The sequence below is a fragment of the Melospiza georgiana genome, chromosome 28 (genome assembly GCF_028018845.1).
Source record: "Melospiza georgiana isolate bMelGeo1 chromosome 28, bMelGeo1.pri, whole genome shotgun sequence".
Classification (NCBI taxonomy): domain Eukaryota; kingdom Metazoa; phylum Chordata; class Aves; order Passeriformes; family Passerellidae; genus Melospiza; species Melospiza georgiana.
In genome coordinates, this window is record NC_080457.1 from 4,964,985 (window position 1) to 6,049,264 (window position 1,084,280).

Sequence of the window (1,084,280 nt, forward strand, 5' to 3'; positions counted from 1 at the left end):
GTTGTCCGTGACCGTGACCGGGGCGGGATCTCTCCCTCCGTTTCTGTAAATTTACGAGCCTTTCGCTGTCCTTTTTCTCCTCTCCACTTGTGCGGAGCGCTGAGAGCGCCTTTGGTGGGCAGGCGGCAGGCAGGCAGGGCCAAAGGCCGCCTGGCGCTGGGAGGGCGCGGGGAGCTTGCCGAAAGGCGGGCAGTGTGGGCATGGCCGCCGGCAGAGGCTGAGGGAGCCGCAGCGGCAATGGCGGGAAGCGCCGGGAGCCTGAGGGGCGGCAGCTCCGCCTGAGCTCGCGGGCCCCGGCAGCGAGCGCCGTGCAAAGGGAGCCGCGGGCAGCTCGGGCAAGGCCGGCACGGCCCCGCAAGCAGCGGCCAGAGAGGCGGCCCGGCCCGGCCGGGAAGCGCGGCCGCTCCGCCGCACGGGCAGCTCCGGCTCCGGGCAGCGGCACCGGCAGGGGCCGCCCCGGCCTGAGGGGAAACGCGCGGGACAACAGCTCGGGCCGGGGCGGCTGCGGCAGCGCTTGGGCCAGGGCGGCCTCCAGTCCTGGGTACGGAGTCACGAAGATTCCTTCTGTTAGAAGCTGGTGGAAGCTTCCACCAGAACCAATCCCTGATGGCTCCTAAAGGTGGATGTCCACCCTGGAGCCCACTGGCATTGGCTCTGCCGGACATGATGGAAGGTTCTGACACCTTCTGAAGGCTGGCCCAAGTAGAAATGGCCATTACACCTCGGTGGTAACTGATTTCAGAAGAAAGCAAAATCAAGTTGTGACACAGTTATAATTTGGACTAGAGAAAAGCAGGAGTGAGCACATGTGAGGAGAACCACCTGCAGGCTCCATGGGCAGTGCAGACTGAGGCTGAGGAGATGCTCCAGGCTCCAGAGCCGAGATTCCTCTGCAGGCAGTGGGGAGACCATGGTGGGGCTGCAGTGCTGCTGCAGCCCGCAGGGATGCACGGGGAAGCAGAGATTCCCTTGCATGCTGTGGAGGGGCCCTGCACCAGAGCAGCTGGATGCCTGCAGGAGGCTGTGATCCTGTGGGAGGCCTGTGGAGAGAGGGGCCCTGCTCCCAGGCTGGAGCAGCCTGTTCTTGCAGGACTGAACCTGTGGGAGAGTGACCCATGCGGCAGCAGCTCTGGGAGGAAAGTTGCCTGTGGGACGGACTGATGCTGCAGAAGTTTGCAGTGAGCTGCTGTTGGTGGGATGGAGCCACATTGGAGAAGTTCCTGGAGAACTGTCTCCCATGGGAGGAACCCCGTGGTCCAGCAGGGTGATAGATCTGCTCTCTGAGTGCAGGGGAATTACTCCCATTCCCTGTCTCCTTGTGCTGCTGGTGTAGGCAATAGTGCTGGGAAGGAGGGAGGGGTGAGGGAAAGGTGTCTTTAAGGGCTTCTTTTATTTCTCATTATCCTGCTCTGATTGTGTTAGTAATAAATTCATTTAATATTATTAAGTCGAACCTGTTTTGTACTTGATGGTATTTGATGAGTGTTTTCTCCTGGTCCTTAACTCATAAACCTTCCTTAAATTTCCTCCCGTCTGTCCAGCTGCTGAGAGGACTGAGTGAGCAGCTTTGGGAGTGACCGGCATCTGGCTGGGGTCAACCCACAACAATCTCAAACTGAATTTGGCCAAATCCATAAGAGGCATCAGAAACTGCTTTTACAAATACAACAGGAACACCAGGAATAACAAGAACAAACTTTATTTCTACTGAATTCAGGGGGAAACATTGCCACAAGGAATGAGGAGAACCCTGAGATGCCTCCTCTGGGTGTCCAGAGCTTGTGCTTGCCTGCAGCACCCTCCGGCCTTCCCTCAGCAGGGGCAGCAAGAAAATAACAGCCAAGGAAAAAGCATCCAAGGAAAAAAGACCAACCAAGGAAACAGCATCCATGGAAATAACAACAACCAAGGAAACAGCATCCATGGAAATAACAGCAACCAATGAAACGGCATCCAAGGAGAGCCTCAGCTAAAATGGGAAGTGAAGAATTGCTGGCATCCCAGCAACTTTTTGGGACTCTTCCACCTTAGTTCTTCACACTATGCCTCTTCCTGGGATGCTTATCTATGGGATTGATAGGCATCCCTGAGGCACTGAAGCCATGGCAATTCCGACTTCCTGAACAGAGAACAGCACATGGAAGTACTTTGAACAGACTGGGAACAGAGGAAACTCAAAGAGGCGCTATTTGGCCTTTTCTGTTCTACATGTTGTGCCTCCTCGTTATCCTTCCTCCATCTCTGTCGCAGTTTTACACAGAACCTGAAAAAAACAGAAAGGGAAAATAGGGTTAAAGATAGAAGGCAGCTGGTGATGGAGGCTGTGGGCAACAGGGCTGCCTGTGCTCTGCCCTGTGTGGGCAGCAGCCGCTGCAGGAGTTGGGAAGGGGCATTTCCAACGCTGCAAAGCAATGCAGTGAGCGAGGTGAATGGGGACAAAAAGGCTTCTGGCCATCCCATGCCCAGAGCTCCCAGCTCCCGCTCCGTGAGCAGGGAGGTCTGGCCAGGGAGGGCTGCAGCAGGTGCCAGCACCTCTCCCTGCTCGGGGCTGTGCCAGCCGGGCCCAAGGAAGATGGGGAGCCCCAGCAGGGATGGCAATGGCTGGCAATGCAGAGAATGAGCCCTGCATGCAAAAGGCAAGTGGAGAGGATGGGAGTGAGTTCTTCAGCAGCCACTGTGGGGAGGGAGCGGGGAGAAATAGGGCAGAGCCATCAGCAGAGGAGACTGTTCTGGGAACACAGAGGCATTGCTGGTGCTCACAGAAACTCGGGAGCACACCGGGGCCCAGGATATCCATCCCAGCGCTGGCGTGGCAAGGGCTGGTTGGGCTGGGAGCCCCTGGCCGTGCCCAGCGCTGCCGCTCAGGAGCCGCTCGCCCGGGGCTGCCCCAAACGCGACGTGTTGGAAACACAGCCGGGAGAGTCCTGGGCAGCGGCTCCTGCGCGGCTGCGGGGCCCCAGGAGAAGCTGCTCTGCACGGGAAAGACTCTTGGTGGCACAGCAGTGGCAGGGGCAGGGAGCAGTTACCTTCTCAGACACAAATTCCCGGTGTCGCGGGGTTGGGAGTCAAGTTCACAACGTTGAGAGCGCTTCTGGGGAAGGAAAATGGGAGATTTGCAACATCAGTTTTCCTGTAATATTCTGCGAAACAGGAGAGGGCTAAAGCTGTCATGGCTGTGTGGCTGAAGGCAGGAGAGCAAAGCAAAGCTGGGGAGAGCTGGGACAGGAGGCAGGACAAGCTTCCCTCAGGCAGGCTGGACCCTGCTGAGCTGGCTGCTGGGGATGCTGCCACAAGCTCCAGGCTTGGAACAACATCTCCTGTGGTAGCCAGCACATGCAGGGCCATCTGCAGTGGCACATGGGGCTTGTCACCTGAGCACTCCAGCTACAAGGCAGACAGCTCTGTGTCAAACAAGAAATTGGCTTACGTGGAAGATGCACTTTAGTATCAGGAAAGCGAAGATGAAGAAAATCAGCAAAACCACAAACGTGACCACGTACACCAGAACTTCCAGTTTGCGCTGTGAGGAAAGGAACATCACCGGGGTAAGAGGATTGATCCTTCCATTCCCCTTTGCCCTGAAGGACATGTGCAGCAGTGCCCAGCAGCTCTCCTACCTTCCGTGTGAGTCCCTTGCCATTCCCCGAGTCCATATGAATGATCATGTTCTCTTGCAGACGACACCGGGCCATGGGATCATAGGCTCCCTGGTTCTCTTGCCTCTCAATGAGCAGCTTTAGAAGCAGCCTGGTCTTCATGACCATCCTGGCACAGGCGTGCTTGAGCTGGGGCAGGCTGCAGTCCCTGTTCAGGGCTCGCTCCACGTGGGCCATGAATGCTCGCAGGCCTTTGTGTGCCTCCTGCAGCGGCCGGTGATGATCAACATTGGTTTCCCGTCCTTTTGGAACTGGAGCAAGGTGTGGATTTTGGGGGCTCAGAGGTCGGTTGAGGAACATGGAGTCTTCCTCCTGTGGGGTGTCAGGCATCATCAGGAGGTGCCTGCCTATAGAGGAATGCTTCTCTTCAGCTGTGGCTCTTCCTCTCCTGCTCGCAGCGGGGCGGCTCCCAATCAACAGGTCAGAGAGGAAATCAAGATTCTTATTTAGACCCTGGTCAGATCTGGACCTTCGCTCCACTTTCACAGGCTCTGAAACCTGGTAGAAAAGATTATTATATCCAGCCCTATACCGGCTGTCCCTCTTCTTGTGCCATTTGTGTGTCTTGATGTAGTACTTGCTGGCAGCTGGATCTTCCTTCTCCTTATATCTGTGCTGTGCGGACAGGAAGGTATCGTCGCCACTTTCTAATTCACCAGCTACCGCTGAATGCTTTGATCCTTGTTGGTAGAAACGTGGCTCCATTTTCTCCTGCTGCCAGCTTGAGGGTGTCTTTTTCACCACATTGTTTTTGGCAGTCTTCATGCTTTCAGCCTTGTGCAGCTTCTTCTTGACCTTGGCCCTCAGGTCATGAGCGCTTCTTTTGCCTTCATGCCCCAAGAGATGCTGAGGGAGATGTGAATTTGTTCTGGAACTGTCCAGGCTGCTGACATCACCCTCAGTGCTCAGGGTCAGGGCAACCACAAGCGTTACACTTTCACCATCTCCCAGTGAAGGCTCCTTGGACTCGACGCTGAGCACGGGGATGGTGTTCAGCTCTCTGCCTTGTTCCATGTCCATTATTTCTCCTCGCCTCTGTGGAAGAGTTGTGTGAGCTGGAGAACAGAAAGAGAGCATATCAGCAGCTGGGCACAAACACAGGCTGAGAGGTTACCCCAAGCAGCAGGAGCTCATCTCAAGGCCAGGGAGCACAAGAGAAGAGTGGAGGATATGTCGTGGTGAGGAGGAGAGCCCTTCAATCCATGCCATTATCCCCTTGGGGCAGAGCAGAGAGCTGGTTCTTTCCTGGTGTCTCCTGGGGCTCTCTTTGGATGGGACAGAAACATCGCAGGGGAATGGGATTGCTGTCAGAGAGGTTCCCACAGCTCCAGATGAGCAGGCTTGGCTTGCTCTGCAGGAGCCAGTGAAGAGGCAGAGACCCCAGAGGAAAGATCAGCACTGCAAGGGGGGCACACACTGGCAGGGGAGGAATGCCCAGGGACCCCTTTGCTTCAGGGCCATTGCCAAGAGCAGCAGCTGAAGCTGTCAGAGCATGAAAAACTTCCTCAAGGGCACCAGAGGTGTGGGACTGTGCTGTGGGAAACCTGGGGCTGAGGCAGTGAGAGAAGCGAGCTCCCTGGGGCCCTTGCAAACCTGGCTGTCTCTGTTTGCAGAAGGGAAGCCTGGCCCTGCTGTGCACAGCATGTGCTGTGCCCTGTGCCCAGCTAGAGCAGGACGGGGCTTTGCTGCCCCTGCACAGGCCAGCCGGGGCATGACGGTGCTTGGTGTTCACCCTGCAGAGCACATCAGGGGCCCTGCCCTTTGCCCTGCAGTGGGCACTGGGGTGGCACAGAAACCAGGCTGTTAGGGCAATTTGGGGCCTTGATGGGCAGACCTTGCCTTCCAGCACCAGGGAAGGGCACGGGGCATTCCTGCTTTCCTTGCCTGGGGCCATGGTGTGGGCAGGAAATGGGTAGGTTTGGTGGGCCCAGTGAGCTGTTCCTTCTCCAGACAGTATGTGACACACAAGATATGTACAATCACCAGGAACTTTCCATCCCAAGGTGTTGTGTCCAAGGCCTGTACTGCAAGGGCACATCAGCACGCCCCAGCACGGGGCAGTGCTGCAGCATCTGCCCTGGCTCAGGAGAAGGGGCAGATTGGAGCTCCCCCAGCCCCTCCGCACACTCACCGCACTGCGGGGCGCTGGTGCTGCACAGCTTCTGGCACAGGAACTGGATGGTCCTGCAGGGGCTCTCAGGCAGGGGACGCTCCTGGCACAGGCAGCAGGCCGCCTCCTTGGGCACTTGGCTGCAGACAAGAGGGGATTCTTGGAGGAACACCTGGCCACCCAGTGCATGGCTCAGAGCCCAACTCAGGGAACACACCCATACCACGCCTGGGGCTTGTGCCTCATTGTGTGCCACAGCTCTGGGAAAGGGCCCTGACTCCCAAGGCAAAACATTAAAAAGGGGATTTTATCCTGGAAAGCAGAACTGCTCCCAAAACACAACGGGACACAGAAATGCACCCGCCTGGAGTTCAAACTCCCCTTGGAGAAGCCTGCAGCAAGTCACCCCAAAGATGAGATTCTGCCTCTGAGCTGGTGAGCTTTGGCACTTTGCCCAGGAGGAAACAGCAGCTCTTGAGCTTACTGGGCTTGTTCTGGTTTTGTGGCACACGAATTTGTTTCCCAAGCAGAGCCCCTGTCCCACCACTCTGGCCCTGCTGGTGGCTAGGTCTCATTCCCACACACTCACAGGGTTTCCAAGCTCACTGTGGTCTGCAGCAGCTGCAGCAGCGTCTGCGAGTTCACTTGGGTGGCACTCAGGTCTCTGCAAACATTGGAAAGAGTTCATGAAACTCTCTGGTGACATTGCCACAACTCTGCTCTCAGAGCAAGCCCAGGGCCCAGATGATGGTGGTGCTGTTGGCAGAGGCATCCACTTCTGCCTGCTCCAAGAGGAGCCAGGCAAGTTGTGTCTCCAGCAGACCCAGGCTGGCCAAGAGAGAGATTTGCACCTGCACCACTTGTGCTGCTTTCCGGAGAACAGGGCACTCCAGAGAGACAGCTCTCTGTGCATCTGCTCCAAATGAGCCAATACTTACAGAGAGCTCACTGAGGGCAGCTTGAAGAAGGCAGCATCATCAATGACAGCCAGCGGGTTGTGGCTGAGGATCCTGAGAAACAACAGAGCTCTGTCAGGTCTGATGGCAAGGATGTGAGCTGGCTGTGCCGGGCACGTGGGCAAGGCCTGGCCACACTAAAGGAAGCCTTGCTGGGGAGCAGCAGGGCAGGGGAAAGGGCCTTGGCAGCTGCACACTCCTGGTGCTCCCTGGCTGACATCCACAGTTGGAATCAGGACTTTGCCAAGGGCAAATCTGCTCTTGCCCACTGACCCTGCAGAGACCCTGCAGAGAGTCGCCCTGCCGTGCCTTTAGCCCTGGTACCACTTACAGCTCCTGGAAGAACTGCATCCCATGCCAGGCCTGGAAAGTGTCACTGTGGATCTGTGTGAGGCCATTCCAGGAGAGATTTCTGGGGAAAGAGGAGGTCACACAAAGCAATCAGGCCTGCCCTACAGAGAGAGGGGGCAAAGAAGGAGCCCTTTGCAGGAAGGCAGCCAATCCAAGGTGGAAGAGGGAGGAAACTGCTGCTTTCTCAGCGTTTGTAGCCTGCCCAGGGGAGCAAGAGAAGGGCACATGTGCTGACTCTATTTCTGTTCTAGGATGCAGCCAAGGCTGCAAGAAGTGGCTGCTCTGATGGCTGAGTGTGGACAACCCTGCTGGGCTCTGTCCCCTGGCGTGGCCGCCCAGCCATCGGCATTGACCTCTGCAGCTCAGCTGGGCTCTGGGCAGGGCAGATTTAGGGACTGTGGGGAAAACAACAGCAGCATTTCCCTACACAGGCAGGGTGCCCAGGCAAAGACTGAGCTAAAACCACCAGAAAGAAACTTGATCACTCACAGAAACTTCAGGAAAGGCAGTGGCTCAAATGCCCGTTCCTCAATGGACAGGATCTCATTGCAGGACAAATCCCTGTTCCAGGTACAACAACAACAAATGTCACTTCCATTTGCCCTGTTGGTTTTACCTGCCTCTGCAGCCTGGATCCCAGGAGGGACAAAGGCCATGTGCCTGTGCCTGGGCTGAGCAGCAGGGCCCCAGGCAGGGTCAGGCAGGAGCCCCCCGCCGTGGGCAGGGCACGGTGCTTACAGGTGCTTGAGCAGGAACAGCCCCTCCAGGGAATGCCTCTTCACTGCCCGCAGCTCATTGTCCCTGAGCACTCTGCAAGGGGACACAGGGACATTGTGACAGCGCCCACAGCCCAGCAGCAATTGGGATTCTCATGGGAAAATCTCCTGCAGCAGCTTGACTGAAGCATCTCTTTGGGGCACCGCTGCAGGGACCGTCCCCACTCCTGGCCAGAGCAGGCCCTTGCTCCTGGCCGGCTGACGCTGACCACAGCTCGATCCCTGGGCAGACAAACATGGGGATGGTGCCCTGGCTGTGAGAGACTCAAGGCAATTCTTGCCATACTGGGAAGCTGTGGTGATTCACACCCCTCCTGGCAGAGCAGCGAAGCTTGGAATTCCAATGAAAGCGGGTGGTGTGGGGGCTGCTGCTCCAATCCCAGACCAAAGGATGCAAACTCCCCACACTCCTGACATTTGAAATGCGACAGGGCACTTACAAGGTCTCAGTCCATGGGTAGTCCTGCCAGGTTCGTTTTCCAACATCCGCAATGGAGTTGCCAGTGAAATCTCTGCAAAGAAATAAAAGCCCCGGTCCCCCCTCAGGAAAGCCCATTTCCCTGCCTTTCGGCTGCTGAGCTGGAATTGGGCTTTGCCTGGAGAAGGTGCAGCGTGCCCAGCATGGCTTCATCTGGCTCACGCTGAGCTCAGGCCCCCAAACCCCCCCTGTCTCTGGCCAGGGAGTGCCCCGGGTGTCCCAGGTGGGGTTTGCAGAGCCAGGGAGCCGTGCAGGGGCAGCTGCAGGGCTCTGAGGGGCTGCGGCACTCACAGGAAGATCAGGGCTTGGCGGTGGCTGCCCGGAGGCACGGTGGCCAGGCCGGTGTGGCCGCAGTTCAGCCACCCACGGCCTGGGCAGTGGCAGGGCTCTGGGCAGAGCTCCTTGCCCACTGCTGGTGACGGGGCCACTGCCAGCAGCAGGGCCAGCAGGAGCAGAGCGCGCACCGGACGCATCACCATGTCCATGGCGAGGCAGGACTGGCTGCAGTCACCTGCGACGCAGACCTGAGCTGCAGCTGTGGAAGGTCCTGTGTCACAGTGCTGCTGCCAATGTCACAATGGTCCTTCTGATGACACTCTAGCAATGCTCTTGTCACCGTGATGGTGCTTGGCATCAGAGCTTGCAGCAAAGCGCAGTTCAGACCATGCTGTCACCAAATGACTCTGTCTCAGAGCCATCAATCTGCAGAGTCATGGAATGGATGGGCTTGGAAGGGGCCTTAAAGCCCGTCCAGTTTCACCCCTGCCATGGCAGGGACACCTTCCGCTATCCCAGGCTGCTCCAAGCCCCGTCCAACCCGGCCTTGGACACTGCCAGGGATCCAGGGGCTGCCCCAGCTGCTCTGGGCACCCTGTGCCAGGCCCTGCCCACCCTCCCAGGGAGGATTTCGCTTGAACACGAGATCTAAGCCTGCCCTGTGACACTGTGAAGCCATTCACATCTGTATTGGGTTGGTGTGGCCAGGTTTTTGCATGGCTTTGGGGCCACAGGTACCTTGATATTTATTTTGCTTCTCATTATGCTGCTCTGATTTTATGGGTAATAAATGTAATGAATATCCCCAAGTTCCGTCCGTTGCGTCCGTGACCGGGGCGGGATCTCTCCCTTCCTTTCTGTAAATTCATGAGCCTTTCGCTGTCCTTTTTCTCCTCTCCACTTGTGCGGAGCGCTGAGAGCGCCTTTGGTGGGCAGGCGGCAGGCAGGCAGGCAGGGCCAAAGGCCGCCTGGCGCTGGGAGGGCGCGGGGAGCTTGTCGAAAGGCGGGCAGTGTCGGCATGGCCGCCGGCAGAGGCTGAGGGAGCCGCAGCGGCAATGGCGGGAAGCGCCGGGAGCCTGAGGGGCGGCAGCTCCGCCTGAGCTCGCGGGCCCCGGCAGCGAGCGCCGTGCAAAGGGAGCCGCGGGCAGCTCGGGCAAGGCCGGCACGGCCCCGCAAGCAGCGGCCAGAGAGGCGGCCCGGCCCGGCCGGGAAGCGCGGCCGCTCCGCCGCACGGGCAGCTCCGGCTCCGGGCAGCGGCACCGGCAGGGGCCGCCCCGGCCTGAGGGGAAACGCGCGGGACAACAGCTCGGGCCGGGGCGGCTGCGGCAGCGCTTGGGCCAGGGCGGCCTCCAGTCCTGGGCACAGAGTCACGGAGCCTCACAGTCACTGAGGATGGAAAACACCACCGGCATCAGCCAGTCCATCCTGGGCTCCATCCCCACCTGTGCCGCCAGGCCACAGCACTCAGTGCCACCTCCAGCCGTTCTCTGGATCTCTCCACACATGGGGAGTCCATCACCTCCTTGGGCAGCCACTCCCAAGGCCTGAGCACCTTTTCCATGAAGAAATTCCATCCTGATCTCTGTGTTCCCTGTCTTATACACACTGACACTATTTTAACCCTATTCTGACCCATATTAGACAAAGGTGCCTTTCATGACTGTGCATTAAACCTCCTGGAGAAGATGATTCTGCTCAATGACAGTAGCTCTTCAGCAGGAGGTGCAACAATGCAACCATGAGCTTGGGAGCCAGGTGGCTGTGAGGGAGGGCAAAGGGAAGGAGGACAAGGCAAAAACCTCAGGGTGCAGAGGGGATAATGCTGCTTGTGCAGCTCCAAGCCAGCACTATGGGGACACCAGTGCCATGGCCTCTGCAGGAGGACACAGCCATTCCCCTTCCCACCTGAAATAAACAAAAAAAAGGGCCAGGAGACTTCTTCTCCTGTGTAATGCCTTTATTAAAAAGTGATCAGCTCAGGATTGGGCGGCTCGACGGTCTGCAGCGTCCATCGTTTCTCCCAAGGCGACTCAGAGAAGGAGGATATGCACAGCTCTGTCCACTAGGGGCAGAGCTGGGGGAAATCCAGTCTTCGTGGGAGCCTTTAGGGCGTGATGTCCCCGTCAGATGTTACCTCGGTCCGGGTCTCGCTCCTCTCCCAGTCCTGGCCCGGGGGATTTCGAGGACAGGGTGAGGAACGATGAAGGTTTCCCGCATCTCTGCAGGCTCAGCACTCGGTTCCTCACGTCCAGACATCACTCTAGTCTCTGAACTCTTAGGTGGCTCGTTGTTTTTGGGGTTTTTCTATGAGTTTGGAGATGGGGGTCCCACAAAGCATTCTGGTCTTGCGAGTCACTTTGCATAACCCCCCCCACCTTCTCAGGTGTCTTCCCTATTCTGAGAAAGGTAAAACTTAGCTTCGGGCAAGGTCCCCACCCAGGAGAAGGGCCATTACCTCGCCCCAGCCAGGGCTTTTACTAATACAAAAACAACCATTAACGACAACGACCCGTGATTACAATAACAAAGGCCACAGCCCAGCAGTAGTGGTAACTTTTTAAAACAAAAAAATATTAACCAAATTTTTGTTCATAACAGTCCCCCCTCTTTTTCTTTGATCGAGCTTAAATTCTAAGCTCGCATCAACTCTCAATTTTTTGTTTTGAATCTACTATAAATCTTTGTGCACTTTGGTAATCATGGTTACTTAACTTTGTTACTTTCTTTGGTTTCTTCAGGTTGGTCTGCACGGCAAGTACTATTTTACTAAAACAGATAAACAAGCATAGTAAAAAGAGCAATCCTCCAAGTATACACACACTGAGAAAAACTACTTTCTCTCATACATCTTTTTTGAAAATCTTTAGGTTCTCCCACCCACTGGGATCAAGTGTAGGAGTTTGATCTTCATTATTTACACATGCTAACCTTTTTATTTCATTTGAAATGTTCTTAATAATTGAATTCTTAATTTTTAATACTGCCTGGAGCTGGATAACTTTGTTTAACATAGATATTGGGATCTGAATTTGGCTTTTACAATTTTGGATTTTCTCAATTTCTATTTCACTGTGCCTGTTCTGTTTAATTTCTCTCAAATCATTATATATAGGAACTCCCAAACTTGATCCAGTTTCTTTCTGTAATAAGAAAATTGGTTTTATCACTCCAGCGGTGCAGCTGCCAGACAAGATCAAATCTAGGGGTTTAAGGCTCCCCTGAAATGTGTTCTTAGAGGAGTTTATCTCTTTTCTAGTATACTCATATAGATACTTGTAACAAACAATTTTTCTTACTATTTTCACTATTTCTTTGCTTTTTACTAGATCTGCTGAGCTTGTTTCAGCAGCATCCCATTCAAAGCACAACCAGGCTTCCCCTATAGGGCACTCTCCTAGGAGTGGCTGCCTAAAAGTGGCAGTATTGTATATTATTTAATACACTTTCTTATTTTTTTGATAAAAGACCAATTGGGAGAGGTTAACACAATCAGGGTTAGAACTGATGTGGACTCTCGACAAGGAGCTTGCTTCCTCCTCACAGAGGGGTTGGTAGCATTCATTGCACGGCTCAGCTGGGCTCCCCTGAGCACCACCAGCAATCAGAGCCATCAGTACTACCCTTCCCAAGAGTCTGGTATGGGTCATCTCACACAGCCTGCCCACCCGGCCTTGCCTCTTGGGGAACTTTACTAAGGAAAAGCTTCCAAGCTCTTCAGAGTCTTTTCTACTCGTTTCTCTGGTTAAACTTCTCTTGGTCTGTTTTCTGCCAATTTTGGTTTCCCCTCCCAGGGGAGTGTTCTGTAGAGGATTAACTTGGAGTCTTTAGAAATAAATTGGGGAATTAACTAGAATTACTTATTTACAGTCTTAAACTTTTTACTAACATAGTTTACACAGAACAGTCTTAAAACATTTTAAGCAATATTAGAACTCTTAACAAACAATTTTTTTCTCACACAGTTCAGTCTTTTTGACTCTTCTTTCTGAGAGTCAACTTTAAATCTTTTGGTCTTTTTACCACAGTGTACTCAGGTGATTTAGCTTGTGAAGCAGATGAATCTCGTCCAGCGCCGTGGGGTGAGAGTGGTGTAGACTCTGGTCTAATGCCAGAGGGGGAAGCTGATGTTGGATCTAGTCTTGTACTTGGGGGTGAGACTGGCCCTTTTATTCTTGTGATATGAGTCTAACTTTTTTCTTTGGTCTGCACAGCTGAATTTGTGATCAGGAGCACCTGGAAGGGGCTTTCAAATTTAGGCATTAATGTTCCCGTAGTCTATGATTTTATCAAAACTTAATCTCTTGGACTAATGTTGTGAACTTTTGTGTCGAGAGGGGAAGTTTGAGGAAGGTATCCTTTCTTTCTAAGTCTCTCCAGAGTTCTTCTAATTATTTCTAAATACTTTCTGGTAGCTTCTTCCCCTTCTAGATAGTCTCCTGTGCTATAAGGTGTTAACAAGAATGGCAGCCCAAACATCATTTCATAAGGTGAAATTCTTATGTCAGCCCAAGGTCTTGTTCTGATGCGCAATAGCGCTAGGGGCAAACACTTCAGCTAATTCATCTTTGTTTCTTCAATCAATTTAGTTAATACATTTTTGAGAGTTCTGTTCATTCGCTCCACCCTCCCAGAACTCTGGGTGTGCCACGGAGTATGCAACCTCCATTTCATTCCTAAAGCTTCAATTATATTTTGTAATGTTTGGGACACAAAATGTGGACCTCGGTCTGAGTCTATGGTGTTCACAATACCATATCTGGGGATAATATTCTCTAGGATTGCTTTTGCCACGACTTGAGCTGTTTTCCTCCTGGTCGGGAAGGCTTCTACTCAGTGTGTGAGATGATCAACTATAACTAGTAAATATCTGTAACTTTGCACTGGGGGCATTTCAGTGAAATCTATCTGTATGTTTTGGAAGGGTCTCAAGGCTAATTCTCTTCCTCTAGGTGCTACTTTTCTCATAACTTTCTGGTTCACTTTTTGACAAATGATACACCTTCTGGTAACAGCTTTAGCTAGGCTATATACCTCGATGCATAGGTTATTTCTTAGGAAATGATCACATAGTCCTTGGACTCCCCAGTGAGTTAATTTATGTAGTTCTGTTAGCACTGTCTGAGCCAGTGCTTTATTCAAAAACACCCGTCCATCTGAGGTTAACCACTCTCCCTGTTGTCTTTGATGTAACTTTAAATCTTTTGTTGCTTCTAATTCTTCTTCACTAAATATAGGTTCCTCCCCTTTTTCAGGTGTCATTTTTGTCTTCAAAATTTTTACTGGGTCCCCTGGTTCTAGAGCTGCTTCTTTGGCTATCTGATCGGCCAGTCGGTTTCTTTTAACTTCTAAACTGTCTCTTCTTTGGTGCCCCTTTATATAGACCACTGCTATTTCTATAGGTTTTTGTAGGGCCTCTAGTACTGATCGGACTAGGTTTTCATGGGCTAAGCTCTTTCCTTTTGAACTTAGATACTCACGTTCTTCTCATATTTTCTCAAATGTATGAACTGTCCCATATGCATATTGGGAGTCCGTATAAATGGTTCCCCGGTCTCCCTCCAGTAAGTCCAGTCCCCTTTTCAGGGCATATATTTCACAACTTTGGGCTGACCAGCTTGGGGATAGTTTTTCTTTTTCTGCAATTTGTAATGTTTCTCCATCTATAATGGCATAACCTGAAGCTCTTTTTCCATTTACTACCCTTGAAGAGCCATCTATGAATAAGCTTCTTCTAGTTACTAGAGGCTGATCTTCCAAATCTTTTCTTACTTTTGTTTGGAGATAAACTAATTCTAGACAATCATGTTCTAAATTCTCTATAGGCTCTCCCATTAGGAATTGTGCTGGATTGAGGGCATTTGATGTGATAAATTCTAAGTCTTCTGTATTCATTAGTATTATCTCATATTTTAATATTCTAGTATCGGTTAACTACTGCGGAGCTCTCTGTCTCAGTACTGCCTTAAGATCATGAGGAGTATGCACTTTAATTTTTCCCTGTAAGGTCAATTTTTGAGTCTCTTCTATCAGGATTGCAGTTGCTGCTACTGCTTATATACAAACTGGCCAGCCTCTAGCCACTGGATCTAACAATTTGGATATGTAAGCCACGGGTTTCTTGCACCCTCCCCACTCTTGAGTTAATACTCTATAGGCTATACCTCCTTCTGCACTCACAAACAGGTCAAAGCCTTTCTTGAGGTCTGGTAAGCTTAGGACCGGGGCAGAAGACAATTTGTTTTTTAAGTTTTCTAATTGTTGATCATCTTCAGCTGTCTAAATTAGGGGTTCTGGATCTACTAGTTTATTGTACAGGAATTTCACACTCTGTGTGTATTGATCCAACCATAACTTACAATACCCGAACAAGCCCAGGAGTTTTCTCACATCTCTTTTCGTTTTTGGGGCCGGGAGAGCTAAAATACTTGAAATTCTGTCAGGGCTTAGTTTCTTATACCCTCCCCCTATTATGTGCCCCAAGTATGTTACTTCTGATTGCACAAATTGTAGTTTCCCTTGGGAAACTTTTAGTCTTTTCTCCCCCAGAAAATTCAAAAGTTTAATACTAGTCTGTCTGACTTGATCTTTTTCTTTTCCTGATACCATCAGGTCATCAACATACTGCAAGATCTGCACTTCTTGTTCAGGGACAAATTGTTCTAACAAACTCTCTAAAGCTTGTCTAAAGAGATTGGGGGATTCAGTGAACCCCTGTGGTAATTGGGTCCACCTTAACTGTTGTCTCCTTTTCGTACTCGGGTCCTCCCATTCAAAGGCAAACCAATCTCTACATTTTGTTGCTAGAGGACACGCTTAGAAAGCATCCTTCAAATCTATGACAGTGAACTAAGCATGTTCTCTTGGAATTCTGCTTAGGAGACTATATGGGTTGGGCACAACTGGATGTCTGGCAATGGTTTTTTTGTTGACTTCTTTCAAATCTTGTACTAGCTTATATTTCTCTTCAGCTTTTTTAACTGCCAGTATAGGGGTATTATGTGGTGACATGCAGGGTTCTAAAATTCTCTCCTGCAACAGTTGCTCAATGACTATAGCAAGCCCCTTCTTTCCTTCTAGGGAAATGGGATACTGTTTAACCCGTATGGGTGAGGTATCATCTTGCATTTTTATTGTTATCGGTGGAATGTCTAATAAGCTTCTCTTTCCCCCCTCAGCCCATACTTCAGGATTTATTTCTGCAACATCTCCTTGAGACAGCTTCATCACTTGTACTACTATTCTCCCTTCCCTTGGAACAATCTTAACCTCCAAATGGACTTGCAGATCTCTTCTTAACAAACTTTTTTCTAAGTTAGGCAGATAAAGAAAATTAGCTTTACATTGCCTTGAGTTTCTAATTATTTTCACTTCTTCAATCACCGATGCTCTAAATGGTCTCCCCTCTGCACCCAATACTTCACAAAATTGTCTCTCAATTTCTATACTTTGTGGTATTTTGTTGAGACAGGATTTATCTGCCCCTGTATCAACCAAAAATTCAAATTCCTCTTTTAGGTGTCCCTCTTCAAAGTTTACTAAGGGCTCCTCTAGATGTTTCATCGGGTTCCCTTATAGTAAAAAGTCCTTGACACCCCTAGTCCTCTCCCTTAAGAATCTTTCTTAAATTGTCCTGTTCCTTGGCTATTGCCTCATCGAGACTGAGCTTTTTACAAAACTTCTTGGTGTGTCCTGCCTCCCCACAGTAATAACACTGTTGTCCTCTCAAAGGGACTTCTTGAGGTCTCTCAACTCTTCGTGCACCGGTCAGTACTGGCCTACCTCTGCCTCCTCCTGGTGGTGGACCCGCCTACCCTGCACTTTCTCTAGCTACAGCAACCATGACTTTAGCTTTGGCCTTTGCTTTTTTTTCTTCCTTCTTTAAATACACTTTCAATGCCTCTTTTAATAACTCATTAATGTCTTTCTCTTGCCAATCTTCAATCTTTTCTAGTTTTCTCCGTATATCAGGCCAAGATTTGGTAACAAATTGGACTTTTAGTAGCATTTGACCTTCCAGGGTGTCTGGGTCTATTCTAGAGTACAACTGAAAGTTCCGCCTTAGGCGATTAAGCCAGGCAGCAGGAGCTTCTTCTTTCTCTTGTGTACCCTCAAATGCCAATTGGGTATTAGTTCCTTTGGGAACTGACTCTTTGATCCCCCGTATTATCAAAGACCTATATTCCCTCATGGCCTTCCTCCCCTCCTCCTGATTAGGGTTCCAGTTGGGCTCCGTTAGTGGCAATTTCTGTTCACCTGATGGCACCTGGGGTCTTGGACTGTTATCTTTCTCCCAAATTTTTATGCCAGCCGCCCTTATCATCTGGACTTCTTCTGGGGAAAATAATATACTCAGGATGGAATTCATCTCCCCCCAAGTGTAGATATTTGGACCTAGAAATTGATCCACTTGGTTGGCTATGCCCACTGGGTCCTCAACTAAATGCCCTGTGGTAGTTAGGGAAGAGGCGCTGCGGAAGATTTCGCGATGTCACGAGAAGCTAAGACCTTCGGTTCCCCATAGATAAGACCCTCAGGTACTCATAGATAAGAAATTAACATAGGAATGTGGTCCCACTAACAATAAGAATGTTGCCCCACTGAAGCCAGTAACTTTCCATCCCTTACCCAGTACTTTTCCATTCCCTACTAACCATAGGTAAGAAGGACAAACCCCTTTTTGACGTAGAGACCCCTAAGACTATAAGACCCCATGAGAAGAAGTAATAAAGGCCTTTGACCGTCCACCACATTGGTGTCTGCGTATGTCATTAGCCCGAACGGCCCTAGAGAGAGGGCTGTCGAGCTGTACCTCAGAACCAGGTCGCCTGCCTTGATCCAAAAGGCAACATTTGGTGCCGAAACCCGGGACAGCGGCTTGCGCCCGGGGAACGGGGAACACTCCTGGAACGAGGACGGCGGCTGCGACAGCAGGACTGATCGCAGCGGGGGGGGACGCCTCCCGGACCAGCTTGGACCATAGAATCCACAGCGAAGGTCGTAAGTCAGGCTCATGAGCAATGGGGAATTAAAGGTGAGCTCAGGAACTCTACTCTTGCTATTGCAAGGCTCCTAGAGCTGGGGACGATCGAACGTCCGGTAAATATATTATATTGGGAAGCGCGGGAGAAGTGCACTGCCGCCTCAGCAGAGGACTCAAAGTCCGCAGGCAGTGGTAAAAACCTCAAAGCGTGGGGGAAAGTAGAAGAGGCCCCACGCAAGACGTTAGAAGAACAGGAGACGCGGGAAGCCGCGCGTATACGTTTATTAGCTACACCAAAGCCGGGGGTGGGGGTCGCGACGCAAACCGCCTCTAAGAGCGATCAGATTGAAGGCGGGAATACGCGGGGGCCGGGCGCGTTCCACCCCTTCCCGAGCCCGAGCCCAGACCCCCCAGAGCCCCCAGGAGACCCCCCGGAACCCCCAGGGGAGCCCCCAACCTTCCCGCGGAGCCCGCCGGGTCCTAGCCCCCCCGCGGAACCGTCCGAAAAAGCCGCGGTTTCTCTATCCGTCTCTTCCCCGCCGGCCGCCGGTCCGGCGCAAGAAGCAGAGCAGCGCGCGCGATGCTTCTGGCAAGGACTCGCGGAGGAGGCGCAGAACAAGGCCAGATTGTCGGACCCCGCCGGGATCGGTAAAAACTCGTCCCCGCCATGTGCGTTTAAAAATGGCGCCGAACCACATGGCGAGGGCGGAAGAGAAGAGGCGGGGGGCAGAAACGGAGTCAGCCTGCTTAACAACGCATGCGCGGGCGAGCGGGGAGACGGGGCGGCCCCCGCGGAAGAGCGTAAGAACAACCAGAGCGCTCTATTCAAATTAGGTCCTTGTAGGGTAAGGACCTCCCCCGGCAGGAGGCGGGGGGACCCCAAAGAGAAGGAGCAGCACCACCCCCGAAGAGAAGAGCGAAGTCGAAGCCGCACAAAACGGCACGGAGCGCCGGAAGTGTACCAGCAGTCAGCTTCCGGCTCAGAGTCAAGTAACAGCTGCTCAGACAGCTCAGAAGAGCCGACCGAGCCCGGCTGGGACTCGGAAACCGAGAGAGCAAAATTAATGCGGTTTCGAGCGAAACCGAATAAAGCTTTAAACAATATCGAGAAACAATCGCAACACAAACTCAGCGATTAGAGAAAAATGAAAGCAGCCTGTGGGGACCGGGCACCAGCAGCCTCCATGTACGCTTTCCCGGGGGGGGTTGCCGGAGCGCGGGGGAACCAACAAAAGGCATATACCCCAGTTAACCCAAAAGAAGCCAAAGCGATTTCAGAAATAGGGATCAACTCAGCTGTAGTAGCCACTCTCGAAGATGACCTTTCTAGCAATAACGATCTGCTCACTTTTGATATTATGCAAATAAGCCGCATGCTTTTTGATGGGGCGGGGCGGACTGTATTTAAGCAAGAATGGCAGGACGACCGCGTTAGCCCAAGCTTCCGGAGAAGGGCAGCAACTCAGCGAGCTGTCCCCAGCCGGCACAGCTTTCCCTAGCAGCACCCTCACTCCAAGCATCCCGGCCCCGAAGAAACGAGACGTCCTTTCCATGCTCAGATTTCAGATTACAAACCTATCCTGAAGGCCACTGCCATAGACCCCCTGCTGCCAATCAAATTGACTTGGAAATCATCAGACCCTGTATGGGTTGAGCAGTGGCCCCTGACAGAGCCTCAAATGGCAGCCTTGCTGGAACTAGTCGACCGCGAACTGCAAAAGAGTCACATAGAACCCTCCACCAGCCCATAGAACACCCCTGTATTCGTGATCCCCAAGAAGTCCGGACAAGGCTATCGTCTCGTCCACGACCTGAGAGAAGTGAACAAGACAATCCGACCCCTGAGTCTGGTCCAGACGCTGCTACCCACAAACTCAGCCATCCCCGAAGGGCAGCCGTGCGCAGTACTGAACATCAAAGACTGCTTCTTTTCAATACCCCTGCACCCTGAAGACAGAGAACGATTTGCCTTTTCCGTGGCGTTTCGGAACGGCGAGCGGCCCAACCTTCGCTTCCAATGGAGAGTGCTTCCACAAGGCCTAGTCGACAGCCCGACCATATGCCAGATCACCGTAGACAAAGCACTGACGCCAGTCCGACACTCCAATCCCACCGCAACCATCATCCAGTACATAGACGACATCCTAGTTGCAGCACCATCAACAAGGCAAGTAGATGACCTAGTGACCACAATCACAGAGACCCTTCAGGCCAACGGCTTCGAGATCGCGAGCGCAAAGATCAAGAGAAGACCCTGCGTGACCTTCCTAAGAGTAAGAATCACAAGCTCCTACGTGACACCCCCCGAGATGAAGGTCAACCGAGACATCAAGACGCTCCACGACGTGCAACGCCTGGTAGGATCGCTGCAGTGGCTTCGCAACGTTGTCCTGATTCCTCCCGAAGTCATGGACCCTCTGTACGAACTCCTGAAAGAGAAGAACCCCTGAGATCCCAAGGAGCTGACACCACAAGCAACGAGCTCCCTCGACTTCATCGAAAACCAGATGTCCACTGGCACACTTGCCAAGTAGAACCCAGCCATGCCACTAGACCTGTACGTCCACTTTACACCGAAGGGGGGAGTGGGAGCACTGGCCAAAGGGCCTTCTGAAAAGGCCCGACCAATCCAATGGGTGGTCCTCGGAAGACCCGCTCGTGCATTTTCCCCAGGAATCGAATGCATCGCCAGTCTCATCATGAAAGGCAGGAGACTCGCCTTGAAACACCTAGGGACAGAGCCGACAAGCATCCACCTTCCGTTTCGCAAGCAGCCGACCTTGGAGTCAGCCACAATATCAGAGTACCTGGCCCTTGCTCTCTCCGGCTTCGGAGGAGAAATCTCCTACTCCTCCAAGCCACCCTGGACGAAGCTGCTGACCGTAGTCGACATGGACGTGCCACCGAAGGTCAAGGACAGACCGCAGCCAGGACCAACGGTCTTCACAGACGCTTCCTCCACGACTTCAACTGCAGCAGCAGTGTGGCAGGCAGGAGAGCAATGGCACTGCGTCAAAGCGTGTGACCCCACACTGTCGGTGCAACAGCTGGAGGCAGCAGCAGTGGTTTTGGCGTGCGGACTCTTCCAAGACGAACACCTCAACATCGTAATGGACTCTATATTCGTGGCAAGGCTCTGCCTGTCCATGGCAGGACCAGGAGTATCGACATCAGCAGCAGCCCTAATGCTGGAAGAAGCACTTTCCTCGCAACAGGGCACCGTGTCAGTCATCCACATCAACAGCCATGACCCAGTCAAAGGCTACTTCCAGACCGGCAACGATAAAGCGGACGCCGCAGCGAAAGGCGTTTGGACCCTGCAAAGAGCTCGTCAACTGCACGAGTCGCTCCACATCAGAGTCAAAGCACTGGCGAAGAGATGCAGAATCCCGACGGCAGACGCGAAACATGTGGTAGCCACCTGCCCGTACTGCCAGAAGTCACCCCTTTGGACCTACGGGGTCAACCCGAGAGGTCTCAAGCCCTCAGAAATCTGGCAGTCGGACTTCACCTTATGTCAACTGCTGAAGCCCCGAGCATGGCTTGCAGTGACAGTAGACACTTATAGCGGGACGATCATAGCTACACAGCACCCCAAAACCAACTCCAAAAACACAATTCAGCACTGGCTGACAGCCATGGCTTAGCTTAGTATCCCCAAGCAGATCAAAACGGACAATGGCTCCAATTTCATCTCTAAACAAGTACAAGAATTCGTTGCAAAATAGGGCATCACGTTAGTGCAAGGCATCCCACACGACAGTACCGGCAGGCCATAGTTGAGAGAGCAAACCAGACCCTGAAAACCAAGATAGAAGTATTGGCAAAAGCAGAGGGCTTTGCCAATGCCATTCCCCCAAGAGATCAGGCACGTATGCTGGCAACCGCTTTGCTGGCACTGAATCAATTCCCTAGGGGAGACGAAACACACAGTCCCGTCCAAAAACACTGAGCCACTCGAGCGCTAGAAGAGGGCCCACAGGTGGTAATCAGAAACGAGCTAGGCGAGTGAGAACGAAGTTAGAAGCTGATGCTCACGGGGCGAGGGTACGCAGCTGTCAAAAAGGACGGCAAAATCAGGTGGTGTCCACTTAAGTCAATTAAACCGGACCTTCATAGCGAGCAGAATGAGACTGACGAGAATTGCGAGTCTTTGTTTACAAGACCTGCTCGTGGGACGTCCTCGTGACGCGTACATCCCGGTTCCAGACGAAAGTTACCGACCACCAAGCCGTCAGGCAGCACCCGAGAGACCCGCACGGGTGAGACCCAAGCACCAAGAGTGTTTCTGTGTGATTTTGCTGTTGAGGCTTGTCGCCAGAGGGCAAGCCAGCCCAGACCACTACCCCCATCGGCCATTCAGGTAGGTCATGCGACACCTTAGTAGTGGCAAAGCACTCAGAGAAATCACCACACCGAACACTCCATCCTTCGTGCTCCGCATCACCGACCTGTTTCCAGGACAGCCAAGAGCAAACCCCTATTCCCTACACGCCAAACACTCGTACCTATCCTACTGGTACCCAGCTTCAAACCCTGAGAAAAGCTACTGCAATCACCCAGGGTGGGGATATTGTGGGCACTGGGGCTGCGAAACCATAGTTACAGATGCCAGACCGTCGGGGCCTGGGTGGGATCCACAAGAGCCAGACAAATTCTTACAGTTCACCTGGGCACCCATCGGCTGCAAAATACCCTTCTTCTTTCGCGAAAACCCCCATCGAAACCAAATTAAAATCTCTAACTTTCGGGCATGCACTGATTACAACATGACGGTCTTGCAGCCAGACCACCCTAGCTGGGCCACAGGCAGAACATGGACAGTGGTTCTTCAAGGGTCAAAAGAGAGGGTGAACGTGCAAATTATCAAGCTCCAGCCGTCAGCACCCCGAGCAGTCAGACCCAACAAAGTGATTAAAAGCGTGCCGAAAAGGAGAAACATAACCTACCCCAAAACCTTACCCACAGGGGTCAGCAATGTCCCGACCGGTCAAGCGGAAACCTTTCAGATGAGTCGCTTAACCGAGTCAGATGCAGACCCAATCCTTTGTATGTTAGAGGCTACCTTTGTATCCCTGAACGAATCCAACCCTAACCTAACCGAATCCTGCTGACTTTGTTACGACGTCAAACCCCCCTTTTACGAAGGAGTCGCTTTAGACACTCCCTTCAGTTATTCCACAGCCGACGCCCCTCACCAGTGCAGATGAGACACCCCTCGCAAAGGAATCACCCTGAGTCAAGTCACAGGCCAGGGCAGATGCTTTGGCAATTCAACCCTAGCTAAGCGGAGAAGTAACATCTGCACCAAAATTGGCAGGCTGAACAAGAAGAACAATAAGTGGGCAGTCCCATCCGCATCGGAGATGTAGGTTTGCCAGCGATCCAGAGTGAGTCCTTGTGTGTTCCTTCCCAAATTCAATGACTCTAACGACTTCTGTGTCCAAGTTCTGATTGTTCCTAGAGTCTTGTACCACTCAGACGAAGAGATGTACCATCTTCTTGAGAGACCCAGCCGGATCCACAAAAGAGAAATAATGACAGGTATAACTATCGCAATGCTGCTCGGCCTGGGAGCAGCAGAAACGGCCACGGGTGTCTCAGCCCTAGCGACACAGCATCAAGGACTGTCCCAACTGCAGGCAACGATTGACGAAGACCTGCAGAGGATTGAGAAATCCATCTCCTATCTAGAAAAGTCAGTCTCCTCACTCTCAAAAGTGGTCTTGCAGAACAAGCGAGGCCTGGACCTCCTGTTCATGCAGCAAGGGAGCCTGTGTGCCGCCTTGAAAGAGTTTCTATGCAGACCACACGGGAGTCGTGAGAGACTCCATGGCAGAACTCCGGAACAGACTGGCCCAGAGGCAGAAAGACAAAGAGGCCCAACAGAGCTAGTACGAGTCCTGGTTCAATCAATCACCATAGCTAACCACTTTGATTTCTGCCCTGATAAGTCCATTGGCGATGCTGTTTCTAACAGTCACCTTCGGACCATGCCTGCTGAACAAGCTAGTCTCATTCGTTCAGAGTCGCCTAGAACAGACCAACATCCTGTTCATAGGGCGACGACAACTGCTGTGAATGCAACCAGAGAATTCAACCAAAGAACACTGCCAGTCACAAGATTTTCAAAACTTGTCTGGCAAAAGCTTACTCAGGTTTCCCAAAGTCCCTTTCCCTTGTCAAGTCACAACTTTATACCTCAGTATCTATGTACACGACTACCTCATTCATTTGTGAAAAGGGAGGGGGAGATGTGGTAGCTAGGGAAGAGGCGCTGCGGAAGATTTCGCGATGTCACGAGAAGCTAAGACCTTCGGTTCCCCATAGATAAGACCCTCAGGTACTCATAGATAAGAAATTAACATAGGAATGTAGTCCCACTAACAATAAGAATGTTGCCCCACTGAAGCCAGTAACTTTCCATCCCTTACCCAGTACTTTTCCATTCCCTACTAACCATAGGTAAGAAAGACAAACCCCTTTTTGACGTAGAGACCCCTAAGACTATAAGACCCCATGAGAAGAAGTAATAAAAGCCTTTGACCGTCCACCACATTGGTGTCTGCGTATGTCATTAGCCCGAACGGCCCTAGAGAGAAGGCTGTCGAGCTGTACCTCAGAACCAGGTCGCCTGCCTTGATCCAAAAGGCAACATTGCCCCAACTCTTTCTTGAATCCTCTCACCTCAGAAGCAGTTAGGGGAGCATTCACAAAGCCAACACCTCCCGCCACTCCTCCCATAGGAACCTCTCTGAGGGGAAAGAGTCTCTCTGCCTTGGAGGTCTTGGATCTGGTGCTACAGTAGGGCCCATCTTCAGATGCCAAACTACTTTGTGGGTTCTCTGGGTTACCCTGAACGTTCTGCCCATCAGCAGGTGTATTTGCTGATAGCTGTTTACTGGGCGGGGAGGCATTTGTGTCCCAACTAGGAGGAGGTAAAGGGACAGCAATAGGAGGGGGAGAAGAGCCTGAGTAGATATTAAGCGGAGCTGGAGAAGGGGTGGAGAATGCAGCAGGTGGAGTAGGCCCTTGTGGTGATGCAGAAGGGACTGCAGGAGATACTGGGTTTATCATAGCAGAAGCTGAAGGGGTAGAAGGAGGAGTTTGAGCAGGTGGTAATGAGATGGCAGCCGGGGGAGGAACCGGACCTGCCATTTGAGGTGCTTGAAGAAGAGGATTATAAGGTGGAGGGGCAGAAGGAGGCAAATAATCCAGCGGGTCCCATCTTTTACTAGTCCTGTCATCCCCTCCTTCATTCCCCTCTTTCTTCCTCTGTACCTTACAAATTCGCACCCCTTCATCCTCAACAGTGCTCTTTACTCAGCAAGCTACATACAATAATTGCTCAGGATCAGTATCCCCTCGAGCTGTCAGATAATTATTTAATTGTTGGCACATCCACTTATCTTTTGTCCCACACCAAGGCCATCCTCCTTGCACCTCTAATTCTGGCCAGACTTCCATACAATAATGGATCATTTTCACTTTATCTAATCTTTCCGTGGCCTCTATAGAATCTCATTTTACTAATAGTTCTCCTAAGGGACTACTAGGAGGTATATCTCGCAGTCTCTTGCCAGTCTTTTTACTACTACAACATCTCATTTTTCAAGTCTCAATAAAAAAAATCCCGAAGGTGCCTCTACTGACCGGGAATTTCAAAAAAACTTTCTTTGAGGAGCTCCAGCCTCCTCCACTGAACTTCAAATTTCTGCCTGATGCTCAGGACTTTATACTGAAACAACTGCCCAATCTCTTGATTGCCCAACTTCCCAGCGTCAGGTCTTACATCTATCGGGACCTAAACACACGAAGCCACGGCCTAAGAATCCGGGTCGTGCCTGACACCCTCAGTCAGGAAAAACAACTGCCTGATTTTTAGTTTGCCTAACCTGCCAATTTTTTAGGCTTCACCGTATCAGGATTTAAAAGCAAACCGCAGCCTCCTTCGCTGGGGTTTGTGCCTGACTCCTTTGTCAGGACGTACTTCGCCTGCAGGGCTTGTGAAACACCCGAATCCTTCTCGGGACTGACAAATCTTACTCGAATCCTTCTCGAGACTTACAAAAGTGCCTGACCTCCCTTTGTCAGGACTTTGGGGTGCGTGCCACTCATACACAGTAATTCACTCCGCACGCCCGGAGTGGGGGGTCCCTTTATTCCCCCTTGGGAGACGACTTCACTCACGCTAATTCCACTCGCGTCCCCCTGTTCCTGGCCGCTTTTCTCGCGAAAAAGCCGGAACCGCAGTACTGAGGGGTCCACTCTCGCTTCGAAGGTCCGGCTGCCGGCCCTCGTCTCACTCACACACACATGCGCACGTCTCCCACTCCCGCCACCGAGTTTCTCACCAGTCCGGTGCTCCGGTGCTCCTCTGTGTTGCTGTCCTGAGCCAGTCCCTCTGGTCCTGGTAGCCAGCTGTCCTCTGAAGATCCAAGATGGCCAGTCCTGAGTCCTCTTGCGGCGTGGCTATCCCGGACGAGTCCCCAGCTGAAATAAACAAAAAAAAGGGCCAGGAGACTTCTTCTCCTGTGTAATGCCTTTATTAAAAAGTGATCAGCTCAGGATTGGGCGGCTCGACGGTCTGCAGCGTCCGTCGTTCTCTCCCAAGGCGACTCAGAGGAGGAGGATATGCGCAGCTCTGTCCACCAGGGGCAGAGCTGGGGGAAATCCAGTCCTCGTGGGAGCCTTTAGGGCGTGATGTCCCCGTCAGATGTTACCTCGGTCCGGGTCTCGCTCCTCTCCCAGTCCTGGCCCGGGGGATTTCGAGGACAGGGTGAGGAACGATGAAGGTTTCCTGCATCTCTGCAGGCTCAGCACTCGGTTCCTCACGTCCAGACATCACTCTAGTCTCTCAACTCTTAGGTGGCTCGTTGTTTTTGGGGTTTTTCTATGAGTTTGGAGATGGGGGTCCCACAAAGCATTCTGGTCTTGCAAGTCACTTTGCATAACCCCCCCACCTTCTCAGGTGTCTTCCCTATTCTGAGAAAGGTAAAACTTAGCTTCGGGCAAGGTCCCCACCCAGGAGAAGGGCCATTACCTCACCCCAGCCAGGGCTTTTACTAACACAAAAACAACCATTAACGACAATGACCCGTGATTACAATAACAAAGGCCGCAGCCCAGCAGTAGTGGTAACTTTTTAAAACAAAAAAATATTAACCAAATTTTTGTTCATAACACCACCCACCACCCAGAGCTCTTGTGTTCACAAGAGATGTTTGGAACACAAAAGTGCTGACCCTGGAAAGCTTCAGGGGCCTTGGGATGTTTTAGAAGCACCACTGCAAAGCCTCTTAGTTTGATATACATTGAGCTATCCTGGAAGGCCTCATTGGAATGGGAAAATTCTACAGGGAGTGCTGGAGCCAGGCACTGGCACTGGGGCTGGCAGAAATAACACCTGGGTGAGGTAGGACCAGGTGCATGCTCTGCTCAGCCCAGTGGCAGAGCTGAAGGGGGAAGTGGAAAGATAAGGAGTGTCAGGGTTTAGGAGAGGAAGAGGGACTGCTGGAGCCACTCTGAAGCAGCCATCGGACAAATGTCCCAGACAGACACCTGCCAAGAAGCCGAGGATCACCAAGGGTGTGACCAGCAGGCAGAAGGAGGGGACCCAAAAAGCAGGGGGAACGGAAACAGGTCCCTGCTGGGGGTACAGCAGGGGAATCCCCTCCTGGCCCATCTCACCTTCCCAGCTCCCTCTGCACAACAGGTGGAGGCTCTGGGTCTCTGGGGCTGGGACAATCACAGTGTGGACTAGCTGCATCCAGGCTGCAGGGGCTGCCCAGGGGAGTCAGTCCAGCCACGCTCTTTGAGAGGCTCCCTGGGGACGCTGTGCTGAGGGGCAGAGGAGTCCAGGGAGGCTGCACATTGTGCAGGGAGAAATCCTTGAAGGCACAGGCAGGAACAGCCTGTGCCCATGTGCCCAAAGACGAGCTGGTGGGGAAGCAGAGTGGCTGAGCAGGAAGCTCTGCCTGGGACTCCAGGAAAACACAGAATTGACAGCTGTGGAAGAAGGGCAGCACCACAGGAAGATGGCGAGAATATTGTTGGGGCATGCAGGGAGAAAGGTAGGAAAGCAAAGGCTAAGCTGGAACTGTATTTGGCCAATTCCATGTGGGAGAACAGAAACTGCTTTTACAAATACATCAGCAACACCAGGAGGAACAAGAACAAAGTTTATTTATACTGAATGCAGGGGAAACATTGCCACAAGGGATGAGGAAAGCCCAGAGATGCCTCCTCTGGGTGTCCAGAGCTTGTGCTTGCCTGCAGCACCCTCTGGCATTCCCTCAGCAGTGGCAGCAAGAAAATATCAGTCAAAGAAAAAGCATCCAAGGAAATAACAGCAACCAATGAAACAGCATCCATGGAAATAACAACAAGCAGTGAAACAGCCTCCATGGAAATAACAGCAACCAACGAAGCAGCATAAAAGGAGAGCCTCTGTAGTTCCTATTGCGGAAAAGGAGGTGAAGAGTTGTTGGCTTCCCATTAACTTCTTCAGCCTCTTGAAAATCTTCGAGTCCCTAGCGTCCTTCACACTATGTCTCTTCCTGAAATGTTTTTCTGTCACTTTCATATGAATCTGTGATGCGTCGAAGCAATGGCTTTTCACATTTGCTGAACGGAGAAAAGCTCCAGAAAGTGCCAAAAAAGGGAAGGCCTTTTAAAAGGAAGGATGCCCAGGAAATCAGGAAAAATGAGGGGTGCTGGGAGGAGCACCCTGCTCTATTCTGCTCTACATTCTGTGCCTCGTCATCCTTCCTCCTTCTCTGCCGCAGCTTTACACAGAGCCTGAAAAAATCAGAAAGGGAAAATAGGGTTAGAAAGAAAAGGCAGCTGGTGATGGAGGCTGTGGGTAACCGGGCTGCCTGTGCTCTGCCCTGTGTGGGCAGCAGCCGCTGCAGGAGTTGGGAAGGGGCATTTCCAACGCTGCAAAGCAATGCAGTGAGCGAGGTGAATGGGGACAAAAAGGCTTCTGGCCATCCCATGCCCAGAGCTCCCAGCTCCCGCTCCGTGAGCAGGGAGGTCTGGCCAGGGAGGGCTGCAGCAGGTGCCAGCACCTCTCCCTGCTCGGGGCTGTGCCAGCCGGGCCCAAGGAAGATGGGGAGCCCCAGCAGGGATGGCAATGGCTGGCAATGCAGAGAATGAGCCCTGCATGCAAAAGGCAAGTGGAGAGGATGGGAGTGAGTTCTTCAGCAGCCACTGTGGGGAGGGAGTGGGGAGAAATAGGGCAGAGCCATCAGCAGAGGAGACTGTTCTGGGAACACAGAGGCATTGCTGGTGCTCACAGAAACTCGGGAGCACACCGGGGTCCAGGACATCCATCCCAGCGCTGGCGTGGCAAGGGCTGGTTGGGCTGGGAGCCCCCGGCCGTGCCCAGCGCTGCCGCTCAGGAGCCGCTCGCCCGGGGCTGCCCCAAACGTGACGTGTTGGAAACACAGCCGGGAGAGTCCTGGGCAGCGGCTCCTGCGCGGCTGCAGGGCCCCAGGAGGAGCTGCTCTGCACGGGAAAGACTCTTGGTGGCACAGCATTGGCAGGGGCAGGGAGCAGTTACCTTCTCAGACACAAATTTCTGTTGTTGCAGGAGTGGGAATCATCTTCACGGCAAAGGAAACGCACCTAGGGCGGAAAATAGAAGATTTGCAAAATCAGTTTTCCAGTAATATTCTGCGAAACAGGAGAGGGCTAAAGCTCTCATTGCTGTGTGGCTGAAGGCAGGAGAGCAAAGCAAAGCTGGGGAGAGCTGGGACACAAGGCACGACAAGCTTCCCTCAGGCAGGCTGGACCCTGCTGAGCTGGCTGCTGTGGATGCAGCTACAAGCTCCAGGCTTGGAACAGCATCTCCTGTGGTAGCCAGCACATGCAAGGCCATCTGCAGTGGCACATGGGGCTTGTCACCTGAGCACTCCAGCTACAAGGCAGACAGCTCTGTGTCAAACAAGAAATTGGCTTACGTGGAAGACACCCCGCAGTATCACCAAAACAACTGCGATGACAGACAGCAATACAACAAACGAGATTGTTTCATCCATGGTCTCTGCCTTTGGCTGGGAGAATAGGAAAGAAGATCGTGGTGGTAAGAGAATTACTCGTTCCATTCTCCCAGAAGGACATGTGCAGCAGTGCCTGCAGCTCTCCTACCTTCTCTGTGGGCTCCTGATCCTCCTCCAAAGCTGTGCGCCTGGAGATGTTCTGTTGCAGAGGACACCAGCCCATGCGATCATAGGCGCCGTTATTCTCTTGCCTCTCACTGAGCACATTTAGAAGCTGCCCTGTCTGTGAGACCATCTTGGCACACACCACCTTGAGCTGGGGCAGGCTGCAGTCCATCCTCAGGGCTCGCTCCACGTTGGCCATGAACATCTGCAGGCTTTTGTCCGGCACCAGCAAGCGCAGGTGACGATCAACCACGGATTCCAAGAGCTCTCCTGAAACTGGCTCAAGGTCTGGACCTTGGGGTCTCCAAGGTTTATTGAGGAACCTGGAGTATTCTTCCTGCTGCTTCCAGTGTGTGCCTGTGGTGTCGGGCATCATCAGGAGGTGCCCACCTAGAGAGGATTGCTCCTCCCCAGCCGTGGCTCCTCTCCTGCTGCTCCCAGCGAGACCTCTCTGAACCAACGGGTTAGAGAGAAAATCCAGATTCCCGTTTAGATACAGCTCATCTTTGGTGGCTCTGGGCTCTCCCTCTGCTTTCACAGGGCTCAAACCCTGGTAGAAAAGATGATTATGTCCAAGCCAGTAACGACTGTCCTCCTTCTCTGGCTGTTTGTCAGAATTGACATAGTTCTGCCTTTCTGCTGGATCTTCCAAGTCATCTGTGAGGTATCTGCCAACCAACTTGTCATGAATGGGGTTCAGCCCACCAGCAACATCCCAGGGGTTCAGTGCCTGCCAATTCAAAAGGGATTCCATCTGCTTGTGATCCCAGCTTGAGCGTGTCTTTTTCACCACATTCCTGAGCCTGACAGGCTGCGGGTGGTGTGGGAAAATGCTTTTTGCAGTCTTGATCCTTTTAGCCTTGTGCAGCTTCTTCTTGATCTTCGCCCTCAAGTCATCAGCGCTTGTTTTGCCTTCATGCCCCAAGAGATTCTGAGGGAGATGTGAATTTTTTCTGGAACTGTCCAGGCTGCTGACATCACCCTCAGTGCTCAGGGTCAGGCCAACCACAAGCGTTACACTTTCACCATCTCCCACTGAAGCCTCATTGGGCTCGACGCTGAGCACGGGGATGCTGTTCAGCTTTCTGCCATGTTCCATGTCCATTATTTCTCCTCGACTCTGTAGAAGAGTTCTGTGAGCTGGAGAACAGCAAGAGAGCAGATCAGCAGCTGGGCACAAACACAGGCTGAGAGGTTACCCCAAGCAGCAGGAGCTCATCTCAAGGCCAGGAACTGCAACAGCAGAGTGGAGGATGTGTTGTGGTGAGGAGAAGAGCCCTTCAGTCCATGCCATTATCCCCTTGGGGCAGAGCAGAGAGCTGGTTCTTTCCTGGTGTCTCCTGGGGCTCTCTTTGGATGGGACGGAAACATCGCAGGGGAATGGGATTGCTGTCAGAGAGGTTCCCACAGCTCCAGATGAGCAGGCTTGGCTTGCTCTGCAGGAGCCAGTGAAGAGGCAGAGACCCCAGAGGAAAGATCAGCACTGCAAGGGGGGCACACACTGGCAGGGGAGGAATGCCCAGGGACTCCTTTGCTTCAGGGCCATTGCCAAGAGCAGCAGCTGAAGCTGTTAGAGCATGAAAAACTTCCTCAAGGGCACCAGAGCTGTGGGACTGTGCTGTGGGAAACCTGGGGCTGAGGCAATGAGAGAAGTGAGCTCCCTGGGGCCCTTGCAAACCTGGCTGTCTCTGTTTGCAGAAGGGCAGCCTGGCCCTGCTGTGCTCAGCATGTGCTGTGCCCTGTGCCCAGCTAGAGCAGGACGGGGCTTTGCTGCCCCTGCACAGGCCACCCGGGGCATGACGGTGCTTGGTGTTCACCCTGCAGAGCACATCAGGGGCCCTGCCCTTTGCCCTGCAGTGGGCACTGGGGTGGCACAGAAACCAGGCTGTTAGGGCAATTTGGGGCCTTGATGGGCAGACCTTGCCTTCCAGCACCAGGGAAGGGCACGGGGCATTCCTGCTTTCCTTGCCAGGGGCCATGGGGTTGGCAGGAAATGGGTAGGTTTGGGGGGCCCAGTGAGCTGTTCCTTCTCCAGACAGTATGTGACACACAAGATACGTACAATCACCAGGAACTTTCCATCCCAAGGTGTTGTGTCCGAGGCCTGTACTGCAAGGGCAGATCAGCACCCCCCAGCACGGGGCAGTGCTGCAGCATCTGCCCTGGCTCAGGAGAAGGGGCAGATTGGAGCTCCCCCAGCCCCTCCGCACACTCACCGCACTGCGGGGCGCTGGTGCTGCACAGCTTCTGGCACAGGAACTGGATGGTCCTGCAGGGGCTCTCGGGCAGGGGACGCTCCTGGCACAGGCAGCAGGCCGCCTCCTTGGGCACTTGGCTGCAGACAAGAGGGGATTCTTGGAGCAACACCTGGCCACCCAGTGCATGGCTCAGAGCCCAACTCAGGGAACACACCCATACCACGCCTGGGGCTTGTGCCTCACTGTGTGCCACAGCTCTGGGAAAGGGCCCTGATTCCCAAGGCAAAACATTAAAAAGGGGATTCTATCCTGGAAAGTAGAATTGCTCCCAAAACACAACGGGACACAGAAATGCACCCGCCTGGAGTTCAAACTCCCCTTAGAGAAGCCTGCAGCAAGTCACCCCAAAGATGAGATTCTGCCTCTGAGCTGGTGAGCTTTGGCACTTGCCCAGAAGGAAACAGCAGCTCTTGAGCTTACTGGGCTTGTTCTGATTTTGTGGCACACAGATTTGTTTCCCAAGCAGACCCCCTGTCCCTGCACTCTGGGCCTGCTGGTGGCAGGGGCTCAGTCCCACACACTCACAGGGTTTCCAGGCTCACTGTGGTCTGCAGCAGCTGCAGCAGCGTCTGCGAGTTCACTTGGGTGGCACTCAGGTCTCTGCAAATATTGGAAAGAGCTCATGAAACTCTCTGGTGACATTGCCACAACTCTGCTCTCAGGGCAAGCCCAGGGCCCTGATGATGGTGGTGCTGTTGGCAGAGGCATCCACTTCTGCCTGCTCCATGAGAAGCCAGGCAAGTTGTGTCTCCAGCAGACCCAGGCTGGCCAAGAGAGAGATTTGCTCCTGCACCACTTGTGCTGCTTTCCGGAGAACAGAGCATTCCAGAGAGACACAGCTCTCTGTGCATCTGCTCCAAATGAGCCAATACTTACAGAGAGCTCACTGAGGGCAGCTTGAAGAACGCAGCATCACCAATGACAGCCAGTGGGTTGTGGCTGAGGATCCTGAGAAACAACAGAGCTCTGTCAGGGCTGATGGCAGGGATGTGAGTTGGCTGTGCCGGGAACGTGGGCAAGGCCTGGCCGCACTCAAGGAAGCCTTGCTGGGGAGGAGCAGGGCAGGGGAAAGGGCCTTGGCAGCTGCACACTCCTGGTGCTTCCTGGCTGACATCCACAGTTGGAATCAGGACTTTGCCAAGGGAAAATCTGCTCTTGCCCACTGACCCTGCAGAGACCCTGCAGAGACTCGCCCTGCCGTGCCTTTAGCCCCGGTGCCACTTACAGCTCCTGGAGGAACTGCATCCCATGCCAGGCCTGGAAAGTGTCACTGCCGATCTGTGTGAGGCCATTCCAGGAGAGATTTCTGGGGAAAGAGGAGGTCACACAAAGCAATCAGGCCTGCCCTACAGAGAGAGGGGGCAAAGAAGGAGCCCTTTGCAGGAAAGGTGCCAATCCAAGGTGGAAGAGGGAGGAAACTGCTGCTTTCTCAGCGTTTCTAGCCTGCCCAGGAGGGCAAGTGAAGGGCACACGTGCTGACTCTATTTCTGTTCCAGGATGCAGCCAAGGCTGCAAGAAGTGGCTGCTCTGATGGCTCTGTGTGGACAACCCCGCTGGGCTCTGTCCCCTGGCGTGGCCGCCCAGCCATCAGCATTGACCTCTGCAGCTCAGCTGGGCTCTGGGCAGGGCAGATTTAGGGACTGTGGGGAAAACAACAGCAGCATTTGCCAACACAGGCAGGGTGACCAGGCAAAGACTGAGCTAAAACCACCAGAGGGAAACTTGATCACTCACAGAAACTTCAGGAAAGGCAGTGGCTCAAATGCCCGTTCCTCAATGGACAGGATCTCATTGCAGGACAAATCCCTGTTCCAGGTACAACAACAAATGTCACTTCTGTTTGCCCTGTTGGTTTTACCTGCCTCTGCAGCCTGGATCCCAGGAGGGACAAATGCCACGTGCCCGTGCCTGGGCTGAGCAGCAGGGCCCCAGGCAGGGGCAGGCAGGAGCCCCCCGCCGTGGGCAGGGCACGGTGCTTACAGGTGCTTGAGCAGGAACAGCCCCTCCAGGGAATGCCTCTTCACTGCCCGCAGCTCATTGTCCCTGAGCACTCTGCAAGGGGACACAGGGACATTGTGACAGCGCCCACAGCCCAGCAGCAATTGGGATTGTCATGGGAAAATCTCCTGCAGCAGCTTGACTGAAGCATCTCTTTGGGGCACCGCTGCAGGGACCGTCCCCACTCCTGGCCAGAGCAGGCCCTTGCTCCTGGCCGGCTGACGCTGACCACAGCTTGATCCCTGGGCAGACAAACATGGGCATGGTGCCCTGGCTGCGAGAGACTCAAGGCAATTCTTGCCATGCTGGGAAGCTGTGGTGATTCACACCCCTCCTGACAGAGCAGCCAAGCTTGGTAATTCCAATGGAAGCGGGTGGTGTGGGGGCTGCTGCTCCAACCCCAGACCAAAGGATGCAAACTCTCCACAATCCTGACATTTGAAATGTGGCAGGGCACTTACAAAGTCTCCGTCCATGGGTAGTACTTCCAGGTTCGTTTTCCAACATCTGCAATGTAGTTGCCAGTGAAATCTCTGCAAAGAAACAAAAGCCCCGGTCCCCCCTCAGGAAAGCCCATTTCCCTGCCTTTCGACTGCAGAGCTGGAATTGGGCTTTGCCTGGAGAAGGTGCAGCGTGCCCAGCCTGCCTTCACCTGGCTCATGCTGAGCTCAGGCCCCCAAACCCGCCTGTCTCCAGCCAGGGAGTGCCCCGGGTGTCCCAGGTGGGGTTTGCAGAGCCAGGGATCCGGGCAGGGGCAGCTGCAGGGCTCTGAGGGGCTGCGGCACTCACAGGAAGGTCAGGGCTCGGCAGCGGCTGCCCGGGGGCACGGTGGCCAGGCCGGCGTGGCCGCAGTTCAGCCGCCCACGGCCTGGGCAGTGGCAGGGCTCTGGGCAGAGCTCCTTGCCCACTGCTGGTGAGGGGACCACTGCCAGCAGCAGGGCCAGCAGGAGCAGAGCGCGCACCAGACGCATCACCATGTCCATGGCGAGGCAGGACTGGCTGCAGTCACCTGCGATGCAGACCTGATCTGCAGCTGTGGCAGCTCCTGTGTCACAGTGCTGCTGCCAATGTCACAGTGGTCCTTCTGATGACACTCTAGCAATGCTCTTGTCACCGTGATTGTGCTTGGCATCAGAGCTTGCAGCAAAGCGCAGTTCAGGCCCTGTTGTCACCAAATGACTCTGTCTCAGAGCCATCAATCTGCAGAATCATGGAATGGATGGGCTTGGAAGGGGCCTTAAAGCCCGTCCAGTTTCACCCCTGCCATGGCAGCAGGGACACCTTCCACTGTCCCCGGCTGCTCCAAGCCCCGTCCAAACTGGCCTTGGACACTGCCAGGGATCCAGCGGCTGCCCCAGCTGCTCTGGGCACCCTGTGACATGGCCTGTTCACCCTCCCAGGGAAGGATTTCTCCTGAACACAGGATCTAAGCCTGCCCTGTGTCACAATGGAGCCATTCCCATCTGTATTGGGTTGGTGTGGCCAGGTTTTGGCACGGCTTTGGGGTTACAGTTGCTGTTGAAATTTGTTTTGCTTCTCATTATCCTGCTCTGAATTTGTTGGTAATAAATGTAATGAATGTTATAGGTTAGTTGCAGTGGGGAATTAATCACCGACTAAGAAGTCCAAATAAAATGAAATTTTTTAATTGATAGAGCAAGCGATAATAGGCAAAGTCAGCACCCCGGGTGGGCTGGGCGACAGGAGAATCCCCACTCTACCACTGCCACACTCTTCTGATATTTCGTGGAGTTCTTATACAGTCCTGCTTCCGCATTGATGTGTAGTACTCTGCGTATTCTTCTTTTGTGTCTAGGTTGTCATAGTCCACCTCCCGGAGGTCTGAAAATGAAGGCCGGTATTTTCCTTATTTGCTAGGTCTATCTGATTCCTGGAATTTTAGGTTCAATCTGCTGAGTTCCTGGAATCTTAGGTTTACTGAACGGATAAGCTGATACTGTGCTATCAATCAATCATAGCAAACCCCCCACCCATATTAACAGTTTACTAAACAGATAAACAAATGTTTATGAAACCCACTGTCTTTGGTTTCACCATCCTTGTCTTTTTAAGTCTGGAAATTTACTTAAGCAAACAAATAGAGGTGGTGCAACAGTCTTACTGGAATAACTTTGTCAGCTTTGATGAACAAACCTAAAGTTTTACCCCATTACAATTCCTCCCTTTTTCTTTTTAACCATTTTCTTCACCAAATCATTTCAGTTCTTGTTTTGCTAGCTCCTTAACAACATCAAATGTGCAGCTTCTAAGCGTCTTTTTACTATGGCAATTAATCTATAAAATTGTCCTGGTTTAGGGCAAATTTGTTTAAGAATCTGCAAAGGAGGGCCCCTGCAGAAAGCAAAACCCACACGGCCCCTCCCCCCCAACCAGTTCGGGAAAAAATTCCTTGGAGAGAGGTGGAAAGAACCTGTTTATTTCAGGTACAGCACCCCTCAACATACAAAATGAACGATACCCGATGACACCGCTCTGAGAAAGATGACAAAATCAGAAAGTCTCTCTCGGGGGTGGTTGCTCTGTTCTCAATCCCTCCGGCGCTGGGCCAGCTGCTGCAGCCAAACCTTCGGTGTTCCCGGGTCCCAGTCCGGAGCAGGTTTGAGATGGTCACAGAAACAGGAGAGGAGAAACAGTCCAGGAAGGGATGTGGACTGTTTAGTTAGAACTAGCTAATAAGCAGAGGCCAAAGCAGAGCAGAAGCGAGAGCAGAAAAGAGAGCAAGCAAAGCAGCAAGCTGAAAGCAAGAAGTGAAAAACAGCCCTATGTACTGCTCGTCTCTGTGTCCCTGATAAGAGAAACCCAAACAAAACTTCCACTCTTCAGAGACGGTCTTAAAGGCACAGAACAGATGAATGGGGATACAAGCATCATAACGTCACTCCAGGACATTCCACCTCTTATCCCCATATCATCAACATACTACAACACGTCATGCATTATTCATACAAAATTTCCATCTGTTTCCCCAAAATTTACAAGCAATACCCATCATGCCTTCATCACATCCCCACACTGGACCACTGAATCCAGGCCCTATATTACAGAGCTGCAGGATTCCCCCTTTTCACTTTAGTCACTTAAAGCTCCATCTATCACTTGCTCAGACCTTTGACACTTACACATTTCCTTCTATCTCATGTCTGTATGGTTTAATGTACAGACAATGGCAGTAATATCCAATGAACAGTGATATTGCACATCATTCTTACCCCACAATCAGATCTCCCTGAGGTACACATCGTGTTGTTCCATCTCTTTGCATTATCCACCACGTGCAACCTGGTCCCTGAGCAAAGACAACCCCACAAATGGGTTTGTCTGTACTCGAGGCAGAATTGATCCACACAGTCTTCCCTAACAAACCTCTGATATGTACCACTGGGACTTTGTCTCCTTCTATTACATTCAGGGACTCAGACTGGGCAGGAGCTGCTCGGTTGGTGGAACCTCGGGTGTTAACTAACCAGGTGGCCTTTGCCAAATGCTGCTCCCAATTCTTGAAAGATCTCCCACCCAAAGCTTTCAACTGGGTTTTTAGTAGTCCATTGTACCTCTCCACTTTTCCTTCAGCTGGTGCATGGTAGGGGATATGGTACACCCACTCAATGCCATGTTCCCTAGCCCAGGTGTTGATAAGGCTGTTCTTGAAATGAGTCCCGTTGTCTGACTCGATCCTCTCAGGGGTGCCATGTCTCCACAGAACTTGCTTTTCAAGGCCCAGGATGGTGTTCCGGGCTGTAGCATGAGACACAGGGTAGGTTTCCAACCATCCAGTGGTGGCTTTCACCATGGTCAGCAGGTAGCGCTTGCCCTGGTGTGTCTGGGGCAGTGTGATGGAGTCAATCTGCCAGGCCTCCCCATACTTGTACTTGGACCACCGCCCACCGTACCAGAGGGGCTTCACTCCCTTGGCCTGCTTGATGGCAGCACACGTCTCACAGTCATGGATAACCTGAGAAATACTGTCCATGGTTAGATCCACCCCTCGGTCTCGTGCCCATTTATAGGTGGCATCTCTGCCCTGGTGGCCTGAGGCATCATGGACCCATCTAGCTAGGAATAACTCTCCCTTATGTTCCCAATCTAGGTCTATTTTGGACACCCCTATCTTTGCAGCTTGGTCTACCTGCTCATTGTTTTGGTGCTCCTCATTGGCCCTACTCTTGGGTACATGGGCATCTACATGGTGGACTTTCACAGGTAGCCTCCCTGCCCTGGTAGCAATGTCTTTCCACTCATAAGCAGCCCAAATTGGTTTCCCTCTACGTTGCCAGTTAGCCTTTTTCCATGTCTCCAGCCATCCCCACAGAGCATTGGCTACCATCCATGAATCAGTGTAGAGGTAGAGCTTTGGCCACTTCTCTCTCTCAGCAATGTCTAGAGCCAGTTGAACAGCTTTGAGTTCAGCAAGTTGGCTTGATCCACCTTCTCCTTCGGTAGCTTGTGCAACCTGTTGTGTGGGGCTCCATACGGCTGCTTTCTACTTCCGGTTCATCCCTACAATGCGACAGGAGCCGTCAGTGAAAAGAACGTAGCGTGTTTCCTCTGGTGGCAGTTGGTTATAGGGAGGAGCCTCTTCAGCATGTGTCACTGGTTCTTGTTCCTCTTCATCTGTGACACCAAAATTCTCACCTTCGGGCCAATTTGTAATGACCTCCAAAATCCCAGGGCAATTCAGTTTACCTATATGGGCACGCTGAGTGATGACAGCAATCCACTTGCTCCATGTAGCACTGGTGGCATGGTGAGTGGAAGGAACCTTGCCTTTGAACATCCACCCCAGCACTGGTAGTCGGGGTGCCAGGAAGAGTTGTGCTTCAGTGCCTATTACCTCTGAGGCAGCCTGGACTCCTTCATAGGCAGCCAGAATTTCTTTCTCTGATGGAGTACAGTTGGCTTCAGACCCTCTGTAGCTTCAACTCCAAAATCCCAGTGGTCGACTCCGAGTCTCCTCAGGCACCTTCTGCCAAAAGCTCCAGGACAAGCCATGGTTCCCGGCTGCAGAGTAGAGCATGTTCTTTACCTCTGGTCCTGTCCTGACTGGGCCAAGGGCTACTGCATGAGCAATCTCCTGCTTAATCTGGACAAAGCCTTGTGTCTGCTCAGGGCCCCACTGGAAATTGTTCTTCTTGTGGGTGACCAGGTAAAGAGGGCTCACGATCTGACTGTACTCAGGAATATGCATCCTCCAAAAAACTATTCGTCCTGGTTTAGGACAAATTAGGGGAAAATTAGGGGAAGTCTCCAAAAGGGACCCTCCCAAAAAAACAAACCTCCAACCACCCCTCCCCCAATACCGGGTTGGGGAAGGAATTCCTCGGAGGAGCAAAGTGGAAAACAAAACCTATTTATTAACAAGTAACAAAAGAACACTCCCCAACACAAGAAAAGAAAAGAAACCAGGCAGTGTTGTGGAGGGCGCTGAGCTTCTCTCACAGACTCTGGGTCCTGGACATCCCAGGTCAGGTCCGGAGCCGGTCCAGTATCTTCAGGGGAGGGTAAGAAAGAGGGAACGAAAGAAAAGAAAAAAAAAACAGCGCAGAAAGCAAAAGCAGCAAAAAAACTATCAGCTAGGGGCCGAGGCAGGAGCAAGCAAGCAAGCGGCAAGCTAAGCCAAGCAGCCAGAAGCCAAAAGCAAAAGTGCCTGGTCACACTCCCTCCTCTCTTCCCCGCCCCGCCGCGGCAAGACGGCTGGGGGGGGCGGGGAAGAGAGAAAAGGCACAGCTGCCAGACACAACACACGATATTGGGATAAAGGCTGTCACCCCACGACACTCCACCCCTTATCCCGTATCGTGAACATACAATAAAATCTTTCATTTCACTTACTCACACCTTTGACACTTACGCATTCCTCTCATCTTACTTGCTCAGACCTTTGACACTTACAGTTTCCTTCTGTCTCACATTCAACAAACAATGACATTCATATATGAGTCTCATCCCACAATCACGTCTCCCTGAGGTACACACCGTGTTGTTCCATCTTTCTGCATTATCCACCATGTATAACCTGGTCCTTGAGCAAAGACAATCCCACGGATGGGTTTGTCTGTACTCGAGGCAGGGTTGATCCATACTGTCTTTCCCAACAAACCTCTGACATGGGCCACTGGGGCTTTATCCCCATCTACTATGTTAAGGAGCTCAGACTGAGCAGGACCCGCTTGGTTGGTGGAACCTCGAGTGTTAACTAACCAGGTAGCCTTTGCCAAATGCTGCTCCCAGTTTTTTAAAGACCCCCCACCCAATGCTTTTAAGGTGGTTTTTAACAATCCATTGTACCTCTCCACTTTGCCTGCAGCTGGTGCATGGTAGGGGATATGGTACACCCACTCAATGCCATGTTCCCTAGCCCAGGTGTTGATAAGGCTGTTCTTGAAATGAGTCCTGTTGTCTGACTCGATCCTCTCAGGGGTGCCATGTCTCCACAGAACTTGCTTTTCAAGGCCCAGGATGGTGTTCCGGGCTGTAGCATGAGACACAGGGTAGGTTTCCAACCATCCAGTGGTGGCTTTCACCATGGTCAGCAGGTAGCGCTTGCCCTGGCGTGTCTGGGGCAGTGTGATGGAGTCGATCTGCCAGGCCTCCCCATACTTGTACTTGGACCACCGCCCACCGTACCAGAGGGGCTTCACTCGCTTGGCCTGCTTGATGGCAGCACACGTCTCACAGTCATGGATAACCTGAGAAATACTGTCCATGGTTAGATCCACCCCTCGGTCTCGTGCCCATTTATAGGTGGCATCTCTGCCCTGGTGGCCTGAGGCATCATGGGCCCATCGTGCTAAGAATAACTCTCCCTTATGCTCCCAGTCGAGATCTATCTTCAACTCCCCTATCTTTGCAGCCTGATGTACTTGCTGGTTGTTTTGCTACTCCTCATTAGCTCTACTTCTGGGGACATGGGCATCTACATGGCGAACCTTCACAGGTAACTTCTCTAACCAAGTAGCGATGTCTTTCCACTCTTCTGCAGCCCAAATTGGTTTTCCTCTGCGCTGCCAGTTGGCCTCTTTCCATCTCTTCAGCCATCCCCATAGAGCGTTGGCTACCATCCAAGAATCGGTATACAAATAGAGCCTTGGCCACTTCTCTCTCTCTGCAATACCTAGGGACAGTTGAATAGCTTTGATTTCAGCAAATTGACTGGATTCACCCTCTCCTTCAGTAGCCTCTGCAACCCGTCGAGTGGGACTCCATACATCTGCTTTCCACCTCCGTTTCATCCCTATGACGCGACAAGAACCATCAGTGAATAGAGCGTAACGTGTTTCTTCTGCTGGCAACTGATTGTATGGCAGAGCTTCCTCAACCCGGGTCACTGGCTCTTGTTCCTCATCCACGACACTAAAGCTTTCACCTTCGGGCCAATTTGTAATTATTTCCAGAATCCCAGGGCGATTTAACTTCCCAATTCGAGCGCGCTGCGTAATGAGGGCAATCCACTTACTCCAAGTAGCACTGGTGGCATGGTGGGTAGAGGGAACCTTTCCTCTGAACATCCATCCCAGCACCGGTAGTCGGGGTGCCAGAAGGAGTTGTGCCTCTGTACCAATCACCTCCGAGGCGGCTTGGACTCCTTCATAGGCGGCCAAGATTTCCTTTTCTGTTGGAGTATAGTTATCTTCAGACCCCCTGTAGCTCCGACTCCAAAATCCCAATGGTCGGCCTTGGGTCTCGCCAGGCAGCTTTTGCCAAAGGCTCCAGGACAGACCATGGCTCCCGGCTGCAGAGTAGAGCACGTTCTTCATATCTGGTCCCTTTCTGACTGGACCAAGGGCTACAGCATGAACAATCTCCTGCTTGATCTGGACAAAAGCTTGCTGCTGCTCAGGGCCCCAATGGAAGTCGTTCTTCTTGCGGGTAACCAGATAAAGGGGTCTCACAATCTGACTATACTCAGGGATGTGCATCCTCCAGAAACCTATAGCACTTAAGAAAGCTTGTGTTTCCTTCTTATCAGTTGGTGGGGACATAGCAGTGATTTTGTTAATAACATCTGCAGGAATCTGACGCTGTCCGTCTTGCCACTTCACCCCCAAGAACTGAATTTCTCGGGCAGGTCCCTTGACTTTGCTCTTCTTAATGGCAAATCCGGCTTTCAGGAGAATATGAATGATCTTCTCCCCTTTCTTGAACACTTCTATTGCCGTGTTCCCCCAAACAATGATATCATCAATATATTGTAAATGTTCTGGAGCCTCACCCTCTTCTAGTGCAGCCTGGATCAGTCCATGACAGATGGTACGACTGTGTTTCCACCCCCGGGGCAGTCGGTTCCAGGTATACTGCACTCCCCTCCATGTAAAAGCAAACTGAGGCCTGCATTCTGCTGCCAGAGGGATGGAGAAAAACGCGTTAGCAATATCAATGGTCGCGTACCACTTGGCTGTTGCCTTCTGGATCAAGGCAGGCGACCTGGTTCTGAGGATCAGCAGGACGACCCACTCTCTCCAGGGCCGTTCGGGCCAATGACATACGCAGACACCAATGTGGTGGACGGTCAAAAGGCGTTTATTACTTCTTCTCATGGGGTCTTATAGTCTAAGGGGTCTCTACGTCAAAAGGGGGTTTGTCCTTCTTATCTATGGTTAGTAGGGAATGGAAAAGTACTGGGTAAGGGATGGAAAGTTACTGGCATTACTGTAAGTGGGGCAACATTCCTACTGTTAGTGGGGCCACATTCCTAGGATAATCTCTTATCTTAGAGGAACAAAGGGTCCTGGCTTTCCGTGACATCGCGTGATCTTCTGCAGCACTTTCCCTATCTACCACATCTCCCCCCCGCTTTTCACAAATGAATGAGGTAGTCATATACATAGGTACTAAAATGAGCTATAAGGTTGTAACTTGACAAGGGAAAGGGGTTTTGGGAAACCTGAGTAAGCTTTTGCCAGACAAGTTCGGAAAATCTTGTGACTGGCAGTGTTCCTTGGTTGAATTCACAGCAATTGTCGTCAGCCTAAGAACAGGATGTTGGTCCGTTCCAGGTGGTTCTGAACGAACGAGACCAGCTTGTTCAGCAGGCATGGTCCGAAGGTAACTGTTAGAAACAGCATCGCCAATGGACCTATCAGGGCAGAAATCAGAGTGGTTAGCCAAGGTGATTGATTGAACCAGGACTCGTACCAGCCCTGTTGGGCTTCCCTGTCTTTCTGTCTCTGCGCCAGTCGGTTCCGGAGTTCTGCCATGGAGTCTCTCACTACTCCCGTGTGGTCTGCATAGAAACAACACTCCTCTTTCAAGGTGGCACACAGGCCCCCTTGCTGCATGAACAGGAGGTCCAGGCCTCGCCTGTTCTGCAAGACCACTTCTGAGAGTGAGGAGACTGACTTCTCTAGAAAGGAGATGGATTTCTCGATCCTTTGCACGTCCTCATCAATCGTTGCCTGCAGCTGTGACAGTCCTTGGTGCTGTGTCGCTAGGGCTGAGACACCCGTGGCCGAGCAGCATTGCGATAGTTATACCTGTCATTATTTCTCTTTTGTGAATCCGGCTGGGTCCCTCAAGAAGATGGTACATTTCTTCATCTGAGTGGTACAGGACCCTAGGAACAATCAGAACTTGGACACAGAAGTTGTTAGAGTAATTGAATTTGGGAAGGAACACACAAGGACTCACTCCGGATCGCTGGCAAACCCACATCCCAGATGCGGATGGGACTGCCCACTTATTGTTTTTCCTGTTAGGCTTGACAATTTTGGTGCAGACGTTGCCTTTCCGCCTAGCTAGGGTTGCATTGCCAAAGCATCTGCCTCGGCCTGTGACTTGACTCAGGGTGATTCCTTTGCGAGGGGTATCCCATCTGCACTGGTGAGGGGCGTCGGCTGAGGAATAACTGAAGGGAGTGTTTAGAGCGACTCCTTCGTAAAAGGGGGGTTTGACATCGTAACAAAGCCAGCAGGATTCGGTTAGGTTAGGGTTGGATTCGTTCAGGGATACAAAGGTAGCTTCTAACATACGAACGATTGGGTCTGAGTCTGACTCTGTTAAGCGGCTCATCTGAAAGGTTTCCGCTTGACCGGTCGGGACATTGCTGACCCCTGTGGGTAAGGTTTTGGGGTAGGTTACGTTTCTCCCTTTCGGCACGCTTTTAATCGCTTTGTTGGGTCCGACTGCTTGGGATGCCGACGGCTGGAGCCTGATAACTTGCACGTTCACCCTCTCTTTTGACCCTTGAAGGACCACTGTCCACGTTTTGCCTGTGGCCCAGCTAGGGTGATCTGGCTGCAAGACCGTCATGTTGTAATCAGTGCATGCCCGAAATCTAGGGATTTTATGTTGGTTTCGATGGAAGTTTCCGTGAGAGAAGAAGGGTGTTTTGCAGCCCATGGGTGCCCAGGTGAACTGTAAGAATTTGTCTGGCTCTTGTGGATCCCACCCAGGCCCCAACGGTCTGGCATCTGTAACTATGGTTTCACAGCCTCAGTGCCCACAGTATCCCCACCCTGGGTGATTGCAGTAGCTTTTCCCAGAGTTTGAAGCTGGGCACCAGTAGGATAGGTACGAGTGTGTGACATATGTGTGGGGAATAGGGGTTTACCCTTGGCTGTCCTGGAAACAGGTCGGTGATGCGGAGCACGAAGGATGGGGTGTTTAGTGTGGTGATTTCTCTGAGTGCTTTGCCACTACTAAGGTGCCACATGACCCACCTGAAGGGCCGATGGGGGTAGTGATCTGGGCTGGCTTGCCCTCTGGCGACAAGCCCCAACAGCAAAATCACACAGAAGCACCCTTGGTGTTTGGGTCTCACCCGTGCGGGTCTCTCGGGTGCTGCCTGACGGCTTGGTGGTCTGTCACTTTCGTCTGGAACCGGGATGTATGCGTCACGAGCACGTCCCATGAGCAGGTCCTGTAAACAAAGACTCGCAATTCTCGTCAGTCTCATTCTGCTCGCTATGAAGGTCCGGTTTAATCGACTTAAGTGGACACCACCTGATTTTGCCGTCCTTTTTGACAGCTGCGTACCCTCGCCTCATGAGCATCAGCCTCCAACCCCGTTCCCACTCGCCTAGCTTGTTTCTAATTACCACCTGTGGGCCCTCTTCTGGCGTTCAAGTGGCCCAATGTTTTTGGACGGGACTGTTTGTTTCATCTCCCCTAGGGAATTGATTCAGTGCCAGCAACGCAGTCGCCAGCATACGTGCCTGATCTCCTGGGGGAATGGCATTGGCAAAGCCCTCTGCTTTTGCCAACACTTCTATCTTGGTTTTCAGGGTCTGGTTTGCTCTCTCAACTATGGCCTGCCCGGTACTGTTATATGGGATGCCTTGCACTAACGTGATGCCCCATTTTGAGGCGAATTCCTGTACTTGTTTGGAGGTGAAATTGGAGCCATTGTCCGTTTTGATCTTCTTGGGGATACCAAGCCAAGCCACGGCTGTCAGCCAGTGCTGAATTGTGGTTTTGGAGTTAGTTTTGGGGTGCTGTGTGGCTATGATCGTTCCGCTATAAGTGTCCACTGTCACTGCAAGCCATGCTCGGGGCTTCAACAGTTCGCACCAGGTGAAGTCCGACTGCCAGATTTCTGAGGGCTTGAGACCTTTCGGGTTGACTCCGTAGGTCCAAAGGGGTGACTTCTGGCAATAAGGGCAGGTGGCTACCACATGTTTTGCGTCTGCTGTTGAGATTTCGCATCTCTTCGCCAGTGCTTTGACTCCGATGTGGAGCGACTCGTGCAGTTGACGAGCTCTTTGCAGGGTCCAAACGCCTTTTGCTGCGGCGTCCGCTTTGTCGTTGCCAATCTGGAAGTAACCTTTGACTGGGTCATGGCTGTTGATGTGGATGACTGACACGGTGCCCTGTCGCGAGGAGAGTGCTTCTTCCAGCATTAGGGCTGCTGCTGATGTTGACACTCCTGGTCCTGCCATGGCTAGGCAGAGCCTTGCCACGAATATAGAGTTCGTTACAATGTTGAGGTGTTCGTCTTGGAAGAGTCCACACGCCAAAATCACTGCTGCTGCCTCCAGCTGTTGCACTGACAGTGTGGGGTCACACGCTTTGACGCAGTGCCATTGCTCTCCTGCCTGCCACACTGCTGCTGCGGTTGAAGTCGTGGAGGAAGCGTCTGTGAAGACCGTTGGTCCCGGCCGCGGTCTGTCCTTGACCTTCCGTGGCATGTCCATGTCGACTACGGTCAGCAGCTGAGTCCAGGGTGGCTTGGAGGAGTAGGAGATTTCTCCTCCGAAGCCGGAGAGAGCAAGGGCCAGGTACTCCGATATTGTGGCTGACTCCGCGGTCGGCTGCTTGCGAAACGGAAGGTGGATGCTTGTCGGCTCTGTCCCTAGGTGTTTCAAGGCGAGTCTCCTGCCTTTCATGATGAGGCTGGCGATGCATTCGATTCCTGGGGAAAATGCACGGACGGGTCTTCCGAGGACCACCCATTGGATCGGTTGGGCCTTTTCAGCAGGTCCTTGGGCCAGTGCTCCCACTCCCCCCTTCGGTGTAAAGTGGACGTACAAGTCCAGGGGCATGGCTGGGTTCCACTTGGCAAGCGTGCCAGTGGACATCTGGCTTTTGATGGAGTCGAGGGAGCTCGTTGCTTGCGGTGTCAGCTCCTTGGGTTCCCAGGGGTTCTTTCCTTTCAGGAGGTCGTACAGAGGGTCTATGACGTCGGGAGGAATCAGGACGATGTTGCGAAGCCACTTCAGTGATCCCACCAGGCGTTGCACGTCGTGGAGCATCTCAACATCTCGGTTGATCTTCATTTCGGAGGGTGTCACGTAGGAGCTTGTAATTCCTACTCCCAGGAAGGTCACGCAGGGTCCTCTCTTGATCTTTGCGCTCGCGATCTCAAAGCCGTTGGCCTGAAGGGTCTCTGTGATTGTGGACACCAGGTGATCCACTCGGCTTGTCAATGATGCTGCAACCAGGATGTCGTCCATGTACTGGATGATGGTTGCGGTGGGATTGGAGTGTCGGACTGGCATCAGTGCTTTGTCCACGGTGATTTGGCATATGGTCGGGCTGTCGACCAGGCCTTGTGGAAGCACTCTCCATTGGAAGCGAAGGTTGGGCCGCTCGCCGTTCCAAAACGCCACGGAAAAGGTGAATCGTTCTCTGTCCTCAGGGTGCAGGGGTATTGAAAAGAAGCAGTCCTTGATGTCCAGTACTGCGCACGGCTGCCCTGTGGGGATGGCTGAGTTCGCGGGTAGCAGTGTCTGGACTGGACCCCTGGGTCGGATCGTCTTGTTCACTTCTCTCAGGTCGTGGACGAGACGATAGCCTTGTCCGGACCTCTTGGGGATCACGAATACAGGAGTGTTCCATGGGCTGGTGGAGGGTTCTATGTGACCCTTTTGCAGTTCGCGGTCGATCAGTTCCAGTAAGGCTGCCATTCGAGGCTCTGTCAGGGGCCACTGCTCAACCCATACAGGGTCTGATGACTTCCAAGTCAATTTGATTGGCAGCGGAGGGTGTACGGCAGTGGCCCTCAGGATTAATTTTTAATCTGAAAACCGAGCATGGAAAGGACGTCCCTTTCTAACAGGGGTGGAGAATTTTGCAAAATGTAGGGGTAGATTGCTACCGTCTGTTCTGGTCCCTTTTTCGTGTGAAGTGTTATAGCCACCAGCTGGGTGCTTTTCCATGCCCGGGACTGCCCCCCCACTCCGTTCACTGGGGGGACTTCTTTGAATTGCCAATGTCCGAGCCAATGTGTTTGGGGAAAAATCGTGCAGTCTGATCGCGCGTCTGCCCAAAACTGAAACCCTATGACGTGGGGATCCTGGCTGCCGTAAAGGCGGCATGTCCCCCACACCATCAGGGGCTCCTTCCCTATTTTCATGACCAAGGCCACCCAGGGATCCCGCTCTGGGGTGTCCTGTGCTGTTCCTGTGACTCCGGCGCGGCTTGTGGTGGTGGGGGGTGCGAAGGTATTGAGGGTGCTGCACAACTCTGCCATTGTATTGCTGGGGGGGATGCAAAGGTGACTGCTCCCTGTGGGGGCATAGGGTATGAGGGTCCCCTGCCCCACTGGGGGTTGCTGTAGCTGGGCCGCTGCATATTCCAGGTGGGAGGGGGCTGGCTGCGGCCCAGGTGCCCCCTCCCTCTCCCGTTTCCCTGGGGCCTGGATCTGCATTCCTTAGCTAAATGCCCCTTCCTTCCACACACCCAGCACAGCCCCCTACCTCCCCCTTGGCGTAGTGGAGCAGCTGCTGATCGGAGCCTTGGCTGTGGGCAGTTTACTGCCAAGTGGCCTGCCTGGCCACACTTGAAGCATGCCATCACACTGGTTATTGCAGTGTGAACTGCTGCTTGAATGGGAGCTAGATGTTCCTCCTTTGCAACGTGTCTGATCATGGCAGCTATATTAGACCCCTGTGGCAGTGACCTTAAAATGTCTTTGGTGGCTGAGTTGCATTGCTGGCGTAGGCACTCTGCGAGCACGGGACCCTTCGCCTCTGAGGGTAACGCAGAGGAATCTAATGCGGCCTGAAGTTTGTCCACAAACTGAGTGAAGCTCTCACTCTTACCCTGTTTTATGGAAGACCACGGCGATGGCCTGGCTACCACTTTGGAAGCATTATGGATGGCTTCTCGGGCAGCACAGGTTGTTGTCATTACCTCATGGGCACGCAAGCCCTCAGCCTGTAGCTGGGGGGTGATCATAGTGGGGTCTGTGCCCATTAGCCTCTGTATGCTGGAGCCGTGCAGTGGATGGTCTGCCCCTGTTACCAAGGCTAGCTGTTTGATGCAATTGTCCTCCCATTCTTGTTTAAAAACGATCATCCCTGCACCATCAAATATCATTCTACACGTCTGCTTAATATTGAAGGGAAGCATGTCATCCCCACCAAAAAGGCCGTCAATAAGTGTGCAAACCATGGCAGAATTAATTCCCTTATCCGCAATCGCTTCAACAATTGCCTGCACATCTTTCGGATTGACCGGTGAATAAGTCCTTTGGTTTCCGCCTGCCTCCCCCCCCACGGACCAGGAACACCAGAGTGGCAGACGGAGGCCATTCCGCGCAAGCCATTTTTATTTTCCGCCAGTTTGTAAGCGGGGTTTGGTTTTTCTCTGGTAACCCCTTCACCCATGCGGGAGCACTTTGGCTAGTGACCTTTCATGCCGCTGCTCTCTCTCTGTTAAAGCTAGAATCTGAGTAGGAATCCTCCGACCCTGTCTCGGGCTCCGAGCTCGAATCCGAGTCTGAGCCGGAAGTCGAGTAAAGAAACGCTTCCGGGCTGCTCTGCCTTTTCCTCGGGCTCCGACCCCGCCCCTTCCTGTGGGGGTCAGGCCATTCCCTCCCCCTGGGGTCCCCCCGCCTCCTGCTGGGGGAGGTCCTTGCCGTACAAGGACTTAATTTGAATAAAGCGCTCTGATTGGTCTTACGCGCCTCTGCGGGGGCCGCCCTGTCTCCCCGCTCGCATGCGCATGCGTTGTTCAGCGGGCTGACTGCGTTTCCGCCCCCCTCCTCCTCCTTTCCGCCCTGACCACGCGGTCCGGCGCCATTTTCAAACGCATATGGTGGGGGGGGCGTTTCTATCGATCCCTATGGGGTCCGACAATCTGGCCACGTTCCCCGCCTCCTCCGCGAGCCCCTGCCAGAACGCCCGCGTGTGCTCCCCCCCCTCCGTTGGTGAGTCCGCTCGCTGAGGGGGATCCGGCGTTTGCGCCTCCGCGCGCCCACCCGGGTCAAGCACCTCCGCGGTTTGTGTGGCTGCGCCCACCCCCAACTGCGGCACGGCTAATAAACAAGTTCAAGCGGCTATCCAGGTTTCTTGCTCTTGTCAAGCTTTTTGCAGAGCCTGGACAACTCTGCCCCACGATTTTAGGGCTTTCCCTGAGCCCGAGGACATAGTGTCCTCCACTAGAGCTTTTGTACAATTATCCCACACGTCCGAATGTAGGACGTCCACAGGACTTTCAATAGCCCCAAGCTTAATCAATCTCGTCAATGCGAGAGTTAAATCTCTAAGTTTACATTCTATACCCCATTGTGCATGCATCTCTGTTACGACCTTCGCTATGGCTTCCATGGTCCACGCTGGTCCGGAGGCGTCCCTCCCGCTGTGGTCAGACCTGCTGACGCAGCCGCCGTCCTCTTTCCAGGAGAATCCCCGTTCCCCAGGCGCAAGTCACTTCCCGGGTCTCGGTACCAAATGTTGCCTTCTGGATCAAGGCAGGCGACCTGGTTCTGAGGATCAGCATGATGACCCACTCTCTCCAGGGTCGTTCGGGCCAATGACACACGCAGACACCAATATGGTGGACGGTCAAAAGGCGTTTATTACTTCTTCTCATGGGGTCTTATAGTCTAAGGGGTCTCTACGTCAAAAGGGGGTTTGTCCTTCTTATCTATGGTTAGTAGGGAATGGAAAAGTACTGGGTAAGGGATGGAAAGTTACTGGCATTACTGTTAGTGGGGCAACATTCCTACTGTTAGTGGGGCCACATTCCTAGGATAATCTCTTATCTTAGAGGAACAAAGGGTCCTGGCTTTCCGTGACATCGCGTGATCTTCCGCAGCGCCTTTTCCCTATCTACCACACTTGGCTGCCTTGGACTCCAGCTTGTACTGCAGTTCCAGTATGTCCGGTACAGCCGCACTCAGTGGTGGAGTCACTTCATTCAATGCACGGTAGTCCACAGTCAATCTCCATTCTCCGTCAGATTTTCGCACGGGCCAGATAGGGCTGTTGAAAGGTGAGTGGGTTTTACTGACCACCCCTTGGCTCTCCAGCTCTCGGATCATCTTGTGGATGGGGATCACGGCATCTCGATTCGTCCGGTACTGCCTGCGGTGCACTGTTGAGGTGGCAATTGGCACTCGTTGCTCCTTCAAGAGTCCTACTGCAGATGGGTTCTCTGATAGTCCAGACAAGGTATTCAATTGTTTAATACCCTCTATCTCCACTGCAGCTATTCCAAAAGTCCACCTGAATCCCTTAGGATCTTTGTAATAGCCATTCCGGAGGAAGTCTATGCCCAAAATACACGGAGCCTCTGGACCAGTCACAATCGGATGTTCCTTCCACTTCTTCCCAGTCAAGCTCACCTCAGCTTCCAACAAAGTCAACTGTTGTGATCCCCCCGTCACTCCAGCAATGGAAACAGGTTCTGTCGCCACATGTTCCTATGGCATTAAGGTACACTGTGATCCAGTGTCAACCAATGCTTCATAGTCTTGTGGCTCTGATGTGCCAGGCCATCTGATCCACACCTTCCAAAAAACCCGGTTTTCCCGTGCCTCTTCCTGGCTGGAGGCAGGGCCCCTCTAAGCCAGATTGTCCTTCTTTCCTTGGGCATATGCCTTAGAAGTTCCTTCAAGGGGATCAGACATGTCATCGTCATCATGATACTTAACATCTCGGCTACGAGCGACCGGAGCTGCTCTCTTTTTGGTGATACTTCCTCTTTCCTTCAAATCACGCACCCGTTGTGCCAAAGCAGCGGTGGGTTTTCCATCCCATCTCCTCATGTCTTCTCCAGACTCACGCAGAAAGACCCATAACTCAGCCTGTGGGGTGAACCTTCTCCCCCCATCAAAGGAGCGCCAGCGTTGGATACCAGGGCCTCTAATTTGTACAGCCGAGATTTGAATAAGGTCCTCCTTAATCTCTTCCCGGAGTTTCTTATGATTCTCCTCTATTTTGTCCTCCAGTTTCTGCAGTCGGGTTTTCACTGCTGCAATTCTGGCATGAGTTGGGCCATGCACAGCATTTGCATACGCTCGAAGATTCTTTGCCATATTGAGCACAGTCTCATATGTATCATCCCACTTCATTATTGCTAGGGCAGAAGCGTATTCAGGTGGCCCAAGTCGCACAAGTTTCCTCCACATTACAGGTGTGCATGGTACCAGGTCCGGATTCCTAGTTGTTATATCATCTGAGAAAATGAGCTCTGCCACCGCCATCTCTCTCAGGCGTTGGATCCCCCCCCCATGTCTTCCACCGTGTCTGCTGTATATAGAGATCATCTGCACATAAGTATCTTTGTGCTACACTATCCAGGACCTGTTCCCAGAGGCTGTGAGGGTTAGCCCCCCTCATCATACCTTCATCGATGACAGGATCATGTGACAGGGATCCCAAATGCATGGCTTCAGTACCATCCAAAATCGTAACCTCCCCTGCAGCATCCCAAAGGCGGACTAACCAACTAATTATAGATTCGTCAGGTTGTCGTCTGTAATCCTTTCTTAGGCCTCTGAGGTCCTTCAGAGAAAAGGAGTCAATATTAGCTCCAGAATCTGTGCCCCTTGATGTGGCCTCTGATTTTGGTGAGGGTCCTTCTCCTGCATCATCATCCTCCACCTTTCGATCAGTCTTGCCTTTACACTTTCCACCTCTTGTATTAGCTGCAACAGCCATGGGTTGAGGCCTATTGTCTGATTCAGCTGCTAGCCTGGAGCCTGGGATGTTAGCTGCAGCCTGGGTCACTGGGATAGTAACTAACTTATCTCCCTGTTCCCTTTCTGCTATCTGCTGCTCCACAGTATCTAGCAGAGTACGGTAAACAAACGTCAAGGCCCAGCTCACTGCAGTAATCCTTTCTTCCTTAGTATTACCATGGCACTTCTCCCTCAAATACTTTGCCACCTCTACTGGGTTCTGAATTTGATCAGATGGAAAGTCCCAGTCTATAGGATCAGAAAATTCCTTTAATGTCTGGCCCATATCCTCCCATTTCCCACTCCAGTCAAGATTTTTCCTGCTTTGCTTTACTCCTAAATCAGGAGTCTCTCTAACCCCTCTAGAAATCTCAGCTTTCATTTTATATACACTCCAGACAGTATAGAAAAGGCTTAATAAATTAAATGCCAGAAAGATGGTTTCTTTTAAACTCAGGGGAAATTCAGTATTTTCTAATAGAGATGTCAACAATTTGGAGGAGAAGAAGGAAGACAAAGGCTGAAAAGTCCCTTCCCCTTCTTCTCCCCAAACAAACTGAGTACACAGCCATAACAACAATCCATACATTCCTGAAATAAAGTCCAGCATTTTTATCCGACACATCATCACACATAAGACCAGCACAATGACTATTCTGGTTAGTGCCCCCCGCTTACAAAAGCTACTTATTAGGGACAACATCAGAGCTATTTCTGGGTAAGGAAATAACCCCAGGGACCACAAAGGTATTAAAACTTCAACAACCCCTAGGGACCAGAAATACCGGCAAGCTTCCACCCCAAATGACATTATGAGTTACCAATATGCCCACAAAACAACCAAAACCAAAATATTATTGTTATAGGGTTTTTTCCACTGTCTTTGGCCTCCATTTCCCGGCCAACGCATCAAAAAATATACTGTCCTGGTTTAGGACAAATTAGGGGAAAATTAGGGGAAGTCTCCAAAAGGGACCCTCCCAAAAAAACAAACCTCCAACCACCTCTCCCCCAATACTGGGTTCGGGAAGGAATTCCTCGGAGGAGCAAAGTGGAAAACAAAACCTATTTATTAACAAGTAACAAAAGAACACTCCCCAACACAAGAAAAGAAAAGAAACCAGGCAGTGTTGTGGAGGGCGCTGAGCTTCTCTCGCCGACTCTGGGTCCTGGACGTCCCAGGTCAGGTCTGGAGCCGGTCCAGTATCTTCAGGGGAGGGTAAGAAAGAGGGAACGAAAGAAAAGAAGAAAAAACGCCGCAGAAAGCAAAAGCAGCAAAAAAACTATCAGCTAGGGGCCGAGGCAGGAGCAAGCAAGCAGCGGCAAGCCAAGCCAAGCAGCCAGAAGCCAAAAGCAAAAGTGCCCGGTCACACTCCCTCCTCTCTTCCCCGCCCCGCCGCGGCAAGACGGCTGGGAGGGGGGGGGAAGAGAGAAAAGGCACAGCTGCCAGACACAACACACGATATTGGGATAAAGGCTGTCACCCCACGACACTATTGCACCCAGGACAGCTTGTGTCTCTTTCTTATTGGTGGGTGGAGACATTGCTGTGATCTTGTTGATGACATCTGTAGGAATCTGACGCCGTCCATCTTGCCACTTCACTCCCAGGAATTGAATCTCACGAGCTGGTCCCTTTACTTTGCTCTTTTTAATGGCGAAACCAGCTCCCAGGAGGATCTGCATGATTTCCTTCCCTTTCTCAAACATTTCCACAGCTGTGTTCCCCCACACAATGAGGTCATCAATATACTGCAGATGTTCTGGAGCCTCTCCCCTTTCTTGTGCAGTCTGGATCAGTCCATGGCAGATGGTGGGGCTGTGCTTTCACCCCTGGGGCAGTCGGTTCTAGGTGTACTGCACTCCCCTCCTGTCGGGAGTTTAGTTCAAGCATGGCTTAAAGAAAAAGGCCATGAAGGCATACAATTGAGAGAAAAGTAAAAGGTAGTTGCAAAGCAGTTCCAAAGCAGTTCCCAGCCTGACTTCTATAAACAATTAAAACAATTAGACTCTTTCAGGCATCATTGTATAAACAATAAAGTTCTCAGGCAGTCTTCTCATAACAAGTGTAACACTCTCTCTGGGAAAAGATGGCACCCTGAGAACAGATGTGGAAGTTTTGGGAACCGTTTGTATCACAGTGAGAACACTGGTTTTGTTTTGTGTAAACAATCAACGGTGTAGTAAAACAAAAGGTGTGGTTAGAGTTTTCTCTGTTAGCCTATCATAAACCTGTATTTCGGAATATGCATGAAGTTCATTAACACTATTATTTAAGCTGACTGATCGATCAATAAATCGAGTTCGATGCATCAAAGGATTGGTCGTTCTCCCCTCACTTCAACAAATGGTGACCCCGACGTGATAGCGGACACGACGATCGCGACCACCATGGGGATTGCGAACACCACGAGAAGTGAGGACTGGTTCGAGCTCCGAAGCAGCGGGAGCGGCAAATAAGCGCGAAACCAAAGCGGAGGAAAAAAAAAGCCGCCGATACGCGCCGTGCCCTGGCGACCATATAGATGGGACCAGTCGATACGTGTGGCCGAAGCCTGGGAAAACGCTGCTAGGTAAAAGTGCGCCCTTAAAAGAGGTATGGAAAGGCAAGCCACATATGGAACTTTTTATTATGTTTTTGCAAAAAAGGCAAATTAAGGGAATAGACTTACGGAAGGAATTGCAAGGTCTTTTGGCTTATGGTCTGGAATGGGGTGTCTTCGTGAATCCCCACACGGTTTACGAGTTAACGGAATTGCGTGAATTCGGTGATTTATTGTCAGAGGCTGCTTTAGAGAGTGGTAAAACTGCCAAGAAGCTAGGCAAGCCATGGCGAGTGATATATGGTGCACTGTTTTACTATGTCTCTGAGTGCAAGACAGCGGCCGCAGCCCGTGGAGCTTGCGAGTCTGTGCTACTCCGAACTTGGCACGGGCGCTCCGCCATGGCGAGCAGCCGCGGCGAGCGACGCGGGAGCGGAGGCAGCGGCGGGGAGAGCGGAGCCGCCGCCACGGGAGCCGAGCCGCGCCGCCCCGGGAGAGAGCGAAGCCGCCGCGGGAGAGAGCGAAGCCGCCGCGGGGGGAGCCGCCACGGGTGCAGCGGTGCCTGCAGCGGAGTCAGCCTGCCGGCGAGTAAACAGACAGCTGAGCGCAGCGGGGGGGTTTTCGCCCGCTCCGACACACGCGCCACGGGACTGTAGCGCTTTTTGCAGCGGGAGCATTTCTCCCTCCCCCCACAGCCGGCAAAAACTTCAGTTTAAGACTTAACAGCCTAATGGATGCCTCGGTCTAGGACCTAACAGCCTAATGGATGTAACTTTTGTCAACAAAAGGAAAAGATCCCTGTTGAATTAAGAAACAAGTGATGGTAAACAAGGAAAGTTAAAGGCACTTTTGTTCTTCCTGGCAGAGACTATGAAACAGGAATCAGCGTACTGTATGCATGGGTCAAATTTCGGCCGATTTGGCTCGGCATTGGTTATGCTGTCTTGAAATCACCTGCATTAACAAAAACTTTAACATCAGAAGCCGGGATGGTTCAGTCAGTGGAACATCAGACTCTAAAATTATATTTTGAAAAGTTTAAAAATGTTAAGATGTGTTGGACTGATTGTATGAGTGAGATGTTGTGAGTGTGCTTTTTGGTATAAATGCTGCAGCAGAAATGTGAGAAAGGTTGTTTTGATTTAGTGTTTTGGAGTCAGGCCTGTGGGTGAGTGATAGTGAATGCTATATTTTATGTTTATAGTAAGTTATCTGTTATTAAGTAGTTTAAGTTAAATTATTTATTAAGTGCCGTTCTGTTAAGGTTAAGTTTGTTAAGTTTATCTTCTGTTAAGTTCGAGGTCTGTTAAGTTTAAATTGTATATTAAGTTAAGTTAGATTCTGTTAAGTTTAATCTTACATTATTTACAAATAAGTCTGTTATTTAAAGTCAGTTAAGTTTTCTTATAGTTAAGTTTTATTAGAATTAAGAGATTTTACATGTAAGTTCTGTTGATTTAAAAATCTATTAAGTTTAAGTAAAGATAAGTTTAAGTAATGTTAAGATCTATTAAGTTTAAATATTTTAAGTATTTTAAGTATAAGTGCTATTAAGTTTAAGTGATGTTAGATAGATTTATGCTTTTACGATAGACGTTTATTTTATGGCTTGTGTGCAAAGTGTTGTTGTGAACTTCAGAGAAACCTTGCTAGCTGAAAATACTATTTAATTATTAGAATTGCCTATTCTTATGTTGCAAAGAGTGTAACACAGCTAGCCCATAGAATTTTGAAGTCAGTTAAGTTCTGTTAATTTACAAATAAGTCTGCTAAGTTAAATATTTTAAGTGCTTTAAGTGTATACTATTTTCTCACCACTCCAAATCAACAAAGGACTGAGAATCGCCCAGCTGATGCCATTTCAGCCAAATGACTAAAGGATTACAGACTGTAAAACTGATTTTGAACTTTTCTGAGAGGCCCAGGGAAGGGGTGGATGTGAAAATCTCAAGGACAAAAAGGATTGTTTTCAGACTTGCCGTTCACCTCCTCTCCAGGTTCACATGAATGAAAACAGCTAACAGCTGTCTTTTCTTAGTCCAATTACCATCTACCTTGCAATGCCTGATAAGGCCGGACATTGTGGCTCAGCTGGGGGTGCGTTTAACCCTTTGGGATAAAACGCCATTGCCGGACGACCAGAGAACTGATTGACATTATTGAATCATTATCATCTTTCCATATAAAAGGACCGGCAAAAGAGAACTGTCTTGAATGTCACAGCCCAAATTGTGCTGCTTGGGTTGCACTGTGTTGTGGGGGTTGTGACAGGACCTTTTGGGTGGATCAGTTGTCACTTTTTCATTTATGGTGTAATACCTGTAATTATAGACATAACTGGGAACATAATTGGGAGTGGGCACTACGGAATGAAACAGGACTAAACACTGCCTCAGCTTTAGCTCTTTATGAGTCACATGAGCAGAAAATCTTGGCTTATTATTGGTGGGAGGTACAGTGTATTTTGAAAAGGGTTAAAGCTCAAAGTGCATCATATATTACCTCTGTAAGGTGTAGAAAACTGGTGCCTTTAACACAACATTCCGTTGTAGGGCCTATAAAAGGAGATCCCAATCAGGCATTAGACAACTGCATTAGAAGGTTACAAAGGTGTGGTCTTTGGGTCTCGGGAACAGTGAGGTTAAAAACTGATAAGAAGAAAGTCAAAGTAAAAACAGAAAAATGAGGTTTACTTTTATTATATTACTTGGTGTAGTGGTAGCTGAAGAATTAAAGGTAACACATTTTAGTCAATCTAGAGATAATGTATGGCTAACACTTGCTAGGCAGATTAATCAGACATCGCTTTGTCTCAGCATTGGAGGAGTTACTAACCCCTTTTGAACATGTTTGGTAGGACTTCCAGTATGGTCTCCTCAAGAATTCTGCAGTTTTATTAATAACCGCGCCTTATGTATGCGCAGTATGGTAAATATCAAATTGCCTAAAGGGTATACTGCCAGTCAAAGTGACGGCTACCGCCAATGCCTGTTAATTCAATCACTTAATACTCCTTTGCATTCTCCACCTGAGGAGTTAGAGCTTTTCGGAAGTGCAACTGCTAGCATGACCAGCACTTCCAATGGTGGGTGGTTTAGCTTTGATTATTCTAATCCTCAAAAGATGAATCAACATAAACAAACATGGGCTACTCTGGATTCAGCTCTAAAGCCAAACATAGTGTCTAAACAACTCTACAACCATTGTAAAGGCTCTAACATCATGACACCTAAGAAATTACCTACGGGAATATTTCTAATTTGTGGAGATAGAGCTTAGAATAGTATACTTGCTCAGCCTCAGGGTGGACTTTGTTATTTAGGCAAGTTATCACTATTCCACCCTAATATATCTGTGCTAATGCAATTAAGCCATAAGATCAGCAAGCAAAAGCGTAGCTTACATAATTTAGACTGTAGTCAAATAGGAGATCTATGGTTCTAGAGTAAATTTAAGCAAGTGATGGTTTCAGCTTTCCTACCATGGGGTGCTGCCAGCAAAGCATTGACTCTAGCAAAACAAATAGGGTGTTGGGCTAAGGGTGAACTGAATAAAACTTCACAGATATTAGATATGTTAACTTCAGATGTACAAAGTGTTAATCACGCTGTTCTACAAAATAGAGCTGCTATAGATTTCTTATTATTAGCACAAGGCCATGGGTGTGAAGAGTTTGAAGGAATGTGTTGCATGAACTTATCTGATCATTCTGTATCTATTCATGCTAAGTTAAAAGAGCTACGGCTAGGTTTTAACAAACTTAAAGAAGAAGAAAGATTAAGTATTGATGAGTAGCTTAAAAGTTTCAGATTGAGACTATAGCTAAGAATCCTTGTAATATATGCTATAAAAATATTAAGGGTACTCTTATTGCTTTTACTTTTATTACCTTGTTTCTGTAGCTATATTCAAAAGATAGTTAGTAAGATGATAGAGAAAACCTAGCAAACTAAACTCCTTTCTCTCAAAGAAAAAAGCGGGGGAAATGTCGGGAGTTTAGTTCAAGCATGGCTTAAAGAAAAAGGCCATGAAGGCATACAATTGAGAGAAAAGTAAAAGGTAGTTGCAAAGCAGTTCCAAAGCAGTTCCCAGCCTGACTTCTATAAACAATTAAAACAATTAGACTCTTTCAGGCATCATTGTATAAACAATAAAGTTCTCAGGCAGTCTTCTCATAACAAGTGTAACACTCTCTCTGGGAAAAGATGGCACCCTGAGAACAGATGTGGAAGTTTTGGGAACCGTTTGTATCACAGTGAGAACACTGGTTTTGTTTTGTGTAAACAATCAACGGTGTAGTAAAACAAAAGGTGTGGTTAGAGTTTTCTCTGTTAGCCTATCATAAACCTGTATTTCGGAATATGCATGAAGTTCATTAACACTATTATTTAAGCTGACTGATCGATCAATAAATCGAGTTCGATGCATCAAAGGATTGGTCGTTCTCCCCTCACTTCAACACCCTCCATGTGAAGGCAAACTGAGGTCTGCGTTCTGCTGCCAGAGGAATGGAGAAAAATGCATTGGCAATGTCTATAGTGGCATACCACTTTGCTGCTTTGGACTCAAGCTCCTACTGGAGCTCTAATATGTCTGGCACAGCAGCACTCAGTGGTGGAGTCACTTCATTCAATGCACGGTAGTCCACAGTCAATCTCCATTCTCCTTCAGATTTTCGCACAGGCCAAATGGGGCTGTTGAAAGGTGAGTGGGTCTTGCTGACCACCCCTTGCCTCTCCAGCTCTCGGATCATCTTATGGATGGGGATCACAGCATCTCGAGTGGTCCTATACTGTCGTCGATGCACTATGGAAGTGGCAATTGGCACTCGTTGCTCTTCTCCCGTCAGGCATCCTACTGCAGATGGATTCTCAGACAACCCAGGCAAGGTGTTCAATTGCTGGATGCCCTCTGTCTCTACAGCAGCTATTCCAAATGCCCATCTGAGTCCTTTTGGGTCTTTGAAGTACCCACTTCGAAGGTAGTCTATGCCCAAAATACATGGGGCCTCTGTCTACTGCCCAATAGTATCTAGCAGTGTGTGATAAGCATATGCCAGGGCCCAGCTCACTGCAATGACCTTCCTCTCCTTAGGCTCATCCTGGTACTTCTCTTTCAGATATTTCCCCACCTCAGCTGGGTTCTGAATTTGTTCATGGGGAAAATCCCAGACTATAGGGTCAGAGAATTCCTTCAGGATTTGGCCCATATCCTCCCATTTTTCACACCACTTAGGATTTTCCACACCAGGATTTACTCCTGAGTCAGGGGTCTCATCAGCCCGTCTAGAAATCTCAGCACTCATTCTAGAGAAGCAGCAGGCTGTATAGAGGAAGGTTACCAGATTGAATACCAGGAAGATGGTTTCTTTAACATTGAGGGGAAACTGAACATCCTTCACTAGTGATGCAACTGATTCATAGGAGAAGAAGGAAAGCAGAGGCTGTAAAACCTCATTCCCTCCTGCTCCTCCTGCAACAAACTGGATGCATAACCATAGCCATGAACCATTCATACCTGGAGCAGACCCTAGTATGTTTATAAACTTCTTCCACATCATTGCCACCAAGCCCAGCAGGATAGCTACTCTGGTCACTGCCCCTCTGATGTAAAAACTACGTATTAGGAGCAATACTAAAGCTATTTCTGGATAAGAAAATAAACCTAGGGACCAGAGAGGTATTAAAATCTCAAAAAACCCTAGGGACCAGAAATGCACGCAAACCTTCACCCCAATAGACATTATGAATTCAAAAAGCATGCCTACTAGCTGATTTAAACGAACACAGAGTAATAGCAACCAAAATGCAGTCAAGACAGGGTTTTTCCACTCTCTCTCGAGCCCCACGTTTGGGCGCCAATATTTTGTCCTGGTTTAGGGCAAATTTATTAAAGAATCTGCAAAGGAGGGCCCCTGCAGAAAGCAAAACCCACACGGCCCCTCCCCCCCAACCAGTTCGGGAAAAAATTCCTTGGAGAGAGGTGGAAAGAACCTGTTTATTTCAGACACAGCACCCCCCAGCACACAAAATGAACAATACCCGATGACACCGCTCTGAGAAAGATGACAAAATCAGAAAGTCTCTTTCGGGGGTGGTTGCTCTGTTCTCAGTCCCTCCGGCGCTGGGCCAGCTGCTGCAGCCAAACCTTCGGTGTTCCCGGGGCCCAGTCCAGAGCAGGTTTGAGATGGTCACAGAAACAGGAGAGGAGAAACAGTCCAGGAAGGGATGTGGACTGTTTAGTTAGAACTAGCTAGCTAATAAGCAGAGGCCAAAGCAGAGCAGAAGCGAGAGCAGAAAAGAGAGCAAGCAAAGCAGCAAGCTGAAAGCAAGAAGTGAAAAACAGCCCTATGTACTGCTCGTCTCTGTGTCCCTGATAAGAGAAACCCAAACAAAACTTCCACTCTTCAGAGTCGGTCTTAAAGGCACAGAACAGATGAATGGGGATACAAGCATCATAACGTCACCCCAGGACAAAAATGCATGGCCCAAAAGTGAGCCCGAGTAGTGTATCTACTGCTCCCTCTTCCTCTGGGAGTCAAGGTTCTTCTGTCATTTGACTGTCCCTGTTCTAAATACAATTAAACCGCAAGGCAAAATAAACAAAAGCAGTAAAAATCACATCCACTATTCTTATAACATATGTTACAAAAGTACAGGCTAGCCCATCAAGCATGTCTAAAAAGGGCTAATAACTCTTCTGAAACTCAGGCAAAACGATGATTGTTTAGTTTGATTAGCAAACATTACCCATATGTTTTCTTTTTGGCTGGTTAAAGCATGTTATTTCTGTTATACCAGCTGTTACAATAAAAAAAAGTTTTATTTTTCTTTTCCCTTTTTCTTTTCCCTTTTTCTTTTCCTCCCTTTTTTAAAGATCTAATGCCGAAGCTGTATCCATCCCCGTCTGCCTCCTCACATCCCTTTGCTAGCTATCAAATATGTGCCTGTGCTGGCATGTGTTGCATCATAGGTGCCAGATCAAAGACTGCTCCACTTAAAAGGTTTTACTACAACTCTCACAATACAGTTCTACCCAAGCGGCATAATACGGGCTATAGCACTCAAGGCAGTTTTTCCCCACTGGTCCCCTTATGTAAAAAGGCGATAATGATTCGATGGTGTCAATCAATTCCTTAGCAGTCTGGTGGCGTGCCACGGCCCTGTCGACCACTTTCGAGTGTCCCTTCAGTTGTATCAGTAGTGGCCGCAGGATCAGGGGCAGCTTCTCCTCTAGTTGCTTTTTGTCTTCTTCTGTCAGATTGTCCACCAGCCGTTGCATTGAAAGCAGGCTTGGTCCACTTCGCAGGTAGTTATACAGCTCCTGTAGGGGTAGAGACACAGGGATATCCCCTTCCCCAATATAAAACTCTGGGCAGAACCTATCCACTCAAGTTACAACATTTAGAAGAGAAAAACCAGAACCTGCCAGGTCAGACAGTAGATATTGCCTCTGAATTGAAATATTTGCCAATTTATTCCCCAATTTAGTGACTGTTCCCCTTTTCTTTTCGGGAGTTCATGCTCCGCCTGTTCCATAATATTTCTCTTTGTTAGGTTAGACTCTATTCCTCCATGGGTACTTACCACTCTGCTTTGCTCGTCAACTCGGTGGCCTCGAGCTACGAGAGAGGTATAGTCTTCTCGTCAGCAGAGGTATTTCTTCAGGAGGGTCTAACCTATCACTGTTATGCTGTTTCAGAGAGAAAGAGCTCATTACCAAAGGGTACGAGGGATCAGATTACAGGGGCACCGTCTATGATTTTGCCAAGAACTTGACTCCCCCCTTTTTCTCTTGTGGCTGATTCCTCCGTCTATCCTGACAAATTTTACATCTACACCCTCTACTGTGGGGTTAATGAAGTCTTTTTCCATGATTTAATTAATATCCAATCACCTGGTTTACATGCGATAGTCCATTTTTTCAGGTTTCTTCACTAGTCTTTTGATTCTGCTGGCATGAGATTCACCTTCTTTCTGTGGTGGTCTTTGGGCTATCATGCTCTTTTCCACAGTTCTCCCCTATATCGCATTAGGGTGGTCAAGTATGTGTTAATCTGCTGGTCCCTGAGGCTGGGATGGTCTTGGGGTGTATCCCGTACAGCATTTCGAAGGGGGAAACCCCCACATCAGCCCTAGGCTGAGTTCTAATATTTAATAGTACCAATGGCAAACACCTGATTCATAATGACTTTGTTTCGATTATCAATTTAGTGAGTTGTTTCTTTATTTCCCCATTCATCCTCTCAACTCTTCCTGAACTTTGAGGGTGCCACAGAGTGTGATGGTCCCATTGTATCCCATTATTTTCATTACTTCCTGAATAACTTTAGACACAACTTCAAAGGCATACAAAAGGATTATCCACTCTTTGCATACCACTTAACAAAATAAGAATAAGGCACAAAAACATTTTGGCATGCTCAAAAATAATTATGAGTGATTTTTTTACAATAAACCAAAAGAATAATATATGTACAAATTTCATCAGTATTAACTGCCTGCTAAGCCTGTTCTCCATTCTCAAACAATTGGTATATGTTTTGAACAGGGCTAGGCTCCAATGGGAATTTCTCTGATTTTCATGTTAACATTTTACTCACAAATTATGACATAAGCATTTAGCATAAATTTATCTAACGTCACTTAAACCTAATAACACTTAAACTTAAAACACTTAAACTTAAAACATTTGAGCTTAACAGAACTTAACATCACTAAAACTTATCTTTACTTAAACTTAACAGAAATCAAACTCAACAGAATTTGAACTTAGTAGAACTTAGTTTAGCAGACCTTAACTTTAACAAAACTTAAACTTAACAGAACTTAAACTTAAAAGATTTTCAAATCAACAGAACTTACATGTAAAATCACTTAAATTTAACAGAACTTAAATTTAACACAACTGAACTGACTTTAATTTCTGCATGACTTAAACTTAAGAACACTTTAACTTAACAGGAATGAAACTTTAAACACTTAACTTTAACAGTATTTAACCCTTAATGACACTCAATAGACAATTTAACTTTCACCAACGGAGTTATCTGGGCTTCTGATGCACTTTGACAAACAAAACACACACATCAAACACTCACACGCTTAGTTTGGCCAAACTACATAAAGCATACATTCCTTACTATAAAAACTTTTACCCCAAATTATTTGCTTTTATCACTTCAAATTGTAATCCTAAAAAGCAGATTTATGTACTATGGTAGACAAAATGCTAAAAATCTAAAAGCATATTTTTATCCTTAGTATGAGCCCTCTCTGAAAGGCTCTAACACATTTTGGTTTGCAGCATCGTAAGGAGCAATGAAATGTTTGAGTTCTTCAACGCATTGCTCACCTCTTTCATGCAAGTTCTGCCTCGGTGAACTGAATGGGCTTCTCTAATGATAGATCTTTTTCTACTAACATCTTAACTACCATGCTAAAGGCTTCACAGTCTTGCCTGTAGGCCTGTTCAATTTCCTTTGTTTTAGTTGTAATTGTTTTTAACCGATCTAGAGGCATGCCTGTCTGTTAGATTTGCCTCTATCATTTTTGTTTCGCTGTGGAGGCCAAATTCGTTGTCCGTACTCTGCAGTTGAGTCAATAATTTCTGATCAACTGGAGCATTTGTGACATCGACATTTCCCTGATTATTAGTTGTATTTACCACAGGGAAAGCTTGTATCTCACTCATAGTTTTCAGGAAGTCATAATCCTGATGATCTATTGCCTCCCTTGCAATTGCTTGCCAATTTACTCATGAAACCCTATTTTCAGACCCTCCATCTTCATCCTGCATCCATTCCTTTTCCTCATCCTCCTTCCTCTTACGGCATTCTCTCCTAAAATGTCCTTTATTCCCACAATAAAAACAAACAATCTTCTTCCTTCTTCTAGTCCTCGGAACTCCAGCTCCTTCCCTTTTCCCTCCTTGCAACATTCGTCCCTTTTTATCATCCCTTCTTGCATACACCTTCTGAGCTTCCCTTAGGAGCTCATCCAAGTAAATATTTTTCTTCTGTTTCTTATTAATTACTTTGTCGATATTTTGTCCCTTAAGGGGAACTGAAATAAACTCAATCCCGGCTTGAGCACCCACATCGGCATTTCCCTCAGGGGATAGAGGTGTAGCATTTTTGGTTTTACTTTGAGTCAGTGGTACCCAATCATCTAGATAACCATCCAGGAAGGGGAGGGGATCCCCCTCCTGACTCCCAGTTTGAACAGGGGGTGCATTTGGTGGGGGAGGAGTATATGATGGTGATACTAAGGGAACCTCCACCTTCTTCTTAGTTTTATAATTTATGTGTGGAAGTGAAGGGAGATGACCCATCCTCTGATCAGCATTGAACTCCGATTTATTGATCCACCAGGAACATTTTATAACAGTGTTAATTAAGTTCATACATATTGCAAAACCTGAGCTCATCATTGGTTACAGATTAAACATTAATCCCTCCTTTTGTTTTCAATACCTGTGGTTTGGTATTGAAACCAAGATTTGTTTTCTCACCCTGATATGAGTGCTTCTCAAGGCCTCCATGTTTGTCACTTTTGCTTTCCCATAACTTATCCAAGGACAAGATATTTACTTGTTATTAAAAACAACCTGAGAACTTCTGCTGTTTACATAAATGTGCCTGAGAACCTTGTTGTTTACAGAAACAGGCTTTGAGAATTTGCTCCTCACAGCTGCCTTTTACTTCTCCATCAGCTGTATATGATTATGGCATGTCTGAACAAAACTCTATAAGCCATTTCTGAGCAGAATTCTCCAACAAATTCCCCGTTTTTTCTTTTATGTACAAGGAGGTTAGTCTGCTAGGGTTTTTCTATTATTCTACTGACCACATCTTGAATACAATCAAAAAATACAAGGCGAAATAAGTAAAAGCATTATAAGCACACTTAGTATCTCTATAAGGTTCCCCAGCCACGGTCCGAGCAATGGTTTTTACCCCAAAGGGTCAAACCCACCCCCAACTGAGCCATAATGTCCTGCCTTATCAGGCATTGCATGGTAGGTGGTAATTGGACTAAGAAAAGAATGCTGTTAGTTCTTGTCATTCATGCAAACCCGGAGAGGAGGCGAACAGCTAAGGCTAATAATGCTGGAATTGACCCCAGTGTCCAACAAGCTTGAAAATGATCCTTTCTGCCCTTGAAATTCCACTTCCACCCTTTTCTTGGGTTTCTCAGAAAAGTTCAAAGTCAGTAAGGTAAGTCCTCCGGTGGATTCAAAACCATTTCCCCCCTCTCTTGTCCTTTTACAGTCTGTAATCCGTTAGTCATTTGGCTCAAATGTCACCAGCTGAGGAATTCTCTGTCCCTTATTGATTTGAAGTGGGGAAAAAGGGGTATATGCCATCACTATATGGTCCACATCAATGATGCCAGGCAAAACAAATAGTCCCAACAAATGCAGATCATAAAATAAACATTTAGCATAAATCTATCTAACATCACTCAAACTTAACAGCACTTAAACTTAAAGCACTTAAAATATTTAAACTCAACAGAACTTAACTTAGCAGAACTTAACTGACTTTAAATTCTACGTAATTTAAACCTAATATAATTTAATCTTAACGGAATCTAACTTCACTTAAACTTAATAACACAATGCATAATTTACCTTGAACTACTTAATAACAAATAAAACTTACTATAAAAATAGAATATAGCATTTACTATAACTTACTTACAGGTGATGCCGAATTTTGCCCCAAAAGGCGAGAATAACTGCTTAAGAGACTCAGCCTAAGTCAAATAAGCAGGAGGTATTTTATTGCGACGCGTCGGAGAAATCACAAAGTGGATTTCTGAGTTTCCCGTAACAAAGCAAGCCTTTTATACAGTTTTGAATATAGGATTACATCAGATCATATACATAATCATATCTTTGCATGCATATTCATAGGGGGCGTGGTGTAGGTGGAACGTGGGCGGGGACATCTCTTTTGAGGATCATCTTGGTGGTCGTTTCGGTTGCCTTCATCATGGGCTGGGGTCTCCTGATGGGTCTTCCTCCTTAAACTTTTGAACTCCTTTCCTAATTTGGTCAATTCCCGGTGTACTTGGCTTGGTCTCTATGGCTTGGCAAAGTCCTTAGGGTCAGTTTGACATTGTTGGCTCTGAACATGCTTAGCCCATCAGTTCTTCTTATCCCTATCTCTTTCCTGTCATTGTGTTCCATGTTTTAGCTGATTAATTGCTCTATGTGTTTCCTAATACTATGCTTTCTTCAAATGCCTCACATTCTATGTTTTAACTCATTATTTCTTGAAGACTGTCTGTTTTGGGGCTTCATTCCCCCCTTTTTCTTATAACTTACGAATTCTTTCGTCAAGTTCTGATCCTATAGGGCGCTGATACGCTCGTACCATAGCCCAAACCATTTGAGTCCTTTTCATTATGACTCTTAGTTTCCACCACATACAAATATTTGTGAGAGTTAATAGTAACAGAACTACTATTACTATTAGCATTGGGTGCACCAGGTAGTTGAAGACCTGTGTAGCTGTTGGGGAGTATCCTGTAAAGATATCCCACCAATGATGCTGGCCCACTTGTCCTACTTTGGTCAGGACATTCTTTATCTTTTCTGAATTATGTTCTACCTGCCATACCATTCGTTTAGTCGTTTGATTTACCTTTTGCACCAATTCCTTTACTTTGGGATGTGCGAGCATTGCTTTGAGAATCTTGACGTCCATCCCTATTTGTAATTTCGGTATCTCTTGATAGAGGTTGAAATCTGCGTTAATTAGCTGTTGGGTAGTTATTGGGACAGTGTAATGAAAATCACAACCTACGATCTTGGTAAAGTTACATACACAAAAGTTAGTATTGTTAGTCTCTTCTTGGCAATTATCTATAGTGACGTTGTCACAAGCTGTCCTTACGCAAGCACACCCATTTCCTATATAGTAAACTTGTGATTGTGTTCTATCATGCGGAAGCATTTCTAAGGTACATACACTATTTTCAGCATCTAAGCATAAATCTTCGGCTTCTACCACAGCATTTTCGCAAACATAGCCTAATTGTCCTCTAGGGATACATGCTTCTGTGCTAACCGATTGCCACCTATTTTTGGTGTAATCATAACTGGCCCAGACGTTATGGTCTATTGGCCTGACAATGACATCTTGGTGTATTGTCCCTAGAGTGAGGATGGGAAAGATAGCTCTTTCCTCTGCCGCACTAATGGTGAGGACATAAGCTTCAATGTGTTCTTGTTGAGGCTCATAAGTGAAGTTCACTAATTGCCACCAAGCCTGATGGTCCCTCTCAAATTGTGTAGTATGATTGTCCTTTAATATTGTTTCCCTTATTTCTTGAGGTAATATACCTGATGTTCCTTCTCTCATTATTCCTGCCGCTACTGATTGTACCCATTGTTGCGTCTGAGAGCATTGGATAGCGAGTGCAATGTCTCTGCTAAATTCCCCTGTGTAGTCAGTGAGCTTTACAAAATCCTCTGCAGTATGGTTTGCTACCATGGTTAGTAATTTCACCACTAGCGATTGTGTTTCAGCTAATGTAAGCATGGATGAACTGAGGGGCATCTTAAGCTTTCCTAAGCTCGATGTGACGGTACTTAATTTGTTTACTAATACCTCTTGATCTATTGTGTTTACTATGCCAAATCCGGTGCCAATCCACCCACAAAAAGATCTCTTTTTGTTCTTCTGTGATGAGACCTTGTCGCTAGCCATGCATTCCATCCCTTAAGGCTTTGCTGTATAAATGGTTGGCAATCCTTTTGCAAATAAGTAATATCGGTGTGAATGTTCATCTGCACCTTTTTCAGGGAATAAGTGGGGTCTAACAACAATTTTAGTTCGTTAGATTTTCTTATCACCTGAGGCCCTATAAAGGTTAGGTTATGTACTGTTTTACATTCCACTGGTAGGGTGGTTTCTTGGGGCAAGTCTAGATCTGGATACAATGGGATCACGTCTCCTGGTAATTCTATCCTATATTCGACAGCACGCCCGGGGAAGCTAAAACCCCGTCCCAGTGTTTTCAACTCCCTTTCACATGTGAACGTCATCGACTGATCCAATCTAAATGCCATCTCACACTGTGCTTTTCCTTCCTCAGGACCACTAGATGCTACGATCTTTCCCGCAGGGTAGAGAAGGGGGTGAGGGTTATAGGTTATGTTTTGAGGGTGTAGCTCCCCAAGTGAATCTTCTCTATAAATCACCGAGTTTCGGGGTTGTGATCCAGGTGGATCTTCCCTGAAGTCACTCCACTGACATGAAATTGGGCCCTTTTGCTGGGTCCAGGCAGTGGGCTTGCCCATTTTCACTAGACTAAAGGTAATTAGGTTATGTTCAGAGGCTGGCATCGAGGGTTGAATTGTTAATACTAGCCGCCTTGTTTTTCCTTCTCTTCCTTCTACTGGGTCAAGCTCTCAACACCCAATTTGGATTTTGTCTCCCTTGTATGCTATCATGGAGGGCTGATCCCATACTTCACTTGCGTATGGCTGATTATTACGTAAGGCATAAACCTCGAAATAGGGTCCGCTCATTCCCAACTCCGGGTGGATACACTGGTGTGCATGAGACCATGGGTCTATTGGGGAAGAGTCTTGGGGAAGAGCTATACTTATCGAGAGTCCAATGATCAGAGTTGTGAAGGTTTGAGGTGGAGTCAGCATCATGACGTCTGCTCCTCTTGTTTGTTCTCCGGAGCTTTCTTGACCCGTGAATAGTGGATCCACGTAGGTCGCTCCTTGATCCGAACCGCGGTGAAGGTAGTCAGCAGCACTTGGAAAGGTCCCTCCCACTTCTCTTGTAGGGGTTTTCCTAAAAGATTCTTAACATACACCCAATCACCGGGATTAAACGGATGCAATTTGTAATCAGGCTGTTTGGGTTGGTGCTCTATCATCACAGTAGCATTTTTATCAAACTGTTTCCCCACCGTAATTACATAATCGTAAATGTATTGATTACCGATTTGGTCTATGGCGTCCCCATTTACAACTTGCATAGCATAAGATCTACCATACAAAATTTCGAATGGGCTTAACCTTTCCTTTGATCTTGGTTTCACTCTCAGCCTCAGCAGAGCAATAGGCAAAGCTTGATACCACTGCAAATTAGTCTCCTGGCATATTTTAGCAATTTGCTGTTTGATAAGATGATTCATCTTTTCCACTTGCCCACTGGCCTGTGGACGGTAAGGCGTGTGTAATTGCCATTTGATTTGTAGTGCTTTACTTATTGCTCTCACTATTTTTGCACAGAAATGTGTACCCCTATCTGAAGAGATGCCCTTCGGTACCCCAAACCGTGGAACAATTTCATTCAACAGTACTTTAGTTACCTCTTTTTCCTTATTTGTCCTACAAGGGAATGCTTCAGGCCACCCAGAAAATGTATCAGTTAACACCAACAAATACCGAAACCCCCCTTTTCTTGGGAGTTCAGAAAAATCAATCTGCCATACCTCACCTGGGAATTTACCTCGATTTATGGCTCCTTGGTGTACCTTGGTTCCCGTATTCGGGTTGTTTTTCAGACACCGCTCGCACTGGGACGTGACGTGTTTTATAGTGGTAAATAATTTCGGTCCTGCTATCCTGGTCCACAAATATTGGTAAAGCGGGTCTAGACCCCAATGGGCCTTCTCATGTTCTGCTTTTACAAACTGCCACATCACGTTTCCTGGTATTACTAACTGTCCTGTTTCCAATTGACCCCAACCATTTTCTAACATTTTGCCCTTATTTCTTTGAATCCATCTATGATCTGATTCCTGGTAATCTGGTTGGATATTGGTATCCAGCTCTCCTGGTATTAGGGCCATCATTTCCACTTCCTTAGTTCTTGTGGCGGCCAATTTAGCTTCTGTATCTGCCTTCCTGTTCCCTACCTCTGGAATAGTGTTACCTTTCAGATGTCCTTTACAATGCATTATGGCCACTTGTGCTGGGAGTTGGACCGCCTCTAGCAGTCGCAGAACCTCCTCTGCATGTTTGATTGTTTTTCCTTGTGTAGTCAACAGTCCTCTTTCTTTCCAGATGGCCCCATGAGCATGTACAACGGAAAAGGCATATTTAGAGTCTGTCTATATATTAATTTGCATGTTTTCTGCCAATTCCAGGGCTCGAGTCAGAGCTATCAGCTCTGCCTTTTGGGCTGAAGTCCCTGCGGGCAAGGGGTTCGACTCAATTACCCTTTCTGTAGTAGTGACTGCATAGCCGGCCATTCTTACTCCTCACTTCACGAAGCTGCTGCCATCCGAGAACCAGTTGTCCGCATCTTAACGAGCGGCTCTTCTTTGAGATCTGGGCGGCTGGAGTAGACGGCTTCAATTGTTTCCAGGCAGTCATGTTCGATGGGTTCTGCTGGGGCTCTCCCTTCTAGAAATGAAGCTGGGTTCACAATGTTAGTTACCTGAATGGTTACGTCATCTGATTCAGCCAGGATGGCCTGGTATTTTAGGAATCTGGAAGGCGACAACCAATGGTTGCCTTTCTGTTCCAGCACAACCGACACAGTGTGAGATACTAACACAGTCACCTTTTGGCCCAACGTGAGTTTCCTGGCCTCCTCTATGTTGATTATCACTGCGGCCACTGCCCTCAGGCAGCCTGGCCATCCTTTACTTACTTCATCCAATCGCTTGGAGAAGTAGGCCACAGCTCTCTTGTGTGGTCCCAACTGCTGTGCTAGGACTCCTATGGCCATCCCTTGTCGTTCATGGGAGAACAGCCAGAATGGTTTTGATACATCTGGGAGACCTAAGGCCGGTGCTCTCATTAGCTCCAGTTTCAACTTCCTGAAGGCCCCTTCTGCCTCGGGAGTCCAAACTAGAACGTCCTTAGTTTCCTTCAACAAATCATACAGTGGTTTAGCGAGTATCCCGTACTGGTAGATCCATAGCCGACACCAACCTGTCATTCCCAGAAAGGCACGCAGATCTCTCACTGTCTCTGGTTTAGGCATCTGACAGATGGCCTCTTTTCTAGCTGCTCCCAGGGATCGCTGTCCTCTGGAGACCTCGTATCCCAGGTACACCACTTCTTTTTGCACCAGCTGTGCTTTCTGTTGAGAGACTCGATATCCACTTAAACCCAGGAAATTTAACAAGGAAATAGTCCATTCAATGCATTCTTCCTCTGTCACTGTTGCTATTAGGAGGTTGTCTACGTACTGCAGAAGGGTGCCATCTCCCAGCGGCCTTTCCCACTGTTCTAATTCTTTGGCTAATTGATTCCCAAAAATCGTGGGAGAATTGGTCCATCCTTGGGGCAATACCGTCCAGGTAAGTTGGGTCTTTCTTCCTCTATCTACAGATTCCCACTCAAAGGCAAAAATCTTTTGACTCTCGGGAGTTAAGGGAAGGCAGAAAAATGCGTCTTTCAAATCTAATACGGTGAACCAGGCCAAATTATCCTTCAGTCTAGTTAAAAGCGTGTATGGATTAGCAACCACTGGATGCAATGTCTTGGTTATTTCGTTTACTGCTCTCAGATCCTGAACTAGTCTATAAGTTCCATTAGGTTTCTTTACTGGCAGGATTGGTGTATTAAAATCTGATTCACATTCTACCAATAACCCCAATTCCAAAAACCTTCTGATTATGGGCTCAATCCCCTTCCTGTCTTCTATCCTCAGAGGGTACTGTTTCCTTACCACCGGTCTTGCTCCAATTTTAAGTTCAACAACAATCGGTGCTGCTTGCTTTGATTTCCCAGGTAAATCAGTAGCCTACACCAATGGGTATGCCTCACTCAGGATTCGCTCGAAATTGTGATTCTCAGGTTTAGGTTCCACACAACTGATTGTTAGGCTTAGAGCTGTAATCAGTCGTTCCTCATTTACCTGAAATTCCAATTTGTCTTTGTTGAACTTTATTATGGCTCCCAAGTTCTCCAATAGGTCTCTTCCCAATAAGGGCTTTGGTGAATTTGGTAAATATAAGAACTGATGAATTCCCATTTGTTTCCCAATTTTGTATTTAATGGGTTTCAAAAAGTAAGCCTTTTCTGGTTGGCCTGTTGCTCCCACAACTTGTACAAATTCATCACTTTTAGGTACCAATTCTTGATTTAAGACCGAAAAAGTTGCTCCCGTATCAATCAAAAAGTCCAATTCCTTTTTACCTTCCCCTAGCTCCATTTTAACCAGTGGGTCTGCTAGGGTACGGCCCACCGGTCCCCCTCATTCACTATCCTGATGTGTGGTAGTAGTAGTGGCCATTAGCCTTTTCTTTAACTGGGGGCATTCTTGTTTCCAGTGTCCCGTCTGTAGGCAGTGCGCACATTGATTTGGCCCTACTCTAGTTGGGTGGGGTTGGGGTCTCCCTCCCCCTCCTACTGGGTTGCCTCTACCCCTTCCCCTGGTTCCAGGTTCCGAGTAACCTGTCTTCTGAGCTGCTACTGCCACAGCCACTACTCGAGCTATCCTCCTGTCTTCCTTTTTCTTCTCCTCAACTTCTCTATTATTATATACCTTCCATGCCTCATTCAGCAAGGCCTCCAGGTTTTTATTTTCTGGATGTTCAAGCTTTTGCAATTTCTTCCTGATGTCTGGGTTACTCTGTCCCATCATTAATCCTAACAGGTGTTGTTTCCCTTCTTCCGTTGCTGGGTCCAGGGGTGTGTATTGTCTCATGGCTGCCCTAAGTCTATCCAAAAACTCTGATGGGGTCTCATCCTTTCCCTGCCTGATGTCATATAGCATCGACCAATTGATAGCCTTAGGGATCGCATTACGCAAGCCCATCGCTATCAGTTTTCTATACTGCACTAGCCGCCGATAGTGCTCTGCGTTGCCCGGGTCTCATGCTGGTTTACTGCTGGGGAAATTATCTTCTAGTCTCCCTGATAATACTTGAGCATGTCGTTTTCCTGTCTCCAATACGAGTTCCCTTTCTGTATCTGTCAATTCTGACAGCATCACCTCTATATCTTCCCAATCAATGTCTAAATTCCTTGCCATTAGTTCAAACCTTTTTGCTACTCCCTCTGGATTTCTCCTGAAGTTCCTTGCCTCATCCCTCCAATTGTTCAGGTCACTCGTGGAGAACGGCACCTTTATCCTAGTCCTTTCCCCTACCATTGGCATAAGTTGTCGGAGAGGAGCTATCGTATGGTTCCCTTCCTCTTTTTGCTTTGCTTCCCTCCGTGCTACAGATCTGGTATAATAAGAGTGGCTGGTCCCCTCTCCGGGATCTTCTTCCTGTACCTCAATGTCTTCCCTATTCTTTCTCTTCTCTTCTCTTCTCTTCTCTTCTCTTCTCTTCTCTTCTCTTCTCTTCTCTTCTCTTCTCTTCTCTTCTCTTCTCTTCTCTTCTCTTCTCTTCTCTTCTCTTCTCTTCTCTTCTCTTCTCTTCTCTTCTCTTCTCTTCTCTTCTTTCTTTCCCTTTCCCTGTTCTTCATCTTCCCCTTCTATTTCCGTTAACTCTTTTCCTACTACTCCCCTAGCATGGTTTACACAGTCCAACCGCCTCTCGCTCTGCATCTGTCGCCTTTCTTCCCACATCTGCCGGCGCCTATTTTGTTCCGGGCTACTGTCCCCCTCATCTTCTGTTCCTCTTCCATCTCTCTTATCCTCTATCTGAATTACTATATTCAGCTTCTGTGAGCTGTTCTCTGCCTCCCTTTCGCATGTCTCACTGTCATTCTTCTCACTATATTTCAACTTTGCCAGTGAGTTACTTTTGTCTCCCGTCCTTGGTGTGCTGGTTTCTATTCTACAGGAACCTGATTTCCTTAAACTTCCATTCCTAGGTGTGCTACTATCCCCACATGGGCTTAGTTTGGGCAGGCTGCGTGTCTCCCCTTGGCTCTCTGTTCTATGTGGACTGCCTTCTTCCCTCTCGACTTCTAGTCTGGGTGGGCTGTCAGCATCCCTGTAGCTCCCCGACCCCTGTGTACTATCTGGTCCCTGCGGGCTGCTTTCCTTCTTTTCAATCCCCGATCTTAATGGGCTATCCTCTTCCCAATTGTTGTCTAATTTCTGGGGGCTGTGCCCAAACTTAGATTTCCACCATCGTTCTAGTTCCTTTAATGGGCTAGGATCCCCTTGTTCCTCTTTTGGCCTGGGAAAAGGCCCTTCCCGTCCTGGGGTGAATGGATGGTATTCCCACAGGCTTATTTCACTCTCTTTTCCACTATCCCTTCTTGTCAATTTAAGACATTGTTGCCCAATGCTACATGCATCACAGCAACATTCTTTAGGCTTTGAACCTCTCTTATCCCTTTCCAGGGCTAGTACTAGGGGGTCCTGAGGTGCTACGTTTACCCCGCACTCTTTTTGCCACTCCGGCTTATTTCTTAGGGTAAAGAACATGTCAGCGTACATTACTTCGTCCCATTTATTAAGTCGGCGGAGGAAGAGCATCAGTTGTAAAATAGTATTATAATTAGTTGTTCCCTTCGGTGGCCATTTCTCATTGTCATCTAACTTATACAACGGCCACCACTGTGTACAATATTTAAGGAGTGTCTTCTTACTTATGTTTCCCCCTGGAATCCCTCCCAAGTCCTTCCAGTGCTTTAAGATACATCCTAAGGGGGTTTTCATATTTACGTCCTTACTCTGTTGACCTCCCATGGCTATTCCCTGTGTCTGTTTAACCGGATCAGTCCCTTTCTCGCAAGTACTATATGCCAATGCAGAGTGGGACTCCCTCTCGCTTCGCAGCAATGCTGCGTTTCATTCACTCTCACCCACACCCACACACCTTTATGAAACAGTTCCTACCTTATGGTCTATATCAGAACAGACTGTTTTACCAGGTTTGGTCACAAGAGGTTGCCTACAGACCGTGAGATACTGGTTTGCCAGATTCATGCAATCGCAACCGTAGACAGTATAAAGATATTTCCTGTAAGATTTTGCAACAGACACATAGAACAGACACAAGAAGATCACTGGCTGACAGACCTCTCAGAGAGCAATCTTAGTTCTTAACCCTTAATTCACAGTATTACAACATCAAACACAATGTTAAAACAGTTTCCCACACAGGAAAAACGAACCAAAATACCAAGATAAACAAATACTCAAATACTCCTTCCAGCAGGACTTTAACCTGCATTTTCTCTCTTTTCTTTTTTTTTTTTTTTTTTTTTTTTTTTTTTTTTTTTTTTTTTGCGTTTACAAAACCAAATGCTGGGATTTTAACCCCAGCAAACCAATGCCAGCAAACCAATGCTGGGATTTTAACCCAGCTGGGATTCTTTACCGGGGCGTCCCCAGCTTTCCCTTCGGGCAGTCACGTCTGACCCCCGTTTCCCAACAAAGTGCTTTATTCCAAAACCAAAAAACAATTGAAATACCTCTTAATTGGAGCAGGAGATGCAGGGTACTCTTTGTCCACCAGAAGCACTGGTCCGGCGGGGGAGTCTCTTCTGACAAAAATTCGTCAGGGGCGCCAGAGGATCCCGACCCCGGACCCGGATCGGGAGGACCCCTCCAGGCCTGGATCTCCTGTCTGGTCCCATCTGGGTCGCCAGAAAATGATGCCGAATTTTGCCCCAAAAGGCGAGAATAACTGCTTAAGAGACTCAGCCTAAGTCAAATAAGCAGGAGGTATTTTATTGCGACGCGTCGGAGAAATCACAAAGTGGATTTCTGAGTTTCCCGTAACAAAGCAAGCCTTTTATACAGTTTTGAATATAGGATTACATCAGATCATATACATAATCATATCTTTGCATGCATATTCATAGGGGGCGTGGTGTAGGCGGAGCGTGGGCGGGGACACCTCTTTTGAGGATCATCTTGGTGGTCGTTTCGGTTGCCTTCATCATGGACTGGGGTCTCCTGATGAGTCTTCCTCCTTAAACTTTTGAACTCCTTTCCTAATTTGGTCAATTCCCGGTGTACTTGGCTTGGTCTCTATGGCTTGGCAAAGTCCTTAGGGTCAGTTTGACATTGTTGGCTCTGAACATGCTTAGCCCATCAGTTCTTCTTATCCCTATCTCTTTCCTGTCATTGTGTTCCATGTTTTAGCTGATTAATTGCTCTATGTGTTTCCTAATACTATGCTTTCTTCAAATGCCTCACATTCTATGTTTTAACTCATTATTTCTTGAAGACTATCTGTTTTGGGGCTTCACAGGCCTGATTCTAAAATACTAAGCTGAAACAACTTTCTTCATAGGTTTACTATAGCATTTTTATACCAAAAAGCACATTCATAACATCTTACTTATACAATCATTTTAACACATTTTTAACATTTTTAAATTTTTCAAAATACAATTTCGGAGTCTGATGTTCTACCGACTGAGTTTGGGCTTCTGATATCTAAAGTCTCTGTTAATACAGGTGATTTTAAGACAGCATAACGGGCTAAGCCAAATTGGCCGAAATTTGACTCATGCATTCACTTGCTGATTTGTCTTTCACAGTCTCTGCTAGGAAGAACAAAGGGTCTTTTTAACTTAGGTGAGAAACGTCTGGATAGTAATGGTCTTTGGTGTCGCTTGTTTATTATCACTGGTTTCTTAATTGCAGTAAGGATCTTTTCTTTTTGTTGACAAGAGTCACATTTATTACGGCTGTTAGGTCCAAAACCGAAGCTCTTGCCGGCGTTGGGGCGGAGGGAGAAGTGCTCCCGCTGGAAAAGCGCTCCGGTCCCGCGGCGCTTGTGTCGGAACCGATGACCTCCCCGCACTGGGCTCCTTGTTTCACGAGACTCACCGGCAGGTTGAATCACTGCGTGCGCTGCACCCATGGCTCCCCCCAGCGGCGGCTCCGCTCCCCCCGTGGCTGCCGCCGCTACCGCCGCTATAGCGCAGCATTTCAAGCGGCCGCTCGCCGCGGCTGCTGTCCATGGCACAGCGCTCATGCCGAGTTCGGAGCGGCACAGCCCCGCAGGTGCCTGCGGCTGCTGCTTGCACTCAGAGACATGCTGAAACAGTCTATTGTGCACTATCCGCCATAGCTTACTTAACTTCTTGGCAGTTTTATCACTCTCTAAAGTAGCCTCCCATAATAAATCACTGAATTTACGCCATTCCATTAACTCGTAAATTGTATGGGGGTTAAGGAAAACTCCCCTACCGTTGCCGTAAGTCCAAAGTCCTTGTAAATCCTTTTGCAAATCTACCCCCTTAACCTGCCTTTTTTGTAAATATGCTGCTTGCCTTTCCATACCTAAAATCGTCAGTGCTGATTGCAGCCCCTTCAAGGTCCATGCAGCACGTATCAGTCGAGCTCGCCTTTATGACACCCAGCTTCTTTTTCATCCCTTTTGTCGCGTTTACTGCCGCCTGGGCTGCTCGGACCTGACCCGTTTCTTTGCTCCTTCGTGGTGCATTGCCGTATAAAGTCCGGGTGTCACCATTTGTAGAAAGCGAAGGGAGACAACCCATCCTCTGATCAGCATTGAACTCCGATTTATTGATCCACCAGGAACATTTTATAACAGTGTTAATTGAGTTCATACATATTGCAAAACCCGAGCTCATCATTGGTTACAGATTAAACATTAATCCCTCCTTTTGTTTTCAATACCTGTGGTTTGGTATTGAAACCAAGATTTGTTTTCTCACCCTGATATGAGTGCTTCTCAAGGCCTCCATGTTTGTCACTTTTGCTTTCCCATAACTTATCCAAGGACAAGATATTTACTTGTTATTAAAAACAACCTGAGAACTTCTGCTGTTTACATAAATGTGCCTGAGAACCTTGTTGTTTACAGAAACAGGCTTTGAGAATTTGCTCCTCACAGCTGCCTTTTACTTTTCCATCAGCTGTATATGATTATGGCATGTCTGAACAAAACTCTATAAGCCATTTCTGAGCAAAATTCTCCAACATTTATGCAGTCATCCCTCTCCCTTAGAGGGTATATTTGCTCATTGTTAATTCCTGAAGGACATAATTTTACGCTTAATTTGCCTTTAGATAACTCTATTCCTATTCCGAATTCAATCATAAGGTCCCGCCCAAAAAGATTACAATCGGCTTCTGGGACCAGCAATAGAGACCCTATTCCCATTTTGGAGGGTCCTTGAATTATTACATCTTTTATTATAGGTACCCCGAAGGGTTCACCTGTAGCTCCCTTTAGCTGCACCATTTCTGTGGGCTGGGTGCATCCTTTGGGAAGGGTTTGGATTGTAGATAGTTCGGTCCCTGAGTCTACAAGGAACTCGTATATCTGTTGCTGGGGACCTATCATAAGTTTTATCAGGGGCTTCTCTTTTTCTCCCAGCAAACAGAACTCCTGGTCTTGAAATCGTTTCCCATCCTTTTCCCTCTTTTGACATGTTCATTTCAGGTGTCCTCTCTCCCCACAATAATAGCAAACAACCACTAGAGGTGGTTCCATGCTAAATGATTCCCTTAAATTAACATAATATATCTCGTCCGGAGTGTCCTCTCTCGACACTCCGGTACTGATGGAGTGTTCCCGGAGGGCTTGGCTTGCTCTTCCCCCTCCCGGAATGTCTCCATACACACACACACACACTTGCCCCCTCCGTTCGTGGCCCAGTCCCTCTCGGGTACGTGGGAACCACACTATAGGAGGTCCGCAATTGCCTCGTCCATGGGACGTCTAATACACCACACTCCGGGACCACTCACTCCAACATCCCAACCGGACCGCCCCTTGTTGCCCCTTGTTCATACTCACGCATACGCTTGCCTGCATCTTGGTCCGGACTTCGTTCACAAAGATTATGGGTGGTTTTGTTGCCTGCTTTCCTTTGCCTATTACCTGAATTTGGGTTTGTCGGGTCGGGGACCCTGGAGAATAGCAACCCTGGGGCCACTGGGAAGTGGGGCGCCTCCCCAACAAGTTCTCTTCTCCAGGAATTAGCCCGAATCCGAGTCATGCCACCAATTTGTTATAGGTTAGTTGCGGTGGGGAATTAATCACCGACAAATAAGTCCAAATAAAATGAAATTTATTAATTGATAGAGCAAGCGATAATAGGCAAAGTCAGCGCCCCAGGGGCGCTGGGCGACAGGAGAGACCCTGCTCTACCACTGCCACACTCTTCTGATATTTTGTGGAGTTCTTATACAGTCCTGCTTCCGCGTTGATGTGTAGTACTCTGCGTATTCTTTTGTGTCTAGGTGGTCATAGTCCACCTCCCAGAGGTCTGAAAATGAAGGCTGGTGTTCTCCTTATTTGCTAGGTCTATCTGATTCCTGGAATTTTAGGCTCAATCTGCTGAGCTCCTGGAATCTTAGGTTTACTGAGTGGATAAGCTGATACTGTGTTATCAATCATAGCAAACCCCCCACCCATATTAACAGTTTACTAAACAGATAAACAAATGTTTGTGAAACCCATTGTCTTTGGTTTCACCTTCCTTATCTTTTTAAGTTTGGAAATTTACTTAAGCAAACAAATGGAGGTGGTGCAACTTTGTCAGCTTTGATGAACAAACTTAAAGTTTTAACCCATTACACCATAAGCTCTGTTCCCTTGGTAACCACAGCTCCGGCTGCTCAGGGAAACTTTCTAAAAGGATCACTTTATTGAAAGAGTAAAAGTTCAGTTAGAAGAAAGCCCTCTCCTGATTCTTCCTAAAAATACAGGACAAAGACTATAGAAGATAAAAATCCAAAAAGAATGGGATAAAGGGATTGGTCTGTTTCCATTAAGAGAGGTCCCCATAGGAGGGTGCGGACCAGGGTTTGTAAATGTTCCTTTGACTTCATCTGAGGTCTGAAATTTTAAGAAATAAATCAGAGGGATATTTCGAGGATCCCATAGGCATAGCTGAACAATTAGACCAATTTTTAGGTCCAAACATTTATACTTGAGAAGAGATGTGGTCTATAATCAAAATAATATTTTTCTCAGGAAGAAAGGCAATTAATCAGAGCAGCTGAAATAAAAGCTTGGGAAAAAAAGATAATCCGCGGGGATCCCCAGAGAAGACAAAATGCCAACTGTACCTCCTGAGTGGGGTAAAAATAATGAGGGGGAGAGTAAACACACGAATAATTATCGTAATTACATAATCAAGGGAATAAATGAGACAGCATATCAAAGGCAAAAAAAAAAAAAAAAAAAAAAAAAAGAGGTTTTTAAGGGACAGCTTTTAGAGGGGAAAGAAGAAACTCCAGCTAAATAGATAAACAAACTTAAGAGAAATAGGAAAATGGTCCTAAGCAAGTGGAAGATCTGAAAATCTTTAAAGAGATGGGGACAGAGGAGGAATAGGGAGGTCATAAGCTCTAATTTTTTTGGAGGGACAAATACCATCTGGAGCCTGTGATAACTTTAAAAGTGGGTCCCCAAGAAGAAGAAGAATTAGAATTTGCAATAGACACAGGGGCAGAGAGAACCTGCCTGTTAAATATTCCAAAAGGCTATAGTGTGAGCAAACATAAAGTGAAAGTAACAGGGGCAAAAGGAGAAAGTTTTACATTTCTTGTCATTAAACATGTGGAAATTGAGGGAAGAAACTAAAATTTGGATGGGAGATGTCTTATTGGCCCCAGGGGCAGGTAGCAATTTATTGGGGAGAGTCTTACATGTGCAATTAAGAATAGGAGTTATACCAGAAAATGAGAAAATGACAGCTAGAGTTTTAAAATTAGGCCAAGAAGATGAAGGAAAAAAAATCAACAAAGAAGACCGGGTTTGATTAAATATCGACCCCACAAGGGTTACAATTGAGAGAGAAGATTGTCCCATACGTGTACATTAGTATCCTGTATCTTTAGAAGGACGGGAAGGTTTGAAGCCAGTAACAGAAGGACTAATAAAGGATGGGGCATTAGAACCTTGTATGTCTCCTCATAATACCCCTATTCCCCCAGTAAAGAAGTCCAATGAGAGTTATAGACTAGTACAAGATTTAAGGGAGGTTAATAAAAGAACTCAGACTTACTACCCAGTGGTAAAATATCTTAGACACTTATTAATAAAAGTAGCTAGAAGCCCTGCCATGAGAAAATTGCAAGAATTTCATTCCTTCTCCCTCTCTCTTCAAAGAGGGAGATCAGAAAATTACCTAGATTTTTTTAAATATTATTGATTATAGATTGAGGGGTACACACAAGCAGCAAAATTTGTGTATGAAAAATTGACAGAAGGAGATGATATAAAACAGGCCAAGGAAGATATTGTTAAATTAAAAGAGTTAAGTTAAAACTAGCCTACGTACCAGCTTTAAGCTTACCCTTGTTTGAAAAATTCTTTATAATTTATAGATAAATACAGAAAATGGAGTAGCTCATAAAATTTTAATTCAGGAGTGAGGAAGAGTAAAAAAATATCTAGAAACTTATATATCAAAGATGTTAGACCCAGTAAGTCACAGCTAGCCAGTATGTATGTAAGTTATAACAGCTACTGCAACCCTAGTAAAAGGAAGTTGTAAGCTTACTTTTGGAAGTAAATTTGTTAGGTTCACCTCGTACTGTCTGAGGTGTGTTGAATCAAAAAAAAAAAAACAAGTAAGAAGAGAAGAAAGAGACATGTTGAAGTAGGGGGGTGGCTCGCAAACTCTGAGATGGTGGAATGTGGAGTGATGACATCTTGGTGCTAGAAGAGAGCAGAAGTGTGAATGCAGGTTTTTTGAATGAAAGGCAGGGAAGTGTCTTAACACATGGTTGTTGGGAGGTTATTCAATGCCGAACTGAGGTCCAGAGAGGGTTTAGCAGAACGGGCCCTCCTTGAAGGGAAAAGAGGATAAGTTGACTAGAGAAAGAAAAAGAATGTCAGGAGCACCTGGGGACGCCGAGTTTGGGGTTGTCAGGGCTGGGAAGTGTCTGACCGCTCCCTACGATCGGCGGGGTCTTGGGGGCTGCAGCAGGAACCGATCCATGGAGGTGACCCGGGCGGTGCTGGCAGCAGAGGACACAGGTTTGCGGCCAGGAGCGGGCTGGCTCCCAGACTGTCGGGGTCCCGAGTCCAGGATGGCAGCGTCAGCCCCAGAAGTGGGCCGAGAGAGAGAAGGAAAGAGAAAAGGAGAGAAGAGAGAGGGGACAAAAGGAACCCAAGGCAATCCCCAGGGTCCCCATGCCCGGGGCTGCTCTCTCCTGCTCCAGCCCTGCAGCCAAGGGGCAGTGCCGGGGGAAGGGCCAAGAACAGCATTGACAGCAGGGCTGTGAAAAGAGGGGCATGGGGGACTAGCACTAAAAGATAGAATCAATGCAGAGATTGCTGACTCTCCAAACCTCACAAAGTGGTTTGTTTTTCTTAAGTATTTTTTTTTTTTTTCTTTTGTGTGTTTTGTTTGCTGTTAAAAAGAAGTTGTTTGTTTGGGTTTTTTCCTGAAGAATGGGTTTGTAAGGCTAAAACAATTAAATGCTGCCAAAAAGGTAAAAAGCAATAGATGTGATACATCTCGTGTTAAAATTGGTCTAGCTTTTCATATTTAATTAACTGTAACTCACAGAAAGAAGAATTTGCCTCTGCAGCTATTAGCACAGCTGGATAGAAGAAGAGGCTGCTGTGGAGAAAGCTTTTAGCTAAACCCAGAAAGTTTGGAAGAAAAACGAATGGTAGAAGTAAAAGCAGTATTATCTTTCTTTTAGTACTATGCTATTAAGAAGTCCTTTCCAGGTACTACTGAAGCAACGATCAGAATTGTGGAAAGAGGGTGAATTCATGCCAGCAGAATCAAAGGACTTGTCAAAGAACCTGAGGAATGGACTATCACATTTAAACCGGGTGATACCAAATTGACTTTCTAGTGGGGACTGAGTGGTAATAGTTTGGAAAAAAGACAAATGATCCAAGAAATGTACAAAGAATAACACTGAATTAAGAAGTAAGACAACGCTTATATCACTGGTTTCGAGCACTGCCTGAATAAAATATCTCCTTGGGGGAGGAATACTTCAGATAGGAGGATCAGGATGGTTTTTGTATTCTGACCTTAGCCTGAGAGTTGTACAGGGGAGAAGGGGAATTACCATTTCCATCAGTAAACTTTATTTGATTCATTCCAATACTGGACATCCTAGCTGGATTATAAGTAAATGCTTAAATTGTGAGAGTAATTAGTGTTGTGATTTGCAAAATTTGTGCTCTTATTGCAAAAAAGTGTTAAAGTAATAACTTGGTTGTGTAGATGGGAATTATTAGTGCCTGTTGAATGAGAGATACCTGAAGAACAGTAAGAGACCACAGTTAAAGAGTGTCAAAAACAATTTGCCTAGAAATTAGTTAAGAGAAAGTGACAAGGAAATAGAGGGCAAGACCAGATTGGCCTCTGTATTTTGCCACCAAGAAGATCAAATACACCTGCTGTGGGTTGCAGCCTCACAGGCATGGGAGGTGGGAGTATAAGCCATACTGGACCTCTATTATTCCTGTTTCTGGCACTCATTTGTTGTCCTTTCCCTTTTGGGATAACAGCAAGATTGTGCCACAAATGCTACAGAAAGCATCACATGGAAAGAAACCAAAGTTCCTCTTTTATTACACACACACCTATGTCAACAGCCACTGTTATAACCCATCCAAATTAAGAACTTTTTGGCAAAATAGAGTAAATTATTAGATTACAAGAAACTTAAGAAAAAAATGGCAATAGATTTAGAACTGAATGTCCAAAAGGAGAGAGATGGATTTGTTTTAAATTTAATCTTGAAGATACAGTTCAAGATTTGGGAAAAAATAAAAAACAAATAATAAACAAAAAGGTAAAACCAGCACAGCAATCTAACTCTGTATTGACTCCAAATTTTCTGTTGAATTGTATTACAAGACTCCAAGCAGTTATAGAAATTGTTGGAAAAGAAATGAAATTTAGCAAAATGTTTAATTATAGTGAGTTGTGTGTGAATTGGTTTGTTAAAAAGTAGTTTTGTAGCCGTTGAAAGTGTGTTGGGTTTTGTGTGTAACCTAGCAGGTAGTCTTAGGGATTTAATAAATATTTAAACTAGTGCAGGAAAGTAAGAATGCTAACCTGTCTGGAGGCAGCATACAATGCTCTTAGAATAAGATAAGCAGAAGATGAATGATCTTGTTTGTGAACCAAGGAATGTATCACAAGGGGTCTGTGACTAGGCAAGGGGAACGGGGAACTGTTTCTTGGAGACTTTTGTCATGAATCGCATGTATAAGAGGGAAGCACCCATACGTGAAATCGGGGGCTCGGGCTTTGGGACGTTAGTCCCCCAGCTCCCTGGGCCCTTAATAAAGCACCCACAAAACTTATCCGAGTTTTGTGTCATTTATCAATCGGGCAACAAAATGATAGCAAATAAGGCTGCCCAGGCATTAGAGTTAATATTAAGCCAGTGTCATGGCTTAGGCCTGGCACAGAGCCAGTGCCCCCATGAGAATACCCTCTCCCTGGTGTCTGCTGTGAGATGTGACCAGGAATAAGCAAAGCAGGCTCCAGCTTAGAAATAAAGAAAACTTTATTACCTAAACTACGAGAAAAGAAGGAAAAAACTGTAAGGGAAAAATTGAAAACCTTACAAAAAGCACTTTCCTCCTCCCCACCACCAAAATTTCCCAATCCAATACATTCCCCCAAATCACCAACTGCCCAGTCTGGCACCACCCTTTAGAATACTCAAACTTCAGTTCATGAAGAGGAGAGGAGTCCTTCTTGCACCATAGGCTTCCCCTGGAAACACGTTGAAACCTCGTGTGCTTCCATGTCACTCAGCACCGCCCGGAAAGTCCTTTTGCCATGGTGACATCTTCCTTCCATGCCCGGTGCTCTCACCACTGTGCATGGACCAGAGCTGCTTCTAGGGTTGTCTTTTAAGGATGCCTTGTCTCACTCCAAAAAGGCACAGTCTCTGCTTTGGGACATCTGTCCCCCCCATTTTTTTTCCCACCCCCTGGGGCCGAGGGGTCCCCACACTGAACCCTCCCAGTTCTGAGGCACTGCCTCCCCCTAAATGCAGTCTCTGTGTCATAGGAATAAGAATGGTTCAGTCTATGGCCACCCAAGAAAAGTCCAGCCAAAAGGCTACTCCGTCATCTCTCCCCCCCACTCAGCCAGTCTTCTCCACTTCCCTCGGGCCAGGTCCTTGTTATATCATCTCTTATCTCTCTTCTTATTCAGCTCCAGGAGGATCAGCATTTTGCAATGTCTCAGTCATGTAAGAAAAAGGTTAAAAATTTCAGTCTCTGCCTGTCCCAGAGCTCCGGCACTCCCACACTGCCCTGCTGGGCACCTTCTCGCCGCACTCCCCCTCTCTCCTCCTGGGCCGGCTGATATCACATTCCGTCGCTGGCTCTCCCCCTCTCTCTCTCCTGGGGGGGGGGGGGGATGGCTGCTCGATGTCTCCTGGGGCTCCTCCACCCTTCCATCCTCAAGGGCCTCCTCACCCCCCCCATCTCTGTCCAGGCCCAGGCATACCACATGGCTGCCCCTCCCCGCCCAGCAGCAGCAGCTGAACGGGGGAGGGAGATCCGACCTCTTTGCCTCGAAGTCCCAAGAGAGCCTCCCAGCGCCAAAGCTCTGCTTTTAACCCCTGTGTGATCTCAGAGGTGTGTCCAAACCCCACTGGCTACACCGGGTGCCAATATCAAAATCTGAGCACCCATTGGTTTGACCACAGCATCCCAGAATTCCCACTTCTTCCTGGCCAAACCAGCACAGCCAGCTAAGCCAAACAAAAACTGTAGGGTACTAGAATAGCTTGGCTTTAGACTATTTTTTGGCCAAAGAAAGGGGCGTTTGTGGAAAGTTCAATTTATCAGATTGTTGAAAATTGATGACCACAGAAAAGTCATTGTAGCAAAAGCAAAAGAAATAAAAAAGAAAAATATATATGCATATAATAACCCAGGTACAAGTCCAAAAATTAGAAAACAATGTTAAAATCTAGCTGGTGGGGTAATGTATTAGAAGAAATTAGGATGTTTCATTTTGTGTTACAACTGTTTTTATATTTCTTACTTGTGTAATCCCCTGTTTTATTTTACCAGCATAGTCCAGAAGATACAAGTAGAAAAAAATATTGCTCAAGCCAAATGATTTACAAAGAATGAGAGTGGGGATTGTGAAAAATGCATGTATTTTATGATTGTCTTTTCGCAAATATTAAAATGAATATTATATGTGTTGTGTTAGAAAATAATGCTCAATTAATTTCCTTAAGTACTGTGTTAAATTTAGTTTTAGGTTATAAAAAGAGAAACTATGCTATGTAAGATGCTTTGTTTAACTTTAAGAAAGGACTTGCAGTGAGACAGCAGCCACAACACACCTAAATCTTTCAGAGAAAGGGAATTTATGGACTTCTTATCAGAAGAAACTAACTTCTTCCTGCCTTGGAGGAACTGTTAGGATTAGAAGGAAGAAATTGACACTGACCAGACGGAATCCTGTATTTGAATGGAATTTATGCATCAAGTATGAGGTGTATGAATATGCAACAGGCTATTGTTCTTAAGGGTTAATCCTTTGTTAATGGGTGTCCTTTGTCGGGCTCCTGTTGCCCAGAAAAGGTACACGGAAGTCCGTAAATTTTGTTTTTATTGTCTCATATTGTCTTAATTCAATTTGTCCAAATTGTTATTACTCTAATTGTGTTACTATTTTTATAACTATTTTATTACTATTAAACTTTTAAAAATTTTAAAAACAAGTGATTGGCGTTTTTCACAGTGGGGCAGCAGTGCTGCTGCAGCCCGCAGGGATGCACGGGGAAGCAGAGATTCCCCTGCATGCTGTGGAGGGGCCCTGCACCAGAGCAGCTGGATGCCTGCAGGAGGCTCTGATCCTGTGGGAGACCTGTGGAGAGAGGGGCCCTGCTCCCAGGCTGGAGCAGCCTGTCCTTGCAGGACTGCACCTGTGGGAGAGTGACCCATGCGGCAGCAGCTCTGGGAGGAACGTTGCCTGTGGGATGGACTGATGCTGCAGAAGTTTGCAGTGAGCTGCTGTTGGTGGGATGGAGCCACATTGGAGAAGTTCCTGGAGAACTGTCTCCCATGGGAGGAACCTTGTGGTGCAGCAGGGTGATAGATCTGCTCTCTGAGTGCAGGGGAATTACTCCCATTCCCTGTCTCCTTGTGCTGCTGGTGTAGGCAATAGTGCTGGGAAGGAGGGTGGGGTGAGGGGAAGGAGTTTTTAAGGGCTTCTTTTATTTCTCATTATCCTGCTCTGATTGTGTTAGTAATAAATTCATTTAATATCATTAAGTCGAACCGGTTTTGTAGTTGATGGTAATTGATGAGTGTTTTCTCCTGGTCCTTAACTCACGATCCTTCGTTAAATTTCCTCCCGTCTGTCCAGCTGCTGAGAGGAGTGAATGAGCAGCTTTGGGAGTGACCGGCATCTGGCTGGGGTCAACCCACAACAATCTCAAACTGAATTTGGCCAAATCCATAAAGGGGATCAGAAACTGCTTTTACAAATACAACAGCAATACCAGGAGGAAGAAGAAGAAACTTTATTTCTACTGAATTCAGGGGGAAACATTGCCACAAGGGAAGAGGAAAACCCTGAGATGCCTCCTCTGGGTGTCCAGAGCTTGTGCTTGCCTGCAGCACCCTCCGGCCTTCCCTCAGCAGGGGCAGCAAGAAAATAACAGCCAAGGAAAAAGCATCCAAGGAAACAACCACAACCAAGGAAACAGCATCCATGGAAATAGCAACAACCAAGGAAACAGCATCCATGGAAATAACAGCAACCAATGAAATGGCATCCAAGGAGAGCCTCAGCTAAAATGGGAAGTGAAGAATTGCTGGCATCCCAGTAAATTTTTCAGAATCTTCCACCTTAGTTCTTCACACTATGTCTCTTGCTGGGATGCTTATCTATGGGATTGATAGGAATCCCTGAGGCTCTGAAGCCATGGCAATTCCGACTTCCTGAACAGAGAATAGCACGGGGAACAGGTTGGGGAAGCACCTTGACCATACTGGGAACAGGGGCAAGTGACAAGGGAGCTGTCGGCCCTTTTCTCTTCTACATGCTGTGCCTCCTTGTTATGCTTCCTCCCAGACGGTCGCAGTTTTACACAGGACCTGAAAAAGCCAGAGAAGGAAATTAGGGTTAAAGAGAGAAGGCAGTTGGTGATGGAGGCTGTGGGCAACAGGGCTGCCTGTGCTCTGCCCTGTGTGGGCAGCAGCCGCTGCAGGAGTTGGGAAGGGGCATTTCCAACGCTGCAAAGCAATGCAGTGAGCGAGGTGAATGGGGACAAAAAGGCTTCTGGCCATCCCATGCCCAGAGCTCCCGGCTCCCCCTCCGTGAGCAGGGAGGTCTGGCCAGGGAGGGCTGCAGCAGGTGCCAGCACCTCTCCCTGCTCGGGGCTGGGCCAGCCGGGCCCAAGGAAGATGGGGAGCCCCAGCAGGGATGGCAATGGCTGGCAATGCAGAGAATGAGCCCTGCATGCAAAAGGCAAGTGGAGAGGATGGGAGTGAGTTCTTCAGCAGCCACTGTGGGGAGGGAGCGGGGAGAAATAGGGCAGAGTCATCAGCAGAGGAGACTCTTCTGGGAACACAGAGGTATTGCTGGTGCTCACAGAAACTCGGGAGCACACCGGGGTCCAGGACATCCATCCCAGCGCTGGCGTGGCAAGGGCTGGTTGGGCTGGGAGCCCCCGGCCGTGCCCAGCGCTGCCGCTCAGGAGCCGCTCGCCCAGGGCTGCCCCAAACGCGACGTGTTGGAAACACAGCCGGGAGAGTCCTGGGCAGCGGCTCCTGCGCGGCTGCGGGGCCCCAGGAGGAGCTGCTCTGCATGGGAAAGACTCTTGGTGGCACAGCAGTGGCAGGGGCAGGGAGCAGTTACCTTCTCAGACACAAATTCCTGGTGTCACGGGGTTGGGAGTCAAGTTCACAACGTCGAGAGCGCTTCTGGGGAAGGAAAATGGGAGATTTGCAACATCAGTTTTCCTGTAATATTCTGCCAAACAGGAGAGGGCTAAAGCTCTCATTGCTGTGTGGCTGAAGGCAGGAGAGCAAAGCAAAGCTGGGGAGAGCTGGGACAGGAGGCAGGACAAGCTTCCCTCAGGCAGGCTGGACCCTGCTGAGCTGGCTGCTGGGGATGCTGCCACAAGCTCCAGGCTTGGAACAACATCTCCTGTGGTAGCCAGCACATGCAGGGCCATCTGCAGTGGCACATGGGACTTGTCACCTGGGCACTCCAGCCACAAGGCAGACAGCTCTGTGTCAAACAAGAAATTGGCTTACGTGGAAGATGCACTTCAGGATCAGGAAAACGAAGATGAAGAAAATCAGCAAAACCACAAACGTGACCACGTACACCACAACTTCCAGTTTGCGCTGTGAGGAAAGGAAGATCACGGGGGTAAGAGGATTGATCCTTCCATTCTCCTTTGCCCAGAAGGACATGTGCAGCAGTGCCCAGCAGCTCTCCTACCTTCCGTGTGAGTCCCTTGCCATTCCCCGAGTCCATATGAATGATCATGTTCTCTTGCAGACGACACCGGGCCATGGGATCATAGGCTCCCTGGTTCTCTTGCCTCTCAGTGAGCAGCTTTAGAAGCAGCCTGGTCTTCATGACCATCCTGGCACAGGCGTGCTTGAGCTGGGGCAGGCTGCAGTCCCTGTTCAGGGCTCGCTCCACGTGGCCCATGAATGCTCGCAGGCCTTTGTGTGCCTCCTGCAGCGGCCGGTGATGATCAATGTTGGTTTCCCGTCCTTTTGGAACTGGCGCAAGGTGTGGATTTTGGGGGCTCAGAGGTTTGTTGAGGAACATGGAGTCTTCCTCCTGTGGGGTGTCAGGCATCATCAGGAGGTGCCTGCCTATAGAGGAATGCTTCTCTTCAGCTGTGGCTGTTCCTCTCCTGCTTGCAGCGGGGCGGCTCCCAATGAACAGGTCAGAGAGGAAATCAAGATTCTTGTTTAGACCCTGGTCAGATCTGGACCTTCGCTCCACTTTCACAGGCTCTGAAACCTGGTAGAAAAGATTATTATATCCAGCCCTATACCGGCTGTCCCTCTTCTTGTGCCATTTGTGTGTCTTGATGTAGTACTTGCTGGCAGCTGGATCTTCCTCCTCCTCATCTCTGTGCTGTGTGGACATGAAGGTATCGTCAGCACGTTTTAATCCACCAGCTACCGCTGAATGCTTTGATCCTTGTTGGTAGAAACGTGGCTCCATTTTCTCCTCCTGCCAGCTTGAGGGTGTCTTTTTCACCACATTGCTTTTGGCAGTCTTGATGCTTTCAGCCTTGTGCAGCTTCTTCTTGACCTTGGCTCTCAGGTCATGAGCGCTTGTTTTGCCTTCATGCCCCAAGAGATGCTGAGGGGGATGTGAATTTGTTCTGGAACTATCCAGGCTGCTGACATCACCCTCAGATCTCAGGGTCAGGGCAACCACAAGCGTTACACTTTCACCATCACCCACTGAAGGCTCATTGGGCTCGACGCTCAGCACGGGGATGGTGTTCAGCTCTCTGCCTTGTTCCATGTCCATTATTTGTCCTCGACTCTGTAGTAGAGTTGTGCGATCTGGAGAACAGCAAGAGAGCAGATCAGCAGCTGGGCACAAACACAGGCTCAGAGGTTACCCCAAGCAGCAGGAGCTCATCTCAAGGCCAGGGAGTACAAGAGAAGGGATGTGCTGCTGTGAGGAGAAGAGCCCTTCAATCCATGCCATTATCCCCTTGGGGCAGAGCAGAGAGCTGGTTCTTTCCTGGTGTCTCCTGGGGCTCTCTTTGGATGGGACAGAAACATTGCAGGGGAATGGGATTGCTGTCAGAGAGGTTCCCACAGCTCCAGATGAGCAGGCTTGGCTTGCTCTGCAGGAGCCAGTGAAGAGGCAGAGACCCCAGAGGAAAGATCAGCACTGCAAGGGGGGCACACACTGGCAGGGGAGGAATAATGCCCAGGGACTCCTTTGCTTCAGGGCCATAGCCAAGAGCAGCAGCTGAAGCTGTCAGACCATGAAAAACTTCCTCAAGGGCACCAGAGATGTGGGACTGTGCTGTGGGAAACCTGGGGCTGAGGCAGTGAGAGAAGCGAGCTCCCTGGGGCCCTTGCAAACCTGGCTGTCTCTGTTTGCAGAAGGGCAGCCTGGCCCTGCTGTGCACAGCATGTGCTGTGCCCTGTGCCCAGCTAGAGCAGGACGGGGCTTTGCTGCCCCCGCACAGGCCAGCCGGGGCATGACGGTGCTTGGTGTTCACCCTGCAGAGCACATCAGGGGCCCTGCCCTTTGCCCTGCAGTGGGCACTGGGGTGGCACAGAAACCAGGCTGTTAGGGCAATTTGGGGCCTTGATGGGCAGCCCTTGCCTTCCAGCACCAGGGAAGGGCACGGGGCATTCCTGCTTTCCTTGCCTGGGGCCATGGGGTGGGCAGGAAATGGGTAGGTTTGGTGGGCCCAGTGAGCTGTTCCTTCTCCAGACAGTATGTGACACACAAGATATGTACAATCACCTGGAACTTTCCATCCCAAGGTGTTGTGTCCAAGGCTTGACTGCAAGGGCAGGTCAGCACGCCCCAGCACGGGGCAGTGCTGCAGCATCTGCCCTGGCTCAGGAGAAGGGGCAGATTGGAGCTCCCCCAGCCCCTCCGCACACTCACCGCACTGCGGGGCGCTGGTGCTGCACAGCTTCTGGCACAGGAACTGGATGGTCCTGCAGGGGCTCTCGGGCAGGGGACGCTCCTGGCACAGGCAGCAGGCCGCCTCCTTGGGCACTTGGCTGCAGACAAGAGGGGATTCTTGGAGGAACACCTGGCCACCCAGTGCATGGCTCAGAGCCCAACTCAGGGAACACACCCATACCACGCCTGGGGCTTGTGCCTCACTGTGTGCCACAGCTCTGGGAAAGGGCCATGACTCCCAAGGCAAAACATTAAAAAGGTGATTTTATCCTGGAAAGTAGAACTGTTCCTAAAACACCACGTGACACAGAAATGCATCCGCCTGGAGTTCAAACTCCCCTTGGAGAAGCCTGCAGCAACTCACCCCAAAGATGAGATTCTGCCTCTGAGCTGGTGAGCTTTGGCACTTTGCCCAGGAGGAAACAGCAGCTCTTGAGCTTACTGGGCTTATTCTGGTTTTGTTGCACACGGATTTGTTTCCCAAGCAGATCCCCTGTCCCACCACTCTGGCCCTGCGTGTGGCTGGGGCTCAGTCCCACACACTCACAGGGTTTCCAAGCTCACTGTGGTCTGCAGCAGCTGCAGCAGCGTCTGCGAGTTCACTTGGGTGGCACTCAGGTCTCTGCAAACATTGGAAAGAGCTCATGAAACTCTCTGGTGACATTGCCACAACTCTGCTCTCAGAGCAAGCCCAGGGCCCTGATGATGGTGGTGCTGTTGGCAGAGGCATCCACTTCTGCCTGCTCCAAGAGGAGCCAGGCAAGTTGTGTCTCCAGCAGACCCAGGCTGGCCAAGAGGGAGATTTGCTCCTGCACCACTTGTGCTGCTTTCCGGAGAACAGAGCACTCCAGAGAGACACAGCTCTCTGTGCATCTGCTCCAAATGAGCCAATACTTACAGAGAGCTCACTGAGGGCAGCTTGAAGAAGGCAGCATCATCAATGAAAGCCAGTGGGTTGTGGCTGAGGATCCTGAGAAACAACAGAGCTCTGTCAGGGCTGATGGCAAGGATGTGAGCTGGCTGTGCCGGGCACGTGGGCAAGGCCTGGCCGCACTCAAGGAAGCCTTGCTGGGGAGGAGCAGGGCAGGGGAAAGGGCCTTTGCAGCTGCACACTCCTGGTGCTCCCTGGCTGACATCCACAGTTGGAATCAGGACTTTGCCAAGGGCAAATCTGCTCTTGCCCACTGACCCTGCAGAGACCCTGCAGAGACTCGCCCTGCCGTGCCTTTAGCCCTGGTGCCACTTACAGCTCCTGGAGGAACTGCATCCCATGCCAGGCCTGGAAAGTGTCACTGCCGATCTGTGTGAGGCCATTCCAGGAGAGATTTCTGGGGAAAGAGGAGGTCACACAAAGCAATCAGGCCTGCCCTACAGAGAGAGGGGGCAAAGAAGGAGCCCTTTGCAGGAAAGGTGCCAATCCAAGGTGGAAGAGGGAGGAAACTGCTGCTTTCCCAGCATTTGTAGCCTGCCCAGGGGAGAAAGAGAAGGGCACATGTGCTGACTCTATTTCTGTTCCAGGATGCAGCCAAGGCTGCAAGAAGTGGCTGCTCTGATGGCTGAGTGTGGACAACCCCGCTGGGTTCTGTCCCCTGGCGTGGCCACCCAGCCATCGGCATTGACCTCTGCAGCTCAGCTGGGCTCTGGGCAGGGCAGATTTAGGGGAAAGTAACAGCAGCATTTGCCTACACAGGCAGGGTGCCCATGGAAAGAATGAGCTAAAACCACCGGAGAGAGACTTGAGCACTCACAGAGACTTCAGGAAAGGCAGTGGCTCAAATGCCCGTTCCTCAATGGACAGGATCTCATTGCAGGACAAATCCCTGTTCCAGGTACAACAACAAATGTCACTTCTGTTTGCCCTGTTGGTTTTACCTGCCTCTGCAGCCTGGATCCCAGGAGGGACAAGAGCCATGTGCCCGTGCCTGGGCTGAGCAGCAGGGCCCCAGGCAGGGTCAGGCAGGAGCCCCCCGCCGTGGGCAGGGCACGGTGCTTACAGGTGCTTGAGCAGGAACAGCCCCTCCAGGGAATGCCTCTTCACTGCCCGCAGCTCATTGTCCCTGAGCACTCTGCAAGGGGACACAGGGACATTGTAACAGCGCCCACAGCCCAGCAGCAATTGGGATTCTCATGGGAAAATCTCCTGCAGCAGCTTGACTGAAGCATCTCTTTGGGGCACCGCTGCAGGGACCGTCCCCACTCCTGGCCAGAGCAGCCCTTGCTCCTGGCCGACTGACGCTGACCACAGCTTGATCCCTGGGCAGACAGACACAGGGATGGTGCCCTGGCTGCAAGAGACTCAAGGCAATTCTTGCCATGCTGGGAAGCTGTGGTGATTCACACCCCTTCTGGCAGAGCAGCCAAGCTTGGAATTCCAATGGCAGCGGGTGGTGTGGGGGCTCCTGCTCCAACCCCAAACCAAAGGATGCAAACTCCCCACACTCCTGACATTTGAAATGCGGCAGGGCACTTACAAGGTCTCAGTCCATGGGTAGTCCTGCCAGGTTTGTTTTCCAACATCCGCAATGGAGTTGCCAGTGAAATCTCTGCAAAGAAACAAAAGCCCCGGTCTCCCCTCAGTAAAGCTGGAATTGGGCTTTGCCTGGAGAAGGTGCAGCGTGCCCAGCCTGGCTTCACCTGGCTCACGCTGAGCTCAGGCCCCCAAACCCCCCCTGTCTCTGGCCAGGGAGTGCCCCGGGTGTCCCAGGTGGGGTTTGCAGAGCCAGGGAGCCAGGCAGGGGCAGCTGCAGGGCTCTGAGGGGCCGCGGCACTCACAGGAAGGTCAGGGCTCGGCGGCGGCTGCCCGGGGGCACGGTGGCCAGGCCGGCGTGGCCGCAGTTCAGCCACCCGCGGCCTGGGCAGTGGCAGGGCTCTGGGCAGAGCTCCTTGCCCACTGCTGGCGAGGGGGCCACTGCCAGCAGCAGGGCCAGCAGGAGCAGAGCGCGCAGCAGACGCATCACCATGTCCATGGCGAGGCAGGACTGGCTGCAGTCACCTGGGACGCAGACCTGATCTGCAGCTGTGGCAGCTCCTGTGTCACAGTGCTGCTGCCAATGTCACAATGGTCCTTCTGATGACACTCTAGCAATGCTCTTGTCACCGTGCTTGTGCTTGGCATCAGGGCTCGCCGCAAAGCGCAGTTCAGGCCATGCTGTCACCAAATGACTCTGTCTCAGAGCCATCAATCTGCAGAGTCATGGAATGGACGGGCTTGGAAGGGGCCTTAAAGCCCGTCCAGTTTCACCCCTGCCATGGCAGGGGCACTTTCCACTATCCCCAGCTGCTCCACGCGCCGTCCAACCCGGCCTTGGACACTGCCAGGGATCCAGGGACTGCCCCAGCTGCTCTGGGCACCCTGTGCCAGGCCCTGCCCACCCTCCCAGGGAAGGATTTCTCCTGAACAGGGGATCTAAGCCTGCCCTGTGTCACTGTGAAGCCATTCCCATCTGTATTGGGTTGGTGTGGCCTGGCTTTCCATGGCTTTGGGGCCACAGGTGCTGTTGAAATTTCCTTTCCCTATCATTATCCTGCTCTGATTTTATTGGTAATAAAAGTAATGAATATCTGCAAGTTCTCTCCGTTGTGTCCCGGACTGTGACCGGGGTGGGATCTCTCCCTCCCTTTCTGTAAACTCATGAGCCTTTTGCTGTCCTTTTTCTCCTCTCCCCTTGTGCGGAGCGCTGAGAGCGCCTTTGGTGGGCAGGTGGCAGGCAGGCAGGGCCAAAGGCCGCCTGGCGCTGGGAGGGCGCGGGGAGCTTGCCGAAAGGCGGGCAGGGTCGGCATGGCCGCCGGTAGAGGCTGAGGGAGCCGCAGCGGCAATGACGGGAAGCGCCGGGAGCCTGAGGGGCGGCAGCTCCACCTGAGCTCGCGGGCCCTGGCAGCGAGCGCCGTGCAAAGGGAGCCGCGGGCAGCTCGGGCAAGGCCGGCACGGCCCCGCAAGCAGCGGCCAGAGAGGCGGCCCGGCCCGACCCGGCCGGGAAGCGCGGCCGCTCCGCCGCACGGGCAGCTCCGGCTCCGGGCAGCGGCACCGGCAGCGGCCGCCCCGGCCTGAGGGGAAACGCGCGGGACAACAGCTCGGGCCGGGGCGGCTGCGGCAGCGCTTGGGCCAGGGCGGCCTCCAGTCCTGGGCATGGAGTGAAGAAGATTCCTTTTGTTAGAAGCTGCTGGAAGCTTCCAGCTTCCACAATGTCCGCCAGAACCAATCCCTGATGGCTCCTAAAGATGGATGTCGACCGTGGAGCCCACTGGCATTGGCTTTGCCGGACATGACGGAAGGTTCTGGCACCTTCTCAAGGCTGGCCCAAGTAGAAATGGCAATTACACGTCTGTGGTAACTGATTTCAGAAGAAAGCAAAATCAAGTTGTGACACAGTTATAATTTGGACTAGAGAAAAGCAGGAGCGAGAACATGTGAGGAGAACCACCTGCAGGCTCCATGGGCAGTGCAGACTGAGGCTGAGGAGATGCTCCAGGCTCCAGAGCCGAGATTCCTCTGCAGGCAGTGGGGAGACCATGGTGGGGCAGCAGTGCTGCTGCAGCCCGCAGGGATGCACGGGGAAGCAGAGATTCCCCTGCATGCTGTGGAGGGGCCCTGCACCAGAGCAGCTGGATGCCTGCAGGAGGCTCTGATCCTGTGGGAGACCTGTGGAGAGAGGGGCCCTGCTCCCAGGCTGGAGCAGCCTGTCCTTGCAGGACTGCACCTGTGGGAGAGTGACCCATGCGGCAGCAGCTCTGGGAGGAACGTTGCCTGTGGGACGGACTGATGCTGCAGAAGTTTGCAGTGAGCTGCTGTTGGTGGGATGGAGCCACATTGGAGAAGTTCCTGGAGAACTGTCTCCCATGGGAGGAACCTTGTGGTGCAGCAGGGTGATAGATCTGCTCTCTGAGTGCAGGGGAATTACTCCTATTCCCTGTCTCCTTGTGCTGCTGGTGTAGGCAATAGTGCTGGGAAGGAGGGTGGGATGAGGGGAAGGAGTTTTTAAGGGCTTCTTTTATTTCTCATTATCCTGCTCTGATTGTGTTGTAATAAATTCATTTAATATCATTAAGTCGAACCGGTTTTGTAGTTGATGGTAATTGATGAGTGTTTTCTCCTGGTCCTTAACTCACGATCCTTCGTTAAATTTCCTCCCGTCTGTCCAGCTGCTGAGAGGAGTGAATGAGCAGCTTTGGGAGTGACCGGCATCTGGCTGGGGTCAACCCACAACAATCTCAAACTGAATTTGGCCAAATCCATAAAGGGGATCAGAAACTGCTTTTACAAATACAACAGCAATACCAGGAGGAAGAAGAAGAAACTTTATTTCTACTGAATGCAGGGGGAAACATTGCCACAAGGGAAGAGGAAAACCCTGAGATGCCTTCTCTGGGTGTCCAGAGCTTGTGCTTGCCTGCAGCACCCTCCGGCCTTCCCTCAGCAGGGGCAGCAAGAAAATAACAGCCAAGGAAAAAGCATCCAAGGAAACAACCACAACCAAGGAAACAGCATCCATGGAAATAACAACAAGCAGTGAAACAGCATCCATGGAAATAACAGCAACCAATGAAACGCCATCCAAGGAGAGCCTCAGCTAAAATGGGAAGTGAAGAATTGCTGGCATCCCAGTAAATTTTTCAGAATCTTCCACCTTAGTTCTTCACACTATGTCTCTTGCTGGGATGCTTATCTATGGGATTGATAGGAAACCCTGAGGCTCTGAAGCCATGGCAATTCCGACTTCCTGAACAGAGAATAGCACGGGGAACAGGTTGGGGAAGCACCTTGACCGTACTGGGAACAGGGGCAAGTGACAAGGGAGCTGTCGGCCCTTTTCTCTTCTACATGCTGTGCCTCCTTGTTATGCTTCCTCCCAGACGGTCGCAGTTTTACACAGGACCTGAAAAAGCCACAGAAGGAAATTAGGGTTAAAGAGAGAAGGCAGCTGGTGATGGAGGCTGTGGGCAACCGGGCTGCCTGTGCTCTGCCCTGTGTGGGCAGCAGCCGCTGCAGGAGTTGGGAAGGGGCATTTCCAACGCTGCAAAGCAATGCAGTGAGCGAGGTGAATGGGGACAAAAAGGCTTCTGGCCATCCCATGCCCAGAGCTCCCAGCTCCCCCTCCGTGAGCAGGGAGGTCTGGCCAGGGAGGGCTGCAGCAGGTGTCAGCACCTCTCCCTGCTCGGGGCTGTGCCAGCCGGGCCCAAGGAAGATGGGGAGCCCCAGCAGGGATGGCAATGGCTGGCAATGCAGAGAATTAGCCCTGCATGCAAAAGGCAAGTGGAGAGGATGGGAGTGAGTTCTTCAGCAGCCACTGTGGGGAGGGAGCGGGGAGAAATAGGGCAGAGCCATCAGCAGAGGAGACTCTTCTGGGAACACAGAGGTATTGCTGGTGCTCACAGAAACTCGGGAGCACACCGGGGTCCAGGACATCCATTCCAGCGCTGGCGTGGCAAGGGCTGGTTGGGCTGGGAGCCCCTGGCCGTGCCCAGCGCTGCCGCTCAGGAGCCGCTCGCCCAGGGCTGCCCCAAACGCGACGTGTTGGAAACACAGCCGGGAGAGTCCTGGGCAGCGGCTCCTGCGCGGCTGCGGGGCCCCAGGAGGAGCTGCTCTGCACGGGAAAGACTCTTGGTGGCACAGCAGTGGCAGGGGCAGGGAGCAGTTACCTTCTCAGACACAAATTCCCGGTGTCACGGGGTTGGGAGTCAAGTTCACAACGTCGAGAGCGCTTCTGGGGAAGGAAAATGGGAGATTTGCAACATCAGTTTTCCTGTAATATTCTGCCAAACAGGAGAGGGCTAAAGCTCTCATTGCTGTGTGGCTGAAGGCAGGAGAGCAAAGCAAAGCTGGGGAGAGCTGGGACAGGAGGCAGGACAAGCTTCCCTCAGGCAGGCTGGACCCTGCTGAGCTGGCTGCTGGGGATGCTGCCACAAGCTCCAGGCTTGGAACAACATCTCCTGTGGTAGCCAGCACATGCAGGGCCATCTGCAGTGGCACATGGGGCTTGTCACCTGGGCACTCCAGCCACAAGGCAGACAGCTCTGTGTCAAACAAGAAATTGGCTTACGTGGAAGATGCACTTCAGGATCAGGAAAACGAAGATGAAGAAAATCAGCAAAACCACAAACGTGACCACGTACACCACAACTTCCAGTTTGCGCTGTGAGGAAAGGAAGATCACGGGGGTAAGAGGATTGATCCTTCCATTCTCCTTTGCCCAGAAGGACATGTGCAGCAGTGCCCAGCAGCTCTCCTACCTTCCGTGTGAGTCCCTTGCCATTCCCCGAGTCCATATGAATGATCATGTTCTCTTGCAGACGACACCGGGCCATGGGATCATAGGCTCCCTGGTTCTCTTGCCTCTCAGTGAGCAGCTTTAGAAGCAGCCTGGTCTTCATGACCATCCTGGCACAGGCGTGCTTGAGCTGGGGCAGGCTGCAGTCCCTGTTCAGGGCTCGCTCCACGTGGCCCATGAATGCTCGCAGGCCTTTGTGTGCCTCCTGCAGCGGCCGGTGATGATCAACGTTGGTTTCCCGTCCTTTTGGAACTGGCGCAAGGTGTGGATTTTGGGGGCTCAGAGGTTTGTTGAGGAACATGGAGTCTTCCTCCTGTGGGGTGTCAGGCATCATCAGGAGGTGCCTGCCTATAGAGGAATGCTTCTCTTCAGCTGTGGCTGTTCCTCTCCTGCTCGCAGCGGGGCGGCTCCCAATGAACAGGTCAGAGAGGAAATCAAGATTCTTGTTTAGACCCTGGTCAGATCTGGGCCTTTGCTCCAGTTTCACAGGTTGTGAAACCTGGTAGAAAAGATTATTATATCCAACCCCATACTGGCTGTCCTGCTTCTTGTGCCATTTGTGTGTCTTGATGTAGTACTTGCTGGCAGCTGGATCTTCCTCCTCCTCATCTCTGTGCTGTGTGGACATGAAGGTATCGTCAGCACGTTTTAATCCACCAGCTACCGCTGAATGCTTTGATCCTTGTTGGTAGAAACGTGGCTCCATTTTCTCCTCCTGCCAGCTTGAGGGTGTCTTTTTCACCACATTGCTTTTGGCAGTCTTGATGCTTTCAGCCTTGTGCAGCTTCTTCTTGACCTTGGCTCTCAGGTCATGAGCGCTTGTTTTGCCTTCATGCCCCAAGAGATGCTGAGGGGGATGTGAATTTGTTCTGGAACTATCCAGGCTGCTGACATCACCCTCAGATCTCAGGGTCAGGGCAACCACAAGCGTTACACTTTCACCATCACCCACTGAAGGCTCATTGGGCTCGACGCTCAGCACGGGGATATTGTTCAGCTCTCTGCCTTGTTCCATGTCCATTATTTGTCCTCGACTCTGTAGTAGAGTTGTGCGATCTGGAGAACAGCAAGAGAGCAGATCAGCAGCTGGGCACAAACACAGGCTCAGAGGTTACCCCAAGCAGCAGGAGCTCATCTCAAGGCCAGGGAGTACAAGAGAAGGGATGTGCTGCTGTGAGGAGAAGAGCCCTTCAGTCCATGCCATTATCCCCTTGGGGCAGAGCAGAGAGCTGGTTCTTTCCTGGTGTCTCCTGGGGCTCTCTTTGGATGGGACAGAAACATTGCAGGGGAATGGGATTGCTGTCAGAGAGGTTCCCACAGCTCCAGATGAGCAGGCTTGGCTTGCTCTGCAGGAGCCAGTGAAGAGGCAGAGACCCCAGAGGAAAGATCAGCACTGCAAGGGGGGCACACACTGGCAGGGGAGGAATAATGCCCAGGGACTCCTTTGCTTCAGGGCCATAGCCAAGAGCAGCAGCTGAAGCTGTCAGACCATGAAAAACTTCCTCAAGGGCACCAGAGCTGTGGAACTGTGCTGTGGGAAATCTCGGGCTGAGGCAGTGAGAGAAGCGAGCTCCCTGGGGCCCTTGCAAACCTGGCTGTCTCTGTTTGCAGAAGGGCAGCCTGGCCCTGCTGTGCACAGCATGTGCTGTGCCCTGTGCCCAGCTAGAGCAGGACGGGGCTTTGCTGCCCCCGCACAGGCCAGCCGGGGCATGACGGTGCTTGGTGTTCACCCTGCAGAGCACATCAGGGGCCCTGCCCTTTGCCCTGCAGTGGGCACTGGGGTGGCACAGAAACCAGGCTGTTAGGGCAATTTGGGGCCTTGATGGGCAGACCTTGCCTTCCAGCACCAGGGAAGGGCACGGGGCATTCCTGCTTTCCTTGCCTGGGGCCATGGTGTGGGCAGGAAATGGGTAGGTTTGGTGGGCCCAGTGAGCTGTTCCTTCTCCAGACAGTATGTGACACACAAGATATGTACAATCACCAGGAACTTTCCATCCCAAGGTGTTGTGTCCAAGGCCTGTACTGCAAGGGCAGGTCAGCACCCCCCAGCACGGGGCAGTGCTGCAGCATCTGCCCTGGCTCAGGAGAAGGGGCAGATTGGAGCTCCCCCAGCCCCTCCGCACACTCACCGCACTGCGGGGCGCTGGTGCTGCACAGCTTCTGGCACAGGAACTGGATGGTCCTGCAGGGGCTCTCGGGCAGGGGACGCTCCTGGCACAGGCAGCAGGCCGCCTCCTTGGGCACTTGGCTGCAGACAAGAGGGGATTCTTGGAGGAACACCTGGCCACCCAGTGCATGGCTCAGAGCCCAACTCAGGGAACACACCCATACCACGCCTGGGGCTTGTGCCTCACTGTGTGCCACAGCTCTGGGAAAGGGCCATGACTCCCAAGGCAAAACATTAAAAAGGTGATTTTATCCTGGAAAGTAGAACTGTTCCTAAAACACCACGTGACACAGAAATGCATCCGCCTGGAGTTCAAACTCCCCTTGGAGAAGCCTGCAGCAACTCACCCCAAAGATGAGATTCTGCTTCTGAGCTGGTGAGCTTTGGCACTTTGCCCAGGAGGAAACAGCAGCTCTTGAGCTTACTGGGCTTATTCTGGTTTTGTTGCACACGGATTTGTTTCCCAAGCAGATCCCCTGTCCCACCACTCTGGCCCTGCGTGTGGCTGGGGCTCAGTCCCACACACTCACAGGGTTTCCAGGCTCACTGTGGTCTGCAGCAGCTGCAGCAGCGTCTGCGAGTTCACTTGGGTGGCACTCAGGTCTCTGCAAACATTGGAAAGAGCTCATGAAACTCTCTGGTGACATTGCCACAACTCTGCTCTCAGAGCAAGCCCAGGGCCCTGATGATGGTGGTGCTGTTGGCAGAGGCATCCACTTCTGCCTGCTCCAAGAGAAGCCAGGCAAGTTGTGTCTCCAGCAGACCCAGGCTGGCCAAGAGGGAGATTTGCTCCTGCAGCACTTGTGCTGCTTTCCGGAGAACAGGCCACTCCACAGAGACAGCTCTCTGTGCATCTGCTCCAAATGAGCCAATACTTACAGAGAGCTCACTGAGGGCAGCTTGAAGAAGGCAGCATCATCAATGAAAGCCAGTGGGTTGTGGCTGAGGATCCTGAGAAACAACAGAGCTCTGTCAGGGCTGATGGCAAGGATGTGAGCTGGCTGTGCCGGGAACGTGGGCAAGGCCTGGCCGCACTCAAGGAAGCCTTGCTGGGGAGGAGCAGGGCAGGGGAAAGGGCCTTGGCAGCTGCACACTCCTGGTGCTCCCTGGCTGACATCCACAGTTGGAATCAGGACTTTGCCAAGGGCAAATCTGCTCTTGCCCACTGACCCTGCAGAGACCCTGCAGAGAGTCGCCCTGCCGTGCCTTTAGCCCTGGTGCCACTTACAGCTCCTGGAGGAACTGCATCCCATGCCAGGCCTGGAAAGTGTCACTGTGGATCTGTGTGAGGCCATTCCAAGAGAGATTTCTGGGGAAAGAGGAGGTCACACAAAGCAATCAGGCCTGCCCTACAGAGAGAGGGGGCAAAGAAGGAGCCCTTTGCAGGAAGGCTGCCAATCCAAGGTGGAAGAGGGAGGAAACTGCTGCTTTCCCAGCATTTGTAGCCTGCCCAGGGGAGAAAGAGAAGGGCACATGTGCTGACTCTATTTCTGTTCCAGGATGCAGCCAAGGCTGCAAGAAGTGGCTGCTCTGATGGCTGAGTGTGGACAACCCCGCTGGGTTCTGTCCCCTGGCGTGGCCACCCAGCCATCGGCACTGACCTCTGCAGCTCAGCTGGGCTCTGGGCAGGGCAGATTTAGGGGAAAGTAACAGCAGCATTTGCCTACACAGGCAGGGTGCCCATGGAAAGACTGAGCTAAAACCACCGGAGAGAGACTTGAGCACTCACAGAGACTTCAGGAAAAGCAGTGGCTCAAATGCCCGTTCCTCAATGGACAGGATCTCATTGCAGGACAAATCCCTGTTCCAGGTACAACAACAAATGTCACTTCCATTTGCCCTGTTGGTTTTACCTGCCTCTGCAGCCTGGATCCCAGGAGGGACAAAGGCCACGTGCCCGTGCCTGGGCTGAGCAGCAGGGCCCCAGGCAGGGGCAGGCAGGAGCCCCCCGCCGTGGGCAGGGCACGGTGCTTACAGGTGCTTGAGCAGGAACAGCCCCTCCAGGGAATGCCTCTTCACTGCCCGCAGCTCATTGTCCCTGAGCACTCTGCAAGGGGACACAGGGACATTGTGACAGCGCCCACAGCCCAGCAGCATTGGGATTCTCATGGGAAAATCTCCTGCAGCAGCTTGACTGAAGCATCTCTTTGGGGCACCGCTGCAGGGACCGTCCCCACTCCTGGCCAGAGCAGGCCCTTGCTCCTGGCCGGCTGACGCTGACCACAGCTTGATCCCTGGGCAGACAGACACAGGGATGGTGCCCTGGCTGCGAGAGACTCAAGGCAATTCTTGCCATGCTGGGAAGCTGTGGTGATTCACACCCCTCCTGGCAGAGCAGCCAAGCTTGGAATTCCAATGGCAGCGGGTGGTGTGGGGGCTCCTGCTCCAACCCCAAACCAAAGGATGCAAACTCCCCACACTCCTGACATGTGAAATGCGGCAGGGCACTTACAAGGTCTCAGTCCATGGGTAGTCCTGCCAGGTTTGTTTTCCAACATCCGCAATGGAGTTGCCAGTGAAATCTCTGCAAAGAAACAAAAGCCCCGGTCTCCCCTCAGTAAAGCTGGAATTGGGCTTTGCCTGGAGAAGGTGCAGCGTGCCCAGCCTGGCTTCACCTGGCTCATGCTGAGCTCAGGCCCCCAAACCCCCCCTGTCTCTGGCCAGGGAGTGCCCCGGGTGTCCCAGGTGGGGTTTGCAGAGCCAGGGAGCCGGGCAGGGGCAGCTGCAGGGCTCTGAGGGGCCGCGGCACTCACAGGAAGGTCAGGGATCGGCGGCGGCTGCCCGGAGGCACGGTGGCCAGGCCGGCGTGGCCGCAGTTCAGCCGCCCGCGGCCTGGGCAGTGGCAGGGCTCTGGGCAGAGCTCCTTGCCCACTGCTGGCGAGGGGGCCACTGCCAGCAGCAGGGCCAGCAGGAGCAGAGCGCGCAGCAGACGCATCACCATGTCCATGGCGAGGCAGGACTGGCTGCAGTCACCTGGGACGCAGACCTGATCTGCAGCTGTGGCAGCTCCTGTGTCACAGTGCTGCTGCCAATGTCACAATGGTCCTTCTGATGACACTCTAGCAATGCTCTTGTCACCGTGCTTGTGCTTGGCATCAGGGCTCGCCGCAAAGCGCAGTTCAGGCCATGCTGTCACCAAATGACTCTGTCTCAGAGCCATCAATCTGCAGAGTCATGGAATGGACGGGCTTGGAAGGGGCCTTAAAGCCCGTCCAGTTTCACCCCTGCCATGGCAGGGACACTTTCCACTATCCCCAGCTGCTCCACGCGCCGTCCAACCCGGCCTTGGACACTGCCAGGGATCCAGGGGCTGCCCCAGCTGCTCTGGGCACCCTGTGCCAGGCCCTGCCCACCCTCCCAGGGAAGGATTTCTCCTGAACAGGGGATCTAAGCCTGCCCTGTGTCACTGTGAAGCCATTCCCATCTGTATTGGGTTGGTGTGGCCTGGCTTTCCATGGCTTTGGGGCCACAGGTGCTGTTGAAATTTCCTTTCCCTATCATTATCCTGCTCTGATTTTATTGGTAATAAAAGTAATGAATATCTGCAAGTTCTCTCCGTTGTGTCCCGGACTGTGACCGGGGTGGGATCTCTCCCTCCCTTTCTGTAAACTCATGAGCCTTTCGCTGTCCTTTTTCTCCTCTCCCCTTGTGCGGAGCGCTGAGAGCGCCTTTGGTGGGCAGGCGGCAGGCAGGCAGGGCCAAAGGCCGCCTGGCGCTGGGAGGGCGCGGGGAGCTTGCCGAAAGGCGGGCAGTGTGGGCGTGGCCGCCGGCAGAGGCTGAGGGAGCCGCAGCGGCAATGGCGGGAAGCGCCGGGAGCCTGAGGGGCGGCAGCTCCGCCTGAGCTCGCGGGCCCCGGCAGTGAGCGCCGTGCAAAGGGAGCCGCGGGCAGCTCGGGCAAGGCCGGCACGGCCCCGCAAGCAGCGGCCAGAGAGGCGGCCCGGCCCGGCCGGGAAGCGCGGCCGCTCCGCCGCACGGGCAGCTCCGGCTCCGGGCAGCGGCACCGGCAGGGGCCGCCCCGGCCTGAGGGGAAACGCTCGGGACAACAGCTGGGGCCGGGGCGGCTGCGGCAGCGCTTGGGCCAGGGCGGCCTCCAGTCCTGGGCATGGAGTGAAGAAGATTCCTTTTGTTAGAAGCTGCTGGAAGCTTCCAGCTTCCGCAAAATGTCCGCCAGAACCAATCCTTGATGGCTCCTAAAGGTGGATGTCGACCGTGGAGCCCACTGGCATTGGCTTTGCCGGACATGACGGAAGGTTCTGGCACCTTCTCAAGGCTGGCCCAAGTAGAAATGGCAATTACACGTCTGTGGTAACTGATTTCAGAAGAAAGCAAAATCAAGTTGTGACACAGTTATAATTTGGACTAGAGAAAAGCAGGAGCGAGAACATGTGAGGAGAACCACCTGCAGGCTCCATGGGCAGTGCAGACTGAGGCTGAGGAGATGCTCCAGGCTCCAGAGCCGAGATTCCTCTGCAGGCAGTGGGGAGACCATGGTGGGGCAGCAGTGCTGCTGCAGCCCGCAGGGATGCACGGGGAAGCAGAGATTCCCCTGCATGCTGTGGAGGGGCCCTGCACCAGAGCAGCTGGATGCCTGCAGGAGGCTCTGATCCTGTGGGAGACCTGTGGAGAGAGGGGCCCTGCTCCCAGGCTGGAGCAGCCTGTCCTTGCAGGACTGCACCTGTGGGAGATTGACCCATGCGGCAGCAGCTCTGGGAGGAACGTTGCCTGTGGGACGGACTGATGCTGCAGAAGTTTGCAGTGAGCTGCTGTTGGTGGGATGGAGCCACATTGGAGAAGTTCCTGGAGAACTGTCTCCCATGGGAGGAACCTCGTGGTGCAGCAGGGTGATAGATCTGCTCTCTGAGTGCAGGGGAATTACTCCCATTCCCTGTCTCCTTGTGCTGCTGGTGTAGGCAATAGTGCTGGGAAGGAGGGTGGGGTGAGGGGAAGGAGTTTTTAAGGGCTTCTTTTATTTCTCATTATCCTGCTCTGATTGTGTTGTAATAAATTCATTTAATATCATTAAGTCGAACCGGTTTTGTAGTTGATGGTAATTGATGAGTGTTTTCTCCTGGTCCTTAACTCACGATCCTTCGTTAAATTTCCTCCCGTCTGTCCAGCTGCTGAGAGGAGTGAATGAGCAGCTTTGGGAGTGACCGGCATCTGGCTGGGGTCAACCCACAACAATCTCAAACTGAATTTGGCCAAATCCATAAAGGGGATCAGAAACTGCTTTTACAAATACAACAGCAATACCAGGAGGAAGAAGAAGAAACTTTATTTCTACTGAATGCAGGGGGAAACATTGCCACAAGGGAAGAGGAAAACCCTGAGATGCCTTCTCTGGGTGTCCAGAGCTTGTGCTTGCCTGCAGCACCCTCCGGCCTTCCCTCAGCAGGGGCAGCAAGAAAATAACAGCCAAGGAAAAAGCATCCAAGGAAACAACCACAACCAAGGAAACAGCATCCATGGAAATAACAACAAGCAGTGAAACAGCATCCATGGAAATAACAGCAACCAATGAAACGGCATCCAAGGAGAGCCTCAGCTAAAATGGGAAGTGAAAAATTGCTGGCATCCCAGTAAATTTTTCAGAATCTTCCACCTTAGTTCTTCACACTATGTCTCTTGCTGGGATGCTTATCTATGGGATTGATAGGAAACCCTGAGGCTCTGAAGCCATGGCAATTCCGACTTCCTGAACAGAGAATAGCACGGGGAACAGGTTGGGGAAGCACCTTGACCGTACTGGGAACAGGGGCAAGTGACAAGGGAGCTGTCGGCCCTTTTCTCTTCTACATGCTGTGCCTCCTTGTTATGCTTCCTCCCAGACGGTCGCAGTTTTACACAGGACCTGAAAAAGCCACAGAAGGAAATTAGGGTTAAAGAGAGAAGGCAGCTGGTGATGGAGGCTGTGGGCAACAGGGCTGCCTGTGCTCTGCCCTGTGTGGGCAGCAGCCGCTGCAGGAGTTGGGAAGGGGCATTTCCAACGCTGCAAAGCAATGCAGTGAGCGAGGTGAATGGGGACAAAAAGGCTTCTGGCCATCCCATGCCCAGAGCTCCCAGCTCCCCCTCCGTGAGCAGGGAGGTCTGGCCAGGGAGGGCTGCAGCAGGTGCCAGCACCTCTCCCTGCTCGGGGCTGTGCCAGCCGGGCCCAAGGAAGATGGGGAGCCCCAGCAGGGATGGCAATGGCTGGCAATGCAGAGAATGAGCCCTGCATGCAAAAGGCAAGTGGAGAGGATGGGAGTGAGTTCTTCAGCAGCCACTGTGGGGAGGGAGCGGGGAGAAATAGGGCAGAGCCATCAGCAGAGGAGACTCTTCTGGGAACACAGAGGTATTGCTGGTGCTCACAGAAACTCGGGAGCACACCGGGGTCCAGGACATCCATCCCAGCGCTGGCGTGGCAAGGGCTGGTTGGGCTGGGAGCCCCCGGCCGTGCCCAGCGCTGCCGCTCAGGAGCCGCTCGCCCAGGGCTGCCCCAAACGCGACGTGTTGGAAACACAGCCGGGAGAGTCCTGGGCAGCGGCTCCTGCGCGGCTGCGGGGCCCCAGGAGGAGCTGCTCTGCACGGGAAAGACTCTTGGTGGCACAGCAGTGGCAGGGGCAGGGAGCAGTTACCTTCTCAGACAAAAAGTCCCGGTGTCACGGGGTTGGGAGTCAAGTTCACAACGTCGAGAGCGCTTCTGGGGAAGGAAAATGGGAGATTTGCAACATCAGTTTTCCTGTAATATTCTGCCAAACAGGAGAGGGCTAAAGCTCTCATTGCTGTGTGGCTGAAGGCAGGAGAGCAAAGCAAAGCTGGGGAGAGCTGGGACAGGAGGCAGGACAAGCTTCCCTCAGGCAGGCTGGACCCTGCTGAGCTGGCTGCTGGGGATGCTGCCACAAGCTCCAGGCTTGGAACAACATCTCCTGTGGTAGCCAGCACATGCAGGGCCATCTGCAGTGGCACATGGGGCTTGTCACCTGGGCACTCCAGCCACAAGGCAGACAGCTCTGTGTCAAACAAGAAATTGGCTTACGTGGAAGATGCACTTCAGGATCAGGAAAACGAAGATGAAGAAAATCAGCAAAACCACAAACGTGACCACGTACACCACAACTTCCAGTTTGCGCTGTGAGGAAAGGAAGATCACGGGGGTAAGAGGATTGATCCTTCCATTCTCCTTTGCCCAGAAGGACATGTGCAGCAGTGCCCAGCAGCTCTCCTACCTTCCGTGTGAGTCCCTTGCCATTCCCCGAGTCCATATGAATGATCATGTTCTCTTGCAGACGACACCGGGCCATGGGATCATAGGCTCCCTGGTTCTCTTGCCTCTCAGTGAGCAGCTTTAGAAGCAGCCTGGTCTTCATGACCATCCTGGCACAGGCGTGCTTGAGCTGGGGCAGGCTGCAGTCCCTGTTCAGGGCTCGCTCCACGTGGCCCATGAATGCTCGCAGGCCTTTGTGTGCCTCCTGCAGCGGCCGGTGATGATCAACGTTGGTTTCCCGTCCTTTTGGAACTGGCGCAAGGTGTGGATTTTGGGGGCTCAGAGGTTTGTTGAGGAACATGGAGTCTTCCTCCTGTGGGGTGTCAGGCATCATCAGGAGGTGCCTGCCTATAGAGGAATGCTTCTCTTCAGCTGTGGCTGTTCCTCTCCTGCTCGCAGCGGGGCGGCTCCCAATGAACAGGTCAGAGAGGAAATCAAGATTCTTGTTTAGACCCTGGTCAGATCTGGGCCTTTGCTCCAGTTTCACAGGTTGTGAAACCTGGTAGAAAAGATTATTATATCCAACCCCATACTGGCTGTCCTGCTTCTTGTGCCATTTGTGTGTCTTGATGTAGTACTTGCTGGCAGCTGGATCTTCCTCCTCCTCATCTCTGTGCTGTGTGGACATGAAGGTATCGTCAGCACGTTTTAATCCACCAGCTACCGCTGAATGCTTTGATCCTTGTTGGTAGAAACGTGGCTCCATTTTCTCCTCCTGCCAGCTTGAGGGTGTCTTTTTCACCACATTGCTTTTGGCAGTCTTGATGCTTTCAGCCTTGTGCAGCTTCTTCTTGACCTTGGCTCTCAGGTCATGAGCGCTTGTTTTGCCTTCATGCCCCAAGAGATGCTGAGGGGGATGTGAATTTGTTCTGGAACTATCCAGGCTGCTGACATCACCCTCAGATCTCAGGGTCAGGGCAACCACAAGCGTTACACTTTCACCATCACCCACTGAAGGCTCATTGGGCTCGACGCTCAGCACGGGGATATTGTTCAGCTCTCTGCCTTGTTCCATGTCCATTATTTGTCCTCGACTCTGTAGTAGAGTTGTGCGATCTGGAGAACAGCAAGAGAGCAGATCAGCAGCTGGGCACAAACACAGGCTCAGAGGTTACCCCAAGCAGCAGGAGCTCATCTCAAGGCCAGGGAGTACAAGAGAAGGGATGTGCTGCTGTGAGGAGAAGAGCCCTTCAGTCCATGCCATTATCCCCTTGGGGCAGAGCAGAGAGCTGGTTCTTTCCTGGTGTCTCCTGGGGCTCTCTTTGGATGGGACAGAAACATTGCAGGGGAATGGGATTGCTGTCAGAGAGGTTCCCACAGCTCCAGATGAGCAGGCTTGGCTTGCTCTGCAGGAGCCAGTGAAGAGGCAGAGACCCCAGAGGAAAGATCAGCACTGCAAGGGGGGCACACACTGGCAGGGGAGGAATAATGCCCAGGGACTCCTTTGCTTCAGGGCCATAGCCAAGAGCAGCAGCTGAAGCTGTCAGACCATGAAAAACTTCCTCAAGGGCACCAGAGCTGTGGAACTGTGCTGTGGGAAATCTCGGGCTGAGGCAGTGAGAGAAGCGAGCTCCCTGGGGCCCTTGCAAACCTGGCTGTCTCTGTTTGCAGAAGGGCAGCCTGGCCCTGCTGTGCACAGCATGTGCTGTGCCCTGTGCCCAGCTAGAGCAGGACGGGGCTTTGCTGGCCCCGCACAGGCCAGCCGGGGCATGACGGTGCTTGGTGTTCACCCTGCAGAGCACATCAGGGGCCCTGCCCTTTGCCCTGCAGTGGGCACTGGGGTGGCACAGAAACCAGGCTGTTAGGGCAATTTGGGGCCTTGATGGGCAGACCTTGCCTTCCAGCACCAGGGAAGGGCACGGGCCATTCCTGCTTTCCTTGCCTGGGGCCATGGTGTGGGCAGGAAATGGGTAGGTTTGGTGGGCCCAGTGAGCTGTTCCTTCTCCAGACAGTATGTGACACACAAGATATGTACAATCACCAGGAACTTTCCATCCCAAGGTGTTGTGTCCAAGGCCTGTACTGCAAGGGCAGGTCAGCACCCCCCAGCACGGGGCAGTGCTGCAGCATCTGCCCTGGCTCAGGAGAAGGGGCAGATTGGAGCTCCCCCAGCCCCTCCGCACACTCACCGCACTGCGGGGCGCTGGTGCTGCACAGCTTCTGGCACAGGAACTGGATGGTCCTGCAGGGGCTCTCGGGCAGGGGACGCTCCTGGCACAGGCAGCAGGCCGCCTCCTTGGGCACTTGGCTGCAGACAAGAGGGGATTCTTGGAGGAACACCTGGCCACCCAGTGCATGGCTCAGAGCCCAACTCAGGGAACACACCCATACCACGCCTGGGGCTTGTGCCTCACTGTGTGCCACAGCTCTGGGAAAGGGCCATGACTCCCAAGGCAAAACATTAAAAAGGTGATTTTATCCTGGAAAGTAGAACTGTTCCTAAAACACCACGTGACACAGAAATGCATCCGCCTGGAGTTCAAACTCCCCTTGGAGAAGCCTGCAGCAACTCACCCCAAAGATGAGATTCTGCTTCTGAGCTGGTGAGCTTTGGCACTTTGCCCAGGAGGAAACAGCAGCTCTTGAGCTTACTGGGCTTATTCTGGTTTTGTTGCACACGGATTTGTTTCCCAAGCAGATCCCCTGTCCCACCACTCTGGCCCTGCGTGTGGCTGGGGCTCAGTCCCACACACTCACAGGGTTTCCAAGCTCACTGTGGTCTGCAGCAGCTGCAGCAGCGTCTGCGAGTTCACTTGGGTGGCACTCAGGTCTCTGCAAACATTGGAAAGAGCTCATGAAACTCTCTGGTGACATTGCCACAACTCTGCTCTCAGAGCAAGCCCAGGGCCCTGATGATGGTGGTGCTGTTGGCAGAGGCATCCACTTCTGCCTGCTCCAAGAGGAGCCAGGCAAGTTGTGTCTCCAGCAGACCCAGGCTGGCCAAGAGAGAGATTTGCACCTGCACCACTTGTGCTGCTTTCCGGAGAACAGGGCACTCCACAGAGACACGGCTCTCTGTGCATCTGCTCCAAATGAGCCAATACTTACAGAGAGCTCACTGAGGGCAGCTTGAAGAAGGCAGCATCATCAATGACAGCCAGCGGGTTGTGGCTGAGGATCCTGAGAAACAACAGAGCTCTGTCAGGGCTGATGGCAAGGATGTGAGCTGGCTGTGCCGGGAACGTGGGCAAGGCCTGGCCCCATTCAAGGAAGCCTTGCTGGGGAGGAGCAGGGCAGGGGAAAGGGCCTTGGCAGCTGCACACTCCTGGTGCTCCCTGGCTGACATCCACAGTTGGAATCAGGACTTTGCCAAGGGCAAATCTGCTCTTGCCCACTGACCCTGCAGAGACCCTGCAGAGAGTCGCCCTGCCGTGCCTTTAGCCCCGGTGCCACTTACAGCTCCTGGAGGAACTGCATCCCATGCCAGGCCTGGAAAGTGTCGCTGCGGATCTGTGTGAGGCCATTCCAAGAGAGATTTCTGGGGAAAGAGGAGGCCACACAAAGCAATCAGGCCTGCCCTACAGAGAGAGGGGGCAAAGAAGGAGCCCTTTGCAGGAAGGCTGCCAATCCAAGGTGGAAGAGGGAGGAAACTGCTGCTTTCTCAGCATTTGTAGCCTGCCCAGGGGAGAAAGAGAAGGGCACACATGCTGACTCTATTTCTGTTCAAGGATACAGCCAAGGCTGCAAGAAGTGGCCGCTCTGATGGCTGTGTGTGGAGAACCCCGCTGGGCTCTGTCCCCTGGCGTGGCCGCCCAGCCATTGGCATTGACCTCTGCAGCTCAGCTGGGCTCTGGGCAGGGCAGATTTAGGGGAAAACAACAGCAGCATTTCCCTACACAGGCAGGGTGCCCATGGAAAGACTGAGCTAAAACCACCAGAGAGAAACTTGATCACTCACAGAGACTTCAGGAAAGGCAGTGGCTCAAATGCCCGTTCCTCAATGGACAGGATCTCATTGCAGGACAAATCCCTGTTCCAGGTACAACAACAACAAATGTCACATCCATTTGCCCTGTTGGTTTTACCTGCCTCTGCAGCCTGGATCCCAGGAGGGACAAAGGCCACGTGCCCGTGCCTGGGCTGAGCAGCAGGGCCCCAGGCAGGGGCAGGCAGGAGCCCCCCGCCGTGGGCAGGGCACGGTGCTTACAGGTGCTTGAGCAGGAACAGCCCCTCCAGGGAATGCCTCTTCACTGCCCGCAGCTCATTGTCCCTGAGCACTCTGCAAGGGGACACAGGGACATTGTGACAGCGCCCACAGCCCAGCAGCAATTGGGATTCTCATGGGAAAATCTCCTGCAGCAGCTTGACTGAAGCATCTCTTTGGGGCACCGCTGCAGGGACCGTCCCCACTCCTGGCCAGAGCAGGCCCTTGCTCCTGGCCGGCTGACGCTGACCACAGCTCGATCCCTGGGCAGACAAACACAGGGATGGTGCCCTGGCTGCGAGAGACTCAAGGCAATTCTTGCCATGCTGGGAAGCTGTGGTGATTCACACCCCTTCTGGCAGAGCAGCCAAGCTTGGAATTCCAATGGCAGCGGGTGGTGTGGTGGCTGCTGCTCCAACCCCAAACCAAAGGATGCAAACTCCCCACACTCCTGACATGTGAAATGCTGCAGGGCACTTACAAGGTCTCAGTCCATGGGTAGTCCTGCCAGGTTCGTTTTCGAATATCCGCAATGGAGTTGCCCGTGAAATCTCTGTAAAGAAACAGAAGACCCGGTCCTCGCTCAGGAAATCTGGAACTGGGCTTTGCCTGGAGAATGCGCAGCGTGCCCAGCCTGCCTTCACCTGGCTCATGCTGAGCTCAGGCCCCCAAACCCCCCCTGTCTCTGGCCAGAGAGTGCCCCGAGTGTCCCAGGTGGGGTTTGCAGAGCCAGGGAGCCGGGCAGGGGCAGCTGCAGGGCTCTGAGGGGCTGCGGCACTCACAGGAAGGTCAGGGCTTGTCGACGGCTGCCCGGAGGCACGGTGGCCAGGCCGGCATGGCCGCAGTTCAGCCGCCCACGGCCTGGGCAATGGCAGGGCTCTGGGCAGAGCTCCTTGCCCACTGCTGGCGAGGGGACCACTGCCAGCAGCAGGGCCAGCAGGAGCAGAGCGCGCAGCAGACTCATCACCATGTCCATGGCGAGGCAGGACTGGCTGCAGTCACCTGCGACGCAGACCTGAGCTGCAGCTGTGCCAGCTCCTGTGTCACAGTGCTGCTGCCGATGTCACAGTGGTCCTTCTGATGACACTCTAGCAATGCTCTTGTCACCGTGATTGTGCTTGGCATCAGGGCTCGCAGCAAAGCGCTGTTCAGGCCATGCTGTCACCAAATGACTCTGTCTCAAAGCCATCAATCTGCAGAGTCATGGAATGGATGGGCTTGGAAGGGGCCTTAAAGCCCGTCTGGTTTCACCCCTGCCATGGCAGCAGGGACACCTTCCACTATGCCAGGTGTAGTAGATAGGGTCAGGCGCTTGGAAAATCTCGCGATGTCACAGAAAGCAGCAAGATTCCTCTCCCCCTAACGCCTAGTGATAAAAGATCACCCAAGAATGCAGTCCCCCCTAACACTAGTAACTTTCGACTCCTTACTAACCAATAACATTTAAGCAAGACCCCCTGACGCAGAGAAAAACTTTCCCAGTATAAAACCGAATGAGACGAGACAATAGAGGTCTTGAACCGTCCACCATACTAGTGTCCACGTGTATTCTTAGCCCGAGTGACCCTAGAGTGTTTGGGTTGCCTCGCCTTGCATCAGAAGGGAACACCCAGGCTGCTCCAAGCCCCGTCCAGCCCGGCCATGGACACTGCCAGGGATCCAGGGGCTGCCCCAGTTGCTCTGGGCACCCTGTGCCAGGCCCTGCCCACCCTTCCAGGGAAGGATTTCTCCTGAACAGGGGATCTAAGCCTGCCCTGTGTCACTGTGAAGCCATTCCCATCTGTATTGGGTTGGTGTGGCCTGGCTTTGCATGGCTTTGGGGCCACAGGTGCTGTTGAAATTTCCTTTCCCTATCATTATCCTGCTCTGATTTTATGGGTAATGAAAGTAATGAATATCTCCAAGTTCCCTCTGTTGTGTCCGTGACCGTGACCGGGGTGGGATCTCTCCCTCCCTTTCTGTAAACTCATGAGCCTTTCGCTGTCCTTTTTCTCCTCTCCCCTTGTGCGGAGCGCTGAGAGCGCCTTTGGTGGGCAGGCGCCAGGCAGGCAGGGCCAAAGGCCGCCTGGCGCTGGGAGGGCGCGGGGAGCTTGCCGAAAGGCGGGCAGGGTCGGCATGGCCGCCGGCAGAGGCTGAGGGAGCCGCAGCGGCAATGGCGGGAAGCGCCGGGAGCCTGAGGGGCGGCAGCTCCGCCTGAGCTCGCGGGCCCCGGCAGCGAGCGCCGTGCAAAGGGAGCCGCGGGCAGCTCGGGCAAGGCCGGCACGGCCCCGCAAGCAGCGGCCAGAGAGGCGGCCCGGCCCGGCCCGGCCGGGAAGCGCGGCCGCTCCGCCGCACGGGCAGCTCCGGCTCCGGGCAGCGGCACCGGCAGGGGCCGCCCCGGCCTGAGGGGAAACGCGCGGGACAACAGCTCGGGCCGGGGCGGCTGCGGCAGCGCTTGGGCCAGGGCGGCCTCCAGTCCTGGGCACAGAGTCACGGAGCCTCAGAGTCACTGAGGATGGAAAACACCTCCGGCTTCAGCCAGTCCATCGTTGGCCCCATCCCCACCTTTGCAGCCAGGCCACAGCACTCAGTGCCACCTCCAGCCCTTCCTTGGACACCTCCAGGCATGGGAACTCCACCACCTCCTTAACCAGCCCTTCGTAAACCGTGACCACACTTTCCATGAAGAAATTCCTCCCTCATCTCTGTGTTTCCTTTCTTATACACCCTGACACTATTTTAACCCTATTCTGAGCCATATTAGACAAAGGTGCCTTTCATGCATGTGCATTAAACTTCATGGAGAGGATGATTCTGTTCAATGACAGCAGCTCTTCAGCAGGAGGTGCAACAATGCAACCATGAGCTTGGGAGCCAGGAGGGTGTGAGAGAGGGCAAAGGGAAGGAGGACAAGGCAAAAACCTCAGGGTGCAGAGGGGACAATGCTGCTTGTGCAGCAACAATCCAGCACCATGGGGACACCAGTGCCATGGCCTCTGCAGGAGGACACGGCCATTCCCCTTCCCACCAACCACCCAGAGCTCTTGTGTTCACAGGAGACATTTGGAACACAAAAGTGTTGCTCTGGAAAGCTTCAGGGGCCTTGGGATGTTTTAGAAGCACCACTGCAAAGCCTCTTACTTTGATATCCAATGAGCTATCCCAGAAGGCCTCGTTGGAATGGGAAAACTCTACAGGGAGTGCTGGAGCCAGGCACTGGCACTAGGCCTGGCAGAAATAACACCTGGGTGAGGTAGGACCAGGTGCATTCTCTGCTCAGCCCAGTGGCAGAGCTGAAGGGGGAAGTGTAAAGATAAGGAGTGTCAGGGTTTAGGAGAGGAAGAGGGACTGCTGGAGCCACTCTGAAGCAGCCATTGGACAAATGTCCCAGACAGACACCTGCCAAGAAGCCGAGGATCACCAAGGGTGTGACCAGCAGGCAGAAGGAGGGGACCCAAAAAGCAGGGGGAATGGAAACAGGTCCCTGCTGGGGGTACAGCAGGGGAATCCCCTCCTGGCCCATCTCACCTTCCCAGCTCCCTCTGCACAACAGGTGGAGGCTCTGGGCCTCTGGGGCTGGGACAATCATGGTGTGGACTAGCTGCATCCAGGCTGCAGGGGCTGCCCAGGGGAGTCAGTCCAGCCACGCTGTTTGAGAGGCTCCCTGGGGACGCTGTGCTGAGGGCCAGAGGAGTCCAGGGAGGCTGCACATTGTGCAGGGAGAAATCCTTGAAGGCACAGGCAGGAACAGCCTGTGCCCATGTGCCCAAAGACGAGCTGGTGGGGAAGCAGAGCGGCTGAGCAGGAAGCTCTGCCTGGGACTCAGGGAAAACACAGAATTGACAGCTTTGGAAGAAGGGCAGCACACAGGAGGATGGCGAGAATATTGTTGGGGCATGCAGGGAGAAAGGTAGGAAAGCAAAGGCCCAGCTGGAACTGAATTTGGCGAATTCCATATGGGAGAACAGAAACTGCTTTTACAAATACATCAGCAACAGCAGAAGGAACAAGAACAAACTTTATTTATACTGAATGCAGGGGAAACATTGCCACAAGGGATGAGGAAAGCCCAGAGATGCCTCCTCTGGGTGTCCAGAGCTTGTGCTTGCCTGCAGCACCCTCGGGCCTTCCCTCAGCAGTGGCAGCAAGAAAATAACAGCCAAGGAAAAAGCATCCAAGGAAATAACAGCAACCAATGAAACAGCATCCATGGAAATAACAACAAGCAGTGAAACAGCATCCATGGAAATAACAGCAACCAATGAAGCAGCATAAAAGGAGAGCCTCTGTAGTTCCTTTTGCCTCCTCTGGGTGTCTAGAGCCTGAGTTGTCTCTGCAGAGACGGATAAATTTGCTGGCTCTTGGGTGCTCCACAGTCACTAGGCACAGGCACCCATCCTGGAGTGATAGCATTCCCCCAATTTTTTTGCTTCTCTGGGACCTTGTCTCTCAAGTAACAGCAAGGAAATAACAGGAAAAGAAATATCCAGGGAAATGAGAACAACATGACATAAAGTCTCAGCAGTTTCTTCATCAGAACAGGAGGTCAAGGGCAATCTTCTTTAAATTCTTCTCAATCTCCCACAAGTCCTTCACATTGAATCACACTGTGGGAGACACCTGCGTTCCCTCTCTGTTCCTCTTCCTTCTTCCTTTCAAGGCACCAAGGAAGTATTGAACTACCAGCAATTCAGTTTCTCTTAGCTAAGACAAGTCTGTTTGAGCACAGGCTTCCCACAGCCTCCTACATGCATCCCCCTGCTCCAGAATGGGTCCTCCAGGGGCTACAGGTGGATCTCTGCGTCCCTGTGAATTTCCATAGGCTTCAGGGGCACAGGAGCCTCACCATGGCCTTCATCCTGGGCTGCAGGGGAATCTCAGCTCTGGTGCCTTGAGCAGATCCTGTCCCTGCTCCGCTGACCCTGGTGTCTGCAGAGCTGTTCCTCTCACATTTCCCACTCCTGTCTCTGTCTTTTGTTCCACACAAGTTATAACCCTTGCCTTCTTAGATATCTTAACTCTAGTTTGTTACAACCATTTTAAAAAGCCTTAGCCTTAGCCAGAGAGATGTCCAGCATGGAGGACACTGGTAAAGGCACTGCTGGACATGGGGGATGGTTCAGGCATCTTCTCACAGAAACTGCCCCAAGTCCCCCACGACAGCTGCCACTGCTGGATGTCCCCCCCACGCACTTCCAGTACCAAAAGCTGGCCACATATACCCAATACAGATGGGAATGGCTCCACTGTGACACAGGGCAGGCTTAGATCCCCTGTTCAGGAGAAATCCTTCCCTGGGAGGGTGGGCAGGGCCTGGCACAGGGTGCCCAGAGCAGCTAGGGCAGCCCCTGGATCCCTGGCAGTGTCCAAGGCCGGGTTGGACGGGGCTTGGAGCAGCCTGGCATAGTGGAAGGTGTCCCTGCTGCCATGGAAGGGGTGACACTGGACGGGCTTTAAGGCCCCTTCCAAGCTCATCCATTCCATGACTCTGCAGATTTATGGCTCTGAGACAGAGTCATTTGGTGACAGCATGGCCTGAACTGTGGTTTGCTGCAAGCTCTGATGCCAAGCACCATCCTGGTGACAAGAGCATTGCTAGAGTGTCATCAGAAGGACCACTGTGACATTGGCAGCAGCACTGTGACACAGGAGCTGGCACAGCTGCAGCTCAGGTCTGCGTCCCAGGTGACTGCAGCCAGTCCTGCCTCGCCATGGACATGGTGATGCGTCTGGTGCGCGCTCTGCTCCTGCTGGCCCTGCTGCTGGCAGTGGCCCCCTCGCCAGCAGTGGGCAAGGAGCTCTGCCCAGAGCCCTGCCACTGCCCAGGCCGTGGGCGGCTGAACTGCGGCCACGCCGGCCTGGCCACCGTGCCCCCGGGCAGCCGCCGCCGAGCCCTGACCTTCCTGTGAGTGCCGCAGCCCCTCAGAGCCCTGCAGCTGCCCCTGCCCGGCTCCCTGGCTCTGCAAACCCCGCCTGGGACACCCGGGGCACTCCCTGGCCAGAGACAGGGGGGGGTTTGGGGGCCTGAGCTCAGCGTGAGCCAGGTGAAGCCAGGCTGGGCACGCTGCGCCTTCTCCAGGCAAAGCCCAATTCCAGCTCTGCAGCCGAAAGGCAGGGAAATGGGCTTTCCTGAGGGGGGACCGGGGTTTCTTTTTGTTTACAGAGATTTCACGGGCAACTCCATTGCGGATATTCGAAAACGAAGCTGGAAGCACTACCCATGGACTGAGACCTTGTAAGTGCCCTGCAGCATTTCACATGTCAGGAGTGTGGGGAGTTTGCATCCTTTGGTTTGGGGTTGGAGCAGCAGCCCCCACACCACCCGCTTTCATTGGAATTCCAAGCTTGGCTGCTCTGCCAGGAGGGGTATGAATCACCACAGCTTCCCAGCATGGCAAGAATTGGTAGCCAGGGCACCATCCCCATGTTTGTCTGCCCAGGGATCAAGCTGTGGTCAGCGTCAGCCGGCCAGGAGCAAGGGCCTGCTCTGGCCAGGAGTGGGGACAATCCCTGCAGCGGTGCCCCAAAGAGATGCTTCAGTCAAGCTGCTGCAGGAGATTTTCCCATGAGAATCCCAATTGCTGCTGGGCTGTGGGCGCTGTCACAATGTCCCTGTGTCCCCTTGCAGAGTGCTCAGGGACAATGAGCTGCGGGCAGTGAAGAGGCATTCCCTGGAGGGGCTGTTCCTGCTCAAGCACCTGTAAGCACCGTGCCCTGCCCATGGCGGGGGGCTCCTGCCTGCCCCTGCCTGGGGCCCTGCTGCTCAGCCCAGGCACGGGCACGTGGCCTTTGTCCCTCCTGGGATCCAGGCTGCAGAGGCAGGTAAAACCAACAGGGCAAATGGAAGTGACATTTGTTGTTGTTGTACCTGGAACAGGGATTTGTCCTGCAATGAGATCCTGTCCATTGAGGAACGGGCATTTGAGCCACTGCCTTTCCTGAAGTTTCTGTGAGTGATCAAGTTTCTCTCTGGTGGTTTTAGCTTAGTCTTTGCCTGGGCACCCTGCCTGTGTAGGGAAATGCTGCTGTGCTTTTCCCCACAGTCCCTAAATCTGCCCTGCCCAGAGCCCAGCTGAGCTGCACAGGTCAATGCCGATGGCTGGGCGGCCACGCCAGGGGACAGAGCCCAGCGGGGTTGTCCACACACAGCCATCAGAGCAGCCACTTCCTGCAGACTTGGGTGTATCCTGGAACAGAAATAGAGTCAGCACGTGTGCCCTTCTCTTTCTCCCCTGGGCAGGCTACAAACACTGAGAAAGCAGCAGTTTCCTCCCTCTTCCACCTTGGATTAGCATCTTTCCTGCAAAGGGCTCCTTCTTTGCTCCCTCTCTCTGTAGGGCAGGCCTGATTGCTTTGTGTGACCTCCTCTTTCCCCAGAAATCTCTCCTGGAATGGCCTCACACAGATCCGCAGCGACACTTTCCAGGCCTGGCATGGGATGCAGTTCCTCCAGGAGCTGTAAGTGGCACGAGGGCTAAAGGCACGGCAGGGCGAGTCTCTGCAGGGTCTCTGCAGGGTCAGTGGGCAAGAGCAGATTTTCCCTTGGCAAAGTCCTGATTCCAAATGTGGATGTCAGCCAGGGAGCACCAGGAGTGTGCAGCTGCAAAGGCCCTTTCCCCTGCCCTGCTCCTCCCCAGCAAGGCTTCCTTGAGTGCGGCCAGGCCTTGCCCACGTACCCGGCACAGCCAGCTCACATCCTTGCCATCAGCCCTGACAGAGCTCTGTTGTTTCTCAGGATCCTCAGCCACAACCCGCTGGCTGTCATTGATGATGCTGCCTTCTTCAAGCTGCCCTCAGTGAGCTCTCTGTAAGTATTGGCTCATTTGGAGCAGATGCACAGAGAGCCGTGTCTCTGTGGAATGCCCTGTTCTCCGGAAAGCAGCACAAGTGCTGCAGGAGCAAATCTCTCTCTTGGCCAGCCTGGGTCTGCTGGAGACACAACTTGCCTGGCTTCTCTTGGAGCAGGCAGAAGTGGATGCCTCTGCCAACAGCACCACCATCATCAGGGCCCTGGGCTTGCTCTGAGAGCAGAGTTGTGGCAATGTCACCAGAGAGTTTCATGAGCTCTTTCCAATGTTTGCAGAGACCTGAGTGCCACCCAAGTGAACTCGCCGATGCTGCTGCAGCTGCTGCAGACCACAGAGAGCTTGGAAACCCTGTGAGTGCGTGGGACTGAGCCCCCACCACCAGCAGGCCCAGAGTGGTGGGACAGGGGCTCTGCTTGGGAAACAAATCCTTGTGCCACAAAACCAGAACAAGACCAGTAAGCTCAAGAGCTGCTGTTTCCTCCTGGGCAATATACCAAAGCTCACCAGCTCAGAGGCAGAATGTCACCTTTGGGGTGACTTGCTGCAGGCTTCTCCAAGGGAAGTTTGAACTCCAGGCGGGTGCATTTCTGTGTCACGTGGTGTTTTGGGAGCAGTTCTACTCTCCAGGATAAAATCCCATTTTTAATGTTTTGCCTTGGGAGTCAGGGCCCTTTCCCAGAGCTGTGGCACACAATGAGGCACAAGCCCCAGGCGTGGTATGGGTGTGTTCCCTGAGTTGGGCTCTGAGCCATGCACTGGGTGGCCAGGTGTTCCTCCAAGAATCCCCTCTTGTCTGCAGCCAAGTGCCCAAGGAGGCGGCCTGCTGCCTGTGCCAGGAGCGTCCCCTGCCCGAGAGCCCCTGCAGGACCATCCAGTTCCTGTGCCAGAAGCTGTGCAGCACCAGCGCCCCGCAGTGCGGTGAGTGTGCGGAGGGGCTGGGGGAGCTCCAATCTGCCCCTTCTCCTGAGCCAGGGCAGATGCTGCAGCACTGCCCCGTGCTTGGGCATGCTGATCTGCCCTTGCAGTACAGGCCTTGGACACAACACCTTGGGATGGAAAGTTCCTGGTGATTGTACATATCTTGTGTGTCACATACTGTCTGGAGAAGGAACAGCACACTGGGCCCACCAAACCTACCCATTTCCTGCCCACACCATGGCCCCAGGCAAGGAAAGCAGGAATGGCCCGTGCCCTTCCCTGGTGCTGGAAGGCAAGGGCTGCCCTTCAAGGCCCCAAATTGCCCTAACAGCCTGGTTTCTGTGCCACCCCAGTGCCCACTGCAGGGCAAAGGGCAGGGCCCCTGATGTGCTCTGCAGGGTGAACACCAAGCACCGTCATGCCCCGGTTGGCCTGTGCGGGGGTAGCAAAGCCCCGTCCTGCTCTAGCTGGGCACAGGGCACAGCACATGCTGTGCACAGCAGGGCCAGGCTGCCCTTCTGCAAACAGAGACAGCCAGGTTTGCAAGGGCCCCAGGGAGCTCGCTTCTCTCACTGCCTCAGCCCGAGATTTCCCACAGCACAGTCCCACAGCTCTGGTGCCCTTGAGGAAGTTTTTCGTGCTCTAACAGCTTCCGCTGCCGCTCTTGGCAATGGCCCTGAAGCAAAGGGGTCCCTGGGCATTCCTCCCCTGCCAGTGTGTGCCCCCCTTGCAGTGCTGATCTTTCCTCTGGGGTCTCTGCCTCTTCACTGGCTCCTGCAGAGCAAGCCAAGCCTGCTCATCTGGAGCTGTGGGAACCTCTCTGACAGCAATCCCATTCCCCTGGGATGTTTCCGTCCCATCCAAAGAGAGCCCCAGGAGACACCAGGAAAAAGCCAGCTCTCTGCTCTTCCGATAATGGCATGGACTGAAGGGCTCTTCTCATCACTGCAGCACATCCTCCACCCTTCTCTTGTACTCCCTGGCCTTGAGATGAGCTCCTCCTTCTTGGGGTAACCTCTGAGCCTGTGTTTGTGCCCAGCTGTTGATCTGCGCTCTTGCTGTTCTCCAGCTCACAGAACTCTTCTACAGATTCGAGGAGAAATAATGGACATGGAACAAGGCAGAGAGCTGAACACCATCCCCGTGTTGAGCCTCAAGCCCAAGGAGCCTTCACTGGGAGATGGTGAAAGTGTAACGCTTGTTGTTGGCCTGACCCTGAGCACTGAGGGTGATGTCAGCAGCCTGGACAGTTCCAGAACAAACTCACATCCCCCTCAGCATCTCTTGGGGCGTGAAGGCAAAACAAGCGCTCATGACCTGAGAGCGGAGACCAAGAAGAAGCTGCACAAGGCTAAAAGGATCAAGACTGCCAAAAGCATTGTCCCACACCACACGCAGCCTGTCAGGCTCAGGGATGTGGTGAAAAAGACACGCTCAAGCTGGGATCACAAGCAGATGGAACCATTTTTGAATTGGCAAGCACTGAACCCCTGGGATGTAGCTGGTGGGTTAAACCACCCCATTCATGACAGGTTGGTTGGCAGATACCTCATAGATGACTTGGAAGATCCAGCTGAAAGGCAGAACTCTGTCAATTCTGAGAAACAGAGAAAGAAGGAGGACAGCGGTTACTGGGTTGGACATAATCAGCTCTTCTACCAGGGTTTGAGCCCTGTGAAAGCAGAGGGAGAGACCAGAGCCACCGTCACTAAAGATGAGCTGTATCTAAACAGGAACCTGGATTTTCTCTCTGACCCCTTGGTTCAGAGAGGTCTCGCTGGGAGCAGCAGGAGGGGAGCCACTGCTGGGGAGGAGCAATCCTCTCTAGGTGGGCACCTCCGGATCATGCCCGACACCACCGGCACACACTGGAAGCAGCAGGAAGAAGACTCCAGGTTCCTCAATAAACCTTGGAGACCCCAAGGTCCAGACCTTGAGCCAGTTCCAGGAGAGCTCTTGGAATCCATGGTTGATCGTCACCTGCGCTTGCTGGTGCCGGACAAAAGCCTGCAGATGTTCATGGCCCACGTGGAGCGAGCCCTGAGGATGGACTGCAGCCTGCCCCAGCTCAAGGTGGTGTGTGCCAAGATGGTCTCAAAGACGGGGCTGCTTCTAAAGGTGCTCAGTGAGAGGAAGGAGAACAAGGGCACCTACGATCGCATGGGCCGGTGTCCTCTGCAAGAGAACATCTCCAGGCGCACAGCTTTGGAGGAGGATCAGGAGCCCACAGAGGAGGTAGGAGAGCTGCAGGCACTGCTGCGTGTGTCCTTCTGGGCCATGGAGAATGGAATGAGTAATTCTTTTACCCCCACGATCTTCTTTCCTATTCTCCCAGCCAAAGCCAGAGACCATGGACGACACAATCTCGTTTGTGGTTTTGCTGTCTGTCATCGCAGTTGTTTTGGTGATACTGCGGGGTGTCCTCCACGTAAGCCAATTTCTTGTTTGACACAGAGCTGTCTGCCTTGTAGCTGGAGTGCTCAGGTGACAAGCCCCATGTGCCACTGCAGATGGCCTTGCATGTGCTGGCTACCACAGGAGATGTTGTTCCAAGCCTGGAGCTTGTGGCAGCATCCCCAGCAGCCAGCTCAGCAGGGTCCAGCCTGCCTGAGGGAAGCTTGTCCTGCCTCCTGTCCCAGCTCTCCCCAGCTTTGTTTGCTCTCCTGCCTTCAGCCACAGAGCCATGAGATTGGGAGCTGTGGGAATTCAGAACAGCTCTTGGAGTTCCTGCAGACAGGGACAGGAAACTGGGAAGGGAGGATAGGTTCTTTTTAAAGTTGTTGTTGCTGGCACAGACTCGCACATGTGCAGAACGGGCTGGGTTGGATGAAGGATCTTTGGTTTCCCATGTTCTGTAGAGCATGACAAGAAAACTTTGGTATTAAACGTCTGCCTCCTTTCCCAGGTGTGTTCCCAATGTTCTGCAGTTGTTTGCCAGCTACTCAGAAGGAATGTGTGGCTGAGAAGGTAACTGCTCCCTGCCCATGCCACTGCTGTGCCACCAAGGTCTTTCCCGTGCAGAGCAGCTCCTCCTGGGGCCCCGCAGCCGCGCAGGAGCCGCTGCCCAGCACTCTCCCGGCTGTGTTTCCAACACGTCACGTTTGGGGCAGCTCCGGGCGAGCGGCTCCTGAGCGGCAGCGCTGGGCACGGCCGGGGGCTCCCAGCCCAACCAGCCCTTCATGCACCAGTGATGCTCCCCTGGATGGGGTGCATGTGCTGGGCCAGCCAGGGATGTCCTTTCTGGAGCCCCCATCTTCCCTGGGCTCAGCTGAAATGCCCCCAAGCAGGGACAGGTATCTGCACCTCCTGCAGCCCTCCCTGCCCAAACCTCCCTGCTCATTTTCTTTGGTTTTCAGGTTGTTTGTAAAACTGCAACAGACATGGAGGAAGAACAAGTACAGGGAGGCAGAGGATGCAGAACAGGTAAGGGCAGGGATCAGATGCCACTTTGCTCCTCTGCCTGCACCTCCTGCCCTTCCTCACCTCTCCAAATCCTTCTGCTCCATGGCAATTTCCAGGGTTTGCCTGAGCTCAGTGAGGCTGACTTGCTCTTGGTTCAGTACATCATGGATGTTCTTGACAAGGAGGAAGAAGAACGGCAGAAACAAATGGAGAAAGAGAGCACAGATGTCTCCCAGCTTGAGATACAATGTGAAGAACTCAAAGGAGGGAGACAAGATTTTCAAGATGTCAAGAACAAGAAAGTAAGTGGCCAGCACTTCTTCTCAGGCTCCTATTCCGATACAAGGACTGCTAGAACTTTCCTTGGATGCTATTTTCTTCTCTATTTCCCTGGATCCTTGTTGTTGACTTGGTGGATATTTCCTTGGCTATTTCCTTACTGCTGTTTCCTTGAGTTTTTGCTTGCCTTTATTTCCTCAGATGTTGTTTCCTTGTTGTCATTCCAGATGGAAGAAGCCTAAGAAAACGGTGTTACCCAGAGACAAGATGCTCCTGCCTGGGCCCTGCTCTGCATCCAGCACCCCACGATCTCAGCTGCTGACTCCATGACCACTCACTGCAGAGGAGGATGCTGCTGGTGGCTGCCATGCTTAGGACACGCCAAAGTCCCCTGGAGACTGGGACAGGAGGGTTCCAGGAAGCCCCAGGTGTCCCAGGCAGTCACCACAGCTCAGCCTCTGGAGCCACAGCCTTCCCAGGGCCATGACGTCCTGGGGACACCCTGCACATCTGACAGGGCCCCCTTGCACAGCCCCCTGTGTGCAGCTGCTGTGTCTGTTACCGGCTGGGAATGTTTTCCCAATAAATTCTGATTGTGTACATTTAGAGACTCCTGGAAGTGTCTACATTTGTTGGGTTGTGCCCATTTCTGTGGGGCTGCACACATGTGTGCAGGGTTGTGGTTGCGTACATGGTGCCAGAAGCAGGAGTGAAGTGACATTTGAAGTGACAATAACTGAACCCCTGGGATGTAGATTGTGGATTAAACTCCGCTCATGACAAGTCTGTTCACAGACAACACATACATAATGAGAAAGTTCAAGCTCCAAGGCAGAACTATGTCAATTCTGACAAACAGCCAAAGAAGGAGGACAGCCTGTATTGGGTTGGACATAATCAGCTTTTCTACCAGGTATTCAGCCCTGTGAAAGCAGAGGGAGAGCCACAGTGGAGGAGGAGCAATCCTCTCTAGGTGGACACCTCCTGATGATGCCCGACACCACAGGCACACACTGGAAGCAGCAGGAAGAAGACTCCAGGTTCCTCAGTAAACCTTGGAGCCCCCAAGGTCCAGAACTTCCGCCAGTTCCAGGAGAGCTCTTGGAATCTGTGGTTGATCGTCACCTGCGCTTGCTGGTGCCGGACAAAAGCCTGCAGATGTTCATGGCCCACGTGGAGCGAGCCCTGAGGATGGACTGCAGCCTGCCCCAGCTCAAGGTGGTGTGTGCCAAGATGGTCTCACAGACGGGGCTGCTTCTAAAGGTGCTCAGTGAGAGGAAGGAGAACAAGGGCGCCTACGATCGCATGGGCCGGTGCGGTGTCCTCTGCAACAGAACATCTGTTGCAGACATGTTTTCATTGAAAATCTTTCCTTAAGATTATTTCCTTCTGAGAAGCTGAGAGAGTTCAGGAACAAACTGTAAACAATGGCTGTCTGCTGCTGTGGAATGCAACAGGCGCAGCTATGATTGGTCTCATCTGCTTGCTTGTAATTAATGACCAATCACAGCAGAGCTGACTCCCATGGAGAGTCTGAGGCAGCTGCCTTTGTTATCATTCTTTTCTTTTCTATTGTTAGCTTAGCTAGCCTTCTGAGATGAAACCTTTTCTTCTGTTCTTTTTAGTATAGTTTTAATGTAATGTATATCATAAAATCATGAATGAAGCCTTCTGAACATGGAGTCAACATTCTCGTCTCTTCCCTCACCTGAAAACCCCTGTGAACACCATCACAAACATGTCCAGACACATGGTCTTGAGGGAGGGCAAGGAACTCAGAGAAAGTAGGAGAGCTGCTGAGCACAGCTGCACGTATCCTTTTCAGGATGAGTCCTCCTGCCCCTCAATACGTGACGGATGCCCCTAATAAAGAAGAAGAATTCCAGGATGTGACGCAATGCAAAGAATTCAGGAGATGGGGAAAAGTATTTTAGAAGGTGACACAGTGATTGGGGCACCAACCATTGTCCTCCGCCTCCTGTATGAAGAAAGAAACTGCTGAGGCTTGCCCTGGGTGCTTTTTTCCTGTTATTTCCTTGCTGTTACTTTAGAGGGAAGTGCCTCAGAGAAGCAGCAACAGTGAGGGAATGCTGTCACCCCAGGACGAGGTGCCTGTGCCCAGTGACTGCAGAGCACCCCATGAGCCAGTACATTTATCCTTCTCTTCAGAGGAGAGAGCTGTGGGTGGCCACGAGCTTGCCACACCCAGAGGAGCCGTCAGTACTGCAGGATCGTCCTCATGCCTTGTGGCAATGTTTTCCCCTGCTTTCAGTAAAACTAAAGATTGTCCTTGTTCCTCCTGGTGTTGCTGATGTCTTTGTAAAAGCAGTTTCTATTCTCCCTTATGAAGTTGGCCAAATTCAGTTCCACCTGGGCCTTTGCTTTTCTAACTTTCTCCCCGCGTGCCCCAACGACATCCTCGCCATCCTCCTGTGTGCTGCCCTTCTTCCAAAGCTGTCAATTCTGTGTTTTCCCTGAGTCCCAGGCAGAGCTTCCTGCTCAGCCGCTCTGCTTCCCCACCAGCTCATCTTTGGGCACACGAGCATGGCCTGTTCCTGCCTGTGCCTTCAAGGATTTCTCCCTGCACAATGTGCAGCCTCCCTGGACTCCTCTGCCCCTCAGCACAGCGTCCCCAGGGAGCCTCTCAAAGAGCGTGGCTGGACTGACTCCCCTGGGCAGCCCCTGCAGCCTGGATGCAGCTAGTCCACACCATGATTGTCCCGGCCCCAGAGACCCAGAGCCACCACCTGTTGTGCAGAGGGAGCTGGGAAGGTGAGATGGGCCAGGAGGGGATTCCCCTGCTGTACCCCCAGCAGGGACCTGTTTCCGTTCCCCCTGCTTTTTGGGTCCCCTCTGTTATGTTTGCCCAATTATCCCATCATAAAAAGGCCAAACAATATTAAAAATAGTAACAATTTTAATTAAAGAGTTTAAAAAATATATAAACAAGGGATAATTTGGTTCAAATAATAGCGCATAAGCAAAAACATCTGCGGGGTACTGAGGGCAGGGTTCAATGACCCTTGCCACTTCACGTACAAGCTTGCCAAGTGAAAGTCACTCCTTATATGCCATGTGTCAATACCATCTCCTCCTATTTTCGGTTCGTCACTTTTCTGTCTCCGCCTTCATTACCACCTTTACCACGCATGCGCCACCACTTGGTTTGGTGGTCGCACAAGTCTTTGGGGGTTGTCACTGATGAAGGCTCTGTAGTCTTCTTCGTTGTCCTTTAATTCACCTTTAGGTTACACATGCGCACCAAGCCAGTACAATGTAAGCCAAGACTAACGTATCAGTGCATTTACGTATCAAGGCAATAAATCCCTTATAATTAACATTTTCTTGGGACCCAAGCAGGTTCTTGGTCATTTTTAGCAACTGTATCTTCAGCTTCTTTCCTGTGGTCCTTGAAAACATCTGCTGAGAAGGGGTGCATGGGTGGAGCCCCTCCTTTCCCTCTCTTCTTTGGCATTACAACTTTTAGCTATTAACTATTTTATTATTCTCAAATATTAATTACTGTATCAATATTGATTACTGTTTCAATTTTTATCAGCACGAATCATACCTATTTATCACACCTCCTTCTGCCTGCTGGTCACACCCTTGGTGATCCTCGGCTTCTTGGCAGGTGTCTGTGGCTCCAGTCTGTGTGTCCACACCTCCACTTGGCAGGTGTCTGTGTCCAATGGCGGCTTCAGAGTGGCTCCAGCAGTCCCTCTTCCTCTCCTAAACCCTGACACTCCTTATCTTTCCACTTCCCCCTTCAGCTCTGCCACTGGGCTGAGCAGAGAATGCACCTGGTCCTACCTCACCCAGGTGTTATTTCTGCCAGCCCCAGTGCCAGTGCCTGGCTCCAGCACTCCCTGTAGAGTTTTCCCATTCCAACGAGGCCTTCCGGGATAGCTCATTGGATATCAAAGTAAGAGGCTTTGTAGTGGTGCTTCAGGGTGGTGGATGGGAAGGGGAATGGCCGTGTCCTCCTGCAGAGGCCATGGCACTGGTGTCCCCATAGTGCTGGCTTAGTGCTGCACAAGCAGCATTGTCCCCTCTGCACCCTGAGGTTTTTGCCTTGTCCTCCTTCCCTTTGCCCTTCCTCACACCCTCCTGGCTCCCAGGGTCATGGTTGCATTGTTGCAGCTCCTGCTGAAGAGCTGCTGTCATTGAGCAGAATCATCTTCTCCAGGAGGTTTAATGCACATGCATGAAAGGCACCTTTGTCTAATATGCTCAGAATAGGGTTAAAATAGTGTCAGGGTGTATAAGACAGGGAACACAGAGATCAGGGAGGAATTTCTCCATGGAAAGTGAGGTCAGGCCTTGGGAGGGGCTGCCCAAGGAGGTGATTGACTCTCCATGCCTGGAGGAGTCCAAGGAAGGGCTGGAGATGGCACTGAGTGCTGTGGCCTGGCTGCAAAGGTGGGGATGGGGCCCAGGATGGACTGGCTGAAGCCGGTGATGTTTTCCATCGTCAGTGACTCTGAGGCTCCGTGACTCCGTGCCCAGGACTGGAGGCCGCCCTGGCCCAAGCGCTGCCGCAGCCGCCCCGGCCCCAGCTGTTGTCCCGCGCGTTTCCCCTCAGGCCGGGGCGGCCCCTGCCGGTGCCGCTGCCCGGAGCCGGAGCTGCCCGTGCGGCGGAGCGGCCGCGCTTCCCGGCCGGGCCGGGCCGCCTCTCTGGCCGCTGCTTGCGGGGCCGTGCCGGCCTTGCCCGAGCTGCCCGCGGCTCCCTTTGCACGGCGCTCGCTGCCGGGGCCGGCGCGCTCAGGCGGAGCTGCCGCCCCTCAGGCTCCCGGCGCTTCCCGCCATTGCCGCTGCGGCTCCCTCAGCCTCTGCCGGCGGCCATGCCCACACTGCCCGCCTTTCGCCAAGCTCCCCGCGCCCTCCCTACGTCAGGCGGCCTTTGGCCCTGCCTGCCTGCCGCCGGCCCACCAAAGGCGCTCTCAGCGCTCCGCACAAGTGGAGAGGAGAAAAAAGACAGCGAAAGGCTCATGAGTTTACAGAAAGGGAGGGAAAAATCCCGCCCCGGTCATGGTCACGAACACCACGGACGGAACTTGGGGATATTCATTACATTTATTACCCATATAATCAGATTAGAATAATGAGAAGCGAAGTAAATTTCATCAGCACCTGTGGCCCCAAAGCCATGCAAAGCCAGGCCACACCAACCCAATACAGATGGGAATGGCTTCACAGCGACACAGATCAAGCCTAGATCTCGTGTTCAGGAGAAATCTATTCCCTGTGAGAGTGGGCAGGCCCTGGCACAGGGTGCCCAGAGCAGCTGGGGATGCCCCTGGATCCCTGGCAGTGTCCAAGGCCGGCATGGACGGGGCTTGGAGCAGCCGGGGATAGCGGAAGGTGTCCCTGATGCCATGACAGGGATGAAACTGGATGGACTTTAATGCCCCTTCCAAGTCCATCCATTCCATGGTGCCGCAGGTTGAAGGCTCTGAGACAGAGTCATTTGATGACAGCATGGCCTGAACTGCGGTTTGCTACAAGCTCTGATGCCAAGCACAATCACGGTGTCAAGAGCATTGCTGGAGTGTCATCAGAAGGACCATTGTGACATTGGCAGCAGCACTATGACACAGGAGCTGGCACAGCTGCAGCTCAGGTCTGCGTCGCAGGTGACTGCAGCCAGTCCTGCCTCGCCATGGACATGGTGATGCGTCTGCTGCGCCCTCTACTCCTGCTGGCCCTGCTGCTGGCAGTGGTCCCCTCACCAGCAGTGGGCAAGGAGCTCTGCCCAGAGCCCTGCCACTGCCCAGGCCGTGGGCGGCTGAACTGCGGCCACGCCGGCCTGGCCACCGTGCCCCCGGGCAGCCGCCGCCGAGCCCTGACTTTCCTGTGAGTGCCGCGGCCCCTCAGAGCCCTGCAGCTGCCCCTGCCCGGCTCCCTGGCTCTGCAAACCCCACCTGGGACACCCGGGGCACTCCCTGGCCAGAGACAGGCGGGTTTGGGGGTCTGAGCTCAGCGTGAGCCAGGTGAAGGCAGGCAGGGCACGCTGCGCATTCTCCAGGCAAAGCCCAATTCCAGCTTTCCTGAGGGGGGACCGGGGCTTTTGTTTCTTTGCAGAGATTTCACTGGCAACTCCATTGTGGATATTCGAAAACGAAACTGGAAGCACTACCCATGGACTGAGACCTTGTAAGTGCCCTGCCGCATTTCAAATGTCAGGAGTGTGGGGAGTTTGCATCCTTTGGTTTGGGCTTGGAGCACCAGCCCCCACACCACCCGCTTTCATTAGAATTCCAAGCTTGACTGCTCTGCCAGGAGGGGTGTGAATCACCACAGCTTTCCAGCATGGCAAGAATTGCCTTGAGTCTCTCGCAGCCAGGGCACCATCCCCATGTTTGTCTGCCCAGGGATCAAGCTGTGGTCAGCGTCAGCCGGCCAGGAGCAAGGGCCTGCTGCGGCCAGGAGTGGGGACGGTCCCTGCAGCGGTGCCCCAAAGAGATGCTTCAGTCAAGCTGCTGCAGGAGATTTTCCCATGAGAATCCCAATTGCTGCTGGGCTGTGGGCGCTGTCACAATGTCCCTGTGTCCCCTTGCAGAGTGCTCAGGGACAATGAGCTGCGGGCAGTGAAGAGGCATTCCCTGGAGGGGCTGTTCCTGCTCAAGCACCTGTAAGCACCGTGCCCTGCCCATGGCGGGGGGCTCCTGCCTGCCCCTGCCTGGGGCCCTGCTGCTCAGCCCAGGCACGGGCACGTGGCCTTTGTCCCTCCTGGGATCCAGGCTGCAGAGGCAGGTAAAACCAACAGGGCAAATGGAAGTGACATTTGTTGTTGTTGTACCTGGAACAGGGATTTGTCCTGCAATGAGATCCTGTCCATTGAGGAACGGGCATTTGAGTCACTGCCTTTCTTGAAGTTTCTGTGAGTGATCAAGTTTCTCTCTGGTGGTTTTAGCTCAGTCTTTGCCTGGGCACCCTGCCTCTGTAGGGAAATGCTGCTGTTGTTTTCCCCACAGTCCCTAAATCTGCCCTGCCCAGAGCCCAGCTGAGCTGCACAGGTCAATGCTGATGGCTGGGCGGCCACGCCAGGGGACAGAGCCCAGCGGGGTTCTCCACACAGAGCCATCAGAGCAGCCACTTCTTGCAGCCTTGGCTGCATCCTGGAACAGAAATAGAGTCAGCACGTGTGCCCTTCTCTTGCTCCCCTGGGCAGGCTACAAACGCTGAGAAAGCAGCAGTTTCCTCCCTCTTCCACCTTGGATTGGCAGCCTTCCTGCAAAGGGCTCCTTCTTTGCCCCATCTCTGTAGGGCAGGCCTGATTGCTTTGTGTGACCTCCTCTTTCCCCAGAAATCTCTCCTGGAATGGCCTCACAAGGATCGGCAGTGACACTTTCCAGGCCTGGCATGGGATGCAGTTCCTCCAGGAGCTGTAAGTGGCACCAGGGCTAAAGGCACGGCAGGGCGAGTCTCTGCAGGGTCTCTGCAGGGTCAGTGGGCAAGAGCAGATTTGCCCTTGGCAAAGTCCTGATTCCAACTGTGGATGTCAGCCAGGGAGCACCAGGAGTGTGCAGCTGCCAAGGCCCTTTCCCCTGCCCTGCTCCTCCCCAGCAAGGCTTCCTTGAGTGCGGCCAGGCCTTGCCCACGTACCCGGCACAGCCAGCTCACATCCTTGCCATCAGCCCTGACAGAGCTCTGTTGTTTCTCAGGATCCTCAGCCACAACCCGCTGGCTGTCATTGATGATGCTGCCTTCTTCAAGCTGCCCTCAGTGAGCTCTCTGTAAGTATTGGCTCATTTGGAGCAGATGCACAGAGAGCTGTGTCTCTCTGGAGTGCTCTGTTCTCCGGAAAGCAGCACAAGTGGTGCAGGAGCAAATCTCTCTCTTGGCCAGCCTGGGTCTGCTGGAGACACAACTTGCCTGGCTTCTCTTGGAGCAGGCAGAAGTGGATGCCTCTGCCAACAGCACCACCATCATCAGGGCCCTGGGCTTGCTCTGAGAGCAGAGTTGTGGCAATGTCACCAGAGAGTTTCATGAGCTCTTTCCAATGTTTGCAGAGACCTGAGTGCCACCCAAGTGAACTCGCAGACGCTGCTGCAGCTGCTGCAGACCACAGTGAGCTTGGAAACCCTGTGAGTGTGTGGGACTGGGCCCCCGCCACCAGCAGGCCCAGAGTGGTGGGACAGTGGCTCTTCTTGGGAAACAAATCCGTGTGCCACAAAACCTGAACAAGCCCAGTAAGCTCAAGAGCTGCTGTTTCCTCCTGGGCAAAGTGCCAAAGCTCACCAGCTCAGAAGCAGAATGTCATCTTTGGGGTGACTTGCTGCAGGCTTCTCCAAGGGGAGTTTGAACACCAGGCGGGTGCATTCTGTGTCACGTGGTGTTTTGGGAGCAGTTCTACTTTCCAGGATAAAATCCCCTTTTTAATGTTTTGCCTTGGGAGTCAGGGCCCTTTCCCAGAGCTGTGGCACACAATGAGGCACAAGCCCCAGGCGTGGTATGGGTGTGTTCCCTGAGTTGGGCTCTGAGCCATGCACTGGGTGGCCAGGTGTTCCTTCAAGACTCCCCTCTTGTCTGCAGCCAAGTGCCCAAGGAGGCGGCCTGCTGCCTGTGCCAGGAGCGTCCCCTGCCCGAGAGCCCCTGCAGGACCATCCAGTTCCTGTGCCAGAAGCTGTGCAGCACCAGCGCCCCGCAGTGCGGTGAGTGTGCGGAGGGGCTGGGGGAGCTCCAATCTGCCCCTTCTCCTGAGGCAGGGCAGATGCTGCAGCACTGCCCCGTGCTTGGGCGTGCTGATCTGCCCTTGCAGTACAGGCCTTGGACACAACACCTTGGGATGGAAAGTTCCTGGTGATTGTACATATCTTGTGTGTCACATACTGTCTGGAGAAGGAACAGCTCACTGGGCCCACCAAACCTACCCATTTCCTGCCCACACCATGGCCCCAGGCAAGGAAAGCAGGAATGGCCCGTGCCCTCCCCTGGTGCTGGAAGGCAAGGGCTGCCCATCAAGGCCCCAAATTGCCCTAACAGCCTGGTTTCTGTGCCACCCCAGTGCCCACTGCAGGGCAAAGGGCAGGGCCCCTGATGTGCTCTGCAGGGTGAACACCAAGCACCGTCATGCCCCGGCTGGCCTGTGCGGGGGCAGCAAAGCCCCGTCCTGCTCTAGCTGGGCACAGGGCACAGCACATGCTGTGCACAGCAGGGCCAGGCTGCCCTTCTGCAAACAGAGACAGCCAGGTTTGCAAGGGCCCCAGGGAGCTCGCTTCTCTCACTGCCTCAGCCCGAGATTTCCCACAGCACAGTTCCACAGCTCTGGTGCCCTTGAGGAAGTTTTTCGTGCTCTAACAGCTTCCGCTGCCGCTCTTGGCAATGGCCCTGAAGCAAAGGGGTCCCTGGGCATTCCTCCCCTGCCAGTGTGTGCCCCCCTTGCAGTGCTGATCTTTCCTCTGGGGTCTCTGCCTCTTCACTGGCTCCTGCAGAGCAAGCCAAGCCTGCTCATCTGGAGCTGTGGGAACCTCTCTGACAGCAATCCCATTCCCCTCGATGTTTCCGTCCCATCCAAAGAGAGCCCCAGGAGACACCAGGAAAAAGCCAGCTCTCTGCTCTTCCGATAATGGCATGGACTGAAGGGCTCTTCTCCTCACTGCAGCACATCCTCCACCCTTCTCTTGTACTCCCTGGCCTTGAGATGAGCTCCTCCTTCTTGGGGTAACCTCTGAGCCTGTGTTTGTGCCCAGCTGTTGATCTGCGCTCTTGCTGTTCTCCAGCTCACAGAACTCTTCTACAGATTCGAGGAGAAATAATGGACATGGAACAAGGCAGAGAGCTGAACACCATCCCCGTGTTGAGCCTCAAGCCCAAGGAGCCTTCACTGGGAGATGGTGAAAGTGTAACGCTTGTTGTTGGCCTGACCCTGAGCACTGAGGGTGATGTCAGCAGCCTGGACAGTTCCAGAACAAACTCACATCCCCCTCAGCATCTCTTGGGGCGTGAAGGCAAAACAAGCGCTCATGACCTGAGAGCGGAGACCAAGAAGAAGCTGCACAAGGCTAAAAGGATCAAGACTGCCAAAAGCATTGTCCCACACCACACGCAGCCTGTCAGGCTCAGGGATGTGGTGAAAAAGACACGCTCAAGCTGGGATCACAAGCAGATGGAACCATTTTTGAATTGGCAACCACTGAACCCCTGGGATGTAGCTGGTGGGTTAAACCCCATTCATGACAAGTTGGTTGGCAGATACCTCACAGATGACTTGGAAAATCCAGCTGAAAGGCAGAATTATGTCAATTCTGAGAAACAGGGAAAGAAGGAGGACAGCGGTTACTGGGTTGGACATAATCAGCTCTTCTACCAGGGTTTGAGCCCTGTGAAAGCAGAGGGAGAGCCCAGAGCCACCGTCACCAAAGATGAGCCGTATCTAAACAGGAACCTGGATTTTCTCTCTGACCCCTTGGTTCAGAGAGGTCTCGCTGGGAGCAGCAGGAGGGGAGCCACTGCTGGGGAGGAGCAATCCTCTCTAGGTGGGCACCTCCTGATCATGCCTGACACCACCGGCACACACTGGAAGCAGCAGGAAGAAGACTCCAGGTTCCTCAATAAACATTGGAGACCCCAAGGTCCAGACCTTGATCCAGTTCCAGGAGAGCTCTTGGAATCCATGGTTGATCGTCACCTGCGCTTGCTGGTGCCGGACAAAAGCCTGCAGATGTTCATGGCCCACGTGGAGCGAGCCCTGAGGATGGACTGCAGCCTGCCCCAGCTCAAGGTGGTGTGTGCCAAGATGGTCTCAAAGACGGGGCTGCTTCTAAAGGTGCTCAGTGAGAGGAAGGAGAACAAGGGCACCTACGATCGCATGGGCCGGTGTCCTCTGCAAGAGAACATCTCCAGGCGCACAGCTTTGGAGGAGGATCAGGAGCCCACAGAGGAGGTAGGAGAGCTGCAGGCGCTGCTGCGTGTGTCCTTCTGGGCCATGGAGAATGGAATGAGTAATTCTTTTACCCCCACGATCTTCTTTCCTATTCTCCCAGCCAAAGCCAGAGACCATGGATGACACAATCTCGTTTGTTGTATTGCTGTCTGTCATCGCAGTTGTTTTGGTGATACTGCGGGGTGTCCTCCACGTAAGCCAATTTCTTGTTTGACACAGAGCTGTCTGCCTTGTAGCTGGAGTGCCCAGGTGACAAGCCCCATGTGCCACTGCAGATGGCCCTGCATGTGCTGGCTACCACAGGAGATGTTGTTCCAAGCCTGGAGCTTGTGGCAGCATCCCCAGCAGCCAGCTCAGCAGGGTCCAGCCTGCCTGAGGGAAGCTTGTCCTGCCTCCTGTCCCAGCTCTCCCCAGCTTTGTTTGCTCTCCTGCCTTCAGCCACAGAGCCATGAGATTGGGAGCTGTGGGAATTCAGAACAGCTCTTGGAGTTCCTGCAGACAGGGACAGGAAACTGGGAAGGGAGGATAGGTTCTTTTCAAAGTTGTTGTTGCTGGCACAGACTCGCACGTGTGTAGAATGGTCTGGGTTGGATGAAGGATCTTTGGTTTCATGTAGAGCATGACAAGAAAACTTTGGTATTAAACGTCTGCCTCCTTTCCCAGGTGTGTTCCCAATGTTCTGCAGCTGTTTGCCAGCTACTCAGAAGGAATGTGTGGCTGAGAAGGTAACTGCTCCCTGCCCATGCCTCTTCTGTGCCACCAAGGTCTTTCCCGTGCAGAGCAGCTCCTCCTGGGGCCCCGCAGCCGCGCAGGAGCCGCTGCCCAGCACTCTCCCGGCTGTGTTTCCAACACGTCACGTTTGGGGCAGCTCCGGGCGAGCGGCTCCTGAGCGGCAGCGCTGGGCACGGCCGGGGGCTCCCAGCCCAACCAGCCCTTCATGCACCAGTGATGCTCCCCTGGATGGGGTGCATGTGCTGGGCCAGCCAGGGATGTCCTTTCTGGAGCCCCCATCTTCCCTGGGCTCAGCTGAAATGCCCCCAAGCAGGGACAGGTATCTGCACCTCCTGCAGCCCTCCCTGCCCAAACCTCCCTGCTCATTTTCTTTGGTTTTCAGGTTGTTTGTAAAACTGCAACAGACATGGAGGAAGAACAAGTACAGGGAGGCAGAGGTTGCAGAGCAGGTAAGGGCAGGGAGCAGATGCCACTTTGCTCCTCTGCCTGCACCTCCTGCTCTTCCTCACCTCTCCAAATCCTTCTGCTCCATGGCAATTTCCAGGGTTTGCCTGAGCTCAGTGAGGCTGACTTGCTCTTGGTTCAGTACATCATGGATGTTCTTGACAAGGAGGAAGAAGAACGGCAGAAACAAATGGAGAAAGAGAGCACAGATGTCTCCCAGCTTGAGATACAATGTGAAGAACTCAAAGGAGGGAGACAAGATTTTCAAGATGTCAAGAACAAGAAAGTAAGTGGCCAGCACTTCTTCTCAGGCTCCTATTCCGATACAAGGACTGCTAGAACTTTCCTTGGATGCTATTTTCTTCTCTATTTCCCTGGATCCTTGTTGTTGACTTGGTGGATATTTCCTTGGCTATTTCCTTACTGCTGTTTCCTTGAGTTTTTGCTTGCCTTTATTTCCTCAGATGTTGTTTCCTTGTTGTCATTCCAGATGGAAGAAGCCTAAGAAAACGGTGTTACCCAGAGACAAGATGCTCCTGCCTGGGCCCTGCTCTGCATCCAGCACCCCACGATCTCAGCTGCTGACTCCATGACCACTCACTGCAGAGGAGGATGCTGCTGGTGGCTGCCATGCTTAGGACACGCCAAAGTCCCCTGGAGACTGGGACAGGAGGGTTCCAGGAAGCCCCAGGTGTCCCAGGCAGTCACCACAGCTCAGCCTCTGGAGCCACAGCCTTCCCAGGGCCATGACGTCCTGGGGACACCCTGCACATCTGACAGGGCCCCCTTGCACAGCCCCCTGTGTGCAGCTGCTGTGTCTGTTACCGGCTGGGAATGTTTTCCCAATAAATTCTGATTGTGTACATTTAGAGACTCCTGGAAGTGTCTACATTTGTTGGGTTGTGCCCATTTCTGTGGGGCTGCACACATGTGTGCAGGGTTGTGGTTGCGTACATGGTGCCAGAAGCAGGAGTGAAGTGACATTTGAAGTGACAATAACTGAACCCCTGGGATGTAGATTGTGGATTAAACTCCGCTCATGACAAGTCTGTTCACAGACAACACATACATAATGAGAAAGTTCAAGCTCCAAGGCAGAACTATGTCAATTCTGACAAACAGCCAAAGAAGGAGGACAGCCTGTATTGGGTTGGACATAATCAGCTTTTCTACCAGGTATTCAGCCCTGTGAAAGCAGAGGGAGAGCCACAGTGGAGGAGGAGCAATCCTCTCTAGGTGGACACCTCCTGATGATGCCCGACACCACAGGCACACACTGGAAGCAGCAGGAAGAAGACTCCAGGTTCCTCAGTAAACCTTGGAGCCCCCAAGGTCCAGAACTTCCGCCAGTTCCAGGAGAGCTCTTGGAATCTGTGGTTGATCGTCACCTGCGCTTGCTGGTGCCGGACGAAAGCCTGCAGATGTTCATGGCCCACGTGGAGCGAGCCCTGAGGATGGACTGCAGCCTGCCCCAGCTCAAGGTGGTGTGTGCCAAGATGGTCTCACAGACGGGGCTGCTTCTAAAGGTGCTCAGTGAGAGGAAGGAGAACAAGGGCGCCTACAGTCGCATGGGCCGGTGCGGTGTCCTCTGCAACAGAACATCTGTTGCAGACATGTTTTCATTGAAAATCTTTCCTTAAGATTATTTCCTTCTGAGAAGCTGAGAGAGTTCAGGAACAAACTGTAAACAATGGCTGTCTGCTGCTGTGGAATGCAACAGGCGCAGCTATGATTGGTCTCATCTGCTTGCTTGTAATTAATGACCAATCACAGCAGAGCTGACTCCCATGGAGAGTCTGAGGCAGCTGCCTTTGTTATCATTCTTTTCTTTTCTATTGTTAGCTTAGCTAGCCTTCTGAGATGAAACCTTTTCTTCTGTTTTTTTTAGTATAGTTTTAATGTAATGTATATCATAAAATCATGAATGAAGCCTTCTGAACATGGAGTCAACATTCTCGTCTCTTCCCTCACCTGAAAACCCCTGTGAACACCATCACAAACATGTCCAGACACATGGTCTTGAGGGAGGGCAAGGAACTCAGAGAAAGTAGGAGAGCTGCTGAGCACAGCTGCACGTATCCTTTTCAGGATGAGTCCTCCAGCCCCTCAATACATGACAGATGCCCCTAATAAAGAAGAAGAATTCCAGGATGTGACGCAATGCAAAGAATTCAGGAGATGGGGAAAAGTATTTTAGAAGGTGACACAGTGATTGGGGCACCAACCATTGTCCTCCGCCTCCTGTATGAAGAAAGAAACTGCTGAGGCTTGCCCTGGGTGCTTTTTTCCTGTTATTTCCTTGCTGTTACTTTAGAGGGAAGTGCCTCAGAGAAGCAGCAACAGTGAGGGAATGCTGTCACCCCAGGACGAGGTGCCTGTGCCCAGTGACTGCAGAGCACCCCATGAGCCAGTACATTTATCCTTCTCTTCAGAGGAGAGAGCTGTGGGTGGCCACGAGCTTGCCACACCCAGAGGAGCCCTCAGTACTGCAGGATCGTCCTCATGCCTTGTGGCAATGTTTTCCCCTGCTTTCAGTAAAACTAAAGATTGTCCTTGTTCCTCCTGGTGTTGCTGATGTCTTTGTAAAAGCAGTTTCTATTCTCCCTTATGAAGTTGGCCAAATTCAGTTCCACCTGGGCCTTTGCTTTTCTAACTTTCTCCCCGCGTGCCCCAACGACATCCTCGCCATCCTCCTGTGTGCTGCCCTTCTTCCAAAGCTGTCAATTCTGTGTTTTCCCTGAGTCCCAGGCAGAGCTTCCTGCTCAGTCGCTCTGCTTCCCCACCAGCTCGTCTTTGGGCACACGAGCATGGCCTGTTCCTGCCTGTGCCTTCAAGGATTTCTCCCTGCACAATGTGCAGCCTCCCTGGACTCCTCTGCCCCTCAGCACAGCGTCCCCAGGGAGCCTCTCAAAGAGCGTGGCTGGACTGACTCCCCTGGGCAGCCCCTGCAGCCTGGATGCAGCTAGTCCATACCGTGATTGTCCCAGCCCCAGAGACCCAGAGCCACCACCTGTTGTGTAGAGGGAGCTGGGAAGGTGAGATGGGCCAGGAGGGGATTCCCCTGCTGTACCCCCAGCAGGGACCTGTTTCCGTTCCCCCTGCTTTTTGGGTCCCCTCTGTTATGTTTGCCCAATTATCCCATCATAAAAAGGCCAAACAATATTAAAAATAGTAACAATTTTAATTAAAGAGTTTAAAAAATATATAAACAAGGGATAATTTGGTTCAAATAATAGCGCATAAGCAAAAACATCCGCGGGGTACGGAGGGCAGGGTTCAATGACCCTTGCCACTTCACGTACAAGCTTGCCAAGTGAAAGTCACTCCTTATATGCCATGTGTCAATATCATCTCCTCCTATTTTCGGTTCGTCACTTTTCTGTCTCCGCCTTCATTACCACCTTTACCACGCATGCGCCACCACTTGGTTTGGTGGTCGCACAAGTCTTTGGGGGTTGTCACTGATGAAGGCTCTGTAGTCTTCTTCGTTGTCCTTTAATTAACCTTTAGGTTACACATGCGTACCAAGCCAGTACAATGTAAGCCAAGACTAACGTATCAGTGCATCTATGTATCAAGGCAATAAATCCCTTATAATTAACATTTTCTTGGGACCCAAGCAGGTTCTTGGTCATTTTTAGCAACTGTATCTTCAGCTTCTTTCCTGTGGTCCTTGAAAACATCTGCTGAGAAGGGGTGCATGGGTGGAGCCCTTCCTTTCCCTCTCTTCTTTGGCATTACAACTTTTAGCTATTAACTATTTTATTATTCTCAAATATTAATTACTGTATCAATATTGATTACTGTTTCAATTTTTATCAGCACGAATCATACCTATTTATCACACCTCCTTCTGCCTGCTGGTCACACCCTTGGTGATCCTCGGCTTCTTGGCAGGTGTCTGTGGCTCCAGTCTGTGTGTCCACACCTCCACTTGGCAGGTGTCTGTGTCCAATGGCGGCTTCAGAGTGGCTCCAGCAGTCCCTCTTCCTCTCCTAAACCCTGACACTCCTTATCTTTCCACTTCCCCCTTCAGCTCTGCCACTGGGCTGAGCAGAGAATGCACCTGGTCCTACCTCACCCAGGTGTTATTTCTGCCAGCCCCAGTGCCAGTGCCTGGCTCCAGCACTCCCTGTAGAGTTTTCCCATTCCAACGAGGCCTTCCGGGATAGCTCATTGGATATCAAAGTAAGAGGCTTTGCAGTGCTGCTTCAGGGTGGTGGATGGGAAGGGGAATGGCCGTGTCCTCCCGCAGAGGCCATGGCACTGGTGTCCCCATAGTGCTGGCTTGGTGCTGCACAAGCAGCATTGTCCCCTCTGCACTCCTGAGGTTTTTGCCTTGTCCTCCTTCCCTTTGCCCTCTCTCACTCCCACCTGGCTCCCAAGCTCATGGTTGCATTGATGCAGCTCCTGCTGAAGAGCTGCTGTCATTGAGCAGAATCATCTTCTCCAGGAGGTTTAATGCACATGCACGAAAGGCACCTTTGTCTAATATGGCTCAGAATAGGGTTAAAATAGTGTCAGGGTGTATAAGACAGGGAATGCAGAGATCAGGGAGGAATTTCTCCATGGAAAGTGTGGTCAGGCCTTGGGAGGGGCTGCCCAAGGAGGTGGTGGACTCTCCATGCCTGGAGGTGTCCAAGGAAGGGCTGGAGATGGCACTGAGTGCTGTGGCCTGGCTGCAAAGGTGAGGATGGGGCCCAGGATGGACTGGCTGAAGCCGGTGGTGTTTTCCATCCTCAGTGACTCTGAGGCTCCGTGACTCCGTGCCCAGGACTGGAGGCCGCCCTGGCCCAAGCGCTGCCGCAGCCGCCCCGGCCCCAGCTGTTGTCCCGCGCGTTTCCCCTCCGGCCGGGGCGGCCCCTGCCGGTGCCGCTGCCCGGAGCCGGAGCTGCCCATGCGGCGGAGCGGCCGCGCTTCCCGGCCGGGCCGGGCCGGGCCGCCTCTCTGGCCGCTGCTTGCGGGGCCGTGCCGGCCTTGCCCGAGCTGCCCGCGGCTCCCTTTGCACGGCGCTCGCTGCCGGGGCCGGCGAGCTCAGGCGGAGCTGCCGCCCCTCAGGCTCCCGGCGCTTCCCGCCATTGCCGCTGCGGCTCCCTCAGCCTCTGCCGGCGGCCATGCCGACCCTGCCCGCCTTTCGGCAAGCTCCCCGCGCCCTCCCAGCGCCAGGCGGCCTTTGGCCCTGCCTGCCTGCCTGCCGCCTGCCCACCAAAGGCGCTCTCAGTGCTCCGCACAAGTGGAGAGGAGAAAAAGGACAGCAAAAGGCTCATGAGTTTACAGAAAGGGAGGGAGAGATCCCTCCACGGTCACGGACACAACGGACGGAACTTGGGGATATTCATTACTTTTATTACCCATAAAATCAGAGCAGGATAATGAGAAGCAAAAAAAATTTCAACAGCACCTGTGGCCCCAAAGCCATGCCAAAACCTGGCCACACCAACCCAATACAGATGTGAATGGCTTCACAGTGACACCGAGCAGGCTTAGATCCCGTGTTCAGGAGAAATCCTTCCCTGGGAGGGTGGGCAGGCCCTGGCACAGGGTGCCCAGAGCAGCTGGGGCAGCCCCTGGATCCCTGGCAGTGTCCAAGGCCGGGTTGGACGGGGCTTGGAGCAGCCTGGCATAGTGGAAAGTGTCCCTGCCATGGCAGGGGTGAAACTGGACAGGCTTTAAGGCCCCTTGCAAGCCCATCCATTCCATGATTCTGCAGATTGATGGCTCTGAGACAGAGTCATTTGGTGACAGCATGGTCTGAACTGCAGTTTGCTGCAAGCTCTGATGCCAAGCACCATCACGGTGACAAGAGCATTGCTAGAGTGTCATCAGAAGGACCATTGTGACATTGGCAGCAGCACTGTGACACAGGAGCTGGCACAGCTGCAGCTCAGGTCTGCGTCCCAGGTGACTGCAGCCAGTCCTGCCTCGCCATGGACATGGTGATGCGTCTGGTGCGCGCTCTGCTCCTGCTGGCCCTGCTGCTGGCAGTGGTCCCCTCACCAGCAGTGGGCAAGGAGCTCTGCCCAGAGCCCTGCCACTGCCCAGGCCGTGGGCGGCTGAACTGCGGCCACACCGGCCTGGCCACCGTGCCCCCGGGCAGCCGCCGCCGAGCCCTGACCTTCCTGTGAGTGCCGCGGCCCCTCAGAGCCCTGCAGCTGCCCCTGCCCGGCTCCCTGGCTCTGCAAACCCCACCTGGGACACCCGGGGCACTCCCTGGCCAGAGACAGTGGGGTTTTGGGGATCTGAGCTCAGCATGAGCCAGGTGAAGCCAGGCTGGGCACGCTGCACCTTCTCCAGGCAAAGCCCAATTCCAGCTCTGCAGCAGAAATGCAGGGAAATGAGCTTTCCTGAGGGGGGACCGGGGCTTTTGTTTCTTTGCAGAGATTTCACGGGCAACTCCATTGCGGATATTCGAAAACAAAACTGGAAGCACTACCCATGGACTGAGACCTTGTAAGTGCCCTGCAGCATTTCAAATGTCAGGAGTGTGGGGAGTTTGCATCCTTTGGTCTGGGGTGTGAGCAGCAGCCCCCACACCACCGCTTTCATTAGAATTCCAAGCTTGGCTGCTCTGCCAGGAGGGGTGTGAATCACCACAGCTTCCCAGCATGGCAAGAATTGCCTTGAGTCTCTCGCAGCCAGGGCACCATGCCCATGTCTGTCTGCCCAGGTATTGGAAAAAAGGCTCCCAATATTACCAGTTAGATTGTGCCTGGGCCGGTCTGACCCTCGCTGCTGGGCCAAAGGCAGCAACTGCGGTGTGTCACCCCAGAGATACCTTGGCTTGCTGGTGGTTGCAGCTGGGCACTGAACAAGTCCAGGCTTGTAAGGGACCCCGTTTACCTCAGGAGGAATGGCTTCAGGCGATGGTGAAGAGAAAAAGGAGAGGATTCTGCTGGAGGGTTTAATGTCCAGAGGTTTATTCCATGGTTACAGAGGTCTGAACGTGAGGACCTGCTCCAACAGAATCCCGACCGCATGCTCTGATCACCTTTTTAAGCTCAGGGACAGGGGGAGGGGAGGGACAGGTGAGCCACCAACCAGGTGAGAGGGGCAGGGTCTCAGGGGAAGATGACACCCAGACAGGCCAATGACCTCTGGGCCTGAGTGGCATCCTTTGAACTTGACCAACCACACGACGCCTTGCTGGAATGTTAAGTCTGAGTGACAGGACTCACTCAGCATGGGGGCAAGGGGGAAGGTAGAGAGGCATAGGCACACCTGGGAAAGTGACCTGGAAGGCCAAAATGGGACAATACAGCACACCACAACACCCAGGGATAGAGCTGTGGTCAGTGTCAGCCGGCCAGGAGCAAGGGCCTGCTCTGGCCAGGAGTGGGGACGATCCCTGCAGTGGTGCCTCAAAGAGATGCTTCAGTCAAGCTGCTGCAGGAGATTTTCCCATCATAATGCCATTTGCTGCTGGGCTATGGGCTCTGTCACAATGTCCCTGTGTCCCCTTGCAGAGTGCTCAGGGACAATGAGCTGCGGGCAGTGAAGAGGCATTCCCTGGAGGGGCTGTTCCTGCTCAAGCACCTGTAAGCACCGTGCCCTGCCCACGGCGGGGGTCTCCTGCCTGCCCCTGCCTGGGGCCCTGCTGCACGGCACGGGCACGTGGCCCTTGTCCCTCCTGGGATCCAGGCTGCAGAGGCAGGTAAAAGCAACAGGGCAAATGGAAGTGACATTTGTTGTTGTTGTACCTGGAACAGGGATTTGTCCTGCAATGAGATCCTGTCCATTGAGGAACGGGCATTTGAGCCACTGCCTTTCCTGAAGTCTCTGTGAGTGCTCAAGTTTCTCTCTGGTGGTTTTAGCTCAGTCTTTCCATGGGCACCCTTCCTGTGTAGGCAAATGCTGCTGTTGTTTTCCCCACAGTCCCTAAATCTGCCCTGCCCAGAGCCCAGCTGAGCTGCAGAGTTCAATGCCGATGGCTGGGCGGCCACGCCAGGGGACAGAGCCCAGCGGGGTTCTCCACACACAGCCATCAGAGCAGCCACTTCTTGCAGCCTTGGCTGTATCCTGGAACAGAAATAGAGTCAGCATGTGTGCTCTTCTCTTGCTCCCCTGGGCAGGCTACAAACGCTGAGAAAGCAGCAGTTTCTTCCCTCTTCCACCTTGGATTAGCACCTTTCCTGCAATGGGCTCCTTCTTTGCCCCCTCTCTCTGTAGGGCAGGCCTGATTGCTTTGTGTGACCTCCTCTTTCCCCAGAAATCTCTCCTGGAATGGCCTCACAAGGATCGGCAGTGACACTTTCCAGGCCTGGCATGGGATGCAGTTCCTCCAGGAGCTGTAAGTGGCACCGGGGCTAAAGGCACGGCAGGGCGAGTCTCTGCAGGGTCTCTGCAGGGTCAGTGGGCAAGAGCAGATTTGCCCTTGGCAAAGTCCTGATTCCAGCTGTGGATGTCAGCCAGGGAGCACCAGGAGTGTGCAGCTGCCAAGGCCCTTTCCCCTGCCCTGCTCCTCCCCAGCAAGGCTTCCTTGAATGGGGCCAGGCCTTGCCCACGTGCCCGGCACAGCCAGCTCACATCCTTGCCATCAGCCCTGACAGAGCTCTGTTGTTTCTCAGGATCCTCAGCCACAACCCGCTGGCTGTCATTGATGATGCTGCCTTCTTCAAGCTGCCCTCAGTGAGCTCTCTGTAAGTATTGGCTCATTTGGAGCAGATGCACAGAGAGCTGTGTCTCTCTGGAGTGCTCTGTTCTCCGGAAAGCAGCACAAGTGCTGCAGGAGCAAATCTCTCTCTTGGCCAGCCTGGGTCTGCTGGAGACACAACTTGCCTGGCTTCTCTTGTAGCAGGCAGAAGTGGATGCCTCTGCCAACAGGACCACCATCATCAGGGCCCTGGTCTTGCTCTGAGAGCAGAGTTGTGGCAATGTCACCAGAGAGTTTCATGAGCTCTTTCCAATGTTTGCAGAGACCTGAGTGCCACCCAAGTGAACTCGCAGATGCTGCTGCAGCTGCTGCAGACCACAGAGAGCTTGGAAACCCTGTGAGTGTGTGGGACTGAGCCCCTGCCACCAGCAGGCCCAGAGTGGTGGGACAGGGGCTCTGCTTGGGAAACAAATCCGTGTGCCACAAAACCTGAACAAGCCCAGTAAGCTCAAGAGCTGCTGTTTCCTCCTGGGCAAAGTGCCAAAGCTCACCAGCTCAGAGGCAGAATCTCATCTTTGGGGTGACTTGCTGCAGGCTTCTCCAAGGGGAGTTTGAACTCCAGGCGGGTGCATTCTGTGTCACGTGGTGTTTTGGGAGTAGTTCTACTTTCCAGGATAAAATCCCGTTTTTAATGTTTTGCCTTGGGAGTCAGGGCCCTTTCCCAGAGCTGTGGCACACAGTGAGGCACAAGCCCCAGGCGTGGTATGGGTGTGTTCCCTGAGTTGGGCTCTGAGCCATGCGCTGGGTGGCCAGGTGTTGCTCCAAGAATCCCCTCTTGTCTGCAGCCAAGTGCCCAAGGAGGCGGCCTGCTGCCTGTGCCAGGAGCGTCCCCTGCCCGAGAGCCCCTGCAGGACCATCCAGTTCCTGTGCCAGAAGCTGTGCAGCACCAGCGCCCCGCAGTGCGGTGAGTGTGCGGAGGGGCTGGGGGAGCTCCAATCTGCCCCTTCTCCTGAGCCAGGGCAGATGCTGCAGCACTGCCCCGTGCTTGGGCGTGCTGATCTGCCCTTGCAGTACAGGCCTTGGACACAACACCTTGGGATGGAAAGTTCCTGGTGATTGTACATATCTTGTGTGTCACATACTGTCTGGAGAAGGAACAGCTCACTGGGCCCACCAAACCTACCCATTTCCTGCCCACACCATGGCCCCAGGCAAGGAAAGCAGGAATGCCCTGTGCCCTTCCCTGGTGCTGGAAGGCAAGGGCTGCCCTTCAAGGCCCCAAATTGCCCTAACAGCCTGGTTTCTGTGCCACCCCAGTGCCCACTGCAGGGCAAAGGGCAGGGCCCCTGATGTGCTCTGCAGGGTGAACACCAAGCACCGTCATGCCCCGGCTGGCCTGTGCAGGGGCAGCAAAGCCCCGTCCTGCTCTAGCTGGGCACAGGGCACAGCACATGCTGTGCACAGCAGGGCCAGGCTGCCCTTCTGCAAACAGAGACAGCCAGGTTTGCAAGGGCCCCAGGGAGCTCGCTTCTCTCACTGCCTCAGCCCCAGGTTTCCCACAGCACAGTCCCACACCTCTGCTGCCCTTGAGGAAGTTTTTCATGCTCTGACAGCTTCAGCTGCCGCTCTTGGCAATGGCCCTGAAGCAAAGGAGTCCCTGGGCATTCCTCCCCTGCCAGTGTGTGCCCCCCTTGCAGTGCTGATCTTTCCTCTGGGGTCTCTGCCTCTTCACTGGCTCCTGCAGAGCAAGCCAAGCCTGCTCATCTGGAGCTGTGGGAACCTCTCTGACAGCAATCCCATTCCCCTGGGATGTTTCCGTCCCATCCAAAGAGAGCCCCAGGAGACACTAGGAAAGAACCAGCTCTCTGCTCTTCCCGAAGGGGATAATGGCATGGACTGAAAGGCTCTTCTCCTCACCACCACACATCCTCCACTCTTTTCCTGTGCTCTCTGCCTTGAGATGAGCTCCTGCTGCTTGGGGTAACCTCTGAGCCTGTGTTTGTGCCCAGCTGTTGATCTGCGCTCTTGCTGTTCTCCAGCTCACAGAACTCTTCTACAGATTCGAGGAGAAATAATGGACATGGAACAAGGCAGAGAGCTGAACACCATCCCCGTGTTGAGCCTCAAGCCCAAGGAGCCTTCACTGGGAGATGGTGAAAGTGTAACGCTTGTTGTTGGCCTGACCCTGAGCACTGAGGGTGATGTCAGCAGCCTGGACAGTTCCAGAACAAATTCACATCCCCCTCAGCATCTCTTGGGGCGTGAAGGGAAAACAAGCGCTCATGACCTGAGAGCGAAGGTCAAGAAGAAGCTGCACAAGGCTAAAAGGATCAAGACTGCCAAAAGCATTGTCCCACACCACCCGCAGCCTGTCAGGCTCAGGGATGTGGTGAAAAAGACACGCTCAAGCTGGGATCACAAGCAGATGGAACCATTTTTGAATTGGCAACCACTGAACCCCTGGGATGTAGCTGGTGGGTTAAACCCCATTCATGACAAGTTGGTTGGCAGATACCTCATAGATGACTTGGAAGATCCAGCTGAAAGGCAGAACTCTGTCAATTCTGAGAAACAGGGAAAGAAGGAGGACAGCCATTACTGGGTTGGACATAATCAGCTCTTCTACCAGGGTTTGAGCCCTGTGAAAGCAGAGGGAGAGCCCAGAGCCACCGTCACTAAAGATGAGCCGTATCTAAACAGGAACCTGGATTTTCTCTCTGACCCCTTGGTTCAGAGAGGTCTCGCTGGGAGCAGCAGGAGAGGAGCCACTGCTGGGGAGGAGCAATCCTCTCTAGGTGGGCACCTCCGGATCATGCCCGACACCACCGGCACACACTGGAAGCAGCAGGAAGAAGACTCCAGGTTCCTCAATAAACCTTGGAGACCCCAAGGTCCAGACCTTGAGCCAGTTCCAGGAGAGCTCTTGGAATCCATGGTTGATCGTCACCTGCGCTTGCTGGTGCCGGACAAAAGCCTGCAGATGTTCATGGCCCACGTGGAGCGAGCCCTGAGGATGGACTGCAGCCTGCCCCAGCTCAAGGTGGTGTGTGCCAAGATGGTCTCAAAGACGGGGCTGCTTCTAAAGGTGCTCAGTGAGAGGAAGGAGAACAAGGGCACCTACGATCGCATGGGCCGGTGTCCTCTGCAAGAGAACATCTCCAGGCGCACAGCTTTGGAGGAGGATCAGGAGCCCACAGAGGAGGTAGGAGAGCTGCAGGCACTGCTGTGTGTGTCCTTCTGGGCAAGGGAGAATGGAATGAGTAATTCTTTTACCCCCACGATCTTCTTTCCTATTCTCCCAGCCAAAGCCAGAGACCATGGACGACACAATCTCGTTTGTGGTTTTGCTGTCTGTCATCGCAGTTGTTTTGGTGATACTGCGGGGTGTCTTCCACGTAAGCCAATTTCTTGTTTGACACAGAGCTGTCTGCCTTGTAGCTGGAGTGCCCAGGTGACAAGCCCCATGTGCCACTGCAGATGGCCTTGCATGTGCTGGCTACCACAGGAGATGTTGTTCCAAGCCTGGAGCTTGTGGCAGCATCCCCAGCAGCCAGCTCAGCAGGGTCCAGCCTGCCTGAGGGAAGCTTGTCCTGCCTCCTGTCCCAGCTCTCCCCGGCTTTGTTTGCTCTCCTGCCTTCAGCCACAGAGCCTTGAGATTGGGAGCTGTGGGAATTCAGAACAGCTCTTGGAGTTCCTGCAGACAGGGACAGGAAACTGGGAAGGGAGGATAGGTTCTTTTTAAAGTTGTTGTTGCTGGCACAGACTCGCACGTGTGTAGAACGGTCTGGGTTGGATGAAGGATCTTTGGTTTCCCATGTTCTGTAGAGCATGACAAGAAAACTTTGGTATTAAACGTCTGCCTCCTTTCCCAGGTGTGTTCCCAATGTTCTGCAGCTGTTTGCCAGCTACTCAGAAGGAATGTGTGGCTGAGAAGGTAACTGCTCCCTGGCCATGCCACTGCTGTGCCACCAAGGTCTTTCCTGTGCAGAGCAGCTCCTCCTGGGGCCCCGCAGCCGCGCAGGAGCCGCTGCCCAGGACTCTCCCAGCTGTGTTTCCAACACGTCACGTTTGGGGCAGCCCCGGGCGAGCGGCTCCTGAGCGGCAGCGCTGGGCACGGCCGGGGGCTCCCAGCCCAACCAGCCCTTCATGCACCAGTGATGCTCCCCTGGATGGGGTGCATGTGCTGGGCCAGCCAGGGATGTCCTTTCTGGAGCCCCCATCTTCCCTGGGCTCAGCTGAAATGCCCCCAAGCAGGGACAGGTATCTGCACCTCCTGCAGCCCTCCCTGCCACAACCTCCCTGCTGATTTTCTTTGGTTTTCAGGTTGTTTGTAAAACTGCAACAGACATGGAGGAAGAACAAGTACAGGGAGGCAGAGGTTGCAGAGCAGGTGAGGGCAGGGAGCAGATGCCACTTTGCTCCTCTGCCTGCACCTCCTGCTCTTCCTCACCTCTCCAAATCCTTCTGCTCCATGGCAATTTCCAGGGTTTGCCTGAGCTCAGTGAGGCTGACTTGCTCTTGGTTCAGTACATCATGGATGTTCTTGACAAGGAGGAAGAAGAACGGCAGAAACAAATGGAGAAAGAGAGCACAGATGTCTCCCAGCTTGAGATACAATGTGAAGAGCTCAAAGGAGGGAGACAAGATTTTCAAGATGTCAAGAACAAGAAAGTAAGTGGCCAGCACTTCTTCTCAGGCTCCTATTCCGATACAAGGACTGCTAGAACTTTCCTTGGATGCTATTTTCTTCTCTATTTCCCTGGATCCTTGTTGTTGACTTGGTGGATATTTCCTTGGCTATTTCCTTACTGCTGTTTCCTTGAGTTTTTGCTTGCCTTTATTTCCTCAAATGTTGTTTCCTTGTTGTCATTCCAGATGGAAGAAGCCTAAGAAAACGGTGTTACCCAGAGACAAGATGCTCCTGCCTGGGCCCTGCTCTGCATCCAGCACCCCACGATCTCAGCTGCTGACTCCATGACCACTCACTGCAGAGGAGGATGCTGCTGGTGGCTGCCATGCTTAGGACACACCAAAGTCCCCTGGAGACTGGGACAGGAGGGTTCCAGGAAGCCCCAGGTGTCCCAGGCAGTCACCACAGCTCAGCCTCTGGAGCCACAGCCTTCCCAGGGCCATGACGTCCTGGGGACACCCTGCACATCTGACAGGGCCCCCTTGCACAGCCCCCTGTGTGCAGCTGCTGTGTCTGTTACCGGCTGGGAATGTTTTCCCAATAAATTCTGATTGTGTACATTTAGAGACTCCTGGAAGTGTCTACATTTGTTGGTTTGTGCCCATTTCTGTGGGGCTGCACACATGTGTGCAGGGTTGTGGTTGCGTACATGGTGCCAGAAGCAGGAGTGAAGTGACATTTGAAGTGACAATAACTGAACCCCTGGGATGTAGATTGTGGATTAAACTCCGCTCATGACAAGTCTGTTCACAGACAACACATACATAATGAGAAAGTTCAAGCTCCAAGGCAGAACTATGTCAATTCTGACAAACAGCCAAAGAAGGAGGACAGCCTGTATTGGGTTGGACATAATCAGCTTTTCTACCAGGTGTTCAGCCCTGTGAAAGCAGAGGGAGAGCCACAGTGGAGGAGGAGCAATCCTCTCTAGGTGGACACCTCCTGATCATGCCCGACATCACAGGCACACACTGGAAGCAGCAGGAAGAAGACTCCAGGTTCCTCAGTAAACCTTGGAGCCCCCAAGGTCCAGAACTTCCGCCAGTTCCAGGAGAGCTCTTGGAATCTGTGGTTGATCGTCACCTGTGCTTGCTGGTGCCGGACAAAAGCCTGCAGATGTTCATGGCCCACGTGGAGCGAGCCCTGAGGATGGACTGCAGCCTGCCCCAGCTCAAGGTGGTGTGTGCCAAGATGGTCTCACAGACGGGGCTGCTTCTAAAGGTGCTCAGTGAGAGGAAGGAGAACAAGGGCGCCTACAGTCGCATGGGCCGGTGCGGTGTCCTCTGCAACAGAACATCTGTTGCAGACATGTTTTCATTGAAAATCTTTCCTTAAGATTTTTTCCTTCTGAGAAGCTGAGAGAGTTCAGGAACAAACTGTAAACAATGGCTATCTGCTGCTGTGGAATGCAACAGGTGCATCTATGATTGGTCTCATCTGCTTGCTTGCAATTAATGACCAATCACAGCAGAGCTGACTCCCATGGAGTGTCTGAGGCAGCTGCCTTTGTTATCATTCTTTTCTTTTCTATTGTTAGCTTAGCTAGCCTTCTGAGATGAAACCTTTTCTTCTGTTCTTTTTAGTATAGTTTTAATGTAATGTATATCATAAAATCATGAATGGAGCCTTCTGAACATGGAGTCAACATTCTCGTCTCTTCCCTCACCTGAAAACCCCTGTGAACACCATCACAAACATGTCCAGACACATGGTCTTGAGGGAGGGCAAGGAACTCAGAGAAAGTAGGAGAGCTGCTGAGCACAGCTGCACGTATCCTTTTCAGGATGAGTCCTCCTGCCCCTCAATACATGACGGATGCCCCTAATAAAGAAGAAGAATTCCAGGATGTGACGCAATGCAAAGAATTCAGGAGATGGGGAAAAGTATTTTAGAAGGTGACACAGTGATTGGGACACCAACCATTGTCCTCCGCCTCCTGTATGAAGAAAGAAACTGCTGAGGCTTGCCCTGGGTGCTTTTTTCCTGTTATTTCCTTGCTGTTACTTTAGAGGGAAGTGCCTCAGAGAAGCAGCAACAGTGAGGGAATGCTGTCACCCCAGGACGAGGTGCCTGTGCCCAGTGACTGCAGAGCACCCCATGAGCCAGTACATTTATCCTTCTCTTCAGAGGAGAGAGCTGTGGGTGGCCACGAGCTTGCCACACCCAGAGGAGCCCTCAGTACTGCAGGATCGTCCTCATGCCTTGTGGCAATGTTTTCCCCTGCTTTCAGTAAAACTAAAGATTGTCCTTGTTCCTCCTGGTGTTGCTGATGTCTTTGTAAAAGCAGTTTCTATTCTCCCTTATGAAGTTGGCCAAATTCAGTTCCACCTGGGCCTTAGCTTTTCTACCTTTCTCCCTGCATGCCCCAACGACATCCTCGTCATCCTCCTGTGTGCTGCCCTTCTTCCAAAGCTGTCAATTCTGTGTTTTCCCTGAGTCCCAGGCAGAGCTTCCTGCTCAGCCGCTCTGCTTCCCCACCAGCTCATCTTTGGGCACATGGGCACAGGCTGTTCCTGCCTGTGCCTTCAAGGATTTCTCCCTGCACAATGTGCAGCCTCCCTGGACTCCTCTGCCCCTCAGCACAGCGTCCCCAGGGAGCCTCTCAAAGAGCGTGGCTGGACTGACTCCCCTGGGCAGCCCCTGCAGCCTGGATGCAGCTAGTCCATACCGTGATTGTCCCAGCCCCAGAGACCCAGAGCCTCCACCTGTTGTGTAGAGGGAGCTGGGAAGGTGAGATGGGCCAGGAGCGGATTCCCCTGCTGCCCGCAGCAGGGACCTGTTTCCATTCCCCCTGCTTTTTGGGTCCCCTCCTTCTGCCTGCTGGTCACACCCTTGGTAATCCTTGGCTTCTTGGCAGGTGTCTGTCTGGGACATTTGTCCAATGGCTGCTTCAGAGTGGCTCCAGCACTCCCTCTTCCTCTCTTAACCCTGACACTCCTTATCTTTCCACTTCACCCTTCAGCTCTGCCACTGGGCTGAGCAGAGCTTGAGCAGAAATAACACCGCACCCAGGTGTTATTTCTGCCAGCCCCAGTGCCAGTGCCTGGCTCCAGCACTCCCTGTAGAGTTTTCCCATTTCAACGAGGCCTTCCGGGATAGCTCATTGGATATCAAAGTAAGAGGCTTTGTAGTGCTGCTTCAGGGTGGTGGATGGGAAGGGGAATGGCTGTGTCCTCCTGCAGAGGCCATGGCACTGGTGTCCCCGTGTTGCTGGCTTAGTGCTGCACAAGCAGCATTGTCCCCTCTGCACTCCTGAGGTTTTTGCCTTGTCCTCCTTCCCTTTGCCCTCTCTCACTCCCACCTGGCTCCCAAGCTCATGGTTGCATTGCTGCAGCTCCTGCTGAAGAGCTATTGTCATTGAGCAGAATCATCTTCTCCAGGAGGTTTAATGCACATGCATGAAAGGCACCCTTGTCTAATATGGCTCAGAATAGGGTTAAAATAGTGTCAGGGTGTATAAGACAGGAAACACAGAGATCAGGGAGGAATTTCTCCATGGAAAGTGAGGTCAGGCCTTGGGAGGGGCTGCCCAAGGAGGTGGAGGACTCCCCACGCCTGGAGGAGTCCAAGGAAGGGCTGGAGGTGGCACTGAGTGCTGTGGCCTGGCTGCAAAGGTGGGGATGGGGCCCAGGATGGACTGGCTGAAGCCGGTGATGTTTTCCATCGTCAGTGACTCTGAGGCTCCGTGACTCCGTGCCCAGGACTGGAGGCCGCCCTGGCCCAAGCGCTGCCGCAGCCGCCCCGGCCCGAGCTGTTGTCCCGAGCGTTTCCCCTCAGGCCGGGGCGGCCCCTGCCGGTGCCGCTGCCCGGAGCCGGAGCTACCCGTGCGGCGGAGCGGCCGCGCTTCCCGGCCGGGCCGGGCCGGGCCGCCTCTCTGGCCGCTGCTTGCGGGGCCGTGCCGGCCTTGCCCGAGCTGCCCGCGGCTCCCTTTGCACGGTGCTCGCTGCCGGGGCCCGCGAGCTCAGGCGGAGCTGCCGCCCCTCAGGCTCCCGGCGCTTCCCGCCATTGCCGCTGCGGCTCCCTCAGCCTCTGCCGGCAGCCACGCCCACACTGCCCGCCTTTCGACAAGCTCCCCGCGCCCTCCCAGCGCCAGGCGGCCTTTGGCCCTGCCTGCCTGCCGCCTGCCCACCAAAGGCGCTCTCAGTGCTCCGCACAAGTGGAGAGGAGAAAAAGGACAGCGAAACGCTCATGAGTTTACAGAAAGGGAGGGAGAGATCCCTCCACGGTCACGGACGCAACGGACGGAACTTAGGGATATTCATTACATTTATTACCCATAAAATCAGAGCAGAATAATGATAGGGAAAGGAAATTTCAACAGCACCTGTGGCCCCAAAGCCATGCAAAGCCAGGCCACACCAACCCAATACAGATGGGAATGGCTTCACAGTGACAGCGAGCAGGCTTAGATCTTGTGCTCAGGAGAAATTCCTTCCCTGGGAGGGTGGGCAGGCCCTGGCACAGGGTGCCCAGAGCAGCTGGGGCAGCCCCTGGATCCCTGGCAGTGTCCAAGGCCGGGTTGGACGGGGCTTGGAGCAGCCTGGCATAGTGGAAGGTGTCCCTGCTGCCATGGCAGGGGTGAAACTGGACGGGCTTCAAGGCCCCTTGCAAGCCCATCCATTCCATGATTCTGCAGATTGATGGCTCTGAGACAGAGTCATTTGGTGACAGCATGGTCTGAACTGCAGTTTGCTGCAAGCTCTGATGCCAAGCACCATCCCGGTGACAAGAGCATTGCTAGAGTGTCATCAGAAGGACCATTGTGACATTGGCAGCAGCACTGTGACACAGGAGCTGGCACAGCTGCAGCTCAGGTCTGCGTCGCAGGTGACTGCAGCCAGTCCTGCCTCGCCATGGACATGGTGATGCGTCTGGTGCGTGCTCTGCTCCTGCTGGCCCTGCTGCTGGCAGTGGTCCCCTCGCCAGCAGTGGGCAAGGAGCTCTGTCCAGAGCCCTGCCACTGCCCAGGCCGCGGGCGGCTGAACTGCGGCCACGCCGGCCTGGCCACCGTGCCCCCGGGCAGCCGCCGCCGATCCCTGACCTTCCTGTGAGTGCCGCGGCCCCTCAGAGCCCTGCAGCTGCCCCTGCCCGGCTCCCTGGCTCTGCAAACCCCACCTGGGACACCTGGGGCACTCCCTGGCTGGAGACAGGGGGAGTTTGGGGGCCTGAGCTCAGCATGAGCCAGGTGAAGGCAGGCTGGGCACGCTGCGCATTCTCCAGGCAAAGCCCAATTCCAGCTTTCCTGCGGGGGGACCGGGGCTTTTGTTTCTTTGCAGAGATTTCACTGGCAACTACATTGCGGCTATTCGAAAACGAAACTGGAATCACTACCCATGGACTGAGACCTTGTAAGTGCCCTGCCGCATTTCAAATGTCAGGAGTGTGGGGAGTTTGCATCCTTTGGTTTGGGGTTGGAGCAGCAGCCCCCACACCACCGCTTTCATTGGAATTCCAAGCTTGGCTGCTCTGCCAGGAGGGGTGTGAATCACCACAGCTTTCCAGCATGGCAAGAATTGCCTTGAGTCTCTTGCAGCCAGGGCACCATGCCCATGTCTGTCTGCCCAGGGATCAAGCTGTGGTCAGCGTCAGCCGGCCAGGAGCAAGGGCCTGCTCTGGCCAGGAGTGGGGACGGTCCCTGCAGCGGTGCCCCAAAGAGATGCTTCAGTCAAGCTGCTGCAGGAGATTTTCCCATGAGAATCCCAATTGCTGCTGGGCTGTGGGCGCTGTCACAATGTCCCTGTGTCCCCTTGCAGAGTGCTCAGGGACAATGAGCTGCGGGCAGTGAAGAGGCATTCCCTGGAGGGGCTGTTCCTGCTCAAGCACCTGTAAGCACCGTGCCCTGCCCACGGCGGGGGGCTCCTGCCTTCCCCTGCCTGGGGCCCTGCTGCTCAGCCCAGGCACGGGCACGTGGCCTTTGTCCCTCCTGGGATCCAGGCTGCAGAGGCAGGTAAAACCAACAGGGCAAATGGAAGTGACATTTGTTGTTGTTGTACCTGGAACAGGGATTTGTCCTGTAATGAGATCCTGTCCATTGAGGAACGGGCATTTGAGCCACAGCCTTTCCTGAAGTTTCTGTGAGTGATCAAGTTTCTTTCTGGTGGTTTTAGCTTAGTCTTTGCCTGGGCACCCTTCCTGTGTAGGGAAATGCTGCTGTTGTTTTCCCCACAGTCCCTAAATCTGCCCTGCCCAGAGCCCAGCTGAGCTGCAGAGGTCAATGCCAATGGCTGGGCGGCCACGCCAGGGGACAGAGCCCAGCGGGGTTCTCCACACACAGCCATCTGAGCAGCCACTTCCTGCAGACTTGGCTGCATCCTGGAACAGAAATAGAGTCAGCACGTGTGCCCTTCACTTGCCCTCCTGGGCAGGCTACAAACGCTGAGAAAGCAGCAGTTTCCTCCCTCTTCCACCTTGGATTGGCAGCCTTCCTGCAAAGGGCTCCATCTTTGCCCCCCCTCTCTGTAGGGCAGGCCTGATTGCTTTGTGTGACCTCCTCTTTCCCCAGAAATCTCTCCTGGAATGGCCTCACACAGATCCGCAGCGACACTTTCCAGGCCTGGCATGGGATGCAGTTCCTCCTGGAGCTGTAAGTGGTACCAGGGCTAAAGGCACGGCAGGGCGAGTCTCTGCAAGGTCTCTGCAGGGTCAGTGGGCAAGAGCAGATTTTCCCTTGGCAAAGTCCTGATTCCAGCTGTGGATGTCAGCCAGGGAGCACCAGGAGTGTGCAGCTGCCAAGGCCCTTTCCCCTGCCCTGCTCCTCCCCAGCAAGGCTTCCTTGAATGGGGCCAGGCCTTGCCCACGTGCCCGGCACAGCCAGCTCACATCCTTGCCATCAGCCCTGACAGAGCTCTGTTGTTTCTCAGGATCCTCAGCCACAACCCGCTGGCTGTCATTGATGATGCTGCCTTCTTCAAGCTGCCCTCAGTGAGCTCTCTGTAAGTATTGGCTCATTTGGAGCAGATGCACAGAGAGCTGTGTCTCTCTGGAGTGCCCTGTTCTCAGGAAAGCAGCACAAATGGTGCAGGAGCAAATCTCTCTCTTGGCCAGCCTGGGTCTGCTGGAGACACAACTTGCCTGGCTTCTCTTGGAGCAGGCAGAAATGGATGCCTCTGCCAACAGCACCACCATCATCAGGGCCCTGGGCTTGCTCTGAGAGCAGAGTTGTGGCAATGTCACCAGAGAGTTTCATGAACTCTTTCCAATGTTTGCAGAGACGTGAGTGCCACCCAAGTGAACTCGCAGACGCTGCTGCAGCTGCTGCAGACCACAGAGAGCCTGGAAACCCTGTGAGTGTGTGGGACTGGGCCCCCACCACCAGCAGGGCCAGAGTGGTGGGACAGGGGCTCTGCTTGGGAAACAAATCCTTGTGACACAAAACCAGAACAAGCCCAGTAAGCTCAAGAGCTGCTGTTTCCTTCTGGGCAAGTGCCAAAGCTCACCAGCTCAGAGGCAGAATCTCATCTTTGGGGTGACTTGCTGCAGGCTTCTCTAAGGGGAGTTTGAACTCCAGGCGGGTGCATTTCTGTGTCACGTGGTGTTTTGAGAGCAGTTCTACTTTCCAGGAAAAAATCCCCTTTTTAATGTTTTGCCTTGGGAGTCAGGGCCCTTTCCCAGAGCTGTGGCACACAGTGAGGCACAAGCCCCAGGCGTGGTATGGGTGTGTTCCCTGAGTTGGGCTCTGAGCCATGCACTGGGTGGCCAGGTGTTCCTCCAAGAATCCCCTCTTGTCTGCAGCCAAGTGCCCAAGGAGGCGGCCTGCTGCCTGTGCCAGGAGCGTCCCCTGCCTGAGAGCCCCTGCAGGACCATCCAGTTCCTGTGCCAGAAGCTGTGCAGCACCAGCGCCCCGCAGTGCGGTGAGTGTGCGGAGGGGCTGGGGGAGCTCCAATCTGCCCCTTCTCCTGAGGCAGGGCAGATGCTGCAGCACTGCCCCGTGCTGGGGGGTGCTGACCTGCCCTTGCAGTACAGGCCTTGGACACAACACCTTGGGATGGAAAGTTCCTGGTGATTGTACATATCTTGTGTGTCACATACTGTCTGGAGAAGGAACAGCTCACTGGGCCCACCAAACCTACCCATTTCCTGCCCACACCATGGCCCCAGGCAAGGAAAGCAGGAAAGCAGGAATGCCCTGTGCCCTTCCCTGGTGCTGGGAGGCAAGGGCTGCCCATCAAGGCCCCAAATTGCCCTAACAGCCTGGTTTCTGTGCCACCCCAGTGCCCACTGCAGGGTAAAGGGCAGGGCCCCTGATGTGCTCTGCAGGGTGAACACCAAGCACCGTCATGCCCCGGCTGGCCTGTGCAGGGGCAGCAAAGCCCCGTCCTGCTCTAGCTGGGCACAGGGCACAGCACATGCTGTGCACAGCAGGGCCCGGCTGCCCTTCTGCAAACAGAGACAGCCAGGTTTGCAAGGGCCCCAGGGAGCTCGCTTCTCTCACTGCCTCAGCCTCAGGTTTCCCACAGCACAGTCCCACACCTCTGGTGCCCTTGAGGAAGTTTTTCGTGCTCTAACAGCTTCAGCTGCTGCTCTTGGTAATGGCCCTGAAGCAAAGGAGTCCCTGGGCATTCCTCCCCTGCCAGTGTGTGCCCCCCTTGCAGTGCTGATCTTTCCTCTGGGGTCTCTGCCTCTTCACTGGCTCCTGCAGAGCAAGCGAAGTGTGCTCATCTGGAGCTGTGGGAACCTCTCTGACAGCAATCCCATTCCCCTGGGATGTTTCCGTCCCATCCAAAGAGAGCCTCAAGGGACACCAGGAAAGAACCAGCTCTCTGCTCTGCCCCAAGGGGATAATGGCATGGACTGAAGGGCTCTCCTCCTCACCACAACACATCCTCCACTCTCTTTCTGTGCTCCCTGGCCTTGAGATGAGCTCCTGCTGCTTGGGGTAACCTCTGAGCCTGAGTTTGTGCCCAGCTGTTGATCTGCGCTCTTGCTGTTCTCCAGCTTACACAACTCTTCTACAGAGTCAGGGAGAAATAATGGACATGGAACAAGGCAGAGAGCTGAACACCATCCCAGTGCTGAGCGTCGAGCCCAATGAGCCTTCAGTGGGAGATGGTGAAAGTGTAACGCTTGTGGTTGCCCTGACCGTGAGCACTGAGGGTGATGTCAGCAGCCTGGACAGTTCCAGAACAAATTCACATCTCCCTCAGAATCTCTTGGGGCATGAAGGCAAAAGAAGCGCTCATGACCTGAGGGCGAAGGTCAAGAAGAAGCTGCACAAGGGTAAAAGCATCAAGACTGCCAAAAGCAATGTGGTGAAAAAGACACCCTCAAGATGGCATCAGGAGGAAATGGAGTCACGTTTATACTGGCAAGGATCAAAGCATTCAGATGTAGCTGGTGGTTTAAAACGTGGTAATGATACGTTCATGTCTGCCCCACACAGAGATGAGGAGGAAGATCCAGCTGCCAGCAAGTACTACATCAAGAGACACAAATGGCACAAGAAGCAGGACAGCCAGTATGGGGTTGGAAATAATCATCTTTTCTACCAGGTTTCAGAGCCTGTGAAAGTGGAGCAAAGGTCCAGATCTGACCAGGGTCTAAACAAGAATCTGGATTTCCTCTCTGACCTGTTGATTGGGAGCTGCCCCGCTGCGAGCAGGAGAGGAACAGCCACAGCTGAAGAGAAGCATTCCTCTATAGGCAGGCACCTCCTGATGATGCCTGACACCCCACAGGAGGAAGACTCCATGTTCCTCAACAAACCTGTGAGGCCCCAAAGTCCAGACCTTGTGCCAGTTCCAAAAGGACGGGAAACCAACGTTGATCATCACCGGCCGCTGCAGGAGGCACACAAAGGCCTGCGAGCATTCACGGCCCACGTGGAGCGAGCCCTGAACAGGGACTGCAGCCTGCCCCAGCTCAAGCAAGCCTGTGCCAGGATGGTCATGAAGACCAGGCTGCTTCTAAAGCTGCTCACTGAGAGGCAAGAGAACCAGGGAGCCTATGATCCCATGGGCCAGTGTCGTCTGCAAGAGAGGATGATCATTCATATGGCCGTGGGGAATGGCAAGGGACTCACACGGAAGGTAGGAGAGCTGCTGGGCACTGCTGCACATGTAGTTCTGGACATGGGAGAATGGAAGGAGCAATCCTTTTACCTGCGTGATCTTCGTTTCCTCACAGCGCAAATTAGGAGTTGTGGTGTACATGGTCAAGTTTGTGCTTTTGCTGCTTTTCTTCATCTTCGTTTTCCTGATCCTGAAGTGCATCTTCCACGTAAGCCAATTTCTTGTTTGACACAGAGCTGTCTGCCTTGTGGCTGGAGTGCTCAGGTGACAAGCCCCATGTGCCACTGCAGATGGCCCTGCATGTGCTGGCTACCACAGGAGATGTTGTTCCAAGCCTGGAGCTTGTGGCAGCATCCCCAGCAGCCAGCTCAGCAGGGTCCAGCCTGCCTGAGGGAAGCTTGTCCTGCCTCCTGTCCCAGCTCTCCCCAGCTTTGCTTTGCTCTCCTGCCTTCAGCCACACAGCAATGAGAGCTTTAGGCCTCTCCTGTTTGGCAGAATATTACAGGAAAACTGATGTTGCAAATCTCCGATTTTCCTTCCCTAGAAGCGCTCTCGACGTTGTGAACTTGAGTCCAAACTCCGCGACACCGGGAATTTGTGTCTGAGAAGGTAACTGCTCCCTGCCCCTGCCACTGCTGTGCCACCAAGAGTCTTTCCCGTGCAGAGCAGCTCCTCCTGGGGCCCCGCAGCCGCGCAGGAGCCACTGCCCAGGACTCTCCCGGCTGTGTTTCCAACACGTCACGTTTGGGGCAGCCCCGGGCGAGTGGCTCCTGAGCGGCAGCGCTGGGCACGGCCGGGGGCTCCCAGCCCAACCAGCCCTTGCCACGCCAGCGCTGGGATGGATTTCCTGGCTCCCGGTGTGCTCCCGAGTTTCTGTGAGCACCAGCAATGCCTCTGTGTTCCCAGAACAGTCTCCTCTGCTGATGGCTCTGCCCTATTTCTCCCCGCTCCCTCCCCACAGTGGCTGCTGAAGAACTCACTCCCATCCTCTCCACTTGCCTTTTGCATGCAGGGCTCATTCTCTGCATTGCCAGCCATTGCCATCCCTGCTGGGGCTCCCCATCTTCCTTGGGCCCGGCTGGCACAGCCCCGAGCAGGGAGAGGTGCTGGCACCTGCTGCAGCCCTCCCTGGCCAGACCTCCCTGCTCACGGAGGGGGAGCTGGGAGCTCTGGGCATGGGATGGCCAGAAGCCTTTTTGTCCCCATTCACCTCGCTCACTGCATTGCTTTGCAGCGTTGGAAATGCCCCTTCCCAACTCCTGCAGCGGCTGCTGCCCACACAGGGCAGAGCACAGGCAGCCCTGTTGCCCACAGCCTCCATCACCAGCTGCCTTCTCTCTTTTACCCTATTTTCCCTTTCTGAATTTTTCAGGCTCTGTGTTATACTGCGACAGAGATGGAGGAAGGATAGTGAGATACTGAGTGTAGAAGAGAAAAGGGCCGACAGCTCCCTTGTGACTTGCTCCTGTTCCCAGTCCGGTCAAGATGCTTCCCCAACCTGTTCCCCGTGCTATTCTCTGTTCAGGAAGTCGTAATTGCCATGGCTTCAGAGCCTCAGGGATTCCTATCCATCCCATAGATAAGAATCCCAGCAAGAGACATAGTGTGAAGAACTAAGGTGGAAGACTCCGAAAAATTTACTGGGATGCCAGGAATTTTTCACTTCCCATTTTAGCTGAGGCTGTCCTTGGATGCCGTTTCATTGGTTGCTGTTATTTCCATGGATGCTGTTTCCTTGGTTGTTGTTATTTCCATGGATGCTGTTTCCTTGGTTGTGGTTGTTTCCTTGGATGTTTTTTCCTTGGCTGTTATTTTCTTGCTGCCCCTGCTGAGGGAAGGCTGGAGGGTGCTGCAGGCAAGCACAAGCTCTGGACACCCAGAGGAGGCATCTCAGGGTTTTCCTCTTCCCTTGTGGCAATGTTTCCCCCTGCATTCAGTAGAAATAAAGTTTCTTCTTCTTCCTCCTGGTATTGCTGTTGTATTTGTAAAAGCAGTTTCTGTTCCCCCTATGGATTTGGCCAAATTCAGTTTGAGATTGTTGTGGGTTGACCCCAGCCAGATGCCGGTCACTCCCAAAGCTGCTCATTCACTCCTCTCAGCAGCTGGACAGACGGGAGGAAATTTAAGGAAGGTTTATGAGTTACGGACCAGGAGAAAACACTCATCAAATACCATCAAGTACAAAACAGGCTTGACGTAATGATATTAAATGAATTTATTACTAACACAATCAGAGCAGGATAATGAGAAATAAAAGAAGCCCTTAAAAACACCTTTCCCTCACCCCTCCCTCCTTCCCAGCACTATTGCCTACACCAGCAGCACAAGGAGACAGGGAATGGGAGTAATTCCCCTGCACTCAGAGAGCAGATCTATCACCCTGCTGCACCACAAGGTTCCTCCCATGGGAGACAGTTCTCCAGGAACTTCTCCAATGTGGCTCCATCCCACCAACAGCAGCTCACTGCAAATTTCTGCAGCATCAGTCCGTCCCACAGGCAACGTTCCTCCCAGAGCTGCTGCGGCGTGGGTCACTCTCCCACAGGTGCAGTCCTGCAAGGACAGGCTGCTCCAGCCTGGGAGCAGGGCCCCTCTCTCCACAGGTCTCCCACAGGATCACAGCCTCCTGCAGGCATCCAGCTGCTCTGGTGCAGGGCCCCTCCACAGCATGCAGGGGAATCTCTGCTTCCCCGTGCATCCCTGCGGGCTGCAGCAGCACTGCAGCCCCACCATGGTCTCCCCACTGCCTGCAGAGGAATCTCGGCTCTGGAGCCTGGAGCATCTCCTCAGCCTCAGTCTGCACTGCCCATGGAGCCTGCAGGTGGTTCTCCTCACATGTGCTCACTCCTGCTTTTCTCTAGTCCAAATTATAACTGTGTCACAACTTGATTTTGCTTTCTTCTGAAATCAGTTACCACCGAGGTGTAATGGCCATTTCTAATTGGGCCAGCCTTGAGAAGGTGCCAGAACCTTCCATCATGTCCGGCAGAGCCAATACCAGTGGGCTCCACGGTCAACATCCACCTTTAGGAGCCATCAAGGATTGGTTCTGGCGGACATTTTGCGGAAGCTGGAAGCTTCCAGCAGCTTCTAACAAAAGGAATCTTCTTCACTCCATGCCCAGGACTGGAGGCCGCCCTGGCCCAAGCGCTGCCGCAGCCGCCCCGGCCCGAGCTGTTGTCCCGCGCGTTTCCCCTCAGGCCGGGGCGGCCCCTGCCAGTGCCGCTGCCCGGAGCCGGAGCTGCCCGTGCGGCGGAGCGGCCGCGCTTCCCGGCCGGGCCGGGCCGGGCCGCCTCTCTGGCCGCTGCTTGCGGGGCCGTGCCGGCCTTGCCCGAGCTGCCCGCGGCTCCCTTTGCACGGCGCTCACTGCCGGGGCCCGCGAGCTCAGGCGGAGCTGCCGCCCCTCAGGCTCCCGGCGCTTCCCGCCATTGCCGCTGCGGCTCCCTCAGCCTCTGCCGGCGGCCACGCCCACACTGCCCGCCTTTCGGCAAGCTCCCCGCGCCCTCCCAGCGCCAGGCGGCCTTTGGCCCTGCCTGCCTGCCGCCTGCCCACCAAAGGCGCTCTCACCGCTCTGCACAAGTGGAGAGGAGAAAAAGGACAGCGAAAGGCTCATGAAATTACAGAAACGGAGGGAGAGATCCCTCCCTGGTCACGGTCAGGGAGGCAATGGACGGATCTTGGGGATATTCATTACATTTATTACCCATAAAATCAGAGCAGAATCATGATAGGGAAAGGAAATTTGAAAAGCACCTGTGGCCCCAAAGCCATGCAAAGCCAGGCCACACCAACCCAATACAGATGGGAATAGCTTCACAGTGTCACAGGGCAGGCTTAGATCCCGTGTTCAGGAGAAATCCTTCCCTGGGAGGGTGGGCAGGCCCTGGCACAGGGTGCCCAGAGCAGCTGAGGCAGCCCCTGGATCCCTGGCAGTGTCCAAGGCCGGGTTGGCCGGGGCGTGGACCAGTCTGGGACAGTGGAAGGTGTCCCTGCTGCCATGGCAGGGTGAAACTGGACGGGCTTTAAGGCCCCTTGCAAGCCCATCCATTCCCTGATTCTGCAGATTGATGGCTCTGAGACAGAGTCATTTGGTGACAGCATGGTCTGAACTGCGGTTTGCTGCAAGCTCTGATGCCAAGCACCATCCCGGTGACAAGAGCATTGCTAGAGGGTCATCAGAAGGACCACTGTGACATTGGCAGCAGCACTGTGACACAGGAGCTGGCACAACTGCAGCTCAGGTCTGCGTCGCAGGTGACTGCAGCCAGTCCTGCCTCGCCATGGACATGGTGATGCGTCTGGTGCGCGCTCTGCTCCTGCTGGCCCTGCTGCTGGCAGTGGTCCCCTCACCAGCAGTGGGCAAGGAGCTCTGCCCAGAGCCCTGCCACTGCCCAGGCCGTGGGCGGCTGAACTGCGGCCACGCCGGCCTGGCCACCGTGCCCCCGGGCAGCCGCCGCCGAGCCCTGACCTTCCTGTGAGTGCCGCAGCCCCTCAGAGCCCTGCAGCTGCCCCTGCCCGGCTCCCTGGCTCTGCAAACCCCACCTGGGACACCCGGGGCACTCCCTGGCCAGAGACAGGGGGGATTTGTGGGCCTGAGCTCAGCGTGAGCCAGGTGAAGGCAGGCTGGGCACGCTGCGCCTTCTCCAGGCAAAGCCCAATTCCAGCTCAGCAGCCGAAATGCAGGGAAATGGGCTTTCCTGAGGGGGGACCGGGGCTTTTGTTTCTTTGCAGAGATTTCACTGGCAACTCCATTGCGGATATTCGAAAACGAACCTGGAAGCACTACCCATGGACTGAGACCTTGTAAGTGCCCTGACACATTTCAAATGTTGGGAGTGTGGGGAGTGTCCATCCATTGATCTGTGGTGTGAGCAGCAGCCACCACACCACGAGATTCCATTGGAATTCCAAGCTTGGCTGCTCTGCCAGGAGGGGTGTGAATCACCATAGCTTCCCAGCATGGCAAGAATTGCCTTGAGTCTCTCGCAGCCAGGGCACCATGCCCATGTCTGTCTGCCCAGGGATCAAGCTGTGGTCAGCGTCAGCCGGCCAGGAGCAAGGGCCTGCTCTGGCCAGGAGTGGGGACCATCCCTGCAGCGGTGCCCCAAAGAGATGCTTCAGTCAAGCTGCTGCAGGAGATTTTCCCATCATAATGCCATTTGCTGCTGGGCTGTGGGCGCTGTCACAATGTCCCTGTGTCCCCTTGCAGAGTGCTCAGGGACAATGAGCTGCGGGCAGTGAAGAGGCATTCCCTGGAGGGGCTGTTCCTGCTCAAGCACCTGTAAGCACCGTGCCCTGCCCACGGCGGGGGGCTCCTGCCTGCCCCTGCCTGGGGCCCTGCTGCTCAGCCCAGGCACGGGCACGTGGCCTTTGTCCCTCCTGGGATCCAGGCTGCAGAGGCAGGTAAAACCAACAGGGCAAATGGAAGTGACATTTGTTGTTGTTGTACCTGGAACAGGGATTTGTCCTGCAATGAGATCCTGTCCATTGAGGAACGGGCATTTGAGTCACTGCCTTTCCTGAAGTTTCTGTGAGTGATCAAGTTTCTTTCTGGTGGTTTTAGCTTAGTCTTTGCCTGGGCACCCTGCCTGTGCAGGCAAATGCTGCTGTTGTTTTCCCCACAGTCCCTAAATCTGCCCTGCCCAGAGCCCAGCTGAGCTGCAGAGGTCAATGCTGATGGCTGGGCGGCCATGCCAGGGGACAGAGCCCAGCGGGGTTGTTACACACAGGCATCAGAGCAGCCACTTCTTGCAGCCTTGGCTGCATCCTAGAACAGAAATAGAGTCAGCACGTGTGCCCTTCTCTTGCTCCCCTGGGCAGGCTACAAACGCTGAGAAAGCAGCAGTTTCTTCCCTCTTCCACCTTGGATTGGCACCTTTCCTGCAAAGGGCTCCTTCTTTGCCCCCTCTCTCTGTAGGGCAGGCCTGATTGCTTTGTGTGACCTCCTCTTTCCCCAGAAATCTCTCCTGGAATGGCCTCACACAGATCCGCAGCGACACTTTCCAGGCCTGGCATGGGATGCAGTTCCTCCAGGAGCTGTAAGTGGCACCAGGGCTAAAGGCACTGCAGGGCGAGTCTCTGCAGGGTCTCTGCAGGGTCAGTGGGCAAGAGCAGATTTTCCCTTGGCAAAGTCCTGATTCCAACTGTGGATGTCAGCCAGGGAGCACCAGGAGTGTGCAGCTGCCAAGGCCCTTTCCCCTGCCCTGCTCCTCCCCAGCAAGGCTTCCTTGAATGGGGCCAGGCCTTGCCCACGTTCCCGGCACAGCCAGCTCACATCCTTGCCATCAGCCCTGACAGAGCTCTGTTGTTTCTCAGGATCCTCAGCCACAACCCGCTGGCTGTCATTGATGATGCTGCCTTCTTCAAGCTGCCCTCAGTGAGCTCTCTGTAAGTATTGGCTCATTTGGAGCAGATGCACAGAGAGCTGTGTCTCTCTGGAGTGGCCTGTTCTCAGGAAAGCAGCACAAGTGGTGCAGGAGCACATCCTCCTCTTGGCCAGCCTGGGTCTGCTGGAGACACAACTTGCCTGGCTTCTCTTGGAGCAGGCAGAAATGGATGCCTCTGCCAACAGCACCACCATCATCTGGGCCCTGGGCTTGCTCTGAGAGCAGAGTTGTGGCAATGTCACCAGAGAGTTTCATGAGCTCTTTCCAATGTTTGCAGAGACCTGAGTGCCACCCAAGTGAACTCGCAGATGCTGCTACAGCTGCTGCAGACCACAGAGAGCTTGGAAACCCTGTGAGTGTGTGGGACTGAGCCCCCACCACCAGCAGGGCCAGAGTGGTGGGACAGGGGCTCTGCTTGGGAAACAAATCCTTGTGCCACAAAACCAGAACAAGCCCAGTAAGCTCAAGAGCTGCTGTTTCCTTCTGGGCAAGTGCCAAAGCTTACCAGCTCAGAGGCAGAATCTCACCTTTGGGGTGACTTGCTGCAGGCTTCTCCAAGGGAAGTTTGAACTCCAGGCGGGTGCATTTCTGTGTCCCGTGGTGTTTTGGGAGCAGTTCTATTTTCCAGGATAGAATCCCCTTTTTAATGTTTTGCCTTGGGAGTCAGGGCCCTTTCCCAGAGTTGTGGCACACAATGAGGCACAAGCCCCAGGCGTGGTATGGGTGTGTTCCCTGAGTTGGGCTCTGAGCCATGCACTGTGTGGCCAGGTGTTGCTCCAAGAATCCCCTCTTGTCTGCAGCCAAGTGCCCAAGGAGGCGGCCTGCTGCCTGTGCCAGGAGCGTCCCCTGCCCGAGAGCCCCTGCAGGACCATCCAGTTCCTGTGCCAGAAGCTGTGCAGCACCAGCGCCCCGCAGTGCGGTGAGTGTGCGGAGGGGCTGGGGGAGCTCCAATCTGCCCCTTCTCCTGAGCCAGGGCAGATGCTGCAGCACTGCCCCGTGCTGGGGGGTGCTGACCTGCCCTTGCAGTACAGGCCTCGGACACAACACCTTGGGATGGAAAGTTCCTGGTGATTGTACATATCTTGTGTGTCACATACTGTCTGGAGAAGGAGCAGCTCACTGGGCCCACCAAACCTACCCATTTCCTGCCAACCCCATGGCCCCAGGCAAGGAAAGCAGGAATGCCCCGTGCCCTTCCCTGGTGCTGGAAGGCAAGGGCTGCCCATCAAGGCCCCAAATTGCCATAACAGCCTGGTTTCTGTGCCACCCCAGTGCCCACTGCAGGGCAAAGGGCAGGGCCCCTGATGTGCTCTGCAGGGTGAACACCAAGCACCGTCATGCCCCGGTTGGCCTGTGCAGGGGCAGCAAAGCCCCGTCCTGCTCTAGCTGGGCACAGGGCACAGCACATGCTGTGCACAGCAGGGCCAGGCTGCCCTTCTGCAAACAGAGACAGCCAGGTTTGCAAGGGCCCCAGGGAGCTCGCTTCTCTCACTGCCTCAGCCCCAGGTTTCCCACAGCACAGTCCCACACCTCTGGTGCCCTTGAGGAAGTTTTTCATGCTCTGACAGCTTCAGCTGCCGCTCTTGGCAATGGCCCTGAAGCAAAGGAGTCCCTGGGCATTCCTCCCCTGCCAGTGTGTGCCCCCCTTGCAGTGCTGATCTTTCCTCTGGGGTCTCTGCCTCTTCACTGGCTCCTGCAGAGCAAGCCAAGCCTGCTCAACTGGAGCTGTGGGAACCTCTCTGACAGCAATCCCATTCCCCTGGGATGTTTCCGTCCCATCCAAAGAGAGCCCCAAGGGACACCAGGAAAGAACCAGCTCTCTGCTCTGCCCCAAGGGGATAATGGCATGGATTGAAGGGCTCTTCTCCTCACAATAGCACATCCACCACTGAGTTCTTGTACTCCGTGGCCTTGAGATGAGCTCTTGCTGCTTGGGGTAACCTCTGAGCCTGTGTTTCTGCCCAGCTGCTGATATGCTCTCTTGCTGTTCTCCAGATCACACAACTCTTCTACAGAGTCAGGGAGAAATAATGGACATGGAACAAGGCAGAGAGCTGAACAGCATCCCAGTGCTGAGCGTCGAGCGCAATGAGCCTTCAGTGGGAGATGGTGAAAGTGTAACGCTTGTGGTTGCCCTGACCCTGAGATCTGAGGGTGTCAGCAGCCTGGACAGTTCCAGAACAAATTCACATCTCCCTCAGAATCTCTTGGGGCATGAAGGCAAAAGAAGCGCTCATGACCTGAGGGCCAAGGTCAAGAAGAAGCTGCACAAGGCTGAAAGCATCAAGACTGCGAAAAGCAATGTGGTGAAAAAGACACCCTCAAGATGGCATCAGGAGAAAATGGAGTCACGTTTATACTGGCAAGGATCAAAGCCTTCAGCGGTAGCTGGTGGTTTAAAACGTGATGATGATACTTCCATGTCTGCCCCACACAGAGATGAGGAGGAAGATCCAGCTGCCAGCAAGTACTACATCAAGAGACACAAATGGCACAAGAAGCAGTATAGGCAGTATGGGGTTGGAAATAATCATCTTTTCTACCAGGTTTCAGAGCCTGTGAAAGTGGAGCAAAGGTCCAGATCTGACCAGGGTCTAAACAAGAATCTGGATTTTCTCTCTGACCTGTTCATTGGGAGCCGCCCCACTGCGAGCAGGAGAGGAACAGCCACAGCTGAAGAGAAGCATTCCTCTATAGGCAGGCACCTCCTGATGATGCCTGACACCCCACAGGAGGAAGACTCCATGTTCCTCAACAAACCTGTGAGGCCCCAAAGTCCAGACCTTGCACCAGTTCCAAAAGGACGGGAAACCAACGTTGATCATCACCGGCCGCTGCAGGAGGCACACAAAGGCCTGCGAGCATTCACGGCCCACGTGGAGCGAGCCCTGAACAGGGACTGCAGCCTGCCCCAGCTCAAGCACGCCTGTGCCAGGATGGTCATGAAGACCAGGCTGCTTCTAAAGCTGCTCACTGAGAGGCAAGAGAACCAGGGAGCCTATGATCCCATGGCCCGGTGTCGTCGGCAAGAGAACATGATCACTTATATGGCCTTGGACAATGGCAAGGGACAAACATGGAAGGTAGGAGAGCTGCTGGGCACTGCTGCACATGTCCTTCTGGGAAAAGGAGAATGGAAGGATCAATCCTCTTACCTCCGTGATCTTCCTTTCCTCACAGCGCAAACTGGAAGTTCTGGTGTACGTGGTCACGTTTGTGCTTTTGCTGATTTTCTTCATCTTCGTTTTCCTGATCCTGATGTGCATCTTCCATGTAAGCCAATTTCTTGTTTGACACAGAGCTGTCTGCCTTGTGGCTGGAGTGCCCAGGTGACAAGCCCCATGTGCCACTGCAGATGGCCCTACATGTGCTGGCTACCACAGGGGATGTTGTTCCAAGCCTGGAGCTTGTGGCAGCATCCCCAGCAGCCAGCTCAGCAGGGTCCAGCCTGCCTGAGGGAAGCTTGTCCTGCCTCCTGTCCCAGCTCTCCCCAGCTTTGCTTTGCTCTCCTGCCTTCAGCCACACAGCAATGAGAGCTTTAGGCCTCTCCTGTTTGGCAGAATATTACAGGAAAACTGATGTTGCAAATCTCCCATTTTCCTTCCCCAGAAGCGCTCTCAACGTTGTGAACTTGACTCCCAGCCCTGCGACACCGTGAATTTGTGTCTGAGAAGGTAACTGCTCCCTGCCCCTGCCACTGCTGTGCCACCAAGAGTCTTTCCCGTGCAGAGCAGCTCCTCCTCCAGCGCTGAGATGGATGTCCTGGGCCCCGGTGTGTTCCCGAGTTTCTGTGAGCACCAGCAATGCCTCTGTGTTCCCAGAACAGTCTCCTCTGCTGATGGCTCTGCCCTATTTCTCCCCGCTCCCTCCCCACAGTGGCTGCTGAAGAACTCACTCCCATCCTCTCCACTTGCCTTTTGCATGCAGGGCTCATTCTCTGCATTGCCAGCCATTGCCATCCCTCATGGGGCTCCCCATCTTCCTTGGGCCCGGCTGGCACAGCCCCGAGCAGGGAGAGGTGCTGGCACCTGCTGCAGCCCTCCCTGGCCAGACCTCCCTGCTCACGGAGCGGGAGCTGGGAGCTCTGGGCATGGGATGGCCAGAAGCCTTTTTGTCCCCATTCACCTCGCTCACTGCATTGCTTTGCAGCGTTGGAAATGCCCCTTCCCAACTCCTCCAGCGGCTGCTGCCCACACAGGGCAGAGCACAGGCAGCCCGGTTGCCCACAGCCTCCATCATCAGCTGCCTTCTCTCTTTAACCCTAATTTCCTTCTCTGGCTTTTTCAGGTTCTGTATAATACTGCCACCGATTGGGAGGATGTATAACAAGAAGGCACAGCATGTAGAACAGAAAAGTGCAGAAAGCTCCTTCGATTGTTTTCCCTGTTTCCTGCCCATTCAAGGTGCTTTCCCGTGCTTTTCCCTATTCAAGAAGTCTGAATTGCCATGGATTCGACGCATTAGGGTTGTTTATGAATCCGAGAGACAGGCATCCCAGGAAGAGATATAGTTTGAAGAAGTATGGTGGAAGAGTTTTAAAAAGTTAATAGGATGCCCGCGATTCTTCACTTCACATTTTTGTTGAGGCTCTCCTTGGATGCCGTTTGATTGATTGCTCTTATTTCCATGGATGCTGTTTCCTTGGTTGTTGTTATTTCCATGAATGCTGTTTCTTTGGTTGTGGTTGTTTCCTTGGATGCTTTTTCTTTGACTGTTATTTTCTTGCTGCCCCTGCTGAGGGAAGGCCGGAGGGTGCTGCAGGCAAGCACAAGCTTTGGACACCCTGAGGAGGCATCTCAGGGTTTTCCTCTTCCCTTGTGGTAATTTTTCCCCTTGCATTAGTATAAATAAAGTTTGTTCTTGTTCCTCCTGGTGTTGCTGATGTCTTTGTAAAATCAGTTTCTGTTCTCCCATATGGAATTCGCCAAATTCAGTTCCAGCTGGGCCTTTGCTTTCCTACCTTTCTCCCTGCATGCCCCAACAATATTCTCGCCATCTTCCTGTGGTGCTGCCCTTCTTCCACAGCTGTCAATTCTGTGTTTTCCCTGAGTCCCAGGCAGAGCTTCCTGCTCAGCCGCTCTGCTTCCCCACCAGCTCGTCTTTGGGCACATGGGCACAGGCTGTTCCTGCCTGTGCCTTCAAGGATTTCTCCCTGCACAATGTGCAGCCTCCCTGGACTCCTCTGCCCCTCAGCACAGCGTCCCCAGGGAGCCTCTCAAAGAGCGTGGCTGGACTGACTCCCCTGGGCAGCCCCTGCAGCCTGGATGCAGCTAGTCCACACCGTGATTGTCCCAGCCCCAGAGACCCAGAGCCACCACCTGTTGTGCAGAGGGAGCTGGGAAGGTGAGATGGGCCAGGAGGGGATTCCCCTGCTGTGCCCCCAGCAGGGACCTGTTTCCATTCCCCCTGCTTTTTGGGTCCCCTCCCTCTGCCTGCTGGTCACACCCTTGGTGATCCTCAGCTTCTTGGCAGGTGTCTGTCTGGGACATTTGTCCAATGGCTGCTTCAGAGTGGCTCCAGCACTCCCTCTTCCTCTCCTAAACCCTGACACTCATTATCTTTCCACTTCCCCGTTCAGTATTACTTCTTTCACAGTTCTTTCCTTGGAGGTTATTTGCTAGTTAATGTTGGTTTTGTGCAGCCAGAGTGTGCTGTGAGCTGTGAGAAATATCTGTGTATGTTCAGGGCTGTGGGTGTGTTTTTTTGTGAATGTGTGCGTGCTCGTTTGCCTGGTGCCAGAAGCAGGACTCACATTTGACCTGGCAGGGATTAAACCCCTGGGATGGAGTTGGTGGATCAAACTCCACTGATTATGAAAACCCCATTGAACTAAAATTTTCCTTGTTAGTCCCCATTTTGCTGGTATGTTTGTAAAAGCAGTTCCTCTCCTCTCCTCTCCTCTCCTCTCCTCTCCTCTCCTCTCCTCTCCTCTCCTCTCCTCTCCTCTCCTCTCCTCTCCTCTCCTCTCCTCTCCTCTCCTCTCCTCTCCTCTCCTCTCCTCTCCTCTCCTCTCCTCTCCTCTCCTCTCCTCTCCTCTCGTGACACTGCTGGGGATGGTGATAATTTCATATTTTGATGCATTTATAAGCCAATAGAATATAGAAATTGCCCCAGCAGGGACATACCTTCACAGGTACCAGGCTCCCTGGTCACTCCCTTATGAATCACCACATCTTCCCACTTGGAGTTCCCCAAGTTCTGTGTCCACACACTGGATTTTGCTTTACCTTTGCCTTTGCGGTTCAAGCTCAGCCAGGGCCAGGTGATTTCTCCTGTAGTAAATCACCCCTTTGCTCTCTATATTTGTTAAACAGGTTATGTTTCTCTAATTTCAAGAAGGATTTCACATCATTCCTATGGCTCATCCCTGAGCTTTTCTTTATGCAAAGCGAGGTCAAAATACCTGGGCAGGAGTTTGTTATGAATTAAGACACCCCCCTCCCTTCATGATTTGGTGAGCTTGGTGTCCCTTCCCATTGCTTGAGCTGCCTCAGATGGTTATTCATTACCAGGATACACAATCTCATTTCATTTAATGGAAAACATGTTTGAAAGTCGAAGGAACCTTTGTTTTACGTAATGTTAATGCCCCAAATACTTGGGGTTCAACACCTGTGGTTCACAGGATTCTTGTGGCTCAACACATTTATTACAAGGCTTTTTTTTTTTCTCTTCTTAGAGAAATACTTTTTCTGTGCCTGTGCAAATAAGTCCCACAGGTACTCCTGCTGTAAGACATCTTCCCCCTCCAGTTTTCTCAGAGCAGCTCTGGGCTTTACGTGGGCTCCTGCAGGGAGGGTTTGTTCCTTTTGTTGTTCTGGAAGTGCTGCACACGTCTGATACTCTGTCTAAATAATCCTGCAGCTCTGCTGGTTCCAGATATAGCTGACCTCAATAAGTTGACAGGAAAATACCTCCTTTCTAAAACCAGCATTTATTTGGGGGCCTAATTTTAGTAGCATTTAGGTTTATTGCCCATTTCTGTTGCTGTTACATATTTGGAGGAGAAGCAGACATTGGATGTGACGCACATGGTGTCTCAGAACATTAAACTTTCATCCCTAATAAAACACTGCAAAACTCTTGGAAATGATGAAGACAGAGCTGCTTTAATTCTGTGGCATCATTAAAATCAAGATCAAATAAAACTTCTTCTTTGAGGTCAAACTGTTCCAAAGACAATTCATTGGCCTGGGAGAGAATCAAGTGTAAATTCCTCTCTACAACGTGTTTTAGTTTCCTCCCTGTGCACATATTTTTGCCATATATGAGGGGCAGCTTCCCCAGAATTTACCACTTGGGAATGTTTCTGCTTTGGAAGGACTGACTGACATCACGAGGCAATGAGCCAGGAGGACACACAGCCACTCTCATCCTGAGCAAGTCCTTCCAAATCCCCGTCTGTTCCCCTTTCCATCGGGCTGGACAGTGCTTTGTGGAGGGTGGGTTCTGAATTCCCTCCCACCCTGTCACAAGGGAAGGGAGCAGGCAGGGAGCTGAGGGATGGTTCTGCAGGAACAGAGCTTTCTGTTTGACTCTGCTGGTCCCTTCCCTTGGGGGCAGTACTGGTCACAGCTTGCTGTGCCTTTGGAAAGGGCTGGAGAGCAGGGCCTGCAAGGGGGAGTGTGGAGAGACAGCAAGCCAGCAGAAATTCCATCTTCTCAACAAAAAATCTGATGGGTATTGGTTGTGTCAAATCCCAAAAAGCTCCAGTTTTGCTGCTGCTCTTCAGTAAGGATCCATGCCCAGGGACAGCAGGTGACTCAATGTCACCACAGGGAACTAGGTGTCACAAGGGTGAGCAGACACTGCTCCAGGCAAACTGCAGGAAGAGTCAGAATATCCTGAGTGGGAGGGACCCCCAAGGATCATCCAGTCCTTCCCCTGGCCCTGCACAGACACCCCAACAATCCCACCCTGGGCATCCCTGGGAGCTCTGGCAGCCTGGGGACTGGAACCATTCCCTGGCAGTCCCCAGGGCTGGCTCATGGCAGGAGCAGCTCCAGAGAAGACAAAGCCACCATGGAGTTGGCTCCTTCCAAGCAGACAAGGAAATGCAAACCCTTCTTTTAGTGGGACAAGCGAAAGCACATCAGGGTCCCAGGAAATGGCACCACAAGGACAAGCACTGATGGAGCTGAGCACTGGGAATAAGTAAAAACAACTGAGGGGATTTGGGGACACCTCTGTGTGCCCTCATTTCAGCTGCTTCGATAGCAAGCATGACCCTGCAGGGCCAGGGCTTCCCTTGCTGTCAGCTTTTCCCCCTTTACCATGAGGTTTGTGGTGATAAGTGCCTGCACCTGCGGAGGTGAGTGGGCTGTGGCACAAAACTGAGCTTCCCCAGGGAAGCTGTGGTGGTCCCAAATGCAGTGACAGGAAAATCCTCTGCTCAGGGCTTGTGCCAAGGCTGGTGCCAGCACCCACCTCATGAGTACCACCAACCAATCACCTTGGACTCAGCACCTTCCAAATTCACCCCCTGCCCCCACCCTCCTCAGACCCCAAATCCACCTTCCCAGCCCCAAATCTGCCCCCAAATCCCTCCCAAGCCACAAATTCACTCCCCTCAGTCCCAACTCCGCCCCAACCCTAAATCCAAGCCCTAATTTATCCTTGCAGCCCCAAATCCACCTCCAGCCCCAAACTGCTGTTCAGCCCCAAATTCTCTCCCCAATCCCTCATCACAGCCCTAAATCCACCACCCAATCCCAAATCTACCCCTAAATCTCCCCCAAAGCCACAAATTCACCCATCTCAGCCCCAATTGTGCCCCACCCCATATCCACCCCGTAGTCCCAAGTCTATCCCCAAATCTGACCTCCCAGCCCCAAATCCTCATCCCCCGCTCCCAACTCCACCCCAAATTCCCCCAGCTCCAAATTCAAGCAAATTCTCAGACCTAAATCCCCCTTCCTTAGCTCCAAATCCTCATCCTCCAACCCAAAATACACCTCCCAGCCCCAAATCACACCTCCCCCTGTGGCATCTCGCCCCTCCCATCCCCCAAACATTCCATGCCCCCCAAAACCCAGATTCCTGTCCCCCAAAACCCAGACTCATGCCCCCCAAAAGCCAGACTCGCGGCCCACACAAAATTCAGATTTGTGCTCCCCAAAAGCATGACTCGTGTCCCCCAAAACTCATACAGGTGCCCCCCCAAGAGCCAGCCTCGTGCCCCCAAAAATCCAGACTCGTGTTGGCAGTAGCAGGTTTTATTCTCTGGTTTCTTCTCCTTGGAGCGGGGCGGGCTCAGAGGGCGCAATTCCCCTCTCCGTAGCGCCGGCACCTCATCACCTTCAGGTAGGTCTCCACCTTGTGCAGGTCCTTTTTGAAGCATGAGAGCAGCCCGTAGTTCTTGACCAGCGCGTCCTCCCCGCGCAGGTGGAGCTCGAATTTCTCATAGGTGGCTTTGAGCACCTGCAGACCCTGCGGGCTGCGCTCCTCCAGCTCCTGCGGGACAATGGGGACACTCTGGGAGAGGCAGAGCCGGACAGGGGCGTCTCCCAGGGACAAACCTCCTGCTGAGACCTGGGACAGGTCAGGGGCATTGCCCCCTGCTCTTAAATGGGGTTTCAGGTGTGGTTTTGTGTAGCAGGAGTCCTTGTAAAGCATATGTATTGTATAAGTGGCTGTGCCCCAGTCCTAGTTATTCTAAATGAGCTACAGCTGCTGCCCAACTAAGGACTTCACAGCTGTAGCTCATTTAGAATAACTAGGACTGGGGCACAGCCACTTATACAATACACATGCTTTACAAGGACTCCTCCTACATTTCCCCCTTTTTCTTTTACTGACAGATGTTAAAATATGATACAGATATTTAAGTACAAGACATACATTTCCCACAATACATATTTTACCCCGAGACTCGAAGGCCTCGTACAACATACACACAGCTCTTTGCTCAAAGCCTGTATTCTTCACAGCTCTTGGCTGTCACAGCTCCTCGACTCAAAGGCTATGTTCTTCCACAGCTCTTGGCTGTCTTTCCTACAGTCCTGGCTCAAAGGCCATCCACAGCTCTTGGCTGTTCTTATCTCTACCAACTATCTCATCAGGGATCACGTCAGGGTCACCACTGATTGTAATCATATTGTTGTTCTATTATTTCTAGAGTCTGTACCTTCTGGCTGGTTTTCTCACATGCATCTCTTCTCAGAAGTGTAATTCCTTGTGGCTTCATCGGGGCTCCTCCAATGCCCTCAACCCACCCACCCACCCCTTTTATCCTAGTAGCCTTCACGAGCCACAGCTGCTGCCCAACTAAGAACTTCACAGCTGTAGCTCATTTAGAATAACTAGGACTGGGGCACAGCCACTTGTACAACACATATGCTTTACAAGGACTCCTGCTACCGTTTTGGGCGCAGGTGGAGGTGGTGCTGTGGGGTGGTGGCACACTGAGAGTGCCAGTGACCCACACAGGGCTGTGGGGAGGCAGGAGTGTCCTAGGGCGGCTTAAAATAAGGGCAAAATCACAGAAATACTGGTGGATCAAACCCCACTGACAGTGAAAACCCCATTGAACTGAAATTTTCCTTGTTGCTCCCCTTTTTGCTGATGTATTTGTAAAAGCAGCCAAAGGGATGGGAAACTGCACAAATAATTCTCTCTTCCCCCACTCCCAAATCTCTGATCCAGCCCCATATCTCCATATGGAGATCTGTGCTGAGCCACTCCCCCTGCTGTGCTCAGCATCAGAATGGTTTTGGTGAAGTAGAAAGTGTCATCAGTTGGTGAAAAAGGAATATTTGTGTCATTTCAGTGTGTGGCTCCCCAATGCCCAAACACACATAGAATGCAGAGCAAAATCTGCAGTGACCCTGATTCCTTTGCCTTCTTACTCCAGCACAGAAGCTCTGGGTGTGCTCACAGGGCCTGACTTGAAGAGTTATTTAACAGCTAGAAGATGTAAATAATGGCCCAGACTCATTTCTCACAGCTACAGCTTCAGGGTGACTCTGGTCGATAAACTTACAGAATAAGCATAACTGGAGGGTGTCCTGGCAGATAATGGACGATTTAATTTAAAACAACAAACCCAAAATTAAGAAGACGTTAAAGGGGCTTTAAAAGAGAGGGAGAGTGACAAGGGGGAATGGTTTTAAACTAAACTCCCTCTCTGGGAGGGTGGTCAGGCCCTGGCACATGGTGTGCAGAGCAGCTGGGGCTGCCCCTGGATCCCTGACAGTGTCCAAGATCAGGTTGGAAAGGGCCTGGAACAATCTGGGATAGTGGAAGGTGTCCCTGCTTATGGCAGGGGTGGCACTCGATGGGCTTTGAGATCCCTTCCCACCCAAACCTTTCTGGGATTCTCTGACAAGATCTTCCTTGGAGAGAACCCCCTCCAGCTCTCAGCTTGGAGTGTTGTATTAATGGAAGAGGAAAACATCAGAGCAAGTCCTTCCCTGCGTAAAATGTGTTTATAAAATGTTGTGAGGTTTCAAACCTTGCAAAATTTGCCTGTTTCAAAGTACTTTGCCTGGAGATGTAACAGACATTGTGCTGCTGTTTGTCTAATGTTGGGTGCTGGGTTTGGAATGTTGTGATTCCTGGTGGAATCTGCTCCCTGAGGGGTGCTGGTAACACCTGTCCTGTGTTCTTACCCTCCTCAGTGGTGGGATCTGTGCACTGGGAGGGACATGATATTGTTATCTAAAGGGAGAAAAAGTCCAAAGGATGTGGAATTCAGGGAGATTTCTCGTGGTCTGTGGATCCCTGAGAGTGCCCCATGCCTGGAAGATCTCTGTTATCCCACAGCTGGGACTTACCCTCATCAGAGCTTGGATCCCTTCTTCCAGGTCCTTTAGCTTTTCATACACCCTGTCTGAGGTGCCAAAAACCAAGTTGTTTGTGAACACCTTGCTCAGGTACTGCACTGGGGTCAGCCAGGACTGGATGAGAACCAGGGAAAACCGGAGAAGCTCCATGTCCTGAAATTGAGGCAGGAAAGGGTCAAAGCTGAGTAGGTGTGGTGTTTGGTGGAGTGTCCTGCTCCCTGTGGAGCAGCCTGGAGTGACCCAGAGAGGGACACTGCTCCTGCAGCTCAGTTTGCAGGCTGAGGGCAGCACACAGCCCCAGGTCCTGTGCAGACAGCAGTGTTCTCATGCTGGAGCTGGGAATATGATTTATAATGCAACCAGAAGAGTCTGCAGGGTTGAAACAGCAAAGAAGAGAGAGGAGGGTGAAAGCACCAAAGGTTTCAGAGGTGGAAACACTCTGATCCTGCAGTGGGGACTCCACAGACAGGTCTGTGCCTGCCCCAGGTCAGAACTCACCGATTTCTGCTGGGCATCCTCCTTGCCCGTGGGAGCAGGGATGGTTTCTGAGTAGCAGTAGGCTACCTGGGAGTTTTTGTTGGTGTGCCTTTGGTCCTCTGGGATGTAGCTGCGTTCCTGTGGAGACATCCCAGATACACTCAGGTCTGCTGCCCGTGGGCTGGAGAAGAGCACAGAGAATTTCCGAGCTGTCCTGCATGATTCCTCTTTGCAAGGAATAAATGGGAGACAGGAGGTGCCTCTGGACAGGGTGGGAAACAGGAGTTTGTGTGTTGGCACAACAGCTGCCCTGAAATTCCCCCTCTCCCTAGGGCAAGGTGCTGCTCTTCAGTAAGGGTCAGCTATGCCCGGGGGCAGCAGGTGACTCAGTGTCACCAGAGGGTGTCACAAGGGTGGGCAGGCACTGCTCCAGGTGACTGCAGGAGGAGGAGGAACAGAACACACCTGGGACAGGTTCTCCTGAGGAGGAGATGATCCCCAGGGACAGCCCGTTCCAGAGGGACAGCGTGTGCCAAAGGGACAGCCCGTTCCAGAGGGACAGCGTGTGCCAAAGGGACAGCCCATGCCAAAGGGGCAGCTCATGCCAGCTCTTGGGCAGCAGCAAACACTTGCCGGGTTTAAGCACTCAGAGCCTCCCCAGGGAAAAAGGTGACAGGGAAATTCTGCAAAATATCTGTGCCACCTCCCATCTACCCCTGTGCAGGGGGTCTGGACACAGGTGGAAATGGCCCCAAGGAGGCATCAGAGAGGGGACAGAGAGGTGACAGTGTCCAGGCTGGTGGGACACAACCTGCCCTATCCTGTTAAGGTTTCTTCTCCTCGCTGAGAACTGGCAAAGACACCAAGAGCTAGGAATTCTCTGGGAAGCTTTACAGCCCTGGAGCCACCAAGGAAACACAGAGGAGATGCCCTCAGGCCACAGCACTCACAAACTCCTTGTAGGTCTCGGCAGCCAGGAGGTGAAGGTGCTGAGCCCTCAGCACAGCGTTGGCAAACAGGCTGGACAGGGGCATGGCCGGGAAGGTGGCAGCTGCCTGTGGCCACTGCAGTGCCACGGTGATCACAGCAATGGCCAGAGGAGAGAGCCAGGAGCCTGCAAAGTGGAGAGGAAGGTGTTGGGAGTCCTTGGGACTGTGCTGAGGAGGAGGTGGCACCTGGGAGTTCACTCCCAGCCTGTTCTGCCCGTGGTGGATCCATGCTCACCTTCCATAGTGCCCTGTTGGACACTGGGTGGGCTCAGGCCTCCCCAAAATTGAGGGAGACCCTTTCACTGGACCTGCCCTTGGGGCTGGGGCTGCTCCCACTGAGACCAGCAGCGCCTTCCTGGCTGGAATTATGGTTGCTCCATGAAAAATAAGGGGTGTCCCTGTGGTTTTCTCTGATGTTTTCCCCTAGGCCTTGTCCCTGCCCTGGCTGGCATCACCTGTGCTGTGACCACCTGCGTTTGGTCCCTGGGTCACACCTTTAGCATTTGGTGATCATGGTCAAGCCTAAAGGTTTTCAGCCCATGACACCCAACACAAATGTCCACCTGTGCTCACACAGACCACAAAGCTTATCTGAAACAAAGACCCTCAGGAGGAGGAATGCCCTGGAGCCTGTAGGACTTGGACATTATTAGGCATCATCCTCATTCCTGTCTGAGGTTTGGAATATGAGTTATTATCCCTGCCAACTTTTATGCTAATAGTAACTATTACAACTGGCTTGATCTTTTCTTTAAGCTCACAACACTCTCCTTGCCCACTTTAACCTAAATATTAATTAGTGGATTAGAGTCATACTTCAGGGAAAGGTTTTCTTTTTCATGGATTTAGAAATTGACATATTTTAATTTAGGAATGGTAAGAAGTGTGTGTAGCCCACCACAGAACCACCCCATCATCATCATCATCATCTCCTGGTACCCTACACACCCAGCACTGGAAATCCTTTAAAACTGAAATAAAATGTACCTGGAGCCATTTCTGCTGGTGAGTTGCTCAGGTGTGGCTTGGTTGGGAATGTTTCCTTCTCTCACCCGGTGAAGGAAACTGTGGAGCACCCCCTTATATAGCAGGGGGTCTGTTTAAAATGGATCTGTGTGTCCATGATCACAACAACAGCTCTGCACCTTCCCCCTGCATAAATTCATCAGTGTTCACGGTGGTGCTACCTCATCCCAGGCATTTTCACAGATGTGCAGCTTGGGGATCTTTGTTTGCCTCCGGATGAGACCAGTGCTCCATGATTTCGCCATATTCTCCTGTTTATTGCAATTCAAGGTTTCCTCATCACAGCAAGGCCCAGGTGAGATCGTGGTGGGATTGGTTGTGTCCTCCTGATGTTCCTGCCTGGCTCTGCCCCCTTGGCCCACAGGAATGACCACTCTGGGACATTTCTGGCTTAAAGCAAGCGGCACCAGGAGAGGTTTAGGTTGGAAATTAAGGAAAAGTTCTTTCTGAAAGGGCTGTCCAGCTCTGGCACAGCTGCCCAGGCCAGTGGTGGAGTCCCCATCCCTGCAGGGATTTAAAGCTGTGTGGATGTGACACTTGGGGACAAGGGTTAGTGGTGGCCTTGGCAGTGCTGGAGGAATGGTTGGACTGATAATCTTAGAAACCTTTTCCAACCTAAAAGATTTGTAATTCTGCAATATTTTCCTCTCTATTATTTGTGGGAATAGAGCTGGCTGGATATTGTCAGATGAATCCTGTTTCTGCCATGGAATTGCTTCCAATTTCTCCCAAAATCTCTCAAAAGTTCAGCAAACACTTTTTCTGAGCTGGTTTGTCACAGGGGAGACAAGGAGCTGTCCTGCCCTGGTGCTGGTTTGGATTCCAACCTGCCCACTGCAAATCCAGAGCTCTGGGAGCTTCCTCTGATCCTCACCAGGACAAGGATGGGGGAAAACCTGGGCATGAACATCTTCCTGCTTTGCCTGAGATGCAAACATGAAACACTGTGGGATTAAGGAGAAGAATGGTGGGGAAAGCAGATAGGAGGGATGGGGAAGAGGAGATGGGGAAGGGAATCAGAGAATCATGGGGTGGTTTGGGTTGGAAGGGACCTTAAAGCCCACTCAGTGCCACCCCTGCCATGGCAGGAACACCTTCCCCGTGCCAGGCTGCTCCAAGCCCTGTCCAGCCTGGCGTTGGAGAAGAGAGGACACAGCCCACCCATCCCTGCTTTTGAGAAAAACAAGACAGAACTGGGATGGGCAGTTCCAGGGGTATTTAAAGGATTTTTACCCCCCCATTGCCCCAGACCAGACTGGTTTGGCCTTTGTTTGGTGTTCAGGGGGTGTCCTGTGTCCGGGGGTGATTTGGGTCCCCCAGGCCCCCCGCTTGCTGTGTGTGGCTCTGGTTTCCAAGCAGCAGCATCACCCCCGGAGCCGCTGGAGCCGCGGGAGGAGAGCGAGGAGCGCTGCTCGATAAACATGAGGGGAGCAGGGCTGTTCCGAGAATCCCCGGCTGTTGCTGCTGGAGACGCGGAGGTGTCACAGGGAAATGTCACTCCCGGCAGCGGAGGGAACAGCGGGTCCTGCGCTATCAGGTGTCCCGTCACCCCACGCCGGCAACATCTGGGCGTGTTTTTGTGTTTTCTGCTCCAGCTCGTGTTTAAACCCGTCAGGGCTCAGCCCAGCCCAGCCCCGCATGACGCCGCTGTGTCAGTGGAGATCCCGCGTCCTGCGCTGCTCTGGGTCAGAGCCGTGCTAAACCCGCATGGTCCGGCACGGAGGGGCCGGGCTGAGCCGGGCCAGGCTCTCCGAGGCCGGCTTTGTCCCGGCACGGAGCTTTGTCCCGGGGCTGGCTTTGTCCCGGCACGGAGCGCTCCGCTCCCCCAGGCTGGCTTTGTCCCGGGCCCGGCACGGAGCGCTCCCGGGAGACTGGCTTTGTCCTGGCACGGAACGGAACGCTCCCCCAGGCTGGCTTTGTCCCGGGGCTGGCTTTGTCCCGGCACGGAACGGAACGCTCCCCCAGGCTGGCTTTGTCCCGGGGCTGGCTTTGTCCCGGCACGGAGCGCTCCGCTCCCCCAGGCTGGCTTTGTCCCGGGGCTGGCTTTGTCCCGGTCCCGGCACGGAACGCTCCCCCAGGCTGGCTTTGTCCCGGGGCTGGCTTTGTCCCGGCACGGAGCGCTCCGCTCCCTCAGGCTGGCTTTGTCCCGGCGCTGTCCCGCAGTAAATGAGGCAGAAGCGGCGCCTGACGAGCGCCGGGTCAGAGGCAGAGCCGCGGTTGCACAAGCGGCTCCCAAACCTCACCCGGGCCAATGTTTGGCTCTGCAATTCCTGCATTCCCGAGCTATCTAAAGCAGCGTCACACCGCATGATTTCCACATTCCTCGGAAAAGAAAAAATCCCTCCATTCTCTTCAGGATGGCTCCGTGTCCACCCACCTTTCCCCGAGCTTTTAAACAAGAGAAGCAGCTTTTCCTGGGTGTGCTCCCGGGATCCTGGTGATCCCCAGCCCGGAGAATCCTGACCCAGGAGCTGCTGCTGATCCACAGCCCGGCTCTGCAAAAGGTTTGGGGTGTGGGGATTATCTCTGCTAACTCACTGCTCAAGGAGAAATTCCATTTCAGATTTATGGGGATTATTTCCCAGAGGTGGAACTCCTGGGTTTTCCTGTGAAAAGATGAGGGTGAACCCCCAGGTTCAGCTCCCCAGGCAGCCCCACCTGTCTGCCTGAGCATCCCCATGGAAAACAGGGAATTTCCCTCCCTACTATTACCTGGAAGGAGGTTGTAGCCAGGTGGGGTCGGTCTCTTCTCACAAGGACCAGAGGAAACAGCCTCAAGCTGTGCCAGGGGAGGTTTAGATTGGATATTAGGGAAAATTCCTTTACTGAAAGGGCTGTCCAGCCCTGGCAGTGGTGGAGTCCCCGTCCCTGGAAGGATTTAAAAGGTGTGTGGATGTGCCACTTGGGGACAGGGGCTAGTGGTGGGGGACACAATGATCCTAGAGGGCTTTTCCAGCCTGTGTGATTCCATGACTCAATGACAGAAACCAAGACAAAATACACAGCCTGGGCTGTATAGACTGATATATTTATTTACATTAAATGTGTTTTAAACGCAGACCACTCTCAATAGAGAATGAAATGAACCCCAGGCATCTCCAGGCTCCTTAGAAACTACTCCAGGCAATTCAAATAAACCAACAACACTACAGAAATTTTTATTTACTTCTGGCATTTTAAAGGAGGCCAAAGCCCTGAGCTGAGAGAGCAGCAGAGCAGGACTGGGGTCACAAAAACTGCTTTTGACACAAGTGGTTCCTCACCAGGTGCGAACAGCAAATTGTCTTTATTTTTTTCTATTATTCTGTTGAGTCACTTGAGTGAGTTATTTACAGAGATCTGAATCTGAGAAATCTGGAGCTGGGAAGGCCAGCAAAAAAAACAAAAAAAAAAAAAAACCAAAAAAACCCCAAACAAACAAAAAAAAACCACCCCAAACCAACTTCCATCTTTCATTTGGAAACTGAAAACAAGGAATGGAGGGATGAGCTCTGCTAGTCCTAAAATCTTGGCAAACATGGAAACCAGGAACAGCCAGTTCTTTTCTGTCCCTGTGAATGTTCCTTTTTTTTTAATTAACCATTTTTATAAGTAAAATATGCTTAAATAACTTATATATATATATATATATATATATATATATATATATATATATGTGGCAGAACTAATTTCGGGTAGTTTTATTTAACTAGTACAAATCAATTCCAAAATGCTGGGTTTTGTGCTGTTTAAACTGAGTTCCAGTTTTTCACAGAGTTGCTTTACTGGTGAAGAATCGTCCTGTTACTTCTCAAAAGCCTTTTGGCTTAGAATTTTACCCTTCTCTGTCTGTTTTTGGGGTGCAGAGCAGTTGCAGGAGCTGCTTGGAGCCCAAAATGTCGTGAAACACCAGGACAGAGAGGCCTTGGGACAGTTTGAGCCACAATGTCCTTGTCACCCTCGTCCAGCCAAGTCCCCATGCCCTGGTTTGGGTGCCCAGCTGGTCCTGTGCCCACCACCCTCAGCTGTTGCTGCCATGCCAAGATAATTTAGTGACAAACCCAATCTCCAGATGTTTTTTAGCTTCTCCTTCAAGCGCAGATGTAGCTGAGAGTGGAGCTGCTGGTCCTGTTCTCCTGCTCTGGAGCCTGGTGATTCTCTTTGTCCCATCCCAAGCCGATGTTTTGGCACTGTTGAGGTCCCCATGGGTAGCCTCACATCTGCTCTTGGTTTTCCACCCCTGCCTGCCCTCTGGGTGAAGTTTGAAGAGGTGAAGTTTGGTTTCCAGCTAAGCTGGACCCAAAAAGCTGCTCATTATTCCCAGGAAATCAGCACCAGGGTTGTGGGACACCTCTGGACTGAGCACAGCAGGATGGAGCAGGATGAGGATTCACCCATTACCTTTATTAGGACTTCAAAAGCAGTTGGAGGTTTGTGTCCCACAATTTACAGTTTTCCCAGATGTTCTGAGGTCACACATGTCCCTCACCATGGAGACAACCTCGTGGCAGGGGCCCTCTCTTGCTTGGGGAGACGCAAGCCTTTGGGAGAGACCTTTCTGCCCAGCTCTTCCATAGTCTTTGGAGAACAGGAGGTGCTTTTGGGGATCCTGCACCTCAGACCTCTGCCAGCTGGGGCTCTGGACACAGCCTTGGCTTTGGCAGCTGGAGAGTGGCGCAAAATCTGCTTCTCACAACAGCCCCACGGTGCTGTTGGCAGTGTCCCTGCAGTGCCTGCTCCTGTCCTTCCCGGGGTGGTGGGGCTGGAGCAGAGCCCTCATTCCCAGCCATTCCTGGGCTGTGTGACCAGTTTGATGCTGGGGGATCACAGGTGGCTCCTAATTTCTACAGAGGCTTTAGGGGTCGGTCAGCGGGGTGGGGACAGTGACAGTGGGGCAGGGCAGCCTCGGGGACACAGCCCAGACACATGAGCACCCCAGACGGGCTCCCAGCCCCGGGCTGTGCAGTGTTGGCAGCCTGGGCTCCAGGCAGAGCCGTGCTCCAGGGGATCTGTCCCCACGGGGGCTGGCAGGGCTGGCAGGGGCACAGGACCCCTCACTCTTCACCTGGGCGCTCCCCCACCGTCCACTTGGCCTTCACGTCCCGGAAAGGAGTGATGTCCTCGTAGGTGGCCATCTGCTCCACCTCCAGCCCCTGCAGCAACAACAAGGAGGGTGGGACATGGCAGGAGGCTCCAACCATGGCACATCCCTTGGACACCCAGCTGGGGACCCTCCCTGAGCCTGGAGCAGCTTCTGACAGGGACAGAGGATGGGCATGGTTGGGTGTTGGATGTTGGATGTGCACTGGGTGCTTCCTGGGGCAGCTCAGCACAGCTGATGTGTGATTTGGGAGGAAGGTGCCCTGATCCTCGTCCCAAGGAAGGGACTACAAGGTGAGCCCCAGCAGACACCCAGCAGGGGCACAACGCCCTGTGTGAAGGCTCAGGTGATGTTAGGGAGGTCCTGCTATCATTATTAATGATAATTACCTCATAGGTGTGGTCCTCCTCTGGGCTCTTCTTCTCTTCACCCTATGGAGAGTCACAGGTTGGGGTCAGCACCCTTCAGGATCCCCTGTCCCCAGCCTTGCTCCCCCAGGCCAGGTCCCAGCACTTCCACAGGCACATCCATGGAGTCCCACACAGCATTTTTTCCCATTTCAGATATCCACATCCCACCCACAACCCCAAACCCATCCCACAGCCTGGCCTGCCTGGGATGCACTGCAGGACACTGGGGACATCCCCTCTGCTGGAGGCACTGTCACTTGCCTTGTCTAGGAAGAGGAGGGTGGGGATGCTGATGAAGATGACGAGCAGGATGGACTGGATGATGATGATGGCATCTTTCAGCGTGTTCCTGTTCTGGAACTGCTTGATGCTGCTGGTACCTGGGAGCAGCACACAGGGAGAGCCCAGGTCACCTATGGGCCAGGCTGCAAGGGCAGGGATGAGCTCTCCAAGGCCAGAGTGTCCCCCCCAAGGGGGGATGTGGGGACCAGAGTGACCTGTCCTCTGCATTGGGAGAGACCAGAGCACTGCAGCTGCCCCCAGGGTTGGCATCAGGGACCACCAGGAGCAGGACAAATCTGATTTATTAGAGGAACATGTCCCTGGTTTGTGCAGGATGGCTATGCCAGGGCAGACCCAGGGAGGTTGTCCTGCTCCTTGGGGCTGGCAGTGAGGGATGGAACCTCTGGGGTGCCACAAAGCACCCACAGCTGGGTCAGAGAGGGTCCCACCAGCACAGGGGGTGTGGGAGGTGTGGGAGCACCATGGAGGGGGAAATGGGAGAGTGTTGGGGAAGATGAAACAGGAAAACCTCATAAATATGATTGCCTGGCAAAAGATTTTGAGAATATGGAAACTATCAGCGAGATTGAAATGAAAGCAAGCTTTGAGACCCTTTAGTTACTGAACAACTGGAAAACAATGGTGTGGCCAGCTGAAGGTGATCCCCTTTTGATGGAACAACACCCTCTGCTTGCAGACAGGCCCAAGGGTCAGAGCAGACCCTACAGCTTGGCAGAAGGGGCCCAAAGAGGAGTTTTTAGGGTTTAAAATGTAACACAGGATGGTAATGTAATGATTCTTATAGGCTGTATGTGAATGCTATAGGATTTGTATCTTGTACTAGATTGGTGAGTGAGAAGGAGAATATTCAACACAGAAGATGATTTATTGTATTGTAGCAGAAACTTCACTCTCTTACCCCTTTTATGCTCTTACCTTTTTTACTCCCTTACTCTCTTTCCCTCTCATCCTCTCTCCCCCTCTCTCCTCTCAGTCCTGCTCTGAGCTGTGTTTGGCAGCTCCCAGCAGGCCCTGCACCCAGGCCCTCTGCAACAAACCCCAAGTTCCAAGACCAGAAGAAGATTTATTGTATTGTAACAGGAACCTCATCCTCTTTTACTCTCTCTTTACCCTCCTTACTCTTCCTCAGTCTCTCATCTCTTTACCACACTCTTGCCTTCTCTCTCTCTCCCCCTTTCTTCTCTCAGTCTGCTCTGAGCTGTGTTTGGCAGCTCCCAGCAGGGCCCTGCACCCAGGCCCTTTGCAATAAACCCCAAGTTCTCATCTCCATCCATCCTGACCATCCTACCCCCGTGATGTTCCTACAGACTGGTGCCCAAACGGAGCTGCCACTCGCTCACCCATGACCCGGAGCTCTGTCCCACACGAGTGCAGCTTCTCCTTCTGCCGCAGGCCCTTCTTGTCACACACGTAGATCCCGTTGTCCTCGTAGCTGGTCCTGAGGAGGGTCAGGTTGATGGAGGTGTTTGTCCTCTCGACATGGTACCTGGCCGTGTTCTGATCCAGCACAGAGAGGTCCTCCCTCTTCTTTGCTGTCTTGTACCACTGCATGTTCTCGGGCTCCTGGGAGTAGCACACGAAGTAGATGGGCATGTTCTTCTTGATGGCCACGTACCGCACGTTCTGGTGCACCGAGGGACACGTGCCATCTGCAGGGGACAAGGCTGTCACTGCAGACACCCATGAGAGCCCCCCCTTCCTGTTTTCATGCTGCTTTTGAGCATCCAGCTTGGTTTTGGTGAATTATCCTCATCCCAGATCCCCCAGGGAATGGTCCCAGAGCTCCAGGAGGGTTTGGACCCCAATCCCAGGGATACCCAGGGTGGAATTTTTGGGGTGTTTGGGCAGGGCCAGGAGTGGGACTGGATGGTCCTTGGGAGTCCCTTCCAATCAGGATATTCTGTGATTCCATGAGATCTGAGGCTTTTGGTGGAAGTCTGCTTTTAATTGATGCCTCAGGTTTTAACTTTTATATTTTTCTGCTTTAGTGGTGACTCTGGGCTTCATATTAGGGGATAGTGAGCTCTGTGCACACAGCAGGGAAACAAAACAATTCCTTCTCTAGCTGGGGACCAAGGACAAACGATCCAAATCTCAGGCCCAAGAGCACAAACAATGTGGGCTGAAGAGAAAGAAACAAGCAGGATGGGACTGCATGGGCTAAAGCTGGAATTGGACAATGAACAATGCAAATGGAGCAGAACTTATAAAAGTGAGAGACCCCATGACCAGTGACCTGGGGTGCAACCCTGGCTGGGCTCTTGTGCAGCCCAAGGTGGATCCATTGAGGCCTTCCAATAAATAAATAAGCCTGTGTGGTATCCACATGCCCTCTGAACAGAGAGAAGCTGTGAGAGAAGTGGAGAAAAGAATGATCAAAGCAATTCTTATCTCATTTGCTGCTCCTGTGCTTGTGAATATGTGGAATGTGTTGGAAGATTATTTACCTGAAGGGATTTGGTAATTGGATTCTGCTGACGATTGTTTTGTTTCCTTGGCCAAATCATACAAAACTGTGTCCTGGCTGTCGGGAGCCAGTCACGAGTTTTCTTGAGTATTTTTCAGTAGTTAGAAATAAGTATTATATAGTATAGTATGTATCTCTTTAATGCAGTTGTGATGTCTTATAGCATAGTTTTAACAAAGGGAGGGTTCAGCGTTCTGAAGCCTTGGAGTCAGATGCCAATCATTCCCAGATTTGGGATTGCCCTGATATCCTTCAGCTCTGTTTGGTCTCTATTCTTGGTCAGCCTTCACAAGGCATCATAATGGAAACTCCAATTTTCTGTGGGAATACCCTTGATCCAATACTTCTGTCCTGCTCCCACCCCTCTCTGTGCACATTGAGTCAATCCCAGCTCCAAAATTACAGCCTGTGGAATCCCAGCTGGTTTCTCTTTTTCTTCCACATTTTTTGGCCTTTTGCTTTATTTTGTATTTTTTGGCCATGCTTAGTCCCAGAGTGGTGACTTTAGGAGCCTGTTTGGGTTGCAGAGGTCACCCTTAGGGCCCCATGGGTGGGAATGGCCAAGGACAGTGGCACAAGGCCACTGCCTGTCCCAGACTTGGCCATGCAGAGGGAAAACCTGTGGGTGCTCGGGAAAATCAAAGCAGATCTGGCTTTGCAGAGGGAGAGGAAGGAGCAGGATTGGGGATAATCCATGGGGATATCACAGCCTGGGAATGGCCTTTGGGATGGAAAAGCCCAAGGGGGGTGGGACAGCAGCTCTGTGGGACAGGGGGACCCTGGGGACACACGGAGGGGAGGAGCCCAGCGGGTCTGGGGGTACCTGTGCTGTTCTCAGTGCTGTTCTCTGCTTGGGTCCCACCTGCAAGAAGACAGGAGAAGGGCCTGAGAGCGTGGCCAGGAGCCCACCAGGATGTCCCCAGAGGGATGGACGTGCCCTGGTCCTTCCTGCCCACTCCATAGGGATGGAGCAACAACAGGACAACAGCTGCCTCCTGCTCAGAGGGCCTGGGGCAGCACAGATTTGGGTACAAACCCTTCGGTTTCCATCCTGTCTCCTGAAAGTTTTCTAGCTTGTTTTCTGGTTGATACCCCAGCGAAATCTGCTCTCTATAATGTCCCTGAGGCTGGTGCCTCTTGAGAAGGCTCCAGATGCTCCGAGCTCTGCATCCCCACTCCCTGACCCAACCAGGAACCCTTCCCTGCTGGGATTTCCTGGCTCAGAGCCCTGTGGGGGCCAGGGGTGTCCCCAGATCCCGTGGCCACACAGCCCCCTGGGACCAGGGCTGGTGCTGTGGGCCTGCAGTGCAGGAAGCAGGGGCAGGTGGGGACCCCCCCAGCACCCAGGGGTGCCCTGCCCACAGCTCCAGTGCCTCTGGGCTGGTTCCTCTTGCTGCAGCTGGGCAGGAAGCCCCAGCCCTGTTTACTGCCCCGCTTGAGTGCCCCGTTCCCTCCTCTCGATGGAGATTCACCAAACCCTGTGGAGGAGCTGGCACGAGGTGGGGCTGCAGCACCTCCCTGCAGGGCAGCTGCAAACCTCCCCATCCCCAGAAGAAGGAACAGAAAAAGAAGAAGAAAGGTTCGGTTCCCCAGGCTGAACTCTGTGCCAGCCTCCTGCAGACTCCTGGCTTGGGCAGGGGCTCCTCTCATTGCCCCAGAGCCCCTTCCAGGTCCCTGCTGCCCTGCCCGCGTTCAGCACCGACACCTCTGCAGGCAAATCCTCACTTCCAGCCCCATTCCATTGTGCTCCAGGCTGAGAGATGCCCTTTGTCCTGGCTGTGTCCCTGTCACCTGCAGTGCCACCAGCCAAGGCTTTGCTCCCCAGGTTCTAAAGGAAGGCCAGGCTGGTCCCTCACACCCCTCTGAGGGTTCCACTGCAGCCACAGGGGGGCTGAACTTCCCCATCCTCCCCCAAAATCATCATGAGAGCCACGTTCAAACCCTGCAGCCTTGAATCCATGCTGGACTTGTGTGGCCACCTTTAAATTCCTGTTGTCCCCTGGGCATATGTTTCTTTCTGAGGGTGGGATCTGCTGCAGGTTCTTGTAGCTGTCCCTGCACCAGGCAAGAGGAGCTGGAAGGGGACAGGAGCCATGTCCTGGCTGTTGCTGCTGCTTCTCCAAGGGGAACAGTGCACATGTGCACAGACTCCACAAATCACCCCAAAAGACTTTTTCCTGCCATTTCTCCTCTGCTCCTGGGCACTGAACCCCACAGAGCAGAGGCCATACCAATGGCAATGTCCCAGGCCTCTGAGAGTTGGAAATGGTTAATAAACCTCAACCCTTCTTTCCTGCCACCTGCAGCCCCAGCCGGGCTGGCTCTGCACCCGCTCAGCCCAAGCCACCTGCCTGCCCCACAATGTCCTGCCTGCACACCCCGAGGGAAGCCAAACCCAAACCCCAGGCAGGCACTGGGCTCTGAGCCCTGTGTGCCCTCCTGGGCTCCCCGTGAGGCTCCCAGCACAGAGCAGGACTGAGAGAGACCAGCACAAAGCTCAAAATCATTGCACTGAGAGGCAGAGCAGGGGGAAGGCCCCGAGCCAGGGCAGTGTCCTGGCTCCTTGCTCTCGAGTGCAGAGCCCGTTTGGTGCCTACCTGTGAGCAGAGGCAGCAGCCAGAGGGTCACCGGGAGCAGCCAGAGCCTCGTGCCCAGAGCAGCCATACTTCAGTGCCCAGGGCAGGAAAACATCCAGCCTGTGCTTCTGCAGAAACAGCGGCTGCTCCACCACCCTGGCCCCAGCACCTAAAAATGGCAAAGCTGCTGCTCTGAGCACGGCCCCTTTCCTGCTCATGTAAATCCTCCCCGCCGGGGACTTTCCCTCGGGGCTGGTTTTGAATGTGGTGCAGACGCTGGGGAGCCTGTGAGCCCCGGAGCCCTGGGCATCGTCTATCCTTGTGCTCCTGGGCATTGTCCACTGTCCTGTCCCTGGGCATTGTCCATCTCTAGGTCCCTGGGCATTGTCCATCTCCACGTCCCTGTCCATTGTCCACTCTTGTGTCCCTGGGCATTGTCCATCCTCCTGTTCCTGGGCTTCATCCACCCTCCTGATCCCAGACATTGTCCCTCTCTGTGTCCCCGGGTATTGTCCACCCTCCTGACCCTGGGCATTATCTATCCTTGTGTCTCTGGGCATTGCATCCTCTTGTCCCTGGGCATTCTCCCTCTTCTTGTCCCTGGGCTTCATCCACCCTCCTGTCCCTTGGCATTATCCATCCTCATGTCCTTTGGCTACATCCATCTCCCTGTCCTTGGGCATTGTCCATCTCCCTGTCCCAGGGCACTGTCCACCCTGGTGTCCCCTGCTGGCTCCCTGTGGTGCCCATATTCCCTGGGGGTGGCCAGGACTGGCCCTGCAGCAGAGCTGGGGATGAGCCCATCTGCAAAGCAGGAGGTGCCAAACCTGGCTGAGCACGGGATGTGCCCAGGGAATGGGATTGGTGCTGCCTGGTCACATCTCTGGGGGCAGGACAGGATGGGAGTGACCCCCAGGGCTGCCCCCCAGCTCCACAGATCCCCCCAGGGTGTTTGGCCCTGAAGGGGATGGGCAGGGATTGATGGTGGCCCAGAAGCCAAGAGCTGCAGCAGGAATGGGATAAGAATAGGGGGTGTTTGTGGGGTTGCTCGTTGTGGGATGAGTTCCTCAGCTCTCATCCCCACATCCCAGGGAGTCCAGAAATGTAAAATCATAGAAGCATGAGTCAATCACAAAATCATCATGGTTTGAAAAGACCTTTAGGATGAGCAGACTACCACGATCACCACTAACCCATGTCCTCAAGTGCCACATCCACGTTTTTTGAGCCCTTCTAGGGAGATGATGAGATGGGGAAATGGCCAAAACAAGGAGTCATTTGGGTACCAGCCATGCCCACCCTTCTCTACTTCCAAGATCCTTCTCCATGGGACCTTTGGCACAGCCAGGCCCAGGGAAGATCAGCAGGGCCCCCGAGGTGAGCTCTGCTGCAGGCGCATTTCCCCCAGGCTCTGCTCCCCCTGTTGTTGCTCGTTGGGTGAGCACTGAACTGTAACTCCAGTGAAAAACACCTCTGGGTACTTCTGCCAGTCCTGTTGGTCCCCAGGGCCTGGTGCCACTGCCCGGGGCATCCCCAAACCTTCATCTTCTGCAGCCTGGCTGGGGTTTTTGCCAGTTCCGAGCATCTGATGGGTGCTGGGTACCAGCCCCAGCCTGACTTTGCATGCAAAAGGACAGGAAGCAAAAAATAAAATTTTCCAGAGAAAAACTGGCTCCATAAGGGCATGATGATGGGACAGTTGCCTTCTCCTGGTTCTGTATACAGGGCAGTGCTGCCAAGTCCCTGCTGCCATTACCCCTGGTCTGGGTGGAAGAGCAGAGCCTGGCCCTGATATCCCAGCAGAGCAAAGGGAAAGGGATGCCCACGTGCTTGGCAGGCACTGGAGGGGTTTTTATGGGGTTCTGGGGCTGCAGATGGAAGCTGGGCTGCTGGAGGTGCCTGGGAAATCCCTGGGAGGTAAAAGCAGGAGTGGGGCACAAACTGAAGAGGGTTTGCAGTGACAGTGGCCAAATCTGTGCTGCCCAAGGGCTCCCTGGCACCCCTGAAAATGCACCGGGAGGCTCAGTCACCCCTGTGCTCACAGCATGACAGGGATTGCAGGGGAACCTGGTGGCCCCACATGGGGAGGGTCCCACATCCCCATGCCTCCAAACCCTCCTCTGTCCTTGGTGGAGCCCACAGCAGCATCTCCTGTGGCTCCCGGTGAGCACCGAGGGCTCCAGGGGATGGGATCATGAGCAGAAGCTCTGGGAGCTGGGCTGGAGGTCCCAGGGGACAACCTGGAGGTTCCTGTGCAGGATGAGACCCCCAGGTCCTGCTGAGGTTGGCTGAGCACAGGGAGCCAAGGGAAGGGGTGTTCACCCCTCCCAGCACAGGGGTGTTGGAGGGTGTTGCTTGTGAAACAAATCTAAGTTCACTCTTAATTCTTCTCCAAGGAAACCTAATGAAGGGAATTGAAGGCAATTTAAAGGGGTTACAGCTCCTTTAAAAAAGAATACAGCCTCTACGACCAGATAAATATTGACTTCTCAATTATACTGTGGGTCCTCATCAACAAAGCGTGTTAAAGCTCTGCACTACAAAAATATATCCCCCCACTCAAGATGCCCCAACAAACTTGGTACCATAATAACAGATCATTTACAGTTGTTTATTGTAAGAAATGTACAAAGAAAAACGGCTTTAGCTCGCACAAACCCTGCTCTGGGGCATTTCCCCATCCCCGACGACACAAACGTAGAAGCAGCATCGATTGTGAACGGCGGGCCGGGCGGGGGCTGCCGTGCCAGGGACGCTTCCCATGGAAATGCTGGCCATGAAAAGGGGCTCAGCACCGCTCCTGGCCAGCCTGGCCGTGGGGCACCTGGGGTGGCAGCGCCCGAAGCAGCCCAGGAAGAGAAGAGAATCATCAGAGTACAAAAAAATCAGAGTTTTTGGCTACAGGAACAGCCTTGCTTGAACTGCAAGAGGTTTTGGTTCATGTTTGTTTTGATCTCAAGAGGGATTTTTCCCCTTTTGAAGGCAGAAGGTGGTCAGAGGTGAACTCGGGGCCTTTTGCCCATTTTTCACAGAATCACAGGATGGTTTGGGTTGAAAGGACCTCAAAGCTCATCCAATGCCACTCCTGCCATGGGCAGGGACACCTTCCACTGTCCCAGGGTGCTCCAAGCCCCATTCAACCTGGCTTTGGACACTTCCAGGGCCCCAGGGCAGCCACAGCTGTGCCCGGGTGATTTTCCTTGATTTACTTTCATTTTTGCTCACCTGTGTAAAGAACAGCAAATCCCTTTTCCCCCTGGGAAAACGCTCCTCTGCCTGGAGGTTTCCTGGTGAGGACCTGCCTGGCCCATCCAGAACGTGCCACCAGGGCCTCTCTGCAGCCCCAGCCCAGGGAAGGATGCTCTGCCTGAGGATTTTGGGATTCACACCCCAATGGGATCGTTTATTCCATGCAGCTACCTGGGGCTTGGGTGGGATTTCAGGGATCCCTAAGGCAGCTGATGGAAAGGATCATTCAAACATCTGCTCTGATCCCTGGGGGTACATCTCATTAATTAACACTAACGAAGAGGACATTTGGAATGCCAACCAAGAGCACTCCAGTGGGACGGTTCCTCTTGCAACAGGGCTAGGAAGAAAACCCTGGAGAGTTTTGCCCCGGGGACTGGGGATTCTTGGAGGACTTTTTCCAAATCCTATCTCTGCCCATTGCTTTCCTGCCACAAAACCTGGATGGAAATGGGAAAACACAGTAAAAATACTGACTATAAATAGTGTTTACATTCGTCCTACAGAGATCTGAATGATTCCTGCTTTCAATGCATATTCAGAGACTTTGAAAACCTGATATTTAACCCTGAGAACAAATTTGCAGATGCTTTGCTTTGGCTTTGCAAACCAATTTTTAAGACATAATTGCACTTTCTCTTGTAAGTAACAAAAAATAATCATCAAGCTTATTCAGAGGTTCAAAAGAAAGGTGCTGCTTTAAGACTTTGGAGATTTTTGTTCATAAAATCTTCTGTTTTCCGTAATTATTCTTAATATTATTTCACTTGGCTCATCTTTACTGGTTGCTTGGCTGCACTCTGGAAGAATAAAATACAGGAAAATCTCTTAATTGTGAAATAACATTAATAAATAATTACTTTAAGTGAAAGGACAACCATACTCTTCTGTTCACGCCTGAAAACCATCGTTACCGTGATGAGATGATTTCAAAACTAACTTGTTTCTCTTTCACCGACAACAGATTTCACATTTGAATTCTCATAGGAAAAAGAATTTAACTCTTTGCAAGTGCAGTGGGCTGTAAAACCCAGGATCAGGAGGAGATCCTGCTTTGAAATTCAAGGTGGTTGCTTGAAATGTCTGAAATTAGCTCAATATCTAAGATCTAGAGATCTGTGCATGGAAGAGCTTTGAACAGGAGATACAAATGAAGTCTCTTCAGGCTGGGCCAGAGGTGGAACCTCCTCGTGGTTACACCAGTGACTCTTTCACCACGTGTTCCTTACGCCAAACCTGTGCTTCCTCAGGAGCATCCTGGGGCGTCTCTGAGCTGGGAATGGGCTTGAGGCCCAGGGCAGGGGCTGTCTCCACATCTGTCCCAGAGTTCCCATACATCTCCTGCATTTTGGTGGCGATCAGCCCTTCCTTCTCGGGCGCGTCCTCGCCCAGCGTGTCCTGGCTGTGCCTGTACATGTAGGAGGCCTGCTTGACCGAGCGCCGCAGGAGGTACCTCCGGAACGCCCTCTGGATCCTGGTAGCACACACCTCCTCGTGCTTCCTCTTCAGGGTCGTGGTGATGGGCTCATAGGAAACCTTCGAGGGGTTGGCAGCCATGAACTTCTCCTCCATGGTGGCCTTCAGGGCATCCATCTCGCCCGAGTCTCCCAGCACTTCCTTAGTCAGGGCAAAGAGGATGTCTAGGCAGTGGATTTTGTCCCCAGCAACCATTGGTAGATCCATGGTGATGAGTTTGATCTTGTTGGGCTTGGGAACTCGAAGTGGCTCCTGCAAGGTGTCCACAAAGTCAGACAAGGTGCTGTAGGCGATGAACTGCGTGGCATCAGGGTCGAACTTCTCCCAGGTTTCATAAAACATTTCAAAATCATCTTCGCAGAGGGGCTCGCTGCTCTCCTCCGTGGCCACGCTGAAGTTCTCCAGGATGATGGCGATGTACATGTTCACCACGATGAGGAAGGAGATGATGATGTAGCTGCAGAAGAAGAAGATGCCGATGGCGGGGTTCCCACAGTCTCCCTTCACGGAGCTCCCGGGGTTCTCCAGCTCGGGGTCGCAGTCCGGAGGGCCGCTGTTGAGGATGGGGTTGAGGAGCCCATCCCACCCCGCTGACGTGGTGATCTGGAAGAGGCAGATGATGCTGTTCCCGAAGGTTTCGAAGTTGAAGATGTCATCGATCCCCGACTCCTTCTTGACGTAGGCGAAGTTGGACATGCCGAAGATGGAGTAGATGAACATGACGAGGAAGAGCAGGAGGCCGATGTTGAACAGGGCGGGCAGGGACATCATCAGCGCAAAGAGGAGCGTGCGGATGCCTTTGGCTCCTCGGATCAGCCGCAGCACGCGCCCGATCCTCGCCAGCCGGATCACCCTGAAGAGCGTGGGGGACACAAAGTACTTCTCAATGATGTCTGAGAGGACGATACCTGTGGAGGGAGGAAGGGCAGATGAGTTTGATGTGCCACCAATGGGAGGTGAAGGGAAGATGCTTGGCTCCACCTGGGCAGACACAGAGAGGTGAGGCCACCCCAATGGCTCCTCCCGTGACAGGGAAAACATTAAAAAAGAACCTCTGGGCACAGACCCAAGGGTTAAACTCTGGCTGCTCTGTTTCAGAGAAAGAGAACACCAAGGGAAATAACACCAAGGAGTGTGGCAGCAGCTCTCTGGCTACAGAGAGAAACACAACTTTCCCAGGCATCATTCTGGGAAAAGGCTGTGAGATCAAAGAAAAGAATAAGAAACAATTCTTATCTTAACTTGCTGCACCTGATGTTGTGAACATGTAGAATATGTTATGGAGATTTGTTTACCAAAGGGTGGTTCCTTAACTAGCCAATAATGATGGTGTTTGAATTAGAGGACCAATTAAGTCCAACTGTATCGTAACTATCTATAAGAACAATAAGTTTCTTAATAAAGATTATTATTAATCAACTTTCTGTGAATATTAAAGTCTATTATTACCTGGCTGGGGCCCGTTACAATGATAAAGGAGGAGCAGAGATATCCCCAGCCCCTCTGCCAGCCTGGAATGGCCTCACATCTGTCATGTCCCAGGGTCCTGCTGGCTTGGTCATGCTCAGAGGATGGGTACAAGCAGGGTCCAGTGACAGGCCGGTGGGTGTGGACTGGTGAGACCACTTCCACCCATCACTGTCCTGTGGGATCCCTGAGGGACTGGCGGGAGCAGCAGGACTCACCAAGGATGGAGAGGATCACCACCACAAAGTCAAAGATGTTCCAGCCCACAGTGAAGAAGTAGTGGCGCAGGGCGAACATCTTGAGCACGCACTCGCCGGTGAAGATGACGATGAAGACCAAGTTTATCTTGTAGAGGACAGAGGTTTTGAGCTCGCTCTGGTCATCTGTTTCCACCATCATGGTCACCATGTTCAGGCAGATCAGGATCATGATGGTGATGTCAAACACTTGCTTGGTAACGAAGTCAAACACCTTCCCTTGGATTTTGTTCTGCAGTGAGGGACACAAGGGCAACAATGGAGCACCAGAGAAGGGAACACAGGACAGACACAGCAAAACAAAAACACAGCAGAAAGAGAAGAAGGAACCGTATTTACAGGTGTGGGAAACCTCAGGGCTGTGGCCAGCATGGCTCTCACAGCCCCCAAAGTTATGGGGGGAGGATTCCCAGCCCCTCTCAGGATGGAGCACATCTGGGAACGCCACAGCCAGGAGGAGTGGGCACAGGGCACAGCCACTTGCTAATGACACCCACAGCTAATAGGGCACAAATTAACACGTGGGAAGGACCTCCCTTGTGCAGGGCTGCAAAACCCAAATCACAACTGGGAATGTGTTGGCTGGACCAGGGTCCCTTCTGGGGCATTGAAAGCTGAGCTTTCTGTGAGAGGAGAGAGAGCCAGAGAGGAGCTGAGAGGCAAACCAGGAAAAAAACCCAAATTCCTGCAAAAGAAACCCCATCACTGCCCTTGCCAGCAGACCAAGGGGTAAAGGGCAGACCCAAAGGAGGTGGCCTGATGTCAGCCTCTTCTGAAGCCCCAGCTCTTGGCCAGGTCCTGTCAGAAGAACAACAATGGGGCAAATGGTCTTCCCTGGACCCTTTTTGTTCCCTTAGGGACAGCTGGTGGCTTGAAGTGTTCCCTGTGTGCTGCACTCCAGGAGGATGAGCCCAACGTACCGCTGGCCTGGGGATGGGCTTCTGGGGTTTCTTGGAGCCCAGCTTCTTCATGGCATTGTAGTATTTCTTCTGCTCTTCTGTCATGAAGATGTCTTTGCCTCCAAAGTATAAAGGGAATCACCACTGTTAGTCTCAGGAATTCTTTTCCCAAGTGTGTCTGACCCTGTCCCTCCCCACCAAGTGTCTCCAGCCCCAGAGATCCTGCTGGGAGCAAGGTGTCCTCTCTGTGCCCTGCAGAGCCTGCTCAGCACCACCAGTGTGCTTGGCCCTGCCCACCCTCCTCCCCTGCTCTGGGCGGGCAGTCCTGAGCTACTGGCTTGGAAGGAGAAGTTGAGTCTCAACCTCATGCATGGGAAAATGATCCAGGATGGGAAAAGAAAATAAAAGTGATGGCCCAGGCAAGTGATGGCCCAGCCACCCTTTGCTTCCTCCCTCTGCACCCATAAATGAAGTCCTCTGTAACTGCTGTGACCAGGACACAAAGCTCCATGTGCTGTTTGCCCAGTGCACCACTAATGGATAAGAATCCTGGGATCCATCCCAGTCCTGGGCATGGTGGCCCTGGTCCCATCACCCCGCTGCTGTGCTGGCTCCCTGCAGCCCAGAGCAGCCCCTCAGGAGCCAGGAAATACTCATCTTTTTCTTCTGCTGGTTGAAGTTGTCGATGATGACGCCGATGAAGAGGTTCAGGGTGAAGAAGGCCCCGAAGATGATGAAGATGACGAAGTAGATGTACATGTAGAGGTTGATCTCGTACTGTGGCTGCTCTTCAATCTGGCCAGGAGAAATGGGAAATGTGAGGCTGACCTTGTCCCAAAAAGGTGTCCCCAAGCCCCCAGACAGGGGTTTGTGGCGTTTGGACAGAGCCAGGGGGTGGCTGCTCCAAAACTTTTGGCCGTGTGTTCCCAATGGGAGCAGCCCCAGGAAAGGACATCCCTGTGACACTGACTGAGGGACAAGGACATGCTGCCCCACAGCATGGGCTGGGGAATGGGAAAGGATGTCCTTTGCAGTGATATTAATGAGCAGATGAGTTTCTTCCCTGTAATCAGCATTCCAAGGGCTGAAATATATCTGAGAGGGGAAAGGAAAAGTGGATTAATTTGTCACACCAGCACAGCTGGGTGACAGGCCCAACATCCTTGGAAAATGCTCCTCATCCCAAGGAGCATCCCTTAATCCCACTCTGTGTTTGACCAGAGACACCCCAAGGTGACCCCATTGGCTTCCCCCATTTTTGAGGAAAGCTCTGGGCAGAACAGGGAGGTTTTGCTCCCAAACCAGCTTTGCCCCAGGTGGGGCAGAGGCCTGAGGGATTTTCAGAAGGTGATGAAAGGGAGCTACAAAAAGGGCAATGAAAATCACCCCTTTAGGTGTGCGGGGTGACCCCCAGTGTCATTGGAGAACAGAAGGAAACCCCTTCTGCTGTGGGGACACTTTTGGGGGCTGGGTCACAGTAGGAACAGCCTTTGCATGTCACTCTTCAAACACTTGGGGTTTTTTAATAACTCTTTGAACCCCATGGCTGAATGCTGGCTGCTCTGTTCTCATAACCCACTGATTGCTCAAGGCAAGCCAGGTACTTTCTCCAGGATGGGATGAACATTCCCAGCTGGACGGGTCCCAGAGGACACCATGTCACAGCAGGAAGAAGAACGAGCCCTCCAGCTTGGAGCAGTGGGGGTATAATATAATATAATATAATATAATATAATATAATATAATATAATATCAGGGGATTTTGGCCCCTGGAACTGAAGCTGAGTGGAGCAGACTCAGCCCCAGCTGTGGGGTGGGGTGGGAGCCCAGTGTGGGGCCAGGCTGCAGGTGACAATGACAGGGGTGGCACAGGGACACATGGCTGCCCTCTTTGAGGCTGTGCACCTCAGCAGGGGGATGCTGTGGCTGCCCAGGTGTCCAAGGCTGGGTTGGACAGAGCCTGGAGCACCCTGGGATAGTGGAAGGTGTCCCTGCCCATGGCAGGGGGAGGCACTGGGTGGGCTTTAGGGTCACTTCCAACACAAACCATGCTGACATTCCATGATCTGATACATTTTGGGGGTTTCTCCACCCTGTAGCCTTCATGTCCTGGCTGAAGTCACAGGTGGGATGCAGCACCACAAGGCAGAGCCAGAGGTGATGCTGTAGCCAAGGATCCATCCCAGCCTCAGCTCTGGGCTCCTGTTCCCAGTGTGCCAAGGGGAATCCAGCCTGGAGCCAGCCCTGTGTGTCCCTCACCTCACGGGAGTCCACGGCTGCATACATGATGTCCATCCAGCCTTTGAAGGTTGCCTGTGGGAACAGGAATGGTCAGACCTGGAGTCTTTTCCAGTACAAAGGATTCTGTGATTCTGTGGCAGTGGAGAATGTATTTTCTGGGAGTTGTTTGTGGCTGGGAACAAAGGGAAGGTGGTGGGGGCATGTCTTGGGTTTAGCTCAGAGCAATCTGGCTTCTCTGTGGGAATGGATGTTGAATCCACAAGAAAAATGTCCCAGAAATAAGGAAATTCCCAGGAATATGCATGGACCATTCTGGGGCTGAGGCTACCAGTGACTTTCCAAAACACCACTGCAAACAAGGCAGGGAAAAGAAGTAATTGACTCTTTTCTCCCTTCTTCTCTTGACTTAGAAGTCATTTTCCCAAAGGCAGAGCTGTGCCAGGGCCAGCTGACTCCTTTCCAGTCCCAAACTGTGCCACCTCCATAGCCCTGAGTTCCACATCCTGCCTCTGCTTCTGCTGATTTCCCATCCCAGCAGGGTGGGGGGACCACACCGAGTCTTTTACAGGGTCTCCCCTGCAGGTCTTACAGCCTTTGGCTGCTGATTTGTTAAACAAAAGGTCTGCACATTTTGTTTCCTGAATCTGATGGAACAACAAGGCTGAAGAGGAAGCTGAATTTAGAAGCAGAGTCATCAGCTGGGGTTGTTTTCCGATTCTGCAGCCACCAGTTCCCCTGGATCTGATGGGAGTAGCCCCAGCCTGCCCAATAATGGAGCCCACATCTATATTTTTATCAAAGCTGTGGGGAGCAGTTCCCCTTTGCTGCCTGGCCCAGCTGTGGGGAGTTCAGTGGAACCCCAGGGGACATGTGTGTCCTTTTTCCAGTCGTCACCCGCCCCACGCACGGCCCCACAACCCACAGCTGGAGCAGAGTGAACTTTCCAAAGGGCTGCAGGGGTCCCAGAGCCTCCCCTCCTGGCTCCTGCACCCCGTGCTGGGCAGAGGCTGCTCTGCAGTGCCAGCCTTGGTGCTGCAGATGGGTGCAGCAGCTCCCTGGTGAAACCTTCCCCACCTTCTACCCCATCCCTTTTCCTCTAGGCTAGGAGTTTCCCTCCTTTCCTAAGGGGCTTTTTGGTGTTAAAAACCAGTATGCTGGGCAGGGGCTGCTCTGCAGTGCCAGCCTTGGTGCTGCTACTGATGGGTGCAGCAGCTCCCTGGTGAAACTTTTCCCTTCCATAATCTACCCTGTCCCTTTTCCTCTAGGCTAGGAGTTTCCCTCCTTTCCTAAGGCTTCTTTGGTGTTAAAAACCAGCCCGTGCTGGGCTGTATTTTAGTGCCAGCCTTGGTGCTGCTGCACCCATCTGCAGCAGCTCCCTGGTGAAACCTTCCCCATCTTTTACCCTTAGCTTTCCTAAGGGGCTTTTTGGTGTTAAAATCCACCCTGTGCTGGGCAGAGGCTGCTCTGCAGTGCCAGCCTTGGTGCTGCAGATGGGTGCAGCAGCTCCCTGGTGAAACCTTCCTCATCTTCTACCCCATCCCTTTTCCTCTTGGCTAGGAGTTTCCCTCCTTTCCTAAGGTTTTTTTTTTTTGTTTTTTTTTTTTTTTGTTTTTTTTTTTTTTTTTTTTTCTGTGTTAAAAACCAGCTTTGGAGCTAAGAAGCAGCTAAGAAACCCCATCCCACACCAGCCCTGATGCTCATCCCACCGCTCTGCTCCACACATCCTGGATGGTGACACCCAATGTCATGACGTACCACCTGCAGCAGGGACAGGTATCCCAGGCCCACGTTGTCGAAGTTGACCTTGACATTGACCCATCTGACCTCGTTGGTGTGGAGCAGGGCCATGCAGTCGCTCTTGTTGTTGACCACGTCGATCTCGAAGAGCTCCCCGGTGGTGGTGTTGACACACCTGTAGTACTTCCCTGCAAACAGGTTCACCCCCATGATGCTGAAGATCAGCCAGAAGATGAGGCAGACCAGCAGGACATTCATGATGGAGGGGATGGCACCCACCAGGGCATTCACCACCACCTGCAAGGACAGAAAAGACCTTGGGGGACCTGGAAGGGACCTTCATGTCCCCATGCCCAACCTCGCCCTCCCCAGCAGCACTGAGTGAGGTCAGACTGGACCAAAGGTACCTTAGCATTGATCCCACCAGTCTGGAGCCCCTGAAAACCATCCATGATGTGGAGGACTGCTGAGGGCTCTCATGTCCCTGCCAGGGCCAGCAGCACACGGGGACACACTCACCCTCATGCCCTCGAAGCGGGACAGAGCACGCAGGGGTCGCAGAGCCCTCAGTGTCCGCAGGGATTTGATGGCTCCCAGCTCGGAGTATCCCAGCCAGTTTGCTGTCAGGCTGACCAGGGACACCTGGAAGAAGCAGCCCCAGTGATCAGCAGCACCTCAGGTGCAAACACAGCTGCAGCTCCTGCCCTTCCCTCTCTCCCCAGTCCCTCAGGTTGGTGAGCATCCTCTAGCCCTGGGACAGAGACATTGAGTCCTTGGGGTTCCTGGTGACAAGACACCTCAAGGGTCACAGAATCCCAAAATGATTTGGGTTGGAAGGGACCTTAAAGCCCACCCAGTGCTACCTCTGCCATGGGCAGGGACACCTCCCACAATCCCAGGCTGCTCCAAGCCCTGTCCAGCCTGGCCTTGGGCACTGCCAGGGATTCAGGGGCAGGATGACACCTCTTGAGTGTGAGGTTGGAATTGATGTGAGGCACAGAAAGGACAGATTGCTCTGTCATGGACCATTTGGGAGACCCTGTGTCCCTTCACAGCTCTGCTGGGCCTGGTGGAACTGCAGGGCCTGTTCTTGGCTTGGGTGTAAGACACAATGGTTTGAAAGGTTCCTGCACCCAATGAAGTGTTCCATCTTGTGGGGGACCATTATTCCAAGTAATGCTATTAGCCCTCATTCCAGAGCCACCCTTCTATCCTCTAAAATACAATCTGGGTTCATTTACAGCAGCCCCTAACGCCCCAAGCCCCTTGGCCTGGCCCTGCCCATCACGTACATCCACGATGAGGAAATCCAGCCAGCACCAGGCATTGGTGAAGTACACCTTGAAGCCATAGGCCACCCACTTGAGCAGCATCTCGATGACAAAGATGTAGGAGAAGACCTTGTCTGCGTATTCCAGGATGGTGCGGATCACCTTGCGCTGCTCGATGTAGATGTCCTCGAAAGCCTGCAAGGGGCACGGAGCTCTGTGACAGCCACATCCTTCTGTGGGACCCCATGGAGCTCTGTGACAGTCCCATCCTTCCATGGGACCCTCAGAGCTCTGTGACAGTCCCATCCTTCCATGGGACCCTCAGAACTCTGTGACAGTCCCATCCTTCCATGGGACCCCAGGGACCTCTGTGACGGTCCCATCCTTCCATGGGACCCCACAGAACTCTATGACAGTCACATTGTTCTGTGGCACCTGTGGCATCCAAGAGCACACCCTTGCTGGCATCTCCCTGCCTTCCTCTACAATGGACACACAGCCCTGAAGCTGTTGAATCATCCAGGGATGCAAACCTTGGAGCATTGTTGGTACCTGAGCTTTGTTTCTCATCCAGGTTCAGAGGAACAGAAGGTGCCCTGATCCCAGTTTTCCTCCCAGCCCCGCTTTCCAGGGCTCAGGAAGCTGGAGCCCAAGGATGGCTGGTCCATGAGGAGCTGATCCCCTGGGGTCCAGCTCCTGCTTGGCTTTGTGGGGTTGGCCCCAAAGCAGAGCTTCACTGAAGCCAAGGTCCAGCTGCATCCTGCTCCCAGGTGTCTCAGCTCAAAGCCAGGACAGCAACCCACACCTTGGGATGCTTTGGGAATTTTGAAAATGCCCTGAGTGCCACACCCACGTGTTGAGTAAGCACTGGAGGTAGGGGTGTGGTGACCAGGTGCTGCACAGCTGGGGTAGCACAGCTTTCAATTCCTGCACCAGCTACAACCTCAGACATCCCCAAACCGCCTCAGAGCGAGCTGCAGACATGTAAAGTGTGTCTGAAAAGCCTCTCAGTCCCTCTGTTCTCCTTCCCTCTCTCTTCACCTCCAAACCTGCAGAGAAGTTTCTATTTCCTGGGTTAAATCCAGCTCAAACACTTGACGAGCACCAGGCAAACATTGATAATGAATTAAGTTGATTTAGGATATGTAAAGTATATCTGAAAAGCCTCTCAGTCCCTCTGTTCTCCTTCCCTCTCTCTTCACCTCCAAACCTGCAGAGAAATTTGTATTTCCTGGGTTAAATCCAGCCCAAACACTCAGAGAAGAGCACCAGGCAAACACTGGTAATGAATTAGGATGATTTAAAGAACACCCAGGTTCTGAGAGGGGGCACCAGGCACTGATGAAGGTGCTGAACAGCAAAATAAAAACCATGAACTGTTTGTCAAGCACCTCCTGACAGCTAGTGATGGAGGTGGTGAAATGAGGAATCACAGGAAGCTCAATAAATGGTTCAGATGGTTCATAGCTGTCATTAAGAGCAGCAGTGGGGGCTGTGGGCAGTGGCATCCCCTCGAGCCATGGACCACAGCCCGTGGATGATGGTCCAGGAATGCTGGGAGGGTGACCAGGGCTCCTGGAAGGTGTTAGAGCTGAGCCAAATGGGGTTTGAAATCAAACATCTGCCCACAGCTGGATTATTTGGCACAGGAGATGCCCAGAGCCTGGCTTTTGTAAAGTGTTTTACTAAGAGCAAGAACATCTGGCACTTGGCTCAGTTTTTCTGTTTGCTATTTTGCTTTTAATAAAACATTTTTATTTCCAACACTGCAACAGAAGCCATTCTGCTGATTTTTATGCCTCCAAGGGTAGCTGAGATATCTTGGGTGTCCAAGAGTTTATTAGACCTGGCTTGAAGAGGTAAATATAACACCCTCTGTTGGGGAAGATGAAACAGGAAAGCTTTATAAATATGATTGTCTGGCAAAAGATTTTGAGAATATGGAAACTATCAGCAAGATTGAAATGAAAGCAAGCTTTGAGATCCCTCAGTTACTGAACAACTGGAAAACAATGGTGTGGCCAGCTGAAGGTGATCCCCTTTTGATGGAACAACAGCCTCTGCTTGCAGACAGGCCCAAGGGTCAGAGCAGACCCTGCAGCTTGGCAGAAGGGGCCAAAGAGGAGTTTTTAGGGTTTAAAATGTAACACAGGATGGTAATGTAATGATTCTTATAGGCTGCATGTGAATACTATAGGATTTGTATCTTGTACTGGATTGGTTAGTGAGAATCAGAATATTCAGCACAGAAGAAGATTTATGGTATTGGAACAGGAACTTCGCTCTCTTACGCTTTTACTCTCTCACCCTCTCTCCCCCTCTCTTCTCTCAGCCCTGCTCTGAGCTGTGTTTGGCAGCTCCCAGCAGGGCCCTGCACCCAGGCCCTTTGCAATAAACCCCAAATTCCACAGCCTGGCTGCAGAGATCTCTCATCTCTGTCCATCCTGACCATCCTACCCCATCAATCCTACAACCCTCCCTGGGCTCCCCCAGGCTGGGAAGCTGCTGCAGAGCCCTGGGGGCAGGGGAAGGTGGCACCTACCAGAGCCCCACTGCTGAGGAGGATCATGAAGACGATGAAGGTCTCGAACCAGTCGTGCTCCACGATGCGGAAGCAGGTTTTCCTGAGGTTCCACCAGATCTTCCCCTTCTCACTGGTGATGTCCACGTAGAGGCAGGGGAACCTCTTCACACAGCCTGAGGACACAGGGCTGAGGTCACTCCTGGCTAGGGTGTTCTCACTGTTTCTGCTTTTATTGGCATTTTAAACCCTCCCTGGTGGAAGTTGGACCGGGATCTGTCACAGACATCTTTTATGGAAAATCCTTTCCTTAGGATTTTTCCTCCTGAGAAGCTGGGAGGCCTCAGGAACAAAATGTACACAATGGTTATCTGCTGCTGTGGAATGCAACAGGTGCATCTGGGATTGGCCTCATGTGGTTGTTTCTAATTAATGGCTAATCAGAGTCAGCTGGCTCGGACAGAGAGTCCGAGCCACAAACCTTTGTTATCATTCTTTCTTTTTCTATTCTTAGCTAGCCTTGTGGTGAAATAATTTCTTCTATTCTTTTAGTATAGTTTTAATATAATATATATCATAAAATAATAAATCAGCCTTCTGAAACATGGAGTCAGATCCTCGTCTCTTCCCTCATCCTCAGACCCCTGTGAACATGGTCACAGGGATCCTGCTGGGTTTAGGTGAGGTGCACAAGGGGAGCTCCATGGGGATCATCTCTGGGATATTGCAGGAGGATTTGGGGCTGAGCTCAGAGAGCCTGGGGGTCCCTGTGCTGCAAGAACAGGTTGGGAGTGGCCCCTCCACCCCCATTTTCCCCTCTCCACACCCATCTCCCATGCCCACAGGGTCTCCAGCCCTGCTCTCACCTTCAGTGAAACACTCCTCAGGCTCATTGCTCTCCTCAGCCTCTTCTGCCACCTCCTCCTCCTCGGGTGCAGGGGGTTTGTAATCCACCGTGCTGCACACGGACGAGGCATTGTCGCTGCTCAGGGGGTTCTGCAGGGGGACAGCAGCTCAGGCCGGGCTCCTGGCCAGCTCCAGCCATGCTCCTCATGCCCCAGAGAGCCTGGCAGGACTCCTGGGTGGTGGGAGCCCCTTGTTTGGTGGATGCTCTGAATCCCCTTCCATGGACACACAGCCCAGAAGCTGTTGAATCATCCAGGGATGCAAACCTTGGAGGATTGTTGATAGCTGAGCTTTGCTTCTCATCCCGGTTCAGAGGAACAGAAGGTGCCCTGATCCCAGCCTTCCTCCCAGCACACAGCTCCATCTCCCATCAACCTGTGCCACCACCTCAGGCTGATTCTGATTGTCTCACCTCCTCTTTGTCCCCATCCAAGCCTTGCCCTGCCAACCCCCCTTTGGTGCAGAAACCCAAGCAGCCTCTGCTCTCTCCTCCCTCTGGCTCAGCTCGTGCTGCAGGGCCCTCAGCCCGAGGTTCACCCCAGTTCCAAACCTGCATCCCAAATGCCTCTCCCCAGCTCCAAACCTGCATCCCAATGCCTCTCCCCAGCTCCAAACCTGCATCCCAAATGCCTCACCCCAGTTCCAAACCTGCATCCCAAATGCCTCTCCCCAGTTCCAAACCTGCATCCCAAATGCCTCTCCCCAGCTCCAAACCTGCATCCCAAATGCCTCTCCCCGGTTCCAAACCTGCATCCCAAATGCCTCTCCCCAGTTCCAAACCTGCATCCCAAATGCCTCTCCCCAGCTCCAAACCTGCATCCCAAATGCCTCTCCCTAGCTCCATTCTGCTCCCAGCTCAGCTTGGCTCCTTCCCAGACACCACTCAGCAAGGCCACAGGGGCTGATAACAAGGGACAGCCTTGGCAAGCCCCTGGGACTCTTTTTCCTTTGGTTTTTTTTTTGGCTTTCTGAGAAGATCCTGAGGAAGGAGCAGATCCCCAGCCCTGCCCATCCTGCCTGGGAGCAGCAGGAACCAGAGGGTCCAGGATGGTATTTCCAGCACAGGAAGGTGTTGGCTTACATGGGAAGGAAATAATCCTTCCCTCAGGCTGCTCCTGCTTTTGGTAAATCCATAAAGGAGCTGCTCCATCCTCCAAAATCCAGGGAGAAGCCTCTGGGGTAAACTGAGGCACAGTCAGGAGCCACAGAGAAGATGTGGCTGTGGGGACCTTTGGGGACAGGCAGGAGAGGACACAGCAGCAGGGGTGGCACCAGCTCCCAGCTGGTGGCTCTCAAGGACCCCTGGGACCACCCTCAGTCTGGGGGCAGGGACAGGAGGGCTGGGGGGATTAGGGAGGCTCAGCACGGAGCAGGCCAGCTGTGACCCCAGAGAAGGACACACAGGAGCCATTGCCTCCAGGACAGCCTTAGAGAGGGTCAGGGTGGGGACAAACCAGAGCAGCTGCCCTTGAGATGTGGGGGAAGGTCCAAAAGGGCCTTGGATGGCTGAGGGAGCACAGGAGATCTGTGGGTAGAGCTCAGGGCTGGCTCTGCTGGGTGGGGACAGGGATAAAACCCATCCTTGGGGAATAGGGACAGGGATAAAACCCATCCCTGGGGAATAGGGACAGGGATAAAACCCATCCTTGGGGAATAGGGACAGGGATAAAACCCATCCCTGGGGAATAGGGACAGGGATAAAACCCATCCTTGGGGAATAGGGACAGGGATAAAACCCATCCCTGGGGGCTCCTGAGCCCTGCCACACCTGGAACCGGCAGGTCTGGGGGGGAAATTTCCATCCCACCCCTGGAACCAGCAGGTCTGGGGGGCAGTTTCCATCCCACACCTGGCACAGCATCTCCAGCCTGCCTGGGGCTGTCCCAGCCTCACTCACCTGACCCCACAATCCACAGCCCTGAGAATCACAGAATTGTTCAGGTTGGAAAAGCCTTGTGAGACCATCGAGTCCAGCACTGCTGAGGCCATCACTGTCCCCTGTCCCCAAGTGCCACATCCACAGGGCATTTAAAAACCTCCAGGGATGGGGACTCCAAACCACCCTGGGCAGCTGTGCCAGAGCTGGTCACCCCTTTCCAGCAGGAATTTTCCCAATATCCAATCCAACCTGCCCTGGCCCAGCCTGAGGCCGTTCCCTCTGCTCCTGTCCCTGTTCCCTGGGCTGTCCCCTCCTGTCAGGAGCTGTGCAGAGCCACAAGGGCCCCCTGAGCCTCCTTTGCTCCAGGCTGAGCCCCTGCCCAGCTCCCTCAGCCCCACTGACAGAGCCAGGAGCATCTCAGAACACAATCCCTGTCCAGCAGGGTGGGAGCCCCATGGGAGGAGCCCCTGGAAGAGCCCTGAGCCCTGCACGAATTCTGCAGAGCCACACGGTGGGAGCCAGGGGATGCATTAAAAACAGGCAGGGGGGGGAATGATGGGCTGCGATTTACCGTGAAATCACAAATTTGAGAGTCTCAAAGACCGTGTAATTCCAATCTCCTGCCATGGCAGGGACACCTCCCACTGTCCCAGGTGGCTCCAAGCCCCAAGCTCCTCCCTGCTCTGAGCTGCCAAGAGAAACCAGCTGCGATTGTGGCTGCGATGATCCTGCCCCTGCCATTTCCCCGAAAATGAGCTTTTCCTTGCACAGCAGCTGCTCTGGAAGTGGGGAGGATTTGCCGGGGTGGTTGCAGCTGCTGGGGTGGGAGCGGAGCGGGCGCTGGCGGGGCTCTGGCTCCATCTGCAGCTGAGCCCGGCTGTGAACGCGCCCGGCACCGGCCCCGGGACAGCGCAGGGATCCCTCCCTTCAGCGCCCGAGTGCTGAATTAAATCATTGTCATTTCACCTGGTGAACACGGGCTGGGAGAGCTGGGGGGGCTCACCTGGAGATGCGGAGTGGCTGGAACAGCTCAGAGACCCTAAGGGCCCAAAGGGGCTCCAGGAGAGCTGTGAGGGCCTGGGGACAAGGGATGGAGGGACAGGACCCAGGGAATGGCTCCCAGTGCCAGAGGGCAGTGATGGATGGGAGATTGGGAATTGGGAATTGTTCCCTGGGAGGGTGGACAGGCCGTGGCACAGGGTGCCCAGAGCAGCTGGGGCTGCCCCTGGATCCCTGGCAGTGCCCAAAGCCAGGTGGGACATTGGGGTTGGAGCACCCTGGGACAGTGGAAGGTGTGGCACAAACATGTTTTATGAAAAATCCTTTCCTTAGGGTTTTTTCTCCTGAGAACATGAGAGGCCTCAGGAATAAAATGTAAACAATGGTTATCTGCTGCTGTGGAATGCAACAGGTGCATCTGGGATTGGTCTCATGTGGTTGTTTCTAATTAATGGCCAATCACAGTCAGCTGGCTCGGACTCTCTGTCCCAGCCACAAACCTTTGTTAGCATTCCTTCTTATTCTATTCTTAGCCAGCCTTCTGATGAAATCCTTTCTTCTATCCTTGTAGTATAGTTTTAATATAATATATATCATAAAATAATAAATCAAGCCTTCAGATCCTCGTCTCTTCCCTCATCCTCAGACCCCCAAGAACACTGTCACAAAGCTGTCCCTGCCATGGCAGGGAATTGGAATTACATGGTCTTTGAGGCTCTCACCAACACAAACAATCTGTGATTTCATGATAAATTGCAGCCCATCATTCCCCCTGCCTGGGCAGGGCCCCTGTTTTTAATGCATCCCCTTGGCTCCCACCTGAGTCAACTTTGGCTGAATTTAGGCACCAAACCCAATAGCCCCAATGGGCTGAACTGGTATTTACCGGTTGAGAGGCGCCCTTTGCCTTTGCTGAGCCCAGAGTTTTCCCATGCAGTGTTTGGAGTGGGTGCTCTCTGTGAGCACATCCCAAAGCCCAGAGCTGTGCCAGGACAGGTCCCATGGCTGCACCCCAAGGTTTTCCTACCTGCTGGGAAGCACTTTGGAGTGACAGGGAGCTGAGGTCCATGGGGACCCTATGTGTCCCCTGCCATCATGGCCAGGCTGGCATTGGCATCACCTCTGCAGTGTGCCCAGTGTGCTGGGCACTGCTGCTGTGGGACTGGGGTTGGGTAGGAAAAATGTGGAGGGAAATGCCAACTCTCAGCCCTCCTGGTGGCAACTCTGAGGGAGCTGAGAGCAGCAACTCCCCTGGCCCATTCCCTTGACCAAGGTGCTCCATGCAAGTTTGTCCCCTCTGTAGGGCTTGGCAGTGAAAGGGGCCAGCCTCACTTTTCTCCTGCCCCCCTCTGCACCCCAAATGCTGAAATCTCCCTGTTGCCCCAGATAACACTAAATAATCACGGTTGTCCCCTCTCCTTGCCCCATTTTGTGCCAGGCTGGGTCCCTGTCACCGTGCTGAGCTGTGAGGAGCCTGCAGAGGGGAGGGAGGTGAGAGGCTCTGCAGTTTTGGGAGTCCTGCTTCATTTTTCCAGCCTTTCCTGGGCTCCCTGTGCAGTCCCACCCAGGTGCCTCCTGGGCCTGGCAGGGCTGGTTGGGATGGAGCTTTCCAGAGTTCCCTCAGCTCCTGGAACACCTTTGCCATCCAGTCATGACAAATCCCTGCTCAGAGCTGTCCTATTGTCCAAGCAAAGCCCCTTCCCAGGCTGATGCACCTGTTCCTGTCCCCGTCAGCACCTCCAGCTGCACCCTGTGTCCCCAGGACTTTGGTGTGAGCAGTAATTTCTCACCACACCCCCACCCTTTTGTGTCCACTTGGGTCTTCCCAAGTTTCTTGTCCCCCAGTGGACCCCAGCAGTGCCCTGGCGACCAGGCTCAGCTGTCTCAGCTTTGGATCCCCCACCCCTCGCTTCATGTTCACCCCTGCTAAGCTCCTCCATCTGGCCTGGGCCCCCCCAGGATGAGGCATTAGCAGTGGATCCAATGATAGTGCCATCAGCAGATTTCCTGGCATCAGGTTCCTCCAGGACATCTTTAACCCCAAACAGGGCGCTCTGACCCTTGCACTGCCCTGTGCTGCCCCTGTGGGGCCCTCTGGCATCAGCAATGACCCCACAGCCTGACCCAAACCAGCCAAAACCCTGCTTGGACCCTCCTCTCCCCTCCAGCTGGGAAATGCCAGCTTGGAAAACACCAAGTTTGGCACATGCCATGCTCTGTGGGAAAGTTGAAAGCGACCCAAACCAACATCACTCTTTGGGCAGCACAGCAAGAACGGGCCAGCCCCAGTTTTGGGTGAAACCCTTCCCTCCCACCCCCTCGCTGACCTTGCTGGTGTCCTCGGTGTCAGACTGGGTGCTGGTCTCCTCGTAGAGGTCGGACTCCTCGGAGGCGATGGGGACCTGCACCGTCAGGCTGGGGTTGTTGATGAAGTTCATGTGCTCCAGCTCGTCCATGAAGATGTGCTCCTTGCCCGTGATGCCGTCCAGGTACCCCGACTTGGGCTCCAGGGCCGTGTCCAGGTGGTTGAGCGCGGGGTTGTCCCTCTTGCTGGGATCCTGCTCCTCCTCGGGTGCCACCTTCTTGCCCTTGCAGAGGCGGCGCAGCAGCGCCAGCAGTGCGGCCTTGCCCAGGGCGATGCCGCGCGTGATGCGGCCGATGGCGATCTGCAGGTTGTTCATCTCGCCGTCATCGTCCGATGCTGCCAGGCTGTCGGCGCTGAAGGAGCTCAGCAGCAGGGCCAGGAACAGGTTTAGCACCTGGGGGGACAAAGCAAACATCAGCCCTGAGCTCCAGTGGGTGCTGAGCCTCAGGGTTTCCCTATGGAGCTGCAGGGATCTGAGGCATTCACATTTTCTGGAAAAATCCCTTCGCCCAGTGTGACGGTGTTCACAGGGGTTCTTGGATGAGGGAAGAGGCGAGGATGTGACTCCATGTTTCAGAAGGCTGATTTATTATTTTATTATATATATTACATTCAAACTATACTAAAAGAATAGAAGAAAGGATTTAATCAGAAGGCTAGCTAAAAATAGAATAGCAAAGAATGATAACAAAGGGTTGTGGCTCGGCTCTGTGTCCGAGCCAGCTGGGCTGTGGTTGGCCATTAATTACAAACATCCAACATGGGCCAATCAAAGATCCACCTGTTGCATTCCACAGCAGCAGATAATCAATGTTTACATTTTGTTCCTGAGGCCTCTCAACTTCTCATGAGGAAAAATCTTAAGGAAAGGATTTTTCATAAAAGATGTCTGTGACAGCCCAGGATTTTTCTCCTGGGAAGCTGCGAGGCCTCAGAGAAAAAAGAAAACAATAATTATCTGATTTGCTTCTCCTGTGTGTTCCTCCTTTGGGATGCGTTTGGAGATTGTTTACCCACAGGTGATTGTTTCATTGGATTCTGCTGTGGCCAATCAGGGCCAAGCTGTGCCAGGACTCTGGAGAGAGTCACAAGTTTTCATTATTATTTTTTAACCTTCTCTAAGTTTCCTTTCTGTATTCTATAGTATAGTATAGTAGAGTAGAGTAGAGTAGAGTATAGCATTCTTTAATATAATACAGTATCTTAAAAAAATAAATTAGCCTTCTGAGAACGTGGAGTCAGACTCATCGTTCCTTCTTTCCTTTGTCTGGGGGTGACCCAAATACAATAAGGATCGCTGGTGGCTGTGGAGGAACCCTTTCACTGAGCACCTCATGGGCTCTGCCCTGCCCTCACCAGCTCTGGGGGCTGCAGAGGTGCCAGTCCCAGTTCCTGGAGGGCATGGACATGCTCCTCCTCAAACCCCCTGGGCTCTGATGCCTTCCACCTCACCCTGGGCTCCCACGGTCCTGCTGATCCTGCCGCAAGTGATGCCAGCCATGGTTTCAGCTCCCCTCAAGCTCTCCTGTGGATCTGTGAGTGTGTCCCTTCCTTTGGTCCCTTGGAGCTCCAGGAATCCCATGGGGGGCTGCTCAAGCCTCCGCTGCTTCTCCCCATCACCCCCAAGGATGCAACTCAGCTCTTGTGGCTGCCCCTGGATCCCTGGAAGGGTCCAAAGCCAGGCTGGATGGGGCTTGGAGTGGCCTGGGATGGTGGAAGGTGTCCCTGGCCAAGTCACAGGGTGGGACTGAGTGCTCTTCAATGTCCCTTCCAACCCAAACCAGTCTGGGATTCCATGGTGCTGTGATTATGTCCCTTCTCTTCCCCAGAATGAAACCTCCTGCTTGTCCTCTCAGCTGCAGCTCTTCCTCTCCTCTTCCCTGGCTTTGGCAGCCCAGATTCCCAGCAAGCCCCAGCAATGCCCAGCAAGGACGGATGATGGACTGTCCTGAGGGTCTCCCACACCCTGGGGCCATGGAGGAGCCTGGATTGGCTGTGACCCCATCCCTGTGACCCCATTCCTGCTCTGCTTCATCAAAGCCGTGTTTCACACCAGCACAAGCCAGGAAATGCTCTGTGTAACTCCAGGCATGGCTCGTGTGCTTCCCCTTCTACTTCACCATCCCAAAACGTGCTTGGAGCCCACCACAGCCTCTCCTGGCACAGCTGGGGCTGCTGCCTGCCAGGAGCAGCAGCGGAGGGGTGGGATGGGCACCCCGAGGGGCAGAGCAGGGACGGAGCCAGCCCACAGCTGTCGGTGTTTGTGCCGCGGTGCCAGCAGGCATCTGAGACGGGAATTAGCTGCTATCCAAGGACACTGCTGCTTTCACATGACTCATGCCATGTGCCTTAAAGCACGTCTTTAAATAAATCCCCGCGGGCCCAGCAGGCAATTACCCCATTAAGCACCAGTTACAGTTAATGGGCGCCGCTGGCTTTGTAGGACAGGACTCTGTTACCTTGTCACCCGACTGACTTCCTCCCTTTTCCCTGAATAACCCCAAAGGAAATGCTCAAAGTGTCATTAAGAGCAAAGGACAGGTCACCTTCTTCCTGCGTGAGAAACACACACCTCCCTGCACGGGGAGCCTTGGGAGCCTCTGGGACGGGCTCCAGGGCTCGGAAATACCTGAGGCATGGCCAGGAGAGCCTGGCAGAGAGGAGGAGGAGGAGGAGGAGGGCACAGAGGGCCCTGGCCGTGTTTGTGCTCCATATTTCTCTGCTGGGCTGTAAATAGAGCCCTGCAGGAGCTGCAGAGCTGCCCCGAGGGCTGGGGTGCACCTTTGGGAGGGGACAATGGCACCTCTGGGATGGGGACACCTGCACCTCTAGGATGGGACAATGGCACCTCTAGGATAGGGGCAATGGCATGTCTGGGATGGGACAGTGGCACCTCTGGGAGTGAGACACCTGCACCTCTGGGATGGGGACAATGGCACCTTTGGGAGGGGACAATGGCATCTCTGGGAGGGGACACCCACACCTCTGGGATGAGACAATGGCACCTTGAGGTGGGGACACCTGCACCTCTGAGAGGGGACACTGGCACCTCTGGGATGGAGACAATGGCACCTCTGGGAGGGGACACCCACACCTTTGGGACGGGGACACTGGCACCTCTGAGATGGGGACAGTGGCACCTCAGGGAGGGGGACAATGGCACCTCTAGGATGGGAACAGTGGCAGCTCTGGGAGAGGACAATAGCACCTCTGGGAGGGGACAATGGCACCTCTGGAATGGGGACACCCAGACCTCTGGGAGGGGACAATGGCACCTCGGGGAGGGCTGTCACTGACCCCACCAGCTGCAATTGTCCTGCCCCTGTTTCTTCCCCACAGTGGTGCCCTGGAGAGGTGGGCAGACTGTGCTGCCCCAAAAATGAGCTCCAGAAGAGGGAAACCTCCCAGAGCCCCTTTTGGGAAGGCTCTGCAGGAACTCCCAGCTGGTATTCCCAGTCCAGACTCCTGCACTCCCTGCAGATGGCTCTGGACAGGCTCCTGCTCCTTACAGGGGCCCTTGTGGGTGATTTTCAGGCTTACCATCCCTTGGACAGGTGGCATCACCAGCCTCTGCTGGCTGTGGGAGATGGGCACGGGGCTGCTCCCCTCTCTGCCCAGCACCTCCCTGGGGCTCTCCCTTCAAAGCCCCAAATCCCAGGGAAGGCAAGAGGCACCCAAATCCCAACTTTCTGCCCTCAAAGTGTGACTCCAAGCTGACCCCAGCCGGGGGCTGCTGTGGGCTTCTCCTCAGGCTCCTTTCAGAGCCTCCCTGGGGACAGGGGTCAGCGGCTCCCGGGGGCAGATAGTTTTTCAAAGCAAATTCCAAAGGGATTACACAACCGCGGCAAGTAATAGGAGCGAGTCGGCTCTTCCCTCCCCTGCCCTGCTCCTCAAGAAGGGAGAGCAGGGCCCACGCAGGCTGCAAAACAAGCTCCAGAGCTGCCAGCGACGGGGTTACCAAGTTTAGAAAGGATTTCACGCTCGCCTGGAACTCGCAAACCTGCGGCTCAGGCAGCACAGGCAGCCGGGGGCAGTGGGGAGGGGGGGGTGTAGGGCGGGGGTGAGGGGAGCACAGGGTCCCACAGACTCCGAGAAGGAGGCTGGCATTCACCTGGAGCACGGTGAGGGCTGGGGAGGTTGGGGATCTGCAGGAACCTTGTGGGGGGGGCTGCTCCAAAAGCACCTGGAGCAGAGGGTGGGATGGATGGATGGATGGATGGATGGATGGATGGATGGATGGATGGATGGATGGATGGATGGATGGATGGATGGATGGATGGATGGATGGAGCTCTGCCTCCATCCCTAATCAGGAGAGTGGGAAATGGGGCAGGAAAGCAGGAAAAGCCAAGTGGAGGACACAGGGCAGCTTGAAGCTGAGCTCTTTTATCCCAGAGTGGCTCCTGCCTCTGCCTAAAGCCCATTTGTGTTTTCCGTGCCTCAGTTTCCCCCCAGTTCCCAGTCTGGTTTCAGCTGGGGGTTCCTCAGGAACATTTCCTTCCCCTGTCTCACACAGAGCTGACACAGCCCACCCGCAGGGCCTGGGCAGGGAGGAGAATCCCTGTGCTCCAACCAGACCCTGCCACGGTCACAGCCCTGAGCTGCACAGAGGCGTCCCCAGCCCAGCACCCTCCGTGTCCCCAGCCCCAGGCTCACCACGAGGTTGCCGATGACCATGACCATCATGAAGACGATGAGGCACATGGTCTGGCCGGCCACCTCCATGCAGTCCCACATGGTCTCGATCCACTCCCCGCAGAGGATGCGGAAGACGATGAGGAAGGAGTGGAAGAAGTCGTTCATGTGCCAGCGGGGCAGGGTGCAGTCCACAGAGATCTTGCACACGCACTCGATGTAGCTCTTGCCGAAGAGCTGCATCCCCACCACGGCGAAGATGAAGACGATGATGGCCAGGACCAGCGTGAGGTTGCCCAGGGCGCCCACGGAGTTGCCGATGATCTTGATGAGCATGTTGAGAGTGGGCCAGGACTTGGCCAGCTTGAAAACCCTCAGCTGTGGGGGCCAGAGAGATTCTGCTTAGCCATTACCAACTATGAACGAACCCACAGCCGAATCCTCCTACTTACACGAGGGCTTCAACCCCTTCTACCACTCATAGCCACCTGATGACTCCTAGCCAACCTAACAAACATGGTCCTTCCCCCAACAACAAAGCTCATAGCAGAACTAACCATTGTAATCACACTTTTCAACTGATCTGCCTTCACAATTGTCCTTCCAGGGGCTGCAATCCTACTTACTGCCTCATACATACTAATAACAACACAATGAGGTACCCTCCCATCCCAGATCACAGCACTCCAAAACTCCTCCACACAAGAACATCTCCTCATAGCCCTGCACATAATTCCCATGATATTTCTAATCCTTAAACCTGAACTAATCTCTGGCATTTCCATATCCAAGTATAGTTTCAACTAAAACATTAGACCGTGACTCTAAAACAGAAGTTAAACCCTTCTTACCTGCCGAGGAGAGGTAAAACCAATGGGAACTGCTAACTCTTGTATCTGAGTATAGAACCTCAGGTTCCTCACTTTCAAAGGATAACAGTAATCCAATGGTCTTAGGAGCCACTTATCTTGGTGCAAATCCAAGGCTGTGCAACTGCCATTGCACCCTCCTGGGGCTGTTTGACCAAGGCAGGAGGGGTTGAACCCACACTGTCGGAACTCAGGACACCCCTCTGGCTGTCCTGGATTGCCCAAACCCTGCCAGAGGGCTCAGAGACCTTGGCACAGAGCCCAAGACACCTGTGACTTTGATTATGACCCATGAAAAAAAATTACCAACCTTACATGAGGATCTGCAAGCCACGGAAGTCTTAAGTAGAATAATCATTACTTTGTCATGGGGTGAAAAACAGATTTTTTGGGGTTTTTAGAATGAGGGCTTAGAGTCCCAAGATGGAGGAATCTGGGAGTACCCTTTTCTTTTTTCCTTCTTCTTCTTGGCCTCCATCTTCTGCTGTGATGGTGGCACTTTTCGATTGTTTAGAGTAGAAGCTCACTGTCTAACACAGGTGATAGGTATTGGGAAGTAATTGTAAATATTGTACACATAGTTTTCAGAATAAAAAGATAACACCAGAGTGTCTCTGTCTGACCTGCTGAACGGACCTCGGCAGACCAGAGAAATAATTTTATAGATAAGAAACAATAAACAACCTTGAGAACAAGAACAGAAGAGTTCTGACTCCTTTGACTGCTGGGCTGGGAAAATAGACTTTCTAACACATCTTGGAGTCACTCTGACCAGCAGAAGCCCTGAGACCACACCTGCTCTGACTCCAACTTCCCTGAATATTTAACTCAGTCTTGTCTTTAACAGGGGCCAATTTGGGCCCTCCCAAGCTGAGCCCCGCCCCCCCCCCCCGCCCATGAAGGAGGCTGGAGAAGCCACCCCTGTCCCTGTCACCGCCCAGGTGTCCCCAGCACGTACCAGGCGGAAGGAGCGCAGCACAGAGAGCCCCTGCACGTTGGCCAGGCCCAGCTCCACCAGGCTCAGGGTGACGATGAAGCTGTCAAAGATGTTCCAGCCCTGCTGGAAATACTCGTAGGGATCCAGAGCAATGAGCTTCAGGACCATCTCTGCCGTGAAGATGCCTGTGAAAACCTGTGGGAAGCAGCACCCTTGACCACTTGTTCATACACCAGGGCTGAGCTGTGGAGTGGTGTGGGCAGCATCCCTCTTTTTTGGGGTATTCCCAAAGCATTTCACCCTGTTAGGGCCAGTCCCAGTTGGGAACAAGCTCCCCAGGTGCTGCCCAGTGGGGTGGTAAAGCCAGACTGGGAATACTGGTGACTGATTCCTCTGGAGGGACACTAAGGTGAGTGTTGGCAGCTGAAAATTAAAAATAAAATTTCCTTTGCAAGGAGACACCTTTGGAATGACTGGGAAATCGCAGATCCCAGCACTGGGAGCTGGGCTGCTGCTGGGATGCCCCTGTCCCTCCCTGAGCCCTGGGAGAGCTGAGCTGGGTTTTACACATTGTTCCTTTCCTGGGACCACAGCAGCACCTGCAGCATTGTGTCACTGCAGAGAGGGCTCAGCCAGGTGACAGTCACCGTCCCTGCTGCCATTCCATGGCACAGCACATGCAGAGGCTGGTGACAGATGGTGTTGGGACAGATCTGTCCCTCACAGAGCAGGGAGGAGCAGCAGGGAGGCTCCTGCATCCTGAGGGATGTCCCCATGTGTCCCCAGCATGGCCACAAACATCTCCTGTTCTGTTCCAGTGATTGTCCCCACGTGTCCCCAGCATGGCCACAAACATCCCCTGTCCTGCTCCATTGTCCCAGGGGATTGTCCCCATGTGTCCCCATCACGCCAGCCCACAAACATCCCCTGTCCTGCTCCAGTGTCCCAGGGAATTGTCCCCATGTGTCCCCATCACGCCAGCCCACAAACATCCCCTGTCCTGCCGGTCCCAGCTGGCCCTACCCTGTCCTGCACACCCTGGGGTGGCACAGGCAGCTCCCCCCGGGCACGGGAGGGGATTTGGGGCAGCCCAGGGGTCTCAGGGGTGTCTCCTCCTCCTCCTGCTGCTCCATCCCCGCCCGGCCCTTCCCCTGCAGATCATCCCCGGATCCGCTGCTGGCTCGGAGGAAGCCCCGGAGCCGCCCGAGCCCGGCCGTGCCTTGAGCCCCGGCCCATTAATCCCCTTGTATTTCCTGAGTGAAACCGGAGCCGGTCCCGCCCGCCGGACAGACAGCGGCGTCTGTCATTCCGGGGCTGCGCTCCAGGTGCTGGGGCAGCCCGGGGGGTGGGAGCGCTCCCATCCTCAGAGCATTTCCACCCCTGCCAGGGGCTCCGGGCTTGTCCCACCGCCGATCCATCCAGCTCAGAGACATTTGTCGTAGACATATTTTATAAAAAATCCTTTTGCCAGCATCTTTTCTCCTGAGAAACTGGGAAGCTTCAGCTTCAACTTCAGCTTCTTCATGTTTTACTACTTTAGGATGTGACATAGTGAATTGTTTACCAAGTATGTGAAATTGTTTTTACTTGATGACCAATGACAGCCAGCTGTGTCAAGGCTGTGAGCAGTCACAAGATTTTATTATTCATTCTTTCTTTGCTAACCTTCTGATAAAATCCTTTCTTCTATTCTTTCAGTATAGTTTTAGTATATAATTTTCTTTTAATATAATATATAGCATAAAATAATAAATCAGCTTTCTAAAACATAAAGTCAAGATTCTTATCTCTTCCCTTGTCCTGAGATGTGGTGGTGTTCACTGGGGTCCCAGGGTGAAGGAAGAGAGGAGGATCTGACTCCGTGTTTCAGAAGGCTGATTTATTATTTTATGATATATATTATATTAAAACTATACTAAAAGAATAGAAGAAATCATTTCACCACAAGGCTAGCTAAGAATAGAAAAAGAAAGAATGATAACAAAGGCTCTAAGACTCTCTGTCCCAGCCAGCTGACTGTGATTGGCCATTAATTAGAAACAACCACATGAGACCAATCCCAGATGCACCTGTTGCATTCCACAGCAGCAGATAACCATTGTTCACATATTGTTCCTGAGGCCTCCCAGCTTCTCAGGAGAAAAACTCCTAAGGAAAGGATTTTCCATAAAACATGTCTGTGACACTGAGACACCTACAAACACAACCACATTTAGTGACCTCAAATGAAGAACCACCACAGACATTTGCCACCAGTTCCAAGCAGGAGCAGCCACTAAATGCACCTATAAAATCAGGACAGCTGAGATTTGCAGTGATTCCACTGGACAAACCCTTGATTATTATTAATTTTAATGCTGCATTGTTGCTTCCTGCTCAGCAGGGACCTGTTTGTTCCCACAGTCTGGAACACCCTCTGCTCTGCCCCGTGGCCACCCAACCTTTCTGTGGGGACACTGTGGTGTCACCCAGGGCTGTGGTGCACAGGGTGGCTCAGGATGCAGCAGGAGGGGAGCAGGAATGGTGGATCCCAATCCCATCAGAGCCCTTGGTCCATCCCAGAGCCCAGCCCTGCTCAGGGACGCTGTGGGCAGAGCCCTGGGATGTCTCACACAGCAGCAGGGGAGGATCTGCCCTTTGGGAGGGGGTTTGAAGGAGGGAATGGAGCTCCCTACCAGGTTCCCCACGGTCAGCACATTCTCGAACTCCTCCGTCATGGGGTAGTGCTCCATGGCCATGAAGAGAGTGTTGAGCACGATGCAGATGGTGATGCCCAGGTCCACGAAGGGGTCCATCACCACCAGCTTGACAAATTCCTTCAGCTTCACCCAGGGAAGGCAGCAGTTCCAGACCAGGAATGTGTGGGCGAATTTGTACCACCAGGGTGGGCATTTCTGGTGAGCTTCTTCCAGCTCTGTGGGTGGGAAAAGAAAAGTGTGGGATTATCTTGTCCTCACCTGGGTGGGCAAGTGCTGACATTCAGGAGAAGTTCTCCTGAGGCCCTGGACCAGCTCTGGATGATCTATGACTTTAATATCATGGAATAGCCTGAGCTGGAAGAAACCCACAGGGATCATTGATGCAGCTTCAGTCACCCCAACACTCCCACCCTGGGCATCCCTGGCAGTGCTGTCCAAACCCTCCTGGAGCTCTGGGACCATTCCCTGGGCAGCCTGGGCAGTGCCAGCACCTCTGGGGGAAGAACCTTTCTCAATATCCATCCCAAATTCCCCTGGCATGGCTCGTTCCCTTATTCCCAGGGAGCAGAGATCAAAGCTGCCCCCTGAGGTCTGACCTCAGGCTCCTCTTCTGCAGCTGAACAAAGCAAGTGACCTCAGCCACTCCTCGTGTGGCTCCTCCACATCCTTCATCATCTTCTTAGCCCTCCTCTGGATACTTTTAAAAAGCTTTAGATCCTTTTTGTGTTGTGGCACCCAAAAAATACAGGGGCTAAAAGGAGGAGCTTTCCCATGCCCAGGCATGGAGATGATGCAGACCCTCCAAACTGGACAGGGATGGAAAGGCAGATCAGCCAGAGAACTGTGGATCCAATCCTGCTCCCAGCCCCTGGGCAGGATTTGAGGTGTCCCTGCCACCCTGAGATTGCCAGGACACCCAAGGGGACTGCTCTAGGCTGACCAGGGCGTTTTCTGCCTGTTCTTGGGGGACAGGGCACATGAACTGCTGAGTTCATGGTGCTTTTTGCTGAAGCTGACACTGCAGCTCCTGGGGAGCTGCTCAGCAGTTCCCAGTTGGCTCTGGAAAATCCTCTGACCAGCTGCAATCTCTTTAATTTGTGTGAGATTTTGGATTATTGCCTCCAGGCATCATCCCAGTGAGCTGGGATGAAAAGTCTGGCTTGAGCATCACTGATCCCAGGGCTGGAGCCATCCCTTGTGTGGGGCTGGGAATTTGGGACAGCCACTGTCACCAACCCAGGCCCTCCAGCACGGAGCAGGACCCTAACCCAGCAGGACATACCTTCCACAGCGTTGGAGATGACACTGATGGCACTTCCCACCCTCTTCTCCAGCCCTGGCCCATCCTGGTTGCCCACAGTGAGGTGGTTGAGGTCTGGCTTCTCCAGCTCATGGGTGGAGTTGAACTGGGAGGAGAGGAGGGAGGGATGCAGAGTTATTCCATGCTCTGAGAGACAGAGCAGCAGAAAACATGGAATGGTCTGGAGAGACCTCTGAGTGCAAGGTGGGCACCCCAAAAAGGCTTGTGGGACCCAACCCACGGTGGGGTGGGCACTCAGGGAGGTGGGCACCCTCGGGGATGGCAGGGGCAGGGCTGGCACCTACATCAACCACGGTGTCGGCTCTCTGCAGGGTGATCTTGGGCACCACCTGCCCGTTGCAGTCCTTGGCCTTGTCCTGGTCACTGTTGAGGTCCGAGTCCTGTCCCTTCCCGGCCACGCTGCTGGGCAGGGAATTGCTGCTGGATGAGCGTTCCTGCAACTGCACAACCCTGTCACCCCTGTGCCCGCAGCCATGGGGACATCCCACCGTGGCTGGGGGCTCCAGGGGCTGGGAACATTCCTTCCCTCCCTGGAAGTGTGGGATGGAGGAGGCTTGGGGCAGCCTGGGCTACTGGGAGGTGTCCCATGGCAGGGGGGCTGGATGAGCTTCCATGTCCCTCCCAACCCAAGCTGTCCTGGTTTCCTTTTTCCTTTTTCCTTTTTCCTTTTTCCTTTTTCCTTTTTCCTTTTTCCTTTTTCCTTTTCCTTTTCCTTTTCCTTTTCCTCCTCTTCCTCCTCCTCCTCCTCCTCCTCCTCCTCCTCCTCCTCCTCCTCCTCCTCCTCCTCCTCCACTTCCTCCTCCTCCTTCTTCTCCTTCTCCTTCTCCTTCTCCTTCTCCTTCTCCTTCTCCTTCTCCTTCTCCTTCTCCTTCTCCTTCTCCTTCTCCTTCTCCTTCTCCTTCTCCTTCTCCTTCTCCTTCTCCTTCTCGTCCTCGTCCTCGTCCTCCTCCTCTCCTTTTCCCTTTTCCCTACAAAATGTTACCATACAACGAAATAACAACCCCCAATACCAAACATATACAATACAACAAACACCATTTTATAACCACTAAAACTCCTGACCTCCCACTACACACCACCTCTAACCACTTCTATTTTCACAAATAAAAAAGTTTTACACAAAATTACACAAATTACAGTTTCCCCTTTCCCTTGCACCTCCTGCACTCAGCTCTCCACAGCTGAGTTGGGTCTGTTCAGGTTTGGTCAGGAATAGTTCCTGAGGACAAAAACTTGAGCAAACCTTGGTCCTTCAAGCAGGAAACTTTGCCCTTTGCAATGAGCTCTCATCCAAAGTGGCAAAGAAGCAAAATCCTCAAGGCTCTTGCTGAAATGTGACCTCCAGGATTTTTGCACTTGCACTAAATGTTGTATTAACACATTTCCATTGCAGGCAAAAAAAAAAAAAAAAAAAGAATTTTTTTGTCCTTTTTTTTTTCTTTTCAACAGTGCTTTTAAATTTGAAGTTTTTTACACCCTCTCATAGCACTGAGGATGCCACAGTGGAGTGGGAAATTCTCTGTTCTCACAGCACATTGCTGAAATCCAGGACATTTTCCACCTTTAATAATGGGAGATTAAATATTAATATAAAAATTATAATTATAGTTTCTTGTAGGTGTTTTGCCCTCACTCTCAGCTTAATTCCCTCTGTTTTTTCCATTTCTCTGTGTGACTCTAAAGGAAGACATCCCTTAACAAGGCCTTTGGGCACTTCCCTGCTGGATTTGCTCAAGAAAGGGGACTCAGCACCAGCCTGAACCTCGGGCAGGGCTGGCTCAGACCCTTCCTGCAAACAGCAGCCAGAGAGGAGCAGCCACTTCCCAGGGGATGCTGTAGCTCTGGACAGATAAGAGAAGAGAGATAAGAGGTCTGGAGAGAGTCAAACATTGGTCTGTGTCTCTCTACATGTGAGGGAGGTGGTGACCTGCCCAAAGAGATTTTCTGGGATGTCTCCTGTGGATGCTGCTGACATGGACCAAAAGGATGGTTAGAGCTGGAAAATGGCTGGGCTGCAGCACCAGAGGCTTTTGGGCGTGTTTTTATAGGAATTTTGCACTGAAAAACATTGTCAAGGATGGCAAAGGGGTGAAGGTAAAATCATGGCACCACAGGGGGACATCTCCTGTCCAGCTTGTGCTTTGGCCAAGCAGGGCTGGAACAGATGACCCTGGAGGTCCCTTCCTACCTGGTGCTCATTGGATCCCAGGGTGGGAAAGGGACAGAAAGACCATCAGTTTCCAACCCTCCTGCAATGAGCATGGACACTTCCACCATTCCAGTTTCCTTGGCTGCCACAAGGACACCAGGAGCTCCCTGGTGAGGCTCAGGGTGTCTCCAGCCCTTGGTTGTGCCCCCAAAGCCCAGGGTTTGCTGACACACTGAGCTGAGCTGCCCCATCTTCCCTGAGTGCTCCTTTGTGTCCTGGTGACACCGAGCTGGGCTCCTGCCAGCCTTCCTGATGTGCTGCAGGAGATCCTCTGGAGCTTCTGAGGTCTTTTATGTCCCTCACCTCCTCCTCCTCTCAAACATCCCTGTGCTGCTCCCCTCTGCGCCTCCCAGTGCACCCCAGGCTGGGATTTGGATGTGGAAATTTGATCTTTTCAGCCTTTTTTGTCCCCACCCATGATAGTATCTCAGTTTTCTGATTCAGATGTGATGCCCAAAACAGTTGATCCATTTTTTCTCTACTTCCTATGGACCAAAGGGAGTTTTTATTCGGATTTTACACCATGCTTGTTGCTGCCTCCATTTCCTCTCCCTATCCCCAAGACCCCTCATTTTGGCCTCCACTCTTCCAACTCACCAGCCTTTCCTGCTCCTCTTGCTGCTTCTTCAGCTGCTCCATGAGCTGCTGGAATTCCTCCTCCTTCTGCTGCTCCTCCAGCATGGTGGCATCGTTCTGCTCAGCATAAGCCATGGCCACCACGGCCAGGATGAGGTTGATGAGGTAGAAGGAGCCCAGGAAGATGACCACCACGAAGAAGATCATGTAGGTTTTCCCTGCTGCCCGCAGTGTCTGTGGGGAGAGGTGGCAGGGATGCCACCGTGTCACTTTGGTGGCGCTCCCAAGAGAAGTTTTTGCCCCTCCTGGTTGTGGTAGGAGGGAAATATTTTGCTCCTGTCTTCTCCAAGAGTTGGTCGTTGGCCAATGGACCTTCCTGCAGGCCCTGGCATTGGGATGGAATTGGTGGGAGGCAGGGAGAAGCTTTGGTTGACAAAGTTCCTGAGGGCCGGGAGTGATGGAGGTGGGGCCAATATTCCATCACTGACTCGCTTTGCTCAGCCCTCACCTTCTCAGGGCTCACTTTCAGGACAGCAGGGTCCTTTTATGACTCTGATCATCTGGGCAAACCTTCAGAGGACAGGGGGAGCCTCATGTGTGGGATCCCTTTTACCTGGCCAGCCTCTGGGGCTGGGGTCAGCTGGGGTTCTGTGGTGTCTCCCTAGAGGACAACTCAAGGTGGGGACAAGTGAACCCTGTCCCTCAACTCGAGCCAGAGGTGCTCTGGACAATCTTATAAATCCCTGATTTCCCTGTTAGAGCTGGCAGCACCCTGGGAAATACACTGCACTGAAACACAGCGTCTTCCATGTTAGGGAAGCAGTAATTAGGCCCATCCCCACTTCCACTGATCCTGGGTCCACAAACCTCAGAAGGACCCACAGAAGGTTCCAGTCAGTGACTTTTCACCTCAGAAGGGCCCACAAGGTTCCAGTCAGTGACTTTTCACCTCAGAAGGACCCACAAGGTTCCAGTTAGTGACTTTTCACCTCAGAAGGGCCCACAGGGTTCCAGTCAGTGACTTTTCACCTCAGGGGCAGCACAGAGACGAGAGGAAGGCTGGCACAGGGGAGGAGGGGTGGTGCCTACCAGCTGGAAGAGGTTCTCCCAGAAGTCCTGGGTCATGAGGCGGAAGAGGGCCAGGAAGGCCCAGCTGAAGGTGTCGTAGCTGGTGTAGCCATAGTTGGGGTTCCTGCCGGCCTTCATGCACTCGTAGCCCTCAGGGCACTTCCTGCCAGGGGGGCAGCAGGAGTGAGACCCTGGCATAGCCCAGAGCCAAACCCATCCCTGAGGGAGGGGATGCAGTGGGGGACCCTCCCCTCAAACCCATCCCTGAGGGAGGGGGTACAACAGGGGGATCCTCCCCTCCAGGATGGGACAGGTGGGACACCTGGACTGGCACCACCTGCCCCTGTGTGAGAGCTGATGCCCCCCAAAGCTGTCATGGGCTGGAGGCTCAGACTGAAAACCCTCAAGCTGTAAATATATATATTTATTTAAAGTGGGAAAACACATTTTGCTTGGGATTGGGTTGTACACTGAGGTAGTTAGGGTTTGGGGATTTCTTTGGGAGAGGTGTTTTTTGGGGATTTCTCCCTTCCCTTCCCTTCCCTTCCCTTCCCTTCCCTTCCCTTCCCTTCCCTTCCCTTCCCTTCCCTTCCCTTCCCTTCCCTTCCCTTCCCTTCCCTTCCCTTCCCTTCCCTTCCCTTCCCTTCCCTTCCCTTCCCTTCCCTTCCCTTCCCTTCCCTTCCCTTCCCTTCCCTTCCCTTCCCTTCCCTTCCCTTCCCTTCCCTTCCCTTCCCTTCCCTTCCCTTCCCTTCCCTCCCCCTTTAACTGATAATAAAATTAGTTTCCTAGTCACACACGCAAAAAAATTGATTACAGTGAATTAAGGCAAAAAATTAATGAAAATACCTTAATCTCATCCCATTACTTCTAATAGATATGTACTATTTCATTTTAAATAATATAAATTTGGGGTGCAGAGGGAGGGGGTCTCACCCACCCAGCGTCGCTGCTGTTCCCGCAGAGCAGGGCATCCAGGGCTCCCTCCAGGAAGTAGTAATTGGCTTTGCAGATGGGGAAAGAGCAAGGAATAAAAATGAATGGATGAATAAATAAATAAATAAGCACAAATATTGATTTTCAAACTCTTGGGTGCAACTTGCTGTCAGGGAAATTCTTAAATCCCAGGGGAATTTGTTGACTCCCAGTGTCAGGCACGTGCTGGTTATCTACTCTCTGTTGACTTTGTTGCTTGTCTTGGCTCTGTCTCAGGGAGCTCCTGGGATTGTTTCATCAATCCAGCCAGGTCCCTCCCAAGCCTGGAAACCCCTCTGGATCTGGCCAGGGCCAGGCCACCTGGAGAACGGAATGGGTTAACACGAGGTCCAAGGATCAAGGCTGGGCTGTTTTCCTGGCAAACTGGGGCATTGGCAGGAAGCACCAAGCATGGGGCATGGCAGGAGAACCAGGAAAACCTGGGGAAATGCTCCTGCTCCATGGCTGCAGCTCCTCCTGCTGCTCCCATCGCTGGTGGGGACTCCAGGGGTCCTTACAGCTCCTCCTGAGGGATCCACAGGAGCTGCCAAGCAGGGACACCACAGTGACCTGCCCAGGGACACAGGAGCACCTGCAGACACCCACACCTGGATGTGGCAGAGGGCAGCTGGATCCAGTCCTGGACATTACCCAGCACAGCCCTCCCAGCATTTTGGGCCTTTCTGGGTCCTCCTTGGCCCTGCCTGCCTTCTTGCCATGGGGCTTATCTTTATCCTGTGGGGGCTCAGGGAGGATACCCTGTTTGTGCAATTCCAGGTTTTTGGGCTGGCCCCAGCAGCTGCTCTGCTACACTCCTGGTCTTGGGAATTTCTCTTTGCTTGGAACTCATCATGGATGGAAGATCCAAGATCCTATGGATGGAACTTGTCCCCTGCCAAAACCTGCCTGTGATGAATGCTGGAGCTGATTGTTGGGCCAAGCAGCTCAGCTGAGACCCAGCCCAGCCTTCTGAGCTCTGCTGAGTGTCCTGAATGAGGTGTGGAGCATCCCTGTGGGGTTCCCTGCAGCTCTACCAGGCAGATTTGCTAGATTCTTACATTCTTGTGGAGTTTAAAAACACAAAACTGAAGAACAAGCAAAAACCCCGCCACACTTCAGGGAAAATTTTCAAAGGGGTAAGGAAGGAGAAAGGTAGATCTTCCTGAGGAGCTGTGCTGGTTCTATCCCTCCATTTGTCTCTCCCTGCCTTCCTGTGGCTTTTGTGGTGTTGCATGAAGGGTTCATTGGGCACTGTGGAAGGATCCAGATAGTAAAAAGTGGATTCAAAATGTCATTCTTACATCTTTTCCTCTGGTTTTTTGGAGTTTTTCCCCTGGTTTACCAGAGGAACAGGGAACCCAAAGTTCCACCTGCTTCTCAAAGGTTTGGTCTCCCTGCTGTAACCCCCCAATGGCACATTGGCCCTGACCAGCAAGTGATAGAGGTGGAGACTTTGGTCCATCCCAACCTTCCTGTTGTGAAACCTTCCTGGAAGAGCTCAGCTTGCCCAAGTGGACCTCACTGTCCTGTCCAGGGGGATTTGATCCCGTCTGTCCCTTTGGTGAGGGTGCACAGCCTGGGCAGGAAGGTCCCTGTGAGCAAACCTTGGTGTGGCCAGGAGGAGCAGGAAACTGAGGAGCAAACCAGGGTGGAGGTAGGGGAGAAGGGGTGCAGGAGCTTTACCTTCATCGCTGATGTAGGCCTCAAAGTCAAAGGTGCTCCCGGTGAAGTTCCCGGTGAAGTTCCCGGTGAAATTCCCGGTGAAGTTCCCGGTGAAGTCATCCATGAAGTCGTAGAAGGTGGAGTTGGCCGAGGTGTCGTTGCCCAGCCCCAGGTCCTGCAGGAAGGTGCTGTTGGGGGGAGGCCAGCGCACGCACTTCTGCCGCAGGTTGCCCATGAAGAGCTGCAGGCCGATGAGGGCGAAGACGCTCAGGCAGAAAACCGTGAGGATCATCACGTCCGAGAGCTTCTTCACCGACTGGATCAGGGCCCCCACGATGGTCTTCAGCCCTGGGGGAGGCGCCACCACTGAGCTGACTGCTCTTGGTTAATTGTGGTGTCCCCAGAAGGTACTGGCTGTCACCCCTGAGTGACCCCCAGCTCTGTGCTCACATCACAGCCCAGCTCTGTGCCCACACAAAGCTGTCACCCTTGGGTTGGTGCTGGTGACTTCCCCATCCCAGCCTTGGCATATCCAAACCAACACCTATCTGAGCCTGGCAGCCATCATTTCCTCTGCATTTTCTTTTTTTCCCCCTAAATCGGGCATTTTTTTGTACCAAGCCACTGGAGTGAAGCACTTCAGAGTGGGACGTGGAGAAGATCTTTGCTGGCCCAGCTCTTTGATGCTGTGCACCTCTCCCAGCTCCAGAAAAGCCTCCCTGGCCTAACTGCTGTCCCTGGGTGTGACAGACATCTTTTATGGAAAATCCTTTCCTTAGGGTTTTTCCTCCTGAGAAGCTGGGAGGCCTCAGGAACAAAATGTAAACAATGGTTATCTGCTGCTGTGGAATGCAACAGGTGCATCTGTGATTGGTCTCATGTGGTTGTTTCTAATTAATGGCCAATCACAGTGAGCTGGCTCAGACTGTCTGTCTGAGACACAACCCTTTGTTATCATTCCTTCTTTTTCTATTCTTAGCCAGCCTTCTGATGAAATCCTTTCCTCTATTCTTTTAGTATAGTTTTAATATAATATATATCATAAAATAATAAATCAAGCCTTCTGAAACATGGAGTCAGATTCTCATCTCTTCCCTCATCCTCGGACCCCTGTGAACACCGTCACACCTGGGTGGTTGAGAGCCCTGCCAGGCCTCTCATCCTGATCCCTTCAAGCTGGCAAATCCCTGGTGTGCCCCAGTGAAGGTGACAAAGTGACATCTGCACCTGGATTAACTCATCTCTCCCTACACCATCACCAATCCCTCCCCAGGGAGGCTCATCCACAGATCCTCAATGGGGTTTTTCCATGGAGGATGGAGTTCCTGTCAGTCAAGGTCTACATGGGTGATGGACAATGCCGGGACATCCCAATGTTCATCTTTAGAGCTTTCTCACATGGAAAAATTCTCCAAGGAAATGACTTTTAGCCCTGCCCTCCTGCCAGGTCATCGTTCCCCAAACTATTTAAGTAAAATCCTGTTCTCCACGGGCCTGACCAAGGTCAGATGTTCCAAACCAGCTTATTTTTTGCCACTGCTATTTCTGCAGACCCCTTGGGGATGTCATTCCAAAAAGAAGCAGCAGTTTACATTTTGCCCAATGCAATTTTTAGCCTGTTTGATGAAGGAAAAAAACATTCAAATGTGAACCCTCATGATCTGGAGCCTGCAGGGACACCACAAGGATTTATTCACCACAAGGAATTTTCATTTTCAGTTCAATCTCACACTTCAGATTTCTGTGCTTGCACCAGGTGTTGAAATGGTATCAAATTTGGAAATGAGCAATCATAGGGATTTGATAAGGTGCTCCTCACACGAGTCTGGGTGTTTTGGGTGATGTTAAACCAATACCTGTTAAATATCTCAACCTCAGCAGCAGACAGCTAACAATGGGCAGAAAACTGAGTCCATAGCTTCAAAAATCGAGAGATTTGGTTTATCAAACCCATAAATCCACTGGGAGCACAAATTCCCTTAATCCATCTCCAAGGAGCCCTAAAAACATCACATCTGCCTCTTCAGGGGCTGCCAAACAACCTGATGAGTGCAGCTGATTTCAAGATGCAAAATCAGCAGGACCTGGCCCAAAAGCTGAATTTACATGGAAAATTTATGGAATACCTAATTTTCTTTGTTTTCCCTTGGATCTGGCCAAATAAGCAGGAATTTCTGGGAATGGTGGGAACACCTGAGCTCAGGGGAAGGCACGGAGGGGAGGCCCCAAGTCCCACCTGGTATCACCGTGATGGTTTTCAAGGCACGGAGGACACGGAAGGTCCTGAGAGCAGAGATGTTCCCCAGGTCCACGAACTCAGTGATGTAGCTGTGGGACAGGAGAGGGAGGAGCTGCAGGGGCTCTGCCCAGAGCACTCCTTGTTCCTCCCCATCCCACAGGACTCACGCCATGGAGATGACCATGAAGTCCAGCCAGTTCCACGGGTCACGCAGGAATGTGAAGTCGTCGATGCAGAAGCCTCTGGACAGGATCTTGATGAGAGACTCGAAGGTGTAGATCCCAGTGAAGGCATATCTGAAACGGGACTGGTCACCCGGGACACACTTGCCCAGGTCCAAGGTTTGCCCACCCCTCCCAGGGGGAATGTCTTGAGGAGCTGACTCTGGGGGCTGATGTGTTTTTGGGGTGCTTCAGCACTGGGAGAGGTTTTCTCCTCTGTTGTGTTGTGATTTCAGGGTTTACCCCAGAACCTCGAGTCCCTCCCCTGATAATTCCCTCCCAGGTGTGTCAGTCACCTCTCCTTTCCTGTCCCAGCACTGTCTGTCAGTCCTGGCATTCCAGAATGGCATCGAGTGATTGGCAGATTCAAAGGATGCCCTCTACCCCTGGGGGGCATTGGGCCATCCAGGTGTCCTTTGTCCCTTTGTCCCTCCCCTCCTGTCCCTGCTTGGTGGCTCCCTACCCCTTCCCTGCCCCTCTCCCCGGGGTTCAAAGGAGCAGCAACCACGGGCTCAGGGAGTTCTGTTGGAGCTGGTGCTGCATTCAGAGGCCTGTGGGCCAGAATAAAGCTCTGGGTCCAAACCCTCCATCAGAACCGACTCCTTTCCTTCACCATCGCCTTAAAGCTTCTCCAGCAGAGGGAAACCTGAGGAGCAGCCCCTGTTATGGGGGGAAGCTCCATCCCAGCCCCACCAGAGCTCCTGCAGGCCTGGACTTGTCCCCACGGGCCCAGCTGCAGCACCCAGCCAGCCCAAAGTGTCTGTGGGGTGAAACACCACACACCCAGCCAGCCCAAAGGGTCTGTGAGTGAAACACCACACACCCAGCCAGCCCAAAGTGTCTGTGGGGTGAAACACCACACACCCAGCCAGCCCAAAGGGTCTGTGAGTGAAACACCACACACCCAGCCAGCCAAAAGTTTCTGTGAGTGAAACACCACACACCCAGCTGGCCAAAAGTGTCTGTGAGTGAAACACCACACACCCAGCCAGCCAAAAGTTTCTGTGAGTGAAACACCACACACCCAGCCAGCCAAAAGTTTCTGTGAGTGAAACACCACACACCCAGCCAGCCCAAAGTGTCTGTGGGGTGAAACACCACACACCCAGCCGGCCAAAAGTGTCTGTGAGTGAAACACCACACACCCAGCCAGCCAAAAGGGTCTGTGGGGTGAAACACCACACAGTTGCTACTATTTGGTTCAGCAGCAGGGCCAGACAAGCCAAGGCACATCCTGTCCGGCTATATTGGTAAATATTCCAATACTCCTCACCTTGTAAGGTGGGTTGGGACATCTTGAGGTACCAATCCCTCTGTTGACCATTCTGTATCACCTCTGTTCCTGATGGTGTCCCACCACCCCCATGCTCCCTGCTGAGGCCTGACTGTGCAGAACCACAGCAGAAAATGCTGGATTTCCCCTCTCCCCTGGGTTGTCCATGGACAGGTGGATCAGCTCAGCCTCTCCAGATGGACAGTGCTGACCTAGCCCAGCCCAACCTGCTCTTCAGGGCTCTCCAGACATGGGGATCCCACCAGAATTTGAGCAGCTCTGAAACATTCTCACTCTTCAATGCCCTATGGAGAGTGTGGACATCCCTTCTGAGGGCCACCAGCACCTCCCAGTGACACCTCCCCTGTGCTGAAGGGTGCCTGGATCCCCATCCCCTCTCTCAGCCTTGGTCTTGTCCCCCCTGGGGGACATTGCCAGGCTGGGCTGTCCCCATGGCCAGGGCAGGTCTCAGGACTCACTCCACATTCTTGGACCACGGCGGGGGGTTGCTCATCGTCATAAACACGCAGTTGGTTAAAATGGTGATCATGATGAACATGCTGAATAATTTAAAACCTGGTCAAGGACAAATGCTATGGATGGTGCCTGGATCCCCTCTCCCCATGGTCAGGAAGCCAAGAGTCCCTGTTCCTCTTGTCCTGGCTGCCACTTTGGTCCCTCACCCTGTCCTGCTTCTCGTGTTGCTCTCCTGCCTCAGTCCTGTGCTCACACTTCCCTCTTTTCCTCTTTGCTTCCGTGTATGGTCCCAGCCCCTTTCCTTCCTTTCTGCTTCCCTTCCCAGCTCTGTAGTGCTGGCCCTTCCTCCCTTTCTGTCCCCTCTGCTCCATCCTCTCCATCATCTTTGGATCCAGCTTTCCCTTCCCTTCCCTTCCCTTCCCTTCCCTTCCCTTCCCTTCCCTTCCCTTCCCTTCCCTTCCCTTCCCTTCCCTTCCCTTCCCTTCCCTTCCCTTCCCTTCCCTTCCCTTCCCTTCCCTTCCCTTCCCTTCCCTTCCCTTCCCTTCCCTTCCCTTCCCTTCCCTTCCCTTCCCTTCCCTTCCCTTCCCTTCCCTTCCCTTCCCTTCCCTTCCCTTCCCTTCCCTTCCCTTCCCTTCCCTTCCCTTCCCTTCCCTTCCCTTCCCAGACTCTCCAGATTTCAAAAACCTTCATTTCTTTCTAGAAAGCTCTAACTCTTAGGCTTAGCCCTCTCTGCCTGTTTTCCTTCTCCCTTATGGCCATGAACCCCCACTTCCTCCAGAGCTCTGCTGGGATCACTTCCAACCACCCTGCAATGCTCTTGGGCTCCTTTCCTGCCTTTCCCTCTCTGTCCTGGTTCCTCTGCTTCCCTCTCCCAAAGCCTCCTTGGAGCTCCCCTGCTCACCCCCTTCCCAGTGGGACCAGATCTGACCCATGAACATTTCCCTTCCTTTCCAAGTCTCCCCAGACCTCAAAACCCTTCATCCTCTCCCTAGGAAGTTTCACCCCTTGGGCTTCTTCCCTTCTCCATCCAAACTGATTCCTCCCTTCTCCAACCAGAACAAGCTTTTGGTGCCTCCAAGGTGCCCATCAAGGACCTGTTCCTTGGGATAAAGCTCTGGGCAGCAGGTCCTGCCTGTGCTGGGGGCCCAGGAGGTTTCCACACCATTAACCCCTTCACTTGTCCTTCTCCTGGGGCTGTTTGGGCTCTGAACACCAGGGTTTGACCAAGACCAAGGATATGAATGGATGAGGACTTTGATGGCTCCTCTGCGGATGGGGTTGAAGGGCCCCAGCATGTAGAGAGCAGGGGTGGCCGAGAAGCGAAAGATGGACTTGCCCTTGTTGAGGACTATGAACGTCTGTGGAGAAAAGAGGGAAGGGAGAGTTAGTCCTTCTACATCCCCCAAACACCACAGACCAAGGGCTGCCCTTGCAGGGACGATTTCTCTGCGTGTTTGGAGTTCCAAAGGCTCAGGGATGCTCTCTGCTTTGGGAGAGAGGCAACCACAGCAGTCTGGGGTGGTGGATTGTGGAACAGCACACAGGGAATATTTCTCTGTCTGCTCTGGGGTGCCCTGACCCCCAGGGGAGCACTGACTTTGACCCTCATTCATGGAGAGAGTTTCCTAGACTCCAGAATAGACTAGAATCCACAAAAGTGTGAAATAGGTTGTAGAGAGTAGTGTAGGTGTAACACTTGGTGAGAAATTGAGGTTTGGGGATTTTTAGTGTGTTGTGGATGGAAGCAAGATGGAAGGCACAGGGTGTCATCCTGGGTTTCTTCTTCATGCTTCTTCTTCTTGGGTTTGGGTGGCATTTTGTAATTGGGCAGAAAAGTCTGCACTGGGATCAGTTCTTGGGTTAAAAGAGAAAATAATCTAGGTGTCAGTTCTTAATTGGATAGTTTAGCCTTATAAGATCTTGTATCAAGAGATTGTTGGCCATTTTGTGCCTTGCTGCAGAACTCATGGTTGTGAGACTGCTTTACTGATAAGAAATTATAAACATCTGAGTCCAAACATGAACTACCATCTCAAGTGCCTTCAATCCAGACCCAAAGAAACCGATAGTGGATCACCAGAATGGGCTCAGGTAAGCACAGGACGTCCCTGCTTGGGTCTTTTTCTTGGGACTTAGCCCTAAGGCCAAGCCTATGAGGCAGAGTAGAAATTCTCCAGAGTAGAAATCCATTTTGATTTAGGTGAAATGTACATCTTTGAGTCTGTGGTTAGAAAACATAGCTATGAGGCCTGACTGCAAAGCCTAAGCTCAAAGAAACTAATTCAATGAAAGACAGAGATAAAGGAGTAGAGACAAAGAGTGATAAAAAAGAGACAAAAAGGCTGCTGTGAAAGCAGGTCAACCTGGAATTGTTGACCTGGAATTCTTTCTGATAAAGAAGAACTAGCTGCAAATATCACGCAAAATTTGTAAAAATGAATATGTATGAACCTATGGTGAAATTCTATGCATATGGATTTGAGAAGAAGGTAAAAAGGGATCTGAAGTTCCCAGAAGTACACATGTCTTTTAAGGAGAGTAATCTCCGCATGCATCCAGCACTTGTAATAATAAACATAATAATAAACATACTGGCTTTACAACATTTACAGAGTTGTGGAGTTTTTAGCTATCTCCACAAAACACCTACCACGGTCAAAGCTCCATCCCTCACCTTCTTGTCCTTGTAGAAAGGGTCCAGGTCCTCCAGCGGGGTCCCGATGAGCTCCGCGGGTGGGTCGCCATAGATGAGGGGCAAGTTCTTGCCGGCTTCCAGGTCACTGCTGGGCTTGATCTCCTCCTCCTCGGGCATCTCCACCTGCTGCCTCTTTATGCGGAGCGCCTCGGCCTCGGCCATGCGCTGCTCGATGGCGGCCAGCGAGGCGGGCGTGAAGGGGCGCAGGTTCTCGGGGCCCGGGATGTGCGGCAGGCCGGCCATGCTCGCATTCTGCTCCCGGGCCCGCCGCGCCCGGCCTGCGGGGGCAAGGGGCTGCTGCACCACCTGGGGATGTCTCAGGAGGGGGTTTGGGGGCATCTTGGGGGAGTTTGGGGTTTGGGAATAGCACCTGGGGACATCTCAGTGGTATTTGGGGGCATCTTGGGGGTGTTTGGAGGCATCTCGGAGGGGTTTGGGGTTTGGGAACGGCAGCTGGGGACATCTCAGGGATGTTTGGGGGCATGTTGGGGGCGTTTGGAGGCATCTCGGGGGGGTTTGGGGTTTCGGAACAGCAGCTGGGGACACCTCGGGGGCCTTTGTGGGCATCTTGGGGGCGTTTAGCGTTTTAGAGACACCACCTGGGGACATCTCAGGGGTGTTTGGTGGCATCTCAGGGGTGTTTGGGGTTTTAGGAACACCACCTGGGAACATCTTCGGGTGTTTGGGGTTTGGGAACACCACCTGGGGGCATTTTGGGGGATGTTTGGTGGCATCTAAGTGGTGTTTGGGGTTTTAGGAACACCACCTGGGGACATCTCAGGGGTAGTTGGTTGCAGGATCTCAGCAGGGTTTTAGCAAATACATTTATGGCAGAAATGTTGAGCTCACAGGGAAGGTCATTGTGCATGGATCACAGAGCACCCAGGGTGCTCCTTCTCCTCCCAGACACCCATTCCCATCTGGAGCTGGGAAGCCTCAGGCTGGAGAAGGGACCTTCTGGTTCTCCACAAGTCCCTGAGCAGTGACAGGAAAAGGGGACACAACCTTAAGCTGCACCAGGGGAATTCTATGCTGGACATCAGGAGAAATGTTTTCCGAGAAAGATGGGGCACAGGAAGGGGTTGCCCGGGGAGGTGGTGGAGTCACCATCCCTGGAGGTGCTTGAGGAAAGCCTGGATGTGGCACTGAGTGGTGACAAGGTGGTGTTGGGTCATGTATTGGACTTGAAGATCTCAAAGGTCTTTTCCAATCTCATTAATTCTGTGATTCTGTGATACTTTGATTCTGTGATTCTTGGATGCTGTGATTCTATGATTCTTTGATTCTGTGATTTTGTGATCCTGTGATTCTTTGATTCTCTGATTCTGTGGTTCTCTGATTCTTTGATTCTGTGATTCTCTGATTCTCTGATTCTCTGATTTTTGATTCTGTGATTCCACCTCCAGTCAGGAGGCACCATGAGGCTGGGACACCTGTTGTCCCTGTCACCACCTGGCAGTGCCAGACACAGTTTCACACCCCAAACATGGTGTTTCAACACAACCAAACACCTTGGGAAGCAGCAGCCCTGCTCCAGCTGCCTCCCCTTGGCACAGCATCAACAGCTTTGCTCCTGCAAGGGGCCTGTGGTGCCTCCAACAGGAGGTTCCTTAGCCAGAGGAGCTGGGTCCTTCCTTGTGGGAAGCACAAGGAACCTGTCCTGCTTGGTGGCTCTGCTCCCAGGAAGGGTCAAAGGCTTGTCCTGAGCCAAAAAGTGAAGCAGTAATGGCATTTTTGGATGTCACAGGGATCGGGATGTCTTCCCAGAGGGAATAGGGTGGGTGGGTTAGGAGAGGTAAGGATGTTCTGCTGCATAGAGGCTGACATGCCCTGGGGGAGGTGGAGGTGCTGGCAGAGGCTTCCCCAACACCACAGAGGTTCCTGTGCCTTGGCAGTGTCCCATGACTCCAGATTGTGTGGGATATGAGCCCAACATCCCATAAAACTCAACCCTGCTTCTCATGGACACTGGGGACAGCGGCACCTCTGTGCCTCCCAAACCAAGCATCCCACTGGAAACCCAAACTTCCTGTGGAACTGCCAAGCCCCTGCCCCCAAAAAACCTTCAGGATCAACAATCACTGGAGCTCTGCTGTGCTGAGAGCGGGAAACCCTCAGCTCTTTGGTGTCACACACATCTTTTATGAAAAATCCTTTCCTTAGGATTTTTCCTCCTGAGAAGCTGGGAAAAAGCTGGGAGCAGGAACAAAATGTAAACAATGGTTATCTGCTGCTGTGGAATGCAACGGGTGCATCTGTGATTGGTCTCATGTGGTTATTTCTAATTAATGGCCAATCACAGCCAGCTGGCTCAGAGCCACAACCCTTTGTTATCATTCTTTCTTTTTCTATTCTTAACCAGCTTTCTGATGAAATCCTTCCTTCTATTCTTTTAGTATAGTTTTAATATAATATATATCATAAAATAATAAATCAGCCTTCTGAAACATGGAGTCAGATCCTCGTCCCTCGTCCTCGGATCCCTGTGAACACGGTCACACTTTGGGATTAGGGAGAACTGGACATTTACAGCCCTGATGGGAAAAGAGACTGGAAATGGAGCTGGGAAGAGGCTCAGCCTGGAGCAAAGGAGGCTCAGGGGCCCTTGTGGCTCTGCACAGCTCCTGACAGGAGGGGACAGCCCAGGGGCCGGGCTGTGCTCCAGGGAACAGGGACAGGAGGAGAGGGAACGACTGTGCCAGGTTTAAATTGGATGTTGGGAAAATTTCTTCATAGAAAAGTTGGCCAGACTTTGGAAAAGTCTGCCCAGGGCAGGGCTGGAGTCCCCATCCCTGGAGGGGTTTAAAAGCCCTGTGGATGTGGCACTTGGGGTCAGGGGACAGTGGTGGGGGAGCAGTTGAGCTTGATGCTCTCTGAGGGTTTTTCCAACCTGAAACCCCGATTTTCTGACTCCGTCTGATTCAGGGAGAGCTCTGTCTTTGCTCCACGGGATAATTTAATGGCACAAAGTGAGTCACATCACTGCAAAGTGGAGTCTGGTCTCAGCCCAGCTTGCGGCCCCAGCTTGTGGCCCCCACAGGTGGGGCAGGGGATGGACCCCAGAGGTGGGACCCCATCAAAGCAAACAAAAAGGGAATTATGGATCTCAGGTGTGTCTGAGAGGGGACAGTGCCTGGGCAGGGGACAGAGGTGCCACCAGTGCTGCTTCTCATGGACTTGCTCAGGACTTACACCCAGCTCCTGCTCCACTTGAGCAGCTCTGGAACCTTCTCCTCAGTAACAGTGAGCTCAAAAAAGCCAAGAAGCACAAGGCTGTGGCTGGATTTATCACCCTAAATCCCAGGGGGAATGTGCTGGTGCAGGGGATCACAGAACAGCTCAGCTGGGAATGGATCCATCGGGGTCATCAGAGGGAGCAGCACCCAGGCTCCAGCAGGAGCCACAGGGCTCATGGGGGAACCTTCGCAGAATTCACAGAATGACAGAATTCAAAGAGTCACAGAATCACAGAATCACATAAGCACAGAATTTACAGAATCACAGAATTTACAGAATCACAGAATTCACAGAATCACAGAATTAACAGAACAGGGTTGGAAGAGACCTTTAAGATTATCAAATCCAACCCAGCCCCAACACCTCAACTCAACCCTGGCACCCAGTGCCACATCCAGGCTTTGTTAAACACATCCAAGGATGGTGACTCCACCACCTCCCTGGGAATTCCCAAAATTTCTCCAAATTCACAGAATTCACAGAATCACTGGGCTGGAAGAGACCTTCAAGATCATCGAGTCCAACCCAGCCCCAACACCTCAACTCAACCCTGGCACCCAGCGCCACATCCAGGCTTTGTTAAACACACCCAGGGATGGTGACTCCACCACCTCCCTGGGCAGCCATTCCAGAACTTTATCACCCTTTCTGTAAAACACTTTTCCCTCATATCCAGCCTATATTTCCCTTGGTGCACTTTGTTACTCGGGACGGCCTCAGTTTCCCTGGCAATGGGCAGAGCTGTCGGTGCAGCCGGTGCCAGGGGCTGTGCCAGTGCTGTCCCCGCTCATGCCGGGGGTGCTGCCCGGGTGCTGCCACCGCGGTGCCCAGCGCTGTCCCCGCTGCCGGAGGTGGCTCTGCCTCCAGCTGCCACCAGCGATCAGCGCCGGGCTCAGGTTTCTGCAGCCCCATGACTCTGCTCATTCCTGTCCCGGGGAGCCGCTGCGAGCAGCCACAGCTCTGCTCTTGCCCGGGTTCCTTCTCGTGTCCGCATCCCTCTCCTGCCCAGGTCCCTCTCCCTGCCCCTGTCCCCTCTCCTGTCCCTGTCCTCTCTCCCTGCTCCTGTCCCCTCTCCCTGCCTGTGTCCCTGCCCCTGTCCCCTCTCCTGTCCCTGTCCCATCTCCCTGCTCCTGTCCCCTCTCCTGTCCCTGTCCTCTCTCCTCTCTGTCTTCTCTCCTGCCCATGTCCCTTTCCCTGCCCGTGGCCCCTCTCCTGTCCCTGTCCTCTCTCCCTGCTCCTGTCCCCTCTCCCTGCCCCTGTCCTCCCCTGTCCTCTCTCCTCTCTGTCTTCTCTCCTGTCCCTGACCCATCTCCTGCTCCTGTCCCCTCTCCCTGTCCCCTCTCCTCTCCCTGTCCCTTCTCCTTCTCCTGCCCTGATTCCCTCTCCTGCCCCTGTCCCCTCTCCTCTCCCTGTCCCTTCTCCTGCCCTGATTCCCTCTCCTGGCCCTGATTCCCTCTCCTGCCCCTGTCCTTCTCCCTGTCCCCTCTCCAAGCCCCTCCCGGGCCATGGAGCAGCACCAGGAGCGGGCTGGGAGATGCTGGGGCGGGGCAGCACTGCCTGAGGTTACACTGGGAGGCTCAAAGGAGATGTTACCCCTGGCATGGGAATTCTTTGTGGCTTTTCAGGGTCTTTTGCAGCTCCTGGTGCTGCTCTGAGCCCTTTGGGGCCACTCAGAGGGGATGGGGTGGCCCCAGGGAGCAGGAGCAGGGCTGATCTCATGCCCAGATCCCACACAGCACAGGGGAGAACCCATTAGCATCTCTGGTGGCCTCCCAGCCTCAGAAACAAAGCCAGACCAAACTCCTTGTGCTGCCACAGGTAAAGTCAGTGACAAATCTGGCACAAGTCACCCATGAGGTCCCTCTCCAGCACCTGAGTCCTCCAAGAGTCCCTGATTAAGGAAGATCCTTGAATCTCATCTTTCCTGCTGGGCAATCAATCACTTTAAAATGTCTCTACAGAACACTGATTTATTTGCTTCCTAAATTTTGGCCACCCGGCTGAGATGAATGGCTCCTTTTTGCTGTGGCACAGAGAGCAACAGAGAACTTTCCCAGGGAAAGGCTGTGAGAAGATCAGAGAAAAGAATGATAAATAATTCTTAACTTATGAACACGTGGAATGGGTTGTGGAGATTTGTTTACCAAAGGATGATTTGTTAATTAGCAACGGTGATGGTGTTGGACTGGAGAACCAATTAGGTCCAAGAGTATTGTAACTGTCTATAAATAGACAGTTTCTTAATAACGATGTGATAACAAAGAGATTGATCAGCCTTCTGTGAATCATGGAGCCAATGCTAATTGTCACCTAGCTGGGGGCTGCTGCTGTGACATGACACAGGTGAGCTGCAGCTTTGGGACCCTGCCCAGGGCATGTCCTGGGTGAGAATCTCAACCCCCAGCAGGGAACTGGGAGCAGCTCCTGGCTCAGGGGTGCCCAGGCTGCACTTGGAGAGAAATTCAGCTCCCCTTGATATTTTTGCTGCTGAGGGCACACAAAGGAATCAGGCACCAGAGTAAAACAGGACTGGTTTGGGAGCTCCCAGGGATGCTGTGTAAGAGGATCTGTGTAACAGGACAGTGAGGGGTCTGAGGCTGCTGGTAAAGCCACCCCATCCAGGCACTTCATTCTGCCCAGAAAAAAAACCTCCATGGGTTGGGGAAGAGAGAGGGAGGGAATTCTTAGCTCTGGGGGACACAGGGGCTTGGGTTCGCCCTCACGTGCCTGATCCAGGCTCCAGTTCCTCCCTAAGGCATTTATTTTTTGGGGGAATCACCTACCAGCCTGTAGCCTCCTGTGCTCTTGGGTGTTGTATTTGCTGAGAAATGCCCTGGCAAAGGCAGGAACGATGCATCTGACTCCATGTTCTCAGAAGGCTAATTTATTTCTTTATTATACTGTATTATATTAAAGAATAATATACTATATAATATTATATATGACGTATTATTATATTATATACTATATAATTATATATTATCTATTATATATTATTATATCTTATATATGCTATATAATATTATATATAAATATATTATATAATATAATATTCTATAAAGAGTACAGAAAAGATACTTACTGAATGCTAAAAAAATAATAATGAAAAAATTGTGACTCTTTCCAGACACAGCTTGGCCCTGATTGGCCAAAGAGTGAAAACAACTCACAGCAGAATCCAATGAAACAAACACCTGTGGGTAAACAATCTCCAAACACATTCCACATGAGCACAGCACAGGAGAAGCAAATGAGATAAGAATTGTTCTCCTTTTCTCTGAGGCTTCTCAGCTTCCCAGGAGAAAAATCCTGGGTGAAGGGATTTTTCAGAGAGTGTGAATGCCACACTGAGGGGCACCTGCAGCCCTGGAGTTTCCCAAGGGACCAGAAAAATGCAGAGTCCCCCAGGCACATAGGGCTGGGTGAGGACAGGACACAGGGAATGGCTCTCATTGCAAGAGGGCAGGGATGGATGGGATATTGGGAATTGTTCCCTGGGAGGGTGGGCAGGCCCTGGCACAGGGTGCCCAGAGCAGCTGGGGCTGCCCCTGCATCCCTGGCAGTGCCCAAGGCCGGGTTGGATGGGGCTTGGAGCAGCCGGGGACAGTGGAAGGTGTCCCTGCCATGGCAGGGGTGGATTTAAATGGTTTTTAAGGTCCCTTCTGACCCAGCCCTTTCCATGGTTATCAGATCCCTGAGCCATTCCTAACCCTGCTCTCCCAAACCTGCTGCATGTCCAGGAAATCTCCTCTCCACCCCTGCATGCTTTGAACAGGTTTTAAAACCCAAAAATTCCACAGATTAGGCTCCCAAGAAAACACAAATTTTCTTCAAACCTAGCCAGGGCAGCAGGAGCCTGCAGGGTGACCGGAGCTGTGTTGGAAAATCTGATGGGTGCAGAAAACCCTCCTGGCATGGTCCCAGGGATGCCATGACCTCAAAAAGTCCCGTAGGCTGTTTGTTTGTTTAGTTCCTACTGTATTTCCCACAAGTTGTAGGGAAAAACATGAGAATATTGAAAAAATCTGATGTGAAATGGTTCTTTTTTTTAATCCACAAATGGCACAGGGGGTGCAGGTGGGGGGCATTCACCTCAGCTCCTGCAGAATATTCCTGTGGAATATTCAGGATTATGGGAGTTTCTCTCAGGGATTCTGGCACCCTCAGTTGTGCCAGACAAAATCAACCATTTAATAAACAAATTTACATTCCTTTCTGTGCTGTTTAAGGGTTTGATGCGTCCACCCCTGGAGAAATTGTGGTCCCTTAATTCTGTGCTGTAACTCCATCACAAAAACCATCTGGAAAGATACAGGAAATCTCCAGGATTTCCTTTCACACACAAATGGCTCTTAGGATGCTGCTGTGGGAATTGCAGCAGCACAGTGGTTCTGGAAAATTGCTGGGTTTTCAGGCTGCTTTAAAGGCAGAGGGTGGGAGATTTTAATGAGAAAACAACACCTTTAAGAAAATTAAGTGACCCCAAGCCTTTTCCCACTCTATTTTAAAATAGTGATGGGCTTTAGAGTGAGGAATATTTTTTTTTTCCATTTTCCAGCGTTATGCTTTGAATTGCAGATGGTTTAAGCGCCCGGTGTGGCTGTGACACCTCTGGCACCAGCGGCTCTGTGAGTGACACTGAGTGACACGTCCCCAGGGCGGGTTCCTGTCACCACCGCGGCTCTTTGCCCTGCTCTGGGGGGGGGTTTGCTGCTCTCTGCCTGCAGCGTGGCCCAAGCCAGGCGTGCCAGCAGGGATGGGGGATGCTTCCAAGTGCATCCGTCACCAAGGGCTGCCTGGAATGCCCCCAAGCCCAGCCAAAGGGAAGGTCCTTCCTTGGGAAACGCTTCCAGAGCCAGCCCAGCACTGCTGGCTGCCTCTTCCCAGCCAGAGCAGGGCACTGAGATGCTGCAGCAGCTCCTGCTCCTCGTGTGCCACCCCCAGCCAGGCCACTGTGTGTCACCCACAGGTCACCAGGGCAGCAGCACAGGGTGATGGGGACAAGGGACGGAGGGACAGGACACAGGGAATGGCTCCCACTGCCAGAGGGCAGGGATGGATGGGAGATTGGGAATTAGGAATTGTTCCCTGTGAGGGTAGGGAGGGGCTGGGATGGAATTCCCAGAGCAGCTGGGGCAGCCCCTGGATCCCTGGCAGTGCCCAAGGCCGGGCTAGAGCAGGAGGTGTCCCTGCCATGGAATGGGATGAGCTTTAAGGTCTTTCCAACCCAAACCATTCCCCGATTTCATGGTTTTAAGCACACAGGGGATGAATTCCCTACTATGGGAACGATGCTTTTTGCCTGCCTCGAGCAGAAAGGAGCCTTCCCAACACTCTGCAGCTTTTTCCTGGCAGCATCCAAGCTGCTCCAGCCTGGGTGCTGCCCTGGGACAAGGACACCCTGCAGCTGTGCTGGGCATTTCCATGGAATGGGATGGATGCACAGTTCCTTTGGAATTGTGTCCCATTCCAGCAGCACCTTTGTGTGCTCTGCACTGCTCTGGCTGCTGCCAAAATCAGCGCTGCTCCCTCCTCCAGCTCCTGGCAAATCCCAGCTGAGCCCATCCCAGCTCTGCCTTCCTTTGGAAAACCAAATCCTGTGTGCTGAACCTCTAGGGAGCCACGGCTCTTTCAGGGACATCAGCCCCGAAATTCCAGCCCTGCAGAGGCACCTCCGCTGCTGCAGCAGCACCAGCCCCACGTGGGAAGGAATTCCCCGCAATTCCCGGATCGCTGCTGCCCCGCAGCTCCCGGGGCTCGCCGCCCTGGGGCTGTACCTGCTGTGCTCAGCGTGGGGGTGGCACACGCGGCCCGGGAGCTGTGAAATCCTGGGATGCTCTCCCCGGCCGCAGATGGAAATAGGAGGTTGCACCATCCTGCAGCCACGCACTGACCCGTTCCTGCCCGCAGCCGGGGATGCCACCCCAACCCCACTGCCGCTGTCCCTGCCGGGGGACAGGGCATTGCTGGAAAGGGGACACCGGCCTGGGTGGCGGCTCGGAGTTATTTTGGGGGGATTTGGCAGTGCTGGAGGCTTGAGCAGCCAGGGAAGGGTTAAAGTTAAAGGGGACCCTGCGCTTGCCCACTGCCCACCCTGCACTCGGGTGTCACCCGGAGCTGCGGCTCCTCCCGTGTCAGGCTCGGAAAAGATCTGAGCCGTGCCGGGAAGGGAAAGAGACAGCGAGGGGACAGCGAGGAGAAGGGAGGGTGGCGTAGGGCTGCAGTGACCTCCTGTCCCCCAGGCTCGGGGAACAGCAGCAGGGATGCCCCCCAGCCCTGGGGGATGCCAGGAGAGGCAGCAGCTCCCGCAGGGATCCCCGGCACAGCACCAGGAGCACGTCCCAGCCCTGCTGCTCCCGTTTGCAATATTGGGATCCCTGCAGCTGGAAAATGCTCCTTTCCCACTGCAGCCTCTGGATCCCAATGCCCTGGAGCAAACCCTGCCAATCAGGACCAGCACGGGGCGCCTGGAGCTGGCACAGATGGTGAGCCCATAACCCCAGGGATCTCATCCAGATCCACCTGGAAATGGAGAAGGGGAACCCAAAGATGAGATGTTCCAGGGATTTATGGACCCCAGGAAGGAGGCAGCAGGACAGGCACAGAGGCTGGGCACTCTCCTTGCCCTCTCCTGTGCTAAACTGGGATCTTTTCTCTCACAACTTCCCAAAGCATCCACCACCTTCTCCCCTTTCTGCCCTGCATAGAAACCACCTCCTTAATCCAACCTGCTGCAAACAGAACCTCATTGATCCAACCAGCTGCAAACAGAACCTTATTTATCCAACCCAAACAGAACCTTGTTGATCCAACCTAAACAGAACCTTGTTAATCCAACCTGCTGCAAACAGAACCTCATTGATCAAACCTAAACAGAACCTCGTTAATCCAACCCGCTGCAAACAGAACCTCATTGATCAAACCTAAACAGAACCTCGTTAATCCAACCTGCTGCAAACAGAACCTCGTTAGTCCAACCTGCTACAAACAGAACCTCATGAATCCAAACTGCTGCAAACAGAATATCATTAATCCAACCTGCTCCAAACAGAAACAGTGCTGGGCGTCTCCTCATGGCTCTGCTGCTCTCTCTCATAACCCCAAATCCAGCAAATTTCCCTGAGTGGAGCTGGAGCTGCCCAAGGGACTTCACAGAGCCAGGCAAAATCCTGAACTGGACCCTTTTGCACGCATTACAAAATAGAAAATGCTATTTAAATATTAGCACAGCACGGTCAAGGCAGGACTTTGTGCTCGTTAACCAGTTCCTGTAAATATGCTCTTTCCCCCTCAAACCATTATAAATAAAACATTTTTTTTCTGGAAAGAACCAGAGGGGGCAGCTCCAGCGCTGCCTCAACCCATTGAGGATCTCCCCGGGATAATGGGAGTGACTGGGATGTCCTGCTGTCCCCAGGGCTTTGTGGAATTGTTGTTCCTCGGTGGCAGCGGCAGATCCATCCCTCGCCTGCTGCGGGCTGATCCCTGACAGCTCCATCAGTGCCCCGAGGGCAGGAAATGCTTGTGCTCCTTGGAAAACATCCCTCTACAGGGACGGGGAAATGGGGGGAATGGGGAAAATGGGGGAAATAAGGGGAATTGGAGAATGGGGAATGGGGGAAATGGGAGGAATGGACAGAATGGGGAAATTGTGGGAATGGGTCTATGTGAGGGAATGGGGGAATGGGGGGATTGGAGGGAAATGGGGGACATTAGTGAATGGGGGAATGGGGCAATGGGGGAAATGGGCAGAATGGGGGTAATGGGGCAATGGGGGCAATGGGGAAATGGGCAGAATGGGGAAATGGGGGGAAATGAGGGGAAGGGGGGTATGGGGGAAAGGGGGGAATGGGACAAAGAGGGTAATGGGGGGATGGGGTGAAATGGGGGGAATGAGGGAAATGAGGGGAATGGGAGAATGGGGATAATGGAGAATGGGGGAAATGGGAGGAATGGAGGGAATGGGGAAAGGCGGGGAATGGGTGAATGTGAGAGAATGGGGGAATGGTGGGAATGGAGGGAAATGGGGGGAATGGGGCAAATGGGGGAATGGGGCAATGGGGGCAATGGGGAAATGGAGAAATGGGCAGAATGGAGAAATGGGGGGAAATGAGGGGAATGGGGGTATGGGAGAATGAGGGAATGGGGAAATGGAGGGTAAAGGGGGGAAATGGGGGAATGGGGGGAACGGGGGAATGGCAAAATGGGGGAATGGGGGGAATGGGGGGAATGGGGGAATGGAGGGGAAGGGAGGGAATGGTGCTTGCTGCCCCTGGACAAACCCCAAAAGGGCTCTGGAGGAGCACAGCGGGCCCTGACCATGCAGCAGGGGATGGCAGCTGGCACAGGGGGGATACAGCACCCAAAAACCCCGAGCTGAACCCCAGCCTGGCACTGTCTGATTGCCACGGGGGATCCAGCTCTGAACCCCACCCTGGGCTGTGCCTTTGTGCCCACAGCCCCGGGGTGGGAACAGCCTCCCCTTCCCTGGCACCCCATTCCCGCATGGCACAGGGGTCCCAGCACCCCCGCTGCCCTGGGGGTCCCCCCTGCCGCCCCATGGAGCACGGGGGCTCTGCAGGGACAGGGCCCTTCCCGAAAGGAGACACTGGGAGCACCCGCAGACCTTTCCTGCAACCTTGGCTTGCCCAGGCCGGGGTTTATATTTAGACCTGCAGGAGGAGAAGCCAGGAGAAAGGAGCCTGAGACTTGTGCGCCCTGCCCGTGGCTCCTTCAGTGACACGGGACACGGGGAAGGTGGCTCGGGAGCCCATGGCCCGGCTGGCCCTGACTGTCCCCTCTCAGCCCGACACAGCCCTGTGGCCACCGAGAGCCCGCTGGCTGCTGCCACCCTCGTCCGTGCCCTGCCTGCACGTTTGTGGGGACTTTGTCCCCTGTCCCGGACAGTTTTCCATGCAGGGGGGTCCAGCAGGTGCCTCCAGCCCTAAACAACCCCCCAGAGCCTCCAGAGTCCATCCTGGTCCTGTCCACCTCCAGCACTCAGACCGCAAATCCCGGGACACTGCCGGTACCGCTCCAGGCACGGTGACAGTGACAAACCTGGGCACATCCCCGACCCTGCAGCCCCGCCCGGGGGCCTGGCAGCCGCCCAGCGCTGACCCCGGTACTTACTGTCGGGTGGAGAGTGCGAAATCCCAAGGAGAGACCTTTTAGGGCCAGAATTTCCCTCTCCTTCGACTCCTGGAGCCTTTGGCTCGGCGAGTTGGCAGCGCAGCTGCTGCTGCTGTCAGATGGTCATGAGTGAAACCTGAGGACATGCGGGCTCCTTCAGGTAGCCTGGCCCGTCTCAGCTGCGGCATTTGTTCCGTTCCGTTCCGTTCCGCTCCGCGCCAATCACGGCGGTGGCAGGGCCGGAGCCCCCATGGCTGCATCGCCCCCATGGCCCCCATCGCCCCCATGGCCCCCATTGCCCCCATCGACCCCAGCCCCCATGGCCCCCATTGCACTGCCCCCATCACCCCCATGGCCCACACAGCCCTCAGCCCCCATCACCCCCATGGCCCCCATGGCATCACCCCCATGGCCCCCATAGCCCCCATAGCCCCCATAGCCCCCATAGCCCCCGGCCCCCATGGCCCCCATGGCCTTGCCACTATGGCCCCATTACCCCCATTACCCCCATGGCCCCCCTGGGCCCCACAGCCCCTATGCCCCCCATTGGCCCCATGGTGCTCACGGGCCCCCATTGCCCTCCATCGCCCCCATCACCCCCATGGCCCTCATCCCCCCCATGGCCCCCATCTCCCCATGGCCCCCATCGTGCCCATTGCATCGCCCCCATCACCCCCATGGCCCCCATGGCCTCCATGGCCCCCATCACCCCCATGGCCTCCATGGCCCCCATCACCCCCATGGCCCCCATCGTCTCCATCACCCCCATGGCCCCCGCGGGGAGTTCTGCCCAGGCACAGTGCAGTGCCCCAGGTGTGCAGCGGCTCCGGGCCGGCTCCGGCACCCCAAGGGACACAGGGAGGTGGAGGGGAGGTGGGAGCCACCCTGGCCAGCGCCTCCCCAGCAGTGATGGGCTGGGAAGAGCAGCAGGACAAGTGTGAGGGCCAGGGGGCAGCCGGTGCCAGCGGCGCTGCCAGCACTGTGCCCGAGCCCGAAACTGATTGCTGACCCTCCAATCCACTGTCACTTCTGGAAATCTATAAATGTTGGACAGTGTCACCTCTCCAATGACACTGGACAAACCAGCAGTCCATCAAATTTCTCCTCCTTCATAAAAGAACGCAAAACAATAATTATTTACATAAAGTGTGTGAGAAAGTTTGTTTCAAGAATGTAAACATCAGAAGGCTTAGAAAATCTTAAAAAAATCAGGGCCACAGAGACCAAAGGTGTGTTTTGGGAGGCATCACTTGGATCTCTTCAATTAAAAACCAGGGCCCTTCTGGCTGGCTTGGAGCCCTGAGCAGGCTCAGAATGGATAAAACAAAGGCAAGGAGGGAGGGAAGAGCCCAGAGCAGCTCCCAGGGTTGGCTACAGGCATGGCTGGCACTGGGAGCCTGTGGACAGTTAGCCACTGATCTGTATTGTCTCACCCTTCACATGAGACTGAAAATAGAATAAAAGTTTTTAAAACACCTCTCATTTACCCCATCTCTGAGTCAGAAAAGGGCTGAATCCAACAGGAGCCCACACTGGGGGCTGAGCAGCAGAACAACAGCCACGATCCAAGGGCATGGAGCATTCCCAGTGCATCCCAGGGTTTGGCTGGGAGGACATCAGGGACAGGGACAGGGACAGGGCCACCCTCCTGCTGTGCCTCTGGGGACTTTCCACTGCTCTGTTGGTCTCAGCAGGAAATTCAGGGGATGTTTGGTGGCTCCCAGCAGCTGCCTCAAGCGCAGCCTTGACACTACAGGGGGACTTTTTGTGTTCCACAGGTCCATTTTTGCTTTTCCCAGCCCAAGAGCAGGCCTGGAGTGAGGCTGGAAACCCTGGGATGTGTCTCCTGCCCTGTGGGATGTGGGGACACTGAGGGTCTGTCTGCAGTTCTTCTGCCTGCAGAACCAAGAAAATCCCAGTGGGAAAGGGAGCTTGGGGCACCCAGAGGCACTGACCACACTGATCAGGGTGGGAAAAATGTGTCCTTGGATTTCCAGGGTGGAATCAGGGCCATGCTTGGTCCAGCCTTGGGTATTTGAGGTGCCTGGCTTGTGGCACTGGATCCACCACAGGATTCCAGAATCAAGGAATGGTTTGGGTGGGAAGGGACCTCAAAGCCCACCCAGTACCATGGCAGGGACACCTTCCACTGTCCCAGGCTGCTCCCAGCCCCAATGTCCAGCCTGGCCTTGGGCACTGCCAGGGATCCAGGGGCTGCCCCAGCTGCTCTGGGCACCCTGTGCCAGGGCCTGCCCACCCTCACAGGGAACAATTCCCAATTCCCAATCTCCCATCCATCCCTGCCCTCTGGCACTGGGAGCCATTCCCTGTGTTCTGTCCCTCCATCCCTTGTCCCCAGTCCCTCTCCAGCTCTGTTCACTGCCATCTCTGTCCCTGCTGTGTCCCCATTGTGTCCCAGGGTCTCTGCCTGTGACGGTGTTCACAGGGTCCCAGGATGAGGGAAGAGACGAGGCTCTGACTCCATGTTTCAGAAGGCTGATTTATTATTTTATTATATATATTCTATTAAAACTATACTAAAAGAATAGAGGAAAGGATTTCATCACAAGGCTAGCTAAGAATAGATAAAGAAGGAATGATAACAAAGGCTTGTGGCTTGGGCTCTGTCTGAGCCAGCTGGCTGTGATTGGCCATTAATTAGAAACAACCACATGAGACCAATCCCAGATGCACCTGTTGCATTCCACAGCAGCAGATAACCATTGTTTACATTTTGTTCTTGGAGCCTCTCAGCTTCTCAGGAGGAAGAATCTTGAGGAAAGGATTTTTCATAAAGGATGTCTGTGACAGCTGCCGGTCCCTGCGCAGGCAGGGAAGGGGCAATCCCGGTGTGCTGGGACACGGGGAGGGTGAATTCCCTGAGCTGTAGCACTGGGACCATCCCGGAGTGGGAGGAAGGAGGGGATGGAAGCTCAGGGCACCCTCTGTGCCGGGCAGGGAGCCCTGGCAGCTCCAGAGGATCAGGGAATGTGGGCAGAGCACCCCAGGCACCCCAGGTGTCCCCAGCCAGGGGTCTGTGCACAAACCACCAACGGGATGGGGCTGCTGAGGAACTGCCTTGAGCTGTTTTATTTTCCAGCATCAGTCTCATTACATGGTGATGACAATGGGAAGATGCCAGCAGTCACATCCCAGGCAGCAGACACAGAATTTAATGTTACAACTCACCTTATAAGTTTTTTGACCAATCACACAAAGCAAAACACATTGACAGTAGCTCTATCCAACCACTATAAGCACACGGACCTGTGGTTAAACAATGCTTGCTTATTTCAAATACAATACCTGCCTGTAAGCCTTAAAACACAATGCACAGAGCTCCATTATTAAGCTTCAAATTTCCTAATATCTTGCTAGATAAACTTTTCTATAGCTTAGAGAGTTATTCTAGACAAGCGTTAATACACAGATCATTGTTCTATTTGTTCTTGTTTTTCTACTTTTTAAATAATTTTTCTGCTGGCCTATCTCATGGCTGCTGCTTAGCTCTAAGCACAGTTTGCTGTCTCTGGGGCCTGCCTTTTGCAGCTTTCCCAAAACCCTCTTGTTGGGAATTTAGCTTCTAGAGACTGGAAAAGTACAAAGCCATGGCTAATTCCAAGTCCTGCACCTGTGAGATAGCGTGTCCTTGGGCCTAGCTGTAGTAGGATAACAAATAGAGAAAGACATGAGAAAAGAGAGATGTAACCCCTAAGGAATGAGGAAGAGTTCATGGTATAGTTTAACCAATAGATTGCTTGGCTTACAGAATATTCATGAGCTTATTATTTGCTGTATAAGTGTTTGATGCTTTCTTTAATAAACCGGACCTGTGATGAACCACCTGGTGTCAGGGTCTCCTTCCACGACAAATGGTTGACCCCTTGTCTCGACTAAAAGAAAAAGGGGGAGAACACGCCACGGTCGAGGAAGTTGGAGCTGGGTCCTGTTTGCAGCTGGGACAGTGCCGGAGTTTTGAAGCACCCTTGGGGTTCACATCGGTGACTCAAGCCATCCACGTGCTGCCGGAGTCTGGAAAGCTGCAAGAGCGCTCACGAAAGAGGTATGAAAAGGCAAGCAGCACATAAGTTATTCGCCGCGTATCTAGAATGGCGAGGGATAAAGGGGATAGATTTGTTATTAGCCTACAGATACGCTGAAGAAATTTTCCTTAACCCTCATAAGGTCTCTGAACTCTCGGAATGGAGAAAATTTGGGGATATACTGTGGGAAGCAGTGGTAGAAGATGATAAGTCAGCAAAGAAACCGAGCAAGCCATGACGGGTGTTTTGTTTTTCCTAGCAGAGACTGTGAAAGACAAATCAGCGTAGTGAATGCGGGAGTCACATTTCGGCCGAATTGGCTCAGCATCCGTTATGCTGTCTTAAAATCACCGGTATTAACAGAGACTGTAAACATCAGAATCATAGACTTTAATCGGTGGAACATCAGACTCTAAAATTATATTTTGAAAAATTTAAAATTGTTAAAGATGTGTTAAAGTGATTGTAGAAGTAAGATGTAATGACTGTGTTTTTTGTATTTTTTAAGCTTTGTTTAGATGTGATAGATGTAAAAGCAAGCACTGAATTCAAAAGAATTTTTTCACAGGTATACCTTGAATAAACTTATGTTTAAGTGTATTTAAGTATAAAAATGCTGCAGCAAACGCGTGAAGAAAGTTATTTTAGCTTAATATTTTAGAATCAGGCCTGTAAGTAAGTTATAGTAAATGCTATATTTTATTTCTATAGTAAGTTTTATTCGTTGCTAAGTAGTTTAAGTTAAATTATCTATTAAGTGCCGTTAAATGTTAAATACTGTTAAGGTTTAGTTTTGTTAAGTTTATCTCCTGTTAAGTTTAAGTGTTATTAAGTTTAAATAAAGCTAGATTCTGTTTAAATTATATTAGGTTTAAGTTATGTAGAATTTAAAGTCAGTTAAGTTTTGTAAAAGTTTTGTTAGATTTAAGTGATTTTACATGTAAGTTCTGTTGATTTAAAAATCTGTTAAGTTTAAGTAATGTTAAGTTCTGTTAAGTTTAAATGTTTTAAGTATTTTAAGTATAGGTGCTATTGGGTTTAAGTGATGTTAGATAGATTTATGCTTTTACGATAGGCATTTATTTTATGACTTGTGTGCAAAGTGTTGCTGTGAACATCAGAGAAACTCTAGTTAAAAGGGACAATCAGAAGCATTTGTGAGTAAAGCTGTTCCTGTTTGAAGATGGAAAGCAAACTTACCAGACAATCAGCGCAGGTGAAACCTGCACACATGTTACACCTTTAGCTTATTTTTGTAGGTTGTATTAGCACACCTGAGTTTTGTTTGAGCCTTGTAGCACATAGAATCCTTTTTGCATCTGTTGTATAGCATATCCTATACATAGTGATAGCCTTTTTGGTTTGTTTCCCTGGCTTAGATCCCTTGTAAGAGAGAAACCTTACTAGCTGAGAATATTGTTTAGTTATTAGAATTGCCTATTTTTTTTTTTGTTGCAAAGAGTGTGACACAGCCCATAGAATTTTGCTTTTCATAAAAAATAAAAACAGGGGAGATGTTGGGAATTTAGCTGCTAGAGACTGGAAAAGTACAAAGCCATGGCTAATTCCAAGTCCTGCACCTGTGAGATAGCGTGTCCTTGGGCCTAGCTGTAGTAGGCTAACAAATAGTGAAAGAGACATGAGAAAAGAGAGATGTAACCCCTAAGGAATGAGGAAGAGTTAATGGTATAGTTTAACCAATAGATTGCTTGGCTTACAGAATATTCATGAGCTTATTATTTGCTGTATGAGTGTTTGATGCTTTCTTTAATAAACCGGACCTGTGATGAACCACCTGGTGTCCTGGTCCCCTTCCCACGACGCCCTCTGATTTTGTGGATTCCCACACTGGGCACTGCAGGTTAACCTGTGCCTGGCCGGGGCTGCCCAGCTGTTCCTGAGTGCCCAAAGCAGTGCGACCCATTCCTCACCCTCTGGGGCTCTCAGGGGCAATAACCCAATAACCTTCTGCCCTCTGTCACAAATCCTGTTCTGAACCCTGCTCACCAACGTCCTCATTCTAACCTGAGATGGGGTTGTGGGGTAACTCTAAGAAGGGGTTTAGTTTTCAGTCTTTGGCCAGTCCTTCTGGGCCTAATATTTTGTATCAGGAAAGGTCAGTTAGGTGGGAGGCAATGTTTTGTCCTCCGTTGAGGAAGTTGGTTATGCTTAGGCAGTGGATTAAGGGGTTAAAGTACCCCAGGGATGTTGAAAAGTTTGAGAGAGGAGTTTGTTTTGTGAGGATGAGTGTGTGGGCTATTTTTGAGATTTTTAGGGCTGAAATGATGCCTAGGGCTGTTAGGATCAGGGCAGTTATTTTATTGGACAGTGGTGTGGTTGTTGGAGGGGTTTCTGTGGGGATGATGTCCCCCCGCTCCAGCGCTGCCATCCCCGCCGTGCCCGCGCTGCCGAGGGGCCGCAGTGCCACCCTCCGGCTCCGGGTGGGCAAAACTGCGCCGTGCCCGGGCACCGCTGGGAACACACGGGACACACGGGGGCTGCGGGGACACCGGGGGACACCGGGGGACACACGGGGGACACACGGGACACGCTGCGAGAGGAGGGAGCCAGGATGGGGCACTCCTGGGGGAGGGATGCGGGAAGCCTGACGTGTTGGGGAAGATGAAACAGGAAAGCCTTATAAATATGATTGCCTGGCAAAAGATTTTGAGAATATGGAAACTATAAGCAAGATTGAAATGAAAGCAAGCTTTGGGATCCCTCACTTACTGAACAACTGGAAAACAATGGTGTGGCCAGCTGAAGGTGATCCCCTTTGGATGGAGCAACACCCTGTGCTTGCAGACAGGCCCAAGGGTCAGAGCAGACCCTACAGCTTGGCAGAAGGGGCCCAAAGAGGAGTTTTTAGGGTTGAAAATGTAACACAGGATGGTAATGTAATGATTCTTATAGGCTGTATGGAAATGCTATAGGATTTGTATCTTGTACTGGATTGGTTAGTGAGAATCAGAATATTCCACACAGAAAATGATTTATTGTATTGGAACGGGAACTTTGCTCACTTACTTTCTATACTCTTACTCTTGCCTCTTGTCTCTTAGCTCTTGCCTTTTACTCTCTTACCCTTTTACTCTCTCACCCTCTCACCCTCTCTACCCCTCTCTTCTCTCAGCCTGCTCTGAGCTGTGTTTGGCAGCTCCCAGCAGGGCCCTGCACCCGGGCCCTTTGCAATAAACCCCAAATTCCACACCCTGGCTGCAGAGATCTCTCATCTCCATCCATCCTGACCATCCTAACGCCATCAATCCTACACTGACCGTGCTCTGCCTGGGCTCAGCACTCCCAAACACACCCTCAGCATCCTTAGAGTGGAAAAATCTGTGAGATTGTGATGATCTTCGGAAGAAATTCCTCCTTGTGAGGATGGGCAGGCCCTGGCACAGGAGCCCTGGATCCCTGGCAGTGTCCAAGGCCAGGCTGGACGGGGCAGAGAGCAGTCTGCGATAGTGGAAGGTGTCCCTGCCCATGAGATTTAAGGTCTCTTTCAACACTTTAAGATCCCTTTCCACGATCTTTTGCAGCTGCAGGGCATGGTCGGTGCTGGGAGCCTTTGGAAAACCTTTCCTGCAGGCTGAGGGTGATTCCCAGTCCCCTCCTGGAGCCACCCTGGGCTCCTGTCCTGCAGGGGCTTGAAAGCCCAGCCAACCCCAGAGGGTCATTTGGGGTAATTCATCACCCCAAAACCCCATCTGCACCTGGGAACAGGTGCAAATCCAGAGTTTTTTAAAGTTTTATGGAAACAGGCTTTCCCACTGAGCATCCCCAGTCCTGCTCAGTCTGCTGCTGTCTCATCCCATCCTCACTGATGATGGAGAGGGATTCTCTTCACCTCTGGTCCCTTCCTGGCTGCAGACAGGGATTTATTTGACACCTTCCAAAACCCTCTGGAGGGTTCCTGATGGTTCAGGATGTGCTGGCTCTGGAGGGATTTTTAATGGAACCTCTCCCATCTCACCCCAGATCAGCTCTGGGCCTCTGTTTCCCTCTCGGTGCCCTCCCAGATGGGATCTCTGGAGATCCTGCAGCTGGACAGGGGCCAGCAAGTGGGGTTTATTTAGGGAAGGACACGTGGCACCCAGGCAGGGTGAGAAGCAAGGCTGGGATCGGGTGGCTCCGGCCTCAGGAGCAGGGGAGAGGCCAGGAAGTTTGGAAAAAGGGCATTTGGGGCCTCTCTCCCTCCTGGAGGCACCATTTGGAGGGCAGGAGCTCAGCTGGGAGGATGAAGGATGTTCATGGTGCTGGAACAGGCTGGGGGCACCCAGAGGGCACCCCAGGACCTTTGGGACAGCTCGTGGTGCCCCCACCTTGAGATCTTCCTCACCTTCCTCCTCCATCTCCTCTCTGTGAGCTTCACCAGGCAGGGGAAAAGCAGAGATTGCCTGGGAGGCACCTCCAGGCATTCCATCATGGGCAGGGTTTTCATCCTGCAGCGACCCCAGTCCCAAATCCTCTGGGTTTGTGGAGCAAAACGACACACTGAAAAGTGAGGCTGGACTTGGAATGAGATTTTATTGGGAAAACCCTTCCTGACCCCCCAGGGATGCCAGGTGAGTCCCATTCCTCAGAGCAAAGGGCTGGGAGAGCTCTCCTGGCACGGGAACATCTCCAGCTCACTCAACCCCCATGGGAGAAAGGGAAGAATTTAGGGAATGGGGAGGAACTGGGTCCAGAGGCCATTTGCGGGGGTCTCTTGTAGAGGTTTGGGGGTTTGCCTCTCTCTGTGTCCTCCCCCCATCCCCAGGGGGCTCCTGGTTCTTTTTGGGAATCTTCCCAGGCAGGAAATGATTTTGTAAACCAAGGAAAGGGGAAAACATCCATCAGTGAATCCCTTCAGTATCGGCGCTGCTCTTTTTCCTTCAGTGCAGACAAAACCCACCAGCTGTCCTTGGGTGAAGGATTTCTGTGTTTCCTTCCCAGTTTCAGGCAGAAAAGTGCAGAATTTCCCTTCTCTTTGCCTGGAACTCTGCCCCAAAGCAGTGAGAGCTCTGGGGGTGAGGTGCTACCACAGGGTGCAAGATCCAGCAGCACCGAGCATGCAGAGCCTCTCCCATGGTTGTTCCCAACACCCTCTGAGGGTGGCAGACCCAGAACTCCCAAAATCAGGGGAGTTGGGTCTTTCTGGTTGTTCCCAACACCTTCTGAGGGTATCAGACTCAGAGCTTCCAAAATCACAAGGGGTTGGGTCTTTATGGTTGTTCCCTTTGAAGGTGTCAGACCCAGAACCCCCAAAATCAGAGGGGTTTGGGTTTTTCTGCTTGTTCCCTTTGAGAGTGTGAGACCCAGAACTTCCAAAATTGGGGGGGGTTTGGGTCTTTCTGGTTGTTTCCTCTGAGACTGTCAGACTCAGAACCCCCGAAATCAGAAGGGATTGGGTCTTTCTGGTAGCTCCCTCTGAGGATGTCAGACCCAGAACGTCCAAAATTGGGGCAGGGTTGGGTCTTTCTGGTTGTTCCCAACACCTTCTGAGGTCGTCAGACTCACAACCTCCAAAATTAGAAAGGGTTGGGTCTTTCTGGTTGTTCCCTTTGAGGGTGTCAGACTCAGAACCCCCAAAATCAGAGGGGGTTGGGTTTTTCTGATTGTTCCCAACACCCTCTGAAGGTGTCAGACCCAGAGCCCCCAAAATCAGAGGGGGTTGGGTTTTTCTGATTGTTCCCAACACCCTCTGAAGGTGTCAGACCCAGAGCCCCCAAAATCAGAGGGGGTTGGGTTTTTCTGATTGTTCCCAACACCCTCTGAAGGTGTCAGACCCATAACCTCCAAAATCAGTAGGGGTTGGGTCTTTCTGGTTGTTCCCAACACCCCCAAAATCAGAGTGGGGTTTGGGTCTTTCTGGTTGTTCCCTCTGAGGGTATCAGACCCAGAACCTCCAAAATCACAAGGGATTGAGTCTTTCTGGTGCTGCAGCCCTGGAGCTGCTCCTCCAGCAGCCCCTCTCCTGTCCTGCTCACGCCGTGAAGTCCTGGGTGGCCAGGTTGAAGACGTTGCTCTCCATGGACCTTTGCCACGTGCCCCAGTTCCTCCTGATCTCAGCCTGGACCTGCACCAGTGTGGGCAGTGCTGGCACCCAGGGATGCCAGACAGCACCCAACAGAGGGGACTGGGGGGGCAAGGGGAGGGGGAACTGACCCTGCCCACCCCAGCTTTGGGGCACCCTCAGGGTGTCCCCGTGCCCGCTGTGGTGCCCGGGGTTGGGGTGGGGACACACACTCACCTCCCCATTGAGGAAACAGTAGAGCAGAGCCACCAGGAAGCCCTGGAGAGGACAGGCAGAGGAATTTGCACCCAGAGGAGGGGGCTGGACCCCTCTGTGCTCATCTTCTCCCTACCTTTACCTCCTTCCACTGGAGAATCAGTGCCAGGTTCTCCAGGCCCTGCCCCAGTTGTTGGGGGCACCCTCTCCCAAAAGAGGCCAAACCCCCACGTTCCAGAGGGTCCTGGAGTGATTTGGGATGGGGTCATGGGGCTTTCTGCCCTTCTCACCTGGTAGGAGCCCAGCACCAGCTCGAAGTAGAGCCGGGCATCCACGCCCACGTGCTCGGGGAAGAGCGCGAACACCACGTAGTGCACCCCAAAGAGGGGGATGAGCAGCAGCGTGGACTTGGTCAGCCTCCTGTGGAGAGGGACAGGGCTCTGGGGGCTCCTGCTGCCCCCTCAGACCTTCCCGAAACCTTGGAGAGGTTCTGTGTGAGAGGCAGGTCTTGGAGGCTCCAGGGCTGAGCTCTGTGCTCCTCCAGGAGGGTCCCTCTGCCCTGGGACGCCGGGGTGGGCACAGCCCTGTCCCCACCCCAGACCCCATGATGGGCACAGCCCTGTCCCCACCCCAGACCCCTGGATGGGCACAGCCCTGCCCCACTCCAGACCTCACAGTGGGCACAGCCCTGTCCCCATCCCACACCCCGGGGTGGGCACAGCCCTGTCCTCACCCCACACCCCAGGGTAGGCACAGCCCTGTCCCCTTACATGTACTGCTGCTTGTGGGTTCTGCTGAGGTCCGGGCACCGGATCTTCTGTGCCAACATCCTGGTGACGTTGAGGAAGATGAGGAAGTTCACCTGCCCCAGGAGGGAGGCCACGTCTCAGGCCCTGCACAGTCCCTGGATGGGTCCCCTGGCCATGTGGGACCCTGCCTCTGGGGGGGGACTCTCAGGAACACACTCACAAATATGGCCAGGAGGATGGGAGCCTTGATCACCCACCAGTACACACTGGAGTAATCATCCCAGCACCTGTGGGACAGCAGAGGTGGCTCTGGCACCCACGGGGACCCACATGGCCCAGCTGTCCCCCCGCCATTTCTTTGGCCAGACCCCTGACCCCTTTGCACCCCTCTTGCCACAGGACCCACCAGAAAACAGAAATAACACTGAAGTTAAGGCTGGCCCAGTCCTGCCCTCCTGAGCATCCATCCCATGCCAAGGGTTCATTTCCCAGCCCTTGGACTGGGACACGTGGCTGGGGTGGCCTGGACGAGGCCAAGGGACAGTTTGACAACCAGAAAGATCCAACCCCTCCTGCTCTTACCCGTGGTTGTCATACTGGAGCCTGGTGAGCACCCACACCCCGACTGTGACCATGGGGACACCTGCAAGGACAGGACACAGGCAGGGATGGCCCCTCCAGTGCTCTGGGAAGCCCCCGTGCCACCCCTCTGTCCCTTGTCCCCAGAAACACGTGTCCAGCTCAGTTCTGGATGTGGCAGGAAGGTGACAACCATCCCACCTTCTCCAGGAGAAGGAAGTGGTGGTGCCATGTCTGTGTCACCCTCCTGTCCCCACGCTCTTCCATCACACCCTGAGGCACCTGGGATGGGCATTCCCAGCCCCAGGTGGGTGTGGGAAGAAGGGAGGAGCTGTCCTGACCAGGCCGTGCTTCCCCAGCAGCTCTGAGCTCTGGCAGGAGCAGGTGGGTGCCCACCAAGGCCATGCAGGAGATGTTGGGCTGGGGAGATGCTGGACTCTGGCCTGGTGAGTCTCAGATCAGGCCGTTCCCAGGTGGCTCCTGCCCAGGGATGTCCGGGATGTCCCCAGGCTCACCCCAGCCCATGAGGACGTAGCCCCAGGTGTAGCTCCTGTCGCAGGTGAAGGTGAGCAGCAGCAGCGTCTGCAGGTACAGCCCCTCCACCAGCAGCCAGTAGAAGTTGGCCAGCACTGAGTACTGGAAGAAGGTGATGGCTGCCTTGCAGGTCACCTGCCAGGGGAGGAGGGGACGGCTCAGGGTGCAGCACAGGGGACTGTCACCCTCCTGTCCACCCTCTTGAGGACACCTGTGATGGCCTTTCAGTGATGGCCTTTCAGTGCAGCCCCAGGGACTCTGCCCCAGCCCCTCACACCACCTGCACCAGGTTCTGCTCTGCCTGTGGCCCACGGGCAGGTGACCACGGGCTGGTTTTGTAGGATCTTTAAAAACCCCGTGGTTGTGTCTGTGGTGTTCTCAGTGCTATGTCTTCGCTCAGGGGTTCCTGTTTTGATTGAAAAGCTCAGATCTGAGCAGTAGCTGGTGCTGGTGGGCTGTGCTGAGCTTTAGCCTCACTGGGGACACCTAGCCTGAGGCCAGAGCAGTTCTGAGGACAGAATTTATTCCCTGCACAAAGGGAAATGCAGAAATGTTGAACCTCCCCATGGCCACCCAGGACAGAATTTCCTCCATCCCACAGCCTCCCTCTCCTCTCTGCAGTGACAAATCCCCCCAGGTCCCACCAGACCCCTCCCAAGCTGCTGTGCTGCAGGGCTGGGGTTTGGAGCAGTTTGGGATTCACCGTGGACATTGTGCAGTGGTCGATGGACTCGTCCGAGAAGAGGACCCTGTCCTTGATGAACACGGCCGTGCCCCGCAGGATGAAGGAGGTGAAGAAGTGGATGTGGATGGAATTCCTGGTGCAGTGCAGCTTCCTGCAGGAGGGAGAGATGGGCTGGGCCCAAACAGGGGCAGAGAAGGTGCTTTGTTGTCCCCTTCCCTGGGATCACTGCTGGTGATGGTCACAAAGCCCTGGAGAAGCTTTCCTGCTCTAAAATCAGGAAAGGCAGGGTTGTGCTGTGTGGCATTCACATTCTCTGAAAAAATCCCTTCACCCAGGATTTTTCTCCTGGGAAGCTGAGAAGCCTCAGAGAAAAGGAAAACAATCCTTATCTCATTTGCTTCTCCTGTGTTTTGCTCCTTTGGAATGTGTTTGGAGATTGTTTACCCACAGGTGATTGTTCCATTGGATTCTGCTGTGAGTTGTTTTCACTCTTTGGCCAATCAGGCCCAAGCTGTGTCAGGACTCTGGAAAGAGTCACAAGTTTTCATTATTATCTTTTTAGCCTTCTGTAAGTACCCTTTCTGTATTCTTTAGTATAATATAATATAATATAATATAATATAATATAATATAATATAATATAATATAATATAATATAATATAATATAATATAATATAATATAATATAATATAACATAATATAATATAATATAACATAACATAACATAACATAATATAACATAACATAACATAATATAATATAACATAACATAACATAATATAATATAACATAATATTATATAATATAATATATATAACATTGTTTAATATAATAATATGAATGGAATATTATTATATTATTTAATATTATATATTAATATTAAATAATACTATAATATAATTTAATATAATATAGTGTAATAAAGTAATAATTTAGCCTTCTGAGAACATGGAGTCAGATGCATCATTCCTCCATACATCAGGGCATTTCCCTGCTAATACAATAGCGCTGTTCTTGGGGCTGCTCAAGGACAAGGGAACATCCCAGAAACCTCTGGAGAGCCCAAACCTGCAGCACAGGGACATGTGCAAAACCAGAACCCGAGAGGGCCACCAGGGAAAGACAAGGCTGCCATTGCTCTCCTGTTTCCCTGTCGGCTGGGATGGGTCCTGGCTGCTCCAGGAGGGGCCAGGCTGGGGGCAGCCGTTCCTGCTGGGATTTGTCCCGTGTCCCTCCAGCCCTGGAGCAGCTCCCAGCCCTACCTGAAGCAGCAGAAGATGCCGATGGCCAGGAGCAGCGCTGCCAGCGACGTGGAGTAGCCGCAGGTGTAGAGCACCTTCATGGTGACAAAGTGGCCTCTCTGCAAGGGACAGCACAGTGGAGGGAGGGGACAGGGCTGGGAAGGGCTGGTGTGGGACAGGCAGGGACAGCCAGGGGCGATGGGATAACCCAGGAGCATCTCCATGGTTCTTTGGCCAGTGGGCAGTGTGGGGACACAGGGACAGGGGACACGGGGCCAGTGGGCAGTGTGGGGACATGGGGACACAGGGACATGGGGCAGTGTGGGGACACAGGGCCATGGGGACATGGGGAAATGGGGACACAGCCATGGGGACATGGGGCAGTATGGGGACATGGGGACACAGGGACATGGGGACATTGGGAAAAGGGGTTGTTTGGGGACACAGGGCCATAGGGACATGGGGACATGGGGACACAGGGACATGGGACAGTGTGGGGACATGGGACCATGCAGCTATGGGGTAGCGTGGGGACATGGGGCCATAGGGACATAGGGAAATAGGGACACAGAGCTATGGGGACATGAGGAAATGGAGACATGGGGTCATGGGGCCTTGGGGACATTGGGAAATGGGGACACTGAGCCATGGGGACAATGGGGACACTGAGCCATGGGGCCATGGGGACACGGGGCCATGTGGGGACATGTGGCCAAGGGGAAATGGGGCCATGGGGACAGATCCCCACAGCCCCAGGTGTCCCACGTGCCTTGGCCTCGGTGTCATTGCTGCTGCCCAGCATCTCCAACTGGCAGGCGCTGTGGTAGGGGGGGCTGGGGGGGCTCCAGCCCCACTCGGTGCAGTTCCTCTGGATCAGCCCTGCAGGACAAGGGGGGACCTCAGGAGAGCCACGGGTGTCACCTCTGATGGCACCCCCACAATGGCCGGTCTGGAACAGACAGGGACAGCAGCGTGGTACCTGTGGACTGCCCCATCCCTCCTGGATCCCATTGCTGCTTCTGGACCCTATCACTGCCCCATCCCTCCCCAACCCCACCCCTCCCTCCCAAATCCCATTGCTATCCCATCCCTTCTGGATCCCATGGCCCCATGCCTGGAGCTGCCAGGAAAACTTCTGACAGGGTGTGAAAACAGGCACAGATCCCTCCAGGGGAAGGGAATTGGGAATTAAGGCTGTAAAAGTGCTCACTCATCCTGTGAGGGCTCCTTCGAGCCTCTCCTGAGCTGTTCCTACCCCAAAGCAAATATTTCCCAACTTTTCCTGAATTACTCCTGTCTGAGGAATGCTGCAATGTTCCAGTGGGAGCTCGGGAGCCCTGGGATGGGAAAGGAGGGCACTGAGGGGACTGTCCTGGTGCCACCAGGATGGAGGATGAGGTCCCCAAGAGCTGCACCCGCAGAGGGGTGAAAGGATTTGGGTCCCTGAATCTCTGTTGTTCTGTCCCTGCTGGGGCTGCAGTTTCCACCGAGGACATTTTGGGACAGGCGGGAGCTGTGGGGTGGGAGGGAAGGGCTGGGGTGGCTCTGGGGGCCCTGGCAGGCCGGTTGGGGCCGTGGGATGAGCGATCCCCGCTGGATTCAAACCTTTGGACTTCTTGAAGACGCTCAGGATCTCGGGGCAGGCGACAGCTCGGGAGTGGCCCAGGGGCAGGGCTGGCCAGCAGCTGAGCCCGTCCCACTCGGTGGGGCAGCCTGGGGAGGGAGAGGACGCCGGGGCAGGCCATTCCTGCTGTGCCTCAGTTTCCCCGCTGATGCCATCAGCCTCTAAAGCCCTGCAAGCCCCCAGTGCTCCCTCAGCCCAGCTTCCCCTTCCCCTTCCCCTTCCCCCCTTCCCCCCTTCCCCTTTTTTCCCCTTTCCCCTTTCCTCTTTTTTCCCCTTTCCTCTTTTTCCCCCTTTTTTCCCCAACCCCTTCTCCCCTTCCCCCTTTCCCCTTTTTCCCCTTTTTTCCCCCTTTTTTCCCCCTTTTTCCCCTTTTTCCCCCCTTTTTCCCCTTTCCCTCCCCTTTCCTCTTTCCCCTTTTTCCTTTCCCTTTCTTCCTTTTCTACTTTTTCCTTTTCTTTTTTTCCTTTTCCCTTTTCTTCCTTTTCCCTTTTTCCCCTTTCCCCATTTTTCCTTTTTCCCTTTTTTCCCTTTCCCCCCATTCCCTTTCTCTTCCCCTTTCCCCTTTCCCCTTTCCTTTTCGCTTCCTTTTCCCCTTTCCCCTTCCCCTTTTCCTTTTGCTGGAGGCTCAGCTCAGGATGTGTCCCCAAGGACAGAAGGAAGTCGTGCAAGGGTTTCTGCATGACTTACGCTTAAACAACTTTTGCTTCCCTATCCAGCACTGAATTTCTGTTTAAATCATTCTCAGTTTTCTGGGGAATGAGCACAGCCAGGCAGACTCAGGGCCTGGAGGAATTTATGATGGGACAAGGAGATCCCAGTGCAGGGCAGCTCCTGTCCCAGCCTCCATCATTAACCCTGCAGATCCACATTATTCATGGAGCCATTCCCAGCAGGGAATGTGGAACTGGACAGGGCTGATGAATTTCCTCTGATTTCAGCCTGGGGGTGGCAGTGCTGGCAGGGAGGGATTTGCATCCACAATGCCAGAGTGGGGCTGGGTTTTTGTTCTGGAGGATCAGGGAAGTGAGCACAGAATTGGGATCATCCCTGAGAGCAGACACTTCATTTCTTGGGGTTGTGGGAGCAGGGAATCCCGGAATGGTTTGGGTTGGAAGGGACCTTAAAACTCATCCAGTTTCACCCCTGCCATGGCAGGGACACCTCCCACTGTCCCAGGCTGCTCCAAGCCCCATCCAGCCTGGCCTTGGGCACTGCTAGGGATCCAGGGGATCCCCCATCTGCTCTGGGATGCCCCAGGATGCCCCATCTGCTCTGGGAATTCCATCCCAACCCATCCCCACCCTCACAGGGAACAATTCCCAATTCCCAATCTCCCATCCATCCCTGCCCTCTGGCAGTGGGAGCCATTCCCTGTGTCCTGTCCCTCCATCCCTTGTCCCCAGTCCCTCTCCAGCTCTCCTGGAGCCCCTTCAGGCCCTGCAAGGGGCTCTGAGCTCTCCCTGGAGCTTCTCCTCTCCAGGTGAGCACCCCCAGCTCTCCCAGCCTGGCTCAGAGGAGCCTTTGGAGCTTCTCCAGGGCCTCCTCTGAAATTTTAGCCCTCATAGTCCAGAGGATACCACAGAAATGGTGCAAGGAATGGAAGAGATGGAAGAGGAAAGGCTGGGAGAGCTGGGGAGCTCACCTGGAGAGGAGAAGCTCCAGGGAGAGCTCAGAGCCCCTTGCAGGGCCTGAAGGGGCTCCAGGAGAGCTGGAGAGGGACTGGGGACAAGGGATGGAGGGACAGGACACAGGGAATGGCTCCCACTGCCAGAGGGCAGGGCTGGATGGGAGATTGGGAATGAGGAATAAGGAGTAAGGAATAAAGAGTGAGGAATGAGAAATAAGGAATAAGGAATAAGGAATAAGGAATAAGGAATAAGGAATAAGGAATAAGGAATAAGGAATAAGGAATAAGGAATAAGGAATAAGGAATAAGGAATAAGGAATAAGGAGATCCCAGGGCCCTCCCTCCCCATTGATGGGATCTGAGCCTGTCCTGGAGTCAGGCTCCCCACGCTGGTGCAAGCAGGGAAAGGGATGGATGCAGCTCAGGTGGACAGGGACAGCAGAAGCCCCAGGATTAAACCCAGATATTAATTATGCATTCCCACATCTCGGATATTTTCCTGCAGTGAGGTTCCTTCCCCTTGGCTGGCACAGTTCAGGTTGCAAAATGGACCTTTTCCAATCAATTTGGCTTTTCCCTGCTAAGCTGAAGGATAAATGACATCTCTGCAGAGTTACTTAAGCAATTATGCACCTTCATATGCATTTAGTGCTTAATTTTTCCACTGCTATGAGATGAAACCTCTGGAATTATGCATTCCTTATTCTCCAGGTGACAATTTTTGCCTGGGATTTGGGCCATTCCACTTTTGGATGGAAACTGAGATGCAATTTAAAAAAAAGGATGTCCAAAAGCAGCACTTGAAAATTGGTTTTTCAACCAGTTAATTCATTTAAAACCCCAGATATGGGAAAACTGAGCTGCTCAAAAAAATGTTTGGCAGTAAAATTTACTGAATTAGGAAGGGGAGCAGATGTGAGGTGGTGACACCACAGAGTGACCCCGGTGCTGGTGGCCACAAGCCTGGCATTGGTGCAGGGGGATGGAGGGGACTCTGCCAGGGGCAGGGACCAACCCAGCACTGCCAAACTCCATGAATCCCTCCCTGGGGGGGTGCGGAGGCTCCAGGGAGAGCTCAGAGCCCCTTGCAGTGTCAGGACCCAGCACATCCCTCTGGCTGTCCTGAGCAGCCCAGACCCCTGGCAGGGGGCTCAGAGACCCTGGCACAGAGCCCAAAATGCCCCTGTGGGTTTGATTATGACCCGTGGAGCAAATTACCAACCTTGTATGAAGACCAGCAAGCCACAACAGTTTAGGCAGAATAATAGTGAAGTTATCACAGGGTGGAAAAGTAGATTTTGGGGTTTCTAGAATAGGGGTTCAGGGGGCAAGATGGAGGAATCTGGGCACGTCCAGCCTTTCTCCTTCTTCTTGGTCTCCATCTCCTGCTGTGATGGTGGCACTTTTGGATTGGTTTAGAGTAGAAGTTCACTGTCTAACACAGGTGATAGGTATTGGAAAGTAATTGTAAATATTGTATACAGTTTTTAGTATAAAGACATAACACTGCCCCAGGGGCAGGCAGAGTGCCTGGACTGTCTTGCTGAGCTGACCTCGGCAGGGCAGGAGAAAATATTTTATAGATAAGATAAAATAAACAACCTTGAGACCAAGAAATTGAGAGCTCTGACTCCTTCTTCAAGCGCAGGGCTGGGAAAAGAGACTTTCCAACTTTTCTTGGGGTCACTCTGAGCAGCAAGAGATCCTGACATTGCAGAGCCAGAAGGGGCTCCAGGAGAGCTGGAGAGGGACTGGGGACAAGGGATGGAGGGACAGGACACAGGGAATGGCTCCCAGTGCCAGAGGGCAGGGATGGATGGGAGATTGGGAATTGGGAATTGTTCCCTGGGAGGGTGGGCAGGCCCTGGCACAGGGTGCCCAGAGCAGCTGGGGCTGCCCCTGGATCCCTGGCAGTGTCCCAGGCCGGGTTGGACGGGGCTTGGAGCAGCCTGGGACAGTGGAAGGTGTCCCTGCTGCCATGGCAGGGGTGAGACTGGGTGGGCTTTGAGGTCCCTCCCAATCCCAAACATTCCAAGATTCTCTAAACCCAGCAGGGCTGAGTTCTGGCAGTGGCTTGCATCCCCCAATCCCCTCTATCCCATCCCAACAGCATTTCTGGCACTCTCCGGGGCTTCTCCTTGACCTTTCCTTAGTGCTGTTCTCATTTCCCTGTACATCCCAAACCCACGCGTGCTCTGCAATCCCATCCCATGGTCACCCTCCAGGCACCCCTCAGGATTCCCCCCTGCTCCCAGGGAGCTGATCCAGGCTCACCCTGCCCTGCCTGCCCCGGGCTGGGGCTCTCGCTCCGGATCCTCTGCAGACATTCCTCCTCCAGCTGCTGGAAGTGGAGCACGACGGAGCAGTCGGGATGAGTCCCCTGCACCTTGGAGAGGGGAAAGGGCAGGCAGGAGAACTGTGGAATTGTGGAATTGGAGCCATGGAATTGTGGAATTGGAGGCATAGAGTTGTGGAATTGGAATCTTGGAATTGTGGAATTGGAGTCTTGGAATTGTGGAATTGGAGTCTTGGAATTGTGGAATTGGAATAATGGAATTGTAGAAATGGAATCATGCATTTGGGTTGAAGGGACCACACATCCATCCCAGTCCCCACCTGCCATGGAATTGTGGAATTGGAGTCATTGAATTGTGGAATTGGAGTCATGGAGTTGTTGAATTGGGGTGGTGGAGTTGTGGAATTGGAGTCATGGAATTATAGAAATGGAATAATGGAATTGTAGAAATGGAATCATGGATTTGGGTTGGAAGGGACCACACACCCATCCCTGTCCCCACCTGCCGCATTCCAATTGTGGAATTGGAATCATGGGGTTGTGGAATTGGAGTCTTGGAATTGTGGAATTGGAGTCGTGGAATTGTAGAATTGGAGTCATGGAATTGTAGAAATGGAATAATGGATTTGGGTTGGAAGGGACCACGTACCCATCCCTGTCCCCACCTGCCATGGAATTGTGGAATTATGGAGTAATGGAATTGTGGAAGTAGAAGCATGGAATTGTGGAAATGGAATAATGGAGTTGGGTTGGAAGGGACCACCACAAACCCATCCCAGACCCCACCTGCCATGGAATTATGGAATTAGAGTCATGGAATTGTGGAATTGGAATCATGGAGTTGTGGAATTGGGGTCATGGAGTTGTGGAATTGGAGTCATGGAATTATAGAAATGGAATAATGGAATTGTAGAAATGGAATCATGGATTTGGGTTGGAAGGGACCACACATCCATCCCAGTCCCCACCTGCCATGGAATTGTGGAATTGGAGTCATTGAATTGTGGAATTGGAGTCATGGAGTTGTGGAATTGGGGTTGTGGAGTTGTGGAATTGGAGTAATGGAATTGTGGAGTTGGGGTCATGGAATTACAGAAAGGGAATCGTGGAGTTGGGGTGGATGGGACCACAAACCCATCTCAGCCTCCATCTGACATGGAATTATGGAATTGGAGTCATGGAATTCTGGAATTGGAGTCATGGAATTGTAGAAATGGAATCATGGAATTGTAGAAATGGAATAATGGAATTGGGTTGGAGGGGGCCACACACTCATCCACACTCATCCCAGTCTCCACCCGCCATGGATTTGGGGAATTGGAGTAATGGAATTGTGGAATTGGAGTAGTGGAATTGGAGAAATGGAATCATGGATTTGAGTTGGAAGGGACCACAAACCCATCCCAGTCCCCCCCTGCCCTGGAATTGTGGAATTGGAGTAGTGGAATTGTGGAATTGGAGTAATGGAATTGTGCCCATTCCCTGGTGTTTGTGCCCATTCCCAAGTGTCCATGTCCATTCCCATGTATCCCTCCATGCCCATCCCCACATCCCTGCCATTCCCAAGCATCCCAGCAGGTTCAGGGCTGTCTGGAACAGGGATCTGGTGCACCTGGGTTTGTGTTGCTGATTGTTTCAGTGAGAGGCCAGAGGTGTAGGAGCTGCAGGAACAGAGGGATGAGGGCGGATCCCTGAGCTTCCCAACACAGGGAATGTGGGACCTTGGAGCATCCCTTGGCTGAGCCCTGCCCTGCCTGTCCTGGCCATGCAGCTGCTCCTCAGGGTTCCTTCACTTCCCCCAGGAGATTTTGTGTCCTTTTCCTGCTGAACACAAGATTTCAAGGGAATTTCAGCCTGGAAAAGGCGTTTTGGGGATGGCTCTGGGCACAGCACTGGGAAGGCCCAGGAATTCTGCTCCTCCTCCATCCTGCCAGTGATGGGGGCATGGATGGGGCAGGGGGGTTTCTCTCACCCCTCTTGGGCTGCAGAGCTGCTGGGTTTGGTTTCTTAGTTATGGCAGCAGGGCCAGGATGCTGAAGCAGGAACAGGGAATGTGCTGGGCTCCCTTCCGAGCTCCCTGCAGGGCAGGGAATTCCTGCTGTGCCTCAGTTTCCCTACTGATGCCATCAGTCTCTAAAACCCTGCAAGCCTCCAGTGCTCCCACAACCCAGCTTCCCCTTCCCCTTCCCTTTTCCTTTTTTTCCCTTTCCCTTTTTTCCTTATCCCCTTTTCCCCTTTCCCTCGCCTTTCCCTTTCCCCTTTCTCTTTTTTCTTTTCCCTTTTTTCTTTTCCCCCTTTCCCTTTTCCTTTTCCCTTTTTTCCTTTTATTTTTTTTTAGTTTTTTCTTTCTTCCTTTTCTCTTTTTTTCCTTTTGCCTTTTTCCCTTTCCCTTTTTCCCTTTCCCTTTTTCCCTTTCCCTTTTTCCCTTTCCCTTTTTTCCTTTTCTCTTTTTTTCTCTTTTTTCTCTTTCCCCCCCTTTTCCCCCTTTTCCCCCTTTCCCCCCTTTTTTCCTTTTTTCCCTTTCCCTTCCCCTCCCCTTTCCCCAGCACAGCCTGACCACCCCAGCGCTGTTTCTCTCCCTCTGGCAGCACAACCGCCCCATTTGATCCCCCATTCCCACAGGGATTTGGTGCCAGCCATGCCCATATCCCTGTCCTGGGGGTCACCCGTGGCTGTCCCTGTCCCCTGCGCCCCCTGCACCCAACCCCTGTGCTGGGGGTGCTCTGTGTGCTGTGGGGTGGAGGACCCGTTCCCAAGGGATCATCCCCGGGACCTGAACCCTCGGGACCTCTGCTCTGGGGGGTCCCTGAGCACTGCTGGGTCCTGGGGGTCCCAGCTGAACCTTTGTCACCACATTGTCCCCAGGAGCTGCGGGAAAGTCCCCAAGGGGAGCTGGCAATTTTGGAGCACCACAGATGGGGATGGGATAATGGGATGGGGTGGGATGGGATGAGATAATGGGATGGGATGGGATGGGATGGGATAATGGGATGGGATGGGATAATGGGATGAGATGGGACGGGATAATGGGATGGGATGGGGTGGGGTAGGATGGGGTGGGATGGGATAATGGGATGGGATGGGATGGGATAATGGGATGGGCACCCCCACCCTGGACAGGAGGACCCCTCACTCCTCCCATCCCCACAGGTGTCTGGCATGGGGGACCCCCGGTGCCCCCCATCCTGTCCCAGGGTCGCTCACCTGGAGCATGGGCAGGAGCAGCAGCAGCAGCAGCAGCGAGCGGGGCCGGGGTGGCTGCCAGGGACCCCCCATGGCTGAGGCAGCGGGGTCCCGGTTCTGTCCCAAAGGAGGGTCTGGGGACAGCCCGGCTGCTCCTTCACGGCCCGGGGCTCCGGGGATGCCCCGCACCTCCCCCTGCCCTGTCCTGTCCCGTGTCCCTCCGGACCCTTCCCTGTCCGTGTCCCCGCTGTGCTGTCGCTGTCGCTGTCGCCGCCGGGCTCGGTGTCACCGCTCGGGGATGCGGAGGCTCCTCCCTCGGCCGGGATGGATGGAGCAGCTCGGGAGGGACCCCCGGCTGGCGCTGCCCCCCCACCCTCGGCACCACCGGCACCTGGGGACCCCCAGGGGGACACCGAGCCCCTCCCGGCCCCTCGGGGCAGCCGGATGGAGAACAGCTGGAAAACAGCTGGAGAAAGGCTGCGGGAATGGGGTGGGGGGTGCGAGGGTCACATCCCTTGGCGGGGACGGGGACGGTCCCTCCAGCCCTGTCCCCAGCGTGACTCTGCTGTCCCCAAGGTGTCTCTGCTGTCCCCAAGGTGGCTCCGGTGGCCCAGGATGGCTCTGCTGTCCCCAGCGTGACTCTGCTGTCCCCAGGGTGACTCTGCTGTCCCCAGGGTGGCTCTGCTGGCCCCAAGCATCACCTGGGCTGTTCTTACAGAAAAAAAAAATTCTGCATCTGTAAATATATAAATATGGATAAAATCCATATAAATATGTATTGGGGATATGTAAAATAAATCCATTTATAGAATTCTCTCTGCTGGAAAGCCCCAGCCCCCTCAGCAAGGAGAATTTCGACTCAAAAGTTACAATTTTAATTATTTTAGTAATGGGAGCCCCAATTCTGAGGAGAATTTAGGGGTGCTGTACCCAATTTTGGGGAGACTTTCGGGTTCCCACTCTCAGTTTTGGAGAGATTATGAGGAAATTTCTCTGGTTCCAAACCCCATTTTGGGGGAAATTTTTGTGGATTCCTGGAGTTCCCACCCAAACTTTAGGGGAGATTTTAGGGGTCCCATCCCTGATGTTGTGGGGGGGTGTTTGGGGGAGTTTCTGTGGGTCCCATCACCAGTTTTGGGGAGACTTTTAGGGTCCCATTTGGGGTGGCCGTGTCTGGTGACAGTGACAGTGGTGATGAGCAGAGGGGACAGAAAAAGGGAAGGGAAGGGAAGGGAAGGGAAGGGAAGGGAAGGGAAGGGAAGGGAAGGGAAGGGAAGGGAAGGGAAGGGAAGGGAAGGGAAGGGAAGGGAAGGGAAGGGAAGGGAAGGGAAGGGAAGGGAAGGGAAGGGAAGGGAAGGGAAGGGAAGGGAAGGGAAGGGAAGGGAAGGGAAGGGAAGGGAAGGGAAGGGAAGGGAAGGGAAGGGAAGGGAAGGGAAGGGAAGGGAAGGGAATGCGCTGGTGCCAGCTGCTGTCCCCGCCCTGCGCCAGCTGCATCTTCTGGTCTTTTCCTCTATGGAAGGAGACAAGTCTGGGAAGGGGAATTCTTAGGAAGAGGAGGCTGGTGGCAGCTTGGGGACGATGAAGATCAAAGTGCTGGCAGCGTGAGACCTCCTGGGAAGGGAAAGGGGATTTTTGTGGTTATCGTTTAAAATAATTATAGTTCATAAATATGCAACAGGCTGTTGCTTTAAAGGGTTAATCCTTTGTTAATGGGCGTCCATTTTTGGGCTTATGCTGCCCAGAAAGAGGTACCTGGACTGTCTGTAACTCTTTGTCTTTATTGCCTCATATTGTCCTAACCCAAATTGTCCACATTTTTATTACTCAAATTATATTGCTATTTTATAACCATTTTATTACACCCATGTAAAACCAGGACAGGAGCTTAAACCCACTGACAGCTCCGGACGCAGAGAGCGTCCCCAGAGGTGTGTCCTGAGTGTGACAGTGATGGTGGGCAGCCCAGGGGACAGCAGCTCCCTCTCTGCCAGGGTTTGTCCCGGTGTGCAGTGACAATCTGCTCGGGGCTGGTTTGGGAACCCCGGGATGCAGCAGCAGCTCGGGGGATGCGGTGCCTCAGCCGCGGCGTTTCCTCATCTCCCCCGAGGCTTGGGCGAGGCTGATCCTGCCGGGGTTTGCTCACTCTGGGAATCTCTCGGTGTCCCGGGAAGGGAAGTGGCAGCAGGGGTGTGCTGGCACCTCCAGGGCAGCTCAGGGCTCGGTTCCTCCCCTCCCCTCCCGGTCTGAGCCTCCCCCACGCCCTGCCCGCCTCTGCCCTGCTCTGCTGCCAACGCTGAGTGATGCCCAGAGAGGGGCTGGATCTCCCTGATCCCATTGCAGGAAATCCCTCTGATCCCATTGCAGGGATCCCTCTGATCCCATTGCAGGAAATCCCACTGATCCCATTGCAGGAAATCCCACTGATCCCATTGCAGGAAATCCCTCTGATCCCATTGCAGGAAATCCCTCTGATCCCATTGCAGGAAATCCCACTGATCCCATTGCAGGAAATCCCTCTGATCCCATTGCAGGGGATCCCTCTGATCCCATTGCAGGAAATCCCTCTGATCCCATTGCAGGGGATCCCTCTGATCCCATTGCAGGGATCCCTCTGATCCCATTGCAGAAAACTTCCCAAATTCCTTCTCCTTCTCCTTCTCCTTCTCCTTCTCCTTCTCCTTCTCCTTCTCCTTCTCCTTCTCCTTCTCCTTCTCCTTCTCCTTCTCCTTCTCCTTCTCCTTCTCCTTCTCCTTCTCCTTCTCCTTCTCCTTCTCCTTCTCCTTCTCCTTCTCCTTCTCCTTCTCCTTCTCCTTCTCCTTCTCCTTCTCCTTCTCCTTCTCCTTCTCCTTCTCCTTCTCCTTCTCCTTCTCCTTCTCCTTCTCCTTCTCCTTCTCCTTCTCCTTCTCCTCCTCCTCCTCCTCCTCCTCCTCCTCCTCCTCCTCCTCCTCCTCCTCCTCCTCCTCCTCCTCCTCCTCCTCCTCCTCCTCCTCCTCCCCTCTGTCCACAGTGTCCCCCCAGAGGGCTCAGGCTGCCGTGGGGTGCTGAGGACACCCCGAGCAGGTCCCTGTCACCCCTCCTGTCCCTGGCACGAGGCTCCCTGGCACTCCTCACCCCCATCCCGGCGTTTGAGCCCCTCCTCAGGGGAGATAAGATCGGGATCAGCCCAGCCCGGCTCTGCCAAAACGGGCAGGAAGCAGCACGGTAATTAAACGGGCAAATAATGGGAATTTAGGATTCTAACAAAAGGCAGAAAAGCAATCCAGAGGGGGTCGGGAAAATCAGGAACACAGAGAAAAACCCAATCAAGCACAAAATAGCCCGGACTGGAGCCAAGGGAGGGGCTGAGGCAGCCGGGCTCGGGGGGAGGAGGAGATTTGGGGGGCTGGGGGGGGGGGGGGGGGATTTGGAGGCTGGAGGGGGAATTTGGGGGGGGTCTCTGGTGCCATTCTGGGGCAGAATGAGAGTTTTGGGAGAGATTTGTTCCTCAGCATTTGTTCTATTTGTTCTATGCTTTAGTATAGTTTTAATCGAATATATATCATAAAATAATGTGAAAAACGCTAACCACTTGTTTTTTAAAATTTTAAAAGTTGAATAGTAATAAAATGCTTATGAAAATAGTAATACAATTGGAGCAATAATAATTTGCACAATTTGAATTAGGATGAGACAATAAAAACAAAGAGTTATTGACGTCAGGGTACCTTTTTCTGGGCAGCAGGAGCCCGAAAAAGGACACCCGTTAACAAAGGATTAACCCTTAAAAGCAATAGCTTGTTGTATATTCATACACTTCATACATGATGCATAAATTCCATTCAAACACAGGATTCTGTCTGGTCATGGCCAACTTCTTCCTCCAAATCCTAACAGCGCCAAGAGGCGGGAAGAAGTTCGTTTCTTCTGATAAGAGAGCAATAAATTCTTTTTCTCTGAAAGATTCAGGTGTCCTGTGGCTGCTATCTCGCTGCGAGTCCTCTCTTTAAAAAAAATATCCTACACAGCATAGTTTCTATTTTAACAATTTTTATAACCTAAAACTATATTTAACACAGTACTTAAGAGAATTAACACAGCGTTACTTTCTAACACAACACATGTAATATTCATTTGAATATTTGCCAAAAGCCAATCATAAAATACAAGAATTTTTCACAATAATAAATCAGCCTTTTGAAACATGGAGTCAGATCCTCGTCTCCTCATGCTGGCACCCCTGAGATCACTGTCACACTCGGGGACAGGCCCAGCCCGTGGGGACCCAGAGCAGCCCGGGCCGGTGTCCCCAGGGCCCTTCCCGGGCATTTCCCGCCGGGAGGAGCCGCCCGGGACATTCCTGGCACGGCCCAGCCTCCCTGGGCCGGGTTTGTTTGCCCGGAGCCCTGGAGACGATCCCGAGCCATGGAGCGGGGAGCGGCCCGGGGCCCCCGCGGGCTCTGGGGAGACCCCCGGGCAGGGACCCCCCTCCTTGGGGTGAGCCCGGAGCGCTCCTGCCTCGGGATTGATGGGATAGGGGTGGAGAGGGGCAGGGAGAGGGGCTTTGGGTGGGCTCGGGGCTTTGGGTGGGCTACGGGCTTTGCAAACGCCCCGCAGACCGCGAAAGGTGCTCGAGTCCTGTCCCCAGGGGTGGGAGTGACCAGGATGGGAGGGCGCTGTCCCTGGAAAACCAAGGGAGAGGGAACTCCCATCTCCAGGGCTCCCGTCCTGCTCCCCTGGGCCACCCGCTCGTCCTGCCACCACCCCTGTCCCCTCTGTCCTGCCACCATCGCAGTCCCCATCCCGCCTGTCCCCAGACGTGTCGCCCCTGTCCTGTGCCCACCCCTATCCCCTCTGTCCTGCCATCCCAGTCCCCTCTGTCCTGTCCCCTCTGTCCTCCCTGTCCCACCACCCCCCCGTCCCTCTGTCCTGTCCCCAGCCCCGTCCCCTCCATCCTAGCACCACCTCAGTCCCCTCTGTCCTGACCGCTCCGTCCCCTCTGTCCTGCCCTCAGCCCTGTCCTTTCCATCCTGCCACCACCCCTGTCCCCTCTGTCCTGGCACCATCACTGTCCCGATCCCGCCTGTCCCCAAACGTGTCTCCTCTGTCCTGCCACCACCCCCGTTCCCTCTGTCCTGCCCCCACCCCTGTCCCCCTGTCCTGCCCCCAGCCATGTCCCCTCCATCCTCCCACCATCCCTGTCCCCTCTGTCCTGTCCCCTCTGTCCCCTCTGTCCTGCCGCAATCCCAGTCCCCTCTCTCCCACCCCAAGCCCCATCCTCTCTGTCCTGCCACCACCATCCCCCCTGTCCTGCCATCCTTGTCCCCTCTGTCCTGCCACCACCATCCCCTTCGTCCTGCCACTACCCCTGTCCTGCCCCCATCCCTGTCCCTCTGTCCTGTCACCACCCTTGTCCCCTCTGTCCTGCCCCCAGCCCCATCCCCTCTGTCCTGTCACCATCCCAGTCCCTCCTTCCTGCCACCCCTGTCCCCCTGTTCTGCCACCATCCTTGTCCTGCCCCCACCCCTGTCCCCCTGTCCTGCCCCCATCCCAGTCCCCTCCATCCTCCCACCATCCCTGTCCCCTCTGTCCTGCCAGCCCTGTCCCCTCTGCCCCCCTGTCCCGCCCCCAGCCCCGTCCCCTCTCCTCCCCGCCACCATCCCGGGCCCGGTCCCGCCTGTCCCCAGCCATGTCCCCCCTGTCCCGCTGCCAGCACTCCGCATTAACCCTTGAATTCACAATCCCCGTGTTCCCTGCTCTGCTCCCTCGCAGCCCCGCGCCCCGGGATCGCCGCCCGGAGCGTTCCCGGAGCGTTCCCGGTGCCCGGTGCTGATCCTGCAGCCGCTGCCCGGGCCCGGCGCCGCCCCCGCGGGATCCCCGCCCGCCCGGCCAGGTTCGTGGGGACAGAACCGGGCAGGGCAGAGCCGAACCGGGCTGGGTTCGTGGGGACAGAACCGGGCAGGGCAGAGCCGAACCGGGCCGGGTTCGTGGGGACAGAACCGGGGAGGGCAGAGCCGAACAGGGCCGGGTTCGTGGGGACAGAACCGGGGAGGGCAGAGCCGAACCGGGCCGGGTTCGTGGGGACAGAACCGGGCAGGGCAGAGCCGAACCGGGCCGGGTTCGTGGGGACAGAACCGGGAAAGGCAGAGCCGAACCGGGCCGGGTTCGTGGGGACAGAACCGGGCAGGGCAGAGCCGAACCGGGCTGGGTTTGTGGGGACAGAACCGGGCAGAGCCGAACCGGGCCGGGTTCGTGGGGACAGAACCGGGCAGGGCAGAGCCGAACCGGGCCGGGTTCGTGGGGACAGAACCGGGGAGGGCAGAGCCGAACCGGGCCGGGTTCGTGGGGACAGAACCGGGGAGGGCAGAGCCGAACAGGGCCGGGTTCGTGGGGACAGAACCGGGGAGGGCAGAGCCGAACCGGGCTGGGTTCGTGGGGACAGAACCGGGCAGGGCAGAGCCGAACCGGGCTGGGTTTGTGGGGACAGAACCGGGGAGGGCAGAGCCGAACCGGGCCGGGCTCAGCCGCTGCTGATCCCAGATCCCAGATCCCAGATCGGGCCCTTCCCGGGGCACAGCAGCGGGCAGAGCCACCCTCAGCCGTGTCCATCCATCCTTGGGTCCTCGGGTGGGCGCTCAGCACCACGGGCTGAGAATTTTGGGGCTTTTACCAACTCTGGGCTCCAAGATGCTCCCAGGGAACAGTTTTTGGGTTTTGGGGTTTTTTGGTTGTTCTGTTGTTTTTTTTTTTTTTGAGGGGGGGGAGGGTTTTTGTTGATTTTGTTTGTTTGTTTGTTTTGGGGTTTTTTTGTGGTTTTTTTTTTTCTAATTGTTTTTTGGTGGGTTTTTTGTGGTTTTTTTGTTGTTTTTTTTGTTGTTGTTGTTGTTTTCTGGGTTTTTTGGTTGTTTTTGTTTGTTTGGGGTTTTTTTGTTTTGTTTTTGAGGGTTTTTTGTTTTGTTTTTTTGCTTGGTTTTTGGTGGTTTTTTGGTGGTTTTTTGTGGGTTTTTTGTTTTTTTTTCTGTTTGTATTTTGTTGTGGGTTTTTTGTTTTTGTTGTGGTTTTTTTTTTGTTGTTTTTTGGGTTTTTTGGGTGTTTTCTGGTTTTTTTTTTTTTTGTTTTTTTGGTGGGTTTTTTTTGTTTGGCTTGGTTTAGTTTTTTCTGGTCTTTTTTGTTGTTGCTGTTGTTGTTTTTTTTTTTTGTTTTTGTTGTGGGTTTTTTTGGTGGTGTGTTTTTGTTTGTTTGTTTGTTTTTTTGGGGGGGGGTGTTCAAAATTCTGTTGTTTTTGTTCTCCAAACCCCCATTTCCTGCTGGCATCCATCCATCCCCAGGGAACACCGGGGTGGGACAGACAGACTCCTGGAACTGCAAGGTGGGATTGAGAGGGACTGGAGCCCTGGGGCTGTGCCCCTGCCCGGAGGGGCTTCACCCACCCGGGTGCCCCCAGGCTGAAATCTGGGCTGGGGGGGCTGGCAGCAGGGCCAGGGGCTGTGGTGACAGCAGGGACAGCAGGGACAGCAGGGACAGCAGGGACAGGGGGCTGTGGTGACACCAGGGACAGCAGGGACAGGGACTGTGGTGACACCAGGGACAGCAGAGACAGCAGGGACAGCAGGGACAGGGGGCTGTGGTGACAGCAGGGACAGCAGGGAGAGGGACTGGAGTCAGTGGGGACAGCAGGGACAGGGAGCTGTGATCACTGGTGACATCAGGGACTGGGTCTGGGGACAGCAGGGACAGCAGGGACAGCAGGGACAGGGGGCTGTGGTGACCAGGATCACGGAGGACAGCAGGAACAGGGCCTGTGGTCACCAGGGACAGCAGGGACAAAGAGCTGTCGTCACTGGGGACACACCACAGGCAGAGTCACCTTGTGCTGTGGGGAGGGGGGAGGTGGAGCTGTCCTTAAAAATCTAAGGAAATCCTTAAAAATCCGAGGAAAATCCTTAAAAATCTGAGGTAAAAGGATGCTTCAAATCAGTGTGGAAGCAAACAGGGCCAGGCTGGCCCCGGTGGGATGGGTGGACCCACCCAGAGCTGCCAGCACCCCGTGTCCCACCCCAGTTCAGTCCCTGGGGTGCTGGGGTGCCCCTGCCTGCAGGGACAGCCACCTCCTGTGTCCTGGGAGCCAGCCTGGCGCCTCTGGAGCCTCTGGGGATCTGGCTCTGAGCCCTTATGGGGTGGTCCAAACCCTTTTTTACTCCAGAGAATCCCAGAATGGTTTGGATTGGAAGGGACCTCAAAGCCCGTCCAGTTTCACCCCTGCCATGGCAGGGACACCTTCCACTGTCCCAGGCTGCTCCAAGCCCCGTCCAACCCGGCCTTGGGCACTGCCAGGGATCCAGGGGCAGCCACAGCTGCTCAGGGTGGATGAAGCCAGCAGGATCTCAGGGGATTCCAGCAGGTTTATAAGAATTTTCCATGGGAATTTCACACCTGCAGAAAATGGGGGTGTTTTTCTGGGGTGCAGAGGCAGATTTGGGGCTTTCTCCGTGTGGATGGGCCTCAGCAGCCTCACACCCTCAGTGTGGCCTCCAGCCAAGGGGACAGGGAGCAGGCAGGAGCTGAGGGGGCACTGAGCATCCACACCCTGCTCCTCCCTGGATCCCAGGAGTGGGGATTGGAGTCCTGGGCTCACCCCCAGCTCCTGCCCTGTAAGAGCATCAGGGGTAGGAGGGTCAGGACGAATGGAGATGAGAGATCTCTGCAGCCAGGTCAAGGAATTTGGGGTTTATTGCAAAGGGCCTGGGTGCAGGGCCCTGCTGGGAGCTGCCAAACACAGCTCAGAGCAGGCTGAGAGGAGAGAGGGGGAGAGAGGGTGAGAGGGTGAGAGAGTAAAAGGAGTAAGAGCATAGAAAAGTAAGAGCTAAGAGGCAAGAGGTAAGAGCAAGAGTAAAAGAGGCAAGAGCAAAGACAGCAAAGTTCCCGTTCCAATACCATAATTCTTCTTCTGTGTTGAATATTCTGATTCTCACTCACCAATCTAGTACAAGATACAAATCCTATAGCATTTCCATACAGCCTATAAGAATCACTACATTACCACACTGTGTTACATTTTAAACCCTAAAAACTCCTCTTTGGGCCCCTTCTGCCAAGCTGTAGGGTCTGCTCTGACCCTTGGGCCTGTCTGCAAGCAGAGGGTGTTGTTCCATCACAAGGGGATCACCTTCAGCCAGCCACACCATTGTTTTCCAGTTGTTCAGTAACTGAGGGATCTCAGAGCTTGCTTTCATTTCAATCTCACTTATAGTTTCCATATTCTCAAAATCTTTTGCCAGACAATCATATTGATAAGGCTTTCCTGTTCCATCTTCCCCAACACTGCCCCTCATGTCCGGAGCGGGGCTGAGCCTGGCATGCTCTGAACGTGGTGCTCTGCCCCTCAATGCCCTGGGCACTGCCAGGGCTGCAGAAGCTCTGCCCAGAATGGGAGGAAAATCTGGTCCCTCCAGCCCCATTAACCACTGACCACAGCCCCTGTCCCTGCTGTCCCTGCTCAGCTCCCCCACATGAGCCAGCAAGGAAGAAAAGCCTCAAATGTGGCAATTTTCAAGTTTTAGCCAAACAAAATAATTTTTAAACACCACATGAGGCTTCCAAAGCGGGGTGGGGGAAGGCTGGCTGTGCTCCCACTGCTTGGGAACAGGGAGGAGCCTGGGGGCCGCCCCATGCCGGGCACTGATCCCAGGCCCTGCTCCCTCTGCTCCCTCTCTGATGCACAATCTCCCATCCTCGGGCAGGTTTGATGGAGCTGATGATGATCCAAGGCTCCCAAATGCACCAGCTGCTGATGCACGGCCTGGCCATGGCAGCTCTGATGCCCCTCGGGGCAGGGACAGCCCCAGCCCAGGTGAGGCTCGGGGGGGCAGAGGGGACAAAGAGGGGGCAAAGGGACTAAAGATGGGGTAGAGGGAGCAAAGAGGGGGCAGAGGGGGCAAAGAGGGGGCAGAGGGACCAAAGAGGGTAAAAGGGACCAAGGAGGAGGCAAAGGGACCAATTTGGGGCAGAGGGACCAAGGAGAGGACAGAGGGACCAAAGAGGGGCCAAAGGGACCAAAGAAGGGGAAGAGGGACCAAAGATGGGGCAGAGGGGACAAAGAGGAGGCAAAGGGACCAAAACTGGGGCAAAGGGAACAAAAGTGGGGCAAAGGGAACAGAAGTGGGGCAAAGGGAGCAAAGAGGGGGCAGAAGGACCAAGGAGGGGGCAAAGGGACCAAATTTGGGATAGAGGGACCAAGGAAAGGACAGAGAGGCCAAAGATGGGGCAGAGGGACCAAAGAGGGGGAAAAAGGACCAAAGAGGGGGCAGAGGGAACAAAGAGGGAGCAGAGAGACCCCCAGGGCTGTTCAGGGTCACCACGTCCTGCTTTGGGACCCTCTGGGGGCAGCACCTGGGTGGTCCCAGCCCAGCTCAGAGCAGCCCTTTGGGGTTTTGGGGCCTTGTTTGGAGCCCAGCTCTGACAGCTCAGACGGCAGCCAGGCCTTGGGCAGAGGCTCTGCCCAGCTGGGACCCTCTGGAAACACAGGCCAACCCATCAAGAGCTCTGCAGGGGCTGACATTTAAAAATCCATCTCAAACCGCAACATTTCATCTCCTTGGGGGGAACAATGCAGCTTTTGGGGCAGGGCTGGGCTGTGGCAGCTGCTGAGCTCGCTGCCAGCTGGCACCTCCTGGCACCCAGCCCTGCCCTCCCATTGCCACCAGGGCTGGGCTGGCCAGGACTGGACCCTGCCCAATTGGCTCTCAGCAGATCAAAGGGCTCTTCCCACGGGGTTTGGTCCCATCTGTGGGGCTGCCACCCCCCGTGTCCCCCAGGGGCTCTGTTGGGACTGAGCCCAGCCAGTGGGAGCGGCTGGGTGTGATCCCGGTGTTATGTTTGCCCAATTATTCCATCATTAAAAAAAACAAATAATGTGACGGTGTTCACAGGGGTTTTCAGGTGAGGGAAGAGATGAGAATGTTGACTCCATGTTCAGAAGGCTTGATTTATTATTTTATGATATACATTACACTAAAACTACACTAAAAAAATAGAAGGAAAAGTTTCATCTTAGAAGGCTAGCTAAGCTAAGGATAGAAAGGAATGAATAATAAAGGTTTGTGTCTTGGACAGAGTCCAAGCTAACTGGGCAGTGATTGGCCATTAATTCTAAACATCCAAGATGGGCCAATCCCAGATGCACCTGTTGCATTCCACAGCAGGAGATAACCATTGTGTACATTTTGTTCCTGAGGCCTCCCAGCTTCTCAGGAAGAAAAATCCTAAGGAAAGGATTTTCATTAAAAGATGTCTGTGGCAAAATAATATTAGAGGTAGCAGCAATTTTAATTGAATAGTTTAGAAGATATATAAAATCGGATACACTTCGAATATTGACAATATTATTTGATTAAAATAAGGGATAATTTGGTTCCAATAATAGCGCATAAGCAAAAGATAACCGCGGGGTACGGAGGGCAGGGGTCATGGACCCGTGCCACCTCATGTACAAGCTTGCCAAGTGAAGATTTCCCCTTTATATGCCATGTGTCAATGCCATCTCCTCCCATTTTCGATTCATCACACTTCTACCTCCGCCCTCATCACCACATTTACCACGCATGTGCCACCACTCGTTTTGGTGGTCGCACAAGTCTTTGGGGGTCGTTTTTGATGAAGGCCTCTCCTCTTCCTCGATGTCCTTTAATTCATGCTTGGGTTACACATGCGCACCAAGCCAAGATTAACATAATATTATATTTAAGCATCAAAGCAATAAATCTCTTATAGCTGGCATTTTCCTGGGACCTAACCAGATTTTCCCTTCTTTCTGTTAATTTTTAGTAACTGTTATCTCTTGCTTTTTCCTGTCCTTGAACATCTGCAAGGAAGGGGGGGGTGGAGCCCCTCCTCTCCCTTTCTTTCTTGGCATTATACCTTTTAACTGTTTTATTATTATTTCCAAATATTAATTGCTGCATCAATATTGATTGCTGTTTCAATCATACCTATTTACTACACCGGCCAGCGGCGCTTTGGGAGCCCTGGCCCAGCCCTGCCTCTGTCCACCTCCCCAGGCGCTGGCAGGGCCTTGGCAGGATGAGGATGAGGAGGAAGAGGAGGCCGTGGTTTTCCACCATCACTACCTGCCCTGGACCCCTCCCCGCCTGCCCCCCGTGCGGTTCCTGCGCTGCTCACCTGAGGAAGGGCGGTGAGTGCCAGGGGGTCGGTGCCATCCCGGTGTGGCAGCGCCTCCAGGGACACCATCCATGGTCACTGAGCTGTCCCTGCTCCTCTCTGGCAGAGCTGTGCCCCCTCCGCCGCCCCCCAGCGCCACCGGCACTGTGGGACCCGGTGTGCCCCCAGCAGAGGGTAAGGACAGCCCGGGGACACTGGCACTGTCCCCATGGCCCCCACAGGGCAGCTGTCCCTCGGGCTTCCGTCACCCCAGGCTGAGCTTCCCTGCTGCCTATCTCCATTCCATCCTGTCCTGTCTCATCCCATCCCAATAATGTCCCATCCCAATAATGCCCCATCCCATCCCAATAATGTCCTGTCCTGTCCCGTCCCATCCCATCTCATGGATCCTATGGATCCCATCCCATCCCATTATCCCATCCCATGGATACCATCCCACCCCATCCCATCCCAATAATGTCCCATCCCACCCCATTATCCCATCCCAATAATGTCCCATCCAATTTTCCCATTCCATCCCATCCTATGGACCCCATCCCAATAATGTCCTATCCCATCCCATTATCCCATCTCATTATCCCATCCTATCCAAATAAAGTCCCATCCCATTATCCCATCCCAATAATGTCCTATCCCAATAATGTCCCATCCCAATAATGTCCCATCCCATCCCAATAATGTCCCATCCCATTATCCCATCCCATCCCATTATCCCATCCCATCCCAATAATGTCCCATCCCATTATCCTATCCCATCCTATGGATCCCATCCCAATAATGTCCCATCCCATCATCCCATCTCAATAATGTCCTATCCCAATAATGTCCCGTCCCATCCCAATAATGTCCCATCCCATTATCCCATCCCAATAATGTCCTATCCCAATAATATCCCATCCCATTATCCCATCACATCCCATTATCCCATCCCATCCCAATAATGTGCCATCCCATTATCCCATCCCAATAATGTCCCATCCCATCCTATGGATCCCATCCCAATAATGTCCCATCTCATTATCCCATCCCATCCCAATTATGTCCTGTCCCATCCCATCCCATCTCACGGATCCCATGGATCCCATCCCATTATCCCATCCCATTATCCCACCCCAATAATGTTCCATCCCATAGTCCCATCCCATCCCACTAATGTCCCATCCCATCAATGTCCTATCCAATCCCAATAATGTTCCATCTCATTATCCCATCCCATTCCATCCCACCCCACAGAGTTTTACACCATGGAGCAGCAGAGGGGGCTCTGAGCTCTGCCTCCCTGGACCCCAAAGGTCCCGGATGGATGCTCCACCATTCCTGTGCTTTTGGGGTTTTGGGGTGGTTTCCCCTCTGAGCCCCCCAGCAGGGCTGTGCCAGCCCCGGTGTCACCCCAGTCCCCTCCAGGCCGTGCTGTCCCCGGGGGTGGGACAGAGGATGGTCCCCACCTCCATCTGTCCCTCCAGCTCCCAGCACAGCATCGCCTGTCATTAATGTGCTTTGTTAAGAGAGCGCCCTGCTGTGGCTAATTAAGCATCTGTAATTACATTAATTGCACGTGTAATCTGTAATGGGCTGGTGGCTCCGTGCCCGGGTGCAGGGGCTCCCTCGGGGCTGGGGGAGCCCAGAGCTGTGTGTGGGGGGGTTGGCAGTGCCTGGGGGGGCTGAGAGGAGCCCTGGGGGGGTGTCTGTGAGGCCTTGGGGGGGCTCTGTCAGGTCTAGGGGGGTCTCTCAGGTCTGGGGGGTGAGGGGGTGCTGGGGGTCTATCAGAGCCTGGGGTGCTGAGCAAGTGCTGGGGGGGTCTGTCAGGTCTGGGGGGGTCTGTGAGGTCTTGGGGAAGTGAGGGGGTGCTGGGGGTCTGTCAGGTCTGGGGGGATCTGTGAGGTCTTGGGGAAGTGAGGGGGTGCTGGGGGTCTATCACGTCTGGGGGGATCTGTCAGATCTGGAGGGGTATGGCAGGTCTGGGGGTGCTGAGGGGAGGTCTTGGGGGGGGGGTTCTATCTGAGCCTGGGGTGCTGAGGGGGTGCTGGGGGGTCTGCCAGGTCTGGGGGGTTCCTGTCAGGTCTGTGGGTGTAAGGTGGTGCTGGGGCAGTGCTGGAGCTCCAGGCTGAGATCTCCTGGCTGAGCAGAGGCAGAGCTGGATTTCTGGGGGGGCTGTGGTGGGGAGAGCAGCCTGAGAAGGAAATCCCAGAGTTCCCCAGCATTCAGTGACCCCTGAGCTCCCCGGGAGCAGGAGGAAGGGGCAGAGGAGGCTTTGGGTGCTGGGAGCTGTTCCCTGCCCGTGCCACCCCCCAGCACTGCTGTGCCCTGGGGGCTCCAGGCCTTTCCCTGGCAGGAGGCCTCAGAGCTGGCGGTCTGGAGCTCTGAGGATGCAGAAAAGGCACCTTGAACTCCTCCTTGGACTGCCCTGCCCGGTGGAAGGCAGGATCTCCCTTCCCTGAGCTCTGCAATGGGCAGATCCTCCCCAGCCTGGCCCCTGCAGGAGCTCCCAGATGTGGAGCAGAAGGATCAGGTGGGTTCCAGCAGGAAGATGCAGCTCCTCCAGCTGGGAGGTGTGACAGTGTTCACAGGGGTCTGAGGGTGAAGGGAGAGACGAGGATCTGACCCCATGTTTCAGAAGGCTTAATATAATATAATATAATATAATATAATATAATATAATATAATATAATATAATATAATATAATATAATATAATATAATATAATATAATATAATATAATATAATATAATATTTCTATATTTGTTATATATTATTTCATTATATTATATATTATTATATTATATGTATATATATATAACTATACTAAAAGAATAGAAGAAAGGATTTCATTGGAAGGCTAGGCTAGGCTAAGAATAGAAAAAGAAAGAATGATATCAAAGGCTTGTGGCTCTGAGCCAGCTGGCTGTGATTGGCCATTAATTAGAAACAACCACATGTGGTTTGCATGGACAAATGAGCCATCCACGGGGCTGAATTCCTGGGAAATCCATCTCCAAAGGAGCTGGAAACCTTCTGTATTGGTATTACCAATATTGGGGATGGGATGTGCCTTGACTTGTGACCGTGTTCACAGAGGTCTTAAGTTGAGGGAAGAGATGGGGATCTGACTCCATGTTTCAGAAGGCTGATTTATTATTTTATGATATATATTACATTAAAACTATACTAAAAGAATAGAAGGAAGGATTTCATCAGAAGGCTGGCTAAGAATAGAATAAGAAAGAATGATAACAAAGGGTTGTGGCTCTGAGCCAGCTGGCTGTGATTGGCCATAAATTAGAAACAACCACATGAGACCAATCCCAGATGCACCTGTTGCATTCCACAGCAGCAGATAACCATTGTTTACATTTTGTTCCTGAGGCCTCTCAGCTTCTGAGGAGGAACAATCCTAAGGAAAGGATTTTCCATAAAAGATATCTGTGACAGGGGGGGACTGAAGGAGGCATCCAGAAGCAAGGCTGGGATGGATGGGAGAGCAGATGGTGCCCAAAGGATCTCCCAAGGACACAGAATGGGGAGGAGGAGTGAGGAGTCACCTGGAATGGGCAGGGCAGGAAGGGTGGGCTCGGGATGTGACCCAATCTTTGCTTTAACATGAGAATAATGAGAGGAATGGGAGGGTGAAGCAATGGGCATTGCAACAGCCCTGCTGGACGTAACCCCGGGGTTACTGGTCAAACTGGGGCACCTCCAGCCTGGCCAGAGCCTGGGGACAGCTCTGTCACCTCCAGGGTGGGAGGGAACGGGGGTGGTGTTTGAGGGTCCCCAGGACGAGGGGAGAGATGAGAATCTTGGCTCCATGTTTCAGAAGGCTGATTTATTAATTTATGATGTTATATTATATTAAAAGAAAATTATATTCTAAAACTACACTCAAAGAATAGAAAGGAGACATCAGAAGGCTAGAAAGGAATGAACAATAAAATCCTGTTAAGAAAGGGATTAATAATAAAATCTTGTGACTGACCAGAGCCCCGACACAGTTGGGCCTGTGATTGGCCATTAATTAAAAACAATGACACACGCTGGGTAAACAATTCTCCAAATCACATCCCAAAGCAGTAAAACATGGAGAAGCTGAAGCTCCCCAGCTTCCCAGGAGAAAAGATCCTGGCAAAAGGGATTTTTCAGAAAATATCACAGTGTCAGGGCAGTGATGCAGAGATGCTGGGCTGAGGCTGGGTCCTGCCAGGGGAGGGCTGGGGGTCCCAGCAGAGGTGACAATGCCCAGGTGTGCCTGGGGGGACTGGCAGACCCCAGAGAGGCACAAGGGGAGGCACAAGGGGATTTTGCTGCTGCTGGGCCAAGGCTGAGCCCAGGGATGGCAGCAGCACAGGGATGTCCCCCCTTCCCCAGCCCTGCGGGTGTCCCAGGCCAGGTGGGAATGGTCTTGGAGCCACCTGGGATGGTGGCAGGTGTCCCTGCCATGGCACTGGATGGGCTGTGAGGTCCTTCCCACCCAAACCCTCCTGGGATTCTGGGATTCCTGATTTGGGAATGGACCTGAGGGGCTGGGGGCTGACACCGGCCCGGTGTCCCTGCTGTCACCAGGACTTGGTTCTAGGAGTTTCCAGGGGGCTGGCCTGGATCCTGCAAGGCACCAGAGCAGGAGGAGAGGTTAATTACAGCCTGTGCTAATTGCACCCCTGAAAACACCTCATGCAACACGGCCCCTGGTTGCCAACTGGGCCAAGGGCTGCCACCCCTGCAGGGCTGGCAGAGAGGGGTGACAGAGGCACCCCAGTCCCCAGGCACTGTGGGACCCTGGGGACACGAGCTGGGCACTGGAGGGGAAGGGCAGAGGGGCTCCTGCTGCCCAAACTGAGCAGGGGATGGATGGGGAGCAGGAGTTCCTGCTGCCTTCCCAGGTGGGAGATGTGTCCCAGCCATCCGAGGCTCTGCAGGGGGAGGTTTGGGTGCCCAGCATGGACCAGAGCAGCTCCTGCTGTCCCCACCAGCTGAGCCTCCCTGTCCCAGGGCTGGCAGCCCCTGGCCAGGACTATTGGGAATCAAAGGTGACTCTGATGTTGGTGAGGGAGAGAGAATGATGGATCTGACTCCATGGACATCAGAAAGCTGATTAATGACTTTATATTATTCTATACATCTAAACTGAACCTGCCAAGCACTCAACCCTGCTCACACTGCACAGAATCCCTTGACTGTCACCCAACAGTCCAACACACACACACACCTGGCCCTGACAGATCAAGGAAACAAAACTCCATCACTTTGGGTAAAAAATCTCCATATCGCATTCTACTTTGGCACAAACACAGGCACAGCAAATGAGATATGAATATTCTTGGGAAGAATTGTGCCTTGCTTTTCTCTGTGAAGAGAAATGTGGGGCTACACACCTGGCCCTGACAGGCCAAGGAACCCAAATACCATCCCTTTGGGTAAACAATCCCCATATTGCATTCTACTTTTGCACAAACACAGGCACAACAAATGAGATAAGAATTGTGTTTTCCCTTTCTCTGAGGTTCACAGAATGGGAAACCCAGAAATATTCTTGGGGAGAATTGTGCCTTGCTTTTCTCTGTGAAGAGAAATGTGGGGCTACACACCTGGCCCTAATAGGCCAAGGAAACAAAACACCATGACTTTGGGTAAAAAATCTCCATATTGCATTCTACTTTTGCACAAACACAGGCACAGCAAGTGATAAGTAAGAATTGTGTTTTCCCTTTCTCTGAGGTTCAGAGAATGTGAATCTCAGAAATCCTTGGGAAGAATTGTGCCTTGCTTTTCTCTGTGAAGGGAAATGTGGCAACACAGGACAGATGCCCAGGACAGGAAGGGTTCAGTGAGCAGCGTGTCTGATCTCACCGACCCGGAGTCTTCAATGGCCCAGGAGGTGACAGCAGCGACACCTCAGGTGACTCAGGGTCCCCGTGTGACTCACAGCCACTCTCCACCCCTGGGTGGGTGTCCTGCTTCCACCTGAGCCACTCCATCCTCAGGATGAGCTCCACAGAGAGCCTTCCCCTGGGCCAGCCCCAGCCACCCACACAGGATCCTCCTGATTCAGCTGGCCCGGGCTGAGCTGGGGCAGCACCATGGACCTGCTGCTGCTCCAGGGGCTGCTGCTCCTGCCCCTGGCAGCGCTGCTGCTCTACAGGTGCAGCCCCCACGTCCAGTTCCTCTGCAAGGTGGCCTTCTTCAACTGCTGGATCGTGGCCTTGGCCACCCTGCTGTCCCCCCTGGCTGCCTTCCGGGGACGCTCCGTGGAGAACATGAGGTGAGTGAGGGATGGGGAAGGAGAGAGCTGGCTGGGGCTTGGCTCAGCAAGGAAATCCTGTGGTTTGTGGCCACAGGCTCTGTCCTGCCCTGGCCGGAACCACAGCTGGGTCACAGAGCCCTGGGGCCAAGGCCAGGGCTGTGGTCACATCCATGGGGCAGTGAAGGGCAGTTTGTGGTATTGCCTGTGCCCAGGGAGGGTCAGGCTATGCTGGAGTTGGGATTTGTGGTTCCTGAGGGATGAAATAACATAAAAGGGATCATTCCTGGCCATGGCAATGTTGGGGTCATCACCTGGGTGGGTAATGGGGGGGTTTGGAGGAACCATCAGGGCAGGGGGCAGATACATGGCCAGTGCTGTGTCCCTGGCTCTGGTTTTGCCCATGGGAGACCCAGGAACAGCACGTTGGCAGAGAGATTGAGGGTGGACAGCCCTGGCACCGATTATTCCATGGCTGCCCCATTCCTGGAAGTGTCCCAGGCCAGGCTGGATGGGGCTTGGAGCAGCCTGGGACAGTGGGAGGTGTCCCTGACATGGCTGGGGTGGCGCTGGGTGGGTTTAAGGTCCCTTCCAACCCAAACCGTTCCATGTTTTTATGGTTTTGGGATGTCTTGGTGCCATCACCTGTCAGGGGCACAGCCCTGTCCCTGTCACAGCCATGTCCTGATCACAGCCCTGTCCCGACTCTGCTCCTGGGGGTGGAAGCAGGGAGATAGATAACACCGGGGAGATAACAACACCGGGGAGATAACAGCAGGGAGGAGATAACATCTCAGTGTAACACCAGGGGAAGGCCTGGGCGCGCTCAGGGTGTTGCAATCCCGCTGATGGATTCCCAGGCAGGATGAGCACAGATGTAATTACACAGGAAAATGTCCCAGCTTGAGAAACTCTGAGGATTTGTGTGGAGGGATCCTGGCCCTCAGTGGGAGCGTGGCCGCAGGTTCGGTGTTGTCACCTGGAGGTTCGGTGGTACTGGTCAGAAGTTCAGTGTTATCAGTCCAAGATTTGGTGGTACCGGCCTGAGGTTTGCTATTCCCCATCCGAAGTTCAGTGTTCCTGGTGGTGGTTTGGTGTTCCCAGCCTGAGGTTTGGTGGTACCAGCGATGGTTCAGTGTTATCAGTCTAGGTTTGGTGCTATCAATCTGAGGTTCGGTGGTACCGGTTGGAGGTTTGGTGTTCCCGGTCTGAGAGTCAGTGTTCCCAGTGGTGGTTCGGTGTTCCTGGCTGGAAGTTCGGTGTTCCTGGAGGTGGTTTGGTGGTACCGGTGGTGGTTCAGTGTTCAGTCTGAGGTTCAGTGATACCGGTCCAAGGTTTGGTGGTACTGGTGGTGGTTTGGTATTACCGGTCTGAGGTTTGGTGGTACTGGTCCCAGGTTTGGTGTTATCAGTCTGAGGTTCAGCATTCCTGGCGGTGATTTGGTGTTATCAGTCCGAGCTTTGGTGGTACTGGTGATGGTTCAGTGCTCACGGCAGTGGTTTGGTGTTCCTGGTGATGGTTCGGTGTAATCAGTCTGAGGTTCAGTGGAACCGGTGATGGTTCAGTGTTCCCAGCAGTAGTTCGGTGGTACCGGTGGTGGTTTGGTGTTCCCAGAGGTGGTTCAGTGTTATCAGTCTGAGGTTTGGTGTTCCTGATCAGAGGCTCGGTGGTACTGGTGGTGGTTTGGTGTTACCAGACAGAGGTTCAGTGTTACCAGTCCAAGGTTCAGTGTTCCCGGTGGTGCTTCATTGTTCCCAGTGGTGGTTCGGTGGTACCGGTCCGAGGTTCAGTGGTACCACCCACTCGGTTCGGTGGTACCGGTCCAAGGTTCGGTTTTCCCGGTGGTGGTTTGGTGTTCCTGACCGGAGGTTTGGTGTTATCAGTCTGAGTTCTGTGTTCCCAGCAGCGGTTCAGTGTTCCCGGTGATGATTTGGTGTTTTCAGCCCGAGGTTCAGTGGTACCAGCGGTGGTTCGGTGGTACCAGTCTGAGGTTCGGCATTATCAGTCCAAGGTTCGGTGGTACTGGTCAGAGGTCGGTGTTCCCAGCAGTGGTTGGTGGTACTGGCAGTGCTGCAGCGGTGGTACTAGCAGTGGTTTGGTGTTATCAGCCTGAGGTTCGGTGGTACCGGCAGTGATTCAGTGGTACTGGTGGTGTTTTGGTGTTCCCGATCTGAGGTTCGGTGTTCCCAGCGGTGGCTCGGTGGTACTGGTGGTGGTTTGGTGTTATCAGTCTGAAGTTTGGTGTTCCCGGCAGTAGTTTGGTGTTCCCGGTGATGGTTTAGTGTTTTCAGCCCAAGGTTCAGTGGTACCGGTGGTGGTTCAGTGGTACCGGTGGTGGTTCCGTCTTATCAGTCCGAGGTTTGGTTGTATTAGTCCGAGGTTTGGTGCTCCCGGTGGTGGTTCAGTGGTACTGAAGGTGGTTCGGTGGTACTGGTGGTAGTTTGGCGTTCCTGGAGCTGGTTCAGTGGTACCGGCGGTGGTTCGGTGTTATCAGTCTGAGGTTCGGCATTATCAGTCCAAGGTTCGGTGTTCCCGGCGGCGGTTCGGTGTTCCCGACGGTGGTTCGGTGGTACCGGCGGTGGTTCGGCAGTCCCAGCGGTTCCGCAGCCTGTCCCGGGTTCTTCCCGGGGAACGCCGGGCTCAACCCGGGCCGCTCCAGCGCTTCCGCCTGGGCGGCGATCCCGAGGGAGGCCGCGCCTCTCCCGCCTTATCAGCGCCGCTTATCTCGTCCCACCGCAGCTCCGTGCCCGCCCAGCTCCCTCTCCTCCGGATCCCGGAGCCTGCGGGATGACGCTTCCCTCTCATTATCCTGGCTTTGGGGCACCGCTCCTCCTCGGATCCTCCGGTATCTTCGAGCCTGCGGCTCCCGAGGGATGGGGGCGGTACCGCGGACCCTGTGCTGCCTTCTCCCTTCTCACCTGGTGCTGAGCCCTTCCCTGAGTCCTGCGCTGTCCCCTGGGGGCAGTGACAGATGTGGGGACCCTGGCACAGACCCTCTGTGGGTCGGACAGTGCCGCATTCCAACACCGACGTGTCCCAGGATTTTGTGTCCACGGCTGCTGGAATCCCTGGTGCCCCCTCTTCCCTCCACTCCTCTCATTATTCCCGTCCTGAGCGTCACCCATCGCTGCCATCCCGATATTCCTCCTCCTGTCCAGCCCTCCCGGGGTGTGACACCGCTCAGATCCTTCTCTTCCCGACACTGCGGCTCCGGTGGAGCCATTTGTGATTCCCCATAGGAATGTCCGGGCTGGTTTTCCCTTCCCCCTGCCGCACAAAGCGGTGCAGGGGCGGTCCCTGGTGTCCCCCACATCACTGGGGATCTGTCTGTCCCTCTGCCACCCATCCTCAGCTCAGCTCCTCCCTGCTGGGATCCGCCTCTGGCTTTGGAAGTCTGGGATTTCCATCCACACACGGATCCAGCTGAGCACCTGGGGAGGCTCGCCGGGGCAGAGAGAGTTTGTCCTCAGTGGGATGTGAAGATCTCGTCCCCATCCCTATCCCCAAACCTCATCCCCATCCCCAAACCTCATCCCCACCCCCATCTCCTTTCCCGTCCCTGTCTCCATCTCCACCCCTTTTCCCGTCCCTATCTCCATCCCACCCCTTCTCTTTTTGCTTTCCCATCATCCCTGCACATCAAAATCCCGGTTTTTCCCTGCCACCACCTCATGCTGCTCCCTCTGCTCTGAGCCAGGAGCTGGGCTCAGCTCAGGTGGGAGCCAGGCGAGCTCTGAGCCTCACAGGCTGCAAACGTGCGAGAAATACATCCAAAATTCCTTGAGCCTGAGTCCAGCAGGGCAGCCCAGCCTAACCCCGCCCGCCCAGAGCCGTTCCCCGCACGTATCCCTCTGCCTTATCTCGTTCATTATCTCATCCCTTATGTCGTCCCTTATCTCGATCCTTATCTCGTCCCTTATCTGGTCCCTTATCTCGTTCCTTATTTCATCCCTTATGTTGTCCCTTATCTCATCCCTTATGTCGTCCCTTATCTCATTCATTATCTCGTCCCTTATCTCGTCGCTTATCCGGTCCCTTATCTCGGCAGGCTCCTGCGGGCGGCGCTCCTGCCCCTCAAGCGCTTCTACGGCATCAGGATGCGGGTGAGGGGCTCGGAGCGGCTGCGGCTGCCGGGTCCCTTCGTGATCGTCTGCAACCACCAGGCTTCCCTGGACCTCATGGGTGCGTGGGGGGACCCCCGGAGCATCTGCGGGCTCCAGGAGTGCGCCAGGATGGATTTGGGGGGGTCAGCACCGGGATCAGGGCAGGGATGTGTGGTGGGAACGGACCAGGAGGGGTTTTGGGACTGGGCTGTGCTGGAGGGAGAGGAGGGACAATGGGAGGTGATACCACAGGGTGGTCCTGGGACTGGGGACAGCTTAAAATCCTTTAAGTCAAGGCTAAAATAACCCCAACCTGGTCCTATATTAGGGTATAAATTATTAGATAGTGTATAAATTATATTAAGGTATAAATGATTACTTAGGGTATAAATTATATTAGGGTATAAATGATTAATTAATCTGTCCACTGATGTAATTTGGCCTCTCCAGAGAGCTGCTCTCTGCAGTTATCACCTCTCAGGACTGATAATCACCTCCCTGCAATTATCACCTCTCAGGGCTGAGCTGCAGAATTTATTGCTGATATCCAGCTGGTTGGTCCAGCCCAGGGGTTCCGTTTCCAAGCAGTTTTCCCAGGTGATTTTTCTGCTGCCACTGCCATGGGTTGGGAAGGTATTAATGGGTGTTCTCCCCACCCCAGGAATGGTGGAGGTGATTCCCGAGCGCTGCGTGCCCATCGCCAAGCGGGAGCTGCTCTACCTGGGCACGGTGGGCTGGGCCTGCTGGCTCAGTGGCATCATCTTCATCGAGCGCCAGCGCAGGGACGCGGCCATCGAGGTCATCACCCGCACTGCCAGCACCATGAGGAGAGAGAACGTGAGGGACACGGCTGGGGGACACCAGGGGACACCAGGGGGGTCAGGGGCTGTTAGTGTGAATGCACAGCGAGCCCCCTGGCAGGGCAGAGCAATGCACCTAACTCAATGTTATTATGTGGAGTTATTACTCCATAATTATTACTTTATTATTACTTTATTGTACTATAATATTACTTTTTAATTACTTTATTATACTATATTATTACTTTATTATACTATATACTATTAATTATTCTATATTCTATATTATATTAATTATACTATATTCTATTAAAGAATCATTATTATAGAATTTATTATTATATATTAATAGAGTATTAATATAGAATAATAAATAAATTAATATTATAAATTAAATGCATTAATATAATATAATATAATACAATACAATACAATACAATACAATACAATACAATATAATATAATATAATATAATATAATAATATAATATAATATATAATATAATTTATTATTATACTATATTCTATTAAAGAATACTATACTATACTATACTATACTATACTACACTAAAGAATACAGAAAGGATTCTTACTGAATGCTAAAAAGATAATTATGAAAACTCGTGACTCTTTCCAGAGTCCCGACACAGCTTGGCCCTGATTGGCCAAAGAGTGAAAACAACTCACAGCAGAATCCAATGAAACAATCACCTGTGGGTAAACAATCTCCAAACACATCCCACATGAGCACAACATAGGAGAAGCAAATGAGATAAGAATTGTTTTCCTTTTCTCTGAGGCCTCTCAGCTGCCTTTCAGCTTCCCAGGAGAAAAATCCTGGCTGAAGGGATTTTTTCAGAGAATGTGAATGCCACAGGCTGTGGGCAGGACTCACCCAGCTGAGGTCGGGGTGTCTTGGTTTGGAAAGCCAGGTGTCTGCTAAGGAAGGCAGGAGCCTCCCTTGAAATGGAAAATGCAAACCCCCTCCCTCTGAATTATTATAATTGTGAAATTAAGGGGCTCTCAGGCAAAGATATGGGAGTAGGAATAATAATTCTTTATTAGGAAACCGAAAAATACAAATGGTATAGTACAAACAAAACCACCAACCACGGACGGAATCAGACCATGTGCTGCCCCCTGTGTGTCAGGGTGGTGTCCCAGCCCCATCCCATGGGGGCTCAGCCCTCCTGCAGTGCCAGCTGTGGTTCTGCTGGAGCAGGGATCCTGCACAAGGGGGGAGTTTTCCTCTGCAGCTCCAGGGCTACTGGAGATGGGCCTGGGCTCCCTCTGGCCATGCAGGGCAGCAGAAAGTTGCTCCTCTGGGAATGCAGGGGGCAAAGGCTGCTGGAGTGTCCCAAACCCCAGATTGTATCCAGGTAGGAATGCTTGAAACCTCAGATTGTATCCAGGTAGGAATGTTTCAAACCTCAGATTGTATCCAGGTAGGAATGCTTGAAATCTCAGATTGTATCCAGGTAGGAATATTTGAAACCTTAGATTGTATCCAGGTAGGAATGCTTGGCTCCTCCCCTGGGCGGAGCATCTCCCCATGGGATGATGGAATTTGATCAGCCATGCAGGGACACTCACTAGCCATGGACAGAAGATAATTAATAATTAATGGCCCATGGACAGGAGAGATCTCCTGGAGGGAGGATTGGCTGTGGGAGAGATAAAGAAAATGCCCAAAGAACAGAGATAACTGCCTTACTCTAACAGATGGTGATAGAACACACACCCCAGCCACACCTTTCAGCCTAAAACACGGGGTCACCTCTGTCCCTGTCCCCTGCAGCTCCGTGTGTGGGTTTTCCCTGAAGGCACCAGGAACCCGGGCAGGTCCATGCTGCCCTTCAAGCGTGGCGCTTTCCACCTGGCCGTGCAGGCCCAGGTAAGGAAATGGGCAGTCAAATGTTGGACTCAATGGGCTTGGAGGCCTTTTCCAAAATGATTCCTTCCCTTTGGCTCACCCTGGATGGAGCAGAGTGGGTGTGAACTCTGGGGCAGAGGGATGGGGGGGGTTTGGTCCCCAGGGATGGGGGGGATTTTGTCCCCAGGAATGAGGAGGGTTTGGTCCCCAGGAATGAGGAGAGTTTGGTCCCCAGGGATGGGCGAATTTGGTCCCCAAGGATGAAGGGTTTGGTCCCCAGGGATGTGCAAGGTTTGGTCCCCAGGGATGGGGAGGCTCGGTCCCCAGGGAGGCAGGGATTTGGTCCCCAAAGATGGGGAGGCTTGGTCCCAAGGGATGGGGATCTTTTGTCCTCAGGGATTGGGGGTTTGATCTCCAAGGAGGGGGGGTTTGTTCCCCAGGGTTGGGGAGATTTTCTCCCCAGAGATGAGGGATTTGGTCCCCAGGGATGCAGGTAATTGATCTCCGGGGATGGGGGGATTTGGTCACCAGGGATGCAGGGATTTTGTCCTCAGGGATAGGAATTTTGTCCCTAGGGATGCAGGGATTTGATCTCCAGGGATGCAGGGGTTTTGTCCCCAGGGATGAGGAGCTTTGGTCCCCAGGGATGTGCAAGATTTGGTCCCCGGGGATGGGGGGGTTTGGTCCCCAGAGATAAGGGGATTTGGTTCCCAGGGATGCAGGGGTTTGGTTCCCAAGGATGGAGGGATTTGGTCCCCAAGGAGGGACATGATGCTGGGCAGCACCAAGGAGGGGCAGGCAGGAGCAGGAGTTCCACCTGGAGAGAGCTCTCTCTGTGGGCCCCCTCAACGCTTTGTGTCCTGCAGGTTCCCATTGTCCCCATCGTGATCTCCCCGTACAGGGACTTCTTCAGCCCCGAGGAGAAGAGATTCACCTCAGGTAAGGGATGGGCAGGAATTCTCATGGCAGAGGGCAGGGCTGGCACTGGGGATGAGGCACCTGGGGGTGTCTGAGGGATGCTGAGGGGTGGGGAGGCAGCTGGGGTGGAAGATGACTGGGGGAATACCCCATTCCTGCTGGGATCCTCTAACACATCCCTGGCTTTTCCCTCCTCTCCCAGGGACCTGCACCATCCAAGTCCTTCCCAGGGTGGAAACGTGTGGCCTGAGCCCAAAGGATGTCCCCAAACTGACCGAGAGTGTCCAGCAGGCCATGGCCGAGGCCCTGGCCGAGATGTCCATGAGTGATCACGGGGAGCAGGACATGGAGCAGCCTCTGCTGGGGCCAGGGGAGAACGGGGACAGCCCTCAGGGCCAGGGGGACACAGCCAGGAGGAGCAAATAGGCAGAGGAAGCTCAGGGATATCAGGAAGGTGTCCCTTGTCCCCTGAGGAGGTGTCCTGCAGCCCTGCCACCGTCCCAGCAGGACGGTGCCCTAAGGGAGCAGAGCAGGGCAGGATGGGGACCCAAAACAGAGCAAGGTGCCCCCAAAAACAGAGCAAGGTGCCCCCTTAAAACCCCTTGTTGTGACTGCATCCCCTGGATGTCCCTCTGCCACACCTGGAGCTGTGGCTGTCCCCAAGGATGGCTCAGCAGGGCTGGGGGCTCACAGCCCCATTTTCCACCCCTGATTGTTGGGCTCCCCCATGGATTCTCCTTCCAGAGGCTCCTACAAGCTGGAAATGCCGTTTGGGTTCAGCCAGCTCTGAGTGTGTGGCCTGGGGGGGACACGAGGTCCAGGGGAGGTTGCTGGGGGGGAAGATCATCCCAGGGGGGGAGAGCACCCTTGGTGCTGAGCTGTGAGCCAAGGGTGGGACATTAAAGAGTTTGGAGCTGGATCTGATGTGTCCTGGCTGTGCTGAGGGGGATCCATCTCCTCGGGAAGACTTCACACTGCACAGGGAGCACCCCTGAACAGGGAGCACCCTGCACACAGAGCACCCCTGAACATGGAGCACCCCTGAACACAGAACACCCTGCACACAGAGCACCCTGCTTACAGAGCTCACTGCACATGGAGCACCTCTGAACAAAGAGCATCCTGAGCTAGGAGCACCCTGCACATGGAGCACCCCTGAACATGGAGCACCCCGAGCTGGGAGCACCCTGCACACAGAGCACCCTGCACAGAGCACCCTGCACACACAACATCCCTAAACATGGAGCACCCTGCTCATGGAGCACCCTGCACACAGAGAACCCAGCGCAGGAAGCACCCTGAACATGGAGACCACTGCACACAGAGCCCCCCGTGAGCAGGGAACACCCTGAACAGAGCACGCTGCACACAGAACACCCTGAACATGGGGGACCATGCACAAGGAGCACCCCTGAAAAGGGAGCACCCTGCTCACAGAGAACCCTGCAGATGGAGCACCCCTGAACAGAGCACCCTGAACATGGAGCACCCTGCATGTGGAGCACTCCTGAACACAGAGCACCCTGCACAGGGGTCATCCCTGTACACACAGCTCACTGCACATAGAGCATCCCTGCACACAGAGCACTCTGCACAGGGAGCACCCTGCACACAGAGCACCCCTGAAAAGGGAGCACCCTGTACATGGAGTACCACTGAACATGGATCACCCTGCACATGGAGCTCACTGCACACGGGACGCCCTGCACACAGAGCACCCCTGAATAAGGAGAACCCCTGAACACAGAGCACCCTGCACACAGAACACCCTGAACACGGAACACCCCTAAACATGGAGCACCCTGCAAACAGAGCACCCCTGAGCACAGAGCACCCTGCACACAGAACACCCCTAAACATGGAGCACCCTGAACATGGAGCATCCTGCACACAGAACAACCCTGAGCAGGGAGCACCCTGAACAGAGCACCCTGCACACACAGAGCACCCCGCACAGGGAGCAGCCCCAAACATGGAGCATCCTGCACACAGAACACCCTGAACAAGGAGCACCCTGCTCATGGAGCATCCCTGAACAGAGCACCCTGCACACAAAGAACCCAGCACAGGCAGCACCCTGCACACAGAGCACCCTGAACACAGAGCACCCCTGAACAGAGCATCCTGCCCACAGAACAGCTTGCACAGGGAGCACCCTGAACACAGAGCATCCTGCACACAGAACACCCTGAACATGGAGCACCCTGCACAGGGAGCACCCCTGAATAGAGAGCACCCAGTACACAGGGCACCCTGCATATAGAGAACCCAGCACAGGGAACCCCCTGCAGATGGAGCACTCTGCACACAGAGCTCAGTGCATGCACAAAACACTCTGCACACAGAGCACCCTGCACACAGAGCACCCTGCACACAGAGCACCCTGCACACACAGAGCATCCCCACCCCAGGGCTGGTGTGAGGAGCACATGGCAGGGTGAGGGTTACCCTGGTCTGGGGCTGCCCCTGAGGCAGGGCTCTCCCTGCACCACTGAATGCACAGGAAGAACATCCACTGAAGCTCCAAATTCCCAGCAACCCCTGGATGGTGCCCACCTGGACACAGTCCCACCTGGAGGTGCCTCTCCATGGCCTGTGGACCATGACACATCCAACAGCTGGATGGTTCCCTGCAGCCAGGCAGGGATTTGGGATCTCCTGGCTCCTTCCCAGGGTGGCAGCAGGGCAGGGACAGGGCAGGGACAGGGCAGGGTGTGGCTGTCCCCTTGTGGGGAGCAGGGTGTGCAAGGTTTCCCTCCCACCCTGGGATAAAAAGTGCAAACCCAGGCACAGAGCTCCGGTTTGGCACCATTCCTGCTCTCAGGAGAGCTGGATTATGGAGGAAATCCTCCTCAAATCTGTTGCAACATCAAACTGCAAAGAGGCTTCCCATGAGGAACAACCCATGGGATCAGGAGATGTCACATGGACATGGCCAAGGGCAGAGGAAGATCCCATGTCCCAGAAAACTCCTTTAATCCTTTCCTGCTACCCAGGATTCCCAACGTGCGCTGTGGTCTGTCAGCTCTGAGCTGGCCTGGGGGTCCCACCACACTCCTGGTGTGGTTTGGCTGCCCAAAATTTGGGTCTGGGGGGGTTGAGCATCAATGGAGCCATGGAATGGTTTGGGTGGGAGGAACCATAAAGCCCATCCGGGTCTGCCATGGCAGGGACACCTCCCACTGTCCCAGGGTGCCCCAATCCCATCCAGCCTGGCCTTGGGCACTGCCAGGGATCCAGGGGCGGCCCCAGCTGCTCTGGACAAATCCTTGTCCTGCCTGAAGGGGCCCAGCCAGCGCCCTCCCTGGGTTTTCCACTGGGAGTGGGAGGTGAAAGCTTGAGGAGAGGAAAAATCCTTGGCATGGGGGCTCTGGAAACAAATTCTGGTGCTCCAAGGCCTGCCCTGCCTGGCTGCTCTGGGTCCCCATCCCTGCAGGGGTGTCACAGACATCTTTTGTGAAAAATCCTTTCTTTAGGATTTTTCCTCCTGAGAAGCTGGGAGGCCTCAGGAACAAAATGTAAACAATGGTTATCTGCTGCTGTGGGATGCAACAGGTGCATCTGTGATTGGTCTCATGTGGTTGTTTCTAATTAATGGCCAATCACAGTCAGCTGGCTCGGACTCTCTGTCCCAGCCACAAACCTTTGTTATCATTCCTTCTTTTTCTATTCTTAGCCAGCCTTCTGATGAAATCCTTTCTTCTATTCTTTTAGTACCATTTTAATATAATATATGTAATAAAATAATAAATCAGCCTTCTGAAATATGGAGTCAGATCCTCATCTCTTCCCTCATCCTCGGACCCCTGTGAACACTGTCACAGGGCAGTGGCAGAATGGCCAAAATTTTAATATAAAATATATCATTAAATATATAAATATACAATTTTTATATGTATTATATAAATATATATTAAATAATATAATAAATAATATTAAATAATACTATACATATATATTAAATATATAAATAAATCAAGCCTTCTGAAACATGGAGTCAGATCCTCATCTCTTCCCTCATCCTGTGGACACTGTCACAGAGGGGTTTCACAGCCCTGTGGAGGCGGCACTTGGGGACAGGGCTCACGGTGGCCTTGGCAGTGCTGGGGGAGCTGTGAGCTCCTGTCCCCCCCGGGATGTCTGGCCGGGCACTGACCCTGCCCATTTCCTGCAGGGCTGGGTGAGCTCGGGCCCTGCTCCCTCCTCGTGTCCTTGGCACGGCAGCTCCAGCCCCTCCGGTCACCCTGGGGCTGCTCCAAAGGGCAGGAGGTGGGCACAGAGCTGTGTCCAGCAAAACCCGGGCTGGGCAGGTGTGGGCACAGAGCTGTGGTCATCTGAGAGCCCATGGAAAAGGTCAGGCCCATGCATGGCTTCCTGTGGGGCCCTGGCACAGATTCCCAGAGCCGTCCCTGGATCCCTGGCAGTGCCCAAGGCCAGGCTGGATGGGATTGGAGCAGCCTGGGACAGTGGAAGGTGTCCCTGCCATGGCAGGGGTGGCACTGGAGGGCCTTTAAGGTCCCTTCCAGCCCAAACCATTCTGTGATTCCATGATTCCCACAACCTCAGAGGGAAGGGAACTGCAAAACCCCAGAGCAGGGGATGTGCTCAGGACTGTGGGGCTGTCATGGGGCTCCTCAGCTGTCCCACATTCCCACCAGGACACAGGGAAGCTGCTGGAACCCTGGACACTGAGAATTTCAGACTTTCTGTGCTGCCAGGCACTGACCCCCAGGAGAACTCTGCATTGACCTGAGGGTGTGGAGCAGCTTCCAAAATGGAATGATGGAACTGGGATTGTGGGTGTGGAGTTTGGATAGAAGTGTGTGACATCACAGGGTGGAAAACTTAAAGTTTAAGGGTTGAGAATATAGTAATGGATATAAAGCAAGATGGAGGTTTTAGGGTGGAGGCTGGTCCTTCTTCTTCTTCTTCTTCTTCTTCTTCTTCTTCTTCTTCTTCTTCTTCTTCTTCTTCTTCTTCTTCTTCTTCTTCTTCTTCTTCTTCCCCTTCTCCTTCTTCTTCATCTTCTTCTTATCCTTCTTCACCTTCTTCTTCTTCTCCTTCTTTTCCTCCTTCCTTCTTCCTCTCATTCTTCTTTCTCCTTCTCATTCTTCTTTCTCCTCCTTCTCCTTCTTCTCCTCCTTCTCCTTCTTCTCCTTCTTCTTCTCCTTCTCCTTCTCCTTCTCCTTCTCCTTCTCCTTCTCCTTCTCCTTCTCCTTCTCCTTCTCCTTCTCCTTCTCCTTCTCCTTCTCCTTCTCCTTCTCCTTCTCCTTCTCCTTCTCCTTCTCCTTCTCCTTCTCCTTCTCCTTCTCCTTCTCCTTCTCCTTCTCCTTCTCCTTCTCCTTCTCCTTCTCCTTCTCCTTCTCCTTCTCCTTCTCCTTCTCCTTCTCCTTCTCCTTCTCCTCCTCCTCCTCCTCCTCCTCCTCCTCCTCCTCCTCCTCCTCCTCCTCCTCCTCCTCCTCCTCCTCCTCCTCCTCCTCCTCCTCCTCGGGTTTGGGTGGTTTTTTGTAATTGGATGAACAAGTCTGCATTGTGGGCCACAAGTGGTTGGTTATTGGGTTAAAAGTAAAACCAATTTAATAAATAATTAATTAATAAATAATTTTTATTATTAGACAGCTTATCCTTTAAAGGCCTTGTAGAGAGAGAGAGAGAGAGAGAGAGAGACAGGTCTCCATTTTAAGTTTGTTAGAATGAAGTGCTGTAGAAGTCAGGGTTTGTGAGACTGTAACATAGAATAAGAACCAATAAACATTTGGATCTGAACAAAAAATACTGTCTCACACATTTGATCCCACCCTTAACAGACAAAAGAAGTGAAGAATCCACAGGCAGCAGCTCGGGCCTGCCCTGGCAGGTGTCCATGTGTGCCATGGGAGCAGATGGTGATGCCACATCCCCACACTGGCCTGTTCCTCTGTCCAGACTGGGTGAAACTGGGCAAAAAGCCAGCCCAGTTTCACGGGACACGTGATTTGCCCAAACCTGGTTGCATTTGAAATACCTGAAATTGTTCATTTCTGAGAAATCAGCCCCAGCTCGCAGCCCCTCCCCAGGCTGTGCTCCCTGTTTTCCTTTCCTGTGTGTTCCTGCTGCCTCCTGACATCATTTCCCAGCAAACCTGTGGAATCCTGGCCCAGAGTGAAGCTCCAGGGACCTTTCCCAATATTGCAAACATGCCTGGAGTCCTTGACCCCCGGAAGCCGTGGGCAGAGGGCAAACATTGCCTGGATTTATCTGCAGGTGCCCAGGGCTGCTGTGCCAGCCCTGCTGGGGACACAGGGACCCATTGCAGAGCCAGACACAGACCCCGAGGGACCCAGAGCTGCAGGGGGAGGCTGGGGCTGCTCCCAGCATCCGCATCCAGCTGGAGCCATGATGTGTCCAGCCCTTCCCATCCTCTTTGCCATCGTGCTCCTCTCAGCCGGGGCCTCTGGAGCACCGTGAGTCCCCTCTGTGTGTCTGTCTGTCCCTGCTGGGCTGTTTAACCTTGGCAGCTCCTGGTGGGGTTCAATCCCTCTTGTGCCTGCTGGGGTGGTTGAGCTTCATCCTCTTGGCTTCATCCTCTCCTGGTGGGATTCAGTCCCTCCTGTGCCCTGGCTGAGTGCTTTAATCTTGGCTCCTCTGCAGTTTTTGGTGGGATTCAGTCCCTCCTGTTCCTGCTGGGTGGTTTAACCTTGCTTCCCTTGCAGCTCCTGGTCGGATTTAGTCCCTCCTGTGCTTGATGAGGTGTTTAACCTTGGCTCCTTTGCAGTTCCTGGTGGGACCCAATCCCTCCTGTGCTTGATGGGGTGGTTTAACCTTGGCTCCCTGGCAGTTCCTGGGGTATTCAATCCTTCCTGTGCCTGCTGGGTGCTTTAACCTTGCTTTCCTTGCAGTTTCTAGTGGGGTTCAACCCCTCCTGTGCCCGCTGGGGTGGTTTAACCTTGACTCCCTGGTAGTTCCTGGTGGGATTCAGTCCCTCCTGTGTCTGGTGGGATGGCTGAGCTTCATTCTCTTGGCAGTTCCTGGTGGGATTTAATCCTTCCTGTGCCTGCTGGGTGGTTTAACTTTGGCTCTCTGGTAGTTCCTGGTGGGATTTAATCCTTTCTGTTCCTGCTGGGTGGTTTAACTTTGGCTCTCAGGTAGTTCCTGGTGGGGTCCAGTCCTTCCTGTGCTTGATGGGGTGGTTTAACTTTGGGTCTCTGGTAGTTCCTGGTGGGATTCAGCCCCTCCTGTGCCTGCTCGGCTGCTTTAACCTTGCTTTCCTTGCTGTTCCTGGTGGGATTCAATCCCTCCCATGCCCTGGTTGCTGCCCAGGGCTCCCCAGCTGCTCAGGCTGGGGGCTCTCCCTGCCCGGGAGCACTGAGGACACGGCTCTGGTGGCCCTGGTGGCTCTGGTGGCCTTGGTGGCTCCAGGAGCTGTTGTTCCCTCACCTGCAGAGCTGAGCTGAGGAGCCCAGGGCAGCCCAGCAGCACAGAGGGGATCCTGGGCGGGTTCCTGTGCTCCAGGGGCTGTTCCAGGTCTCTGTGCTGGATGTGCCTCAGCCCAGGGCTCTCCTGTCCCCTGTCCCTGCCAGGAGCTTCGTGGTGGTGTCCCCGGCTGTGCTGTACCACCCCCAGCCTGCCACGCTCTGGGTGCACCTCAGGGACCTCCAGGGGCCCGTCCAGCTCCATGTGCAGCTGCAGGGGGACAGCGGGACCCCTCCCACCACCCTGCTGAGCCGAGAGGTCCTGGAGCCCCAGCTGTACCTGAACGTCACCTTCCCTGTGAGTGCCACCCCAATGCCACCCCAGTATCACCCCAAAGGAGCTGGGAGCAGGTCGAGGGGACCCTCCAGGCCATCTCCACCAGGGCTGGGGACAGATGTGACTTCCCCATCTTGTGGCAGGGTCTCACCCTCACCCTGATTGTTTCCCACCCCTGATCGTTGGGTTGCCCCATGGATTCAGGCTCAGCTGGATTCAGGTTATCCTGGCTGGAATGGTCCCTGGGTGTTGTGGGAATCCACAAAATCAGAGGGTTTTGGGAAAGCTGCAAAGGCAGGCCCCAGAGACAGCAGAACTGTGATTAGAGCTGAGCAGCAGCCATGAGATTGGTCAGCAGAAAAATTATTTAAAAAGTAGAAAAGCAAGGACAAATAGAACAATGGTCTGTGGATTAACGCTTGTCTAGAATAACTCTCTAAGCTACAGAAAAGTTTATCTAGCAAGATATTAGGAAATTTGAAGCTTAATAATGGAGCTCTGTGCATTGTGTTTTAAGGCTTACAAGCAGGTATTGTATTCAAAATAAGCAAGCATTGTTTTAACCACAGGTCCGTGTGATTACAGTGGTTGGATAGAACTGCTGTCAATGTGCTTTTGCTTTGTGGGATTGGTCAAAAAACTTATAAATTGTAACACTGAGTTCTTAATCTGCTGCCTGGGATGTGAGCTGCTGCCATAACCATGCGATGAGGCTGATGCTGGAAAATAAAACAGCTCAAGGCAGTTCCCAGCAGCCCCGTCCCGTTGGTGATTTGTACACAGCTCCCAGGCAGTGTCAGGTGTGGGGTCCCTGGAGCTGGGCCTGCTCGGGGTCACCCTGGCCCTGTCCTTGTCCCCATCCTGGCCCTGTCCTTGTCCCACCCCGAGCCCACTGATCCCCGCAGGCTCCGGCCCCTGCCCGAGGGGAGGAGGAGATCGTGGCCCTGAACGTCTCCATCCGAGGAGAGTCCCTGGATGTCTCCGAGAAGAAGAAGGTGATGCTGAGAGTTCTGAGCCCCGGGGTGTTCATCCAGACCGACAAGGCTGTGTACAAACCCGGGCAGGAAGGTGAGGGGGGCGGGAGGGACCCCCATGCCCTGGGGACAGCGCTGAGGGGCCGAGCCTTGCTCTGCACTGCCTGGAACCGGGAGGGTTATCCTGGGATGTCCTGGGTTGGGTTATCCCGGGATATCCTGGGTTGGGTTATCCCGGGGTTTCCTGTGTGGAGTTATCCCGGGATGTCATTCGAGGGGTTATCCTGGCATTTCCTCCAGGGGTTATCCCGGGATGTCTGGTGGGGGGTTATCCCAGGGTTTCCTCGAGGGGTTATCCCGGGGTGTCCTGGGTGGTTATCCCGGGCTTTCCTCGGGAGGTTATCCCTGGATGTCCTGGGAGAGGTTACCCTGGGGTTTCCAGCCAAGGGTTATCCTGGCATGCCCTGGGTTGGGTTATCCCAGGATGTCCTGGAATGCTCAGCAGTGCCAGACTTGCTGTGGGCCGTGCTGCTGGGGGCAGGGCAGGGCTCAGGGTGGGTTTCCCTCCCCCTTCCCACGGGGAATCGCCCTCCCTGCGGGATGAAGCTGCTCCTCCATCTCCGTTTCCTTTCCCAGTGAAGTTCCGAGTGGTCTCTTTGGACAAGGACCTGACCCCCAGCAGCCAGAAGGTGAAGCAGGGCTGGGACACGGGGAGATGACTCAAAATCCATCCTAGAGCCAGGTTCAAAATCCTTCCTAGGGCCAAGCTCAAAATCCATCCCGAAGCCAGGCTCAAAATCCATCCCAGGGCCAGGCTCCAAATCCATCCCAGGGCCAGGCCAAAAAACATCCCAGGGCCAGGCTCCAAATCCATCCCAGGGCCAGGCTCAAAATCCATCCCAAATCCAGGCTCATAATCCATCCCAAAGCCAGGCTCAAAATCCATCCCAGGGCCAGGCCAAACACCATCCCAGAGCCAGGCTGAAAATCCATCCAGGGCCAGGCTCAAAATCCATCCCAAATCCAGGCTTGAAATCCATCCCAAAACCAGGCTCAAAATCCATCCCAGGGCCAGGCTGAAAATCCAACCCAAAGCCAGGCTCAAAATCCTTCCCAGAGCCAGGCTCAAACTCCATCCAGGGCCAGGCTCAAAATCCATCCAGGGCCAGGCTCAATCTCCATCCAGAGCCCCTTGAGGGCTCACAGCATCCCACCCTCCCTCTGCCAACCCTGCTGAGCCCCCAAGGACTGGAACTGCTCCTCTGACGATTCTCTCTTTGCCTTCCAGCTGCCCCTGGTGTTCCTGCAGGTGAGTTTGGGACCGCCATGGGGTGGCAGAGGGGGCCCAGGGCACAGCCAGGTCTCTCTGTCACCTCCCTGGCGCTGATCCTGGTGTCCCCCAGGATCCCAGCGGGAACCGCATCGCGCAGTGGCGGGAGCTGAGCCCTCGGCAGGGAATCGTGGATTTGTCTCTCCCGCTGGCCTCGGAGCCGGCGCTGGGCACCTACACCATCAGCGTGGAGGGGAAGAGCCACTCCTTCAGTGTGGAGGAATACGGTACTGTGCCACACTGTGTCACCTGTCCTGGCCAGATGGTGACAGTGAGGGGTGACAGTCCCCCAGGCAATGAGTTGGGGACAAGCGACAGCTTATACAGGGGGGCATGTCTCAAGGGAGGATGCAATGTTCAGCTAATCAGGAGAACTGGGGGTGGAACACAAGGGCAAAGGATACAAGGGAGGAAAACTGCTTGGGACAGGAGGGGTTAACAGCTGGATGTGGGAGGAAAGGGTTTGAAACTTGGCAGAAAAGTAGCTAAGTAGCAAAGAGATAAACGGATACCTGGCGAAATTGAATAACAAAGACAAGTCTGTGTCGCTCCAAAATCAGGGGGAAAAAAGCCCAAAAAAACGAACAAACAACAAATCAAACAATAACCTATAAAATAAAAACACACCACAACAGTACTGGGCTCTGGGAAAGGGGACCCCATCCCGGGCAGCAGGTCCTGACCCCTGCAGCCACCCAGGAGATGTTGTCACTGTCCTGGGAGTGACCCCCCTCCCCCATGTCTGTTTTGTGGTGATAATCAAAACTCCACAACTTTGTGAAAGTTGTAAAGCCGGTATGGTTGTTACAGCGCTGGACACATGTGGGAATTGTTCCCCTCAAGATGATATGTGTACCTCTGGGAACTTCAGGTCCTTTTTTATCCCCCTCTCAGATACATATGCATGCAATATCACCATAGGTTCATATATATCCATTTTTACGAATTTCGCGTGACATTTGTCGCTAGTTCTTCTTTACCAGAAACAATTCCTAGGTCAGGTTGAGCTGCTGTCACAGCAGTCTCTCTGTCACTCTCTATCACCCTCTGCCTCTCCCTCCCCTTGCTGCCCGATTGATAAATGACACAAAACTCGGATAAGTTTTGTGGGTGCTTTATTAAGGGCCCGGGGAGCTGGGGGACTCACGTCCCAAAGCCCGAGCCCCCGATTTCACGTATGGGTGCTTCCCTCTTATACATGCGATTCATGACAAAAGTCTCCAAGAAACAGTTCCCTGTTCCCCTTGCCTAGTCACAGACCCCTTGTGATACATTCCTTGGTTCACAAACAAGATCATTAATCTTCTGCTTATCTTATTCTAAGAGTATTGTATGCTGCCTCCAGACAGGTTAGCATTCTTACTTTCCTGCACTAGTTTAATTATTTATTAAATCCCTAAGACTACCTGCTAGGTTACACACAAAACCTAACACACACTTTCAACGGCTACAAAACTACTTTTTAACAAACCAGTTCACACACAACTCACTATAATTAAATATTTTGCTAAATTTCATTTCTTTTCCAACACCCTTTATCTCTGTCCTTCACTGAAGCAACTTCACTGAGCCTAGGCTTTGCAGTCTGGCTAAATAACTATGGTTTCCAACCACAGACTCAACTCAAAAATGCACATTTCACCTAAATCAAAATGCATTTCTACCCTGGAAAATTTTCACTTTGCCTCTTGTCCTTGTGCCTGTCCACAGTGCTGCCCAAGTTTGAGGTGACCATTCACCTCCCCAGCGTGCTGTGGGAGCAGGACGAGAAGATCCCGGTGGAGATTTGCGGGCGGTGAGAGGGGAGCAGGGAATGGGGGAGATGGGGGGGATCCAGTGGGATGGGGTGTGACGGTGTTCACAGGGATCTTAGGATGAGGATCTGACTCCATGTTTCAGAAGGCTTGATTTATTATTTTATGACATATATTAAAACTATACTAAAAGAATAGAAGAAAGGATTTCATCAGAAGGCTGGCTAAGAATAGAAAAAGAAGGAATGATAACAAAGGTTTGTGGCTCGGACTTTCTGTCTGAGCCAGCTGACTGTGATTGGCCATTAATTAGAAATAACCACATGAGACCAATCACAGATGCACCTGTTGCATTCCACAGCAGCAGATAACCATTGTTTACATTTTGTTTTTGAAGCTTCTCAGCTTCTCAAGAGGAAAAATCCTAAGGAAAGGATTTTTCATAAAAGATGTCTGTGACAGTGGGGGCTCCCAAGCACAGCCTCTCTCCTGTCCCCACACAGCTACACCTACGGGAAGCCCGTCCAAGGGAAGGTCCAGGCTGACCTGTGCCTCAGACAGAACTTCTGGGCTCACGGGTTACGGAAGATCTGCACCCAGGTCATGGGGCAGGTGAGTGTGGTCAGGGCTGGGCTGTCCCTGCAGGTGCTCCTTCCTGGGAATGCTGCTGATGGGGTTGATTTTCCCTCCAGACGGAGAAGAACGGCTGCTTTTCCACAGAGGTTTCGCAGGCTGCCTTCAAGGAGGGGATTTCGTTTTCGTGGAAGAAACTCGAAGTCGAGGCATCACTGGTGGAGGATGGCACAGGTGGGGATTGGGGGTGTGACCATCCCAAGGGATTGGTGCCCTCCAGGAACACCCAAAAGTGCTGCTGGGGTTTAGGGGTGCACATGCAGGGATGAGGTTTGGGTGGGGGTGTGAGTCAGGGCAGCCTGGCAAGGCTTGGAATTTCAGGTGTTGATAGCCACCAAGGCACCAGGCACCAGGAACAGCGGCAGGCTCAGCCTCTGGCAACCCTGAGCAACCCCTGGGGTCCCTGCAAGGGCAGGATGGCCCCGGATTAAAGGGGTGCTGGACCCTTCCTAAGGCACTGGGAGATGCCACCTCTCTGTGCCATGCTGGCAGTGCCCTCAGCTCAATCATGCCAGAGCCAGGCTCAAAATCCATCCCAGGGCCAGGCTCAAAATCCATCCCAAAGCCAGGCTCAAAATCCATCCAAAGCCAGGCCCAAAATCCATCCCAGGGCCAGGCTCAAAATCCATCCCAAAGCCAGGCTCAAAATCCATCCCAGGGCCAGGCTCAAAATCCATCCCAGGGCCAGGCTCAAAATCCATCCCAAAGCCAGGCTCAAAATCCATCCCAGGGCCAGGCTCAAAATCCATCCCAGGGCCAGGCTCAAAATCCATCCCAGGGCCACGCTCAAAATCCATCCCAGGGCCACGCTCAAAATCCATCCCAGGGCCAGGCTCAAAATCCATCCAAAGCCAGGCTCAAAATCCATCCCAGGGCCAGGCTCTAAATCCATCCCAGGGCCAGGCTCTAAATCCATCCCAGGGCCACGCTCAAAATCCATCCCAAAGCCAGGCTCTAAATCCATCCCAGGGCCAGGCTCAAAATCCATCCCAGGGCCAGGCTCAAAATCCATCCCAGGGCCAGGGTCAAAATCCATCCCAGGACCAGGCTCAAAATCCATCCAAAGCCAGGCTCAAAATCCATCCTGAGCCAGGCTGGGATCTGCCCCCAGCTGCACCTCAGCTTTAGGTCTGGAATACTCCACAGGGCTTGTGCTGCTCTTGTAGGAGATGCAATCTGTGCTGGAGGAAAGCCCAAATGTGGTGGTGTTCACAGGGCCCTGAGGAAGAGGGAAGAGATGAGGATTTGACTCCGTGTTTCAGAATGATTTATTGATTTATGATATGATTTATTATTTTATTATATATATTATATTAAAACTATACTAAAAGAATAGGAGAAAGGATTCCATCAGAAGGCTGGCTAAGAATAGAAAAAGAAAGAATGATAACAAAGGCTTGTGGCTGGGACAGAGAGTCTGAGCCAGCTGACTGTGATTGGCCATTAATTAGAAACAACCACGTGAGACCAATCAGAGATGCACCTGTTGCATTCCACAGCAGCAGATAATCATTGTTTACATTTTGTTCCTGAGGCTTCTCAGCTTCTCAGGAGAAAAAAATAATCCTAAGGAAAGGATTTTTCATAAAACATGTCTGTGACACCCAAATGCCCAGGGACCATTTCTGCAAGGGGACAGGGGCACTGGCCAGAGCTGAGCTGTGTCATGTGTCCTGCAACATCCTGAGCTCCCCACTGGCTCTCCACAGGGCTGGAGATGAAGAGCACCAAGACCTGCATGTTTTTACGCAAATTTGTCACGGCCACCTTTGAGAACCCCGATCGTGCCTACAAGCCAGGGCTCCCCTACAGCGGGACGGTAACGGGGGCTCCCCTCTGCCCTGGGGCTCCCCTGTCCCTGCTGCTCCCATCCCTGCTCCTGCCCATCCCAGTCCTGTTCCTGCTGCTCCCATTCCTGTCCCTACTGCTTCCATCCCTGCTCCTGCCCATCCCATTCCTGTCCCTACTGCTTCCATCCCTGTTCCTACTGCTCCCATCCCTGTCCCTGCTGCTCCCATCCCTGCTCCTGCCCATCCCAGTCCTGTTCCTGCTGCTCCCATCCCTGTCCCTGCTGCTCCCATCCCTGCTCCTGCCCATCCCATCCCTGCTCCTGCTGCTCCCATTCCTGTCCCTACTGATTCCATCCCTGCTCCTGCCCATCCCATCCCTGTTTCTGCTGCTCCCAGCCCTGTCCCTGCTGCTCCCAGCCCTGTCCCTGCTGCTCCCATTTCTTTCCCTACTGCTTCCATCCCTGTCCCTGCTGCTCCCATCCCTGCCCCTGCTGCTCCCATTGCTGCTCCTGCCCATCCCATTCCTGTCCCTACTGCTTCCATCCCTGTTCCTACTGCTCCCATCCCTGTCCCTGCTGCTCCCATCCCTGCTCCTGCCCATCCCAGTCCTGTTCCTGCTGCTCCTATCCCTGTCCCTGCTGCTCCCATCCCTGCTCCTGCCCATCCCATCCCTGCTCCTGCCCATCCCATTCCTGTCCCTACTGCTCCCATTCCTGTCCCTACTGCTTCCATCCCTGTTCCTGCTGCTCCCATTGCTGCTCCTGCCCATCCCATCCCTGTCCCTGCTGCTCCCATTCCTGTCCCTACTGCTTCCATCCCTGTTCCTGCTGCTCCCAGCCCTGTCCCTGCTCTCCCAGCCCTGTTGTGCACCAGCTGCAGCCCCACACTGCATCATCCCCCCTTCCATCCCACCCAGATCCGGCTGGAGGAAGCCGACGGCTCTGGGCTGCCCCAGAGGCAGGTCCTGCTCTCCATCAGCAACAAGGGAGAAGAGAGGACACAAAGCCTCCTGACTGACGGCTCAGGGAGAGCCTCCTTCCAGCTGGACACCTCTGGCTGGGGGGACGGGGTCTCCTTGCGGGTAAGTGCCCACCCTTGTCCCTCCATCGGGGGTCCTGAGCTGCTTCCTCCCCTGGAGCTGCACCAGCCTCGGGGGCTGCTGGTGGATTCACCCCCTGATTCCCACCTCAGGCTGAAGTTAGTGAGACAGCTGAGAGCCAGGAGGGCTCGCTCAGGCCCCAAGGTGCCTTCCTGACCCTCATGCCCTACTCATCCAAGAGCGGGAGCTTCCTGCACATCCGTGCCCCGCGGGGCGAGCTGCCCTGCGGCCGCTCCCAGCTGCTCCACGTGGATTCCATCTTTGGCAAGGAGGCTTTGGGCACTGAGCTGAGGAGCCTGGATATGGTTTTCATGGTGAGCCCAGCAGCAGGAATCAGGGGGGTTCTGTGGGAAGGGCCACATTTCCACGTTGTTCATGGTGGTGTCCCCAGGGACAGGACAATGAGCAACCTGTCCTGGAGGGACTGAGGGGCCTGTCAGAGGAGGTGGCTGCTGCCACTGTGGGGCCTGCACCCCCATGGGAGCTGGTGGGGGGTTGGAGACTGGGCATGGTCAGAAATCATCCCTGAACTCTCATCTGGGTCCATCCTCCACCAGGGCACTTTGATTCCATACTCAGCATCTGTTTTGTTTTCCCCCCTCCTCTGCAGGTCCTGGCCAAGGGCTCCATTACCAGCATCTTCAGGAAAGAGGTCTCTGCAGAGCCTGGTATGTCCCATGGCAAGGAGGGGCTGTGCAGGGCTCTGCTCCTCACAGAGCCACGAATGCTTTGGGTTGGAAGGGGCCTCCAAGCCCATCCCATTGCATTCCCCTGCCCTGGGTAGGGACAACCTGCACTCTCCCAGGGTGCTCCAGGCTCTGTCCAACCTGGCCTTGGACACTTCCAGGGCTGGAGCAGGTGCAGTTTTTCTGAGTAACATCTCCTCCTTTCCATGGCCCAGGACAGAGATCCTCCCTCTCCCTGGAGCTGCCCATCGGGGTGGAGCTGGCGCCCATGGCCAGGATTCTGGTGTACGTGCTGCTGCCCAACGGTGACGTGGTGGCTGATAGCACTGAGCTCTCCGTGGCCAAGTGCTTCCCCAACCAGGTGAGAGGAGCTGGGCTGTCCATGGCTGCTGCCTTGGGATCCATCCCGCCCAAGGAGCATCGCAGTGTCAGGGTCTCCCAACCCATTCCTTGCTCCCAAACCCTCTGAGAAGAGCCTTCCCTATGTGTGGCTGTGTCACAGACATCCTTTATGAAAAATCCTTTCTTTAGGATTTTTCCTCCTGAGAAGCTGAGAGGACTCAGGAACAAAATGTAAACAATGATTATCTGCTGCTGTGGAATGCAACAGGTGCATCTGGGATTGGCCCATCTTGGATGTTTAGATTTAATGGCCAACCACAGCCCAGTTAGCTTGGACTCTCTGTCTGAGACACAAACCTTTATTATTCATTCCTTTCTATTCTATTCTTAGCTAGCCTTCTTAGATGAAACTTTTCCTTCTATTCTTTTTACTATAGTTATAATGTAATATATATATCAGAAAATAATAGATCAGCCTTCTAAAACATGGAATCAGATCCTCATCTCTTCCCTCATCCTAAGAGAATATGAACACTGTCACATGGCTGGGTCTGCCCTCCACGGTAGTGACTGCCCTGTGTCCCTGTGTCCCTGTGTCCCTGTGCAGGTGCAGATGGCATTTTCCGAGGCCAGGGCCCTGCCTGGGGCAGCGCTGACGCTGCAGCTGGGGGCTGCCCCGGGCTCCCTGTGTGCTGTGCGGGCCGTGGATCGCAGCGTGCTGCTCCTCAAGCCTGAGGCTGAGCTCAACGCCGAGGCTGTGAGTGCTGGCCCTGCCTGGGGTCTCCCTGCAGCCCCAGGAGCAGCTTGGGCTGGGCTGGGGTCATATTGGTCCCTATTACATGGACCCAGTGCTGCAGTGGGCAGAGCTCTGGAAATGAGGGTTTTGCATGTCTTTATTCCCAGGTCTACAAAGCACTGCCCGAATTCAGCAACCCCCACAGCATCCAGGAGGAACCATTCTGTGACTGGCTGGACTCCAAGAGGGACCCCTACATGTTATTCCAGGTGAAGCCCCTGGGCCTCCCAGAGCTGCCCCTGCTTCTCCCAAGTGCTGGGAAAGCCACACCTGTGGCACAGGACTTCCCTTTCCTGCCAAGCCCAGGCTCCTTCCCCACCTGTTTTCTGTAGCCCTGGGACTACTCACTGCTGGAATGGGGATCTTCCTCCTGCTGGCTGTGGGGGATGGACAATCTCTGCTTTTCCACAGGATGCAGCACTGAAGCTCTTCACCAAGAGCAGGGAGCCTTGCCGGCGCAGGCTCTACATGGTTGGAATGGCAGGTCCTGGAGGTGAGCACAGCCCGTGGGCTGAAAAGAGCAAAGAGCTGGTGGCCAGTCCTGGCTGTCATGTCCTCAGGGGGACTTGGAGCCATCCAGAAAACACCCTTGGCATCAAAGAGGAAGGACAGGGATGGAAAAGGATTTTGGTCACCCTTGTGCTGGCTGCAGGCAAGGTCCAGCTGGGACCTAAGGCTCCCAAGTTCTGCTTTGCCTTTTCCAGGAGAGGTGACACTACTCCGTGGGGAGGTGGGAAGAAATGTTTATGCAGGAATTATGCCAATGTTCACCTCAGTCAGCTCACCCCTCACTGAGGGCGGGGAAGAGCCCCCAGCACCCCGGACATACTTCCCAGAGACGTGGCTGTGGGACCTGGTCCCTGTAGGGTGAGAGACAGCTCCCAAGGGGACCTGGGGACCTCAGGACTCCTTCCCCCTGTGCGCTGGCACCAGCAGTGTCACGGTGGTGCCACTCAGGCCATGCCACCAGCCCTGCTGGGGTGGCCTCATGGCGTTCTCCATGCAGGGAGAGTGGCTCTGCCGAGATGACGGTGACAGTGCCTGACACCATCACAGAGTGGGAGGCTGGGATGTTCTGTACAGCCCCACAGGGCCTGGGGCTGTCCCCTGCTGTCACCCTCACGGCCTTCCAGCCGTTCTTCGTGGAGCTGGCGCTGCCCTACGCTGTGGTGCGCCACGAGAGCTTCACCCTCAGGGCCACCGTCTTCAACTACCTGCGCCAGTGCCTGCGGGTGAGCGGGGACAGGCGGGGACAGGGGCTGTGCCAGGGGCTGTGCCAGGGGCTGGGGGAGCTGTGCCAGGGGCTGGCAGGTTCAGGGGAGGTGACCCTGGCTCTGGGGTGTGATGGAGGTGTGCCCTGGTCTGGCAGGTTTGGGGGAGCCCATGGAGGTGACCCTGGCTCTGATGGAGCTGTGCCATGCTCTGGCAGGTTTGGGGTAGGACAGGGAGGTGACCCTGGCTCTGATGGAGCTGTGCCCTGGTCTGGCAGGTTTGGGGGAGCCCATGGAGGTGACTCTGGCTCTGAGGGAGCTGTGCCATGCTCTGGAAGGTTTGGGGGAGCCCATGGAGGTGACCCTGGCTCTGATGGAGCTGTGCCCTGGTCTGGCAGGTTTGGGGGAGCCCATGGAGGTGACTCTGGCTCTGAGGGAGCTGTGCCATGCTCTGGAAGGTTTGGGGGAGCCCATGGAGGTGACCCTGGCTCTGATGGAGCTGTGCCATGCTCTGGCAGGTTTGGGGGAGCCCATGGAGGTGACCCTGGCTCTGGGGTGTGATGGAGCTGTGCCATGCTCTGGCAGGTTTGGGGTAGGACAGGGAGGTGACCCTGGCTCTGATGGAGCTGTGCCATGCTCTGGCAGGTTTGGGGTAGGACAGGGAGGTGACTCTGGCTCTGAGGGAGCTGTGCCATGCTCTGGCAGGTTTGGGGGAGCCCATGGAGGTGACCCTGGCTCTGAGGGAGCTGTGCCATGCTCTGGCAGGTTTGGGTGAGGTGACCCTGGCTCTGAGGGCTGATGGAGCCATGGCTGTGCCCTGCAGGTTCAGGTGACGCTGGCAGAGTCGGCGGAGCTGGAGGTGTCACCGAGGGCAGGGGACACCTACACGAGCTGTGTCTGTGCAGATGAAGCCAAGACCTTCCAGTGGGGCGTGCGAGCCACCAGCCTGGGTACAGAGCTGCCACCACCCCACCCTGCTGCCCGGGGACCCCTCAGGGGATGGGGTTGGGTGGGGAGGGAGGGCAGGAACCCCACGGGATCTGGGGAGTTCTCCCTCGCTCCACTCCTACCCTCCCTGGGGACCCCCAGCCCAAGCCCAGGGGGCTGTGCTCAGGTTTGGGGGCTCCCTGGGGACTGAGGGCCGTGTTTGCACCCTCAGGGGAGGTGAACGTCACTGTGAGCACCGAGGCCCTCAGCTCCTCCGAGCCCTGTGGCAACGAGCTGCCCCTGGTGCCGACCCAGGGCCGCGTGGACACTGTGATAAAGCCCCTGCTGGTGCAGGTCAGAGGGCTGGGGAGGAGGAAAATGGGATGGATTTGGGTGCAAACAGCCCCTGGGGGGCAGTGGGAGAGCACCCAGACATGAAGGGGACTGGGGGACAGGCAGGTCCCTCCTCCTGACTGACTCTGGTGCTGCTTCCTCACAGCCCGGCGGGATCCTGGTGGAGAAGACTCACAGCTCCCTGCTCTGCCAGGAAGGTAGGACTGGCCAGGGGTGTTGGGCAGTGCCGTGGGACATGGCCAGGGATGCTTGGCCACTGGTCACAAGGGCCACCAGTCCAGAGGAGCCAAGGGTCAGGGTGCTTGGGCAGGAACAGGGGGGGTGAGGCTGCCACGGGCCAGGCTGGGAAGAGCTGGGCATTCCCACTGTCACAGCCCCCTGTCCCCACAAGGTGCTGAAGAAGTGTCCTTGGAGATTCCTGCAAACATCCTGGAGAGCTCCCAGAGGGCCCACATCAACGTGATGGGTAAGGGACAGGCTGGGGGGGCCTGGGGACCACAGGGGACAGGGTTGGTGCAGAGGTCCCCAGGCTCAGCAGGATGTGGGACCACCCAGAGCTGACACAGAAGGGGACACGGGTACATGGGTGACACAGCTGATGATGTGTCCCCCTGGCACAGGTGACATCCTGGGCAATGCCCTGCAGAACCTGGACGGACTCCTGGCCATGCCCTACGGCTGTGGGGAGCAGAACATGGTTCGCTTTGCCCCCAACATCTACATCCAGCAGTACCTGGAGAAGACGGGGCAGCTGCTGCCGGACATCCGCGCCAAGGCCCAGGGGTTCCTGCAGAGCGGTCAGTGAAAGCCTGGCAGGGACACCACAGTCCCACAGCCCCCTCCTCACCCCACCTGGCTCCCCTGGGCACAGAAACAGTGCCCTGTGCCCACATCCCCCCGCAGGGTACCAGCGGGAGCTGCTGTACAAACACGACGACGGCTCCTACAGCGCCTTTGGCAAGAGCGATCCCTCGGGCAACACCTGGTGAGGGCTCTGCAGCTGCACCCAGGGCTCCTCCTGCCATCCAGGCAGCCCCAGTGCTGACTCGGCCCTCTGGTGTCTCCCTGGCTCCAGGCTGACAGCGTTTGTCCTCAAGTCCTTCGGGCAGGCCCGAGCCTACGTGGCCATCGAGGAGCGGCACATCACGGACGCGCTGCGCTGGCTGCAGCGGCGCCAGAGGAAGAGCGGCTGCTTCCGCAAAGTGGGCAAACTCTTCCACAACGCCCTGCAGGTGGGGCAGGGCTGGGCTGGGGACCCAGAGCGTGCTCTGGGCGTGGGGGTGTGCCTGTGTTGGTGTCACAGCCTGGTCGGACCCATGTCCCCCTGTCCCCTTGCAGGGCGGTGTCTCGGATGAGCTCTCGCTCTCGGCGTATGTGACGGCAGCAATGCTGGAGCTGGGAATGCCCACGCTGGTGAGGATGGACCCTTCTTCCCACGGGGACTGGTGGGGTGGGGACAGCTGCTGGGACAGGCATTGGCCATTCCAGGCCACCAGCATAAACTGGGCACAGATGGTCACACTGGGCAGCACTGAGCGAGTCCCATGCCCTGGGCTGGCTCCTGACTCCTCTGCCACGCCAGGAGCCGGTGCTGAGCTCAGCCCTCAAGTGCCTGGAGGCTTCTCCCACGGACGACCCCTACACTCAAGCCCTGCTGGCCTACGTGTTCGGGCTGGCAGGGCTGAGGGAGCAGCAGCAGGCGCAGCTGCAGCGCCTGGCCCAGCACAGCGTCAGTGCAGGTACTGCCTGGGCAGGGCACCGTGGGCAGTGCCCCCCCAGAGGGACCCCAGCCCATGGCAGGGGCTGAGCTGCTGCCCCTCCTCCTGCAGATGGGCAGCTCTACTGGAAGAGGAAGGGGCAGGCTCAGGAGGACTTGGAGCTGTCGTGGGCCGCGGCCCCGTCGGCCGAGGTGGAGATGACAGCATATGTCCTGCTGGCCTACCTGTCCCAGCCCTCGGTGTCCCCTGCTGACCTGGGGACAGCGTCCCGGATCGTCCGCTGGCTCTGCAAGCAGCAGAACCCCTACGGGGGCTTTGCCTCCACGCAGGTACCGGCCCTGGGCTCCAGGGGCTGCTCCAAACTGGCCCCTCCTGGGAGCAGCGCTCAGGGGTGACCCTGGCACTGTCCCCGTGCACAGGACACCGTGGTGGCCCTGCAAGCCCTGGCCAAATACGCCGCCCTGACCTACGGCAACAACGGGGACATGACGGTGACGGTGACATCGCCTACGGGCACGGCCCAGGACTTTGTGCTGGACAGCAGCAACCGGCTGGTGCTGCAGCGGGCGGCGCTGCCCGAGCTGCCGGGCACCTATGGGCTGCGAGCCCGCGGGCAGGGCTGTGCCCTGGCACAGGTGGGTACAGCCTGGGCTGCCTGTGCTGGGTGCTGTGACCTCGCTGGGCTCACCCTGTGCTGTCCCCCAGGTGACCCTGCGCTATAACGTGCTGTCCCCCGTCCCCAGGTGACCCTGCGCTATAACGTGCTGTCCCCTATCCCCCAGGTGACCCTGTGCTATAACGTGCTGTCCCCTGTCCCCCATCCCCCAGGTGACCCTGTGCTATAACGTGCTGTCCCCTGTCCCCCATCCCCCAGGTGACCCTGTGCTATAACGTGCTGTCCCCTGTCCCCCAGGTGACCCTGCGCTATAATGTGCTGTCCCTGTCCCCCAGGTGACCCTGCGCTATAACGTGCTGTCCCTGTCCCCTGTCCCCAGGTGACCCTGCGCTATAATGTGCTGTCCCCTGTCCCCCAGGTGACCCTGCGCTATAATGTGCTGTCCCCTGTCCCCCAGGTGACTCTGTGCTATAACGTGCTGTCCCCTGTCCCCCAGGTGACCCTGCGCTATAATGTGCTGTCCCCTGTCCCCCAGGTGACTCTGTGCTATAACGTGCTGTCCCCTGTCCCCCAGGTGACCCTGTGCTATAACGTGCTGTCCCCTGTCCCCCAGGTGACCCTGTGCTATAACGTGCTGTCCCCTGTCCCCCAGGTGACCCTGTGCTATAACGTGCTGTCCCCTGTCCCCAGGTGACCCTGCGCTATAACGTGCTGTCCCCTGTCCCCAGGTGACCCTGTGCTATAACGTGCTGTCCCCTGTCCCCTGTCCCCCAGGTGACCCTGCGCTATAACGTGCTGTTCCCTGTCCCCTGTCCCCAGGTGACCCTGTGCTATAATGTGCTGTCCCTGTCCCCTGTCCCCAGGTGACCCTGCGCTATAACGCGCTGTCCCCTGTCCCCAGGTGACCCTGTGCTATAATGTGCTGTCCCCTGTCCCCAGGTGACCCTGTGCTATAACGTGCTGTCCCTGTCCCCCAGGTGACCCTGCGCTATAACGTGCTGTCCCTGTCCCCTGTCCCCAGGTGACCCTGCGCTATAACGTGCTGTCCCTGTCCCCTGTCCCCAGGTGACCCTGTGCTATAACGTGCTGTCCCTGTCCCCAGGTGACCCTGCGCTATAACGTGCTGTCCCTGTCCCCAGGTGACCCTGTGCTATAACGTGCTGTCCCTGTCCCCAGGTGACCCTGTGCTATAACGTGCTGTCCCTGTCCCCAGGTGACCCTGTGCTATAACATGCTGTCCCCTGTACCCAGGTGACCCTGCGCTATAACGTGCTGTCCCCTGTCCCCCTGTTGACCCTGTGCTATAATGTGCTGTCCCTGTCCCCTGTCCCCAGGTGACCCTGCGCTATAACGTGCCTCCCCCGCCCAGCACCGGGGCCTTTGAGCTGCAGGCGCAGACAGAGCCGCTGCCAGGCACGAAGAACGCGGGGTTCCTGCTCCGCCTCTGGGCACGGTAGGACTGGGGCTGGCCCGGGTTTGGGGGGGGCAGCAGCAGCCAGGGAGGGAATCCCTGAGCCCACCCTGGGGCTCTGCCCTTGCAGGTACACAGGGGAGCGCCCTGCCACCAACATGGTTGTCATCGAGGCCAAGCTGCCATCGGGATACAGCCCCGATAAGAAATCCACAGTGGAGGTGAGGAGCCCCTGCCCCCCTTTGGGATACCCCATGCCACAGGCCCCTGCCTGGGGCTGTAGGACATGGAGGGACACCTGCTTGGGGCCCCTCCTGAGCCGTGTCCCTGCAGCTGAAGAGGCAGAACCTGGTGAAGAAGGTGGAGGTGCAGCCTGACCAGGTGACCATTTACCTGGATGAGGTGAGATGGGGACAGCAGTAGCAGCCCTGGGATGTGGGGGGTTTTCCCATGGTGAGTGGTTACACCTCCCTCCTGGGCTGTCTCCACAGCTGACCAAGGAGGAGAAGACCTTTTCCTTCCAAGCCCAGCAGGACTTCGTGGTGAGCAACCTCCAGCCGGCCACCGTGTCCCTGTACGACTACTACGAGACAGGTGAGCCCTGCAGGGCCGTGTCCCCTGGCCCTGCTGCCAGCCCTGCAGCCCCAGGGGCTCCGTGGGGTCTGCCTGATCTCCCAGCTCCCACTGATGAGCTCTGGCTCCTTAAGGGAGCAGCTCCTCCCAGGCCCACGGTCACCACCCCTCCCATTGCAGGTGACCGTGTGGATGTGGCCTACACTGCACCCCCCAGCTCAGGTAGGGGCTGAACCTGCCAGGCATGGGGTTCCCCCACCCTTGGGAACCTGATGGGGACCTGGAGGGCACCAGGGGAAGGAGGGCAGGGAGTGGGGACAGGGGCTTTGGGGTCACACAGGGGATGGGACACTGAGCTCCAAGGGATGGGGCTCAGCCAGAGGGTCAGGGCCAAGCAAGGGTGGTGGTGGTGATGGGGGGGTGGTTCTGGGGACTCCCCTCTTACAGCACCCCCATATTCCCTTTTGAAGAGAAGGAAAACGTCTAACTCAGCCTGGAGCCTGGCAGCCCATCCCTGTTCCTGCCCCAGCTCCTGCAGCCACCAGGGACAGGGACAGCTGAGGGTCTCTGCTCCTACCCTGGCCTGGTCCTGACCCTCCATGGGGGCAGGAGGTGGCCCAGAGACCCTCCCAGCAGCACTGGCCCCCAGCAGGGCCCCTCTGGATGGAGCCCCAGCTCCCCCCCAGGATCTGCAGCCGAGGGGCTCCTGCAGGCCCAAGGACACACATGGACTTGGCTGAGCAGCCACAGTGGGCACTGCACAGGGACACCCCCAGGTCACGCCCTGCCAGCCCTGCACAGGGCTCTGGGATGCCAGCTCTGGCCTCTCCCCTCCCCATAGCACCTGAAGGGGACCCAGAGCTCCTCCCTTGTGCCAGAGCTTGACTGGCAGGTCCCCACCACCCCTCACTCCCCCTGGGATCCACAGTGCCACCCCAGCCCCCTCCCCAGCACTGACACAGTGCCAGTGTCACCTCCAGGGACTTGGGGACACTGCAACCCCAGCACAAAGCAGTCAGGGTGGGTGGAGCCCAGCCCCTGCCCTGGGTGTAAATAAAGCAATGCAGTCAAACACTTCTTTACTCTTGGTCTTTCTTCTCCTTGAGGGAGAAAGGGGGTGGGGACAGAGGGGACAGGGTGGCTGCTGTGGTCAGGAGAGTCAATCCCTGTCAGACAAAGCTGGGAGGGCTCTGGAGGCATGAGCAGCTGCACAGAACACAGCCAGCAGTGACATGGCACAAGGGGACATGTGCAGCAGGGTCCCTCACCTCACCCAGGCACGTGACACAGCCCTGGGCAGCCTCAGACAGGTCAAACTCTGCTGTCCTGAGCAGCTGCTCCGGACAGAGCCACCACTGCTCTGCCACCTCAGTGACAAATCTGGCCCAGGGGTGTCCCCAGAGCCACACCCTCCCTGAGGACAGCTGGGGATGCTCCTGTGATGTCCCCAGGGGAGTCACCCAGCAGAGCCAGCCTGGTGACACCTGGAGCTGTGACCAGGGGCTGGGGCCACAGCACTGGGGCCAAATGACCCCTCTGTGCCCAGGGGAGGGCACGAGGCACTGTCACAGCAAGGCACGGACTAAGCAAGGTGTGGCCAAGCCCCAGGCTGTCCCCAGGGCTCCTGAGGTGGCAGTGGGACACAGGAGCCAGCCCTGTGCCCCGAGCAGAGTCCCTTGCTGGGGATGGAGCCACTCCCACCTCACTTGTGGTGCTTCTTCTTCTGCTCTTTGCGCTTCTGAGCCCTCACGTCCTTCTTGAGGCGGCTGTCCACCACCTTGAACTGGCCCTTGACACCAGGGGGACGCCTCACCCGACGTCCCACGCCCTTCTTGGCCACCAGGTAGGTGACCTGGCGCTTCTCCTTGGCCAGCCCAGCCTTCTTGTAGATGCTGCAGCACAAGCACAAAGGTCAGAGTGAGTTTGGGTGGCACAAAAACCAAAGCCAGTGTTGGGACAACATCAAGTCCCACCCCTCCTGTGGCTCTGCCAGCCCCAGATCAGCCTGGCTGGGGACACAGATCTGTCCCAGGGGCTGCAGGGACACGGCCCAGCCACAAAGGGACGAGCTGGATCCTGGCTTGGCCACTCACCGGCGCAGCTGGGCCACCTTCTCCCGCTCCGAGATGTCCACGGTGCTCACCACAGCCTCGGCCTTCTTCTTCATCTGCTCCAGCTTCTTCAGCATCTGGGGGACAGCCAGGGGGACAGAGGGTCACAGGAGGGACAGGGGAGTCAGAGGAGGGACAGGGGATCAGAGGGGGTGGTCACAGCAGAGAGGGGAATTGGAAGAGGAATGGGGGGGAGGTCAGAGGTGGAACAGGGGGGTCCAAGGTGGGACAAGAAGGGGTCAGAAAAGGATGGGGAATCAGAGATGGGACAGGGGGGTCAGAGATGGGATAAGGGGGTCAGAAAAGGATGGGGTATTAGAGATGGGACAGGGGGGTCAGAGATGGGAGAAGGAGGGGGGTCAGAAAAGGATGGGGTATCAGGGATGGGACAGGGGCATTGAAGCAGTGACAGGGGGGTCAGAAAAGGATGGAGAATCAGAGATGGAACAGGATGTCAGAAAAGGATGGAGTATCAAGAGATGGGACGGGGGGGTCAGAGATGGGATAAGGGGGTCAGAAAAGGACAGTGAATCGGAAATGGGACAGGGGCATTGGAAAAGGGACAGGGGCATTGAAGGAGGGACAGGGGGGTCAGAAAAGGATGGGGTATCAGAGATGGGACAGGGGTTCAAGGATGGAACAATGCGGGTCAGAAGAGGATAAGGGAGGGAATCAGAGATGGGATGGGGGGATCAGAAAAGGATGGGGTGTCAGAGATGAGACACAGGGTCAGAGATGGGACAAGGAGGGGTCAGAAAAGGATGGGATATCAGAGATGGCACAGGGGCATTGAAAAAGGGACAGGGGGGTCAGGAAACAATGGGGTCTCAGAGATGAGACAGGGGAGGAGGGACAGGGGGTTCAGAAAAGAATGGGGAATCAGAAATGGGACAGGGGCATTGGAGGAGGAACAGGGTGTTCAGAAAAGGAGGGGGAATCAGAGATGGGATGGGGGGGTCACAGACGGGATAGGGGGTTAGAAAAGGATGGGGTATCACACATGGGACAGGATGTCAGGAAAGGATGGGGTATCAGACATGGGGCAGGAGCATCAGAGGAAGAACAGGGGGGTCAGAGGGAGGACTGAGGCCCTGGGAGAGGAGCCAGGGCACCCCTGGGAGCCCACCCCCACTCACCCTCTTCTTCTTGCGGGCCTTGGCCTCTGCCACCTTCTTGATGGGCCGGGCGTTGATCTCCTTCCAGCGCTGCCGATAGGCCTCCACCGTCTGCCTGTCCACGGGCAGCTGCCGGCGCCGGTGCTGCCGCTCCTCCTCCGTGAACCACTCGGGCAGCTCCCCCTCCTCCTCGTTGTACGAGTACCTGGGGCGGCCAGGAGACCTGTGAGCAGGACAGGGGGACCCACCACACCTGTCCCTGCCAGGGAGCAAGCCCTGCAGAGCTCCTGCAGCCCCCAGCTGGTACCTGTTGAAGGAGTCGTCGATGAGGTCCCGCCGGGCCTTTTTGGAGCTGGCAATGACAGAGCCGAGGGCCAGGCCCTCTGCATCCAGGACTCTTTTCACTGTGGGACATGGCAAAGTTGGCCTGGCTGCAGCCCAAGAGGCAGGGAGCAGCCCTGGGGAGCATGGACTGTCCCTGTCCCCATCTGCTGTCCATCCCAGGGACCCCCAGGTCTGTCCGTCCCCATCTCCTGTCCTTCCTAAAAGACCCCCAGGTCTGCCCCTGCCTCCTGTCCATCCCAAGGGACCCCCAGGTCTGTCCCTGTCCCCATCTCCTGTCCTTCCTAAAGAACCCCCAGGTCTGTCCCTGTCCCCATCCCAAGGGTCCCCCAGGTCTGTCCCTGCTCCATCTCCTGTCCTTCCTAAAGAACCCCCAGGTCTGTCCCTGTCCCCATCCCAAGGGTCCCCCAGGTCTGTCCCTGCTCCATCTCCTGTCCCTCCTGAGGGACCCCTGGGTCTGTCCCTGCCTCCTGTCCCTCCCAAGACACCCCACGGACCCCCACTCACCTGGCTTCTCAATAGGCACCACCTCGAAGCCGCAGGGCTCGACACGGCCCCGCTTCCTCCCCACTGGTGCCAGTGGCCTGTAGAGAGCAGTGGGCAGGGCTGGGGTCCCTCAGCTCTGCAGGACTGTGGAGCTGAAGGACACCTAGACCCCCTCAGCCCTCACCTCTCATCCTCACTGCTGCTGTCATCATCATCATCATCACTGCTCTGCTCCTCTTTAGCTTCTTCATTGGCATTGGGAGCTGGGGCTGCTGCAGGGCTGGGCTCGGCTGGAGCCTCCTCCTGGGCCTCCTCCTTCTTCTTCTTCTGCCCTTTCTTTGTTGTTTTGTCTGGGAATGGGAAGCACTGGGTGAGACAGAGCCAAGGCAGATCCTCCTCTAGAGATCCTGCTCATTAGCACAGCACTAATGAGAGCTCATTAGTGACACAGGCTGGGACCACCCTCTGGTCTAGTGGCAATGTTCCTGCCCATGGCCAGGCTTGGGGCTCTTTGAGATCCTTTCCAATCCAAACCACTCCTGCTCAGGGCAGCATCCCCACTGAGGCTGGACCCACTGTCCCACGGTGAGCTGTGGCTGTCCCTCTGTGTCCCCTCACCTCTCTGAGCCTCACGCTGCTTCTCAGCCAACATCTGAGCCTGGCCCAGCTCCAGCTCCTCATCTGCATCATCCTCAATGCCAGCAAAGGCATCCTGGCATGGGGAACAGAGGGGTCAGCCCCAGGGCAGGCCTGGGGAGGGGGATCAGCCCCAGGGATGGGCAGGATCAGCCCCAGGGATGGAAGGGGATCAGCCCCAGGGATGATGGGGGGGGGGGAATCAGCCCCAGGGATGGGGGGCATCAGTGCCAGGGATGGGGGGGGGATCAGCCCCAGGGATGGAGGGATCAGCCCCAGGGATGGAGGGATCAGCCCCAGGGCATGGGGGGATCAGCCCCAGGGACAGGGACGGGGATCAGCCCCAGGGATGGGGGGTCAGCCCCAGGGATGGAGGGTCAGCCAGGGATGGGAGTCAGCCCCAGGGCAGAAGAGGAAGGAGTCAGCCCCAGAGCAGTCCAGGGAAGCTGCTGGGCTGAGGCTGCTCCATCACTCCTGCCCCACAAGTGGGACTCACCTTCCCAAACCACAGGCTGGTCTGTCGCTCCTCCAGCACCGACTTCTCCTCCAGGGGCACCAGCAGGGGATTCTCCACTTCCTGCCCTTCCTCCTCCTCCTCCTTCTGCTTAAACTTTGTCCTGTGACCCAGAGCAGCAGGATCAGCGTCCCCAGCCCTGGCTGGCTCCTGCAGCTGTCCCAGAGCAGCCCCAGCCCCAGGAGGTCTCTCCCCTCTCACCTCTTCCCTCGCTGCTCCCGCTGCAGCTTCCGCTGCCGGGCCTCGATCTCCAGCAGCTCCTCGGGGTCCAGGTCGCTGGCCAGGGACACATCATCATCCTCTTCCTCGTGATCTGACACGTAAATGTCATCGTCCCCAGGGCTGATCTCCAGCAGAGCGTCAGCAGAGGCCATGTCCCCCCGGGACAGCTCATCCAGCAGCTGCAGCACAGCTCAGAGTCACTCAAGTGACACAGGTGACAAGGCAGGCCCTGCCTCACCCCACTGTGCCCAGGAGCTCCCACCCACCGGGGTTCTGTGGATGCTCTTCAGGGAGAACATGCTGGTGTCACCATCATCAGCGATGGACACTCCAGGCAGGTCCATCTTCAGCTCCACACGTTCCCGCTGCTTCCTCTGCTCCTTCAGGATCTTCTTCTTCTTCCTGCAGGAGGCAAAGGAATGAAGCCACACTGTCCCCATCACACACAAACACCCCACTGCCAGTGCTGAGGCAGCCTGGAACACCTGCCTGGAGGAGCAGAGGAGCCCAAGGAGCCCAAACCCACAAACCCCCCCAGCAAAGGGACAGGCTGACACTGCCACCCTCTGTCTCCATGGCTGCAACCCCATCCCTCTTCCTCTTTGTACCTCTTCAGTTCTGCCAGCTCCTTGGCTTTCATCTCTGCCAAAGCCAGCTCCACCTCCTCTTGCTCCTTCTCCTCCTCAGCAGCTGCAGCTTTGGCCTCCATCTTCTCCTTCTTGTCCTCCTCCCTGCCCTCCTCCTCCTCACCGGAGCTCAGGCTGCCAAAAGGAAGGAGCTCAGAGGAGCTGTGCTGGGGACAGGCCACTCCAGCCTGGGGACAGTCCACCCCAGCCTGGGGACAGCCCTGCTCCCTGGACCTACTTGATATCCATCTCCTTGGCCTGCTCCTTCAGCTTCTTGGCCAGGAAGCGCCGCAGCTTCGTCCTCCAGTTCAGCAGGGCCCTGGGTGGGGTGGCAGCTGTTAGGGACAGCCAGCAGGGCCAGCTGGGGGGTGTGGCTGTCCCCCAGGCCCAGCTGGGGCTGTGGCTGTCCCAGTGTCCCTCAGCACCTGAGCTCCTTGCGGCCCAGCACTCGGATGTCCCTGCAGCACTGGCGCAGCTCCTCCGTGGTGGAGCTGTGATTCTCCAGCTCCCCATCCCCCAGGGTGATCTGGCACAGGAAAAGAGATTTAAAATTTAAAATTTAAATCCCAGCCTCCCCTCCACAGCACAGGGATAGGGACAGGAGTCCTTGCAGGCACTCACCTCGTTGGCCTTGGAGAGGAAGTCCACGGGGTTGGCAGCCTTGAGGAAGTCCATGAGGGTGAAGCGGTGGTACAGGGTGGTGTCACCCTCGGCATAGCCCTCGGCCTGGGGGAAAAGGGGCTGTGACAGGAAGGGCAGGGGACAGACAGACAGCCAGCACCAGCCCTGAATGGTGCATGGGGTCACCTAACCCGTGTCTTGCTGCAGTGGCCACCTAAATGTGCCTGTGGGTTGTTCTTGAGGACTTTAGAAATCATTTCCAGTCTCAGCCTGAGCTAGAACAAATGACCAGCCCCAGCCCAGACACAGGAGCTGACAATGGCAGGTTTGTGCCAGCTCCACGCTGAGCTGACAGCACCTGACACACATTTAGTGTCCTAAAGCCACCTCAGAGAGACACAAACCCTGTGCTCAACCCCTGCAGGGTTTAACTGACCCAGCCCCAAGGTCACAGTCCCCACTTCAGTGACTTTAGGGCTCCAAACCTCCCCCAAACTGCATTTCCAACACTTCTCATCCCAAAATCTTGCATTCTCCTGAACAATTTTAATTCTCACACCCTCTTCAGGCCCAGTCCCATCTGTGTCTGGTCTTGCTCATACCTTGGGCTTCTTTTTGCTGACCAGCTCACTGACAGACTTGGTGACAACCTCCACGTCCTTGAAGGCGTATTTGGGGTCAAAAAACTTGCTGTCAATTTTGTCTGGAGCCTGATAACCTGGGATGGAGGGATGAGAGCCATGAGAGACATTGCTCTGGGACAGAGGGATCAGAAACACCCAGAATGGAGGGATCAGAGCCACCCAGAATGGAGGGATCAGAGTCACTCCTGCTGGGATGGAGGGATCAGAGCTACTTCTCTGGGGAGAGAGGGCTCAGAGCCATTCCACTGTCCCAGGATGAATCAGAACCATCAAAACCATTCCTCCTAGGATTTCCTCCTAGGATGGAGGAATCAGAACCATTTCTATTGGGATGGAGGGATCAGAACCACCCAGAATGGAGGGATCAGAGCCATTCTTCCTGGGATGGAGGGATCAGAACCATCCAGAAGGGAGAGATCAGAGTCACTCCTGCTGGGATGGAGGGATCAGAACCAACCAGAATGAAGGAATCAGAGCCATTCCTGCTGGGATGGAGGGATCAGAACCAACCAGAATGAAGGAATCAGAGCCATTCCTGCTGGGATGGAGGGATCAGAGCTGCTTTTCTGGGGAGAGCCATTCCTCAGAGCCATTTCACTGTCCCAGGAGGAATTAAAACCATCAAAACCATTCCTCCTAGGATGGAGGAATCCCAGCCAGGAGAACCATTCCTTCTAGGATGGAGGTATCAGAGCCATTCCTGCTGGGTTGGAGGGATCAGAGCTGCTTCTCTGGGGAGAGAGGGCTCAGAGCCATTCCACTGTCTCAGGAAAAATTAAAACCATCAAAACCATTCCTCCTGGGATGGAGGAAACAGAACCATTCCTGCTGGGATGGAGGGATCAGAGCCACTCCTGCTGGGGTGGAAGGATCAGAAACACCCAGAACGGAGGGATCAGAGCTGCTTCTTTGGGGAGAGAGAGCTCAGAGCCATTCCACCATCCCAAGAGGAATCAGAACCATCAAAACCGTTCCTCCTAGGATGGAGGCATCAGAATGGATGCCTGCTGGAATGGAGGGATCAGAGCCACCCAGAATGGAAGGATCAGAACCATTCCAGTTGGGATGGAGATATCAGAGCAACTTCTCTGGGGAGAGAGGGCTCAGAGCCATTCCACTGTCCCAGGAGGAATCAGAACCATCAAAACCATTCCTCCCAAGATGGAGGAATCCCAGCCAGCAGAGCCATTCCTCCCAGGATAAAGGTATCAAAACCATTCCTGCTGGGCTGGAGGGATCAGAGCCACCAGCAGGTTCTCCCAGCCCCATCCCAGCCCCTCCAGGCCCCCCTGGCTGCTCACCCTGGCACACCACAAAGATCTCAGCAGACTCGTTGCGGGAGGCCTGGGGCTTGGTGGCCTGGACCTTCTGGAAGAACTGCTGGAAGATCCACATGAGGGGCTGGTAATCCCGGGAGCGGAACACCTTGGTGATGAACCAGCCACCCTTGCACAGGAACTCACAGGCCAGCTTCAGGGCCATGAGGGTCAGGTTGGCTGCAGCAGGAGAGAACAGGGAGTGAGTGAGGGAGGGAGGGAATAACCCTTCCCTGGGAGGGTAGAGACAAGCTGGAGTGGGTTTCCCAGAGAAGCTGTGGCTGCCCCATCACCAAGGCCAAGTCGGACTGGGTGTGGAGCACCCTGTGACAGGGGAAGATGTCCCTGCCATGACAGGGGTGGCCCTGGATGGGCTTTAAGGCCCCTCCCAAGCCACAGCAGCCCAGAACCCTCTAGCAGCAGTGAGCTGTCCCTGTGTGCCCACCCTGGGAGTAGGCATCGTGCACCCAGCTGGCTCCCACGTTGGGCGCTCCATCGTTCAGCACCACGTCCACCTTCCACGTCTGCAGCTCCTTGCGCAGGGCCTGTGGGACAAGGACACCTGTTTGTCCCTCAGGAGGACCCCAGCCCACCCTCTGTGACCCTCCTGCCACCACAGGGACCTGCAGGGCCCCAGGTGACCCTGGGCAGTACCTGGCGGCACTTCTCAGTGGTGATGTCCTCCTGCAGGGTCACCACGTTGGGAATGGGCTTGATGGGCACCAGATCCACCCCTGGGTGAGGAAACACAGCAAAGCCCCTCAGAAGGGGCACCAGTCCATCCCAAATGGCTTCCCCTCACTCCTGCCAGGATCCCCTCTGTCTGTCACAGCCAGGGACTGTCCCCAAAACTCACCGATGATCAAGCTGGACACTGGCATGAACTTGGAAGCCACCTGGAGCCTGGCAAGAACAGAGGGGAGCAGAGCTGAGGGCCCCAGGAGAGCTCTCAGCCTGGCACTGTGCTCCCATGCTTCATGGTTTTTGAACTAATTACCATACCGGGGAATGGGATGTCCCAAAGTTATGAATATGTATTTGTATTTTAGGTATTCAATACTTACATACATGAAAGAGCTCAGTAATCACCTGTAAATCACAGTGTGTATTTGGGAACTATCTCACAATAAACACACACTTTCTAAGTCTAAACTGTTAGAGAGCTTTTGTCCATCACAGCTGGATATCAATACTAGACCAATATCCATATTGGGAATGGGATGTACCAGAGCTATGAATATGCATTTGTATTTTGGGTATTTAGTAGCTGTATAGATAAAAGGACTCTGTAATCACCTGTAAATCACAGTGTGTATTTAGGAATTATCCCACAATAAACATCCACTTTCTAACTTTAAACTGTTAGAGACTCTTTGGATATTGGTACTAGATCAATATCTATACTCAGAATGAGATGTACCAAAGTTATGAATGTGCATTTGTATTTTGAGTATTCAATAACTGTATAGATGAAAGGGCTCTATAATCACCTGTAAATCACAGTGTGTATTTGGGAGTTATCCCACAATAAACATGCACATTTTAACTCCAAACTGTTAGAGTTTTTGTCCATCACAGCTGGATATCAGTACTAGATCAATATCCATATTGGGAATGGAATGTATCAAAGTTATGAATATGCATGTGTATTTTGAGTATTCAATATTTGTATAAATAAAAGGGCTCTGTAATCACCTGTAAATCACAGTATGTACTTGGGAGCTACCTCACAATAAACATTCACTTTCTAACTTTAAACTGTTAAAGTCTTTGAATATTGGTACTAAATCAATATCCATATTGAGAATGGGATGTAACAAACTTATGAATATGCATTTATATTTGGGTTTTCAATATTTGTATACATAAAAGGACTCTGTAATCACCTGTAAATTAATACTTGTATAGATAAAAGGGCTCTATTATCACCTGTAAATTGCAGTGTGTATTTGGGAGCTATCTCACAATAAACACACACTTTTTAACTGTAAACTCTTAGAGAGTCTTTGGATATTAGTACTAAATCAATATTCCATATTGGGAATGAGATGTACCAAAGTTATGAATATGTATTAGTATTTTATTTGTATAGATAAAAGGAGTTGTGGTATGTATTTGGGAGTTATCCCACAATAAACATCCACTTTTTAACTCCAAACTGTTAGAGGGTTTTGTCCATCACAGTTGGATATCAGGATATCCATACCAGGAATGGGATGTACCAAAGTTATGAATATGCATTTCTATTCCGGATATTCAATACTTGTATTGAATTGATATCTATGGATATCAAAATCTGTAGATCAATACCCATATTGGGAATGGGATATACCAAAGTTATGAATATGCATTTGTATTTTGGGTATTCAATATTTGTATAGATAAAAGGACTCTGATCACCTGTAAATCACAGTGTGTATTTGGGAGCTATCCCACAATAAACATTCACTTTCTAACTTTAAAGTGTCAGAGAGTTTTTGGATATATATTTTGGTACTAGATCAACATCCATATTGGGAATGAGATGTATCAAAGTTATGAATGTGCACTTGTATTTTGGGTATTCAATATTTGTATTGATAAAAGAGCTCGGTAATCACCTGTAAATTACTACTTGTACAGATAAAAGGACTCTGTAATCACCTGTAAATCACAGTGTGTATTTGGGAATTATCTCACAATAAACATTCACTTTTTAACTCTAAACTGTCAGAGAGCTTTTGTCCATCACAGTTGGCTATCAGCACTAGATCAACATCCATATTTTTAGTAAATCTGTGGCCTGTCCCACTCACCAGCCACCAGGGGCCGCACACAGGTCCAGCAGGGCCCGGGCTTTCTGCAGGAACTGGAATTTCCGATTGAGCTGCAGCAGTTTGAAGGAGGAGCGGGAGCGGAAGCCTGGGGGGCAGCAGGAGGGAGGTTCAGGGGGTGCCCGGGGCTGCAGCCCCTCCATCCCCATCCCCATCCCCGGCCCTCACCCGTCTCCTTGGCCAGGTGGTAGAACTTGTCCCGCCGGCTCTTGCCCAGTTTGCTTTTCTTGCCCATGGTGGTGGCGGGGCGGCCCCTGGGGGGGGCTGGGATGTGCAGTCAGCCGAGGGCTCGGGCCTGGGGGGACACAGGGATGAGGGGGGGCCTGGGGTCCCTGAGGAGCCCCGGTCTCCCTCAGTGTTCCCTCAGTGTCGTCCAGTGGCCCCTGTGTCTCTCCAGCTCTCTCAGTGGTCCCCATGATATCCCTCAGTGCCCCTCCAGTTCTGCTCCCACTGCCCTCCCAGTGCCCCTCCAGTGCCCCTGTGTCTCTGCAGCTCTCTCTCGGTGGTCTCCACGATACCCCCCAGTGCCCCTCCAGCTCCTCCTTCACTGCCCTCCCAGTGCCCCTGCAGTTCCTCTCTCACTGTCTCCCAGTGCCCCCCCAGTACTCCTCCAGTTCTTCTCCCAGTGCCCCTGCAGTTCCTCCCTCACTGCCTCCCAGTACCCCCAGTGCCCCTCCAGTTCTTCCCCCAGTGCCCTCCCAGTGCCCCACCAGTTCCTCCCTCACTGTCCCCCCGGTACCCCCCGCCACTGTCCCTTCAGCTCCTCCCTCGGTGCCCTCCCAGTTCGTCCCTCACTGCCCTCCCAGTACCCCTCCAGTGCCCTCCCAGTACGCTCCCAGTTCCTCCCTCAGCGCCCCTCACCGCTCCCGCCATTGCCCCCTCAGGCCGACCCGCACCCGCTGCCCCCGATGCGCACCCGGCCCCGCCGCTCTCCTGAACCCTCCGAACACCCGAGCTCAACATCCCCTGGCCCTGACACCCCCGTACCCCCTACCCCGATCCAGACCCTGCCCCTGATCCAAACCCCGATCCCGGTCCTGATCCTGATCCCGGTCCCGCCGCGTGCCCGCACCGCCTTCCCGGCGTGCCCTGCGCGCACACTCAGCTTCCGCTTCCTCCTGCTCTGGCCGCCATTTTAGGAGTGGCGCACCCCTCCTCCGCCGCCTGTGGGCGGAAGATGGGGAAGGATAACGGGTCCCTCGGAGGTGCGGTGAACAATAACGGGCCCGCTCGGTGCCGCCATCACAGCCCTGTCCGTTCCCTCGGTGCTTCACCCACGGTCACGTCACCTTCGACCGCTCCAAGATGGCAGCGCAGTCCCGACATGAGTGATTGCGCATGCGCACTTTGCCTCCCGTAGGTGCTTTTCCGGAAGAAGAAGTGACGCCATCAAGGCGGGCGGCAGAGCCGGGCAGCGGAAAGCGGCGGCCGCCATCTTTGTTGGGGCCCGATGCCGGCCGAGAAGATGGCGCTGGACGGGCCCGAGCAGGTGCGGCGGGCTGGGCCGGGCTGGGGGCACCGGCGGAGCTCGGGGAGGGACTTGGGGCGCTCCGGGCTGCCCCGGGATGTGCTGCGGTTGGGGCTGCTCGGGGCCTGGTAGCGGCATGACTCGGCGGGTCCGGGGAAGGCGGAGGAGTCTGAGGGACGGGACGGGACCGGGACCGGGACTGAGACCGGGACCGGGATGCGATCGGGACTGGGACCGGAACCGGGATGGGATCGGGATCAGAATCTGGATCGGGACGGGATCGAGATTGGGACGGGGAGCGGGATCGGGGAGCTCGCAGGGAAACGGGAGCTGGGGCTGCTGTGGGCACCGGGGGGATGCAGGACTCGGCTCGGGGGTGTCGGGCAGGGGTGAGGGGTGGGAAGGGACACTCGGGACGGGGAACCGCGGACTGGGACCGGGATGAAAGAGGGGAAAAGAGGAGCCAGGAGCCGGCCCCCGGTGGTGGTGATGGGGGAACCGGGGCCCGGTGGGGTGCCGGAGGGTGTCGGTGGCGCTGAGCTCTGCTGTCCCAGATGGAGATGGACGACGGGAAGGGCGGCTCGGGACTCCGGCAGTATTACCTGTCCAAGATCGAGGAGCTGCAGGTGAGCACAGCTGCGGGGGACACCGGGATGGCTGGTGTGCCCGTGTCCCTGCCCGTGTCTCAGGGCTGTGGGCAGGCAGGACCCTCCCTGGGGGCGCTGGGGACACGAGCTGGGGCTGTGCTCTGAGCTGGGTGTGCTCCTGTCCCTGTCCCAGCTGCCAGAGGGCAGGGCTGGATGGGATATTGGGAATTAGGAATTGTTCTCTGGGAGGGTGGGCAGGCCCTGGCACAGCTGTGGCTGCCCCTGGATCCCTGGCAGTGCCCGAGGCCAGGTTGGACATTGGGGCTGGAGCAGCCTGGGATAGTGGAAGGTGTCCCTGCCGTGGCAGGGCTGGGATGAGATGAGCTTTGAGATCTTTTCCAACCCAAACCACTCCACAATTCCCTGTGCTGGGTGTCCCTGAGCCCGAGGTTGCTCAGCAGAGCCTTTCCCTGCAGCTCATTGTGAACGAGAAGAGCCAGAACCTGCGGCGGCTGCAGGCACAGAGGAACGAGCTCAACGCCAAGGGTAGGGGCTGCAGCGCCTCCTGCTGCCCTGGGCTGGGCCTGGGAGCTCTGAGCTGGGTTTTGTGTGTTCTGAACTGGGCTTTGGAGGCTCTAGGCTGGGCCTGAGGGGTTCTGGGCTGGGCTTTGGGGGCTCTGGGCTGGCCTGAGGAGTTCTGAGCTGGGCTTCGGGGGTCTGGGGATCTGGGCTGGGCATGGGTGTCTTTGGGAGGCTCTGGGCTGGGCTTTGGAGGATTCTGGGCTGGGCTTTGGGAGGCTCTGGGCTGGGTCTGAGGAGTTCTGGACTGGACTTTGGGGGCTTTGGACTGGGCCTGGGGGTTCTGAGCTGGGCCTAGGGGTCTGTGGGGGCTCTGGGCTGGGCCTGAAGGGTTCTGAGCTGGGCCTGGGGCTGTGGGCTGAGCCAGGGGGCCTCTAGGCCAGGCCTGAGGCGTTCTGGGCTGGGGGTCTCTGGGCTGGGCCTGGTGGTTCTGGGCTGGGCTTTGAGGGCTCTGGGCTGGGCCTTGGGGGCTCTGGATTTGGCCTCAGTGCTCTGGTTTGGGGGCTCTGGGCTGGGCTTTGAGGCCTCTAGGCCAGGCTTTGGGGGCTCCAGGCTGGCTTTGGGGCCTCTAGGCCAGGCTCTGGGGGCTCTGGAGCTGAGCTGTGCCTCCGCAGTGCGGCTGCTGCGGGAGGAGCTGCAGCTGCTGCAGGAGCAGGGATCCTACGTGGGAGAGGTGGTGAGAGCCATGGACAAGAAGAAGGTGCTGGTCAAGGTACGAGGTGACAGGGCTGGGCTGGGGGACAGCCCCGTGTCCCCATAGGGGTGGGACAGCTCAGGGACATGGGGTGGGAGCTCCTGGTGCAGGGGACCTCGTTGGGATGGCTCTGCTGGGCCTGGGGCTGCCCCAGTGGGGTTGGAGCTCCTGGTTCCTCCCAGGCCATGGGAGTGTAGCTCAGCAGGGAATTCCCAGGGAAATGAATCCCAGGGCTCTTTCCTCCTTTCCAGGTGCACCCAGAGGGGAAGTTCGTGGTGGATGTGGACAAGAACATCGACATCAATGATGTGAGTGCTGGGGGGCTGGCAGGGACACCCCAGAGTGGGCAGGGACACCCTGGGGCCAGCAGGGACAACCCAGGGCGGGCAGGGACTCCCCAGGGACACCCCAGGGATGGCAGGGACACCCTGGGGCCAGCAGGGACACCCCAGGCTCTGGCAGGGACACCCCAGGCTCTGGCAGGGACACCCCAGGGCGGGCAGGGACACCCCAGGCTCTGGCAGGGACACCCCAGGGCGGGCAGGGACACCCCAGTCTGGCAGGGACACCTCTCTGAGTGCTGTCCCCACAGGTGACCCCCAACTGCCGCGTGGCGCTGCGCAATGACAGCTACACCCTGCACAAGATCCTGCCCAACAAGGTGGACCCGCTGGTGTCCCTCATGATGGTGGAGAAGGTCCCAGACTCCACCTACGAGATGATCGGGGGCCTGGACAAGCAGATCAAGGAGATCAAGGAGGTCATCGAGCTGCCCGTGAAGCACCCGGAGCTCTTTGAGGCTCTGGGCATCGCCCAGCCCAAGGCAAGTGCTGCTCTGGGGGGCCTGGGCTGGGCTGGGCTGTGCCCTGGGCAGGCTCTGAGGGGCTCTGTGCCCGTTCCAGGGGGTGCTGCTCTACGGCCCCCCCGGCACGGGGAAGACGCTGCTGGCGCGGGCTGTGGCCCATCACACCGACTGCACCTTCATCCGCGTGTCCGGCTCCGAGCTCGTGCAGAAGTTCATCGGGGAAGGTACCGTGTCCCTGTCCCTTTGGGAGCCCCTCAGGGATGGCACCGTGTCCCTGTCCCCCTGTGAGCCCCTCAGGGATGGCACCGTGTCCCTGTCCCTCTGGGAGCCCCTCAGGGATGGCACCGTGTCCCTGTCCCTCTGGGAGCCCCTCAGGGATGGCACTGTGTCCCTGTCCCTCTGTGAGCTTCAGGGATGGCACCGTGTCCTTGTCCCTCTGGGAGCCTCAGGGATGGCACCATGTCCCTGTCCCTCTGTGAGCTTCAGGGATGGCACCGTGTCCCTGTCCCTCTGTGAGCTTCAGGGATGGCACCGTGTCCCTGTCCCTCTGTGAGCTTCAGGGATGGCACCGTGTCCCTGTCCCTCTGGGAGCCCCTCAGGGATGGCACTGTGTCCCTGTCCCTCTGGGAGCCCTTCAGAGATGGCACTGTGTCCCTGTCCCTCTGTGAGCCCCTCAGGGATGGCACTGTGTCCCTGTCCCTCTGTGAGCTTCAGGGATGGCACTGTGTCCCTGTCCCTCTGTGAGCCCCTCAGGGATGGCACTGTGTCCCTGTCCCTCTGTGAGCTTCAGGGATGGCACTGTGTCCCTGTCCCTCTGTGAGCCCCTCAGGGATGGCACCATGTCCGTGTCCCTCTGGGAGCCCCTCAGGGATGGCACTGTGTCCCTGTCCCTCTGTGAGCTTCAGGGATGGCACCGTGTCCCTGTCCCTCTGGGAGCCTCAGGGATGGCACTGTGTCCCTGTCCCTCTGGGAGCCTCTCAGGAACCCTCGGACAGCCCCAAGTCAGCAGACAGAGGGGAGACACTCTCCTGTGCCCCGAGGGTACTGAGGGCACCTGGGCTGGTCACCTTTGCAGCAGAAGAGACACTACAGATATTGGTAGATGATAAAGGCCTGACTCTTAGCAGGGGTCAATCCAAGGTTTTATTCCAGGAGTCCCAAAGGAGCCCCTACACTTCAGGGGGTTCTGCTGAGAGCCCTGGAAGATGTGCCATGCTTCCATTTAAAGGGAGGTGGAAACCCAAAGTAGAGAACTTGGGTTGAGAATTTACTGACCAATGAGTGACCCTTAGGGATGGGGATAGACATTTAGGACAGTGTTAATTCTGCTCTTTAAATATAGGTTAGCCTGTTAATGGGGAGAGAGTCATAAAGTTCTTGTATTGTTGTAGTGTAGAGCTTTAACACACTCTTTGTAAGGCTTGGGGGGCTGAGCCCTGGCCTCTGGCTGATCACGCCAGGACCTGGACTGAAGCTTCTAGATGGAGGGGATGGGATGCTGAGTGATGGACAGAGAGCCAGGGTGGGGGTTTTGGGGGTGATCTCAGCCAGGGACAGGGTAAAGGGAGTGGGGTACAGTCTGGGATAAACCATTTGGGAAAAATACGGGGATACAAAACAAAACTACTTTGAAGTATTACAAAGTATAAAAACACACTGCAGCAGTACCTGGGTGGCTGTGGGGCTCCTGGGACAGCGTGGGCTCCGTGCCAGGCTGTGCCAGCTGTGCCAGGCTGAGCCCGTGCCCGCAGGGGCCCGCATGGTGCGGGAGCTGTTCGTGATGGCGCGGGAGCACGCGCCCTCCATCATCTTCATGGACGAGATCGACTCCATCGGCTCCTCCCGCCTGGAGGGCGGCTCCGGCGGCGACAGCGAGGTGCAGCGCACCATGCTCGAGCTCCTCAACCAGCTCGACGGCTTCGAGGCCACCAAAAACATCAAGGTAGAGGGGCTGGCCCTGCCTGGGGTCCTGCCAGCCCTGCGGTGCCCGGGCTGGTGACAGCTGTCCCCTGTCCCCTGTGCAGGTGATCATGGCCACCAACAGGATCGACATCCTGGACTCGGCCCTGCTGCGCCCCGGCCGCATCGACAGGAAGATCGAATTCCCCCCTCCCAACGAGGAGGTACCAGAGCCACCCCCTGCTGTCCCTGCTGTCCCCACCCTGTCCCTGGGAGCCATTCCCAGGCTCCAACCCTCCCTGTGCCCTGCTCCAGGCCCGCCTGGACATCCTCAAGATCCACTCGCGGAAGATGAACCTGACCCGGGGCATCAACCTGCGCAAAATCGCGGAGCTGATGCCGGGGGCCTCGGGGGCTGAGGTGAAGGTGAGCTGGGGACTCTGGGGACACGGGGCTGCCTTGGGGGGCACTGGCTGATGCTCCCTTCTGTCCCCTCAGGGTGTGTGCACAGAGGCAGGGATGTATGCACTGAGGGAGAGGAGAGTGCACGTCACACAGGAGGACTTCGAGATGGCCGTGGCCAAGGTGGGTGCCAGGGGAGAGGTGGCACTGGGGGCACTAAGTGTACTGGGTGGTATTTGCCAGCAGCACAGACACGGGGGTTGTCACCACAGGAGTGACATGGGAGAGGCTGCTCAGCCCTCCCTTATGGTCTTGGGGTGTTTTTGGGGTAATTAACACCCAATTTGGGCACTGAATGGAGCCACCCCCGTTCCCTCCCCCAGGTGATGCAGAAGGACAGTGAGAAGAACATGTCCATCAAGAAGCTGTGGAAGTAACGGTGAGGCTGGAGCTGCTCCCTCTGTGCTGTCAATAAAGAGCTGCTGTGGCCAGGCCTGGGTGCTGAGTTGGGGACTGATTTGGGGACGGGGTGGGGGCTGCAGGACACAGCACACACCCCACAGAGCTGCTGCTAACTGCTTTTATTAGAAAAGATCCAAAATAGACAAAAACTGGTTACACAAGAGGCAGAGCAGGAACCCCTGAGCCCAACCCTGGGAATCTGTAAACGCCCCCCCACCCGGAGCCTGCAGGGGGGCAAAGGCACTTCAGTGGGGTGGCAGTGGTGGCACTGCCCCCTGGTCCCCTCCCTCCAACCCAGCATCTCCAGTTCTTGGTGCCCCTGTGCCCCCACAGGCTCCTGGGGCAGAGCCAGCCCCTCTGTCCCCAAACCTCATCAAGTCAAGTGGTTAATTATGGAATTATGTAAAACAGCGGGAGGGGGGAGGAATAAACTGATTGTCACAAAATGAGCCCCAGCCCTCGGTTCCATATCCCCAGAGCAGCCCTGGGAGCCTCGCTGAGCCCCTGCAGAGCCCAGTGCAGGGAGAGGAACTCACTCAATATATTAATTAATTCATCAAATACAAACCCACTGTACAAAACGCTGCCTTTTTTTTTCTTTTTTCGTCGTTTTTTTTTTTTTGCTTTTTATATAAAACCTGTTCACAAAAATAGTGCAAAACGTCGGGGTAGGGGAGCTGGCGTTTGGAATGACAAACTTTGGTTGGTAGAAGAGGGGCAGGGCAGGGCCTGCGGGGCTCGGCTGGGGCTGGCAGCTCCTCCCCTGGGCTCGGGCAGCGCTTCCCGGCTCCGGGGGGGTTTTGGGGAGGGAAGGGACGCGATGCAAAGCGGAGGAGGCGCTGCGGGGGCCTGGGGGGAGCGGGGGCTCCGCAGCGCTCCAGCCCCGGGGCGTTCCCGCCCATCCCTCCAGGCACACGGGGCTTTGTGCAAGTGCTGTGGCTTCCAGTCGCTACCGTCGGCTCGGGCAGCCCTAGGTCAGGCGGATCCCGAGCACTTGTTCCAGTTCCTGCCGGCGCTGCTGGACCTGGGGACACCACGGTGGTCAGGGAGGGACAGGGGACACTGCCCGGGCTCCCAGGGCGCTGTCACCGCCATCCCGACCCCGTCCCCACCCCCGAGCTCACCTTGGCAAAGATGTGTCTGCCCACGGCCTCCTGCGCCCACGGCTGCTGGTAGAACTCGGCCCGCCGCTCCTCCTCGGGGTTCCCGATCACATCCGTGATGATCTGACCCGAACGGGGCGGGGCAGCGGGAGTGAGGGACCCAGAGGGACCCACGGGGGACACAGAACCCTCCCTGAACTCTGGGACGGACCCAGACCCCTCCCTGAGCTCCATGAGGGATCCATGAGGGACCCACACCCCTCCCTGAGCTCTGGGATGGACACAAACCCCTCCCTGAGCTCCAGGATCGAGCCAGAGCCCTCCCTGAGCTCTGGGATGGACACAAACCCCTCCCTGAGCTCCAGGATGGACCCAGAGCCCTCCCTGAGCTCCGGGACAGACCCAGACCCCTCCCCGAGCTCCATGAGGAACCCAGAGCCCTCCCTGAGCTCCAGGACGGACCCAGACCCCTCCCTGAGCTCTGGGATGGACACAAACCCCTCCCTGAGCTCCGGGATGGACCCAGAGCCCTCTCTGAGCTCCGAGATGGACGCAAACCCCTCCCTGAGCTCCAGGATGGAGCCAGACCCCTCCCCGAGCTCCATGAGGGATCCACGAGGGACCCAGACCCCTCTCTGAGCTCCGGGATGGACCCAGAGCCCTCTCTGAGCCCCGTGAGGGATCCATGAGAGACCCAGGTCCCTCCCTGAGCCCCAAAATGGACCCACAGCCCTTCCTGAGCTCCAAGATGGACACAAACCCCTCCCTGAGCTCCAGGATGGACCCAGACCCCTCTCTGAGATCCATGAGGGACCCAGACCCCTCCCTGAACTCCAGGATGGACACACACCCCTCCCTGAGCTCCATGAGGAACCCAGACCCCTCTGTGAGCTCCATGAGGAACCCAGATCCCTCCCAGTCCCCCATTCTGCCCAGCCCCAGGTCTTCAGAATCACGGAATTGTTAGGGTTGGAAAAAACCTTCCACCCTTAGCCCAACACCACCACCACGTTCACCAGTGCCCCATGTCCCCAAGGGCCACATCCATGGTTCTGAACCCTCCAAGGATGGGGACTCCACCACTGCCCTTGGCTGGACAACCCCTTCCAGAAGATGTTTCTCCCAATATCCAACCTAAACCCCCCCAGAACTGTTCCCCTCTACCTTGAGGTCCCTCCTCTGGGATTTGATCCACTCCTGGATGAAATCCTGGGGGTTGTTGCTGAAGCTCAGCATGAAATCCCTCTGTGTCTTCAGCTGGTTGATGGACTCGATGGTCTCGTGGATCTGGGCAGGTGACAGGGGTCAGAGGAGCTGTGTCCCCCCCCCCAGGACACAGCTGTCCCCTGGCAGTGTCCCCTCCCACCTTGGCATCCAGGGAGGCGATTTCCTGCTGGTTGGTGGTGGAGGCCAGGAAATTGCTCATCTGGGCCTTGAGGGGATCGTCCACCTCCACGTCGATGTCATAGCAGGCTGTCTTCTTCTGGTCATTGGGGTCCACGCTGGGGGAATGGGGTTGGGGGGTCCTGCTGAGCTGGGGGTGCATGGACCCCCAACAGCAACACCAGTGCCCCAGGAAGCCACAAATTTGGGGGTTCTTCCCCTCCCAGGTGACTTTTGCTGGTCCTTCAGGCTGGAGACCTCAAAGCCTCCTGTGCCCCCCAGCTTATGGAGCCCCCCAACCCTGGGGACAGTGCTTGGCCCATGGAGGCCACAGCTCTGGGGACACAACCTGGTCCATGGGGTCACCCAGCCCTGGGGACAGTGCTGGGCTTACAGAGCCCTCCAGCCCTGGGGACACTGCTTGGCCCATGGAGCCCCCCAACCCTGGGGACACTGCTTGGCCCATGGAGGCCACAGCTCTGGGGATACAACCTGGTCCATGGGGTCACCCAGCCCTGGGGACACTGCTGGGCTTACAGAGCCCTCCAGCCCTGGGGACAGTTCTGGGCTCACTCCCCACCCTCCTGAGCACCCCCAGCCCTGGGGACACCTCCTGGCCCACAGAGACCCCCAGCCCTGGGGACAGTGCTGGTCTCACAGACTCACCCAGCCCCGGGGACAACTCCTGGCCTGTGGAGCCCCCCAGTCCTGGGGACACTGCCCACTCTCCATCCCATGGGGCACCCCAGTCCTGCAGACACTCCCCATCCCAAGGAGCCCCTTCAGCCCCCTCCAGTGCCCACCCAGTGCCCAGCCCAGGCTGTGCCCTCACCTGATGGTGTGGTTGATGATGATGGGGTCTGGGTGCTGCAGGAGCCCTGCCAGCTTCATGGGGATCTCAGAGAAGCGCATGCGGACGCAGTTGAAGATCTGGGGGGCAAAGCAGAGCCTTGGGCACCCGTGGCAGGGGCTCCCCTCACCTGTGCCCAGGGCAGGGGCACAGCCAGAGCCTGGAGGGGCTGTGGGAGCTGTGAGGGGCTCCTCCCAGCTGGATGAGGGGGGAATGTGCAGGTACCTGGCGGAAGTAGCGGTTGCAGTTGATGAACTCCTTCTCGTGGCTGTCCTGCAGTTTGTTGTGTTTGATGTAGAGCCACAGGGCCTGCATGATGCTGGCCCTGGTCTGGGTGTGCACCCCCAGCAGCCGGGCCAGCCGTGGGTCCAGCTTGTACTGGGGGGGCTGTGGGGACAGCAGGGGTCAGCCAGGATGGAAAAACCCCCAGAGCAGAGCCCAGCCTGACCCATCCCATCCTGTCCCCAGCCCAGAGCACTGAGTGTCCTGGGACAGCTCAAGGGATGGGTCACTCTTTGGGCAGCTGGTCCCATTTTTTAACTCTCTATGGAGAAATTCCTCCTGCTGCCCAAAGAGGCACTCAGGAGTGTCCCCCACAGCCCTTGTGGGTCCATGCCCAGAACCCCCTGTGCTCCTTTCAATCCCTGCATGCCCCAAACCCTCACCCAAAGCCCTGTCCCAGCTTTTAACTCCTTTTCCATGGAGAAATTCCTCTTGCTGCCCAAAGAAGAGGCACTCAGGAGTGACCCCCCAGCCCCTGTGTCACTGCAGCTCCATGCTGGGCGCTCCCTGTGCTCCTTTTGATCCCTGCATCCCCCAAACTCTCACCCAAGGTCCTGTCCCACTTTTTAACTCCCTTTCCACAGAGAAATTCCTGTTGCTGCCCAGAGAAGGAGTCCCCCACAGCCACTGTGTCACTGTGGCTCCATCCCTGGAGCTCCTTGCGCACCTTTCCATCCCTGCACCCCAAACTCTCATCCAAGGCCCTGTCCCAGCTTTTAACTCCCTTTCCGTGAAGAAAATTCCTCCTGCTGCCCAAAGAAAAGGCTCTCAGGAGTGACCCCACAGCCCCTGTGTCACTGTGGCTCCATGCTGGGAGCTCCCTGTGCTCCTTTCAATCCCTGCATCCCCAAACCCTCATCCAAGGCCCTGTCCCAGATTTTAACTCCCTTTCCACAGAGAAATTCCTCCTGCTGCCCAAAGAAGAGGCACTCAGGAGTGACCCCCCAGCCCCTGTGTCACTGCAGCTCCATTCCTGGAGCTCCCACGCTCCTTTCAATCCCTGCACCCCAAACCCTCACCCAAGGTCCTGTCCCACTTTTTAACTCCCTTTCCATGGAGAAATTCCTGTTGCTGCCCAGAGAAGGAGTCCCCCACAGCCACTGTGTCACTGTGGCTCCATCCCTGGAGCTCCTTGCGCACCTTTCCATCCCTGCACCCCAAACTCTCATCCAAGGCCCTGTCCCACTTTTTAACTCCCTTTCCATAAAGAAAATTCCTCCTGCTGCCCAGAGAAAAGGCTCTCGGGAGTGACCCCACAGCCCCTATGTCACTGCAGCTCCATTCCTGGAGCTCCCATGCTCCTTCCAATCCCTGCACCCCCAAACTCTCATCCAAGGCCCTGTCTCAGTTTTTAATTCTCTTTCCATGAAGAAAATTCCTCCTGCTGCCCAAAGAAAAGTCTCTCACAGCCCCTGTGTCACTGTGGCTCCATGCTGGGAGCTCCCTGTGCTCCTTTCAATCCCTGCATCCCCAAACCCTCATCCAAGGCCCTGTCCCACTTTTTAACTCCCTTTCCACAGAGAAATTCCTCCTGCTGCCCAAAGAAGAGGCCCTCAGGAGTCCCCCACAGCCCCTGTGTCACTGCGGCTCCATTCCTGGAGCTCCCTGAGCTCCTTCCAATCCCTGCACCCCAAACCCTCACCCAAAGCCCTGTCCCAGCCCATGCCCACCCCTGGGTGCCCGCCAGGCCGTACCTGGTGGTCCAACATGAGCAGCAGGGTGCACTTCACATTGACATCCCCGGGGCGCTTCACCTGGAAGCCGTCGGTCTCCTGGGTCGTGGGCATCCGGTGCCACTGCCGGGGACAACGGGCACACAGCTCAGGCAGGGCCATGCAACAACCCTGCCAGCTGGGCTGGGGCTGGCTCTGGGCAGGGCTGGCACAGCCTGGGGCACCCCTGGCAGCTCCTGGTCCCAGGGGGGGCAGCTCAGAGCTCTCGCAGTCCCTCTCAGCCAGGCTGTGCCCCAGCACTGGGATGGAACTGGGGCAGTTCCAGCACTGGGGCAGTTCCAGCACTGGGGCAGTTCCAGCACTGGGATGGAACTGGGGCAGTTCCAGCACTGGGGCAGTTCCAGCACTGGGGCAGTTCCAGCACTGGGATGGAACTGGGGCAGTTTCAGCACTGGGATGGGGCAGTTCCAGCACTGGGATGGAACTGGGGCAGCTCCAGCACTGGGGCAGCTCCAGCCCTGAGTGCTCAGAGTGCAAGGCTCCCACAGCTTCTGGATCAATTCTGGAAGGGGATTCAGCCTCTCCACAGCATCTCCCAGGGCAAAAGCAGAAGCTGGGTGCAAGGAGAGCTCCAGGCAGGAGCACCCAAAGAAGCTCTGATCCCTCTCCCAGGCATGGATTAAACCTCCCCAGCTCAGGGACAGGCAGGAGGGCAAATCCTCCTTCCCGTGGAGGGTGGGGTCTGTGGGATCAGCACCCTGTGGGGACCCAGCTGTGCCAGCCTGGGGGACAGCTGCCCCTGGGGTCACATCCCTGTCCCCACACAGCCCCAGCTCTAGCTCAGACCTGGGCTGGGAGGGGGCACAGCTGAGTTTTGCCAAGGACAAAAGGCATCCCTAAAGCTGAGCTGGGAATGCAGCAGTGTGGTTCCCATAGAGAGCCTGGCACTGCCCCAGCCCCAAAACCTCCTCAGGCCCCTCTCCCGGCAGGACAGGCCCTGGGCTGGGGGCTGGGCACCCAGAGGGGCAGCACAGGGCCCCAGTTCCCACTCCCAGCTCACCTCCACCAGGTGATTGTCCGGCCCGTAGAGCTCCTTGTCCAGCTCGATCACGAGGCTCTTGAAGAAGGAGGAGAACTTCCTCTTCTGCTTGCTGGGCTGCAGACAGGGCAGCAGAGGTTCCTGATCTCAAATCCAGCTCCAAAGTGGGGCAGGTGCTGCCCCAGCTGAGCTCTCGGCACAGCACCAGGGCTCCCAGCACCTCCTCATCCCTCCTGGATGCTCCTGATGGACCAGAGCTCCTCGTCCCACCTCATCCCTCCTGGATGCTCCCAATGGACCAGAGCTCCTCCTACCAGCACCTTCTCCCTATCCCAGCTCCTCCTACCATCACTCCATCCCTCCTGGATCCCAGTCAGCTCCTCCCTCCAGACCCTTCGATGCTCCTGATGGACCAGAGCTCCTCCCACCACCATCACTTCATCCCTCCTGGATCCTGACCAGCTCCTCCCTCCCTCCCTCCTCCCCCTTGGATGCTCCTGATGGACCAGTGCTCCTCCTCCCACCTCATCCCTCCTGGATGTTCCCAACGGACCAGTGCTCCTCCCACCAGCACCTGATCCTTCCTGGATGATCCCCATGGACCAGAGTTCTTCCCACCAGCACCTCACCCCCATCCCAGCTCCTCCCACCACCACCTCCTCATCCCTCCTGGATCCTGACAGACCAGCTCCTCCCTCCCTCTGGTTGCTCCTGATGGACCAGAGCTCCTCCTCCCACCTCATCCCTCCTGGATCCTGATGGATCAGTGCTCTCAACACCTCCTCATCCATCTTGGATTGTTATGGACCAATGCTTCTCTTCCCACCATCATTTATCCCTCCTGAGTCCTGATGGACCAGAGCTCCTCCCACCACCACCAGTGCATCCCTCCCAGATCCCGGGCAGCTCCTCCCTCCCCTTGGATGCTCCCAATGGACCAGAGCTCCTCCCACAAGCACCTGATCCCTCCTGGATGATCCCTATGGACCACAGTTCTTCCCAACATCACCATATCCCTATCACAGCTCCTCCTACTATCACTCCATCCCTGCTGGATCCTGACAGACCAGCTCCTTCCTCCCTCTGGATGCTCCTGATGGACCAGAGCTCCTCCCACCACCATGAGTCCATCCCTCCTGGATGATCCCCATGGACCTGCTCTTCCCACCTCCACCTCCTCATCCCTCCTGGATCCTGACCAGCTCCTCCCTCCCTCCCTCCCTCCCTCCCCTTGGATGCTCCCAAAGGACCAGAGCTCCTCCCACCAGCACCTGATCCTTCCTGGATGATCCCCATGGACCAGAGTTCTTCCCACCAGCACCTCACCCCCATCCCAGCTCCTCCCACCACCACCTCCTCATCCCTCCTGGATCCTGACAGACCAGCTCCTTCCTCCCTCTGGATGCTCCTGATGGACCAGAGCTCCTCCTCCCACCTCATCCCTCCTGGATCCTGATGGATCACTGCTCTCAACACCTCCTCATCCATCTTGGATTGTTATGGACCAATGCTTCTCTTCCCACCATCATTTATCCCTCCTGAGTCCTGATGGACCAGAGCTCCTCCCACCACCACCATTGCATCCCTCCCAGATCCCGGGCAGCTCCTCCCTCCCCTTGGATGCTCCCAATGCACCAGAGCTCCTCCCACCAGCACCTTCTCCCTATCCCAGCTCCTCCTACCATCACTTCATCCCTCCTGGATCCTGACCAGCTCCTCCCTCCCTCCCTCCCTCCCTCCCTCCCTCCCTCCTCCCCCTTGGATGCTCCTGATGGACCAGTGCTCCTCCTTCCATCTCATCCCTCCTGGATGCTCCCAATGGACCAGTGCTCCTCCCACCACCACCTGATCCTTCCTGGATGATCCCCATGGACCAGAGTTCTTCCCACCAGCACCTCACCCCCATCCCAGCTCCTCCCACCACCACCTCCTCATCCCTCCTGGATCCTGACAGACCAGCTCCTCCCTCCCTCTGGTTGCTCCTGATGGACTAGAGCTCCTCCTCCCACCTCATCCCTCCTCATCATCCCACCTCATCCCTCCTGGATCCTGATGGATCAGTGCTCTACCTCCCACCTCCTCATCCCTCCTGGATGCTCCCAATGCACCAGAGCTCCTCTCATCAGCACCTGATGCCTCCTGGATGATCCCCATGGACCAGAGCTTCTTCCCACCAGCACTTCATCCCTATCCCAGCTCCTCCTACTACCAGTCCATCTCTCCTGGATCCTGACCAGCTCCTCCCTCCCTCTCTCTGGATGCTCCTGATGGACCAGAGCTCCTCCTCCCACCACCTCATCCCTCCTGGATGCTCCTATGGACCATCTCCTCCTCCCACCACCAGTCCATCCGTCCTGGATGATCGCCATGGACCAGAGCTCCTCCCACCACCATGAGTCCATCCCTCCTGGATGATCCCCATGGACCTGCTCTTCCCACCTCCACCTCCTCATCCCTCCTGGATCCTGACAGACCAGCTCCTTCCTCCCTCTGGTTGCTCCTGATGGACCAGAGCTCCTCCTCCCACCTTGTCATCCCTCCTGGATGATCCCTATGGACCAGAGCTCCTCCTACCATCCCCACTCCATCCCTCCTGGATCCTGACCAGCTCCTCCCTCCCTCCTCTGCATGCTCGTGATGGACCAGTGCTCCTCCTCCCACCATCACTCCTTCCCTCCTGGATGATCCTATGGACCTGCTCTTCCCACCTCCACCTCCTCATCCCTCCTGGATCCTGACAGACCAGCTCCTCCCTCCCTCTGGTTGCTCCTGATGGACCAGAGCTCCTCCCACCACCATGAGTCCATCCCTCCTGGATCGTGAGCAGCTCCTCCCTCCCCTTGGATGCTCCCAGTGGACCAGAGCTCCTCCTACCAGCACCTTCTCCCTATCCCAGCTCCTCCTACCATCACTTCATCCCTCCTGGATCCTGACCAGCTCCTCCCTCTCTCCCCTGGATGCTCCCGATGCACCAGAGCTCCTCCCTCCATCCCTGTGGCTCCTCACATCCTCCAGCAGCTTCCCCTCCACACGGAGCTCCCAGGAGGCCACACGTTCTCCCCCCTCTCCCTCCTCCTTGGCCGGGGTGAAGGTGTTGGAGATGTAAATCCTGAGCTTCCTCTTTTGCTGTGGAACGGGAACAGAGAGAGGCAGGATGGAGTGAGAGGGGCTGCAGCACCACCTCCAGCTCAGCATCACAGGAAAGGCCTCAGGGGGGGTTTAGGTTGGATATCAGGGAACATTTATCCATGGAAAGGGTTGGAAAACACTCGAATGGGCTGCCCTGGGCAGAGGTGAAATCCCCCATCCCAGAAACCCATGGATATTCCACATAGGAACACAGCCTAGGGTGATGGTTGAACTGGATGACCTCAAGGGATTTTTCCAACCCTAGTTTTCCCACATTCCATGATTTCCAGCCCCTGCCAGGCCCAGCTCACCGTCAGGGGTTTCTTGATGGCCTCCTGGATCTCCATCCTCTTGCGGGCAATGGTTTGGTCCAGCTTGCGCTCGAAGGCCAGCAGGTCCATGTAGGCCTGGGACTCTGGGACCAGCTCCCTGATCTGGACATGGCAATGCTCAATCCCAGCCTGCTGCCATGGGCTGGGCCCCCCCACAGCCCCAGCAGCCAGGGAGACACCAGGTGACGAGTCCAGCATCCAGTTTTTATTTTAAACCCAGCCTGGAGCCCTGCAAAGCTCTGCCCAAACCAGTCTGGAGCCTGTTGCTGCTCCCAGCAGTGTTCCTGCATGGAATGGAAGCCTGGAATCTTGAGAAGGACTCTTGGGGACCTCCTGAGATCTCCATCCCACCCCTTTCCTGCTCCTTGCTTGCTCAGATCCAACCCCACAGACAGAAATACTCCAGGGTGGTTTGGGATTGCACAGAAACTCCCAGGGGGCAGGAGGGAACTCACGGAGATCCTCCCTTTTTGGGGACCCCCCCAACCCTGCAGCAGCTCAGCTCTGTCCCCCAGGCTGAGGTGACACTCACCCTCTGTGGCAGCACCTTGTCAGCCATCTTCCTCCTCTTCACCCTGGCAAACAGGAGAAATGAGAGCTCCCACAGGGGGGACACTGGGAAAGGTTCTTCACCACCCCAGAGGTGCTGGCACTGCCCAGGCTCCCCAGGAATGGTCCCAGAGCTCCAGGAGGGTTTGGGGCAGCCAGGGGTGCCCAGGGTGGGAGTGTTGGGGGGTCTGGGCAGGGTCAGGGGTGGGACTGGATGAGCCTTGGGGGGTCCATTCCCACTCAGGATATTCCTGGGGGAAGGTGCTGGATGTTGCAGCCTGACACCAGGGAAGGAAATCCAGGTGATACCAAGGCAAAGGCAGGGCTGCAGGACAGAATTCCCAAATCTCCCCTCTCAAAGCAGCCATCCCATTCTCCCAGTGCTCCAACCTAAGGAACTCCCTTAAACCAGGAAATCCCTTAAACCCAGCTCAAACCAAGCCCTGAAATCCTGGGGCTGAAATCCTGGGGAAATCCAGCTTGGCTGGATCCAACCCTACCCTCTGCAGGTTCCCATCACCCTGAGCCCACCCCAGTGCCCAGGCAGCTCCTGCTCAGCCTGGGCACAGCAGGGAATTCCCATTCCTCCAGCTGTACCTGGAGCAGCAGGATCACACAGGAGCAGTCCAGGAGAAGTCTCCAGGAGAGGTCAGAGCCCTGCTCTGGAGCAACTCCTGCCCCAACCAACCCCTCCTCCTGCAGGATCTGGACACCCAGGGCAGCTGGAAGCTCCTAATCCCTTGATCCAGCCCAGATGTGAGCCTGGCTGATCCCTGATCCCAGCCATGATGTCCCTGAGGGTGCCAGGCTGCTCCTGTCCCCAACCCCAGCTGACATCCAGCTGGGATGGCCCAGGAGGGGTCAGAAAGCCAAAGGAGCTGCCAGGGAAGGGAATGGGAGCTGAGCACGAAGGGATCCTGCCTGGAGATTCCAGGAACCAGAGAGGGATCAGCAGGGCTGGGAACCAGCGAGGAGCTGCTGGCAGAGCCCAAACAGAGTCCTGCCCTGACTGCAGCTCCAGGGAGCATCCCCAAAATCTGCCAGCCCCATCCCACACTTCCCAAAATCTTTCAGCCCCATCCCACACTTCCCAAAATCTTTCAGCCCCATCCCACACTTCCTAAAATCTTTTAGCCCCATCCCACACTTCCCAAAATCTGCCAGCCCCATCCCACACTTCCTAAAATCTTTCAGCCTCATCTCACTCTTCCTAAAATCTTTCAGCCCCATCCCACACTTCCTAAAATCTTTCAGCCCCATCCCACACTTCCCAAAATCTTTCAGCCCCATCCCACACTTCCTAAAATCTGCCAGTGCCACCCCACACTTGCAGCCACATCTGTGCCTGCCAGAGGCACCAGGCAGCCCTGGGAGGATGAAGAAGACCCCCAGGAGCTGCTGCTGGAGACCCCACGAGGTTCTTTGGTTCCTGGAGTGGAGATCAGAGTGAGAGGAAGCTGCAAAGTGAGGAATCTCTGCCTCCAACCCAGAACATCCCGCTCCCAAGCTCTGGCAAGTGCCAGGCTGGAGGAAAACGCTGCTGGTGTCCCCTCTGCAGCAGGACAGGAGCTGTGGCACTCTGCATGATGTGACACTTGAGTGGGGACCTGCAGAGGCTTTGGGGTCTCAAAGAGAGTCAAACTCTGACTGCACCCAGCCCTGGGATCCCTGTCCTGAATGGAATCACATCCATTTATACAGCTCTGTGTCTGCAGTGACATCTCATTGATATCTACATTGATATTAAATATTATTTATATTTATACATGTATTTCCTGAACAGGGCTCTCCTGTGCTCTGGGAAAGTTTCCCTGCAGAGGATCCTGTTGGGAATAAATTATTGTGCCTGCTCCTGGCACAGATTATTATTATAATATTAATTATTTTATATTATTAACATATTATTATCAATAATTAATATTATAATATGGATAATATAATTACATTATTATTTTTTAATTATTTTATTAATTATTAGCAGTTCAGGAGGAAAATAGGAGGTGAAACACAACCTGGCTGCACTGAGAAGCAGGGAGGCAGCTCCCACGGATTACTGTGGTAGTGTGAGCTGTACCTGCTCCTGGCACAGCTTATTATTATTTATTATACTATATCCTATATCCTATATCATATATCCTATATCATATATTATATATTATATATTATATATTATATATTATATATTATATATTATATATTATATATTATATATTATATATTATATATTATATATTATATTACATATTATCTATTATATATTATATATCCTATACTATATATGATTATGATTATGATATATGATATATTATATATTATTAGCTGCTCCTGGCTCAGTTCAGGTGGAAAACAGGAGCTGAAACACAGCCTGGCTGCTTTGAGAAGCAGGGATGCAGCTCCCATGGATTAGTGTGGTAGTGTGAGCTGTACATGCTCCTGGCACAGCTTATTATTATTATATTATACTATATACTATATCCTATACTATATATAATATATAATATATAATATATAATATATAATATATAATATATAATATATAATATATAATATATAATATATAATATATAATATATTATATATAATATATACTATACATTATGTATTATATATTGTCCATTATATATTATATATATCCTATACTATATATGATTATGATATATGATATATGATATATGATATATATGATATATGATATATTACATATTATTAGCTGCTCCTGGCTCAGTTCAGATGGAAAACAGGAGGTGAAACATAATGCATGGAATGGAACCTGGCTGCACTGAGAAGCAGGGATGCAGCTGCCATGGATTAGTGTGGTAGTCTGGGAATGTTCAGGAGCTTGGAGCACCCTGGGAGAGTGCAAGGAGCCCTGGGGTGGGCCTGGATGGGCCCTGGGGTGGGACTGGGAATGTTCAGGAGCTTGGAGCACCCTGGGAGAGTGGAAGGAGCTCTGGGGTGGGCCTGGATGGGCCCTGGGGTGGGCCTGGATGGGCCCTGGGGTGGGAATGGATAGGCCCGGGAATGTTCAGGAGTTTGGAGCACCCTGGGAGTGGAAGGAGCCCTGGGGTGGGCCGGGATGGGCCATGGGGTGGGAATGGATGGGCTCTGGGGTGGGAATGGATGGCCCTGGGGTGGGAATGGGAATGCTCAGGAGCTTGGAGCACCCTGGGAGTGCAAGGAGCTCTGGGGTGGGCCGGGATGGGCTCTGAGGTCCCTCCACCCCCACCCCTGATTTCCCAAAGTACAGCAGGGCCCAGCAGTTCCCCCCGGGGGGGGACCCTCCAGCCTTACCCTCTCCGGGGGGTGGCCATGGGGGGCTGTGCCTGGGGGGTCAGCAGGCGCTTCCTGAAGGGATCCATCATGGCCTGGGGCAGGCCGGGCCGCAGCGGGGTCCCTGCTCCGTACGGGGGCGCCCCCGGGGGTCCCACCTGCAGCCCTGCCATGGGCATCCTGCCCCCGGGGGGCATCCCGGGGCGCTGCTGCAAATGGGGACGGGTCAAACGGGATCCTGGCTGTGGTGGCACCCGCCTCTGTGCCACCCACCTCTGGGCCACCCGCCTCTGTGCCACCCACCCTGGGTTCCATCCACCCTTGATGCCACCCGCCCTGGGTGCCATCCACCCTCAGTGCTACCCACCTCTGTGCCCCACCCTCAGTGCTACCCACCCCTCTATGCCATCCTGCCATCCACTTCTGTGCCACCCACCTCCGTGCCACAAACCCTGGGTGTTACCCACCCTCGGTGCCATCCACCTCTTTGCCATCCACCCTTGGTGACATCTACCCTGGGTGCCACCCATCTCTGTGCCACCCACCCTGGGTGCCATCCACCCTGGGTGCCACCCATCTCTGTGCCACCCACCCTGGGTGCCATCTACCCTGGGTGCCACCCATCTCTGTGCCACCCACCCTAAGTGCCATCCCCTTAGTGCCATCCACCTCTGTGCCACCCATTCTTGGTGCCACCCACCCCGGGTGCCATCCCCTTGGTGCCACCCACGCCAGGTCTGTGCCATCCACCCTCGATGCCATCCACCTTCGTACTACCCCCTTGGTGCCATCCACCCTCAGTGCCACCCCCTTGGTGCCACCCCTTCCCCCCAGGCAATGCCAGCAGGAGCTGCAGGAAGCTCTGGGAAAGCAGGACCAGGAGAGGCCAAGGAGAGCTGGGGAGCCTGGCCTGGCAGCACTGGTGCTAAACTCAGGCCCTGTGCCACCCCCAGAGCAGCACCAGGGCACTGCCAGCAGTGTCCCCACCCTGGGGACCCCGTGGGTTCCTCTCTGGGCAGCAGCAGAGCAGGGGCAGCAGGGCACTGCCAATGCCAGTTCCTCCCACAGGGATGGAGGAGGCAGCAGCTCCCCCTGGCAGCACCAGCCCATTCCAGCCCCTTCCAGGGACACACAGAGGGAATTTGGGAGCCACAAAAGGGGTCCCAGCCCTGGCAGCCCCTGTGCACCCTCAGAGCAATGATTGGTGCCCCAGGTGCCACCAGGCTGTGCCACCAGGACACACCAGGCACCCCTCCTGCTCCACCCGGGGATCCTCAGATCCTCAGCTCCCCCTGCCAAGGGGGGAGGCTGCGAGAGCCACCGAGCCAGCAGAGCAACATTTCTGCCCTGCCCCAGGCTCCCGACGTGCCAGGACATCCCCACAGCCCAGCAGCAGGGCAGGGAGCCAAGGAACAACCTCACTCCTCCCTGCACACAGGGATAATGTGGGAGCAATCCCTGCATGCGGGGCTGGGAGTGTGGGATGCAGCCAGCCTGCCCTGCACTGCTCACAGCTGTACAGGGGTTGGTTCGATGGAGCTGCAGCCAAAAAAAAAAACCCCAAAAATCACCCCCAGCTCTGTGAAAAGCTGATGGACACAAAGCCAAGAGCTGCCCCTGGAGCCTGTGGCAGATCCCGAGAGCAGAAATGTTCCAGGCAGGATCAGGGCAGCAGCAGGGCCCCAGGATTAGGGCTGCACGTGGAAGCTCAAACCCCCCAGGCCAGGCTGAGCCTGTTACACAACAAACAGCACAAGCAGCAGCACACAGCTTGCACAGCCTTCGAACAGCCAGCGCTCTGACCCTCCCTCCCCCAGGGCAGGAGGCTCCTTGTTCCTGCTCCCAGATGTTCCTGCTCAGCCCCATTTGTGCAGCTCCTCGTGACTCTGGCACCTCTCTGTGCCAAAACCACGAGGCCAGGCCCAGTTTCTCGGGGTTTTATCAAGAAATCCGTTGTGGCAGGGCCGGGTGGACCCACAGCCTGTACAGCCCCACAAACCACAGTGGATGTTGTTCTGCAACTCAGCTCCAGCAGCACTGGGGAACCCAAACCTGTGCTGACACCTGCCAGGACTTCTGAAAAGCAGAGAAACCCCCAGAAGGAGCTGGGAAACTTTGAATTTGAAATTCTGGGCCCCCAGAGCAGCTGAGTGCAGAGCCTGGGCTGGAAGCAGAGCCTGGAGGCAGCAGGAGCAGGAAATGGCTCCCAGGGAAAGCCTGTCCCGGGGTTCATCAGTGCCTGGAGGGCCAGGGAGGCTCCACAGCCCCAGGGACATTCCCTGTCCTGGGAATGCTGTCAGGAGCCTGCCTGGAGCTGCCCCAGCTCCTGTCCTTCAGTCAGAGCAGCCCTGAGGTCTCTCCTCCCTCCCTCTGCCCCTCCAGGGAGCACATTTTGGATCTACCCCTGAAGGGAGAGATCTGGAGGCTTCAGAGAGTCTCTGACAGCTCCACATCCTGGGCAAGGTCTCTTGTGTGTCCAGCTGCTCCATTGAGGCAATTCCATTGGCAGGGAGAGGTTCAGCACAAGGACACACAGATTTGTCACACTTTAACTTCACCAAACCATCTGAGAAGCATCAGCCACAGCTCAGCTGCCAGGGAGCGACTTCCAGCCCACCAAGGACCCACCCTGGACTGCCTGGAAGAGCAATAAGGGGAGGGCAGAACCCTCCACGTGGAATTTTCCTCTCAGTTTACTCTCAGGATTTTCAAATTTGCACCAGAGAAGCCTCTTGGCTCAGTCACCAGTGCCTGGGGCAGATCTGCTCCCAAATCCTTCTCACACAAGCCCAGCCAGGAAGCAGCACCACAGCCTGGGGGTGAAGCCTGTCTGGAAATTCAAAGGGTGCAGAGGGCTTAAACTCAGGAAATTCGATTAAACCAGCCCTGAGCAGGAGCTCATTCCTGCCCAGCACCCCCAGTGCCTGTGGCACCCCCAGGCCCGCCCTGTCCCCGTCCCTCCGAGGGGCAGACAAAGGGCAAACCCTGCAGGCTCAGCGGGAGGAAGAGCCTGGATCCCATCCAGAGCTCTCTGCAGAGCCTCTGCAAATGGGACAGTGAGCAGCTCGTGTTTGCTCCCTGCCAGGGACGGGGCTGTGCCCGGGGTTCATGCCAGGGCACTGCTCTGCCCACGGGCCTGGGGCAGCTCTGCCCAGAACCGGCCCTGGCTGAACCCAGGGAGCTGGGAGGGCTCCTGAGGGATGTTTGCTGGCATGGCAGGAGCCTCTGAGCCTGCCAAAGGTTCCGGCTTGAGGAGGGACAGCCCAGAAATCAGGGGCTGGCAGCAGGAAGGGGGAGCAATAAATCCCAGCATGGATCTGCAGGAAGAGAGAGAGCTTGAGGCAAAGCAGGAATTCTGCAAACAGCTCCAGAGCTTGTTCATGGCCCTTCCAGCACCCTGGCTGTGCCTGCACCTCCCCAGCCCCTCCTGTGCTGCTGCAGGACCCAGCTGTGCACAGGGACAGGAACCAGAGCTCACATCGATCCTCGCCCTGGGCTCTGGAGCACAGCCTGGCCCAGCACCAACAGCTCTTCTGCAAGTTCCTCCCCTCGTGCCCAGGCAGCAGCACTTCCCACAGGGACACAGAAACAATCCCTGCTCCAACAGGGCTCCAGCTCCACACTGGGCTGGGCTCCAGGAGAGCTCTGCTGCCCAGGGCTTGGCGTGGATTGGGATCATGAGCCCCCTGCACACCCCAAAAGAGTGGTTTTCCCCTTTGTTCCTCCTTATCTGTGAGCAAATCCCTCATGGGAGGGTGCCAGGGAGAGCCTGGGCTAGTGCTGGCACAGACCTTGAGCTGGGAGGTGCTGCTGGGATGGAGATGCTGCAAACCCTGCTGCAGCTCCCTGCAAACCCCAAACGCCTCACACTTGGAAAAGCTCCGTGTTGGACACAGGAGGAGCTCCAGGAGCCAGATCTGAGCTGTAAAGCTGACATGAGGAAGTGGTAAATCAAAAGGAGAAGGGCACAGCACAGGCACAGCCCCCAGCAGAGCCAGGACACATCCTGGAATGTCTCCAGCAGCAGCAGAGCTGGGCTGGCCAAACCTGCCTGTCCACAGCCCTGCAGCTGGAGCCCTGAATGTCCCAAGGAGAGGGCACAGGGATTCAGGAACAGCAGCAGGAACAAGGAACAAAGGTGCTGGGGAGGAGCAGCCATGACCTGGCACAAACCCTGCCCGTGGTGCTCCTGCAGGGCCAAACCTCCTGGGGGGCTCTGTGGGAGCAGAGGGAGCAGCAGGGCTGGAGGAGCTGCTGCTCCCCCTGCCCTGTCACGTTTCCCAGAGCAGCAGAGCGTGCCTGGGCTCTGCCCTGCCCTCCTCCCCCTGCTCCAGAGGACACTGTCCATCTGCTTTGGATCAGGCTGGAAGCAGCTCCGGGCTGGGGCTCTGATGAAACCTGCCTTGGAAAGCCTGTCCCTGGGGAAGGGTGGGGTTCTCCAGCCCCAGCAGCCTTCTGGAACAGCTCCAGCCCTGCCTGCTGGCCCCAGGTCCCCGCCATGAGCAGGAACAGGGCTCTCCCTGCTCCCCAAGGGGGCATTTCTCCCACACTGCACCCTCTCCAGCACGTCCAGGCCTCCCCAGTTTCACCTGGCACAACATCCCACACTTGTTCAGCTCCTCCATGGATTTCTCCATGAAGCACATGTCTCCTTCCCACTGCCCAGGGACAGGATCACAGAGCTGCTTCCAGCCTTGGGAATGCTCAGGCTGCAGCAGCCTCCTGGCCAGGGAATCCAGGCCCCGTCCTCCCAACATGTGCCAATAAAATCCATTTAATGGGCACCTAATTCTGCATCAGCTGAGGGTAACTGCAAGGTCAGAGTGCTGAGTTCCAAGGCCTCATCCCACGCTGTTCCAGGCCATGGTGTTAACCCCAAAACTTGGGAAAAACTCTTCTAAACCTGAAACCAGCACCTGAAAAACCAGGAAAGCTCCTTCCTGCTGAACTCCCATGGAACCTGGCTGCTGGGGCTGAGCCTCGTGGCTCCAGGGGCAGGGAGAGGGATCAGGATGGGCCCCACCAGCCCTGATGTTCCTGCTGCAGGCATGGCACGGGCCCCTGGCTGCTCTGGAAACATCAGCTCCCACCAAAGCTGCCCCCTGGATTCCCTGCCTGGGCAGCCAGGAAATCCCCAGCAGGCACACAAGGATGTCCAAAGGACGAGCATATGTTTAATAATCCCAAGATTAGAGCTCCTAAGCCCTCACTGCCCTGGTCTGGGCCTCTTCTGTCTCCTGGAGCCCAAACAACGCAGCTCTTCCTAAAACTGGGACAGACCCAAGCCCTGGGGGCATGCAGGGAAGGGAGGGGCTGTTTTGCTCAGCCTGGGAACTGCAAAACAAAAGGCAGAGACCCTCGGGATCCTCTCCTTTCCCAGGCTCAGCGAGAGGCCACAGGGGCTGATCCTGCTGCGCCAGCGGTGCCGGACACCGCGGGGACATCAACATGGGGACAGCACATCACATCACCGAGGGGACATCGCCCCCTGCCCCCGACACCTGCTGCCAGCCCAGCAGCATCTGCCAGCCCTGTTTACTCCCAGCTGGATTTTGCACCCTGCACATGGAAGGTCAGGCGGTGCCCCCGCCTCGAGTTACCAGCGGCTCACACTCGGCCAGCTCAGCTTCCAACAGCATTTCTGAAGGCTGCAGGAGGAAGTTGTTTCCTTCTCCTGTGTTAAGGAGCCGGAATTTCCCTGAGCTCGGTTTATTTCCTGAGTTTTAAATCATGTAAATCAGGCGCAGTTCTGGAGGAGGCAGCGGTGGCCCAGGAGAACGTGTTGCACAACGGGGCTCCTCCATTTCCAGCCTGCCTGGAAAACTGAGCTGCACATCTGAAAACTCAGCCCAAAGTACTCAGCACAAGCTTGGGAGTGAACTGGGAAGCCGGGTGTGCGAGGGGGAGCAGGAATGTGTGTCAGGATACACTTCTTACTGCTGGAATAGCATAGAAACACGGAATTGTGTGGGAAGGGACCTTAAACCCACTCAGTGACACCCCTGCCATGGCAGGGACAGCTTCCACTGTCCCAGGGTGCTCCCAGCCCCAGTGTCCAACCTGGTCTTGGGCACTGCCAGGCATCCAGGGGCAGCCCCAGCTGCTCTGGGCACCCTGTGCCAATTCCCAATTCCCAATCTTCCATCCATCCCTGCCCTCTGGCACTGGGAGCCATTCCCTGAGCCCTGTCCCTGCAGGCGCTTGTAAACACAGTTCTTACTTCCTGAATTTACTTGTAAAAGATGCCAGGCTGAAATCTGAGTGATTTCACGTGCTCTCGGAGGGCTGCTCGTTGTTTTGATTTACTTTCCCCAACGTTATTTGATTTACTTTCCCCAACATCACCGAGCGCCCGCTCCCCTCTCCCACCGCCAAGCCAGCCCGCTCTTCCGGAGCGCACACCGAGGATACTCCGAGGTTACACCGAGTTACATCTGCACACCACGCGTTCCCTCCGCCTTTGGCAAGGACACGAACGCGTTCCCGGCTCGGTGCCGGGGTGGAAGGGCCGGGCAGGGCCGGGGGGGCTGCGGAGCCGGATCGGGCCCGGGGCCCACGGCAGCGACCCCGGCCGGGCCCGGCTCACCCGCTGCGGGACGGGACGGGACGGGCCCGGCCCAACTTTGAGCGGGCTCTGAGGGTGCAAAGTGAGAGCAGGGAGCAGAGAGGTGTCCTGGCTAACAGGGAGCTGTCCCGGCTAACGGGGGCAGCAGAACGGCCGCACCGGGGGTGCCGGGCCCGCTCCGGGCGATGCCCGCCAGGCCCGGCCGCGCTGCCCCGGGAAGGCCCCGCCGGCCCGCCCGGCCACCCCAGCGCTGTCCCGGTGCCCCCCGCGGCCCTCCCGGCAGCCCGGGGCTCTCACCTGGTACTGCGCGGCGGCCGGGCCCATGGCGCGGTAGCCCGGGGCGGCGGCGGGCGCGGGGCTGGGGCCGCGCAGCAGGGCGGTGCCGGGCCCCGGGGCCGGCGGGGCGGCCGAGGGGGGCAGCGGGCTCAGCGGGAAGGCGCCGCGCCCGGCCATGGCGGGGCCGCAGCGGACGGGACGGGGCGGGGCGGGGAGGCCCCGGCGGCGGTGGCGGCTCCGAGCGGCGGCGGCGCCGGAACGGGAACGGGAACAGCTCCGCGCCCGCCGCCTCAGGCCCCGCCCCTCGGCATAGCCCCGCCCCCGGCAGCGTCCCGCCCCGACATAGCCCCGCCCCCGGTAGAGTCCCGCCCCGGCATAACCCCGCCCACCGCGGGAGCCCCGCCCATCTCCGCCTCAGGCCCCGCCCCCGCAGTGCAACGCCCGCGGCGCCGCGCGCGCACCCGGGAGCTCCGCCCACCTCCGCAAAGGCTCCACCCCCAGCCCGCCTGCGTGACGTCAGCGTGTGGCGTGTCTCATGTGCACGTGTGTGCAGCTGCGTACACGTGAGTGTGTGTGTGAACAGGTGTGGGTATGTGGGTATGTGCACATGAACATGTGTGTGTGTGTGTGTGTGTGTATGCATGAACATGTGCGTGTGTGTGCATGAACATGTGTGTGTGTCTGTGCCTGAACACCTTGTGTGTGTGTGCACATGAACATGTGTGTGTGTGTGTGTGTGCATGAATGTGTGTGTGCATGAACACCTCTGTGTGTGTGTCTGTGTGTGCATGAACACCTGTGTGTGTGTGTGCACGTGAACATGTGTGTGTGCATGAACACGTGTGCGTGTGTACACATGAACATGTATGTGTGCATGAACATGTGTGTGTGACTGTGTGTGCATGAACACGTGTGTGTGTGCGTGTGTGTGCATGAACACGTGTGTGTGTGTGTACACATGAACATGTGTGTGTGTGCATGAACACGTGTGTGTGTGTACACATGAACACGTGTGTGTGCATGAACACGTGTGTGTGTGTGTGCATGAACACCTGTGTGTGTCTGTGTGCGTGAACACGTGTGTGTGTGTACACATGAACATGTATGTGTGCATGAACATGTGTGTGTGTGTGTGCACATGAACATGTGTGTGTGCATGAACACGTGTGTGTGTGTGTGTGCATGAACATGTGTGTGTGTCTGTGCCTGAACACCCTGTGTGTTTGTGCACATGAACACGTGTGTGTGTGTGTACACATGAACATGTGTGTGCGCATGAACACGTGTGTGTGTGTGCATGAACACATGTGTGTGTGCACATGAACATGTGTGTGTGCATGAACACCTGTGTGTTTGTGTGTGTCTGTGTGTGCGTGAATGTATGTGTGCATGAACACGTGTGTGTATGTGTGTGCACGAACATGCGTGTGTATGATCACCTGTGTTTATATGTGCATGAACACGTGTGTGTGTGTATGTGTGAACACCTGTGTGCGTGAACATGTGTGTGTGTGTCTGTGTGTATGTGCGTGCAGCATGTATGTGAGTGATACAGGTGTGTCTGTGCAGGTGTGTACGACATAGGTGTGTGTGTGGCACAGGTGTGTGTGACCCATGTGTGTGACACAGCTTCCTGCTTGCACACCTAACAGGGTGAGCACTCGTGCGTTTGCACCTCAAGTGTTTGCACACGTGTGTGCACGGGCAGGACACGGGGGGTGACACGGGGTCACCGCAGGATGGGCAGAGCTCGGCTGGGGCTGTGTGGAGTCGGGGGTGACACAACACCCGGCTCGGTGATCTCGGGTGTCTCGGTGTTCTCTGGGGTCCCGGGGGTCTCTGAGTCCCTGTGGTCCCGTTGTTGTCTGGGGTCCCGGCGGTCCCGGTTTTCTCAGCGGTCCCTGTGGTCCCGGTGTTTTCTCTGCGATCCTGGTAGTCCCGGCGGTCTCTGGGTCCCGGTGGTCCCGGTTTTCTCAGCGGTCCCGGTGGTCCTGATGGTCTCAGAGATCCTGATGGTCCCGTGTCCTCAGCGGTCCCGGTGGTCCCGGGTTTCTCGGTGTTCTCTGGGGTCCCGCTGGTCCCGGGTGTCTCGGATGTCCCGTTGTTCTCAGCGGTCCCGGTGGTGTCTGGGTCCCGGCGGTCCCGGTGATCTCGGTGTTCTCAGCGGTCCCGGTGTTCTCTGGGTCCCGTTGATCCCGGTGTCCCGTTGTTTTCAGCGGTCCCGGTGTCCCGGTGTTCTCGGCCGTCTCGGTGTTCTCTGGGTCCCGTTGATACCGGTGTCCCGTTGTTTTCAGCGGTCCCGGTGTTCTCGGCGGTCTCGGTGTTCTCGGCGGTCCCGGTCGTCCCGGGGGTCGCGGTTGTTCCGCGATGCAGCCGCCAGGGGGCGCTACAGGGCCGCGCTCCGTGGTTGGGTCGGCGCAAAAGCCCCGAAATGCCCCAAAATCCCGTTAAATGCCCCAAAATCCCGTTAAATGCCCCAAAATCCCGTTAAATGCCCCAAATTCTCGTTAAATGCCCCAAATTCCCGTTAAATGCCTCAGTCCGGGCCGGTACCGCCCCGGGCCTGCACGGAACGGGAGTTCAGGGCTGTGTCTCCGAACCTTCCTGCCCTGCAGCCGCATCTGGACTCTTCCCCAGTGCTCTTGAACCATCACTAAAACCCTTCGGGAGGGCTAGCACCTCCATAAACGCAACCAAACCCTGTCCCGGGGCCATGTGAGCCGCTGGAAACCCGCAGGGAAATGCCGGGAAGGGCTGGAATTTCTGGGTGCTGCCACAGAGATGCTCAGAGATGCTCAGAGCCCGCTCCGTGCCCAGGAATTCCTCACTGCTGAGCCCATCCCAGGCTGGCATCACACCGTCACTGCAGGTGTAGTTGCTGTCTCTCATCCCAGAGAGTTTTCCCGTGGTTTTGGGGAGGTTTCCAGGATTTGGGGGCAGTCTGTGTCCTGCTTAGTTCCTGTCTGTCTAAGGACAAGGATGGGCAGGAAAAGCGACTGTGGCTTCACCACAACAGCCCAAGCACATGTGACAGCTGAGGCTCCTCACACCGTGGGTCTCATTGAGCAGAACTCCTGTGCATTAAAGGTTGGAAAAGGCTCCTTCTTCCCTTACAGTGAGATTTGTCACAGTGTCGTTCCTGGTGGCGTTTGGGACAGCAGTGGGGACAAGTGTTCATTCCCTGGGTGGCACCCAGGGCTCTGCTCTTCAGTTATTGAGATGATTTTCCTGCTTCTTTCAGAGAGGGCTCTCTTTTCCTTTCCCATAGAAAACAATTTTCCAGGATCCAGAGCTCTTTTTCCCACTAGTAGGTAAGACAAAAAATCTGAACTGGAGAAGCCTCTCCTCGTGGATTTTTTGCTTTTACTGAGATGGAAGCAATGCTTCCAAAGCAAAATAAACTGGAAACCAGGTGGGCAAGAACAAGGCTTGAGCTGAGCCTGATTTCTCTCTCTGGGATGGAGAAGGGATGGGATTGCAGGGAAATCAGGCAGGGATTGTGGGGATTAGGGCTTTGCTGCTTTTCCAGCTCTGTTGTCATGGAATGTCCCTGGGCTTGGGGACAGCGCAGGACATCAGTTCCTCCTCCCATCCCTGCCTGGCTGAATGACCTTCAGGAAGTTGCTTTTTTCCTTTTTTCCTTTGTTTCCCTTTATTCCCTCTCTCCTCAGTGTTCCTGCCCCTCTGGAGTGGGAACTGCTCCATCCCAAAGCCTCCTCCCTGTTTTCCCTTCCTGCAGCCCCTGGAGCTCCCAGGATGACCAGGCTCCGTCCTCTCCCTCCCTCAGGTGCTGGTTTCAGTCTCCTCCTCCTGGGACATTTTCCAAGATGTGGAGACCCCAGCAGTGAATGTCTTTGCTGGAATTCCTCTGGAAATGAGGAACTTTCCCAGCCAGCTCAGGATAAACCCAGAGTGTGCTGATTAAAGGATCATTTCTGTGTGGTTAAAGGTGATTACTCTGCCTTCTTCTCTATCATTAGGCTGAAACCAAATTAACCAGACCGTGGTAATCAACCTTGGTGAGGCTCAGTGCTTCCCTGGGAAGGTGCTTGTTCCTGGCTCTCTGCAGGGACCAGGGAATCTTTTGTTGAGTTTGTGAGGTCCCCAGGACAAAGGAGGAATTGGGAATCTGACTCTGTGTTCTCAGAAGGCCGATATATTATATTATATTATATTATATTATATTATATTATATTATATTATATTATATTATATTATATTATATTATATTGCATTGCATTGCATTGCATTGCATTGCATTGCATTGCATTGCATTGCATTGCATTGCATTGCATTACATTACATTACATTACATTATATTATATTATGCTATACTAAAGAATAGAGAAAGCATATAGACAGAAGGCTACAAAAAGTGATAATGAATCTTGTGACTGCTTCCAGAGTCCTGACACAGCTGGGCTGTAATTGGTCATTAAATCAAAACAATTCACATGAAACCAATCAAACACTCACCTGTTGGATAAACAATCTCCAACCACATTCCAAAGCAGCAAAACACAGGAGAAGCAAATGAGATAATATTGTCTTCCTTTTTCTCTGAGGCTTCTCAGCTTCCCAGGAGAAGACTCCTGGGCAAAGAGGATTGGGAATTGGGAGCTGGAGCCTTTGGGAATCAGGGGCTGGAGCCATTGGGAATCAGGGGCTGGAACCATTGGGAATGAGGAACTGGGGCCAGTGGGAATGAGGGGCTGCAGCCAGTGGGAATCAGGGGCTGGAGCTGTTGGGAATCAGGGGTTGGAGCCATTGGAATCAGGCCTCAGCTGCACTCCACAAACCTGGCATCTGTTAATTGATATTAATCCCATCAATGCAAATCATATTAAGCTCCCTGGACCCTTCCCAATGGCAGCGCTGATAATTCCCTATAAATCAAATTTAGCGGCCCATAAACATTGGAACATCCCTCGGCCATTTTCACCCTCCTAAAAACCCATCAATTGCTGCCTGCCTGGATTAGAGGGAATAAATTCCAGAATTTATCTTCCTGCCACGATCATGGACAAAACCACATTAAAGAGACACTTGGAAGCTGCTTTGTGTTGATTGTTACAGAGCTGCTGCTCCTCGGCTCCTTCAATCCACTCAGAATTGGGGATAATTGAGGGATTTGAAATCCTTCAATGCTTAAATGATAAAGTTGTTGCTTTTCTGAGCCCTCAAACACCTGTGGGAACAATTTTCGTGCAGGTGAGGAATAAAAAACAACTTTATAAGGATCAGGGCTTGGGAAGAAGGAGAATAAATCCCTTTATTTTCTATTTTTAGGGATGGGGGGAAAGGAGAAAGGATTTGATAGGGGGAAAAAAAAGAGTTTGAGCTGTTCAGCTGCTCAGAAAGAAGACTGGGAGCTGTTCTTATTCCAGGAAGTGCATCCCTGGAAGAGCTGAACATCCAGGGGATAAGGAGCAAGGGGGAGTGGTGGCTGGGAGGGAATGGGGGGAGGAACGAGGTGATTCCAGCAGGGAGAGTTCAACACATCTGAAAAAAGAGATGGATTTCCTGCTGAGCCCAGAGGATTTGGGAGCTGCTTCATTCCTACAGGATTTATGGGAAGGTCTCGAGGGTGAACATCCCTGGGGATGTGTATGCCTGCCATGATTGTCCTCACACCGGGACAGGCCTGACCTTCCTCCAGGATGCTCCTGGATCTCAATCCATCCTTCCCTGCTCACACTGCTGGGCTGGTGGGGTTTGCTCTGCAGGAGAGGAGCGTGGGGGCATCTGTTGGGGAAGGTGAAACAGGAAAGCCTTATCAATATGATTGCCTGGCAAAAGATTTTGAGAATATAGAAACTATAAGCAAGATTGAAATGAAAGCAAGCTTTGAGATCCCTCAGTTACTGAACAACTGGAAAACAATGGTGTGGCCAGCTGAAGGTGATCCCCTTTTGATGGAACAACACCCTCTGCTTGCAGACAGGCCCAAGGGTCAGAGCAGACCCTACAGCTTGGCAGAAGGGGCCCAAAGAGGAGTTTTTAGGGTTTAAAATGTAACACAGGATGGTAATGCAATGATTCTTATAGGCTGTATGGAAATGCTGTAGGATTTGTATGTTGTACTAGATTGGTTAGTGAGAATTAGAATATTCAGCACAGAAGAAGATTTATGGTATTGGAATGGGAACCTCACTCTCTTACCTCCTGTCTCTTAGCTCTTGCCTTTTACTCACTCACCCTCTCACCCTCTCTCCCCCTCTCTTCTCTCAGCCTGCTCTGAGCTGTGTTTGGCAGCTCCCAGCAGGGCCCTGCACCCAGGCCCTTTGCAATGAACCCCAAGTTCCAGCCCTGGCTGCAGAGATCTCTCGTCTCTGTCCATCCTGACCATGCTACCCCCATCAATCCTACAGACATCACCTCCTCAGTGACAGCCACTTGTCTCTTTCTCAGCCATGAAGTCACACAGGAGCTGCAGGTGGCCCCATGTCCCTCCCAGCAGAGCTCTCCTCCCTCTCCCATCTCTTTGTTTCCTCTCTTCCCAGTTTTCCTCCCTCCTCCTCCTGCCTGGCCGAGGTTGGAGCATCTCCCCTGTTCTCCTGCCCCTCTCTGCTCCCTCCAGGGCTGCTCAGGTGCTGAGCTCCTGTTTCCATGGCAATGCCTCACCAGCTCCAGACTCATTCCTGGAATGTCCCTGCACAGGAGCACTGCTGTTCCCTCCTCCTCGGGACAGAAACCCCAAGAGAAGTGGCCACCAGAACCCCCTGACAGCCCCGAACCTCGGTGTGCCCACCCTGGCTGGGGACAGAAGCTCAGGGCAGGGTGTCCATGGCTGGTGGCTCATCCCTGCTCAGCCCCAGCTGGGTTCCATGGGGATGTCACTGTGGCTGGTGACACCTCATCCCTGCTCCCTGGCACAGAGTGCCCAGGGCAGCTGTGGCTGCCCCTGGATCATGGGAATTGTTCAAGGGACAGTGGAAGGTGTCCCTGCCCATGGCAGGGGTGGCACTGGGTGCACTTTGAGGTCCCTTCGCAACCGTCCTGGAATTCTGGGATGATTCACTTGGGGACAGGGAGGGATTGAGCTGTTCCCAATTTGGATTTATCCTTTGTTTCTGTTCCAGGAGCACTGAGGTGGCTCCAGGGGGATTATGGCTCAGGAGAAATACCCAGGGATGCTTCCCTTGGCACATCCCTGGGTGGGACAATGAGCTCCAAAGGCAGGCAGCACGTGGCCCCAGGGTTCAGCAGGATGGGCTCCATGTGGAGCTCCCAGTGGTTTGCAGGGAATTTGGGATTTTCCTGGGATGTCTCAATGCTGTGTCTGGAAATTGTGGATGGAAAAGGGAGGGGTCCTGCCCTGCCACAGAGCACAGGAGGGGCTGGAGGGCAGCACTTCCAGGGGGGTGGGGAGCTCAGGATCCAGCAGGGATCAGCATCCAGCAGGAATGAGGAGCCAGCAATAATGAGGATCCAGCAGGGATCAGCCTCCACGGGATCAGGATCCAGCAGGAATCAGGATATAGAAGAAGCCAGGATCCAGCAGGGATCAGGATCTAGTAGGGATCAGCATCCAGCAGAAGCCAGGATCGAGCAAGGATCAGCATCCAGCAGGGATCGACATCTAGCAGGAATGAGGATCCAGCAGGAATGAGGATCCAGCAGGGATCAAAATCCAGCAGGAATGAGGATCCAGCAGAATTCAGCATCCAGCAGGGATCAGGATCTAGCAGGGATCAACATCCAGCAGGGATCAGAATCAAGCAGGAATGAGGATCCAGAAGGGATCAGCATCCATCAGAGATCAGGATCCAGCAGCAGCCAGGATCCAGCAGAATTCAGGATCCAGCAGAATTCAGGATCTAGGCTTGGTAACCAGGGAAGAGCCCTCCACGGGAATGGAGCTGCAGGAATCCACAGCAGGGATCCTGTGGATTCCACAGGATCTGACCCCACTGGCCCCTCCCTGGATCCCTGGAAGGTGTCCCTGCCCATGGAACTGGGTGATCTCTAAGGTCCCTTCCAACCAAACCATTCCATGTGAGATTCCATGCGTGGCCAGCCTGGAGCACAGTGCCTCCAGGGGGGTGGGGAGCTCAGAATTCAGCAGGAATCAGGATCTCTCAGGGATCAGGATCCAACAGAAGCCAGGATCCAGCAGGGGTCAGCATCCATCAGGAACGAGGATCCAGCAGGGATCAGGATCCACCAGGGGTCAGGATCCAGCAGGGATCTGGATCCAGCAGAAGCCAGGATCCAACAGGGATCAGCATACAGCAGGAATGAGGATCCATCAGAATTCAGCATCCATCAGGGGTCAGGATCTAGCAGGAATGAGGATCCAGCAGAAGCCAGGATACATCAGGGATCAGCATCCAGCAGGGGTCAGGATCCAGCAGAATTCAGGATACAGCAGAATGAGAATCCAGCAGGGATCAGGATCCGTCAGGGATCCAGGATCCTGTGGCTTTTCCCGCAGCCGAATTCTGCTTTTTCCAGGATGAGAGAAACCCTCCTGGAGAGCACAGATGGAGCCGGGACGCTGCTGGATCCTGATCCCTGCTCCAACACTTCCCGCAGCACTCGGGGATCTGGCACTGACTGATCACAGGCTCCTCAATCCTTGTGTTTAATCCCAATTTTACATGGGAATCCATAAGGTCAAAGGGTTTTGGGAAAGCTGTCTGAAACATAAGCTAATAAGATCTTCCCATTGTCATAACCACGTAATGAGACAAATTCTGGAAAATAAAACAGCTCAAGATGAGTTCCTAGCAGTCCTGTCCCATTCAAAATTTGTGCATAGACCCCTGGTCAACAATACTTTAAACTGTGAAAACCAGGAATGACCCTGTGGTGGGGTGTCCCGGCTGTCACCTCCTGCAGGAAGCCTTGCTTTGATGTCCCCTCAGCTCTGATTGATTGATTGATTGCTGTTAATGAACGTTCAGAGCCGAGCAAGCGCTAATTGCCCCGCTAATGACTCCTGCGGGTGTCCCGGAGCCTTGGCCTGTCCCCACAGCCAGGCTGGGAATGTCTGGAGCCCAAAGGTTGAGAACGGGACCATCGTGGTTGTCGGGATCTCTGGCTTCTCAGAGTGACCTCGAGAAAACCTGGAAAGTCTCTTTTCCCAGCCTGGCGCTTGAAGAGCTCCTAATTTCTTGGTCTCAAGGTTGTTTATTGGATCTTATCTATAAAAAATTTTCTCCTGCCCTGCCGAGGTCAGCTCAGCAAGACAGTCCAGGCACTCTGCCTCCCCTGGGGCAGTGTTATGTCTTTATACTAAAAACTACCTGTACAATGTCTACAATTACTTCCCAATACCTATCACCTATGTTAGACAGTGAGCTTCTACTCTAAACCAATCCAAAAGTGCCACCATAACAGCAGAAGATGGAGGCCAAGAAGAAGAAGGAGAAAGGCTGGACATGCCCAGTTCCCTCCATCTTGCCTCTTGAACCCCCATACTAAAAACCCTAAAATCTACTTTTCCACCCTGTGATAACTTCACTATTATTCTACCTAAACTGTTGTGCTTTCCAATGCTTTCCAGGGGCTATTCCTGCATCCCAGCAGCTCCTGCTCCATCCTGCAGCACCTCTGTGACCGTGTTCACAGGGGTCTGAGGATGAGGGAAGAGATGAAGATCTGACTCCATGTTTCAGAAGGCTGATTTATTATTTTATGATATATATTATATTAAAACTATACTAATAGAATAGAAGAAAGGATTTCATCAGAAGGCTGGCTAAGAATAGAAAAAGAAAGAATGATAACAAAGGTTTGTGACTCTGAGCCAGCTGACTGTGATTGGCCACTAATTAGAAACAACCACATGAGACAAATCCCAGATGCACCTATTGCATTCCACAGCAGCAGATAACCATTGTTTACATTTTGTTCTTGAGGCCTCTCAGCTTCTTAGGAGATAAAAAACCCAAGGAAAGGATTTTTCATAAAAGATGGCTGTGACACACCTTCTGTCTGGATACGGGCTGGGCTCTTCCCATGGGCTGGGAATTCCAGCGAGTCCTGGAGCAGCACATGGAAGGAATGATTCTGTTCCTGCTGTGTGTTCATTGCAAGGATGGGGGAGAAAATGAGAGGGAACTTGGTCTCTGTGGATTTAATATTTTTCAGGAATGGGAAATGTTCAACATGAAATGGTTTGGGTTGGAAGGGAACTTAAAGCCCACCGAGTCCCACCTGCTGGGACACCTGCCGCTATCCCAGGCTGCCCCAAGCCCCATCCAGCCTGGCCTTGGGCACTTCCAGGGGTGGGACAGGTAAATATTCCTCAGAAATTGCCAAAGAGCCTTTAGTTGGACACACCCATGTTTTCTGTGTGTTGGTGGCTGCTTTGGCTCCTCACCAGGAGCCACCTGGACCTGTTGGAGCTGCTCCTCCCAGGCCAGCTTGGAGCCAAAGCATTTCCTGGCAGATCTTGGGGCTTTGGGGACTTGGATTTGTCACCTCCCAGCGTGAATTCCCTCTCAGAGCTGAGCCAAGGAAGAACTTGGCCATGGCAACTTAAAACATCACCTGGGATTTTGGGATCCCCTGGGATATGGGATGCAAGGACAGCAGGGCCTGGTCCCTGTCCATGGCTGGTGGAGATCCTTCAAATCCTGATGGGATCATGGAGATCCTACAGACCCCAATGGGCTGCTGGACATCCTACAGATCCTGATGGGCTGCTGGACATTCTACAGACCCCAGTGAGCTGCTGGAGATCCTGCAGACCCTGATGGGCTGGTGGAGATCCTGTAGACCCCAATGGGGTCATGGAGATCCTGTAGACCCCAATGGGCTGAAGGAAGTCCTCCAGCTTTGTGGATGTTCTTGACTGGATAAAGAGAGCCTCAAATTCCTGCCTTGTCCAAGGCTTTGGTGGTGGCTGGAGAGAATTTGAAGCAAACTGGGGCTTTCCTCTCCTTATGGAGGACACCAGGAAGAGCTGGAATTGCTGTGGGATGTTTTAAGGGCACAGCAGTGAATGAGAAACCAGGCTGTGATTTCCACTGCTCACAGAATATCTCCGTTTTCTTTTCCCTTATTTCCTATAAATATGGATTTTCCCATTATCCCCATAAAAGGGAGATCCCTCCTCAGACCCTGCCAGGAGACAGATGATGGCAGTGACTCCCAGAGCTCTGTCCTGCTGTTAGGAATTTCTCCAGTGGATTTTATTTCCCTCCTGCTTCCTTCAGCAGAGCGTTCCTCCCACGGGCTGGGAAGGAAGGCAGGGATGGGGCTGGATCAGGGAGCTGCACTCCAGGTGGTCCCGAGCCTTCCTTCATCCCCTGACACATCCCCAGCTCCCTCCAGCCTTTAAACCTCCATCATTAAAGCCTCTCCTCAAGACAAACAGTGCCTGGGAAGATTTATCATTTCTGCTGCTGTAATTACCTGTCAGGATGAAAAGAATGGCCCTTTCCAGGGAACGCCGGGCTTGTTCTTTAATTAATTAATATGCAGCTTGTCATGCAAAATCAAGGTCATCAAGATGGAGATGGAGATGATGTCCCAGCACTGCTGCTCTTCTACAGCCTGGCAGAGCCCTGAGGGGACAGACTGGAGGAGAGTGGGGAGGGTTTATTTGGGAATCTTGCTCCTCATGGGCCCTACTGAGCCAAAAATGTCTTTTTAATATAAATTACATCCTTCAAATTGAGACACTGAGGGTTTTGATGGGATATTGGGAGGGAATTCCTGGCTGTGAGGGTGGGCAGGCCCTGGCACAGGGTGCCCAGAGCAGCTGGGGCTGCCCCTGGATCGTGGGATTGTTCAGATTTGGGCAGAGTTTGGGGTACCCTGGGGCAGTGGAAGGGGTCCCTGGCCATGGCACTGGGTGGGCTTTGAGGTCCCTTCCCAACCATCCTGGAATTCTGGGGTGATTCACTGTCCCTTCAAGCTGGGAATGTTCAGAAGAGTTGCCATGGATTGGTTTGTGCAGGGACACATCAGGACAAGATTTCTACTCCCAAAATGTTCCTGAGATCTGCTGCCTTTGGAATTCCTCTCCTGGGACTCTGCAGGAGGAGCTGGGACACCTGGGCTCATCCAGCCTGGAAAAGGCACCAGGGGCAGATCTGAATTTTGGGTGTCCTAAAAGCCACCAGGCCCCATGTCCAAGTCGCTGCTGGGCTGGTTCCCCATGGAGAAACAGCCTGGAGAAAACTGGGCTGTCAGAGGGGCATGGACCCATCCCCAAATTCAGACATTCCGAGAGGAAGGGAAGGGATTTTCCAAGAGGAGGGATTTTCCAAGAGGAGGGATTTTCCCCATTCTCCTGGTGGGACGTGGATGTCCCTGCTCCTCCTCCCACTTCAGTCCTGGTGTATCCCAGACGTTTTTGCAGCCTGTTGCCTTCAGCTCCAGCCCTCTGGATCCCTGGGGACGCTGCTGTCCCTGGGTTTTCTACTTGCACCATGGGCAGGCTTGTTTGTCTGTGCTATTTTTCTGCTTGGTAAAAACATCTTGTTTGAGGTGGGTTTATCCTTTGCTCTAAGCCATAAAAACCCCTTCTAAGTAACACACTCTTTGCCTCCTTGGTTATCCAGTAAACTGGCTCAGCAATTCTTTTCTCATATATCAAAACTTGCTTCCATCTCTATTCCTTCTTCAGATTCTACATTCCAAAATCTTTATGCTACGCCCAGATACCTGTGAGACTTTCTTGTCAAACTTTCATCCCTCGCAGCACCTGGGCAGGATTATTTCCCTGGGATCACAGACTCTATTAGCATGAGGAATTGCTGCTGGGGCTCTGGAGACAAATGTTCCTGTTCTTGCTGAGAGGGATCCCTGGGGTTGGGATTGCACTGCCCATAAATTCTGGAGACAGGCTCCATTCCAGCTGCTGCCCCAGCCTGTAATTGGAACTCCATTAGAAACTGTAAACATGGACTTTGGGATATAAATGCTCCTTTAAATTCATTGGAGTGGGCAGGGATGGGAGGGGGAGAGCAGGGAGCAGGGAAAACAGGCAGGGAACAGGGAATAGTGACAGGGACAGGGAATAGGGGCAGGGACAGGGAACAGGGAATAGGCACAGGGAACAGGGACAGGGACTGGGAACAGGGACAGGGAATAGGGGCAGGGACAAGGAACAGGGAATAGGGAACAGGGAATAGGGATCAGGGAACAGGGGACATGGAAGAGGAGACAGGGAATAGGGAACAGGCACAGGGAATAGGGAATAGGGAATAGGGAATAGGGAATAGAGAACAGGGAACAGGGACAGGGACAGGGACCAGGGACAGGGACCAGGGATCAAATCCTCCAGCACCAGCTCCAGGAGATGAGGAAGGGGATGTGGAGCAGCTGTGGGGGAATTTTGGGGCAGATCCCCAAAATATGTGAATTTTGCTCAATTTGTGGAGCAGCTCACAGAATCCCAGGATCAGTGAGGTTGGAAAAGCCCTCCAAGGTCATTGAGTTCCAGCTGTGCCTGATCCCCACCCTGTCCCCAGCCCAGAGACTGAGTGCCACATCCAGGTGTTCCTGGGACACCTCCAGGGATGGGCACTCCAACCCTCCCTGGGCAGCCCCAGCCAAGCCCTGAGCCCCCTTTCCATGGGGAAATTCCTGCTGTGCCCAGCCTGAGGCTGTTCCCTCTGCTCCTGTCCCTGTTCCCTGGAGCACAGCCTGACCCCTGGGCTGTCCCCTCCTGTCAGGAGCTGTGCAGAGCCACAAGGGCCCCCTGAGCCTCCTTTGCTCCAGGCTGAGCCCCTGCCCAGCTCCCTCAGGGATTCTCCAGCCTCTTCCCAGTTCTGTTCTCTTCTCTGGTCATTCTCCAGCCCCTCAGTGTCCAGGATGGATCCTCCTGGTCCCTCACTGGGATCATCTCACTCCTGGAGCTGCTCATCCATGAACCAATCCCTAAATTCAGATATTCCATGGACACAGGCGAAGAAGAGGGATTTTCCCCATTCTCCTGGTGGGACATGGATGTCCCTGCTCATCCTCCCACTTCAATCCTGGTGTATCCCAGAAGTTCTTGCAGCCTGTTGCCCTCTGGATCCCTTGGGATCCCAGACTGGCTCTGGGGCCATCCCTTGTTCCCTCCATCTGGAGCCACCCCTGATCCCAGGCTGGGCTCAACATCTCCTTCCCATCCCAGGCTGGAATGTCTGGAGTGTCTGGGCAGCACCAGGCTGGAGCTGCAGGGTTTCTTCAGGAAATGTGGGCTGTGATCTGGAAAAAGAAATAAAATAACTTCCAAAAACCCACAACCTTCTCCTGGATTTGTAATTGGATTCTTATTCTCATTCTTCTTCTTCTTCTTCTTCTTCTTCTTCTTCTTCTTCTTCTTCTTCTTCTTCTTCTTCTTCTTCTTCTTCTTCTTCTTCTTCTTCTGCTTATTCTTATTCTTATGCTTATTCTTATGCTTATGCTTATGCTTACTCTCTTATTCTTATTCTCTTATGCTTATGCTTATGCTTATTCTTACTCTCTTATTCTTATTCTCCTATTCTTATTCTTATTCTTATTCTTATTCTTATTCTTATCCTCTTATTCTCATTCTTATTCTTTGCTGTTTCTGTGCATGTTTTCCTCCTGCTGAAATGCCAAATTCCCATCAAAAACTTAATTTGTAGCCCTCCTTTGCCTTGATTTCTATTTCCAGCCATCCCTGCCTGTGTTTCCCTGGAGATTTCCCAAGGTGTGATCAGAGCTGTGCAGAGGTGATGGGGGCAGCTGGCTCGTGTCCCCTGCTCTCCCAGCACGCCGTGACCTGGGTGACATTTGTTTAATCTGTTATTGAGCTGTGCTTTGCATGGACAAATGAGCCATCCATGGGCTGAGTTCCTGGGAAATCCATCTCCAAAGGAGCTGGGAACCTTCTGTATTGGTATTACCAATATTGGGGATGGGATGTGCCTGAGCTTGTCTGGCCCTTGGTGCTGAACCCAGCAGTGGCAACTGTGGTGTTTCGCCCCACAGACGCTTCTGGCTGGCTGGATATTGCAGCAAAAGTGAGGGTGTCCCCTCACAGGGATCTCTTCCCCGACTGATCCGTCCCCAGGATGGAGCTGCCCCACGTTGGGTGCCAATATATTGGAATTAAATACCAACATAGCTGGGTGGGACGTGCCTGGGCTCGTCTGGCCCTTGCTGCTTGACCAAGGGTGGCAGCTGTGGTGGTTTCACCCCACAGACACTTTGGCTGGCTGGGTGTGTGGTGTTTCACTCACAGACACTTTGGCTGGCTGGGTGTGTGGTGTTTCACTCACAGACACTTTGGCTGGCTGGGTGTGTGGTGTTTCACCCCACAGACCCTTTTGGCTGGCTGGGTGTGTGGTGTTTCACCCCACAGACCCTTTTGGCTGGCTGGGTGTGTGGTGTTTCACTCACAGACACTTTGGGCCAGCTGGGTGTGTGGTGTTTCACCCCACAGACACTTTTGGCCAGCTGGATGTGTGGTGCTTCACCCCACAGACACTTTGGGCTGGCTGGGAGCTGCAGCTGGGCCCGAGGGGACAAGGCCAGGCCTGCAGGACCTCTGGTGGTGCTGGGATGGAGCTTCCCCCCATAACAGGGGCTGCTCCTCAGGTTTGCCTCTGCTGGAGAAGCTTTAAGGTGATGGTGAAGGAAAGGAGTCGGTTCTGATGGAGGGTTTGGACCCAGAGCTTTATTCTGGCCCACAGAATCCTGTGTGGGGGAGGAGATGGAGGGACCTGGATGTTCTGGGTGGGACCTGGAAGTTCTGGATGTGCAGGAGAAAACTTGGACATGCAGGATATGAGATCAAGGTCCAGTGTGAGATGTGGGGTAGAAAGCACAGGATCCACAAGACGTGGGTTCCTGGAGTTCTCCCAAAGAGCACTCAGGGCTGTTTGGTGTCCCCAAGTGTTTAATAATCCCATGGAGGTGTTAATTCCCTTCCAGGGAAGCACAGAGATGAGGAGGGGCTAGAATCCAGCAGGGAGAGGAGCAGGAACACTCCTGGTCCAAGCAGGAGATGGGTTCTGGGTGGAACTTGGAAGTTCTGGATGTGCAGGAGAAAAGCTGCAGATGCAGGATATGAGATCAAGGTCCAGTGTGGGATAGGGATAGAAAACATACGGATCCACAGGACATTTGGGTTCCTGGAGCTCTCCCAGAAAGCACTCAGGGCTGTTTGGTGTCCCCAAATGTTTAATTATCCCATGGAGGTGTTAATTCCCTTGCAGGGAAACACAGGGATGAGGAGGGGATGGAACCCAGCAGGGAGAGGAGCAGGAGCACTTCTGGTCCAAGCAGGAGATGGGGTCTGGGAGCAGGACAAGGTGGGAGGGGGCTCGGGATGTCCCCAGAGCACCAACAGCCACAGGGGACAGCAGGAGATGGGAGGGGACAGCTGGGGACATCTCCATCTGCTCCTCTTCTCCAGGCAACCATGGACCATGGGGACACAGGAATATGGGGACACGGTGATATGGGGACATGGGGACACAGGGACATGGGGACATGGGGACATGGGGGACATGGGGACAGGGAGAAAAGGGGACATAGGGACAGAGGGGCACAGGGACATGGGATTATGGGGTCATGGGGACATGGGGACACAGAGACATAGGGAAATAGGGACACAGGGACATGGGAACAAGGGGACATGGGCATATGGGGATGGGGGACACGGGGACATGGGGACACAAGGACATAGGGACATGGGGACATGGGGACAGAGGGGCACAGGGCCACAGGGACACAAGTACATTCATCTGAGGTGCCTCTGGTGTGAGGGTCTCAGGGAATGGTCCCAGCCCAAGGCAGGAATATTTGGACAGTGCTGCTTCTGGGATTGTTGGGGTCTGTGCAGAGCCAGAGTGGCACTGGAGGATCCCGGTAGGTCACTTCCACCTCAGGATATCCCATTTTTCCATGATTTTCCATCCCTTCTTGGCTCCAGGACCGAGCCTGAGCCTCCCTGCCAGCATTCCCATGGAACTGGAGGGAGAGGCAGGGATTGAAATTAATTCCCTGCAAACACCAGGCACTGCTCACTGGATTAGTGCTGTTTGTTAATTGGATAATGGATAAGACTTCCTGGGAATCTTTGCTCAAATCCCAGCAAATTTGCTGGGCTAATATTGATGGCTCTGAACACCAGAAGCAGAACAGAGCTTGGGTTTATTAGGAATAAATCAGGCTGGACAAAGTTAATTACATTTCTGATGGAATTGTTAAATTAGGGGCTGGAGGTGTTCATAGATCCTGATTTTTGTCAAGTGCTCATCTGGGCTAGGTGCAAATCCCTGGGAAATGTCACAGCAGGGCGGGTTCTGATCTTCCTGCTCCAACTCTCAGTTAAACAAAATCCTTCCTTCCATCATCCTAATATTCCTTTGTTCTTGAAAAATGTATCCCAGGCAGCTGCAGACAGGATTTTGCCTCTTGGGGTAAACCTGCCTGAAGGAAAAAGTGATCCAAGAGCAAAAACTGTGGGTTTGGTTTGATAATAAACAAATTAAACAACTCAGTGTGGATTTAATTCCTGCCATGTCAATAGAAAGAAGGAGAAGAAAGGGGTGGGAATATTGTGGAATGAGCTTTCCTGGAGCTCTTAGAGGGAAAATAAAAATGTTTCATGTTTTTATTTTATTATAGGGTGTTTGCAGGCATGGTTGGAACAACCTCCCGTGGGGAGCTGAAGGTGGTGGTTGTGGGATTGCAGGTTTGGAACACAGAGGCAATGTTCTCAAAAGGCAGATTTTGTCTGGGAATGGGAATTCAGAGAATTTCAGAATTATTTGGGTTGGGAGGGACCTTAAAGCCACCCGGTTTCACCCCTGCCATGGCAGGGACACCTCCCACTGTCCCAGGCTGCTGCAACCCGGCCTTGGGCACTGCCAGGGATCCAGGGGCAGCCCCAGCTGCTCTGGGCACCCTGTGCCAGGGCCTGCCCACCCTCCCAGGGAACAATTCCTCATTCCCAATATCCCACCTAACCCAAACCCTTCCCTTGGGCTCTCCCGTCACCGTGATATCTTATGAAAAATCCCTTTGCCAAGATTTCTTCTCATGGGAAGCTTCAGCTTATCCATGTTTTGCTCCTCTGGAATGTGATGTGGAGAACTGTTTACCCAGCATGTGAATTGTTTTTAATTAATGACCAATCCCAGCCAGCTGTGTCAGACTCTCTGAGTCAGTCACGGGTTTTTATTATTCATTCTTTTCTAGCTTTCTGATGTCTCCTTTCTCTTTCTTTAGTATAGTTTTAGCACAGCATATAATAATATAATTATTATTAAAATATGATATAATATAATATATTATAATAATATAATTATTATTAAAATATGATATTATATACTATATGATATGATATGATATGATATGATATAATATAATATAATATAATATAATATAATATAATATAATATAATATAATATAATATAATATAATATAATATAATATAATATAATATAATATAATATAATATAATATAATATAATATAATATAATATAATATAATATAATATAATATAATATAATATAATATAAAAATCAGCCTTCTGAGAACTTGGAGTCAGATTCTCATCTCTCACCTCATCCTGGGGACCTCACAACACCACAACCTTCTCCCCCTTCCCTTTTATGGCCACTTCCACCACTCTGTGCTGTCCCACCTTTCTGTGGGATCATTTCCCTCCCATCCTATCCTGGGGGATGCTGAGGCCCTGCACAGATCCCAGAGCAGCTCTGGCTGTCCCCAGATCCCTGGCAGTGTCCAAGCAATGACCCAGGACCATCCATTCCCATAGACCCCAGGATCTCTGCTGGGCCCCTCCAAAACCCTAGAAGGAAAGATGTTCCTTTATTGCATCCTTGTTCCTTTATTGCATCTCTGTTCCTGTATTGCATCCTTCAGGGTTTCCTGAGAGCTCAAAGAACCACAAGGGAATTAATCCAAATTTTAGGGTGATCCTTAAGGCCCTTCCAACCCAAACCCATTCTAATCTGGAAGTTTCCATGAAGGAAAAGCTGGAATTGTGGCTCCTGAGACAGTTTGTGTACCATCCTCTGCTTGCTGCAGCCCAGCCCATCCATGGCTAGAGGGCTAGAGACCTTGTCCACTAAATTTGGAGGGAGTTTGGGATGAAACCATTCCCTGGTGGGATTCCAACAGAGCTGAGGGCAGGGGAGCTCCTGCTGGATTCTTCCCAGCCTTTCTCAGCACAGGGAATTATCCCTGAGGGTGCTTCTCCAGCAGTTTTAGTGGCAAAAGGGAAAGCGAAGCAAATGTTAAAGGCGGTAAAAAATAGGTGGGAAAGGGTTTTTAGGGAGCTGTGAGCTGAGGATGAGGCCTCATTTCAGCATGAGCACAGGAGAAATGGAACTGAAGCTGCATTTTATGGGAAAAACAGCAGAGGATGAGCTGTGAATCACCAGTTACTGCTTCCCTGGAAATAGTGCTGGGGGTTGGGAAGGAATGGGAGCTGCAGGGGTTTGTATTTCCAGGAGAGGGCTTTGAGTGGGTTTTAACTTCGGGAAGAGCATCCCTTCATTTCTTTGTGAATTCTCCTCATTCCCATCAACTCTTGGAAGTGAGTCCCCAGCAAAGACTCCCCCATCAGAGCCTCATTAACACCCTGAGCTAATTGTATTCATTAACAAAGCTCCTGCAGCCCTGTAGGTCCTCGGAATTCCTGCATATCCCGGGACAAAAACTGCCCCAGGTTTACAGGAGCTCCCTCAGTGATGTCCCAGCAGGAATTCTCCAGGCCTGGCTGGCCTTGCTTGGAGGGAATTCTGATCTGGAAGAGGTTCCTACTGGGATTGGGGTGGGACCAGCAGTTCCAGGTGGAGCAGAGGGGATTTGGGATGCCCTGGGAGGGGGACAGGGGGATTTATCCCCTGCCCTGGGTTTTGTAGGGTCTTCCCAAGCCAAGGAGCTGCTCTGGGTGAGGAAGAGGAGGAGGAGCTGAGGCTTGGCAGAGCTGTCACCAGTGGCACTGGCGGCACTGGTGACATCTGGATCAGGTGGCCTTGGCTGTGGAATGTTTGGAGCCTCCCTGGCCACGGGAGCAGGGCTGGGGTCCCAAACCTGGCCCAGGGTTTCACTCTGTGCCCCAGCTGTGCCTCTGCTCTGGGAACCCTGGGAAAGCTCAGGGGGTTTCCTGTCCCCAGATAGTGCCAGAAGTCACCTCCTCCAGGTGATGGAATCTGGTTGTCCTCAGGGAGCCACTTTCTCCTTCCCAGCACTCCCAAGCCTTCACTTGCCTTTGCAGCCCTTTTTGCAGATAAAATCCTTTCCCTCCTCCTGTGCCCTGGACCATCCATGGAGAGACCTTCTCCAGGGGCAAATCCCTCCCAAAATCCCAAATCCCTCCCAAAACACGTGGGAACATTTGTGGACCCTCAGCATGTCTGGTTAGCGTCAAACTGACCATGGAAATCTCAGACATGGATCTGTGCTTTCCACCAAAGCTCAGGGATGAGCTCCACTGAGAGGGGCTGGAAGAGGATCAGGGAATATCCTGGGCTGTGAGGGACCCACAGGGATCAATCATTCCCAACCTGGCCCTGCCCAGACACCCCAACAATCCCACCCTGGCCTGGGAATGTTGTCCAAGTCTTGGGGCCATGACCATCCCCTGGTAATGATGATCCCTAAGGCATGAATTAGGATTTGGGTTTCCTGGTGAGACTTTCCATGTGTGAGATGAGTTTTGGGACCCAGGGATGAACAAGGCAGCCCTTGCTCAGGTGTTCGAGCTCCTTGGAATTTTCTCCTTTGTGCCCCAGTTGGGTTTGCCCTAATTTGCAAATTTCTTATCTCTTTAGAGGCTTCAATAATTCACATTCCATATGGGGAGAGCTCTGGGATGGTTCTGCTCCTGGTAAATAAAGCAGATAATGTTGGGATTCAGCCATGTGAAAAACAGATGGATGGATTGAGGTGGGATTTTTGGAAGGAATTGTTCCCTGGCAGGGTGGGGAGGGGCTGGGATGGAATTCCCAGAGCAGCTGGGACTGCCCCTGGATACCTGGAATGTCCAAGGCCGGGTTGGACACTGGGGCTTGGAGCACCTGGGACAGTGGGAGGTGTCCCTGCCATGGCAGAGGTGAAACTGGGTGGGGTTTGTCCTTCCCACCCCAAACCATTCCAGGATTTTAATTCAAACCATTCCAGGATTTTAACTCAAACCATTCTAGGACTGGAACCTCTGCAATAACAAACCAAAAGCCCCACGTTGGTCCTTGGCTCTCCCTGTCCTGGTGATTCCCCTCCCCAGGGACGCACTGCAGGAATTCCTGGAGCTAATCCCAGGAAATCTCCAGGATTTGCCCCCCTGGAGCATCCAGAGGAGTGAGGGGTGCCCAGTGCCCCCCAGCTCCTGCAGCCCCAGGTGAGTTCCAGCTGCTGTTGGTTCATTCCAGCTGGAGGCAGCACAGGAACATTGCCTGGTTCCGTCCCTATTTCCACATGGATTCCTGAGAGCTGCCAATTTCACTCCTGATTTTGGTTCGCTCAGTGAACAGTAATGGGAAAAATGGATTTTTCTTTAATGAGGCCTTTTTGTTATTTATTTGTTAAATTCCCAATAAAACAAACAGCTGGGAGCTCTGCCAGGTTGGAATTGGTTTTCCAGTGGATCTCCAGCTTTGCTTGGGCTCCTGGAGGTCATGGAAAAGTGGGAGCTGCAATTCTGTGTCCTGGATGTCTTTATTCTGTGAATAAAGGATTTATGGTGAAGGAACATTTTGGCCTCCAGGTGAAGGTGGGGGAACATCTCCCACATTTCCAAACTCTGACCCAGAGCACACAAACCAAACCCACCCTGGATTTTCCACTCCAGCAGATCCTTCCTGGAGTGAATGTGGATCCTCCAAGGCTCCAATAAACCTTTAAAAGCCTTTAATTAAAACTCCATCAAGCCTGGGAGGGTCAATCATATTTATAATCCCCAGGGGTGCATGTGGGGCTTGTTCCCATTGACCTGTGAGGGGACAAGGGACAATTCCAGGTGAGCCCCAGGTCAGCCTCTCCAGGGCTGTCCCAACATGAGGGAGAAATGGGAGCTTCCTGCTCTTATTTGCATTCAGAAATCTGATTAAAATTAATATTTTACATAAATAATGCTGAGTTTGGAGGCCACAAGAGCTGCGGGGCTGGCAGCAAATTCTCTCTGGCCTCCATCTCCCTGGAATGAGGCTTTTTTGGGGTGGAAAATTTGGAAAACTGGAAGTTGTGTGTGAAAAAATGCTCCGTTTACTTTGTGGAAATCAACTTTGTGCACAAAGGCACGACCCCAAAGTTTGAAGGCAGAGAGGATCCTTTGATTCCTCAAAAAAGTTGGATGCAAGGAAAACAAAGGGAAGCAGTTCAAAAACTGGGACGGGGAAGGGCTGGGGAGGGAGATGGGAGCTGTCACCAAACGTCCCCAAATCAGCTCTGATGCCACTCCCTGAGGAATGGCTTTGGAAAGACAAGGAGGGGGAAGAAACAGCTCCTTTTATTCCATCCAAACCCCTCCTTTGGTCCTGAATGAAGGGAAACCATTTTATGTGTCCAGAGAGATGTGAGGAATGTTTGTGTCAGAAAAATCCTTCATCCTCCAGCAGGAGTGAGCAGGGAATTGGGAATAAACTGGGCCTGGAGAAAGAATTGAGGTTAAACTGGGCCTGGAAAGGGAACTGGGGCTAAACCAGGCCTGGAAAGGGAACTGGGGCTAAACCAGGCCTGGAAAGGGAACTGGGATTAAACTGGGCCTGGAAAGGGAACTGGTGCTAAACTGGGCCTGGAAAGGGAATTGGTGCTAAACTGGGCCTGGAGAGGGAACTGGAGTTAAACTGGGCCTGGAAAGGGAACTGGAGTTAAACTGGGCCTGGAGAGGGAACTGGGCCTGGAGAGGGAATTGGTGTTAAACTGGGCCTGGAAAGGGAACTGGAGTTAAACTGGGCCTGGAAAGGGAATTGGTGCTAAACTGGGCCTGGAAAGGGAACTGGAGTTAAACTGGGCCTGGAAAGGGAATTGGTGCTAAACTGGGCCTGGAAAGGGAACTGGTATTAAACTGGGCCTGGAAAGGGAACTGGAGTTAAACTGGGCCTGGAGAGGGAATTGGCTCTAAACCAGGCCTCAAAGGGACAGAGATGAGGGCAAAGCTCCCACTTTAGACCAAATCCTTTGGCAAAATGGAAGGGAAGAACATTTCAAAGCCAGAGCACAGAGAAATGGGAATGTTTTGCTCAGAGTGAGGGATCCAGGGAAAAGCAGCTGAGAGGAAGAGAGGGAGAGATCTCTCCCCGATCCCATCACTGACAGAACTTGGGAATATTATCTGAATTTATTCCCAGCAAAATCAGAGCAGGAAAAAGAGAAGCAGAATGGATCTCAACAGCATCTCCCCACCAGGCTCCTTTTCACAGAATGGATCTCAACAGCCTTCCCTCCTTCCCAGGCTCTCTTTCACCCCTCTGCCAGCACAGGGAGATGGGAATGGGGCTCACAGTGAGCTCACCCCATGGTCAGCTCACCCCATGGTCAGCTCATCCCACGCTGTTCCTGCTGCTGCTGCTCAGGGACTGTGCTCAGAGTCCTCTCCTCTCTGCCCAGCCCCCTCTTCCTTTCTCCCCAGTGTCTGTCTTCCCATTCCCTGGGTCCCTCTCCCCCTTTCCCCTTTTCCAAGTCCCTTTTCCCTCTCCCCTTGTCCCTCTTTCCTTCTTCCCATGTCCTGTTTCCACAAACTCCTAACTAGTACTGGAATTGGGAGTGGGACTAGAATTGGGACTGAGACTGGGATTGGGAGTGGGACTGAGACTGGGATTGGGAGTGGGACTGGGATTGGGAGTGGGACTGGGACTGGGACTGGGACTGGGATTGGGACTGGGACTGGAATTGGGACTGGGACTGGGACTGGGACTGGGATTGGGAGTGGGACTGGGACTGGGACTGGGATTGGGATTGGGACTGGGACTGAGACTGGGATTGGAAGTGGGACTGGGATTGGGACTGGGACTGGGACTGGAATTGGGACTGGGACTGGGACTGGGATTGGGACTGGGACAGAGACTGGGACTGGGATTGGGACTGGGACTGGGATTGGGACAGAGACTGGGACTGGGATCCAGCAGCACTGAGCATTGGGACCCCCAATCTTCTTCCCAGTTTTTTCCACAACCCTTTCTGAATTTTTCACCCTAGAGTTTGAGGGGATTTTACACATTCACAGCTCTCATTCCCTCTGAAATTATGGATGGGGATCTACAACCTCTGTTCCAGCCTAACAATTCCTGGTTTATTACCAGGATCAATCAAATCAAACCCTGATGGCTTCCAAATGTTCTCCCTCCTCGCTCCCGTTGTTATTTCCTTGTTTTTTATTAGGAGACACAAGTTCTGGCTCCGGGAGATTTCCCTGCCAGTAAACAATGCCATTAAAAACACATCAGCGGCCTCATTGTCCGTGGATCTGGCAAATTCCTGCGCTCAGCTCTGTGTCTGCTGCCTCAGGGTGGGGACAGGGCTGAGGGTGGCACCTCCAGGTGGTGTCCAGCTGCTGCTCCTGTTGCCTTTGGGGCTTTTCCCTGGATCTGTGTCCCTGAAACCTGGCCTTGCTGCACCAATGTGACTGTTCTGGGCAGGATGTGCAGGATCAGGAGGTGGCTCAGGACTTGGGGATGTCACTGTCACCCAGGGGGGCTGGACCCATCCTTGTCCTGACCCATCCTTGTCCTGATCCATCCTTGTCCTGATCCATCCTTGTCCTGACCCATCCTTGTCCTGACCTCCCCATATTTTGGGGATCCAGGCTCTTCCCTTGAGATTCATTCCCCTCTTTTCCACAGGGCTGTTTTCCTCATGTTTTGGGGATCCAGGCTCTTCCCTTGGGATTCATTCCCCCTTTCCATGCAGATGATCTCCTCACATTTTGGGGATCCAGGATTTTCTGTGGGGATTCACCCCTTCCTTTTGATGGGGATGATCTTCTCACATTTTGGGGATCCAGGCTTTTCTCTTGGGGTTAATTCCCTCCTTTCATAGATCTGATCTCATGTTTTGGGGATCCAGGCCAGATTCCTCTGCTCCAAAGTGCTGCTGATCCCCGTTTAGGGATCTTAAAACTTACAGCTGGGAGGGATGAGGAACCCAGGATGCTCTTCCCACTCTGTGTTTGGAGTGTCAGGCACTGGTTGGGGCTGGGACACTGGGAAAGGATCCTTGTCCTCTTCCCAGTCCCTGCTTTTGTGCCTCTCTGCTTCTCCAGCCTTTGGGATCTGTCTGATCCCTGTCCCCTTTCCTGTGCCTGATCCCTGTTCCCTTTCCTGTGCCTGATCCCTGTCCCTTTCCCAGTGTCTGATCCCTGTCCCCTTCCCAGTGTCTGATCCCTGACCCTTTCCCAGTGTCTGATCCTTGTTCCCTTTCCCAGTGTCTGATCCTTGTTCCCTTTCCCAAGGTTAGATCCCTGACCCTTTCCCAGTGTCTGATCCTTGTTCCCTTTCCCAATGTCTGATCCTTGTTCCCTTTCCCAGTGTCTGATCCCTGTTATGAACAAAAATTTGGTTAATATTTTTTTTTGTGAGAAAAAGTTACCACTACTGCTGGGCTGCGGCCTTTGTTATTGTAATCACGGGTCGTTGTCGTTAATGGTTGTTTTTGTATTAGTAAAAGCCCTGGCTGGGGCGAGGTAATGGCCCTTCTCCTGGGTGGGGACCTTGCCCGAAGCTAAGTTTTACCTTTCTCAGAATAGGGAAGACACCTGAGAAGGTGGGGGGGGTTATGCAAAGTGACTCGCAAGACCAGAATGCTTTGTGGGACCCCCATCTCCAAACTCATGGAGAAACCCCAAAAACAACGAGCCACCTAAGAGTTGAGAGACTGGAGTGATGTCTGGATGTGAGGAGCCGAGTGCTGAGCCTGCAGAGACGCGGAACACCTTCGGAGCCTCTCGCCCTGACCAAGGGAGGTGACCCCGGCGGTGAGACCAAGCTGACAGAGTGGGAGGGGCACCATCTTATGGGATCAGGAGACCCAGAAGGCTCCCAAGAGGATTGATCCCCAGCTCTACCCCTGGTGGACAGAGCTGTGCATATCCTCCTCCTCTGAGTCACCCTGGGAGAGATGACGGACGCTGCAGACCCGTCGAGCCGCCCAATCCTGAGCTGATCACTTTTAATAAAGGCATTAAAAAGGAGAAGAAGTCTCCTGGCCCTGTTTATTTCAGCTGGGGGCTCTCGTCCGGAATAGCCACGCCGCAAGAAGACTCAGGACTGGCCATCTTGGATCTTCAGAGGACAGCTGGCTACCAGGACCAAGAGGGATCGGCTCAGGACAGCGACGCAGAGGAGCACCGGAGCACCGGACTGGTGAGAAACTCGGTGGCGGGAGTGGGAGACGTGCGCATGTGTGTGTGAGTGAGACGAGGGCCGGCAGCCGGACCTTCGAAGCGAGAGTGGACCCCTCAGTACTGCGGTTCCGGCTTTTTCGCGAGAAAAGCGGCCAGGAACAGGGGGACGCGAGTGGAATTAGCGTGAGTGAAGTCGTCTCCCAAGGGGGAATAAAGGGACCCCCCACTCCGGGCGTGCGGAGTGAATTACTGTGTATGAGTGGCACGCACCCCAAAGTCCTGACAAAGGGAGGTCAGGCACTTTTGTAAGTCTCGAGAAGGATTTGAGTATTTGTCAGTCCCGAGAAGGATTCGGGTGTTTCACAAGCCCTGCAGGCAAAGTAAGTCCTGACAAAGGAGTCAGGCACAAACCCCAGCGAAGGAGGCTGCGGTTTGCTTTTAAGTCCTGATACGGGGAAGCCTAAAAATTGGCAGGTTAGGCAAACTAAAATAAGTCCCGATAGATGTAAGACCTGACGCTGGGAAGTTGGCAATCAAGAGATTGGGCAGTTGTTTCAGTATAAAGTCCTGAGCATCAGGCAGAAATTTGAAGTTCAGTGGAGGAGGCTGGAGCTCCTCAAAGAAGGTTTTTTTGAAATTCCCAGTCAGTAGAGGCACCTTCAGGATTTTTTATTGAGACTTGAAAAATGGGATGTTGTAGTAGTAAAAAGACTGGCAAGAGACTGAGGTATATACATCCCAGTAGTCCCTTAGGAGAACTGTTAGTAAAATGGGATTCTATAGAGGCCACAGAGAGATTAGATAAAGTGAAAATGATCTATTATTGTATGGAAGTCTGGCCAGAATTAGAGGTGCAAGGAGGATGGCCTTGGTGTGGGACAAAAGATAAGTGGATGTGCCAACAATTAAATAATTATCTGACAGCTCGAGGGGATACTGATCCTGAGCAATTATTGTACGTATCTTGCTGGGTAAAGAGCGCTGTTGAGGATGAAGGGGTGCGAATTTGTAAGGTACAGAGGAAGAAAGAGGGGAATGAAGGAGGGGATGATAGGACTAGTAAAAGATGGGACCCCCTGGATTATTTGCCTCCTTCTGCCCCTCCACCTTATAATCCTCTTCTTCAAGCACCTCAAATGGCGGGTCTGATTCCTCCCCCAGCTGCCATCTCACAACCACCTGCTCAAATTCCTCCTTCTACCTCTTCAGCTTCCACTATGATAAACCCAGTATCTCCTCCAGTTCCTTCTGCACCACCACAAGTACCCCAGGTGCCATCAGGTGAACAGAAATTGCCACTAACGGACCCCAACTGGAACCCTAACCAGGAGGAGGGGAGGAAGGCCATGAGGGAATATAGGTCTTTGATAATACGGGGGATCAAAGAGTCAGTTCCCAAAGAAACTAATATCCAATTGGCATTTGAGGGTACACAAGAGAAAGATGAAGCTCCTGCTGCCTGGCTTAATCGCCTAAGGCGGAATTTCCAGTTGTACTCTAGAATAGACCCAGACACCCCGGAAGGTCAAATGCTACTAAAAGTCCAATTTGTTACCAAATCTTGGCCTGATATAAGGAGAAAACTGGAAAAGATGGAAGACTGGCAAGAGAAGGACATTAATGAGTTATTAAAGGAGGCATTGAAGGTGTATTTAAGGAAGGAGGAAGAAAAAGCAAAGGCCAAGGCTAAGATCATGGTTGCTGTGGCTAGAGAAAGTGCAGGGTGGGTGGGTCCACCATCAGGGGGAGGCAGAGGTAGGCCAGTACTGACTGGTGCACGAAGGGTTGAGAGACCTCAAGAAGTCCCTTTGAGAGGACGACAGTGTTATTACTGTGGGGAGGCAGGACACATCAGGAGGTTTTGTAAAAAGCTCAGTCTCGATGAGGCAATAGCCAAGGAACAGGACAATTTAGGAAGGATTCTTAAGGGGGAGGACTAGGGGTGTCAAGGACTTTTTACTATAGGGGACCCGATGAAACATCTAGAAGAGCCCTTGGTAAATTTTGAAGTGGGACCCCTAAATGAGGAATTTGAATTTTTGGTTGATACAGGGGCAGAGAAGTCCTGTCTCAACAAAATACCACAAGGTATGGAAATTGGGAGACAATTTTGTGAAGTATTGGGTGCAGAAGGGAGACCATTTAGAGCATCGGTGATTGAAGAAGTGAAAATAATTGGAAACTCAAGGCAATGTAAAGCTAATTTTCTTTATCTGCCTAACTTAGAAAAAAGTTTGTTAGGAAGGGATCTGCAAGTCCATTTGGGGGTTGGGATTGTTCCAAGGGAAGGGAGGATGGTAGTACAAGTGATGAAGCTGTCTCAAGGAGATGTTGCAGAAATAAATCCTGAGGTATGGGCTGAGGGGGGAAAGTGAGGTTTATTAGACATTCCACCGATAACAATAAAAATGCAGGATGATACCTCACCCATAGGGGTTAAACAGTATCCGATTTCCCTAGAAGGAAAGAAGGGGCTTGCTATAGTCATCGAGCAACTGTTGCAGGAGGGAATTTTAGAACCCTGCATGTCACCACATAATACCCCTATACTGGCAGTTAAAAAGGCTGAAGGGAAATATAGGCTGGTACAAGATTTGAGGGAAGTCAACAAAAGAACCATTGCCAGACATCCAGTTGGGTCCAACCCATATAGTCTCCTAAGCAGAATTCCAAGAGAACATGCTTGGTTCACTGTCATAGATCTGAAGGATGCTTTCTGGGCATGTCCTCTGGCAACAGAATGTAGGGATTGGTTTGCCTTTGAATGGGAGGACCCGAGTACGAAAAGGAGACAACAGCTAAGGTAGACCCAATTACCAGAGGGGTTCACTGAATCCCCCAATCTCTTTGGACAAGCTTTAGAGAGTTTGTTGGAACAATTTGTCCCTGAACAAGAAGTGCAGATCTTGCAGTATGTTGATGACCTGATGGTATCAGGAAAGGAAAAAGATCAGGTCAGACAAACTAGTATTAAAATTTTGAATTTTCTGGGGGAGAAAGGACTAAAAGTTTCCCAAGGGAAACTACAATTTGTGCAATCAGAAGTAACATACTTGGGGCACATAATAGGGGGAGGGTATAAGAAACTAAGCCCTGACAGAATTTCAGGTATTTTAGCTCTCCCGGCCCCAAAAACGAAAAGAGATGTGAGAAAACTCCTGGGCTTGTTCGGGTATTGTAAGTTATGGTTGGATCAATACACACAGAGTGTGAAATTCCTGTACAATAAACTAGTAGATCCAGAACCCCTAATTTGGACAACTGAAGATGATCAACAATTGGAAAACTTAAAAAACAAATTGTCTTCTGCCCCGGTCCTAAGCTTACCAGACCTCAAGAAAGGCTTTGACCTGTTTGTGAGTGCAGAAGGAGGTATAGCCTATAGAGTATTAACTCAAGAGTGGGGAGGGTGCAAGAAACCCGTGGCTTACATATCCAAATTGTTAGATCCAGTGGCTAGAGGCTGGCCAGTTTGTATACAAGCAGTAGCAGCAACTGCAATCCTGATAGAAGAGACTCAAAAATTGACCTTACAGGGAAAAATTAAAGTGCATACTCCTCATGATCTTAAGGCAGTACTGAGACAGAGAGCTCCGCAGTAGTTAACCGATACTAGAATATTAAAATATGAGATAATACTAATGAATACAGAAGACTTAGAATTTATCACATCAAATGCCCTCAATCCAGCACAATTCCTAATGGGAGAGCCTATAGAGAATTTAGAACATGATTGTCTAGAATTGGTTTATCTCCAAACAAAAGTAAGAAAAGATTTGGAAGATCAGCCTCTAGTAACTAGAAGAAGCTTATTCATAGATGGCTCTTCAAGGGTAGTAAATGGAAAAAGAGCTTCAGGTTATGCCATTATAGATGGAGAAACATTACAAATTGCAGAAAAAGGGAAACTATCCCCAAGCTGGTCAGCCCAAAGTTGTGAAATATATGCCCTGAAAAGGGGACTGGACTTACTGGAGGGGGACCGGGGAACCATTTATACGGACTCCCAATATGCATATTCATACATTTGGGAAAATATGGGAGGAACGTGGGTATTTAAGTTTAAAGGGAAAGAGCTTAGCCCATGAGAACCTAGTCTGATCAGTACTAGAGGCCCTACAAAAACCTACAGAAATAGCAGTGGTCCATATAAAGGGGCACCAAAGAGGAGACAGTTTAGAAGTTAAAAGAAACCGACTGGCTGATCAGATAGCCAAAGAAGCAGCTCTAGAAGCAGGGGATCCAGTAAAAATTTTGAAGACAAAAATGACACCTGAAAAAGGGGAGGAACCTATATTTAGTGAAGAAGAATTAGAAGCAATAAAAGATTTAAAGTTACATCAAGGACAACAGGGAGAGTGGTTAACCTCAGATGGACGGGTGTTTTTGAATAAAGCACTGGCTCGGACAGTGCTAACAGAACTACATAAATTAACTCACTGGGGAGTCCAAGGACTATGTGATCATTTCCTAAGAAATAACCTATGCATCGGGGCATATAGCCTGGCTAAAGCTGTTACCAGAGGGTGTATCATTTGTCAAAAAGTGAACCAGAAAGTTATGAGATAAGTAGCACCTAGAGGAAGAGAATTAGCCTTGAGACCCTTCCAAAGCATACAGATAGATTTCACTGAAATGCCCCCAGTGCAAGGATACAGATATTTACTAGTTATAGTTGATCATCTCACACACTGGGTAGAAGCCTTCCCGACCAGGAGGGAAACAGCTCAAGTCGTGGCAAAAGCAATCCTAGAGAATATTATCCCCAGATATGGTATTGTGAACACCATAGACTCAGACCGAGGTCCACATTTTGTGTCCCAAACATTACAAAATATAATTGAGGCTTTAGGAATGAAATGGAGGTTGCATACTCCGTGGCACTCCCAGAGTTCTGGGAGGGTGGAGCGAATGAACAAAACTCAAAAATGTATTAACTAAATTGATTGAAGAAACAAAGATGAATTAGCTGAAGTGTTTGCCCCTAGCGCTATTGCGCATCAGAACAAGACCTCGGGCTGACATAAGAATTTCACCTTATGAAATGATGTTTGGGCTGCCATTCTTGTTAACACCTTATAGCACAGGAGACTATCTGGAAGGGGAAGAAGCTACCAGAAAGTATTTAGAAATAATTGGAAGAACTCTGGAGGGACTTAGAAAGAAAGGATACCTTCCTCAAACTTCCCCTCTCGACACAAAAGCTCACAACATTAGTCCAGGAGATTGGGTTTTGATAAAATCATGGACTACGGGAACATTAATGCCTAAATTTGAAAGCCCCTTCCAGGTGCTCCTGATCACAAATTCAGCCGTGCGGACCAAAGAAAAAGGTTGGACTCATATCACAAGAATAAAAGGGCCAGTCTCACCCCCAAGTACAAGACTAGATCCAACATCAGCTTCCCCCTCTGGCATTAGACCAGAGTCCACACCACTCTCACCCCCCCGGCGCTAGACGAGATTCATCTGCTTCACAAGCTAAATCACCTGAGAACACTGTGGTAAAAAGACCAAAAGATTTAAAGTTGACTCTCAGAAGGAAGAGTCAAAAAGACTGAACTGTGTGGGAAAAAATTGTTTGTTAAGAGTTCTAATATTGCTTAAAATGTTTTAAGACTGTTCTGTGTAAATTATGTTGGTAAAAAGTTTAAGACTGTAAATAAGTAATTCTGGTTAATTCTCCAATTTATTTCTAAAGACTCCAAGTTAATCCTCTACAGAACACTCCCCTGGGAGGGGAAACCAAAATTGGTAGGGAACAGACCAAGAGAGGTTTAACCAGAGAAGCAGGTAGAAGGGACTCTGAAGAGCTTGGAAGCTTTTCCTCAGTAAGTTCCCCAAGAGGCAAGGCCGGGTGGGCAGCCTGTGTGAGATGACCCATACCGGACTCTTGGGAAGGGTAGTGCTGATGGCTCTGATTGCTGGTGGTGCTCAGGGGAGCCCAGCTGAGGCATGCAATGAATGCTACCAACCCCTCTGTGAGGAGGAAGCAAGCTCCTTGTCGAGAGTCCACATCAGTTCTAACCCTGATTGTGTTAACCTCTCCCAATTGGTCTTTTATCAAAAAAATAAGAGAGTGTATTAAATAGTATACAATACTGCCACTTTTAGGCAGCCACTCCTAGGAGAGTGCCCTATAGGGGAAGCCTGGTTGTGCTTTGAATGGGATGCTGCTGAAACAAGCTCAGCAGATCTAGTAAAAAGCAAAGAAATGGTGAAAATGGTAAGAAAAATTGTTTGTTACAAGTATCTATATGAGTATACTAGAAAAGAGATAAACTCCTCTTAGAACACATTTCAGGGGAGCCTTAAACCCCTAGATTTGATCTTGTCTGGCAGCTGCACCGCTAGAGTGATAAAACCAATTTTCTTATTACCCAAAGAAACTGGATCAAGTTTGGGAGTTCCTATATATAATGATTTGGGAGAAATTAAACAGAACAAGCAAAGTGAAATAGAAATTGAGAAAATCCAAAATTGTAAAAGCCAAATTCGGATCCCAATATCTATGTTAAACAAAGTTATCCGGCTCCAGGCAGTATTAAAAATTAAGAATTCAATTATTAGGAACATTTCAAACGAAATAAAAAGGTTAGCATGTGTAAATAATGAAGATCAAACTCCTACACTTGATCCCAGTGGGTGGGAGAACCTAAAGATTTTCAAAAAAGATGTATGAGAGAAAGTAGTTTTTCTCAGTGTGTGTATACTTGGAGGATTGCTCTTTTTACTATGCTTGTTTATCTGTTTTAGTAAAATAGTACTTGCCGTGCAGACCAACCTGAAGAAACCAAAGAAAGTAACAAGGTTAAGTAACCATGATTACCAAAGTGCACAAGGGATTTATAGTAGATTCAAAACAAAAAATTGGGAGTTGATGCGAGCTTAGAATTTAAGCTCGATCAAAGAAAAAGAGGGGGGGACTGTTATGAACAAAAATTTGGTTAATATTTTTTTTTGTGAGAAAAAGTTACCACTACTGCTGGGCTGCTGCCTTTGTTATTGTAATCACGGGTCGTTGTCGTTAATGGTTGTTTTTGTATTAGTAAAAGCCCTGGCTGGGGCGAGGTAATGGCCCTTCTCCTGGGTGGGGACCTTGCCCGAAGCTAAGTTTTACCTTTCTCAGAATAGGGAAGACACCTGAGAAGGTGGGGGGGGTTATGCAAAGTGACTCGCAAGACCAGAATGCTTTGTGGGACCCCCCATCTCCAAACTCATAGAAAAACCCCAAAAACAACGAGCCACCTAAGAGTTCAGAGACTAGAGTGATGTCTGGACGTGAGGAACCGAGTGCTGAGCCTGCAGAGATGCGGAACACCTTCGGAGCCTCTCGCCCTGACCAAGGGAGGTGACCCCGGCGGTGAGACCAAGCTGACAGAGTGGGAGGGGCACCATCTTATGGGATCAGGAGATCCTAAAGGCTCCTGAAAGGATCAGATCCCCAGCTCTGCCCCTGGTGGACAGAGCTGTGCATATCCTCCTCCTCTGAGTCGCCTTGGGAGAGACGACGGGCGCTGCAGACCGTTGAGCCGCCCAATCCTGAGCTGGTCACTTTTAATAAAGGCATTAAAAAGGAGAAGAAGTCTCCTGGCCCTTTTTGTTTATTTCAATCCCTGTCCCCTTTCCCAGTGTCTGATCCCTGTCCCTTTCCCAGTGTCTGATCCCTGTCCCCTTCCCCTCTGGATCCCTGTCCTTTTCCCAGTGTCTGATCCCTGTTCCTTTCCTGTGTTTTATCCTTATTCCCTTCCCCCCTGGATCCCTGCACACAATTCCCTCCTCCCAGGCCTCATTCCCATCTCCATGTAGGAGTTCTCTCCCACAAGGAACCAGGCACAAATTTGGAATATTTAATGTACAGTTTAGCTACAAACCGGGAGCCTCTTAGGAATGTTGTTTCCAGGTCCTGGCACAGCGTTTTCCAGCCTGGCTGTGAGGGGAGGGCTGGGAATTCTGTGCAGGGAAAAAAGCTCTTCCCGAGCTCCTGAATTTTTCATGGGTGCCCTACATGACAAAGTGCTGCTTGTAAATCCATCCATTATCCCTTATTTTCTCATCCATAATTAAACAGCCAAATCCTGTTCTCAGCCCACAAACAGGGAATTTACAGGCATGCTTCCTCCCAGCCCCTGGAGCAGCTCCTTCCTCCTCAGGCTGCTGCTGGGTGGTGGCAGAGCCCCTTTGGGGATGGTTTTCCATGGCTGCAGATGGAGAAATCCCTGTTGGAAGTGGCTGAAGGTGTTCCCGAGGCTCTGCCCTTCTCCCAGATCCTGTTCCCACTGTTTCTGCTTTCTGCCTCCAATCCTGGCCTGGGACTGCTCTTGGACTTTGTTTTTTGTGGATTTTTCCTGCTCCAGGAGCAGCCCTGGCTCAGCTCTGTCCAGCCAAGGCAGCCCAGGGTGCTGCCACATTCCTGTCACTGCTGTGCCATGGGAAGGGGAATTGGGCACTCCTGGTGTCCCCAAGGCTGGAGTTTGGGTGGGAGTTATGAATGAACTGGAAGGTGACAAATTCCAGCGCTCCCATTCCTGATTTAGAGAATCCTGATGGAAAAAAGGCTCTGGGGGGCTTGGGAAGCCCCTTGGCAAGAAGGGGGATGGAAAATGGAATTCAAGATGAATTTGTTTCAGCTGGAATGGCACTTCTGGGATATCCAAATTCAAACAGATTCCCAGAATTTCAGCCAAGGGTATAACTGGGAAAATCCAACTGGGAAAATCCAGCTGTGCCTGAAATCCCAGTGCCCTTGAAGGGCTTGGAGCTGTTCCTGGGGGTTCAGGGATTTGAGAGAGGTAGGATCCAGTCAGGGTCAGTCCAGAGGGGACTGAGGAGCAGAGCAATGCCATGAGGTGTTCCCCAGGGGGCTCCTCTCCAGATCCTTCATCCCACATTTATTTTGGGATCAGGTTGCTGGGATTTTCTCAGTGGTTGTTTCCCTTCTTCTGGACATTCCTGTGCCAAACCCTGCCAGGTTATTCCTGCAGATCCTGCTCATGGAAACAGTGCTCCTGCGCCCACAGCAATGATTTGTGGTTGGACAGTGAAATTACCAGTTGGGAATTCAATAATTCCAGCCATTAATTACCCTAAGGAGCAAAATCCCCTCAGGGAGCCTCTGGATGACCACTGTTCTCAAAGGAATGTGGGAAACCAGGACAAAGCTGCACCCCTGGAGTTGGGAATAATCACTGGGATATTTCCAGCAAGAGCCAAAGGTGGGATCTCCCCACCTGGTCCTGCTCCACTTTGCTCCTCTCCTGTCACATCTTCCTGCAGGAGATTGATGGAAAAAAGGGATTTTTTCTCTTCCCTGGGTGTGTTCTGGGGCTGCTCCTGAGCTCGGGAAGAGCAGGAACCCTGCAGAGTATGGAGATGATTCCTTAAGGAGGCTGGGGGATGTTCCTGCCTGGAATAACAATGGAGATGCTGAGAAACACAGGGAGGAGGGGAGGGAAAAGCTTCTGAGGGCTTAAAACTGGAGTCAGACATGAAGCACATCAACATGGATGTGTTCAGAGCCAGCCAAGGAAACAGCGACCATGGCTGCCAGAAATTCCATGGGCTCATGGATCATCAGTGAGCTCTGGCAGGGGAGAAGGCAACAAAACCTCTAGAAACCACCACGGGGTGGGAGAGGAACCATCACAAGGATTCCCATCAGGATGGGATTGGGATTGGGGTTGGGATTGGGGTTTGGATAGGGGTTGGGATTGGGGATGGGATAGCAGTTGGAGTTGGGATTGGAGTTGGGATTAGGGTTGGGATTGGGGTGGGGATTGGGACTGGGGTTGGCTTTGGGGTTTGGATTGGGGTTGGAGTTAGGTTGGGATTGGGATTGGGGTTGGGATTGGGGTTTGGATACGGGTGGGGACTGGGGTTGGGATTGCAGTTGGGGTTGGGATTGTGGTTGGGTTGGGGTTGGTCTTGGGATTGGGATTGGGATTTGGATTGGAGTTAAGGTTGGGGTTGGGGCTGGGATTTGGCTCTTCCCACCCAAACTAACACAAAACAAGGACAATTTTCCTGCTAAAAATTCCCATTAATTGTCTCTAATTGCTGTCCTTGCTGCAGGCTCGGGGGAGGAGCAGGGAGAATGGAGCATGGAATGTCCTTCACAGTTGGTGATTCCCAGGATTGATGAAGTACTGGTCCTTGGAGCATCCTGTGGGATCGAGGAGCCTCTGAATCTGGGAATGAAGGAGGAATAGGGAGACGTGCGTGGGTGACCTTGAGCAAGTGGAGGAGACTCCAAGAGCATTTCCTGGGTGTTTTCCTGCTCCTTGTGGGAACACAGCTGTGGGAACTGCTCAGGGATGTGGTGGCTGGGCCACAAATCCCAGGAATGTGCTCTGGCCTGGGCTCCAGCCCTCTCCACGCCAAGCTGAGCTCTCCCATTCCCCAGAAACGCAGCTGCACTTCAGAAATCCCTTCTCAGAGCTGCTTCTGCTCCTGCTTTTCCTCCTGAAGCATTCCCATGGGATTTTCCTCATTGTCCAGCCCTGGGGCCCTGCTGCCCAGCAGGGCTGACCCAGTGCTCCATCCCTGTGGAGCTCCAAGGGAGATTATCCCTTGGGATGGCAATTCCAGCTTTGTTGGATGGATTTGTGGTTGAAGTTGAATTTCCTGAGCTACAGCTCAGCCAAACCCCCTGGTCAATCCCACTCTGGATTTTCTCACCTTGCCCACAGGATTTTCATCTCCCACGGGGATTCTTTATTAATTTTTTCCATGAGGATTTTGGGGTTTTTGGGAGCTGATGGTTGGCTCCAATCTCTGCTCCCATCCCTGCTCCCTGCTCCATCCCTGGGCAGATCCATCCAGCACCAAACAGGGCTGGGATGAACCTACCTGTGCCTTTTCCACTCCCTTCCCTTTTCCTTGGAATGTGCTCCAAGCCAGCTTGGGGTTAATTACTGCCAATAATGGAGCTTCCCTTTTCCCTGGAAAATCCTCAAGCACTCAGCAGAGCTGGGGCTGTGCTGGGAGTTTGAACTTTGCTTGTTTCTTCTCCTGAATCTCCAAATAATCCTCACAGTTTTCCCTGATCTTTATTGTCTTTTTTTTCTGGAAAAGGAACCCTTAATCCTGATGAAGTTTGGAATCAAAAATGAAATCTTCTTGCATCCCTGGAATCAAAAATGAAATCTTCTTGCATCCCTCTCCATCAGGGCTCAGGGCCCTTTTCCAGGCCCCTCAGACACCCTCATCTCTCCCTGAGGGTGTTTCCTAAAATCCCCAGGTCTCTCTCAGTGCTGGAGAGGCAGCAGAGCAGCTCCTCAGTGCCTGGATCCAGGCGTGGAGCCACTGCTGATGCATTTTGGGATGCACTTGGATGGAAATGGATTTTCTTGTTACGCTTTGGGGCCAGTTAAAGTGGACCAGTAAAGTTGGAATCCCAGAATCCTGGATCAGTTTGGGTGGAAGTAGCCCAAAGATCATTGAATTCCCACCCCTGCCATGGCAGGGACACCTTCCACTGTCCCAGGTAGCCCCAATGTCCAACCTGGCCTTGGACACTGCCAGGGATCCAGGGGCAGCCCCAGCTGCTCTGGGCACCCTGTGCCAGGGCCTGCCCACACTCAGAGGGAACAATTCCCAATTCCCAATCTCCCATCCATCCCTGCCCTCTGGCAGTGGGAGCCATTCCCTGGGTCCTGTCCCTCCATCCCTTGTCCCCAGTCCCTGTCCATGTTTTTCCAGGCTCCCTTCAGGCACTGGAAGGCCTCAGTGAGGTCACCCCAAAGCTGCTCCTCTCCAGGCTGAACAATCCCAAAACATCACAGAGAGGTTTCCATCACCTCTGTCAGCAAAGAGATCCCACAACATCCCAGAGATCCCAGCACGTCCTGGAGATTTGCATCCCAGGGGAGACAGGGATGCAGCTGGGCAGGGCCATGGCACCACTCCCATCCTGAGCTGTGTGAGGACGTGGTGGGAGAGGAAAAGGAGGGATAAGGGATGAGGAAGAGGCTTTTCCTGGGATCTGCCCTCCCACTGGCAATGAGGGCAAGGCAGGAATGACACAGCCTGGCCATTTCCACAAGACCAGCTTTAATATCAGTCAGGAGAACGAGGAGAAAGCACAGAATCCATGAACGGGAGAAGAAGGAAATTGCAAAAATTCCCCCCAAAAAATTAAAGAAATGAATGAACCCAGCCCCACTTGCTGCTCCTGGCCTCTGCAGGCACAGCAGGGCTGAGATGATCCATAGGGATCCCTGTGGCTCCTCTCCAGGGATGCTCACCTTGGGCTGAGCTCGGGATTCAGCCCAAGCTCACGCGGAGGACGCGGCCGGGGGAAGAATCCGAGAGCGCCGACTTTGGGATCTCTTTATTGGAAAACTCTCAGCCTACGGCGCTGGGAATGGAGAATTCTGGGATGCTCCTTCTGCCACTGAAACCCAGGGACTGCAAAGAGGAACAGAGCTGAGAGAGGCAGCTGAGGAATCCCAGGGCCAGGAGAAGCCCTGGCATGCAGTGCTCGGGGTATTTGGGATGCTTCCTTTGGGATTTACTGCTGCTGCTGCTGCTGCTCAGGCTTGGACAATCCCAAAAAGTGTCCTGGCCCTCCATCCCGTGTGCCAAGTCCCTCTCCAGCTCTCCTGGAGCCCCTTTAGGCACTGGAAGGGGCTCTGAGGTTTCTCTTCTCTGAGCTTCCCTTTTCCAGGTGAACATTCCCAGCTCTCCCAGCCTGGGAGCTGCTTCCCAGGCTGGAGCCAAACCCCCAGGAGGAAAGGACAACAGGAGTCAGGTCCAAGGCGCCTCTTACTTTGGGCAGAGTATATTTAGAATTTATATTCTTATATTATTTTTATATTCTTTTAATGCATAGCGAGTTTTTCTTCTTCTTTTTTTTTTATTTTTTAATAGATTTTTTTAATAATTTTTCCAGTTTATTTTTTTTTCTCCAGTATTTTTTTTCCCAGTATATTTTTTTTCCATCTTTTTTTTTTTTTTAATTTTTTTTTCCCCCCAGTGCAAACCTGAGCTGGGTCCCTGTTTTCCCTGTGCAGTTTTCCTTCCTCGGGGTGGGCACTGTGGTGGGGAGGGGTCAGCAGGCGATTTCCTCCAGCGTCCCCAGCGGGGCCTGCAGGGGCACGGTCACAGTGTGGCTCAGGCTCTCCGAGTGGTTTGGCACTGGATCACAGGTGCTCTGCCATGGAAAAGCAGGAATTGCGTTATCCCACTGATAGCACAGGGGTAAAATGGTTCTAAAACCACGGGGTATTCAGGGGAGTTGGAAAAAGTTGGGCCTGGTCAGTGTCATCATCACATTTTCTGGAAAAATCCCTTTGCCCAGGATTATTCTGCTGGGAAGCTGAGAAGCGTTAGAGAAAAGGAAAATAAAAATTATCTCATTTGCTTCTCCTGTGTTTTGTTGCTTTGGAATGTGTTTGGAGATTGTTATCCACAAGTGATTTTTTTCATTGGGTTTCTGTGAATTGTTTTCATTCTTTGGCCAATCATGGCCCCACTGTGTCAGGACTCTGGAAAGAGTCACGAGTTTTCATTACCTTATATAATATTAATATAATATTATATTAATAGCATTAATATAGCATTAATATAATAATATTATATTAATATAATATTATAATAATGCTATATTTTTAGCATTCTGTAAGTATCCTTTCTGTATTCCTTAGTAGTTTAGTTTACTATTCTTTTATATAATATAGCATCATAAAATAATAAATTAGCCTTCAAGAACGTGGAGTCAGATTCATCATTCCTCCATTTGTCTGGGAACTCTGCAAATACAAGAGGTAGGCCCTGGGACAATGTCAGGCTTTACTGGATCATGCAAAACTGCACCTGTATAATTATTTAATGACCATGATAAATTATGATTGTTAAATGCCGTGATTGTTTGGTAATCGTGTCTTCCTGTTCTTCTAAAGTTCTTCTAAAACCCAGACTGTTGTCACTGGCATCTGGTCCCATTTGATTGGGGCAGAGGCATCTCTAATGATGGTTTTAATAACCTGACACAGGTGGGAAGAGCTCCAGTGTCCCCAGGGCATTTCCCCTTTGTGGGAATGTGTCCCCTGTTGGCAGTGTGACCAAATTATCCTTTGTCTCCTTAAAAAGGAAAAAAAGCCCAGAAGTTTCTCTCCTCAATTAGGTAAAAAAACACCTTGGGGACTTCACCTCAAACTTAAGGATACCCAATTGGACAGAGGCCAAAAGGTCCCACCTGAGCAATTTACTAGAAAAAGAGGAGAATAAAGACGCTAATGGCTTTTGTAAGGTGTTTTACCAGGAGCAAGAACCTCTTGCCCTGGCTCTGTTTTTCCCTGTAAAGAGCTTTGTTATTTTGCCTTTTATTAAAACCTTTTTGTTTCCAACACTGCCACAGAAGCCATCCTGCTGATTTGATGCCATCTGAGGTGGCTGAGCTATCTCGGGTGTGATACACATCTCCAAGAGCTCATTGGCCCCGGCTGGAGGAGACCCCTGTGTCCCCCTTCCCTCCTTACCACGTTCTCCTCATGGCTCCCGTCCTCTTCCTCTTTTCCAAGAAGGTCCAATAACTTCTCCTTGATCAGCTGCAAGAGGAGGGAGCAGGGTTAGGCTGGGAAGAGGCTGCAGGGGGATGGGGAGCACTGGGGTGGGTTTGGGGCTGCATTCCAAAAGGCTGGGAGAAGGAGGAAGCTCCGAGGGCTGGGCCAGGGAAAGGCTGGGAGAGCTGGGGGGGCTCACCTGGAGAGGAGAAGCTCCAGGGAGAGCTCAGAGCCCCTGCAGGGCCCAAAGGGGCTCCAGGAGAGCTGCAGAGGGACTGGGGACAAGGGATGGAGGGACAGGACACAGGGAATGGCTCCCACTGCCAGAGGGCAGGGATGGATGGGAGATTGGGCAGCAATTGTTCCCTGGGAAGGTGGGTCTCATGTTTTGTGTTGCTGGAATGGCTCCTGAGGTATTAAAAAGTCCCTTTTTCCCAGCCCTGTGACCGAAGAAGTCGAGATTCCTCAGCTCTGGTTCTCAAGGTTGTTTATTCTCTGTTATCTATAACATTCTTTCTGTGACCTGCTGAGATCTGTCCAGCAGGTCTGTCCATGGCACACTGACCACCTTGGGATGCTGTTATCTTTTTATACTAAAAACAACGTGTACTTTATTTACAATAATTTTCCAATACTTATCACCTATGTTAGACAGTCTGTCTCTACTCTAAACCAATCCAAAAGTGCCACCAGCACAGCAGAAGATGGAGGACAAGGAGAAGGAGAAGGACAGGACCCAGATTCCTCCATCTTGCCTCCTGAACCCCCATTCTAAAACCCCAAAATTCTACTTTTTCACCCAGTGATAAATTCACTATCATTCTACTCAAACCCTTGTGGCTTGTAACTCCTCACACAAAGTTGGTAATTGTTTCCATGGGCTAAAATCAAAGGCACAGGTGTCTGTGACTCCATGCCAAGGTCTCTGAGCCTCCTGCCAGGGTCTCCAGGGCAGCCAGAGCAATGTCCTGGGTTCTGACAGGGTGGGCAGGCCCTGGCACAGGGTGCCCAGAGCAGCTGGGGCTGCCCCTGGATCCCTGGCAGTGCCCAAGGCCGGGTTGGAGCAGCCTGGGATAGTGGGAGGTGTCCCTGCCATGGCAGGGGTGGGAATTCAATGATCCTTAAGGTCCCTTCCATCTAAACCATTCCAGCATTCTCTTACAAGGAATAAACCCCACAAAAATTCCATTTTTTGGGACCCTTTTGGGGTTCAGGGAAAGCTCCCAGCTCTGTGAGTTCCATTTCCCTTCCCAGCCCTCTCATCTTCCTGCTGCTGCTGCAGGATTTGGCTTCCAGGGAAAGCCCATAAAACTTGGGAAGTGTTTTACTGGAAAGCTCCCACTGGGAGAAAAGAGAAATAAAGCCAACAAGAAGAAAGCTGAAATCCTGAAATCCCCCAAAAATGGGTCAGTTCCTAAGGAATGTGGATCCTGGTTGGTGCAGGGGAGTGTGGTGGGAATTTGGGACCAGCAGGACAGAGCTCAGCAGAAGATCACAGTAAAGCCTCTTTATGGTCAACATTTCTCCCAAATTTGGCCAATCTATGAAAAAAAAATTGTATCTGGTTGCTTTCATTCTCAGAATGTCTAAATATTTTGTCTGAAAACTCAAATTTTTGAGGTGCTGACACCCACTTTGTGAAACTCCAAACAGAGGGGGAAAACGGTGTGGATTTTTATCAATTTTAAGGTATTTTTTTCCTTTTTCCCGGGCTGGTGGGGTTAAATATCTGGGATTGTGAAGATTCCCCTGATGGGGCATTCCCAGGGAGCTTCTCCGAGGGGACAAAATGAATTTTAAGCCCAAATAGGAAGAAAAAAATAAAAAGCGCAGCAAACCCCCCCCACATTTGACATATTTTATCAGCAGATGTCAAAGAAAGAAGGAAAACAGAGAGGAAAAACCCAAATTTGTAAGGTTTCTTATGGCCTACTTAGGAAAAATCCCCAAGAAATCCAGGAAAAGGCAAATGTAATGAAATATTTGGGTATCCAGGCCGAGCTCTAAATTCAGGCTCAGCTTTTGTTGATCTCTGAGCTTTAGGCCTGGAATTTTTCCATGTTTTTAATTCCTGGTTAATGGCACCAATGCTGGAGCTGCCCAGGAGGGATTGGGATGGAGGCAATTGTCTGAAAATATAAAAATATTAAACAAGAAAAGAAAATGAGAGGATTTGAAGTGAGTTCAGAGCTGGGATTGTGGGGGTTCCCTGGAATGGGATGTGTCCCCAGTCTGGATTGGGACACATTAAATCAAATGGACAACAATGAATAAAATGGAAAACTCTCCCATCCCAGGGCAATAAAACTCCCTGTTCCCACCCTGAGCTGGATGAGGCAGGTTGGAAATTTGTGGGGGGGCTCTGGGATCCCCAGGGAACAGAAAATCCAGGGATGAGGGGCACCAGGAATGGCAAAAACAGGAATGAAGGGCTCCAGAAATCCAGGGATGAGGGGCACCAGGATGGGAAACCCAGGCATGAAGGGCACCAGGATGGCAAATCCAGGGATGAGGAGCAGCAGGATGGGAAATCTTGGGCTCCAGGGTGGGAAATCCAGGGATGAAGGGCAAATCCAGGGATGAGGGGGCATCAGGAATGGAAAATCTGGAGACAAGGGGGTACCAGGAGCGGCAAAAACAGGGCTGAGGGGCTCCAGGATGGGAAATCTGGGGATGAGAGACAACAGACATCCAGGCATGAGGGGCTCGAGGATGGGAAATCCAGGGATGAGGAGCACCAAGAGTGGCAAATCTGGGGATGAAGGGCACCAGGAGTGGCAAAAACAGGGATAAGGGGCTCCAGGATAGGAAATCCTGGGATATCCTGGGCTGAGGGGATCCAGGTGGAATATCCTGGGCTCGGAGGCACCAGGAGTGACAAATCTGGAGATGAAGGGCCGGAAAGTCAAATCTGGGGATGAGGGGCACCAGGATGGGAAATCCTGGTCTGAGGGACTCGAGGTGGCAAATCCAGGGATGAGGGGTGTCAGAAATGGCAAATCCAGGGACGAGGGGCAAATCCAGGGTTGAGGAGCACCAGGAGCAGGAAATCTGGGGATGAGGGGCAGAAAAGTCAAATCTGGGGATGAGGGGCAAATCCAGGGACGAGGAGCACCAGAATGGGAAATCCAGGGATGAAGGGCACCAGGAGTGGCAAAAACAGGGACAAGGGGCCCCAGGGTGGGAAATCCTGGGCTAAGGGGCTTCAGGAGTGGCAAATCTGGGGATGAGAGACATCAGAAATCCAGGGATGAGGGGCACCAGGATGGGCAAATCTGGGCTGGGGGTCTCCAGGAATGGCAAATCTGGAGATGAGGGGGACCAGGAGGGTCAAAACCAGGGTTGAGGGGCTCCAGGATGAGAAATCCCGGGATGAGGGGACACCAGGAATGGCAAATCTGGGGATGAGGGGCTCCAGGAGTGGCAAATCTTGGGATGAAGGACAAATCCAGGGATGAGGGGGCATCAGGAGTGACAAAAACAGGGCTGAGGAGCTTCAGGGTGGGAAATCCTGGGCTAAGGGGCTCCAGGAGTGGCAAATCTAGGGATGAGGGGCAGGAAAGTCAAATCTGGCGATGAGGGGCAAATTCAGGGATGAGGAGCACCAGGATGGGAAATCCTGGGATATCCTGGGCTGAGGGGCTCCAGGGTGGGATATCCTGGGCTATCCTGGGCTGGGAAGGCCTTACCTCGTACAGGTAATCGAAGAGCTCGAGGATGGTGAGGATGCTGGCCCCGATGAACAGCCCCATCTGGCCACCAATGTCACCTGCAGGGGACAGCACCGTGAGGGCTCCCAGGCACCGCTGGGCCCTGCCTGGGCCCTGCCATCCTCCCGAACTGGGAAAAATCCCCCTGGAGCAGCAGGGCCTGCAATGGCATCTAGGGTGTCCCAGGAACGGGCCTGACCCCAAATGGACACCCCCAGAATGGTTTTCCTGCTAATGGAGCATGGAATCCTTCAGGAATCCCAATTCCCACTCTGGGCAAGGTGCTGGGAAGAATGAATGTCCCTGGAGCCAAGGAGAAACCCCAGCCTGGCCAAAAGTGGGAAGGGATTCCCACATCCCCTGGGATGGGACATGTCCCCAGCCTGGGTTGGTGTCACAGACATCTTTTATGGAAAATTCTTTCTTTAAGATTTTTCCTCCTGAGAAGCTGGGAGGCCTCAGGAACAAAAGGTAAACAATGATTATCTGCTGCTGTGAGATGAAACAGGTGCATCTGTGATTGGTCTCATGTGGTTGTTTTTAATTAATGGCCAATCCCAGGTCCAGCTGTGTCGGGGCTCTGGTCAGTCAAAAATTTTATTATTCATTCTTTCAAGCCTTCTGATGTCTTCTTTCTATTCTTTTAGTGTAGTTTTAGCATAGCATTTTCTTTTAATATAATATAACATAAATAAATCACAAATAAACATAAATATAACATAAATAAAATAATAAATCAGCCTTCTGAAACATGGAGTCAAGATTCTCATCTCTCCCCTCGTCCTGGGGACCCTCAAACACCACCCCCGTTCCCTCCCACCCTGGAGGTGACAGAGCTGTCCCCAGGCTCTGGCCAGGCTGGAGGTGCCCCAGTTTGACCAGTAACCCCAGGGTTACGTCCAGCAGGGCTGTTGCAATGCCCATTGCTTCACCCTCCAATTCCTCTCATTATTCTCATGTTAAAGCAAAGATTGGGTCACATCCCGAGCCCACCCTTCCTGCCCTGCCCATTCCAGGTGACTCCTCACTCCTCCTCCCCATTCTGTGTCCTTGGGGGATCCTTTGGGCACCATCTGCTCTCCCATCCATCCCAGCCTTGCTTCTGGATGCCTCCTTCAGTCCCCCCCTGTCACAGACATCTTTTATGGAAAATCCTTTCCTTAGGATTGTTCCTCATGAGAAGCTGAGAAGCCTCAGGAACAAAATGTGAACAATGGTTATCTGCTGCTGTGGAATGCAACAGGTGCATCTGGGATTGGTCTCATGTGGTTGTTTGTAATTAATGGCCAATCACAGTCAGCTGGCTCAGACTCTCTGTCCCAGCCACAACCCTTTGTTATCATTCCTTCTTTTTCTATTCTTAGCCAGCCTTCTGCTGAAATCCTTTCTTCCATTCTTTTAATATAGTTTTAATATAATATATATCATAAAATAATAAATCAAGCCTTCTGAAACATAAAGTCAAATCCTTCGTCTCTTCCCTAATCCAAGAACCCCTGTAAACACGGTCACAGAAGGTGACTGGGATGTGGTGCTCAGGGAAGACAAATCCCACAGATTTTGCTGGAAAACAGCCTTGGATTGACCCCCAGGGCAAAGGCACCCATGGGTGAGGGGAAGGGGCCTTTTCCAGGGGTGTCCATGAGACACAGAGAGAGGAAAAGGGGGAAAAGTTTGGGATCAAAGTGAGAGCCCTGAATGATCCCAGGAGGTGTCCTGGGTTTACACCAGGGGGATTCACCTGCAGAAAAAGATTCTGGGATGAGGCTGTTCCTGAAGTTCCAGAGCCCTGGGAATGAGGGTTCTATCATGTGCAGACAGGGTTGGGGTCAGAGAGGCTCCAGCAGCCTCCTGTTCCTGCCTGGAATTCCTGGAAAAGCCCCAGGATGTGCAGAAGGGCTCCGGAGGGGGCTTTTGGCAGGGCCACACTGTGGGGTGACACGGGGACACCTCTGTGCCCCAGCCCCAGCTTCCCAAGGGGCTGAGCACCCCCAGCATTGCAGAGGCATCCAGGGAGGCTGCAGGGCTGGGCGAGGGCTCACCCCAACCCCAAACCCCGAATCTGCAGCTGGGACCCCAAAGCTGGAGCTGATTTGGGGCTGAGCTCTCAGTCAGGGTCTCCTGCAGCTCCTCCATGAGGCATCCAAAGGCTGGAAAAGGTGGATTTGGAGCAGGGAAGAGGTGACTGAGACGTGATTTTGGGATGTTCTTCCCACACTGCCCAGAGAGCACCCAGCCCCAAAATCTCCCAAAAATGGGAGCAGGCAGGGATGGAGCAGAACCTTCCATGGGGCTCCTCCTCCTCCATGGAGCAGCTGAAGGCCAAGAGCTCAAGCCTGGCTTGGAAACTTGGATTTGGAACAGGGAAGAGGTGATGGGGAGATGGTTTTGGGATGTCTCCCACACTCTGCACCACAGAGAGCACCCAGCACCCACCCAACCCCAAATCTCCAAAACTGGGGAGCTGGGAGCAAGCAGGGATGGAGCAGCTCCAGAACCTTCCATGGGTCTCCTGCACCTCCTGATGGAAAAGATGGATTGGAGCAGGGAAGAGGTGTGATGGAAGATGGAGATGTGATTTTGGGGTGTCCTTCCCACACTGCCTAGAGAGCACTCAGCCCCAAAATCTCCCAAAAATTTGGGAGAGATGGAGCAGAACCTTCCATGGGTCCCCTTCAGCTCCTTCATGAGGATGAGCCAAGAGCTCAGGCCCAGCTGGAAAAGGTGGATTTGGAGCAGGGAAGAGGTGATGTGAGATGGTTTTGGGGTGTCCTCCCCCACACACTGCCAGGGGAGTGGAATCCCCAAAAATGGGTGCTGGGAGCAGGCAGGGATGGAGCTGAACCTTCCATGGGTCTCCTCCTCCTCCATGGAGCAGCTGAAGGCCAAGAGCTCAAGCCTGGCTTGGAAACTCGGATTTGGAGCAGGGAAGAGGTGATGGGGAGATGGTTTTGGGATGCCCTCCACGTCCTGCATCACAGAGAGCACCCAGCACCCACCCAACACCAAATCTCCAAAAAAGGAACAGGCAGGGATGGAGCAGCTCCAGAATCTTCCATGAGCACCCAGAGTATCCATGGGGACATCCCTGGGATGAGGTGGGGTGAGGAGAGCAGCCACAGGGCTTTGCTGGGGGTTTCAAGGCTGTGGACCCCTCCCAGTCTCTCTCTCTCCCCCCCAGACCAGCAGAGACCCCAAACTGGTCCCAGTGCCCCCTTACCAAGTAAGGCTGCCACTTCATAGGCTTTCTTCTGCTCAATGGTCTCGTAGTTGAGTGCTTCAAAAAAAATGTCCAGCACGAGAATGTTCTCTCTGTGGGAACAGGAGAAACATCAGCCCAGGAGCCACCGGTGGCTCAGTCCTCTGGGATAAGGGAAAAATGGGATTTTGGGCTTTATTCCCCTTTTTGTATGGATTGTTCCTCTCTCTGGGGTCCTCAGAGCCCACAGAACCTGGAGCTGGTGCAGACCAGGAGCTCTGGGAGCCTTTGGAGCACCTGGGAAAGGTTTCCCCAGAACTCCTCAGGATCCTGGAGCTCACTTTGCTGGGAACTCTTCTCTTGGATGGTAATTCCTGGCTGTGAGGGTGGGCAGGCCCTGGCACAGGGTGCCCAGAGCAGCTGGGGCAGCCCCTGGATCCCTGGCAGTGTCCCAGGCCGGGTTGGACGGGGCTTGGAGCAGCCTGGCATAGTGGAAGGTGTCCTGCCATGGCAGGGGAGGCACTGGGTGGGTTTAAGGTCCCTTCCCACCCAAACCATTCCATGATTCCATAATTCTGGGAAAAGAATCCAAGGGATCTGGAACAACTCTCACTTCCCACACACAGCAATCAAACGCCCAGGGCTGGGAGATCTCCATGGCCTGAGGAGCTCAGCCCAAGACACAAATCTCCAACAGGACCAGTAGAGTGGCACATTTTGGACTTTTTTTTGGTGGGACTGGAGGATTCCCATGAGGACAATCCTTGGAAAGGAACTCAGAGAAGAAATCAACCTCATCTCTGCCAGGTTTTCACTCTGCTCATCCCTGTGCTGGGGATGGATTGGCCAGGACTGGGCATTTCCCAGACGTTTCCCACCCAAAACCTGTGGGATCTCAGCACCTCAGGACTGATGTGCAGAGTGACCGAGACCACCCTTGGGGGGCTCGGGAGTCCTGGAATGTTCCAGAAGTGTCTGTGGCTGGACTTTGATCCTACACGGGAGACGACACCTGTATGAGGATGGGAGGATTTCACTGGGTGAATGGTGAAGGGATAAGTTAATTAGAGTGTGAAACACAGGGTTTGGGATTTCTGTACAGGGGGGTTTAGAGAAGTAAGATGGAGGAATTGGGGTGTGTCCTGTCCTTCTTCTTCTTCTTCTTGGCCTCCATCTTCTGTGGTGATGGTGGCACTTTGGGATTGGTTATTGCTAAAAGTGCACTGGTTAATAAGGGTGAAAGGTATTGGAGAAAAATGATAAATATTGTATATGTAATTTTGAGTACAAAGACAGGTGACGGCCCCGGGGGCTCTCAGTGTGCTCATGGCTGGCTGCTGTGCAGACCTCTGACGGGCCAAGGGAAAATCTTTTAGATAAACAATTAATAAACACCGAGACTGAGAAAAGACCTGAAGCCTCTTCTCGTCCTTTGGAGCGCGGGCTGCCCAAGGCCATCCCGAGCCTTTCCAGTTCATTAAAACAGCCAAGAAACTGACAAAAACCCAAAGGAATCCAGGCCCTCCCCCACTCACGAGATGTATTTTTCCGACTTGTTGAACTTCTTCTCCAGGTACTTGGCCGAGGTCTTGCTGGGGATCTTGACCATGGAGAGCTCCTTGTTGTACCTGGTGAGGTTACAGGGGGTCCTGCAGATGCAGTAATTGCTGTCCTTCTCTGCCAGGAGACCTGCAGGGGGGCAGCCATGGAGCACACAGGGTCCCCATAGGGCAGGGAGGGACCTCAAGGAGCAGAGACATGGAACAGGGACCCCAGGAGCAGGGAGGGACCCCAGGGAGCAGGGACATGGAACAGGGGCATGGAGCAAGCAGGGAGGAACCCCATGGAGCACACGGGGTCCCATGGAGAGACCTCGTGGAGCAGGGAGGGACCATGGAGCAAGGAGGGACCCCATGGAGCAGGGAGGGACCCCATGGAGCAGGGAGGGACTCCACAGAGCAGGAAAGGACTCCATGGAGCAGGGACACGGAGCAGGACAGGAGCAGAGATCATCCCTCCCACAAAGGGGCCAAGATTCTGGGATGAGGCTGTTCCTGAAGTTCCTCTGGAACTTTTGGACTCTGGACATTTCTCTCCCAGTTCATCCCAGTTCTCACCCCCCTTGGAGGGGCCTCTTGCTGCAGGTGACACTCTGTCATCAACAACAGCTCGGAGAACCCGTGGCTGAGTCCCTGAATCCAGGCTGGGGATGGGTCCCTCCACCCCAAACCCTCTCCCCTGATCCCGAGGGTTTCTGTGCTCATGGAGAACCAGGAGAAACTCCATCCCAGCCTGCATCCAGCACTTCCCAGCAGCCTGGGGCTAATCCCAGCCCCTCTCCAGGCTGCAGACCCCCTGTTCCTGCCCAGCCAGGAGCATCCAGGCTGCTGAATTCCATGAACATTCCATCCCTGCACCCAGGGCTCCCCGGTACTCACTGAGCGCGGGCTCCGCGCACTCCTTGTACTGCTCCGGGGTGCAGAAGGGAGCATCCCCTGCAGGGACAGGACAAATCCATCTCAGGGGGACACCCAGGGACCCCCCTGCAGCCAGGTGAGCCCGGCTGTGCCCAGCTACGCCCGCCACAGGGGCCTTGGCATGCAGGAGCTGCTGGGAGCAGCAGCCAGGGGGGATCTGATCACCACAGAAGGCATTTCCAGCCTTCACCACACCCAAGTCTCTCTTCTCTGGTTTGGCCATTTCACAGGGAGTTATGGAATATCCTGGGCTGGAAGGGACCCCCAGGAGCATCCAGTCCCACCCCCCGCCTTGCCCAGACCCCCCAACACTCCCACCCTGGGCATCCCTGGCAGCGCTGTCCAAACCCTCCTGGAGCTCTGGGACCATTCCCTGGGCAGCCTGGGCAGTGCCAGCACCTCTGGGGAAGAACCTTTCCCAATATCCATCCCAACCCTGCTGTGACACAGCCCCAGGCCATTCCCAGGATCCTGTCCCTGTCACAGGGAGCAGAGATGGGAGCTGCCCCTTCTGTGCCCCTCCTGAGGACACTGAGCTCAACCCTCAGCTGCTCCTCGTGTGGCCCCTCCAGACCCTTCCCCATCCTCGTGTCCCTCCTTTGGACCCTCTCGAGTTCCTCGATGTCATTTTTATTTTGTGGTGCCCAAAGTTGCCCCAGAATTCTCGGTGAGGCTGCCCCAACCCAGAGCGGGGCTGGACAATCCCTCCCTGCCCCTCTGCTGTCCCTGATCCCCCAGGGCAGGGATGGCCCTGCTGGCTCAGATCCAGCCTTTCCCAAAGGCCACGGGCACCTTCTTCCCTCAGGTACCCCCAGCCCCTCCAGCCCAGGCCAGGTGTCCTTGTCCCTGATCTGGCACATGGCCTGTCCCTCCAGCCCAGCCCCAGATGTCCCTCCAGGTGTCCCCATCCTTGACTGTCCCCCCAGCCCGTCCCCAGGTGTCCTTGTCCCTGATCTGGCACATGGCGTGTCCCTCCAGCCCGTCCCCAAATGTCCTTGTCCATAACTATCCCTCCAGCCCATCCCTACGTGTCCCCAGCTGTCCCCAGTGTCTCTGCTCCTGACCTGCCATGTGAATTGTCCCTCCAGCCCATCCCCAGCTGTGCCCAGCTGTCTCCCCTGTCCCTGACCTGGCACATGGCCTGTCCCTCCACTCTATGCTCCAGCTGTCCCTGGAGGTGTCCCTGTCCTTTACCTGGCATGTGAACGATCCCTCCAACCCATTGTGAGGTGTCCCAGGTGTCCTTGTCCCTGATCTGGCACATGGCCTGTCCCTCCAGCCCACCCCCAGGTGTCCCCACTGTCCCCACTGTCCCCTGCTGTCCTTGCTCTCCCCGCTGTCACTGTCCCTGATCTGACATTGTCCCTCCAGCCCATCCCCAGGTGTCCTTGTCACTGATCTGGCACGTGGTCTCTCCTTCCAGTCCATGCCCCAACTGTCCCCCAAGGTGTCCTTGACCATCCCTCCAGCCCATCCCCAGCTGTCCCTGCTGTCCCCAGGTGTTCCCACTGTCCCCAGGTGTCCCTGTCCCTGACCAGCCATGTGAATTGTCCCTCCAGCCCATCCCCAGCTGTCCCCCCTGTCCCCAGCTGTTCCTGCAGGCTGTCACGCTCTACGCCAGGAATCCTCCCTCCATCCCATCCCCTGCTGCTCCCGCTGTCCCCAGCTGTCCCCCCTGTCCCCCCTGTCCCTGACCTGGCATGTGCACCATCCTGCAGTTGCAGTTCTCCACGATGTAGCGCGTCTCGCAGTCGATCCTGCACGCTGTCACGCTGTACACCGGGAAGAACGCCAGGCCCAGCTCCGGGGAGCGGCACTCGCCCCACGGCGGGGGCAGGTACGTCAGCTGGGGACAGGGGGGGACACGGACATCAGCGGGGGACAGGGACATCAGCTGGGGACACAGGGGGACAGGGACATCAGCTGGGGACAGGGACAGGAGTCAGTTGGGGACACAGGGACAGGGACATCAGCTGGGGACAGGGACAGGAGTCAGTTGGGGACACAGGGACAGGGACATCAGCTGGGGACACAGGGACATCAGCTGGGGACACAGGGACATCAGATGGGGACACAGGGAGACAGGGACATCAGCTGGGGACACGGGGACATCAGCTGGGGACACAGGGGGACAGGGACACCAGCTGGGGACAGGGACATCAGCTGGGGACACAGGGACATCAGATGAGGACAGGAAAAGGAGTCAGCTGGGGACACAGGGGGACAGGGACATCAGCTGGGGACAGGGACAGCACAGGGGGCAGGTACATCAGCTGGGGACACAGGGACATCAGCTGGGGACACAGGGAGACAGGGACATCAGATGGAGACACAGGGACATCAGCTGGGGACAGGGACAGGAGTCAGCTGGGGACACAGGGGGACAAGGACATCAGCTGGGGACAGGGACAGCACAGGGGGCAGGTACATCAGCTGGGAGGGGACACACGAGGACATCAGCTGGGGAGACCTGGGGACAGGGACATCAGCTGGGGACACAGGGGGACAGGGACATCAGCTGGGGACACACGGGGACATCAGATGGGGACAGGGACAGGAGTCAGCTGGGGACACAGGGGGACAAGGACATTAGCTGGGGACAGGGACAGCACAGGGGGCAGGTACATCAGCTGGGTAGGGACACAAGGGGACATCAGATGGGGAGACATGGGGACAGGGACAGGGCTGTCAGCTGGGGACACAGGGGGACATCAGATGGGGACACAGGGACAGGGGTCAGCTGGGGACAGGGACATTAGATGGGGACAGGGCAGCACAGGGGTCACCTGGGGACACAGGGGGACAGGGCTGTCAGATGGGGACGGGGACATCAGATGGGGACAGGGGTCAGCTGGGGACACATGGGGACAGGGACATTAAATGGGGACTCATGGGGGCAGGGGTCAGCTGGGGACAGCACAGGGACAGGGACATCAGATGGGGACAGGGACAGGACAGGGACTGGGCTATCAGATGGGGACACACAGGGACATCAGATGGGGACAGGACAGTACAGGGGTCAGCTGGGGACAGGGATGGCATAGGGGCATCAACTGTGGGACAGGGGCCTCAGGTACCTCAACTGAAAACAGGGACAGGGACATCAGCTGTGGACAGGGACATGAGCTGGGGACAGGGCCAGGGCCAGCAAGAGGGACAGGCACAGGGCAGGACATGTCCCTTGTCACAGGGCAGCCCCTGCAGCCCCTCAGGGCATCCCCCCTCCCAGGAGCTCCCTGACTCCTGGGATAACCCACTGGGACAGGCTGTCCCAGTGCCACTGAGTGACACTCCCAGGTGACAGTGAACATCCTGGAGGTGACACTCCCAGTGTGAGGTGACACTCCTAGGTGACAATGAATGTCCTGGTGCTGACACTCTCAGGTGACAAAGAATGTTCTCGTGGTGACAATGAACATCCTGGAGGTGACACTCCCAAGTGACAATGAATGTCCTGGAGGTGACACTCCCAGTGTGAGGCGACAGTGGATGTCCTGGTGGTGACACTCTTAGGTGACAATGAACATCTTGGAGGTGACACTCCATCCTGGAGGTGACACTCCCAGGTGATAATGAACATCTCATGAGTGGCAGCAGCGGTGGAGGGATCAGCTGGAATTTCTGCCTGCCAGACTCTGCTTTACAAACTGGAAGAGCTCCACCAAACCCTCCCAAAGCAGGAGGATCTGCACATTCCCTGGAAATGCCTGGAGTTTTCCCCCTGCTGCTGCTCCCAGCCTGGCACAGGAATCCCTGGGCTTAAATCCAGGGGGAATCCATCCCTGAGGGCTCCCCTGAAGCCCTGCCTGGCCAAATCAGGGCTGAAACCTCAGGAAAAGCCTTTCCAAGCAAAGCCCCAATCCCGTGGAGCTGCTGAACTCCCTTCAGAGCTGGATTCCTGCTCCTGTGGCCCTGGAGCTGCTGGGAAAGGCACCCAAGGAGCTGGAGCAGGATGGAGGGAGCCATCCCAGCCCTCAGAATTAATGGGACAGACTTCATTGGGCTTGATGCCTCTCCCTGCAGCCCCTCCTGATCCAGATCCTGATCCTCCTCCTGAGGGGTTCCCTCAGGAATTCCTTTCCTTTCTGTCAGATTATCCCAGCTGGAGTGAGAGGGATTTGGGCTGGATCAGCCTCGGGATGTGGAGCTGCTCCCTCCACCTGTGGAATGCAGGGTGACCCCAACACCTGGCAATGGTTGGTGATGCTGGCAGCTCCCATCCCAGGCAGCACACCAGGAACTCAACGTAACAACTTATTTTATAATCTTTTTGACCAATCACACAAAGCAAAAGCACATTGACAGTAGTTCTATCTAATCACTATAAGCACAGGTACCTGTGGTTAAAACAATGCTTGCTTATTTTAAATACAATACCTACTTGTGAGCCTTAAAACACAATGCACAGAGCTCCATTGTTAAGATTTAACCTTCCTAATATCGTGCTAGATAAACTTTTCTGCAGCTTAGAGAGTTATTCTAGACAAGCATTAATCCACAGACCATTGTTCTATTTGTCCTTGCTTTTCTACAGTTTAAATAATTTTTCTGCTGACCAATCTCATGGCTGCTGCTCAGCTCCAATCACAGTTTTGCTGTCTCTGGGGCCTGCCTTTTGCAGCTTTCCCAAAACTCTCTAATTTGGTATATTCCCACAACTGGCATCTGATCCATGATTCAGAATGCTGAACAATTGCTTTATTAACACTATATTACATTAATAATATATCATAACTATACTAAAGAGATACTAAAGAAAAACCCATGACTCTCTGAGGCAGCCTGGACACAGCTTTGACCCAACTGGCCAGGGAAACAAAACAACCCTCAGAAGAACCCAATCAACAAATCACTTTGGGAAAACAATCTCCATAACACATTCCACACGTGCAAAAACAACAGGAGCAGAGAACAGAGATAAGAATTGTTTTCTCTTCTTCTCTCTGTGCTTCTCCAGGAAAAATCCTGTGGGAGAGAATGATGTCTCTCTCTGTTGAATGTGAATGCCACATCCACCCTCCCCTGCTGCCCCCAAAGTGGCAACAAACCCCAGCAAAGCAGCAGGAAAAGCAGGGAAAGGCAGCAGGAACATCCCTGCCCTTGGATCCTGCAGGATTTGTGCTCCCTGGAAGCTTCCCCAGGCTCCTCCTCCTGTTCCTGTATAAGAAATCCAGCTCCAGCCTCTAACTGAGGGTGACAAACTCCCAGCCTGGCCCTTTTGCAGTCATTAATAATTAATTAATGAATTAAACGCTTTTCCTGCCCTCCTGATCCCGGCTTTCTCCAGGATTACTGGGATCAGTTCCCAGCTGGCAGGTGCTAAAAGGGGAAGGAAAAAATGGATTTGACTCCTTGGAAGCTGGATGGATTCTGCTTGTCCCAAATGCCAGGAAAAGAGGGGATGAGCTTGGAAAACCTGGAGGGAAGAGATCCCAAGGCAGGGGAGGATCAGCTCCTGCCACAGCCCTTCCCTGGCCACATTCCTGCCTTTCCACACTGCTCCTGGCACGGAGCATCTGCCCACAGCCAGAGGTCACTCCTTCAGTTAACTGGAACTGCTATCCCTGATTTCCCTGCCTGCTTCATTTTCTCAAGCAGGGAAATGTGTGGAGATGATCGGAGCAGTTCGATAAAATCCTAGAATATCCCAGGTTGGGAGGGGTCCCACAAGGATTGAGTCCAGCCCCTGTTCCTGACCAGGATCCCAACAATCCCCCAGGATCCCAACACTCCCACCCTGGGCATCCCTGGCAGCGCTGTCCAAACCCTCCTGGAGCTCTGGGACCATTCCTGGGGAGCCTGGGCAGTGCCAGCACCTCTGGGGGAAGAACCTTTCCCTGCCCCATTTCCCTCTGGCTCTGGTGTGGAGAGCCTGGTTCAAGCATGGCTTAAAGAAAGAGGCCATGAAGGTATCCAGCTGATGGGAAGGTGAAGGGCAGCTGTGAAGCAGCAGTTCCCAGGCTTGATTTTGTAAATAACTAGGTTCTCAAGACACCTTTTCTATAAACAGCAGGATTCTCAGACAGTTTTCTCATAACAGTCCTTGGCTGCTCTGGGAACAGATATGAAGGTTTTGAGAACTTTTCATATCACAGTGAGAACACTAATTTTGGTCTCAATAATCAACCACGGGTATTGTAAACAAAAGGAGGGGTTAGAGTTTTCTCTGTAACCTATCGTGAGCTCGGATTTTGCAATATGCATGAAGTTAATTAACACTGTTATATAAAGTGGCTAATTTAATCAATAAATCAGAGTCGATGCTGATCAACAACAAGATGGGTTGGCTTCCTTCGCTTTCAACACTCTGGGATGGATCCAGCAGCAATCCCTGCCCAGACCTCCTCACCAAATTCCAGTGATCCCAAGGAAGGATCCAAGCCCTCCCTGAACGTCCCCACCTGGGCTGGGTTCCCAATGAAACCAGAACCAGAACCCTCTGCTCCTTAAGGAGACCTCCAGCAGCAGCAGCAGCAGCTTCTTGAATTTCCATCCCAGGCAGCTCCAGCCCTTGTGGAAAGCTGAGAAACCCAGAGCAGGCACGGCTGGCTGATCCCAGCTCCCAGTTAATGGTGCTGGACCTGCTCCCAGTTAATGATCCTGGAATTGTCTGTTTGCATCTCCAGCTCCTTTCCCATCCTGCCTGTTCCTTCCCATTTGCTCCTTTCCTGAGGAATTGGTTTTCAGGGATGAATTTGATCCTTCCAGCCCCTTGGGGCAGAGCTTGGGGGTGGTACAGGGCTCATGAGTGCCCAGGGAATTTGGGATTTTGGAGCTCCAGGATCCTTCTTTGCAAATCCAACAGGAACAGCAGCACTGAGACCTCCTGCAGATCCATGAAAAGTCCAGGGCAGCCCCTCCCAGGTTTGTTCCCATTCCTGCTCCCCCTGGATGGGCTCAGGTGCAAAATCAGCCTTAAATTCCCAATAAAATGGAATTATGGAATTGTAAAGGTTGGAAAAGCCCTCTGAGATTGAGCCCAGCTGTTCCCTCTAGGCCACCACTGCCCCATGTCCCCAAATGCCACATCCACATGGATGAAACCCCTCAGGGATGGGGACTCGCCCCAGGAATCTCTGCCTCTCCCCCTGCTCATTCCCTGGCACACCCAGAGGTAGCCAGGCCATTCCTCCTCGTTCTCCCACAACAATCTGCTTGGATTTGTTGGAGCCAATTCCCAAGCTCTGGCAGAGGTGCCAGTTTGGGGGCTGGGAGGAATTGGACTCTGAAGTTTTCCTGTCCTCACTTTTCCACCTTTTTATAAAATCCTCTTTTCCACAGGGCACAGGGGGAGCAGGAAACCCAAACCATTCCCTCATCCTCAGATCTGATGGCTCTTCCCAACCTCCCTTCCCACCCTCTGCCTCTTCCAGGCTCTGCCTCATCTCCACCCATTGCCTAAGAGAATCCTGGAATGGTTTGGATGGAAGGGACCTTAAGAATCATTGAATTCCCACCCCTACCATGGCAGGGACACCTTCCACTGTCCCAGGCTGCTCCAAGTTCTGTCCAACCCGGCCTTGGACACTGCCAGGGATGCAGGGGCAGCCCCAGCTGCTCTGGGAATTCTATTCCAGGGCCTGCCCACCCTCCCAGGGAACAATTCCTGATTCCCAATCTCCCATCCAGCCCTGCCCTCTGGCACTGGGAGCCATTCCCTGTCCCTCCATCCCTCTCCATGGAAATATTGGAAATATTCCCTCTCCATTTTTCCTGCAGCCCCTTCAGGTCCTGGAAGGTCTCAGTTTGGTCACCCCTGGTGGCCCCTCCAGGATGAACAATCCCACGTTTCTTTAACCAGGAAACATCTCCCTTGGCCACGTGTCCAGAAGCAGCTTGGGCTCTTTAACCCATCCACCACATTTTATGGACAATTCCTGTTGGAATTGCTTCCTCAACAGTTTTTGCTGCTGACTCAGCATTTCCACCCCGCCACTGCCAGGTCCCTCCCAAGGTCACTCCTGCATTAACTCCCAAGGTGGGAAATGCATCCCAGGAGTGTCTCCTTGCAGGAACCACGGGGCTCAGCCTCTGCAGGAGGAGGAGCAAAGCTGATTTAATTCCTGTTTTTCCAGCCTTAAAGCTCCTTGTGAAGGGAGATTTTTAATGAGATGCCAACCATGGAGCAGAGCTGGCTCTGGACAGGGGGATTTTGGGAAGAACTGGGTGGAAAGCCAGGATTTATGGTCCCAAGATGTGAATCCTCACTGGTGCTGAGCTGCAGCCCTGGGAAGGCAGAGAATCAGGGAGCAAATCCCAGGGAATGCTCTGATTTCCAGAGTGGGATGGGGAAAGAAGGGAGGGATTTGAGCAGGGCCACAGGGAATGATTCCACAGCCAGGAATGAACCCCCAACATCCCAAATTCTGACCCACTCCTCATCATCCCAAATTTTCCCCACTCCACACCTTTTATCCCTGTAAAAAGAGATTTTAACTCCCTGAGGCTGCTATGAGCTGGAAGATGGGAAATCAGCTCCACTTTTTCTTTATTCCTGTTTCATTTTCCAGCTGCAGGATCATTTATTTTATGGCCCAGGGTGTAAAACTCCGGGTTCAGGACCCCAATAACTGCCTGGGCTCAGTCCCTGGGGGATTTACTGGAGCTCTTCCACCTTTGGCTCTGGTTTATTAAAGGAGCAGCACAGAAATAGAGATTTAGTTGGAAAAACCCCAGTCTAAATCAGGGATTGGGATAAAAGCTGCACATTGGGAAGGCAGGGCAAGCCCAAGGTCCCTGAGGACTAATAATTAATTAGAGGAAGTTATTAATGGTTGTAATTAGGTTAAAAATTATTTCCTGGGAAGAGGGATTAGGGTAGGAGCTGAATGCTGGAGATCCCTCCAGCTCTCCTGAGAAAAGGCTTTGGAACCCTCAGATGATTTTAAACCAGTCAGAAAATCCCAGGAATGAGCCCTTCCCTCTCCCAAAACTCTGGCACAACCCCTGGAAAAGGGAGACCCTGGATCTGAGAGTGCCTAAATCTGTTCTTCTGTCCTCTACATCTCCCACGTGGAAGGGGGGATTTGGGGTGGAATGTTTTCCCCTCTCATCTGGATGATGTTCTGGTTGGAATTCTCATTTTTCAGTGGAAATATTGGACTAGGTAATGCTGGCAGTGGGGTGGGGAAGGATTTCAGCAGCTGCAGCAAAGTCCTGGAATTTGCACCAATTTAACCCAAAGCCCTTGAGATCCTCTCTGCAGGCTCCAGCTCCCAGCCCTGCTCCCAAATCTTGTTCAAGATGGGATTTTTAAGGAAGGCAAATCTTTTCAATACTGCTGGAGCTGCCAGGTGGGTCTGACTTGAGGAGCAGTTCCCAAAATCTTTGAGTATCAGGAACCACATGATGCCCTGTCCAGCCCTTTCCACCCCTGCCCATCCATCCATCTATGGATTCCATCCATGATCCATCCATCCATCCATCCATCCATCCATCCATCCATCCATCCATCCATCCATCATCCATCCATCCACCATCCATCCATCCATCCATCCATCCATCCATCCATCCATCATCCATCCATCCATCCATCCATCCATCCATCCATCCATCCATCCATCCATCATCCATCCATCATCCATCCATCCATCCACCATCCATCCACCATCCATCCATCCATCCATCCATCCATCCATCCATCCATCCATCCATCCATCCATCCACCATCCATCCATCCATCCATCCATCATCCATCCATCCATCCATCATCCATCCTTCCATCATCCATCCATCCATCCATCCATCCATCCATCCATCCATCCATCCATCATCCATCCATCCATCCATCCACCATCCATCCATCCATCCATCATGATCCATCCATGCATCCATCCATGCATCCATCCATCCATGCATCCATCCATCCATCCATCCATCCATCCATCCATCCATCCATCCATCCATCCATCCATCATCCATCCATCATCCATCCTCCATCCATCCATCCATCCATCCATCCATCCATCCATCCATCCATCCATCCATCCATCCATCCATCTGGATGTGTCACTGCTGGGATTCACAGAAGATGATGATTCCCAGGTATCCCAGGAGAGTTTGCCATCAATCATTTGGATGTTTTGGTGTCACCTGAAAGATTCCTGCTGTTCTCCTTCAGGAAACTCTGTCCTCCTGCCTCTTTTTATTTCCTTGGAATGTGTTTTTTCCAGGAAAACCCCAGTGGGTTGGACAGGACCCAACACGTGGAGCATAGTTCAGCTCCAACCATGGAAGAGCAAGGGATGAAATCCATCCTGGAGATGGAATTACTGAGGGACCTTAAGGAACTGTGGGAATGCAGGACTCTGGAATAACCATGGGAGATAACCTGGAAAAGCTGCCCTCATCCCAAGAAATCTGAAGCAAGGCATCAAAACCCTGTTAACAATGGAGCTGCATCTCAAGGGGCATCAATTATAGAAGCCCTGGAGGGATCCTGGGGTGGAACAGGAATTTGGGACTTACCCTTTGCTCCTGGGTGGCCACGAAGGTCTGGAATCCAGGGGCCACCCCAAATCCCAGCTCCTGGACAAAGGGAGGCTCAGACTGGCTGTGGATCTGCACCTTGACTCCGGCCTCGAACGTCGTCTCCTCTGCAAGGGAAGGGGGAGGTTAAGGAGCTCAGGAACAGCTGGAATGTTCCCACCTGGATGATCGGATCCCTGGTAACTGAGGGAGGAGATCCAGCAGCAGGGTTTGCCAGGAGCAGATCACTCCTGGGCCTCATCCCAAATCACCTCCCATGGGCACCAGGAGCATCCCCAGCTCCTGATCCCAGCTCCCCCTCCCTGGCACAGCAGCTCCAGCCTGCTCTGAACTTCCAAGGAAGAGAAACCAGGAGAAAACCTCCCCTTTCCAGCTGGAATTTGGTTCCAGGACACTTTGGTGACATTCCCACATCACCAAACCAAACCAGCTCCTCCCTCCGCAACCTGAGGTGTTCCCATTCTCCAGGAGGGCTCCAGCACTAAGGATTCATGAATTCATGGATGCTCCTCTGCTGTCCCATCCCTGGCACAGCCCGAGGCCACTTGGGAATGTTGGTCATGAAATGACATTAAAAATGTCCTAAATTTCAAGGAATTTTGGGTTTGGCAGCAGCTCCAAGCTGGAAAGGCCTTTTGGGCTGGGACACATCAGAGCTCAGGGTGATGGGAGGTTCCCACATCCCAAATCCATGTGGAGGAACTCGAGGTCAATCCCTTTGTTCCATTAAAACGAGTGGACAAAAGTCATGGAGTGGCTTTGGAAGCAGAATTGATGAGCTCAGATCAGCCCTGTGGGCTCCTGTCTCCACACACCCGTGGTGTCACCTCCTCTCCTGGGGATTCCTGTGGCTCCCACACCTCAGCAAACCCCAGATTCCATTTGGGAAGAAGGACTGGCAGAGGAAGTTGTTAACGAGGCCCAATTTGACCTAAACCTGGAATATTCCTGGCTCTGGATCCCTGCTGGTGGCCAGCAGTGCCACCTCCACATCTGAGGAGTTTCTGTTGGGAGGATGAATCATTCCTCAGCCTCCCACTACCCCGTAGCATTTTCCTACAATTCCATTGTGCATTTCAATTTCTGACAGCTCTGGGAGAACCTCGGGAATCCCAGCCATCCACAGCTCTGGAGCTGCTTCTCCATGGTCTGCACAAAGAGGGGTGGGAGGACATGGTCAGGGGACAAGGGGACAGTGAGGGGACTCTGGATGAGGTTTTGTGGATCTCAGGAATTCAGGATTTAACTCTGCTGGCAAAGGGATCTGCTGCCTTCTCCCAAGAGGATTTTCCCACAGGATCCTCGAATCCTGGAATGGTTTGGGTGGGAAGGGACCTTAAACCCACCCAGTGCCACCCCTGCCATGGCAGGGACACCTCCCACTGTCCCAGGTACTCCAAATCCTGTCCAACCCGGCCTTGGACACTGCCAGGGATCCAGGGGCTGCCCCAGCTGCTCTGGGCACCCTGTGCCAGGGCCTGCCCACCCTCCCAGGGAGGAATTCCTTCCCAAAATCACCCCTAAACAGACCCTGCTCACCCAGGAGCTGCCAAGGCAAACACAGTGAGACCCCACAGGTGGGATGGGTTTAGGTTGGGAATTGCCAGGACAAACAGGAGCATCCCAGTGCTCGGATCCCCTCCTTCACAGCCTCTCCAAGGTGTCACCTCCCAGCTCAGCAAAGCCATGGCAAGGGCTGATCCAGGAGTTTGGAATTCTGCTGTCACCTCCTGGGAAAACGCCAGCCCCAAACCACACATTCCCACAGTTTTTGGGAACAAACCCCTACCAGCTCTTCCCAAATGATTTTGGTGATGGAGAACATCCCAACCCCATCCCATCCCAACCCAATCCCATACCCACCTCAATCCCATCTCAACCCCATCCCAATCCTATCCCAATCTCATCCAATCCCAATCCTATCTCAATCCCAACCCCATCCCAACACCATCTCAATCCCTTCCTAACCCCATCCCAACCCCATCCCCATCCTAACCCCATCCCAATCCCAGCCCCATCCCAATCCTAATCTGTGGAGAACATTATTAATAGTTGGTTAGCTGAGAAAGGCCATGCTGACATACTGCCGCTGGTTAAGCTGAAAGGAGAAGTCAGCAGTCAGTAAGCTGAAAGGAGAAGTCAGCAGTCGGTGACCAATGACAGGCAAGGACAGAATGCCCTTGCTGCAACATGAGGATAGAGAAGAGAGATTCTTCCTGAGAATATGTAGAAAGTATCAAAAGTAGAACCATAGGAATGCAGAAGTAGGCGCAGTTGCTGATATGTAACTAACCAATCCTGAGCTCAACTTTTGCAATATGTATGAAGCTCATTATGAACTGTATTTAACCTGCTGTACTGATCAATAAAATTGGGCCTGTGATGATCTAATTGATGTCCTGGTCTCCTTCCGTCGACACTAATCCCAATCCCAATCCCAATCCCAATCCCACCCCATTCCATCCCAACATCATCCCAACTCCATCCCAATCCCATCTCAATCCCATCCCAATCCCATCCCAATCTCATCCTGACCCCATCTTGACCCCACCTCAGTCCAATCTCAACCCCATCCCAATCCCATCCGATCCCATCCCAATCCTATCCCAACCCCATCCCAATCCCATCTGCACAGCCCCACAGCACCCCAGGCTCTGCCCCAGCTGCCCCAATCCCATTCCAGGCCAGGCTCAAGCCCTTCCCAAGCTCCCCCCAGGCCCCCCAGCCCCAATTCCCATCCCATTTTCCCGCTCCTGCTGGTCCCATCCCACCCCCACGGCTCTGCTGGGTGTTGATCCCCTTCCAGCACTCCGGAGGAGATTCCATCTGCTTCCCTCACTAATTCTCTGACACCTCAGATGAAAAAACTCCTGTTTCGTTTAATTTGTTGGGCAACAGGCATTTTCCCAAAATATTTTCCATCCACAACTCTTCTGCCCATTTCTGCACCTGCCCCAGCTTGAATTCCATGGATTTCCCATGCCCAGGGGTCTGTCCATGGGTAAATCCCTGTCCATCCATGCCAAAGTCCAGCCTGCAGGTATTCAAATTAATCTTAAAACCAGGAGGATTTGGAATTCTAAATGGGAAATCCTGGAATGAAGCCAGTGGTACCCATGGAGAGGGAGGGAAGGGCCACAGCATGGAAAAAACTCTGGGATTGAACCCCAAAATTGCAGAATTCCATCAGTGATGATATCCAGGAAAACAAAATAAACAGGATTTTTTTAGCTTTCCTTGTTTCTCCTGCACAAGGATGAAACCAAAAACATGGGATTGGCTTGGAAAAATTGTCCCTTCTCATAAAAAAATCTATTCCTTCCAAAATTCCTGTTTGCTGCCAGGAGAGGCAAATTAAAAGCCCAGCTTGGATGGAAATGCCCGGATCAGAACTCATTAACTGCATCCTAAATATTCCACCAGGGATCCAGGAGCTTTAGTGGGGATTGAATATTTCTTGGAATTGTGGGGAAAGGGAGGAACCAGCAGCACCAAAAATCCGGGTTTGGGGCCACTCATTTCTGAAGGAATTTTCCCTGAACAGACAACAAATCCCAAAGGGCTCTGTGGCAACCGCTGGCACTGGAGAGGGCTCTGAATATCCCAGGGGAAAATTCCAGCCATGATTTTATTAATATTTCCAATTTTAGGAGTTTTTGACAATTTGACTTTTTTTTTTTCCAATTTGACTTTTTTTTTTCCAATTTGACAATTTTTTTTTTATTTTTTTCCAATTTTAGCATTATTTAGAATGGCTTTTTCTGGGAATTTCTCCTGGACCTCTGGGGCTGAGCCACTGCTCTTCCCATTTTTTATGAACAACCATCACTGAGGGAAAAAATAATCCTGGAATCCTTGGATTTGCTCAGAGAAACTAAAAGCAATCTCAGTCCCTTGGGATTTGGGTTGCACCTCCCAGTTTTTAACTTGTTTGGGATGTTGGGAACGCTTCATTTATCCCCAGCCCCACTCTCAGGGCTTGGAAATTCAGTTTATAGCCCATTCCAGGTTGGGAAAAATAAAGAATTGATTGGAAACTGCATTTATCCACACAGTAAATCCACTCCTGCACCCAGCAGAATCTCCAAATGAATCCTGAGCCCATTTTTTGGAATCACCCATCAATGTGGGGAAAAATAACGCTGAAATCTTTGGATTGGGTCAGATAAATTCGAAATCAATCCCAATCCCTTGGGATTTGGCACATCCCAGTTTTAAGCCTTATTTTGGGATGTGGGGAAGCCCAACCCCTTCCTTCATCTCCAGCTTGGAAATTCAGGTTTTAGAGCATTCCAGATTGGGAATAATCCAGAATTCCTTGAGAACTGCATTTTCCCACTCATTAAATCCAATCCTGCTCTCAGGGTAGGGTCTCCCAACAAATCCTGAGCTGCTCTTTCCCCTGCAGGATTAAAGGAGCTTGAATTAAAGCTGGGATTAATTCAGCACCTGCTCCCAGCTGGCTGCAGAGGCAAGCTCAGCTCTTGCTCCTGCTGTTGTCCTTCCATGACTTTTTTGGGAAGAGCATCCCTGGAAAACTCTACAGGGAGCTCCAGCAGGGCTGGGACCAAGCTCATCCCTGAAAAGTCAGGAATTAAAATGCCAAGTGCTGCCAAAAGCAGGGAGCTTCTCTCTCACCCTGCCTGGCCCTGTGCAAACACATCCAATTCCCCCTGGGAATGAACAGCTGGAGCTGATCCTGGCACTGATTCATGGGGAAATGAGGATACAGCTGGAGCTGGGAGGTGCTTCTGGTGGAACTGTTATCAACAGCCCTGGAATTACTATTCCTCACTTCCGAAACTGTTATCCCCCAGCTCTGGAACTGTTATCCTGTAGCCCTGGAATTGTGATCCTGTAGTTCTGGAATTGTTATCCCAAGTTACTGGAATTTTGATCCTGTAGTTCTGGCATTGTTATCTTCTGGAGTTGTTATCCCCAGCTCTGGAATTGTGATCCTGTAGCTCTGGAACTGTTATCCCTAGCTCTGAAATTGTTATTCCTCACTTCTGGAACTGTTATCCCCAGCTCTGGAATTGTTATTCTGTAGCCCTGGTAGCCTTGGAATTATCATCTTGGAGCTCTGGAATTGTTATCCCCGCCTCTGGAATTGTCATCCCTCAGCTCTGGAACTGCTATTCTCCATCTCTGGAATTGTTATCCTGAGTTCTGGAATTGGTATCCCCAGCTCTGGAACCGTCATCCCCAGGTCTGGAATTGTGATCCTGTAGCTCTGGAGTTGTGATTCGGTAGCTCTAGAATTGTAATTCTTCAGCTCTGGAATGGTTATCCTGAGTCCTGGAATTGTTATCCTCTGAAGTTGTTATCCCCAGCCCTGGAACTGTGGTCTTGTAGTTCTGGAATTGTCATCCCTACCTCTGGAACTGTCATCCCCAGCCAGCAGCTCCAGGGGGGATGTTCCTGCTTGGACAAAGCCAAAGCAGGTCCCACACGGCTCCATCTGAGAATTTCTCGCTTAATTCCTGCAAATCTGTTTCACTGTCCTAGGCCTCAGTCTCCCCTCCGTAAAACGGGAATGACATCTCAAGGAATTCCAAGGGCTCTTCCCATCCCCAGGTTCCCCCAAACCCCAGGAGGGGCCCAGGGGGAGCCCCAGGAACCACATCTGGCAGGGGGCCCAGATGTGCATCCCTGGAAGGCACTCTGGGACCTGGAGCAGGGGCCTGACATGGCCCAGGAATGCTGTGGGATGCTGAGGTCGTCCCGAGGTTTTCCAGCATCCTTTGCTTGGTATCACCATGGAAACAGTGAGCCAGGGCTCCCCCACCTTCCCAGGGATCTCCCAACCTTCCAGCGATCTCCAGCCTTCCAGGGATTCCCTCTTCCCAGAGATCGCCAACCTTCTAGGGATTCCCTCTTCCAGGGCTCCCACAATTTCCAGGGATCCCCCATTTTCCAGGGATCCCCTGCTTCCCAGGAATCTCCCCACCTCCTGTGTGACCCCTGGGAAGGGCAGGAATTCCCAGTGCTGTGAGGCTGCTCTGGGTGTGCTCCCTGTTCCCACCAACCCTGAGATTCCCCAAATCCTCCTGTAGGAATGTGCTGCCTGTTGATGGAGTGACCAAATTATTCTTTGTCTGCTTAAAAGGAAAAAAAGCCCAGAAGTTTCTCTCCTCAGTTTGTACAAAGACACCTCATAGGACCCTGGGGACTTCACCTCAGACCTGGGGCTGCCAATTGGACAGAGGCCAAAAGGTTCCACCCAAGTAATTAGCTAGAAAAAGAAGAGAACAAAGACAATAATTGCTTTTGTGGGTGTTTTGGTAGAAGCAAGGACCTCTTGCCCCTGGCTTGGTTTTTCTCTGTAAGAGCTTTGTTATTTTGCCTTTTATTAAAACCTTTTTGTTTCCAACACTACCTCAGAAGCCATCCTGCTGATTTTATGCCATTTGGAGTGGCTGGGCTATCTCAGGTGTGAAAGATTCTCTGAGAGCTCATAAGACCTGAAGAGTAACATATTATTACACATTCCTCATTATTCTGGGAAGCAGGACTTGGATGTGTGTCCTCAGGTCACCCCCAGGCCCTGCTGGGCAGGGAATCCCTGAATGCTCCCTATGCTCCAAGGGAGGCTCCTGCACCTCCAACCCCTCCTTATCCATGCAGGACTCCTGACCAAACTCCCAACACTCACATTTTTCCCAAACAAAGATTTACACTGTCTTGGGTTGGAAATGCAAGGTGTGGCTGGGGTGTGTGTTCTGTTATCATCTGCCAGAGCTGGGGCAGTTATCTCTGTTCATTGGGCATTTTCTTGATCTCTCCCACAGCCAATCCTCCCTCCAGAAGATCTCTTCTGTTCATGGGTCATTAATTATTAATTATCTTCTACTCATGGCCAGTGAGTGTCCCTGCATGGCTGATCAAATTCCACCATCCCATGGGGAGATGCTCCGCCCAGGGGAGGAGCCAAGCATTCCTACCTGGATACAATCTGGGGTTTGGAACATTCCTACCTGGATACAATCTGAGATTTCAAGCATTCCTACCTGGACCCAATCTGAGGCTTGGAACATTCCTACCTGGATACAATCTGAGGTTTGAAACATTCCTACCTGGATCCAATCTGAGGTTTGGGACATTCCTACTTGGATCCAATCTGAGATTTCAAACATTCCTACCTGGATACAATCTGAGGTTTCAAGCATTCCTACCTGGATCCAATCTGAGGTTTGAAACATTCCTACCTGGATGCAATCTGAGGTTTGGGACATTCCTACTTGGATCCAATCTGAGATTTCAAACATTCCTACCTGGATACAATCTGAGATTTCAAGCATTCCTACCTGGATACAATCTGAGGTTTGGGACACTCCAGCAGCCTTTGCCCACTGCATTCCCAGAGGAGCAGCTTTCTGCTGCCCTGCATTGCCAGAGGGAGCCCAGGCCCATCTCCAGCAGCCCTGGAGCCGCAGAGGAAAATTCCCCCCTTGTGCAGGATCCCTGCTGCAGCACAGCCACAGCTGGCACTGCAGGAGGGCTGAGCCCCCATGGCATGGGGCTGGGACACCACCCTGACACACAGGGTGACAGCTCCTATTCTCACTCTGGCAGGGTTGTTTTGTATTACTGCATTGTAGGAATGTGTCCCCTGTTGACAGAGTGACAAAATTATCTTTTGTCCCCTAAAAAAGGAAAAAACCCCAGAAATCTCTCTCCTCAATTGGGTAAAAAGAAACCTCATAGGACCTCAAACTTAAGCATAGCCAATTGGACAGGGGCCAAAAGGTCCCACCTAAGCAATTCACTAGAAAAAGAAGAGAACAAAGGAATCAATTGCTTTTCTGGAGTGTTTTACCAGGAGCAAGAGCCTCTTGCACCTGGCTCAGTTTTTCTCTGTAAAGAGCTTTTTTATTTTGCCTTTTATTAAAACTTTTCTGTTTCCAACACTGCCACAGAAGCCATCCTGCTGATTTGATGCCTTCTGAGGTGGCTGCGCTATCTTGGGTGTGATACGGATCTCCAAGAGCTTATGAGACCTGGCTGGAGGAGACCCCTGTATCACTGCATTGTTTGTTTTTAATTTCGTCCCTAATAAAGAATTTCTATTCCTGCTCCCATATCTCTGCCTGAGAGCCCCTTAATTTCAAATTTATAGCAATTAAAAGGGAGGGGGTTTGCATTTTCCATTTCAAGAGAGGCTCCTGCCTCCCTTGGCAGACACCTGGCCTTTCAAACCAAGGCATGTATATTAAAACAAAAAATCCAATTGCCATGGAAACATGGCTCCAAGGAAGCGGGAGCTGCAATCCCACCCTGGGAAAACGTGGAGTTGTGAAGGCACCAGTTTTACGAGTTTGGCTGCCCCGAGAGGGCTCTGATTTCCATGGAACTGGGGTTTCAGTTCCCTGGGAACGGGGAGGAGAAGCTGGAATCTGAGTGTTGATCCCCCCTGAGGCCACGCAGCTTTTCCAGGGAAAATCACTCACTCCAGATTTGTCCTGGTGGTGTTTTTGCTGTGGGCTGAGCTCTGGGAGCAATCAGGGACAAGAAATTTCCTGGTGGATAAGCGGGATCTGTCTGCCACATCCACCTGGGAAAAGGGCTGCTCCCCTGGGATACAGCAGGAGTGAGTCCTGGGGGCTCTGTGGGGTCTGGGGAGCCCAGCCTGGCTGGATCCAAGGGAATAAATCCATCCTGGAGAAAAGGAGGCGCGGGAGAACTTCTGACTGCACAGCTCCCAGACAGGGTGAGGCAGCTGAGGGACTGGGATTTCTCCTGGGAAAAGGGACAGGATGAGAGGGAACAGCCCCAGGATGTGTCAGGGGAGACTCAGGCTGGGTTCAGGGAAAATTCCCTCATGGAAAGGGTGGTCAGGCCCTGGAAGGGGCTGCCCAGGGTGGTTTGGAGTCATCCCAGCTGCCACCACAGAATGTCACCTCTGCTGTCATTTCCCTTTGCTTTGGAGAGAGGGCACGGCAGGAATGGGAGAGAGGAGGGAAAATGGATTTGTCAGGAAAAGAGGGAGACAGAGGGAGTTTAGGATGGAGCAAAGGCTGGGAAAGAAGCAAAAGGGTATCTGCAGTCTGATCCCAAGGGATGAGGGCACGGAGCCAATGCTTCCTCTGGAATTCCAGCCTGGACGTGTCCCAGGCCAGGTTGGACAGGGCTTGGAGAACCTGGGACAGGGGGAGGTGTCCCTGCCCAGGGGATGCACTTTAAAGCCCCTCTCAACCTAAAGGATTCCACGGTTCTGGAATTCCTACAGCACAACTGGGATAAATATCCAGGACAAACCCCAGCCCCCAACTGCCCTGGGCTGGGACTCAAAGCCTCCCTGCAGAAATTCCTGATTTGGGTTTATTTGGGTGCTTTCCACCCCATCCCTGGGTCACGGAGTGGGAAGGGGCAGGAACTGGGATCCAGAGCTCCTCCCCAGCTTGGAGAGGAGGCTTTTCCCTGCTCCCTCCTCTCCCAGCTCCCTCCCCTCCCGAGGAGCAGGAGGTGTTGTACAACCCCATGGAGCCGCTGTGCTATTTTTAGGGAACATATTGCATTTGCATCCCAAATCTGGGGCCAGATGGCTCCATGGATATTATTAAAAAGCTCCTTACATAATCCAGGAGCAGGAGAAAGCCTCAGGATTCCAGCCCAGGGCTGGGAAAGGTTTTGCTGGATGAGCAGGAGCCCGGAATTCAATATTCCAGCTCCTCACTCCTATTTAATCATTGAAAAGGGAATAAACTCTGGGAAGCTGCTCTCCTGGGGTCATCCCAGGGCAGGCAGGGATGGTCCTGCCAGGTGATGCTGCTTCCATGAGCAAGGAATACAAATCCCCTTCCCACCTCAGCATCCCTTGGGAATCACGTGTGGCAGGGAAAGGAGGAGGCAGGAGAGCCAGGAGATCCAGAGCTCCATGGATATTATTAAAAAGCTCCTTACATAATCCAGGAGCAGCAGAAAGCACCAGGACTCCAGCCCCAGGCTGGGAAAGGTTTTGTTGGATGAGCAGGATCCAGGAATTCAATATTCCAGCTCGTTGCTCATGTTCTATTAATTAATTAAGTTATTAAGTTTAATTTTTAATCATTAAAAGGAGGGAACAAATGTCTGGGAAGATGCTCCCCTGGGGGTCATCCCAGGGCAGGCAGGGATGCACCTGGGATGCTGCTCCAGGAATAAAAATCCCTTCCCACCTCAGCATCCCTTGGGAATCAGGTGTGGCAGTGAAGGGTGACCACGGGAGGGACAAGAGCCAGAAGATCCAGAGCTCCATGGGTTTTATTAAAAAGCTCATTACATAATCCAGGAGCAGCAGAAATCACCAGGATTCCAGCCCCAGGCTGGGAAAGTTTTCCTGGATGAGCAGGAGCCAGGAATTCAATACTCAGCTCCTTGAATTCAATATTCAGCTCCTCAATTTTTAATCATAACAAAGATGGAACAAGGGTCCCATAACCTGCTGTCCTGTGTGGGGCCATCCCAGGGCAGGCAGGGATGCTCCTGGGATGCTGCTTCCACAACTTCTCTGTGCTGGGGAAGGATAAAACTCCCTTTCCACCTCAGCATCCTTTGGGAATCATGTGTGGCAATGAAGGGTGACCAGGTGAGGGACAAGAGTCAGAAGATCCAGAGCTCCATGGATTTTATTAAAACGCTCCTTACATAATCCAGGAGCAGCAGAAAGCACCAGGATTCCAGCCCCAGGCTGGTAAGGGTTTTGTTGGATGAGCAGGAGCCAGGAATTCAATATTCAGCTCCTTGCTCCTCCCTACTAAACTCAATTTTTAATCATGAACAGGAGGAAACAAGTGTCCTATAACCTGCTCTCCTGTGTGGGGCCATCCCAGGGCAGGCAGGGGATGCTACTTCCACAACTTCTCTGTGCTGGGGAAAGGAGGAAAGGATAAAATTCCCTTCCCACCTCAGCATCCCTTGGGAATCAGGAGTGGCAGTGAGGGAGCAGAGCCAGAATCCTGTAACACCTTGGGCAGCCTCAGGAGCTGCAGGCAGGAGCAGGGCTTGGGGAAGGAGAGAGATTCCCCGCAGGGAAGGAGGGAAGGATGGAGGGATGCTCCTGGCATCCAGAGCCGGGGGTGTCACCCATCTGCCAGTCTTGCTCAGCTGCTGCCCCCAGGGACTGGGATGATCCCAAATAAATCAAAATAAGGGAAAAGAGCTCGAAAGGCACAGAAACAGATCCTGCTCATCGCCCACCCCCTCCAGGAGTGTCTCCTGGAACAGCCTGAAAAATTAAACAGGGAAAGGCTGCTGCTGGTTCTGGCTGCTGGAGGGAAGCAGAATTCCCAGGGATGAGGAGGAGTCCTGGCAGGGAGGTTGCCCCTTTGGGATGGATGGATGGATGGATGGATGGATGGATGGATGGATGGATGGATGGATGGATGGATGGATGGATGGATGGGATTGGGATGTTCAAGGGACCAGCAAGTTTTTGTTATGGATGAAAGGGAGATCACAGGATCATGGAATGGTTTCGGTTGGAAACGACCTTAAATCCCACCCAGTGCCACCCCTGCCATGGCAGGGACATCTCCCATCATCCCAGGCTGCTCCAAGCCCCAATGTCCAACCCGGCCTTGGACACTGCCAGGGGTCCAGGGGCAGCCCCAGCTGCTCTGGGCACCCTGTGCCAGGGCCTGCCCACCCTCCCAGGGAACAATTCCCAATTCCCAATCTCCCATCCATCCCTGCCCTCTGGCAGTGGGAGCCATTCCCTGTGTCCTGTCCCTCCATCCCTTGTCCCCAGTCCCTCTCCAGCTGTCCTGGAGCCCCTTCAGGCCCTGCAAAAGGCTCTGAGCTCACCCAGGAAAGGATTTTCCTCTCTGTATCCCTCGGCATTGCAGCACCTCCCTTCCTTTGTCCCTCAGTGTCCCCAGGTGTCCCCTCAGCCCTGTCCCCTCCTGCCACCCTCCCAATGGAGGATTTTATGGATAAATAAATGGAAATATGGAAAATTTGCCAGGCACAGGGCATTCCCAGCTCTGGGGCAGCAGGAGGGACAGGATTTCCCAACCTACCTGGGAAACCTCCAGGCAGCTCAGGCTGCTGGAACTGGGCTGGAGAGAGGGAAAATAAACCAAAATATCCATCAGTGCCAGGCTGATGGGAATTGGGGTAGGAAATGGTGGGGCTGGCACTGGCAGGTTTTCAAGGAATGGGGAGAAAAAGCAGGCGGTGAAATCCAGCAATAGATAAGAATGAGGCAGAGCTGAATCCAGATGGATTTCCCAAGGGAGACAAAAAGGGAATTCCTCATCTTGTGGCCACCTCAGAGCTGGCCGTCAATCCCTGCCATCACCACGGTGATGATCCATCCACCCATCCCTCACTGAGATGGAAAATCCCTTTTTAAGGAGTTTTGGAGGGTGGGGTGGCTCCAATTTGGATTTCCTCCCATTCCTCTCCCAAATCCACCCTCCCTGGTGCTCACACCCCACGGTGGACAGTGGAAATGCCACGCCAGCTCTGGTCACAGGGGGTGGGGATGGATGGGGACAGGGAAAGGAGCACCCAGAGGGGCTGGGATGGGAAGAGGAGCAGGAAAGGAGGGATTTGGGAGGAGTCCAGCACAGCTTGGGTTGTGTCTGGCGAGGGGAAAGCTCCGGATCCTCTCTATAAATATTCCCAGGCAAACACCAGACGGGAGCAGAACATTTCCACTGGCAGGAAAAACAGTGGGGAAAACAAAGGATGCAGACTGGAACAGGTTATCCCAGGATACCAACCCCAACCCCTCCATCTGGGGACGCTCCAGGCAGCCAGCCCCAGCTGAGGGTGCAAATAAAGAGGAGCTTGGAGGTTTTCCCCTCAGAATCAGCTCTGACATCCCTTGGGATGTGCACTGTGAGCTGCTCCAGCCTGGAATTCCAGAGAGTCTGCAGGACCTGCAGGATTGGGAGGAAAAGGTTGGAAAAATGATGGGGAAGTGTTGGGGAAGATGGAACAGGAAAGCCTTATAAATATGATTGCCTGGCAAAATATTTTGAGAATATAGAAAATATAAGCGAGATTGAAATGAAAGCAAGCTTTGAGATGCCTCAGTTACTCAGTTCCAGAACAACTGGAAAACAATGGTGTGGCCAGCTGAAGGTGATCCCCTTTTGATGGAACAACACCCTCTGCTTGCAGACAGGCCCAAGGGTCAGAGCAGACCCTACAGCTTGGCAGAAGGGGCCCAAAGAGGAGTTTTTAGGGTTTAAAATGTAACACAGTATGGTAATGTAATGATTCTTATAGGCTGTATGGAAATGCTGTAGGATTTGTATGTTGTACTAGATTGGTTAGTGAGAATCAGAATATTCAACACAGGAGAAGATTTATGGTATTGGAACGGGAATTTCAAACTCTTACCCTTTTACTCTCTCACCCTCTCATCCTCTCTCCCCCTCTCTCCTCTCAGCCTGCTCTGAGCTGTGTTTGGCAGCTCCCAGCAGGGCCCTGCACCCAGGCCCTTTGCAATAAACCCCAAATTCCACAACCTGGATGCAGAGATCTCTCATCTCCATCTGTCCCGACCATCTAATCTCCCATCACACCGACAGGGAAGCCCTCAGGGGAACACTCTGGGGGCTGGAGGAGCAAACTGGGGAATCCCCACTGGGACTAGGCTGGGGCTGGCTCCAGACTTTGGGTTTGGGGAGATGTTGGATGTGGGCAGAACAGGGAAGATCCTTCCCTGGAAGGGACAATGCCAAGAGAGCTGAAGGTGCCCTGGTGGGTCAGAGGTGAGCAGAGCCCTAAGGTGTGACAGACATCTTTTATGAAAAATCCTTTCCTTAGGATTTTCCTCCTGAAAACCTGAGAGGCCTCAGGAACAAAATGTAAACATTGATTATCTGCTGCTGTGGAATGCAACAGGTGCATCTGTGATTGGTCTCATGTGATTGTTTCTAATTAATGGCCAATCACAGTCAGCTGGCTCGGACTCTCTGTCCCTGCCACAAGCCTTTGTTATCATTTCTTCCTATTCTATTCTTAGCTTGGCTTCAGATGGAATTCTTTCTTCTATTCTTATAGTGTAGTTTTAATGCAATACATATAATAAAATAATAAATCAGCCTTCTGAAACATGGAGCCAGATCCTCGTCTCTTTTCTCATCCTCAAACCCCTGTGAACACCATCACACCAGGGAGGGCAGAGCTGGCTCAGAGTCCTTTGCTCCAGGCATGGATTCCATGCAAGAGGAAACAGCCTCGGGCTGATATTGGAGAAATTCCAGTGGGGCAGTCCCTGACCTTGCAGGGATGTAAATCCAGGTGGATGTGACACTTGGGGACAGGAGCCAGTGGTGGCCTTGGCAGTGCTGGGGGATGCTGGACTCATCTCAGAGGACTTTCCCAACCTGACCAATTCCATAACCCTGCATTCCAAGCCATCTTTCCTCACAAAACCCAGGAATTCTGCCCCCCTTGCCTGGCCCATTTTGGGATGGTTAACATCAAATCCCTCTCTCCTATCTCCTCTCTGGACACCCCCATTTTCCTTCCCTCACCCTGAGCTTGCAGGGACAGAAAAGAGACTTTCCCACCCACAGAGCCCTTCCCTTCCTGCTGTCCCCACTCCAGAACTGTCCCCAGCTTGTCCCAGCTCAGTACTGTCCCCATCCCAGCACAGGACTGTCCCCTCAATCCAGTCCCATCTCAGGACTGTCCCCACTTCCATCTCTGGCCTGTCTCCAGCCCAGCCTCAGCCCAGGGCTGTCCCCAGCTAAGGACTGTCCCCAGTCTTGTCCCAGCCCAGGCCTGTCCCCATCCCATGTCAGGACTGTCCCCAGCCTGTCCCAGGCCCGTCCCCATCCTGCTGGGCCAGGACAGGAGGGAGGTTGGGCAATGTGGCCTGAGGGGGACACAGAGAGGGGCCCAGCTCAGCACAGGCCACCCGTCGTTCCTGTCACTGTCCCCAGGATGCCAGGCCAGCTGTGGCTCCTGTCACTGTGCCCAGGGTGCCAGGCCAGCTCTGGCTCCTGTCGCTGTCCCCAGGGTGCCAGGCCACCCGTGGCTCCTGTCACTGTCCCCAGGATGCCAGGCCACCCGTGGTTCCTGTCACTGTCCCCAGGGTGCCAGGCCAGCTGTGCCTCCTGTCACTGTCCCCAGGGTGCCAGGCCACCCGTGGCTCCTGTCACTGTCCCCAGGGTGCCAGGCCACCCGTGGCTCCTGTCACTGTCCCCAGGGTGCCAGGTCAGCTCTGGCTCCTGTCACTGTCCCCAGGGTGCCAGGCCAGCTGTGGCTCCTGTCACTGTCCCCAGGGTGCCAGGCCAGCTGTGCCCACAGCCCCGGGGAGGCCCCGAGGCCACCAAGGCCCCTCTGAGGGGCTGTCCCCAGCTGTTCCCTCTCTCCATGGTGGGACACCAGGAAAAGCCTGAATCCCTGGATTTGGTGCCTTTCCCACACCAGACCCACCCCTGCCCCTGCCTTGCCCCTCTCTGTCCCCAGCTGGGTCCCCCCAACCCCACAGACCCATTTTCTCCCCTCCATCCTCCCCAAGCCCTGCCCAGCTCTGCCCGCTCCAGGGAGCCCAGCAGGAGCCCTCGGCCAGCTCAGATCTGCCCTCAGAGCAGAGAATTTCATATTCCAGAGCTGCGGATTCATCCCTCCAGAGCAGATTCTTTCCTCCTCCACAGCAGACTAATTATTCCTTTAGTGCAAATTATTTCATATTCCAGAGCAGATTATTTGTTCCTTCAGAGCAGATTCTTTCCTCCTCCAGAGCAGATTATTTATTCCTTCAGAGAAAATTATTTCATATTCCAGAGCAGATTATTTATCCCTTCAGAACAGATTATTTAATATTCCAGAGCAGATTATTTGTTCCTGCAGAGCATATTATTTCATATTCCAGAGCAGACTATCTATTCCTTCAGAGTAGATCCTACAAAGCTCATTTTTTTTTACTCCTTCAAAGCAAATTATTTACTCCTCCAGAACAGATTATTTATTACTTCAGAGTAGATTCTTTCATATTCCAGAGCAGATTATTTATTCCTTCAGAGTAGATTATTTACTATTCCACAGCAGATTATTTATTCCTGTAGAGAAAATTATTTCATATTCCAGAGGAGATTTGTTCCTTCAGAGCAGATTATTGAATATTCCAGAGCAGATTATTTATTCCTTCAGGGCAAATTATTTCATATTCCAGAGCTGGTGATTTGTCCCTCCAGAGCAGATTCTTTCCTCCTTCACAGCAGATTATTTATTCCTTCAGAGCAAATTATTTAATATTCCAGAGCAGATTATTTCTTCCTTCAGAGCAGATGATTTAATACTGCAGAGCAGATTATTGAATATTCCAGAGCAGACTATTTATTCCTTCAGAGAAGATTATTTGTTCCTTCAGAGCAGATTTTTGAATATTCCAGAGCAGACTATCTATTCCTTCAGGGCAGATCCCTTATGCCTTTGGAGCTGTTTATTTGCTCCTCCAAACCTTTTTTTTTTACTCCTTCAAAGCAAATTATTTACTCCTCCAGATCAGATTATTTAATATTTCAGACCAGATTATTTTTTCCTCCAGACCAGATCTTTTTCGCCCTTTAGAGCAAATTCTTTGCTCTTCCAGCATATTTTATTTAGTATCCCAGAGCAGATTATTTATTGCTTCAGAGAAAATGATTTACTCCTTCAGAGCAGATGCTTTATCCTTCCAGAGCAGTGTGTTTGTCCTTCAGAGCAGATTCTTTGCTCTTTCCAAGCTGTTTATTTATTCCTCCAGAGCAGATTGTTTAATATTCCAGAACAGATTCTTTGCTCCTCCAGGGCAAATTATTTGTTCCTCCAGAGCAGATTCTTGGCTCCTCCTGAGGTGATTATTTAATATTCCAGAGCAGAGTCTTTGTCCTTTCAGAGCAGGGATTTTTTTCCCTTTCAGAGCAGATTCTCTGCTCCTCCAGAACAGATTATTTCATATTCCAGATCAGATTATTCTGCTCCTCCAGAACAGATTGTTTCATATTCCAGATCAGATTATTCTGCTCCTCCAGAGCTGCCCCAAGCAATGCCGGTTTAAGAGAGCACTGCCAGCTCCTGCTGCTGCTCAGCACAAGGAAAAATGTTCCAGAGCCTCTCCAGCAGGGAAAACCCATTCCCAGCAGGGAAAACCCATCCCCAGGAATGGAAAAACCTTTCCCAGGAGGAAAAATCCAATCCCAATGAAAAACTCATTCCCAGCAGAGAAAACGCATTCCCAAGAGGGAAAACTCATTCTCAGCAGAGAAAAACCCATTCCAGGAGTGACAAACCCATTCCCAGCAGGGAAACCCATTCCTAGGAGAGAAAAGCCATTCCCAATAGGGAAAACCCATTCCCAGGAGTGGAAAACCCATTCCCAGGAAGGAAAACCCATTCCCAAAAAGGAAAACCCCTCCCAAGAGTGGAAAACTCATTCCCAAGAGAGAAAACCCATTTCCAGGAGGGAAAAACGCTTCCAGGCAGGGAAACCCCTTTTGCCAGGAATGAAAAACCCATTCCCAGGAAAGGAGAACCTATTCTCAGGAGGTAAAAGCCATTCCCAGGAGTGGAAACCCTATCCCACATCTCCTCAGCACCAGGAATTCAGGAATTGCCCTCGGGAAGCACCTGGGAGGTCTCAAGCACCAACTGGACAAAATGGGAGCAAAAGATTATCCCTGAGCTGAAGGGATTAATCCAATTAAATTTAATGAGCCTTTGGAAGAGACTTTAATCTCCAAAGCTTCTTCCAGCCCTGAGGTCTCCTGGGGGCTCCCTGAGATTGATTAAAATGCTCCAAGCTTTCTCCAGGAAGGAAACTGAGCACCCCAGGGAAGGGCTGGGATCAGAGAATGGCCTGGATGGTTCCCAAGGGAAACCAGAGCACCTCCAAACCTCACCTGGGGCTCTGAGACCTCATTCCCAGGACTTGGAAAAAGCAGGAATAAAAATCCCAAAGTTTGCAAACACCTTTAGAGCTCCTGGGGCAGGAAACAGCTCCAGATTTTGTCACCTTGCTGGCACCACCCCAAAATCCATGGTTTTTCCCACGTTTTCACTATGTTTTCCCATGTTTCCCCAGGTTTCCCCACGTTTCTCCATGTTTTCCCCATATTTTCCCATGTTTCCCCATGTCTTCCCAATGTTTTCCCATATTTTCCCTCATTTTCCATGTTTTTCCCATATTTCCCCCACGTTTTCCCATATTTTCCCACGTTTCTCCCATGTTTTCCCTTATTTTCCCATGTTTCCCCATATTTTTCCCATTTTCCTATATTTTCCCACGTTTCTCCCATGTTTCCCCGTGTTTTCCCACGTTTTCCCACATTTTCCCATGTTTTCCACATTTTTCTGCTATTTTGAGGGTTCCTAATTCAGCTGTGGGCATTTGAGAACAACAAAGCTCCAAGGAAAGCTGGAAATGCAGATTTCATTTTAATGCTTCATCCCTTGATTTTCAGGGCCTTATCTCAGCTCTCCCAGATTTCCAAAGCCAGGGGGTTTGGATTCCTTCAGGTTTGCATTTCCTTGAATTTGGGGCTTTTTTCTCTTTTTCTCTTTCTTTTTTTGAAGGAGGCTTTTGAAGCATCCACAGCCCTGGAAGGATTTTCCTGTGTTTGATTTGTGGTCACAGCGTTTGGCTGAACAAAATTCTGGGACAATTCCAGAGAGCAGAAATTCCAGGGAAACTTCCAGGGCCTGAAGGGGCTCCAGGAGAGCTGGAGAGGGACTGGGGACAAGGGATGGAGGGACAGGACCCAGGGAATGGCTCCCACTGCCAGAGGGAAGGGCTGGATGGAAGATAATTGGGAATTGTTCCCTGGCAGGGTGGGGAGGGATGGAATTCCCAGAGAAGTTGTTTTGGAAAAATCCATCCCAGCTGGGGCTGTACAGGGACAATCCTGATTCCTGGAGAGGCTGGGCATTCCCAGGCAGCAAAAACTGGGAAAATCCCCCAAACCCAGGGGCTCAGTGTTGTTCATCCTCCTGAAAAGGGGAATAAAAGGGGCCTGGGGCAGGAATGACCCAGAGGGGATCGGGCCAGGAGAAGCCGTTGGTTTTTATGGAATAGGAAAATCTGCTCTGGGATCAGCCCACCCAAGGCAAGGGGACCTTTAGAGGCTGCTTGGGGTCACCTAAAGTGTCCTGGCCCTTTTCCTGAGGAGAGCCAGAATTTCCTGAGTTACCCAGGATTCCCTGAGTTAGCCAGAATTGCTGAATGAGCCAGGATTCCCTGAGTTAACCAGAATTCCCTGAATTAACCAGAATTCCTGAATTAATTAGCCAGAATTCCTGAATCAGCCAGAATTCCCATAATTAGCCAGAATTCCCTGAATTAGCCAGGATTCCTGAATTAGCTAAGATTCCTGAGTTAGCCAGAAGTCCCTGAATTCACCAGAAGTCCCTGAATTAGCCAGAATTCCCTGAGTTAACCAGAATTCTTGAATTAGCCAGAATTCCTGAATTAGCCAAGATTCCTGAATAAGCCAGAATTCCTGAACTAACCAGAATTCCTAGAATTAGCCAGAATTCCCTGAGTTAGCCAGGATACCTGATCCTCCCTCCAGGAGATCTCTTCTGTCCATGGCCAGTGAGTGTCCCTGCACGGCTGATCAAACTCCATCATCCCGTGGGGAGATGCTCTGCCCAGGGGAGGAGCCAAGCATTCCTACCTGGATACAATCTGAGGTTTGGGACACCACAGCAACTTTCTTCTCCACTGGATCTTCAGAGGAAGACTCCACCCTTTCTACAGGATCCCTGCTCCAGCAGAACCACCCCTGACACTGCAGGAGGGCTGATCCACAATTCCAATGCTGCCAACACCCTGACCCACAGGGTGTCAGGTTGGGTTCTATCAGTGTTGGTTTGTGTCCCCTGTTCACAGAGTGACCAAATTATTCTCTGTCTGCTTAAAAAGGAAAAAAGCTCAGAAGTTTCTCTCCTCAATTAGGTAAAAAGACACCTCATAGGACCTGGGGGACTTCACCTGAAACTTAAGGATAACCAATTGGACAGAAGCCAAAAGGTCCCACCTAAGCAATTTACTAGAAAAAGAGGAGAACAAAGGAACCAATTGCTTTTCTGGAGTGTTTTACCATGAACAAGAACTCCTTGAACCTGGACTGGTTTTTCTCTGTAAAGAGCTTTGTTATTTTACCTTTTATTAAAACCTTTTTGTTTCCAACACTGCCACAGAAGCCATCCTGCTGATTTGATGCCATCTGAGGTGGCTGAGCTATCTCGGGTGTGATACACATCTCCAAGAGCTCAAAGGACCTGCCTGGAGGAGACCCCTGTATCACTGCATTGTTTATTTTGTTTTTATTTTCCTCCCTAATAAAGAACTTTTATTCCTGCTCCCACATCTTTGCTGGAGAGCCCCTTAATTTCAAATTTATAAGAATTTGGAGGGAGGGGGTTTACATTTTCCATTTCCAGGGAGGCTCCTGCCTTCCTCAGCAGACACCTGGCTGTTCAAACCAGACACTCACAGCCTCTGAGACTGATGTTCATCTGAGCAATAAATCCTTTCTAGCCCAAAAGCAGTCCCATCCTTTCATTAAAAAGTGTGACAATAATACAGCCTGGCCTTGGGCACTGCCAGGGATCCACAATTCCCTGTGCCACCCTCCCAGTGACAGAGAGCTCAGGGGAAGGGAAAACCCAACTCCTCCCATCCCATGGATCTCCCTCTGCCCACACCCCTTTGTCACTGAAGACCAGGGACTGTTGGATAGTACTTTTATTTTGATTTAGAGATGGGGTAACCAAGAGATGTTTTAAAAAATTTTATTCTATTTTTAGTTTTATTCTATGCTATTTTAATTCTATTTTTATTTTAATAAAATAATTTTTTATTCAATTTTAGTCTCATGAGAATGGTAAGATAATATAGATGTTTTAATTTACGCTATTATAAATGGAAGTTGGTTATTTCTTAATTATAATATACTATATGTATAATATAATATAATATAATATAATATAATATAATATAATATAATATAATATAATATAATATAATATAATATGGTATATTTTAGTATAAATAATATATATAGTATCTATAATATACTATATGTACTATACTATAGCATAATATAATATCCTATATGTATTTTTTTGTTTTTCGTTATATTATATTGTAGATATTTTAATAATCTAAAATTACTTTCTATGGGTCATATTATAATGTATCTTTCATCGTTCTATTTCTTTAAAATATTTAGTCTTATTTGTAAGGCTATTTTTTGAAACTTTTTTTTGTTTTGTTTTTATCTTAGTAATATTTGTTTTATTTTATGGCATTTTTAAGTTAGTATTTCTTATTTCAAAGCTTGCATATGGATGCACACTGTGTGGGCCTTCTGTCAGTCCTGAGAACTTTCTAGAAATCCACTTCCCACCCCGTGTCCCCCTCCAGGGCTGGAATTCCCTTGGAGCTCCTTCCCTTGCAGAGCCCAGCCCGGAGGCAACACCGAGGGGATTGAATTCCAAGCACACTGAAATTATTATGCAAATATTTGGAAATAATCAACTCCCTCCCTCACCAGCAGAGCTGAGTGAGGCATTGCCATGGCAACAGCCACTCTCAACCAGCAGAACTCCCATTTGGGATTCTGAGGGTGTCCAGGGAGCCCCGGAGCATCCAGGACAGGCTGGATGGGAGAGGAGAAGGCTCCCGAGGAAAGGCCAAGATCCAAGTTTGGCAAAGATCAGAGTTCTCAGCTCTGAAGGCAAGCAGCTCTACCTGAGAACATGGCCAAGGCTCCTGGGAATGAGCCCAGGAGCTTCTCCTTCATCCCTTCAGCAAATCAGAGCCCTGTTCATGGAGTTTTTCCTTGAATTCTGTAAAATTCCAGGTTTAAAGAGACCTCAGTAACTCCCAATGCAATCTAAGCCCAGAAGGTCAGCCCAGGTCCAGAGACAGGAGAATCCAAAATCAACCCAGAGACAGGAGAATCCAAAATCAGCCCAAAGACATGAGAATCCAAAATGAACCCAGGTCCAGGGATATGAGAATCCAAAATCAACCCAGGGAGAGGGGAATCCAACACAGCTCAGGTCCAGGAGAATCCAGAATCAACCCAGGGACATGAGAATCCAAAACCAACCCTGTGGCACCCTCCCAGTGACAGCAGACAGGAGCTCAGTGGGAAGGGAATCCCTCTGAATTGTAATAAATTGGAAATTAAGGTTCAGGAGAATCCAAAATCAACCCAGGGACAGGGATATGAGAATCAAAAATCAACCCAGAGACAGGAGAATCAAAAATCAACCCAGGGACAGGAGAATCCAACATAACCCAGGGACAGGAGGCTCCAATACCAGCTCAGATCCTGGGACATGAGAATCCAGCTCTAAACCAGGTCCAGGCACATGAGACTTCCTCCTTGAGCCTCTGATCTTGAGCTGTTGTGCCTGGGTGGCCCTGGTGGCACTGTCCCCATCCTGTCCCCCACGCTCCTGCCCATCATTTCTGCAGCAGCATTGAAGGATCCATGATCCATGAAAGGATCCACGATCCATTAAAGGATTCATGATCCATTGAAGGATCCATGTTAGGATCCAAGATCCATGAAAGGATCCATGATCCATGAAAGGATCCACAATCCATTAAAGGATTCATGATCCATTGAAGGATCCATGTTCCATGAAAGGATCCACGATCCATGAAAGGATCCATGATCCATGAAAGGATCCACGATCCATTAAAGGATTCATGATCCATTGAAGGATCCATGTTCCATGAAAGGATCCACGATCCATTAAAGGATTCATGATCCATTGAAGGATCCATGTTAGGATCCATGATCCATGAAAGGATCCACGATCCATGAAAGGATCCACGATCCATTAAAGGATTCATGATCCATTGAAGGATCCATGTTAGGACCCATGATCCATGAAAGGATCCATGATCCATGAAAGGATCCATGATCCATGAAAGGATCCACAATCCATGAAAGGATCCATGATCCACTGAAGGAACCAGTGCTCCCCACAACTCCACATTCACTCCAGGAGCTGTATCCCATCCACAGGCCCTGGGGACATTCCACAGCCCAGCTCTCCTGGTCAGCACCTCCTGCTCCAGGATGAGAGGGTTCCAGCTCCTCCAGAGATGCTCAGCCCAGCCCAGGTTCATTCCTGCACAGATTCCATCCACCCCAAATGCTCCAAAGCCAAGGAGCCCAGTCCTTGCTCCACCCACACAGCACCAACCCAGCAAACACAACTCAGGGCAGCAAATATTCCCAAATTCCAAGGAGAAGGAAAACCCAGAGAGTCCACCTTGAACACAGCCTCCCAAAAATGCCTTTCCAGGGGAGACGGATGTGCTGGAGCCCCTGAAGGTGTCCCCACACTCCTGTCACCCACAATGCCACCCTTGCCCAGGACAGGAAGTGCCATTCCTGCCTGGCATCCCAAACCTTGGGGCTGGGACACCCAAGCCCAGCACTCCCCAAAATGCTGCTCCCAAGGGGCCGGGTTTCTCCACAAACCCCGGGGAGAAAAGTGACACATCCTGGAGTGAGCAGGATCCTGCTCCCAGAGCTGGTTTGGGGATGGGATGGGATCCATGGGGTGGGATCCATGGGATGGGATCCATGGGATGGGATGGGATGGGGTGGGGATAGGGATAGGGATAGGGATGGGATGGGGATAGGGATGGGATGGGGATAGGGATGGGATGGGGATAGGGATGGGATGGGGATAGGGATAGGGATGAGATCCATGGGATGGGATGGGGATAGGGATGGGACCAATGGAATGGGATAGGATGGGGTGGGATGGGATGGTTTTTCCAAGGAAATCAACCAAGGAAGAGGAAGCTCTTACCTGTTTCTCCCCAGATGGGCAGATACTCGTCCTGCTGGATGTCCAGCATGATTTCCAGGCCGTTCCCTGTCCCCCCCTTCACCGTGGTGAGGAGAGGCCGCCCCTCCTCTCCTGAGTTAAACATGTAGCATTTCCCATATTTTGTAAACACCTGTGGGGAAAAAAAGAGAGGAATTAGGGAATATTTCCCACAGAATTAACCCCCATTCCCAACTGGCAGAGGGAAACAGCCAGAAGCTGCATGTCAGGGAGAAATATCCACATAAATATCCTCATAAATATGCACATAAATATCCATAGAAATATCCTCAGAAATAGCCTCACAAATACCCCCAGAAATCCATCCAGGTTTAATCATTTGTTTAATCATTGTGGTTTCCTTATGGAAAGTAAAAGAGGGAAGGGAGGGAGGAAAAGCTGTTTGGAGGCAAAGCTCAAAAGCTCCTGGAGTCATTCCAGTCAGTCCAAACTCTGACAAACACACTCTGGCCTTAAGCTCCTGCTAAAAATTCACACAATTCCCTGGTTTTGGGTGGAGTCTCAGCCCATTTAGGCCATGGCAATGCTCTCCTGGCATTAAAAGTCCAATATCCCTTCATTCCTCTCTCTGCCACTGCTTGGAATATAGGAAGAGTCAAAAACACTTGGGGAAACAAGGAAAGATTTCCTCCATCACTTTGCTCTTCTTCACTCTTATTTGGGGAAGATTCCTGATAGAACCTCCTGGCAAAGCCCAGGTGGAACTTCCATCACCAGCACTGCCAAGCAGGGGGGACATCAGTGCAGGGTGAACATGGGGCTCCAGGAGGGATGTGTGGAATATGGGTTTTCCAGAGGGAAAACAGGAATTTTCCAGTGTTCTGGAAACCTACTGGAGAACACAGGTTTTCCAGAGGGAAAACGGGGGTTTTCCAGTGGGAGAAAACAGTTTTTCCAGTGGGAGAACATGGGTTTTCCAGTGTTCTGGAAACCCATTGGAGAACACAGGTTTTCCAGTGGGAGAACACAGGTTTTCCAGTGGCAAAACATGAGTTTTCCAGTGGGAGAACATGAGTTTTCCAGGGGGATGGACACAGGGTTCCAGGTGCAGGACACGTGGGTTTCCAAGAGAGGGAACACAGCTTTTTCAGGGATCACACAGTGTTTCCAAGGGGAGCAAACACAGATTTCCATGTGGGATGGACACAGGATTCCAGGGGGGATGGACACATTTCCAAGTGGGGTGGACATGTGAAGAACACAGGTTACCCAACAGATTTCCCAATGGAGTAAAACAGAATTCCCAGTGGGATAACACAGAATTCTCAGTGGGGTAACACAGAATTCCCAGTGGGATAAAACACAGATTTCCCAGTGGGATAACACACAGATTTCCAGTGGGAAAAAAATGCAGATTTCCATGTGGGATAACACAGAATTCCCAGTGGGAACTCAAAGCTCCTGGTGGCAGCAGAGATGTCACCTTTGCTGCAGGCGCCACTCAGGGCCCGGGCTCAGCTCAGGATCCCCCTAGAATGGGAAAACTCCCAGAAATCCCAGATTTAACCCACACCAATCCCCCCCCACCCTGAACTGACAGCCTGGGGACATCCAGAACTGTTCCTGGGATAAAGGCTCCAGAAAGCTCAGTAAGAACCAGTTAAACCAGTAACGACCAGTTAAACCAGTAATGACCATTTAAACCAGTAACAACCATTTAAACCAATAACAATCATTTAAACCAGTAATGACCAGTTAAACCAGTAATTACCGTTTAAACCAGTAACAACCATTTAAACCAATAACAATAATTTAAACCAGTAATGACCAGTTAAACCAGTAACGACCATTTAAACCAGTAATGACCAGTTAAACCAATAACAACCAGTTACACCAATAACAACCATTTAAACCAGTAATGACCAGTTAAACCAATAACAACTATTTAAACCAGTAACGACCAGTTAAACCAGTAATGACCAGTTAAACCAATAACAACCAGTTACACCAATAACAACCATTTAAACCAGTAACAACCAGTTAAACCCATAACAACCATTTGAACCTGTAACAACCATTTAAACCAGTAACAACTGGTGAAGCCCAGTAACAACCAGTTTGGGAACCAGTAAGAACCAGTAAAGCCCAGCACAGAGCACTTGGAGCCCGGGAGCCAGAGCAGAGCTGCTCCAGTCCCTCCAGAATCTCTCCCACATTTGCTGAGCTCATTTGACCCCACGATGAGTCAGAAACCCAAACAGAAGCCGGAGCCAGCAGAGATTTATTCCCTCAAATATTGACATATCCTGACTAATCCAAGTGCCAGGGAAGCAGGTGGGATGGGAGGGAAAGGGAATAATATTTGAATTCAAATGGGAAGTGTTTGTGAGGGAAAAAAACAATACATCCTTTAAAAAGGATTTGATAGCCAAATAAAAATAATCCCGTTTGAATACTTGCCTGACTGATTAAACAGCTCAGGCTGGAAAGAGAAGCTCAGCCTCTGGAAGCAGCCCCATGGATGGGTTTTCCCAGATAGGCTCTGAAGGCAGAAGTCAAAAATTCCTAATGAGGGGAGTTTAAAACCCAGAAAGGAGAAAAAGCTGCAGTGGAGAAAATCAAGGGGGAAACAACAAGGCTGGAATGGGAACAACAGCCCAGGGATTGATTTTGGAGTCTGCAGGCAAATAAATCCAGGCAACTTGATGGGGTGGTTTTATATGACTGTAAAAATTCCCTGTAAAAGCTCCTGTTAGGATGTGTTTATCCAAGGAAAAGATGGAACCTGACAGGGGCAGCAGGGCTGGAATCACAATCCCAGGGAAAGAGACCTCATGGGAACTGGGAAAGGACAACCATGGGACCTCTCGACCACAGGGATTTTGTCGTTCCCAGAGACACAAAACATTATTCCTAATGGCATTTAAAGGTATTTCCAAGTTCAAAAACCCACATGCATTCATTCCAACTCCCAGTAAACAGGATTATGGTGTTCCAGGATCAATGAAATCATGGAATGTTTTGGGTTTGGACCCTAAGGATCACCCAGTGCTATGGGCAGGGACCCCTCCCACTGTCCCAGGGTGCTCCAGCCTGGCCTTGGGCACTGCCAGGGATCCAGGGGCAGCCCCAGCTGCTCTGGGAATTCCATTCCATTCCATTCCATTCCATTCCATTCCATTCCATTCCATTCCATTCCATTCCATTCCATTCCATTCCCTCCCCTCTTGTATTTGTGGGACCCCCGACCAAGGGAGGAATGATGCACCTGACTCCATGTTCTCAGAAGGCTAATTTATAATTTTATGAACTATATTATATTAAAGAATATTATACTAAACTATACTAAAGAATACAGAAAGGATACTCACAGAAGGCTAAAAAGATAATAATGAAAACTTGTGACTCTTTCCAGAGCCCCGACACAGCTTGGCCCTGATTGGTCATTAAGTCAAAACAACTCACAGCAGAATCCAATGAAACAATCACCTGTGGGTAAACAATCTCCAAACACATTCCAAAGCAGCAAAACACAGGAGAAGCAATCAGATAATTATTGTTTTCATTTTTCTCTGAGGCCTCTAAGCTTCCCAGGAGAAAAATCCTGGATGAAGGAATTTTTCCAGAAAATATAACAGTGACACTATGTAGCCATGATATTTTCTGAAAAATCCTTTCCATAGGATTTTTCCTCCTGAGAAGCTGAGAGACCTCAGGAACAAAATGTGAACAATGGTTATCTGCTGCTGTGGAATGGAACAGGTGCATCTGGGATTGGTCTCATGTGGTTGTTTCTGATTAATGGCCAATCACAGTCAGCTGGCTCAGATTCTCTGTCCAAGCCACAAGCCTTTGTTATTCATTCTTTCCTTTCTATTCTTAGCTAGCCTTCTGATGAAATCCTTTCTTCTATTCTTTTAGTATAGTTTTAATATATATCATAAAATAATAAATGAAGCCTTCTGAAACACCGAGTCAGATCCTCGTCTCTTCCCTCATCCAAGAACCCCTGTGAACACGGTCACATTACTCACCAACCTCCAGGGAGGAATTCCTCCAGGATTCCTCCCCATCCATCCCTGCCCTCTTGGAATCCATTCCCTGTCCTGCCTCTCTCCTGTTCCCTCAGCCCCTCCCCAGGATTTTCCTCCCCCTCTCCCCTTTGCTGGGAGTGATTATCTGGGAAATCCAACATTGTTTTTCCAGAGTCTTCTCTTGTTTCCAGGCTGTCTGCCAACAGGAAAGGACTCATCATCAGATCATCAGGATAAACCCTGGAGCTGTTGGAAGGGCTGGGATTCACTGGAGGCAGCAAACACGAGCAGAGCAGGATGACTTAAGCTCAATTTGTGTGGCTGAGAGGGAAAAAATCCTTCTGGCTCTTGGAAATGCTTTAACTTCCAATAAAAAGGGCCAGAAGCAAAATTCCAGACACGTTCCCTGAGAGTAGTCCATAAAAATTCCAATTTGTTCCCTCTGAAGGAGCATGAGGGCCTTTGACAGCTCCTTGGGAAATCCTTGCTTGGGCATAAAGGGAAATAATTCTAAATCTGCAGCATGGGATTTGATGGGATCGTTTAGGTCAGGAAAAGCCTTTGAGAGGATGGAGTGCAACCCATGAACTGTCTTGGAGTGACTTCCTGAGCCCTCCTTAGCCAAGGAAAATGTTCATTTTGGGAAGTTAAAACTCAGAGCAGGGGTATCCCAAACAGATTCCAGCACAAAGCAGACACCACCACCACCAAAGGCTCCAAGAAAGCCCTGGATAAACAAATCCTGCTGCCTGGTGTGAAAAATGCATGTATTTTATGATTGGCTTTTTGCAAATATTCAAATGAATATTATATGTGCTGTGTTGGAAAGTAATGCTGTAATAATTCTCTTAAGTACTGTGTTAAATATAGTTTTAAGTTATAAAAAATGTTAAAATAGAAATTATGATGTCTAGGACACTGTTTTTAAAGAAAGGACTCACAGTGAGATGGCAGCCACAGGACACCTGAATCTTTCAGAGAAAAAGAATTTATTGCTCCATTATCAGAAGAAATGAACTTCTTCCCACCTCGAAGGCGCTGCTAGGATTAGAGGGGAGAAGCTGAGGGTGACCAGACGGAATCCTGTGTTTGAATGGAATTTATGCATCATGTATGAAGTGTGTGAATATGCAACAGGTTGTTGCTTTTAAGAGTTAATCCTCTGTTAACGGGTGTCCTTTTTCAGGCTCGTGCTGCCCAGAAAAAGGTACCCGGACGTCCGTAACTCATTGTATTTATTGTCTCAAATTGTCCGAATTCAAGTTGTCCAAATTATTGTTACTGTAATTGTATTACTATTTTATTACTAATAAACATTTAAAATTTTAAAAACCAGTGATTGGCGTTTTTCACACTGTGAATCCATCAGGCCTGGGACTGGCATTCCAGAGGCCTGCCCAGAGTCATGGAAAATGAGGCATTGCAGCTTCTAGCAGGATGCACAGAAAAAAAACATTCCTCCTGAGAAATCTGCCCTTCAATCCAGAGAAAAATGATGGGAAAAGAATTCATTGGAAGCCTGGGAATGACTTTTCCAAATGCAGAAGGAGATGCAGGTGAGGGTGCACTGGTAAGGCAGGAAGGAGGTGCCAGATGGAGGTAAAAGCAAGGAAAAAGAGGGAATTGGAATCCTGTGCAGTCATTTCTCACAATTGTGAGACACAAAGGCTCAGAGAGACATTTCCCAGCAAGCCACATCCAAGGTATTGATCAGAGTGGGGAAAAAAAAGAAAACAAAGCAATTTTCAAGATGGGCCCAGGAGAAGGGGAATGTGGAGCTGAAAAACTGGGATGTGTTTGTGCAAGAATATCCATGAGAGGATGGGGAAAAGATCCTGTTTAGGAGGAGAAAATACTTTATACCCCAGATTTTGCCAGAGGGATCCATTCCCAGGGCTCCCAGCTCTCCCACTGCGCCAAGATTTTAAGGGTAAAACCCCAAGATTTTGAGGGAAAACCCCAGGATTTTAAAGGGAAAATCCTCAAGATTTTGAGGCAAAATCCCCAAGATTTTGAGTGGAAAACCCCAAGATTTGGAGAGGAAAATTCCAAGATTTGAAAGGGGAACACCTCAGAATTTGGAGGGGAAAATCCCAAGGTCTTGAGGGAAAACTCCAAGATTTTAAGGGAAAACCCCAAGATTTTTTGGTGAAAACCCCAAAATCAAAATTTTAAGGGTGGCACCAAGCCCTGTCCTGATGGCACTTGGATTGAGGGATGGCTCCATCCCAGTCCATCACAGTCTCCATCCCAGTCTGTCCCAATCTCCATTCCAAGGCTCCATACCAGGCTCCATCCCAGTCTCCATCTCAGGCTCCATCCCAATCTCAATCCCAATTTCTATCCCAATCTCCATCCCAAATTCCATCCCATTCCATCCCAATCTCCATCCCAATTTCCATCCCAGTCTCTATCCCAAATTCCATCCCAGTCCATCCCAATCTCCATCCCAGTCCATCCCAATCTCCATCCCAATTTCCATCCTAATTTCCATCCCAGTCTCTATCCCAAATTCCATCCCAGCCCATCCCAATCTCCATCCCAATTTCCATCCTAATTTCCATCCCAGTCTCTATCCCAAATTCCATCCCAGCCCATCCCAATCTCCATCCCAGTCCATCCCAATGGTCCCTTTGTCCTTCCAGGCAGGGGGCAGTGGGACATTCTTTAAAAATGATGGAATAATGGGAACAAAACCCCAGCAGGTGCCCTGAGGGGTCTGAGGGATCCCAAAGGAATCTCCTTCCAGAGGGGCTGACCTGGGCAAGGAGGGAGATCCTCGAATGGGATAAAGGATTTAATGTCCTTTCCCAACAAAGGGCAGAGGGAATGAATCCAAGGCCAATCCCAGCAGAGAGGGTGCAAGCCCGGCCCAGCCTTTAGGGCATCCTCTTCATGAATTCTCCACACCCCAACCCTACAAAACCACCGGAGAATGCAAAAATCCCAGAGCCGTGGATGCCAAAGGGGATTTGGGTCACCCTCACCCGACCATAAGGCAAACCTCTCCAAAAATGAACAAAATGCAGGAGGGGGAACCCCTGGAGAGGAGGAGTTTGGCATCTGCTCCCTGTTAAACTCCCGTTTGTTGGTGCTGTCAGGAAGGCGATGTCAGACATGGAAACGCTCATCCCTCCCTCCCTGCAGCTCTGATCTCCCCGTGGAGCCCGGGAAGCACAGCCAGGGAACTTGTCAGGGCCGTGTTTACAAGCTGAGGCTTTTCCAAGGCTGAGATTCCCGCTGGGATTTGTCAGGCAGCGCTGCCAGGGAAGGCAGCCCGGGCTCCCCTGCAGCAGCTCCGGCTCTGCAGAGCCTCCCGTGCTGGGCTGCTGCCCCAAACCCACTGATCCCTGCCCCAAACCCCCTGATCCCTGCCCCAAACCCATTGATCCCTGCCCCAAACCCCCTGATCCCTGCCCCAAACCCCCTGATCCCTGCCCCAAACCCACTGATTCCTGCCCCAAACCCCACCAATCCCTGCCTCAAACCTCACCGATTCCTGCCCCAAACCTCACTGATTCCTGCCCCAAACCCACCGATCCCTGCCCCAAACCCACTGATCCCTGCCCCAAACCCACTGAACCCTGCCCCAAACCTCACTGATTCCTGCCCCAAACCCACTGATCCCTGCCCCAAACCTCACTGATTCCTGCCCCAAACCCACTGATCCCTGCCCCAAACCCACTGATTCCTGCCCCAAACCCATTGATCCCTGCCCCAAACCCATTGATCCCTGCCCCAAACCTCACTGATTCCTGCCCCAAACCCACTGATCCCTGCCCCAAACCTCACTGATTCCTGCCCCAAACCCACTGATCCCTGCCCCAAACCCACTGATTCCTGCCCCAAACCCCACCAATCCCTGCCCCAAACCCACTGATTCCTGCCCCAAACCCACTGAACCCTGATCCCGACCAGGCTGCTGCCCCCAGCCCCACTGATTGTTGCAGATATCTTTTATGAAAAATATTTTCTTTAAGATTTTTCCTCTTGAGAAGCTGGGAGGCCTCAGGAACAAAATGTAAACAATGGTTATCTGCTGCTGTGGAATGCAACAGGTGCATCTGGGATTGGTCTCATGTGGTTGTTTCTAATTAATGGCCAATCACAGTCAGCTGGCTCAGCCTGTCTGAGACACAAACCTTTGTTATAATTTCTTCCTATTCTATTCTTAGCCAGCCTTCTGATGGAATCCTTTCTTCTATTCTTTTAGTATAGTTTTAATGTAATATATACCATAAAATAATAAATCAAGCCTTTTGAAACACGGAGTCAGATCCTCATCTCTTCCCTCATCCTGAGACCCCTGTGAACACTGTCACAACTGATCCCTGATCCCTGCCAGGCTGCTGCCCCAGACCCCACTGATCCAGGTTCCAGGCAGGCCCTGAAGGCAGAACAACCCCGTTCCCAGCATTAATGGGAATGTTCTTCCCAAATGAGGAGTCCAAATCCAATAATTCACAGAATTCACAGAATCACTGGGTGGAAGAGACCTTCAAGATCATCGAGTCCAACCCAGCCCCAACACCTGAACTAAACACTGTCACCCAGTGCCACACCCAGGCTTTGTTAAACAACCCCAGGGATGGGGACTCCACCACCTCCCCAGTACCTGACAATTCCCAAAATTCCCCCAAATTCACAGAATCACTGGACTGGAAGAGACCATCAAGATCATCGAGTCCAACCCAGCCCCAACACCTCAACCCAACCCTGGCATCCAGTGCCACATCCAGGCTTTGTTAAACACACCCAGAGATGGGGACTCCACCACCTCCCTGTGCAGCCATTCCAGAACTTTATCTCCTTTTCTGTAAAAACTTTTTCCTGCTATCCAACCTGCATTTCCCTTGGTGCAGGTTAAGACTGTCCCCTCTGGTTGTGTCAGTTCCTGCAGACAGAGCCCAGCCCCAGCTGAGCACAGGAACCTTTCAGGAGCTGTGAGAGTGATGAGGGCACCCCTGAGCCTCCCTTTCTCCAGGCTGAGCACCCCCAGCTCCCTGAGGGGTTCTTTGTGTTCCCAGCCCCTCTCCAGCCTCACTGTCCCCTCTGGATGTGCTCAGTGTCCCAAAGTCCTTCCCAAACTGAGGGGCCAGAGCTGGACCCAGCATTCAGGGTGTGACCCCACCAGCGCTGAGTACAGGGTGTCATGGTTTCTCATCTTATAAAAATCCATAAAAATCAATTTAAAATCAATTAAAAATACATTAAAATAAATTTTACAATCCATAAAAATCCATTATAAATCCATTAAAATAAATTTTAAAATCCACAAAAACCCATAAAAATCAAAAAAAAAAAAAAATCAATTTTAAATCAATTAAAACCCATAAAAATCAATTAAAAATCCATAAAAATCCAGGCCCCAGCACAAAGCTGAGATCACCTGGAATGTGCAAAGGGGTGGCCTGAGGTGGCTGGCCTGGGACACTCAGGCTGATGTCCCCACCTGGGGCTGGCTGGGTCACACGAGGCTACAGGCACCTGGAAAAGGCCCTTGGGAAGCAGCAGATGGAGCAGGAGGAGGAGTCAGGGAGGGTCAGGGTGGCTCCAGCCCTGCTGCATCCCAGCCCTGGAGCCCTGGGGCCGGTGCCAGGCACAGCTTCCAGTCTGGGATTAATTTGGATCCTAATTAAAATCTGTGCTCTCCCTCCATCCATCCCCACTGATTGCCTTAATTAGCTCCTGTCCATTCCCTCAGCTGAACTCCGTGCCCAGCTCTGGCACTGACAACATTCTAACATTGCAGTGTCCCAAAAATCTCCTCCAACATTCCAACATTCCAGCGTCCCAATCTCCTCCAACATTCCAATGCCCCAAAACTCCTCCAACATTCCAACATTCTAACATTGCAGTGTCCCAAAACTCCTCCAACATTGCTGTGTCCCAAATCTCCTCCAACATTCCAGTGTCCCAAAACTCCTCCAGCATTCCCACATTGCAGTGTCCCAAAATTCCTCCAACATTCCAACATTGCAATGTCCCAAATCTCCTCCAACATTCCAACATTCCAGTGTCCCATAACTCCTCAAACATTGCTGTGTCCCAAATCTCCTCCAACATTCCAGTGTCCCAAAACTCCTCCAGCATTCCCACATTGCAGTGTCCCAAAATTCCTCCAACATTCCAACACTGCAGTGTCCCAAATCTCCTCCAACATTCCAACACTGCAGTGCCCCAAAACTCCTCCAACATTCCAACATTGCAGTGCCCCAAACTCCGCCAACATTCCCACATTCCAGTGTCCCAAAACTCCTCAAACATTGCAGTGTCCCAAAAATCTCCTCCAACATTCCAACATTCCAGTGTCCCAATCTCCTCCAACATTCCAATGCCCCAAAACTCCTCCAACATTCCAACATTCTAACACTGCAGTGTCCCAAAACTCCTCCAACATTCCAGTATCTCAAAACTCCTCCAACATTCCAATATTCCAACATTGCAGTGTCCCCAGACTCCTCCAACATTCCAACACTGCAGTGTCCCAAAACTCCTCCAACATTCCACCATTGCAGTGTCCCAAATCTCCTCCAACATTCCAACATTGCAGTGTCCCAAAACTCCTCCAGCATTCCAACATTCCAGTGTCCCAAAACTCCTCAAACATTGCAGTGTCCCAAAAATCTCCTCCAACATTCCAACATTCCAGCGTCCCAATCTCCTCCAACATTCCAATGCCCCAAAACTCCTCCAACATTCCAGTATCTCAAAACTCCTCCAACATTCCAATATTCCAACATTGCAGTGTCCCCAGACTCCTCCAACATTCCAACACTGCAGTATCCCAAAACTCCTCCAACATTGCTGTGTTCCAAATCTCCTCCAACATTCCAGTGTCCCAAAACTCCTCCAGCATTCCCACATTGCAGTGTCCCAAATCTCCTCCAACATTCCAACATTGCTGTGTCCCAAAACTCCTCCAACATTCCAACATTCCAGTGTCCCAAAACTCCTCTAACATTGCAGTGTCCCAAATCTCCTCCAACATTCCAACACTGCAGTGCCCCAAAACTCCTCCAACATTCCAACACTGCAGTGCCCCAAACTCCTCCAACATTCCCACATTCCAGTGTCCCCAAACTCCTCTGAGTGTCCCAGAGCAGCCCCCAGGTGCCCTCAGTGCCCATCCCCTGCAGTGCCACAGAACCTGACGGAAAAAGGGGATAAAACACCTGCAGCTGGAGTGTCTGTGCCAATCCCAAACCCTTCAGCTATGCAGGGATATCCTGCACCACGAGAATCCTCCAGAAAATAGGGATTGAATGTTGTAGTGTTGTGAGGGTCTCCAGGACAAGGTGAGAGATGAGAATTGACTCCAAGTTCTCAGAAGGATGATATTATATTATTATAATATCAGTCTTCTGAGACCATGAAGTCAGATTCCTCATCTCTTCCCTCATCCCACAAACACCACACCACCCCATCCTGTAAATGCCTTAAATCCTATAATCTAAAATTACCCCTCATGGGTCCCACTACAATGCATCTTTCACAGCTCTATTTCTCCAAAGTATCTAATCTTATTTATAAAACCATCCTTTGAAACTTGTTTCCAGTTCCATTTCTCTCCCAGCAATGTCTGTCCTGTCCCATGGCATTTCTAAGCCAGCATTTCTCATCTCCAGGTTTGCACACAGACGCTCACACTGTGTGAGCCTTCTGCCAGGCTTGGAGAATTCCCTACAAATCCATTTCCCACATGAAGGACCTTAAAACTCATCCCATTCCACCCCTGCCAATAGGCAAGGTCATCTCCCACTGTCCAGGCTGGACATTCCCAGGGCTGGAATTGTGATCCTTGGAGATCCCAGGGTTGGAATTTTGAGCAGATCCTTTGAGGCCATCCCAGCCTGGAAGGCAGGGGTGACAGGGATGGAATGTGGAATTCTGGAATTCCTTTTCATTCCTCAATGTGGAAATCTGGAATTCCTCCTGATTCCCCAGTGTGGAATTCTGGAATTCCTTCTCGTTCCCCAGTGTGGAATTCTGGAATTCCTCCTCCTCCTCATTCCCCAGCATGGAATTCTGGAATTCCTTTCCCCAGTATGGAATTCTGGACTTCCTCCTCCTCATTCCAGCAGGATTCAGCTCCCTCCCATCAGTGAGAACCCCAGAGTGTGGGAGGTGTGACCATGGCAGGGATGTCCCTGCTCCTCTCAGCATTCCAGCACTTCCAGGACTCCCCTGGGAGTGCAGGAGTGCCCACAGCATTCCGTGGGGTGGGATCCTCTGGAAGAGGTTTTGCAGTGACTTCTGTGAGCCAGAGAGGAGTTTGATCAGAGGATCCACGTTTACCCCTGAAAGAATTTGCTACCAAGGTCCTTGACACAGAAACCAAGAAAGGAAGAAGGATAAATAAGAAAATAATAATAAAAATAAGAAAATAAGAAAAACCCTGCAACTGCCTATTCCAACAAGCACTTTCTTTGTCTTTGCCTGTGCCAATGAGCACTTGGTTTGTCTCTGGTGACCAATGAGTAAAGTGTAAACTTATGAGTTTTGTAAGAATGTATAAAAAGCATGCATGCTATAATAAAAAAACCACTTGAATGAAGCCTTCTGAAAATGGAGTGTATGGCTTTGTGCTGTCTCTGTGCCAGCTCTGACAGGGTCCCTCCCTGCTGGGAACCATGGGCAGGGATGGATGGGATGTTGGGCAGGAATTCTTGGCTGGGAGCCTCCACAATTGGAGATTTAAGGTAAAGCTCCTTCCTTTGAAGTCCTTCTGTCCCCAAAGTTTGATTTGAGGTTCTACTTTAATTTCTGGAATTCCCAGGGCCAGGCAGAGCCTGTGGTGGTGCCACTGTCACCTCACCCTCCCTCTGCTCCTCTCTCTGTCCCTCTCACATTCCCATCACTCCAGGACATTTCCCAGCCCTGAAGATCCCAGGAGCTCTTGTCACAGACATCTTTTATGGAAAATCCTTTCCTTAGGATTTTTCCTCCTGAGAAGCTGGGAGGCCTCAGGAACAAAATGTAAACAATGGTTATCTGCTGCTGTGGAATGCAACAGGTGCATCTGGGATTGGTCTCATGTGGTTGTTTCTAATTAATGGCCAATCACAGTCAGCTGGCTCAGACTCTCTGTCCCGGCCACAAACCTTTGTTATTCATTCTTTCTTTTTCTATTCTTAGCCAGCCTTCTGATGAAATCCTTTCTTCTGTTCTTTTAGTATAGTTTTAATGTAATATATATCATAAAATATTAAATCAAGCCTTCTGAAACATGGAGTCAGATCCTCATCTCTTCCCTCATCCTCGGACCCCTGTGAACACCGTCACAAAGCTCCCTGATCCTGCTGTCCTGATCCTGCCATTCCTGATCCTGCTCATCCCAGGGAAAGCTGATTTGGGGTTGAGCACCTGCAGGTTTAAGAAGCTTCATCCTAATCCTCAGGTAAATCAAGTGAATCTGTACCCATGGGATCAAAATGATTTTTTATTATAAGAACCAGCTCTGATCCAGAACCAGCTCTTACCCCCTGGCCTGGGAGCTCTCTGTGGCTCCTCCTGGGATTGGTGGCCACAAAAACCAATTCTTTTATCCAAAACATGGACTAGAAGGAAAGCAAACACGGAAAATCCCCCCAGAGAAGGTTTCCAGGTGTTTTGTAAATCTCCCAGAACAATGTGGGCTAATCAGCCAGAACAATCAATCTCAATTAATGCTGCCAGGTCCCACAGATGCTGCAAGGACACAAAATCCCTTTCCTTCCTCCTGCACCTCGGGATAAACTGGATTAACCCCAACTCCAGAGCTGCACTGACTGCAAGTTCAAACTCCCAAAATTAATTCCAGGGGTCTGTCCCAAATTAACTCTAGGGGTCTGAGGCTCTTCCCTAATTCCAAGGAAAACCTGGGGCTGAGCTTCCCATCCTGCAATGCCCCAGGAGCAGCGCTTGGCTTTGAGCAGATTTTACAAATTTTATTTTAAAAAAACCAACAAAACCCCCCAGAATTCCTTGGAGGAATTCATCCCTTCCCTTGAGGAAGCAGCTGGGATCTGGGGCTGCCTTTGGTGCCCAGGATGCTCCAGTGGCTGTCCCTGAATCCTTCCCCATGGAGCCGCAGCTCCCTCAGATTTTCCTGCTGCCTTCTCCTTGGGGAGCCCTGGGGATGGAACCAAGCCCTGCCAGGAACTGGGAACCACGCAGGGAATTCCCAACCCCATCCCTGCATCCCTGGGGCATCCATGGCCACCTCCTCTGGAAGGGATTTCTGCAAATCCTGCCCATGGAATGACCTCCGCACCAGCACTGAGCACAGAAACCTGTCAAGGTTGTTGTTGTTATATTATTATTATTATTATTATTATTATTATTATTATTATTATTATTATTATTATTATTATTATTATTATTATTATTATTACTATTACTGCTTCGGAGCCCAGGGAATTAATTCTGTGCAAGGAATTGCCATTTCTGGGAGGCAGGAAAATCCAAAGCCCAGCTCAGAGCTTGTGGTGGTGTCTGAGGATCCCCAGGACGAGGTGAGAGATGAGAATCTTGACTCCATGTTTCAGAAGGCTGATTTATTATTTTATTATATCTATTATGTTAAAAATGCTATACTAAAACTATACCATATAAACTATAAGTTTATACATTAAAAATGCTATACTAAAACTATACTACATAAACTATATAAAGAAAGAGAGAGGAGACATCAGAAGGCCAGCAAAGAAAAGGAATTATAAAATAATAAAATAATAAATAAATAATAAAATAAAATAATAAAATCTCGTGACAGACTCAGAGAGTCCGACACAGCTGGCTGTGATTGGCCATTAATTAAAAACAATTCACATGCTGGGTAAACAATTCTCCAAATCACATTCCAAAGCAGCAAAACATGGAGAAGCCGAAGCTTCCCAGCTTCTCAGGAGAAGAGATCCTGGGAAAAGGATTTTTCATAAAATATGTCTGTGACAAGAGCTCTGCTAAACTGCTCTTGGAACTCAGGACAGGGAACTGAGGCAAGAGCTGAAACAGCTCCAGTTGCTCCCACATCTGGGGTTTGTGGGATGCTGCTCATCCCCTGCATCCCAGCTGGGAATGGAGCCCAGGGAATGCCCAGCCCCACTGCCAGGGAAGGGTTGTGGGGAATAAACCCATCCCTGCCTTCCCTGCAGGAAAAGGCTGGATGGGATGGAAGGACTCGGGAATGGAGTCTGCTCCAAGGTCCTGCTGCAGGGGGGAGAGGGAATGGGGTCAGGCATGGGAGAGGGATGGGAAGGGAATGGGGTCAGAGCTGGGGACTGGGAATAGGATCAGGGTTGGGAAGGGAATGGGAAAGGGAGGGAAAGGGAACAGGACCAGGGCTGGAAAAGAGGTGGGAAAGGGAATGGGATCAGGGCTGGGAAGGGAATGGGAAAGGGAACAGGATCAGGGCTGGAAAAGGGAATGGGATTATAGCTGGGAAAGGGAAGGGGATCAGGGCTGGGAAAGGGCTGGGAAAGGGAAACAGGATCAGGGCTGGGAAAGGGAATGGGATTGGGGCTGGGAAAGAGATGGGAAAGGGAAAGGGATCAGGGCTGGGAAAAGAATGGGATCAGGGCTGAAAAAGGGAACGGGATAATGGCTGGGAAAGAGAATGGGATTATGGCTCAGGACAGGGCTGGGAAAGGGAACTGGATCAGGGCTCAGGACAGGGCTGGATGATGCCAAAGGAACAACAAGGAAAAGCTCCAGCATCCCAAAAGCCTGAGCTGGGAATGACAGCAAAATGAGAAGGGACAGAGCTCACGACATCCCCTGGGATGGGGGAGTTGAGGGCACTGCAGGATGGGCTCAGCACAGGCACTGGACTCCCCCAGGGAGCTTCATCCCATTCGAGGATGTACAGGCAGGATTTTCAGAAAAATTGCCGCTTTTTCTGCCCTATTTTTTGCAAAAAAAGCTCCCAAAATGTGCATTTCCCCTCAGTGCAGGGGGCCTTTCAGGAGCCCTTGTTTTTCCCTGAGCTCCTGCCTGGATGAACTTGGTGCCTCAGCTGGAAAAAGCACCAGGAATTTCAAGTGATGGATAAAGTGCATTAACCTCAGAGTGAACCTTCCCTTGCAGGGCTGCCTGGCACACTCAGCTCGCAATTCTCACACAGTGAGGAGACAGCTTTAGGCTCCAGAGAGCCTCTAATGGGCTCTGAGGAGCTCCTGAGAACCCCACAGTGCTTCCCACTCCCAGCAGGAACGAGAATGCTGGGACCACAATAAAGCAGAGAGTTGGCTGTGGATGGGGAGAGAATTGGAGGTGAAAATGTAATAATAATAAAAATTAAAACAATAATAACAATATAATAATAATAATAATAATAATAATAATAATAATAATAATAATAATAATAATAATAATAGTAATAATTTTTTTCTGAGGTCCCCCGTGGCAGGAAGGAATATATCTGACTCCATGTTCTTAGAAGGCTGATATATATTATATCATATTATATCATATCATATCATTATTCTATTCTATTCTATTAATTATATCATATCATATCATATCATACCATATCATGCTATACTAAAACTACACTAAAGAAGAGAGAAAGGATACAGACAGAAGTCTCCAAAAAATGATAATGAATCTTGTGACTCTCTCTCCAGAGTCTGACACAGCCTGACCATGATTGGTCATTGAGTTAAAGCAATTCACATGAAACCAATCAAACTATTACCTGTTGGATAAACAACCACCAACCACATTCCAGAGCAGCAAAACACAGGAGAAGCAAATGAGATAATATTGTTTTCCTTTTGTCTGAGGCTTCTCAGCTTCCCAGGAGAAGAATCCTGGGCAAAGAAGATTTTTCAAAAAAAAAAAAAAAAAAAAATATAATAGCAATAACAATGTTATTGTCACCAGGCCCTGCAAAATTCCCACAAGGAATGTATGTTTCAGGGAAGGGATTCCTGGCTGGGAGGGTGTCCCTGGGCTCCTCCTTTACCCAGGTCAGTGTGGAGCCATCCCTGTGTCTAATCCCAGTTTAAAACCAGGGAAACCATTGGAAAATGCAGTTCCTGAGGCCAGAGCTGGCAGGAGAAGAACATTCCATGGCAGCATTCCCAGCCTCTCCAAGGAGAAGGGCAGGGAGAGCACTCCTGGCTGCTTTACTGGCTTTTCCAGCAGGAGCAGAAGCTGGTGGAAAATCCAGGGATAATCTTTAATCATGTTTAATCCAGGCCAGGCACTGCAGAGTTTTCAGAGAGAAGTTTCCACAGATTTTCCTTTGTGCTCCGTGCAGAATCACAGCACAGATGCAGGCAGGTAATTCCCCACTTTTTTCTCTGATGGTTTGGACAAAATACAAGGAGCTGGTGACCCAAGAAGAAAGGAGTCTGTGTGGTAGTTTTTTTTGGAAACTTGGTAAGAATTTGGATTAAAAACTCCTGAGGGTGGGGAGGGGCTGGCACAGCTTTTCCAGAAGAAGCTGGGTGCCCCATTCCTGGAGGAGTTTAGAGATCCAGGGCATCCTGGGGGGATTTTTCCACTCTGACAGGGAGGGAGGACTCACAAAATTCTCTGCAGCCAGGACAGACCCGGGGCAGCCCTGGGGCTCTGACAGGGAGGGAGCAAAGCTGCAATGATCCCGCTGGAAAGGCTGAGCCAGGAGCTCCTGCCTGGTGCCCCCTGTGCCCAGCAGGGCTTGGGCATAGCTGGCACCGGGGCTGGGATGGAGCATCTGCTCCAGGTGGGAATTGTGTGACTCACAGAGCCCTGGCTGGGCCGTTTTAATGAACCACAGTGAGCTCTGACAGAGCTGGAAGCAGGAAATGACACTCTGGGCAGCACAGGTGACACTGGCTGTGTCCCTTCCCTGTCCCCTTCCACAGCCTGGAGATCCAGGAAAGCACCTGGCACTGCCAGGGATGCAGGGCAGGGAGAGCAGCCCCCCATTGATGCAGGGCAACCCCATCAATGGGGTAGGGAATAATGTGGGGAATAATGTGGGGAATGTAGGGAATAATGTGCTCTGACTCCATGATTCAGGAGGTTGAACAATTGCTTTATTAAGCTATACTACATTACACTAAATTACATACTAAAGAGATATTACAGATATACACTAATATATACTATTAGTATATATTATAGATATATAATATATAATATATAATATATAATATATAATATATATACAGATATTGTGTATAATATATAAATATAATATATATTATAGATATATAGTATATATACTATATACTATTATACTAAATTACATACTAAAGAGATACTATAGATATATACTAATATATACTATTATTATATATTATAGATATATAATACAACATATAATATAATATACATTATGTATAATATATAAATATGTAATATATACTATTAGTATATATTATAGATATGTAGTATATATACTATATACTATTACACTAAATTACATGCTAAAGAGATATTATAGATATATACTAACATATCTAGTATCTATAATATCTAGATATTATAGATATATACTAAAGAGATATTAAAGATATATACTAAAGAATACTAAAAAAAGATACTAAAGAAAAACCCGTGACTGTCCCCAGAGTCACAACACACATGGATCCAACTGGCCAAGGAATTCAACAAACTTCACCAGTGTCCAATTAACAAATCACTTTGGGTAAACAATCCCCATAACACATTCCACATGTGCCAAACAACAGGAGCAGTGAATTGTAGCATTCACATTCTCTGGAAAAATTCCTTCATCCAGGATTTTTCTCCTGGGAAGCTGCGAGGCCTCAGAGAAAAGGAAAACAATTCTTATCTCATTTGCTTCTCCTGTGCTGCGCCCATGTGGAATGTGTTTGGAGATTGTTTACCCACAGGTGATTGTTTCATTGGATTCTGCTGTGAGTTGTTTTCACTCTTTGGCCAATCAGGGCCAAGCTGTGTCAGGACTCTGGAAAGAGTCACGAGTTTTCATTATTATTTCTTAGTAAGTATTTTATTTTTCAGTAAGTACCCTTTCTGTATTCTATAGTATAGTATAGTATAGTATTCTTTAATATAATATAGTATCATAAAGTAATAAATGATCCTTCTGACAGCATGGAGTCAGATTCATCATTCCTGATTTTGTTGGGACATTTCCCAGCAAATAGAGATAAGAATTGTTTTCTCTTCTTCTCTGAGGTTCTCACTGCCTTCCCAGGAGAAATCCTTGAAGAACTTTTGCCAGCTGCTCTCTGTGAAGAGAGCTGTGTCCACACTCCCCAGCAGCCCCAGGCCCTGGGGCTGAGCCTGGAGGTGGCACTTGGGGACAAGGCAGTGGCAGGTCATGGGCTGGCCTCTATGGTCTCACAGAGCTTTTCCCAGCTGGGTAATTCTGGGGAATTCTGAGAAGATTTTGGGAAGGATTTGAGGCAGTGCCTGGCTCGTGTCACACTGAACAGCAGCGATTCCCAGGCTGAAACCCCCAGCCCCAACACCTGCCCAGGTGAGCCCTCAGCAAACCCCAAACCTCCCTAGACCTCAACACCTGCCCAGGTGAGTCCTCAGCAAAGCCCAGCTCAGCTTCAACCATCCAACCACAAAAACCAGGGCAGAGGCACAGCTCTGGAATAGCTCCAGGGGAACACTGCAGGGAAAAGCTCAGGAATCTTCTCTGCCTGATGCCTTCAAAAATAACAACAACAGAAATGCACTGAAAGTCTTCTCCAGGGTTGGAGGTCATCACAAACTCCAAGATTCCAGGTCAGCCTTTCCTCTGTTCAGGTCTTTCAAACCTATCCCAGATTTATTTCCACCTGGACAGAACTGGGAAAAATCCAGGCTCTGAACCAATAACTAGGACAAGCAAAACCTCTCCTTTCTGCCCAAAAAACATCCCCAGCTCTGCCATGTGGTAGATAGGGACAGGCGATCGGAAGATCTCGCGATGTAACGGGAAGACAGGACCCCTGTTCCCCTTAGATAAGAAATTATCATAGGAATGTAGCCTCCCTAAACCGAGTGCCAGTAACTTTCCATTCCCTACCCAGTAACTTTCCACTCCTTACTAACCATAGATGGTAAAGACAGACCCTCTCTGACGTAGAACACCCCCTAGATTATAAAACCCCACGAGATGAGATAATAAAGGCCTTTGGACCGTCCACCACATTGGTGTCTGCGTGCTCCTTGGCCCGAGCAACCCTGGAGAGTTTGGGTCGCCGTGCTGTTCCTCAGAACCAGGTCACCTTGCCTTATATCAGAAGGCAACAACCGGTGCCGAAACCCGGGAGGCGATCAGCGCCCGGGGAACGGGGATTCTCCTGGACAGAGGACGGCGGCTGCACAGCTGGCCTAGTGCAGCGGAGGGGACGCCCTCGGACCAGCAATGAGCACGGACGCTATCATGAAGGTCGTATCAGAAATGCATGCACAATGGGGTATAGAATGTAAAATTAGAGATATGAATCTCGCATTGCCAAGATTGATTAAGCTTGGGGCTATAGAAAGCCCTGTGGATATTTTACACCCAGGGGTGTGGGATAATTGTACAAAAGCTCTGGCGGAGGACACTATGTCCTCGGGGTCAGGGAAAGCCCTAAAATCGTGGGGCAGAGTTATCCAGGCTCTGCAAAAAGCCCAACAAATTATTACAGTTCACCTGGGCACCCAGCAGCTGCAAAACACCCATCTTCCTTCACGGAAGCTTCTATTGAAATCGCCATAAAGTCCCAAAAATTCGGAAATGTACTAGCTATAACATGACGGTCTTGCAGCCACATCACCCCAGTTGGGCCATAGGCAGAACGTGGACAGGTCCTTCAAGGGTCAAAAGAGAGGGTGAATGTGCGAATTACCAGGCTCCAACCGTCGGTGCCCCGAGCGGTCGGACCCAACAAAGTGATTAAAAGTGTGCCGAAAGGGAGAAACGTAACCTACCCCAAAATCTTACCCACAGGGGTCAGCAATGTCCCAACCGGCCATGTGGAAGCCTTTCAGACAGGCCGCTTAGCCGGGTCGGACTCAGACCCAATCCTTCGTATGTTAGAAGCTACCTTTGTATCCCTGAATGAATCCAACCCTAACCTAACTGAATCCTGCTGGCTTTGTTACGATGTCAAACCCCCCTTTTACGAAGGAGTTGCCTTAAACACTCCCTTCAGTTACTCCACAGCTGATGCCCCTCACCAGTGCAGATGGGATACCCCTCACAAAGGAATCACCCTGAGTCAAGTCACAGGCCGAGGCAGATGCTTTGGCAATGCAACCCTAGCTAAGCGGGGAGGCAATGTCTGCACCAAAGTAGTCAAGCCCAACAGGAAAAACAATAAGTGGGTACTCCCATCTGCATCTGGGATGTGGGTTTGCCAGCGATCTGGAGTGAGTCCTTGTGTGTTCCTTGCCAAATTCGATGACTCTAACGACTTTTGTGTCCAAGTTCTGATTGTTCCTAGGGTCCTGTACCACTTAGATGAAGAAGTGTATCACCTTTTCAAGGAACCCAGCTGGTTCCACAAAAGAGAAATAATAACAGGTATAACTATCGCAATGCTGCTCGGCCTGGGAGCAGCAGGAACGGCAATGGGTGTCTCAGCCTTAGCGACCCAACACCAAGGACTGTCCCAGCTGCAAATGACAATCGATGAGGACTTGCAAAGGATCGAGAAATCCATCTCCTTTCTAGAGAAGTCAGTCTCCTCACTTTCGGAGGTCTTGCAGAACAGGCGAGGTCTGGACCTCCTGTTCATGCAGCAAGGGGGCCTGTGTGCCGCCTTGAAGGAGGAGTGCTGCTTCTATGCAGACCACACAGAAGTCGTAAGAGACTCCATGGCGGAACTCCGAAACAGACTGGCTCAGAGGCAGAAGGACAGGGAAGCCCAACAGGGTTGGTTCGAGTCCTGGTTCAATCAATCACCTTGGCTAACCACTCTGATTTCTACCCTAATAGGTCCATTGGCAATGCTGCTTTTGGCAGTTACCTTCGGACCATGCCTGCTGAACAAGCTGGTCTCGTTCGTTCAGACACGCCTAGAACGGGCCAACATCCTGTTCATAGGCTGGTGACAAATGCTGTGAATTCAACCAGGGAACACTGCCAGTCACAAGTCCTAAACTTGTCTGGCAAAAACTTACTCAGGTTTACCAAACCCCTTTCCCTTGTCGAACTACAACCTTATACCTCATTTCAGTGCCTATGTATATGACTACCTCATTCATTTGTGAAAAACGGGGGGGGAGATGTGGCAGATAGGGACAGGCAATCGGAAGATCTCGCGATGTAACGGGAAGGCAGGACCCCTGTTCCCCTTATTTAATAATATAAGAAATTATCATAGGAATGTAGCCTCCCTAAACCGAGTGCCAGTAACTTTCCATTCCCTACCCAGTAACTTTCCACTCCTTACTAACCATAGATGGTAAAGACAGGCCCCCTCTGACGTAGAAGACCCCCTAGATTATAAAACCCCAAAAGATGAGATAATAAAGGCCTTTGGACCATCCACCACATTGGTGTCTGTGTGCTCCTTGGCCCGAGCGACCCTGGAGAGTTTGGGTCGCTGTGCTGTTCCTCAGAACCAGGTTGCCTTGCCTTATATCAGAAGGCAACACTGCCAGCTCTGCAGAAATTCCCTGCACATCCCATTCTCCCAGGGCTGGCTGTGCCATCCATGTTTCCTTAGGTGTGGGTTAGAAAAAGACTTCACAGACCTAAAATCTTCAGTGAACTCCCCTCCTGCCTATGAGAAGGGAAAATTCCAGGTGAGAAATGTTGAAAATTTTTAAAAATCCCCAAAGGATTTCCCTATAAATCCCCACAGGATTTCCCTAAAAATCCCCACAGGATTTCCCTATAAATTCCCACAGGATTTCCCTATAAATTCCGACAGGATTTTCCTATAGATTCCCACAGGATTTCCCTATAAATTCCCACAGGATTTCCCTATAAATCCCCACAAAATATGGGTGAATTATAAACCCAATCTCAGCCACAGAACACCAAGGAATTGCCACCAAGCAGAGCACTGGTGCTTCCTGCCCATCAATCCTGGAACCACCCACGTCCCAGCCCTTTTCCCACCCAATCCCATTAAAAATGCAGCTTTTGGGCGCTGAGCTGTGGTGTTGTCACTCCCGTGGCCCTTCCAAGAGCTGCTAATTGCTGACAAGCTCATTACAAGATGAAAGCAGCAGGAGTGGAATGCTGGAATGTTTTCCTGCCTGTCTGCAGAGGGAACAGCTGGCCCCAAACCTCCAGCACTAATCCCATTAAACTGGAGCAAAAAATACCTCCAGCAATAAAAACAAGGCCCTTTGGACTCACAGATTGGATATTCCCTCCTCCAAATCCATCAGCACTCGGTGGATTTTCAGCTGTTTCCCTGCTGTGCTCACAGGAGATGGAGATTCAGGAGCTGAGCCCAGCAGGGAGGGAGGAGGAGGAGGAAAAATGGATGTAGGGAAGGTCACTCTGGTGTGGGATTGGAATTACTGGTGCCAGCTGCTGCTTTGGAGCCCTGTAATCCCAGCAAAACTGTTCCAGAAATCTGGGAGCTGGAGGAAGGCTGGGCTTCACCTTGGGAATCTTTTCCAGCCTCACTGGTTCTGTGGTTTGATTACTTTTTTCTCAGTCCCTGCTCTTTGGTTTCCTCTGTCATAGGCAGGGGGTCCAGCCTGTGCCAAAGTCCCCATGCCAAGGCCAGGGAGGGACAGGAGGCAGAAACCATCCAAGGACCACATCCAAACCCAAACATCACCTGAACCCATCCAGTGCCATCCAAATGCTACCCAAATATCACCCAAACCCATCCAAACCCTACCAAACCTCACCCAAACCCATTGAAACCCATCAAACTCCATCCAAATGCTACCCAAACGTCACCAAACCCCATCCAAATACATCAAACCCCACTCAAAGCTCACCCAACCCCATCCAAACCTCACCCAAACCTATCAAACTACATCCAAATGCTACCCAAACATCACCCAACCACATCCAAACCTCACCCAAACCCATCAAACTCCATCTCAACCCTCCTAAACCCCATCCAAATCCATCAAACTCCATCCAAACGCTACCCAAAAGTCACCCAAACCCATCCAAAGCCACCCAAACCCCATCCAAACCCATCAAACTCCATCCAAAACCATCAAACCCCATCCAAAGCCATCAAACCCCATCCAAACCTCACCAAACCCCATCCAAACCCACCCAAACCTCATCCAAACCCATCAAACTCAATCCAAACCCATCCAAACCCACCAAACCCCATCCAAATACCATCCAAACACCATCCAAACACCATCCAAACCCCACCCAATCACCAGCCAAGCTCAGCCTGCTCCATCCAGCCTTGGGAAAGCCCTTGGAGCAGTTTCCCACCCCCTGTGCCCCTGATGCCCCTCAGTCCCAGGGCAGTAGGACCTTAAGCCAGGCTCACACACAAGAAGGGCCCAAGTCCAGGCTCCTCCATCCCAGGGTACAGCAGTAATTCCAGGCAGTGATAACAAAAATCCCACCAGCAAATCCCCACCTGGTCACCCCAGGTCGGGGCTGAGGCCTTTGTGGGATCCCTTCCCCTGCCCCACCCCAGGAGACTCCAAACTCTGCTGAGCCAGCAACGGAATCCACAAAAACCCTTCTGTTCCATCACACCCTGAGCAATTTGGTGTTCAGGATCCTCCCTGCAAGGCTGGCTGTTGGGGAAGATGAAACAGGAAAGCCTTATCAATATGATTGCCTGGCAAAAGATTGTGAGAATATGGCAACTATAAGCAAGATTGAAATGAAAGTAAGCTTTGAGATCCCTCAGTTACTGAACAACTGGAAAACAATGGTGTGGCCAGCTGAAGGTGATCCCCTTTTGATGGAACAACACCCTCTGCTTGCAGACAGGCCCAAGGGTCAGAGCAGACCCTACAGCTTGGCAGAAGGGGCCCAAAGAGGAGTTTTTAGGGTTTAAAATGTAACACAGGATGGTAATGTAATGATTCTTATAGGCTGTATGTGAATGCTATAGGATTTGTATCTTGTACTAGATTGGTTAGTGAGAATTAGAATATTCAGCACAGAAGAAGATTTATGGTATTGGAATGGGAACCTCACTCTCTTACCCTTTTACTCTCTTACCCTCTCATCCTCTCTCCCCCTCTCTCCTCTCAGCCTGCTCTGAGCTGTGTTTGGCAGCTCCCAGCAGGGCCCTGCACCCAGGCCCTTTGCAATGAACCCCAAGTTCCAGCCCTGGCTGCAGAGATCTCTCATCTCCGTCCATCCCCACTGTCCTGCCCCCATCACTCCTACAGCTGGCTCTGACAGGATCTGTTCCTGTCAGCTTTGAGCTGCGTTTGCCCCACTTTGAGCCAGGTCCTGCAGCCTCAAACCCTGCAGGGCAGGGACAGCCCAGCACCTCCCTCTCTGCCTTCCATGCTGCTGCAACGCTGCAAGAACCACCTGAAAGCACCAAACCTGCACCAATTCCCACAGCAAGGACACCCAGAGGAAATCCCAAACAATTCACCCCAGAGGCAGAGCACAAACCACCCCACAGTGTCACAGACATATTTTATGAAAAATCTTTTCATTAGGATCTTTTCTCCTGAGAAGCTGGGAAGTTTCAGCTTCTCCATGTTTTACTACTTCAGAACGTGATTTAGAGAACGTGTTTACCCAGCATGTGAAATTGTTTTTTACTTGATGACCAATGACAGCCAGCTGTGTTGAGGCTGGGAGCAGCCACAAGATTTAATTATTCATTCCATTCCCTTCCTTTGCTAGCCTTCTGATGAAATCCTTTCTTCTATTCTTTTAGTGTAGTTTTAGTAGATCATTTTCGTATTATATGATATAATATGATATAATATGATATAATATAGTATATAATAGTATAAATATATAATATAATATAATATAATATAATATAATATAATATAATATAATATAATATAATATAATATAATATAATATAATATAATATAATATAATATAATATAATATAATATTCAGCCTTCTGAAACACGGAGTCAAGATTCTCATTTCCCTCGTCCTGGGACCTCTGTGAACACCACCACCCCATAGCTCATCCCAAAACTCTCCCAAAGCTCTTGCCATCATTCCTCTGCTGCTTTTGATTTTAAACAGGAGTCAGCAAAGGAGCCCTGGATCCCATCCCAGGAGCCTGGACTGAGGATTCTCCCAGCAGAAGGGAATTGCCTTTCGCAGCCCAGAGGAAGCAGGGTGAGAACCAAGTGCGCCCATCACTGATGAGCACTGATGGCTCCTGAAGCACTAACACCAGACATTGAGGATTCTATCGAGGATTTTCCCTGCTCCACTGAAACAGGGGTCTCCTCCAGCCAGGTCTCATGAGCTCTTGGAGATCTATTTCACAGCCAAGATAGCTCAGCTACCTTAGAAGGCATAAAACAAGCAGGATGGCTTCTGTGGTAGTGTTGGAAACAAAAAGGTTTTAATAAAAGGCAAAATAGCAAAGCTCTTTACAAAGAAAAACCAAGCCAGGTGCAAGAGGTTCTTGCTCCTGGTAAAACACTCCACAAAAGCCATTAGCTTCTTTATTCTCCTCTTTTTCTAGTAAATTGCTCAAGTGGGACTTTTTGGCTCCTGTCCAATTTGCTGTCCTTAAGTTTGAAGTAAAGTCCCCCAAGTCCTATAAGGTGTCTTTTTACCCAATTGAGAAGAGAAACTTTTAGTCTTTTAGTCTTTTTTAAGGAGACAAAAAATAGTTTATCACTCTGTCAACAGGGGACACATTCCTACACTACTCTTCAGCTGGAGGAACTCAGCACCTGTGCTCAGCCCTGGTTCCCTGAGGAGCCAAAGCTCTGGGGCAAGTCCATCCAGCAGGGAGGGGACAGCAGAACCTGACCCTTCAGATGGCAAAACTTCCAGAACCCAGGACATCCCTCTGGCTGCCCTGAAGGACTCAGGGCCCTGGCAGGGGGCTCAGAGACCTTGGCATGGAGTCACAGACACCTGTGCCTTTGATTTTAGCCCATGGAAACAATTACCAACCTCGTGTGAGGAGTTACAAGCCACAAGAGTCTGAGTGGAATGCTAGTGAATTTATCACAGGGTGAAAAAGTAGAATTTTGGGGGTTTTAGAATGGGGGTTCAGGAGGCAAGATGGAGGAATCTGGGTGTGTCGTCTCTTTCTCCTCCTTCTCCTTATCCTCCATCTTCTGCTGTGATGGTGGCACTTTTGGATTGGTTTAGAGTAGAGACAGACTGTCTAACATAGGTGATATGTTGAGAAGGATAAAAGTTTGACAAGAAAGTCTCACAGATATCTGTGCTTAGCAGAAAGATTTTTAAATGTAGAATCTGAAGAAGGAATAGAGATGGAAGCAAGTTTTGATACAGAAGAAAAGAATTGCTGAGCCAGTCTTACTGGATAACCGAGGAGGCAAAGAAGGAGCTCTTCACACCCACACAGCCTCCCTTCCCTTCCAGCTCCATTTCCCAACACAGAATCCCAGGATCTCTGAGGTTGGAAAACATTTCAAAAATCACTGGGTCCGACCCGTGCCCAATGCTCACCTTGTCCAGAGCCCTAAATGCCACCTCCAGCCATTCCCTGGGCACCTCCAGGGACGGGCACTCCAACCCTCCCTGGGCAGTTCCAATCCCTGAGCCCCCTTTCCATGGGGAAATTCCTGCTGTGCCCACCCTGAGCTGCCCTGGCCCAGCCTGAGGCCGTTCCCTCTGCTCCTGTCTCTGTTCCCTGCAGCACAGCCCGACCCCTGGGCTGTCTCCATTGTAAAATCAGGATCCCCAATGAAGGAAATGATTGGCACCTGACTCCAAGGCTTTGGAATGCTGAACACTCACTTTATTAAAATTATATTATATTATATTATATTATATTATATTATATTATATTATATTATATTATATTATATTATATTATATTATATTATATTATATTATATTATATTATATTATATTATATTATATTATATTATATTTTTACTATACTACATCATACTTACTTCTAACTACTCAAAACTCCTGGCTGTCCACTGACAGTCCCAACACACACGTGGACCCAATTGGTCAGTGAATCAAAACACCATCACCAGAATCCAGCCAAGCAATCCCTTCAGGTAAATAATCTTCCATGACATTCCACATGTTCAAAAACACGGGAGTAGCAAATGAGATAAGAATTGTTTTGATCATTCTTTTCTCTGCTTCTCTCACAGATTCTTTCAGGAGAACCTGAGGAAGTTAAATCTCTCTCTGTTCAGAGGGCATGTGAATACCACAGTCCCCTCCTGTCAGGAGCTGTGCAGAGCCACAAGGGCCCCCCTGATCCCCCTTTTCTCCAGGGTGAGCCCCTTCCCAGCTCCCTCAGCCCCTCCTGGGGCTCCAGACCCTTCCCTGGACCTGCTCAAGCCCCTCCAGGTCCTTCTCCTTTAGAAGAACCCAAAACTGAACCAGGATTTGGGGTCTTTACAAGATTATCCTGGCACTCCATTCCCCCCTGGGCTTTTGTGGCAGCAGGCCTCTAGCTGGGTAATAATTAGCATTGACTCCATGATCCAGAAGGCATGAAACTCACTTTATTGTCAGAAATCTACAGTTCTTACAGAAACAATGGTGGACCAAAGACCTGATTGGTCTCAAGGTGAAAACCTCTCACTCACTATTGGTGAATATCAATAGCACACTCTGGAGAACCATATCTATAAACAATGAAAGAGATAATAATTGTCTGGATTCTTTTCCTCTAAGTTTCTCACAGCTTTTACAGAGTTTCCCAGGATTTTTCTGGGAAGCTCTGTGCCTGTTCTCTGTGGTCAAAGAGCTGCTGCCACAGGCTCTGGCATCCCCCAGTGCTGGATGTTTAAAGCCAGCCCTAAGGGCATGTGAAAATCTCTGCTGTCCTTTTAATCTAAATCCATAATCCTCACACTATCAAGGAGAGCTTGGAAACTTCATCAGAAGCAGTGGCCAGGCCAGAGGCAAAACACAAACAGCTCAAAAAAGTCTTAAAATCATATTTTTTATCAGACTTCAGCCAATCTTCATGATCTGGGGCTGCTGAACCCCTCGGTGTCACATGCCCTTCTCTGAGGTGTGCAGGTAATTCCACATGGAGCTGATCCCACATGAAGCTGATCCCACATGGAGCTGATTCCACACAGAGCTGATCCCACATGGAGCTGATCCCACATGGAGCTGATCCCACAAGGAGCTGATCCCACAGGGAACTGATCCCACACAGAGCTGATCCCACAGGGAGCTGATCCCACACGGAGCTGATCCCACAGGGAACTGATTCCACACGGAGCTGATCCCACAGGGAACTGATTACACACGGAGCTGATCCCACAGGGAGCTGATCCCACACAAAGCTGATCCCACAGGGAGCTGATCCCACACGGAGCTGATCCCACAGGGAACTGATTCCACACAGAGCTAATCCCACACGGAGCTGATCCCACAGGGAATTGATCCCACACGGAGCTGATCCCACATGGAGCTGATCCCACACGGAGCTGATCCCACACAAAGCTGATCCCACATGGAGCTGATCCCACAGGGAACTGATTCCACATGGAGCTGATCCCACAGGGATCGGATCCCACACAGAGCTGATCCCACAGGGAATTGATCCCACATGGAGCTGATCCCACACGGAGCTAATCCCACAGGGAATTGATCCCACAGGGAATTGATCCCACACTGAGCTGATCCCACATGGAGCTGATCCCACACGGAGCTGATCCCACAGGGAATTGATCCCACAGGGAGCTGATCCCACACGGAGCTGATCCCACACCAAGTCCCAGTTCTGGAAAGCCCCAAAGCTGTCTCTGATGTTGAGGCATCTCCTTCCCACACTGGCTCATCCTTTGCAGGATGTGGCAGATCCCAATTGCAGGAATCATTCCAAATCAAAGCAGCCCCGAGGAGGGGAGGTGGGGCAGGGAAAAGGGAGCTGGAATTTCCCCCATCACCAATTAACTGCTAATGATGGTTTCATTGGGGGGATTAAATTCTGGTCAGCAGAAATTCCCTCCTGTGCCAAGGGAAAGCTGAACACTGACTCCATGAGGGAAAGGCCTTTGGAAAACCAGGAATGTTGATGTGAGTAGACAAACACCAGGGCTCCAAACAGCCAGAAACCCCCCAAAACAGGAGACCCCAGGTGGATCCTGTCCAAGCAGCTGCCACTGAGAATTCAGGAATCTCCCTGCCCAGCCAGGAGCTTTATTTCTACCTAACCCAAATCAATGGTTTATTCCCACCTCCCCCAATGGCCTCCTATCCAAGGGCCTTGGAGCCACTGGAATTATTTTAACACAACGAATTTGTTAAAATTTGTTAAAAAAGGCAAAGCCAGGTTAATGGGCATGAGCCAGAAAGGGATGGGAAGCATCCAGTGCTTGGAAAAATCCAAGGCAGAGAAGATTCTGAGGTAAAGACAAAAGGGAAAGGGAAAAGGAATTTCAGGTGGAAGGGACCTACAACAACCATCAAATCAATTCTGGGGAGAAGGAAAATGAGAAGAAATTTCAGGTGGAAGGGACCTACAACAAGCATCGAACCCCAAAGGGCACACCCAGAGCTGGGAATCGCAGCCCAAGGAAAACCCATCCATGGGTCCCATTCCCCTCCTCACTCCTGTGGCACAAAGCCAAGGGAAGCCTCTGTCCTGCAGGGTCAGGAAAACAGGACTGGGCTCAGGAAAACAGGACTGGGGTCAGGAATGTCCCACTTTCACTGCCTGGAACTGGATTTCAGTGTTTCAGGAGAGAGCAGGGAGCAGAGAGTACGGCCCTGACACAGCTCCCCAGGCAGGGGAGGGGACAGCTGTGTCCCCAAATGTGGCACGACAGAGAGAGGCACAACTTCCCCAGTGAGATCAGAGAAAATTATAAATAATTCTTATCTTAACTTGCTGCACCTATTATTGTGAACATGTGGAATGTGTTATGGAGATCTGCTTACCAAAGGGTGATTTCTTAATTAGCCATTGGTGATTGGTTTGGACTGGAGCACCAATTAAGTCCACTTGTATGATAACTGTCTATAAAAGCAATGGGTTTCTTATAGAGATGTAGATTATTTATCAGCTTTCTGTGAATCAGGGAATCAATACCAATTATTACCCAGCCAGGGGCCTGCTGCAAAGACACCCAAACCCACGCAGGGGGAGCAGGAAGGGACCTTGGGTGACTCCAGCCCCTGGGAGAAGCCTGAGGGGAGGGAAGGGCTGGGCTGAACCCAGGGATGAAGACAAGGGGATGAAGTTTGTGAGGGTGAAAGGCAAGTGGACTTTGCAGAGGAAAGCAGGAGGGCGTGGGAATCCATAAAATTAGAGAGTTTTGGGAAAGCTGCAAAAGGCAGGCCCCAGAGACAGCAGAACTGTGATTAGAGCTGAGCAGCAGCCATGAGATTGGTCAGCAGAAAAATTATTTAGAAAGTAGAAAAGCAAGGACAAATAGAACAATGGTCTGTGTATTAATGCTTGTCTGAATAGCTCTCTAAGCTACAGAAAGTTTATCTAGCAAGATATTAGGAAGGTTAATGCTTAATAATGGAGCTCTGTGCATTGTGTTTTAAGGCTCACAAGCAGGTATTGTATTTGAAATCAGCAAGAATTGTTTAACCAAAGGTACCTGTGCTTATAGTGGTAGACAGAACTACTGTCAATGTGCTTTTGCTTTGTGTGATTGGTCAAGAAGCTTATAAAGTGAGTTTTAACATTAAGTTCTGTGTCTGCTGCCTGGGATGTGAGCTGCTGGCATCTTCCCATTGTCATAACCACGTAATGAGAGTGATGCTGGAAAATAAAACAGCTCAAAGCACGTTCCACAGCAGCCCCGTCTCGTTCGTGTCTGTAAATAGTCAGGAGGGTCCTTGGGGAAGATCCCTGCCTGATCCTCACTGCAATGTGCTGGTGAGGGGGGATCAAACACCAGGAGCAGATCCAGCTGGAGCACTGGGTGCCACAAACCACTGCAGGAGGCTTCCAGAGAGGGGAGATGTGGCTGCAGGCAGCACCAGAGCACAGGGACTGATGGCTCTGACATGCCAGTGTTTGGATAGTGTGGGAGGTTGGGACTGTGGGAACACTGCCAGGATCTGCCACCTCCAGTCAGGATTCTTGGGACTGTTTGCCAGGAATTACCTTTTTTTCTCTAGCACTCCCTGAAGGAAGAAATTCGGACATTCAGCTGAGTTTGGAGAGCAGGAGATGCTGATGGAGCAGGGAACAAGCTGGAAAGCTGAACTGGAATGCTGAGAGCAGCTGTTCCAGCACAGGGAGCTGCTCCCAACCTTCCCATCCCTTATCCCAGGCATGGGAGGGGGAAGATCATTCCCTCCTCAGAGAATCCATTACTGTCCTGGATTGCCAAGCAAATTGTATTCTCTTTGCCATCTGCATGGCAGCTGGCTTCTGTTCATTGGGCAGTTTTCCTTATCTTTTCCACAACCACTCCTCCCTCTGGGGAGACACCTGCTGATAACAGCTATTGAATGTCCCTGCACGACTGATAAGAGCTACAGCATCCCATGGGGAGATGTGAGCCCAGAGGGAGGAGCCAAGCATTCCTACCTGGGTATAATCTGGAGATTCTGGGACACCAGCACAGCTTCTCCACTGGATTTCCCAGAGCAACAGCAGCTGCCTCTGCCCCTGGATCTTCAGAGGCAGAGACTGCACCTTTCTCCAGGATCCCTGCTCCAGCAGAACCACCCCCGACACTGCAGGAGGGCTGAGCCACAATTCCAATGGGACTGCTGCCGACACCCTGACCCACAGTGTCGCAGACATCTTTTTATAAAAATCCCTTCTTAGGATTTTTCTTCCTGAGAAGCTGAGAGGCCTCAGGAACAAAATGTACACAATGGTTATCTGCTGCTGTGGAATGCAACAGGTGCATCTGTGATTGGCCCATCTTGCATGTTTACAATTAATGGCCAATCACTGCCCAGTTAGCTTGGACTCTCTGTCTGAGACACAAACCTTTATTATTCATTCCTTTCTATTCTTAGCTTAACTAGCCTTCTGAGGAGAACTTTTCCTTCTATTCTCTTTAGTATAGTTTCAATGTAATATATATCATAAAATAATGAATCAAGCCTTCTGAACATGGAGTCAACATTCTCGTCTCTTCCCTCACCTGAAAACCCCTGTGAACACCGTCACACACAGGTTGTGTTCTATGTCAGTGTTGTTTTAGTTTACTGCATTGTTTATTTTATCATTTTATTTTCTTTCCTATTGAAGAACTGTTATTCCTGCTGCCATATTTTTAGCTTGAGAGCCCCTTAATTTAAAATTTATAGCAATTCAGAGGGAAGGGTTAAACAGTTTCCAGTTCAGGGGAGGCTCCTGTCTTCTTAGCAGACATCTGGTTTTCCAAACCAAGACAATTGCTATTCCCAAATATTTCTTATAAAGCTCTTTCCAGCAGTGGGAAGGCTGTGTTGGTGCATTCCAGGGGTCTCCCAGGCTGTTTCCCTGCTGCACAGCCCATTTTCATTGGAGGCATTTGGGAATTGCTACAAAATTTAGCGAAGCAAGGAGGCCTAAGAGAGATGGAATTCCTGGCTGTGAGGGTGGGCAGGTGTGATGGTGTTTGCAGGGGTTTTCAGACTGGGGAAGAGACAAGGATCTGACTCCATGTTTCAGATGGCTTGATTTATTATTTTATGATATATATTATATCAAAACTATACTAAAAGAATAGAGGAAAGGATTTCATCAGAAGACTGGCTAAGAATAGAATAGCAAAGAATGGTAACAAAGGTTTGAGGCTCGGCTTTCTGTCTGAGCCAGCTGACTGTGATTGGCCATTAATTACAAACATCTTACATGGGCCAATCCCAGATGCACCTGTTGCACTCCACAGCAGCAGATAACCATTGTTTACATTTTGTTCCTGAGGCCTCTCAGCTTCTCAGGAGGAAAAATCCTAAGGAAAGGATTTTTCAGAAAATGTGTCTGTGACAGGCAGACGTCCTGCCCCTGGATCCCTGGCAGTGCCCAAGGCCAGGTTAGAGCAGCCTGGGACAGCAGAAGGTGTCCCTGCCATGGCAGGGGTGGCACTGGGTGGGTTTAAGGTCCCTTAAAGTCCTTTCCAACCCAAACCTCTCCATGACCTCATTTCTCCACCTGCCTGCACCCCCCCAGATCTCTCCAAGCTGTGCCAGGTTTTTTGGAGCTGCAGGAACAGAATTCCATGGACACGTTGCTGGTCCTTCTGTCCCTCCCTTCCACACGAGTGCTGGGAGCACTGAGCTGTGAATTCCAGGAGAAAGATGGGATGAATCCTGGCAGGAACATGTGCTGGGAGCCCAGCAGGATCTCCATGCCCACAAGGAGCCACTTTGGAGCACTCCATAAATTTATTACAAAACCAGCAGCCAACTCCCCTCCATGGCTTTGCCCTGGTTTCAGCTGCTGACGGGTTTTTAAAGGGAAAAAGGAAAAAAAAATCCCAAACCACACAATCGCAAGCCTTTTACAATCATTTTATCCAACTTTTCCCCCACCCTGGAGCCAGGAATTCCTGCCTGGGAATCACAGTTAATTGGATTATAATGGGCCATTCCTCCTGATTTAATAAAGCAGAGGAAAGTGGGGATGGCAGCAGTGTGCTCCCAGGATTGGGAACAGCTCCAGTTCCTAATTTACACTCCAACTTTATTATTGAAAAAATGTCAAGCTCCAGGGGTTAGGGGAGGAAGTTTGCCTGGAATTTGCTTTATTCCAGGAAGAAATGATAGAATTGGGAAAAGAAGATTGGAACAATTAATGAAAAAAAAAATTAAAATTCCGGCTACCACTGCTTGACATTACAGGAGGGAAAATGAAGAAAAGAGAATGAGAAGTCCCAGAAGTGCTGAGAGGGAAGTGGAGGAGCTGTGTCATCCCAGGGGTTTGGAGGGAGGGCACTCAGGGTTTCAGCAGGACAGAAATAAAGAGCCCTCACTCTCAAGCACACCAGGATGGAAGGGGGATCTGGGGAAAGGCAATCAGGGAAGGATGGGGGTGCTGGAAAGGGCCAGAGAGTAGGAATGCAGGAAAAATGGGAATTCCAACATCAACCACCCCTGCTGGGAGCCCTGAGCACACCTGGGCAAGTTTTGGGGACAATTCCCACCTTGAGAGCTCAGGGTTCATTTTTAAAGCCTGGGATTTAGGCAGGATTTTCTCAACCAATCCCTGGCCCCACAGGAGTCCCTATAACTGGACAGAGGGGGATGCCCATCCCAGAGAGCATCACACCGTCCCAAAGGGCATCCCACCAACCCAAAGGACATCCCTGCATCCCAGAGAACATCCCAGAGAACATCCCTGCATCTCAAAGGGCATTTCCCCATCTCAAAGGGCATCCTTGCATCCCAAAGGACATTTCTCCATCTCAAAGGGCATCCCTGCATCCCAAAGGACATTTCTCCATCTCAAAGGGCATCTCTGCATCCCAAAGGACATTTCTCCATCTCAAAGGGCATCCTTGCATCCCAAAGAACATCTCTGCATCCCAGAAGGCATACCTACATTCCAAAAGGCATTCCCCCATCCCAAATGACATCTCTACATCCTAAAGAACACCTGTGCATCCCAAAGGACATCCCCTCATCCCTGTATCCAGGCCAGTTCCAGCCTGGCCTCCTGCATGGACAAGGAATGGGAGATCAGCTCTTGGATGACATCCAGCTGCAAAACATCTGGTCAAGCAGCAGCTCCCAAGCAAGCTGAGCCATTTCCAGGGTAAATAACCCAGAGCAATCCCTGTCCCTGCCCTTTCCAGGGTAAATAACCCAGAGGAATCCCTGTCCATGCCCCTTTCCAGGATAAACAGCCCAGAGAATCCCTGTCCATGCCCTAAAACCATTTCCAGGATAAATAACCCAGAAGAATCCCTGTCCATGTCCCAGAGCCATTTCCAGGATAAATAACCCAGAGCAATCCCTGTCCCTGCCCCTTTCCAGGACAAACAACCCAGAGGAATCCCTGTCCATGCCCCTTTTGAGGATAAATAACCCAGAGCAATTCCTGTCCCTGCCCTTTCCAGGATAAATAACCCAGAGGAATCCCTGTCCATGACCCAGAGCCATCTGCAGGATAAATAACCCAGAGAAATCCCTGTCCCTGCCCTTTCCAGGATAAATAACCCAGAGGAATCCCTGTTCATGCCCCTTTTGAGGATAAATAACCCAGAGGAATCCCTGTCCCTGCCCCTTTCCAGGATAAATAACCCAGAAGAATCCCTGTCCATGTCCCAGAGCCATTTCCAGGATAAATAACCCAGAGCAATCCCTGTCCATGCCCCAGGATGGGAGCTGCTGCTCCAGACAAGGATCCAGCAGCTTCCCTCCATCCCAGCTCATGGAAAATCTGCAGCCAGGCTGGGAAAAGCAAACACAGGAGAGAAAGCTCATCCCAGTTCCAATTTTATCCCTCCTGCTGGGAAAAGGGATGGGTTCCAGAGCCAGCCTGGGATGCTGCAGGGCCCTGCTGGCACCACCAGTGCTCCCAGTGGGAACAGCCCCAGTGGCCCAGGGAATTCAGGATAAATACAGGATAAAAAACATGGCCAAAAGAGAGCTCCAGTGGGAACAAACTCCAGGGATTTCAGGATAAAGGGAATTCCCCTGAACTGCAGCAGAGGGAAGGGCAAACCCCACAGCCTCAGGCTCCCAAAGGAACAAACCCAGGGGCACTGGGAGCCCAAATCCCACTGATCCCCACCCTGCATCCCTGGGTTTCCTTCCCCTGCCCACAGCAGTGTCCCAGGGCACCCCCATTCCAGGAATTCCCACTCTTTGTGCGGTCCCATGCAGCTCCTGGAGCAATTTGCAAACATTAATTAAGCCCTGGCAGCATCCCAGAGTGGGCGGGGACTGTAAGTGTGTCTTTAATTACATTAATTCTGCTCAGGGTGGGCAGTAATTATTGGCAATCTATTCCAGGACTCAAACAAACCCAGGGTGATGATTGCACCTTCAGCACCTGGAATCCCATGGATGGATGGATGGATGGATGGATGGATGGATGGATGGATGGATGGATGGAATAAACGGAAAAGGGAAAAAGCAGCAGGCAGGGGGAAAAAAACACAGGAAAGTCCTGCTAAAAATCCTTCCTCTTCCTGCAGTTGAATGCTCCTCTCCAAAAAAAATCCTGTCCCTCCTCTCCCAATCATTACCATCCCTCAATCCCCAAACACTCCCCTCCCTCAATCCCCAAACACTCCCATTCCTTTAATTCCCAAACACTCCCATCCCTCAATCCCCAATCACTCCCATCCCTCCTCTCCAGAAAAATCCCTGTTCAAGAAAAGGGGTTTGGTTTGTGCTCCAGCCCAGCCAAACAGGGAGCAGCTCCTGGAGGAAGTGGCCAAACTCAGCTGAATCCTTTCCTCACTGAAGTGATATTTTTCCTGTCCTGCCAGAAATCTCAGTTCCCACATTCATGGTGAAGTGATGAGTTGGATTCATGGATCCTTGTGGATCTCTTCCAGCCCAGGAGATCTGTGAATGCAGGAGATTCCCATCCCAGAATCCTGCCCAGGCCTTGGTAAAACCACCAGGGGTGCAGCATTCCAACAGCTGCCTGCAGCTGGAGCTGAAACCTGGATCTAAAATCTGGAGCTGAAACCTGGAGCTGCACCTGGAGCTAAAACCTGGAGCTGTACCTGGATCTGAACCTGGAGCTGCTCTTGGATCCACACCTGGATCTACACCTGGGGCTGCACCTGGAGCTAAAACCTGGATCTGCACCTGGAGCTGTACCTGGAGCTGCACCTGGATCTACACGTGGGGCTGCACCTGGAGCTAAAACCTGGATCTGCAGCTGGATCCAGAGGCACTGGGACACACTGTGGGGTGCAAAGGAGCCCAGGCCAGCCCTGCTCTCCCCAAATCCATGGGATTTGCACTCCTGACTCCCTACACGGCCACACATCCCCAGCAGCTCTGTCCTGCTCCATGCCAGGCTCTGCTCCTGCTGCTGGCACACTCCTGGCACACCAGGACACTCAGGAAGTCACTCAGGATTCCAAGGACGTGGAGCTGCTGGAGCAGGTCCAGAGGAGCCTCAGAGCCACTCCAGAGCTGGAGCCAGGCTGGGGGTGTTCCTGGAGCAGGAATCTGTGTCCCAGAGCAGCCTTGGGGACAGATCCCATTAGCTGGGCACCCTGAGCTGCCTGGCAGGGTTTGATTCCTTATTTCAGTTTGTTCTGTTGGGGGAAGAAGTCAGGCATGGGGTCACTGTCATGAGGGACATCACTGCAGGTTCTCGAGGTGACACTGCCATGGTCCAGAAGGACCTGGAGCTGCTGGGATGAGTCCAGAAGAGGCCCCAGAGTTTCTCCATGTTAGGATACAAAACTGCCACAGAATGGCAGTGACTCATGTTCATGTTTTCTGTGCAAACAATAAATTGTCCATCCAGAGACAACAAATGCATGAAGTTTCAGAGACAACTAATAGATGTGGAACTAGTTAAAGCTGGAGTAACCAACAGTAGTAGTAATCACTTCCTGTCTAGCTGTTTCACTAGTGCTCTTCAATTCCAATTCTTTTCAAAAAGGTTACCAAAATACATGGCAACCCTTTTGTAAAGTCTCTTCTTATTTGGAGAGAGAGACCCCTGACTTACAGGAGCCCCTGTGAGCCAGGCTGGGAGAGCTGGGGGGGCTCACCTGGAGAGGAGAAGCTCCAGGCAGAGCTCAGAGCCCCTGCAGGGCCTGAAGGGGCTCCAGGAGAGCTGGAGAGGGACTGGGGACAAGGGATGGAGGGACAGGACACAGGGAATGGCTCCCACTGCCAGAGGGCAGGGATGGATGGGAGATTGGGAATTGGGAATTGTTCCCTGGGAGGGTGGGCAGGCCCTGGCACAGGGTGCCCAGAGCAGCTGGGGCTGCCCCTGGATCCCTGGCAGTGCCCAAGGCCAGGCTGGACACTGGGACACCCTGGGATGGTGGGAGGTGTCTCTGCCATGTCAGGGGTGGGACTGGGTGGGTTTAAGCCCCCAGCAGCCCAGGCCCTGCTGCTTTCCTTGCTCCATGGACTCTTTTGGGATCCCTGCAGCTCTGGGACCCCTGGGCTTTGTCCTTCTCCTCCCACAGCTCCCGGCCCCTCTCAGCACCCACCAGTTCAGTGCCAAACTCATCCCTGCTCCCATTCCCCAGCCCAAGAGAAGCCCAAATCCCCTCAGCACCCAGGCCTGTAGGAGATGAGGAACCCCAAACCCCCAGGGAATCACCCCAAACCCTTCAGCCCATCCCTCACAGTCAGTATTGCTTGGGGAGCACCTGGCAGAGCCCACCCCAGATTCCTCCTTGGATTCTGCCTCCAGGAACCCCAAATCAGCAGGATTCCCCCAGGATGGGAGAACAGGCCTTGCTTTCACCCCAGGCAGGTCCCTGAAGTGGCACTGGGACAATCTGGGAGCACATTCCAGGCTCCAGCCCCACGTTCAACACCACCCACGGCCCTTCCAAAGGCAACACCACCCCCAAGGCACAGCTCTGTTTGGAAGTGAAGCCGAAAATAAAGAATTAAAATAAAAATATGAGAGAATAAAGGTGGAAAAGGGAATGGCATAAAACAGTTTGTGGGTGGGTGAGGAAAATCCCCAAATAAACAACCCCACATCCTGAAATTCCTCTGCAATCGATTGTGGTGGTGGTAATTAAGGTGCTTGCAGCTGTTCCAGAATTCCTCTCTGCCCTCCCATCAAGCCCAGGGTTAAAATGTCCCATTCTTGGTGGGACAAGGCTGAGCTTCACCCTGGGATTCACAGGGGATTCTCAACCACAATTACAGCCCCACCTGAGGGGGATGTCAGCAATATCCATCAGATTTTCAAGCAAACACACAGGAATATTTTTAAAAAGCAGCACTGAGGTATCTGCGTAGCTCCCACCCCATGTAATCCCTGCTCTGGGGAGAAATTAAATGGTTTAACAAGAAATAACTGAGCAAATCAATCCACGAGCAAGTATTGACTGCAGAGCCTTTGGAACAGCCCGGAAATCCAAGGATTTCATGAAGGATGGCACCAAACCCTGCCCCAGCTCCCCAGGCAGAGGCCCAGGTGACAATTGGCTTTGGGGAGTTATTAAATCAGGAGAGCATTAACCCCAAACCCCAGGCCATGAACACACCCCAGGATGTTGGATCCGCTCATTAATTTCTCAGGATGAAAAATCCCAGGAAGAAAGAAATCAATGAGCACGGGACAGGGCAAGCAAGATGAATATTCCAGAGACAAAGAGCTGAGAGGGATAAATCAACCCCAAACCCAGGGAATGCAGAGCAAAATCCAATTCATCCTGAGCCTCAGCTCCTCCCTGACAGGGCCACTCCAGGGAAAGCAGCTCCTCACTCACTGAGCTGCCCAGTCTGGCACTTGGATTTGGGTTCTGGGAGAAGTTTTGAAGGGCAGGAGGTGCTGGATGCTTCCTTTCCTTGCAATCAGCACGTGGGCAGTTGGGGAGGTTGGATTTATCCAGCTCCAAGCATTTCTGGATGGTTTTGCCCATCCCTAGCAGTGCCCAAGGCCAAGCTGGACAGGGCTTGGAGCACCCTGGGATGGTGGAAGTTGTCCCTGCCATGGCTTTAAGGTCCCTCCCAACCCAAACCATTCCAGGATTCTTAGATAACCACCCCAACAGCCCAGCTTCATGTCCAGCCTAAAATAAGTAAAGCCACACCTTGACTGAGGACAGGAGACTCCACCTGATCCATTCACAAACCTTGATCCTTCTGGAAAACACTGACAGGCACAGCAAACCCCTCCTGGAGCAGGCCAGGAAATAACCCAGAGCTGAGCCCTCCTAAATGGAACAAATCTAACGGGATTTATCATCCCAAGCTCCAAAGATCACTGCAATCCTATATTTCCATTTCTTAAGGAATAAAAGCAACACTTCCCACACTGTTGGCATTGCTGGGCTCATTCCACAGTGTCCTCTTCCTTTTCCATGTCACCCACAAAACCCAAACCCTCTGCCCCCACGGTTTGGAGAGAATCTGCTGTGGGAGATGGGCTGGGAGGAGCAGGATCTCCTGGGTAGAGCTGGAAGCACTCACAGGAGAGCAGCTCCCTCCCCCAGCCCCTTTGCTCTGCTCCACGTCTCACACAGGACTCGTTTGCTCCAAATCCCCTCTGCTTTGGGCTTTTGCACAATTTGGATTGTGCAAACCCCCAGGAAAGCCTCACCTCCCCCTGGTCTTTTGGCCCAGAAGATGCTCTTGGAGCACCTGAGCAGGGCTAAAACCTCTAAAAATTCTCTGTTCACCCCATTTATTCCATTTGCATTTATCTTTTCACACCTCCTGCCTCATTCCTCTGCCCAGCTCACACCACAGGATTTTCCTGTCTCTCCTTGGGGTTCTCCCTCCAAATCCAGGAAGAGAAGCAGAAGCTCCAAGTAGCCCAGACAGGAGGGGCTCAGCCCCAGGTGTGGCACCTCCATCCCACAGACACATCTCTTCCTTCCTTCCAGCTCTTCCTTAGTTGGATGCTCCTCTCCAAAAAAAAATCCCATCCCTCAATTCCCAAACACTCCCATCCCTCAATCCCCAAACACTCCTATCCCTCAATCCCCAAACACTCCCATCCCTCCTCTCCAGACAAATCCCTGCTCAAGAAAAGGGGTTTGGTTTGTGCTCCAGCCCAGGCCAACACTGGGAGCAGCTCCTGGAGGAAGTGGTCAAACTCAACCGGGGCAAAATCATAAATAAAACGGGATTTTGGGGCGGTGCCCTGTTCTGAGCTCTGGGGACACTCCCAACCCCAGGAATTGTTTCCTGCAGGCTCCACAGGGAACAGCTCTCTTCACCTGTGGTGGAGAAGCTCCTCAGCATCCCCTCAAGGACAAGGCAGAGGTCACTCCCTCCCCTGTTCTGTCACACAGGAGGAGGAGGAGGAGGGACCAGACGTGCCAGGACACAGGGAGGTGGCACCGACCCCCCTCACCTGCAGAGCTGGGGCAGGGAAAGCAGATCCAGGCGGTTCCTGGCAGATCCAGGTGGTTCCTGGCACGGGGACTCCCCTCTCCTCCACCCTGGAGCCACACAGCCCCTTTGGGATGGGAAGGATATTCTCCCTGTTTCCTCAGCTGAGCAATGCCCTCAGTGCTGTGAGCTCCAGGGATCACACCCCCAATTCCTCCCTCCCAGCCTCGGGGAGTAGCTTCTGGGACATTTCCAGGATGGCTGGAGGAGACCTCACTCTTTGGGCAGCCTGGTGGCTCCAGCAGCAGCTGCAGAGCCGAGAGTGCCCAATTCCATCCCTGAGGAGCTCCTGCATCCCCCCCAGAGCAGCTCCTGGGAGTGCCCAATTCCATCCCTGAGGATCTCCTGCAGCCCTTGGGAGTGCCCAATTCCATCCCACAGGAGCTTCTGCAGCACCCCCAGAGCAGCTCCTGGGAGTGCCCAATTCCATCCCTGAGGAGCTCCTGCAGCACCCCCAGAGCAGCCTTGGACACAGCAGCGCTCCAGGATTTATCCTGGCCGGGACAGCGGGACCCTGGCCAGGTTTGCTGCACCTTATTATCGGTGAAATTATTGCTGCACCTTATCGGTGAAATTCGCAGTCAGCCCCTCCTGGCACCGGGAGATCCTGCCCTGGCACCCAGGAGGGGGAGGCAGCTTTTTCCCCACTGCCCACCGCCTGTCCCTGCACTAATTCCCGAATTTCCTTGTCCCACGGTACCGGATTGTCCTGCTGGAAAAGTCCTGTCCCAAAATCCGTTTTATCTCGGATTTCCCCCCAGCTGTGCTGCTCCTGCTCGCAGCAGCAGCTGCTGCCTGCACGGCCGGGGCAGCTCCTCCATCCCTCCTCCCCTGCACAGTTTAGCAGCTGCCGTGACAAGCCCAGAGGGACAATTCCGTCTCATTTCCCGGCTGCATCCCTGGGATCCAGCTCGCAGGCAGAGCTTGCTCTGTCCCCACAGACCCCAGCCCCCGTTTAAGGATGCTCAGCCCCACAGAGATCAGAGCACCACCAGCATCCCGCTGCTCCGGGCATCCTTCACGTGTGTGTGTCCAACACACCAGAGCTCCCAACAGTCCCACCGGGATCCTCCCAAGCACGGATCCCCGCTCCTAGCGCTTTGTAAAGCCCTGCCCCGAGCTTTGGGGCTCAAACACCTTTGGGATCAGCTCGGCTCAGCACAGCTCCGTATCCCAAAGCGCTCCAGGGGTCCCAAAGGAGCGGATCCAGGGGATGCTCGGGGAGCCGAAGGAGCCCGGGCACGGCAAAGCCCGGCGGGATGGGCAGGGCTGGGTTGGGGGACCTCGGCTCGCACTGGGGAAAAATCTGAGTGCGACTACGCTGGGAGCAACGCGGAACGTGGGAAGGCAGCGGCGGGGATGGTGCGACATTAATTTAATTATTTCTCATTAAAACCCAAGGCAGCAGCCAGCACCTCACACGCCAGACAGTCACCCCTTAAACCAGAGAGCATCACTTGGAGCCGGTGCAAAAACCAGCGGGAGGGAAAGCGCTCGGTGGGCAGCGACCCGCAGGGAGCTCCTGGGCCGGGGGGAACCTCCCGGCCATGCGGGACCTGCCGGATACACCGAGACCTGCGGGACCCTCCGGAACCTGCCGGACACACCGGGACCTGCCGGACACAGCGGGACCCACTGGACTCTCCAGAATTTGCCGGACATACCGAGACCTGACGGACACACGGGGACCCTCCGGGACCGCTGCGACCCCGGAGCGCTCCGGGCACGGCGGGCAAAGGCGCAGCGAGCGGCGGGGCCGGGAGGGGACACGGAGCGGAACCGGCACCAACCAAGAGTCCCTTAAAGCGACATCAGTCAGGGGTGCCCTTGGACCGACACGAACGGGGAACAGGGACCGGGACCAATACGAGCCGGGGATACCTCGGACCGAGAGGAGCCGCAGGCACGGAACAGAACCGACACCAACTGGGAGTCTCTTGGTCCGACACGAACCGGGAACAGAACCGACATGACCCAGAGGTCTTAGACCGACACGAACCGGGGACACGGACTAGAACCGACACCAGCCAGGGATCTCTTGGACCGACACGAACCGGGAACAGAACCAACACGACCTAGGGGTCTTGGATCGACACAAATCAGGGGAACGGACCACAACCGATACTACCCCAAGGCTCTTGGACCGACTCGAACCAAGGACACGGACAGAACCGACACTACCCAAGGCTTGGACCGACATCAACCGGGACCAGAATGGACACGAGCCAGGGCTCTTGGACCGACATGACCCGGGACCAGACCGACACGACCCAGGGGATCCCGGACAGGAGCCGAGAGCAGGGGATGCTCCCGGCGCGCACTCACCGCGGAGAAGTTGTGCGGGCCGCAGAGCTCGCCGCGGTACTTGCAGGACAGCAGCATGTCCTCCAGCTGGTGGCCCAGGCGGTCCATGAAGTCGGCGCTGATGCCCTCGTAGTGGCGGGGCGGCAGAAAGAGGCGGAAATCGGCCAGTTTGGCGAACCAGCGCAGCCGCGCCTCGTCGGCGCGCAGCAGCTCGGTGAGCAGCGGCCGCGCGGTGCGGTTGGGCAGCAGCAGCCCCAGCCAGTGCCCCGCGTAGTACAGGTCGCCCTTGGAGAGGCGAGGGAAGCGCAGCGGGTTGTTGTTGCACAGCGTGACGGCGGGGAAGGGCAGCTGGCGGCTCCACTCGGTGCGCACGCGGGTGTGCGAGGGGAAGGCGAGCCAGTGCAGCAGGCGGTCGGAGGACCAGGCCAGCAGCAGCCCCAGCGCCGTGCAGAAGGCGAGCACCCAGAGCGCCCGGCGCGCCGGCGCCGCCCGCGCCGAGCACATGAGGCGCAGCCCGTGCAGCCGAGTGCGCAGCGCCGGCGCCCGGCGCCCCCGCGCCATGGGCGCTCCCCTCCTCCTCCTCCTCCTCCTGCCGCTCGTCCTCCTGCGGGCCGGGCTCAGGGCGAGCAGCGCCGCGCCATCCCCGGGCCCCCCGCCGGCTGCGGCCCCGAGCGGCGGGGGCAGCGCCCGCGGGCGGCCCGCGGCCCCGAGCTGCGCGGCGGGCGGCAGTTCCGGCAGCGCGGCATGCCGGGCCCGGGGCCACCGGGGCCACCGGCGCCGCCCGCACCGCCCGCCCCTGTCCCTGTGGCTGCCCCTGTCCCTGCCCGGCCGCGCCGCTCACATCCCGCGCTGCCGCGCCCCGCCCGACACCGGCACCGGCACCGACCGAGCCCCGCCGCGACCCTGCCGGGCTCCGAGCCCGCGGACCCCGGGACCCCGGCGGGGAGAGCGCTGCGGGACCCCCGCGCTACCCCCGGCCCGCGCCCGCCCGCCCCGCGCCGCGCCCGCCCCGCGCTGCCATCGCCGAGCGCTCCGCCGGGCGCGCCCCGGCCAAGGGCTGCGAGCAGCAGGAGGAGGAGGATAAGGAGGAGGAAGAGCGGGACGAAGCTTGCCGAGGTGCCAGTCCCGGCCGCTCGGCGCTCGGGAGGCGGAGGGAGCGATGCTCGGCGCCGATCGCGCTGCTGCTTTCCCGGAGTAGCCCCCCGCTCCTCCTCCTCCTTCTCCTCCTCCTCCTCCGCCCCCCGTTATCCCCCGGCTGCCGCCGGCCCCGGCCCCCCCGCTGCCTCCTCCCTCCTCCGGCAGGAGTTTGTTTTTCTGCTTTTCAGCAGCCCCGGGGGAGAACATAATATCAAGGAAAGCCGGGGGTAACGGAGGCGAGGCTTGCAGCGGGCTCCGTGCGGCCGCTGCGATCCGGGGAGGGGGGATGGACTGCGGGGGGCTCCGGGCTCGCTGCTCCCCGCGCCTCGGCTCCATGGAGCGGACGGGAAAGGAACAAACGCGTTCCGGGAAGCATCGCCCCCGCCCCTCGCTGCCCCTCACCCCGAGCCTGAGGAGCCCTTCGGGGTCAGGGGCTCCTCCTGCCCTGATCGGACCACCAAAAGCCCCTTTCCCTTAACACCCCGTGCGACGGGAATAACTCGGGATGTGGATTGGCATCTCCTCGGCATTGCTGAGCTCGGATCTCTGCAAGCGGCTGCCGTTACCTTCATTTTGCTTTCAAACAGTACAGAGAAACATTCCTCTAATTGTGTCCAATTAAGCCGTAAGTGCCGGTAACTGCTCCGAATCCCCTCTGATATATTTTTTTTTTCTCCCTCGGAATTAATTTTCCCTGTGCATTTGGAGCCGTATATTTTTACCCAATAGATGGAGTCGTTACAGCCTGCTTCTCTCCAGCCTCTCCCGGCGAGTTGCTTTTTTTATTGTGCCAAAGCTGCGAACGTGCAGCAGCCGCGGCTCGGGGGGCAGCCGGCCCCAAATCCCGCTCCTTGTCCTAAAACCCGGGGGGAAAACGGGACCGAGAGGCTGAGCCTGAGCCCTGCAGGGCGGGGGCGGCGGCAGCAGCACAAACATTGCCTGAGCTCAGCCAGGTGCCCTCAGATAACTCGGCTGCTTTTTCCCCAGCTCGTGTCCATGCTCGGGAGCATTTTCCTGTTTTTTAGCAGTGCTCGTGAGCAGCGAATCCTTCCCATCAGCCCAGCACCGGCCGTGACCTTTCAGAACCGAGTTCCCGTCTCCATGCCAGCAGCATCTCTGGCAGCTCCAGGGAGCCTCTCCTGCCGTTTTCCCGGCGGATCCCGGCTCGTTTTTCCCCGCCGCCTGTTGAAAGCACTGGGAGTTTTTCCCCTTGGCTCCCTCTCAGGATAACCAGCATCCCAAGTGCTTCCCCACCAGGTGGGCCGGGGCTGTTTTATTCATGATTTATTGCCACAAACGCAAGGAAATAAAAGGTGCTCGACCATGAACATCCTCCCGAGTTCCCTCCCTCTCCACGTTCAGCCCTGTGGCACAGCTTTCTCTGGCAGGCAAAGCCCAGCCCTGCACTGGCCTCACTTTCAGCTCTTTCTCTTCTCCAAAACGTTTTTCTTTGGGGTTTTTTTTTTTTTTTTTTTTTGGTTTTTTGGAGTTTTTTTGGGCAGATGCAGCCTGGCAAAAGCGGCTTGTGAAGGAAAGAGCAGCAGCTTTGCACGGGAAGCAGCTTTTCCTGAAATCCACTCCAAATGATCCACTCATATCTCCTTGATTTATTAGAGGGAAGCAATTTTTCTAAATTAGCTGGCAAAGGGCGGTGGGATGGCCAAGGCCAACTGGAGCTGGAATCCAAAAGGTTCCCCACAAAAACATTCCAAAGCTAAACTAAACCTGAGGATGAAATTCCCAGGTATCACCTGGTGGGACATGGCCCAACCTCTGGAAATTCTCTCCACGTTTGCAGTTGTTTGGGAAAGCAGCTCATTCCCTGCATCTGAGCCCTGGGTGATTCCTCAGGCAGCCGCAGCAGCTCAAAGGCTGATTGGACCTAATTAAGTCCAATAAGAAATAATTGAGCTGATCCAGAAATATTGCTAATTAACCAACAAGTCACTTGAAAATTATGCCTTGAGCTGGGCAAGTTTCCTCCTTCTGGAGGAGAATGGATTGGGGATTCTGTAGTTTGACAAATTCAGTGAATTATTGTGGGGAATCCCACCATTCCCCACCCAAAACATCCCCTGGGTGCCCCTGAAAGGGCATAGGAAGACAAATTTTGGAAGTTGTTCCAAACAAAACCTTTGGCTTCTTTTGAAACTTAATTTTCACCTCAAACAGCGACCTGGATGAAGACAAAAAGGATTAAAGAAAAGCTTGAAATCCCCTGGAAAGGAAATTGGTTTTGTTCTGCTGGATAGTGTCAGTATTAGTATTAATATTTGTATTTATTAGTATTAGTATTTATCCTGGAAGGGATATTAGTATTTATTATTAGTAGTAGTATTTATTATTAGTAGTAGTATTTATTAGTATTTATCCTGGAAGGGAGCAAAGGGAGGCAGGATCCCCCTCCAAACTCCTCTCCCAGGTGATTTCAGCCCCCTTCCCTGGCCCTGTGTCCCTTGGAGCATCCCAGGGGATTTCTGGGATTTATTCCCTTGCTCTCCTGAGCAGTTCCTGCTGGAACTGAGCTCATGCTGAGTGAGCAGCAGATTTATCCTGGCTTTTATCCCTGTTTTTTTCCCCTGAGGTTGGCCCCAGGCATGGAGGAGCTCTGGGGTATCCTCTGCTCTGCTGAGCTTCTAGGGGCCAGAATCAGGGGGAGAAATTACAGGGCTGGGATCAAATGGGGCAGGATGGGGCTTGGATTTTGGGAAACAATTCCTCCCTGGGAGGGTGGGGAGGCCCTGGAATAGAATGCCCCTGGATCCCTGGAATGTCCCAGGCCAGGCTGGATGGAGCTTGGAGCAGTGGGAGGGGTCCCAGGGGTTGGGACTGGATGGGCTTTAAGGTCCCTCCCAACCCAACCATTCCAGGATTCCCTGATCAGCTTTCCTAGGCTGGATTTGGTGCTCCCAGAGCCTCTGGAATACAAAGATGGGGATTTTTGGCTCTCAGGTCCCCCTGGGCTGGGAATGGGATCCCTTTGCCAGCACAGAGCCATCTCCAGGGGCAGGAGCAGAGCCTGGCCCCACTGGGCACAGCTGGATGTGAGCTGGATGTGCCCATCCTGCAGAGCCCTGCCTGGGCTGGGCTGGACTTTTGGGACATGGGGATGGATGTGACCCCACAGCTCTTGGGGACAGGTGTGACCCCAGAGCCCCTCCTGGGACAGGTGTGACCCCAGAGCCCCCCCAGAACAGATGTGACCCCACAGGATCTGGGGACAGGTGTGACCCCACATCCCAGGGTGTCGGGGCAAAATGAGCCTCAAACCTGTTCTGCAGCTCCCAAACCTTCGGCAAGAACTCCCTGCTCTGCCCAGCCCTGCAGAACCAATTCCTGCTGGAGGCACAAAGGCACAAAACATTGGAAATTGGGGTTTCCATGGAAGCCACGGCTCGGCCCTAAAGCCAGCCCTGCTGCCTCAGAGCCCAGAGATGTGACAGCCCCACCCTGGGCTGCAGAACTTGGGGAGCCCCACAAACATCCAAGGGGGGGCTGCTGTTGTTTTCCTTGGCTTTGTTTCATTTTTCATGCAAATAAATTAAATAAATGCTTGGGCTTCCAGCTGGGAAGTTCTCCCAAGGAATGGAGGGGATTTTGGGGGCTGCAGGGGTTTGGGGCTGTTTTTTTTGAGTGCAGGCAGGTGAAATATTCCATCCATCCCAAAATGTTGGGAGCACATAAATAGTGCCAGGATTTCTGCATCTGCTGCTTCACCCCAGCAGCACCAGAGGAGTAAAAACGTTGGGATTTCACAACCCTGCTCCAAAACAAAACAAAAGATAAAAAATAGGGAAATTTTGGATATTTCATTTTCTTGTGTGTGTTTAAAGGAAAAAACCTGGGAGAGATCAAACAAATGCCCAAGTGTGGTGTGGCTGCTCCTTTGGGAATTACACTGGGAATCCCAGCCTGGGTAAGGGAAATAAAGTGGGATTTTCCAGGCTTGCACAGAAGGATCCATTGGGAAGATTTCAGGAGCCAGATCTTGGCTGGGCTGTGGACCCTGCCTGTGGGGGTCCCTGATCCAAAAGGATCCCTGCACATCCCAAAGGATTTAATTCTCATTCCTCTCAGCTTTTGGAGGGGACACGGGGCTGATCCAGGGGTTTAATTTGGGATCAGCTGTGGATTGAAGGTCCTGTCCTGTGCCACACATGGACTGGTGTGACCCCACAGCCCTTGGGGACAGTTGTAACACCACAGGGCTGCTGAATTGCCTTTAATTAGCAGGGTCTGATTTAATTGGTATTCCTGGCCTTCCTTAAAGCAATAAAAGGCTAATCCATAAATAAATGTGTTTATAGACATAGATATTTAAATACCTCCTTCTTTTCCTTCTGCAGGTAGGGAAGAGGAAGGATTTGGATCTATTTTAAGCTCACAGCTGGCATCCTCCCAATTATCTCCTTTTCTCCCCCCCCATTTTCCATTTCACTGCTGAAGAAGTGAGGGGAGGAGATGAAACAAATGGAAACACCTCTGGATTTGGGAAGGATGGATTTGTACAGGAATTCTTGGGAGCAAATGAAACACCCAAGTTCTCGTGGCCTCTTCCTATCAAATTCATCAGGAATGGGGCACCCTGGACCTGCCAGGGAACAGATGTTACCCCACAGGCTCTGGGGACAGATGGATTTTGGGAAACAATCTGGGCCCAGCCCGGCTCTGCTCCAGGGCTCTCTGTGGATTTTAGTGGCCCTAGGGCTGGCCAGCAGCCTCCCTCCATCTATGGGGACCCCCAAAACTCTGAGCAGAGATTAAAAAAATGTCATGGAATGGTTTGGGTTGGTTTGGGATCTTAATTTTCCCCCCCAGTGGCACCCCTGGCCCGGGGCACTGCCAGGGGTGCAGGGGCAGCCCCAGCTGCTCTGGGAATTCCATCCCAGCCCCTCCCCACCCTCACAGGGAAGGAGTTTTCCATATTTGCAACCAAAATCTCCCCTCTGTGAGTGGGATCCATTCCCCCTTGCCCTGTCCAGGTCCCACCCCACAGGCCCTGTGCAGCTTTTGGGGCCCAGGACAGGCCCAGGGCCCTCAGGATCCTGCAGGGCCTTTGGATGGGCTTGGCAAACCTACAAGAGGGACTGGAGGAGCGATGGGAACATCAAATCAGGGAATCCTGGAATGGTTTGGGTTGGGAGGGGACCTTAAACCCACCCAGTGCCACCCCTGCCATGGCAGGGGCACCTTCCCCTGTCCCAGGGGCTTCAAACCCCAGTGTCCAACCTGGCCCGGGGCACTGCCAGGGGTGCAGGGGCAGCCCCAGCTGCTCTGGGAATTCCATCCCAGCCCCTGCCTGCCCTCGCAGGGAAGGATTTTTCCATATTTTCAACCAGAATCCCCCGTCTGTCAGTGGGATCCATTCCCCCTTGCTCTGTCACTGCAGGTCCCACCCACAGGCCCTGTGCAGCTTTTGGGGCTCAGGACAGGCCCAGGGCCCTCAGGATCCTGCAGGGCCTTTGTATGGGCCTTGCCTCCAGGAGGGACTGCAGCAGTGATGGTGACATCAAATATTAGCATCAAATCAATGTTAGCATCAAATCAGGGAATCCTGGAATGGTTTGGGTGGGAAGGGACCTTAAACCCACCCAGTGCCACCCCTGCCATGGCAGGGACACCTCCCACTGTCCCAGGTCCTCCAAGCCCTGTCCAACCTGGCCTTGGACACTGCCAGGGATCCAGGGACAGCCACAGCTGCTCTGGGAATTCCATCCCAGCCCTGGCCCACCCTCCCAGGGAGGAATTCCCTCCCAATATCCCATCTCTGCCATTCCCTGTGTCCTGTCTCTCAATCCCAGGGGACAATGCAGGGACACAGCCACGTGAGGTGCTTGGTGTCCCGTCCCTGAGCTTTTGGGGCACTTCCCCCCTTCCCTGGCCCTGCTGGATTTATCCTGGATCCAGGCAGACCAAGGGGAAAGGGAAAAGAACAGCTTTGAAAGGAGCCCTGACATGTGCAGGGAAAGGGAAATCCATGGGACACATCCAGAGGCTGGGAAATGAATCCCGCTTCAGGAAGACAATGAAGATTTGAGTATTGAATATTGAGTACTGAGTATTGACTATTGAATATTGACTATTGCCTATAGACTATTGAATATTGAATATTGAGTATTGCATATTGAGTATTGAATATTTAATATTATCTGTTTTCTGGCTCTCAGACACACGGATTATTCCAATTTTTCCCCTGAGCCTCTGAAGTTCAGAGCCTGGGGGTTTTCTGTTCCTGTTTATTCTCCTTTTCCTTTTCCCCAGTTCCTGAAGGGCTGGAATTGGCTGGCAGCTCCTGGCTGGGAGCTCCTCTTTTGGCTGCTGAGGGGCTGCAGGGAGGGGTGATGCTCTCCCGCTTCCCTTGGCACTTCAGTCACACTCCAAGGCTCCACGGCTGGCACCACTGGAGATGTTCTGTTTTAATTAAAGAGGAATCTCGGGATGGAAAAACTTCCTGAGCCCATTTTGCTGTTCAAACCTGGCTTGCTCAAGTCTTTGGTCCTGAGATGTGGATGGAGCTGATCCATATGGGATTGGGTACCTCCTACACATTTATATGGGATTGGGCATCACCTTCATTAGGGTTGGGTATCACCTACACTTTTATTTGGGATTAGGCATCACCTACAGCTTCCTTTGGGATTTAGGCACCTCCTGCACCTTCATTTAAGATTAGGCAGGACCTACACCTGCACCATCACCTCTGGATGTGGCAGTGAGCTGTGACAGGGGGAAATGTGGGAGGGAATTCCCATCCTCCCTGTCCTGGGGAATTGTTCTGGATACCCCATGGGAATAAGCCTGGAGTGGGCTGGAGGCTCCTCTGCACCTGCCCTGACCCCAGATTTCACATTCCCAAGGGGAGCAGCACCTGGAAAGGAGGAGGCTGGAGCTTCCCAGCCTGTGGGTCACCTTGGGACACCCTGGAGGGCCGTGCTCAATGTTCCATGTCCTGCCCTGTACCTGGAGAGACAATTCCCTGCTAATTCCGCCCCCCCCTTCCTGAACCTTTTTCCCTCCCTTTAAATTCACTGGACCTGGCAAATCCAGAGGAATACTGCTCTGTGTTTGGAGAGGATGGAAAATTCTCTCTCTCAGGGAGTTTGGCCTCCAAACCAAGTTCAGGGAGAAATTCCTTAAGTTGAGGTTTGTTCCTTGTCATTCCAAGGGATTTGAGGGCTCTCCTGGCAGGAGGAGAAAAGGGGAAAAGCCCTTTATTCTCAAACCTGGAGATGTTTCCAGGTGGGAAAAAGGAAAAAACCCTTTCTTCTCAAATCTGGAGATGTTTCCAATCCAAGAGGCTGCCACATCCCTGCTCCTATGGCAGCAGGAGGGAAGTGGGAAAATGAGGTTTCAGATCCTGAAGGATTAAAGGAAGGGTCACCTCCACACCAGCCTCTGATCCCACAGCACCAGGATCATGCTTGGAAGTTCTTTTGTTCCCTGAATCTGCTGGAAAACAAATGTGGAACTCCTGGGCCGGACTGGAGTCTCCACTTGGAGGTTTGGGCTGGAATTTTTGGGATTGAACAGCCCTGGAGTGGTCCCTGGGTCAGCCCCAGAACTGCCACTGAAACCTCCTCATTCGCAAATCCTGGGATTTGTGGCACAGGAATTACAGGGAAATTTGCTGCTGCAGAAATTCCCATTTAGGGGTTGGAGTGATTGGCCCAGTGTCACAGATTGCAAGGCAAGATGGATTCTATTTACCATCTGTATGGCAGTTGTCTTCTGTTCAGTGGGCAGATTTCCTTATCTCTTCCACAGCTGGGGAAACACCTGCTGATAACAGCTATTGAGTGTCCCTGCATGGCTGATAAGAGCTACAGCATCCCATGGGGAGATGTGAGCCCAGAGGGAGGAGCCAAGCATTCCTACCCGGATATAATCTGGAGATTCTGGAACCAAAGCACAGCTTCTCCACTGGATTTCCCAGAGGAACAGCAGCTGCCTCTTCCACTGGATCCTCAGAGGCAGAGACTGCACCTTTCTCCAGGATCCTGCTCCAGCAGAACCACCCCTGACACTGCAGGAGGGCTGAGCCACAATTCCAATGGCACTGCTGCCAACACCCTGACCCACAGGGTGTCAGGTTGGGTTCTGACTCTGTCAGTGCTGTTCTAGTGCACTGCATTGTTTATTTCATCCTTTTATTTTCTTCCCTAATAAAGAGCTGTTATTTCCTGCTCCCATATTTTTTGCCCTTAATTTCAAATTTACAACAATTCAGAGGGAGGGAGTTTGCATTTTCCATTTCAGGGGACGCTCCTGCCTTCCTCAGCAGACACCTGGCTTTCCAAACCGAGACATCCCATGTGGGGAATGGTGGAATCCTGGAATGGTTTGGGTTGGGGGGGACCCTAAAGCCCCTCCTGTTCCCAGCCTGGGAACCCCTCCGACCATCCCAGGGTGCTCCAACCTCTCCAAGCCGGCCTGGGACATGGCCAGGGATGGAGCAGCAGGGCTGGAGATGATTCCAGAGGTGGCACCCAGAGCTGAGGGCTGTCGGGACAGGAGGGGCCCTGTCACCATGATACATCCTGAAAAATCCTCTTTGCCCAGGATTTTCTCCTGGGAAGCTGAGAAGCCTCAGAGAGGAATGAAAACAATAATTATCTGATTGCTGCTCCTGTTTGCTGCTTTGAAATGTGGCTTGGACATTGTTACCAACAGGTGAATGTTTGATTGGTTCCATGTGAATTGTTTTTAATTAATGACCAATCACAGTCCAGCTGTGTTGGACTCTGAGTCAGTGACAAGTTTTTTATTATTCATTCTTGTTAAGCCTTCTGATGTATCCTTTCTCTTTCTTTATAATAGCATTTTTAAATATATCATAAAATTAAAATTAAATTAAATTAAAATAAATCAGCTTTCCTAAAATTCATAAAATTAAATCAATCACCCTTCTGAGAATATGGGGTCAAATTCTTATCTCTCGCCTTGTCCTGGGGACCCTCACAACATCACAGGACCCCAAGGTTTGGGTTGTTCCCGTCCCAGCTCATCCTTGCCAAGCACGGGGCTCACCTTGGAGGAAATCAATTAATGCAATTACTGTAAAAACCCCTGCAGCACCTGTGGGATGAGGCTGGAAGCACAAACATGACCTGACGCTGCTCCCTGTGAGCTCCCAGACTCTGCAGAAACGGGGAAGAATCCAGAGCTCCTCCTGAGGGAAGCAGCCCCTTTCTGCTCACAGCAAAACCTCCCCCTCTCTGTCAAAAAAAGCTTCAATTCCTGTCAAAAATCCCTTCAAAGGATCCAATCTGACAGCCCCAAAGCTGCTCCAGTTCCTTGCAGATTCTGTGGGAATGCTGCCAGTGATCCCAGCAGGGCTCAGTCAGGCCACCTCCAGTGTGGGATCCCAGGTGGCTGCAAACTCCACACACCAGAGAATTTGGGAATTTTTACCCCCTTCCTGTGGAATTTTTACCCTCCAGGGCTGGAGGCTGCAGGGTGGGTGCTGAAGGTCTGTCCCACTGCTGTCCCTGTCACCTCAGGCCCAGGGGCATCCACAGGGATCTGGGGAAGCAGGACAGACTGGGAGCAGAGCAGGTAAGTGCCACCTGAGGAGCTGCCAAACTGAAAGGATCCAACAAATTTTCCTTTGGCAGCCTAATGGTGACAGCAGTTGTGTGGGAAGATTAATGGAGAAAAGGTTGGATAAAATAGAAGCTCCATCCTGAAGTTTTTCAGCTGCTTTTTTGCAGTTATGTAATTGTAAATGACATTGATTTTTATAAAAACCCACAAACAACAGCAGGAAATTTGGAATGTTTCGGGCTGGATTCTGCTCCTGCTGCCAGCAGAGGAAATCTGGGGTTTTCTTGGATTTCAGGGCAGTTTCAGGCTGGTTTTTCAGGGATGAGGAGCAGGACTTGGCTCTTGGTAGCCTTGGAATGGCACTGGAGCTGTGCAGGGAGCAGAGCAGGGGCTGAGCTGGCACAGTCAGGGAATTGTCTGGGTTTGTATCTGGCCAAAATTCCCTGTACAGGCTGTTCCTGGATAGCCAGCACCAGCAGGGACCAGGATTGCTCCTGGTATGGGCTCTGTTCCAGCCTGGGTGATCCCTGTGACCTCCAGGTGCCTCTGGAAAGGCCCCCCTGCCCTTCCTGAGAAGCTTTGGGGGTTCCTGGCTCCCATCCCGTGGATCCAGAGCTGGGACCAAGGTTAAACCCAGGGATGAGTTTTTAGGGGAATGGTGAGATTTGGTCCAAGGTTGGACTCTGTGACCTTTCCCAGCCTCAGTGACCCTGGGGTGGCACCTGCAGGAGCAGCAGGACATTCCCAGTCCCATTTCCATTTCTAGTCCCATTTCCATTCCTATTCCCAGTCCTATCCCCATTTCCATTCCCAGTCCATCCAGCCTGGCGGGACCTGGGATCACCCTCAGGGCTCCTGGGCTCATAGGACTCTGCTCACTCTGCTCAATCCCTGTTGGATCTGCCCCTGGGACACAGGGAAAGGGAAGACACTGGGAAAAAAATGGGAAATGATTCCTCAGTGTGCCTCAGTTTCCCCAGGTACAGCAGGAGCATTCCAGGCCCAGGCTGGGACAACGTTCAGGATCTGGCTCAGGTCAGTCCTGGCCTCTCTCCTGCCAGGACCCAGCCCCTGGGAGCTGCTCCCTCTCCCTTTCCAGTCCTCAGGACTTTCATAGAATCATGGAGTGGTTTGGGTGGAAGGGACCTCAAAGCCCACCCAGAGCCACCCCTGCCATGGCAGGGACACCTTCCCTGTCCCAGGCTGCTCCAACCCATCCAGTCTGGCCTTGGGCACTGCCAGGGATCCAGGGCACCTTTCCCATCTCAATTCCCTCCCAATACCACACCAAAATCTGCCCTTTTTACCCTTTTAATGCTTCCCTGCATTCTCCAGCCTTTGGCTCCTCTGATGCCTGGCAAAGATTTATTATTATTATTATTCCAAAACGCTGCTCTTTTCCTTCATGGAATCCCATGGGAAGGCAAAAGGAAGGGAGCTCCCGGGTGGGAAAAGCCCTGGAGGAACAAAACTGCAGCAGGAAAACATTCCTCCCTCCAGGAGGGATGTTTGGAGTGGCTCTGCCCTGGCACAAAGACCTTGTCAGGATTTGTTTCCTGAGTGTTCCTGGGGATGTTTGAATCCATTCCCTCCCCACTCTGAGGAAAAGGGCTTTGTTCCAGGTGTAGAAGGCACCAGGATGACATTTCCTGGTCTCTTTTGTTCCCTCTCTTTATTTTCCCCCCAAATATTGGATACACCAATAGTCAGAACTCCTCTCTCCCCCTCTCTCCTCCTTTCCCAGCCCTTGGATGTGGCTGGGTGAGCACATGGAGCTTCCCTGAGCCGTGGGTAATGGGCTGGATGATTCTCCACGATTTTCTCCAAGAGTTTTCCCTTCCCAAGGCTATCTCCTCTCTGGAGTTGATATTTTAAAACAATTTCCCTGGAGGTGAAAAAGCTCCCTGGAGAATTGAGAAAGCTTGACTGGAAATGCTCCCATCAAACCCTTCCTGCTCCCTGCTTTTGGGCAGCTCCCTCCTGCTGGAATTTGAGGCTTTTAGCAACTTCTCAGTGTGGTTTTTTTTTATTTTTATTTTTTTAATTTAGTCCTTTATTTTGGGAACAAGATGCTTTAAGGAAGGATTTGTTCCCATGCCCAGCTGTAAAATCTGGGAATGAAGGGAGAATTTGCTCCTGTGTTCATATACCAGTGTAAAATCTGGGAATGAAGGGAGGATTTGATTCCATGATCTTGTACCAGGTGTAAAATCTGGGAATGGAGGATTTGGCCCCATGTTCCCATGCTCAGCTGTAAAATCTGGAATGAGGGGAGGATTTCTGTACCACCTGTAAAATCTGGGAATGAAGGGAGGATTTGTTCCCATACCCAGCTGTAAAATCTGGGAATGAAGGGAGGATTTGCTCCCATACCCAGCTGTAAAATCTGGGAATGAAGGGAGGATTTGCCCCTGTGTTCCAGCTCTAAAATCTGGGAATGAAGGGAGGATTTGTTCCCATACCCAGCTGTAAAATCTGGGAATGAAGGGAGGATTTGGCTCTGTGTTCCTGTACCAGCTGGAAAATGTGAGAATGAAGGGAGGATTTCTGTACCAGCTGTAAAATCTGGGAATGAAGGGAGGATTTGCCCCTGTGTTCCCATACCCATCTGTAACATCTGGGAATGAAGGGAGGATTTGCTCCCATGTTCCTGTACCTGGTGTAAAATCTGGGAATGGAGGATTTGGCCCTGTGTTCCCATGCCCAGCTGTAAAATCTGGAATGAAGAGAGGATTTGCCCCCTGTTCTTGTACCAGTGTAAAATCTGGGAATGAAGGGAGGATTTGTTCCCATGCCCAGCTGTAAATCTGGGAATGAGGGAGGATTTATCCTTGTGTTCCTGTACCAGGTGTAAATCTGGGAATGAAGGGAGGATTTGGCCCTGTGTTCCTGTACCAGCTGGAAAATCTGGGAATGAAGGGAGGATTCCTGTACCAGCTGTAAATCTGGGAATGAAGAGAGGATTTGCTCCATGCCCAGCTGTAAATCTGGGAATGAAGGGAGGATTCGCCCCTGTGTTCTTGTATCAGCTGTAAAATCTGGGAATGAAGGGAGGATTCGCCCCTGTGTTCCTCTACTATAAAATTTGGGAATGAAGGGAGGATTTGCACCTGTGTTCTTGTATCAGCTGTAAAATCTGGGAATGAAGGGAGGATTCGCCCCTGTGTTCCTCTACTATAAAATTTGGGAATGAAGGGAGGATTCGTGTACCAGCTGTAAATCTGGGAATGAACATGTTCCCATCTCCCCTTTGCCACCATCAATTCCCCGGTGCCAGGAGCTGATGGGAGTCAGGAGGCTCCAGATAAGTGGGAATCAGAGCTGGGAATCTGCCAGGCCATGGATCACCCTCCAGAACTCCCCCTCAATGCTCCCACTAAAAGCAGAATCCTTTCTTTTCCCTGCAGCATCTCCCGCCCTCCCATCTGTCTGGGGACACCTGGGTGTGCCACAGCTGGGACAGGACACACAGAAAAGTTTTATTTTTATTATTTTCTAGTCTCCTTTGAGATACACAACCACCTTAGCCCTTCTTTTTAGGATTCTCCTGCTTTTGTTCCACTTCAATGAATGTCTCTAATTGTGGTATTTTCTGATAAATCCATTTGCCAGGATTTTTCTCCTGAGAAGCCTCAAAAAAGAAATGTAAACAATAATTATCTGATTGCTTGGAATGTGCTCTGGAGGTTGCTCACCAACAGATGCATCTTTGATTGGTTCCATGTGAATTGTTTTTAAATAATGACCCATCCCAGTCCAGCTGTGTCAGGACTCTGGCCTGTCACGGGTTTTTATTATTCATTCTTGTTTAGCTTTCTGATGTACATGTATGCTTTCTTTTTTTTAGTATAGTTTTAATATGATATGATATGATATGATATGATATGATATGATATGATATGATATGATATGATATGATATGATAATCATCCTTTTGAGAACTTGGAGTCAATTCTCATCTCTCACCTCGTCCCAGGACCCACAACAACACCCCAATAATTAATAAACACATCTAATTGCATTCTATACCCTGCATATGATCTTAACTAATGAGAAATCATGGGATAGAGTATTCTTCTCTTTTTTCTAAAGTTCTTTTGCATAACATGATGCATCAAAAATCTCTGAGAAATGAAGACGTTACTGTGATGCTTAACCTCATACTGAATGGAAACCTGGTTTGAAATCTCAGAATTTCCCAGAATTTCCAGTGATTTCCAAACTCTTCATTAAAAGCTGAGTTTATACTCTTACTCATGTGTCTGAGAACTTACATTATAATGTGTGGGTTTAAACCTTGTGCCTGTGGCCACTGAAATCCCCTCAATCCCCTCCTCCCTGGGGTGTTCTCCATGACAATGGAGCTCTTTTTCCCTTTGAGATCCCATTGTGCACTGACTCCCCGGGGAGCTGTTCCTGCAATAATGGCACAGGACAAATAATCTGATATATTTCCCTGGAATAATGGCCTAGGACAAATAATGTGATTTATTTCCCTTTGCCATTCCTGCTGGGGATAATAGCAACACCTGGTGCTGAGCTTGGAAACAGGAGGAGGAATTCCACATTGATCCTGGAGCCAAGCTGAGGGGAAAGTGGTACAGAAAGCTTTTATGGGACACATGGGTTTGTTCTCCACGAGGGCTTGTGCAGCTTTGGGGCTGGGATGTCACCAGTTCCTTGGGACCTTGCAGTTCCTTTGGGTTACAAATGATGGGGTCCCAGCCTGGTTTGGGTGGGAAGGGGCTTTAAGGACCCAGTGCCACCCCTGCCATGGCAGGGACACCTTCCACTGTCCCAGGGTGCCCCAAGCCCCACTGTCCAACCTGGCCTGGGACATTCCAGGGATCCAGGGGCAGCCCCAGCTGCTCTGGGAATTCCACCCCAGCCCCATCCTGAGCAGTCACTGAGTTCATTTAAATGAAATAAAATGGATAAAATTCCATCCTTCAGCTGGAACTTTGTGCTCTGGCAATGGGGACTGGGGCACTGAAGCACCTGAGTGCTGCAGAGCTGCCTCTGCTCTCCCTGCAGCAGCTGCTGGGGAGGGGGAGCTGTCAGCTCCAGCCCTTCCCTGCAGCCACTTCAGTTGGATAAATGACATTTTTAGTGAGAAAGCTGAATCCAAACATCCTCAGTTGGCAGGGGCTGGAATTTCATTTGCCAAATCTCACTCTGACTGTGGAAATTCTGTGTTTCAGGAGGGTTTTCCAATGGCCAGGCCTGCAGGGCCTTTGGGGTGGGGGAGTTTTTGGGGGTCAGGATTTGGGCTGAGGAGGAGAAATGGGGTGCAGATGTGAAGGTGAGGGCAGGCACAGCTGGATGTGGGACCAGACACTCCTGGGATTGCAGGAGCCAGCATCTCATCCCAGCCTGGCCCAGGAGAAGATCTCAGGGATGGGATGGGATGGGATGGGATGGGATGGGATGGGATGGGATGGGATGGGATGGGATTGGGGCTCTGGGGTGGAGTGAGTTTAATTCTGTCTGGATTGACCAAAATCTGACTTTATTGGGTAAATCCAGCCACACAAAGCCCCTGAGCTGGGTCTGCCAAGCTAAAATCCAGCAGGGAGTTCCAGGAGCCATCCCAAATCCTGCTGCAGCAGTGCAGGACTGGGGACTGGGATTTGCTGATGGTCTCAGATCAGGCTTGGGAAGTGACAGTGACATTTCAGGGGGACAGCTCAGCAGACAGGGACTGGGTGTGGGTGGCTCATCCCAGCTCTCCATCCACCACCTCTGGTCCCAACCCTTGGAACTGACCCTGAGGAGACCCAGCAGGAACAGGCACCCCTCAGATGGAGCTCAGGGATTACCCCCAGAGAGGAGGAATAAGCTCCTGACAGCCCAGATCCCACAGCACCCACTGGAACCCCCCTGTCACGCACTTCCCAGGCACTCAGCACCATCCTGATCCATGGGGATGGATCCCAAATCCTTTTTCCAAGATCAAGAGCATCTTTTGGCAACCTTGGAGCAGCTGGGGCTGCCCCTGGATCCCTGGCAGTGTCCAAGGCCAGGAGGGACACTGGGGCTTGGAGCACCCTGGGACAGTGGGAGGTGTCCCTGCCATGGCAGGGGTGGCACTGGGTGGGTTTAAGGTCCCTCTAACCCAAACCATTCCATGATGTTCTCATCTCCCATTACCCACTACACAGAATCCTGGAATATCCTGAGCTGGAAAGGACCCCCAGGATCATCCAGCTCCTGTTCCTGCCCAGACTCCTCAACAATCTCACCCTGGGCATCCCTGGCAGTGCTGTCCAAACCCTCCTGGAGCTCTGGGACCATTCCCTGGGGAGCCGGGGCAGTGCCAGCACCTCTGGGGAAGAGCCTTTCCCTGATCTCCATCCCAAATCCCCTGGCCCAGTTCCAGCCATTCCCTGGGTCCTGTCCCTGCTCACAAGGACAAGGATGTCACCTCGTTATAGGGAATTTCCTTGTGGTTGTGAAATGTTGGACACAACCCATGTGAGAGCTGGAGGAAAAACTCAGAAGAAAAGTGACACTGAAATCAGGCAGAGAGAAACTCCTGACACAGTTTTGGGTATGGAAAGCAGAAACTCCTTAGGACAGCACCAGGACTTCCTGACCTCAGCAAGAACTGTCTGGGTCTTCCCCCTCTAACAAACACCCAAGGCCTGAGAACCAGCCCTGAGAAAAAGCAGAGCCAAGACAGCAAATCCTCTTTCCCTGAGCTATGCCTGTGCCCACCCGGGGCAGGCAGGAATCTGAAATCAGAGTAAGATCTGAACAAAACTCCACCAGAACTCCCCAGAGCTGAGGAGTGGAAAGGATGGATGGAGACCCAAAGCCAACCTCCTGTTCCTATACCCAGAGCATTCACATGGCAGCTTCGTCCAGGGTTGTGAGATGTGGCTGGGTGTGTGTTCTGTTATCATCTGTCAGAGCTGGGGCAGTTCTCTGCTGTTCTTTGGGCATTTTCTTTACCTCTTTCACAGCCAATCCTCCCTCCAGGAGATCTCTCCTGTTCATGGGCCATTAATGATTAATTATCCTCTGTCCATGGCCAGTGAGTGTCCCTGCATGGCTGATCAAATTCCACCATCCCATGGGGAGATGCTCCACCCAGGGGAGGAGCCAAGCATTCCTACCTGGATACAATCTGGGATTTGAAACATTCCTACCTGGATACAATCTTAGGTTTCAAACATTCCTACCTGGATACAATCTGAGATTTCAAACATTCCTACCTGGATACAATCTGAGGTTTCAAACATTCCTATCTGGATCCAGTCTGAGCTTTGGGACACCACAGCAGCCTTTGCCCACTGCATTGCCAGAGGAGCAGCTTTCTGCTGCCCTGCATGGCCAGAGGGAGCCCAGGCCCATCTGCAGCAGCCCTGGAGCTGCAGAGGAAAACTCCCCCCTTGTGCAGGATCCCTGCTGCAGCAGAGCCACAGCTGGCACTGCAGGAGGGCTGAGCCCCCATGGCATGGGGCTGGGACACCACCCTGACACACAGTGTGCCAGCTCCTATTCTCACTCTGGCAGTGTTGTTTCATATTGCTGAATTTTTATTTTATTTTTATTTCCCCTAATAAAGAACTGTTATTATATGAATTATATCTATCTATCTATCTATCTATCTATCTATCTATCTATCTATCTATCTATTTATCTATCTATCTATCTATCTATCTATCTATCTATCTATTTATAATATGTTATATTATATATATACTATTATATATATGAAATGTCTAGGGCTTCAGTGATGCCTAGGGCTGTTAGGGCTGTTACGATCAGGGCAGTTATTTTAATGGAAAGTGGTATGGTTGTTGGAGGGTTTTTTTGGGGATGATAAATGAGGTGATGAGGAATCCTGCCAGGATGCTTCCTAGTGCAAGGCGAGTAATTGGAGAGGTTACTGCGCTCCCATATCTTTGCCTGAGAGCCCCTTCATTTCACAATTATAATAATTCAGAAGTAGGGGGTTTACATTTTCTATTTCAAGGAAGGCTCCTGCCTTCCTCAGCAGACACCTGGCTTTTCAAACCAAGACAAGCTTCCAGGAAATTCTCCTGGTTTTCTTTAGCTCTGCACAGAAGCCCTGCTTAGGTCTGTCTTGAGCAGGATCCCAGGATTCCAGCAGCATTCCAGAGGTACTCCAGGCTTTGCAGTTCTGTTCCCCACTGCCCACGGGGGGATTTCCTGGGGATTTTCCAGGCAGGGCAGGATTCAAAGTCTGTACTCTGTAATTACTTTTAGTTGTTGCCTTCTCCTTTGTTGTAATTCGCCTGCTAATTATCGTCACCGGATTTTAACTCACTTGTTCCCATTAATCTTAAATTAATTACCAGGGAGTCCAGACTCCTTTAACACCAGGGTTGTTTTGCTTTTAATCACAGGTTTTGTGGCTCAGTGCTGCTGTGGCAGAAACAGCCATGGAAAGTCTCTGCAGAGGGGATTTTGGATGGACAGGAGCAGGGAATGCCTCCAGTGCCAGAGGGAAGGGATGGATGGGATTTTGGGAGGGAATCCTTGCATGGGAGGGTGGGGAGGAATTCCCAGAGCAGCTGTGGCTGCCCCTGGATCCCTGGCAGTGCCCAAGGCCAGGCTGGAGCAGTCTGGAACAGTGGGAGGTGTCCCTGCCCATGGGTGGCACTGGGTGATTCCTGAGGCCCCTTCCAACCTGGCACATTCCAGGATTTTGGGATGGTGTTGGAAGAGCAGCCAGCCCTGAGGTGTCAGTGGGAGAAACCCCCAACATTTAATGGATCTGCAGCCTGGGGTGGGAATGATTCCCAAGGCTCCATGAGAAGCTATCCCATTCCTGTCAGCTGTTCCTGCCAGTATTCCTGGAGAAGGGATTTCTGGAATCCCTGTTTGCCAGGGCTCTGAAGCTTTCAGGCTGCCTTGGTGCCCCTTTTGTTGTCACCTTTGGCTGAGCCTTCCCTCGGGAGACAATTTCACCAAACCCGTGTCAATCCCAGTGTCTGTGTCACTGTGTCACTGTGGCTGTGTCACTGTGTCACTGGAGCTGTGTCTCTGTATCACTGTGTCTGTCACTGTGTCACTGTGTGTGTGTCACTGTGTCACTGTGTCACTGTGTCACTGTGTGTGTGTCACTGTGTCACTGTGTCACTGTGTCACTGTGTCACTGTGCCTGTCACTGTGTCACTGTGTCACTGTCCCCAGGGTAGTCCAGGTCCTGCTGGCACTGCCCTGGCCAAGGCAGGGCTGGAGATGCTCCCCAGGAGCTGCAGCCTCTGGCTGAGCAGAGCCAGGGCAGGCACTGCAGTGACACAGGGTCAGGCTCACCTTGTCCCTGGACTGTTCCCTCTATCCCAAGGGTTTCATGTCCCCAACCCTCCTCACTTGGGGTCACATCAGGTCCCACAACATTTGCAAGGAAACCCAGGGTGGACTTTGGTGACACTGAAACCCAGAGGGACACTTTGAGTGACATTGAGACCCCCGGGACATTTTGGGTGACATTGAAACCCAGAGGGGCACTTTGGGTGACATTGAAACCCAGAGGGACACTTTGGGTGACATTGAGACCCCAGGGACATTTTGGGTGACACTGAAACCCAGGGTAGGGTGGATGACATTAAACCCTCAGGGTGAAATTGGGTGACATTGAAATCCAGGGACTCTTTGGGTGACATTGAAACCCAGGCTGAGGTTGGGTCAGAGATTCCAGGGCCATGGGGCTTTCAGGGCCACAGAGATTTCAGGGCCTTGGAGATTTCAGGGTCACAGGTTTGGAGCTTCCATCTCCCTCCCAACCTCACCCAGCCCAGGATTCTCAGCCTTCCCCTGCAGCTGCTTGGGGTTGGTTTTCCCAATCTCAGGGAAGGTTTTGGAGCTTCCCTTCCTGAGGACCAGCTCAGGTTCTGCCATCCCAGTCACTCCAAGCCCTGTCTCCCCATCCCTGCTGTCCCCTGGTGGCTTTGGCAGCCCCTGGGGCTCTGTGCCCACCCCAGGGCCAGGCCCTGCCTCTGGGGGTGACCTTGGCTCAGGCAGAGGCTCTGCCTGCAGTTCCCAAGGAGGAATTAATAAATCCATCTCCACACTGAGCCAATTAGGGAGCAGGGCTGGCAGAGCCTGGCTGTCCTCATTCCCTGCAATGGGACCTTCCTCAGCTCCTGAATGTGATGGGAATATTCCAGCCTGGGAGCCTAAAAATAACCCTCAGGAACGATCCAGCATGCAGATATGGCTCCTTGTAAATCCAAGATTTAACCCCCTCAGTGCATCCAGGTCTCCAAGAAGGAGCAGACTGGGAGAAGGTTCCTTGTCACCATGACAATATATAATTGTATCCTTTACAATATATAATGTATCCTTTCTCTTTCTTTTGTACAGTTTTAGTATAGCATTAACATATGATATGATGATATGATATGATTGATATGATATGATATGATATGATATGATATGATATGATATGATATGATATGATATGATATGTCTCCGGGCGACAACAGATAGAACAAGAGGACACAGTCTCAAGCTGCATCAAGGGAGATGAAAGTTAGAATTAAGAAGGAAGTGTTTTACAGAAAGAGTGGTCAGATACTGGAATCATCTACCCAGTGAGGTGGTGGAGTCATCACCCCTCGAAGAGTTCAAAAAAAGACTGGATGTGGCACTTGCTGCCATGATCTAGTTGAATTGTTAGAACATGGGTTGGACTTGATGATCTTACAGGTCTCTTCCAGCCTTGAATTTCTGTGATTCTGTGATTCTGTGTGATATAATATAATATAATATAATATAATATAATATAATATAATATAATAGGCTAATAGCCTTCTGAGAACATGGAGTCAAATTCTCATCTCTCACCTCCTCCTGGGGACCCTCACAAACACAACAGTTGCTCCTCTCAGTCATGGAGGAACAGGATGGGTTTGGTTTGTTCTGTGTCTGCCAGGTCCCTCAAGGGGATCCACCCCAGGGGTGTCACAGACATCTTTTATGAAAAAGCTTTTCTTTAAGATTTTTTCTCCTGAGAAGCTGAGAAGCCTCAGGAACAAAATGTAAACAATGGTTATCTGCTGCTGTGGAATGCAACAGGTGCATCTAGGATTGGTCTCATGTGGTTGTTTCTAATTAAGGGCCAATCACAGTCAGCTGGCTCAGAGCCACAAGCTTTTGTTATCATTCTTTCTTTTTCTATTCTTAGCCAGCCTTCTGATGAAATCCTTTTTTCTATTCTTTTAGTATAGTTTTAATATAATATATATCATAAAATAATAAATCAAGCCTTTTGAAACATGGAGTCAGATCCTCCTCTCTTCCCTCATCCTCAGTCCCCATGTTAACACCGTCACACCCAGGGGTTGATCCCAGCCTGGTTTGCAGGAGAAAGGCTGGAGGCTGTGCTGGGACAATGCAGCAAAATTCCTTTGTGGGCCCTTGATCCCCAGTTTGTCTCTGAGACATTCCCTCCAGGAGCTCTCCAGGAGGGAGGGATGAGCTCTGAGGCCAAGAGAAGTGACAAAGGTGACACCTGGCTGGTGCCAGCAGTCTCTGTTGGTGACTCCTGCATTGTCTGAGTTAAACAAGGATTCACCTCCACCCAGCCTGTCCCGAGGCTGAAATTCCAGCTGCAGCACAGAGGGCACAGGAATCACCTTTTGCTGCTGTGCCCTCTGAGCAACCTAAGCTGCCTGGGGCCCTGCCAGGGCTGCTCTCACCCTGGGGACACACAGACAGTCCCAAATGTGCCCTGGGAGCAGCTGGCAGGGACCAGGGAGCCAAACCCTCTGCCATGGGCTGGGCAGGGCCAAGGACCATCTCCAGCCCTCCTGGGACAATGCTGGCCCTGGAGTTTGCTTTGCTGGACATTCAGGGCAGTCAGTGCCCCTGCCATGCCCCTGGGCTCTGTTTGGTGTGCCAGCACTGTTCCAAGAGCAAGGGAAGCATCTGGACGTTTTCCCATGGGATTGTCTCAGTCTGGGCAGCCTGAGCGTCCCCCAAGAGCTCCCCTGGGGCAGCACAATCTGCTAAACCCCAACATTTTGGGGTTCTTTGTCCTAAATCCCTGCCCTGACAAACCCAGGGCCTTCAGGGGCTGGAGACCAGGCTGGCTCTGAAATATTTCCTGGGCATCCAGGATGGAATGCCACATCTCATGGAGGGTTCCTGGCAGCCCAGGGAGCACCAGGACCTCCCAGGAATGAGCCAGGAGAAGGGAATCTCCCCCAGGCTCACAGGAAGAATTCCTGCTTTCCCTCCAAGCTCTCTCTGATCCATAAAGAAAATCAATTCCCAAAGCAACCCTGGGAGCAGAGCCTGCAGGGAGGGAGAGGAGGAGGAGGAGGAGGAGGAGGAGGAGGAGGAGGAGGAGGAGGAGGAGAAGGAGGAGGAGGAGAAGGAGAAGGAGAAGGAGAAGGAGAAGGAGAAGGAGAAGGAGAAGGAGAAGGAGAAGGAGAAGGAGAAGGAGAAGGAGAAGGAGAAGGAGAAGGAGAAGGAGAAGGAGAAGGAGAAGGAGGAGAAGGAAGAGGAGGAGGGAAGGAGAAGGCACAGAGTTGCTCTGGATGGGCTTTGCTGCCAACACTGGGACTAAAGGACCTGCAAAGATCAGAGCCTGGAACACAAACAAATGAATAATAAATGCAGATTCTGAGGTGTCTCTGATGTGGAGGGAGCACATCCCTGGATGGACACAGGGAGGAGAGACAGGGGGCAGAGCCCTGCAGAAATGGCTTTTCCCAGTAAAGGAAATGGCTTTTCCCAGTAAAGGAAATGGCTTTTCCCTGTAAAGGCAGCAGGGGAGGCTGCAGCTGCTGCTCCCTGCATCCAGCACCCCAAAGAAAACACCTCCTGCAATAAAAATCAGCCCTGAGTGTTGCTGGGTGTGCTGGGAGGCAGAGCAGGAGCATTTCCCACACCAGGACGGGGAAAAGCAGGCATGGAAATTCCTGAAAAATTGAATTCCTCACATCAGATGGGTTTGCTTTGTCTGGACATGGATCCATTGTGGAATTCCATCCTCCAGCTCTTCTGACAAGGGAATTAGAACATCCCAAAAACTTCCACTGCCTTTCCCCAGCAGGCAGGGTCTCCATGGCTCTTCCTGGAGCGTTTCCAGCTGGGAATTAGGAATGCAATTGGCCAGAGGAGGAGCCAATTTGTTGAGATTCTCAATTGCTCCAGAATCCCAGAGCAGGCTGGGTTGGAAGGACCTTAAGAGTGATCCAGTGTCACTGATATATTTTCTGAAAAATCCTTTTGCCAGGATTTTTTCTCCTGAGAAGCTGGGAAGCTTCATCTTCTCCCTGTTTTGCTGCTTTGGGATGTGATTTGGAGAATTGTTTACCCAGCATGTGAATTGTTTTTAATTAATGGCCAATCACAGGTCCAGCTGTTTTGGGATTCTGGTCAGTCACAAGATTTTATTATTCATTCCTTTCAAGCCTTCTGATGTCTCCTTTCTATACTTTTTGTATAGTCTTAGTATATAATTTTCTTTTAATATAATATATATAATAAAATATTAAATCAGCCTTCTGAAGAATCTTATATATTGATATATATTATATCAAGATCTTATATATTCTATAAAATATTTTATTATATATATTATATTATATTATATTATATTATATTATATTATATTATATTATATTATATTATATTATATTATATTATATTATATTATATTATATTATATGAAATCTTCACAAATGGAGTGAAGATTCTCATCTCTTCCCTCATCCTGGGGACCCTCAAACACCACCACAACCCAGTGCCACCCCTGCCATGGCAGGGACAGCTTCCACTGTCCCAGGGTGCTCCAAGCCCCATCCAACCTGGACTTGGGCACTGCCAGGGATCCAGGGGCAGCCCCAGCTGCTCTGGGAATTCTATTCCAGGGCCTGCTCACCCTCCCAGGGAGGAATTCCTTCCCAATTTCCCATCCAAGCCTTCCCTCCTTCACCGCAGGGACATGCCACCTTGTCCTTTGTCCCTCACATTTTTTTCTGCCATATTAAAATACGAGAATCTCTGGGGAAATTCCCACTCAGGACAGACAAAGCTCGAGGCTCAGGAGCTGGACACAGCCCTGGAATAAAGGCGGGGAATAAAGTCAGTGGTGGAAAAACTCAGGGAGGTTTTGGCTCCTGGTAACTGGGGTGCAGCCAGAGCAAGCCCTGATTCCAGAGGGAAGGATCAGCCTCAGTTTCCTGCTGGCAGTGCAGGGTGAGCTGCTGGCACTCCTCTGCCCCTCTGATGGCTGAAGTCAGACTTTCTAAGCTCCAATTGAGAAAAAGAAGGGAAAGGAAAATTTCCTTGGGAATTTCTGTTTACAATATATCATTATATCCTTCACCACTCCCTGAGGGCTGGAAGGAGAAGGCACCACTTTATCACTGGAACCCAAATCCTCTCTGGGTATTGTAAATGCAGGGCCACCAAGGAAGGAAGGAATGATAAGGAGAACTCCATCTTATCAGAAGGCTAATTTATTAATTTATGATACTATATTATATTAAGGAATACTTTAATATAGTAGAAAGTATTATATTAAATAAAGTATATACTCTACTTTATTAGTATAGTATACTTTATTGGTATAGTATAGTATATTTTATTAGTATAGTATATTATAGTATAGTATAGTATATATAGTATATACTATACTAATAAAGTTTAGCATATACTATTAATAATAATTATAGTATATACTACTAAAGTATATACTATAGAATACTACTATATTCTTTAGCATACTATACTATACTAAAGAATACAGAAATGATACTTACTGAATGCTAAAAAGATAATAATGAAAACTCGTGACTCTTTCCAGAGTCCTGACACAGCTTGGCCCTGATTGGCCAAAGAGTGAAAACAACTCACAGCAGAATCCAATGGAACAATCACCTGTGGGTAAACAATCTCCAAACACATTCCACATGGGCACAGCACAGGAGAAACAAATGAGATAAGAATTGTTTTCCTTTTCTCTGAGGCCTCTCAGCTTCCCAGGAGAAAAACCCTGGGTGAAGGAATCACATTCAGAGAATGTGAATGCTCCACACCCATGCTCCCTTTACCTCTTCCCTCGGCCCTGGGAGTAAAGGGAGAGCAGCAGGGAGGAGTTTCCTTCTCCAGGGCTTCCCCCAGCTGCACATTGAGCTCTTCCTCCCCTCCCTCATCCCTAATCCATGATTTATTATCAATAAATGCAGAGCGTTTCCAGGAAGGGTTTAGCTCAGGGCCTTGGCAGGAAATGGAATTTCTGGAGGCAGCTGAACTCCTCCCATGCTCCAGAGCCCATTCCCTTTGGGAAGGGGGCTGGGGAATCCCATCAGGAGAGGCTGTTCCTCGCAGGAGGAGTTGTCTGTCCCAGCATCAGGCAGGACTTGCACCAGGGAGAGCTGAGCTCCTGGAAAAATTGAATGGCCTCCAAGGGGACAGGAATGGGAATTTTTAGGGTGTATTCGAACAGTAACACTGCTCTGAGGCAGAGAAGCTTTGGATCATTTAGGTGGGAAAAGACCTGGAAGGAATTGCTGTGGATGGCCTTTGCTGCCAACACTGGGACTAAAGGACCTGCAAAGATCAGAGACAGGAACACGAACAAATGAATAATAAATGCAGATTCTGAGGTGCCTCTGATGTGGAGGGAACACATCCCTGGATGGAGACAGGGAGGAGGGACAGGGGGGGCAGAGTGCTGCAGAAATGGCTTTTCCCTGTGAAGGAAATGACTTTTCCCTGTAAAGGAAATGGCTTTTCCCTGTGAAGGCAGCAGGGGAGGCTGCAGCTGCTGCTCATGGCTCTGAGTACCCCATGGAGACCTTGGGGCACCAAGGACCTGTGCAGAGCCAGGGCAATGCCTGGAAATGCTCTGGAGCCTGCTGGGTCCATCCCAAATGCTGGATCCCATTGCTGCTGCCGTGTGGACGGAGACATGGAATCACTCTGGGATGATCCCACACCCTTCTCTGCGGAAACCCAGGGCACCACAGGGAATCTCTGTCTGCTCTGGGGGTGCCCTGACCCCCAGGGCAGCACTGACTTTGACCCTCATTCAAGGAGAAAGTTTCCCAGACTTCAAGATAGACTGGAATCCACAAAAGTGTGAAATGGATTATAGAGAATAGTGTAGGTGTATCACTGGGTGAGAAATTGAGGTTTTGGGATTTTTAGTATGTTGTGGATGGAAGCAAGATGGAGGGCACAGGGTGTCATCCTGGGTTTCTTCTTTATGCTTCTTCTTCGTGGGTTTGGGTGGCATTTTGTAATTGGACAGAAAAGACTGGATTGTGGGCTCTTTGGGATCAGTTATTGGGTTGAAAGGGAAAATAATCTAGGTGCCAGTTCTTAATTGGATAGTTTAGTCTTAAAAGACCTTGGAACAAGAGATTGTTGGCCATTTTGTGGTGCTTTTCCAGTTACTAAGCCTGGTGTTGACAGCATGCAAAACTTTAGAAAAGATAACAATAAACAAGAACCTGAAGACTGAAAAGATCCAGTGTGTCTCTCTTTGCTGACACAAAACCACTTCAGGAGGGTCTCCCCTGACAGGAGAGCCCCTGGGAGAGCCCAGCCAGAGTCCCAGAAGCTGGGAAATGGTGACAGGAACCCCGACACTTCCCTCTCCCAAGGACAGGATTCCCTGCTGGAATCCTACCAAGGGGTGACCCTGGGGAATTCTGGGCTGGCCTCAGCAGGACAGAAGCCCTGGGCTCTGAGTTCCCAGGGATCAGGGGCAGGCTGAGTGTCCCCAGATAGAACAGTGGGAGAGGGAAGGAAGGGGAAAAGGGTCCTTGGAAAGCAGAAATGAGGTTGGTTTTGAAGAGCAGGAGTGAAGCAGAGCAAAGCATCTCCACGGAAAGCTGGAGCTCACCCACAGCTGGGAGTTTGGGAGGAGCAGGAAATGGGAAGATTGATTCATGAGGAGGTGAGGAATGCTCAGTTAGGGATAACCCCCTACTGGATTTGTAATGTGCTCCCAAGCAGGAAGAATGATGTGTAGAACTCCATGGTATCAGAAGGCTAATTAATTACTTCATGCCACTATATTATACTATAACTATATTACACTATATTACACTAACAAGAACTATCACTAACTCACTAGAAAACCTGTGACTCCTGCCCGAGAATCCTGACACACGCACGTGGATCCAACTGGTCAATGAATCCACAACACCATCACCAGAATCCAACCAAGCAATCACCTCAGGTAAATGTTCCACATTGCAATGCAAGATGTTTTCCATCACCATCTGTATGGCAGATTACCTTTGTCAAGTGGGCAGTTTGCCTTATCTCTCTCTTTGAGTGACCACAATCACACCTCCCTTGGGAGGGGACATTGCTGATAACAGCTATTGAATGTCCCTGCATGGCTGATAAGAACTGTAACATCCCATTGGGAGATGCTCTGCCCAGAGGGAGGAGCCAAGCATTGCTACCCAGATATAATCCAGAGGTTTTGAGACACCAGCATGGCTTCTCCACTGGATTCCCCAGAGGAACAGCAGCTGCCTCTCCTTCACTGGATCTTCAGAGGCAGAATACATCCTTCTCTGCAGATCCCTCTTGCTCCAGCAGAACCACCCCTGACACTGCAGGAGGGCTGCAGCCACAATTCCAATGGCACTGCCACCAATACCCCGACCCACAGGGTGTCAGGCTGGGTTCTGACTCTGTCAGTGTTGTTCCAGTGCACTGCATTGTTTATTTTATCCTTTTATTTTTTCCTTTCCCTATTAAAGAACTGTTATTTCCTGCTCCCATATTTTTGCCTGAGAGCCTCTTAATTTGAAATTTATAGCAATTCAGAGGGGTGGGGAGGGTTTATATTCTCAATTTCAGCAGAGGCTCCTGCCTTCCTTAGCAGACTCTTGTCTTTCCAAACCAAGACAGTAAATAATCTCCAGAACATTCCACATGGGCACAAACACAGGAGCAGCAAATGAGATAAGAATTGTTTTGATCATTCTTTTTTCTGCTTTCTCACAGCTTCTCTCATGAGAACCTGAGAAAGTTAAATGTCTCTCTGTTCAGAGGGCATGTGAATACCACAGCCACTCACCCCCCAAACATCTGCAGACAATCCAGGTGTGGTGGAGCCAAACTCCAGATCCCAGCATGGGCCTTCAGGAGCCTTCTGGGGCCCTTCCAGCTCAGCCTCATCTGGGATTCTGGGATTGTGCCACTGAGAGCACCAGAAATCCACTCCTCTACCCTGGGCAGCGGCCAAACATTACAGAACCACCCTCAGCTGGGAATAAATATGAGCAAACCTCAGATTCCTTTCCATTTCTGAACCTTGAAGGAGCTTTGAGGTCACCCCTGCACAATGCTGAGGGTCAGGAACTCAGGGCAGAAGGAAAGGGAGACACTGGAAGTCCTGCCCCAGCATGGCTGCAGCAGGCAGGGACGGACAGAATTCCAGAGATGGAACGATAGAGGTTTTGGGGATGCTTCCATTGCTGCTCCTTGCAGCTCCTGGGGCTAGTTCTGCTCTGGTTCCTGGAGGTGCCCAGAGCTGGCCCAGCTCTCCTGCAGCTCCTGCACACCAGCAGGACCTGCTCCCCTCCTTGCACAGCTCCTGCAGCACTGGGACACCCCTGGCTGGGGGGAAGATGAAATCCCAGCCCTGACCCTGCTGGGGAGGCCCATCAGCCTGGAGGGTCTCAGGGGCTTTGTAGGGGTGTCCCAGAGGAGTCTTGGGGATGTCCCAGAGGTGTCTCAGAGGTTTCTCAATGCTATCCAGAGGTGTCCCAGGGGTATCCCAAGGAGAGGGGTCCTGCCCTTCCCCCTCTGACCCCTCCTCTGCAGCTCAGTGTCATGGAATCCCCTCCCACTCCCTGCTGCCGTCAGCTTTGGGATTCTGGGAATGAATCCCAAACCCTGCTCCCACTTCGGCACCTTTGGCATGGATGGATGGATGGATGGATGGATGGATGGATGGATGGATGGATGGATGGATGGATGGACGGACATGCACGATGGATATAGGATGGATACAGGATGGATACAGGATGGATGGATGTGGGATGGATACAAGGTGGATACAGGATGGATGTGGGAAAGGAAGGCTCTTTCCCCAAAGGGTGCTTTTGCAAGATCTGGAATCTGTGGCAGAAATGTCACTCTGGTATTTCTCGGCCTCCTCTGCAGCGCATCCCTCAATGAGAAGCTGCTGTGCTCATATCTCACTGTCACATCAGCCACGAGTACCTTGTTCCCCTTCACAAAGATCAAACCAGGCTGATACAGCTCATTCCCATCATCCCTTACAGTGGATCCTTGAACACAGTCCAGTCCTCCCTCTAAGCTTCCCAGCTGAGAGTCTCACTGATGGAATTGTGTCTTTTAACCCTGATGTCTTGAGTGTTGGACAGCTCCTGCTTATATGGGCTGTTGTCTCATAATCAGTGCCACAGGGTCTGCAGGGTCATCATGCCTACCCTGGCATCATCCCACACCATCATGCCCACCCTGGCATCATCCCACAGCCATCCTGCCTGCCCTGGCGTCATCCCACAGCAATCCTGCCTACCCTGGCATCATCCTGCAGCCATCAAGCTCACCCTGGCATCATCCCACAGCCATCATGCCTACCCTGGGATCATCCCACAGCCATCCTGCCCACACTGCCATCATCCTGCAGCCATCATGCCCACCCTGGCCAGGAGCTCTCTTGTGGGTTGGACATCAGCTCTCAATTGCAGTGTGGTTATCTGTCGCAGACATTTTTCCACAGAAATCCTTTCTTTCAGATTTCTGTGTCTTCTGGAAGGCAGAGGCCTCAGAAGGGAAGGTAAACAATTGTTATCAGCTGCTGTGGAATGCAATAGGATTCACCTTGATTGGCTCATTTTCTATGTTTATAATTAAGGGCCAATCACCAGTGCAAGCTAGGGGACTGAGTCCCTGGACACAACTTTGTTTGGGATTCTTTCTTTCTATTCTTAGCTTAGCTAGCAGCTCTCCAAACCTCTCTCTATATTCTATTTAGTATAGTCATAATGTATTATATATAATATCTTAATAAATATGCCTTCTGATCAAGATACAAGATTCACCGTCTCTCTATCACCAGCTGTGACCCACTCAGGCGCGGTGATAGTTATCAGCTTCCCATGAGGTGTGCCCCCTGTTATCCATCCATTCCTGATGTCATTCTCAAAGTTCTCAATACCATGGCCCTGGGCGCCCAGCTGTTTCCAAGTTTTAAACTCAAATTTCTGCCGATTTCAAAGTCTTGGATAGCAGATTTCGGGAATGGAGGCCCCCATTCTGACACACCTCCACCACACTGACAGGACTGTCCATCACTGGAATAGGGGTGGAGATCCCCAAATTGGCAGGATGGACTCTGCTTTACCACCTGTGACAGTGTTCCCAGGGGTCTTAGGATGAGGGAAGAGATGAGGATCTGACTCCATGTTTCAGAAGGCTGATTTATTATTTTGTTATATACATTATATTAAAACTATACTAAAAGAATAGAAGAAAGAATTTCATCAGAAGGCTAGCTAAGAATAGAAAAAGAAAGAATGAAGAACAAAGGCTTGTGTCTTGGACAGAGAGTCTAAACCAGCTGGACTGTGATTGGCCATTAATTAGAAACAACGACATGAGACCAATCACAGATGCACCTGTTGCATTCCACAGCAGCAGATAATCAATGTTTACATTTTGTTCCTGAGGCCTCCCAGCTTCTCAGGAGGAAAAATCCTAAGGAAATGATTTTTCATAAAAGGTGTCTGTGACAACCGCCACCCACAGATTCTGAAAGAACAGTTCCAGATGCTGCCCTCTTAAAACATCTCCAGAGCACTGCCCAGGTTGCCCAGGGAATGGTCCCAGCCTTGAGGCTGCCAGAGCTCCAGAAGGGTTTGGACAGCACTGCCAGGGATGCCCAGGGGGGATTGTTGGGGGGGTCTGGGTAGGGCAGGGGATTGGGATGGATGATCCTTGGGGTCCCATCCAGCTCAGGATATTCCATGATTCCCTGAACCAGGGGATGATGACTTCCAGCCAAGGCTCACTCTGCCCAGCTCCCCTCTGTAACACCCCTGCATTTCCACCTGGAGCAGCACTCCTGTTCCCTGGCAGGGTTCAGCCAGGCAGGCTGTTTATCCCATCCTCTGGGCAGGCACAGACAGCCCAGGTAAAACTCTGGAAATAATTGATTTTTTTTGCCTCACTGACAATTTCAAACAAGTGAGCAAACAAGAAATTGTTTCAGGTCAACTTGAAATTCAAATCCTTGAATTTTTTTTCTTCTTTTGCCCAATCAGAAAGAGCAAAAAATCCAACTTTGGGTGAAGGGGAGCAATTTATTTGTCCCAATATGAAATATCCCATTTTTATGCCAAGTATTTCCTACAATCACAGTGTAACTACAGCTTGAGGAGTTCTCTACCCAAAGAGTGATTTATTAGTTACATTTTTCCCCTGATTTGTTTGTGTGTGCAAGGCTGGAATCCCTGCAGAGAGAATTTGCTGCTGTTAAATCTCTTGGTTTTTTTGAGACCAAAAGAATCGAGATCATGAGATTTGGTAAAATATTTCACTCAGGTGAAGCTCTGCAAGGAGCTTTTCTGTGCTGTTCCTAAATCCCTGTCACCCCTCTGTGGTGCAGAGCCTGCCCTACCTGTGAGAACAGCAGGTGACCCCTGCCCCGGGCAGGCTGCCAGGCCAGGAGTTATTTGTGGATAAAGTAGGACAAAGTCACGGGAAACCTTTTCCTGCTGCAGGAAAGGCCTGAGAGAGCAATATTGGGATTTTGTGCCACTTCAGCATCCCCAAAGGACTCCTGAAGGAGCTGGATTGGGAGATTTCCTCTAATGGTGCTGTAAAAGTGAGGATAATTCCCAGATCCCTGTGATCTCTGCAACCTCTGTAACTCAGTTTTGGGGGCAAAAGGTTTTTGTGGACATCAATCCGATCTCCCCACTCATTCCCTACATTTATGAGGTGTGTTTTGTAGACCTTGTGCTGATTTTCCACTCATCCCAGTAAGAGCCAAAATGAGGGATATGGGACTCCAGGCAGCTCTTCTAAATGCAGTTTATTGTGTACAGAATGTAGTTTATTGTATCCAGAATGCAGTTTATTGTGTACAAAATGCAGCTTATTCCATCCAAGAGGTTACAGCAGTGCAGGGTGGTGGGTGGCAGAGCTGTGCCCACAGCTGTCAGCTCCAGCTGCAGGCAGGCCTGGAGACCCTTGGTTTTGGTTACAATGCATTATAGACTTTTCTTTGCTGAGCATCTTTATACAGTAGAACCAATTTATACCTGAACTTCTACCTATAGCCTATCATAACTCCTGTAATTACCATATTCATGTTACTGTTCTCCAATCACTAAAAGTCAGTACATCACAGTTTAAGCTAGAAGTTGTTTTTCAGTTTTCTTGCAGTGGAAAATTTTGAGACCTTTTTTCTATTTGCAAGGCAGGCTTGTTTGCCTGTGCTATCTTTCTGCTTGGTAAAAACATCTTTTTGGGGGTGGGTTTATCCTTTGCTCTAAGCCATAAAAGCTCCTTCTAACTAACACACCCTTTGACTACTTGGTTAGCCAGTAAGATTGGCTCAGCAATTCTTTTCTTCTATATCAAAACTTGCCTTCATTTCTATTCCTTCTTCAGATTCTACATTCAAAAACCTTTCTGTCAAGCATATATATCTGTGAGACTTTCTTGTCAAACTTTCATCCTTCCCAACACATCCCCAGCATTTCGGATCCTGAGGTAACCCAGGCTGCTGCTGCTGAAGGCTTTGAGAAGAGCCCTGGTGGATTTAACCCCAAAGCCCAGAGCCTGACTGTGTTCCCAAGGAGAGCATTCCCCCATCCCTTGTGCTTATTGTATTTGCTTTTCCCCCAAATGAAGGCAGGAATGATGAATCTGACTCCATGTTCTCAGAAGGCTGATTTATTATTTTATGATACTATATTCTATTAAAGAATACCATACGGTATGATACGATGTGATACGATCCGATACTATACTAAAGAATACAGAAAGGACACTTACTGAATGCTAAAAAGATAATATTTAAAACTTGTGACTCTTTCCAGAGTCCTGACACAGCTTGGCCCTGATTGGCCAAAGAGTGAAAACAACTCACAGCAGAATCCAATGGAACAATCACCTGTGGGTAAACAATCTCCAAACACATCCCACATGAGCACAACACAGGAGAAGCAAATGAGATACGAATTGTTTTCCTTTTCTCTGAGGCTTCTCAGCTTCCCAGGAGAAAAGCCCTGGGTGAAGGGATTTTTTCAGAAATGTGAATGTGACACTGTGCTGGCACAGCTGCCGTGGCTCTCGCTGTGACCCTTCCTTCCCCAGGGATGAGCAGCAGGGAGCAGGGGCAGCGATCCAGTGGGGACAGAGCAGCTGCTGGCTGGGGATGAGCTCCATCTTCCTCCTCCTCTGGCATTGCAGAGGAGGCCAGGATGGGAGAGCCTCTCGGAAGGTTGCAGTTTATTGCACCCCTGAGATATGTGAAAAGTCTCTGTTTTGGCTGCACGTTCGAAGAATGGGTCAGAGTTCTTCAGTTCTTGGTTCTCAGAGTTGTTTATTGTATCTTATCTATAAAAATTTTTCTCCTACCCTGCTGAGGTCCGTTCAGCAGGACAATTCCAGGCACTCTGCCTGCCCCCGGGGTGGTGTTATCTCTTTATACTAAAAACTACGTGCACGTTATTTACAATTACTTTCCAATGCCTATCACCTGTGTTAAACAGTGAGTTTCTACTCTAAACCAATCCAAAAGTACCACCATCACAGCAGAAGATGGAGGTAGAGAAGAAGAAGAAGAAAGGCTAGACATACCCAAGTCCCTCCCTCTTGTCCCCAAAACCCCTACTCTAAAAAACCCAAAATCTACTTTTTCACCCAGTGATAATTTTATTATTACACTGCTTAAACTTCTGTGGCTTTCAGGTCTTCATACAAAGCTGCTAATTTGTTCCATGGGTCATAATCAAACCCATGGGTGTTCTGGGCTCTGTGCCAGGGTCTCTGAGTGTCACTATATATGTCACTATATCTGAAAAAACAAAAGCTCACACCACTGTTCTCAAGGTGAAGAAAAAGGGAAGTTTAATTTCTGACTCTAACATTTATAGTATTCTAAAAGTGACAGTGGATTGGAGGGTGACAATGCCACCTCTCTAATGACACTGGTTAAACTAACAGTCCATCAACTTTCTCTTCTTCTACAAAGGAATGCAAAACAATGAGTTATTTACAGAAAGTTCACTACAAGAATGTCAACATCAAAAGGCTTAGAAAATATTAAAATCTAGGGTGACATCTGAGCCCCCTGGCAGGAGTCCTGGCAACTCTGGACACCCAGAGGGATGTCCTGAGTTCCACCAAGAGCCCAGCAAAGCTTTGGAGATCTCTCAACAGCGGAGCCACCCCTGCCCCGCAGACCCCTTTGATTCCCAGCGCCGCTAATTGCACTGATTAATGAGTCTCTCACAGCCCTAATTGCACGAGGAGAAGCTGAGAGTTCATTTTAACTTCCTGAGCTGCTTCCAAATGAGGCGGGTGCTGAGCAGCCCAGGCGGGGCTCATTTGCATGCGCTAATTAACGATGCTTCACTCACGAGTGGCTCTGGCGCTTCCCCAGCAGAGCCTTTGGTGCTGCTCCACTGGCTTCCGGACCTCCACATCCCCCTGGGACAGGAACGGACTCGGAGCTGCCCGGGACTCCTGGGCTGAGCAGGGCTCCAGCCCCTGTGTGAAATACAAATGTTTTTGTATTTCACGCAGGTGAAATGTCAGGTACATACAGGCAACGTGTGTATTTGTGATTGTGATATGTGTGGAAACCAACCATGGGACGGTTATAAAGACAAATTCTAATAATAACTGAGAAAAATAAAGCATGGAAGAAGGCCTGTGAACCTATTCTTTGTTTGCAATCAACCTTTGTAAGTCTTAAGTTTGTTGAAGATTGCAATGCAAGATGTTTTCCATCACCATCTGTATGGCAGATTATCTTTGTCAAGTGGGCAGTTTGCCTTATCTCTCTCTTTGAGTGACCTCAATCACTTCTGCCACAGGAGGGGACATCTACCGATAACAGACTATTGAATGTCACTGCATAGCTGATAAGAACTATAACATCCCATTGGGAGATGCTCTGCCCAGAGGGAGGAGCCAAGCATTCCTACCCAGATATAATCCAGAGGTTTTGAGACACCAGCACGGCTTTCTGCACTAGATTCCCCAGAGGAACAGCAGCTGCCTCTCCTTCCACTGGATCTTCAGAGGCAGAATACATCCTTCTCTGCAGATCCCCCCTTGCTCCAACAGAACCACCCCTGACACTGCAGGAGGGCTGCAGCCACAATTCCAATGGGACTGCTGCCAACACCCTGACCCACAGGGTGTCAGGCTGGGTTCTGACTCTGTCAGTGTTGTTCTGGTGTACTGCATTGTTTATTTCATCCTTTTATATTTTTTCTTTCCCTATTAAAGAACTGTTATTTCCTGCTCCCATATTTTTGCTGAGAGCCCCTTAATTTAAAATTTATAGCAATTCAGAGGGGTGGGGAGGGTTTATATTCTCCATTTCAGGAGAGGCTCCTGCCTTCCTTAGCAGCCTCCCGGCTTTCCAAACCAAGACAAAGTTGATTTAGGAGCATTTGAATTAATGCTTTAAAGATGTTGCTTTTTGATAGGAACTTTCTGCTTGCGAGCCTTAAAGAGTTTTGCAATCACAACCTTTTGAAGTATAATTTTAGAATATTGCTTGTAGTAAGGATCTTTTGAAACTATAGATTTAGAATATATAAAAAGGAAACATGCACCTTGAGAAAGGAAGATGGACATCAACTCAAGGACTAATAGTTTAGACCAAGGGAAGCTGGACATCACTGTTACCAGATTTATAGTCCTTGCAATCAAAAGGTGGACCCTCATCTGGAAACCCGACTTCACCAGATGAAATACTCCTTCCTTCTTTCAGAAACTGAACCACCACCACTTGGGATACTCCTTTCAGGATGGAGATCCTGAGAAAAACTAAATCACAATAGTGTATAGAATTGTGACGTAAAAATTTGGAATAGAAAATGCTGAGAAAGCTTATGAGTACCCCTAAAATTACCTGTAAGCCTCAACTGTGTGCAGTTGGAGGGAGAACTTCCCTCACTGTACCCAGCGTTGTATTGCTCATACTTTACTATGTTAATTAATAAATTGATTGCTGCTTGAATATTGGCCTAGTAAATCTTCTTATTTATAACACCTGGGACTGCTCCTGCCCGGAGGGGATCAGACCCTGCCCAGCCCGGATCAGACCCTGCCCCTGGATCCCTGGCACTGCCCAAGGCCAGGCTGGACGGGGCTTGCAGCAACCTGGGACAGTGGAAGTTGTCCCTGCCATGGCACTGGATGGGTTTAAGGTCCCTTCCCACTCAAATCATTCCAGGATTCCCTGATTTGTGCTAATATTTGATGTCACCATCACTGCTGCAGTCCCTCCTGGAGGCAAGGCCCATCCAAAGGCCCTGCAGGATCCTGAGGGCCCTGGGCCTGTCCTGGGCCCCAAAAGCTGCACAGGGCCTGTGGGTGGGACCTGCAGTGACAGAGCATAGGGGGAATGGATCCCACTGACAGAGGGGAGATTCTGGTTGCAAATACAGAAAACTCCTTCCCTGTGAGGGTGGGGAGGGCTAGGATGGAATTCCCAGAGCAGCTGTGGCTGCCCCTGCACCCCTGGCAGTGCCCCGGGCCAGGCTGGACATTGGGGCTTGGAGCAGCCTGGAGATGCCCCAGGGGTAGCACTGGAGGGGCTTTAAGGTCCCTCCCAAACCCAACCATTCAATGATCCATTAACAGACACGTTTGGATGCACAATCTCCACCCCAGGTGCTCAGAGAACTCTTCACCAGATTTTCCAGCCCAGCCTCACCAAACTCAGTCTCCCCTGACTGAGCAGAACCAGTGACAAGAAAAAGGGAAGAGCTGCTCAGGAACTCCAAGGTGAGCCAACACCTCAGGGATTCATCCCCGCCCAAACACTGGCAAAAGTTCCTTTTTTCCCCTCAGGGGTTGTGTTTCCCTTTGGATTTGGATGCTGGGACTCCTCCTGCCTCTTTCCACAGGGTTGCAAGGGAGGGGCTTTTCTGAGCTGGGGTCAAACTGCTCAGCCCTTGCTGGGATTTTGGCACCAGGGATCCAAACCCAGCCCTGCAAGGGCCTTTTGTGGCTTCTCCTCTCCCTCTGTCCCAAAAGGGAATCCCTCCTCCTCCTCCTCCTCCTCCTCCTCTCAAGCACAGATTACAAAGGATCAAACCTCTCCTTTATCCTTCCCAGACACAGCTTGGCACTGAAATCCCAGGGGAGGCGTTTTTGGCTTTGTAAAGCTCGAGACAAACCTCCAACACCTTTGAGTTTCAGCTGAAATCCTGTGTTCTGTTTGCTTTGTGGGAAGAACTCTCCAGATCAAATCCATCTCTGTTCAGGAAAGACTTTACAGCTCCAAAGAACAACAAATGCACCCCGCAGAGAGCATTTAGGCCCTCAAAGCCCAGAGCCATCACTCACAGCTCCCTGGGACAGCCTGGCCCCATCCCAGCTTTTCCCAGGGGAAACTGAGTCCTGCATCCCAGGGATTGATATTTCAAGGAAAAGCAGCAATGAGGAGACACCAGTGGGACCCCCACACTGCTCACACCTCAGCCCTCAGCACTTTTGGGAAGGAATTCTGCCCATCTGCAGCATTCCACCCCAAAGGTTTGGCTATTCCACCCCAAATCCAGGAAATGACATTTTTGCAGCAGTTTTCATGGGAAAACCCTGGCTTTTCCTGGGGTTAGTGCCAGGTTTTCCCTTTCAAGCCTGAGCAGTTGAAGGGCAGCAGCTCTAGGAGAGAGAATAAAACATGGAATTGTGCAAGAAGGACAGGGAATGTCTGAGGTGCTGCCCCTCACACGCACAACAACCTTGGGGATGAAATCCAGGGATGAGCACAAAATCTGAGGGAAAATCCAGACTTTTCTGCAATACAGAGGCTTGGATGGTTCCTGGGACAGTGGGAGGTGTCCCTCCCCATGGCAGAGGTGGCACTGGCTCATCCTTAAGGCCCATCCCACCCAAACCATTCCATGATTCCAGGGTTTTGTGCTCAGGACAAATCCCAGCACTCACAGCCCCTCTGGGCTCTTACAGAGCTCAGGACAAGGAATTCAGGACAAAGATGGAGGAACAAAATCTCTGTGTGTGTGGACAACGGTAACACATTTTTAGTAAGCATATGAAGGAGGAAAAGACTTTCATCACCATCATAACTAAGATAATCTTGCAATCAGCTCTCAGCTGTGTCCAGTGTTCTGTCCAGTATCCAGGGTTCTATCCCTCTGAACCTGGGAAGAATTGGAGCTTTGGAATTTGGAATTTAAACCTGGTTTAGTCTCAGCTTTGCCGTTTCCTGATGGCCCCAGAGCAGCTCAAGATCAGCACCTGGGGTTGCTCAGAGCTGCAGCCACGGCTGAAATCTCCTACAGAATTGTTGCGGGCTTGGAATTGGCAAAATTCCACAAAATTCCATTGTGTGCCTGCTCCCAGCAAAGCTGCTGCAGGAGCAAGATCCTTTCTCAGCTTCAGCAGCAGCTGTGAGCTCACATGGGTGGCCTCAGCAGAGTTAGGCTCAGTTTTAATAAGCACAGGTATTTCCCAGCAGATGGATCCTGCTGTAAATGTTAATGAGGAAGGGCAGGGAAAAGGCAGAAAGATAATCCTGTAATTAACCCCAATCAAGCCATTAATCCCAGCTCAGCGATCAAACACTGCCTGAAGCGGCTCTGGGGCCTCCTTTCCTCTCCTTTGGGTTTCTGGGGTGCTCAGATCAGAGGGGGCAGCCCAGGGTGATACCCGTGGTCCATGGATGGAGCAGCCACTCCTGGAGTGCAGCTCAGGGTGGGATCCTCAGGATGGAGTCCCAGGGACAGCCCAGGGTTCTCCTCTTGAGCTGGAGGAAGTTCCAGCCTTGCTCAGGGTGGGAATCCAAGCTACAAAATCCCAGAGCAGATCTATGGCTGAACCAGGATCTCTGTGAGGATCAAAGAGCACAACCTGAGCCAGGCTGGGTGGGCTGGGGGCAGCCTGGGACAGTGGGAGGTGTCCTGGTGGGACTGGGTGGCCTCTGTGGTCCCTTCTCCCCAAATCAGTCTGGGGTCCTGGGAAGAGCCTGAATCAGCAAAGGACATTGTCGCAGACAACTTATATGAAAAATCCTTTTTTTTTAGGATTTTTCCTCCTGAGAAGCTGATAGGCCTCAGGAACAAAATGTAAACAATGGTTATCTGCTGCTGTGGAATGCAACAGGTGCATCTGGGATTGGTCTTATGTGGTTGTTTGTAATTAATGGCCAATCACAGTCAGCTGGCTTGGACAGAGAATCTGAGCCGCAAACCTTTGTTATTGATTCTTTCTTTTTCTATTCTTAGCCAGCCTTCTGATGAAATCCTTTCTTCTATTCTTTTAGTATAGTTTTAATATAATATATATCATAAAATAATAAATCAAGCCTTCTGAAACATGGAATCAGATCCTCATCTCTTCCCTCATCTGAAAACCCCTGTGAACACGGTCACAGGACATTTATCCCAAAATCAAGTTCTGGGAGCAGGTAAGCCCTGGCCCAGGCCCAGACTAGTGCCTGGCTCTGTCAGAATGAAATGCTGGCATTCCCATTACCCTTCCAGAAAACTCTTTCCTCAAAGAGAATTGGCTCCTTGGCAAAGTCATCCTTTCCTCCAGGAGTGGGAAATGGAAAGCTTTGGCAGTTTGGAGACTTCTTCCCAAAAGGCTTCATTTCCAGGCATCTCAAAACTCAGCACAGCTTCTACTAAACAGGAATTCCTGACAGAATTCCCCTCTATTAAATAAAAGATCTGCTAAATGTGGAGTAGGTCACAGACAGCTCCCAGGCTGGCATGTCCCTGCATCCTGGGAAATGGGAAGCAATGCCCCTGAGCCAAGGAACAGCAAAATCCTGACACTTGCAGGGGGTTTTGCAACTCCAAAAAGGCCTGCAGACAATGTCCCTGTTTGTGCCTGTTCACCCACTCCCAGATGCAGCTTTCCCTCCTCCACACCTCCTCCTCCTCCTGCCTTGGCTCCATCTGTCCCTGGGCCTTCCCAGCTCTGACTTCCCACCATCCCAGCCAGGATTCCTGTGGGAAAGGACCCTTCCACTGCCCCTGGCTCTGCTCCTTCTCTGCTGGAATCTGTGTCCCTGGGGCTGGGGTTGATGGGGGATGTCCCTTCCCTATACCTCTGATCTTCTCCTCGCTGCTTTGGAAAACATCCGGGAGGGATTGGGATGCAGGAAGAGCTGGATTGGTTTGTTTGTTTTTCCATGTGAGGGTTGATTTGGGGCTCAGTCCATGCCCAGCTTCAGGAGGTGTTCCAGGCACCCTGCAAGGTGCAGGATTTAAAGGGAGTAGGGTTAGATGGAATACTGGGAAGGAATTCCTGCATTCAGGGGTGGCGAGGGGCTGGGATGGAATTCCCAGAGCAGCTGGGGCTGCCCCTGGATCCCCGGCAGTGTCCAAGGCCAGGTTGGATGGGGCTTGGAGCAGCCTGGGACAGTGGGAGGTGTCCCTGCCATGGCACTGGATTTTTAGGGCCCCTTTCAACCCAAACCATTCTGGGATTCCCTGATTTTATGGTTTAGGTTGCTGCTGAAGTCCTTTTGGGAGGCTGGGAAAGGCTCATCCAAAGGCTCTGCAGGAACCTCATGGCCCTGGGACTGTCCTGACCCCCAAAGCCTGAGGAAAACTGTTGGAAACAGCCCTGAATTCCCTTCCACTTCCTCAGAGCTCCTCACACCTGGCAAAAATCTCCAGGAGTGAAAGACAGCCTTAAAGGGTTGTAATTTCCAGCAGGGATTAGTGATGTTCCCTGCCTGACCTCGCTCCTCCCGAGGCTCCAGGCGTGTTCAGAGCCTGGTAATTCCTAAAGCCTCTTCCTGCTGCTCTGGGCAGCCAGGGGAGAGGAAGAGGAATCCAATACCTGCCAGAGAAAAGCGATTTCTTCATATTCCCTCACTCTTCACCATGACAGCAGCTTCAGCCTGCGAAATAAAAAATGGGTATGGAAACACCTTTAATGCATTATTGGAATGCCCTTCTCTTCTGCTGAAAACCTGGAGATCAAATCCTGAGGGATGTGGCCACAGCGCTCTTCACAGAGAGCACCAGGCACAACTTCCCAAGGATTTTTCCTGAGGAAGGCAGTGAGAAGCACAGAGAGAAGAGAAAACAATTCTTATCTCTATTCTCTGCTCCTGTTTTTGCACGTGTGGAATGTGTTATGGAGATTGTTTACCCAAAGTGATTTGTTAATTGGATTCTGCTGAGAGTTGTTTTGATTCCTTGGCCAATTCAAAGCTGTGTCCAGGCTGCCTCAGACAGTCAGGGGTTTTTCTTTAGTATAGTATAATATAAGTATTATATCATACATATATAAGTATATATTATATATATAAGTATATATAATAAGTATCTCTTTAGTATAGTTATAATATAGTATTAGTGTAATTATAATACAGTATTAGTGTAATATAGTATAGTTTTAATAAAGCAATTGTTCAGCTTTCTGAATCATGGAGTCAGAGCACCTTACTCCTGCCAGAGGGGCACCCAACAATGACAGAGGGAGGCAGGAAGGGTCTGGGGATGGACATCAGGGGTCCCTGCTGGGTTTAAACAGCCAGGGCTGAAAGATCTTCATCCAAAAATAAAAAGGATCAAGACACTTCTGCAGCCCCCTGAACCTGCAGCCATTGTGGGAAAAGGAACATTTTGAGCTTGGTGCTGTTGTTCCCAAGCCTGGAATCCAGAGTGGGACTCCAAATCCTTGCCCAGGGGTTGAACTGTGGCATTCCCAGCACAACCCCCAGCCCCAGAGTACATTCCTGTCTGGAGACTTCCTCTCCAAACCACGTGCGGGACTTGAGGATATAATTTAGCAAACCCATCTTGCTCAAAGTCAAAAGTTGTGCATTTGGTAAATCAGTATTTCCCGATGGAGAAGGAATTGTCTTAGTCCCCCTGGCCAGGGCAGCAACCTCCAGGACCACATTCCTGGCCTTGGATTGGCTCCTCAGCACCTCAAGCAATGGAGCTGCTGCAGTTTCCTGGAGGGATGAATTTCAGGAAGCAGAGCTCGGGGACAGTGGTGTCCCTCCTTCCCCAGGCTATTGCATTGTCCTTTCACACTGCACACTTTGCACACCCACTGAGAAATCCCTGCTGGAACTGGCTCCTCCCTGGAGGCCCAGGCTCTGTTTCTCTGCTGGGTTTGTTTCAGTGACTCAAACACTCCCAGAGTGGTTCTCAGAGCTGGAAGGTGGAGCCTCCCTGATCCTGCAAACAGCATTTCCAGGCCATATCCTGGAGGTCAATTCCAAGGATTTTGCTGCATTAGCTGGATGGCATTGGGAGTTAAATAGCAGGGAGTGGTTTGGTTTGGATTTGGTTTGGTTGGATTTGGTTTGGTTGGGTTTAGTTGGATTTGGTTTGGTTTGGTTTGGTTTGGTTTAGTGTGGTTTGGTTGGATTTGTTTTGGTTTAGTTGGATTTGGTTTGGTTGGGTTTGGTTTGCTTTGATTAAATTTGGTTTGGTTTGGGTTAGTTTGGTTTGGTTGTATTTGGTTTGGTTTGGTCTGATTTAGTGTGGTTTGGTTGGATTTGTTTTGGTTTAGTTGGGTTTGGTTGGGTTTGGTTTGGTTTGGTCTGATTTAGTGTGGTTTGGTTGGATTTGGTTTGGTTTGGTCTGGTTTGGTTTAGTTTGGTTTGGTTGGATTTGATTTGGGTTGGGGTGAGTTTGGTTGGGTTGGATTTGGTTTGGTTGGATTTGGTTTGGTTTAGTTTGATTTGGTTTGATTTAATTTGGTTTGACTGGGTTTGATTTGGTTTGGTTGGATTTCATTTGGTTTGGTTTTACACAGAGGTGAAGTCACCTTCCCCCATCCCTGCATCCCTGCTCCTGCACCCACCTCCAAAATCTCCTGCCTTCCCAAAATAAACAGCTGGAGCTGTCACTGTGTCTGCTGTCATCTGGAAATAATGGAAAATAGAGTTCCATGCAAAGATATTCCCACTTCAAGCACAGAGTCAGTAATTACTACAGCTCCAGGTTTTTTAGGGCTGCAAATCTGTCCCAGCTCGGAGCTGTCACCACTGGAACCCTGAGCAGGGCTGGGAAGGCCCTGAGGGATCCCAGTCTGTTGTGCACATTCCAAGATATTTTTGTAGGAGCAGATTGTGGGTTTGTTTATTTGGAGCTCTTTCTCCCTGCATATGTTTGACTATTTTGGGTTGTGGAGAAATTGCAGCCTCGAGACTTTGGCTGCTGCATCCTGGTTACCTGAAGAGAGTGTGAGTTCCAGAGCCCTGGAATTGTTCAGGATGGAAAAGAGCTCTGGGATCACGGAGTTCAACATCCCCCAGCACTGCCAAGGCCACGCTGACCATGTCCCCAAGTGCCACAGCCACAGGGCTTTAGATCCCTGCAGGGATGGGGTCTCCATCACTGCCCTTTCCAGGAGGAATTCTCCCCAAATCCCCCTGAGCTGCCCTGGCCCAGCCTGAGGCCGTTCCCTCTGCTCCTGTCCCTGTTCCCTGGAGCACAGCCCGACCCCTGGGCTGTCCCCTCCTGTCAGGAGCTGTGCAGAGCCACAAGGGCCCCCTGAGCCTCCTTTTCTCCAGGCTGAGCCCCTTCCCAGCTCCCTCAGCCCCTTCTGGGGCTCCAGACCCTTCCAGGAGCATCAGGAATCAGGATCTTATTTTGTGGGAGAAGGGACAGCATCATAATTTTAGAGAACAAGGAGCTGGGAGCTCCAGCATGCCCAGCTCAGATTTCTTCACTCAAGCATAGGAACAACAGAGATTTATCCTGGGAAGTCCCTCAGCCACAAACACCTCTGGGGTTGTTTTATAACAAACCTAAAACCTTCAGGAAAAGACCAAATCCAGAGACGTGAAATCCCACTGGAGAAAGAGATAAGTTCAATATCCTATCCCAATATCCCATCCATCCCTGCCCTCTGGCAATGGAAGCCATTCCCTGGAGAATCCTGGACTGATTTGGGTGGGAAGGACCTTAAACCCACTCAGTGCCACCCCTGCCATGGCAGGGACACCTTCCACTGTCCCAGGCTGCTCCAAGCCCCAATGTCCAGCCTGGCCTTGGGCACTGCCAGGGATCCAGGGGCAGCCACAGCTGCTCTGGGCACCCTGTGCCAGGGCCTGCCCACCCTGCCAGGGAACAATTCCCAATTCCCAATCTCCCATCCATCCCTGCCGTCTGGCACTGGGAGCCATTCCCTGTGTCCTGTCCCTCCATCCCTTGTCCCCAGTCCCTCTCCAGCTCTCCTGGAGCCCCTTTGCATCCTGCAAGGGGCTCTGAGCTCTCCCTGGATCTTTTCCAGCTGAACACCCTCAGCTCTCCCATCCTTGACTTCTATTACATTTGAAGGAAGTCAACGACTAATGAATGAGGTGCTAATTAGAAGATTTTTCCCAGTCAGTTCCATGGCAGGAATGTTTCCTGTCCTTGGGGGTGACTCAGTTCCACAGGATACCAGCAAGGAAAGGTGGAACCCCCCATCAGGAGCCCCAGAGGACACCATCAGGGATTGGGAAAGCCTTGGAAAACTCCTCACCAGGGCCAGGAAGGAGCAGTGCTGGGGCTGGTCAGGATGGGAAGGTTTGGGATACCTGGGTTTGTTAAGGAAGGACTTGGACGTTGATGACCTGGGCTTGGGGATTGCTCCAGAGGAGCTGCTCCTCCTCCCCAGGACATTTGGGACTCCCAGGAACCTCCAGGAGGAGCCTCAGCCTGGTCTGGGATCAGAGAGAATTCCATGGAAGGAAATGGAACAACGCAGGGAACAGACTGGTGATGGAAAGACGGTCAGAGCCCAGGGGCTCCCTGGAACAGACATCCCAATAAACCAAGGAACTGTTTGACAGAAGGGTGGAAGACAAGGAAATAAAGGAAGGGAACAAATGTAAAAATAAATCCATTATTAAACCCCAAATAAACCCATTTACCCAAATGTAAAAATGAATCCTGGGTTTATTATCCTTGCCTCCAGATTTTTCCAAAGAAACCGTGCTGAAATCCAACTGGAATCAATGGCTGTGGCTGTCTCCAGCCCCAGACTCCCTCTGGTCACAGCATCCCCTGGAATGACGAATGCTGGAAAAGCCTTTGCTCTCTCAGCACGTGCAAAGGCTCCTTTGGAAATGGGGAAGGGAATTACAGCAAACAGAACCTGCCCAGAGCAGGACAAGGATCATTCCCAGCCCATCCCAAAGCCTGGCTGGGAATGCTCCCTGCATGTGCCTAATTAGCACTGCAAAGTGAGATTTCTTTTAATGAGGATTTATTTCTTCCCTCCCTCCTGCTCCTTTGCACAAGGTCTGGAGACTCTTTCATGTGAGGGCTGTTCCAGCCCAGCAAAGCTGTGGCTGCCTGGGAAAATGCCAGAACAGCTTCCCTGGAAAAGGCTTCAGAGAGATTCCTGGGGCTCAGAGCGGCATTCCAGGAGCTGCTCCTGAAGGTTTCAGATGGAGCTGTCACTGAGGTAAGGCACAGAGAGGAATTATTAAATCAACTTTTCTTTTCTTAATCTGCATTTGGGACTAATCCTGATTCCCCATCCTGCAGTGTCACCCCCACCCCCCTCCTTCAAACCCTTCCCAGGAGCTTTCCAGCTTCCAAAACTGGGGATTTGTAGCTGCAGAAATTTCCTTTTCTCATATTTTAATCTCACATCCACAATAGGTTTAAAGAGTCCGTTCAAGGTTTTTTTTTTTGGCTGAGTAATCTTATTTCTCCCAGGGAACTATTATCTGGAAAGGGAAATGTCCACACTGAGGTTCCTGCTTTTCTCCATGTCAGTTCATTTCTAGGACCGATTTTTTCACCATAAATGGGAATTCACAGCCAGAGAGCATCTTCCCTCTGCTCTGTGCTAAACCTGTGTCAAAAAATGATCATGGAGTCATGGAATGATCTGGGTTGGAAAGGACCTTAAAGCCTGTCCAGTTTCACCCCTGCCATGGCAGGGACACCTTCCACTGTCCCAGGTGCTCCCAGCCCCAATGTCCAACCCGGCCTTGGGCACTGCCAGGGATCCAGGGGCAGCCCCAGCTGCTCTGGGCACCCTGTGCCAGGGCCTGCCCACCCTCCCAGGGAACAATTCCCAATTCCCATCCATCCCTGCCCTCTGGCAGTGGGAGCCATTCCCTGTGTCCTGTCCCTCCATCCCTTGTCCCCAGGCCCTCTCCAGCTCTCCTGGAGCCCCTTTGGGTCCTGCAAGGGGCTCTGAGCTCTGCCTGGAGCTTCTCCTCTCCAGGTGAGCCCCCCCAGCTCTCCCAGCCTGGCTCACAGGGGCTCCTGTAAGTCAGGGGTCTCTCTCTCCAAATAAGAAGAGACTTTACAAAAGGGTTGCCATGTATTTTGGTAACCTTTTTGAAAAGAATTGGAATTGAAGAGCACTAGTGAAACAGCTAGACAGGAAGTGATTACTACTACTGTTGGTTACTCCAGCTTTAACTAGTTCCACATCTATTAGTTGTCTCTGAAACTTCATGCATTTATTGTCTCTGGATGGACAATTTATTGTTTGCACAGGAAACATGAACATGAGTCACTGCCATTCTGTGGCAGTTTTGTATCCTAACATGGAGAAACTCTGGGGCCTCTTCTGGACTCATCCCAGCAGCTCCAGGTCCTTCTGGACCATGGCAGTGTCACCTCGAGAACCTGCAGTGATGTCCCTCATGACAGTGACCCCATGCCTGACTTCTTCCCCCAACAGAACAAACTGAAATAAGGAATCAAACCCTGCCAGGCAGCTCAGGGTGCCCAGGTAATGGGATCTGTCCCCAAGGCTGCTCTGGGACACAGATTCCTGCTCCAGGAACACCCAGGATTGAGGCAGGAATGTGGGAACAGCTCCTCACATGCCAGCTTGGAAGGGAAGGGATTTGCTGCTCAGGAAGGATTAATTTTATGAGTCATCCAAAGCTCAATTGAGATGCAGGGAGGAGGATTTTGGAGAGAACATTGCAGGGAAGGAGATTAGAAATGAGGGAATCTATCCCCACCTCCCCCAAAGGTAGGGAGCACATCCTTAATTCTTATTTAATGGCCCCATTCCTTGTGTCAATGGCTCAGTCAGGGATTAACTGGAGGCCTCCTCCATCTGCACATGGCAAAAAGGCTGGAAAAGCTCCACAGGGAAGTCACAGGGACAGAAATAAACAATGGCTGCTCCCCTTGCACCTGCAGCAAACACAAATCCTGGCCTCTTTGTGGGAATCTGGGCAGGTAACCAAGCCCTCCCTCAGGCACACAATCCATCCAGGCCTCTGGGAGCAGGGAAAGCTCCTGCAGTGGAAATGTGGCTTTCTCCAGGCTCTGGAGAAAGCCTCTCAGCCATCCAGAGCAGCCCCCACATGTCCCAGGGGATGGGATTGCAATAAATGCTGCATTTCTGATCTCAGTGCCCTTGGAAGTGTGAAATCCCTGGACAAACAGAGCTGGAGGGCTCTGGGATGGTGTCCAGAGCTGCTGGACTGAAGCTTTGCTGTGGGGGGATAGAATGTAAGAAAATAAAGATGGTGCAGAAGGTAATCTCACCCCTGAGGAGTTGCAGCTGTACTAACTATCAAAGATCAGGAACAGGCCTGCCCTTGAGAGGCCACAGCTGTGACTAGTAAGGAATAGTGCTATAAAAGAGTGGGTTAGCTGGTCCAGAAGAGAGTGGGGATTTTTGGCTGTGAAGAGAGCTGGAGTTTGCTGATTGTGCTGTGAAGAGAGTTGGTGTTTGCTGGCTGTGCTGTGGTGATGAAGGAGTCAGTGCTGTGAGGAGCTGTGCATGAGAAATCACCAGGAAGGTATGGGACTTTTGAAGTCTGATGGCAACAATTGGTGACCCCGACATGATTCTGATGTGATCCCATGGTGATTTGGGCAGAGACCTGTAGAGAGAGCAGTAAGGATGCGCTTCTGATGTGATCCTATGGTGGTTTGGGAAATAGGACTTAAGTATTAAGTAATGTGATCCCAAGGTGATTCTGGAAGATGACTGCAGACCTAAGAGAAATAAGATGGTGGAGTCAGGCAGACCAAGAGCCTGAGAGCCTAAAAATCCAGATAAGCCATAGCCAGGCAGACCTGGGAGCCCAGAAGTTGGGACAATGTATGAGACACCACCCCCAAGAAGAAAAGTGCTGGATAGAAATCACCGAGAAGGTATGGGACTTTTGAAATAAAATGTCAACACTTTACCAGGGCAGCTCCAGGGGAGGACATCCCATCCCCTGGGCTCTCCCTGGGCCAGGCAAAAGGGGATCTGAGGCCCCAGGCAGGAGGAGAGGCATGAAGGGAGGGATTTACCCATGGGAAATGAACTCCTCACAGAGAATCTTTGGTTTTCTATGGATTCAGTCCTTCCTGAAGGTGTTCCCAACATGTCCTGATTGAGGCTGTCCCCACAAAGCTGGAATTGGCCTTGGTAAGCAAACCCAGCCTCATCCAGGTGCTGACATTCCCAAAGGGTGCCCGAGCACTTCCCAACCCCGTCCTGAGTGGATCTGTACAAAATTCCCATTAATACAAACCCAGACCCAACAGAAACATCTGCCTCTGTCATTTTCTCCCACCCTCATTAAGCCAAATCATTTATTTCATGTAATCACCATGGAGAGGAATCCCTGAATCCCAACAATCCTCAAGCCTGCCAGAAGTTCCATTTGAAAATCCAAAGCAAGAATTAAATGACCATAAAATGTGTGTTCCCCTCCCCAGGGCTGGCTCTGTTTCACTGGGACTGATTCACTAAAAGCTCCCTAAATTTGGCACAATATTTTTAAGAAATATTTTTAATAAGCAATTTTAATAAACATTTAAAATGAACATTTTTAATAAACATTTCCAATAACCATTCCCAATAAACATTTCCAATAAGCATTTCCTCTCCCCAGAGCAGAGCTGATGCAGAAATGCTGGAAGTGCTCAGATCCCACTCCTCAGGTGAGCCCTGAGCAGCTCAGACCAGCCTGAAACACTGATGGAAAAATCAGGGGAAGAGCTGGAAAGCACAGGGATACTCCCCAGATTCTCTCCATCCCAGTGGATCCCTGGATTTAATGCCAATGGATGGATTCAGGTTGTGGTTGTGCCTTTGAGGCCTCAGTGCTGGGTCTGTGACCCGTGTCAGGATTTGGTTGGGTTGGGTTGGGTTGGGTTGAGTTTGGTTTGGGTTGGTTTAGTTGGATTAGATTTAATTTGGTTTGGTTGTGTTTGGTTTAATTTGATTTGGTCTGTGTTGGGTTGGGTTTGGTTTGGGTTGATTTGGTTGGATTAGATTTAATTTGGTCGGGTTGGGTTTGGTTTTACACAGAAGCAAAGTCAGCTTCCTCCATCCCTGTGTGCTTGTGTGAGGCTCTGGTTTGTCCTGCTGGGAAATCTTTGTGTCGTATCCCAATTTTTACAGCACCTGGAGAGCTGGAGTCCATCATTCCCTGCTCCCAGGGCTCCTTCACCATCGTGGGCTTGGGCACCTGGGCATTCCCTCTAATCCCTCTGTAACTTCAGCATGTGGAAAAAACAATTAATTCACCATCTGCTCCTGTTTTATTGATTTGGGAACACAAAATGCCCCCTGGCCACTCCCAGGAATTCTCTCATTCCAGGGAAATGCAGCTCCTCATTGCTCTTTTCCTTCTCATCCAGGAGAAAAGCAGTGACACCAAGCCTTGGTCCTCCATCTCTCCTCATTGCCCTTCTCCCAAGGCAGAGATCCCTGTTCTGGTTCCAGCTGAGCAAACACATCCTGGGACTCCTTCTGCTGCTTTTCCTCACCCTGACCTCACCCCATGGGCCACTTCCATCCCTCCATCCACCGCAGCTGAGGGATCCAGCCCCCTTCAGTGGCTCCTGCAGTGTTCCCTGGGGTTCCCATTCCTGGGGCTGCAGAAGGAGCTCAGGAGCTGCCCTGGGAGGCTCCTTTCCCCTGGGACTACAGGAATTGGGGGAGGCTGAGCCCTTCCCAAGGCTCTGTTCAGCTCCAGAGGGGCTGAGGGCTGGGAGGGAGCCCTGGGAATCAGGAATGGGAATGAACTCTGGGAATCAGGGCACAGACAGAGCCCTGGGGATCAGGAATTGGACAGAGCCCTGGGAATCAGGGATGGACAGAGCCCTGGGAATCAGGGCTGTCCCCTCCTCCCCTGGATCACGTGTTCTGAGAATCCCACTGGGATTTTTGCCATGATCCAATTCCCAGCAGTTCCAAGTCACTCCCCTCTGACCTACCCCTCCTTCCCAGACCTGTTTCTTCCTGGGAGCAGCTCTCACATCCCAAAGCCTCCAAAGCCAGATCCCAAATCCTCAGGAACTGAAAGCCAAAACTTTTTTCCAATATTTGAGATAACTGGTGTCACTCTCCCTGAGTGAAAGAAGAAATCAAATAAGCAGCCCATGGCTTCCAAATAGATTTTTTTTGTTTTGCAAAACTTATGGAAATGAACTTTTCCATCCAGGCCAATCTCATTTGGATTAAAATTGGGGAAGTTTTTGTGTTTCCCAGATTTTGTCCCCTCAGTCCCATGACAAGCTGTGTCAGTGGTCACTGGATTTAAACCAGCCCCATCTCCCTGATGTCTCCAAGGATGGGAGAATCCCATTTGGGATTAATCCATAGAGACCTCAAATGTTTTCCCTGATGGGAAAAGTTAATGTGAAATATGGAATCAGGGTTAGTTTTGGCTGCAGGGACCTTAAAGCCCATCCAGTGCCACCTCCCACTGTCCCAGGGTGCTCCTAACCATCCCCAGAGTGACCTTGGGGTGGGATTTGGGGAAACAAACCCCAGTGGATCAGGAGAGCTCTGTGAATTCTCTCCAAACACCCCAAAACCAGTTTAAAGGAATCTTGCTGCCCCTTCCACCTCCAGCTTTTCTCACAATTACATTTGATTGCTGCTGTGGAAGTGAAGGGAATTCCCTCAAAACCCTGGGTTTAACTCAAAGTTAGGGAATGTTTTCTGAATATTCCACTGAGGCCCAAAGCTGGGGCCCTTTTGTGGATATTAAAAGCCAGAGTCACCCCTGGGTCCTCAGAACAGCCTCCCAAAGAATGGAATTTTGGGAATTCTCCCTGCTATTGAGCTAACCAATGTCTGAATATGCAGATGAAGAATCCTGCAAAAGCTGAGGCTCTGAAAGGAGCAATGCAGGAAAGATTGATGGATCCTCTCCAAAGCCATCAGCAAATGATTTACTAAACAAAACTGGGGCTGAGCTCCTCATGGATGGGCCTCGTGCTCCATATTTCATCTCTGGGACATAAAACACATTTGCTGCAATAAAGAGAAGATATAAATGTTCAATAAATTCTCTTTTTCCCTTTTCCCCACGTGAGGGCTGTGTTTAAGGATTCTGCAGGGTGGTGATGGATGCAGCCAGGCTGGCAGCTCTGCTCACACCTCCTCTGGGCTGGGCAAATTTGCTTTCCAGGAGGCTGGGCCTGAGCAAATTTACCTTGGAGTCCATTAAAAGGGAGTGGGAATTTGGGTTTGAAGACTTTGGCAATTTCAGAGGTTTTAGGGAGAAGGAATCTGCCAGGGTAGAGCTCCTGGAGCAGTGGGTCTGGGAGGAGGGAGGTGGGGAAGGGTTTGATTCTGGTGCTGGCTTTGGAGAGCTGGACCTGCAGCTTTGGGTCTGAAGGGAGCAGGGTTTGCCTGGGGAAAATCCCAAAAATCCTATAAAAGGATGGAAATGTGTCTGTGTCCCCTGTCCACACACACACACCTGGGCAGTGCACACATTCCCAGAACCCAGGGGTCCCTGAGGCTGGAAAATCCCTCCAGCACCATCAGCCTGCGCCTGATCCCCAGCCCAGAGCACTCAGTGCCACATCCAGGAGTTCCTGGGACACCTCCAGGGATGGGCACTCCAACCCTCCCTGGGCAGTTCCAAGGTCTGAGCCCCCTTTCCATGGGGAAATTCCTGCTGTGCCCACCCTGAGCTGCCCTGGCCCACCCTGAGCTGTTCCCTCTGCTCCTGTCCCTGTTCCCTGGAGCACAGCCCGACCCCCGCAGTTCCACATTCCCATCAGGATTCAGCCCCTCCCTGAAGCTCAGATCTGACCAAGGCTGAGCTGTTGCAGTCACACTGGTGCTGAAAATCTGAATTTTGGCCATCCTGCCACTGCCCTGTGACTGCATTCACAGGGGTCCGAGGGTGAGGGAAGAGACGAGGATCTGACTCCATGTTTCAGAAGGCTTGATTTATTATTTTATCATATATATTACATTAAAACTATACTAAAAGAATAGAAGAAAGGATTTCATCGGAAGGCTGGCTAAGAATATAATAAGAAGGAATGATAACAAAGGTTTGTGGCTCGGGCTCTCTGTCCAAGCCAGCTGACTGTGATTGGTCATTAATTACAAACATCCAACCATGGGCCAATCACAGATGCACCTGTTGCATTCCACAGCAGCAGATAATCAATGTTTACATTTTGTTTCTGAGGCCTCTCAGCTTCTCAGGAGGAAAAATCCTCAGGAAAGGATTTTTCATAAAAGATGTCTGTGACACTGCCCCATGAAAGGATTTCCACAATATCCAACCTAAAACTCCCCTGGTACAACTGAGGCCGTTTCCTCTAACCCTGAGTGTTCACAAGCCCCTCCTGCCAGATGAGAGCAGCTTCTTCCTTGCCAGGAAATCTCAGGTTTTGTGTTGCTGGAATGGATCCTGAGATATTAAAGAGTCTTTTTTTCCAGCCCCATGACCGAAGAAGAAGTTGAGATTCCTCAGCTCTGGTTCTCAAGGTTGTTTATTCTCTGTTATCTATAACATTCTTTCTCTGACCTGCTGAGATCTGTCCAGCACATCAGTCCATGGCACACTGACCACCTTGGGGCAGTGTTAGCTTTTTATACTAAAACTTACATGTACATTATTTACAATAATTTTCCAATACCTGTCACCTATGTTAGACAGTCTGTCTCTACTCTAAACCAATCCAAAAGTGCCACCATCACAGCAGAAGATGGAGGACAAGGAGAAGGACAGGACACACCCAGATTCCTCCATCTTGCCTCCTGAACCCCCATTCTCAAAACCCCAAAATTCTGCATTTTCACCCAGTGATAAATTCACTATCATTCTACTCAAACTCTTGTGGCTTGTAACTCCTCACACAAGGTTGGTAATTGTTTCCATGGGTTAAAATCAAAGGCACAGGTGTCTGTGACTCCGTGCCAAGGTCTCTGAGCCTCCTGCCAGTGTCTCCAGGGCAGCCAGAGCAATGTCCTGGGTTCTGACAGGGAAGGTGTTGGTGCCCTTGGATTTGTTCTCATCCCATCTCCAGCTGTTCCTGCCACCCAGGCTGCCGCAGTCCCATCTCCTCCAGGTCCATGCAGGGACTCACAGCACGCCAGGCTTTGCAGCCTCCCCTCTGTGCTCACTCAGGGCCAGAAACCCTCAAGAAAAGTTTATTTTTTTCCTGTGGACACCAAAAATGTCTCAGTGGGTGAGAGACAAAGGAAGAACAAGAGAGGAAAACCAAAGGTCAGTGTTCCCTGCAGAAATCCTTCAGGAAACACCAGCACTGGCTGTGAAGTGACACCTGGGGGCTGCAGGGGCAGGGCAAGATCCCTGAGGAAAGAGGGGTCTCCTGGAGTAAATCCAGAATAAATGGATTTTCCCCTTTGCCAGGTCTCCTGGAATAAATAATGGATTGCCACCTTTCCCTGGTCACCTGGAGTAAATCCAGAATAAATGGATTTCCACCTTTTCCTGGTGATGGAGGTGCAGGTGCCAACAGGCACTGGGAGCTCTGCTCTGCTCACAGCCCCACAGGGGATTTGGGGGGATTTTGGGGGATTTGGGATCTCCCATGGCCGCAAGAAGTCTCAGATCCTCCCTGCTGCCCCTGGCCCTGCCCTCATTACCCACAGCACAAGGAGAGGGTGGCACAGGTGGTGGGGAGGCTAGGGGGGTTGGAGGTGGGGAAATGGGAAATATCCCTGAGGCCCCAGCTCAGCCCAGAGCCTGGGATGGAATTTGGGGGGTTTGGGCAGCACAGGCAGCTCCAGAGGGAGCCCCAAGGCTCTGGGAACTGCCCTGGGTCTGGATTCTCCCTGGGAAGTGATGGGGAAGCAATGGGGAGGAAAGGAAATTCAGGGAAGGGAAGGGAAGGGAAGGGAAGGGAAGGGAAGGGAAGGGAAGGGAAGGGAAGGGAAGGGAAGGGAAGGGAAGGGAAGGGAAGGGAAGGGAAGGGAAGGGAAGGGAAGGGAAGGGAAGGGAAGGGAAGGGAAGGGAAGGGAAGGGAAGGGAAGGGAAGGGAAGGGAAGGGAGAAGGAAAAAGAAAAGGAAAAAGGAAAAAGGAAAAAGGAAGCTCCCCCTCTCCCTGCACTTTCAGGGCCCATGCAGGGCTGTCCCTGCACAGTCACTCCTGGAAAAGCCCCTGGCACAGGGAACAGCCAGGCTCAGTTCCAGTCAATCCTCGCTCAGACTGGCACCCCAGAGTCTGCTTTAGTACCAAATCTCCCAGTGAGGGATAAACCCTCCCCAAGCCCAGCCCAGCCAAGCCCAGACTAAACCCTGACAGCTGCTGGGCCTGAGAGCAGCCCTGAGCCCCTCCAGGTCAGGGCTGCTCCCCTCAGCCTGACTACCTTTTATTAAAATGGCAATAAAACTAAATTTAAAAAAAAGAAAACCAGGGAGGCTTTGGGGGGATTGGCAGTGTTTGAAGCCCAGACTTTTGCTATTCCTGCAGCTCCAGTGGTTTCTTTGGAGCCAGCTCCAAGCAGGAGCAGGGGAAGCTGCTCCTCTTCTCACCCAGGGCCAGCAGGGTGCAAAGCCAAGGGGAAAGGAGGGGTCTGGGTGGGTTACAAAGGACAGGCTTGGAAGGAGGGTCAGGATGTGGGGAAAGAGCTCCTTGCCTTGGCAGCAGGAACCTCTGGAGTGCTGGGGCAGGAATGGGCAGGGGGGAGATGGGGGGTCAGGGGGGGCAGCTCAGGGGCTCCAGGGCCTGATCCTGCCTGGAGGAGGAGGAGAAGAAGCAGAAGCAGAAGAAGAAGAGGAAGAGAAAGAAGAAGAAAAGGAGAAGAAGGAGAAGCAGGAGCAGCAGAAGAAGAAGAAGGAGAAGAAGCAGCAGAAGGAGAAGAAGCAGAAGAAGAAGCAGAAGAAGAAGGAGAAAAAAGCAAAAGAAGAAGCAGAAGAAGAAGCAGAAGAAGAAGGAGAACAAGAAGCAGAAGAAGAAGCAGAAGGAGAAAAATGCAAAAGAAGAAGCAGAAGAAGCAGATGATGATGATAATGATGATGTGGCACCTGAGTGGCAGCACCAGGGTGGCTCTGGGGCACCAGGAGCAGGCAGGAATTCATGTTCCAATGGAAATGAGGTGGTGCTGGGCCCTGCAGCTGCAAAATCAGATTATTCTTTCCACAGATCAGCTCCAAACTCTGGGGAAATGTTTCTCCCTCTTCTCTCAGAGCCTCCAAACACAAACCCCCGGATGCTGTTGGAAATAAATTTCTCTGCACTTCAGATAATCGGGTTTGCCAGTGCAGGGCTCTGCAGGGAGGGGATTTGGGACCTGGATTTGGGGATTTTCTGGACCTGCAGAGCCTGTGGAAGGTTTGCAGTGAAACCCCTGCTGAAGCACAGCAGTTTTTAGGAGCATTTCCAGGAGAGGAGCAGCAGCTGCCCCAAGGCCGTGCCCCAGGATGCAGAGGGAATGGAAAGCAGGAGGCAGAGCCTGGAAAAAGGATTTGTTCCCTGTGCTCGAGCAGGATGGGTCACAGCCCCTGCAGCTGCAGCAGGGATGAAAGCAGTGACATTTGCACCACCCTGGTCTGTCTGGGGCTCCTTTTATGCCTTTGCATCCTCTCAGGGAACATCTCCCTTCCCAGCCTTACAACCCTGACTTTCAAACCTTTTCAGCTCCAGCAGGCTTTGAAAACCCAGCCCAAAGCCTCCAGTCAGGGGCTGCTGGAGGTAGGAGGGGAAAGGATGGGAAATCAGGGGATGGCAAAAGGCAGCTGGTGTTTGCTGTGCCCTCCTGAGCCGTGCCAAGGCTGTGTCCCAGAGCAGCAGCGTGGACAGAGGCAGGGCAGTGTTACCATGATATTTTCTGAAAAATCTTCTTTGCCCAGGATTTTTTCCTGGGAAGCTGAGAAGCCTCAGAAAATAATGAAAATAATTATTGTTTTCAGTCAATAATTATCTGATTGCTTGAGAATGTAGTCTGGAGATCGTTTATCAACAGGTGCATCTTTGATTGGCTCCATGTCAATTGTTTTTAACTAATGACCAATCTCAGTCCAGCTGTGTCAGACTCTGAGGAGTCATGAGTTTTCATTATCATTCTTGTTTAGTCTTCTGATCTATCCCTTCTCTTTCTTTAGTATAGTTTTACTATAGAATAATATATTTATAATATAATACAATATAATTATAAATAAATGATAAATATAAATATAATATAATTATACATAAGAATATACTATACTATACCATGATATATAATATAATATAATATAATATAATATAATATAATATAATATAATATAATATAATATAATATAATATAATATAATATAATATAATATAATATAATATAATATAATATAATATAATATGATATAATATAACAATCAGCCTTCTAAGAACTTAGAGTCAATTTTCATCTCTCACCTCATCCTGAAAACCCTCACAACACCACAATTATTAATCACACTGGGCGCTCTTTGGTGTTTGTTTGGGGTGGGTTTTTTACACCTTTCCTCTCTGAGATTTGGTGTTTTCCCCAATGAAGTGCCTCTTTTTATGGAAAAGAGAGCTGTTCCCAGCACTCTGGGTTTATTTATTCTGAATCCTTTGAGTCAATACTCCAATACAGCTGGAGCACGAGGTCATCTTTAATATTTTTCACCTTTTCTTGCAGAGGGAGAATGAAACAGCAATCAAATATTTATTTTAGATCCCAGCAGTCTCAGATTTACCTGGGGCTTTCAGAACCTTTCCAAATAAACTCCCAGATATTTTGTTGGATTTTTTTTCCCCTCCTGCTTGGAAAAACACAGGCATCTGCAGCCCTTTCACTGGGGCACTTCCCAAGCTGTTCCTGCCTGTTTTCTCAGTGTGTTTGCACTGCCTGAAAGGTTTGGGAGCAATGAGGGTGTTTGAACCCTCTCCCACCCCTCTCCTGCTCCCATCCCACCTTCCCCCGGCACACAGGGGGTGCTGAGCAGCTCAGGACCATCAGACCCCAGTGCTGGGGAGCTCAGGGGGTTTAATCACCCTTACAGCCTAGGTGTTGGGGAAGATGGAACAGGAAAGCCTTATAAATATGATTGCCTGGCAAAAGATTTTGAGAATATGGAAACTATAAGCAAGATTGAAATGAAAGCAAGCTTTGGGATCCCTCAGTTACTGAACAACTGGAAAACAATGGTGTGGCCAGCTGAAGGTGATCCCCTTTTGATGGAACAACACCCTCTGCTTGCAGGCAGGCCCAAGGGTCAGAGCAGACCCTACAGCTTGGCAGAAGGGGCACAAAGAGGAGATTTTAGGGTTTAAAATGTAACACAGTATGGTAATGTAGTGATTCTTATAGGCTGTATGTGAATGCTATAGGATTTGTATCTTGTACTAGATTGGTTAGTGAGAATCAGAATATTCAGCACAGAAGAAGATTTATTGTAATGGAACGGGAACCTCACTCTCTTACCCTTTTACTCTCTCACCCTCTCATCCTCTCTCCCCCTCTCTTCTCTCAGCCTGCTCTGAGCTGTGTTTGGCAGCTCCCAGCAGGGCCCTGCACCCAGGCCCTTTGCAATGAACCCCAAGTTCCAGCCCTGGCTGCAGAGATCTCTCATCTCCATCCATCCTGATCTTCCTACCCCCCCAATGCTCCTACACCTGGGATTTGTGGATAACAGATGGGAAGGTGCAGCTCTGTGTTGATAGTGTGGAGATAAGGCAGTGATGGGCAGAGCGGGCTGTAGGAGTGACAGGGGTAGGACAGAGACGAGAGATCTCTGCAGCCAGGGTGTGGAACTTGGGGTTTATTGCAAAGGGCCTGGGTGCAGGGCCCTGCTGGGAGCTGCCAAACACAGCTCAGAGCAGGCTGAGAGAAGTAGAGAGTGAAGGCAAGAGCGTGGTAAAGAGGATGAGAGAGTGAGGAAGAGTAAAGAGGGTAAGAGAGCGTGGTTCCTGTTCCAATACAATAAATCTTCTTCTGTGTCAGAACCCAGGAAATTCCTCTGGCTGCCCTGGAGGGCTCGAGCCCCTGCCTGGGTGGTGCAGACAACTCTTATGAAAAATCCTTTCCTTATGATTTTTCCTCCTGAGAAGCTGGGAGGCCTCAGGAACAAAATGTAAACAATGGTTATCTGCTGCTGTGGGATGCAACAGGAGCATCTGGGATTGGTCTCATGTGGTTGTTTCTAATTAATGGCCAATCACAGTCCAGCTCGTTTAGACTGTCTGTCCGAGACACAAGCTTTTGTTATTCATTCATTCTTTTTCTATTCTTTGCTAGCCTTCTGATGAAATCCTGTCTTCTATTCTTTTAGTATAGTTTTAATATAATATATATCATAAAATAATAAATCAGGCCTTCTGAAATGTGAAGTCAGATCCTCGTCTCTTCCCTCATCCTGGGACCCCTGTGAACACCGTCACACCTGGGGGACTCAGAGACCTTGGCACAGAGCCCAAGACCCCTGTGCCTTTGATCTTGACCCATGAAAAAACAATTACAATTATTAAAAATAATTCTTTATATGAAGAATTACAAGTCAAAAGAGTTTAAGTAGAATAATACGTAGTTTGTCATGGAGTCAAAAATAGATTTTTGAGGTGTTTAGAATGGGGGCTTGGGGTCCCAAGATGGAGGAATTTGAGTGTGCCTTGTCCTTTTTCCTTCTTCTTCCTAGCCTCCATCTTCTGCTGTGATGGTGGCATTTTTAGATTGGTTTAGAGTAGCAGCTCACTGTCTAACATAGGTGATAGGTATTGGAATGTTATTGTAAATATTGTACACATAGGTTTTAGTATAAAAAGATAACACTGCCCCGGGGGCAGGCAGAGTGCCTCTGTCTGAGCTGCTGAGCGGATCTTGGCAGGACAGGAGAAAGAATTTTATAGATAAGAAACAGTAAACAACCTTGAAAATGAGAACTGAAGAGTTCTGACTCCTTCTTTGATTGCCAGGCAGGGAAAAGAGACTTTGTGACCCATCTGGGGGTCAATGTGACCAGCAGAGATTCTGAGACTTCTGTGTTGAATATTCTGATTCTCACCAACCAATCTAGTACAAGATACAAATCCTATAGCATTTACATACAGCCTATAAGAATCATTACATTAAAAACTCCTCTTTGTGCCCCTTCTGCCAAGCTGTAGGGTCTGCTCTGACCCTTGGGCCTGTCTGCAAGCAGAGGGTGTTGTTCCATCAAAAGGGGATCACCTTCAGCTGGCCACACCATTGTTTTCCAGTTGTTCAGTAACTGAGGGATCTCAAAGCTTGCTTTCATTTCAATCTCACTTATGGTTTCTGTATTCTCAAAATCTTTTGGCAGACAATCATATTGATAAAGCTTTCCTGTTCCATCTTCCCCAACAGGAGCCTCTCTCCCCACCCCACTCCCCTGGCCAGGCTCTGAGGGATTTAATGATTCTCACAACAACACAAATCCCCCAATCCTGCTGCCCCAGCTCAGACTGATCCATCACCACCCCCGGGGTGGCTGCGTTGGGGGAGTTGGGATTTGGGGGGTTCAGGGCACTCCAGCCTCCCAAAGCAATGCAGAATTGCAGCTGGGAAAGGCCAGGGCTGCATCCCTGCAGGTCCAGGCTGTGCCCTGGGCATCTCCAGCTTCATCCCATGGAGGCAGCAACATCCTGAGCTGGAAGAGAGCCAGTAGGGCATCCTCAGGAGTCACATCCCTCTGTTCCAGTCCCAATTCTGAGCTCCCTTCAGCCCTTCTTGGCAGGAGGGACAGAGACCTTTTCCCAGAATCCCTTTTGCTATGAATTCCTGCAGAACCCAACCCAGGATCATCCCCTGCTGAATTTCCTGCTGAAATCCAAGGGAGGTTTTCCCACCTCCCTCTTGGCTCAAATCCTGGCACTGAACAAGGAAAGCTTTTGACAAGCTCAGGCTGGAGGAGATGGAGCAGCAGCAGGAGAAGAAGGATCCCAGTGCAGGAGAGCTGGAACATGCTGGGAACAGCCCCATTTCCCTCACATTTTCTTTATTGCCTTTACTGCTTGTTTAGGAAACAATAATAAGGAAAAATCTCAGTGGCAGCTGAGAATTCCCAGTGCCAGGGGAGGTTTGCTGGAGCTGGATCCCACAGCCCTGCAGGCTTCAGTGCCTGATTTCCCTGAGCACTGAGGGGTTCCCAGGACTCAGGAGCTGGGATCTGGGGGGCTTCCAATTAACAAGGAGACAAACCCAGCCCCCCCAATCCTTTTTGTCCTCTGCTAAATATTGCCCTTGAATTGCCTGCCATGCACTCAGCCAGGGAGGAGCTGCTGATCCAAGATGTAAACATTTTATTCCCTGCACTGCTTTAACCCTTGCCCAGCAAACCTCAGCAGCTGTCAGGGAGGCTTTTATGGAGTGCAGGGGCAGGATCCCAGCCCTGCTGCAGGCAGTGGGATTTTGTCATGCCAGGGCATCTGGGGATAAGGGCTGAGGGAGGCAGCAAGGCCAGAGAGATAATGGTTATCAGATAGAGACCCTGCTGTCAGTGCCAGCTCCTCACCCTGCCCCTACACCCTGCTCATTTCTCAGCCTTCTGTCCTCCAGGAGTGGGCAAGGACAGGAGCAGGAGGCTCTGATGGGGCTGAGCAGGGCTGCTGGGAGGTGCTGGTGGCAATGAGCAGGCTGGGCTGGGATTCAGCTCAGCCCAGAGCAGCTGGCTCCCTCCCCAGTTCCACCACCTCCCAAGGCCCCTGAGCAGCTGAGATGCCCTGACTGTGCTGCTGTGGGGGGCTCTGGGGTGCCTCTGACCCTTGGAGGGGACAGGAACAATCCTGAAGCTTCTCGGGTCGGCTGTTGGTGTTCTCTGCCCCGAGATGTGCAGGATGTCTCTGCTTCAGCCCGTGCTCTGAAGAAGGAGTCTGGACTCTTCACTTTTCGCTCTTGAGGTTGTTTATCAATTCTTATCTATAAAATTTTCTTTCTGCTCAGCAGGGCAGCCACAGGCACTCTTTGTATTGTCCTTTTATACTACAAACTACATATGACATATTTACACTTAATTCCCAACACCTATCACCTATGTTAGACCGTGCACTTCTACTCTAAACCAATCCCAAAGTGCCAACATCACTGCAGGAAATGGAGACCAAGAAGAAGAAAGAAGAAGGACTAGACACGCCCAAGTTCCTCCATTTTGTCCCCATAACCCCCACACCAAAAATCCTAAAATCTACATTTTCACCCTGTGCATATATTATTATTGCACCATTCAAAACTGTGTGACTTTCACGTCCTCATACAAAGCTGGCAACTCGCTGCAAGGGTTAAAATCAAATCCCCAGGTGTTATGGGCTGTGTGCCAGGGTCTCTGAGCCCCCCCAACGGGGCCCTCAGCAACTCTGGACATCAAAAGGGATGTGCTGAGTTCCCACAAGGTTCAGCACAGAGCTCTGTGCCCACTTGAATTTGTCACTCCCTCCCTCTGGAGCCAGCTGTGGCTGAAGGGGCTGAGGCAGTGATCATCCCACCAGCCCCTTGGAAAAGCAGGATTGGGGCTTGGCCAGAAGCCACCACATGGAGCTGAACCCTGGATGATAGTGAGTGCTGCTGCTGCTGCCCCCTTTCCCAGGATTTTGAGGCTTTCCAGCCCTCAGCAGCTCCTGTGTGCGCACATTTGGAACCTTCCCCCTGTGCTGTTCTATTCTCAGAGGCAGCTGAGAGCACAAAGGATGAAAAATGAGCAGCCACAGCACTTAATTCACTCCCAATCATCATTAATAGAAGGAAGGAGAGCAAAATGCCCTCATACAAATGAAGGCACTGTTTGTTAATGTTTCTGGGCACGCCAGGACAGCAGCTGTTGATTATTCTCAGTAAGTGCAGGAGTATTTTCGACCTGAAGGATTTCCTGCTCATTGTGTAGCTTCTGTCTCAAGCACTGAGTCCTTTCCATGTCCTCTCCAGATTCCTTGAAGGAATCCAGCCCAAGCCAGGACTAATTTGGTTTTGTTTACTTGGCCAGTTAGGGGCAAGTTAATGAAGCATGGGGTGGAAAGCAGCTTCTCCTGTGCTGTTGCCACAGCAGCAATTACAGATCTCTGGAAAGGAGCTGAGGGAATTCATTGAAATACTCTTCTGATATAAAGCAAAAGCAGAGGATCTGCCTGAGCTGGGCTGAGGAGCTCCCTGGTTGTGTGGGAGCCTTTCCTGGGGTGGGTTCACCCTTCATTCCCACCTGGCCGAGGGGCAGCAGGAGCTGGGTGTGTGTCAGAACCCAGGACATCCCTTTGGCTGCCCTGCAGGACTCGAGACCCTGGCAGGGGGCTCAGAGACCTTGGCACGGAGTCACAGACACCTGTGCCTTTGATTTTAGCCCATGGAAACAATTACCAACCTTGTGTGAGGAGTTACAAGCCACAAGAGTTTGAGTAGAATGACAGTGAATTTGTCACAGGGTGAAAAAGTAGAATTTTGGGGTTTTAGAATGGGGGTTCAGGAGGCAAGATGGAGGAATCTGGGTGTGTCCTGTCTTTCTCCTTGTCCTTCTCGTCCTCCATCTCCTGCTGTGCTGGTGGCACTTTTGGATTGGTTTAGAGTAGAGACAGACTGTCTAACATAGGTGACAGGTATTGGAAAATTATTGTAAATAAAGTACAGGTTGTTTTTAGTATAAAAATCTAACACCCCCCCAAGGGCATTCAGTGTGCCATGGACTGATGTGCTGGACAGATCTCAGCAGGTCAGAAAGAGAATGTATTAGATAAGAGAAAATAAACAACCTTGAGAATCAGAGCTGAGGAATCTCAACTTCTTCTTTGGTCGTGGGGCTGGGGAAAAAGACTCTTTAATACCTGGAGAGAGAGGATTTCCAAGGGATGGAGGGACAGGACACAGGGAATGGCTCCCAGTGCCAGAGGGCAGGGATGGATGGGAGATTGGGAATTGGGAATTGTTCCCTGGGAGGGTGGGCAGGCCCTGGCACAGGGTGCCCAGAGCAGCTGGGGCTGCCCCTGGATCCCTGGCAGTGCCCAAGGCCAGGCTGGACATTGGGGCTTGGAGCAGCCTGGGACAGTGGGAGGTGTCCCTGCCATGGCAGGGGTGAAACTGGATTATTTTTAAGGTCCTTCCCACCCAACCCATCCCATGATCCTGTGAAATCAGTGCAGCTCCCCCCTCTGGGTGCCTCTGGGCTGGGCTGTAGCTGAGGGAGGCCCTGCTCCCCTCCCTGGGCACTGCTCAGCTGCTCTGGAGCTCTCTGCCCCCACAAAATGCTCTTACATTGGACTGACCTGAGATTTCACATCTGGGCCTTCCAGGTGAGCCAGTCCTGTGGGATCACTTTAATTAGGAAAAAATCCAAGACATTACAGAAACTCAAGAAGTTAACTTGGAAAAGAAGGACATCACCTGCAGAGGGGGAAGGACTGAGTGTTCCACACGAGGGCTGCAGCCACATTTCCTATAAGACTGCCACCAACACCCTGACCCACAGGGTGTCAGGTTGGGTTCTGACTCTGGCAGTGTTGTTCTACTGTACTGCACTGTTTATTTTATTTTTAAATTTTCTTCCCTATTAAAGAACTGTTACTTCCTGCTCTCATATTTTTTTTTACCTGAGAACCCCTTAATTTAAAATTTACACCAATTCAGAGGGGTGGGGAGGGTTTACATTCTCCATTTCAGGGGAGGCTCCTGCCTTCCTTAGCAGGCTCCTGTATTTCCAAACCAAGACACTTGATTACATTCTAGGGGCCAGGGCAGGGCCTGGCTTGGGATGTCCTGAGGGAAGGAACCACCTGGAACTCAAGATTCCCTAAAAGCCACTCCAAACACCAGAACTGTGCAGTGCAAGTTTCCCCTGTGCCCATCAAAGTCCTGCTGCTGATTTGGCTGCTGGTGCCAGGTTTGAGGAACAAAACAGGAGCTTCTCCAGCCCTGGGGGCTTTTACAGCGAGAGCTGCAAAGTCTTTCACAGAATCCCCCAAAATGCTGAATGAGGCAGTGAGAGGATCAGACTGGCTGCTTTTAGACATGAAAAGTGCTTTGCCCCACCTGGAACAATTGCAGAACTCTTTGTAGGGATTGGCACCAGAAAAATTCCCCCTGCAGGAGGGTTTGGGATGGCTGAAAAGCTCCACTGTCAGCCCTAAATGGGTTTTTTTTGCCTCCCTCAGCAAAGTCCCCCCATAGCAGCTTCCCAGGGTCACTCAGAGCAATCTGGACATTTTTTCCCAGAGAAACTTCCCAGATTCCCAATGAGCTGCCTGGGGCTGGATGGGAATTCTCTGCTGGGGCTGGGCCTGGCTCAGGAAGGAGGGAAGAGCATTTCTATGTGCAGAGCATCAAGGAAAATGAGCTCTTTTGGGGTATTTTCAGGTAAGGGCTGTTAATTGGGAGCTCTTTGGTAAAGGGCAGGATGGCTCTTGGGACCTGAACTTTGAGCCACCAGAGCCCCAAAAATGACATTGCTAAAGCCATGGAGTCATTCAGGTGGGAAAAGACCCTCAGGGTCATGGAGCCAACACACCCAGCACTGCCAGGGCCACACTGACCATGTCCCCAAGTGCCACAGCCACAGGGCATTTAAAAACCTCCATGGATGGGGACTCCAAACCACCCTGGGCAGCTGTGTCAGAGCTGGTCACCCCTTTCCATGCAGGAATTTTCCCAATATCCAATCCAACCTGCCCTGGCCCAGCCTGAGGCCGTTCCCTCTGCTCCTGTCCCTGTTCCCTGGGCTGTCCCCTCCTGTCAGGAGCTGTGCAGAGCCACAAGAGCCCCCTGAGCCTCCTTTGCTCCAGGCTGAGCCCCTGCCCAGCTCCCTCAGCTCTGCTCCAACCCTTCCTTTCCCTTCCAGGATGGTTCCTGTGCTCCTGCAAAGCCTTCCCAGCGTTTCAGGAGTGCCTGCTCAGAGTTCTCTCCCTGCAGCTGAGCAGCCCCACTTTGGCAAAGGAGGGACAGCAGAGATCCTGAACCTCCAGCAGCACAGAACCCTGAATTAAACCCAAAGGCTGCATTAGGAAAAGCAGCAGCCAGGAAGTGCCATCAGGCCCAGTGACTTCATCTGCAGCCCTTTGTCCCTGCTCTGAAAATACTCATTAATTACATCATCAAGGCTATTTTTGCCCCATGCTCTCTGACTCACAGCTCAGATGGAGCTGCCCTGGGCAGGACCAGGCTGCTGCCTGCAGGATTCGCTTGCATTAGGGGGGGAAAAGAAAGAAACAACAAGAAAAGAAACAATAAAGTCATGTTTGAAATAGAGGAGATATTTTTGAGCAGTGGCAGGCAATTCTCCCCTGCTTCCTACATTATAAATGTCCTTTCTGTGCTGAATGCATGGGGAAATAATGGCCTGAGTGGTTCACTTTTGTCTGGCAGGTTTTGTTTCAGAGATGGGGAGAATGGAATGAATTTTTAACCCGAAGAGATAACGAGAGATTGCAGAGCCCGGCTCAAAAGCTGTGGCAAAGCAGATTTGCAGAGCATGGCCCAGGAATGACCTCCCTGAGGCCCTGTGCGCTCCCCACTTGTCACTGCTGGGCCTGGGCAGGGAGTGAGACACTGGGGAATGGGGAGTGACCTCGGCGTGGCTGTCACCTGCACAGAATTGTCACCCCTACAGCACTGTCACCTGTGCAGCACTGTCACCCCTACAGCACTGTCACCTGTGCAGCACTGTCACCTGCACAGAATTGTCACCCCTACAGCACTGTCACCTGTGCAGCACTGTCACCCCTACAGCACTGTCACTTGTGCAGCACTGTCACCTGCATGACACTGTCACCTTCATAGCACTGTCACCTGCAAAGCGCTGTCACCTGCATGACTATTGGAACAAGGCTCCCAATATTACCAGTTAGATTGTGCCTGGGCCGGTCTGACCCTCACTGCTGGGCCAAAGGCAGCAGCTGCGGTGTGTCACCCCAGAGATACCTTGGCTTGCTGGTGGTTGCAGCTGGGCACTGAACAAGTCCAGGCTTGTTAGGAACCCCGTTTACCTCAGGAGGAATGGCTTCAGGCGATGGTGAAGAGAAAAAGGAGAGGATTCTGCTGGAGGGTTTAATGTCCAGAGGTTCATTCCATGGTTACAGAGGTCTGAACGTGAGCAACTGCTCCAACAGAATCCCGGCCGCATGGTCTGATCACCTTTTTAAGCTCAGGGACAGGGGGAGGGGAGGTACAGGTGAGCACCAACCAGGTGAGAGGGGCAGGGTCTCAGGGGAAGATGACACCCAGACAGGCCAATGACCCCTGGGCCTGAGGGGCATCCTTTGAACTTGAGCAACCACACGACGCCTTGCTGGAATGTTAAGTCTGAGTGACAGGACTCACTCAGCATCGGGGTGAGGGGGAAGGGAGAGAGGTACAGGCACACCTGGGGAAGTGACCTGGAAGGCCAAAATGGGACATTACAGCACACCACAACACATGACACTGTCACCTGCACAGCAAGGTTACCTGCACAGCATTGTCACCTGCATGACACTGTCACCTTCATAGCACTGTCACCTGCACTGTCACCTGCACTGCACTGTCACCTGTACAGCACTGCCACCCCTACAGCACTGTCACCTGCACTGTCACCTGCCCTGTGCAGAGCCTCCAGGTGAATCCTTGTTTGCAGCCTCCCCCCCTCCCCCAGGACCAAACCTCCCAGGGAATGCTCAGAATCCTTTTCTCCTGCTGGAAAATGGAGAGTAAATACAATTTCCACCTGCTCCACAATGCCTTTATTGATGTTGATGAATTTCTTGGGGAGTTCAAGACTCCCTAAACCAAATATTCATTTTCCTTTCTGATGTTCATTTTCATTTGGTACCGAGGGAAAAACTTATGTTCAAGATGGAAACCTGTTCCACAGGCAGCTCCAAGTGCAGAACCTGCTCCCATCTCCCAGGAAAGCCCCCATAGCCCTGGGCCCTGACTGCCCTGGCTCCTCCTGAATCCCACTCTCAGCTCACCCGTACTCTACATCTTTGTTTTCTATAGAAACTCCCACTTTCCCATCTGCCCCCAGCCATTCATCTCACCCAGGGAGCCTCTGGATCAACCTCAGGTGCCTGCTGAGCCCCCTGGAAATGAGATGTTCCTGCTGCTGGATTTTATTCCTTCAGCAGGAATCGATCCCCTCTTTCCTTCCCCTCCCTGTTCTCAACAGAGCTTGAAATGAATTCCCTGCTCTGTCATCCATCAGATCTCCTCTGTGTGTCCTGGTGAGCGCACAGGGAGCAGCCCCCTCCTGGTGCCCAGCTCTGGGCTCCCTGCCCCTCTCAGCTGCTGGCAAACAGCTCATGCCATGAGCTGTTTGGATGCATGGAGCTCCCAAACCCACCCAGCTGTGTCCTGGGGGTGACTTCCCTGCCCCAGGAGCCCTTGGGGACAGCCAGTGCTTCTCTGGGGACAGCAAGTGCTCCCTTGGGGACAGCCAGCCCTTCCTTGGGGACACCCAGTGCTGCCCTTGGGGACAGCCAGTGCTACCCTGGGGACAGCCAGTGCTTCCTTGGGGACACCCAGTGCTGCCCTGGGGACAGCCAGTGCTTCCTTGGGGACAGCCAGTGCTACCCTGGGGACAGCCAGCCTTTCCTTGGGGACAGCCAGTGCTGCCCTGGGGACAAACAGCACTGACGAGGCCTCTCCATGGCCTCAGGGCTCTTCCCATCCAGGCTCTGGATTCTGACAGGGTCCCCCCAGGGCTCTCACCTGGTCCTTGGGCCCCCGGGAAGGGACAGGAGCAGTGAAAAGGACGAGGAGAGGGAGAGGGAGAGGGATGGGGACAGGGGACAAGGATGGGGACAGGGATGGGACAGACTTTGGATCTGCCCAGGAAAGCCCAGCAGCCTCAGGGATTGCTGAGCACCCATCCAGGCAGGGTCCTGAGGGGACAAACCACACACAGGAGAGCAAAGGTTTCAGGTCCTCTCCATGCACATTTCTCTTGCCATCAAGAACTGTCCTCCAGCAGAAAGAGAGAAGTAACATCCCCAAACTCATCCCATCCCTCAGGAGCTAGAGGTGGCCAAAAGCAGATTTGTAAGAAATTCCTCTTTTTTTTTCCGTTTTTTTTCCCTTTTGCTTGTTGATTTTCATCCAAATTGGACTGGAACCAGCAGCATTTTTTAAATTTATCCCTGAGTAGAAACTCTCCCAGCTTTGCAGCTGCTCCTGAGAAACCACTTCAGCTTCCCTGGGGATGGGGGTGGGAAAGGCTGGGAGCAGCTGCTGGGGGATCAGAGAGCATCCTGAGCTGGAAGGGACCCCAGGATCACCCAGTCCAGCCCCTGACACTGCCCAGACACCCCAAAATCCCACCCTGGGCACCCCTGGCAGCGCTGTCCAAACCCTCCTGGAGCTCTGGGACCGTTCCCTGGGCAGCCTGGGCAGTGCCAGCACCTCTGGGGGGAGAACCTTTCACTGAAATCCATCCCAACCCCACTGTGACACAGCTCCAGCAGATCCCTTGTCCCCTCTCTGCTCACAAGGACAAGGATGTCACCTCGTTATAGGGAATTTCCTCATGGTTGTGAATCACAGAATTCACAGAATTCACAGAATCACAGAATCACTGGGTTGGAAGAGACCTTCAAGATCATGGAGTCCAACCCAGCCCCAACACCTCAACTAAACACTGTCACCCAGTGCCACACCCAGGCTTTGTTAAACACACCCAGGGATGGGGACTCCACCACCTCCCCAGGCAGCCATTCCAGAACTTTATCACCTTTCTGTGAAAACTCTTCCCTGATATCCAACCTGAATTTCGCTTGGCACAGCTCGAGGCTGTGTGCTCTGGGTGTGTCAGTGCTGCTGCAGACAGAGCCCAGCCCCAGCTGAGCACAGGCACCTTTCAGGAGCTGTGCAGAGTGGTGGGGGCACCCCTGAGTCTCCTTTTCTCCAGGCTGAGCACCCCCAGCTCCCTCAGGGCTTCCTCACAGGGTTTGTGTTCCAAGGTTGTTGGACACAACCCCTGTGAGAGCTGGAGGAAAAACTCAGGAGGAGAGGGACACTGTAATCAGGCAGAGAGAAGGTCCCTGACACAGTTTCGGGTATGGAAAAGGATTCCCTCGTGTGCTGTCCTGGTCACCAGAGCAGAGATCAGTGCCCAAGGGCCCTGGGACACAGGAGAGGAGGTGGAGTCAGTGTCTGCTCCAGATCCTGCTTGGTTCTGGATGCTGCAGATCCTGAGGACAGCCAGGAAGAGAAAAGGGATGGGGGCAGGGGGTCAGAGAGGAGCTGAGCTCTGCACAGGGAGCTGGGGCAAAACTGCTGGGATTCAACACACCCAGCACAATTCCTGCTCCTGGGGGGATCCAGGCAGGGATTGATCCAAAGCCAGCACAATTCCTGCTCCTGGGGGGATCCAGGCAGGGATTGATCCAAAGCCAGCACAATTCCTGCTCCTGGGGGGATGCAGGCAGGGATCCAGGCAGGAATTGATCCAAAGGCTGCACTTGGTTTTGGTTTCAGCCTCTTAATTTCTGTCGGTACTACCATGCCTGATGTCTGGGAAGAATGATGTGCAGAACTCCATGGTATCAGAAGTTTAATTAGTTACTTTATTATACTGTATTATACTATAGCTATATCACAGACTATTCCACTAACAAGAACTATCACTAATTAATTAATTTCTCTATTATACTATATTGTAATCTAACTATATCACAGAATATTCCACTAACAACTATCACTGACTAACTACTAACTCATGGCTGCCTCTAGACTGACAGTCTACACGGTTTGGACCTGATAGGTTAATTAACATAAACAATCTCTACCAGAATCTAATTACCAAATTCCTGCAGGTAAACAACCTTCTCAACACATTCCTCATGTGCACACACCAGGAGCAGCAAATGAGATAAGAATTGTTTTGATCATTCTTTTCTCTGCTTCTCTCACAGCTTCTCTGTTCAGAAAGCATGTAAATACCACACATTTCTATTTTTTAACCTAAATAAACTCATTTTTGACCAGTGAGACTCTGATTTAGTGCCCAGAGCATCTAATTTTTAAAATCTTAAATACCTGGACTGTGGCAACATTTTTATTGAAAGAAATTTTGAGCCAAGCAAGGCTTCAGCTCTGCCTCTTATTGGGGTCACAAGCTGGGATTGTTTGGTGCTGACAAAAACAACAAAAGGAAAATTCCCTGAAAAATTCCTGGTGGCCACAGCCTTAATTTCCAGCCTGCGCCTGATTTATTACAGCACACATCCCAGTCAGGAGGTGCCAAGGGGGAATCCCTGGCTCTGAAATTATTAAACATGGATTAAAGGGGTTCTGGGCACTTCCCTGTTCCCCCTTTCCCAAATTCCTGCTCCAAGCTGAGGTGCTGCTGGACACCTTTGGTCCTCAGGGAGCTGGGGATGGTGTGTGACATTTCCTGGGGATGGTGTGTGACATTCCCTGGGACGTCTCTGGGACATTCCCTGGGGCTGGGCTGGTGTGTGACATTCCCTGGGGCTGGAGCTGCTCTGGGACATTCCCTGGGGCTCCTCTGGGACATTCCCCAGCTTTCTCAGCCTTCCCTGGTGTTGTGGTGTGCTGTAATGTCCCATTTTGGCCTTCCAGGTCACTTCCCCAGGTGTGCCAATACCTCTCTCCCTTCCCCCTTGCCCCCATGCTGAGTGAGTCCTGTCAATCAGGCTGAACATTCCAGCAAGGCGTGGTGTGCTTGGTCAAGTTCAAAGGATGCCCCTCAGGCCCAGGGGCCATTGGCCTGTCTGGGTGTCATCTTCCCCTGAGACCCTGCCCCTCTCACCTGGTTGGTGGCTCACCTGTCCCTCCCCTCCCCCTGTCCCTGAGCTTAAAAAGGCGATCAGACCATGTGGCCGGGATTCTGTTGGAGCAGTTGCTCACGTTCAGACCTCTGTAACCATGGAATAAACCTCTGGACATTAAACCCTCCAGCAGAATCCATCTCCTTTTTCTCTTCACCATCGCCTGAAGCCATTCCTCCTGAGGTAAACGGGGTTCCTAACAAGCCTGGACTTGTTCAGTGCCCAGCTGCAACCACCAGCAAGCCAAGGTATCTCTGGGGTGACACACTGCAGTTGCTGCCTTTGGCCCAGCAGCGAGGGTCAGACCGGCCCAGGCACAATCTAACTGGTAATATTGGGAGCCATATTCCAATACCCTGGGATGCAGTTTTTCCTGTGCAGCTGCAATTCTGCAGCACACCCAGCAGTAACGCAGAATTGGGCTGAGGCATCACTGTAAAAGTTAATGTCCCATCCAGAGCCTGGGACTGCCATAAAGGGCCGGGGCTGAGCAGGGAGGGGAGCCCAGGGGTGATTTAATGGCCTGAACACACAGAGACACCAGCCCCAGCGAGCAGAAATGAGCTCAGGAACACTCAGGCCGTCACACTTCAATTGTTTCTGTGTTCCCCACATAAACACAGCCCAAACGCTGCTTGGGAAAAGATGGAAATGCCTCTCTGGGCTGGAGAGGCAGCGAGGCTGAGCCAGGCTCTGAAACATCATTATGGGATTTCCCTTCCCTCAGGCAGACCCCCCCAAAGCCTGGCAAGGAGCTTTGGGGGAACTGGGAGGGAGCGGGGGAACTGGGAGGGAGCAGGGGAGCTGGGAAGGAGCAGGGGAGCTGGGAAGGAGCAGGGGAGCTGGGATCCTGGGAGAGGAACTGGGAACCCATGGAAAGGAACTGGGATCCTCTGGGAAGGAGCCAGGATCCTGGGGGAAGGAGCAGGGGAACTAGGAAGGAGTTAGGGGCACTGGGAAGCAGCAGGGACACTGGGATCCTGTGGGAAGGAACTGGGATCCTGGGGGAAGGAGCAGGGGAACTGGGAAGGAGCAGGGGAACTGGGATCCTGTGGGAAGGAACTGGGATCCTAAGGGAGGGAGCAGGGGCACCGAGATCCTGTGGGAAGGAGCAGGGGCACTGGGATTCCTGTGGGGAGGAGCAGGGACACTGGGATCCTGTGGGAAGGAACTGGGATCCTGTAGGAAGGAACAGGGGCACTTGGGATCCCGTGGGAAGGAGCAGGGGCACTGGGATTCCTGTGGGATCTGGGATCCTGTGGGATCTGGCAGCTGCTGCAGTGGGATCAGGCTCAGTGTCCCCCCCAGCCTCCCTGCCTGGGCTGGCACTGGGTGTTGGATCCCTGGCTGACCTTTCCCAGGCCTGGGCTCTGCTGAGCTCCTGCAGGGGGTCCTGCTGGATTACCCCACCCAGCTGGAACGTTTCTCAGCCCCAGGAACCTCTCATGGAATCACAGAATGGTCGGGGTTGGAAGGACCCTAAAGCTCACCCAGGGCCATGGCAGGGGCACCTCCCACTGTCCCAGAGTGCTCCAAGCCCCAGAGTCCAGCCTGGCCTTTCCAAATGAAGCAAATTCCTCCCTCAGCAGCTCAGAGCCCTCAGCCTGGCCCCTTTCCAGGCAGAGTTTGTCCCTTTAATGTGTCCCTTTGTTGGGATTAATTTAATGGTGTCCCCTTTAAACAACAACCCTTGGGTTTGGGGGAGCTCTCATCCAGGAGGGTGTGGGGCCCATGGAGGCTCTCCCAAGCAAAAGAGAATTACTGAATTTAGGAGAGGCTGAAAACTCTCTGCTCCTCCTTTCCTTCACCCCCACCCACATCACCAACCCTCCCACCCTGGGGGAGCATTCCTGAGGCTGGGAGCACTGAGAGGAATTGGAGCTATTGCTACAACCTGTACTGGATTTTAGGGGAAAAAACCCATTATTTTTCCAAAATGGGAAGCTCTAATGAGGGAAGAGTCACCCTTGGAAGTGGAAATAATCTCTGCTCAAAATAGAGCACCTAAATTCCAGCTTTTGTTGGATTTAACTCAGGGTTTTTGCTGTTGTTTTAATGGAACACAGTGAAGTGTAATAGGAATTTCAATAATATGGAATGGGATCCAGGTTTTAGGAGTATTCTCATATTTATAGATTGCATTTGCTTTTTCAAATCCTCCTGCTTCAGTGTTGGAGAATGAAGTATTTCCAGGCGAGGGTTCTGACATTTCCAAAATGAAATTTCCGCTTGGGGAAGGATTTCTGAATTTCTCTGTTCATTCTGATGTGAAAGGAAAATGAATTCCAAAAGGCTGAGGCTCCCAAAGGACAGGAATTGTGTTCTGCCTTTCGTTTTGTGCCTCTGCCCTTTCCCACCAGCTCTGGGGGAGGCGTGGCCAAGGCTTGGAGCAGAACTTTGAGGGACACCCTGAGGTGTGGGAGATGTTTGCACGGAATTCCATGGATTTCTGTGGGACAGGGCAGCCTGGGGGTACCTGTAGGAGCATTGGGGGGTAGGAGGGTCATGATGGACGGAGATGAGAGATCTCTGCAGCCAGGTTGTGGAACTTGGGGTTCATTGCAAAGGGCCTGGGTGCAGGGCCCTGCTGGGGCTGCCAGCCACAGCTCAGAGCAGGCTGAGAGAAGAGAGGGGGAGAGAGGATGAGAGAGTGAGGGAGTAAAAGGGGTAAGAGAGCGAAGTTCCTGTTCCAATACCATAAATCTCCTTCTGTGTTGAATATTCTGATTCTCACTAACCAATCCAGTACAAGATACAAATCCTATAGTATTTCCATACAGCCTATAAGAGTCATTACATTACCATCCTGTGTTACATTTTAAACCCTGAAAACTCCTCTTTGGGCCCCTTCTGCCAAGCTGTAGGGTCTGCTCTGATCCTTGGGCCTGTCTGCAAGCAGAGGGTGTTGTTCCATCAAAAGGGATCACCTTCAGCTGGCCACACCATTGTTTTCCAGTTGTTCAGTAACTGAGGGATCTCAAAGCTTGCTTTCATTTCAATCTTGCTGATAGTTTCCATATTCTCAAAATCTTTTGCCAGGCAATCATATTTATAAGGCTTTCCTGTTTCATCTTCCCCAACAGGTGCCCATTCCCACCTTACAGAGAGGCTCCAGGAGCCCATCCCAGCTCCCTGGGTCCCTGCCTGGCCAGGCTGGCTCCAGGATCTCAGTGACACTCGGGGCTGGGCGTGCAGGGGACAATGGGGACAGCACTGACTGCTGCTGCTGCTGCTGGAGCGGGGTGGGAGCAGAGCTGGGGCTGCTACGGGGGCTCTGCCAGCCCTGACAGGGCAGGGTGGGGTGGGGTGGTGTTGGGGAAGATGAAACAGGAAAGCCCTATAAATATGATTGCCTGGCAAAAGATTTTGAGAATATGGAAACGATAAGTGAGATTGAAATGAAAGCAAGCTTTGAGATTCTTTAGTCACTGAACAATTAGAAAACAATGGTGTGACTGATTGAAAGTAATCCCCTTTTGATGAAAATAGACTCTCTGCTTGCAGGCAGATCTAAGGGTCAGAGCAGAAGGGGCCCAAAGAGGAGTTTTTAGGGTTTAAAATGCAACACAGTGTGGTAATGTAATGATTCCTATAGGCTGTAGGTAAATGCTATAGGATTTGTATCTTGTACTGGATTGGTTAGTGAGAATCAGAATATTCAACACAGAAGAAGATTTATTGTAATGGAAAGAGAACTTTGCCTCTTAGCTCTTGTCTCCTAGCTCTTGCCTTTTATGCTCTTACCCCTTTTACTCTCTCTCCCCCTCTCTTCTCTCAGCCTGCTCTGAGCTGTGTTTGGCAGCTCCCAGCAGGGCCCTGCACCCAGGCCCTTTGCAATAAACCACAAGTTCCAAACCTGGCTGCAGAGATCTCTCATCTCCATCCATCCTGACTGTGCTACCCCCCATCCCTCTGACAGGGTGGGACAGGGCAGGCCAGACAGGGCAGGGCACATAATTCTCATAATGCTTCTAATCCTCAAACCCAAACTAATCTCCAGCACCCCCATATGCAAGAATAGTTTCAACCAAAACATTAGACCGTGACTCTAAAACAGAAGTTAAACCCTTCTTACCTGCTGAGGAGAGGTAAAACCAACGGGAACTGCTAACTCTTGTATCAGAGTATAGAACCTCAGGTTCCTCACTTTCAAAGGATAACAGTAATCCAATGGTCTTAGGAGCCACTTATCTTGGTGCAAATCCAAGTGAAAGTAATGGACCAGGGCAGGGTGAGGCAGGGCAGGGCATGGCATCCCCTACTCCCAAACCCTGTGTGGGAGCTGGGCTGGACCTGCCCAGGGGCCACCTCCTGCTCACACCATGGCTGGAGCTGTCCAGGGGCCAATTCTGCTCAAGCTGGACCTGCCTGGTAGCCTGGGGGAGTTTGGGGTTTGGAGCACTGAAGAAGGGAAATGCTGCACCCCAAAACCAGCAGGAGTGCCACGGCTTTGGGGCTGGCTGGTCACAGGAGCTGCCACCTCAGCCCTTGAGTGAGCAGGGGTTGGAGTTGGGTCCCCACAGAGCCCATCCCATGCCTGAACCCCATCCCAAAGGATCCCAGCTCCCTCAGGCCTCCTTTGCTTTGCTGCCTGTTCAAAAGAGCCCCCCTCCATTCCTTTCCCTGTTCTCCTCCTGCAGAGCCAGAGCTGTCAGCAGTCCCCAGGACACAATAATTCCTCTTCTGGATCTATTTGTGTGGAAAAAATAACAGCAATGAGCTGGATGTGGGATGCACTGGTGGAGGTGGCTGTAACTCAGGCTGCTCTGAGATGCTTTACAGATCCTCTGGAACTGATGGGAAATCTGAATTCCAGGTCATTCCCATGGTTGGAATGTCACATCTGTTTGCAGGAATTGCTCTCTGGGTCCCACAAAACCCAGCTCAGGATTTCAGAAGGAAACACTTTTTGTAAATCACTCCTTTATCCTGATTTACCCTGGGAAAACCTTTGATTCCATTTTTTCACAAGCACCAAACTGAATTAGTGAAGCTGGGAGAAAACACAGAAAATACAATGGGGCAGGGAATGGCTGTGCTGCTTTCTGGCAATGGGATTAATGGTATTGGCCCTGCTAAAGGAGACCCCAGTCCTGCTGGAAGGGAGAGCCCATTTGTGTTTATCCATTTGCTGGGTGTTTTGTGGGATTTTGGAGCATTTTGTATTCCTGGATTTCCCTTTGTATCCCAAAGCTTGGCAAGAAAATGAGAAACATGAAGAGAGAATAACTCAGTCACAGATTTGGGATTTCAGCTGTTCAGAGTCCCAGAAAAGGTGCAGAAGGGGAAAACAATTCCTCTCTTTTCATGCCTGAGGGCAGGAGCTGCTCAAGGGCAATTTCTGTGATTTTCCTTGATAGAAAAAAAGGACATTTCTTCACTTCTGAGCACCAAAATCTGCTGCTTATTGTGGCTGTCTCCAATTCACCTCTGCGTGCACCTGCCCTCCCGGAGCTGCCAAACCTTTTCCTCGCCCTGCTCTGCAGCATTCACATCCTCTGAGAAATCCCTTCACCCAGGGTTTTTCTCCCGGGAAGCTGAGAAGCCTCAGAGAAAAGGAAAACAATTCTTATCTCATTTGCTTCTCCTGTGTTGTGCTCAGTGGAATGTGTTTGCAGATTGTTTACCCACAGGTGATTGTTCCATTGGATTCTGCTGTGAGTTGTTTTCACTCTTTGGCCAATCAGGGCCAAGCTGTGTCAGGACTCTGGAAAGAGTCATGAGTTTCCAGTATTATCTTTTTAGCCTTCTGTAAGTATCCTTTCTGTATTCTTTAGTATGGTTTAGGATAGTATTCTTTAATATAATATACTATCATAAAATAATAAATTAGCTTTCTGAGAGCATGGAGTCAGATGCATCATTCCTGCCTTTGTTGGGGCATTCATTTCCCAGTAAATCCAACACTTCTCTGAGTTATTCTCCCAGTGAGAGCAGCAACAGGAAGGAGTTACCCCATTCCTCACCTCAGCTTCTCCAGGAGTGTCTCAGGATTCAATCCCTGTGTGCTCAGAGCTGCAGGAAAAGCTGCAGCACACAGCTCCTGCTCCTGGGACTGCCTTTTGCAGCCCCTGTGGCCATCCTGACAAATGAGGATTTTGGATTAACCAGGAGCAGCTGGATTCGTTCCTAACAAGAGAGGGTTTGGTTGGACATTGGGGAAAATTCTTCTGTCCTGGGACTGGTGAAATACTGGGATGAATTACCTGGGAATGAGGGAAATAAGCATCCCTGGAGCTGTGCAGGATGGACTGGGGTGAGCATCCCTTGGGAAGGAGCAGCCTGGATGTGCCTTTCCCTGGCATAGCCAAGAGAGCCCTCCCAGCCAGGATTTTGTGTTGTTCTCATGCCTTAACACCTGGGGATGTGCTTTCTGGGGATGGGATGTCCAGGAATGTCTTTTATGGGGATGTCCTTTGTGGGGATGGGATACCCAGGGATGTCCTTTATTGGGATGGAATATCCAGGGATGTCCTTTATGGGGACGGGATATCCAGAGATGTCCTTTATTGGGATGGAATATCCAGGGATGTCTTTTGTTGGGATGGGATGTCCAGGGATGTCCCTTATGGGGATGGGGTACCCAGAGATGTCCTTTATGGGGATGGGATGTCCTTTCTTGGGGTATGATACTCAGGGATGTCCTTTATGGGGATGGGATATCCAGGGATGTTCTTCACTGAGATGGGATGTTCAGGGATGTTCTTTAGTGGCATGTTATACCCAGGGATGTCCTTTATGGGGATGGGATATCTGGGGATGTCCTTTATTGAGATGGGATGTCTTTTGTTGGGATGGGATGTCCAGGGATGTCCCTTATGGGGATGGGGTACCCAGAGATGTCCTTTATGGGGATGGGATGTCCTTTATAGGGATGGGATATCCAGGGATGTTCTTCACTGAGATGGGATGTTCAGGGATGTTCTTTATTGGGATGTTATACCCAGGGATGTCCTTTATGGGGATGGGATATCTGGGGGTGTCCTTTGTTGGGATGGGATACCCAGGGTTGTCCTTTATGGGGATGGGATATCTGGGGATGTCCTTTATTGAGATGGGATACCCAGGGATGTCTTTTGTTGGGATGGGATGTCCAGGGATGTCCCTTATGGGGATGGGGTACCCAGAGATGTCCTTTATGGGGATGGGATGTCCTTTATTGGGGTATGATACTCAGGGATGTCCTTCATGGGGATGGGATATCCAAGGATGTTCTTCACTGAGATGGGATGTCCAGGGATGTTCTTTAGTGGGATGTTATACCCAGGGATGTCCTTTATTAGGATGGGATAGCTGGGAGTGTCCTTTGTTGGGATGGGATACCCAGGGATGTCCTTTATGGGGATGGGATGTCCTTTAGTGGGGTGTGATACCCAGGGACATTCTTTATGGGGATGGGATGTCATTTAGTGGGGTGTGATACCCAGGGACATTCTTTATTGGGATGGGATGTCCTTTAGTGGGATGTTATACCCAGGGATGTCCTTTATGGGGATAGGATACTCAGGGATGTCCTTTGTCCTTGACCCTGCCCCTGACTTCCCAACACCAGGCCAGGCCTGGCTGAGCCAGGCTTACCAGAGCCATGTCCAGCCTTTCCCCATGCAGCAAAACACCACAGCTTCACCTTTTGTTCAGTGCTTACAATTTATCCAGCAGATCCTTGTCTGTTCCCATGTCCTGCTTCCCTAAATTCAGTCTCCAGAGAAAAACCTCAGTCCCAATCCCTGGATGCTCGTGGGCAAAGGCAAACCCAGCAAGCAGCACAATTCCCATCCCAATAATTCTGCTAAAATAATCCCTCCTGCTCCTGTTGTGTTCCTGCATGGGGATGCTCCATAGTCTGCTCCAGACCCTGGGAGGGGACTCCTCCCCCAGCACTGCACTAATGATGGTGATAATAACAGTACATTATTATTATTATTATTATTATTATTATTATTATTATTATTATTATTATTATTATTATTATTATTAATGTCATTGTTATTATTGTTTTTATTCTTATATTTAAATATTTTACTATTTTATTATTAATATTATTTAATATTTTAATATTATTTAATATAAAATAAAATAAAAATAATATTAAGATAATATTAATTAAAATCATAATACTGCTGTTATATTATTATTATAACTACTACTACTACTACTACTAATAATAATAATAATAATAATAATTCACACTCAAGCACTGCAAGAAGAACCTTGTTGGTTTGCAAATGCCTGTCCCTGACCTTGGGGCAGAGAAATGAGGCTGCAGCAGAAATTCCCCGGTCAGCTGGATGCCAGTTAATGAGCTGAGGAATGTGGAGATTGCTGCACATCTGGATTCAGGCACGGCCCAATGGTGAGGGAGGAAAAGGGATGCCCAGGGACTGGGAACCTGCAGATCCCGACATCAGCACAGCCTGGAAGGGACTGACCTTGATTTTTAACAGCTTGGAAAAGCTCCTGGGGCAGGGTCTGAGCAGGGGAGCGTGGAAAGAACAGCAGAGATCCTGGCATGGAATCCTGGGGTGGTCTGGGTGGGAAGGGACCTGAAACACATCCAGTGCCACCCCTGCCATGGCAGGGACACCTTCCACTATCCCAGGCTGCTCCAAGCCCCAATGTCCAACCCGGCCTTGGACACTGCCAGGGATCCAGGGACAGCCCCAGCTGCTCTGGGCACCCTGTGCCAGGGCCTGCCCACCCTCCCAGGGAACAATTCCCAATTCCCAATCTCCCATCCATCCCTGCCCTCTGGCACTGGGAGCCATTCCCTGTGTCCTGTCCCTCCATCCCTTGTCCCCAGTCCCTCTCCAGCTCTCCTGGAGCCCCTTTGGGCCCTGCAAAAGGCTCTGAGCTCTCTCTGGAGCTTCTCCTCTCCAGGTGAGCCCCCCCAGCTCTCCCAGCCTTTCACTCAGGCAGCTCTGTGTGCTGCACAGCCCTGGCCCTTTCCAGCCTCTCCTGGAAACACTGAGCCACATCCTTGCCTCACCTGCTGCCCTGCCTGAGCCCTGAGTGAAATTCAAGAGTCAAAATCCGTATTTCAGCCCTGAGATGCAAAATGGGGAGAAGTGAAGTGGCCTTCAGTGGCCGAGCTCTCCCAGCCCCATCCCTGCTCTCCAACTCCAAATCCCATCCCTGCTCCCCAAACCAAACCCTGCCCTCCCAACCCCAAATCCCATCCCTGCTCTCCAAACCCCAAATTCCATCCCTACTCTCCAAACCCCAAATCCCAACCCTGCTCTCCCAACTCCAAATCCCATCCCTGCTCTCCAATCCCAAATCCCATCCTTGCTCTCCCAACCCCAACACCATCCCTGCTCTCCAAACCAAACCCTGCTCTCCAGTCCCAAATCCCAGCCCTGCTCTCCCAAACCCAGCCCTGCTCTCTGTTTTGTTGTCCCCAAAGTTCCATCCCCACCTCCTCTCCCTGCACAGGGATCAAAGCTCTGACACTGAGAGCTGATCCCACAACCCAGAGGGTGCAGTGGGACAGGGCTGGGTCCAAAAGGGAGAAGCAATTCCCTCAGGAAAGACACAAAACCCCAGGAAAATCAGCTGCAGATGGGGCGTGACCACACTTTTTATGATTGTTTTAGTTTTTAATTAAAGGAATAAAACAATGAGAAATAAAAAGGGATCATCCCCTTCTCCCTGTGACAGTGTTCACAGGGGTCTGAGGATGAGGGAAGAGATGAGGATCTGACTCCATGTTTCAGAAGGCTTGATTTATTATTTTATGATATATATTACATTAAAACTGTACTAAAAGAATAGAAGAAAATGTTTAATCAGCAGGCTAGCTAAGAATATAATAGCAAAGAATGATAACAAAGGTTTGTGGCTCAGCTTTCTGTCCGAGCCAGCTGACTGTGATTGGCCATTAATTAGAAACATCCAAGATGGGCCAATCCCAGATGCACCTGTTGCATTCCACAGCAGCAGATAACCATTGTTTACATTTTGTTCCTGAGGCCTCCCAGCTTCTCAGGAGAAAAAATCCTAAGGAAAGGAATTTTCATAAAACATGTCTGTGACATCTCCCCAGCTTAATGAGGAACAACTCAGAACTGCCCTGAGTGTGAACTCAAACTCTGCTTTTCCTGGGACTCTGGTGCCCCATCCCTGGCAGTGCCCCTGGATCCCTGGCAGTGCCCAAGGCCAGGCTGGATGGGTTTGGAGCCCCCTGGGACAGTGGGAGGTGTCCCTGCCATGGCAGGGTGGCACTGGTTGCCATTGAGGGATTGCTGGCTGGCACAGGCTCAGCTTTGGCTCCTGCACTGTGATACCGACATGTCCAAAGGATTCCCAGCCACTGGAAAGAGCAGCTGGCTCGTTATTATCTTTTAATTTCCCCTTTCCTTGTCCCCCCAGCTCCAGCTCAGCACAGTCTGTGTTTCTGCACTGAGCCTTTGCTGTCACTTCCTTGCAACAGCCACTCCTGAAATGCCTTCATTTCTCTGACACTTCTCAGCTGCTTTCTGCATCTCCCAAGAAGTCCATCAGCTCTCCTGGAGCTGTGTGATCACAGAAAATCTCCACAGCTTTAATTCCTTTATTCACGTCTTCCTCGTGAGCAGGGAGCTGAAAACCCTTTTTGTTTTGAGCAGAGCTGCTGGTGAAATGTTCCCTCCCACCCTTCTCTCACTGTGCACTTCTGTCTTTTTGTTCAGAGTTATTTGGGTTTTGACTTCAGGGGTTTTTTGTTGCGGAGCCCGAAGAACACAGGAGGAGCTGGTGCCTTCCTGGAAAAACATGGGAAAATCAAGGCTTATTTGCTATTTCCAAAGTTTCAGGTTCACTTGAGGTTCTTTGGTCTGTCCTGGCTTTGAACTCCACTCCCTTCACAGACAGGTTTAATTTTAGAGTCTTATGCTACACATTGGTTCCAAATCCCTGCTCCTGCTCCAGAAGGAAGATTCAAATGGATCCTAGAGAGCAAATTTGCATGTGGAGATGTCACAGACATCTTTTATGAAAAATCCTTTCCTTAGGATTTTTCCTCCTGAGAAGCTGGGAGGCCTCAGGAACAAAATGTAAACAATGGTTATCTGCTGCTGTGGAATGCAACAGGAGCATCTGTGATTGGTCTCATGTGGTTGTTTCTAGTTAATGGCCAATCACAGCCAGCTGGCTCAGACTCTCTGAGACACAAACCTTTGTTATCATTCTTTCTTTTTCTATTCTTAGCCAGCCTTCTGATGAAATCCTTTCTTCTATTCTTTTAGTATAGTTTTAATATAATATATATCATAAAATAATAAATCAAGCCTTCTGAAACATGGAGTCAGATCTCTGTCTCTTCCCTCACCCTGGGACCCCTGTGAACACCATCACAGTGGAGATATTTGGAGCCAGACCTTTGCATTGGGGAGCTGGACAAACGGACTGAGAGCCCCAAAGGGAGCAGATTTCCATGGAATCACGGGGTCCCAGGATGGTTTGGGTGGGAAGGGACCCCAAAGCCCATGGGAAAGGACATTTTCCACTGGAGCAGAACGCTCCACACACCCTTTTGTCCCTCCAGGGCCAGCTGGTAAGGAGCAGATGTTCCTGGCCCAGCAGTGCTGGTGCCAATCCATCAGAGATCACCGTGGTGTGACAATTGCTGGATGTCACCACACTGCCACCTCAGTTCCAGCTGGGAGCAGATCCCATCCCCCTCCAGAGAGCTCCAGATCCAGGCTGGATTCCCACAGGAGACACTGCTGTCCCCAAGCCTGACTCCTGTGTCACCCAGCAGAGCTCTGGGGACAGCCCTGTGCCACCCAAGGGACAGCTCTGTGCCACTGTGGGTACAGGTCTGTGCCACCCTGCAGGGACAGCTCTGTGCCCACCTGGGGACAGGTCTGTGCCACCCTGGGGACAGCTCTGTGCTACCCTGCAGGGACAGCTCTGTGCCACTGTGGGGACAGCTCTGTGCCACCCTAGGGACAGCTCTGTGCCACCCTGTGGGTACAGCTCTGTGCCACCTGGGGACAGCTCTGTGCCACTGTGGGGACAGGTCTGTGCCACCTGGGGACAGCTCTGTGCCACCCAAGGGACAGCTCTGTGCTACCCTGCAGGGACAGCTCTGTGCCACCCTAGGGACAGCTCTGTGCCACCTGGGGACAGCTGTGTGCCACCCTAGGGACAGCTCTGTGCCACCTGGGGACAGCTGTGTGCCACCCTGTGGGGACGGGCACGTCGAGGCCCTGGCACTGCCGCTCCTGGCACTCAGACCCAGCTGAGCTCCGGGTGGTTCCTATAAATTCTCGGCGTTTCTATGGCTACAGGCGGCGGCGGCAGGGAGGGAGAGCTCGGAGTGCCCCGAGGGAGAGCTGCGGGACAGCCCCGGGGACCCTGCGGGGGATGTGGTGGGTGTGCCCTCCAAAGGGATCTGCTGCGAGTGCTGGGAGTGATCTCCCTAAGGATGTGCTGGGTCTTCCCTCCCAAGGATGTGCTGGGTGTGCAAAGTGTGCTCTCCCAAGGGGTGTGCTGGGTGTGCTGGGTGTGCTGGGTGTGATCTCCCTAGGGATGTGCTGGGTGTGCTGGGTGTGCTGAGTGCTGGGTGTGCTGGGAGTGATCTCCCAAGGGATGTGCTGGGTGTGCTGAGTGCTGGGTGTGCTGGGAGTGATCTCCCAAGGGATGTGCTGGGTGTTCTGGATGTGCTCTCCCAAGGGATGTCCTGGGTACTCTCCCAAGGGATGCGCTGACTGTGCCCTCCCAAGGGATGTGCTGGGAGTGCTCTCCCAAGGTCTGTGCTGGGTGTACTGGGAGTGCTGGGAGTGCTGGGTGTGCTGGGAGTGCTGAGTGTACAAAATGTGCTCTTCCAAGTGGTGTGGGGGGCGTGTGCTGGGTGCCCTGGGATGTGCTGGCCGTGCAAAGTGTGCTCTCCCAAGGGGTGTGATGGGAGTCCTGAGTGTGCAGGGAGTGCTCGGTGTGCTGGGTGTGCAAAGTGTGTTCTCCCAAGAGATGTGCTGGGTATGCTGGCAGTGCTGGATATGCTCTCCCCAGGGATGTGCTAGGAGTGCTGGGAATGCTGGGTCTTCCCTCCAAAGGGCTGTGCTGGGTGTGCAAAGTGTGCCCTCCCAAGGGATGTGCTGGGTGTGCAAAGTGTGCCCTCCCAAGGGATGTGCTGGGAGTACTGAGGGTGCTCTCCCAAGGGGTGTCCTGGGTGCTCTCCAAAGGGCTGTGCTGGTGTCCTCTCCCCGAGGGAGGTTCTGGGTGCCCTTCCATGGGATGTGCTGGGTGTCCTCTCCCAGGGGATGTGCTGGGTGCTCTGGATGTGCTCTCCCAGGGCTGTGCTGCAGCAGGAGCTCTGCCCTGGCAGCTCAGGGCTCCTCACTCAGGCAGTGCCAGGACAGGAGCCCTGCAGGGGGACAGGGCAGTGGCAATGCAGGAACCTGGGCTGGGCTGCAGGGAGGGACACGGGGCTGCTCTGGGGACAAACTCAGCATCCCCCGGGATGGCCCTGAGCACCAGCCCAGTGCAGGGGATGTGGAGAAGGCTCCTCTTTACCCAGGGCAAAGGATGAGACATAAACTTTAAGGAATTTAGAGATTTTAGTTAGAGATGAGCTTTACTGGAGTTAATTAAAATAAATGGGCAGGCCTTGATGAAGTTAAGAGTTAGTAGTTAACTAATAATTGATTGCTTGTCAATAAAATGTTTGGTTAGCTGGGTTTATAATGAAGAATATAGAAACTGATAAATAGCTTTTAGAAACATATGACAATTGTTTGTAGGAACATAAGACAATTGTGACCTCCTCTGTTCTGAAACCAATTGAAGATGGGGAATGGGAGTTCTACCAAGGGTTCATTTGTCAGATTTGCATTGAAAAGGCAGAAAGGTCAGAAGGAGGAAGACTTCATTTACTTCCTCATTTTGGGACCCCTCCCCATGAAAGGAACCAGTGACTCATTTCAAGGAACAAACTGTGCATGCTTAATGGCTTTTGAACTGATTACCATATGAAGTGGGGAATGGGATGTACCAGAGCTATGAATATGCATTTGTATTTTGGCTATTCAGTACCTGTACAGATAAAAGGACTCTGTAATCACCTGTAAATCAGAGTGTGTATTTGAGAGTTATCTCACAATAAACATCCACTTTCTAACTCTCAACTGTTAGAGAGTGTTTGGATATTGGTACTAGATCAATATCCATACTGGGAATGGGATGTACCAAAATTATGAATGTGCATTTGTATTCTTGGTATTCAATAACTGTATAGATAAAAGGACTCTGTAATCACCTGTAAATCACAGTGTGTATTTGGGAGCTATCCCACAATAAACATTCACTTTCTAACTTTAAACTGTTGGAGAGTTTTTGTCCATCACAGCTGGATATCAGTACTAGATCAATATCTGTATTTTTAACAATTCAAGGAAAATAAAAGTGGAGCTGGGATCCCCTGTAGAAGAAGCTGAGCAGCCCCCACTGCTGTGAGAATTTGGGGATCCAAGGGAGCAAAGGGCCCCTCCCAGCCCCTCCTCTGCCTTCCCAGAGCCAGGCCCTGCCCAAGGCATTGGGTCTGCCAGGGCAGCCAGGCTCAGGCATCTGAATCACCCTGATATTGTAAACCCAAGGGTGGAAATTGCTGCTTCTGCCTGCCTGGAAAGCCCTGGCTCTGAAATCTGTGGATTTCCCCCCACTTGTTACATTTCCATTAATAAGGAAGTGCAATAGGCTCTGCAAACATTGCTGCTTTTATGTGCTCTCAGTCCCCAGGGATAGATCCCAAACCCCCAGGGATGGATCCCAAATCCCCTGACCCTGGCTGGGCCATTCCCAGCACTGTCTGCCCCCAGTGGGAGCCAGGCTCAGGCTAAGGAAGGGACTCTGGGGCTGTGATGACCTTTCCTTATCTTTCCTACAAATATTCTGAGTTTTTGCATATGAACCCCCCTGGATGCCATTCCAGGACTGCCTGAAGTCTCCCTGCCCAGATGATGAACTGGGCATGGATGGACTGGAGTGAGGCTGAGCTCAGGCTGGGCCCAGCCAGTCCCCTCCTCTCAGCACAACTTAAATTCCAGCTTAAACCTGAGCAGAAGAGCTGATTTTAGCAGTCTGAACGTGAACCTCAGCTCTCAGAGAGCTGATCCCAAAGCCAGCAGAACCAAGCTCAGCTTTGTGCCGAGTTAGCAACAAAGTCCAGTTTTATTTCCAGGGCTTTTCAGGGAGGGTTTGAGAAATGAGGCCTCTGACAGAGCCCAGGGGAGGCTCTGCTGTCACTCAATGAGGGGATCAGAGCTTTACACCCCTGCTCTGCCCTGGCTCCCACTTGGGCTCCCTGCAGTGCCATTCCCAGGGCAGCAATTCCAGCCCAGGGTCAGCAGCTGGGCCTGGGAGTGTCACAGACATCTTTTATGGAAAATCTTTTCCTTAGGATTTTTCCTCCTGAGAAGCTGAGAGGGCTCAGGAACAAAATGTAAGCAATGGTTATCTGCTGCTGTGGAATGCAACAGGTGCATCTGGGATTGGTCTCATGTGGTTGTTTCTAATTAATGGCCAATCACAGTCAGCTGACTCAGACATTCATTCTTTCCTTTCTATTCTTAGCTTAGCTAGCCTTCTGATGAAATCCTTTCTTCTATTCTTTTAATATACTTTCAATATAATACATAACATAAAATAATAAATCAGCCTTCTGAAACATGGAGTCAGATCCTCATCTCTATCCTCATCTGAAAACCCCTGTGAACACAGTCAGATGGGAGAGCTCCAGAGGCAGGAGCTCGTGGCTGAGCTGGGGGGAATACAGGGAATTCATAGAAAGGAGTTGAAATTCTCAGGCAACCACCCTGAGCCCCAGTGAGAAATGCCAGAGGCTCCTTTGGAGGGATTTGCAGCAGGAATTGGCAGCACTATTAAACCAAGATCCACTCCAAGGCTAAACTAGAGCATCCAGGTGAGCCAGGACTGTTCCCACCCCCTGGCACCAGGTCCCTTTAAGGTTCCTTCCGACCCAAACCAGGCTGGGATCTTGTGGGTTTATTTTTATAATAAATAAATAAATAAATAAATAAATAAATAAATAAATAAATAAATAAATAAATAAAATATTGATATATTATTTCTATATTCCCATTGTTGTATTTTATTTCTAGGTTGGTTTCCTGCCCATTCCCTGAGCTGAGTCAGGGAATACCCACAGAATCAGAACTTGGAGGATTGGGATCACCTCATGCAGACCTTCAGCCAAGTTCAGGGATTTCCCCATTTTTCTTTCTCTCAATATTTCTCAATTCCCAACCTCTCAATATTTCTCAATTCTCAACCCCTCAATATTCCTCAATTCCTAACCTCTCAGTAATTCTCAATTCCCTAACTCTCTTGGTCTGTGGAAACAGTCTGAGGGGTGGGGAGATCAGGAAAAAAAAAAAAATCCCAGGATGTGCAATAAAACCTTTGCCAGTGATGGCTCCTGCCTTTGTCCCATCCTTCACCTGCTGTGCTTCATTCAATAATCACTCTCTTAAACTTTCTGGGGCGAGGAATAAAAGAGAAAATTCCAATTCTTCTCCAAGACAAAGCCCGAGAACAATAAAGCCCCGGCTGCATTTCCTGGCATCGATTGGAAGGTGTTTGCTGTGAGCACTGAACAAATGTCCCTGCACGCATCAATACTGAGATCAGGCTCACAAATGTCGCTGCTATTTCATAACATGGGACACAGATATTTGGGAATGCTCATTCATTCATTCATTCATTCATTCATTCATTCATTCATTCCATCCACGGGTTTCTTCTGTTCTCTGCTGTCGGAACTCAGCACATCCCTTGGAGTGTCCAGAGTTGCTGAGGACCCCATCAGGGGGCTCAGAGACCCTGGCACACAGCCCAGAGCACCTGGGGATTTGATTTTGAACCTTGGAGCAAGTTGCCAGCTTTGTATGAGGACCTGAAAGTCACACAGGTTTGAATGGTGTAATAATAATATATGCACAGGGTGAAAATGTAGATTTTAGGATTTTCGGTATGGGGGTTATGGGGACAAGATGGAGGAATCTGGGTGTGTCCAACCTTTCTTCTTCTTCTTCTTGTTCTCCATTTTCTGCAGTGATGTTGGTACTTTGGGATTGGTTTAGAGTAGAAGTGCACTGTCTAACACAGGTGATAGGTATTGGGAATTAAGTGTAGATATGTTATACGTAGTTTGTAGTATAAAAGGACAACACAGAGTGCTTGTGGCTGCCCTGCTGAGCAGATCTTGGCTGGGCAGAAGGAAAATTTTATAGATAAGAATTAATAAACAACCTCAAGAGCGAAAAGTGAAGAATCCAGACTCGTTCTTCAGTTGTTCAGGCTGAAGCAGAGACACCCTGCACATCTCGGGGCAGCAATTATCAACCAAAACCCGAGACTCTGCCTTGTCTGCAAGAGGCTCCAAAGCTCCAAGGCTCAGTCCCAGAGTTGTGAGTTTCTGACAGGAGCTGGGGCAGAGGCAGCAGGAGCAGCCCTGGCAGAGGCAGCTCAGGGGCATTTGGGACATTTCACTTTCCTAAGCTGGGGATTGTGGGTTTGGGTCCCATCTGGGGGTCCAAGAGTATAAACAACATGGACTGAAGAGAGAAAAACAAGAAGGAAGGGACTTCATGGGCTGGGGCTGTAATTGGACAATTAACTCCAAAATGCAAATGAGCCAAAACCTCTACAAATGTGAGATCTTGTGACCAAGCCCTCTTTGGCTTCTTGGAGCCACCCAATGACAGCCACACAACCCCCAGGGCTGGGCTATCCTGACTCCTGGCTCTGGGAGCCTTGGCCCCAGCACCCAAAAGCAGGAGCTCTAATTTCTCTCCAGTCAGCAAAGGAGATGGAGGCTCTGAAATGAAACTGCCTGAATTTGTGGTCAGGACATTGAACAGCAGCTTGAGCTCCTCCCTTCAGAGCAGTTTCTCTCCAAGACCCCATTGCTTTTTGCTTTTCCCCCATTCCCTCCTGGTTTCCTGAAGCTCTCCTTGTCCTCCAGCATCAGCCCTGAAGAGCCACAGCTGCATCTGAGCTGGGGCTTGGGCAGAGAATTCACACCGAGGAATAAACTCTGTCACCCTCAGGGCTGGCCTGGGACACTGTCAGAGCCCTGAACTTCCCCAGATGGATCAGAGAGACACTTCCACAGGATCCTGGGGTGGTTTCGGTGGAAGGGGAAACCCATCCAGTTTCACCCCTGCCATGGCAGGGACACCTCCCACTGTCCCAGGCTGCTCCAGCCCCAATGTCCAGCCTGGCCTTGGACACTGCCAGGGATCCAGGGGCAGCCCCAGCTGCTCTGGGCACCCTGTGCCAGGGCCTGCCCACCCTCCCAGGGAACAATTCCCAATTCCCAATCTCCCATCCATCCCTGCCCTCTGGCAGTGGGAGCCATTCCCTGGGTCCTGTCCCTCCATCCCTTGTCCCCAGGCCCTCTCCAGCTCTCCTGGAGCCCTTTCAGGCCCTGCAGGGGCTCTGAGCTCTCCCTGGAGCTTCTCCTCTCCAGGTGAGCCCCCCCAGCTCTCCCAGCCTGGCTCCAGCCCTGGTGCAGCTCCATGGCTCCTCTGGACTCACTCCAGCAGCTCCCGCTCCTTTCTGCCCCAACTCTTCCTCAGAGACCCGAGAGAAGCAGGCAGCACCATCTCCTTTACAGAAATAATCCCCAATCTGGTGCTTTAGGACTGGAGAAATCTTACATGCCCCCAATAAGTCACCATAGCCTTTTCCCAGCCTTTTCCAAGAGCCTGAAGGAGCTCCCTGGAGTTCCTGGGGCCCTGGGCCTCAGCCCCAGCCAGGCCCCAATGGAGGAGCAGAGAGGAGAAGCTCCCTGCTCCCCTCAGGAGCTGTCAGCCAGCAAGGAGGGAGGACATGCCTCATTTTGGGCACAAACCCATCTCCTAGGCCAAGAAAGAAAACAAATGTGGTAATTCATACAAAAAGGCAGTGGGGAAGGAGGAGGACTTGAGTTTATTTCTTGCCTTGCCTCGAGAGAGAAGTGCCAGCTTTCATCTTCTCTCCCTCCTGCTTCTCCTGGTGTTTCTGTGCCCTCATTTTGGGATCCTGAGGAGCTGGGAGCAGCCTCACATGTCCCAGCTGTGCTGAGTGCCAGGGGAGCAGGGATGGGATGGCAGGGGTGGCACGGGGCCAGCCAGGACCTGCAGGGCCATGCCAGGCCACGAGCAGGGCAGGGCTGGCAGCCAGGGCTGCCCTTCTCCCTGCTCTGCCTCCTCCTCGGGGGCTCAGCTCAGCAATGGGAGCCAGAAAACACAGACAGGGTCAGCTCCAGCCTTGGTTTTCCAAAGCAGAAAACCCTGGGGAGCTCCCAGAGCCACAGGATGGGGCTCAGGCCAGTTCTCCCCTCCTCTCATCACTTCAGGGGTCACAGGAGCATCCCAGGACATGGATTTATCACAATTCCTCACATCCAGAGAGGGGCAATGACACCATTCCAAGGCTACACTGCACTCCTCATCCACTTCATGTTCCTGAGAAAAAGAATGGATTCAACAGCCAACAAACAGCACTCATTAACTCAATAATAATTGATCATCTCTGGTATCCAGGGGCTCTTCAAGCTGGCAGAAAAAGAACTTTTAGGAATTGAGGAGGAGCCTTCCTGAGCCAATTGCTGCAGTCTGAGCTCACCTCTGCAGGTGGCACTGGGATTGAGCTCTATTTTTGTGAAAGTTTCCAGACTCCAAGGCATGTGATGAGATTCAGCTTCCAGCTCAGTAACTTCAGCACTGCTGATAAAACTTAAAAATAACACCTCCCCTCCAGCTCCCCAGCTCCCCAAATCAGTCACAAAGGAGGATCTGACACATTTTCCATTTAAAAGGCAGATGCTTCCAAGGCAAGCTCCACATCTTGGAGGAAGTGGGCTCTGAAGTTTTGGGGGATGCAGAACTTCCCAGGTGGCTCTTGGGGAGAGGATTTCAGGTTCCTCCCATGAGGAGCAGAGGACCAAAATGTGTCCAGGACCCAGGGCCGTTGGAGGGAGATGATCCTGGGAAGGATTGGGTGGTGGAGGCAGAGCTGAATGAAAATTTCTGGACTTTTGAACTTGACAGCCCTGCTGGAAAGGGGATTTTAGTCCATCACTGATTCCTTCAGATGGACCAGGCCTTTCCCCTCACCTGAGGCTTCAACAGCTCTTCCCATTGCTGGAGGATGGAGCCAAAATCCCCAGGAGATCTCCACGAAGGAAGCTGCGAGATTCCAGATCCAGCTCTTTAGTTTATCAGAAAGCTGGGAGAGGTCCTGGACCACAGAATCCCAGAATCCCAGACTGGTTTATGTTGGAAAGGACTTTAAAGCCCATCTAGGACTTTTGCTTGGATAAAGTCCATCCAGTGGGCATTATCCAAGCAAAATGACAATATATTAATAATATTATTATTAATATCTGCTTGCTAATGACAAATAAATGTTCCAGTGCAATCCCAAGCAATTCCCCTGATCGATAGGTTATTGATGTCTCCTGTCATTGATGTTCCCAGGATTTACTGATGATTTTTTTATCATGTGGAGAACATTTCAGGAATGTTCATTTTGCAGTCACCCAGAGCCTCTTTTAGGTGCTTTTTTTGGTGTGTTAAGCTGAAAGCAAATTCCAGCTCCCACTTCCAGCACTGAGTCTTGCCTTTCTGAGCTGCACAAACCTCTCAGGGATTTTCAGGGTCTGACTTTGCCTCCAGACACGGCCCTGGCAAGTTCTGAGTAGAACTGGGGCAGCTCAACGTCCCGCAAGGGAAAACTCCAGTGGTCTGCTCCAAAATCCCATTGTCCCAGCTGAGAGGGAAACCCTAGCAATCCTTGGCCTGGATTGCAGATAAGTGTGTGCTCTGTTATCATCTGTCAGAGCTGGGTCAGTTCTCTGCTGTTCTTTGGGCATTTTCTTTATCTCTCTCACAGCCAATCCTCCCTCCAGGAGATCTCTTCTGTTCATGGGCCATTAATTATTAATTATCTTCTGGTCATGGCCAGTGAGTGTCCCTGCATGGCTGATCAAATTCCACCATCCCATGGGGAGATGCTCCACCCAGGGGAGGAGCCAAGCATTCCTACCTGGATACAATCTGAGGTTTGGAACATTCCTACCTGGATGCAATCTGAGGTTTCAAGCATTCCTACCTGGATACAATCTGAGGTTTGAAACATTCCTACCTGGATGCAATCTGAGGTTTGGGACACTCCAGCAGCCTTTGCCCGCTGCATTGCCAGAGGAGCAGCTTTCTGCTGCCCTGCATTGCCAGAGGGAGCCCAGGCCCATCTCCAGCAGCCCTGGAGCTGCAGAGGAAAACTCCCCCCTTGTGCAGGATCCCTGCTCCAGCAGAACCACAGCTGGCACTGCAGGAGGGCTGAGCCCCCATGGCATGGGGCTGGGACACCACCCTGACTCTGGCAATGTTGCTTTGTGTTACTGTATTGTTTATTTTATTTTTAAAAATTTTCTTCCCCAATAAAGAACTGTTATTCCTACTCCCATATCTTTGTCTGAGAGCCCCTTAATTTCAAATTTATAACAATTCAGAGGGAGGGGGTTTACATTTTTCATTTCAAGGGCGGTTCCTGCCTCCCTTAGCAGACACCTGGCTTTCCAAACCTGGACACTGTAGGATCTGGTGGAGCTGGGCAGGTTTAACAAACATCAAACCCTGCCAGGGTGAGGGCAGCAGGGAGGGGAGCTGGGCAGTGCCAGCTGGGGGAGCAGCACCCTGGGGATTGGGGAGGGCACAGCCAGGCCTCATTTCTCCAGCATTATCCAGAGGGAACAGCCTGGCCCAGCTGCTCCAGCAGCTCCACAGCAGCCTCGAGCCCCATGCTGGAAAACCCGGCGGGGGAGCAGGGGCTGAGCTCTGCCCCTTCCATCTCTGCCGTGCCACTGAGCCCTGCAGTGATGGAATAAAACATTCCCAAACTCTGCTGAGCAGGGATGCAATAACACCTCCCCAAACCCTGGCCCTACAGGGGTGCAATAACACATCCCCAAACCTTGACCCTACAGGGGTGCAATAACACCTCCCCAAACCCTGGCCCTACAGGGGTGCAATAACACATTCCCAAACCCTGCCTTGACAAGGATGCAACAATACATTCCCAAAACCTGGCTCCACAAGGGTGCAATAACATATCCCCAAACCCTGGCTGCACAGGGATGCAATAACACCTTCCCAAAATCCAGCTCATGTCTGCACTCACAGCCTGGAGACCCTTTCTGGATGAAGTGTTCACACCCTGATTCCTGGGAATCGGGCTGCTCCCACTTTACCTCCTGGTAAATGACCTTTTCCCACCTATCCATGTCCTTTTATCACCAGGACATGCTCCAGGACATGTCCTTTTATCACCTGCCCATGTTTTCTTCCCCCTGGCCATGTCCTTTTATCACCTGCCCATGTTATTTTCCAACCTGGACATGTCCTTTTACTACCTGGTCATGTTCTTTTTCTGCTGAGCCACAACCTTTTATCACCTGCCCATGTCCTTTTCCCCCTGGCCATGTCCTTTTAGTGCCTATCCATGTCCTTTTATCACCACCTATGTGCTTTTCTCCCCTGGCCATGTCCTTTTAGTGCCTATCCATGTCCTTTTATCACCTTCCCATGTCCTTTTAGTGCCTATCCATGTCCTTTTATCACCACCTATGTCCTTTTCTCCCCTGGCCATGTCCTTTTAGTGCCTATCCATATCCTTTTATCACCACCTATGTGCTTTTCTCCCCTGGCCATGTCCTTTTAGTGCCTATCCATGTCCTTTTATCACCTTCCCATGTCCTTTTAGTGCCTATCCTTTTCTTTCTATCACCTGCCCATGACCTTTTCCTACTGTCCACATCCTTTGCCTGACAGATCCATGGCTGCGACTGTCCCTGGAGACAAAAGGATGTTGGCACCTGCTCCCAGCAATTCCCCACCTTGTTTGTGATCACTGAACTTGTCCCTGCTCCCCACTGGGAAAGGGAAGAACAAGGAGCTGATCCTGCTCAGTGCATCCGTGCAAAGGAAGCATCATCTGGAGCACACCCCCAGGCAGGGAGGAGCAGGGATTCCTGGCCTTGGGAGGCTCTCAGTCAGTGCCAGAGGGGCGGAGGAGGGAGCTGAGACTGAAATTGTCAGCAGAGTGGTTGGTGCTGCTCCTTTTGCAGGGCAGCTCTTTTCCCATTCCCAGTCACATTTCCAGCTCAGATACAGCCGAGTCTGTCCCTGGCAGAGGTGCCATCCTCAGGAGCTGCTTTCACCCAGCTCCACAGCCTCTCCCTGTGGGAATCTCCATCATCCTCTGGAGAGGCTCAGGACTCATTGCCTGGGCCCAGAGGAACCTCGGGAGTTTGACCCTTCCCATCCTTTCCCAGCTCCAAGGGCTCTGCTCCCATTCCTGCTTTCCTAGAGATGAAAAGGACCTAAATATTCCCATAACAGGGAAGCTCCACAATCCATCCATAGCAGGGAAGCTGCACCTGCAGGTTCAGTGTTTGAACCTCTCCTACTCTTTCCAGAGGGACCTGAAAGGCCACCAGAACTCCGAGGTGTTCCCATTCCAGGAGTTCCTCCTTGTCATGGCATCAGCTCTCCCATCCCTGGCCATGCCATGTGTGCTCCCTTCTCCCCCCATCCCACCCTGCCCTGCCTGGCACTGAGGCCCTTTCCTGGCAGGAAACTCAGGGGCTGGGATGTCCCTGGGATTTGGGATGTCTTTGGAATTTGGGATATCCCTGAGATTTGGGATGTCCCTGGAACTGGGATGTTTCTGGAGCTAGGATGGCAGCAGGCTGGGGTGTTCCTGGGAGATGAGAGATCTCTGGAACTGGGATGTCTCTGGAACTGGGATGTCTCTGGAACTGGGATGTCTCTGGAAATGGGATGTCTCTGGAACAGGGATGTCTGTGGAACAGGGATGTCCCTAGAACTGGGATGTCTTTGGAACTGAAACATCTCTGTCCCTGGGAACAAGGATGTCTCTGGAACCAGGATGTCCCTGGAGCTGGGATATCTCTTGAAGGGAGATGTCTCAGGAGCTGGGATGGCAGCAGGCTGGGACATTTCTGGGTGCTGGGCTGTCCCAGTAACTGGGATGTCCCTGGGGCATGGATGTCTCAGGAGCTGGGATGTCCCTGTAACTGGGATGTCTCAGGAGCTGGAATGCCCCTGGAACCAGGATGTCACTGGAACCAGGATATCTCTGGAAGCAGGATGTCTCTGGAGCAGGGATGTCCCTGTAACTGGGCTCTCCCTAGAACAGAGATGTCTCTGGAGCTGGGATGGCAGCGGGCTGGAGGCAGAGCTCTCCTGCCAGTTGTGATCACAGAGCTGTGACAAATGAGGGCTGAAGCTCTGCTGGGAGCGAGGTCAGCTCCTGGCACCGCTGCCAGCAGAGCAGGGAGGCAGGAGAGCAGCTGGAGGTGTCACACGAGGAGCAGCTCCTCAGCCAGAGACAAACATCAGCCAGGGAGAGTGAGGAGGAGACCCGGGGTTCTGCTGCAGGTTAATTAACCCGGGGGGTCATCAGAACCTGCCTGAGCTCTCTGCACCGGCTCATTACGAGCTTTCTGACAAATTGATTCCTTTTTGTGCTCTCTGTCTGCCCACAATGTGAGAAAGGCTCCTGGCTGGGCTGGGATCTCTGTCCAGTCCTAGCACTGCCCAGAGGGTCCTGGCAGGGATGGGGAGGGGATGGGGGTGCAGGGCTGGGGACAAAGGGCTCTGTTAAATCCCAGTAAATGAGCTCTTCATTAGCAGCTCTAATTGCTGATGAGGAGCAGAGGGGGGACTCCAGCCAGACAAATACATTTCCCTGGTGCTGAGGCTTTCCCAGTGTCTTCCTGCAGCATCTCCCCACTCCAGCTCTCAGCCTGGGGGCAGCAGGAGGAGCAGGGAGCTGGGACCAGCCTCAGCTGGGCTCATCCTCTCCTCCCTCAGGACTCCATTGTCCCCTGCCTGTGCTTCCTTTCTTTGCCGAAGCTCTGTTGCCCCCCGGTGACCCTCAGAAGGATCCTGCCTGTGGCATTCCCATTCCTGTTCCCATTCCCATTCCCGCTCCCATTCCCATTCCCATTCCCATTCCCATTCCCATTCCCATTCCCATTCCCATATTCCCATTCCCATTCTTGTTCCCGTTCCCATTCTCGTACCCATTCCCGTTCCCATTCCTGTTCCCATTCTGTTCCCATTCCCATTGCCATTCCATTCCCATCCCATTACTATTCCCATCCCATTCCCATTCCCATTCCCCTTCCCCGTTCCCATCCCCCGTTCCCATTCCCCATTCCCATTCCTGTTCCCATTCCCTTTCTCATTCCCATTCCCGTTCCCATTCCTGTTCCGGTTCCTATTTCTGTTCCCATCCCCCATTCCCATCTCCTTTCTCATTTCTGGTACAGCCCAGCTCAGCTGGTTTCCCGTTCCCATTCCCATTCACAGTGCAGCCCAGCTCAACTGGTTTCCCGTTCCCATTCCTGTTCCCATTCCTGTTCCCATTCCCATTCCCATTCCCATTCCCATTCCCATTCCCATTCCTATTCCCATTCTCATTCCCATCCCCATCCCCTTTCCCATTCACAGTGCAGCCCAGCTCAACTGGTTTCCCGTTCCCATTCCTGTTCCCATTCCTGTTCCCATTCCTGTTCCCATTCCCATTCCCATTCCCATTCCCATTCCTATTCCTATTCCCATTCCCATTCTCATTCCCATCCCCATCCCCTTTCCCATTCACAGTGCAGCCCAGCTCAACTGGTTTCCCATTCCCATTCCTGTTCCCATTCCTGTTCCCATTTCCCATTCCCCATTCCCAGTGCAGCCCAGCTCAGCTGGTTTCCCGTTGCCATTCCTGTTGCCATTTCTGTTGCCATTTCCCATTCCCATTCCCAGTGCAGCGCAGCTCAGCTGTTTCCCATGCCCGAGGCAGCTCTCAGGTTTGTGTCTTGTTTCCCGAGGTTTTTCCCTGTGTCTGAAGGCGCAGCTGCCGCTCCCGGAGCAGCAGGAGGAGCAGCTCCATCCCTCTCATTCCCACCTCCCCTGCCCTGCCTCCCGCTGTTGATGCTCTCAGGTGCCGCGCTCCAGCTGGGCTGTGGGACTTGTGAGGAAACACCAGACCTGGTGCTGGGCTCAGCCGTGCCTGGGGGCTGCTGGAGCGGCACAGACACTGCTGAGCCGGCCTGGGGGAGGGAATGTTCCTCTGCTGCCCTGCTGGGCTCAGGGAATGTCCCACTGCTGCTCTGCTGGGCTCAGGGAATGTCCCACTGCTGCCCTGCTGGGCTCAGGGAATGTTCCTCTGCTCCTCTGCTGGGCTCACGGAATGTCCCACTGCTGCCCTGCTGGGCTCAGGGAATGTTCCTCTGCTGCCCTGCTGGGCTCAGGGAATGTCCCACTGCTGCCCAGCTGGGCTCAGGGAATGTCCCACTGCTGCCCTGCTGGGCTCCCTGGGTCTCTGTGCTCGAGATGACCCCAAGGGCTTGGAAAGTGTCTTTTTCCCCAGCCCTGAGATCGAAGAAGGAGTCACAATTCTTTAGCTCTGGTTTTCAAGGTTGTTTATTTTCTGTTATCTATTCCATTCTTTCTCTGACCTGCTGAGATCTGTCCAGCACTGACCACCTTGGGGTGGTGTTATCTTTTTATACTAAAACCTACATGTACTTTATTTACAATAATTTTTCAGTACCTATCACCTATGTTAGACAGTCTGTCTCTACTCTAAACCAGTAAAAAAGTGCCACCATCACAGCAGAAGAGGGAGGATGAGAAGAAGAAGGAAGAAGGACAAGGCACGCCCAAATCCCTCCATCTTGGCTTTTGAACCCCCATTCTAAAAACCTCAAAATTCTCTTTTTCTACCTTTGACAAACTAACTATCTGCTTAAACTCTTGTGGCTTGTAAATCCTCGCACAAGGTTGATAATTGTTTCCATGGGTTAAAATTGAAGGCACAGGTGTCTTTGACTCTGTGCCAAGGTCTCTGAGTCCCTGGCCAGAAGCTTGAGCCATCCAGGGCAGCCAGAGGGATGTCCTGGGTTCTGACAGGGCTGGACATGTCACTGCTCCAGCAGCACCAACCCTGAGCTCAGGGCTTCCTTCCCAGAGCTCAGAGCAGCCACACAGCAGCAGCATGGCACAGGAGGAGGAGATGGAGGAGAGGAGCAGGAGCTGCCCTGATGGGGAGGCAGCAATTCCATGGATTGTCTCCTGTGCCTTGGAGCCCTGCAGCTGCCATGGGGCAGATGAGATCCCTCTGCTCTCCCAACCTCCTTCATGGGCTAATCCATGCACTGAGGGCAGGGCCCCTCGCTCCTGCAGGGCTCAAGAAGCCAGCAGGTTCCTGGGGCAGCAGTGAGCTGGGGCTGCAGCTCAGAGACACAGGAGGCTGCAGCCTTTGGCAGGAACTGCACCCTTATTCCATCCTTATTCCATCCTGGAGCTGTTCCCTTGGACTCTGCATGGAGGAACCAAGAATTCACCTTCCAGCTGCAGGAATGGCAGCAACGGCTGCCAGCATCCATGGCCCAAAAGCCAGGCAGGGATGGCATCCATGCCCCAAATGCCAGCAGGAATGGGATCCATGTCCCAAATGCCAGGTAGTGATGGGCTCCATAGCCTCATGGCCCAGATAATGCAGGAATGGAGACAGACTGGGGGGGGAAACAGGAGCTGTGATGCTGCTGAGCATGGCCAGGGCTAGGAAGATGATCCCAGGGTGGGAAACCTCTGCCATGGAGCCAGGCTGGGAATGCTGGGGATGTTCACTTGGAGAGGAGAAGGATCCAAGGGACACCTCAGAGCCCCTTGCAGGGCCTAAAGGGCCTCCAGGAGAGCTGGAGAGGGACTGGGGACAAGGGATGGAGGGACAGGACCCAGGGAATGGCTCCCACTGCCAGAGGGCAGGGATGGATGGGAGATTGGGAATTAGGAATTGTTCCCTGGGAGGGTGGGCAGGCCCTGGCACAGGGTGCCCAGAGCAGCTGGGGCAGCCCCTGGATCCCTGGCAGTGTCCAAGGCCAGGCTGGATGGGACATGGAGCAGCCTGGGAGAGTGGGAGGTGTCCCTGCCATGGCAGGGGTGGCACTGGGTGGGATTTAAGGCCCCTTCCCACCCAACCCACTCCAGGATTCCATGATTTCTCCTCTAATCCTCTGGGTGATGACCCAAGGAACCCTGAGCAGGATCCACGTTTTTCAGCTGTTCCTGCACCAGCAGCTCATGAGGGATTCCTGCCCCTCAGAGCCATTCCCGAGGCTGGGGGGGTTTTCTGCCCTCCACATCTCAGGGAGTACAAACTCTGCCCTGGGCTGTGCTCCCAGAGCTCTGGATGGGTTTGAGAATCTTTTGTTTGAATGTCCTGCAAATGTGGAGACAGGGAACAGCATCCCTGGAGTGAGCAGAGGGGATTGAGGGGGTGATGGAGAGTTGGAGCTGGAGATGAGCTCTAGCAGGGCTCATGGCTCTGGTGATGCCTGAATTGCTCAGCTCAAATCCTCCTTTCCCTGCCTCCATTCCCATTCCTGCAGAACTGAATGCTAAAGGTGGAGTTTTACACTTTTACAGGGCTCTGTGTTACGGATGGGGAATGCCCAAGGAGGGGAGCTCCTCTCCCAGCAAAGATCTTTCCTGACCATCAGGGGTGTAGGAAGCCCCAACCTCAGCAAGGACCCCAAAAGCATCAACATTTTTGCTGATAAATCAGCCAAATCAAACCATCTCCATTCTCAGATGCACAATTTCTCTATTCTGTACATATTTTTAAGAACCACACTCATTTCCATCTCCATTCTCAGATGCACCATTTCTCTATTCTGTACATATTTTTAAGAACCACACTCATTTCCAGCAAAGGAGAAACCAGTTCTGGCAAAGACCTAATTCACACCACCCCCACCCCCCCACAATTAGCTCAGAATCAGCCTTCAAACCCTCAAACAATTTGGATATTTCTTATGAGCCTCCAAGCAGCTCCAGCCCTTTTGATCCCAACTCTTGGGGCTGGAAGTGCCACCACCCAGAGAAGTTTCTCCTCCTTGCTGATGTTGGCAGCTGCTTCCAACAATTCCCCCAAATTGTTTGTGACCACAGACCAAGGATCAGCTCCTTGTTCTTCCCTTTCCCCAGTGGGGAGCAGGGACGAGTTCAGTGGTCACAGAAAGGGTGGGGGAATTGTTGGGAGCAGGTGCCAACATCAGCAAGTGACACAGCAGGAGGAACTTCTCTGGGTGGTGGCACTTCCAGCCCCAAGGAGTCAGGATCAGAAGGGCCTGGAGCTGCTTAGAGGCTTGTTGGGAAAGATGAAACAGGAAAGCCTTATCAATATGATTGTTTGGCAAAAGATTTTGAGAATATGGAAACTATAAGCGAGATTGAAATGAAAGCAAGCTTTGAGATCCCTCAGTTACTGAACAACTGGAAAACAATGGTGTGGCCAGCTGAAGGTGATCCCCTTTTGATGGAACAACACCCTCTGCTTGCAGACAGGCCCAAGGGTCAGAGCAGACCCTACAGCTTGGCAGAAGGGGCCCAAAGAGGAGTTTTTAGGGTTTAAAATGTAACACAGTATGGCAATGTAATGATTCTTATAGGCTGTATGTGAATGCTATAGGATTTGTATCTTGTACTAGATTGGTTAGTGAGAAATTGAATATTCAACACAGAAGAAGATTTATTGTATTGGAACGGGAACCTCATGCTCTCTTTTACTCTTTTGTCTGCTCTCTCATCCTCTTTACCACACTCTTGCCTTCTCTCTCTTTACCTCTCTCCTTCTGTCTTTGCTGCTCTGAGCTGTGTTTGGCAGCTCCCAGCAGGGCCCTGCACCCAGGCCCTTTGCAATGAACCCCAAGTTCCAGCCCTGGCTGCAGAGATCTCTCATCTCCATCCATCCCAACTGTCCAACCCCGTCGTTCCCACAGAGGCTCGTAAGAAATATCCAAAATATTTAAGGGTTTTGAGGCTGATTCTGAGCTAATTGTGGGGGGTGGGGGTGGTGTGAATTAGGTCTTTGCCAGAGCTGGTTTCTCCTTTGCTGGAAATGAGTGTGGTTCTTAAAAATATGTACAGAATAGAGAAATGGTGCATCTGAGAATGGAGATGGAAATGTGTGTGGTTCTTAAAAACATGTACAGAATATGAACAGTCTGTGACACTGCTGTGTCCTCCTGCTGCCTGTCCTTCCATCCCTCTGTCACACCTGTGCCATGGAGCTGCCACAGGGACACACAGGAAGGTGTCCCAAAGCAGACAGACAGATCTGTGTCCTCCTGGAGCGGCTCACGGATGAGGAAATCGCTGCTGGGGGGAAATTTGGTGCTGCTCCTTCCCGCAGGGATGTCACTGCAGTTCTGCCCTGTGTGATGGAAATCCGTGCTGGCACCGAGGGGGCTGGCTCAGGTCCTGCAGCTTTATTTGCAGAAATGATCTGATTTCAACCTCAGGGTTTGCTCTGGGGCAGCAGAAAAAGAACTGGCTGTTGCTGTGAAGGAGCAAAGGAGATGAGCAGCCCCAGAGAACTCCTAGGGTGGTTCTGGGGCTGGAAAATGGGGTTAATTGATGAACAAGGCTTGGTAAAGCTGTGCCTTTGCCCTTCGGCTGAGGCAGGGCCCTGATCTCCATCTGTGCTGGGAATAGGATATGTAGGAATGAAAGGTTTCTATTTTTTAGAAAAAACCCTCCAGAAATAAATTTTAAAAAAATCAGTAAATTGGAGAGGTTTTATTCCAGCCTTCAAAAATCCAGAGCGTTGAAATTTTCTGCTTCAAACCACTTAAGGTGTTTCTTGATTAAAATTTTGTTTCTTTTTCAGCACAAAAAAAAAAAAAAAAAAAAAAAAAAAAAAAAAAAAAAAATCTGGAGTTCTAAATCCTCTCATTGTAAAGGCAGCTCTGCTGTGCTCCCTCAGGGTTTTTGGTGCAAAAATTCCCAGAGAGGTTTGGGTTGGCAGGGAATTTAAAGATCATCTGGTTCCATCCTCTCCCACTATCCCAGGCTGCTCCAAGCCCTCCAAGCCCCATCCAACCTGGCCTTGGACACTGCCAGGGATCCAGAGGTGGACACGGGATCTGGCCACGGCCTGCCCACCCTCCCAGCCAGGAATTCCTCCCCCATCTGAAATTTCCTCTCTCCCACTCAGAACCCATTCCCCTGTCCTCTCACTCCAGTTTCCAGTGCAGATTCCATTCCCAGATCCCCTGAAACCCCTCCAGACACTGGAATTTTGCCATGAGGACCCCACACAACTTTTCCTTCTCCAGGCTGATCAATCCCAACCTTCTCAGCCAGAGCTCTGCTCTTCAAGCAGCTTCATTCCAACCCAATTTAATTGAATGTTAATGAGCAAATGAACTGTTTCCAAGCTCTGAGTGTGGCTGTGAGCCCTGCATGTGTCAGCTGACATTTCCAAACATTCCTTGGGGTCTTTAAAAGCCCCTGGGATGGGAATTTCAGGTGGGTTTGTTCAGCTGGGACCTCACCAGGAAAAGCTCCCAACCCTGGAGCCCATGGACAGGTAACATGGACAAATCACCTGGGGTCAGAATTCAGGGTGGATTTTGGGAAAGTTTCTTCACTGGTACAGTGGTTAAAGCCTGAGCAGGCTGCCCAGGGCAGTGGAGGAGTCCCCAAGCCCTGGAAGAGTCCAAAGCTCAGCAGATGTGTCATTTCATGATGGGGTTTAGTGGGAATGGTGGGATTCACAGCTGTACTTGATGAACTTGGAGGTTTTTCCAGCCTTAATGATTCCATGATTCTCCTCCGTTTTAACAGACAGGAGCTTTTACCCACTGAAATCTGTTCTCCTTCACTCTTATTTCCCCAAGATTCCCCTTTCTCCCAACTCCATTCATCCTCCCCAGACCTCTCCTTCCAGCCCAGCTCCAGACCTTCAGCAGGGACCTGCACCTTCCTGAGGAACAGAGGAGGAATCCCAGCAGGATTTGGTCCCCACAGGGCTCAGAACCTCCCTAAAAGGAGCTGGAACTGGTGCAAGGAGCCTCCCAGTGCTGCCCCAGAGCATCAGTTCTCTCTCAGCCAAGAGCTCTGTGTGCAGGAACAACTTCACAACATCAAAATCCAGTTAAAGGATGGGAAGGAGAAAATAAAACCTCAGCCAGACACGGACTTTAACTCTGTTAAAGAATGGGGATATTTTCATGCCCATTCTCCTCACACATATCCATAGATCTTAATTTACTGCCACTAAAAGCCTCTTAGGAAAAGTCCTTCCAGGCTCTTTGTCTATTTGTGATAAGGCCATGAGCATCTACATTAGCAAAATCCAAAAAAAGAGAGAAATGTTTTAACATTATTTTAATTAAAATGTGATTGTACAATTGTTTAAGGAGATAAAAATAATTCTCATTCATTTTAATTAGGCTTCATTTTTGCATGCCTGGAGCATCTCCTCCTGTGCTGGGGCTCTGGAACATTCCTGGCTCCTCCTGCCTCTCCTCATCCCATCCAGCCCCTTCTGCTGCCCCTGCCAGGGAGGGCTGGGACTGTGGGGAATGGCAAAGCAGCCCAAGAAGGGATGAGAATTCCTGTGCCATGGAGAGCCAGAGCCCTCAGGGTTTGCCACAGGGAGGGGTGCAGGGAGTGCAGCAGATTCCAGAGCAGCTGGGGCTGCCCCTGGAGCCCTGGCAGCGCCCAAGGCCAGGCTGGACACTGGGGCTGGGACAGTGGGAGGTGTCACTGCCATGGAACAAAATCACCAAATCTTCATCAAGGTCCATTCCAAGCCAGAGCATTCTGGGATTCTGTGGAAAAGAAGGAACTGGGAGCTCCATGTGTGGGCATGAAGGATTTGGGTGGTGCTGTGAGGGAGCTGAGCAGCTCCAAAGGGTTCCTAGGACGGCACTTTGGGGGCTGGAAAAATCAGCATAATTCATAAACAAGGCTGAGACAGCTGAGAGAGCTGGGAGAGGAGAGCAAGATGAAAGAGGAGAGGGAGATGAAGGAACTGAGGTAGATGAGGATGCTGAGGGAGATGGGGGAGCTGAGAGAAGAGAGGGAGATGAAGGAGATAAGGAAGATGAAGGAGATGAGGGAGATGAGGGAGATAAGGGAGATGATGCTGAGGGAGCTGGGGAAGCTGAGAGAGGAGAGGGAGATGAGGGAGGTGAGCGAGATGGAGATGAGGGAGATGAAAGAGGAGAAGGAGATGAAGGAGATGAGGGAGATGAGGGAGCCGGGGGAGCTGAAGGAGCTGAGGCAGCTGGGGGAGCTGAGAGCTGTCAGCTCTGCTGTCTGCTGCCATCACAATCTGTTCCTGCTTCACAGCAAACAGAGCAGGCAAAGGGAAGGGTTTGCCAAGCTGGACAAGGCAGGCAGGCAGTGTGAGGAGAAAAGGGGAACATCTCCACAGCCCCTGTGCTGCCTGGGGCACTGGGAAGGAGCTGGAAGCAGTCTGTCCACAGCACTGGACAGTTGTGGAGGAGTTTTCATGCAAACACTGTTCAAGGCGGGAACAAGGGATGCTCACATGTCCTCAGCCAGCTTTGTGCCAGCTCAGGGATATGGATCAGCCCCTGGGCTCTGGGATCAGCCTGTGGGCTCTGGGATATGGATAGCCCCTGGACTCTGGGATCAGCCTGTGGGCTCTGGGATATGGATATGGATCAGCCCCTGGGCTCTGGGATCAGCCTGTGGGCTCTGGGATATGGATCAGCCTGTGGGCTCTGGGATATGGATAGCCCCTGGGCTCTGGGATCAGCCTGTGGGCTCTGGGATATGGATAGCCCCTGGGCTCTGGGATCAGCCTGTGGCCTCTGGGATCACCCTGTGCCTCAGGGGTTTGCCCAAGAGCATCACAGAGGCCACAGGATGGGTCTGCTTTATCCCAAAGCCTGTGCTGGAGGATGTTCCTTGTGCTGGGATTGAGGCTGATGCCCTGTGCATGATCCAAGAGCAATTTCCAAAAGGCTCCACCTTGCCTAGGTGCAGCGTGGGGAGTCCAGGCTGGGCTCCAGTCTAGAACTGCTTTTAACTGGGAGCTGAACACTGATCCCAGGTGGTCTGGAAGGGGTCAGGGCAGGGTGTCGGGGCTGAACACTCCCACTATGCCAAGGTCTCCCACTCTGGAAGGAACCAAAGGCACAAATCTGGCATCTCCTCCAAAATTCCTGTTCCTGAGCTGAATTCCCCCCCCAGGCTGGAATGTCCCTGAATCCCCCCAGACTGGAATATCCCTGAGCCCCCCAGGAATGTCCCTGAGCCCCCCAGGAACGTCCCTGATCACCCACAGGCCGGAATGTCCCAGAGCCCCCTACAGAATGTCCCTGAGTCCCCTCCACAGCTCACAGCAGCCACAGCCCCACAGGGTGCCCTGGCCGAGGCAGGACCATGGTCCCTAACAAATCACCCAACATTTAATTGGACACGGAGGTAATAACCCCATCCCCATGCTGCAGGCTGATTTTGTAGCTCCCATTCCCAGAGGATCCATTAGAGGCATTGCAGGAGACAATGAAGCAATAATTCCTCCTCCAGGTGCTGTCCTCCCCTGACATTCTCATTTCCTTCTGCTCCCCACACCAAGACAAAATCCTGATGGGCTTTGCTGATACCAGGAGAGCGGCAGAACTGCAAACTCCCCCTCCCACAGTGATTTAATTTCTCAAATTATTCTCCCCGTTGCAAATATTTTCTGCTTTGTAACAGCTGAGGTTTGAAAACAATGCTGTGTGCACAGATACAGAGCCCTTCTCTTGTTTGCTTTGATTCCTCTGGAGAAAATAGAACTGATTCATTTATTCATTGCATATAAATTCACCAACTGTTTGACTCTTCTTTTTTTAATCATTGTGGCACAAACAACCCACAGTTTAATTTTTACAAGTTTCCTCATTACTCAGACCTGCTAACCAGGCCATGTGAGGTGCTCTTCAGCTGTTTACTGATCGTTTATTTCCCCTAGAATTCCTCATCCATCTCTTGTGGTGCCATTTCTGCTTCTCATTGTGATGTCTCAAACATTTCTTTAACAAGAGAAGGTCAGAAAATTAGTGGTGAATAGTTACATTTCAATTGAATTGTCCTTATTTTCCAAAGTAACTTTGTCCTGTAGGCAGAGTCTTTACAGAGCTTCTCTTTCCATGAGGAGCAGCTGCTCCCTTGGGATAGAGATTTATTCCAATTTATTCCCTGCTCAGGGTGGTGGGGTGACCCTTGGTAGGGATGTCCTACCCCACACCTTCAGGGAATTCCAGAATGGTTTGGGTTGGGAGTAACCTTGTCACCCTCTTCTAAAGTTCTTCTAAGCCTTCTGACATTTACATTTTTGTAATGGAGTTGCTCACACACTTTTATGTAAATAATGATTGGTTTTGCATTTCTTTCAGTAGGAGGAGAAATTTGATGGACTGTTGGTTTGACCAGTGTGGTTGGAGAGGCGGCAATTTCATCCTCCAGTCCATGATCACCTTTGGAATTCTATAAATATCAAGGTTGAGAAATAAACCTTCTTTTTTTTACCTTGGCGGTTTCAGCGTGTGAGTTGTTCATTTTGTGTCCCATTGCAATAGGACCTCAAAGCCCACCCAGTGCCACCAACACCTCCCACTGTCCCAGGCTGCTCCAGCCCCATCCAGCCTGGCCTTGGGCACTGCCAGGGATCCAGGGGCAGCCCCAGCTGCTCTGGGCACCCTGTGCCAGGGAAGGATTTATCCCTGATGTCTATTCCCATATCCTCCTTTCCTCCCCAAGCAGGGAGCAGTGCTGCTGTACCTCATTCCTTGGGATCTCAGTGAGATCCCAGCCCAGCCCTGCCCACAGACACAGAAATCCTTTTTCTGCTGCCTGTGGGAGCAACCCTGACCCAGGGCAGCAGATTGTGGAATTTTCTGGGACCCCTATTGAAGGAAGGAAATGATGAATCTGACTCTGTGTTCTTAGAAGGCTAATTTATTATTTTATGGTCCATATTATAATAAAGAATTCTATACTAAATCTATACTAAAGAATAGAGAAAGGATGCTGACAGAAGGCTAAAAGATAGTAATGAAAACTTGTGACTCTTTCCAGAGTGCCTGATTGAGATTGGTCATTATGTAAAAACAATTCACATGAAACCAATGAAACAATCACCAGTTGGATAAACAATCTCAAAACACATTCCAAAGCAGCAGAACACAGGAGAAGCAAATGAGATAATATTGTTTTCCTTTTTCTCTGAGGCTTCTCTGTAGCCATGATATTTTCTGAAAAATCCTTTCCTTAGGACTTTTTCCTCCTGAGAAGCTGAGAGGCCTCAGAAACGAAATGTAAACATTATATGTAATCATGTAAATTATTATCTGCTGCTGTGGAATGCAACAGGTGCATCTGTGATTGGTCTCATTTGGTTGTTTCTAATTAATGGCCAATCACAGTCAGCTGGCTTGGACAAAGAGTCTGAGCCACAAACCTTTGTTATCATTCTTTCTTTTCCTATTCTTAGCTAGCCTTCTGATGAAATCCTTTCTTCTATTATTTTAGTATAGTTTTAATATAATATATATCATAAAATAATAAATCAGCCTTCTGAAACATGGAGTCAGATCCTCGTCTCTTCCCCAGTCAAGAACCCCTGTGAACACCGTCACACCTGGCATACCAGGACGTGCCCCTGCCCACGGCACTGGATGGGCTTTGAGGTCCCTCCTAGCCCAGACCAGTCTGGGATGTTGTGACTCCACAATAATTTTGCGATTTCTGGAGGCAAAAGGGGAAAAAAATCCTCTCTTCTCTTTTTACATAAACTTTGTGCAAAGTGAGGGGGCAGCTTTTCAGCTCCTGAGGGCTGCACAGGCAGCAGGGAGGGGCTGGAGGAGTTTTACCTACCACACTTACGGGATTTGGGGCCATTTGGGATGGATGTGGGGCCATTTGGGATGCAGTTTGGTTGGCTAAGCCAAAGGAAGGGATTCCCATGCTGATCCTGTTCTCCCCAGGCTGTGTGAGCTGAGGATCAGCACAAGCTGAGGGGACACCATGACTCTGTTCCTGAACATGGAAAATCCTCCCCAGTTCTGCACCTCAGAGCAGCACCTGGAACCTCGAGCTCTACCCCCAGTGCAGTCTCTGATTTTCCCTTTTCCTCTGGAAGCACCCAGAGAAGCAGAGCAGTGCTGCTCCAGCCAGAGCTTGTGCCCAAGTAGTGCCAGCTCGCTGTCCCTCGTGTTAGGAAAATTAATCCACAAACACCAGAGGTTTGTGTCCAAAAAGGAGACAGAGCAGTACTTTTTGGCTTTATTTGAATAAAGGGAGAGGCCATGGGGCATTCCCCTGGGATCTCAGATTTTTGGAGGATGCAGCCTCCTTTTTATCCCAATTTCCCACATTTCCCTTCCCTCTTTCCCAATTGGCTGAGGTACTTGAGAGGTTCAGACTTCCTGATACACCTGATACCAGAGATTTCCCAAAGATTTCTCTCCCTCCCTTTTAATATATATAACCCTCCCTTTTAATTTTTAATTCTTACAGAATATAGGAGTTTTTCTTCTCCATTGTTTCTTTCACCTTTCAATGTCCAATTTCATTTATCAGCAAACCTAAAGTTTATTTGTAAAATAAAATCTCTTTTTCCATTCAGCAATCAGTGGAATCCTTCCCATTGTTTCTTTTATCTCCCAGGGCTGGTTTCATCTACCAGCAGACCCAGAGCTTGTTTGTAAAGACAAATCCGCTATTCCTCTCACTCTGAACCCTGGCTATCACCCCCAGGGTGTGGCAGCAGCTCTCTCCACAGACAGCAGGCACAGGCATTCCCAGGCATTTTCCCTGGGGAAGGCTGTGAGGAGCTGTGAGAAAGCTCAGAGAAATTAAAACAATTCTTATCTCCACTTGCTGCACCTGTTGCTAGGCAAATGTGGAATGTGTTATGGAGATTTGTTTACCAAAGGGTGGTGGTGTTTGGGCTGGTTGACCAAAGAGGTCAAAGCTGTGTCAGACAGGCTGGAAGGGGTTACAACTTTCTTAATAATAGAGTAATAATATAGTATAGAGGAATGTGAAAAATGTGTATTTTATGATTGGCTTTTTGCACATATCAAAATGAATATTATATGTCTTGTGTTAGAAAGTTATGCTGGATTAATTTTCTCAAGTAGTGTGTTAAATATAGTTTTAGGTTATTACATAATGTTAAAATAGAAACTATGCTTTGTAAGATAGTTTTTTTAAAGAAAGGACTTGCACCAAATGGCAGCCACAGGACACTTAAATCTTTCAGAGAAAGAGAATTTATTGCTCCATTATCAGAAGAAATGAACTTCTTCCTGACTCACTCAGCCCTGAAGATGGAGTCAGGATTAAGAGGAAGAAGCTGACACTGCCCAGACAGAATCCTGTGTTTGAATGGAATTTATGCATCATCTATGAGGTGTATGAATATGCAGCAGGCTATTGCTTTTAAGGGTTAATCCTTTGTTAACAGATTGCCCAGAGCAGCTGTGGCTGCCCCCGGGTCCCTGGAAGTGTCCAAGGCCAGGCTGGATGAGGCTTGGAGCAGCCTGGAAGAGGAGAAGGTTTCCCTGCCCCCAGCCTTTAGAATCCTCAACCCTTCCATAATTCCGTGATCAGCCTGAATTAGGGAATTTAATTTAATTTAAATGCAGCAATGTCGGTCACTTTCTGCATGCAGCCCCCTGCACTCAGGCCCAGCACAGAGCAAAGAGCCTCCTTCCCCTCTTATCCAGGACACCCAGAGAAGCACACGAGTGCTTGCAGCTTCAATATAAACCATGCCATATTTCCAATGACTTCAGCATATACAAAACAGAGTCTGATAAAACATCAAAACACACAATGATACCAGCACAAGGTTCCCTGTCACAGGCATGTTTTATGGAAAATCCTTTCCTTAGGATTTCTCCTCCTGAGAAGCTGGGAGGCCTCAGGAACAAAATGTAAACAATGGTTATCTGCTGCTGTGGAATGCAACAGGTGCATCTGGGATTGGTCTCATGTGGTTGTTTCTAATTAATGGCCAATCACAGTCAGCTGGCTCAGACTCTCTGTCCAAGCCACAGACCTTTGTTATCATTCCTTTTCTATTCTTAGCCAGCCTTCTGATGAAATCCTTTCTTCTATTCTTTTAGTATAGTTTTAATATAATATATATCATAAAATAATAAATCAAGCCTTGTGAAACATGAGTCAGATTCTCATCTCTTCCCTCATCCTCAGACCCCTGTGAACACTGTCACAGTTCCCCACAGCATGAGCTTCACACAACTTTTACAAAGCCTCCTGTTTATCCCCATGTTGTTCTGAGCCCCCTCTCCTCCCCACAGCAAACCAGATTTTGCTGAAGAGAAAGAGGGAGAGACCAAAGAAGCGGCCACAGGTGAGAGAACATGATCCCAAGAGGATGCCAGAGGATGCCAGGGCAGCAGCCTGATGGGATCTGCAGGCAGCCCTGGGAAGCTGCTTGCTGACAAGGACAGGGGAAGGAGAGGTGTTCTGGGGTAAATGCTGGGGCTGCCCAGGACAGCAGCAGGATCTGCACCCTGGGAAATCTCAGCTCCTGCCCTCAGAGGCACCTGTGATGTGACAGGCAGTGACAGTTCAGCCAGGACATGTGTGAGAGGGGCTGGCCAGGTCTGTTCTAGCCCGGAGACTTTCACTGTCATCACCCACTGTTTCTGCACTGTCACAGACATATTTTATGAAAAATCCTTTGCTAGGATTTTTTCTCCTGAGAAGTTGAGAGGCTTTTACTCTCATGCTTTTGCTCTCTTATCCTTTTACTCTCTCACCCTCTCATCCTCTCTCCCTCTCTCTCCTCTCAGCCTGCTCTGAGCTGTGTTTGGCAGCTCCCAGCAGGGCCCTGCACCCAGGCCCTTTGCAATAAACCCCAAATTCCACACCCTGGCTGCAGAGATCTCTGATCTCTGTCCATCCTGACTGTCCAAGCCCCCAATGCTCCTACAGGGGTTAATCACAGGTTTTTTTCTAGGAGTCCCAACGCAGCCCCTACACCTCAGGGTGCTCCTGCTGAGAGCCCTGGAAGATGTGCCAAGGTTCCATTTCAAGGGAGGTGGAAACCCAAAGTAGAGAACATTTACTGACCAATGAGTGACCCTAAGGGATGGGTACTGGGGGATGGACATTTAGGACAGCATATGGAGCAAGGCTTGGGGGGCTGAGCCTTGCTGCTCACTCGACAACCTGGACTGAAAGTTCTAGATGGAGGGGATGGGATGCTGAGTGATGGACAGAGAACCAGGGTGGGGGTTTGGGGAGGATCTCATCCAGGGATTACACAGGTAAAGGGAGGGGGGTACAGTCTGGGACAAACCATTTGGGAAAAATATGGGCATACAAAACAAAACTACTTCAAAGTATTACAAAGTATAAAAACACTCTACAACAAGCTCCTGCAGCAGGGAGCAGCCCTGCAGTGTCCCTCAGCTGGGGTGACACTGCCGTGTGTTCCCAGCCTGGCAGATCAGCCCCTGCTCCTTCACCATCCAGGACAGGAGCTGCTCTCCAGCACAGCTCAGGCCACCCAGCCCAGGGGACTGACCCTGCCACTGCTGGGGCTAATGAAGCCTTAAAGCTCCTCTCTGCCCACATCTTCTGTCAGAAAATTATTCACTCTAGCATTTTGACTAATTACAGGAGCTCCAAGTGGCTGGGCTGGCTTTGATCCAAAAGAAATCCTCCTTGCAGCTCCAGGCAGGCAGGGAGACTCTGGAGAAGGGATTCAGCCCCTCTGGACACCGGCTGGGGAGGGGGAACAGCTTTGAGGTTGATGTTGTGTCCCTGAGGTACCCCTGAACACTGAGGGGTCTTCAAGGGGTTCTTCAAGGCTCAGGGTTCAAGAACAAAATAAATGAATCCTGTAAAACCTCAGGGAATGGTTTTATTCCCAACTCTCCCCATTCATGGTCACCCAGGAGCGGGGCAGAGCAGGACTTGGGAGCTCCCATTCCTCTGCCTGTGCATGCCCAGGGCTGAGGGGGAGGAAGGGCAGCCAGAGGAAGGTTCTGAACAGTTTGTGAGTCTGAGGCACGAGCTGGGGACCCTGGGGATGTGAGCAGCCCGTCCTGAGGGCAATCCTGGCTGTGAGCCTCTGAGAGGGAATGCCCTTGGGGTTAGTGCCTGCCCAACACCCTTGTGGTGCCTGTTTCAGCTAAAAAATGAACATTAAAAACAGGCAAATTGGAAAGAAACATGGACCTTTAATGGAGAAATTACTTAAAGAGAGAAAATCATGGCTCAGATCAAAATCCCTGCTCTCCCTTGCTCAGTATCCAGTCCTTCCTCTCCCCAGGGTGGACATTGTCTAAACAGAGACTGGACAGAGCTGGGAGCAGCCTGGGACAGGGGGAGGGCTCCCTGCCCATGGCAGGGGTGGCACTGGAGGGGCTTCAATGTCCTTTATAAATGTTATAACTGAATATGAATGTTATGTATTCCAATCTGGAATTCTCTGATGCTCCAGCCTGTGGATTCTGTGGTTCTGTAAGCCAAGGAGAGGCAGCATCACCTCCATGGAGGGAAACAGCATCACATCCATGGAGGGAAACAACATCACATCCATGGAGGGAAACCACATCCATGGAGGGAAACAACATCACATCCATGGAGGGAAACCACATCCATGGAGGGAAACCACATCCATGGAGGGAAACAACATCACATCCATGGAGGGAAACATCATCACATCCACCAGGGACTCAATCCACTCAGGGAACGCTGGAGAGATGAACATAAAGAGATGGGACAGAATTTGTGAGCAAATCCTCAGCCTGGGGTCCCTTGTCCTCAGGCCTTTTTCAGCCTGCAGCAGCCTGGGAGCACTGAGGGACAAGGAGAGTCCTTCACCAGGGGCACGGGAGTGGCAGGGAGGCTGCAGGGAGGGCTTTGCTTCACTATCACCTCACTCTACCGAAAGAAAATAATTTCTGGATCACTCCTGACCCTCAGGTGTCACCATCACATTTTCTCAAAAATCCCTTCGCCAGGATTTCTTCTCCTGGGAAGCTGAGAAGCCTCAGAGAAAAGGAAAACAATATTATCTCGTTTGCTTCTCCTGTGTTTTGCTGCTTTGGAATATGTTTGGAGATTGTTTATCCAACATGTGAATCGTTTTGACTTAATGACCACTCACAATCAGGCTGTGTCAGACTCTGAGCAGAGAGTCAGGAGTTTTTAATTAGTATCTTGTTAAGCCTTCTGTCTGTATCCTTTCTATATAATATAATATAATATAATATAATATAATATAATATAATATAATATAATATAATATAATATAATATAATATAATATAATATAATATAATATAATATAATATAATATAACATAACATAACGTAATATAATATAGAATAATAATGAATTATCCTTCTTAGAACATGGAATCAGATTCTCAATTCCTCCTTCGTCCTGGGGACCCAGCAAATCCCACACCCCACTGATTCAGGCTCAGACAAATCCCTTCCCCTCACAGCCCCAGGTGCACAACCCAGAGGAAATTGTCCTGGATAAGGACTTTGGGGTTGGAGTCCTTTATTCCTGCAGGTGCCCAGGAAGGGCAGAGCCCCGCTGGTGCTCCCAGAGCCTTAGCACAGTTCTGTGAGGATGAGGAGTCTGGGAAACCCTGGGATGGAAACCAGGAGTGAGGGAACCCAGCAGGGCTTCGAACAACTGGGAATTTGCAGGGACAGGGCTTGAAGGCTCAGCAGGGATCATCAGGAATCCCAGAATGGTTTGGGTGGGAAGGCATGCCAAAGTCCGTCCAGTTTCACCCCTGCCATGGCAGCAGGGACACCTTCCACTGTCCCAGGCTGCTCCAAGCCCCAATGTCCAGCCTGGCTTTGGGCACTGCCAGGGATCCAGGGGCAGCCCCAGCTGCTCTGGGCACCCTGTGCCAGGGCCTGCCCACCCTCACAGGGAACAATTCCCAATTCCCAATATCCCATCCAGCCCTTCCCTCTGGCAGTGGGAGCCATTCCCTGTGTCCTGTCCCTCCATCCCTTGTCTCCAGTCCCTCTCCAGCTCTCCTGGAGTCCTTTCAGGCCCTGGAAGGTCACAATGAAGTCACCCCACAGAAGTGACAGGAAAGGATAGGGTGAATTGCAGGGAATATTTTGGGATGACTGTGGAATCCACCCAGGCAGAGGCTGCATTTTCTGGGGGCAATGGGCAGGAGAACATTTGGCAGTAAATCTTCCCTGGTTCCTCCTCCATACTCCAAGGGTTGTTCCCATCCCAGCTCCTTCATCATCCTCCCTCTGGCACCACCCTCATGTGACAGAGCCAGCCTGAGCTTTCCAAACCCCAGCAGCTCTCAGGAGATCCCAGCACACACCAGATCCAGGGGATGCTCCCCAGCCCTCAGCAACAGCTCAGAAATTCTTTAATGGGATCTGGCAGAATAAACCCCAACCATTTGTCAATAATTATCTGTTTTTGCAGTCACACATGGCCTCGTTGTCCCTTTCTTCCTGCATGTGGTGACACCCATGGTCCCTGTCAGTGACAGGCAAGTCAGGCTTAACCCAGTCAGAATTAACCCAGAGCATTCCCAAACCGTGCTGGATGAATTTTCTGAGCTTGGCTCCTGCAGCACGAGCCTGTCTGGAATGCAAAGCAGCCCTGGGCTCGTGTGGAGCGCGGAGGAGGCTGGGCAGGAGGGAAGATCCATGGAAGCCCCTCTGCAATGGGGTGCAAACTCTCAGGGACTGCAGGGCGAGCCAGCAGGGACAGCCAGCTCCCCTTGGCAGCTGAACCTGCCCCGGGACAGAGGTGGATGAAGCAGGGATGGAGCCCAAGGCAGAGCTGGAGTTTGGCTCCTCTTGCCGAGCTGTCTGCTCGCAGATGCTCCCCGCGTTGCCATGGAAATGAGGCAAAGCCGAGGCTGGCGCTGTCCCCTCCCCCTGAGCTGGGTTGGGGTCCAGCTGAGGGGGTGGCACCTCCCAGCGGCCTGGCCACCCTGACACGGATCTGCCTTTGTTTCTCCCAAACAAACCGCAGAAAGCTGCCCTGCTCCCCCAGGGAGCTCTGCAGTTTATGGAGGCATTTCTCAGCCCTGCTTAGGGACGTGTTTAGGGCTCCATTATTCTTATTTATTGTTGGGTCTTGGAAGCCCTTCCCAGGGAGAGGCAGTGCTTTATGTGCCTGGGATCGGGGTGAGCTTTCCCTCTCAGTGGTGCCTGCACTCCGTGTCCAAGTCCTGCAGAACGGAGATACCAGACCTTAAATTGCATTTTAATGTGACAGCGACTTTCAATCACGTTTAATTCCCAGCATCTTTCATTTCCAAGTCGTTCCCTCCTCTTCAGATCCACGGTCAGCTCAGGGAACTCTTGCTTAGCTTGCAGGAAGGAAAATTGTGGTTCTGTCCAGAAGGACAAGCCCCAAAGTCCCAACAACCCTAAAACAAATACTGGATGCACTCCTGCATCTCTTCATATCAATGGCAGAGTTATGAGCCAGGGAGGATCTGCTCTCCCTCACCAGGAAAGGAGTGTTAGCCAATGTTGCTGTGGCTTCAGTGCCTGAAGGAGGAAAGGATCCCAAAATCAGTGGCTGAACCATCCCACACAAGTCCAGGTGTGTGTCCTGTCCCCTGCCCACGTCCTGGGGAACAGGGAATGGGATTGGGATGGGTCAGGGCCTGGGGAATGGGATTGGGATGGGTCAGTGCCTGAGGAATGGGACTGGGATGGGTCAGGGCCTGGGGAATGGGACTGGGATGGGTCAGGGCCTGTGGAATGGGATTGGGATGGGTCAGGGCCTGTGGAATGGGACTGGGATGGGTCAGGGCCTGGGGAATGGGACTGGGATGGGTCAGGGCCTGTGGAATGGGATTGGGATGGGTCAGGGCCTGTGGAATGGGACTGGGATGGAGCAGGGCCTGGGGAAGGTGTGTCAGGCCACTGAGCTGTACCCAAACAGTGAAGAGAACCTGCACTCAATGGTTAATGGCCAACAAGAGAGCAGAAGTCAGAATAATCCCAGAGAATCATGGAAAGGTTTGGGCTGGAACAAGCAGCCGTGCCATGGGCAGGGACAGCTCCCAAGAGCTGTCAGGGCTGATGGAAAACAGGACATTTCCCACCTGGAGTGGATGGTGAACTGAACTGAGGGCTCTCTGAGCTGCAGTACAGGTCTAAGATGGATCTCAGGCCTGATCTTATCTGACACTTCTCATATTTCGGCGTGGAATCTCCAGGAAGTTCAGATAAACATCCTCTGACACCTGGAGGATTTTCCCACTGTATCATTCACTGGCTGGGCAAAGTTACTGCCTCCCCTGTGTCCTGGGAAGCTGTTTGCAGTCACAGCTAACAAATATTCAATGTGACTTCACAAATACTCAATGTGGATTCAAAAATATTGAATATGAACCTAAACTATTCAATATAAGTTCGCAAATATTCTATTTGACTTTACAGATATTCCATGTGACTTCCCAGCTCTTCTGTGGGATTTCTCCAAGCCCTTCCTCTCTCTTACACTGCAATGGGAGCCCAGCTCAGCCCAGTGTCCCTGTGCCCTCGGCTGGGACATTTAGGGTGCATTTAGGGAAGGCTGGGTGCATTTAGGGATGGCTGGGTGGGTTTAGGGAAGGCTGGATAGATTAAGGGAGGGCTGGATCGGTTTAGGGAAGGCTGGGTGGATTTAGGGAGGGCTGGGTGTAATTGGGGAAGCCTAGATGGATTTAGGGAATGCTGGATGGATTTAGGGAAGGCTGGATAGATTTAGGGAGGGCTGGGTGGGTTTAGGGAGGGCTGGATAGATTTAGGGAAGGCTCAAAACTCAGAAAATATTCACATTCCTGGGAGGACCAGGGACCAACTAACTTGTGAAGGGAAAACCTTGTTTGGAAATGAACCTGCGAGCCTCCAGCCCTGAGGCTTTGGAAAGGATCCCTTCCTTAATTTTATAGTAAAACAGGGCAACCCCTGACAAGGGGAGAGAGTGATGAGGAGGACTCCATCTTATCAGAAGGCTAATTAATTACTTTATTACGCTATATTATTCTATTCTAAATTACATTACATTTAAACTGAATCTGCACAAGCACCCAACTCCACTGAACTCCCAATCCACCGTCGCCACACACAACTGGATCCACTGGGTCAGTGAATCCAAACACTCACACCAAAATCCAGCCACCAATTCCCTTCAGGTAAACCATCTTCCAGCATGCATTCCACTTGTTCCAAGGCACAGGAGCAGTAAATGAGATAAGAACTGTTTTTTCTTTCTCTAAAGTTCAGAAAATGTGAATCCCAAAAAATCCTTGGGATGTTGTGCCTTGCTTTTCTCTGTGAAGAGAAATGCGGCCACACATTTTTGCTGGAGCACCTAGGGAATCAGAGAGAGCTTCCAATCCAAGGCTCCCTGGAGGCTTCAGCCCATCCATCAGTGGGCTCAGTGTTCCCCATTCCAAGTGCTATTCAGAGTTAATTAAATTGTGCTGGGTTCTGATGAGAGAGCTGCCTGTTCCGTGGGCTTCCCTGAGCCATTGATTTTGGAACTAATCAGGCAACATTTTCCCTACTCTTATGTCCCTCACAAGATTTCCTTTGCTTAGAGGAAATTCCTGGCCCTGATACAGGGTCAGAGGTTCGGATTTCCAACCCCTTTGGGCACAGACCCTGCTCTGAGGGGCTGTGTGAGCCCCATCTCCTCTCCCAGCAGTGCACCCACCTCCTTCTACAAACAGAGCCCACAGGATTCCTCTGAAACAGCTTCAGCAGTGCCTTAGAACACCTAAATCCGACTGCCCCAGCTTCTTTTGGTACCATGGGCCAGTCCTGTGTGTGCACACAAAGCCCGATAGAGCTGCTGCTCTTGGGACCTTGGGACTCAGGCTTGAGGAACTTTGGTCGTGTGGAGAAGAGTTTTGGAGACTTTCCCCCAGTTTGGACACAATCCCCATGTCTTCCCCTACTTTGGACACATTATCCACATTTTCCTTCACTCTGGATTCATTCCCCACATTTTCCCCCATTTTGGACACAATCCCCACGTTTTCCCCCATTTTGGACTCATTCCCCATATTTCCCCCCAACTCTGGAGTCATGCCCCAGGTTTCCCCCACTTTGGACACAATTCCCATGTTTTTCCCCACTCTGGATTCATTCTCCACATTTTGCCCTCTTTGGACACAATCCCCAGGTTTTTCCCCCCTTTGGACAAAATCCCCACTGTTTCCCCCCACTTTGGACACAATTCCCATACTTTCCCCCTCTCTGGACACAATCCCCACATTTTTCCCCCCTTTGGACACATTCCCCACCTTTCCCCCCACTCTGGACACAGTCCTCATATTTCCCCACACTTTGGATACATTCTCCACATTTCCCCCCACTCTGGAATCATCCCCCACATTTTCCCCCACTTTGGACACAATCCCCAACATTTTCCCCCACTTTGGACACAATTCCCATATTTTCCCACCCTCTGGACTCATCCTCCTCGTTTTTCCCTGCTTTGGACACATTCCCCACATTTTCTTCCATTTTTGACACAATCCCCACATTTCCCCCACTCTGGACTCATTCACCACATTTTCCCCCACTCTGGACACACTCCCCATGTTTTTCCCCACTCTGGACACATTCCCCACATTTTCCCCCCCACTCTGGACTCATTCCCCACATTTTTCCCCACTCTGGACACAATTCTCATATTTTCCCCCTACTCTGGACTCATCCCCCAGGTGTCTCCTGGCTCAGAGGTGCTGCAGTGCCCCAGCCAGGGCTGAGCTGTGCCCTGGTGAGGAGGATGCTGTCCCACAGGGGTGGGATCTCTGCTGGCACATCCCAGGGCAGGGATCCTGGCACTGGGGGCTGTTCCTGGTGGGAAGGAAAGGGGAATTCCCTGCTGGAAAGCCCTGGAGTGCCTCAGCCCCAGTTTGGGGGTGAATTAAAGCTGCCCAAGGGCTCTCTCCCAGTTTGGCCTCACCTGGGCTGCAGTGCCAAGGGAAACTCTGGCATTACTCAGGTTTGGTGTTGCTGCAATGGCTCCTGAGGTATTAAAGAGTCTTTTTTCCCAGCCCTGTGACCGAAGAAGAAGTCAAGATTCCTCAGCTCTGGTTCTCAAGGTTGTTTATTCTCTGTTATATATAACATTCTTTCTCTGACCTGCTGAGATCTGTCCAGCACATTGGGTTCAGGCACACTGACTGCCCTTGGGGTGGTGTTAGCTTTTTATACTAAAAACGACCTGTACTTTATTTACAATAATTTTCCAATGCCTGTCACCTATGTCAGACAGTCTGTCTCTACTCTAAACCAATCCAAAAGTGCCACCAGCACAGCAGGAGATGGAGAAGAAGAAGAAGAAGAAGAAGAAGAAGAAGAAGAAGAAGAAGAAGAAGAAGAAGAAGAAGAAGAAGAGGAGGAGGAAGATGAGGAGGAGGGGGAGGAGGAGGAGGAGGTGGAGAAGGAGGAAGAAGGAGGAGAAGGAGAAGGAGAAGGAGAAGGAGAAGGAGAAGGAGAAGGAGAAGGAGAAGGAGAAGGAGAAGGAGAAGGAGAAGGAGAAGGAGAAGGAGAAGGAGAAGAAGGACACGCCCAGATTCCTCCATCTTGCTTCTTGAACCCTCATTCTAAATTGCCAAAATTCTACTTTTTCACCCTGTGACAAATTAATTATCATTCTGCTCAAACCCTTGTGGCTTGTAACTCCTCACACAAAGTTGGTAATTGTTTCCATGGGCTAAAATCAAAGGCACAGGTGTCTGTGATTCTGTGCCAAGGTCTCTGAGCCCCCTGCCAGGGCCCTGAGTCCTCCAGGGCAGCCAGAGCAATGTCCTGGGTTCTGACAGGCATTTATTGGCATTCCCACCATGGAGAAACCCCTTGGAGCTGGGACTCAATCCACTGTAGGGTATTTTAACAAATGTAATTAAACGGGGCTCTTGTAGCAGGAGACAATCTCAGCAAGGCTTAATTAAAATATTGCTGGCCCCGCTTAAGTTGCTCAGCTTCCCCTAAGCGCTGATGAAATGCAAAGCTTTGCTTCTGTGTTCATCTGGGAGAGAGTTCATTAATGGACTTTGCTGCACTGGATTAAGCCAAGTGCTCAGAAAGAGAATAAATTGATTTTCAGTAATTGAGGACCAATATTTTTTGGGTGAAATCCAATATTGGAAATAAAAGCCTGAAAAAAAAAATTGACAGAGAAATGGGAGGTTCATGTGTAAAAGAAATGTTGTGGCTTTGCTTCCATGAAGAAAATCAGAGCATTTGGGGGGCAAGCAGCCACTTCCCTCAATTTTTACCTAAAAACCAAAGCACAAAATGTTTGGCCAGTCCTTCCACAGGAGTTCTGGGGGAGAAACACCCTGAGCAGGGATTTCCTCTGGATTTTATCCTGCCGCTTTAGTGCTGAGAACCCCTCCCTCCCTGCAGGAGTGGCTGCTTCTGAAGCAGAACACTTCAATCTCAGGCTAAAAATACAACTCTCAATACAAGCAGGTAATTTTTATTGCTGTGGCAGTGCTTTCTGGGAAGCTGCAAAACTCCTCAGGCCTTGGGTGAGAGTCAGCTTTAAAAAGTAGATCTGGGCTGGGATTAGAGAGCAAATCCTGCCTGGAACAGCAGGAGACTGCCTTATTCCAGAGCTGCTCCTGGGCTGGGTTCTGGGGGAACCTGGGCTTCCCAAAGCTCTTCCTGGGCTGTATTTATGAGGATTTTCTTCGTTCCCCACTGGATAAACCAACCCATCTTCTGGAGTGTTTTTTCCATTAAACCATAACAGAATAATAATAAAAAATTTTTTAAAAATCCTTTGGACTGGATTTGCTGTTTCTTTTATTGCCCAACTCCTGCAATCCCAGCTCCCCTTGGAAAGGCCATCCCTGCCCTTTCCTGCAGCTGGGCTGGGCCAGGGAAGGCTCCACTCTGCTCCCTGCACTGCCCTGAGATGAAGCAGGGAATAAAGGGAATAAAGACTCCAGAGCGCCTGGAACTGGGATGGAAGAGGGAATAAAGACTCCAGAGCACTTGGAACTGGGATGGAACAGGGAATAAAGGCTCCAGAGCACCTGGAACTGGGATGGAACAGGGAATAAAGGCTCCAGAGCAGGTGGAACTGGGATGGAACAGGGAATAAAGGCTCCAGAGCAGCTGGAACTCGGATGGAACAGGGAATAAAGGCTCCAGAGCACCTGGAACTGGGATGGAACAGGGAATAAAGGCTCCAGAGCAACTGGAACTGGGATGGAACAGGGAATAAAGGCTCCAGAGCAGCTGGAACTCGGATGGAACAGGGAATAAAGGCACCAGAGCAACTGGAACTGAGGTGGAACAGGGAATAAAGGCTCCAGAGCACCTGGAACTGGGATGGAACAGGGAATAAAGGCTCCAGAGCAGCTGGAACTCGGATGGAACAGGGAATAAAGGCACCAGAGCAACTGGAACTGAGGTGGAACAGGGAATAAAGACTCCAGAGCACCTGGAACTGGGATGGAACAGGGAATAAAGGCTCCAGAGCACCTGGAACTGGGATGGAACAGGGAATAAAGGCACCAGAGCAGCTGGAACTGAGGTTGAACAGGGAATAAAGGCACCAGAGCAGCTGGAACTGAGGTGGAACAGGGAATAAAGGCTCCAGAGCAGCTGGAACTGCTGATTCTGGGGTGGAACAGGGAATAAAGGCTCCCAAAGCAGCTGGAGCAGGGGCAGCTTATGCAGCAGAGCCAAGTTGCTGCTTTGCTCCCATCCCTTGGCCCAGTAAATTCCCCCCAAGGGGCAGCCAGGGGAGCTCAGAGGAGTTCTGGGAGATCAGGGAATGGTTTGGGCTGGAAAAGGAACTGGGATGGAACAGGGAATAAAGGCTCTGGGAGATCAGGGAATGGTTTGGGCTGGAAAAGGAACTGGGATGGAACAGGGAATAAAGGCTCTGGGAGATCAGGGAATGGTTTGGGCTGGAAAAGGACTGTGGGAGCTCAGTGCAGGTGTGAAGCTGGGTTGGAGTGCTCTGGGGATCTCAGCAGGGCAGGGAGAGAAGGGCAGGGGCTGTCCCAGCACAGCCCAGAGTGGGGGATGCTCCTGGGACCCCACTGGGATTTGGCAGCCCTGGAAATCCTGAGCTGGAAGGGACCCCAAGGATCACCCAGTCCCACCCATTGGCCCTACCCAGACCCCCAACAATCCCACCCTGGGCACCCCTGGCAGTGCTGTCCAAACCCTCCTGGAGCTCTGGGACCATTCCCTGGGCAGTGCCAGCACCTCTAGGGGAAGAACCTTTCCCAATATCCCAACATCCAACTTGACCCTGCCCTGTCCCGTCTCCAGCCATTCCTTGGTCCTATCCCTGGCCAAGCTTTGAATTTTTCACTACTGGATCAGATTTACTGAAATTAGGCAGCACATCCAGAGGGGAACCCAGAGCTCCTCCCCAGAGTATCCAGCCCCATGCCACAGCCCATCCTCAAACCCCACCCTCAGCACCAGCCCTGCTGTGGTGGTGTTTGAGGGTCCCCAGGATGAGGTGAGAGATGAGAATCTTGGTTCCATGTTTCAGAAGGCTAATATAATATAATATAATATAATATAATATAATATATATATTATATTATATTATATTATATTATATTATATTATATTATATTATATTATATTATATTATATTATATTATATTATATTATATTATATTATATTATATTATATTATATTATATTATATTATAGAAAATGCTATACTAAAACTACACTAAAGAAAGAGAAAGGAGACATCAGAAGGCTAAACAAGAATGAAAAATAAAATCTTGTGACTGACCAGAGAGTCCGACACAGCTGGACTGGGATGGGTCATTAATTAAAAATACATCACATGGAACCAATCAAAGATGCACCTGTTGGTGAGCAACCTCCAGAGCACATTCCAAGCAATCAGATAATTATTGTTTACATTGCTTTTCTGAGGCATCTCAGGAGAAAAATCCTGGCAAAGGGATTTTCATAAAATATGTCAGTGACAGCCTGGCCCACATGGGCACCCTCCCTGAGGCATTGCAGGAGCTGGGGCTGCTCTGGACACTTTCTGCTCCAGCCTGGGGCTCTCCTGGTTGGAACCTGGAGATGCCAACTGTCAGAACTCAGTATATCCCTCTGGGTGTCCAGTGATGCTGAGGAATCCGCTGGGGGGCTTGGAGACCCTGGCACACAGCCCAGAACACCTGGGGATTTGATTTTACCAGCTCTGTATGAGGACCTGAAAGTCACACAGTTTTGAATAGTGTAATAACAAAATAATCACAGGGTGAAAATGTAGATTTTGGGATTTTTGGTATATGGATTATGGGGACAAGATGGCGGAACTTGGGTGTGTCCAGCCTTTCTTCTTCTTCTTCTTCTTCTTCTTCTTCTTCTTCTTCTTCTTCTTCTTCTTCTTCTTCTTCTTCTTCTTCTTCTTCTTCTTCTTCTTCTTCTTCTTCTTCTTCCTCTTCTCCATTTCCTGCAGTGATGTTGGCACTTTGGGATTGGTTTAGAGTAGAAGCTCACTGTCTAACATAGGTGAAAGGTGTTGGGAATTAAGTGTAAATAAGTCATATGTAGTTTGTAGTATGAAAGGACAACACCAGGTGGTCAGAGTGCCTGTGACTGCCCTGATGAGCAGATCTTGGCTGGGCAGAAAGAAAATTTTATAGATAAGAATTAATAAACCACCTCAAGACCAAAAAGTGAAGAGTCCAGACTCATTCTTCAGTTGTGCAGGTCGAAGCAGAGACATCCTGCACATCTCGGGGCAGCAATTAACAACCAAAAACCCGAGAGCCAACCCTGCCCAGGGCCTGGGCACGGCTCCCCCTGTGCTGAGCCCACCCTGGGATTTCTCTGAGCATCCATCTCCAGCTCATTCCCAGCTCCCCTGCAGCCCCAGCTGGGAGTTTGCTCTTCATTATTCTCTCTGAAGGCCCCGATCTGTAACTGATAGTGCAGATTTTTGCACTGATTCCAATTTATGACAAATAAGCCCAGCAAAGCAGATTCCAACTAGCTCTGCATATTAAACCTCTTCCCTGGGAAAGAAGCGTCTGTGGGGGGAAAAAAGAGAATAAAAATCACTTCATTTGTTTCTCCAAACCAGCGTAGCTGAACAAACATTTCCATTAAAGTGGAGCTCTTGACCTGGGCACAGGAACTCCCTGTGTTCATGGCTCTGAGCTCGTCTGCTGTTATTTTCCTCTCTCAGTGTGTGGGCTCACCACATTCCCAAATCCATGGAAAAATTGATGTGACTGCACTGAAGGGACAGACACAGAAAGCTGGAGGCTGCTCCATTTGCAAGGGCAGAAATGAGGGCAGGGGAGATGTGAAATTTTATTTTCATCCTCTCATGTTGGAGCTTTCCTGCAAATCTGACCAAACCTGGACTTGCCTTGGGGATTGTGTGGCAGCTCAAACCATTCCTGAGCACCTCCCAAACATTTTTTCACTTCTTCATTGCATTTTGCATCCAGCCTTCCCTGCACTAAAAGAATTTCAGTGTCATTTTGGAGGGGACTGCAAAAGGTTGTCAAATTGGTTTTCTTTCCAGCTCCAATAAATCTCATCCCGGGATTCAATCACAGTGCTCTCCCAGGGCACAGGTCATGTCCTGCAAAATCCCCCAGCCAGCCAGAAAATCACTGCTCCAGGAAGGAAATATCAGATCCTGGGAGGTGCTGGGCAGAGCCCAGGAACCACCGAGCTATTTCCAGCTCATTTTCCTCATTGTGCTGGAAATGTTAACGTGGATAAATAATTCATGCCCGGGGTCTGATGTTCAGCTCGCTCCTGGCTGAGCTTTGTTAATGACCCCCCTGGCTCCTGTCTGCATCATCTTCCCTTTCCCACTTAATTAACTGGGAAACTGAGGCAGGGCTGGCAGCGCTGCAGGTGGAGCTGAGGAGCTGCTGGGCCTTTAGAGAGGCTTTTAGCAAATAATTCCTTCTAATGGTGCTTATTTGTTCCTTGGACTCGTGGAATCCTGGAATATCCTGGGCTGGAAGGGCCCCTCAGGATCACCAACACTCCCACCCTGGGCACCCCTGGCAGCGCTGTCCAAACCCTCCTGGAGCTCTGGGACCATTCCCTGGGGAGCCTGGGCAGTGCCAGCACCTCTGGGGAAGAGCCTTTCCCAGAGCTCCATCCCAGATCCCCCTGGCCCAGCTCACACCATTCCCTGGCTCCTGTCCCTGTCCCAGAGCAGAGATCAGAGCTGCCCTTGGGGAGGAGCTGCAGCCCCTGAGCTCAGCCCTCAGCCCCCTCTGCTCCAGCTGAACAGACCAAGTGCCCTCAGCTGCTCCTCGTGTGGCCCCTCCAGACCCTTCCCCACCCTCGTGTCCCTCCTTTGGGTCTCTCCTGTGGCACTGCAGTGTCAGAAATGCAGCTTGGGCAGCAGTCACACCCCAGGTGCCCTGCAGAACCCTCCTGTCCCTTCTCTCCCTGTTCTGCCCCTGAACACAAACCCCCCTGGCAGTCACTGATGTCTCCTGGCTTCAAGAGAAGAATTAAATTTTTTGGGGATGAGGGAGTGAAGGATCCCTATAGCCTATCATAACTACTGTAATTACCATATTCATGTTACTGTTCTCCAATCACTAAAAGTCAGTACATCACAGTTTAAGCTAGAAGTTGTTTTTCAGTTTTCTTGCAGTGGAAGATTCTGGGACCTTTTTTCTACTTGCAACATTTGCTGACTTGTTTGCCTGTGCTATCTTTGTGCTTGGTAAAAACATCTTGTTTGGGGTGGGTTTATCCTTTGCTCTAAGCCATAAAAACCCTTTCTAACTAACACACCCTTTGTCTCCTTGGTTATCCAGTGAGACTGGCTCAGCAATTCTTTTCTTCTATGTCAAAACTTGCTTTCATTTCTATTCCTTCTTCAGATTCTACATTCAAAAATCTTTCTGCTAAGCACACATATCTGTGAGACTTTCTTGTCAAACTTTCATCCTTCCCAACAGATCCCTTTAGCTCTTCCTGCTGGCCCTGGTGCTGCTGGATATTCCCAGCCCAATCCAGGCTGGAGGGACTGTGTTGGGTTTTCTGATAAATCAGATGTGGCATTCCTGATTTTCCCTGGCACTCTGTTTGTGCACATCTCCACTCCAGAGCCAGGGGAAATTCCAAAGGCAGATCATTTATGTGCCCCAAAACACCAGTGGGATTTCAAATGGACTGGAAGGAGCTGCAGATTTGTGCTGAGCGCAGGAAAACACAACAGGAGCTCAGGAAAAGGGAAGAAAAAGGAAATTTTGGGGGGCTGGAAGATAAGGATGGAACTGGGACAGACTTACAGCAGTTGGAGGTGACAAACTCCTGCAGGCCCTGGAGGTGAGAAACCCAAACAGGCCCAGGAGGTGACAAACTCCTGCAGGCCCTGGGGGTGACAAAGCCCCAGGAGGTGACAAAGCCCTGCAGCTTCTGTAGGTGACAAACCCCTGCAGGCCCTGGAGGTGACAAACCCCTGCAGGTTCAGGAGGTGTCAAACCCCAACAGCCCCCAGAGGTGACAAACCCCTGCAGCTTCTCATGGTGACAAATCCCCCACAGCTCCTGGAGGTGACAAACCCCTGCAAGCCCTGGAGGTGACAAACCCCAACAGCCTCAGGAGGTGACAAACTCCTGCAGGCCCAGGTGACAAACCCCCTCAGCTCCTGGTGGTGACAAACCCCTGGAGCCCCTGGTGGTGGTGGTGACAAACCCAACCTGCAGGCCCTGGTGGTGACAAACCCCTACAGCTCCTGGAGGTGACAAACCCCTGCAGGCCCTGGAGGTGACAAACCCCTGCAGGCCCTGGAGGTGACAAACCCCTGCAGGCCCTGGAGCTCCCACAGCCCCAGGAGGTGACAAAGCCCTGCAGCTTCTGGAGGTGACAAACCCCCACAGTTCCAGGAGGTGACAAACCCCTGCAGCCCTGGTGGTGCCAGGGAGCAAAAGCCCCAACAAAGGCCATGCCAGGCCAGTGATGCCCCCAAGAGACTGCTGGGGTGAGCAGAGGGAATGGAAAGGCCAGAGGGACAGAGCTCCCCTGGTTTGCACAGGTGGGCAGTGCCTGGGGTGGAAATTGGGGTGGGAACATGTCACAGACATCTTTTATGGAAAATCCTTTCCCTAGGATTTTTCCTCCTGAGAAGCTGGCAGGCCTCAGGAACAAAATGTAACAATGGTTATCTGCTGCTGTGGAATGTAACAGGTGCATCTGTGATTGGTCTCCTGTGGTTGTTTCTAATTAATGGCCAATCACAGTCAGCTGGCTGTCCCGACTGTCTTGGTCAGTCACAAGCCTTTGTTGTCATTCTTTCTTTTTCTATTCTTAGCCAGCCTTCTGATGGAATCCTTTCTTCTATTCTTTTAGTATAGTTTTAATATAATATATATCATAAAATAATAAATCAGCCTTCTGAAACATGGAGTCAGATCCTCATCTCTTCCCTCATCCTCGGACCCCTGTGAACACCATCACAGAAACCCAGGGTGCTGAGGCTGTGCTGAGCTGCAGCCCTGGCCCTGGGACTGTCCCAGGGAGCTGGCAGAGCCAGGGGATGACAAACAGGCAGAATTGGTCACCTTGGCTCCACAGCCTGTCCCTGCCAAGCACAGCCCAGCTCCTGGGAGCCAAGGGAAAGCAAGAGGAGGCAAAGTTCCCATGATGGATGCTCCTCCCTTTCTCTGAACGCTGCCCATGCCATTTTTCAGCCCTCAGAAGGATCCTGATGACAACATCTCCCTTAAATCACCGGCATTGATCCCCAGCTTGAATGGGAAACTTGTAATTGTTGGCAAGGACAGATGGAGAGCAGGGAATGAACTCCCTGAGAGTTCCCCAGAGCTGGGCTCTGCTCGTGGGGAAGTGTGGGACTCACCCAAGCCTTGCAGGGGGACTCTGCCCTTCCCTTTCCCTGCCTGGCTGGGCAGGACCTGAGCTGCTGGAGGCCTGCAGAGCCAGAATCCAGGCTCCTGCCTTTGGCTGCCATCCAGCCCTGCAGGGAGGGGATGGGAGCTGCTTCAGCTCTGCCAGTGCTGAACACACCTGCAGGGCTGCAGGGCTGGCAGGGGGGTGTGCTGCCCCTTTGTGGGGCCCTTGCTGAGCTCCAGATCCTTCCTTCAGAATTTGGGCATGGAGCCCCAGCCCCTGTGGGGCTTGCAGGAGCTGCGCTTTGCTCTCTGGATGATTCAGAGCTGGGCTTTGTTCTGTGGGTGATTCCAGAGTTGGGCTTTGCTCTCTGGGTCATTCAGAGCTGGGCTTTGCTCTCTGGGTCATTCCAGAGCTGGGCTTTGTTCTCTGGATCATTCAGAGCTGGGCTTTGTTCTCTGGGTCATTCCAGAGCTGGGCTTTGCTCTCTGGGTCACTCCAGAGCTGGGCTTTGCTCTCTGGATGATTCAGAGCTGGGCTTTGCTCTCTGGGTGATTCAGAGCTGGGCTTTGTTCTCTGGGTCACTCCAGAGCTGGGCTTTGCTCTCTGGATGATTCAGAGCTGGGCTTTGTTCCCCAGGTCATTCCAGAGCTGGGCTTTGCTCTCTGGGTCATTCAGAGCTGGGCTTTGCTCTCTGGGTCATTCCAGAGCTGGGCTTTGCTCTCTGGGTCATTCCAGAGCTGGGCTTTGTTCTCTGGGTGATTCAGAGCTGGGCTTTGTTCTCTGGATCATTCAGAGCTGGGCTTTGCTCTCTGGGTGATTCCAGAGCTGGGCTTTGCTCTCTGGGTGATTCCAGAGCTGGGCTTTGCTCCCTGGATCATTCAGAGCTGGGCTTTGCTCTCAGGTGGTCCTGACCAGCTTTGTGTGCTGGGACAGAGCCTGGCGGATGGGATGTGTTGGGAAGCAGCTCCTGTGCCCTGAGCAGCTCTGTGGGCTCAGGATCAGCCTCCTGGAGCCCATTGTTCCCCACACCCCCAGGACATCCTTCCTTCCCCAGGCCCTTCCAGCCCCAGAGCTGTATCTGCACAGACACACGGGTTTGTTCCCCTGGATGTGCCTTTGCTCCACCTTCTCACACCTCTGAGGGCTCTCCAGGCTTTTCCCCCCTTCCCCTCAGTCCCTGTGGCTGTTCCCTCTGCTCCTGCTCCCCAGCAGTGCTGTCGGCCCTCTGCAGGCCCCCTGTGGCAGGAACAGCCTCTGAAAGCACAGCAGAGCCCATTTCCCTTGGGAAACCCATCCTGGCTGGCAGGAGCTGCAGAACCTCAGTCCCTCACCTGTGTGGCACAGGCAGGGTCAGTGTGACACAGGCAGGGCTTGTGTGACACACGGAGGATTTGTGTGACACACACAGGGTCTGTATGACACAGGCAGGGTCTGTGTGACACACACAGGGTCTGTGTGACACAGGCAGGGTTTGTGTGACACACACAGGGTCTGTATGACACACTCAGGGTTTGTGTGACACGCACAGGGTCTGTATGACACACTCAGGGTTTGTGTGACACAGGCAGGGTTTGTATGGCACACGCAGGGTCAGTGTGACACACAGGGTTTGTGTGGCACAGGCAGGGTTTGTGTGGCACAGGCAGGGTCAGTGTGACACGCACAGGGTCTGTGTGACACAGGCAGGGTCTGTGTGACACACACAGGGTCAGTGTGACACAGGCAGGGTCTTTGTGACACACACAGGGTCTGTGGGACACATGCAGGGTCAGTGTGACACACACAGGGTTTGTGTGACACACACAGGGTTTGTATGGCACACACAGGGTCTGTGGGACACACGCAGGGTTTGTGTGACACAGGCAGGGTCAGTGTGACACACTCAGGGTCTGTGGGACACACGCAGGGTTTGTGTGACACAGGCAGGGTCAGTGTGACACACTCAGGGTCTGTGTGACACACTCAGGGTCTGTATGACACAGGCAGGGTCTGTATGACACACACAGGGTCTGTGTGACACACACAGGGTTTGTGTGACACACACAGGGTTTGTATGGCACACGCAGGGTTTGTGTGACACACACAGGGTCTGTGTGACACACACAGGGTTTGTATGGCACACGCAGGGTTTGTGTGACACAGGCAGGGTTTGTGTGACACAGGCAGGGAGGCAGGGTTTGTATGGCACACGCAGGGTTTGTGTGACACATACAGGGTTTGTGTGACACAGGCAGGGTCTGTGGGACACACGCAGGGTCAGTGTGACACACACAGGGTCAGTGTGACACACACAGGGTTTGTATGGCACACACAGGGTCTGTGGGACACACGCAGGGTCTGTGTGATGAGGGCTGAGCACCCTCACTACAAATCACCCAGCGCTGCACATCCTAGACCTGCCAGGGTACTGCTCAGAGCTGGGCTTTCCTCTGCCCCAGATGGGCCAATTCCACAAAAAATCAATCCCTGTCCCTTGGCTCTGCACAACCTGGAGCTGCTGGATTTGAGCATGCAAAGCAAAGGGAGATAAAGGGCTGGGAGACCCCCCTGGTTCTCAGTCTGCCCCCAAATCCTGCCCCAAGGTCATTTATTCCTGGGTATTCCTCCCCCTGGGTGTGTTTAGGGTGCAAATCCAGGTGGATGGGCTGGGAACCAATGAGTGTCTGGAATGAAGAAGGAAGGGAATGGCAGATTCCCATGGTTTCCCCCAAATAAATGCAAGCAGCAATAAAGCAAAGGCCTGGAAGGGCTCTGGGCACATTTGTTAAAGTGGAATTTGGGATTTCCAGGGCTGGACCAGGAGCTCCCTCATCACAAACATATCCCTGCCTGCCCTCAGGTCCTGCCTGCTCCTTCCCCACTGTGCCCACCCAGGGATGTTCCGGCCTTTGGGAGCAGAATTCATGCTGGGAAAGGCAAAGTTGGGTCTGTGCTGCACCCAGGGATGCCCCAGCCTTTGGGAGCAGGATTCTGTGACAGTTTTCACAGGGGTCTGAGAATGAGGGAAGAGACAAGGATCTGACTCCATGTTACAGAAGGCTGATTTATTATTTTATTATATATATTATATTAAAACTATACTAAAAGAATAGAAGAAAGGATTTCATCAGAAGGCTGGCTAGGAATAGAGTAAGAAGGAATGATAAAGGCTTGTGTCTCAAACAGAGAGTCTGAGCCAGCTGACTGTGATTGCCCATTAATTAGGAACAACCACATGAGACCAATCCCAGATGCACCTGTTGCATCCCAAGCAGCAGATAACCATTGCTTACATTTTGTTCCTGAGGCCTCCCAGCTTCTCAGGAGGAAAAATCCTAAGGAACGGATTTTTCATGACAAGATGTCTGTGACAGGATTCCTGCTGGGAAAGACAAAGTTGGGTCTGTGCTGCACCAGGGATGTCCCAGCCCTTGGGAACAGAATTCCTGGTGGGGAAGGCAGGGTTGGGTCCCACATTTCCCCAAGGAATGAGTTCCTCTCCTGCTCTCCCTGCACCAGCCCCCACTCTCTGCCTCAATTCCCAGAGCAGCAGCTCCTGCGAACGCTTTGGGAGCGCGCCAGGAACAGGGGTGGTGAATTAAACACATGAAAATATCAGAAAATTCCCTGCAGTGCCAAAATCCAGGCACACACGTGGAGTCTGGAGCCAGCCAGGGAAAAGGGAGCTGGGAAGAGACAGGGACAGAGCAGAGACACCCAAACATGGGGTCAGCAAGAGCAGCTTCAGACAAAACAGGAATCCCCCCAAATGCAGAGAGTGAGAACTGGTCTGGTGCGAGGTGCCCTGCCCATGGTGAGGAGTGGGAATGAGAGTCCTTAAGGGTCCTTCCCACCTAACCCAGTCCAGAATAATTGTATGAAAATTCACGGAATTTCCATGAAATTTCCATGAAAATTCATGGAATTTTCAGCCTCGGATGTGGGTATGGGAATGGCAGCTCTGATGCTGCTCTTCTGTGAGTAATCCCCTAATCAGGGCAGGGTCCTTGGGACCCCCTCCAGCCAATCTGCCCGGGCTGAGAACTCCAAAAACCCCAAAGCAGAACCAGCAGCTCCCAGTCAAAACTGGGAGAGAAGCAGCAGAGAGACTGGAATCAGTGCAGGGAGGGAATTAGGATTCCACTCATGTTTTATAAAAACTTCCTGATTAATGCTGGAGCTGCAGTGCCAGGAGTGAGCAGGGAACGTGGCAGCAGGGCTTTGTTCCAGCACAGGGGGCACGGGGGGGACCCCCCAGCAGCCAGGGAGGGCGTGGGGCCATCAGGGACCTGCTGAGGAGGGATAAACTCGAACTGACATCCCCCAGCCCCATGGAGGGGCCACAGCACTCCCAACCCCTCCATCCCTGCCCTTTCCACTCTCCTGCCCAACGGGGTCACTCCTAAACCTCCTGGTGCTGCTCTCCCACTGACAAAATCTCCCCTTTCCAAGCAATGTCAATTTGGTTTAGCCAAAAATACCCCAGGGAAAGGATCAATTTGATGAATCTCCTGCTGGAGGGAGAGAAATGTTGAGAAATTGCTGAAAGCCCATTTTGTCATTTCCAACAAAATGGTTTTTGTTTGGAGAAACTCGGAGCTCAGGGATGTCACTGAGTTTACACCACAAATGGGTTTTAAAGGTCAAATGGAAATAAACAGCTTGAAGACCCAGTGTTTTGACTTGTTCAAGTTTTCCTTCCGCAGTGACAAAAAAATTGAGATTTCTGAAGTCTTTCTTTGAATTCCAAACAGGAAAATTATTTAGAGATTCTTTCAGGGTGAAAAGGCCGTCCCAGGCAGCCCAAATTCCATCTGAATTTTGGGTTAGGGCAAAGCAAAGCACCAAAAACAGACTCAGGATCATTCCAAGGGAATCCATGGGGGAACAGGGGCTGCGGGATTCCTGACCAGCAGGACCAAATCTCTGATTTCCAGCTCTGCAGGAAGAGGTTTCTCAGGAATTTCAGTGCTGATGAAGAAAGGAAAGAGGCAAAGTTCAATGAGTGGGGTGAGGCCCCACCTCAGATCCTGGGCTCCGTTTGAGCCCCTCATGGCAAACAACACCTGGAGGGGCTGGAATCCCTGAGGGAGCTGGGCAGGGGCTCAGCCTGGAGCAAAGGAGGCTCAGGGGCCCTTGTGGCTCTGCACAGCTCCTGCCAGGAGGGGACAGCCCAGGGGTCGGGCTGTGCTCCAGGGAACAGGGACAGGAGCAGAGGGAACGGCTCAGGGTGGGCACAGCAGGAATTTCCCCATGGAAAGGGGGCTCAGGGATTGGAACTGCCCAGGGAGAGTTGGAGTGTCCTGTCACAGACATCTTGTCATGAAAAATCCTTTCCTTAGGATTTTTCCTCCTGAGAAGCTGCGAGGCCTCAGGAACAAAATGTAAACAATGGCTATCTGCTGCTGTGGAATGCAACAGGTGCATCTGGGATTGGTCTCATGTGGTTGTTTCTAATTAATGGCCAATCACAGTGAGCTGGCTCGGACAGAGAGTCTTAGAGCCTTTGTTATTATTCTTTCTTTTTCTATTCTAAGCTAACCTTCTGATGAAATCCTTTCTTCTATTCTTTTAGTATAGTTTTAATATAATATATATCATAAAATAATAAATCAGCCTTCTGAAACATGGAGTCAGATCCTCATCTCTTCCCTCACCCTCAGACCCCTGTGAACACTGTCACAGTCAGGGACACTCAGGATCTCCAGGTCAGGATTTCCTGCTCTCTGCTTCCCACAGGAGCCAGGCAGGGCTGGGGAGGCTCAGGGTGACCCTGGTGTCCTGGTGAGCTCTGCCATCCCCCCTGCTCTGAACTGCTTTGTTCCCAAGCTTCTCCCTCCAAAGGGCATTGCCAGGGAGACATCCCTGCTCCAGCAGCTCACATTTCCCAAAGAGCATTGCCAGGGAGACAGAGCCTCTCCCGAGGGAACAGCAGCCTCTCCTGCCTGGGACATTCCCAGCTCTCTCTATGCAGCCCCAGGCACATCCCCAGGGATCCTGAGGGAACACCCACCAACCACGGCAATCACTGGGATGTTTCCAATTTGTGTTCAATATCCCCTGGCAACAGGAACAGGACACAGAGACAAAAGCTGACATCAGACCTGGGAGCCCAGGAGAGCTGGGGGTGCTCACCTGGAGAGGAGAAGCTCCAGGGAGAGCTCAGAGCCCCTTGCAGGGCCCAAAGGGGCTCCAGGAGAGCTGCAGAGGGACTGGGGACAAGGGATGGAGGGACAGGACACAGGGAATGGCTCCCACTGCCAGAGGGCAGGGCTGGATGGGAGATTGGGAATTGGGAATTGTTCCCTGGGAGGGTGGGCAGGCCCTGGCACAGGGTGCCCAGAGCAGCTGGGGCAGCCCCTGGATCCCTGGCAGTGCCCAAGGCCGGGCTGGACATTGGGGCTGGAGCAGCCTGGGATGGTGGGAGGTGTCCCTGCCATGGCAGGGGTGAAACTGGGTGGGATTTGAGGTCTCTCCCAAGCCAACCCAGTCTGGGATTCCCTAACATCTTTTGTTCCCTGTTTTCCCTTCCAACCATGCCCCTCTCCTGCAGATCTGGCACACAGGGAATTATTCCTTCCCTACAAGAAGGGGAAATTCAGCTGATCCCAGAGAGCTCAGCCTCCTGCTGATGGCAAAAAGGCAGACAGGGCACAGGGGATACTTTAAATGTTAACAACAACCCCAAAAACCTCACTGCACAATTCCACCATCACAGCAAACCCTCGCTGGAGAGGTTTGCAATAATCACTGTCAGGAGACAGAAGCACTGTCAGGGCTTTTAGGATTGATTCTCTTCACATCTCATTTATCCTCAGGGGCTCTGCCCAGCTCAGTAACCTGGAGCTGGGGGATTCTCCTCCCACCAGGTGTGGAACAGCTCCAGGAGCTCCCTGCACTGCCTGGAACAGAGGATGATGCTCCTGTTGCCACCTCCCCTTTTGGGACAATCAAAGCCTTGCCCAGGTTCTGGTGGGAGGAAGCCAAATTCTCTTGGGCCAAGCTCAGTGAGAAAGAACTCAGGGAGAACTCACAGGGCTCCCAGCAAAGCCCATGGCCTTAAAATGTCATTTTGGGTGATTTTTCAGGAAAAGGGGATTTGACACTTCAGTGGACAGTAAGAGATTTTTGATATCTGACAGTGGGAAAAGTGCAGCAAAATCTGAAGTGCAGAGGCTCAGTCTGAGGGGTTCAGAACCTCTTCCTCTGCCAGGTGAGACAGGAAACCTTTGCTGTCCCAGATTTCAGTGGGAAAGTTTACATTAGGAAAAGGCTGCATGGGAAATTCTGCTTCCTCTTAAAAGGTCTGCACTGGTGGGGGAAAAAGGAACCTCAGTTTTGGGAAAGACAAACTGAGAGGATGAGCCACAGGCACAGACTGAGCCTGGCAGCTCAAGGGTGGGGAGGGATCCCAGGATCTCTGCTCCTCATTCCACTGGAATTTGGGCTGAAATCTCCCTTCCAGGCCAGACTTCAGACTGTATCCAGCAGTGGAACTGGGAGGCTGTGGCAGCTGGAATCATTTGAGTTCACTTTCTCCAGAGATGAAAGCATTCCCTGAGCTCCTTTTGCTGGAGCTGAAAAAATTCTCCCTTCCCTTTTCCTTTTCCTTTTCCTTTTCCTTTTCCTTTTCCTTTTCCTTTTCCTTTTCCTTTTCCTTTTCCTTTTCCTTTTCCTTTCCTTTTTTCTTTCCTTTTTTCTTTCCTTTCTTTTCCTTCCCAAACCATTTCCCACCATTTCCCAAACCAATCCAGCACTTTTGCCTCTCAATAAGCACAAAAGGTTCCCAGCTTTGGTTGTTGCCTGCACAACAAATGTGAAAAGTGCACATTATATGGTTCTACACAGATATTTACTATACGTGTTTTGTTGTGTTGATTAGTAGTTCTGTATTAATATTTTAATAGTATGGTAAATGTAGTTTTGTAGTTAAAAGGTAACTTTTATAGTTACAATGAAAACTATGTATGTAGGATATTTTTTTAAAGAAAGGAATGAGGTACTTGCACCAGATAGCAGCCACAGGACGCCTAAATCTTTCAGAGAAAAGGAATTTATTGCTCCAGTATCAGAAGAAATGAACTTCTTCCTGCCTTGCTCAGCCCTGAAGATGTTGTCAGGATTTAGAGGGAGAAGATGACACTGACCAGACAGAATCCTGTGTTTGAATGGAATTTATGCATCATCTGTGAGCTGTATGAATATGCAACGGGCTATTGCTTTTAAGGGTTAATCCTCTGTTAATATGGATTCTTTTTCAGGCTTATTTTGCCCAGAAAGAGGTACCTGGACAGTCCATAACTCTTTGTTTTTATTGTCTCGTATTGTCCTAAATCCTAATTGTCCAAATTATTATTACTCTAATTATGTTACTATTTTTACAACCATTTTATTATCATTAAACTTTTAAAAATTTTAAAAAAACAAGTGATTGGCATTCTTCACATCAGCACAAAAGGTTCCTGGCTTCGTTTGCTGCCTGCACAACAGAGGAGAGATCTTTGCCCAGATACTCTGTGAGTGCTGCCAGAATCCCATCGCTCTGTGCCTGGGGAGGAGCGATGGAGCAGAGGAGCCCCTGGGGCAGGCAGGGTGTGCTGAGCCCCGGAGCTGCCAGAGCTCTCCTGGAACAGCAGCTCGGGGCTGGGAGCTGGGCCTGGGGTGTTCCAGCTGAGAGGAAAGGTGGATTTGTCTTTACAAACAAGCTGTGGGTCTGCTGGTGGATAAAACCAGCGCTGAGAGATAAAACAATGGGAAGGATTCCATCAACTGATGAGTGGAAAAAGAGATTTGCTTTTACAAATAAACTTTAGGCTTGTTGGTAAATGAAATAAGACGTTGAAAGATGAAAGAAACATGGGGAAGAAAACCCCCCTAAATTCTCTAAGAATTAAAAATTAAAAGGGAGGGTTAAACATTAGAGGGAAATCTTTGGTATCAGAGGTTCTGGGGAGTCTGAACCTCTCAAGCACCTCAGAAATGGGGGGAAAACCCCTAAATTCCATAAGAATTAAAAATTAAAATGCATTTGAGGGAAATCTTTGGGATCAGGCATTCTGGGAAGTCTGAACCTCTCAGGTACCTCAGAAAGGGGGAAAACCCCTAAATTCATAAGAATTAAAAATTAAAAGGGGGCGTTATACCATAGAGGGAAATCTCTGGCATCAGGCATTCTGGGAAGTCTGATCCTCTCAAGTACCTCAGCCCATGGGGAAAGAGAGAAGGGAAATGTGGGAAATTGGGATAAAAAGGAGGCTGCGTCCTCCAAAAATCTGAGAGACCCCAGGGGAATGCCCCATGGCCTCTCCCTTTATTTGAGTAAAGCCAAAAAGGACAGCTCTGTCTCTTTGGACAAAAACCTCTGGTGTTTGTGGATTAATTTTCCTAACACAACTGCTGGTTATTCTGGGATGGAGAAGCCTTGGAGCCAGCTGTGCCTGGCACAGACACAGGAGGGTGGGAACATGGGGGGCCTCACCCCAGCAGCTGCACAGAGGCTGCTCCAAGGCAGTGCTGGCTCTGCTGGGCAGTGATTGCTGACAAGTGATTCCACAGGGGATGCAGGAAGGATTTTGGGACAGCAGGGGTTGGGAGGTCTCTGATTCTGCCAGCACAGAATTCGTGGTGTGAGTGAGGAGCAGCTCAGAAAAATCCCTTTCTGAAACCTTCTAGGGACAATGGGGGCTGGGGACAGCTCCCCAAAGGGCCCTGAGGCTGCCCAAAGGGATCTGCAGGGAACAGGGAGGGGATGGAAGGGATGTGTGCCAGGGATGGAGGGATAGGACCCAGGGAATGGCTCCCAGTGCCACAGGGCAGGGCTGGATGGGATACTGGGAATTGGGAATTGTGCCCTGTGAGGGTGAGCAGGCCCTGGCACAGGGTGCCCAGAGCAGCTGGGGCAGCCCCTGGATCCCTGGCAGTGCCCAAGGCCAGGCTGGACATTGGGGCTTGGAGCAGCCTGGGATAGTGGAAGGTGTCCCTGCCGTGGCAGGGGTGGCTCTGAGATCTCTCCCATCCCAACCCAGTCTGGGATTCCATGATCCAGGTCTGTACTGGAGGGAGCTGCACACCTTTGTGTCCAAGGCTCTTGGGCTGTTTCATCCCTTTGCTTTTTCTCACTTCCAGAAGAATTCCTCACTCCCACAGAAAGGGAAGGGGGGATGATTTCCACTGTACCAGGAAAATTCTGCTGGTGCTGCCTTTATCTGCAGCCCCAGAAGTGCTGAGCCCTTACACTGCTGCTGCCTTTGTGAGGCCCTGAAAGGCTGGAGGGGGGGCAGGAGTCTGTCCTGAGAGGAGGGCAGTGGGTGCTGTTTGTAGGTGAAGTGAAGGACAAGTCTGTCACCATGATATTATATGAAAAATCCCTTTGCCAGGATTTTTATCCTGAGAAGCCTCAGAAAAAAAATGTAAACAATAATTATCTGATTGCTTGGAATGTGCTCTGGAGGTTGCTCACCAACAGGTGCATCTTTGATTGGTTCCATGTGAATTGTTTTTAAATAATGACCAATCCCAGTCCAGCTGTGTCAGACTCTCTGGTCATTCACAAGATTTTATTTTTCATTCTTGTTTAGCCTTCTGATGTCTCCTTTCTCTTTCTTTAGTATAGTTTTAATAGATCATTTCTTTTAATATAAGATCATATAATAAAATAATAAATCAGCCTTCTGAGAACTTGGAGTCAGATTCTCATCTCTCACCTTGTCCTGGGACCACAACACCACAACTCCCTCCAGTGTCCCCCTGGTATTCCCAGAGTATCCCACGAGTATCCCCCTTTTATCTGCTCATTTTCCTTGCTCTGATTTTGCTGTTACTGCTCCATGAAGTTCTGCTCCCTCCCAACTCCTTCTGTCACCTTTGAACTTCCCTCTGGTTAAATGAATCCTAATTCCATTTCAAATGCTTCCAAAGCCAAAGCTTGGGGATTTTACATTAAAAATAGATCTCAGGGTTTTCTGGAGGAATTGTTAAAAAGCAGTGAACACCCTCAAAACCAGTCCTGGGAGATGTTCTTACTCCATATTCACCCCTCCTGCTCCTTGAGGACCTGACACCCCAAACCAGCTTCTCTGGGCTTCTACAGCTCTGGGCTCCAATTCCTGCATCTGGAAACAAAACTCCAAGCACAGCCACGTTCTGTCTCTCATTTCTTGCTCTCCCAAACTCTAAATCTCCCCAGATCCTGCAGGGAGCTCTGGGCAATGATGCACTGTGGAATATTCACCCATTCCTTTGATTTTTCTTCCTCATTATTGCTGCTCTCCTTGCTGCCCATGTTTGCATTAAACAAGGCCTTTATTGCTCCTGGCCATGGGGTCCCAACGTGTTCAGGAGCTGCAAAGTTTATCAAACTATATAAAACTTTATAAAACTCAGCTTATAAAAGCTGCAGATGAGGAATAAAGCAGTGGGACTGATGTGTTTATTTATTAAAAATGTGGGAATATTTTCATCTGTTAAATCAATGCAAGGATTCTGAGCAGAACCTTCCTCACAGAGATCACAGGCCAGGAATCAGGGAATGCTTTGGGTGAGAAGGGAACTTGAAAACCTTCCAGTTCCCACCCCTGCAATGATCAGGGACACCTTCCACAGTGCCAGGGTGCTCCAAACCCCATCCAGCCTGGCCTGGGACCCTCCCAGGGATGGGGCAGCCACAGCTGCTCTGTGCCAGGGCCTCGCTCCCCTAACAGGAAAATCTTCTCCCTTCAATCCAATCCAAATCCTCCCTCCCCCAGTTAAAACGAGCACATCTTGTCCTGTCATTGCATGTTGCTGGAATTTCTCATGGCTGCCTTGCAGCTGGCAGGGAAGGCTCCTGTCCTTCAGATCCCTCTGTCACTATAGGACATGAAATAAAATGACACAGACACTGGAGCTTCTAAGGTACAAAGAAGGGAAGTTTAATTTCTGACTCCAACATTTATAGATTTCCAAAAGTGACGGTGGATTGGAGGATGACAGTGCCACCTCTCCAATGACACTGGACAAACCAACAGTCCATCAAATTTCTCGTCCTCCAGAAAAGAATGTAAAACAATAATTATTTACATAAAATGGCATAAGAAAGTTCATTACAAGAATGTAAACATCAAAAAGCTTAAAAAACCATTAAAAAACAAAGCAACATCCCTCTGCCCGTGTCCATGCCCAGCACCTGGTGGCATTTCCAGGGCAGCAGCTCCCACATGGGATGTGCTGGGCACATTCCTGGTGTCAGCTCCTGCATTTCCCCTCACCTTTGCCTGCTCCCCCCTCTGCTGGGGCTGGGCTTTCCCTGCAGCTCCCTGGGGTGCTCTGCTCCTCTTGGATCACTGCCCTTCTCCTGAGCTCCAGGCTGGGGATGCCTCAATGGAAATAAATCCCAGAGGCTGCTGCCCCTGCCTGCCAAACACACCCTGGAACCACTGTCCAGGCAGGGTGGGTGTTCCTGCCGAGGGAGGGGACCGAGGGACCCTGGGGCCCAGCTCTGGGTGATTAATGACTGTCATTAATGACTGTGATTAACGACTCCCTGCGATCAATGGCTCTCTCTTCTTTCTCTGTCGGCTGGAAATGCCCGGATCAATGGAGATTATGGGCATCAAATTCTCATCTCCTCCCAAACCTGTTCTGAACGTGTTCCCTCTCCTTCTGTGAGCCTTCAAACACCTCCTGCTTTAATTCCTTATCTCAGCACCATCAGTGCCTCTCAGGTGTGTGTTTGTGTTTAGGCTTGGCCTAACCCAGCCTTGACTGGGATGCTGCTGAGCCTTTAACCACCTCCTCTTTAATTCCTTATCTCAACCCCATCAGTGCCTCCCGGGTGTGTGTTTGTGTTTAGGCTCAGCCTAACCCAGCCTTGACTGGGATGCTGCTCCTCCCTCCCCGGCAGTCCCTGCACACACCTTCTGGTCTAAAGATTGGATTTGGCTCTGTCCTGCCCTGCCCAGCCCCTCTGTTCTCCACTATCACTTTTGTGTGAAGGGAATCCCCCTCTGGAATTGCCATCCCGCTTGAGGCCTTTCAGCTGCTCTACTTTTGAGCCAAATCAGAGGTAGACACTGGATTCAGGACTCATTAGCACTAATTGCCTCCCAGGGTGAGATCAAACATGCAGTGCACTGAAATGTCCTGCTCTGTTTTCATAATGGCCATTTAATTCCGCGGACAGAAGTACAGGGAACTTTTCCAGGGAAAGGTAATACATGTAAATTGAAAATGTAATGGGATATTGGGACACATTACAGGCAGCAGGTCTGCCAGATGTGATTAAACTCAGTTCCTGTACAAAGGGATAATGGAGCCCGTGTAGAGCAGCAAAATAAAACCCTGATTCTGCTGTTAACACTCAGCTGACCCCTCACAATGGTCCTGTCCACATCAAATTAACTTGGTCTGCTGGCTCTGGGAGAATCCCAGGTTTATTGCTCCAGACACTGTGACAGAGTGGGAGTGCTCATGGTTCACAGTGATCCAGCCTGACTGAAAATCTGATTTTTGCTTGGATTTATTTAATTCCTGACGTCTGATACCAGGACCATCCGGGCAGGGGCTGCACGGGAGCTCTGCTGGTCCTGGACCATCCCAGGGCTGGAAAAGGGAAGGGATGGAGGGAATGGCCAGGAACCCAGGCTAAGCAGAGGCTGACTGCTCAGATGGGGCACTCTGGGAGGGCAGGAGTTTCCCAAAGGAGGGATTCAAATCCCAGCAACAGCACAGGATTGCTGACCAGAGCTGCAGTGCCCCACGGAGACATCACACCTGGAGGAGGATCCCACCTGGAGGAGAATCCCACCAGGAACAGGGCCCTGTGCCTTTCTGATTCCTGACTGGAACCCCGTTGCAGGAGGATCCCACCTGGAACAGCACCTTGAAGGAGGAGAGGAAGAACTGATCAGCTTTTCCTTCCATGCCCCACCATTACCATTTATTCCCAATTACCCCATCCTCTGTTATTTCATTTTCTGCCACGGACACGTAAATTCCATGCTGCTGGATCCAGCCCTGCTTCTGCATCCTGCATTTCCCACCTGGCTGCTCCTAAAGCTCACACTAAGCTCAGCACACAAATAACAAACCTGGCTGTGCTGGCTCATTCCAGAGCCCAAATTTCCTCCTGCACAGCCAGCTTGGGGTAATCAAACAATTAGGGACTTGCTAATGACCCTGCTAATGAATGGCTCCTGTTAATGAGGGAGGCACAAACCCTCTTCTTCTAGGCTAGGCTGACTCGCCTTGAGTTTGGCTCGTCCTCCACCTTCCAGGCTGGACTTAGAGCTGGGGGCAGCAGAGTTCCAATTTTGAGGCTCAGAACATTTAATTTATTTTCATTTCTGGGGCTTTGCATCTGTGGGTCTGTCCTAGGGCGATGTTTGCATCCCCAATCATGTGTTCTGTTTATGCTGGGTATTATGTTCTGTGCTTTCAAGACTGGCTCTGAAGAGTAAAGCTTTGTTTTGTTTTGTTTTGTTTTGTTATCAGTCTGCTCATTCCTCCAGCAGTCGGGGGGACACAGAGATGGGGCAATACATGGTGCTGCTTTTGCTTTTTGCTCTTGCTTTCACTTTGCTCTTGCTTCTGCTTTGCTCCTGCTTTGCTCTTGCTTTTTGCTCCTGCTCTGCTCTTGCTTTTTGCTCCTGCTCATTAGTTAGTTTAGCTGAGCAGTCCAAATTTTCCCTGGACTGTTTCTCCTTTCCCTTTTTTGGACCTACTCGAACCTGCTCCGGGCTGGGACCTGGGAATACCGAGAGTTTGCACCTTGTGGCTGCAGCAGCTGCCCCAGCACAGGAGGGACTGAGAACAGAACAACCTACCCCGAGAGAGACTTTCTGAATTTGTCATCTTTTTCAGAGCAGTGAAGGAATGTTGTCATCTGGTATTGTTCATTTTGTGTGCTGGGGGTGCTGTGCCTGTTAAGTAAAAAGGTTCTTTCCACTTCTCTCCAAGGAATGCTTCCTGAACTGGTTGGGGTGAGAGGGGCTGTTTGGGTTTGCTTTCTGGAGGGGCCCCCTTTGGAGGTTTTCTCCCAAATTTGCTCTAAACCAGGACAAAATTAGGCGCCCAACGCGGGGCTTGAAGTCGCAACCCTGAGATTAAGTGTCTCATGCTCTACCAACTGAGCTAGCCAGTTGTGGGGAGGGGCTCTGTGGGTTTGCTTTATGGAGGGCCCCCCTTTGGAGGTGTTCTCCCAAATTTGCCCTAAACCAGGACAGGGTCAGACAAAGCTCAGGGATAGAGAGGCCTTGGGAAAGGCTCGGAGTGAGGGGAAGCAGAAGAACAAAGACCTTTGCTGCAAGAAAGACAAAAAGCAGCAGAAAGCCCAGGCCAGGTCTCAGCCAGCTCCCAGCCCTGCAGGCTCCCACTGTTTCCTAAGGGATGTGGGAATATTAAACCTCAGCTCCTCAGCCCTGGGAAAGTCTCAGGGAGCATTAAACAAAGCAGAAGTTGAAATCTTGCAGCTCCAGACCAAAGCTCTGGTAAAGCTGGGAGCAAAAAACAACAGAAACCTTAAAATGTCATTAAACCCAAAAGTCCCTTCAGTCAGAGCAACTTGGCCGAGTTGCACGGGTCAGGAACAGAGCTCTTCCCTCTTTCCCTGTTCATGGCACATCCTTAGTGCTGGCTCACGGCTTGGTCACAGCAGGCAGCTCATGGCTCTGACCCCAGAGTGTAACTGCAGGGTACAGAGTCCATTTCCAGGGAATCCTGGAAAGGATCCCCAAAAGGGACCTAAAGATCACTGAGATCCATCCTCCAGGAAAAGCATGAGATGAAAGGCCTGGGTCTGGGGTCTTCATGTCCACCACTGCTTTGACTTTAATTCCCCCATTTCCCAATTCCTTTATCTGTAAATTGGGAATAGGGACAATTTTCAAGTGGACAAAGCCAGGTGGGAATTCACAGCTTTTCCAGACCTGCAGTCCTTGAAAGATTTTGCAGAGACAGAGATTCATATTTTGCAGTTGGACAAGCAGAAGAAAGGCTCTGCCTGCTCCAGCTGGGCCTCCACCATGCTCTCACTCAGGCTGGAAGAAGGAGAAATGGTGTTTCCAAAAATCCACCCCTTCCCAAAAAAACCCAAAAGTTGCCAGAAGAGTTTAGACATTGCAAGCTTGATGTTCCCAACAGAACTGGACTAAGATTTCATCAAAAGGAATTTTTGTTTCCATGCAGCTGAGGGTTTTTCAGGAGAAAAAGACAAGTTCACAAAATGTGAGTTGTACCTGAGCAAAAGGGTTTTTTTCTGAGGCAGAAAAGCCATTTCTTGGCTGGAAAATGGTGGGCTAGGGCCAAAAACACTGATGAATTTTTGATGAGGAATTGATATTTCAGTGAATAAACCATAACAGAGAGAAAACCCTCAAAAAACCCAACAACAACAAAACCTTCAAATGTCCATCAGGGCAAAGGTGTTCAGAACAGGGGGGGAAAAACCCAACCAAACCTTGCAGACCAATCATGTTGAAAGGATATTCTCAACTTTCCACCATGTTCTCTTGGCAGGGATAAAGATTCCAAGAGAAACGGCATCATCCTGCCCTGACTGGGCTGGAATCCAGACCCTCAGTTCCAGTTTTCCTATGGGTTAACTGGGATTCATCACTGGTACTGCAGCACTCCCTACATGTCCCTGTCACTGAGCACAGCTCAGGGCCTTCCCACCCTGGGGTATTTGCAGGGTCCCCCGTGACAGGAAGGAAATGATGAATTTGACTCCATCTTCTTGAAGGCTGATTTATTATTTTATGTTGTTATATTATATTAAAGAATACGATACTAAACTATACTAAAGAATATAGAAAGGATACAGACAGAAGGCTTAACAAGATACTAATGAAAAACTTGTGATTCTCTAGAGCCTCAACACAGCTGATGGTGATTGGTCATTAAGTAAAAACAATCCACATGAAACCAATCAAACAATGAGCAGTTGGTAAACAATGTCCAAACCACATTCTAAAGCAGCAAAACACAGGAGAAGCAGATCAGATAATGTCTTCCTTTTTCTCTGAGGTTTCTTGGCTTCCCAGGAAAAGAAATCCTGGCAAAGGGATTTTTAAGGAAATATGATGGTGACACCACCCTAAATAAAACACTGGGGGGGTTTTGGGATGTGCTGGAGATTGAAACACTCCAATGCCAAAGGACTCCAGGGAGGGGCAGGCCTGGCTGGGCTGCTGGGCTGAGCATCCTCTCAGGAGTGGTCAGTGTGACCCCTGATTCCCAACATCCCTCTGGGTGTCCTCCCGCTTTGGGGACACAGCTGACAGCCAGATCATGGAATGCTGGAACGGTTTGGGTGGGAAGGGACCTTAAAGCCCACCCAGTGCCACCCCTGCCATGGCAGGGACACCTCCCACTGTCCCAGGCTGCTCCAAGCCCCCTCCCCTGGGACACTTCCAGGGATGATGTCCCTCCCACCTGGCCTGTGGTCAGCACAGACTGTTGTCCTCTTTGGGGCTGTTCCTGTCTCTTCCCAACAAGTTTCCACAAGAAAATACAAAAGCAGAAAGGGGAAGTTTCAATTCTCTTCATCCAGGTTTAGGAGTGGGGGATGAGCACAATAAATTCCCACGAGATGCACACACAGGATTCCTAAAAATGACACACATTGTTTTTCCACGGCTTGATCATGTTCTCTCATCCAGTGCCTGAATCCAGGGACCATCAGGAGCTCGGGACAATTCACTCATGGGGATACACTCAGTCCCTGAGGTGAATCCCAGTCCCTGTGAATTCAGGGGTGGAAAGGATCAGCTCCTGATGGAATGTCAGTTGGCAGCTCAGGAAAAGCAGCCTCAGCCCTCCCCACTCCCTCTCACTGAGATTTTACGATTGCCTTGGGGAGAACGAGCTCTTTCAGAAAGGAACATGAGGCATAAATCAGCCCCAAAGATCCAGATTGATCCATTCCAGACAAAAGGAAAAGAATCAGTTAGTTGTGTCTGTGCAGAGAAGCAGAGGAGACTTGGAATGTTAAATATGAGCCCAGTCAGGCTGTTCTGAACCTCGTGCTGGAGCTGCCATTAATTGTACCCCAGTTGCCATTAATTGTAGCCCGGTTGCCATTAATTGTATTCCCAGTGCCATTAATTGTATCCCAGCTGCCTGGGAGCTGGGGAGCAGCCAAGGCTGAGCTGGGCTTTGGGACAAAGGAGCTGTGCTTTGATGGGAACTGTCGTGGTTTGTTAGGAGCTGTCCTGGTTTGGTGGGAGCTGTCCCAGGCTGATGGGAGCTGTCCCAGTTTGATGGGAGCTGTCCCTGTGCTGGTTTGATGGGAGCTGTCCTGGGTTGATGGGAGCTGTCCTTGTCTCGGGTTGATGGGAGCTGTCCCGGGTTGATGGGAGCTGTCCCGGGTTGATGGGAGCTGTCCCTGTTCTGGGTTGATGGGAGCTGTCCCGATGCTGATCCCGGGTGCCTGTGGCCTCGGGGTAGGTTTCACCCTCCAGGACAGTTTGAACCCTAAAAAAGCTGTTTGGGAGAGCTGAAAGGAGCAGCCTCAGGTGAGGCAGCAGTGAAAGGGCAGCAGGAGAGCCAAGGTGCCAAAGGGACAAGGACAGGAATACCACAGCAGAGAGGCCACTCAGGACACTGGGGAGTGTTTGCATGGAGCTTTTCCAGCTCAGCAGTTTTCCTGTTCAGGAAAAGACACAGCACAAGCACTGGCCATGGTCAGCTGTAGGAGCAATGAGGGGTAGGATGGTCAGGACAGAGACGAGAGATCTCTGCAGCCAGGTTGTGGAACTTGGGGTTCATTGCAAAGGGCCTGGGTGCAGGGCCCTGCTGGGAGCTGCCAAACACAGCTCAGAGCAGGCTGAGAGAAGAGAGGGGGAGAGAAGGGTGAGAGGGAAAAGGCAAGAGTGTGGTAAAGAGGATGAGAGTGCGAAGTTCCCATTCCAATACAATAAATCTTCTTCTGTGTTGAATATTCTGATTCTCACTAACCAATCTAGTACAACATACAAATCCTACAGCATTTCCATACAGCCTATAAGAATCATTACATTACCACACTGTGTTACATTTTAAGCCCTATAAACTCCTCTTTGGGCCCTTCTGCCAAGCTGTAGGGTCTGCTCTGGCCCTTGGGCCTGTCTGCAAGCAGAGGGTGTTGTTCCATCAAAAGGGGATCACCTTCAGCAGCCACACCATTGTTTTCCCATTGCTCAGTAACTGAGGGATTTCAAAGCTTGCTTTCATTTCAATCTTGCTTATAGTTTCCATATTCTCAAAATCTTTTCCCAGGCAATCATATTTATAAGGCTTTCCTGTTTCATCTTCCCCACCAGTCAGTCTCTCCCAGAGTGCCAGGAAGGGCAGGGGGCACTGGGAGCTCTCTCTCTCACCCAGAGCTCATGGGCATGGACTGCACCAGGGATGAGCCTCCAGCCCCCTCAGGGCTGCCTGGGACTGGCAGAGCCCAGAACTCCCTGGCATTTGAGCCCAGGGATGTGCCAGCCCTGGGGATGCCAAACCTGCAGCCAAGGGAGCAGAGGAAGCGTTGATCCCATCCCAGTCCAACAAAAACCTGTTTGGATGTGGAGTGCCTGGAAATGGCTCCAGCACAACCATTCCTCCATCCTCTGGTGAACCAAAATCCCTTTAAAGGGCAGCAATGAGCAAAGCCTGTACCGAGGGCCAGGAGCTCTGAATGGGAGCCAGACCGTGAGTCCCTGCCCAGCCTGGGAGCACTCAGCTCTCACTAATGAGCTCTTTGTGAGGCTGAAACAAAACCCAAACAATGCCCGGAGCTGCAGCTTGGAGTGACACCATTCCCACGCTGGGCAGCTCCCAGGCTGTCAGCAGAACACCAGAATTTAGCAATAGTCCCCAAGTGAAGTTTTCTCTTCTCTCCCTGCAGTCTGCCCATGGAAAGCTTTTTTACAGCCTGTGCTTGATCCGTGTTCAGCTCTGCCCTCACTGAGGTTTTTCATTCCTTGGATTACTGATTAAATTCTTTGTGTGAGCAAAATTCCAAGTGGAGCTGAGCTGTTGTGGCTCGCAGGGTTTTGTGTCTGGCTGGACTCTGTAAAAGCAGGCCCAGAACAAACGGCTGAGAGGCCAAAATTGTGTGAGTGACGAGGAGGAACCCCGGGCAGAGCAGCCCTAGGGATGTTTTCTCTTCAAGGTTTTTCCAGTAACTCCATGGATGGAACACAGGATTAGGACATGAAAGGCCTAAAAGCAATTTGCTGCTCTGAACTGGGGGAAATAGAACTAAACTCAGTTATTGCAGCAGAAAGAGAAAATACTGACACCTTATCTGTGCTCTGAGTCACCAGGCAGGAGCTCCTCAGAGGCCACATCCAGCTGGAGCTCTGCAATGTGACATTCCAAGGTCCCTGCTCTGAAACCTGGCCCTGCATTGCTCCAGCACAGCCCCTGATTGAAAACCTTCCCCAGATTTCCTGCACCTGCATCCAGCACTGGCTGTGAAAAATGAATGTATTTTATGTTTGGCTTTTTGCATATATTAAAATGAATATTATATATGTTGTGTTAGAAAGTAATGCTGAATTAATTCTCTTAAGTAGTGTGTTAACTATAGTTTTAGGTTATAAAAATTGTTAAAATAGAAACTACGCTATGTAAGATGCTTTGTTTAAAAGAAAGGACTTGCAGTGAGATAGCAGCCACAGGACACCTGAATCTTTCAGAGAAAAAGAATGAGAAAAAGAAGAAATGAACTTCTTCCTGCCTCGAAGGCACTGTCAGGATTCGGAGGAAGAAGTTGACAATGGCCAGACAAAATCCTGTGTTTGAATGGAATTTATGCATCATGTATGAAGTGTATGAATATGCAACAAGCTATTGCTTTTACGGGTAAATCCTCTGTTAACGGGTGTCCTTTTTCGGGCTCATGCTGCCCAGTAAAAGGTACCTGGACGTCCGTAACTCTTTGTATTTATTGTCTCATATTGTCCTAATTCAATTTGTCCAAATTATTTATTACTCTAATTGTATTACTATTTTTAGAACCATTTTATTACTATTAAACTTTAAAATTTTTAAAAACAAGTGATTGGTGTTTTTCACACTAGGGAAGGACAGGATGGACCTGGAGCTGCTCCAGGTCTGGAGCCCCTGTGAGCCAGGCTGGGAGAGCTGGGGGGGCTCACCTGGAGAGGAGAAGCTCCAGGGAGAGCTCAGAGCCCCTGCAGGGCCTGAAAGGGCTCCAGGAGAGCTGGAGAGGGACTGGAGACAAGGGATGGAGGGACAGGACACAGGGAATGGCTCCCACTGCCAGAGGGCAGGGATGGGTGGGAGATTGGGAATTGGGAATTGTCCCCTGTGAGGGTGGGGATGGGTTGGGATGGAATTCCCAGAGCAGCTGGGGCTGCCCCTGGATCCCTGGCAGTGTCCCACCCTGGCAGGGTGACAGATTTCATCCATGTTTGTCTCCACCCCTGTGGGTCAGGATTTCAGCAGATCAGTTCCTGCCTCCCTTGTGCCAGAGGAAATGGAGAAATCCGTTTCCCTGGAATCCATGGGGAGAACAGCACTGTGGGCTGATACACTCCTGGTTAAAAAATTATTCTTTGGTACTGGTCAAACTGGAATAAAATCACAGAATCCCAGAACTGTTTTAAGTTGGAAGGGACCCTAAAGCTCATCCAGTGCCACCCCATGGCAGGGTCACCCCCACTGCCCCAGGCTGCTCCAAAGCCTGTCTCACCCTGAACCCTGCCAGGGATGGGCCCTCCCCACCCTCACAGCCAGGAATGCCTTCCCAGTTTCCAATCTTCCCCACATCTCATATATTAACAGATATCAATAAGCAAAGCCTGCAAAATCTGGGTTCCTTACTCCTGAAGCAGCAGGGATACACATTTCTTGGGAATAGGGGCAATTTTCCCGCTTTCCAGATTTTGTTTTAATGTGACTTTCTCTGCTGCTGAATCCTTTCCATGGGAGCTGGGGAGTGCTGAGGTTGAGCTTTCCCACCTGGACTTACCTGGGCTCACCTGAGCTCAGCCTGGGCACACCTGGGCTCAGCCTGGGCACACCTGGGCTCAGTCTGGTCTTGGCCTGGGCTCATTCGGGCTCACCTGAGCTCAGCCTGGGCTCAGACCTGGCTCATTTGGGCTCACCTGGGCTCAACGAGGGCTTACCTTGGCCCAGCCTGGGCTCAGCTGGGGCTCATCTGAGCTCAGCCAGGGCTCACCTGGGCTCAGCCTGGGCACACCTGAACTCACCTGGGCTGTTCTGACCCAGAGCACTCAGCCCTGGCACGTCCCTGTTGCCATTCCCAGCAGCCCTGAGGCTCCCAGAGCCCAGGGGGATTTCCTTTGCCTTGGGGAAATTCTCCTCCCCGAGCATCCCCCAGGCAGCTCCGGCCCCAGGACACGGAGGGAGGAGGGAGGAGCTGCAGGAGTGACCAAGGCATCCCCTGGGGGAGGCTCCACCTCTGGGGCTGGGAGCTCCTCCCTGTCAGAACCCAGGACATCCCTTTGGCTGCCCTGGAGGGCTCCAGACCCCGGCAGGGGGCTCAGAGACCTTGGCACGGAGTCACAGACACCTGTGCCTTCGATTTTAGCTCATGGAAACAATTACCAACCTTGTGTGAGGAGTTACAAGCCACAAGGGTTTGAGTAGAATAATAATTAATTTGTCACAAGGTGAAAAAGTAGAATTTTGGAAATTTAGAATGGGGGCTCAAGAAGCAAAATACAAGAATCTTGGTGTGTCCTGTCCTCCTTCTCCTTCTTCTTGTCCTCCATCTTCTGCTGGGATGGTGGCACTTCTAGATTAGTTTGCAATAGAGACAGACCGTCTAACATAGGTGATAGGTGTTGGAAAATTATTGTAAATAAAGTACATGTAATTCTTAATATAAAAAGCTAACACTACCCTGTCAGAACCCAGGACATTGCTCTGGCTGCCCTGGATGGCTCCAGCTCCTGGCCAGGGGGGCTCAGAGACCTTGGCACAAAGCCAAAGACCCCTGTGCCTTTGATTTTAACCCATTGAAAAAATTACCAACTTTATATGAGGATTTACAAGCCACAAGAGTTTAAGCAGGATAGTTAGTTTGTCACAAGGTAGAAAAGTAGAATTTTGGGTTCTTAGAATGGGGGTTCGGGAGGCAAGATGGAAGGATTTGGGTGTGCCTTGTCCTTCTTTCTTCTTCTTCTTCTCATCCTCCATCTCCTGCTGTGCTGGTGGCACTTTTGGATTGGTTTAGAGTAGAGACAGACTGTCTAACATAGGTGACAGGTATTGGAAAATTATTGTAAATAAAGTACACTTAGTTTTTAGTATAAAAAGATAACACCACCCCAAGGGCAGTCAGTGTGCCATGAACCAACCTGTTGGACTGATCTCAGCAGGTCAGAGAAAGAATGTTATAGATAAGAGAAAATAAACCTTGAAAACCACAGCCTGGCTGAGAATCTTGACTCCTGATTCTTCGATCATGGGGCTTGGAAAAGGAGACTTTCCAACACCTCAGGGTCATCTTGAGCACAGAGACCCCGCGACCACCCAAAAACAGTCAGTGTGCCACAACCTGACCTGCCAGACAGATCTCAGCAGGTCAGAGAAAGAATATAATAGATGAAAATAAATAAACAACCTTGAAAAGCAAAACCAATGAATCTCAACTTCTTCAGTCTCAAGGCTAAGGAAAAAAAAAAAAACTTTCTAATACCACAAGAGCCATTTCAAACACAAAACCCCCAAAACCCACCAGCTCCTCTGCCTGCCAAGCTCAGCCTGATTTGTAGGAGCATTGGGGGATAGGAGGGTCAGGACGGATGGAGATGAGAGATCTCTGCAGCCAGGTTGTGGAACTTGGGGTTCATTGCAAAGGGCCTGGGTGCAGGGCCCTGCTGGGAGCTGCCAAACACAGCTCAGAGCAGGCCCCAAAGATAAGTAAAGAAAGTAAAGGCAAGAGTGTCGTAGAGGAAGAGAGCAAGGAAGAGTAAAAGGGTAAGAGAGCGAGGTTCCTGTTCAAATACAATAAATCTTCTTCTGTGCTGAATATTCTGATTCTCACTCACCAATCTAGTACAACATACAAATCCTACAGCATTTCCATACACTCTATAAGAATCATTACATTGCCATCCTGTGTTACATTTTAAACCCTAAAAACTCCTCTTTGGGCCCCCTCTGCCAAGCTGTAGGGTCTGCTCTGACCCTTGGGCCTGTCTGCAAGCAGAGGGTGTTGTTCCATCAAAAGGGGATCACCTTCAGCCAGCCACACCATTGTTTTCCAGTTGTTCAGTAACTGAGGGATCTCAAAGCTTGCTTTCATTTCAATCTTGCTGATAATTTCCATATTCTCAAAATCTTTTCCCAGGCAATCATATTTATAAGGCTTTCCTGTTTCATCTTACCCAACACTGATTGATGTGATCAGGCCAGAACAGGTTCCTTATTCCCCAGAGCTGTTCAGGGAGCAGGGACCAAGCAAGGCTGCTACAGCCCAGGAATGGAATTGTCTCTTTATTTTAAAGCATTGCAGTAAAATGAGGCTTTGAAATTTCACTGCTGCCTAGAGATTGGTTCCTTTCTTTAATTCCTCCCAAAGATTATATGGATAACACTTTTTTAAAATGATACAAAGTTGTCTGGTTACATTTCTTACTCATTGACAGGAAAAATATGTTTTGAAATGGAAAATTATTCATTTTTAATGGAATCTGGCTGTAAAGGTCAGTTAAGCTCCTTCAGAAATAATCAAACCCATATTATTGTCCACTCCTCTAAAGAGCCACATTGCTGCAATAATTTCTGAGTGATTTTCTCTCTCCTTCCCTGCTGCAGAGCCTTTCTTTCAGTTGCCAAAGCGGATGAGTTCTGTGAGTTATGGAGGTTTTTGCTGGGTGTTTAAGGAGATAAATGCACAGCCCTGTGATGCTGCAATGCTTTAGCTGAATCATTTCAGAGCAGGCAGCACACCCAGAGCTGTGTGAGGTCTGTCCAGGGCTGGATGGGGCAGGAACCAGGGCTGGGCCATTGCCAGGGGCTGCTGCTCCAGGAGTGCATTGAGCAGAGCCTGGAGAGCAGCCCCAGCTCTGCCCCTGCCCACAGCTGGACACAGCCTGGATCCTTGGGGGATGCCCAGGGTGGGATTGTTGGGGGTCTGGGGTGGCACTGGGTGATCCTTGGGGTCCCTTCCAGCTCAGGCTTTCCAGGGCTGCCAAATCCCAGTGGGGTCCCAGGAGCATCCCCCACTCTGGGCTGTGCTGGGACAGCCCCTGCCCTTCTCTCCCTGCCCTGCTGAGATCCCCAGAGCACTCCAACCCAGCTTCACACCTGCACTGAGCTCCCACAGTCCTTTTCCAGCCCAAACCATTCCCTGATCTCCCAGAGCCTTTATTCCCTGTTCCATCCCAGTTCCTTTTCCAGCCCAAACCATTCCCTGATCTCCCAGAGCCTTTATTCCCTGTTCCATCCCAGTTCCTTTTCCAGCCCAAACCATTCCCTGATCTCCCAGAACTCCTCTGAGCTCCCCTGGCTGCCCCTTGGGGGGGATTTGCTGGGCCAAGGGATGGGAGCAAAGCAGCAACTTGGCTCTGCTGCGTGAGCTGCCCCTGCTCCAGCTGCTTTGGGAGCCTTTATTCCCTGTTCCACCCCAGAATCAGCAGTTCCAGCTGCTCTGGAGCCTTTATTCCCTGTTCCATCCCAGTTCCAGCTGCTCTGGAGCCTTTATTCCCTGTTCCATCCCAGTTCCTGTTGCTCTGGAGCCTTTATTCCCTGTTCCATCCCAGTTCCAGCTACTCTGGAGCCTTTATTCCCTGTTCCATCCCAGTTTCAGGTGCTCTGGAGCCTTTATTTCCCGTTCCATCCCAGTTCCAGGTGCTCTGGAGCCTTTATTCCCTGTTCCATCCCAGTTCCAGCTACTCTGGAGCTTTTATTCCCTGTTCCATCCCAGTTCCAGTTGCTCTGAAGCCTTTATTCCCTGTTCCATCCCAGTTCCAGTTGCTCTGAAGCCTTTATTCCCCGTTCCATCCCTGTTCCAGGTGCTCTGGGAGCCTTTATTCCCTTTATTCCCTTTATTCCCTTTATTCCCTGCTCCATCTCAGGGCAGTGCAGGAGCAGAGTGGAGCCTTCCCCGTTCCAGCCCAGCTGCAGGGACAGGAGCTGGGTCCTGAGCAGTGCCCAGGACAGGAGCTGATTCCATGGGAAAAAACCTCTCCAGGCCCTCCTGGGGCTGCAGGAAAGGGCAGGGATGGCCTTTCCAAGGGGAGCGGGGATTGCAGGAGTTGGGCAGTAACAGAAACAGCAAATCCTGTCCCAAGGGTCTGTGTTTCTGGTGAGAGGAGTCCCTGCTGCCTTTGCAGGATCCCACCATTCCCACCTGGAGCAGGATTCAGCCAGGCCTGATCAGCTGTGGACGGGGATCAGTCTTCCATCCAAAGCCAGAAGAGCACCTGGGGCTGGGAGTGAATCCTGGCACTGAGGCCAGGAGACATCTGGAATTCTGTGCTCAGAGCTGCACAAATAACTCCTGGTTCAGGTCACTGAAAACCTCCCAAACGGAGGAAAAAAGGTCCTTTTTTCTTTGTTCCTTTCTTTTTGCCTTCCTGGCAGGATGAATACAGTGGAATCAGGCACCCAGGGGGGAATGACTGGCATCTGACTCCACTCAGAATGCCGCACAATTGCTTTATTAAACTATATTATATCACATTAATACTATATTATAGCTAAAGAGATACTATACTATATTATACTATACTATACTACACTATACTACACTATACTATACTATACTATACTATACTATACTATACTATACTATACTATACTATATAAAGATACTAAAGAAATACTTGTGACTGTCTCCAGACAGCCTGGACACAGCTTTGACCGAATTGGCCAAGGAAACAAAAGAATCTTCAGCAGAATCTAATTGATGAATCACTTCGGGTAAACAATCTCCGTAACAGGTTCCACGTGTGCAAAAACAACAGGAGTAGTAAATAGAGATAAGAATTGTTTTCTCTTTTTCTCTCTGTGCTTCTCCAGGAAAAATCTTGAGAGAGAAAATTATGTCTCTCTCTGTTCAGAGAATGTGAATGCCACAGAGAAACCCTCCAAGAACATTTCTTTCAGGTCAACTGAGATGTTTTGTGCTGTCTGCAAGGAATTATTTCACTTAACTTTCAAATTGCAGCTTCCTGCTTTGCTTTTTGTTTCCTTGTGTGTGAATGGGAGGATCTTGGACACCCACTCAAAATGTTGTTTAGAAAAGGCTGAAATGGGAAGTTTCAAGTTTCCTTTCCATAGCAATAATCAAATGAATTGAACATGAATGTGGAAATGCAATAAATCATCTCAATTCTGTAGATGTTATGAAACAAAACACTCCAGTTATGCTTTTTACTTTGTTCTTTCCTTTCGTTTTTGGCTGAGCTCTGTTAAATTCTGTAATTATTTATATTCCTACATGAAGGGTTTCACCTCAGCATGCACTGAGCAGCCTGGAGGAGTGATAAAATGGGGTAAATCTGCTCCTAAATCACTCCTTCAGCCCCAAATCTGCCTCTGTCAAGCAGAGGAATGACAGCCCCACCAGATCTTCAGGCTGATCTCAGTGAGCTCAGGGCAGCCTCACAGTGCAGGAATTCCCTGGGTTTCCCGGGAATACTGACCAGCCCTGTGCCTGCCTGGTCCTGTTCCTGTCCTGGAGCCCCAGAGCTGCTAGGGGGCAGGGACAGGGCAGGGACAGTGTCAGGGCAGGATTTTGGGGGCTCTGTGCAGAGCCAGGAGCTGCAGTTGAAGATCCCTGAGGGTCCCTCCCAGTCAGGAGATTCTGGGATTCTGTGGAATCCCTCAGAGGGGGAATTTTGGCTGCCTGGCTGCTGTGCCAGGTGAGTGTGGCCTGCAGTGGCAGAGCAGCCCCTGGTGGGGACATTTCCCCTCTCTCCAGGGGGTGACCCCACTCTCAGCAGGTTTGTGACCAAACCCAGCCCATTCATTTGTCTCCAGCCTCCATCCCCAGTTCCAGCAGGCAGGCAGGGAACTGGAGCCTGGCAAAGCTCTGCCTTGCAGCACGAACCCACATCCCCACAGCGCCCCTGTGGAGAGCCCTGCTTCACTGGGCGACCTGAAACAAAACATTTCCTTTCTCACCTGTTTGTGAGCCCAGCTGGAAACCTCCCCAGCCCCTCAGCAGCCCCGTGCTGAGCTCACAGCTGAGCTTTCCTGGGGGAAATAAAGCACAAATGAAAACTGCAAACTATCACCAAGGCCTGATGAATGGTTCAGACACAGGCTGGGGCCAGGAGAAAAGGCTGGAATTAAACCATGGAGAAAGCTGGACAATCACTTACTTGGTTTTTAATTTCTCTTTTTTTCCTTTCTTTTTCTTTTTTGGCTGTTATTTATCCCTGCTTAACTTTGCAGGAATCTCAGCTCCTGCACACAGGCTTAGACATTTTTATATCCTGACCATATGTGTCGGATGAAGTTGATTGAGCTGATGGATGGATTGATGGAAGTGATTGATGGATTGCTGAGCTGCCAGGGAGCTGCTCCGTTCTCCCCATCCTGAGGGGAGCTCTGCAGCCCTGATCTGTCACCCTGGGGCTTCACCAAACCCCCCAGTCCCCCCTCCCAGAGGAGGTGTCCCTGCCCAGGGCAGGGGTGGCACTGCCTGGGCTTTAAGGGTTTTTCCAACCCAACCCAACCCAACGCAGGATTCTGTGATTCCACGATCTTGTCAGCCTGGAATATCCAACATGGACATAAGCAAAGCTGTCAGATGTTCCCAGGGTGCTCCTGGCTGGAAGAGCCCTGAGGATCCCAGCCCTGTGGGGTCCTGCTTAGCCTTTGCCATTTCCTTCCAGGGCAGAATGGGAGGCAGCTGAGCAGGAATGGGAATCCAGGCAGGGGAAAGAGCCTGTGACAACCCTGAAGTGCAAAAAGCTGGAAATCCACCCAGGAAGGGATACCTGGCATTGCCTGGCAGCTCCTGGAGGGCAGACGTGGGGCTGTGTCCCTCGGGTGTGAGCTCTGACCCCCAAGTGTCACAGCAAGTCCCAGCTCAGGGCAGCTCTGGTGTCAGAACCCAGGACATTGCTCTGGCTGCCCTGGAGGACTCAGGGCCCTGCCAGGGGGCTCAGAGACCTTGGCACAGAGCCATAGACACCTGTGCCTTGGATTTTAGTCCATGGAAACAATTACCAACCTTGTGTGAGGAGTTACACGCCACAAGAGTTTGAGTAGAATGATAGTGAATTTATCACAGGGTGAAAATGCAGAATTTTGGTGTTTTTAGAATGGGGGTTCAGGAGGCAAGATGGAGGAATCTGGGCATGTCCTGTCCTTCTCCTTCTTCTCCTTGACCTCCATCTTCTGCTGTGATGGTGGCACTTTTGGATTGATTTAGAGTAGAGACAGACTGTCTAACATAGGTGATAGGTATTGGAAAATTATTGTAAATAAAGTACACGTTGTTTTTAGTATGAAAAGATAAGAGCACCCCAAGGTGGTCAGTGTGCTATGAACCAACATGCTGGACAGATCTCAGCAGGTCAGAGAAAGAATGTAATAGATAACAGAGAATAAACAACCTTGAGAATGAGAGCCAAGGAACCCTGTCTGCTTCCTTCCAACTTTCCAACACCTCGGGGTCATCTCAACACCAGAGACCCCGTCACTCTGGGAGGAAAGGAAGAAGATGTAGAAGAGAAAAAAGCTGCTCTGCTCTGAGCTGAAGTTAAATAGCAGGAATATTCTGAACAGCCAAGTTAAAGGTTGTCAAGCTGCGAAAGTGCTCTTAAGGTAATGAAAGAACGAGAACAAAATCAAAACTAAAAAGGAGACATTTGCCCAGAGCCCTCCCTGATGAGGAGCTGCTGGAGCTGGGCTTTGTCTGCCAGGGACAAACCCAGACTGGGATCTTGGTTCAGGGAGTGATGAAGAGAAGGATTCATCAGGGAGGGCAGCTCCCAAGGAGGTTGATTATCTGCTGGAGAGGTGATGGAAGAGAAATCAGGGAACAAAAGGTGAGGCAGCTGCTAAAAACCAGGGACAAAATTAGGAATAAGCAAACATTAACAAGACCCAGGTTATTGCTCTAATGTGCCAGGCAGGAGGGAAGGCAGCAACACCAGAGTCACTCTTAATTTAGCATAAGATTCGAAATTGTGCTAAAAAATGCATCAGAGTACTTTGATTTTTCACAGCAGATCCTGAAGATTTTGGGGGAAAATAAGGGAGAAAAGCAAATCTGATGGAAACAGGCAATGGCCAGGAAATGGGGGGCCTTATTCCAACCAAAATTCCTTTACAAGGAAGAGTCTTGCTCCAAGTGCCCCTGGGGTCCTCTCCTCATTATTACTCTGGGAATCCAAGGATTTTCGCTGTGATTTGGAGAGGATTGGGAATGTACCCAAAGCAGTGTCAGGGAGAGAGCCCAGGGAAACATCACCCGACCATCTCAGGGCAGGTCACCCCTGCTGCTGCCCCAGCTGCTCCTGCTCAAAGTTCAGACTGAATTTAATAATTTTAAATTGAAAACTGGATTTTTGGTGACCTGTGTCACCTTCTTTTCCTATGGAAAAACTTCCTACAGAAAGTCCCATAATGGCACACCCAGATAAATGTGGGGTTTCTCTGTGGAATATTAACAACAATCAGCCCGTGCTGGTTTGAACGGAGCATTTGGGAATTCTTGCGAAACATTTTTTGGAGGATTTAAGGAGATGCCACTCTCGCTCCAGGCAGTCCATCATTTCGTGCTCCATTCCATGGTGCACATTCCCAAAATAATCCGTGCTGGCACACAGGGGTGGGAAGGGTATTGTCTTCCCTGGCAAGCTGAGAAAGGCAGGGGCGAGGCTGTGAAAGTGTGCAGGGATAAAAGGGATTTCAGGCAGCCTGGAGACAGCGGGGAAACCCTTCCCTGCAAAGGCACCAGCAGGGGAACAGCGAGGGCAGGAACGATGCTCTCTTTCCCCTGGGAACGGGAACCCAGAATCCAGCAGTGGGGTGTGACGGGCCATGGGTCACAGGGAACAGTGCTCCAGCAGGACCTCCCTGGCTGTCCAGGCCCCAAAGTGCCTCAATCCGTGCTCCTCCCGGGAGAGGAACGTGTGATCACATCTCTGCCTGCCGCCAGCACCGTCTCCCTGCATCCCTGCCACCTCCGCCTTCCCTGGGAGAGGAACCAACTGATAGAGCTCGAATTAAACCCTCAGCAATCATCCCCAGCTCCATTCAGCTTTCAAATCTGATGCTTCTATTCCTGAATAATGGCAAGTGTGCCTGCAAGCTCCTCTGCTTTTCCCAGCTCCCCTTGATCTTATAAAGGATAATGCTGCTGCCTCAAAGCTGGCCTGGCTGGAGAAAATCAGCCTTCCTAAAGGGAATTCTGGGGTTCAGGGGGATTGTTCCTGTGAAAATCCACCTGGCAATGGGATTTGATGGGTGGCCACTGAAGGGGACCAGCATTTCCTGCTCGGAGGAGTTCACAGCTTTGTGCTCCCAGGGATTTCAGTGGAGCCCTCAGACCTCAGATCAAAGCTCAGTGCAGCTTAGACAGAGCTGTTGTGAGCTGCTGCCACTCAAAGTGCCCAAAGACATCCAGATCCTGCTGAATTTGGCTCAATCAATCCCAAAGCAGAAGCCAGGGAGCTGTGAGAGCTGCCTGGGTCTCTGAGCTTGCCCGGCATGTGGAAGTCCAGCATCTGCTCCAGGCTGGAGCTGTCAGGAGGATCCAGGGCCCAGAAACCAGAGGGCTGCTTTGGAGGGCTCTGGGATTCAGTTCATGCTCAGCCAGAGGGGCACAGAGCTAAAAATGGGGAACTGGACACAGAAACAGCAACAGGGCAAAAGGGAAAGTCCGGAAAGTCCTAAAGGAAAGCTCTCAGCAAGGGGAGAGGACTTCAAACTGCACCATTGTCCCTGGGGCTTCCTGCTGTGGGGAAATGTCTTGTGCTGGAGGCAAAGCCCAGTGCTGGTGGTGTGGGAGGTGTGGAAGAGGAGAACCAGGCTGGAAAATGTGAATTAGGAACCTGGTGCCCCTCTTGTGTCTTTCAGGGTGTTCTGGAAGCTGTCAGTGCACGGATCCCCTTGGGATCCAGAATTCTTCTGGTGAACAGGAGCAGCTCCAAGGCCAGGAGCCCCCAAAGCCCAGAACTCTGCCTGTTTTGGGGATGCTGGTGTGAAATCTGCTCACCCTGAGTGTGGCCTGCACCCATACTGTCACACTCACCACCAGAGATCCACAGCTGGACAACGCAGCAATGAATAATGCAATTTGTAAATTAATGAACTTCTGCCCAGGGCTGCAGCTCTCCAGGCTGGGCCAGAAGGGCTTTCCCAGGGAATGGCAGGAGGGATGGGCCTTGCCCAGCTGTGCAGGTGGGATCACAGAGCTTCTTCTCCAGAGCTCGCTCGTGGAGCATCCCAGCTCCTGCCTTTCCCCTGTCAGCCTGAGTCCGTGCAATTCCCCTGCCAGGGGAGGTGTTTTCCCTGCAGTCTCACTCTGCAAAGTTTCTCCTCTTCACGTGTTTTGTGTCACCTCAGTCAGTGACTCCTGCAGCTCTGTGCACTCCTGGATCAGCCCTGGCACACGAGGGGTGCCCGTGGAACACAAGGAGCCTCCTGCTATTCCTACCACTCCCAGCAGCTTCCTCCCAGCTCCACAGCCACTCCCAACTGTGGAAAATTCACATTCTCTGAAAAAATCCCTTCACCCAGGATTTTTCTCCTGGGAAGCTGAGAAGCCTCAGAGAAAAGGAAAACAATTCTTATCTCATTTGCTTCTCCTGTGCTGTGCCCATGTGGAATGTGTTTGGAGATTGTTTACCCACAGGTGATTGTTTCATTGGATTCTGCTGTGAGTTGTTTTCACTCTTTGGCCAATCAGGGCCAAGCTGTGCTGGGAGTCTGGAAAGAGTCACAAGTTTTCATTATTATCTTTTTAGCATTCTGCAAGTATCCTTTCTGTATTCTTTAGTATAGGATAGTATTCTTTAACATAATATAGTGTAATAAAGTAATAAATTAGCTTTCTGATAAGATGCAGTCCTCCTCATCATTCCTTCCTTTGTTGGTGGCCCTGCATTTACAACACCCCACCATCCCCTTATTGCAGTCACCCTCAAGCAGGGAGCCACAGAAGGCTCTCCCCTCCCTGTGCCCTTGCCTGGAGCACTCCAGCCTCTGCCGATTGCATTCATTCCCTTTGGAAATGCAGTAATGGCACCTGACACCTCCTGGGACACTCTGTGGGGAGGAATTCACAGTTTCAGTCCTAATGAGGAGCCAATTGCTGTCTTCAGCTGGGCTCTGCCCTTGGTGCCATCACAGTGGCACAGAGAGAGGGGTCACTGAGGGCTCAGCGTGGCAGAACTGCAGCTGGAGAGGCAAAGCTCAGCACCAGCCTTCCCTGAGGGATGGGAACAGGATCAGCCCTGCACCACAGCAGTGCCATTTATTCACTCTGGGCTGCTCTCCCTTTTCTCCAAAGTTTACGCTTTGGATGGATGGGTTTGGTTCTGTGGAGAAGAGGCTGCTCCAGGTGAATTCCTCCTTCCATGAATTGGATCTCACCATGCCAGGCCCTGCACTGCTCCAAGGGCCTGCAGTTCTGGGCAGAGCTCCCAGGAAACAAATCCTAAAGCCTCATAATCCCTCACTAATGAGCACCAGGCCACGCCAACCCTCAGCTCCTGAGGCTGCTTCCAAGACAAGTTCTGCTGCCTCCCTTCCTGAGAGGGAGGAATTCAGGAATGCAGAAGGAAAAAGAGTTGCCTGTGGCCAGACAGGATCAGTCAGGCCCAGGAACTGTCCCAGATTTAATTATCAGGAATAGTTGCTGGTCACTAATGGTTTACTAATGGTGTTCCATCACTTGTGATGGATTGCAGAGGCATAGGAGAGGAGGAGCCCCATTCCAGCTGCCTGCAGCAGCTCCTGCATCCAAGCATGAGATTTGATTGTCTTTAGCTCAGCTCCCAATTGTGAGAGCGAGAAAATCCAGGGGCTATATTTAACTCCTGCTTCTGGGGAGTCTTGTCACAGCTCCTCGTGTTCAGCACTGCTCAAACAAAACATTCCCTGGATTGGCGTTCTGCTTTTCCACAGAGACTCTGTTCTTGTGCTCAGCACTGCTCAAACGAGGTACTCTGTGGATTTGGGGCTCCCCATTCCCTCAGAGCCTCTGTTGTTCTGTTCAGCACTGCTCACACAAGGTATTCCATGGATTTGGGGCTCCCCATCCCCTCAGAGCCTCTGTTCTTGTGCTCAGCACTGCTCAAACGAGGTACTCTGTGGATTTTGGGCTCCCCGTTCCCTCAGAGCCTCTGTTCTTGTGCTCAGCACTGCTCAAACAAAATATTCCCTGGATTGGGGTTCTCCTTTTCCACAGAGCCTCTGTTCCTGTGCTCATCCAAGGCACTCCATGGATCTGGGGCTATCCAGTCCCTCAGAGCCTCTGTTCTCATGTTCAGCACTGTTCAAACAAGGTATTCCAAGGATTTGGGGCTCCCCATTCGCTCAGAGCCTCTGTTCTTGTGTTCAGCCCTGCTCAAACAAGGTACTCCATGGATTTGGGGCTCCCCATTCCCACAGAGCCCCATTCTCTGCCTGCCTTGCCGTGGCTGAAGCAGGAACCCCTCAGGGGTGCCGTTATTTGGAGGGCTCACCTGGACCCTTGCCTGGCCCCCAGGTGAGCAGGAGCCAGAGCTGCTCAGTGTCCCCTCAGCAGCAGCACCAGGGTCACACCCAGCTGAGTGCCACCAGCACTCTGGAACAGGGGCACCCTGGGGAAATGCTGCCCTTGGGGTGAGGGGTGCCTGGGCAATGAATAAAGAACCCTCTCTGCTTCAGACTGTAAGGAAAATTCAGAATCAGCCTGAACTTAGGGAGTGTTCCAAGAAAATATTTCATGAGAAATTTTGCATGTTGGGGGTGTTTGAGGGAGTGAAAGCTGGTATCCATTGAGGGTGCTGGGACTTGGGATCACCCTGGCTTTACTGGGATCACTCTGGTTGTATTGAGATCACTCTGGTTCTATTTGGATCACCCTGGTTTACTGGGATCACTCTACTTTTATTGGTATCTCCCTGGTTTTATTGGAATCGCCCTGGTTTTATAGGGATCACCCTGGTTTTATAGGGATCATTTTGGTTGTATTGGGATCACTCTGGTTTTATTGGAATCTCCCTGGTTTTATTGGAATCACCCTGGTTTTATAGGGATCATTTTGGTTGTATTGGGATCACTCTGGTTTTATTGGAATCACTCTGGTTTTATTGGAATCACCCTGGTTTTATTGGGGTCATTCTGGTTTTATTGGGATCACCCTGGTTTTCCACAGCTGTGTTCCCACAGAGCTGCTCCCTGGGACTGTGAGGCCCCAGGACCTTTTTATGAACACAATCATTTTATGTCAGTTCCAGATGTTTCCTGCTGCTCACCTCTGTCAGAACTGAAGGTTTGGGCAGATCCTGTGGAAGAGCCCCCCGTCCCTGTGGTGCCCCCAGTTGTGTGAGGTGACCCTGAGGTGTCCCCCAGCTCCCTGGGGGGCTCCTGGCAGCATCTGGGGCTGGCCATGGTGGCACACTCAGCGAGCCATGGGCCCATATTGCCATTTGGAAATGATTTGTTCTCTTCAGCTGATTTAGAGCCAGGGGTTTATGAAGCAGAGCTGGCAGGGAAGGGGAGCTCTCAGAGCAAAGATTCCAGCAGAGCCCTGTGACAATTCCCATGCCACAAACCTTTTTTATTGTCTTCTTTTAACTTTTGAGACTTTGTGTGTGTTCAAATAAAAAAGTTTAAACTGATGATGCCTGAAGGGATCAGAGCCCCAGTGATTTAAGCTGTTTCTCATAACATATCAAGATTCTTCTCCTGCTATGGAGCAGTAACAGGGTAATTACTGCCAGGGCCTTTGGCAGGATTGTCCAGATCAGCTCTCAGAAGCTGCTGGGATTCCACCAGGCCTTTAGTTATGGGACATGAACTCATTTGGAACAGAGCACAAGGAAGAAGGAAAGAAGCAGCAGCATCATTTCAGCTTCTGCATCCTAAGGGAATTTCAGCATTCTTTATTTTAAAGGGATGGCCCCAGCCCTTTGGGAATTGCTGATTGTGAAAAATGCATATTTTATGATTGGATTTTCGCAAATATTAAAATGAATATTATATGTGTTATGTTAGAAAGTTATGCTGTATTAATTTTCTTAGGTACTGTGTTAAATGTAGTTTTATGTTATAATATAATGTTAAAATAGAAACTATGCTATGTAGGATACTTTTTTAAAGAAAGGACTCAGACCGAGATAGCAGCAACAGGACAGCTAAATCTTTCAGAGAAAGAGAATTTATTGCTCCATTATCAGAAGAAATGCACTTCCTGCCTTGCTCAGCCCTGAAGATGCCGTCAGGATTTAGAGGAAGAAGCTGACGCTGACCAGACAGAATCCTGTGTTTGAATGGAATTTATGCATCATGTATGCGATGTATGAATATGCAACAGGCTGTTGTTTTTTAGGGTTAATCCTCTGTTAATGTGGGTCCTTTTTTGGGCTTATTTTGCCCAGAAAGAGGTACCAGGACTGTCTGTAACTCTTTGTTTCTATTGTCTCGCATTGTCTCGTAAATCCAAATTGTCCAAATTTTTATTACTCTAATTATTGCTATTTTTACAACCATTTTATTACTATTAAACTTTTAAAATTTTACAAACAAGTGATTGGCATTTTTCACACTGATGGAACCCCATTTCCCATTTCCATCTGGAGTTTCTCTGCTGTGTGACCCCGTGGTCCTCAGAGCACTCCACACTCACAGCAGACTGGGCCATCAGTGGATGGAGGAATGCCCTGTTCAGGCGCCATTTGTAGCAGCCTGAATTGCTGCCAGCACAGTCCCGGGTGAAGAAGCAGAAAGGACCTTTGCATTATATCCACAGATGTTTTATTCAGCCGTGGTGAGATATTCAGGTCCCAGCACCCAGATAATCTGACTTTCTCTCTCTACTGTGGCCTGGGGTGGACCCTGGTCTCGCGGCAGTACAAAGATGAGGGCCAAGCAGGGAACAGGGAAGGAGTGTCTCAGGAACATAGGAACAGGGGAAGGAGCCAATGGGGTCCAACAGCTTTTTGAGGGAAGCTTCTTGTGTCTCCCTAGACCAGGGAGTGTCTCCACAGAGGAAAACTCCCCCACCCTCACAATGTTTCTCTGTATTTGACCCTGGGATCGTGTCCCTCATGGACAGCACAGCTTTGCTCTCCAAACCCCTTGATAAGAACATTTCCCAGTGCTAATTCCTGCAGTGCTTTCCTGGATGGCACAAAGCAGCTGGGAAATGGTGCGGAGAAAATCACAGCAGGGCCTGGGCAAGAGAAGTTTTGTGACTTAATTGTGCCCTTCCTCTGCCTGAAGGGCTCCAAGAAACTTGGAGAGGGGCTTGGGACAAGGATGGAGGGACAGGACACAGGGAATGGTTTGGAATATCAGAGAGAACAATCTGCAAATGCACAGGGAGCAGCTGCAGAGGGACAGGGACAGAGTGTGCCCCATGACCAGGACAAGGAGTCACATCTGGCAAGAACAGAGGAAATTTAGGTTTAAAACCCTAAATGAGATGTCCAGGGAGCTCTGGAGGGGCCAGGGTGGTGCTGAGGCTCCATCAGAGCCATAAACACAGACTGGACAAACACACAGTGACTGAGGCCAGGAAACCCTGTCTGGAGTGGGAAAAGGAACCCCCAAACCTCTCTGGGCTCCCTGGAAACCCCTGAACATTCCCAATTTCCCAGACCTTGTGCTGACTCTCTCTAGATGCTCCCCATCCACCCCAATGCCCATGTCCATGGGACCTACGGGGTGTCCCTTCCCTGGGCAGGAATTTTCCAACCTGCCAGGCCCAGCGGGGCATCTCTGCATTAAAACCTGACACAGCCAACCCCAAATTAGTCCTGCTAATGAGCTGGTGGCTTAAAACACCCCAGGCATAATGCAAATCATATGCAAATGAGGCCACGGCAACAGATTGAGCCCATGAACCTTTTGGAAAACTTCTGAGGCTGGAACAGGGCATGTGGGAAGAGCTTTAAACCCAGCCACAGGATGAGACTGGAGTGGATTAAAGGTGCTTTGCAGGGAACCTGTGGCCATGAGAGCTGGGAAAAGGCACAGAGGAGGCACCACGTGGATGCTCCAGCTGAGGATGAAGGGGGTTTTGATCTCAGCCCATCCTGCAGAGCTCCAGAGCCTCAGCTGCAGTGTTTCATTAGGAGCCCCGCCTGGATCTCACATGCAGGGGCAGCAGGGAGGGAGGGAGGTGCTTCCAGAGGGATCCAGCCTGGACTCAGGGAGGGAATGGAAATGAAATTTCCCACCCTCCATCCCTGGGAGCTCCAGGGATCTATTGCTTCCTGCTTTCCCCAGGTTTTTCCCTCAGGAGCTGGAGCTGAAGGAGCCTTTAGCTGGGTGGGAGATACCCAGCCCTGTGGGACTCCTCCTCGGCTCAGAGCCTGGACTCCTCCAGACTCTGCCACAATTCCAGTTCAATAAAAGATCCCAACTAAAGCGCCTGTTCCAGGGCCCCTCTGTCCCAGCAGAGCACACAAGATGATTTATGTAGGACTGGGAAGGACATTCCAGCCCACTGCACCCTCAGGACCATTAACATCATTTTATGAAGCTGAAGTTCATTTTAAAATTAGAGATATTCCTTAATCCCTGCTGCTGTGGCTGGGTCACTGTTCCACAGCCTTCACTCATTTTCCAGGCTATTGGGTTTTTTTTCTGTGGCAAGTCTGGCCTGTAAGGAGAGGATTTCCTGCCCCCCTGGGGCCTGCCCAGAAATGGCTTTATGGAGTTGATCTCCTCACACAGCAGGAACCTGCCAGAGTCACTCTGGAGAAGTTCCAGAGAAAAGGCAGGTGCTGCAAGGGCTCTGGCTCTTTGGTCTGAATTCATAAAGTCCTGGGATATCCTGAGCTGGGAAGGACCCCCAGGATCATCCAGTGCAGCTCCTGCCCTGCCCAGACACCCCAACAATCCCACTCTGGGCATCCCTGGCAGCCCCAAACCCTTCTGGAGCTCTGCCAGCCTCGGGGCTGTGCCCATTCCCTGGGGAGCCTGGGCAGAGCCAGCACCTCTGGGGAAGAACCTTTCCCAAAATCCAGCCTGAGCCTCCCTGGCACAGCTGCAGCCCTTCCCTCATTCAAAGGAGGGCTGAATTCAGACCAAGTAAGTCAATAAAGTGATCCCTTCAAAAAGTCTGGACTCTGTCACCTTTCTTCACTGCTCTGGAGGGGGAGGAATAATTTGGTACCCAAAGCTGATTTCCCCACCATTTCCATATTTCCATTCCCTCAGCAGGAACAGAGGGAGGGGAACAGTAAACAAATGACAGAGCCAGCAGAAATTCGGGTTAAAGATAAACCCTTGTCCATCGATCCAGGTAACGACTTGGAAATGGGAGTTTGGAGACACAGGGAGAGTTTTGTGCACAAACCCCAGGGCTGCATTTAGCAGCTGCCCCAGAGGTGGCAGGAGGCCCTCAGCAGGCAGGTGACACTCAGGGGATGGCCCTGGGGACAGCGAGGAGGGCTCTGAGCCTGCCATGGGACACCTCGTGAGCCCAGCTTGCTCCCACAGCAGGGAGGGAGGGAGGGAGGGAGGGAGGGAGGCAGGGAGGGAGGGAGGGAGGGAGGAAGGAAGGAAGGAAGGAAGGAAGGAAGGAAGGAAGGAAGGAAGGAAGGAAGGAAGGAAGGAAGGAAGGAAGGAAGGAAGGAAGGAAGGAAGGAAGGAAGGAAGGAAGGAAGGAAGGAAGGAAGGAAGGAAGGAAGGAAGGAAGGAAGGAAGTGGCGGAAGGAAGTGGCGGAAGGAAGTGGCGGAAGGAAGTGGCGGAAGGAAGTGGCGGAAGGAAGGAAGGAAGGAAGGAAGGAAGGAAGGAAGGAAGGAAGGAAGGAAGGAAGGAAGGAAGGAAGGAAGGAAGGAAGGAAGGAAGGAAGGAAGGAAGGAAGGAAGGAAGGAAGGAAGGAAGGAAGGAAGGAAGTGGCGGAAGGAAGGAAGGAAGGAAGGAAGTGGCGGAAGGAAGGAAGTGGCGGAAGGAAGGAAGGAAGTGGCGGAAGGAAGGAAGTGGCGGAAGGAAGGAAGGAAGGAAGTGGCGGAAGGAAGGAAGGAAGTGGCGGAAGGAAGGAAGTGGCGGAAGTGGCGGAAGTGGCGGAAGTGGCGGAAGTGGCGGAAGGAAGGAAGGAAGGAAGGAAGGAAGGAAGGAAGGAAGTGGCGGAAGGAAGGAAGGAAGTGGCGGAAGGAAGGAAGGAAGTGGCGGAAGGAAGGAAGGAAGGAAGGAAGCGGCGGAAGGAAGCGGCGGAAGGAAGGAAGTGGCGGAAGGAAGGAAGGAAGGAAGGAAGTGGCGGAAGGAAGTGGCGGAAGGAAGGAAGGAAGGAAGGAAGGAAGGAAGGAAGGAAGGAAGGAAGGAAGGAAGGAAGGAAGGAAGGAAGGAAGGAAGGAAGGAAGGAAGGAAGGAAGGAAGGAAGGAAGGAAGGAAGGAAGGAAGGAAGGAAGGAAGGAAGGAAGGAAGGAAGGAAGCTCAGCCTGGGGTCTGTGCCCCTGCAGGGGAGGCAGAGCTGTGCCCTGGCTGCTCTGACAGCCCCAGGAACCCCTCTGAGCCGAGATCGTTCTACTCTCCTGCTGTGAGGACACTTCAGGCAAAGTGATCAAAGGGGTTTGGGCTGAGCTGCCTCGGTTCCTGAGCCAAGCTCAGCAGTGAGGGAGGCACACACTCAGCCCAGCATCCCTGGCTGGGACCTGCCCAGGATTCCACTGTGAGAGCTGAGCTCAGCTGCTGCCTCCTCTCAGGAGTCTCAGAGGATCACAGAATTCCAGGATGGTTTGGGTTGAAAGGGACCCCCAAGCCAGTTTCAACCCTGGCAGTGGCAGGGACACCTTCCACTGTCCCAGGCTGCTCCAAGCCCCATCCAACCTGGCCTTGGGCACTACCAGGGATCCAGGGGCAGCCCCAGCTGCACTGGGCACCCACCCTCACAGGGAACAATTCCTAATTCCCAATCTCCCATCCATCCCGGCCCTCTGGCAGTGGGAGCCATTCCCTGTGCCTGTCCCTCCATCCCTTGGAAATCCTCTCTCTCCAGGTTTCCTGTGGCTCCCTCAGGCCCTGCAAGGCCACAGTGGGGTCACCCCTGGTGTCCTCTCCAGGTGAGCACCCCCAGCTCTCCCAGCAGAGCTGCTCCATCCCTGGCATCACCCTGGAGCCTCCCTGGGCCCTGCAGCAGCTCCAGGTCCCTCCTGTGCTGGGCTCTGCAGGTGAGGTCTCACCTGAGCAGATCCCCTGGGCTCTCTGCTTGTCATCCCAGGGTTAATTCGCTCTAGGGTAGGAAAACAATTTAAAATTAAAGTTTCTGCCAGTTCACTGAGTTTGTCACTGTGAAAAGGTGCTCATCAGCTCAGGGCTCTGGTTTTGGGGTTGGATGCACCAGGATCACTGGAATTCCACAACCCAGAGTGTCCATCACCCACAGGATTCTGTCCCTCCCAAGAGAGCCCCCAGGAAGTGCAGGAGTCTCTCAGGGAAAGGCCACACCACCTAGAAAAGGGCTCTTTTACTGCTCAGTCTTTCTCAGACCTGTGGTTAATTAATTGCCAATTAACTCCCAAGCCTGGGCACTCCCTGCAGTTAAGAGCAGGATGCAAGTGGGAGCACTCTGCCCCACACAGCCTGGGCTGTGCCTGGCCTGGGACAGCTCTGGGGCAGGGCTGTGCTCCAAACAACCTTCACCAGTCTGCTCTTAATTATCTCCAGTTCACTGCCAATTAACTCAGGGCCAAACCCCTGCACCTGAAGGCCTTAAACCAAAGCTTTTGAGGTTTGTTCTCAGCTGCCTGAGGCTGAAGGCCAAACACAGTGTCCCCAGAAGGGCTGGGGGGGCTGGCATCTCTGGGACCAGGCAGGGAGAGCACCTTCGTCCTGTTATGAGTAGAAAAGTTGTCCATTTTTTTTTAAAAGGTTGCAGAGTTAAACCAATTGCTGCTAAGTTGGAGTTTTAACTATTGTTGTTAATAATTTCATGTTGTAATCACCTGCTGTTAATAGTTTTTCTTTAATGACCTGTTGTTGATGGTTAGAAATCCCCCTTTGTGGAGTATCACCCTGCTGATTCCTGGAAAATGGCACCCGGGACTGTAAGGAGGAGGTGACATCGGGGTAGGCATGCAAATGTGGAAACACCTCACCACATCTAGCAGGAAAAACCTGTAAAACCACAAGCCACCATGGAATTAAGAGATGTAAGTGATGTCCAGAGGTAAGGAAGTGAACCCAGTGTCTGCTAAGATCCTTTTTGCCTTTCACCCTAACCTAAAGAATGTTGGCTAGAAAGAGGACCTGAAATGTCAAACTGAAAAATGGGAATCTCCTGATGCTCTGGTGAGGACAGAAGCCCCAACTGTGTCCACAGACCAGCAGACACAGCTGCACTCTTCATCCTCCTCCATGCCACTCCTGAGAGCAGCAGTGGCGTGAGCACGACCCGTCGGTTCTCCCTACCCGAGCTGATTTTTAGTAAAGGCATTAAAAAGGAGAGAGATCTCCTGCCCTATTTATTTCAATCTCAGGACCCAGCTCCTGGTTCTCCCTTTGGACCCAAACCTGAGCCCTCTCTGGCCCTGCTCTCAGTTGGGTGTTGTAAGAGATGTTCTGAATTTTTCCTCATTTGCCTCACAACCATCGCAAGAACAGAGAGCAGGACCCTGAGGACCCTGACTGGAGTTCTGGCCTGGTTGAGGTGGATGCTCGCTGAGTGTTCACAGCTGTGTCTGCAGTGACTGCTTCCAGCAGGGCCTGCCAAGGAGCAGCTCACAGAAGGCTAAAAGACACTAATGAAAACTCCTTCCAGAGCCCCAACACAGCTTGGCCGTGATTGGTCATTAAGTAAAAACAATTCACATTAAACCAATGGAACAATCACCTGTGGATAAACAATCTCCAAACACATTCCAAAGCAGCAAAACACAGGAGAAGCAAATGAGATAATATTGTTTTCCTTTTTCTCTGAGGCTTCTCAGCTTCCCCGAAGAAGCACCTTGGGCAAGGGGATTTTTCCAGAAAATATGAAAGTGACAGCAGAGTGGCTGCCAAGGAGGAATTGCTTGTTGAGGTGCCCAGAGGGGCACCCATAGCCCTATACACTTGTGTCTGCTTCACGAGAATGGCCCAGGAATTTCCCACCTCTTGGCCAAATGAACTTCCAGGGGTTACTTTGGTGGTCTCCCATGGAAAACCCTTCACCTGCTTCACTACCAGCGTGAGGGATGCAGATTGAAGCCCCCTGCCAAGGACTGAGACTGAGACCCCTGCAATCCTAATGGGGGCAGGGACTGGCCTGATTGGAGCGAGATGTTTGCCCAGGTGTGTTCCCTGGACCAGGAAAACAATGGGTCTGTCCCTGCTGAGAACATGGACTGTCTGTGCCCGTTTTCAATACCTGCTCCCCTTCAGTGATTTCAAGAGACTCATTCTTCATTGTCCTGTACCTGTTCTCTCCTCTGCAAAGGACTATAATAGACCCTGAGTTAACCAGGAGACTTTGAGATTCTCCCTGATGTGACAAGACACATTTCCATTGTCCAGACCTTGAGGATTTCATCCCTGCGTTGGTAGCTCTACCCTTTCCCCTCTCTCTCTTTCTTTTTATCTCCTTTCTAAATCCCTCTATTGCATTTGCTGTGGTCATTCAATAAAGGCGTTATTTTAAAAATACACCTTTACAATCAAAAGGTCTATTTTGTACATAAAATTATGTATATATATATACACATATATATGTATTTATATATAAATCAAAACAAAATTCAGTTTTGATTGATACTGCAATCCCCTCCATTTTGTTTTTGCACTCTGAGTTAATGAACCCTCAGGACCCCTGCTAGCACGAGCTGATTGTGACAGGTGTGGCTCCCAGGAGGCACTGCAGGGACTGGGCAAAATCAAGGAAACAAAGAGTTCCAGGGGTTTCTCCCTGGAACAGGGAGCAGGAGCAGCACTCTCAGGTGGTCCAGGAGCAGTTCTGGGAGTGTTCTCTGCTCCCCATGGAAACAGGGAAGAGATGATGTGGGCACAGCTGGGGTGGGGATAATCACAGAGCTGCTGCTCCTGCCTGGTTGGGAGCACACCTGAGCTCAGCCCCCTGTGCTCATTCCCCTGAACTCACCCCTCTGTGCTCACCCCCCTGCGCTCACTGTCCTAGGGTGACATTACAATGCTGATATCCCCATCCCTGTGTTCTCTTTATGCTGGATATCATGTTCTGTACCTTCAAGACTGGCTCTGGAGAGCGAATGTTTTGTTTTGGTTTTGCTATCAGCTGCTCCCCCACGGCTGGTGGGACACAGCCACAGGGCAGTACATGGTGCTGCTTTTGCGTTTTGCTTGGCTTTGCGCTTTGCTCTCACTCTTGCTTCTGCTTTGCTCCTGCTTGCTCTTGCTTTTGCTCATTAGTTTATCTAAGCAGTCCAAATTTTCCCTGGATTGTTTCTCCTTTCTCTTTTTTGGACCTACTCAAACCTGCTCCGGACTGGGACCTGGAACACCAAGAATTTGCACCTTGTGGCTGCAGCAGCTGCCCCAGCACAGGAGGGACTGAGAACAGAGCGACCACCCCTGAGAGAGACTTTCTGAATTTGTCATTGTCCTGGGGTGACGTTATGATGCTTGTATCCCCATTCATCTGTTCTGTGCCTTTAAGACCGTCTCTGAAGAGTGGAAGTTTTGTTTGGGTTTCTCTTATCAGGGACACAGAGACAGGCAGTACATAGGGCTGTTTTTCACTTCTTGCTTGCAGCTTGCTGCTTTGCTTGCTTGCTTTTCTGCTCTTGCTTCTGCTCTCGCTTTTGCTTCTGCTTATTAGCTAGTCTAGCTAAACAGTCCAAATTCCTTGCTGGACTGTTTCTCCTCTCCTGTTTCTGTGACCATCTGGAACCTGCTCCGGACTGGGACCTGGGAACACCGATGGTTTGCACCGTTCGGCTGCAGCAGCTGCCCAAGCACCGGAGGGACTGAGAACAGAGCAACCACCCCCGAAAGAGACTTTCTGATTTTGCCATCTTTCTCAGAGCGGTGTCAGCTGGTACTGTTCATTTTGTGTGCTGGGGGGTGCTGTGCCAGTCAAATAAACAGGTTCTTTCCACCTCTCTCTGAGGAATTCTTCCCGAACCGGTTGGGGGGAGGGGCTGTGTGGGCTTTCCTTTCTGGAGGGGCCCTCCTTTGCAGATTCTTTAACAAATTTGCCCCAAACCAGGACAGTCATCTTTTTCAGAGCGGTGACAGAGTGGTGTCATCTGGTATTGTTAATTTTGTGTGCTGGGGGTGCTGTGCCTGTTAAATAAACAGGTTCTTTCCACTTGTCTCCAAGGAATCCTTCCCTACCTGATTGGGGGGAGGGACTGTGTGGGTTTGCTTTCTGGAGGGGCCCCTTTGGAGGTTTTCTCCCAAATTTGCCCTAAACCAGGACAGTCACACACCTGAGTGTAGATACTTGAGCTCACCCCCCTGAGATCACCCACCTGAGCTCACCCCGTGGCAGCTCTGGCTCCCCCCTGAGCCCTGGAGTGCAGCAAACATCCCCTGAGCTCAAACCTATTTTAAGGAGCTGGGCTCAGCAATCATGAAATGCTTTTATTCCCCCACACCCACAACCCCTAGATCAGAGCTCTCTAGGAGATAAATTGCAATTTTCCATGTGGTGCTAGCCTTCAGCCTCACCTGAGGATGCTGGGCATCCCCATGAGCCACCTTTGGAGGGAGAAACCCCAAAACCTTCCACATTTCCCACACCGTTCCCAGGGTTCTGGGGTTTAGGAACCAGCCCTCCCCAAGCCAGGCTCACAGCTCTGCTGGGCAGGACTGGGGAGGCAGAAGGATTAAACTCTTTATTAATGTCTCACCTTCCTCACAGAGCCTGAGTGTTGCTCAGGACTCATCTGTCACTTTCCATTCAATTGTGTCTGCTCCAAATAAAGAGTTCAGGGTAAATTGTTGATAAAAGTGAACTTTCAGGGGTTTTGGGGGTACAAAACTTTCTACAGAGCAGCTCCAAGTGCTGCTGGTTCTGCAGGACTGCCTAAGCACAAAGCAGTGGGAGCCTGGCCTAGAGCCCAGTGCTCCCAGGTGATCCCAGGTATCCACAGAGAGGGACCAGCAGGAATTTTAACAGCCGCTAAACTGGACCCCTTGTCCCTCACAAACTGGAATCATCCCTGTATTCCTGGTGCATTTACCTGCAGTGAAACACAGGAGCTAAAAAGATTTCCTTCCATGCCCAGCAGCAGCCCAGGTGCAGGAGTGAGGGAGGAACACATTGGTGAGCAGCACATTTGGCAGGAGCTGGGAAATGCCTTGGCTGAGCTCTCCAGAGCTGTTGTTTGACCACTGGAAGGGCTGGAACAGTGTCAGCATTGCTGTGTCTGAACAAAAATGTGCAAATTGTTCCAGGAATTCATCTCAGAGGTCACAGAAATGGGGCCAAAACTTCTCAGGGGAGAGACAGAGCTGTGTAGGAAATGAAATCTGAGCAAATTACTTGGGAACACAAACCCCAGCTCAGCCTGTGCCAAATCCCACTAGAATTTCAGTCCTGGAGCAGCACAGCTGGAGCAGAATCCCCCAGGCAAGGGCCACTTCCAGCCCTGGCCAGAGTTTGCAACTGAGGAAAACTGAGACCCCAAAAAGCAAGAACCCCATTGAGCCCAGGTGTGACAGAACACTCCCCAGGCACCCCTTCCCCACCCCACAGGAACTGTCCCCATCAGGCAGGGGAGCAGAGAGGGGCTCCCAGGGAATTCCAAATTCCAGAATTCCCAGCACACTGCACAGCTCAGGGCACCCCCTCTCCCTCAAACCCCTTCCACCCGTCCCCTGGAAGTGCCAACAAGGAATTCGACACCATTTTGTTTGCTTGTGCCAAGTGCAGAGGGGAGTGGAGTTAAGTTTATTCCAGGCTATTTCTCCTGGGAGCAGAATAATTTTGCTGGAATAAAGTCTCCTGGAGAGTCTCCCCTCAGATCCAGGATTTGTGGCAGGAGAGCTCTGCCAGACCCACAATGAGGATGCTCCACTCCAGGTCCTGAAACTTGTTTTATCCCTGGGTACTCATCCCCAGAGTGCCCCACATCTAATGGAAGTGGAAGAAGGATGAGACCTTCCAGTTTATTGAGTAATTCCAGCCTCTTTCTGTGATCATCACCCCAACTGCTGCTTCCTCTAAATCAAGTGGAATTGCTTTGCTCTCTCATTGCAAAAACGAAACCAGTGAAATCCACTTCTTATATTTGTGGAGCATTGGGGAAAAATAAAAGAAAACATAAAGCAAGAAAAAAAGAGAAATTGGAAAAACAATAAGTGGGTTTTTTCCCCTACTCATTTAGTTTTTGAGGATATTGTAAACAAAGAAAGTATAAAGCAAGAGAAAAAGAAAATCTGGGATTAAAAGGTATTTGTAGGTACTCTAATAAATATTTTAAGTATTTGTGCTCTCTAGGGAATAGTCTCCCTTTGTTTCAGCCCCACACTATGGGCTGAGGTTTCTGCCAGTGCAGGGACCTTCCCCAGCCCTGTGCAGGAGCTGCTCCAGAGTCACTCCCCACTGTTCTCCCCAGCATGGAAACAGAATTGGAAATTGGGTGTGAGGAGGAAACACCTCTGCTGAAAGGTTCCTGTCCCCTTCAGAGGGAGAGGGTGAGGCTGGGACTGGTGACACCTCCCTGCTCCCAAACCTGCTCTGGCAATGGTTCTGCTCTGGCAGTGGTTCTGCTGTGACCTGGTTCTGCAGGTCTCCCTCACTGAGGAACTGCAAATGGGATTTGCTGCCTGGGAATGACACCAGGATCCATCCCAAGGCCTCTGTCCCAGAGATTTCTGCTCCAGCTCACTGCAAAGCAGCAGAAGGTTGCTCCCTGATGTCCTCCCTGCCCCACGGTCACCAGGACAGGTCACAGCCAGAACTGCTACTAAATTTTCCATCTAATTTAATTCCACTAAATTTAATCCAATTTTCCATCTTCTCGCCCCCTGCAGCACTCTGGGCACACCCTGTGTGTTCTTGCCATGGGAATCCTCTGGGACCTGGGCATGAACAGGAGCCTCTTTTCCCACCCATCATTTGCACCACCCTAAAGGTTCATCTCACAATGTTCAACCCCCCTGGCAGTTCCTGCTGCTCTCAGGTTCCTCCTGCCAGGGGGGTTCCTGTCCTGCAGAGCTGCTCAGTCACTCTGGGCACACTCTGCTTTCTCCCAGCCTGCACTCCCAAGGGTTTGGGATGTACATAACACACCGGGGCAGCACTGGGCATTCACAGGGCAGAGGGAAGCAGGGACCTCACCTGAGGAGCAGCCTGGTCACACCCAGCCTCCCCCACCATGAACACCTGCCCCTCCCTGTTGTATTGCACTAAACACAATTATTCTGTATTCTTACAATTATTCTGTATTCTTACAATTATTCTGTATTCTTACACATCCCGACCTGCGGAATGTCATTTGTGCAGAGCTGAATGGGCACAAAGGTGCCTCACTTTGGACAGGGGAGTGGGAAGCACCAAGCTCTGCTCTAATACTGAGATCAAATTCCAAAGCAGCCCCACAGGTGCTTTGTGGCTTTGGAATTGCAGGTCCTGCAAGGTCAAAGGCCACAAAACTGCTTAAAGCTGCTCATTTATGGTCCCTTAGACCCAGACTGAAACCAGACCTGAGATTGAGCCGACCAAGTTCTCCTCAGGGAAGTTGAGTCAGCAAAGGGATCTCACTGACACCCCTGATCCTATGGATGGACAGGATGATTCAATAATCCATTGGAACAGGTGAGGGAGTTGTTATTGGGACACTGCACTGGGAATATTTAAACTTTATTTATCAATGAATGCACCCCAACCCAACCCACAATCCCCGTGTCCCATCTGTGCCTGACCATGACCCTTCCCTCGCCAGCTCTGCCATAACAGGGCAGGGTTTAAAGGGTTGTCACCATTAATTAGACCAGAAGTGTTCATATATCCCTTTTGGAGTGACATTCAGGGACACAAAGGGTAGGAGTCACCTCCCCCAACACAGCACCCCTGATTGTCCGAGGTCTCCTCTCTGCAGGTCACTGCCTGTTCCAGATTGCAAGGCAAGATGGATTCTATCACCATCTGTATGGCAGTTACATTGGGCAGCTTTCCTTATCTCTTCCACAATCACTTCTCCCTTGGGAGGGGATACCTGCTGATAACAGCTATTGAATGTCCCTGCATGGCTGATAAGAACTACAGCATCCCATTGGGAGATGTGAGCCCAGAGGGAGGAGCCAAGCATTCCTACCTGGATATAATCTGGAGATTCTGAGACACCGGCATGGCTTCTCCACTGGATTCCCCAGAGGAACAGCAGCTGCCTCTTCCCCTGGATCTTCAGAGGCAGAATACATCCTTCTCTACAGGATCCCTGCTCCAGAACCATTCCTGACACTGCAGGAGGACTGAGCCACAATTCCAATGGCACTGCTGCCAACACCCTGACCCACAGGGTGTCAGGTTGGGTTCTGACTCTGTCAGTGTTGTTCTAGTGCACTGCATTGTTTATTTTATACTTTATTTTTTCTTCCTATTAAAGAACTGTTATTTCCTGCTCCCATATTTTTGCCTGAGAGCCCCTTAATTTAAAATTTATAGCAATTTGGAGGGGTGGGGAGGGTTTACATTTTCCATTTGAGGGGAGGCTCCTGCTTTCCTCAGCACACACCTGGCTTTCCAAACCGAGACAGTGTCCCTGCCCAGACCCTCTGTGGAGGCTGCAAGGGGAGCCCAGCCCCTGCTCATGCCCAGGTGTCTCAGGGCCCTGCCTGGGCTGGGCTGTTCCCCCGGGCAGCCCTGCCATGGTCAGGGTGACTTTGTGTCTCCTAGAGCTCAGGGCACTCAGCCCAGAGCTGCTCCAGCCCTCCCAGCTGCGATCCACTGCCCCAGCCCCATGTCCCACCACCAGCCCCTGTCCCCAGGAACATTAACCCCTTCAGAACCGTGTGCCTCAGCTTTGGGCATGAACCACAGCAGCGTTCAAGGTCACCATGTGTTTCTGCCAAGGCTGGGAGCAGCAGCTTGGCTCTTTCATCTGTCAGCTCTGCTTTACATCCCCTGTAAATTCCTGGCATCCCATCCCAAAATAACTGCCTCCACCTCAGTTTCAGCCTCCAGCCCATCAGGCTGCTCCTGCTCTGTCACCTTCTGTTCCCCTGTGTCACATCACGGGCTGGCTGTGACAGGACAGGCTTGGCTCCCGCAGCCAGGCGAGCCTGGATGTGTTCAGGAGGGAAAAGAGAGAGGACAGGGAGCCAGCAGTGGAATGAAAGGCAGCACCTTTGATCAGCAGCACCTTGGGCACCCTCCCCAGGGGTGTTTCCTTCCAGCCCTGGGAGCTGTTTGCAGTAGTTCAGCTTCAAATCCTGTTGGATCCTTACACCTCCAAAAGCATCTCCTGCTCTTACCCTGATCATCAGGAGCCCAAGGATCAGATTCCCTGCCCTGGGCAGTGGGGAACAGGATCCTCTCAGCCCTCCCCCACTGACAGATACAGTATAAATATTCCCTGTGCAGTGTCCCCACAGCCATGCATCACCAGGGACTCCATGGGGGGATTTAGGTTTGAAGGATTCTTCATGCCCAGGTGAATGACAGAGCAAGCTGGACATGTCACAGTGTCACAGGAAAAGGCCTCTGACACTGAAGCATTTCAGGGCACTGCCTTAAGCCCTGCCATGCAAAGCCAGCGGGGAAGAGGAGCAAAGAAATGGTGAAACTCCTGAACCCTTCCAGAAGGGGAGATGGGATATTGGGGAAAAAATCCTTCTGTGAGGGTGAGGAGAACCTGGCACAGGGTGCCCAGAGCAGCTGAGGCTGCCCCTGGATCCCTAAAATGTCCAAGGCCAGGCTGGATGGGGCTTGGAGCAGCCTGGGATAGTGGAAGGTGTCCCTAGGTGGGACTGGATGGGCTTTAAATTTCTTTCCACCCCAAACTGCTTCTCTGATATCCCTGCTTTACTCCAGGCTGAAAGGGGCTGATCAACAGACCTCAGTTATGTTGCTAAATAAGAGCATGGATGGATCCCAAAGCTACAGAACATTCCCTCCCTCCTGAGACAACTGTCAGCCTCCACTACAGGCTGTTATTAATAATTAGTAGCTATGGCAATATCCTACAGGGGTAAAATGGAGTGCTCAGAACTCCTGAGAGGGGCTTTGCAGTGGCAGTGACACTCCTGGATGGCCTGGCAGTCACAGTGACACTGATGGGAGAGGAATGTTTGTTGTTCCCCGTGCAGACACACACAGGGTGGGTTGGTGTGCTGCCCAGAGCACAGTCTCAGCTGATGCAAGGAGACAGCTCCCAAAGAGCAGGTGATCATCTGCCCTTGAAAGGCCAGGGAGGGATGGCTCATGCCCTTGCTTTGGAAATGCCAGATGGAAAGGAGAAGGGAGACTAAAAATCTGCAAAGTTTCTGTGAGGACAGAGGGCTTTGATCTCCTTATGGACAGCAAGGAGCACTTCCTCCTTAGCTGCTCCATTTTACCCTCTGAAATCTCTTTTCCAGCAGAGAGAGGTGAGGCTCACTGGGCTGGCACAGGAATGGGACAGGAGGGAACTCTGGAGCCGCACAGAATGTGCTGTCCCTGCAGGGCACATCCTGCCCCGGGCAGGTGGCACCTGGACACAGGGACAGAACTGCCCCTTGTCCCACATTGCAAGGCAAGATGGATTCTATTGCCATCTGTCAGAGGTGGGGCAGTTCTCTGCTGTTCATTGGGCAGTTTTTATTTATCTCTTCCACAGCCAATCCTCCCTCCAGGGAGACACCTGCTGATAACACCTATTGAATGTCACTGCATGGCTGATAAGAACTACAGCATCCCCTTGGAAGATGTGAACCCAGAGAGGGAGGAGCCAAGCATTCCTACCTGGATATAATCTGGAGATTCTGGAACACTAGCACAGCTTCTCCACTGGATTTCCCAGAGGAACAGCAGCTGCTTCTTTCACTGGATCTTCAGAGGCAGAATACATCCTTCTCTACAGATCCCCCTGCTCCAGCAGAACCAGCCCTGACACTGCAGGAGGGCTGTAGCCACAATTCCAATGGGACTGCTGCCAACCCACAGGGTGTCAGGCTGTGTTCTGATTCTGGCAGTGTTGGTTTGATTTATTGCATTGTTTATCTTTTTATTTTCTTCCCTATTAAAGAACTGTTATTCCTGCTCCCATATCTTTGCCTGAGAGCCCTTTAATTTAAAATTCATAATAATTTGGAGGGAGGGGGTTTGCATTTTCCATTTCAGGGAAGGCTCTTGCCTTTCTTAGCAGACACCTGGCTTTCCAAACAGAAACATCCTCTATCCTCATCCTCAAAGCTTCTCCAGGGTGGAGCTCGCTGGTGGCACACCAGGGTCAGGGTGACGCTTCCCACCTCTCCCACTCCAGCCCTGTGCCTGGAGCAGCCACCAGACTGAGCATCTGCACATTCAGCTCAGAGGCCAAAAGGAGTTTGAACGGGCTCAGGCACCTTGGTCCCTGCCCTGGTGTGCCACTGGCAGCCTGGCTCAGCCCACAGGGCTGGGACAGCAAAGAGATCACCCTGCCGGAGCCTTATTGTAGAGGCAGGGAGACCCCAACACAGCAAATAATGTGCTCTGACTCCATGATTCAGGAATGGGAATAATGTGCTCTGACTCCATGATTCAGGAATGCTGAATAAATGCTTTAATGCATGAATAAATGCTTTATTAAGCTATACTATATTATACTAATACTATATTAAATTACATACTAAAGAGATACTATACTAAAGAATACTACAGAGATTCTTTACTACAAAGATACTAAAGAAAAACCCATGACTCTCTGAGACAGCCTGGACACACATTGGCCAAGAAATCCAAACAACCTTCACTGGTGTCCAATTAACAAATTACTTTGGGTAAACAATCTACATAACACATTCCACATGTGCCAAACAACAGGAGCAGTGAAGAGAGATAAGAATTGTTTTCTCTTTTCTCTCTGTGCTTCTCACTGCCTTCCCCAGGAAAAATCCTTGGACAACTTGTGCCTGCTGCTCTCTGTAAAGAGAGCTGTGGCCACAGAGCCTCACATGGATTGCAGGGTGCCAGAGACGTTCTCTGTGCCTGGAGCTGCTGAAAGATCATCCTGGGTCTCCTGGAGCCCCTGGGGCTGTGCAGTGACATTTCCCTGCCGTGGGATCAGAGGCTGCAGCCAGGAGCTGTCTGTGCCTCCTGTCACCTGCTCTGAGCAGCTTCAGCAGGAGAACAGCAATCTGTGACTCCAGGTTAATGGCTTTGCTGTTCTGCCTTATCAGGTGTCTCCTACAGCTGCTCCTGGGATGGGGATGGATTTCCAGCCTCAGCAGTTAACGAGGGAGAGGGAAGGAAAGTGCTCACACTTTGTCATTCTGTTTTGATTGACCCCTGGATTAAATGTTTAATTTCCAAACACTCCCTCTGGGTGAAAGCCGCCCTGCAGTCAATCAGAGACATTTTGGGCCATTATTGAAAGGACAAAATTGCTGTGTCTGACTGCAAACCCCCACAGCTCCATCCTTTCATTGGGGACAGGGTTTGTGCTCAAGGTTGAGCTCTGCTGTCCCAGCCCTGAGCTGGACCCAGCCCTGAGATCCGGATGGGCTCAGCACAGGGATAATCTGTGCCTAAATCAGCCTGGGCTCTGTTCCAAACTCTCTGAGGTCCTGCAGGAGCTCTCCCAGTGCAGGTCATGGTGTCACTGTAGCTGCTCCAGCCCACAGTGACAGTGGGGTAACTCAATTCCTCACCAAGCATTCCTGCAGTGCCTGAGAGCCCCTCACAAGCATCAATCCAAGTGGTTCCTGTGGATATTGATTGCTCTGAACACTAATTAAAAGAATGGGAAGGGATTGTTGCTGTGAGAGTTGAGGCCCAGGGAGAGGGTGACAGCAGGGACAGGGCCCCGTGGTGTCCCCAGGCTGGCACAGGCAGGTGAGGGTGTGCAGCTGTGGGTGGGGTCAGTGGGGATGGCAGCAGGGCAGTGCCCAGAGGAATGGGCTGGCCTGGATGGGGCAGGAGCCATAAATGGGCAGGTCTGGATGGGGCAGGAGCCATGAACTCCCCAGGGATGGGGCAGGAGCCATGAACTCCCCAGGGATGTGAGCAGGGCAGTGCCCAGAGGAATAGGCAGGCCTGGATGGGGCAGGAGCCATGAATGGGCAGGCCTGGATGGGGCAGGAGCCATGAATTCCCCAGGGATGGGGCAGGAGCCATGAATGGGCAGGCCTGGATGGGGCAGGAGCCATGAACTCCCCAGGGATGGGGCAGGAGCCATGAATGGGCAGGCCTGGATGGGGCAGGAGCCATGAACTCCCCAGGGATGTGAGCAGGGCAGTGCCCAGAGGAATGGGCAGGCCTGGATGAGGCAGGAGCCATGAATGGGCAGGCCTGGATGGGGCAGGAGCCATGAACTCCTCAGGGAAATGCCCAGAGGAATGGGCAGGCCTGGATGGGGCAGGAGCCATGAACTCCCCAAGGCAGTGCCCAGAGGAATGGGCAGGCCTGGATGGGGCAGGAGCCATGAACTCCCCAGGGAAATGCCCAGAGGAACAGGCAGGCCTGGATGGGGCAGGAGCCATGAACTCCCCAGGGAAATGCCCAGAGGAATAGGCAGGCCTGGATGGGGCAGGAGCCATGAATTCCCCAGGGAAATGCCCAGAGGAACAGGCAGGCCTGGATGGGGCAGGAGCCATGAACTCCCCAGCAGCTCCCTCACTGCAGGCCTTGCAGCAATCACTGTTATTAGCTGGGGATTGCTTCTAATTCAGGACCTGTTCTTCTCAGAAAAAGGCTTTAAAAAGCATCTGACTGAAACAATTACCTGAAGGAAAAAGCTTTTAAATAATGGAGCAGCATTTAGAGAAGAGGGTTTGATGTTCAGTGTCCCCCATGCCAGGAGCCAGCTGCAGATGCAGATCCCTACCAGGAGCAGGACCTTGTCCAGCAGAGATGCAAATTCAGTGCCAGGATGAGGAAATAAATCTCCTTTAGCCAAACCCCTGCATTTCCTCACCACCTTCTCCCTCTCTCTACACTCCTGCAGCATTCCCTCAGTGCTGGGTAACCCCACCAGGGCTGCCCCTCATGGGGGAGGATGAGGGGAGGATGTTTGTGAGCAGATCCAGAGGGCCATGGGACTGTTGGGACGTTCACCTTCTGTGCTGTTCCCCTGGTGAGATGGATTTCATCCCAGGCCTTGGGAAAACTGCAGCTTCTCAGGGCAAAGCAGGAATTTCTGCATTCTGTGAGAAAAGCACAAAACTTCAGGGTCACACCCAAACCTTCCCTTGGAGCCAGGCCAGGGGAGCTGGGGGTGCTCACCTGGAGAGGAAAAGCTCCAGGGACACCTCAGAGCCCCTGCCAGGCCCTAAAGGGGCTCCAGGAGAGCTGGAGAGGGACTGGGGACAAGGGATGGAGGGGCAGGACACAGGAAATGGCTCCCACTGCCAGAGGGCAGGGATGGATGGGATATTGGGAATTAGAAATTGTTCCCTGGGAGGGTGGGCAGGCCCTGGCACAGGGTGCCCAGAGCAGCTGGGGCTGCCCCTGGATCCCTGGCAGTGTCCAAGGCCAGGCTGGACACTGGGACACCCTGGGACAGTGAAAGATGTCCCTGCCATGGCAGGGGTGGCACTGGGTGAACTTTAAGGTCCTTTCCCACCCAAACCATTCCATGGTCCTGTGCTGGTACATGTCCAGCTCATTGCCCACCAGGACTGTCCTCACTGAGCATTTGGACACCTGTCCCTGTACTGCTGCCTCAGGAACTTTGATTTAACCGCACATTTACACTTCAAACCCGGCTCAGCACGACTCAAAGGCTGTAATTACCATTCCAGGGAAACTCCTGCTCATTTGGTTGTGGCTCTGACAGCTCCTGGCCCCCACACAAATGTTTGTTTTTCTCTTCCTTTTTCTGGAGGGGCGGGGGAGAGGGGCCAGGCTGAAGCAATGAGTAGGAAAATCAGCTGTTAAAGGAGGAGGCAAAGCCATCCCGGAGCAGTTGGTGATTTACAGAGTGGAATGTGGGAATGGCTCCTGTTCTCCAGGCAAATGGAGCCAAAGCCCTCAGGGAACAGCAAGATCACACACACATAGGTGTGAGTCCCACAGGTTTTCCCTCAAACCCTCTCACATCAACAGCCAAAGGCTGGAAGGACTCTCCTCTCCTCCCATCCTCCTGATGGGAATGACTGCTGGGCATCTGCAGAACAGCTCCAGAAGGAAATCCCAGCAGTGGCTCTTGGAGTGCTCTGCTCAAAGGGGATCCTCCATGTCTGCTTAGGAGAGGGAACTTCTGGTCAAGGCTGGGTTAAGTATTTCCCTTCAAACATCTTCCCTCCAGCAGAAAATTCCTTTTAGGCAAAAATCCACAGGCCTTCCTTCCCCAGGACCTTCGCACTTCCCTCCAAGGACTCTCAAGTGGATTTTTGTTAAATTCACTTTTTCTGGTGATAAAAACTCCTCAAACATCTTCCTCCATACCCCCTCTGAGAAAACAAATTAATTTACAGCTCAGGATGTTCAGTAAAATGATAAAAAATATCCATAGGGGGAATCCTGGGGGTTTCCCAACCTGAGTTGATTCCTTGGGAAAGAAGCACAGAGATCAAAATAATTTGTTTTGCTGCTGAGAGCACATTAACTTTATCCTAAAAATTTCAGGCTGAATCTGTTCCAGTAACTCTAGGACCAGCCAGTAGGGAAAACCAGCCCAGCAACACAGAACAAGCAGAAATTAATAAACATTTCAGCTCTGTAGTTGAAAATAATTTGGATGATGCCTCCATATCCTACAAGGATAATGAAATCCTTCACATTGCAGTGCCCCAAAGCAATGTTTGATTGCACAGACAGAATTCAATAGAATTAAAGAGCTTGTTAAACATCAGCTCCTCAAGTCAAACAGTTTAAGCCTGAAGCTCCATATCCTCTGCATGGAGGAGGATTAAGAGCAGCTATCCAGGAACATTCCAGAACATGTCACAGCTGCGGAGAAATGGTTGTCAGGATGTCTGAGTCAGGCTTAAGGCAGCCTTAAGGCTGGAATTTTGGTCTTCTGAGGGAATGCCCTGATCAGGAGATATTTGGCTCTTCTGGAGCAGTGCTGGCTCAGCCTTTCTGCCTTTGTGACCTTTTGTCACTTTTTGTGTCTGTCCCTTCCATCACCCAAGGTTTAGGAAGGCCTGGAGTCTACCTCAGACAAAAAAGGCACCACTGAACAAAACCTGCCCCTGCAGAGTCCAAGTGTTATTCAAAACCTGCATTTCTGGGTGGTTTTACTTTCCACATCTCAGAGAAATTTCCTCTGGTTTGGGCTCAGTGAGTTCCTGTCACCACTAAAAGAAAAATAAATTTGTTTGGGTCCAAAGGGCCCTCAAAGCCCATCCAGTGCCACCCCTGCCATGGCAGGGACACCTTGCACTGCCCCAGGTGGCTCCAAGCCCTGTCCAGCCTGGCCCTGGGCACTGCCAGGGACTGGGATTCTACAGCCTGTGCCAGGGGCTATCCTCACAGAGGTTCCCACCCCTCCAATCCCTCTGGGGCCAAGGGCAGAGTGCTCAGGGAGTTTAATCCTGAAGTTTGAGTTTAACATGGAATTAACAAAGATAGGCTTTGAACAAGGCAGGATTATCCAAGGTGGTCTGCACTGAATGGGCCCTGAATGAACAGGGGGAACCCTCACTGTCCCAGATTACAAGGCAAGATGGATTCTATTGCCATCTGTCAGAGGTGGGGCAGTTATCTTCTGTGCATTGGGCAGTTTTCTTTATCTCTTCCACAATCACTCCTCCCTCCAGGGAGACACCTGCTGATAACAGCTATTGAATGTCCCTGCATGGCTGATAAGAGCTACAGCATCCCATGGGGAGATGTGAGCCCAGAGGGAGGAGCCAAGCATTCCTACCTGGGTATAATCTGGAGATTCTGAGACACCAGCACGGCTTCCCCACTGGATTCCCCAGAGGAACAGCAGCTGCCTCTTCCCCTGGATCTTCAGAGGAAGAATCCACCTTTCTGCAGGATCCCTGCTCCAACAGAACCACCCCTGACACTGCAGGAGGGCTGAGCCACAATTCCAATGGCACTGCTGCCAACACCCTGACCCACAGGGTGTCAGGTTGGGTTCTGACTCCATCAGCATTTGTTTGATATACTGCATTGATATTTCTGCTCCCATATTTTTGCCTGAGAGCCCCTTAATTTCAAATTTACAACAATTCAGAGGGAGGGGGTTTGCATTTTCCATTTCAGTGGAGGCTCCTGCCTTCCTTAGCAGACACCTTGCTTTCCAAACCAAGACACTCACTAAGAAGAGAGGGAAATACCAACAGTAATTTAGTTGGGAGCTGTTGCCACATTCCTGGAGGGAATGACTGCAGGTGGTCCCAACAGGGCAGTCAGGGGTGGGGACAAGGAGGAGCCTGTCCCCTACAGCTGGGCACTGTCACCCCCTGCCTGTGGTGACACAGGGACCTTGAGCCTCCATGCATCGCAGCCAGTTGAGCAGTAATTAGAGTGACTCGCTGAATGCACAAAGAAATTGAGAAATAAATTGTAAAATGAAGATATAAAATCAGCAGCACCAGTTCACTCCTCCTGGATCCCCCATTCCAGCTCTGACTGCTGCATTTTTAACACATTTATGGAATTTTAAGGTCCTGGCAGAAGCCTGTGCTGCACTCAGGTTCTGGGAGCTCCCACTTACCCCAGCACTGAGCCTGGTGCCATGAAACCAGAGATTAAAACATTCCTTCCAATCCTCACTCATATAAAAGATGAGGAAGATGCCACTCAAAATTAAGTTTGGGTTTTTTTTAATTTAATGGGAAAAAAGTATGTCAAGATTAAAAGGCAAATACAAATCCTTCTTCAAAACAGAAAGGAAAAGTGAAGAATTCACAGATTAATTGGGGAAACTGAAGTGTCTCTTCCACATATTCAAATAAATTTAATATCAAGGATTTTGAAGAGCTTCATTTCCCTGTTAACATTCTGAAAAGCTTTGTCTGTTCATGTAACATCCACGTCTGAGCAAAAAGCCCTTTGGAATGAAGAGGCTGCCCTTTGTTTGGAGAACCCTGTTGATTTTTTAATACTTTCTTCCTTTCCTTTCTCACCAAAGAGACAAATGACCTTTTCCTGTGAAAGGCACTAATTGTGATGCACTTTTATTTTCAGTTCTCGCTGAGAGGCTGCAGGGCAGCCCAGGTGCCTCCCCCTTGGTTGCCTGGGGAGGTTGAGCAGCCCTGAATTTGGGGCTGTGGGCTTGAATTGTGCCAGGACTTTGCTCCCATTAAGGGTTAATGAGAACATCACACATCGAGCTGAGCAGGGCAAGGTTCATTCTTTGACACATCAAACCCAGCAGAGGGAACAGCTCCTTTCTCTTCCACTGACCTGAAAGTTCAGCACTGCAAAAATAAAAATACTGGGCACAGGCAGGAGCAGGAGCAAGGCAAAGCCTGGCCTGGGCAGAACGGGGTGGAACAAAAGGTGATTTTAGCAATCAGCATCCTCTGTGCCCTGGGGTGGCTCCAAAACCACATCTGAGCCCTCTCAGCTCCAGGGTCCTCCTCCAGCTCATCCTGTTTCCCAGCAGCCTGGATTTCTGGGAAGCAGCACTTTTGTGTGGTTTTCATTTGCTTTATCCCCCAGAGACAAACTCCACCTGTAATCCAAGAGGAGGAAATGTGAACCTTCAATTCAGGGATGATTCCATCTCCTTTGGAGCAAACTCCCAGCTGAATTCTCTGTGCTGGGAGGTTCTGCCCGTGCTGCTCCAAGGGGATGCTGTTCATATTCCTTTCATTATTAAGGATTGTAGAAATAGTTTGGAAAATGGACCTCAGTTTCAACAATTGTTCTTCAAGTGCATTTTCTCTGCTGCCCCAAGCCAGCTACTCACAGATATTTGTGGAATTGAGGACTCTGGAAGCAGGTATGGATTCTTTTGGAGCACAAATGGGATGAGAAGCAGCTGAGGGAGCTGGGGGGGCTCAGCTGGAGAAAAGGAGGCTCAGGGGGACCTTCTCTCCCAGAATTCTTTATTTATTCTAATGCGCTTTAAAAGCAGGGTTTTTGTTTTTTAGAGAAGCCATCATGGCAAAGCTGAGCTTTCCAGAGACTCTTTTTTTCTGGGAGAATATTTCCCAAGCACTCAGTGGGTTTATTGATTAAATAGGTTAAATATTCCAAATAGGCAGAGCCTTGAACAGGCAATAAAAATGGTCAGTTTGTTCACACCAGACTGGTCCTGTCAGGGGTGTGTTTGTCTGATCTTAACATTCTCCTGATCCTTTGGGGTTCATAGAGAGGGGTGGGAACAGCTCTCCAGGGTGGGGTGAGACCAATTAATTCTGCACCCCCCTCCTTGGGTCTCCCTCAGCTCCAGGGAGCTCTTTGACCAAAAGCCTCTTGGAACTGGAGCCTCCAGGGCCGTGGCTGTTCCCCAGCCCAGGATTCAGAGCTGCAGCTTCAAGGTCTCTGTCCTTTTCCCTGTGAGAGCCCCAGATCAGCTCAGCAGGGGCCTCTTTTTCCTGTGCACTTTGTGCAGGGCATGAACTGCTCTGTGGGGAAAGGTGGGATTGGGTCAGGTTGTGAATTCCACTTCCCACCCAATTCCTGGGATGTTTTCTCCAGAGGCCACAGGCAGGACTCTAAACACAGCTCCAGGCTGAAATTCAGGTTCCATCCTCTTTTTGGCAGGATCCTGGTTCAGATGCAGCAGCATTTCATTGTCTCCAGCTCCAAGCAAGAGGAGGTGTCTTGTAAACTCCACAAATTAATTAATGAATCTCTCCCAACCTTTCCTTTCTCAGGAAGACTGGAATGCCATCAGAAATATGGTAATGTGCCATTTGCTAATTCCCCTCCTGTTCCATCTGGGCACAGTAAGATCTTCCCTCTGATCTGTTTTCCATGTACTTGTCAGAGTTGTTAGATCTTGAACAAGAACTGAAGTTTCTTCATCCTTATCCCTCAGTCTTCACGTAAAACAAATCAAGATAAACTCAGGGTTTTTTCCCAATTAAGCCAAGGCTGGTGCAGGCTGCTCAGGCTTTATCACAGTGAGAGATCTGGAGTGAATTTTTCCTGTTATTTTTCTTTCACGATCTTCTCTTGATCATAATTGGATTCTAAAATTAGCCTGAGAAAGGGACTAATTCAAATTTATGACTAAAGATTGGTCTTTCTAACCACGGGGTGCATTTCTGCTGCTGATAGAAATATCAGAGCATGATCTGTCTGACAAGGAAGGAGTGAAGGGCTGAAAGGTGCTGCTCTGTGACCCTTCAGTTCCTCGCTCTGCTCAATGCAGAGACACAAATTCCAGCATGAGGCAAATCCAGGTGTGGCAGTCTGGGAAGCCTGCACGGCACAAAGCCCCCTGGAAAACAATCCCTTGGTTTGCAACAGGAGAGCTGCTCCTGTTGCTGGTGGTCCTGTTCTGCTCCTGATCCTGCTGCTGTTCCTGCTGCTGGTCCTGTTCCTGCTCCTGATGGTGTTCCTGCTCCTGCTCCTTCTCCTGCTCCTGCCCCTGCTCCTGCCCCTGCTCCTGTTCTGTTCCTGTTCCTGCTCCTGCCCCTGCTCCTGTTCCTGTTCCTGCTCCTGCCCCTGCTCCTGTTCTGCTCCTGTTCCTGCTCCTGTTCTGCTCCTGTTCCTGTTCCTGCTCCTGCTCCTGTTCTGCTCCTGCTCCTGTTCTGCTCCTGCCCCTGCTCCTGCCCCTGCTCCTGTTCCTGTTCCTGCTCCTTCTCCTGCTCCTGTTCTGCTCCTTCTCCTGCTCCTGTTCTGCTCCTGCTCCTGTTCTGCTCCTTCTCCTGCTCCTGCTCCTGCTCCTGCCCCTGCTCCTGTTCTGCTCCTTCTGCTCCTGCTCCCGTTCAGTTCCTGCTCCTGTTCTGCTCCTGTTCTGCTCCTTCTCCTGCTCCTGCTCCTGCTCCTGCCCCTGCTCCTGTTCTGCTCCTGTTCTGCTCCTGCTCCTGTCCCTGCTCCTGTTCTGCTCCTGCTCCTGTTCCTGCTCCTGTTCTGCTCCTGCTGCTCCTCTCTGGAGCCATGGCAGGGTTCAGCCCACCCTCCCTGCTCATGCCAGGGGTCATTTCCCTGGTTCCTCTTGTCTCTAATGAGAGCCTGACCCCTGGATGCACATGCCCTGCTGCTGAATGAGGCTCCCTCTCCCAGGGCCAGGGATGTGGAGCTCAGCTGGGAGAGCAGTCACAGCTCCCACACAGGAGCACCAGCGAGGCTTCAGCCACCAAATCTGGGCTGTGAAATCCCCTGAGGCTCTGGCACAAGGTTTGCAAGGTTTCCACAGCTCTGGCTCTCTGTCATGTGAGTTCCCAGCTCATTCTGGTCAATTCAGATGTGTTCACTCACAGCCCTGAGCCTGCTTCCCTTTGCTAAGAGAGGGAGCAGTGAACTGAGAGCTCACCTGGATACCTGGGGAGCTCCCTGACAGCAGAGATGGTGGATAGATCCTGCAATCAGAATGCCAGGATGGATGAGTGGGAAGGGACCTTAAATCCCACCCAGTGCCACCCCTGCCATGGCAGGGACACCTTCCACTGTCCCAGGCTGCTCCAGCCCCAATGTCCAGCCTGGCCTTGGACACTGCCAGGGATCCAGGGGCTGCCCCAGCTGCTCTGGGCACCCTGTGCCAGGGCCTGCCCACCCTCCCAGGGAACAATTCCTCATTCCCAATATCCCATCCAGCCCTGCCCTCTGGCAGTGGGAGCCATTCCCTGTGTCCTGTCCCTGCAGGGACTGGAATGGTGATGTGGATCCAAGCCACTGCACTCCCACCTGACTTTGGGGAAGTTCTGGTGCTTTTCTGGTTACCATCTCTACAGTAAAACAGGGACAACGTCACTGATCTCCTCTCAGAGCTCCTGTCACCCACAAACCCAGAGTTTCTGCTACCTCCAGACCCTGGAGACCCCACATCCCCTTACTGAATTCTCAGGGAATTCAAGGAATGGAAGGAATGATGAGGAGGAAGGAATGATGAGGAGGGCTCCATCTTATCAGAAGGCTAATTAATTCCTTTATTATACTATAATTACCATCTTTATTATACTATATTATTCTATATTATATTACACTATATTACACTACATCTAAACTGAACCTGCCAAGCATTCACTCTGCACACCCTGCCCAGAATCTCGTGGCTGTCAGTGACAGTCCTGACACACACACACACACACACACACACCTGGCCCTGACAGGCCAAGGAAACAAAACACCATCACTGTGAGTAAACAATCTCCATACTGCATTCTACTTTTGCACAAACACGGGCACAGCAAATGAGATAAGAATTGTTTTTCCTTTCTCTGAGGTTCAGAGAATGTGAAACCCAGAAATATTCTTGGGAAGAATTGTGCCTTGCTTTTCTCTGTGAAGGGAAATGTGGCTACATCCCCTCTGTCACCTCTGAGCACCCTGGGAGAACTGGAGGTGTCCCTGCCCAAGGAAGGGAGTGGATTTGGATGGGCTTTAAGACCCTTTCAGGCCCAAACCACTCTGTGATTCCATGAACTCAAGATTTCAGTGCTCTCCCTATGCCAATCCTTCAGCATTTTTTTCCTTCCCTATTTCTATCCTGTTCACAGTCCATTTCCAGGCTGGCTGTCAGCAGAGCTGCAAGAAGCAGCCTTTAATAGGGGAGGGGATTGTTGCTGATGGGAGCCCCGTTCCCATTTGTTCAGCTTTTCTCTCCCATGGAAATAAAATTGATGTGCTCACAGCTGGGGGAGTTGTTTTCCCAAGGGTTGAGTGGAGCTGAAATGAAGCTTTGGCCTTGTTCTCCTCAGGGTGGGTTTCAGGCAGGGTGGAGCAGCAGGGCCTGGCATTGAGGACATGGATTTCAAACAGGAACTCCCACTGGTTAATGACCATTAAACTGGTGCTATCATGGTCCAGAACTGCTCCTGCCCTTGGAGATTTCCAGTATGGAATTCAGGACGCCTCTTAAGGAATTGGGAGAGGAAATCACAGAATTTCTGAATAGTTGGAAGTGCTTAAATTAAAAGAAATCAAAGCTCTCCTTGCAGGTGCCAGTGTGTGACCCACCCTGGTCCAACCAAGAGCCAGGGGCTGCTGGGACTGAGCAGGTTTGGGGACAGCCCCAGCTCTGTGGGATTTCTGCCCTGACAAAAACCCATTTAGAGCCCAAAGAGGTTTTTCCCATCAATTTCCAGAGTCAGAACCAGCTGGGAGGAAAAGCCAGATTTTTTTTCTCACTCCACATTTTGAAGGAAGTAAAATTTTGCTTCCCTTTCCCCTCCCAGTCACAGGGATTTCAATTTCAATCTTCTTAATGAAGAAATTGGTCCCTTGTCCATCCATTAAATTCCTCATCCCTGTGTGATCCACTGGGTTTCTAAAGAGCAGAGAAGGAGATGAAGGAAGTGGCGGGAGGGAGGGAGGGAGGGAGGGAGGGAGGAAGGGAGGAAGGGAGGAAGGGAGGAAGGAAGTGGCGGAAGTGGCGGAAGTGGCGGAAGTGGCGGAAGGAAGGAAGGAAGGAAGGAAGGAAGGAAGGAAGGAAGGAAGGAAGGAAGGCAAATCAAGGAGGAACTTGAATTTCTCATTTTAGTGACCCAGCCAATCATCAGGAGCAAGGAAAAATCCCACTAAAGACACTTGTGCTGAGAGCCAGGCCTTGCCCAGCTCCCTCCCCACTGCTCATGGGGGAAAAGGGGGGCTGGGATGAGCTGATTTGGGTTTGTCTTCCTCTCCTTGCTGTTGATTCCTGTGTCTCCATCAGATTTCCTGGGCTGATGCACTCCTGCAGCTCGAGTCTCCTGGAATGGAGCAGGGATTGCTGGGCTGGCAGATTCCCTCTGGGAAATGGAATAAGCAGGACAGGCTAGAAACAGGAAAGCCTTATCAATATGATTGTCTGGCAAAAGATTTTGAGAATATGGAAACTATAAGCCAGACTGAAATGAAAGCAAGCTTTGAGATCCCTCAGTTACTGAACAACTGGAAAACAATGGTGTGGCCAGCTGAAGGTGATCCCCTTTTGATGGAACAACACCCTCTGCTTGCAGACAGGCCCAAGGGTCAGAGCAGACCCTACAGCTTGGCAGAAGGGGCCCAAAGAGGAGGTTTTGGGGTTTAAAATGTAACACAGGATGGTAATGTAATGATTCTTATAGGCTGTATGTGAATGCTATAGGATTTTTATCTTGTACTAGATTGGTTATTGAGAATCAGAATATTCAACACAGAAGATTTATTGTATTGTAACAGGAACCTCACTCTCTCATCCTCTCATCCTCTCATTCTCATCCCCTGTGCTTCAGGCAGGAGACAGGGATGACAGGACCTGTTTGTCACAATCCAACACGAAATGAATGACACTCACATGCTGAGATGTCCAAGGCAAAACAAGTGCAGTTATTTCTGGACCTCGATATTTATGGAATTCCAAAGGCGACCCTGGATTGGAGGATGAAATTGCCACCTCTCCAACCACACTGGTCAAGCCAGCAGCTCATCAGTTCTCTCCTCCTCCAGAAAGGAATGCAGAACAATCATTATTTACATGAGAAGTGCATGAGAAACTCCATTACAAAAATGTAAACATCAGAAGAACTTCAGAAGAACAGGGTGACACCTGTTCCCCTTGGAGAAGTGGGATCTTACCCTGGAGGAGGTTGGAAAACACAGACACAGAATTTGTTGAGGGGTTGTACACAGAATCATAGAACCACAGAATTGTTCAGGTTGGAGAAGACCTTCAAGGTCATTGAGTCAAAGCAGGAACCAGAATCACCACTAACTCACATCTCCAAGTGCCCCATCCACAGGTTTTATGAGCCCTTCCAGGGATGGGGACCCCATCCCTGCCCTGGGCAGCCTTGGCCAATGTAGAAATTGTCCCAGTGTCCACCCTGAGCTCCCCTGGCCCAGCCTGAGGCCGTTCCCTCTGCTCCTGTTCCTGTTCCTCCCAGCTGTCCCCTCCTGTCAGGAGCTGTGCAGAGCCACAAGGGCCCCCTGAGCCTCCTTTGCTCCAGGCTGAGCCCCTGCCCAGCTCCCTCAGCCCCTCCTGGGGCTCCAGACCCTTCTCAGCTCTGCTCCCTACCCTGGACACCCCCAGCCCCTCCAGGTCCTTTTGGTCATGAGAGCCCCAAAACTGCCCCCAGTGCTGAGACACCTCAGCAGAGTCTGGACAGGGGGGGATCAGTTCCTTGATTTTCCATGGAGGAGGCTGGAAAACACCAGTACAGAGTCTGGGGGTTGCACCTGAAGATGAAAATGAGCCTCCCCAGAGCTGTTCAGTGGGAGCAGAGATTCCCGACTGCCTCAGATTCAAATAATGCAGGAAATTCTCCCTTTTGTTTTTTCAAGCAGTTCTATTTTTTTCCCAACTTCTTTTTCCATGTGCCTGGAAATATTTGTTTGGAAGTGTTTAAAGAAAACCTTCACAAACAGAGTCTGCTTCCCACATGCATTTTTTATAGTTTTCTTTCTCCTCTCCTTTGCTTTCAAACCCCCAATCCTCAGCACAGACATGTCTCCTATTAAAAAAAAAGAGAAAAAAGGAGTAAAATGGAACATTTCCAGTGACAAGGCAAGGTGGTGCCACAAGGAAGGTCATTGGATGTGAGATTCCCTTTTCTCCCTGCCAATGATCTGTCCTCAGCTACAGGACCTGGGGACCTTTGTCCAGTCTCTCCACCTTCCCCTTGGAGAGGAGGCAGCTGCTCCTCCCAGCAGTGCTGGCCCAGGCCCAGCTCCTTTTCCTTTGAGGTTTCCTTTGGAAAGGAGCTCCCAGTGTGAAAGGAGCTGGAGATGTTTGAGCAGAGCCACCCCTCTCTGGAGTGGGACACCAGAGACACCACAGACCCAGGCTGGGCAATCCCAGCTTGGAAAAGACCTCCAGGATCATCAAATCCAACTTTTGACTGAGTTCCCCATTCCCAATAAACAACAGCACCCAGTGCCACCTCTGTTTGTTCTTTGAGCACTTCCAGAGAGGGGATGCAACCCCTGCCCTGGGCAGCTGTGCCAGGCCCTGAGAGCCCTTTCCAGCAAGGATTTCCCCAAAATCCAACCTGATCCCTGAGCATGGGAGGAAGGGGAGGTGTAGGACCATTGGGGGGTAGGACAGTCAGGATGGACGGAGATGAGAGATCTCTGCAGCCAGGTTGTGGAACTTGGGGTTTATTGCAGAGGGCCTGGGTGCAGGGCCCTGCTGGGAGCTGCCAAACACAGCTCAGAGCAGGCTGAGAGAAGAGAGGGAGAGAGGGTGAGAGGGTGAGAGAGTAAAAGCATAAGAGAGTAAAAGGGGTAAGAGAATAAACAGGGTAAGAGAGTAAAGTTCCCATTCCAATACAATAAATCTTCTCCTGTGTTGAATATTCTAATCCTCACTAACCAATCCAGTACAAGATACAAATCCTACAGCATTTACATACAGCCTATAAGAATCATTACATTACCATCCTGTGTTACATTTTAAACCCTAAAAACTCCTCTTTGGGCCCCTTCTGCCAAGCTGTAGGGTCTGCTCTGAGCCTTGGGCCTGTCTGCAAGCAGAGGGTGTTGTTCCATCAAAAGGGGATCACCTTCAGCTGGCCACACCATTGTTTTCCAGTTGTTCAGTAACTGAGGGATCTCAAAGCTTGCTTTCATTTCAATCTTGCTTATAGTTTCCATATTCTCAAAACCTTTTACCAGGCAATCATATTTATAAGGCTTTCCTGTTTCATCTTCCCCAACAGGGAGGTTAAAGGAGCAAGGCTTGTTCAGATAAGCTCTCTGAAGGAGGGGAGGTGATTCTAAAAATGTCCCCTGCTCTCCCTGAGTGACACAGAGCCATGTGCCCAGGGTTGGCAGGACACTCACACTGCCTCAGTCCCCTGGGCTTGCAGGAGGTTTCTCTGCTGGGCCACCACTGACAAAGGTTGGAGGGAGACACTGACGGCTCCTGTTCTTTCATCTGCTCATAGATATTTATATTTCTCTATTAAAAAAATCCTCCTTAGCTGATAGAATTCCAAAAGGGGAAAATCTCCCATTAATGAGCCACCAATAGAGATTTTACAAAGCACCTGACAAGGCTGAAGCCATCAATTCTCTGAATTAACTGGAGTGGAGTTGTGGATGCAAGCGGGAACTCAGCCAGGAACGAATTAAAGGAATTCAGCCTCAGATTCATCAATGTCCTCATTAATATTTTGGCCTCTCCATGGTCCAGGAGTGATGAGGGAGAGAGCAGAGCTGACAGGAAGAACAAGGCTGTTGAACACTCCGTGAGGTTTATTGGCATGGAGATGGTGAGAGGTGCCACAGCCCCCAGTGTCCCCCCCTGCTCAGGGCTGTGAGCAGCTGCTGCCCTGCCAGGCCTTGGAATTGCCTGGGAGAGAAAGTCCTGGGGCCCTTCTGCTCAGAGCCTTGGGGAAAATGGGAAGACAGGGAACGTTTGTGCCAGCCTGTGACGGATCTTGGGCTGGGGTTTTACTGGATCCTCAGTGGGAACAGGAGACAGAGGTAAAATAGTGACAGAGACAGAATTATGGAATCCCAGGTTTGGAAGGGACCTTAAAGCCCACCCAGTGCCACCCCTGCCATGGCAAGGACACCTTCCACTGTCCCAGGGGGCTCCCAACCCCAATGTCCAGCCTGGCCTTGGGCACTGCCAGGGCTCCAGGGGCAGCCCCAGCTGCTCTGGCAATTCCAGCCCAGCCCCTCCCCACCCTGCCAGGGAACAATTCCCAATTCCCAATCTCCCATCCATCCCTTCTTTCTGGCAGTGGGAGCCATTCTGTCTGTCCTGTCCCTCCATCCCCTGTCCCCAGTCCCTCTCCAGCTCTCCCTTTAGGCCCTGGCAGGGCTCTGAGCTCCCCCTGGAGCACTCTCCAGGCTTATGTTCCAGATGTTCCAGATGCTCCACAAGTTTCAGAACAGACTGGAAACAGAAAAGAGACCCCTCTGCCATCCAAGCTGAAGCTTTGCTCTACAGCCCAGGCAGATCCATCATCCCAGAGCAGAATTGTTTGGCTTCATTTGTGAAATGCAGCTTGGGCCTGCTGGACTGAAATGTTTCAGTTCAATTTGTCATGCTGATAAATGACCCTCCCTCACTGTTGCTTACATTTAATTTAATGCAGGCCTATGGGTGCACAGCCAGGTTCAAAGAACAGATGAACTCAGCTGGGACAGTGGAAGGTGTCCCTGCCATGGCAGGGTGGCCCTGGATGGGCTTTAAGGTCCCTCCCAACCCAGACCAGTCTGAGATTCTCTGATTCTGTGATCACTGTTAAAATGTGTGCTACATTTGATGTGTTTATTTATCTACTTAGGGAAAAAATGTCAAATCACTCATGAGAAAATGAAGTTCAGGGAGTGTCCTCAGAGCTGGTTAAGTGGGATCCTTCACTTGTCAGTGTGGTGGTCCAGAACTGGCAATGTTCCCTCCTGAGCTCGTTACCTGCAGTGTCTGGAACAGACAGGCAGCTCCAAACCCTGATTTGCTTCACACATTTCAATCCTGATCCCAGGAGAAGGACCAGGGCGTGCCTGTTTCCTTCAGCTTTCAAACACATCCAGAAAATCAGTGGTGGCTGAATGCCCCACTGTCACCTCCCCTTGCATTCACTGCTGCCCTCCCTCGGGACTGTCACAGAGCCCTGCGGGTGCAGGGAAGAGGAAATTCCCTTTTTTCCACTCACACAAACCCTGCCAGCCCAGGCAATTCTCAGACAATTCTCAGACAATTCCCCAGCTGCAGGACCCAAACCCCTCTGGTCCCCTCTTGTCCTGGAGGCCCCAAACCAGAGCTGGGGCTGAGTCCCCCCGGCTCCCACTCTCCAGGATGGTGCAGGGAATGCAGACCTTAGCACGGACAGGTGGCTCCAGAGTGGGGATAAATCCCCACCATCCGTGTCCCTGTGCCCTTCCAGGGCCACCCTGTCCCTCCTGCCTCGTGTCCCTGCCCAGGCTGTGCTCAGGGGAAGGGGCTCAGCTGTTCCAGGGGGTTTGAACGCCTGGGGCATCCTGAGGGATCACATCCAGCCCTGCAAGAGCCAGGTGTCAGTCCTTGCCTGTGCATTCAGCCCTCCCCAGGTATAGTAAAATCAGGGCATGAGTAATGATTAGTATCTGATTCCATTGATTCAGAAGGCTGAACAATTGCTTTATTAAACTATATTATATTACATTATACTATACTGTGTTAAAGAGATGCTGCACTACAAAGAACGCTAAAGAATACTATGCTATACTATACTAAATTACATACTAAAGTAAACTTGTGACTGTCTGGGGCAGCCAGGACACAGCCTTTGAGTGATTGGCCAAGGAAACAAAACAATCCACAGCAGAATCCAACTGACAAATCACTTCAGGTCAACAATCTCCATAATTTTCCACGTGTGCAAAAACAACAGGAGCAGCAAGCAGAGATAAGAATTGTTTTTCTTCTCTCTGTGCTTCTACAGGAAAAAACCCTGAGAGAGAGAATGATGTCTCTGTGTTCACAGAATGTGAATGCCACCCCCAGGAGCTCCAGGCTCAGGGGCAGGTCAGGGCCTGGGGTCTCCAGCCAAACCCCCCTGCAGAGAGATCCCACTGCTCTCATTCCCAGACCATTTTCCAGGCTGGCACAGCACTCTCTGCTCAGATATGATTTTTCCCCCAGTTCCCATCAATCCTCAGGAGCTGTTCCAGGCCCCAGAGCTGCTGGCTCACTAGCAGGGCTCCCACCCCGGAGATAAGGGATGTTCGTGTCAAGAATGATGGAGAACATTTGCTCTCCTGCTCTGGGACCCACCTTTGTGGCATTCACATTCTCTGAACATGACTCCTTCACCCAGGATTTTTCTCCTGGGAAGCTGAAAGGAAAGCAAGCGGCCTCAGAGGAAAGGAAAACAATTCTTATCTCATTTGCTTCTCCTGTGCTGTGCTCAGGTGGAATGTGTTTGGAGATTGTTTACCCACAGGTGATTGTTCCATTGGATTCTGCTGTGAGTTGTTTTCACTCTTTGGCCAATCAGGGCCAGACTGTGTCAGGACTCTGGAAGGAGTCACGGGTTTTCATTATTATCTGTAGGAGTGTTGGGGGTAGGATGGTCAGGACACATGAGAGATCTCTGCAGCCAGGTCATGGAATTTGGGGTTTATTGCAATGGGCCTGGGTGCAGGGCCCTGCTGGAGCTGCCAGGCACAGCTCAGAGCAGGACTGAGAGAAGAGAGAGGGTGAGAGGTAAGACAGTAAGGGAGTAAAAAGGGTAGGAGAGCGAAGTTTTTGTTCCAATACCATAAATCTTCTTCTGTGTTGAATATTCTAATTCTCACTAACCAATCCAGTACAACATACAAGTCCTATAGCATTTCCATACAGCCTATAAGAATCATTACATTACCATACTGTGTTACATTTTAAACCCTAAAAACTCCTCTTTGGGCCCCTTCTGCCAAGCTGTAGGGTCTGCTCTGAGCCTTGGGCCTGTCTGCAAGCAGAGGGTGTTGTTCCATCAAAAGGGGATCACCTTCAGCTGGCCACACCATTGTTTTCCAGTTGTTCAGTAACTGAGGTATCCCAAAGCTTACTTTCATTTCAATCTTGCTTATAGTTTCTATATTCTCAAAATCTTTTGCCAAACAATCATATTGATAAGGCTTTCCTGTTTCATCTTCCCCAACAGTTATCCTTTTAGCATTCAGTAAGCATCCTTTCTGTATTCTTTAGTATATTATGGTATTCTCTAATATAATATAGTATCATAAAATAATAAATTAGCCTTCTGATAAAATGGAGTCCTCCTCATCATTCCTTCCTGAGTTTACAATAACCTTTATTTGCCTGTTCCCTGCAGCACAGAGCTCTCCACCGGAGGAGCGTTTGGTTGTGCTGCTGGTCAGGGTGACAGTGGCACTCTGGAGTTCCCTGTGCAGCTCCCCTGGCAGGGCTGGCACCGGGCACTGCCCTGCTCCTGCCCACCCATGGATCTCATCTATTCCAGCTCCTTTCCCAGCAGGGCATCACAAACTGCAGGAGGAGGGAGCTGGGAAAGCTCCCCTGGGCTCTAAGGGGCAATTACTGGTCCTGAGGAGCAACAACACCCTCGGAGAATTGAGAAAAACGAGATAACTACCTGGAGATGGGGACTAAATGATGGTTGGAAGCTGTTGTGGTTGTCTTTAAGAACCAAACACAAACACTCAGAATCTGGCCTGCCCAGCAGTCAGAACAGCTCTGGAAAATCCCCAGGGCTCAGGGGATTTTTAAAAACACATTTTCAGCTCCAGTCTGATTCCTGTCTCTTTGGAGGGTTTGTATTTCCCCTTGTCTCCACTGGCATTTGGATATGTGGTGAAGGGGACAGTCCCTCTGAATGCTGGAATTAAAAGATATGGAGTGAAAAACCAACAAAGCAAGCACCCTTGCCATGTTAAAAGATTTACAGCAATAATAAAATTGTAACTTGTAACTGTGAAGGACTGATCGAAACTTTCTCCATCAATTTCAGGCTCAGGGAAGCCTCATAAAAACGGGGTGTAAATAACACCTTTTATCTGAAGAAAAGAAATCTGACAAATGTGCCCACTGATTCCTTCCCTCCAGGAATCAAGGACAGTTTTAGCGGGGCCTTGCAGGTTTGGGGACTCTTGTGAGGTTATTTTACCTGTCCTGAGTCCAAGCAGCCTCAAGGTGAGTCCTGCTGCCACCAGTGAGGAAATGTGACAACAAAATGCACATTTTGTTATCATAAATAAAGATTGGAAGTAAAATATATGGGTGGAAAAGGTTTTGGAAGTGAGTGGGTGCATTTGGGGGCCTGCAAGGGTGCTGGAAATGGAATGTGGGCAAAGGGCTGGAGGGACAGACACAGGGAATGACCCCAAGCTGGAAATAACAAAAATAACAAAAATTGTTACAACTTTCCATGACTTTTGTGGAGAAAAAGGAGAGAGAAGAGAGGGAATTAGGGATCAAAAGCCAAATGTAAGTGGATGCATTATTAATTGTCCAGACATAGTCTTGAGTTGCATGTCAATCATCCAAGCCTGGAAATATGGTCCTGTAGCATTTTATTTAATAGTTAAATCAACTTACTTGGAATAAATTTTCACGCAGAGGCAGGCACTGAGCGTCTCTGGTGGAGATGGATTTTTCATCCCCTTCCTTTTCCTCTCATTTTCTTTTGTGAGAAAATGACATCAGTGCCTCAACACTACAGGAACGTCAAGGGCCATGAAAAACCTTGATTTGAGCCGTGCCTGCTCCTGCAGGGAACGTGTCTAATCCTGGCTCCGTGACCTCCCTGGGCAGGTTCTGAGGGAAGCAGCGCCGGCTCTATCTCCCAAATCCTCGTTTCATAATAAAGGATCAAAGGGAGGCAACCCCAGACAGGCAGAAAAGCCAGCAGACAGAGGAGGATTGTCACCGAGCAGCTCTGGCCTGCTCTGAAGCACGGAACAAATTCTCTTGATTGGTTTTTATCCCCCCAGGCACCTTTGGTGACTGAAGTCGCTGCAGCCTGGGGAGCAGAGCTCTCCTCCCCTGCAGGAACACGAGGGGAGGTTTGCTGAGGGTTTTGGTGGAGTGAGACCTCTCTGTGAGAGACAAAGCAGTCACTGATTTATTTACCTGGGGGCAGAGAGGAGTCAGCTGCCCAGCAGAGTGGGCATTTTCCTGCAGAAAATTCCCAAGCTTCTGGATTGTGTTCTTGTCGAGGGCTCTGACCCTGCAGGGAGGGGGCTCACGGCCCTGCTGGTGCCAGATGAGGAATTGTTTGCCCCCAGTGGGTTCATGCAGTGCTCACTCTTCAGTCCACTGGCCCATGGAACCTACAATGCCCATTCTGCAGGAAAAGCACTGGGAAGCAAACCCCAGCCCAGCTGTGCCCAGTTTAACCAGTTCACCAGGGGCCAGGTGTCACTTTGGGGTCACCAACCATCAGGGACCACAGAGAGACCCTCTGTGGCCACAGGACTGCAGAGCAGCTGCACAGAGGGAAAATATGGAAATTATTTTGGGGAAATGATTATCATATGGATGTTTATTCCAGGAAAATCAATGGATATGTATGTAAAATATAATCTAAAGCAGGAGCTTTCTCTGTACTCAGCAGTCAGGATATTGTGGAGAAGATATCCCCTCGTGCATCCATCTGAATAAAGGATTTCTGCTTCTTAATGCTGCATTGGTGTGAAGGAATTTTGTTTTTATGGATTTTTGGTAACACCACCCATCAGTCTGGGATCACAGAATATCCTGATCTGGAAAGGACCCACAGGGATCATCCCACCCCTGGCCCTGCCCAGGATCCCAACACTCCCACCCTGGGCATCCCTGGCAGCGCTGTCCAAACCCTCCTGGAGCTCTGGGACCATTCCTGGGGAGCCTGGGCAGTGCCAGCACCTCTGGGGGGAGAACCTTTCCCTGATCTCCATCCCAAATTCTCCTGGCCCAGCCCACACCATTCCCTGGGCAGTGCCAGCACCTCTGGGGAAGAACCTTTCCCTGATCTCCATCCCAAATTCTCCTGGCCCAGCTCACACCATTCCCTGGGCAGTACCAGCACCTCTGGGAAAGAACCTTTCCTTGAGATCCATCCCAAATCCCCCCAGCCCAGCTCACACCGTTCCCTGTATGACAGAGTGCAGCTTCCCAAGGCAATTTCCTGCCTTTCCATGAACAGGTGCTTTCCCTCCTCCAGAGGAGGCTTCAGGGAGGATGAGGAGGGTGTGAAGGAATGCAAGGCTCTGTCAGTGCCAATGAACCCTCCGTGCTGGGAGTGAGAGCACAGCACCTCCCTGGCCTCCTTGTGGGCCCGGCCTGGCACTGTGCCCTGGGCTGTGCAGAGGGGCAGGGTGGGGAAGGGGACGATCCATGGCCTTGCTCCAGCTGGGAGGGACAGCACAGCCCTGCCCGTGGGGCAAACACGGCTGGGGCCTCGGCAGCCCCTCGGGCAGGGGAGGTGACAAATGCCTGACTCCACAAACGATCTGTGCCAGCATAGCTGTGGGATGTGCTGGGTGTGACCCTGGGTGTGACACTGACACAGGACATGCTGTGGCTGTGACCCTGGGTGTGACCCTGCATGTGACACAGGACATGCTGTGGGTGTGATCCTGCGTGTGACAGAGGGTGTGACACAGGACATGCTGTGAGTGCGACCCTGGGTGTGACACTGGCACAGGACCCTGGGTGTGACACAGGACATGCTGTGGGTGTGAGACTGCATGTGACCCTGGCTGTGGCACAGGACATAATGTGGATGTGACCTTGGGTGTGACACTGGCACAAGACCCTCGGTGTGACCCTGGGTGTGACCCTGTGTGTGACACTGATACAGGACATGCTGTGGGTGTGACCCTGTGTGTGTGACACAGGACATGCTCTGTGTGTGACACTGATACAGGACATGCTGTGGGTGTGACTCTGAGTGTGACACAGGACATGCTCTGTGTGTGACACTGACACAGGACATGCTCTGGGTGTGACCCTGTGTGTATGACACAGGACATGCTCTGTGTGTGACACTGACACAGGACATGCTGTGGGTGTGACCCTGAGTGTGACACAGGACATGCTCTGTGTGTGACACTGATACAGGACAAGCTGTAGGTGTGACCCTGAGTGTGACACAGGACATGCTCTGTGTGTGACACTGACACAGGACATGCTCTGGGTGTGACCCTGGGTGTGTGACACAGGACATGCTGTAGGTGTGACCCTGAGTGTGACACAGGACATGCTCTGTGTGTGACACTGACACAGGACATGCTGTGGGTGTGACCCTGTGTGTGTGACACAGGACATGCTCTGGGTGTGACCCTGTGTGTGTGACACAGGACATGCTGGGCACGTGGCACAAGGAGCTCTCCCTGCCTTGGGCACCAGCACTGGGAATGTGCTCAGTGGGAAGAAATTGAATTTTCTCACTTCAGGTTTCTCTGTGCTCCCGGAGTATTTCACAACCAAACACTTCATTTTACAATCCCACTCGTCTTCCCTTCTTCATCTGCTTTCCTTCAAACTGTCCCTGCTCCCACCTCATGTGTTTCCACCTTCTCCTCCTTTGCTGAGGGGACAAGGAATGAGTGAGAGGAGCTGGGGCCGACTGATGCTCCCACACCTTGCCACGGCGAGTCACAGGGAGAAGTTTCTCTTCCTCTTGTCTCACATTACTTCTTTTTGCTTTTCCTCTTTTCTGGATCTGTCCCCAGTGGGATTAACCCCTTGTCCTGTCCCTCCATCCCTTGTCCCCAGTCCCTCTCCAGCTCTCCTGGAGCCCCTTCAGGCCCTGCAAGGGGCTCTGAGCTCTCCCTGGAGCTTCTCCTCTCCAGGTGAGCCCCCCAGCTCTCCCAGCCTGGCTGTGTAGGAGAATTTACAGAGCACATGTTTGATTTTCCAAGAGAGCTGAAACTGAGGGGAAAGCTCCTGTTTGCACTGAGCCTCTGAGCTGGGAATTGCTGGAGTGCATCCAAGCCCTCCCTGTGACACCTTTGTGAATGTGGCACAGGACCAGCCCTGCCCTTCACTGCCCAGCAGCACCTCTTAGTGCTGCCATCCTTGGCTGCCATTCCAATATTTCAGAGGCTGGGGGTTGTTGGGGGAGAGGTTTAGACTGAATTTCCATCCATTTTGGAGTGAATTCCCTTTCCAATCCCTTCCTACCATCTAGTGGGAGATTTGGGTAAAACACATCAGCATGAGCTGATTGCTGAGGAAATGCCAGGTGGTGCTGTCTCACCTGAGAACAACATTTCTGCAGCTCTCATTAAACACAGGTGAGCAAGGTCATGAGAAAAATACCCTCAGCAAACAGAAAATGATCTTCGCCTGAGGGGCTGGGATGGAAACTGAGAGAAAAGCAAAATGCCCAGGGTTTATTGTGGATTTGCAGGGAGAAAAGCAAGAAACTTGTGAAAAATTAAAGGAAATAAAGGTTGGAAGTAAAATATAAGGGTGGAAAAGGTTTTGGAAGTGAGTGGGTGCATTTGGGAGCCTGCAAGGGTGCTGGAGAGGGAATGTGGGCAAAGGGATGGAGGGACAGGACAGAGGGAATGACCCCAAGGTGAAAGAAGGCAGAGATGGATGGGATATTGGGATAAATTCCTCCCTGGCAGGGTGGGCAGGCCCTGGCACAGGGTTCCCAGATCAGCTGGGGCTGCCCCTGGATCCCTGGCAGTGTCCAAGGCCAGGCTGGACACTGGGGCTGGAGCAGCCTGGGATAGTGGGAGGTGTCCCTGCCATTCAGGGGTGAAACTGGACGGGCTTTCAAATCCCTTCCAGCTCAAACCATTCCAGGATCCACTCTGTGACTGATTTTTTTCTGGAAATCCTGTGGAAAACTCCAATCCCTAAACTGAGCCCAGCTTCACTCCCTGGGCAACCTGGAACTTTGGCTCAGACTGTGAATGCCCCATGAGGGGATCCAGATCTCCACAGAACTTCACCAGGTCAGCAAATCATCCAGCCCCACAATCCTGGAATGCTCTTGGTTGGGAGGGACCTTAAAACCATCCAGTTCCAACCCCCACCACAGGCAGGGAACCTTCCACTGTCCCAGGCAGATGGAGGAGAGCAAAACCAGCCTAGACTGGGGCTGGAGCTGGGAGCTGAGGCAGTATCAACTCCCACCCAAGGGTCAGCTCCCACAGAGACCAACCCAGGGCCAGAACACGGAACATCCAACTGCTGCTTTTACTCCCAACACCATCTTCCCTCTGATCTCCTGCTCTTTGAATGGCTTGCAAACCCATCAAACGTGGATTTTCCATGGCTACATCCCAAATCCTGGCTCTGGGCAGGACAAACAGGGAGCCAGAGCCTTTCCAAATCCTTTTGTGAGCTTGTACTGTGAGTGGTGCCGTGCATGGAGAGCTGCACAGGCAGGAACACCCTGGAGAGAACAGGAGATCCCATGGGAATCTGCTGACAAGTTTACATGACAAAACACAGATCTTGTCAAAACGGGCATTCCTGTCAGGAGACTCCAAACTGAAGCTTCTGAATCAACATTTTGAAATTTCAATCTGTCAAAAGCTGACATTGCTTTGAAAGTAGGTTTGTGTTTTGCTCAAAACAGACAGGGATTTTCAGGTTGCTGTTTCCAAATCAACACTTCCCTGAGTGCCACTGCCATGTTGGTATTTTGGGGGCTGATCCAGCTTGCAGCCAGAAATGAAAGCTAAAATAATAGAATTCTCAGTCAGAGCCCCTGGGCAGCCTCTTCTAGTGCCTGAAAACTCTTTCTGTGGAGAAACTTTCCCTAAATCTAACCCAAACCTCTCCTGGCACAGCTCGAGGCTGTCCCCTGTTCCCTGGGAGCAGAGCCCAACTCTCACCTGTGACTTTATTCCTATTTTATCCTGCCTCCTTTCTGTGATTCAAAATCAGTTTTGAACAGTTTTGAATTTCCAACCTTCATACACACACATATACTTCTAAGTTTTTGCTTTTAATTTCCTGACTTGAATCTTAATTAAGTGAGTAATTGCTTATTTGGGTAGCAGCTCAGGAGCACCAATCTCCAGATCCATCAGAGTTATTGTTCACTGATCCAGGATGTGACAGAGTTAATGGAAGTCTTTCCACGGGAGATACAGTGACATATTCAAAGGTCTGCTTAGCATCTCTATTTGTGCAGCACTAAAAATGCAGCTGAGTTTTGGGGTGAGTAAGCCTGGGATGAATCAGCTCTGACTCACCTCACCTGCACCTCACTGCTGCCCTTTACACCTTGGGCAGGAGGTGGGGCTTTGGTTTGGGGCTTTGTTTGTTTCTTTTCTTTCCTCACCAGAAAAATTCAATGTATTGAAAGCAAAGCTGTTCTTGCTCCTTGGATCCTGAGGGGGTTTCTCACCTACAGTAGGAAACATGGAGTGGATGAATCAGCACCCACAGGCTGCAGTTCTGCTCAGGCCATTTCCCTCCTGGCATTGTCCTTGGCCCCAGTTGTGGATGGGCAGGAGCCAGGGGCAGGAGTGAGGGGCATTGGGCACACAGGTGACAAAACCCAGGCACTGAGCCAGGGGTAACTGGGGTTTGTGCAGTGTTCACATGAAAAATGTTCACATATTTTCAAATTCTATGGCAAACAGGCACTCAGAAATTTAATCACATCTCCATTTCATGTCAGACAGCAGCTAAGGAGGGAGAATATTTACCCAGTTTAGTATAAAATAGGTGGCAGAGCAGTGAATAGGGCCTGGCACAGGCACAGCTGACAGTGGTGAAGATTTGGGTACAGGAGCCTCTGGACGGCTCCTGGCACAGGCTGGACATTGGGGCTTGGGAATTGGGAATTGTTCCCTGGGAGGGTGGGCAGGCCCTGGCACAGGGTGCCCAGAGCAGCCCCTGGATCCCTGGCAGTGCCCAAGGCCAGGTTGGACAGGGCTTGGAGCAGCCTGGGACAGTGGAAGGTGTCCCTGCCATGGCAGGGGTGAAACCGGACGGGCTTTGAAGTCCCCCCAACACAAACCATTCCAGGATTCCATGATCTCCAAGAGACAACTCCCAGTGATCAGAGAGGGCTCATTTTCTTCTCCATGCTCCCTCTGGACAATGCTGACTTTGAGCCCACAGAACTAATATTTTTCCATTTCTCCTCCCAAAACCCCAAGTTTACAACAGAACAGCCTCTCTTCATTGTGTGAAAAGATCAGATTTATATAGTGTGGAATATTCTATTGGAAACTGCCAGGCCTGGTTTCCTCTGTTAACTGATCCTCTGGTCCTGTTCTCAGAGAGAGAGCTGGGCCTGGAGCTTTCTCCCCAGTGCGCTGAGCTGGGAGAGCTCAGCCCCTGCTCTGGCACAGGGAACCAGCACAGAGCTCATCCCACACCTGCAGCACGTCCAAGGGCTCCACCCCTGCCTCAGCCCTGATTCCTGCAGCTGCAGGACTCAGCCAGCCTCAGCCTCCCTCCTGCAGCTGCCTGCACCTGGAGCTGCCCAACTGGCTGCACAGGTGGCACAAAGGAGAGAGCACAGAGGAAAGTGTGGAATAATATAAACATCCTTAAAAGGCAGATCTGGCAGTGCCTGTGGTGCTGCTGCAGAGCAGCACAGGGGTTGTGGCAGCTGGGCACTGCCATCCAGCTCCTGGCTCCATGCAATCACAGCATCATTTAGGCTGGGAAAGACCTCTAGGACCATCAAGTCCAAAACCTCTGACCAAATCCCACCATTCCCACCAAAGCACAAAACAAGGTCTCACATCTGCTTGTTTTGTGAACACTTCCAGGGGATAAAACTGCCAGTTCCAGGCAGCTCCCTGCAGCCTCCTGTGATTAGTGCTGGGTGTTCACACAGCTCCAATTCTGCACAGCAGGAGAGAGAGGTTTGTGCTCTCATTAAACCTGGAGCTCACAAACTCGGCTGGGAGGGACATCTTTCCATCCAGGGAATAATTTATTCCAGGTTGGAAGGAAAGAATCAAGCCCTGAACTGCTCCTCAGTTTTCCCAGGAACTGAGTGTGGAGTTCCTTAATGCATCATTGCTCCTGTGTGTTCAGCTGCTGAGCAGAACACAGGTATGAGTGTGCTTTCCATTCCTCTCCCTTTCTCCATCCATCCATCCATCCATCCATCCATCCATCCATCCATCCATCCATCCATCCATCCATCCATCCATCCATCCATCCTCTGAAGGGACATCTCCAAGCTGGGAACATCCCAGGAGATGCTTTAAAGCTGCTCTGTGAGGAGCAGCCCCTTCCTTGCTTTTCTGTGGCATTTTGATAAGGAACTGCAGGAGTGAGATCTCCTGGATTTGAAGGAATGACCCTCCTGGTGCATCCAAGCATAAACCTGGCCTTTTATCTGCCTCTATTCCCTTTCCCAGCTGCTTCCCAGGTTTGGGGATTATTCTGGGGACCTTCCGATCAAGTGTCCTCTGCAGAGACTCTCCTGGGAATTCCCATGGCAGGAATTTCTGAGGGAACGGCTGGAGCTGGGCCAGGGCAGGTCAGGCTGGATCTCAGGGAAAGGTTCTTCCCCAGAGGTGCTGGCACTGCCCAGGCTCCCCAGGAAATGGTCCCAGAGCTTTAGGAGGGTTTGGAGAGCGCTGCCAGGGATGCCCAGGGTAGGACTGATGGATCCCAGGCAGGAACAGGGGTTGGGACGATCCCTGTGGGCCCTTTCCAACTGAGGATATTCCAGGATTCCATGATCTGTCTCTGTGTCTGACCCCTCTCCCGGGCAGTTCAGCCCTTTCACCTCGGTGTCTTTGGTGCCTTTGGCTCCCATTTCCCTCTGGCTCCTGCTGGGGATGGCTGGAACGTGTCCCAGTAGGAGCTGCTCTTGCCACCTCCATTTATATCATCATCATCAACCCTGCCTGGGGCTCGGAGCCTCGTGCCAGCCAGACAGGAGCTGCTCCAGTGGGGAATCCTCTGATCAACCCCAAGGCCTCGCTCGAACCCAGCCCTGAGCTCCCAGGCAGCACCTGCAGATCCACTCCCTGCTCCTCTGCAGGGCCTGAGGGAAAGGGAACGAGGGGTCAGGGCCAGAAGGGACCTGGGCTTGCACCAAACCCTGTGGGACCCACGGCTGGGGTGGTGCTTCCAAGGGAATGCTGAGGGGTGAAATCCTCCAGGAGGGGCTGCAGGGACAGGACAGAGGATGCTGAGGGGTGAAATCCTCCAGAAGGGGCTGCAGGGGTAGGACAGGGGATGCTGAGGGGTGGGAATCCTCCAGGAGGGGCTGCATGGAGCAGGACAGGGAATGCTGAGGGGTGAAATCCTCCGGAAGGTGCTGCATGGGCAGGACAGGGAATGCTGAGGGGTGAAATCCTCCAGGAGGGGCTGCAGGGGCAGGACAGGGAATGCTGAGGGGTGAAATCCTCCAGGAGGGGCTGCATGGGCAGGACAGGGAATGCTGAGGGGTGAAATCCTCCAGGAGGGGCTGCATGGGCAGGACAGGGAATGCTGAGGGGTGGGAATCCTCCAGGAGGGGCTGCAGGGGCAGGACAGGGAATGCTGAGGGGTGGGAATCCTCCGGAAGGTGCTGCAGGGGCAGGACAGGGAATGCTGAGGGGTGAAATCCTCCAGGAGGGGCTGCATGGGCAGGACAGGGAATGCTGAGGGGTGAAATCCTCCACGAGGGGCTGCAGGGGCAGGACAGGGAAAGCTGCACACAAACACTCCCTCAATTCAGTTATTTCAGGGACCAGTGTGCCCAGTTACCCACAGCACTGACTCCCAGTTTTCCCAGCCCTCACAGTTCCTTTGCGCTCCAAAGAGCTGCCCTAAACTCCGGCTGCTGCATTTCCAGCATTTTTGCTGCCAGGCCGATTCCTTTCATCTGCTTTCCTTCAATCCCTGGCAGCAGCTGCACAGATCCTGTCCTGCAGCTCCTCTCGAACCCTAGAGGGTGCAATTCACCCAGCGAGCCTCAGCAGAACTCCGAAATTGGAATTCCAAGGATTCCAGGCAAGACGGGGAGGTGGGAGAGGAGCCGATGGCGAGAACGCCTCAGCCAAGTTAAGAACTCCTCTGTTCCCCGGGTGCCCTCCCTGCTGGCACACGGGGTGTGGAATTGCAGAGCAGGGACAGCTCTGGTGCCATCCTGCTCTGGGGTGGCACTGAGGACCTGTCCTGGTCCCGGGCAGGTGCAGCTCAGCCCCTGTCTTCCCCTTGAATTCCCTGGAATTCGCAGTCCAGCCCAGCTCAGAGCTCAGGGAATCACCCAGCCCTCAGGCTCCCGAAGATATCCTTCCTTTATTCCTCCTTTGTAGGAGTGACAGGGGTAGGACAGTGGGGACGGATGGAGATGAGAGATCTCTGCAGCCAGATTATGGGACTTGGGGTTTATTGCAAAGGGCCTGGGTGCAGGGCCCTGCTGGGAGCTGCCAAACACAGCTCAGAGCAGGCTGAGAGAAGAGAGGGGGAGAGAGGATGAGAGGGTGAGAGAGTAAAAGGGTAAGAGAGCAAAGTTCCCATTCCATTACAATAAATTTTCTTCTGTATTGAATATTCTGATTCTCACTAACCAATCTAGTACAAGATACAAGTCCTATAGCATTTACATACAGCCTATAAGAATCATTACATTACCATACTGTGTTACATTTTAAACCCTAAAAACTCCTCTTTGGCCCCTTCTGCCAAGCTGTAGGGTCTGCTCTGACCCTTGGGCCTGTCTGCAAGCAGAGGGTGTTGTTCCATCAAAAGGGGATCACCTTCAGCTGGCCACACCATTGTTTTCCAGTTGTTCAGTAACTGAGGGATCTCAAAGCTTGCTTTCATTTCAATCTCACTTATAGTTTCCATATTCTCAAAATCTTTTGCCAGACAATCATATTTATAAGGCTTTCCTGTTTCACCTTCCCCAACACTCCTTAGGAACTTCTGTTGTGCCATTTCAAAGAATCAATCCATCGAGCCCATCAGAGCCAGTGCTGGAAGCACAGCAGAGTGCTGAGAGGGGAGCACTGGGAGCAGCCACAACTCCCTGTCAGAGGAGCTTTCCATCCTCCCCAGGCTCCCTTGGGTTTATTGAGCTTCTTTTGTGACTGCAAAACTCAGAGAGATTGCAACAAAACAATCCTTCCCCCTCCCATGGAGACAGGGCTGGACCGTCAATCCCTGCTCCAGCTCCTCTTTGGGTTCCTCAGGGATTTGGCCTCAGCAGGTCAGGAGGGAACTGCTGTGAAAACCATCCTTGCCTGAGAATGCAGTCAACCATTCAGTCTGGATTTTAAGATCTTTTAGAAGACTAAATATCAATTAATATCCTTAACTGCTGCCATAAATCTGAATTGGGAGCAAACCAGATGAGTTTAAAAGACCTCTGGAGATCCCTTCCAGACCTGGGTTTAAATTGATGGCAGCAGTCACCTAATGGTCTGAATTAAATCCAGGGACATGAACCTGCTCTGGGCCAACCAGAGAAAGAGCCTGATGCAGGTTTGGGAAGTTCCATTGTTTTTAGGTCTTTCTAGAATTAGGAAACCCAATAGCAGCACAGCCATAGAATTAGGAAACCCAATAGCAGCCCCAGTCAAAGCCTTGTTTGTTTCCTCCTCCAGCAGCTCCTGTCCCAGCCCCTCCAACCCCCTCAGGAGCACTGGGCAGGCTTTCACACACCAAACCTCCCCATAACTCTGTAAATAATTGACTAATAATAAATAAATAGTTAATTACAAGAGCCATTTAAAATCACTTTTTCTCAGATGAGACATGACAACTTCTATTGATGAGAATACATCACTTTAAAAGCTTATTAAAAAACCATTCTGAGCTACTTGTAAAATGGAGTGCATGAAATGAGGTTTATGCTCTCCTATAAACATTTTGCCTTTTTTACTCATCCAGACACTGAAATTCCTGCCGGATCCAAGTCACTAAAATCAATAGGAAAATAAAGCCCAGCTCTGCAGTATTATTAACATAATTGCTCCACTATGCAAACAATAGACTGCCTTAACTTGTGCAAAAATAGATGGAAATAAGACCCAGGAGCAGCTTCCAGAGGCTCTGGGTGTCTCCAGAGCAAAGTGAGTTCCCAGCTCCTGACAGCCCTGAGCTGCACCCACAGCAGCTGCTGTGTCTGCAAAAGGCACCAGGGCAAAGCAATTTGCTGTGCTAATGAGCAGAAAACTCATCAGGATCATGCCAGGGACTGCAGTTCAGAGCATGGAGAGGTCTCACTGGTGTCCAAAGTGAATCCTACTGCAACTGCAGATTGGCCAGGGGCAGGAAAAGGGAATTTTTCCTTTGAAGAACATAGAAAAACTAGAGCAGATATTGCTGCCCCTGGATGCCTGGCAGTGCCCAAGGCCAGGTTGGACATTGGGGTTTGGAACAGTCTTGGACAGTGGAAGGTGTCCCTGCCATGGCAGGGGTGGGCTTTGAGGTCCCTGAGGTTTCTTCCCACCCAAACCATTCTGGCATTCTACAATTCCATAAAATTCTCTTTTGATTCAATTAATATACAGCAGGAATTGCATCTAAGGAGAGTCAGGAAAGATTCATGCAAGGAAGGGCTGGAAACTGAACTCTGCCCACAGACCAGGGTGGTTCCCATGAACTGCAGGATGCAGGGGCTGGAAGCAGAGTCAGTGCCTGAGGCTGGACTGCTGCTGGCTGCTCTGGCACTGCTGTAACCAGCAATCCAGGGCACTGACCCCTGCCCAGGGGTGCTGCTCCTCTGCCACAGCTTCTCCTGGGGCTGGGAATCTCTGCCCCAATGTGTTGGAAGACTCTGCCTTGTGACTTGAGGTTGGGTTAAAGTCTAACCCAGGAACTGCCTTAACTGCTGTCACTGCCAGGTGTTCCCAGGCATTTCCAGGTGTTCCCACTCACTTCCAGATGTTCCCATCTCCTATGAACTCCCTCCTCCCCCTCCTCCCTGGATGGATTTCCTCAGGAGCACTGCTTTGACCCAAAATGCTTCTCTGTGACCCCTCCTTGGGCTGGGCTCTGCTGCTGTGGGAGTCACACCAGCTCTTCCTCTCAGACAACACCTGAGGCTCATCTGGGAAGGGTTTTCCATGGCCCCTCCTGGTGCTCTTTGATCCCATTTTCCCAGGAATTGTCTCCTTTGCTGGGTGTTATTTGGTGCTGCCCATTCTGAGCAGGTCCCTGCACACACTGGCTGTTCCTGGAGCTCAGCTTTCCCCTCTAACCCCTTCCCCATTTCCTGCAGACACAGTAAAATGGGGAGGTTCCATTTTGGAGGTGCCAGTTCTGGAAGCTTCCATTCTCCCTGGAGATTGGGATGGGTTGAGTTCACAGTTGCTATCAAAGCAACAATGCTAAGCCTTCCTTGTTGTTTCTTCCTGCCTGCATCTGTTTCCAGTGAGATCTCACCTCCTGCTCCTGAGCTCGTTGGCAGTGACCATTTCCCACTGCTCTTCCTCCCCTCCCAGCCATGCTCACCCTCACCTCGGTGTCCTCCAGCTCCAGCTCCATGGGATGGAATTCCCATCCTAGCTGAGCTCTGAGCTCAGGGAATGACCCCACCCTCAGGCTCCCAAAGAAATCCCTCCTTGGAGTCTCTGTTGTGCCAGTGGGAATATTTCACAAACTCTGAGCCCATCAGAGCAAGTGCTCGAAGCAAAATAAAGAGGCACAAAGAGTTCTGTGGGAGAGAATCCAGCTTCCTCCTGTGTTCCCATTTCTGGGAACTCATTCTTCCATCTGATTTCTCCTCTTTTCCTTCTGTTTATGCAGCTAAAGATGCCATTCCTCCCATCCTCACCATCCTGTGCAATCTGGCAGGGGTAGGGGAGAGCAGGAGGGAATCGGGAGGGATGAGGGCGAGGATGGCTCTGGGGCCTGAGGGCAGGAACATCAATTGAGGGTTTCTGCTCCCAGACTGACACTGGAGGTGCTGCCACTTCCATAAACGCTGCATGGCCCTGCTGCAGCCCCACACTCCAGCTCAGGGTCATGCAAAGGTCACTGCACCACTGCACATCCATTTTTCAAGCCAACCCAAATATTTCAAATAAATGCTGCTTCCACTCTCTGCTCAGGACTTCCCTTCTGTGCTTCCAGCAAATATTTCTGAGGAGGGAAAGGCAAGTCTGGGCAGCGACAAGAGCAGCAGGATGGGAGGAGATGGGAACAGCTGGGGCTGGGGCTGGGGACCTGCATGGCCCAGGGGGCTCCTGTGGAGGGCACAGCTGCAGGGAACCTCCCCCGGGGAAGCAGCAGGAGCATCCTGAGGTTTGTTTGCCAGGTCTCCCCAGTTGCCAGAGGAATCCCTGCCCTGCACAGGTGCCCTGGCCCTTGTCAGAACCCAGGACATTGCTCTGGCTGCCCTGGAGGGCTCCAGACCCTGGCAGGAGGCTCAGAGACCTTGGCATGGAGTCAAAGACACCTGTGCCTTTGATTTTAGCCCATGGAAAAAATTACCAACCTTGTGTGAGGAGTTACAAGCCACAAGGATTTGAATAGAATGATAGTGAATTTATCACTGGGTGAAAATGCAGAATTTTGGTGTTTTTAGAATGGGGGTTCAGGAGGCAAGATGGAGGAATCTGGGTGTGTCCTGTCCTTCTCCTTCTCCTTGTCCTCCATCTTCTGCTGTGCTGGTGGCACTTTTGGATTGGTTTAGAGTAGAGACAGACTGTCTAACATAGGTGATAGGTATTGGAAAATTATTGTAAATAAAGTACAGGTAGTTTTCAGTATAACAAGCTAACACCACCCCAAGGTGGTCAGTGTGCCTCAACCCAACGTGCTGGACAGATCTCAGCAGGTCAGAGAAAGAATGTTATAGATAACAGAGAATAAACAACCCTGAGAACCAGAGCCAAGGAACCCTGTCTGCATCTTCAGTGGGAAAAAGAGACTTTCCAACACCTCGGGGTCATCTCAACAGCAGAGACCCCGTCAGGCCCCAAACCAAAGCCCTGCCTGGCACAGCCTCATCCTTTCCCTCCTGAGCCCTCTGCCCACAGCAGCAGGGCTGATTCTGCCCTGTCCCATAGCCACGCTGCTGTGCCCAAACTGGCTTTGGGTTTTATGTGCAGGGCCCAGCAATGAGTTTAAATGTTGCCATGGAATCCTGGAATCATTGAGTAGTTTGTGTTGGAAGAGACCTTAAAGCCTCTCCAGTTCCACTGTCCCAGGGTGCTCCGAGCCCCATCCAGCCTTGCCCTGGGCACTGCCAGGGATGCAGAATCCACATGGATTTGGGCAGTGTTAGCCCAAACTGCTCCAATCCACCTCTGCAATCTGTAACCTCATCTTTTAATTCAGCTGCTGAGGAATTTGCTCCTCATGAGGTTGTTCCATCCCAAGAATGGATTTGTTCCCATTGCCAACTTTCACATCAGGGGTAGAGAATGATCTGCCCAGGCCCAGTTCCATTCTGGAGCTTAAAAGCAGCTCAAAGCCAGAAGTGGAACAGTTCTCTCTCTCTGTCTTGTTCTCTTTTCTGAAGGAAAATTCAGATTTAATGTGTAAGGAAGACATTGAAGGGTTTGCATAGAAGGCAGGAATACTTGGTCAGCAGTGGGTGATGAAGAAAAGCAATTATTGTCAACTTTTTAACTGGGAATTGAAATTCGTTCAGGTTACCAGGAGAGCATTTTCAGTGTTTTGGGTCAAACATTTCCTATCAGATTTCTCTTACTTTCAGAAAAAACAAAATGACCCAAGTCCACTGGATTATTGAATTTCTGTTCCTTGGGAGATGCTGACCTTTAGAATAAATTAATTTCCAGTAAAAAAACAACAATCCAGGTTTAGATGTTCCACAGAAAGAACTTCCCCAAACAGGCAAATATCAGCTGATTGCATGATAAAATCCAGTGTTCTCACTGTGGTGGGAGAACAAAACATTAAAATTAAATTCTTGACTTCCCCAACTGAAAACTGATGATGAAAACAAGCAAATTTGGATAGTTGTGTTATCTCAGGCTCTGGAAAACCTCGGGACACAGCTTTTGTGCTATCAAACACCTTCAGATGGTGAATTACAAGCTCTTATAATGCCAATAAAATTATTCCCATGCTATGGGATGGAGTCGTAAAGCTGTTTCAATTTACTTCCAAAGGAGAAGGATAAATCTAAAGAGGGAAATAGCCACACTGAAGGATATTTCTTGTATGAATGTGAATAATTTCCAGACAAATTAAATGAAATTGATGTGCTTTGCAATGCAGCCATGCAGTGAATGGTCCTGGAGGAGGGGGCAGGGAGGGAAGGGGTCCTGCAGGGGCACCTGGAATATTTGTCTGCAGCATTTAAAGGCCCTGCAGGGTCAGGAGCAAACCTGACAGGAAAAGCTGCTGTTCCATAGGGAAAGGGGGAAATTCCACCCTGAAGGGTGAGAGGATCCCTGGGCAGGCCCTGGCAGGGACAGGTGGGTCCCACACAGAATTCACACCTTTGATGTCACAATTCTGATGTCACCTCTGCAGCTCAGCAAGGAAGAATTTAACCCCGAACTTTGCTAGAAGAGACTTTTTGCTCAGTTTTCTTTCCCAGATCTCTCTCAGACTCGGAGGGCTGCAGGAATAAAAAACTGCTTTATTTACAATTGTTTGGAAGCTCTTGGGTTGGGATGTTCGAGTTCCTAAGTAGCAAATCCCAAATCTTGGGGGGAAATTTCCCAAGAAATGCCCAGTACCAAGGCAGCTGATGGGTACAGCTGAGTGCATTTAGTCAGAGAATATCGATTCAGGGAGCCCCTGACGTGGGAATAATGTGCTCTGACTCCATGATTCAGGAGGTGAACAATTGTTTTATTAAGATATACTATATTATACTAGTACTGTACTAAAAAGATACTATACTATAAAGATACTAAAGAATAACCCCTGGCTGTCTGAGACAGCCTGGACACAGCTTTGACCCAGCTGGCCAAGAAATCCAAACAACCTTCACTGGTGTCCAATTAACAAATCCATTTGGGCAAACAATCTCCATAACGCATTCCACATGTGCAAAAACAACAGGCGCAGAGAATAGAGATAAGAATTGTTTCCTCTTCTTCTCTCTGAGGTTCTCACTGACTTCCCCAGGAGAAATCCTTCAGAAAAATTGTACCTGGTGCTCTCTGTGGCCACAATAGAAAGCTTAGTTGCAAACCTTAAAACAAAGAGAGGAATGAATCCAGGCAGTGGAGAAAGCATTAGGAACTCTGGCAGCTCATGCAGCTCTTACAGCAAGTCAGGACTCGGGGCACAGCAAGTGCTGCAAGCTGTGTGTCCTGATCAAAGCCTTTGTATAAAATAAACCCAGCTGGGATCAATAAGAGCAAAATCCAAGCTCAGGCAACCCCCTGGGCTCAGCTGCAGGGCTCCAGTGAACCAAAATTCTCGTTTTTGTGTTAGGAGGGAGCAGAACTCAAGCTCAGCTGTCCCTGCACAGCTGCCAGGAGTGGCGCAGTCCCACACCTGGGCACCACCAGCTCCTGCCAGCTGCTCCCACAGGGCAGGAGCTGGGTGGACATTGGACCCCCAGTCCCTCTGCGCTGGAACAAGCCCAGCTTTGCAGTCTCTGTCACAGCAGGTTCAGGTTTTGTGCTCTGCTGGAGCCTCCCAGTGCTGCAGCCCCTGGATCCCAGGAATTCTGCTGCACTTCCACCTCGGTGCTCCCAGCCCTGGGCACCAGCTGTGCCAGGCAGCTCTGCCAGCTCATCCCCCCTGCCAGGGAGATCTGGGAGCAGCAGAGCATGGCAAACACCGGGCACTGCCCCGGGGCTGGGGCTGTCTGGGGCTCAGGGCAGAGGGAACAGCAGTGGCTGGAAAAGAGCCCCAGACCTGGACCATACCCAGAGAGGAGCAGCTGGGGCAGCCAGGGAACTGCTGAGGCTGGAAAAGACCTTTAAAATCACAGAGTCACAGGAAGGGTTTGTGCTGGCAGGGACCTCAAAGCCCATTCAGTGCCACCCTGCCATGGCAGGGACACCTCCCACTGCTCCAAACCCCAGTGTCCAGCCTGGCCTTGGACACTGCCAGGGATGGGGTGAGAGCCTCCAGTCCAACCAGCAGCCCAGCACCAGGGTCCCCAATAAACCCCACCCTCTGGGAAAAATCTGGGTTTTGAGGATGTCCAGGGCTGAGCACTCTGCCCCTGCCATGGGCAGTGTGGGGCCAGGAGCAGAGGAACCCCAGGTGACAAATCCTGGCTGCAGCTCTGTCCCCATGGCCACCTGTGCTCTCTGTGTTTTCCAAAGGCTCCTCTCCATCCAAATTCTCTGTCTGCACCTTGTGCAGGTGAAGAGGATGGAGCTGTGGGAATTTTACTCCATTAACTGGAGCAAAATTAGAGACACAGAGAGAGGAAAAATCTGGTGTGTTTTTTCTGTGCAATGTGAGAATCATTGTTTTTGTGGTTTAGGATTTTTTGTTTGTTTTTTGAAAACTGGAAACAAAAAAAATTCCTTTTCAGTCTCCACAAAACCTGAATTCCCTTGAAAATGTGTTTTTGTTTATTTTTAAAGCTTATTATTGCCTAATTAAGATGGAATAAATTTTAGACTGAAAATCTCTTTTGAACTGAAATAATGAGAAACTGCAGTTCATGAATATCTCAGTTATCAGGTTTGTAAATGGCTCTGTCTCATTTTTATCCAACATTTTGGAGTCAATCTCTTGGTCACTGTTCCCTTACCCCAAGGGTCACTGCAAGGACCCCTAAAAATCCAATCTTTGTGTTCTGCACTAATGGGTTTATCTGCACTGCACTAAAACAGGCACCTAAAATTTACCTTTGGGGAAGGGGCTGAGCCCAGAGTGGTCAGTGGGGTCAATGGTCAGCAGGGTCAGTGGGTCAATGGGCAGTGGAGTCAGTGGGGTCAGCAGTCAGTGGGATCAATGGTCAGTGGGGTCAGTGGGGTGAGTGGTCAGGGGGGTCAGGGCCAATGGGGTGAGTGGTCAGTGCAGCCAGGGGCCTCAGTGGGGTGAGTGGTCAGTGGGGTGAGTGGGGTCAATGGTCAGTGGGGTCAATGGGTCAATGGTCAGTGGGTCAGCAGTCAGTGTGGTCAGCAGGTCAATGGTCAGTGGTGACAGTGGGTCAGCGGCCAGTGGGGTCAGTAGTGAAGGTGCAGCTCCTTGGGAAGGTCTCCATACAACCCTTGAGTCCCTCAGTCCATACCTGGTTCCCTTGAGCTGCCGCCAAAGGAGCTCCTCGACAGAGGAATTGCTGAGCTCTTCTTCCCTGGCCACACCAGTCAGAGCTTCTGTCCACAGCCAACAGCCCCAGAAGCTGGAAATCTGCCTCCCTCCCCAAGGAAATGTCATTCTGATGTCATCTTCACTTTTACCTTCTTTTTCCTTCACCCCCTTTCCTGCAGCAATTACAATTCAAAGAGCACAACCCCAGCCCAGCCTGGGAGCACTTTACAGCACTGACCCTGAGCAGGAGCCCTTGCTGTGCATTGCCCTTTAACACTAAGGCACATCCTGGGAGCATCCCAGCCAAGCAGGAGGAGCCCTCAGTGAGATCTGCCCAGCCAGGGGAGGCTTCTTCCCACACAGGTGAATCCTGCAGTGAGTCCAGGGAACTGCAGTTCCTGGAAGGAGCCTGGAATCAGCTCTGTATTGTATTTGCAGAGAAGCCCCAATGAAGGCAGGGATGATGCACCTGACTCCATGTTCTCAGAAGGCTAATTTATTACCTTATTACACTATATTATATTAGAAAATGCTATACTACACTAAACTATACAGAAAGGGTACTTACAGAATGCTAAAAAGATAATAATGAAAACTCCTGACTCTTTCCAGAGTCTGACACAGCTTGGCCCTGATTGGCACAGCAGAATCCAATGAAACAATCATCAGTGGGTAAACAATCTCCAAACACATCCCACATGGGCACAGCACAGGTGAAGCAGTAAGGTCTGCTCTGACCCTTGGGCCTGTCTGCAAGCAGAGGGTGTTGTTCCATCAAAAGGGGATCACCTTCAGCTGGCCACACCATTGTTTTCCTGTTGTTCAGTAACTGAGGGATCTCAAAGCTTGCTTTCATTTCAATCTCACTTGTAGTTTCCATATTCTCAAAATCTTTACCAGGCAATCATATTGATAAGGCTTTCCTGTTCCATCTTCCCCAACAGAGGGTGAGCCCTGATCATCTCTGCTGACATGAGGATCTTTTTTTACCCCTGTCAGCACCATAAAAGCAGCAGAGCTCCGGAGCCACCACCCTGTGCCTCAGGCACCCTGAGCACTAGTGTCAGCACATTTCTAACCCTGGAGTATTTCCTGCTGGGAACGGGGCAGGAGGAGCAGCAGCACATCTGGATTCATTAACTGAGGCTTGGGCAGGCTCCAAAAGTGCTGTCCAAGGACTGAGAGTTGCTGTTGGGATTTTTCTGGTCTCAGGAAGAGCTTTCCTTGCAGCTGGTTGGGGAATGCTTTGCTGTGTGAATGGAACTGATCTGGGAGGGAATTGCAGAGGTGCTCAGAGGGTGATTGCCCCCATTGTCCAAAGCGTGACTGACTGGAGCAGGGCCTGGGCTCTGAGCACAGGCTGGGTCAGCTCCCTGCTGCCCCAGGAAGGGGCCCGGACAGAGCTGGCATTTGCAGCTCTCCCAGACCTGGGCCTCATTTACCTTCACCTGCCACAAACTCGGTCTTTGGCAGCTGTTGTATTCATATTGTTGCATATCATATTTCACGAGTCTCAGACCTTCTGGGTGGTTTTCTCATAGCAGTGTTGTTGTTGCTTCTCTGTCAGAGCTCCTCTGCAGCCCTCCCTGAATGCCTCACTCCCTTTTATCCCAGACACCTCCACAGGCTACAGATGCTGCCCAATCACAGCTGCAGCCCATTTACAATAACTAGAATCTGGGCAAGGTCACTTATACAATACAGAGATCTTTTATTGAAATACATATATTTACTCAGGCCCCTATAGGTGGCTAAAGATGAACAAGTTTTTGTGAATCTTGGCAGGAGTCTCCCACTGTTGGATAAGGGAATCTTCTCCAGCTTTTCTGTGCTCCAGAGCATCACCCAGTAGGTTGAGATTTTCCTTTTTTAACAGCTCCTCTTCCTGCTGGTTTGTCCTGCCTGGCCAGCCTGGATCACACCCAAGCTCCTCTTAGATTTATTTTTTTAAAGGATGTGGCTTTAACCTCCAGCATTTTTATTATTATTTGCTTCAGTAAAACTGGCAGGAGATGTTTTCTAGGAGACTCAGAGAGCCCCAGCATGAAGAACCCTCTGTTCCTTTGCAGGGTCTCGTGGCAGGGGAGCAGCCCTGGCCCTGCACTGATCCCAGCCTCCCTTGCTTTGAGCTGATCCCAGGATCCAGCCTGCTGGGAATGCAGTGCTGAGCCCTCAGCAGGAGGAGCAGATGCTTTCTTAGGGTCCCTGCCACCTTCCCTTCCCATGGGCTTCACATCCAGGAGATGCCAATAAACCCACACAGGGTTTTATTTGGATTTGCTTTCTTTTATCCTGCAGTGATTTAGGAGGAGTTCCCCTGTCCAAGTGCACAGCAACCCTTAATGCTGCTCACACCTGAGTCTCAGTTTGGCAGGGAGCAGCTGAGCTGGATCTCTGGGCTGGCTGAAGCTTTAATTCCACAAACATCCTGCTCTCCTCCTGTCCCAGGCCATTATCACCCTGAAGGCCATCCCTGAGCAGAGGTGCCCGTGCTCATCCTGCTCACTGACACTCAGAGCTGCTCACAATTCTCACAGAAAATAATTTAAAAAATAATAAAAAAAACAGGAAAAGATGTTTTCCCTTCAGTTGCCAGGAAAAGTAGCTGTGACTTTTCTTAGAAGAATTTCCAGTGTTAAAAGACTTCTGTGAAATGTTTGGATTTCACATAGAAAAACAAAAGGGTTTTTTTTTTTTGTTTTGTTGTGGTTTGTTGTTTGTTTGGTTTGGTTTTTGTTGGTTTTTGTTTGTTTGTTTGTTTTTGTTGGTTTTGTTTTGGTTTTGTTTTTTGGGGGTTTTTGTGGTTTTTTTTTTTTTGTTTTTTTTTTGTTTTGGGTTTTTTTTTCCTCAGCCCAGCCCAGCCCCATCCAAAAGCCAGTGCAGGGACGTGGTTCCAAGCATGTTCCTCACCCCAGCAGGGATTGATTCCATCTCTCTCAAAAGCAGGTCCTTCTCCTCTCCCCAGCATTTTTATTTGTGCTGTCAGTGCAGCTCAGGCACTCCTTACACCTCTCTCCACATCCCTGCTCTGTTTCTTCAGCCTCTTCCCACCGGCCTTCCCTCCCTGATCCAGAAATTCCATCACTTTTTGTGCCCTCAGCCTTGGGACTGTTCATTTCTCTGCTCCTGGCAGCAGCAGCTGCTCCAGCAGGACGAGGACCCCTTTTCACCTGTCCCAGAGTGTGCAGCCACCCTGGGGGTTTGGGAGGGGGCTTGGGCTGAATCTCACTGGGATCAGGGCCCCCAGAGGAGCCAGCCCAGCAGGAACACGTTCCTGATGGATTCCAGTGCCCAGAGTCCAACCAGTGGCCCCTCAACTCTCAAACCAGAGGGTGAGGGGCTGGCACAGGGTGCCCAGAGCAGCTGGGGCAGCCCCTGGATCCCTGGCAGTGTCCAAGGCCGGGTTGGACGGGGCTTGGAGCAGCCTGGGACAGTAGAAGGTGCCCTTGCCATGGCAGGGGTGAAACTGGATGGATTTAAGGTCTCTTCCAACCCAACCCATTCCATGATCCAAGATCTCTAAAATCAGTCTCAGGGCTGAATCTCTGCACAGCCACACGTGGGGCTGGGATTCCCAGCTTGTTTGATGAGATGCAGGAACCGTTGAATTCCCGTCATTATTTCTCTTTTCAGTTTTCCTTTTCTTCCTGAAACATCTGAGATTTTACATTTTCCCCTATCTGTCACCATGATATTTTCTGAAAAATCCTCTTTGCCCAGGATTTTCTCCTGGGGAGCTGAGGAGCCTCAGAGAGGAATGAAAACAATAATGATCTGATTGCTGCTCCTGTGTTTGCTGATTGCTTGGAATGTGGTCTGGAGATTGTTTACCAACAGGTGAATGTTTGATTGGTTCCATGTGAATTGTTTTTAACTACTGACCAATCACAGTCCAGCTGTGTCAGACTTTCTGAGTCAGTCACGAGTTTTTATTATTCATTCTTGTATAGCCTTCTGATGTCTCCTTTCTCTTTCTTTATTATAGTTTTTGTATAGCATTCATAGAACAGAAATAATATAACATAACATAATATCAGCCTTCTGAAACATGGAGTCAGATTCTCATCTCTCACCTCATCCTGGGGACCTCACAACATCACACCTGTCCTCCTTCTCACGACACTTCCAGGCCATTTTACAGCTTCTCTAATCTGGCCCCACCTCTCTTTTAGGAAGAATCCAGCTCTTCCAAGGGAATGTTTTGTCCAGCCCCAGCCCCTCCTCGTGAGGGCCAGCAGAGCTGAGAAGAGGGGACCAAACAGCCCAGACCCCACCATGCACAGACACTCGCCATGGTTATCCTGGGAGAATCTTCCCATGGTTATCCTGGCTCTGCATGGAGAAAAGTGACAATATTCCCTCAGAAAGGGACTTTGTTGTTCCAAATTCCCCCTCTGTAACTTAGCAACATTTTTGGTCAGCCAAGGAGCTGTTCTGGAACATTTTCTGCAATGAGAAGGCCCTGAGCTGGGAGCAGCTGGGTGTTCCCTGGCTCACAGATGCTCAGGGATGTTTCCCTGCCAGGCAGGATTGTGGCTCCTTTCTCACAGATTCCAGAGAGGCCAATTCCTTCCAAGTCATTTTGCCTTTTCCTGTCTGCCACTGTTCCTTAATCGATGGTCTGGGTTTAATGAGGCAGAGAAGCACCGAGAGAATCCAAAGGCTTCATTCAATAGGGGATATTTCACATGTGACCATTGGAGAGAAGGTGGATCTGTCCTAGGGCTGGGACTGGGAAAATCCTGAGACTGAGCTGCTGAGGGGGACTCAGGCTCTGCCTGCTAAACAGGGAAAACTTATAGGAAAGATTTTTTTAGTAAGAAAATAACCTGTCACCTTTCTCCAAGCATCTTCATTGCAGGGCCTGAGAGCAAGGCTGCAGAAAGAGGCTCAGTTTTAGCCAACAGCCACAATTCCCAGCTTCCCCCTCACTCACCACTGCCTGGAAGCTGCTTCTCCCTGCTCCAGGGAGCTCCAGGGCACACAGGGCAGGGCTGGATCTGGGGACAGCCCCGAGGGACACAGGGACACCCAGCAGTGGAGAGGATTGTACTTGCATATAAATGCAGGAGTGTGCTGTGGGAGACAGTGCCAAAGGCCTTGCTGGAGTCCAGGCACACAACATCCACAGCCTTTCCTGCATCCACCAGGGGGGTCACCTGGTCATAAACGGAGACCAGGTTGGTCAAACACGACCCAGCCCTCCTAAACCCCTGCTGGCTGGCTCTGATACCCTGGCCATCCTGGAAGTGCTGGGTGCTGACACTCAGTATGAACTGTTCAATTTCCTTACAGGGTACTGAGGTCAGGCTGGCTGGCCTAGAATCACTGGGATCCTCCTTCCCACCCCTGTTGTGAATGGGTGTCACATTGGGCAGCTTCCAGTCATCTGGAACCTCCCCAGTGACACAGGACTGCTGGTAAATGATGGAGAGCAGCTTGGCAAGCTCAGCTGCCAGCTCCCTCATCACGCTGGGGTGGATCCCATCTGGTCCCATGGATTTATGAACATCCAATTGATTCAGCAGTTCTCTGACAGCCTCCTCCTGGATAATGGGGGGTCCATTCTGCTCCCTGACCCCATCCACCAGCCCAGGAGCACAGCTGTCCTGAGGACAAGTTGTCTTCCCACTAAAGACTGAGACAAAGAAGGCATTAATCACCTCTGCCTTCTCCTCATCTGCAGTTACTCATTTCCCTCCCTCATCCAATAGAGAATAAAGGCTGATCTTACCCTTCCTTTTACCATTAATACATTTGTAAAAACACTTTTTATTATCCTTTACAAAAGTTGCCAAATTAAGTTTGAACTGATCTTTAGCCTCCCTATTTTTTTTTCCTACAGGCCCTAGCAACCCCCTTAAATACTTCCTGAGAGACCTGACCCTCCTTCCACAGATGATACATGCTTTTTTTTATTCCTAAATTCCTCCAGAACCTCCTTGCCCATCCAGGCTAGGCATTTACCTCGTTGACTCATCTTTTGGCACACAGGGACAGTCTGTTCCTGTGCCCTCAAGATCTCTGGTTTGAAGCTCGCCCACCTTTCCTGAATTCCTTTGTTTTCAAGGGCTGCTTCCCAAGGAACTCTCTGAATAAGTCTCCTAATGAGGCCAAAGTCTGCCCTCCAGAAGTCCAGTGTAAAAGTCTTATTGATGTTCCTCCTGATTTCACCAAATATTGAGAATTTTATAATCTCATGATCACTGTGCCCCAAGCGGTCTCCAACCACCAAATCTCCCCCCCAGCCCATCTCTATTTGCAAATAACAGATCCAACACAGTCCCTCCCGTGGGGTGGGCTCACCCATCAGCTGTGACAAAAAGTTGTCCCCTGTAGCCATGATATTTTCTGAAAAATCCTTTCCTCAGGATTTTTCCTCCTGAGAAGCTGGGAGGCCTCAGGAACAAAATGTAAACAATGGTTATCTGCTGCTGTGGAATGCAACAGGTGCATCTGGGATTGGTCTCATGTGGTTGCTTCTAATTCATGGCCAATCACAGTCAGCTGGCTCAGACTCTGTCCGAGACAGAAGCTTTTGTTACCATTCCATTTTTTTCTATTCTTAGCCAGCCTTCTGATGAAATCCTTTCTTCTATTATTTTAGTATATTTTTAATATAATATATATCATAAAATAATAAATCAAGCCTTCTGAAACATGGAGTCAGATCCTCATCTCTTCCCTCATCCTTGGACCCTGTGAACACTGTCACAGTCCCCCACACACTCTAAGAACCTCCTGGACTGCCTTTTTTCAGCTTTTTTTTTAAGTTCCCAGCAGATGTCTGGCAAGTTGAAGTTGCCTACAAGAACAAAGGCTGATAAACCTGAAACATTCTCTCGCTGTTTATAGAATAATTTGTCCACCTCTTCTTCCTGGTTGTGTGGACAATAACAGACTCCCAGTAGGATGTCGGCCTTGTTGGCCTTCCCTTTAATTCTCACCCATAGACATTCAACTTCATCATCATTAGTTTCAATGCCTGTGGTGTCCAAAGCCTCCCTAATATAAAGGGCCACCCCTCTACCTCTTCTTCCTTTCCTGTCTCTCCTGAAGAGCTTGTAGCCATCCAGTGCAGTGCTCCAGCCATGTGAGTCATCCCACCATGTTTCCCTGACGGCAATTACATCACAGCTCTGCTGTTGGACCATGGCCTCCAGCTCCTCTTGTTTGTTACCCATGCTGCGTGCACTGGTATACGTGCACCTCAGCTGGGCTGCTGATTTCACCCCTAACTCAGGCTTACCACCCTTGGGCCTCCTTCCAGACAGCCCAGCTGCATCCCCTTCCCCCTTCAAACCTGGTTTAAAGCTCTCTCAACAAGTTCTACCAGTTCATGAGCTAAAAACCTTCTGCCCTTAAAAGAAATAGAGCCCATCCTGTTCGAGCAGGCCAGGTGCCACAAAAGCTGCCCATGACCAAAGAATCCAAAATTCTGATTATAACACCAACCCTTGAGCCACTTCTTAATAATGTGAGCTCTCCCATTCCTTTCAATGCTTTTCTCCACCACCAAAGGGACTGAGCAGAACAATACCTGTGCCCTTGCCCTATCAACCACTTGACCCAGTGCCCTAAAGTCCTTTCAATTGTCCAGACACTCCTCTTTCCAATCTCATCTCTGCCAGCCTGGAGTATCAGCAGTGGGTAATAATCAGAGGATTGAATCAGCCCAGTCAGTCTCTCAGTAATATCCCGTACCCAGGCCCCAGGGAGGCAGCAGACCTCTCTGTGGGGTGGGTCTGGTCGACATCTCAGGCCCTCTGTTCCCCTCAGAAGGGAGTCAGGGAGTCACCTGTCGCAGACATCTTTTTATGAAAATCCTTTCTTAGGATTTTTCTTCCTGAGAAGCTGAGAGGCTTCAGGAACAAAATGTAAACAATGGTTATCTGCTGCTGTGGAATGCAACAGGTGCATCTGTGATTGGCCCATCTTGGATGTTTAGAATTAATGGCCAATCACTGCCCAGTTAGCTTGGACTCTCTGTCCGAGACACAAACCTTTATTATTCATTCTTTTCTATTCTTAGCTGAGCTAGCCTTCTGAGATGAAACTTTTCCTTCTATTTTTTTAGTATAGTTTTAATGTAATGTAAATCATAAAATAATAAATCAAGCCTTCTGAACATGGATTCAACATTCTCGTCTCTTCTCCCACCTGAAAACCTCTGTGAACGCCATCACAGTCACCCACTACCAGCACCTTCTCTTCTTTTTAGTGTCAGTGATCTGTCTGACAGACAAAGTGTAATTGGAAGACATTCTAGGCAGATCATTTTCTGTGTCTTCTGGCTGACCCTCCAGATCCAGGGGCTCATTCCTATTCTGAAGTGGCACCTGGCTAGGGGATGGGGACCAGGAGGAATTTTTATTATTACCTCCCCGGCCAGGGGCTCATTTCCACTCCCCTTCATCTACCAGGTGCCCTTCTATAGCCTGTGGGAGGCACAGGAGTCCTCTGACCCTTGGTGGGCCTCCCCCAAGGATGGAAGGGCTGAACTCCACCAATCTATTTCCCTTTCACTTTCCCTGATACTCCTTAGTCTTTGAATTTCCTCCCTGTTATAGACGGATAATGAGATGGTTGGCTCTCGCAATTAAAAGATAACTATTGTGTGAATATTAAGAAAAGCTTTATTGATGTATAGTTATGTTATTATAGTTTAGATGTCCTCTGTTCTCCCCAATGTTCCCTTTGCCTCCCTGTATTGTTGCCATCAGACAGCCTGGGATGTCTAGGACAGGTACAAAGAAGCTGCACAGGTGTCCCTTGCATGGGGAAGTTGGGAATGGAAAAGCTTGGGGGTGCTTAGGGGGTGGGCATGGCAACACCTGACCCCCAATCCAGTTAAAAAGCAGTTTCCAGTGATAAATGGCAAAGAAGAGCTGACTGACAGACTTTGGGAGAGGCCAGGGTTAGCTGATGCAGCCCCAGAGGTATAAAAGACTGAGCATCCATCTTGAAGATGAACTGGCCATGTGGTGTGCATGAGGGGCAGTTGCCAGCACTGCGGCTTTTTCCTTATGTAGTCCTTTGTTGTATTTTTGTCAAGGTTTAATAAACCTTTTTAAATTTTCAAAGTCAGCAGTTGTTTCTCTCACTCCCTAAGCTCGGCCACCAGCGAAAGGAGTTCATTCACCTGTCCACACCACAGGCAGGTTTCCTCTGCAGTGCCCCCTGAAATCACTGCTGAGCTCCAACCCTCAGCACAGGAATGGGTCTGACAGGACAGACGTGTCCTTTTTGGAGGGCTCTACCTGGATACGTACACTTGTACTAACTGCAGGTTTTGACCATGTAAAAACCATTACCAACAAAAACACAGAAACCAACAATTAACAGAAACAACAAAGAACCTCACTGGCAGGAGGAAGGAAACCTGCAGCCCTGCCTGGGCTAACTCTGTGCCACACCTGCCTGCCTGCTCTGGGTCCCTGCTGTGAAAAACACCAAACACTTGTTTGTAAAGTTTTAAAAGTTTAATAGTAATAAAATGGTTATAAAAATAGCAATACAATTAGAGGAATAAAAAATTGGACAATTGGGATTAGGACAATATGAGACAATAAATACAAAGAGTTATGGATGTCCAGGTACCTCTTTCTGGGCAAAATAAGCCTGAAAAAGGACACACATTAACAGAGGATAAACCCTTAAAAGCAATAGCCTGTTGCATATTCATACACTTCATACATGATGCCTAAATTCCATTCAAAGGATTCTATCTAGTCAGTGTCAGCTTCTTCCTCTTAATCTTGACAGCATCTTCAGAGCTGAGCGAGGTGGGAAGAAGTTCATTTCTCCTGATAATGGAGCAATAAATTCTTTTTCTCTGAAAGATTTAGGTGTCCTGTGGCTGCTATCTCAGTGCAAATACCTCATTCCTTTCTTTAAAAAAAAATATCCCACATACATAGTTTCTATTTTAACTACAGAAGTTACCTTTTAACTACAAAACTACATTTACCATACTATTAAAATTTTAATGCAGCTCTACTAATCAATACAACATAATTGTCATGGTTTGGGCCTGGCACAGAGCCAGTGCCCCCATGAGAATACCTTCTCCCTGTGTCTGCTGTGAGATGTGACCAGGAATAAGCAAAGCAAGCTTCAGCTTAAACATAAAGAAAACTTTATTACCTAAACTACAAAAAAAGAAGGAAAAACCTATAAGGGAAAAGAAATTGAAAACCTTACAAAAAAGCACTTTCCTCCTCCCCACCACCAAAATTTCCCAATCCGATACATTCCCCCAAATCACCAACTGCCCAGTCTGGCACCACCCTTTAGAATACGCAAACTTCAGTCCATGAAGAGGAGAGGAGTCCTTCTTGCACCATAGGCTTCCCCTGGAAACACGCTGAAACTCATGTGCTTCCATGTCACTCAGCACCGCCCGGAAAGTCCTTTTGCCATGGTGACATCTTCCTTCCATGCCCAGCGCTCTCACCACTGTGCATGGACCAGAGCTGCTTTTAGGGTTGTCTTTTAAGGATGCCTTGTCTCACTCCAAAAAGGCACAGTCTCTGCTTTGGGACATCTGTCCCCCCCATTTTTTTTCCCACCCCCTGGGGCCGAGGGGTCCCCACAATGAACCCTCCTGGTTCTGAGGCACTGCCTCCCCCTAAGTGCAGTCTCTGTGTCACAGGAATAAAACTGGTTCAGTCTATGGCTACACAAGAAAAGTCCAGCCAAAAGGCTACTCCGTCATCTCTCCCCACTCAGCCAGTCTTCTCCACTTCCCTTGGGCCAGGTCCTTGTTATCTCATCTCTTATCTCTCTTCTTATTCAGCTCTGAGGAGGATCAGCATTTTTGCAAGGTCCCAATCATGTAAGAAAAGGGTTAAACATTTCAGTCTCTGTCTGTCCCAGAGCTCTGGCACTCCCACACTCACTGCTGCTCCGGCCGGCACCTCCTCACTGCATTCCCCCCCCTTTCTTCCTCCTGGGCCGGCCGCTATCAAATTCAAACGCCGGCTCTCCCTCTCTCTCTCCTGGGGGGGGGATGGCTGCTCGATGTCTCCTGGGGCTCCTCCACCCTTCCATCCTCAAGGGCCTCCTCACCCCCCCCATCTCTGTCCAGGCCCAGGCATACCACATGGCTGCCCCTTCCCGCCCAGCAGCAGCAGCTGAACGGGGGAGGGAGATCTGACCTCTTTGCCTCGAAGTCCCAAGAGAGTCTGCCAGGCCCAAAGCTCTGCTTTTAACCCCTGAGTGTTCTCGGAGGTGTGTCCAAACCCCACTGGCTACACCAGGTGCCAATATCAAAATCTGAGCACCCATTGGTTTGACCACAGCATCCCAGAACTCCCACTTCTTCCTGGTCAAACCACCACAATAATACATACAGTAAATATCTGCATAGAGCCATGTAAGATGCACTTTTCACACCTGCGCTCCCTGGAGCCCTCTTTTCATCTCCCTGCCTGTGTGGCCAGCAAGAACTCTTGATATTCCATGATCCTATGATCCCAGGAACAATACAATGCCAGAGGGAAAGCACCACATTCTTATTAGCTTAAATCTAAATACAATGAAATTAAATCAAATAATCAGAATTGTGAGACTGGTCCTGGGTCCAGTTGGTGATTCCAGGCTGCAGCTCAGCAGCTGCCACTGCCTCCACTAAATATGCAGGGATTGCAATCAGTTGGTGTTTAATTAAACACAATCACTGTCTTTCACTTAGCTCCAAGCACAATTCCTGCTATGGAGCCTTCTCCTGATCCCTTCCCAGGAGGCTTTATTCCATTTGGGAACGGGAGCGGGGCAGATGAATTGTGCTGGGAGGATCCCTGGCAATGCCCAGATGCCAGGACCCCACAGACATCCCCAGACCCCATAGACGTTGTGGCACCAGCACCAGGGACAGTTTGGGCACTTCCCCAGACCAGATTTGTGTGCAATCAGTGGAAACATCTCAACCATGCTCAACCCCACCCTTTGTTTCTCGAGCAGCTGGGGGAGTGGTTTGGGATTTTTTATTCCTGCTGTTCTGGTGGGGTTGGTCTAAATCCTCCATCCCTACAAAGGCCAAGACAAGAGCATTTGTATTAAACAATGCTCTGATAAGGGTGTTTCCCTTGATATCAAGTTGGTGTCAGCTCAGTGACAGTATCAACAGCTTTCCTTTGTTTGTCTTTACAGCTCCATCAGAGAAATCCCTTTGTGTTTGCAATTCACTTGCTTGCTCTCCTTTCTTTTTCCTCTACAGCAAATATAAAACCAACAGCCTTTAGAAATCACACAAGAAGGTAAAAAAATCAATATCTGCCTATGGAAGTTAAATAAATAAAAAGCCACCAAGCCCCCCCAAAACAGAAAGGTTCAATACTCCTTTAAAGCATTTGGGTAAATGATCTCCCCCTCTGCACAAACCCAGAGCCAGGGCAGTGCAAGCTGAAAACTGCTCCAGGAGAGAGCCCCAGGCAAATCCTGCCACTGAGGAGTGGATTTGTGTCAGCAAGAGTGGAAATCACTGGGGAGCCACCAGCATAAGAGTTGTTCAATTCCTGCATTTCTGGTGTTTATTTTCCACTTCTCAGAGAAACTTCCTCTATTTGGGGCTCAGTGAGTGTCTTTTACCACTAAAAGAAATTAGTTTGGGTTAGAAGGGGCCTTAAAGCCCGTCCAGTTTCACCCCTGCCATGGCAGCAGGGACACCTTCCACTATGCCAGGCTGCTCCAAGCCCCGTCCAACCCAGCCTTGGACACTGCCAGGGATCCAGGGGCTGCCCCAGCTGCTCTGGGCACCCTGTGCCAGGGCCTGCCCACCCTCCCAGCCAGGAATCCCTTCCCAATGTCCCATTTAAACCCATGATTCTGAGATTCAGCAATCTGAATGTTTGCCAAGTTTGGCAATACCTTTACCCAAATACCTTTATCTAAAATGGAGTTTGGATGTAGTCAAACATTCCCTGATTTAAACACTTCTCTGAATGGAACATCTTTCACTAAAATGGCCATGCTTTGGGGAAAATTGATTTTTTGACAATGCAAGGTTTCCCTGACAATTCCTAAACTCCTCTAGAAATGGGACCTGGACCTTGTCTCCATTGAGAATTGCGGTTTGAGGTTTTTTTTAATACCCTGACTGCCAGAGAGGAGAATTAAATGAAGTTAAATAAAGTCTTTCTTCCTTCCTTCACTTTAAATGCTTTGTTTTTATATTTGTCATTTTGATGGAAACACAAGCCTTAAGCAAACCAAAAGAAATATTCCAGCAGTTTATCTTTTAAAATAGTCCTGGATGTGCCATGAGTGGTAGAGAAATGTGAATTCTCATCGCCTAAACCTGCCCAATCCCCAACAACACAGGAAGAAACCACTCCCCAGACAATGCCAACACTGCAATTTGTTATTTTAGAGCTGCTCTGTAAAGAACAAAGCCCCAAGCTGAGCACATTACAAGCGGCTGTGTCTATCTTTAAAGATCTGAGTGGGAAATTTCCTTGGGACCACTGGAATTACTCATGTGCTGCAAAGCAGGCACGTGCTGGAGGTGCCTCATGAGCTGCCTGAGGATCAGGATCAGCTTAATGAGCATTCATCCCAAACACTGGGCAAACATGAGCTGTGACATCCTCATAAAAAATAAAAGGCTGAAGGCAGCCTAAGATGATTCGTGAAACACAAATTGTGGAGCTTCTTACCAAAGCCAGCAAACAGCCCATCAGGCAACCAGAGCCACAGAGAACCTCAGCTCCACAGGAACCACAGCAAGAGCACAGGAACAAGGGCAGGCAGAGCCAAGGGAGCAGCACCTGGTGATTCCAGTATGGGACAGAGAACATCCAGGCTGGGAAACAAATCCCACTCAGCTGAACAGGTTCAGAGAATCCAGGAGTGACAAACTCTTGTGAAAAACGCATGTATTTTATGATTGGCTTTTCGCAAATATTAAAATGAATATTATATGTGTTGTGTTAGAAAGTTATGCTGTATTATTTCTCTTAAGTAGTGTGTTAAATATAGTTTTAGGTTATAAAAAATGTTAAAGTAGGAACAATGCTATGTAGGATACTTTTTTTTAAAGAAAGGACTCGCAGCGAGATAGCAGCCACAGGACACCTGAATCTTGCAGAGAAAAAGAATTTATTGCCCTCTTATCAGAAGAAATGAACTTCTTCCCACCTCAAAGGTGCTGTCAGGATCTGGAGGAAGAAGTTGAGGATGACCAGACAGAATCCTGTATTTGAATGGAATTTATGCATCATGTATGAAGTGTATGAATATGCAACAGGCTATTGCTTTTAAGGGTAAGTCTTCTGTTAACGGGTGTCCTTTTTCGGGGTCCTGCTGCCCAGAAAAAGGTACCCAGACATCCGTAACTCTTTGTATTTATTGTCTCATATTGTCCTAATTCAAATTGTCCAAATTATTATTACTCTAACTGTGTTACTATTTTATAACCATTTTATTACTATTAAACTTTTAAAATTTTAAAAACAAGTGATTGGCGTTTTTCACACTCTGAAGGAGCTGCATCTCAGAGCTGTGCTGGACAGCAAGGCATGGCTCCAGGAGCACCAAATCCCCAACTTGGACCTGGAATATCTGCAGCAGAGGGCTGCATTTCTCTGGATTAGCCAGAGCCTGCACCAGAGGAGCTCACTGTAAATATTGACTCAGGGAGCTTGGAATATACAGCTCGAGTTCCTCAATGCTTCCAGGGCAGTGGCAGGCCCCACACTGCTCCTGTCTCCTGCATCCCAAACAAACCAGCCTCAGGCAGAAATGTCTTACACAGTGAAGGGCTTTGTGAGCCAAACCCTCCTGACCTCTGTCACAGCACCTCCTGCAGCTTTCCTGCCCTGATTTACCCAAACAGCCCAATGCTGTGGCCACAGCTCTCTTCACAGAGAGCAGCAGACACAAGTTCTCCAAGGATTTCTCCTGGGGAAGGCAGTGAGAAAGCTCAGAGAAAGAAGAGAAAACAATTCTTATTTTCACTTGCTGCTCCTGTTGTTTGGCTCATGTGGAATATGTTATGGAGATTGTCTTTCAAAAGTGATTTGTTAATTGGACTGTGGTTTGACTGATTGGCCAATTAGGTCAAAGCTGTGTCGTGACTGTCTGAAAAGGGTCATGGGTCTTTCTTTAGTACAGTTTAGTATAGTATAGTGTAATATAGTATAGCTGAATAAAGCAATTGTTCAGCCTTCTGAAATCACTGGAGTCACTGCACGTTATTCCCCAGCTGGGGGTCATCCTGCATTGATAAATTCTCCTTTTCCCCATGCAGGATTTGTACAAGTCCAAGGCAGGGAGCTCAGCAGGGTCACAGGTTTCTCCCTCTGTTTCAGCACAGCATAGAATATTTCCCTGTCTTTAGCAGAGTGCTGCCAAGTGGCAGCATCATGAGGATATTTATCCTCTGTTGGGACTGTGCCTCTGGAAGGCTCCTCAGCAAACCACCTGAGGAAAACTCCTCACAAGACCTCAAGGAAAATCCCACAGTTTATGACACAAAAAGTTTCTGGAGCTTTTTGTGAACGACTGAGAACGCTGTGTGCAGTGAGAAAATGCTGAGGAGGCAGAAACAACCCCAGCTGCTTTAATGAACCCACCTAATTAGCAAATTAAAAGAACAGCGCTAATCCAGAGCCTGGCCTTTGGAACCAGGGGATTACTGGCCCAGAGGAAGTGCTGGATTCAGCTGGGCTGGGAGCACTCTTCAGTGTTGGTCTGCACAAAAAGTGCTGCTGGGATAAGAGCAGGAGGAGAGAGCTCCCTACCCACTCCTGGCTTATGGAAGTCAGGCCTAGATGGGCTGTACCTTTAAACCTGGGGCCCAGCTTATCCTCCTCCACCTCCTGCCTTCTCCTGAGCTCTGCCATTGTATTAACCCCTAACTCACAGCCAAAGTCAGCCTTTGCTGATGGAAGAAATGAGTTTACTCTCTCGTGTGTCTTCTGAGCCTCCATCTTCTCCCAAGTCTTCCCAGGACTCCCAAACCCTGCAGTCATGTCCTCTACCTTCTTGATATTCCTTCAATTTTGACAAAGATTATGAATGAATATTTAAAGAAACTTTTTGCTGCCGTGAAGATGTGACTCCAAAAGCCCCCAATTTCCCCATCTTTCACTAAATCCACAAAGAATCACAACTCCTGGATGGCAGAGCCTGAGGGATTTGCCTGAACCTCAGTGAGGAGCTCCCTGCTTGGAGCCCAGCCCTGCATCGGGGAAATGTGAAACTGCTCTGCCTCTGCACCTGCACGAGGAACACAACCTGCCTTGGGTACAGAAACCAGCCCAGCACACAACTGCTGAATTATTTGTGCTTCCCAGGTGAGTTCCCTCCATGAGAAGGCCGGAGGTCACTCACTGGGAAAGGGAATTACAGCCCCAATCTCCTTCTGCAGAAGAGAGGCTTCAATTATTTATGGGGGCTTGAAATATTTAGCTTGGCACTTGAGCCCTTAAGGAAACTCCAGTTACCACTTCCTCATCACGAGGAGCCAATCATTTATTTATTCATGGGATCAATAGGAACACGGAGCAGGAATGCTGGCTCCGAGGATTGCTGGTTCCAAGGCAGCACAGGGAGCAGGGCGTGGAGGAGCTGTGTCCTTCTGGAGGGAGTAACCTGATTTTTGAGGTCATTTTCCCATTCCATGGGTCCTTTACATTGGAGGGTTCAGTGTGGAAAGGTAAATCCCAGAACCAGGCAGGGATCCCAGGGGGGCTGAGCACACCCAGGTGTGGGGCTGGGAGGGGAGGAGACCCCCAGACCTGACTGGGGGCAATAACTCTGGAGGTTTTTGATGGATTGCTGAGCTTTCCCTGGCAGGGAATGGCAGAAATTCAGCCTGTGACCAGATTTCAGTGCAGGAACTGACCTGGGACCCTGGAACCTGAAACCAGAAATGTTTATGGGCTCCCTAAGGATCCTGCTTTAGCAAGGCCTAAAGCAGGCCCATGAAGAGGGGAATAGAAGTTATTTGCTTGTAACAAAATCATTTCATGGCAGGGAAAGGTGGGAAGATCCAGTTCCCATTGGCATCCTGGGCACATCAGCTCATTTTCAACAGCCAGACTGGGAAGAGTCCTCCAAAATCAAAGAGGAACAATACAGTGGGAACCATTTTTAACCCATTTTAATTGTCCTTTAAGTGCTTATGGAAGTGATTCTGCCCCTCCATTCCTGGGGAAGGTGTCTCTGCCCGTGGATCTGGTCCTTAAGGTCCCTTTCAAACCAAACCAAACCAAACCAAACCAAACCAAACCATTCTGGGATTCTGGGATGATAATAAATAGTTCTCTCATCAGACATCTCCAGATCTCCAGTAACTGCTACCTAATCAACAAATGCAGCAGTCTGGGAAGTGCTGAATATTGATGAAGTCAAGGTTCCAATACAAAAGCAACACTGAACACGTTGTGACTGCATAATAATTGAACTTTAATAATTTTGAAGATCAAAGAAAGGTCCTCTATGAACAAACAAAGGCAGAAAAAAGACTCCCAGGATTGTTAAGGTGATCAGACTGCTGTTACTGAGTTGGATTTTACAAACTGAGGCAGAATTCTCAATCCAGGAAAAGGCAATCAGAGTCCCAGAGCACCTGAGATTTGGTTTTACGGGCAAATCTGGAGATCATCCTGGACAGTGGCCCAGGGAGTGATTCCCACTGCTCTTTGCTTGGGGCTGCATTATCCCATTATCCCGTTATGCCTTGGGTGGCAGGAAACAGAAGAGAATTTGACATTCAGACTTCCCAGTGCAAATGGAGAAAAATGAACACTTTTTTTTCTGTGAACATTTTTGGACATTTTCTATACAATAAGTGCTCAGTGAAGAACTTTGCCCTCTCCTACTTCTTTCCACATTTATAAAGGATTGTGTCAGTAAAAAGGCTCTAGGAAGATGAACATCAGTGACAGAATGTACTAAGGGGAGGTAAGGTGGAAGATTGGGTTGTGCAGAGCAGCTGGGGCTGCCCCTGGATCCCTGACAGTGCCCAAGGCCAGGTTGCACAGGGCTTGGAGCAGCCTGGGATAGTGGGAGGTGTCCCTGCCATGGCTGGGGTGGAAATGGATGGGCTTTGAGTCCCTTCCAAAAGAAACCTTTCTGGAATTTCAGGATTCTTTAATCCTTCTCCTGGTGCAGTCACACCTTGTGCTGGGCAGTGATAATTATCCTTGTCTCACCCCCCTCTCCCCAAAACCTCAGTGCAATCCCAGTTTTCCACGACTGCATTGCTGTGTTCTTCCACCAGGGACCAGGAGAGTCTGAGCAAAGCAACACAAAAGCAGCTGTGAACAGGCAAGCAAAATCCCCCTCCTGTGGGAAGAACAGTGGTATTTTAATGCTTTAACATGCAGATAATCCTGAAAGCTTGGAACGAGAATCCCTGATCGTGCTGTGCCTGTTGGCTCTGGTGGCTTCTGCTCTTCCCTTGCCAAAGCCAGCAGCACAAGCACTTGGATTTGTGTAATTCATCACGAGTCTTTCTGGTGCCCAAACCGCAGCATGGACCCTCATGGCCATAGGGTAGGGTGGAAAATTGCTTTTGGCAGAGAAATTTTATCCAAAATGTGAGGTTTTAAAAAAAAAAAAAAATTATCAGGAGGCACAAAATCCAACCCCAGCAACTCCCCGGCAATATGAGCCTGTTTGGGTCCAGACTGATGCTCAATCCACACAAACAATTTCCTGGATTGTTCCCTGGCAGGAAAATGAAAGCTGCTTTAGTTTGTCAGTCTGGGCTGGGTCAGGGTTTCCACTCATCAGACTCATTTTGTAGGAATCAGCTTGGATGGATGGATGGATGGATGGATGGATGGATGGATGGATGGATGGATGGATGGATGGATGATGGATGGATGGATGGATGGATGGATGGATGGATGGATGGATGGATGGATGATGGATGGATGGATGGATGGATGGATGGATGATGGATGGATGGATGGATGGATGGATGGATGATGGATGGATGGATGGATGGATGGATGGATGGATGGATGGATGGATGATGGATGGATGGATGGATGGATGGATGGATGGATGATGGATGGATGGATGATGGATGGATGGATGATGGATGAATAAAGGATGGATGGATGGATGGATGGATGGATGGATGGATGGATGGATGGATGGATGGATGGATAAAGGATGGATGGATAAAGGATGGATGGATGGATGGATGGATGGATGGATGGATGGATGGATGGATGGATAAAGGATGGATGGATGGATGGATGGATGGATGCATGGATGGATGGATGGATGGGCAGAGGAGCTGCATTCAACTGAGCCCACATCCCAGAATCACCCTTGGCCAAAGGAGCTGGGGCTCAGCTAAGACAAAAGACTTTGTGGGGGTGAAACAGGGCAGTTCCATCAATTTCCACTCCAGCTCCTTCCTTTTGCTCAGGGATAAACCAGAAATTATTTCCTTCAAATCCCAGCACCTGAAGTACCTCCCTCAAAGTTTTGTTCATTAATCTAAATTTCATTCTCCAATCTGAACCTCTGTCATTGAAAGGAAAATGTGACAAAGGGAATGTGACAGCCAGCAGGCAGCAGGCTCAGAGAAAATCCTTAAAAATAGCAGTGGCAACAGAATCCCAAAATTCCACAATATTTAAGGTTGGAAAAGCCCTCCCAGACATGGAGTCCAAGCTGTGCCCCATCCCCACCTTGTCCCCATCCCAGAGCACTGAGTGCCATGTCCAGTCCTTCCTTGGACATCTCCAAGGACTGGGGTTCCAAACCTCCCTGGGCAGCTCCTTCCAAGGCCTGACCACCCTTTCCAGGAAGAAATTTCTCCTGATGTGCAAGACTGGACATTTTATAGAGCTGGTTACATTTTTTTTTTTTCTCTAAAGACAACGTCTGTCTGTTGCTTTCCAGCTCTGTATTGCTGCTAGGGATAATGACATCAATATTCCCTGCTGTCACTAGAAATTTGACACAGATTAATATTAAACTGGATTTGGGATGCTGTTTTTCCATGATGGGTCTGTAATTACCTGGATGATAGCAATGACAGTGCGAGAGCAGAATTGTGAGCTACTCAGGGAAGATTAAAATTAAAACCCAATTCCACACTCACTGAAAACACATTCAGGAAATTCAGCTGAGTTCACATACAGGATTTTCTTTCTGTGTCCCCCAAAAGCACAAATGCTTCTTGTCCTGAGCTGCTAACCTGCAGCACCAGGGAGAGGGGTCTGAGGAACCTCCCCAGAACCTTCCAGTGCTGCAGGGCAGCTCCTGCTGACACCACCATGGACTGGGCTCCACAGCAGGAATGGGTGTAGGAGCATCGGGGGTGAGGACGGACGGAGATGAGAGATCTCTGCAGCCAGGTGTTGGAACTTGGGGTTCATTGCAAAGGGCCTGGGTGCAGGGCCCTGCTGGGAGCTGCCAAACACAGCTCAGAGCAGGCTGAGAGGAGAGAGGGGGAGAGAGGATGAGAGGGTGAGAGAGTAAAAGCGGTAAGAGAGTGAGGTTCCCATTCCAATACCATAAATCTCCTTCTGTGTTGAATATTCTAATTCTCATTAACCAATCCAGTACAAGATACAAATACTATAGCATTTACATAGAGCCTGTAAGAATCATTACATTACCATCCTGTGTTACATTTTAAACCCTAAAAACTCCTCTTTGGGCCCCTTCTGCCAAGCTGTAGGGTCTGCTCTGAGCCTTGGGCCTGTCTGCAAGCAGAGGGTGTTGTTCCATCAAAAGGGGATCACCTTCAGCTGGCCACACCATTGTTTTCCAGTTGTTCAGTAACTGAGGGATCTCAAAGCTTGCTTTCATTTCAATCTTGCTTATAGTTTCTATATTCTCAAAAATCTTTAACAGACAATCATATTTGTAAGGCTTTCCTGTTTCATCTTCCCCAACAAATAGGGATGAAGGAATTTCCCCCAATATCCATCCTGAGCCTGCCCTGGCCCAGCCTGAGGCCGTTCCCTCTGCTCCTGTCCCTGTCCCCCTGGGCTGTCCCCTCCTGTCAGGAGCTGTGCAGAGCCACAAGGGCCCCCTGAGCCTCCTTTGCTTCAGGCTGAACTGCCCCAGCTCCCTCAGCCCCTCCTCATTAGACTTAGAGCTTTTCTAAAGAAAAATATTATCAACATCTACATGTACAGCACATCCCCACAGCATTTCCCTGCACTGAAGCCCAGCACCATCAGCTGCTGCAGAATTCCTCACAACAGCCTCATCTCGGCTCTTTAACTCCTCACATGTCACTTGGAGCCTTCTCTACCAACCATCAAATTATCCCTTCACAGAAGGAAAAGGAAGGAGAATTACAGTTGTCAGCTCTGAGCACAAATAGAAGGGAAGGTTGCGGTTGAAATAAAGCTTCCCAAACTTGCTAGTCTTTCTATCCTTTCTAGAAAACTCCAGGAGAATTTCCCCCTCCAGTGAGGGTGACAGCCAGGCCAGCAGGGTGTTTGCTGTGTCTCACCTTGGCCTGGGCTCCTGGGTCCCTGGGGATTGTCTGATGGGTGAATCCTCTCAGGGATTCCCTCAGAAACTCCAGGGATACATTCCCAGCCAAGGGTGGGCAATCTGCCCCCCTGCCCTTTCCTTAGAGCACATCCTCCACACGTGGGAAGGGAAATGGCATTTGGGCACAGAATGGTTTGGGTTGGAAGGGACCTTAAAGCCCAGCTCCTCTTTTGCAGTGCACTTTTATGTCAGGCCCCTGTTTAACACCACAAATGAAACACACCTGAACTGCAGTGCCATGGGCTCAGGGACAGAATTCCCTCTCCAGTGCCCAGCACACAAAGAGTGGCACAAGGTCATGTGTGGTGTTGGGAGGTACCAAGAATGAGGTGAGAGATGAGAATTTGACTTTATGTTTTCAGAAGGCTAATATGTTACATTACGTTATATTACATTATATTACATTATGTTACATTATGTTACATTATGTTATGTTACGTTATATTATATTATATTATATTATATTATATTATATTATATTATATTATATTATATTATATTATATTATATTATATTATATTATATTATATTATATTATATTATATTATATTATATTATATTGTATTATGTCATATTGTAATATTATATTATTGTAATATTATGAAATTATATACTAAAACTATACTAAAGAAAGAGAAGGGATACATCAGGAGGCTAAACAAGAATGAATAATAAAATCTCATGACTGACTCATCAGAGTCCAACACAGCTGATGGTGATTGGTCATTAATTCAAAACAATTCACGTGGAGCCAATCAAAGATGCACCTGTTGGTAAATGATTTCCAGACCACATTCCAAGCAATCAGATAATTATTGTTTTCATTTTTTTCTGAGGCCTCTCAGCTTCCCAGGAGAAGAAATCCTGGCCAAAGGATTTTTCAGAAAATATCATGGTGACAGTCATGAGCCCTGAGAAAATCCTCTGGAGTGTTGGAAATGGTTTCCTTAGAGGCTGAGACTTGGAAGCCTCAGCTGGTTCCAGCAAACAGCAGAATCTGCAGTTCCCACCGGTGCCCTTACCCCAGGATTTAGGAAGGTGTGAGATCTGCCAGGCAGTAAATCAAGTTCCTCAGAGGTTTCAGGGTCAGCCAGGCTGGGGGAGTTTGGTTTTCTGGACAGGTCACCAGTGGGAAAAGGGCTCAGCACTGGCCCAGCCAGGAGTGCTGCACTTCTCCTTGTTCCAGGAAGGAGATTCATAATCGTTTGGATATTCAAACAAATCTTAATTGTCATTTAATGGCTCACACTGTGATTAGCCTCCAGGGAAAAGTGCTTTCAATTAACCATGTAAACATTTCATTTGTTACACCATTACACGTTCTGCTGAATTTCCTGAGGAAGAGCTGGGAGTGGAGCAGCACCGGGCTGGAACTCAGGGAACAGAGGGAAAGGAGGGATGTGACTGGGAATTGTCCCTTGTTCCACGGACACTGGGAGGGTGCCCGTGGCTCCTGTGCTGTGGCTGGCAGGGCAGTGACCTGTTCAGGAGGTGGCACTGAGCCATGGAACTCCTGCCCATGCTCCTGGATCCTGGCCAGGTTCCACACAAAATACATCTGCACGTGGGATGGAAGAGCATCCCCAGGGCCCTGAGGCACAGGAAGGTTTCCCTGCCTTATGGTTCTGCTGTATTTATTTTATTATATGGCCTTTTATATTTAATGGCCTCAAGTTGCACCAGCAGAGGTCTAGATGAGATAACAAGGAAACATTTTCATGGGAAGGGTTGCAAAGCCCCTGGAAGAAGCTGTCCAGGGCAGTGATGTGGCAAAACCATGTGGATGTGGCACCTGGGGACAGGGCTCAGTGGTGACCATGGTGGTGCTGCTGGTTCATGGTTGGATTTGATGACCTTAAAGGTCTTTTCCAGCCTCAATAGTTCCCTGACTCTCTGTGCCCTCATCAGCTGGCAGAGCACAATAATTGGGATGGGTCTGTTCCCCTGGTGCCAGAAGGATGGGCAGGGAATTATCCATCCTAGGAGCAATATAATAAAACCAGGAAAGTGAGCAGGAGTAAACTGCTGGTGAAAATCAACCAAAAATCACAGGAACACAGACTTGGGGGGGTGGGGGGCCTTAAATCCCACCCAGTGCCACCCCTGCCATGGCAGGGACACCTTCACTGTCCCAGGCTGCTCCAAGCCCCATCCAACCCGGCCTTGGACACTGCCAGGGATCCAGGGGCTGCCCCAGCTGCTCTGGGCACCCTGTGCCAGGGCCTGCCCACCCTCCCAGGGAACAATTCCCAATTCCCAATATCCAAAATCTAATAGGAGGGAATGTCAGGCCTGAGTTCCTGTGCCAAGGGGGAGGCTCATACCCCCAAAACTCCTGCGAACATCCTTCCCTAGGAGAGCAGAGGGAGCATTTGCCCTTTAAGCAATGGTGGAATTTTATTGTGGGTGTCACTGGATGCCAGGATGGGTCAGGCTGGAAGGGAGCACAGGGACCCCTCTGGCCCCAGCTCCAGCAGGGCCATCCCAGAGCCCACGGGCCAGGACTGTGTCCAGATTCTCCTGGGATGTCCCCAGGGAGGGACACTCCACGGCCTGGCTGGACAATGCCTGTCCCTTGTTTATTCCAAGTTGTGCCTCTTGCAAAGCCTAGTCAAGGCAGGGGAGCAGAATTCCAGCAGAAATTCCTGCACCAGGGGCAGATCTGTGTGTCCTGCCAGGACTGCCAGGACTGCAGAGGGGAAAGGCCAAGTCTGGGACATTTCCCAGCAGTTCCTGCTAATCCTGCAGTAAAGTGGGGCTTCTACAGAAGGAAATGGGCAAGTGTGGTGAAGGTCTGAGCAAGTGAAAGGTGTCAGAAGAAGCTGAGAAGAATCCTAGGTGGGAGGAGGTGATGGAGTGGCCTTTGGCTGGACTTTTCTTGTATAGCCATGGACAGAACCATTTTCCCTGTAACACAGAGATTGCATTTGGGGGGAGGCAATGGCTTGGAGCCAAGACAGTGCAGTGATGTGATGTGAAGGGGTGGCATGAGCAGAGGCAGATGAGGAGGGTGGTGGTGCCCTCGATCTTCAGTGGAGGAGGAGGAGATCTCTGTTCTTGAGACCCCTTGGCCCCAGGGGGTGAATTTGGGGGGGACAGGTGTCCCAAAAGTGAGAGACTGTGCTCTTTTTGGGAATTGGGCAAAGCATCCTTAAAAGGACAACCCTAGAAGCAGCTCTGCTTGTGCAGTGGTGAGAGCACTGGGCATGGAAGGAAGATGTCATGATGGCAAATGATCCCCAGGCGGTGCCACGTGTGACACGGGAACACAAGAGGTCTCAACTGTGTTTCCAGAGGAAGCCTATGGTACAAGAGGGACTCCTCATTCCTTGATGAACTGAGAATTAATTATCTGAAGGATGGTGATGATCTGAGAGTTGATTATCTGAGGGGTGGTAACTGGATTGAGAATCCAAGGTTTTATCTCATTGTGCTCTGGTACAAATTGGGGGGAAGAGGAGGAATGAATTGGAAGGTTTTCACTCTGACGTCTCTGTGTGTTCCTTTTCACATATTGTAGGTTAATAAAGTTTTTTCCTTTATTCCTAAGCTGGAGCCTGCTTTGCTCTATTTCTGGTCACATCTCACAGCAGCCACCAGGGAGAATATATTTTCATGGAGGCAGTGGCATTGTGCCAGCATCAAACCATGACATGTTTCGTTCCCTGACTGGGAAATGAAGAGCCAGTCTGTGGGATCTCAGCACCTCAGGACTGATGTGCAGAGTGACCGAGACCACCCTTGGGGGGCTCGGGAGTCCTGGAATGTTGCCAGAAGTGTCTGGTGGCTGGACTTTGATCCTGCACGGGAGACGACACCTGTATGAGGATGGGAGGATTTCACTGGGGTGAATGGTGAAGGGATAAGTTAATTAGAGTGTGAAACACAGGGTTTAGGATTTCTGTACAGGGGGGTCTAAAGAAGTGAGATGGAGGAATTGGGGCGTGTCCTGTTCTTCTTCTTCTTCTTCTTGGCCTCCATCTTCTGTGGTGATGTTGGCACTTTGGGATTGGTTATTACTAAGAGTGCACTGGTTAATAAGGGTAAAAGGTATTGGGGAAAAATGATAAATATTGTATACATAATTTTGAGTATAAAGATAGGTGACCGCCCCGGGGGCTCTCAGTGTGCTCATGGCTGGCTGCTGTGCAGACCTCTGTCGGGCCGAGGGAAAATCTTGTAGATAAACAATTAATAAACACCGAGACCGAGAAAAAACCTGAAGCCTCTTCTTGTCCTTTGGAGCGTGGGCTGCCCAAGGCCACCCCGGGCCTTTCCAGGTCACCCAAAGAGCCGAGAAACCGACACCAGCCTGTGCCCTGAAGGCCTGGGGAGCCCCCGCCAGCGCCCAGGACCGGCTGCGCCCATCCCAGGGGGGATCCAGGTGGATCCAGAGCCCAGAACCATCGGGGCAGGGAAGGGCTGAGCTGTGGCCACACTTCCCTTCACAGAGAAAAGCAAGGCACAATTCCTCCCAAGAATATTTCTGGGTTTCACATTCTGTGAACCTCAGAGAAAGGAAAACCAATTTTTATCTCATTTGCTGTGCCCGTGTTTGTGCCACAGTAGAATGCAATGTGGGGACTGTTTACCAACAGTGACAGTGTTTGGGTTCCTTGGCCTGTCAGGCCCAGGTGTGTGTGTGTGAGTGTGTGTGTCAGGACTGTCACTGACAGCCACGAGATTCTGTGCAGCTGGAGTGCAGTTGAGTGCTTGGCAGGTTCAGTTTAGATGCAGTGTAATATAGTGTAATATAATATAGAATAATATAGTATAATAAAGTAATTAATTAGCCTTCTGATAGGGTTAGGGTTAGGGTTAGATGGAGTCCTCCTCATCATTCCTCCCTGAAAATACTAAAGTGAACCACCCTGGGGACAGAGCAGAGCTCTCACAGCTCCTTCTGTCCTCCCATTTTGGGCTTTTGTGGGGGAATTCTGGCTGCCAGGAAGGGAAGCAGCTGGAAGGGTCTTTGATAAGCAGCTCTGGTTTATTAATAGAAAGTTTGGATAGCTTTTTTCTCCTCCTACCATTTCCATAAAATACAGAATTTATATTTTGTACATTTTTACACTTTATCTTCTGCCCATCTTTCATTTCCTATAGCTAAAGGTAGAGTCTAAAAAAAAGAGTATGAAGTAAAACACGGGGATTAAAACATGGCAAATGTTCATGAGCTTATCAGTGAAGAAGTTTTCAGGATCTGTTTTTTCCCCTTATCCTTTAACCTCCTCCTCTGTTGTTTTCTTGTCAGTAAATTACTATTTATAATTCAAAGGTTTTAAACAAGAAAATAATCTTTTCAGCTCCACTATTTACTCATCTTCTGACCTTCAAAATTAATTTCCAGTGATAGAAATCAGAATCAAGCATTTGTTGCTTTTGCTCCATTGAACCACAGAAAACAACTGCAATCTCTGTTGGTTTTTTTGGTATTTGTACTTGAAAACAATAATTAAGATGACAATCTCACGTTCAGAACTGCACATCCCCCATCCCCCCAATATGCCAAGGCCAATTTAGGATGAGGAATAAACCCTCAGTGCCATGAGTTTAAGTGATTTATTTCTCGCTCCATACAACACTGCAGGAGAGGATATTTGCAATAAGAACTCAGTCACTGACTTAGACTTGAGCTGAAAAATTCAGTTCTCAGGGAAGCTTTGTAGATTTAAATAGTCTGAACTCCTGAGAACTATTCCCAAATAATACAATGGGATATTCACATCAAATGCCAGATAACAAAGGCAAACACCAGGTAACAAAGTCAATGTGGAGATGATGCTGTCAAAAGAGCTGCTTGACACAACAAAGGTAAAAAGGAAGAAACCGGGCCCCAGTTACAAAGTTCAAAGATCAGAGCTGGTTGTGAATCCATTTAGAGATCAGCCTCACCGTATCTGACATTTCAAAAGCCTCCCTGAACTTTTCCCCCCTTTTGTGTCTGCTGCAGCTCATCCTCTGTGCCAGGAGGCTCTGCCAGGCCCCAGGTGCTGCTGAGCTGGTCCCCACCCTGGGCAGGCTCCTGTCCCAGCCTGTCCCCAGCTGTCCCCTCCTTGCTGGGATCTCTGCAGGCCCCAGCATCCACAGCAGGTCCCAACCCTTCCTCTCGAAGGGAGCAAACTGCTGGAGAGAGGAATCAGTTCCAGGGAAGCTCCAGCCACTGCTGCACTCCTTTGAACAGACTCACCTGACAGTGGCATCAGTGCCTGAGCAGTTCCCAGAGCTGTTTCATCCCAGTTACACACAATGGAAAATGTCCTTTGTGTCCCATTCCCACCTGCTCCCATTGACCTGCTCCTTACATGTGTCTCCCTGCACAGAGGATGGGAAATGAATTCCCTGGATCTGAGATCCATTGAAGTGAGTGCAGAGGAGCATCTGGCTGTGTCTCTAATGGGCCCCTGGGAAGCAGAATTACCAAAGGAGTTCTTTTCCTACTCATGTTCTGCTCTTGAACACAGAGACATGAGAAATACAGATTTTCTTGTCCCTTTATGGTATAATTATGAACCTAAATGATTTCCACAAATTGTGACATCTCCTCCACTCATGGAATCACAGAATATCCTGACCTGAGGAGGACACCAAGGATCACCCAGTCCCACCCCTGTTCCTACCCAGACCCCCAATCCCACCCTGGGCACCCCTGGCAGCGCTGTCCAAACCCTCCTGGAGCTCTGGGCCATTCCCTGGGCAGTGCCAGCACCCCTGGGGAAGAGCCTTTCCCTGGGATCCAACCTGGCCCTCCCTGCCCCAGCCATTCCCTGAGGTCCTTGTTTGAATTCCTAGGATCTGCTCTCTCCTCTTCCATCATCACCTGCTGACCTGTTCTGCCCAGGCACTGCCTTCATTTCTCATAAAGCCAAGTAAATCATTTTGGCACTTAATAATGAATATTTTCTGCTCATTTTGACATTTTCACAACACAAATCAGTAAATCCAGTGTCACAGGCATCTTTTATGGAAAATCCTTTCCTTAGGACTTTTTCCTCCTGAGAAGCTGGGAGGCCTCAGGAACAAAATGTGAACAATGGTTATCTGCTGCTGTGGAATGCAACAGGTGCATCTGGGATTGGTCTCATGTGGTTGTTTCTAATTAATGGCCAATCACAGTCAGCTGGCTCAGACTCTCTGTCCCAGCCACAAACCTTTGTTATCATTCCTTCTTTTTCTATTCTTAGCCAGCCTTCTGATGGAATCCTTTCTTCTATTCTTTTAGTATAGTTTTAATATAATATATATCATAAAATAATAAATCAAGCCTTCTGAAACATGGAGTCAGATCCTCATCTCTTCCCTCATCCTGGGACCCCTGTGAACACTGTCACAATCCAGTTCAAGGCTGTTCGTCCAGGAGGAAGCTGCTGATCCAGCCCTATGGATACAGGGAACCACAAAGCCCTGCATGTACAGCTTGTCAGGCAAAAGGAGGTGTCAAATGAATAACTCAGAGCATGGATCCCGAGCTGCTGGAGTTGTCACACCTCTTTCCAGTGGGAATGGGAGAGACACATTGCTGCGAGAGGTTTCCAGATGGTTTTCTCACTGCTGCAGACAACTGAGCCTGTGTCTGAGCAGGCTCACTGTGCCCAGAAATGTGGTATTTCCAGGGTCACCAGGATGAAGGAGGAATTGAGAATCAGAGTCCATGTTCTTAGAAGGCTAATTTGTTATTATTATATATTACATTACATTACACTACATTACATTACAATGTATTATATTGCATTATATTACATTACATTATATTATTCTATACTAAAACAATACTAAAGAACAGAGAGAGGATACAGACAGAAGGCTTAACCAGATACTAATTAAAAACTCGTGATTCCTTCCAGAGCCCCAACCCAGCTGGGCTGTGATTGGTCATTAAGTAAAAATAATTCACATGTTGGATAAACAATCTCCAAACCACATTCCAAAGCAGCAAACACAGGAGAAGCAATCAGATAATATTGTTTTCCTTTTCTCTGAGGCTTCTCAGCTTCCCAGGAGAAGAAATCCTGGCAAAGGGATTTTTCAGAAAATATGATGGTGACACAGAAATGCTGCCTCCCTCTTCACCCTTCACCCCTCATGTCCCTGGGTCACCCAGGGGAGCTGTTCAGCCCTCAGCACTGCTCTGGCAGCATTTGCTGTCCCAAAGACATTATTTATCCTGTTTTCCCTGGGCAGACTCAGCTGAACAATGGTGAAGGTGGAACAGGGGAATGATGTGGAGGAAACAATACAGAAAGAAGGATGGCTGATTATCCACTCTCAGAATTCTTCCTTTCTCTGTGGAGGTGCAGGAATAAATGTCTGCCTTTTGTGAGGTTTCATTCATAACTATTCTATTTAATTCAGTGTTCCTGTGATCATTTTAATTTCTATCCAGAGAACAGACCCCTGGCAGGATTCAGGTCTTTAATAACTGCATTGTCATTCTGATATCTCCATCTCTTGTTCCTGATTTCCATTGTTTGCATCTCTTCAAAGGCTCAGAGCAGCAGAGTCCCAAAGGAGATTTTTCACACAGTTTCTGATATCAGTGCAAATGTTTAGCAGTGAGCAAATTAGAGCTGTGGCTATGAATTGCTGCTGGGGATGGGAGAGGATGTGGAAGATGTCAGGAGATGGTTCCTTGCTGCCCTCAGAGCAGGGCTGATACCATTTTTCTGCATCCACAGAATCCTGAGTGAGGGAAGGGAAATTGCCCAGGGAGCAGCTGAGCTCAGGGGAGCTGCAGTGATTCCTGTTCCTTTCCAAGGCTGTGAGCAGATCCCAGTGGGAGCTGTGCATGGACTGTGTGGTGTTGTGGGACAGAGCTGGCACCCACAGGGCAGGGGGTGTGGGAGCTGTCACCTCAGGCTGACAGACATCTCCACTCCTTGAGAACCTATTACAGACCATGGATTGTTCTGCACTCCCCACCAGGGCTCCCTTGGAAAAGCTCCATCTCTGGGGAGACTTTCCTGGATGTTTCTTCCAGCCAGTGGGGGAGGAAGGTCCCCATAACATGGAAAGAGTCTGAATAGATTTGTGTTTTTAGAACTCTGACAATGCTCAGTGTCCTGATGGCTGCAGCTGCAGGAGGGCAGGGATGGATGGATACTGGGGAGAAATCCTTCCCTGGGAGGGTGGGCAGGCCCTGGCACAGCTGGGGCTGCCCCTGGATCCCTGGCAGTGCCCAAGGCCGGGTTGGATGGGGCTTGGAGCAGCCTGGGACAGTGGGAGGTGTCCCTGCCATGGCAGGGGTGAAACTGGGGGGGGGATTTAAGGTCCTCCCAACTCCAACCATTCCATGATTCCAGGATTCTGTTTCTCTTCATTGCCATTAGAAGAGGCCTCAGTCTCAGACATCCTATAGTAAGGAGACCAGGCCCAGGTGACACTCCAGGAGCTGACACAGGGCATGGCTGATCCACGTGCAGCTCCGTCTGTGAGCTTTGGGGCAATCCCACCCCAGGCCCTCAACAAAACCAGCAGAATTACTCCTATTTGTAAAGTAATGCCAGAACAAACTAATTGCTCATTAACAGCAAACACAGGGTGTTTATTCAAAGCCTTTCATCACCTGATCCAGCACTAGGATGTTCCCCTCAGTGCGAGGAGCACTTCAGGCCCAGGGAGTGACTTGCTGGGACAATGCAGCACCACAGGGAGGACTCAAACCCAGCCCCTCACACCACACCCCCTTGACTCCCTCTCCTCTGTCACTTTCAAATTTCTGCATAAACCAAAGGAAACTCAGGCACTTTAATTAAGGCCAGCATTTACCCAAGGAATCCCCTCTCAGTCTGCACAGCTTTGCAGTTATTCTGCATAAAGGAGCACATGGAGTGCTGGAATTAAGAGGCTGTAAAGCTAATCCACACAGAACACCACAGAGAGACATGCTGGGAATCCATCAGCCTGAAATTCATCTGGATATCCTCAGCTGCAGGACTGAGAAGATGGAATTTGACAGAGCAATACTTAAAATTCAGTTTTCATCCGAAGAGCAAAGCACTTAACAAATTAATTGAGCTTAGCATCCATGTTGAGAGCTCAGCACTGATAACATCATCACAGGAGAGAGGCTGGTTTATGAGGGGCTGAAGGAAGTGCAGCAAGCCCTGAACAGGCAAATCCCTGCACCAGAGGTGACAAATGGCACCTCTGCAGTCTCTGCACATCATAACTCTGCCCTTGTTCTCTTACCCAGACACTGCACCCAGTGCAAGCTTTCCCCAAGAAGTAACACATCTTCCTTAGGAAGGGCTGGGACAGCCTCTCTTTATTTTTCCTGGCTGCTCACCAAAACAGAACAGAGCATCACAAACCTTTTAAAAGCTTTTTTAGTTTGTTTGTACCTCGAGCTGCAGGAAGCTCAGCAATTCTCCTCCCTCACAGATCTCTATCTCTGCTGGTTTTTCCCCTCCCCTGCCAGATCCTGGTGGGAATGTGTGGCTGGATAGAAACCTGTCCTTCCCCCAAGCTGTTTAAAGCACTGCAGCATCAGTTCGATGGAACAATTATGTTCTGTTCCAATGAACAAGATTTATCCTTCCTTTAAGGAGAGCCTGACTCTGCTCAGTGAAAAACTGTTCGCAGTCACCCACAGCTCCCTTACAACCTGTAATCCTCCACTTACATCCTCCCTCCAGTCCCACAGGAGCCAAGCTGTTCATCATTTTCTTTCTGGATACAGAAAGTGCAAAATACTCTTCCAAAATAAAACCATCACATAAAGGCTAAGAGCAAGAGACTGTGAAAACCCTGGAGTCTGTTACCACTCAGTGATACCTGGCTAAGATTTGCTCCTTCAGAGATAAATATTGCACTTTATGAATCCATTCTGCTCCATGGAATATTTATGGTATGTTCTGCAAAGCGTTCAGTGTACAGAAGTAATTCCACTCTAAACTGTACGTTAAGGAACCATTAATATTCCAAAGGAGAAGGTTGGAAGTTGATAAATGCCAGCACTGAGGTCACTGTGGCTGCCCTTTCATCTCCAGCTCTTTAATGATGTATTTGCTCCACGTCTCCTTCTCACAACTGACAGGAATTGTTCAGAAGAGCTGGGATGGGAACAAGCACAAACACAATTTCAGACCAGGAGGGTTTGGAGTCGGATAACTGAAACTCCAATGAGTGCAAACTGAGTGTCAACGTGTGGCACAAAGTGTCTCAAGTATCCCCAATTCCTGGTCAGCAGGGAACTCCCACAGGGGTCACCAATCCACTGGTGTGAACTGGAGCACTGAACATGTCAGCAATCGTCCCATTCTGGCACAGGGGAGCACAGGGATCCCAATTCTGAGTCACAGAACCATGGAAGACTTTGGGTTTGGAGGGACCTCAAAGCCCATCCAGTGACACCCCTGCCAAGCCTTGTCCAGGGAAGGGATTCTGTGGAGCTGGGAAGGGATTCTCTGGAGCAAACAGAACAGGAAAGGGACAAACACCAACACCTGTTGTTCTGGAAAAAACACCTGTTATGGAATAAACACCCATTGTTATGGGACAAACACCCATTGTTATGGAACAAACATCCGTTTTTGTGGAACGAACACTTGTTATGGAACAAACACCTGTTAAGGAACAAACACCTGTTAGGGAACAAACACCTGTTGTTAAGGAAAAAGCATTTTGGTATTGGTCCATTTTTATGGACCAATACCTGTTGTTCTGGAACTAACACCCATTGTTCTGGAACTAACACCCATTGTTCTGGAACAAACACCCATTGTTATGGAACAAACACATGTTGTTATGGGACAAACACCCATTGTTATGGGACAAACACCCATTGTTATGGAACAAACACCCATTGTTATGGAACAAACACCCATTGTTCTGGAACTAACACCCATTGTTATGGGACAAACACCCATTGTTATGGAACAAACATCCGTTGTTCTGGGACAAACACCTGTTGTTCTGGAACTAACACCCATTGTTATGGGACAAACACCTATTGTTATGGGACAAACACCCATTGTTATGGAACAAACACCCATTGTTATGGAATAAACACCCATTGTTATGGAACAAACACCTGTTCTGGAACAAACACCCAATGCTCTGGAAGAAACACCCATTGTTATGAAACAAACACCTGTTTTTCTGGAACTAACACCCATTGTTATGGAACAAACACCTGTTGTTATGGAACAAGCACCTGTTATGGAACAAACACCCATTGTTATGGAACAAACACCCATTTTTATGGACCAATACCTGTTGTTCTGGGATAAACACCTGTTGTTCTGGAACAACCCCAGCAATGGGCTCCATTTCCCAACATGAGAGCAGGAGCTGCCCTGGGGTTGCTGCTGTGCCCTCAGGTCCCCCAATCCAAGTCCTGCTTCCAGGGCAGGTAAAAGAACCCAACACAGCACCAGTAGCAAAGGGAGGGCTCACAGGGCAGTTCCTGGCACATGCTGTGTGGTCCCTAATTTTTACAAAAGTTGTTTGGGGAAATGTATGATTGTGAAATCTTTCTTATTTTCTTTGAGTTTTTTATAGTTGTGTTTATGCGTTACGTTAACTTATAGAGTATTGTTTTAAAGATCACTTATTTAAAGGCAAAGGTTTTTATTATTTACCTCTAAAATTATTTTTATTTTGGGGAATAGAGGTTTGTTTTTTTGGGGGAGGCATAGGCTTTTTATTATTATTTTCTTTCTTTCTTTCTTTCTTTCTTTCTTTCTTTCTTTCTTTCTTTCTTTCTTTCTTTCTCTCTCTGTTTAAACTTCTTATAGTATTATAGCGATTTTAATATTTGCTTATTTTAGTATGGAGGCTTTTTTTTGATGTTTAAAATCTGAACCCTTTTATTTCCCTATATTTTTATGTGTTATAGGGAAAAAAGTCTTTCTCTAAGAGTCTTTTTCTATGTCTTTTTAAGAGGATTTTAGTCTAAAATTAAAGGTATCTCTTTATTCTTCTTATTTTGGACTAGACTTCCTTTTCATTGACTTTGGTGTTTTTAAGTTGTTCTTCTATATTGCTTGTATTTTTGGGTGGGTTTTTTTTTTACTTGGAGGAGGACTGAAGCACTGAAAGAGTTAATATTTTGTTTGGGGCTGGTGGATGGTTACTTGACTCTGGTGAGATTGAGTTGTTTGTGCTGGGAGTTTTGGCTGGGGGTGTTGCACTGTGTTTTCTCTAAGTTTTGTTAGCATGCCTACTGTTTATTTGTGATTTTATGATCCCTTTATATTGTCTGTCCTCCCCCTACCTTTTGGAGTGGCGCAGGTTCCCCATTTTTTATCCAAAGCTCTAAAAACAGACTTGCCCTCTCATTGTTACTCAGTTCTGTTAAGCGACAGTTCTTCTGTTTGTTACCCTGCCAAGCTCCAAACTCCTCCCCTTCCCATTTGTCAATCCCCCCTATTCCTGCCCTTTTCCCCAGAACCTTCCTTGCTCCTCCTCCCATTAGATGTCAATCCTTCCCCAAACCAGCCCTCTCTTCCAGAAATTTCCCTGTCAATAGTGTATCCCTTAGAATCCTATTGGATTACTCAAGTTATTCCCCTCCCCTGCTGTCCCTCCATTGGTTCAAGCATAAAATACCCTTCCTCAGACCCCTCCCCACCATACCCCTATTGGTTTGTCGCCCTAAACCCCTTCTCCCAATAAATGACATAAAAACCTCTGTAAATCTCTATCCTGGGTCTTGGATGGCTCGGAACCTTGGACTTGGGGAGACTGTCATCAAATAAAACTACCCCAAGTTCCACCCCAAGAGCCGTGTTGCTGTTTCTTTGTTCCCATACTGGACCATTTCTGGGATCTGCAGTTTGTGAAGGATCTGTCACACCCCCGTTGTTGCCAGGCTGGGTCACCTTAACCACAGCACGCTGTGACATGGGGAGGTTGATGGTTCCTCTTCCTCCCTGCCCGGGGTTGTGGGTGAATCTTCCCAGTGGTGGAACTTTGGCTGCGCAGCCTTGCCTGTGCTCCACAGCACTCCCCCCTTTTTGTGCAGGAGGTGATGGGGGGCCTGGCAGGTGCCCCAGGAAGGGGGGGTGAGGCAGAGTGGAACTTTTCCAGAGTAGAATTCCATTTTGATTTAGGTGAAATGTTCATCTTTGAGTTCAGTTTGTAGCTTGCTGTTTAGTCAGACTGCCTGTTCTCGCAAAAAACCTATGCTCTAAGAAACTGCTTCAGCCGAGGGACAGAGATAAAGAGGGGGGCTCCTTGAGCTCTGAAACAGATGGAGAAACTGCTACAGAAAGCAGGGTCAAAATGACCCAGGAATTCTTTCTGATAAAGAAGAATTAGCAGCAAATGTGTTGTTACAAGTGAGATTCAGTTTGTATTGAGTTAAGGTTGAGTTAACCTTGGGAAGGGGAGTTACTGTTTTAAGGGGGTTAGTCAATGTTCTTTGCAAGTTCTAAAAGGTCCAGGATACAGCAGGGGGATGGTCCAAAGGGGCAGAATAACATCCAGAAACAGAGTCAGCGCAATAAAACCAGCGCCACGGAAGGAGATTGGACGAAAGACCAAACCAATCATTTGACGCCCCAAGGAAATGATTGATCAGGAATGAATGACAATAAAGACCAACAGGAACACCAGAAATAAGCCAATCACTGCGTGGATCCAAAACCCACCAATCCTGGACCCAAAGGGGTGTTATGAAAATGGGAGTTCCGTTGAGTTTGGGGTTCTTTTGAGGGACTTGCTTCCTGGAGAACCTAGTGTGTATATGGGGTAGACACGTTGGTTTGGTGTTTTTTTGACTTGTTGCAGGAGGGTCTGAGTTTATCTTGGGCCTTCCATCTCCTGTAGTTCTTTTTAAATAAATGAGAGCCTTTTTCTCTGAAGAAAATCTGGCCTCGTTCGTCCATAACAAACCTATTGCGAAATTGCATGCGTGTGTGTTTGAGAAGGAGATAAAAAAGGATCTGAAGTTCCCAGAGGTACGCATGGCATTTTAGGGGAATGATTTCCACACGCACCCAGCGCTGTAATACACATTCGGGCTTTACAACTTACACAAAAGCTGTGGAGTTCGTTTGCTTCTGCAAATCAGGGGCCCGAGCCCTGGTACCCCTCTGCCCACTGGAAAGGAAAGGGGAAGTTCTAGGGTTTTGTGAAAAATTCCAATCACTAGTTTTAAAATTTTAAAATTTTAATAGTAATAAAATGGTTATAAAAATACTAATAAAAATTAGAGCAATAAGAATTTGAACAATCAGAGTTAGGACAATAAAGGACAATAAAAAGCAAAGAAATATGGACGCTTTCCTAGGGCAATTAAGCCCCGAAAGCACACCCACTAACAAAGGATTAACCCATAAAAGCAATAGCCTGCTGCATATTCATATATCTCATACAGGATGCATAAATTCTTTTTAAACAAAGAGTTTTTTCTGGTTATTGTCAACTTCTCCCCCTTAATCCTGCTGGCTTCTTAAAGGAGGGAAGGAGATGGGAAAAGTTGGTCTCTTCCAATAAGAAGGCAATAATTCTTCTCTTGGAGAATTATGTGTCTTGTTGCTGTTGTCTCTGTGTGAAGAATTCCTTGATTATCCCATCCCTTTCTTGAGCTACTTAAAAAAATATCTTACATTGCATAGTTTCTATTTTAACATTATATTCTAACCTAAAACTATATTTACCACACTACTTAAAAAATACAGTACTACTAATTATTGCAATATAACACATATACTATGTACAAAGAGGCTATCACGTAATATGTACTTTCCACAGGTTTCTTTTGTCTTTAATGTGTGTTTTTCACAGAGGCGTGTGCAGCTTTTTCATGGCTGGGAGCTTTGCATTATTTTCATGAATGCCTCTCATGCAAAACTATCAGAAGTGCCCAGAGCAGCTGGGGCTGCCCCTGGATCCCTGGCAGTGCCCAAGGCCAGGCTGCACATTGGAGTTTGGAGCACCCTGGGATAGTGGGAGGTGTCCCTGCCATGGCAGGGGTGGCACTGGGTGGGTTTAAGGTCCCTCCCAACCCACGATTCCCTGATTCACATCAGACCAAACATTCAAGCCCAAAGCATTTTTCTTTTCGTGATAAATGAATATGATTTGTGCCAACAATTGTTACTATAGTGATATTTTAGAAAATATTTGTTTAAAAGTAATAGAGAGGAAAAGGATATGTAATTAGTGTCACAAAACAAATGTTTTCAGGAGTTCATGAGAAAATAGGATGCAAGATGTAGCTTGAGATAAGTAGAATTCCAGAATAGGCCTCAGGATAATTAGAGAATCAACCTTGAAATGGACAAAATTGAAATTATTCCAGATATCTATGAAATAATAAGGCTTATTTTTGGAATGTAATGCTGGCTTCTATAACACAAGACTTGGGGCACGTGTGCAACCTGTGGGGTTGTTCACAGGACAGTGATGATGAGGAGAAGCCTTCGTTGGGTGCCACCACCAAAAGCCAAAAGACCCCTTAGAAACCAGCAGAGCATGTGCTGTGCAGCAGAGTGATGTAGATTTCAAGAATTGAAAATAGGAGGAGATTTACAGACAAATATTGATGAATATGTATCAGCATACAGTATATGAGTTGTGTTTGGATCCTTTGCCTTTTGTACGTGAGGCAGGGTGGGAAGCTCTCCCCCGTACCCCGATTGTACCCCAGTTGGTTTTGCTTATGCTTTATCCAAAGCACTGCCAAATTTCTTTTTGTAACTACTTGATTATATTTGATTGTATTATTTTATATAAAATTGCTCCTCACTTGAAATTGCTGCTGAATTTTTGATCTTGTGGTTTATGAAATTAGACATTCATAACATTTTCCTTTTTCTCAAATTCCTGAAGCCAGGTGGGTCACATCCCATTTTCTCTGTTTCCCCTTCCATGCAGGATCTGGAGTTGTTTCTCTTCCACCTTGCTGCAGAAAAAGCCAAGTTCTGAGGAGCTGAGCCTTCAGAAGGTGGGGAGATGTTTATCAGAAATGTCACAAAGCTGGTGTGGTTTGATGGGAGGGAGCAGCTCATCCCTGAGCCACGACTCGAGGCAGCTGCAGGGGATTCACAACAAGTTGTTCAGCCAGTGTGGAATCAGCCCTGATAAGAAAAACTGAGTGACTGGAGCAGAATTTGTCTGTGTAAATTGAAATCAGGGCTGTGTAAAGCTGAATTAAACTTTTGTCACGAAGCTGCAGAGCTGTCACTTGTATTCTTCCCGGATAAATTGGCAGCATCTACTGAGAGCAGCCTTGGAACAGTGCTTTGACTGCAGTAGCTGCTTTTAGAGTAACAGCAAAAGGAGATGATCTGTTCTTCAAAATCCGAAAATGGTACTAATTTACAGCACGAGAGGATGAACTGCATCATGCTCTGCTTAGGGAACTGCTCCACAAAAATGAATTTCTACTATAAAGCTGTTTTATTTTTATAATTGCCCCTCTGGAGAAATTTTGTTAATTGTTCCTCTCTCTTCCCCTGTCTTTAATTCCAGTGTTCCCTCTCCAGCCCAGGGGAATGAAGCCAAAGGGTTTTCATCTCAAGTTTGGAAAGCTGGTCAGCTTTCATTAGGGCCTCAGTCACTTTTAATCAGCTCTTCCCAAAAAACAATTGAAAATAATTACCTGAGCTTCTCCTGGGCTTTGGGGTCAGCAGAAAGGTGATCAAGTGAAGACAGACCAAAGGACACTGCTCCTGTCAAAGCCTGGACACTTCCCAAGGTCTGAGCCAAGGAAATAACACCAAGTTTCATAATCCCTGTCTGTGCCAGTTAAGAACCCACACAAAAGCTCTTGAAAGGTTTATTCGTGATTTCCAAGTGTCCTTCATGCTGCTGCTTCCTCTGGCTTTGTCCTGGCTCTTAGAATCACAGAATCCTGGGATCATTAAGGTTGGAAAATATCTCTAAGGTCATCCAGTCTAACCATCACCATTCACTCATATCCCCAAGTGCCACATCCATAGGTTTTCTGAACACTTCCAGGGATGGGCATTCCAATGCTTTGCAACCCCTTCCATGCAGAAATTGTCCCAGTGTACCCCCAGACCCTGCCCTGGCCCAGCCTGGGGCTGTTCCCTCTGCTCCTGTCCCTGTTCCCTGGGCTGTTCCCTCATGGCAGGAGCTGTGCAGAGCCACAAAGGCCCCTGAGCCTCCTTTGCTCCAGGCTCAGACCCTTCCCAGCTCCCTCAGCCCCTCCTGGGGCTCTAACCCATGGTAAAGTGGCTCAGACCTGCCCAGAGACATCAGCTGATTTTACATCTCCCTGCATCAATTCCCCCAGTCAGGGCTGAGGTGTTGGAAATGAAAAGTGAGGCTGTGCTGACAATTCCTCAGGGAAGGCAGCATGGGAGAGAGCAGAGAGGAGAGCTCCACAAGCAGCAGAGCAAGCCCAGTTTCTCAGAGCAGTGGGGAAATTGGAGCACTGCAGCACTGAAAGGCTCTGAAAGCTCCAGCTCTAGCAGAGGGGATGAGCTGATCCAACAGCAGCTTCCCCTTCTCCCCTTGCTTCCAGACTGTTCCTCCCTCCCTTGCCAGAAGCCAGCCTCAAATCTGAGCAGATCAGCCCCAAATCTGAGCAGATCCACCCCACCAGGTCACCCCAGTCCTGGCCCAGCTGAGCTGACCCGTGGGACCCTCAGTGGGCACCCCCAGAACCGGCCCCAGGGGAGGAGGAACATCCCATTCCACAGGAATGAGCCCTGATCTCAGCTCAGGTGCTCCTGAAATGGCTCCTCCTGGGCCCGGGGCTGCAGGGACAGGTGGGACAAGGCCCTGAAAGGGCACCAGCAGCCAGATCACCCATGGAAGCCATGAGACCACTGCCCAACAGCTGCAATTGTAGTCCTCAAAAATTACTTTTATAATTTTTATGGAGAATGGGAGACTGAACCATAGAATCCGAGAATGACTGAGGATGGTAAAGCCCTCCAAGGCCATTGAGCCCACCCTGTGCCTGACCCCCACCTTGTCCCCAGCTCTGAGTGCCACGTCCAGACTCCAGGCATGGGCACTCCACCTCTCCCTGGGCAGCCTCTGCCAAGGCCTGACCACCCCTTCCATGGGGAGATTCCTCCTTAGAGGAAACGAAGCAGATCCAGGGCGTGTTTGACAGTACCATGGTGTTATTGTCGATGGGGGATGGAATGGCAAAACTCTGAATTACTCTTCACAAATGGGAAAGGTCAAATTTAGACTGGGCTTGAGGTCAAATGTAGACTGGGCTTGAGTTTCCCAAAGCTGTTCCCCTCTTCACTGCACAGCCCTGAATCCCCAGGGGAAATTTGTTCACTGAATTCCTCACACAACAGAATCTCCATCCCCTCTTGTGTTTCTGCCTCTTCTCCATGGAATCCTGCAGTGAAGTAAAGCCCCTCAGGAGCTCTGGGAAATGGGAAATGGGATACCTGGGAATGTTCATGCCCTGTCAGCCAGAAGTGCCACCAGGAGGGCACAGGCCCAGGTGCCCCTCACTGTCCCATGGTACCCTCATACACAGGAAACACAAATTCAAACTTCAGCAATTAAACTCCAGATCAAAAGAACCACAACCGTGGATGTGCTTTGCTTATTATCAGCTCTCTCTGGTTGCCTGAAGGTCTTTCCTAACGTTGTCTTTAATTACTTTAATGAGAGAGAAAATGATCTGAGGAGTGTCAGCTCAATGGGGCAAGGTCCTGATGGAAATGCTAGGTCTGGGATCATTAGTTCAGCAGTTAATAGTACATTATGTGAAGTTATTGGAGCTAAATGTAAACAGCTCCTGGAGCTCGACTGATGTCAGGAGTGAAGCTAGGGAAACAAATTAGGAGAGGCTTTGAAGTGAGCTCGTGTTGGTTCTGCTCTGCTCCCACCTTCTGCAGAGGCGTCTCTTTGTTGGTCCAGGGCAGAAACAAATGTTTGTAGAGAGAAAAGAAAAGGAAATTGAATCCACCACAGGCTTGTCTTCACCAAAACCCTCTGACAATTCCTTACAATGAACTTCTTGAAGTGACTGAGTTTATCTAAAGCAAATTAAGATAAAGCAAATCAAGGCCACTTCAGCCCTTCAGGGAAGTCTGATGCTAATCTGCTGCTTTAGCAGTCCTGAGCCTCTGCTCCAGCTCAAGGAAGGGAGATGGAGCAATTTAGCTTCATTTGCAATGAAAAGGGATTAAATTGCATTTACTACCTCATCTCTTCTGCAGGTGAGTGCAGCCCACAGCCACCAGCTCGGCTGACAGGCAATTAATTTGAGGCAAAGGTAATGTGATTCTGATTCTGGACCAGGACTATTTGCTACAAGGATGTAATCTGGTTAAATTAATCCCATTTAATTTCTCATTTGCCTTGGTGGGGCCTGCACTGTAAGAACAGCCCTTCCTCGTGTTCTCTTTGTGAGGATCAGAATTGCTGCTTGCTTCAGCTTGGAATTAGAAAGGGAACTGCATGAAAACTGGTGAAACCAAGGATTTTATTTCCCAAAGAAACTCCTTTCCTGAGCTTTACTGTGATGATGTCCTGTGCACAAGCTAAGCACTGCATGTATCAAAGGTAACCAAAGCCATCCTTGGAGATTCCAGCTCATCAGACATGCTGATTCCTACTGCAGGCTTCAGTTTGCTTTAGGAATAATTCTTGGGTTTTGTATAAGTGCTATGAACAAGTTTGCTGGTTTGTGGCAGATTGCATCTTTTGAGTAACCCTGGAGTCCCCATCCATTGCAAAAGTCCCAAATCCACCAGGAATGCCTGAGGAGCTGAGCCAAGTACTCAGGGCAGTGAGGGGGGCAAAGGCTCTGCTGCAGGCAGATGAGTGAATTCAATACCTCAGGGGCTACAGCTGTCCTGCTTTGTCCCAAAACAGGGAAGTTTGCTCTTGGGAGACTGAGGTGAGAAGCTGGGGCTGCCCCTGGATCCCTGCAAGTGCCTAGGGCCAGCTTGGAGAGACTGGGACAGTGGGAGGTGTCCCTGCCATGGCCTGGGCAAGGTGTTCATAGAGAAACAGGGTCATGGAAACACTGAATGGGTTGGGTTGGGAGGGACCTTAAACCCACCCATGGCAGGGACACCTTCCACTATGCCAGGCTGCTCCAGCCCCAGTGTCCAGCCTGGCCTTGGGCACTGCCAGGGATCCAGGGGCAGCCCCTGCTGCTCTGGGCACCCTGTGCCAGGGCCTGCCCACCCTCACAGGAACAATTCCTAATTCCCAATATCCCATCCATCCCTGCCCTCTGGCACTGGGAGCCATTCCCTGTGCCCTGTCACTGTTCCTAGGGATGCTTTGAGATCCCCCTGTGCTGATGGGAATGCTTTGTGTACAAATCCTCTCCTGATCCAGATGAAAGGAAGAGAACACAGAACATGGCACCACTTCAAAGGCTTTCCCTCACCTGGCACTGCCTGGGAGAGAAGAAAAAGTGGAAATAAGGAACAGGCAACTCTGATAATAAATACAAACTGAATTTATTGAAGGAGCTCAGAACCTTCCCAGCCTGTTCCTTTCAGACCCTGTTTGCCTGGGGAAAGACAAACGTCCTGTTAACCACAACCAGCACAAATTGCAACCCTGTGATCTGAGCCATGGCCCCGATTAAACAGCCAGGAAATCCTGGGAGACCTCCAGAGGCAGCATCAAATTCTTTGCCTTGGGGTGAAGGAGAAGGAAACAAGGCACAGATCTGTGCAGCCTCAGAAATGATGAGGCATTTCCAGCACTCAGGCAGAGCATGTGCAGCGACAGGAGGGAGGAGTGTAATTACCAGGGCACCCAATTCCTCTGCTCCAGGCAGGAGCTGATCAACAGATGGTTTGCAAAGAGCTCCCATTGCTCCTGGTGGTTCACACGGCATAATTAGCCAAGGAAATGTGAGCTGTGACAGGAGTCTCACAGTCCCAGCAGCCCCAGACACAGCCAGTGACATTTCCTGATGCTGCAAACCTGAGTGCAAGAGAAAACTGCTCTGGAATGTGGAGTGGCACCAGGCTGGGGACCAGCTGCTCATTCCTGCCTGGGTGCTCAAAAAACCCACATCAAATGAGGAATGTGTTGGACACATCCACTCAAAAGCAATTTTCTTCACCTGTGGCAAGCCAGGAGTTTGTGAGGTGAGAACTCCAGGGAGAGCTGTACTGGGAATCTCAGGAAAACCCTGGGGTTATTGGTGGGAGCAAGAAGGAATTTGGAATTCCTCCCTGGCAGGGTGGGCAGGCCCTGGCACAGGGTGCCCAGAGCAGCTGGGGCTGCCCCTGGATCCCTGGCGTGCCCCAGGCCAGGCTGGATGGGGCTGGAGCAGCCTGTGTTTACCCCTGGAATTGCTGTATATTCCAGCAACCCTCTCTGCAGACTGGCACAGGCATTCCAGAGGTGCTTTGTGGTGGATATTTCACTGCCTCTTTCCTTTCAGGTCAGGAACAGAATCTGTTCCAGGAACAGAAATCTGTCTAGAAAGCCCAGGGAAGGATTTACAGCCTAGCAGTGCTGAGCAGCCTCAGTTTGTCTTGACTTCTGTTTAAATTCCTGGGCTTCCCTGACATCTGCAGACTTTCCCCTCTCAAGCCACTGTGCAAACTCACCAGGAACCAGGCTTCCATTTGTGCAGTCCTGTAAGCCCTGCTTTGATCTCAAACCCAGCATTTATTTCCCTTCCTGGTGGAGTCATCACACCACTTGCTTTGGGTGATGCTGGCCCTTCTCTGCTCAGTGCATTGATTCCATCCCAGCCATGGGATCAGACAAGAGACATGATTACTCAACCACCTCTCTATTGATGAGTCCTCCTGAACAGCTTTTATTTCAACAAAATGGCGTGACCATGTTCACAGGGGTTTTCAGGATGAGGGAAGAGATGTAGATCTGATTCCATATTTCAGAAGGCTTGATTTATTATTTTATTATATACATATATTACATTATAACTATACTAAAAATAATAAAAGGAAAGGTTTCATCTCAGAAGGCTAGCTCAGCTAAGGATAGAAAGGAATGAATAATAAAGGTTTGTGTCTCGGACAGAGAGTCCAAGCTAACTGGGCTGTGGTTGGCCATTAATTGTAAACATCCAAGATGGGCCAATCACAGATGCACCTGTTGCATTCCACAGCAGCAGATAACCATTGTTTACATTTTGTTGCTGAAGCCTCTCAGCTTCTCAGCAGGAAAAATCCTAAAGAAAGGATTTTCATGAAAAGATGTCTGTGACAAAATGGAGCCTCTAAAGAAAAGCCCCACTATTGACAGTTTTCCTCCTGGCTTCTCCATCCTCACTGGAGCAGGGCCAGCTCTGGGTTTGATGTGCATTTGAACCCCTTAGAGGGGAAGGAGCTGCTCCAGTTTCCCCTCCCTGTACCTTGGATCACCCATGCCCATGGTTCCCTTGCCATTAATGAGCTCCATTGCACAGAGCTCTGGCTGCAATGCTGAGGCTGTACCTGCCTGGGCTCCTGAGGGCACTTCAGGGCAGGCAGAGCATCCTTGACAGGAGTTATTCTGTCTTTTTGCCTCAGGCATTGTCTGACTCCAGCAGGAACTGCAGGTCGTGCCGTTTCATTACTGAAGAGCTTTTGCTGCACCGTATTCAGGACATGAAGTGGGAATTTCTCATCTCAGGAGTTTAATTACCTCTTTGATTGAAGCAAATGTTGTCTCAAGTGGAGAGAGGGAGGTCAGGGTTGGAATGATCTCCTCATAGCCAGATTAGAAGCTCCTGTATCTGTTATTGGCTACTAATGAGGATTTCAGATTCACCAGCTTCAAAGTAATCTCCAAAATGCAGCTGAACAGCTCCAGAATGGAGATTTGACTTTGTTGCTCTGCATTTTGCACCATGCCCCCTTTTTCATCTCCCTTTTGAGCTGTTTGATACTGTCTGTGCTCCTTGTGCTCTGGAAACTGCATCAGAGCTTTGGGAGCTGCAATTGGATGATGAATGTGATTAAACCAGCCAGAGGAGCTGGTTTCTCTCTGCTTGCTCTTGGACTTGGCTCAGCTTCCTTCTAAAGGGTTACAAAGAGCACCCCAGGTCAGGGGAAACAGCCTGGTGCCATTATTTATTTATTTATTTATTTATTGTCCCACCATCCCAGCCCTGCCACGATCCCCACAACATCAAATACACCCCAGCCCCCAGAGCAAAGGGGCAGGGGGATAAAATTCCCTAAGAAATTTTGCAACAAAAAAAAAAAAAAAAAAAAAAAAAAAAAAAAAAAAAAAACCAATAAAAAAAAAACAATAAAAAAATGGGGGGAAAAGAAACTTCAGAGATTCCTTGGAGGTGGAAAATTTCAATGTAAATCTCTGGTGAGGTGGGCCAGGAAGAGGGGTGGACACTGGGAAGCCAGGCCTTAGTCCATGACTTGGTGTGTCCACAGCTGAAGTGTTGGAAGTGTTTCACCCCTGGAGACAGAAGTCTCCTGGAGGATTCCTGAGCTCCAGCCTGAGTGCAAACTCATGCTGAGCTCTAATGCACTGCCAGAGCTCCCTGCAACTTAAAAATCAGAGAGGAAATGGGAAATGTTCAGCAACAAAATTTGCCCCATGGTTCTCATCTTTAAAATTCTTGAACCAGGTCCTTCAGAGCTCTAAAATTTCGTGGTGAGAATTCAACCCTGAGTGCTTGAGGCTGGGAATCCAATAACTGAAGGTACTTACAACATGCCTAAAAGTAGGAATTTACTAACTAAAGCCTGCTTTGGATCATAACTCTGAAGTTTGGGTGCCTTGAAGATCAAATTGTTCAATAAGAGACATCCTGGAGAATGGGGATTTCTTTTTCTGAAGTTCCCTTGAGTATTTAATGGACCAGAATTTTCCTTCACAAATACCCAGATTTCCTCCTGTTCCCACTCCATTGCAGCAGGATTTCACCAGCTCCTCTCATGAGTTAAACACTCATTCCATGACCTTTTAGGAGGAATTCAGCTCTTCCAAGGGATGTTTTCTCCTCTTCCCAGCCCCTCCCTTGTGAGGGCTCCTCTCCTGCCAGGTCGATTTCCTGAGCAGGAAAACACAGCTGGAAAAGGCACCTGAGCCCAGCCTTTGGAATGTCCTCCAGGAGAACCCTTCCAGCCTTACAGCCCCTGCACATCATTATAGCACCGAGTGTGGAATCAGGAAATGGAATCTCAGACTGGTTTGGCTTGGAAGGGACCTTAAACCCACCCAGTGCCCCCCCTGCCATGGACACCTTCCACTGTCCCAGGCTGCTCCCAGCCCCAGTGTCCAGCCTGGCCTTGGGCATTGCCAGGGATCCAGGGGCAGCCCCAGCTGCTCTGGGCACCCTGTGCCAGGGCCTGCCCACCCTCCCAGGGAACAATTCCCAATTCCCAATCTTCCATCCATCCCTGCCCTCTGGCACTGGGAGCCATTCCCTGGGTCCTGTCCCTCCATCCCTGGTCCCCAGTCCCTCTCCAGCTCTCCTGGAGCCCCTTCAGGCCCTACAAGGGGCTCTGAGCTCTCCCTGGAGCTTCTCCTCTCCAGGTGAGCACCCCCAGCTCTCCCAGCCTGGCTCACAGGGGCTCCAGCCCTGGGATCATCTCCAGAACCTCCTCTGGACCATCCCAGCAGCTCCAGGTCCTGCCTGTGCTCAGGGCCCCAGCCCTGGGGTGAGCTCTGCTGCTGTGGTCCCAAGGGGCCACAGGGGAACCATCCCCTCCCTCAATCTGCTCCCACTCCCTTTGGGCGCAGCCCAGCGTGTTTGGCCTCCTGGGCTGGCAGTTCAGCATGGTGGCTCGTGTCCCTTCCCCTTCTCCCTTTATTCTGTGTGGGCAGAACAGCGACAGGGACAGGGACAAGGATGGGGAGAGGGAGAGGGACAGGGACAGGGGCAGGGACAGGGGCAGGGATTGGGACAGGGACAGGGACAGGGACATCCTGCCTGCCCCAAGGGGACAAACAGGAGCCAAATCCTGCCTGAACAAAGCAAAACAGGTTGTGACAATGCCAGAGCTCTAACCCCAGCCCAAAGCCAGCCTGAATTCTCCAAACTGCATTTCCTGCATCCTTCCTTGCAGCTCTTCTGGCAGGGCAGTTCCCACAGGACCCTGCCGGGTCACCCAGGGTACCACAGGTGCCACCTCCGGGCCACACTGCCTCCAAACAGGTCCCAGCTGCCACCAGAGCTGCAGACAGATAAAGGACTCTGGGCTGTCACCACAGAAGCTGCTCTGGGTTCAGCTGAGGTGGGGTAGGAGCTTCCCAGTTCTGCCATCAGCTGGCACCACTGATCAGATCCTTGCTGTCTAACCTGGTTCTGTCAGAACAGCTTTAAAAAATTCAACAAACAAAACCCTACCATTAGCAATGTTTTAAGCTAATCCAGATCATTTTGATAGAACTGGGCTAGGGAGCAATTCCAGCTGTCACAGCAGGAGCAGGGCTGGCCCCTGGCCAGGGACGGGGCTGTGGGCAGGTGGAGCAGGACACAGAGCTGAAACTTTTCCTGGGTGGCCAGGCAGGACAGGGCTGGGCCATCCTTGGGTGCCCAGGTGGCTGCAGAGCTGCTCCACAGGCAGGGCCACACCAAGAGCTGGGTGCAGAACAGGCCAGAGATGGAAGCACTGCAGGTGCCAGCTTGGCTTGTGCCTCAAGCCTGTGCCAGCCAGGAGCCCCAGCTGTGCCAGGGCCGTGCAGGCTGAGGGCTGAGCACGGTGGGAAGGGCCCTGAACTGTAGAGGATATTTGTGCCGCCAACAAAGGGGAGAAATTATGAGGAGGACTCCATTTATCAGAAGGCTAATGAATACTTTATTATACTATATTATTCTATACTAAATTACATTACATCTAAACTGAACCTGCCAAGCACTCACTCTGCACACACTGCACAGAATCTTGTGACTGTCAGTGACAGTCCTGACACAGACGCACACACCTGGCCCTGACAGGCCAAGGAACCCAAACACCATCACTTTATGTAAAAAATCTCCATATTGCATTCTACTTTGGCACAACACAGGCACAGCAAATGATACAAGAATATTCTTGGGGAGAATTGTGCCTTTCTTTTCTCTGTGAAGAGAAATGTGGGGCTACACACCTGGCCCTGACAGGCCAAGGGAACAAAACACCATCACTGTGGGTAAACAATCTCCATACTGCATTCTGCTTTTGCACAAACACAGGCACAGCAAATGAGAATGAAAGAAAAATTGCTTTTTCTTTCTCTGAGGTTCAGAGAATGTGAAACCCAGAAATATTCTTGGGAAGAATTGTGCCTTGCTTTTCTCCGTGAAGAGAAATGTGGCGACACTGAACTGTGCCACCGTCACTGCTGAGCACTGCCCTGCTGTGACATTATCAGGGTGACAGCACCATTGTGGTGATGATTCACCCTGGCCTCATGGGGCTGGATAATTCAGTGTTTCACTGATACCACGCAGGAGTTCAGGCAGAGCAGCAAATGCTGCCTCAGACTCAGCTCCCAGCCCTGCCAGGAACCTGCATCTGGGTGATCACAGAATCATGGAATCAGGGAATTGTTAAGACTGGAAAAGACCTTTAAGATCATCAAGCCAAACCATCAAGCTGATGTGATGTTCCTTGAGCAGCCCAGCTGTTGCCACCACTGTGATAATAAAGTGTTCAGCTGCAGTGAGAGGAATCCTTGACCCAATTCAGTATATCCCAAGTCCAGGTAGGAGTAAATGAGCAAGGACACAATTCCCTGTGTGCAGGTGAGGCCCTGGAACACAAAATCTTTAAGGAGCAGATTTCTGGCTGTGCATTAATTAGAAGTGGGGACAAATCTTTTACATAGGTGCCAGTCTCACCTCAGCTGTGGGCACTTCCAGTCAGTGGAAAGTCAGAGCAGTGCACAACCATCCACAAATCCCCAGGGACTTCTGACTAACAACAGCCTCCCTTCTGACCAGCTGCTGGACACCTCTGCTCCACCAGCTGTGCTCACAGCAGGGACCTTCAATAATAAATTCATTTTGGCTCTGTCTTGGGCATGGCTGTGCATCTCCCTCACAGATGGGAATTTCTGTGGTCCCGCAGCAGCTCCTCCAACTGCTCCACTATTGGAATAACTACCAGTATAATCAGATGGGATGTACCTGGGCTTGTCTGGCCCTTGCTGCTTGACCAAAAGGCAGCAGCTGTGGTGGTTTCACCTCACAGACCCTTTTGGCTGGCTGGGTGTGTGGTGTTTCACCCCACAGACCCTTTTGGCTGGCTGGGTGTGTGGTGTTTCACCCCACAGACACTTTTGGCTGGCTGGGTGTGTGGTGTTTCACCCCACAGACACTTTGGGCTGGCTGGGTGTGTGGTGTTTCACCCCACAGACACTTTGGCTGGCTGGGTGTGTGGTGTTTCACTCACAGACACTTTGGGCTGGCTGGGTGTGTGGTGTTTCACCCCACAGACACTTTGGGCTGGCTGGGTGTGTGGTGTTTCACTCACAGACACTTTGGGCTGGCTGGGTGTGTGGTGTTTCACTCACAGACACTTTGGGCTGTGGGTGTGTGGTGTTTCACCCCACAGACACTTTGGGCTGGCTGGGTGCTGCAGCTGGGCCCGTGGGGACAAGTCCAGGCCTGCAGGAGCTCTGGTGGTGCTGGGATGGAGCTTCCCCCCATAACAGGGGCTGCTCCTCAGGTTTGCCTCTGGTGGAGAAGCTTTAAGGCGATGGTGAAGGAAAGGAGTCGGTTCTGATGGAGGGTTTGGACCCAGAGCTTTATTCTGGCCCACAGGCCTCTGAATGCAGCACCAGCTCCAACAGAACTCCCTGAGCCCGTGGGTGCTGCTCCTTTAACCACGGGGAGAGGGCAGGGAAGGGGTAGGGAGCCACCAAGCAGGGACAGGAGGGGAGGGACAAAGGGACAAAGGACATCTGGATGGCCCAATGCCCACCAGGGGTAGAGGGCATCCTTTGGATCTGCCAATCACTCAGTGCCCTTCTGGAATGCCAGGACTGACAGACAGTGCTGGGAGGGGAAAGGAGAGGTGACTGACACACCTGGGAGGGAATCTTAGGGGAGAGACCGGGGGTATCTGAGGCAAACCATGACATCACACCACAGCACTCCACCAGGCCCAGTTCAGCCCAGTTGGTCCCACCAGGGGTCAGAGCTTTTGGGTGGATGAGCAGAAGATCTCCGCAGCTGCCTGGGGGTAACAGAGGTGGCTCCAGAGCTCTGGACTTTAAAAGCTCCCTCAGAGCTTCAGGCAGAGCGGGCTGGGGGGGCTCTCTCCAGGCTTCCTCCCACACTTCCCAGCAAACAGGTTTGTTTATCCTTTGTAAACACAGACAAATCCAGCAAAAATTGGCCTTCTTGACTCGAGGAAGTAATTTGGTGTTGCAGCAATTGTCAGACACGGTGGCACCATCTGCCACGCTCACATGACTGCAATTTGCCAGACACTGCATCACCTCCCTGTTTCCAATTATCCTTTTCCTCTGAACAAAGCCTGTCTTTAACACAATGCTGCTACATCCAAGGGAAAGGAGGAATAATAATCACTGTTTACCATCATCCAGCAATACATTATTCATGCTTCCCTCTCTTAGCAAAATCTTCCTTAATATCAAGTGGAACATACTGGGGGGAGGCAGAGCCTCTGGGACTCCAGATGACTTTGCACTGCTGTCGTTAGCACAGGCTCTCAGATTAATCAGGATATTCATTATGGAGCAACTGCACTGCAAGGACTTCTTGGGGAGCAGGTGCAGCTTCACCTGGAGTGGGAGCACAGCACCAGGAGTGGCTCCTGTGGCTGTGGCACAGGGACCTGACCCCCAGTGCCATGGACCCTGATAACCCAGGGTGAAAAATGTGTATTTTATGAATGGCTTTTCACAAATATTAAAATGAATATTATATGTGTTGTGTTAGAAAGTTATGCTGTATTAATTCTCTTAAGTAGTGTGTTAAATATAGTTTTAGGTATAACCTAATGTTAAAATAGAAACTATGCTATGTAGAATACTTTTTTCAAAGAGAGGACTTGCAGTGAGACAGCAGCCAAAGGACACCTAATCTTTCAGAGATAGAGAATTTGTTGCTCCATTATCAGAAGAAACAAACTTCTTCCTGCCTGCTCAGCACTGGAGATGCTGTCAGGATTCAGAAGAAGAAGCTGACACTGACCAGACAGAATCCTGTGTTTGAATGGAATTTATGCATCATGTATGAGGTGTATGAATATGCAGCAGGCTGTTGCTTTTAGGGTTAATCCTCTGTTAACGGGTGTCCTTTTTCGGGCTTATTTTGCCCAGAAAAGGTACCTGGACTGTCCTTAACTCTTTGTTTTTCTTGTCTCATATTGTCCTAATCCAAATTGTCCAAAATCATATTACTCTAATTATATTGCTATTTTTATAACTATTTTATTACTATTAAACATATAAAATTTTAAAAACAAGTGATTGGTGTTTTTCACACCCAGGCAGGGCCACAGCAGTGCCAGGGTGTGCTGAGGGCTGGCACACTCCAGGGCAGGCCAGGATGATCGCCCTCTGGATCCTGGAACCCCAGGTCAGGTCAAAGCCCACATTACATATCAGGGTTTCTCAAGGATCACACACACCCCAGGCACAGCTCCAGCTGCTGGGATGGGATTCTCCAACTGCCAGCTCACAGCATGGAGGCCCCAAAGCAGCCCCAGAACAGCTCTGCACCAACAACAGCAAAGAAGTCACAGGCAGGTGCCAAAAACCAAACCAAAGCAGGCAGGGAGCTGGGCAGAAGAGTCAGGCTGTTCTAGCCAAGTCAGGCTGTTCTAGCCATGAAAAAGAGATCCAAAAGAACTTATGTGGGATCACTCACACAGAGACACAATGCTGGGGCCATGAAATTGTCTTGGCTGGAAATGAAAGACTCACTGAATTGAGATGAAAGCCAGAAACTTTCAGGGTGAAAGAAGACCAAGATGTTCATAAATATATTAATAAAAAACTGGAAAGATGGCTTTTGCCCAGAAACGTTGTGGACTCCACATCCCTGGCAGTGCCCAAAGCCAGGCTGAATGGGACATGGAGCAGCCTGGGACAGTGGGAGGTGTCCCTGCCATGGCAGAGGTGGCACTGGTGGGTTTTGAGGTCCCTTCCCAGGAAACCATTCCATGATTGTCAGCAGGTGTTCCAGACTGCAAGGCAAGACATATTCTATTACCATCTGTATGGCAGTTGTCTTTTGTCAAGTGGGCAGTTTGCCTTATCTCTCTCTCTCTGAGTGACCACAATCACTCCTCCCTTGGCAGGGGACACCTGCTGATAACAGCTATTGAATGTCCCTGCATGGCTGATAAGAGCTACAGCATCCCACTGGGAGATGTGAGCCCAGAGGGAGGAGCCAAGCATTGCTACCTGGGTATAATCTGGAGATTCTGGAACCAAAGCACGGCTTCTCCACTGGATTTCCCAGAGGAACAGCAGCTGCCTCTTGCACTGGATCCTCAGAGGCAGAGACTGCACCTTTCTCCAGGATCCCTGCTCCAGCAGAACCAGCCCTGACACTGCAGGAGGGCTGAGCCACAATTCCAATGGGACTGCTGCCAACACCCTGACCCACAGGGTGTCAGGCTGGGTTCTGACTCTGGCAGTGTTGTTCTAGTGTACTGCATTGTTTATTTTATCCTTTTATTTTTCTTCTCTATTAAAGAACTGTTATTTCCTGCTCCCATATTTTTTGCCTGAGAGCCCCTTAATTTAAAATTTACACCAATTCAGAGGGGTGGGGAGGGTTTGCATCCTCCATTTCAGGAGAGGCTCCTGCCTTCCTTAGCAGACTCCTGTCTTTCCAAACCAAATCAGCAGGGACCAAGGGAAGTGGTGCATTCCAGACTCTGCGATATCTCCAGCTAAGGACAGCTTTCCCAGCTGAGACATTTCAGTGCCGTTCCCTGAGGAGCCAGAGGGATTTCTGCTGTTCCCAGCTGACAGGAATTGTGTGGGAAGGACGATGGAGGACACAGGGCTCTGCCAAGGCCCTCACACCTTCACCTGCCACGCTCCAGTGACTCCTCCATTAAATCTTAAAGGGCTTCTGCATAAAACAGAAGGGCAAGGACTTAAAAGTTTAACAACTGTGACCTTTCACAGCCAAACAAATTCCCCAGCCAAAGGAAACTTCCAGTACCTCCTTGGTCCTAGGAACTCTCCAGGCTTCCCTACTCCCTGGAATAGGTCCCAGGGCAGGTTTTCCTTTGAGTTTATTCTTGAAAATAGCAAAGGCAGCTGTTTGCAATGACCAAAATCCAATGTCTTTAGCCAAGTTCTGGAACAGATGCTTTAATAAACATGTTCAGCCAGAATGACCCAACCCCAGGGACAAGGCTGGTGCCTCCAGCTGCTCCGACATTCATATCACAAATCTAAATCTATGAAAAATAGAAACACAAGGAAGTGCAGATTGGTCCTGCCTCTCCTATCAAGCCCTACTCAGCTGATTCTGGGGTGAGTAAAGAGGAAGAATTGCCTTTGGTTCAGAGCAGAGCTGGCACATCCTAAAGGATCTTCCTTAGCTGGATATGCTGGGGGTAAAGCAGAATTCCAGACAGTGGAAACAAGGTCTGCACCCTCCTGGGCCAATTCTGTCTCTGTTTCATCACCAGAAAAATTCTGATCTTACAATGAAACCAGGAAAACCTGTGCACTTGAAAGCTTCTGTAAATTCAAAAGCAAAACTGTAACTTCTGCTGAAATCATTCCATTGGGAATTTCTGCCAAAAAATAACACAAGGAGAGAGAGAGAGAGCAGCAGAGAGGGCTCTGTGCTTTAAATACTCAACTGTTCCTAATTCCCATGCCTATAGACTGCTCTGGAAACCTCAATCTTGGTTGTTTCAAATTCCACCTTGTAAACACACAATTTATTGAAGCTTTATTAAATGCAATCTACTTTTTCATTCTCAGATTTGCAAACCTATTACAAGTTGCAAATGATCTTTTATTGATTTTTCCCTTTATAGACTTGTTGTTAGTTTGTTTACCTGGGAGCTAAAGGCCTGCTGGACATACGGCTCATTTACTGCAAGTTGGATGAAAATAAGTCCAGCAGTAGCTGCTTAATTGTTTTGAATTATTATTGTTAATTGGGATTGTGTCTTTGATTTCCTGAAAGGCAGTGATTTAATTGCACTGCACCTAATTAGCAGCAGCTTTGATTACTGGGAGCTTTGAGTGGCACCAACCTGTAGCAAACAGAGCCTTGAGTGAATGTGTTGCCAAACATCACTGGAGGAGACAGAGGTGACGTTGGTGTTGGGAAAAACAGAAGGGCAAACAAGGGGTGGAGAAGGACAGGGAATTCCTCCCAAGCAGGAGCACCTGAGTCTGAAAGGAGAAGGAGGGGGAGCTCAAGTTCAGTCCTTTAGGTCACAGAATCATCATTGTTTATAGAAACAGGTCAACCCCTGTGGCAGGGAGAAATTATGAGGAGGACTCCATCTTATCAGAAGGCTAATTAATTACTTTATTATACTATATTACAGTATGTTACATTACATCTAAACTGAACCTGCCAAGCACTCAACTGCACTCCAACTGCACAGAATCTTGTGACTGTCAGCCCACAGTCCTGAAGACGGGGTCTCTGGTGTCCAGATGACCCCAAGGTGTTGGAAAGTCTCTTTTTCCCAGCCCCGAGACCAAAGAAGAAGACAGGGTTCCTTGGCTCTGGTTCTCAAGGTTGTTTATTTTCTGTTATCTATTACATTCTTTCTCTGACCTGCTGAGATCTGTCCAGCACGTTGGGTTGAAGCACACTGACTGCCCTTGGGGTGTTGTTATCTTTTTATACTAAAAACTAAGTGTACTTTATTTACAATAATTTTCCAATACCTGTCACCTATGTTAGACAGTCTGTCTCTACTCTAAACCAATCCAAAAGTGCCACCATCACAGCAGAAGATGGAGGACAAGAAGGAGAAGAAGGAGAAGGACAGAACATGCCCAGATTCCTCCATCTTGCTTCCTGAACCCCCATGCTAAAAACCCCCAAAATTCTACTTTTCCACCCTGTGATAAATTCACTATCATTCTACTCAAACTCTTGTGGCTTGTAACCCCTCACACAAGGCTGGTAGTTGTTTCCATGGGCTAAAATCAAAGGCACAGGTGTCTGTGAATCCATGCCAAGGTCTCTGAGCCCCCTGGCAGGGCCCTGAGTCCTCCAGAGCAACCAGAGCAATGTCCTGGGTTCTGACATCCTGACACACACACAGACACACACACACCCGGCCCTGACAGGCCAAGGAACCATCACTGTGGGTAAACAATCCCCACATTGCATTCTACTTTGGCACAACACAGGCACAGCAAATGAGATAAGAATTGTCTTTCCTTTCTCTGAGGTTCAGAGAATGTGAAACCCAGAAATATTCTTGGGAAGAATTGTGCCTTGCTTTTCTCTGTGCAGAGAAATGTGGCGACAACCGTTGGAAGAGACCTTCCAGTTCAGCCAGTGCCACCCTCAGTGGGGCAGCACCACAACCCCAATAAACCACTCCATTCCAAGGCCATATCCAGACTCCTGGGGGAAGCTCCAGACAGCCTTTTCCCCTGCAGCATGAGCCGCTATCATTCACCAGCTGGCAGAGCTGTGCTCAAACCTCATCTCAGATGATTCTGAGGGAAGGAAGCCACTGACAAAAAGGCCAAATGTGTCACAGGGAATGTCCTCGGGGTTGCATTATTTGGAAGGGAAGTTGCCTGGCTCCTATCACTGAAGAATCTCTTCTGGGAAGGAAAACATCATTATTGCAGTATTGAATTGCACGAAGAGATTTACGATCTAATTTAAAGACGCGGGGATTTATTTGTTAATTGTAATAAACAGCAAGTTCATTACACTCCAGCCTCCAAAGCAGCGGCGTCTCCTAGACAGGGAATAAAATACTGATTTAATTCACTTTCAGGGCAGAAGTTCATCAGGGGGGTGCCAAGAACTCAGAACAAAACCACCACTCCCCCTGTGCCAGAAAATGTGTTTTAAAGGGAACAAACGCATGGGGAAGGAGGCTGTTCCTTTTGGAAGACCCACCTTGTTCCTGGGAGCACCACACAAGGGGTTCTAAGATTTTGTTTGATTTCCAATGATGTTACTCTGATTTATCGGCCAGTAAATTAAACTCAATTTCCCAAGCTGGGTCTGTTTTGCTCAAGGCAGGAGCTGTTGTCTGATCTCTCCTTGTCCTTCTCCAACCCAGAGCCTTACATCCCATTTCCTCTGCCCTGTCCAGTTGGGAAGGGCAGGGACAGAACAGCTTTGGGAGCACCTGGAATCCAGCCACAGCCAACCCACCAGGGCCTGAGCACTCCAAGGGAATTTTTTGAGTGTGAACAGGACCAAAATTTGTGAGGAAACAGGTTCACATTTCTCTACTTGCTCTTCCTCCATGGCTTTTCCAGGGCAATAAGAGAGTGTTGTTGTGGTAACCCCCTGATCTTTCTCAGCACTTAAACCATTTAAATGACATTTCTATTTTGTTTTGTATTTGTATTTATTTATATTTATGCATATATATTTCAGTCCTTCCTTGGAATGTGGACTTAGCCTTGAAACTTAAATATTTTCATTTTATTCCATTGGATGTTGCCTGTTAACGCTTGTTTTCCTGTGACCAGAAATATTCATTGGAAAATGGCATTGGCCTCTTCCTCCAGTGTGAATGGAAAGATTTAGGAGCTGGTTCATTCAGGAGATCCTCTCATTCAGCACCTGATGCTTGGCAATGATTCATTATTAAGGGGACGTGTCCGTGTCTGGAGCTTTTGCTGTTGACTTGTGCAATTTGCTGATTTTATCTGCAACACCAATTTAGTGTCTCCTCTGATCCAGGGGCTGGGCTCCACATGGCACTGCGATGAAAATCAAGGAAGTGTTTGAAGGAATTCAGTGGAAAAAAAGAGAGGAAAATAAAAGATCCAAATCAGACACTGAAAAAAGGTTTCTACCTCTCCCAAAAGCACAAATCCTGCTTGGCAGAATTAATTCAGTTCCACAGGGAAATAATTTTATCTCTCACATATTTTTCCGGCCTTCTTTGCAGATTTTGTTCCTCTGGAGTACAGGACTGAGTGGTGACAACTGAGTCCCTGACTTGATTTCAGGCTGCCATTTCTGCCTGCTTTTCCACTGGGAAAACCTGGAGAAACATCAGTGAGAGGAATTTTTACATCTGGCAGCCTTGGATGCTTTTCAGCCTTCACAGAGACAGGGACTGTGCTCAGCTCAGGGCTTTTTCCTCCCCATTCCCTCTTTTTCCTGGCTCCAGTCTTGCCACAGAGCTGGCGCCACTCCCAGCACAATGAACCAGATCAGCTCACGGCATAACAACAAGAGATCATGGAATGATGAATCCCAGAGTGGTTTGGGTTGGGAGGGACTTCAAGAACCCACCCGGGCCACGGCAGGGACATCTTCCACTATCCCAGATTGATGTCCAGCCTGGCTGTGGATATTTCCAGGGATCCAGGGGCAGCCACAACCTGTGCCAGTGTCCCCCCACCTCGATGGGAGAAGTGAGAGCAGGAGTTTCCCTTTCTCTGCAGGAAGGGTGTTTGTTGTGGTGTTGTGAGGGTCCCCAGGACGAGGAGAGAGATGAGAATTGACTCCAAGTTCTCAGAAGGCTGATTTATTATTATATTATATTCTAAAACAATACTAAAGAAAGAGAGAGGATACCTCAGAAAGCTAGAAAAGAATGTATAATAAAAACCCGTGACTGACTCAGAGAGTCTGACACAGCTGGCTGGGATTGGTCATTAATTAAAAACAATTCACATGCTGGGTAAACAATTCTCTAAATCACATTCCAGAGGAGCAAAACATGGAGAAGCTGAAGCTTCCCAGCTTCCCATGAGAAGAAATCCTGGTGAAGGGATTTTTCATAAAATACCATGGTGACAGAAGGGATAGGGGTTTGTTTCTCCCTCCGTTCCTTACTCACATGGACTTCACCTCCGCCCTGAGCTGGAACAGTCCCCAGGCACTGTGAGTGCAATTTCTCCCACTCTTACCATTCAATACCACTCAGGTTCTGCAGCTTAGAAAGTTTTGTCCCTAAAAAGGAAAACCTCATACTGAATCTCCTCCAAAAATTTTACCCCAACTTTGTTAAGGAATTAAGGCAAAAAAAACCCTGTTTTCTTTGGGAGGCAGAACTGCTGTCCTTCTTTGCAGTATCTTTATTTGCTTCCAAAATGCTTCAAAACTTACAAATATTTTTATTCTATTTTCAGTAAAACGCTATTTTTTAATTAGCACAATTTCCCTGTAAGAACAGGCTCTCACTGCTGAATATGGAGGGTGGATCCACCATCTGGACAACAGACTCTGGATCCACAGAAAATAGAAGCAGAACAATCTGATGTCATTGCTCTTCAAAGCATCAGAATTCTTCTTTATAATTTTACAGCATGGGGAGCTTTCAGACTGGACAGAGGGAGGTTTAATGTTGAAAATTCCCTGTTCTGCAGCCCAGCACGGGGTTTTCAACAGGCCTGGGGGACCATGGAAAACACACAGGCAGAGCTTTGCTTTAAAGGCAGAGTTGGGTTCTGCAGAGATTTGCAGGAGGGTGCAGCCACAGCTTCTCTGGACACCCTGTGCCAGGGCCTCCTCACCCTCAGAGGGAAGAAATTCTTCACAATATCACATCAAGCCCTGCCCTCTGGCAGTGGGAACCCATTGTCCCTTGTCCTGTCGCTGCCACTTTTTTAGCAGCCTCCCTTAGGGACTGGAAGGCCACAATGAGCTCTCCCAAAGCCTCCATTCTCCATGCTATGTTCTAATAGGTCAATTAATTATAACTATATTAAAAAGATATTCTTTATCTGCCTCAGGGGTGGATCAATGCTATGAGACGGACCACGAAGGTGGTGAGATATTCTGTTTTCTGCAGTCCTGACAGAATGGAAAAGCAGATCCTGCTGTTCCCCTTTGTTTTGGCCTCAGGCAGCCCCTGCCTGGACTCTGGGGTTAAACCTGCCCAGCTCTGTCACAGCTCAGCACAGGATGTTTGAAAGGCAGGGGAAAGGCAGGAGGCAGAAGAATAAATTCAAAGGGAGGAGGTTACAGGAGCTGCTGGACTGAAAATCACCCCTGGCAGTGCCCAAGGCCAGGCTGGACAGGGCATGGAGCAGCCTGGGACAGTGGAAGGTGTCCCTGCCATGGCAGGGGTGGCTCTGGATGGGCTTTAAGGTCTCTCCAACCCAAACCATTCCATGATTCCATAAGTTCATTGTTCTAGCTGTCCCAGCTTTTCTTGCTGAGTATCATTGCCATAAAGTCCTGAATCCTCAACCACATCTGATGAAAAAGAGATATTAAGACAGTCATCACTTTAATTGAAAATATAGATTAAGTGGAAGTGCCTGAGAAGGTACTGCCAGTCCATAACCAACTCACCTCTTTTTAACCCAAATCCCAGGTGGACAGCTCAGATTCACAAGTCAACAGGCAATCATAAAGTTGTTTCATTAAAAAAGCACAAATACAAAAAGTATCTACAGAGAAAAGATTTTTGAGTTCTGCCTTTGGATCGAGAATGTTTTAAATAAAGCCTGGGGGAAACAAACCCATGGATTTGCTTAGTGAGGTTGGAGAGAAGAAAACAGGGTCCACAAAAAAAACCAATTTAGAAAATAACTAATATTCTCTAAAGCACTTTCCCAGGCCTATAAGTCAATCAAAAGCATGTTGGCAAATCCTGTTTCAGCCCAGGAGCTCCAAGAGCCCTTTAGTGCCACTCTGAGTGCAGGAGTTCTGGGCACACAGAGAAAACTCCAGGCACTGCTCCGGGACTGAGGAGGCAGCAGCAGCTGGACCACACCATGTTATCTGTAAAATTTGGCACAACCTTTAAAATATCAGCCTGCTCCAGAGATTTTCTTTACTTGCTCCATATCCTTGACTCCTTCACCAGAATTTGTGAGGAGTTTGCTAAATGGGTTTAGAGGGTTAAGAACCAATTCCACATTTCCCTGCACATGGCACATGTGACACTCTCTGTCCCTTCTGCTCCATAAACAGAATCCCAGAGTGGAATGGGTTGGGAAGGACCTTAAAGCCCATCCAGTGCCACCCCTGCCATGGCAGGGACACCTTCCACTGTCCCAGGCTGCTCCCAGCCCCAATGTCCAGCCTGGCCTTGGGCACTGCCAGGGATCCAGGGCCTGCCCACCCTCACAGGGAACAATTCCTTCTAAATATCCCACCTAACCCTGCCCTCTGGCAGTGGGAAGCCATTTCCCCTTGTCCTGCCACCCCAGATCCTTGTCCCCAGTCCCTCTCCACATTTCTTGTAACCCCTTCAGGTCCTGGAAGGTCACAGTTAAGTCACCCCAAATCTCCAGGCTGAGTCCAACGTCCCACAACATCTGCTGGGGTCACCTCATGTCTCCAGCTGTCCAGGAAGGTGAGGCTGGAGCTGTCTGGAGATGGTCCAGCAGCACAGGACCTGAGCTCACAAGCACCTGAAAGTTGAGTGCAACTCCAGCACAGGTAATTTACAGCTGGCTGAAGAAGGTGAAACCTCTCATGCTGCCAGCAAGAAAAGCTTAAAGGAGCTCCACTGATGCTCTGTCTGTATCTCTGAGATAACAGAGGCAAGAGCCAGTCCAGAGGAGAATTCCATGTAGAAAGGGTATTGGGATGGAGAAAATCCTTACAGAGTGTTCTGGTTTGAAAGCAAAACCAGTGAGAGACTCCAAGTCAGAGATACAATTTATTAGGAAAAGGGGAAAAACCCAAATCCATGCAATAATACAAAAGAAAAACCACTGACAGAATACAACCTGACAGCCTGCTAGTTGGGGTGGTGGCAGCAGTACCCGGATGAAATGGTCTTGTTGAAGTGGTGATCCTGTAGATACCATCTAGTAGCTCTTGTCCTCTGGAAGACCAGCGAGTAAGGGTGGCCATTCCTCTGGGAATCCAGTGGAAAGAGTGCTTGTGGTGTCCCAAAACCCAGATTATATCCAGCTGTGGATGCTTAGCTCCTCCCCCCTGGGCAGAGCATCTTGCAGTGGGCTGAAATCGTTGTGAGTCATGCGGTGGGTCCTTGATTACCCATTGAACAGAAATGGCTCCGGAGAGAGTTATCTCGGAGTCAAGTGACAAGACATTGATGGGCCCGTTAACAGGAGATAAGGAAAAAAACTATGCCCCTCGTGGTTTCAGCAGCTCCTGAGGATGGGTGCCCTAGGGTGACATTATGATGTTTGTATCCCCATTCCTGCGTTCTGTTTATGCTGGATTTCATGTTCTGTGCCTTCAAGACTGGCTCTGAAAAGCAAATGTTTTGGTTTGGTTTTGCTCTCAGCCGCTCCCCCACTGCTGGTGGGACACACAGACAGGGCAGTACATGGTGCTGCTTTTGCTTTTTTGCTTTGCTTTTTGCTTTGCTCTTGCTTCTGCTTTGCTTCTGCTTGCTCTTGCTTTTGCTGATTAGTTAGTTTATCTAAGCAGTCCAAATTTTCCCTGGACTGTTTCTCCTTTCCCTTTTTTGGACCTACTCAAACCTGCTCCGGGCTGGGACCTGGGAACACCGAGAGTTTGCACCTTGTGGCTGCAGCAGCTGCCCCAGCACAGGAGGGACTGAGAACAGAGCGACCACCCCCAAGAGAGACTTTCTGAATTTGTCATCTTTTTCAGAGTGGTGAAAGAGTGATGTCATCTGGTATTGTTCATTTTGTGTGCTGGGAGTGCTGTGCCTGTTAAATAAACAGGTTCTTTCCACTTCTCTCCAAGGAATCCTTCCCGAACTGGTTGGGGCAGGAGGGGCTGTGTGGGTTTGCTTTCTGGAGGGGCCCTTTCGGAGGTTTTCTTCCAAATTTGCCCTAAACGAGAACAATGGGAGTAGAATCCATTTTTATATTGTAACCTAGGACACAGAGCCAAGCTTGCGTGCAGGCGAGGGAAGGGCATTACCTGCCTGAGTGGGCTCTTCCCAGAACTAAGGGGAAACTATGGAAAATTGGCTGAGTGTATAAAATTGACTGAGTACATGAGACTGTCTGAGGGCCTCAGATGGCCTCTGCAACCCTGGTGCACACACATCCCACACAAGGAGTCTCTGGTATTTCTGCAGAAGGGTTGGCAAATTACAAAGTTGCTCATGATTAAAATTATTGCCAGAGCTGATGGGAGCTCTGCAGCCATGGCAGGTGCTTTATTTCTGCCTCAGAGGGCCCACAACTTAACCTGGGTCTAAAATAGACTGGCAAGGTTCAGGGAAGGACACAGGTGGAGCAGCCTTGCATCCTTTATGTGTAGGAGTGCTCAAAAAAAGTAAGAGAGTGGTGGAGGATAAGAGGCATTTGAACTTAAAGGTTGGGATGAGGTTATGGCTTCCCCCTGGAAGTGTCCAAGGTCAGGTTGGATGGGGCTTGGAGCACCCTGGTCTAGTGGAAGGTGTCCCTGCCATGGCAGGGGGATGGAATGAGATGATCTTTAAGGCTCCTTCCAACCCAACCCATGGGATTCCATGATTCATTCTAAACACTTGTCATTTCGTTGAAGGACATCACCATTCCAGCCACACTTAGCAAGTCCTACCCTGTCTTTGTTTCCCTCGGTGCATAGCAGGAGCATTTGTTAGAGTGCTGAACCCTGGAACCAGCCCCTGGAAGTATTGCAGGGATGTCCCCAGCTGGGGTCTCTGTACAAATCACAAATGGGCTGGGACAGCTGGGGTCACTTCTCCAGCTGTTTTATTTTCCAGCATCACTCTCATTACATGGTTATGACAATGGGAAGATGCCAGCAGCTCACATCCCGTGCAGCAGACCAAGAAGTCAATGTTACAACTCACTTTAAAACTTTTTTGCCCAATCCCACAAAGCAAACCCACACTGACAGTAATTCTATCCAATCACTATAAGCACAGGTACCTTTGGTTAAAACAATGCTTGCTTATTTCAAATACAATACCTCTTGTGAGCCTTAAAACACAATGCACAGAGCTCCATTATTAAGCTTAGAACTTCCTAATATCTTGCTAGATAAACTTCCGCAGCTTAAGGAGGTATTCTAGACAAGTATTAATACACAGACCATTGTTCTATTTGTCCTTGTTTTTCTACTCCTTACATAATTTTTCGGCTGACCAATCTCATGGCTGCTGCTTAGCTCCAATCACAGTTCTGCTGTCTCTGGGGCCTGCCTTTGCAACTTTCCCAAAACTCTCTGATTTTAAGGATTCCCACACAGGGGACACTGGGGCCTGTGGCAATTATTGACAAATGAGCTGAACCTGCAGCTGAACCCTCCTCTGCCAGACAGCTGAGGGAGAGGAGAGCAGATATTGCTCATTATTTGTTTAGATATTGCTCATTATTTGTTTAGATTTTGTATCTGACTAAGGCCAGCCCACAGAACTGTGCTGAGCTGTCCAAAGCCAAAACACTGCTCCAGTGGGAGCCCCTCTGCTTTGAAAGCCACACCTGACACAGGAGTTGCACCAAGAGCATCAGACTGTCTGAAATACAGATCAGACTTAGGCCCTGGCATGGGGAATGATTTCTCCCCTCCTACAGTCCCAGGCAAAGCTGCCATTCCCTGCATCCATCCTGTCTCACTCAGATCTCTTTGGGAGCAACACTTTGCAGCACACAGAGACAGAGATGTTCTTCCTCCCCTGACTTCTTGGTTTACAAGAAAGCCTCAGAGCAAGGACATTTTATTTTCATTTTTTCAAGGACTGATCACTATCAGACTTCGGGTCAGAGCTGATGTGTAGATACTTTGCAGATTTTCCTGGGAAACCAGGTGGAAAATGTCACTGACCATCACATCAGCTGTACCCCAACTCCAGGAGCTGCCCTGCAGAGGAGGGAGGAGGTTGAGGGAGAGGTTCCTGGGAGCAGAATTGTAACTCAGATCTTCCCCTGGGCACAAGGGAGCTGGGGCAGGGATCCCTCAGAGCAGAATTCCATCATCCCAGGAGAGCCCTGTGCTGGGATTGTCAACTGAGGAGAAAGTCTGAACATCTGAATTCAGCATAAAAGGACTTGAAGAGTTTTCAGGCAAGGTTTTCTGCCCCTCTGAGTCCCAGGGGACACAGGATGCTTCCCCGGGATGGTTCTGGGCAATGGGATGGGCTCTGCATTGCTCATTTTAAAACTCTTCCCCCCGTCTGTTTGCTGTTTTATCTTAAGGTATTCCAGCCTATTTTCCTGCCTTCCCCATGTTCCCAGCCCATCCTTTCAGTTCTTCACATGTTCCAGTTCTACCAGCAGCAGGCAAAGGTTAAACCTGTCCTGAAAAATCCACCAAAGTTAAATTAATGCATAAAGAAACAACAAACCCTTCTTTTGTACCCTGTGGTTTTCTTAGAAATAAAGGATTTACTGAGGCCAGGGTCAATCAGACAAAAAGAAATAAAAATCCATGAGAAATGACTGCCTTGGGACCACCTCCTTTTCCTGTCCCAAAATACACCAAAGGCTCTTTGAGAACATCCATGAGTCACTCACTCAGCTTTAGAAGGGACCAGAGGATCCCTTCTAAAAACAAAACCTTGGGTAGGGACTCTGAGCACCCCAGGCTGGTGAAAGGTGTCCCTGCAGACCAGGGGTGTAATTGGAAAAGCTTTAAAGTCTCTTCCAACCCAAACCAATCTGGGATTGTATGAAAAAGCCATACTCCCCCTGTCAATGTCATATTTTCTGAAAAATCCCTTCACCGGGATTTCTTCTCCTGGGAAGCTGAGAAGCCTCAGAAAAGAATGAAAACAATAATTATTTGGTTGCTTCTCCTGTGTTTGCTGCTTTGGAATGTGGCCTGGAGATAATTTACCAACTCATCAATGTTTGATTGCTTTCATGTGAATTGTTTTTACTTAATGACCAATCACAGCCAGCTGTGTTGGACCCTGAGGAGTCAGTCACGTGTTTAGTAATCATTCTTGTTAAGCCTTCTGTCTGCATATATAATATAATATAATATAATATAATATAATATAATATAATATAATATAATATAATATAATATAATATAATATAATATAATATAATATAATATAATATAATATAATATAATATAATATAATATAATATATCAACCTTCTGAGAACTTGGAGTCAGATTCTCATCTCTCACCTCGTTCTGGGGACCTTCACAAACTCAACATTCCCCCACATTGCTGGAGTGGATATTTACTGACAAATATCATTCACTTTCCTAAAACCATCCAAACAAAGGCACAGTCTGGGTGGAATCAACAAGTCTCATTATCCAGAGTTTTCAGATGAGATTTTGTTTTCCAAGATAAACCATCAAAACACAAATTTACATTTCTTCCCTTCTCTCCCCAAACGCATAATTTTTATTATACTTGTAGATTTTGTGGACTTTGGACTGCAAGAATGGCAAACAAGAGCTCTGTGATCTCTGTGGAGAGCAAGGAATGACTCAACTCCTGTATTTCCAAAAGAGGGGCTTTGATCTGAGCACAGATGGGTTCCTTGTCTCTCTGGACCTTGGTGAGGACTGCCAGGAGAGCTCTGGATAATTACCCCAAGTTTGGTCTGTATTTTTAATTGCAGAGTCCAAATCATGGTGTTCAGGTGCTCACAGACCCCTCAATCTCCACCTGGACCACTCAGGGTCTGTCTCATCTCCTTTCTTTTTGCCCCCTGTGTCCACCACACACCCTCTGCCCTCCCTGCAGTGCCGTGGAGGCACCCAGGGGTTGTTTCTCCTGAGGCTCTGGACTGGGCAAGGCACTTCTGCTGCTCCAGAACCGGTGCCCAGGAGCTGCTGGAAGAGGGGAAGATGTTGCTTTCTGATGCAAGGCAAGGCGGCTTGGTTCTGAGGAAATGGCACGGCGACTTACTGCTCAGGGTCACTCGGGCCAAGAACACACACAGGCACCAGTATGGTGGACGGTTCAAGACTTTTATTGTCTCGTCTCGTTGGGTTTTATACTGGGAAAGTTTTTCTCTACGTCAGGGGGTCTTACCTTACTGTAATTGGTTAGTAAGGAGTCGAAAGTTACTAGTGTTAGGGGGGACTACATTCTTGGGTGATCTTTTATCACTAGGCGTTAGGGGGAGAGGAATTCTACTGCTTTCCGTGACATCGCGAGATTTTCCGAGTGCCTAACCCTATCTACTACAGGAAGAGTCCCCTCCAGCCCCTTTGTAGGGCACCACAGCTGTCGTGTTACAGAAAACCACAAACATGATCCTAAAATGAGGAGCTGATGATGGAACTTCCACAGCAGATCCACATCCCTCACCAGCTCTGCCAGCAGCAGCTCCCTGGAGCCAATGGTTTAACTTGAACTTCTTTCTGAATTCAAAATAGGGTGATAGATCTGCCTCTTATTCAGGAGAGGTTGCCTTGGACACTGCCGGGACCCAGGGGCAGCCACAGCTCCTCTGGCACCCTGTGCCAGGACATCACCATCACAGGGAACAATTCCCAATATCCCATGCATCCCTGCCCTCTGGCAGTGGGAGCCATTCCCTGTGTCCTGTCCCTGCATCCCTTGGAAATCCTCTCTTTCCTGTGGCTCCCTCAGGCCCTGCAAGTCCACAATGGGGTCACCGCTGGTCTCTTCTCCAATTTAACAATCCCAGCTCTCCCAGCAGAGCTGCTCCATCCCTGGCATCACCCTGGAGCCTCCCTGCAGCAGCTCCAGGTCCCTCCTGTGCTGGGCTCTGCAGGCAGATCCTGCCTCTGCTCTGCCCTTCCCTCCTCCTTCCCCACCTCTAATTAGCACCTCATTAACACACCTTCCATAGGCCAGGGATTTATTCCTGGCTTAGCTGCTCTGGTTGTGTCTTGTACTTCAGCTCAGAGGAGAAAGCAGCCAAACCATTTTGCCTTCCTTGTGGACAGACTGGTTCACCACAGCATCCTCATCTTCTTAGCAGCTTTATTTTACCTGCTTTTCACAGCAGTAAATGAGCCTTTACGTATTTCCTGTGCATTATTGTTGAGAATCAGAGAATCACAGAGTTTTCAAGTACTAAAGCTTTCATCAGCAAAACTGAACCTGGAAAGGCATCTCGTTATCTAACGAGTCTCGACCTTTTCCTTTTTCTTTTTGATTTTGGTTTGACTTTTTATTTTTCAATTTTCTGAAAAACAAAACTTTCAGCACCCAACACTTCTGTTTAAGTGTAAATTAATTGGCAGGACTCCTTTCAACACTCTGCAGCTCCTCATGTCTCTCTCAGCTGGCAATAAACGCTCTACATCCTTTGGACCTCCAGGCTGCCTTTCATCTGAGAATCTCAAAGCATTTAGCTTTGTTAACCAGTTCCAGCCCAGCTCTCAGTGAGACAGGTAAATCTGAGGTTAAAGTGTCAATATTCCCAGTACAGATGAATTCCCCAGACACCTCGGGCCATTGCTGGACTCACAAGAGCTTTCCTGCTCTGGTTCCAGGTGGGATGTTGGACCTTGCTGCAGGGAGGGCACCTGTCTCACTCAGGTCTTGGCCGCTCTTTTAGACCTGATTTGAAATTCTGCATTGTGGCAAATAGGTTTGATTCGTGCTGACAAAATTGAAGCAGTAATCAATATTGACACAGTAATTAATATTGGGAAATAATAAAACAGTTAAAAGATGTAATGCCAAGGAAGAAAGGGAGAGGAGGGGCTCCACCGCCCCCCCTTTCCTGCAGATGTTCAAGGCAGGAAAAAGCAAGAGATAACAGTTACTAAAAATTAACAGAAAGAAGGGAAAATCTGGTTGGGTCCCAGGAAAATGCCAGCTATAAGAGATTTATTGATTCGATGCTTAAATGTAGTAATATGTTAGTCTTGGCTTACATTGTACTAGCTTGGTGCACATGTGTGACCCAAAGGTGAATTAAAGGACATCGAGGAAGAGGAGAGGCCTTCATCAGTGACGACCCCCAAAGACTTGTGTGACCACCAAAACGAGTGGTGGCGCATGCGCGGTAAATGTGGTGATGAGGGCGGAGGTAGAAGTGTGATGAATCGAAAATGGGAGGAGATGGCATTGACACATGGCATAGAAGGGGGGAATCTTCACTTGGCAAGCTTGTACGTGAGGTGGCAAGGGTCCATGACCCCTGCCCTCCGTACCCCGCGGTTATCTTTTGCTTATGCTCTATTATTGGAACCAAATTATCCCTTATTTTAATCAAATAATATTGTCAATATTTCAAGTGTATCCGATTTTATATATTTTCTAAACTATTTAATTAAAGTTGCTGCTATCTCTAATATTGTCTGTTTTTTTTTGATGATGGGATAATTGGGCAAATATAACATGCATTAAACCAGGAGCTGAGCAATTCCCGGGGAGCCCAGTGCTCCCTCTGAACAGGAACATAAAAGAGGTGGTTCTCTCAAGCCACATAGAAAACTCCCAGCTATCTAAAAAATGTGCAACCTGATCCCAGCAGATTTCCCTGGACCTCTGCAGAGCTCCCAGCTCAGAGCTTCACACGCTGTTTTATTCCTGGGGCTTTGCACTTCCCCGGGCGATTTTACCTTTGTGCTGGGTGTAGGAACTCTGAGTACCAAAGGAAGAGAGGTCAAGGTGCTTCCTCAAATGCTGCTGCTGTGTGAATCCCAGTAATGGGGGATCCATGCACCAGGGCTGACTGCAGCGGGGCCTGTGCCAACCCCCCACTCTGACAGCTCAGCTCTTCCCCTGAGCTGCACTCAGTGCACAGCACTGACCCCAAATTGTCACCCCAAATCCCCCTTAGACCATGGAAAATTAAAGATATTTCTTATTCAATGTCTCAATACAAACACTGTTGTTTCAAGTGTGGGGAAAAGAGGCACTGAAGCAGCCAGGGAGCAGCTGCTCCCTTTGCATTAAAAGGGCCCATTAAAAGGTCTCTCTGTCCCTACATCCTGCTCAGGACATTTGTGGAACCCTGTGGGCACCATCCCAGCTCTGGGAGAAGTTCACATCCTTCTGTGCTTTCCCAGGGATGATCCTAAGCTTAGAGGAACAAGCTCAGGTTCATATCCAGCCCTTTTATTGTGGAAATGTTCTCCAGAAGCAAAGTGGCCCGATTGGGAAGGAATTCTTCCCTCAGAGGGTGGGCAGGCCCTGGCACAGGGTGCCCAGAGCAGCTGGGGCTGCCCCTGGATCCCTGGCAGTGCCCAAGGCCGGGCTGGAGCAGCCTGGGATAGTGGGAAGTGTCCCTGCCATGGCAGGGGTGGCACTGGGTGGCTTTGGGGTCCATTCCCACCCAAACCACTCTGGGGTCAAAGCACACAGACCCTTCTCCAGCCAAGATATGAAGTCTCCAGCTCCCATCACAGGGATGCATCAGCCCTGTTCCCTTTCCAAAGACAGGAGGTGGCCCCTTGTACACAGCTGGGTACAGTTAATGTCCTGTCCATGATGTTTCCCAGTCTGGAATATCCCTCAGCCAGCTCAGCTGTCCTGGACCTGCTCCCCCCTGGCTTCTTGGGCAGCTTCTCTCCAGCAGAGCAAGGTCACTGAAACCTCCTTGATTCAGGGAATGAACTCCCTGATTCCCTGCTCAGCCACAGCTCAGCCCTGTGTGATCCCAAAGCCCTGTTCTCAGAGTGATCCCAAAGCTCAGCCCTGTTCCCAGAGGGATCCCAAAGCTCAGCCCTGTTCCCAGAGGGATCCCAAAGCTCAGCCCTGTTCCCAGAGGGATCCCAAAGCTCAGCCCTGTTCCCAGAGTGATACCAAGGCTCAGCTCTGCAGGAGCTGCCTGCAGTACATGACCCCCATCCCAGCTGGAGCAGGACAGGACCGTTTCTCCAGCAGCACTTCCAGGCAGCATCCCAACCCTTCACCATCCTCCCTGGCTCCAGGTGGGTCAGCTCCAGGTCCTGAGCCAGCCCTGCAGCCTGGTTTGGGCTGACAAGGCTCCCCCTGCCCTCCCTCACCCCTCACAGCTCCCAGGGCCCCCTCCCTCCCCAAGCATGGCTGCTGCTGCTGTTTTTCTCCCTGGGACACCTCCAGGGCTGAGGACTCCTCCCCTCCCTGGGCAGTTCCAAGGCCTGGCCACCCTCTCTGTGAAGAAATTCCTCTTGATGTCCAAAACAAACAGGAAAAATGCACAATATAAATGCTAAGAAGTTAAACAATGTCAGCATGGCTGCTGCTGCTGCTGTTCTCCCTGGGACAGCTCAGGAGAGGCAGTGACAGCTCAGGGAGGCCAGCTGTCAGCTCGGAGCACTCGGCCCTGCTGACGATGCCCTGGGCTAGAAGACGCTGCTGTCACTCGGCATTAGCGTCAGCCCTGCTCACAGATGCCTGAGATATTCACAGGAAATGACCCTTGGAGCCCTGCTGGGGCACCAGGAGCTTCTCCAGTGGCTGAATGCAAACATTACATTTGGGAAGGATGAGGCACCAATGACCTTCTCATGTGTGGGTCTGTCCCAGCACCTCCTGTGTCCCCAGGGCAGCGAGTGCAGCTCCTGTCCCTGTCCCACTGCAGATCCTTCCCTGAGGGCTTGGTATTGTTCCAGATTGCAATGCAAGATGTTTTCAATTACCATCTGTATGGCAAATTATCTTTGTCAAGTGGGAAGTTTGCCTTATCTCTGTCTTTGAATGACCACATTCACACCTGCCTCAGGAGGGGACATTGCTGATAACAGACTATTGAATGTCACTGCATGACTGAGAAGAACAGAAACATCCCATTGGGAGATGTGAGCCCAGAGGGAGGAGCCAAGCATTACTACCCAGATATAATCCAGAGGTTTTGAGACACCAGCACCACTTTCTGCACTGGATTCCCCAGAGGAACAGCAGCTGCCTCTCCTTCCACTGGATCTTTGGAAGAAGAATACATCCTTCTCTGCAGATCCCCCTTACTCCAATAGAACCACCCCTGGCACTGCAGGAGGGCTGAGCCACAATTCCAATGGCACTGCCACCAACACCCTGACCCACAGGGTGTCAGGCTGGGTTCTGACTCTGTCAGTGCTGTTCCAGTGTACTGCATTGTTTATTTCATCCTTTTATTTTTCTTTCCCTATTAAAGAACTGTTATTTCCTGCTCCCATATTTTTGCCTGAGAACCCCTTAATTTAAAATTTACACCAATTTGGAGGGTTGGGGAGGGTTTACATTCTCCATTTCAGGGGAGGCTGCTGCCTTCCTTAGCAGACTCCTGTCTTTCCAAACCAAGACAGTGTAATCCCCATTAATGCCTCCAGCCTGCAGGGTCTGTACCAGGAATCCAGGCCTGGCTTCCAGGAATTCTCATGGGTTCAGGAATTGCTGCTGGGTTCATGCCTGACCCAGTACTCCTGCAGGGACCTTCCCACCTTTGGACATCTGGGGCCTTACAGGGTCTGATCCATTCCTGATTTATGGGATCTCTGGAATGGCTTATATGGCTTCTGATTTTCCCAAAATCCACAGGACCTGTCTGACCTATGACACCTCTAATTCCTCCCCAGATTCCATTGAACTTGACCCATGGGTTTAAACACAGACAGAAACTTGTGCAGCAGCCTCATTTCCTTAGAAAACTAGGCTGGAGAACCTGAAAAGAGCCTTCCCACGTTCAGAATTCCTATTTCAGCAGAAATTAACACCTGACAATTAATTTCCATTATATAATACTTCATTAAACAGGAATTCTGTGAGATACCAGCTTTCTAAAAATATTCCCTGGTTTCAGAAAAGGAATTCTGGTCCAGTGTATCTTAGTTTTATTATTTCCCCATTATTTCATGAACACTCTGCTCCCTCTAGCACAGATAATGTGTTATCATATAAGAGTTAATGTAGTCTGGCTTTTAGGGGTTTTTTCACATCATTAAGTTCCTCTGCTGTTCAGCACTGATTGAAATGTCTCATCTCTTTCTAGATGAAAATGTCTGCAGCTTGCTGTAATCAAACACTTTCCAGTATAAACAGGATATTTGGACGTGGAAAATACCAGATTTTCAATCAGTACTTAGGAACTGCTGCACTTCTCTAAAGCATTAGACACTTTTTAAAGAGTTTTGTTGGATATTCTTTGATAGCACCATCTGTTGAGGTCCACTATTGACAAACAATGAAATGCAAGATATTAGAGAATTGTAGAATCATGAAAGAAAAGCTCTCCAGGGTCATTGAGTGCAGCCTGTCACCAGTCTCCAGCTTGTCCCCAGCCCAGAGCGCTGAGTGCCACATCCTTGGACACCTCCAGGGCTGAGGACCCCTCCTCTCCCTGGGCACTTCCAATGCCTGGCCACCCTTTACATGAAGAAATTCCTCCTGATGTCAAAAACAAACAGGAAAAACGCACAATATAAATGCTAAAAAGTTAAACAATGTCAGAATGAGTTTATAGGAACAGAAACGTTTCCCACAGCTCGGGAGAGGAACTTCTCACAAGAGCATGGACAAAGACAAGAGTGAAGGGCCTTAAGCTGAAGGAAGGCAGGGCTGGATGGGATATTGGGAATTGGGAATTGTTCCCTGGGAGGGTGGGCAGGCCCTGGCACAGGGTGCCCAGAGCAGCTGGGGCTGCCCCTGGATCCCTGGCAGTGTCCCAGGCCGGGTTGGACGGGGCTTGGAGCAGCCTGGGACAGTGGAAGGTGTCCCTGCTGCCATGGCAGGGGTGAAATGGGACGGGCTTTAGGGCCTTTCCAACCAAAACTAGTCCAGGATTCCACAAAATGCAGCCGTTCACTGAGGAAAAGCACCTTTATCTTTCCCTGCTTCAACAAAGATACCAACCTAATGCAGCAAATAGAGGAGAAAAATCACTGGAAATTTTTGCATAGAAAATCACTGAATCAAGAACAGAGCTTTCCAGTACTCCAAAAATAAATACAATTTTAATTTTTTAAATGGAAAGTTTAGATATTTTCAATGGCTTGTTCTTTTACAGACTTGCACATTTTTCCTCCATTTCAGCACATCCTTAAGGACTTGGAAAGATGAAACTCACAAGTTTTGAAATAAAAATGCAAGCTAAAAACTGAAACATCTGGAATAAAGATTTTATGTTCAGTATCTCAATTTCCAAGCACAGTCACTCCTCCCCTCCAAACGCATTTCTAGTAAAAAGCAGAAGCTGTCCCATAAAACAGTGAGTCTGCACTGATGAGAAGAGATTGCAGTTTATATCTGGGAGCCAAATCAGCATCTCTGACTGCAGTGTTGTGTCAGAACCCAGGATAATCCCTGGAGGACTCGGGGCCCTGGCAGGAGGCTCAGAGACCTTGGCATGGAGTCACAGACATCTGTGCCTTGGATTTTAGCCCATGGAAACAATTACCAACTTTGTGTGAAGAGTTACAAGCCACAAGAGTTTGAGTAGAACGACAGTGAATTTATCACTGGGTGAAAAAGTAGAATTTTGGGGATTTAGAATGGGGGTTCAGGAAGCAAGATGGAGGAATCTCGGTGTGTTCTATCTTTCTTCTTCTTCTTGTCCTCCATCTTCTGCTGTGATGGTGGCACTTTTGGATTGGTTTAGAGTAGAGACAGACTGTCTAACATAGGTGACAGGTATTGGAAAATTATTGTAAATAAAGTACAGGTTGTTTTTAGTATAAAAAGATAACACCACCCCAAGGGCACTCAGTGTGCCACAACCCAACGTGCTCAACAGATCTCAGCAGGTCACAGAAAGAATGTTGCAGATAACAGAAAATAAACAACCTTGAGAATCAGGAATCTCGACTTCTTCTTCGGTCTCAGGGCTGGGAAAAAGACTCTTTAATACCTCGGGGCCATTCCAGCAACACCAAACCCAAGAGTGCTGCAGGGCCCTGAGTCACCTCTCCCTGCTGGGGTTCCCAGCCCTTGGTGCAGTTTGTGGTGCAGCTGTGCTGAGCTCAGAGCTCCCAGACCCCGCCAGCCTGGGGTGAAGCTCCCCTTGAATCGCTGAGGAGCTCAAGAGCAGCACCTGCTCTGCCTGTGGAGCTGGGATGGGCTTGCTCCAGTGTCTCTCTGGGTGAGGGACTCATTATTCATGAGGAATATGGACCAGCCAGGAGCACAGTTTGCATCCCTAAGTCAGATGGAAATTCTCAGTCCTTAGCTCTGCCAATGGTTCACCCATGTGGCAGCAGTTCTCTCCACAGAGAGCAGGCACAGGCATTCCCAGGCATTTTCCCTGGGGAAGGCTTTGAGAAGCTGTGAGAAAGCTCAGAGAAAGAATTGAAACAATTCTTATCTCCACTTGCTGCACCTGTTGCTAGGCAAATGTGGAATGTGTTATGGAGATTTGTTTACCAAAGGGTGGTGGTGTTTGGGCTGGTTGACCAAAGAGGTCAAAGCTGTGTCAGACAGGCAGGAAGGGGTTACAAGTTGCTTAAGAATATAGTAATCATATAGTATAGAGGAATAAAGCAATGATTCAGCCTTCTGCATCATGGAGTCAGTGCTAATTACACCCACTGTGGGGGGACCCCTGCGCTGACACACCTGCTGTGTCCAGAATTGGAGCAAGAGGGGAATGGATTTTAGGAAGCTCCTCCTAAACGGACTTGGAGCTGAACTCTGGCAGGGGCATGTCCAAGGTGGCCCAGTGTGCTTAACCAAAATCTGCTCCCTGTGGAATGTGTGCTTGTGGAGCCAAACCCCCGTTGGTGGTGAGGGATCAGAGGAGCAGCTCCCTGATCCCAGAGCAAGGCCAGGAGTTATGGATCTTCTCTGGATCTTTGAATTTGTGGGAATATTTGGCTGGATCCCTGGCAGTGTCCAAGGCCAGGTTGGACAGGGAGCAGCCTGGGATAGTGGAAGGTGTCCCTGCCATGGCAGGGGTGGCATTGGATGATCCTTTAAGGTCTTTTCCAAGCCATTCCATGATTCCATGGGCTCATCAATACCCAGACTGACATCATTTAACTCATCAGTCTAGAGGCAAAATGCAGAGAGACCATGGCCAAACATGCTGATATAGGTGAGAGATGAATTAATTTAGAGCTAGAAAATATAAAATAAGAAGCATCTGCTTGGTCAAAAGCTCAGACTCTGACAATCTGGTTTAATCCCAGCATTGGGGTATAATAACAGCGTTTGTGTGGGCACGTTTATCTACATAAAATTGACATTTCAGGATTGTCTGATTTAAGTGTCACATTCTGGGTGAGTCTGGCAATGATTTGTCTTCTCTTCCTGAAATTATTGCTTCTGGGAGACTCTTCAAAAACTAGGTGCCCCAAATTTCACAAATTGGACATTTTCTCCTTGCTGGCCTGAAGTCCCAAATTGCACTGAGTGCACGATAAACTCCAAAAGGGATTTCGAGAAATGGCTGACTTTTGGTGCAGAAGCAGCCAATCTCAGCAGGAGACAAATAACAATTCCAGCTCTAATAGGTAACAGCTGGCAGGGAAACATGGCCCAAGGTCTGTCAGAACAAGTCAGACTTCAGGGCAAAAAGGATTGAACACAAGATCTGCTTTTCTGCATAATCCAAGTCACTGGTTGTGTTTGAACTACTCTGTATCTCAACTGGAAAATATCTTTCTGGGGGAAAAAGTGATTTTTTTACTAAATATTGCTGGAGCTTGAGAATCCAACAATGCCTAACCTCTGTTAAACATTTATGTTTTACTTGAAATCTGAATTTTTCTGGTTTAAATTCCTCGTGAGGACTCCAGCAAATGAAACATTTGGAATCCTCAAGTCTTCCAGCCCTGGCTCCTCATCCTCCTTGCTTTGCACGGATGGGTCCAATTCCCAAGGCTTTTAACAACTCATTTTGCAAGTGGTGTTTTGGTTTGGGGTTTGTTTGGGGATTTCAGGGGGGTGAGAAGGTGCTCCTAATCCATGAATGCTCACAGTCTAACTTTTCCTTTTCGTGCTGGTCTGCTTCAGTGTAAATATTTAATGTTAATAATTTAGAAGGGCTGCATTTCATATTCAACTCTATTTCATGTAGCAAAGAAAAATTTAATTCAAACACTGACTTCAAAAAGGAACAATCAGGCCTGGCCAGTAAAAATCATGCACATTTTAACACTTTCAACCTTCCCTTGGTATCTTTTTCTTCTGTGTTGTGCAGGAGGCTAATTAGACTCCTAGACTAATGAACTATGTGGTTAAACTGAACCCATATTTGTTTCAAGGAACTCCCTTTAGTAAAGTGAAACTCAGCACACCAAAACATTTTCAGTCATGTTAAACTCTTTGAAATCCACATATAAAATCTACCAGAGAAGCCTTTTATGTCAAGGACAAGATTTTTTCTTTTCATACAAGCTTTTGACTCTTATCTTCAAATTATCTTGTGAAGTCAGAAATTTTAACTTAAGTAAATAAGATTTAAATAAATTCCCCAAAAGAACTCTGAAAATTAAACCCGAAAAAACACACACACCAAAAAAAAAAAAAAAAAAAAAAAAAAGGAAGAAAATAAAAGGAGAGAAATCGTGGAGGAAGATGAGACATTCACTTTGAAACAAAATAAAGTTATAGTCCATAAAATATTCCCATATTGCCAATCAGCTGCTCTGTGAACAATCAGCTGTGATTAAGGGTTTGTGTTCCATGATCTGCAGGAGCTTCCTGTAAAACTCTGCTGCTGCAGAAGCTCCAGCCCTGAATCTCCAAAGGGCGCTTGGAAAACGCATCTTCCTGAACGTCTCCAGTCTCTTCCTGATCCAAGCCAAGCCTAATTGCCTGATTATTGATTATCCCTTTGGAGTGCAGTCATCACGACATCGGCTGGATTTGCCATCTGCCTGTCTCGTTAACAACCTGTCTATTTCCCCACAAGCTGTCTCTCCCAGGGAAAACACAGATGGTTCCCTCCCGAGCACGTCCTGGGAAGGGCTGCAAACACAGATGGCTTTGGAGAGAGCACAATGGGGGAAGAACTCTGCTTTTCCTCTCCTCTGGAACCCTGGAGATCACTGCCTCCCATCAGCCGGGCTCTGTCCTCCCCTTGTGGCTCCGGGATGTTCATGGGCATTTCCAAACTTAGAACCATGGAATCATGGAAGGGTTTGCCTTGGAAAGGACCTTAAAGCTCATCCAGTTTCACCCCTGCCATGGCAGGGACACCTTCCGCTATCCCAGGCTGCTCCAAGCCCCATCCAGCCTGGCCTTGGACACTGCCAGGGATCCAGGGGCTGCCCCAGCTGCTCTGGGCACCCTGTGCCAGGGCCTGCCCACCCTCCCAGGGAAGGATTACAGGCCTGGTCACCAAGAATTTGGAATTGGGGTTTCAGCTGGAATTCTCATAGATCACATTTAAATATCCAGAGACCCCTTTGGAGCCTGGAGTTGACTTGGAAGGCCCAGGCAGAATCCAGGCTTAGCAGCTATTACAGGCCCATGAAGGAGGATTTCTTTTGTTATCCTGATTCTACCCAGAACAGCACTGATTTCCCTGGGATCATGAGCACGGGATCATGAGCACAGAATCATGGAATATTCTGAGCTGGAATGGGCTCCAAATAATCACCAAGTCCAGCTCCTGACCCTGCACAGGTCTCCCCCAACAATCCCACTCTGTCCCTGTGTTCTCCAAATATTTCCTGGGCTCTTGGGCTTTGGCAGGCCCAGTTTGAGAAAAATATTTCAGTAGTAGCCGAGATGTCCAAAGTAGAAACCCCAGATGTCCAAAACAGCTCTGGAAAATACCCTTGAGAACTGAACCAGGTATTCCCAGCCCCAGGAAGAGAAATTCCACCCCCCGAGTTTTTGCTGCTGCTCCCCAGGTGATGTGCCTGGCACATGGAGACAGGTCTCCACAGGAATTAGAGGGGAGCAATGGACTGATGATGAGCAACTGGTAATTAGCAGAGTAATTAGAGCAGGCAGAGTGAGGAAAGAAGTGCTGGCTCTGCTCCATGTGACCCTGAACCGTGAGGATCCTGCAGCACAGCTGAGGTAAAATGGGAAGGGAAAGCAGAGTGATCCTCATGCAAAGCAGCAGGAGATGGGAATATTCCCAACAGAGCAGAGCTGGGGCTGTGTGCTGCTTTGGGCCATCTCCAGCCTCCTCAGGTGCTATTTGGGGAGAGGTGAGAGAGATTTAAGCTTCACTAAAAACATTTCTGCTTGTATTAGTGAAGAGTCACCTCATGCCTCCATTTTCACTCTAGGCCTGCTGCAAATCTCCCTGAGGTGCAATCTGTCCAGGACAGTTTTCCCACTCTGTGGTCCCTGCAGCTTTCCCCTTTTCCACGAGGAAAGACTTTTGAAGGATTAGTTCCACCACAGGCTTATTGTTCAGAGCTTGTGTTTCTGAAATGGGTGTGAGAGGGGGATTAACCTGCCCTGGGCCTCAGCATCCACAGGGAGATCCCAGAGCCCTGACCCTGTGTGATGTGCAGGAGCAGGGAAGAGAGGCCAGCAGGAGGATTTGGGGTTTATCCAAAAGTCACATAAATCCTGGTAAATGTAACAGCTCTGAAATGTGACCTGAAATGTGACCTGCTGGGAGGGTGAAAGCAGCAACCAGTGGTCTTTTGCTAAGCTGGGCTTGTGCTCACCTGCAGAGTGTGACTAAAGGCCTGTGCCTAGAGGGATTTCTCTATAACCACAGCAGGACTTTGGGAAGGAGATTTCCTAAAATTGAGAGTCATTGTTATAATGGAGTTATTTCCAAAGTGGGCACCAAACCCATGGACAAGATGGTGCTGTTTCCACAGAAGTCTTAAAGATTCCCAGCTGAACACCAGGTCATTCTCTTCCCAGATAAAACTTGCACCCTGAGTGCATTATTCACTCAGCTGATTTAAGCCATACCACTAAATTTAAGTTTGTTTTTCCCTTATCTGTAAGTTTAAAGAAATACACTCTTGGATGCACTTTAGAGAGATGTGTTTGGTTCTTACTCTATCAGAAGTGAGAGGAATGTGTAGCTCATGACCATAATTTATTGCTGTTGCTGTCCCAGGAGGGCTTAGAGCCCTTCTCTGAACAAGGGCAGTTTGGATCCCGTGTTGGAGCCAGCTGGATCTCTCCCTTGGCCACTGCAGAAGAGGGATATCAGGATTTCAGCACTTTGTAACTCATTTCTCAGAGCCCTCAGGCCTTGGAATCATTTATCAAAGCTCATGCAGAGACTTTGCACAGACACACACAACAAGTAAATCACCAGAACTATCAGTGCTTCAGTCTCCACACACTGCTGTCCTTTCAAAAACCCTTCCCACTCCTCAGTTATCCAGCTTGCCCAGCTGGTATTTTCCTCTGTACTTGTGTTTGTAGAGGAAAATGAAGTTGTCAGACTTCAAATGTTCTTTCATCGTCTGAGAGGATTTGCCAGAGCAGCTGTGCTGTTTGGAGGCCTCTCCTAAAGCTTTAACATAATTGTCTTTTGGAATAGCAATTCCCTGAGCCCCACAGAGGCTCTCCCATGGGATTGCCCAGGTGTTGAGAAGGATGAAAGTTTGACAAGAAGGTCTCACAGATATGTATGCTTGGCAGAAAGATTTTTGAATGTAGAATCTGAAGAAGGAATAGAGATGGAAGCAAGTTTTGATATAGAAGAAAAGAATTGCTGAGCCAGTTTTACTGGATAACCAATGAGGCAAAGGGTGTGTTAGTTAGAAGGGGTTTTATGACTTAGAGCAAAGGATAAATCCACCCCAAACAAGATGTTTTTACCAAGCACAAAGAGAGCACAGGCAAACAAGGCAGCAAATGTTGCAAGTAGAAAAAAGGTCTCAGAATTTTCCACTGCAAGAAAACTGAAAAACAACTTCCAGCTTAAACTGTGATGTACTGACTTTGAGTGATTGGAGAACAGTGACATGAATATGGTAATTACAGGAGTTATGATAGGCTAGAGATAAAAGTTAAGGTATAGATTGGTTCTACTGTATGAAGATGCTCAGCAAAGAAAAGTCTATAATGCATTGTAACCTAAGCTAAGGGTCTGCAGGCCTGCCTGCAGCTGGAGCTGACAGCTGTGGGCACAGCTCTGTCACCCACAGAGACCTTGGACTGCTGTAACCTCTTGGGTACAATAAACTGCATTTTGTACACAATAAACTGCATATTGGATACAATAAACTCCAGTTTGTACACAATAAACTGCATTTTGAAGAGCTGCCTGGAGTCCCACATCCCTCCTTACAGCTCTTACCCCCAGGTGTGGGCAGGAATTAGGGAAGGACAATCCCCTGATGGTACCAATGATACCTGGGGACGGGTTTGCCCCTGGAAAGCTCCACACCAGGAGTGGTCCCTCACTCCCCCCCTGCACACACTGAATTCTCTCTAACAATCCAGCCATCTGTGGCTGCTCCCTGGGACAGCCATGGGCTCAGTGCTGCAGCCTGAGCTCAAACTGCTCCTGAGGCACCTCCTGCAGCTGCTGGCCTTCCAAACTGCCTTTGCTGCTCTTGCTGTGGGATGGTGCACTCTGGATTAGCCTTAGACCCAGCCTGGTGAGCCAGTTAGCCTTCAGAAGGACGTGTGGAGTCATTGCTGCCCTCTTCAATCACTGCTGAGAACTTTAAATATGCAGCAGATCAGCTCAGCCTTTGAGCCGTGTTGGAGAAAATGGGGTGGAAAATGTCCATGAGGCAATTTGTGAAACAGCCATGGTTCCTCAGGCAGGAGAATCCAAGGATCCTGAATCCTGGGAGGCACAGAGGGAGAATGTGGCCCCAGAGCTTCTGGGAGTTTCTGAGGCTGTGAGGCTGCGCAGAGCTGGGGTGAGAGGGAGCCTGTTTTCCTGCAGAGACCTGTATATCCTGGGCACAGCTCCATGCCAGGCTGCAGGGGGACACCCAGGCTCCTTTCCATTTGTTTACTGTAATTTTGTACCACTTATGGTGCGTAACATTTTTTTTTTCTGGGCTTTTCCAGGTTTTCACGTTCAGTTTGGAAGCTTCACATCCACGGAGCTCCTGCCCAGAGCTTGCTCCTGCTTTCTCCAGCCAGCCTGCTGCCAGTCCTTAAAGGTTTCACCCTAAAGCTGTCCCACATTCTGCAGCACCGAGTGTCCAGCAGGACTGCCCAGCTCACTGGGAACAGAGAAACCAGCACACTGAAATGCTCAAACACCTCTGATCTGAACACATCTCAGGTGCCCTATGGTGCCTGGCCACTCCACCAGACTGATAAATTAAAGATATTAGAAAGTAGTGATATGGGAAGCATATATGTATATGAAAATTGAGAGTTTTCAAAGCATGTAATGTACTTAGGCAGGTGGAGGGAAACAGAGATATGTATAGCTTGTTTAGTAAATTTGCAAAAGTACAGAACACAGTTTGTAACAGGAATGTGACTTGCTAGATAGAGACAACTTGTAACAACTTGTAACTTATGTGTAAACACATAAGAATTTAATTGCTAAGTAAAGGCCATAAAAATAAGAAAATTCAGTAAAGCAAGACTCAGGTACTGTTGAATAAAGCAGAACCTTTTGTTAAGGAGCCAGCAAGAAGCAGGCTGCTCATTTTGGCCAGGACAAACTGGCCTGAGAGAAAGCCAAACCTCCACTGCACCTGCCCAGAAGGAAGGGTCAGTGAACATTGAGGAAGATGATGCTCCTTCATCAAAGACCCACCACCACCAGCAGGCATGGCACCACTGTAAGAGCCTGAATGAGAGATGTGGGACTCTTGGCAGCTCTTCAAAATGCAGTTTATTGTGTACAAACTGGAGTTTATTGTATCCAAGAGTTACAGCAGTGCAGGGTGGTGGGATGGCAGAGCTGTGCCCACAGCTGTTAGCTCCAGCTGCAGGCAGGCCTGGAGACCCTTAGTTTAGGTTACAATGCATTATAGACTTTTCTTTGCTGAGCATCTTCATACAGTAGAGCCAATCTATACCTGAACTTTTACCTATAGCCTATCATAACTACTGTAATTACCATATTCATGTTACTGTTCTACAATCACTCAAAGTCAGCACATCACAGTTTAAGCTGGAAGTTGTTTTTCAGTTTTCTTGCAGTGGAAAATTCTGAGACCTTTTTTCTACTTGCCACATTTGCTGCCTTGTTTGCCTGTGCTATCTTTCTGCTTGGTAAAAACATCTTCTTGTTTGAGGTGGGTTTATCCTTTGCTCTAAGCCATAAAACCCCTTCTACCTAACACACCCTTTGTCTCCTTGGTTATCCAGTAAAACTGGCTCAGCAATTCTTTTCTTCTATAATAGAACTTGCTTTCATTTCTATTCCTTCTTCAGATTCTACATTCAAAAATCTTTTTGCTAAGCACAGATACCTGTGAGACTTTCTTGTCAAACTTTCATCCTTCCCAACACCACCAAACACTCTGGGCAGGGAATGGGTGGGCAGGGAGGTGTGGGCTTGGGGGATCAGTGTGTATTCAAACCTGAAGCCTGTCTCACCAGGTACACATGGCTTTGGTGGAAATATCCTCCATGCATCCCAGCTGGAGTAAAACATACGTGCTTTACAATCTTTCATTGTAAAGCCCTCATTCCACAAATGAGTGGGCCTGGCCAAAGTTCATTACAACTCTCACTAGCTCTGTGGGAGAGCTGTAGGACAAGGCACAAAGCCAAAGTGGGCTCCAACACCTGTGTTCCCATGGAGCCCCTCACCTGCTTCGGGCCAGCGGCTCCGCAGAGCTGCAGATGGGCCCCAGCTCAGAGCCTTGGGCACTCCCTGGAGGATCCCAGCACTCAGACAGACTCTTGCTGTGAGTACTGGGAACTGCCCCTTATGAAGCTGGAGGGAAATGAAAATCACATTTTTCACGAGAGGTTATTTGGTGGCAGGGAAGTGCTACTGAGCAACAGCAAATGTCCACACGGTGATGCCAATTAGCTGAAAAATCCTCATGTAAGGATGACAGGAACACCTCCCAGGAGCCAGGCAAGGTTGAGGATTCCTTTTAGCCCATAGCAGTTTTACAGTGGCTGAAAAAGCATTTTTAGCCTTTGAGAGGCTTTTTACAGCTCCAAGATCAGACCCAGCCTGGAGCTCCACTTTCAGTCAGCAACAAGAGGGTTCACAAAGGGTTGATAAACTGCCCAGGAGGAGAACCAACAGCACCCAGGGATGGTCAGCTTGGAGAGCTCTGGGAGACCTTAGAGCCCCTGTCAGTGCCTAAATGGGCTCCAAGAGAGCTGAAGAGGGGCTTGTTTGGGCAAGGGACGGAGAGACAGGACAAAGGGGATTGCAGGGTGGAGAAAGTCCCAGGCTCCTCCAAGAGAACAGGCTGGAGTTTGTCACTGCCTCCTGCAGCTGGGATAGGGCTGAAGCTGGTGGCAGGAGTTCTGAATTCCCAGGGAACACAAAGGAATCCCTTCCAAGAGCTGCAGGCAAGGCAGTGCTGGCCACTCCTGGGAGGTGTTTGCCCACACTGAGGTCAGCCAGAAGCCAAACAGAGCTTTGGCCCTTTCCATTCAGTCTGACACGGGTGCTGCTCCAGGGAGTCCCTGCATATTGGAAAAAAGCTCCCAATATTACCAGTAAGATTGTGCCTGGGCCAGTCTTACCCTCGCTGCTGGGCCAAAGGCAGCAACTGCGGTGTTTCACCGCAGAGATACCTTGGCTTGCTGGTGGTTGCAGCTGGGGACTGAACAAGTCCAGGCTTGTAAGGGACCCCGTTACCTCAGGAGGAATGGCTTCAGGCGATGGTGAAGAGAAAAAGGAGAGGATTCTGCTGGAGGGTTTAATGTCCAGAGGTTTATTCCATGGTTACAGAGGTCTGAACGTGAGGAGCTGCTCCAACAGAACAATCACCGCATGGTCTGATCACCTTTTTAAGCTCAGGGACAGGGGGAGGGGAGGTACAGGTGAGCCACCAACCAGGTGAGAGGGGCAGGGTCTCAGGGGAAGATGACACCCAGACAGGCCAATGACCCCTGGGCATAGGGGCATCCTTTGAACTTGACCAAGCACACGAGGCCTTGCTGGAATGTTAAGTCTGAGTGACAGGACTCACTCAGCATGGGGGCAAGGGGGAAGGGATAGACGTACAGGCACACCTGGGAAAGTGACCTGGAAGGCCAAAATGGGACATCACAGCACACCACAACACCTGCACAGCCTAGAAAAGCCACCCAGGTTTTGGGGCACACACAGCTTTCCTCTGGCATGAATGTGCTGCTGTGGGCTGACACTTCTGGGGTAGATTTGTAGAGGGTGAAATCCAAACTCTTCTGCCTTGTGCTGCTCCAGCAGCTGCAGAGGAAACCAGAGGCCAGATTCCCCATGGCTTGGAGCACGCTGGGCTCGAGGGGGATAATCCATTCCTGGGGATCAGCTGTGAGACCAGAAGAGCCTTGGGAAGCAGGGAATGGCTGGGGACAGGCTGGAATGGCAGAGATCCTCTCTGGCACAACTGCCCCACCAGACTCAGTGTGTGGCTCTTGCCAGCTTCAATACAAAGTGTCCCCAAGGGCCATGAGCTGAGCTGGCAGCAGTGGGGTGTTGGCAGAAGAGCCCCATCCCTGCTGGGAGTTGTGCTGGCATCAGCAGGTTGGAGTTTTAATTGTTTTAACATTCCTTAGCTGATGGAGTCACACCAGCCAATTTCAGAATCACAGTGAGGTATCCAATCCACACAGCTCTGGAATCCTGGAATATCCTGGGCTGGAAGGGACCCCCAGGATCACCCAGTCCCACCCCTGGCCCTGCCCAGACCCCCCAACAATCTCACCCTGGGCATCCCTGGCAGCGCTGTCCAAACCCTCCTGGAGCTCTGGGACCATTCCCTGGGCAGTGCCAGCACCTCTGGGGAAGAACCTTTCCCTGAGCTCCAGCCTGACCAGGAAAATCCAGGAAATTCGTCCAGGAATGGTACAATAGAGGCCTGTTATGAGGAAGAGCTGAAGGCCAAATCTGGGTCAGATCCCCCACACTTAACCCTCACTCAGGGTTGAAGGAAAGAGAAGCAATGAAGGAATTTGTAGGGGGGGGGGGGGGGGGGAAGAAATAAAAAGATGCTTTCAGTTCTTTTAAAGCTCCAAGAACATTTTCTTTGAGTACATTTTGTAGCACCTCAGCCGTTCCTATTTAAACAAAGAGAGGCAGAAAAACTCTTGTAACCTGAGCCAGCTCCATCAGCTGGTTTGTGTTCCATGGCAAGCTGGAAAAAAAGACTCAACAATGCACTTTTTGAAGGTTTTTTTTCTGTGTGCTGTGCTAACAAAAAAAAAAAAAAAAAAAAAAAAGGAAAAAAAAAGAAAGGCATAACACAAGAGCAAGAGCCCAGGTGTTTTGTTTTACTTTACTGAGAAGGGAAGAGGGGAGCAGCTTGGGAATGCAATTAAATCCAGCAGCAAAAAGCTGAAAATCAGTGTGTGTGTGAAAAGAATGGGAAACAGTGAGTGTGGGTCTATATTTATAGAAAATTTCCTTCTTCTTTTGCAGCATTTGCATAAAGCCCAAGGCACGCAGGGAATAGATCTGTCTATAGCCATCTGAAGCCCCAAGTGCCAGAAGTCTCCTGTAAAATATGTGCTGCAAAGGAAGCTTTTGAAAAAGGAATGCCCCAAAGCCTGGGAATTCAGAGCAATGAAATCTTGGTCATGCACAGTAACACAAGCAGGGGAGCAGTGGCCTGCAGCCACTGTGGGTGTGTGACTGATTCCTCTCCTCTCACCAAAGGGTTAACCCTGCTCAGCCCCTCACAGGGGAGAGCAGAGATTCAAACAGCAAGCAGCACAAGCCCAGATGCAGGAGCAGCTCTTTGCTGTAACACTGGATCATTTCTTTTGCTGGTCCAGGGCACAGCCCCAGGAACACTGGAACATTCTTAGCAATGGTTATTGTGAGAATCTTCTGATGTGCAGCTTTGTGTTAAAAGATTTTCTGAGGCAGCTGCACAATAGAAAAGATTTTTCTTGTCTGGTTCAGGCAGTGTCTCAGATTGGCTGGTCAAAAATAATTGTTTAGGATGCATTTTATAAATAGGAATTTATGAGAGAAACAGGAAATCAGATTACAAGGATGTCTCTGCCATGTGGTGATAGGACAAGGGGGAATGGCCTTAGCCTGAAGCAGGGCAGGGTTAAGTGGGATATTGGGAATTGGGAATTGTTCCCTGGCAGGGTGGGCAGGCCCTGGCACAGGGTGCCCAGAGCAGCTGGGGCTGCCCCTGGATCCCTGGCAGTGCCCAAGGCCAGGCTGGACACTGGGACACCCTGGGACAGTAGAAGGTGTCCCTGCCATGGCAGGGGTGGCACTGGGTGTCCTTTGAGGTCCCTTCCCAGTCAAACCACTCCAGGACCCCCTTTTCTCTGCGAGGGGGATTCTCAGGCCAACAGGAGACTCAGAGCATGAACACCTTCCCTGTGTGACTGCTCAGAGCCAAAGCAGGTTCTTCTTCTGCCTCCTGTGCTCCTCTGCACACTCAGACTCCTCTCACTGCTCCTCCCCGCGCCCAGTGATTCTTTGCCCAGGGAAAAATGTCTGAATTTATTTTCTGGATTTCCTGAATTTGTGCTCCAAATGCACCCACATTTCCTGACCAGGCATGGAGGAACTTTCAGCCAAAGGCTTCCCACAGACTCAGCAGACTCAGTTCTGCTCTGTTCTCCCCCTTTTCCCCTGCAGAATTCCCAGCCCCCAGCCCCTGTCCTCCAGAGGAATCGAGTCTGATCTCATCACACCAAAGGGAGGCAGGACAGCTCCACTGGAGCTCAGAGCAGGGTACAAACACACAGGGCTGCATTTTCAGTTGGAAATCACCATTTTATTGAACTCCAGGAAGGACACAAACCCACAGTTGGCTGTTCCCTTAATCTGTGGGAGGCAGAAGTGTTTGATCAGCACTGGGCTGTCATTAAACCCTCCTGGAATCTGGGAGAATGAGTAACAATTCCAGGGAGCTGCTTTGCTGGGGGGAGTGGGAATTCACATCACTGCATGGACTGTGCCAATCTTTTCCCTGAATTTAAGCACACCAGACTCCTCCAGCCTTGCCTAGCCCTGACATCTGGATCCATTAGGAATTTGCAATTCTAATTTGAATCAGCCACACTAATTGTGCTCCTTTTTTTTTATTTGGCTGCACTATTGATTTTACAAGATATGCGGTGCTCTTCCACCTGGGTGCAAGGCTCCTGCTGGGAGCTGCTAATGGAAAAAAACACCTCAATTAGCAAGAATTCCCTCTGAAATCCTTGAAAATCCAATATTGCTGATTAGTTTGTTAAAAAAATCTTATTAAGAAATGCTTGGTGATTTCCCTAATAATATCAAGGAGCAGATCCTCATGCTGGGCTCCCAAGAAGAGTAATCTCTCCCTGCCTCCAGCAAGGCTCCAAATTTTCAGCATGCAGGAATTAATATCCCAGCCCCTCCCTAGCCAGCCACAGAGGAGGAGAACTCCACTCCTGTTTTAGCTGCATGCAGCAAATGGAACTGTGGGAAGAAATTAATGATGTTAATCCAGATTGCAGGAGAAGAGGGGTAGAAATGAACAGGGAGAAAAGGGCCCTTTCATCCCTTTAGTTCCATCAGGCAAATTAATTTCATCTCCTGCTTATCCCTCTTCTGCTTCAGCCTTGGATTCACATGTGCTGAATATCTGTGGCAGCAGCTCTGGCCACAGAGAACAGCAGCAGCTCTGGCCACAGAAAAATCCTGAGAAGCTGTGTAGAAGCTGTGGAAAACTTAGAGGAAATAATTAAAACAATTATTATCTCTCTTTCTGTAACCATTGTTTATAGATATGGTTCTCCGGAGTGTGCTATTGATACTCACCAATAGTGAGTGAGAGGTTTTCACTTTGAGACCAATCAGGTCTTTGGTCCACCATTGTTTCTGTAAGAAGTGTAGATTTCTAATAATAAAGTGTCTTTCATGCCTTCTGGATCATGGAGTCAATGCAAATTATTACCCAGCAGCAGGCCTGCTACCGCAAATATCTCTTCCTGATAAATGGAAAAAATGTTCTTTCTACAGTTCCTGTGGCCCAACACCTGAAGGAGAGGTGGGAGAACCCAAAGCCACCAAGGCAGCTGTGTCTGGGACACAAGTCAGAGCTGGCTCCGAGCCTGCTGGGCTCTCTCCCACAGGGATATGTGGTATTCACATTCTCTGAACAGGATTCCTTGGCCCAGGGTTTTCCTCCTGGGAAGCTGAGAGGCAGCGAGAGACCTCAGAGAAAAGGAAAACAATCCTTATCTCATTTGCTTCTCCTGTGCTGTGCTCATGTGGGATGTGTTTGGAGATTGTTTACCCACAGGTGATTGTTCCATTGGATTCTGCTGTGAGTTGTTTTCACTCTTTGGCCAATCAGGGCCAAGCTGTGTCAGGACTCTGGAAAGAGTCACAAGTTTTCATTATTATCTTTTTAGCATTCAGTAAGAATCCTTTCTGTATTCTTTAGTATAGTATAGTATAGTATTCTCTAATATAATATAGTATAATAAAATAATAAATTAGCCTTCTGACAGCATGGAGTCAGATGCATCATTCCTCCCTGCCATGGGAGCATTTACAATAGGGATAGTCTGGTTTCTTGTGCTGAGCACGTGTCTGTGGCACCAGGTAACAAACAAACACACCAATTCAGCAGGAATTAGAACAATAAATGCATCTGCACACGGTGGCCTCTGCTTTATTTGCAGATAATCACTACAGTTCTCTGCAGTGAGCCAGACTTGTCACTGGTTTAGGAAAAGGGCTTTGTCTCCCTTTGCACTCCCAGGATCTCTGAAAGGATCTCAGAGCGATGGAGGGACCTGCAGGAGCTGCCCTGTGCACAGAGCAGAACCAGGGGCTGCAGGACAGGCTGGGCTCCACAGGATGCTCCACAGCTCCCTGAGCTGGTTTGAATGACCCTGGGTTGGTGTCCTTGTCAAGACAGCAGAGAAGCAGCTCCAGGGGAGCTCTGGTTGCACCAGGCGAGGTTCAGGTTGGATAGCAGCACAAAACTCCTCACTGAAAGAGTGACCAGGCTTTGGAAGGTGCTGCCCAGAGGAGTGGTGGAGTCACCATGCCTGGAAGTGTTCAGAAAATGAGAAGTGGCACTTGGTGATGTGCTTTAGTGGGGTTCAGTCAAAGGTTGCATCTTGGAGGTCTTTTCCCACCTTTGAGATTCTGTGACTCTGTGATTCCTTTTCAGAAGCATTTCTGAGTGAGGGAGAACTCAAGAAAGGAAGCACAGGCTGCACTTTCTCTTCTTCCTTGTCTCAGTCAGCCAAGGAACAGCTTCCAAACATTCCTGCCATGCTGAGGACACTGAGATCCAAGGAGATGCAAAGTTGTGATCCCAGAGAAAAGGCTGTGCATCCATCCAGGTTCATCCCTCATTCCCTCAGCCACAGAGCTGGGCTGGAACAATTCCACAGAGCCCCAACAGAACAGGATTTGGTACAAACAATAACTCCCCCCTCCCCAAGGTTTGTAAGGACTCACTGAGCAGCTCTGAAGTTTCCAAACACCTCCTCTGTTCCAGTGGGGATTGTTTTGTTCATTTTGTTCTAAACACAACAGGGGATGGGGAAAATGAAAATGAGAAGTCATCAGCTGGTGGGAAACAGTGAGACTGAACACAAAGGAGCCTTTCCTGCCTTGGGGGACCCAGGAGCTCTGGAAATGAATGTGGGGAACTCTTTCCTTAAGATCAAACCTACTCTTGGCTGATGAGACATTGCTCCCCACCACTTCCTTGGATGCTGCCTCAGTGAGGTGACCTCTGGTGTTTTTGATGTTCCAACCCCTGGAAAGCACCAGCTCTGGCAGGAACTGTCCATGTGGTGCACTGACAGCTCTGCAGAGCCAAGTGAGAGCCCTTCTCCCTTCCTCAGCCTTCCTTCTGCTTCCCTCATGCCACCCAGCCCTCATTCAGCACATGCTAATCATGACATTTCCACAATGTCTGCTGTCATCACCAGCTCCTCATTGAACCTGGCTGCAGAAACCTCCTGCATCCCAACCAGGCTGGAGCTGGATTGCTCAGAGAGGCAGCTGGATGGGGCAGCTGCAGCACATCCAGTCACTCCCTGGTTCCATGTGTGGGAATTGCTGAATCACTTCATTTTCCCCCTTCCTCCCTCCCAATCCAACTTTTCATTGGCAGCCACAGTCACTTGAAGAGATTTTGCTGGCAAAACGAGTCCTTGCTGAGTTCAAGCAGGACTTTTGCCCCTTGTGTTTCTGTATCAGCCTGTGGATGTGGAGGGGATGCTGCAGGAGTCACTGAGGAGTCAGTGGGGCTCAGAATCCTGATTTTCCTTCCATCCTCACGGGGTCCCTCACATCGCTCACTCCTGACACAGCTCTGAGTCCCTCCTGTGGGGTGGGAGAGCTCTTGTGCTGCTGCAACCTTTGTTAAATGCTGCAAGGGCTGTCCTGCCTCTCCAGAGCTTCATCTTTGAATCCCTGGGTCCAGGTGCCCCAAGGACACAGCAGTCTGGGAACTGGGTAGCCCAGGTGTGCCATTCACATTTTTTGAAAAGTTCCTCCACCCAGGATTTTTCTCCTGGGAAGCTGAGAAGCCTCAGAGAAAAGGAAAACAATCCTTATCTCATTTGCTTCTCCTGTGCTGTGCCCATGTGGAATGTGTTTGGAGATAGTTTACCCACAGGTGATTGTTCCATTGGATTCTGCTGTGAGTTGTTTTCACTCTTTGGCCAATCAGGGCCAAGCTGTGTCAGGACTCTGGAAAGAATCACGAGTTTTCATTATTATCTTTTTAGCCTTTTGTGTGTATTCTCTCTGTATTCTTTAGTATAGTTTAATATAGTATTCTTTAATATAATAAATTAATAAAATAATAAATTAGCCTTCAAGAACACGGAGTCATATTCATCACTCCTCCCTGCCACAGGGATCCCTGCAAATACAATACCCAGGAATCTGACACAGGTGAGGACAAACCATGAGAGTGCTGCCAGAGCTCACAACCACCCAAGGACTTCATCCAAACCAAACCTTCAGTGTGGTGCCTTTTCCTTTTGCCACACTGGAAAAAACCAAAAGGAAAAAAAGGGAAATAATATAGAAAGTCACTAACTTCACCCTGAGCAGAACAAGCTCTCCTCAAGAGGCTGGAGAGTCCATCTCCAGTTGGACCTTTGCAAACACCACCTCCCCAGGCACCCACTTCCATCTCCTTCTGGACTAAATCCATTCATAATTCTGGCTCCCACTTCACAGCTGAGCTGCCTAAATCCAGAACATTGAAGAAAAAAACCCTTAACTCTGAGCTGGACTTGTGGGGTTCAGTGTCTGCCTCCCGAGATCAGCTTCCCTTGCTATAGGGGTGGAAATCTCCCAGGGATAAACTGACAGCAGGATCATGTCCCTCTGAATTCATTCATCAAAACCCAGACTGGGCTTTTAAATACTGGGTGAGGTTCTTGGGACCTGACCTTAGAGTCTGAGTCCTTAAGGCTGGAAAACACCTTTAAGATCATTGAGTTCAAGCATCACCCAGCACCATCATCATATTCACCACTCTACCCTGTCCCCAGGTGCCACATCCACACATGGTGACCCCACCCCTTCCCTGACAGCCTGTGCCAATGCTTTGGAACCATTTCAATGAAAAATAAATTCCCATGAAGAAATTTTATCTTCTCCATGTGCAGGAATTCTATTCCTCACCTGTGGGCCACAGGCACTGCTGGCACAGTGTCAGGAAGATGCAGGGAAGTGAGAAGCCAAGGAGAAAGTGGAAATCCTGAATCCAGAGTGTATCCAAACACAAATCACCACCTGTGTCCCACTGAGCCCTGCAGGTCATGGCTTCACGCATCTGTGTGACCTCAGCCAGCAGAGCCATAAAAAAGGGAAGACAAGGAAGGGGCTGTCTGATGTAAGTAGGAGATTTAAATCAGCCTCTGCCTTTCCTGGATCCACTCCCTCCTGAACAGCAAATGGAGTCCCAGCAGATCCCAGCTCCCCTGGATCCCCAGCAGGGTGTGGGAGTGCCTGGAGTGGCAGCTGGAACCAGGCTGAGGCATGGAGGAGGAGGAGGGAGGAAATGGGAAAATGTGATTCTCCAGCATTCTGTGCTGCTGCAATACCTGGCTCGCCAGCACTCTGCCAGGCAGCAGAGGGGAACTGAGAAGAGAATTAAACTGTCTCCTGTCACACTCCTGACTCGTACTTCTGCATAACAAGCTGGAGTCATTGTGACTCTGCTTTAGCCTTTTATGATGTTTAATCCCAAAATTTGACTCTTTTCCTCTCACTGCTGGGGACAAGAACCCCCTTGGTGCTGCATCTGCTTAGACAGCTTCTTATTGCTTGTACAGTTATATTTGCATATAGAGATGTCCGCATTTCCAGGAGACTCCTGTGAACTTCCAACTACCCCAAGGAGAGCCTCAGGGAGTTATTGAGGCCAGCAAAGATTTTCTCCAGTTATCTGGGAGGTCACACTGCTGGGTGGACCCATGGGCATTTTCCCATGGCAAAGGAATTCCTTTAATTAATTCCTGTTTAAACTGGAGCACTGATTTTCAGAGCCAGTACCAGCTGATCCCTCCTGGCTTTAGAGCCTGTTCCTGTGGGAAGTCTTGAAATCAAGATTAAATTACTTTCTCAAGGCTCTATGGTGTAGAAGAGGAGAGCAGGGGCTGCCGTTTGCTGCCCTGTGTTACTCCTGAATGGTCACTTCTAGCTTGTAAATGTGTAATTCTCTAGCAGTTCCTCCTTCCACATCCCAGTCAGAAGCTCATGAGCAAAAGGAGGCTTTGCCCCAGCACTCTGCACCTTTCCCTGCTCAGGGGCTGCATCCCCTCACGTTTGAGGAGTGCTTAGGGAAACCCCTGGGACTGGGGGGAGTGAATCTGTTCCAGTGCTTGTAATTGTGTCCTGCAGGATCCTGGAAAATGTCCTGTTTCCATTTTCCTCTGCTACCACTGAATTTTAATGCAGGAGAGTCCATTGATATTCATTATTCATCTGTCCTTGAATTTTTAACCAACGTGTGCTGAAGATTATTCTGTATTTAGAGAGAGCTGGGAGTGCACAATGATTCAGCTGGGCTGTGTGTCCTGCCACACTGCAGGGCCATTTTCAGCAAAAAGATGTGGCTGATCACCATAATCAGGGAAATTGTTAAATTTCACAAGAAAAGGATGCCAGGAGGGATCTGCTGCATGAGATTGAAATCCACCTCCCTGGGCTGTGTCTCCAGAGCTGTGTGCTCTCCACCACCCCAGTGTGAGGATTCTCTGCTGCACAAGCCTGGTGTTGTCAGAGCCCAGCTAGAACATTCATCACAGAGATTTTAAAAAATGTTAAACCTCAAATACAAGTTATTGCTTCATTATTTTTCTTGGAAGTGATCCGAGTGCTAACTGCACCTTTCTTTGAAAGCATTTGGGATTCAGCTTTATTTTCTTATTCCTTTTTCCCTCTATAAATACTTTGCAGATCAGATTCACATTTCAGCTCTGTTGGTGCCTTTAGCATGCCTCACTTTTTAAATAAGAATTGCGTTGTTTGGAGTGCTGGGAGTTTTTTTCAGCCACAGCTCCTGGAATCAGGAAACTGCGTGAGAATCTCAGTTTGCACTTGGAAGTGTATTTGTGGCTTTGTATTGCAAGGGAAATAGGAAAATATCCCCCAAATGTGCTGAGAAGGGCTGACAACTGGAGAGAAAATAAAAGAACTTTTCCAAAGAAAATCTGTACAGCTTTTCCCCTCCCCCCAATTTTTTCTCCTTTATTTTTAGGTTTTTGGGGAGAAGGAAATAGAGAATATATCTGTCCTTCTGAAAGCCTGAGCCCTCTCCTTTTCCTGGCTCAAATATCCCAGGTGCAGAAGCAGGGTCCATGACTGACTCCATCAGAACCCGTGGCCAGACCCAGACCCTTGCAGGGACCTAACTCTGACCATCTGAACCATATTCCCACCACATTCCTGCTCCTTTCAGGAGCAGCTGCAGTGCTGGGGGTGGTTTCTGGACCAGCCCAGGTTTCTGGAGCTGTTCAGGGTTTCTGGAGCTGTTCAGGGTTTCTGGAGCTGTTCTGGTTTCTGGAGCAGTTCTGGGTTTCTGGAGCAGTTCTGGGTTTCTGGAGCTGTTCAGGGTTTCTGGAGGTGTTCTGGTTTCTGGAGCAGTTCTGGGTTTCTGGAGCTGTTCTGGTTTCTGGAGCTGTTCTGGTTTCTGGAGCTGTTCTGGGTTTCTGGAGGTGTTCTGGTTTCTGGAGCTGTTCTGGGTTTCTGAAGCAGCCCAGGTTTCTGGAGCAGCCCAGGTTTCTGGAGCTGTTCTGGGTTTCTGGAGCTGTTCTGGTTTCTGGAGCTGTTCTGGGTTTCTGTGGCAGCCCAGCAGGTGCCAGGGTGGTTCCTGGTCTCTCTCCATGTGGCACAAAGCGCTGTCCCCCCCAGCCCAGCTCCTTTTCCAGCTCCCTCAGACAATTCCAGCAGTGTTTCCCTCCTCCTGCTCTCCCAGTTCTTTTTTACTGCAGCAGCACTTCAGGGCTGTGCTGTGAGCAGGGCTGACCTTGCCACTGGTCCTGTCTTTTTAACTTATGGCTTCTCCCATCAGGGAACATCAGGCAGGGTTCTGCTGCCATGAACTCAGAGGTGAGCCATTCTCAAACACTCATGCCAAGATCCAAAAGAAAAAATTATCTAAGTAATGCTAAAAATCAATGACAATTAACATTTCAATGCTTTGCAGAGTTGGTCTTTTGAGGTGACAACTATTGAGAACTATTTGGGTTTTAATGAAAATCTTAATTTTTGGTAACCGTGGCAATGGGAAGATGGATTGAGCTGAACTTTTCATTATTATTATTTCTCTGAGGGCAGAAACAGAAACAAAGTTCTGAGTAAGGAGAGCCTTTTCCAGAAAAATGTTACAAATATTTCAGCTGTGTGGAGAATGGAAAAGCCATTCCCAGAGGAATGGGAATCTCTGGGAAGTGATTGTGTCCTTTCTGCCTGGAATGAAGCCAGTATCAAAAATGGGACTGAAAAGGATATTAAATATACACATGACATGTATTTATTAGCATACATTCTGTATATTTTAGATCAACTTCTCCTTCTGAATGATTTTTCATTTTTATTGTTTTGAACAATAGTCCAAGGCACTTGGTTTGTACTGGACTTTAATCCATGGAGGCCTGAGTATCTCACAAGATAAATGGGATTCAGTGGAATTTCATTTTGTATTTGCCATCACAGAGGATTTGCTAACATTGCCTAAACCCTCTGTTCTATTTCTTGGTGCAAAAATCCTGCACAGATCTTGCTGGGAGAAGAGAAAAGAAGTGAGGCAGACACACAGCATGAGAAATCCTCCCTGAAACACAAGCTCAGACACATTCCCAGGCAGCCAAAGCTGGGAACTGTAATGAGCAGCATTAGGAAATATCAATATCATTACCAGAAAGGTACACAAGAGATAGAGAGCTCCAGTTAATAGGGAACAAATTTATTCCAGAGCCTGTTACATGAGGGTAACAACAACCAGTGCTATTCCTAGGAGCACCTGGAGCTTACCAGGACAGACACAGCCTGATTTTATTGGATTATAGCTTTTATTGTCCCTTGAAACATCACTCTGAAATGGCTCCTTCTCTTCACTTACTAATAAGTGCTTTGGAAATTCATTTGGAAATCACAACCCTTCCCCTGAATTCCAGATTTGCATGGTAATTCCAGGGAATTTGTCTTCCCAGAGCTAAGGAAGCATCCCTGTGTTCCCCAGTAGCATGGGCCCACAGGGACCCTGCAGAGCACAGGGAGAGGAGGAAGTTTCCAACACATCACAGCTACTTCAGCACAAGGGGCTTTCCTTGGACCAGAAAAACTTATTTTCTTGATGCCTGAATTATGTCAGAAGATATAATTAAGCAAAAAGAAGAAGAGCTGAGCTCTTCAAAGCCAGCCAGGAAATGGGAAGATGGGTATCTGGCTTCCTGCTGGTCTTTGAAGAGCTGTACCACCCCCACAGCTGATGGAGCACTTGAAGCTGGTCTTAAGGAGAAGTGTTTGCTAAACCTGGAAAAGATCTGTCCCTGCTGTATGAATTGGTGTGCAAAACTCTCTGCTCCTGATTGTTGTTCTTGGAACAGCACAAACAAACACCAGCTCAGCCTTATACATTCTTTACTGAGCTTGGCTAAATAAGCAAGAGATAAATCTACTGGTAATGCAATTAAGTGATAATTATAAAGAAATGCATATGCAATTACTTCCCCATCCTCATTAAAGTTGAATGAATGCTTATGGGTTTAACTACCTTTTAACTACAGAGCGCAGGAAAGTTAATTAGAGAGTTGTGAAATTTTACATTTTAACTTTTCCTAGAGGAAGGGTGACAATAACTGCCTGGAAAACAAGCCCTGGAGTTCTTGGAGAGAAAAATACAGCCCCACATTTTGTACAAAGCAATTAAGAGTGCAAGCAAAGTGTGTTAATAAAAATTCAATTATACATCTATTACATGTGCAATTCCCAACTGCAGCAGGATTTTTATCTGTGATAGACCCTGCATTTCCATCAGAAAAATCAACTGGAGATGGTTTCTAATAAAGCTTTAGTAAAAAAATGCAACAAAAGAGATTAAGGCTTATTAAGAGCTGCCAAATGAGAGTTGCTGAGTGTGATGAGGAAGACCCTGAAGAGCATTAGTGTTGGAACATGGAATTCAGTGCTGGCACATGGAATTCAGTGTTAGGACATGGAATTCAGTGGTGGCACATGGAATTCAGTGTTAGGACATGGAATTCAGTGGGGCACATGGAATTCAGTGTTAGGACATGGTATTCAGTGTTAGGACATGGAATTTAGTGGTGGCACATGGAATTTGGTGCTAGGACATGGAATTCCGTGTCGACACATGGAATTCAGTGTTAGGACATGGAATTCAGTGTTGACACACGGAATTGGTGTTAGGACATGGAATTCAGTGGTGGCACATGGAATTTAGTGGTGGCACATGGAATTTGGTGTTAGGACATGGAATTCAGTGGTGGCACATGGAATTCAGTGTTGACACATGGAATTCAGTGTTAGGACATGGAATTCACTGTTAGGACATGGAATTCAGTGGTGGCACATGGAATTCAGTGTTAGGACATGGAATTCACTGTTAGGACATGGAATTCAGTGGTGGCACATGGAATTCAGTGTTAGGACATGGAATTCAGTGGTGGCACATGGAATTCAGTGTTCAGGAGTTACATTTACCCCTCAGACACCAGGGCCTCACCCAAGTGCCTCAGAGGTGACTCTGACCAGAGACATGGAAGGGGTCTGGCTGCCAAGCCCGTGGGAATGGGGAGAAATTCCAGTAACACCCCAAATAACACCCTACAGTTTAGGTTTCCCCTTGATGCAGAATTCTGAGCTGTAGGTTTGGGGTGGCCATCCCTGCACACAGCTGGTTCATGGTACTGAGTGCTCCCAGGAAGGGTTTTACAGAGATTAAATTAAATTAAATTAAATTAAATCAAATCACATATGACAACAGCAGAAACTGAAGGGCCTCGAGCAGGAAGTTTGGATTCTCAACCTCTTGTTCTTTGGGCAGTTAATCTGCTGAGCACCAGCCCCTTCTGGTGACACTGAAAATAAGCCCAGACATCCAAGTGGCTATGAGTCTTAATTTAAGAAATACAGGAAAAAAAACAGGGAAAGGCCTGGGTTACCAGGAGGATGTAGCATCCCATGAACTCCCTCCCCTCAGCCAATTCCCAAGGGCATTGCCTTGAAAAGACTCACCTCAGAGTTCATTCCTCCTGAGGTACAGACAAGTCTCCTCATGGACCTCTGGCTCACTGATCTCTCTATTTCACAGCCTCCCCTGCTTTCTCCTTTCCCCGTTTCCTCCCTGGTTGGATACCCCTGCTGGTTGCCCCTCTTCCCGGGACACCAATCCCCTTTGCCCTGCCCTTATCTCCCCCAAATCCCTTCCCATTCCCAGGCTGTCCAGAACAAGTGCTTGCTCTCTTTTTGCCTGAGCTTCCCTCCAGCATCTGCAGAGAATGAACCTCTCTGGATTCAACTGTTGTTAAAGGAGCCCTCTGCCTGTCTCACTGAGCCAGCTCTGGTGATGTGTGGTGAATGTCTGAGTTGCCTGAATGTCAATGCAACCAGCTTTTCCACAGGAGATGCTTGTTGGAAACAGATAATAGCAGCAGCGCCCACCTTCCACCTCTGTCACTTTTTGAGGGATGATGACAGTCAGCAGCTGTTTGTGAGTCCTTCTCCTTATGGAGCTCCCAGGCCACAACCTGTGAGCTGTGCCCTGGTCACAGCTGCAGAAAAAGAGCAAAGTGTTGGAGCCAGGTACTGTGGCAGTGGGCATTCCTGGGAGAAAAGCTTCCAGGAGAGAGCAGGAGGCCAGACAGACTGTCCTGCTCAGAGCTGTCTCATTCTGGCACATTGCCACCACAAAATTATCACCAGGGCAAGATTCCACCCCAGAGACAGCTGACAAACCAGGAGGAAAATTCAGCACCATCAGGACAGCCTGAGTGCTGGCCTGCATGCTACAAAAAGGGCACTTTAGCAGCTGGGAGTTTATGGCTGAGGAATCACTCTGGGCAAAACTTCCCAAAGGCTTCAGGGAGGGGAGGATCATGGTGAGTCCAGAGCTTTGGTACCACGGGGCTGAGGGTGGGGACACAAAAACAGGGTTGGGGTACAGGTGTTTGAATGTGCTGGACTGAAAACATCTGGTTTGCATCTTCATCTGGGGTGTATCCACATCTGGGGTGTATCCCTTGTTGGGAAGGATGAAAGTTTGACAAGAAAGTCTCACAGATATGTGTGCTTAGCAGAAAGATTTTTGAATGTTGAGTCTGATGAAGGAATAGAGATGGAAGCAAGTTTTGATAGAGAAGAAAAGAATTGCCTAGCCAGTCTTACTGGATAACCAAGGAGGCAAAGGGCAAAGGGTGTGTTAGTTAGAAGGGGTTTTTATGGCTTAGAGCAAAGGATAAACCCACCTCAAACAAGATGTTTTTACCAAGCAGAAAGATAGGACAGGCAAACAAGTCAGCAAAGTTTCAAGAAGAAAAAAGGTCTGAGAATTTTCCATTGCAAGAAAACTGAAAAACAACTTCCAGCTTAACCTGTAATGTACTGACTTTGAGTGATTGGAGAACAATAATGTGAATTATAGTGGTTATGAATGATAGTATTTATGATAGGCTATAGACAAAAGTTAAGGTATAGATTGGTTCTATTGTATGAAGATGCTCAGCAAAGAAAAGTATATAATGCAATGTAACCAAAAGAAAAGTATATAATGCATTGTAACCAAAACCAAAGGGTCTCCAGGCCTGCCTGCAGCAGGAGCTAACAGCTGTAGGCACAGCTCTGTCACCCACCACGCTGGACTGCTGTAATCTCTTGGATGTAATAAACTGCATTTTGGATACAATAAACTGCATTTTGTACACAATAAACTGCATTTTGGAGAGCCACCTGGAGTCCTGCATCTCATTTAGGTTCTTACAATCCACATCTGGTGTGTATCCTCATCTGGTGTGCATCCACATCTGGGGTGTATTCACATCTGGTGTGTATCCATATCTGGTGTGTGTCGGGGTTGTACTGCCAGACACTGTGGGATTCATATGGGAGAATGGAAATTCCTGTGAAATCCTGGGGTCTGTCTGTGTCCATCTGGATGATCTCAAGGGTCAGACAGAGATTCACTAGTTTTTTTCTTTGCTCTTTCTCTATTTTTTCCGTGTTTGCCCTCAAACACCTCCACCTCAGAACAAAAGGTAGCTGAAAAACACCTGCCTAACACATTTCTGAATATCCTGGTGATCCTTTGGGTGAAGTGGCTTCCTACACCATCTGCCAGCACAAAGGACAAATAGAAAAGGTCAATCCAACACCGTGACCCTGGCATTGTTTCTTGCACATCTCGGCTTTGTTTTCCTCTGAAGCTTGGGATTTCAGCCTTTCATGCCTTCCTCATTTCTCTTGCCCTCAGCCAGGGTCACTTGGCCTTGGCCAGAGCAGCCTGGAGAGGGAAATTGGTCTCTTGTTGGGACAAAGAGCTGAACTGCTTGGAGGGCTGGGAGATTACAGGAGGTAGTTCAGGAGCTGCTTCTCTTCACTTTCCATGGCAATACCCGAATGTGAGGATGGGTTTAATAAAGGGTCTCTTTCATCAGTTTCTTGTATTGCTGAAAGCCACAATATTGGTACACTTTATTGCAGCACATGAAGGCAAACAGAGAATAAACCCCTGAGTCTGTCTCTTGCCACTCTCTGATCCACCAGGAGAGTTTTTGCCTTGCAGGTGATTCCTGAGGCTGTGCCCAGTTCAGGGTTCAGAGCACAGCAGCTGCTGGGCACAGGTGGACTCTGTCAGCCCCAGGGTTAAACCCATCAGCCTTGCTGTAAGCTGAGTTTACCATCAAAAGCCACCTCCTACTTCCCAAATGCAAACAGATCCTCCAGCATGGTATTGAATCAGAAACTATTTTTAAATCTAAAAAGGGTCTGATTTCCACCTGAACTTCTGAGTCTGTTGCACAACAAAAAAGTCCCTGAATCAGACAAAGAAATTTAATTCTGTCATTATCTGGGGACAGAAATTGACACATTTGGTGTCAATTTTTGTTCATAAGCATTCAAGAAATGTTACTGCAAGTGTTAAATTCACTCCAGAGTCCTGTGAGAGATGGATATCTCTGACTGCTGATTATAATTAGAATCACAGAGCTTTGGTGAGTTTTTTAGTCTCTTCATTATAGGAATATAATTGTGTTTGGTAATTGCCACAAAGTTGCAGATCTCCTTCTCAGCTCTGGCCTCGATGCTTTGCTTTGATTTGCAATAGAGGCTTTGTACTCCAAGAGCTTTTGGAAATGGTGTGAGGTTTGTGCAGCATTTTTAATGCTTTCAGTGACTACACCCTAAAAAATCCTGGTGTCAAAGTTCTCAAGCAGGAAAGAAAACAGTGTTACAGACAGCTGTCTGTGCTGGCTCTGCTGGGGTGGGGATGGAGGCCAAATTCCACATTTTCCTGGAGCCAGAGGGCACCAGGAGTTTTCCCTAATAAGCCAACTTGGCCCAGGACAGTAGAGATGGATCCATCCCATGGCCTTTGGGCAAGGAACATGAGCAAACTCTTCTGGGCACTGACACCAAACAAAGCCATTGGTGGCTGGAGCACAGGGACCTCCCCAGAAACCAAATCAGCTCCTTTCCATCCTTAATGGCTTTGTGAGATGCCTGAAATGGGCACTGAGGGACTCTAATCACCTAAATACCATTTATTTACCTTTGTACTTCAACAGAAAATAGAACAAGAGACTCCTAGAAACAAATCCAACCCAAACTGGAAAAAAGAGAAAATTCTACAACAGAAAAGGAGACTAAACCTGGTGTGTCCTGACACTGCCACACAGAAATCCTTCAATTTAAAGCAGCATTTAACACACAACTGTGCCAAAGGCAACCTGAAGATGTTCTGTCATATCTCATTTATGCTGCAACGCCACAGCAAAAAGGAAGGATTCCCTGTCAGCACAGCAGTCCTTTTCTTTCTAAGGCTAAACAAAAATCACCAAGGAATTGGAGGCACTGATGAAGAAGGTGAGATGTGAAATATCCTGATTTTCTAGCCCTGTGGAAAATGTCTTAGACAGCCGAGAAGGTTTTGCTGCAGCTATCAGAGACTCGGGTGCCACGGGAATTTGGCAGCTTCCCCCTTGGCTTGCAGGGAGCAGGCTGGGGGTGCTGGCTCATCAGTGCTAACACAGGCTCACAGTTTGTGTGCACCTCCCCATGGAACCACGCTCAGGCATGGCTGGAGCAGCAGTGACACAAAGGAACAGACTCCTGCACCTCCACTTCAGCTCGGAAAACAAAATCTGTGACTCAAGGGGAGAGTGTGGGGCCTAAGGGAGTTCAGCAACACTTAGGAATCCCCACCCTGAGAAGGAAGGGACCATTTCCCAAGGCCCACTTTGCTCCCAAACACCACAGGGGAAATGCCCAGGGCCAGGCTGGACAGGGCTTGGAGCAACCTGGGGTGGGGGAAGGTGTCCCTGCCATGGCAGTGCTGGCTCTGGGTGATCCTCATGGTCTCTTCTAAGCCAATCCATTCCAGGATTCACTAAGGATGATATCATTATTTTTCTCTTACCACCAAGGTGTCCTAGATTGTCAAGAAAATTGTATTCTATTACCATCTGTATGGCAGTTATCTTCTGTTCAGTGGGCAGCTTTCCTTATCTCTTCAACAACTGGGGAGACACCTGCTGATAACAGCTATTGAGTGTCCCTGCATGACTGATAAGAGCTACAGCATCCCACTGGGAGATGTGAGCCCAGAGGGAGGAGCCAAGCATTCCTACCTGGGTATAATCTGGAGATTCTGGAACCAAAGCACGGCTTCCCCACTGGATTTCCCAGAGCAACAGCAGCTGCCTCTTCCACTGGATCTTCAGAGGCAGAGACTGCACCTTTCTACAGGATCCTGCTCCAGCAGAACCAGCCCTGACACTGCAGGAGGGCTGAGCCACAATTCCAATGGGACTGCTGCCAACACCCTGACCCACAGGGTGTCAGGTTGGGTTCTGACTCTGGCAGTGTTGGTTTAGTTTATTGCATTGTTTATTTTGTCCTTTTCTTTCCTATTGAAGAACTGTTATTTCCTGCTCCCATATTTTTTGCCTGAGAGCCCCTTAATTTAAAATTTGTAACAATTCCTGAAGGGGGTGGGAGAGGGTGGGGTGTTACATTTTCCATTTCAGGAGAGGCTCCTGCCTTCCTTAGCACACAGCTGGCTTTTAAAACCAAGACACAAGTCAAGCTGTGGTGTCCTTGTCTCCAAACACTTTAGCAGAAAGTCCTGCTTAGCTTCTCTCCACTCTCATTTCCATCCAGCCTCCAGCCAGAATTCAACTTAAAAATGGAATAGGAAACAAGGAAAACGCTCAGCTGCTCCAAACTCAACTGGGTTTGAGGAGCTGGGCTCCTGCCACCAGTGTTGATGGAACAATTGTGTTTGGCTGCTAGAAAATCTTTTGCATTGAAAATTATTCCAATGCTGTTGTGTTCCAAATCCATGCCTCCAGCACAGACTTCTTCTCCATCCCCATCCTGCTGTTTGCTGCATGAGGAAAACCTGGGCTGGTTTAAAGAGCAGCAGTCAGTGTTCCATGGCCTGTTTGTGGCTGTCAGGCGAAAGTCCTTTGGGAGGATCAGTCAGCGAGGACTTGGAGAAGCCACGGACATTTTTAGGATGAGAAAGGAGAAATTATTGAAGACAAGGCCTGAAGAAACTGTCTGGATTTATACTCAGCTATAATTTTCCATGAAAATGGAACCATATCTTTCCTGTCACTGCACTGATTAATTAACCTGTCTTTTAATGTCAAACCTGAGACACTTCCAAGCCAGTTTTGCTGATAATTTGGACATTTCGTTCCTTTGCAACAGTTAAAACTGATAATGAGGACTATGAGAAATATCCCAGAGCAATCTCTCCAGCTTTCCTAGAGGAGGTTTTAAGGCTATAAAGGATGGTTTGACTCATTCTACCAAACATTTTAAATTTTCTGACACTGAACCTCCTAGAATTTTGTGTTAGAAACACTGATAGGGAAAATTCATCATGGCTCTGGGTGTAAATTCTTTATGTGGGGATTAAAAACTGGAAATTTGGTCCCCTGAATTTTCTCCTCTGTGAGCAGGAATGGACCAAGTGGGTTTGGTCTCCCCTCGGCTGAGTTGTATCTGAGTACTTCCAGCATCCTCAGTTTCTCCTCAATTCCTCCCTTCTAATGGTGCCAAAATCCAATTTGCATGATGTCATGGCTAAAAAGGACCCCCAGAAATCCCACTAGGCTGCAATCAAAACATCCTGATTGCACTCAGATTTGTTCTGCATTAATTACAACGCAGTACAAACCAACTTCCTACTCCCTGCTTTGATCTTTTTTGAAGAATAACCACAAGAACACCCAGCAATAACAGCACTAAACCATCCAGGGGTTCAGGAGTCCTTTAGAGTCTGCCTGGGGCAGAATGACCCGGGCTGGTTTAATGCATGCATTAAATACCTGAAATACCAATCTGAAAATCCCATGAAACTAAAGGGGAACAAACCTTTTTCAATAAGATTACATGACCAAAAATGTCAGGATTGGAGCATTAACAGCATTAACATGGACTGGAAATCCCAGCCCAGAGCTGGCTGGAAATGGTGCTTCTGCTGCCACACTGCTCAACAGTGAGCACTGGTGTGCTATTAAAGTAGTGTTCTGAGGAAAAGAACACAATTTGGGGTTGTTCTGTCCCAGTGCTTGCCCGGCTGCTGTCGAAACCCAGGAAATTCCTCTGACTGCCCTGGAGGCTCAGAGACCTTGGCATGGAGTCACAGACACCTGTGCCTTTGATTTTAGCCCATGGAAACAATTACCAACTTTGTGTGAAGAGTTACAAGCCACAAGGATTTGAATAGAATGATAGTGAATTTGTCACAGGGTGAAAAAGTAGAATTTTGGAGTTTTAGAATGGGGGTTCAGGAAGCAAGATGGAGGAATCTGGGTGTGTCCTGTCCTTCTCCTTCTCCTTCTTGTCCTCCATGTTCTGCTGTGCTGGTGGCACTTTTGGATTGGTTTAGAGTAGAGACAGACTGTCTAACATAGGTGACAGGTATTGGAAAATTATTGTAAATAAAGTACAGGTAGTTCTCAGTATAAAAAGATAACACCACCCCAAGGGCAGTCAGTGTGCCTCAACCCAACGTGCTGGACAGATCTCAGCAGGTCACAGAAAGAATGTTATAGATAACAGAAAATAAACAACCTTGAGAACCAGAGCCAAGGAACCCTGTCTGCTTCTTTGCTCTCGGGGCTGGGAAAAAGAGACTTTCCAACACCTTGGGTTCATCTCGTCACCAGAGAACCCATCAGGCTGCCTGTGTGCCCTGGGTCCCTTGGGGGCAGACCTGGCACTTTGGCATAGGTTTATTTGGCATGGAGGGATGCTGAGGTGTTGTGGGTCCCAGGACGAGGTGAGAGATGAGAATTGATGCCAAGTTTTCAGAAGGCTGATTTATTATATTATTATATTATATTAAAAGAAAATTATATACTGAAACTATATTAAAGAAAGAGAAAGGAGACATCAGAAGGCTAAACAAGAATGAATAATAAAACTCATCAGTGACCAGAGAGTCCCACACAGCTGGACTGGGATTGGTCATTAATTAAAAACAATTCACATGGAACCAATCAAAGATGCACCTGTTGGTGAGCAACCTCCAGACCACATTCCAAGCAATCAGATAATTATTGTTTACATTTCTTTTCTGAGGATTCTCAGCTTCTCAGGAGAAAAATCCTGGGGAAGGGATTTTTCAGGAAATATCATGGTGACAGAGGGATTCCAGATTTGGACTCTGTGGTCTCAGAGATCTTTTCCAACCCCCGTGATTCTGTGATTCTGTGACTGTACATAGAATTCCACATGGAATAATGGAATCATTGAGGCTGGGAAAGACCTCCAAGACCACCGAGTCCAACCTGTGTCCAATGTCCACCTTGTCCCCAGCCCAGAGCCCAGAGTGCCACCTCCAGCCCTTCCCTGGGCACCTCCAGGGATGGGCACTCCAACCCTCCCTGGGCAGTTCCAAGGCCTGACCCCCTTTCCATGGGGAAATTCCTGCTGTGCCCACCCTGAGCTGCCCTGGCCCAGCCTGAGGCCGTTCCCTCTGCTCCTGTCCCTGTTCCCTGGAGCACAGCCCGGCCCCTGGGCTGTCCCCTCCTGGCAGGAGCTGTGCAGAGCCACAAGGGCCCCTGAGCCTCCTTTGCTCCAGGCTGAGCCCCTGCCCAGCTCCCTCAGCCCCTCCTGGGGCTCCAGACCCTTCCCAGCTCCATTCCCTGCCCTGGACAATGTGTTCCAGGCCTTAACTCTGCTCTGGGATAGCTGGGATTTGGCAACATGCTTTGTAGAGTCTGCTCTCCCCAAAACTAACAAAGCCCTTACAAGTCAGCCCATTTATCATTCCAGAAGGGAATTTTCTCACCAATTTTCAAATCAGAACCCCCTCAAATCGCAGAGCTAATCATCCACTGATTTCCTGCTGGGTTTTGCTCTATAATTTCCAAGGCTGCATCCAGAGGCTGGGCTGGAATGGCAGTTCCTTTGTGTTCTGGAGTTCTCTGAATGGATCTGATTACAGAGTCAGGGGATTAAAGGGGCTGTCAAGTGGAAAGGACAACTTCAATAGAGCCAAGTTTAGTGCTTGCAGGAACTGGAGTCAGGAAAAGGAATGCAAATAATTCACCACTAATGCAATTTTTTGTTGTATTTTTGCCAGATCTGAAGAGGTACTTTGCAAACAGACTTTATTTTGTTTCTGCTGCTCTCAGAACATTTAAATGGTCTCAGTTTTAAAAAATCCTACATTGTCTGTGTCACACTGAGATCTGTCTCTTTAATGTTCAGGAAAAATGTCCCAGAATGGGCTGTCCTGTGCCTGGGGCCTGACTGAGCTGAGCCAGGCTCTGAGAGATTAAAGGGGCTTAACTTGTCATGAAAGATGGGGGAACTTTGAGAGGTGTCTTCATCGAGGTGATTAAAGCTGCAGGTACAGCCTGATGCTGTCTCCACATGTCAGGTGTGAGACAGGGAAAGGAATGATTTCCTAAGGTAGACATTTTCAGCTTGGTACTCCAAGAAGTGTAAAATCCTGAGAACACCACAGTGACAGCATTTCTTGACAAGGAGAAAAGCAAACAGGGCAAACAAAAGCATTTGTGAGGTAGTCAGGAAGTCCCTTTTCAGAAGGTCCCAGGATGAAAATAGAATATCTTGGACTTGGAGATAGGAGAAATAGAAGGAAAGGGGAGAAGAGGGAAAAAAAACCCAACCAACTCAAGAAAACCCCAAAAAATCCCCACAAAATAACAAAAAAAACCCCAAAACAACCAAAACCCTCCCCCAAAAATCTAAACAAAAAACCCAAAACAAAACAAAACAAAAAACAAAAACAAAACCCCAAAACCAAACCAAAAACAAAAACACAAAAAAAAAGGGAAAAAAAGGCGGGAAGAGGGAGGTGGTTGTTTAATTTTTAGGGAAGTTGTTGTTTCCTAATTTCCAATGAGGTCTCCTCTCCATGTGCAAAGGATGGGCTCTGCCCTTCCTCCTCTCACTCTCCCCAGGGCAGGGGTGACATCCCTGTCCCAGAGTGATTTAAAAGTCTGGGGCACCGGAGAGATAGTCAGTGATGAACCTGCCACTCCTGGGTTCATGGTTGATCTCAGAGGGCTTTCCCAACATCCTGTGGCTCTGCAGTTCTGTGTTTGAGCTCTCCAGGGAACACCAGGGCTCTGCAGTGCAGCTGAACCTTCAGTGTTGCTCTGCCGGTGCCAGCCGGACACCCTGGGGACGTGGCAGCTCCTGAGGCCGGCTCTGGCTGTGCCACAGCAGCAGCAGTGGCTGGGTGTGACAGCCAGCACAGCCAGGACCTGGCACAGGGGTGTCACAGACATCTTTTTATGAAAATCCTTTCTTAGGATTTTTTCTTCCTGAGAAGCTGAGAGGCTTCAGAGACAAAATGTAAACAATGGTTATCTGCTGCTGTGGAATGCAATTTTTGGTGGCTTTTTGATTGGCCCATCTTGAATGTTTATAATTAAAGGCCAATCAAGGCCGAGCTATCTCAGACAGAGTCTGAGACAGCTACCTTTTGTTATCATTCTTTTCCTTTCTATTCTTAGCTTAGCTAGCCTTCTGAGGTGAAATTTTTCCTTCCATTCTTTAGTATAGCTATAATGTAATATACATATTATAAAATAATAAATCAAGCCTTCTGAAATATGGAGTCAGATCTACGTCTCTTCTCTCATCCTGAAAACCCCCGTGAACACTGTCACACCAGGGCTCTGAACTGGTCACCCAGCACAGCTGGGACCTGGCACCGGGGCTCTGAACTGGTCATTTGGCATCCCAACACCCAGGATCTGACACCGGGGCTCTCTGGTGCTCCTTCAGCATCCCAGAACCTGGGACTGGCACCGGGACTCTGTCCTGTTCCTGCATCGTCCCAGCACCCCGGCCCTGGCACTGGGGCTCCCTCCTGCTCCCTCAGCATCCCAGCACCCGGCCCCGCTGTTCACAATCATGAAAGGTCCAAATTCCTCTGGATTTCCCTGCAGCCCCATCTTCCCCTCAGTCAGAGACTGTGTCTCTCTCTAAGGGATGATTCCCCCTCCCAAAGCTCCCCCTCGGTGCTGACATTTTACCCTGCCGGTGTTCCCTGATGCATCCTCCCTGCTTTGTGTCCATGGTGACCGCGGCTTTCCTTGGGCAGCGTGGGAGGCACTGGGACCCCGGCTCAGCTCCCACGGCCCAGCAGGGGCTGATGCTCCTCCTGCCCAGCACGTGGGGACAGGGCAGCCCCTCTGCTCACTGGGATTATTCACTGAACTGGAGATGGGCACTGGGTGCGCGGGGCCTGCTGCCCCACACTGCTGGGCACAGGGTGAGCAGGGCCTGCTGCCCCACACTGCTGGGCACAGGGTGAGCAGGGCCTGCTGCCCCACACTGCTGGGCACTGGGTGAGCAGGGCCTGCTGCCCCACACTGCTGGAGCTGGGGTGAGCAGTGCCAGCTGCCCCACACTGCTGGAGCTGGGGTGAGCAGGGCCTGCTGCCCCACACTGCTGAGTGCTGGGTGAGCAGGGCCTGCTGCCCCACACTGCTGGGCACTGGGTGAGCAGGGCCTGCTGCCCCACACTGCTGGAGCTGGGGTGAGCAGGGCCTGCTGCCCCACACTGCTGGAGCTGGGGTGAGCAGTGCCTGCTGCCCCACACTGCTGGGGGCTGGGTGAGCAGTGCCTGCTGCCCCACACTGCTGGGCAGAGGGTGAGCAGTGCCTGCTGCCCCACACTGCTGGGCACAGGGTGAGCAATGCCTGCTGCCCCACACTGCTGGAGCTGGGTGAGCAGGGCCTGCTGCCCCACACTGCTGAGTGCTGGGTGAGCAAGGCCTGCTGCCCCACACTGCTGGGGGCTGGGTGAGCGGGGCCTGCTGCCCCACACTGCTGGGTGAGCAGTGCCTGCTGCCCCACACTGCTGGGCACAGGGTGAGCAGGGCCTGCTGCCCCACACTGCTGGGCACTGGGTGAGCAGGGCCTGCTGCCCCACACTGCTGGGCACAGGGTGAGCAGGGCCTGCTGCCCCACACTGCTGGGCACAGGGTGAGCAGGGCCTGCTGCCCCACACTGCTGGGGGCTGGCCAGCTCTGGATGGCGAGGGAGACGAGGAGAGGAAATGCACTGGGAGCACTTGGCAGTGCCCAGGGTTGATCATTGCTCTGGCAGAATTTCTGCTGCCACTGGACTTCAATTAACGACCGTGGATAAGTTGATGCAACATTGCAGCTGTTTTCTGTATTTTAGGTGGTTATTTCAGTGCCCCTCAGATGTTCTGTGCCCAGAAAAAAACCCCAAACCCACAATTTAAAAGCACAACACCTCCCACGATGAGGGAAAAATTAAGAAGTGTAGATAGAATTGATCCCATCTGCAGGATCTCAGCCAGACAGGAAATCCCAAAGAAAGCCATCAACACTTCAGCTGTGCAGGGCTCCATAACTGAAGTGTCCCCTTTCCTTGGCAGGAACACATCCATGTTCACGTGGGTAAACTGAGGCACCGAGAAATGGATATCAATTATTAATTACTAAGTGAAAACCAGACCTTGGGGGTGAGATTCCCAGGGCTGTGCTGTTCCATGAGAGTTTTCTTGCTTAGCTGGACATCTTTAGAGGATTTCTGAGGGTTGAGAGCAGCCATCACCAATTAACAGATTTAAGGCAGTGAGGATGAACAGCTGCTCTGTGCCCTGGGAGCATTTTAACAACACCCACTGGAATGCTCAGGCATCCCCTGGGAGAGGGAAATGAGCCATTGCCGAGCCCCTCCCAGCCCAGCACTCCTCAGCTCCTCCTGGGTTCCCCAGGAAGGGGCAGGGGAGCAGGCAGATCCCTCTGGGAGGCAATAATACCTGTCCTGCTTGCTGGAACTGCTGGCAGCCTTTAGAACATCTGAAAAGAATCTCTGCCTAGCCTTCAAGGAGAATGAAAATGTCAAAAGACATTTGCAAGAACAAAGGGACTCAACAGCTCCTTTTCTTCTGTCTAACATTCTGCTCCAACGAATTTGGGAGTTGAGGAATGAGTTTAGACCAGGACAAAACTCCAAGGCAGAGGAACAAGGAGTGACTCCCAATTGCCCCTGGATCCCTGGCAGTGTCCAAGGCCAGGCTGGGCAGGGCTTGGAGCAGCCTGGGACAGTGGGAGGTGTCCCTGGCATGGCAGGGGTGGCACTGGGTGGGGTTTCAGGTCCCTTCCCACCCAACCCACCCCAGGATTCCATGGCCTTGCTGAGGTCACCAGAGGGGTGTGTGTGGTGGGAGAGTCAGTGTTGGTCTCACTTCCCTTCATGGTCGGACGTGTCTCCCAGCCTTGGATGAAGCAAGGCTGGCTTGGGAGCAATGAGGAAGGCCCAGAACAGAGGGAGGGGAAGGAAGAGCAAAGACCAGGCCCATGAAAGAATCGGAAGGCGAATTCTACTGAAATCTTTTATGATAAGTGTCCCTGCCTCCTGTTTTTGCTCTTGACTTCGAAACACAGTGCAATTTTCTAGTGGATTTTATTTCCCAGACCATGTAAGGTAGGTCAGAGCCCTGCAAGGGTTTTAATTCCAAAGCAGCTCCTGTGAGCACTGCAGTCACTCCCCTGAAGGGGTAATTGCTATTACAGGGAATAAAACAACACTTTTAATATTTCTGTGTCGTGTCCAACACAAGCAAAGCCCTTTGCTGGCTCCCAGATCCTCATCCATTACTGAACCAGGGACTTATGGAGTTGTTTCACCGTTCAAAGAGCAAAAAAAGACATCAATGATGTCTGTTCTGGCACTGCAGAGGCAGGACAGGAGTGGTGCTGCTGGAAATCTGTGACGTGTTCACAGGGGTCTGAGGATGAGGGAAGAGATGAGGATCTGACTCCATGTTTCAGAAGGCTGATTTATTATTTTATGGTATATATTACATTAAAACTATACTAAAAGAATAGAAGAAAAGGTTTCATCTCAGAAGGCTGGCTAAGTTAAGAATAGAAAGGAATGAATGACAAAGGTCTGTGGCTCGGACAGAGAGTCCAACCCAGCTGGCTGTGATTGACCATTAATTAGAAACAACCACATGAGACCAATCACAGATGCACCTGTTGCATTCCACAGCAGCAGATAATCATTGCTTACATTTTGTTCCTGAGGCCTCCCAGCTTCTCAGGAGGAAAAAAATCCTAAGGAAAGGATTTTCATAAAAAGATGTCTGCGACAGAAATCTGCAAGCTGCCCATGTTTAGGTTGTTCCAGGCAACCCCACAAAGTGAGCAAATGGGAAACTAGGGGAATGCAGAGTGGGAAAGCATGGAAGTTTATTGTCACAGAATGGTTTGTGTTGGAAGGGACCTTAAACCCCACACATGGCAGGGACACCTTCCACTGTCCCAGGCTGCTCCAGCCCCAATGTCCAGCCTGGCCTTGGACACTGCCAGGGATCCAGGGGCAGCCCCAGCTGCTCTGGGCACCCTGTGCCAGGGCCTGCCCACCCTCCCAGGGAACAATTCCCAATTCCCAATCTCCCATCCATCCCTGCCCTCTGGCACTGGGAGCCATTCCCTGTGTCCTGTCCCTCCATCCCTTGTCCCCAGTCCCTCTGCAGCTCTCCTGGAGCCCCTTTGGGCACTGAACGGCTGCAGTTGCATCACTCTGGAGCCTCCTCTTCTCCAGGCTTTCCTGATTTAAGGGAAGATAACAAGGATGACCAGAAACAATAACATTTGCAGGAGTAATTGATCTGTACTGCAACTTGGGATGAAAGCAACCTTCAAGAAGTCAATATTTCTCATTTTCTGTGGAACAGGTGTGAGCTATGTAAATATGTTTGTTTCACTTGAAACTTTGTTGAAATTGGGAAGGTTTCATGGCAGTATTTGCAGCTCATGGTGTTGCTTTATATCATAAATGCTGACAGTGGCTTTGCAGCATGCAGCACAAAGAGCAACATCCAGGTTTTAACAGAATGGAAGCTGCTTTAGAAAAGAAAAAAGTAAAACATTTTAGATTGTCATAAGGAACCAGCAGCAAGAGGAGAATGAAAGGGTAAAGTTCACATTGCAGTAAAAATATGAACATCCCACAAGCTGTGAATTTATTGATAATTTTAATGGAAACAAATTGGATAGGTTTAAAAAGGAAAAGCAAAATAAAAGACCACAGTTTTCCATTAGAAATACAAGATTCCTAGTGAGCTGAAATTACCCCAAACTCTCTGGTGCTGTCTGAAGCAGAGCACAAAGCAGCAGGGACCCCTCAGTGTTCTTGAGGGATGCAAGGAGAACAGTGAAATCTGAACTTCCATCTCTATCTGTGATTTTCCATAGCTGATGGATGTCAGGACTGACAGCCCCCACACTCCTGTCAGGCCTGGCAAACCTCTGCTCTCCTCCAGGGCAGTCATTATTTAATATTTTTAAGCCAAGTTTGAAATGTGGCACCTAAAGGTGCCCCCAGAGCCATGCTCTGGCCTCAACAGGATCCCCAGAAAGCAGAGAGGGAGCTCTGCTGGGCACCCATCACATCATAGAACCAAGGCAGCCCTTGGGTGTTTCCATTGCTGCTGGAATGAACTTCAGCAGTGTTCACTTCACCAGAGGAGGAATAAATCAGCTGAGTGGGATGGAGTTCCCTGCCAGGCCTCAAGGGAAGCAGCAGCACTCTGAGGAAGGACAGGAAGAGGATTAGGGTAGGCAGGGATGAGTCACAGAGCCAGGAGGATCCTGCAGGGATAGGATTGGGTTTGTGGTGGGAAAACCTTACCCCAGGGAAGCTTTTGACTGTTTATCCCCGTGCCATCCTTCCCTGGGCTGCTTTGAGGGAGTGGGGATGTTCCCCAAGGAGCTGGTGGGGGAAACCAAGGGACAGGAGGAGGAGGAGGAGGTGGTGAAGGAGGAGGAGGCATTGGTGTTTCTCGTCGGCCTCAGCTGCCTTTCCAGTCTGGAGTTCCCTGTGGAGAGAGGTGACTGAGCACAGAGCAGCTGGAATTCCAGCCTGGAGCAAAGGAGGCTCAGGGGCCCTTGTGGCTCTGCACAGCTCCTGACAGGAGGGACAGCCCAGGGGTCGGGCTGTGCTCCAGGGAACAGGGACAGGAGCAGAGGGAACAGCTCAGGATGGGCACAGCAGGAATTTCCCCATGGAAAGGGGCTCAGGCCTTGGAACTGCCCAGGGAGGGTTGGAGTGCCCATCCCTGGGGGTGCCCCAGAGGTGGCACTGAGTGCTCTGGTTTGGGGACAGGGTTGGGACCAGGCACAGGTTGGACTCCATGGTCTGGGAGGTCTTTCCCAACCTCACTGATTCTGGGGATCTGTGGGAAAATCCTCACCCCTTTTAAGCACAAACCTGTTGTTCTCCAACCTGGCCCTCCCCTTTTGCTGTCTCTGCCTTGTCCTGTGGATTTCCTGAAGCTCAGTTGAAAAACAGGTGGGGACTTTTCCTTCATCTGAAGCCACTCCTTTTCTTTATTTTTACCTACTGAGGATAAAACCTGATCTGCTGAAGGCAATGTGGGTTAATGCAAAAAAGGAGAAAAACTAATTAAGCACACAAAGGTGCCCATCCCCTTCTGCTGAAGGGCAGAGAGCAGAGCAAAGAGGAGCATCCACTGCCAGTGCAGATTAAATTGGGGTGCTGGCTCCTGTCTTAGAGAAACAGAATCATTTCAAAGAAATACATTTATATTTCAGCTTGAGCATCCCTTTCTCATCTGGGAATGAAATAATTCCAGTGTAGCAGCATCCCTCTGTTTCTTAGTAACCATGGAGCCAGACTGATGAATTGAATTTCTGTTCTGGCCACATCTTCCTACTCCCTTTAGACAAAAAGAGCACAGCTCTGCCAGGAACTCCAACTCACGCTGCTTTTTATTTCCACCAGGGGTTTTGTCTGTTCTTGTAGCAACAGCAGATGTGGAGGGATCGCTCTGCTCCTGGACACTTTGCCCACTGGAGCATGTGCGACGTTCCCAAGGCAGGATGGGCCAGCAGGAACAGTGTCCAATGGAGAATGGAAACTCTCCCTTAGCTAGAAAGCCACATCCAGATATCCTGAAGGATCAGGCTGCAGTAACATGAGAGTGGGGAAATTCAGGGAGGGAGGTCACAGCTGCCATCCCTAAACATCACTGGATAAAGGTTGATCCAGCAGGAACAGGGCAGGACAGGAACAGGCCAGAGAAAATCAATTGTGAAACTCTTTGAGGTTTGCACATTTGTTTTCATTTTGCATCAGAAAAGTCAGAAGCTTTTGAGAGGTTTCATTAAGAACAGAAAAGACCAAGCCATGCTGGAATGATGAACAGCCTGGGCTCTGGAGTGCTCTGTGGGATGTGGGACCCTCTGCTTTGAGCCCTTCTCTGCATGCAGAGGGAAAGCACAATCCTTGGCATATTGAAAGTTCTCTGCACAGGGTGGGGGCACCTGCTGGCCTCAAGCCCCACGTGGTGTTTGGGCAGAGGTTGGACTTGAAGATCTCAGGGGTCTTTTCCAACCTCAGCAATTCTATGGTTCTGGGCTGCAACATCAATGATACAGGCACAGGAATATCTGACCAAAAGCAGTTTCTAAGAAGAGATTTAGTGAAATGATCCAGGGAAGGTTTTCATTTCAATTAACAGAGATTTCTCTGTAGACACACAGGATCCGGGCTTTTAGTTAATTTATCTCTCTTCAGCTCACATTTGCCTTTGTATCCATCCCCACACACTCCTCTGTTTGCTTGCTGTGCAGAAATCTCAATTTTATGATCCTTGGATAAATATGAAGATTGTACTGAATGCAGTCTGAGTTCATGTTTGAAGAAACAAAACTGGAACTCCACATTTTTTACAAAGGTTTTTAATGTCTTATGATCTTCCAGCTATCTGGATTTTTATCTGATTGTTCTCTGTCATATAAATACTAACAGACAATTCAGAGATAACCTTAAGCTGCAGCTCAAAATCTGAACTACATGAGAGAATGAGACTCGTGTGGGCATTTTCTTACTGCTCTGGGGTCAATAACTGAAAATTCTGTGAATAACATGAGAGAAGTAATTCAGAACTGAGCAGTTCAGGGTGCCCAGAGCAGCTGGAGCTGCCCCTGGATCCCTGGCAGTGTGCAAGGCCAGGTTGGACGGGGCTTGGAGCAGCCTGGGATAGTGGGAGGTGTCCCTGCCATGGCAGGGGTGGCACTGGGTGGCTTTCAGGTTCTTCAAACCCCAAACCATGCCAGGATTCCATTCTCAGATTCTCCAAGGCCAGCCCTGTGCTGCTGCAATTCCCCAGGCACTGAGTGCAGAGCCAGGGAACTCCAGCTCTCACCTTCCCTGTCCTCCCCAAACAAACAAACAAATGCTTCAGTAGTGAACTGTGAGGAGCAGTGCTGGGAGGCAGCACCCAGGAGAGGACAGGCAGGAAAGCAAGGAGCCTGAAAAAACCAACCTAGGAAAATAATGAACTTTTCTGGTGGAAGAGGATGCAAAAGGAATCTGGGCACCAAATACCTCCTTCTTAGAACTGTAGAATCAGAGATTCATTAAAGTTGGAAAAGCCCTTGGAGATGATGGAGTCCAGTCATTCCCCAGTACTGCCAAGGCCATCACTGACCCATGTCCTGGTTATTGCCAATAACCTCAGCCACCTAGTCTCCTTTTAAAAGGAAATTCTCCATGAATTTGGAATAAGAGAACGGAAATAAGTGGAAAATCAGGCCCTATTCCTTTCCAACTGTCTCTTGAATGGGCTTTGGTAGCACCTTCCTTGCCAAATTCCAAACCTGTGGAACCAGCCCGTGTTGAGTTCCCCCATTATGGTTCTGAGTGATCAGCTGGAGCTACAGCACCTCTCCCTTTCCCAACAGCCAAGAATGATTCCCTTATTTAAGTCATTAAACGCTCAGACATTTTTTGCCAGGGGTCAGAGCTCCTGCCTCAGATTGCTCCCATGTGGGGATGGTTGCCAAGGGAACAGCCAGCATCACCTGTGCATCCTCACCCTCCCAGCAGTGAGCAGCTTCCTTCTCTCTGGGTGAGCTCAGAGCTACAGATGCCACTGAGAGTGATCTGTTTGCTGCTGACTGTTGTGACAGGACAGCAGAGTCTCAGGTTGGGTTTTGCTGTTGCTGGAGTCTGGGAATTTCAGTCAGCACATTTAGAAGGACTGGGCTCAGGGATATTTTTCCCTAAACCATCAGGATGAGCTCTGACAAATGATGATGTGTGACCACAGATTCACCCTTTGCTTCATGGCTGTGTGAAACACTTGGGCTCAGTCCCACCCAGAGTCATCCACAAAATCTGTACTGACATCCAGCTAGCCACACTGACTCCTTTCCTAGCCAAAGGGGAGGTTTGTCATCTTTCTTTCCAGTATCTGAGACTGAATTATCTGTGCTGGGGAAGGGAAAGGCTGCCTTGGCTCAGCTGTTGACATCCCCTCTCTGGACACTGAAAATGTGATGAAATGTATCTCCATGCTCAGACACTCTGGGCTGATGCTCTGTGTCCAAATGTGAACGTCCTCGGTGTTGACATCTCCATTTGAATGAGTTATCTGGCTTCTCTTGGCACTTAATGAAGGAAAACTGACCCCCAGGGGCCACAGCTGCCTGCAGTGCAAGGAGGATGTGGGGCTGACACAGCAGCAGGAAAAGCCCTGTGCTGTACAGGAGACCAGACAGGAGCCAAACCCAACTGCCCTTGTGCTCTTCCTTCATATGTAGGGGAAATTCAGTAAATTGGAGGCAGGATTGGAGAAATAGGGCTGAATTTCCAGAAATTCCCAGTTAGCAGTTGTACAAACCAAGGTGTGGAGGCTGCTGCTCAACAGACACATTTCCCTCTGTTCCAGCAGCTTCCAGATGTTCCAGGACCCTTCCTACAACTCTGGTGAGCAGCCATTGAAGAGGAGACACAGAAATAGTAAAGGCCTCTTCCAACTCACTTTCCATTATAACTCTTTTTGGGTTATTTTCCATCTGCAGGAGGTTCCAGCTAAGAAAACTGAATAATCCCACAATCCCAGAATGGTTTGGGTTGGAAGGGAATTTGCAGATCATGTAGTTCCAACTTCCTGCCATGGCTGGAACAGCCAAAGTCCTTGGGGTTTGGTTGTATCCATTATTTCAGTGATGCTCCTGCCAGATTGTTTTTTCTTGGGCAGAGAAAGATCTAATAAGTTTCCACAAAGTTGTTGAATAAAGTTTTTAAAAGTGAAGTGGGAGAAAATCAGAGGGGCTACTGCCAGCAAAGGCTGCTGGGGATGGCAATGGAAATGTCAGGGAGGTTTGTGCAGTGGCTCCTGGCCAGGGGTCGAGTGGATAATTCCAGGGTAATTCCACACTCAAAGCACCAACAGCTCCCAGAGTCCATTTGAGGCAGATGGAAACAATTCCCCCCAGCTCCTGCCCCACAGCTCCCCTGGGGCACTCCCAAGAGCCCAATAAAATTCATTTTGCAGGAGTTTATTGCTGCCTTGGCACAACTGCTGCACTGAATCCAGAGCTCCTAATGACCTCCACAACAGAATGGACTTCTCTTGATAAACCCTGGGTGATGTTTCTCTGTTCTGGAGGCATCACCCCCCTGTGGGCCATCTAAACATCATCCTGGGCACTCCTCAGGCTTCTCCACACCCTGGGGAGGACAAGAAGAGGAATAGGGCACCTCTGTCTGTCCCCTAAAGATGAACTGCTGGACACAGCACAGATGCAGCTGGAGGAGAGGGAATCTTGAGATTCCCTGTGCAGATCTCAGACCTGCCCTTTAGGACCAGGACCATCTCTACCTCCACAACAGCCCTGTTCTCCACAATTCCAGCAGTTTCACTCCTAACCCTACCAGTTCTCTTCTTACTAACTATCCTAGAGGTAGCAGTAGCGATTATCCAAGCCTATGTTTTTGTACTCCCACTGAGCCTCTACCTACAAGAAAATATCTAATTCTAAATGGCACACCAAGCACATTCTTATCACATTTTTGACCCTAGCCCCTGGCCCATCCTAGGAGCAGCCGCCGCTCTCCTGTGCCAAACTTTCCTGGCTGAATTCCATTCCATTCCATTCCATTCCATCCAGCTCAGTTCCATTTCTCCATTGCTCCCAGGGGAGCTATCAGTGATTTCCAGCTTTGCCTTGGGAATGAGTCCTCTGCAGAATCACTCAGTGGGACATGAAACAGAACCTTCTAAACCTCCCAGCCTTCAGCTCTGACAGTTTTACCTCCTGTTGTGATGGTTCTTGTTCTGACATTTTCTGTGGGGGCACGTTTACAGCTCATATCAACAGAGTGGATCTGGACTGGACTCAGAGTGTTCTGGACATGACACATTTTTACAGGGCATACCTGAAGAAGCTCAAGGATTGTCTGTAAGGAATACACATTTGGCAAAGGTGTTCTGGTCATTTCTCTGACTGCAGCAGCCATCACACAGATCCACACCCCGGACTTTGCTCAGGAGATGCTCCATGAGCTCAGGAATTCTTTATCAGGGTGGGCAGGCCCTGGCACAGGGTGTGGCTGCCCCTGGATCCCTGGCAGTGCCCAAGGCCAGCCTGGACTGTCCTGGAGTGCCCTAGGATAGTGGGAGGTGATTTTGCTGGGAGGACCTGGAGTGCTCTGCCAGGACCAACCCTACAGGGCACAGAGCAGCCAACAAAGGGGTTCGTGGACATCTGCTGGAAGAGCTTTTTTGGTTGTGCTCTCAGATTTGGAATCCTGGGAGCAGGGAACTGGGACAGCCTCCCAGCCTAATCTGTGCCTGACCTGGAACAGCCATTCCCACCTAACACTCCCTTGGCTGCATCTCCCAGGAAGTTGCAGAGGAACAGAGAACTGATCTCCATTCCACAGATGGAGCAAACGAGGCACCAGATCCAGCACATGGCACATTTGGTGCCTGCTCCTTGCCCCCCCTGCAGAGCAGCTGCTGCTGAACTCTCCCAGAGCACTGACTCAGCTGAAGGGAAGCACAGGGAAAAGGAACTTTCTGTGCAAGTGTGGCAGCGTGACCCAGACCTGCTCTGGCTCAGCCTGGAGCACCATCTCCAGCTGTTCCTGGATCACCCTGCAGTGCCCTGTGCCTGGCATGGCAAAGCTGTGCCCACACTGTCCTTGGGCACTGCTGGCACTCATGGGGAGCTGCTCAGGTCACTCCAATTCCACTCTTTCTCTCTACAGTGGCATGGGAATTGTTCCTTTTACTGCAGTAGGAATTCCTGTAAGGAAAATCCTTCGGGATTGGTCCAAACCCAAGCTGGTTTTTAGCCCAGATCTGAATCTCTCACAGTCCTTATGCCCAGGGTTGTTCCTTGACGTTGTGACTCAGCAGTTCAGGCGCTGTGCAGGAATCCCTCACGTGGATAATCAGAGCAGGATTCCCTCCTGCAGCTCCACCTGCCCACCCTCTCCAAGCAGAGGATGGAGAGTGATGGTTCAGTCAGTCGTGGAGTGCCCAGCCCTGGGCAGATCTAAAATCCATGTGCATGTGGCACCTGGGGACATGGTCAGTGGTGGCTTTGGCAGGCCTGGGGGCACAGTTGGATTTGATAATCTCAGAGGGTTTTCCCAGCCTATAAAAATCCCTGATTTTACAGTTCTAAGGAGGATTTTAGTGCTCAGATCCCTTTTGCATCCTCCTCCACAGGAGAGGCTCATTATTTTCCTGGATCAGCTTTTTCAGGCTGATGGTTTTCCTCCTGCCCACTCCTGGGTGATGTCTCCCAGCAGTGCTCCTCACAGTCTGGGTGTGCAGTTAATTACTGGAGTGTTTGGTTGTTTGTTTGCTTTGGAGAGGACAGGGAAGGTGAGAGCTGGAGTTCCCTGGCCCTGCACTCAGTGGCTGCTCTGCAGCTCCCACACTGAGGGCAGCTCAAGGCTAAAGCACCAATTAAATTCCACTTGAACCCTCTAATAATGCCAAGAAAAAAAGGAAAGTGGCTTCACCCTTGCAACACTCGCCCTGCTGAGGAGGTTTCACCCCGTCCTTCACACCAACCTCTCCTTGGGCTCCCACACTCCCCCCCAGCTGCAGCAGCAGCCCAGCTCCTCCTGTGCCTGGAGCAGATCCCTGGGGAAGGGATGGAGCTGCTGGGGGAGCCAGCAGTGGCCACGGCTCAGAGTGAGCCCAGCCCTGCCATGAGACCTCCCCTGTGCCTGGGCAAGTCCTTCTGCCACCCTGGAGCAGCTTTCCCACTCCAGAGAAAAGGAAAGTCACTCTGGGGCTCAGAGGGAGAAATGGGAAGGAAAAAGAGAGACCTGAGTTGGAACAGGGGGAGCTGAGGGCTGGCACTTGCCCCGAGGCTGCACAGAACCACAAAGGCTGCAGTGGGGACATCCAGAATGGAGTGATCTGACAGAGAAGGATGCAAACAGACTCAGAACAGGCAGAGAACAGCCAAACCCAAACACCAGAGTTTGTGCAAACACACACAACCCCCCTGCAGCCAGATATCCATGTTTATATTTGTGCTGAGTGGTTTTGGTGCATGGAATTGCTCCCATCCAGGAAGCCCCAGCCATCTGACACCAGCTCGGCCCTCAGGTCACTCCAGCTCAGGCTGAGCCTGCCAGAGCCATTTGGCACTGCATTTATGCACAACTCAGGTCAAATAAAACAAACCTTTTATCCTACTGGTAAGATTTTTGGTTCTCTGCACAGAACATTCTGGAAGTTTAATGCATGTGAACACCAACACTGACTGACTTAGGTGTTATTTATATACAAACACTTTACCAGCTGCCCCATTATTAAAACCTCAAGATGTTTTCATGGAAAGAAAATGAAGATGAATATCTTTCTTTTTCCCACAGACATTTGAATTTCCACAGACTGGCCTAGAGAGTGCCCTGAGCTCTACCTGGTGCACATGGAAGGACATCAACCCAGCCCAGCCCATGGGAGAAGCTGCACCAGCTCGAGTGCCCCTGCCCTGCACCAAACTGCTGAAACAGGAGGAAGCTTTGACCTTCCCAGGGAGCTCTGGCAAGTCAGGCCCTGGCACAGGGATCACTAGGAAAAAAACAGCCCACATTTTGTCCAAGTGCTGCCTTTCCCCTGCAGAGAGCAGTAATCATATTTCTCATCTGAATTTCCCCTGAACAGGAGTTATTGCCCAGAGCTTTGATTTGTGAGGCAATTAAGCAGGCTGGGATTTTCTCCTCATACTTTTCCCATTTCCAAGCTCGGCTGCTGATGCCAGCAGACACAGCTTATTTGTTCTTGCAGATAATGTCATTTTTAGTGCTAAAAAAGTCATTTCAGAGCACATGGATCCAATGACCCATAAGCTCTGATTGTGTTTTCACAGATGCATTTCTTTGAGGCCAGAAGGAAATATTGTCATCCCCATCCTGCCTGACCTGAGTGGGACATGGGACATGGAAATTCCCTCTGTAATTTCTGTGCTGCACTTTGTAATCCTTGCTTCAATACGAGCCATGGAAAACCATCCATCCTTCCCTGCCTTTTTGCAGCAGGAATACATGGCAAAGTAATTCACTCACTTTGGGGTTGAAGGGATTTGACTGACCTGTAAAGGGATATTTATCTCACATGTATTACCCCCAGTCTTTGACATATCTGGTGCTTTTCTGTGACTGATGAATATTTGGTGTAATAATATTTTTCCACCAGCAAATTTATTAGTCTTGAAATCACTAAGGTAGAGCTGGTCAGGAAATAGTTGCATTTGTTTTGCAGGCACAATGGCTTGTTCTCCTGCTTGTAACTGGAAAAAAAAAATCTCTGCTCATGAAATCAAGTTCAACATTTTTCATTTCTCCTGCTGGAACTTTCCAATCAATAGAAAAGGAGAAATTTTATGTAACAAGGATTTTTCTTCTGGCGTGACATTTGATTTGTAGCTGCCAACATTTCAATGTGTTTATTCTCACCTTTAGGAAAGGGAATAAGAGGGAGTTTACAGGAGCAGCAGGGTGTAGGAGCATTGGAGGGCAGGACAGTGGGGACAGATGGAGATGAGAGATCTCTGCAACCAGGGCTGGAACTTGGGGTTCATTGCAAAGGGCCTGGGTGCAGGGCCCTGCTGGGAGCTGCCAAACACAGCTCAGAGCAGGCTGAGAGGAGAGAGGGGGAGAGAGGATGAGAGGGTGAGAGAGTAAAAGCGTAAGAGAGCAAAGTTCCCATTCCAATACAATAAATCTTCTTCTGTGCTGAATATTCTAATTCTCACTAACCAATCTAGTACAACATACAAATCCTATAGCATTCACATACAGCCTATAAGAATCATTACATTACCATCCTGTGTTACATTTTAAACCCTAAAAACTCCTCTTTGGCCCCTTCTGCCAAGCTGTAGGGTCTGCTCTGACCCTTGGGCCTGTCTGCAAGCAGAGGGTGTTGTTCCATCAAAAGGGGATCACCTTCAGCTGGCCACACCATTGTTTTCCAGTTGTTCAGTAACTGAGGGATCTCAAAGCTTGCTTTCATTTCAATCTCACTTAGAGTTTCCATATTCTCAAAATCTTTTACCAGGCAATCATATTGATAAGGCTTTCTTGTTTCATCTTCCCCAACATCAGGAGATGTTCCCCTTTTGACCAGGACCAGTGAGCCAACAGATCATGGAATCCTGGAATATCCTGGGCTGGAAGGGACCCTAAGGCTCATCCAGTCCCAATCCCAGCCCTGCCCAGACCCCCCAACACTCCCACCCTGGGCATCCCTGGCAGCGCTGTCCAAACCCTCCTGGAGCTCTGGGACCATTCCCTGGGCAGCCTGGGCCAGCACCTCTGGGGGAAGAACCTTTCCCTGAGCTCCATCCCAACCCCCTGTGACACAGCCCCAGGCCATTCCTGGCTCCTGTCCCTGTCCTGGAGCAGAGATCAGAGCTGCCCCCAGAAGGAAAGGAAGGCTGTTCTCAGCAGGTTTGGGCTCTCTGGCAGAAGGGGCTGTTGGGCATTTTGCTGTCAGGTACAAAGGTGCAGTGATTCAGAACTCTGCAGATGCAAAGTGTTAACACGCTTTCACTTCAGCAGGATTATTTTCTTTTCCTTCACAATTTTTTAATTATGCTGTAGCTATAATTAGTTGAGTTAAAATAGGATTTATAATGCATTTAAAAGATCTTTTCCTGCCTTCCCACATTTGCCCAGACTTCTCAGGTGCTTAGGGGAAAAAAAAGGCAAAAATCAAGAGAATTTGGTACGTGTGTGTACTTAATGAAGGCAGTGCAGTCCCAGGAGCAGCACTGCAGGGCCTGGACCCATGGATCCAAATGCAGAACAAGATGCAGGAAAAAGGGATTGGAGGAGCTGGGTAAAACGTTGCCATACACAGCATTTTAATGCCCTTCCAGGGATCTCAATCCATCTCAGCCAGAAGAGCTCTTGAATCTATAAGAGAGGTGAACAAGGGAGCATCTTAAATTAACAGCAGTTCAAAGACTGAAAGTCAGAGAGGGAATAAATGAGATGCCCAGGCAGAAAAGAGCAGACAGAACAATGCAGGCAGCACCCTCTGAGCACTCTGGGGATAAAACTGCTCAGGATTTTTTATCCCAGGCACTTTTCCACCTCTCCCCACTGTGAGCTCCCAAACATTTGATCTCTGATGATATTTCAGCTCAGCAGCTGCCTTCTGGCAGTGCCGACAGACACAGGAGCACACCAAGGCTTGAGTTCCCCTTGCTCTTAGCATGGACAGCTCCTGCAGCCTGAAATATTGTCCCACTGTGGCAGCTTGCCCAGCCCTCCCTGTCCTGAAGGCTGGAGGAGAGCAGGAGTGTTCCAGCATCAGACATGGCCAAAATTCCAGCTCAGAGAATCCCAGAATGGTTTGGGTGGAAAAGGGACCTTAAAGCCACCCATGGCAGGGACACCTCCCACTGTCCCAGGGGCTCCAAGCCCCAATGTCCAACCTGGCCTTGGACACTGCCAGGGATCCAGGGGCAGCCCCAGCTGCTCTGGGCACCCTGTGCCAGGGCCTGCCCACCCTAGTTTTAAATGTTTTTTCCTTATATCCAGTCTAAATCCACCCTCTTTTAGTTGAAAACCATCACTCTTTGTCCTATTCCAACAGTCCCCGCTAAAATGTTTGTCCCCAGCTCTCCTGTGTGGAATTTTCCGTGTCCCCAGGACAAAGGAGGAATTGAGACTCTGACTCCATGTTCTTAGAAGGCTAATTTATTATTTTATTATACTATATTGTAGAAAAGAAAGATTGCTATACTAAAACTATGCAAAAGAATAGAGAAAGGATACAGACAGGAGGTTGCAAAGAATGATCATGAAAACTCGTGACTGCTTCGAGTCCCGACACAGCTTGGCCCTGATTGGTCATTAAGTCAAAACAATTCACATGAAACCAATGAAACATTCACCTGTCAGATAAAACAATCTCCAAACCACATTCCAAAGCAGCAAAACACAGGAGAAACAATGAGATATTATTTTCCTTTTTCTTTGAGGCTTCTCAGAAGAAGGAATCCTGGTGAAGGGATTTTTCAGAAAATATGACAGTGACACTCCTGGAGCTCCTTCAGGCTCTGAGCTCTCCCTGGAGCTTCTCCTCTCCAGGTGAGCACCCCCAGCTCTCCCAGCCTGGCTCAGAGGGGCTCCAGCCCTGGAGCAGCTCCGCGGCTCCTCTGGACCTGCTCCAGCCCCTCTGCGTGCCCTGGTGCCACAGGGACACCGAGCCTGGCACGGGTGGAAGCCAGGGGGAGGGAGGTGGTGTCACTGTGATATTTTAGGAAAAAAATCCCTTCGCTAGGATTTCTTCTCCTGGGAAGCTTCAGCTTCTCCATGTTTTGCTGCTTTGGAATGTGATTTGGAGAATTGTTTACCCAGCATGTGAATTGTTTTTAATTAATGACCAATCACAGCCCAGCTGTGTCAGACTCTCTGAGTCAGTCACGAGTTTTTATTATTCATTCTTGTCTAGCTTTCTGATGTATGCTCTCTCTTTCTTTTTTATAGTAATTATAATATAATATAATATAATATAATATAATATAATATAATATAATATAATATAATATAATATAATATAATATAATATCCGCCTTCTGAGAACTTGGAGTCAATTCTCATCTCTCACCTGGACCTGGGGACCCTCACAACACCACAACAAGGTGGATCTTTGGGAAATGCCAGGGCTCATCACTGCCTGAACCGTGGGCAAGTTCAGAGAACAAAGGGCAGTCGGGGCCAGGTCACTGCTGGAAAATGGTTTTGGGTTCCAACCCTGGACTGGCTCCAGTGAAATGAAAATTTTTTGGACTCTTCAACTCCATTTCTAATGTCCCTTTTGTGACCGAGGCTCCCAGATCGAGTCCTGAGGATGTGATTTCAGGGTCTGCTCCACACCCCAAACAGGGACATTGCCCTTTCCCTGACACCTGAGGTGACAGCAAAGCCCAAAATCTCACAGCAACAAGGTACAGAAAAACCCTGCTCTGTTCAAACCCCAAAACCTTTCAGGCAACCTGACAGTGCCTCTGACTGATCTGGGGTGTTTTTTTCAGCAGTTTTTAGTCTTCATTGTTTTGGAGCAAATGGTGATTTTATCTGCAGAGCAGCACTAACAAAGTCTCACTTTTAGATTTGAACCATGTTGCTGACACTGAAAATTGCTTGAAAGATAAATTCTGAAAAAGCAGCTAAAACAAGTTTCTAATTATGTACAGATCCTGCTTTGGTGTTGATTAGAATTCCCAGTCCTGCAGAGCAGGCTGTAATTATTATTTTCTCACATGTTGACAACGCAATAAAATATTAGAACAGTTGAATACGACGCTTGCTTATCAGAAAGGAAAAAAATTGTGCGACTCTTCAGGGCTGAAAATGTGAGTCCATGAGCACAACTGAGGGCACTGGGATTCCAAGGATGGACCTCATTTCAGATACTGCTTCCAGGAGGCAGCTGAGACAGCACAAGTGCAGGGAGGGCCATCTGTGGTGAGAGCTGAGCCCCAGAAATTGGCTAAATGAGTCTCATTCCCTGTACAGGAGGAGAAATGAAACTGATGTTGGGGGAGGCTGAAATAGGCCCTGGAGAACATGATTTCCAGTTCATCAGAAAGTTTGCAGAGAAAAAATGGAAGTTTAAAAGGAGGAAAACTTGGCTTTCATTTGAAATTTTCTTGCTAAAATTTTTTTGATGTCTTGAAGAAGGTGCCTGTGGCTTTGAAGATTTTTATTTATCTGGATATAATAATACAATTAGGGAAGTCAGGCTCATTCCATGAACATTTTTGCCTCATTAAAACTTCTGGGTTTCCCTTGAGAAGCCTTACCCTGCTTTGAGTGATGTCAACGTGAAGGACTTCTTAGAATCAGGTCTCCGTGGAGTAAATCTTCTTTGGCCACCAGCTCTGGTCACCAGAGCATCCAGAACCAGCATCCAGAACTTCAGCTGCACCAGCAGCTCTAAATGGTGTTTCTGACAAGGTTTCCTGGCTTCAGAACGGAATAATCTTCAGCCTGTGCTGGGCTTTTACACTGAAAACCAGGTCAGAAATGCCCAGCTCTGGCATAGCCCAACTGGATCGTTTCATTAGGAATGCATTATTACATTCCAGAGCCATGTTTGGCTCAAAAACATGTAGAGCCTGAACTGAAAAGAAAGCTTTTATTATCCAGCTCTGAAAGAATCAAAGGATTTTTCTCCCCCAGCCAAGTAAAATCACAGAATCCACAGATCTTTGCATTATTCAATGTTTTCCATCCTCAGACTGCAATCACTTATCTCTGCTATTTTAACAAGCATTACAAGAGCCCTCATCCACTCAAGTGGAAACCTGGAACACTAAGCTGTGCACGAAGATAATTTATTGACCTACAATATCCAGCAAGGTTACCAGGTTTGGGTTTCACCCATTTATTCTTTTCCTTGCTACTTGGAAGAGAAAATTAAGACAAATTATTATTTGTAAAAACAGTAAACTGGGTCATTGCAAATGTCAGGGAGGAAGCATTACAGCAAAATCCCCACCATTAAACTGCCAGCAGGAATTATTTAGGATAACTTTAGACTTAAGTGGAGTGGAGTGTACTTTTAAACGGCACCTCTGGGAATTCGTTTTTACATTTTCAGTCCTTTTACTCAATGTCATGTGTAGAACTGGGGTGGGTTTTTTTGGTTAATTGTACAGGTGGGGATATTTAAGTGCTCTGGCTGAGCCAAGCAAAACCCATCCAGGTCTGAGTGGGCACCTTTGTAATTATCAGAGAGAAGGAGCAGCCCTGAAGGATGAGAGATGCCCCTCTTGGGAAGTGGAGGGAGGGTAGGGAAGGTGAATTTCCCTCTAGGACATCTCACTCCTCAAGAGCTACAAAGCAAGTCCAGAATGGCTCCTTCAGATGTACATCGAGGTGAGAGGAACCCTGGAGCCAGGAGAAGAAAGTCCTGGGAGCCAAGGCCAGGCAGGATCACAGAGGAAGGCTCAGTCTGCTTCCAAGCACATTGAGCTTGGCCTTGGGAAACCCTGACAAAGGGAGAGCTGGGCTTGGGGCACTGCAGGCTGAGCTCACTTCTTGGGAGTGTTTCTAGGTAGGGATGAAGGTGATGCTCTCCTCAGCAGAGTGTGAGCAGAGCAAAGACCTGAACACAACCAGCTTGGAGGCTCCAGCAGGCAGGAGCAGGGAGCTGGAAATGCAGAGCAGCCAAGAGCTCCAGCAGGGATACACAGAGCTCAGGAGGGGCAGGGGGTGCTGAATTCAACACAACACAGTCCCAGGATTCCAGCGGGAAAGGGATTTGATGGCAGTTGTTCCTTTTCTATTAGAAATTGTAGTTTGGGCTGGAAGGGACCTTAAACACCCTCCGGTTCCACCCCTGACATGGGCTCACCGTGATGTTTTCCTGAGCCCTGGGCCCAATGAGCACAGCCTGGAGCTGTGTCAGGGAGGCAGATCCCACCATTTCTAAGCACTGAGATGTTTAAAGGAACAGTTTTCCTATTAATTCATCCCCCTGTTTGACAGGCTGAACCAATAGAAAGCTTTATTTACTTGTTAAATCACTGCTTTACTCTATTTGCAGGAAAAGTCATAGAATCTCAGACTTGTGGGATGGTTTGGGATGAAAAGGACCTTAAAGATTGTCTCATTCCAACCCCTCCAAGGGCAGGGACACTTTCCATGACACCAGGTTGTCCTGTCCAAGGTTTGCTGGAAAAAAGCATTATCATCTCAGCTTCAGAGAGATGCCCCGGGAAAAAGGAAATTACTTCCCTGTTCCACACAATGCTTTAGATGTCACAGGAGATTTTTGTTCCCCTTTTTACAAACTGGCAACTAAAGTTTGAAATTTGAAAAACTGGTTTGGATCCAGATCTCTGCTCCCTGTGACAGGGACAGGAGCCAGGAATGGCCTGGGGCTGTGTCACAGGGGGTTGGGATGGAGCTCAGGGCAAGGTTCTTTCCCAGAGGTGCTGGCACTGCCCAGGCTCCCCAGGGCATGGTCCCAGAGCTCCAGGAGGGTTTGGGGCTGCCAGAGATGCCCAGGGTGGGATTGATGTGGGGTCTGGGCAGGGACAGGAGTGGGACTGGATGTTCCCTGGGGATCTCCTCCAGTTCAGGATATTCCCTGACTCTGTGACACAGCACAGCACCTTCTTAGCAGCCACCCAGAGAGGTGTGAAACCCACAGGAGAACCTTCTGCAAACACAAATTGAGACCATCCTTTGATTCCATGAATCCCCCAGCCTTGCTGCCCTCACTGTGCTTTGCACCAAATAAACCCTCTGGGAGAGTTGGTTTTCCCTTAATCTACAGCTGATTGAGGCATCTTGTCTGACAACCAAAACTGTTCAATTGTAACTTTTCCTCATGAAAACAGAGCCTTCACCTTCAGGTGCCTGCATTGTCTTGACAGAGTTCCAGTCATAAAAAGCTCTGGTGCAGCTCAGGCTCTGATGGATTGGAAGCCATAAATCTCCTTGTTATTGGAACAACAGTTCTCCACACTCAGTGCAACAAGTACTCCCCAGCCATAAATCCTTGTCTCCTTTTCCAAAAGAGCCCATTTGGAATGCTTCAGCAGGATCTGGATGATTCTTTAGCTATTTGGGTGCCTCTTAAAAAAGCCATTAGAGGCATTCTCAGGGAGGAAACGAGTCTCCCGGTGAGGCTTTGACAAGAATCCCAGCATTAACACAAACCCCACTGCTGGAGATGCAAGGGACGCAGTTGAAGAATTTTATTCTTTATAATATTTTCCTTGTTCTCTGAACATCCACTGATCAGAACTGGAGATCACACACTTCGAGGTTCATTGCAGACTTCAATGACCCTTACTTCATTTCAAATGAAAACGCAGAAATAACAAACAAACAAACATTTTGGACCATGTGTAGAGTGATATTTAGAAGTAGACATTAAACAATGAGATTACCTTTAGGTCATGGTAGATTCTCCCCAAGTGATTTTGAAACCCCTTTTCGGTGGAAAAGCCCTTTAAAGCAGTATTTATTAATCTTTTGTATAATTCTGGACCAAAAGAATCCCTTAAGCAGATGGTACAAGTTCTTTTTTTTTTTTTTTTAACTCTAAAAGAGTTAATTCAGGTTATGAATTGGGAAATGCATGGATTAGTTCTGAATTCTGGCTTCTCACACTGAGTGAAAGAACAGTTTTAGACTCATGCAGAGCCTGAATGATGCTTGATTCCAGCTCTGGGTCCCTGAGGAGATGAAATGTGGGATCTCAGCACCTCAGGACTGATGTGCAGAGTGACCGAGACCACCCTTGGGGGGCTCGGAGGTCCTGGAATGTTGCCAGAAGTGTCTGGTGGCTGGACTTTGATCCTACACGGGAGACGACACCTGTATGAGGATGGGAGGATTTCACTGGGGTGAATGGTGAAGGGATAAGTTAATTAGAGTGTGAAACACAGGGCTTAAGATTTCTGTACAGGGGGGTCTAAAGAAGTAAGATGGAGGAATTGGGGTGTGTCCTGTCCTTCTTCTTCTTCTTCTTCTTGGCCTCCATCTTCTGTGGTGGTGGTGGCACTTTGGGATTGGTTATTGCTAAAAGTGCACTGGTTAATAAGGGTAAAAGGTATTGGGAAAAATTGATAAATATTGTATACGTAATTTTGAGTATAAAGATAGGTGACCGCCCTGGGGGCTCTCAGTGTGCCCATGGCTGGCTGCTGTTCAGACCTCTGTCGGGCCGAGAGAAAATCTTTTAGATAAACAACTAATAAACACCGAGACCGAGAAAAGACCTGAAGCCTCTTCTCGTCCTTTGGAGCGCGGGCTGTCCAAGGCCACCCCGGGCCTTTCCAGGTCACCTAAACAGCCGGGGAAACCAACAATGAAACACATCCCAAAATGTTCCCAAGGCCAGAGCCCTGGGAGAACTGTGGGAATGAACCCCTTGAGGCAGAGGGCAGAGCTGGGAGGAACAAGCAGCACCAACATGGAGCCAGATGCTCAGGTATCCTCCTTAAACCAAGCCCTCAGCAAAGCCAAGGCCTCTCCAGGATGAATCTTCTCATTTGAAAGGTGATTCATTGGAATCAAAACAGGGAAAGAAAAGATGCTGAGTGTCATCTGCTTCCCAAGGGTGGAAGGAAGAAATCCAGCCCCGAGTCAAGGCAAGCACTTGGATGACTCAGCTGAAAAAAGTGGGATTTTTTTGTTGCACTGTCAACACATTGCTTTTTAAAATGGTAACTGAGAGCCTTTGACAATTCCTGGGTGTGTTTGGTCTTGGTCAAGAAATCCTGGGATGTCAGGAGTGCTGGCCATACCCATACTGCAGATACAGGGGATCTCACATCTTCAGGACTTCCTGAGGACACCAGGGGCAAAGTCCTGCTGTGCTCCAGCAGGGCAGAGGGACAGGGAAGGACAACCAGGGAGCCACCTCAGCACTGCAACAAGGACACAACTGCGGGGAAGGCAACCACTCACCTAAAATATTTCCAGGGTAATTTATTTGGGAAGATTAATCCCTCTAAGCTCCAAGTCCTTCCAGACAAACACACACACCCCCAAAATAGCCATTACAGGTCTTTTCCTCGTGCTCAGCAAGAAAAGGCACCCAGGATGATTTAATGGCTTGAGTCATTAGTTGCATATTGATGACAGGGGGTGATGCCAAATCCCCGGGCTTGGCAGGGAGCTGGAGATCCCATTAGAGCCTCTGTTACACTTGCAAGATCAGTGTGAAACCTCCTTACTACAGCATTAAAAAAGGGGGTTTATTTTCTCCAGTGAAACCTTTTTCTCACCAAAATAACATCCTCGGCACCTGTATTCCTTGTTTTTTGGTGAGGGATGAACTGCATATGTGCAATCTTCTGATGCAAGTCACAGCAAACACGACCTCCCCTGTTCTGTGCTCCAAGAGGGATCAGCAGAGCTCCTTCTCCTTCCCAAAATGTGGGGCCACGGGGCAAAGAGATGGTCAGGGCAGGCAACAAGTAACAGGAATCTTCCCAGGGCACCAGACTCATGAATAAATCTTGGCTTCTCTCACTGGTTTTCTGGTATTTCAACTTTCACATCGTTCCTGGGTCTCAGTTTCGAGCTTCGCCTGCCAACCAAGTCAGTGGAGAACTCTGCTGGAGCAAAAAGCTGCATACCACCAAATCACAAAAGAACTCAGAGAGCCACTGATTATCTCAGGCAGTGCCAGCAGGAGAGCCAGCAAGGGAAGGATTGCCCTGGGCCATCTCCTGGAACCCATAACTCGGAGTATTTTCAATCAGCCTGACTTTCCCTGCAGGAAAAGCAACCCCCTCACCCAAAGCAGATCAGATTGATGAAAAGAAGCCCTCCCTCACTGATAAACACAGAGCACCAAGCAGGTGGTGTCTGAGCAAGCAAACTCTCCTGGCAGCACATGTGGAGCTGCTGCGACCTCAGCCAGAGCAAGGAGGAAGCAGATTTTCTCTCCAGATGGCAAGTTTTACTTCTTCTAATTACAGATCTGTCCCCAAACACCTGAACACTCTCCACAAACACACTGAAGCACCACTTGACAGGCTGGAAAGTGGCAGTAAAGTTTATTTAGCTATTTAACAGTTTTAAAAATGAATATTTCATCTCTCTTTGCTGCCTGCTCCCCTTCCCAAGCAGCCCTTTGCAGGCAGTGTTGCACAGCTCTCCTTGGCTGCAGACAAAGGGCATCTCCAGAATAAAAACTTTCAAAAAGAGCAAAAAAAGCTTTAAAATTAATCCTGGGATTAATCTGGGGGAGATAGGAGTATGGAGCTGGAGCTGCCTCATTCCTAATTAGAGGCTGCTCTGGCAGGGAGGATGGGCAGGGCTTTAGCAGCACAAGTCAATAGATCCCCATTGACTTCTCAAAGTCAATCCATTCCTCTTCTATTCCTCTTCTCCACAGCCTGGCATCCTCAGAAATCAGTGCTGAGACTCCCAATGAATTCTGTGGCACCCTGGGTCAGGCCAATAAGAATGATCCATACTAATTAATTCTTTCAGTGCTTGGCAGCTCATTGGGAGATTTCCCCCCTTGCCTCCCCCACTTTCCCATTCAGAGGGCACAGAGACAGATCCCACCATTTCTAAGCACTGAGATGTTTAAAGGAACAGTTTTCCTATTAATTCATCCCCCTGTTTGACAGGCTGAACCAATAGAAAGCTTTATTTACTTGTTAAATCACTGCTTTACTCTATTTGCAGGAAAAGTCATAGAATCTCAGACTTGTGGGATGGTTTGGGATGAAAGGGACCTTAAAGATTGTCTCATTCCAACCCCTCCAAGGGCAGGGACACTTTCCATGACACCAGGTTGTCCTGTCCAAGGTTTGCTGGAAAAAAGCATTATCATCTCAGCTTCAGAGAGATGCCCCAGGAAAAAGGAAATTACTTCTGTGTTCCACACGATGCTTTAGATGTCACAGGAGATTTTTGTTCCTCTTTTTACAAACTGGCAACTGAAGTTTGAAATTTGAAAAACTGGTTTGGATCCAGATCTCTGCTCCCTGTGACAGGGACAGGAGCCAGGAATGGCCTGGGGCTGTGTCACAGGGGGTTGGGATGGAGCTCAGGGAAAGGTTCTTCCCCAGAGGTGCTGGCACTGCCCAGGCTCCCCAGGGCATGGTCCCAGAGCTCCAGGAGGGTTTGGGGCTGCCAGGGATGCCCAGGGTGGGAGTGTTGGGGGTCTGGGGTGGGACTGGGGTTGGACTGGACGTTCCTCAGGTCCCTTCCAGCCCAGGATTTTCCAGGATTCAATGACTTACTCAGCCCAAAAACTTCAGGTGTCAGACTGTGTGAAATGAAAATTTGGTGTGAGTTAGTGGCTCTGAGTTTAAACTGAGGTGTTTGGGAGTTTTTATCAGGCTGCTGATTCCCTTACAGCTCCAGAGCTGTTGTTCTCTGTTGTTTTCCAGAGGTGGAGACAGCAGAATCCATCAGCCACGTTCCCAGCCCTGCTGTCAGCTCTGACACAGACACAAAAAGCCAATACCCAAAGTGTATCCAAATGAGGTGAGAATCAGAGATTCTGTGATAAGCCAGAGCACAGCCCCTGTGCAGGGCTGGTGCAGGCAGGGCTTTGTGCTGACTCCAAATCCAGCCCCAGCTTTTATTGACTGAACAAACGCCAGAAAATCATTTCACAAATGTCAATAGGCTTGGAAGAGAAAATGAAAAATTCATCTCAGGAAGGAGACAAATGAGCTTAACTCATTTCTTCTGCCAGAGTTAACAAGTGTAGAAAGGATTTTATTCACCATTGCCAGTGTCAAATCTGTGTAATTTGCTGTACTGCAAATGCACCTGCCTTGGAAAGCCCTTCACAGTCCTGGGGCCTGGCTGGGAGTTCAGGGAAACACTTGGTCAGAAAGGTCCAGTGCAGAACTCCAATCCCTTCTGTACATGAATTTACACAGAAAACAGAGTGGGGAAGTGGAAACAACCAAGATGGAGTATTTCCAACTCTCCTTTTCAGTCAAAATGTTTCTTTTCAGACTTGAAAGGACTTTTCTATGAAGCATTTGGAAAATGAAATATAATTTCAGACCCAGATCAAGGTGCTCTTGGTGTCAAGGTGTGTGAATCAAATCCTCCCGTCCATTTTGAATTGGAACTGGAAGCTTCACAGGGATTTAAGCAGAAGGTCTCCTTGTGCAAGAAGAGAAATTTAATTTTGTCAAGAATGTCAATTTTCACATGCTCTCATCTGCCCTGAATAGGAAAAAATTTAATCTCTCCAGCAGAAACTGGTTTTACATCCAGCAAGGATTCCTGTCCTATAATCAGTCATGGAGAGCCAATGGTTTTACTGCTTTCAGGTGATTTCACTTTATGTCTCTAATCCTGGACTCCCAGGCCAAAGGTACCCTGACTATGATGAGTTTTTCAAAATATGGCTCTTATGCTTCACTAAGGCAGAAAATTGAATTATGAGGGTCAAGTGCAGTGCAGTTCATTATCATCCCTGGCCTGCTATGGGGTGCTAAAGAGTGGGAGCAAAACTGGATTGGCCTTGGGACCGATTTCAAGCGATGATGGTGCTGCTGATTTGGTGAGCTGACATTTTCCACTTCAGCCAGGAAGGATTATCCAGCCTGGCTGGAGAGCAGCACTGTTTGCTGTGGCCCACAGGCAGCAGAAGCCTGACACCATCTGATTTGAGAAGCAATGAGAGTTTTGCCCACTGTCCCCAGTCCCCTCTGTTTGTCTGCAGGCAAGTCATTCACTGTCTGAGCTTCAGCTGAGGCATCTCTGGGAATGACCTCACCTTGATGGATGCTGTGATCCAATCCCTCATCCCTGCTCCTGGCACAAAGCTGCTCCTCAGAGCTCTGAACACACAGTAGGAAGCACAGCTGGGGGGTTAAATTGTGTCCTCTTCATTTGCAGAAATTCCCTTGTTTTATGGTCAGACCAAGGCAGAGCAGAAGTTTCCCCAGGCTGCTGCACATGTTTGCAGACCCATAATAATAACAAGGAGAAGAGAAGGAGGAGGAGGAGGAGGAGGAGGAGGAGGAGGAGGAGGAGGAGGAGGAGGAGAAGGAGAAGGAGAAGGAGAAGGAGAAGGAGAAGGAGAAGGAGAAGGAGAAGGAGAAGGAGAAGGAGAAGGAGAAGGAGAAGGAGAAGGAGAAGGAGAAGGAGAAGGAGAAGGAGAAGGAGAAGGAGAAGGAGAAGGAGAAGGAGAAGGAGAAGGAGAAGGAGAAGGAGAAGGAGAAGGAGAAGGAGAAGGAGAAGGAGAAGGAGAAGGAAGAGGAGAAGGAGGAGAAGGAGAAGGAAGAGGAGAAGGAGGAGAAGGAAGAGGAGAAGGAGAAGGAGAAGGAGAAGGAGAAGGAGAAGGAGAAGGAGAAGGAGAAGGAGAAGGAGAAGGAGAAGGAGAAGGAGAAGGAGAAGGAGATATATCCTAACTGTAGGATATATCTCAGTCCTAAACTACATCCAGCTCAGAGGATGGGCAGGAGAGGCTGGAATTGGTTGTCCACAGATGGGAAGCGGGAAGGAAAAGGAAAAAGAAAAGGAAAAAGAAAAGGGAAAAGGAAAAGGAAAATGGAAAAGGAAAAGGAAAAGGAAAAGGAAAAGGAAAAGGAAAAGGAAAAGGAAAAGGAAAAGGAAAAGGAAAAGGAAAAGGAAAAGGAAAAGGAAAAGGAAAAGGAAAAGGAAAAGGAAAAGGAAAAGGAAAAGGAAAAGGACTTCCCCTTCCAGCTCAGCTGTGGTACAGGTTGTTTTTATCTTCTTCAGCACTGAAATTCTTAGCAGCTGTTTGGACTGGATGGAAACCACCCTTCCCCCATAGGATTGCAGGACCCTTTCCTGGGGTTTCTATGGAAACACAGCTGCTTTTAAAAATATCTGCTCCTTCTTCCAGTGGAAGAGACTCAGTGATCTCCTCCTCAGAGCCCTTTGAGTGGGCTGTGTGCTGACTGTCCCACCATACCCAGGCTCTACCTCACTCTGGCTTGGCAGAGGTTTTGTTACAGGTTAAAGCAGCAGCTCAGGTGAAAAAGCTGGGATGCTTGAAGAGGCCCCAGCTCTCAGGAGACAAAAACCAGGAGTTATTTCCAGAGTCCTGCAGTGCTTGTTGAGGCCACAGCCTGGAGATCCTTCATCCTGGCCAGTCCTGCACCTGTGGGGCAGGTCAGGTTCCTTCACCACAGGTCACTGGGCAAAACCTGCAGGACTTTGGGGTCTGGCCCATGTACATCTCTGCGCCTCTTTGGGGTGAAAACCTGCCAGAAAATACCTGTATCCAGTTTGGGATGCAGTCTGGACAGGCAGCACTCCTGCCTTTCCCAGCCCCCGACCCCACTGAATTCAGCACTGGGAAGGGAACCCCTTTGTTCCAAATTCTCACTCCTCTGCCAGGCACTGCCCTGTCTGCCAGAACCATTTCCAGGCACTCCTGCATCCTGGAAGCACAAATCTCAGGGCTTTACAGCAATCCAAGCAGTCCCACAGACAAAACCTCTTGTTGGCATCTCCAGAATCCCTCCTGACAGAGCAGTGATGGATGTGCCACATCACAACCCCCCTGCCTGGACGTTTCCTCTCTTGCTGAGCTCCCACTGAGGGGCTGGGGAGCAGCATTGGGATGTGCAGGGCAGAGATGGATTCCTGCTCTGCTGCCATCCAAGGCACATCCAGAGGACATCCTGGGATTGGAGCTGGCATTAAAGCACCAGTTGTTATTTCTCCACCCTTCTCATACACCCTCAGACTCTCTAAATACACAGAGAGGGGTTGGCCAGGGCTGCAGCACCTGGCACAGGTGGGCATTGTGCCCTGGCACTGGGCACTGGCTTTGCAGGTGCTCACACTGTATTTTGTCAAATGCTTGCAGAGGGAAAGAGATGCCCAAGACACCAAGATCTCCAGGGATGAACATGGAGTTTTGTCTCATTTAAAGTTTCAGACGCTTGGAACCAGACACTGCAAGGAAGATCTTGCTCAGAGAATGGATCTGAGCACTGCAGAGCTCAGGGAGGGAGCAGAGGGTGGGCAGAGCCCAAGCAGGGCTGGGGGAGCAGCAGAGGGTTTGGCAGCTCCAAGGGGTTTGTGGAAAAGCAGCACCAACCCTACCCCTCTCCTGGCAACAGCTCAGCACACTCAGGCTCTGCTGGTCCATGCTTGTGTCTGTGTCTGTGCCTGCCTGGGGAGGGGCTCTGCTCTCTGACCCTCCACAAGCCCAACCAAACCAGCCAGTGATCCACAAAATAATGAGATCTGCCTTTAAAGCAAGGAGATGTCCATGGCCACGAGTCACTTTCATTTTCTGGCTGGATTTTCAGCCTTTTCAGTCCCCCCTGCAGCCTCTCTCCTGCAGCTCAGAGTGCAGAGCTCTCTAATGACATCAGTGGGCAGGTTCACATTTCAGCTGAGGAGCTGAGGCTTTGAGGAAAACATGAAGTTCTGCAAGATTCAGAGTGAAATCAGGGGAGCTGGCAGCTTTGTAATCTGGAGTGTACATCCCCAGCCCTTTCCTGGCAAAGGCAGCTGGGGCTCGATATCTCCCTGCCAGAGCTGAAGCTTGTCCAGATTATTTAGCAAATAAACCCAAGCACTTCAGGAGACAATCCACAAACAAGACACTAATCCAAAAAGAGTTGAATTCAAAAGCTGAGTGCAAGTTTGGTATTCCTGGCATGCTCAGGGCAAAGAGATATGAGGAATTGTGGGGGTAGGATTAAACACAGCTTGTGCTTTCAACCATGAGAAAGAAAATGCATTTGGGCTGGGAGAAAAGCAACACCACTCAGGAGTTTTCCACTTAAATAGGCCAGGAATATCACCCAATGTTTTATCTGACTCTTTCAGCATAGGACAGCCTTCCTGCCAACCACAGGAACATTGCACATTCCAAAATGGGGACAAAAAGGCTCTTTGCATAACAGGACAAGACACTGCTGTAAAGAATTCTGATAAATTGAATCTTGGGGAGCCCAGGAGTGGGGCTGGAGTGTGGAACCTGTTGCACAGCCCATTTTATATTGCTTTGATATGTCATTAATATGCATCTCCCCGAGGCATCCCTGTGTTTGCTCATGAAAGATTAAAGTGAAGGTGATTTTTACCAATGGCACAGCTTTTCCAGATGCTGTCTCACATTTTGCTGGAGGAGACAGAGGGCACCGTGTCTTCCCTCTGCAAACATCCCAGGGATGTGGTTTATATCAGAGAAGAAACATCCCACAGCAGGGCAGTCCTGTGGTGCACAAGGCAGTGACTTGGGTCAGGGAATCATTAAATGGAAAAGGGTCATTAAATGGAAAAGATCTCCAGGATTAATGAGTTCAACCTGTGTCCAATGCCCACCCTGTCCCCAGCCCTGAGTGTCACACCATGGCCTTCCTGGCACCTCCAGGGATGGGCACTCCAACCCTCCCTGGGCAGTGCCAAGGTCTGAGCCCCCTTTCCATGGGGAAATTCCTGCTGTGCCCACCCTGAGCTGTTCCCTCTGCTCCTGTCCCTGTTCCCTGAGCACAGCCCGACCCCTGGGCTGTCCCCTCCTGGCAGGAGCTGTGCAGAGCCACAAGGGCCCCTGAGCCTCCTTTGCTCCAGGCTGAGCCCCTGCCCAGCTCCCTCAGGGATTCTCCAGCCCCTTCCCAGCTCCCTCATCTGCTCTTCATGGCATTGGCTCTCTCCACCCTCTGGGATGGCAGGTGTGTGCTGCTCCTGCTTCTCCACCTTTCCTAAATCTTCGCACTCCAGAGCTCCCCAGGCAGCATTTGGGGTGTGTGAGGAACAGTGGACTTGCCTTTACAAACAAGCTGTGGGTCTGCTGGTAGATGAAACCAGCACTGGGAGATAAAAGAAACAATGGGAAGGATTGCACTGATTGATGAATGGAAAAAGATTTGCTTTTACAAATAAACTTTAGGTTTGCTGATAAATGAAATTAGACATTGAAAGATGAAAGAAACAATTGAGAAGAAAACCCCCTAAAATTCCATAAGAATTAAAAGTTAAAAGGAAGGTTATACATTAGAGGGAAATCTTTGGGATCAAGCATTTTGGTTAGTCTGGACCTCTCAGGTACCTCAGAAATGGGGAAAAAACCCTAAATTCCATAAGAATTAAAAATTAAAAGCCAGGGTTATACATTTGAGGGAAATCTTTGGGATCAGGCATTTTGGAAAGTCTGTACCTCTCAAGTGCCTCAGCTAATGGGGAAGAAAACCCCTAAATTCCATAAGTATTAAAAATCAAAAGGAAGGGTTATACATTAGAAGGAAACCTGGGGTATCAGGTGTTCCGGGAAGTCTGATCCTCTCAAGTACCTCAGCCCATGGGGAAAGAGAGAAGGGAAATGCAGCTGGGAAATTGGGATTAAAAGGAGGCTGCATCCTCCAAAAATCTGAGAGATCCCAGGGGAATGCCCCATGGCCCCTCTTTTAATTAGAATAAAGGACAGCTCTGTCTCCTTTTTGGACACAAACCTCTGGTGTTTGTGGATTAATTTCCCTAAGAGGTGGAAAGTCCCCCTGCAGCTGTTGACACCCACTGAGCCTTCCCTCCCAGCTCCCAGCTTTGCTGAGGTGACTCCAGGCCCCTTGGCAGGAATAAAAGCAGCAAAGCCAATTTTGGCTATTCAGCTTTTAGAAGCTGGTTCATGGACCACATGAGGTGACACCTGAGGAGAGGGATCCCAGAGCCTGTGGTGTGAGCAGCTCTGGGGTGAGCCCAGGAGTCTGACAGGGCTTTGTCTCCTGACTGCCCACAGCTGGATTCCAGCAGGGCAGAGCTGACACAGGGGAGGGGACAGGGAAGGGCAGTGGTCCAGCACTGCTGGTGCCTCGGCCTCCTGCTCCTGTCAAGTGTAAAACAAACTCACAAGGAGTGACAAGGGCTCGTTGAAGTGGAGTAAAATGAGTGGAATTCTTTTGACAACAAGTTTTTTCCCATTAGAAAAATGTCAGCTCATCCAAGGTTTTTTTTATATCATAATGACATGAAGGATTTCCATTACATTGAAACAAATTTTTCTCTATGGATAAGAAACAGCCCCCTTCTTGCTTTTGAATCAGAGTAACTTTTTCTTTAGCCCAAGTGAAATGGGCTAAATTAGCAGAGATGGCAGCTGCAGACTCCCAGGTCCCTGGGCCATCAGTCCCTACAGTGCCAAGATGCTCAGGGCAGGATCAATCCTTCCTGCTGCATTGGGCACACACAAATGCCCCGGACAAGCAGGTTTTTGCACACAATTCCTTTCTGCAGCAAGCTCTGAGCAGGAGGAGCTTGTGAGAGCTCCAGCAGTGAGAGCCTTCCCAGCCTCCTTCAGCTGCAGCCCGAGGGGGAAGCCCTTATCTTCAGTGAGCACCATCCCTGAGGGGCCAGACAGAAAATCAATAGCAGTGCAGAGATTTGCTGGCTCTGAAGAGCCAAGGAGATGGAGCCCAACACACATGATTAGATGTGCTGATTATCTGCTGATTTTTAGCAGAGGGGCTCCCTCAGCAGCTGCCTCTGGCTCCTCTGTCCCTTCTCTGTCCTTCTCTGCCTCTGCTGTCACTTTTCTCAGGTGTGTTTCCCTGTTTCCACGTATCCCTGAGCTCTGCAACCTGTGCACAGGTTTTCTTTGGATTTTAGAGAGAGCAGAGAGGAGTGATGGCTTCAGACTGCCAGAGGGCAGGGTTGGATGGGATATTGGGAATGTGGTGAGGGTAGGCAAGCCCTGGCACAGGTGCCCTGGTGTGGCTGTTCCTGGATCCCTGGCAGTGCCCAAGGCCAGGCTGGACAGGGCTTGGAGCAGCCTGGGGCAGTGGGAGGTGTCACAGACATCTTTTATGAAAAATCCTTTCCTTAGGATTTTTCCTCCTGAGAAGTCGAGAGGCCTCAGGAACAAAATGTAAACAATGGTTATCTACTGCTGTGGAATGCAACAGGTGCATCTGGGATTGGTCTCACAGAGTTGTTTCTAATTAATGGCCAATCACAGTCAGCTGGCTCAGACTCTCTGTCCCAGCCACAAGCCTTTGTTATCATTCCTTCTTTTTCTATTCTTAGCCAGCCTTCTGATGAAATCCTTTCTTCTATTCTTTTAGTATAGAGAATAGAATAGAATAGAATAGAATAGAATAGAATAGAATAGAATAGAATAGAATAGAAATCATAGAATTATAAATCAGTCTTCTGAAAGATGGAGTCAGATCCTCCTCTCTTCCCTCATCCTCAGACCCCTGTGAAAACTGTCACATGGGAGGTGTCCCTGCCATGGCAGGGGTGGCACTGGGTGGGCTTTAAGGCCCCTTCCAACCCAAGCCATTCTGAGATTCCATATTTAATAAATTCCTTCTCTTGGCATTCTGGGACAGTGGGAAGGACATGTTATCAAGTGATCAGACAGAAGAACCCATTTGCCTTCCAGCCAGGCTGTCCTCTTGGCTGCACCACAGATCCATGGGACAGACTCAGCCTGAACTCACCTGCTCTCCATTCTCCTCCTGCACCACATCATTGGTACCAGGTAATTCATCCCCATCTTTTTCTTGCCTTCTCTACTTAAGCTGTGAAATGTTGGGCAGGAGGCTGCAGTGGTTCCTATTTAGTACAGCTGTGTTCTGCCCTTCCATAGGCCTTCCAAACACTTTGATGCAAATTTCAGGAATCTATAATTAGATCTGTAACCATGCCTGGTGCTGGCTCATAAAGCCTATCCCATGTTTCCATCACTTCTGTGGCAGTGCTGAGCATTGATAAAATAATAAAAGCAGGGGGTGTGTGAGATAGCAAAGATTTCACTGCCACTCAGGAGGGAAAAAGAAAAGGAGAACTGTGAATTCTGCTGTTATTTATTCTGCAGTCCATCTCCTGTTAACTATGAGCAGAGCAGGTACAATGTGAGTACAGCACTCCAACGCCTTTGTCTGTGTGATGTTTACAGCTGTAAAGCAGCCAAGGATGACAAGCAATTCCCCTGAAGAGTTTGAGCACTTGCAAGCTCAGTCACATCCACAGAAGCCTCAGTGCTTGGCAGAATAAGGAAAATGCACTGCAAGGTTCCTGCTGAACCCCAAGCCCAACCAGGACCCCCCTCTGGATAAGGCAGGAGTCTCTCTGCAGGGAATAGAAAATTCCTGATTTCACCTGGGCTCGAAATCCTGGTTCTGAGTTTTAGGCTAAAGGAAATTATTTTTTTGTTTGTTTTCACTCTTGAAAGGCACGAATGGTCTGTGGCTCACAGCATTTAAGGGATTAGAGAGCAGAGGTCCCTCCACAGTATCCATCTGCTTTAGCACTGCATTAAAGAGAAGCAGACACTGCTGGCAGCTCAGGTGGGAAGGAGGCTCCCAAGGAATGGTTACAGGCACCTACAATGTCTTAAATAGACAAAGCTGTCACTGGAAAAAGTGACATTCACCCCAAGGAAGAGTTTAGACACAAGCAGCTCCAGCTGGATTTGTGGATTTAAGATCAGAGAAATCAGAGCCTACAGCTGGAGCCCTGATCCCCAGAGGGAATGGATCCTGCCACCCCCTTCCTGCCAGCCTTGAGCCCCCCAGATTCCACCAGCTGCCTCCAAGAAATGAAACTTGCCTCTATTTGTCTACTGGTCCCTGGGAACATGGGGCTGCCTCACTGGGAAGATACTGCAAGAAAATTAGGGAGGACTAAGCAGCCTCATTAGCAGTTTAATTGCATAAAGAAAGTCCCTAAAAGAACTTTTGCCTAGTGAACAGCTTTTCTTTTCAATTAGGTAGGAAATATCTACCTGCTTAGATAAGGTGTGTGCCACTGGGATGCTCATTAACCTGGATGTATTTGCTTTGTTGGACTTGGCTGATAATTAAAGTATTTTCTTTTGCTCCCTTTGGGAATGAGAAGGTTTTTCTGTCTCTGCCATGGATAGTCCTTGAGGCAACAGGCTCGGCTGGCAGGATGTATCTGTGAGGAGCAAATTGTGTTTCTGTGCAGAAGCCAAAACTGGGAGCGCCCCTGGGCAATGCTTCAGGAAGCTGAGCCTGGATTGGAGTGGAGGGTTTGGGAGCAGAATCTTCCCCAGCTTGTGTTTTCAGGGGCTTTGGGGTCTCTGTCCTGCCTCTAGGTACTCTGTGGTGACATCCTGAGCTTCAGGGACACTGGGAAGGGACAGGGTCAAGGTCCCAACCAGATAAACCAGGCAACCCCTTCCAGCTGTCAGAGTCCTGCTGAGGAAACTGCTCTTCAGAAAGGGGAAAACACCTCCTATTCTTCCTCCCCTCTCCCAAAAGGGATGGAACTCTCTTCTTTCTTTCTGTCTCTTCCCTGGCTCAGGCAGGCCCAAAGGTTCTTCAGGCTGAGCCCCTCTCCCAGCACAGAGCTGCCAAAAACCCAGCTGGGGTTGGACACCCTGGGAGTGTGAGTGAGCCCTCACCTGGACCAGGGTGTGGGATTCCCTGTGCTCTCTAAAACCCAGACGGGCAGGGGGCACTGCCTGAGCCCAGAGAGGGAGGATCCTCCTCCCCTGCAGGGCCAAACACCCCCACCTGCACCTGTGGCTGATGAGCAGAAAGCCCTGAGTCCTCAGGGCACATCCAGCAGCTCAGAAACCCCTGGATCAAAAACTGCCCTGCTGGGGATGGGGAGATGGGGAGATGTTCTGCCTGCAGCTCAGCACTGAGGGCTGCAGCACCTTCCTGCCAGCTGCCAGCCTGGTTCCTGCTGGGATGGAGTGAGGCAAGCTGGGCTGGAGAGAGGAATGGGGCAGCAATGGCCTCTCCTGCTCTGGAGACCCCAGCCCTGAAGAGGGGTGGCTGTGCTCTGCTGCTGTGGGCACTGGGTGCTTTAATGGGGTTCAGTCCATGAGGGGCTGCAAAAGGCTCCAGCCCTGCTGTGGGAGGGGGCTGCCATGGCTGAGGAGGAGCAGAGCCCCTGGGATGGGAATGAATGGGGATGGGGCTCTCATGGCTCAGGAGGGGCACTCTGGGGACAGGGCAGAGCCTGTCTTCACCCTGGAGAGTGTGCTGGGCCTTGGTGGCTTTTCAAAGCCTGTGTTCTCTGTGTTCTTCAGTACCTGGCAGAGCAGAACATTCACACTGAGATGACTGAGCAGATTCATCAAAGGCCACAAGCTCAGAGCTCAGAGACACCAGGTTTGTCAATTCCTGAACAGCCCTTCCTCTTTCAAGCTCTCCAAAGGCACCAACACGGGGAGTTCAGCACTGCCTCTGCCTGTTCCTGCTGCAGTGAGGAACAGGGATCAGACCTGGAGACATTTCCTGTGTGTGCACTCCAGACTGGCACTGCTGCCTGCACTCTGCCTTTAGCCAAGGACTAAAGCTGAGAAAGGCACTTTGAGCCCAAACTTAGCTGGATGGCTTCAGTGCCAAACTTGTGACTTACACACAAGATTAATTCTTACCTCCCAAATCTTTTCGTGTTAAGGAGGAAGAGAAACGTTCTGTCAATGTCAAATAAATGATTTCAGAAGCAAAATTTCCACTGGAGGGAAACAGAAATAAAATATAGCAGTCCAGGATTTAAGCAGGAAACATTTAACTCGTTCAGAGCTGGACTGCTCCACACCTGTCAGAGCCTTGCTTACACTCAGCACTTCCTGGTCACAAATGTCACCTGGGTGACAACACAGGTCCCTTTCAGGCACAGCAGCTCCTGCTCAGCTCTAGGGGTAGAAACAGCTCTGTCATTTACCAAAAGAGAACATTCAGCCAGATGCTGGAGTCTGGCACAGCTCCAAGTGCTCCAGAAAGCCTCACTCCCAGGGAGATGTGAGTTATCCTGCTCCTGGCAAGGTGTCCTATCCTGCTCCTGGGAAGGTGTCCTATCCTGCTCCCGGGAAGGAGTCCTAGCCTGCTCCCGGGAAGGTGTCCTAGCCTGCTCCAGGGAGGTGTGGGTTATCCTGCTCGAGGCAAGGTGTTCTATTACAGCGACTTGGTGAGGTCTCCATGGTGAGAGAAAGATGAGAATCTTGTTTGATGATCAGAAGGCTGGATTTATTGATATATGATATATAATACATTATAACTATACTAAAAGGAATAAGGAGAGAAGTTGCAGAGGCTGCTAAGCTAAGCTAAGAATAGAAAAGAATCTAAAAACAAGAGAATTCTCTGTCCCTGTGTTCCAGAGAGCTTGCCCTGTGATTGGCTCTTAATTGTACACATGGAACATGAACCAATCACAGGTGCATCCTATTGCATGCTACAGCAGCCGATAACAATTGTTTACATTCTTCTTCTGGGGCCCTTGCTTCCCAAGACAGACAAACCTGAAATAAAAGATTTCTATGAAAAAATGTCTGTGACACTGTTCTATCCTGCTCCAGGGAAGGTGTTCTGTCCTGCTCCAGGGAAGGTGTGAGTTATCCTGCTCCAGGGTGGTGTGGGTTATCCTGCTCCAGGGAGGTGTGGGTTATCCTGTTCCAGGGAGGTATGAGTTATCCTGCTCCTGGGAAGGTGTTCTATCCTGCTCCAGGGAGGTGTGAGTTATCCTGCTCCTGGGAAGGTGTTCTATCCTGCTCCAGGGAGGTGTGGGTTATCCTGCTCCTGGGAAGGTGTTCTATCCTGCTCCAGGGAGGTGTGGGTTATCTTGCTCCTGGGAAGGTGTTCTGTCCTGTTCCCAGGGAGGTGTGGGTTATCCTCCTCCAGGGAGGTGAGTTATCCTGCTCCTGGGAAGGTGTTCTATCCTGCTCCAGGGAGGTGTGGGTTATGCTCCTCCAGGGAGGTGTGGGTTATCCTGCTCCAGGGAGGTGTGTTATCCCACAGATGTGCCCCATGCAATGTGTGTGCAGTGCGCAGGGGCCTGTGCCACAGGAGGATCCCATGGTCTGTGTGTTGCTTCCTCGGGCTCAAATTGTCTGTCCAACTTTGCTAGGTGGTTTTCCACATCAAACCTAAATATCTTTCCTACAACTTAAACCTCTTGTTTAAGAGGTTATTCCTCCTCTTGTCCCCCATGCACCAGGAGAACTCGTCCTGCCTTTCTCTGTTCTCTCTCCTGCACTTGAAGGCTGCATTAATCTTTACAACCTCTCTGGAAAACACAGCACTGCTGTTATCTCCAAAAAAAGGATGGCAGCAGAGGAGCTGAGGGTGAGGTTTCTTGCTTGGTTTCAGATATCCAGAAGTTCAGAGTCTAAACTCATCCTGTGATGCTCACTGTGGTATCTGGCACAGCCTTCCCCAGCTGGGAGTGCCCTGAAAGGGGCTCCCTGTGCCACCCCTCAATCCCGTCCCATCAGCACTGACATCCTGAACTTCCTCACCACAGAAGGTTTTCATGAAGGACAGGATTTGGGGCAAAGGACAGGATTTGGGGGATGCAGGGCACTGCTTTCCAAACACCTCTGAGTTTCTGCAGCTCTCATGCAGAAAATTCAAGGAGAGTGGAGAAGGGGCCATTGGAGAGGCTGTGGCAGCCAGTTCCACATGTGCCACTCAGCATCTGAGACACATCCTCGGCTGAAATATTGATTTAGAGGCAAGAGTCAGGAAAAGGGCCATTTTCAAGTTTACTCATAATGCTGACTTTCATGTGCAAAGCAACTGCCTCGCTTCATCTGAGCAAAAAGCTTTATCGGGTGCTCCTTCCTTTTGATTGCTTTTTGACACTAAATCTGTGATTTGCTTGAAATCTGGCAGCAGAATAAAACTGTAACAAGGAGAAGGTAAAGCTCTGTCAGTCTGGAGAAAGGGAGATGGAATCAATTTTTCCAGTTTAAAAAGCCTAAATTACACTGTTACTAATACATGCTGTAAATTCAAGCTGTTAATTGGAAAAAAAAAAAAAAAGAATATAAACATTTCAGGGGTTTTTAGTGTTAGTGTCAATCTGGCACTTTGAGAAGAAACAAGCCCTATTTTTCATTTGAAGTGATGTTTCATTTCAAAACCTCCTTCAATTGGACTTAGCTGAAAATTGCTCAAGAAATGCCAGAATTTTAAGAGATTTATCCAGTTCATCTCTCAGGGTTTTTAAAATTATTTTTTCAATTCATTAATGATATGAGGATCATTTCTTACATCATTTAGGCACCAGCAAACCATCTAATTCCTCCTCTGCTCAGCTCACTGCAGGTGTGGGGTGAAAGGGAAATTCAGCCCCTGGGAAAGGAGAAATAGATGAATTTGGGTTGTGTTCCCTGAGCCTGCAGAGAACTGCCAGGTATGGGCTTAGAAAAATCCTTAGAACCCTCTCTGAAAATCACAGCTTTTTGCCAGTTTCTCTTTGTAGAAAAAAAGTAAAACCAAATGGAAATTAAAATAAAACAAAAAAGCAAAAAATGGAGAGGGACAAAAATGGGGATGTGGAGAGGGAATTCTCTGAGATGGAATATTTTGGTTTGAGATTATTTATTCTGAGTAGGGGTTTGCATAAAATAAAAAAAGGAGGTTATAAAACAGGGACAAATCTTATTGACATCAGAGTGAACCAAAACCATCCAGGATTTGCTGTACCAGTGGCCAACAGAAAATTCTTCCTCCGAAACTTACTTTCAAAAATAACAAGAGTCTGCACTTTACCCCAAATCTCAATAAACCAGACAAAAGCGAATTGAGCTGGAAAACCCTGAGCCAGCTGTGCTGGTGGAGCCAAGGCCTTTGCCAGGGAAAGCTGTGCAGGATGCAGCTCTGAGGGCAGGCAGCTCCATCAGCTCGGGGATTTCTGAGAAGCTCCAGCCCCAGCCCCGCTGGCTTTCCCCGGGGAATGGTCACTCCCAGCCTTGCCTGGCCCCTGCTGTCCCTGGCACGGGGACATGAGAAGGGTTTGGAGGTGCTGGGGGATCTTCCCCCTCCATCTGCTCACTCCTGGGAGCTCTGCTGCCTCAAGCCCCGGTGGGATTCAGCAGGGCAGCCTCCAAAGCCACTCAATGGGCCCTGCTCTCGTGCTGACCTCCTTCCCTGGGAATCTGCAAGGAGCCAGGATCAGGGCAGGGCATTCCTGAGTGACAGCCCAGCATCCCACCAAGCACAGCTGGCTGTGGGGTTCCCAAATGGGAGTCAGTGCTTGGGAGCAGCAGTTTCTGGCTCTTTTTGGCTCAATTTCCCCACCCTGGCCCAGCTAAGCCAAAGACAGAATTAGCCATGGCAAGACATCTTTTCTGTCATGAGCTTGATGTAGTTCTAAAATAACCAGGATTTAAAGCAGATTCATTTTCTGTGCAGATTCATTTCAATCTTTCTCTTCTAAACCCAGGCACAGAACATTTGGATGATGCCTCCCTTTCTCTGGGCATATGAAATCTCTGCAGCACCTTCTAGCAAGTGTAGTCCTTGGCCTGGATCCAGGGGAAGGTTGGCCTGGCTGGTTGGATCTATAAGAAATAACTCCAGAAGGAACACAGGGGTCCCCTCTTTCTGGGGTGGTTGAGATGGGATCCAGGGGCTACATCAACCCCTCCAATCATGCACTGGCACAGCCTGGGAAATGTCTGTTCTCTGCAGCAGAATTATTAAATGTTGGGAAGGAATCCTTCCCTGTGAGGGTGGGCAGGCCCTGGCACAGGGTGCCCAGAGCAGCTGGGGCTGCCCCTGGATCCCTGGCAGTGCCCAAGGCCAGGCTGGACACTGGGGCTTGGAGCAGCCTGGGATAGTGGAAGGTGTCCCTGCCATAGCAGGGATGGCACTGGGTGGTTTTTCACATCCTTTCCAACCTAGGCAGATCCATGACTCCATGATCATGGGGCTACTGAACCATACTCCTGATTTCCACAGCTTCCTAAAATACTACCAGATAATAACAAATATCCTCATTTTTGTCCCCCATTCTGGTGCCTGTCCTCCTCAGGTTCTGCATCTGGCAGCTGGAGGGACATTCTGGGCCCCTCACTTTAGGAGGGACGTTGAGATGCTTGAGTGTGTCCAAAGGAGAGCAACGAGGCTGGTGAGGGGCTTGGAACACAAGCCATATGAAGAATGACTGAGGGAGCTGGGGTTGTTCAGCCTGGAGAAAAGGAGACTCAGAGGTGACCTTATCACTCTCTTCAACTTCCTGAAGGGTGGCTGTGGTGAGCTGCGGGTCGGTCTCTTTCTCCGGGCAACAACAGACAGAACAAGAGGACACAGTCTCAAGCTGCTCCAAGGGAGATACAGGCTAGAATTAAGGAGGAAGTATTTTACAGAAAGAGTGGTCAAATACTGGAATCATCTACCCAGGGAGGTGGTGGAGTCACCATCCCTTGATGTGTTTAAAAAAAGACTGGATGTGGCACTTGGTGCCATGATCTAGTTGAGGTGTTAGAACATGGGTTGGACTCGATGGTCTTAAAGGTCTCCTCCAACCTAGAAATTCTGTGATTCTGTGATTCCCAAAGACTCAGGAAGGGCACACTCCTGGAGCTGAGGAGGCACCATGCTGCCAGGACAGTTTTTAGTGAAATCCTTGCAGCTGTCATCAGAGTTCATTCAGTGCCAGTATCACTTGTGAAACACCTGGATAAATGCTCTGTGTTCCCAGCCCGTCCTGTACTGAAGTAGGGAACCCAAATCTCTCCCTTTCAGCACATTCCACTGGGAGCAGATGCCACCCTGACCCCTCTCCAGGGGGGCTCAGCCACCTTCACCTGCCCATCAGTTCCCCAATTCTGCTCAGCCCAGACAGGAATGTGGTGTTACAGAGTGAGGGGACAGCCTGAGCTGTCCTGAACAAGAACTGCCTGCAACCATCACCCAAATCTTGCAGCCATCGGCCAGACATCCCCACCTAGAGCCACAGAAGAGATGCCTCATGGGAGAGCAGCTTCTCCTCCTCACACAGCACCTGAGGGCACCTCACACTGCACCTTCACATCTACCTGACACACAGTAAGAAGACATGCCACCACAGCCACAGAAACAAGGAACTGAGGGATGCATTCAGGAGCATTTCAGTGCCTGCACTTTGGTGCCCACCTGGGCAGAAACAAATGATGCAGAGGAGCTGTGTTTGGGAAGAGTTTTCAAGTGATGATGTGAGTCTGTCATGCAGCAGCTGGATCTTCTGGGAGCTGGTGGAGGAGGCCTTGCTCTTGACATTGTATTTTCTAGTTATTTCTTAACCTAGAGATGACAGCTCTTTCAGGGAACAGGGAAAGGTGGTATCCAAAGGCTGTCTGAAATCCAAACCCGGTACAATGATCTCTCCTCAAAGCACAGACTGTGAACTGGTTCTTCACAAGAGCCTGGGGGGTTCAGTACAGTGGGTGCTCTGCTCCTCCTGCAGTCACTCCTGAACCACTGTCCTCTTCTCACAGCAGTGCCTGAGCAGGTGGCACCTCCTGGGCAATGCCTGTGCTGGAGGCACCCACAGTGAATCCCTCCCTGGATGGCTGGTCCGAGCTGGGGTGGTGCCAAGTATTGGCTTCAAGGCTTCTCCTCCTCCCTGCATGGCCACACCACACACCTGTGCTGTTTGGGGCTCCATGTTACTCCCATCCAGTGGCAGCTGTGGAGAAAGGAAACAGATGACACTGACAGAATCCTTGCTCCTCCCATGCCACCATCCCGATCTGCCTGCTTTGGGGGGTGGGGGGGGAGAGTATCCAAGTTAAAGGGTCATGAGCTCCTCTCCCTTTGGCATAAAGAGCTTTGCACTCTTCCCTTCCATCTCTTCTACCTCACCTCCCCCTTTCCCTCCACAGCAAACCACGCTCAGAAGGTTCAGGTTGATCTTGTTGATGCTTGGACACCACCCCAGGGTTCTGGTCTGACAAATGGGGGACAGGTTGTGCCACATCCCTGAGGCATCGCTGGGAAAGTGGCAAACAAAGCAGGACCTGACTCTTCCTGTGCCACACGTTACCACACACACCCCTCAGCTCCTCAGAGGGCAGCAGGACCACACGATGGGAGGGCTGAGCCTCCCAAAGGAAAAGCAGAGCTGGAGTTCCTGCCAGGAGTAAAAGGACCTGTTAAAAAAGAGCAAGTGTGGCTGTAAATGGGCATTTCACAGCATGGTCACCCTGCTCATGAATGGAACTGAGGAGAGGGGACTCCTCACCGACACACACAGAAAGAAGGGGGTTCTCCTACTGCAAACCCCAAAGGGATGGAACTTACTCCCAGTCAGTGCTTTGCCCCAAACAAACATGACAACGTAGCAACACTCTAACAGTGTGTCCCTCAACAGGGACAGTCCAAACTGGGCTCCTTCCATGAGCAGGTCCTGCCAGCTCAGAGTCCCTCTGTCCCCTCTGAACACCCACAGTGGGTGCAGTTCCTTGCAGGGTTCCCAGGGCCTGCACTGTTGTCACTGCAGTGTCAGGGGCAGGAGAGCAGGGAGAATCCTCTTGGATCACCAGGGTTTGAGGGCAGCCAAAACAGGGCTGAAGAGGTGTCGAGGTTTTCCTACAGCTCCAGAGGATGGAAGCTGCCTTGCTGTTCTTCCTGGCAGGCTGCTGACATTGTCCAGCTGGTCCTTCCGTGGCAGAGGCCCCAAGGAGGGGCAAAGATTCCCAAAGAGGCCCAGAGCCCCCAGGCATCCTCTGCTGGCGATTGGCAATCCAGATGTTGATCCTGTGGACAGTGGGCTGGAGGAGGAGGAGGGAGGGCTGTTAAATATCAGGAGCTGTCACTGCTGAGTGTGGTCCAGGAAATATCATGGCCCAGCTCACCTGCAAGGATGGCATTGGTGGCAAGTCAGATGGATCCTGGGCTAATGAGTTGGATGTGGGTGAATTGATTGCAGAGAGTGGATTGATCATGCAATAAAGTACAGAAACTGGTTTAAGTGCTGTGTGTTTCCACCTTCTCTTCCCTTTTGTAACCATGGTAGGTATTCCTTTGCCCTCCCCAGCCAAGCTTTCTTTGGACAGGCCTGTCAGGAACTCACCTTGACCCAAAACCTGGTTATGACCAGTGCCAGGCTGGGATTTTTACACCTTCTCCAGCTCATTCTGCCCTCAGCAGTCTCTGGAGCTGGTCCCCAGAACTGACACAGGAGGGCTTTGGTCACTCCAGCTGCACCATCCACAGCCACCACGAAGCTGCCCAGGCTGGGACACTGCAGGGACCTGCCCCAGCTTTAAATGCAAAGAAAGCCCAGGGAAAGCTCCTCTGGGCACCTGGTGTCACTCAGGGAGGGTGGAGGTGGGAGCTGAAATGCTCCATTCCCATGGGATGCAGAGGCCAAGTGCTTCCTGCCTGACATTCTGCTCCCACAGAAGCATCTCTGATGTTCAGTTTGGGCTCTGAGATCGTGCAGCATCTGTAGGCTCTGGGCCAACTCTTCTTGGTGATGCTCTGACAATGCTGCTGCTCTGCCATTGCTGCTCCAACGCAGCACAGGAGAGATGTTCCCATAAAACTTCGTAATTGCCCAACTCCCCAGACTCAGATTCCTCCTGCATGCCAACTGTGAAGAAAACGTTTCTATTTTTAGCTTGGAGGTGTTGGCAAGAATTGCAGCAGAAGGATCTGCATTTCAAGCAGGCAGGTAACAGCACAACCCCTCCTCCCAGGCCTTGCTCTGCTCTGCCTGCTGCAGGGATTGCACATCTTGGTGCTCAGGCTCTGCCCTGCTCCCCTGCCAGCCACTCCAGCTGCAGGTGAGGTGCAGGAGCAGGGAGGGCTTCTCATCAGGAATTGCTTGTGGGATTGAGAAAGCTTTGCATGGGCTGTGTTCATAATGCCTGTGTTTAAAGGCTGCAGGGCTTTTGCTACCAATTTCCTCCTTTCTTCCCTTCTGAATTTTATTTTCAAGCAGGGAAAAATCTTTTCCAAGGTCAGGGAGAGGTTATGCTTTCAGACTTTTGTAGTGCATAGCTTCAGGCTGGGTTGAAATTCCCACAACGATCAGAGCTGTCTTGCCTGGCATTCATTTCTTCTGCTGTCTTTATCTCATCCCTTCCTGAATCTTGTTGGATGCTGCAGCCATTGTGGCACACCAAAGGCAGAAGACACTTTTCCCTGACTTTTTTTCCCCTTTAACCCAGTAGTGGTTTGTTGTCTCTTTTTGTCTTCCTTGCTCTGTTTTCTCATGGTTGACAGAAATGAGCTGCTCAACTCTGCAGTCAGGATACTGGGGAAATGCAGCAATTCCTATTCCAGAGGAAGCTGAGACACTCTGAGCATTGGAAACACCCCTCCCCTTTTTTAAGATTCCTCTACACTGGCTCAGTTAATGCCACCTGTGCCATCTGTCAAGTTATGCCCCCAAAATGGGGCAAAAGCAGCTTTGGTGGGATGCAAACCCAAACACTTGATTGTATTTGGGAATCAAAGACCCCTGGGATTGAACTGTGGGGATGTTGCCTGTAAATGTGGCACAAACACATTGAGGTTTTCTCTGTGGTGCTGCAGCCCAAGAATCATGTCCCATCACAAACCCCTTGGACTGGGGAGCCACAGTCTGGGGAAATGCCTTTCGACAGGAGAAGGATGCTGTACACTAATAAATAATGGGAAGTGATGATCCTGCCTGGGCCAGCAGAGAGGGAGAGCTGCAAATCCAATGAACAGGTACAACTGGCATCCCTGGAGCCAAGCACACGGAGGGGCCTAAAACTGAATTAACGACTGCTGGAAGGGCCTAAAACTGAATTAATGACTGCTGGAAGGCTGGGCTCTCAAGGAAACACCTGGGGCACACTTGGGCTTCTCTCTAGATTTAAGGCCTTGCCATCAGAGACTTTGTCTGCACTCTCATGCTTTTAACAGGGGCAGATTACCCTACATTTGCAAGGACCGAATGTAGCACAGATAAATTGTCCTGGTATTAGCTAAGCCTTGAAGAGAATCACTGGATAAAAGGGTGCCATGAATATTCACTGCAAAGACAACTGCCAGGCCTTGCTTGAGGTCCATCTTTCATCCCACTAAATTTGCTGGGACACAGATACCTGGCTGCAGGTGCCTCACAGGCTGAAGGGCTCTCCTAACTTTCTCATTTAAGACAATATTTCTCTCCCACAACCAGCTTGTCCCAGGAGCCCCCAGCTGTGTGTGAAAGGCCTGCTGGGTCAGTAATGATCCATTCAGGGACAAACAGCCCCTGCCAGGGAACGGTCATCGTGGTCACTGCTCTGGAGCTGTCATTGCTGAAGGTTTCAGCTGCTGCCAGGTCTGGGTACTGCCAGAGGGGGCAGCCTGAGGAAGGTCGAGGGAAATCCGTTCTTTGTCCGTGTGACTGGAATTTCTGCCTGTACAAGTGCATTCATATTCTTGTGTCCCCATTTGAGATGCTTTGCCTTGATCTGCCTTTGCCTTTTCCCTCTCCGTCCCAAGTGGTGTCCTCCACTTGTCCCCAGGCCAGTGATAACCCCTGCTCCCTTTTCCTGCTGTGTTCTCATCCCACGGCAGAAACAACACAAACATGTGAAAAATGCATGGATGTTATGATTGGCTTTTCGCAAATATTCAAATGAATATTATATGTGTTGTGTTAGAAAATAATGCTGTATTAATTTTCTTAAGTACTGTGTTAAATATAGTTTTAGGTTATAAAAATTGTTAAAATAGAAACGATGCTATGTAAGATGCTTAGTTGAACAGAAAGGGCTTGCAGTGAGACAGCAGCCACAGGACACCTAAATCTTTCAGAGAAATTTATTTATTTATTGTCTTCTTATCAGAAAGAACAAACTTCTTCCCGCCTCAAAGGCACTGTTAGGATTAGAAGGAAGAAGTTGACGATGACCAGACAGAATCCTGTGTTTGAATGGAATTTATGCATCATGTATGAGGTGTATGAATATGCAACAAGCTATTGCTTTTAAGGGTAAATCCTTTGTTAACGGGTGTCCTTTTTCGGGCTCGTGCTGCCGAGAAAAGGTACCTGGACGTCCATAACTCTTTGTATTTATTGTCTCATATTGTCTTAATCCAATTTCTCCAAATTATTATTACTCTAATTGTGTTACTATTTTTTAACCATTTTATTACTATTAAACTTTTAAAAATTTTAAAAACAAGCGATTGGTGTTTTTCACAAACACAAACACAGCAGCAAATACCAACGAGGATGGTGCTGTTTCTGAATGCAGCAGAGCCACCAAGGCTGGGCTGGCAATGTGCTGCTGTGTCTCAGTTGTGCAGCTCCTGTTACCTCTGGTGTTGAAGATTATCACACTCCTGTAGTACAGGAGGGAATTTACACCTGGCTCTGTGCTCCCACATCAGTTCACAGAGTGTGCACAGCCTGCCCTTCAGGTCCTGGCACTCTGCACCCTCCAGTCAGTGCAGAGAGGGAATAAAAGCACAGGAGAGCCAAGGTACCAGATTCCCCTGAATGATGCAGCTATGCTGTGCTCAAAACAAAAGCAGAAAATTGTCTTGTTAATCTCAGCTTCTCTGGAACCCAGTGCAATGCCTTTATCTGTAATTCTTTCTCTACAATCAGGAAAAAAACCCAAACCCTTTTTACAGAATCACAGAATTGTTGAGGTTGGACAACTGTTGTTGGGCTTGCAAGGGTTCCTCAGGGGTGAAGAGATAGACGAGAATCTTGACCTCATTTTCAAAAGGCTTGATTTATTATTTTATGATATATATTACATTATAACTATACTAATAGGAATAGAGAGAAAAAGTCTCAGAAGCTGCTATGCTAAGAATAGAAAAGGAATGAATGAACAAAGGAGCTCTCTCTGATTCTGTCCCAGAGAGAGCTCGGTCTTTTGATTGGCCTTAATTATAAACATCCAACACGGGCCAATCACAGGTGCACCTGTTGCATTCCACAGCAGCAGATAACCATTGTTCACATTCTTTCTCTGGGGCCTCAGCTTCCCAGAAGAGGGAAAAATCCTAAAGAAAGGATTTTTCACAAAAGATGTCTGTGACAGACAACATCAAGTGCAACCACCAGGCCAGCACTGGCACCACATCCAGCACTGCCTGTGTCCCCAGGTGTCACATCCACACGTTCTTCGAATGCCTCCAGGGATGGGGAACTCCACCGCTGCCCTGGACACTCTGTACCAGTGCTTGATAACTCTTTCCATGAAGAAATCTTTCTTAATATCCAACCTGAAGTCACCCTGGTGAAACTCAAGGCCATTTCTTCTCATCCTGCCACTCATTAGCTGGGAGAAGAGCCCTGCCCCACCTCCCTACAACAGATATTTTTTAATAGGTTCTTTGTCATTTCCCAGGGGGAGGAACGGGGCTGTGTTTGTGCTGCAGAGAGCTGCACTATAACCTGTAACCACACAACTGCATTCAAATTGTGTCAGGATAATGATGATGGCCAGTTAAATGCCAGGATCAGCAGCAGAGATTGCACAAGGATCCAGGAAGAGCCAAACATGCCAATACATCCCACAGAAACAGTGTTGAAAATGACACAGCCCTGGGGCTGGTGGGACCTGGGGCTGTTTTAAATAAAACAGTGCTTGGTGGCAGCACAGGTCACTCTCAGGAGCTGATTTACCTCAATCCAAATCTAAACATCTTCAACACAGCAAAGAGTTGTGCCTCAGACTCGGGGTCATCTGCTGCATATCCCCCTCTTCTGCAGAGCTTGTGCTTTTAAATGGCTTTAAAGAGTTAAAGGTCACAGCAGAAATTCTTCAGGTTTCATAAAATCCTAAAATGGCCTGTGTTGGAAGGGACCTTAAACATCACCCAATTCCCAGCTTTGAAAACACTGAACTTCAGCAGGACTGAGACACCCACACAAAGCTGCTCCTTGAACTTTCTCTGGGACTAAAGAAAACAAAAAAACCTCAGACCTGTGTGGAGACAGAAGTGCTCCCTTTGTTCGAAAGTAAATTGGGAAGGAATTACATGGAGGAGGGGAAGAATGACAGTAGCAAGAAGGGAAGACTTCTCTTAATCATCCCATGTTAGATCAGTGAATTGGAAAATCATGGCAAGTCTGCCAGAGAATAAACTGCCCAAACCTGGTATCAGCTGCAGAGCCACAGACTGTTTAGCAGCTGGGACAGAAAAATGCATTGCTTCCCATAAAACTTGCCTCCCAGAGAATTACAGCCTCTGATTTGTCATGCCAGGGTGGGCACGTGGGGGGACAGGGTTGGAAATAAATGCTACAAACTCTCTCTGTTGTGAGTAGGGAGTGTGTTTATCTCCTCAGCCCAGAACATAAAAGCCAGAGCTGCACTTGGAAACAAGGGTGATTTACAGCCCATCCCTTTGGCTGAAAGCCTCCTGGAAGGGATGAGAGGTTCCTTCTGCAGCACAAGTCTGACCTTTGCCTTGTGTGGGTATGGGATAAAAGTGAAAGACCCTCGAAGAGACAGGAAAAATGGTGCTTTCCTTGGAGATGTCTTCCCAGGGCCATGCTGACAGATGTGCAGTGCTTCTCTTTGTGGTGCATGGAGCCCTTGACAAATGCCTCTGGGAAAACCAATTCCTCCTGGCTCCAAATCAGGGGGTGGGACAATCCTCCAGCAGTCAGGAGAGGAACCTCCCAGGCGCTTGGACCAAGCTCTGACACCTCCCTACCCCCTCACATCCTGTATTTCCTCTTCTGCCAGGAGTTATCCCATGCTGGAAGCCAAGGTGATCTCTTTGGTTGCACACCCCCATGGCAGCCCATAACCAGGGGCTTTTGCAGGGGTAGAACCATCAGGGTCTGTGGGAATCCATAAATCAGAAAGTTTTGGGAAAGCTGCAAAAGGCAGGCCCCAGAGACAGCAGAACTGTGATTGGAGCTAAGCAGCAGCCATGAGATAGGTCAGCAGAAAAATGATGTAAAATGTAGAAAAGCAAGGACAAATAGAACAATGGTCTGTGGATTAACGCTTGTCGAGAATAACTCCCTAAGCTACAGAAAAGTTTATCTAGTGAGATATTAGGAATTTCTAAGCTTAATAATGGAGGTCCGTGCGTTGTGTTTTAAGGCTGACAAGCAGGTATTGTATTTGAAATAAGCAAGCATTGTTTTAACCACAGGTACCTGTGCTTATAGTGCTTGGATAGAACTGCTGTCAATTGTCTGTTCCGGCAGTTTGTCTCTGCCCGGACACGTGTAGGATGGCTCTGGGACAGCCGCACTTCAAGGGATGAGTCTGGACTCTTCAGGTTTTCAGTCTTCTAATCATTTATTATTTCTTATCTATAAAATTTTCTTTCAGCCCGACAGAGGTCTGACCAGCAAGGCAGCTAAGGGCACTCTGACCTCCCACTGGGCGGTCATCTATTTTTATAATGAAAACTATGTACATCATATTTACCTTTATTTCCCAATACCTTTCACCCATATTAGCAAGTGCACCTTCACCAAGGACCAATCCCAAAGTGCCAACATCACGACAGAAAATGGATGACAAGAAGAAGAAAGAAGAAAGAAGAAGGACAAGACACGCCCTGATCCCTCCATCTTGTCTCCATAACCCCCTGTACCAAAATCCTAAAAGCTATATTTCACCCTGTAAATACTTCATTCTTACACCATTCATTCCCAAGTGACTCTCATGTCCTCAAACAGGTGGCACATCCCTTGAAGGGTCAAAATCCAACCACCAGGCGCTTCTGGCAACATTCCAGGATTTCTGAGCCCCCAAGGGTTCTCTCGGTAACTCTGGACATCCGGAGTGATGTGCTGAGTTCCCACAGTCAATGTGCTTTTGCTTTGTGTGATTGGTCAAAAAACTTTTAAAGTAAGTTGTAACATTAAGTTCTTGGTCTGCTGCCTGGGATGTGAGCTGCTGGCATCTTCCCATTGTCATCACCACGTAATGAGACTGATGCTGGAAAATAAAACAGCTCAAGGTGTGTTCCACAGAAGTCCCATCCTCTTCACAATTTGTACATAGCCCCTGGCCTGCAATAGGGTGGGATTCAGGGAACAGTTTTCTCTATCACAGATGGGTTGCAGAGCCAAAAGAAATCTCTCTTTCCTACTTCCCCCATGGATAAAAAATAAGAGATATCATCCCTTAGGAAGAAGGGTTGTTTATGGTCCACTGATTAAGAAATCACATTCCTATTGTTCCTGTTTTAATAACAACAATGAAGATTCAGAGCTTCCCCTTCTGACTGGGGAAGATCCAGTTTAGGGTGAAGAGCTCCAAAATCAAGTATTTCCTTGAAGCACTCTCAGATCTGCTGGCCCAAATTGTAGTGCCTTTTCACTGCCTTCCTTGAAGGATGCGTTTAGAAGATCTCCTGAGCTGTCTGAGCCCAAACCCATCAACATCTGCCTCAGAAATTCCTCATGGCTCCTCAAACTTCCCTTCTCTTCCTCCTGCTGGAAGCTGCCGTGGCACAGAGAGGTCCCTGCTGCCTCCCAACACTCACACTCCTTGTTTGCTGTTAACTTTTCCTTAGGCTTCCCTTAGGCCATGTCTTGCCAGTAAACAGAGACAGCAGCAGATCCCTGCAGATACCCCAGCCAGAGCCTTCCTTACAGCTCCAGCCTTCCCCTGGCACAGATTTCTCACCACTGCAGTGTCTGAGGCCCCAGCTCAGCCCAAAGCTCCCTCAGAGGGTTCTCCTATGGCTGGATGGGGCTGCATGAGCCTTCTGGAGCCTTTTCCAGGGAGGCAAAACAGCTTCTTGCCTCACTGAGTTTCTCTCTGCTCCACTTCCTCAGGCTCCTCAGAAATCCAACATCCAGAGCCAAAAAAAAAGCAAAACAAATCCTTTTGTCCCAGGCCGTCACTCAGATGGGCTTATACCAACAAGGAAGGCATTAGTCATTAACACTCCAGAGCAGTCACCACAAGCCCAGAGCAGTCACCACAATCCCAGAACTGTCACCACAACACCAGAACTGTCACCACAAGCCCAGAGCAGTCACCACAACCCCAGAGCTGTCACCACAAGCCCAGAGCAGTCACCACAAGCCCAGAGTTTGGATAAATGTTGGTGTGTTTCTGGCATGTTTTCCCTCTGTGTCTCTGTGGGATGTTGTGTATCAGTAGCTCAGGTCACTCCCAGCTCATGGAGGGTCTTTTGGGATTCCTGCTCTCCTGGAGAACCCTGCCCTGCTCCCTCTGGACGCACAATGCAACATGAGAAACTCTCACAGCCCTGATGCTCTGCCTGGGGAATGGCAGTGGTGTGGAGAGCCCAGGAGACTAGGATGCAGAGGGCACAGGGGGATGAGCCCATGTAGGAGTGACGGGGGTAGGAGGGTCAGGATTGATGGAGACGAGAGATCTCTGCAGCCAGGGCTGGAACTTGGGGTTTATTGCAAAGGGCCTGGGTGCAGGGCCCTGCTGGGAGCTGCCAAACACAGCTCAGAGCAGGCTGAGAGGAGAGAGGGGGAGAGAGGGTGAGAGGGTGAAAGAGTAAAAGGGTAAGAGAGCAAAAGGCAAGAGTAAGAGTATGAGGTTTCCATTCCAATACAATAAACCTTCTCCTGTGCTGAATATTCTAATTCTCACTAACCAATCTAGTCCAAGATACAAATCCTATAGCATTTCCATACAGCCTGTAAGAATCATTACATTACCATACTGTGTTACATTTTAAACCCTAAAAACTCCTCTTTGGGCCCCTTCTGCCAAGCTGCAGGGTCTGCTCTGACCCTTGGGCCTGTCTGCAAGCAGAGGGTGTTGTTCCATCAAAAGGGGATCACCTTCAGCTGCCCACACCATTGTTTTCCAGTTGTTCAGTAACTGAGGGATCTCAAAGCTTGCTTTCATTTCAATCTCCCTTACAGTTTCCATATTCTCACAATCTTTTGCCAGACAATCATATTTATAAGGCTCTCCTGTTTCATCTTCCTCAACAAGCCCACACGTGGCTGTTTTTCTCAAGGCACTGAACATTCTCCTCTGCAAACACTCAGAGCCTTTGCTCTGGTGGCTCCCACTGGGCGGGGGCTGTGTGGGGAAATGATCACACAATCATGGATTTGTGCACGTTGGAAAAGCTCTCTGAGATCACTGAGTCCAACCATCCCCAACACTGCCAAGGCCACTGGGCTGGTGTTTGAGGGTCCCCAGGATGAGGGAAGAGATGAGAATCTTGACTCCACGTTTCAGAAGGCTGATTTGTTACTTTATGATATATATTATATTAAAAGAAAACTATATACTAAAACTACACTAAAAGAACAGAAGAAAGGAGACATCAGCAAGCTAGAAAGGAATGAATAATAAAATATTGTGACAGACTCAGAGAGCCCCACACAGCTGGCTGTGATTGGTCATCAAGTAAAAACAATTCACATGCTGGGTAAACAATTCTCTAAATCCCATTCTAAAGTAGCAAAACATGGAGAAGCTGAAGCTTCTCAGGAGAAAAGATGGTAGTGAAAAATTTTTCAGAAAATATGTCAGTGACAGGCCAGCAGTGACCATGCTCCCAAATGCCCCATCCACAAGGCTTTTAAACCCCCCAGGGACAGGAACTCCACCAGTGCCCTGGGCAGCCCTTTCTAATCCCTGACCACCCTTTTCCAGGAAAATCAGAAAACCCTGGAGAGGAAAATGTGGTCTCATCTCGTTCCTAACATTTCACTGCAAAATGTCAATTTGATTTAGTGAAATCCACTTCAGATCAAAAGTCCAAATGAATCACATGGGTTTTCTTGTTTAGTTCCAAAACTGCTGAAGTATTTTACTCAAGGCTGGTAAAACAGACAGTTCCAACTTGTCTCTAATCTGTAACGGGTTGTTGTACTGAAATATTGATGGCATTTTATAATAATGAAATCATCTATTATATACTAAATATCCCCTTAATACATGTGCTTGGAAACCCACTTAACCTCATATTTAATACAAATTCTTTACAAGCTATGAAGCCCAGTGTAACACAGTATAAAACCTTATCATGTTATAACACAGTTCCATATTTTATGGCAATAAAGGAGCAAAATGCAAACAAGCCCACACCTCGCGTTGCTCTGATTTATATTCTGGTGGATTTTACATGCACCACAGAGCACGAGAACATTAATTGGTCCCAAAAAGCTGCTTTAGCTGGGTGCTGCTGGCTCGGGAGGCACTGGGGAGGCACTGGGGAGGCACTGGAAAGCACTGGGGGAAACTGGAGGGCACTGGGGGGCACTGAGGGAGGCACTGGGGAGCATGGGGGGGGTACTGGGGCACACTGAGGAGGCAGTGGGGAGGTACTTGGGAGGAGCATGGAGGGCACTGGGGGTACTGGGGGCACTGGGGAGCACTGAGGGGAATGAGGGGCACTGGAAAGCATTGGGGGGGGCACTGGGGAGCACTGGAAAGCACTGGGGGGGCACTGAGGGTCACTGGGGGGAATGGGGGGGAGCACTGGGGGGCACTGGGGGGCACTGGAAAGCACTGGGGGGCACTGGAAAGCACTGGGGGGGCACTGGGGAGTACTGAGGGAGGCACTGGGGGGCACTGAGGGAGCACTGGGAGGGATCTGAGGGGGCACTGTGGGGGCACTGGGGGAGCACTGGGGAGCACTGGAGTGGCACTGGGGAGCACTGGGAGGCACTGGGGGGCACGGGAGGCACTGGGGAGCCCCAGAGTGGCACTGGGGACATTGGGGAGGCACTGGGGGGCACTGGGGAGGCACTGGGGGGCACTGGCAGCATTCCCATTCTCCAGGGCCGGGGATCCCATGCCAGGCACGGCTCAGACCCTCCTGGCTGTGCTCACCCGGGCTCTGCCTCTGTGTCCTGCAGTGTCAGCTCAGCAGAGACAAGAGGGCAGGGGGTTAAACTGCCTGGCAAGAGCCGCTCTCTGTGAGAGCACTTGGCTGGTCCAGCAGGGGATAGCACAGCCCAGAGCCATAAATAATGCATGGATCCCTCACATGGAGCTCGCTCCAGCCTCACATTCCTCAGAGAGCCAGCAAATATTGTGTTTCTCCTTTCTTTTGTGTGTCTGTGGTGTGGTGGGTGGCTCGGGAGAAGGGAAAGCTCCTCTGAGGCGCTGTGCTGATCTGCTTTCACATCTTCCTCCTCTTTCTCCTTCCCTTCTCTGCCTTCCCAAAACACCTCCTGCCTGAGCTGGGCCAGAACAGCAGCGCTGCCAGGCTGCCCCAGAGGGCTGGAGCTGCTGCTGGGGCTGGGAAGCAGATGGGCTCAATGTGCTCAGCTAAATGCAGCTCTTAGAGCCCAGTGAAACTGCAGCTCAGCCTGTGTGAAATACAAAGCTGTGTTTCATGTCAGGTACAAACAGGCGATGTGTGTAGTTGTGAATGCGAAATGTGTAGACCCCGACAATGGGAGAGCTGTGAATTCTAATAATAACTGAGGAGAATAAAGCATGGAAAAAGGCCTTTAAACCTATCTGTTGTTTGCAAATTAACCCTGGTTAATTTAGGAGCATTGGAATTAAGGTGTTAAAGATGTTGCTTTTTGCTTGCATTTCATCCATAAAGAGCTCTGCAATAATAACCTTTTGAAGTATAACTTTACAATATTACTTGTATCCTTGAAACTATAGCTTTAGAATATAGATAAAGGAAACATGCTTATCTCACGCCTTTTGAAGCAGAGAAAAACAGCTTGAGAAAGGAAGATGAACATCACCTCAAGGGTTTATGGTTTTGACCAAGGGACGCTGGACATCACTGTAATGAGATTTAAAGTCTCTTCAATTAAAAGGGGGACACATATTTGGGGAGCTGGACCCCACCAGATGGGATTAGGCTTTCTTCTTTTGGAAACTGGACCGTCACCATCTGGGGATACTTCTTTGAGATACATCCTGAGAAATTAAAATCACAATAGCGTATAGAATTGTGATGTAATAATTTGGAATAAAAATTGCTGATGAGTAAAAAAATTGGAAACAGAAACTGCTGAAAAAACCTGATGAGTACCCCTATAAATACCTGTAACCATCAATTATTGGTGTGCAGTTGGAGGGAAAACTTCCCCCACTGTACCCAGCACTGTATTGCTCATACTTTACCATATTAAATAATAAATTGATTGCTGCTTGAATAGTGGCCTAGTAAAGCTTCTTATTCATAACACCTGGAGCACTCCTCCCAAGGAAACCAGGCACGAGAATTTGGCTGCTGGGCAGCAACAGGGAACAAAAGTGTGAATTTCTCTCCAGCCTGATGAAAATGCTTCCCTGAAAGCAGGTTTGGAACTCGCTGGCATTGCTAACCCCAAACTCACAGCTGCTGAGCAGGTGCTTGAGATCATAACTCATTGGTGTCCCTTCCTGACTGCCCAAACACTAATGAGCTGCTCAGAACCTGCAACTGCTAATTACGTGTCTGAGACTTAAAAGGAGCACCCAGGATGTCTTCATGCTACTAAAATAGCCCAGACTGGATGGCTGTCAGTCTGTCCAAAAACCCCCTTGGATTACTCAGTACTACACCAGACTCTGTGTGGATAATTAGGTTTTTGGGACCCCAAAGCTTATAAAAAGGTGCTCAGGACCCTGATGTTTCTCCAAGTCCATTTTTTTGAAGTATTTTGAGAATTTGGACCTCCACTCCCACATCTCCCTTGTGCTGCCCTCATCTCTGCTGGAGTGCATCCCTCCAGGTAGGATTTGTGATCTGTGGCTGTTCCACCTGGCTGCAGCTTTTCTTCTGGATCTGAGTCCCACGGAGCAGCCAGTGGAGAACAACTCTGTCAAAAGCCACAGTGGTGCCACACTGACATGTATCTCTTCTTCTGAGAGCATCCTGAGATGACTTCAGCTCTGACCTACTTAAAGCCAGGCTGATTTTGTCAAAGCAGAAGCTGCACTTGAAGTTAAAGAGATGGAAGGAGAAGCTGCTGAAATCCATTTTCCTGGTCAGAGGTTTTTGGCCAGCAGGACTCAGAGCTGCTCAGCTTTGTAGCCTACTCTTTTGTCAGCTCTTTGGTTTTCCTGACACATCTTTCCCTGGCACAGGCTGCAGCCTTGACTCTCCCAGCAAAGGACAGGGGAAGCAGTCCCTGTTCCTCACTGCATCTTTTACACAGCCAGCAAATGGGAGAAGTAATTACCTCCCACATGTTTATTGCAGTAATTATGAATTTGCACTGCTCTCTCTACCAACAAAGTGGACTGGGCTCCCAAAACACTCTCAAGTGTTTACCAAATCCCCACATTCCCTTTTTGAGTGAGTCTTGCATCTTTAGAACAATCACATTCAGCCTTAGCTCTGTCTGTATTCTGTCACTCATATTTTCTGAAAAATCCCTTTGTAAGGATTTCTTCTCCTGGGAAGCTGAGAAGCCTCAGAGAAAAAGGAAAACGATATTATCTCATTGCTTCCCCTGTGTTTGCTTCTTTGGAATGTGGTTTGGAGATTTTTTTATCCAATTGTGAATTGGTTTTACTTCATGACCAATCACAGCCAGCTGTCTGAGGAGTCAGTCACGAGTTTTTCATTAGCATCTTGTTAAGCTTTCTGTAAGGATCCTTTCTCTGTTCTTTAGTATAGTTTTAGTATAGCATTCTTTGTTACAATATAATGCCATAAAATAATAAATTAGCCTTCTAAGAACATGGAGTCAGATTCTCAATTCCTCCTTCGTCCTGGGGACCCCGAAAATCCCGCAGTGTTCCTTGTGTCTCTCAGTGCCTTCCTGAGGACCTGGGACTCCTGGGATGTTGCTCACAGGCATCACCATGCATTCCAGATATCCTGGTTTGCTTCCATTCCCCATCCAGATGATGGGAATACCAGACAGGACAACAAGCCTTGCAGTGGGAGCAGCAGACAGTGAGGTGCTCCAGAGCGGTAGTGACTGAGCCTGGATTTGGATTTTAAGGGAATTTCAGCAGGGCCCTGATTGTCTCTGGGATTTTCCATTGCTTTGGCAGGAAAGTCTCCCATCCATGGGGCTGCTAGGACTCTCCTGCAAGACTCCCATTCACAGAGGCCCCTCCGTCTCACACCACAGGCAGTGTGTGTCACAAAATATATTCCTGGTTTGTTCCTGAGCTTGATTCCTCAGCTCAGCCCAAGTTAGAGGCTGCTGGGATGTGGGCTGGCTCTGCACACCACACACACTCCCTGGCAAATGCTCCAGTGAACAAACATTCATTAAAAACCAGCAAATGTGAATTATAACTGACTGCATAAAGGTGCTGGTGAATTGACAACATATGCCCAGAGTCACAGCAAATGATCTGGAACACAGCAGCAGGAGATGGAAAGCTCTCACTTCCCAGTCTGACCAGATCTCAGGGTGAGGCTGAGCTGTGGGCTGGGCACATCCTGCACACTCCTGGCTGTGTTCACAGCATGAACCTGGTACTGCTGACCAGATGGGATTTCAGTGTCTGAGGCAGCTCCAGCGAAGCCACCCCCACCCTCTCTGACAGCTTTATTGTCCCTCATCCCAAACAACCAGCATGGATTTACCTCTTAGGCTCTCTGCATTGGCTAAGCAGAGCATCCCTCCTTCTGCAGCAGCAGCCCAGCTCTGGCAGCCTGATCCATCCTTCACCTCAGGATAATCCCTCTGGAGATGGGCACAGAACCCTGCAAAGCACCCGAGGGTGCCAGCAGTACCAGCTCTGCCTGTAGCACAAACAAGTTGTTGCAGGGTCATCACTGCCCTGCTTCCAGAGGAGATTCTGAGGTCACAATTTAGGATTCAAAAGGGACAGGATGGACTCAAAGCAAACTCCCAGTGCTGCCACTAAAAGCAAGAGAAAGGAGGTTGAACTGCACATTCAGCACAAAGCTGGGCTGCCAGCTCCATCTTCATTAGCCATTAGCTAAATATCCACTAAGTCAACACATAGTGGGTCTTAATTAGCCCACATCTGGACCTGGGTTTGTCCTGAGAGCATTCCCACATCTCTGATGCCAGAGCTCCAGCTCTCCTGCTCCCTCCCAAACCCTGCAGGGCAGCTGATTTGCAGTGGGAGCCTGGACCACAACCCTGCCAGGCACGTTCGCTGCGGCTCCAGCTTTGCCGGGGATGTTTCCACACAGCTCTAATTAACAGCACCAACAAGCACTTTTGAGGCACGGAGGGAACCCCGGCGGGCACAGGGAATGTTTCTCTAACTGCTCCCACAGCCTTGTCTCTCTAGGAAACCGGAGGGCAAACTTCCAAATCTCTTCCCTCTGCTGCAGCACATTCCAGCCCTGCGGGGGAGCCGGGCTTTGGAACGAGCACACAATGCATTTGCTCTCCCTTGTTTATGGGACAACAGAGCAGGTGCTCTGTTTCATGAGACAACAATCAGAGTTCCCAGGTGGGTAAAATTGAGCCCAAGAAACTCATTTCTGCAGAGGAAATTTATTAATATATTTTAAAAAAGGTTTTCCCTTTCTCTCTGTGTTGTGAGTACTGGTCAGAATGAACCGAACTGATGCTGTCCCCCCTTTTCCCCCCTGCTGCTCAGAGAGCCCATAAATCAGAGAGGAAATTGTATTATTTTTAAGCAGCAGAGGAGAGACCACATTCCTGCTCCATTTTTGTGTGATGTCTAATACAACAGCATCCCAGGGGCTCCCAGATGGGATATGAATATGGGTAAACAAAAACCCAACCCCATCTAATGCCCTGACTTCAGTCAGATTGGCCATTAACAGGATCCCAGGGTGTTCTTACCCTCCCTTGCAGGGGAGAACTTGAGTAACACTCATGGGTGTCCTCAACATTAACATTAACCTGTAATTTTGGGAAGCTCAGATCAGAGTGTGTCTGTAGTTGGGGTGTCTTGTTTTGGGCAGATTCTCACTGCAGGCAGCTTGGACACCCTCAAGGGAAGCTGCTGCAGCCTCCACGTGAGATCTTCACCCAGCCCTGGCCAGGGCTAAGCACTCACAGGATTTGCACCCCAATGGACTCAATATTCCTGTCTCCATGCAGACATGGACAGGGGCTGAGTGAATTGAATTCTGAGAACTCACAAGCTGGCTATTAAAGTCTCCTCAGGATCAGGAAACCCAGAATTGATAGTGTGTGGCTCCAGAACTGAGGGGAAAGAGCTTTCCAGGCCATGGCTGTGTTTCTCCAGGTTTCCCAGGCACCCCAGCACTCTGCTTAACCCGGGTGAGTGGTGCCTGATTCCCACAATCCAGGTGTGCACCCAACCCATTCCTTCAGTCCAGAACAAGGTTGTTGTCCATGGATTTGGAGAGGTCCTTGAACCCTCCTGTTCCTGGCAGCCACCTCACACAATCCCATCACCAAGGGATGATCCTGGTTAAAACCCTGCTGGGTTCTTTATTCCCACTACTTCAGCATTTTGTCCCTTCAAGAAATAATAACAATAAAAAAACCTTTTCAGCTTCCAGCACCAAGTTATCCATGACCAATTTGTACCATTTGCTCCAAACCCAGCACCATGGTTTGGTGAAACAGCTCCAGTTCCAGCCCCCTCAGTCATCATCCCCTTGATGGATTTCTCCAGAGTTATCCCAGTCCTTCACACAGCCTTTGTCAGACTCACTTAAACAAGCTCAATTCTCATCATTTCCCCTCTAGAACAGGTGCTTCTTTTCCTTAATCCTCCTCCCAGTCTCGTTCTGTACCTGTTCCAGGTTGGATTCAACTGCTTTGGGATGAAGCCACAGCCTTTTCCAGTGGCATTAACACCTCCTGAGCTCCAGAAGAGCTTTGTAAAGAGCCTTGGCAAGGTACCATAAATTAAAGCAGCCACTTAATTAAACCCCCCCACACCCCCAGTTAGAACCTCTGCCATATCATCCTGGTGATTTACACAACTGCACACAGATCCCCAGGTATTGTATTTGCAGGGAATGCCCCAATGAAGGCAGGAATGATGCACCTGACTCCATGTTCTCAGAAGGATAATTTATTACTTTATTATACTATATTAAAGAATACAATTCTATACTAAAGAATACAGAAAGGATTACAGGATTACATACTTACAGAATGCTAAAAAGATAATAATGAAAACTCGTGACTCTTTCCAGAGCCCTGACACAGCCTGGCTGTGATTGGTCATTGAGTCAAAAACAACTCACAGCAGAATCCAATGGAACAATCACCTGTGGGTAAACAATCTGCAAACACATTCCACATGAGCACAGGAGAAGCAAATGAGATAAGAATTGTTTTCCTTTTCTCTGAGGCCTCTCAGCTTCCCAGGAGAAAAACCCTGGGCCAAGGGATTTTTTCAGAGAATGTGAATGCCACATCCAGGTGCAGAGCATCCTGTATCCCCCAGGATACATCTGCAAAACAAACAGGCAGGGATAGAGCATGGAACAGGTCTTTGCTCACTGATGTTTGAGATCTGTGCTCCAAAATATTCTTTTTAGTGTCCCATGATCCCAGAATCATGGGATGGTTTGAGATGGAAGAGACTTTAAAGCTCTTCCCATTCCCACCCCCTATACCATGGGCAGGGACATCTTCCACTGTCCCAGGTGGCTCCAAGCCCTGTCCGACCTGGCTTTGGACACTTCCAGGGATGGGGAGTCCATAACCTCCTGGGAAAACTGTTCCAGCAGCTCCCTGCCTTCCAGGGATGGTCCAACCATTCCCTCCATTGCAGAGCCCACAGCCCCAGCAGGGGGAGGACGAAGCTTTGGCAGAATGGCTGAGGAGGAAAGGCTGAAAGTCAGGCAGTGGTTCCAGAAAGGCCTGGGAACCCCAGCTGGCAGGAGCAGCTCCAGGCTCTCACCTCTAAAATTCTGCCATAGATTTAACTCCACACCAAGAGGAACCTCCCCTCTGGAGCTGAGCCCCAGCTGCTCCACGTGGCTCATGCTGGGGAATTTGGTTTCTGAAGAGAAAACCTTTTACACTCTGAAGTCTTAAATATTATTGTTCCCTGCTGAGTGTGGGTTAAACGAGGAAAACAGTGATACTTTTCTCACTGGCTCTTTTGCAGCTCTTCTACAGGCATATAAAAACAATAATGAGCCAGTCAAGCACTTTAAGCAGTCAGGCAATGATAAATGAGACCCACTAAAACCCTTCTGTCTTTGCCAAGGGCACACTGGATTATACTTGAACCTGTTTTAACCTTAGCACTTAACCTTCTTTTCCACAAAGTTGCCTTTGCATGCAACGACCATGACGGAGCTCAAAATAACAAGTCAAAGAAATGGTTTCCTGAGAGAAAAAGAATATTTGCTTTACAGTCAGGGCTGGGGTTTAAGTGTACTTTATGTGCTTGCTAAACCTCAGGATTTTAAAGAAATGGGGACATAATTCCATGTTACTAGTAAGGGAGGGAGGAAAGGCATGAAATGCAGCATCAAACTATTCTTTATGTCAGCTTGGCATGAAAAATGTGGAGAAAGAATATAGATAAGCATTATTTCCAGCAATCACAGAATCCCAGAAACACTGAGGTTGGAAAAGACCTCCAGGATCATCGAGTCCAAGCTGTGCCTGATCCCCACCCTGTCCCCAGCCCAGAGCCCTGAGTGCCACATCCAGGAATTCCTGGGACACCCCCAGGGATGGGCACTCCAACCCTCCCTGGGCAGTTCCAATCCCTGAGCCCCCTTTCCATGGGGAAATTCCTGCTGTGCCCACCCTGAGCTGCCCTGGCCCAGCCCGAGGCCGTTCCCTCTGCTCCTGTCCCTGTTCCCTGAGCACAGCCCGGCCCCTGGGCTGTCCCCTCCTGGCAGGAGCTGTGCAGAGCCACAAGGGCCCCTGAGCCTCCTTTGCTCCAGGCTGAGCCCCTGCCCAGCTCCCTCAGCCCCTCCTGGTGCCTGGAAGGAACAGGCTGGCCATGCCAGTGTGGCCCCTTGCCAATGTCCTCTGCTGCTCCCATTTGCCTCCCTGCATCTCCTCCCCATCCCCACCAGCCCAGGCACTGCTCCCAACCATTCCCCTTCCTCCAGCCCTTTCCACCTCACCAAGGGCACACTGGGAGGGCAGAAAAGCTCAGTTTCCAGACACTCAGCTGAGGAACAGGACACCAAACCTCTGCTGTGGGGGTGTCCAGCTGGATGTCAGAATCAGGGAATTGTTAAGGTTAGAAAATACGTCTGAGATCATTGAGTCCAACCCACAGCACCACCTCCATGGTCACTGTAAACCCTGTCCTCAAGTGCCACATCCATAATTCACACTTCCAGGGGCAGCTGGTGAGTGCCCTGCCCTGGTTGTTAAGATCCAATGCTAACAACCTTTTCTGTGAAGAAATTTTCCCAAATTTTCCCTAATATTCAATCTAAACCCCCCTTGCAGCTACTTGATGCTGTTTTATCTCTTATCCTTGATATTTTAGGAATGTGAGATTCCCCATGAGTAGCCAGGATCATATGCCTAAAACTGGGATTTCCTGCATCACTGTTGCAATAACTGATACAAACTCATCATCTGCATCTTTGAACCATCATCATCTTTAACAATCAGGTGTCCACACCTTGACTGACAAACTCCACAGGAGAACCCGGGTGCACACCACAAAGCTGGAATATCACACAGCTGGAAGTGCCTGGACTGAAAGAGGAGAGGAATTATTCCAAGTGAGAAGCACTGCAGGGAGATGGAGCTGCTCAGGCACAGCTCAGAGAAGGGGTGAACCACAGGGTTTCTCAGCACCAAAGCCACAGTGCTGGTTTCTGATTTTGTTGGGTTTATTCAAAGCGTGTCTTTTTTGAAAGACAAGTGGGATTACAAGAACATACTTGACTCAAGACACTTATTTCACTTCCTGACAGAAAAAAAACCCAACCAAACTGTAGTAGATAGGGTTAGGCGCTCGGAAAATCTCGCGATGTTACAGAAAGCAGTAGAGCTCCTCTCCCCTTAACTTCTAGTGATAAGAGATCACCCAAGAATGTAGTCCCCCCTAACATTAGTAACTTTCGACTCCTTACTAACCAATTACAGTAAGGTAAGACCCCCTGACGTAGAGAAAAATCTTTCCCAGTATAAAACCCGACGAGACGGGACAATAAAGGTCTTGAACCGTCCACCATACTGGTGCCTGTGTGTGTTCTTGGCCTGAGTGACCCTGGAGAGTTTGGGTCGCCGTGCCGTTTCCTCAGAACCAGGTCACCTCGCCTTGCATCAGAAGGCGACACCAAACCATGGGAAGACCAGAATACACAGAGGACCCACAGTAACTGTGTTAACAACTGACAGCTCTTCCCCAGGTTTCAACATTACTTTGTAAATGGGGACTGTGTTGCCAGGCTTGCAAGGGTCCCTCAGGGGTGAAGAGATAGACGAGAATCTTGACTCCGTGATCAGAAGGCTGGATTTATTATTATATGATATATATTACATGAAGACTATACTAAAATGAATAGAGAGAAAAGTTCTCAGAAGCTGCTAAGCTAAGAATAGCATAGGAATGAATGAACAAAAGAGCTCTCTCTGATTCTGTCCCAGAGAGAGCTCGGTCTTTGATTGGCCCTTAATTGTAAACATCCAACATGGGCCAATCACAGGTGCACCTGTTGTATTCCACAGCAGCAGATAACCATTGTTTACATTCTTTCTCTGGGGCCTCAGCTTCCCAGAAGAGGGAAAAATCCTAAAGAAAGGATTTTTCACAAAAGATGTCTGTGACAGGACTGTACTAACCTGCCTTATTTACAACAAAATAAATGCACATCACATTTCCCTGCCCCTGGTAACTGAACTGTCCTTGCCTGATCTCCAGAAGTAGTTTGTCACACGAATTTACCTGTGGTAATTGTGCTGTAACACCTGGTGTTAGATGGGTTTGAAACATGGGAAGAAAATATGCTGCAGTTAATTGTTCCAACCAACAGCCACAGGCACCCCCAGTGGAGGAGTGATTTAGGCTCAGAAACCCCCACCAACATTACCAGCATTCCAAAGAGGAAGGAGGTGATGCTTTACCTCAGGATGCTGTGCAGCCTGCAGGCACTTGCAGCAGCTCTCTGGGGTTTGCAGAGCTGCAGTAGCTGGGGGTGTTCAGGTACTCTGTGTACCTGATTTGCAAATGCACTAAAAAAGGCTTCCAAAATGCTTTTTGAGGGAAGACATTTGCAGAAAAATCTGTTTGGTTTCAATTCCTCCCAACCAGGAATGATGGATTTTCTCGTGTCCGTACAAAATCACAGCCCGTGTCATTCTCTGCAGCAGGTTAAAGCAATTCCCCTCCCTCAGTTAAAGTTTAATCAATTTTCATAATAAATGTTTAATAGCAAACATAAACCAGAAAAACAGCCCTTGTCCCAAGGAGATGGCAGATTTATTGCCAACCCAAAGAGAGGAGAGCCTTGGATTGACTGGGGGCTGTGGGGGCTCCAAGCTGGGCAGGATTTCCCACCAGGACCTGCAGAACAGAATGCAGAGCTGAGGTCCTGTCACAGACATCTTTTCATAGAAATCCTTTCTTTAGGATTTTTCCCCTTTCTGAGAAGCTGTAGCCTCAGCAACAAAATGTAAACAATGGTTACCTGCTGCTGTGGAATGTAACAGGTGCATCTGTGATTGTTCTTGGGTGAATGTTTGGATTTACTGACCACTCACGGCAGAGCTGGGTCTCACTCTGTGCTGGGACACAGCCCTTTGTTATTCATTCCTTTTCTATTCTTAGCGTAGCAAGCTTCTGGGAACTTTCTCTCTATTCTTTTTAGTACAGCTATAATGTAGTATATATATCATAAAATAATAAATCAAGCCTTCTGAACATGAGGTCAACATTCTCGCCTCTCTCTTCACCCTGAAAACCCTTTGCAAGCCCTGTAACAAGGTCCCACAAGGACCTGAGGAGCAGGATGCAGAGCTGAGGTCTCTCTATGCATTCTGAGTCCTGCAGCCCTGTGGGCCTCCTCCCAGTGCTGGTAATTATTCAGAATTTGAAACAGAACAATGAATGAAGCTCGTGCTCCCGAGGATTTTCTTTTCTAACCTCTCCCTGCTCTGTCCCAGGTTCCTCAGGACCCCAAGCAGCATCAGAAGGAACCAGGAGGAGCTGACCTGCCCATCCTTCACACCCACAGGCCCCCTGGCATGGTTCCCTGTGCCCCATGGGCAGCACAGCTCTCTGCACCCTCGTTTGATCCTGTTTGTGCTGTGCTGCCAGAGAAGTGTGAGCTGTCTCATTACTGCCAGGCTGCTCCTGGAGAAAGTGGGGCACACGTGTTTGTTGGCCAGCTGGTCCCTGTCAGACACAATGTAAAACACAAGCACTGACCCTGTTTTTCCTCTCTGGGCTCCAGTTTGGGTCTCTCCCAGCTGCCAGCTTTTGTGAAACTCATAGAAATCACATGGTTTTGAGACTTCTCCTCTTCTTTCAAATGAAGGAAAATTGCTGAAACCTTCTCTTAGCAGGAAATAAACCTAAAACCATCTCCAGAAAGCTCAGAGGTCAGGCTGTCAGAAGCGTCTTGCTCTGACTGCCCTTTGAAAGAGGGGACTCATTTGAAAGCAGTAAATTAAATCTCCCTATTCAGGGAAAGCCAGACATGAAGAAGTAACTCAGGGCTCCACCCCACTAACTCAGATGACACCAGGATTTGCCTCAAAACCCCTATAAAATAGAACCTGGGTGTAACAGAACCTGCTCACCTGCAAGAGCAAGATGTAGAGGCAGCACATAGTGAAAAGTTCCCCAGCTCTGCATCACTTTTTCCACAACTTAATTCTGAACCAGATGATCCATTTAATGAGGCATCCCAGGGTTTCAGGGTTTTATTTTGCACTGAGATTTTTATTTTAATTAATTTCATGGCAAATAGAAATGCTTTAAGACAAAACGCTTTCACTTTTCACATGGAAAATCTCATCCCAGGAGACACTTGGACATTTTTCTGGTATCATGCACAAACACCATGGAAAAGTCCTTTCCCTCTTGACCTGTTTTTCCCCAGAGAAATGCAGATGTACAGAGACATCATCACAAGGCTGACCTCTGAGGGTCTTTTTGTTCTACCACGAGATAATGAGGAGAGAATTCTTTTTTGCAGGGATGGCTGCAGTTGTGGGGGCTAACAAAGGGATCTCACCCTCATTAATGTCTTTAGGAGGCAAACTCCACTGGGGTTCTATAAACCGGGACTGCTTTGGCAGCCTGGAACTCCTCTCCTCCCACAGCTCATCCTGAGCTGCCACGAACTCCCCAGCATCTCCTCTCTCCATGCCTGTCCTGGAATTACTGGGGGAATTGTTGGGATTGGTGTGGATCAGCTCCAAACTCCTGCCACACCTGACAGAAACAAATCCATGTGTTATTCGTGTGCAAGTCACACGTATTTCAGGAGATGCTTCATCATAATTTAGCATAATTTAATGGCTGTGAGTGATCCTGCAGCATCTGCAGGAGGGATGCTGGCTGCAGCATCTGAGGCCAGGGTGGAGGATGAAAAATGCAGCTCAATTAACAAGGATCAATCTTAACATCCAGCACAGCAGCTCCTTCTCCCCAGCATGATCTCCACACCCTGGTCATGCTATCCATGGAAACTGTTCCCATCTTTTACATACAGATTGGTTTAGATGGAAATGTTTGAGAAATGAGCAGAGCAGCAGTTTTCCCAAAGCCTTATGGGAAAACTTGCCACTTTTCATTAAAAAAAAATAAAAATCCCCAAACAGTAAATGCTTCAAAGGAAGAAATTAATATATAATTAATATATCAGTGTGACTGCTGTAGCCCCTCAGCAGCTCCTGAGCTGAAGAGCACACAACTTGTTATGTTCTGTGAGATCCTGATCCCCACCCCTAACCCTAATCCCAGCAGTATTTCCAGAGAAAAATACCAGTATGGTGAACAAGGATCTGTACTTCTGAGCAGAATTCTGGTTCACCTGCTCACAGAAACACCAAGAAATCTGGTGGGGAATGTCAGCTCCCATCCAAGGTCCCCTGCAGCTAAACCATCCCATTAGAGATGGCTGAGAGTCCCCCCATGTCCCAAGCCATAATTCCATCCCCCATTCAAGGTTGAACTGGCGCCTCTCTGACATCCTGGTTCATCTTTCACAGGTTCCTCCATCACTGGAGAGCTGCTGAGGAGTTCACAGCTCTGCTGACACCACTTCACACACAACAGAGCCATGAGCTGCTCTTCCCAAGCCTTGCAGGAGGCCCTGGAAGGGATGGAGAGGTTTCCTGGATGTCTCAGCATTCCCCATCCATTTCAGTGCCAGGGAGCAGTGGAGGGTGCTGTTGGAAGTTTAGATAATCAAGGGTTAAGCTTCTATTAATTCCTCCCACTGCTCATTAACTCTCCTCTCCAATTAATTTAGTCCTGCCTATGGCAACTGCAGTGATGTTTGCTGGGCTATCATGGAGCAACCTCATGTGGATCCTGTCCTGCCCTGTCCTCCTGCTGTTCCAGAGCTCCAACATCTTCTCCTGAGCTGGGAGCAGCCTCCTGACACGGAGCCCTCCAATTCCCCCTCGCACAGGAACACAGCTGAATTGCCTGGGGTTTATTTATTCTCTTCTCCTGGCCTAAGATTAATGTCCCTCAAACCTTCAGGTGAACCAAAAGTTTGAATCACTATTATGGGATGGAGTTCACTGTTTGTTGTGGGATTCAGCCTCTTTTATAAAGTGAAATTTCTGCCCTACTCCTCCACTGCATGAGCATGGGACTTCAGAGAGCCTGGAAAACATGAATGGGACGAGAAACTAAAAAATGTCTAAATGGGTTACTTTGATTTTCTTCTTCTAATAGTGACAAAACCTTTAAAAAGCAAAATAAGTTTTAATAATTTTTAATTTTAATTTCGTTTCAAATTACTTTAATTTCATGCCTATCTTCATATTACATTTATATATTGTCACAGACATCTTTTGTGAAAAATCCTTTCTTTAGGATTTTTCCCTCTTCTGGGAAGCTGAGGCCCCAGAAAAAGAATGTGAACAATGGTTATCTGCTGCTGTGGAATGCAACAGGTGCACCTGTGATTGGCCCGTGTTGGATGTTTACAATTAAGGGCCAATCAAAAGACCAAGCTCTCTCTGGGACAGAATCAGAGAGAGCTCCTTTGTTTTTGATTCCTTTTCTATTCTTAGCATAGCAGCTCCTGAGACTTTTTCTCTCTATTCCTATTAGTATAGTTATAATGTAATATATATCATAAAATAATAAATCAAGCCTTCTGAAAATGAGGTCAAGATTCTCGTCTCTCTCTTCACCCTGCAACCCTTGCAAGCCCTGTAGCAATATATTAGTCTTCATCACTGCTGAAACAGCATCATGAAATCTCAGTTTTATAGAGCAGCTAAAACTTGTTCCCACTAAAATTTCTAAAATTTTATGGACCGCCAGTGGTTTAGTTTGGGGATTCGGGTTTTGGTTTGGGATTCTTTTCATATAGGCAAGGTGGACAGATTCATCTCTATCAGTTTCCCTCAGGAAAGACTCCAATTCCCAAAAAACTCACACAGCAAGTGAGATGTGGACAACCTTTGGACTGACTGAAAAGGAAGCCTACAGACCTGGCATGAGACAAGAGCCTGAAATCCCCTTCTCATGCAAGGCCAGACCAGTGTGGGGGAGCACCTGAGGAGGAGATGAAATTTGACTCAGTCTTTTTCACTTCTGGTTTTCTTTTCAAATTTCAGTCTCTGAGGAAATAATGAAGCAGAACTAGCTGCTCTGACAGGAGCAGACAACTGAGCAGCTCCTCTTGCACACGAAAATCCCTGATGGCCCCATTCCCTTGGATGGGCTCCTCTGGGAAATCCAAGTGCAGATTAAGCCTCCTTTCATCCATCTCACCCTGAGCAAATATACGTGCATTTTCCATTACCCTTCACCCCTTCACTTCATGCTCCTTGCCTTAACACACAGGCTAAATCCTTCCTTCCATGGCACAACAGCAACAAATGATCAAAACAATTCAGCTTTTCTTCAAGTAATGGCATGTGCTTGGTTGTAAATATTCATGGCTGGGTGGAAATTGGTTCTTGATGGCCCTGAGCACACTGGTGTCAGTCGTGCTGAAATAATTCTCAGCCTCTTTTACCTCCAAGGGCGATTTTGTTTTCCTGGTTCAGGAAATTAATCCATGGCAGATGGAGCCAGACATGACCACCTCATCTACCTCATTTTCCCTCTTAGCTTGTTGAGCTTCTGATGCCTGAGAGGTTTCCTCACGGATTTCCATAGGTCAGGAAGTCCCAACAAGCTTCTAGAGGACCATTCTGTTGCACTCATCCCTCAACAAAGTCAACCTGTTTAAGGCTTTTCATCATGATCTCTCAGCAGATGCAGGTGTCAAAATAGACACTGACTTTCACAACCTTCACATTTAGCCACACATCACCATTTCCTCCCTCAGGAAGATCTGAGTCCTCCCCACTCCCAGCCCTCTCATAGCTGTCATCACTTTGTAAGCAAGAAAGTTTTCCATGGGGCTGTTTTTCCAAAGAGCTCTTCCTATGAAATGCTGCAGGGTCTTACCAGCCCAGCAGGCAGAGTGGTTTTGGATTTTTGAGTCCCATATAGAGCTGGTGTAGCTGTGGCAGCAATCCAGCCACCTGACACCCCCCTTATCATGATAGCTTATCACCTTATCACCCTGACCTCGCCAATGGATGCAGAACCCTGCTGCATGGCCGGCCTGACCTGGATGCCACTCCAGGCATAAATCCTGTGACAAATGCCTTTGGGAAGGCATAGGAGGTATCCCCCTGGTTTTTTAGGTTTTTCTAAGCCTTTTGATGTTTACATTCTTGTAACAAACTTTCTCACACACTTTATGTAAATAATTATTGTTTTGCATTCTTTTATGAAGGAGGAGAAATTTGATGGACTGTTGGTTTGTCCAGTGTCATTGGAGAGGTGGCACTGTCACCCTCCAATCCACCGTCACTTTTGGAAATCTATAAATGTTGGAGTCAGAAATTAAACTTCCCTCTCTTTTTAACTTGGAGAGCTGCATGTCCACAGTTTCATTTTGTGTCCTGTAGTGACAGGAGGGACTCCAGACCCTGCCAGAGGAGATGGAGATGCTGAGCATGACCTCCCCATCCTGCTGCTCCTCGGGAGCTGCCAGACACACTTTTTGTCAGCAGGAGCTTAGTGATGGATCTGAGGGGTTTTTTCTCATGGAATCACCACTGTCTGCTTCTAAAGCAAATAGGGATAGTTTCAGAAAATGGGAAAAGACAGGGGTTTGCTCAGAGAAACTGTGGTGGACTCATTATGGAATCAGAGCTGTGAATGCCTCAATGCTCAGTGCAGACAGAGCTGTCAGCAACTCTGCATTTTAGAGCAATTTTTGTCTTTAGGTCAATAATGCAAACTTGTGCACAGAGTTCACAGAGAGGAAGATGATTGTCTTCTCAAAATGGCTTCCATTTCTCAGGAAGGCTGAGGGTGAACTAAGCACAAGAGCAGGTCAGAGATGGGCAGAGCTCCTCAGGGTTAGAGCTGTGGTTTCCATCACTGTTGGTGATGAACAATAGGATTTTGGCTTGATGACACCAGGCTGTGTGACATGCTGGAGGGAAGGGATGGGATCCAGCAGGACCTGGATAGGCTGGAGAACTGAGAACGTGTGACCCTCACAAAGTCCATCTAGGCCAAGTGCAAAGTCCTGCAAGGCTGTTTGGCCTGGAGAAGAGAAGCTCTGGAGAGACTGATCTCCTTTAGAGCCCCTTCCAGTGCCCAAAGGGGTCCCAGAGAGATGGAGGTAAAGGGCATGTAGGGACAGGACAAAGGGGAATGCCTTTAAACGGAAGGAGAGCAGGTTTGGATAAGATATTAGGAGAACATGCTTCCCTGGGAGGGTGGGGAGGCCCTGGCACAAGGTGCCCAAAGAAGCTGTGGCTGCCCCTGGATCTCTGGAATTGTCCAAGGCCAGGCTGAATGGGGCTTGGAGCAGTCTAGGATAGAAGGTGCCTATGGTGGAGAGTGGAACTGGATGATTTAAAGGTCCCTTCCAACCCAAACCATTCCAGGTTTCTATGTTTCTATGAAAAAATTAGATGCTCCAAAAATAGCAAAAGGATTTAAGACCCAGCAGGTCTGCACCTGCTTTCTGTTATAGCATCACAATTCAGCTTGGAAGGGACCTCAAGAGGCCACAGGCCCTCACTGAAGTCAGACCTGTTTTCATTTTTTATCAAGTGAAAATTTCTTCTGTTTAACTTCATGACAACTGGTTCAGATTTTCACCCATTTCTGTCCATGGGGATCATGGACCTGGTAGTCAGAACCTCTCAGGGAGGGTTTAGATTAAACCCACAGCAGTCATACCATGATTTGTCCCAGGGCATCACTGCATTTGGTCAGACAAACACAAAGATTCCTCAAGAGGGGACATCTGGGAGGTTGTTTACTATGTGCCAAGAAGACTCCAAAGCACCCTTGCATGGAGGGGTATGGACAAGCTCTGTTGCTCTACTTTACCTCTCCAACTGGAAACCATGCTGGGGTTTTTATATATTCCAGTGTCTTTCCTGGCCTTTACTTCTAGCTTTGGACATGACTAGCCTAAGTCTGGTTCCTGTAGAGAGAGCACAAGTACATGGGAAACCTTCCTGTGGTTTCACCCTCCACCCACTGCAGACAGCAAACTGCACCCAGGAGAGCTCACTCACACAAGGCCAGTTGTCAGGGAGAGCCTGTGACATGAACTGTGTTAGTCACAGAGAGCCAGGGGCCACGGAGGCACCAGGACAGAGTGCCAGGTGATTATCAGATTTGCTCTCTGTTGTTGACAACCTTGGCTCTCCACTGCTTTGGGCACTTCAGTTCTCAGTGTCTGTCCAGGAGAAATGAGCTGAAGCACAAGAAGCTGCACTCAGAGATATTTCCAGCACTAAGAAAAGCCTCACACAATTCCCAGGATAATTCTGATAAACCCTGACGGCCCTCAGTCATCTCCTCTATCCTTGGAACTCCAATGACTCCCCCTTTGCTCAGCAGTTCTTCCCCATCCCAAGGGTGGATTTGCATTTTCTCCACCTCCAGCTGCTCTGTGGAGTGCAAACCCCTGGGCAGCTGGGGTGTGGAGGACGGAGGAGCTCTCATCTGGACTCCTGATAAATAACTCTAACAAATGGGAATCACTCAGGAGTGAGGAGTGGCTCTTGCTCTCCTCCAAACCAAGTGCCAGCTGCTCCAGCAAGGGAAGCTGAGCCCACATCTGGATCTTACACAGATTCTTTGTCCTTCCTCTCCCAGGGCCCTCCCCATGCCTCATCTCCGTCATCATCCATCCCCCTCTGCTCTCCAGCTGGCTCTGACACTTTGGCTGTGCCTCTTCCTGACACTTCCCACTTGTTTAAATCATTCCCATCCCAAAGCCTGAGTGAGGGAGGGCAGCATGCTGGCTAAGAAACAGCTCAAATACCATCCAAACAGAGCCTTTTCAAAGATCTTAAAGGAGGACTGTCACTGTTCTGGTCAGATCAGCACCCCAACTGTGGAGCACCAATGCCCCAAGCTCACAACCTGCAGCCCATTTCTGCAGCTTCTCTCCTTTGGAGTTGTTTCATCCAGTGTTTATACTTCCAGTAAGGACTGGGAGAAAAACACTCAAGGGAAAAACAGGTTTACATTTAAAGGTATAAAGAAATTATTATTTACACAGTCAGAGGAGGATAATGAGAAGTAAAATAAGCCCCTAAAACACCGTTTTATTTTCCCCCAGCCCCTCCTTCCTTCCCACTGACAGTGCAGGGAGACAGGGCATGGGGGTTTGGTCAGTTCATCACTCCAGATCTTTTTCTGTTCATTTAGGGAGAGGAGTATTTATTTCTGCTATGCCATGGGGTCCCTCCCATGGGCACTCTTCCCAAAACTGTTGTGGCATGGGTCACTCATCCACAAGGTGCAGTCCTCTAAAGACAGGCTGCTCTAGTTTGGAAGCAAGGGCTCTCTCTCCCTCTATCTCTGGGAGCAGGGGCCCTCTCTCTGCATTTGGGTCTCCCCCTGGATCACAGCTTTCTCCAGCATCCACCTGCTCTGGTGGGAACACTTCTCTCACAGGCTGTGAGGGGATTTCTGCATCCCCATGGACCTTATGGGTTGCAAGGGAGACAGCCTGCTTCACCCCAGTCCTCACCATGGCCTGCAGAGGAATCTTGGCTCCAGCACTTCAGCACTTGGAGCACTTCCTCCCCCTCCTTTTCCACTGACCTTGGTGCCACCACGTTGTTTTCCCTCACATGTCCTCACTTCCTCCTCTTCTCTGACTAGAAGAAAAACTGCTGCCCTGTCCTAGATTGCAAGGCAATGTGTATTCTATTGCCATCTGTCAGAGGTGGGGCAGTTATCTTCTGTTCATTGAGCAGTTTTTTTATCTCTTCCACAGCCAATCCTCCCTCCAGGGAGACACCTGCTGATAACAGCTATTGAATGTCCCTGCATGGCTGATAAAAATTACAGCATCCCATTGGGAGAGGCTCTGCCCAGGGGGAGGAGCCAAGCATTCCTACCTGGATAGAATCTGAGTTTCTGGGACACCAGAACAGCCTTTCCACTGGATTCCCAGAGGAACAGCAGCTGCCTCTTCCACTGGATCTTCAGAGGCAGAGACTGCACCTTTCTACAGGATCCTGCTCCAGCAGAACCAGCCCTGACACTGCAGGAGGGCTGAGCCACAATTCCAATGGGACTGCTGCCAACACCCTGACCCACAGGGTGTCAGGTTGTGTTCTGACTCCATCAGTGTTGTTTTGTATTACTGCATTGTTTATTTTATTTTTATTTTCTTCCCTAGTAAAGAACTGTTATTCCTGCTCCCATATATTTCCCTGAGAGCCCCTTAATTTCAAATTTATAACAATTTGGAGGGAGGGGGTTTACAGTTTCCAATTCAGGAGAGGCTCCTGCCTTCCTTAGCAGACACCTGGCTGTCCAAACCAAGACATGCCCGTAGCTACCACTGCCAACAAGTTCCACCAATTCAAAGATATTGCAAAATCCTGCAGCACCGAGAAGTTGATCTTGTCTGGGTTCTGCCTTGGGGAATTGCTCATCCTGCTTTCCCTGCCAGCTCTACCACTGCCACGTGGATGCTAATTAATGCCTCTGCTCATGCAGGCACTGCCAAGGGGAGGCTGCCCCACTGCCCCTGCCCCTCTGCCTGGCAGGGCTCGCTGGGGGCAGCCAGGCAGGGGAGGCTCAGCTCTGGCACGGCCCCAGCAGCACTGCCAGGCCACCCTGGGTAAAACAGCAATGTTGCAGTATGTTGCAATTTCCTGTTTTAAACTTCCCAGTCCCTTCCCAGGTGTGGCAATACCTCTCTTCCCCTTCCCCCTTGCCCCCTGCTGGGCTGTCAAATCACTTTTAGCATTCCAGCAAGGCCATCGTGTGGTTGGTCAGGTTCAAAGGATGCAATTCAGGCCTGGGGTCATTGGCCTGTCTGTGTGTCCCTCGTCCCCTGAGACCCTCCTCCTCCCACCTGGTTGGTTCTCACCTGTCCCTTCCCCTCCCCCTGTCCCTGGGCTTAAATTCAGCCAGGACCATGCCGTCAGCATTCTGTTGGAGCTGTTACCAAGATTCAGATATCTGTGACCATGTAATGAACTCTGGATTAAACCCTCCGACAGAATCCATCTCCTTTTCCTCCTCACCTTAGCCTGAAGCCCTCCACCTGAGGTAAAACTGAGTTTCTACAAGCCTGGACTTGTTAACTGCCCAGCTGTAGCATCCAGCCAGCTCAAGGTGTCTCTGAGGTGAAACACCACAGTTGCCACCTTTGGCCCAGCAGCAAGGGTCAGACGAGCCCAGGCACAATCTACCTGGTAATATTGGGATCATATTCCAATACAGCGGGCGAGGTTTTGTACTTTCTTCTTAAATATGTCATCACAGAGGTGTTGCCAACCTCTCTAACTGGGCCAGCAGCATGTCCTTCTTCAGAGCCATCAGACACTGGCTCTGTCAGACATGCTGGGAGTTTCTATCAGCTTCTCACAGAAGCCATCCCTGTGGCCCCAATGAAAAACCAGGCTGTGCCAAACCAAGACATAGTATTAAAGGATTTAAAACTGGATTTGCCATGAAAAGGCCCCACTGAAGCTGCACAGCTTTCATTAGATTTTAACTCTATTGAGTTAAATAGAGTTTAACCCAACCCAGCAGTGGTTTTTCATGAGCATTGATCCCAACTGGCATCCATCCATGAAACTTCCTGCAAAATATAAAATATTACCCTACCATTTTTTAATAAATAAAGGAAATACAAACCCCATCAGTGTAACAGGGAACTACCACAGCCATAAATCCTTACAGGACAGAGATTTTCAATCCAGTAAACCACTGGGTGGAATGAGGGTCTGCACTTCCCAAGGGCAGGGTTTGTTAGATACCTGAGCCAGGAGCAATCCACCTCCTTTTAGACACCCAATGAGACATCACCAGCAGCAAAATTATAACCCTGCACTGCCTCTGTGCCTGTGCCCACCCAGACCCTCAACAGTACCTGCAAAATTGAGATATTCCAGTGCAGACTGGATTTCCTCCATGATTTCCTACTGGAAGAACAGCCTGTTTGTGTAAAAGTTATCACTGAATTGCACATCTCATTATTGCACATTTCATAATGGCAGATCTCATTACGGCATCTCAGACTGCGGAGCAAACTTTGCGAAAAGTTGTGACTCTCCAGAAAAATTGGTAAATAAGAAATGTAATGTTTTTCTAAATCAAGTATGCACTATCCTGACTTTTTTATTGAATAAAGTGAAAATTGTATAACAGATGAGAATGGACTAGTTAGTCTAAAAAGCCAAAGCTATTCACTAAACATTGGCCTGATAGATATACTAGAAAGAAGGGCAGAAAAAATATGTATAGAGAAAGCCAGATAGATTGACAGAAACTCGTGTCTTAAAATAGCTATATTCACATGAGATACACTTCATTATGTGGACCCTGTAGGTCAGAAGAATGTGTATTGAAAATAAATGAGTTCTATCCTTCAATTGTCATGGCCACTGGCAATAAATAGACACCTGATGAGGCAGAGCAGGCACGAGGGAAAAGTTTGTGTTCGCTGGAATGACAGGACGTGAGGAAGCACAGCCCAATGCTGCATGTAGCAAACAGAACACGGTACCACCCCAGACACCCAGAGCAGCCCCCAGAGCCAGGGCCAGGCTGTGCTGGGCAGGCTGTGCTGCTGGGGAGCGTTTCTCAGCAAGGGGGGACTGATGGATCCCATTCCCCTGCTGCTCACATTGCCAGCATCCACTCCCAGGCCATCCCATCCCTCACTCCGCGTTTGCCCCATGGGCTGAAAGGGTTTTCAGAGGTTTTCTCCCCACTGCCCCCCACGTTTGCTGGGCCCCACACAGCATCCTCCTGCCAGTGCCCCCTGTGACTGCCCAGCATCATCCCAGGCTGGAACAGTGAAGGCCACGAGCCACCCCAGTGCCCTGGGAAAGAGGCTTTGCTGCACACACCCACAGGCACTCCCAGAACATCACAGTGCTGTGGCGAGGGCTGGGGAGCCCAAGCTGTGCCAGGCTCAGCAGCAGTGGGATGAAGACCTTGATGTCACATGGAGCAGCAGGAGCACAGCTCCTCCAGCAAATGCCATCTGTGAGGCCAGCTCCAACCAGGACCTCCTGGGGGGAGCAATGCAGAAAGCAAGGAGGGGATTTCCTTGGCTGCTGCTCTCAGGCTTCCCTCCTCCACATACTCCAAGGGAATGGATTTGCTAAAGCATGTTCTGCCAATTTTCTCTTCTTCACTGGCTTTGCCTACAGCAGAGCTCTGCATTATCTTCTCTGCTGTTCTGTGTGTGGCAATGCCAGCGCAGTATCAGCACATCCTGCTAAGACCTGGCTGTTCCCTTTGGGGCATTTCTGCAAAAAGGCTGTGGGTACTCACTCCAGGGTATGGAGAGAGTCCCTGTAAGATCTGTGCATTAAATAAGTGGGTCCTAGTTACTCCAAACGAGCTACAGCTGCAAAGTCCTTAGTTGGGCAGCAGCTGTAGCTTGTGAAGGTAACTGGAATAAAAAGGGGTGGGTCAAGAGCCCAGGAGGAGTCCCGGAGAAGACATGAAGAACTGTGCTGCAGAGAAGAACAGCTTGGTACGGTATGGGACTTGAGGAAATATGAAATACAATAAGATAACAACACCAGTGAGCAGCCCTTAACATGGGAAATGCTGTCTGGGAGCTATTAGGGGGAGAAGGAACAGGAAGTGTAGGGAAAACACAGCTGAAGTCCTGTTATTAAAGCAGTGTCAGAGATATAAACAGGACAGTGGAGGAGGAAGGAGAGTAAAGTCAAGTGCTTTCATTTCAGCTCCTGCTCTCCATGCAGCAGCAGCACTGTGGGCTTTACTCAGGGACACCCAGCACACAAACCCCCCAAGGCACCAGAGGGCAGAGCTGACCAGAGGCAGCACAGCACGGACTCCTCAGCTGCCCCTCATTGCAGAGCTCCTGTTTGGTGCAGCCTCTGCTGCACAGCTCCTGCCTCCTCTGCTCCCAGCTGCCAGAACCTGGGCAGTGTGTATAAAACCCTGGTAGTTCCTCACCCTGGTGACAGATTGCAGAACTGCCCTGGGATTTACACCCTGCTTCCCTTCAGGAAACAAATCAGGCTCCAGTGATGACTCCTCTCCAGCGGGTGCTGCAGCAGGATGGATGTGCTGTCACTGAGCCTGTGTGCAGCTGCAACAGGTTGGTGGTGATTAAATGCAAAATTCATCCAGGACATGAGGTTCTGATTCAGCCTGGAGGCAGCTCACAGACCTTTACAGCATTCTCCCTGTGGAAACACCTACTCATCCTTCAAACAGACACTTTTCCCTGCCTTTTATCTGAGGGGTAAAATCTGGAAGAAAAACAGGGTTGTTGTGTCCCTGTTGAGTGCTACTTCCTGGCTTTCCATAACCTGGGGGATTACCTGGAGTCAGGGAGATGGCAGCCCTGCCTCTGTGAGAGACAATGTTGTCTTCTGGCTCAGGTAGGAGCTGCTTTGCAGAATGGGCTGAAGTATTGCACTCAATCTCTCACTTTGACAAGGACAAGTGCTGTCAGTCCATAATATCTTGTCTCTTTCTAGCTTGCCCTGATCCGTTTTAGCAGAGCATTTATTTGGCAGACAGGGAATGTTTGTCTTTCTGGAAACTACAGTATTCCCCATGAGAAAAAAAAAAATAAAATCATTGTTTCAGAAGCAATTATCTCAAAAACTCAATGGCTAGGGGTGACACCCTGCTGGGTCCCATGAGGGCTGCCAAGAGCTCCTGTCTTCTGCTTTTCAAAGTCCTTTTTAAGCCCTGCAGGTGCTTTGAAAGTGTGGTTGCTCCCTGGCTTTGAGGTTTTTGCTTTTGGCTAGTTCTTATTTCATTCTTGGCAAGTCCACAGGCAGAATAGCTCCCACTCCCCACAGTTTGCCACAGTCAAGAGAGGTCTGTCCATTCTCCTGGGATCTGACCTCACTTCCCAACTCTTTTGTCCCCTGGACTTTTGGATCTGTTTCTCCTTTTTTATCCCATTCTCCAGAGCTGCTCACACATGGCTTCCCTTTAGCAAGCGCCTCTCCTTGGAACTTGGTTGACGCCTTCCTACAGCTTGGATGACCCAACCCCTGCTCAGACCTGCCCAGGGAGCAGAAACAAGGGAATGGTTTGCCTGAATGGCCAGTTTGAAATAGACACACATCAGAGATATGCACAGGTAATCACTTAGGTGTACAATTCTATGTTCCTGCTCCAAGGTGTAAAGAGAGCACAGCCCAGGACATGGCAATGATTTTGGTGCTGGAGTCAGTTGGACTCAGAGATCCAAAGCAGCACAGATAGAAAACATTCTCTTCTCCCAAAACCAGACAAAGATTCTGCTGATGAACCTGGGGATCACAAACCCTGCTCTCTGCAGGACACAGCAGAACTAGCAGAACAACCAGCAGAACTCACAAGCAATAACCACCTGAAACCTGTAACATTCCTGACTCCAGGATCACAGAGCCAAGGCACTGCCCAGCACAGCCTGAGAGCACCGTGGGACTCAGCCCAGAGCCCAGAACACCCCAGCCCAGCCAGGGTGGGGCTCTGAGCCCCTCTGCAGCCCCTGCCCAGTCCCCTCACCTGCCCCAGTGGCACAGAGGGGCATCACTTCAGCCAGGCAACCTCCTGGTAATTTTTATTTTACACTGACACATGTACCACCACAGCACCCGGGCCAGCCTGTGCTGCCATCAGGATACCAGCCAGAAGCTGGAAACTCAGCAGCAGCTCCTTCCCTCAGCATGCTCAAGCACCCGGCTCGCTCCACCTCCCCCCTGTCAGAGCAGACCGGGATCAGAGCTCAGCCTCTCAGTTGCTTTTCCTCTCCTTCTCTTTCCCCTCCTTTCATCTAACACAGCACAGGAAGGACACAGCACCAGGCAGGTACCCAGCTGCTACCCACACTCTGCAGCAAACCAGAATTTATGAGCCATGAACACCAGGAACAAGAAGAAAAATTTCCCCTTCCAGAGTTCCAGCAACGCTGCAAACACCTGGAGAGACACAGCTGGACACTGCTCAGACCAGCCCCGAGCACCTGCCCTTCTTGTTGGCTCTGTCCAGCCCTCTCAGCTTCCTTCAGCTGGCTGACATCCACTGGCCATGGCAAGAGACCCTCAGGCCCCCGTGATGCTCAGCAGCATCCATCTGACCCTGAGCAAACACTGCGAGCCGTGGGCCTTACTCAGCATGGAGACTGGACCTGCTACAAACCCTTTGCAAGTCTGGCCCCATAAAAACCCCCATTAGGACTCCAACAAACAAACTTCAGCTCAACAGGCTTCCTCCTGCTCCTCCTCTGCCATGCCAGAGCCTGGCAGCCACTGTCTCACCACATCAGACCCACACAGCTCAGCCAGGGACCTCCAGGGCTGTCCTGGTCCTGCAACACCGTGGTCCACATGCCCAGAGAAGAGAAAAGCAGAGTGTCTGCTCATACTCACAGTTTTGAAGTCCTTGTGGTTGCACTCCTGGCCCCTGAACTTGCAGTACAGCATCATATCCTTCAGGTCGTGGCCAACCCGTGCCAGGAACTCTTGCATGCTGAAAACTTTGGGTTTATACTGCTTAAAGTTGGCCTTTTCTTGGAGGGTGGCTAAGACAGCAGGGTCAGCCAGGTGAGGGTTGGGGATCTGCAGGTTGACATCCAGCAGCGCCAGGAGCTCCCCAGCATGGTACAGGTCGTTGGTGGTGAGCCGGGAGAAGCGGAACTCGTTGAGGTTACAGATGGTGACAGCAGGAAACACCAGGCTGTTCGCCACCACCTCGTCCACTTTGGTCACGTGCTGGTAGGAGAAGTAAAAAGCCACCCTGTCCGAGCTCTCCACCAGGAGCAGACCTAGCGAGCCCACAAAGGCCAAGGTCCAGAGCAGGCGCCGGATGGTGACCGGCCCGTAGACGAAGACGTGACGGATCCCGTGGAGCGTGGTGGTGTTGGCAAAAATCTGGATGCTGGAAGGCTGCAGGCTGCCCATGCTGCCCTCGCTGGTGCTGTCCTTCAGATCCATAGTTCATTTAAATCCTGGTCCTGCTTTTTGGGTCAGTCTGGAGCCAGATCTGGGATCAGGATCTCTCCCCTCTTCTCTCCAAAGTAATTAAACCCTTTCAGAGGCAGGCGAGGGAAGCAGAGTGAGACCAGCTGCTGCGAGTTTATCCCACGAGCTCAGCAGTAGCTTCGTCGGGGTAAATATTTATATAAAATCCATTCAAACTCTTGCTCTTGATTTCCTAGGCGCGATAAGGAGGGCTGGTTTTATTTAGGGAGACACCAAGGTGATGTGGAAGAGATGTGGGTGGGCAGCGAAAGCTGAGCCAATGGCAATAAAGTCCTCCCCCTGCACACACACACACACAAGCACACACGAGCCGAGGGGAGCCGAGATTAAACGAGCGAGCCTAAAACAAGCGGAGGCAGCTTCCAGGCTGTTAACTAGTGCGGAAAGGCGAGCACGCTGCTTCCCGCATGTCTTCAGCCCGACCGGGAGATGCTCCCCGAGCTCCGGGGATGCGGCTGCAGGATTCAGGCATCTCTCCTCCTCCCTACCTCTCCATTTTGGGCAGGAAATACCACCCCGAAAACCCAGCCTGTGCTGTCGGTGTGATTTGCAAGGGAAAGGTGGGCAGCTAATTCAGAGGGAGAAATAGGAGAGCAAAAGGGGGAGGGGAAATGAAAGGCTGGAAAATAAAAGAAAAAAAGGGGACTGCTGCTCAGCTGCACGCACGCACACACACACGCAGATTGGAAAGAGGTGCATTAACCCGCTTCTCTTTCTCACGGCAGCTCCGAGCAAAACCCAGCCAGGGCAAGAGCCGGGCAGCGGAGGGGCGGGAGCGTCTCTGCTCTCTGCTCTGTCTGCCTCAGAGCCGCCTCACAGCTCAGGGCTCCCTCAGAGCTGCCTCAGAGCTCAGGGCTACCTCAGAGCCGCCTCACAGCTTAGGGCTACCTCAGAGCCGCCTCAGAGCTCAGGGCTCCCTCAGAGCTGCCTCAGAGCTCAGGGCTCCCTCAGAGCTGCCTCAGAGCTCAGGGCTCCCTCAGAGCTGCCTCAGAGCTTAGGGCTACCTCAGAGCCGCCTCAGAGCTCAGGGCTCCCTCAGAGCCTCCTCAGAGCTCAGGGCTCCCTCAGAGCTGCCCCAGAGCCGCCTTAGAGCTCAGGGCTCCCTCAGAGCCGCCTCAGAGCTTAGGGCTACCTCAGAGCCGCCTCAGAGCTCAGGGCTCCCTCAGAGCCTCCTCAGAGCTCAGGGCTCCCTCAGAGCCCCCTCAGAGCTCAGGGCTGTCCCAGAGCTGCCTCAGAGCTCTCCTGCCCTGCAGGACTCTCAGGGAGAAGCGCTGGGAGCCGTGGGGCGCGCAGGAATCCGGAGCCCCGCGGCCGGGCAGGGCCGGGCAGGCCAGGGAGAGGGACCGAGCCCCGCAGCTCCAGCCGGGGCTGTCCGGCCCTGGCTGTGCCTCGGCGGGGCCGGGACTGTGCCCAGCAGCTCCTGAGCCCCCGGCTCGGCCCCGGAGGATCTCCAGATGTTCCGTGTGCCCCGAAGGCACCTGTGACGGATGTGTTTGGGGAAGGCGCTCCCAGATGTGCACGCAGCCGGGAGGCTGGGAAGGAGGGGGTGGAGGGGAGAAAACTGGATTTTCTACCCAGGAGGTGCTGCAGATCCGTGACGATGCCTCGGTGCATGCGTGGTGCGGCTGCGGGAGTGCGAACGAGGGGGATCCACACTGAGGTGTGAGGGGCTGGGTCTGAGCAGGGTCGGAGTAACTCCCTCCCACAACGGCTCCGTGAACAGCAGGGGCTTTGCTCGCCTTTTTTCAGACCCAGAATGAAACCCCAGGATTTCTGTCTCGGTACAGCACCCAGCCCTACATCAGGTGAGGGTCCCAGAGCATGCAAGCGCCCAGAACGTGACTTTGCCAGCTGGAATGAGGTGGGAGCAGAGGGTTGAAGCACAGGCAGAGCCTATCAGGGTCTGCAGGGCAATGCCTCATGACTCTCAGCCACCTTTAGGGATTAAATGAGCCCAGTTTCTGGATTTATAACCAGGGCAGTTACCATGACAACAGACCATTTGCACCATTCGGCCCCTTCACCTTTCAGGTGCTTGACTTCACTGATGGACCCCCAAGACCCTTGTCCCCATCCCTGAGCCACCCTGTCCTCCCCCTGACAATTTTCATCCAATGATGATGTAATTTCAGCTTTGCTGTGTCCACATTGGGCCTTGGCAGCCAAAGGCGAGGGGAATTGTGGCATCCCCCAGCATGGATGTTCCTATGGGAATATCCCTCAGTCTCAGCTACCCATACCAGCCCTGCTACAATGCTACTTTTCTCCATTTTACACCAGGGTATCTGAGGCAAGGAGGGGACAAAGGACTTGGGAGCCCCGAGATGGTTTTCCCAGGAGGACTTTTTGTACCAGGTGGTTGCCCTGAAGCTGCAGCCTCCTTCCATAGCCAGAAGGCTCCAGCACTCTGTTGTCATGAATGGCTGGGGTGCAGAGGGAGCAGGAGCTGTCTCCAGAGTCTGGTTTGCTCTTGTACAAATCCACATCAGCCCTGAAATGCAAAATACGGTCCCTCCTCCTGCACCTGTGCCTGTGAGTGAAGCCAGGCTCTCAGTACAGTCCATTGGTGACTAAACAGAGCTGTGTTGCTTCTGCATTGCACAGAAATTCAGACAAGGACAGATGCACAAACCTCCTGCACCTTGTGGTGCCCTTTCCAGGAGAGTGGAAAAGGCAGAGCTGAGCACACCCAATCAAGCTATGGCCCAGAATTACAGCAGCAGAGTGGCCACAGCACCCTTGCTCCTGGCTCCAGACCTCGCTGCCAGTCTCCCTTTGTGCTCATCACCCCTGCATGGTCAGGGGACAATACCCTTCCCCTCTAAAAATCCCTGGCTGGAATGGGCACTCCCAGCCCATCTGCAAATCCCCCTCCCTTCCCCACGCCTGCACTGGCCGGCCGTGTGTTAATGCTTTCATTTGTTCCCCGTTAAGGCTTTCATTTGCTCCCGGTTAGTGCTGCCTTTGCAATGCCGCTTGCTGTAATTCACACCATAAACCATCTGCTGCCTTTCATTGTTGAACTGTGCGGGGAGCTTTGGCTGCAGCCTGGAGGGAACAGCCCCGTGCCCAGCAGAGCTGCCTGGCACCAGCTTGGGCACTGGCTCGGGCTCTGCTGCCCCTGGGGATGGGCACAAACCAGGGAGACAAACCACGGAATCGTGGAATGGTCTGGGTTGGAAGGGATCATCTCATCCCACCCCACCTTCACTGTCCCAGGCTGCTCCAAGCCCTGCCCAGCCTGGCCTTGGGCACTGCCAGGGATCCAGGGCCAGCCACAGCTGTCTGGGCACTGTCCCACTCTGGTGAGGGCTGGTGGCTCAGGCTGTGCCCAAGAGCTGCCATGGGCCACCGTGTCCTGGGAGCCAAGGAAAGCAGTGCCTGGGGATGGGCTGTGGGCTGACACCAGCAAGGCTGAGGGACATGGGAAACAAGGGCTGCTAAGGGCTGATGGCCCCTCTGGCCACCCATGTGAACATCCCCTCCAAGGGACACTCAGGGGAGGAAAGGCAGCCTGGCTGGTCCATAAAACCAAAGGGAGGAAAGGCAGCCTGGCTGGTCCATAAAGCAGGGGAGGAAAGGCAGCCTGGCTGGTCCATAAAGCCAAAGGGAGGAAAGGCAGCCTGGCTGGTCCCATGAAGCCAAAGGGAGGAAAGGCAGCCTGGCTGGTCCCATAAAGCCAAAGGGAGGAAAGGCAGTCTGGCTGGTCCATAAAGCACAGGAGGAAAGGCAGCCTGGCTGGTCCATAAAGCAGGGGAGGAAAGGCAGCCTGGCTGGCCCATAAAGCCAAAGGGAGGAAAGGCAGCCTGGCTGGTCCATAAAGCCAAAGGGAGGAAAGGCAGCCTGGCTGGTCCATAAAGCAGGGGAGGAAAGGCAGCCTGGCTGGTCCATAAAGCCAAAGGGAGGAAAGGCAGTCTGGCTGGTCCATAAAGCAGGGGAGGAAAGGCAGCCTGGCTGGTCCATAAAGCAGGGGAGGAAAGGCAGCCTGGCTGGCCCATAAAGCCAAAGGGAGGAAAGGCAGCCTGGCTGGTCCATAAAGCCAAAGGGAGGAAAGGCAGCCTGGCTGGTCCATAAAGCAGGGGAGGAAAGGCAGCCTGGCTGGTCCATAAAGCCAAAGGGAGGAAAGGCAGCCTGGCTGGTCCCATAAAGCAGGGGAGGAAAGGCAGCCTGGCTGGTCCCATAAAGCACAGGAGGAAAGGCAGCCTGGCTGGTCCCATAAAGCCAAAGGGAGGAAAGGCAGCCTGGCTGGTCCATAAAGCAGGGGAGGAAAGGCAGCCTGGCTGGTCCATAAAGCACAGGAGGAAAGGCAGCCTGGCTGGTCCATAAAGCAGGGGAGGAAAGGCAGCCTGGCTGGTCCCATAAAGCCAAAGGGAGGAAAGGCAGCCTGGCTGGTCCCATAAAGCAGGGGAGGAAAGGCAGCCTGGCTGGTCCATAAAGCCTCTGCCATCTGAGGTGGCAGAGCCCAGCTAGGGACACCTGCACTAGGGAATGCCCGGGAATGGGAGCATCCCTGACAGGTGGAGCTGCTGAGGGAGCTCATAGCTGAGCCTCAGCCCCTGGATGTTCCTCGCAGAACATGCTGCTGCAAATTTGCTTCAGCAGACGAGCCAGGCAGGGCCAGAAGACATATCCCTGTTTTTCACCCCCTTGCAGAGATGGAGGGAAGTGGAGAGGGCCAGGCTGGCTGGGCAGAGGGCAAGCACAGGCTGTGCAGAGCCCTCTCTCCTTTGCACAGCCTGTGCCTGCCCTCTTGTGTCTCCAGCACTCGCTGCAGTGCTCGGGATCCCGCCCCGAAACACCGGGAAACGGCTCTATGCGAGGAAGCAAAAGGGATGAAGAAGGGTCCCGACCTGTGTGAGCCCCTCTGCTTCCACAGCCCCACCTGAGCCCTCCCGGGAGCACAGCCCAGGTAAAGCGTTTGCAATGAGAAACGCAGGACTGACCTCACAGGCACAGCCCTGGGATGTTTTACAAAGAAAATGAGTTAACCCTGGAAATCACTGTGTTTTTTATGCCAGGTCATTCTTTTGATGTTCCCCTCTGGGCTTGAAGAGAAAAAGGATTAAGAAAAAAAAAAAAAAAAAAAAGAAAAAAGAAAAAAAAGCAATGAAGCAGTGATGGCTGCAGTCCATAGATTGGAAAAGTCCTCTGAGCCTATTGAGTCCAACTGAGTTGACCCAGCACTGCCAAGGCCATCACTGACCATGTCCCCAAGTGCCACATCCACAGGGCTTTTAAACCCCTGCAGGGATGGGGACTGCAGCCCTGCCCTGGGCAGCTGTGCACCCCTTTCAGTGAAGAAGTTTTCCCTGATGTCCAATCCAACCTGCCCTGGCCCAGCCTGAGGCCGTTCCCTCTCCTCCTCTCCCTGTCCCCTGAGCTGTCCCCTCCTGTCTGTGCAGAGCCACAAGGGCCCCCTGAGCCTCCTTTGCTCCAGGCACAGCCCCTTCCCAGCTCCCTCAGCTGCTCCAGATCCTTCCCTGGCCCAGCTGCAGATCCGTCTCTGGTTGCATTGAGCACACTGAAATGTCCCATCAGCGTCCCACTGGGATCTCACTGGATGCTGCTCTTGGGCAGAAAGGACAACAGGCATTTGGGAGGGAAGCCAGAGAGCATAGGGCCAACCACAATGACTCCTGGAAGAAGGACTTTGGTTAAGTTGTGGTCTGTAACTCCATTTCTCAGGCTTCCCCCAATCTTTTTGGACTCTCTTGTCACTTAAATTTTGACTGCCAGTGGCTTCAAAGTGGAGACACAGACCTCCCATAAGCAGAGGGCTCAGCTACTTAAAGTCCACCTTTCTAAACAGGCAACTGAATGTTGAATGTTGATGTTTCCCCTGAAATGAAATCTGATCACTTCCAAAGTAGCTTTGGCTCAGTTAAACAGCTTTTTTAATATATAGAGAAAATTGAAATTTTTATTTCAGTGCATTTAATATTGTGCTTGAATTTATAATGGGGTATAAAATGAAAGCAATGAAAGCAATTGAAAAGAAGTCTCCTTGAAAGAAACCAAAAAATATTTAAATGGCTGCATGAAATGCCTTCTAAAGAAAGGTCGTAGAATCCCAGATTGGTTTGGGTTGGAAGAAACCTTAAAATTATCCAGTGCCACCCCCTGCCATGGCAGGGACACCTCTCACTATCCCAGGTGCTCCAACCCTGTCCAGCCTGGGCTTGGGCACTGCCAGGGATCCAGGGGCAGCCCCAGCTGCTCTGGACAACAAAAGCTGTTTGAAAGTAAGGCAGTTCAATGCTCCATTTCCCTCCAAAGAGAGGTGATGATGAAAACATCATATTGGCAGAGAGCTGAACCAGCATTCTCCATTGGAAGAATGATTTGGGGGGAAGATTTCTCCCCTAGCAGCAGAGAGGATGCTCCAGGTGCCTTCCTCCTCCCCCTCCTCCTCCTGCAGAAATATTAAAGCACATTAATACTCCCCTGGAGGCTGTGGGCCCCAGTGAGGCAATACTGGATTTTCAGAGGTGTTTCTCAGCCCTGCTCCCTCTGGCATTCCCATTCTCTGCAAGAACTGATTTACCAGCTCCAGGGCTCTGTTCATTGGGGTTCCAAGGTGCTCCTGTCACAGGTGACTCAGGTGGCACCAGCTCAGCTCCAAAGCCAGCTGGGACATCCCAGGGACTTTGGCTTCATCCTCCTGTGCCTGTGCTTCACTGCCCACCCTGAGCAAGCCACAGTGTCTCTTCATCCTGTACAAAATGAAAGTAGGGCTGCTTCTGTTCTGTTTCTTGAGCTTCAAGATTTGGGGATGAAAAAATGTACTAAAAAAATTATATTTTCTCTGGTGCCTCTCCATTTCAATAGCCCTTGAAATCCTACTTGTTATCCATTAAGTTTTACACGGTTTTATTTTCAGTTATATGTGTTAGTTCTGCCTGATACTCTTGTTTCCCAAAAAGTCTGTAAAAACACCTTGAATTTCTCATGAATAATTCAAGTTTAGGACCCATTCCAGGCCCTTGTTTCTGGATAACACCAGACATTTGTTCTTGTTGGCACATGAAACAAGCAAAAAATGCACCAATTTTTTTTTTTTATTCTTTTGCCCAAAACCCATCTTCATTAGCTTTCCTTTCTTTTTAACTTCTCCTTCAGTGTCTGTGCAGCTCTTAACTGAATTTCTCCAAAGGAGGCAGTTTTCATGGGACTACAATTCTCAGAATAATTAAAGAATCCCACAAATTAAGAAGTCATCCTTCCATCACCATGGCAACCCTGATTGTCCTTCTTCAAATGGCTGATCTGGGAAAACAAGAAAAAAACAATCTCAAAGCTAATTGCAATCCTGGTGCCAAAGGACTGCAAAGAGCTGGGAGGTGAGAGGGGACAGCTGTCCTTGGGAGTCTGCAGGGGCATCTCTCTGTGCCAGAGACCCAAAGGTGTTGGAAGTGTCCAAAGGAGGGACACGAGGGTGGGGAATGGTCTGGAGGGGCCACACGAGGAGCAGCTGAGGGCACTTGGTCTGTTCAGCTGGAGCAGAGGGGGCTGAGGGCTGAGCTCAGGGGCTGCAGCTCCTCCCCAAGGGCAGCTCTGATCTCTGCTCTGGGACAGGGACAGGAGCCAGGGAATGGTGTGAGCTGGGCCAGGGGGATCTGGGATGGAGCTCTGGGAAAGGCTCTTCCCCAGAGGTGCTGGCACTGCCCAGGCTCCCCAGGGAATGGTCCCAGAGCTCCAGGAGGGTTTGGACAGCGCTGCCAGGGGTGCCCAGGGTGGGAGTGTTGGGGGGTCTGGGCCAATGGGTAAAAACTTCTGCTTGTATTTGTATTGAGAGCAAATCCCAGCTTCCACCATCCCAGGCTGATCCAAACCCAATCTAACCTGGCCTTGGGCACTGCCAGGGATCCAGGGGCAGCCCCAGCTGCTCTGGGCACCCTGTGCCAGGGCCTGCCCACCCTCCCAGGGAACAATTCCCAATTCCCAATTCCCAATCTCCCATCCATCCCTGCCCTCTGGCAGTGGGAGCCATTCCCTGTGTCCTGTCCCTCCATCCCTTATCCCCAGTCCCTCTCCAGCTCTCCTGGAGCCCCTTCAGGCCCTGCAGGGGCTCTGAGCTCTCCCTGGAGCTTCTCCTCTCCAGGTGAGCCCCCCAGCTCTCCCAGCCTGGCTCACAGGGGCTGTAGCCCTGGAGCAGCTCCAGGGCCTCCTCTGGACCCATCCCAGCAGCTCCAGGTCCTGCCTGAGCTGGAGCCCCTGAGCTGGAGGCAGCTCTGCAGGGGGACCTCCCAAAGGCAGAAATCTGAAGTGAGTTGACTGAAAGGACTGTTTGCTGTGGAGACAGATTGATACCCTGGAAATGTGTCCTGTGGCATCATTAGAACTTTATGGAAATCAGAGTCACAGATAAGGGGTGAAGTTTGCTGGAGGCCATGTGAGATGCTTTCAGCTGGAACATGTAATTGAATTTGTGCTCCCCAGTGTGCTGCATGGACCTAATCCTCTGCCCCCTCGGGAATGTTGGGGATTTAGTTCATGGTTATCCAATGGGCTGAGAAGCAGCAGGAACTCGGCTAGATGATGGTGCGTACTCTCAGTAGGATTCCATCTACCCCAGAGGAGCTGTTTCTGCACTGAGAGAACAAACCTCATCTTAAATCCTTGCCCTTTCTGAGGAGGAAGAGCACATGAGATTTCTGTGTTCCCTTTGGATGTGATTTAAGTCAGTAACAACTGCCCAGAGCTGCTCTTGGCAGAGCTGAGCAGCTCAGGCACTTTGCTCCATGGAGCTGCCCCAGTTTAACAGGTCCCTTCAGCTTGTGTAAGATGGGATAGAAGAGGATCCTACCCTGAGCCCTTTGCTCATCACATGCTCTGAGAGGGTACCTGTGGTGATGGGTGAGAAAAAAGGCTCAGAAAAGCTAAAGGATAATTTTGTCTGCTTTCAGACAGAAAAAAAAAATTGCAGATTGGACTAAACAGATCTTTTATCCAAGTTCATTTCTGTCTATGAATCCTTCCCTGTGAGGGTGGGCAGGCCCTGGCACAGGGTGCCCAGAGCAGCTGGGGCTGCCCCTGGATCCCTGGCAGTGCCCAAGGCCAGGCTGGACAGGGTTTGGAGCAGCCTGGGACAGTGGGAGGTGTCCCTGCCATGGCAGAGGTGGCACTGGATGAGGCTTAATGTCTCTTCCAACTCAAACCAGTCTGGGACTCTCTGATGGTATGAAATACATCACCATTCCTCACCTCGGTGTCTTTGCTGGTCTCCTCTCTACTGAAGGGGCAGAGAGTTCATTCCAGAAGATGAAGGAAGGTTCTGTTTTCCCATCATAGAGGAAAAAACCCTCTGCTGAGTCCTCTCTGTGGGTGAGAGCTTTCCTGTGGCTGGGGGAGGCTGTGACCAGGCTGGTGGGGATGGAGTGACTCAGTGCTCTCACTTGGCAGACAGCACTGAAGATCAATTATCTGAGCAGTGGAAATGCATTTTCAGGTCAGTCAGAGCTTCTTGTGATAAAGCTGGTCAGTGATATCTGGGCAGGAAAAGGCTGCCTGGAAAACGAAATTGAAAGAACCTAAATCTTGTGTAATAGCAATGAAAAATCCAAACAAAACCAAAATTTTGCATTTTTTTTAAAGTAGTTTGAAACAGAGAATCAGTTCTATCAGCCTAAATATAACAGATTAATGTCCCCATGCCACCATGTGCTGGATGTGGGTGGGAGAGAGTTAATTTCCTTCACAATAACTCATATGGGGCTGTGGTTGGGATTTGTGCTGGAGATAATCCAGGGATGTTTTGCTTTTGCTGGGCAGGGCTGACAGCTTTAGGGCCTTTTCTGCTCCTCACCCAGCAGAGGGGAGGCTGGGGGTGCCCAAGAAGCTGGGGGAGGCACAGCCAGAATCCCAGCTAATCCCAGCTGATCCCAGGAATATCCCATATGAAGTCATTGGTAGCTGGGGGAGGAAGGAAGAGAGGGAATATTCTGAGTGATGGGTTTTTACTTCCAAAGTCACCATGCCAGTGATGAGGCCCTGTTTTCCTGGGATGGCTGAGCACCTGCCTGTGATGGGAAGCAGGGAATGGACTCTTCAGTTTGCCTTGCTTGCACACACAGTTTTTGCTTTGCTTATTGAAGTGTTTTCCTCAGCTCAAGTTTTCTCACTTCTACCCTTCTGATTCTCTTTGCCCATCCCTCTGGGGTGGGTGAGGTTGAGTTGCAATTGGGGTTAAACCAGGATTCCCACATGGTCCCTGCAGTCAAAGATGTCCCAGCAAGGGGGATGTTTCTGGGTTGGAGCTTTAGGCTGGATGTGGGATTTTGAGGTATGAATCTCCACCCCTAAGAAATCCATCACTGAATTCACAGCTGAATGAGATCTGGGCAGCTGCTGCTCTGAGTGACAGTAGAATTACCATTTAGGAGGAACATTTCCAAGTCTTTTTCCTCCACAACCCTGTTGTGGTGATTTACATGGCAACCTGGCAGCTCAGGAGAATCCAGGGGCTGTATTAGGATCACCAAGAGTGCTTGCACCCCCTCTGAGACAGTAGGGGCCAATTCCCTGTTTCATTTTGCAAAGGTAGCAGGAATGGCTCTGTAGGCAGCCTGATTTAGAGCTTTAATAACAGCCAGCGAGGAGCAGAGCCCTGTCTTTGCCTTCTCAGTAACTCACATTTAAATACGGCACCAAATCAAGTTCTAATGAAAGAACAAAGCAAGCACTGCCTGTTTCCCTGCTGTAGTTCTGCGTCTGGTCATATTTCTGGCCAGGCAGGATGTGGTGGATGTTTGCTGATAGCTGAAAATGAGTTGGGACTCAGGTCCCAGGTGCTGATCAGGGTGGTGAGGGAGCAGCTGTCCAGGGCAGGTGGGGAACTTCAAAAGCAAATTCTCAACCAGCAGAAAATCGCTCATCTGTGCTTGAAGCCAGGTGTGACAGCAGTTATTGCACAGCTGCAGCTCCTGCTACTAAGAATGGAAGAGCATTTCAAGGATCTTGGCTCTTGCAAAGTGGCCAGGAAAGGTCTCACTGAATCAGTGCTGAGAGGATGATTAGGAAGGGATGGTGAGGGCCTGGCACAGGGTGCCCAGAGCAGCTGTGGCTGCTCCATCCCTGGAAGCATCCAAGGCCAGGTTGGAGAGCGCTTGGAGCAGCCTGGGACAGTGGGAAGTGTCCCTGCCCATGCAGGGGATTGGACTGGGTGGTCTTTAATGTCCCTTCCAACCCAAACCAGTCTGGATTCTATGAGCAAAGCCCAGCAAGTGGGAAAGGATCCCCAGTGCAGTCACTGTAGCTGAGCTAGAGAGAGCAGCAGAGATGGTGGAGCAGAAACATCTTCTGAAAGAATTTTCCTGAATGCATCTACCAAAAACATCTTCCTGAAACCATGTCCCAAATGCATTTTCCTGAAAGCTTCTTCTGAAACCGTCTTCCAAAAGCACCTTCTGAAAGCACGTCCCAAAAGCATCTTTCTGAAAGCATCTACTGAAAACATCCTCCTGAAACCATCTCCTGAAAGCATCTACTGAAAACATCCTCCTGAAACCATCTCCTGACAGCATCTACTGAAAGCATCTTTCTGAAAGCATCTTTCTGAAAGCATTTCCCGTGGTGGCATCACTCCAACTCTTCAGCATCATGCCCTTGCAATTAGCATTTCTGCTGTGGGTCACCCCCATACGCTGGAGTCTGGCCAGGAAGGAGCTGTAAATACAGGAAAAGCAAATTTGCAAGTGATAAAAGCCCTTAAAGAGAAAATTGTGATTTGCTTGAGCGACCATTGCCAAAAGCTGCTTTGTTTCCTCTTCTCAGGGAAATTGCTGAGACTTGCAGGATAGATGCAGGGCTGACTCCTGTAAATCAAAAGCAGGCACAGCAATGCACCCAGGCTCTGCCAGAGCTGAGCAATGCACCCAGGCTCTGCCAGAGCTCAGCCACCAACATTTACTCAACATTCCCAGCACTCAGTGGCTGGGATGGCCCCAGGCCCTGGGGGAGTCACTTTCAGCATGCCATCGCTTTTCTGACTGAATTTCCAGGAGAAGATGCTCTGTGGTGGTGGAACTCGGGTATTTAGGAAGGTGAATCATTTCTATGTTCCATTCCCTGCCCAAGTATTACCAAACCAGTCTGGTTCAAACAGTGGGGTCTGCTGTCAGGGTGAGCTGTTGGATGGCACATTTCTGTTTACACTCTTCCATTGAATCCTGAAATAGTTTGGGTTGGAAGAGACCTTTCAGTTCATCCAGTTCCATTCTCTGCCATGGGCAGGGACACCTTCCACTGGACCAGGTTGTTCCAAGCCCCGTTGAATCCAGCCTTGAATCTTTACAGGCTCTGAAAACATCCTCTGCTTTCATCCTCTCCCTAGTTTCCAATCAGTTTAAGAGGAATGGAAATGAGACCACTTGAAAGCAAAGTCAGAGAATGTGCAAACCTCTTTGAGGATGATTCATGTCCCCTCTGTTAATGCACTGCCCTCCTGCAGAGGCCAGGTGTAAAAGCCCTGGTGAGGATTTCACTGGGATTCCTGAGGTGCAAACCACAGCTTTGGGCAGTCCCATTTGTCCTGGTTCATTTTAGCATTGCTCTTCACTGCACAAACAGCAAGTTCAGAAAGCAGTGCAGGCGAGCACAGGGAGCCCGTCCCTGCAGGCAGCAGCTCGAGCTGCTCATCCTCTGCTCACCCTGTGCTCTCCACACTTGCTCTCGTCACGCTGAGACCAAAGATAGGTTCATGTAATTGCAGAATAACTCTGTGTGAGAGTGCATTTACTCCAGAATATAAATGCCTTGCTCAGGGGAAGGTTAATTTGGTGTCAGAGGGTAAACCACAAGGAGACTTCACTGCAGTTCAAGAGCATCCAAACTGAGTTAATCCAAGCCCATTTATTTTACAGAAAGATATATTTGGGACTGTCTGGTGGCAAAGACAATGCCAACAGAATGATATAAGTCTTTGATCAACACAACCACCTTTTAGCAAATGGGGGTTTATTTATCTTTTCAAAGTTTGAAAAGGGTTAAAAAGAGACATTGAGTCCTTTTTGACAGCCCCAAAGATTTAGGAGGATTTGATGAGTTCAGCTTAAAAGAAATGGTAGAAAAACTGGAAAAGTGAAGCTTCTTTGTCTTGACACTTGCCAAATGAAGTGTCTTGATTTCTCATTGCTGTGCTTTCAGCTCAGAAACTGCCACAATACAGTATTGGGAAAACCAGATAAACACAGAATTTTAAGGCCTTTTAAATTAAACAAAAACTTTTTTGTTGTTGTTGAATACAAATTCCTGTTTTATCCAAAATTACTCCTGTTTTTAAGGTAGGTTATAGTTTTACTCATACTCATTTGGTTCAATTTTAATACAAAACCATGCCTGTCAAACAAAAACAAAGCAAACCAGTAATTCCTGAGCTAGAATTGTAAATAAATGAATATTTTAGTGTTTTCATATTATTATTTTGCAGTGCACGTTTAGCAGGAGGAAACATTACTTAATTTTCTTTGCAGGCAAAGGGCTGCAGTCAGTTAATTCAGTCCCTGCAAGAGATTTGAAGTCTCTCATATCCACTCCCCTCTCATGCCAGTTCCTCACTAGTTCTAAGAACAGATGACTTCTAATTTAATCTGGCAGAAACCAATATATTTTCACTGAAGCCGTGGAAAGACAATGTATTTTTCATGAAATCAGCTCTGCCTGGAATAATATCATTTTATTTCCACTGTTTCAAACTTCTGCTTGACTGTGAGCGAGTGGTGGGGATGGAGAGTGCTCAGGTGGCTGAGGACCCACACTACCACCACCTGCAGCCCTCTGCTCATTGCTCACTCCCACAAAACGTGGCAGGCCCTTGGACCTGATGATTTTACAGGTCATTTCCAACTGGAATGGCTCCGTGGTTCTGGGCTCAAGTTGTGACCATGAACAGGATGCTCTGGCTTGGGGACAAACAGGGGGCACATGCCATGGCTTTACATCATGTCTTAGCAGGCAGATCCCCACAAAGTCTGGAATTGTCTTCATACATGTCTTCATATTTGGGAAAATCAGCCTCTATTTGAAACCTGTGTTGGAGGAGTATCTCAAGGCAAACCAAAATGTAAAGTTATCTCACCTGGAGGTAGCAGTCACATTGCTCCCTCTTTCTTTAATTTTGGGAGAAATGCCAGCAGCCTGGAAAGAAAAGCAGGTTGTAAAAATCATGGCATGATCCAGACAAACTCTGAGGTACTTCTCAGGTATGGAGAAGCCAAGGGGCCTCTGTTTGCACCTTCCTCTTTCCACACATGATGCAGCAGTGAGGCTCTGGGGGCAGGAGCAGAGACCTCCTGCACACCAGGCCAGTGCTGCATCCCTTTGGAGCACATGAAAAATGAGCCAGACTGAGCAGCATGGAGAGCTTTGAAGGGTAAACAGGCAGGGAAGCACCAGAGGAGAAGCTTTTCCATGTGAAGGCTCCACTCAGTTCTCCAGTTCCCTTGGGAAACCTCCACAGCCCTGACTCACTTGGTGTGAGGTTCACAAACAAACCTCCCAGGAGGGGAGGATTTTCCCTTTCCCTCGCTTTTGCTTATGGCTACTCATGGTTTAGAGTAGATATAAGGAAGAAATATAGGAAGGACACTGGAAATAAAGGAAGAGACACTGGAACAGGTTTCTCAGAGAAATTGAGCCTGTCCCATCCCTGGAAGTGTCCAAGGCCAGGTTGGAGGGGAGTAACCTGGAGCAGTGGAAGGCATCCTCCCCTACCCACACAGGGGTGGCACTGGATGGGTTTTACCATCCCTCCCCATTCAGACCAGCCCAGAATTCTGTGATTTTATCCTGCCTGCCTAGACAGGGACTTGTGGGATCTCAGCACCTCAGGACTGATGTGCAGAGTGACCGAGATCACCCTTGGGGGGCTCGGGAGTCCTGGAATGTTGCCAGACGTGTCTGGTGGCTGGACTTTGATCCTGCACGGGAGACGACACCTGTATGAGGATGGGAGGATTTCACTGGGGTGAATGGTGAAGGGATAAGTTAATTAGGGTGTGAAACACAGGGTTTAGGATTTCTGTACAGGGGGGTCTAAAGAAGTAAGATGGAGGAATTGGGGCGTGTCCTGTCCTTCTTCTTCTTCTTCTTAGCCTCCATCTTCTGTGGTGATGGTGGCACTTTGGGATTGGTTATTACTAAAAGTACACTGGTTAATAAGGGTAAAAGGTATTGGGGAAAAATGATAAATATTGTATACGTAATTTTGAGTATACAGATAGGTGACCGCCCCGGGGGCTCTCAGTGTGCTCATGGCTGGCTTGCTGTGCAGACCTCTGTCGGGCCGAGGGAAAATCTTTTAGATAAACAATTAATAAACACCGAGACCGAGAAAAGATCTGAAGCCTCTTCTCGTCCTTTGAAGCGCGGGCTGTCCAAGGCCACCCCGGGCCTTTCCAGGCCACCTAAATAGCTGAGAAACCGACAGGGACTGAGTCAACTTCAAAATCCAAAAAAAGGTCTTTCTTTTGAGAGCAACCACACCAGTCACTTTGCAAATTCCCTTTTGGAGACAATGAACCCATTGCCTGGCTGTGGAAATCGTGCTCCCTTTGAGAACGGCTTGCAGTGGTTAAGAAAAACAAACACCTCGGAGCAGTGGCTAATTCATTAAGCACCAATTATTCCACCAGCCCCACCAACCGATTGCAATTGTGGGATAAAATCCAAGGGGAAAAAGTGAAGTTCCAGCGCCCTGCGCTAGGTGGGAGTGCCTGCAAAGGAAAAAGCTGCAGTGGTTCTATCCAGGTCCTCGGCACTGGGCACCCAGAGCTGGGGTGAGATGTGGAACAGAGAGATGTGTTCTCCCACTGACACAGGATTTGCCCCTTTCTGGTCCTGTACCACTCCAGACAAATCCATCAGCAGCATTCAGAAACCAACTCTGTATGGAAAGCAGAAGGCAAAAGGAAGCTTGTAAGAAAATAATCCTCACCCAAACTAATGAACAACAAAAAAAATCATCCCTGAGTGAAAGTGTGCGCCTTCCAGAAGTAAAAACCTCAGGGCTCCAGGGAACATCCAAGCAGACCAAGCTCCACTGCATAAATGAGGAAGATACAGTGGGGGGTAAAAAGGAAATTTTTCCCCAAATTACCTCCCTGGCAATGAAATGAGCAACCCCTCTGTCCCAAGGAGTTGTAGATGATGACAAAGCTGCAGATGGAAATATTCATTTGGCTTTAGTTGGTGGCACTTTCTGGACAGTGCTAGTTTTATGCAAAGCCAGTTAGTTACAGGGGGCTTAGGCACATCCATCCATCCATCCATCCATCCATCCATCCATCCATCCATCCATCCATCCATCCATCCATCCATGCCCTGCTGCAGCCATGGGGTGTCAGTGCTGGGCTCTGAGCCCTGGGCACTGACCCCTCTGAACTCCTGTCACCACTTGGGACTCACAAAGGCACAGAGTGGCTGCAGTCCAGCAGCAAAGTCGGAGTTTTAGGAGAAATTCTCTCGTAACCTCTAAGCTGGTTTTCCCTAGAGTCCCAAAGATTGCTGCCCTTGGCCTAAAACCCTGTCTGAGAGCTTTTGGCAGAGGGGAGAAGCAGGAGTTATTTCAGTTATAACAAATTTCAAAGGAATATCCCTTCCTATGTCAATATTAATAATTCACCTGGAGAACAATAGTTCACTCTAAGCTTTGCCATGTGTTTCCCTACAAAGGATGTCACCCCCCACCCCACCAGTCCCCAGTGTTACCATCTTTTTTCCTCACAAAGGCCAAAATGCAGCTAAAAGTTTCTACTTCTTAACTCTGTGTCATCAGCTGTAGACCTGCTACCTCTGGTGAGGGCGTAAACGAGGGGGAAATACACAAACACAGAGATTTTCTTTACAACCTGCTCATTTAACTCTTTCATTTGCCCAGCTGTGGTGCCCCACAGGGATAGGGCAGAGATGGGAGTGGGGTTCACATCCCCATCAATGAATTTGGATGCACATCCTTACAAGACCAGGCTGGATGGGGCTTGAGATAGTGGAAGGTGCCCCTGCCCATGGCCTGGGGTGGGACTGATAGCCTTCAATGGCTCTTCCAATGCAAACCACTCTGGGATTTAACCAGCTGGTTTCTCTTCTCTTTACACAAAGGACCCACAACCAATAGCTGGGATGCAGCAATTTGGAAGAAATGGAAGAAAGGGCTCACGTTTGCTTTTGGGCAGAGCAGCAAACAGACCTACTGGGAATGCCCTTATAGGAAATCATGGGCAATTCCCATTGCCACAACAGAGCAGAAGGGTCTGATGCTGTGGAAGTCTCAAATCCCTGCTCTGGCTTTTCACTGTCTATTGAAAATGCATTTATGGAATTTTGAAATTTCTGGCATTTGCCTCAGGAATATCACACAGGTTTTTTATAATAATGTCCAAAGGTTTGGGTAAATAAAAAAAAAGTGAAACATTCAGCACTGTTCAACATCTGAGTATATTAAAAATCCCTTCAGTACATCCTACAAAATGTATCAAAAATATCAGAGTCGATATAACAGTGTAAGATGTAAATGGAACAAGGAGACCAAGGATTTTCATTCTGTGGGAGTAAGTCTACAGCATTTTTGAAAACATTTTCCCTGTGCTGTGGTAACCAAGCCTGTGTGTTACTATAAACCATTTCTAACAGATTTACACTTGCAGTTGGGGGCAACTCTGGGTAATTCTGCATCTACTGAGGACACAAAACAGGATTTGATATTTGAAAAAAAATCAACTGGGCAAAGTATGGGGAGCAAAGTCATATCTTTTATTACCCCAGCTAGTATAGTTGGAATAAAAAATAACATTTGGGAACAGCGACGCAACTGTCACTTGAGAAAACACATTGCTCTCTTGTTCAGTTTTATATGATTGAGACTGTAAGTTCATTAAGTTCACATCTTTCGTCCCTCTGCAGAAGTCTGTTTCTCATATTCAACTCCTACTCAATGCTACTTCGTTGTGACTCCTTGTCTGCTGGAAATTAAACAAGAGAATTGCTCAAAAAAAGAATTCTTTTTCATGCCAAAAAAAAGTTCTACTGTGTCAAAATCAACCTGCTCAAGTTTCTTCCCATCGTGAGGGTTTCTAGACCAATCCACAGCATTTGCAGACTGGAGGTGTGGAAAAAATAGAACAGTCCTCAAAGGAAATGCTTTGGTGTTCCATCCTGGGAACATGGCAGGAAGAGGTCTTGGTTTCTCCCACCATAGTCAAATAAAGTGTAGCATTAGGAACCTCCTTTCCCACGAATTCTGATGGAAATTTTCAAGATCTGGTAAACCATTCATGTGCTGCTTGAAGCAACCAAGGCCCAGGAGTTACAGAGTCTAGGATTAATCCTGCTTGGTGTCATTTCCATGGGGTTCTTAACAGGCTCAACCCCTCAGTTCCACCAGTCTCAGGCAGCTTGAACTCGGTGGGGCTGGATCTCAAATCCTGTATCCACTTTTGGGCTCCTCACAAGAAAGAGCTTGAGGGGCTGGAATGTGTCCAGGGAAGGAACGGAGCTGGGAAGGGTCTGGAGCCCCAGGAGGGGCTGAGGGAGCTGGGCAGGGGCTCAGCCTGGAGCAAAGGAGGCTTAGGGGGCCCTTGTGGCTCTGCACAGCTCCTGACAGGAGGGGACAGTCTGGGGGAACAACACAACAAGAGGAAAAGGCCTCAAGCTGTGCCAGGAGAGGTTCAGATTGGATACTATGGAAAATTTCTTCATGGAAAGGGTTGTCAAACCCTGGAGAAGGAGTGGAGTCACCATCCCTGCAGGGGCTCAAAAAGCAAGTGGACAGGGCATGTGGTTTATTCAATCAAAGGTTGGAACTGATTATCCTGGAGGTGTTTTCCAACCTTAATGATTCCATTCATTCCATACCTGTGTCCCACTGCTGGGTGTCTCTGTCCCATGCTGGAGGGGGCGAGAGGCCATGTCCCAGCTGGGAGCTGTGCTGGTGACCTCTCGAGTCTTTTAAATGTGAGGAGACCACTCCAGCTCCTTCCCCAGGCCATCAAACCTCCTTCCCTGCTCTGGTGGATGGTGTGGCTTGGCATTCATTTTCCCCTCTTGACTTTAATCCCTGCAGAGAGGATCCTTTACAGCCTCACAGACAGAGCTGGTTGTTTGTATGGCTGTAAAGAGCCAGTAACATTTATAGGCCTGAAGAAGTTAAAGGCAGGGGTGGGGCAGGTGTCAAAAGCTTTTCCATTTTCCAGCTCTATCTGTTGGTGCATTATCCCTCCGATGGCACTTCACCCACGCCACATTTATGGTCTCTCCATGCCCACCTGGCTCTTCTGTAGCACCAGGCACGAGCTCTGCTCCAAGGACAGCCCCGCAGGGATGTGATCCCCAGGGACACAGAGCCAGTCCCACTGAGCTCCTGCCTGGCTGCACATGGAGCCTGGCCAGCAGTATGAAGTTAGCTTGTTGTCAACAGGAATCAGGACTTACCCCTTAAATAACCCCCAAGCATGAAATCAGCTCTTGGATTAGGGGTTTGTTGAGCCACAGGAAACAAATCCCAGCAGCGTGTGAGCAGAGGAACCAGGGAACTGGGAGGGATGATGGGGAAGTTTGAATTGTCACCAGGACACAGCTTTTCTCACCAACAGATCTGCTGCTTTACTTCTCTGCAGCAAAGCCCTCAAGCCATTTTTCTCTGCATTTCCTTTTTTTTTTTTCTTTTTTCCCTGCTTCTGGTGCAGGTGCATAGTGAAAAATCCAGACTTTTTCACAAATTAAGAATCTGCACAGAAGTGCAGAAATTCAAGTGCTGCCGAGTGCTGTATTGTCCTACTACTATTCAATATTTTTACCTTCTGTTTAATACAAATCCCCAGATTGGAAGAAATAGTGGAACAAAATGGTAATGATTATTTTGATTATATCAAAGCAAATAGAAGATATTCTCAGATTTTCTTCTTTTCTAAGTTTTATTATGAATATTATCTTTACCACAAGTAGCTGTAAATCCACAGAGGTGGCATTTGGGGAAAAGACTTTCATTAACAAATTCCCAGCTCGCTGTTACTCCAGATTTGGAAGTAACATCACATCATGTCTCCAACTGCCCATTCTGCCCTGCTCAAAGAAAACACAGAGCACCATCTGCCCCATTTCCTGCATTAATCCAGCAGCTTTTCCAATCTCTTGTGGTTCAGCCTGAGTTCTCCTGGCATTTCGTTTAACGCCGCTTGGTCACGCAAAGGCTCAAACCTCGATCAGGAGCAATGTTGGCCAGCCCAAGACGTGAATCCCTGATTTTATTTCTGCACACAGCAATCTCCAGCGTTTCCCCACACCCCCTCCCTTTTCCAGTAGCGAGGCTGCAGTTTGAACAGCAAAGGGCACAGAGATTTATTACAGGCAGAACAAAAACTGAGTAGCAAAGGGAAGATTAACAGCAGCCACTTGCTGAGTCCTGCTGTCGGGGACCTTATAATTCACTGGCTTCTTTCAACTTTTTGCCTTCAGTGGGATGCACTGGAGCAGCTCCACAGAAAGCAGCCCTGGGATGAGCGAATATCTGGGTCTGCTGCAAACAAGGATTGTAGAATTTCGGTAGGGTGCAAATGGGAAGGTGCCAAAACTTCCTCCACGCACCCTTTGGGGTATTGCTGGCCAGGCACAGGACAGACATGCCCCACAGGTTCATTTTCTGGTGGTCCCTGATGTATCCATGAGATTTTCCTTGAAGATCAGGCAGGCTGCAGAGTAAATCCCACATCCTTCCCGCAGATCCCTTGGGAACAAATCCTTGGCAAGGATTCTGGTGAGGGCCAAGGAGCCCAAGGAGGCGCTTTGGCCATCAGAGCACTCCAGAATGGGTTTGCAGCACTGGGATAGGGAATCAGGAGTGGGATGGATCAGTGGGGCTGCCCCAGCTGGGGAAGGCTTCCAGCCAAGTTGGAAAGACTCTTGCCAGATGCAAGACAGTTCCCAGACTCCAGGAATTTCCCTAGGGTGAAACCAACATAAATTGACTTGAGCAACCACGCTGCTCCAAATCCTGGCTTTATCCATATCCTTATATTTTATTCAGCACTTTTGCCAGTGGCATGTCCTTGTTGCAGCATTTGCTTGGCTGCCTGTGCCTCCTCAGCCTTTCTGAGAAAAACAAGCCAAAGCAAAGCAGCTTTTCCCCCATCTCCAGGCAATTTGCTGTTCTGATTCAGCAATTTGTTTGGGTTTAATTGCAATTATGTTCTTGGATCTTTAGTTAACCCAGAGTACTTTTGTGTCTCTGCCAGGCCAATGGCAGCACTGAGACTCTGCAGGACCAGGAGTTTTTCTGGGGGAAAGCCCTGGCAGGTGGGAAAGGGGGAATCTGGGCTGTGCCAGCCACGCAGAGCTGCCAGCAGAGGCAGCTGCTGTGTCCTCTCCCCATCACAACTCCAGCCTGCCGTGGCTGTTTGGGAATTCCAGGTGTCCTGTGCTGGAGCTCCACAGCCAGGAGAAAGTTACACCTCCCTTCCACCTTTCTCCAGAGCAGCGGAAGGATCAATGGGATGGAGGAGGTAGAGGAGCAAAGGCCTCAAAACAGCACCTTGGGCTCCTTCACACTCAGGAGGGTGAGTTGTGCTCAGCAAGTTCCTAACAGATCCACAAATGGGGTTTTTATCCTTTTCTGGATGCAGAAAGGGAGAGGAGACAAAGCCCTGTGGATGCAGAAGAAAGCAGAGACAAGGAAAGGGTCGACAGCACCTTCTTGGGAGGGACATTCAGATGTGGGCAGGAGGGTCCCCGTGGCCCCCAGCAGCAGCCAAAGCTCTGCTCACCCAAAGTGCTGCATTTCCCGCTGCTCCTGGCTCACACATCCCAGAACACCCCTTGGGACCTTCCAGCACAGGGGAAAAGTTGAAATCACCTGCTAAGTAAAGCCTTGGAAGAGTGTGACAAGTGTTGACAAACCTTGAAATGCTGCAGCCCACAGTGGCTTGGGGGCCCCTTCCAGCCACAGCTGTTCAGTTCTCCACCTGAATTCAATAAAAGCAGATGGGAAAAGCTTCAGTTTCCACTTCAGTCTTCTTCTTGACAAAATCAGTCAATTCAGGGGCACATTCTGTTTCTGTAAATCCTTATTTGCAGCTGAAAAGCTGAACCTGTGGGGCACTTCTAGCCAGTTGTGCAAATTAGAAGAAATGCCTGTGGAAAGCAGAGAAAACCACCTTTTGTGTCCCTGGCAAGTTCAGAAATGTCACACACCACAAAAATGGGCAAGTTTCACATCTCCCTGCCTATTTTGCAGCAATGCTCAGGTCTAACATTTATGTATTTTGCCTCATTTTTTATTTTTTTTTTACAAGGACAATGATTTCCAATTGTCCCTAACCCAGATTTTGGTCTGGCCAAGGGAGTGAAAAATTGCACATTTTTTCTTTTTGTTTTTATTTCTCTTTACCTTTTTGTGCAACACTTCATGGAGTGTGTAGTGGAGCCATCCTTTTGTGCATCTCTAAAAGATTCAGTCACCAAGAGATTACCTTTAAATCAAATCAAAGAAATAAATAACTAAAGGCCATTAGCCTGTACAAAGTCCATGGAAATTTATCACAGGGAGCAGGAGAGCCTTGATGGCAGGGATGTCAGTGTTCTCAAAAGCCTTGGCCAAGCACAAGGATGTGAGAAACTGGCAGTGCCCAAACACTCAGATGAACATTTCCTCCACATCATTAGAAAGCATCAAGTTTCCAATTCCTTGTCTCTCCGGCTATTTAAAAAACAAACATCATATTAATCACACTCTGAGTTATTAATTTCTCCAATTTTCTTCTGGCTTGTAGTTTAGTAAATTAAAGACTTTAAATATATCTCTGGCTCTTTCTGCTTCTAGATAACATTTCTTGATTTCTTGATTGTATTTAAGAGCAGAAATAATCAGTTGGCCAGAAGGAAATGGATTTTTAACTGAAGCTGAAGCAAAAGTGTAGCAGGAACTTTTTTGCCTGGTTGTATGGGCATGACCTGCTGTGCTTGATTCCCCATTGCTCAAAAAAGGCAGTGGGAGGAAAAAGCTATTTCCTACCTCTGAGACAAATCCTGGCCATTAATACACTGACATTTATGGGCAGGCAGATAAGAGAACAATTCACAATGTAGAAAAGTCTTTTAATTATGTTTAATATTCAAATTAGGACTTAACATGGCTTTTTCTAGCTGTACTTAGAATAATTGCTGTGAAAATAATGGATCTTTCTTTTCAGGGATCTAATAAAAAATGAGGAGGGAAGAATAAATAACCTTTGGATAGGCCCAGTTCTAAATCCTTGCCTAGGCCACAACAAAACTAAACAAAGGAAAAACAAAATCCGAAAACCAAAAACCAAAAAAATACAACCTGTTTATATCAGGTTGATTAAAGCATTTTTCTCAAGCTGATATGAAACGTTTTCTCCTCATTTTCTGGCTCACCTTTTGTTTTAATTTCGGCAGAGAAAGGATAAATTGATTTCTGAGTCAACATTCTGTTCTAAAAATAACAAAATACATCTGTTCCAACTGCTTGCATGCAAACCCAGGGAGAGGCTGCAGGTCCTGTGCACTCCCACCTCCTTTTCCTCCCTCCTGGTCAGCAAAACTCATTTCTCCTCCAGGGCCACAGCTGGCGAGGCACAGGTGAGGTTTTCTCATTCCTGGGGCCGTGTTTGCCACCAGCACCTTCCCAGGTCCTGGAAGGCACAACGGGACCATCCCAGCCAGCCCTGGCTCAGCTCTGGGCAGGCTCAGACAGAGCAAAGGCATCTCCCGCCTGTCCCACCCCCTGCCTTTCCCACACCTTCATTGCTCAATTTTTCTCTCCTCTCCTGAGCACTCTTTGGTGCAATTAGTAGCACTCAAATAGCTGTAAACACCTTTAATGTGGTTTCTTATATCTCCTCTCAGGAAACCAATGAATTTATTGTGTTCACAGATTGTGTGGCAAGGCAGGCTCGGCCTCCTCTACCTCTACAAAATCCATGCTTGGGTTAAACAATGGCTTTTAAAAAGACACAGTAAGTTCAACAAACTGTTTTCTGTCAGGGAAAAAGTGGAAACCTTTAAAAGATGGCAGGAGAAAAAAATCTTTCCTCCCCACCCCCAACTATAATCCCATTTTCCAAGTGAAAAGGACATTTTCTTTAGAACAGTCTCCTTTTATCACAAACCAGTGAGAAAAAGACAAAGAAGTGCCAGGAGAATTGTCTGAGCTGAGGTCCAAAAAAAGATTTGTTCAAGCCAAAGTCTCATTAATCTGTGGATCAACAAGGAAGTTTGAAAGACTTTTGGAAGTTTGAAAGACCATTCAAAACAAAATACAAACAAAAATAAAGACTATGACAGTGATGTCATGGATGTCACTCGAGTGATTCACTGGTTTTGACCCAGCCCTGCTCTTGCCCCAGTACCTGAATCCTTGTGTTGCCTTTGCATCCATCCACATAATTTTCCTGCTCTGGAGCTCTTGCTGGTCCTGTTTCACCTCCTGGTTCTTCCTTGCTTTGAAAAGAAAAAAAATTATCTGTCTGCTCTGGGTTCCCAAGAAAACCCAGTGGGATGAGGCCATTCCTCCCTGCAGGAAGCTGTGTGCCCTAATCCTGACATTTCCAGCTCCCCTGTGTCCTTCAATAAGAGCGATGCCCTTGTCCTGTTGTCTCAGCTGGACCTGACACCTGACATTTTGATGACTAAATTTTGTTGGGTTTAATTCCATTTCACTGCAAGGGAGTCATGTACTTTTTAATGCATGAATAATTCCATACAAAATACTTTCAAATTAGTCACTTTGCAAATCCCAGGCACTCCATGATTAGGGATAGCAGGCTTCACTGTTCATTAAATATTAATCTGCCCAGCTCATGCATATCCATTCTGATACAGCTTCTCATTCTATCAATGCACTCTACTTTTTTCCAGAGTCCCTGCCTGGAATTGCTATTCCCAAAGAACAGCCCTGAAAGACATTAGGTCTGCCAAGAAACTGCTTATGGTCATTCATTTTCATACAAAATGTATTTTAATGTCTCTTCCTAACCCAGCCCTTTTGATTTTCCTTGACTATAACATGGCTTGTTTTACAGAAAATAAATCATGTTGTGCCCTTAGTAACAATGACAATAAAGAAAAACAATAATACTGGGGGAGAGTAGAAAGAGCTGCAGCAGCAGTTTTATCAGCTAATGGGAAGTCATTGGGAATAAAAGACATGTGGGTAGGAGTCAGCTGCTCCACAAAAAGTTTTTCTAAGAGCATCTCCAGAACAGAGGGAGCAGCCCCATGTGTGCCTCCTGCCTTTCTCAGGTTTTATGATAGCAATTGGGAAAGCTGCAGGCAGCAAGGAGCCCTTGAGACCCTTGGGTTCCTTGACAATGTGTGCAGCACCAGCCCGTGTCTCACAGCAGGGCACTGCAGAAAGGCTTGATCCATTTGCAGCTTGAAAACCAAAAAGGAGTAAACCAGGTATAATTTAGTTTTAACTTCAAAAATCAAAGTTCTCTGAAAGTTTCTTGGACAGTGAGAATTGTGTTTGTTTTCCTCATGCTTCCCAAACAGTCCCATGGCTGTAGTTTATAAGACCTGTCCTAATTTTGGAATTATGGAATCCCACAATGGTTTGGGTGGGAAGGGACCTTAAAGTCCAAGTACTCTCCCACCTGGCCTTGGGCACTTCCAGGAATGAGGCAGCCAAAGCTTCTCTGGGCAACCTGTGCCAGGGCCTTGCCACCTTCATGGGGAAGAATTTCTTCCCAATATCCTAACTACCTCCCAAAACTGTGCAAGGCAGAAAGTGGCAGGAATTGTGCTTCTGGCTTTTCTGAGCCCCCTAAATGTTTGCAGAGCAAAGCAAAGGGTTTATTTGGGACCTGAGGGCAACCATCTGCTGAGATTCCCTGGGTGGGATCCTTTCAGCTGTCACAATGCTTGGAAGGCTGGAAGGAAAGCAGGATACCATCCCAGACCCCATGGCTGTCTCTGAGAGAGGCTTTGCACTGTAACAACCAAAAACTGGCAGTGCATTGTCTTGGATAATGTGGATGGGATGTCCTAGCTCCACCACCCATGGTCAGCCCTAGTCTCAGCCCAAATGAGGGGTTTAGAGAGAAGAACCAGGGAAACCAGGGAAAGTGGTGGTGCTAGGAGAAGATGCCTATTGCTTACAAATAAAATGAGGCAGATGGCCTGCTGAATTTTAATCCTTAATTAAAAGTGCTTTACTCTCTAAGCTAATTATAGACTAATTCCTGCTGTGGGAGGGGCTCCTTTGGCATGGAGAGGGTGGTAATGAACATCTCAGCTCGCCTCCGCATCGGCAGGCTCGGCCCTTCCCTTTCAGCCTCGGGGATGAAAGAGGGATAAAGATACTCCTGGCTGTTAACTCCAAGCAGACCTTGTGAAGGGAAATGAAAGAAAGGAGAGAGAGGTCTCAGCCAGTCCTCCTGTGATGGAATAGGATCACACTGAAGCATCTGTCACCGCATGGATAACCCAGGGAGCTCCCACAGGAAGCTGGACCCCAAACTGGGTTGTGACTAATAGTGAGAGCTCTGCCAAAGCACATGCATTTCTTCCAAGTGACAAAAACCTGGTTTGGGGTAATGTTTGATATTATTGAAAGAGGTTTCTGTTAACACTGGGATTCCTTTCTTCAGGATTTGCAGTTTAAATTCAATCTGGCCTCCTTGTGTTGCATAAGCCTGAAGTGCCACCTCCCTGTATGTTCCTGTGTTCCTGTGCTGTTTCCATGAGAACTTCTGTGTCCAATGCATGGTGGAGGAAAGCTCAAAACACAGATGGTAAATTGCAGGGAGAAGGACCATTTGTGAAAGACTTAAAAGTGTAAGAGCTTGAGCAACACCATGTCCTTGCAGCCACTGGGATTTTGGGACGGCCTTGCTGTCTCAGCAGCTCTCACCCAACACCCTCTTCTGCTTCAAGGGGTCTTTTGTCTCCCAAACTCATGTCCTGACTAGGATAACATAAAATGGCCTCTGGTCACACCTGAGGCGGTTTAGATTGAGCATTAGGAAAAATGTCTTCACTGAAAGGGTGGTCAAGCCCTGGAACAGGATGCCCAGGGCAATGGGGAGTCACTGCCTCACCCTCCCTGCGGGGATTTGAAAGCCCTATGAATGTGGCACTTGGGGACATGGGTCAGTGGTGGCCTTGGCAGTGCTGGGGCAGTGGTTGGACTAGATAATCTTAGAGGTTTCTTCCAACCTAAACAATTCTCTCAACATCTGATTCATCATCCATCACTTTGATGTCTTTGCTGAGTGGCAAAAGACTGCAGAATTTTGTCCTCCTTCCTCATCTGTCTCCTGTGACCCTTCCTAAATGGGAAGGTGATGAGTGAGCTTCTCCTGTCCCACTGCCATCCTTTACTGAACACTAATTCTCCCAGACAGTCTCTGTGATTTCCTATCTCCTCACATTTATTGCCCCATCTCCAGCTCTACCTTGCAATTAGAGGAGAAAAATCTGAGGCTCCTAATGCTCAACCCCTTCTGTGGCTTGGCCTAGCCTGGCCTTATCAGGCCAGAAGTCAGCCTTATCAGCAGATGTTGGCAGGGCTGTGTCTTTCCAAAGGGCCCAGGGAATGCAAATGTTGCTGATCTCTATCTGCCTGGCATTTCTCTCTCTTTCTCCATCAAAATCAATGTGAAGGATCTTTTTTAGCCCCTCTATGGGTTAAGGGAGGTGGGGTTGAGGTGGGGGGAAGGGATGGAAAAATACTCAGCAGATGAGAAACTTTTCACACTATTTTTCCTGCCTGCAGTTTCTATATATAGGTTTAATTAGAACATTAAAGGCACCTCAGGATTATGCTGTGAGATTTGTTTCCTTAGCCCTGTAACTAATGCCCTGCGGTTCCTCTGCCATGACTTCATTAAATCTCCCAGCAAAAATCTACCTATGGAAACTGCAGAATTGCCAACCTGGGTGGGAGCACCAGGTGAGCTGGGGGAAGTTGGAAGCTCTGCTTTAAATGCTCTCTAATTATCTCCAGCCGAGGTTACAGAGGAAGTGGTTTGGCACCTGTGAATTGAATTCTTGGGACAGAGCCCCTGGAAATAATCCTCTTTGCCTGATACTGGAAAGTTTTGTCTCTTCCCACAACCCACAGCTCTTTCTCACCTACCTGGAAAAGGACTGAGCCATTTTTAATGGGGATGTTGTATTAATCAACTTCCTTCTGGCTGCCCAGGGAGCTTGGTTTGTTCATTTGAATCACAGAATCACAGAATGGTCCATTTTGGAAGGGACCTTAAATATCATCCAGTCCCACTCCCTGCCATGGGCAGGGACACCTTCCACTGTCCCAGGCTGCTCCAAGCCCGTGTCCAACCTGGTCTTGCCAGGGATCCAGGGGCTGCCACAGCTTCTCCAGGCACCCTGTGCCAGGGCCTCCCTATCCTCACAGGGAAGAATTCCTTCCCAATATCCCATCTACACTTGTCTTCCAATAGCGGGAAGCCTTTTTCCCCTGTCCTGTCTCTCCATCCCCTGTAAATTGTCTCCATATTTTTTGCAGGCTCTCTTCAGGCACTGGAAGGCCACAATTGGGTCACCTCTGGTCTCTTCTCCAGCTGAACAATCCCAGCTCTCCAGCCTTTCCTCCCAGCAGAGATGCTCCATCCCTCTGATGGTCCTGGTACCTCCTCTGGGCTCCCTCCAGCAGCTCCAGGTCCTCAGCTGGGATCCCCAAGATCCCAGAGGGGTCTCAGCAGAGCAGGGATGCACTGGAAAAGCAGGAGCCAAAAGGGCTCCTGTAGTTACACCACACATTCAACCCCACATTGCATCTCCCCTCATGCTCCATGGGATTCCAGATCACAAGGAATAAGCAATTTCTGTCTCTCAGTTCCCCTTCTGTACCTGCCATCTTGTACTTTATACTTTCTTGAGCAGAGGTGAAATGCCATTTCATGGGCTTACAATGAGCACAAAAGAATCATTTCCATTTTGACAATGCAGAGGTCTCTGACTCAATCAAAATCTGCTAAAATACTCTGACATTTCCAAAGTTACTGTTTTTTCTCCAGTCCCTTAGAATTTCCCCTTATTGTGCTTGTAGAAATAAAGCATATTGAGCCTGACTGTGAAGGAAAGAGAAATGCTAAAGTAAATCCTCAGCTAGAGGTTTGGATCCCACAGGAATGTCCATGAGCATCTTATAGACAGGAAGGAAAGACCCCACTAAGAGATGATCTCCTGGTCCTGCCACATCCACCTTGACACACCTTCAGTCCCCACAACACAACAGCCAACACTGTAATATTGTGGAATGGTAAAAAATTAAATTTCAGGCTCTGTCTTATCCCCACACAATGGCTTTCTTTTGTAGCAGACATTGTATCAAGTCCACACACAACCTGTGAACCAGGGCATCCAAAACACCTCTGATACTCATTCATCCTATCCATGAATTTATTCAGGTCCTGCACAAGGAGAAAACCCTCAACAAGAAATGTGTCCCATGTTGTGCTGTCAAGCCCCAGCCCCCAGCTCATCCCTGCTCCTTGCCCTGCTCCTTGTGTCACATCCCACCTCTGTCATTCTGGTGGAGATTTCTCCTGGAATGAAGAGAAGCACCCAAGATCTGAATCATCTCCAAAACTCTTTGTCGTATCTGGCAACCAGATTTAGAGGCATCAAGCAGCTCTTTGGGCCCAAAGATTAAAAAAATAATCAGTTTGTGAGTGAAGCCTGAACTGAAATTCAGGCATCTGGAATAGGTTTATAAATATTCAACCCATTTCAGATGGTTAATTAATGTACAGGAAATATACTCTGCTCATTGAGAGAAGCCAGACCTATGGAGCAGACCCATCTGAGGAATTATCTCCACAGACCACTCCAGTGGCTCACAGAAACATCCCTCTCACCAACCAGCTTTTTTTTTTTTTTTTTTTTTTTGTGTTTTAGTAGCACAGCTGTTAATCTTTATTCATTTATTTACTTTCCTTAGAAAGTAAAACAATTAATTTTTAACCACCCCATTATTAGCTTTCAGCACCTAATTCTCACATCAAAAACTTGCTTCTAGAGTTATATGAGGGAGGAATTATGAAACACACAATAATGAGAAAATCAGATAGTCTGTGAGTTAGACTGGAAACAAATGATTCCCCTCCTGAACTGAAGAGTTGCTACAGAAAATACAGTGAAGGTATAAAAATACAAATTAAACAAAAAGCTGAAAGCAGCTAAAAGCTTTCCCTGTTGAAAGGAGGGTTTGCAGAGCACTTTCCTCTGTCTGTCACAGTGACAGCTTCAAGAATCAACAGGAGAAAAGAGAAAATAACATGTCAGGGTATTTTAGGAGACTGGTGAAACTTACTGGGAAATTCCTTTGCAGGAAAAGAACAAATATTTATTGCCCTTGCATTATTTTTTCCACTCACTCCAAGACACAGAGGTCTCTTGCTCAGATCCCAATAAACAAGAGCTCACATAAACCCCCCAATCTTTCACCCACGTTTAGATCAGTGCTGGAAGCCACCATGAGCATAAAAATAATTAGTTGTTCTAGTTGTTGTTAATTTGTTGTTAATTTGGGGGAAGTTAATGGAAAATACCAGTTTTAGATCTGAGGGGAAAAGGTAACCATGACTGGGCTTTGTCATCAAGCTGGCTGACATTCCCAGCCTGGGATACTGAATACCAAAGATCCAAGGGCTGGTCCATCCTTAACTAAATGTCCAGCCTGAGGCTCTGCTCCAAACCAAGACGTGGAGGAAAGTTGTGCCAATCTGGTCCAACCTGAGCTTGCTGTTCTAACAACCCAAAAATTTGTTCTCCCGTTACAGTGGAATAAAGCAAAATTCAGAGGCCAAATTGGATTTTTTGTGTATTTGAGTCCACAGGAAGAGTGGGCTCAAGTGAAACTGGAGCCCCACGGGAGCTGGAAGGAAAGGGAGATCGCTCTTTTGTTCACCCTTGGAAGGGGTAAGTTGAGTTGGTTTCCCACTGGAAGACTGTAGACCCCTCTGTTCATAACCCACCACTGCCCAGCTGCTCCCATGGGATTCACAGCCAGATTCACCAATGCACTGGAATAAAATCAGGGAGTGTTCTCAGGAGCAGGACCTGAATATCCCAGTGTGTTTTGCAGCATTTGTTCATGTCACCAATTCAGGAACCAGGAGGGCTGAGTCATCCTCATCTCAGCTGCCTGAGACAGCAGGGTGACTTTGTTCCCTTGTTTCTCCAATGAACTCCCTGCTGAGTTCTGCTGGAATCTCACTGGAGGGGCTGTGACCAAAGCGGGCTCAGCACACACAGGTGGCATGAGGCGTGTCAGCCCATGGAACCGTGGGATGGTGTGGGTTGGGTGGGACCCTAAAGACCATCTGTCACAGACATCTTTTCATTAAAATTCTTTCGTTAGGATTTTTCCTGCTGAAGCTGAGAAGTTTCAGCAGCAAAGTGTAAACAATGGTTATCTGCTGCTGTGGAATGCAACAGGTGGATCCATGATTGGTCTCCTGTGGATGTTTGGATTTACTGACCACTCACAGCAGGGCTGGGTCTCACTCTCTGCTGGGACACAGACCTTTGTTATTCTTTCTTTTTTATTCTTAGCTTAGCTAGCCTTCTGAGAACTTTTCCTTCTATTTCTTTTAGTATAGTCATAATGTAATATGCATAAATCATAAAATAATAAATCAAGCCTTCTGAACATGAGGTCAACATTCCTGTCTCTCTCTTCACCCTGAAAACCCTTGTGATCACTGTCACAACCATCCTGTTCCAGCCCCTGCCATGGGCTGGTGTCCGAGCCTCAGCTGCAGGAAGGCAGTGAAGGGAAAAGGAGGAGTGGGACAGCTCAGCAGCCATGGGGCTTCTCGTGGTTCCTAGCTGGAGGTGTCTCTCTCTCTGTTGGATGCAACAGGAGCTCCTCAGCCTTTGGCTGTACCTTTAGAAGGGTGCAGTATCCCACTGGTCCTATATCCTGTTTTCCAGCCCCAAGGATCTCATGGACAGCTTGTAGCACTTCAGACAGCACCAGCCATGTGTGTTCAGGCAACTGAACTCAATGTGTCAGTTTTAGTCAGCCTCCACTGAAGCCATGAGGTACAAAGGAAGAATTCCTGACCCAAAACTATCAGTGGTGAAGTACTTTTATTTTCTGCCAGTGAATTCTCCATCATCACCCTCCCAAGGTCAGGCTGGACAGGGCTTGAAGCAGCCTGGAGTGGAAGATGTCTCTGCCCATGGCAGGGTGTGGCACTGGATGCTCTTTAAGGCCCCTTACAACCCAAACCACTGTGTTAGTTTATATCTCAGACCCAAAATGTGGTGTGGGGAATCACCCTGCTGCCCTGGCTCCAGACCTGTGCCCTCCACTGGGCAGTGGTCCTCTGGCCTCAGGTGAAGCCACGTGAGGGAGGTGGTGGCACAGTTCCCTTTTTGGTTTGTGTTTTGTGACTCCTGAGCTGCTGAACTCCGTGGTTGTCATGCGAGGAACATCAGTGGCTGGTGGGTGGCTGTCTGGAAGCAGAGTGGAAGCTGTTGGTGGAATATGCAATGAGGATTATGTATGTGTGCAACTCTCATGGAGATTGGCTGAGTTTGGCACCTCATGAAGATACAACCACCTTTTTGTCTCATTCTGGTTTTCCTAAACCCCTTCCCCCACCACTCTAGGAAATCAGGATTCATCCTTCCCCTCTCCACGCTCTCGTACAACTTGAGGTGAGTGATTCAAGTCACAATATTTTAGAAATTCTAATCAGCTCCAGATGTCTTCTCAAGTTGCTTCTTGATTTTCTAAGATGGGATAAGTAAAGATTTCAAACTAAGTTTCAAGCACAAACAATAACCCACTCAGCTGTCCTGCTTCAATCCATGCTGGATTTCCAGCACCATCCCCAGCTGGGCTTGGATGGGACCATGGAGAGCCATGGAGAGAAGCTACATAGATTTGGGGTTAGTGCTTGCTCCCCTCCAAGCAGCTGCACAAACAGCAATGGCACAGAGGCCTTGGAGGCTCAGAGCTCCCAGGGTTTCTGAGGAACATTTTGCTTCCCATGACTATGGCTGCAGGGAGCTGAAAGGATGGAGAAAGGCGTTTTCTGTCAAAGCTGGAAATCAGTCTAAACTTGCAGAGGTGGATTGGGACACCTGAGTCATCCTGCTCCTAAACTTCATAATGCAGGTTTTTCTGGGGCAAAATTCCATTTTATTTTGGAGCTTGTTTATTGCTGGGTCTGGGTGTGTGTTTGTTGGGAAAGGACAAGGTATATGCCCTGCTCTTCTCCTCAGAGCCTGGGGAACGCTCAGCGCCCACTCCATGGACCTGAACCCACACTCAGTGCAAGGGCCCTGCTCCCCCCAGCTCCCACACCACTCCACAAATCCTTCACCCCTCCTGCTGGGCACTGGGACTCTGCATAAGGGCTTGCAATAGAAGAGTTGGCTCAGATGGAGTGGTGGGAAAGATTCTGTTTGGATGACCATGAAGCCCCTGTCAATAGAAAGAAAACAGAATGTTTTTTTCCAAGTTAATCAGCATAGTATCCACTACAGCACAGTGTAGGAAAGACATTTTATGCTGTTCTTGTGAGCGAGTGAAGGCTTCCTGAAGATAAGGAGAGCCCTGTATCTCTCTTGAGGAAGACACCAAGGCTATCCCCATGACAAGAGAGAAAGTTCAAAGATACAGACACTAGCTGGCTCACAGAGTAACATGGCTCCTTGTTCCCCGACAGAGAACTTTGTTTCTTTCTTATGATCAATGGGCAGGGAATGTGTCTGTTAAGTCAATGTAAATATCTTGAAAAACTATAAAGGCAACATGCTGCTATAATAAATCTCTCTGATCCACCCTTCTGCTGGAGTCTCGGTGCTTTGCACCTGTAGCGACAGCACAGGAGCCCCAGCACTGGCTCTGCTGGCGCTCAGCAAAGCATCTCCACCAGGACACCCTGGACACCCCGGACACCCAGGAGAGCGTGGCTGTGCTCGCACCCTCAGCTCCTGACCGTGACTGCAGCCAGCAGCGGAGCCAGCACGAAGCCTCTGAGGTGCCTGCAAAACTCAGCCTCCTATTTCAAAGACTTTCAGGTTAAAAGCGTATCAGGGAAGAGGCAATGTAACAACTGAGGCATGGACTCACACCAGCAAGGAATCAGAACCGTTTATTCAAAGAAACAAGCTGGTTTTATACACTTCCTCAAGACACAGTATTTCCTTTATGGTAATTCTCACTGAGCGACCTATCACCCATTGCCACATCAGCAACACACTTTCTTAAAATCCTTCTGTGGGTGTCACGAGGTCTCTGGTGTCGAGATGACCCCGAGGTGTTGGAAAGTCTCTTTTTCCCAGCCCTGAGACCAAAGAAGCAGACAGGGTTCCTTGGCTCTGGTTCTCAAGGTTGTTTATTCTCTGTTATCTATAACATTCTTTCTCCAACCTGCTGAGATCTGTCCAGCACGTTGGGTTGAGGAACACTGACTGCCCTTGGGGTGGTGTTAGCTTGATATACTGAAAACTACCTGTACTTTATTTACAATAATTTTCCAATACCTGTCACCTATGTTAGACAGTCTGTCTCTACTCTAAACCAACCCAAAAGTGCCACCAGCACAGCAGAACATGGAGGACAAGGAGAAGAAGGAGAAGGACAGGACACACCCAGATTCCTCCATCTTGCCTCCTGAACCCCCATTCTAAAACACCCAAAATTCTACTTTTTCACCCTGTGACAAATTCACTATCAGAAATTCAAACCCTTGTGGCTTGTAACTCCTCACACAAGGTTGGTAATTGTTTCCATGGGCTAAAATCAAAGGCACAGGTGTCTGTGACTCCGTGCCAAGGTCTCTGAGCCTCCTGCCAGGGTCTGGAGCCCTCCAGGGCAGCCAAAGGGATGTCCTGGGTTCCGACAGGGGTGGCCACGGCTGTTCACCCATCTGTCAGCTTCTGGCAGCTCCTCTCTGCAGGGCGCTGCCACGTGGCACCTCCTGCCCCAAGGTCAGGCAGAGACAAGCCTCTCTGTGCTGCCATGTGCTTCTCTGTGCTGCCATGTGCTCCTGCAGGTGCTGCAGCTCACCTCCATCCTGTCTCTGACCATGAGGCAAGTCTCACTCTCCAGGGCATGGGAATTTCCTTGGCAGCCTTAGATAGGAGGAAGGCTCTGCCCTTCCAACACTCGTTTTCTCACTGGGGAGGGACAGAGAGCAGCTGGTGGGTGTCTGAAATGTGCAGTCCCCCAGCAGCAGTGAGGGAATAGTGGGACACTTAGTCCATTGTTTCTATGTCCTTCTTCTTTTTCATTTAGCTTTTTCTGGAAGCTTCAGTTTCTCACAGTGTATGCTATAAATGATTGTTTGGGGCTTAATGTGCTCTGTGTAACTGTATAATTCGCAGAACAAGAGTCAGAGGTTGCCTTTGCTTTTTTTTCAAAGTATTTTAAGAAATAGCTTTCTCTCTCACAAAAACACCGGTCATATTTTTCCCTGTGAACACTAACTGGGTTATTTCCAGACTCATCCTTTCATGAGGTTTCATTCTGCTGTAAATCTCTGAGAAACAGATGCTGGCAGTCAAGAAAAGATTTCAAATAATATTTACATTTTGTATTAGTGAAGGAGCAGAAAAATAGGCTTGTATGGCATCAGAGAAATAAACTACTTTTTGGTCCATTAGTAACTAAGGAGGTTGTTAGGCAACTTCACATGGGAACAAAACTGTATTCATATCATTTCAAATCAGTAATTTTACATCATTTTTATTCCTGAGTCTTCAAAAAGATGGTCAGGGTGTTGTCCAGCACACTGAGATTAAATACTAATGAGTGGGAAATCCTTCCTTTGGGGAACTGCAGAAACTAATGCAGCTTTGTGCAGAGAAGAAAAGCAGGCTGTCACACACCACAGTCACTAACAGGGGTCTGTCAAGGGAAACATAATGGGAAAATTGATCTTGGGATTCAGCAAATTGGGAACTGAAGGTTGGAAGCGTTGTGCCATTCATTGACTGAAGCTGTCTTTGGTCAAGAGGATTTTTAGACTCAATTTACAGTTGGTAGATTTTGATTTCTGAAAGACCTTTGGCTTAGCACCAGTTAAAAGATCAGCACTGAACCAAAAATGGCTTTATCAGCCCATCTGGACTGAGAAAAAATATCACCTGTCCTGGCAAAGCCAGGTTTGCAAGTGCTGATGAAGCAGATGAATAAAGAGCTGCCAAAAGGAACCATCTTTGGGAGAGATGTTTCTGGTGGAGAGCTGCAGAACCTCAACCAGGTCATGGAATCATGGAATCCCAGAATAGGTTAGGAGGGGCCTAAAAAACCATCTGGTTCCAACCCCCTGCCATGGACACCTTCCACTAGGAGATGCCTCTCTGCTGATTCATCAGCACTGTTGGAGCAGATGGAAAATCACATGCAGCCAAGTCATGTGCAAAGCTCAAAATTTAGGGAATATCAAAGAAGAGAAGACAGGCCCGTGATTACAACAAGCCTGTTGTAATCCATCTCTTTATGCCTCTTCCTTGCCTTCATCATTCCTAAATCAGTTAAGGACAAGCCAGGCTTACCCGTGGGGGAAATGTGACAGCTCAGAAAATGAACCTACATGAGCACCAAACACCAGCCTTGCCAAAAGGGCTGGAGGCAAAGAATCAGAAATGCCCAGCTAATGCAGATGTGCTGCCCTGGCCCTGCCCACATGGACAGCTCAGGTGCTGTCAGCATTTGTGGTCTTGAAAAGAAGGTGGAAATTCAGAGGGGACTGAAAGCAGAGACCAGGTGTGATTGGAGAGCTACAGAAAATGACACACCATGGGAGACATACAGAGCTCAGTCTGGTTTGCTGCTCAGAAAGGGAAGAAAAATGTAAAGAAGGCAGCTTGAGAAGTGATTTGATCACAGTGAATAAGTGTCTCCCTGCAGAGAAAATACAAGGTACTCAAGTGCACTTGAATGCAGAGACAGAAGCAGTGGTGAGGATCTGAACCATGGCAGCTTTGCATTGGAAATGAGGCACAAGGTTTTTTGCACTGAGCATGACTAATCCATGCAACACAGACTAGGCATCCTTGTGCTGTATCCAGAGCAAAGCTGGGTGCTGTTCCAGCAAACAGCCTGTGTCCAGCAGCAGTGATGTGAAAACTGAGTAGTGACTCTGCAGTCCTGGCTAAGGGGTTCCAGTGGGACTGCATCCTCCAGGAGAGCAGCAGTCACAGATCATTCCATGAGCCTGCATGCAACAGTCCAGGAATGGGGAACTAGATGTAGATGGTGCACCTGCTCCAAAACCTCAAAACAAACCCCAGCTCCTTCCCTTAGCTCCCTCCTCCCAGAACCATGGGGTGATTCCCAGATTTACACCCCAATAACACAGATTCCAGATTGTCTCCTGCTGCTGGTGCCATCCTGGGGGGACCCCGCTAGCTGGGAGTGACTCAGCCTGAGTGGGAGCAGGCACTGAAGGCACTGGGGATGACTCACAAGGGGGGTGTCTGCAGGGCTGGAGGCAGCAGAGGAATTCGCCTTCCCCGGGTGATGTAACTCCAGCAAAACTTTACCTTTCCCATCCTTAACGAAAAGTAAAAGCAGCCAGGTCTGAAGTACCCGGACGCTGAACCCCTGTCTCGTCAGAGCATTCTGAAATGCTGATTTAGCTCGTTCCAGCTGCTGCAGCTGGGGGTGTGGCTGCTCCCCAGGGTGTTTCCCGTCTCATTTCTGAAGTGGCATCTCCAATGGCAGAGAAATTCCTGCAGTCCCTGCCTGGGCAGGCTGCCAGACAGCAGCAGTTTCCTGCTGTTCCAAGGGAAACCTCATTGTCCTCCAGCAGCCCTTCCCTGGCACTGCCTGCTGCACACCCGGGACCTGCCAGCAACTTCTCCTCATCATGGTTAAAAAAAGCTGCATTCTGCTTCTGATGAAAGTCAGTTCATCAGATGCATGCTGGAAACAGCATAAAACTCCACAAAGGAGTTGATATTCCCCTTCTGGAGTTACGTGTGTTTAAATGAAGTCTTGCTGACTAATTAAAAACCTTTCATGCATCTCATAAACATCCTGGAATTGCTTTTCTCACTGACTGAATTATTTAAGAGTCATTCTCTCAGGATTCAAAATGATTGTTTTGGTGTTGCATTACTGCAAGTTCAGTGTGATGAAAACCCTTAAGCATCTGAGGAACCTCCTTTGAATAATAAACAAACACAGAAATGCTGTTGCTCTGCATTCAGAAAACGTCCTTCAGTGGGACCTGCACCTGGTCCTGGAAAACTCTGGAGACAGAGTCTTTAGGGACATCTTTCCTACATTTATGCTGGTAGAAGTGCATCAGATAAAATGAGAGAAGGGATAAACTCAGTGGTTCAGTTGGATCCTAGAATGGTTTGAGTTGGAAGGGACCTTAAGGATCACCCAGTTCCAGCCCCCTGCCAAGGGCAAGGACACCTTCCATTAGACCAGGGTGCTTAGAATCCCATCCAGCCTGGCCAGCTTGACTAAGCAGACTCAAAAGTTTTATAGCACAATGAAGAGCCTCATAAGGGACTGAGGGTGAGGAACAGGGTGAGGAGGAAGCAGATGTTTAATTAGGCATTGCCACCATGCAAGGTAACCGTGGCATCACAACCCAGTGGGCCACCAGACAGAGTTGTGGAGGCTTGCAGGGTGTATCTGCACAACTGAACATGGAAAGCCTCTGCTAAACTGCTCCATGAGGTTCCCAAGTTGGTCTCAACTGCTTCTCCAGCTGCACTTCCACACTTTAGAAGGTTGCAGTTGGATACAGAAGGACACTGACAACAGCCAGGGCTGGCTAAAGCCCCCAGGAAGGTGAGTTTGGAGGTCTGGAGTCCAGCCACAGCTGCTGCTGTGTGATGGTGTCATTGGTTCCACGCAGCCTCCTCAGGGATATCCTCCTGAGGTCCCTTCATCTGCACCAGATCCACCCATGGGGGAAAGAGATTACTCTAGTTATGGCTTCAGCTCCATCTCTACTTATAGGTAAAATTCTTGCTAGCCCAGTCTTTCCAAATGTGTTTTAAATTCCTCCCCTTTTCTTTTTGGGGATGGTTTTGGTAGGGATTGCCCCACCAGTGCACAGAGCGAGGCTTTCAATTCAGGCAAAGCTCCACACTCGCAGCAAGAAATGAGCTTAAACTTAAAATCATGGAATATCCCAGGTGGAAAGGGTTGGGGAGGAGCTGCAGCCCCTGAGCTCAGCCCTCAGCCCCCTCTGCTCCAGCTGAACAGACTAAGTGCCCTCAGCTGCTCCTCGTGTGGCCCCTCCAGACCCTTCCCCACCCTTGTGTCCCTCCTTTGGACCCTGTCCTGAATTGAAAGATAATGTGTGTATTCTATTTGCTACCTGTCAGAGGTGGGGCAGTTATCTTCTATTCACTGGGCAGTTTTCTTTATCTCTTCCACACCCAATCTGTGAGAGACTGGGTGAAGAGATCGGAAGATCTGAGATCTCTTCTGTTCATGGCCAGTGGGTGTCCCTGCACAGCTGATCAAATTCCATCATCCCATGGGGAGATGCTCCACCCAGGGGAGGAGCCAAGCATTCCTACCTGGATACAATCTGGGGTTTGGAACATTCCTACCTGGATCCAATCTGAGGTTTGGAACATTCCTACCTGGATACAATCTGAGATTTCAAGCATTCCTACCTGGATACAATCTGAGGTTTCAAGCATTCCTACCTGGATACAATCTGAGGTTTGGGACATTCCTACCTGGATACAATCTGAGGTTTGGGACACTCCAGCAGCCTTTGCCCACTGCATTGCCAGAGGAGCAGCTTTCTGCTGCCCTGCATTGCCAGAGGGAGCCCAGGCCCATCTCCAGCAGCCCTGGAGCCGCAGAGGAAAACTCCCCCCTTGTGCAGGATCCCTGCTGCAGCAGAGCCACAGCTGGCACTGCAGGAGGGCTGAGCCCCCATGGGATGGGGCTGTGCCACCACCCTGACACACAGGGGGCAGGGCATGGTCTAACTCTGTCATGGTTGTGGGGGTTTTTTTATACTATTGCATTTGTATTTTATTTTTCCTAATAAAGAACTTTAATTCCTACTCCCATGTCTTTGCCTGAGAGCCCCTTAATTTCAAAATTATAACAATTCAGAGGGAGGGGGTTTACATTTTCCATTTCAGGGGTGGTTCCTGCCTTCCTTAGCAGACACCTGGCTTTTCAAACCAAGACAGACCCTCTCCAATAGTTTTAGATCTTTCTTACATTGTTGTGCCCAAAACTTCCCCTAGCACTCAAGGTGGAGCCCCCACAGCCCAGAGCAGAGCAGGACAATCCCCTCCCTGGCCTGGCCTCCCTGATGCCTCCCAGGACATGGATTTCCCTCCTGGCTGGAGGGCACTGCTGACTCAATGATCTTGCCATTGACCAGGAGCCCCAGGTCCCTTTCCCAGAGCTGCTCTCCAGCCTGTCATTCCACTGTCTGTACAGGGCAACCCTGGATGTACCACACACTTCTGAGAGCAAAGCACTTCCCACCCTCTCAGCTTTTTGGGCCATGAATGACATACTCAGAGTTCACATTTCCTGGATTAGGCAAGACTATGCCAATGGCAAGGAGTGATGCTTCCAAAGGACTTTAATGTGGAGAAGTGATTGAACAAGGCATTTCACATGAGCACTATCACTTTACCTGTCTCACATTCACTCTAGAATGGCTAAGCATGGTACATCAAATGCAATTTAATTTCAATTACAACTTCTCTGATAAAGCTTATGGCTTCTTTCTTCACCCCCCTTGCAGCACCCTCATGCAGTGCTGCTCTCACAGCACAGAGCACATGCAGAAAAAAGAAAATCCAATATACTTCTAAATTTCTGGGGCACTAACCTAGGAGCTGTGCTGGATCATCGCCCTTCACACACTCATGGCATATTGAGTAAGTAGGAACATTATTAAATGAACATTGCTCATAATATTAGGACTTAATAGATTCCCATGGGAAGGAGTCACAGTTCTGACTTCAGTGTGATACTTTGGAGGAATTAGAAGGCAGAACATTGCGGTATTTGACTGACACTCAGCTTGGAAATCTGCAGAAAATTGTGCTGATTCCACTGAGGCTGTAGAATCATTGCAAAGTGTCTGTCTCGAAGACATAGAACGAGTATTTACCCATTCTACAAAAGGCATCTGCAAGACTTTGGATGTCCAACGTCAGCTGGGAGAGTCAAGGAAAGAAAGAAGTGTTGGCATCTACCCAGATCCATGGCAGACAAGCAGGGAGCTGAGAGCAAGAGGAGGGTGCAGGAGGGTGAGCAAGGGCAGGTGAAGAGGGAGAACTCAGGGCGACAGAAATTTGGTTATCTCTGTCACTCAGCTGACTCTTGCATCCTTTCAGAGATGACAAGGGAGAGTATTGGAAAGGAAGCGTGTGGGGGCTGCCTGGACACACAGGTTTGGCCATCAGGAGCTGCTTGGCTGAAAACTGCAGTCAGTGGCCAGGGCACGAGTGATGGCACTTGTGAGCCTCCTCCTGGGACCGCCTTCTGTCTCTGGCAGGGAGTGCTTTTGTCAAGTCAATTAGGGGCAGAAATGCATTTTCTAATGCAGCAAAGGTCCTGCAGGCAGCTTCCTGTGGAGCAGAACAGTTGTCACAGCTGGTCCCAGCTCTGCTCTGGTTTGGACCTGGCACTCCACCTGTCCCTCCGGCACTGCTCTCATCTGATCCTTTGGATTTGATCTTTGCCTCTGGCAATTCCCTCTACCAGGAAGGAAACCACCAGCAGCCTGCCTGAGGCAAAGGGGTCTCTGTTACTGATAAGTAGGGTTTTATAAAAGAGAGGCCTTGTAAAATCATGGTTCAGGCTTGTTACTTTGGCTAACTAACAAAGGACTATGGGAAAGAGACTCAGCTGAATCCGGGATGGAAAAACATGTTGCATAACCATCACACGTTCACATCGTGGTGCATGGTGGCTGGTTGAGTTATGTTTGTTATTATTTAAAAGTATGTAGCTGATAACTGACTAATGGCTTAAAAAGACTGAGTTTTTGGAATAAAGCAGCTCTCCTTGTGCACCTGCCTGGGGACTCTGCATCACTAGGGACCCTCACCTCACAGGTCTCCACTCTGCTTGCAAGGGAGAAGGACCTCTGTCCCTGGGGGACAGCCCTGTGAGTGGAAGCTCCCCCCATCATCCCCAGGGCAGTGTTGGGCATCCAGTGGTGTTGGCTGGTTTGCAGTGAGACATCCATCAGCCACTGTATGCAGTGGACACTGGAAAAGTCAACTGTGGATTTTACCTGTTAGGCACCTGCCCCATCCTCACCTGCTCTGCAGTGTCAGGGGGAGGAGGGGACACACTCAGCTGTGTCCAGCTCTGCTTTGAGGAGGTGGCTCAAACTCAGCATTTCAGGTACTCTGTCTGGAGCAGAACTGCCTTCAGCCACTGAACTAAAGTCATTGACCCTGAACTCAAGTAAGAACTTTGCTGTGTGGGTGACCACAGGCTGGAACAAGTCACCCAGGGAGGGTGTGGAGTCTCCCTCACCAGAGACATTCCAGAACCCTCTGTGCCAATCCTGAGCCACATGTTCTGAATTTCCTTGGGCTGGACCAGATGACCCACTGTGGTCTCTTCCAACATAACTGATTCTGTGATTCCTTGGGCCCTCTGGTGTTGTCCAAATCCAGCCAGTCCAGGTGGATGAAGGATGCCCCCTCCTTGGTCTGTTGGTCCCAATGACCTGCTGGTTGCATCTTCCCTGCAAACACTCCATGGTCCTGCAGACCCTCACAGTCAGAAAACCTCTGCAAACCACTGTGGAACAAAAGCTGCTGCTTCCCAGTTCACATGGGTGAGCCTCCTTTCTCCTGATGCTGGAGAAAAGGTACCAACACCAGAATCCCCCAGGGAAAAGCTGGTATTGAAAGAGCAGAAATGGAGAAATTAAATCCTACATACTGAGACATGGACCGAGAGGAATAAAGACATTGAGTTACTTTTTTAAGATCACCTTTTTTGCTGGTAGGATCTGACTGAGATTTATAGACCTCCAGGTAATACTGAAGAGTCCAGAGATGTGCTGTGGCTCCCCAGCATTCCCCAGACCAGGGTTTGATCCCGGCTGGCTTTCTTAATCTCCAGTGCTTGTTTGATTGAAGCAGCAAAGCTGGAAACCCAACACTACCATCCACCCCAAATTTCAGAGCCAATGATAATCCAAAGTATTTGTTGACACAGCCAGGCTGTCTCCTGCCATGGACCAGTGCCAGTGTCTCTGGCTGCTTTTGCCCCTGTCTGAGGTGTCCTGGTGTCACAGCTGAGCACAGGAATCTCACTCCAGCTTTCACTCATTCACGCTCTCTCTGTCCACTGCTTTTAAGTGGGAACTTAACACATTGCAGCAGGGACCTTGTCACAACAGATTAGCAGAGTATGTCTGGATAATTCCCTTCCATCAGCTCAACTAGATCTCATTTTTCAGCAAGGTTTTAGGAAATTTTTATATGTCTTATCCAGAAAATAATTCTGACTTTCATAGCAGAGCTTTCTCACAGCCCAGCCAGTCCTTTACTCTGCTTTTGGTCCATTCCTTAAGCTGATTTTTCTTCCCTATATCTGATAACTTTCTTTCTTCTTCTGTCTACAGCTCACTGAGGGTTTGATTTATCTGATCTAACAGATGTGTTGTTTGGGATGGGAAGAAGGAGTTTAAGGTGACCAGTCCCAGTGAGGACACCTCCATAGTGAAAAATTGCAACCTTTCCCCACAAAGGAATACAAAAGTTAAAACAAAATGAACTGAATGAAAAGTTAAAATATGTCATTTCACTATACGAAATATATCAGTGTCTTTAGAAACCTCTCCCATGCTCAGTACCAGGATGCCTTTAGGCCCTTTCCACTGTGAACCCATTTCCTTTACTGTTGAATGGTGTTTTCCAGCCCCCAAATCATTTTGTGTTAAATTTTCCCAGTTCTAGGCTGGTTAAATGGCAGCAGATATCCATAGATCAGTCTGTCTCATCCCTACAGCCCGGTGATTACGTGGAAGATGGATGGGCTGGGTAATATCCACAGAGCAGCTATTAGGCTGTCTGGGGCTGCTCCAGGTCCTTTGGCTGGAATAATGAGGTTAATCACACAACCTCCTTTCCCCATGATTGCTTTGGTGGCTTAGGCTCCCCCCTCACCTCCAGCACAGCAGCACAAGCACAGCAGAGACTCCCCTGGCCGTGGCATGGGGGAGATCCAGGCTCTGGGCTTGTCCTGCTGTTGGGAAACAGGATGATTTTAGCTTCCAGACATGGATTTAGGGATGGAAACTGGTTGAGCCATTGCCCAGAATCCCACAGTCAAACCCTGGTCTGCATCAAGCAGGGTTTCCCTTCCCAATCCATGACAGGAGCTGTAGCCCTAGAAAGCTCATGGCAGAGTAAAACTTAGACACAGTCGAGTGCTTATGGAGATTCCCATGAAATAAAAGCAACCTGAAGGGACCAGAGCAGCATCCAGATGACACCATGGGGAAGAAGGGCTGATCTCAATCAAGATGCACAGAACCCTTTTTCCCACCACTGAAGCCAAGTGCTGCTGATCCCTCGCTAACAGGGTGTCATGGTTTATCCTCTGAGCATGGGGGTTGGATGAGATGACCTTTGAAAGTCCCTTCCAACCCAAAACCATTCTGTGATTGTGTGATTAGATTGCAGAGCCTTACAAATAACTCTGGAATTTGTCCTCTCCCCCGTGTGGGGAGGGATGGAGGTGCTTCAGAGAAGCAGCTTCCTGACCTCCTGTCACCGACATCTTTTCATAAAAATGCTTTCTTTAGGATTTTCCCTACTGGGAAGCTGAGACCCCAGAAAAAGAATGCAAACAATGGCTGTCTGCTGCTGTGGAATGCAACAGGTGCACCTGTGATTGGCCCATCTTGGATGTGTACAATTAATGGCCAATCAAGGACCGAGCTCTCCTTGGGACAGAGTTGGAGAGAGCTCCTTTGTTATTCATTCTTTTTCTATTCTTAGCTTAGCTAGCCTTCTGAGAACTTTTCCTTCTATTCTTTTTAGTATAGTCAAAATGTAATATATATCATAAAATAATAAATCAAGACTTCTGAACATGGAATCAACATTGTCACCTCTCTCTTCATCCTGCAACCCTTGTGACCACTGTAACAACCTACCTCCCTTCAGCAGAGAGCAGGATGTTCTCTGGGACTGCAGCCCCTGGAGCACACACAGGATTCAGCTGGGGAGGCAGTTCAGTGCCCTGGGCATGCAGCAGGATCCAGTGCTGGCTCAGCTTGTTGGCAGCATGACATAAATCATCACTTCTGCTGCCCTTGCTGCTCTGTGTGCTGGGAGTGCAGGACACACGTTCCCTGTGCTTGTACCACGGGATAATGAACCTCTGCTCTGTGCCTGAAGACACTGACAGATTGGAGGCTCCTTTTGTCCTGACCTCCTTGCACGTGGAGGAGCTGAGGATTCGGCTCTGGTGGAAGCCATTCTGACATAATTTGTCCAAGGACAAGGGCACAGCCCTCCTCTTTCAAGAAATTTTCCTTTGCTAAGGCATAGTTTAGATCCTTTACCCAGCATCTGAGGACACCAGGACCTTGGAGCATTGCTCAGAGGGTGGACTAGGCTCCCATATAAACCCCAGCAGCCCAGAGTGGCTTTTATGCTCATCCTTGCATCCTACTGGTGCAGAGGAGCAAAATGAACTTGTAGAGGACACCCTGACCTGACCTTGTCCGTGGGGGGAAAAGAGACCTCTTGGCAAAGCCACAATTCACTCAATCCTGAACCTGTACAAGGTGCTGAGTGGGTGATGTTATCAGAGCTGGCATTGTCTGTGGGAAAGATAAGCCAGCATTAGTAACCCCAGGAATGGAGGAGAACCACAAATAACCTTCCTGGAGACTCTGGTGAGTGTCCTGAGCAGCCACTGCACTCCCAGCCTGAGCTGCCTCCCCACCTGCTCTCCTGCCTGGGCCACACAGCTCATTTTGGTTTAAAGGCCTTTTATCAGCTGACAAGCCTCTGGAATGCTCCAGGCACTCTATAAGAACTGAGTTGCTCCCCGTGGCTTCCTGGAAGGAAATATTTGGGAGGTTTTGAGGGTGGCAGAAGTGACAGCTTCCCATGAAGCAGCCATAGCTCCTGTGGTCTGCCCTTGGAAGTACCAAAGAAAATATCTCCTGGACCAGAACTTCTCAAAGGGCATTTCTGTGCCTCAGTCAACCTGTTTTGGCACTTTTAGCTTCAGGGGAAGCTAAATGTGATGCTGCTCTCACCTGATGCTCAATGCATCACCCCCCCTGACTAGAAGGCCCCAGTTATTAAAAAGCCTAAATTTCCATGTGATTTATTAAAAGAAAAAAAATGCACTTTGGGGGTTTTGGCCTCTTAAGTTGGGTGTCTTTGGGTCACTTTGGGCCTGAATTTCCTGTGTGAATGGACAGTGACCATTCCTGCAGGGCCAGGAGCTGGAGCGTGAACACAGACCAGTATTTTGGGACTCAGAGTAAACCCAGAGTAAACCTCTGTGCCAAGAAAGCAAATAGAGCCAGTTCCTTCCTATGTAGGGGGAATTCACAGGCACGGGACACCTCTCATAGCAGCAGCCAAGCTTTCAAAGGCAAGCAGCTCACTCAGCCTTAGATGGACAAATTTTGCTCAGTGCCTCTGCTGAGCACACCCTCCAGCCAGAGGCAGCTCTGGGCAGACCAGAGCACTGATGTGCCAAGCTGGAGCCAAACCTTGTCAAATTAATTAATTTAGATGCTTATTCTCGAGTTAATTGGAACGTGGAGCCTTTAGCTGTGTTGAGTTATCCTGTGTAGCAACAAAATCCAAGTAGGAGAAGACCCAAGATCCAAGAAGAAGAGGCCGTGTCCCTGCTCTGGAGTGCATGTGGCTGTGTTGGGAAGCTCCTGGGCTGGACTGGGCTGGCAGACTGATCCTGGCAGAGCTGACTGTGCCTTTCATCTGCTCCCAGGTGAAAGTGCTGCCAGTGCACCTTCCTCTGGCACAGGAACAGAGGCGAGTGCAGCTGCTTCCCCTTCCCTTCCTGCATGGAAGGTGTAACCCTGCCATTTTCTGTGGGGCTGCTTTCTGAGCTGCCTTTCTGGATAACTGGCAAAACACAAGCAGCAAGATTGATGGTGGGATTGAATTAGATGCTGTGGCTGAAGCTGCATATCCCAGCTCTGCTCCAGGGTCCCAAAACCCTGGAGCCTGTCAGCTGTGCAGCAGGCAGGAAAAATCAGGGGAGAAGGATGGGAGGGAAGAACGAGCTGCAGCAATCTGTCAGTGCAGCCCAGAGGGCTCTGCTGGCAGATGGAATTGCAGTGCTGGGAGGTTGTGGGATGGTGTTCCACCTCCCAGTGCAGCACAGCTAATGCCAGGTGGCTGGGATATGGTGAGGACTGTCCTTGCCCTGTGCACAGCCCAGTCATGGCAGGGACTAGTGACCTCGCACAGTCTGGAGCTGGCCCTGAATAACTGGGAAATCAGGCCTTCCTGCAGCCCTGCATCAGCATGCATGAGTCCAGGGGAAATCATTTCTGCCAGCAGGGATTCCCTGGTAGCCTGAGGTCAAACAGGAGCCTGGATATGGCAGATGCCTCTGGCTTCCCATCCCGGACAGCTTGGGACCTACACTGGGGAATTGGAGGAGTCAGGCAGCAAGGAGGAGAGATTGGCAAGAGGGAGGTGCTGCTGTTCAGTGAGATAGGAAAGGAGGAAAAGCGGGATTTTTCTCCTCCCCTCCCCTCTTGTTTTCTCATTTTTTCTTCTACATCCCAAAAGGGACCTGCCCTGCTCTGTGGGCAGCTGTGCCCTGTCCCTGGCTGCTCCACAGCAGTGACCCAGGCAGTGCCACAGCAATGCTCCCTGTGCCTGCAGGGACCATGAGCTGCCATGCACAAACTCCCCATTCACACATGGTGCCACCACAACACAGCCAAGGACATGTAAGGAAAGGTGAAAGAGATCCCTTTCAGCAGAGCAGTTTTGTGATTTCCTCTTTCCCCTGTAATAAACTGCAGCCCTTTGGCTGGCCCTTACTCAGTGGTTAATTATTCCTAAAGAAGGAAAAGTCCTGACTGAGCAATGTTGGAGTAAAATATGCATGAGGAATACAGTTAGCAAACTGCTAAAAGCTTAAACTCTCTGGGATAAAACATTATATATATTAATAATCTCTGGGCTTTTCATAGACTAAGAGACTTTATAGAACAAGAGGGTAAACCCAAAGACATCCTAAATAAATGACTGCCCTTTGTCCCCAGCTGAAGCACTGAGGCCCTACAGGATCACAGTTAACATGTGCCTGGAGAAAAACATTTGAAAAAGGATTTTTACTTATGTGACCAAATTATTTTATGCCTGCAACTATTAAACAAGGTACTCACACCACTTCCCACGTTACCTGCACACTGGTAACAGCCAGAGAAACAGAGAACAAGGAAAGCTTTTGGCCTCATCAAATGTCAGGAGATTATCTGTGAGATTATTGTACTGAGAAGATGTGACCCAAACACATAAAGAAAATGGGCTGAGAGGTCACAAAGTGAACAAGACTTTGCCAGACTCTTTTTGGCTGCTCGTGCAATCCCTTTAGTGCCAGCACCATCCACAGCAGCAGTGAATGTTTTCCAAAGGCCATTTCAGGAAGACAGAGCAGCATCTCCCCTCAGACAGTGGCTGAGTCCAGTCTGAGGCTGCATCATCATGGAAGCAGATGGAACTGGGGCCTTGTAGGAGCTCTGCAGGGAGACCAGCAGGCTGCCAGTCTCCATCACACTGAACGGCTGCTCCCGGTGCCACCTCCAACCCATCCACTGCCTGCCTTCCCTCCTTTCCCAGCACAATGGCTCGAGCTGCCTGCTGCCTTGGCACCAACCAACCCTCTAAGTAATGCACAAGGAAGGAGAAACCTTCAAAGAAATCCCACAAACAGCTCTCACAGAAAAGCTTCACACCAACCTGACCAATTGCCTGATCCAAGTCCTCTTCATCCCCTGCCCTGCATGGTCCTGCTTGGCCGGCCAAGTCCTGAGGACACCAGGTCACTTCATCTCTGCCCTTTGTGCCAGCGCAGAGATGTCTTTTATAGAATTCTACATTGCATTTGGAATTTTATTTCATTTTTATTTTGCTGCTTTTTGTTGTCTGTGTTGAGGCCCTGTGCGTCATCTCGTCTCAGTTTTATTTGATTGCCTTTTGGAGATGAGGAGATTAATATTTCATCAAACATACAGGGAATAAATAACCAGATTTGAAAGACATCCAGAACCTTTCCTGCCTTGATGGGCACTTGCAGACCTGAGGAGCAGGGAGGTATTTTTACCACAAGCTATTTCTGAGGACATCCCAATCCCTGCCACAATCTCTGCAGGACATTTCCACCATCCATGCCATGTCCATGTCCATGGTGCCGTGGGGTTATGCCAAAAGGTGTGAGTGCAACACTCTGGAGATGCCCATTTCTCTGTGGGACAGAGGGAGGGCTCAGCCTGGACAAAAGGAGGCTCAGGGGGGACCTTCTGGCTCTCCACAAATCTGACAGGAGGGGGCAGCTGGTGGGGTCAGGCTCTTCTCCCAGGGAACAAGAGACAGGACAAGAGAAAATGGCCTCAAGCTCTGCTAGGGGAGGTTCAGGTTTGACATCAGGAGGAATTTCCTCATGGAAAGAACTATTAAGCATTGCAAGGGACTGCCCAGGGAGGTTGGGAGTCCCTATCCCTGGAGGTGTCCAAGGAACACCAGGACATGGCACTCAGTGCTCTGGGCTCGGTAACAAGGTGAGGATGGGGCACAGGCTGGACTCTGTGGTCTGGGAGGTATTTTCCAATGTTATGGTTCCATGATCCATGCAAGAGCCTCTGTACATCCTTGTACATCCATGGAACTCACGTACATCTGTACAACACAGCAGAATGGTGATGGGTCCCTGTGCTGCCAGACACAGCCACAAAGAGGCTCAAAGCTGACAGGGCTGTGCATCTCTCTGTCACACAGGGTGTGAAGACAGAGCCACTTTCTGCTGGTGCTTTGGTGGGATCAGTTTCCAGAATAAAACCGTGGAGTTTTTCCCAACCACAAACCACTGTGATCTGTTTGATGGGAAATGCCAACTGCTGATTGGAAAATTTCAGTTGACTTTGCTTTGAATGAGAAAAATAATAATTATGACTTTTATTATGATCAGTTTAGCATTCTGCCTTGAGGTTTAATTAGCTGAAGAACAAAAGCTTTTGTGTTTCTGTTCTATTCAAAATTGACACATCCTCCCAAAAGCAATTTGAAAAACATGGCAAATGCTTTTGAGAAACTTGGGAAGCAAATGAGAAATTCAGTTAGATCCCAGATCTTTGTGGGTTTCCTTGAGTTTGCTTGTTTTAGTTTGCAGGTGCCATGTTTTTGTAAATGTGGGATCTCCTATCAATGCACACAGTGTGGGAAGAAGAAATGGCAGGAGGGAATTGTCTGTAAATGAAGGAATCAGTCACTTGCTGCATGGAGCAATAATTCAGAGTGAACACAGCTCCATGTGTCTGAGTTTTCCTTCTCCCAGCAGGACGCTAGTTTGTCTTCCTGCATGGCCAACTTCTGCATCTCCAGCAGAGTTTGATGGCACAAACAGGGGTCTGAAGTGTCCAGGGGCCACCCAAGCATTTTGTAAAGCCTTCAAGACCAAGAAAATCTGCCAGCACAGCTCTAAGGTAATACTCACTAAATGAGGTTGGTAACAATCTTTGGTTTCCTTCCCTGCAATGTTACCAGTGAGGCTGGGGCTTCAGCTTTCCTGCTCTTCATCTCAGAGCAGCTGTGAGACTTGCAGGGGTGAAGCAGGTGATAGAGCGGTCCAATACAACAGGGATACCCACATGTGAGGCATGATTATACTACGTGGTGAGCAGGAATGAGGGAAACCCAGTCCCAGCAGCCACTTTCTTTTGTCAGGCAGAGTCTGAGAGTGTGTTCCCCTCATTGCAGGTCTAGGAGAAGGGAAAAGGACACAGGACAGAAAACCTGGAAACTAATTTTAAAAGCAGGGCAAAAACAAGTCTCCTGGGAGAAACTTAATGTGTTGGGTTGGATTTTCTCTCAGCCTGCAGCTGCTAACACAGCCCCACGTGCTGACAGCCTGTCCTCCCCCGAGCTGTGCCCCAAGCATTCCCAGCTCCACTCCTGGGAAAGAACAGTCCCAGCACACAGGTGAGGAAATCGAGGCACACTGCTGATCTCAGCTGGGATTTCAGCTGAAAAGCCAAACCTCACCCCTCCACCAACCTGACCTAAATGTCCAGGACACTGAGGATTATTTTCTCCTACAGATGTCCCAGCTGGAAGCAAAGCCCTGCTACCAATGCTCCATGTGAGAAGCAGGGATGCATTTCCCTGCAGCCTTTCAGTGCACGGACCAGTCTCATCCCTGCAGTGCAGGAGGGACACATGGAGTTTCCCCAGGGCAGGGGAGGGTTGGCTACAGGGACAGGGTAGGAGCAGGGCAGTGCTGTAAGTCCCACAAACAGCCCCTAAGTGCAGCTGTCATGAAGCTGCTTAGACACAGGACCATCAAACCACATGCAGTTACATAAAATAATAATAATTTACCAAAGGCAGATAAGTCAGACTAAACCTCTTCCCTCCCTCCTTCCTGGAGGGCTGATATTTCTTTTCATTGTCTCCATCCCTAATACCCATGTCCCACGTTTGTCTCTGCACCGCACCGAGAAGTTTGAGATTAACCATGACGAATGCACTGATTCCCATGTCTCAGGGACTGTTCTATTTTTCCTTTGCCACATCTGACAAGTTGCATTTTACTATAAATCCCCTCAATTAGGTGCTTCAAACAGCACTGCAGCCTTTTCCCTGATATATGGGGAAGGAATTATCTTCATGTCCCTGGCAACAAATTCCTTAACTAAAAATACTTAGTGTTCACTTCTGCCTTCCCTGCATCACCTCACACTTAGGGCACCTGAGCAGAGCATGGCCATCTCACATGTCACACTTGGTGGCCATGGGCAGGCTGAGATGGTGAAAGACATTCCCTGATCTTGGTGTGGGAATGAGATCTCTGGTGCTTCCCATTGCAAGGTTCCTTCTGTCCCCCAGGTGCACAAAGCCCTGAGCAGCCCCCAAAACCAGAGTGTGTTTTGTGACCAGGAGCTGTGCCCTAGACCTGCGATGGTGGAAGCTGTCCCATGGCAGGGGGTTGGGAGTACATGATCTTCCAACTCAAACCATTCCATGATCCTATGATGCACTCAGCTGAGGATGCTCAAAGTTATTGGGAGCAAGCTTTCTCAAGCCATTTTTAGAAAATTCTGCATTTTCCATGGGCTTATTGAAGTGAGAGGTAACTCAAGGGTGGCTCTGGAGCCTGTCTCATCCCATACTTGTCATGGGAGGGATGCTAAGAGACCTCAGAAACAAAAAGTTTCCTGAATTTACCAGTGCTTTATATATTTTCAGATTTCTTTGCCAAAGCAGTGACATAATTAATTTAACCCAGCTAATGCCAGAAGATTTATGTCTGTGTTGTTTATTCCCCTTAGTTACTGGGCTGGGAATATTTACCCTTAGGGGGCCCCCACATGCTGGGGCACAGCCCTGGCCAGTCCTTGTGCCTTGGTCCTGCAGCTCAGGGAGGACCTCGATCCCCTCCTGCCCTCTCAGGTGCTCCAGAGACAAAGAGCAGCTCAGTGAAGATGGATGGAGGCTGTGGCTGCGAATTCATCAAGGGACACTGCCCTCCTATTGATCCATCTGCAACCTGCTGTGGTCTGCAGCCATTCCCAGAGGCAGAGGCTGCAGCTGGGAGCGTGATCCAGCACCCTGCAAGAGGCTGGTGGTGGATGAACCATCAGCACCTAAGGGAAATATCCCACCCCTGGATGGTGGTCCCATGTTTTCCAGCACCCCCCTCCCAGCAGTAGACCTCATTGATCCCTGTTTCCTCAAGGAAAGAAGGAAGCACAGTGTGTTGTCTGGCTGCCTGCTCTGGCTCACCTCAGGCTGATGGAGCTTGGCTCACTCCCAGGATAGGCACAGCACCCACAGCTGGGGCAGCCCCCAAACCTCAGTGAGTACAGAAGACATGCTCTGAAACTGCCCTGGCATGGGGGAGCATGTTTAACCCAGCCAGAAATTCATCCCACTCAGGGATGGACCCAATCCTGACCATGGCAACCCTAGGAGACAGGGGTGTGGGGAATCCCTCCCCAGGGGATGGCTGCCTGGGGACTGCAGGAGCTGAGACACAGAGATATGACAGGAGACCCTTTAAAGATGCTGGGAGAGAAGGGAAATGTCATTATCCAAGACCTTAGGAGCATCATCCAGGCTATCCCACACCACTGTCCCCCCCTTCTCCACCATTTCAAGCCCCCCTGCTCCTGCCCCATCACCTCTGCCCCTCCCAGCCTGCGGGCCACAGCTCGGAGCCAGCAGCACCCCCAGCTCCTCCGGGTCCGCCCTTGTGATCAAACACCCCCGCACAGCCCTCCTGTGTCAAAGACCTGCATCCACCTGCCCCACATCCCCGTCCTTCCCTCGGGAGCATCTCCTCACAAGGCAGGGCTGAAACCCCTTCCACCCCATCCCTGTGGAGGGGAAAAAGGCCTCTGCCCTCCCTTCGTGTTCACCATCCGTTTTGCAAAGGGGCTGCAAGAGCTGACGGGGGAAACCTGGGGGAAACTGGGAAACTTGTCCCAGTTCCTGCGACACAGCCCTGGAGCGAGATCCCCGAATGCACAACGCCCACCCATCCTCATCCTCATCCTCATCCTCATCCTCATCCTCATCCTCATCCCCGGCACGCTGCAGCCCCGAACCCTTTGCGGACACAAGGGAAGCCCCCAGGCTCCACAGCGTCTGCACGATGGGAGTGAGAGCGGTGGAGAGGAGAAACCCCCCGAAACCCCCCCGGGAGAGCCGCCAGGGCGGTCCCTGGGCCGGGGGAAGTTTCTGCTGCTGAGGATGCTGAGCGAGGGAAGGAGAAAGGGGGAAAAATCAAACCGAGTTGGAAGGCACCAGAGAGGTGGAGAAAGGGAAAGGGGAGGAGGGAGAGGAGGAGGGAGGGAAGGGGGAGTGGGAGGCTGGCGAGGAGGGATGCAGCCCATCGCCAGGCGAGCTGGAAGGTGGGCAGCCGGAGCACCGGCTCCGGGGAGGTTATAAAAGGCAGGAGCGGGACGCAGAAGGAGCCGCAGCCTCTGCGCAGCCCCGCGGGGACCCGCCAGGCTCCTTCCCTGCCAGCCCGGAGGATTCTCGCCCCGACGGCAGAAGCAGCCCAGCGGGAGCGGGGACGCTGCCAGCCATGCCCCGCGGAGCTGGGCGCACGGGCAGCTGAGGATGGTGCCCAGCCTGCGTACTGCCCTCCTCCTCCTGCAGGTAAGATGCTTTTGGTCCTCTTCTCCCAAAAGGGCCCTTCTGCCCCCTCCCCATCACCCCTGCGCCGTGCATCGCCCGCGTTCTCCGCAGTGACTTTTCAATTTCTTTGAAGGGAAAAGTAAAAAGAGAAACCGCAACACAAAGGGCCCTCGGGAGAATTCCTCCAGTCGAGGCACTGGGGCTTGGCAAGAGCTCGTGATGCTCAGAAACTATCGGGGAGGGGGGCTGAAGTGAGTGAAAGGATCATTTAAAGGGGGAAAATTACAGCCAGGTCCTTCTGAGCTCAGCCCAGGGCTCCCAGGAGCTCCCAGCCTTGCACCTCCCAGTGAAACCAGCTGCCACCAGTTTCCCAGGCTGCTGGGAGGGGGTGGCCACTCTGGGGGTGTGATGGATGTGGACAATGCAAATACAGAGTCCAGCCCTACCTCCCATAATTAATTTTCTAAGGAACCCTCTCTTTTACCACCCTGCACCTGCAAACCACAAGACTTTCTCTCTAATTTGATCGCTGTGGAACTGGAGCCACTGCTAATTTTGCAGCTCTGCACAATATGCAAATGCTGTGTCAGAAGCAATATTCCTTCTTGAGGGCTCATCAAGGAGGGAAACAGCCCAAAGCTTGTTTGAATCCCAAACTCTGGGCAAATGAGATGAAGGGGTTTCCAGTGAAATCTTGAATTTTATTTGAACAAGCTTATGGTGGCAGTTAAACAAAATGATCAGGTTTTTGATACAACCTCTGTGTCGGGGAGGGGTAAAAGAGCAAATCTGCCTGGCTGGCTGCAGAATGGTGTCTCAGTGGCCCAGCTGGGACTGCAGAGTTAAAACAGCAGGTAAAGCAGAGGGAGAGCCCTCCCCATTGGCACCACTATGGCTCGTACCCTGCGGGCCATGCACCCCACTGTGCACCTCACACATCTGCTGCTCCTCTGGGCCAGGAAAGTTCTCACTAAATGATGAGAAGAGCTGATGTGCACCAGGATACCCCCTGCCTAGTTGGTATTGCTTCTAAAAACTCTTCTTCTGAGCAGCTGCTCTCTCTTATCGCTGCAACCCACTAAGCCTGATTGATAGGATTTATGGGAGCTCTTTTGCTGTTACATCCCCTGGTTTAGGTTTTCTTTGGCTCTGATGTAAGAAATAAAGATGAGACAGGGCAGGATCTTTTCCCCCAGCCCAGGTCCTTCTACAGCACAGACCCAGTGCAGTACTGGGTCATGTCCTGGTGGTACAGCCACTGAGCATGACAGCTCCTAATACCCTCAGTCAGCAAAAAGTGGTCCAAAAGAAGCCCAAAGGTGTGAGACACAGCTCCCATCCTCTGTCAAAGCTCCTTAGGCTCAGGGGACTCTTGTGCCATCCCCAGGTGTCCCCCAAGGATATTCTCCTTGTGAAGGTGGAGCAACAAGTCCTCACAAACCTTCCAGAGTGTGAGACAAGGCCACCCGTGTGCTGGGGCTGGGACCAGGAGTGGGGGGGGGGTCACAAAAACCAGACCAGACAAAGAGAAGCCTCTCCCAGCTGGCTTAAAAAAGAAACTGCCAATCTACAACCATCTCCCCCTTTGCAGTCAAGCTGTCTATTTTTCCTTATAAACACACGCATTCAAAACTCAGATACTTTTCCAGAACAGTCCCAACCCTCTCCTGGGGACAACATGGGCTAAAGGACCACGAAAGTCCAGCTGTGAGTGCATCCCTGCAAACAGGTGTACCTGGATGCAGCAGCATCCTGCCTGTGAGTGCAGAGACCTGCAGCAGCCCAGCTCCAACCCAGACTCAGCAGGGACAAACCTCCCCTGCAGACACTGGGTTGGCACAGTTCAGATGCTCCCCATGCACCTGGCTTGCACCTCCACTTCAGCATGGGTTTGCTCATGTTGCTTTACTGAACAGACTTGCCTCAGGAGGTCGGACAGACAAACTAGGAGACAGGCAGCCAAACTTGCTGCCAAGTGCTCCCTGGCACCCTGCAAGTCATTAAAACAAACTAAAAAAGTGATTAAAAATAAACTAGTCCACCTGCAGCTCTGTCAGGAGCCAATTACATTTCTGGGGCTTGTAAAACTGCAAAAGCATTTTATGAAAAATCAGGGATTGATGATGAGGGTGTGATAGTTTCCCCTCTCCTCTCACTTGACCACCTCCAGCAGCAATAAGCCCAAAAAGCAGCCCCTGCCCCTTCCATACTTGAATCCTTGCATAAGATGCAGAGCTGCACTTGCAGGACGTGCTGACCCTGGGGATCTCTTCCAGTCCTCGCTTTCCTTAAAAGCTGAGCTTGATTCAGTGTGTATGAAATCATCCCTGTGGTTTCACATCTCCAGCAAAGAAGTGAATGGAAAAGGCACAGCCTGTTCCCAGAATAGCTGCACTGTCACCATAGGATGTATAGGAATACAATCAGAATATCCTGCATCACCAGCTCAACCCTGCCCTGAAATCCAGCTCTGCTCACCCAAAATCCTGCACAGGGTTAGCCTAGAAGTTCACTGTGAGTGACAAGTGCAAGCTGCAATTGAGTCTGCAGTGTTTAGAGAGGCTGCATCCATGGCTTTGTCTGTGAGAACAGCTCTTGAACCCAGAGAAAGCCCAAATCAACCCCCAAACCACGGAGTTCCCCCACCAAGCAGAGCCCAGGAGCCATTGTCCGACACTCAGAGCTGTCACTCAGGAGAGGGTGGCTCTTTCTGAAGATGGAATAACATACCCAGGGCCCATCTGTTGTTTTTCCTTTTTTCCCTAACTGTATTCTGAGCTATGAAGAGACCCTCCTTCTCTGCTTTATCTACAGTCACCCTCCTAGGAGCAGTCGCCTCCATTCCAATGGCCAAGGGCAAAGTGTGTTGGTATTTTGCAGATCACAGTCCCTCTTCCACCCTGAAATCTGCACTATCCACCGTGGAAAAGCAGTGGCAGATGCAGCTTTGGTGTGGCCAAGCTTTCCTGAGCTGTGAATGTGAATAAACCAGAAAAAAATTATGGGGAATTTAACTGTGGATGTTCAAACCTAAAAAGGTGATGGGTGAAGGAGGAGGTTTGGAGCAGTCAAGATGAGGGTTTTGGAACAGAGCTGGAGGGAAAAATGTCCAATCCCAAACTGAAAATATCTGTCAATTCACAGGAGTTCCACATGTACAATCTGTAGGACAGTTTAATAAAATTAAGAAAAACAGCCCTCCCCAGGCTTGTGTCCATCACTCCAATCTTCCTCAGCAGCCTTTGCCCCTGCAAATCCAGATCACATAGGAGCTGCATGGATTGCGTGCCCTTCCCCAGCTTGATGATGCCTTTAGCTTCCAACACCCAAATGCCATTAGTCATTTTTTCACCTGTCCCCAAAAATTCATGTCTCTCTTGACAGATAAATGAAATCAGAATTATTTATGGCATGCGAGGGAGACCTGAGCTTAATCCAGGAAAACCTTTAATTGCTCATAAATCAGTTTTTACAGGGCATTCATTTAGCCCTGATTGATATTCTTTTGTTAGGATCTGCATCCAGCACACTTGGAGAGAGATTCCAAACAGAATAAACTGTTTGTCTGTGAGAACAGTTTTTGAACCCAAAGAAAGCACTCACCAAAGCACTCACCAAAGCTCCTGTTTACACACCACAGGGACTGGCCCTCTAATACAGATTAATTAATAAACTCGCAGATTTTAATGCCAGATGGAGCAGGGAGATGTTCTCACTGCCTGCTCTCCCCCTGAGTAACACCAGCCATGGAAAATCCCCGCACGAGTCTTGCTTTGAGCCTTGTTCCATTGCCTGAGCTTTGCCTTGATGTCTCGATGATGGCAGGGCTGGGGATGGGCTTTGGAAGAGAAATGAAGGAGCAGTGGGGGCTTGGTAGGGCAGCATAGGGGCTTGGAGGAGCCCTGAGGTCATGGCTGGCAAAGCAGGTTTCTGCCAGGTCTAAGAGGGGTAAAGAGGGTTCTTCATGGACCAAATGCTGCCTGGAGGTTTAATTTGGAAACTGTTCCAAATGCTTCCAAGCAAAAGCCCTCAAGGTGGAGCAGGTAAGGAGCTCCCCAGCTACAGAAAACAGTGCCTGGAAGCCAGAGGAGACAAAGGCAAAGAGATCCCTTGCAGTGAAGGCAGGAGACATGGGGGGGTTGGAGGCACCTCCAGGCACATTTGAGGGGCAGCTCTTTCAGTCTTTCAGGTTGTTGCAGGCCACCTTCAGCCTCCAGCTGCGGTCCTGGCAGGACATGCCGCTCCCTCCCCACACCGTTGATGCTGCTCTGCCACCCGAAGTTGGCATCCAGCTCTGTTAACATCACTGTATTTAACACCCAACGTCTGGCACCTTTTGCTGCAGGCTCAGAGCCAAGAACAGGCTCCATCCCAGCCTAATGCCCCGGGGAGCCTCAGCAAAGGTCCAGGGCAGCAGCTGCTCAGCCCTTCCCTGCCCATGTGTTCCAGGAGGTCTTTCCTCTTCCACATCAAGTGTTGTAGTGGGCAGCAAGCCTAGCCAAGCCAGGGAGCAGAACTGATGGGTCAGAGAGGTCCCTACAGCAAGGGAACTCCAGAGTGGATGGGGTTGTCCCCCCTGCCAGGAAGATCACGGTGGCCACCACTGTCCACTGCTCCCACTGCCCTCCCCAGCTCTGTGCAAGCCCCTGTCTCCCACGGCCTCATGCCAGGCTTCAATCCTGCTAATCGCTCTGCTCTCCAATTACAGCCCCTTGGCACTGCACCTCCTAGATTGCTAATTAGGCTACAAGGCATCTATATCGTGCTCAGAGCTGTCAGCCCTTCCTGCCATGCAGATCCCCTCTTTTCTGAGGCAACATTATAGTGGTGGGGGGGATGACAATGACACACGCGCTTGTCTCCGGGTAGCACAGCACAGGGGGTGATATTGCAGTTGGATGTGAATGTATTAATTAGTGTCCATGGATTGCTTTGGAGAGCAAAAGCACCACAAGGGGACATTAATTCCTAATTGTTATTAATTGAATTTTTCTGCCAGGTCAGTGGCAGGTCACAGAGACTGACACCATGTGTGTGTGATTGTGCTGCTCACCCTCACAGCAGCAGCCAGACTCCCAGTGCTGATGAGCTGACACTCCTAGTCCACAATGCTGCATCTCCTGGCCCAGGGGACCTGCCATCACCACAGACACAGGAACAGCTGGGGTTTTTCTGGAGCCCTGGTGGCACCAGGACATGGTTGGTGTGTCCAGATTGGAGAAATCTGTCCCACATGATGCTCCACAGCTTGAGTGACCTGAGGCAGGTGGTCCTCAGTGCCTCAGTTTCCCCTCTGGGACAGCCTTGGCACGGTGGGTGGTAGGACACCAACCACAGCAGATGTTTGCTCTGTGTGGGATGCAGGAAACATGGGAGCAGTGTCAGGGTTTTGTGTCTGAGCTGTGCAGTGAGGACTGGGGGGGCTGGTCCTGCTACAGAAAATGTGGGGATGAAAGGAAGGAGCTGGTGCTCTGTGAGGTCCAATACTAAACCAGAACCGCGTCTGTCACAGACATCTTTTCATTAAAACCCTTTCTTTAGGATTTTTCTCCCTTCTGAGAAGCGGTGGCCTCAGCAACAAAATGTAAACAATGGTTATCTGCTGCTGTGGAATGTAACAGGTGGATCCGTGATTGGTCTCAGGTGGATGTTTGGATTTACTGACCACTCACAGCACAGCTGGGTCTCTCTGTTGAGACCCAGACCTTTGTTATTCATTCCTTTTCTATTCTTAGCTTAGCTAGCATTCTGAGAACTTTCTCTCTATTCTTTTTAGTATAGTTATAATGTAATACATATCATAAGATAATAAATCAAGCCTTCCGAACATGAGGTCAACATTCTCGTCTCTCTCTTCATCCTGCAACGCTTGTGACCGCTGTGACACACATCTGTGTATCAAGCACAGATGTTACAGAGCCTGGAAGGGAGCTGGGCGGATGCTAAGGCAACAGCAGGGGAGACAGTGGTGGCTCCTGATGGAGAAGAAGCTGCTGGCACCCACGGGGTCCATGCAGCTCCTGGCAGAACCATCACCCATCCTTGTGGGAGCAGCTCCCCTGGCGAACTGTGAGCTCTGTGCAAAGCGGCTGCTTCCAGAGGAGCAGATTGCCTTCCTTCCCGGACAGCTGAGAGCTCAGCTGAGGCTCCCCAGGATTTTGGCAGGCTGAGGGAGGTCACAGAGTGTTCCTGCCTGCAGAGCAGGATCTGCCATGGCTGTGTGAAGGCACGGTCAGGAGGGTGGAGGAACACAGCCCCTCTCTGGCCCAAGCACGACCCACTGCCGTGTCGGGGCTCTTGAGGTGAGCTTGGCTGCAGCCCGGCCAGGCTGGGCCCTGCTGGGCACCATGTGGCATCTTACAGAGCAGCAATGCTCTGGCACCAGAAGCTCCTCAAGGACAGAGCTCTGACCTGTTCTCCCTGTAAAAGCACAGGGAGGGGTTGCACTAACGCACAAAGAGTAAAACAGATAAGACAGCAACCAGCAATAAGAATTTTTTTCACTGGGGCAAATCTCCCTGCAGCTGCCACCACCCCTGCTTATTCCCCTCAAAGTGCTGACAGGAGTGGGGCAAAACTCTGCCTCTATCAAGAGCTTTGGCCACACTGCAGTACGACAAGACTCAGAGCCTGGTAAAAAAACTCTTAGTATTAGTTCTGTTTTGGGGATTGTTTTTTTTCCTTTCTTTCTTCCTTCTGTAGCTGTTTCAGCTCATTTACAAAACCTGCAAAGAGCCTGTGACTGCTCCATCCACACTCCTCTCTGGCTGTGGCTTGGTCCATGTGCTGCTCAGTGCCAAGACCTCTCCCTGTGTCTGGAAGGAGAATGGGCACTACCAGGCTGGAGCAGGCTGGGATTAGGAGAAACACATCCAATTAACACTTGAAAGCCTATTCAGATAGACAAACTATCCCAGGCATCTTTTGGGTAGAACCCTTCTGTCCCATCTGCCAATGCCAAGAGCCACCAGGTGTGGTGGGCACCAGCTGTGGGCATCAACACAGAGGGGAGAAGACTCCCTACACCTTGATTCCTCCCTGTCTGGAGTTTGTGTGGTCTCAGGTTCTGAAAGGAGACTCAGGAGGTGCGGGGCTCCTGTAGGACCAGCACCCAGGAGCTCCAAACAGCTCTCACACCAGGGCAGGGTTGAGCTGCCGGATCCTCTGTGTCATCTGAAGCAGTCACACAAGGCAGCTATTCTCTGCTCCATTTATACGTCTGCCTGACATGTTTCTTGCTGTCAAAACCAGCTTCCCAAGGCAGTAAACAGTTGTTTGGAAAAAAAGCAAGTGGGTGCTGAGCTTGTCTCTGTGTCTGAATAAATCCTGTTAATGCCTTGCTAAGGCATGAAGATGGCTGGGTATGCCAGCAAGGGCAGACAGCGTTTCTATGGCTCAAGGACAAGAGGAGGAATGTGTTCTCCGTGTTCAGAGCAGTTTGGGAGGTAAATGGCACTCATGAAGGGGGGTCAGGCACTAGGAATCAGCCTAGCTGATGGGGAAGGCAGAGGTGGTTGTCCCCAAGGAGCTGGGAGCTTTCCTGCAAGCAGGGGAGGCACAGCCCTTCCTGCCTTCAGGAACACCTCAGGGCTGTTCCCCAAGGGATCTGTGTGTGATGTCTTTTGGGGTGCGGCTCTGTCATTTAGTCAGTGACTTTTCTCCAGGGGGTTTGGTCACTCGCTGAAGGTGAAAGAAGTGGAGTTGAGTCTCATCCACCATTAGTGCTGGTGGAGGAGAGGGGATGAGCCTGTGTCACCCTTTTCTGCAAAATATCAGGTCCCCTCCTCCCCTCATCTGGCACTGTGGTGAGCTGTGAGACCAACAGCACCATCCCTCTGCCATCTCTGCAATCCCTTCATTCTGGCAATTGCCTTTCTCACTTTTAGTTTCCCCAAACTCCTGCAAAGGCACAATAATTCAATAATCATCTTTCCAAAATAGCTCCTTGTGCAGAGTTTTAGCAGAACTGGGTAGATGTGGTCAGTGCTTTTCAACTCAATGGGAATGTTGGTGTTTGCTTGACAATTCTCCTAAAAAAAAAATACTGGTTGTCTGTGGATCAGATCTCCTTAAGGATGTGTATGAACATCTTCCCACTGACAGCTTACAAGGCTGTGATTTCAGTAAGGGATTGAAAATCCAAGTGTGGTGTCAGGCTCATCATGTTTCCCCTGTCTGCTCTCAGGATTGAAAGATGGTAAACCCAAAAGTGTTGATTAAAATGATAAATAGCAGAGGTTCCATGATTCAGCAGGAGCTGCAGAAGGGTTTGCTGAGGGGGGTATTCAAGGCAGGAGAGGATCACTGGGTGTTGCCAGGCTTGCAAGGGTTGCAGGGTGAAGAGAGAGACGAGAATGTTGACTCCATGATCAGAAGGCTGGATTTATTATTTTATGATATATATTACATTAAGACTATACTAAAAGGAATAGAGAGAAAAGTCTCAGAAGCTGCTGTGCTAAGAATAGAATAGGAACGAATAAACAAAAGAGCTCTCTCTGATTCTGTCTCAGAGAGAGCTCGGTCTTTGATTGGCCCTTAATTGTAAACATCCAACACGGGCCAATCACAGGTGCACCTGTTGCATTCCACAGCAGCAGATAACCATTGTTTACATTCTTTCTCTGGGCCTCAGCTTCCCAGAAGAGGGAAAAATCCCAAAGAAAGGATTTTTCACAAAAGATGTCAGTGACAACTGGGTGGGAAACAGAGAGCTGTCCCCCAGCCTTCAGCTCAGACAAGCACAATTCCCCCAGGATGCCATCCTGTAAATGGTGCATGTCCATCGTGCAAGCTTTGGGGGTGGTACCCACCCAGACATGGGCACACTCAGATCTGAGCCCAAAAAAAGCCCAAAGAGGCTTTTGGGGAAGGGGAAGCAGCACATTGCACAGATAACCCCAGCTTGTCTGCTCTGTCCATGCAGGCGTTCCTCCTGTGGGACAGCCCGGTGGCAGCCTCCATCCAGGAGCAGTACTGCGAGAGCCTGCCGCCCGCCACCAACCTCACTGGTGAGTGTCCCCCAGCCCAGCTGAGCCACCCGGGGAGCCAGTGCGTGCAGGATGGTGTCAGGGGTGTCTCTGGGCTCGTCTGCTGCTGCATGGATCCTTTCTGGGGAGGTGGGACGTGCAGATGCTGCACCTCTGCTGGTGCTGCTGCAGCCTCCTTGCAGAGTGACAGTGGTGGCAGGTAGAAGGTGCAGATCTCAGGAGATGAAAACAGAGAAATGTCTGTTGGGCAGAGGCAGAGATGGAAAAAGAGACATCAGGGCTGGCTGCCTGTTCTATGCCATGCCCAGGGACGCCAGGACTTTGGCCCCTATGTCCACGCTCCTCCAACATCCCTCTGCCCAGGGATGATGACTGGACGTTTTGAATTTTTGTGGAGACCACGCCACCAGTGCAGTGTGGCCACCGTGGCTCTGGGCTCAGCCAAATTTTGCCCCCCCAGCACTCCTACACAGATGCCATTGAGCACTTTGGGAGGCCACCACTCACAAAGAGCTTCTGAGGACACGGCTATGGCCAGGACTGGCTCAGTCCTGATGGGTGGGAGCAGCAGGGTCATGGACAGCCCACTCCTACTCAACATTGTACATGGGTTTGATCCAATGAGGTCAGAGCTTGTGCCAAAACTGGCTTTTAGCCTATATTCAGGATGTGACTTGGATGTCACCTCAGCAGTGACAGGTCTGGTTCAGTGACAAGTTTTGGGGGAGGAGAAGTGTGAGAAGGAGTGGAGCTCACAGGGACAAGGAAAAAAGTTCTCCCCAGCTCTGGGATGCTGCAGTGTTGATTTTCCATGACTGAATGAGAATCAGAGCAGGCACCAAGGAACTCTCTGTCAGGGTGATGGATGGCCACAGGACTGGGCACTGAGGGATGGCCATGGGGACCCAGAGCTGAAGGATGGCTGCTCACCACCTATTAATAGCAGCATTAACAGCTCCTTTTTAACAAATCCCATCTTGGCACCAGCTGATCCAGTGTCTGACCAAATCCAGGCTACCTTGCCCTGCAAGAAGCTTCCCAAGCCCACGAGGTGGAGGCAGAAAGCCAGGGAACAGCAAAAGCTGCCTGTGGAATGGCAATGCTTGGATGTCTGGTCAGAGAAGAAACTTAGTCATCACTCATATGCTTTGCTCCCTTGAAGGTTTCATCACTCTGCTCAGCGAGGGCCTGTCCTTGGCCGAGTTTAGCTGTGATAAATCCTGACCCAGGGCAGCAGGCAGGTCCCAGAGAATCCTCATGCCCAGCTCATGGCCTTTCCCACCCCCTGCTGAAACCTCCCAAGCCCAAGGGAGAGGTCAGAAAAGGGGGAGAACTTCTGCTGTGGTTTGCTGATTGATTGCCCTGGAATCACCACCATCCTCAAGCACTGAGTGCTGCTTTCTGCAAGGATTGGGCTTTGCTCAGTGGGGATTTATCCACATGATTACAACAAGGATTTAGTGCACCTCAGTGTCCATCTCCCCTGTCAGGGGGGAGAACGTGAGGCTTCAGATTTGCAAATTGTCCATTGTTTCTACACACGAAACCTGCAATTCCTGAGCAACTCATTTGGATGGGGCTGGCATATGTGAGAGCCATTTCCAGCTGGAGGAGGGGACTTAGAACAAGAGGCAGAAGTGAAACTAATTGTCTTATGTCTGCCTGGGAAGTGGAATTCAGCACCAGTCCTGGTCCTTGGGGTCCATTTAAGCCCTGCCTGATGGAGACAGTGATTCCTATGGAGGGATATTTACTAAACTGGAAACTTTGATTTGAGCTATTTAACATGAAGAGTTGTTAGGATGATGCTAATGAGAATTGCAGCAGGGCCCTGAGACTTAATTTGTTAATGTCTTCACCACCCTTGGGAAATGACACATGCTGATAACACAAGCCCAGCAGTCCCCCAGCACGTGGCTCATCAGGGGATCTGCTGGATGCATGGACAGGTACACAGCCTCATGCCTGTGTGCAGCATCCCTCCTCCAAAACATAGCCCACCATGGGCTCTTCTCCTCTCCTGGGTCACCAGTCCCTTCATCTCTCCGTTTTAAAGATGATAAATAGCTGGACAGTGATGTCACCAGGGTGCCAGCACTCTCCAGCATGTGCACTGAGCTGGAAAATCTCTGCCACAGCAGTGGTGTGGAGGGGGGAGGCCCACAGGGTTGTTCTGTCCAGGCTCAGGGGGTGCAGGTGGTGCAAACTGTCATCCCAGGGCATGGAGCACCTGAGCCTCACAGAGCTCTCCCGTCCTGCCCTCTTATTGTGGCAGCAGCTCTCTGGCCACAGAGAGAAACAGGCATCATTCTGGGAAAGGCTGTGAGAAGATGAGAAAAAATAATGAGAAACAATTCTTATCTCACTTGTTGCACCTGGTATTGTGAACATGTGGAATGTGTTAGAATGGCAATTTCTTTACCAAAGGGTGGTTTCTTAATTAGCCAATGGTGATGGTGTTTGAATTGAAGGACCAATTAGGTCCACCTGTAGTGAACTAGGATATAAAAAAGCAATGGGTTTCTTAATAAAGAATAATTGATCAGCCTTCTGTAAATGCATGGAGTCCATGCTAATTATTACATGGCTGGGGGCCCCTTTGCACTGACATCTTATCACCGTGGTTTTACCCATCTTCCTTCAAGCCCCCAGTGCAGGGTAATATCCCTGGGAATTCAGGCTCAGTGCAGTGCTCCAACTTGACAGTCTAGGTATCCATCAAAAATTCCTGTCACTGAGCCCCTGATTTTGGCTGGGACTGGGACACAGGGGCACAGCTGAATGCTCCATCAGAAAGCTGCCTTCCACAGCAGCAGTGAAGAAGGAATATCAGGCTGGACTTGAGGTCAATGTGGTGCATTCAGGAAGTCAGGTCAGCTGCACCCCCAAACATCTGCAAGCCATGAAAGTCTCAGATTAGGCTTGAGAAGGAGCACAATGGGGATCAGCATCCCTTGTCTGATGTGGACAGGTGCTGTCCCAAAGGCTCCCAGCCAGCCCATGGACTGACTCAGAGCATGGATTTCTCTGGCTGATGATTTCAACTCCTCACAGTCTGTGTGCAGCCGCTTCTCGGCCTGTCATGAAGTCCATCAGGGAGGGGCAAGGCCATTTCATCCACTAGGGCAAAGCATTTCCTGCAGCTTCAGGACTGCTTCCCTGGGGAGGGAAAGGACAATTTGAGAAGATGGGAAAGCCTCTTCCTAACTAATTAACAATGAGGCTTTTCCAAAGCAGCTCAGCTGAAAGCACTCAAGCAGAACAAGCTCGGAGCTCTCTCAAAGGGTTGTTTTGCCATTCATAGCTCTCAAGCCTTGATCAGCCCAACTCATTGAGTTGCCACCCAATTTCTCTCATCCCCCTCTGGTCCTGGCTGCACAATCCACTCCTTTAAGCTTGTTATCATGATGAATTCTTATCCTCAATCCTCTGTGTGTGCTTAGGAGAGAAAGGGGAGCACAGAAAATTCCTTGTCAGGAAAGAAACATTTCATGCCAGTTCACCTAAAGCAAAGAAAAATGACACCAAAGCTAAGCAGAAAAAAAGAAATGTCTGTGGGTTTTTAACTGAAGGTTTTTTCAAGGGGGGAAGGGAGTGTAGCTTTGCATTAAATAAGGCAAATCTAATTGTTCCAGATACAGTAAAATCCTTAGGCTAAGAAGCAATGAGTGATGAGAACATATCTTTCACAGGCACTATCAGATAAGTTTGGTAACACCTTTCACAGCAGGTGACAATTTGACCAAGAGCCTTTCCACCCACTCCAGCTCAGCTCCCAAAGCACTGACGCTGCTCCAGCAGCCCTCATCCCTCTGCTCTTTCATTCACTCACTGACTCCCCGGGGGTGAGTCTGGAATTTAAATTCATAAAGGTCAAATTCACATCAGTGACTCTTTTCAGTCTCGTTGGCATCTGTCCCACCAAGGCGGAAATATTAATGAGGAGCTGAGAAAGGGTTAAAGATGCAGTCTAGGCAGGGACTTGAGGGAGAGACATGGTACTGGGTAGTTCTGGGAAACAAAACTCTCCTTTATATGGAAAATCCTAGTGGATTTAAACATACAGTGGTGTCGGTAAGGCCATTCTGCTCCATTATCTGGGAAACAGGGATGCTAACAGCATCTCACTGATATTCATAGATTTTACTGTAGTGGAAGAGGGAAGATGAAGAGGTTCTCCAGTAGGAAACTGTGTCCTGGCACATCCCAGTGTGAGTAGCAGCTACAGCAGTTAAACTGCACTTTGGATTCGATGCAGTGAAGTTACTGCCAGAGACTGTTCAGTTGTAGCCAAACTAGAAGGCTCTGCTGGGAAAACTGCCAGGGAAGGGTTTTGATGTTTCACTCACCCACCACCAGATCCCAGCCAACCCCAGGGAATAAAGAACTTCCTGCCACACTTAGTTATAAAACAACTCCAAACACTGTGGTTCATGTCAGGAGAAAAAGATAAGCCCCAAACACAACCCACTATATTATATACATTATACAAATATATACATTATATGCATTATATACATTAGATATATTACAAACATATATATTACATACATATTTATACATATATATATACATACACACACACACATACATATATATATATATATACACACACATATATATATATATGCTGTAAATCTGTACATGGATCATCATAAGTGACAGCATTGAGCAGATGCATCAGATAACAACAGCACAAGGTAGGTTTGGTGCCTTTTATTTGTTTTTCTCCAGAGCAGCAGCAAAGACCCGAGGGGACAACATAGCAACAAGTCAAAAATTCATTACAACGGCCCATAGCTATCATAATGCTTAATTAGCCTGGGTAATTATTTTACATCAAGGAGCATGGAACTTGAATGCTTGGGAGGATTTTTAAGGACTGGAGTCTTACAAAGGTAAACAAAAGCCCCCAATGCCACTGAAAGCAATGCTGGAGGCAGAGTGTAAGCAAGGATCTACTTTGAGGCAGCCACAGTTGCTCCCAGCCATCCTGAGCACCGACCCCCTGCTCACAGTGAAGGCAAACAGCTCCACCACCTCAATTTCTACCCCAGGTTAATATTAATTCTCCCCCAGTGCCATTTCCCTCAATGCCTCAAGGTGCTACTCAAGCATTTAACATCTGAGTGACTCTGCAGCTCGACCCAGCCACCTCTCCCTGGCACTTCAGCACCTGGAAGTAAAAGCATCCCCCAAAGGCAGCCCCTGTTTTGGGGCAATAAGGTGTGAAATGGGTCTTTTTTCTTCACCACTCTGGTGGAGCTGCCTGGGAGGCACAGAGAGATTTTTGTGCAATTTCACAGTTGATGCATCAGACATCACAGTGAGTTGTATTTTGATTAGATGTGGAGATGAAGCCCTGATTGCCAAATGCAAATATTGCAGCAGAGACACAGGGGACACTCTCAGGGAGCCAGAGGCTCGAGGCAGCAGCAGCAATGCAGTCACAGAGGACATCAGGGCTGGACAGAGATAACTGTGGTTGAAGAAGAGCTCAGGACAGGTAGTGGTATGAGTTAGCAACTTTCAGCTGTTAGGCTCTTGAGACACCTTAGATAAATAACCCTATCACTCCCAGCCACAGGAATGAGCCTGTAGTTCAGATTTCCATCATTTCTCCTGGCCCCTTTGCATTGTATAAGGGGACAGAGGCTTCATCCTTCCACACCTCAGAGTGTCTGTGCATGGCAGCAAACTGGGACGTTGTGCTGGTGCACAGTTCTGCCCGGTGTAAAGCAGGATGTGTTTACCAGCACAGTTACATGCTTTGCTTTACTCCTCTCCAGAGCATCCCAGCAATGGCTTGATGGTATGATAATACTTCAGACCTCCTGGCACCAACTCAAGAGCACTGTGGCGACACGTCTGGTACTGCTGGACCAGGGTAAATATGCTCCATACTCCATTTGGTCAAAATCTCTTGGCAGATTAGCTGGGAGTGGAGAGCTTTACCCTGCCAGGTGTCACACAGTTCCGTGGCTTCAGCTCAGAGCCATCCTGAAGGTCTCTGTGAGTGGTGGGAGCAGGCTGGAGAAGCATGTTTTCTTGAAACAGATGGGATATTGCTACAGTTATCCTGAGACAGTTATTGTGATATTGTTGTCTCAGTGTAAATCCCTGGACAGACACTTCTTTCTTCAGAAGAAGCTTTATGCTTCAGAGCAGCACAACGCAAAGGCAATAGGGTGAGAAGGGATTGGAGCGACTTCCCCTGTGCCACATTCCCTGTCTCAAAGTAGGGCCTGCTCCTTCCTCCTCCAAACACCATGTTTCTGTGTGGGAAGAAGCCAAATTAGGGGAATTGAGTGCAGGTAGGAAATTCACTGACCTTTCATGCTGTAAATCTGCAAAGACCAAACCTGTGCTGCCAATGGAGCTGAGAAGCTGGAGCACCTGGGTGCAGAACCTGGAGAACAGTCCCCCTTCAGACATGGATGGGCTGTCGAGCATGCAAGGAAGCATTTAGTACTGACACATATTTCCATGCTAAACAGTGCCCTGAATGCTGGGAGCCAGGTGCCATTCGGGGGGAGCTGGAGCAGGGAGTTGTGCTGGGCAAAGCGTGTGACCATGGTCACAGGGGTTTTCAGGATGAGAGAGAGACAAAAATGTTGACTCCATGATCAGAAGGCTTGATTTATTATTTTATGATATGTATATAACATTAAGACTATACTAAAAAAATAGAAAGGAAAGTTCTCAGAAGGCTAGCTAAGCTAAGAATGGAAAAGAATGATAACAAAGGAGCTCTCTCCAACTCTGTCCAAGAGAGCTGAGTCCTTGATTGGCCATTAATTGTAAACATCCAAGATGGGCCAATCACAGATGCACCTGTTGCATTCCACAGCAGCAGATAACCATTGTTTACATTCTTTTGCTGGGGCCTCAGCTTCCCAGAAGGGAAAATCCTAAAGAAAGGATTTTTAGTGAAAAGGATGTCTGTGACAAAAGGGGATGTTGCAGCCCTCATGGCACTCTTTGTCTTCACTGTTTTAGTTATCACTTCCCCATCAGGAGAGGTTTTTTCTCTCTTTTCTGTACGCTGGAGAGAGCAGAAAGAGCAGCATCTGCTTTCTTCATCAAGCCTTTCTCAGTGTGAGCCTGGGAAAATATTGTGGCCACCCACTAGATGAAAACCTGGTGGGATAGAGCTCCAAATGCTGCCAGTGGCAGCATGGGGGTGAAGCACAGGGAGAGGTCCAGGAGCATCCAACGGCCTGGCTGAGCATCTCCTCATCTGCCTGCAGCCCCCAATGTCACCCCACAGCACCAGCCCGACCCATGGGACAAGCAGGGCTGAGCTCCTGGTGATGCTGGTGCACCTTCCCTGTGGTGGGACCGGTGGGACCCACTGGATTTGGTGTCTGGTGGGATCCTGTCATGCTCTAATGGGAGTGCCAAGCAGCATCCCACCAAGTGCCTTGGAGAAAGGTGAAGATATTCAATCCAGCCTTGAGCAGATGTATCACAGAATGTTGTACCTCTGTCTGGCTACATCATTTCCATGAGTCTCTTGGGTTGGTTATTAATGGCATTGCTGTGGGTTTGTTTTACTGGTGGAGAGCTCTCTGGCCCTGCTGACTTTTTAACTACTCACTCTTCCTGTTTGTCCCCCTTGAGCAATCTCTGTTTGCCCCCAGAACAGACCCTGAAATGCAGGAGGGGAACTGAGGCAAAAAAAAATATGCAAAGAAAATGGAGTTTGTGCCCAGCCCTAGCAGTCCCCGTGAGGGGCTGTGATAGCTGCATGAGCTGCTGTGCCCATTAGTACTGTGCAAGCCGCATTTTCCTGTGTTGCATTGTTCCAAGTGAAGCTTTTCCTGTTCCAGAGATTCACACAGCTTCTCACCTCAGTGGCTAACAGGGAGAGCACTTGCAATTAAACTTTGTCCTTAATTCAAGTAATTACTGGTTGTTTTTTCCTTACAAGGATGACTGTTACCATAAAATTTTTAACTGTGACCCTCTATTTCTCTGTCAAATTGGAGTCTGAACAACAAAGGAGCTCAATAAATTCAAATGGATGCAGAAAGGCACACACATACATGTGATAAAAGGCACCTTGTTTCCTACAAAATACAGGCTTAAAACAGTTAACGTAAAGGGAACGTTGCCACAGCAACCCTACACATTAGCAAAGCTTAAAACAAAGGTCATTGTTAAAATTAATTTCTTCCTACAAGCTATGGGAGGCAGAAGGCAACACTCACCATGCTCTGATGCTTCCCCAGCTCACATGCTTGGAAGCTGTTTTCCCTTACTAAGATATTTGAAGACACTGAAAGCCCTGAAAATTTTCTCAGAGAACATCACAAAATAACAAGGAGTCAATTTTTCCGATAATTGATGAAAACAAATATTCTTCCATAAAAACCTTCATCATCATCATCATCAACAACAGTATTTTGCTTCTTTTCCTTTGGTCACTCTTTAGCCAGCTCTATCCATAGGAATTTTTGGGAAAGGTATTCAAATAACAACCACAAATCCAGGGGGAGGGGAAACGCTGTGTTTTCACACCCAAGGAGCTGTGAATTGGGGTGTTTTGTATTAGGAAGTGGCAATTTCTGTCTCTGTGCAAGCAGCACAAACGTCTCTGGTACCCAGGAGTGTTTTGGACTAAACTCTGCCTCTTCCAGCATCTCCTGCTCACCCATTTTCTGCTTACCCTAGATTGTAGTATATGGATATTGTAGCCATTGTGCTTCCGACCTCAATGTGAGATCAGGCTGGGACATATTTAGCTATGGTTCATGTTGTTCTAAATATACACAAATTATACATTAAACAGCCTGCAATCTGGCATACCTAATGCCTACGTTAGCACGCTTGTGTAGCTGGGAAAAGCACACAAATCCTTGAAATCTGAAATAGAAGCAGCTTTGGAGTTTTCTACTCGGGAAAGACTGGAAGAGACCAACGGGAATGGCTGGGAAGGAGATTTTGCAGCCAGGAGGTGTGAGATGTTTGGCGAGACTTAGAACCAGAGTGGACACACCACTGAGGAAGAGCAAGTCTGGCTTATTGCCTGTTGTGGGGCTGGATGCCAACATCGTGGCTGAAGGAAGGAGCAGGGCAGGGAAACCAGAGCCAGGGGACCTGGAAGCCAGGTCTAAAACTAAGTTTGTGCCAGAACTGAGCTTAGCCAGTAGTTTTAGTCGTTTACTGGCTTAGCCAGTAGTTTTAGACAGGACCAGAGTAACAGTTATAGTAGAATATGAGGTTACAATTGTTAAAGTTGCTCAGGTTATGCTCACCAGAAGGCCCAGTGGGAAAGGCACAGCTGCAGGCCGGGTGGGTGGAAGTTGGTTGAGGGGTGAGAGGCAGCTATGAGTGAGGAGAGTCAAGCTGGGAGTGAGGTTGTGATTGGCTGGAGGAACACATGGGCAGTGTATGAGTGGGAAGCTGATTGGCTGAAGGAATGCATGGACAGGGTATGAGAAGGAAGCTGATTGGCTGAAAGAACACATGGACAGTGTATGCACAGGAAGCTGATTGGGTGACAGGGTGTGCGGACAGCGGTGCTACAGCTGAGCCAGCCAATGGGTGCCCTCTTTCTGTTAGGCCTCGGTTTGGTTTCAGTCATGTCAAGTGGAAATTAAAGATATAAAAAGGGGCCAATTTTTGCAATAAGGCCATCTCCTTTGATAAGAGGGTCTGTGTTGCTTTGTTCCCACTGCTACAAGTCATGGCCATGATGATTCAACCGGCCCCTGCAAGTTTTGCACAGGGCCCATCTGGTGTCTGCCATGAGGGTTTTCTGGGGGCTGAGCTTGTGGTGACCCACCAGCTGATGCAGCAGCCCCAGCTCTCCAGGCAAATCCTGACCTTTCAGCAGCCTGGAAGCGGCCCATGGTGGCCCAGAGAGCTCTGCTAACCCTGTGCACTTTGTCCTTGCAGGTCCCCAGTGCAACGCCTCGGTGGACCTGATCGGCACATGCTGGCCCCGCAGCGCTGTGGGACAGCTGGTGGCTCGGCCCTGCCCCGAGTACTTCTATGGCGTGCGGTACAACACCACCAGTAAGAGGGGCAGCACTGAGGGTGCTGGGACACAAGTGACAATATACACCTCTGGGAACAAGGCTCATCAACCATTAGGAAAACAGTGCCTCAGGCCCCGGATTTCAGGGAGGGTCGTTTCAGAGAAGCAGGTTTATAAGCAGGTCCTGGGAGGAGGAGAGGGTTGATGTCCCCATCTTGGGGATACAGGCAGAGGAGTAATCCTGCCTTGCCCTTGGAGGTGGTATAGGGGCCTGAAGCTTCCAGCTGAGCAAAGACTGGGGGACTTTGAATGCCCTCCCTTCCTGGCACAGGTGGTTGCACTGTCACTGCCAGGGACATGCTGGGAGTAGAGGATGTAGTGATATGAAAAGTGCCCAAAGTCATGCCTAGCATAAGGTTGAGTTTCTGACCACCCAAGTGCTGCTTTTGATGAAAGAAACACCTTGCTTCTCACAAAAAACATAGATTTTTCCATCCTGCGCATTCTTGCAGGCATGGAGGATGGCACAGACACACAGCTCTGCCTTTGTGGTGCCGCTGTAGGAGCCTCTGTGCATTAATCCCAGCCCCCTGATGAGGCTCACAGCCTCCTGTAATGGTAGCCTGGTGTCACCCCAGTGCTAGCATTGCCCCACTGCTGACACCAATGACAGACTCTCTGGGGTCCCTGGGCCATTCCTTCCTAGTCAGCCTTGACACCTACTGTCCTTCCTGGGAGGCAAAAAAGCTCCTAATTCAGGGAGAGAAGTGAAACTTCATGCTGCCATCTCAGCAGAGAGCCTGGACTGGACATGATCACCCAAGCAAACAGCAGAGTGAAAGACAAGAGAAGAACTGGTGCTGCTTCCACTGCACCCCTGTGTGTGGTGAGGAGGTGTTGGGGTCCCCCAGTGCCAAGGGCAGGGCTGCTGCAGGCCCAAAGCTCTTGAGTGGGTCTGAAATACTCCAAGAATTTTGGTACTGCAGCTGTGACCAAGGCAGTAGCTGAGCTGCCTTCACAGCAGAAGATGCCAGGCCTGACCTGGTGCCAGTGCCCTGCATTAGTGACAGTCAGGTCACATGCCTGTGCCCATCCCCATGCTCTGTTAACCCTTGGATGGGCATCTTCTCTTTCAGATAATGGGTACAGGGAATGCCTTGCGAACGGGAGCTGGGCAGCACGTGTCAACTACTCCCAGTGCCAGGAGATCCTCAGTGAAGAGGTAGGAGCTTGGGAGTCCCTGGGCTCTTGGCAGGAGTGCAAGAGAGAGATGATGGAGTTTTGAAAGGCAACAGCATCCAGGCCAGGAATGGCCCATGGGAGCTGAGGGCTGAGCATGCAGCAACATTCGAGTGATAAAGTTGGCATGTGGCAATTATGACCCCTTCTTGATCTGCATTTTTATTCCCCATCAGAAATAAAGCCATGCCTCTTTCCATCCCCATTAAAAATCCAAGAGGATTGGCAGGGTGAGGTCCCCAGGGCCTCTGGGTACAGATCAGCCCTGTCACTTTCCTGAAGCTCTCTCCTGACACTCAGTGAAAACCCCATCCTTCCCTGCTGGCAGTGAAATAAAGGAGATATTTAGGAAGATGAAAGACATACAAAAATGGGGATCAAGCCCCTGAGCAGATCAAGCCACCCCTTGAAGCAGAGAAGAGATATGAGCTTTTCATTTGCAGTTGATATCAACTCTGATATTTAAAATGCTGATATCTCTTGCCATGAATGTTTTTTCACTCACTTAGTTGCCTATTTACTGATTGGATGAGTGCCTAAGAGCAGGAGTGATCAATTAATTCAATTATCACTCACACTTTCCTCTGTCCAAATTCATCCAAGCCTCTCAGTTGCCTCCAGGGCAGTGGGGGATGAACTGAGATATAAAATTCCAGTGAGCTCAACTGAGTTCCAGCAGGGTTTCCCCAGGGGAGGGGTTGGGAAGTTGCAGCATTGAGCTGTCCTGTGAGCTACTCTGGTACAAGTGAGATGTGAAACCAGGCTAGTGCCTCTCCTTGCCACATTAGCCCCATCTCCTTCCATTCCCACTGTCCTGTCCCACGGTGAGCTCCAATTGCTTGCTGAAAAAGGGCCCAGAATTTGAGGTGCAGCTGCCAAAGGTGATGTGGTGGAGGAGGTGGGTTTGTGCCAGTGCTAGGGCTGCTGTTGACCCTCTACCCATCTCCCCCACTCCCAGAAGAAGAGCAAGCTGCACTACCACATCGCTGTCATCATCAACTACCTGGGCCACTGTGTTTCGCTGGGGGCCCTCCTAGTGGCCTTTGTCCTCTTCATGCGCCTGCGGTGAGTAACAAACCTGCTGCCGTGTTCCTGCAAGGTCACCTCTGGCAGGGATGGACCCAGCTCCTCTGCTTTGCCATCTGCTCTGCCACAGACATTGCCCTCCAGGCTGGAGGGATCCTGCCTATCTCAGGGCTGTTTTTCTTTTGCTGCTTTTTTAAAGCATCTAGTTACGGAGGCAGAGGGTCCTCCTTGGTGCCTTCCACCTCCTGCTTTTCTCCCTGCCCCCCTCACCCAGGGCATGGTCCCAGCAGGTCACCCTTGGGGTCCCAGCAGAGACACTCAGCTGCACAGACAGCACTGTCCCCAATCCCCCCGCTCTGATGGTGCCTTGTTCCACCCCTCTCCAGGAGCATCCGGTGCCTGAGAAACATCATCCACTGGAACCTGATCACAGCCTTCATCCTGCGCAATGCCACGTGGTTCGTGGTGCAGCTCACCATGAACCCAGAGGTGCACGAGAGCAACGTGGTAGGTGCAGCTCTTCCAGGCTGAGCCCAGTCCTGAGCAGCTGGGGGGTGTGAGGACCCTGGAGATTACAGAAATGCAAAATGGTTTGGGGCTGAAGGGACCCTAAGGATCATTTAGTTCCAACCCCCCTGCCATGGGACACCTTCACTGTCCCAGGTTGCTCCAAGCCCCATCCAACCTGGCCTTGGACACTTCCAGGGATGAAGCAGCCACAGCTTCTCTAGGCAACCTGTTCCAGGGCCTCACCACCTTGCCAGGGAAGAATTTCTTCCCTAAACCTACCCTTCTTCAGGCTGAAGTCACTAAAATGTGGCTACAAAAGCAGTTTCAGAGAACATATAGGGCTGGCTGGTGGCTGGCAGGCACACCCTGTGTATGAGAAACACAGGTTTGATTGCTCTGCCAGGGTCAGTGCTGCTCTGTGCATCGATTGCACCACTGTGACACAGAGCTCAACAGGCTCCACATCTCCTGACAGGTCTGGTGCCGCTTGGTCACTGCTGCCTACAATTACTTCCATGTCACCAACTTTTTCTGGATGTTCGGCGAGGGTTGCTACCTGCACACGGCCATCGTGCTCACGTACTCCACGGACAAGCTCCGCAAGTGGATGTTCATCTGTATCGGCTGGTGTGAGTGCCAGCCTTCCCCTCACCCAGGGGTACCCAGGCTGTAGTGATGGCTGGTGCCCCCTCCAGCCTCTGCTCCAGCTCTGCTTTCACTCAAAGAGCTGCAAAAAGGGTGCCAGAGGCAGGAGGATGGACACTTGATTTGCGTGGACACCTCATCTCACTGGGTGGTTTTTGTGTGAGAAAACCCCTGTTAGTTATGGTGTGGTTTTGTGGCGACCTTGCACCTCTGAGACTCACCTGTGTGTTCCCCTGCAGGTATCCCCTTTCCCATCATCATTGCCTGGGCCATTGGGAAGCTCTACTACGACAATGAAAAGTGAGCCTGATTGCTCTTATCCTCTATTCTTCTTTCTATCCCAAATCCTCAGGGAACAGTTATGTCAGGAATTCTGTCAGGGAAGAAAAAAAGGATAATGTTCTTCCATTCTTTCTTTTATCCCACCTTTCACCTCTCTGTAGCACAAGCCCTGCCCCTGCTGGTTTCCCCTCAAAAGGCAAATGTGATTTTAAGGGGAGAAAGATATACCAGATTTCCTACAATAGGTTTGCTAAAGGGAGCTGGGTTTTAACCAGCAGAGATCTAAATTACCCCCACCTGAGCCATTTTCACAGACACCTGCTGATGAAGGTCTTAACAGGTACCTGAGAGTTCATCCCAGAGTGGGAAGTTGAAAGGAGTCCATTGAGATGAATGGCAGCGTGTTCTGTTTTCCAGAGGTAATTTTCCCTACCGACTGCAGAAGTCCCGTGCTGCTCACACAGGCACTGATTGAACAACCCTGACAAGGTGCTCCCAGGACAGGGATACACCTGAGTGAGCTCCTGCAGGGTTTGCTGAGGACAGAGAGGACAGAGCTGACCCAGACCTGTGTGTGAGGTTATGGGGAATCATGGAATATCCTGAGCTGGAAGGAACCTACAAGAACATCAACTCTGAGTCCTGGCTCTGCACGGACACCCCAACAGTCCCACCCAGTGCAGCCCTGAGAACATTGTCAAGAAGCTTCTGGAGCTCTGGCAGCCTCGGGGCTGTAACCATTTCCTGGGGATCCTGTTCACTGCCCAAGCACCCTCTGGGGGAAGAACTTTTCCTGATATCCATCTCAAATTCCCCTGTGACACCACCTCAGATCATTTCCTTGGGTCCTGCCCCTGTCACAGGGAGCAGAGATGGGGGCTCCCCCTGGGGAGGAGCTGCAGGTCCTGATGAAGTCTAAACTCATTCACCTCTGCCCCAGCTGAACATTCCAAGTGTTCTCAGTTGCTTCTCATGTGGCCCATCCAGACTGCTCCCCTTCTTCATGTCCCTCCTTTGGATGTTCTCTAATGGCTTCAGATCTTTCTTATATTGTTGTGCCCAAAACTGCCCCCAGGATGCAAGGTGAGGCTGCCCCCATGCAGAACAGAGTGGGGACAGTCACCTCCTTTGTGAGGAGGGTGTCCCTGCTTGTTCTGCAGTAACCAGCTCCCACAGCCATATGGGGCCCATAAACACTCCCACAAGTCACATGCACCTCCTTTTACTGAGTTCCCACGAAAGCTATTTCACAATGGCTGCAGCAGTTTGAGTTTTAGTGCTTTCACCTCACAGACAGCGACTTACAGAGATTGTGCAAGGACACGAGTCTATCCAGGTCACTCCCATGTCAGGCTTGTCCTTGCCTTGCAGGTGCTGGTTTGGGAAGCGAGCAGGTGTTTATACTGACTACATTTACCAAGGCCCCATGATCCTGGTGCTGCTGGTAAGAGGAAATTGACCTTTTGTGTGCTAAATGGAGACCTTCTGTGTGCAGCTGGGTCACAGCTGCTTCTGTACAGAGTATTGCCCCCTCCTTTAGCTTCACTTTGCTGGGCCTGGTTCTGCTGCCCCACAGCAGCACTGCCCCTCACGCAAACTGCCCCTTGAGCAATATTGGTCTTGGGGTGCACTGCAGAAGGAGCCTGGAAACCTCACTCTAACAGGGGTGTCCCATCATCAGCCTCCAACATGCATCAGTAGGTCCCTCCATCCTTGCCATGGCACTATTTGGGTGTGGGTGGATGCTTTGCCAAGCATTTGCAGAAGCTTGGGATCCTTGACTCCATTACCTGATCCTGATTCCACCTCTCTGTTCCTGGTCCCCAGCTGAGTAGTTGTGCTTGATCACATGGATGGGGCTTTGTCTTTTGGGGAGGGACAAAGAGGAGCCGAGGTGGCAGGTCACAAGCTGGGGGTCCAAGCTGTGTGTGCAGGGGGAAAGCCTTGCACAAAGTCCCAAAACTATTCCCTCCTCCTTGGCCAATGCTGAGAAAGCTCAAGGGAGTAAAACTCACTGGAATGATGGAATAATTGATCCTGCTTCCCATTTCTTAGCCTGACAGGCAGCCAGGCCACTACTAAGTCCTGTCAATTGTGCTCAGCTCCAAAGATTCCTTCCCATTCCCTCATTAGCAATTCGGCAGCCGAGAGAGCAACCAGGTGGACCCTGGACATAATGGCAGCCACTCGCTACCTTAGATTCTTCCTCTCCCTCTGCTTTTTCACCTTCAGCCATTCCTCTAGCACTTGTCCTTCCTTGGCAATCTCCTGGTACGCCCTGCTGCCCTGATCTCCTGACCAAACTCCTAAATCTTATTATTCAAGTGTTTTTTAAAAAGGCAAACATCCTCTCATGGTGCATGGAAGGCAATAGATCAGGTTCAAGAGGAAGGAAACTTTCCCATTTGGCCTGGTCCCCCTCCCGCCCCGTCATTGCAGAGGAAATGGGAGGATATACTGAGGGAGCAGACACTAAGCAGTGGCCCTGTTCCTCCAGATCAACTTCATCTTTCTATTCAACATTGTCCGAATCCTCATGACAAAGCTCCGAGCTTCAACCACGTCAGAGACAATCCAGTACAGGTAAGAGCATGAGCAATCCTGCTGGAAGCCAACCTAGGAACTGGGTTCTCTCATGATTAGTGGGGATGGGAAGAGCCCCATTAGCCAGGTAGCAAGGGGATGGGAGCATGGAGAGACACCTAAGAGCACCTCAAATGCTCTTTGGAGGCACATGGTCATTAAATCTGGCCAGGGAGAGCCTTGTGATGTAGAGTGTGGATGGCTGTTTCTGCCTTTGAAGTGAACTCTTGGGATTTGAGTCTCTTTGCAAAAGCCTTTTCTGGTGGGACCTGAGGAGCTCTCCAGGCTGGGAGCTGCAAATCCTGGCATGGAGGTGAGAATTAAATCACTGCTTGACAGAAAAGCAAAAGCTGAGAAAGCTGATGAATCGATGCCACCGCAACACCACCTTGTAAAGAAGAAGACAGTACTCCCACAGCACAAGGCAGGAAGATTTAACCCCTCCTTGCCTGTTGGGGAATATTTTGCAGTAAGAGGTGCATGGTCAGAGCAGCTCCCCAGAGTACCTGGGATAGAAGACACTTTGGGCTTCATCATTGCCTCTGTCTGGATCATTTTGTGGGCAGGAATTGGGGAATCTCATGGTGTGCCAGGTCAAGTGAAGCCGTTTTGAGGTGGAGGGTGGCTTTTTCAGCTGAGAAAGGAAAAATTCTGGTTCTGTTATTGAGAAAGCTACACCAGTGAATGTGCTACACTGCAGTTTTCCATCTCCTGTCCTTGGTTCCCTCCAGCTCCTCCATGTCATCAGCCCATTTGTGCCAGGGACTGTTCTCCCCTCTAAATCAGAGATGCAAAACAGGTCCCAGCCCCCCTCCCTGTCCAGCTCAGACCCTCCAAGGATGACCATCTACTGTTGGAATCTGTCCATTAACAGGATTTTTAAGCAAAAAGTGATGACTTGGCATTGTTCTTGTCCCCTGATCCAAAGGAATGAGGAGCCAAGCCCCAATCCTTCCCACACTCTCTGTATTAGCACTATGACTTTTCACAAACTGTACTTGTAATTTCATCAAGATATCAAATTAATTACCTGAGATACGGTTTTCACAAACTCGTGTTGAAGGGTGTGAGTTATTACACCCTCCTTAATTCCTTTTTAATTGAGCTGTAGATCAGCCAAGCAATCATTCCATGCCAGCTCAAGGTCAGGCCTCTGCTCTCCGCTGCTCTTTTCTGGGTGGAGAAGCAGAGCAGGGGCCAAGTGCTCAAACCAGCCCAGTTCCTTGGGAGCTGCACTGGAAAACCAATGGATGGAGCCCAGCTTGGCTCCATCCTCCCCTACTCACTGGTTTTCAAGTGCCAGCAGACCAGTACAAGCCATGCTGGTGCTGGGAGTGGATGGGCAGAGTCCTCGTGGCCAGGGCTGCACTGTAGCAGCTCAGGTCCCTGTTTTGTCCCTAGGAAAGCAGTCAAGGCCACACTGGTGCTGCTGCCCTTGCTGGGGATCACCTACATGCTGTTCTTTGTCAACCCCGGGGAGGATGAGATCTCCAGGATAGTCTTCATCTACTTCAACTCCTTTCTGGAGTCTTTCCAGGTAATGGTCCTTCACACTGGCTCCCCCCCAGTCCTCTCACCAAGGAGGAGCCCATCGTGGCTGATGCCTCATCCCGCTTCTGCCCCTTCCCAAAACCAGACATCCCCAAACCCCAGAGCTGTTCCAAAGCGCCGGGCTCAGGGGAACCTGTTTGCTGTGACTCTGCTGCTTGTCTCCTTCCAGGGCTTCTTCGTCTCTGTCTTCTACTGCTTCCTGAACAGTGAGGTGAGCACAATGGGCTGGGGTTTTTGCGGGGGTCTACACCCTTCCTTGCAAGCAGACAAGTTCAGCAAAAGGCTCTACTGCTGCCCAGGGCTTGGAGGGTGCTAGTCCCTAATTCCCCATCTAAAGATCTTTGGTGATCAAAATTGGTGCTTCACCTCCAGCCCCAGGTACATCTGCAGCCCCAGATTTTGCCCAGACAGGAATGGCTACTGTCTGTCTCCTCCTCTGGAGGAGGAAAATCCACCTCCAAGAACAGATGCTCTCATGGTGCACCTGTGTGATTTGGTGCAGCAAAGCCAAGGGCCCTCCCCATCCCAGGGAAATCCTTCCCCAGGGTGAGCCCCATACACATGTGGATTGCACATGGATGAGGATATCTCCCAGGCTCTGCCCCAAAACACAAAGCAGAAAGCAAAGGAGAGAAGAAGTGAATCCTGGGGCCAGATATTTGGGCAGTTCTTTCCTCTGCCTCCTCCAAACGCTCCCACACCTTTGCTGACTCAGGAAAGTTTACCCTGCATGAATCTGTTTTGTTAGAGAATCACATATCATTTATCCATTTTTGGCTGGAGGACTGAGGAGAAGGATGGCCGGTGCCTCTGGTGCCTCTGTGTGATGACCAATGTCCCTGATTGATCCCGCCCAGGTGCGATCGGCCGTGCGCAAGCGCTGGCACCGGTGGCAGGACAAGCACTCCATCCGTGCCCGCGTGGCAAGGGCCATGTCCATCCCCACCTCCCCCACCCGGGTCAGCTTCCACAGCATCAAGCAATCCACGGCTGTCTGAGCCAGGAGCGAGAGGCTGCGCCAGGAGCCGACGTCCCCACTGCTATGGGGAGCCCCTGGAGGGGGGCACGGCACAGGAGCAGGTCCTGCCGGCGGCCCCAAGGAGAGCATGAACTCACTCGGTCATGGGACACCTGCACAGCTCCTGCCCCATGGGCTGGGCAGGCCTGGAGGACAGGACAGGACAGCTGAGATGCTGCTTTGTCACCTCCTTGGCAGCTGTGTGACCTGCTGGTATGGCAGAAAGAGCCAGCAGGACCTGGAAAGGTTGCAGCAGCTTTCTGCCAGCTCCATCCTGGGCATAATGTCTCAGGGTTTGGGCATGATTTATCAGGTTTGTCTGCTTTGAGGTGACAGGAAACCAGGACAATGCTGGGACAGCTTATGGGGCTAATTCCCTGGGAAGCTGGGTCAGCCTTCCAGTGAGCACATGCTAGAATGTTGCTGGTGGGTGGGGAACCCTCTAGAGGAGTCAAAGTCCTATGTGATGGAAGGGGATGGATGGAGAGCCCCAGAGTGATTGTAGACATTGCTTCACGTGGCTGTGTTTTTGTAGCACTGGGGTTGAGTCCTTCCCCTGTCTCTTGCTGTGTCTCCTGGTGTCCTGTAACTGCTGCTTGGTCTGACTAGGTCATTTCTCATCTTGACACCAAAGGTGGGATAAAGGAGTGAGGTGGGAGAGGGGAGGTAACTCCCCCTCCCATGGGGATGGGTCCTAGGGGCTCTGAGCAATCACACAGAGTTGGCTTGATCTGGAGGGAAGCACAGGAATTAGTTGCATTCTCTGGTTCAGCCCAGATGAATCCACAGGTCTCTGCAAAGCCCTGGACCTCAGGCTGGCTCCATGTCCCTGCTCAGAGGGTGGAAAGGTGAGGGAGCCCTGCAGTGGCTGAGGTCCCCAAAGGCAGGGGGACAAGCCCTGGCTCTATCCCCTCCTCCTTGCCCTGCTTTTACCTGGGCAGGTGGGCCCGGTGCCAAAGCTGCTCCTTGCTCTTGTGCAGAGGATGGGACCAAACCATCCCCACGCTGGGGTTAAGTGCCTTGGAGGAGCAGCAGCCTCCTTCCCTCCCTTCCTTCCATTCCTATCTCCCTCCCCATTCTGGGGACTCCAGATTGTCCCCAGTTCCCCCTCTCTCATTGCCCTCTTCCATGTGGTCACCAAAAGCAGCTGAGCAGAGGAGTGGATTTGCCCTGACCTCTTTGGAGCCACCTTTTACTTGTCCCATACAAGGTCTGGGGATGCCCAGGCAGGAGACAGATTACAGCAGGTTTATGGGCTGCCTGCCCTCTGCATCCCAGGGATTTTGCCACTGGGGCCATGCAGGGTCTGGTGTGAGCCCCTTCACACTTGTGTGCCTCAGTTTTCCCAATATAAAGACCAGGCATAAATGTTTCCTGCCATGGGGAGATTTAAGCATCTTTGAAATTGCAGTATTTTGTGATTTCCTCAGGATATACCACCAGAAAGGAATAAAATCTTGCGTCTTTTTATTTAAAGAGAAGCACAGGGAAAATCCTCTGGGTTCTTTCTTCAAACATTTGTGAAATTCAGTAATTTAGAGCAAATTCCTCCTACTTCCCTCCCATTTTGATTTTCTACCTGCATGTCTACAGTGCAGCAAAACTGGAAATATCCCATTGACTCCAATAATCTGCTGGGAGCAGCATCAGTTCCCAGTATGACACAGTGACCACAACAACGACCATACACATAGAGCACATTTCAGTCTTTGTTCAAGTTCTGCCACTGCCAACAGCCCCCAAAACTGCCCCTTCTTCAAAATATGGGTGTGGAAAAGTCCCCTGGAGTTATGCAGTGGTAAAAGTGTGGCAGCTTCCAGCTCTATGGACACTTTCTGCTGGTGCCCTACAAGGAGTAGACTTGTGTCTTCTGTGTCTTGGTTTCTCTGATGTGCTACATGTTCGACTTGGATTTTTCTAAAGTGGGGTCTTTTGGTGGAAAGAAGCTGGAAACTGAAAAACCAAAGAAAGAAACCCAAACAGAAGCATCTGTGTTCACATCACTGTTTTTCCCCTCTCCTCTTGGTGGTCTGCTCCAACTGATGTGACTTTGTTTTCCGTAGCTGGAGTGTGTATTCTCAGTCTTGTTTGATTAAAAATACTTCAATTCCTCTTACGAGGACTTTTGGAGCATGTTTATCTTTTGGAAAAGACAACCCTGGCATGGTCCCTCCCCAGTCTCCATGGGATCATCCTCACACTGCAGCGGGCTCAGCATCCCACTGGTCCAGAGGCTCCTTTGTCTCCTTTCTACCCCAACTCCGTGTGCCCAGAGCATGGAGGTGGCTCTCCACAAAGCTATCTACACCAAGAGAATCCCACACAGGTTTTCCAGACAAGTACCATCAGGGCTGGAGAAAGTCCTCCACGTTTTCCCCCTTGCCCGGTGAGCTAATACAGAATAAAAATGTAACATGCTTCACAGCAGGAGGGAGGACCAATTAAACTCGACTTTCATTTCATACATCAATGTTTACAAGTGAAATTCAGACAGAAACAGATTTCTGGTCAAGCTCTTCTGATGCAGAATTAATTTGTTCATCACACAGAGCCTTGGAGAGAACTGTAATTTAGTAAGCACCATGCACATAAATAATAATTACGGGTTCCTGCTGATTACATGATTGTATTTAAACTTATCAAGTAACTCTGAGATTAATGACCTGCCAATCCAGTGCCCTTGACAAGACTGAAGCCTCTTGGGATCTTCCTGTGTTAACCCTTTATGTTATCCTGGTACCTTTCTGGGCTGGGAAAAGCAAAAGAGCACTCCAAGGATGGGATCTCATGGTGCTGTGGGATATCCCAGTGGGATGATGCACAGGAGCTTCTCCAGGATTTTTCTTTAGCTTGTTTATTTGGTTGACACATTAAACTCACCATGGAAGTTACTGCCAGTCCTGAGTCACTTCCCACCCTCAGGCTCACTGCCTGGGATCAAAGTTTGGGTGCCCTGAGATACATCCCCAGCAAACCCCAGCAATGGAAAAAGCCTGCCCTCCAGAGCCTGAATGGAGGCAGAGGGAAGCTCATGGTCCTGATTCCCTGTGGAGGATCTGTGCCTTCATTCCACCTTCCAACTAGGCTGCCATGTGCAGATATGTCCACTGCCAGAGGCAGGACCTCCCAGTTCCATGGCATGTAAATCACTGGGTTTATGGCTGGTATTTAAAGCAAAGCGGGGCTGTCATTCCCCTTCCTCACACAACACATATCTGCCTGGTGGTCCACAGCTTTGGACCATTCCTGGATGTTGAGCCCTGCTGTACCTCCCCAGGCAGGTAAGGACTCTGGAAAGAGTGGGAGGTTGGGAGGGAGAGGAAATCTCGTGGCAGTTTTACAGCCCAGTGAGTTCAGTTGTGGCTTTCATCACTGTCTGCCCTAGAATGCCTCTCATCTGGGAATGTTGTGCTTTGAGCACTGCTAAACTCCCAAATAAATATTTCATCCTTTAATTCCGATGCCCCCCTCCTTCACTGCTCTCTCCAGCCTTGAGCCTCACGCTGATATTTGTCACCACAGTTGCAGTTCAATGGCTCTCAGACACACGTGGTGGTGGTAGGAGACAGGCAGCTCTGCCACCCTCATGAAAATTTCAAAGGGACATATTTTTCCAGTTTGGAGGAAAACTAAAGATCAGAGACACAAGTGATTCCATGGGAGAGCTCATCTGATCAGCCACCGAGAGAATCCTTGAGGAGCCCCTGGGCCACACTGAAGGCAGCAGAGGTGTGTGATCACACAGCCTGCTGAATTGGCACCTGCACAGAGCAGCGATGGCTTAATCCCACAGCCAGGAATTCGTGTGCTCACCCACAGGTGAGTTCATCCTCCCAGCTGGTGCCCTCATCCAGAGGGATTTGCACCAAGGACTGTCCAGGTTTTCCAGGTTTGCTTGGAAATAGTTGCAGTCCCCAACCACCTGCTCCCAGGAGAGCCTCTGCAAGCACCATGGCTGAGATCCCTGGCCCTGCCCTCCTCCCTGTCAGGCAAAATTTTCCATGAGAAAGTTACCTTTAGGCTGCTGAAATCTGTTGCTGAGCCTCCTGCTTAGTGTGGAAACTGAGGCACAGATTTGCCATGGATTTTGGGAAATACTGAGCTCTGCTGGCTGAGCTCCATCCTGACAGGCACCTCTGCTGCAGAGCATCCTCTAGCCCCAGAGCATCCTCCGTCCAGGTCTGAGACCTGTTTCAGCGTGAAGCAGGCTTGGGACCCTCCTCAGCAGCCCAGAGCCTCCTTCTGCCCCAAGGAAATGTCCCCAGCACCCCACCCTGACCGAGCCAACCCCACCAAACATGATTGCTGAGCTTCCACTTCCAGCCAGCTGGCTGATGTATCCAGGAGCGCTGCCAGACCCTAATTTTGGGTGCAGCAGGAGAAGGGTCACAACTTCCTTCACTCAGCACTGTTCCCACAGGGCCAGTACCCCATGGGCCCAATGCAGATGCTTGAGATCCAGATGTCCATGTCCAGTCCTTGGCTGCTTCACTTTCTGCCTCCCCATTTTTCATGGAGGAAAATCACCAAGGACCTGTCCCTGCCTGCCCTTCTCAGCACGTGGTGTTGGTGACATGGCTGTCAAAGCCCAGCCAGCAAAAAGTCTTTGGGGTTTGTGTGCTGAGTGTGGATGACCTCCAAACACGAGGTGTCAGAGCCCCTGGCTCAGTCCCAAAGGATCTTCTCTGACTGCCAGGAATTATTAACATCTCTCTCCTTCCAGAAGGATGTCAGCTTTGTTTGGGATGAAACCAGCTTTTGGAAGAGCAGATGATCCAGTGATGCTGCAACCAGTAGGGTCTGCTGCCCTGTGCTTGCAGCTCTGGGCATGCCAGGTGAGGTCTTGGAGGGTGGATGAGGCTCTTCCTGCCGTGGGATGGCTGGAGAGTCCCAAGGAGCTGGTGGCTCTGAAGAATCCTGTGGGGATGTGAAATACGGGGCTAAAAGGGGAGCCCTGGGTTAAGCACTTCCAGTAATCCCAAAAGCAGAGGAACAATTATTGGCACAGCAGGAGCCAGAGAGCTGGAGAAACACAAACAGGGAAACTGCAGCCTGAGAATGAAACACGAGCACAGAAGCAGGATCTTAGTACAAGTCAGGAAAAAGCAGGGTGACTCTGCCAGCTAATTCAAAAGGAAAACAGGATGAGATATTCAGGAAAAGCCTTGGATTATAGGCAAGAAAAATTGCATCCTGGCTGGAGTTTGAGTGACACTCCATCCACCCAAACCAGAGTAATAGAACTGCTCATGTTTCTGATTAAAATTATTTGGGTGGCTAAAGGGAGCTATATTTAATGTGTTAATGTGGTTAAGGTGTGTTTAGAGGCTGCACATTGAATAATAATAAATAAGCACATAAAGTAGACTTTTTTCCTCTGGGGAATGTCCATTTGTATGCAGGGAGTGCTTTCCATGCAGGGAGTGCTGTGTCCAGCTCTGGAGACCCCAAGAAAGAAAGGACGTGGAACCTTCTGCAGTGATTCCAGAGGCCATAGAGATGCTCCTCTACTCTGGAGACACGCAAGAAGAACTGGGGTTGTTCATCTGGAGAAGGCTCTAGGGAGACGTTAGAGCCCCTTCAGGTGCCCAAAGAGGCTCCAAGAGAGCTGGAGAGGGACTTTGGACAAGGGCCTGGAGTAGCAGGAAAAGGGGGAATGGCTTTCCACTGCCAGAATTGAAGTTTGACACATAAATCACAAACTGGATCAAAGTGCATCTCACCCACTTCAGGAGCAGTCCCACTGCTTCCACCCAGGATCGGGTGCTCCCAACATAACTGAGTGCACCTGGATGCTGGTTTGCAGCTTCTTAGCAAAACTTTCATCAGCTTCCTTGTTTCTTTGGTCAGGAGGGTTCTAACTCCTTTCCTCCTTGTTAGCCCTTGCACACAAACCCAACTTTAAAAAGGATAAATCCCACATATTTTAATTCAGATCAGTTTACAAAGGCTTCATTCATCTCTTTTGACCCCAGGGTAAAACTTTAGTCTTAAATAATTAATTCTGCTTGGTTGGGTTTGCTTTTTCCAAAGGAGATATATTTCCTGCCGCTAAATTTCCCACCTATGTGTAATTCCCATATTTTCCATTTCTTTTTCCAAAAGCAGTGCCCCCACACATAATGTGATAGCCAAGAACAAAACCTAGCCCAGTCCCTGGAGATTTTCTCCTGTAGAAATTGCAACTCAGGCATGGTACACCTAAATTGTGTGGGGAGCTTTGAAGGCCCTGGCATAGCCCAAATCATCATAAATTCCAACGTGGCAAAACAAGATGTGAGTCAAGCACTGCTGGAGAAGAGAAAGTGTGGAGCCAGTGCCATGGCAAACAAGGGAAATCCATGCAAAATTGGAAGCAATTAAAAGAGAATTAACCAACCTGCAGGAGGAGAAAATTGCTTCTTTCAAACCATCTTGATTATAGGGCTGCAAAGGCCCAGAGCTCCCATGACTTATCACCAACATGAATTAGATGAAAAGGTTGTTAATCAGGATTGTCAGGAGCTCTCCCAAAACCAAACATCTTCTCTGGAGCAAGGGCTGGCAGGGAACTTTGATGTTCCACAGTTTCCTCTGCTCAGTCCTCACCTGTCAGAAGAGGCCAGTGGTTTGTTGGTCTTTCCAGAAAAGGGCTGGGGATTTCACACTGGCGGTTGGGAAGGTGGTATCCCTGGTGGAGCTGGATGGAAATGGACCCTCCACAGCCTGTCCCCATCCCACACAGCCCTTCTCCTTCCCTGACATCCTGAAAGACCAACTGTGAGAAAATGCTACTCACTTTCAGAAATTTAGAAAGGTTTATTAAACCTTATCAAAAATACAACAGAAGACTGAACAGACAAAATGTTATGGCACTGGGAACAAAGGATTTTTCCCACCATGTGCTTGACCACACAATGGAGGTTTTGCTTTTAACCCTTTAACCCCTCCCAAAGTTCTGTCCATCGACTCCTCCTTCGCTGTCCAGTGGTGGATGGAGATCACTGCCTTAAATCTTCATTGGAGGTCAGCTGTTGCCGTAGTAAAAAGCCAATCCTCCCAAACGTCCCAAATCCGGCTGCCCCTTGATAATGTGAGGGGGTACAACATAACTATAAACCTATAAACCTTTTCCTAGCTATATACATGATATTTGTCTGTTAATTGTGAGAGTCAATCATCGCATTACTCATCTATCACACCAATGCTGTTGGTGCTGTGGGGAGAAGTTTGTCAAGACTCTGAAAGCCAAGCTCCAAGCTGTGACATGGGCTGATACCTTGCCAAGGTGGGATGGGGCCAGGGTATGGCTGGCAGTGGGTAAACGTGATTCCTTTCTTTGTCCACCCTCATCCCCCCGGCAGTGACCACACAGACAGGCACAAGGAGAATACAAGGCTTAGAAAAGAACCTGTGTCCAACCAAGGTCAGATTTGGTCCTCTCACCTCCTAAAAGATAAACCCCAGCTCTGCATCCTTCAGCTCTGGGAAGCAGCTGGGACACCCCTCGTCAGCTGCCTGAAACAGCTCTGGGAGTTTGAAGCAAGAATGGAGGGTGGGAAATTGCTTTCTGTTGCAGCTAAAGTGAGCAAGGAGCAGGTGGGGGTTCACAGCCAGGGCTGCACATAGAAACCAGCCTGTCCAGCGCCTGGGGAGGGGACGACGAGCTGTCTCCTTTCACCGAGCTCAGATAAACCCCGAAACAGGCGCCATGTGGTGCCCAGCAGCTGAGCTGCAGCTGCCTCGGTGCCAATTACATACTTTTGCTAATGCCACCGTGCTAATTGCATTAATGGAACACTAATCACACACCTAACGCATATAAACGGGAGCTAATGGCTCTACAGTGACACCGTGCTCCATGCAGAGCTGTCCATCCCTGCAAAGAGCAGCTGTTCCTGCAAGCATCCTGCTGCTCCCAGCAACGTTCAGTCGGCAGCCACAGGGCTCTCCCAGTGCCTGAGCCCCAGCACCAGGAGAGCGGTGGTGGGCACAGAGTGGCTGAGACATGGGGTTAGGAATTAGAGGGGTCAATACCCCTCTAATTAGAAAAAGATATTGTAATAAATGTTTAAAAGTAATTTATGCTTAAGGGGAGAATGTATAAAATAAAAATTGTAAAAAGAATCTAATTGTCACAAGGCTTGCAACGGTTGCAGGATGAAGAGAGAGACAAGAATGTTGACCTCATGTTCAGAAGGCTTAATTTATTATTTTATGATATATATTACATTATAACTATACTAAAAAGAAATAGAAGAGAAAGTTCTCAGAAGATTAGCTAAGAATGGAAAAGAATGAATAACAAATGTCTGTGTCTCAGCAAAGAGTGAGACCCAGCTCTGTTGTGAGTGGTCAGTAAATCCAAACATCCACCCGAGACCAATCATGTATCCACCTATGGCATTCTACAGCAGCAGATAACCATTGTTTACATTTTGTTGCTGAGGCCACAGCTTCTCAGAAAGGGGAAAAATCCTAAATAAATTATTTTAATGAAAAGATGTCTGTGACATCTAATATCCAGCAAGCCTCTGACCACGAGCAACCTGGAGACAGATTACTACATTGGAACAATGAAACTCCTGGTGGCAGCAGGAGAACAATGCCTAATAAAAGAACGTGGCCAGCATGGAGATGGGCTTCCTCCGAGCCACCAGGGAGCACCCAAGTGTGATCATCCCTTGGTAGATACCATCAATCAAGATAACCAAAGTTGCCAAGGAACATACATCTGAATATGCGACTTCCCCTGACATGATCAGCACCTGCCACTACCCAGGAAACAGCGATTGTCCAGCCCTGCACAGTGAAAGAAACCTTCATACATATGCAGCTTTACAAAAGAAATCAGGGCACCTCTGCCTCAGGCATAAAAAACTGTATAAATCGTGAACAGAGGGAGATCCCATGCAATAGAAATTGGATCTGTGTTCACCCAAAGCAATCCCAGGCTCAACGCTGTCTCTGTAACTGTGGCTTTGGAGGACAGTATTTTGGTCACAAAAATAAAACCTTTTGCATCTATTAATTTGGATCTCTGGCTGATAATTTAAAACAGATATTTAGATAAAATATTGTCTAATATTTGCTGCATTTTACTATGCCAACTGTCTGTAAAGGGGAGACAAGGTATATGTGGGTGTGAAAAACGCCAATCATTTGTTTTTAAAATTTTAAAAGTGTAATGATAATAAATGGTTATAAGAATACCAATACAATTAGAGTAATAATAATCTGGACAATTTGGATTAGGACAATATAAGGAACAAAGAGTTATGGATGTCTGGGTACCTCTTTCTGGACAACATAAGCTTGAAAAAGGACACACATTTTAACAGAGGATTAACCCTTAAAAGCAATAACCTGTTGCATATTCATACATCTCATACATGATGCATAAATTCCATTCAAATACAGGATTCTGTCTGGTCAGTGTCAGCTTCTTCCTCTTAATACTGACAGCATCTCCAGGGCTGAGCAAAGAGGGAAGAAGTTCATGTCTTCTGATAATGGAGCAATAAATTCTCTTTCTCTGAAAGATTCAGGTGTCCTGTGGCTCCTATCTCAGTGCGAGTCCTTTCTCCAAAATGTATCTTACATAGCATCGTTTATATTTTAACATTTTGTTATAACTTAAAACTATATTTAACACACTACTTAAGAAAATTAATACAGCATAACTTTCTAACATAACACATATAATATTCATTTAATATTTGCAAAAAGCCAATTATAAAATATGCATTTTTGACAGGACACACAGTATGCCTGGCAAGAGGGCAGGAAATGAGTTATTCCTGCCTGGAAGAAGCAAGCAGGAGCTGGGGAAGGCACTGACCCTGCCAAGGGGCTGCTCAGGTGCTGCATGGACTGTTTTTGTACTGTTTTCCTATTTCTCATGGCTGGCCCCATGCTCCCTGCACTTCACAGCCACTTGTTAACACCCATCCCTCAGGCACCCCATCTCCCTGCCTTTGGCACATGGAAATTGAGCTGGAATTTCTCACGGCCTCAATCACAGCTCCTCTTCCCAAGAGGTATCACAGCCTGGTGCTAAGCAAGAGGGACATGCAGGTGCCTTCCTCGCAGGCTCTGTGGCCTTCTGCTCATTGCTAGAGGGTAATTAATGCTTCTTGGCTTGCTCGTGTGACAAACTACAGCAGCAGTGGCACAGCGAGGGCAGCAGGATGCAGCTGGGTGTCCTGGCTTCAAAATCCAGCCTCAAGCAGTTCAGTCACCCTCGCAGTGTTTGGGATGAGTTTAAACCCATTTCCCTAACCATGGCACTGCACTAACAAGGGGCAGGTCACTCAGGGGCTGTCTCTTGTTACAGCCCATCAAAGCACAGCACTCCTCTTAACTTAAATATTCTCAACTCAGCCCCTGACGCTGTTCAGGACCATAGTCTTTGAGAAAGTTGTGAAAAATGCATGTATTTTATTATTGGCTTTTTGCAAATATTAAAATTAATATCATATGTGTTGTGTTAGAAAGCAATGCTGTATTAATTTTCTTAAGTGCTGTGTTAAATATAGTTTTAAGTTCTAAAAATTGTTAAAATAGAAACGATGCTATGTAAGATGCTTTGTTTAAAAGAAAGGACTCGCAGTGAGACAGCAGCCACAGGACACCTGAATCTTTCAGAGAAAAAGAATGTATTGCCTTCTTATCAGAAGAAAGGAACTTCTTCCCGCCTCGAAGGCGCTGTCAGGATTAGAGGGAAGAAGTTGATGAAGACCAGACAGAATCCTGTGTTTGAATGGAATTTATGCATCATGTATGAAGTGTGTGAATATGCAACAGGCTGTTGTTCTTTAAGGTAAATCCTTTGTTAATGGGTGTCCTTTTTCGGGCTCATGATGCCCTAAAAAAGGTACCATCAGTAACTCTTTGTCTTTTATTGTCTCATATTGTCCTAATTCAATTTGTCCAAATTGTTATTACTCTAATTGTGTTACTATTCTTTTTAACCATTTTATTACTATTAAACTTTTAAAAATTTTAAAAACAAGTGATTGGTGTTTTTCACAAAGTAAAATGTGTCGGAGAAGGAGGCAAAAGCTGGATTTAGAAGTAAAATTTTTCAGTTAATTGGACAGCCTGTTCAGCAGGTAGGCTAAAATCTTCTGGAGGCAAAGGTGCATAGAGGGAGGGACTGGACAAATCTCTTCCCAGGGCTTGTGGCACAATAAAGATTGCAACGTATTATAACGAACAGGAGCAGGAGGAGGATAATCATCTGTGTTAAAAACGAGAGCAGGCTGCCGGTACTAACGTGATTTCAGCATTTATTATAATAAAAGAAAGGCCTAAAGCCAGGGGCCCCGCGGGCTGAGCAGGAGCACTCCTGTCGAGGATGCTGGGGCTGCTCAGCAGCGATGGCCCCGATGTTCCAGGTGGAACGGCAGAGATCCAGTGGGTCAGAAGCCCCTTTTAATCCTGTTTTATGTCCTTCTGGATTGGTTTCTTTTTGGATCTTTCATTTGCATGAAAGTTTTAGGTGCTTGATTGGCTCATTACAGTTCTGTCCAGGTTGGCCCGTTTTGCTTTGCGAGTGTGCACTTTACTTAGGTGTATTATGGTACGTCGAGTACCGTATTTCTTATAACTACAACTTTAACCCCTTTTACAATACAACAACAAACAGTACATGCTTTACAAACTATCAGCTATTTTACAACAGTTCTTAACCTATTTTTAACAATCTGTGTTATGAATAAGAAGCTTTACTAGGCCAATATTCAAGCAGTAATCTATATATTATTTAATATGGTAAAGTATGAGCAATACAGCACTGGGTAGAGTGGGGGAAGTTTTCCCTCCAACTGCACACCAATAATTGATGGTTACAGGTATTTACAGGGGTACTCATCAGGTTTTTTCAGCAGTTTCTATTTCCAATCTTTTACTCATCAGCAATTTTTATTCCAAATTATTACATCACAATTCTATACGCTATTGTGATTTTAATTTCTCAGGATGAATCTCAAAGGAGAATCCCCAGATGGTGACGGTCCAGTTTCCAAAAGAAGAAAGCCTAATCCCATCTGGTGGGATCCAGCTCCCCAAATATGTGTCCACCTTTTAATTGCAGAGACTATAAATCTCATTACAGAGATGTCCAGCTTCCCTTGGTCGAAACCATAAAACCTTGAGGTGATGTTCATCTTCCTTTCTCAAGCTGTTTTTCTCTGCTTCAATAAGGTGTGAGATAAGCATATTTCCTTTATATATATTCCAAAGCTATAGTTTCAAGGATACAAGTAATATTCTAAGATTATACTTCAAAAGGTTATTATTACAGAGCTTCTTATGGATTAAATGCAAGCAAAAAGCAACATCTTTAACATCTTAATTCCAGTGCTCCTAAATCAACTAGGGTTAATTGCAAACAAAAGATAGGTTCAAAGGCCTTTTTCCATGCTTTATTTTCCTCAGTTATTATTAGAATTCACAGCTCTCCCATTGTCGGGGTCCACACATTTCACATTCACAAATACACACATCGCCTGTTTGTACCTGACACGAAACACAGCTTTGCATCTCACAACACTGATTTGGCAAATGCGGTCACAGAATCTACAGTCTAGAGTTTCCCGACTGCACCAAGTCAAAAACATACCTGGGAATCAATTCGTGGAGGAGGAAGTCATAGAATCCTAGAATACCGGAATGGTACTGGGTTGGAAGGGCCCACCCGGTCCCATACCCCTGCCATGGGAAGGGACACCATGGTCCGGAGTTTAGGATTTCCTCCTTTTGTTTTCTCGGGGAATTTTCTCCCGAGAAATTTTTGTTGCTAAGAAACAATAACGATCGGTATGTAAGAGAGACAAAAGAAGTAACTCCGGAGAAGGGGCAGCCAGTGCAGCTGGCTTCACCGAGGGGGCTGAGGAGCTTCTCTCGGAAGGCCAAAGTTATGAGAGCTGGGCTGGGCAGAAAGGCGCTCGGCACAGCCCCGAGGCATCCTGTGCTCCTGGCACTCAGGGGGAAACCTGCGGCCGCTGTGGGGAGAATTCACTACCACTGTGGGTTCCATCTCCTGCTATAGGAGGAGACGTACATTTTTATATTTTACTAGGAGTCCTAGTAAAATATATGTATTGTATTATGTATATATGTATAAAATACATACATATTATGTATATATGTATAAAATATATACATATAAAATACATATATTTTACTACTACAAATGTATGTATTGTATTATGTATATACGTATAAAATATATACATATTATGTATATATGCATAAAATATATACATATAAAATACATATATTTTACTAGGAGTCCTAGTAAAATATATGTATTGTATAAGTGGCCTTGCCCCAATCCTAGTTGTTCTAAATGGGCTGCAGCTGTGATGTCCTTAACTGGGGGGCAGCTGTGGCTAATGAAGATAACTGGGATAAAACGGGGTGGGTTGGCCTGTCAGGGAGAGCCTTGGAGGAGCCCTGATGAAGAAGCAGCAATAACACTGCTGTGAAGAGCTGCTTGTGAAAAAACCACTCAGAAGGTATGGGACTCTAGAAATATGATAATAACAATATGAATACAACATCCTGCTGCCTTTCTTCTGCCGTGAGCAGCGGCCGTGTCACCTCACCAAACAAACAGAGGACTCTTCACCATCTGCTGGAGTCCCCCAGGGAAAGCCCGGGATCCCAGAGCCCCTTTCCCATGCTAGGGAACCTCTCTCTGCCACTGCCCAGCCCTTCCTTGCTTTTATGAAAAATGCCAATCACTTGTTTTTAGAATTTTAAAAGTTTAATGATAATAAAATGGTTATAAAAGTAGCAATATAATCAGAGTAATAATAATTTTGGACAATTTGGATTAGGACAATATGAGACAACAGAAACAAAGAGTTACGGACATCCAGGTACCTTTTTCTGGACAACATAAGCCTGAAAAAGGACACACATTAACAGAGGATTAACCCTTAAAAGCAATAACCTGTTGTGTATTCATACATCTCATACATGATGCATAAATTCCATTCAAATACAAGATTCTGTCTGGTCAGTGTCAGCTTTTTCCTCTTAATCCTGACAGCATCTCCAGGGCTGAGCAAGCAGGAAGAAGTTTGTTTCTTCTGATAATGGAGCAATAAATTCTCTTTCTCTGAAAGATTCAGGTGTCCTGTCACTGCTATCTCGGTGCGAGTCCTTTCTTTAAAAAAGTATCTTACATAGAATGGTTTCTATTTTAACATTCTGTTATAACCTAAAACTATATTTAACACACCATTTGCAAAAAGCCAGTCATAAAATACGCATTTTTCACACTTTGCCACTGCTTTTTGCTGCCCTGCAGCCCCACACACCCTGGGACACTCCCCTCAGGTTTCCAGCTAGAGCTGCAGAGGTTCTGATACCTCTCATCTACCAGCCCGGGATGTTTGCTCATTGCTGCCGTTCATCTTGCTGCTTCCGAGGGTCCTGCTGGGGCACCAGGATCGGCCACCCCTGGGAAGTTTGTTGTCTTGAGGTGATTTTATGATAACACTGTATTCCCCTACCATTTGCTTTATGCCCAGAAATGGGTCCTGTAACTTTAAGCTAGGTCTGGAAGCGGGATGGAGCTGGCACAGTTTGTGTTCAAGCTCTCATACTCTCCCGTGCTCAGCCTTGCAGCAGAGAGGGAGTTACATTCTTTGCTTTTAGCTAGCTTCTTGTCAGCTGAGGCAGCACATTTTCCTGGACTGTATACTGCAATCCTCCGGTGACTTCTGTGGCTTCTTCTGGAGCTGTTCACCTTAGCTCTGGTCTGAAAACCAGACCATAAGTGGGAGCCTTGTGGGAAATAGTAAAGGTAAAAATAATTCCAGAAAGCTGTAAAAGTAGGCCTTGGAAACAGAAAGAACAGAAAACTTAGAGTTAGCTGTAGCTGCAAAGTCTGAAAGTAGAAAAGTTACAATAGTATAACAAGCAAAGACAGGAAACAATAGCTTGAGTTTCAGATTTGGCTAAGATAGACCTTAGCACTGCAGAAAAATATGCTTAGCAAGTTAGTAGAAGGTTTTAAACTTAATAATGAAGTATTGTGTATTGTTAATAGAAAGCAGACCCTGTGTGAAGGCACTGTGTGAAGCAAGTATATGTGTGCTTTTAGTGATTGGTTAGAACAACTGTTTGTAAGCTTTAGCAATATGCTATTGGCTAGAAAGTTTTTAAATTCTCTGTAACAAAGAAATCTTTGGCTGCTGCTGGCAGGACGTGAGCTTTTGCCATCTTCCAATTGTCTCAACAATGAGTAATGAGTAATGAGACTGGTGCTGCAATTGTTAGGGATGAATAATGAGATGATTTGCTCTCGCCATTAAGGGATGAATATTGTGTGAATATTAAGAGGAGCTTTATTGATGTATAGTTATGTTATTATAGTTTAGATGTCCTCTGTTCTCCCCACAGTTCCCTTTCCCCCTGTGTTGTTGCCATCAGACAGCCTGGGATGTCTAGGTACAAAGAAGCTGCACAGGTGTCCCTTGCATGGGGCAGTTGGGAATGGAAAAGCTTGGGGGTGCTTAGGGGGTGGGCATGGCAACACCTGACCTCCAATCCAGTTACAAGAAAGTAATCTCCACCGAAAAATGGCAAAGAAGAGCTGACTGACAGACTTTGGGAGGGGCCAGGGTTGGCTGATGCAACCCCAGGAGTATAAAAGCCTGAGCATCCATCTTGAAGTCGAGCCAGCCACATGGTAGGTAGCTGCAAGGGCAGCTTCCAGGCCTGTTTTTCCTTATTTAGTCCTTTTGTTGTATTTTTGTTAAGTACAAATAAATCCTTTAAATTTTTTAAAGTGAGCAGTCATTTCTGACAGCAATAAAGCTCAAGGAACGTATCCTAGCAGTCGCGTCTCTTTCATGAAAAACCCCAACACAAAACCCCTGACTCTGTGGACTGGCGGGGCACTGTGGGACACCGCATCCCAGCTCTGGACCTCGGGGGAAGCTGGCTAAAGAAGGAACTCTGAATCCACCAGCTTTCTCTGCAGCGAGGAGGTTCAACACTCTTCATTTTTTTCCACATATCCTCTGGGCACACTGTCTGTTCAATAAACAGCATTTTTCACTTCCCTCCAAGATTCCTTTCATATCAGTTGGGGACAGAATGACAAAACCTACCTTCTGTACAGAAGATGTTCATTCCAGAGAATTTCCCTCCTAAAATTGTCTCAAAACCGAGACATTTGTAAAGCAAGCCCTTTTTCCATCCCTTCCTGTCCTGGCTAAGCTGCCGTTGCTGTGTGGGCCACAGCGCCCCCTGCAGCCGCGGGGAATCAGCGCGGCTGCCCGGCCGGGAGCCAGCAGCGCCCCTGCTGGCTGTGCCCAGAACTGCACCAGAGGGGAAACGCTTCAAGAGCAGGGAACAGACTCTTGGGTTTTCTGATTCTGTTTTTTAATTTTGCTTGTTGTTGCTGCCATTGTTGTTGTCTGTTTGCCTTGTTATACATACACACACTACTGAAGAATTGTTATTCCTTTTCCTATATCTTTGCCTGAATGCTCCTTAAATTCAAAGTTAAAATAATTCAGAGGGAGAGGAGTCATATTCTCTATTCCAAGGGAGGTTCCCACCTTCCTTGGAAGACACCTGTCTTTCAAACCGAGACACCTTGCATTAGACTAAATTTCTTAGTCAAGTAAAAGTGTTTCTTTACCCCCCCTTCCCCATCACTTACTCTGTTCTTGGATTAGGAATTCCTTAGTGGATGAGAGCTGATGAGAGTCCAAGAAAATGCAAAATAAACCCAACCAAAAAAAAGGCTTTGAAAGTGGCAAGGAAATTAATCCACAAACACCAGACGTTTATGTTCAAAAAGGAGAGAGAGGAGTTCTGTAACTTTATTTGAATAAAGGGAGAGGTCATAGGGCATTTCCCATAGGGTCTTTCAAATTGCCAGAGTATGCAGCCTCCTTTTTACCCTAACTTCCCTGTCACATTTCCCTCTCTCCTTCCCCACTACCTGAGGTACTTGAGAGGTACAGAATTCCCAAATGGCCTGATAAAGACAGCTTTCTAATGCGGACACACCCATCTTTTTCTTTGTATCTCCGTTCTTTTTCTCTAACTCCAGGAATTCAGCATGGTCTTGGGTAAGCAACAGTCTGTGTCAATTAGTGGAATTCCTATGAAATTTATGGTTTCACCCATTGCTTTTTTCACCTATCAGTATCTAGGTTTATCTACCAGCAGGCCCACATTTTGTCTGTAAAGACACTTCCCTCTCATTCTTTTCAAAAGTAAATTTCCATCCAAATCAATCTTCTGGGAAGGATCCACATCATGCAATTTTGAAATATCACAGCAAGATATTTCAAGCTTTAAGGACAAAATAAAAGTCACTATGGATTTTAGGGAAGACTTACAAATTCCACCAGAAGGCCTACATACATCAGTGTGTGCCAGCACTGCTCATAACACAAAATTCTTTTGTCTGAATTCCTGTTTCCAGGCTGAGACAGACATTTTCCAGCGGGCACAACCTGGGCAGATCAGCTGCATTTTCCCTCAGAGGAGCATTATTTATTTTCCCATCCCATTAAATCTTTGTGGGTATACCACACTGTGACCTCTCTTTAAGGAAGGGGCTGCATTTCATTAGCCAGGGGAAAGCACTCAGCTTGCAAAGGAAAATCAATACCTGTCATCTGTATTTATGTATGAGCCTTTATTAATGGGGACTTTGGAGCAGAGCTGATGTTCTCTGTCTGTCCCTAATACCCCCTGCTCTGCAGGCTCTCCCTGCTCCACTAAATAGCCAATCCTGTTTCCAAAGAGATGCACTTTAAAAAGCCTCTGCACTGCTTCCTTTACCCAAGGGAGTAGAGCTTTTTTAGCAGTTCAATAATATTCATGTACAATATAATATTATACAACCATATCCTTGGATACTATGGCCAGCTTGATGGTGTTTCTCTTTTCACCATCATCTTTTTCCTACAATAAAAGGAAAAAATTAGTCAGGGCTCATAAAAAACACTCAGTCAAATACATCTTTTTTTGCATTTTGGGATTGATTACTGACTGATTTTTTCCTTACTAAAGTATTTCTTTCTTGTTTTTCTTTCCCACTGGAAGATCAAAAGCCCAAGCAATACTTTACTGGCAAAGTGTCCAGCTTTCAGTTGTTGAAAGCCTGTGAAGTTTTGGCCTGGAACCAAAATCATGAAAGTATTTCCAAGGAGTATTTTAAAACCTCAAAACTCTTCTTAGTATTTAATGTTTGCAGTTAAGATTTCTTTTTTAAGAGTCCTAGAGCAGATGTAGTCTGGGAGGGAGCTGTGCATTCATCACCTCTGTCTACAGGTCGTGTGCTCTCATGGCTGTGGCAGGGTGAGAGCTGAGGATCCCTGGCACATTCTTCCACATCCCAGTTCCTCCTGCATAGTGACTTACAGGTTAATTTGAAGCTCTGAGCTGGTTTCACCTTCCCTTAGCCCAAGAAGGGACCTCAAGATGGGACATATTGGCAAGGCATCTGTTTTGGGTAGCAGCAACGCATGAGTGGAGGCAGCTTCCTAATGTGGCATCTCTCCACAGCAGCAGTAAAAAAAATTTTAAAATTAAAAAAAAAAATCAATTGGAAGAGAGAAATGCAGAGACTGGAATGTCTTCTGCCTGCAGCTCAGCTGGACCTGGACCTGCCTTTCCCCCATGGTTCCTGATAATATTTTGAAGTCCTGGATGTTCCTAGCCACATCTGGATCCTCTTTCTCTCTTCACTCATTCACGGCCCAAGAGTAGACTTAACCTGTGGAGTTGCTGATTTCCTGTGAAGAATTACTTGATTTAAACAGCCTCATTCCTTGATCCTCTCCATCTCTCCAATCCCTCCCAAAAATAAAGCAGGAGATGGAAACCACTGTTGGCACTAAGCTTGGCATGCGTAGCACAGACAGCTTGGCATGGGAAAATGGGCCACAGCAGCTGTGAGAACTCAATCACCTTCAAATGGAAAATTAATGACTGAACTTCAGTGTCTCAGAGCTGGAGAGATTTTCTTCTCATTTACTCAAAACTAAAAAGGAGAAGCAAGGTGAGGTTTGCTCACACAGATCCTAGAGAAAATTTATGTGCAAGGGGCTTCTCATTGTGTTGCTTTCCATGAAAGGAATTTCTCAGGAAATACTGAATGCTGAGAAATTCATGGAGATGTGACCCCATTCCTTTTTCTCTATTAAATTGCTTTCACCTCCATTAAAATTCTTACAAAATTAGGGGGTTTAATTCATCTGGAAAACTCCCTTCTGGTCCTTTCAGTTGAAGGAAAATTGCTGGGGAAGCTTCTCATTCATGTAAGAAAAGTTGGAGGGAGACTCAAGGCATGCCATGCTCTTTTCTGGGGCATATTCATGCCCCACCAATGCACCTCTGCATTGATCAGAGGGTTTCCCAAGAGACTGGCAGCTCTGCAGTGTCCTGTGTCACTCATTGTCCTGTGTCATTGCAGCAGCTTCAGCTGCAATGGGGGAGAGGGGAAATGCAGCTTCTGGGTGATCCTGAAGCATCACCAGAAATCACAGAATCATTAAATACCCTGAACTGGAAGGAACCCACAAGGATCATCGAGTCCAACACCTGGCCCTGCACAGGCATCCTAACAATGCCACCCTGAGCATCCCTGGGTCCAAAGGCTCCTTGGGGCTGTGCCCATTCCCTGGGGAGCCTGGGCAGAACCCTCTGGGGAAGAACCTTTTCCTGATATCCAGCCTAAACTTCCCCTGACACAGCTCCAAGACCAAGCTCCCACTGAAAGAGCAGCAGCCACGATAGCACAGGGATGATGTGCCCCAGTACAGGCAGCTGCTTGAAGATAAAGGAATAAATAGGAGAAAACACCTTCCAGTGCAAAGCTGCTCATCCTGGGTGGAAGTGCCTGTGTTGCCGGGCTCTCCTGGCTGTGACAGCTCCAGGGAGATGGATACACAGTAAAACCAAAGCACTGTGACACTTTTATCTCCAGGGCTGCCTCTGAGAGACACAAAACTGGTGTCAGGCTCAAGATGAGAAACAAGAGGCCAGGCTGGCTGCTGACCTGCAGCAGCCAAACACCAACAGCTGGACTCCTGCCAGAGGAGCCAGGCACCTGCTCGTTTTTCAAGGCATGGGATACGTTGACACATCTCAGTGATTTTAGGAAGCTCAGACGGCTCCTCTCACTGTTCTGGGGAGAGAAGGGCACAGATAAAGGAGAATCCCAGTCCTGGAGGCTTTCACTGCACTGTAATTCCATCACACAGGCAGGATGAGCACTCCTTGATGGAAATGAATGTCTGGAGTATTTATTGCTGTCAGAGCTAGCTGGGCTCTGTGTGGAGCATCCTTCCTCACAACGCTACATTTGGGAATGCCTGGGTGACTCACGGAGGCCTGTGATGGGATGGAAACTTAGGAGAGGCAGCAGCAAAGCCAGGGGGAACTCAGAGATGACAGAAATTTCAGAGGGGCTGAAAAGGAGTCAGCAAGGAGACTTCTGGAGAGTTGGAGTGGGATCAGATGGGATTTCCCCACAGGATTGTGACCAGCTGCAGTTTCACCCAGCTCCTGCTGCATCCTGGGTAATCCATTTACTCTCTGTGGAATAATCAGGTTTTCTATCTTCATTAAGATGCAAAGACCATTTCCATGAAGTCACTCCAGCTTGGTAGGAAGCTCCTGGGAGAACCCTGCCTGCCCACCTGTAAAATTAAAGGCATCACATTAATTCAGCATTCTGACTGCTGGGGAGGGCATTGGATGCTCACACCCACGTCCAGCCCTGAGCAATGCAAGACCCTCCACATCAGCAGCATCACTCCTGGCCACTTGGTTTGCTCTCAGTGGTGGCTCCCTGAGGATGGTGCCTCTGAGAAAGACCAGCCTGCTCCCTGGAGTGGAGCTGGAGCATTACCACCCCAGCCACATGGCAGCGTGAACTGAACCTGTTAAAGCCTTTTGAGAATTTATGCTTTATGGGTAGAGGATTTCTTGGTCTGCAGAGAGATATAGGTGAGTGTGACAGAGAATTTAAGCGCCTCTTAGTTGGGTGATAAATAGGAGCTGGAGTTTGGCAGTGGGGTTTTGAAGATAACATGTTTAGTCTCTACCTAAAGTTGTTTACCACCTGTCTTCCCACCTTTTCTCCGTGGCAGTTATGATAATTCCAGATCCTTCCCTGTCTATCCTCCAAAATCCTGCCCGTGCAGCTTGTCTGTCATAAATTGCTGCACCCATTTATCTAGAAGTTTCATTGTCAGTTATGATATTTCCCTTCAGTCATTGGTATCCCCTTTTCCCTTCCCCTTCTCTATTGGTTTTATGTTTACATTTATCCCCCCATACCTCTAGTACTTATGGAATTTATTAACTTACTACCGTGTTGTATTGCACTAAGAAGTTTATTTAGTTATTATTTTGCACTGGGTGGTTAGAATTTTGCACTGAGTAGTTTCTATATTGCACAAAGTGGTTTGTTTGTATCACACGGTTTGTTCTGTTCCCCCTCTCTCCTTCGAGCCTTGTGGTGGTGGTCTTCACCCAGGTAACTTCCTCCCCTTGCCCCTTCCCATCAGTTGTATCCCATTGGCTGTGGCCCCTCACCTCCACCCCCCTTCCCCTGGGTTTAAAATCTCCCACCATGAGCTATCCTTTCTCTTTCTTTTCCCAGATATCCCTGGAGAGGCTCCACAATAAAACTGTGGGACTTCTGGTTTCCAAGGAGAAAGAGCGCTTCTCGTCTTTTGCTTTTGTCCTTGTTGGTACTAACCGGGTCCAGAGCTAGCCAAACTGAACCCCACAAGGCTTCCAATCCAACATTACTCCTGCTCATTTCCAATTCCCCATTCTCCATTCCTTACAGATGAAGTTTATGTCCAAAACCTGTGGAACCAGCCTGTTCAGGCAGATGGTAATGCAGGAAAGTAAAGAAACAGGAACGCTGGGCCATCCTATCGTGACCAGAGGAATGTTCTTCCCAAGGCTGCTGCACCTCTTCTGCCTGGGATGGAAATGATTGAGAATTAGCAATTCACAAAATGCTTTAGGTTGGCAGGGACCTTAAAGCCCATTCAGTTCCACTTCCCTGCCGTGGGCCAGGACACCTTCCACTACCCCAGGTTGCTCCAAGCCCTGTCTAACCTGGCCTTGGACACTGCCAGGGATGAGATTTAGACCCAAGAATGAGCATTTGTTGACTCACACGCTCCCATGAGAATTTTCTTATCCTTTGATTCTTTGTTCACAGTTATAAACCCACCAAAAAATCTTCACCTGCTACAAATGCCAAATGTGTTTCATGCAGTGCCTTTTTCAAGGTGAAAAGTAGCAGCAAGTTGCAGAGATTTAACTTACCTTTATCTTTTTCTCTATCAGGAGAGTGCTTCCCTGGCTATACTATATGTGTTTAGTTACAATAACTTTCCCTACCTAATTTTTGTCCTCTTACCTATTTTTCACTAAGAGTCCACCAGCTGCTCACGCATTGGATTAAACTGGAATTGATCCCACAAGTGTAATCATAGAATTCTTTAGGTTGGAAAAGAACCATAAGATCATCAAATCCAACAACTTCTCCCTGTCTTCCTTCTCTTTTCTTCCTGCTCCTTTTTTTACTCCACTTTTCCTTGAAGAATTCCTCTTTTGTGGAATCCTGCAGCAGTAAATGCCCAGTAGTTCATAGCACATGGGTACATATCCATGCTGACACTCTGTAAGAGGTGTGATGCTTCCAGGATCTCTCCAGGACTGTCCCAGTTTAATCACCATTTTTCCATTATGATTTTCCAGAAGAAGTTGCTGCTTGAAGACAGAGCTCCTGTCATGCTACCAGTTCCCTTAAGTGGGATTGGTGTAACTCCAGAAAAAAATTAATTTAAAATCCATACAAAAGCTGTGGTGAGAAGGACACGGGGATGCCTTTGCCACAGGGCAGTGATTGTACCCTTGGGTGCTGGCACAGAGCCTTCCCCTGGTCCATGGGATGAGGCATCAGCCCCTAACATGTGGACAGAGGGTTGAGCTTGCAGGGGCTGTTTCTAAGTAATTACACCAAAATATCTCACTACAGACAAGAGTCACACGTGCAGGTGTTTGATTCCAAACAGCTGCCTTGGCTCATTTCCCAATATTCTGTGAATCTCAGTGGGAATTGATTTCAAAGTTCTGGGACTTGCTTCTGAGAACAGCTCCAGTTCCCGGAGCTCAGCTCCAGAACCTACCAAATGCTTCTGAAAACCTGCCTTTCCCTCTGCATTAAGGACATGCTCTTTGGAGGGTAGATCACCTCCCAGCCCTGGCAGCCACACTCTTACCTGCACCCCCAGGGCTTTCCAGCCCCCTGTTCTCCTGCATGGGAACACTTAGACCACCCTGTTAAGGCTTAATCCATGGTTCGGCTCTCCTCTTCCCAGAACAACATTGGCACAGGAAAACAGCACTGAAGGGAGAGGTAGCTTTGCTCATGTCCTGGTTTGGGACAAATTTGGAAAGGAACTTCCAAAGGGATGATTCCCTAAAGGGCAAAATTCAGCAGCCCTTCCCCTGACCTGTTCAGGAAATAAACCTCCTTTGAGAAAAATGGAAAAAACTGTTTATTTAACAAGCAAAGTATTTACAAGCATAAAAAATTAATAATATCGAACAATAAAACCTCTTGCTCTTTTTAAGAGATGGCAAATTCAGAAAGTCCTTTATAGCTGCTCTGGGAACCCCAACGAAGGGGAGAGAATGATCAATTGATATCATTCATGATATCAATGAATGATATCATGAATTGATATCATTCATTGATATCATATCATGACCATTGATTGATATCAGAAGGCTAATTAATTACTTTATTATACTGTATTATTTAGATGTATAGTATAGTATAGTATAGTATACTATACTATACTATACTATACTATACTATACTATACATCTAAAACTGAACCTGCCAAGCACTCAACCCTGCACACAACTGCACTGAATCTCATGACTGTCAGTGACAGTCCAACACACACCTGGCCCTGACAGGCCAAGGAAACAAAACTCCATCACTTTGCGTAAACAATCCCCATGTTGCATTCTACTTTTGCACAACACAGGCATAACAAGTGATAATAATTGTGTTTTCTTTCTCTGAGGTTCACAGCATGCGAAACCCAGAAATATTCTTGGGAAGAACTGTGCCTTCCTTTTCTCTGTGAAGAGAAATGTGGGGCTACAGTCCTTCTGTAGCGCAGAGAGGGTCGCCTGTGGGTGTTTCTCTGCTCACTCAGTCTCTGTCAGTCCCTCCAGTGCTGGAATGCCACAGTCCAGAGAACTTCTTTGCTTCTCTGCTTCAGCTAGCCAAAAAAACTAACTAAAAGCAAAGGAGAGTTCTCTCCCATGCCCTGTCCGTGCCTCACACAACACACACCAAGAGAGAGCTGAAGCTCTTATCTCTATGTTTTTGAATACACCCACAAAAAATTTCCACCGCTTTTCCTTCTCCCCCCTTCATTCTCAGATCTAGTTTTAAAGGCACTAAGCTTAATTCTGGACTAAACAGAGGAGTGGGGACACAATTCAGTATCACAAAATCCTCTCAAAATGCCAGGCAGGCCCAAACGCAGCGTGGGCCCAGCCGGCCCTGTTCTCGCTCCGTGCTGGGCTGGCGCCTCTGGCCATCACAGCTGCAGGGAATCTGCTGCAGGGCTGAATTGAACATTTTGTTAACACAGCTAATCTTGGCTAAACCCTTGCCTAACCCAGACCCTGCCTGCAGCTATTGCCTTACAGGCTAATTGACCAGAGCCTGCTGCTCTCTGCTCAGCAAAGGCATTCAGCTCAGCTGCTGCCAAGGGGTGGGAGCAGAGAAGCCAGGAGGGACCAGGGTTTTGCTCAATTCTTCTGATGGAAAATCCAAGTATTCCCAAATAGGAAACTGGTGCCCCTGGGGCCAAAGCCAAGGCTCACACAGAGGCTGAGCTCAGCCTTATCTAACAAAATCTGTGTCATGCAGTCTGTTGGTGTGGAGGAGGTCAGGATGGCGCTTGGTGTCCCCGGGGGCTGCTCAAGGAGATCCAGCTGCATCTGTGGGAGTATGAGTGAGACCAGATAACCACGAAGGAGGGAAATTCAGAGGGGTCAGAGCACAGAGGGCACAAAAAAACCACTTCAGCCTCACCAATTCCCAAAGCCACAAATAGCTGGAGGTGAGGAACACACCTCAGGGTGCTGCTGCTCTTACCCCAGCACTTGGTTTTGGCCATTGATGATGTGCAGTGTGAGAAGAACTTCCACCGTGACCCATGAGGATGCTCCTATGCTGGGCAGGATGACGACTATGGGGACCTGAGGTTGTGGCTCAGCTCCATCCCAGGGCCAGGCTGGAGCTGTGTTGCTGCAGGAGCCCACAGCCTGTGTTTGCTGGAGCAAGGTGATGCAGGAGCATCTCTGACAGCAACGTAGACACTCAGGGATGAGGGCAGCATCCTCCTCCCAGTGTAAATAGGCCTTCAGGCATCAGGGTATAACTCAGACAGACAGGATTAATCTTTCTTCTCTTGCTGGAAATGGTGAAAAGCAGGAGCAGAAAGATCCTGAGCCTGCCTTTGACATCAATCAAATATGCACAGAAATAGTTTGGTGGTGGTGACAAAGCAGCAGGGAGGAGGAGAGCAGGAGGGGCTCATGAATCACAGACCAAGTGTGAGAGGGGGCAGCTGGCTGGGAGGCTGAGAGCAGCAGCCTGAGACCTGTTCTCTGTTCAGCTCTGCAGCCAGGAATGGGTCTGGGATATTACCTATGCATTTCCAACTGTGTAATGAGCCTTAATTGGTCTTATCCTAGGGGAAGCTATTACAGCTCCAGAGCTCAGCCCCCAAGGGGCCTGAGTGCCAGAGACCAGCTCACTCAGACCAAGGCCACGGGTCAGCCCCTAGCAAGCAGGGAGATATTCAGCTCTTATAGTGATTAGGCAGCTCTTATGATTTCAGCTTTGCTTGCTAGGTAACTTCCCTTGGCTTGAGGCTCCAGCAGATGGTAGAAAGAGGAGAAGATGCCGGCTGTTCCACGAGTATGGCTTTATTGGAGGGGTTCGTGAAGGGTCTCAGCTCCTCTTCTTTTAAGTTAGTAGGGGTACAGTATGCTACTTTTATACCCTTGGCCCAGTTCCAATCTTGACCAATGGCAAAGTTTAGAGGGACCATAAGTGACCAATAGTAGGGTTAACAAGATATTGCCTTACGTGGCCATAGGGACAGGGTATAGGGCGGATGTCCCTAAAGTCAGGAAGCTTCTCTGCCGCTGTGTCAGCATTTCTATTATTCAGATTCTCCACGGGGCCCTGGCTAAACCTGTGGGTTTTACTACTGTTGTGGAGCAAGTCTGAGCAGAGAGCACCCAACACATGGGGCACACCCTGCTACCCCCAGATCACCCCTACTAGCTGTCACCCAGTGCTGTCCAAGGCCAAATGCTACAGTGGCTCTTTGTGTGCTGTCCAGGGATTCATTTAAAAGGGCACTGAACTCCAACAAACCCATTTTGTGCAGGTCAGAAGGCATTGGCAGGTGGCAATAACTTCCTGTCGCTGTTTGCCTAGATTGGGCTGAATCTGGACTGTTCCTCATGGCTCAGCTTGGACTTGAAGGCAGAAATTGCACACAGTGAGGCAGTTAAAGACCACATGTCCCTACTGGAGGTGTCTCAGAGGCTGGCAATGAGCTGGTGCTGATTCCAGCCATCCATCCTTTGTCATTGCCTGTGTCCTCATCTTTCACCCATCCTCAAAAGGGGTTTTAAGACAGACTCTGCTCCTGTTGTAGTGTTACAAAATTTGTGTTCTGGATTCAGTACTTTTTGCAGCAGGGTGGTGTGAATGTACCTTTCCCCTCCCCACCACTGCTGATATCCCCTGGATGTGTCCAGATATTCAGCAGCACAAGCAGATTGCCTGAGGATAACATTTCCCTACCTCCCAAACTGAAGAGGATTCAATCTTTTTTACTGGAAAAGGTTACAAAAACGTACTGAAAATTACCTCATATTAGGTGAGGTTTTCTTCAATAACAGGGCTCTTTCTCTGCCTTTATTGGTTCTGCAGGAAAAAAATAAGCACAAACTTCACTGAAAGTTTTCAGCTGTTTTTTCCCTCAAGCTCCTAAAAACTTCAGCTCCTGGTTGGATGTGAGCCACAACCTGAGAAGCAAAGGGGGCTGATGGGTGTGAGTGTGGGGCAGGCAAAGCTGAGTAATGATGTCCTATGGAGCCACACAGCGTCTCTTCATCATTCCAGCAGCTTCTCAACTACAGCCAGAGATGCAGGAAGTGTTATCCTGAGGATCCTTGGCAAGCAACAACTGCTCTGTTGGGCTAAACCAGGACAGTGACTTGGACCAGCCCTTATGGAGGGGGTGGAGTTGCTCCTTCACCTCATCCCACCAACAAAAGACTTGAGAACCAGGATTTTAGAGGTGTTTTTATCCTCGCTGACTCCTTGCATTGGAGACCAGCTTATTACTAGAGCTCATCAGAGAACTCAGGTGTCCTGCTGCTCCACGACCAGAAACTACAGCTTGCAGATATGACTTTCTGTGTAAATGCTGAGCTGAATGTTATTTAAACTTTTTTTAGCAAACAAATCCTCCAAGGAGGGGATTTTTTTTCTGCCACCGTTCTCCAGGGAGAAAATATCCCTGAGGGAGTTTGCCTCTTCATCCCACTGGAAGCATCGCAGCTGCCAGTTTTGCCATTGTTTGGGTGTCTACAAGCTAAAAATACCCTGTGCACAATTAACCTGCTCCTTGTCACCCCTGGCAATGGGGCTGACAGGTGCTCACCAGCTGCACTGGTTGAAATAAAACAAAGAAAACTGAGGAAGATTTCCAGTATCTTGCTGTGCTGCACTGTGAAACTGCTGCATGGTGGCATAAAAGTGCTTCAAAGCACCTGTGAAGGTGATGCCAAGTGAAAAATTGTCACCCAGAGGGAGTTGTGCTGGTGCTGGGCTCAAAGTGCATCATGTGGTGGGTGAGCAGTGCTCTCACATGTCAGGCCCAAGGGGTGACAGTGGCTGACACATCAGACTGGCACCAATCACTAGTCGGGTCCAGCAGGGCTCCATCCTCAGTCCTGTGGACTTCAACATCTTCATAAACGTTTGGGATGCAAGACTGGAAGGGATACTAAACAAGTTCACAGATGAAACTACACTGGGAGGAGCTGTTGACTCCATTGAGGGCAGAGAGGCCTCAGAGAGACCTCAGCAAATCAGAGAAATGAGCAATCACCAACTGTGTGAGGTTCAATAAGGGAAAGTGCTGGATTCTGCACCTGGCATGGGGAACCTTGGACGTGTGGACGGACACATAATAAGCTCATCTCGTTCCAATCCCCTGCCACAGGCAGGGACACTGGCACTGTCTGGGAAGGTGTACCTGGGTTTGTTTTTCCTCTCTTTTCTGCTTTGACTCACTGGACAATGCCATCTGGCTTTTCCAAACAGCAGTTTTGCTCATCATGCCTTCACAGAGATCCATAATAAATACTCTTTTGGTCAATAATGAAAGAGCAAGGAAAATTAGCAGCACTTCTGCCAGGAGCTCAGAGCCAGTAAATGCCAGAGAAACGCCATGGCACCCACACAGATTTCAGAACTTGCTGGGATGGATCCCCACATCTCCCATCTCAATCTTTTTTATCTTTATTTGGAGCATTCTTGTTGCTGTGATGCTGAAAGATGTCTCTGGTATAATCTCAGAGCTGCAGCAAAATCCTCCCCCAGTGGCCCAGACAGTTCATGGCCACAGGATGTGATGTGAACCTGCCAGGATGGATATGAACCATGCCAGACCACTGGCTCCATCCAGTGTCTGTTCTTTCCTGTTCTTCCCAAGAGTGATGTTTCTCCCCATAAATTGAAGCTTTCCTCAGCAGCTCGTGGCTCCTCCAGGTATTCCTCACCTCAAGGAAAGATTTGGCAAAGCTTTAAAATCATCCTAGATTTTGATTTTGGCTGCTTTGAGGTGAAAAGCCAGGTTTTGGGTTCAAAACATATTTTGGCTCTAATTACTAATGTTGGTAAAATAAATATTTAGATGCAAATGGTCTGAGGCAACTGCAACATCATGAATCACTGAACACTTTGACCTGATTTTTTTTCCCATTTGGGAAATTTTTCCCTTCCCATTTGAAGCACTTAACCACTTTACAAGTCCAAACTGGCTGACTATTTTCCATCCAGCCCTGGAATAATCTCATTGCTGTAATGCACAATGATTTCCACTGCACATACAGTGTTTTACTCAGCTGTTATGTGGAGGAGAAACTGTAGGTGATGGAACTCCTCCATCCTAGGAGCAGTGGATGAACAGCCAGCAATGCTGTTGCAGGACTGCAAGAGTTTAAGTGTCACTTACTGACACAGTGGATGGAGCTTATAAATGAGAGGAGGGAAAATCCCTGTGCTGGAGCCACATCAAGGCTCCAGGGAGGCAGAACCAGCTGGAGTTGTGATGATTCAGCTTCAGGGAGATAATTGCAATCTCCAAGTATCAAGGGATGTCACTGCCAAGGAAGGAAAGGAAATATTTTATGGTGGAAGAAAGTTCAAAGGGAGCATGACTGAGCTGCCTGTGTGAAAGCAGAGGCAAGATGATCCAGGCCGAGCAGTCAGAAAAAGTATCAGCCTGTAAAAGCGGAAAAGTTAGAAACTCCATTATTTGGGATGCTCAGAATTACACCAAACAACATCTGAGTGAGCTCCCCTCAGGAACCAATCATGCACCAGCTGATCCAGAGCTCTCTAGCCTCCCCCACTCTGCTCTTCATGACATTTTATCATATAAATGCAGGTAAGGAAATTCTTAGATCCCTGTCCCCAGCAGTCCCACAATATCTCCTTTTATTCAGAACTGCAAGTTCTACAATCCCCAGCCAAGAGGCCCTGCCAGGCAGGTGGGGGCTGTTTCCCAGGGGATGTGTGACCTCTCTATGGAGGGAATTTGGGTGCACAGCCCCATCCTTTGTCCCCTCTGTCACCACATTGCCCCACCACAGCCAGCTGAGGACAAGGGATGCTGTTTGTCCCCACTGTTGTCCTGGCACCTCTGTGTTATTGAGGAATAGATTTAAAAGAGCAGAAAAGGAAGCACCAGAGGTCCCCAGAGGAGCCAGGAAATTATAGTAGGAGTCCTAGTAAAATATCTGTATGGTATTTGAATATCTGTATATAGGCCTTGCCCTGATAAGCCCCAGTTGTTCTTGATGGGCTGCAGCTGTAGCTAGTGAAGATAACTGTGATAAAAGGGGCTGGGCTTGGCCAGTCAGGGAGAGCCTGGAAGGAGCCCTAACTAAGAAGCAGCAACAAGCAGAAGAAGTAGTCTGTGCTGTGAAGAACTGCCCCCAAGAAATATAACCAAGAAGGTACGGGACTTTAGAAATATGATTGCGACAGTATGGGACTCTAGAAATATGAAATACAACAGGAAATAATCCCAAAGGCTTGCTCTGAGCAGTTCAAGGACTGAAATGTTCTGGGGTGGGCAGCATGGAGGCTGGCAAAGGTTGGACATTGCCAGATGTGAAAAATCTTTGTAGAAGAAATGCCTTCAAAGGAAGGTAAAGTAGAGCCTTAGCTCCTGACTGGTGGGTCTGCAGTGAGCCACAGAGGAGAAGGTGCCCTTTGCTGGGCCAGATTATTTCCTGAAAAAGTAACAGAGAGAAGAAAGCTTCATTGCCACTGCTGAGATGGGCAGAGCTCAGACTCTTCCCAGACCCACTGTCCTGTGAAAAGTGGAGGCTGCTGGCCCTTTGTGTGCTATACCATCCTGCTGCCTCTGCAGTGTGACTCCTGCCCACCCCTCGATAGCCCCAGGCTGTATCATGCTCTCTGCACCCTCCAGCTGTTCCTTTGTATCCAGGACAGCTGTGCCACCTTGCTGCTGTGGCTGGAGACAGGATTTTGGGCGCTGCTTTTTGGGTGTGATCATGGAATATCTCAAGCTGCAAGGACACAAAGACTCAACCAGTCCAACCCCTGGCCATGCACAGACACCCCAACAATCCCACCCTGGGCATCCCTGGCAGTGCTGTCCAAATGCTCTTGCAATGCTCTGGCAGCCTCGGGGCCGGGACCATTCCCTGTGTTATGAATGAGGTTCTGTATGTCTAATTCAATAAACAAAAAAGTTCAATTTAGCATCACTTTTAACTGAGCAGCAATTTTATATAAAATAATACAATCAAATACAATCAAGCAGAGACAAAAAAAATTGGCAGTGCTTTGGATAAAGCATAAGCAAAACTGGGGTACAATTGGGGTACAGGGAGGACTTCCCACCCTGCCTCACGTACAAAAGGCAAAAGGATCCAAACACAACTCATATACTGTATGCTGATACATATTCATTAATATTTCTCTGTAAATCTCTTCCTATTTTCAATTATTGAAATCTATATCACTCTGCTGCACAGCGCATGCTCCGCTTGTTTCTAAGGGGTCTTTTGGCTTTTGGTGGTGGCACACAACGAAGGCTTCTCCTCCTCATCACTGTCCTGTGAACAACCCCACAGGTTGCACACGTGCCCCAAGTCTTGTGTTATAGAAGCCAGCATTACATTCCAAAAATAAGCTTTATTATTTCATAGATACTGGAATCATTTCAATTTTGTCCATTTCAAGGCCTATTCTGTTTTTGGGATTTCACTTATCTCAAACTACATCCTACATCCTATTTTCTCATTAACATCTGTAAACATCTGTTTTGTGACACTAATTACATATCCTTTTCCTCTACTTTTTAACAAAGACTTCCTTCCATTACTTTTTTAACAAATATTTTCTAAAATATTAATATAGTTACAATTGTTAGCAAGAATCATATTCATTTATCACACCTGGAAAGTGCTCAGCACCCTCTGGAGGAAGAACCTTTCCCTGATCTCCCACCTGAGCCTGCCCTGGCCCAGCTCACACCATTCCCTGGCTCCTGTCCCTGTCCCAGAGCAGAGATCAGAGCTGCCCTTGGGGAGGAGCTGCAGCCCCTGAGCTCAGCCCTCAGCCCCCTCTGCTCCAGCTGAACAGACCAAGTGCCCTCAGCTGCTCCTCGTGTGGCCCCTCCAGACCATTCTGCATCTTCATGTCCCTCTTTTGGATGGAGGAAGATCTAAGAACTGATGGCATCGATGCCACAAATATCTGCACCTGTAGGGTCTGCTGCATCTAGTCTTCCTCCCTCCACACTCCCTGAGGCTGCTGCATGCACAAAGTACCAGCACCAAGGCTAGGATTTTGTACCTGGCTTTGTGTGTTAGTTTAACACAGGCTGTTGGTTTTTTTGTTTGGTTTTTTTTGGGGGGGAGGAGCCACAGAGCGGGCTTCTGTGAAAAGCTGCTAGAAACTTCCACTGTGTCAGATAGAGCCAATCTCCAATGGCTCTGATGATGGACATGCTGCTGGCCTCTTTGCTAAATGCCTCTGTGATGACATATTTAAGAAGGAAATGAAAACGTTCTTCTGAGGGGTGTGGAGCTGCTGCAGCTGGGGCTGCGCTGTTGCCATGCGGATGCAGCCGGGGCAGCACAGCCAGCACGGTGTGGCCAGCAACCAGCACAGTGTGGCCAGCAGCCAGTTTGTCATGGCCAGCAGCCAGTCTGGCACAGCCAGCAGACAGCCCAGTGTGGCCAGCAGCCAGTTTGGCATCACCAGCAGCCAATCTGGCACGGCCAGCACAGCGGCCAGCAGCCAGTTTGGCATGGCCAGCAGCCAGCCCAGTGTGACCAGCAGCCAGTCTGGCACAGCCTGCAGCCAGCTCAGTGTGGCATGGTCTGCAGCCAGTCTGGCACAGCCAGCAGCCAGCCCAGCACAGCCTGCAGCCAGCTCTGCCTGCCGGGCTGCCTCTGGCCAGCCACGCTGCGGGCAGAAAAGGGCAGGGCTGGCAGCCATGGGACTGGCGAGCAATTCCCCGACACGGAGCCTGGGTGAGGTCAACTTCTCAGCACTGCAAAATCCTGCAGAAATCTTTGAACTGGTGGAGTTTGTTGGTAATAGTGATTACAGGCAGGAGGTTTTTTTTTTCCTTTAGAGAAAGAGGAGAAAGTGAGGACAAGTGGTTGAAGACAACATAGCGACACCACGGTCAGTGGAAGGAAGAGGGAGAGGAGGTGCTCCAAGTGTCCGAGTTGAGATCTCTCTGCAGACTGTGGTGAGGACTGTAACACAACAGTCCCACTGTAATTCATTAACTCCATGGGGGGATACAGAGATCCACTCACAGCCCAGAAGAAAAGGTGCTTGTGCTGGGGTGAGTGGATGCTAAAAAGCTGTCATCTTGTGGGAGACTCAAACAAGGAGGGCAAGAAGGCCCTGGCTTCCAGAGATAGAGAGGGCCTTTGCTTCCAGAGATAAAGGAAGAGGTCCCTTGCTTCCAAACTAGAGCAGCTCATAGTTAAAAGACTACACCCCATGGACTAAAGTGACGCATGCCATGCACTTTTGGAAAGACTGCTTTGCCCATGGGAGCTCATGTTACCACAGGTTGGGCAGGACTGCTGCTCCTGACAATAAGAACCACGTTGGAGAAGTTCACAGGGAGCTGTCTCCCGTGGGAAGGACCCTGTGGCACAGCAGAAGAGACTCTTCTCCCCAAGCAAACTGGGAAAAGATTTTGAGTGAAGAACTGACCAAAATTCTCACACCCTGTCTCTCTGTGCTGTTGGTGGGAAGGAGGGAGGGGCTCGGGGGGAAAGGTGTTTTAGAGGTTTATTTAATTTCTTATTATTTTCCTCTAACTCTGTTAATAATAGATTTGTACCTTTAAGTTTAAGCCTATTTTACCCTTAGAGTGTTCTCTCCTAATCCTTATCTCAGTTCATGAGCATTTTGGGGTTTATTTCCCCCTCCTCAGCTATAGCAGAGGAAAATGAATGGGTTTTTTGTGAATGCCTGGTGTTTGGCCAGTGTGAAACCATGACACTTTGGCAGAAGACAGAATCTTTTTCTCCCATAGAAGGAGGCACTGAGATGCAGCAAAGTAACTTGGATGCATTCATCCAAATCATCTCAAGCAGAGCAGACATGGAAAATCTCACTTTCCAGCCCTCAGTAAATAACCCATTCCACAGACCAAACATCCCACCCTGTTTGCCAAGCACTGCGTTTTTGTTTGCTGTCACTTTCAGAGAGAGGCTAAATTACCCCTAATTACAGCTGAAATGAGAGGAACCATGGCTTCTTCAGCCATCAACACAGGGGAAACCAGCTGGAAAGGAAGAGGTACTCCCAGCCATGTCAGGGATGCAGGCTGATGCTTCAAGCTGCCACTTTTCCAGTATCTCATGGCCAGGGGATTGTGTTTGGCTGTGGATTTCCATGCTAGGAGCACAGGATGGTAAGACTCAAGCCTATATGGGGAGTATTGACCCTGCAAACCCAAAAATGCATCTCCCATTTGCTCTCTGATTCTTGATTTCTCTCCTGCTCTATGTGCTTGACGTGCCAGGCCCTGTGAATCTAAGCAGTCTTGTAAGAGGCTTCCTCCCAAATGCTCCTGTCCCATGTGTAACCCACTTACTGTACTCAAGACTCATCACAGAAATTAGCAGTGGGGATCACTTTAAGTGTCACCTATGAACACAGAAGATGCTGCTCCTGTCTCTCTGCAAGAGCCTCTTTGGCAGATGACATGATCCTGAAAACTGATTTTATCAAGCTTAATATGCCTCAATGAGAAAGCTCCATTCCTTTGTGCTTGGTAGAAGCACCTACAGTCATAACAATTACTCAGTGAGGATTGAAATTATTATCACTGAAGAGCAGGGACCAGGTTTAACTCTGCCCTGGGATACCTGGTGATACCCCAGGACTAACCACTGCAGTTATTCCCTACCAGGGCTCTGTGCCCTTCACCACCTAAAAATCCTAATCCCCCCCAGCTAGAGGGCAGGGAGTGGTGTGGCACACACAGCCCTGCTCAGCCAGCTCTCACGAGGGTGAATGATCCCATTTGATGTGATGACATAGCCAGCAGATGAGGCCATCTCCCAGCTGCTTTAGGGGCAAAGGCAAGCACTGAGCCTGACATGGATAATCTACATCTGAAGAGGGAGAGAGAAGGAGGCTGCCTAATGATCAGCCCTGGGCTGGTAATTACTTAGAGCATTCATAATCATCCCCCTGCTCCCTCCCCACATTAAACAGGGAACATGCAAAGAGCAGCAGGAGACTCGGGCATGCCAGGGGTGAAACCTCAGCAGGAGCAGCTGGGCTAGTGTGCAGGGATTGTGAGAGGGATTCAGGCCCAGGGATGGCCTCAGGTCCTAAAATATGAGTGCAAAGCCCTGCTGGGCTTTTGGTTTGTACCTGGGTATGTTTGCAAGGAAGCCTGCTTCCCCTCTGAGAGAGTGAGAGCAGTGTGGCATGTGGAAGGTACCTGGGGTGAGAATCTCCATCTTTGCAATCCACAGGCACAACACCACAGCAAAGCTCACACCTTAAAATTTAGGAAGAAGCTGCCCAAATAGCAACCAATGTTGCTGCTGTTCCTGGGAAATTAAATCCCCACACAGAGAAGTTTCTTTTCATTTGGTCAAAACCTTCTCCTCTGATTCTAATCAAAGCCTCACATTCTGCCTGGCAGTAGTGGGGTCACTGGGGATATCTTGGCAGAAAATTTCTAAAGGAAATGTCTTTCAGAACAAGCCTTTGTGGTGAGAACATATCTACCTTATCAAAACGCCTTGTTCCCCCTCTTATCTTTAAACAAAACCTGCCCAGATGTGCGCTGTGCATCTGCACCAGGCTGCACACGCTGCTGAGCCCGCGGCTCACAAGAGCCCCGGAGAGGAATCCAGGCATTTGCTACCCTCTGCTGTCCTTTTCCTGCTATCTCACCTCCCTCTGGCAGAGGCCACCGCTATTTTCCTCCCTCCATTGTCCCTGTGCCACTTGCCACACCAGCAGCATCATCCTGCAAATCCCGCACCTGAGTCCCTTCAGGAGCCTTCAGGCTGAGCCTCCTGTCCCCTCAACCCTCTGCTCCCCCAGACCACCCAGAGCCATGTCCCAGATATTATAATATCCAAAATACAGAGTAGCTGTGCTTCCCTTCACCCCCATCCTGCTCTTCCACATTCTTCTTTCTGCTCCCAGCTGGTCTCCCTGTTCCTGCCTCTACCCTGCTTCTCCCTTGGCATTGCTCACAAATATTGAACAGCCCATGGGAGAGCTGGACTCTCCTGAGCACTGAAAGCTCTTCTCAGGTCTCAGAGAATGGCCTGGCATCACCAGGGTTAATCCTGAGTGGTATCAGGGCAGCTCCTGCCTTTATTAACAACCCTTGACCTTTCACAGGGTAAAGCAAGCCGAGGGATAATGCAAAATGTCCACCAATCCCATCCCTCGTTTCCAGCCCTGGAGGGATGTAGAAACTACTCTCAATTCTTATTTATAAATGGAGTTAGCATGTGGAGGTAACTTGCTTTGCCCCTTTGGAGGGAGGGAGGGAGGTTAATTCCTACTCAGGAGAACATGGGATGGTTTTTCTATGTACTTACTGAGGCACTGAGGTTGTTCCCTTTGCAAGACAAGCACAGGAATAACAAACACTCCAAGGTGATAAGAAAGTGAATCCATATTCTTGGCATTTTCCTATGGATGAGCCAAGTTCAGTTTTGCATGTGAGCTGGAATTCTGTATTTCAAGCAGGAATTTCTTTGCTGTGTAGGAAGGGTATCCCTCCTCTGCCACCACAGCACATGTTCAGTGACTGCTAAACTCATCTGAGAACTCACGAACAAGTCCCTTAATGAGCTGATGAGTTAAAATAAATGCAAAACCAGGGAGTTTCAGAAATGTGGCACCTGCCTTAGATCATTTCTATTTTTAGCCTGGTTCCCCCAGGAAATGAGATCCATTGAGTCATTCAGAGGCTGGCCTGGCTGCCTGCCTTCTTTGTAATAACTTCTGAATATGTGTTTCACTCTGATTTGATGAAGTGGAGATATCAGAGGTACTAACTATCAAGTACCAGCATGTTCAGGAAAAAAGGTGATCAGGTGGTTCAGCCCACACCAGGCAGGAGGGATTACAGCTCCACACCACAAACCACAAGGAAATCTTCATTTCTTCTCCTGCTTGGTTTTATCCCAAATGATTTCAGACCAGACTTCATTTATTTATGCTACAACTGTTGGGGGGGGAGGGGAAATCTCAGATCCAGGGTGTAGTGCGATTTTTTTTTATTCTTTTTTTAAAAGAAACATTAAGGATTTGCTCATCCCATTGTTCGTTAGGGTGAAGTTTTCTCCATAGGCACAGGCTGGAAACAAACACGCTTCCCCAGCCCTGCCCTTTCCTTTGGCTCCAGCCAGGATGAGGGGTGAGGCTGCTCTTGCTGTGTCTGCTCCCCACCCCTCCCAGCCATGGGGCTGGGAAGTGTAAGTTTTTAATGGATTTTCTCATTATTTCATCATTCTGAGAGGACAGGGAGGGAGGGAGGGAGGGAGGGACATCTTAGCCTGGCAAGATTTTCCCCAAGAATAATTGCTGGTGCCTTCTGCTTCCCTGAGCTGTTGTGTGCATTTTATTTCTGTTGGATCTTAAATGAAGTGGTGGGTGTTTTCATATTTCTCTCTTTTTCTTTACCTTGTGCTGTTTTCTTATAGACACATTTTTTTCACAAGCCAGCAGGATGATCCGAACATATTTACCCTAAAAACACTTCTCCCTCCCCCAGCATCCCACCTCCAGAAACCCTGGTACAAATGAGAAGGCGTTTTTAGCTTTACTCTTCCCAAGTTTCTGGCTGTCCGTATATTTAAACTTTTCACTTGTAGATCTCAATAGACAATCACAGGAATCTAAACTTCATTTCCAGAACAAACTGCAACATTGAGAAAACACACCCTTCTTAAAAGAGATTCCAATCCAAACTAAGCGATTGCCTCAAGTATCCCAGGCTTAAATCCAAGCTTCCTATTGGGAGCTGCTGATGTGCTTTTCAGGATGACCCAAGCTGGCAGGGAGTCCTCCCCAGTGTGTGGCCACACCTCAAACTTTGCTCAGCAACTTCTGTCCTTTCTTCCCCTGAGACTTCTGTAAATATAATTTCCCCTCAAAACCACCATTCCCTATTTTCTTCAATATAGTCTTATTTTTTCAGCCACCCCAGAGCCATTCTAGGTACCCTGCACAGATGGAGACCTAGAGTTTTCCTCACAAAGTGCAAAGCAAATTGACCTTCAGTCTGGATTTCTGGGTTTATCTGCCTCTTGCTCTGCTACAATTGCCACCAAAAAAAGCCTTGAACTGCACTCTCACACTTCTCCATCCCTCTGATCATATCTCCTAACATCCTCTCCTTCTAGGATGTTCCAGCTGTATTTCCTCTTCCTAGATTCCTCCGAGGGCCATATTTCCCATAAAGGCCAGACCTGGCGAATGTCAGCAAGGTGGGCAGGAAGATGAGGCTGCCCAGCTTGTGAAGCATCACCAAGGTGACAGGGAGATGCAGCAGATTCCTTGTTGCCATGGTAACTGGATGTCCTGTGCTCCACATGTCTACCCATGGGACCCAAGGTGTTGGGGCCCCTAGTATTACAGGGCTTGCAAGGGTTTTTCAGGGTGAAGAGAGAGACGAGAATGTTGACTTCATGTTCAGAAGGCTTGATTTATTATTTTATTATATATATTACATTATAACTATACTAAAAAGAAATAGAGAGAAAGCTCTCAGAATGCTAGCTAAACTAAGAATAGAAAAGGAATGAATGAACAAAGGTCTGTGTCCCAGCACAGAGTGAGACTCAGCTCTGCCGTGAGTGGTCAGTAAATCCAAACATTCACCCAAGACCAATCACGGATTCACCTGTTGCATTCCACAGCAGCAGATAACCATTGTTTACATTTTGTTCCTGAGGCCACAGCTTCTTAGGGAAAAATCCTAAAGAAAGGATTTTTTACAAAATATATCTGTGACACCCTAGGGATGCTGACTGTGGTGCTTTGGAGTTGCTCAGGTAAAAGATCAGTGTGGAGGTGGGTATAATCTACTCTGACTCCTTGGAAGACTGACTGGAGCCATGGAGAGGATCTAGAGTGAGGTGAGCACTCCCTGAGCTGGGCCTGAGCACTGGCCCTCTGCTTTCCCCCTTGGGGATCCTCTGTTCTTGCCTTGGGACCTCCCAGGCACTGTGCCTGCCTGCCAGCACCTTCCCATCTCCAGCTGGAACACCAAGAGGTGAGAGCTGCAGGGGTCTCCTGCTGGACCTCCCTGTCACAGACACCTTTTGTGAAAAATCCTTTCTTTAGGATTTTTCTCCTTTCTGAGAAGCTGCGGCCTCAGCAACAAATGTAAACAATGGTTATCTGCTGCTGTGGAATGTAACAGGTGGATCCATGATTGGTCTCCTGTGAATGTTTGGATTTACTGACCACTCACGGCAGAGCTGTTCTTGCTTTCTGCCTGGACACAGACCTTTGTTATTCATTCCTTTTCTATTCTTAGCTTAGCTAGCCTTCTGAGAACTTTCTATTTCTTTTAGTATAGTTATAATGTAATATATATATCATAAAATAATAAATCAAGCCTTCTGAACATGAGGTCAACATTCTCGCCTCTCTCTTCACCCTGAAGACCCTTGCAAGCCCTGTAACACCTCCTTTACCCACAGCTCCTCTCTCCTGGAGCTCTCTACATCCAGCCTGTGTCCAGGTGCTGGTGACAGGACTCTCCCCTCTCTGCCCACTCTGCCAATGACCTGGCCAGAGGATGTGACTTCCCAGTCACAGCCAACATGAACAGAGGTGTCCCAGTCTGACTCTGGTCTCCACAGCTCTGTCACCACAGATTTACTTCCTGACATTTATTTCAACATTTTCCTCCTCTAAGCTCATAAACAGCCTCAAGTCTGCCTGCAGGATTGTCCTGTGTGGGGCTGCATCCATCCACATGCCACACAGGTTTCCAGCTTGCCTCAGTGAATTCCCAACCCTCCTCTCCCCTTGGCTCCAGGCCTGCTCTCTGCAATGCCCTGCAATTCCTCAGATGTGTCCCCAGCATTCGTGTGTTTTTCCCTCTCTCCTGGGCCATGTTTTCTTCCACAGGGAGAGCAGGCTGGACTCACTGCCACAACCCTGTTGGGCTGGAGGTGGCTGCTCCCACCTGCTGCTGGGCAGGAAAAGGCAAGGCAGTGGGGTCCTGGTTCCTCTCAGCTGTGATGGGCTCTGCTCCCATGAGAAAAGAAAGGGGCAGGAGGGGAAACAGCCCCCAAGGAAGGAGCAGGTGTGTGGAGGAGGTGAGATGCACATAAAGATTCTCATGAGACCCGGCATCCTCCAGCCACCACTGACCATTTTGTTTGTCCCAGCAACCACATCACAATAGCTGAAATATCCAGCAAGGGACAAGAGGAACACCCTTCTCTCTAAATTATTCATCCCAAATACCTCAGACTACAACCACCTTTTTTGCTAATAAAGATTGGCTTCTAATTGATCTCTGTAACACTGGCTGTTCCAGACACAGCAGGATTTGGGAGTTAGTGGGAGACCCATAGAGGTTAAATGAGGTGAGAGAAAGCAACAGTCCCAGTCAGTCTTGCACTCAGTTTCTTTCCCATACCACTTTTTACCACACCACTGAAAAAGCAGCCCCAGCGAAGAGCTAAAGCCAGAGCATTTGCTAGGGTCAAGGTTCATAGGACAGGGCAAGAGAAAGCACCACCTCAAATATCTTCGTTTTCAGAGCCAGGTCTTGTCATGTGGGGACACAGGGCTTTAGAAAAGATTCCCACCTTCTTGACCTCAAGGACTGGTGCATGTAGCTGGAATTTTGCTGAGCCCAGTGGCTGCCAGAGAGCCCAGAAGAGGGCAGCAATACTGTGCAGGAAGCTGGCACTTTTAACAGAAATTGGGTCCTTTTGGAGGAAAGATATTCTGGATCTAAAATGCAGGAGGAGAGGCTTGTTCTGCTTTTTAGCATAGAATGCAACTCAGAGTGGGGGCATTGGCCTAGCTCCAGGCTTGTGCTCAGTAGTTTCAGGGCATGAAGCTGTCCAAAGAAGTTTCAGAGGAAGTCTGGGCTGGCAACTGTTTACTGAGGTTCAACAAAGGAACCAGGACAATTCCTCCACAGCATCCTTGGCAGGAATGCTAGGAGCTGCCTGGAGCTGAGAGGAGGGAGAGGAGCAAAGTGTTTCAAGTCTTGACCAGCCTTCCTTCACTGAGAAGGTGGTCAGGCACTGTCACAGGCTGCCTGTCCATTTTGGCTGTCTGTCGCTGCCCGGACACGCGTAGGATGGCTCTGGGACAGCCCGCGCTTCAAAGGACGAGTCTGGACTCTTCAGATTTTCAGTCTTCTAATCGTTTATTAAATAATTGTTTACTAAATAATTGTTTATTATTTCTAGAGTGCTCACCTCACTCTAGTTCCTCTCCATGGCTCCAGTCAGTCTTCCAAGGAATCAGAGTAGATTATACCCACCTCCACACTGAGCTATAAAATTTTCTTTCAGCCCGACAGAGGTCTGACCAGCAGGGCAGCCAAGGGCACTCTGACCTCCCACTGGGCAGTCGTCTCTTTTTATACTAAAAACTACGTACATCATTGTCACAGACATCTTTTGTGAAAAATCTTTTCTTTAGGATTTTTCCCTCTTCTAAGAAGCTGAGGCCCCAGAGAAAGAATGTAAACAATGGTTATCTGCTGCTGTGGAATGCAACAGGTGCACCTGTGATTGGCCCATGTTCCATGTTTACAATTAAGGGCCAATCAGGGGCCAAGCTCTCTGAGACAGAATCAGAGAGAGTTCCTTTGTTGATTCATTCCTATTCTATTCTTAGCTTAGCAGCTTCTGAACTTTTCTCTCTATTCCTTTTAGTATAGTCTTAATGTAATATATATCATAAATTAATAAATCCAACCTTCTGATCATGGAGTCAAGATTCTCGCCTCTCTCTTCACCCTGAAAGACCCATGCAAACCCAGCAACACATCATATTTACCTTTATTTCCCAATACCTTTCACCCATATTAGCAAGTGCACCTTCACCAAGGACCAATCCCAAAGTGCCAAAATCACCACAGAAAATGGATGACAAGAAGAAGAAAGAAGAAGGACAAGACACGCCCTGATCCCTCCATCTTGTCTCAATAACCCCCTGTACCAAAACCCTAATGTGGGGGCCTGAATATATGTATTGTTATAACAACAACAAGAATACAACAACTGAAGTATAGTTGGAGTCCTTGTGAATATCTATATTATATTTGGTGGGTCCTAGTTATTCTAAATGAGTCACAGCTGCGAAGTCCTTAGTTGGGCAGCAGCTGTGGCTCATAAAGATAGCTGGGATAAAAGGGGTGGGTCAAGAGCCCAGGAGGAGCCCCTGAGAAGACAGGAAGGACTGTGCTGCAGAGAATGGAGAAGAGCCCCAGCAGAGAGGCAAGAACAACACTGCAGTGAAGATTACAATACCCTAAAAGCTATATTTCACCCTGTAAATACTTCATTCTTACACCATTCATTCCCAAGTGACTCTCATGTCCTCAAACAGGTGGCACAACCCTCAAAGGGTCAAAGTCAAGCCACCAGGTACTTCTGGCAACATTCCAGGATTTCTGAGTCCCCCCAAGGGTTGTCGCGGTAACTCTGGACATCTGGAGTGATGTGCTGAGTTCCCACAGCTGCCCTGAGAAGTGGTAAATCAACGTCCCTGGAACTGTTCAAAAAACCTGCAGATATGGCACTAGTGGATGTGGGTTTTGGTGGGCTTGGCAGTGCTGGGGGAATGGTTGGCCTTGATCTTGGAGGGCTGTTGCAACCTGAACAATTCTATGGAGTGGAGGTGGAGTAGGGGATGAGTGTGTGGTTGTGTGAGGGCAGGACTGTGAGGCTGCAGGTGGGAGCTGCAGGAAGGAGCTTGCAGGAGGGCCTGTGCTTCCCTATAAAGCTCCACAGTTCTGCTGCTCCTCACAGCTCTTCAGTCTGTGGGGCTGCAGAAGGGGTTTAAACACAACTTTGGCATCAGCGGGCTGAAGGTATAGAAAAAGACAGTGCTAGCTTCCAGGATCTCTGAGTCAGGGAGAGGGGAGACCTTGATGAAAGGAGATGGGGGAAGAGGTGAATCAGTTCTGGATCTGTCCCCTAAATTTCTCTGCTGGGCTGGAGGTGAAGCCCCCAGAGGAAATATGTGCGTTTCCTGAGACACTGGGACAGAGAAGCACTGGGGCTCCCTCTCTGCTGTGGAGTCTGATGTGCTCAACCTCCTCACTCACGCCCAGCTTCTCCCCTCTGCAAAATCCTGAAGGAGGCTGCAACTATAGAGGGTGCTGGCACTGCCCAGGTTCCCCAGGGAATGGTCCTGGTCCTGAGGCTGTCAGAGCTCCAGGAGTGTTTGGAGAGCACTGCCAGGGATGCCCAGGGTGGGATTGTTTGGGGGTCTGTGCAGGGCGAGGAGTTGCACTTGATGATCTTGTGGGTCCTTTCATACTCAGGATATTCTGGGATTCTATGAAACCCCTTTGGAATGACCCTGCAGAGCTGCAGCCCAAACCACCACCATGCTAATGAGGCACAGCTAATGCCCCTCTGCTGCCTTGAGGAGGCTGAGCCAGTGCCAGGAACCCTGGCCAGTGAGCCAGGGCCAGGACCAGCAGAGTGTCACGAGGCCAACTTGGCACTGTGTGGCATGAGGAGGCAGTGGCAGCTGCTCCCAAACTCAGCTCAGCTTGCAGGGAACAGATTCCTTCTGACTAATCTTCCGACAAGTGTAGTTAGTAGGTCTGGGGCAGGGGCTGTGGCTCTCCCCTGTGACCATGGTCACAAGTGTTTTCAGGATGACAGAGACAAGAATGTTGACTTCATGATCAGAAGGCTTGATTTATTATTTTATGATATATATATTATATTATAACTATACTAAAAGGAATAGAAAGCAAAGTTCTCAGAAGGCCAGCTAAGAATAAATAGAAAAGAATGATAACAAAGAAGCCCTCTCCAACTCTGTCCGAGAGAGCTCAGTCCTTGATTGGCCATTAATTGTAAACATCCAAGATGGGCCAATCACAGGTGCACCTGTTGCATTCCACAGCAGCAGACAATCATTGTTTACATTTGTTGCTGAAACTTCTCAGCTCTAGCAGGAAAAATCTTAAGAAAGGATTTTAATGAAAAGATGTCTACAACACTCGCCTGTTCCCAGCTGGGTGGGCTGGACTGGGAGTTCACAGATCACACAATATTCCGAGTTGGAAGGGACCCATTGGACTCAATAAGGATCATTGAGTCCAAGGTGATAGGGAAGGAATGGATGGTTCTCAATACAAGCTGGTTCACCCCTACAGTGAGGGCTGAGCAAAAAGCCTGGCGGTGAAATTCCCAGTACCTAAGTCAGTCTCCTCCTGGAGGGTTCAAAGAACCCGGCCATGGAAGGGGGCTCAAAGCACCAGGCCATGGGCAGATGTCCAGCATGGCTGAAACAAGCCCAGGTCTGGCACACAGGTCTGTGAATGTTCTGTCCTAGGATTCATGAAAAACCTCTTTTGCTTCACTAAGTTTTGTGCGTTTCTGGTGCTCCCCTAAACCATGTGATAGTTGAAACCCCCCTGCCATCCTGGGGCTGCCATTCCTAGTGAATGTGATAAACAAAGGCTGCTCTTGTTTGGGTTTAATTCAAAAGCCTGCTAAGCACCCACGTTTACTTTCAGCATCTGGGGTTGTTTGTGTCAATGTAGGTTTAGATGCTTGCCTGGACTGAGATCTAAGGAAAAGACCAAGATCATTAGGAAAACCAGAGGGATTTTTGGTGTGGGGTGATAAGGCAGAAAGTGGCAGCAACACAACTACTTGTAATCATCTGCCCACGCTGCTGCTTAACCAGACTGAGATAACTAATTGATGCTTATGTTTGCAAGCAATCATCTTGAAAATATTCTAATTTATGTTAGATTTCAGTCCTGCTGGATCCAAAAATGTCTTCCGTTAGAGCAATTCTGTGCATGTGTGTGCATATAATAAAACCCTTTCAGAAGTAATTCAGGAACCGAAGTTTCATCCTTCCCATGTCCCACAATAAATGCCATTGAAAACAAACAAACAAGCAAACAAACACCACCAACAACAAAAAGTCGTTTGGTCCAGAATTTATTTTATGCATAAAATCCAACCAGAACACTGTGATGAACTCTCTGGGGAAAAAGCAATGAGAAAATTTGATTAGCCAGAACGAAAGACAAACAAAATGTATGGGATAAATAGAAATACTAATTTCAAATGGGAAACACAAAACATTTCAGCATAAAATAATTAGACCAGTCAACTATATAGCTGGGGAGAGGCTTTTCTCTGACAATGAAAACATGGTGAAATTTCTCAAATTTCTGGAGGTCACAGAGTCAGTGTTACACAGCCAGGGGGAAAGTGCCAAGTACAGCTGATGCCTTGTGTTCTGCAGAGGCCTGAACCCAGCTGAGAAAAGGTTTATCTCCTCAGTAAGTTCAGGATTTAAATCTCCCCAAGATGCCAAACACCTTTCCTTGCAAGTACCTCTTCCCTCATTTTCCTTTCCACCAGCAGCAACTGCATACCCCAAAGTATGTCCTGGCTTTGTGTATGTGGGAATATCTGTCCTGGTTGGAAAGGCAGGGGACTCTGCCCTTAAATATTGCATTTTTGCTCCAATGCAGATTTTAATTTTTGGTTTTCTTTACCTCCATGCTGTGGAATGGGTACTCCACAGATTCACATGACAGGCCAAGGGAGGACCAGCAGGGCTGAATTGGACCCTCCCATTGCATGTTGGTATCCATGACAACTGCTCCTTTCTGTGCTCTCAGGAATTGTTCAAACCCTCCTCCTGCACCAGAGCCACCCCTTGCTGGGGCTCTCAGGGGGCCAAAGGGCTGTAGTGCATGTCCTGAAGACATGTGGGATGAGCCAGGGGTGGCACACAGGTGAGATGCTCCAGAGGAAAATCTCCATAGTGTCTTCAGCATTCTGGTATCAGTGGTGATGCACAGACATTCCAGAGGGTGAGGCATTGAAGCAATTTGGTCCAGCAGAAGGTGGCAGGGGGTGAAATGAGATGATCTTCAAGGCCCTTTCCAGCCCAAAGCAGAAGGTGGCAGGGGGTGAAATGAGATGATCTTCAAGGCCCTTTCCAGCCCAAACCATTTTATGATTCTAAGGACAGGTTCACTGTCACAGACAGCTCCTGCTGAAAGGCACCAGCAAAGTGGAAAACTCATTGCTGACCCTCCCCAGAGGAGAATGTCTCTTTGGCAGTGCTTTGATCCCTCAGCTGGAGACAGCACTCTTTGAAGAAATGAGATGTAGAGATTCTTAATAATAAACCACAGAAGCAATTCACTTTGAACTCACCCAAAATATGAACCCAGAGCTGCTCCACCATCTAAAGTGGACAGTGTTAATTGTCTGAATGCTGATGGGCAAAGGGCTCCTCTGCCCACACTGTCAGTAGGCAGCAATTAATTAAAAGTGTTCCTGGGTAATTTTGCATATCTTTTCTTTCAAGCTCAAAAGGATCATGAACTACTTAGTCTGCTCTTTCTCCTCCAAGGATACAGCACTTACTGTCATTTGCAAGATGAAGGAGACAATTAATGCACTTTGCTCACTGCTGAGGAGTTCTCAGCTGGACACTGTCTTTTTTTTTGTATCATGCCTTAAAAGATGACAAATTAGAGGGGTCCCTGCCTGAACCACTCCCTCCATAGAACTGTGAGGTCAAGTGTGGTCAGGTCAGGTCAGAAAAGGTTAAGGGGTAGGGGTTATCAGTCCAGGAAATAATATTTTATAAATGACTGTTCACATACACAGAAAGACAAGTGAGCAAATCAGCATAATTTATAGAATCATAGATTAATGGGTTAGGTTGAGACTTAAGAACCATCCTGCATGGGCAGGGACACATTCCAGTAGACCAGACTGTTCCAAGGTTTTTGGATGGATATTAGATTATCATGCAATGAGAATTAAATTATTGAACTCTGATGACAGTGAGTGATACTTTAAAGGAGTTTCTCTGAGGGTTTGCTGAGGGTTTGAGCTCTCTGAGAACCAGTGGCTTGTCAGAGGAGTTGATTTTAAGTGAAACCACCTGGAGCTTAAGTTGCTGACCTCACCACAAAGTGCCACAGTGGTTCTGTGCTTGGCATCATGTTCTGAGGCAGCTTTGCTGGAGCTGTATCGTCCTGGGTAGGAAGATACTGGGTTTCTTTGCACAGTGCCTCTGGGGCTGTAATTAGGGGCTGTGACTATTTCAACACTGCAGGGTTTGTTTTGCTTTGCACAGACTTTGGGGGGGTCAGAGCAAGGATCTTGATGGGTCACTGAGATGGCTGGAGGAAGAAGCCAAAGTCATCCATAGCCCTCCTGCTGCACTTTTGTGATTCCTGCAGTTAACGCACAGCAGGCAAAGCAGTCACAATTAAAACAATACCTATTCAAGATGAAATTATAATTACTGAGGTGGTTTTATGCAAATTTGGCAAAGCACTGAGGAGCTGAACAGCCGCCCTGAATCTCCTGGTGCAAAGGCTGTTCTCAACTATAGTTACAGCTCAATGCAATACAATTTTCATGTTTCTATTTTAGTTCTTTTCATTTATTGCCTCTTTTCTGCTTTTTGTTGTTTTTAGGATGAGTTGCATCCTGTTAAGCATGCTGTGAACTCTCTTACAGTGATTTCTCTGTAAGTGTTGAGTAAAATGCTTTTGGCCAGATGAGAGAGGCAGAGACGCAGCTGGACTCTCCTGGCTGTTGTCCCTGTGCTGGGCTGTGTTTTGTGGTGCTCAGCTGGCCTTGAGTGACCACAATTGGTAGGTGGTGCCAGCAGCAGGTACTTTCTGCAGCACTCTTCATCCAGCCCATAAGTTTCCCCTGGCCCATCTGACCCATCTCATCTGATTCTCCTGGAAAAGAATCCCCACAAAGCAATGTCTCATTTAACACAGTCAAGGGAGATGGGTGCTCTTCTGTCAAGATCAAGCCTTTCACAGTAGTACAGTCTACTCCTTTTCCTCCTTCCCCTGGGCAGGTTGATGGTTTGATCACTGCACTTGTTCACTGGTTTCTGCATTTGAAGCAGAGGTTTCTGTGGTCACACGAGGCAAAGGGAAAACTTGGCTGGGTAATGTTTCTACAAGCTAGAGAATATCAGCATCACATCTATCTCCTAGGTGTTTGCTCTCACTTGACCACTCGATTGGCAGCTTCATGGGATTACCTTCCTCACTGAGAGGAATGTGTGGGTCCCACAGGCCTGGTGGTCATGGTTGTGTGATTCAGAGAATCCCAGAATATCCTGAGCTGGAAGCAACACACAGGATGATCAGGTCCAACTCCTCACTCTACACAGACGCCCCAGCAATCCCACCCTGGTCATCCCTGGCAGCGCTGTCCAAACCCTCCTGGAGCTCTGGCAGCCTTGGGGTCGGGACCATCCCTTTGGGAGCCTGGGCAGTGCCAGCACCTCTGAGGGAAGAGCCTTTCCCTGAGATATATCCCAATTACCCTGGCCCACCTCCAGCCATTCCCTGGGTCCTGTCCCTGTCACAGGGAGCAGAGATCAGAGCTGCCCCTTAGGAGGAGCTGCAGACCCCAGTGAGTGTCCCCTCAGTCTCCTCGAGCTGAAGAAGCCAAATTACTTCAGCTGCTCCTTGTGTGGCCCCTCCAGACCCTTCCCCATCTTCATAGTCCTTCTTTGGACACTTTTTTAATAGCTTTGTATCATTAAAAGCAATATGTTCTTATATTCATATCCTTAAGAAAGCCATGACTCCCATCTAAGGAGTGGGAATGTTGGCTCTGAATGGTAACAAGTCCAGGTGTGGGTCTTAGAGCAGTGAGTGCAGTTCCAGCCTCCTGAGAGCAGCCAGCAATGTCTCACCCTGGCTGATAGAGGCACCGGCTCACATCTAGCTGAGTCTCCAAAAATATTCCACTGGGAAGCGATTTTGGTCTTTTGGCATGGTTTGGCCCCCTGGGAAGTATCAAGTTGAAATGCAGCACTATAATTAACAACTGACAGCTTAAATAATGAGAGGGAGCTGGGAAGCTGGGAACACATCCTCTCTCCCAGCAGAGCTGTGGGGGTGGGCAGGCAAGGCAAACACTGCCGGCAGGAATTAGTGCCTGGGAGGGGGGATGTCACACAGCTGTCAGCACGGGTTCTGAGCCAGGCGGGAACTGTCGGCAGCCGCTTTGGCACACGGGGCTGCTGGACCAACAGGGTCAGTTCAGCACGGAGGAGGCTGTCAGGAGGAGCACGTTCAGTGTGGCACAGAGGGTCTATTGGGAAGAGCACAATCCGTTCAGCACAGAGATCTTTTTACTGGTGTTTTTTGATTCCACAGAACAGTGTGTACTGGGATGGAGTGACACTTTGGTCCTTATCTTTCGGGAAGGTAAGGAGGACTCTCAGTGGAAGCAGCTGACTTGCAATGTTTCCTGTTGCTGACCAGCAACACAAGTTTGACTCCACTTCCCCAGTGACCCCTGGCAGGAAACAAACGTGCTGTGGTTGAGCTGCAGCCAGGACACTGCTGCTCCACCAGCAGCAGATGGGGAATATGTTGGCTGGAGTCCTCTTGAGCTTCTCTTCCCTTTCCCACCTGGGAGATAACTGGGAAAGGGCAGCAATTCAGACTACAAGGTGTTATCATCAGTTAAAGGATTTTCTATGTGTGTGATGGTCAGTGGTCAGGTTGGTGTCCACATCAATGTCTTCCATTCCTCTTCCTCCCCTCCACCACTTCCATGACCACCTTTAGATGCATCTCTGTTTCCTTCAGCCAGTCCCATGAGGAAAGGGAGAAAGCTGTGGCTGAGCCAAATGATTGTATTTCACTGGGAAATAAACAGATGGAACAGACAGATGGGAGAACAAAGCTATATATTTTTTTAATTTTTTTTTTTTTTTTGCACAGATATTTAATAACCAATAAGATGGGTCCTGGACCACAAAAATCTCAGGCATGTGTTGCCATGGCAATGTGCACACAATTCCAATGAGATGCAGGAAAGAAATCTTTTGTGTTGTTAGGAAGCCCTCTAAAATAAAAAAAAATGAGATTTAAATGAGTGATTACAGCTGCCTCAAGGAACACCTGCTAAAAGCCCTGGATCAGACCATCTACCAGACTATGGTGGTTATATTTTGGGTTCGGGGGTTTTTTAATGCAACAGTGGCAGAATGTCCTTTGGAGCCAAAACTGAGGGGCAAGAGGAGGAAAGAGTTGCCCTTAGTTATTCAGGTTTCAGCCTGGGGACACTGAAGTCTACTCAGGCCAAAGTGGGCTAAAATTCCTGGGCTTAAATGACATAAAAATAGCAGATTTATAGAGATATGAGCCACTTCCTGCCCTGGTTGGCCTGACATTGAGCTAATAACTGCAATAAGTGGTAAAATGGTGAATTTAGTTCTCTCTGAATTTTTCATAACTGAAGCCCTGGGATAATACGATGTGTTGGATGATTATGTTTGTAAGGCTGCAACATGGGGTTTGTTGGAGCTTTCATGTATTGCCAACTATCCCTGTGAGAGATTGGAATAGGATAGAAATATTCAGTTTCACTATTTAATGGTTCTGGTTGTGGTGATATCACAGAATCATCCAGGTTGGAAAAGACCTTCAAGACCATTGAGTCCAACCTGTGCCCAATGCTCACGTTGTCACCCAGACCAGAGCACTGAGGGCCATGTCCAGCCCTTCCTTGGACACCTCCGGGGATGGGGACTTCATTGCCTCCCTGGGCAGCCCCTGCAAAGCCTGACCACCCTTTCCATGAAGAAATCTCTCCTGATGTCCAACCTGAACTTTCTCTGGTGTAGCTTAAGACTAAGTCCTCTCATCCATCTCGGTCTGTCATCTCCAGTATCTGGGCTTGCTGGGCTCTCCTCAAATACATTCCCGAAGTGGCCAAATCTCTCTTTGTTTTTCCCTGGATTTTCACATCCCATCAGTCCTCACAGAACCAGTTCTTGATCTCTTTCCTGAACAACTTGTTCTGCATATGTCACAGATGAACCACAGTCACAAAATCTTTGCTTGCTGGAATGTCTTTCCAGAGTTGGATGGTATTCTGTGTTCAGGGTCCGTACACTTTCATTACTGAGCATTACCCTGAGTCCTAAAAGCAGGATTCTGAACCTGCCCTTAGGTTCTGGCTGTGGTAACATCTGAGATGCCTCAAGAGGTTGTCTGAGTCTCTTGCACTGGTGCTGCAATGGAGCTGACAGGGAGCTTTCACACAAATTAGTTGTTTCTGTTGTAGCAAGGACTGGGACAAAATGCGTATCACCTGGGACAAAACCCACATCATATAATCACAGACTCATTAGGGCTGGAAGGGACCTTCCAAACCAACCCCTTGCCCAGGCAGGGTCACCTGGAGCAGGTGACACAGGAATTTTTCCGGGTGGGTTCGGAATGTCTCCAGAGGGAGACTCCACACCCTCCCTAGGCAGCTGCTCCAGGATTTTGCTGGCCACCATGGAAAGAAGTTCTTCCTAATGTTGAGGTGGAACTTGTGTTTTAGTTTATGGCCATTTCTCCTTTTCCTGGTGCTGGGCACCACCAAAAAGAGTCTGGAACCATTCTCTGGACATCACTCAGGAGCTTTTGAGCAGTGCCAGCCCTTTCTGTGTCAAGGAAGAGAACCACCAGGAACCACAAACTATCTGCTGTCCTTAAAACTGGCATTTGCTCACTGGGAAGTGGATTGGAACCTGCCCTGAGATCAGATCCCTGAGCCCTGACCCTTTTGGTGCTGCCATCTGGGAGTACCAGGAGTACCTGGTACTCTGCCTGCCCTGACTGGAAATGGAAACCAAGGAGGCTGGTGTAGTTTTTATCCCTATTCCTTTTCCCTGCACGTGGTGGGAAGGAATGGATTAGACATGCCACACCTCCCTAGGGGACAGGGGGAGGCAGGCAGCAGCCTGGCTGTGGGGACGCAGGCAGGGAAGTGATGTTTATTCAGAGCAAGGAACCAAGCTCTGTGTGGGAAGGAAGCTGTGAAGTGTGATCCTTTGGGTGGATGAATCCTAGGCATACTCTCTTAGAATAGACCAGTTGGAGGTGATGGGAAATGAAGCCATAGATCTGTATTGGTATTACCAATATTAGGGATGGGACCTTGGCTTGTCTGGTCCTGCGGCTGAACCAAACAGCAGCACTGTGGTGTTTGACCCCACAGACACTTTTGGCTGGCTGGGTGTGTGGTGTTTCACCCAGATACACTTTTGGCTGGCTTGGTGTGTGGTGTTTCACCCCACAGACACTTTTGGCCGGCTGGGTGTGTGGTGTTTCACCCAGATACACTTTGGGCTGGTGGGTGTGTGGTGTTTCACCCCACAGACACTTTTGGCTGGCTGGGAGCTGCAGCTGGGCACGTGGAGACAAGTCCAGGCCTGCAGGAGCTTTGGTGGTGCTGGGATGGGGCTGCTCCTCAGGTTTCCCTCTGGCAGAGAAGCTTTAAGGCGATGGTGAAGGAAAGGAGTCGGTTTCTGACGGAGGGTTTGGACCCAGAGCTTTATTCTGGCCCACAGGCCTCTGAATGCAGCACCAGCTCCAACAGAACTCCCTGAGCCCGTGGGTGCTGCTCCTTTAACCACGGGGAGAGGGCAGGGAAGGGGTAGGGAGCCACCAGCCAGGTACAGGAGGGGAGATCTCAAGGGACAAAGGACACCTGGATGGCCCAAAAACCCCCGGGGGTACAGGGCATCCTTTGGACCTGCCAATCACTGGACACCCTTCTGGAATTCCAGGATTGACAGACAGTGCTGGGAGGGGTCAGGGTGGGGAAAGGAGGGATGACTGACACACCTGAGGAAGGAATCTTCAGGGGAGGAACCCGGGGTTCTGAGGTAAACCCTGACATCACACCGCAACAGATCTGGGTCTGCTCCCGGCAGGGCTGCCAGGGCAGGGTGTGCATGATGCACACGGGTGCTGGGGCTGGGCCATTCAGCAGGGTCTCCTCTCCTGCTTGGTGCCTCAGTGGGGCCCTTCCCATCACTCCTGTGCTCTGCAGACACTCATCCACACACAGCTACTCTGGGAGCCAAAGGGTTGTCTGAGCTTCAGCAAACCCAGCTGCTGGGAAGTTTCACACTCCACTGATCTGCTCTGTGGCTGCTTCCATGAGGGAAAGAGGGAACTGTTGGCTTTGTGAGCATATCACTGCTGGATGAAAGCCCACACTAACTCCCCAGTGGAAGCCACCCATTGAGCCATTCCTTTCACTTTTCCATGACTGTAGAACACCTTTGTTGCAGAAGAAGTAGGTTTGTGTCACTGCACCCAGGACTCCTGTAGATTTTCAAGCAACAGGAAAATCTGCCAGATAAACCACCAGACCATTTTTTGCAGGAATTTTCTTCCTGGGAAACCCAGCACACTGAACTAATTGCCAGGTCTGGGTACAGAAAAGTAGGACCTTTTACCCTGGAAAGCAGACAGGCATCATCTTAAAGATGGTCAAAAGTTGATGATCCCACTGCAGGTACCCTAACAGCATCATGCAGAGCTGGGTGGCTCTCACCCACATAGCTTTTTCCAGTCCAGAACCAGCCTACTTCCCTGCACAAAAAAGGCATCAACAGCAGGCCCTCCAGGACTTCTCTGGGTCTGGGGCTCACAGCTTGCAGGCTGAGAGAGTCGACGCAATTCAGGCTGCTCTGGAGAGGCCTTAGAGACCCTTCCAGTACCCAGAGAAGCTCCAGGAGTGCTGGAGAGGGACTTTGGACAAGGGTCTGGAACTACAGAACAAGGGGAAATGGCCTTAAGCTGAAGGGTAGGTTTAGATTGGCTGTTTGGAAGCAATTCTTTAAGAGCATTGAGGCCTTGGCACAGGTTGCCTGGAGAAGCTGTGGCTGCCCCTGAACCCCTGGAAGTGTCCAAGGCCGGGTTGGATGGGGCTTGGAGGAAATTGGGATAGTGGAAGAATCTGACCATGTGTCTCTGACCATAGCTGGGATGATCTATAAGATCCCTTCCAACCCAAACCATTCTATGATAGTGTGATTCTGTGATAGCGTTTTCTCACCAAGTTTCATGTTATAGGCTCCTTAGGAAATCTGAAAGAATTGTTCTGAGAAATTTCTTTAAAATCTGACTTGCCTGAATATAATGAACTAGCAACAGCTGGAATCTCAGAGTTCCATCATGCTCTTTGTTTCACAGACTGCAAGGACCAGTGTTTAATGCACAACATGATATTATCACTCATTTATCTTAATAAAGAAAATTATCCAAAAAAACAGAGGAGAAGAAGGAAGGAGAGGGAGAAGGCCCATGACTGTTGGCAGCAAATTTTAATTTGAGCTCGGCATATGAGAAGAGTTATTCAAGGAAATCTTGTCCTAAAAAGCTTTCCCTGCACCAACCAAGGTGAGCAGACACGTGTGGAATTTGCCTCTTCTTCCTCATGCAGAGCTGAGCAACACCCAGGGGCAAGAACAGGCAGACAGGGTCCAGCTCAAGGGTTTGGGGCTCAGCACTGCCTGTGGCACTGCTGCTTACTGAAGCACATGAGTAACAGGGCAGAGATGGATGGCCCAGCTCTGCTTGTGCAAGTTCCTTCAGCAGGAAAAGATGACATGGGATTGTTTTACAGCTGAAAAGTGCCGGTGAGGGGATCTTAGTGAGGGCCTCTCACCCCACATGGAGTCTCCAATGGCTTGGGTTCCACAAACCAACAAAGGTAATGAAGGATGCAAAAATACTGACATGTATCCCTGTCACACCTGCTAATCCATCATCTCCTTTCAGTTCCACCTTTCTAGTTCTTGAAGAGTGAAGCACGAGTGGTATTTACCTCTTCTAGGCCTGGGGCCTTTTGTGTGTGGCAGTGTGGAGAAAGATGAAGATCTGGGTGCTGTCTCCAGGCTCTGTGTCCTCACACCCCTGCTCTCAAGGACCCATCCCCTGGGGGCCCCTCGCAGTGATCCCTGATATTGCTCCATGCTCTGTGTGCAGGAGGCTGAGCTCCAGGGCCCACTGAAGGCTGGGAGGCCTCCACAGCCACTGAACAGCTCAAGGAAGGGTTTTGGCTCCAGGCCCAGCTCAGCCTCAGCTCCTGCTCCCTGACACCTGTTGCAGATGCTGGGGCCTGGCTCTTGCAGCACAGAGTCATTTCCCTGGGGCCAGGTGGGTACAGCACAGGAACAAGTTTCTTTTCTGCTGCCAGTGCTGCCTCTGTGGGTAAAAGAAGCACGGACGTGGGCTGGCATTGCTTTTATGCACTCCCACATATGTCTTCCTGCACAGCAGAATAATGCTGCAGAATAATGATCAGGCTTTTCTAGGGAGGTCTGAAATACCTCCTGGACTCTTCTGCTATTTGGAGGAAGCTGTGAATCTGCCCAGCCCCTGTGTGTCCCACCTTGCCTTGTTCCTGAGCCCCTGCATGACTGTGGAGTGACTCAGGGAGGTGGTGAGGGCAGAGTGTGTGTTTAACCATGAGCATGCTGCCCGCTGTTCCAGGTCTCTGCTGTTCACAGGGGATGAGGGAGCTGAGCCTGCTTCCCAAAGCCTCAGAATGTCCCTGTTCCCCCCACACACCTGTCTGTGACACAGAGTGCCAGCATCCTTCTGCTCCCTCCACAGAGTCACCCAAGACAGGCAGGGAAGGTCCCAGTCTGGCTCTTGGGGGGAGCAGGGAGGATGTTGGAACTGTAAATAGAAAGTAATTTCCATTTCCATGCTCCTGCACCAGGATGGACCTGGGTGTGTGGGTGCAGACCAGCCCCTCTCTGCCTCTACGTACTTTGGGCTGCTTCTCCACAGAATTTTCCTGTCATTACATCTGTCCTGTGTCACCTCCCTATCTGCCCACCCCTGTCTCTATTGCTTTATTCTCCCGAACTGTCTCTAAATGGGGCTTGGGTTTCTCCTGCAGGGTTTTAAGGAGGCAGCAAGCACAGCCCAGCACACCTGTCCAAAGCAGAGCTGCTCACATTTCACTTGTGGTCTCTCCTCCTCAGGACTGGGAACCTGGAAGCTGCTGCACTGAGCCCTTTGGGGCTCCCTAAGCCCCCAGGGGCTCCCAGCCCACAATGGAAATTAGACCAGTTCATAACTGTGTCACTGTGTGACACTGATTTTTCACCAACCTCTCAGAACTCAGTTTCTCTTATCTTAGTGTCTTAGGGTAGAAATGCAAGATGTGGCTGAGGGTGTGTATTCCATTGCCATCTGTTAGAAGTGGGGCAGTTATCTTCTGTTAATTAGGCAACCTGTTAAACCCAGATGGGGCAGTTTTCTTTATCTCTTCCACAACCGATTTTCCCTCCAGGAGATCTCTTCTGTCCATGGCCAGTGAGTGTCCCTGCACAGCTGATCAAATTCCATCATCCCAGGGGTAGATACTCTGCCCAGTGGAGGAGCCAAGCATTCCTACCTGGATAGAATCTGAGATTTCAAGCATTCCTACCTGGATACAATCTGAGGTTTGGGACACTCCAGCAGCCTTTGCCCCCTGCATTGCCAGAGGAGCAGCTTTCTGCTGCCTTGCATTGCCAGAGGGAGCCCAGGCCCATCTCCAGCAGCCCTGGAGCTGCAGAGGAAAACTCCCCCCTTGTGCAGGATCCCTGCTGCAGCAGAACCACAGCTGGCACTGCAGGAGGGCTGAGCCCCCATGGGATGGGGCTGTGCCACCACCCTGACACACAGGGGTCGGGGCATGCTCTGACTCTGGCAGAGCTGTTTTGTTTTACTGCATTTTTTTTTTCCTAATAAAGAACTGTTATTCCTACTCCCATATCTTTGCCCAAGAACCTTTTAATTTCAAAATTTGGAGGGAGGGAGTTTACATTTTCCATTTGAAGGGAGGCTCCTGCCTTCCTGAGCAGACATCTGGCTTTTCAAACCAAGACACTTAGGAAAAGTGCCTCAAACACCAGTGATCCCCGCTGCTCAATGCCAGGTCCTTGAATTCAGGGATCTGAATTCAGGGATCCTTGAACTCAGGGGGGCTCCATTCATGACAGACAGGGATAGACAGGAGAGCCTCTGAGACCACGTGTCTGTCCAGCCCCTCTTGTTTGTCTGCCCACTGCTAAGGCAGAGGACTGTGAACTCTCCTACTGGAAAAACAGAGGGAGAATCGGGAGAATTGCCAAGTGCAACATGGCAGAACAGGGGGCAGATAGAGGCTGTGCCAACAGCGATGTCCATCACTCCTTCTGCACCAGGCAGGCTGAGAAAGGAGCTGGATCCTGGCAGCTGAGATGGCGGCAGAAGTGTCTCCTCCTGCCAGGGAACAGTGCCCAAGCGTGGGGCAGCAGCCACCCACATGGGCTGGTGGGTTCATGCCTGTGTCCCTGGGCAGGCTATTTCTGCTTCCTCCAAGGTACAACCCAAGGGAGAGCAGTTCATAGTCACCAGCTTCCCTGTGCTCCATTCTCTTGCTGAGTGTGCTCTTCCTGCTGAATTCTCACTGCATGTCAGGGGTCCAGGGCTCCATCTCTCACTAGTCCAGGCCTCCATAACGCTGCCATGATGTTTGTGCCCCAGGAGGGGAGGAGAGGTCTCTTGCCCAAAGATCCTGAGTACAAAGGGGGAGGAGAGGCTGCAGCACATCAAGAAGTTTAATGGAATCATGGGATGGTTTGCATAGGGAAGGACCTGAAAAACCATCCAGTTCCAGCCCCTGCCATGGGTAGGGTCACCTTCCACTAGGTTGCTCTAGGCCCTGTCCAACCCAGCCTTATTTCAGAAAGACTTTGATAAAAGCTCTGACTTGCTCAGGGTCCTCTCTACATGCAGCTGGCATTGAGCCCACAGAAGAAGAGCCAGGACTGGTCACCAGCTGGCAGGAGGATCTCCTGGCCAAACTTTCCTGGCTTATCTAGCTCTTTGGGGAAAAAAAAACCCAGCCTGGGCCAGCACCACTGCAGGAGGTTTGGAACAGGGCTCACAATGAGGGAGCTCTGCAAGAGCAAACACTCCACTCAAGCAGCAGCAGCCTTCTGAGCCCCCTTTGGCATAAATCTCTGTAGGAGAAGCTTTTATGAAGGTCAAAAAGCATCAGAAAGCTGGGGGAGAAATGTGTGTGAGGTGGCCAGCACCTTGCTCCACCTTCTGCTGTCTCCTCAGCTCTGGTGTGTGCTGGCAGCACAGCCCATCTCCAAACACCGCCCCCAGTGCAGGAGACAGCAGAGGAGGAAACATGGAGGTGACATAAAAAACAGCATTTGCTTTCTTGGCCATCTGTCACAGTGTCGCAGCCACCTTCCCAATGCATCCCAGCTCAGCACCAGCTGGGAAAAACAGGGAGTTATTTTGGTTCAGCAGCATCCAGCAGGAGCAGATCCCACAGAGCTCTTCGGTGTTGCACTGGGACCACTGGCTTCATCAATGGGACACAACACAGGATGCAGGTGCCCCATGCACCCCAAGCCACCCTGGGGTTCAGTCGCTGCTGTAGCCACCAGCAGGAGTCTGACTCCATGATCTTTGTGGGCCTCTTCCAACTCAGCTCTAATTCTGTGATTCTGAGATCTTTACTGTTCCATGTCCAGCACCTGCAGCTGCAGGGCCCCTCCTCTGCCTCACCAACCGTTGTGGTGGAAAGTTGGTTTGTTTGAAGGTTTGACCATGGTCTGGGTGCTGTGGGCAGGCAGACATGGGGCACTGCCAGAGGAGGATCCCATGTTCTCACTTGCCTCCCCCGTGATGGAACTGGCAACAAGGGGTTGCTCTCTGTGAGTCAGGGCAGGGAGCAGATCCAGACAGATGAGGACAATCTCACTATCCAGCCAGATCAGCTCCCTGATCTGCCTCACTGATGGACACAGGAGAGGGGATGGGAGAAGGAAACCCAGTACCCACTTTCTGTACCAGTGTGGGATCGTGCTTCACAGAATCATTCAGGTTGGAAAGGCTCTCTAAGACCAGTGAGTCCCACCATTAACCCAGCACTGCCAGATCCACCCCTAAACCATATTCCCAAGTGCCACATCCACATATTTTGCTAACATTTCAAGGACAGGGATTCCACCACTGCCCTGGGCAGCCTGTGCCAGGTTTGGACAACCTTTTTGGTGAAGAAATTTTCCCTAATATCCAACCTAAAAGTCCCTGGCGCAACTTGAAGTTGTTTCCACATGTCCTGTTCTTTATTCTCTGGGAGCAGAGCCTGGCTGCAGCCTCTTGTCATGGAATTTTGGAGAGCCAGAAGGCCCCTCTGAGCCTCCTTTTCTCCAGGCTGAGCCCCTCCAGCTCCCTCAGCTGCTCCTGTGGCTCCAGACCCTTCCCCAGCTCAGTTCCCTTCCCCAGACACACTCCACCCCCTCAATGTCTGTATTGTCACAAGGAACCCAGAACTGACTGCAGCATCCAGCTTGTCTCAGCAATGCTCAGATCAGAAGGATCACTCCAGGGGACAGCTCTGGGATTCCAGCTGGCTGAGCCCACAGCCAGTGCAGGGAATGATGCAGCCGTGGGAGTCTTTGCCCCGGGGACTGCCGCACACTCAGAGCCTGGCGGGTCCTGCAGACACAGCCTGAGGTGCTGAGGGCCACTTTCACCCCAGCACAGTGCAAAGAGCTCCCTGTGCGAGCCCAGGAGCTCTGCCAGAGCTCCCTGGCCTTTGGGAGATGTTTCCCTCCAGCCCTGCTCTGGGCACTCTTTCTGCACCGCCTTCACGTTCTCCTGGTCACGAGGCAGCATCCCCAGAGCAGACACAGCAAGGGCTGGTGGAGTTTTGACACATTTCAGGAGGAGCATTAATAGCACAGAACTGAAGGCTGTTCTGTTGGAGGCCTTTGGAGGAACCTTCCATAGTCATTTCCCAGGCAATTCATTACCCAGCTGAAATTATTCCTCAGGGAACGAGACAGGTAATTTTATTCTGTTGAGTTGGGAACAACTTGCAGGAGACCCACACAAAACAGTCTATGGCAAAAAAAGCTTAGAATTAGTTCCTCTGGGATATTTTTAAGTGGAATAATCTCCTTGAAGTTGTCTGGATTCACAGGAAGATTGTCCCAGGGACAAAGGGAGCAAATTTGAAGGAAAATGGGAAAAAAACATGAGGTGGGGGAAGAAGAGCATTTTGACATAAACAAAGTGACAAGGGCCAATTCTGTAACAGAAACTTATTTCCCTGTCATAGTGCAATGAATGGGGACTAAAAGAAGGGAGAAAAAGCCTGAGAAATGGCAACACCATGTGGCAGCTGAACTATGGCAAAGCAAGCCAAGTTTTATCACGAGAATTTAATGTTTTGTCTCTTTCTGTTTATTTCCCAAGCTCCAAAATAATCCATCAGCAGGAAACCAATGCCACATACTCCCACCATCTCTGCATTGTCATCCAAATTCAAAGTGGGAGTGAGATTTCCCAGATCCAATGATCTCAGCAGTGAGCTGAGCTACACTGAAGACAGCTTTGAGTAAGGGAGCAACAGGTCTCATGGAAGGTGCTTTTGGCAAGGCATTTTTGACTTGAAGGTGGCAGATTTGTGCCATGCTGCCTGTGCTTCCCAAAAGTACCCTATTGCACCCAGAAAAGAAGAGTGAGGGAGAAGCTGACAGAATTCAGGGGGCTTCTGCACAAGGACTGTTTGATGGTTTGGGCAAAGGAGACCAGAATTACAAAATCACAAAATCACAGACTGCAAGGTTGGAAGGGATCACAGGGGGTTCATCTGCTCCAGGATGTGTAATATGTTTGCACACCCCTGCACTGGGAGGAGAGGTGTGAGAAATGCAAGACAAGATGAGAGACAGGATAAGAGTTTGAAATGAGCCCAGAAAAACAGAGAAATAGCCCAGAAATGTGCTTGAACCCTGGAATGGGGTTCACTAGGAGCAAAGGCAGAGCTCTGCAAACCTGCCATGGTTAACAGCTCCATGAATTGTGGGTGAGGAACGGCGAGCTAGGCACAGGAATGATCCTGGGGTTTTACTGGATCCAATCTCTAGGAGAACTCTTCTAAAGATATTTCTTGGGGAGTTTGAGCAATACCTTTCACAAAGTTAAAGCCTTTCCCTCCTGTTCCCTACAGCAGGCAGGAAGCCTGAGACATTTAAATTAACTGTGCACATGGCAAATTCCTAAGCAGCCTGTTTCTTGTGCCAGAAGTGATGCCTGGGGGCTGCTTGGTGAACCAGAGAATAACCTGAGCAACATGGAAATGATGTTTAGTGTTAGTTTACTATGTTGGGATATTTTCAGGTTCCCTATTCTGGGTCACAGCATTGCTCCCCTTTGTGTGGGATTGCCAGGTTGGCAGCAAGGATGCAGAAAGCTGGGGATGCTTTAAGCTGTTCATGTCAAGAGCTTTAGTGTTGGGGAAGATGAAACAGGGAAGCCTTATAAATATGATTGTCTGGCAAAAGATTTTGAGAATATAGAAACTATAAGAGAGATTGAAATGAAAGCAAGCTTTGAGATCCCTCAGTTACTGAACAACTGGAAAACAATGGTGTGGCCAGCTGAAGGTGATCCCCTTTTGATGGAACAACACCCTGTGCTTGCAGACAGGCCCAAGGGTCAGAGCAGACCCTACAGCTTGGCAGAAGGGGCCCAAAGAGGAGTTTTTAGGGTTTAAAATGTAACACAGTGTGGTAATGTAATGATTCTTATAGGCTGTATGGAAATGCTATAGGATTTGTATCTTGTACTAGATTGGTTAGTGAGAATCAGAATATTCAGCACAGAAGAAGATTTATTGTATTGGAACGGGAACTTTGCTCTCTTACCTCCTGTCTCTTAGCTCTTGCTTTTGACACTCTTACCCCTTTTGCTCTTTTACCCTTTTACTCTCTCACCCTCTCACCCTCTCTCCCCCTCTCTTCTCTCAGCCTGCTCTGAGCTGTGTTTGGCAGCTCCCAGCAGGGCCCTGCACCCAGGCCCTTTGCAATAAACCCCAAGTTCCATAATCTGGCTGCAGAGATCTCTCGTCTCCGTCCGTCCCCACAGTGAAACCCCCCATCCATCCCTCACCATAGGAGATAAAAGCCCAGTCCTAAACAATCCCCTCCTCCAGGACTGTCCATAACTGTGGGGCTCAGCTGGGCATTCCCATCACAATTTGGAGGGCAGTGCTGAGGCTGAGCTTTGGTGTCACTACTCTTCTATTCTTTCATCTCACAACCCCCTCACATGAGGAGGGAGCTGTATAAAGGGCCTTTGGCCCACTGCATCCAGTGGGCAGCTGGTTTTCTTTGTGTCTTGGTGCCAAGTGTTTTTTGCCTTCTGCCTGTTAAAGGGTAATCCAGGAAATACCTGAGGATGACTGGGCAGAGCCACCTCTACCTCTGTGAATTGTGATCAGTGGAGGGGAGTGCTTTGAAATTGCTTTGCAACCCAAAGGAAAAATCAGGTGTCAGGTCTTGACTTGAAAATAGAATTATCTAGGGCTTCCTGCCACGGCACAGGTGCCTTCTTTCTTTTTCCTTCCCAGTCATGTGGGAAGCACAAAAACTATAAGCTGTTTTAACCCCAAATCAAAAGAAATATCCCTAGTGATGCAGCTCAGGCAGAAGGAGGTGTGAAAAAAAAAAAAAAGCCATGACCTGTGGGAATGTAAATGTGATCAGTGCTCCCCTTCTGCACCTTTGCCCAGCTCAGGGACCATCACATTTCTGTACAGATTTTTCATCTCCTCATTCCTTGTTTCCCCAGGAACTTTATAAACTAAGTAATGAAATGCAACCACCTGGCACACAGCACACTGCCAAGAGAGAAGGGAAACTTGAGCCAAGGATGCAGAGCAAGGCCAGCATTTTTCTAGGCATGATCTTGCAAGCGCTGCAATGAAAATAACATCATGATGTTTTTCCTACCTTTGCATCCTCCCTGTACCATTCCTGGCCACTGGGAATTGCCATCTGTACCAGAGACCAAGCCTTTGCTCCAAGAAACTGATGTGGAGTCTCAAAGGGACTTGGTCGAAAAATTGTGTGCACCTGGGCAAAGCAACCTATTTCTTGAAGCTCCCCAGCCAGAAAGTGCTTCACTTTGTCTAATCAACATTTATGGTGGAGACTTTTAGTTTCATTCATGTGAAAGGGAGCTCCAGAAGAGCCAGAAGGCTCAGGTTGTGGCAGGCAGACCAAGGAAAATTAGGGAAAATATTGGAGACTAGGGAAAAATTTTCCATGGAAACGGTTGCCAAGTACTGGAACGGGTTACCCAAGACAGTGGTGGAGTCACTGTGCCTGAAAGTGTTCAGAAAACATGTGGATGAGGTACTTGAGGACATGGTTTAGTGATGAACATGATGGTGGTGCTGGTAGATGGTTGGACCTGGTGATCTTGGAGCTCTCTCCAGCCTGAACAATTCTGTGATTCTACACTAAATCTGTGGGTTGCTACCAGACATCATTGCCAGGGCTGATCTAGAAGTGTCACTGCCACCTCCGACTGGAAGCCTAGTGATGGGGGGCAGCTACCACTGGAACCAGAGCTTCTGGAACACCCCCCAGCTGGGCAGAGTGCAGATGAGCAGCTGGCTCAGCAATGACTGCTCACAGCCAGACCCTGACATCAGTCAGCTGCCTGCACACTGTGGTCATGATGGGGGCAAATGGAGATTAAATCTCTTGTCCTTTCCAGCTGTGACCCTCTGGCTTGCTGCAGATGTCCAAGGGTATGTCCTGTCACACGGGACTGTTGGCATGTCCTGACGGGGGAGTGAGATTTAGTGGCCCATGTGCTCCCTGGTTTGTGAAATGCAGGATGAGGCAGGATGAGCCTTGCTGTTTCCATGGGTCAGTAACCTCCCTGGCTTCAGCCTGAGGGGTTTGAGGCCTTTAACACCTCTCTGGGGCTGAGGAGCTGGGCCCTGCAGAGCATGGCAGAGCAGTGCTCTGCTTCCAGGCTGGTCCTCACAGCAGCTGGCAGAGCACACACCAAGCTGTGTGAATGGCTGCTCTGGGAATTCATTGCAACCAATTAGTCTGATTTTCAATTATCTGAGAGAAAGAACTTAGCTTATTAAAGTCTAATTACATTTTGACTAGTTCTTCATCTGTCTTGTCCTATTAAACCTGCAAGCAGGGATGCAAGCAGGAGGGGAGCACTCACAGCTGCCTGGAAACCTGTAAGATGGGAATGCTTGTGGGGCTTGCCAAAAAGGATGACTCTGGATTTAAGTCTGCATGTGTGACAGCTTGAGCCATGCCAGAGCAGAGAGTCAGCATCCAGCACCAGTCAGGCAGCTGCCATGGAAAGGGAACAGTGCTCTGGGCTTACTTCATGCACACCTCGTTTTCCTGGAAGATGCACGAGCACCTGAGTCCACCCTCACACCCATGTGTATCAGCTTCCAAAATCAACACACACCACGGCAACAAAACTGGCTCTTTCTGGAGAACTAGAGTTGTCTGACTCTGCAATTCCAGCCCCTTTTCCAGAAAGGCCACTCCTGTTGCCTGATACCACAGGGGTAGATGTTTCTCCGTGTTTATTTTTCTTCTCATTTCCTTGCTTATTGTCTTGCCCATCATTTCCAGTGTCCCACATGCAGTTAGATGGAAGTCGTAACTCATGGTCTCACAGTATTGATCCTTTCAGAAGAAGTGGAGCATCACAGGAAGGCTGATCTCATCTCCTTTTCCTCTAGAGTCATTCCAAAAACCAGAAGTAGTGGTGTTCTCTGAAAGCACGTGTCAGCTGGCACAGCTGGAGCTGCTGAAATTCATAAACAGCCATTGAGCCCACATGGAAGGAAAAAGCAGATCCAACTGTGGATTCTGGTTCTGCGTCCTCTGGTCTCAAAGCTCCCTGCTAGGAGAATAAATCCAGATGCAGAGGTGGTGTCTTCAAAGGCTGTCACTGGGGCAGGAGAGCCCTATTCCTCTGAGATGACATGTTCAGGCAGGTCTTATTAATTCAAAAAAAGGATATCAATTTGATTTAAAAGCTGGTCCCTGACTGCACCCCAGCACAGAACACTACCGTGCTCATTACCAGCTGAATGCCTTGGGCTGACAAAGAGTGACAAAACTGCTGCCTTCACCTTGAAGGCACGTGTGACCTACAGCCAAGATTGCCATGGAGACCCATCTCTCAGAAAGACATTTTTGCTTTTTTGTTGATTAACCTGCTTTAAATTATTGCTATGAAAATGTCATCCCCACCAATGAGCTTCTGGCAGGGAAGAGAGCAGCAAAGGCCGCTCTGAAGCAAGACTTGTGTTTCACGTACAACCTGAAATACATGGAGATGAGCAGCATCTTTCAGATTGGAGACAGTCACTTCAGATACATGTTTGTGTCTCTGAGTGTTGCCAGTGCCTCCACCACTTCCCAGCACACTGACAGTGACAGTTTCAGGGATGTGCCAAACCATACACTTTGCTGGCAATGTTCGGATTTTCTCTTAACTCAAGTTTCCATAACCCCGTGCTCATGGAACAAACATTAGAGAAAATGTCTGTCTCTAAAATCAGAGGAGCACAAATTTTGCCAGATTGATGGGAAATGCTTGGCTAAGTCATCTTAATGGCAAAACTAATGTGAAGCCAAAGGTGTTTCCAACAGAAAGCTGGATCAGGCAGTTTTCAAGGCTGTTGAGGTTTAGTTCTTCCCTGTGTTCACTGTTTTACAAAGACATATTCTCTGGACTAAAATTAAATGAGGTTTTCAATCCCTCATTCATACTTAAGAACACTAAGTTGGATTCAGGAAGCCAAATAACTGCTTTAAAGGCATCTACACTTGCAAAATCTCATGAGACACTCCCTGTGCACAGACAGCAAAGCCCAGAGCGATGTCCTCGAGTCCTCTGTGGTCTTTTACTTCTGTCATTTTGCCACTGGCCAGAGACTGTTCAGGTCGGGTTGTTGGCACAGGTCTGAACCACACCAGAACCATTCCCACACATTAACAGTTTCAGCAGTCAAGTTCCCATGCCCAGAAATGTTCCTGGTGTTCTCCATCTCTCTGGCACAGATGGAGCTGTAAGATCCATTTTATTCCAAGGACAGCTTTAAATGCTCACACCATCCCAAAACTTCTCTGGTTTGGCAAAATCCCATGTATTTGGAAGTAATCCGCTTTCTTTGCCCCAGGTTTTTGGTGGGTACCAGGTGCTCTGCAAACCTGAGTGGAGAGCAAGCCCAGTGCCAGGCTGGCATCTCCAGTCAGGCTCAAGGATGGGGCCAGGGAGTCTGAGGAATTCCACACCAAAACGGCTTCAGCAGCCTCAGCAGCAAAGCAGCTGGAAGACACAGAAAGAGGGGAACATTTCCCTTTCAAACAGAGAAGCTGTCAAGCAAAGTCTCCAACAAGGCAAAGCTGGCTCTGAACTCTGTCATTGTTTGGCCTCAGTCTCCCTTGAGTCCCTGACTCTGATGGCATCAACTTGTCCCTCTGTGGCAGAGCTAAAGGACTACAGAGGCTGTATCTGGAGGCTAATGGCTCTTGCACAGTCCATACAAGAGATCCATGCTGAGGGTAGTGGATTTGTGGAGTGATGCTCCTGAGTAAAGGCACTGCAGATTTCAAGCCATGTCTCTGCTAAGTGAACCCAACACGCACTGCCTCAGCTTCCTCCAGAGATAACAGGGTCACAAAGCTGCTGCTTTAACCAGGACTGAATTTAAACTCCATATGAGCATCAGCTGGACAGACCTCATACACTTGCTGGTGGCTGGAGCCACTCTTTGGCTTGGGAGGGAAGGTGGGAGTGCCTTTTTGCCCACAGCTGGGAGGGCAGAAGGGAGACACAGGAAATTTTCATCTTGCTTAATAGACGCCCCATTGGGGAGCACAGCAGCCTGGAGACCTTGCCAGAGCCCAGGAAACGTGTTCTCTTCTTAGGTCTGCCATGAGGATTTATAAAAGTGGTCTGTTACCCCTTTCCAGCCCCCAAATGCCTGTCCTGTCTTGGAGACCAGCTCTGCGACATCCATCACTTGGGATGTGGGGAGGCTGTTACCTAGGAGCACAGCACCCTGCTGTGGGCCCAGCCAGGACCAGGGATTGCCATCACTGCTCCCTGCTGTGTCACACCTGCAAGGACAAGAGTGTCCTTCCCTTTAGCCAGGTGGGGATGCACCTGGACCTAGGCCAGAGGTGTGGCAAGGAGCCAAGGTGGTGGCAGGCCATCATCCCAGACCATGAGAGGAGTTCAGCCCCTCACCCCCTCTAGCATCCAGTTTAAACCTGCAGAGATGCACTCCAGCTATTCCTCAGGCTTTGCAGGGCAACATGTGTCTGGAACAACCTGGTTCACTCCATTTATCTACAGAACAAACTGCCAGAAAAGAGACAGGAAACTGCCACTTATCTAATTTGATTTCATTTTACTTCTTTTTTTATTTTCTGAGCTCTCAGAACTGTGTTTAGTCTGGATTGAGATTACAGCCTGAGTAATACCTCCCTGCCTAAAAACACCCAAACTGTTACCATAGCAACCTGACTCTGTGCTTTATTACCATGGCGATTCTCAGGAATTATTAAATACTGTGCATGTTTGGTCCAGGTGCTCTGGTGCCTCTGATGCCAGGCTCAGGTTGGAATCCTTCTTCCCCCCACAATCTGTCTGTCTGTCTCATCATGTTTAACTCTTCCATTCCCTCAGTCCAGACTGCCAAAGCAGGGGAAAGAGGTGGGTGTCATCTGGGACTTTGGTGCTTTCCCCACCACAGGGACATCTGTATGGCCATCTTTTTCCAGGTGGGTCAAGCCACCTCTATTTCTGCAGTTGTACAGCTGGTGATTCCATAATCAGAGGATTTCCCTTTGCAGGCAGTTCAGCAGGGGAAAATGCTATCACTTGCCTTTCTCTGCTGTCTGCCTGCTGCCTGTCTAGAAAGAAAAAATTCCAGCTGCAACAGAATCACAGCAAGTAGGGACCAGCCCAGAGACAGGCAGCTGTGCCTGGAGGAGGATGGTGAAGATCCAGGGCAGGTTGCTCTTGGTGGGCAAGACAACTTGACTGACCACAGAGTCATAGAGTCAAAGAATCATTAAGGTTGGGAAGGAACCCCCGAGACCATGTAGTGCCTAAAGTCATGGATATTTTCAGAGAAGAGATGCAGACTAGATGGATCAGTGACTCAGACCAGTGTAACCAGTCCCATGGGTTTGTGTTCCACTGCTTGGAGGAGATCTTAGATGAGACTTGATGGCTGGTCCTCAGTCTGCCACTGATGTGAATGATCCATCTAAGCACATCCCTTCCCTCCCTGTCCCTCCAGCAGCATCTCTCAGTCATGCTTGAACAGCTCCTGGCACCCCAGTGGCACTCTGGAAGTTATTGTGCTACGCGTAACAATTGCCAACAAAAATCAAAAATATAGTCATAAATAACAGTTACAAAAAAACTGTTTGAATTTTCTTGGGAGCTGGTAGGCACTTGTGAGCTTATGCTAAATGAGGAGGTGTTACATGAAAAACTACAGCTTGTGGGGAGAGACAGCAGAAAGAGCTTTTATAGTAGCCCTTCAGTAGCAACCTCATCCTCCAGCTGCAGAACTCATGTCTCTGGGGCAGGACAGCTGGGTTTTCAGAATCTGAGATCACAGCTCTTCCCCTGAGATCTGGGGAGCATTGTGGTACCCTCAGTACCTTCCCTTAAGCAACCATGACTTCACCTCAAGATGGTCTTTAGACCCATAACCTCTGACCCAAGGGGTTCCTTCATGATGCCAGCCTTCTTTTCCACAAATAATTCCTCCTCAGTGGGGTAATCAGCCTCTTATTGGGAATCTAATTGGATAAGGATGTGTGCAAGTGTTTTAAGCGTCTCAACCCTGCACAAGGAAGGCAGAAGCATACGAGGACGCGCTGTAGTACGGCAAAGGTGGATGGTGCCCCCAACTGCTTCCTCTGAGGACCTCCAGCTGGTGGATGGATTGGCAAGAGGGACCAAATGCCAGCTGAAAGCAGGATGGGATGGGAGTTCAGTGGGTGCATCTGGGTTATCCTGTGACAGCACAGCAGCCTGGAGATGCAGATACAAACACAGGTATGTGTTTGTTTAGGTTACAAACACAAGTACAGCCCAAGAATTTGCAGAGCTGGGTCATTGCATGCTTTGGGGTTTTTCATGTCTTACCCTGATGTCAGACCAGGCTGTGCTCCTGCAATGGGAGTGGTCTGCACTCTAGCAAAGAGACCATGGAATCATGGAATCCCAGAATGGTTTGGGTTGGGAGGGATCTTAAAAGCTCACCCTGCTGTGAGCAGGGACACTTTCCACCATCCCAGTTGCTCCAAGCCCCGTCCAACCTGGCCTTGGGCACTGCCAGGGATGCAGGGGCAGCCCCAGCTGCTCTGGGCACCCTGTGCCACTTTGCATCCAAGGCATCACTCTGTCCCAGGAGATCAATGGTCACAACACCCCTCGCAGCAGCACGGACCAAACTCCCCTTCCAGGCTGCTGTGTGAGGCCACTTTACACGTGGCAGCAGGGCAGCAGACCCTCTCACTGAGAAGGTGGCTCAGGTCTGCAGACCTGCAACTGCTTGTAAAAACCAGAGCTGCCTATTCAGCTGTTCCACTGGCACCAAGAGGACATTTCAAAGTTTTGAATCACAAATTCTGCCCCTGCTGCCACGTTGTCACTGTGCTCCTAAGGCTGACACACGCAACAGGTCAGTGGCAGCAATCAGAGACAGCACCACACTGGTCCTGCTCTGCATCATGCAGGAACCTTGAGAAGGTACTCAGCAAATAATGATTAATTACAAAACATTCTCTAATCATGTTTTTCCCTCTGGGAAAGGCAGAGATCTGTTCCTCTAGATTTACATCCAAGTGGCTCAGCTCATCAGCTCCTCCAGTATCCAGGATTGCTTTCCCACTACAGAAGTGAACTCAGCAGGAATATTGTTGGTGCAACAAAACACAAATTATTTCTACCTCACACCCACAGCCAGAGCTGTAATTCCATAACAGAACAAAGGTCAGGAGTTTTCCTCCTCTCACATAATTCAACTTTGACAGGTCATCAGCTAGAGGTTTTAACTCAAAGGCTGAAATCTTGCTTGGCAAGAGGCACTCAGAGCATTTTTATGAGTCCGTGTTTCAGCACTGTGCAGGTATTCAACATGAGCCTGGAATACACAGTTCCTGATGAATTCATTTGCTTGTGGAAAGTGATACTTGTCTGCAAAAAATGATAGTTGTTTCTGCTTTAAAGAAATACCTCTAATTACACTTCACTTCAAGGTGAGATGACTATACCTGGAACTAGGATTGAAATTCCTGAACTACACACACACACAGAAGTAATAAAGACAGCACAAAATTCTTTTGAAACAGGTTGTTTTTTTCCTGAATGTTCACCAGTTTTCAAAAATTACAAAACCTCAAAGACTGTAACAACGTAGCACTTGGAAAAAGAGGCTAGTATGTACAAAAACAAGCATGCTTTTGTTTTAAGGGTGGAAAGGGGTTTATATTTATCCGTGTTCTTTTCTTCCTCCACCATAGAGCAAAAGAAGAAAGTACCAGTTTATTTAACAGGATAGGTCAGGAAAATAAGGAACAACATGCTTTCCCTGTTACAAAACTACCAGAAGATGCATGCTCAAGGTCCAAACACAACAGACTGACATTTTTTAACATGCAGACTTTGTTTTATGACCCACACTTCCCTTCCTCTGCCCCTCTCAAAGATGAGGTCTGTGCCCTGTATTTTGCTCTCCCATTAGTTTGTTCTTTTGATTTCTTTTTGTAATTTGCCCTTTTTTTTCAGCCCTAAATCCCAGGTAGCGGTATCCAAGGTAACAGCAGTAAGGAGTCCAGATCTCCACACTATCACTGTTTCTGCAAGTTTCATGCAAAACTTAAGCCATTTCTGCGTGCAACACAATGCTGGTCATTTATTGTGCTTCACACAGCTCTAGGGTGGTTTTCCCATTTGCCACCTCGTTTTGTTGACTGGGAAAAACAAATTTGCTTTCCCATGGACACAGACAGACTGAAAGACCCCTCCCTCACTTCTCACTCCACCCAGTTGCCCCAAACACATGGGAATGTGCATCTCAACACCAGGTCCATACAGTTCACTTGCCTACAAGAGCCCGGTGGCTTCAGTAAAGTCCCATGATTGCAGCGCCCACGTCCTTGGAAGGTCTTCGGTCTTTCACCAGAAAGTTAATCATGCTCTCTGACTTGATGAGCAGGTTGCAGCCCAAAAAGAAGACGCCAAACATCACAGTCAAGGAGAGGACGCAGAGGACAGCAATCTGCACCACCCTTGTGATGAAAAGGCTCCTCTCATCGGGTGCCAGGACCAAGGAGCCGCCATCCGTCGCCAGCACCGTGCTGGTCCCATTGCAGCAGGCCAGGAGCATCCCCAAGCCCTGAGTCCTGTTGGGGTCAGCTGCCTGCTCCAGGAGAGTCTGGTTGAAAAAGGATCCATTCATGGTCTATGTGTGACCCCAAATCTTCAGGAAAGGTAAAAGGGAAGCTTGTTATCCCCCTGTCCACCCTTCACAAGCCAGAGTTCGGCAGCTCCAAGCAACCTCCTGTGCTTCCTCTCTCAGTGCTCGGGGTGGAGAGGGAACTTCCTCAAGGCTGTGAGCAGGTGGGAAGCCGGTCCGTGCAGCTGACAGAGGTCTGGATCCCAGATCTCTCGTGGCAGAGCATTAGCACGAGCCCCCAGACAAGCAAAAGGAGAGGCAGAGAAAAGGAGAAAGGGATTTGGGGGAGAGGATGGCAGCGGGGGACCACCCCATGCCCCCTGCCCTCCCAACCTGCCCCCAAACAGTGAAGCAGTGCTGCCAGATCCCGGCGTTTCTCCTGCTGCAAGGAGAGCTGGTGTCTGCCGGCTGGGAGCTCCACACATGCAAGTTACAAGCTAAAGTCTTCACTGTGCTCAAAGAAAAAACAGCAACTCCACCCCCTTCCAGCCTCCCCCCAGGCCCGCCTTCCTCCCCCTCATGTTCACCCTGCTGCCCACCCCTTTCCCATGCTGCACACCCATCTCTGCCCTGCCACCCCCACCCCTGTGCCACCCCCAGGTGGGGGCTGACCCACCCCTAAGGCCCTGCAGGGTGGTACCCAGCTCATCCCTCCCTCCAGCCCTCCCACCTGCTCCCAAAAGCATCCTGCATGGTGAATGTTCATCCCGGACTGCTGGCAGGTCCCTGTTCCCCCGAAGGCTCCTGTAAGCCTCAGGTCAGCACTGCTGTCACCGATCTCCTCTTGCTGCTCTGTGCCACCCACTCCTTCCCCGAGCAGTGAGGTCCTATCCAGCCAGTCCACCCCCAGCTCTGCTTGGTGATGCCTGTCCTGTGCCTCCAGAGAAGAGCTGCATACAGTCCCTCTCTGCATCCTGCTCCTCTGGCTGGGGGCTTCTTCCTCCGGGCACATGGTCTCCCTTTCCTCCCCTTCTCACTTTAGCTCCTCCAAAGGGAGGCACTGCACCCTGATCTCTGCTCCATCCCCAGCTTTGGGTCCCACAGCAGCGTCACTGCAGCACCCAGGGCATCACAGGCCCCTTAGCCCCACCAAGGCAATTCCAGGGGAAGTTTCACCATCACTCCCCTCTCTGTGTCTGCATAAGCTTCCAAAGGGACACCATGAGTTAGGGTGCCCAGCTTGTCAGGCTTACTGCTACCCCTGCTCATCCCAGGGCTGTGCCCACAGGAGTGCCATGTCCAAGCTCCCTGGCTTTGTCCGTTGGCATTTGCCTGGAAATCTGTCTGGATGGCCCAGAGTGGCAGATTACCCCCAAAGTACCATGTGAGGACTTTGCCCTGGTTTAGCCATGTACATGCTGGCTTGTTTCCTTTGCCCAGCCTTCGAGGGGATTTTAATAAAACAAAAATGAGGATTGATGAGTTGTAGCTCAAGCCAGGAACATGTGGGCGGCTGAGGGTGGCGGGCAGCTTGGCAGGGACAGTGTCAAGTGATCTTCCTTTTGGGCAGCTGGGATCCCCTGGTCTGCTGCTGTGCCTTTAGGGGCTCAGACCTGTTCAGTTCAGGGTTTACTTGTTGCATTTTCTTCCTTGTTCTGAATTTGGCATTTCTCTCCAGGTTGCTGCCCACTCTGTAGAGCAGTTGCAACAGAAGTTACGCAGGAAGGAGAGGAAAACCCTGATCCAAGGAGCATCTGCTTGTGTTTAACCTGGGACAATCCCGCGGGAAATCAGAGCATCCCCAGTGCCCCAGCCTGGCACTGGGCATCCTCTCCCTGCATGCTCTCAGACTGAAGGAGTTTCTGCTCCCTCTGGTGGCTCCAGCTCCAACATCTCCTCTCCCGGCACAGCCCAGCATGGATTTGGGCTGCACCCATTGCTCCTGGGTCACAGCCTCTGGTGATGGGTCAGCCAGGGCTCCCAAACACTCCCCTGCTGGCTTCTGCCTTCATCCCACCAGGGATCCCAAAATCTGGAGCATCTCACTACCTATTATGCAGTGCCTGGAGGTAACATTGTGGAATTTTGGAATGGTTTCAGTTGAAAAGAACCTTAAGTCATTCTAACAGCCGTCACAGGCAAGGACATCTTCTGCTAGACCTGTCCAAACTGTCCTTGAACACTGCCAGGGATGGGACATTGACATTGCAATGTTTTTAGGACAAGCAGCACCTTCTTGCTGTTCGCAAGGAAATTCCACCTAAACATCTTGGATTGAGTTCATTCCATCCTTTTCCTCAGACAGGACCAGCCCAGGAAGGTGAAGGCAGGTCAAATACTTTGTTTTGTGACTTCTTCCTTTTTCTTTAGCGTTTTTGCAGCATGCTGAAAGTATCACAGCCCATTCTGGGCAGGGGATTCCAGGACACACAGAGCAACATGTCCTTTGGGAGCGGCAGCACTTGCCAGTTTGGGCAGCCAGGAGCTGGGCAGGATGAGTCCCTGGTGAAGAGGGCCTGAGACATGGATGGCAGGTTGGGTCTGGGGGTGTGCAGAGCCAAACAGGATGTCACAGTCCTCTCTAGACAGTTAAGACTAATCTTCCTTTCCATGAAACACTCAGACACAGTCACAGGATGACACAGCGCAGCACATGGGGACAGGCAACCGTGTGGGCAGAAAGCCCCACATGATAGGAAAGGCCATATAGGCAGCATGTCCAAGCAGGAAAATAAGGAATTTGGATGCCCTAAAACTGGCTAATGGGGTCTGCAGTGAGATATGGCTCCAGGATCTGAAGCAGGGCAAGACTAGAGATGCCCAAAAACAGGTTTGGGGTTTGTATTGATGTCTCAGCCAAGGCACAGCCCTGTTTGATACTGCATGAGGGTTGATGGGCTTCTCCTAGTGCCCCTTGCCAAATCTTCATTTACAAGCCCTAGGAAGGGAGTTGGATCCCAGGTGGACAATGATCCCCACAGAGGAGGACAGCAGGATCCTCAAGATTGGTGGGGCAGTGTGGAGAAGCAAAGAGGAGCCAAAACTTCTTTTAAAGCCAAGGAAAGTCCCTAGGTCCTGAGGAAGAGTCTGTATTCTACCTCATTTTCACAAAAAAAATACCTCTTGTGGACAGCTGCCAGGTCTGGGGACAAGTGCTGTTATCCCATCTCCCAGCACAAGGCTGTGGCTCTTGTACAGCTCTGTCTATCTGTAGCCTCCAGAGTCTCCAGGATGTCGCTGCAGCTCTTGGCACTCACAAAAACGTGTATTCCACAGCTTGGTATTTCTGTGTGCTGGGTTGTCTTGACCCAGGGCTGTGTCATTATTGTCCCCAACCCCTGTCACCCAGTGGGAGAGAGCATCCCAGGGAAATTACTCCAGCCCCTCTCTCTCTCTTTTGCTCCCAATGTGTATTCTAAGTGCCTCAGTTTCCCCAGCTCTGACTACGACCCTGGCATTGCAGGGGAACAAGAGGTTTATAAAACACCTTTGAGAGACACCCAAGGGCAGTTCTTATGTTTCAGTGGGCCCAGTCCCTATGCAGATCCCAATCCCGGGATTTGTTCAGCACAGGATCAATTCCTGAGGACACAAAAAGGAAAAACAGTACAAGCGAGAAGAAAATCAGGTCCAAATTATGTGACCCCAGGCTGAGCTTCCCTCGCTTTGAGATGTCCAGGTTTGTATCCAAACTGGTTCCATCAGCTGTGCTTCCTGGCCGGGTCTCCCTCAGTTCCAGCTCTGCTTTAGCAGGGATATTCCCTCTCTGGTGAGGGAGCTGAGAACCCACACTTCCACAGCAGTGTGTATTTGCTCTATTTCTCCTTAAATCCTTGAACTCCAGCAGCTCAGACGGGGTTTAAAACCAGCTGCCTTTCAAGAGTTAATAAAAGGAAGGAGCGAGCAAGGTTTTGCAAGGAATTAAAGCCAGGCGGAAGAGCCTATGGGAAAGAGCCTGTTACGAGCCCCGAGGCTGCAGGTCAGCAGCGCCGAGGGAGGACTCGCTGCCAGGGTTTATGAGGTCCTTGTTTAAGCCGAGAGAGCGAAAACCTCATCAGGAGCTGGCGGCAGAGCGGGCGGGGACACTCCGGACTCCGAAGTGACGAGGCTGCAGTTTCCTCCGGCCATGTGTGTCACTCTCCCAGCCCTGTGATTCATCGCCCCAGCCGCTGAAAGCCTCCAGCGCCTCCCGAGCGCTGCCCATCGCTCCTGAGGGGCCGCTCCGAGCAGAGCCCCCAGCCCGCGGCTCAGGATGGATCCGCGCTCCGTGAGCCTCGGCATCCTCCTGCTCTGCGCCGCCGGCACCTGGGGTAGGTTCACTCTGTCGCTCTTTATAACCGTTTAGTGAGGATGTTGCCTGTTGCTTCTACAAATCCCAGGACTTTCTGCATTCCCAGGGTCTGTGATTTCACGGGAAAAGGAGCCGGCAGCCTGAGCTGCAGCGCATTCCCGCATAGGAAGCGCCGCTCAGGCCGGTTGGGCTTCGTCTGGGTCGGGGCTGGGAACTTCTGAGGGATGTTACAGGGTCAAGGCGTACATACTTTTGTGGGTTATTCTTACTGGATGTGGTAGATCTTACTGGATCTACCTACTCTGTGTTTGGCTCTGGTTACTGGTTTGTAATGCAAGGACTGGGGTGTGACTTGGGCTTCGTCCTTTATAAACAGAAAATTCCCTTGGAGAAATCACATCAGGTAATTCCTTCCTGTGTCAGTACATTTTAAGGGCGGGGGGGGGGGCATTTATGTCAACATTGCTGTCCTGTGTTATTTTTCTTGTGGTTTTTTTATGCTTTTCTTTAAGAAATCTGATTTCTGGCATCATATGATCTCAGGATAAATGTAGTTTGTATTTTTAAAAAGTTTTACAATGTCAGAAGTACAAAAAAAAAGCCTGGAAAAGCATTATCTCCTCCCCAGGTGTGTTCCTAGCGACTAGGCCTCAAGGGAAATCTAGAAACTGCAGTATGGTGATTTATAAATTGGTCACATTGTTTTCACAGCCAGACTTGGGGTTTGGGACAACATTGTTCTGTCTAAAGAATTCCAGACTTTAGTGAATTCCCAGGAACAGCCTGAGGCTCTGATCTGCTGCGGATGGAGCTGTCATTAGTCCAGGACATGGGATAACCCCTGCAAGAGTTAGAGTTCATAGAGCTGCAATTTGGGGCTGTGCAATATCTCTGGTGCCTGTGCTCGGTTTGGGGCATCCCATTCCCAGGAAGACGCTGGCAGGAAGGGAGAGGCTTGAAAGAAGAAACACCCCCAGAATGGTAGGGTGGGGATCTGCCAAGAAAGCCCATGTCCTTATCACGTAGTCAAGGGAAAGGCTGGAGGGGATGTGGTTTGTACCTTTATCAAGTTTCCTCAAATGTCTTTATCAGCTTTTCTCTGTGCTCATTCTTGCTCAGTTTGGCAAAGGGGGAAAACAAAGCGTGGCTGCTCCTGCACCACTTGGAGGTTACTCTGGTTGCAGACTGGGACTGAGTAATTTTCTCCAGTCAGGACAGGGTGATGCTGAGCCACAGACGTCTGGGGTGTTTCCCAGACATGGAACGTCTGGGAATTTCCTTGAATTCCCTAAATTCAGTCCCAGGCTGGATGGGGCTTGGAGCGACCTGGTCTAGTGGAAGGTGTTCCTGCTCTTGGCAGGGGTGGAACTGGATGGGCTTTTAAGGTCAGTTCCAGTCCAAACCAGTCTGGGATTCCCTGCTTTTATCTCTCTCAGGACCACAGCTCTGCCCAGCCCCAGGTGGGTGGCTCTCATCATCATGAGCAGTTTATCTCCCATTTCCTTGTATTTCAGGACTCCCATTTCCTTTTATTTCCAGGTTTTTTTTCATAAACTTTAGGATCTTTAGGATCAGCTCATTGTGTGAGAGCAGCTGCTATCATAATTTAAAAATGCAGGTTTTGTACTTGGGTTTATTAGCTGTTATGGCTAGGGAGAAAAGCTCCAAAGATAGGAAAAAAAGTCACTAAAAACCACAGAATTTGTTAGTGTAGGCTGTACTGGGATGGTGTAGACCTGCTCACAGCCAGGTAGTGTCCGAGTTTGGGAAGGACTCCAGCTGCAGCATCCTCCCCATCTTTCACATCCTTCACCTCCTCACATCCTCCACTTCCGCCCATCTGTGCTTTTGTTCCCACATCCTCACAAGGTCCCTGCTCCCACAAAACTCTTCCAACATGGCTTCCCTGCATCCAGCCATGCAACCAGTGCTGGGAATGCCAAAAAAGGAACATTTCCCCATGGTGGGGGTGTGCAGTTGCCTGCTCACAGCAGGACCAGCCTCATGTTTGGATGGTCATAACTGCCCACGCCCTGCTCCATCCAGCCCCATGGAAATGCAGCCAAGAATGGCCCTGTACAGTGCTGGAGATTTGTTCCAAGGAAGGGAAGGGTTCTCCATCCCCAGCAAAGTGTCTTGGTCATGGAGTGGTGGACATCATAGGGACCACAGGGCTGTGTGTGTCTGGGAGCAGATCCAGACCTCCAGAGACCCTCCAGGCAAAGCCACCAGCAATGCACGGTGGCATGATGTGACATGAGACCCCAGGGCAGCCTTGGGAATGGCAGCATCCCTCCCACAGGGACCTCCCAGCTGTAGCTCCACCTGATCCCATGTGCAGCTCCCCCGCCATGGCAGTGCTCTGCCTAGGTCTGTGGCCCTCATTCCAAAATCCACCAGAAGACTGGATTTACATCCCCAGCAAAGAGAGGGGACACCAGATAAAGGACCCTTGGGCTTTGGGGTGGCAGCAGAACGAGAGGAAAGGAAACCACCAGGGTCCAGGGCCTGCACACAGGCAGGAGGTAATTTGTACCAAATGGTGAGGAGCAGCTGAGCTCAGAGAGTCCTGGGGCTCCTTAGCCTCAGGAGGCACCCTGGGGCTCTGCCAGCAGACATAACCCTGGAATCCTCCACATGGAGTTTAGTGGAACCTCATTGAGACCAGGGTTAACACTGCACAGGGGAAACTGAGGCAGGGAATGGCTGAGGAACTGGGTCAAGTCACAGGGAAAACCTGTTTGAGGAAGGATTTGGATTGATGAGTTTCATGTCCCAGAGCCCTCATGGAGGCCTTGTCAGCTCTGCCCTTCCCCAGCAAGGTGGGTGCTGGGGCAGGGCCAAGTGACTAAACCAGATAAAGCCCACCATGAGGGGACAAAACCCACCCTGGCATTGAACAGGAGCCTGGACCAGGAGTGTTGCTGGTGGCACTCAGTGCTGTCACTGCCTGAGCAGAGCTGAGCAACCACAGTTATAAGCCAGCAGCTGGACATGGCCACTGCATGAGGGATGTGGCAGTGGAAAGCAGGGGCACCCCTGGCTTGTGGCATGTGGGTCCTTGGCACCTCTGCCCGTCCCTGAATGAAGGGCTGCCATATCAAAGCACCAGGGCTCCCCTGCAGATTTGGAAGCTGTTTCTGTGTTCGGGCAAGTGGCCCCGGGGTTGGCAGCTCTGAGCATTTAGTCCAGAGCACCTGGAGCTGCCAGGGCTGTCTGGGCAGTGCCTCCCTGCTTCCCTGAGGGCTGAGCTGGCTCCCAGCTCCACGGCACAGCACAAATCCATGGCACGTGCTCTGGCTGCAGCCACCGGCCCTTGGCAGGGCAGGAGGGATTTCACATGGACACGGCCGGAGCTGCAGGAGGTGGTGGTGTCGTTGGTTTCAGAGAGCCCTTTGCCTTCCCTCTTCCCAGCCCTGTCCACCCAAGGTTTAGTGCTGCTGCTGGCACCTTGCTGAGGTGCAGGAAGCACTGGAGACTAACTTGTCACTCTTCTGGCCAATGTTACATTTAAAATCTGTCCCATCCCCACATGGAGCCAAGTATTTCAGGGTATGATGAGAGCTCTGGCCGTGGGTGCTGCCCCAAAACTGGTGCTAAGCAAGGCACTTGGGCACAGCCTTTGGTTTAGTCTGGGACAAATGGGAACTGCAGGTATCAGAGGTGTGATGGGGACGCTCTGGGGCACATCCCCAAGCAGCTGCTGGCCCCTGGGACAGGCACAGCCTGGGACACCACCCTCAAATACGCACACAGGTGTGAACACGTGTGTACACTCCCTGGCTACATGCCAGGAGTGCACGGTGCCACAGTTCTGCTCAAAGATCTGATGATGTTGTTTCACCATTTCCTCTTTCTGCTTTGTGTTCCATTTCCTGTGGTTGTGGGACACTGCTCAGACAGCCCTGGGCAACCATGGGGGCACACAGGGCAGAGGGGAGGCCCTGGTGCCCACTGCTCCCCGCCAGCACCCCCAGGCTCCCCAGGCTGCAGCGTGTCCCAGCCAAGTGGGTTCTTGGCTGCAGTTTTCTCTGCCCAGGGAATCCTAAAGCTGCCAAGATGCTTGTGCCTGAGAGAGGAGGAGCCAAGGGTGACACCAGGCAGCGCTGTCCCAGCCACTTGTCACACCGGCCGTTGGCAGCAGGAACCGCAGGGCCTCCCACTCTGGTCTGTGCCAGAGGAGCTCCTCCTGCCCCGTGGCTCCACAGGCATTTTGTGGCCTTTGATTCCCCCCCAAAGGCTCACCAGCCTCTGACCTTCAGGACTGGTAGCAGCAGGCATCTCCCAGAGTCCCCACAGCCACTGACAGAGCCCGGGCTTTCCTGGGACATTGGTGCCAACCACCACCAGCACATTTCTGGACTTGTGCCCTTTCACTCCCCTCCTTTCCCTGGATTTGAAGCCGAGCCAAAATCAGCCACTGAGTTTAGTGTCTGCTCAAGATGTCAACAACACCCTGGATCAAGGTGATGGGAAGAGGCAGACAATCCCTGGCAGGGCTATGGGTGTCACTGTGTACCCTTGGGAATTCATCCTTTCCACTCCTGCTGCCCCAAAGCATCTGCAGGAGTGTCTGCAAGGATGCATTAACTCCCTGCCAGGGGGCTTCACTCCAACACCCATGTGATGCTGCAGGGGTGAGAGGACCTGTTGAGGAGCTGGCAGGTAGGGAATGATGCTCAGCCGTGGGCAAGATGAAGCCTAGCTCATACCAGGCCAGAGAGAGCAAAGAGACAACATCCAGGGTTTGCAGGTGGGAAAAGGGATAGAGAAGGGCCCTGGTGGGGCTCTGGCTGCTCAGAAGCTGGTGGCTGAGCACTCGTGTGAGTTTGGGTTCTGTGGGCTCTAATTGCTCTGTTTTGCTGTTTCAGGGGGCAACATCTGCACCACCCGTGGGGTGAACTCCTGCAAGCAGTGCCTGGCTGTCAGCCCCCTCTGTGCCTGGTGCTCTGCTGAGGTAAGAGCCGGGGGCTGAGCAGGGCCCTGAGAAGGGCAGGGGATCTAAAGGAAGGGAGGAACCTTTGGGATAAGTGTAGGTCACAGCCACAAGCTCAGTCTCCATCTGTTCCCACTGTATCTAAACAGATCCCTTGGTGGCACCTGGCTCAGAACCTCAGCTCAAGGCACTTGGTCAGTGGGCACCACTTTCTGCCCTGCTCCAAAAATATGCCCCTTCTTTGCGTGTGTTGGTGGGAGCTACATTGAGCTGGCTGGGAAATGTTGGTGTTTCCACTAGGAATTCACTTTATCTTTCAAATAATGTACATTTTAAAACTTGGTTTACTTTTGGTTTGCTTCTTGGAAACCTGTTGTAAAGCACTGACTGAAGGAGCCTAATTCCTAGAAGGGGTGAAACAGGAAGGGGGCCTGGAAGGCTTGCAAGGAGGAACTTAAAATACTCATCAGAAGTTAAAGGCTGGGTTTTAAAACCTTTTTCATTAGAAATAAAGGAAGAAGACAAGGTACCTGTTTTTGGTTACTAAGCTGAAGTGGATGGGAGTGCTGAGCTGTGGCTCTCAAATCATCCTGTTTGGGTAGGTGAGAGCCAAGCAGATCTGCCACGTTGCCCTCCAAAAATGCTGCCCCGGGGGTTAATCCATTGGGTAAGAGGAGGGAGTTTCCCAAGGGAATGGGAGAGAAGCCCCAGGGCAGAGCCAAGGGAGGTGATGAGGATGGGGAGAGGTGATGAAACCTTAAAGGCTTTCCTTGCTTTCTCCTTCTCTATCCTTGAAGACCCACTTCTGTCAGCTGCAGCTGTGCCCATAATGCCCGCTGAGACTTGGAAAGGACCTGGGGCTGCTGGATCATGCCAGCAATTGTCTGATGCTTTGGGATCGATGCACATCCAGAGGAGAGGCCTCTGGCTTGCTGTGCCCATCAGATCTGATCCTCGGGTGTGGTGTGAATAAAGATGTTTGTGCCCATCTTATCTCCCGCAAGGAGTGGCTGAAACATGCAGCTTGATAAGGGGCCTGGCTTCCCTCTCCATCCCCCCTCCGAGGGGAGTGGGCTGGGCTCTTCCTTCCCAGCCGCTGATCCTGGGCTGCACTGGTGGCTTGACGGTGCAGAGGGAACCGTGATGGGGTTTTTTCCTCCAGAACAGCAAAGGTTTCCAAAAAAGGAAATATTTCCAGTGCTGCTCTGAGCTGTGCTGCCGGGCAAGAGCGAGGGAGCCATCCTGCTGCTAGACCCAGCCCCCGGAGAGCTGGGCTGTGCTCTGTGCTCATCAGCTCTGCCTCCAACATCTGGACCATGTTGTCTTTATTTAGCAAATGAGGGTTTTTTCTGTGGGTTTGTTTAATTTCCCTAGGGTGGGGGAGGGTTCTGATACTGCACCCCCCCCCGTTTTTAAAGGGACAGTGCCCATATTCGTGCTCCTTCTGCTCCCACTACAGCCCTTTTCCACTCACACTGCCTTCCCAAGGAGCCTGTGGTGGTGACTTACTGCTGCTCCGTCCTGGTTTTGGATTGGAGAAGCATTTCATTGTGGTTTCTTGTGATCACTGACCCCGCCGAGCATTGATGCAGAGCAGAGTTGAGTTTTATTTATTTTTCAGAAACCTTGACCACTCTTACCAACAAATAGATGTTCTCATCTGCTTTTTTGGAAAAAGCCAGCCAAGCTGTAACACTGAGACAAATCTCTAAAATCCCTTTGGAGATTGTTGTGGCAGATCCTTCAGGGTCTCACCCACCCAAAATGTCACCCACTCTGGGTCTCTTGGAGGCTAGACTGGACCAGATTTGGATTTCAGAAAAGCTGCTGGAAGGGTTTAGCTTAATTTGTGGAGATGTCTGTGCTCTGACCACTTCCAAGAGCTGTCCTGCAGAGAAGCTGATGCTGCATGTGGTTGTGTCTCCGAGATGAAAACAGAGATGCCCTGGGGAATATGCAAATCCCCACAGGCTTCCGCCCTGGGAGCTCAGGGATGGAGCTGGCTCTGCCAGAGCCCTGCCTGCCCCTGCCCTCGCTAATCAGCTCTGGAGGCAGTGATTGGGATAAAATAATCAGGTTTCCCATTCTGAAGGGAGTGTGAGCAGATGTCTGCTCTGCAGTGGGACAGGGCAGGGAGAGCTGGTGAGCATCTCTGGGATGGCTGGGATGGGGAGGGTGCACTCACCTCCCTGTAGGGAGCTGGTGCCATCAGGGCTGTGCTGACAGGGAATGGGTTTCTCATGGATGAAATCCCTGTGAGTTTGTCACCAGCAAGCTTGGGCTGCCTCCAGGTCACTCCTAGCTAGGGCTGTGCCCCAGGTTTTGCGTCAGCAAAGTGGCAGAGCCCAGGGTCAAAAACAGACTGGGGGCTGCCAGGGCCTTGTAGCCAAATGTCCCACTTTTGTGGTAGTTTTTGTTGTTGGGGAGGCTCCTGTAAGTCTTCGGTCAATCACTATATTTAGGACTCCAAAGAAAGGGGAAGGATGCAGCCCTGGGGTTAAACAGTTTCTCCATGGAAATCTCACAGCAGGATTGATGCTGCTAATCCCATAAGGTGCCATGAGACCTCTGAGCTCCTGGGAGCTCCCTACGATCCCCAGGTACCTCTGAGCACCATGGTTAAAACCCACCTGCCCAGCATGATTTTCGCCCACCTATTTTTCCAGTGATTTCTCTGACTGGGACAGGAATGTACATGATGATTGATGGGATCTGGGGTGAACCAGCCACCCCTTCCCACAGCAGGGAGCCCTGTGGAGTAAGCTTATGGCTGGCTGGGTGTGAGGGAGCTGATTTGCAGGGATGACTCGTCCTCCTCTCTGCCAGCACACTGCCCAGGGTAGGAACACGCCTGCTGATGTATTTTTTGGCTATTGCTTGGCCACAGTTTCCAGAGGGCTGTGAGCCAGCCAGGGCCTCCTGACACCATTTGTGTTTTCCTACTCGTTTGCATAAAACACACAAATTCATCCCTGGGTTCAACCAGCCTGAACCCAGTTCAGGGCAGTTGATATCCTGCATGGGAACTTCTCTAGCAGTGGATTCTAGCATTCCAGGAGCAGGGAGGGCACTGAACCAGCCCCACCAGGACTTGTGCCACCTCCCTTTGCTGCAAGAAGAGGCTGTGGTGATCCTCTGCTGGAAGACTCTAATACAGAAAGATTTGGGCTGAGGGAGGGAGATAAAGAATCCCTTTGGAGGGGAGGGTGGGTGCTCCCTGAGCAGGAGCATGAGGCAGCAGATCACAGCAGTGTTGGGCTGGGAGAGAAATCCTTCCTATATTTGTCTTCATAAGCAACCAAAGGACTAGGAACCCTCCTGAATGTTCTGTGATAAGGACAAGGAACGAGAAGCTTTCTAGGAAAGGAGGGACAAGGCTGGAGCTCACCATGACTCCACATTTTGTGCTTCCTACTCCTGACAGGCTCTTCAAGGCTTCTCCCACAGCCCCAGTGCCTTTGGACTCTTTCTCTCCTTTTTTGGTGCTCCCTTCCCCAGTCGGCTCCATCCATTAGGAAGCTGGAGAGCTGGAGATAAGTCTGATCTACTTCCAGACAGGAACTGAGCACTGCTCTGTGCAATGAGCTCGCCCACAGTGGACACACTTCTTGCTCATGGCAGGATTTCTAAGGGCCCCTGTTGGAGAAATGGGGGGAAAGGTGATTTGTCTTTTTTCAAAGTAATAAATAATTTTAAAAGTCCCACACTGCCTCTACCCAGCTTGCTGTGTTCACATCCTGCCACACCCTCCTCTAGCCATCCCAGAGAGACAGGATTTCCTTTAAGCTCTGCCAAAACCCAGACCTAAGGCTCCAGCTGCTAGGAGTCAGGAGGAGGTTGGCAGGGCTGTGTTATCCATCATTCCTTGGCAAGGGCTGATGGGCTCCTGCAGGAGTTGCTGATCCCAAATCCCATCTGTCTGCTGCTTTTCTCAGGCAAGAGACCAAGTGCCCCAAGAAGCCTTTGATGCTTTCTGGAGTTAAGTGTGACAAAGCAGGAGTTCTCCAGGGAAAAGGTGGGGGGCCTTTCTCCTTCTCCCAGCATTGTCCTGGGAGGCTCCTGATGTGTCCCTGCCCCACAGGTCTGGGCACAGTCGAGCCCTCGCTGTGACCTGCACGCCAACCTCCTGCACCACGGCTGCAGGCAGGAGCACATCGAGTTCCCCAGCAGCAGCGTCACCATCCTGGAGGCCCGGCCCCTCAGCAACAAGGGCTCGGGGGGCTCTGCCACCACCCAGATGAGCCCCCAGAGGATACAGCTGAACCTGCGGCCAGGTAAGAGCCCCCAGACTGCTGCAGGAAGGGAATAACCCAAAGGGCTCAGGCACTGAGCGAGCCATCGCTCTGCCTCACTGGCCAGGGTGGCCTCATGTCCTTCAGGGCCAAGGCCAGGATGCCAGCAGCACAGAATCCTCCAGAACATCTCTGGTGGGCAGCTGAGCTCTCTCTCTGATAGCTGTGTTTGTTCTCTTGCCTCAGCCCTGAGGTATTTGAGGGGCAGGATAGGATGTGACTTAAACAATGGGGTATTTCATAAAGCTGTTCAGACCTGAGGCACTGCTGCTGTGCTCAGAATGCCTGAGTGGAAGTCAGCTCACATCTAACAAGCTGCGGAGCTGCCACCAGATCCCTGTAATATCCCAGGCTCTGCTCTGCTCAGCCAGGCAGGCTGGAGCCAGTTAACTGCTCTGGTCCTTTGCCAGCATCCAGGAGTTTCAAGGATGCCAGGCAGGAGACAAAACTATAGGGCACATGGCCTCTGTGCACATCCCTGGCGTCCTGCCCCATTGGAAGGACAGCAGGCAGAGGAATCCCCACACAATCAGGACATGGAGCTTCTAAGTGGCCCTTGTTCTCTGGTTCTAGAGGTTGTTGTCAGGAGGAAGGTGAGTATGCTGCTCTGAGTGCTGTAAATCCCTGTTCCTTGGAATAAAGAGGAGAGACCCCCAGCTTGATACCATCTCTGCCGAACCAAGAAGGTTTGGCATAAGTCATCTGCCTTGACTCATGAACCAATACCAAATCACAAAGGATACAAGCAGGACAGGTCACAGCTCATGTTCCACAAGCTCAGAATCCTCATGGTTTCAGCTCAATGAGGACAAACAGCTGCTTTCTGAGCACAAAAATGGGACCCCTGGCTCCCAGCACAGCTGGAGAGGGGATGGAGCTTTTCGGGCTGTCATAAATTTTGAAACTTTCTTCATCCTGAAAGAACATGGCATGCAGATTTAGACAGAAATGTGAAAACAATAATAATTTAAGCTCGGTTAAGGCCTTTTCTTCTCAACACGTGAGGTGTTCTGACAAGGCTGCAGCTGTGCCCTGGGTTATGTTTCAAAGAAACCCTTTCAAAAATCAGAAGAAAGGACCTGTGTCTCTTAAAAAGGGAGAAAGAAAAAGTCAACCCTAAGTGTTTTCAGCTTTTTTCTTTTTAATATGTGCAAAAGTCATCAAAACTGGGATGTTTCCCAGAAGGTTCTTTCTAAGAAGGTTTTTGTTTCAATGGAAAACGTTTCACCAAAATTTTCTCAGAAGGGGCTGGGAGAGCCAAGAGGAGAGGAAAGGAACGGGGATGGGGGAGGGAGCAGAAAATGATCAGAGTCCTTGGAAGCTCAGAGAAGTCCGAAGAAGTCTTGCAGCCTGCCTTGTGATCCCTTTAAGACCTGCTGCCCACACTCTGGGGGTTTCCCTTGCTCCATCCAGCTGTTCCTGTATGATATCTTGAGAGGTCAACCCTGGACAGGAAGATGTGCTCATGTCCCAGCACTGAGAGTTTAGGAGAACAGGAGACGTAACCCCCATCTGCCATAGAATTCCAGAACGGTTTTGGGATTGGAAGGAACCTTGAAGACGATGCTGTTCCACTTCCTGCCATGGGCAGAGACACTTTCCACTATCCCAGGTTGCTCCAAGTTCAATCCAACCTGGCCTTGGACACTTCCAGGGGGTACACAGTGCATCTTCTATGCAAGCACCTGACTAAGTGCTTTGCCCTTCTGTCTAAGGGTAATGTTCTCCTCCTAAAAGCTTTAACCATCCCCTTGGGTTCCTGCTGATCCCTCCCCCCTAATCCTGTGGTGAGCCCCCCTGCCCCTGCCAGGAGACGAGGTCTCACTCCACTGCCCTGTCACTTTGCAGATGACTCCCAGGTCTTTCATGTCCAAGTGCGTCAAGTGGAAGATTACCCTGTGGACATCTACTACCTCATGGACCTGTCTAACTCAATGAAGGACGATCTGAGGAACATCCAGAACCTGGGCACAAAACTGGCCAGTGAGATGCGTAAGCTCACCAGCAACCTACGCATCGGCTTCGGGGCCTTTGTGGACAAACCCATTTCCCCCTACATGTACATATCTCCTCCAGAAGCCATCAAGAACCCTTGCTATGAGTAAGTCCAGGTTGAGGGAGTCCTGTAAGGGCCAGAAGTTGATGGGACACCACGACAATGTGGCTGGAAATCCACATGAGTTGGTGAAGAACTCATAGAAAGGACCTGTGTTTGAGAGGTTCTTGAAAGGTTGTCTCCTAAGGGAAGGACAACAGGCTGGAAAAGGGAAAGAGTGTGAGGAAGAAGGAATGGCAGAGGTATTAGGAACTGAATTCATCCCCATTCCCTGTTCCTCTGTGCTACTAGGAGGGGGGTAGGCACAGAAGTAACGTTGAGCCTGGGAGGAAAAGAGGGGAGTGGAGAAAGTGGGTGCCTGATTCTGGACAGTGTTTAAACCTCAGTGTAATCTGTGTTCTGCCGGCACAGGGAGGAGGAGCAGGTCTAAATTAGAAATATCATTATCAAGGGAAAGCTCTTGAGAGAAAAAATTTGCATCATGTTTTCAAAAGAAATGTTGAGGCTGGAAGAAAATGACTCCTAAAAATCCCAGCAGGACTGAGGCTGGGAGCTGACCTGAGCCCAGCATCCCTACAACATTAATTTTATTTAAAAGGTCCTTCACCAGCCTCAGGCTCCTGGGGAGCATTGGGTCCCTCCAGCACATCCTGGGCAGGACCATGGGATGTGGGATGGCTGTCGGGCAGGGATGGGAGCTGGAAGAGCCCGATGAGCCCTGTGCCCTGAGCGCTCTCCTCCCACAGGATCGGGGGAAACCTGCCTGCCCATGTTTGGGTACAAACACGTCCTGTCGCTCACGGATGAGGTGACTCGCTTCAACGAGGAGGTGCGGAAGCAGAGTGTCTCCCGGAACCGCGATGCTCCTGAGGGCGGCTTCGATGCCATCATCCAGGCCACCGTGTGCGATGTAAGGGGCAGGAAGGCCTGGATAGTGTCAGGACAGGGTCACCAGGCTGGGCCAGGCGGGTTGGCAGGGACCAATCAATCCTTCCCAGACATGATCATAAGCCTTGTTGAGTTGTTGTAAGACACCTTTGGCTGGCTGGATGTTGCAGCTGGGTGCTGAAACAAACCCAGGCTTGTAGAAACTCAGTTTACCTCAGGTGGAAGGGCTTCAGGCTAAGGTGGGGAGGAAAAGGAGATGGATTCTGTTGGAGGGTTTAATCCAGAGTTTTATTCCATGGTCACAGATATCTGAATCTTAGTAACAGCTCCAACAGAATACTCGAGCACATGGTCCTGGCTGAATTTAAGCCCAGGGACAGGGAGAGGGGAAGGGACAGGTGAGCACCAACCAGGTGGGAGGAGGAGGGTCTCAGGGGAGGAGGGACACACAGACAGGCCAATGACCCCAGGCCTGAATTGCATCCTTTGAACCTGACCAACCACACGATGGCCTTGCTGGAATATTAAGACTGATTGACAGCCCAGCAGGGGGCAAGGGGGAAGGGGAAGAGAGATATTGCCACACCTGGGAAGGGACTGGGAAGTCTAAAACAGGAAATTGCAACACACTTTGCAAATTGCAACGGTTGTATGACTGATTTCTGGAGAAGGTGAACATTCAAGTGAGACATTTCCAGCCAAGGGAAGAGGAGGACTCTCATGAGATCATGGTAGGGGAGAGGAGCAGAGCAGGTGCTCGAGAACAATCCCCTGTCAGCCCTGCAGTGACCAGTCCAGAAAGGACAACACTTCCTATGCCTTCACCTTGGTTTTGCTGGAGGTCTTGCATCCCTGAGTCATTAACCATGGTGATTAACACTCTAACCGATTAAACTCATCTTTCACCTACAAGCAGCCCACGCCCCCTTCCAGACTCCACGTTCCCCCAGCACTTCCCTGCGAGAGCAATTGCCCTGGTTTCCTGTGCAGAGGTTGGCTTCTACAGCCAAGCCGTCACCCCCTGGCACAAAGGCAGCAGTGGGGTGTGGGCGCATGGGGCTGCCCTCAGCATGTGCTGACACACGACTGGGAGCTGCCTTTCACTGCAGGAAAAAATTGGCTGGAGGAATGATGCTTCCCATCTGCTCGTCTTCACCACGGACGCAAAGACCCACATCGCACTGGACGGGCGGCTGGCTGGCATCGTGCAGCCCAATGATGCCCAGTGCCACATCGACAAGGATAATTTCTACTCTGCCACCACTACACTGGTAAAGCCTGACCCAGGCATGGGGTTGTGGAGCCCAGAGCACCTGTTGGGTCCCCATGAAAGGTGTTTCAGCCATGGTTGGAGAGCATGATGGGGACCAAGGTGGGAGGGTGTACATGTTCCTAGGCTATAGCTCTCCTCTTCCCCAGGACTATCCCTCTCTGGGCCTGATGACTGAGAAACTCTCACAGAAGAACATCAACTTGATCTTTGCTGTGACAGATACAGTTGTTGGCCTCTACCAGGTACCAGCTGCAAAGCCACCCTCCTGGGGGTCTGGTGGGCCATGGGTGGCTGGACATGGCTTGGTGGTCTGTCCTATCAAAGCTCGCATGTTTCTGGACAGGGTTTCACCCAGCCATGGCACATTTACCCATAACAAACAGACCTTGTTTTTGATACTCCTACAGAACTACAGCGAACTGATCCCAGGCACAACCGTGGGCACCTTGTCCAGAGACTCCAGCAACGTCCTGCAGCTCATAGTGGACTCCTATGGGGTGAGTGTGCAGTGTGATGGCCCCACAACAGCCACTGCTTCCCACTGCCAACAACCCACAGATTTGTCAGCTCCCGCAGTCCCAAGCATCCTCCTTGGAACAGCTGTGAGCATCTGCCTCCACCCATGTGTGCAGGCACCCCGAGGGTGGGAGATCACTATGTTCACTGCCTGTCCTTTCCTGTCTTGAAAACTTTTCCCCGTAGAGAATGACACAGCTGAGGCTTGAGAAAGACTTGGGGCACTTGGCTCCTTTTCCATGTGCATGGGAGCATCACAGTGGTGCTGGGGGCAGGGGAGGATGCCACCAGGGCTAAGCCCTGCCCCGCCTGTGCTGTGTCTTCATCAGTCCTCTCTCCTTCCCTAGAAAATCCGCTCCAAAGTGGAGCTGGAGGTGCGTGACCTCCCTGAAGAGCTGTCCCTGACCTTCAATGCCACCTGCCTCAACGACGAGGTCATCCCTGGGCTCAAGTCCTGCATGGGGCTCAAGATCGGGGACACGGTGAGGATCCCCCTCATGGGCTTGGCTTTTCTCCCCTCCATGTAGCAGCACTGCCAGGTCATCTGCTGCTCTGCACCAGCACCATCCCACGACCCCCCAGGGGACACGGACCCTGGAATCTCAGCACTAGAGAGAGAGAGCGGTCCAGCAGGGTGGGTGCAAGGAGGAGAATGCTTTTTTGAATCTGCTGGGTGCAAACTCTGTAATCTCTCTAGCTCAGCCTGGGCTGCTGCCCACAGGGCATGGAAACATGGAATCATTTGGGTTGGAAAAGCCCTCTAAGACCATCAAGTCCAACCACTAACTGATCTCTGACAGGTCCACCACTAAACCATGTCCCTGAGCACCATATCTACAGGTTTTTGAACACTTCCAGGGACAGTGATTCTACTTCTTCCCTGGGCAGCCGGTGCCAGAGCCTGACAAACTTCTCAGTGAAGAAATTTTTCTTAATATTGAACCTAAAATTTTCCTGGTTGCTGTGGCAAGCACATTATCTAGCCCACATTGTGCTGGGACAGCTTTGATAAACTTTGATGAGCCCAAAGAGACCTGGTGGCTCCTTAAGCTGGGGCATGGACTGGAGCAGGTACTGACATCCAGACACGCCTTTGCCCTCCAGGTGAGCTTCAGCATCGAGGCCAAAGTGCGGGGCTGCCCCCAGGAGCAGCAGAAATCCTTCACCATCAAACCTGTGGGCTTCAAGGACAGCCTGACGGTGGTGGTGAACTTCGACTGCGAGTGCTCCTGTGAGAGCCACGCCGAGAGCAGCAGCCCATCGTGCAGCCACGGCAATGGCACTCTGGAGTGCGGCGTGTGCCGCTGCAACGCCGGGCGCCTGGGCTCGCACTGCGAGTGCTCGGAGGAGGAGTACAACCCCTCCCAGCAGGACAACTGCAGCCCCCGGCCGGGCCAGCCCCTGTGCAGCCAGCGCGGCGAGTGCATCTGCGGGCAGTGCGTGTGCCACAGCAGCGACTTCGGGAAGGTGACGGGCAAGTACTGCGAGTGCGACGACTTCTCCTGTGTTCGCTTCAAGGGCCAGATGTGCTCGGGTGAGTGCTGGGCTTGGGGCTGTTTAGGCTGCCTGAGATCCTGGGCAATGGGGACGCCAGTCATTTTGGGGCTTGTCCTGTGAGTTGTCCCCACCTCTGACTTGTTCAGCTGTGAATCTCCCTGCACCAGCCCTGCAAGGGGAATTATTACCTTTCTGGCCACTGATATCACCTCCTGTGCCTGAGAGCTGCGAGTGGGGATGGGCTAGAAGGTTAAAAAGGAGGCCTGGTGGGGACCAAGCGAAGCAGCTCTGGGGTGTACAGAGCAGGGACCTTGCTTGAACCATACAGCTGAAACACATCAGAAGTGCTGCTCTGCAGAAGGAAACCCTAGGGTGGAGGGGGATGGGTGGGGAGAGGTGGGTTTTATCATCCACCCAGTTCTGGGAGACTTCATATTGGCAAAAGTGGGGGAAGTAAAACCTCCTTCCTTGCTGGCCTTACAACATCTCCCCTCCTTAATATTCATCTCTGCCACATGCTCCCAGACTCCCCCTCTCCAGTCCAGCTACTCTCAGTACTGGAAACAGAGGACCAGGTCCTTGGGTTCTCTGGTTCTTCTCCCAGGGAAGAAGCCCTCCCGCAGAAACCCCAACCCAACAGCAGTTCCAAATGTCCTGATATGCCAGGGCCTCTTACCCACCAGGAACCTTAATTTGAGGTTCCTTCCACCCACATCTCCAGTAAACACTCAATGTCTGAGTGAATTGCAGTGCTCTGCTCATCTCATATATTTAAGGGATGTGAGAGAGATGACAGTGCATAGGAATGAGGCATGAAACTGTGGCACATTGTCTTCAGGAGCAGAGCACCCCAAAACTGACTTAAGGGGGGAATGGGAGAGGGGTAGCCACTCCCATTCCTAACCCTAGCCTCCCTCTGTAAGCCCAGGATAGGTGGCTACTAACAGAGTGCCAGAAAAAGATGCCACTTCCCTGCTGAAATCCCAAAAATACCCAGGAGAACATCAGTGGCCAAAGCTGATTCCACTCCTGGAGTCCAGCCTGGATGAGATGAAACCTGGGGCCAGATGACACTCAATTCTTGTTCCCTGATGTCCCCAAATTGAGTTTTTGAGATCCCACCTGCCCCTCAGGCCAACTTCATGGCTCACACTGCCTCTGTGCTGCTCAGACTGATCCTTTATCTTAGCAGCCTGCTGATAAATGAAGTGGAAACGCTGGGTTTCCCCCACCCTGAGTAGTCAGTGTCCTCAAGGATCCTGTTCCTGTTTGAACAGGGGCTGCAGGTCCCCAGGGTGGATGAAGGGCAATGATGAAGAGCTGCTCCTGGCCAGGGTGGGCTGTTAATTAACCTGAACTCTCTGATCCTGTTGAGCCACTTCTCCCCAGCCTACCCATCTGTTTCCATGCCTTGTCACCCAGCGTGGCACTATTTTCCTGTGACTCACCCCTAGTTCCTCATTAATGGGGTTATACATTTATTTCACATGCCGGTGCCTCCAAGGGCATGGCTGGGACAGTGCCCAGCCGATCCCCTGCCGGGAGCAGCATTCCCAACGTGTCCCTCCCACTGTGCTCAGGGCTCAGGACAGGTCAGCGCCTGCAGGTCCACAGGGTTTCCACCACTTGCTGTGTCTGGTCTTTGAGCTGAAATAAACCACAATCCAAATAGCTCCAGGGTTTGGCAGGATTTGAGCATGCCTGTCTGTCTGTCTGACTAAACCAGTCTCAGTGAACGTGTGTTGGGCTTTTCCCAGCAGTCAGCTTTCCCTGTCTGGTCCAGGCCTGAGGAAGGAGTCAGACTTGGGGGCTTTGACCAGATGTCCTGATTCAATCTGAAATGCAAAGCCACAGAAAGAACTTGACTTGCTCAGAGACAGATCTGACAGAGCATCTCCAGTTACTGCTGCTGGAGCTGGGACAGCTCAGCCTGAAATGTGGGAGTTTGTTCTTGCTTGGGTGGGATAAGAGGAGTGTTGGGCACATGGTGAAGGTCTGGGTTTGGTGTGAGCTTCTCACACCTTGCACTGTCCCATCCCAAGGACAGTGCAAAGGAGTCGTCCCAGGTGGCTGGTCTGCCTTGCAGTGCCCACAGAGGATGAGTTGCACCTCTGGGTCATAGGCATCCATATGGGGAATTGCTGACAGGCTCTGTGGAGATACTTAGAGTTCTGATGCCTTTTGGTTGTCCCCAGGCCATGGGCAGTGCAGCTGTGGGGACTGTGTGTGCAACTCAGACTGGACAGGAGACTACTGCAACTGCACCACGCGCACCGACACCTGCATGTCCAGCAACGGGCTGGTGTGCAGCGGCCACGGCTCCTGCGTGTGCGGCCGCTGCGAGTGCACCCAGCCCGGCTCCTACGGAGACACCTGCGAGAAGTGCCCCACCTGCCCCGACGCCTGCACCATCAAAAAGTGAGAAAGGGCAGAGGACCGAGACAGGTCATACCTCAGTGTGGACTGGCAGACAGCTGGGATAGGTCATATTCAGTGGAATGCAGGGGAGCTGGCAGAGAGCTGAGAAGGGTCATATCCCATCATGGAGCTGGCAGCACTGGTGGCAGGAGCTCTCACTATCTGCAGCCCAGTAGGGTTGGGACTGCTGTGATTTCCACAACCTGAAACTAAAAGGTGTGACAGTTGCCTGAGGAGAGCCTGGAAAAGCTCATGGTACCTCCCTCCTCTTCCACAGGGATTGTGTGGAATGCAAGAAGTTTGAGCGGGGAAAGCTGGCGGAGCAGCAGTCCTGCAGCCGCATGTGCCGTGACGAGATTGAGACGGTGCAGGAACTGAGTAAGAGGAGACCCAACCCCTGTCCTAATATGTGGAAACCCAGGGGCTGCATATGCCACATGCTTTCCCTGTGTGTATGCACCCCTCAGCATGGGGACTCTGAGCATCTCCCTCTGGCAGGTGACAGGGGCAAGGATGCTGTGAACTGCACCTATAAGGATGAGAATGACTGTGTGATGAGGTTCCAGTACTATGAGGACTCCAGTGGCAAGTCCATCCTCTATGTCATCGAGGAGCCTGGTAAGACCCCGCTGCCATGCTTAGGCTGGGGACTGCAGAATGTACTGTGCTGGGTTTCTGTGCTGACTGGGGGCGGGGAGGGGTGGATGTTGCATTCCCTTTGTACCTCCCACTCCAGCCAGGCTCATGGGGCACCACAGCTGGGGGCTGAGAGGGATTAAAGAACTTCTTTGTCCCCTGCTCCGTGCCAGCAGGCCATGATTTCCTGCCTCTCAGGTATCACATTTCCTAAGTTATTTCATCCCCTCATTGAAACCAAGGATGGGGGTTCAACCTTTCTACCGCCCTCATCCTGTGTTTGACTTTGTGGGGGTGATTTTTCTTGGGAAGCAGTTAGGAGGCTCCCATCAGCAGCCCTGGGGTCTCCACTGACCTCAGCTGAGCCTGGGGCTGTGTGGCTGCAGATCCTTCAGAAGCAGGACCAGGAAGGCAGCCACCAGCTCTCACTGCAGCTGTCTGCCATGGGCAGGGCACAGCCCACACTTCCCAGCCCCACAGCCAGATGGGAGAGGAGAGGCAGGGCGAAGGCTGGGGTGGCCACATGGCCTAGGGCACTGTGCAGGGGGAGCAGGAGCTGCAGAGTCTCACACTGGATCTCCCTGCCCTCATTTGCCAATTCAGTGTTGGCGCACAGCCAGAGGTGGGGGGGGGGGTGTGTCAGTGGGCTGGTGGTTTGGGGCAAACTTCACAAGCACAAGGACTTGGTCTCTGGTGTCATCCTCCACTGCAGGTGGGACCTGTGATGCCCCTGATCTAGCTCCAGGCTTGGGTGCACACCCCCACCCCACAGACAGGTACTCGAGTGCTTGGGCACAGATGCCCCATGGATGGGATCCTCCTTCACAGAGCGGGCTGTGCTCAGGGTAGAGGCTCCTGCTTGCTGGCAGAGGAGGATGATGCCCTCCTGAGACCAAAGGAGCTCCATGTACACATGCCCAGGTAGCCCCAGAGCTGCTTTAAGCTGCCCTGGGGGTGCTGAGCTCCCCGCAACCCTGCCCTCCTCTCTGCTCCAGACTGTCCAAAGGGGCCAGACGTCCTGGTGGTCCTGCTCTCGGTGACAGGTGCCATCCTGCTCATCGGCCTTGCTGCTCTGCTCATTTGGAAGCTCCTCATCACCATCCATGACCGCCGTGAGTTCGCCCATTTCGAGGAGGAGAAGGCCAGGGCCAAGTGGGACACGGTGAGGAGCAGGATTGGGTGTGCTGGGCAGGAGTCCCAAAACCCCACAGACTCTGCCTTGAGGGATCCAGATCCCAGTGCTCCTGGCATGGGAGCCCAGCTGCTGTCTGTTGCCCCATGACATGGTCCTTAAGAGCCAGCTTGTCCCATTCCTCTCCAAAGCCTGGGATAGTGTCCCAGGCAGGACTCAAGGTGACACTGCCAGCCAGGACACCCCTTCCCTGAGCCTGCTGTGGTCCCAGGGGCTGTGCACAGGTGATAGGAGATGTCCTAGGTTATTTTCACCCCTCCAGCATATCCAAAGCACTTGTCAGCAGCATGACCCCCTTACTCACTGCTCACAGCAGTGTTTTCATCCCATGAGTGAGGCAGGAGGTCCCTCCTGCCACAAGATGCTGGAAAGCATGAGGAACCCCGAGCACAAGGGAGGGGGCTGGGGCAGCACTGATACCTGTCCCCCACCTCTCCTCCATCTCCTAACCCCCCACAAAGTGAAGGGATGGTGTGGGATGGGATGGGATGGGATGGGATGGGATGGGATGGGATGGGATGGGATGGGATGGGATGGGATGGGATGGGATGGGATGGGAGGCTCTTTCAAAAAGTCTCTCTCCTCCTGAGCTCCTGCTGCTTTTCCTTTCCTCCACAGCAGCTTTTCCCTATTCTGCCCCATGAAACCTTATGGGGAGCCATTAAACTGCTCATCCAAAGCCTTGGGTGAAGACAGGGATCCACAACTCCATGCTGAGACAGTGCCTCAGTTACCCCAGATGTTAAGCAGAACAAATGCTGATGCCAAGCACAAAGTGATGATGCTCTTTTTCATCTTCTTTCTTCCTCCAGACCCACAATCCTTTATATAAAGAGGCCACATCTACCTTCACCAACGTTACATACCGTGGGAACATGTAAGGATGCCACATCCAGCACTGGCCATGGGATCAGCTGATGATCCATGGGATCTCCTGGAACCCAGTTTACAGAAGAGCTTGTTTGTGTCTGGCTGTGTGAATGACTGCATGTGATTTAACAAGTCTCTGACTGACTCCAACCCCTATTGTGTGTCACCCCACTGTAACTGCAGGGACGTGCTTTCCACGGCAAACCTCGGTCCTTACCTCAGCAGGTTGCTCACAAGGCCACCGGCCCCCCATACACTGAACACAGAGAAATGGGATGATCTCTGTCAGTCTGTGAACTCTTTGGTGCTCATCAGGCCATGGGCATTTCAGGAGCAACTGCTTGAACCACATGCTGAGCTGTGCTCTCCTCCACAGTGTGTGCTGGTGAAGTTCTGCCCACTTGGAGTCCCCTTCTCAGCTGGCCTCGGTCTCTCTGGGCACAGGGACCTTCTCCTTTGGGACAGGGCAGCTGCCAGCAGGCAGGAGCCATCACTGGCTTTGGGGGTTCAGGACACTGCTCGAGCAGCCCAGCAGCTCCTTTCTTCTTGCAGCCATATGTCACTGGTGCTGCTGTGACCCAGGGTGGTGAAAAGCTGTGCTCCGCATAACAGTGCCCTCCCTCCAATGCATTCACAGCTCCCTCCAATGCATTCACCTGCCAATTCTGTGTAGCACCAGCTGTGCTGGTACCAGCTGCAGCCTGGCTCAGCCCCTGGGATGGTGCTGAGCTCCTCCTGCCTGCCTCTGCTGTCCTCATGCCACAGTGCACATGGATGCGCAAGCAGCTGCTGCAGGAGGGTCATGACACCTCTCTCCCCTTACTGTGTTTTTTGAACTGTGTAACTGCACCACCCCTGGACTTGTGTGTGCTCAGGGTTCCAGAAGAGCAGGCAGGGATGAGGCTATGTCCTGCTGCCTGGGCTGTGTGTTCCCGTGGAGGAAAACAAAGAGCTGTCCCAGGGGCAGTGCTGGGCTGTAACAGTGCTGCAGCCTGGTCCCTGCCCTGCCAGAGCACATGGCTCAATTCCCCTCAATTGCCCCAAAAAGCAACAGTGACCTTGCTCCCATTGTGGGGTTGGCCCCAACGGCCCCAGCAGTGTGTTGGCTGAGCTGGTGGTGGCCCTGTGTCCCTGTTCCCTGGCTGGCCTGTCCCAGCAGTGTGGGAGCAGGGGCAGCAGTTGGTGCTGGGTGGGATTTGGGGCTGAGCCCTGGAGGGGGGCCAGGGATGGATGGGCAGCACCAGAGTGCCAGTGATTCACATGACAAAAATAAAAATGATAACAAACAAACAAAAACCAGGAAAAAAAAAAAAAAAAAACAAACACCACTCGGACTATTATCAGTGTGGTCCCCAGCCTGTGCCCAGGTTTCTGCTCTGAGGGCAGTCCCTAACGCCCCAGCAGAACTAGGGGAGCTGGTTTGAGATGAAATGGGTTGACAGATGGCAGAACCAGGGCAAACAGGGCTGTGGGATCCCCATGGGGGTCTCTGCTCTGTTACTGGTTCCCTCCTTAGGGTCAATAACAAGTTGGGGGGCACAAGGTGGGCCAAAGTCCACTGCAGACTATGGTACTGGCAGCACTTCACTCCCATGCAAGAGGAGTGAACCCCAGCATGAAACATCCTCTTTGCTTGGGTCTCTGACACCCCATACATGCCCCGTGCTACCAGGTGCTCCCAACCCACACTATATTCAGGCACCTTGGGCAGTGTTCAGTGTCCCCAGCTGTGCCAGGTAGGGGCTCAGTGGGTGATTCCAGCACCCAAGTGGAATCTGGGCTTGAGTGGAGTTAGGCCCAGCTTGGTTTGGCCCCCAGGCTGATCATTTTGTCTGCCAGTGGGCTCAGGCAAAAGCAGAGCCTGAAGAAGCAGGATGAGCTCCCCTCAGGCTGCCTGGGGCTGCTTCCACTGGAGAAGCTCCAACGGTTCCACATATGCTATTCAGGCAGGAGACTTCCATTTTCCATGGAGCTGTGGAATGAGGCAAGACCCCAGTTTATCCCAGTTCACTGCCCTTGATGCCAGGGGGCACGGCTCTTTGCAGGATCAAGCCCATGACCACGAGGAGCAGCTGTTGGGAGCCGGGAGTGACTTTTCCCCCCAAAATGTCAAGGCAGTGTCGCTGTGCGGGCCGGAGTAGAGGAGAGGGAGCAGCCGGAGGTCCCTCCTCGGGCAGGGCTTGTGGACTTTGTGGTTGCTCTCAGCTCCCTGGGAGAAGCCATTTGGGAGCGGTAGTAGGTCCAACTGCGCGGGACGTGCGGATTCCGGGCTGCACGGAGGCTGTTGGAGCCCGGCACCACTAGATGGTGGTGTCTGTACGTGTTCGGCCCCAGCCTTCCACTTTCCGGGCTGCTGAGTGATCATCTCCCACGCTGAACAGGGACATTTGCCCCACGGAGGTTTCCAGGGAGTGGGGACACCCTGAAACCCACCCCACTGACACAGCTCCTACAGCAACACTTAAGGCCAGAATTCTTTTTACTACTACTTTAATTCCTGGAAGCGCTGAAGTGCTCTTTCCTTGGACCTCATCAACTCCTTTTGTAAACTGTTTTCTGTTAATAAACCCCAAAAATAAGCAAAGCACTTCCAATACAGACAGAAGATGACAAAAGGTGCGTTTTGTCTGATTCACAGTCCAGTCACTGTTGGAGTGCTGAAGTCCCAACACTCTCAATGGAAATCTATTTTCCAGAACAGAGTCTCCAGGAGGTACTGAAGGACATGACTGTAGATGGTGAGTACATCAGCACTTCAGGATAGTTCAGGATCTGGAACATCTGCTGGGCAGAAAACTTAAGATTTGGAGAAGAGAAGAAAGAGCTGGAATTAAAAACAAAAAGCCAAAATGTTGCATTTTCCTTGGCACAAAATCACAGAATAATTTAGGTTGTATTTTGGGCTCCCCTTTCTCAAACATATTTTCTGAGAGAATTGGGATTGTTCAGCCTGGAGAAACAAAGCTTCAGAGTGACCTCATTGTGACCTTGCACTACCTGAAGAAGCTGACAGGAAAGATGGAGAGAGACTTTTTTTACAAGGGCCTAGAGTCACACTGCCAGAGGGCAGGGTTAGATGGGATATTGGGAAGAAATTCCTCCTTGTGAGGGTGGGGAGGCCCTGACACAGAGTGCCCAGAACAGCTGTGGCTGCCCCATCCCTGGAAGAGTTCAAGGCCAGGTTGAGCAGCGCTTGGAGCAGCCTGGTTGAGTGGAAGATATCCCTGCCTATGGCAGTGGGTAGAATGAGATGGTCTTTAAGATCCCTTCCAACCCCAACCATTCCATGACTGTGGTATCTCCCCACTGACTTACTCCACCTTCCCCCACAGTCCTGGGGATGTGGCTGACACCCACAATGTTGATTCCAGCTATCCCCTTGGCCAGCAAGGAGCTGCAGGGAGCCCAGGACACACCACAGGAGGGGACTGGCATTCACCTCCTTGCTCTCTGCTCCCACATGGCCTCTCCTTCAGCTACCCAGCAACACAAACACAGGGAGGCTGCTGGGTCTCTGCAACTCTCTTTGGGTCACTCTGGCATGGGACGCACCATGCACTCAGCACAGCTTAAATTCTCTCTATTTCTGCACTCCGCTTCATCTTGGGTTGAATTTTTGCTTTGCATTATATGGCAGAGAGGCACAGTGTGAACTCCGTGTGTCTCAGCAGTGCCATGCCTCAGCAGGGCATAAGAGAAAGGGCTGTGTCTGTATGCTTGGTGGAGCATTGAAGGAAGTGATGGGTTATGAGTGGCCATGGAAAGGTAATTTAATCTTCTTTGGCCTCAGCACCCAACCCTGCTGGGAGGGAGGGAGTTTCATTGCATTATTGTGGCTACATTTCTTCAGATCCTGAGATGGAAGGAGTAGGTGAAAGGCAAAGGAGACACTATTAAAATTATTGTTATTATTAACCTCTTTTTGGCAAGTCTCTCTGTGCTGACTGCCAGCAGGCAGGGCAGTTTTCCAACACTTTCTTGTTACAAAGAGCACAACCATTGTGGACAATCTGGGCTTTGATCTGGTCACAGAGGAAACTCACTTGACCCCAGAGCCATGGGAGGTGTCAGGTCTGGATTCTGTGGATGGAGTCTCTCCAGCTGCCCTTTTGGTGTCACTCCCAAAGACTGAAATCTCCCTGGAGTGCTGGCAACACTCCCTGCTCCACTCAAACATTGCCTGGGCACTTCCCTAGGGCACAAGGGTGACACCCAGACCCGAACTCCATCCTGGGCTCCACAGCCAGCAGGGCTCACCTGACCAGCCAGGAAAGCTGGAAGCCTTAGGACAGAGGAAGGTAAGGCTAGGTATCTAGGTCTTTTTCCTTGGAGGAAACCTAGAAATGTTTGTAAACCAACAGATTACTTAAAAGCCTCCTGCATGCCTGTACTAGTGCTTGTCAGATGACAAGGATGTGATGTTAACACGAGGCCACTGGTCCCTGAAAATATTGCAGTGGTTCCTACCCACATGGGATAAACATGGAAGCAAGTCTCTGGTGGTGAGGGACTGGTGGCTCCTCCAGCAGTAAAGTCATCCTTCCCTGTCTCAGCAGGGTCTGATGCCTTATTTTTGTACCTCCAGGTGCCATAGAGGCATCATGATATGATGGGGATTTCTGTCCCTGGATTTAGTCCAGACTCTCACTTTTTCCCTTTTTCCAGTTTGTTTCAGATGTTCCTGGCTACAAGAGCAGAGGCCAAGCTCTTCCCTTAGCAGATGGAACATAGAAAGAGTCAACCTTACCTCTTCTGGCTAATGATAAACTGCAGGGAATTGTCCTCCCTGCCAGATATCTAACCAGCAGTGTGAAAAATAGGGATGGATCCCCATGGCATAACTTGTCCAGATCTTCTCAAGGCTGCTGGGATCTCTGCTCCCTTTGAGCTCTGTGAAAGCAGGACAAGGCTCAGTCACAGCTCTAACCACTCTCCTCCTCTTCAGCCCATAGGAAAAATGACCCGGGCAGCTACAATTACCAGAGGAATCCTTCACCTCAAAGTCCTTGGGAAATGGGTGGAGTTGGCAACTCTGCCTCAGGAGAATTGTTTCAGATTATCAGGGGAGTTGCCTCTGTGGGACAGAGAGGGAAATGCCCCTCTCTACTGCGGTATTTCTGCCTTATATTTCTGCCACAGGGGCCCCAAGATGAGATTTCCAGGAAAGCTTTTTCTCTGGTTGCATCTGCATGGCTGCCATCTGCTCTGCAAAGGCACTGCTAGAAGTGCCACCAGGGGCATGTCACACCCCTGTGCAGTTTAAACTCCCCAGGTACCAGGTCCCTCCAAAGGCACAGGTGCAGCAGCTGGTGCTGAGTGGGGCTGGGCTGTTTCACAAGCCAGTGTCTCTCACTTTTGTCTTCTCGTTGCCACCCACAGGAGCTCTGAGACAGCACCAGCCAGTGTGGATGGATAGAGACTCCTTCAAGTGCTGCAGAAAAGATGCCCCCCAAAATCTGGAAAGTCACCCTGTGCCTCCCTTTCCATGCTATGAACAAAATTACAGAATCACAGAATGGTTTGTAGGGGACTTTAAAGCCCATCCAGTTCCACTCCTGCCGTGGCAGGGACACCTTCCGCTATCCCAGGCTGCTCCAAGCCCCAATGTCCAGCCTGGCCTTGGACACTGCCAGGGATCCAGGGGCCACCCCAGCTGCTCTGGGCACCCTGTGCCAGGGCCTGCCCACCCTCCCAGGGAAGGATTTCTTACAATATCCCATTTAACCCTGCCCCCTGTCAGTGTGAAGTCATTCCCCCTTGTCCTGTCACTCCAGGCCCTTGTAAATAGTTGCTTTCCATCTTTTTTGGAGACTTCCCTCAGGTACTGGAAAGGGCCACATTCAAGTCACCACAGAGCTTCTCATCTCCAGGCTGACCAATCCCAACTGTTTTAGTCTTTCCTTGTACAAGAGGTGTTCTATCCTTCTGATCATCCTGGCACCCTCCTCAATTTCTGTCCTTCCTCCTTCATCTTCCCTCCCTCTTCCCAGAAGGCCAAATAAATAAATAAATAAATATCTAAAAGGGTGCCAAGGAGATGGAGCTGGACTCTGCTCAGAGGTGCTGAGCAATAGAACGAGAGGCAACAGGCACAAACTGATGCCCAGGAAGTTCCACCTGAACATGCAAAAGAACTTCATCATTGTGCAGTGACCAAGCACTGGATGAGATTGTCCAGAGGTGTCAAGCTTTCATTGTTGGAGATATTCCAGAACTGTCTGGAGGCAGTCCTGGGCAATCCATTCAAATCCTTTGAATTTGAACCCATTATACCTCGTTGTAAGAGGACAAGGGGGAATGGGTTCAATTTGAAAGAGCAGGATTTGCTGGGATATTGGGAGGAAATTCCTCCCTGTGAGGGTGGGCAGGCGCTGGCACAGGGTGCCCAAAGTAGCTGTGGCTGCCCCTGGATTCCTGAAAGTGTCCAAGGCCAGGCTGGACAGAACCTGGATGTTAGGAATAAGAAGCTTGACTAGGCCAATATTTAAGCAGCAATCAATTTATTATTTAATAAGGTAAAGTATGAGCAATACAGCGCTCAGTGCAGTGGGGGAAGTTTTCCCTCCAACTGCACACCAATAATTGATGGTTACAGGTATTTATAGGGATACTCATCAGGTTTTTTCAGCAGTTTCTATTTCCAATCTTTTACTCATCAGCAATTTTTATTTCAAATTATTACATCACAATTCTATACGCTATTGTGATTTTAATTTCTCAGGATGTATCTCAAAGAAGTATCCCCAG

The 1,084,280-nt window shown here is 50.9% G+C and overlaps 14 protein-coding genes across 17 annotated transcripts; 6 read left to right on the forward strand and 8 right to left on the reverse strand.

Moving 5' to 3' along the window:
* Positions 1–176,547: 176,547 nt before the first annotated feature.
* On the reverse strand, positions 176,548–181,541 carry LOC131094224 (somatotropin). The gene is made up of 5 exons (XM_058041743.1): positions 181,532–181,541; positions 180,506–180,669; positions 179,577–179,693; positions 179,070–179,231; positions 176,548–176,748 (listed from the first exon to the last, which is right to left on the reverse strand). The coding sequence occupies exons 1-5, from the start codon at positions 181,539–181,541 to the stop codon at positions 176,548–176,550; spliced, it is 654 nt and encodes a 217-aa protein (XP_057897726.1).
* A 5,062-nt stretch (positions 181,542–186,603) lies between these two features.
* CD79B (CD79b molecule) lies at positions 186,604–192,494 on the reverse strand. The gene is made up of 6 exons (XM_058041815.1): positions 192,428–192,494; positions 190,654–190,692; positions 188,704–189,012; positions 187,322–187,440; positions 187,040–187,081; positions 186,604–186,702 (listed from the first exon to the last, which is right to left on the reverse strand). The coding sequence occupies exons 1-6, from the start codon at positions 192,492–192,494 to the stop codon at positions 186,604–186,606; spliced, it is 675 nt and encodes a 224-aa protein (XP_057897798.1).
* A 4,355-nt stretch (positions 192,495–196,849) lies between these two features.
* Positions 196,850–237,768, reverse strand: SCN4A (sodium voltage-gated channel alpha subunit 4). Its single transcript, XM_058041534.1, has 25 exons — positions 237,505–237,768; positions 236,070–236,188; positions 234,833–234,922; positions 233,027–233,155; positions 232,857–232,948; positions 230,642–230,968; positions 228,924–228,987; positions 228,008–228,149; positions 226,940–227,152; positions 224,418–224,573; positions 224,095–224,218; positions 222,789–223,027; positions 220,135–220,308; positions 218,329–218,685; positions 213,636–214,067; positions 208,391–208,520; positions 207,546–207,700; positions 205,025–205,198; positions 204,252–204,374; positions 203,751–204,029; positions 202,014–202,067; positions 200,412–200,549; positions 199,776–199,880; positions 198,817–199,087; positions 196,850–198,039 (listed from the first exon to the last, which is right to left on the reverse strand). Exons 1-25 carry the CDS (start codon positions 237,766–237,768, stop codon positions 196,850–196,852), a joined length of 5,541 nt encoding a protein of 1,846 aa, XP_057897517.1.
* Positions 237,769–258,497: 20,729 nt separating this feature from the next.
* LOC131094038 (vasoactive intestinal polypeptide receptor 1-like) lies at positions 258,498–272,763 on the reverse strand. Its single transcript, XM_058041499.1, has 13 exons — positions 272,692–272,763; positions 269,466–269,577; positions 265,546–265,653; positions 264,710–264,819; positions 263,962–264,059; positions 262,717–262,849; positions 261,995–262,148; positions 261,483–261,543; positions 261,121–261,187; positions 260,922–261,013; positions 260,442–260,571; positions 260,173–260,214; positions 258,498–259,998 (listed from the first exon to the last, which is right to left on the reverse strand). The coding sequence occupies exons 1-13, from the start codon at positions 272,761–272,763 to the stop codon at positions 259,906–259,908; spliced, it is 1,272 nt and encodes a 423-aa protein (XP_057897482.1). The 3' UTR covers positions 258,498–259,905.
* Positions 272,764–277,071: 4,308 nt separating this feature from the next.
* Positions 277,072–286,327, forward strand: PRR29 (proline rich 29). The gene is made up of 6 exons (XM_058041500.1): positions 277,072–277,143; positions 278,419–278,539; positions 282,387–282,496; positions 284,703–284,836; positions 284,894–284,997; positions 286,057–286,327. Exons 1-6 carry the CDS (start codon positions 277,072–277,074, stop codon positions 286,089–286,091), a joined length of 576 nt encoding a protein of 191 aa, XP_057897483.1. The 3' UTR covers positions 286,092–286,327.
* Positions 286,328–290,891: 4,564 nt separating this feature from the next.
* Positions 290,892–299,536, forward strand: LOC131094197 (1-acyl-sn-glycerol-3-phosphate acyltransferase alpha-like). Its single transcript, XM_058041697.1, has 6 exons — positions 290,892–291,073; positions 295,101–295,234; positions 295,817–295,992; positions 297,753–297,848; positions 298,694–298,766; positions 298,948–299,536. The coding sequence occupies exons 1-6, from the start codon at positions 290,892–290,894 to the stop codon at positions 299,169–299,171; spliced, it is 885 nt and encodes a 294-aa protein (XP_057897680.1). The 3' UTR covers positions 299,172–299,536.
* A 5,584-nt stretch (positions 299,537–305,120) lies between these two features.
* Positions 305,121–323,174, forward strand: LOC131094040 (alpha-2-macroglobulin-like protein 1). Its single transcript, XM_058041501.1, has 36 exons — positions 305,121–305,188; positions 306,305–306,494; positions 307,379–307,541; positions 308,084–308,136; positions 308,736–308,756; positions 308,851–309,004; positions 310,488–310,572; positions 311,035–311,143; positions 311,224–311,338; positions 312,874–312,983; positions 313,871–314,035; positions 314,146–314,367; positions 314,664–314,721; positions 314,955–315,100; positions 315,689–315,838; positions 315,985–316,086; positions 316,289–316,370; positions 316,582–316,744; positions 316,884–317,109; positions 317,912–318,038; positions 318,248–318,369; positions 318,515–318,566; positions 318,761–318,835; positions 318,990–319,166; positions 319,273–319,354; positions 319,445–319,601; positions 319,708–319,782; positions 319,952–320,108; positions 320,199–320,416; positions 320,507–320,722; positions 322,038–322,156; positions 322,245–322,335; positions 322,448–322,516; positions 322,606–322,708; positions 322,868–322,909; positions 323,158–323,174. The coding sequence occupies exons 1-36, from the start codon at positions 305,121–305,123 to the stop codon at positions 323,172–323,174; spliced, it is 4,281 nt and encodes a 1,426-aa protein (XP_057897484.1).
* A 588-nt stretch (positions 323,175–323,762) lies between these two features.
* Positions 323,763–335,226, reverse strand: FTSJ3 (FtsJ RNA 2'-O-methyltransferase 3). Of its 3 annotated transcripts, none has more exons than XM_058041528.1 (22): positions 335,158–335,226; positions 334,302–334,428; positions 334,116–334,221; positions 332,177–332,223; positions 331,975–332,054; positions 331,766–331,865; positions 331,306–331,500; positions 329,963–330,078; positions 329,361–329,465; positions 329,165–329,265; positions 328,978–329,058; positions 328,722–328,874; positions 328,380–328,515; positions 328,093–328,292; positions 327,874–327,994; positions 327,360–327,453; positions 326,926–327,091; positions 326,763–326,839; positions 326,221–326,317; positions 325,935–326,118; positions 324,781–324,875; positions 323,763–324,579 (listed from the first exon to the last, which is right to left on the reverse strand). In XM_058041528.1, exons 2-22 carry the CDS (start codon positions 334,366–334,368, stop codon positions 324,390–324,392), a joined length of 2,511 nt encoding a protein of 836 aa, XP_057897511.1. In that variant the 5' UTR covers positions 334,369–334,428; positions 335,158–335,226; the 3' UTR covers positions 323,763–324,389. The 3 variants fall into 3 exon arrangements, with proteins under 3 accessions (XP_057897511.1, XP_057897512.1, XP_057897513.1); XM_058041529.1 differs by having other exon boundaries at positions 335,140–335,217; XM_058041530.1 differs by lacking the exon at positions 335,158–335,226 and adding an exon at positions 335,128–335,145.
* Positions 335,227–335,515: 289 nt separating this feature from the next.
* PSMC5 (proteasome 26S subunit, ATPase 5) lies at positions 335,516–341,058 on the forward strand. Its single transcript, XM_058041533.1, has 12 exons — positions 335,516–335,622; positions 336,156–336,227; positions 336,665–336,734; positions 337,382–337,479; positions 337,713–337,769; positions 338,054–338,284; positions 338,364–338,490; positions 340,018–340,208; positions 340,291–340,389; positions 340,481–340,591; positions 340,664–340,750; positions 340,951–341,058. The coding sequence occupies exons 1-12, from the start codon at positions 335,584–335,586 to the stop codon at positions 341,002–341,004; spliced, it is 1,236 nt and encodes a 411-aa protein (XP_057897516.1). The 5' UTR covers positions 335,516–335,583; the 3' UTR covers positions 341,005–341,058.
* A 75-nt stretch (positions 341,059–341,133) lies between these two features.
* SMARCD2 (SWI/SNF related, matrix associated, actin dependent regulator of chromatin, subfamily d, member 2) lies at positions 341,134–361,553 on the reverse strand. The gene is made up of 13 exons (XM_058041532.1): positions 361,502–361,553; positions 354,661–354,848; positions 351,353–351,395; positions 350,800–350,922; positions 350,366–350,485; positions 347,381–347,476; positions 346,342–346,443; positions 344,591–344,752; positions 344,348–344,445; positions 343,499–343,634; positions 343,297–343,419; positions 342,154–342,255; positions 341,134–342,053 (listed from the first exon to the last, which is right to left on the reverse strand). The coding sequence occupies exons 1-13, from the start codon at positions 361,526–361,528 to the stop codon at positions 342,000–342,002; spliced, it is 1,374 nt and encodes a 457-aa protein (XP_057897515.1). The 5' UTR covers positions 361,529–361,553; the 3' UTR covers positions 341,134–341,999.
* A 38,195-nt stretch (positions 361,554–399,748) lies between these two features.
* Positions 399,749–899,482, reverse strand: LOC131094354 (acid-sensing ion channel 2). 2 transcript variants are annotated; one of them, XM_058041965.1, is made up of 11 exons: positions 898,700–899,482; positions 445,872–446,022; positions 422,076–422,203; positions 413,304–413,454; positions 411,570–411,626; positions 410,667–410,820; positions 409,153–409,244; positions 405,912–405,991; positions 402,199–402,267; positions 400,702–400,871; positions 399,749–400,126 (listed from the first exon to the last, which is right to left on the reverse strand). In XM_058041965.1, exons 1-10 carry the CDS (start codon positions 899,261–899,263, stop codon positions 400,770–400,772), a joined length of 1,548 nt encoding a protein of 515 aa, XP_057897948.1. In that variant the 5' UTR covers positions 899,264–899,482; the 3' UTR covers positions 399,749–400,126; positions 400,702–400,769. The 2 variants fall into 2 exon arrangements, with proteins under 2 accessions (XP_057897948.1, XP_057897949.1); XM_058041966.1 differs by lacking the exon at positions 898,700–899,482 and adding an exon at positions 490,152–490,706.
* A 63,045-nt stretch (positions 899,483–962,527) lies between these two features.
* LOC131094041 (corticotropin-releasing factor receptor 1) lies at positions 962,528–983,322 on the forward strand. The gene is made up of 12 exons (XM_058041503.1): positions 962,528–962,618; positions 972,501–972,620; positions 973,719–973,804; positions 974,780–974,886; positions 975,234–975,354; positions 975,833–975,986; positions 976,242–976,302; positions 977,656–977,728; positions 978,782–978,867; positions 980,269–980,404; positions 980,588–980,629; positions 981,276–983,322. Exons 1-12 carry the CDS (start codon positions 962,528–962,530, stop codon positions 981,414–981,416), a joined length of 1,218 nt encoding a protein of 405 aa, XP_057897486.1. The 3' UTR covers positions 981,417–983,322.
* Positions 983,323–1,051,608: 68,286 nt separating this feature from the next.
* RPRML (reprimo like) lies at positions 1,051,609–1,053,180 on the reverse strand. Its single transcript, XM_058041968.1, has one exon. It carries the CDS (start codon positions 1,052,729–1,052,731, stop codon positions 1,052,396–1,052,398), a length of 336 nt encoding a protein of 111 aa, XP_057897951.1. The 5' UTR covers positions 1,052,732–1,053,180; the 3' UTR covers positions 1,051,609–1,052,395.
* A 3,717-nt stretch (positions 1,053,181–1,056,897) lies between these two features.
* ITGB3 (integrin subunit beta 3) lies at positions 1,056,898–1,078,694 on the forward strand. Its single transcript, XM_058041970.1, is given in 15 exon segments — positions 1,056,898–1,056,978; positions 1,061,831–1,061,916; positions 1,065,977–1,066,169; positions 1,068,036–1,068,292; positions 1,068,974–1,069,153; positions 1,070,241–1,070,402; positions 1,070,551–1,070,646; positions 1,070,812–1,070,901; positions 1,071,268–1,071,402; positions 1,072,025–1,072,454; positions 1,074,613–1,074,835; positions 1,075,113–1,075,213; positions 1,075,334–1,075,453; positions 1,076,467–1,076,633; positions 1,077,476–1,078,694. Coding segments are annotated over 15 exon segments (2,367 nt in total). The 5' UTR covers positions 1,056,898–1,056,920; the 3' UTR covers positions 1,077,545–1,078,694.
* Positions 1,078,695–1,084,280: the final 5,586 nt, after the last annotated feature.

Bases quoted from the DNA above. Each gene is read 5' to 3' on its own strand.
- LOC131094040 (XM_058041501.1), top strand. From the start codon at position 305,121: ATGATGTGTCCAGCCCTTCCCATCCTCTTTGCCATCGTGCTCCTCTCA. The intron at 318,567-318,760 runs GTAGGACTGGCC...TGTCCCCACAAG, and splicing joins CTCCCTGCTCTGCCAGGAAG to GTGCTGAAGAAGTGTCCTTG. The intron at 320,417-320,506 runs GTACCGGCCCTG...CCCCGTGCACAG, and splicing joins GGGGCTTTGCCTCCACGCAG to GACACCGTGGTGGCCCTGCA.
- LOC131094038 (XM_058041499.1), bottom strand. From the start codon at position 272,763: ATGGGGGGTCCCTGGCAGCCACCCCGGCCCCGCTCGCTGCTGCTGCTG. The intron at 262,149-262,716 runs GTGAATCCCAAA...CTCCCCTGGCAG, and splicing joins ACCACTGCACAATGTCCACG to GTGACCTGCAAGGCAGCCAT. The intron at 261,544-261,994 runs GTGAGCCTGGGG...CTGTCCTTGCAG, and splicing joins CTACGTCCTCATGGGCTGGG to GTGTCCCCATGGTCACAGTC.
- FTSJ3 (XM_058041528.1), bottom strand. From the start codon at position 334,368: ATGGGCAAGAAAAGCAAACTGGGCAAGAGCCGGCGGGACAAGTTCTAC. The intron at 334,222-334,301 runs GTGAGGGCCGGG...GCTGCCCCCCAG, and splicing joins CCACCTGGCCAAGGAGACGG to GCTTCCGCTCCCGCTCCTCC. The intron at 326,318-326,762 runs GTGAGTGGGGGT...CATGTCCCACAG, and splicing joins GGTGCCTATTGAGAAGCCAG to TGAAAAGAGTCCTGGATGCA.
- LOC131094224 (XM_058041743.1), bottom strand. The intron at 179,694-180,505 runs GTGAGTGCTGTG...ATGTCTCCACAG, and splicing joins CCGAGACCTACAAGGAGTTT to GAACGCAGCTACATCCCAGA. The intron at 179,232-179,576 runs GTGAGTTCTGAC...CCTCAATTTCAG, and splicing joins AGGATGCCCAGCAGAAATCG to GACATGGAGCTTCTCCGGTT.
- SCN4A (XM_058041534.1), bottom strand. From the start codon at position 237,768: ATGGCCGGCCTGCCGCACATCCCGGGCCCCGAGAACCTGCGCCCCTTC. The intron at 227,153-228,007 runs GTAGGCACCACC...CTCTCCCCACAG, and splicing joins GGGAGAACCTCTTCCAGCTG to ACACTGCGGGCAGCAGGGAA. The intron at 199,088-199,775 runs GTACGTTGGGCT...CCCTCACTGCAG, and splicing joins AGCCCATCCCCAGGCCAGCG to AACAAAATCCAAGGGAAGGT.
- RPRML (XM_058041968.1), bottom strand. From the start codon at position 1,052,731: ATGAATGGATCCTTTTTCAACCAGACTCTCCTGGAGCAGGCAGCTGAC.
- PRR29 (XM_058041500.1), top strand. From the start codon at position 277,072: ATGGAGCGGGGAGCGGCCCGGGGCCCCCGCGGGCTCTGGGGAGACCCC. The intron at 278,540-282,386 runs GTTCGTGGGGAC...ATCCTCGGGCAG, and splicing joins ATCCCCGCCCGCCCGGCCAG to GTTTGATGGAGCTGATGATG. The intron at 284,837-284,893 runs GTGAGTGCCAGG...AGGGACACCATC, and splicing joins TGCTCACCTGAGGAAGGGCG to CATGGTCACTGAGCTGTCCC.
- CD79B (XM_058041815.1), bottom strand. From the start codon at position 192,494: ATGGCTGCTCTGGGCACGAGGCTCTGGCTGCTCCCGGTGACCCTCTGG. The intron at 189,013-190,653 runs GTACCCCCAGAC...TGTCCCCTGCAG, and splicing joins CAGCACTGAGAACAGCACAG to ATGGCACGTGTCCCTCGGTG. The intron at 187,082-187,321 runs GCAAGTGACAGT...GACTCTCCATAG, and splicing joins CCCTCCTCTTCCTAGACAAG to GGTGAAGAGAAGAAGAGCCC.
- LOC131094354 (XM_058041965.1), bottom strand. From the start codon at position 899,263: ATGGATCTGAAGGACAGCACCAGCGAGGGCAGCATGGGCAGCCTGCAG. The intron at 422,204-445,871 runs GTAAGAGCTTCC...CTTCCCTTGCAG, and splicing joins GCCCATCTGGGGAGAAACAG to AGGAGACGACGTTCGAGGCC. The intron at 400,872-402,198 runs GTAAGGAGGGAA...TTTCCATGGCAG, and splicing joins GGAGCCATGAGGAGAACGTG to AGCACCTGTGATCCAGTGCC.
- SMARCD2 (XM_058041532.1), bottom strand. From the start codon at position 361,528: ATGGGCCCGGCCGCCGCGCAGTACCAG. The intron at 351,396-354,660 runs GTAAGGCTGGAG...CCTGTTTGCCAG, and splicing joins ATGGCCACCCCCCGGAGAGG to GGTGAAGAGGAGGAAGATGG. The intron at 342,256-343,296 runs GTAGAGGGGAAC...CGTTCGGGTCAG, and splicing joins CCCAGAGGAGGGACCTCAAG to ATCATCACGGATGTGATCGG.
- LOC131094197 (XM_058041697.1), top strand. From the start codon at position 290,892: ATGGACCTGCTGCTGCTCCAGGGGCTGCTGCTCCTGCCCCTGGCAGCG. The intron at 295,235-295,816 runs GTGCGTGGGGGG...TCCCCACCCCAG, and splicing joins GGCTTCCCTGGACCTCATGG to GAATGGTGGAGGTGATTCCC. The intron at 297,849-298,693 runs GTAAGGAAATGG...TGTGTCCTGCAG, and splicing joins ACCTGGCCGTGCAGGCCCAG to GTTCCCATTGTCCCCATCGT.
- LOC131094041 (XM_058041503.1), top strand. From the start codon at position 962,528: ATGCAGGCGTTCCTCCTGTGGGACAGCCCGGTGGCAGCCTCCATCCAG. The intron at 975,987-976,241 runs GTGAGTGCCAGC...GTTCCCCTGCAG, and splicing joins GTTCATCTGTATCGGCTGGT to GTATCCCCTTTCCCATCATC. The intron at 978,868-980,268 runs GTAAGAGCATGA...TTTTGTCCCTAG, and splicing joins TCAGAGACAATCCAGTACAG to GAAAGCAGTCAAGGCCACAC.
- PSMC5 (XM_058041533.1), top strand. From the start codon at position 335,584: ATGCCGGCCGAGAAGATGGCGCTGGACGGGCCCGAGCAG. The intron at 336,228-336,664 runs GTGAGCACAGCT...CTTTCCCTGCAG, and splicing joins CCAAGATCGAGGAGCTGCAG to CTCATTGTGAACGAGAAGAG. The intron at 340,390-340,480 runs GTACCAGAGCCA...GCCCTGCTCCAG, and splicing joins TCCCCCCTCCCAACGAGGAG to GCCCGCCTGGACATCCTCAA.